Below are 1,004,125 nucleotides of genomic sequence, written 5' to 3' on the forward strand. Positions count from 1 at the left end.
ACGTCAGTGAAAATTGGAGTCCGCAGGAAAAGCTTTATGAGTTCCATCTTTCTCCTGGGGAGGGAGGTAGGAAAGGAAGGATGTCAAGGGTGGAATCTTGAATCTCGAGCTTGGAAGACAACGGTGCCATTTTCTCACTAAGGAGGCAATTGCACAATCACGTTCAAAGGGATAAGACTAGTAGATTTATCAAATGGGGTGCCATCTACAACTGCACTGTCCAATATGGTAGCCATCAGTCACATGTGCCTGTTCAAATAGAAGTTAACTAAAATCAGATAAGATTGAATGTTCAGTTCTTCAGTCCCACCACATTCAAATGCTCAATGGCCATATGCGGCTGGTGGCATCATATTGGACAGTGCAGATATTAAACATTTCCATCATTATAGAAACTTCTCTTGGACAGTGCAGGTCTACTAGGCAAGAGGCAGGATAGCCAAGCTTGAAGGAATTCCCCGTGTTTCTGCAGCTGGTTTCAATATACTTTCTGTGGCCACAAGGTGTCCAAAATCCAAAAGGGATTTAATCGTTTTAGCAAATATACATTGAAGACCTACTAATACAAGGGTACGTGACACGAAAGACACAGAAGTAAATAAAGCAAAGTCCAGTAATGCCTCCCGGAGGGGAGAAAATAAGCATAAGACAAAATAAACGGTGATAAGCATCCTAAGAGAGGTACAGTTAAAGCATGTAGGAGTTCAAAGAAGGGACAGATTACTTCTATTTGAAGTTTACAAGAAAGCCTCTGAAATAAGCTTTGAGAGTTCAAATAATGAATCTTTATTTTTTCTAATACTTATTTATTTTGAAAGAAGGAGAGCGCGCGCAAGTGGGGGAGAGGCAGAGGCAGAGAGAGAGAGAGAGAGACAATCTCAAGCAGGCTCAGCACTGTCAGCACAGAGCCCAAGGCGGGGCTCGATCTCACCATGAGATCCCGTCCTGAGCCAAAATCCAGAGTTGGTGCTTAACCAACTGAGCCACCCAGGCACCCCAAAAAATGAATCTGAAAAGCAGAGTGGGGTGTGGTGGAAAATCCCTGAAAACCAGGAGTCCGGAGATAATCAGTAGGCTGGGCTATGCCCTAACTGTGTGACCTTGGGTAAGTCGGGGGCTGGCCTCAGTTTCTTTAGCAACTGAGTAAGAGGGAAAAAAGAGAAATGGGTTTCCAGACGGAGGGACTGACGTAAGCAAAGGTTCAGGGGTAGGTGGGTGGGTGCACAGGAAATGGAATAGTCTGATTAATTCGGAAGGGAGATCACAGTTCCACCACCTTATAACTTGTTCCTGAGCATTACATAATTCTAAGACAACCACCAAAACTTTGTTTGAAAACATTAAAAGGGACACCTGGGTGGCTCAGTCGGTTGAGCATCTGACTCTTGGTTTCGGCTCAGGTTTCGGGAGTTTGAGCCCCGTGTGGGGCTTTGCGGTGGCAACGCAGAACCTACGGGGGATTCTCTCTGCCCTTCCCCCACTTGTGCTATCTCTGCCTCTCTCAAGATAAATAAATACATTTTTTAAAGTTAAAAGCCACCGTCACAAGACTGCTTCCCGGAGTTGGGCATTTTTAGATTCCACACATAAGTGAGATACCGTATTTGTCTTTCTCTGCCTGACTCATTTCACTTAGCATCATACCTTCAAGGTCCGCCCATGTTGTTACAAATGGCAGGACTTCCTTTCTCATAGCTGATGAGCGTTCGCATGTATGTGAATATATACGATCTATATGCCACATCTTCGTCCATTCATCTGTTGATGGACACTTGGGTTGTTTCCATATCGTGGCTATTGTGAATAATACTGCAATAAATACGGGAACTCAGATATCTCTCAAGATTCTGTTTTCATTTTCTTTGGCTATGTATCCAGAAGTGTGATCGCTAGATCAGATGGAAGTTCTACTTTAATTTCTTTTTCTTCAGGAAAGTTTTTCAGGGGCGCCCAGGTAGCTCAGTCGCTTGAACATCCAACTCTTGGTTTGGGCTCAGGTCATGGTCCCAGGGTCGTGAGATTGAGCCCCAAGTCAGGCTGCACGTGGAGTGTGGAGCCTGCTTGGGGTCTAATCTCTCTCTTTCTCTCTCCCCCTCTGCTCTTCTCCCTTGCTTGCGCTCTTTCTCTCTCCAAAATAAAATTTAAAAAAAGAAAAGAAAAGAAAGTTTTTTAATGATGAGCAAGTTACCATGCTTTTATTTTACCTGTAGCTTCTATTACGCAGGTCTTAAAATTACCATAAACCTGAGAAAGACACTGGTATGCTTTGTAAGGCCTTCCACGTTTTGTCCTTCATCTTATATTGAGGGTAGATGAATAGGGAAGGCTTCCTCTTCATTTTGGGCATACCAACTAGAAGTTAAAATATTTAACACAGTTGCCTTTTTCGACTTGTTTAATATGATTTGGGCCATAGAGACGTAAACCTTCTTGATTTACCCAGTTTTCATGTTATTTAGTTGTTCTGGAAGATGTCAACGTTTGCGAAGTTCACTGAGGAGCCGCCATATTCCTTCCCCCCACCCCACCCCACCCCGTGGCTGCACCAGTTGACATTCCCACCAACAGTGCGAGGGGATTCCTTTCCTACACAGCCTCACCACCACTTATCTCTTGCCTCCTTGATGATAGCGATCTCAACAGGCAAAAGGTGACATCTCACTGTGGTTCCGATTTGCATTTCTTTGAAGATGGGCAACGTCAAACACCTGTTGTTCATGCACCTGTTGGCCATCTGCACATCTTCTTTGAGAAAATGTCTGTTCCGCTCCTCTGCCCATTTTTTCATTGTATTGTTTGGGTTTTTGGATTGTTTGTTTGCTATTGGGTTGTATGAGTTTTCTATAAATGTCGGATATAAAATATTTTCTCCCATTCCATAGATTGTCTTTTCATTGCTGCTTGTTTCTTTTGATGTGCAGAAGTTTTTTAGTTTGCTATGGTCCTACTTATTAATTTTGGCTCTTATTTGCGTTTTTGGTGTCATATCCAAAAAATCATTGCCAAGACCAATGTCAAGGAGATTCCATCCCCCCCCCCCGCCATGTTTTCTCCTAGGAATTTTATAGTATTGGATCTTATGTTTAAGTCTTTAATCCATTCTGAGTTAATTTTTGAGAGTGGTGTAAGATAGGGGCCCCATTTCATTCATCTGCAAGTGTTATCCAGTTTTTCCAATGGCATTTATTTTATTTTTTATTATTTTTGATGGGGGAAGGGGCAAAAGAGAGGGATAGAGAATGTTTTTTAAAGTTTCTTTATTTACCTTGAAGAGAGAGAGAGAGAGAGAGAGAGAGAGAGAGAGAGCAAGTGTGGGGGAGAAGCAGAGTGGGAGAGAGTCCCAAGCAGGCTCCATGTTGTCAGTGCAGAACTCAACATGGGGCTTGAACGCATGACCCGTGAGATCATGACCTGAGCTGAAACCAAAAGCCCGATGTTTAACCGACTGAGCCACCCGGGTGCCCCTCCAAACCATTTGTTGGAAAGACTATGCTTTCCCCCATTGAGTGTGCTTGGCTGCCTTGCAGAAAACTAGTTGACCAGATACGCATGGATCTAGTTCTGAGCTTTTGATTCTGTTGCATTGGTTCATGTGTCTATTTTTTGCCAGTACCATACTGTTTTGATTACCATAGCTTTGTAGTACAGTTTGAAATCAGAAAGTGGGATACCTACAGCTTTGTTCTTTCTCAGGATTGCTTTGTCCATTCAGAGTCTTCTGTGGTTTCATTTGGTGATGTTTTGACCATTTAGGTCATACATGAGAAGCACGGCAGAAAAAAAAGGAAGCAATTGTATCTGCATTTAACCGTGGCTTTAAGTGGAGCTGGAGAATGACTCGACTAATTTGGTCTCCTTTGGGAAAAGGCTGTCATTTATCAAAAATATGAGTGAGACCTACCCTTTAGGAAACAATAAATACAATTACAGGACATTTCGGAGGGCGGGGAAAAACGAGTCAAAGTCTGGAGCTGAGAAATCACTATTAAATGGGCTGTTGAAGGGTAAAGCTGACATGAAAAGAACAAAGGCAAGAACACGGTCATTAAAGTAAAATGTGGATCGTATGTATGAGGAATGTGGAGTCTGTTGTTAAGAGGCAGACCGAAAATAGTGCGTAAGTGGAATACCAGCTCAGCAGGTTTGTAGATCTCTATCTCGACGATGAATATGAATATAGAGAGAGAAATATTTCTGTTTTGCAGCTGTACCAAAGCATCTGTCAGTCGTTCCATTATTACTTTCTTCTACATATATTTTTATATCCACACAGGAAGATTAGCGTAGGTAAAAATACATGCTCTGTGTGTCTGAGTGCACTAAGTATTCGTTTAATGGTTAAAAGGAAAAGTTCCTAGAAATTGTTTTTCTTTTTTTATACACTTCTTTTTTTTAAATGTTTATTTATTTATTTTTGAGAGAGAGAGAGAGAGAGAGAGAGAGAGTCTCAAGCCATTAGCACAGAGCCCAATTCAGGGCTGGAACTCACAAACCGTGAGATCATGACCAGAGCCAAGATCACTAGTCAGATGCTTAACCGACGACGGAGGCCCCCAGACACCCCTAGAAATTGTTTTTCTAACTCCACAGCTCCCTGCTGGCTAAGAGCCCATTCTCATTCCCTTGCTTTTCATCTAAAAACCTGAAAATAGCGTCCGATGTAAATCAAGGGAAGAGATTTAGCTGTTATAAATAAGGATATTATATGATCATCTACCCAATCAAGTCTCTAAAATAGATTGAAGTGCTACCCTGTCCAAGAGGTATAGAATATGCCTTAAAAATAAATGTGAACTGTATAGTAAGAAATATGAGTGAAATCCATACCCATATTTGTGCAGGAGCCCTTAAATCCGTACCTATGGCAGTCTCCTTCACCGGCCTGTTGCTGCAAGATCACTGTCATTACTATGTGAAATTAACCAGGTAAGATGAATTGCGAGGCTACGTGAATGGAACTGGCTTTCATTCAACAAAATCCATGATTCCCCTGCATGTTGTTTTTGTCTTTTGCTTGATTTTCTCCTTCCAAAAGATAGATCATGTCAAAGTCAAGACTGCTCTGAGAACTCACACATCAAATGGGGGCTCCAGTTTTTTCACCAAATTACTAAGACATATTTTAAAGAAAATTATCCATGTTATTGGGGCGCCTGGGTGGCGCAGTTGGTTAAGTGTCCGACTTCAGCCAGGTCACGATCTCGCGGTCCCTGAGTTCGAGCCCCGCGTCAGGCTCTGGGCTGATGGCTCAGAGCCTGGAGCCTGTTTCCGATTCTGTGTCTCCCTCTCTCTCTGCCCCTCCCCCGTTCATGCTCTGTCTCTCTCTGTCCCAAAAATAAAAAAATAAAAAAAAAAACGTTGAAAAAAAAAAAAAAGAAAATTATCCATGTTATTTACGTTCTCAACTTGGTTGGCACGAAGTCACTCACGATATTCTTTTTCATAGTGCAGTGATTTGTGATTCTGTATTGTGGCTCTATCTTCTTCATGTTCCTAAAATTGTTTATTTGTGCCTTTTTGTCCCATCAGTCTTGTGAAAGGCTGTGTATTCATGGTAGATTTTTTTTTTCTAATAACTAACTTTTGGTTGTATTTATTTCCTCTATTATGACTGTTTTTCTATTTCAGCCTTTTTTAAAAAATCTTTTTCAATGTTTATTTATTTTGAGAGAGAGAGAGAGAGACAGAGCATGAGTGGGGTAGGGGAAGAGAGAGAGGGAAACACAGAATCCGAAGCAGGCTCCAGGGTCTGAGCTGTCAGCACAGAGCCTGTTGGGCTCGAACTCACGAACTGTGAGATCGTGACCTGAGCTGAAATCAGACACTCAGCCAACTGAGCCACCCAGGCGCCCCTTCAGCCTTTTTATCAATGCTTTCTGTGATGAGCCAAATGTGCACACTTCTCCCCAAATAAGATCTTGAAGCTAATCTCCCGTACCTCGTACGGTGACTTTATTTGGAAATAGGGACACTGTAGATGTGATTAGTTGCGTTGTCATGAGGTGAAACTGATGTAGGATGGGCCGCTAATCCAACATGACTGGTGTCCTTCCACTAAGGAAATTTGGATGGAGGGAAGAAGACGTAGTAGAGACGCATGGGGAGAACGCCCACTGAAGAGAATTGTCTACAAGGCAAGGAATGCCTGAGACTACTAGAAGCATGGAGGGGGCCCGCTTCAGTTCCTTCCACCACACCTTCAGAGGGCCCTGCCTATACCAGACTTCTGGTCTCCACAACTGCAAGACAATATATTTCTGTTGTTTAGGCCACCCATTTGGTGGTCCTTTGTTATGGCGGCCCTAGGAAACGAAGGTACCTTCCTTCTCCACTCTTTAATTTCTTCCTCTATGATTTTTCTTTTTTTAAAATTTTTAAAAATATTTATTTATTCTTGAGACGGAGAGAGACAGAGTGTGAATGGGGGAGGGCCGGGCAAGACAAGGAGACACAGAATCCGAAGTAGGCTCCAGGCTCTGAACTGTTAGCACAGAGCCCAATGCAGGATTCGAACCCACAAACGGTGAGATCATGACCTGAACCAAAGTTGGACACTTAGCCAACTGAGCCACCCAAGCAACCCTCTTCCTCTATGATTTTTTTACGTTCTACGTTGGATGGTTAATTTGTTTATTTTCAATCTTGTTTCCTTTAAAAAAATTTTTTTTTGTGTTGACTTATTCTTCAAAGCGAGAAAGAGTGTAACACAGGAGGCGCAGAGAAAGAGTGAGACACAGAATCCCAAAGAAAGCTCCAATCTCTGAGCTGTCAGCACAGAGCCCGATGCGGGGCTCGCACTCACGAAACATGAGATGATGACCTGAGCTGAAGTTGCATGCCCAACCAACTGAGCCACCCAGGCACCCCTCAATCTTGTTTTCTTAATAAATACATGAAAGATGGGGCGCCTGGGTGGCTCAGTCGGTTGAGTGTCTGGTTTTGGCTCAGGTCATGATCTCGCGGTCCATGAGTTCGAGCCCCACGTCGGGCTCTGTGCTGACAGCTCGGAGCCTGGACCTGCTTCGGATTCTGTGTCTCCTCCTCTCTCTCTGCCCTTCCCCTGCTCATACTCTCTCTGTCTCTCTCTATCTCTCAAGAATAAATAAACTTAAAAAAATTAATAAATACATGAAAAAATAAACATTTACCACTAGGTAGTGCGTGATTCCTTTGTGTAATTTTCATTGTGATTTTCTTTTTAATCTCGAGTTATTTGGTTGTAAATGTTTAAATTTCGAAACATGCAGAGATTTAAAAAAAAAAATTATTGACGTCTATATATTTTTGAGAGACAGAGAGAGAGAGAACAAGCTGGAGAAGAGCAGAGAGAGGGAGACAGAATCCAAAGCAGGCTCCAGGCTCTGAGGTGTCAGCACAGGGCCCGATGCGGGGCTCGAACCCACAAACTGTGAGATCATGACCTGTGCCAAAGTCGGACACTTGACTGACTGAGCCACCCAGGGGCCCCAACATGCAGAGATTGAAATTATATTCTTAGTGTCCATTGAAGTCTAATCAGATTATGGCCTGTAAGATACTGATTTCTTAAAACTTTGTTGAGACTACTTTTTAAATCTAGTACGTGATAAATCTCTTTTGTAAAAGTTCCAGAGATAATTTAAAAGAACATACTGTATACATTCTTCATTTGCTTGGTTCAGAGTATTATATGTACTTAACATATGCATTTGGATCACATTTTAAAATCTTATGTTCAAATATTCTAGGTAGTTGCTAATTTTTTTTGTATCTACTAAGAGCTATCAAAAGTCTGTTAAAGCTGTTAAACCTTTTATCATTATAATGGATTGGTAAATTTCTCCATAATATGATCATTTTCTTCTTTATATATTTTGAAGTGTCCACAGATTTAGGACCACATGTTACGAAGCACGTTATGTTAATATATAGTGTCCCTTTTTGTCTCTATTAATTTTTTATGATTTTAAATCTTATTGCATCTGATATTAAGATACCCATGTAAGCTTTTTTGTTGTTGTTAATTATTTTTACCATGAGGGCCACCAGGCTGGCTTGGTTGGTAGCTCACATGACTCTTGGTCTCAGATTAGCGAGCTCAAGCCCCACATTAGATATAGAGATTACTTAAAAATAAAATCTTACGGGCACCTGGGTGGCTCAGTCCGTTAAGAGTCTGACTTCGGCTCAGGTCATGATCTCATGCTTTGTGGGTTTGAGCCCCACATTGGGTTCTGTGCTGACAGCTCAGAGCCTGGAGTCTGCTTCAGATTCTGTGCCTCCCTTTCTGTCTCTATCCCACTCACAGTCTCTCTCTCTCTCTCTCTCAAAAATAAACATTAAAAAAGTTTTTAAATAAACTCTTAAAGATATATTTTTTTATGTGAATCATTTTCTATTCCTTCCTTTTTTATTTTTCCATATCGTTTTGTTTTAGGTATGTCTCTTGTATGCAGTATATAACTGATTTTGGTTTTTTATTTATTCTAATAGTCTCCTTTTTTAAAATCAATTTTTATCATTAATGGTTGCAAATGTTAATGATAATATTTGAACTTTTTTTAGCTCTTTTTTTAATTTTATGTTTGCCATCATCTGTTTCCCTTCTCCCCACTTTTCCTGCCTTTTCTTGCATTAAAAACACCTTCTATATTCCCTTCTTCCTTTTCTGCTGACTTTCAGACATGATATTTTATGTATTTTAGTGGCCACCCGTAATGGTTATTTTCTAAACTATTTTCTAAAAACAATTCAGAAACTATTTTTCTAAAAACATCTAAAATTTTTCCGCATTTTTATCCTTTTTCCTGACACGTCACTGATCTTAGCATATATTAACTTCCCATTGAATAATTCTCATCTCTTCCCATCCGTTGTGTCCTATAGTTTTTTTTTTTTTTTTGTCTAGAGTTCTGTCTAGAGTTCATCTCACTCTCTTTTTTAAAGATTTTATTTGTTTATTTTTTTATTTTTTTAATGTTTATTTATTTTTGAGAGAAAGAGAGAGACAGAGTGTGAGCAGGGGAGGAGCAGAGAGAGAGACACACACAGAATCCGAAGCAGGCTCCAGGCTCTGAGCTGTCAGCACAGAGCCCGATGCGGGGCTCGAACCCATGGACCACGAGATCATGACCTGAGCTGAAGTTGGACATTCAACCAACTGAGCCACCCAGGCGCCCCAAAGATTTTATTTTTAAATAATCTCTACACCCAGTGTAGGGCTTGAACTCAGCACCCCAAGATCAAGAGCCACATGCTCCACCGAGGGAGCCAGCCGGGCACCCCCAGAGTTCTTCCTTTAATAGATGCAAGAATGGTGAGGTTTGTGTGAAAATGAAATTCGCTAACCTATTTTATCAATTTCTGCGTTATCATTTCAACCTCTGTTTCCTTTTGTTTCTGCCAAAATACATCCCCGCTAACAATTTTCAGGAGGGTCTGGGAGTTGAAATACTTTAATCACTGTAGTTTTGAAACTGTCTTAACCGCTTCTCACTGTCGAATAATAATTTAAAGAGGTAGGAGATGTTAGGGTTCTCAGCTCCTTCCCTCGGCACCACAAAGACATTGCTTCCTTGTCCCCTGGCATCAATTTCTGCCCATGAGAAATTAGCTGTTGGTCTAATTCTCATTCCTGGGAGGGAGAGACGTTTTTTTTCCTCACATGGCTTTTAAGTTTTCTATGTATTTTTTTTTTTTAAGATTTTATTTTTAAGTAACTCTACACCCAAAGTGGGGCTTGAGCTCACAACCTCAAGATCAAGAGTCACATGCTCTACGGAGCGAGGCAGCCAGGTGCCCCTAAGTTTTCCGTGTATCTTTGATGTCACGTGGTTCCACTGAGCTGTGAGGATTCCCGTGTATCCCCCTTGGCACTCCCTACGACCCTTCTACCTCGGACCTCGGATGGTTAACTGTGGCAAATCCAGAGCTGGTGCCTCTGGGGAACTGCTTGCCCACCTCAGCTCCCTCCCCACTGTCCCCCTCGTGGACTCACGCTGGGACCCATCACCCCATCTTCTCTGACTCTTCTCTCCTCCTCAAGGTTTCATCTCCTGTCTCTGTCCCGTTTCCTGGGGGAGGGACCCTTTCCAATTCACTAATTTTCTCTTGAACTCCTTCCCACCTAGAGCTTAGCTTACCTGTTGGATGCTTTTTTAAACCGCTCCACGTTTCATTTCCAAGGTTTCGAAGTTGCGCTTTTCAGTAAGTACCCAGGCGTTCTGACTCTTAGGCTGGCGTTTTTCTCCTCGCGTCTCGCTCTTTTTTAATTGGCAGCTATTCCTTCATGTGTCTCTGAACAGTCTAAGCATTTTAGACCTTTTCCCGGGTAGCTCCATAAAATTAGTCTCAACGGGAATTAATTTGTGTTCTCGTTTTGTTTTGCTGGCTGTCTTTCTCAGCAGCAGATTTGGGTCGAGGAGATCATTTCGAGACCAGGCTTGCGTTCCCCGTGTCTGTCTGTTTCTCGTCTCCCTTCTACCCCCATTGCTTTCCCCTCCCTGTCTAGTGGTTTGGTTTTTTTTTTTTTTTGATTGCCTTCAGTCCGTACTTGGCTCCCTGGACCCCAATTCAGACCAGTCTACTAAAGGAGCTGCAGAGATCCAGCCCGCAGTCATACTGAGGACAGCACAGATCCAGGCGGGGCCAGGCAATGGACTACTCCCTTTCCTAGTCACATCGCAAGGTTGTTTCTGTGTCTTCTCTCTCCCCTAAGTCCACAGTTTGCTGAAAACTGTAGGCCAGACAGATATAGCTTCTATTTCAGCTTGTTTCATGAGTAGGAGGAACCTGCCTCTGCCTCTGGCTTCAAGCAGGGAGCCTGGCTTCAGTCTCCCATCTCGGCATGGAACTCTTTTATGTTAATTTACTCTGGAGAAGCCAAATTCTGGCTAATCTTGCCTGGTTCCGGACCTAGAGCCCGGTAAGCTTGTGGGTTTCACTCAGCTCACAGCTTTGGGTTTCTGTCCCCGTTCTGGGCCACAGAAGTGTTTATTTAGTTTTTAAGCTTGATACATTTCATTTGTCACTGCTATGTGTTTGGAGAAAAAACACGTCAAAGAACAAACTCTCAGAAGTGTCTGGACTAGGTATGTATCTGACTTTAGTCGGTTGATGACGCTGCAAGGCATTCAGTTCAACCTTTGGTTCACTTTTCGGCAAGAACAGGATTTAGTCAGTGACCACACGTCACGACTGAAGTAATGTCAAACGCCCAGTTCTTTAAATGATTGTATCATAACACCTGAGTATCTAATAATTAGCTTATTTACCAACTGATCTAATTCAACTGTCATGATATTGAAAATAATCCAACTTTCTACCTTCCCGTTAATTTTCTTATCTACAGATTCATGGAATAGCGAGCATTTTCTAAATTTTTTAATTTAATTTAATTTAATTTAATTTAATTTTTTTAAGCTTTATTTCTTTTTGAGAGAGAGAGAGAGAGAGACAGACAGACAGAGCATGAGTAGGGGAGGAGCAGAGAGAGGGAGACACAGAATCTGAAGCAGGCTCCAGGCTCCAAGCTGTCAGCACAGAGCCCGATGCAGGGCTCGAACTCATGAACCTCGAGATCATGACCTGAGCCGAAGTCGGACGCCCAACCGACTGAGCCACCCAGGCGCCCCGCGAGCATTTTTTTTTAAATGAAAAAGCAAGATGGGGAAAATGTCAACACTTAGCCCTTGAATTCTGGAATCTTCTAATGATTATTTTTACTAAGTAAATAAACCCAGGAGTAAATGAAATGTGGTTTACTGCTTATGCTTCCTGGAATTTCTTACAGCCAAGTCAGAGTTGGAAGAAATTCTTCATATGACCACACTGAATTTTTTTTCCCCTCAGTCTGCCTCAAATTTGTGAAGGTTAGTGACTAAAAGGCTAAGACTTTAGAGAGTCCTGTGGCAGAGGTAAAACTCACTTGAAAGGAAGTTCAGACACTCAGCTGGTTTCTTTGAAGAGAATTCAGTTTCATGGGAAATGTTCTGGAACTATCCTGATGGGACCAGAAAAAACAGAGAAGGCCGGTTCCCCCTTCATTCTGTGACAAATGGGGTCACACCACCAGGGGCGTCTTTCCAAGAAAAAGAAAAAAACAAAACACAATTTGTAGTGTTTGTTCAGGCCACGGTGTGTGCACTCCCACCATAGTTGACTCTGGACTAACCACTCTGTTACCGCCCAGTGCAGAACCCGGAGACGCCCACAGTAGGGTTTCTGGCGGGGCGGGACAAGTTCAGCACTCCACCAGCACAAGCCAGTGCTTTCCGGGCCTCCCCTGGACCCCTCAGCTGCACTCAGCACCAGTGTTGAAAGTCGCCCTATGCCTTCCATCAGCCACCCCTCCTCTCCTCTCCTGCTTGGGCGTGCCCCACCACCCTGCCCGCTTTTCCTCCTCCCTTCCACCTCTGCCATTAGATTGCTCTCCTCTCCTTGGGGGCCTGTTTCCCTGCTCTCTCTACACTCTCCCCCGGGGCGATCTCACCCACTACCACAACTTTAACTGTCACCGAAATGCTGTTACCTCCCATATTTTTATCTCCAGCCCAGACCTTCTTTCTGAGCTCCACGCTTGCATCCCCAACTGCCTACTCAGATATCTCAGAGGCGGCTCACACTTAACTCGTCCAGAACTGAGCTCGGGGTTCTCCTCCTCCTTCTTTCTTATCTAAAGAAATGGAACTACCATCTGTCCGTTTGCTAAAGTCACAGACCCAGGAGTCATCCCTGCAAACTCCCTCCTCATTGCTCCTGAGAGAGAACCCGTTACCAAATGCCACTGATTCCACTTTCCATGCATTTCACACATCTGCCCATGTCTCTCCAGCTCCCAGCCCCCGCCGTCTCTCGAATGGGATTCCGCAACGTGTTCTTCTCTCACCCTTCCTCTGGTGCTCCCCGCAGTGGCCAAGGAGGTCTTTTCAACACACTTCAGAACCGTCGCCGGCCTCTGGTTGCGTTTAATAGAAAATGAAACATCCTCGCGTGGCCTACAAGGACGTGCACGATCAGATTTTGGTTTAATTCTTTAACTTCGTTCCTGCCCACGTTCCTCTTCATGGACTGCACCTGGCCACACGGGTTGTTTTAAATTCTTAACACAAACCCTTTCTCGTCTCAGATCCTTTTAATCCTAATTTTTTAAAAAATTTTTTATCGGTTTTGGAGAGAGGGAGAGAGAAAGTGTGCATGCGTGGGAGATGGGCAGAGAGAGAGAGAGAGAGAGAGAATCCCAAGCAGGCTCCACGCTCAGCACACGGCCTGATGCGGGGCTCGATCCCACAACTCTGGGATCACGACCTGAGCTGAAATCAGGAGTCAGATGCTCAACTGACTGACCCACCTGGGCATCCCTCAGATCCTTGTAATTCTAAGCATCGATCTGATCATGCTAATTTCACTCCTGTCTTTCCCCATCAGGACCACGTCTGCTCACTGTATACCCAAGGCCCAGCCCATAGTACTCAGTGAATAACTATTGAAAGAAGTAGTAAATCAATGAATGAGTGAAACATCAGATTTTCAGACACACCTTTTTGGGTTATACATCGGGGCGTGGATAAAGGGGAGATCAGAGTGGCCGTAGGCATGAAGCTCTTAGCCTGCTGTGACCGGACAAAAATTCACAGCTGCTTTGATGGCCTTGCTCTCAGGCCAGTGTGCAGTCAGAATAGGGAGGCTGGGAAACAACCATGGGAAGGATGACCTTCCCTGCGTGCGATTCAAATTCAAGACAAACGACCAAGCAATAGAGCCACCAAGCAGCTTTCCTTTCATGAGGACAGGTGCCGAAGGAGGAGGCCGAGTGTGGGGGTGGACCAGCTGCTCCGAGTTCGGAGCGGATTCTGCCATTTAACTGATGGGCGAACGTGAGTGGACCCCCCACCCCCCCACCGGCCCCTCGTTGCTCTCGTGTGTGACACAGGAACACTACCATCACATACTTCTTGGGGTACTTGCGAGAGGATGGATGGAGAACACATTCTACCACCAAATCCGCTCTGCCTTTAACTTGCTTAATGTCTCAGAGCCCCAGGACTCTCGTTGTAAAACAATAGGTTTCTACTCAACTTCTTGTCTGAGACCCTTTGGGTGTGAAGACTCTGTTTTATTCTCAATAATTTTAGTGTTCTCAAGGCTATCCCTGCTCTCAGTGGATGTGTGAAGCACGCGGCACTGTGCGGGCCCTGGGGGTGCCCTGCGGTAGAAACGGGCTGTATCTGCACCCCCCACCCCCCACCCCGTAAGCGGACTGTCTGGCCCGCCCAGTACACCACGGTCTAGAATCAACTTTAAAGAAATGTTTTGAAAGTACCCTTTTTTTTTTTTGCTTCCTTTTCAAGAGTGAGATGTGCTAGCAAACACACTCCATAATGGAGCCCTAAGGGTAGGGCTGTAGCTGTCCCTTATCTTCCTCTGTTTAAAATTTGCTTATTCATTGCAATGTGTTTTATTGTGTGGAGCAGTTTTAGGTTCACAGCAGAATTGAGCAAAAGGTACGGATTTCTCAGGGCGCCTGGCTGGCTCAGTCCGCAGAGCGTGTGACCCTTTGGGGGTCATGAGTTTGAGCCCCACGTTGGGCATAGAGTCCACCTAAAAAATGTATTTAATAATAAATAAATAAACAAATAAATAAGACTTAAAAAATAAAAAGGTACAGATTTCCCATGTACCCCCTGCTCCCCCCCCACGCACAGTCTCCCCCATTGTCAACATCCCCCACGAGAGTAGAACACTTGTCACCATTGATAAACCTGCATAGACACATCATTGTCACCTAAAGTCCATAGTTTACATGAGGGTTCACTCTTGATGTTGTGCATTCTGAGGGTTTTGACAAGTGTGTAATGACATGTATCCACCATTATAGTGTCGGACAGAATAGTGTTACTGCCCTTAAAGTCCCCTGTGCCCCTCCCCCAGCCCCTGGCCGCCACCGATCTTTTACAGTCTCCATAGCTCTGCCTTTTTCAGAGAGAAAGAGCTCACGAGAGTGGGATAGGGGCAGAGAGAGAGGGGGACAGACCCTCAGGACCCAAAGCGGGCTCTGCGCTCATAGCAGCGAGCCCACTGTGGGGCATGAGCCCTCAAACCACGAGATCATGACCTGAGCCAAGGTCAGACGCTTAACAGACTGAGCCACGCAGGCGCCCCCAGCTAGAGGATATCTTGGTTGCTCCCAGTTTGGGCGTGTGTGTATAAACTCCGGTACACATTTGTGTGCATGTTTTGTGTGGACATACGTTTTCAACTCCTGTGGGTAAATACCAGGGAGCGTGATTGCTGCATCATATGGGAAGAATATGTTTAGCTTTAAAAGACGCTGCCAAATGGTCTTCCCAAGTAGCGGTACCATTTTGCATCCCCGCCAGCAACGAATGAGACAGCGTATTGGTCCCACATCCTCCCCCGAACTTGGCATTATCGGTGATCTGGATTTTGGCCATTCTAATAGATGGGCAGTGGCGTCACTGTCTTAATTTTCATCTCCCTGATGACATAGGATGTGGAGCATCTTTTCATCTGCTTACTTGCCATGTGTCTCTCATCTTCAGTGAGATGTCTGTTAAGGGCTTTGGTCCATTGTTTAATCCAATTGTTCAGTTTCTTATTGTTGAGTGTTAGCCTTTTTTGCTTTTTTGCTTTCTTTTCCCTCTGCTTTTTTTTTTTTTTTTTGGTGACTCCATCGGAACTCGAACCCAGGACTCACTTTTATTTTTATCCAAATGATGTTTTCACATGATTTGGAGGGGAAAAGTGATCTATAAGGTATGAAAATCGGCATTTTGCTGAATCTATCTTTGTTTCCTATGCCCCAGTGGCAACGTTTTCGATGGATTCTTCTGGCGATTCCTTCCATGTTTCTAAAAAGGAGTCTGGGAGCGCCTGGGAGGCTCAGTCAGTTGAACCTCCAACTTTGGCTCAGCTTATCATCTCCTGGTTAGTGAGTTCGAGCCCCGAGTCAGGCTCTGTGCTGACAGCTCCCAGCCTGGGGCCTGCTTTGCCTTGTGTCTCCCTCTCTTTCTGCCCCTCCCCTACTCGTGCTCTATCTCTCTCTCTCAAAAAATAAATAAACACTGGGGTGCCTGGGTGGCTCAGTCAGTTAAGTGCCCAACTTCAGTTCAGGTCATGATCTCACTGTTTGTGAGTTCGGGCCCCACATCAGACTCTGGGCCAACAGCTCGGAGCCCGGAGCCTGCTTCGGATTCTGTGTCTCCCTCTCTCTCTGCCGCTCTCCTGCTCCTGCTCTGTCTCCCTTGCTCTTAAAAATAAACATCAAAAAATGTTTTTAGTAAAAAAAATAAATATTAAAACAAATTTTAAAAAAAATTGAGGCTCATCTCACTGCTTTGTGATTTGTCAGTTTCAGATCTTCTCTAGTAGGTCCCCACCTTGGAGGGCAAGGATTTGTCACTATCTCCCCAACCCAGTCCTCCACCATCACTCACATCCATTTCCTCCTTAATCTCCATTCTACAATGTAGTTAAAATATAATCTTGGCTAAATATTCAGTGTTATTGTGACTATATTATTATATTTTGACTCTATGGCATGATTAATGGCTAAGCCACGTGGTCCACTATGGTGACTGTGTCTGTTCTGATCACTCTGTTTTCCATGGAATTGATAATAGTCTTATTTGGTTTTTAAGTTTGTTTCCTTTTTTTTTTTTTTTTTAATGCCTTATAACCGAATCATCTCCAAATTCTTCCTTAGTTGTGCAGACGTCTTCCCAATAGAGTTCATCACATTGGGCCCTCCATTAATTTCATCTTTGTGAAGAAGCCTTTCCTGGAAACTTCTGACCCACTTCAATCTGGGTTGGCTACTCTGCCAGCTATCATCTTGGCCTCTCCCCCTTCCCTCTTCCGGAGGATTCCCTGAGCTTCTTCCAGCTTGGATCTTCTGTTTCGGGGATCCCACGTCTTTCTCTTTGGGTTTATTTTCCTTTTTGGTGAAGAAAAATTGGGGAGCGCTTACATGTCTGAAAATGTCTCTAACCTGCCTTCACACTTAACTGAGGATGTGTCTAGGTATAAAATTCCAGGTTTTCGGTTATTCTCCCTCAGAATTTTGAAGACGTTGTTCCGTTGTACTCTGGCTTCTGGTGACACTGTTGAGAAGGGAGGGCTGCTCTGATTCCTGCCTCTTTGTGTCTTACCCTTTGTTCTCCTCTTGTGGAGTCTTTTCCTTGTCTCGGGTCTTCTGAGATTTTGTGCGGCTGTGCCTTGGTGTGAGCATGTGGTAGGCACTCGGTGGGCCCTTCTTATTTGCAACTCATAACCGTATGTTCTGGAAAATCTCCCTGGGTGTGCCTGTCTGTCTTTCTTTCTTTCATACAATCCTGTTCATGTTTCCTGGGCTTAACATCTTCCCTTATCACGCTGAGGATGCTAATTACAGCTGTTCTTTTGAAATAGTCTTCTCCTTCCATCTTTGTTTCATCCAAATTGCTTTTCCTGTTTGTGTTCTGTCTTTCATATTCGAGGTTTTCCTCAAGGGTCTGGGGACTTCTGGATGTCCGCTTATATTTAAGAAAACAGATTGGAATCTCTATCCGCTCACGAGGCTTGTGAACGATGGGTCTCGCTGCAGAGCCACGTGGCCAGGCCACATCATTAGAGGACACGGCCCTGCCCCACTCATATTGGCATCATTAGATCTTTCCTCAAGGGCTGGACAGATGCTCCAGAAAAGACTTTCAATTTTCTGCTTAGGTGGAAGGCCTAAGCCTAAGCCTGCACACCAGGAGCTGATTAATGGAAGAGGTGTTACGTGGACCAGCATCCAGTGAGCAAATTTCACTTAAGATCTCTGGTTTTAGTGTGGTACCCCCCACCCTGAACTATGTCTGGTGTTCCCTAGTCCAGAAAACATTTTCTTGGGCGGGAGAGGTAACATGGATATCAAATCACTTTTTTAAAAAGATAAAAAAAAAAAAACAGGGGCACCTGGGTGGCTCAGTCAGTTAAGTGGCTGACTTCAGCCCAAGGCATGATCTCACAGTTCATGGGTTTGAGCCCCACAACGGGCTCTGTGCTGACAGCTCAGAGCCTGGAGCCTGCTTCAGATTCTGTGTTTTCCTCTTTCTCTGCCCTCCTGCACTCATGTTCTGTCTCTCTCTCTCTCAAAAAGAAATAAACATTAAAAAAATTAAAAAAAAAAAAGCTTCGTTGAAATATAATTCACATCCCATACCATCTCATCCATTTAACGTGTCGTATTCAATGGTTTTTAATATATTCACGGAGTTGTGTATCCATCACAACGCTTAGTTTTAGAATATTTTTATTACCTTAAAAAATACTTGTTAGTGGAAACTCTCCATTCCTTTCTACACAACCTTTCTAGCCCTACACAACCATTAATCTATTTTCTATTTCTGTGGACTTGACCCTTCTGGGAATTTCATATTCACGGAATCACACTGTATGTGCTTTGTGACTGGAGGCTTGCACGTAGGGTTCACCTCTGTTCTACTGTGAATCAGAACTTTATTTATTTATTTATTTATTTATTTTTGCTGAATAATATTCCACTGGAGCACCCAGGTGGCTCAGCCGGGTAAGCGTCTGACTCTTGATCTCAGCTCAGATCATGATACCGAGGTGCATGAGATCGAACCCCAGGTCGGGCTCAGAGCTGACATCACAGAGCCTGCTTGGGATTCTCTCTCTTCCTCTCTCTCTCTCTCTGAAAAAAAAAAAAAAAAAAAAAAAACAAACCACAAACTTAAAAAAACATTCCACTGTATGGATACACCACATTTTAAAAAATCCATTTATCCATCTGTTTTTTTTACACAGACGTTCATCCAGTCTGGTGAATGTAACTCCTCTTAAACCTCGGGTCAAGAAGAACCTCCAGTCACCAGTGCCTAAGCCTTTGGGGGTTCTTCAGTGTAAACTGGGTTGCTTCTCATCTTCCCCACCACTGTTAAAAAATTTGGCATTCTCGGATCGCCTACGTAGCTATCATTTGACTGTGTACTTTCTAGCAACCAAAAATTTTGTGGGTTTTCCCCCTCCTCTCTTATTCTCTTTGTTCTTGTGGATTATCTTTTTTTACCCATTATCCCTTGATGAATACTTTATTTTATTATTTAAAAAAATTTTTTTAATGTTTATTTATTTTTGAGAGAGAGAGACACAGACTGTGAGCAGAGGAGGGGCACAGAGAGAGGGAGACACAGAATCCGAAGCAGGCTCCAGGCTCTGAGCTGTCAGCACACAGCCCGACGCGGGGCTTGAACCCACAAACCGTGAGATCATGACCTGAGCCTAAGTCAGACGCTTAATCAACTGAGCCACCCAGGCGCCCCTTGATGTATACTTTAGAACAGCTTAGAAGGGAATGAATGCTAATGGATGCATATAATCTGAAATCTGTAAAATGTCCAATAGCAACGTTTTTATTGAAGGACAGTTAACATACAGCGCTGTATCAGTTTCGGGTGGACACCATACGATTCGATATCAACAATACAAGAGGAGATGGTTTTGATCTGATTTTACAGAAAAAAACAAAACAGAAATAGTATAAAAATTACCAGTATCGTAAAGGAACTACAAGCAGTTAACTTAGAAATTGTATGCACACAGCAAGCTATCAATAGTCCCCAGCGTGGCTCTGGTTTTCAGTTTAGACAAGGACGACTGATGGAAATATCCCTGCCCTGGTCCTCCGTGATCCTTCCCATTGCCCTGGCTCAGCGTCACCCGCTGAGCCTTGTCTGCGTCCCGCACTGCCCCACCTTCCACGCCCTCCTCCATCAAGGAGTCTTCCTGGAATCAGGAAGCATTTTACACGAATGGTGGAGAACCCCCAGTATCTCGGTGCGCCCCTGCTCCCCTAAGTTCGCTCTTCAGCGTGCCCTCCCCTTCTGGCCACACACATTCCTACGCTCCTCCTGAGTACAAATGAGGCAGAGAGGTCTGCTCACCATCAAGATCAAGTAAAAACGGCCTCGGCCCCTGCCCTCTTGCTGGGAACAGTGCGTTCGGTTGCAGTGGCTGCTGTGTGATGTGGCAGATTACACGGACCACGTCCCTACTGTCTTCCGCTCTGTCTCAGGTCACATGTCGTACGCTGCATGCCTTGGAACAAGACACAGGAAGTCACAGGACCAATTATTGTGTGGTGGTGTCTCTCGAAGACAGCTCCCCCCAACACAATAACCATTGATTCCGTTATTTCCCGTGTCTTGTTCTTACGTATGTGACACGTGACACATAACACGTCACTGTAATAGACCTTATATTTGTTGTTTGCTGAGCAAATCTTCTCCAAGCTGAGGTTAGGTAGAACGTTTCCCGTGTTCTATCTGAATTAAAATGTGTTCCAAGTTAGACTAATCCGTGATACCACAACTGCGTCATGACTCCACCCCAGCCGGCGATCACTGTTCACCGAGGTGTCCGTGTCCAGTCACCGTCATTGTGGGGACCCGCAGTCTGGGGTCTCACCCACTGCCCGTGGGCCAGCACGGGCCTGTGCGCTCAGTGTCTTAGGAAACTTCCCTGAGAAGACCAGGTTTAGAAACGCTTGGGGGGCTCAGTCAGCGTGTTAAGCATCCGACTTCGGCTCAGGTCGTGATCTCGCGGTTCGTGGGTTCGAGCCCCGCGTCGGGCTCTGTGCTGACAGCTCAGAGCCTGGAGCCTGCTTTGGATTCTGTGTCTCCCTCTCTCTCTGCCCCTCCCTAGGTGTGCTCTGTCTCTATCTCTCAAAAATAAATAAAATGTTTAAAAACAATAAAAAAATAATGCAACAAGGGATACCAGGCTTACAGCCCCAGGGAGGACGTGGCAATTCCAAGTTCTGATCCAGACTCTTCCTCCAGCTTGCTGTGTGGCCTCCCGCGAGTCATATTTCCTCGGTCGTTTCTACATTTCCACATGGAAACAGTGCCTGTTAGGTTCTCAGGGGCATCGTGACACAGGGCAAAGCGCTGGTCACCGTGAGGACCGACCACAGGACCACAAGCATCAGACCCCCTCAGTAGCTCTGACCTGCCGCGAGACACGAAACGAGGCAATACCAGAAAGCCCAGCACGAATTCGGCCAAAACCAAAGGCGTGTTGTTGTTACAGAGAAAAAGGAACAGTGTCTGATTTTAACATTCACACATTCCAAACCACAGTCTTCTAAGCCTGTCTCCTGCAGCCAAGCCAGCTGGTGGGAGTCAGGTCTGGAGGAAAGTTTCCAGAAAGCGGATTTTGGCAAAGGTTGCCTTCAAACCTGCAGAGACTACAGTTCAGTTCTGTTGGCTTTTTTTTTTTTTTTTTTAAAGAACATTTTCATTCCTTTTTGCCACAGCATTTCACGGGCTGTGTTTACTTTTCCTTTTCAGGGTATAGTATATGGATTTTTCAAAGTCGGATCAGAGGAACGGACACGTTTCTTTCCTTTTTTTTTTTTTTCTTTCCTTCCTTACCCAATTCTTCCAACTTGTAGGCGGGGCCAGAGTCTAAGATTGTATTTTAGATAATTGTTTATATATATATATATAAAATCATTAAATGGCTCCAGAGCAAAAACTGAGGTACTAAAGTCCCCTTTATGACTGCTTTGAAAAGAGGTTAACACATGCGGGGTAAAACGGAAAATTATTAAGTACGGCCAGGGACAAGTGGCCCATGTGGCCCCGAGACCAGGCAAGTGGAGAGGGCAGTGGGTGTGCCTCAGAGAGCTTCGTAGACCAAAATCAACCACTACAAGTTCACTGGTTTTAGAGGAACGTCCAAGAAAATTGCCTGCCTTCCACTCACAACGTGTCATTACAGAAAAATAGAAGCCCGTGCATTCCAATCTGATTTTCATTTAACTCTGAAAGCCTGTAAACTTTGCTATGAGGTGAGGGGCTGATTCAGAGCTCCAGAATCCTTTCGGTGCCAAAGACACTATTTTAAAGTGGCTATTCCTTTGGGTCTCTCGGTGTTATTCCACCGGGGTCACGGAATAAGTGGGGCTCTGTCTGCTGAGAACTCCCGGTCCTGGTAAACAAGAACTGAGATGCCTCGTGGCCAAGGCAGCAGCCTTGCATTTTAAAGGTTAGGGGTTCAAATCTCGTGGGTTTGCACTTGAGTGAAAGTACGCACGTGTGGTTGGAGAAGTAATAACATTGCACCATGAAACCTGGCCTACCCACAGCTGAGTTCTGGCTGCAATTAATTAAACAAATACTTCCGATGGAATCCCTTACCTCCTAGACCCTGAACAAAGGGTCCACATCCCAGAAAGCGCAGGAAAGCTTTCTTTTCCAAGCTTCCTGCCCCCTTACAGGGGATAGACACCTGAATTCCACCGTACAGGCTAGAGTTCATACCCGACGCATTTAACAATTTTTGAGGTACCGATAGCCCCAGGCTTCCTTTCCCCTCTTCATTTTCTTTTCTCCTGATTTTCCAGGGACAGAATAATTTGCAGATTTAAAGGCATGCTCTTTGCCCTGATGACCCATTGGAAATAGACCCCCATTGGAAGAAAATATAACCCTGTATCAGGGCCTATAATTGTACTGGTCCGACCTTCATAATATCTTGTTTTGCATGGAATTTTGCTATTTATATAGCACTTTACATATATGATCTCCTTTTAGTTATTTATCTATTTATTTATTTCTAAATGTCTATTGTTGAGAGAGACAGAGACAGAATGCGAGTGGGTTAGGGGCAGAGAGAGAGGGAGACAGAATCGGAGGCAGGCTCCAGGCTCCGAGCTGTCAGCACAGAGCCCGAGGCGGGGCTTGAACTCATGAGCCGCGAGATCGTGACCTGAACCGAGGTCGGATGCTCAACCGACTGAGCCACCCAGGCGCCCCGATCTTTTATTTACTTATTTAACATAAATATTGTGCCCAAATAAATAAATAAATAAATATTGTGCCCATGTTGCGGACAAAAGAAGGGAGATCCGCTCCAGCCCAGACCTTTGCAGTGCTAAATGTTTTCATCGTCACAGTGCGAGAGCCCCTATTAGGCAAAAACTGCTATGGAATTACAGTCATATTCCAGATTTCGTGGCTGGTCCCGCCATATTGAGCTACATTTGGTGATGCTCCTGCCGTCACGGAAAGAAACATATCCTGAAGCTCCCCGCAGATGCTGAACATTTAAAGAGTACCAACAGCTGAACAGACTTAATTAAATCATCTGCTACCCCATTCCCTCCCGTCCACCCACAAATAAAGAGAAGTAATGTGTTTTTGTTTTTTTTTTCAACGTTTTTATTTATTTTTGGGACAGAGAGAGACAGAGCATGAACGGGGGAGGGGCAGAGAGAGAGGGAGACGGGAGACACAGAATCGGAAACAGGCTCCAGGCTCCGAGCCATCAGCCCAGAGCCCATGCGGGGCTCGAACTCACGGACCGCGAGATCGTGACCTGAGCTGAAGTCGGACGCCCAACCGACTGAGCCACCCAGGCGCCCCTAACTTTTTTTTTTTTAATGTTTATTTTTGAGAGAAAGGCAGAGCACAAGAGGGGGGAGGGCAGAGAGGGAGGGAGACACAGAATCCGAAGCAGGCTCCAGGCTCCCAGCCATCAGCCCAGAGCCCGACACGGGGCTCGAACTCACGGACCGCGAGATCGTGACCTGGCCAAAGTCGGACGCTTAACCGACTGCGCCACCCAGGCGCCCCGAGAAGTAATGTTTTTATGCGTCCTTGCTCCACGAAATGCCTGAAATTAGAATGATCCCGGGACCGGGGCCTGAACTTGCCTCCACAGGAAGTTCTGTTTTTTAAATTCGGACTCTGGTCCCTTTCTTTTCCATTGTTCTTATTGCCAATGGGACTTTGGGCAAGTAATTCTCGGGAAAGCTATCTGTGTATATACAAGATGAAGACAATAATGGTACCTGCTCCCTACCTACCTGGCAAAAGTGTTGGGAAAGCAACCAGCTAACGTCTATTGTGCTCTTGGAATGCCTGCAGAGAAAGATAAGGTCTACGTGCAAGGGTGTGATTATATCGAGTCAGCACGACACCCTTGTCTCTGCTCTGTACGCGTGGCTGTCGCCTAAGACACTATGGAACAGAATTTGGCTCTCATGTTTGATGTTCTAAGGACATGAGGATGTGACAATACATTTTCTGAAGAGCCAGAGTTGGGAAGGTAAGACATCCTCTTATCTATTTATTTATTTAATTAATTTATTGTTTTAATTTATGTCCAAGTTACTTAGCATATCGTGCAACAATGATTTCAGGAGTAGATTCCTTAGTGCCCCTGACCCATGTAGCCCATCTCTCCCCATCCCCAACCCCTCCCGTAACCCTCGGTTTGTTCTCCATATTTATGAGTCTCTTCTGTTTTGTCCCCCTCCCTGTTTTTATATTATTTTTGTTTCCCTTCCCTTATGTTCATCTGTTTTGTCTCAAAAGTCCTCATGTGAGTGAAGTCATAGGATTTTTGTCTTTCTCTGACTGACTTATTTCGCTTAGCATAATGCCCTCTGGTTCCATCCACCAAGTTGCAAATGGCAAGATTTCATTCTTTTTGGTTGCCGAGTAATACTCACAAGTACTCCTTCTGGTTCTTCATCAGTCACGTGACTCCACTTCCAGAAAGGGTCAGGATGCTGTGGCGAAGGGTGACCTGGAAAGCAGAGAAAACGTGCCCATTTCTACTGGGGGGCTGCCCAAACTGGAAAGCCCCAATGTTCGATTTCTATGGTCAGGCTTCTAGAAAGTCTATGCCTGTCAGGTTTACCCCCAGAGCAGTGTCCCACCCCATGCCTAGCAGGACCACGCCAGATGACCCTCCCACACCACCATTCAAATCTGTTTATTTTTTATTTCATTTTAAGTTTTTTAACATTTATTTTTGAGAGAGAGAGAGAGAGAGACAGAGCATGAGTGGGGGAGGGGCAGAGAGAGAGGGAGACACGGAATCCCAAGCAGGCTCCGGCTCCAGGCTCCGAGCCGTCAGCACAGAGCCCAACGTGGGGCTCGAACTCACGAACCTCGAGATTATGACCTGAACCGAAGTTGGACGCTTAACCGACTGAGCCACCCAGGCGCCCCTTGACAACCTTACCTCGATCCCATCAGTGAAGTCCTATTTTGCCACACAAGGTAATATATGCCATCTTTAGGGGAGAAAGAAATGGGCAAGACGATGGGAGAGAAATTTTCCGGAGCCTCCGCTGCACACTAAATAATTCCCAGACACTCTTCATGACCGGAGCGTGGTATCTCTTGTCACCGTTTTACAGGTGAGAAAATCAAGGCCCAGAGAGGCCAAGCTACTTGTCCACCACCTCCCAGCAAGTAAATTGTAGAGACAGCAAGCAGACATGGATCTGTCTGATTTCAAAGCCCTCGTCCTGGCCACCCACCAACACTCCTCACATTCCATTAACACTCTGACACTTTGTAAAGGGGAAACAATTCTGGCAGACCCCGCTCTGAGAAACAGCTGACTTGAAAAGACTAAAAGCTTTAGTCGATGAACACATACATGTAAACATTCTCAAGTTCTCCCCCAAATCCTGGGACCCTATGGATGAGAAGCATCAGGAGGAACCCAGTATGTTCCCTCTTGAGAACTCGACTTTCAAGGAGACCCTAATACTAGGACCCAACCACGTGGCTCTACTTAGGAAAAGGCTTTAATGAAACAAAGCATTTCCCACTGGTAAGATTTTAACACTAACCCTCTCTTAGTGTTATGGGTGTAAGTGAACGATTTCCACCGCCGAGACGCTTCGGGAACGTCGGCCGCGCGGAAGTGGACGGCTGTGGCTTTTTCTGAGCTTCCTCTAAATGAAAGTTTACCTGGATGTCCCACAAAAGCTTGGGAGATGGAAAATGTCACCCTCGTCTTGGCCCAGGCTAACGGCTCTGGTAACATTGAAGCATAATGTTTATCACGCAATTGCTTGATTACAATGACTTATGTGCCCGGCACTGCGGTGAGCACTTTCCATGCGTTAACGTGTTTAATACCCAGGAAAATCCTATGAGGCAGGTCGTAGGCTCCCCTTCCTTTAACAAATGAGAAAACTAAGCCACAGAAAGGTTAGGGAATTTCTTAAAGTCCCACAACTGGTAAAGTGTGCGGAGCTGGGATGAAACACAAGTCACCTGACTATAGACACCATCTTTCCTTTTTAATTTTATTTTTTTAATTTACATCCAGGTTAGTTAGCATGTAGTACAACAATGATTTCAGGAATAGATTCCTTAATGCCCCGACCCATTGAGCCCATTCCGCCTCTCACAACCCCTCCCGTAACCCTCTATTTGTTCTCCGTATTTAAGAGTCTCTTATGCTTTGTCCCCCTCCCTGTTTTTATATGGTTTTTGCTTCCCTTCCCTTGTGTTCATCTGTTCTGTGTCTTAAAGTCCTCATATGAGTGAAGTCATATGATATTTGTCTTTCTCTGACTAATTTCGCGTAGCATAATACCCTCCAGTTCCATCTACGTAGTTGCAAATGGCAAGATTTCATTCTTTTTGGTTGCCGAGTAATACTCCATTGTGTGTGTGTGTGTGTGTGTGTGTGTGTATATATATATATACACACACCACATCTTCTTTATCCATTCATCCATTGATGGACATTTGGGCTCTTTCCAGACTTTGGCTCTTGTCAATAGTGCTGCTATAAACATTGGGGTGCATGTGCCCCTTTGAAATAGCACACCTGTATCCCTTGGATAAATAGTAGTGCAATTGCTGGGTCGTAGGGTAGTTCTATTTTTAATTTTTGAGGAACCTCCGTACTTTTTTCCAGAATGGCTGCACCAGTTTGCATTCCCACCAACAATGCAAAAGAGATCTTCTTTCTCCACATCCTCACCAACATCTGCTGTTGCCTGAGTTGTTCATGTTAGCCATTCTGACAGGTGTCAGGTGGTATCTCATCGTGGTTTTGATCTGTATTTCCCTGATGATGAGTGACATTGAGCATTTTTTCATGTGTCGGTTGGCCATCTGGATGTCTTCTTTGGAGAAGTGTCTATTCATGTCTTTTGCCCATTTCTTCACTGGATTATTTTTTTTAACGTTTATTTATTATTATTGAGAGACAGGGACAGAGCATGAACATGGGAGGGGCAGAGAGAGGAGGAGACAGAGAATCCGAAGCAGGCTCCAGGCTCTGAGCTGTCAGCACAGAGCCCAACATGGGGCCAAAACTCACAAACTGCAAGATCATGACCGGAACCAAAGGCGGATGCCCAATTGACTGAGCCACCCAGGCGCCCCGACACCATCTTTTAACAGAACTGAGGACAAAGATGTTCGCTCTGGGCCTAGACCCGTTTCCTGGGCCCTGGCCCCATCCTTCCTGGTCTAGGGCAGATGCTATATCAGACTCTTCTTTGAGACCTGCTACTCACTGTCCAGTCACCTAAGGACACATCCAAAGGTGAAAGAACATTATCCGTGCACCAGATCCTGGAAATTCCAGTCTGCTTTACTGAACCCCTGTTCCCAACAGCCTCTACAGTGAAGGGAACCATGGAACATCCCCCCGCCCACTGTCTCCGCTGCAGTCCTCAGTCTACTCTTTTGTGAACTTTTTACTTCAAAGATTTCCTTGGAGAAATGTTGGGGTTACAGAAAAGGCATCACGTGACTTATCTCAACCTTTCCAGGAATGGATGGACCTCCAATCCCAAGAGACCCCTTGAGTTCTTAAACATTTCTTCACGTTAGATGTTCTTACAACTGATTGTTAAATCTTGTAAATGGCAGTGGGACTCAGTACCAGGTGATAGAGCACCTGCCCGTAACTACACTGTCTAAGGTATGGCGTGTCCTCTCTTTCTAGAAGAAATCTAGAAAGAGATCTTCTAGGAAGATTAAGATCCCATTTCAAATGGGCAAGAACTCATGTTACCCAAGGCAATGAACTTGGTTTGTTTTCTTCTTTGCATTTCTGGGAAGTATTTTCTTGTTCCACATCTGACTGGAGAGTGTGATTACGTGAGTTGGAAACCCCTTCTCTGTGGGTATGTTGACAGTGCTCAGAAGGTCCCATCAGCAATGGAAACTGTGCAAGGGTCCGGACACTCTAGAAGCAAAAGAGAAGAAATTCACTGTGGAAAATCATAATAATATACACTTTCTACGTAAAGTCAACTACCTGAGGCTCTCACACTATACCTCCCTTACTCTGAGATGAACATATCCGTATTAGTTCCAGAACAAAGAGATTTTTCTCATTTTTTAATCACTGCTTTCCAATTAACACTCCTTAGATTCCAAACTGTGCCGTGATGAAGCCGAGCAGTTTCTGCCTATATGGCCGGGGTTTGAGGCTGTGCCTGCCATCCAAGAATCTGACAGCAGCCATGACCACCTTGACTCTCTCCCTGGACCTCGTCTTTCGGTCTCTGGACTCGACCCCCATGTTTGGAAGCTTGCACGCAGAAAGAGCTATCCCCAAATGAGGAAGTCAATGAAAGACCCACGTTCACATTGTCCACTCCTTTCCCATTCCCTGCACCTATAGGGCTCTTCTCCAAGGTCATATCAACCTATTTAATCAGCTTCCCTAACCTGTACGTTCTTCAGAGAAAAAAAGCAATCCTTCCAATGCTTTATTATTCCTTCATTTCTTAGGGTCAGCCCCCTACGGACGATCCACGTGGCCCAACGGAGGAGCACACAACTAGCCTTGCCATCAGATGGGAGTCTGCATTTGCCTTCTGGTTCTTCTGGAAAATGGTAATTCTTATTTTATTATTCAGTGTGGTTTTTATTGGGAGGTCAGTTCTTCTTGAGGGGCAGTGATCGAGAGATTTGGTGGAAGCTTGCCCATCTTAGGAATCCGGTTGAAAGAAGACCACGCATTCATTACACAACACCAGGGGGGTGAGTTCACTTCTGAACATGGCTGGCCCGATCTGGCCTGTCTCTCCAAGCTCCTAGCAGCCCCTTTACAGAATACCTAAATGTCATGCATGTTGGTCATCCTGGCTACCCAACCTTTAAACAACCTTCCCATTTGGGGGGGAACGCCAAAGCAGAGAGGAGGTGGGTCTCCTCTCCCTACTTTAGAAGCCAAAGAGGGCAGAGTTTCTATCTTTGCCCCAGCAACTAGGGAACCATCCTGGGCTCAGCCAATCAGAGGACCCCTTTGGGGACATGATGTGGTGGATTTGTGTCCAGCAGCATGATGATAGGTGTTTGGGGTGACCGAGCCCCAAACTGGTGTCCAGCAATGACAACACCAGTGACAGGATCCTAAGCAGACCATCCTGTGTGAAGACCTTGGCTGTGCCTTGCCTCCCGTGATCTCATTCATTTCCCATCACCTGGTTCTCTAGCCCTCTCACTGATTCTGCACACTGCACAGTAGTCTTCCAGTAAATTTGCCTCCTGCTCAGGTCAACCAGAAGAGATCTTCATTGGTTACAACCAAGAATCTCAACTGGCATGCCAACCCTTCCTTCATGGACATGTGACCCTGTAACAACTTAGGATGGTGGGCTTGATGGGGCCGGTTCCTGTTTTCAGGTTGACTCTCCCACCAAGTGTGAACTGTTTAACTTTCTCGCAAATCTGAAGGGGCTGTATATACTCCAAGGACAGACCCCAGAGCCTGGCAGACAAGGGCTATGGGACCCCAAGGACACTGGGAGAAGTAACCGGAAGGAGGAGATGTATCTGTTGGCTTCTCTGCTGACAGGTAGTTGTGTTCATTAAGAACGAACGCAAAGAAACTTGGATATTAATTCTTCTTTGAAAGATAAAGTTTAGGGGCGCCTGGGTGACTCAGTCAGTTGAGCGTCCGACTCTTGATCTTGGCTCAGGTTGATCTCATGGTTGTGAGATCAGGCTCCCCGTCAGGCTCTGCACCGGGCGTGGATCCTGGTTGGGATTGTCTCTCCCTCTCTCTCTGTCCTTCCCCCCTCCCTCAAAATAAATGAATGAACTTCCAAAAAGAAAGAAGTAAAGTGTACTTTGTTTCTCGCCCCCAATACAGAAGTAATTCGTGCTCATTGTGGAAGATACGGGCGAGAAGAAAAAAAGAAGAAAAAAATCGCCTCTCCTCCTACCAGCCACCAATAGCCACTAAATGAAATTTCGGTGTGTTTCTTTCTAATATGTTTACCATGAAAACCTCTCCGTAGCTACGCTCATCCTGGTCTCTTGCCTGCTAAAATTCTGGAAAGGCCAGAAATATTTCCATTACATGCTGATATCTGTCTCTCGAATATCCCCAGGTGCTAAACAAAAGACACTAAATACTACCTTTTGGCTGAAAGGAGCATTTCCCAAAATGTGTCCCGTGAAACACTGATTCCTTCATTCGTTATCAGCTCCTGTAGATATAATACAAAAAGAGGTTTTCTTAAATTTTTAAAATGTTTATTTATTTTTGAGAGAGAGAGAGACAGAGCGTGAGCGGGGGTGGGGCAGAGAGAGAGGGAGACACAGAATCCGAAGCAGCTCCAGGCTCCGAGCTGTCTCCGCACAGAGCCCCACGCGGGGCTCGAACTCACAAACCATGAGATCGCCACCTGAGCCCAAGTCGGATGCTCACCCGACTGAGCCACCCAGGCGCCCCTTAAAAGAGTTTTTCTTGATCAGAAAAGTTTGGGAAATACTGAGTTAAAGTTGAACACGTTTCTTTATTGCGTGAACCCTCAGAGCTCTCAACACATCAGAGCGCCCTGTGACTCTCAAAGACATCGAGAGCATTGTCCCAGCATCCTGAGCATAGAAATCCCCTTTGAAAGTCTTTTTCTCTGGACCAGTGTTCTGGGGAGCGCTGACCCAGAAAACTTAGACCCTCAGATCATTTTACCTTCCTCCCACATCATCAGTGGATTACGCATTCAGAGTCAGTAGGGGGAAAGGAGAATATATCTCAGATATATAAAAGTGGAATTTGGAAAATAAATAGCAGGACGGGGCCTAGGAACTAATCGTTCCTTTGCTGATTTATTTACCTGTAAGGACGTGTCCAAGGGAACGAGGTTTACAGACAAGCGTCACAATTCATGCCCGAGAGCCCGAAGACCAGAGCCACGCTGCATTCCAAGCGAGCGATCTCATCTGGAGAAATGTTGCTGCGTAAATGACTTTATCCACGTTTAGGTAGAAAATCCAATTAACTTACTAGAAGCCTGCATTACCGGACTAAGGAGATTAACTTCCTGTTACTCAGTATCATTTTAGTACTTTCCCCCTCCCCTAAAAAAGGACAGTTCCATATGACCAAAAAGAATTTTTTTTTTTTAAATAACGCTCACTAGGACAAAGGAGGAAACAGAAACACACAGAAGTACAAGAAAAGCAGGACATCCTCACTGGGACCCAGCACGGTGGACAGGAGAACCTTCGGGCAGAAATCCTGTGCCTGCCCGGTCCCTTTCCCAGCCGTACTCATGTCTGGTCAGACTCCACGTGGAATCTGCCAGAGCATCTGGGGGTTCGGCCTCAGAAGAGGAATGCAAACACGGCTTCTTCCATTAAGCCAACGAGTCTGAATGCCCATTGGACAGATGCAGAAACTGAGGAGAACAAGAAGTTTTTAAAAAGCTTTAAAAAGCTTAAAAGCGTGTGATGTCTCCTAACACACACTCTGTGTACCACCTTGGGGTCTGCCCTGTGAACTTGCTTTGTGCCAAAAACCCGGCTGCGAGACCCCCGTGATGCTCCTGAGCTCGGTGTCTGTCTTTTGGGGGACAAACCTAAGTGTTTAGGAAAGTCTGGGAATTACCAGGGTTCAAAAGTACCTTCTTTCTGTGAAGGAGCCCATAGGATATGCTGGAGAAGCTTCCGGATTTTCAGCCGGAGATCTTCCCCCTGCTTCTGTTTCCGCAGACCCCCGTCCCTGAGCCGGACAGGGAGAGCTCCGCGCGGCCCTCCGGAGGGAAGTGGAATCTGAGAAAGTCCAAGCTGTGAGGGACCTTAAATGATCATCGTGGCGAGCCCAACCCCCTCCGTTTACAGATCCAAACACACGGAGCCCAGAACCCACCAGAATTCGAGAGTGAATGTGCTCCCCCCGCCCTTCTTCTATTTGTGTGCGATTTTCCCATGGCAGCCGGCCAAAGCATCTACATCAGTAATGTCTGGGGGATTTACGAGGCCACGCGATCCGCCGGGTTTCTACGCAGACCTAAACAGGAAACCCACACAAGGAAATGCTCTTTGTGTTGGCAGGCCAAATTCCCAGGATGCTTTCACCTGAGTGGCCTGGCTGGGACGAAACAAGGGCTTGGCCCAACAAACGCCCTTAGATCTGGTGGCAGGGGTGCCCTCCCCACCCCACCCCGCCTCGGCCACCCGCCCCCCACCCCCAGGCCTGTGCTCATTTAATGAGAACAGGATTTGCCTCTCTCAGACCTCGACTTAGGGTTGCTCCAAGGTCGGGGTGCCTGGGTGGCCCAGTCGGTTAAGCGTCCGACTTCCGCTCGGGCCATGATCTTGCGGTTCGTGAGTTCGAGCCCCGCGTCGGGCTCTGTGCTGACGGCTCGGGGCCCGGAGCCTGCTTCAGATTCTGTGTCTCCCTCTCTCTGCCCCTCCCCGGCTCACACTCTGTCTCTCTCACAAAAATACATAAAAACATTAAAAAAAAAAAAAAAAAGGTGGCTCCCAGGTCTTGATGCTGAATAGGGGTCCGTCGCTCCCGAGACACCCACCCCTCGTCTCTCTGTTGAGTTCAAGGCTTTGCTTGTCCTCACCTGCGTGAAATCAGTTAACCTGGGGAAGTCAGGCGTCCCGCTCACGCCCATCCTAGTCTTTCTGCCTGTTGCTTTTTGTCCCAGAAGATGCCTTAGGGCCAAAAAATTACTGGCATTTCCCAGCCAAGGGACAGCCAGATGCCTCTGGGTCCCTCTGAGTCATCACGTGTGTCACCCGGCTCTGTCCTCCTTTGCTGCACCCCCAGCCCAGAGTCCTGCCACATCTCGACTCCCCACGTCGTCGGTCCGTCTGCCCTCGTGTCTAGCCATTCTGGCCCACGGTGGCGTTTTTAATTCTTTTCAGCTTCCCACGGGCGATTCGAAACTTAAGAGACTGTTGCTCGGGGCTGGACAGGAAGGAAGCGTGTAGCTGGTTCGCAGAACAGAACAGTGGTGCTGGTGACCTGTTCCCCTCCTCAGGCGTCCCCTCGGGCTGACACCAAAAATAGACTGTGTTCTCTTTGGTTGCCCCCCACGTCCCCCCGGGGAAAGAAGACACAGGCTTCTGGGGAGCCTGCACTATTATGGGGACTGACTGTCTTTGAGGAATTCCCAGATGTTGGGAGAGGATGAAGTGTCATTTCCTCTAACAAATAGTCTGGGCATCTGTGCATTTCCTTCTGAGCCAGCTTTTTAGGAGAACGTGATGTGGTGATGACGAGGGACAAATCACTCCGGCTTCCACTCTCGGGTACTGGTGGCGGCGGGGGGGGGGGGGGGAGCTCGCCAAACCCTTTGGTTCCAATTCTCCATTAAGAAACTGTTTGTGGGGGCGCCTGAGTGACTCAGTTGGTTAAGCACGCGACTCTTGGTTTCAGTCCAGGTCATGATCTCACAGTTCACAGCTTCGAGCCCCGCATAGGGCTCTGCGCTGACAGCACGAAGCCTGCTTGGGATTCTCTCTCTCTCCCCCTCTCTCTGCTTCTCTCCAGCTCAAGCTCTCCCTCAACATAAATAAACATAAAAAAATAATTTAAAAAAAAAAGAAAAGGAACTGTTTCTGTCCTCTGCATGCATAGGTGACACCATAAGGGGACAGCACAGGTAGTGGTTAAAGGCAAGGGCTCTAGACACAAGATAAAGGCGCTAAGGGAAACGCACAAGGAACCACGAATGCTGGGAGGAGAGTTGGAGTAATGAAATTGTCCGTCCATCCCCCACATCGGTGGTCTCTGTGGTGGACAGGCATAGGCCGCCTTACTGGGAAACTTGTCCCCCACACGGCCAGCCCTAATGAGTCTGAAACTCTGGGGATGAAGCACCCTCTTCTGAGCCTTCCAGCTCGTTCTGACGGACCCTCACGCTTGAGAATCCCTGACGTGTCTAGATGCGCATTAGGGGTTGCTCACAAGGCAGGAGAGAAAAGATGGTTACCCAAGAAAATGCTTCAGCAACGCTGCAGAGGTGAGATTTATAGGTGAGGCTATCTTGGAAAGAAAAGGATCCCAGAACTAGAAATGAAGCGACTGCAAAGAAAATAGTTAAAGAGGGGCGCCTGGGGGGCTCAGTCGGTTAAACGTCTGACTTTGGCTCTCCCCGTTCCCGAGTTCAAGCCCCGCGTTGGGCTCTGTGCTGACAGCTCAGGGCCTGGAGCCTGTTTCAGATTCTGTGTCTCCCTTTGGCGCTCTGTCCCTTCCCCGCTTATGCTCAGTCTCTGTCTCTCAAAAATAATAAAGTAAACATTAAAAAAAGAAAAAGTTAAAGATCTAACCGTCCCTTGTTGCTTATACTGCACCAATTTGTAGCCCTTCTAGAATATGGTTTAATGGCTAAAAGTATATTCATAGAATACTTTTCAGTTTAAAATTCTTCTAGTGTTTATTTATTTATTTTTGAGAGAGAGAGAGAGAGAGACAGAGACAGAGCACGAGCAGGGGAGGAGCAGAGAGAGAGAGGGAGACACAGAATCCGAAGCAGGCTCCAGGCTCTGAGCTGTCAGCACAGAGCCCGACGCGGGGCTCGAACCCACAGACCGCGAGATCATGACCTGAGCCGAACCGGCTGAACCACCCAGGCACCCCATGATATTTTTCAGTTTACATAAAATGTACAATGTGGGCCCAATTATGTAAAATGTATGTGGATATCCATTGATACGTAGGGAAAATGTTAGAAAATTGCCCATCAAAATGTTCACAGTGATCATTTTCCGGTGATGGATTCTGGATCCTTTTTATTTTATCCCGTAAGCTTTTCTGTGTATGCCCCCAACTTTCCCATAATGAATACGTATTTTTATAACCAAACCTTTTTTTTTTTTTCTCCCAATAAAGCAACGAGCTCGTTGGGTCAAAACAGTCCTTTAGACAAATCTGCATGGCCCTCTGCAGAGGCTAGCTCTCCAAGAATTTATGTCACACGATAACCAGCACCACCTGTTACGCTGATGCTAAAACGGGGCCTGAAGAACAACATAAAAAGAGACTGTGAAACTCATCAGCTCCAGTTCAAACCCGAGCAGCAGGGAGAGCCCACCCGAGGCACCTGCCGCTCCCGCCTCCGGGCGCCTGGGAGTGCGGATCCCGGTGCTGGGTGGTTCTCAGCATGGGGGGGTGGGGGTGGGGGCGGCGCTGCCCCTCTCTGCCCGGGGCTTTGTTCACAAGCCGGGCGCCTCTCAGTTTTGACACCCCAGATTTCCAAGCGGGGATAAGCTTGGGGCAAACACAGAACAAAACAAAAACACAGAAAGAGCCCTTAAAAGCCTAGAAAGGAAGAAAGGACAATGGAACGTGATGTAAGGGCCGCTGAACAGCCAGTGACTCAGCGCTTCTGTGCCATCAACACCAGCTGCAGCCCCGGGGTGGCCGAGGTGGCAGCTCACAGAAGAGCCACACACACACACACACACACACACACTGTGCAAACACCCCACTGCCTGGAGCGAAGCAAAAACTCCAGCCTGTGCTGCAGACATCTCTGCGGCCGCCGCCCTGGCAGAATGTTTAAGGACGGTCCCCGTTAATTCGGCTTCCTATTAATACCTTTTATCACGACTCTTTCCCTAAGGAGCTGGACACGTGTCTCGGGGGGCAGATTCCCCAAACGGGAGCCGGTGTCTGCCTGCGAGGAGGGCTGTGTCTCACTCTGCCTCTGAAACGTCACAGGACGAAATTTGGTTAGTGGGGAAGATTGCCCTCTTCCCCCACCCCCACCCCCCACCGTTGGCCTCTCGGGGAGGCTGGGCTGGGAGGGGGGACGAGGGAGGGTGTGTGCTCAGTCCTCACCCTTTGTGAGTCTGGGGAAGGGGCCGCAAGAAGACTCGCACAGACTCAGGATGGGAGTGGGATCTGTCCCAGGGAATTTTGACTCGGGCGATAACTCTGTCTGGAAATGCATCATCTTATTAAAAGTTGCATTTTTAAGCCAGGCCTTCACCACGGTTCAGAGTGGGTTGAAGGAACCCCTCCCACGGCTGGGGCTGGTCCCCACTCCTGCCAGACGCCTGGGCTGCCACGGGCCCGCCCCGCGGAACTCAGCACAGTGGGCTGGTCCCCGCCGCTCCCATTAACCACCGAATCCCCGGTCCACCAGCTCCCCTCTTCTTGTCCCTCTTCTTGTCCCCTGCTGCTCCTTCGACATGGATTCCCCAGGGGAAGCTCTTTCCTGCCCTCACGTGAAAACTCGCATGAGTTCCAGAAAGTCTCTGCTCCCTCCGAGGTATGAGATCATTCCGCGGATCGACGTTCGGATCACAAAACACAGTCTTGTTTCAGAAACTGGGTGTCTGGGCCAAGTATCCAGCATGTCAACGTTGTAATAGTCACCCCAAAGTGGGGCTTCCCAGCACTTCCTGAGCCCAGGGCGCCCGGAAGGAGCAGAGGTCAGCGGATGGCAGGCTCTTAACAGGCCCTCTAAGGACGTGGCGAGACAGTTGAAGGGACTCTCCTTCCTGGGTCTGTCTGTTTGCTTGGTTTTGGCTCCAATGCCAAAAAGGAGCATTTAGGCTCCCGATGCCATCCTCGGCTGTGGGCTGCTCTCCCCACACAGAACCTCCCTCCTACGTTTCCCTCATCCCCTCACCTCTCAGGCCAACCGTTGGATCGAATTTAGAATGTCTCCCGGCCTGCCGTCTCCCTCCTGGGCCCACGCAGGCTGGACCCTGCGCTCCGTGGGGTGCACGTCTTTCTCAAATGCAGCGCCTACTTTCTCTTTCTCTGCCTCTTCCCACCGCTAAGGCCACTGGAGCTTTCTGAGCAGGTCCCCAGATGCAGGTGTCCGAGTAGATCTTCTCTTGCAAGATGTGATGATAAGGAGCTAATAGCCCGCCCCAGGGAGGGCGGTACAATCGTAACTTTCCTCCCAAAGCCCCCTCTCTTTTTTCTTGATCCTTCTACAGCCCTTCATGGAGGAAGGTTTTCAGGGGCTGTGAAAACCAGTTTCCGGATATTTCCTTTGAGGGTCTGCCTATGGTCTGTGTGACAATCCACCTGCCTCCAGCGAATATAGTATTCAGCCAGCACCTGTGTGAACACCTACAAGTTGTCCTGTACAGAATGGGAATAATACGATGTGCCCCGCTAAGCCTGCCAGTCTGAGTACATGGCCCTTAGACGAAAGCAGTGTTGACCTCCACCTATTAACGGTGCTATGAACCCAGTTTGTTTTTAGTTTCTCATAATTTTGAGGCCAGAAACCCTTATCCTATCCTCCACAGTGTGGAAAACCCCTCCATATTTTTAAATTTGCATTTTTGAATAGAAGCTACAGTTTGTAACTCCTTTTTTGTTCACTAAAGAAACTTTTCTGGCAGTTCCTTTTTTTTTAATTAACTTATTTATTTTGAGAGAGAGAGCAGGAGCAGGAAAGGGGCAGAGAGAGAGAGAGAGAGAGGGAGAGAGAGAGAATCCCAAGCAGGGTCTGCTCTGTTGGGACAGAGCCCGACGCGGGGCTCGATCTCACCAACCATGAGATCGTGACCTGAGCTGAGATCAAGAGTCAGCTGCTTACCTGACTGAGTCACCCAGGTGCCCTTATTGTTTGTAGTTCTTTTTTTTTAATTGTATTTATTTATTTATTTATTTACGTGTTTATTTGTTTGTTTATTTTTGAGAGAGAGCACGCACGGGTGAGCGAGGTGCAGAAAGAGAGAGCGCGGAGCCCAGAGGGGGCTTGAGCTCACCCACCGTGGGGCCCGAACTCACAAACCATGAGATTGTGACCTGAGCCAAAGTCGGATGCCCAACCGACGGAGCCCCCCAGACGCCCCTAGTTTGTAAGTCTTAATATTCAACAATGGATATCATTACACCCTAAAAAACTACTATCTGATCTCCTCACCCCCCAGAAATGTCAGGATTTGGACAAGACCAGAGGCCAAGCTGTGGTGATGGGCTCACCTTCGCGGGTGTGCTGGAGTCCGTGTGCACGTGTTCCCAGCTCCCAAGTTCTGGAATGTCACACTGGTAGCTGGAAATTGGCCACGGACAGAGTATTTCCCCTACGGAAACGAGCCGATGCTGCCAGTCAGATCTTCCTCCCCCTTCCCCACCCAAAGCTGATTTTTGAACACTCACCAACATACCATTGCATGAAATTATCATGCAATAAATGTTACAGCTCGGTATGGTCAATATCTGGAGCCTTCACGTGACGTGGCTGGAAGATAAGACTCTGGGTAGAGCCATGATAAAGAACAGAACAGAAGAACGGAGACTTCTCACACAGGAGCATGCCTGAAAGTGGGCCCAGGGGCGCCTGGGTGGCTCAGTTGGATGAGCTCCGACTTCGGCTCAGGTCACGATCTCGCCGTCTGTGAGTTTGAGCCCCGCGTCGGGCTCTGTGCTGACAGCTCAGAGCCTGGAGCCTGCTTTGGATTCTGTGTCTCCCTCTCTCTCTGACCCTCCGCCGCTCATGCTCTGTCTCTCTGTCTCAAAAATAAAATAAAACATTAAAATGATAAATACATTAAAAAAAAAAAAAAAAAAGAAAGTGGGCCCAAAGACCGGCCCAAGGGAAGGACAATGGGTTCTCAGGGCCCGAGGAAGCACCTGTTTTCTGGGAAAAGTAATTTCCTAACAGAGGAGGGAGAGGAATGGGTGTGTGCTCCTCAGAGCAAGAACTCAGGCTGGGAGGGCTCGAGGGACCCACAGTGGCCCCATTTTTCAGGCCTACACGAGTCTCGGCTCCCGCAGGTCTTTGCCAGTGTCAGAAGCAGGGACGGCCACTCCAGCCCCACACGTGGCCTCTGTGGCCCCTTAGCTGTGCTCAACCCTCTGGCCTTTGAAGGCAGCAGAGTCAGGGATAGTGAAGGCGGCTCCACGAGGAGAGAACAGAGCGGGCATCAGTAGCCATCTGCGATGGCGGAAGCTTCCTGGGAGACGGCGGGGCCAGGTGAGCCTTGGCGTCTGCCCTCCACACGCGGGCGGTCTGGGTGTTTGCTCATCTGGCTTGACCTCTTAGCCCAGGGTGGTGAGGATGGGCCAGGCTGGGAGCACGGGGACGGGGCTGGTGAGTGCCCTGGACTCAGGGTACGACGGCCGGCTCCTGACTGTGACAGTTATGGTGCTCCCTGGAATGGCCGAGGAACAGAGGACAGCCTGTCACTAAACGGTGCCACAGGCTGTGGCGGTGACCCAGTGAGTGAGCGGTTTGGCAGGTTCCTGACAGAGCATTAGCGTGCTGGGGGGACAAGACCATACGGATGGATGGCCTGTGCGGATCCGCACCCCCGAGGCCCATCGGAGAATCCATCTGTCACCTTGATTGCTAAGGCAGGAAAACGCTGATGCGTCGGATCTGGTCCGTTTTCTGTGTTTCTGCAGAATTTGTGTTCTTCTTGGACTTACTATCTTTACAGAAACTAGGTCTAATTGGATGGGGTTTTTTGTTTGTTTTCTACCAGATATGTATAGACCCGTTAACTTCTAATACCGTTAGAGAGTCTCAATTATATGAGAAATTAAGCCAACCGTGCCATTCTTAAAAATGTTTCAATTTCCACGTGAGTCGCCTTGACCTGGTTTTCTCTTGTCTTCTCGGGGCACAGAGTCCCTGACAATGACACCTTATTGCTTACGGCAGAAGACAGGGAGACACAGGGCAGCAGGACTCAAAACTGAGGAAGGGCAGAGCCTGAAAGGAGCCGTTCCTTCCTTTCTGGTCACATACTACAGAGGAAAGAAGTTGCCAAACATTAGATATGTTTGTATTTACTTATTTATTTATTTGTTTATTTGTTTATTTATTATTTTTTCAGTTAAAGGGGCAGAGGGAGAGAGAGAGAGAGAGAGAGAGAGAGAATCCCAAGCAGGCTCCCTGCTCAGCACGGAGCCCGATGCGGCGCGCGATCCCATGACCCTGGGATCACGACCTGAGCCTTAATCAAGTGTCGGACGCTCAACCGACCGAGCCCCCCAGACGCCCCTTTGTGTGCTTCATAAATATCAACTAAGGAGAGTACAGCCATGAGGAAGGGGAAACTAAATTCCAGTGGAAAGATGAGCATTTGGTTTGAATGTCGGATACGCAACAGCTTCGTCAGGGAGTAGTGATAAAGTATATATTTTGACATCCGAATTTTGAAAAGCAAGGAAGCCCAAAGCTGTCGTAAGGAGTCTCAGAGCAATGCCTCCAACCCCAACCAGGCATTCTTAGACTGTAAATGGTCATTATTCCAGATCTGGAGGTAACACGACTAAGTTCACAACGTCAGTGCCCACTTTGACTTTCCATTGAATCCTACTCAGGACAGAGGTCTCTGGCCCCAATCCAGCCTGCTGGGGCTGACGAGGATTCTACTAGACCAACTTATAGCCTCTCTGAGCTTATTTGAATGGGTGGAGAAAGAGACCAAGACTGGGCCTCAGCCCCCAAATTGTTATATCTGTTACTATACTACCATCTAATGGCAAGGTGCGTTAAAACAAACGCCACCTAGTCTAGGGACTACTGGCTTAAAATTGCTTTCCATGGCAAAGAGTTCCAATGTATCTCCCTGTCCCTCCAGCTAAGCCAGCACATGGTCCCCCTAGCTCACAGAAATTGGCCCTGGTACAGAGAAGGTAATGAAGCCTCCAATCTGACTCTGAGAAAAGATTGTGTAAGCATCAGTGAGGTCAGAAAGATTTCTAAAACACTCCCACAGGGGTGCAAGGTAAGCGAGAACTATTTTAAGACAGTTGTTGTTTAAACTGTCCTATACATGAGAATTTCAGAATAACAGAAGGAGCCATAGGATACAATACGTTTATCAGGAATCATTATCTCACAGAGGAGGCTAATAAACGTAACCCTATGCAGAAACTCTCCACTGCTCTAAAAATAGAGTCCCACCGCACAAATCAAGTTTCGTTGCTATATGAGAAAACAATGATATATCACCAGCCCTCTGCCCTCTGCTCCTGCTCGTCAAGATTTCAGATCACTAAAATTTTCCTCCCGGTGCTAGACGTTGGAAGTGGAGATTGTTTGGGGGAAATGTTCTCAGCGATGAAAATAAAGACTGCCTCTTCCCCTCCCCCATGCCGTCCCGCGTCTCCAAACACACAGGACACGCATATCAAGGATTTTTCCACTTCCTGGGCAGTTCCCTGAGTGTCACCAATAACTCAACACTCAATCACATCAGAAGGCAGCCGGAGCCCCGAGAACTCCTGGGTACAACTAGTGGGTCCACCGTGCATGGAGGTTTGCTGTGGAACCCCCAAGACTCCATGGGGCTGAAGGCTGGCGTTGATCGATGACAACAGACACTCGGTCAACTTGAGGGGGACGAAGTGCCATGGGATTGGGATACCCTGAACTAGGGCTCAGACACCAGTTACACCGTGCAATTTTGGGAAATATCATTAGTAGACTGACGACAACCTAGTAACGCAAATTGCGAGTTGACTTCCAACCAGAGAAGGGGGCAGGGGTCACCATTAGACCAGAGAAAATACTCTCTGGGTTGAGATCCACACTGATGTGCCCCTTCCCCAGCTTTTGGAGCACAGAGTAGTAGAAAGGTGTGCTTTTAGGTTATAAGCATTCCTAGGAGCACAGAACGGTACAAAACTCCCACGTGTCCTCCCCTCCTGCCTTTCAGGCCTCACCCCAGGACACAGGCAAGACAAAACCAGCAGGCACGCCTTATGAATCAGCTATTTCCTTTCTTTCGATTTAATTTTTTTTTAATATTTATTTATTATTTTGAGAGACAGAGACAGAGCGTGAGCAGGAGAGGGGCAGAGAGAGAGGGAGACACAGAATCCGAGGCAGGCTCCAGGCTCCGAGCTGTCAGCACAGAGCCCGACGCGAGGCTCGAACTCACGAACCGCGAGATCATGACCTGAGCTGAAGTCGGACACTTAACCGACTGAGCCACCCAGGCGCCCCTAAATCAGCAATTTCCTACCTGTTGACCCCAACCAGAAGCTTCACCTAGGAGCTTATTAGAAATGCAGATTCTCCAGCTGGAGCCTAGTCCTACTGAACAGGAAACTCCGGGGTGAGCACAGAAGTCTGTTTTAACAGATGCCGCAGGTGGCTGTGGTGCAGCCGTGGGCTTTGAGAAACACTGACGCAAGAGGCACACCGGGCCCAGTTTGGTGGTTAACAGACGGCAAACGAGGCTGTGGCCAAGTCTAGTTAGAGCTTGAAGCTCTGGAATCCACACTTTGGCCCTGTGTCCGAGCTCCCTCGGGCCGAGCGATGTGCCATCTTGGTCCGGTCCATTCTGGCAGCTTCCGCAGGGTCTGTCCACCTCTGACATAAGCAGGCTTATTGTGCCTGGGAACGGGCCCAGAGCCACAGGAGCAAAACTAGTCGCCCTCGGTGGAGTTCAGCAGAGAGGTCCCCTGGGACACTATATCTCCCTTTTGTTTTTTAATCTTTAGAACCAGTGATTTGCTTCCAGGTCCAGCAAGAATGGTTGGCAAGCACGCTTGCTAGGTGGGAGGACTGGCCCAGAACACGGAGATCTCTTTTGTGCCCAGGAGGAAACGGTGAGGTCCCGCTAACGGCTCAGGAACTGAGATAGTAGCTGGCCTACCAAGGTCCCCTCGGGAAGAGGACAGAGAGCAATGTATTTGGGGGGTTCTTTTTTTTCTGGCAAAGTTACAAAAACGTCCAAATAATACTTTAAAACCCATATTCCCACCACCTGGAATTAATAACTACTAACGTCGTGGGGCGCCTGGGTGGCTCAGTCGGTTAAGCATCAGGTCACGATCTCACGGTTCGTGAATTCGAGCCCCGCGTCGGGCTCTGTGCTGACAGCTCGGAGCCTGGAGCCTGCTTCGGATTCTGTGTCTCCCTCTTTCTCTGTCCTCCCCTGCTCCCGCTCTGTTCCCCAATCTCTCAAGAATAAATAAGCATTTAGGGGCGCCTGGGTGGCGCAGTCGGTTTAGCGTCCGACTTCAGCCAGGTCACGATCTCGCGGTCCGTGAGTTCGAGCCCCGCGTCGGGCTCTGGGCTGATGGCTCAGAGCCTGGAGCCTGTTTCCGATTCTGTGTCTCCCTCTCTCTCTGCCCCTTCCCCGTTCATGCTCTGTCTCTCTCTGTCCCAAAAATAAATAAAAAACGTTGAAAAAAAAATTAAAAAAAAAAAGAATAAATAAGCATTTACAAAATTAGTAAAATTGTACCAGATTAAGAGCCTTTTTTTATTAATGTTTACTTATTTTTTGAGAGAGAGAGAGACAGAGCACGAGTGGGGGAAGAACAAAGAAAGAGGGAGACACAGAATCGGGAGCAAGCTCCAGGCTCTGACCTGTCAGCGCGGAGCCCGACACGGGGCTCGAACTCACTACCCTTGAGATCGTGACCTGAGCCAAAGTCGGATGCTTAACTGACGGAGCCACCCAGGCACCCCTCAAAGGCTGTTTTTTGAAGTTGTGAAGTTACAACATATAAGCTGGGTGAGCACAGAGCAGCCAGAATAATTTTTAACAAAGAACGTTCTTTTATCAGAAAACATTTCGACTATGAGGTTTCCACATAGCTGCTAATAATAACTTGTAAATTTGCCTAGCTGGAGGCTGGAGAGTTGGAATTTACCAATAACAAAGAGCAGAAAAATAGCTGAAGAGGAAGCCAGCTCTTTTCCTTGGGAATAAACACAACCTCTTTCGAACAACCCTCCCCTTGCCTCTGAAGAGAGCAGGAAAGAAGTCGGGCTAGTCCAAGAGAAATCAGGCTACAGATCATTAAAGCCTAAGGCTTCCCCACCCCTGATTGTGGAGTCGGAGCCAAATGCAGGAAGCTCTAAGAGACAACCGCCACCAAGGGCACGCCCCTCCCTAGCTGACCTTAAACTATGTTTGGTGTCACCCAGCAAAGCCAGGAGACCGTGGAAAGGTGTGCTGAAGTCATGAGCCACTAGTCCTTGTCCCCAAGGGTGGGGAGAGGGTGAAGGTGAGAAGGCTGGAGGGCTGGTCACCAAAGAGGACGAAGCCATGTGGGCTGAGCTGGCCAAGGAGCAGGCGGGAAGGGCCACCACCCTCGCTCTGACCCGGTTTTCCAGCCACCATGGCTGCCCCTGGAGCAACGTTCAGAAGCCCCGAAAAGGAATCACCCGCGGCACCGAGGACCTGCCTTCTGTTCTTCGATAAACTCGCTCCAGCCCTAAGGGGGGAAAAATACGGATTAAAATCCTCATCTTCCCACTTAGCCTCACCTGAGAAACTCATGCCTGCTTAGACAAGCCCATCTCCCCAGCAGGCAGAACAAAGGTGGGAGACGGGGTCAGGGGAGTTGTTTGGTCTGTGCGAGAGGGCGGGGGTGCCTGGGCCAGATCCCCGCTGGATGCCTCCCCTTTGTGCACGTATTGGTAAAACGAATATACTCAGGACGCCTGGGGGGCTCAGTCGGCTAAGCGTCCGACTCTTGGTCTCAGGTCATGATCTCACAGTTTCATGAGTTCAAGCCCCTCATCAGGCTCTGTGCTGACAGTGTGGAGCCTGCTTGGGCTTCTCTCTCCCTCCCTCTCTCCCTCCCTCACGCTGTCTCTGTCTCCCTCGGAATAAAGAAATAAACTTCAAAAAGAAAAAGAAGAAAGAAACGAACGTAGGCATTGGAGAATTTAGTAAGTTAAGCATGTGGCTCTCGGCGCCCCCCCCCCCCCGACAGGTGCACAGCTCTGTTTCTTTTTTTTTTTTTTTTAATTTTTTTTTCAACGTTTATTTTTTTATTTTTGGGACAGAGAGAGACAGAGCATGAACAGGGGAGGGGCAGAGAGAGAGGGAGACACAGAATCGGAAACAGGCTCCAGGCTCCAAGCCATCAGCCCAGAGCCCGATGCGGGGCTCGAACTCCCGGACCGCGAGATCGTGACCTGGCTGAAGTCGGACGCTCAACCGACTGCGCCACCCAGGCGCCCCACACAGCTCTGTTTCTATCAGTCGGTGCCCCACCCGCCAGAGAGACACTATGCGCCATCCCCGTCACAGGCCTTACGACGACCACCAGCCCCCCACCCACCCGCCACACACACGCTGCTTCCCAGGTCCCTCAGCACCTCTTTAGAGGCCGTGGAAGCCTGTTGGCCGCTGTCAGCGCATGGTGTCGAGGAAGCCTGCGGAAACGTTCAGGCCCATCGAAAGCCAATAACAAGAAATGGGCTTTTCACCTGGTTTCCTGTGGAAAAAATAATACCGAGGGGGAGAAGGGGGAGAAGGGGGAGGGTAGGATCCACGTGTGGGTGGGTGTGAACACTCTGTCCTCGTCTCTTTCAGCCGATAAACACGCGCGGTACCCGTGATGCGCAAAGCTCTGGGCGAGATTCTGGTGACAAACGTGAGACACGGCCCCCCGACCTCCAGGAGCTCATGATCCGGGGTGGGGGGGGGGATCACACATACAAACTTGAAAATCGTATCATAAGTTCCGTGATAAAGGCTCATTCATCGCGTCAACAAAGATTTATTGTGCACAATGTGCCAGCCGCAAGTATGAACAAATAATTTTGAGAGCACAGAGGCCAAATATAACTCCCCTTCGTCTTTCAAACAAGAGCCGCCATGCATTCGCTCTTTGGGGCAGGGTCCTTCTCTCCGTACGACCCTCCCCCCTGACGTTCAATAAATCCTGCTCTCCAAGTTTGCATCGCCTGTCCTCCGATCCACTAGACGATTTCCGCCCAATCTTTCTTCGCTATTCACTCATCAGTTGGATACACGCGCAGGGAGCACCTACCGTATGCTGGGATCGGGACGTTGGGGGCCGGCCAAGCTCAGTGGGGACAGAAGCAAATCACACACACCGTGTGGCCGGCACACATTCCGGAGCGTGGGATCCCCGGAAAGGGTGCAGGGGGGAAGCCCGTCACCAGCCTGGGGCTGGAGGGGAAGGCTTTCTGGAGCGAAGCCCGAAGCGAGCCTCAGAGGGTGTTGCGTGTGACAGACGGACAGAACTGCAGACGGAGAGGGCAGCTCGGGAGAGAGAGCAGAGACCGCCTCGCAATCCAGCACCTTGACCCCGGCGGTTCCACAACCTTGATCTTGTCCGAGCTGTTTGGAGTCCCGCAAGCTCCCGGGAGCCAATCCCATTCTCGAGAGGGTGGTGTTGCCACCCGAATGCCGGCTTCTTGAGCCAGAGTGGCTCTGTCTGGCGGGCCATATGTCCACGTGGGCTTTGGAATCGGGATAGACGCAGAAGGATTCTGAGTGAGCGTGAAATCGGAGGAAGCTGCAAAGCCAGTGATCTTGTCATCGACTTAGGGCAGCTGCCGTGTCTGCCTGGCCACCGCCTCCCTCCCCTCCCCGGAGAGCCACGTTTCCAGGCACTGCACTTTTCTCCGCTCCCTCAGCCCCCATAGCCCGGACCCCCATCCCAATCTGGGTTCCACCCCCTGCAGCTGCTTCACGGAGGCCACGCGTCCCCCTCGTCGCTGGCATCTCTGCAGCTTCTGAGCCTGAGACCTGTTCTCCTGCCCCCACATCCACACACCACTCCTTCCTGGCTCCCCTCCTATGAGTCTGGCTGCTACTCCCCAGGCCCCTTTCCATCAGTTTCTCTGCCAATCGGGCAACAGATTCTTGTCCTGTCCGTTCCCTGTCCAGCTGAGATCACAGATTCGGTCACCACTTGTAGGGCCGAAGAATTCCCAAATCCCTATCTATGGCTCAAATGCCTTTTATGCCCCCAGTGTGGCAAAATACATTTCACCTAAATTTACCGTCAGAACCATTTTCGGGTTTTGCTTAAGTGTACATTTCAGCGGCATGAAGCGCATTCGCCCTGTGGTGCAAACATCACCGCCATCTGTCTCCAGAACTCTTCCCTCTTGCAAAATTGGAACTCTGTATCTGTTGAACAATAACCCCGCCGGCCCAGCCTGTCCTCCTTCCCCCGGATCCTGGCAACCGCTGTTCTAATTTCTGTCTCTGTGAGTTTGACACCTCATGTTAAGTGGAACCACATAGTGTTGGTCCTTTGGTGACGTGCTTATTTCACTCAGCATAACGTCCCCCGGGTTCATCTATGTTGTAGCAGGCGGCAGAATTTCCTTCCTTTTCAAGGCTGAGCTGTGTACATATACAAATAGACGTGCTGCGTTTTGTGGATCCGTTCGTCCGTCCATGGCTACTTGAGTTGCTTCCACTTGTAGGCTATTTGAACAGTACTGCTATGAAGATGAGGGTACATATATCTTTCCAAGACCCTGTTTTCAATTCCTTGGGAGAAACACCCAGCAGTGGAACTGCTGCATCATATGATAATTCTGGGTTTTTTTTGAAATGTTTATTTAGTTTTGAGAGAGAGAGAGCACGCGCAAGCAGGGGAGGGGCAGAGCGAGAGGGAGAGAGAACCCCAGGCTGGCTCTGCAGTGTCAGTGCAGAGCCCGACACGGGGCTTGATCCCTCGAATCGTGACACCATGACCTGAGCCGAAATCAAGAGCCAGAATCAAGAGTCGCTTAACCGACCGAGCCACCCGTGTGATAATTTCATTTTTAACTTTTTGAGAACCCGCCACACTGCTTTCCACCGTTTCGCATTCCCACCAATAGTGCGCAAAAGTCTCAACCTCTCCAATCCTTGCTAACACTTGGCACTTTCTGCTTTTTTGAAATTAGCCACCCTCAAAAAAAAAATTAAAAAAAAAAAGGGGGGCGCCTGGGTGGCTCAGTCGGTTGAGCGTCCGACTTCGGCTCAGGTCACGATCTCACAGTTTGTGGGTTCGAGCCCCGCATCGGGCTCTGTGCTGACAGCTCAGAGCCTGGAACCTGCTTCCGATTCTGTGTCTCCCTCTCTCTCTGCCCCTCCCCCATTCATGCTCTGTCTCTCTCTGTCACAAAAATAAATAAACATTAAAAAAAAAAAGGGGTGCCTGGGTGGCGCAGTCGGTTGAGCGTCCGACTTCAGCCAGGTCACGATCTCGCGGTCTGTGAGTTCGAGCCCCACGTCAGGCTCTGAGCTGATGGCTCGGAGCCTGGAGCCTGCTTCCGATTCCATGTCTCCCTCTCTCTCTGCCCCTCCCCCGTTCATGCTCTGTCTCTCTCTGTCCCAAAAATAAATTAAAAAAACGTTAAAAAAAAAAAAAAAGAAATTAGCCACCCTCAAGGGTGAGGGAGTCCCATCCCTTCTGTCCAGTCTAGAGTTGCATGGCCAGCTGCCCACCGGACGTTTCCATCTGAAGATGCCAAGGAACCTTGAACTCAACTGGTCCAAACCACCAAACCCGATACCCGTTGGAGTTTCCTGTGTTAGCAAACCACTGCCATCCGTCCAGGTGCCAGGGCGGATGCTGGACGGCACTCTTGAGCAACCCGAGCCCCTTGGTATGTCGTGACCCCTCCCTGATCTCCCCCTCGGTCCTAACACTGTCAGCTGAGTTCGGGCCGGGGCTACCTCCTGGCTTCCTGCCCCATTCCCTTTGACTTCCTGTTCCCGCTCCAGCCAGAGGCATCTCTCTCTTTTTAGGCTCCACGCCCAGCGTGGAGCCCAACGCGGGGCTTCAACTCACAGGATTCTGAAATCAAGACCTGAGCTGAGATCAAGAGTCAGACGCTTAACCAACTGAGCCCCCCCAGGTGCCCCCAGAGCTAAGTCTTTAAAATGTCGGTGTGATCCCATCCTCCCCTGTTTCAAATCCTTCCGGGGGTGGGGGGGGGGACCACCCAGAGTCTGGATAGAGCTGACCATTAACACGAGGCAACGAGCAGAGGAGATGCAGGTGGCCGGGTACAGACCAACGCCCCTGAGAAACGCAGGCTGTGCGGGTGGCCGGGGCGCGTGTCGTACAAAGAGGGGCAGAGACCAGGCCGGGCACGTTTGCCGATGGACTCTCGGCAGAAACACCATCGGGCCGTCCTGGCCAGGGCTATTACGTAAGACCGATTAGGGGTGACCCAGGAGCACCAGCAGTCCAACCTAAGGAGCAAACGGCTGATGACAAGATGAATGCATCACCGTCCCAGAGTACGCACCCCTGAGTCACGGGGTGGCTCAGCCGTCCCCCAAGTGGGTCTTTGTCATGCGTTCGTTGGATTGAACTGACAAGAAGCATTAACACACAAAAAAACAGATCGATACCACTGATAAAATATCTCATATACATTAAACAGTAATAAGGTTATGCAACGAGATTGTGGCGCTTTGGGCATCCGTCAGAGGCTGAGGGAGATCCGTGTGCGGTCTGGGGATAACGAGTCTCCTGAAACTGGGAACCACTCTCTGACGATCGAGGTCAGAAGAGGCAAGGAACAGAAGCAGGAGGCGTGGGGGCAAGAGAGGAGAGGTTGAAAGGGGTCAGACCGTGAGCGTCTGGCAGAGAAGTTCACCAGTGGGGATGGGGACTCTGTTTCTCCTACACGGGTGAAGCCCTTCCCTCAGCGTTCCGTCGGTGACAAAGGCTCTCAACAACAGGGGACGGAGTCCTGGATGTCACATGTGGCCGCAGACCTCTACGCTAGTCCGTAGAAACGAATCCCCAGCGTCGGGTAAGATGGTCTGGCTTCTGGCCTGTGTTCCTCCTGTCGCCAGGGCGCGGCGGGCAAGAGCCCCTGGCTGGGGGTCCCGGACACCGGGTTTGGCCACTGGCCGTTCACAAAGTCAAAGGCAGAGAGATGGATGGTGGGGACACAGGAAAGGAATTTATTCCAATGAGGCCACCACTGGGAAGACAACGGACTAGCGTCTCAAAGGCCGTCTCCAAAGCGCTGAAAATACTTCCGGGTTCACGTAAGGCGAGTGTGGGACAAAGGTCGGTGGGCCCGCGCAGGTGGGCAGCGAAGGTCAGGTGGATCGTTGCCTTGGGGTCAGGCGCGCGGGCTCCTGCGGCTCAGGGCGGTCCCCATGGCGCGACGGGGGTACTTTTAGTTCCCATGGGGGTTGCTTGGCCTGTCGGGTGCTCGCCTGAGTTAAGACAGAAGCTGGAAGGGAGAATGCAATCGGTTAGAAAGTACAGACTGAGGTCAAAACGGAGGTGCTTACAATCCCTTCCCTCCTGGCACTGTGTCCCCTAAATTGACCTTCAGCTTCCTGCGTCCCTCACTAGGTCATGGTTCACCTGCCTCAACCCCCTTCCTGCCACCACCAAGTCCGCTCTTTCCTTACCCGGGGAGGCGGGGGCAGTCCTGTCGCTCACATCTTCCGGGGAAGGCCTTGAGCCTTGCAGAACGAGGCTTGCCCTCTCCGGCCACGCTCACCCTAACCCCCCGGTGCCTAGACCCGAACCCACCTTCTGACTCAGGCGAGGGGCTCCCCGCCTGGGCGTTGCCCATCGCCCCCTGACCTGACGGGGAAGGCTCGCACGGACACGGTCCGGATGCCCAGGAAGGGTGCAAGGCCGGGAGGGGGGACAACCGAGCCTGGTAAAACCACGGGCAGCCAGAAATAAAGAGGCTGTAACCACGCAGCTACTGGGCAGCCCCAGGCCTTGGAAGCCACACTCTCCACGGAGGCAGCTCAGAAAGGCTGGGGACGGAGGTCTTTTCTGGGAATTGGGACCCTGGGGGGAAACCGGCCACAGGGAGTCAAAAGGCTGCGGGGGGGTGGGGGGGGGGGGGGTGGGGGGGTGGCTTCAGGTCCCTGAAAAAGAAGTGGCCCGCTCCTTTTTCGTGTGCTGCCACCTACTGGTGGCTTTCACGACTGCAGAGCCGCACGGCCTGGAGCGGTGATGCACCAAGGTTGTCTCACATACCCGGATGTGGGCACAAGAGAAGGTCCCCGACCTGGATGAGATGGCAGTTCTGGGTGGCGGGGACAGTCACAGGTGGTTTGTTGTAGGTGCGAGCGACAGAGGGACACGCGCCCGCCAGAATCCCGGGGTTGCTCTCCATCTGCACTCCCTAATCAAGTCCTCCAAGGACAAAACACTCCCTAGATCCCCCCTCCCCCCGCTTCTCCCCACTTCATCCAAATCTCCCTTTGCCCTGCCCTCCTGCCTAAATATTCGCTTTTTTTTTAATTTAAGTTTTTAAAATGTTTATTTATTTTTGAGGGAGAGAGAGAAAGAGAGAGCCAGAGACACAGAATCCGAGGCAGGCTCCAGGCTCCAAGCTGTCAGCACAGAGCCCCACTCGGGGCTCGAACTCATGAGCTGTGAGATCATGACCTGAGCGGAAGTCAGACGCTTAACCTACTGCGCCACCCAGGCGCCCCTAGATGTTCACTTTCTTTCCCTCAATGCCCTTCCCTCAGTCATCCACTGCAGCCTGCTTAAAATCAGCTAGGATTGTATGCTTGCTCTGAGAATCCAGACCAAGCTCCCTCCCATGACCGAGGGCCCAGCACGGTGCGGTGGCCTCCGAAGACAGACAGGTGACCTCCCCCGTCCGCCTCTTGCAGATGGCACTGGAACATTACCTCTTTAGAGAAACTGGCCCCCACCTGCAGGTAACATGGCCTCCTGCTGTCTGCTCTAGCATGTACATTTCCCTTCTGGCAAATATCACGGTTTCATTACATACGTGTGCGAGAGGCCCCGTGAGTCCTCCCCTCAAGCCTGCAAGTGCAACGCGGTACCACCGGCGCCTCCCATGGTACCTGCCAGTTAGTAAATGCTGAATAAATATTTATGGGATGCATTTGAACGGGCCTGTGGACTTCTTACGTGGGAGGAGGGAACGATTTGGCTAACTCCGCGAGCATACAGGGTCAGGTTTTCCCCTGCCACTTGGTGAGAGGGTTTAACCACGGTGGCATCCCCCTCCCCCGAGGCTTCCTGTAAGACTCAACATTGTTCCATCCAGAATGGATGGTCCCCAGGGTGGGTGACTGGTGGAGGGAGGGTGAGACCCAGGGGTGTGACAGTAGGGAAAGGTAGTGGAGAGAGACCATTAAAGTCAGAAGGCCTCTGGACTGATTACCCCTAAAGTATGTGAAGCGCACGCGTAACTTTCTCTGGGCCTCAGAGTGAATGATGCCGTGTACACATTGAGGGGAGGGTCCTGGGCACCTACTGGGCAACATACCCTGGGGCTCTGGCTGGTTAGATTCACTCATTCTGCAACCTTTACTGAATTCCTGTCGTCCAGGAGGTTATACCCACTGTGGCCTCCAGAGGGCACCCTGGAGGCGCTTCTGGGCCGCTTGCCCCGTGCTCAGGGGCTGATCGACTTCCAGGGTCAGTGGAACCGGATGTGATTATGAAGCAGGCTGGGTTGGGGAGTGTGGGAGAGTTGCCCGGGTGTGGTTTCTGCGGTAGTGAGGTGGGGTCGATTAGCCACATAGTTGGCGAAACATAGAGACAAAGGCCCTCGCGGGGGCCATTTGTCTAATCGCCCGGCATCTATTTCCCTTCCACTGGAGGTAGCACCCCAGCTTTTTTTTTTTAAGTTTATTTATTTATTTTGAGAGAGACAGAGACAGTGCAAGCAGGGGAGGGGCAGAGGGAGAGGGAGAGAATCCCAAGGGGGCTCCACACTGCTGACACAGAGCCAGACACGGGGCTCGAACCCATGAAACTTTGAGATCGTGACTTGGGCCAAAATCAAGAGTGGGCCCCCCAACCGACTGAGCCACCCAGGCGCCCCAGCACCCCAGCTTTTGTTTGTGGAGTTGAGCTTCTCGCCCTGTGTGCCCTCTGGGTGCGACAGTAAATCAAAGGACTTTTCCACAAGCCAAGAGGTGGACCCATGAGCCAGACAGGGCCACTCAGACTCTCCTGACACTGTGAATTTTGGACAGACCCATGCATCCTCAGAGATCACGCTGAGCGCACACCCATCTCCCCAGTAACTCTCCAACGGAACAGTTGACCAGTTGCCGTTGGCTCCTATCCCATTTCAAGACTGGATCTCCAGCCTCCTGTCCTCTCTGTGAGCTACCTGAAAGCCCTTGAACCAAGGTCTCCATTTGTTGGATTAGCTAGATAGAGTTGGTTCGTTGCTTACAACCAAGGAACCGTGACACATCATCGTCTCGTTCCTAACTTTTGTTTGGCCAACTACAGATGGTGGGCAGTCTAGTACAAGGCTAGAGGAGTACAGTCTAGTACAAGGCTAGTGGCTGCCCGAGGATGGGGTGGCTGGGAGCTCCTGAAATATACGCCGTCATAGTGCTTGGGGGCTAACCAGGTTGGCGCTAGTCAGTAAGGCTAGAGGGGATGGCCTGGAAGTTAAGTTCACTCTCTGGCTGAAGGCATCTCCTCCCGGTGGGAATGAGCCAGGAAGGGGGAACATGAGAGCAAGTCCTCCTCCTCTGCTGGACAAATCATTCATTCTCAACGTAAGCCGGGATGACACAGGAGGTGGTGGGTACTTGGCCGTGCTGGGGACAGGAGTTTGAAGCAGACAAAAAGTAGGAGTCCTCGAAGAAATGGCTCTCCCTGTATGGGGAGCGGGGGTGGTGGGTGATAACACTAAGCTCTTGACATGCTCCTTCCTGAGAGATGGATGGGGAAGGGCTTAGGAGTCACAGGGGCAATTGGCTGTATCCATTTCCAGCCAGGTGGCCCTGGGTCTTCTGAAAGCCTGCTCTGTCCAATCAAAGGTAGCTTCACAATGTCCTGGGTCCATAAATGCAGGACCCTCCCCTCCCCTCTCCTCCTACCAGCCCTTGGGGCTCCAGCAGCCCGTGGGACCTGGCCCTGGCGCCGAGGCCTGGGGACCAGGGTCCGGAAGCAGGCCCATCCTGTCCTCTGCAGTTGGCCAAGGCCGGGGAGCTGGGGCTGGTGCAGCAGGGCCCTGAGAAGGTGTGTTTCAGGGATCTCAGCCGTAGCAACAGAAACCGGTTATAGGCGGTCACAGTGGGAAACAAATGCGCTCAGGGGATGACCCTTGAGTAGCTCGGAGAGTAGATAGGACGGGAAAGGACAGACGTGGAGGAGACAGGAGAGGTGATGGAAGGGCCCTGCTGGTGCCGCCCGTGTGACACACTGGACACTACAGCCGACTCGGTGACGCTGGAGCTGGGGGTGGCTGTCACAACCAGGAAGGACCCCTTGCTTCATTGTCTCACGAACTCCAAATCCCGGCCCTAGGGTGTGCTGCAGATTGGCTGGGTCTAAAAGAGAAAACCATACGTCCAGGATGACCCCCTCCCACCTCCATTCTATCGCATTCTTCAACTTTTCATTTACCATTGGAATTCCCTCCTACACATGTTTAAAAGAAGAAATCTTGACCGCCCTCTGTCCTGGAGGCTGTGGCACCCACCCAGATGCCCCTCGCAGCGGCTGAGTGCCCATGGCTAACAGTCCACGGCTGCTCTGTGGCCTCCCCTGGCCTGGGGTGTGCCCCTGCCAGGAGGAAAGTTATAAACCCTCTTCCCCCAGGAGGAAGGGGTGGCTCCCACCACTGATGACAAGGACGGGGGTCCAAAAGTGGGCCCGGACCTCAAGACAGCTTATGTCCCAGAACCCTCCTCCATCAGCCTTTACCCGAGACCACACCTTCACCTGAGTTAGGCCTTCCCCGAGACCTTATCTTCACCCGAGTTAGACCGTCCCTGATTCACACACTTCACCTGAGTTAGACCTTCCCTGAGACCCTGCCTTCCCCTGAATTAGAACTCACCTGAGCCCTTCCACCTGAGTTAGACGTACCTGAGACCCTCCCCCCCCATCTTCCTCCTGGTTGGACCTTACCTGAGACCACACGCTCTGCCTGCCTTAGACTACACCTGAGATCCCATCGTCACCTGCGTTATACCTTACCTGAACCCTATCTTGACGTGAATTAGACCTCACCTGAGACCCTACCTTCACCTCAGTTAGACCTTACCTGAGACCACACCCTTCACCTGACTTAGACTTTGCCTACGATCGCATTCTTTACCTGAGTTAGACTTTACTGAGATACTACCTTCACCTAAGTTAGACATTACCTGAGATTACATTTCTCACCTGACTTAGGCTTCACCTAAGATCTCACTCATTCTTCACCTCACTTAGACTTTACATGAGACCACGCCCTTCACCTGACTTAGATTTACCTAAGATCACATTCTTCACCTCAGTTAGACATACCTGAGGTCCTATCTTTACCAAAGCTAGACCGTACCTGAGATCGCATGTTCACCTGAGTTAAACCTTGCCTGAGACCCCAATGTCACCTGAGACCTTAGCTGGGACCCTACCTTCATCTGAGTTGGCCCTTATCTGAGACCCAACCTTCACCTGAGTTAGACGTTACTTGAGACCACACCCTTCACTTGAGTTAGAGCTTACCTGAGACCACACACTTCACCTAAGTTAAACCGTACCTGAGACCCCGTTTCACCTGAGGTAGACCTATCTGAGTCAAGTCTGTACTTGAAACTACATTCTTCGACTTAATTAGACCTTAGATCCCAACTTCACCTGATGTAGACCCTGCCTGAGACCCCATCTTTACCTGAGTTAGACCTTGCCTGAGAACACACTCCACCTGAGTTAGACTTTACCTGACGTCACACTCTTTACATGACTTAGACTTTATCTAAGATCACATTCTTCACCTGAGTCAGACCTTACCTGAAATCTCATCTTCACCTGAGTCAGACCTTACCTGAGACCACCCCATAACCTCACTTAGACTTTACCTATGATCGCATTCATCACCTGAGTTAGACTTTACCTGAGATCCTATCTTCATCTGTATTATACTTTACCTAAGATCGCATTTTTTCATCTGAGTTAGACCTTACCTGAGACTCCATCTTGACCTGAGTTATACCTGACCTGAGACCCACATCTCAGAAGGCTTGGAAAAGTGGATGAAGACAGGGAAGTCAAAGGGTCCATTGTGGATTACATGGCATTTTAATATGCCCATTAGACAAGCACATGGAGGGGCTGAGCAGGTAGTTTGATATGAGTTAGATTTTGGAGCTTAGGAGAAATGGCTGGATGCTAGCCTGGGTGACATGACTGGGCAGAAGAGGTCCCGGGGCTCAGAGCTGGTGACAGTGTCTGATCCAGGCAGAACACTGAGGGAAGCCCCTGTGCTTGATTTCTGGAATATTTTTATTATAATATAAAATATATTATATATAATATATATTATATATATTTATTATATATTATTAATTATTAATATATATTAATATATATTTATTTATATAAATAAATTTATATACTATATACTATATATTATATATAATTGTATATATTATATATAATTATATATATAATATATATAATTTATTTATATAAATAATATATAATTATATATATATATAATTTATATATATATATTTTTATATATTTTTATATATTTTATAAATATATAATATATTTATTTATATATATTATTTATATATTTATATATAATATATAGTTTATACTCTCCTGGCAGAGTAGTAGGAGAACCCTAAGCTTGCTTCACCCCTCAAATCCAGCTAGGTAAATATCAAGTCATTCTGAACACCTAAGAAACTGATCTGAGGACTGGCAGAACAAACTCCACAACCAGAGGGAGAGAAGAGGCCACGCTGTGGAAGGTAGGAGGTGCCGAGAAATGGGTTGTGGGTGCTGTGGAAGGGAGGAAGCCCTAGTCATGGAGAGAGGGGAGTACACAGGGATATACACAGGGAAAACACTTCCCCAAAGCCATTGACTGGGAAAATGAGAGGGGCTGATTATCATGAGTTTTTCAACCAGCAGGGCTCAAAGTCCAGTGTTTTATTTACTTATTTATTTTTAAATTTTGTAATTTTTATTTATTTTTGAGAGAGAGAGAGTGCTAGCAGGGGAGGAGCAGAGAGAAGGAGACACAGAATCTGAAGCTGGCTCGAGGCTCCTAGCTGTCAACACAGAGTCCAACATGGGCCTCGAACTGCAAGATCATGACCTTAGCTGAAGTCAGATGCTCAACTGACTAAGCCACCCAGGCGCCCCTTAAAGACTGGAGTTTTAGAGGTCCACAATGCAGTTGGTGTGGAGCCTGGAGGGTGCTGCAGTGCTCCTGTGGAGGAGGGTGGAGGCCCAGGAGCAGACAGGATCTGAAGATCTCCCAGGAAGCATGGTGAGAGATGTTTCCCCGTTCTTGGAGTGCTTTGGGAGAGGTGGAACTGCCTCTCAGGGGACAGAAGAACCAGTGGGCGCCATTGTGCTGCCCTGCCCCTTAGCATCAGTGCAGAGACACCTGTTGAGGGTGGCTAACCTGGACACCAGTTTTTTGCTGTGCTTTATCCAAGCCCCACACTCCTGGTTCAACTGTCCTTCTGGGACAAATCTTCACCAGTCCCAGAATGGTGAGACCCTGCCCAGAGGACCCGGGTCCCAGTCATAGCATATCCCTGAAGTTTGGAGTTTTGAAACTCAGCAGGCCTGGCTGGAATAAAACACAGGTGCACTGTGCTGCCAGGCAGGCAGATAGCCCAGACACAGACAAGGTGAAGATAGGGATCTGAGGGACACCTGGAACACACAAGAGGAGAATGTTTGCTCTTCTGTGAGGGCTTCCTGAACAGTGGCAGGCATGAACTCCCTTCTCCCAGGACAAGGGAGATGGCGGGCGCCATTTTTCTCCCCCACTCCTCAGCATAAACTACCTTCAGTAAGCAGCCCAGTACCAACAATGGCGGTCTAAACCACTTACACCAAGCCCCAGCCCCCTGTGCTCTGCAAGTGCTGCTTTTCTCAGGCAAGTGTGCCTGAGAACGAGAGCACCAGGCCCCTCCCCCTGAAGACCAGCACAAACCCCACCACACAAACCATGCCTACTGACCAGACTGCTGCAAAGCTTCAGCTCTAGTGGAAACAGCATCAGGTCTCTTTTCACAAGCAGACCAGAGCGCACCCTAGTTAAAACTCACCACACTCTGGCCAAGGTCCAAACACTCCCCACTACAGGCAAGGAGAAATTCTGCAGAGGACTGATTTGAGAGAGAGAGCAGCCAAAACACAGCAGTGGAGTGCATGCAGCATACACCAGAGACACTTCCTCAAGTGCCAGGCCTTGGACAGTAGATGACCTCTTCTTAAGATAGCCATTACTCTCAGGAACAGGAACAACAGGCCTTTCCTCACACAGAGAAGAAGACAGAGACCTAAGACAAAATGCCAAGATGGAGGAATTCATCCCCCCAAAAAGAGCAAGAAAAGGTCATGGACAGGGATCTGATCGAAACAGATATAAGTAATATGCCTGATCCAGAAATTAAAACAATCTCAAGGATACTAGCCAGGCTTGAGAAAAGCATAGGAGACACCAGGGAGTCCTTTATCCCAGAGATAAAAGGCCTACAAATTAGGCCAAAATAAAAAATGCTACAACTGAATTGTGAAACCAACTGGATGTAATGACCACAAGGATGGGAGAAGCAGAGGAATGAATCAGTGATATAGAAGATAAAATTACAGAAATAATGAAGCTGAAAAGAAGAGGGAAAGAAAAATATTGGATCATGAATATGGATTTAGGGAACTCAGTGACTCCATAAAGTATAACATTCATATCACAGGAGTCTCAGAAGAAGAGAGGAAAAAGGGGAGGAAGGTTTATTTGAGGAAATTATAGCCAAAAACTTACCTAAACTGTGGAAGGAAACAGATATCCAAATCCAGGAGGCATAGAGAATTCCGATCATAATCAACAAAAGTGGGCCAACACCAAGACATATTATGGTAAAATTTGCAAAATATAGATAAAGAAAAAATCCTAAAAGCAGCAAGAGAAAAGAAGTCCCTAACTTACAAGGGAAAACAAATAAGGTTAGCAGCAGATTTCTCCACAGAAACTTGGCAGACCAGAAGGAAGTGGCATACTATATTCAACATGCTGAGTGGAAAAAAATATGCAGCCAAGAGTACTCTATCCAGCAAGACTGTCACTCAGAATAGAAGGAAAGATAAAGAATTTCCCAGACAAACAAAAACTAAAGGAGTTTGTGACCACAAAACTAGCCCTACAAGAAACATTAAAGGGGACTCTTTTGAGTAAGAAAGACCAAAAGTGACAAAGACCAGAAGGGAACAGAGAAGCCTCCAGCAATAATGACAAAAAAAGTAATACGATGGCACTAAATTCATATTTATCAATAATTAGTCTGAATGTAAAAGGACTAAATATTCCAATCAAAAGACATGTAGTGTCAGAATGGATTAAAAAAAATGAGACCCACCTAAATGCTGCCTACAAGAGACTCGTTTTAGAGCTAAAGACACCTGCAGATTGAAAGTGAGGGGATGGAGAAAAATTTATCATGCTACTGGACATCAAAAGAAAGCCAGAATAGCCATACTTATATCAGATGAACTAGATTTTAAAACAAAGACTGTAACAAGAGATGAAGAAGGGCATTATATCATAATTAAGGGGTCTATCCACCAAGAAGATCTAACAATTATAGCTATTTATGCTCCCAACTTGATAGCACCCTAATACATAAATCAATTAATCACAAACATAAAGAAACGCCTTGATAATAATACAATAATAGTAGGGGACTTTCACACCCCACTTACAATAATGGACAGATCATCTGAGCAGAAGATCAACAAGGAAACAATGGCTTTGAATGACACACTGGACCAGACAGACTTAACAGATATATCCAGAACATTTCATCCTAAAGCAGCAGAGGGGCTCCTGGGTGGCTCAGCTGATTAAGCATCTGACATCAGCACAGGTCATGGTCTCACAGTTCATGAGTTCAAGGCCTGCATTGGGCCCTCTACTCTCAGCACAGAGCCCAATTCAGATCATCTGTCACCCTGTCTCTCTGCCTCTCCCCCATGTGTGCTCGCCTCTCTCTCTCTCTCTCTCTGAAAAGTAATCATTAAAAAAAAAAAAGAAAAAAAAAAGCAGCAGAATACATATTCTTCTCAGGTGCACACGGAACATTCTCCAGAATAAATCACATACTGGGTCACAATTCAGCCCTCCACAAGTAGAAAAAGATAGAGATCATACCATGCATATTTTCAGACCACAACACTGTGAAACTTGAAATCAGCCATAAGAAAAAACTTACAAAGACCACAAATACTGGGGGTTAAAGGACATCCTACTGAAGAATGAAAGGGTTAACCAAGAAATTAAAAAGGAAATTAAAAAATACATGGAAGCCAATGAGATGAAAACACGCGACAGTCCAAAACCGTTGGGATGCAGCACAAAGGCAGTCATAAGACAGAAGTATATAGCAATCCTTCCTAAAGAAGGAAGAAAGCTCTCAAATACACAACCTAACCTTACACCTAAAGAAGCTGGAAAGAGGACAGCACAGCAAATAAAGCCCAAAAGCCAGCAGAAGAAGGGCAACAATAAAGATTAGAACAGAAATCAATGATACTGAAATTAAAAAACAAACAAAAAAAACAAACAAACATAGAACAGACCAAAGAAACTAGGAGCCGGTTCTTTGACAGGATTAACAAAATTGATAAATCCCCAGTCAGATTTATCAAAAAGAGAAAGGAAATGACCCGAATAAATAAAATCACAAATGGAAGAGGAGAGACCATAACCAACACATCAGAGATACAAACAATAATAATAGAATATTATGAGCGGGGGCACCTGGGTGGCTTATTCAGATAAGCGTCTGACTTTGGCTCAAGTCATGATCTTGCAGTTTGTGAGTTCGAGCCCCGTGTCGGGCTCTCTGCTGACAGCTCGGAGCTTGGAGCCTGCTTCAGAGTCTGTGTCTCCCTCTCTCTCTGCCCCTCTCCCGCTTGCACTCTATCTCTCTCAAAAATAAATAAACATGAAAAAAATTTAAGAGAATATTATGAGCAATTATATGCCAACAAACTGGGAAACCTGGAAGAAATGGATAAATTCCTAGAATCACATAAACTACCAAAACTGAAACAGGAAGAAATAAAAAATGTGATCAGACTCATAACCAATAAAGAAATTGAATCAGTAATCAAAAATCTCCCAACAAGCAAGAGTCCAGGGCTAGATGGCTTTTCAGGGGAATTCTACCAAACATTTTAAAAAGAGTTAATGCGTATTTTTTTTTGAAGCTATTCCCAAAAATAGAAATGGAAGGAAAGCTTCCAAACTCACTCGCTGAGGCTAGCATTACCTTGATTCCAAAACCAAAGACCCCACTAAAAAGAATTACAGACCGATTTCCCCTGATGACCATGGATGCAAAAATTCTCAACAAGATACTAGCAAATCAAAGCCGTTAAAAGAATTGTTTACCACGATTAGGTGGGATTTCTTCCTGGGCTGCAGGGGTGCTTCAATATCCACAAATCAATCAGTGTAATACGCCACATTAGTAAAGAAAGCACAAGAACCACATGATCCTCTCAATAGAGGCAGAGAAAGCACTGGACAAAATAGAGCATCCTGTCTTGACAAGACCCCTCGAGAACATAGGGATAGAGGGAACACACCTCAACATCATGAAGGCTATATACGAAAGACCCACAGCCAGTCTTATCAATTGGAAAAACCGAGAGCTTTCCCCCGTAAGGTCAGGAACACGGCACAGGGATGTGCACCCTCACCACTGCTGTTCAACATAATACTGGAAGTCCTAGCCTCAGCAATCAGACAACAAAAAGAAATAAAGGGCATACAAATTGGCAAGGGAGAAGTCGAACTTTCACTCTTAACAGGTGACATGGTACTCTATATGGAAAACTCGAAAGACTCCACCAAAAAACTGCTAGAACCGAAACACGAATTCAGCAAAATCACAGGATGTGAAATCAACGTGCAGAAATCGGTTGCATTTCTCTACACCAACAGTGAGGCAGCAGAAAGAAGAATTTACCCCATTTACAACTTCACCAAAAACCACAGGATAGGAATAAACCTAGCCAAAGTAGTAAAAGATCTGTACACTGAAAACTATAGAAAACTTATCAAAGAAATTGAAAAAGGCATAAAGAAATGGAAAAACATTCCATGCTCATGGATTGGAAGAACAAGCATTGTTAAAAATGTCTATACTACATTCTACGCGTTTAATGCAATCCTCATCAAAATACCACCAGCATTGTTCACAGAGCTAGAACAAGCAATCCGAAAATTTCTGTGTAACCACGGAAGACCCTAAATACCCAAAGCAATCCTGAAAAAGAAAAGCAAAGTTGGAGGCATCACAATTCTGGACTTCAAGCTATATTATTAAGCTGTAGTCATCAAGACAGTATGGTAATGGCACAAAAATAGACACATAGATCAATGGAAATAGACCCACAACTATATGGCCAGCTAATCTTTGACAAAGCAGAAAAGAATATCCAATGGAAAAAAGGTAGTCTTTTCAGCAAACGGTGTTGGGAGAACTGGACAGCAACATGCAGAAGAACAACACTGGACCATATTCTTACACCATACACAAAAATAAATTCACAATGGATTAAAGGTCTAAATGTGAACCAGGAAACCATCAAAATCCTGAAGGAGAACACAGGCAGTAACCTCTGTGACCTTGGCCTGAGCAACTTTTTACTAGACACGTTGCTGGAGGCAAGGGAAACAAAACTAAAAACGAACTATTGGGACTTCATCAAGATAAAAAGCTTCTGCACAGCAAAGGGAACAATCAACAAAACTAAAAAGCAGCCTAAGAAATCAGAAAAAATATTTGCAAATAATATATCTGACAAAAGGTTAGTATCCAAAATCTATAAAGAACTTATCAAACTCAACACCCAAAAACCAAATAATCCGGTTAAAAAATGAGCAGAAGTCATGAATAGGCATTTCTCCAAAGAAGACATCCAGATGGCCAACAGATACGCGAAAAGATGCTCAACATCACTCATCATCAGGGAAATACAAATCAAAACTACAACGAGATATCACCTCACACCTCTGAGAATGGCTAAAATTAACAGCACAGGAAGTTGACAGGGACAACACAGGTGTTGACAAGGATGTGGAGAAAGGGAAACCTTGTACTCTTGGTGGGAATGCAAACTGGTGCAGTCACTCTGGAAAACAGTATGGAGGTTCCTCATAAAGTCAAAAATAGAACTACCCTGTGATTCATTAATTGCACTACCAGGTGTTTACCTAAAGGATACGAAAATACTGATTCAAAGGGACACATGCACCCCAATGCTTATAGCAGAATTATCAACAATAGCCAAATTACAGAAAGGGCCAAACTGTCCATCGACCAATGAATGGATAAGGAAGATGTGGTATATACATACAATGGAATATCACTCAGCCATCAAAAAGAATGAAATCTTGCCATTTGCAATGACATGGATGGAGCTAGAGTATATTATGCTAAGCAAAGTAAGTTAGAGAAAGGCAAATACCATACGATTTCAGTCATATGGAATTTGAGAAACAAAACAGATTAACGTTGGGGGGGGAGGCAAACCATAAAACAGACTCTTAACTATAAAGAACAAACTGAAGGTTGATGGAGGGAGGTGGGGAGGGATGGGCTGGATGGGAGATGGGTATTAAGGAGGGCATTGTTGTGATGAGCACTGAGTATTTTATGTAAGTGATGAATCACTGAATTCTACTCCTGAAACCAATATTACACTCTAGGCTAACTGGAATTTAAATAAAATCTTGAAACAAAACAATACAAAACAATAATATAGTTTTGAGGAAATTTCAGTGGGTCTACAATTTCCATGCAACCCAATGAGTTTAAACCACAATTTTTTCTGTTACACCACTTGGTTCGGACCACAGAGCACAAGGTTAGCACATGGGTCACTGTGAAAAGGCAAAACTGTGAGGTCTAGGCATGTATCGAGCTTAGAGTTTGGCTTACTTGAGATAATAGTAGATTCAGTAGGGAAATGAATTGCCTACTTGTATGTGAGACCGTCACTCCTAAATACTATCTTGTAACCACACTATTGATAGGTAGTCTTGGAAGTTATACTCCCAAGCAGTGTCTGAAGTGCCTACCATGTAGTAACTGTTCAATATGTAAATTTTGAAAGAGTGAGAATTATTTTATGATGCTGATTAAGAACAGATCCCGGGGGCGCCTGGGTGGCGCAGTCGGTTAAGGGTCCGACTTCAGCCAGGTCACGATCTCACGGTCCGTGAGTTCGAGCCCCGCATCGGGCTCTGGGCTGATGGCTCAGAGCCTGGAGCCTGTTTCCGATTCTGTGTCTCCCTCTCTCTCTGCCCCTCCCCCGTTCATGCTCTGTCTCTCTCTGTCCCAAAAATAAATAAACGTTGGAAAAAAAAAAAAAAAAGAACAGATCCCGATACTTTAGTTAGAAGTAGGCCACTTGACTGACTAAAAATCTAATGCGCCAAGAAGGGCCAAGGGAATGTTTGTAGCAGAGCACACATGATTTTAGAGAATAGTTCTGAGTCCATTACAGCACAGCACAAACAGGTGACTGAAGTCCAAAGTCTCATGCCGTGAAACATGGTCACGATAACTTTTGCTCAGAATTTTTTTACGTAAGCATTAACCAATGCCCCCAAACAACCATTACGAGGTCTCAATAAAGTAGCCATAGAATGTCTACCGCCAAGAAAATCAGTTGGCTGTATCTATCTGGATGAATTTCTAGACTCTGTTTCCTTGGTCTGTATATGTTATCCTGTACCAGTACCATGCTGTTTTCGTGAGTATAGCTTTGTATACGGAATATTAAAGTCTGTTTTGTTGGTCAGCTCTTTGCAGATGGGGTTGGTCTTTGTTTTATTTGTTTGGTTGGTTTTTTGTTTGTTTTAGGCCTTTCCAGTAGGGCTAATTCAGCCCTTCTACTGAGACAGTGACCCTTCAGGGGTCTTTACTCAGTACCCCGGGTGTTCAAAAGGGCCTTCCACCCTGCAGGCTAAGAACTCAGGTTTCCCAAACCGTATCTCAGCTTTGGGAACTTTCAGCCTATAGATTCCCACCAGTTCTTTCCAGGCTCTAGGGTGTTTCACCCTTACACACCCAGATTGGTACCCAGGCAAAGTCTCAAGGGGATCCTTATTTCGGGAGCACTTTTTTTTTTTTCCAATTCACCTGCTTTCTTTATTATTTTTTAATTTTTTTTAACGTTTATTTATTTTTGAGAGAGAGAGAGACAGAGCATGAACGGGGGAGGGTCAGAGAGAGGGAGACACAGAATCTGAAACAGGCTCCAGGCTCTGAGCTGTCAGCACAGAGCCTGACGCGGGGCTTGAACTCACGGACCGCAAGATCATGACCTGGGCCGAAGTCGGATGCTTAACCGACTGAGCCACCCAGGTGCCCCTCATCTGCTTTCATTAAAAAAAAATTTTTTAATATTTATTATTTTTGAGAGAGAGAGAGAGAGAGAGAGAGAGAGAGAGAATGAATCAGGGAGGGGCAGAGAGAGAGGGAGACATAGAATCCAAAGCAGGTTCCAGGCTCTAAGCTGTCAGCACAGAGCCTGATACGAGGCTCGAACCCTCGAACCACGAGATCATGGCCTGAGCCAAAATTGGACACTTAACCGACTGAGCCACCCAGGCGCCCCTTGGGAGCACTTTCTTTATGTAGCTTCCTCCTCTTCGATATGCTGTCCCACAAACTGCAAATTGCCTTACCGCCGTCCCCAACCCCCAATCTTTGCCTCTTCATCTCGGCAAGGTCTCTTCGATTCTGCTTGGGCTCCCATTCCCTGACCAGTGGTGTAAAAATCGCCTCCAGGCAGAAAGCTGGGGTGATGTAGGGCTCACCTCATTTGTTTCCATCACCTCAGGGACCATATGCTCCGTGGCCGAGTGTCCCCGTATCTGAGCACAGTCACTTTACATATTTTGTCCTTGTCTTCTGGTTCTTTGTGCCAGAAGAGCAAGTTCTACTTCGATGACTCCTTTGCTGCCCGAACAGAAGTGACTGGTTTGCTTTCTAGTCCAAGTCAACACATGCTCGATGTAAAACATCTGTGTTCCGAGGGTCGTTTTGTGTGCCAAGGGCCACGACAGCATAAAAAAAAAAGAAAAAAGAAAAACGAAAACAAACAACATCCCCAGAGTTACAGGAGACGCCAAGTGCACCTTCTGGGTGAGGAGAGAGGCTGGGAAGGCTTTCAGAAGACGCCGGATGGAGTGTTCAAGCATCTCAAACTTTCCAAGGCCGAATCAGTCTCCTGATCTTCTCCCCAAAACCTACTCCTCCAGGCCTTCCCTGCCTTCCTTAGTTCCTGGCAGCCCCGTCCTTAGAGCTGCTCAGACCAAAAGCCTGGACACCATCCTTGTCACCTTTCTTTCTCTTTTACCCCCCATCCGGTTCCCCTTCAAATCCCATCACCCCCGCCTTTAAGCTGCATCCAGAGTGTACCTGGTCCTGCTGCCTCCGCTACTACCGCCCAGGTCTACACCGCTTCTGTCCTCGGAAGCGGGAAGTTTTTTATTCCACTTTGCTCATTGTCCACCCCCTCCCATCACCACCATCCACACCTCTCCGAGGTTAAGTCCTTCAAGGGGCCGGGGGTGGGGGGGAAGTCCTGTCTGGGAGGCACCCGAAACAGTACCTGGCCAAGGTAAGCCTCAGTAAATGTTCCGTGGATAGATGAATGCTGAAGCAGTGGGAGAGGGGAGGTAGTTAGTAGGTGATGGCCATTGCAGGGTGAGGGGAAGGTGTAGATGATCCCTGAAGGGGGCGAGTCTGTGATATGATCTGGAAACTGAAATTAGACGGATGGAGCTGGGATGAAGGGCACGTGGGGATGGGGCCAGGCAGCAGGGCAGTGTGCCGGGGGGGGGGGGGGCGGGTTGAACTTCAGCCTGAAGGAGCGGGGCTGTCACTGAAAGTTTCTAGACTGGGATGGGGTGACAAGGTGGGGAGTGAAATCTGAGCATACCAGGAATGTGGTGGAAGACGTCAGCTTGGAGGTGGAGAGTCTGGACACAAGGAGACAAGGTTCCAAGCTCAGCAGCTCTGGTGATGAATGATGAAGACCTGAATTAAATCAGTGGCAGAGGTGAGATTTTTCAGGGAAGATGGGGGTGGAGTAGGAGGCCTCTAGGCTCACCTCCTTCCATGAACACGACTAGATAACTGTCAAATCATTCTAACTATCCCAGAAATTGATCCGAAGACTGGCCGAACAAACTCCACAACTAAACTCGGAGAGGAGGCCACATCGAAGAAGGTACAAAGTGTGGAGACACGGTTTGGGGGAGAAACAGATCGTGGCTGCTGTGGTACCATGGTCTTGGGTACCACTGTGGGAACCATGGTCTTGGGGAAGGGCCAGAGACAGACTGGCATACAGGGGAGCTGACAGGGAAAATGAACCCCCATAGAAATTGGCTCGGAAAGTGAGAGGGGCTATATTTCCTGAGTTCTTGTAACCAACGGGGGGCTTCAAGCCTAGAGTTTTAAAGGTCAGCGTGTTTGGTTTGGGGAGAGCTTATAGGACATTGGGGATACTCTTGGAGAGAAAGCAGGCAAGCAGCCTGCGGACAGACAGAATGGAAACAGCAATCTGAAGAGCACCTGGGGCACACAGTGAGGAGTTTATTCATTCATCTTGGCACATAGCCCAGAGAGGCAGCATTCACAGAGAGATCTCTCCAGGAACAGAGTAACTGGCCGGCACCATCCTCCTCCCCTGACCCTCAGCATGAGCACAAGGCCACCTTCGGAACCCGTGCGCATGGACACGCCCTACCTTGCTTACACCGAGTCCCCTCCCCCGCACTCTGATGGAGCCGCCCCCTCCAGTCGTGTTTGCCTCAGTCCCGGTGCGGTTGGCCCCACCCCCGGAAGACCATCCCAAACCCCTGCCAGCACCATGACTCCCTACCCAGGAGTTTTGTGAGGCCTCGGTTCTAGTGGCAGCAGCGACGGGTCTCATTTCAGAAGCAGACCAGAGCACACCTCGTTAAAACACGCCGCCATCACACCAGGGACCAAACACTGCCCACAGCAGGCAGAGACAGCCTCCGCAGATGACTGACCTGAAGGATAAAGCGAGCAGGACAAGACAGTAAAGCACACACAGTGCACATTGGAGACAGTCCCAGAAGTGTCAGGCCCCGTAGAAGAGGGGACCCTACGCTACAGGGAACTACAGGACCTCTTCTTCATAAGGCCATTACCCCCAAGAACAGGAAATGTAGCTGACTTTCCTAACACACAGAAACAGGCACTGAGACTTAGACAAGATGAGAAGAAAGAGGAATTTGTCCCAAATGAAAGAACAGGACAAGGCAAAGCCAGAGATCTCAGCAAAACAGATACAAATAACATGTCTGATGGGGAATTTAAAACATTGATCATAAGGATTCTCACTGGACTTGAGACAAGAGTGGAAGATATGAAGGAGACCCTTAATGTAGAGATAAGGAATAACATGGCAGAGATAAGGGGCTCAAATAAACAAAATGAGAAATACACCTGATGGAATGAACACCAGGCCAGAAGAAGCAGAGGAACAAATTAATGGCCTAGAGAACAGGGTAATGGAAAGTAATCAAGCTGAACAAACAGGAGGGAAAAAAAGGGGTGCCTGGGTGGTGGCTCGGTCCATTAAGCATCGGCTTTTGGTTTTGACTCAGGTCATGATCCCATGGTTCATGGGTCTGAGCCCCATATTGGGCTCTGTGGTGACAACGTGGGGTCTGCTTGGGATTCTCTCTTTCCCAATCTCTTTCTGCCCCTCCCCAGCTCACACTCTCTCTCAAAATAAATAAACTTTAAAAAAAGGCAAAATACAGTGATAAAGAAAAAATATTAAAAGCAGCAAGACCAAAGAAGGCAGTTACCTACAAAGGAAACCCCATAAGTCTACCAGTGGACTTTTCAGCAGAAAGTTCCAAACCAGAAGGGAGTGACATGACATATTCAATGTGCTGAATGGGAACAACCCACAGCCAAGAATACTCTATCTAGCAAGGCTGTCAACAGAATAGAAGGAGAGATAAAGAGTTTCCCAGACAAACCAACAAAAACTAAAGGAGTTCATGACCACTAAACCAGCCCTGTAAGAAATATTAAAGAGGACTCTTTGAGTGGAAAGAAAAGACCAAAAATGACGGTATGAAGGTAGCAAACACAAGAGCAGTAAAAATGAATATTTCTGACAAAAATCAGCCAAGGAACTCACAAAATAAAAAGATACAAAATATGACACCGTATACCTAAAACATGGAGGAGAGAGGAGTAATGAATGGGTTCAAACTTGAGCGACTATCAATTTAATATAAACTGCTATATGCAGAAGAGGTTATACACACACCTAATGGTAACCATATATCAAAACCCACTAACAAATATGCAAAGAATAAAGAGAAATAAATCCAAATTTATCAGTAAAGAAAATGAGCAAGCCATCGAAGAGAGAAAGACTAGAAAGGATCAGAAGAAATCTTCAGAAACAACCACAAAACAACTAATAAAATGGCAATAAATACATATCTATCAATAATTACTTTGAGAGGCACCTGGCTGGCACAGTCGGTACAGCATGTGACTCTTGATCTCAGGGATGTAAGTTTGAGCCCCACTTTGGGTGAGAGGTTACTTAAAAATAAAATCTTTTTTCTTTTCTTTTTTTTTTCTTTTTTTTTTTAAAGGGGGTAGTTGCCCCATTTTAAAGGGGGTAGAGATTTTTTTTTTAACGTTTATTTATTTTTGAGACAGAGAGAGACAGAGCATGAACAGGGGAGGGACAGAGAGAGAGGGAGACACAGAATCTGAAACAGGCTCCAGGCTCTGAGCTGTCAGCACAGAACCCGATGCGGAGCTCGAACTCATGGACCATGAGATCATGACCTGAGCCGAAGTCGGACGCTTAACCGACTGAGCCACCCAGGCGCCCCAATAAAATATTTTTTAAAAATAATAATTACTGGGGCACCTGGGTGGCGCAGTCGGTTAAGCGTCCGACTTCAGCCAGGTCCCGATCTCGCGGTCCATGAGTTCGAGCCCCACGTCGGGCTCTGGGCTGATGGCTCAGAGCCTGGAGCCTGTTTCTGATTCTGTGTCTCCCTCTCTCTCTGCCCCTCCCCTGTTCATGCTCTGTCTCTCTCTGTCCCAAAAATAAATAAACGTTGAAAAAAAAAATTTAAAAAAAATTACTTTTAATGTAAATAGACTAAAAGCTCCAATCAAAAGACATAGGGTGTCAGAACAGATAAAAAGAAAAAAAAAACAAGACCCATCTATGTGCTGCCCACGAGAGACTCATTTCAGACCTAAAGACACCTGCAGATTGAAAGTGAGGGGAAGGAGGGGCTTCTGAGTGGCTCAGTCAATTAGGTGTCCAACTCTTGATTTCGGTTCAGGTCATAATCTCATGGTTGTGAGATGAAACTCCACATGGGAATCCATGCTAGGTGTGGAGCCTGCTTGAGATCCTCTCTCTCCCTCTGCCCCACCCTGCTCACTCATGCATTCACTCACTTTCTCTTAGAAGAAGAAAGAAAGAAAGAAAGAAAGAAAGAAAGAAAGAAAGAAAGAAAGAGGCGAGATGGAGAAACACCTATCATGCAAATACATATCAAAAGAAAGCTGGAATAGCAATACTTTTATTAGACAAGCTGGACTTTGAAACAAAGACACTAACAAGAGACAAAGAAGGACACTATATAATAACAAAGGGGACAGTCCAACAAGAAAATATAACAATTGTAGATATTTTTGCACCAAACATAGTGGCACCCAAGTATATGAAACAATTAATAACAAACATAAAGAAACTAATTGATAATAATAGAGTAATAGTAGGGGACTTTATACCCCACTTACATCAATGGGCTGATGGTCTAAAGAGAAAATCAACAAGGAAACAATGACTTTGAATGACACACTGGACCAGATGAATTTAACAGATATATTCAGAACATTCCACCCTACAGCAACAGAATATACATTCTTTTAATGTTTATTTATTTTTGAGAGAGAGAGAGAGAGAGTAGGGAAGGGGCAGAAGGAGAGGGAGACACAGAATCTGAAGCAGGCTCCAGGTTCTGGGCTATCAGCAGAGAGTGAGGCTCAAACTCACCAGCCGTAAGATCATGACCTGAGCTGAAGCCAGACGCTTAACCGACTGAGCCACCCAGGCGCCCCAGAATACACATTCTTTTAAAGTGTACATGGGACATTCTCCATAAAATATTACATTTTAGGCCACAAAACAAGCCTCAACAAATTCAAGAGGATCGAAATCATACCATGCAACCTTTCTGACCACAGTGCTATGAAACTGGAAGTCAACCACAAGAAAAAAATTGGAAAGAGGACGAATACATGGAGGTTAAATAACATGTTACTAAAAACCATGAATGAGTCAACCAGGAAAAAAAGGAGAAATCAAAAAGCATATGGAAACAAATGAAAATGAAAACACAACTGTCCAAAACCTTTGGGACGCAGCAAAAGCTGTTCTAAGAGGGTGGCTCAGTCGGTTAAACGTCTGACCTCTGCTCAGGTCATGATCTCATGGTTTGTGAGTTTGAGCCTCGCATCGGGCTCTGTGCTGACAGCTCAGAGCCTGGAACCTGGTTCAGATTCTGTGTCTCCCTCTCTCTCTGCCTCTCCCCACCCCAGTCCCCACCCCCCGGAAAAAAAAATATTTTTTTAAAAAATTTTTTAAATAAATAAATGAGGGAAATTTATAGCAATACAGGCCCACCTCAAACAGCCAATCAGTGGCAGAGGCCCTGAAAGGAAAGGGAAGGATTCGAATGGTATTTAGGAAGTGAGGCCTTCAGGACTTGGTAAACAAATTGGAGTGAGATGGGGCAGAGGAAGAGTCTAGGATGACCACCAGATTTCTAACTCGGGTGACTTGAGGGGTGGTGGTACCATTTGCCAAATACAGATGTAAAGTGGTCACATGGCATCACTAATCCTCCTCCTGCCCCTAGGTCACCAGGGCCTGTGATGGTGAGCCCCACGCCCAAACCACTCATCTGTATTCACCATAGGTGGACACGCGGCTGGAGGCAAGAAGTCTGACCTGAGCACCACTAACTGCAGGCTTTCTTCTGTTATGAAAGACCAAACCCATAATATAGATATTGCTTTAATTTGTTAGACAGGGATTTGTGGCTCCTGGCCCCACCCCGACTGCCCTATGAAGTAACCGGAGAGGGAAATGATGCATGGGTTTCCTTAAAGAGAAGTTTAGATTTGTCTAAGGTTACAAAGGTACAGACAAGAGGGATCATTGCACCACAATCTGCCAGGACAACAGATACGCACAGCACAGTATTAGACACTAAACTAAGCTCCCATGCCCTGAGGTATTCCTCTGTCTTCCTGTGAAGATCTTTCCCTTAATTGAGTGGTAAAGTGAGCAAGAAGATGCTTTGCTAAGTCAACCTGGAAGTCAATGGTCACAGTGCTCAGCTCACCTTTGCCACCAAGTCTGAGCTGTCTGACTGTCCCACCCAGGCTGGGACTGGCTGTCTTTTCCAGGCTGCTGGATGAGGGGCCCCAGGGCAGCACCCAAGAAGAGAATCCAAAGCATCTTTCATCTATCAGAGGGACCAGGGCGATGGGTGAATGCTGGGTCAGAAGCAAAGGGACTCTAAGCAAAGTCAGCAGGTGTGTGTGGCGTGGGGTGGGGGGTGGAGTCAACTTAGGAGGGGAGAAAGGAAGCATGCTGGAAAGATTCCCTGAGGGTCTGGAAAAGAGACGCAGAACCTGCCAGTGAGCATGGAGAGAGCTGTTAGAGCGACTCACTTGAATACAAGCAGCTCATAGAGCAATGACCTTACATTTTATGGAATGGAAGAGGTGTAGAGTGGCAATAGTGGGCAGTAGGATATAGGTAGGAAGGTAGAATTCACGTATTTAAAAAGCTTTTATTGAATACTCACGTGCATGTAAAACAATGATAGCAACGCAAGATCGCCACATTAACGGAGTAGACAGATTCCAGGCTGGCACGGTTGGAGGTGGCTTTTAGCACATGGATAACTTCTCACGGAGGGTTCTGTCTAATTACAAGAATGACAGGTATATAGTTTCTTCTTTAATGATGCTGTTAAAGGTGGCAATTTTGAGTTAAGTACATACTCTGTAAGAGTTTCACCCCACATTTTGAAGTTGATACTTTTTCTTCACCATTAATTGACCCTACTGCGAGTTCCAATAAGTGAATCAAGTCAAGAAGTTCACTTTCATGATGTTTTTTAAAGGATAAATGGAATAAAAACATTTGAGCTCAAGAGATCTTTATAGATCCTTTTTCTTTTGCAGGTACTTGTACCGTTTGGATGATAGTTAGCTCCCTTGAACTACTGAGAACTGACCTGAATTAGGGGACAGACGTGAAGACAATGGCTTGTCCTGCATGGCCAACCAGTTCTTGTATAGTCTTAATACTCCAAATGGAAATAAATTGCACTCTGGGGTTTTTATATGCATGTGAAACACGGGTGTTATTCTGTGTCATTGCACAGCACCAACCTATCTTTGCTCTTACACGTATGACAAATAGCACTGAAGAAGTATGAAGCCACTGCAAAAACCTCTCTTTCAATAGATAGAGACAGAGAGACAGAGAGAGAGATTGGTCTTTTACCAAACAGTAATGGTAGTGCCTTGCTCGCGTACAGCAAAATGCATCTGGGTCACAGAAATTTGGAGGGGGCAGGTTTGTTCTCTCTAAATAGATTAGTGTTTCAGACAAAACCACAGTTCCCCTTTTGCCGATATGTTTACACTTTCTTTATCTGACAGAAAAGAGGAAGTATTACAATATGGTGACGTCTCCTTAAATAACGACATGGCGAAATGTGTGACTCTCATAGGAAAAGTAAACAATTATGAATTCTTCATGCAATTTCTTTTTTTCTTTAAGTTTATGTATTTATTCTGAGAGAGAGAGAGAGAGAGAGTGAGTGAGGGTCAGAGAGAGAGGGAGAGAGAGAGAGAGAATCCAGTGGGCTCTGCACTGACAGTGAAGGTCTCAACGCGGGGCTCAAACTCAGGAACCATGAGATCATGACCTGAGCCGAAATCAAGAGTCTGACGCTCAACTGACTCAGCCTCCAGGGCGCCTCTCTTCATGCAACTTTTTGAACTTTTGTTTTGTGGGAGGAAACAGTAAGACTTTTCAAAACTAGGCTTCTCGACGCAGCTCAAGTTTGTTTCAAAGAGCACATTTGTGAGGTACGTAATCTGATAGACTTACAGGGATTGGCTGGAGGCGAAACTATTTCTTTCACAAGGACAAAAACCTACCAAAAATATCTAACCGTAGCTTTGAAAGTTAATACAGTTGTCATAGAGTGAATGGGTCCAAAATCCTGAAGGGCACCTACTGTGTGCTGCACACAGTTCCAGAAGACAGCAGTGAACTCAGGAGCTTATATTCCAGACAGACCCTAGAAAAAAGCAAGTCTGGAAAAGTTAGCAGTGCTACGTAAATATAGGGGATTGTCACTTTAGCTCAAACGACTGGAGCAAATCTTGAAAAAAAAAAACTTTTATTCAGAAGAAAATGGATTTGGGTTAAAATTAAACCATTTCTGGGGCGCCTGGGTGACTCAGTCAGCTAAGCGTCCGGCTTCGGCTCAGGTCATGATCTCGCGGTTCACGAGTTCGCGCCCCATGTCGGGCTCTGTGCTGACAGCTCGGAACCTGAAGCCTGCTTCCCTCTCTCTCTGCCCTTCGCCTGCTCACACTGTCTCTCTCGCTGTCTCAAAAATAAATAAACACTAAAAAAAAAAAATCAATTTAAAGAAATAAAAAAATTAAACCGTTTCTGTTCCTTCTAGGGTGTCTGGCAAGATCAGCAAGGAGATCAGCAATGCTGAGCAGAGGGACAATCCTGGAGTTTAGAGTACACCAAGCATTGTGTAAAGAGGTTCTTCGCTTCTAATTAAATAAAATTACATGTGTGCATTTCGTCACTTAATACTGGCTAGTTTTGGCATTCTCAGTTATTGTCTAACTATTTAATAAGTGAGGAGCCCACATCACAACAGAGACGGTGAGGCTCACAGGGGTCAGGGTTCCTCGAGGTCATCTGATCCCGGCTCTGCACTCTGACAGCTGATCTCATCAGTGACCCTTGCCGAGGGATTTGCTTGACCATGAGGCTCTAGATACACTTGGTTTCTATGCACAGAAGCCCAATTCCAAAGTCCTGCAATTAGATAAGATTGTCGGAATCTTCTCTTCCCAGGATCTATGTTCCTCATCTTCCAGTTACGTGAATTTTTCTGACTGTCCTGTGACGGCTGAACCGGGAGGGTAACCTCGGGGTGACGGTGACTGCCAGTCTGGAGATTGGTCTTACGCCACCAGAAGGGTGGGCAGACTTCTCCGGCAAGATGGGCTGAATGTAAACAAAGTTGAGTGTTAGATCATTTTGGAGCCTTTCCCCTGGAACAGCTGACGACAGGCATTGCCTGTTTCTGCCTTTGGCTTAAGCTGCCAGGCCATGTGGTGGGGGAGCGTGCGCCATATTGGGGGATTTCATTCTCCCTGCTTAACGGTTCTTAATGCTGTTGGCTCTCAGGGAAATTCAGGGCAAGTTCCTTCTGTGGCTTCAGGGTTAGCCTGATTGGCAAGGGAGTCTGTCTGGCTGAGCACCAACTGAAGCCATTTGTTCGTTTGTGTGCTAGTAACCTTGTATTCAGGCACAGTTGTTCTAAGGATGGCAAAATGGAGGACTTCAGAATTTCTCATTATGTTGAACGGCTCTCCCCTTGGGACTCCTTAGGGTCTTAGCGGAGTCCCGTGTGCCACACTTACCCCCAGTTTTAGGCTTCTTTGTTTTTATCAGTGAGGATATTATGCAGGTTTTCTTAAAATGCACAATCAGCTTCTAGATCCAAACTTACAATTTTTGATGGCCTTCCAGAATTTGTGAATGAATAGAACAGCAGTTAACAATGTCACTCACATTAACCCATTTACATCTACTGGAATCTGCCAACGTTCTCTTATGCTCCTGTCCAACGGAGGCCTGCCATGTGAGCATATGATGAGGAAACATTTAGTACAGCAGAGCAAAGCCAGTACTGAACCAAGATTCCAGGAATGTGATAAAACCTGGCTATTGGGGACTGCGGGTCTTCCAGTGGGGACATGCCCCTTCTTGTATGGCCCAGGCCTGGCCAGATCCTTTCGTTGGGTTTCCTTCAGCATGGCTGAGAAAGGCAGTACTTTCCAAAAAAGAAGTTACTGAATACTGGGGGGAGGGGAGGAGCAGGGAAGGTGAATTACACACAGAGAGAATTGTAATATCATTTATCCAATGATTCATTCAAAACATATTCAGGGGCACCTGGGTGGCTCAGTCGGTTAAGCATCCACCTTTTGATTTCGGCTCAGGTCATGATCTCACCATGCATGGGTTCAAGCCCCACGTCGAGCTCTGTGCTGACAGCTCAGAGCCTGCTTGGGATTCTCTCTCTCCTTCTCTCGCTGCCCCTCCCCTGCCCTCTCTCTCTCTCTCTCTCAAAATAAATAAACTTAAAAAAATATTCATCAAGAATCTAGTATACACTGAAGACACAAATGGTGAATGACACTTTAAAGAGAGCTTGAGTCCCCACCACCATCCCCTTAAGCTTATAGTTTTTAATACCCTTTGCTGATTTAAAAGACAAAACTGGGGCACCTGGGTGGCTCAGTCGGTTGAGCGTCCAGCTTCAGCTTGGGTCATGATCTCAGGGTCCGTGAGTTCAAGCTCCACGTCGGGCTCTGTGCTGACAGCTCAGAGCCTGGAGCCTGATTCAGATTCTGTGTCTCCCTCTCTCTCTGCCCCTCCCCTGCTCTGTCTCTGTCTCTGTCCCTCTCTCTCAAAAATAAATAAACATTAAAATTTTTTTTAAAAATATAAAAACTATGTGCAAAATACAGGGAGACACAAAAAAACAATTTTTTTTTACAATCACCCGTGTATAATTACAGGGGGCACAAAAGAACCCTTGAAAAATATTCGCTGTGGTCCCTGTTCTTGTGGAGTCTCCGTTCTAGTTGTAGAAGCTGTTCTTGGGAAGTTAGACAGGAAACAAATAAAGGTGACGTGTGTCGGCTGGTGCCATGAAGACAGGGCAGGTAAGAGGACGGAGGGAGGGAGGGTGAACTCTAGGCGGGGGGTGGGGGGTGGGTCAGGGAACACCTCCCTAAGAAGGCCCGCCAACTTCATTCTATCGCTTTCTAGTCCCAAAGGGCTGGCTCAACTTTGCAACACCTCGCTTCCCAGGCTCAAGCATCCCCAAGCGATGGACCCACTTCGTGGAGGCTGGTTTTGCAGACAACTTGGATTCCTACAGCTTAAAAAAATTTTTTTTTATAATTTAAGTACAGTTGACATTACATTGGTTTTTGCACAACATGGTGGCTCAAGAATTCTTTTGTTTTTTTCTTATGAAGGCTCCATGTCCAATGTGAGACTAGAACTCCCAACCCTGAGATCAAGAGTTGGACACTCAACCAACTGAGCCACCCAGGTGCCACTGTGACTCAGCACTCTATACATCACTCAGTGCTCACACAAGAAGTATAGTCACCATCGGTCACCATCCAACATTAGTGCAAGGCTTTGACTATATCCCCTATGCTGTGCTTTTCATCTCCATGACGTACTGATTTTATAGCTGGAAGTTTATACCTCTTAATCCCCTTCACCCATTTTGCCCATCCAACCCCTCCCCTGGGGCAACCACCAGAGTCTGTTTACGAGTCTTTTTCTCTTTTTGCTTGTTTGTTTTGTTTTTTAGAGTCCACATGTAAGCGAAATCATATGCTATTTGTCTTTCTCTGACTGACTTATTTCACTTAGCATCATACCTTCTAGGTCCATCCATGTTGTTGCAAATGGCAAGATTTCATTCCTTTTTATGGCTGAGTAATATTCCACTGGGAGTGTGTATATACAGCACATTTTCATCCATTCATTTACTGATGGCCACTTGAGTTGCTTCCCAATCTTGGCCATTGTAAATAATGCTGCAATGAACTTGGGGGTGTGAGTTGTAGAAGTTCTTTATATATTTTGAATATTAACCCGTTATCGGATAAATCGTTTGCAAATATCTCCTCTCTCACGTTCAGTAGGTTGCCTTTTCATTTTGTTAGTGGCTTCCTTTGTTTTGCAAAAACTTTTTACTTTGGTGCAGCCCTTACAGTTTATTTTTGCTTTTGTTTCCCTTGCCTGAGGACATGTATCTCAAGTATGTTGCTAAGGCTGATGTCCAAGAGATAATGCCTGTCTTCTTCTAGGAGTCTCGTGGTTTCACGTCTCACATTCACATCTTCAATCGATTTTGAATTCACTTTTGTAAATGGTGTAGGAAAGCAGTCCAGTGCCATTCTTTGGCATGTGGCTGCCCAGGTTTCTGCACACCATTTGTTGAAGAGACCACCTTTTCCCCTTTGTATACTCCTGCCTCATTTGTCATGGATGAGTTAACCATATATGCATGTGTTTATGTCTGGGCTCTCTGTCCTGTTCCATTGATCTGTATCAACGTATCTTTTAGGGAGGACACAATTCAACCAAAAACAGAGACCAAGGATGCAGCCCTTGTTTTCTTCCCAAAACAAGTGACTGGGTCAGGAGTGACTGACATCGTGATAAATGAGCACACACACTGAGAATTTCTTTGTGCCTCCATAGGAGGCTGGTTGTACGGCAAGCCTTTGTGTGGGAAGCACGATATTCCTATAATCTGAGTAACACCATTCGGTCACGGGAGAACGATGAAGGTCAAACTCTTGGTTTATTACTAACTACGTGTTGATTGGTAGTATACAAGGGAATGTCGATCTGAAGAAACTAGAGACTTCTTGTTTCATTTTCTTAAATCTATAGTGATCGTAAGAATAACTAAACACTTCTTGAGCACGTTAGGGGCCAAGTACAGCTGACCCTGGAGCAACGTGTGGGTTAGGAGACGAACCTTCTACAATAGTCGAAAATCCACGTGTAACTTTCAACTCCCCCCAGACTCAACTACAAATAGACTACTCATGACCAGAAGCCTTACTGATGATGTATATAGCCGATTGACACATACGTTGTATGTTATACGTATTTTTTCCCATATTCTTACAATAATACTAGAGAAAAGCAAATGTTTTTAAGAAAATAGTAAGAGAAAATGCATGTACTGTACCGTGGTACATTTATTTTTAAAATCTGCATATAAGTGGACACGTGCAGTTCACACCCAAGTTCAAGGGACGACTGTACTATTCCAAAGTGTTCTATACAGGTTAAGCATTTCATTTCCCAGAGAGCACTACGGCATAAACCTACCGTCTTTTTGTATATTGCAAACGAGGAAACAGAGGCAAGGAGTGGTTACGTAACTTGCTCCAAGCCGTGTGGGGCAATAAAACGTAGACAACTTTGCAAATCCCTATAACTTTTTCCTGCTTCTGTACCAGAAGCATTATTTTGATTTTTTTTAATGTTTATTTATTTTTGAGAGAGAGAGAGAGAGAGAGAGAGAGCATGAGCGGGGGAGGGGCAGAGAGAGGGAGACACAGAATCGGAAGCAGGCTCCAGCTCTGAGGTGTCAGCACAGAGCCGGACACGGGGCTCGAACTCACGAACCTCAAGATCATGAGCCGAAGTCAGACACTTAGCCGACTGAGCCACCCAGGTGCCCCGTATAGGGTCGTGTATAATCACAAAGGGTAACAAATCTGAACCTCTTCGGTAATTATTTTTAAACCACTCAGGACAGGGGTCCATCTTAGGTATACATTCATTCTCCTGATTGTAAGCAAACACCAGTTAATAAAATTAAGCAAAAGCAGGAGGTGACTAGATAAAGGTGGTGAGCGCAGAGCCTTTCACGTTGCATTATGTGAACATCTCATTCGTTCACCTGGATTCCAGTAACTGAAACCTGGTCTGTGACTTTAGCACAATAACTTAAATTTTTTTTTTTTTTGTAAATGGAGAACACAGCCACTTAACAATAAAACACAAATGCCCTCCCTTCTTGTGGCATGAGATAAAGAAACATGACTTACATGATAAATTTTAAAGCCGAATTGCTTCGACTCATACGCTTATCTGTCATAAAATGTACTGTCTCTATATTTATGTTAAGAGACACGTACACGGTTGTTACTGCTTACTGATGGTTGCGGTATATAATAGAGCAGTAATCGGTCTTTTCCATGACTTTGCAATTTGGAAAAGGTATCAGCAGTCACACTGACCACATACTCAATGTCAAGAAGGCAGGCAGAGGTGAAGGACCTTTGAGGAGGGAGGGATCAGTCACTCTGGGGACATGTAAGAATAAGAACATTCAGGGGGCGCCTGTGCGGCTCAGTTGGTTAAGTGTCCCACTCTCGGTCAGGTCGTGACTCACAGCTCGTGAGATCGAGCCCTGTGCTGGGCCCTGCGCTAATAGCCTAGAATCTGCTTGGGATTCTCTCTCTCCTTCTCTCTCCGCCCCTCCCCGAGCTCATGCTCACTCTTTTCTCTAAATAAATAAATAAATAAATAAATAAGTAAGTAAATAAGTAAATAAAAGAAGGAGAACATTCAGCTCAGTCAGAAAGGAAAGCCCACAGTTCAAGGGAGAGAGCTTTACCGAAGGCAGTCATCTCACACTTCCAGCACGGCCATATTGAGCCAGCCAAAGTTCAAGTTCACCTGCTTCTCGCAGCATTAAGTTAGAGAAAACCACCACAATAATGGTAGGCCGATTTGCATTCTTACGAGCAGTGTCCTTCCACTTTGTTCCTATCTTGGACTGTTTTTTTCTGTCTTGAGTTCCGGAGTTACTGTCACCTTTGGAAAACTTCTGCGTGTGGTTGTTCCTCTGAATGTTGCGCTACTATTCATGAAAGCATCTACAAAGCCAGTCAAAACGAAGGAGGAAAACTAGCATTTATTAGACCCCTCTGACGTGTTTGGCACTATTCTGAGTGTGTTACTCGGGCTGTGAATTTTAGGCCCCGATGACAACTCGGTGTGTGTGGGGGGGGCCCTATTATCATCCCAGTGTCCAGATGAAGGAGTAGATGATGAGAAAGAGACGCTCTGGGGTCTGCAGAGTCATGAGGTGAATGGCAGTTTGTAAATCCTCGGCCTCTCCGTTCTCTTCCCCTCTGTGAGCCTGTTGCTGCATTACCCTTGCTAGAAAATTCTGCTGTCAGTGCTAAGCTACAATAATAACAGAATAAAATAACACAACAGACAACTATGCATTGTACTCCTGGCATGGATCGTCATTTTTTTAGATCAATTCTTTGAATTTTATTTCATTAATGAATTTATGTTTTTATTATTATTTTTAAGTTTTTATTTTGATAGAGACAGAGCATGAGCGGGGGAGGGGCAGAGAGAGAGGGAGACAGAGGATCCCAAGTGGGCTCCGTACTGTCAGCACAGAGCCTGACGCAGGGCTGAGATCACGACCCGAGCCGAAATCAAGCCTCGGACGCATAACTGTCTGAGCCGTCCAGGCAACCCTAATCATGGATCATCATTAAGTGTACCCCTAGAATAGCAGCTCTAACAGCCTCCGCGGTGTGTTCTCTGTCCCGTTCTTTGCCACAGTTTGACGCTAAATATGTTACACTAGAACAGGTGCTTTTGTGAAGGAGCTGTTAGAATTATAGAAGAATGTGATATCGGTACATAGTAATTTGGGGAAGAGAGAGCAAGATATCCCCCAAGAAGATAAAGGAAATCAAATTGCCCCCTTTGAGGCTCAGTCTGTTAAGTGTCTGACTTCGGCTCAGGTCGTGATCTCATGGTTCGTGAGTTCGAGCCCCGCATCAGGCTCCATGCTGACAGCGTGGAGCCTGCTTGGGATTCTTTCTCTCACCCTCTCTCTCTGTCCCTCCCCCACTCATGCTCGCACTGTCTCTCTCAAAAATAAGTTAATTAACTATTAAAAATATTTTTAAAAAATAAAAAAATTGTTCTTTCAGGGCGCCTGGGTGGCTCCATGAGTTAAGGTCTTCCTTATCCGGCTTCGGCTCAGCTCATGATCTCATGGTCTGTGAGTTCGAGCCCCACGTCGGGCTCTGTGCTGACAGCTCAGAGTCCAAAGCCTGCGTCCGATTCTGTGTCTCCCTCTCTCTCTGCCCCCTCCCTCACTTGCACTCTGTCTCTCTCTCTCTCAAAAATAAACATGAAACACATTTTTTAAAATTATCCTTTGAATGACAAAGGAATGAAATTCAGCCATGTCATGGGTAGACTTGACCATCGGTGCGAGTGAACTGAGAGACCGTGCATTGAGAAGTTGGAAACGCCCATGTATCGCTCGCAGTGACCCAGAAGCAATCTCAAGAGAGCCAGCCTGGTTGTAGTTTCACCAACAAAAACCCAGTCTGCTGTGCTGGGCCCTGCCTGGACTGACCTTGGGCTCCAATTGGCAGCCGTGAACCTTTTCTCCCTGGGAAAGGAATTCAGGGACCGGGAGCTGGCAGTGGTTGTCTCGCCCAGACTGTCCTGTTGTGAGGCAACTGTGAGCCATCAGGCGTCTCAGGCTTGGATGAAATCTCTCTCCAAACAATTCCCGCCCTTCAAACTTCGACTTAGTGTTCATCAAGCAGTCTTTTGGTCATTCCATTTCCCAGATACCTCAGCCTTGGAAAAGGGGGTGCTCTGGATAGGAGTCACGGGGATCCTAGCAAAAGCAAGGCAACGTCCAGAACTGTAAGTCAATACATTAGAATTGAGGTTTGTGTCTATAAACTTTTTACGAATGTGCTTCCTACAAGTCAGTCTCCTGGAGACGGATGAGCGCTGGGGTCCTGGCACGGCTCAGTTTCTGGACTGAGACTAGAGCCAGGTTCGCGGTGCTGTCACCCTGAGCGTGTCTGAGGGGCTGCCGGCCAGATGCCTTTGCTCTCAACGCTCTTCTTTCCAACCTTCGAAAACAAGCGCAATGGTTGGCCACGTAAATGTCAGGAAACAAGTAAAAAGTCCGAGAAGGTAAGCAAACTTCTCAGAAGGCTAAAAGTGAACCTGATGGCACACGACTTGAGAGAATAATAGGAACCACATAATTCAGAGAAGTGACAAAGAGGGGGGCGCCTGGGTGGCTCAGTCGGTGGAGCGTCCGACTTCGGCTCAGGTCATGATGTCACGGTTCATGAGTTCGAGCCCCGCGTCGGGCTCCCTGCGGACAGCTCAGAGCTTGGAGCCTGCTTCGGATTCTGTGTCTCCCTCTCTCTCTGCCCCTCCCCCGTTTGTGCTCTGTCTCTCTCCCTCTCTGTCTCTCTCTCCAAAATAAATAAACATTTAAAAAAAAGTATTCAGAAGACAGCTTCAGAGAGATGTTGTAACACACAGCCTGGACACCTTTGGGTTTCAAGGCGGCCGGCTTCTCGACCAGTGCAAATAGCACCATTGCTCATTCGCGCCCCTTATCTGGAGAGTCCCTTCCATTAACTTGTTGCAAACGCATGAGATAATGGCAGCAATTATGGGGGAAGGTATTTTTTATTCAGGTTCATGAAGCTGGAAACGCTTTGTTTCTCTTTCATATCGCAACTGTGTTTTGTTTCCCGTCTAATCACCCATGTTGATGTTTTAAAGTGGCCAGGAGAGGGGCGCCTGGGTGGCGCAGTCGGTTAAGCGTCCGACTTCAGCCAGGTCACGATCTCGCGGTCCGTGAGTTCGAGCCCCGCGTCAGGCTCTGGGCTGATGGCTCAGAGCCTGGAGCCTGTTTCCGATTCTGTGTCTCCCTCTCTCTCTGCCCCTCCCCCGTTCATGCTCTGTCTCTCTCTGTCCCCCAAAAAATAAATAAACGTTGAAAAAAAAAATTTTTAAAAAATAAAGTGGCCAGGAGTGGGGCACCTGGGTGGCGCAGTCGGTTAAGCGTCCGACTTCAGCCAGGTCACGATCTCGCGGTCCCTGAGTTCGAGCCCCACGTCGGGCTCTGGGCTGATGGCTCAGAGCCTGGAGCCTGTTTCCGATTCTGTGTCTCCCTCTCTCTCTGCCCCTCCCCCGTCATGCTCTGTCTCTCTCTGTCCCAAAAATAAATAAACGTTGAAAAAAAAAAATTAAAGTGGCCAGGAGAATAGGTTTTCTTTATTCTGCTCGCGGTTGTGTCATAAAGGGTAATTAATTCCCTTTGGGTTGAAGTGGATGGGACACAGGAACTCAGGAACCCCGTGGGCTGTTTAGGTTTGCCAACACAAGATGTCACTTTGAGCAAAAATCCCATCGAAACACGCTGGATTAGGTCATTTCGAAGGGCCCCCTGATTCTGGTAATCTGTGATTTATATATGAAATTCTATAGTAGATGGGTTAACATTAAAAAATCAATGACTAGCTGGGGCACCTGGGTGGCTCAGTCGGGTAAGCGTCCGAAGCTCAGTTTCGGCTCGGGTTGTGATCTCATGGTTTCGTGAGCTCGAGCCCGGCATCGGGCTCTGCGCTGACAGTGCAGAGCCTGCTTGGGGTTCTCTCTCCCTCTCTCTCTACCCCTTCCCTACTCACACTGTCTCTGTCTCTCTCAAAATAAATAAACTTAAAAAAAAAAATCAACGACTAGCAACTTAAAAGAAAAATCTTACTGCAATGACGGACCGTAGCCCGATATTCACGTAGAACAATGCATCCAAAACGATAGAGAAACATGTTCCGTGCTATCACTCATTGTTCTTATCTACCCAGCTTAAATAAGTCACCTGATGTCCAACAAAACATAGGCAATAGCAAACACTTGGTAGAAGTTTGAAGTTTACTACATATTTTTACACATAGTCCTCACAACAGATGGAGAAACTGAGGCTTGGACAGTCTGAGGTCTTTTTGCACAGATGCACTGATACCAAAGATAGCCCGGTCATCAGGATTCACATGTACATCTGCTTCCTGTGAATTCAGTGCTTTTGTGTTTCAACATGCCGCTTCCCAAAGTGTTTCACACATGTGAGGAAAGTCTCAGAATACCGCCTTCAACCACATGCTGCAGATACCTGCCCTCCCTTGTGTGTGCGTTGAGGCTGGTCTAGAGTAGGATATGACTTGGGCTGACCTGGCCTGTGGGCCTGATGGTCTGGGGGGACTTGAAGGATGGCCTAAAGTTGGGAGTTCCAGATCTCCTCTTCACCAGGAGGCTGACAATATGCAGGTTTGAAGTCTGCCAGCAAAAATAGCAAAGGAAAGAAAGGATTCTAATTAAATACCGTTAACAAAGCCAGTGGGTTCTTAAGGACCCTGCCTGCAACTGTCATTGAATGGCTTATGGAGATTTATTCTACGTAACAGATGGTTTCCAGTTCAGCTGGACTCACACCCAAGTCGGCCAAGGTTGGTTTCCGTGCATCTCTTTGTCCTTCGTGGTTCTGCCTCATGACTCCACCCAAGTCTTATGGTGTCAGTGGGACTATAATTACTTCTTTGAAACCTTCATGGTCTATATTTATTATTTTGGGGTGGGGAGGGGGAGAAATCTGCATGATGTTTAAACTGAGAGATTCTTGATTTTCCAATCTTTGGGTTTTTTTAATGTATTATTTTTAATTTTTTATGTTTATTTATTTTTCAGAGAGACAGAGAGACAGAGAGAGACAGAGTGTGAGCAGGGGAGGGGCAGAGAGAGAGGAAGACACAGAATCTGAAGCAGGCTCCGGGCTCTGAGCTGTCGGCACAGAGCCCAGCTCGGGACTCGAACTCACAAACCGTGAGATCATGCCCTGAGCTGAAGTCGGATGCTTAACTGACTGAGCCACCCAGGCACCCTTCCAATCTTTGAACACTAACTCAAAAAGACAGAATCTTGGGGTGCCTGGGTGGCTCAGTCGGTTAAGCAACCAACTCTTGATTTCTGCTAGGGTCATGATCTCACAGTTTGTGAGTTCGAGCCCTGCATCAGGCTCTGTGCTGACAGCGTGGAGCCTGCTTGGGATTCTATCTCCCTTTCCCTCTGCCCCTCCACCCCCTCAAAAATAAATAAACATTAAAAAATATTTTTTAAAAATTAAAGACAGGGATTCTTACACCATGGCTCTGCTGGGTCTCTCCTCGCCCTCTTCTTTTTAGAGTTAAGGTTTCCACTGTCTACCCTGCCGAGGAGACAGCTACCAGCTTTACTTACTAAAGATTTTTCTTTTTTATTTTTTTTTCAACGTTTATTTATTTTTGGGACAGAGAGACACAGAGCATGAACGGGGGAGGGGCAGAGAGAGAGGGAGACACAGAATCGGAAACAGGCTCCAGGCTCCGAGCCATCAGCCCAGAGCCCGATGCGGGGCTCGAACTCACGGACCGTGAGATTGTGACCTGGCTGAAGTCGGACGCTTAACCGACTGCGCCACCCAGGCGCCCCAAGATTTTTCAAGTGTCTGTTTCCCGAAAGTTGCCCCATTGAAGAGGCAACACATGCTTGTTAATGGGATTGAAAGAGCCAACGAGTGTTGTGCACGTCCCCCAGAAAACGTAAAAACCTCCCAACCATACAAAAACATAAGTGCTGTGGGAACGGTGTAGGGTAAGGGGGTGTTTTCTATTTGTACTTTAACCAAAGTTGTCGACTATATTTAACACCTGAAATTCGCCAAGTGTATTAAACCCTCATGTCCACCATCTGTGGCAAAGGTAAGGAAGGGTAGTCATCTAACTTTAAAATTACACCCTTTAAAATAAGAGAATGTAGAATTGTACAAGCAAAAGAAATCTGAGAGATTTCTATTATTCAAAAATAGCCAAACATAAAAGTAGCAGGCTTTCCTTAAAAGTGCCTTTTGCCCACCTGGTGGGAAATGAGTCTGTGATCCAACCCATTCTTTTGAATACATGGCTTGACCAAAACCAGAATGGGAAGCTAGAATATTCCCACGACTGGCTAGGGCACTGAGTGTTCATTATAATTATCAGTAAGATATTTGAGAAAGAGTTGTAGCTCTCTTTGATTTGAAAGGAGGTTTTAGAAAAAAAAAATATTTCAAACGAAAGTTAATTTTTCCTTTCATTCTGTTCTCCTGATTGCATTGCTGAAGGACACAGGTACTGGTCTTATCAAGCTTTGTATCCCCAGTGCCTTGAGTAACAACCAGCCTATCGAAAACACTCAAATAATATTTGCTGGAATGAAGAAATGAATGAACGAATGAGGGAGAACAGGAACAAAACTATACTGAAAAATTCGATTTGACAATTATGATTTAGAATCTTAAGGATGTGGGGCGCCTGGGTGGCTCAGTCGGTTAAGCCTCCGACTTGGTTTTGGCTCTGGTCATGATCTCACAGTTTGTGAGTTTAAGCCCCACATCAGACTGTGCGTTATCAGCCCAGAGCCTGCTTGGGATTCTCTCTCCCTCCCCCTCCCCCTCACCACCCCCCCCCCCCCCCCGTCTCTGCCCCTCCCCCACTCACACTCTCTGTCTCTCTCAAAATAAATAAATAAACGTCAAAAAAAAGTTCTGTGTTTTTTTCTTCACTAAGCAGGAATTATGTGGTCTACTAATAAATAATTCACTTCTGCACCCTAAAGGTCTTCTACGTTGAAACTTATCTTCAGGAGGAGACTGCCTTAGGCTATGCTGAACTTTATTCTGGACATTCCATTGCGGCTCTATACATAGGGCATCCTCGTGAGCATCTTACTTTGATTTTCCCAGACACTTCATGGTGAAAAACTGATACCATGTCACCTACACCTTTCTCCAATCAAATCCAACAAGTCTCCCTGAAGTTTATTAAAAAACCAGACAGAGGACCCCAGGAGGAGTAGAAGAAGCAAAAGGGAAAACAAATCCACAGTTTTTCATCCAAACCATGCAGAGATATTGTTTTGACTAGCGATTTAAAACACTTCAAAAACTGAAAGTACCATGCAAATGCCACGGTTGGTAAAGGATACATGTGCCCAACGGGATTAAAATACGTTTATGAGAAAGAGAGGCTGAGGATCTAATGAACCAGGCACGAAGCAATTGCTAAAACGGGTGACCTATTCCCTCAATGGAATATCAGATTTGGCCGTGCTCATTTCCATGACTTCTCAGCTCTGCAGAGCCGACTTCTCTGAGCTGGGTTTCCTTAGAGGCCGGGAGCTTCAGACAAGTGAGGGATCTGTGACTTCAGAGCAGTATTTGCAACACCACTGACTAAAAGCAGCTTGTTAACTATTACGTGCCCTCTGGAATCTGGTATAACAGCGCTCTAAGGCAATCGCGAGTCTTGAAAAGGCAAAGGTTGAAAACAAAAATGCAGTGATATGTGTGTGGCAGAATTTCAAGATCTGTCATTAAAATGGTGTTTGGTCGGGGGTGTGGGGGGGCGGATTAAGGAACAGAGAAATCAGAACCTTGACAGTTTTAGTTAAAATGTATAGATTTGGGGGCACCTGGGGGGCTCAGTCGTTGAGCGGCCGACTTCAGCTCAGGTCATGATCTCGCGGTTTGTGGGTTCAAGCCCTGCATTGGGCTCTGTGCTGACAGCTCGGAGCCTGGAGCCTGCTTCCGATTCTGTGGCTCCCTCTCTCTCTGCCCCTCTCCCACTCATGCTCTGTTTCTCTTGCTCTCAAAAATAAATAAACATAAAAAAATTCTTCTTAAATGCATAGATTTTAAGAAGTGATATTGGGAGAGGAGAATGTGAAAGAAAGGGAGAGGCAGAAAGGGAAATAATTTTTAAGAAGAGATTAATTATGATATCATGTTTATGACAAATACTATCATTGTTTAGAGAAAGAAAGAAAATATGTGGCTTTTTGGGGTATCACTCATTTAAAACATTTTTCAGGTGCATAAACACTATTTTAATGACAGAAATATATTACTTTTCTTCTTTAAAAACTGTAGATTTGATTTAATGACTTTTTTATTTTTTTTAATGTTTATTTTTGAGAAAGAGAGAGCGTGAGCAGGGGAAGAGCAGAGAGAGAGGGAGACAGAATCCGAAGCAGGTTCCAGGCTCCGAGGTGTCAGCACAGAGCCCGACGTGGGGCTGGAACTCACCAACCGTGAGATCAGGACCTGAGCCCAAGTTGGAGGCTTAATCGAATGAGCCACACAGGCGCCCCTGATGGGGAGTGGGAGGGTAGGTGATGGGCATTGAGGAGGGCACCTGTTGGGATGAGCACTGGGTGTTGTACGGAAACCAATTTAACAATAAATTTCATATTAAAAAAATAATAATAATATCTTTTTTTATAAGGAAAACAAAATCCATCCCAAAGTATTTGTGGAAAATCATTTGACCATCCGTTTCCCCATCTATAAAATGAGTTGTTTGGCCTAACTATCTCTAGGGTCCTTTTTAATCTAATATTGCATATTTTGCTTCGAATGGTGAAATTGATAAAGACATACTAATTCACTAAACAATTATCTTATTTACATGTTGGCATTATACCATCTCTGGAGATGTCATGGGGAACAAGAAAAATAAGATTCTTCACTCACCAAATTGATTGTCAATTGGAGAAATCCAGGCTGGGCACTGCTGGTTATAACCCATAATCTCTACAAAAATGATGAAAATGTAACTGTTCAGGGCAAATGATCGCCTCTCTTTCAGCCTGGCAAGCTTCACTCGTTGTTGTTAAAGTAGCAAAGCTCCCTGCCCCCACCCATTTCTTTGTAAAACAAACCAAAATCTAAATCACAATACTTCAACGAGATTCTAAAAGTCCCTGAAATCAGATGGTCGTTGGTGGCTCCCAGGATGCTGGGCTGGTATTGAAATATTGCCTTTTAGATAAAACATTCCAAATGGAAGCGGGAGGGGCCATGTCATTATCATTTTCTAGGCTTTCTACCGAAAGAAACCCCCTGAAAAAAACAAAAAACCAACCTGTTGACCACTACAGGTCAAGAGGGAATGAAGTTCTGAGCCGGGCACATACTTCTCCTTAATCTCTGCAACAGCCCCGCAAAGGAAGTGAGCAACATCATCCTTTCTCCCCAGATGAGAAAACAGGCTCAGAGAGCGAAGAAATTCAGTTAAAGTCATGTTGCCAGAAAGTAGCGAAAAGGATTAAAAACCCAAGTTTTTCCGGCTCCAGATGACCATAGTCTTTTCACTACACAATGCTTCCTCCAATAAGCGAAAGCTTTGAAGCCGCCTTTACTAAGGTCCATTCTGGGGAACACTAATGAGGCAGGATGATCCAGGAGGGAGCCTAGATGGGATCCACGGTCACGTAACTCCGGGCAATGCCAAGCACATTAAAGGCGGTAAAATATTACATGAAGGAAATGTGTGATTTTGTTTAATCAGCTTTTCCCCAAACTCATTTGACTACCAAGCCCAGGTTGTTTTTTCCATTTAATACACCTTGTTTGAGGAAAGCATCCTCGAGACTTTTGACTGGAAAGCTGGGGCTTTTGGTGAATGTGCCAAGCTCTGCCTCTAGACTTCTTCCCAGCCTGCACTTAACCTGCAGGTTAACCTCCAGCCCAGCCATCCCTGCTGCAGACTGGCATCCCCCATGGCCACATCCTTCTATCCTGGCCGTTTCTCCCATCTCCTGGCGTTTTGTGAAAATACGAGTTTTTCATAAACATTCATTAATATAGATTTGAGTCAACCGGGAGATTGTTGTAGGAGGAAACCAAGGACCTCCCTTCAGTCAACAGGTTTTCACTCTGATTCCCACCCAAAGTTTCACGCATCTTCCTAGTTTACTACTCACTAAATGTGTGAGTGCCTTCACTCCCTTCATTATTCTACATTTTTAAAGTCCTAATTTAGCTTTACACCTCCGGCAAGGTGAAACGACCAGTCAATAAAATAAGAAATAACCATGAAAAAAAAAATACACACTAATAGTTCTTGAAGCTAACAAATAATTTGGCATATGCTTAGTTCAGTGAAAAGAGGGAAAAGGGTTGAATGAGAGCTTTGAAGTGAAAATTCTGTTTTCAAATGAAATTAAAATAAACAACTAGCAGTTATAAGGGAAGCACTTAAAAAAATGTATAAGATTGGGGCACCCGGATGCCTCAGTCGGTTGAGCAATCGACTCTTGATTTAGGCTCAGATCATGATCTCCCCGTTCATGGGTTCGAGCCCCGCATAGGGCTCCTCACTGTCGGCTCAGAGCCTGCTTGGGACTCTCTCCCTCTCTCTCTGCCCCTCCCCCCCCCCCCAATAAACTTAAAAAAAGTAAGCCATCTCTCAAAAATAAATAAACATTAAAAAAATGTAAGGTACATTCTGCTTTCATGGTAGCTGGGTGACAGGGGTGGTGGACGGATGGACAGAGTTGGAGGCAGATAGGGAAACAGACATAAAATAATACAATTAGCATATTTTCAGTGCCAGTTCTTAATAATTCATGTGGGCTGACCCTGAAGGGAGACTCAGCCTAGGGAGAGGGAAAAAGGGACGAGGGAGAGAGAAAAAAGGCTCGAGCTGGGCCCTGAAGGAGATTGAGGTTTAGACAGGCGGAGAGGCTGGGGGACAGTGAAAGGCAAAGATACGTTTGGGGGAGAGTCGATATGGGATTTGTCAAGCCCACTGGCCAAGAAAGAATTCTTGAGACACTTCACAGCGAGGAAAGATGTTTTTATTACGGCACGGGGAGAAGATCCGTGGGCAGAGTCGCGTTGTGACTGTCCGGAGTGACGGATCATACAGGGTTTTCTACCCTATGGAGGTGGAGGTGACTAGGGCTCCAGGAGATTGAGTCCAAGGTTCCTGGAGGTCTGTTATTAAGATTGTGTTTTCCTTGTAAATCATTAAGACTGTAGCGGAGTTTCAAGCCCTACATGACTGTGATCTTTATCGGTTGACCATTCATTCTTCCTTTGCTTCGTTCTTAGCAGTTACTGGTACCTGAGGAATTCCCCCCTCAAGGGGGGTGGGTTGTGCAGTGTCAGGGCCCGCTTTGCCCTCAGTTTGCCTTTTGCCCCCATCAGAGTGAAGAAAGGATCCTCACAGCTACAGAGGGAAATCAGGCAGGACAGGTAGGGTTGGTCCAGATTTTAGATAGCCCTACAGAAACCATCCTGCTGGTAAGGACGGAAGGAAAGGTTAAAATCTGACTTAGGAAGTCCATTAAACTGCATAGTAAGTACGAGGAGGTAGATTTTTGAATTTTACAACTGGCAGGGCCCTTAGAGAAAAGCTAACAGATGTCTGTGTAACCCATTAGTCAATCCCCTAATCCAGCCCCCCTTACTCTACACATCTGATAACTGAAGCCCAGAGAGGTCACTCGATTTTCCTAACGTCACAAAGCTTCGGGAGCAGGAAACCAGAATCTAGACCTCCTGTCTTCCGACTACCAGGACGTTTAGTAGTCATGAATGTAGGTGCCAAAGAAAGGAAGCGTAGGACAGGGGCAAGGCCCTGACACAGGCACATTTGCCAAAGGGGTGGTTTCTGTTTGAAAAAGTCTGTTTAAAATAATTAAGACAGGGGCGCCTGGGTGGCGCAGTCGGTTAAGCGTCCGACTTCAGCCAGGTCACGATCTCGCGGTCCCTGAGTTCGAGACCCGCGTCGGGCTCTGGGCTGATGGCTCAGAGCCTGGAGCCTGTTTCCGATTCTGTGTCTCCCTCTCTCTCTGCCCCTCCCCCGTTCATGCTGTCTCTCTCTGTCCCAAAAATAAAAATAAACATTGAAAAAAAAAATTAAAAAAATAAAAATAAAATAAAATAATTAAGACAAACAACCAAAGACCCCTTTTAACTGCTCCGCCACAACTTAGCCCGGCACCTTTGCAAACAAATACGTGATGTTCAGAGGCTGCTGAGGGTAAAGACACCAAAATTACAGGAAAAAGGAAATTATATTTCTACAAGGCAGCATATCTCAAAAGACATACGGGAAAGAGTAACAGAAAAGGATAAACTTTCCTGATTAAAAAAAGCGGCCTGCTAGGATCTTCCCTTTACCCCACGTTATGATCCTTTTATTGTTTACGATTAGGGACACACTAGGCATCTAATCGCTTGAAACGTGTTTGGGCACGAAAACCACCACAAGCTGAGGCGCCTCCCATGGGGGCAAAGACGGTCACGCGGCCGCTAGCAAGCGGGGCCACCTGCTAACGTGGCGACGACTCTCCCGCCACAGCGGCGCTCCCTCCCCCCGCCCGCGGGGCGGCGAGGAGGGCGGGTCCCGGCCGGCGCCGCGGACCGCGGGCAAAAAGACTACCACTCCCGACTCCGCGCGGGCCCGCGCGCCCGGCCGCCGCAGGCGTGTGGCGCGCAAGGCATGGCGGGACTCGTAGTTTCCATACACGCACCCCGCCCCCGCCTCGACCCCCGACCCCGTCAGCGCTTTGGAGGCGGGGAGATCCTGTTTTATGTAAATGCCCGGCCCTTGCCCAGCCGGCTTCCCTTTCCTCCCTTACCCTCCCCCCACCTCCTCCTCCGAGAGTTTGAAAATTCCCGCGGAGCAGGCGCCGAGGCCTCTACACTCGCGAGAACTCAGGCCTCCGCGCCGCCATCTCCTTCCCCCGCCGCCCTCCCTCCGCGCCCCGCGCCCCGGCACCCCGCCCCTGCCCCCTGCCCCCCCCAACCCGGGTCCCGCCCCGCCCCTCCCCTCCCCTCCCGGGTATATAGGACTCGGTCGGTCGGCCCAGGGTAATGCTCGGAACAGGGCTGGCGGCGTCGGCGTCGGGGACGCCGAGTCGCGGGGAGGAGGACCCGGAACCGCCGCGGCGTTTGAGTCGCTGAACGGCGCGCCGGCCTGCAGCCGGCGGAGGCGCCCGCAGGGCTGTGGGGCTGCCGCGGCCGGCGAGGTCGCGGGCGGAGGCTGGAGGTTCGGTGCGGCGGCGAGCGCGCCCTGCCCGTGGCGGCGGCCGTGTCTCCCGGGAGATGCTGTGACGGCCCCGCGCGGGAGGAGCTCGCGCCCGGCCTCGCGCCCCCTGCACTCGGCCGTCCGCCCTGCGCAGGTAGGGGAAGGGCGGGAGGGGCCGGGCCGGCGCGCGAGGGCGGGTCCGCGCGGCCTGGGCCGCAGGGCCGCGGGCCTCCCCGCGCGCGGCCGGGGCGGCGGCCGGCGGGCGGACGCGGTTGGCGGCGGGGGGCGGTGCGTTCCGGGTCGGGGGGGGGGGGGGCCTCCGGCAGCGGGTTACATAACCACCTCCCGGCAGAGCGGCAGCACATGGCGGCGGAGAGGCGTTGCGGGGTCCACCCCCCACGACTTCCCCGCCGGCGTCCCGCCCGCGCCGTTCTCCGGGGCGGTGGAGACCTTGGCCGGCCTGTCCCCGGCCGGGCCTGCGGGGCCGTGGGGCCGCTCCTGCGCCGGCGTGCGCTCCACATGCTCCTGGGCCTGGCTCGGGTGAGTGGGGGCGCGGGGAGTGGAAAAGTGCGGCGTGGAACCGCAGGACGTCTTGGAGCGGCTGTTAATCTGCCTTCCGTGTCCCCCCTGCCAACCTGAGGACCGCCACTTTGTTACTAGTTGACTTCTGCGGGGCGGTGGGGGCGGCGGTGTGTGTGCTCAGCGCCAACGGGGTCCATGCTCGCTGTTACCTTTTTTCAAATTGGCAGTTTTCTGAGAAGTGTTTGGAGGAACCCGGGTCCTTTAGGATAAAACCCAGGTCTCTCGGAAACTCTGAACTTCAGTTGATTCTCAAAATATCCTAAAGAACCAGCAGATTTTAAGAAGCTCTCGTGAGCTTTGACTGTCTGGGTCAGTGACCGGGGGATGTCAAGCCCAGCTCAAGTTAATGCCCGCGGGATGCTCTAAGTGCGTTAAACGCCACCGGAGATGTCCGCGTTCTCTCCATCCTGTAATTTTTGACCCCTTTTTTTTCCCCACAACCTACTACCGAAGTGTTCCCAGGTCGCAAGACAGCAATAATTAAAATACACTTAAAAAATATTGTTCTTGGGGGATAGACTCCTCTTGATTAAAGACGAAATAAACATTGTCTTCTGACCATGAAGATGCTCAGGGACTCCTCATTTTTCTTGAGAAGGAAGACTGACTTCCCCAGGTTAGGTCAGTGGTCTCTAGAGTCTACGTCTGTTCTGTCCAGACTCAACTGTGCTTCAGCTCTTCCAGAAAGCTCCCCCACTGCTGGGCCCATTTTCTTGGAAATGTACTTCTTACTCTTTTGCTTGGAGCCTTGGGCGCGGTACCTGCTTTCTTTCAAGTGCTCAAATTTCACACCTTCCTCGGCTTAAATGCCATCTTTTCTAGTGACTTTTTCATTTCCCCTTCTCCCACATCATTTATCTTGTAGCATTTATTTGTGTCTAATATTCTGTCCTTGATTATGTATCTCCTAGAACGCAACTCTTTGAGGTCAGGAAGCGGGTCATCTCTCTGCCCTTGCATTCCCTTCCCAGCACAACTTTTTAAAAGTGCTTGGAGCTTCAAAAATGTTTGAGTTAACTTTGAAAGAGCAGCCACTACAAGGCTGGGGATTCCAGAGTCCACTGGCAGCTTCTATGTGCATCATAATTCTTAGTCTTTACTGAAAAGAGCCAAAAAAAGTAAAAATGCATACAAAATGTCCTGTAGATGTTTGTTCAGTATATGTTACAGTAGAATTACTGAATTATTTGGTGGAATTCAGCTGCTTTCGAGCATATGTATGTTTTCTACAGAACTGATTTGTGGTATTCTGTTGCTAATAAAATCTTTCCTAGTAATTTTGTGAATTTTGTTTTGCTTCTTAATGTGGAGACAACATGTGTTTAAAAATACTTAAAAATAAGTTGGATCCAGTACTGGAACCCAATATTGAGCCTTTTCTTTTTAGTGTTTTTTTTTTAAGTTTATTTTTATTTTGAGAGAGACAGAGACAGCGCAGGTGGGGGAGGGGCCGAGAGGGAGGCAGAGAATCCCAAGCGGGCTCAGCCCTGAGAGTGCAGGGCTCAAACGCACAAAACCATGAGATCATGACCTGAGCCGAAACCAAGAGCCGGACGCTTAACCGACTGACCCACCCAGGTGCCCCGTGAGCTTTTTCTTTTTAATAGACTTTATTTTTTAGAGCCGTTTTTAGAGCCGTTCTGCTCACAGCAGAATTGAGTGGTAGGTACAGGGAGTTCCGGTACACTTTCCCCCATTAGCAACATCTCCTGCTAGCGTAGAACACTTGTTACCGTTGATGAACCCACGTAGACACGTCATTGTCAGCCAAGTCCATAGTTTGTATTAGGGTTCACTCTTGGTGGTGTGTGTGCTGTGGGTTTGGGACAGATGTATAATGACATAGATCCACCATGCTAGGATCATTCAGAGTAGTTTTTACTGTTCTAGAAATTCTGTGTGCTCTGCCTCGTCCTCCTTCGCTCACTGCTAACCCCTGGCGACCACTGCTTTTTTTTTTTTTTTTTTTTTTTTTTTACCGTCTCCGTAGTTTTGCTTTTTCCAGAATTGTCATGTAGTTGGAATCATGCAGTGCAGTATGAGCCCTTTCAGGTTGCCTTTTTTCACTTAGTAAGAATTCATTTGAGTTTCCTCCATGTCCTTTCATGGCTTGGTAGCTCATTTCTTTTCCCAAGTTTTATTTGTTTGGTTTTTAAGTAATCTCTGTGCCCAATGCGGGGCTCCCAACTCAGGACCCTGAGATCAAGAGTTGCATGCTCTACTAACCGAGCCAGCAAGGCACCACGCTCATTTCTTTTTAGCACTGAACAAATTCCATTGTCTAGATGTTCCACCATTTAGTCAACCCTTCCTTCATTCTGAAGGACATTCAAAAGGACACCTTAGTCCTTAGTCCTCATACCTGTGAGGAAAGCTGTTTTAACACCTTTTGTGTCGTCTCTTGTGTGGACATGAGTTTTCACCTCCTTTGAGTAAATACCAAGAAGTATGATGGCTGGATCGTATGGTAAGAATATGTTTAGTTCTGAAAGAAACTGCCAAATTATCTTCCAGAGTGGCCGTTTCCACCAGCGGTGAAGGAGAGTTCCCGTTGCTCCACACCCTCACCAGCATTTGGTGGTGTCAGTGTTCCGGATTTGGGCCGTTCTAAAAGGTGTGCGGTGGTATCTCATTGTTTCAATACGCATTTCTCTGATGACATATGCTGTGGAGCTTCTTTTCATGTGTTTATTTGCTATCCACGTATCTTCATTAGTGAAGTGTCTGGTAAGGTCTTCGGCCTTTTTAAAAAAATCTTTTCTTCTTGTAAGGTTTATTTATTTTTGAGAGAGAGCGAGTGAGCGCGCACAGGCAAGCAGGGGAGGGGCAGAGAGAGGAAGACACAGAATCTGAACAGGCTCCAGGCTCTGAGCTGGCAGCACAGAGCTCTGCGGGGCTCGAACTCACAAAACCCAGATCAGGACCTGAGCTGAAGTCAGACGCTTAACTGAGCCACTGGCACCTCTGGCCATTTTTTTAATTGGGTTGTTTTCCTGTTGTTTTTTCAGAATATTGAGTTTTTAAAAATTGATTTTATTGTTCAACATGTCTATTTCTGTTCCCTGCTAGTATCTGGCTGTCCTAACTCACCGTGTTTTAGATCTGTTAGTTGCAAGGCATTGTGACTGTCTGGAATTCACAGGAACAAGATATGCTTTTTGACTTGCAGGAATTCATATGATAATGGGGAAGACCGGCAAACATAAGTAATGAATTTCAAAAATAATATTTATGATTGCTTACCTAAAGGTGGAAAGGAGCGAGCTCAGAGATTCGATTAAGTGGGAAAGGATGGGTCTATTCAGACCACGCTGGGAATTTAGCGTTTGAGTGGTGGACAGGGTCTTGGCAGATGGAGATGGACAGGGTACGGCATAAAAGAGGGAAAGTACAAGGCTGTAGCAAACTGATGATGGTTTGGGGAGGCAACACTAAAGATAGTCTGGGACTGCCAGGTTGTAGAGGACTTTCACTGCCTGAGGCTGAGGCTGTCGGTTTTTTTTTTTTTTTTTAATTAAAAAAAATTTTTTTTTAATCTTTATTTATTTTTGAGAGACAGAGTGTGAGTAGGGGAGAAGCAGAGAGAGAGAGGGAGACACAGAATGCGAAGCAGGCTCCAGGCTCCAAGCTGTCAGCACAGAGCTGGACGCGGGGCTCGAACTCACGAACTGTGAGGTCATGACCTGAGCCGAAGTCTGACGCTCAGCCGCCTGAGCCACCCAGGAGCCCCGAGGCTGTTGGTTTTTGTATACGTAGTAGGGAATCATTGGAGGGTTTGGAGAAGGGAGTGACATAACCCATCTGTGCTTTATCAAGAAGATGAACAATATCTTTAGCTCATTGGCAGCCAGCACCACGTCATGCTCTGCCTACCTGGCCCTTGAGAAGGTGTTTAAACTTTCAAAATTCCCTTTCAGAGGCTGCCAGTGCTGGCATGTCACGAAGGCCGGGATTCTACTTAATCTTGTACGATACTGAGCTTGGCGGCTGAATGTGTGTTTGTGAACATGCATGTCTATATGGGATGTTCTTTCTAATCGTATAATTTTTAGAAGTTCTCTTCACTGTGCTTAAAATGTTAAAGTTCACACTGTAAATTTGGGATTTGAAAGGGCTTGCTTGAAACCAGTTTTTCCCCTGTAGATTCAAAGGCTAACTTGTAAATTTGAACAACTTTCTCTTTCATTCACTGAACACCTTTTCGAACTCCTTCACGTCGGGCACTATGATAAGCTAAGAGTTGGAGAGAGAAGTATTCACCTTTTCTAGAAGCTTGGGTGTGACATGAAGACCATATAGAAGGGCAGCATTGCATGCACCAGTGAGTGGTAGAACTTGGACTTAAAGCCATTCTAATTCAAAGTTCCTGCCTTTTCTAGTACTCTGCATGGAACCTGTGATTATCGTTCACCTTGCGACTTCTCCTTGAGAAGCACCTTGCGAGCTTTGAGAAATTCTTTTTACTCTTGACATAGGCATCGGTGTAGGGTGGAAGTTTGAGAACGCTGCTCCAATTCCGGACTAAAGGCTTAAATTCCTGTAGGTAGGCAGAAGCTAAGTGTAATTAACTTGCAGGACCAAGAAGTGGATTTTAATTGTTACCTTAATCCCGAGAAACAATTGAATAAAGAGGGGACATGGTGAGATGAAGATAGAAAAAGACTTAGGAGGAAGCTAGGATTTCAGCATTTCATTTTTGTGCATTTTAGCCTATGGTAAGCATTTAGTCTTGGTTGAATGAATTAAGGAATAGATTCAGAATCGATAAACTGATTATCCCTTGAGTGTGGGGGGTTAAATAGGATCACTAAAGAAGTTAGTTAGCACCTTCAAGAATTCAAAGTTCTAGAGTCTTCACATTTAATTTCTAAGTTTCTAAGGATAGCACTAACCTAACATTGTTATACTGTTAACCTTTTGTGGAAATTTCTGGGCCGTAGGACAGACCTACAGTGTATTTGGGATTGCTGTAAAGGAGCACCTGTTGGGTGTGCTTGGATGTATGGTGTTGAAGTGGCTGTAGGCTGTCTTGTTACCAGCCTGAGTTGAAAGGCGTTTGGTTAGAGCAAAAGCGTCAGAGCTTTGGAGAAGTATGGCTGCACCCTGGATGTACCTTTACAGAAATCTGTCCGCATTATGCACTTGTGACTGGGCCCGGCAGAGAGAACATCACAGATCAATTTGGGAGAAGTACTTTTACAGAAAAGCTGGACCGCGAGTGTGCCTGAGAACCGGCGTGGCGGGCCTCTCCCCATGAAGACCAGCACAACCTCACCACCCCCACCCCCTCACCCCCTACCCCCATGTGCCACGTCTACTGACAAGAGTGTTGCAAAGCTTCAGCTCTAGTGGAAACAGCATCAGGTCTCTTTTCGCAGGCAGACCAGAGTGGACCCTAGTTGAAACTCACCACACTGTGGCCAAGGTCCAAACACTCCCCACCCAGGCGAGGAGAAATTCTGCAGAGGACTGATTTGAGAGAAAGAGCAGCCAAAACAACAGCAGCGGAGTGCACACAGCGTCAGGCCTTAGATAGTATATGACCTCTGCTTAGGATAGGCATTACTCTAAGGAGCGGTGTGTTAGGCTTTCCTAACACAGAGAAGAAGACAGAGCCCTAAGACAAAATGTCAAGATGGAGGAATTCATCTCAAAAGAAAGCAAGAAAAGGTCATGGCCAGGGATCTGATCGAAACAGATACAAGTAATATGCCTGATCCAGAATTTAAAACAATCTCAAGGATACCAGCTGGGCTTGAGAAAAGCATAGGAGACACCAGGGAGTCCCTTACCCCAGAGATAAAAGGTGTAAAAACTAGTCAGGCTGAAATAAAAAATACTGTAACAAAGATGTGAAACCAATTGGATGTGATGGAAGAAGACGAAGAATGAATCGGTGATACAGAAGATACAATTATGGAAAGTAAGCTGAAAAGAAGAGGGAAAGAAAAAATATTGGATCACGAATGTAGACTTAGGGAACTCAGTGACTCCATAAAGCATAATAACATTCGTATCATAGAAGTCTCAGAAGAACACAGGGAAAAGGGGGTAAAGGTTTATTTGAAGAAATCATTGCTGAAAACTTAAGTAATCTGGAGAAGGAAATATATCCAAATCCAGGGGAGGCACAGAGAACTCCCAGTAAGATCAACAAAAGCAGGTCAACAACAAGACATACCACAGTTAAATTTGCACAATGAGATAAAGAAAAAAATTTATTTTTGTCATAAGTGAAATAGTTCCGTCTCTGGTCTCTCACTTTTGTTAATCTATTTCTTTATGTTGGTAGTTTTGTTTTGTTTTGTTTTGTTTTTAAATTCTTAGCAACCAGCTTTTGATTTCACTTCTTTTTCTTTTTATTATTATGATTTTTCTGTTTCATTAAATTCAACTCTTTTATTCCTTCTGCTGCTGCTGGGTTTAATTTGTTCCTATTTGTCTGGTTTCTAAAGGTGGAAGCTTAGGTTACTGATCTGAGATCTTACAGAGGTTTGGTGCTATCACTTTCCCTCTAAGTACTGCTTTATACTGCATCACACAAATTTTGATACGCCATGTTTTCATTTTCATTCAGTTCAAAGTACTTTCATTTCCCTTTTGATCTCTTTGATCCATGGCTCATTTAGAAGTGTGTTATTTAGTATCCAGATATTTGTAAATTTTCCAGATGTTTTACTGCTTTTTAGTTTCCTTGTGAGCAGAGGAAAGGCTTTGTATGATTTGAATCTTTTTACATTTGAGATTTTATGGCTCAGGATATAGTCTATCTTGGTAAGTCATTTGTGTGCGTTTGAAAAGAGTGTGTAGTCTTTTGTTCTTGGGTAGAATCACCTATAAAAATCAATCAGGTTGGCCAGATGTGTTTAGGTCTTTTGTGTCCTACTGCTCTTCTGTTTAGTTGTTCTATCACTTGTGGAGAGAGACGTGATGAAATCTCCAATTACAGCTGTGGGTTTTTATGTTTCTCCTTTCAGCTCCTAGTTTTTGCCTTATTTATTTTGAAGCTCTATTATTCAATATAAATGTTCAGGATTGTTAATGTTCACTTGGTGAGTTAAGCACTTTATCATAATGAAATGAACCTTTTTATCCCTGGTAATATTCTTTGCTCTGAATTCTACTTTGATATTCATATGGCTGTTCTACCCTTTTTTTTTTTTTTTTAATCAGTGTTAGCGTGATCTAGCTTCCATTTTTACTTTCAACCTAGCTAGCCTTTTTACTTAAACTCTTGCTTTTAAAAAAAAAAATCCAATCTGACAGTCTGCTTTTTAATTGGATCGTTAAAGTCATTTCATTAATGTGGATGTAACATGGTTAGGTTTAAATCTACCATCTTCCAATTTTTTTTTTGTCCCATCTGTTCTTTCATTTTCCCTCTTTTTGTGCCATCTGTTGGATTAAGTTTTTATGGTGATATTTTATCTCTTTCATTGGTAAATTAGCGATATAGTTCAGTGCATGTGTGTGTTCAGTGGTTGTTCAAGGGTTTACTGTGTACATCTTTAAATTATTGCCGTCTACCTTCAAACAGCATTAGAGCATTTAACATACAGTAAGAGACCTTTGTAACTGTGCTTCCATTTCTCCTCTCAAAGCCTTGTGTTATTGTCATTTGTTTAACTTGTAAATATGTTGTAAATTACATATATTACTGTCATTTTTGCTTCAAATAGATAATTGTCTTCTGAGGAGATAATTGCCAGTTTTTGGTGGTCTGTATTCTTTTGTGTAGATCTAGATTTCCATTTGGTATCATTTTCTTTCGTCCTGAAGGAATTTCTTTAACATTCCTTGTAGTGCAGATCTACTTTATTTTACCTTTTTTTTTTTTTTAATGTATTTTCAAGTTAGCTAACATACAGTGTAGTCTTGGCTTCAGGAATAGATGCCAGTGATTCATCACTTGCATATAACACCCAGTGCTCGTCTCAACAAGTGCCTTCCTTAATGCCCATCACCCTTCCCCTCCCACCCCCATCAACCCTCATTTTGTTTTCTATATTTAAGTGATGTTTTCACTGGATGTAGAATTCTAGCCTGACAGCTTTTTTTTTCAGTTCCATTGTTTTCTTTCAGTTATTGTTCCATTGTCTTCTGGCTTGCATCATTTTCCACAAGAAGTCTCCTGTCATTGTTACCTTTTTCCTCTTTGCAGTGTGACACTTTTAAGATTTTGTCCCTTGATGAGGATGTATTGGGGGGGGGTTTCTTCGTGTTTCTGGTGCTTGAGGTTTAGCGACCTTTTTGATGGTGGGTTTATAGTTTTCATCAAATTTGGAAAATGTTGGCCAATAGTTTTGAAATATGCCTATTCTCTCTTTTTGGAGATTGCTTTTGCATATATTAGGGTACTTAATGTTGTCCCACAGCCCACTGATGCTCTGTTCTTGCCCTTTCTGCCCCAGCCTTTTTTCTCTTGGTGCTTCATTTTAGATCATTTCTATTGTGGATGTTTACATTCAGTAATACTTTCTGTGTCTGTCTATGAATCTCTTTCAGCATATTTCTCATCTCTAGAAGTTTGACTTAGTCTTTTTAAATATCTTCTGAGTCTGAGTCTTTCCTTGATGTGCTTATGCTTTCCTCTGTCTTCTTGGACATGGGGATTATAGCTAGAATAACTGATTTCGAGTCCTCATCTGGTAATTCCAACTTCTGTGTCATTTCCTGGTCTGTTTCTGTTGGTTAGGGTCCCCCCCCCCCCCCGCCTTATTATAGGTCATATTTTCCCACTTTTGCATGCCTGACAATTTTTGACTGGATGCCAGATACTGTGAATTTCACTTTCTTGAGTACTGAATATTTTTTTGCATTCCTTTATATATTCTTGAGGCTTCCTTGTTCTAGGGTGCAGCTTAGTTATTTGGAAACAGTTTGATTCTTTTGAGGTTTGCTTTTGTTTATACAGGACCAGAATGAGTATTAGACAAGGGCTAATTTAACCCCCCCCCCCCCCCGCCCCCACTGAAGCAATCAACACCATTCCCAGTACTCTATTCAGTCCTCATATATTATAAGGCTTTTCCATTCTGGAGCTATTCCTGGCCTTCTGTAAGCTTTAGGGACTGTTTCCCTTCTGTTTTTCCAGTGATCCATTCCTTGGCCTCTGGTGGTTTCTTTACATGCTTACGCTGATCATATAAAGATTCAGGGAACCCACTGCAGATATCTGCATCTCTTTGCATCTCAGATCTTTTATCGGATCACCATTCTACCTGAAGCCTTCTATAGATAATCTTTTCAAACTCTCGTTAAGAGAGAGTTTATTTGTGGTGAACTCTGTTTGTCGAAAAACGTGTTTCATATCTAATGATAACTTCAGTGATCTATAATTATATGTTGACAGCTATTTTTGCTTAGAATTTTGAAGATATTCCAGACTTCTGGCTTTCACTGTTGCTGAAAAGTCATTTCTTTTTATTTATTCTATATAGGATTCACTGGTCCTCCTGATTCCAAAGAATTGGTGTGTCCAAGTCTGGGAAGTATCTTTCAGAATATTGCTTCTACCTTATCATTTAATGTTATATTCTGAGGGATTTGGAATAAACATATGTTGGCCCTTCTCCCTCTCTCGTCTCTAACTTTTTTAAGACTTTATTTTTAAGTAATCTCTATACCCAACTGGGGGCTCAAACTCCCAGGCCCAAGATCAGGAGTTGGATGCTTCACCGACTGAGCCGGCCAGGCGCCCGACTTGGCTATAACTTCCAACTGCTCATTTCTTTTTCTCTGTCTTAGGTTCTGCAAGAGTTTTGGGGCTCTCTTTCTCTTTCTAGTATGCCATGTTACTTCTTTTTTGATTTGGTTTTTGTTGACTTTAGGTACAAAAGGACTATTTGCTGAGTGGATATGAAAAAGAATATTTGTAAGTTACAAAGAATCTTGGTGCAGTGAATACGTGTCTGCTCACCGTGGGGTTTTAGAGAAAGAACATTACTTTGGAGTCCTTGCGTTCCCGTCCCTTTCCCTCTTAAACTACTGTTGGGTTTTTGTGTTTATGGTTTCCTTGTTTTATTCATAGTTTTGCTATACATGTTTGTATTCTTAGGTATTACTTTGCTTAGTTTCACAGCCTTTTTAACTCTATGTAAATGTAATCATTCTGCGTGTATTTTCTCCTTTTATTGTTCAGTGTCGTACTCTGGCGTTTTTCCGTCTTGTTGCATATGCCACAGTTCTTATAACTCCATTGAGGATTTTTCTCCGTTGAGTTCTCAATTTTACTTAATTTTTTATTCCATAAGTTCTCTAATTTTTGTCAAATTCGCTTGACCACTTTCCATTATTTTTGTGAAGTTTCTTCCTCATTAGCAAGCCAGAACTTTGATTTCTTTAAACCTATTAAACGTAATTTCTGTTCTCTGATCGTTTTCAACATCTGAAGCTGATTCTGCTGGCTGTTGATCATGGTATCCTTGTTACAGTTTGTTATTTGACTGTGAGCTCATTTTCTTGGAATTTCATCTTTGAGAACTCTTTGAGATTCTGGAGACTGTTTGGTGGTTTCTGTGGATTGTGTGGAGCATTACCAACCTGAGAAAAATTTATAAGAAATCCTTCCCTGGGTGTTTTCAGATAACGTAGCTTGAATTCTGGCCACCAATTTGTGTGAAGGGAAATTTTCTGAATAGAGACTCACAGTCATGGTCAAAACGGGCAGCATTATTGCTCCCGTCTTGCACACTGGGTGCTTTTCTTGCTGGCCTTGGTGCCGATGATACAGCCTATGGAGTTCAGTGTGGGGGCTCTTCTTAGCTTGCCTTGGCTCTGCCAGCCCTTGGCTTTACCTTCTGCCTCCGTGGATCTCAAGAGTCTCAGAAGAAGATCACAGTCACCGGCAGTGGATTTGGTAGCTAATTTCCAAAATCCCTGCTGTCTCTTCGTGTTTGACGTTGCCGATTTCATTCAACAAGTGGTATTTTCACCATTGTTTTTGGTCGTTGACAATAGAAGGGTCATTCCAGGAATCTAATCTTCTATACGTTGGAAGTGAAAGATAATTTTCAGGTTTTTTTCTACCCAGTTAAAGATCTGTCCCAAACTCAATCCCTGAGATTATTGTGTATTTGGACTCTTTTTGTGGACTTTCTCCCCCTTTCCTGTAGCAGTAGTTTTTGTAAAATTCATCAGTTTTTCCTGTTTGTGTGTGAAGTGTTCTTTCAGAGTAAGTCAGGCAATAAGATTAATTGCACAGAACCAGGCTTCAAACAGTCTGGGGAATCATGTATATCCTTAGGCCATCTGGCTTAATAAATCTTTACTCCTAAAGCCATTGGGAAACATTTTATTAGGAGGGAGTACCTCAGACCCAGAAGCACATAAAATGTGTTTTATGATCAGATTTTAGTTTTAGTTTATTTACTCTCGTGTGGTGGCTGTTTGTTTTTTTCTTCTGGCTTAGGCATATTGTAGTACGAATATAATGTTATCTTTTACAAATACTTACAGTGAAAGCATGCGCGGCCTAACAGCACAGGTGACGGCTCTCCTGCGCTTGCCAGAGGTGACCGTGCAAGCCTTTGCGGAAGATGGGGTGACGTCAGAATGTGTGCTTCATGGCAAGCTCACTCCAGGTAAAATAACGTTGCTGAAAATTTACTGATGTGATTGATTTGTAAGAGAATAATAAGCACGTATTGTAATTTCCTTTAACGTGGGAGAAAACCGCGACACCCGGTTGTAGTCGTCTTGCATAAACATCTAGCAGCTACAGCTGCATGTGTAGTAACACCCGAATACTCGAGAACACATTTCCGGTGAACCTTGGGTGGGTTTTTCCTTATTAAAAATGCTGTGCGTTTTTTATCTCTACACTACGTATATACTATATCTTTTAGTATTGAATGTTTAATATTGACTGTTCATATTTAGAAGGCAGAAATAATACACAGCTGTTATTTCTTTATAATCAGTAAGTTTTATTGGTGATGAATTTGGATTAGAATCTGAATAGTCTTATGAGTAGAAAAATCTGATTGTAGGGCCCCGAGTATATCCAGAAAGTCTTACTTATTTTTTTTTTTTTTTTTTTAAATTTTTTTTTTGACGTTTATTTATTTTTGGGACAGAGAGAGACAGAGCATGAATGGGGGAGGGGCAGAGAGAGAGGGAGACACAGAATTGGAAACAGGCTCCAGGCTCTGAGCCATCAGCCCAGAGCCTGACGCGGGGCTCGAACTCACGGACCGCGAGATCGTGACCTGGCTGAAGTCGGACGCTTAACCGACTGCGCCACCCAGGCGCCCCAAGTCTTACTTATTAATTCCGTTAACTTGAACAAGATCTTAATAGATGGTTTTGGTCATATCATAGAGCAGAAAACCATACCAGAGTAGCCATCAAATTGTGGATTTCAGTCTAGTGAAAGATGCCGCAGGCGCCTTTTCTGAAAATGAATTTCACAGCCATCCATCCTGGCGGGTAGACAGTAAAACATATGGGTCACGTGGCTATTTACAGTGCTACCCTCTTGAATATTGACAGTAGTGGCGGTACTTACTGTCGTGCCAGGCACTGTAACAACTTCAACTGAGATATTAGACTCTTCTAAGTAGACACTCTTCTGTGCAACTAAGAATCCAACAGGTTAAGTCACCTGCTCCCAGTTGTGCAGATAGCAAGTGGTGAAAATTATCTCTGAATCCATGTGTTCTGGGTCCCCATTGTGCCAACGCTATTTCCTTAAACCGTGGAGGCTCCCGTAGCTGTAACCTGGTTTATCCAGCTGTGTACTTGGATGCGTGGTAGACCTCACAGATTTAAAAGTTACCATTGACCCAGCTGCTCAAGGGAAAATTCGAGTCTGTTCTTGATTCTTGTTTTACTTCCTCCCCATATCTTCATCAGCAAGCACAGCCTTTTAGTCCTGTCTCTAAGATGAATCTCTAGTCAGTCCATTTTTCTTCATTCACGGTCGCCGACCAGGCATAGGGTGTCGTCTCCGCACCTGTGTCCTGTGCTCCTTCTTGTCCCTTTTCTGCTTAGCAGCGAGGGTAACATTTGAAAACAGAAATCAGATAGGTTAAAAAGCTCCGATTACTTTACATTGTGTACATGATAAGATCCAAACATGGCAGGTGAGGGGTTCAGAAGGGCTTCTGGCATTTCCTATTGTCACACTAGTTGTGTCTTCTCAGTTAGATTTTGAACTCTTCGGGGATAGACTCATGGGTTACGTTTTATGAGCCTCGGAGCGCCTCGTTTAACTCTTGAGGTATAACGTATTGAAAGTGTGAGCTGTGGAGTTAGGCTTGTGATCCACTTCTGGTCGCAGTATTTGTAGCCATCTGGCTGGGGACAGGTTAGTTAACTGTGTGAAAGTTCAGTTGCTTTTTCTCTGTATCGGGGTGTGACGAGGACTAAATGAGATGGTCTGTTTTAGCATATAGCATGGTGCCTTTACCCAAATGTTTACTTTATTATTGAGATAATAGTTGTCTAATATATTTTACTCATCTTTGGACCACTGTGTTCTATAAATGGTTAGATTTCACTTTAGAGATAATGCGTCAAGTTACACGTAATGAGCTACGTGTCATGTGTAAAACATCTAACTTCTGTCTAGTTATGCGGTGTACATCGAAATAAGCAATGTTTTTGCTGTTTTCTTCTTCTTCTTCTAGGGAGAAACGCACTTGCTTGCCTGGCTTGTGGTCCACAACTTGAGGTAGTAAACTTTCTCACAGGAGCGCGGTTGTCTGCATATCGATTCAATGGAGTGAGTCAGCAGCCTCCTGTCGTCCTGGCTATGAAGGAGTTCTCCTGGCAGAAGAGAACCGGGTTGTTAATCGGACTAGAGGAAGCAGAAGGGAGTGTTCTCTGCCTTTATGACCTTGGTGTGTCCAGAGTGGTTAAAGCCGTTGTTCTTCCTGGAAGGGTAGGTACTGTTTTTTGTTTTTAATAATTTTTTTTTTTTTAACGCTAGTTTATTATTGAGAGACAGAGCATGATCATAGGAGGGGCAGAGAGAGGGGGAGACACACAGTCCAAAGCAGGCTCCAGGCTCTGAGCTGTCAGCACAGAGCCCAGTGCGGGGCTCGAGTTCACAAACCGTGAGATCATGACCTGAGCCGAAGTCAGACGCTTAACCAACAGCCACCCAGGCGCCCCGGGTAGGTACTGCTTAAGATTCGTGAGCATTCTGCTTTCAGAACTAAGCCCCTGCTGGTCACACAGGTGTGTTCGCTTTGTGAAAATTCATCGAGCTATACATTTTTATAATTCATTTACTTCTGTGGAATCGTTGTTTTTCATTAAAAGTTCAAAATACAGAGGTTAAAGGCAGTATGTTATCAAAAGAACATTAAGTTCTTGGGACGCCTGGGGGGCTCAGTCGGTGGGGCGTCCGACTTCGCCTCAGGTCATGATCTCACGGTTCGTGGGTTCGAGCCCCGTGTCGGGCTCTGTGCTGACACCTCAGAGTGTGAAGCCTGCTTTGGATTCTGTCTCCCTCGCTCTGCCCTTCTCCTGCTCACGTTCTGCCTCTCTCTGAAAAATAAATAAATATTAAAAAAAAAATTTAATAATGCTGTGGACTAGATGTCTAGATTATCATGGAGCCATTCAATAATTTATGCAATTACTTCATGCAATAATACAAAAATTTATAATAATATAAATCCCAACATTTGAGGTATTCTTTTAAATTTCCCCTGACTACTCAATATATGTCATTCATTTACTTTTTTATCTATAATAAAAATTAAATTTCTCTACAAAAAAAAAAAAATTTAAGAAAGAACGTTAAGTTCTTTCGATAACAACAAATAGAACTTTTTATACTTGGTTAGAAAATTGCAAAGTGAAAATAGGGATGACCTAGTTGTTCTGATGCTCTTTTGTATGAAGAGGGTCATCTGTGTCTTGTCGTCTTCACTTGTGTTTTACGAGGACACTGGAAGTTTATATTAAAATATTGATTACTATAGTGTTTTTTTCGGATTGTTTTTTCTTTTTAATTTGAGACTGTAGCCTTGGAGCAGTAGGGGAAATATGTCTTCACTGTTGTTTAAGAGTTGAATGTTTGTTGTTGTTTTTTTAAAGAGTCCAATGATATTTAAATAATGGATTCACTTAAAAACATTTTGGGGGGGCACCTGGGTGGCCCAGTTGGTTAAGCGTCCGACTTCGGCTCAGGTCATGATCTCGCAGTTCATGAGGTCTGCAGGTCATGAGGGCTCTGTGCTGACAGCTCGGAGCCTGGGGCCTGCTTCGGATTCTGGGTCTCCCTCTCTCTCTCTCTCTCTCTGCCTCTCCCTTGCTTACGCACTCTCGCACTGTCTGTCTCTCTGTCTCCAGAATAAATACTAAAAGAAAAATAAAAATTTTTTTAACATTTATTCATTTTTGACAGAATGTGAGCAGGGGAGGGGCAGAGAGAGGGAGACACAGACTCCAACGCAGGCTCCAGGCTCCGAGCTGTCAACACAGTGCCCGAGGCGGGCCTCGAACTCACAGACAGGGAGATCGTGACCTGAGCCGAAGTCAGTCCCTTAACTGAATGACCCAGGCGCCCCTAGAATAGAATTTTTAAAGTTAAAAGGGAGGTAAATACTATGTTTTCACAGTTTGAGGAAACTGATGCAGTGGGCAGTGTTGGGGTCTGAAGTGGTCATAGCCTGGTATCTTAAATGTACTTACTTGCCAGTGTTGATTTTAAAGTCAGAATTAATTTAGCAGTTTATTGAGTGCTTACTGTCAGTCAAGCTGTGTCCTAAATTTTGGATAAATAGATAAATAGAACTTGGTCTATGCTGTTGAAAAAGCTAGTCATCTAGTGGGAAAAGACAGGTAATGAGATTACAGCCTAAATCCAGTAACTATTTTGTTTGATAAACTCAAGCACACGGAACATGGAAACACCTGGATGATTTCTGTTTATAGAGGTTGGACATTTTAGGCAAAGAGACCAGCATGTAAAAAGTCCTAGTGTGTGGAACATTTAGGAACTGGGCTTATTTAGAATGGCTGCGGGAGGGGACAGAGGAGGTGGGGTCTAGGAATGGTGAGGGTTGAGAGAGTGAATGGACGTGTTGCAGTTAGTGACCTCCACCTGAAGTCTTTGGTGAAGTCATTTTAAGTGCAAAGCAGAACTCTAGTATCAAAAGCTCGTTGGATCGGAGTAGTTCAGGTAGCTGATGATAAGGAACCGGACAGGGAAATGACCGTGGACGTGGAGAGGACGGAACAGGAGTAGAGTACACTCAGGAGGTAACACGGACCGGCCCTGCCGATCACTTGGATGAGAGCACTTGAGAAGGAACAAGCAGTGGGTAGGTTCCTGGTGGCTCCCTTGCGTGGATGCTTGGTGTCCCATAGAAGAGCGAATACAGAAGGGAAAGATTGGGAGGGGAGTGATAGATACCTTCAGAAGAATTTGGTCAACTAGTTGATTTGGGGCCAGGGCCCAGTATCCCCTCTTAAATTTGTTTGCTTTTAAGTGTCTCATTTTAAAACTAATGTACCATTATCAGTTACATGGTATTTGTATGAGGAATGCAAACCGAGTTGGATTTCTTGACCATTCTGAGAGGATTGAAGAGACTGGGCTTTAGTATTTGTCGACATTATTACCAGAAGTTAGACCAGAAAGACAATCCGTGAAATCACAGCTTTCAGAGTTAGAAACTCTGTAGAATGTTCTGTATACCAATGAGATATGGACAGCCAGGCTTTTTCTGTAATAATAAGTTACAGCCTGAAACAAACTTTTTACTCTGACATGAATGCATAACCCAATGATAGTAAATTTCCTCTTTTCTTTCTAGGACATTCATCAGCGTTACAATAGAAATCACTAAGTACTCAATTTTCATATGTCATACCCAATTTTCGTGAATTAATAGGAAACTGAAAGGAAGTGAACTAGCAAATAAAATACAGACTATTAGGTACAGACATTTAAAATTTGACCATGAGGGGCACCTGGGCGGCTCAGTCAGTCGAGCGTCTGACTTCAGCTCAGGTCATGATCTCACGGTTCGTGCGTTCGAGCCCTGCTCGCTCAGTCTGGAGTCTGCTTCAGATTCTGTGTCCCTCTCTCACTCTGTCCCTCCCCTGCTCACGTTTTATCTCGTCTCTCTCTCAAGAATAAATAAACATTAAAAAATGTTTAAAAAAATAAAAATAAAGGTTAGACCTCTTCAGGCTTTAAGGCATAAACAGGACTTTTATTTTTAAAGAGTAAACCCGTAAATTTTTCTTGAATGATTTCTTTTTACTCTTCCTCAGGAGAACAGGCTATATGATGAAGGAGTAGCTCGTTGACAGTTTTAAAGAGAAAAATCTAGGTTTGAGTTTAAATAACCCAAGTTAAACTTTCTAGGCTTCAGGGCGCTTCATCTTTAACAGGTACAATTACGCATAATCCAATATCCAGGGTTACCATGAGTGTTACGTGAACCAGTTAGTACAAGGCCTGGCGTGTAAGTTTTCATAAACGTCGACAATTATTCCAGCTGCACATTTTATATGGTGAAATGATGGTGTCATTTCTATTGTACCTGAAGTTTTCATTATGTTACTCAGATCCACAAGTCAAATACAAATTTATAATTCTCTGTTAGAAAATGTTTAAATCTATTATAGCTAGTAACCTGCTCCAACCTCCAAATTTTTCTGTTGTTTCATTGTATTTTTTCACTTTCTGCTTCCAAGGTAACTGCCATCGAGCCTGTTATTAACCATGGTGGAGCCAGCGCGAGCACTCAGCATTTGCACCCTGGCCTGCGGTGGCTCTTCGGTGTGGCGGCCGTGGTGACGGACGTCGGACGGGTCCTCCTCATTGACTTGTGTTTGGATGACTCGTGCGGCCAGAATGAAGTGGATGCGTCAGGTAATTATTGGGAACCTCGGACTGAGCGCCTGGATATTCTGATGCAACTGACCGGTTTTCCTTTTTCTTTTTTGTTTTTAATGTTTATTTACTTTTGAGAGAGGGACAGAGGGCCAGCGGGGGAGGTGCAGAGAGAGAAGGAGACACAGAATACAAGGCAGGCTCCAGGCTCCGAGCTGTCAGCACAGAACCCGACGCAGGGCTCGAACCCACGAACCGCGAGATCAGGACCTGAGCCGAAGTCGGAAGCTTTGGACCCAGGCACCCCTCAAGGACCGGTTTTTCTTAAACAGTGAAAAATATATAGAAGCTTCTGTGTACCTTTGTTTCTTTCACGGCTTGGACCTATCGTATTAGTGTTTTGGGGCACTGTGGAGACTTTTGTGTGAGTTACTCTGTTTATTGGTGAGGTACTAAAGTAGGTCTTGAAAGAGATTGAGGTCCAGATTTGCTTTAGATACACACTTGAACAATAGGTGTTATTACGTATACGCCAGGAGGAGGGCTGAAGGTATAGAATCTTGATTGTTATCAGACAGTATAAAATTATCCAGTGTGTTGGATCTAGCACACTGTTTTTGGCACACTGATTACGTGTCTGCGGTAAGACCAAGGCAGAGATAAAGTGATATAATAGGAAATAACACGGTAATTGAAGGTTTTCTTTCACAGAATGACATCCTAAAATAGAATTAATGCTACTCAGATTTTTAAAAAGTGAGGAGAGACAGTTTTTCTCCTTTAATACTAATGTTTTTATTTTATAAATCTCTTCTTTATCAAGTGCTTTCAGTTTTTTTATTTTTTTATTTTTTTAATGTTGATTTATTTTTGAGAGAGGAAGAGAGACAAAGCATGAGTGGGGAAGGGGCAGAGAGAGAGAGAGAGACACACAGAATCCAAAGCAGGCACCAGGCTCTGGGATGAGAGCAGAGAGTCTGATGCGGGGCTCGAACCCACAAACTGAGATCATGACCTGAGCCGAAGTTGGACGCTTGACCGACCGGCCACCCAGGCACCCCTCTTTGTCTTTTTCTGGGGCTTTTATAAGATTGGTTTATGCAGGGAGGAGAGCTAATCTAAAAGCCTTTAAAAAATGTATGTATTATAAAGTTTCAGGAAAGGACCATTTAATCTTGAGAACATTCTTGATTTTTAAAGCAATCCTGTATTAGGGCAGATCTCTATCTATGGATCAGCTAAGAAAGATACAAACGATCATTTTTTTTTTTTAACTTTTTTAATGTTTTATTTATTTTTCTGAGAGAGACAGAGCATGAGGCGGTGAGGGGCAGAGTGAGCGAAGGACATAGAATCCAAAGCAGGCTCCAGGCTCTGAGCTGTCAGCACTGCGCCCAATGCAAGGCTCAAACCCACAAGCCTCGAGATCATGACCTGAGCCGAAGTCAGATGCTTAACCGACTCAGCCACCCAGGCGCCCCGAGGTCTAATCTTCTTTAAAAGGACTTACTACTACAAACGATCATTGTTTTATCCCAATTTATAATGAGCATAACTAATAAAAATTGTCAGTGTGTAGTAAAACTGATTGTAACTGCAAGTAGTAAAACTAACCAGAAATTTAAAAGCCAAATCAGATTTCTGAACATTTTAAATTTTACCAGTTTATGTAGTATGACTTAAAAATACTTGATTTGGCAGAAATAATGGCTATGTGTACACTTAAAAAAAATAATCCTGGGAGTGCCTGGGTGGCTCGGTTGGTTAAGCGTCCAACTTCAGCTCAGATCATGATCTCGTGGTTCATGAGTTCAAGCCCCACATCGGGCTCTGAGCGCTGAGCTGTCAGCACAGAGCTTGGAGCCTGCTTCAGATTCTCTCTCTCTCTCTCTCTCTCTCTCTCTCTCTCTCTGTGCCCCTACCCTGCTTGCACTCTGTCTCTCTCTCTCAAAAATAAATAAACATTAAAAAATTTAAAAACCTCACAATGATAAAAACTGTATCTGTAATTTTGATATGTACAAAGATCTGATAAACTCTGGGTAAAGTTAATGAAAAGAATTGACTCGCAGAAATCATAGTAACTGAAAGTGAATTTATAGAATATTAGAAATGCTTAAACTGCTCTTTACAGAAAATTGGTAGAGGAGTTAAATGGTCTTGATGGGGTTTTGTTTCAGAGTTTTGTAGATAACATCCTTCTAGATGTGAGGCTAAGCAATATGATTGTATTCATAATTAAAGCTCTCTTCAGACCAAAATAGTAAAGGTAGAACATCCTTTATTTCAGAAGTCCACAACCAGTAGTGGAATTCAGGGCAAGGATAGTTTTTATAATGGAATTCTTTGGATCGTGATCAGAGATTGGAATCATTTCTCAGTTACAAGAATTATAAAGCCATTGAATAAAAAATTGGGGTTTAATGCAAAATTGGTTTTTTTGCTTATAAAAGATAAATAGTTATGATTATAACTATTTGGACTTCATTGTATACACGTAACATAGAGAATGAAATTTCTGATGTTTATTATACTATAAATACTGTTTTATAATATTTTCAACCTTAATGGTATTGTACATCTTTCCACATCAGTACAGTAGAGTCTATCTTACTCTCTTGAGTAAGAGTAAGTTTACGTTATGCCATTGTATGAGCTATTTATTTTGGCAAAATTTAGTCACTTGCTCTTTGGAAAAATAATCAGAAGTGGAAGGGATCAGGAGGGTAATCGTTCAAGTACAATACATGATTTTTCCCCTCTTCATAACAACAGCATTGAGGGAATCTGCCCTTTCACAAGGGTTATATCACTACATGGGCCTGAGTATTTTTCCTTTTTATGAAAGATTTCAGACATCTTCTGGTAGATAGAAGAATATAAGAATTTCCACGTCCATCAACCTAAATTCAAGTTTGATTTCAGAACTTACCATGAGTGTCTTTTTTTCTTTTCCTTCTCCCCCACCTTTGCTTCTGAATTAATTTAAAGCAGATAATGGCTGTTTCACTATATAGTCACAATGCCATTACCAGTCCAGACTACATTAATAATAACTCCTTGGTGTAGTCTAGTAACTAATCCGTAAGTCAGATTGCTATGATGGCCTCTAGGGCAACTTTTTGCATTTGTATTGTTTGAGTCTGGATCTAAACAAGGTCCATGCATCACATGTGAGTTACGTCTCATATCCTTGAACATGGAGTGGTCCTCCCTCTCGCCTCTCCTTTTCTATTTGTAGTACCACTGCCTTGCTGAAGAAGTTAATCTGGTAGAATGCCCCACATTTTTGAATTATCGGAGTGTTTACACGTGGTGTCATTTACATTTTGCATTTTCTGCGAACGTAAGTTAGCTCTGACTAGAGTCAGATGTGACATCTGGCAGGGATACCTCAGAAGTGCTGGGTGTTTCATACTGTGTCCTGTCAGGAGGCACGTCGTGTCTCGTTTCACCCTTAGTGATCAGTAGGTCCAGGGGATGACCGCATGATTCTCCTTGGTAGAGTTTCCCCTCAACCTTTGTACCGGTGATTCTCAACCAGGGGTGACGTTTGCCCTCTAGGGGATCTTTGATGATGTCTCAGGACATTTTTGGTTGTAGCTCCTGGAGGGAGATGGTGTTAGTGACATCTGGTAGACAGAGGCCCGGGATGCAGTTTACCATCCCACAGCGCATAGGACCGTTCCTCAGCAAAGACTGATCTGATCCCGAGCGTCAGTAGAGCCAGTGTTGAAAACCCTACTTAAATTCATTGTTTCATCCATTCATAGAGCGTGTTTTGTTTTGTTTTAATTTCTTAATGTTTATTTTTGAGAGAGAAACAGAGTGCAAGCTAGGGAGGGGCAGAGAGAGACAAGGAGACACAGAAACTGAAGCAGGCTCCAGGCTCTGAGCTGTCAGCACAGAGCCTGACGTGGGACTCGAACTCACAGGACTCCGAGATCACGACCCGTGCCGAAGTCGGACGCTCAGCCAACTGAGCCACCCAGGCAGCCCTCATCCATGGAGATTGTTACCTCAATCTCTTCATTCATTAGGGGATACAAAAATGATGATTTTGAAATTCTGTTAATCTAAGGAAGAAGTTTCTCATTAACTAGGGCTGTTTGTTTACCCTGAAGTACAGTTCGTACAGAAAAGGCAGGATAAATGCTTACTATTTCTTTAAGTACTAATTTTCAGAGTAAGGAGCTGGTACCCAGGGACTTAAAATGGTTTATAGTAAGGTCTTTTGTAGGTGAGCAGGATAGGAACTCATGAAGTTTTATGGGTGTGTGTTTACTTACTTACTTGTTTCGTTCATTCATTTTCATTGTTTTTTTGATGTTCAAAATGTTATTTTTTACTAATGAAAGCCCCTTCGTTTAGTCTGACAAATCCCCTTTAGACTATGATAGCTTCCTCTGTTTCCGGCACGAGATGAACTAGGCTCATCTTATGTATTTCCTGCCCCAGACCTGGAACTGGCCACTGCTCCAAAGGGAATATTTAGGTTCTTGGTTTCTTTATTTAAATTTAGAACTATCAGCCTTGTTTCTGATTAGTAAGGAAATCGTTTAATACTTCAAAAAGAAGAGTATACTTTTGAGAATATTTGAAAATGTACCATGAGATTTTTTAAAAAAATTACACAACTAAATGTATTTTGAAGATCGTAGCGTTTGAACAGATACAGGTGGCCGTCGTATAGTTCAGCCTGCTTTGTCATCATGGATCTTGTTGTAATTGACCACAGTGGTCTTCAGCTGAAGCTTGCCTAGCAGGTGACCCGTTCGCTTTTGTGCTCTTTACGATTTGTTAATCTTACTCCCTTTGTGTCTCCAGACCTTGAAGTCGTCACCGGCATCCCAGCTGAGGTGCCGCACATCAGAGAGACCGTGATGCGGGCAGGGCGCCATCTGGGTCTCCAGCTCGCAAGCCCGTCCGGGACAGCTGCGTCGGCGCTCTGTTACATCGGCAGGACTAACCAGCTGGCCGTGGGCTTTTCCGATGGCTATCTAGCTCTGTGGAATATGAAAAGCATGAAAAGAGAGTAAGTACAACTTTTTTCTCGTTTGTTCATTGGTAGCTGCTTTCTGAATATAGCTTGTACTCCGGTGTTACTATTTTAGAATTAGCGTAAAGAGAAAAAGTAGGATAGGTGACCAGTTGAGTGAATAATTCCTTACTGCATGAAATCACAGCTTGATATAAAGGAATGACTTAGCACGTGAATTTAGGTCGAGTCTTTTGGTGTATATTTAAAAGGCATTTCAGTTATTGTGTGCCATTTGCTAGTAAAACACCACTCTGTAAAGGTAAGCGATATATTTACGGGGTACGAATTCTGTCCAGAGTACTTTCCTTATAACCACACATGTAAAGCTAATGGTAGAAGTTCTTGGTTGACGGAAAAACAGAGACTTTTTTAAAATCAACGTTAAAAGATACCATGTTTTGAAATTTTTATCCTGTTTAAATCTCCCTCAATTGTATCGATACTTTTTAAATTGGTATTTTTGGCGTTCAGATTGCTGAAGGCACGTGGCTGGCTCAGGCAGTAGGGCGTGTGGCTCTTAATCTTGAGGTTGTGAGTTTGAGCCCCACGTTGGGTGTGGAGATTATGTTAAAAAAAAAATTCATAAAAAGTCCTTAAAATGCTGTGGAATTGACCCTTTATTGAGGAAAGTAGCCCTTTACTGAGGAAGATAGCAAATAGGCATTACAGACTTCTGGTCTCTATACAATAGAGTTAAGCGGATGCCCATTTTTCTGCCAAGTTGTTAATTTGATATTTCTTCGCTTTTTTCCAAGGCCTATTGGAATATTTTCTTGAGTAATTTATCTTGCCAAAAAGTCAACAGTAGTCACTCTTCCAAACTTCCTGTTCCGTTATTCTCGCCAAGAAATTGGTACCTACCGGGCTCGTCTTGGTAATCAGTGTATGCCCTATGCCACGTTTGAAGCGGACGAGAAAAGAGAGGAGGAAACCAACGAGGTTCTCTCATCTCAAACCAGGCCCCTTGCTCACTGTTGCGTTCTTTGATAATATCAGAGAATGACAAGCCCTTGGAGTAACTTCCGTCCCTGCACCTCCTCAGAGCCCTTCCTTTTGGTTTGGGTTTTGCAAGGTACCCATGATGAGGTGGTGGTGCTGTCGCCTGGTGGCCCCCTCGGGAAGGCCACCTTGGCTCTCTGCGCGGAGAACCGTTTCCCAGCTCTTGTCTTCGAATTGCTCCCGAGAGCCTGGAGGACCGGCCTCTCCGGCTCTTCCCCAGCGCCGGCCGGCCTCTCGGGGCTGATTTCTAGGTGCCTTACGGGAGCCCCTCGGGCTCTCGCCGCTCCGGTGTCGCGATGGGGAAACTGGCCCGGGGCGAGCAGCCGAGGTGACGCGCTGTGTCGGGGTTTCAGCGCCCACGGCTGCCTCCCCGGGGAGCAGCACACGGTGGCACTCGCGGGGCTGGAAGGCGCCCTTGTAGTGGTTTTAGCCCTTCCAGCGCCGCGCCCACGGTCGGCCGTGACCTGGTACGCCCTGTGTATCTTTGAAGATGAGACGATTGCGTGAACGGCAGTTGCTCTAACCCGAGATTGTCCCAAGACCCCTGATTCTTTCTTCAGGAAACCACCGGTTAACAGTATGACGCAGACCACTTTTTGTGCCTATTGTAGGTACTACACTCAGTTGGAAGGTGGACGAGTTCCCGTGTACGCGCTTACTTTTCAAGAGCCGGAGAACGACCCTCGTAATTGCTGTTACCTGTGGGCTGTTCAGTCTACACAGGACAGGTAAGCGTGAGACGTGTTTTTAAAAACATTTGCCAGCGATGCGGCAGCAGTTAATTTCTATTGGAAAGTTTTGTAGTACGTTGTCTCCGTTCGGTGCAAACGACATAGTTCAGTGGATTAGCAAGTGGTGGTTGAAATGATCTTGAAGGTGAAGGGATTGTTTCCACGTGGTTGAGTGAGTTCTGAGGTGGCGGTAAGGACACTGTGCTCGTCTGTCTGCCTGCCGTACCCGGGAGTGAGCCAGTGCGCTGAGTAGGCGACGGCCTCGCTGCCTTACGCCGGGGTTTGCGGCCTCCCGTGTTCTCGCGTCCCACCGTCTTTCTCTGTTGTGTGTGCCTCTCATTTTTATCGACCCCGACTCTGTTCTCTGGTCCTCCAGTTTGCCTGGCCCAGTGTACTCCTAGCATTCATTTGGTTAGTTTTCACTCTGTCACAGGGTCTAACTTTGTCCCAAGTATAGCTCGCGTGAAACCTTGCAGCTGAATTCCATCCGTTTAGCTTGCTCATTTCCAGGGTTAGAGCGGCAGAAGTATTGATTTCCTCGTCTTTTTCCTTGATGTTTCATTCCTTCTTGATCGCTGAAACAGTCAAGCTTGTGGGATAAAGCCCATGACGGTGGTGACCCGTTGTTCCCGGTACTTTCTCCCAAGTCCATCCCACCTTGGGCTCTAGGTACCTGAATTGGGGTCTCTTGGGGTTTTTGTATTAGACATCTCCACTTCGTGGTTTTGTCTTACCTTCTTACTCTGTGGTGAGTGATGGAAACGAAGAATTGATTTGCCACTTTTGTGATTTGTCCATCCTGAAAAAATAGTGAAATGAAAATACAGAGACCGCTATTGGGCTCTCCCTCATGGGGTCCGGTCCGTGTTTCCATCCATCTGAGTGCAGTGGGGGCGGCAGCAGTTTGATGGGTTCACAGTCTTCTGGGCTGTTCAAGCAGGGCTCTGGGGGATGGGGAATGCAAGGGGACTTTCATCTAAACGATTGTTGTATTTATTTTTCCTCCTAGGATTGCCTCTTAGGATGAGTTTGGTTATTATTCTTTAAAAAATTCTTTAACATTCATTTTTGGGAGAGAAAGAGAGAGCATGAGTGAGTGGGGAGGGGCCGAGAGAGAGGGAGACACAGAATCCGAAGCAGGCTCCAGGCTCTGAGCTGTCAGCACAGAGCCCGACGCGGGGCTCGAATTCACAGACCAAGAGATCATGATCCAAGCTGAAGTTGGATGCTTAACCAACTGAGCCACCCAGGCACCCTGACTTATTATTCTTTATGTGGATTTTTTTATTTTGCTTTTTCTAAATTTCCCACACTAAGGTCTAGAGTGTTTTCCTCTTATTTTGGAACTTGGTGAATAAGTCTGCGTTCTTTTTTACCATACCACTCTTGATTCTTGTAGTATTATCAGTAGGTGATGCCCACTCTGTTCTTATAATCAGGAAGCTGTGTGAATATTCTCTGCTCCTGATTTTCTTTTTTTTTTTTTTATACATTTTATTTTTTTTGGGAGAGAGAGAGACAGAGCATGAACGGGGGAGGGGCAGAGAGAGAGGGAGACACAGAATCGGAAACAGGCTCCAGGCTCTGAGCCATCAGCCCAGAGCCCGACGCGGGGCTCGAACTCACGGACCGCGAGATCGTGACCTGGCTGAAGTCGGACGCTTAACCGACTGCGCCACCCAGGCGCCCCATGCTCCTGATTTTCTTGTGTAAAATCCTCATGAACTGTATGCACTTCCCTGAGTCCTGTTTTGACGTAGTTTTCAGACCTCTATAGTTGACTCTTCGACTCACCCCCACCCTGCCCCCACCGTCAAAAATCCACCTATAACTTTTGACTCCCCCAGAACTACACTACTAATAGTTTACTGTTGACCAGAAGCCTTACTGATAATATCAACAGTCAATTAGCACATATTTTGTGTGTTATATGTGTTACATACTGTATTCTGGTACCGATGTCTAATTTTTGGCTTAATTTTTCCAGTATACCTATGCTGTGTGGTTCATCTACGTTTTTTTCAAATTGTCACAGATCTCCAAAAAATCTCCCTTTGTATTTATTGAAAACAATCTGTGTGCAGATTGAAAACAATCTGTGTGCAATCTGCACAGTTCAAACCCATGTTGTTGGAGGGTCAACTGCATTTGCACTTGAAGCACAAATGAATCACAGTTTAAAATGTGGGCAGAATATACTGTTTTCCGTTTCTCTTAGAGTGATGCCCTGCATTTACTTACCTTGATTACCTACAACACACTGAGTAACACATGGGAATAACTCTCTAGTGACTTTTAAACCACTGTCTAGTAGTCTATTCCTTTAATAGGACAGGGTTAATTTATTTGGTAATTTGGATTATTTGTTCCTACATGATTTACTTTGCATTTGTCAGTATTACTGATGTGAGATATTTTTGAGAATGGTATTTTTGTGGTCTTCTGGTCTTTGACTTAATCGGTCGTGGGCCTCTTTGAGAATCTGGTGAAGGCTGTGATATATATTCTTATGTGTGTGTGATATGACTTAAAGCAGGATTCCTGACCTGAGGTCTGTGGGGAGACAAAGAGCAGTCTGTGAGCTCCCGTTGTAAACAGGATTATTTACGTTTGTTTATGCGTGTATGAGTATTACATACGCTCTGTGTAGAGGTGGTGTTTGTCCGTGTGTGATTTGTGTACGTATACGTGTATCATTTATATGTGTGTACATGTGTGTCTTTTTTATGTATTGTTCACATCCCGTAATAAACAGATGGAAATAATCTTGTTTACAACTCATGGGAGCTCACAGACTGCTCGTCGTCTCCCCACAGACCTCAGGTCAGGAATCCTGCTTTAAGCCATTCTTAGGCTACTCTCTCACTTTACGAAGGTGTGTGATTAATTTAACAGAGGCTCTTCTTCCGTCCCCTGGTCATGGACTTTACCAGCATCTTACTGGTATTATAAGTAGGTGAAAACAATACAAATTTAGATTGAAAGTCTAAATCGGAAGGACAGATGGTATGGTCCTTCCTTTTTGCCCCCAGAGCGAGTACTTAAACAGGGTAAAAAAGGGAAGAGAAGCATCACTGTGGAGTGACTGTGCCACCATGGGATGACACGGGCGTAGGTCTTAGCTGTTGCCACAGAGCTCATCGATTATGATAAAAGCCACGTTAATTTTGTAATATGGAAAATTGAAGGGAAAAACTGTCTGGTGTCCCTTTAATGGTGGTTGTATCCAGTTTATCCTGTTTAGTATTTGGTCTTTTCGAGGTTATTTGTCTTTGTTTCACGTCCGCGTGTTTATCCATTCAGCATAATTATCGAGCATTTACTATGTGCTGGTGACAGTTGGAGATATGTAGCGATGCATAACCAATAAATCTCTGTTCTTCTAGATGTTATATTTCAGTGAGTATATTTCGTAAGTATATGAGTGCGCATATTTAACATAATTTTAGGTAGTGATGTTAAATACAGAAAAATAAAGCTGGGAGAGGAGATACAGAATGTGTGTGATGTGATGTAGGGAACTGCTATTTCAGATTGTGTAGTTAGGGAGATGTGGACGAAGTCGGTTGGGACAGGGAGGGAGGAGAGCCACGGGAAGATCTGGGGGAAAGATTGCAAAGGCCTTAGAAAAATGTCACAAGGAAAAGCAACAAGAGCAGGAAAGGGTAGAACGCAGAGCCGTCACGGGCGAGGTCAGAAAAGTAGAACTGGTCTCTAAAGGGCCATGGAGGTCAGGATAATGTGACTATTTGAGTTTGGTCTGGCTGTACCAGACCAATGAAATCTCTTTCTGGTGGTAGGGTCTATCTAAGCATTAGTAGTTTTTCAAAACTCCTCTGGTGATTCTAATAATAAGCAACCAAGGTAGAGAACCACTAGCCCAGAGTGAGACTAGCTAGAGAAAAAAAGAAGCTGGGAAGCTTTCTGCCCTCAGAGATGATTGAAGGTTGGGAAGCAGGGGGCAGAACCGCCGGCAGAGGACTACGGGTAGTGTCGTGTGGGGACCATTAAGACAGTGTGGTATCCTTGGAAGCCAGGTAAAGCAGGCGTTCTAAGAAAGACGGGCCCGAGAGAAGAAGAATTCAAATTCAGACAGTGTGGAAGTCTGTGCTCTTAACATTTACCGCATGCTGTACTTGAGCAGTGCACAGCTGGTTCGGTATCTGCTTTATGTCCGTACCGTGTAGCCCTCCTGCTGTGGTACAGGGCAACCCCGTCATTTCAGCCGGAAGCCTCCCAGGATGGAGGGAGAGACCAGGAAGGAGGAGCAGAGGACGTGCTGTCCCGTGCCGAGGGCTTTCTGTGGTTGCCGTGGGATAGTTCTCTTTACATCTGTTGCCTGGAACTTGGGCCTCCTGCACCCAGCCGCAAAGGAGGCTGGGAAATGTGGCATATTTTAGGCAGCCTTGTGCCTAACGAACACTTCCCTATGAAAGAAGGGCAGAGGGAATGTTGACCCAACAGCTGTAGTCTCCGCCACGTAAGGGGTCACCTAAAGTTTGCAAATCACATCAGCTTGAGCTAATTAGAATTAGTTAAAAATAAAAATCAGGGGTGCCTGGGTCGTTGAGTCAGTTAAGCGTCCCACTTAGGCTCAGGTCATGATCTTGCGGTTCGTGAGTTCGAGCCCCACGTCGGGCTCTGTGCTGACAGCTCGGAGCCCGGAGCCTGCTTCGGATTCTGTGTCTCCCTCTCTTCTCTCTGCTCTGCTCTCCGCCACTCGCTCTATCCTCCTCCGCTCACGCTCTGTCTCTCTCAAAAGTAAATAAAAGATTTAAAAAAAATTTTTCTAATAAAAATAAAAATCAGTTATTGTTTCAGAGTACTGCATTTTGTGAAAACGACCAAGTAAAAGTAAGTTCTTCACATAGACCTTAGTTTTGTCACGTGCAGCGTTGCATACTGGACAGTAAGAGATGCTTAATGTATGAATGTGATATTTAGCCTTTCTTCTCAGTTAATCTCTGTTTCTTTCAGTGAAGGGGACGTTTTGAGTTTACACCTGCTTCAGCTGGCCTTTGGTGATAGAAAGTGTTTGGCATCGGGACAAATCTTGTATGAGGTAAATGGTACTGGGGATATGGGTTCGTTATTACCATTTTGTCACTGTTTTGCCTTTTTTAGTCTTTGTCTAAAGATATTAACATATTGAAAAGTTTTTCTTCTATTCAAGTGAATAATGTATTCATAATATAACAGAAAGAGTGTTAGAGTAGAGATCACAAGACTAGCTGTTTTACCCGGGTAGCACTCTTAACTTCCCCAGGTATCGTTGTCCTCTAAAATGAGATTAGACAAGACTCATCTTGTGACCTAATTGGTACCAGAGAAAAACAGCTCCACCTTGTTGCACTAATACCAAAGCAGTAAGCCATGAGGTGACTTTATAAACCGTCTCAGGGTGCCGGCCTGGCTCAATTAGTAGAGCACGCGACTCTTGATCTCGGGGTTGTGAGTTCAGGCCCCACGTTGGGTGTAGAGATTACCTAAAAATAAAACCTTAAAAAAATAAATTAAAAATTTTTTAAATGTTTATTTTGGAGAGAGAGAGCAAGCGAGGAGGGGGCGGGGGTGGAGAGAGAGGGGGACAGAGGATCCAAAGTGGGCTCTGCGCTGGTAGCAGCCAGCCCGATGCAGGGCTCGAACTCACAGACCATGAGATCGTGACCTGAAGTTGGACGCTCAACTGACTCGGCCACCCGGGCGCCCCAAAATTAAAAACAAATTTTTTTTTTAAACGGTCTTGCCACTTAACAATTGTAAACGCGGGTAAACGCATTGGACTTTCAGATGACTGTTTTTCCAGCTGAGTTCTAGAGGAAGAAGTGCCATGCTGCTGACGGCAGTGTGGTCAACCCTCACGTTCCTTTCTGTGGAACAGGCCTTCTTAACCTCGTGTTTGAGGATACGTGGACGGGCTTTAAAGAATCCACGAAGTCTCTGAATTCTGTGTGACATTTTTGTCATCAGTGGATGTTTCTGGGGAGAAAGTCTCATAGCTTTTGTTAGATTCTTACAGAGATTGATGGGCAAAAACAAAGTGAAGAGCTGCTGCTCTAGAGCGAGAATTGCACTGAGAACACAGGAACAGGTTTGCCGGCCTGGAGCGTGTCTGTGTGTAATTTTGATGGTTAGTCCAGTTTATGCTGCAGCCCAAAGTACAGGGTTCCCACGTTTGATAACGGCTTTAGATTTGTTGGTGACTATTTTCGAGACACTAAATTTAGCCTCGTGTGTTGTGTGCTATATAAAATTCCAGAGCCCTTTTCAGTGATTTGTTGTCTTTATTCTTTAACTTTTTGTGTTTCCTTTGTATCGTGTGAAAAATGTTTAAATTTGGAGAACGTTTATTTTTTATTTTTTAAAGTTTATTCTGAGAAAGAGTGGGAGGGGCAGAGAGAGAGGGAGAAAGAGAGAATCCCAAGCAGACTCCGTACTGTCAGCACAGAGCCTGATGTGGGGCTTGACCTCACGGACCGTGAGATCATGACCTGAGCCAAACCAAGAGTCGGCTGCTTAACTGACCGAACCACCCAGGCATCCCAGATTTGGAGAATTCTTAACTTTTGAATGACTTTTTGCCTAGAATTCTATTAAGATTTGCGTACGTTTTATCTTTCAGGGGCTAGAGTACTGTGAAGAGAGATACACACTGGACCTCACGGGTGGCATGTTTCCTTTGAGGGGACAGACTAGTAATACCAAGCTGTTGGGCTGCCAGAGTATAGAGAAATTTCGATATCATGGCGACAGAGAGGAAGGTATGAGTGAAGGTCAGTTAAAAAGTGTTCTTAATATATATCATGTGCAATGCCTGATTTTAAGATTTATCTTGACGTAAGATTTGTGACAGTTACTGCTTTTTAGAGTTCGTACTCCTGGCAGTTAACAAATTGAGATACTAATTATGGAAATTTATTTAGGTCTGTCTGAGCTCCTAGGTATTTCTTTTTTTTTAATTTTTTTTTTTTTTCAACGTTTATTTATTTTTGGGACAGAGAGAAACAGAGCATGAACGGGGGAGGGGCAGAGAGAGAGGGAGACACAGAATCGGAAATAGGCTCCAGGCTCCAAGCCATCAGCCCAGAGCCTGACGCGGGGCTCGAACTCACGGACCGGGAGATCGTGACCTGGCTGAAGTCGGACGCTTAACCGACTGCGCCACCCAGGCGCCCCTTTTTTGTTTTTGTTTTTTTTTTTAATTTTTTTTTTTTTTTCAACGTTTATTTAAGAGCTCCTAGGTATTTCTTACTCTCCACATTGCCGTACGGAACTCAAGAATGGAGTAGATTCGGAGACCCTTAATGAAGGAGCCTTGTATTTTCGTCCACCTCTCTCTAAACGGACAAAAATGGCCTCTGGTTTTGACCAGAATGAAGAGGCTGTGAATAATGCTTCCCTCTGTGTATTTTTGAGACCTGCCTTGGATGCCTTTAATTTTCCTGTTTCCTTTCGTATCCTCCCTTCTTCCTGGTAAACAAGCCTTGCATAGTCACGGTTGCAGAGAGTTTAGAATCCAGCGCGGATTCGGATCCCAGCTGGGTCACTAGTTGTGACCTTTGACAAATTATGTAACATTTCTGAGCCTCCCTGTCCCCATCCGTGAATGGAATAATACAGTTGTACGTTCTGCAGCAGGCAGTCGGGAGGATTGAGTGGGACCGTGGGAGGGGTTCGTGCAGTCCCGGGGATTGCACCAGGGCCATGTTTGTGTCGGCGGTCTTACTGGGGTTCATCCTCAGGGGCACTTCATCCGTCCTGAGCGTGTCTTCTGTTCTTGTCCCACATCTGTAGGTGGTCCAGTCATCACATCGAGCTACAAATGCCCCAGGCAGAGCTCTCCACCTCTTCTCACTGTCCCCGCCCCTTTTCCGCTTTGTTTCCTGTTTGTTGGGTCTCAGACGTTTGCTTCTTTCTCTCCTGTTGTTTTCTCTCACTTTGTTTCTGACTTTCCATCCCACAGCCACCATCCAAGTCCTTGTCTTTCCTCCCTTCACCGTAAGGCTGGCTCAGTCCTTCTCAGCTAGAATTCCTCTGAGGAATTAAGCCCAGCGCCTAGGCCGCCCGTCGTGGCTGTTGAGATTCTCTGGTACTAACTGTGTTCCGTTGTTGGGACAATACTCATCCAAGTCATTTTCTGCTTTCTACCTCCACTGCATCAAAGTTGCCAAAGCGTTAAGTGAGAGTAAGCCAGGATAGAACTTTTCTGATGCGTACTTCTTAATAAGATCTTCTTGAAATAGGAAAACAGTTAAGATACAAGTGAATGTCACTCTCCTTACAGAATGAACGATAGAAGTGTGCTCTGATATATCAAATAGCAGTTGAGACTCCTTAATTTGTGAGAAAACGTTGCTGAAATTTTATTCGGGGTAATTTTACTTTGCAGTGATTTATTCCATTTTTTAAAACTACGTGCTTTTCTTTCAGCGCTGTCTCCTGACACCAGTGTTTCAGTCTTTACCTGGCAGGTGAATGTATATGGACAAGGGAAGCCTTCTGTGTACCTGGGGCTTTTTGACATAAATCGTTGGTATCATGCGCAAATGCCAGACTCGCTAAGGTATGATTTCTCTCTCTTTTTCTCTTTCTCGTATTTGTATGTGTAGCCGCTCGGTGACTTAATGATTTTGTAAAATTTTCTTGTAGATCAGGAGAGTATCTGCATAGTTGCTCCTATTTTGCATTGTGGTCACTGGATTCTGTCGTGAGTAAGGCTTCCCCACACTACATCTTGGATGTGCTGGTGCACGAGAGAAGCTTGAGTCGAGGAGTGCCTCCCTCGTTCCCACCTCCTGAACAGTTTTTTAGCCCAAGTACTTACAATTTTGGTATGTATTTCCTTAACATGACCTTTCAAGAAAAATCACACGTGTCTGCGTGTTGGTGCGAAATACGTATATGTATAGTATGCGTGTGTATATGCATACGGTACATATACAGTGTGTGGTAGGCACATGTACGTAATTACCTGCTCATGTCTCATTACCGATGGTTAATATATGGGCAGCTGAGGAAATTCATTTGATACGTACGTGAGAAATTTAATACTTAGATGTTATATAAAGAAAGTATCACTATTTTGAATTTGTTAGAAAAGATAACTGTTACTTATGGTGCAGCTTGGTATCTTGCCAGGATAAGAGAATTATTTTATTTATTTATTTTTTAAAGTTTATTTATTTTGTGAGAGTATGCATATGCAGTCAGGGGAGGGGCAGAGAGAGAGCGAAGGAGAGAATACCAGGCAGGCTCCGTGCTGCTAAGAGCCCAGCGTGGCCCACGGACCGCGAGATCATGACCGGAGCCGAAATCAAGAGTCAGACACTTAACCAACTGAGCCACCCGGGCGCCCCGTTTTTAAATTTATTATATGCAATGATCTTGATAACCTTGCCTACCAGCCTCTTGTTAGGATAAATTTTGTTGTATTAGTGCCATCTAAAAATCTAATATGTGAGCGGATATTTTTTCATCTTTTTGTTTTTAGATGCCACTTGTTTATTAAACTCAGGAATTGTTCGTATAACTTGTAACGGCTTTCACAAGGAGGTAGGTGGCAACTAACGCTGTGGACAGAGTGTCTTATCGGGCGGGCTAAAGTCAGGTCGTGGATGCGAGCTGCATTTAGTGTTAATTGTACAAACTGTTGTTTCAGCTCAAGTGGAAGGTCCCGCTAGGTTTGTGATGTTGGCAGCTAGGTGCCGTTAGTTACCGACAGCCTGTTCTGGCAATCTGCCAGAAGAGGCGTTGGGCTGTTTTTAGCAGCTTTGTGTGGATGTCGGCTACTTGAACCTTAAGGAGAATAGCGAAGTAGGTCAGTGCCTTAACCACATCCCTTTTTGTCCGTCCTCTTAATTCTCCTCTTTCTCCTCAGGAAGCTTATGAATAAATGAAGTAACGCAAAGAAGGTACCTAGGACAGTGCCTGGCAGAGTGGGCGATGACTGATGTTGAAAAATACTTTTCTGGGGAAACACAAAATGGCAGATTTTTAAATGGATAATCAGCTAGATGTGCACGAATGCCGTATTTATACTTGATATTAGATCCTTTCACATCAGATCAGGAGGAACAAACTGCCGGGGGCAGTGAGGGGGCCTGGGCGGGGGGGTGTTCATTTAGATCTGTCACCAAGTCTGTCAGCTTTAGGGAAGGAGTAGGGTTATCTTTCATAAAAAGAAAAAGTGACCTACAATCTCCTCATCAGTAATATTATTTATAACTAATGAGCATTGGTTTAGCTCAAGAACCTTATAAACCCTGTTCCTTGCCAGAAGTGTAAAAATGGAGTCTTTTGCAATTTCCATTCAGCGTCTTTTAGTTTTATTCAGAATATTAAGTGTAAAGTAAGGGGATTAGCTTATTAATTATTCTTAAATTTGATTAAGTTGTGTATTTTTTGATGTTTATTAATCGATCTTTACAGACTTTGACTTTTTTAAAGAAATCAGGACCATCTCTCAGTGAATTCATACCTGATGGTTATAATCGATGTCTTATGGCTGGCCTTCTGTCACCGAGACTTGTTGATATTCAGCCTTCCAACTTAACTCAGGTGAGGTGATTTCTAACTCTTGTTTATTTTGGGTCATAGATTATTAGCTTCTATTGTAATAAAAGTCTACTAGATCATTTCTGCGAAGGTAGGTTAGGTGATGTAACGCTCACTCTGCATGATCGGTAGCTGTGGTCTTGGGTGTGGCTTATGTCACATACTCCCAGGACTCATTAGCCGTAACTCGGCCCCGGGTTCACTTAGCTGTATGGGAGGATATGGGACAGGAGGCACCCCATGGCGGCCTCAGGCTTGTCCTGAGTGGAAGCTGTTAAAACAGACTGGGGGCCATTTTCTGGCCCCTGTGAGAACAGCACTGGTGCAAGAGCGTGAGACCAGGCGAGTCAGGGATTGAAACTGCCTTTCCCTGCCAAATGCTTCAGCTTGGTGATAGCAGAGAGCCAACTGTTCGTCGTCCTCAAGGACTTGGGTGCTCTAAGTGCTCCATTTAACCCTTTTACTTTAGGAAACTTCATACTGATTATTTTTTTTCTAATTACATACTGTCAAATTAAGGCAATATCTTAAAACTTTGACATGAGAGGGGGTGCCTGGGGGGTTCAGTCGGTTGAGCGTCCGACATCGGCTCAGGTCATGATCTCACAGTCTGTGAGTTCGAGCCCCGTGTCATGCTCTGTGCTGACAGCTCGGAGCCTGGAGCCTGCTTCAGATTCTGTGTGTGTGTGTCTCTCTCTCTGCCCCTCCCCCACTTGCGCTCCTGTCTTTCTCTCAAAAGTAAACATTAAAAAAAAATTAAAAAAAAAAAAAACTTTGACATGAGAAAAAATTACCTATAATTCAGCCATGTGGACAAAACAGCATTTAGTGTTTTCTATGATTATTTTAAACCTGGTATTCCAACTCATTTGGGTATTTTTTCCCCAATTATATAAATAATACGTGAATAATTTGAATTTAGAAAATTGGCTAAAGTGTATAGAGGCACATACATAGTGACATTTTGTTGACCATTCCTAGAATAGGCCAGATGACGCTGTATTCTTCAGTGATGCCTACGCAGAGGTAAAACAGAAAGAAAAGCAAGAAAATGATTCCTTCAGAAGGCAGGGGAGCGGTAGTGGTCACCGTGGGGGATGGCAGGGGGAGGTGGGACTTGCTGCTGATCGGGGAGGAGGAGAGGGAGGCTTCCAGGGGGCTGGCAGTCGCCTCCGTCTAGACCCGGGTCATGGTCTGGGTCATCATCTGTTTGTTTGTGTATATGGTTATGAGGACTTTTTAACTTGTAGCCTTTTTTTCGTATACCTCTTTACATATCCTTTAGTATACATGCAGTACACGAATTGCGTGATGTGTATGCAATTTCATATTATTGGCTGATCATGAGTTACAGATTTATAGGTTTTACCATTTTTTACTGGGCTGTCTATAGAAATTCTTTATGAAATACGCATTTACCCTTTTTGTCAGAAATTTTACAGGTATTTCCCCTGCTGTTTTCTTCTCGATTGTCTTAGTGTCTTTTGCTACATACAAATTAATATTTTTGTGGTCAAATGTATTTTATAGCTCTGGCTTAAAAAAAAATCTTCCTAACACTTCAGATGTCTCTTTAACATTTAAAGCTTTAATTCATCTTTGTGTATCAAATCACACAGATCTGATTTTTTTCTTTTTCCCAGATGATGTTTAGTCTAGCTGTCCTGTACCACTTAGGAAACAACACAGAATGTCCTTTTCCCATGCTACTGAAATACCACATTTATTTGATTTCCTATGTCTGCATGTACTGGGTTTTGTTTCTGGGTTTTAATTTTGTCCTATTCATTTCATTTATTTCTATGCCATTTTAATATACTGCTTTAATATTTGCTAACGCAGCCCTTTTTTTTCTGTAATTTTTGGTCAATTCATAGGCAGTTTTTTGTATTAGTGACAAGATGATTTTATCCAGTATCTCCATTGGAATTCTTTTTGGAAATTTATTATATTCGCATACTAAATTTAGAGAGAATTGACATCTTTATCAGATCCAAGTCTAAATGGTGCATCTTCCCGTTTATCCACGGTTTGTTTTACATCTGTGAGCAAGAGTTTATGGTTATTTTCCTACGGACTTCTTTCTGTTTTCATCCGTAAGTGTTCTCTAGTTTTGCTCATTGTGAGTAGAACCTTTTTCCTATATTCATTTCCAGATGGTTGTTGCTAGCACATAAAAATGCAATTGACTTTTGTGTCTTCACTTAATAACTACTTAACTGAATTAGAATCTCTTAGATTTTCAAGGTACGCAGTCGGCAGCAAATCTAGACTCCACTTCTCTTCCCACTCTTGTTTATTTTCTCATACTTGGTAGAACCTCCACAGACTGGAAGAATAATGGTACCAGCAGACATTCTTGTTTTGTCCCTGATTGTAACGTAAATGCTTTAGTGAGTCTCCTTTTAGAATTGTGCTTTTCTTCATTTGGGGGAACCTTTATCATATCGTAGCCCCCTGTATTCCTGTGCGACTCATCTGTTTATTCATGCAATTCGTTGTTAAAAGAATGGATGAATGAAATTCATCGAGTTCTTTGATATTAAACGTGACTTACGATATTTTAAGTAACACATTTATTAAGACATAACTCCTATACTTTACGTCACCTGTTTAAAGTGGCTAATTTAGTGGTTTTGAATAAATTTCTGGAATTGTGCGCCCGGCCCCACATTGGGTTTTAGAACATTTTTCTAACCTCCACAAAAACCCCCATACTGTTTCCTTGCCCTCCGTCCCCCAGCCTTTGATAACCGTTGATCCGCTTTCTGTCTTTGCAGACTTACTTATTCTAGAAACTTCACATTTGTATGAATTTCAGGTTCACTGTGTGGTAGCAGACACCAGTACTTCGTCCTGTTTGATGTCTGTACAGGATTGTGCCACGTTTTGTCCATCCGTTCTTTAGTCGGTGGGCATTTGGCTTGTTTTCAGTGTGGGACTATGACGAGTAACGTGTCGTGTACACTTTTGGTGTGGGCGTGCGTCTTCATTTCTCTTGGGTGTGCAGTTGCCGGGTCGCGAGGTGACTCCGTATTTACGACTGTTTCCCCAAGTGGCTTTTACCGTGTTACATCCCCGCCACCGGTGTGTGAGGATGGTAGTTAGTTCACGTCACCAGCTGTGTGTTCTTGTCTGGCTTTTTGTTTAGAGCCACCTAGTGAGTTAGGAGTTTTTAAGCCTCTATCCGTTTGTATTATTGAACTTGCTATCTCTGAGTCTGCGGTCAGTGGTCCTTTATCTTCATTTCTTACTTCTTTTTCTTCTTTTAACGTGTGTGGTTTAGGAAGAACAGTTAGAAGCTATACTGTCAGCGGCAATCCATACGAGTTCGCTGGGACTTTTGACTGGATGTATCAAAAAGTGGATAGCAGAAGGTAAGAGTTCAGTTTTTAACAAATAGAAAATTACTTTCGTATTTTAAAATTTTTAAATTATTCAGTTTGGGGAGGGGTGAAGCTTTATTTTGAGATAATTGCACATTGACATTGTAGCTTTAAGACATTACGTAGAGGTCCCGTGTACCCTTTCAGCACCACCTTCCCCCGGCAGGGTCTGGGAGACCTCTGGTGCAGCGCCTCAGTTAGGACCCCCACGTTGCCCTTCTCATAGCCTCGCCTGCCTCCCCCGGTCCCCACCCCTAGCCCCTCGCAGCCACCAGTCTCTTCTCTACTTCCATAATTGTGTCATTTCAAAAATGTTCGTGGGGCGCCTGGGTGGCTCAGTCGGTGAAGTGTCTGACTTTGGCTCAGGTTATGATCTCACGGTTTGTGAGTTCGAGCCCCGCCTCGGGCTCTGTGCGGACAGCTCGGAGCCTGGAGCCTGCTTCGGATTATTTGTCTCCCTCTTCTGTCTCCCCACTCGCGTATTCTCTCAAAAATAAACATTTTAAAAAGAGTTCATAAATGTGATTATATAGTACATAATCTTTGGGATTGACTCTTTCACTCAGCAAAATTCTCTGGAAGTTTCTTCCCAGTTGCGTGTATCCCCCTTTTTACAAGCATATACTCCACATATACATTATTTTTGTTCTGAATCATTTGAGAGTAAGTTGAGGACATCATGTTTCTTTACTTGTGAGTAACATTTCAGTATTATTTCCAGAAACAAGAACTTTGATTACCAAACCACTTTGTACTTCTAAAAATCAGGAACACCTTGATACGTGCGATTATCTGATCTCCAGACCTTACTGGGATCTTGTCAGTCATGTCAGTCACGTCCTTTGTAGCATTTATAGGGGTAGGGAATCCAGAATATACTCTGTGTTTAGGTTTTGTGTCTTTTTGATTTCTCTTTATCTTGTATAATTAAGTCCTAGGCCTTTATCTTTGAAGAAAAGACTTTGGCTTCTTTAAAAAATATAAGCCTGTTATTTCGTAGACAGCCTCCCAGTGTGTATTTGTTCATCTTTCCCCAGGATTAGATTCAGGCTCACATGTTGCGCAGCAGCACTCCGTAAATTGACGCGCTCCTTGCCGCTTCATGAGGGTGTGGCGCCACTTTGTCTCTGTTACTGTTGAACTTAACCTTGCTCGCTTGGTCAGGGTGGCTGCTCTCTTTTCCCACTGAAGTTACTAATTCTTTGTTTGTAATTAATAATTCTTTATTTTTTCCGTTGATATTTGCAAATAAGAACAACCAAATTCTGCTGCTAATCTGCGCTTTGTGCTCGAATGGACATGGAATAAAGTGATTTTCACAAAAGAGGAATTTGACAGACTATGTAAGTATTACATTAAAAAATTAACCTTGGTTTGTGTGTTAAGTACCTGACAACTTTTCATCAGTTTGAAGTTGTGAACTTTTTAAAGAACTGTCTGAAGAAAAGTATTTCTTTTTAAATTGGGGTGACAATTACTGTTTTTGTTTGATTTTTAAAGATTTTTTTGTGGGGGGGGCGCCGGGGTGGCTCAGTCAGTTGAGCTTCCAACTCTTGATTTGGGCTCAGGTCACGATCCCAGGGTTGTGGGTTTGAGCCCCGTGGCAGGCTCCACACTGACCATGGAGCCTGCTTAGGATTCTCTCTCTGTCTCCTCTGTTCCCTCCCCCGCTTGCACTCTCTCTCCCTAAAACAAAACTGTTTTGAAAATTAAAAAAGCTCTTATTTTTAATTTCCACACCCAACGTGGGGCTCAATCTCACAACCTCCAGATCAAGAGTCACACGCTTGCCCCAACCATGTCGGGCTCTGTGCCGTCAGCTCGGAGCCTGGAGTCTGCTTAGGATTCTGTGTCTCCCTCTCTCTCTCTCTCTGCCCCTCCCCCACTCATGCTCTGTCTCTGTCAAAAAATGAATAAACGTTAAAAAAGAAAAAGAGAGAGGGTCACATGCTCCACCACTGCCCCAGCCAGGTACCCTGACAAAATTCTTTTTTGAGCAAGATTTTGCAACAGATTGTCAAACTGGCAGCATGTTAGTTAGTATGTGTACAGTACCAAGTTTCAGGATTATATCTTATTTTTGATCTTACAAGATCAATTTATAAAACATGCTGATGATGGAGTTAGAATATGCCAGGTAACTTCAGAAGCTCCTCTGTTTTTTCATTTTCCATGTAAATATATTTATGACTATAAAAAGGCTGAATAGGAGGGCAAAGAACTCCTCTGTCTTCTACGAGCAGATGTTTTTATCAGTCATTCAAAGTCCTTTTTCTTAACAGTTTTGCGTATTCACTGTACATTGAGTTGTGAGATGTCCTGTGAATATCAAACGCTATACCTAATTAGTGCAAAAATAATGGAATAATGTGATTGCCCTGTATGTGAAAGTAAAATTTAAGTTTTAGATGTATATGTCTTTGTTACTTGTATCATCGTGTCAGTGATGAATGAACAAATGGACTTCTTAAGTAAATTACTCTTCGTAGAAGATTTTTAAGTTTTTTAGGAAGACGTGAGGTTCTGTCGTATTTTTAGGGCATACTTAATGAAATAACAAACATGAAATAATTTTAAATATTTTGGCAATCTCTTAGTATAGTTGAAGTGAGGGACAAACACTGGATAATTCAGAGTCAGGGTAAAAATGTACTTTTTTGAAAGGAAAATATTTTTAGAACTCGTTATGGTTATGTAATTCATATAAGAAAATTTCAAATCAGTTCACAAATTGTATGCCTTCATTATACTTAGAGTATAATGTGGTGCTTCAGGCTTGAACTTGGTAACTGAGCCATTATTGCTGCCTTCAACTTCCGTTATTGGTTTAATGGGTTGTTTTTTTTTAAACCTAATGTAATGAAAATACAAAGCATAATATTTTAAACGTCGGAAGTGGAGCGTATCATTTGAGGGAGGGTTTCTGCTTGTTGTGTGGTTAGTCACCCATGAAATATTAACGAGACTAAATTTTATCTAAAAGATGTGACGAGTCGCAACTAAAATACCCATTTTTTCCCCAAAAAATGAATTGACAAACTCCATCTTGAGTTTGAAATGAAAAGACAGCCAAATCTACAACGAATTGTAACGGGCGTGCAACTTATCGTCCTAAGTCTTCATCTGAGGCTCCAGTTCGCTGTCTCGCTTCTGAAGACTGGACGTGGAAGGAGTTTTCTCACAAAATACTAGTCACAAAACAACGCTGTACGTAAAAGGTCTGCCGCAAAGGACTTACCTGACGGAGAAGTGTCTGATGAACTCATTTCCAGTGAATCTGACGTTGACTCTAGATCGCCCTCCCCTCTTCACGTATTGCTTATTACCCCGTTCTGCCTCTTAAAAAAAATAGTAATTTGGATTTGTCTCTTCTGGGGTTCTTGAGGTCGTGTGCCGTTTCAAGCTTGTGTTCGGCAAATCTCACAATGTGTAGACTAAGTCTGTGGCCGATACGAGTTCGAGAAACCTTGCATTTGCGATTTTAATTCGTACTTATCGTGTCAAAACGCATCTTGTATTTTATCCTTGGAAGGTACACCATTATTTGATGGCTCGTGTCGCTTCATCGATTCGCAGACCATACAGGCCCTCCAGCAGTGCCGTTTGCTTCTTAGCAACCTTAATTCGGTCTTAAACTGTTTCACGAGAGAGGCCCAAGACATCACCGAGAGAGGTGTGCGCTTTATCTTTTGTAAATGAATTTTTATTCCAATTTTACTTCTTGGCTCCGAGAAAGAATAAACCTCCGTGTCTTAGATACATCATTGTGCAGAGGCTCTTGTTTTGTAACGGAAACTACAGAATGTTATTCGATGTGCCGTGAGCTCCTGCTTAAATAAGCTTGGGAAATTTGGGTTAAACTTTCTGATTGTTGAGGCAGAGTACATACTGACGGTAGAGTTTCGAATTCTTATTCGTTTTTATTCACAGAGGTCACTGTAAATTTTTTGTCTCTGTTTGCCATTTAAAGGCCTGGTTTGAGCAGCCTATGTTAATATTACTGTACTAGTTTGTATTAATGTCTAAATTTGGCTTCTGAAACTAGGTAGATGGAAGCATAGCTAAGGTGGAGGCATTTCCCTAAAATGTCTGCTTAGTAAGTTACTTATTTTAGCATTTTGGAGATTACTTGTTCAAGCGAAGCGTGTTCAGAAATACACATATACCGTCAAAAGTCTCCGAATCATTAGTTTCTGAGAACCGTCGAGTGTCTTGATTTTTCGTTTGTGATTGACAAATTGCAAGTTGCACATCTGGTGTTCGACCTCCCCCGCAGGCCTTCTGGACCTCCACAGGAAGTGCCTGGTCACCCGGCTCATCTGCCGGTACACACAAGTGGTGCTTTGGTTCTGCCGCTCCGGGCTGCTACCAGAGGGCTTAGGTAAAAGATTTACGTAACCCGTGGATGGGCGTGGGCGCGGTCTTAAATCCTTATAATTTGCTTGTTCTGGGGTTTCAGATTTCCTTTCTCCCACCACCTCACTTACGTTTTCTCCTGTTCTCACCTCCGAACGTTCTTCCTCACTTTGTGTCTGGAGAGCCTCGCCCCGTGCCGTTCCCGGGCGTCCACACACTATTTATTGGGCTGAATGACACGAAACTTGGCTTCCGAAAAAGTGTCCAGCGATATCACCAGCTCTGTTTAGATCCATTCACCCGTGGGTTTTCTATTCTAATTTGCTGATCTTTTTCTCCTTAAGAGTTCTTTTAATATGGTTATTAACCAGTATTATTTGCCATCTGTTCAATGTCTCCTTTTAGCTAATAATTTATGCCAGTACCAAGAATTTGAGGATTTGACTTTTGCCATGTTTGTCCAGAGCACTTCCAAAGCCTCTAACTTCTTGCACGTCCGGGGCACACGTTAGATTCTGTTTAGAAGTGCTTCTGTCCTGTGCATAATTGCTTTGATCTTACTCTTTCTTTATGCTCTTTGATTTTTACTTAAATAGTCGCCGTTGCCGGCTTTCAGATGATCATTTGTGATTAAGGGAGTAGAAGCATTTTCTGGAATGGCTTTTCCAGAGTTTTAAGCCAGCACCCTTGTTTTTTCAGACTGTCACGAGAGACTCTGTTTTCTCATTTGTGTATCTGCTGATTTACTTACTTCATTTAAGTAAATTTATTACTTAAATTGAGGAAACCTTCAGATTAAACATCATATGATTTTAGTAAAACGTTAATACGTGTAACTTTAAGTATCGTTGGGAAGTTTTGGAAATCTTACCGGCCTTCCCCCCCCCCCCCCCCAACCAATATTTAGATGATGCCGTGCACCTGCCCCGCTTATGCTACAACTACCCCGTCATCCAGAACTACTACACCAGCCGTCGACAGAAGTGTGAGCGTCTGTCCAGGTACAGTATATCCGGAACCTTCCAGAACATTTTAAGAATCACTTTCGTAAGAAGTCTCCCTACCTCAGAACAGAATATGTCGCGCTACAAAAGCTGAAATCGTGGAATTCTTAAGTATGGTGACAGGATTTGTTGCCAGCCTTATTATTTTAGTTGTAACGTTTGCTTGTCTGCCTTGACCTAAGGGTTACCACCTTTACTCTATAACTCAGTATTTCCTAATTTAAAGTAGTTCCCACAATTGGTTTATCAGAGGAGATTCTGTAGTGTAAGCGTGTATTTTTCCTGAGAATTCGTATTCAGGAAAAGACTAGAAGCTCCGAGTCCTCAAAACATAAAACATACCACCAGTTAGGCATGTTACGTTATTTCCAGTAACAGCTGTGGTTCGACACTTCACCCGCTTTTTTCTGTTTTTCTTATTTCCTTTATTTCTTTTGAAAACACGTGACTGTTTGCCTCATTGGTTCCTTTGAAATAAAGAAGTAGAAGTAGTAGAAGCAAGAGCAGTGAGTGAGCCTCGGTTCTGCCTCTGGACTTAGAGCGCCTTCTCCCTTGGGCCAGAGCGGCTCCGTGGTAGCATAGCCCGCAGCACTGACCGCGCTGGCTCACGCAGGCACAGGCGCAAGGTCACGGTCGCCCAGAGATCAGTGCCTTTGGTGCGTGGCAAGTGTGGAGTCCGGTGCTTAAGAACTAATCTCGGAGACGAGCGCGGACTTGGGAGACTTACTAGGCATATCTGAAAATTCTGGATCTGTTATTGCTAAGAGTGTGTGTCCCTGAGCAGGTTTGCTAAGCTTTCTGGTCCTGTTTGTCACAAAGTTACGCAGTCAGTATGGCTGCAGACTGAGCAGCTGCCCGCCCCCAGGAGCAGTGTTCTTCGAGGGGGAGGCAGGCACTGTGTCTGCCTCTCGCCTCGTAGGCGCACAGCGAGGCAGTGGTGAAGAGATCGCTGGGGCCAGAACCCCCTGGGTGATGAAACTGAGGGCCTGGCTCTTTGACCCTGAACTACAGCACGTTTCCACCAATGGGCTGCCGTGCTCTCTCGGGCTGTAAAAACCCAGAATCGCTTCAGGCACCTGGCGGGCGGGACCCGGTTCTCCTTGGGACCTGACCTTCACACACTGGCTTGTTGGTGCCCCAGCCAGAGGCGTCTTCGGGGTCTAGCTGGTTCTTGATGACTAGAGCTCACCTGGTGCTAAACGGGGCCCTGTTGTCGACTCTCTGGATTGTTGGGATCGTGATGCTTATTGTTCTGATAATACTAAGTAATTATTTAGATAAAACTAAATTATTTAGGTAATACTAAATAAGTTAATACTAAATAATCGTGAATGTTGCCCTTCTTGCAGAGGGAAGTGGAATCCTGATTACTTGATGATTGACGGAATGGTTTCTCAGTTAGGAGATGGCGTGGAGAAGCTGTGGAAACGGGATGAAGGAGGCACAGGAAAATACCCCCCCACCAGTCTACACGTAAGTGCCCGACAACAGAGTTGGGGGGAGGGCGGTCGTGCTTAGCCCTATATTTCACACCTGGCACAGGCTCGGGAAACCAAGGAGCCTGAGTGAACAAATATATAAAGCACACCGGATGTTTTATCCTTTTGTAGGCACTGCTGGACATATACCTCCTAGACGACGTTACCGAAGCGAGCAAACACGCTGTTGTATCCTTTAAGCGCTGTCAAGTAATTCACGCGTTACCCGAATCCTCAGATTTGAGAGTGGTGGGAACCTCGCACATCTAAAACCAGTCTCCAGTTCACATCTGAAACTTCTCTAAAGGAAGGTTTCCTAACCCGGGGTCCGTTGGTTGGGTTCAGAGGGTCCGTCACGGACCTGAAACCATGCAGAACTGTGTTTGGTGTTCAGTTTTCTAGGGATAGCGTCCACAGCTCTCCTCGACTGGACCATGTGTCCCAGACGTTCCCAGCGTTAGAACAACGGCTCCAAAACATGGCCGGCCAGATGCTCTTTCTTAGTGAGGTCAACTTCTGTGTTCAGTACGAATACATGAGAAGTTAGCTTAATATTACCTTAGGTATTGGCTGGCTTGGAGCCCGGTGGTCTTTGCAGTAATATTTTTGTGCTAACGTCAGTTTCTTTATCTAAAAACGTGTAGTTCCATTCGTGACTTATAAACAGAGATGATGCGCTTGCTTAAGCTGCTGGGTTTTGCTGCCTAACTGGAATTTTGTCTGTGGCTCTGCTTCTTCAGTTTGCCTGTAAGCCACTGGCTTCCTTAAGCAAGTGTGCTTAGTTCATCTCCTTCGTGGTGGTACTTGCTGTTGAGAATGAGTGAGGTCGGTTGTAGGACTGGCTAGGCACACGTTTCATAAAACTACCACGGTTGGTTATCCGTCCGGGCTTTCCGAACGCCAGACGCAGCCCCTTCGAGCCTCTTTGCTGTTGCTGCCTAACGCAATTAGACGTGTGGGAGTTTTCTTCTTGTTTATTGCCCTTAATCCTCTTTTTTAAAGACCATTTATTTGTTACTCGATATCATGTATTCCTTCCCCAACAAAACAGATGCTTGCATCGAATCATTTCCGACCGCCTTTGCCATTTCTTGGGGCCAGGTCAAACTTATCCAAGGGTTTTGGCTGATAGATCATAATGACTATGGGGTAAGTCTGTTCACTTAGAATGTCAATGTTCGTAAACTGTTAGGATTTTAGAAAGAAATACATGGCTGGATTAAATGTGATGTTACAGATACGATACAGTCTGCTTTTAGAGGTAATTTAAGGACTCTGTTCAATCAGTGCCTCTACCAAGCACTATTTATCCAGTGAGGATACAAAGATAAAACAGTTTCGAACCCCAGGTTCCGTACTATCCAAAGAAGGAAAGAAATAATAAGCGATTGCTAGTAGCGCAAATACGGAGCATTGTTCTGTCGGAGATACACTAGGTGTGTTGCTGTGGGAGGCAGAGTTCGGCATTGATGCGTGACGGTGGTGGTGGAAAGTTTTTTTTAATAGCTTAAATGAGGCCTCAAAAGAATGAAGCTTTTACTTAAAACACACCATGTGTTCAAGTAGACCTTTACAGGTTGCATTTAAACTGCTTTTTGTGGCTGTAGCGTTGCCTGTCTTTGTAAAGGTCGGCTACCTTGTCTAAATGCAGCGCGTCACGTTTGTATTTAGCGACTCTCATGTCCTCTTTGCAGAGCGGCTTGGACCTTCTGTTTCACCCAAGTACTGCAAAACCTGTGTCGTGGCAGCATTCAAAGATTATTCAAGCCTTCATGAGCCAGGGTGAGCACAGACAAGCCCTCAGGTACATTCAGACCATGAAGCCGACGGTGTCCAGCGGCGATGACGTCATCCTTCACCTCACTGTTCTGCTTTCTAACAGGTGAGTCCGCATTTTGAAACCGCAGTCAGACTCTGGATTATACGCCAGTAAATCAGCGGTATATAATCTCGCTTTGGTCGCATCACGTCATATTCATTCTTAGGGTTCTTCATCTCTTGGCGTTAGGAAGAAATGTGCAAAAACCTTTTGTCATAGGAAAGGATGAATAAGGAGTAACGGGAAACAAAGCTGAGGTTTAAAGTTCCATCTGTTGCCTGGGCGCCTGGGTGGCTCACTCAGGTCGTGATCTCACGGTGCTCCGTGTCGAGCTCGCCAGTGTCAGTGCGGAGCCTGCTGGGGATTCTCTCTCCCCCTCGCTCTCTGCCCCTCCCCCACTCACATGCATGTGCTCTCTCACACTTGAAAAAATACTTGATTAAAAAAATTGTATCTGTTGCTAATTGGCTGTATTGGCAGTCGGCCACGTGGACGGTTGGGGTTTGAGTGGCTGAAGAGGGGCCAAAAATAGAGAGGAAGGATGAAGTCATCCTGAGTTGTAAAATCAGGTTGGGTAATCTTACATACTTGAACCAGATTTGAGCACGTGATACCTTTGCATGGCCTCTTGCCTTTGCCTTATTTTAACGTTCTCTAATCAGTGTGGTATTTGCCGTTTATATTACAGCAATATATGTATATATTGCTGCAGTTATTTGATCTGTCACATTTGTAACAACAACAAGTTAAATGGCATGATTGGAAATACAACGATCTCATTATTGGGTTTCCTTGTTAACCAAATTAGTTGGGGAAGTTGCTGGGAGCTAATGTTTCTTACTTGGTTGTAACTGTTTTACACAACTCTTTTTTTTATTTTCCAGTTCTATCGGTTGGCCGCTTTTATATTTTTAGAAAATGGTCACTTTACTCACCACAAATTGTCCTTAATGAACCAAACACCACTTCAGTGCCAGCACTCTGGAAGTTAATGTTTTCTTTGTTCTCTTGGGTTAAACAATGCATCTCTGAGAGGGTTGAATCTCTGCATCTCAGATAGAAGACAAGTTCTGTAGTGTAATCGTGGGTTGGTTAGACAGGTAGAAACTGCCAGTGTCCTCAAAAGTAATGAATTAGGAAGTACTTGTTGAAATGAAATAATTTGGGTTAGCCAGAAGCATTTGGCTGGCTGAATAAATGTGCAGTGAACATTAGAACGAAAAGGGTTGCCTGGGGGCTCAGTCGGTTAAGCGTCAGGCTTTGGCTCAGGTCGTGATCCCACGATTTTGTGGGTTCGAACCCCACAATGGGCTCCGTGCTGACAGCTCAGAGCCTGGAGCCTGCTTCGGAATCTGTGTCTCACTCTCTCTCTCTGCCCCTTCCCTGCTTGTACTCTCTCTCTCAAAAGTAAACTTTAAAAAAAAATTTTTTTTAAAGAAAAAAATTTTAAAAAGCTAACGGTGATAAATGTTTATTCAATAAATGGGTTCATTATATGCTGACAAGTGCTTTTCAAAAGGTGGGGGGAGGGCTTAAGTTAGGGTGGGAAGAAACAGATACGTGTTTGCTTGTGTGTGTCCAGAACTTTTTAGGAAGGATACATGAGAAATTGTTAGTGATGATTGGGCACCAAGAAGCAGCTTAGGAGGCTGGGAGTCCACTGTGTATCCTTTTGAACCTTGTCAAAGCATGTAAGTATCTTACTGTTGAAAAACAAAAAGCCCCATATTCTCATGACCCTCCCTCCACATGGCTTTGAGCTGCGGGGATACAGGCTCCCCACGTGCCCTCACTCTCCTCCGCAATTTTACTGAAGAGTTTGGCCTTCACTGTGACAGGCTGTTTCGGGAGCTTTCCCTTCCCCCGGAACCTTGTAGCAGTCCTGTCACTGTAGCAGTGAAGGGGGCCGCTCCAGGCTTCTGTTGGGCAGCGTGGACCCATTGAACACCCCCCACCCCCTTTAAAAATACAAGTGGCCTACTATACGTCTTTCTGCAACATACTTTTATCACCTAGGTCATTTGGAGCTTATTTCAGAATAGTACAAAAAGAGCTTCCTTATTTTTGTTGCATAGTAATTCGGTGTGATGGACCAGGATTTATTTAATTTCCTCCCCTTAGTGAACATTTACGTGTTTTGCCATTTTAAACATTGCTACGAGTAACTGCACGTTTTGCACAAGCACAGATGCAGCTCATAAGGTGTAAAATCCTGCAAGTGGGATTGCTTGGTGAAAGGACATTTGCAGTTACGATTTTGGGAGATGTGGCACATTGCCCTCCATGAGGGTTAGGCCGCTTTACCCCGCGTCACCTTACCCTGTGTCTTTTAGTTGGATGAAGTTTTAAGAAAATTATTTGCTTGATAGTCATATTCCTGTGTCCTTGCCATGTTTTTATTCTGCCCGCCTCCCCCCACTCCAGTCCTGAAAGCCGCCAGCCCCTCCAAAAATTCCAAGTGCTAGATTAATTACTGTCAGATTTAGTGCGGATCTTTCAAGACGTTTTGTTATCTTAGGAAGTACGAAATAAGTCTGTAAATGTTTATAGGCTTTGTTCATTGGTTAGTTTTTTTAAATAATTAATGTTCATACTGTTGTAAGCTTGCTTTTTTTTTTTTTTTTTTTTAACTTAACAGTATATCATGGGAAACACTGCTTATCCAATGGTCTTACTGCCCGTGGTAGGACAGCCTCATGGCCCCCACATGATGTCCAAAACTGCCTAGTTGAACCCGTGTTCTCTAATCAGATCTTGCTTTATCAATTAGTCACAATATTTTTTTACTGAGTGAAGCAAGCCCATCACCGGCCCATAAACACTGTTCCATGGTCCCACTGCTCTCGTGCTGGGTGTCTGTTCCACGGGAGCCGGCTTTTTTCTGCCACACCACACTACTCTTCTTCTGTCCAGACCACATTAGCTTATGTCTTCTGACTCCTGTGTACTTACTTAGCTTTTCTATTTTACACGTAAGTAATGGTCCAGAACAGCATCACGTGAAGCCTTCTCGTTGACATTAGCAAACTTCATTATGTAATGCTAAGTTGTTTTTTTTTATTAACTTGTTTTATTTTTTATTTTTTTAAGTTTACATCCAAATTAGTTAGCATATTGTGCAACAGTGATTTCAGGAGTAGATTCCTTAGTTCCCCTGACCCATTGAGCCCAGCCCCCCTCCCACTACCCCTCCCGTAACCCAGTTTGTTCTCCATATTTATGAGTCTCTTCTGTTTTGTCCCCCTTCCTGTTTTTTTTTTTGTTTCCCTTCCCTTACGTTCATCTGTTTCATCTCTTAAAGTCCTCATATGAGTGAAGTCTTACGATTTTTGTTTTTCTCTGACTGCTTTCACTTAGCATAATACCCTCCAGTTCCATCCACGTAGTTGCAAATGGCAAGATTTCACTCATTTTGATTGCCGAGTAAAACTCCATTGTATATATATCCCACCTCTTCTTTATCCTCATCCATCGATGGACATTTGGGCTCTTTCCATCCTTTGGCTATTGTCGATAGTGCTGCTATATAAACATAGGGGTGCATGTGTCCCTTCAAAACAGCACACCTGTATCCCGTGGAGAAATGCCTAGTAGTGCAATTGCTGGGTCGTAGGGTAGTTCTCTTTTTAGTTTTTTGAGGAACCTCCATCCTGTCTTCCAGAGTGGCTGCACCAGCTTGCATTCCCTTCTTTTTTATGAGAGACCAGGAGAGTGAGCAGGGGAGAGGCAGAGAGGGGGGAGAGAATCCCAAGCAGGCTCTCTGCTGTCAGTGCAGTGCCCATTGCAGGGCTCAAGCTCACGAACAGGGAGATCATGACCGGAGCCGAAACCAAGAATCTGACTCTTTACCGACTCGGCCACCCAGGTGCCCACGATGATGAGTATTTCATAAAAGCTTAAAGTACTTGTAAATTATATACACAGAGCGTGATGAGGTTCTGTGGGTGGAGCGCTTATTTTGAATACCTCAAACAGCTTTTCTAACACGGAATCGTGCTGAACGCCGGTTTCAGGTACGTGGTGGAGGCCTGGACTTTCCTGCGGCAGCACTCCGCCGGCCTCAACGTGGAGGAGCTCCTCAGGCACGCGTACGAGGTCTGCCAGGACGCGGGCCTGATGGAGGATTTGCTGCAGCTGCCTTTCACCGACACAGAGCAGGTGATGACCCCCAGCAGCAGCTCGGCAGAAGTTCCGGATATGCTGGCGGCTCACGACTGTGTTTGGTTCTTCCTAGGAGTGCTTGGTGAGATTTTTGCAGTCCAGCACCAGTGTTCGAAATCAGGAGTTCCTTCTAGTTCACTACCTGCAGCGTGCCAATTACGCCTCTGCCCTGAGGCTGAACCAAACTCTGAAGGCCAATCTCACGGTATGGTTCAACTTGTTTCATTATGGGGGACAAGAGAAGAAGGAAAACTGGTGACTTTGTCGTATTATAAGAGTTTGTACTTTGGGGGCGCCTGCGTGGCTCAGTCAGTGAAGCATCCGACTTGGGCTCAGGTCAAGGTCTCGCGGTTCGTGAGTTCGAGCCCCGTGTGGGACTCTGTGCTGACAGCCTGGAGCCTGCTTCGGATTCTGTGTCTCCCACTCTGTCTGCTCCTCCCCCGCTCACACTCTGTCCCTCTCTGTCTCTCAAAAATGAATAAATGTTAAAAAAACAACAGAGTTTATACTTTGGTAACCACTGGGGTTTTTATATAACCTTGAGCTTGGAGAATTCCTCTTGTTACTTCTGTAGCAGATTGGGAGCGGGGAATTAGTACTTACCTGATTCTCTCATAAGTACGTCATTTCTCTTTGGCTAACTACCCACACTTCTTGCGAGACTAACCACCCCACTCGGAGAATAGGAGGCAGGGGTGGAGGGGCAGTAGGAGTTAACACCGTGCAAAGAGCATGGGCCTTAGGGGTCCGATTGATTCTTCTTTGTGCTCTGTGCTTGAAACACATTCTCTGAGCCTTGGTTCCTTACCTGTAAAATGTCAAGGTCTCTTCGTGGGGATGCGCAGAGGTGTGTCTGAAGGGACATGGTGCCTGACCCACGTAGACCCTTGGTGAATGATAACCATTGTTTTAGTAGTTGTGAAGGATCGAGGCCAGTGGACAGGGACTGCTAATGCAGTTAGGTGTATGTCAGAGGTCCTGGGTTGGGAAGAATGGATATGAAGGGAGGAGGAAGATACTCTTAGGTATGCAGAATTTATTTTAAATGCTAAATATGTAAACGTAACACTTAATGTTTTCGAATATTAAATTTTTACCAATTACGGCATATTCAATAGAATGATCGGGATCCTCTTTTGCGGGAGAGATCAGAGGTTCGGAATGCTATAATAGACCAATATGGGAAAGTCCTTCCTAAAATCCAGCGAAAATTAGCCTTTGAGCAAGCTAAGCCTTACCATCTGTCCACATCACCAGTTCTTCAAGAAGGTAAGATTTCATTGAAAACTATCAGAAAGTATCGGGTGAGAAAGAATATCAAATGATTACCTTCTGAACCATTGTTAGCTTCTGTTTAGCTCACGTTTGCTTTGGTTCGTTACAGTAGTTTTTTTTTTTTTTTTTTTTTTTTTTTTTTTTTTTTTTTTACTGGCCACTCGAGCTGCCCTCCCTGCTCCCCGTCCCCCAACATAAAAGTTTTCTTGGAAGTTTGTATAGTTTATTTAGCAGTGTAGTACAGAGTAAAAGAACTCGTTTTATTTCATTTGGACACTCCTGTCCAACTTTTAGAGAACATATCGGATAATGTTTTTACTGCCTCCTAAAAGCCCAAGTTGTTGAATCTCGCTGCACAGATGTTGTTAAACTAAGTATAACCCTCATGACCCCTGTTTCCCAGTCACTCTTTCATTATTAGTCTAGTAAAATCCTGGCATCAGAGATGAAACTGACCTTGCGTTCTTTGTTTCAGTTTCTAGACCCAAACCATTATCGACTGTCACAAAGCAGACCGGAACAGGGACTGTGTTAACAAGATCTACCTTCATCAGTAGCGTGTTGTCTAAAATTGGAGAGGTTTGGGCAAACAGCGACCCTAAAGACGGCACATCAGCCTGCAGCAGGTACTCTCTCCTCACACCCCGTGACAGCCTGGCTTCTTGTTAATCCTCCCTGGATGTCAGAAGCTGTCATCAGCAGTCCAGCCTTAGCGTTTATTAGTGTGTTTAAAAAGGAGAAACTTGTATGTTGACTATTTTTATTGTAAGAAGAATTCTTTTTGTCTTTAAATTTAAAGGCATTTATATTTATTATTATTTGTAACTGAACGGAAACGTACAGAGTAAAAAGCGAAAGCCCTCCTTTCCTATCTAATCCCTTCTTGTTTTTTTTTTTAGTTTATTTATTTTGAGACAGAGAGAATGCGTGCAAGCATGGGAAGAGAGAGAATGTGTGCAAGCGTGGGAGGGGCAGAGAGAGAGAGGGAGAGAGACAATCCCAGGCAGGCTCCGCGCTGTCAGCACAGAGCCCGACGCGGAGCTCTGTCCCATGAACTGTGAGGTCATGACCTGAGCCAAAATCAAGAGTCGAATGCTCAACCGACTGAGCCACCCAGGAGCCCCTAAACCTACCTTCTTAAAGCATATTTTAATGTAATACTCTTCGTAATACATAATCCAAAGTTAAATTTTTATTTTCTTTGTAGTCCTAAAACAGAAGGACCATCTCCTTCTCTCCCACATGCAAAAATGCCTGAGGCATTTGTTGGAACACCAATTTTAAAAACGTCACAAAAAGCTTCTAGGTAAGACTTAACTGAATCCTTTTTAAGTCACAATGTTAGACAATAATTGCACTGTAATTTTTAATTAACTTTAAAACTTTACATGATTTTAAATTCTTGAATGAGTTTTCGTGCATGCTTCTAATTTTTTTCTAACTTGGTAAGTTGTGTAGTAATTTTAGGAAACTTTACACCAGCTGCTAGCCTACTTAGAAATTTTGCTGAATGACATCAGACTGCTTAAAGAAGCAAACTTTGTTTTATTACAATCATGAGCTAAGTAAACTGTTAACTTGCTTTCTTTAATATCAGTTCCTGGTTGACTGATCTGTGACTCAAAGTCGTTTTTATAATTTGTGACTAATTCGGTTGGCTCATCGAAACTTTCTCCTGTATAGCAGAGCCCACTAAAATGCCTTACGTGGCTTCAGATGCAGTAATATTTGTACATCTTCACCTGTGGTATTAGGAAAGTAAATAGTTAAGTTGAAGTTTTGCATCCAAGATGAAATTGCGATTGTATTTCATTGAAAATGTTGGATTGTTGGAAAAAGTATTCATATCCTCAAGAGTGGAGAACAAACAGGTGTCTCTTAATGTTTGGTTCTTTGTCTTTAATACACCATGCTCATGATTGTTGTAAATTTCTGATCGTTTACATTTTATCAAGAACAGAATTACATTATTTTAGGAGAATAAAATGATCTGAATTTAAGGTACTCAGAAGAAGTTAGTAATTTACAAACGGGGCCTAAGCTATTTATAATAAAGTGGGCATATTTTCAAAGCTTGACCAGGGTTTTCTGTTTTGGGGGGTTAGATTTAATTAGGTGGAGGTGGTGTTCTTTTAATTACCGGGAAGGTTATCTCAAATAAAAGTCATTATTATTGTCATTCTGTTTTCCTATCAGTAGTTCCACTTTTTCCCCCACAAGTCAACTTTTTCTCAGCCCCTTTGCACTTTAATAGATCTGGGGTTCAAGAAGGGAGCAGTAATAAAGGTTTTCAGACTCATGACTAATGGCCTAACGACCTAAAGAAAAAGAAGTATTGAGACTCCTTCAAAGCTATGATTAACTCAGAAGGAAGAAAGTCAATTGAGGTGTGAATACTTATTTTTATAGAAACCATTCCATTCCCTAATTCTGTGTTTCAAACTGGTTTGCATTAGTGGGTAGTGAGTAAATTTAACGGATTGTGACTAGCATTTCTTTCAATGAAACAGAAGAGGTCATATCAGTGGGCACTGCATATAGCGAGGCTAAGTGTTAGTCTGTGTAATTTATGTTTTGTGTGTGTGTGACCTGAAATGCATTACTTATTTGTATCATGGTAAAAAATTGTGGAAATCCTAAGAACTACATTTTTAAAGAAAATATCATAATCAAAAAATGCTTTTTCTTGATAACTGTTTTAGTAGAATTTCAATATATTTGGTCTTACACTTATTAGTATAAGAATTTTGTGTTTACTCAGTAGGTAACTTTGTTGCTCAGGCTGTGTTTTTGAGAATCATTCATAAACAGGCACCTCGAACATAAATATTGACACAGTGCAAAGGCACGTAGCAAAAGATCTGTGGGGGATAGTTCAGCATAAAAGTGAGCAAACAGTTTACAAATAAAGATTTTGAATACAAATGAGGCAGAGAAGGAAGAGAAGAATTAGGAGAGGCAAGAAAATGTCTAGTGGCCTGACTGGGTATTTTTGATTTGGTGGAAATCTCAAGGCTGTGCTTATTAGTAAGCATTATTTATTAAGCTAATACTTCCGAATCCAACGAATGTTTCCCACTGGGTAACAGGTTGGGTCTTAAAGCCCCATCTGTGAACTATGTTCATCTACCATCACAGTCATGAAAGTCTCACTTGAGTGTAGAGGACAGAAGGGCAGGGACGGGGGTGGGTAATTCCTGGGCACCAGACAGGCACTACCTTTCCGGTTCTTCTCAGCTGAACCACAGAGTCATTTGGGGGAATTAAAAATGTTTTCTTTTTATTGCTACAAAATATAACCATCAAATAGACTGTTGACGAGGAAATTGGGGAAGGAGTGGCTTATGCAAATAAATGGTCTATCAGAATTTGTAACCTGAATTTTCACTTTTGAATTTAAAGTCTTTATCTGTAAATTAGGTTTTTAAGCTGTTGGGACTGTGCGTGCTTAATACAAATTCTTGGTGAGATTAGCATTATCGTTTGTATAAACTATGTCCAGGACATCACAGAAAATGATTCAGCAGAATCTTGAGATTCCATTTTGTCACTGCCCTCATTAATTTGAAAAAATAACGTTTTTGTGTGTGTGTTGGTGATCATTCTTACGTTGCAATAAAAACCAAAAAGGTCAAGCAAACCAGTGTTCATTATGTAGGTCATATGTAGAGAAAAGGAATTTTTACGTGTTCATAAAAATGAATTCTAGCAAATGGATCTGTCTACAAGTTAGTTATCCGGATCTTTCTGTGTACTGTGTGTGTGCTGTGATTACAGACCGCCGGATTCGGTCGTTCATCCCGTGCCCCGGCCGTCTCAGCATTTGGGATTTATTCAGCAAACCCCCCCAAGGTCTCCTTTATACCGAGCGTCCAGTTCATTGCCAGTAAGGTCACAACAGAAAGGATCGAGTCAGAGCTCTCCCAGGGCTTCGGAATTCCGCGTACTTGAAACTCCCTTTGTAGTGAAGGTGAGTGTTAGGTACCTTGCATTTGTGGGGAAGCTGGGAAGCTTTCACCTTCCAAGTAGAAGGGAGAAGGAAGCTGTTTATAACTGGTATCTCTGGGTAATTGACAGCTTTAAATCTTTTGGGGGGAGTTACCTTTCCAAACTGTTTATTTTTACATCTTAAACAGACTTTTACTAAATTTACCTTGTGCGCTTAATTGAGGTTAACAATTACATTGTTGTTCCGAGAGTAACGCAAGTCTCTGTGGTTATTAAAAGTTGAAACCTGTAAGTTAAAACCTCTGGAAAAAGGTTTCACGTTGTTGGGTTTGCTCCCCCCACCCCCGCCCCCTCCACCCCTTCTCTGCTACTGTTTGCTCTTTTTCCTTATATCAGATGCTTTTAGTTCTTAGGTTTGTTTTTATTTATTTACATTCTCCCCTTTGGTGAAACTGTAAATTGTTACTCCTTGCTAGCAGCATATCTGCCTTGAATTCCTTTTCCCCCACATCTCTGTTAAGTCATGAGTTGGGAAACCACAACAGTAGACCTGCGGTGGCAGGGAACGGGCACCTGCTTCCGTCCCGCTGTCACAGTGGTCAGCTGTGTGCTGGCACCTAGCCCATCATCCTGCCGAGTCCCACAGGCTCCCTGCCGTTGTTATTGTCAGTTGTTTCTGGATATTCCACATTGAGAGTAAAGCCAGGGGATTCTTAAGTTTCAAAGTGAATAAAATAGTTCAATAAATGCCAGTCCAAAAATAGTTATTAAAAGCACTTGAAAAGAAGGTGGATAAGCTAATTAAGTTCCTGACATTTAATCTGTAGGATACTGTGATTCTTGTTTTCTTTCTTCCTTCCTTCCTTCCTTCCTTCCTTCCTTCCTTCCTTTCTTTCTTTCTCTCTTTTCCTTTTCTTTCTTCTTTTCTTTCAATGTTTGTTCTGGGAGAGAGAGAGCGTGCACACACGAAGTGGGTGAGTGGGGTGGGTGGGGGTGGCAGAAGGAGGGAAGAGAGAGAATCTTACGCAGGCTCCACGTGGAGCCCCCCTCGGGACAAACCCGAGACCATGATCTGAGCCAAAATCAAGATTCCAACGCTCAACTGAGCCACTCAGGTGGCGCCCCCCCCCTTTTTCCCTTAAACTTGTTTTTGTTACTTTGTTTTTATCCATAAAAAAAATCACATTTTGGGGCACCCGGGTGGCTCAGTTGGTTAAGTGTCTGACTTTGGCTCAGGTCATGATCTCATGGCTCATTAGCTCAAGCCCTGCATTGGGCTCTGTGCTGACAGCTCAGAGCCTGGAGCCTGCTTCAGATTCTCTTTCTCTCTGTCCCTCCTCCACTCATGCTCTCTCTCTTGCTCTCTCTCTCGCTCTCTCAAATATAAACATTAAAAAAAATTTTGTTAAAAATCACATTCCATATTCTATCATGTTATTTTGTGCCTGCTACCAAAAATAATCTAGGAAAAAAAATCTATGTAATAATTGAAATCTGATGGAATTTAGTAATCTAATGGGATACAACAGTTTGCTAGTCCTTTAGAGGAGAAGTTAAGTGAAGGAATTATTTCTGCTAAACAGTTTCTGTGCTAATTATTTTTATTGATTATAGTAAATCCTCAGAGGAGTCTCAGAAGTAACAGTTACTGTTGGATTCATGTGATGAAATTATATTTTTCGTGAAACAGTCTTAAAGTCGGGCTCATCTGTATTAACTTGCTGTAATTAAACCTAGTTCTTTTCATTGCATGCTATCATTTCTCTTTGCCTAGCTAATGTTTTGTAAGCAACCATTAAATAATTTATCTCTACACTGTATTTTTGTTTTTAAGTTTATTTATTTTGAGAGAGAGCGAGCACGTGCATGCGGGGGAGGGGCAGAGAAGGAAGGAGAGAGAGAGAAAGGGAGCGGGAGTAGAGAGAGAATCCCAAGCAGGCTCCACTCCGTCAGCGTAGAGCCTGATATGGGGCTTGAACTCACAGACCGTGAGATCGTGACCTGAGCCGGAATCAAGAGTCGGACACCTAATCGACTGAACCAGCCAGGCACCCCTACACTGTATTTTTTAAGTGGAACTTCAACTGGGAATAACCAAGGCCTTTAGAATGATTGTGGATGCAGTTTTATGTCTTTGTAGCCTTATGTTATAGAAACCTCTGAGTAGAATTTTGTATTTTCTTCCCAGTAATCCATAAAGAAGTTTTTATTGATGTGTTTATTGGAGATGAGCATATATAGCCACTGCTGTGACTTGGTTGACCCTGTCTGTCCTTCTGTAAGTGTCTTTTACAAACACTAACGGTGCAATCCCATTTGTTCCTTGTCACAGAAAGCTAAAACTCTGGCCATGTCAGTCGCTTCCTCTGGATTTGCCGAGTTCACTCCTCAGTCCATCCTAAGGTCTGGTCTTCGAACATCACCTTTACCGTCTCCGTCTCTGTCGCCTGGAAGGTCCCTTTCCCCTCCTCTGCGACTTAAAGAAACTAGAATTTCATTCATGGAAGAAGGCGTGGCCACAAAACGGACTGCTGAAGTAAGCCTGTTAATAGTTGGAACAAAAAAGACTTAATAAGAATATATTAGCTTTTACAAATAAAACGATAAATCCATTTAAATAATACCACTCCAGAGTTTTGTATGCACTCTCGCAGAGTGTCATGAAATCAGAAAACATTAGTTCAGAAAGAAACTCATGGTATTGGCCGAGCCAAACCCATCATTTACAAGTGAAGAAAATACAGCCCAGAAGCACCAAGTAAATTGCCTAGAATCCAATAGCTGTTTGGTGGCAGAAACCTCCTAATTCTTAGTCCATGTTTTGTTTCTTACCTTATTCATCCTCTCTCTTACTGAGACCTTAATTGGTTGTTTAGGCAGGTATGTTGTCAGACTTCCACTGTGGTTGATAGGACACCATTTGGTAGCAGTGGGCCATTTTGCCTCCTGTGTTTACTAGTCTTTTGGAAAAACTGCCTTGTTACCAGTTAGGGAAACATTCACAGCCACGTATCTGTATCTGGAAAGATGGATTTAGAGCGAGTGTTGACTGAGGAGAGAATCTAGACAAATACCAGAATTGGAGAGCGTGGAGAGCTGAGACTCGACTGCGACTTCTTTTTACTAGTCAGTATTTTCTTTTTTCCAACACCTCTTACTTGACAGGGGGCAGACGAGAGCAGAATAAGACTATCTTTTACGTCACCTTTCCATAAATGTGGAGTTCCGGCAGAAAACAGACGGCGGAAGAGCGAAGACAGGACAGCAGCCTTTTCCCCGAATAGTCCCGAAAAGGACCATCGAGAAATGGACGTGAGATCGGAGGACACGGCCTCACAGAGTTTGGAGAAACTGGACACGAGCAAAGAAAGTAGCGGTACCTCAACCAGGTCGGACCAGACCACCTTGGAGTACCAGGACGCGCCATCCCCAGGAGACTTGGAAGATCTTTTTGTGGCCTCAAAGCCAGTGAGCCCTCCCACAGAATTAATTGCTAATTTGACTGAACAGACAGAGAAGGACAGTGATCCAGACGTTCTTGAATCAGAAATAACTCCTCCAGACCTGGAGAAACAAATGGGTAAGAACTCATTTCCCGATATTCACAAGATTTGTAATAGAATTCTTCCATTGTAAGAAAAGCATCGGGATTGAACAGTCATATGATCACAGCGGACTAGCTTGTAGGCACAATGCGCGCAGGTGACGTCGGGCCCTCTTACGGCTCTGAGAAGTAACAAGACGAACTCTGCAGACTAGATTGGTACGATTTTTAACTTGTCCAGCACCCTCAACTTTCTAGAAAGCTGCTCAGAAACCAGGTCGTTCGTTCGTGCTCTTCACTGTCCCCACTGCCAAAATAATCTCTGGGCGATCAAAACAAATCTCCAAGGGCCCATGAATTTATAGCTTTATGTTTATCCATCGGAAAGATTTTGAGCCCCTAACGCATGTGCAGCAGGTGGGCTCTTTCTGTGTGGGCTCATTGCTGAGAGTCAGATAGTGAGTGAGGCAGACGTGGCCTTGCCCGTCGGTAACTTAGAGCCTAGTGGACTATAGATAAACGAACAAACACTTAGACTGTTGTTTAATACATGCTATCGTAGGCAGCATGGAAGGGGCCGGGGGAGAGAGGAGAGAGACTTGGCTTAAGATTGCATCAGAAATTTAGCCCATTTTTGTATGTTTCGACCCCCTGCGCATTTAAAGGTAACTCCTGACTTTAAAACTGTTAATCTAAATACTTCTATAGAAATCTGTGTCCTAGTGGTTTCTTGGGGGCTCTGATGTCTGTTTCCCAAACACAGGCATTGGCAATTGCTCTAAGGGCCTAGGGCTGTCCCCGTGAATAGCATCTGTCACTTTGGATGCGCTCGGTTCCGCTAAAATATCTGAATGATAAAACATGAAGATGTTCATGGCAGTATCTTCATCGATGATTCCCGAAAAGATCAGGCAGTCTCAAATAGAAACTTCTGTTCTCATGGGGGATCATGAGGCACAAACTGTAGAGTAAAACTGACTACATTTGAATCTCGGCTCCTTACTAGGCCTGGGATAAGATGTGACTGCATGCCTTTGTTTCTTTGTCTGTGAAATGGGGGAACAGTTCGACCACTTTGACTGTTGAGGACTAAGTGTGTCGATCTGTGTACGACACTTGCACGTTAAGCCAGAAGTGAGAGGTGTGGATTAAGGGGGCTCTTGGACTGGGCTCAGAGAACTCGAAGGATCTGTGGCATTCTGATGCCGGGGAGTAAACCTAACGGTATAAAAAAGCGGGGCCACCAAACGTGTTCGAAAGTAATCGTCCAGGAAGGACTGTGAGGAATCGCTAAACGTTTGGCATAAATCATTGTAAGTGGTCTCCACCGTGTGATTTCCAGGCCCTTTGGAAGAGGCGGAGGCACAGGACCTCTTAGTCGCAGAGGCGGAGCTTTCCGAGTTCAGTCACCTGAGCCCCGTTCAAGGAGTCGAAGCTTCCCTCGGTGTACCAGCGGCCCACGAAGGGTAAGTTAGTGGAGAAAAGTTCCCATGTTGAGAAAGTGTAATAAAACGGTGAACCTGTTGTTTAATATTCGTGCCGTAGATGAGCTTTTATTTTAGATCTTGGACATTCCCATTTCAGTAACGGTTTCTGTTAGGAAGGACATTCTTTGGGTCCAGTGTGTGCTACGTGGTAGTTACCGTGAATCCTAGAATGAGACTCCACATTTCCTGAATTTATGAAGTCACGATGAATTGAGGCAGATCTCCTCCTACGTGCTTTGGTGATCCCATTTTTGTTGAGGACCAGAGTTGGATTTCCAGCCGTCCGTCCTCCACGCCCTCCCATTTCTGGTGGCTTCAGGCCGATGAGGCGCGTCTGCCGTAGCACAGGATGGAGTGTAGGAGAGGCGGTGCTTTTTTTGCCGTCCCGTGAACCCCAGGCTCCGCCGGCCGAGTTTCTGGTTTTGAATGACTGCCTGAACCACCGTGCCCCCCCACCAGTTTTATTCGGCGTTTGCACATTTGGGCGGCGTTCCTAGGTGGTGTCGGGGAGGGTGGGGCGGTGTCCTAGATGGTGTTGGGCAGTGGTGCTCAGTGTGCTCCAACAGACTGACGCCGGTTCCCGGTCGGTTCACGGTCTGCGACCAGACAGACAGGCAGCTTGTATGAGAATATCGGTCAGTGCACCACGTCCCTTCTTGGACGTCACCGAACTGACCAGTGAAGCGATTGACCTGGCAGAAGCTCTTCATCGGGTCGCAAGGCGGACACCTCGCACATCAGGACCCTGAGCAACACTGTCACAGAGGAAACAGAAAAGTGGCAGCTTTGATCTCGAAGTCGTAAGGGTGAAGTAGCATGCACACAGTGTGATCGTGTCATGCTGTCCATGGTTCGTCGCCCTGTCCGGCCTGCTGGAGTTCACAGAGCACCCACGAAAACCAGTATCATGAAGGTCGCGTCTCCTACGTGACCTCAGTCGCGTGCTGCCCTTCCGAGAAGAGAGATCCTGATTAGCTGGAATCTTTGCCAGGCTTTCATAGAAAAATGGGAGGACATAAGATGAAAGGGTTGTCTAGATTGTCTTATTATCTCATTCTCATGTTTCTTGAGTCTTAATGAAAATATTTATTGCAGTGGGTTAGATGGTTAATTACAAAAGTTACAAAGCAAGGCGCAGTCACGTGACAAGAAACTTTGTGGTCACCGTGGGTAATAATCTGGGCGGATAGTCCCCATCGTGACAAGCTGTGTCCTTTTTAAATATAAATTTATCAGCCGTTGGTTCTTGGTTAGCTTAACGTTGTGAGATGAGTCTTAAAAATACACCTATGAAATAAATATATATAATATTCCAAATGCATGCTTTTTCTTGCATTTATTTTTTAATTTTATCTGTCCCCTCTTACAAAGGCAGCATGCTTTAGTCGGGTTTGGGGGAAAGGCCAGCTCAGCATAGGAAGGGATCACCGTCCCCATATTTGCAGAACTTAACTTTCATCAAGTGATACAGGTCCCATCGGTCTCCCACTGTTTTATCATCCTCTTTTTAGATGACACTAAAACACCGAAACTGACCTTACTGAGTATGTAGGAGATACTCCATAATACCCGGTAGACTTATTTAAGGATGTGCCCACAGCAATTTAAAAAGTGGCACGAGTGTAAGTTATATTGATCGGCATGCCACTGTTGCCAACAGAGTAAAATATCAGAAAACAGGGATACCGAATCCAGCACTGCTTGTCTCTGAATTCACCTACAGATTTTAGTGTTCTTCAACATGAACTTGGGTGGTTCATTCATAATGAAAACCTCAGTTTTCGTGACCAGAATGACATGTGGCAGAGGGAGCAGGATTATTAACACAGGTAAGAGCAGGCGGGGGCCTTCGTACACGCTCACGGACGTACTTCTGTTTCTAAAGGAAAATCGTCGCCCCGAAATCCCGGGTACCAGTTCTAGACGAAGGGGTAGTGTCTGTCGCGGCCTGTTCCTCTTCACTCAGAGCAGGTAACAGTACACGTGTATATTTTCTTGCCTTCAGAATTCTTTCGTTTTCGTGTTTTAGGAGTGTTCTGTTCCTAGAACAAAGGAATCTGTTATCTAGATTTTCTTATCACAGTTCTTCCTTTTTGGTCAGATTCCGTAGCTAAGGGAAGTGAGTCTCTCTGAAGGCATTCTGTGGTCTGACAGAAGTCTTAGAATGGTTTTTGTGGACATATTTTCCTTCAGAACATCAAAGAGAGGAAAATAAGTTCTCAATCCCCAGCCAGACTGCATATCTGCTTTTTGATCTCCTGGGACTGAGGTGTCTACACAGGGCAACTTCTGGTTTTGTGTCTGTAATAACTTAAGGCCAAAATTGGCTTTTTACTATTAGAAAATAATCACAAACAACTGCATTTACTCTAGGGAAGTTAACGAATATATAGACTTCATTTGATTTTTTTTTTTAAGTGCCTCCTCTTAGACCCTGGTTGTATAGAGATGAGAGAGGAACATTTTCCTCAGCTTCCAGCTGGGTTTGGGGAAAGCAGGCATCTTGAACTTAGCATTTTGCGTGATCACCTAACAGTACTATGTTATGATGTTGCTGCTGACTCTGGAGCCCATGCTGTTAACTATAATACCGCCTGCCCGTCTCATTATGAACAGGGATTAGGACAGACTTGAATAAACTTGTCTTTTTCCCCCTCATTAAGAATGTACTATGTCTTCTTTTAAGTTTATTTTTGAGAGAGAGTGGGGGAGGGGCAGAGAGAGAGGGAATCCCAAGCAGGCTCCACACTGTCAGTGCAGAACCTGATATGGGACTCGATCCCACCATCCACGAGATCGTGACCTGAGCTGAAACCAAGAGTCTGTCCCTTAACCACCCGAGCCCCCCCCCCCCAGGTGCCCCTAGGATGTAATATACTTTTATTGTAAAATAATGAGGAGAGCACAGCCAAGTGAAGTAGAAATCCCCATGACCTGGTTATCTGCTTTAAGGACCCATTATTGGCAATTTAAAGGATCTTTCCTGGATTTGTGTGTGTGTGCTATTTTCCTGCGTATGTGGGAAGAGAAGGTAAATGTGGAGGCTTTGCTTGGACTCATAACCTAGTTCCGCACTTAATATGTAAAGGCTATGGGCTGTACCTCCCATTGCTTTGTCTATAAAATATTTATACCTTTAAGTGTTAATAAAAGCTCAATTTAAAAATGAAGGCTCAATAAATGTTGTCTATAATTATAAAACATCACCAGTTTATTAGCAAAACAACTTTCTTTTTCAGTTAGCACTAAACTTCTGACTTTTTCCTATGTCCTTAATATAGATTAACCCTGTCCTTTTTAACAGTCGTGGTCGTGTTCCCTCGTATGGATGTTCTTGGTGGGCTTAACTCGTGCTTATTGACGAACATTCGGGCTGATCGCCATTTCTGTTTTGCCATTTCATTTCTGCCTTGAGTTTTTTTGTGTGTCCACATCTTGGCACATTTTGCGTCAGTAGTTCTCTCCAGTAGTTCCAAACCATGAGCTTCCCAGGCAGGTCAAGGATTATGCACAGATTTCTAGGATTTTCTCCAGGGAAGGTTATTCGCGCTTCCACACACCTACCGTTGGAAGGTAAAGTGCGTGCTTCCCCCATTCCTCTGCCGGATGGACAGGTGACAGCTGCCTTCATTTTGTTTTGTAAGCTGTCTTTGCGTCTTTGGGGTACTGCTGGCCCCATTATCTATTAAAAGTGTGAAAATATTTTTTGTTTTTTTTCTTTAAACCTTTTTATTGATTTTTGTTAAATTCTAAAGGCTTTTAAGTTAGACACCCCCCCACCCACCTGCCGCAAAGTGTTTGGGATTTTGTGTCATTCACAAACCCAAATGGCATATAAATAACTATGGGTGCTAGTAAGTCTTTGGCAAAGATAAAGAGAATTTTTGTTTTGTTTTGTTTAGATGAGCTGTCGCCCTCCCTCAACTCCCCTCTAGCTTTTCTAAGTGGTAGAGTGTATTTGTGGTCATTTGGATGCTTTCTGCCAAAAGAGATCTAGTCTTTTTCCAGCAAGATAAAGCCCTGATTGCATGTCCCTCGCGTCATTCTGTAACCGCTCGGCGGGGATAGCTGGTTGCCACTAGTCACCTGATGAAGTTTCCAGGCTAATTGAATGGAGAACAAACATCTGAGCCCCTCAGAGCAGTCGTGTTCATACTGAAGTTTCAGAGTAAGAGCAAGAATTCTATCCAAGTTGAAAAGAACCCGGGCAGGGGCACCTGGGTGGTTCACTCGGTTGAGTGTCCGACTTCAGCTCAGGTCGTGATCTCACAGTTCCTGGGTTCCAGCCCCACGTCAGGCTGTGTGCTGACAGCTCAGAGCCTGGAACCTGCTTCGGATTCTGTGTTTCTCTCTCTCTCTGCCCCTCCCCACTCCCAGTGTCAAAGCAAGTATGTGTTGTTTAAACCGAATGGATACCGAAGAGATGGGATTCACATGTAAACCCTCACTGGCTTTCCCGGTCAGATGTCAGAAGCTGTGTGGCAATATGTCTGGTTTTCAAGGAAACAGTCTCCAGTGCAGCACGGCCCTAACCTTTCTGTGGCTTCTCACATAGTGTGGTGTGTATCTTTCTGGTTTTCGTTCCGTCTAAAACCTGGAGGATTAACTCTCGTTTGTCTTTCAGCTGCGTCTGACGTCCATGGTGACACTGGAGACCTGGGGCTTGTTGCCTCCGAAAGTCCCGTTACCTCTGGTCATAAGTCTGACCAAGAAATAGCACTGACCTTAAAAGATCATGAAGTAGCAGCCGATGTGCTGAAAGCAAGTGTTGACTTTCCAGAAGAAAAGCTTCCTGTCTCTGACGGTCCTCCGGATACTCAAGAAATTCATGTAAAGACATTAATTTTTTACTTGTTAGTTGTGGTTTAGTTAGGTTTCAAACCGTAGTTTAAACCTAATGTATACGTTTACCTGATTGCTATCTAAAAGCCTCTTTATGATAACGTGCGTGAAAAAAAAAGGCGTGACTGTTTTGTGGAATATAAAAGAATAAATCCTTTAAGTGAGAAATTGTTTTTCATGAAAACCAAAAGGCTATGTGAAGTCACAATTTTAACAATTTAAATTAAAAAAAAGATTTTTTTTAATGTTTATTTTTGAGAGAGAGAGTACGAGCGTGGGAGGGGCACAGAGAGGGAGACACAGAATCCGAAGCAGGCTCCAGGCTGCGAGCTGTCAGCACAGAGCCTGACGTGGGGCTCGAACTCATGAGCCATTGACATCATGTCCTGAGCCAAAGTCGGATGCTCAACCGACTGAGCCACCCAGGCACCCCTAACAGTTTAATTTTTGCTTAGTATCTGGTTCAAATGAAAGGTCTTTTAGCCATGAGAAAACAGACCCTGGCTACTCCAGAGACAAGTATGGCATCAAAACTACTCAGAGCCTATATTTGAAAATAATTGAATACAGTTAGATAGAACTTTTTCCCCCATGCATACTTGTACGAGAATGATAACCAGTTGGCTGGGGTTTAACCTCTATACCCTTGAGAAAGGATTTCTTTCTTTTTTTTTTTTTTTAATTCTTTTTTTTTTTTGGTATTTAATACGACTTGCTTTCTAAAAATTCCGTCACGTTTCTTTTACAATCAGTGGGCAACCTTTGTACGATAAATGAATTTAAGATAAAGCAAAAACACCTCTAATTTATAGAAATGTGACTGGGTCGTATTTGGGAAGTTTCTTAACTCACAGTAGTGTGGTGCTTATCCGTATTCGTATTCGTGAGTATTCTCACTGTAACATAGGTGGCCATAGTTCCCATCCTTTCAGCTGGGAAGCTAACAAAACTGTGGGTGTGGTGTGAGTGGGAGCCCGCGTCTCTGGGTGCTTGCAGTCTCTCCTCGCTGAATGTTTGGGGAGTGGGAAAATGTCATTGTCTAGGTGGGTGGGAATGTTCTACCTTCTTGGTCAGGAGATCTCTGTTACTTTCTACCTCCTCCTTTTTCTCCCCTTCCCTTACCAAAAGGTAGATGCAAGGACCATTCCTTCTTCCACCAAACCCTTGCAAGAGAGGTACTGAACTTGAAAGCCTTAGGAATTTCATGGTTTATGCAGCCCCAGCAAAGGCAAGAGGATTGAGTCTAGCCCAAGGGAGCTTATGTAGGTGAACTCTTCTTCAACCTTATGGGGATCGTGCTGTTTAGAAAAAGTGTGGCTAGTTAGGTAATGTGGGGATTCCCATTAAAATGCGATTTGGGGGTTGTTTCTCTCTGGTTAATTTTTTTTTCCTTGGGTGAGAACAGAACAAGTCCTTTAAATTCTTCTCACAGCTGTTGTTAGCATCGTGATAATTTTCAAGGTTTTATAAAGACTGTCTTTTTTTAGCTAGGGAAATGTGGGATTTCTATTTTAATTCCATTCAGAATCTCAAAATCTTTTTTTTGTCTAGTTATTTTGACTGAGTAATAATGTCTGATGGCTTAAATGGACGTTTTATAAAATAAACCCATAAGCGTAGGCCAGATTAAATGTAGTTTATGTTTAACAGCTCATAAACCAAGGGTGAGATGATTATTTAAAACCTTTGTGCTTTAGCTTCAACTAAATGCGTGAAAATCCTTTAACCCTTCTCTTATCTTTAATTCATTTTAGGTGATTGAACATGAAAAGCTTGGAGTTCAAGATTCGGGACACGAGGCTAACGATCTTTCATTTAATGAGTTGTATCCCTCAGGGGCCCTTAAGCTCCAGTATAATTTTGATACCATTGAGCGGCAGTTCTGTGACTTGCCTGATAATAAAGACTCCGCTGAGTGTGACGTTGCCGAAGTAGATGGGGAACTTTTTGGGGCGCAGAGCAACTTTACCTTGATACTGGAAGGTGAAGAAGGAGAGTTTGAGACAGGTGATTCTGCCGCATCTAACGTGTTAGCTACAGCGGCGAACACGGCAGCGGAGGAAAAACCCGCGTGCGGCGGGGAGAATGATGGTCGCGGGCACGCCGCAGATTTCGTGTCTGTCACCGCGAGTGACCGGGAGTCCCAGAAGCTGGAGACGTTACCATATGTGCCTGAACCCATTAAAGTAGCCATTGCAGAAAATTTATTAGATGCGATTAAAGACACAAGAAGTAAAGAAATTACTTCAGATACGGTGGAACCACCGTCCATTCACGACAACTTACCTTTAATAAGCCAGAAGGTAATGTGTCCCGGCAAGGTAGTCAGATCTACGCCGAAGACTGTGCAGGAAACCAGTACACTGACCGTAAGCGTGAGCCAGACGCATGACATGATTTCCTCTAGAACGCGCACGAGAGGACAGCGCGTCCAAAACCTGAGTGTCAGACCAGCTCAGCAGGAGGAGTCCGCGGATGTCGCCACCCCTGGCACCCCGGGGCTTTCGGGCGGGAGGAGAGCGAGGAGAACGAAGGGCCTCTCTGGGGCTTCCGAAAGTGCCTGTTCTGACGTCAGAGGAGCGTCTCCGAACCAGCAAGTACCCCAAAATTCTGTTACTCCTCGGAGAGGACGGAAAAGAAAAGATCACCAAGACACTTCAGAAAGTGATCATCCTATGGCACGGGAGCCACCGGCCACTCCGGGTGGCTCACTCGGGAGGTTAAAATCCTCTCCGCTGCTGGAGCCAGCAGCTGAGGAAGTTAAGCTTTCATCTGTCACCAAAAAGACCCCTAGAAGAATTAAAAAAGCCGTGGAGAATGACGACAGTGTTGAAATGGTAGATCTAGGCGTAAAAGTTAGTAAAGTAGCACATTCTGGCGGAAGCACCAGAAAACTGAGAAGTGCTAAACTAGGGGCTTCTGAAACCACGGGATATAAGCAAGATGGAGAAAGTAAGCTTTCACCTGTTACAAAAAAGACTCCTAGAGGCATTAAAAAAGCAGTAGAAAATGCCGACAGTGTTGAAATGGCCGATAAAGATGTAAAAGTCAGTAAAGGAGCACGTTCTGGGGGAAGCACCAGAAAACTGAGAAGTGCTAACGTCGGCTCTTCCAGAAGTGTAGGATACAAACCAGATCCCATGTGCATTGAAGAGGCACCGCCTGTTCAGCACAACAGCAGGGCCAAAAAGAGAGAAGTCAGCACGCCGGATGTTCCGGAAGACTGTCAACGTGACACATCCCAGCTGGCTCTTGAAACCGAATCGGATCTGCCTAGGAAACGGGGTAGGCCGAGAAAAAAACCACCTGAAGATGTGGGATCTAAGGCCACTAAGGAAGTGAGGAGTCCCAAGAAGACGCAGACTCCCAGCCGCCAAAGGAGGTCCGCCAGGAGCACCCCAGCCAGAGGTGGCAAGGCTGACGCCGGGAAGCCAGCTTTAGAAAAGTCCGTTTCCGTGCCGGCGGAGGAACTCGCCACGGTGACCAGCGCAAAGAGGAAGCTTACAAAAAGGACCGAAAATCAAAGCCAGACACGTGCATTACGCTTAATATCGGAAAAATGCACGGGCGAAGACCCAAAGGAACCAGGTGACCCAGAAGCCAAAGTGCCCGCCGCGGTGGCCGTGACCCAGTCCGCGCGCGGCAGGAGGACTAGGGCCAGCAAGGCCGTCTCGCTGCTGGACCCTTCGGAACCAGAAATGGAGTTTGTCTTTTCTCCTCCTGTGTCAAAGGCTCCGAGGAAAGAGAAAGGTACTTTTGCTTGTGTTCAAAGCACAATTTTCATCTCACACAACGTCTTCTATTTTCAGCACAGTTCAAGACTGTAATTGGTTATTTCTCCTGAAAATGATTAGTAGTTATAGAGAAGTCCTCCCTGTTCCAAAGAAGAAAACAGTCTTGATCTTTTAATAGTAAAATTTAAAGATTTTCTATTTGAAGGTTTATCTTAGATTCAAGAACTTTCTGGTCCAGTAGGACTCTTTAAATCCTATAATGCACTTGTCATGGGTTTTATCTTTTAGAATAGTATCCTCTCGTCATTCTGCCGTCAGTGACTTAATTTCTCCCCCCATAGAATCAGCATTTTTCATCTAAGTGCAGCCGTGTTTGGCTCGTGACCCAGCTGATATCTGCAACCTCAGATTGTTTGGAGGGAGGGGAAGGAAGGAGTGGTAACATGTTGTCATTTAGGAGGCAGATTACCTAAATGCGTGCTCCCGGTAGCCCCTCCCCTCCCAGTTGGCTCGGCTGCCTGTCCAGCCTGCCTCATTGCGCCGATGAGGCACTGTTGGGTTGGTACAGGGCACACCTTCCCAAAGGGGTGATGAGAACCTCTTACTATGTAGGTCTAAAGCATAGGTCTACATAGAATAACAAAGAGATTACGATGTCTCCGTGCTGTTAAGATTTGGAGGGGGATTTTTCAGTAAAGCGGGCAATCAAGGAAAAGGATCTACAAGGTGCTGTGGCCCGACAGACCTGGTGCGGGAGTTCTTTGCAAATGTGATAGAAGCACTTGTTTACCTAAGGTTTAAGATGTTAATTTCAGCAAAGCAGCTCAGGGACTTGAGAGTGAAGCAGGTGACTGTGTTGTTGTATTTATTTAAACCTTTTCATCATACAAACGCAGTGAGGAATGACCCATATTGTTAGACGCCTCCTGACTCGAGGAAGGCCACGGGGAGATAAGCCATTTAAAAATCTGCAAACTGAAATTTTCTATATTCAGCATTCACTGCACAAGCACTTCTTTAATTTCCATATTTATGCAGTAATCCATTATATTAACATAGCTTGAGCCCAGGAAAGGGCGCCTGTCCTCATTTTTTAAAAATAATTTGAGGGGTGCCTGGGTGGCTGTCTCTGTTAAGCGATCGACTCTTGGCTTTGGCTCAGGTCACGATCTCGTGGTTCGTGAGATCGAGCCCCGCATTTGGCTCTCTGCTGACAGCGTGGAGCCTGCTTGGGATTTTCTCTCTCTCTCTCTCTCTCTCTCTCCCCTCTCTCTCAAAGAAACTTAAAAAAAAAATAAAAATAATTTGTGGTTGGGGCGCCTGGGTGGCTCATTCTGTTAAGCATCTGACTGGCTCGGGTCATGATCTCACGGTTTCTGAGTTGAAGCCTCACATTGGGCCCTCCACTGTCAGCATGGAGCCCGCTTTGGATCCTCGTCTCCCTCTCTCTGCCCCTCCTCCTCTCTCTCTCTCTCTCTCTCTCTCTCAAAAATAAATAGACATTAAAAAAAATAATAATTTGTGGTTGTAGAAGGTCTCCTCTGCCCCCTCCCAGTGTTTTAAAGTCAGATCTCCGATTTTGCGGTCCTGTGTAATTCAGTTCTTCCTGGTGTTAGGAAAGGTGGGCCACACCCATACTCTGCCCAGAACAGAACCGAACGCTCATCGCAGCTCACCTTACTAAGCTGCTCTGTTAGAGCTCAAATTACTGAAAGGCAGCAGTGTGGGGAGCAGAAGGCCATTAACACGAGTCTTTTCTGCTTTCCTCGTGACTTAGAACAGTGCAGCCAACACCGAAGTTGTGTGTTGTTCTGGTACAGACGGCAGACAGACATCTCAGGAATTCTGAGTTTTGTCACCTTTGCAGAGTCATCCTCCCTCCATGTGCCCATTAACTGTAACTTTTTCTGTAATAAATTCATGCCTGCCATAGAAAATCAGAAAAGTCATCTAGAGGACCAATAACCAGTGTTTGCAGTCTCTTCCCATTGTAGGTATAGTTTGTTTGTTTTTAAATGCTTATTTATATTTGAGAGAGAGAGGGCAAGTGGGGGAAGGACTGACAGAATCCGAAGCAGGTTCCAGGTTCTGAGCTGTCAGCACAGAGCCCGATGCGGGGCTCGAACTCACAAACCATGAGATCATGACCTAAGCCGAAGTCGGACCCTTAACCGACGGAGTCCCCCAGGTGCCCCTGTAGTTTGTTTTTTGAAAACCCAACAGCCTGATGTGTGTACAGCTGTGTATTTTGCTTCCCCCCTCGCTCGCTGAGTATCTTCAGATGCTTGTGTGTTTTGTCACTCACACACTGAGGGCTCCTGGGTGGCGTCGCATCCCGCTGACGGGCCACAGGCTGCTCACGATTTCTCCTGGTAGGTATTTGAATGGTTTTCAGATTTTCTAGTAGTAAAAAGAGACCCCTTCTGGTGAGAAGTGATGAGAAATGGGGGGGGGGCTGCAAGATGTCATTTCTGCCACTTTACTAGCTGGGGGGGAGGGGGCCGCATAGCCCTCCTGAACCTGCTTTTCCTCCGTGTGCAGTGAAGATGCCAGCGCCCCGCTCTGTCGCTCCTTCACCGGGGTGGCCACCCCCCACGGAGGCTCTGTCCATCCTTCTGCCCTCTCACTGCGCCTGTGTCCCCAATGCTGACTTAAGTCGTATTTTGAAAGCTCTTCGGGGAGGGGTTGGAAGTGCAGGGAGCAGGTGCAGGAAGTCCTCTAATCGAAACCCATCAAAGAGGGGCGCCTGGGTGGCGCAGTCGGTTGAGCGTCCGACTTCAGCCAGGTCACGATCTCGCGGTCCGTGAGTTCGAGCCCCGCGTCAGGCTCTGGGCTGATGGCTCGGAGCCTGGAGCCTGCTTCCGATTCTGTGTCTCCCTCTCTCTCTGCCCCTCCCCCGTTCATGCTCTGTCTCTCTCTGTCCCAAAAATAAATAAATGTTGAAAAAAAAAAAATTAAAAAAAAAAAGAAACCCATCAAAGAAACCACCGCTCCGAATGTAGTCAGAAGTGTTTCGCTGGTCGGAAGAACGCGAAGCTTGGCGTTTCAGTGGACTTTGTGTAATTTCCGTTGCTAGCAACAGTTACTGAAGAGGGGCACGCCGTCTGCCTGAGGCCAGAGTGGGTGTATGTTCGCCAGCTGATCTGACTCTCCGCAGCCCGGGGAAGGGTGCTGTTGTCTGCGGTGGGAGACGGAAGTTCAGGGACACAGAGCTTCCCCCCACCCCCTACCCCCCCAGGATAAGTGTCCGTGGAGCCAACTCCTGCTGGCTGCTCAGAGTTGTTAAAGCTGCTTACCAGTACGTTCCTGGCCCTGAAGCCAGGACTTTGGAACTCCTCAAGCCTTAAGTAGCGCTGGAGAGAGATGGGTGAGGAATTCACATGCCGACAGGTAGAACAAAGTCTTGTCTGGCTGATACAAGCGCGTGGAAGGCGTGGTGGAGGCCGGATTCTTTGGCACGTGGCAGTGTAGGTTTCTAGTTCCTGATCGCCCTCTGCAGTGCAGGGGGAACCGGAGGTGAAGAGCGTGAGCTGGTCTTTGAAAAGGCAGAGCTGCTGCAGAGAACCGAATGTTTTCATTTCCTAGAAAGAATATAGATACGTTTCTTTTTAACGTCAGAAAGGGAAGGTCACCACCAGCAACCCCAGCCGTTGCCATTTCTGCCCGTTATCAGCAGGCAGCAGAGAGGACTTTTGGTTCTGACCTCACCTCTGTTTTCTTTTTAAGAATCCTAGGCTTTAAAAAGCAGAATTTGACGTCTTACAGAAGTTTTGATTGTCCCTGTCGGTGAAGTAACGTTGAACCAGACTTTGAGAATCTTATTTTATGATTTGTAAATTCTGAAAGTCATGACTCCGTGACCAGTGCAGACCTCCACAAAGCACTTGCTGGGCGCCCCACGCTCTTGTGACCCTGTAATCTTCACGGCGACTCCGTAGGTCCCGATACAGTGATCCCATTTTATAGACACTGAGGCAGAGAGAGTTTTATTTGATTTGCCTTTGGCCCCACAAGTAGAGGATCCAGAAGCTGGAATCTAACCTGTGGCAGACTGGTTTGGCTGCACCTGCCACGTCCATCGTGACTTTGCTAATTGCCTTTGATACGGAGACCCGATGGTGAATGTAAATCTGAGAGAGCGTCTATGATGTTTTTAGTTATATGTTCTGGGCCAGTTCTTAATTAAACCATTTTATCTATGGAATATCTTCCAATCAATCAGCCTGTTTTTTCCTGTACTAGTTACCTTCACTGCTTCCATTTTCCCTTTATGACATGAACTTTTCTGTTGTTCCTTTGGCCAGAACCACTAGTTCAGAATGATCTGGAAAGAAAAAAGTTTTGAGTCTCTTTGAAGATAAAATTACTTTTATAAATAAAAACGTCATCTTTGGAATAGTAGGGATTATGAAGCAAACTAGCTCAGGTTATATAGAAGATTGATGTTTTCCTTCCCCAGAATGTATGAGGAGCAGTGACGGTTAACACTCCTAGAAAAATAGTTCTGGGTTTGATTCTTTAATTTTTATGTCGTAGCACTATTTAGTCTGGGGCATTAAATGTTCTACACGCCGGATTTACCCAAATGGTGTTGAGATTTTCCCCTGCGTTTGTCTCTCCTCAAGTGGCCACCGTGTCCCCGTTAGTGTTTCCAGGCTTGGAAATGTTCATGTCTTTCCAGCGTGCATCCTCTGTTCCAAGCTTTTAGAAAAAATAGATCTGGAGATACATATACATAGACCTGGATTACAGTGTGCGTTTGTTCTTTCCTACCTTTCTTCAGCTAAAAAAATAGAGGCTCCAGCACAATTGCAAGAACTAGTTTCAGATTTATCTTCTCAGTTTGTCTTCTCACCGCCTACTTTACGGACCAGGCAGAAAAACACATCCAATACATCCAGACTTGGAGATGAACTGGTAAGAAGTGCGTTTTATTCCTTTGTATGCTTGTTTAAACATGCTCTTGGGGTGCCTGGGGGGGGTTCAGTGGGTGGAGCATCCGACTCTTGATTTCGGCTCAGGGCATGATCCCAGGGTCGTGGGATCGGGCCCTGCATCGGGCTCCGTGCTGAGCATGGAGCCTGCTTAAGATTCATTCTTTCTGTCTCTCTGTCTCTGTCTCTTCCGGTCTCTCCCTCTGCCCCTCTCCCCAACTCACTCTCTCTTCAAAAAAAAAAAAAAAAAAAGTGCTCTTTACTTTTTTAAGCAACGTTTCCTAAATAAACCTCTTTTAAAAGAGCAGACATTTGGGGCACCTGGGTGGCTCCGTCAGTTAAGCGACTCTTGACTTTGGCTCAGGTCATGATTTCACAGTTCGTGAGTTCAAACCTGCATCCAGCTCTGTACCGACAGCACAGAGCCTACTTGGGATTCTGTCTCCCACTCTCTCTGCCCCTCCCTTGCTCTCTCTCTCAATAAATAAAAATAAACTTTAAAAATATTTACAAGAACAGACATACGGAAAGCCCTAAATTGCCTTCTCTGCACTTTGGGGCACCCTCCCTCTGACACGTCTGTGACATGTCGCTGATGGTGTATTACTGGCAGCTGGGGTTTAGATTACCTATTGGGGAAGAGGTTTTTAACTTTTAGCATCTCATCAGAATTCTCTGGATGTGTTTATCTAAAATAGAGGTCCCTGAATGAACTCCCGGGGTGTCACCCATAGACCACACTTGGAGGGACAGTGTTTCAGAGTTGTGCAATCACCTGACTGCGCATAACCCTAAAATGAAAACAGCTCATGGATTGAACTAGTTAGCAACATTAATTCAAAAGCGTTTCTTGAATTACCTGCTGTGACCAGTTACTATGCGAGGGCAGAGACGCCCATGGAAATCACTTGGGCAAATGCCTTGTCTTTCAGGAGCTCAGTTTAAAGAGGCTAAACCACACGTAATTATTTCATAGCCTGATAAGAAGCCGATTTATACCCAAGTAGCCCTCTAGATAGAAGGTGAAGGAAGCAGGCCTTCCTGGAAGGGAAGACTGTGGACTGCAGAGACCCAGAATGTGGCCGTGCAGGGGGCGGGGGCTCCTTATATACTGCTGCCCAGCCACGTGCATATTGAAGGAAGGATGAAATGAATTCTGGGGAGGAAAAGTAGTCCCTGGTGGCCTGTTCCTTCATGAGGTGAGGAGAGCTTGGATTTGGACAGAGGGCAGCAGACAAGGAAACGTGTGCCTTGGAGACACAGTGAACGTATGGATGGGGATGAAGAGTGCCCCTGAATGACCAGAGTTCCTACTGAAACTCGGGGGGGGGGGGGGGGCCCTGGGTGGCTCACGTTGGTTAAGTGGCCAACTTCAGCCCAGGTCGTGATCTCACAGTCTGTGGGTTGGAGCCCCGCGTCGGGCTCTGTGCTGTCGGTGCAGAGTCTGGAGCCTGCTTCGGATCCTCTGTTTCCCTCTGTGCCCCTTCCTCGCTTTCTCTCAAAAATAAACACACGTTAAAAAAAAAAAAAAAGTCCATCTGGGACTTGTTGCGTCTGAATTCATTAGCACCGTTTGGCGGTATTCCTTGACTCAGGATAGAATTCAGTTTACGTTGCGGATATGTAATTACTGAAGATTTCTCTCTCCAAACTTGTAACCCATAGAAAGATAACGCTCAATCAACAGAAACTGTGAGAAAGCAAAAAGTGAAAACCACCAGGACTGCAAAGACCAGACAAGCAAGCAGGTCTGACCTTTTTTGTGCGGAAATTTTTATCCATTTTGTTTTGTGAATTAGATTTGAGAAGAGTCTTGTCTTAGAGAAATCAAGCTCTTCAGAAAAGGGTAATTCTTAGGAGAATCTGTGCGTGCCGGCTCCTGGTGATCGCTGGATTTCACCGCGGGAGGACGAGGCGGGTCTCCACGGGGCGGTGAGAGCCCATTCAGCCTTCAAAGCTGGGCTGTGGGGGCGGGGCGGGGCCCACTGGGTCCTTCTGTTCTGGCAGCGGGGGTGGGGGCTCGGCGGCGGGATGTGTCATCCTCTCCTTAGTAAAGGTAGGTAACAGTTAGTAAAAATAATTACAAACTTGGCAGTAAAACTTCATTCGTGGGGAAGTTCCTCCAGGTTTATTTGTGCTTAGGCATGGTTGAATTTCATAAAAGCATAAAGTAATCCATTTCATCTTAAAAACCGACTTAATGTGTCTTTCGACTGTAGGTAATAACACCATTTATACATCAGTTGGCTTTGTGACATATGTGGGGCACTTGCATATTATGGAAGTGTGCACAGAATCGTGAACTGTGCGGTTTGAGGGTTGCCGTTTCTCTCCCGTTCACGGGCCTGCCGGGCTCTCAGCCCATCCAGGTCACGTGGGCCTTTATTCTGCCTCCAGTTACCTTCATGACATAAAGCTTCTTCGCTTCTCTTATAAAATCAGAGCACCAGGAAAGGGTACCCGCTCCTTGAGGCTTTTTTGCGAATACAGTGGGAAAGTGGATTCTGTTTTATATTACAGTGTGTTTATTCTTACTTGAATTGTTTTTGGTTTTCAGAAACAAAGAAGACGACCCCTGGTCCCCTCCTCCAGTGAAGATCAGGCTGATTTCTCCTTTGGGAAGCCCGGTTGACGATGTAAAGAACAAGCCTAGAAAAGCTACTACGGTACCGACGAGAGGTCTGGGAAGGAGCAAGAAGAAACTGTCTTCCTTTCCAAAGCAAGTTTTACGGAGAAAAATGCTGTAATTTTTTTTTTTCAAGTTTTTAATGTACACCAATTTGTAGAGTCATCAAAATTGTGTGGATTATTAAAAATCATCTAATTTGGAAGAAAATGATTTGTATAAATTACTGTAAATTTTTGTAGACAGAAGCTCTTCAATAAGCAAAGTAACTCCGTAAGGAGTGTGATTCTTTTAGTCCAGGCAGTTTTTTCTATTTTATATTAAGACTTCATACATTTATACAGTATGTAAATATGGCTTATTATTGGAATGTTAAATAAAGTGTATACTTCACAGTAGTTTGTGTCTGTTAGATTTTTGACAGGGGATTTCTGTTTTAATCATGACTTTCTAATGCTAGTAGGCACTGGCCCCATTTCTTTCTCTGCAGTTAATGGTGTTAGGCCAGTCTTAAAACGAGGATGACTGAATAACTGTTGATTCTTTTTCAAAGTTGCTATTTTATAATTTATGCACTTTGCTTCTATGAGATTTCTAATCAAAAAATGTATTTTTTTTTTTTTTTGCTTGTTATTACTATGTTGAAATCAAATTATGGGCATGTAATTTTGCCGCGTTTTGTAGTCTAACACATTTTGTATATTCTACCTCAAATGAGTGATTTTCCAAGTAATGCATAGGTTAAATATAACGTTGGCATTCCTTGTTCAGCAAGCGTAAAGGCTATTTGTCCTTACGGTCTCTTCATTATTCAGAGACTAATTATCCAGGTTAGATTGACCGGTTCACTGCTCACTAGCAACTTCTTGGAAAGGTTTGAGAAGGGGGAATGTGAAACAAGTCCGTTTCGTGGCTGTTCGGCACACCTTGTATGTGTGCCTGCTGTCGACGGCATGACAAGACTGAACAAATTTTTTTAGAATACTCTTGCTGTGAAGGAGCTTGCTATCAAATTACAGAAATCCCTTGACATTCAGGTTTTAAAACTGACACATTTTCATAGGACCTCAGGCACAGACTATCGAGGATGGGCCAAGAGTGTGAGTAGAAGCGGGGAAGGGAAAAGGGAAAAGAACAGGACCCCGTCCTCCGCAGTATGACTGTGCAATGAAGCGGAGATACTTGATGTGGGCTGTAGAACTCATCAATAAGTAAGTGTTGCAAAATAATTTATAACAGGTCATTGATAGTGTGTCACGAATGGACCATGAATAATTGATTGTCTAGAAACAAACTGCTTTTGTTGGCTAAGCTTTTAATGTTTTAGTGTGAAGCATAAGCAGCGCACTTTCTACCTTATTTTTCTACCAAATAAATAACACGAGTGACGGGAAAATGGTGACGATGCCACGTATGGACAGTGTGACAGTCGCGGTGCGCGTGCGGCCTTTCAGTCAGGTCAGTGATGAATGTTACATCGCCTCGTTGAAATTTTGACTATGACTCATTTTATTAACTTTTTAACGATCGTGATCAAATGTGTAAGCTGCTTGTCATTTATGGAATATTTAAATGAACTTGTTAAATGAGTAATTTAAAGATCTGAACATAATTTAGTAAACACGTAATTTCACTCCTTTGCACAAGTAGCTCAATAAAAAAACTGATGAGAGAAACGTACGTACTGTCAAGTTAATAATTTTTTAAACCAGTGCGGTTTGGTCAATGTATATGTGTTGTTTCTAGTAAATGTACTTCTCCTCTCCTCAGTAATAGCAGATCATAAGCAAATAAGCTGCCGGTTCGGGATGAATTCTGTAGATTTTAAGTGCATTTACGCATACACGTATTTATGTGACTTACTACCGCTGGTCATTCAACTGTGTTGCTACAACACTAAGATACAGATTATACTTGTTCTGGGACCCTGCATGCTGATTATCAGTGCAGTAGTTAGGTTTTAAGAGAATTCTGAACAGTTGGCCCGTTCACACTTTTGGCTGCTCTGGATCAAACACCACTAAAGCGTGCAGTCCTGTGTGAGTAAATGGTAGTAGTATGTATCGCCATGGTAAGGCAAGCAGTGTGGGCCCCCAGAGACAGATTGGGTCTAGTGAAAACTCCTGGAGATAGAAGCATTCAGGATGACCCAAAGAACAAGATTTGGACAAGGGTATGCTAGAGGGAGCAAACATGCAAAGGGCGTACTGGACGGTAATAACTGGTCCGCAGCGGCAGACGACGAACGTGATGGAGACCTTCCAGGAGGTCTTGTTTTCCTGCTCGGACCTTGTACAACCCGATGCTTTTCCTCTCTTGTCCATCAGTGTTCAGTACTGTCCTGCACGTTTTCAGTTTGTGTCCATTGTTTCCCGTCTCTTAGCATTCATCTGTGTCACAGAAAATATTCTAGCAGCCAGGCAGATATGTAATTAGACGGCTTTAGGGAGAGAGACAGCAGGGACCGAGGCAGTGTGATACTGGCACGATGACAGACCTGCGGGTTAATGTGTAGAAACAAATCTTCCCAGGTCTTCACGGCCAACGGATTTTCAACAAGGCTGCCAAGCGGTCCTGGAAAAACTTGGTAGCTACATGCAAAAAATGAACTTGGGGGTGCCTGGGTGGCTCAGTCAGTTGAGCATCCGACTTCAGCTTAGGTCATGATCTTGCGGTTTGTGAGTTCAAGCCCCGCGTCAGGCTCTGTGCTGACAGCTCCGAGCCTGGAGCCTGCTTAGGATTCTGTCTCCCTATCTCTCTGCTCCTTCCCTGTTCACGCTCTGTCTCTCTCTAAACATTTAAGAAAAAAAAAAAAAAAAAAACTTGGACCCTTACCTCACACCATGTAGGAAAATTAACACAAAATGGACCAAAGACCCAAATATAAGAGCTAGAAGTACAAAAAAACACATAGTAAATATTCGTGACTTTGGATTCTCCGATTCCTTTAAAAGGAACCGTTTCTGATATCAGTGGCATATTTTTCATGACTCCAGGTGGGTTCATCCCAGCTGTCTTACTTCCCAGCACCCCCTGCACCCCCACCACCTCTGCAAACTAGAAGGCCTATAATTTAACCGTTATCAAAACAGACCTCCTCCCGATCGCCTTTCATCACACCCTCTTCTGTTCTGAGTGTGCCATTAGGGCCCACTTCTGTAAGAGAGGAAATCAAGCCACCTTTGAGAAGAGAGGAGTTGCTATCCCCCTAGGCAGCGTGTCTAACGCTGGGCTCTGGGTCTGGAGGTGGGAACAAGCAGCTTCCGTTTTGGAAGCCCCAGCACGTGAGGAATGTGGGACAGCAGTCTGAGATCCTCAGCTGATCCCCCCCTGGCATGGGATCACCCCCTCGGGCCGGGGCAAGGACAGCCAGCACCCTTGTATTCTCAGCATGACATAACAAAGCGGAGCCTCCCTGCATGCGTGGGCACTGGGTGCAAGAAGGCATCCCACCTCTCACCAAGACCCTCCCCGCACTTAGCCTCCGCAACAGGCAGATGGGGGCAGGGCATGAAATGCTGATATCATGCTCCTGCTGGGAAGAAGGCCCTGCGACTGGAATCTGGGGGGAGAGGGAGCCTTGTGGTCGGGGCTCCAGCAGTCTGGAGCGGAGTCTCCACCCGGCTCAGCAGGCAGGGGGAAGAAGGCATGGTCTCGCTTCACACACCAGACTCCACCTTAACAATTTTGATACAATTCCCTTGAATAGATGTTTTGTCATTGCCTGTTTGCCCTTAGGACCATTACCAGAGTCTTGAAATTGGTTGTTTTTCCATTTTCATTTTTTCTTTAATGATTTTCACCAGTCTCACTGGCACGTGAAACAGGGAAGAAGCTCTCTGTTGCTATCGTTATCGCCATTAGTATAGTTGGGTGTTAGGCTACTCTCAGAAAATTATTAAGACTCAAAAATTCTGAGTGAAAAAGAGTCACTGTTTGTCATAACGGCTGCTAAGAATAACACCGAGAAGAACCCCTTTCTCAAATTTAGGATTGTGAACTGGCACTTATTTAAATACACAAGTTCAAATGGCATTTATAACGAAACACTTCACCAATGTTAAAACACACACACGGAGAACAAAATGAATCGATGGTAAGTTCCTGCCTTAATTTTTTACAAGGTGTGTATAAAGACTTGCAAAACAGCTTGGAAGACAAAGAAATACTACAAAGACTGACTGAATTTGTAATTTGACTGTAGAGAGAGAAGAATTCTGGGAGCAAATGTGTGATTTCCATGCATTCCAGAACCACCACAACCATACAAGACCCTAAGAATCCAGAACATAGGAAGACGTTTACTTTTGACCTGGCCTATTGGTCTCACGATGGATTTCAAAAGGATAAAGATGGTGTGTTTATTTCAACTGATCCTAGCAGTACATTTGCAAGCCAGGTAAATTGCTTTAAAACCCAACTTCAAAGGAAGTTTGTTTGTTTTTAAATAAAATGTTAATAGGACAGTACAATTTTGTAATACAAGCATGGTACGATATATACTTCCATCTAAGAGTTGATTTTAATTCCTTTTTCATGCTAAACATGGGGTCCAAAAGTGCAGCTATTGTCTAAATAATTTTTAGGCACTCAAATCAATTGATTGCCCAACATATTGGCATATTTTGAAAAAGAAGCATCAGTTATATTTTGCCTGAGATAAAATAAGCAAAATATGTGATGCACTCAGCATTTAAGAACACTTGTTTTATCAAGTGTTTATCGTGTGCTTTGCATTATTCCATAATAAAGTTGCCCACAACTTGGTATGGGGAGACTTACGGTGCATTAAAAAATGTTACAGGTTCTGTGATAGGAATATGGGTTATGATGGGGTACAATGGAGAGGTGGTCATTTCAGTCTGGACAAAGCTCATTAAGTTTCTTGGATCTGGGTGTGTATAGTTGCCATCAAATTTGGAACACTTTCAACTCTCATTTTTTCAAATCTCTTTTGCCCCCCGCCGCCCACCCTATTCCTTCTGTGATTTCGATCGCCCTTGCCCCCACAGGTCACTGAGACTCTGTGTATTTCCCCCAAAACTTTTCTCTCCATTCTTGTCTGCCTAGTTGTCTTTCAAAGACAGCTGAAAGCTTGCAGATTTATTAAACCACTCCTAAAAATAGCCTCTATCAAGTAGCTCTGACTTCACAAACTCACTGAAAGGGCCTCATGGCCCCTCGAATGCACTTTGAGAACAACCATCCCAGATAAATCAGTAAAAATCAATAAAAAAATCAAACAGAATTACAACTAATCAGTCAGTTGTGGGGAAATGGGATCATGAAGCATTCAAAACAAGGCAGGAAAAGTGGGGAAAAGTTAAAAGGAGATGGGATAAGTAGAATACAAATAGCAAGATGGTAGACTTAATGCCAGCCATATTAGTTATTACACCAAATGTAAATAAACATGCCAACTAAAAGATGATCAGATTTGACAGGAAAAACCAGATCCAACTACATCTGTCTGTCGAAACCCAACTTAAAAATAGATACGACCATGTAAACACTATGAAAAGGAAACTACAGAGAAAACTACTATATCACATAAAGTAGACTTCGAACAAGAAACATTCTATAATGATAATTCATTAAGAAGACATTCCATTATGGGGTGCCTGGGTGGCTCAGTTGGTTAAGCGTCCCACTATTGATTTTAGGCTCAGGTCATCATCTCACAGTCCATGAATTTGAGCCCCACATCGGGTTCTGTGCTGACAGCATGGAGCCTACTTGGGATTCTCTGTCTCTCTCTCCGCCCTTCCCTGCTCACATGCTCTCCCTCAAAAACAAACACTTAAAAAAAAATTAAATAATTCATAGATCAAGGAATAAACCACAAATTAGTAAATACTTTGAATAAAAATTTAAGGGGTGCCTGGGTGGCACCATCGGTTGAGTGTCCGACTTTGGCTCAGGTCTGATCTTACCATTTGTGAGTTCAAGCCCCGCAACGGGGCTCTGTGCTGACAGCTCAGAACCTGGAGCTCACTTTGGATTCTGTGTCCCCCCCTCTCTCTGCCCCTCCCCACTCGCACTCTGTGTCTTTCTCAAAAATAAACATTTTAAAAAACTGAATAAAAATTAAAAAATTTATCAAAGTTTGTGGAACACAGCTACCACAGGGCTTAGAAAAATTTTATAGCATTAAGTTATTAGAGAAGCACAATCTTGAGTCTTCCACCTAAGAATTTAGAAAAAGAAGAGCAAATTAAACACAAAGCAAGCAGAGGAAGAAATAAGGATAAAAACAGTAATTAATGCAAAACATTAAAATAATAGGAAACGTCTATGAACTTTGTCAAAGCTAATTCTTTCAAAAGATGAATAAGGGGCGCCTGGGTGGCTCAGTCGGTTAAGCGTCCGACTTCGGCTCAGGTCATGATCTCGCGGTTCGTGAGTTCAAGCCCCGTGTCAGGCTCTGTGCTGATAGCTCAGAGCCTGGAGCCTGTTTCAGATTCTGTGTCTTCCTCTCTCTCTGCCCCTCCCCCGTTCATGCTCTGTCTCAAAAATAAATAAATGTTAAAAAAAAATTTTTTTTTAAAGATGAATAAAATTGAACCTCTACCCCAATTGGTTAAGAAAAAAACATAACAGTACCAAGATGAGAAATGAAAGAGAGTCATCACAACAAATCTTACAGACATTTAAAAAAATGGGACTACTGTGAAAAACGTATTGCTAATACATTCAACAAGTTAGATGAAATGATACAAGCCACCAAAGGTCACACAAAAACAGATAATTCAAATAGCCCTCAAGAAATTGAATTTATGGTTAAAACCTTCTAACAAAGAAAATTCTAGGCCAAGATGCCTTTCCTGTGAATTCTACCAAAGGAAGAAATAATGAGAAATCTTTAAAAAAGATCTTAGAGCTGACAGAAGATGGAACATTCATTTTTTGAAGACAATATTACACCAAAAACAGCCAAAGATTACAAAAACACTGCAATGTCTGTCATGAAGACAGACACAAAAATTCACAAAATTTCAGTGAATAGAATCCAACAAAAGATTTAAAAAACTATATATATAAATATATATATATATTTATATATGGTGCAAATATATATATATGGTGCAAATATATATATATATATATATATATATATATATATATATATATATATATATGGTGCAAAAGGTACAAAGGGTGTATCTATATATAAAATCAAGTGGGACTTTTCCTGGTAATTTAAGACTGGCTAAACATTTGAATAGCAAGGTAACTCATCTTAAGAACACAATACGGCGGGGGGGGGGGGGGGGGAATATAGGGTCAGATGCAGAAAAAGCATTTGACAAAATTCAACACCCAATCAGAATTAAAACTCTCAGTAAACTTAAAATAGGAGAGAACTTCCTGGAAATCAAACTTCCCTGAAGAGAGGGTAAAGATGGCGGAGGATTAGGGTGACCCTAAACTTGCTTCCTCCCCCGATCAGCTAGATAAATATCAAATCGTTCTAAACACCCAAGAAATCGATCAGAAGTCTTAGAGAACAAGGTTGCACATCTACAAACAGAAAAAAAGTACAAACAAAAAAGGTGCAAACAAACAAAAAAGGTACAAACAAAAAGTACAAAAGTCTACAAACAACAAAAAAAAAAAACGTAGGAACTGTGGAGAGTTGATTTGTGGGAGAAAAGAGCCGGTGGGTGCTGCAGGGGTAAGGATCCCTGATCACAGAGAGCTGAGCTAAGAGTGAAGAAAAAAAAAAAAGAATGAATGAAAACAGGCACAGGGAATTCCCTAAGAAAACTCCCCCAAAACCATTGGTGGGGAAAAAGGAGAGGGTTTCTATACCACCAGCTTTCTATAAATAGTGGAACACAGAGTCTGAAGTTTCAGAGGTCAGTGCTTGGCAGTACTCCAGAGAGGTAGCCGGGCAGAGACAGGGGAGTGGGCAGCATCATCTGATGATCCCCTGGGTCACCCAGGGAGAAGCAGTTCCACTGCTTGGTGTGCATTTGGTAGAGGCCATAGGGCCTCTCCATAGGCAAGACCAGGTGGGCACAATCAAGCTGCCCCATTCACCAGTATACAAAGACTCCAGCTAAGAGCAGCAAACCTGGCACCTTACCATAAACTCTGAGCCACTGCCACTGTGCGGTCACGCGACTATTTCCTGGGACAAGGTGGCACGCACGCACCACGGTATGGCAAGACCCACCCCAGAGGATCAGCATGGGCCCAAGCAGAGGGGGGGGTCTCTGAAGTGTGGGGTTTTGAAATATAGCCATGCCTGAGATAAAACTCTGGAGGGAGGCACCATCTGGTAGGTGGACAGCTAGGACACAGAGAAGGGGAAAGCAGGGAGCTGATGGAAGTGGGAGACACAGGTGGAGTGATGGATCGTGCGTGTCTACAAGGGTGTGAACTTCCCAGTCTGGAGACTAGATACCAGAGTAAAGCCATTTTCACCCCTAGCTCACTCACACAGATCCACCCCAGTGAGCTAAACAGTGCCACCAAATGGAGAATGGAGCCATTTCACCTAGCCCTACCCACTGCGCCCTCCAAACATCTCCACTAGGGCAAGTTGACCTGAGAATCAGAGCAGCAGCCCCTCAACCAACTGCACAGAAGACCAGCACAAACCCCTTCCACACCCTAAGTCTACTGACTGTAGACTGCTGCAAAGCTTCAACTCTAGAGGAAACAGGATCTAGCTTCCTGTGAGATTATTTTGTTTTTACTTCTGGTTTTTTTTTTTCTTGGATACAGAAAGCAAATTTTTCCAAAAAATTTTTTTATCTTTGTTTTCTTTTTTCTATCAAGTTTCTCTTACCATGCAGCCCAAAACACACCTAGGACCTATCTTCCTTTATTATTTTTAAAAAATTTTTAATTTAAATTTTATTTTATTATTTTTTTCTTTTTCTTTTTTCCCTCCAAAATGAAAGCCAGCAATTTAATCAATACAGATATAAGTAACATGTCTGAACTAGAATTTAGAAGAACAATTATAAGGATTCTAGATGGGCTTGAGAAAAAGCATAGAAGACATTACAGAATCCTTTAGAGCAGAGATAAAAGACCTAAAATCTTGTCAGGCTGAAATTAAAAACGCTATAACCAAGATGCAAACCCAAATGGATACCATAACAGCGAGGATGGATGAAGCAGAGGAACAAATTAGTGATACAGAAGATAAAATTATGGAAAATAATGAAGCTAAAAAGAAGCGGGAAACAAAGGTAATGGATCATAATGGGAACTCAGTGACTTATTAAAACAGAATAACATTTGAATCATAGGAGTCCAAGAAGATGAAGAGAGAGAAAAAGGGGCAGAAGGTTTATGTGAGTAAATCATAGCTGAAAACTTCCCTAACCTGAGGAAGGACAAAGACATCAAAATCCACAAAGCACAGATAACTCCCATTAAATTCTACAAAAGCCAGCCAACACCAAGGCATATCATAGTCAATTTTAAAAAATACACAGACAAGGAAAGAATCCCGAAAGCATCAAGGGGGAAAAAAGTCCTTAACCTACAAAGGAAGACAGATCAGGTTCGCAGCAGATCTGTCCACAGAAACTTGGCAGGCCAGAAGGGAATGGCAGGATATATCCAATGTGCTGAAAGGGAAAAATAGGCAGTCAAAAATACATTATCCAGCAAGACTGTCACTCAAAATAAAAGGAGAGGTAAACAGTCTCTCAGCCAAACAAAAACTAATGGAGTTCAAAACCACTAAACCAGCCCTGCAAGAAATATTAAGGGGGACTCTCTGAGTTGGGGGGGAGGGAAAGGCCGAAAACAACAAAGACTAGAAATAAATAGAGAACATCACTAGAAACACCAGCTTTATAGGTAACACAATGGCACTAAACTCATATCTTTCAATAATCACCCTGAATGTAAACGGACAAAATGCTCCAGTCAAAAGACATAGGGTGTCAAGACCCATCTATGTGCTGCCTACAGGAGACTCATTTTAGACCCAAAGACATTAGCAAACTGAAAGTGAGGGGATGGAGAACCATCTATCATGCTAATGGATGCCAAAAGAAAGCCAAACTAGATTTTTTTTAAAAAGACAGTAACAAGAAATAAAGAAAGGCCCTATGTCACAATAAAGGGGTCTATCCAACAAGAAGATCTTACAATTGTAAATATTTACACCCCCAACGTGGGCATATTTGTACCCCCAAATATATAAATCAATTACTAACAAACATAAAGAAACTCATTGATAATAATACAATAATAGTAGGGGACTTTAACATCCCACTTACAACAATGGGCAGATCATCTGAGCAGAAAATCAACAAGGAAACAATGGCTTTGAATGACACACTGTACCAGATGGACTTAACAGATATATTCAGAACATTCCAACCTAAAGCAGCAGAATATACATTCTTTTCGAGTGTACACAGAACATTCTCCAGAACAGATGACATACTGGGTCACAAACCAACCCTCAACAAGGACAAAAAGACTGAGATCATACCATGCATATTTTCAGACCAAAACACCATAAAACTTGAAGTCAACCACAAGAAAAAAACTTGGAAAGAACACAAATACATGAAGGTTAAAGAACATCCTACTAAATTGGGGCACCTGGGTGGCTCAGTTACTTAAGCATCTGACTCTTGATTTCGGTTCAGGTCATGATCTCACCATTCATGAGATTGAACCCAATGTCACGCTCTGTGCTGACAGTGTGGAGCCTGCTCAGGATTTGCTCTCTTTCTTATTCTATGCCCCCCCCCACACTCTCTAAATGAATGAATGAATAAATAAACAAACAAACATTAAAAAAAAGAGAACGTACTACTAAAAAATGAATGGGTTTGCCAGAAAATTAAAAGAAGAAATAAAAAAATACATGAAAGAAAATGAAAATGAAAACATGACAGTCCATTACCTTTGGGATACAGCAAAGGCATTCCTAAGAGGGAAGTATACTGCAATACAGGTCCACCTCAAGAAGCAAGAACGATCTCAAATACACAACCTAACCTTACACCTAAGGGAGCTAGAAAAGGAACAGAAAATAAAGCCCGAAGCCAGGAGAAGAAGGGAAATAATAAAGACTAGAGCAGGAGTAAATAACATAGAAACAAAAAACATCCAGTAGTAGAACAGATCTACAAAACTAAGAGCTGGTTCTTTAAAAGAATTAATAAGATTGATAAACCTCTAGTAAGACTATCAAAAAGAAAAAAGAAAGAACCCAAATAAATAAAATTACAAATGAAAAGGGAGAGATCAGAACACCTCAGAAATACAAACAATTATAAGAGAATATTATGAAAAATTATATGCCAACAAATTGGGCAATCTGGAAGAGATGGATAAATTACTAGAAACAGATAAACTACCAAACTGAAACAGGAAGAAATAGAAAATTTGAACAGACCCATAACCAGCAAAGAAATTGAAACTGTAATCAAAAATATCCCAACAAACAAAAGCCCAGGGCCAGATGGCTTCCATTTCTACCAGACATTTAAAGGAAAGTTAATACCTATTCTTCTGAAACTGTTCCAAAAAATAGAAATGGAAGGAAAACTTCCAAACTCATTTTATGAGGCCAGCATTACCTTGATTCCAAAACCAAAGACCCCACTAAAAAGGAAAATTAGAAACCAATATCCCTGATGAACATAAATGTCAAAATTCCCAACAAGATACCAGCAAATTGAATCCAACAGTACATTAAAATAATTATTCACCATAATCAAGAGGGATTTATTCCTGGGCTGCAGGTTGGCTCAATATTTGCAAGTTAATCAACATGATACACTACATTAATAAAGGAAAGGATAAGAACTATACGATCCTCTCAACAGATGCAGAGAAAGCATTTGATAAAATACAGCATCCATTCTTAATAAAATCCCTCAAGAAATTAGGGATAGATGGAACATACTTCCACATAACAAAGATGAACCCAAGGAAGTCCACACCAAGACACTTAATAATTAAAATGTCAAAATTTAATGATAAAGAATCTAAAGAACAGCAAGAGAAAAGCAAATGGTTATATACAAGGGAAACCCCCATAAGCCTATCAGCTGATTTTTCAGCAGAAACTTGGCAGGACAGAAGTGAGTGTCAGAAAGGAAAGTGCAGAAAGAAAAAAAAAAACCCTACAACCAAGAATACTCTACGTGGGAAGATTATCATTTAGAACTGAAGAAGAGATAGTTTTCCAGGCAAAAATTAAAAATTTAAAAAGTTCATCAGCACTTAACCAGCCTTATAAGAAATGTTAAGAAGACTTCTTTAAGTGGAAAAGAAAAGGCCATATATAGAAGTAAGAAAATTATGAAAGGAAAATTTTCACTGGTAAAAGCAAATGTATAATAAAGGTAGTAGATCAATTACTTGTAAGGCCCGTATAAAAGTTAAAAAACAAAAGTGGCTGGGGCGTCTGGGTGGCTCAGTCGGTTGAGCGACTGACTTCGGCTCAGGTCTTGATCTCACGGTTTGTGAGTCCGGGCCCCGCATTGGGCTCTGTGCTGACAGCTCAGAGCCTGGAGCCTGCTTCTGATTCTGTGTCTCCCTCTCTCTCTGCCCCTCACCCACCCGCGCTTGATTTTTGGCTCAGGTCATGATCTCATAGTTCGTGAGTTAGTTCGTGAGTTCAAGCCCTGTGTCAGGCTCCGCAGTGACTGTGGAAACTGCTTGGGATTCTGTCTCTCCCTCTCCCTCTGTTCCTCCCCCACTTGTGTACTCATTCTCTCTCTCAAAATAAATAAGCATTAAAAAAAATAATTACTTTAAATGTAAAAGGACTAAATGTTCCAATCAAAAGACATAGGATGACTGGGTGAAAAAACAAGACCCATGTATATATTGCCTACAAGAGACTCCACTTTAGGCCCAAGGACACAGAGACTGAAAACAAAAAGATGGAAAAAATATGCCATGCAAATGGAAGTGGGGGAAAAAAAGTCAAAGTAACAATATTTATATCAGACAAAATAGACTTTAAAACAAATACTCTCAGAGACAAAGAAAGTCATTCTATAATGATAAAACAAACAATCCAACAAGAGGCTATAACAGTTGTAAATCTGTCTGCACCCAACATAGGAGCACCTAAATATATAAAGACAATATTAACAGACATAAAGGAAGAAATTGACAGTAATACAATAATAGGAGGGGACTTTAACACCCCACTTATGTCAGTGGATAGGTCATCCAGACAGAAATCAACAACGAAACAGTGGCTTTGAATGACACATGGGATCAGATGAATCTCACAGATACATACAGAACATCCCATCCAAGAACAGCAGAATACAAATTCTTTTCGGGTGTACATGGAACCTTCCCCAGGGTAGAGTGCATGTTAGGCCACAAAACAAACATCAATAAACTTAAGGAGTTTGAAATCACATCAAGCATCTTTTCTCACCACAAGGGTATGAAACTAGAAATCAATTACAAGAATAAAACTGGAGAAAACACCAACATGTGGACACTAAACAACCAATGGGTCAAAACAAAGGACAGCAAAGAGGCAATTAAAAAATACATGGTAAGAAATCAAAATGGAAACATAATGGTTCAAAATCTTTGGGATGCAGCAAAAGCAGTTCTAAGAGGAATTTAGGGGCACCTGGGTGGCTCAGTCAGTTGAGCATCTGACTTCAGCTTAGGTCATGATCTCATGGTTTGTGGGCTCGAGTCCCGTATCGGGCTCTGTGCTACATCTAGGAGTCTGGAGCCTGTTTCAGATTCTGTGTCTCCCTCTATACCCCTCCCCCGTGTGTGTGTGTGTGTGTGTGTGTGTGTGTGTGTGTGTGCGCGCGCACTCTCTCAAATAAATAAACATTAAAAAAAAAAACTTAGGGGCACCTGGGTGGCACAGTGGGTTGAGCGTCTGACTTTGGTTCAGGTCATGATCTCATGCTCATGGGTTCAAGCCCCACATCAGGCTCTGTGCTGATAGCTGAGTACTTGGATCCTGCTCTGGATTCTGTATCTCTTTTCTCTCTCTGCCCCTCCCCTGCTCATACTCTGTCTGTCTCTCTCTCAAAAAATAAAACATTTAAAATTTTTTTTAAAAAGAGGGAAGTTTATTATTGTAATAGTGATAGAGGCCTGCCTCAAGAGACAAGAAAAATCTTCAACAACCTAACCTTACTCCTAAAGGAATTATAAATAGAAAAAAACAAAAGCCAAATTTAGTAGAAGGGAGAAAATAATAAAGATCAGAGCAAAAATAAATGAAATAGATCCTTATAAAATAGAAAATATCTTTGAAACTAAGAGCTGCTTCTTTGAAAAGATAAAAAAATTGATAGATCTTTAGCCAGACTCAACAAGAAAAAAAGAGAGAGAATTCAAATGCATAAAATCAGAAATGAAAGAGAAGTTACAACAAACATTATGGAATTACAAAGGATTGTAAGAGACTAGCAGAAGAATTATAGGTTAACAAATCGGATGACCTATAAGAAACGAATAAATCTCAAGAAACATACAACCAACCAGGACTGAACCAAGAAAGAAATAAAAAATCTACACAGACTGATCACTAGTAACAAAATTGAATTAGTAATCAAAGAATTCCCAACGAACAAAAGTGCACAACCTAATGGCTATCTAGGTAAACTCTACCAAACATTTAAAGAAGAGTTAATATCCATCCTCCTCAAATGAAAAATACACAAAGATCAATGGCACAGAATAGACAGCCCAGAAATAAACCTATGCTTATATGGTCAGTTAATCTACAATAAAGGAGGCAAGACTATATAATGGGGAAAACAGTCTTTTCCATAAATGGTGCTAGGAAACTGGACAGCTGCTTGCAAAAGAATGAAACTGAGCCACTTTCTTATATCATACAGAAAAATTAAGTTGAAATGGGTTAAAGACCTAAAAATGATAATAAGCTATAAAAATTCCCAAAAGGAAACATAGGCAGTAAACTCTTAGACAATGGTCTTAGCAATATTTTTATGGATCTGTCCCCTCAGACAAGGAAAACCAAAGCACAAACAATTGGAACTACATCCAACTAAAAAGCTTTTGCACAGCAAAGGAAACCGTCGACAAAATCGAAAGGCAACCTACTGAATGGGAAAAAATATTTGCAAATGATATATCTAATAAGCGGTTAATATCCAAAGTACATAAATAGCTTATACAGCTCAACACCAAAATGAAACCAAAACCAACAAAATCTCAAATTACCTGATTTTTAAAATGGAGAGAGAACTTGAATAGACGTGTTCCAAAGAAGACATACAGATGGCCAACACACGCATGAAAAGGTGTTCAACATCACTAATCATCAGAAAAATGCAAGTCAAAATGAGATCTCACTTCACACCAGTCAGAATGGCTAATGTCAAAAAAAGACAAGAAACAACAAGTGTTGGTAAGGGAGTGGATAAAAAAGGAACTCTCATGCACTGTTTGTGGGAATGTAACCTGCTACAGCCACTATGGAAAACAATACGCAGGCCCCTCAAAATTAAAAACAGAAATCCCACTTCTGGGTATTTACCCAAAGAAAATGAAAACAATAATTAAAGGAGATATATACATCACTGTGTTTAATGCACCATTATTTACAGTAGCCAAGATATGGAAGCAACCCAAATGTCCATCGATAGATGAATGGATAAAGATGTGTATATGCTCAATATTACTGAATATTACTCAGCTATATAAAAAAAAAGAACGAAATCTTGCCATTCTCAACACCAGTTTGAGTTAGAGGGTATTATGCTAAATGAAGTATCAGAGAAAGACAAATAGCAAATGACTTCACTTGCATGTGGAATCAAACAAAACAAATGAACAAAATACAAAGAGATTCATAAATACAGAGAACTATATGTGGTTGCCAGAAGGGAGGGGGTACAGGATGGGTGAAATATGTATAGGAAATTAAGAGGTACAAACTTCTAGTTACAAAATAAGTAAGTCACAGGGATGAAAAGTATAGCCAAAGAAATACAGTCAATAATATTGTAATCACTTTGCTTGGTGACAGATGTTAACTACACGTGTCACGGTGAGCATTTCGTAACATACAGAATTGTAGAATCACTATGTTGTACACCTGAAACTAATATAATATTGTATATCAACTTCAATAAAGAATATGAATTTTTTTTGAAAAATGTTATTTTTTTGAAAAACTTTTATTTATTTTGAGAGAGAGAATGAGAGCACGTGTGCACACATGGCAGGGGCAGAGAGAGAGAGAGAGAAAGAGAGGGAATCCCAAGCAAGCTCTACACTATCAGCACACAACTTGATGCAGGGTTCGAACTCATGAACCATGAGATCATGATGTGAGCTGAAATCAAGAGTTGGATGCTTAACCAACTGAGCCACCCACGTGCCCCTAAAATGGCATATTTTAAATGGATGAATATAATGTGTGTCAATTCTGTTTCGAGTTTTTTCCAAAAACAGTAAGATACCAAGTAATACATTTAACAAAGGAGGTAAAAGACCTGTACATAATATGTACCTGCACATAAAATGATGACACTGATGAAAGAAATTGAAGAAGACACAAATAAATGTGCTCATGGCTTGAAAGAATTAATATTGTTAAATTTCCACACTATCCATAGCAATCTACAGATTCAATGCAATCCTCATCAAAATTCCAGTGGCATTTTTCACAGAAATAGAATAAACAATCCTAAAATATGTGTGAAACCACAAAATCTCCAAATAGAGCAGCCTTGAGAAAGAAGGACAAAGCAGGAGGCATTACACTCCCTGATTCAAACTATATTACAGAGCTATGACAACCAAAACAGTATGGCACTGGCATAAAACCACACATAGATCAGTGGAATGGAACAGAGAGCCCAGAAATAAACCCATGTGTATATAGTCAATTAATTTATGACAAAGGAGCCAAACATAGATGACGGGGGAAAGGACAGTGTTTTCAATAAATGGTTTGGGGAAAACTGGACAGTCACATGCAAAAGAATGAAACTGGACCCCCACATCACACCATTCACAAAAATTAACTTGAAATGTATTAAAAACCTGAACATAAGGGCAAAATCCACAAAACTTCTCAAAGGCAACATAGGTGGTAAGCTTCTACATATCAGTCTTGGAAATTATGTTTTGGATTTAATAACAAAAACAAAAGTAAGTAAGTGGGACTATGTCAGACCAAAAAGGCTTCTGTACATAAGGAAATCATCAGCAAAATGAAAGGGCAACATACAAAATGGAAGAAAATATTTGCACATCATATATCTGGTTCATAACCAAAATAGATAAAGAACTTATACAAGTCAATAGCAAACAACAACAACAACAACAACAACAACAAACAACCCAATTAAAAAATGGGCAGAGGAAATGAATAGACAGTTTCTCCAAAGAAGATATGCAAATAGCCAACAGGTACAAGAAAAGATGCTTAATGTCACTCATCATCAGGAAATGCAAATCAAAACCACGGCGACACATCTCACACCAGGTAGAATGGCTATTATCAAGAAGACTAATTCTGGTAATCAGTTCACAATATGTACAAATATCATATGTTGTTCACCTGAACCTAATATAATGTTATATATCAATTATATCTCGATTTTTGAAAAGATAGTTTTAAAAGACTGCAGGAATTGTGCTGTAAAGAATTCACTTGGGGATGAGGAGCACCATCGAGCTTTTTGGACCACCTGTTACGAGATCACAGAATTACTGTTTCACACACCGTAGTGTAGGACAATGCTTCGTATATTTGATGATAGGATGGTGGGTAGGAAGAAATTAGAAATGTAATTCTAACTCCAAAACTAGTTTCTTTACTAAGCTTAGTAGGTGCTCCTTAGGTTTAGCTAATAGCTCTTAAGGTATAGAGTAGATACCCTTTGTAAGAACACATTTCTCTGGGAAAAGTATAATTACAACGATTTCAGAAACCACTGGCCAAATTCTACATCTTAGGCCTGAAGCTCCCCTAAACGTTGTAGTGTAATAATTTGTATTCCTTTTCTCATGAGAAACGAACAGTATGAGAAAATCGGTTCCTGTCTATTGTCCACATATAAATCATACTATGTTGGTATGTGCATCTTTCCCAGATGTAAAAATTATATAAATTACACAAATGTACCTACTGCAATGGAGGGATCATGTAAAGCTTACTATCTTTTTTTGTTGTTTGAGAGAGAGTGCACATCCATGTGTGCATTAGCAGGGTAGGGGCAGAGGAAGAGAGAGAATCCCAAACAGGCCCCACACTCAGCACGGAGCCGGACATGGGGTTTGATCCCATGACTTGGGATCATAACCCCAGCTGACAACAAGAGTCAGATGCTCAACGAACTGAGCCTCCCAGGCACTCCAAGCTTACTTATTATTTTATTGATATTAGAGATCAGAGAAGAATGTACTCTTTGAAACAGCCTCAAATAAGAGAATATTGCTGGCTGTGGTCATGGCCCAGATAACGAAGGAGCCAGACCACATCTCTTTCAAGCAGTTGTGGGCACAGGCATCTGTGTCTCCCACTTAAAAAGGGAGTGTGTGCCCATGTATGTATGTGTGTTGTAGAAATGCTCCAAAACCACTGGGTCTTGTGGCCACACACACACACACACACAAAAGAGCTCAGCACCAGAGGACTAAAATCAGTGCAGGGATTTTGTAATGTTATTGTTTGGAGTCAAGAACAAAGAGAAAGTAGGAGACACTTTGACTAGTCTCTGACACCTTGAAATTTTTGTCTGATTGGTGAATTTTAATGACCTAGCAAGGCTAGGTTTTGGCAAGGCTGTGAGAGGCACAGATTTGCTATTGATGGACACCAGCTAGTTGAAGAGTCACGATCATCAGTGTTTTCCAAATGGCCAAATCTCATTTTTGGTTTCCAGCTTTATTTTATTGGTTCTAAGAGAGCATCAGAATTTTATTTCAAGTAGGTCATAGGGTACTAATTAAGCAATTCATCAAAACCACAATATTTATGTTTTGAGAGTATCGTGAAAAGCCCGAGCTGAACACTGTGCCTGTGATCTTCTTTGCAGAAAGATGTTTTCCATGATCTTGGCAGGGGAATTCTGGACAGCGCTTGGCAAGGCTATAATGCCACCCTCCTAGCCTATGGCCAAACTGGCTCTGGAAAAAGCTATTCCATGGTTGGGCTTGGCGCAAACAAGGGTATCATTCCAAATGTATGTGAAGAGCTCTTTCAAGCAATTGAGGAGCGGGAGAGAAATCAGGAATACCAGGTGTGTACTCTCCTAAAATCCCTTCTTGGAGGGATTTCTTCTCTCACTTTGGAAATCCGTGGCCTCGAATTATCAGCATCTCTATTGGGGGATAATGTTAATTTTCCATAGCAAAATCTTTTCAGGATCACAAAATCAAGTTGCAGATAACGAGAACGTAGAATTTTTCTCGTCCTGAGGCAAACCCAAGGAAATATTTTTTAAAGGCATTTTGAATATCCTAGAAGCAGCTGTCTTAAAAGCCAACACTCCAAGGGATCGATCATTGTTGGGGTTGCTCGACAAGACTGTCACTGACTCTCCTACAGTCACCTTTACTCCCCTCTTCTGCTAAGGCTGTGGCTGTGTCTTCATCTTCATTTATGTATTTTTATTTCTTTACAAATTTTTTTTTAACATTTATTCAGTTTTTGAGAGACAGAGAGAGACAGAGCATGAGCAGGGGAGGGGCAGAGAGAGGGAGACACAGAATCTGAAGCAGGCTCCAGGCTCTGAGCCATCAGCACAGAGCCCAATATGGGGCTCGAACTCACAGACGGCGAGACCATGACCTGAGCCGAAGTCGGACACTCAACCGACTGAGCCACCCACGTGCCCCTATGGATTTTTATTTCTAAATAAGGACTTTTATTTTCTTTCTCAGTTTCCCCAGCAGAGTTTCTTACTTGCCCCAACATAGAAGGCCCACACTGAATTTTAAATTCACTGAAGGTGGGTGACATCACCACGATGGACAGCAACCATTAACAAATGTCTTTAAAACATGACGGTAAATTGTCTACAAATACCTGTAAGCAGAGTCTGTGTTTCTGTTTCCTGTAAGTGACAGGTGAAATTTATGTCATGAAAATTCAACAACGCATCTTTTTTTTTTTATCTCAATTTTCCTCCTGATTTTAAAAAAAAAAAATTTTTTTTCAACGTTTCTTTATTTTTGGGACAGAGAGAGACAGAGCATGAACGGGGGAGGGGCAGAGAGAGGGAGACACAGAATCGGAAACAGGATCCAGGCTCTGAGCCATCAGCCCAGAGCCTGACGCGGGGCTCGAACTCACGGACCGCGAGATCGTGACCTGGCTGAAGTCGGATGCTCAACTGACTGCGCCACCCAGGCGCCCCTTTCCTCCTGATTTTAAAAGCAATGTGTTCAACTCAGAGAACAGAAATTGCTCACAATCTCATCACTTAAATACTGTCAACATTATAGTATATTAGTAATTTTGTAATTAATTTTTTTTCAAAGTAATACAAGCATAGTTTAAAAACCCAAATTACCTAATGGAAAGGAAGGCCTACGCCCACACAAAAAACATATACATGAATGTTGCACAGCAACGTATTTGCGAAGGTCAAAAAGTGGAAACAAGCCAAGCGGCCATCAAGTGATGAATGGATGAATGGAAGGCAGTATGGCCAGACAATGGAATATACTCAGCAGTAAGAGGAACTACAGCATCTGGTACCTGCTACAACATGGATGAAACTTGGGGCACCTGGGTGGTTCTGTTGGTTGAATGACCGACTCTTGATCAGTTCAGGTCATGATCCCAGGGTTGTGGGATTGAGCCCCTCATCAGGCTCTGCACAGGGCATGGAGCCTGCTTGGGATTCTCTCTCTCTCCCTCTCTCTGCCCCACCTCTACTCACATGTGCTCGCTCTCTAAAATAAAGTAAAACAAAGCAATATTTAAAAATGGATGAACCTTGAAAACATTATGCTGAGTGGAAAAAAAGCCACACAGGAAAGATACCATACCATTTGATTCCCTTCACATAAAATGGCCAGAATAGGAAAAATCTATAGAGACAAAAAGTGGGTTGGTGATTGCCTAGGGTTGGGGCAGAGCAGAGAGGAACAGAGAAGGTCGAGTGGAGAGTGACTGTTAATGGGGTTCTTTTTGGAGGTGACAAAACATTCTTAGGTTGTGGGGGTAGTTACACAGCTCTGTGAATATACTCAAGACCATTGGGTTGTACACTTTTTTTTAATGTTTATTTTTGAGAGAGAGAGGAAGAGAGAGAATCCCAAGCAGGCTCCATGCTCAGTGCAGAGCCCAATGTGGGGCTTGATCTCACGAACTGTGAGATCACGATCTCAGCCAGAAAGGACAGCATAGTCCTTTCTCCCTTCCTTGCCCATCGTGGCCCAAAGGTTACCATCGTCCATGCTTCGCCATTTGCCCTGGTATCCATCTGCATATTTTCAAACAATGCTGGTTTTTCTCCTCTTAGTAAAAATGTCTGAAATTGCTGTTGACCTTCTTGCCACAGTAAAAGAGAATTTATCCCCATCACACCCACACCATACACCACGATGCTTTCTTGGCCACATAACCCCTGCATTATCGTAAAATTTGGTTAAATCAGTAGTGTTTAGCATTTTAGCTGTGCAACTATTAGTCACTGCTGAGCCAAGGAATACAGAAACACCTTTCTACACTGTTTTTCTTCAAGTATTTTTTAATTTTTTAATTTTAAAATTTGTGGGGCTTGTTTTTCTTTGAATTTTTAATTGCCTTGTAGGTGTGTATGTGTATGGGATTCTATAAATCCCTCGGCGGGTTTTTCTCAATGCACTGTCACCTACCTATTAATCCTATTTCCAATACATTCAAGACTTATCAGCTCCATTAGTCAGGGATGGGGGTCTCCTTCAGCAAGAGTCTTCCATTTTCCTGCTGTGATTTGGAGCAGTATTTCCCCAAGGCCACTGCAAAGTGTCATTTTGGAACTCTATTGCCACATCCTTCTCTGCTGCCTCCTCAGACTACTAAATGCAACATGTTTCTGTTTCTTAGTTTACGCTTTCCTTCTGCTGCAATTTCCTCAGGATAGGTGGATCGGGTATACTTTGCATCTTTGCATCACTGAAAATACCTTTTCCTCCTCCCACAATAATCGAAGTGTATCCAGAACAGAATTCCAGATTTCTGAGAATAATTGGCAACATTATTCATTTTCTTTTGATTTCCAACTTTGCAGCTGAGAAGTCTGGTACCAGTCTGGTTTCCAATTCTTTCTATGTGAACTTTTTTTTTTTTTTTTACTTTCAGCTTCTCTCTCAGCTTTTAGGATCTTCTTTTCACCCCTGATGGTCTGGTGTGTCTTAGTGTAAGCATTTTTCATTCATTGTGCTGGACACTTGGGGGAACCTTTTCAATCTGGCGATCTTTGTCTTCAGTTCTGAGTAGCTTTTCTTATGTTATTTCTTTTATAATTGTTCTCCCTTATAGAACTCCTCTTAATTGGATTTTGGACCTCTTGTGCTAATGTTATAATTGTATAATGTTTTACTTCTTGCTTTCCAGTTCTTGGTCTTTTTTCCCCCTTCATTCTAGAAGATTTCCTCAACTATATCTTATAACCCTTCCACTACACTGTCACTTTGGCTATCTTTCCTGAAGTTTAATGTACAAACATTCTTACTCTCTTTTTCCTTTGTAATAGCATCCTGTTTTTTCATGGATAGAATTCTTTCTCTCTCTGATGCTAGGAATTATAGGACTTTTTTAAAATATATTTTTTAATGTTTATTTATTTTTGAGAAAGAGGGAGACACAGTGTGAGCAGGGGAGGGGTAGAGAGAAAGGCAGACACAGAATCCAAAGCAGACTCCAGGTTCTGAGTTGTCAGCACAGAGGCCAACATAGGACTCAAATTCACGAACCATGAGATCATGACCTGAGCCAAAGTTGGACACTTAACCGACTGAACCACCCAGGTGCCCCTATAGGACTTTTAAAAGTGTTTTCTTCTACTCCGTGCATTGTCTGCTTTCTTGGAGTTCCTTTTTTCTACAGTTTGTTTGCTCTCTCATATTGGAGGCTTTCCTGGTCTGCTAATCCTAGGCCATTTGTTTAAAACATGTGACACTCAAGTTAGTTGGAAGCTCTGGGGACAGGAGACATGACTGGCAAGACCCACGATGGGGTAATGAAATGCACAAGCCAGCCTTCCCCTTGGTAGAAGGGTGGTGGCAAATGTCAGTATCTTGGGGTCTTTTCTTTATGCTAGAGCCATTCAGAGCCCTCCAGTCTCCCGCTTAAGGGGTGCTGGCTTGTCCAGCAATATTCCAAAAGCACAGTAGGGTAAAAACCACCCTTTTTCTGTACATATGTTCAGAGTGGGGGTGAGCAATAAAGAATAACCTTTTTCTAGCACACCTGGGTGGCTCAGTCGGTTAAGCATCCGACTTTGGCTCAGGTCATGGTCTCATAGTTCGTGGGTTCAAGCCCCACGTCAGGCTCTGTGCTGCTTCAGATTCTGTGTCTCCCTCTCTCTCTGCCCCTCGCCCACTTGTGCTCTAAGAAAAACATTAAAAATTTTTTAAAATAATCTTTTTCTGTTTCCAATTGAAATTGAAAGACACACACACACACACACAGAGAGGTGTATATCTGTTTTTCATTTATATTAATAACTTCCTCCAGATCATTAAAATTATGCAAGAATCTCTTACGACATGTGAAATAGAGCACTGGTATATTTAATAATAGCCTTTCCCTTTGTGGGAAATTTTTGCTGTTCCTACATTACTTTTTTTTTTCCAAAGATGACTTTCCAAAGAATATTTACTTTATGTTCTTTTCTGTACAGGTTACATTCAGTATGCTGGAAATTTACAACGAGCAGGTAACAGCGATTCTATTCTCTGACACACAAATCTGGGTGACTCTGCAGCTTAATCAATATCAGCTTAATCAATATTAATAATATCAATATCAATCAATATCCCCCACAATACAGATACAGTCAGAACTCTGTGGCCTGGCATTGGCTAGCCAGCTTTGACCCACCTCTCCAGCTCTACGTCTTGCCCCGTTATCTCCACACACCCTATGCTTCAGCCGCATAGACTTCTCCTTCCTTTTCAGAACACGTCGTTCCGTCTTGCATCTCCCGTTCTCTCCCTGGAACGGCCCCCTGCTTTCGCCGCCCTTGAAGAAAGCACTGCCCTTGGAGGTACAGCTCCGGGCTCAGGGCTCCCACACATCCTGCAGCAGTTGACCTCAGTCAGCATGTGGGGTAGAGGAGGTGGCGGCAAATTTATTTTCAAAGGGCCAGTCTCTGCTGCAACTACTCACTTCTGCCCTCGTAGAGCAAACGGTATATGCATGAACAGGCACAGCTGTGTACCCATAAAATTTGATTCCTGGACACTGAAACTTAAATTTCACATAAATCTTGATGTGGGGCCATGAGCCAACAGTCAAGAAAGAATTCTTGAGATATTTTCGGTGCAAAAAGGTGCTTTTATTATAGCACGGGGACAGTACCCATGGGCAGAAGGGGCTGCATTGGGATCATGAGGAGTGACTGATGATGTATTTTTTAGTTAGCGGGAGTTAGCGATAGCAGAGGTCTCTAAGGAATTTGTGCACGTTAGAAGCCCCCTGGGGGGGCAACCTATTGTTAAGATAAGGCTGCTTTTAGTCTTTGATGAAATATCAACATTAAGGCGGCCGTGAATTCCTTGAGGAAGGTCATGCTCTGCACATCTCAGGGATTTATCAGTGGGTTGCGGGGTGTAAGGAGACTTAATTTTAGCTACATTTCTCTTGCCTTTGTTCTTCTCATCAATTTTCACATACCACAAAATACCTTTTGATTTTTTTTTTCAATCATTTAAAAATGTGGAAAACGGTCTTATGTCAAGGATCATACAAAAACACGTGGTAGGCTGAATTTAGCCCCCAGGCCATGGTTCGCCTGTCCCTAAAGGAAGGGCATGGTCTCAGACCCCAGCTCTCTCATGGACTAGCCATGTGACTTTGGAAAATCACTTTAACTCAGAACTCAGTCTTCTCACTTATAAAGTAGAGAATTTCTAATAAGACAGTACCCATTGAGATGTACTGTGGTCTCACTGCCCTTTCCCCATGAATTGGTCATATTATACTGTGAACTTTAATTAAATATTTGTATCTCCCAAACAGACCATTTCTTTGTGAACACCCTTCTACAGGAAATACCGTCTCAATAGCCAATACACTTTTAGGCTTAAAAGGGGTGCTCCTGAATATTTACAGATGGTCCCCTTTGGTAACCATCAGTTTATGCTCTGTAGTTAAGAGTCTATTTCTTGGTTTATCTCTCTTTTTTTTTCCCCCTTGGCTCATTTTTTTTGTCTCTTAAGTTCCACAAATGAGTGAAATCATAAGGTGTTTGTACTTCTCTGAATGACTTATTGCACTTAGCAGAATACACTCTAGCTCTATCCATGGTGTCACAAATGGCAAGGTTTCCATTCTTTTTTTATGGCTGAGTAATATTCCAGTGTGTGTGTGTGTGTGTGTGTGTGTGTGTGTGTGTGTGTATACATCTTTTTTATCGGTCAATGGACACTTAGGCTGCTTCCATAATTTGGCTATTGCAGATAATGCTGCTATAAATATTGGGGTGCATGTATCCCTTTGAATTAGTATTTTTGTTTTTTTTTTTAAGTAGGCTTCATGCTCAGCATGGAGCCCAGGGTGGGGCTCAAACTCACGACTGTGAGATCATGATCTGAGCTGAGATCGAGAGTCAGATGCTTAACCAACTGAGCCACCCAGGCAGGCCAGTATTTTTGTATTTGTTGGGTAAATACTTAGTAGTGCAATTACTGGGTCATAGGGTAGTTATGTTTTTAACTTTTTGAGGAACCTCCATACTTTTCCACAGTGGCTGCACCACTTTGCATTCCCATCAATAGTGCAAGAGGGTTTCCTTTTCTCCACATCCTTGCCAACACCTGTCGTTCCTTGTGTTGTTAATTTTAGCCATCCTGACAGGCGTGAGGTGGCATCTCATCATGGTTTTGCTTTGCATTTCCCCGATGATGAATGATGTTGAGCATCTTTTCAAGTGTCTGTTGGCCGTCTCTACGTCTTCTTTGGAGAAATGTCTGTTCATGTCTTCAGTCCTTTTTAAAATTAGATTATTTGGTTTTTGGGTGTTGAGCTTGATAAGGTCTTTATACATTTTGGATACTATCGTTTTGATGTGTCATTTGCAAATATTTTTTCCCATTCTATGGGTTGCTTTTTAATTTTGTTTATTGTTTCCTTTGCTGTGCAGAAACCTTTTACTTTGGTAAAGTCACAAGAATTTATTTTTGCTTTTGTTTCTCTTGCCTCAGGAGACATATTTAGAAAGAAGTTGCTAGGGCTGATGCCAAAGAGGTTATTGCCTGTGTTCTCCTGTAGGATTTTGATGGTTTCCTGTCTCACATTTAGGTCTTTACCCATTTTGAATCTATTTCTGTGCATGGTGTAAGAAAGTGGTCCAGTGTCATTCTTTTGCATGTTGCTGTCCAGTTTTCCCAACACGATTTGTTGAAGAGACTGTCTTTTTCCCATGGGATATCTTTTCTACTTTGCCAAAGATTGACCGACCATATAGTTGTGGATTCCAAATGGGTTCTCATGTCAAGGTCACTGGTTAAGTTTCTATTTCTTTCAAGTTGCTAAGACTTGGAAGATAGTATGGCTCCTTTACCTTACAGCAATAACTTTAGGAAGACAATTTAATTTCTTTTATGACCAACTTCTGGTGGGCATCTCATTGTGGTCTCCCTACTGACATCTGTTTATGATGATACGCTGTCTAGAATTCTGTCTTCTTGTCTCTAAAATGAGAACACTGGACATCTTAGGAACATTTCCGTTTCTCATATTCCATGAGTCTCCGGTATTTTTCCTCTAGGTACTTAAAGTGAAGCTTATTAGGTACCTGTGATGTTTCAGACATCATACCAGACTCTGAGGACGAGTGAGTCCCAGGACTTAACTCCCGCCACGGAGGAGTCTGGTGGGAGCTTAAAACACCTCTCCAGACAGTGATGCCTTACGTGTGCGGCAAGAAAAGTAAAGCGCCAGGGGCAGAGAGGAGGGAATGTGTGACTGCCTGGCATGTTTGGCAACATCGGTCAACGCTGGACTCAGACTGGGCCCCGAGAGATGTGTATGAGCTTGGCGAGGCTGCGGGAAGGCTCGGGGCACAGATAGGGGCACTCTGGGCCAGGATTAGTTTTCACCAGTCGAAAAATACCTGAAAGCGCATGGCACTGTAGGGAGCAGTGAGTAAGTACTCTGGGTAGCCAGAGTTGGATGCACGGTGGGGACGTCAGGAGATGAAGCCAAAGATAGGCCCTGCCTGGGAGCGAGGGGCCTTTGTCCTGCAGGCAGTGGAGAATCAGTGGAGGATCTTACAGGGAAATCGGATAATCGGACTGGGATTCTGGGAGCGTTCTCTAGCAGCAGAGGGAAGTTGGATTTGAAGGCGTGCCAAATAGAGGCAGCGTTAGGGGAGTCCCGGGAAAGCCCAGGTGAGTGAAGAAGGTCTTGTGAGAGTCACCCAATTCTGATCTCCAGACACTCCCTGGAGGGCGCTGGCACCAGGATCTGCCCCTGTCTCTGGCACTTGACGTCCACTGTCTTAGTTTGGCTCGCCCGAGCTCCCATCTGCAATCTTGCCTTGGTTCTAGGGCGCAGGGCTGCGGAGCAACAGACCTGGGGGAGATCTCAGAGATCGTTGAATCCGCCCCCTCCTATTATGAACCCTAGGAAAATAAGAGCTTTTCCAAAGCACTCCCAGGCTGGAAGCAAAACAAGGACTGAGGACCCAGGTCTTCAGGCTCCCAGCCCAGACGTCTCGGTACCATAAGACACCGAACCACCCCTCCGGGGGCCTCTGCCTCTACCAGACTCCCACAGCAGGGCCTACCTGGCCTTGTCCGAAGTGGCTCTTCTTGGGTGAGAGGCAACACGGGCTTGCACCCGAGGCCGTGGTCTACGTGTGACAGCTCACGAATCTCCGACAAGAAGATTCAAAGAATCACCCTCCTTCTCTTGTTAGACTTGACGGGCGCAAATACCGTCGGGATTGAATCAGTTTCCCTTGGAAGTAGGGTTCGGGGTGGTGGCATTTGGGGGACGATGATTTCCGCCCCCCTCCAGGTGCATCAGGCCTTCTGCTGACCTTGGGTACTCAGCACGCTAGTCTCTGCTATTTATTTTTATTTTTAGTTGTCACTGTTTTCAGTAAAACGTCACCACTTTGTGATAGAGACTCTGTGGTAATTCAGACCGGGGCTAGGATGGTGTGTTTCTATGTTATCCCCAAACGGGTTGCTAATCAAATGAAACGGTTAACAAGGCTCCTGGGAGAACGTTCATGGCAATAAGAGAATAAGGGTTTCAAGCACAAATGTTTTAGAAGCACCTGTTGAAAGCCAGACGCCCGTGCACACCCACTCCAATATTTCGTCATGCTGTAGAAGTGGTTCCAGACGCTTCTAACGCACAACATACAGTGTGTTAAACATTATTCGTTAGCCTCGCTCTGATTACACCGTCCTGTGAAAAAACATTCACGGAGTGTCTCTCCTACGTCAGGAACTATGTCAGGATCTACTGGTCCCACAGGAAGGGAGTTCACAGGCCGGATGGGCTGCCTGAGGTACTAGAAAATACTAGAACTGAGTTTCAGAAAACTAGGCTTACGTCAGCAGTTACAACAGATTTCCCTCGTGTTGGCTGTTCCCCTATTGCTTACTTACCTAAATTATGAGAGTGTCCAGTACCTACTGAAATTTAGCATCTATTCGTTCAATAAATATTTATTTATTTTTAATGTTTATTTATTTTTGAGAGAGAGAGAGAGAGAGCGAGCCCATGAGCGCACACGAGGAGAGGGGCAGAGAGAGAGGGAGACACAGACTCCAAAGCGGGCTCCGGGCTCCGAGCTGTCTGCCCAGAGCCCCCCACACGGGGCTCGAACTCACGAACCGTGAGATCATGTCCTGAGCCGAAGTCGGACGCTTCACCAACGGAGCCACCCAGGGGCCCCAATAAGTTTTTTTTAATTTAATATATCCTAGGCAGAGGCGTAAGAGCGACGTAAATGGAAATCCCTGGCTTCCTGAAGTTTATACTCTTTTTTTCCACAGATACGAGACCTGCTGTCTAGAACCAAGCAACCCGGAGGGCTAAAAGTAAGGGAGGATCAACACCTGGGCTTTTATGTGGACGGCCTGAAGTCAGTGCCCTGTGAGAACTACGCGCAGATTGAAAGGCTGATGGAGCAAGGGACAAAAATAAGGACCACGGCCTCGACCAACATGAACGCCAGCAGCAGCCGGTCTCATATGGTTATCACCATTCAGTTCAGGCAGGTGAGATGTGCGGGAAGGCAGCCGTCCTGGTTCCCCACCAGGCTTGGGGTCTGTGGGGAGGGTTCCCGAGGGCACGAGGAGCTGGTGGGTGTTCCGGAATCCTTTCAGATTTGACCTGTGGATTACGGTGGCTGCTTCCAACCAGGGGCTCCGGGGTCAGGAGCAGGAGGAAGGGAGGCACCTTGCCTCTCTCCACCCTGGCTCCCCAGTACGATGATGACCAGCTTTCAGATCCCTGAGCCTAGAGGACACCAGATACTCAACTACCTTTCCGATTCATGCAAGTTGCAAGATAAAGTCTTCAAAACTAGCTCACCCATGTAACTCTCCACTAACTGGCATCTCTGATAAAACCGAGCACATTTTTCCCCTCCGTACTCCTCGGTAGATATCAGAGAGTGAACTCTAGATCGTCACCAGCCGGATTCAGAAACAGTTATTTACAAAGCCTGGCCAATCGGTGCAGGGAGCTGGGATTTCACCATCTCTGTTCCCTACGCCACAGCCCGAGTCACAGACAGAATGGGAATAAATGAAGGTTGCCCTGCTCTGATCAGGAATAGCGGGACAACACTGGACTATACCTGACCCTTTGTTTACCGGCTTTGAAACTTCGGGAAATAACTTCCTTGCCCTCACTCTCCGTTTCCTATTCTGTAAAATGCGATCCTGCAGGAATGCTGGGAAGTTTAAATAAGAGCCTGCATTAAAAAATTTTTTTTGGGGGGCACCTGGGTGGCTCAGTCGGTTAGGCGTCCGACTTCAGCTCAGGTCACGATCTCACAGTCTGTGAGTTCGAGCCCCGCGTCGGGCTCTGGGCTGATGGCTCGGAGCCTGGAGCCTGCTTCCGATTCTGTGTCTCCCTCTCTCTCTGCCCCTCCCCCATTCATGTTCTGTCTCTCTCTGTCTCAAAAATAAATAAAAACGTTAAAAAAAATTTAAAAAAAATAAAAAATAAAAATAATTTTTTTTTCAACGTTTATTTATTTTTGGGACAGAGAGAGACAGAGCATGAACGGGGGAGGGGCAGAGACAGAGGGAGACACAGAATCGGAAACAGGCTCCAGGCTCTGAGCCATCAGCCCAGAGCCTGACACGGGGCTCGAACTCACGGACTGCGAGATCGTGACCTGGCTGAAGTCGGACGCTTAACCGACTGCGCCACCCAGGCGCCCTGAGAGCCTGCATTTTTAAAAAGTTTGAGGGCAGACTGTGAAGATGGCGGAGAGGGACCTGAGCTCGTTTCCTCCTCCTCACACACAGAGGCAATGACTACGCATGATCCAGCTCACTCTGGAAATGACTCGAAGACTAGCAGAACAGCTCTTCCACAGCTAAAGACACGGAGAGATAACCCCCATTGAGAAGGGTAGGAGGGGGCGGAGACCTGGCTGGAAAGCAAAGCCCAAGCATAATGATGCCCAAGCGAGAAGGATATCCCAGGCACCAAGATTTTCCCTCACGAGCGAGGGTATCAGACTTTACCTCGGGCACCCCCTGCCCTGGAGACCTGCATCGGAAAGACAAGCCTTATAACACCTGGCTTTGAAAATCAGTGGACTTAACTCTGGGAGAGGCAAAGCGCCATAAGAATCCAAGAGTCTGGGCCACCTGGGTGGCTCAGTCGATTAAGCACCTAAGGAAAAGAGCAATAAATTTTGTTTACTAACAAAATAACAAGAACTATATACTTATCAATAATTACTTTAAATGTAAATGGACTACCAGCATTTTTCACACAGCTAGAACAAACAATCCTGAAATTTCTATGCAACCGCTAAAGACCCTGAATAGCGAAAGCAATCCTGAAAAAGAAATGAAAAGCTGGAGGAATCACAATTCCAGACTTCAAGCTGTATTACAAAACTGTAGTCATCAAGACAGTATGGTACTGGCACAGGAACAGACACACAGATCAATGGAACAGAATAGAAAACCCAGAAATGGACCCACAACTATATGGTCAACTAATCTTTGACAAAGTAGGAAAGAATATCCAATGAAAAAAAGATGGTCTCTTTGACAAATGGTGTTGGGAAAACTGGACACCAGCATGCAGAAGAATGAAACTGGACCACTTTCTTACACCACACACAAAAATAAATTCAAAATGGACAAAGACCTAAATGTGAGACAGGAAATCACCAAAATCCTAGAGGAGAACATAGGTAGCAACCTCTTTGACCTTGGCCGGAACAACTTCTTACTAGACACATCGCCAAAGCAAAAAGGAACTATTGGGACTTCATCAAGATAAAAAGCTTCTGCACAGCAAAGGAAACAATCAACAAAACTAAAAGGCAGCCAATGGAATGGGAGAAGATATTTGCAAATGACATATCTGATAAGGGGTTAGTATTCAAAATCTATAAAGAACTCATCAAACTCAATACCCAAAAAAACAAATAATCTGGTCAAGAAATGGGCAGAAGATATGAATAGACATTTCTCCGAAGAAGACACCAGATGGCTAACGGACACATAAGATGCTCAACATCACTCATCATCAGGGAAATACAAATCCAAACTATGATGAGATATTACCTCACACCAGTCGGAATGGCTAATATTAACAACACATGAAACAAGAGATGTTGATGAGCATGTGAGAAAGGAGAACCCTTTTGCACTGTTGGTGGTAATGAACAGGTGCAGCTGCTCTGGAAAACAGTATGGAGATTCCCCCAAAAGTTAAAGATAGAACTACCCTATGATCCAGCAATCGCACTACTAAGTATTTACCAAAAGGATCAAAAAAAAAATAGATTCGGAGGGGTGCATGCGCCCTGATGTCTAAAGCAGCACTATCAACAATAGCCAAAGTATGGAAAGAGCTCAAATGTCTATCAACTGATGAATGGATAAAGAAGATGTGGTATGTACGTACACACACACACACACACACACACACACACAATGCAATACTACCCAGCCATCACAAAGAATAAAACCTTCCCATTTGTGACAACGTGGATGGAGCTAGAGTGTATTATGTTAAACGAAATAAGTCAGTCAGAGAAAAGACAAATACCATGATTTCACTCATATGTGGAATTTAAGAAACAAAACAGATGAACATACAGTAAGGGGGGACAAAGAAAAGGAAGCAAGCTATAAGAGACCCTTAACAACAAAGAACAAACTGAGGATTGCTGAAGGGAGGTGGTGGGGGATGGGCTAGGTGGGGGATGGGTATTAATGAGGGCACTTGTTGGGATGAGCACTGGATGTTGTATGTAAGTGATGAATCACTGAGTTCTACTCCTGAAACCAATAATACCCTGTATGTTAACTGATTAGAACTTACTTACTTACTTACTTACTTACTTACTTATTTATTTATTTATTTATTTATTTATTTATTTATTTTAAGACAGAGTGAGAGTGCCTGAACAGGGGAGGGACAGAGAGAGAGGGAGAGAGAGAATCCCAAGGAGGCTCTGCACTGTCAGCATGGAGCCCAATGTGGGGCTCAAATTCACTAACTGGGAGATCATGACCTGAGCCCAAACCAAGGGTCAGACGCTCAACTGACTGAGCCACCCAAGCACCCCTAACTAGAATTTAAACCAAAACTTGGAAAAAATGAACGTAAATGGACTACATGTTCCAATCAAAAGAACATAAAGTGACTGAATGGAATAAACAAACAAACAAACAAGACCCAACTATATGCTGCCTCAGGGATTCACTTCAGACCTAAGGATACATACAGACTGAGAGGGAAAAGATGGCCAAAGATATTCCACGCATGTGGAAGCAAAAAACAAATGCTAGGGTAGACAAAATTGACTTTAAAACAAAGACTGTAACAAGAGACATCATTACATAATGATAAAGGGATCAGTCTAACAAGAGGCTATAACAGTTGTAAATCTGTCTGCACCCAACATAGGAGCACCTAAATATATAAAGACAATATTAACAGACATAAAGGGAGAAATTGACAGTAATACAACAATAGGAGGGGACTTCAACACCCCACTTAAGTCAGTGGACAGATCGTCCAGACAGAAAGTCAACAAGGAAACAGTGGCTTTGAATGACACATGAGACCAGACGGATCGCACAGATACATATCCCATCCAAGAACAGCAGAATACAAATTCTTTTCAAGTGTACATGAAACATTCTCCAGGGTAGATTTCATGTTAGGCCACAAAATACACCTCAAGAAACTTAAGGAGTTTGAAATCACATCAGGCTCTGCACTGGGATTGGAGCCTGCGGGGGATTCTCTCTCTCCCTCTGGCCCTCCCTGACTTGCACACACTCTCTCTCTACGAAGACTACTACAAAAGATTATACACCAACAAACTGGACAAATGGATAGAAGAAATGGATAAATTCCTAGAAATGCACAAGTCCAAGTCTGAATTGAGAAGAAATAGAAAATCTGACCAGACCAATAACCAGGAAAAACACTGAATTGGCATTCAAAGAACTCCCAGCAAACAAAATCGCAGGACCACATGGCTTCACAGATGAAGTCTACCAACATTTAAAGAAGCGTTAATACCTGTTCTTTTCAAACTATTCCAAAAAATAGGAAAGAAACGTTCCAAATTTTTCACAGTAGGAGGCCAGCGTCATCTTGATGCAAATTAAAAAATGTTAAAGGTTGATATCCTTGATGAACATACATGCAAAAATCTTCTACAAACCAAATTCAACAATACACGAAAAGTATCATTCCCACAATCAAGTAGGATTTATTTCAGGGACGCAAGGGTAGCTCAAGGTTTGCAAATCAATCAACGTAATGTACCACGTTAACAAATGAAGGACAAAAATCATAGGATTAACAGATGCGGAAAAGAGCCTTTGACAAAACTTAGCATGTGTTCATCACGAAAACTCTCAATAAGGTGGATTTAAGAGGAACACAACTCAATGTACATAATAAAGTCCACATGTGAAAAACCCACAGCAGGCATTATACTCAGTGGTAAAAAACTAAAGGCGTTTCCTCAAAGATGAGGAACAAGACAGGATGTGCTCACTTTTATTCAACAGGTGGAAGTCCTAAAAAAAAAAAAAAATTAAAAAAAAAAACTTAGAAAAATAGGGGCGCCTGGATGGCTCAGTCGGTTGAGCGTCCGACTTCGGCTCAGGTCGTGATCTCATGGTCCGTGAGTTCGGGCCTCGCGTCGGGCTCTGTGCTGACGGCTCAGAACCTGGAGCCTGCTTCCGATTCTGTGTCTCCCTCTCTCTCTGCCCCTCCCCCGTTCATGCTCTGTCTCTCTCTGTCTCAAAAATAAATAAACGTTTGGGGCGCCTGGGTGGCTCAGTCGGTTGGGCGTCCGACTTCAGCTCAGGTCATGATCTCACGGTCCGTGAGTTCGAGCCCCGCATTGAGCTCTGTGCTGACCGCTCAGAGCCTGGAGCCTGTTTCAGATTCTGTGTCTCCCTCTCTCTCTGCCCCTCCCCCGTTCATGCTCTGTCTCTCTCTGTCTCAAAAATAAATAAACGTTTGGGGCGCCTGGGTGGCGCAGTCAGTTAAGCGTCCGACTTCAGCCAGGTCACGATCTCGCGGTCCGTGAGTTCGAGCCCCGCATTGAGCTCTGTGCTGACCGCTCAGAGCCTGGAGCCTGTTTCAGATTCTGTGTCTCCCTCTCTCTCTGCCCCTCCCCCGTTCATGCTCTGTCTCTCTCTGTCTCAAAAATAAATAAACGTTTGGGGCGCCTGGGTGGCGCAGTCAGTTAAGCGTCCGACTTCAGCCAGGTCACGATCTCGCGGTCCGTGAGTTCGAGCCCCGCGTCAGGCTCTGGGCTGATGGCTCAGAGCCTGGAGCCTGTTTCCGATTCTGTGTCTCCCTCTCTCTCTGCCCCTCCCCCATTCATGCTCTGTCTCTCTCTGGCCCAAAAATAAATAAACGTTGAAAAAAAAAATTTTAAAAAATAAATAAATAAACGTTTAAAAAAAGTCTTTTAAAATAAATAAATAAATAAATAAATAAATAAATAAATAAATAAATATTTTTTTAAAATTAAAAAAAAAAAAAACACATGTGGAAGTCCTGGCCACAGCAATCAGATGATCAGACATGAAAAAGAATATAAGGTATCCAAATAAGTAAGAAAGAAGTAAAATTTTTCACTATTTGCAGGCGACATGATACTATACGTGGAATACCCTAAAGTCTACCAAAAAACGACTATAATTAATAAATGAATTCAGTAAAGTTTCAGGATACAAAATAGATATACAGAAGTCTATAGATTCCTGTTTCTATACATTAATAACAAACTAGTGGAAAGAGAAATTAAGAAAACAATCCTATTTATAATTCTAGCAGAAAGAATAAAATACCCAGGAATGAATTTAACCAAGGAGATAAAAAGAAATGTCCTCTGAAAGCTATACGACATTGATCAAAGACACTGGAGAAGACACAAATAATTTTTTTAACGTTTATTTATTTTTGAGAGAGAGAGAGAAGGAATCAGAGTGCATGCGTGCAAGCAAGGAGGGGGGTGGGCAGAGAGCGAGGGGGACAGAGGATCCAAAGCAACTCTGTGCTGACACATGATCGCGAGATCATCACCTGAGCTGAAGTCGGACGCTCAACTGACTGAGCCACCCAGGCGCCCCAAAGAAGACACAAATAAATGGAAAGACATTCCATGTTCAAGGGTTGGAAGAACAAATACCGTTAAAATGTCTACGCTACCCAAAGCAAGCTACAGATCCCATGCAATCCCCATCAAAATACCAGTACTGTTGCTTTTTTTTTTAATAGAACTATAACAAATAATCCTAAAATTTGTACAGAACCACAAAAGAGCCCAAATAACCAAAGCAGTCTTGAGAAAGAGGAATGAAGCTGGAGGAATTAGAATCCCAGATTTCAAAGTATACTACAAAGCTATAGCAATCAACAGTATGGTACAGCCACAGAAGCAGATACATCGATCAATGGAGCACAACAGAGAGGCCAGAGATAAACACACACTTTTATGGGCAATTAATCTACAACAGAGGAGAGAACATGCAACGGGAGAAAAGACAGTCTCTTCAATAAACCATGTTGGGAAAACTGGCGAGCTGTGTGCAAAATAATGAAACTGGACTGCTTTCTTTTTTAAAAAAAAATTGTTAATGTTTTTATTTATTTTTGAGACAGAGAGAGACAGAGCATGAGCAGGGGAGGGGCAGAGAGAGAGGGAGACACAGAATCTGAAGCAGGCTCCAGGTTCTGAGCTGTCAGCACAGAGCCTGACATGGGGCTCGAACTCACGAGCCGTGAGATCATGACCCGAGCTGATGCCGGACGCTTAACCCACTGAGCCACCCAGGCGCCCCGAAACTGGACCGCTTTCTAACACCATACACAACAATAAACTCAAGATGGATTAAAGACCTAAAAGTGATAACTGAATGTAGTAAATTAAAAAAAATTTAATTAAATTAAAAAAAAAGAGGAGTGCCTGGGTGCTCAGTCGGTTGAACGTCCAACTTCGGCTCAGGTCAGGATCTCACGGCTCATGGGTTCGAGTCTCGCGTTGGGCTCTGTGCTGACAGCTCGGAGCCTGGAGCCTGCTTCGGATTCTGTGTCTCCCTCTCTCTCTGTCCCTCCCCCACTCTTACTCTCTCTTTCTCTCAAAAATAAATAAACATTTAAAAAGTGGTTTAAAAGGTCTATTTAAAGAAAGAAAACATAGGCTGTAAATGCTCAGATAACAGTCTTAATATTTTTCTGGTTCTGTCTCTTCAGACAATAGCAACAAAAGCAAAAATAAACAGTTGGGACACATCAAAATAAAAAGGTTTTGCAGAGCAAAGGAAACCATCAACAAAATGAAAAGGCAACACACTGAATGGGAAAAGATAAATGCAAATGGTATATTCAATAAGGGGTTAGTGTCCAAAATACATAAAGAAGTCATACAACTCAATATCAAAAAACAACAACAAAAAAAAACCCAACCCCAAATAATCTGACTTAAAAATTGGGCAGAGGGCCTGAGTAGACATGTTCCAAAGAAGGCATACAGACACATGAAAAGATGCTCAACATTACTCATCATCAAAACCACAATGAGATATCACCTCACACCTGTGAGAATGGCTAGAATCAAAACCACAAGAAATAACAAGTGTTGGTGAAGATGTGGAGAAAGGGAACTCTTGGACACTGCTGGTAGGAAGGTAAGTTGGTGTGGCCACTGTGGAAAAGTGTGGAGTTTCTTCAAAAAATTAAAAATGTAAGTACCATATGATCCAGCAATCCCACTCCTGGGTACTCACCCAAAGAAAATGAAAACCCTAGTTCAAAAGATATACATACATCTACATTTATTGCAGCATTATTTACAACAGCCAAGATATGGAAACAACCCAAGCGTCAGTCAATACCACGTGGTATATATCCTCAATAGAATATTACTCAGCTATAAAAAAGAATGAAATCTTGGGGCGCCTGGGTGGCGCAGTCGGCTAAGCGTCCGACTTCAACCAGGTCACGATCTCGCAGTCCGTGAGTTCGAGCCCCGCGTCGGGCTCTGGGCTGATGGCTCAGAGCCTGGAGCCTGCTTCCGATTCTGTGTCTCCTTCTCTCTCTGCCCCTCCCCCCTTCATGTTCTGTCTCTCTCTGTCTCAAAAATAAATAAAAACGTTAAAAATTTAAAAAAAAAAAAAAAAGAATGAAATCTTGCCTTTCGGGACAATGTCAATGGACGTAGAGGGCGTTGTGCTACGTGAAAAGAGAGAAAGAAAAATACCACAGGATTTCAATTATATGTGGAATCTTAAAAAACAAGACAAATGAACAAACACATAAACAGAAACGGACTTAATAAATACAGAGAGCTAGCGGTCCCCAGTGGGGAGGGTTTGGAGGGATGGGTGACATAGGTGAAGGAAATTAAGAGGTACAAACTTATAAAATGAGTGAGCCTCAGGAATGAAAAGTACAGCATAGGGACTAGTCAATGATATTGTAATAACGGTGTATGGTGACAGACGGAGACTACGCTCCCCGTGGGGAGCATTTTGTAACATACGTAATTGTCAAATCACCATGTTGCCCACCTGAAGCTAATATAATGTCGAGCCCCAACTGTACTCCAATTAAAAGTAAGATAAGGAATTTTGTAGGCTTTTCAGGACTGTTCAGATATTTTCCAATTGTTAATAAACTTTATATAGGTTTGCGCTATTTTTGTAACTTGATGTTTTATTTTAGTTGTTTTGTGTTTTCTTCCATTGCTGTTTTTTTGTTTTGTTTTCTTGGGCGGGGTGGGGGGCGAGACAGAGGATCTGAAGCAGGCTCTGTGTGGAAAGCAGAGAGCCCGACGTGGGGCTTAAACTCACAAATCCTGAGATCTTGACCTGAGCCGAAGGCAGACCCCTGACTGACTGAGCCACCCAGGTGCCCCTTTATTTTAGAGTCAAGCGAAGAAATCCACTGAAAAATATATGTGTAGAAACCGAGCATTACGCTCTGCTTATTGGTGTCAGTAGTAATATTAACACCTGTTACTGTATGCCAGGCATTGTTAGAACCAGTATTTCTCTTATCTGTTGCCCTCCTAACACCTAATATGCTATTATCCCTGATTTCCAACTCAGACAGTTGAAATTCTGACAAGCTATTTCTCACATTCATGTAACCAGCAAGGTGACCTACCATATTCTAAAGTCTATGTTCTCATCCCTTCCGTGCATGACCACACCACCCTGAACACTTACTCATTTTGTAGATTTCCCAGTATCTTCTATTTAAAATGTTTGATCCAATAATAAGAGAATATTATGAGCAATTATATGCCAACAAAATGGGCAATCTGGAAGAAATGGACAAATTCCTAGAAACATATATCCTACCAAAACTGAAACAGGAAGAAATAGAAAGTTTGAACAGACCCATAACCAGTAAGGAAATTGAATTAGTAATCAAAAATCTGCCAAAAAACAAGAGTCCAGGGCCAGATGGCTTTCCAGGGGGATTCTACCAAACATTTAAAGAAGAGTTAACACCTATTCTCTTGAAACTGTTCCAAAAAATAGAAATGGAAGGAAAACTTCCAAACTCTTTCTATGAAGCCAGCATTACCCTGATTCCAAAACCAGACAGAGACCCCACTAAAAAGGAGAACTATAGACCAATTTCCCTGATGAACATGGATGCAAAAATCCTCAACAAGATATTAGCCAACCGGATCCAACGAAACATTAAAAAAATTATTCACCACCACCAAGTGGGATTTATACCTGGGATGCAGGGCTGGTTCAATATCCGCAAAACAATTAATGTGATTCATCACATCAATAAAAGAAAGGACAAGAACCATATGATCCTCTCAATAGATGTAGAGAAAGCATTTGACAAAATACAGCATCCTTTCTTGATAAAAACCCTAAAGAAAGTAGGGATAGAAGGATCATACCTTGAGATTACAAAAGCCATATACGAGTGACCCAACACTAATATCACCCCCAATGGGGAAAAACTGACAGCTTTCCCCATAAGGTCAGGAACGAGACAGGGATGTCCACTCTCGCCACTGCTATTCAACACAGTATTGGAATCTTAGCCTCTGTAATCAGACAACACAAAGAAATAAAAGGCATCCAAATCAGCCAGAAGGAGGTCAAACTTTCACTCTTCAGATGACATGATACTCTATATGGAAAACCCAAAAGATTCCACCAAAAAACTGCTAGAACTGATTCATGAATTCAGCAAAGTTGTAGGATATAAAATCAATGCACAGAAATCAGTTGCATTTCTATACACCAACAATGAAGTGACAGAAAGAGAAATCGAGGAATCGATCCCATTTACAGTTGCACCAAAAACCATAAAATACCTAGGAATATATCTAACCAAAGAGGTGAAAAATCTATACACTGAAAACTATAGAAAGCTGATTAAAGAAATTGAAGACACAAAGAAATGGAAAAAGATTCCATGCTCCTGGATAAGAAGAACAAATATGGTTAAAATGTCGATACTACCCAAAGCAATCTACATATTCAACGTTTATTTATTTTTGGGACAGAGAGAGACAGAGCATGAACAGGGGAGGGGCAGAGAGAGAGGGAGACACAGAATCGGAAGCAGGCTCCAGGCTCTGAGCCATCAGCCCAGAGCCTGATGCGGGGCTCGAACTCCCGGACCGTGAGATCGTGACCTGGCTGAAGTCGGACGCTTAACCGACTGCGCCACCCAGGCGCCCCGCAATCTACATATTCAATGCAATCCCTATCAAAGTAATATGAGCATTCTTCACAGAGCTAGAACAAATAATCCTAAAATTTGTATGGAGCCAGAAAAGACTCCGAATAGCCAAAGCAATCCTGAAAAAGAAAACCAAAGCAGGAGGCATCACAATCCCAGACTTCAAGCTACACTACAAAGCTGTAATCATCAAGACAGTATGGTACTGGCACAAGAACAGACACTCAGATCAATGGAATAGAATAGAGAACCCAGAAATGGACCCACAAACATATGGGCAACTAATCTTTGACAAAACAGGAAAGAATATCCAATGGAATAAAGACAGTCTCTTCAGCAAGTGGTGCTGGGAAAACTGGACAGGAACATGCAGAAGAATGAACCTGGACCACTTTCTTACACCAGACACAAAAATAAACTCAAAGTGGATGAAAGACCTCAATGTAAGACAGGAAACCATCAAAATCCTCGAGGAGAAAGCAGGCAAAAACCTCTTTGGTCTTGCCTGCAGCAATTTCTTACACAACATGTCTCTGGAGGCAAGGAAAACCAAAGCAAAAATGAAATACTGGGACCTCATCAAAATAAAAAGCTTCTGCACAGCGAAGGAAACAATCAGCAAAATTAAAAGGCAACCGACGGAATGGGAGAAGATATTTGCAAATGACATATCAGATAAAGGGTTAGTATCCAAAATCTACAAAGAACTTATCAAACTCAACACCCAAAAAACAAATAATCCAGTGAAGAAATGGGCAAAAGACATGAATAGACACTTCTCCAAAGAAGACATCCAGATGGCCAACCAACACATGAAAAAATGCTCCACATCACTCATCATCAGGGAAATACAAATCAAAACCACAATGAGATAACACCTTACACCTGTCAGACTAACGTTAACAGTTCAGGCAACAACAGATGTTGGCGAGGATGTGGAGAAAGAGGATCTCTTTTCCATTGTTGGTGGGAATGCAAGCTGCTGCAGCCACTCTGGAAAACAGTATGGAGGTTCCTCAAAAAACTAAAAAGAGAACTACCCTACGACCCAGCAATTGCACTACTAGGCATTTATCCAAGGGATACAGGTGTGCTGTTTCGAAGGGACACATGCACCCCCATGTTTATAGCAGCACTATCAGCAATAGCCAAAGTATGGAAAGAGCCCAAATGTCCACTGATGGATGAATGGATAAAGAAGATGTGGGGTGTGTGTGTGTGTGTGTGTGTGTGTGTGTGTGTATGTATGTATATATATATATGATGGAGTATTACTCAGCAATCAAAAAGAATGAAATCTTGCCATTTGCAACTACATGGATAGGACCGGAGGGTATTATGCTAAGTGAAATTAGTCAGAGAAAGACAAAAATCCTATGACTTCACTCATATGAGGACTTTAAGAGACAAAACAGATGAAAATAAGGGAAGGGAAACAAAAATAATATAAAAACAGAAAGGGGGACAAAAGAGACTCATAAATATGGAGAACAAACTGAGAGTTGCTGGAGGGGTTGTGGGAGGGGGGATGGGCTAAATGGGTAAGGGGCATTAAGAAATCTACTGAAATCATTGCTTCACTATACACTAATTTGGATGTAAATTTTTAAAAAATAAAAAAGTTAAATTAAAAAAATAAAAATAAAATAAAATAAAATAAAATAAAATAAAATAAAATAAAATAAAATAAAATAAAATAAAATAAAATGTTTGATCATCGGGGCACCCAGGTGGCTCAGTCGGTTAAGCATCTGACTTCAGCTGTGTGTCTCTGTCTCTCAATAAATAAACGTTAAAAAAAAATTAAAATGTTTGACCATCAAAATACTTGAGAGCAGCAATTGGTATCTAATAGATCACTGGGAATAGCTCTGCAAAATTGAGAGGGAGTAACAGAGATATTTGGGCCTGGTGGTGTATTATTGTAAAATGCCATTGTAAAAAAAGATGGCTTTTTCATTTTCATTATAGGTTTTAAAATTTTATATGTTTTAAACTTATAATATTAATTTTTATTTATAATATATATTATATATTAATTTATTTTTTAAATTTTGTTTTAAATTTATATTATTTTTATTTATAATATATAATACATACATTATATATTACATATTAATGTGTAATATGTTTTTTTTTAATTTAATGTTTATTTACATTTGAGAGAGAGACAGAGTGTGAGTGGAAGAGGGGCAGAGAGAGAGGGAGACACAGAATCCGAAGCAGGCTCCAGGCTCTGAGCTGTCAGCGCAGAGCCCGATATGGGGCTCAAACCCACGAACCGGGAGATCATGACCTGAGCCCAAGTCGGTCACCTAACCAACTGAGGCACCCAGGCGCCCCAGTAATATTAAATGTTTTAAATTTTATTATATGCTTTTGAGTGTGAAGTACAAATAGAAAAAAATGTTTTAAAATGTGAACTGGACTGACTTCATATGTAGCCTGCTACCACTCTGATAACATGACTGTGGTGCTCTCCCACACAGGTTTTCCTGGACAGAGACCTCACCAAGCAATCCACGATTAATTTGGTGGATTTAGCAGGAAGTGAAAGGCAGAAATCTTCAGGATCTGAAGGAGACAGACTGAGGGAAGGATCACAAGTTAACTTAAGTTTAACCAATTTAGGAAATGTTATCAGGTAAATAACCTGTGCATAGGTATTTATTTCTATCGTAAAAATGACCCCAGATATCAGAAATTAGATTAATCATAACCCTTGAGTCATGATCCACTGTCATCATTGGTTCATACCTGGTCCTCCTATTTATTTTAAATGAATTGCTTTTTAATAAAATTAAAAACACTAATAAAGCCACCACCCAACCCAAGAAATCGTTGGTATTTCTCTACTGTGCTCCCCTTGGAGGTAACTGCCATCTTGAATTTTGTTTACCCCTCTCTGTCCCTCCCTCCCTTTCTTCTTTCATCCTTTCTTGTTTTTATCACATGTGAATATTATTAGTTAGTGGTCCTCATTTTTGAAATGTTTACAAAGGGTATAAAATATTACATTGTTTTCTGGATCCTGTTCTTAAGTGATTAAAATATAAACTACAGGGGCGCCTGGGTGGCTCAGTCGGTTAAGCGGCCGACTTCGGCTCAGGTCATGATCTCATGGTCTGTGGGTTCGAGCCCCGCGTCGGGCTCTGTGCCGACAGCTCGGAACCCGGAGCCTGTTTCAGATTCTGTGTCTCCCTCTCTCTCTGACCCTCCCCTGTTCATGCTCTGTCTCTCCCTATCTCAAAAATTAAAAAAAAAAACGTTAAAAAAAAAATATATATATAAACTACAAAAAGTGTGCAAATCTTAAATGTTCAGGTCAATGAATTTTTATACATATATATCTGTGTAATTACCACCCAGCTCAAGATATAGAACATTTCCAAAACCCAGAAACGTCCCTTGTACTTCCCTCCTAGCTTTCTCTTCCACCAGAAGAAACTGACCTTTGCCACTACAAATTGACCTTTGCCTAACTGTATAGATTTTCATATAGATGTGACCATTTATAAGAGGCCATTGTTTTTTGCATCTGGCTTCATTCACTAAGGACTGTGTCTAGGAGACTAGGCCATGTTTCTCATGTAGCAATTATTAGTTCTTTTTCATTGCTATGTAGCATTCCATTGTAGGAATGTGCCACAATCATTTATCCATTCTCCTATTGATGGACATTTCATTTGCATCCAGGTTTTGAGTATTCTAAATAAGGTTGCTATGAACATTCTTGTATGTGTGCTTTGGGGAAAATAATTTCTCATTCCTCTCAAGTACACACCCAGGAGTAGAATTGTCGGGATTGGCTTTTAGATGCAACATTATTAACAGTATGTGTCCATGCTATCTGTGGCTATAGTTAATTTACCTTCTGTTCTGTCACTAGACATTGTGCCTATGAGATTCCTTTTTGTAGTAGAAGTTGTTCTTTTTCCTTATGATGTAGTATTCCATGGTGGGAACATGCCACAACTTCTTCATTGGTTCTCCTGTTGGTTGGCATTTTGGTTGTTCCCAGGTTTTGGGTTTTTTTGCTATTACAAACGGCGCTATTATGAACATTCTTGTACAAATCACAGGGTATCAATATATTAAAGTTTCTTTTGAGTATAGAAAAAGGACTGAAATTGTTGGATTATATACAAGTTGTGTGCAATAATAAATTTTGAGGGTGGTGACAAGTTATTTTCCAAAATGGTGGGGCCAATTTACACTCCCAGCAGCAATGGATAAAATATCCCATTGATCCACATCTTTTCTAAGGCTTGGTATTACCACACTTCTTGATACTTACTAATTAAATGGGTATGAAGATACCTTACCGTGGTCTTGATACTCTTGGTTTTTAGCAAGTTTGAGCATCATGTGATACGTTTACTGGCAATATGTCTCCTCTCAAAACGTTCTGTTTTTCCCATTATTCTACCCAGTTACTGTCTTTTTATTGATTCATAGGCATTCTTTACATATTTTTATTACTCGTTTCTCAGGTATATAAGCACCTTCACCCAGCACATAGCATGTCTTTTCAATGGAAGGTGTCTATTGATGAGTAGAAATCATGGTAGTGGTTTTTGTTTAGCATTTCCTGAGTCTTGTTTAAGAAAAGTAGCGTCTGAAAGCCATCTCCCTAAATTTCATTTAATTTCCTATCCATCTGGACTTGATTTCTGTGTGTAGTATAAGGTAGGCGTCCTTTTCATTATTTTTACCTTATGGATTACCAATTTTTCCAGTGACACTGTTGAATAGTTCCTCCTCTCCTCAGGGGATCTTCTATGCTATCTCTGTCATAGACCAAAATTGAATATACGCTTAACCGTTACTTGCCTTTTTAATCTGTTTGATTGGCCAAAGTCTGCAAAATAGTGAATGCTTTATCCTCTTCCTGAATACTACAAGGATCTCCAACCTCCATATGTAACTTTGATATGTATTTTAATTCTATTCTTCTTTAACCCCCAAATACATTATTATTTCTGTTTGACAGTGTTCGTTTTTTAAATTCTTCACTTTTCCCTCTCGAAATCCTCTTTCTTCATTAGTGCTATTGATATACTAGATTTCTTTCTGTCTCTGAATTCATTTTTTTATTAATATTATTCATTTATTTTTAAATTTACATCCAAGTTAGTTAGCATATAGTGCAATAATGATTTCAGAAGTAGATTCCAGTGATTCATATCCTATGTATAACACCCAGTGCTCATCCCAACAAGTGTTTTCCTTAATGACCCTTACCCATTCAGCCCATTCCCCCTCCCACGACCCCTCCAGCAACCCTCAGTTTGTTCTCTGTATTTAAGAGTCTTTTATGTCCCCATTCTTGTTTTTATATTATTTGCGCTTCCCTTCCCTTATGTTCATCTGTTTTGTATCTTAAATTACATATGAGTGAAATCATGTGATATTTGTCTTTCTCTGACTAATTTTGCTTAGTAAAAATACCCTCTAGTTCCATCCATGTAGTTGCAAATCGCAAGATTTCATTCTTTTTGATTGCTGAATAATACTCCACTTTATATATATATACCACATCTTCTTTCATATGTTGATGGACCTTTGGACTCTTTCCATACTTTGGCTATTGTCAATAGTGCTGCTATAAACATTGAAGGGTGCATGTGCCCCTTTGAAACAGCACACCTGTATCCCTTGGATGAATACCTACAAGTGCAATTACTGGGTCATTGGGTAGTTCTATTTTTAACTTTTTGAGGAAGCTTCATACTGTTTTCCAAAATGGCTTCACCAGTTTGCATTCCCACCAGCAGTGCAAAAGAGATCCTCTTTCTCCACACCTTTGCCAACATTGGTTGTTTCCCAAGTTGTTAATTTTAGCCATTCTGACTGGTGTGAGGTGATATCTTACTGTGGTTTTAATTTGTATTTCCCTGATGATGAGTGATGTTGAATATTTTTTTCAGGTGTCTGTTAGCCATCTGGATGTCTTGTTTGGAAAAATGTCTATTCATGTCTTTTCCCATTTCTTCATTGGATTATTTGCTTCTTGGGTGTTGAGTTTGATAAGTTCTTTATAGATTTTGGATAGTAACCCTTCATCTGATATATCATTTGCAAATATCTTCTCCCATTCTGTCGGTTGCCTTTTAATTTTGCTGATTGTTTCCTTCACTGTGCAGAAGCTTTTTATTTTGATGAGGTCCCAGTAGTTCATTTTTGCTTTTGTTTCCCTTGCCTCCAGATGTTGAGTAAAAAGTTGCTGCAGGCGAGGTCAAAGAAGTTTTTGCCTGCTTTCTCCTCTAGGATTTTGATGACTTCCTGTCTTATGTTTAGGTCTTCCATCCATTTTGAGTTTATTTTTGTGTATGGTGTCAGAAAGTGGTCCAGGTTCATTCTTCTGCATGTCGCTGTCCAGTTTTCCCAGCACCATTTGCAAAGAGACTGCCTTTATTCCATTGGATATTCTTTCCTGTTTTGCCTAAGATTAGTTGGTCCTATGTTTGTGGGTCCATTTCTGGGTTCTCTATTCTTTTCCATTGGTTTAAGTGTCTGCTCTTGTGCCAGTACCATAGTGTCTTGATGATGACAGCTTTGCAATACAGCTTGAAGGTCTTGAATTGTGATGCCTGCTGCTATGGTTTTCTTTTTCAGGATTGCTTTGACTATTCAGGGTCTTTTCTGGTTCCATACAAATTTTGGGATTATTTGTTCTAGCTCTGTGAAAAATGCTGGTGTTATTTGGATAGGGATTGCACTGAATATGTAGATTGCTTTGGGTAGTATAGACATTAATTTTATTTTTAAAAATTTTGTTAATGTTTTATTTTTGAGAGAGCGAGTGAGAGCGAGCGAGCACACAAGTGGGGGAGGGGCAGAGAGGGAGAGAGAGAGGGAGACACGGAATCTGAAGCAGGTTCCAGGCTCTGAGCTGTCACACAGAGCCCAACATGGGGCTCAAACTCACGAGCTGTGAGATCATGACCTGAGCTGAAGTCAGACGCTTAACCGACTGAGCCACCCAGGTGTCCCAGGTAGTATCAACGTTTTAACAATATTCATTCTTGTAATTCAGGAACACAGAATATTTTTCCACTTTTTTGTGTCTTCAATTTCTTTCATCAGCTTTCTATGGTTTTCAGTATATAGATTTTACATCTTTGGTTAGGTTTATTCCTAGTTATTTTATGGTTTTTGGTGCAATCATAAATGAGATCGATTCCTTGATTTATCTGTTGCTTCATTATTGGTGTAAGAAATGCAACTGATTTCTGTGCATTGTTTTATATCCTGAGACTTTGCTGAATTTATGGATCAGTTGTAGCAGTGTTTTGGTGGAATCTTTTGGGTTTCCCATATAGAGTATCATGTCATCTGCAAAGAGTGAAAGCTTGACTTCCTCCTGGCCAATTTGGATGCTTTTTATTCCTTTGTGTTGTCTGATTGCTGAGGCTAGGACTTCCAACAGTAGGTTGAATAACAGTGGTGAGAGTGGACATCCCTGTTGTATTCCTGACCTTAGGGGGAAAGCTCCCAATTCTCCCCCATTGAGGATAATATCAGCGGTGGGTCTTTCATATATGGCTTTCATGATCTTGAGGTATGCTCCATCTATCCCTACTTTATTGAGATGTTTTTTTTTTTTATCAAGAAAGGATGCTGTATTTTGTCAAATGCTTTCTCTGCATCTATTGAGAGAACCATGTGGTTCTTCTCCTTTCTTTTATTGATGTGATAAATCACATTGATTGTTTTGCAGATATTGAACCAGCCTTACATCCCAGGTATAAATCCTACTTGGTAGTGGTGAATAATTCCTTTAATGTATTGTTGGATCTGGTTGGCTAGTATCTTGTTGAGGATTTTTGAAGCCATGTTCATCAGGGAAATTGGTCTGTAGTTCTCCTTTTAGTGGGGTCATTGTCTGGTTTTGCAACCAACGTAATTCTGGCTTCACAGAATGAGTTTGGAAGTTTTACTTCCATTTCTATTTTTCTGGAACAGCTTAGAAAGAATAGGTGTTAACTCTTCTTTAAATGTTTGGTAGAATTCCCCTGGAAAGTCATCCGGCCCTGGACTCTTGTTTTTTGGCAGATTTTTGATTATTAATTCCTTACTGGTTATGGGTCTGTTCAAATTTTCTATTTCTTCCTGTTTCAGTTTTGGTAGGGTATATGTTTCTAGGAATTTGTTCATTTCTTCCAGATTGCCCCATTTATTGGCATACAATTGCTCATAATATTCTCTTATTGTATTTGTATTTCTGCAGTGTTGGTTGTGATCTCTTTCATTCTTGATTTTATTTATTTGGGTCCTTTCCTTTTTCTCTTTGATCAAACTGGATAGGGGTATCAATTTTATTAATTCTTTCAAAGAACCAGCTCCTGGCTTCATTGATCTGTTGTTTTTTATTTGTTTCGATAGCATTGATTTCTGCTCTAATCTTTATTATTTCCTGTCTTCTGCTGGTTTGGGGTTGTATTTGCTGTTCTTTTTCCAGCTCCTTAAGGTGTAAGGTTAGGTTGTGTATCTGAGAACTTTCTTCCTTCTTTAAGAAGGCCTGGATTGGGGCGCCTGGGTGGCGCAGTCAGTTAAGCGTCCGACTTCAGCCAGGTCACGATCTCGCGGTCCATGAGTTCGAGCCCCGCGTCAGGCTCTGGGCTGATGGCTCAGAGCCTGGAGCCTGTTTCCGATTCTGTGTCTCCCTCTCTCTCTGCCCCTCCCCCGTTCATGCTCTGTCTCTCTCTGTCCCAAAAATAAATAAATGTTGAAAAAAAAAAAAGAAGGCCTGGATTGTTATATACTTCCCTCTTATGACCACCTTTGCTGTGTCCCAGAGGTTTTGGGCTGTCATGTTATCATTTTCATTGGCTTCCACATACTTTTTAATTTCCTCTTTAACTTCTTGGTTAGCCCATTCATTCTTTAGTAGGAAGTTATTTAGTCTCCAAGTATTTGTCTCTCCAATTTTTTTTCTTGTGGTCGATTTCAAGTTTCATAGCATTGTAGTCTGAAGATATTCATGGTATGATCTTTTTTGAACTTGTTGAAGGCTGATTTGTGTCCCAGTATGTGATCTATTCTGGAGGATGTTCCATGTGCACTCGAGAAGAATATGTATTCTGCTGCTTTAGGATGAAATGTTCTGAATATATCTGTTAAGTCCATCCAGTCCACTGTGTCATTCAAAGTCATTGTTTCCTTGCTGATTTTCTGATTAGATGATCTGTCTGTTGCTGTAAGTGGGGTGTTGAAGTCCCTTACTATGATGGTATTAATATCAATGAGTTTCTGTATGTTTGTGATTGATTTATATATTTGGGTGTTTTGCATTGGGAGCATAAATGTTTAGATCTTCTTGGTGGATAGACTCCTTAATTATGATATAATGCCCTTCTTCATCTCTGGTTACAGTCTTTATTTTAAAATCTAGATTGTCTGATATAAGTATCACTACTCCAGCTTTCTTTTGTTGACCGTTAGCATGATAGATGGTTCTCCACCCCCTTACTTTCAATCTGAAGGTGCCTTTAGGTCTAAAATGGGTCTCTTGTAAACAGCATATAGATGGATCTTGTTTTCTTATCCATTCTGTTACCCTATGTCTTTTGATTGGAACATTTAGTCCATTGACATTTAGAGTGAGTACTGAAAGATATGAATTTATTGCCATTGTGTTGCCTGTAGAGTTGGGAGTTTCTGGTGGTGTTCTCTGGTCCTTTCTAGTCTTTGTAGCTTTTGGTATTTTTTGTTTTGTTTCATCTTTTCTTCCTTCAGAGAGTCCCCCTTAAAGTTTCTTATAGGGGTGGTTTAGTGGTCATGAACTCCTTTAGGTTTTTTTTGTTTGGGAAACTTTTTATCTCTCCTATTTTGAATGCAGCCTTGTTGGATAATGAATTTGTGGCTGCATATTTTTCCAATTCAGCACATTGACTATATCCTGCCACTCCCCTCTTGCCTGTCAAGTTTCTGTGGATAGGTCTGCTGTGCACCTTATCTGCCTTCCCTTGTAGGTTAAGGACTTTTTTCCCCTTGCTGCTTTCATGATTCTTTCCTTGTCTGTGTATTTTGTGAAGTTGACTGATATGCCTTGCTGATGGTCAGTTTTTGTTGAATCTAATGGGAGTTTTCTGTGCTTCCTGGATTTTGATGTCTGTGTCTCTTCCAGGTTAGGAAAGTTTTCTGCTATGATTGGCTTACATAAACCTTCTACCCCTTTTTCTCTCTTCATCTTCAGGGACCCTAATGATTTGGATATTATTCCTTTTTAATGGGTCACTGAGTTATCTAATTCTTATGTCATGCTCTTTTGCCTTAGTTTCTCTCTTTTTTTATGCTTCATTATTCTCCCTAAGTTTGTCTTCTATATCGCTGATTCCCTGCTCTGTTTCATCCATCCTTGCTGCCGTGGCATCCATTCAAGATTGCATCTCAGTTATAGCATTTTTAATTTCGTCCTGACTAGATTTTACTTCTTTTACCTCTGCAGAAAGGGATTTTATGCTTTTTTCAACCCCAGCTAGTATTCTTCTTCTTGTGATTCTAAATTCTGGTTCAGACATCTTGCTCCATTCTCCACTAGATGGGCACTTAGTTTACTGGGGTGGATCATTGTGGTGAGTGTACACATGTACGTGCGTGTGTGGGAGAGGTGAAAATGACATCACCCAGCTACCCAGTCTCTAGTATCAGAACTCTGTGTTCTTGCCAACTGGCAATCAATCACCCCTCCCTTGTCTCCAGCACCAGTCCACTCCCTGCTTTTACACTTTCCATGACCAAGCCATCAGGCTGCCAGGTGGCACCTCCCTCCCGAGTTTTATCTCAGATGGGGTTGTGTTTCCAAACCCTTCACCTCTGAGGGACCTGCAGTTTTGACCCACTTAGACTGTCTGGGGGAAGGTCTTGCCAAGCAACGGCTGGATGCCAGCCCACAGCCAGGAACATTCACATGACTGCACTGCTGCAGATGCCCAGAGACTGTGGCCAGGTGTCAGCCCACCCCAGAAAAAGTTCACCCAATCATGCAGCAGCAGTGTTTCAAGAATTATGGTAAATCACAACACACATCTGGTGCCAGGCTTAACCACCCCTTAACATCCTTGTTCCAACACCAGCAAATGTGGCTGTTCTCTGGGGTCCACTGAGAGCTTTGCCTGTGGGAAGGCCACATAGCCTCTGCCAAATGTCCTCTCAGCAGGGGAACTGCCTCTTCCTGTGTGGCCCGAGGACCCCTCAGACCTCACTGTCTGCTCCTGGGGATTCACTCTTCCCACCAGAGCTCTGCCAGGTATAGAGCTGTGGAGTTTCAGACTGTGACCCCTGTTTATAGACTCTCAATGGTATTTAAACCCTCTTTTTTCTCCTTTCTCCCCTTCTCGTTAAGTCCCTTATGGGTGTTTCCACTCTTTCTCTTTGTCTCCAGCTGCTTTCGGGGGGAGAGCTTTTCCTGTACTCTCCCCCATCTCCATCCTCTCTACCCTCTGTGGCTTCTCTCTCCCCCAGTTCACCTCTCCACACTGCTTATCTGCTGAGTTCCGTGGTTCAAGTTGTGCAGACTGTTGTGTTAACCCTCAGATCAATTTTTTAGGTTGGCCAGATGGTTTGGTGTTGATCTAGCTGCATTTCAGGGATGAGAGAAGCAAAAAGCTTCCATGCTGCTCTGCCATCTTGACCCCTCCCCTTCACTTCTTTTTTTCAAATGTTTATTTTGAGAGAGGGAGGAGCAGAGATAGAGGAAAAGAGAGAGAACCCTAAGCAGGCTCCATGCCATCACTGCAGAGCCTGAATCAGGGCTCAATCTCACCAACTGTGAGATTGTAACTTGAGCCAAAATCAAGAGTTGGAAGCTTAACCAACTGAGCCACCCAGGCGCCCCAATTATTTACTCAGAGTTGTATCTAAGATCAGTTTCCTCCTGGTGGAAGTATATTCTGTAGAATTTCCTTCAGTGATCACGTGCTGATGGCAAATTCTGTTTTTGTTTGGTTGAAATGTCTTTATTTCACCTCATCCTTGGAAGATAATTGTGCAGGGGATAGAATTCCAGAAGTGTAGTATTTTCTTTCAGCTCATGAAGGATACAGTCTCCTGTTTTCTGCTGGTGGTCTAATTGCTATTTCCTTGAAGTCAATCAATCTTTGCCCCTAGCTGCTTTTGAGCTCTTCTGTTTTGATGTTCTCCAATTCGGTTATGTTACATTTGAGTGTGAATTTCTTTTTATTTACTCTGCTTGGAATTCTCTGGTCCCTATAGTTCTGTAGATTAGTGATTTTCACCAGTACTGGAAAATTCTCAGCCATTACTTCTCATGTACCATCTGTGCCCACTTGTTTTCTTTCTCTTCTGGAACTTCAATTTAGATTGTTTAAATCTCACTCTGTCCTCCATGTCTCATAACCTTTCTGGCTTGTTTCCCATATCCATGTCTCCAGGCTGCAATCTGGTTAATCTCTTTTGACATATCTATTTCACTAATTCCAATAATAGCAGTGTCTAGTTTGCTGTTAAACCTGTGCAGTGTGTTTTAAAAAAAATTTTTAAGTTTATTTTGAGTAGAGAGCAAGCGAACAGGTGGGGGGCGGGGTGCAAGGGAGAAAAGGGGAGGGAGGGAAGGAGGGAGGAAGAAAGAGAGAATTCCAAGCAGGTTACATGCTGTCAGCACAGAGCCCAATGCAGGGCTCGATTCCACGAACAGCAAAATCATGACCTCAGCTGACATCAAGAGTTGTACACTTAACCAACTGAGCCACCCAGGCGCCCCTGTCTTGTGTGTTTTTCATTTCAATTACTGTATTTCTTTCTAGAAGCTCCTTTAGTTTCTTTTCCAAATCAGCTAGAATACCTTTATAAATTCCTTTTCACTTTTTGTGATCATAATTTCTCATAGATAGGCTTGCCTCCCTCCTCCTCCCTGCTCTCATCAATGACAATGCTGCGATCTTTGCAGATCCTGGAGTTGGTGGGGAGGGGTGGCACATTTACTTCTCACGTACAGCTTCTGTGCTGCGTTGTTATATGGGGTCCTACCTTTATGGGTTGCTCTGAAGGAAGTACGGAAGAAAAACAAGAAGAGGAATTAACTCCCTCCCCACGCTGGCCGGCACACTGCTAGTGGGGCCACCCTCTTCCTCGGGTTGAAACTCTTTTCTATACACAGACTTACAATAGCCTGCAGGCTCTTTGGGTTTTCCTCACAGGGTTTAGGGTGTTAGAGCCTCAGATCCGGACTTCCCTCTGTCTGTCATGGTGTCTCCAGGGTTGATCTCAGAGAGGGAGCCAGTGGCTCATGCGGTTAGCTGTCTTGCTTCCGCATCTTCGTCCGGCAGATGTCTCAACTCTTGGATATCATTAGAGTCATGTCTCAGGTTTATGGGGTCAAAGAGGAGACATGAAGGGTATTTCTGACTTATCCCCCGGGAGGCAGATTTCTTCTTGGCATATATATTTTTTTAAATCTGATGTTTCTTTTTCATCCAGTGCTCTGGCTGATGCAGCCACGGGGAAGAAAGTCTTGCACATTCCCTACAGAGATTCTGTCCTGACCAAACTTCTCCAGCCAGCTCTGGGCGGGAACAGCAGAACCACTTTGGTAAAGTGACTTTCTTACAACACAGCAGACTGATTTAGCTATTGTGTTGTTGTCACTGTTATTATTAAAATCACGCTCACTGTACCATGATGCCGCATTTTGCATTCACGTCACACGTTCTTACGTACGTCAAGACTCCTGAGACTCCGCTACAGTGTTCAAATACTGCTAATTTTAATTTTTTATTCATTTCTGTAGCTTTCAGATTCTTTATAAGGAACGTACACCACTATTATTGCCAGGAAAAAATTAGTACACATTTTAAAATAACACTGATAACGTCGTACTATTCTAAATCGGTGGTCATTTTGTGGCAAGACCGGAAATCATTTTGACCATGTGAGACGCCAGGCGGCTGTTGAACCCGGCGAGTAGCTAAATCGTGTCATCTCAGCAAAGACTCCAGACTCTTAGTATCGCATATTTGCCAAGGGGGTACAATGTGGGATGGGTTAAAATCGGGACTCTCTGCTCTTCAGCTCCAGGTGCGAAAAGGAACAGACTGGCACATTCTGCCGGCAGGTTCATACTGGCCTCCGGCCTGCTGTCCCGGTTAGGAGAAAACTGCTCACCGCTGGGCCTGCTCTGTGCACTCTTCCCCAAATTCACAACAAAACACAGTCTTTACTCTTTCCTATTTAATCTTGCCTAAGTATCTACAAATATTTCATTTTGAAGCTGGCCTGTTGGCCTCATGGGACCTTCCCTGCTCCCCCTGAGGACCTGGGATAAAAGAAGGCCCATAAGATGCTCTGAACGTAAGACTACAAAATCAGGTGTAACAGGTCTGAGCAGGGGTGCGCCTGTGAGAGAGGAGCCTTTCAGGCCTGCAGGCTAACGCCCCGCCTGGGGCACTACCGAGCTTTAACAGAAAAATAATGTGGTGGAGAGGAGGTTAGGGGGCGGGGGTGGGGTCACTGGCCCTCTCAGGAAGCAGAAAGAAAAGAGAATCTGCAAGGCCAACATTCAACGGTCACTTGAATCCCCATCCACTCTCTGGGGACTTACTACTGAGGACAAGGGCCTGAGAGTGAGTCAGGCCCGGCTCCAGGCCCAGCTCTGCCAGCGATTATCAGACAGATCTCGAACACATGGTTTTTCTCCGGGCCTGTGTGTGTGTGTGTGTGTGTGTGTGTGTTGTGAAATTGTGGTGTTTGTGTCCTGAATCTGCGGTGTCGGTGCGCTGCAGAGGTCAGGTGTGTATGTGGCATACGTGGGGTGAGCACGTGCTATCAATGTGTGTCCGCGCCTTCTGAGTTGCAAAGTTCGAACAATACCGTAAATGACAAGAAATGCTATGAACCTTAGCGTATCCGCAACGACAAATCCGTCTAAAATTACAAAATCTGAAAGGGACGTTCTTTTACAGATAGCGGCCATAAGTCCCGCTGACATCTGCTATGAGGAAACTTTATCCACGTTAAGATACGCCGAAAGGTACGTTTGTGGATACGTAGTATCCCTAGGGGTTCTAAGTCAGATTCGTCTGGTCCCCCTCTACGCAATGGGCTGGCAGCTGGGGGGAGAGGTCAGGAGAAGGCAGAACAGAATGATTTGTGAGAGAGAGAGGTGGGAGGAAATAAACAAAAGGAGACAGAACTGGGGACTCAGGCCCTAATGTCCCCGCTATTCTGCATGGGAGAGGCCCCGCGGGCTCCCATCGATGGGGGAAGCCTGGGGGCCGATCCCATGCTTGGAATCCTTCTTCCTGTATTTTCCTGCCACATAGCTGCCCATTCACGTGTTTCCCTTGTCACATGGCACACGGGTGGCGTGCGGGGGCAGGCAGGGGACGTTTATGCCAATAGGTGAAGACAAGCACGTGTGAGGCACTTCCCTGGGCTGTCGCCCAGCCTCCGGTTCCATGCTTTTCTTGGCTTTGGTCTCCTTTGCCCAGGCCCCGTGCACACGGGTTCTACTCTTGGGGTGGCCTGACGGTCTAGGCTCCTCTTTCCGTGGGCGGGGAGGGCTCTCCCTGCCAGCTCCCTTCCGTCCAGGGGGCCAGGGAGGCGAGCCTGCATACTCAGCCCCGGCACAAGGCTGCCGCCCAGACACGTCCCAGGCATCTGGATCCTGCTTCTCCTGACCCTTTTTAAAAATTTTTTTAACTGTTTATTTATTATTTTTGAGAAAGAGACAGAGCACGAGTGGGGGAGAGGCAGAGAGAGAGGGAGACACAGAATCCGAAGCAGGCTCCGGGCTCCGAGCTGTCAGCACAGAGCTCGACGTGGGGCTGGAACTCACGAACCACGAGACCATGACCCGAGCCAAAGTCGGATACTTAACTGACTGAGCCACCCAGGTGCCTCTCTCCTGACCCTTTTAAAAAAAGATAAGGGTGCAGGCAGAGGGGACCTTTAAGCAGGGTAAAAGCCACATGCTGCCACCACCCTTTCCCTTTCGCGTGGCAGAGTCCGGAATCCACCCTGAGGCCCACCCACCGGGTTTGGACAGGAACCTGGAATCCTCGGGCCTGGTCCCAGGAAGCTGGAGCTGGCGTGTGAAATGAAACTACCACCTACCGTGACACGTCCCTGGTCAGGTCTACGGGCTTGCGTGTGGGTCAGAATCTGGTCCCACCAGCCGTGTGACCTTGGGCGACACGCCGTACCTCCCTAGCCCTCAGCTCTGTCCCATGTCGAGGGAGGTGGTTTCTCATCAGAGTTGGGGGGGGGGAAGAACACAACAGATCCTGCACGAGCCCGTTCCCGGCAAGGTTCTGACACGTGCTGAATGCTCCGAGACGATGGCTGTCACTGCACCACCGAGCAGTGGTCTTCCCTTTGGCCCTGTCCCTGGGAGGGAGCCCTGGCATTTTAGGGACATGTGCCAGCGGCCTCTGCAACGGTGCAGCCTCCGTATAGTTTTACACCGTTAGATGTTTCTTTCAGCGTCTGCAGCGCGAGCTCGGATCTTTCCGTCAGTTCGGTCTCTCTGCTTATCAGACGCAAATCTGTCACGAGCAGATTTCCTGTTGAGAGACTACGGCTGCAGAGGAAGGAGAAAACAGTAGCCCAGAGCCCCGGGCTCTGAGCCCGGAGCTGCCACGGGCTGTGTGACCCCGGGGCAAACCCTGAAAACCCTGTTTCCTCAACGAAAGGAGTAAGGCGGCCGCAGTTAGCAAATACAAAACACAAGCTCCCGGTTAAACCTGAATAGCAGGCGAAGAGCAAGTAAATAATGTGTCGGCAGAAGTATTATGCCCCGTGCAGTGCTCGGGGGCATCTCGCGGTTTCTCTGGGACACTAGAAGGCAGGGAAACAGGTGACCCCTAGATGACCTTTCCAGCCTGGAACACCCGCTGACAGCCTCCAGGGTGGGGTCACGCCTGTCAGCAATGACGCATAGATGTTTCCACTAGCGGAGTCGGCCGATGGGCAAGTGGGTTCAGGGCCCGGGTCGCGTCAGGGCCAGGCTGTGGGTCCGGCGGGGCTGGTCATGTTTATTTCAACCGTGGACGTCATTAAAGTCCCTTTCGGCCTTCACCGTTCACTGGTGCCCAGCCTGCTGGCATCTGGAGTCGCCTGGGCGAAAGGTCCCACTTGGCCGGTTTCTGGCCTGTGCTCCCCAAAGGGGTCCGGGACTGAGTGCGTGTTCATCTTTGCACATGGAAGGGCTAAAAAGATCCGGAACAGAGCCGTGGTCAACACCTCGACGCTGATGAGAGAGTCAAAGGCAGAGAACGACAGAGCGCTGCTCACACGTGGGAATTCCGGAATGGCAGGTAAACTGAGTCAGGAGCAATGCCGGTCCAGGCCAGCAGCAGGAAGGCTGGGAGTGGGATGGAGGGAGGGACCGGCTGCAGGCTCAGCCTGGGGCTCGGCGGGGAGGTGGGGAACCCCTGCTTGGAATCGCCGGAGCCTGGCACAGGCCAGGGGCACCCTCTGGGGACATTTAGGCCCCGGCCTCGGGAAAAAAATCCTTCATGTGGAGACAAATGCAGATTCGCTTGCAGTTGAGTGGCCCTGCCCTTTCTGAATGATCATTTTAGTCTCATTTTTATCGCCATTTTACTCTGAAGCCGTCGTTTCTGCCGAGGTCACTCCGTCCTTCCCAGGTTTGCGTGGCAGCCATTTTGATGTTCGCTGGGCTGATGGCCTCACGCAGTTGCATGATGTTTGAATCTCCAGAGGCCTCAGAGGCAGCACATCAGAGTCACCTGGTGAGCGTCACCAGGCCCACTGACCGTGACTTCTGGGGGCAGCGCCCCAGCTGACTCCACGGTGCCCCAAAACCACTGCTTTGAAGGAAGGCCTAGGATTTCAGTTTGGCAGCATGGAGGGAGGTGCCTACAACTTTGCGCCCGTTAATAACTTAAAACGGGATGAACAAGAAAAGGGCAAATTGTAAAACTGTCGAAATAAAATTGGAGGAAGTGGTTTAAAGTGAAAAAAACAATGCCAGGAGGTCCAAACCTCTGGCACTCAGGGCTGGTTCAGGGAGCGTGAGCTCCAGTCACCAAGCGGCCCGGCCCCCGTGCCCCCTGCCAGCTGGGCTCCCTCGTTCCAGAGGGGCTCTCGGGTACTGGCAGCACGTCCCGCCCCAAACCAGGCTGCCCGGGGGGGACAGAGGCTCTGTGGGCACCCCTGCGGGCTCCCGCATCCCAACTCGCTGGGACTTCACAACAAAGCCCTTCCCATGTGAGAGGCAGCGCCTGCGGCCCCGTCCAGGTATGGTGGCCTCGCTTAGCCCCAAAGTTCGTGTCGTCGCGAGCTGGACGGATGTAAGCATCGGATGCCCGCCGTGCGTAATAAGCGCAGACACAAAATATGTTCACGAGCCTGTGATGCTGTGGGTCCCCTGGTCTTGTAGGAATGCCTGGTAACCGGAGTATAAAACAGAACACTCTCATGTGCCCACACAACCAAACAGAAAGTACGGAGCGTCGTGCCTCCTCCCCTAAAAGGCCTTCTTGCTCTACGTTCCAATGCATTAAAACGACAGCACCCTCTGTAGAAACGACCGGGTGACTTCTTCACCCGTGAGCGCAGCTCAGTTTCCCGCTCCGCCCAGCATCCCTGGCTTCGGCTGAGAACAGAGTCAACCTGACTCTTCTATCATAGTTATTCTATAGTCTTCTATAGAATTCTATGGTTATTCTATAGAAGACTATAGTTATTCTGTAATCTTCTGTTATAGTTATTCTATAGTCTTCTATAGAATTCTATGGTTATTCTATAGAAGACTACAGTTATTCTGTAGTCTTCTATTATAGTTATTCTATAGTCTTCTATAGAATTCTATAGTTATTCTGTAGTCTTCTATTATAGTTATTCTGCTCCTCACCCTCGACACAGCAGACCCGCTGCTTAAGCCCCCTCCCTCCTTCCAGAGCAGCCGGCCCGCCCGCTGGCAGAAGCCGGGCCCTGGGCGCGCCAGCTGGAGCAGGCTCGGGAAGAGTGGCGACAGCACCACGTGGCTGTGGCCAAGGTGAGCTTCCTTCTGTCCACCTGCCGAGGCCCACACCTGGCAGGGAGCCTCACACTCTTCCCACGTGTGCACGGCCGCCTGGGCTGGCGTCCAGCGGATCATCGGGGTGGCTCCCCCCCCCCCCGGCGAATGTGTAACACGTGAGACGTGGCATGTGATTAAGTGACAAATGACTTCGGCCGATGCCGCTGGAGGCGCTAGGAGAGAGGAGGGCGGGGCGTGAGGGGGAAGGAAGCCCAGAGGCCTTGATGAGTCAAGGCTGCTGATAATTACGGTTTGGGGAGAATTCGAGGACTGTGCACCGTCTTCCGGGGACCTTACGGCGTGACCCTGAACCATAGTATCTGCCGGAGCATACGTGGGCTGTGATGCGAGTTTTGTACTCGGGTCGGGGAGATGCCCTCTGGGCCCCCCATCCACAGCGCCCTCCCTCCATGACCTGACTCCCCAGAGCCACAGCTCTGCAAAGACCCCCAAGTCATGGGCCAGCCTTGGAGCACTTCCGGGGTGGCGGCAGAGACCCAGACTGGCTCCCGAAAGGCTCGGGAAGCCTGAGATGGAAGTGAGCCTCAGGCGGGGGGAGCGCAATGGGGCCGGGGACGCCAGGAGGCCAGGACGAGTTAGGGTCCAAGGATTCTAGAAGTAAGGACAGGAGCAACGGAAAAGACTCTTATCCCCCTCACTCGTTATCAGAATTTCAAGACTGAAAAGCTTTCTTGTGACTGAACAATTTACTCCAGTTATGATCGGCCGTCAATCCTCTATAAGTTCAAGACCACCAATACCGGGTTGAGGGATGAGACACGCTCGGGTAACCCGGACAGGGTATACGGCACGTGCCACATTTGATCACCAACATTGGATCACCAGTGAGCTAGCCTGCAGGACCTGAGCTAGTGAGCTAGTCTGGGGGAGCCTGCGATGTAGGGTAGCGGGTTTAGTGGGAAGGGGGACCCAGGTGAGGCACCTGATGGGGCACCAGGACAGCTGGGACGCGGGGGGACCTGAAGAAAAGAGTGGGGTAGAAGTCAGGGTAGAAGGGGGGACAGAGACGGAAACTGGCCGCGCTTTGCAACAGTCCCGTCCAGATGAGCTCAGGCCCCTCGGCTGACCTGCCGCAGGTGGGGTCTCACCCGCGCTGTGAGCAGGGCCTCCCGTCCCAGTCCCACTGGGCTTTCCTGAACGATCTGACAGGACGCACAGACAAGTGGCTTTGGCAGGACATGGATAGGAAAGGAATGCTACTGCCTTGAACGTGCTGGCCCTGTGTGGTGACAGGACTCCCGTCTCTCCCCCAGGAGCAGTGGATAATGAAGACCCTCCCTCACCTTCTCAACGTCAACGAGGACCCGCAGCTCACGGGGGTCCTCAAGTATTTCATTCAGGCTGGTACTCACCCCTCCCGACCCACGCTGGACCTGCTCAGGCTTCTTGCTTTGTGTTTCTTTCTCTTTTGAATCTTTCTTTTTGCGGTAAATAGGTGGAACATAAAATTCACCATCCTAGCCTTTTTAAAAAAATTTTTTTTAAATGTTTATTCGTCCCTGAGAGAGAGACAGACAGAGCATGAGCAGGGGAGGGGCAGAAAGCGAGGGAGACACAGAACCCGAAGCAGGCTCCAGGCTCCGAGCCGTCAGCCCAGAGCCCGACGTGGGGCTCAAACTCACGGACCGTGAGATCGTGACCTGAGCCGAAGACAGATGCTCAGCCGGCTGAGCCACCCAGGTGCCCCACCATGCTAGCTATTTTTAAGTAGACGGTTCAGGGCCATCAGCACATTCACACCGCGGTGCCACCATCACCCCCACCCAATCCCGGAACCTTTCCTTCTTCCCAAACCGACATCCGCCCCCATTCAACACCAGCTCCCCCAGCCCCAGGCACCCTCTGTTCTACTTCTGTCCTACCTCCTGTCTCTACAAATGTAACTACTCTAGGCACCCCGCATCATTGGAGTCACACGGTATCCTCAAGGCCCATCTATGTTGTCAGCAGGTGTCAGAACATCCTTCTTATTTCAAGTTTATTTTATTCGAGAGAGAGTGAGCGAGCACAAGTGGAGCAGAGAGAGGGAGAGAGAGAAAATCCCAAGCAGGTTCCGCCCTCTAAGCACAGAGCCTGACGTGAGACTTGAGCTCATCAACTGTGAGATCATGACCTGAGCCGAAACCAAGAGCTGGATGCTTAACCGACGGAGCCACCCAGGCGCCCCAGAATTTCCTTCCTTTTTAAGGCTGAATAATATTCCATTATATACGTATACCACATTTTGTTTATCTATTCAGTCGTTGGAAAACAGCATCTGCATTGTAGTAACACGAGGCTTTCCGCAGCCCGGCCCTGGGCACACCCAGACAGGAGAGGGCTTGCACTGGATGGAGGTAGGGCCCGGGTGTGGGGTGGCCCCCCGGGGGAGCCGGCGTGGTGCTCTCGGTGCTGTCTGGGTCCGTCACTGCACAGACCAGGACCTTCCCTGTGGCCGGGCTGCAGCACATCTCCTAAGCCCCGGACTCGATAGTTTCTTCCTCCAGAATCCCCACGAGTAAGGTGGAACTTGTAAAAAGTTAGGCAGCCCACAAAAAAGGGGCAGAAAGTAAAACAATCATCCGTAAGGCTGGGTGGTGTCCAGGTACTTACGACTGAAAATCCTAGCAGCAAAATCCCTCCACACGATCCTCTTGGAGAGGCAACGGCCCTACCCAAGCATCAGACACGTTCGCTTGTTAAGGTCAAATCCTGACAAAGTTTGAAAAGAAATTATCCTAATTCTTTTCAAGGCTCATGTGATGCCGGTCGGGCCGCTTCAAACGCCATCCACCTTCAAGGTTTGGGGTAAGTTGACGTGAACCGTCTTCATCCAAGAATTGGACGGTTCCAAGAATTGGACGTCTTTGTCCAAGAATTGGACGTCCAAGAATTGGGAGGTTCTCAACATTTGTCTGGGCCTCGCCGGGTGGGGCCACAAACCCTGCAGGACAAATTCCCAGGCCGTCCTCAGGGACCCGCTCGGGGCTTCTGGAAGGAAGGGCTTTCCTGCTCCCACTGAAATCCTTCCCACCGCACTCACTTTGCTTCCTGGGCTCTGACGTCGGGAGGAATGGAAGGCCCGTTGCTAGACCCCCGTGTAGTGACTCGGCACAAGGAGACACAAGTGGACGAGGCCAGCAAAGGAAGACAGTGAAGAGAGAGCCCACCACAAGGGGCCCACGTCCTTCATGGTCTTAACCACCGAAAGCAATAGCATCCTCAGATCTCTGCCCTCAGAGCCCTCACCAACTGGACGAAGGGAAAGCCCAGGCTTTGGGTGACCCCTTCTGCAAGAGGAGGCCCTGTGGAACCCTATGGCGGTTCTCACGAACTCATAGCCGTCTCCTACCTCCGTGGCCTCTCTGCTCTTCTCCCCAGTTCCAGGGTGTCCTGATCGCCCACAGATTTCCAGCCCGTAGGCTCAATCAGCTTGCCAACCGACCAGTCCCCCTGACGTACCTCACCCTCCTGCGCCAAAGCACAGGGACAGGAGGGGAGGGGGCCTGCGCTGACTGGGGGGCCAGCTGACATGGCTTCCCCCTGCACCGCCAGCCTCTGGGCCCCTTCTGCTGACTCTTCCTGGGAATTCCCCTCGTCTCCCTTTCCAGACACTTCCAGTGGGGACCTGTAGACGGCCGAACTCCAGATGAGTTGAGGGTATAGCCTTTCCCACGGCATCCCTGGGCCCCACGCACACAAGGGATATGGACGGACAAGTGTCTCAACGCCCAGAGCCTTCCACAGCAGCCAAGGAGTCTAGGAACATTCTAGAACAGTTAGGAAGCTGGTCACTCAGGGCAGCCGGATGATGTCTAGGGGGCCGCCAATCTGACACTTCTGACATCTGTCCCCCAGTCTTGAGCATATAAAGTCTGCCGTTGTATCATGGAGACCCAGAAACCGCTCTGACCTTCTCTGTGGCATGTACGTTATTATCTGTCAGCACCGGTCACCTGTCCCAGCATCCCTCTGAAACATCTTTCTTTCCATTTCCCCACCACTCAGTCTTGCGGCCCGTGAGTCTTGGAGGACCCCAGCGATGACCCTGCCTATGCAGGCTCCTTGTAGCTGTCGGCCCTCAGCGGGTGCTGGTTCTGTGGCTACAAGAATCGCTTTGTGGTCCTTCTCCGGCTCCTATCTACCCCGACCCCCTTGAGCCGCTTCCGGCCACCCTGCAGCATCCGTAGGTCTTACTTACGCGTGCGAGTGGGGAGCAACCACCAAAACCGTGTGCCCTACAGTCACGATTATTTTGGCTACCTAGATGACCTCTTGTCTTTTTAGCATTTCAGATAAACACGCTTCCTTCACAAATTCGGATGGGAAGGTGACGGTCACGCCACACAGCAAATGCAAAGTTGTCGTTAACGGGGTGCCCATCGTGACCAAGACAAAGCTGCAGCATTTGGTAAGCTTTCCTGCCTGGCCGCAGAATTTCCGCAGTCCCACCGGAGAGCTAGGACAAGGGGTTCCCGTGAGGTGCCCCAGGCCTCCACGCCGTGGCAAGCACCGGGCAGGGTGGGGCCGCCAGCCACCCCATGTCCCCCTGCTACGACCGACATGGGTCACAGCTTGGGGTCGGGAGATCTGATATTAACCCGCTGTGTGTTCCTGGGCAAAAGCCACTTCACTCCTCGGGAATTCATCTATACATTGCTTTTAAGTTTATTTATTTATCTTGAGAGAGTGAGAAAGAGGGCAAGCAAGCAGGGGAGAGGCAGAGAGAGAGAAGCAGAGGGAGAATCCCAAGTAGCCTCTGGGCTGTCAGCACAGAGCCCGACGTGGGGCTCAAACCCACAAACCGAGAGACCACGACCTGAGCCGAGATCAAGAGTAGGACCCTTAACCGACTGAGCCCCCCAGGTCCCCCATCGGGACTTAATAAAACAGAGATGAGTGAACTAGAAGTTCACCAACACCCTTTCCAGCTCTGACATTTCATGATATCTCAGACTTCTTAAAAGATCTGCCACCGGGAGGGACCACGCAGCACCTCGCAAACACTAGGCTCTCTGTCTCCTCCGCACACCCCAGCCTGGCTCCCCATGACCACAGGGGCTCCCGCCAGCCTCCCTGCTGCCCAAGCCCCTCTTCAACCCATTCTCCACACTGTAACCACAGAGAGCCTTTAGACAAGCTATTTGGATTAGGCCACGCCCTCCTGGAAATCCTCAGTGGCCACCCTTTCAGGGCCCGTGTGAGCTGCCTCATCTCCCCGCCACCTCCTGCCTCACTGCTCTGCACGAAGGTCACACGGACCTTCTCCTGATTGTTCAAAACACCCCTGGCTCTGTTTGGCCGCAGCCCTCTCTGCCTTGCCGAAACTGACCACTTTTGAAGTCGTAAACAGCGCACCTTGAGAGAGGACCACTCTGATCCCCAGTGCAAGTGAGGCGCCCGTATTATACCTTCTGCAGAAGCGCCCCCATTTCATTCAAGCATCTCTCTCAAGCTATTGCACCGTCTGTCTATAAAGTCCTAGAGGGGAGGGCCTGAGTCTGTTTGGTGCCCACTGGGATCCACAATGTCTGATGGAGAGTCGGAGCTCCGTGTGGGATAAAGGAAGAAATAAATGAAAGCATGCACACAAAAGCAAAACGTCAATCTCTTCCTCTGCAATCAGGGGTCTCTTCCCTCTCTGGGGACCTCGTGCAGGGTTTGTGATTTACCACAGCTGGACTGCCCACGGGGACTTGGCCCCCCTGGAGCAGGCCGGTGCCACACCCCTGCTCTCTGAGGGCAGCGTGCTCCCGCTGAGCCTCCCGTCTCCTCCCTAGGACCGCATTATCCTGGGATCCAACAGCGCCTACCTCTACATTGGGTTTCCATCAGAGCGAGGCAGTGAAGACCTGACCAGGTTCGACTATGACTTCTTCCAGCTGGAGAGAGCAGCTGCAGAGGGAGTGAGTGTGGACAAGCTGGGTGAGAAGCTCAGGGCCCTGCCTTCCAGCATTTTCCACATGCTGATCTAAAAGCAACTGCTTTCACTGTGTGCTCTCCTACTTTCCCTAAGAAAATAACGTCTTGTTTCAAAGGGAAATGTTTAGAAAGTTAAATTAGGATTTCCATATTGTAGAGTGAGCACATGTCAAAGATTTATTAAACTATTTTGTTAATAAACGGAGAAGAAGGCGATAGATACAGTTGACCCTTGGACAACATGGGTTTGAACTGTGTGGGTCCACTTATACATGGTGGTGGTCTTTTTGTTTGTTTTTTTATAAACACAGCACAGTCCTATAAATGTATTTTTTTCTTTCTTATGACTTTAACATTTTCTTTTCTCCAGCTTACGTTATTATAAGTATATAATACATAGAACATACAAAATATATGTTAATCATCTGCTTATTGGTAAGTCTTTGGACCAACAGAAGGCTATTAGTAGTTATGTTTTGGGGGACTCAAAAGTTGAATGGATTTTTGACCGTATGGGGCATCAGGGCCCTAACCCCTGCATTTCCCAAGGCTCAACAGTAAAGCACAAGAGGGAAGAACAGTGAAATAAGACTGAGTTAGACAAAGCTGGTTGATGGTTTTGGGGGCAATAATCTTCTACTGGACAAAAGTCATTTTATTTAAAAAAATTTTTTTTTTCAACGTTTTTTATTTATTTTTGGGACAGAGAGAGACAGAGCATGAATAGGGGAGGGGCAGAGAGAGAGGGAGACACAGAATCGGAAACAGGCTCCAGGCTCTGAGCCATCAGCCCAGAGCCCGACGCGGGGCTCGAACCCACGGACCGTGAGATCGTGACCTGAGCTGAAGTCGGACGCTTAACCGACTGTGCCACCCAGGCGCCCCTGGACAAAAGTCATTTTAAATTGCGAATCTTCTACAAATCATCTCACAGCTCAGAGTCCAGGCTCCAATCAATAGCTGAATGAGTGCCCACAGGTACATCCTCCTAGGGAACCAGAATCCCTACATGGGACTCTGCTAGGACCTTTAATTTTTTTTAACGTTTGTTGATTTTTGAGAAAGAGACAGAACAGGAGCTGGGGAGGGGCAGAGAGAGAGGGAGACACAGAATCCGAAGCAGGCTCCAGGCTCTGAGCTGTCAGCACAGAGCCCGACGGGGGCTCGAACCCACGAACCGTGAGATCGTGACCTGAGCCGAAGTCAGACGCTCAACCAACCGAGCCACCCAGGAGCCCCATGTAGACATTTGGTGAACCATCAAATAACGGAGTACATAAGCATATAAATAAACCCCTTCGTGGCTGACAAGTCTCCCAGAACCAGTGACCGACCTTCACCGGGACCCTGCTGGTTTCCAGGGGCTGCGAGCCACGGCGATGGGAAAGCGGACCCCGGCATGCTGGCGGTGTTCCAGGACTACGTCAGACTCATGCCCCTGGTGGCAGAAGCCAATCAAATGGGCGAAGAGCTGAAGAAGGTAAGGGCTGGAAGACGGAGTAACGCTGGGTCTGGAAGGACCTCAGGGAACAGGGTCCACGGCCCCTCACCCCCACCGCCCCAGCCGGCTTTGCCGTACCAGTGAGGGCACGGGGCCTGGAGAGGTGAGGGGCTCCACCCAGGACCCCGCAGTGAGCCAGTGACAGAACCCAGGCCAACCCCCAGGCCTCAGCAGTCCCAGCTGCCAGAGCCATGCCTACCATGGCCCCAACGGCCCTCCGGGCTCCCAGACCGATGCTTGCTTGCCAGGCCACCCCTCCCAGGTTGCCCTCCAGAAAGGGCTTCCCTGGGTCCAGGACCCTGAAGCCTTCTAGCCACAGAGAAGACCTGAGCAGGGGGTGGCCCCCCGGTGACACAGGACCTGATCCCCAGGGCACATTCAAGACACTTCTGCATGTTGGGAACGTGCGAGGAGGAGAAGGAAATGGCGAGGGTGGTGTGGGCTGTGCGCTCAGCGAGAAGGGTCCCCCTTACAGGGACTCAGAATGGAACTGAAGGTGAAGAATTTAGCGGCTTCAGACTCCAGGGGCCACGAGCTACAGAAGGAGGTCATGGTGAAGGTGACCAACCAAAGAACCCGCGAGGTGAGGATGCCTCTGGGGACGGGGTTTCTGAGGGTTCTCCTGGGGACAGAGACTGTCCTGTGGAGACCCCGTGAAGGGCACTGTGTGTTCCCAGCGTGAGCTGGGCTTTGGGGACAGACTCTGGGATGGAAACCCCCGCCTCCCCCACGTTTCTCTCCTGGTCCTCTCTCCCACATGGCACCAACCCTGGGATCGCTCCCAACCACCACTCTCCATTTATTTATTTATATTTTTTTAATGTTTATTTGCAAGAGAGAGAGAGAGAGAGAGAGAGACAGGTTGAGCATGTGCGAGCCAGGGAGGAGCAGAGAGAGGAGGCCGCAGAGGATCCCAAGCAGGCTCCGCACTGTCCGTGCAGAGCCTGACGCGGGGCTCGAACTCACGAACCGTGAGATCAGGCCCTGAGCCAGGGTCGGACGCTCAACCGACTGAGCCACCCGGGTGCCCCTCCCTTTCTGCCTGGTCTCTTCCTCTGACCGGCGCCGAGGTGGCCTCCTGTGTGGGGTGAAAGGGCAGAGGGGTCTCAGTTCCTTCGTGTTGCTACGGCAACACCACAGCTTGGAGGCTGGGAGCAGAGGTCGTGGCACAGGCACATTCGGTATCCGGTGAAGGACACCTCCTCGCCGGGTCCTCACGTGGCGCTAGGGGCCGGGGAGCACTGAGGCCTCTTTCGTGAGGGCAATGACTGCATTCGTGAGGCGTCCACCCTCACGGCCCCGCCTCCTCGTCCCAGCGCACTGAGGGTCAGGCTTCAACGTACGGTTTGGGGGGACACATCTCGTGACTCAGGAGGGTCTCCTGGGAGACCCCCGCCCTGCGAAGTCCACCTTGACTTCTGCGCGTGTCCCACGAGGCCTTTGGGGCTGAATCCTCAATGCGTGTGCGACCGTGGTTTTGCCTTTTGCGTTTTCTGGAAGGAGCCATCAGGACGAAGGAGCTCTGGTGACCCAGTACTTTGCCTCTGGGGCCAGGCGCTCCGCCAGGGTTCGGTGTGGCCATTTCCTACTGTCTTGTCAGACCTCGTTTTAAGGAGATTTCATGTTCCTCTGTGTTTCGTTGCTCATTATAGTTTAAGGTGAATTGAAAAGGATCTCGTTCAGCCTTTCCTATGATTAGCAGAAACCGGGTTCTCTTTTCAGGGGCTGCGCGCTAATTGCTTTTATGGTGATGTCGCTCGCTTTCCTCTCTCCTCGGGCAGAGACTAAGCTTACTGATCCGTCATCTCCAAGGCTGTCCGTTTTTACCTTCCGAGTGGATCAGTGGCCTCTCCCCGGATGAAGTTACGCCTTCCCCGGGGGCCTCAGAGATGCCGGCAGTCCCTTGGCCCTTCCTGGAAGGTTTCGTGTGTGAGGCTGGGAAGGGCGGACAGCAGCCTCGGCACTTTTGTGGCGGTCCGCCTCGCAGATGTTCGCCCTAGACCGCTGGACCGTGCGCGCACAGGGCGGAGACGGGACCCCCCCAGGCCACTTCATGTGACCGACGAGAGACACGTCGGGGGCGATTCGGGAGCAAGCCGGGGCTTGTGAGGACAGGGAGGGTCTCAGCCCTGACTTCTCAGCGGAGTCGGTGCAACAGGCTTCCGGCCTGGGAGTCTCCGTGCTCGGCTGAGGCCCCGCGGGGGACGGGAGGGTCAGCAGAGACCCCTGCCGGTCCCACAGAGCCCCGCTGAGCTGTCACAGGGCCCAGGGCGCGCTGTCCGCCAGGAAGGATGCAGCGGACTGAGGACGCCGATTCCCACCGTCTTGGCGCCCTAGCCTCAGGGCTTGAAAAACCCACCTGCTGGAGCTCGTGCTGTGCTCTGCCAGGGTCAGGTTCACACGCAGTCTTTACCCCGCCTCTCGGGGGAGAGGACGGGTTTCACTTGAGGCAAAGAAGGAAAGAACGAAGTCTTTGTAGTGTCTGGAGGGGGATCTTTTTCTTTGGAGGCACGTAACACTCAGAGGGACAGCGACACATCGGTTGGCTCCTTGTGCCCCCATCACCTCACCGTATGTCCTCTCAGCAGCCCCGTCCCTCACTCAGGGACAGACAGCGGCAGGTTCTCGGGGGGGCGTGAGCGCACACATTGTCACCTTACGGCCCCGCCCGGGCCTCCCTGTGCCACAAGTGAGGTGCTGGCACAGCTTTGCTTTCTGGGGGCCTGAGGGTCTGAGAAGCTGTTTCCTTGCTTCTTGAAGCTTCCAGAGGCCCCTGCTTTCCTCGGCTCCGTTGTGCTCCATTTCCAAAGTCAGCCCCTTGGCGTCTCCCTGACTCCCCTTCCGTGGCCGTCTGACCATCTCTTCTGCCTCCCCCTTCCACAGTTAAGGTCCATGTGAGGGCGCCTGGGTGGCTCAGTCGGTTGAGCCTCCGACTTCGGCTCAGGTCATGATCTCATGGTTTGTGAGTCCGAGCCCCACGTCGGGCTCTGTGCTGACAGCTCAGAGCCTGGAGCCCACCTCGGATTCTGTGTCTCCTTCTCTCTCTGCCCCTCCCCCACTTGTGCTCTGACTCTCTCTACCTCTCAAAACTAAATGTAAAAAAATATTTAAAAAAAAAAGGTCCATGTGGTTACACTGGACCCAGCTAGACAGTGTGAGCAAATCTCCCCATTTTAAGGTCAGCTGATAAGCGAACTTCATTCCACCTACAACCATAATTCCCTTTTCCACATAAGGTAACATGTTGGCAGGTTCCAGAGACTGGGACACAGACATCTTCGAGGGCCACTCTTCTGTGTTCCCTGAGTCCCAAACCGTCATCTCTCCTGGGACAGTGTATTGTTTGATCCCTTCATTATCTCCTCTAAGTTATTAGGCCCCAGCAACTCAGGAAATGCTGGAGCCATGGGTCAGGAACGAACATGGACTCCTGGAGGACCTCACCGCAAAGCTAGGCTTGACGAGAGTGTTAGGGGGTCCTGGGTGCCCCAAAGCCGGCCCATCTGGGGAAGCATGCTGGGAAAAGTCATGGGAACGAACTGTGAGCAGGTGAAACCCAATCCCGGTGACCTATCTTTGTGTTCGTAGGTGTGGATTTGGTCAAAAGCCAAGTTTATCAACAGGAAATTTCTCATGGAGGAACTTTACCAGCGCTTTCTGGATGGAGAAGACAGCCACGTGGCTCAGGAAGATGACCCCTTCTGGGATCCCGTCGAGGTTGTCCACTTGGGCTCAGCCCACATCTGGCTCCAGTCGCTGGCCTACTCCATGAAGCTGGAGGAGCAGGTGGAGTTCATGAACTGCGAGGGGGAGGAAGAGGCCGTGGTGCACGTCTGCGTGACTCCCTGCTCCCCGGCGGGACGGTGGGTGTCCCCCCGGCCCGGCCCGGTCCTGGCAGAAAACTCCCAGCATGCCTGCGCTCTCCTGGATGAGCTGGTCAGCACGGTGTCCCCGAAGAGCTCATTCAGTCACGATTTGGCCCCAGCAAATCTGATTTTTGCCACGGCGGCCAAATCGGCGGGCCCGGAATGTCTCAGGTCCTCGCTGATGCGGCCCGAGGGCTGGAAGAAAGCAGAGTTTCCAGCTCGTCCCTTCTCCATCCGTGGTATAGGCTCCCATGGGTTTTCTGTCCCTTCCCTCAAGGCAGGGACTGAGGTGTCTTCGTTCCCTGACGTGGCCTCCTTCTGAGTTGTTGGCCGACCTTCTGTGGGGACGGGCGTTGCTATAACTCTGCTACACTGCCCTTCACCGTCCTCTCTCAGGGACCCCCTCTCTTCCCTCTCTCTAGGCCATGGACAGTCCACAGCGTTTTCACAAAAGCCCAGGTCTCTCAGCAATTCTAAGCAAAGAGGCGGGCAGGCGGCGGTCTGGTCTGGGTGCGAGGTGCTTTTAGGCACCCGGGATGGCCTCCCTGTCTTTCTGAAGAGGGAACCAGCTCAGGGCCGCGGGGGTCCTGGCACCCAGAGACCAAGCTGACCATCGACTCACTGTCTTTACTGGGAGTCTCAGCAAGTTTCTGGTCACTTGGCCACCTCGGGCTTCTCGGCTGCCGGACGGCTTCCCTCTCGTTGCAAATTCCTAAGGCACATTCTAGCTTATAGGCTCGATGCGAGGTTGACGTGACAGACGCCCCCTGTTGGAAAGCTGTCCAAACTGGTTTGTGAACCTGTAGGGCTGGAGTTGACTCTGGACTGTGCAGAGCTCACCAAGGAAAGGGTCGCCTTGAGAGGCCGCATCCTCTACCCCACTGGGAACCCGCCCGGGGCTCCAGGGCTGGGTCGCGTATTACACGAGGCGGTTACGTTGCGGTCTCTTCCTCCAGGAGGCTGGGAGCTCCTTGAACGCCTGTTGCGTGAACACGTTCCACGGCTGGCAACGCTCCTCGTCTTTTCTTCAGAGAAGCTGGCCATATCTCGAGGAGTCTCAGGAGTGCCCTTTGACGACACGACCCTCACCTGCTCGGGCCCCAGCTGATCTGTGATCTGCCCTGTCCTCCTCTGTTCGCAGAGCGTGCGGTGAGGAGGACGTGGTTATCGACCCGTCGGAGCTGCTGGGCAAGAGGATGGACTTCCAGGTTGGCCTCGTGCGGTGCCTTGGGGTCAAGTGGCTGAAGGAGGACGCAGAGCGAGGCATTCAGATGGGGTACCGGCTGTGCACACACCCCCCACCTCGTGGGCCTTGGTGGGCGGGGGTCTCTCCTGGCGCTTGAAAAACGAGTTCATCACGAAATTTTCATAGGTTTCTCTGCTTGTTCAACCCCAAAATGCCTATTTCCCCATCGGTTAATCAAAGTCCCACATCCTTCTAGGTTGCTGGACTGAAAGCCACGTTTATTGATCCTCGGTGATTGAAGCAGTGGTCAGAGATTCTAATTATCTGATAGAATATCAAGGGAAGCTGTACTCCCTACGTAGAATCATGGTTTTTTTGTTGTGTTTTTTGTTTTTTGTCTTTTTGAGTTGGAAATGAAAGGACTGTTATCACAATATGGAAGAAACACCAGATAGGCTTAGTCAGGCTAAGAGACGGTAAGAGATTAAGCAATAAAGAAAGGGAAACTTTGAAGGACAAAACCCAAAACACCACCTCACGTGGAATATTAACAATTTTAGGGGCGCCTGGGTGGCTCAGTCGGTTAAGTGTCCGACTTGGGCTCAGGTCATGATCTCACAGTTCGTGGGTTCGAGCCCGCATCGGGCTCTGTGCTGACAGCTCAGAGCCTGGAGCCTGCTTCGGATTCTGGGTCTCCCCCTTTCTCTGCCCCTCCTCTGCTCACACTCTGTCTCTCTCTCTCTGTCTCAAAAATAACATTGAAAAATAAATAAATAAATAAAATTAACAATTTTAGATGATCGAAGTAGAACGTGTTTCTCAAAATCCATTTCCTTTTTGCTAGACATTTAATACTGTCCATGTAGTGATGCTACTCGTGTTAAATAGCGGAGATGTTGGGGGGTGGCAAGCACGAGGATCAATTTCAGGTCGTCTCGTACCAAGTAACCAAGCCAAGCCGTCATTCTTGGCTCATCTGATCCATTTCTTTGTAAATGTGTCCCTTCTGGCTTGGAATTCTGTTTTATGTTCTTTTCTCAGGTACAGAATGTATGACCTTTCAAGCACTTTCTATACCAAGCCTGTATGGAAAATGGTGAATCCCCAAATAGAAGAAACTGTCCAATTTACAGCCTTAAATGCATCTCAGGAGTTTCTGAATTATTTACAAACAAACGCTCTCATTGTCGACTTATGGGGTCTTCAAGGTACCACGTTTGCTTCCTCTTTTGCACGATGCATTCTTCAATCGGATATCACGTCAATATATCTAGGGTTGCCAAGGATGTGGAGGAGGGAGGGGGTCAGGGTCTTAATAGCCCAGGGCGGTCTTCTCCTGGGTCCCTGGGCTCTAGTCCACAGGGGATTGAATGGCTTAAACCTCTTCATGTAGGGGCGCCTGGGTGGCTCAGTTGGTTAAGTGTCTGACTCTTGATTTCGGCTCAGGTCACCATCTCACGGTTCGTGAGTTCGAGCCCTGCGTGAACCTCTGCGCTGACAGTGCGGAGCCTGCTGGGGATTCTCTCTCTCCCTCTCTCTCTCTCTCTGCCCCTCCCTTGCTGGTATTCTGTCTCTAAATGAATAAATAAACAAAGAAACATACATTTAAAAAAAAAATCTCTTCACACAACACTGGGCCTGGAGGTGTTTCTTTCCTTGATGGTGTCTCCCTCACATTACAGAAGGCTGCGCCCAGCTGGACTGCTCTCAGTCGGACCTCATGGTCACAAGTGAAGGCCACGTCATGGTGGACACCAAGAAAATGTCCACTCTGATGGATCCAGGCCAGGTGTGCCCATTTATGTGACATTCAAACGGGCATCGCACGTGACAGCTGCTTAGGGATCATCGGTGTTCCTTCCACTTAACAAATGTTTTCCTTATTTACTGCTGTGTTCCCCCAGGGGCTTCAACCCTGCTCACCACACCCTCACCCCCACCCCATCTAGGGGGGTAAAACTGCCAGTCCCAAAGGGTATGCAGATAACCCCGCGAAAGGCTAACCTGACATGTTTTTTGTAGACGCCATCAACTCAGATATCGGAACTCTACATGAAGCTGCTCAAGTTAGAGCAGGAGACAGAGCTGCTCAGAGACACCAACAGAGCCCTGAGAGAAGAAAACGTGTTTCTCAAACAATCACTTGAGAAGGTCGGTTCTACTCAACAAGGTGAGAGGCTACGTAAGTCTTGCTTAAGTTTCTCTCTAAACTCCTACGTTTGAGATGGATATTTATATATATATATATATTTTAATTTTTTATGTTTATTTTTGAGAGAGAGAGAAAGAGATCAGGGGAGGGTCAGAGAGAGAGGGAGACACAGAATCTGCAGCAGGCTCTAGGCTCCAAGCTGTCAGCACAGAGCCCAAAGCGGGGCTTGAACTCACAAACTGTGAGATCGTAACCTGAGCTAAGGTTGGATGCTTAACCAACTGAGCTCTGAGATGTGTATTTGTATTTCAAAGAAATTTACTTTTTAATGAGTTGATCTATATCTTGTTTCATTAAAAAAAAAAAATCTGAGAATTTTTTCCCCTTCTGCCTGGATGTGTCTCAACCTGTGCTTGATAAATGCTGGTGTAGATTGCCACCAAAATAAATATGTACATAGAGACTTGGGAGAGCAGATGTTGAAATAAATGTTCTGTCTCCTCACCACCTCAGCACATAAGCCTTCCAACACCCTGAAGCTAACTTGGACGGCAGCACACCCTCCAGCAGCCAGAGAGATGAACCAAATGTACACTCAGCCAGCCAGCTCCGACAGAGAATTTGCCAAAGCCCTTAAGCTGTTCTACCACAGCATGAACCAAGCAAGAGGGCAGCTTCTCCGACTGAAACAAGAGAAACCTCCTGTAAGTAACCAGAATCCTGGGAGCAACAGGGTTCTTCTTCCATTAGATTTAGGCATTGGAAAGAACTGCATTTCTTTTTAATTTTTTAATATTTACTTTTGAGAGAGACAGAGCATGAGTGGGGGAGGGGCAGAGAGAGAGGAAGACACAGAATCCGAAGCAGGCTCCGGGCTCCGAGCCATCAGCACAGAGCCCGATGCGGGGCTCGAACGCACGAACCGTGAGATCATGACCTGAGCCGAAGTTGGTCGCTCCACCGACTGAGCCCCCCAGACCCCTGGAAAGAACCGCATTTCTTGAGCTGGGGGATGTGTGTGTTCAACAAGAGAGCAGGCGGAGGCCTGAACAGTGTGTCCGCTGCTCTCCTGGGCATCTGTCTCTGCTCTTGCTTTTTTATTCAAGTTCACTGCTGGCTGTTTCCAGGTAGTGAGATTCATTGACTTTATGACTTACACAGTATCCCAGAAACACAGATTTGGCTTGCTGTTATAAACCAAATAAATACAATTCATCACACTAAAATGCTAGAGGAGGTGCCCCGGGTGGCTCCGTCGGTTAAGCATCCAACTCTCGACTTGGGCTCAGGTCACACATGATCTTGCACACCGTTTGCGGGTTCAAGGCCCGCTTGGGATTCTCTCTCTGCCCCTCCCCTGCTCACGTGCTCACTCTCTCTCTTAAAATAAATAAGCATTTTTTTTAAAAAGATACTATAGGAGAAAAAGCAAGGTTACTTCAACAGAATCAGAAAAAGCAGGTGACAAAATTCAGCATCTTGCCATGATAAAAACTCTTAGCATATTAGGAATAGAATGGACATCCCTCAATCTGAGGAAGGCAGACTTAAGCACAGAGCAAGCATGATCCCTAATGGTGTAGCGCTGGATGCTTTTTCCCTTTTACATCAGGAAGAGGTCAGGGATGCGAGCCAACTTGACTTCTGTGTGACACTGTACTTGAGCACGAAATACAGGAATAACGTTGAAAAGGGGAAAAAGTAACAGCAACAATAGCATATGTTTATACAACACTTACTAAGTGCTTTACGGTTACTCAATTCTCACAGCCCGATGTCGTCGGTACCATCATTAGCCTTATTGTACAAATGACGGGTCTAAGGCACAAGACAGGTTAAGTAACTTGGGTGAGGACACAACCAGTTGACTAGCAGGACCAACCTCCAAACCCAGCAAGGGTCCCTCCACAGTCTATGTTCTCTCCTACTACCCCATGCTGCCTCTGTTATTATTCTCAGATGACCTGTGTATGCAAATTAAAACCCCAGAAGAATTTATAAATTACTAGAATTACAAAGTTGCTGGAAAGAAAATCATATATATATATATATGTATATATATATATACACACACACACACACACACACACACATACATATACGTTTGTTTTGTTTTGAGAGAGAGAGAGCGTGCACGGGAGGGGCAGAGAGAGAGGCAGAGAGAGAATCCCAAGCAGGCTCCGCACTGTGAGCGCAGAGCCCGATGTGGGGCTCGAACTCACAAACCGCGAGATCGTGACCTAAGCCAAAGCTGGATGCTTAACTGACTGAGCCACCCAGGCGCCCCAAGAAAATCAATATTTAAACATTAACTGCATTTGAGGGGTGCCCGGGTGGCTCACTTGGTCGAGTGTCTTACTCTTGATTTCGGCACAGGTCGTGCTCTCATGGTCCGTGGGCTCAAGCCCCGTGACAGGCTCCGGGCTGACAGTGCAGAGCCTGCTTGGGATTCTCTGTCTCACTCTCTGCCGCTCCCCTGCTCTCTCTGTCTCACAATAAATAAGCAAACGTTAAAAAAAAATTAACTGCGTTTGAATATAACAGCATCCAACAGCACTGCCTTGTGTAAAAGATGCCATTGATCATTGCATCAAATCCAGGAAGTACTTAGGCCTATAGCTAACATAGAACTGTGTTAGAAAGCCCATAAAACTATGGCCTGGTATGGAGAAAATGTTAAACTTCGCTTGAGAGATGTTAACGGAGATCTAAATAAATGGTGAAACGTGCTAGGTGTCCACAGTTTGGAAGAGTTGCAATTGCAACTCTTTCGAGTCCCCCTGAGAGTCACCGTAACCCAACCAAATGTAACGGGATCTGACGAGACGATGCTATACTTGAGATGGGATTGCGAAAGCAAAGAACAGCCAAGACCCAAACACAAGCGTAGGAAGCCTTGCCCTACCCGATGCCAAGGCTTACTTTAATGCTATGGTAACAGACAGCAAAGTATCAGCCCCAGTGCGAATAAGGTAACCAAAGGAGAAGGACAGAAGGCCCGGAAATAGATTCACCCAGGACCAGAGACACGCTATGTGACCGACGAGGGACTGCGGTGAAGGCAGCAAGGGTGGATTTTACAACAAACGGTGCTAGAATTAAGAATACATACCCGGGCGCCTGGGTGGCTCAGTCGGTTAAGCGTCAGACTCTTGATCTCAGCTCAGGTCACGATCTCACAGTTTTGTGAGTTCGAGCCCCGTGTTGGGCTCTGTGCTGACAGTGTGGAGCCTGCCTACAATCTTCTCTCTCTTCCTCCCACTCTCTCTCAAAATAAATACATAAACTTTAAAAATTAAAAAAAAAAAAAAAAGAATGCATTCCAAAATGAAATTGGAATCTTATCTAAGACTATAGCCAGAAACCAATTTCAGGTGACAACTAAGCACCCAACCGCAAAAGGTAAAAAGCCTAGAGATGATCATGACCTTGCGGTGACAGGACAGGAGAAAACACCCGGCTGTCAAGGGAAACACCGATAGACGCACCTATACTAAATGGTACACTTTGGCCCAGATACCAAAATAAAGGCAAAAGAGGCCAGGAAAGGTTATTTACACACAACACGTTTAACATGTAATGATATAAGATCCAAAGCAAAGAACTACACAAACCAAAAAGAAAAATAGCCCAACAGAAAAAAAAAAGAAAAAAAAAAGGCCAATAGACACATCAAAGGGTGCTTAACCTCTTGAGTAGTTCGGGAAACACTAATTGAAACCACAGTGAAACGGTATTATAAGCCCACCATGCTGGCAAAACTTAAAGGTCTAAAAATACCCAGCTGTGATGACGGGATGAAGCAACAGAAACCCATGCATTGCCGGGAGGAGTTTAAATTGGTTCGACCACTTAGAAAAAAAATTTTTTTGCCACTTACCTAATAAAAGTGGGAAAATGCATCAACCCTAGAAGCCTGCGACTCAGCTCTTCGCAGAGTCAGCTGGTTCTGCAGACGATTCAGCCCCAAGGCCCCCAAGCAGTGGTTCTCAGAGGGTGGTCCCCCTGCTAGCAGCTCCAGAATCATCTGGGGTCTTAGAGGTCCAAACCCCAGGGCCCCTGCCAGACCTGCTAAACCAGAGCCCTGGAGTGAGGCCCAGGAGTCCGTGCTTTAACGAGCCCTCCAGGTGATACTGCCTCGGAACTGAAGTCCGAGAACCACCTCACTAGGCTCTCAACGCACGGATTTGTCTCCCACGTACTAGGATGGTTCTAGTAATACACCATTCTTGAGAGAACTGAGGAAATAGTCACTCGGACCATTTCCTATTCTGTGGTTCAGATGAGGGACCGGCTGAAAAATTCTGCAGAAACCCACGCCTGTATGCCCCAGCTGCTCTTAATCCCTCCCTCCTCCGTAACAACCCGGCACCGAAAACCCCAGCGGAAGAGAGGTCAGGGAAGCACCGCCCCCCCCCCCCCCGCCGGACCGGGGAACCCTAGCCACATGCCAGTCGATGAATCTCAGCACCACGCGTCAGCGCTGACTTCCAAGTCCACCAAAGATGCCATCCAGTAGGATCCCGTAAATGGACAGGAAACGGGCAAAATATACGGTTCAGGCTGCATTCCAGGTGGCACAAGAAGAAAATGATGATCACGGAAGTCAGGCTAGTCGTGGTTGTTCCTGGGGGGGAGAGGGTGTGACCTGCGGAGGTCTGTGTTGCGTAGGTGTATTCCCTTCTACACATTAAGGGTTCTCGTGTGCGCCTGTCTCTCACAATTGCAGAGAAAGAAAACCTGATGAGGGGAAAGACACTGTAAACAAGGCTAAAAAAAAAAAAAAAAAAAGCCACACCCCATTTGTATTGTTTTTCATCACAGAGTAGTATTCAGAAAATATAAACGACGACGTTTAAGAGAAAACCAGGATGGAAAACACACTGGAAGCAATGGCCTAACTAAGTATCCGAGCTGCCATCTCACTAGTGATCCGGGAACCACCTGCAGGGACGCTCGGTGCCCTCTGCCTGCTCCCGGCTCGTGAGCGCGGTCACCCTCCGCTCCACTGTCGCACGCGGGCACTCGGGCCCACCCGCGCCCCTGCACCCGCCTCCCCGGGGCGGGGCCCGCAGCAGGCAGCCCACACTCCGCTACCGACGGGCGCACCCGCACCCCCAACCCCGCGCGGTCCTTGGCAAACCCCAGAACTCCCCCGGTATTAAAGGCATGCGGGTCATTCCGATCTGAATGAGCCCTTCTCTCCAGCAGCAGCAACCGAAGGCCGGGCCGGCGGCCTTCTCCACGCTGGACAGGCCCCCAGGGGACTCACCACCTCTGCCGGCAACTTTCCGACGAGACTCGTCGGCAGAACTTCCGGGCACCCCACTGAAGCTGCTATCCTTTCCCCCCCGTTTCTTCATTTCCAGGAGGAAGATGAAATGCTTCGACCGTTCGTACAGCAACAGGCACAGAGGTTAAAGGACTTGGGAGACGTGCTGGAGTCCAGCTTGCGGAGGCTGAAAAACGATGTCGCCGTCATCGTGAAAAAGAAGAGGGCGAGTTTGCCGCACGCAGAATAGCGCGGACGCAGCCGCTGACAACCCCTGAGCTCTGGGCGAAGCTCCCCCGCGCAGCCTGATTAACTCGGCTACCCGAGCTGCGCTTGCGCTGTGGGCTCAACGCACTCCAGTCATTGCTTGTGCCGCTTCTGTCCTTCAGTTTGATTTACAGTCACGTAGAGATGAATCCACACGCAGGGCGAAGGTGGGCTGGGAGACAGGAGGTCTGGGGGGTGGGTGGTTAGCAGTCTGCGCGCTGGCCCTGGACTGTCTGGGGCTCAGTCCTCTCATCTGTCACTTCCCGACTGTAGCTGGAGGCAAACGCCCCCTGCCCCCTCCAGCCTCTGTTCCCTGTTAGGTGGAAATGAGAGCAGCACTAAACTGCAGATGGGTAACGGATGCAAAGCACCTGTAAAGCACTTAGCACAGCACCCTGGGCTGAGAAAAGCACTTAGCTCAGCACCCGGGGCTGGGAAGCACTTAGCACAGCACCCCACAAACCAAAGCAGCTGATAAGCATCTGCCATTGATATTTTGATGGTAAACAGTTTGAAAGTTCAAATAAAGCTGTTGTGATGAATTTCTTGCTGTCAGACCTGGAGACTTAACAGTTATTTCAAGCCCCTCCTTTGGTATCCTTGCTCTGAAAACATCCACTCATTTTGCCTTCATGAGTTTATCTGAAAATGGTTCAGTGCTGTATCGTGTACCCATGCAGTGTGGGTCCACGGGGCCAAGGTTGAGACCTTCGGGAAGATCTCCCGACAGGTAGTCGATCTCAGGTGATCCTGGTTCCGCAAAGAACTGCCGGGTGGGTCTCCACCGCCGAGGGCTGACGCACTGGGCGCTCCGGCGGGGGTGGAGAGGGCTGTAGAGAGACCTCCTGTGGCCAGAGAGCCCCTACTGGTACCAGCAGCACTAAGGATACTGAGACTCCGTGAGCATGTACGTGTGCCGGGCACCAAGCTACGTGCTCAACGCGTTAGCCCATTTCATTCATTACCATCCTATGAGTTTGGCACAGTTATCTCCCCCGTTTTGAGGTTTTAAATAAGCAAGGCCTGTGCAGGCCTCTGAGTGAGCAGAAGTCTGCAGGTGGCGTTCTAGACCACCGTGACCTGTGCACAACTGTCCCAGGTTGGGGAGGCGGGAGGGAGGCTGGGCTGATTTGTGTAAGAAACCAGGACGGAGGAAATAGACGTGACAGCCCCAATCCTTGCCCCCTAAAGTATGAAGTTAGGGCAATCAAACAGGATGAAACAAACTCTATGGCAGGCCAGCTATCAAGGCCTCCAAGAGGAGCTTCCCAGAAGCAGGGAGTCTGGGCTGGTGATTTCTGCTTAATACTAGGAACCAGGGGCTAATCGAGGAGGCCTGGGCGGGGAACCAGGGGCTCTGGGGCAGGACCAGTGTACGCACAGCAACTAAAAAGTAACTTGAAACAGTGAAGCCCAAGTGTGGAGCTCTGCGTGCTGATGGCCGCAGGGACCGGGTCTGCAAAGCAGCAGGGAATCCTGGAAAGCCTGGCAGAGAGGCCGAGGGAAGCAGGAATGGCTAATACCTTGTGGACTGAGCCTCGGCGTTCTTTGCCAGTTTGCAGAAATAATTGCAGAAGTAACAGGCTTTCTGCAAAAGGGTGGCTGGAGGAGCCTCAAGGTTAAAAAGGATACTCTGGGGGTGCCTGGGGGGGGCGGGGCTTAGTCAGTTAAGCATCTGACTTCGGCTCAGGTCATGATCTCACAGTTCGTGAGTTCGAGCCCCACCTTGAGCTCTATGCTGACAGCTCAGAGCCTGGAGCCTGCTTCGAATCCTGTCTCCCTCTCTCTCTGCCCCTCCCCGACTTGCACTCTGTTTCTGTCTCTCAAAAACAAATAAACGTTAAAAAAATTTTTTTAAAGATAATCTGTATGAGACACACTTGTATCTCAGGCTGGAGGAGGCCCACGCAGGTTGTGCGCACCGGCATCCACCTCAGAGCAGGACACGGCCCACACACCGCGAAGCTGGAGAGAACACCTAACAACGTGCAGCCTCACCCAGCGGGTCCCAGATGCGCATCTAACCCGGATCGGTCGGCTCCAACCTGCAGACCCCCTGAATGCAAACTGCTGGGGGCCGCTGCGGACCCCAGCGTTGTTCTAGGATTCTGACACGTGGCCACTCTGTTGCTCCCGAACACCTTCCTGATTTGGGAGAAGATAAGAACTTAGTTCAAGGTCCCCCAAATTAGGGCAGAGCTGAGGGCAGAGGATGGGCAATACCCACACCGCCAGCATGAATCTCCGTGTTCACTTAGACGCCCTCTTCTGTGCAGGTAGCACAGAGGGGCTGCTCGACACCATTAGTTCTCCTCTCGATACCACGCTTCTCCCTGCGGAGCAGAAGCTTCATGAAGGCAGCGGCTGCCTCTTCGTGGCACAGAGCCCCGGGTATGTGTTTATTTTACGCTTATTACAAAAGGAAAAGTCTCTGCCTTATTTTAGGGCTTCAGAAGACAACCTGGTTAAATACAAAAAATAAACAGGAGAAAAATCCTGGTTAGGCGGTGAAAGTGGGTGGAAACTTACCAGCTATACCCATGAAACCAATCACAGGTTCGGAAGCAGAGAAAGCAGCGGCACAGGCGAGACCACTTGGGGGGGGGGGGGCGTGTCTGCCACCACCTCAAATACTTAGGTCCAAGCACAAAACCACCGTTCCATCGACAACCCTTTATTATTCAACTTAGGTAATGGTCAAAAACTCAGTTAGTGTGGATGGGCGAGAAACTAGGCTAACGTAGCAAAAAGTGCGTTTTCCTTTGGCAAAGGCCCAAACAATACGTAGAGACACTCATCAGAAGGGGAGATCCCACTCAAAATCAAGGTGAGGAAAATAGCAGTTATTGCCTTACAGGAACACCAGCCCGAGTGCCTCATCGGGAGTCGGTCAGCAACACAGATCAAGACACCCCCCCACCCTCTAGTCCGCCAGCTGACTTCTAAGCATTGACGATGAACTCTTCGACGAAGAAGTCAAATATCGGTTCTGTTCCACGAGCAATAAAATCACAAAGTCAACAAAGATTTGAAATTTAGGGCAAGCTAGTACAATTTCCTGCTTTTAATGTGCACGTATTTTAGATCTGACAACTTTTTCACGTGTAGCGTTTCAAATTTCAAACAAAAAAGCCATGAATGAATTCATGCATGTCCTGCCTTCAGTCAATTCTTCCAACGTCTAGACTTCAGAGCTGCTGATGACGCTAAATTCCATGCCACGTTGGTTGAGTCTGTCAATCAACTTTGTTCTGAAGAAGGCGGCTCCTGGGGTGAAGACCCCGCCCCTGTAAGACAGAACAAGGAAAACAGTGCCCGAGGCCGGTCTCCAGGCCTCCCCTCTGCTGGCGTGACCCGCCGGAGAAGCAGCTATCGAGCCAGCAGAACTCCTGAAACCATTGTTCCCTCATGGACACATTTGGGTTCCATTCTGAAAATGAGCCAACGAACAAAGGAGCTACAAAATCGGGACGAAGCTAGCAGCCCCAGCAAACCCGTCCAGACTGGCCCAGCCCCCAGGACACGGCTGTGTGCTCGAGGGGCAGTGAGGGCCATCGACCCAAGGGACTCCTGCTGCTCATAAAGCCAGTCCTCGGAGTCAGGAGGATAGAAAAAGGACCTGAGTGAAATAAACTTAGGCAATAAATTGTTATGAAAGCATAAATAAGGCTTAAACTGGATGGAAGAAGTTTCTTTAACTATAATGACTAACATTTTAAAAAATATGTTAAATATTTTCAAAGGGTATAGAGTTGACGCTTGAATAACATGGGTTTGAACTGCGTGGGTCCACTTACACGTGATTTTTTTTACAGTGTAGTACTATAAATGTTCTTTGTCTTATGATTTTCTTAACATTTTCTTTTCTCTAGCTTGCTTGGTTGTAAGAATGTAGTATAATATATGTCAACAGTAAGCTATTAGTTAAGTTTGGGATGGGTAGTTAAAAGTTACACATGAATGGGGTGCCTGGGTGGCTCAGCTGGTTGAGCGTCCGACTTCGCCTCAGGTCACGATCTCACGGTTTGTGAGTTCGAGCCCCACGTCGGGCTCTGTGCCGACAGCTCGGCGCCTGGAGCCTGCTTCGGAATCTGTGTCCCCCTCTCTCTCTCCGTCCCTCCCCCACTCACACTCTGTCTCTCTCTCTCTCAAAAATAAACAAACATTAGAAAAAATTTTTAAAAGTTATACATGGATTTTTGACTGCACGGGGGGGGGGGGGGTCAACTGTAGAATTATTTGAAAAAATCTAATGAGACTTTGCTTTATACGCTGTTTATGTCCGTCACTTAATACCGTTTCGGGTCATATCTACATTTATTTGTTTCCGAGTTGGCGGGCCTATGGCTCATTTGTAACGCTGGCCTACTTCTATAGGAACAGTTAAAGGCTCCAGTGACAGAGCCCAATCGATAATCATCTAGCCAAGCTGCCATGAATGAATCCACGCATGGTATCAGGGCCGCCCATGGCCAGCTGGGTATCATCAGCACTGACTAGAGGCTCCTGCTAATACTATTTAACAACGAGGGCCTTTATAGCGTAGCTGACTCCAGACCTGAGCTGTTTTTACAAGGAACTAAAGTCAACTTACGTGACTCCCACACTTCCTGTCTCCTCTCATTTATCTATCTCTGCACTGTTCTCAGAGGCCACTAAGACACGGTCCTTCTTACAAATTTAATTTACCTCTATCTTTGGTTCAAAGGGAACGTGCATGCTTATGTGCAGACCCACTGCCTGAAAACAGCATCAAAAGAAGCGAAAATATAACGCGGATGAAAAAGGCCTCTTCGAAGTAGAAGAAAACCAGACTTACATGCTAGGAAGATCAGAGGCGTCATTTAGAAGAGTCATAGCTGCCTGGACCATGGCTATGGGGGTAGCCACATAGCCAGGCTCTGCGGAAGACAGATGATCGAAGAAAGATGTTAATGCATTCGGCCATACTCAAAAATCAAATGGGAGGTTTTATTCTGACACTTGATTTTGGCTCAGGTCAGGATCGCACAGTTTATGGGTTCAAGCCCCACATCGGGGCCCGCGATGACAACGCGGCACCGGCTTAGGATTCTTTTTCTCCCCCTCCCCCACTAAAGCTCACGCTGTGTCTCTCAAAATCAATAAATTAAAATTAAATTAAATTAAAAAAAAAAAGATTCAGTTTCTTAAAGAAAAACAACTGAGTAACTTTAAAAAAAGTTTCTAAGCAAGGGGAACCTCAGTGTTTACAGTTCGGTCAAATAATAAAAATACAGTCGATTTATCTTAAGAAGCCTGGTGGGAATTTGAAAAGAAGGCAAGACACAACGATATCTTTGCCATCTGGCTTGACTGAAACTGCAAAGCAGACCCCCTTTGATCTACCAGAGGTGGTGGTAATTACACTTATAATTAGGCTGTAATTCACAAGCAGAAGTGTCTCCGCACCGCTCTGTAAAATTGACAGCGAAAGTTCTTGAGCTTTTTTGGGTGACAGACCCTTTTAGCCGCCCATCAAAAGCCTGCATCCTCCCCAGGAAAACGCACATAGCGCACACATTTTGCAAACAATGTAGGGCTGTTCAAAGACTGCAAAGAAACCTTGGCCCACAGCTTTATGTTACAATTATACTGCTTTAAAATGACCCTTGAGTAGGAGAATATATATCCACTAGCCCCTTTTCTTATCAATATTAAAATATGCTGTTCAGAATTATTAAGTAATACTAAAAAAGAAAACCAGGGGGAGGGATACACTAACACAATCAGATTATAACAATGTCAATCCTTCCTTTAACAGAATAATTTATATTGTTACTTAAATAACTTGTGCAATTTATTTCTAAAATAATTAAGCTCTAAGAAAAAAACATCATAATACTGCTTTATACCTTAGGACAACGTAAAACGCCCCAGCACTCTTATGTCATATGTGAAATACCTGGTCCTTTCACCTGAGTACAAATTCTCGTATTTGGTTTGCCCTTCTCGGGACCAAAGCCTTGGCTGTATCCTTGACCAAAGAACCTCAATGTAAACGATGAGCCATCCATCTGAGGAAAAAGCAAAGGCCTTATTTATTAAAGATGTCATCTCCTTCCTAAACACAGTAAATATTCTATTTCGTATGAGACATTTTCAGCAGGTGAAAACATCAGTATTCTGCCGGAAGACCCTACCATCCTTTCAGCATGGGGCAAAAATCAGTTCTTTGAAGACACAAGTTTTGATGACGGGTGTGTTGCCAGGGGAGGGAGGTGGTGAGGAACTTGGATGCGGTACAAGTTCGGTTCCTAGGCTGTGGCCTACACAAGGACGGCACCACTGAAATAGTCGTTTCAGAGGACAAGCTGGAGGCAGTTTTTATTTTCGGACGGGGGTAAGGGCAGAACGTGATAATCTGGTTTCACAGAGCTGTTTGAGGAGACAAGACAAAAACAGCCAACAAGTAGGGGCACCTGGGTGGCTCAGTAGGTTGAGCATCTGACTCTTGACCTTGGCTCAAGTCACGATCTCATGGTTGTGAGATTAAGCCCCACGTTTGGCTCCACGCTGGGCATGAAGCCTGCTTAAGATTCTCTCTCTCTCTCTCTCTCTCTCTCTCTCTCTCTCTCTCTCTCTCTCTCTTTCTCAAAAAAGAACAACTAGCCAACAAGTAATGGAAATACAGGCCAGACAGAATTGCCCCCCTTGGAGATATAAAAACCTGATTCAAAAAATTAAATTCTGTAAGACTTATCCAAGCATCTTTCACAATCACTAAATTTAGAAATAAGGTAACAGAATTCAGTTGTGGTCAACCAATTTTTATTAATGAGACATAATTAAAATATGATCCCTGTCTTTTCTGGAGCTGATAGTTTAGTGAGAACACACACACACACACACACACACACACACACTCAGATCTAATAAAAATATGAGACATGAATTAAAAGATGCAGGATGAGTTCAAAGGAGGGCATTATTAGATCTACTGGGGAAAATGGGGCAGGGTTTTGAAATGTGTCCTCTCTCTCTCTCTCTCTCTCATGGAAGTTTATCACACAGAAAGGTAGGGTGGTTACCAGGAAGGAGAAACCATCAGTCAAAGGCAAGAAGGTATGTGGTATCACAGTGGACCGCAATCTAACATGGCTAGAACCCACAGTCCAAGAGGAGAGGGGTGGCACTCGTGTTATCAGAGGTGCAGACATGGACAGACACACGTGCTAGCACGTGTCCCCTCCCCTGCCTGATCACAGCCTCTCAGGCTGGGCGCGTATTCACTGTTACAACAATTTTCAATATGGTCTCCAGGCTGCTACTATCGACTCAGCAGGGTTGGCATGAAAATGAAACCCATCTGCCGTCCAGCACCAGATGATGAAGGACCTCACTCCTGCAGAGACGACTTCCATTCATTGGCACTCCAGGGGTGTGAACCAAAACCATGCAAATCTGACCTGGATCCCACCTACCTCCACCCCAGGGATCAAAACCTTGGCAGCACATTAGCATAACTGGCCTTTTAAAAAGCCCACTGTTCAGGCCACATTCCAGACCAAACAAACTTGAATCTCCATCATCAGTCTGGGGCTCTTTCTCCAAGGTGAGAACCACTGCTCATATTTCCAGGCCCTGCTCCCATCTACTGCCTCAGCATGTCCTGACACAGGTTCGGGACAAGTCTTTGGAAAAGCTCCCTGGGGGTGGGGGTGGGGGTGGGGGGTCCTGATCAAGTCCTAGGTAAGAATCACTGCATGTGCCGCAAGTCAGGGAACCAGGTTGAAGAAGGCGGTGACGAGGTCAGATCCGTCTTAGACTGTGCACAGTAGTGGGGACAAATACTTACAAATCACCCATCTGATAAGGGATTAATATCCATACATACGGACCACCAAAAACTCAACAACAAAAACGCAAACAACTAATTCAAAAATGGGCAAAGGACTTGAATAGGCATTCTCTGAAGGCGACCTACAAATGGCCAATAGGCACATGAAAAGATGCTCAACATCACTCATCAGGGAAACACAAATCAAAGCCACAATGACATTTCACACCCATTAGAACTACTATTAATAAAAACACAGGGGGCACCTGGCTGGCTCAGTCAGTGAAGTGTGTGACTCTTGATGTCAGGGTCGTGGTTTAAGCCCCATAATGGGTATAGAGATTACTAAAATAAAATAAAATAAAATAAAATAAAGTAAAATAAAATAAAATAAAATAAAATAAATGAACTTAAAAAACAACGGGGAAACAAGTGTTGGCAAAGGCTATGGAGCAACCAGCACGTCCGTGCACCATTGAAGGGAACATAACATGGGTCGGTGCGCTCGAAGGGTCTGATGGCTCCTCAAAAAATTAAAAATAGAATTACCATAGGATCCAGCAATTGCACTTAGGGATATTGACCCCAAGAACCGAAAGGAGGATCCTGAGGATATATTTATACGCCCATGTTCCTAGCAGAATTATTCACGGTAGCCAAAGGGGGAAGTAACCCCAGTGTCTGTGGATGGATGAATGGAAATGTGGTACGTATGCACACAATGTGTGCGTGTGTGTGTGTGTGTGTGTGTGTGTGTGTGTGGAGGGCATGTGGCAGGGGGGTCTGTGTGTGTATGGTATGTGTGACTGTGTGCATGCGGGTAAGGGGTGTGGGGGGGGGGGTTGTGTATGTGATATTGTGTGTGTGTGTGTGTAGGGGGTGTGCATGTGTGTCTCTTGAGAGTGTGTGAGTGTGTGTGTGTGTGTGTGTGTGTGTGGTGTGTGAGAGTGAAAATGAACTACTATTCGCCCTCAAAAAGGAATGAAATCTGACACCTGCTACAACCTGGATGAACCTGGAGGAGGTCACGCTGAGTGCAATAAGCCAGTCACAGAAGCACAAGGACTGTGTGAGTCCACCCGTACGAGGCACCGAGAATGGTCCAATTCAGAGAGGCAGAGAGGAGACCGGTGGTTGCCAGGGGCTGGGGGAAGGAGGAAAGGCGAGCTGTCGTTGAACAGGGACAGTTCTAGTTCTGCACGAGGAAAAGGCTTGGAGACGGGTGGTGATGGCTGCACAACAGCACAAATGTGCTGCGTGACCACACGAATTTGCATAATATGGATGTTTTGAATAACAATATGGATTTGATACCACTGAACACTTAAAAATGGTTAAGATGGTAAATTTTATGTGCCGTTGGGGGAAGAGGGAAAAAGGAAGGGAGAGGAGTCAGAGCCTCGTAAGGCGGGGATGATGGGTTTGGGAGCAAAATCTAGAATGATGCCTGTGTCTGTGACTGGACAGATGACGGTGCCACCAACTAAGCTGGGAAGTAAAGGAAGACGGGAGTTTGGAGGAAAGAAGCTCAGATTCCGCCACCTTCGGTTTTCAGCAGCTGGGCGTGTAAGCTGGAGACCTCAGGGGGTCTGCTGACCAGGCGCAGGGGGAGAGGGGTGGGGGAGGCTGGAGCCCTGGGGGTGGTCCACACCCAAGGGTGCCGGGAAGGAGGACAGGCACAGAGCGGTCACCTGGACTCAGAGGCCAAGGGAAGCAGTATTTCAAGGAGGACAATAATGTCAAAGAAAACAGCGAAGAAGGGCTCAGCGCATTGAACCCACTTAGCAGTTGTAAGAGCAGCGTGGACTCTGGAGAGGGGACCACACGGGGTGAGGGGCGCGCCCAGGACTCCTTCTTAGGTCCGCGTGTGTCTAGGATGCGGAGAAGGAACCCGTAGTGGGGCAGGTGGAGAATCACAGGACGACTGAGGTCACAGTAAAGGTGAAGACGCAGGCAGGACTGACTCTAGCGCCCGCCACACCCTGGCCGCGTGACCTTGGGCGCACAGACCCGCTCTGATGACTTCCTCCACCGTTAGCGGGAAGACTGAATGCGATGTCAAGCACTCGGCTCTGTGCCCACTGCACACAAGAAATGCTAGATTTGAGGAGCACGGGTGGCGGGACTAGTCCTGGGCGCGATTCTTCTCCGAGGGGAGGAAAGAAGGGGAGGGCGGGGGCCGTGGGTCGGAGAACAGGAATGGGGGGCGCACAGCACACGTTCTCAAGTCCACCGCGAGGCAGGAGGTGTGGCACCTGCAGACGGAGAGGAGGGCTGGGGCCGGTACCGTGCGAAAAAGCCCCTGGGAGGAGACGGACATCTAGATGACTAACTACACGTAACCGGAGCCTTAGACGGCGCTTTCTAGCGACGGAGGGAGGCGTGCACGTGGGGGCACACATTCGAGGGGGGGAGGCATGCATGGAGGGGCATGCATTCGAGGGGGGCTCCCATTCGAGGAGGGAGGCGTGCACGTGGGGGCACACATTCGAGGGGGGGAGGCATGCATGGAGGGGCATGCATTCGAGGGGGGCTCCCATTCGAGGAGGGAGGCGTGCACGTGGGGGCACACATTCGAGGGGGGGAGACATGCATGGAGGGGCATGCATTCGAGGCGGGCTCCCATTCGAGGAGGGAGGCGTGCACGTGGGGGCACACATTCGAGGGGGGGAGGCATGCATGGAGGGGCATGCATTCGAGGGGGGCTCCCATTCGAGGAGGGAGGCGCACGTGGGGGCACACATTCGAGGGGGGAGGCATGCATGGGGGGGCATGCATTCGAGGGGGGCTCCCATTCGAGGAGGGAGGCGCACGTGGGGGCACACATTCAAGTGGGGAGGCATGCATGGGGGGCACGCATTCAAGGGGGGGAGGGCATGCATTCGTGGCGCTACCATCCTCTTGGGGGGAGGACCGTCCAGCGGTGCCTGGTGTGAGCGGGCGAAATAATGACCCCACTGGACCCAGGGTCTGTAAACCATGTGAGGGAAATGAAGCGCTCGTGTGCTGAGGATACCAGGGGTGTGCAGATGCAGGAAGGCATGGGGAAGGGGGGGGAAAGGGGAGGAGGGGGAAAGGGGAGGAGGGGGAAGGGGAGGGTGGTGTGGGGGAGGAGGGGGAAGGGGAGAGCGGCATGGGGGAGGAGGGGGAAGGGGGAAGAGGGGGAAGGGGGAGGAGGGGGAAGAGGGAGGAGGGGAAATGGGGAGGATGGTGTGGGGGAGGAGGGGGAAGGGGGAGGAAGGGGACAAGGAAGGGGGAGTGTGGTGTCGGGGAGGAGGGGGAAGGGGAGAGCGGCATGGGGGAGGAGGGGGAAGGGGAGGAAGGGGAGAAGGAAGGGGGAGGGTGGTGTCGGGGAGGAGGGGGAAGGGGAGAGCGGCATGGGGGAGGAGGGGGAAGGGGAGGAAGGGGACAAGGAAGGGGGAGTGTGGTGTCGGGGAGGAGGGGGAAGGGGAGAGCGGCATGGGGGAGGAGGGGGAGGGGGAGGAAGGGGAGAAGGAAGGGGGAGGGTGGTGTTGGGGGGAACGGGGAGGGCGGTGTGGGGGAGGAGGGGGAAGGGGCAGGAGGGGGAGGAGGGGAGGAGGGCGAAGGGGGAGGAGGGGGAAGGGGGAGAGTAGTGTGTGGAAGAGGGGAAGTCCAGCCTGGGGGGAGGAGAAACATGGACGACTAAACATTTTTGAGATCACTATGAGGCCTCACCCCAGTTTGGCTATGTACTCACTGTAGGAGCTCGGGCAAGGTTCTTGGCCTCTGTGCCTCAGTTTCCTCATTTGTAAAGTGGAGATAATACCTACCTTAAGGGGTGTCTGAAAAGACTAAGTGACCCAACTTACGAAAAGAACATAAAGGCACTTGTCAACATGGTAAGTGCCCCATCAAGTCTTATCTGTTATTGTAAATGCACTGAGGAAAAGTAAAAACAAATTAAGGAAAATTATTATTTTAAACACCTGTATACAAAAGAAAGGGTTACCTGTTTTTGTGTCGGGCCTTGTTTTGAAAAATAACCAAAGGAGAAGAGCCATGGGAACTAAGGGGAAAAAAAAAACAAAAAACAAAAAACGCTCAGTGACATTTTTTTAAAACTCATGGAAAATACTAGTAAAGACCTAATTTCGTTAAAATATCACTTACCTTTATGAGAAGTTGCCTTCCGATGCCAAACCTCACAAAGAATAAAAAGAAAAGTCCCGCAAACATCAGCTTAATAACAGAGGTGAGGCCTCCCATGTTTATATAAGCAGCGTACTGAACCTACGAGAGGGACAAAGTCAGAACGTCACCCCTACGTCTGCAGACTCAGTAACAGAAGCGTGTCGGCTGCTGGTAACTTACTCTGTCCTCAAAAATGCTGAGCAAAAGCACTCTCCGCTTTATGAACGTGTTACGTTCTAAAAGCTTGCTCAGAAAGCAGACATTGGGAGCATATTTTTTAAAGACACTGTAGCTTCCTCTGCCTGAATGCAAAAGTCCACAAGAACGTAGCTACATTCAGTGATGACACATTATAGGATGTAGATATGTGAATGCTACTTACAACCCCTCCCACGAGAAAATAATCCTTTAACTTGAGATTCACTGTCTCCTTCAAGTCTCAAAAGTGGGAGCAGCGCCCTCACCCAAAGGAGTAAGACGATACCCCGGGGGGGGGGGTGGTGGCGAGGCCAGAAGAGCCCAGACGCGTCCACAGGCAGGGGAGACTCCCTCCCAGCAGCTAAGTAAGACTCTAGACAGGGTTGGTGGGGGTTCGTGACCCCAGCGCTTCTGGACTAAATCTGCTGCTGTTCTGTTGCACTGACAAGGTACTCGGCGGGCCAGGTCTGAACTGTGGGGAGGCTACCTCCACTCCCACGATGCAAAGTGCTCTCCGCGCCCCATTCCGTGCACTTCCAGAAACTGAGGCGCGCCTTGGCTGGCCTTCCTGTTTTGCTTTACACACACAAAGCTCCTACATGAAACGGCGAGGGGGGCTGGAACGAACACAGTGCTCTTTGTTAGGAGTTAAATCGGGCACACTTACGGGAGACTGCTCCAAGTTCTCGTGCAGGTAGCGCTGGGTCCGCCTCACAACAGACACATCCGCTCCCAGGAAAGGGACCGAGTAGCTGCTGAGTTCTCTGCAGTAGGAAAGTGGCCACCTGCAAGGCAGACCCGTGACCGCGGTGCGTTTTCTCCACTTACGGCTGGCTAACTCGGTGACTTTGTGAACCAAACATTCAACTTTTCTTGAAGCAGACCTGCCCTTCATTAAAGGCAGACCTGCCCTTCATTAAAATGTCCGCGTTCCCCACTACACCAAACAAGTGACAGGTGGGACAGCATTCCGAGGGCGCGGAACACAGTGTAGCTACGTTTTAGCCCACCGGTTTCCCTAGACGACACTCATTTCAACAGCCAAACTCTACGGCGAGTTCAGAGTTCTCACATACAAAGTTTTCACAGAAGAGTGCTATTAACAGATAATCTACACAAGATCATCACCCTTTAAAATGGAGGTTTTGGGGCGCCTGGGTGGCGCAGTCGGTTAAGCGTCCGACTTCAGCCAGGTCACGATCTCGCGGTCCGTGAGTTCGAGCCCCGCGTCAGGCTCTGGGCTGATGGCTCGGAGCCTGGAGCCTGTTTCCGATTCTGTGTCTCCCTCTCTCTCTGCCCCTCCCCCGTTCATGCTCTGTCTCTCTCTGTCCCAAAAACAAATAAATGTTGAAAATGGAGGTTTTACTGCATAAAATTTAGCTGATGTTTGATTTTGATATGGAAAAGTCACAAAACTCAAAAAATTTTTCCCCGAGTCCAAATATATTAATATCAAAGTACTTAAGCTTAGAATAATGCATTAATTGTATTTAATGTAGCTATGAAGACAATCCTGAACTTACTATAGAACAGTCTCAGATTTTCTAGTAGCATACTTTATTAATAATCAGATCAATGACAATATACTGAGACCAGATGTACTAAAGAACAGATTTTGAGTCAATATACCTTCTTTTCAATTTCGGACCAATAATTGGGACGGGTTTCAGATTTGCTTCATTTCGTAGTTTTTTCAAATTACTCTGATCTCCAAAACCGTACACTGCTGACTTCCAGGTACCATCGTGAATACACATCCCCTGAAAAAATAATTCCAGAGTTAAAGAAACACGTCTTAATACCCGACTCCCTTTCGGCTCAGGTCACGATCTCACGGTTCTTGAGATTGAGCCCCACATGTCAGTGCAGAGCCTGCTTGGGATTCTTTCCCTCTCTGCCCCTCCCCTATGCTCGCTCTCTCCCTCTCTCTCTCAGAACAGATGAACATTAAAAAAAAAAAAAATCTGTTCTCTAAAAAAAGAAAGAAAGAAACACATCTTAAGGGACAATTACTAATATGTAAAACCAAGGAACGTGTAAGTATTTACAGAGAACATTTCACCTCTATTTGAGCAAGCCATAATCCCTTATTTAACAATCTTGAGATGAGTTTTCAGGCAGCATGAACACTCATTAGCTTGATCGTATTGGATATTTACACCAACACGTGTTCTTTTTGCCTTCCGACCATCACTTACGCTCTTTTTAATATGCCGCCGAGTTTCGCTTCATTTTCACTCAACCAGCTGGCCATATTCTTTCACAATTAGCCCTAATTCATGGGGCGCCTGGGTGGCTTAGTCGGTTAAGTGTCCGACTTCGGCTCGGGTCATCATCTCACGGTTCGTGGGTTCGAGCCCCGCATCGGGCTCTGTGCTGACAGCTCAGAGCCTGGAACCTGTTTCCGATTCTGCCTCTCTCTCTGCCCCTCCCCCACTCGCTCTCTGTCTCAAAAATAAACATTAAAAAAAAATTCAAAATTAGGCCTAATTCTTAACCTTATGCCGATTCCTCGAAATTTCAAGATGCGTTCATGAGCACATTTACACACTGGCAACACAGAGCCTGCCTGGGATTCTCTCTCTCCCTCTCTTTCTGCCTCTCCCCGGCTCTCTCCCTCTCTCTCTCAAAATAAATAAACTTAAAAAAAATTTAGAACAGAAATAAATTATATAGAAACTAAAAACAGAACAGAGTAATGAAACCAGGAACTCTTTCTTTGAAAAGATCAACAAATTTGATAAACCTTTAGCCAGAATCATCAAGGGATAAAAAAGGACTCAAGCAAAATCACCAAAGAACAAGGGGAAATAGCCAATGCCACAGACATATCGTTGTAGGAGAATATTATGAAAAACCACATGCCAACAAATTGGACAACCTAGAAGAAAAGGATAAATTCCTAGCAACATATAACCTACCAAAACTGAAGCTGGAAGAAACAGAAAATTTGAACAGACTAATTACCAGCAAGGAGACTGAATTGGTGATAAAAAACAAAACAAAACAAACAAACAACAAAAAAAAAAACCCTCCCACCAGACAAAAGCCCAGGACCAGATAGCTTCCCAGGGTGAATCCTACCAAATACCTACTCTTCTCAAATCATTCCAAAAAAGAGAAGGGGAACTTCCAAGCTCATTCTGAGGCCTGTATTACCATGATAGCAAAGCCAGATAAAGACACTACCCTCCCCCCAAAAAGAACCATAGGCCAATAGCTCTGATGAATATGGATGCAAAAATCATCAACAAAATGCCAGCAAACTGAATCCAAAAACACATTCAAAATGTCATTTGCCAGGATCAGGTGGGATTTATTCCCAGGATCAAGGGCGGTTCAATATTCACAAATCAATCAACACGATACATTACATCAATAAGAGAACGGATAAAAACTGTATGATCATTTCAACAGGTGCAGAAAACAGGTTGATAAGGTACAACCTCCATTCATGATAAAAAACCCTCACGAAGTAGGTTTAGAGAGAACATACCTCAACATAGTAAGGGCCATATGAGAAAAAACCCACATTTAACATCATCCTTCACGGGGAAAAGCGGAGAGGGACGAGACAGGGCTGTCCACGCTCACCACTTTTACTCAACGCAGTACTGGAAGTGCTGGTCACAGCAATCAGACAACAAAAAGAAATGAAAGGCATCCACATCAGTACTGATAAATGAATTCAGTAAAGTCACATGACAGAAATTAACGTACAGAAATCTGTTGCATTTCTACACACCAATAACGAAGCAGCAGAAAGAGAAATGAAGAAAACAATCCCATTTCCATCTGTACGAAAAAAATAATAATAAAACACCTATGAATAAACTTAACCAAAGAGGGGAAAGACCTGTACCCTGAAAACTATAAAACACGGATGAAAGAAATTAAAGAAGACACAAAGAAACAAAGGCTTTCCATGCTCCTGAATCAGAAGAACAAATATTGTTAACATGTCTATACTCCCCAAAGCAATCTACACATTTAATACAATCCCTATCAAACACCACCAGCATTTTTCGCAGAGCTAGAACAATCAATCCTAAAATTTGTATGGAAGAGCAAAAGACCCCGAATAGCCAAAACAATCCTGAAAAAGAAAAGCAAAGCAAACTTCAAGCAGTGTTACAAGAGCTGTATGGTACTGACACAAAAAAATAGACACACAGATCCGAAGAGAATAGAAAACCCAGAAATAAACCCACAATTATATGGTTAATTAATCTTTGGCAAAGGAGGAAAGAATATCCAGGAGGAAAAAGACAGTTTCTTCAACAAATGGTGCTGGGAAAACTGGACAGCGACATGCAAAAGAATGAGTCTGGACCACTTTCTTACGCCATACACAAAAATAAACTCAAAATGGATTAAAGATTTAAATGTGAGACCTGAAACCATAAAAGTCTTAGAAGAGAGCACAGGCAGCGATGTCTCTGGCATCAGCCATAGAAACTTTTTTCTAGATAAATCTCCCGAGACAAGGGAAACAAAAGCAAAAATAAACTATTGGGACTGCATCAAAATAAAAAGTTTATGCACGGCAAAGGAAACCATCAACAAAACTAAAAGGCAACCTACTAAATGGGAGAAGATATTTGCAAATGATATATCCAATAAAGGGTCAGTATCCAAAACATACAAAAAAAAAAAAAAAGACCCATAACACCCAAAACATAAAAAAAAAATGCAGTTAAAAAATGGGCAGAAGACATGAACAGACATTTCTCCAAAGAAGACATCCATATGGCCAACAGACACATGAAAAGGTGCTCAACATCACTCATCATCAGGAAAATGCAAATCGAAAACACAGTGAGATATCACCTCACACCTGTGGGAATGGCTAAAATCAAAAACCAAAGAAACAAGTGTTGGCGAGGATGTGGAGAAAAAGGAACCCTCGTGCACTGCTGGTGGGAATGCAAACTGGTGCAGCCACTGTGGAAGACAGTATGGGGGTTACTCAAAAAGTTGAAGATAGAACCATATGATCCAATAACTGCACTATACTGGGTATTTACCCCCAAAATACAAAAACATGAATTCAAAGGGATACATGTACCCCATGTTTATTGTACCATTATTTACCAAATTATGGAAGCAGCCAAAGTGTCCACTGATAGATGAATGGATAAAGAAGATGTGAGATGTGTGTGTGTGTGTGTGTGTGTACACACACACACACACACACACACACACACACACACACACAATGGAATATTATTCTGCCATAAAAAGGAAACGAAATCTTGCCATCTGCAAGGACACGGATGGAGCTGGAGAGTATAATGCTAAGCAAAATAAGTCAGAGAAAGACAAATACTATATGATTTCACTCACGTAGAAGAAAACAAGCAAGCAAAGGGAAGGAGAGAGAGAGAGAGAGACAAGCTAAGAAACAGACTCTTAACTATAGAGAACAAACTGACGGTCACCAGAGGGGAGGCTGACGGGGGGATGGGGCCAACAGGTGATGAGAGACTAAGGAGGGCGCTTGTTGTGATGAGCACTGGGTGATGTAGGGAAGTGATGAATCACGATACTGTACACCCGAAACTAACAGAACACTGTATGTTAACTGTGCTGAATTAAAATAAAAAATTTTAAGGGCTGCCTGGGTGGTTCAGTCAGTCAAGTGTCCAATTCTCGATTTCAGCTCAGGTCATGATCTCATGGCTCGTAAGTTTGAACCCCGTGTCCGGCTCTGTGCTGACAGTACGGAGCCTGCTTGGGATTCTTTCTCTCTCCCTCTCTCTCTCTGCCCTCCCCTGCTCTGTCTCTCAAAATAAACATTTTTAAAAATTAAAAACTTAAAAAAAGAAAGAAAGAAAGAAAGAAAGAAAGAAAGAAAGAAAGAAAGAACGCTTACTCTGTAGCCAGCCTTTCCATTTTGTAAATGGTATCTTCTGATAAACGGATACTCTCCATTTTAAATGTATACAAATTATCACTTTCTTTTTTTATTTAATGCCTTGTGTCTCTTTTAAGAAGCCATTCCTTATCCATCACGGTGACTATACAGTGAATATGGTATTGCATATTTGAAAGTTGCTAAAAGAGAAGATCTTAAAAGTTTTCGTCACAAGAAAAACAAATTTGCAAGCGTGTATGGGGACGGGTGTTAGACTTATCACAGTGATCATTGTGCAATATAATCCAGTACATACAAATATCAAATCGTTGTGTCATACAGCTGAAACTAATGTTACATGTCAATTATGCAATAAAAGAATAGTAAAATAAATGTGTGGGGGAAAAAGAAGCCATTCCCAACCCCGAGGCCGTGAAATACACATCATCTTCTCAAAGCTTTACTGTTGTTGCCTCCAACATTGAGGTCTGCAATCCACCTAAACTTAATTTCTGTACATTGTGCAAAGTATGAGTCCAGCTTCATGTCTCTCCCTCTGGACACCCGGTTGTCCCAGCATCATCTCCTGAAAAGCCCCTTTCCCCTTGATCTCGAACTTCTAACCTCCAGAGCTGTGAGAACAATAAATTTCTGTTGTTTAGGCCACTTGATGTGTGGTAGTTCGTTAAGGCTGGCCTAGGAAACTAATGGAGACACAACTACCAAAACTGACTTAAGAGGAAATAGAAAATCCTGGTAAACCTATAAAAAGTAGAGAGAGGGGCGCCTGGGTGGCGCAGTCGGTTAAGCGTCCGACTTCAGCCAGGTCACGATCTCGTGGTCCGTGAGTTCGAGCCCCGCGTCGGGCTCTGGGCTGATGGCTCAGAGCCTGGAGCCTGCTTCCGATTCTGTGTCTCCCTCTCTCTCTGCCCCTCCCCCGTTCATGCTCTGTCTCTCTCTGTCCCAAAAATAAATTAAAAAAAAAAACGTTGAAGAAAAAAAAAAATTTAACAAAAAAAAAAAAGTAGAGAGATTGAATTAGTAACCAAAAACTTGCCACAAAGAAAAGCCCAGGCCCGGATGATCTCATTAAGAAATTCTACCAAACATTTAAAGAATAACAGGGGCTACCTGCGTTGCTCGGTCAGTTAAACGTCCGACGTTGGCTCAAGTCATGATCTCACAGTTCGTGAGTTCGAGCCCCGCGTCACGCCGTGTGCTGACAGCTTGGAGCCTGGAGCCTACTTGGGATTCTGTGTCTCCCTCTCTCTGACCCTCCCACCCTCATACTCTGTCTCTCAAAAATAAACATTAAAAGAATTTTTTTCAAAAAAAAAAAAAAGAAACCCATCATAGAAAAACAACATATTACATAAGGAGAACACGGATATGAATGTCAGTAGATTTCACGTCAAAAAATATGCTAGCAGTGGGGCAGCGTGGGTGGCTAACTCTTGATTTTGGCACAGGTCATGATCTCACAGTTCGAGCCTCGCATTGAGCTCTGGACAGACAGTGCGGAGCCTGCTTGGGGCTCTCTCTCTCTCTGCCCCTCTCCCGCGTGCACGCACAAGCATTCTGTCTCTCTATTTGCCCCTCCCCTGTGCACTCTCATTCTCTCTCCCTTTCTCTCAAAATAAATAAACTTAAAAAAAAAATTTTTTTTTAAATGCTAAGAGGCATGCCGAAAAAGCCAATAAAGGAGTTAATTTTGAAATTGTAACAAATAATTACATGAAAAGATGACGGGAAAGAAAGGACAGGGAAAGATAATACATGGGATAAACAGGAAATAAAGAGCAAGATGTCAGACTCAAGTCTCGTCCTATTTTCATTATTTTAAATGTCAATGAACTGAACGCTATACTCAAAAAGTAGAGATTATCAAACTGGGTTTAAAAAAAAGAAATGCCTGGGGCGCCTGGGTGGCTCAGTGGGTTAAGTGTCCAACTTTGGCTCAGGTCATGATCTCACAGTTCCTGGGTTCGAGCCCCGTGTCAGGCTCTGTGCTGACAGCTTGGAGCCTGGAGCCTGCTTCGTATTCCGTGTCTCCCTCTCTCCCTGACCCTCCCCCTCTTGTGCTCTGTTTCTTTCTGTCTCTCAAAAATAAACATTTTTTTAAACAAAAGGAAAAAAAAAAAAAAGGAAAGAGATGCCCAGGGTGCCTGGGTGGCTCAGTCAGTTAAGCATCTGACTTTGCCTCAGGTCATGATCTCATGGTTCATGGGTTCAAGCCCCACATTGAGCTCTGGGCTCTGTGCTGACAGTGTGGAGCCTGCTTGAGATTCTCTCTCTCCCTCTCTCTCTGCCCCTCCCCTGCTCATTCTCTCTCTCTCCCTTTCAAAAATAAACATTAAAAAATTAAAAAAAAAAAGAATTGATACTGATCCTTTGCAAAAATCTCTTCCCCAAAGACCAGTATTGATTACCCTGATACTAAAACCAGACAAAGACATCATGAGAAAACTATAGACCCATATTCCTTATGAGTATAGATGCAAACCCATCAACAAAATATTAGCAAACTAAATCCAGCAATATAAAAAAAGGATTATATACTATGATCAAGTGGGATTTACCCCGGCAACGTAAGGTTGGTTCCACATAGGAAAATCAATCTTAAGTGATACAGTGTAAGAAGGTAATAGAAAACAAAACCACATGATCGTCTCCATAAATGCAGAAAAAGCATTTGATAAAATATAACTCTTCACGTTAAAAACACTCAACACACCAGGAAAAGAAGGAAATTTCCTCAACCTGACAGAGGGCATCTATAAAAACGCACAGCTAATATCATACTTAGTGGCAAGAGTCTGAAAGATTTCTAAGATCAGGAACAAGATGTCTGTTCTCGCCACTTCTGCTCCCCAGTGTCCTGGCCTGGAGAGTCTAGCCAAGGCAATCAGGTGAGAAAAAGAATTTTTCCAGTAGGTGATGAAACTCATTTACTAATTCTAGTAATACTACCTGCAGATTTCCTTTGAATTTCCTACATTCACAATTACATCATCTGCGGAAAATAGTTTTGTTTCTTCCTTTCTAACCTCTATACAGTTTCTTTCTTTTTTCGTGTGTTACTGCTCTGGCTAGAATCTGGCTGGAGTAAGGACAGAGGGCTCCCGAGTCATTCCTGAACTCAGAGCAAAAGTTTTCAGTGTTAAACACTGGGTATCATATTTGGTATAGCTTTTTAAAAAAAGATCATCTTCCCTTCCACTCCTAGCTTGCTGCAAGCTTTAATCATGAATAGACACATTTTATCAAATGCTGTCTCTCTATTTATTGAGATGATCCTATGACTGTCCTCCTTTAACCTGTTGGTGGAGTGAATCAAAGTGACTATATAACGTTAAACCTCACATTTCGTATCTAAAATTAACTTGGTCAAAATGTGCTCTTTGTCTTACGTATTCCTGCTTTTAATCTTCTAGTATTTTATTTAGGATTTTTCCCTCTACCTTCCTTTGAAACCGGACTGCACTTTTACATTCTGGAATCACTCCCACAGAGTTGTGGAATTAAGGTTAAGTTAGCCTCGTCCACTCAAGTCAGCCAAACGACACTTACTGAGCTCCTACTACATGACCAGCGCTGTTCTAGGTGCTTGGTGAATTAACAGACAAGGATCCTTTTTTGTGGTGCTCACATTCCAGGGAGAGTGATAAACTCAATAAAAAATACGACATATGGGGGCGCCTGGGTGGCTCAGTCCGTTGAACGTCAGATTCCTGGTTTCAGCTCAGGTCATGATCTCACGGTTTAGTGAGTTCAAGCTCGGCATGGGGCTCTGCTTGGGATTCTCTGTCTCTCTCTCTCTGCCCCTCGCCCACTCATGCTGTCTCTGTCTCTCTCAAAATAAATAAATAAACTTAAAAAAACAAATAAATGAAGAAGAATGAATGAGGGGCGTTCTGTAAGAGAGGAGGTTGGAGACTAACTGGGGCCAGATCAGTTATCACTAACCGGAAGGACGTTTGGCTTGCACTCCGGATGCGGTAAGGAGCCACTAAAGAATTGTGAGCTGAGGGGTACGTGATCGGGTTATGTCTGGAAAGGACCGGCCAGGATGTTGTGTCGAGGAAGGACTGTACAGGAACAGGTGGTAGCCAGAACAGGGTCGTAGGAAGAGACATGGTGAAAAGTGATCGGATTCTGACAGATCTCAAAGGCAGAATCAGCAGGGTTTCCTGACAGACTGGACTTGGGTTTCAGGAGACAGAGATAGCAACGATCCTACCACCTGAGCTGAATACGTGGATGGACGCATCGCGACCAGCTGAAATTGATACAAATAAGCTGAGCTTGGCGCCCACTTGGAAAGGAAAAGCAGGAGGTCAGCTATGCACAAAAAAGTACAGTTTGCGGTATCTATCAAACGTTCAAGTGTAGATGTCAATTAGTGATGGGACGTTTTAAGTCTGAGTTCAGAAGAAAGCTCTGGGTTGATGACGTAAATTTAAAATACATTTCATAATACCCAAATGCACAGGGCTTTCCACGTTACCTCTTCACTGCCCTCTATCAAGGGGAAACATAAGATAAGGAGGGGCATGAGAACAGCTTAGTGACTCGGGGTGCACGGAATCTCCCCGTCCCTGTAAAAGTCAGGCTGTGGACTCTGCCTCGGGGGAGCGAGAGGGGGCTGCACTGATACGGATGCTTCAACTCTGCTGTCCTGAGTGAAGCCCCAACTTCAAGTTCTAACAATACTAATAAAAATAATACTCACTGACACTAGTTGAGGGATTTGCCGGCTGCCAACCACGGCTCTGATGTGCATTCGCTGAGTACGTTAACCCGCGCAGCGACCATATGGAGCAGATACGATGATCGCCTCCTTTAGAGATGAGGGGAAGTACGGCCTGCTTGGCCACGGGCACGTCACTGGTAAGTGGCAGAGCCAGAATTCAAGCCCAGGCAACCCAGTTTCGAAATCTGTACGTTCTAGGAGGGATTCCTGACTCGGACTCCGTAAGAACCATCCACTCAGGGGCTCCTGTATTCCTCATGGGAAGGGAAGACGCCTTCTTCACATCCACCTCGCCCTTCCCGTCCCATCTCCCGCTGCTCTGTCAAAAGAAGCCTCTTGTCCGACTCTCCCAGTCAGCAGCTCCCTGCAATCCTCGGCTTCGGAAAGCCTCCTTCCCATCTGGAAGTCGTTCCATGTGGTGCAGATGAGACTGACTCCAAGGGTCTCCCTCCAGGGGCCCGTGACCCCCTGGGCAATCTGACTATTCATGACACCGGTCGCGCTGACTGGCTCAAGAACAGCCAGATGGCCCACTACTTCCCGGTCATGTGATACATCAGCTCTGCTAGCTGTTCCCCGGAAGTCAGGAACATTAAGACAACGCGCACCTAGGACTGCCAGCACCTTCTCGGGCACGCTGAGAGCCTACGCAGACGAGTCCAGAAGCGATGGAAGAGACAGAAACAGAGGATATGGGGGGGGGGGGGGGGAGGCGGAGAATAACCATCCGAACATCCAGATCCAGCCACACTACTTACTTGCAGTCATTTGGTTACATGAACCCGTAAATTCATGTTTCGTTCTGCCGCTTTCGGCCGGTTGAGTTGGGTTTCCACACCCGCTCCCCACAGATCCAGGCACGTCCTTCATGCTTGTTCCTGACCTTCCAAAGGCCACTGACTCTTCAAGGCTGAACTCGGTGAGGGCTCTAGGAGGCCTTCCCGGTTCCCCAGGCCCACTACCCCTTCCCTTTATTCTGATACCCTGTGGACATCCTCTTTACCCACGAATTTTAGCATGTTATGTAATTCTTTGCATGTATTAATCTGAACCCAAGATCCAGATGACTGCAGCCATTATCCCACCTGACATCCCCTGTACCGTCCCACGGCCACGTCCTGACTCTACTGCTCCCTCTCCCTCATCCAGTCTCCACACCATCGACCTCTAGAAATTCAGTCCATGTCACGGCCTCTAAAAGCTCTTATCTCCGGGGGCGCCTGGTTGGCTCAGTCAGTTAAGCATCTGACTCTTGGTTTCGGCTCGGCTCATGATCTCACGGTTTGCGAGCTCGAGCCCCGCGTGGGGCTCTGCGCTGACCGTGTGGCACCTGCTTGGGATTCTCTCCCTCTGCCCCTCCCCTTCTCATACTGCCTTTGTAGTTCGCAAAATAAATAAATACACATTGAAAAACAAATAGAAAAAATAAATAACTAAAAGTTCTTATCTCTGGCCTCCCAGCTAGATTTACTCTCCCTTCTCAGAATCCGATGGTATTTCATCTCATCTTTTAATTTTTTTTTAAATTTTTAATGTTTATTCATTTTGAGAGAGAGACAGAGCGCAAGTGGGGGAGGGGCAGAGAGAGAGGGAGACACAGAATCCGAAGCAGGCTCCAGACTCTGAGCTGTCACCACGGAGCCCCACGTGGGGCTCAAACTCACAGACGGCGAGATCATGACCCGACTTGAAAGTCGGACACTTAACTGACTGAGCCACCCGGGTGCCCCTCAAGCTACATTTTTATGTCTTTAAGGACAGGTTTGCATCTGATTCATTTATGTGTCACACTACACGGTGTTTGTTGAACGAATGTGTTTTAAAGACAACAATATTTATGAAGCTTCAAGTGTAGACCTAGAATTGGGTCAGACACTCCCGGCAATAAAAGTGCTATCAAAAAGCATGGTCCTCCCAGAAACACAACTGTCTTAGGTTCCCAAATAAATTATAAATTCAGTAATTACATCATATATTTTTTTACGGCCACAACAGCACCTAACTCCAAGTGAAGCAGATAACAGAAGTGCCCTGACTTGCACTAAGGTGACAATCATCTTGGCTGACAACATTTATTGCACAACAACGATATATAATTTGGTGTTCGGATGCTGGTAACTCATTCTAACACAATGGGCTATGCAGTTGTTTTTAACAAAATTCGGTGTTTGTTGAACGAATGTGTTTTAAAGACAACAATATTTATGAAGCTTCAAGTGTAGACCTAGAATTGGGTCAGACACTCCCGGCAATAAAAGTGCTATCAAAAAGCATGGTCCTCCCAGAAACACAACTGTCTTAGGTTCCCAAATAAATTATAAATTCAGTAATTACATCATATATTTTTTTACGGCCACAACAGCACCTAACTCCAAGTGAAGCAGATAACAGAAGTGCCCTGACTTGCACTAAGGTGACAATCATCTTGGCTGACAACATTTATTGCACAACAACGATATATAATTTGGTGTTCGGATGCTGGTAACTCATTCTAACACAATGGGCTATGCAGTTGTTTTTAACAAAATTCTATCTTAAGTCTAAGTAATTCCCAGCAATCTACCATATACTTTTAAAAATTAAACACAGTAGGGGCACCTGGGTGGCTCAGTCGGTTAAGCACCTGACTTCAGCTCAGGTCATGATCTCACGGCCATGGGTTCAAGCCCTGCATCGGGTTCTGTGCTGATGGCTCAGAGCCTGGAGCCTGCTTTGGATTCTGTGTCTCCCTCTCTCTCTACCCCTCCCTAGCTTGCACTGTGTCTCTCTCTTCTTCAAAACTAAATAAATATTTTTTAAAAATTAAACATAGTAACTTTCATATACTAAAAATTACAAATAGATATAAAATTTTATTAATCTAAATATTTTTTAGGAGGCATGTATCATTTCCAAAATGTTTTTAATGTTAACTATAAAAATCACCTGACAAACAGAAAAACTAACCTCAGGTCCAGAATGTATAGTCAGGAAACTTTCCACAGCCGTCAGTGTACCTAAAAGAGTAGAATAGCAAAAGTAAATCGAGTAAGATCTATGTAACCAAGACGTGTAGTAATAAACTATTCCTATTCCGTTAGGGACCACTTTTACTAAGCCTATAGCCGATACAGTCAGAAAATCAATACTGGTAACAGTTCTAGTATGTTAATGGAAACAGACTTAAGAAGCAACTGAAGCCAAGGAAATTGTCAGAAAGAATCGTTTAGAGTGAACTCCAAGTGCTAGTACTAATAAGATCTTTTCTAGTATTCAGACTGAAAACACTAAAAATCTCTTCCAACAAGGCAACAAGTTCACTCACTCTGAAGGCAACATGGCAACAAGTTCACTCACTCTGAACAGCCATTGGGACACAGTTCTCAAAATTACATCTGTGTAATGGGTTAATTCTGTTTTCCAGTATGACTGCTTTCAAGAAGGCTTGTTTGTACTGATTTACCATGAATAAATGCACAGAAAGCCTATCAAAATGGCCTGTGTGATGGCTTATAAAATACTTAAGGCTATTAAAATGAAATAAAGAAATAAGCATAAATAATAACAGAAAACCAAAGCCAGAAAAAGAGGGAGAAATCAATCATGCAACCATGGAGACTAATATATAGGCATAGTAGTTACATAATTGTTGAATTTCTCAAGAGCAGTAAGACAAAAGAAAAACGTAATGCGCAAATTCTGAAAATCTGATCATACGAAATATACCAAGGGGCGCCTGCGTGGCTTAGTTGGTTAAGTGTCCGACTCAAGATTTGGGCTCAGGTCAAGATCTCGCAGTTCATGACTTGGAGCCCTGCGTTGGGCTCTGCACAGGCAGTGCAGAGCCTGCTTAGGATTCTCTCTCTCTCCCTCCCTCTCTCTCTCTCTCCCCCCTCTTTCTGCAACTCATGTGCATGCATGTGCTCTAAGTAAACTTAAAAAAATATATATATATCAATTTCTTAAGAGGACAGTTTTCCTTGTTTTAATTCCAAGAGAGGACCAAATTACGGGGCCCTAGAAAGCTGACAAAGAAAGATAATGAATAACCACGTCATCCAGAGTGATGAGAACTACAGCCATATAAATATCGCGAGGGGACCACTGACAAAGCCCAAAACAGATCATTACAGTACAAGTCACTGAGAGGATTCTGCGGGTTGCTAAGAGAACGCAGTCGGGATTTATGGCTCTGTGATCTAACCTATCCACATGGACCACCGAAGGCAATATGCAATAAAATGTGGCCCGCTGTATCAAACAATCAGCTGGGACACTTGTTAAAACACTGACTCAGGTTTCAGTATCTGAGAACAAAGTGTTTTTGTTTTCTTTTTTAACATTTATTTTTGAGAGACAGAGAGAGACAGAGCAGGAGTGGGGGAGGAGCAGAGAGAGAGACGGAGGCCTAGAATCCAAAGCAGACTCCAGGCTCTGAGCTGTCAGCACAGAGTCTGACAAGGGGCTCAAACCCACAAACCCTGAGATCATGAAAACAAAGTTTTTAAACAAGGTGTAATGTTTTCTCTTAAAAGGAAAAAAGACCTATTCAAAATAACAGAAACTATTAAATATTTAAAAACAAGTTTAGTAAGAAATATACAAAACTGTCATGAAGATGTCTAAACTGTACAGATTTAAAAGAATATTTTTGAGAAATGGAGACCAGGTTCATGATTGCAAGACTGAATGCTTTAAAGATGTTCAATTCGTGTTCTTCTTTTTATCAGGAACAGTTCTAGTGTTTCATCACCAAGTATGATACTGGCTATTGCCTTCCAACATTTTTATGTTAATAAAATATTCTATTCCTAAATTCCCAAAAATCGGAATCAGCACATGGCAAGAATTTTCAGATGATTTATTGAGATGGTCATACAGCTTTTCATCTTCGATATTCTGATGTAATGATTACATAACTTCCTAACAAACCTTGGTCTTGATATATTATTCTCTTAAAATGCCATTGAATATTTACTAAAATTTTATTTAGCATTTTTTTACTACTAATTTCACTAAGCAAGACTGCTTTGGAGCCTTTTTTTTTTTGGTGCTATCTTTTTAAGTGCTATCTGTCTGGGACTTTGGTTTCAGAGTTACGTTAACTTTTTTTTTTTTTAATGTTTATTTATTCTTGAAAGGGAGAGAGACAGAGGATGAGTGGGGGGAGGGGGGGCGGGCAGAGCGAGAGAGGGACACAGAATCCGAAGCAGGCTCCAGGCTCTGAGCTATCAGCACAGAGTCTGACGCAGGGCTCGATCTCATGAGCTATGAGACCATGACCTGAGCTGAAGTCAGATGCTTAACTGACTGAGCCACCCAGGCACCCAGAGTTACGTTAACTATTTAATATAAACTGAAACACTTTCCACCTGGTTAAGCTCTAGAACAGTTTATAGGACATTGGAGTTACCTATTTCATGTCATTTTCTAAATGGACCCTTTTAAAATAAGCGTGGCATTAGTAACTTCCTGTTTACCATAATATTTATTTTTTCTCATTTTTTTAAATAAAGGGTTTTTAATTCTAAGCTGCTACTATTTACATCAAAGAGCTTTCAAGAGCATAACTGTTAAGGCATAGAACTTTGTTCATTTCTCAGTGGAAAGTAGAGCTGGCATTTCTAGTTGACTTTGGAAGGTCAGTAACCTGCATTTTTTACTTGTGTATCTATTGCTGTCATCCATTTCCTTTTTTTTTTTTCAGGTTTTTATGTTAATCACCCAGCACTCATCACAAGTGCACCCCTGAATCCCCATCACCTATTTAAGCCATTCCCCATCCACCTCCCTGACCATCATTGTGTTCTCTACAGTTAAGAGTCTGCTAGGGCGCCTGGGGGCTCAGTCAGTTAAGCGTCCGACTTCGGCTCAGGTCATGATCTCCCGGTTCATGGGTTCAAGCCCCGTGTCAGGCTCTGTGCCGACAGCTCGGAGCCTGGAGCCTGCTTCGGCTTCCGTGTCTCCCTCTTTCTCTGTCCCTCCCCTGCTCTCATTCTGTCTCTCTCTGTTTCTCTCAAAAATAAATAAACGCTAAAAAAAAAAAAAGAGTTCAATTCTTAATTTGTCTCTTTTTTTACCTTTGTTTCATAAATTCCACATACGAGTGAAATCACATAGTATTTGTCTTTCTCTGACTTACATCTCTTAGCATTATACTCTCTAGCTCCATCCATGTTGTTGCAAATGGCAAGATTTCATTCTTTTTTTATGGCTGAATAATATTCCAGTGTGTGTGCATGTGTGCACATACACATGCACACACACAGATATGGATATATGTGTGTATACACCACATCTTCTTTACCCATCAATCAGTGGACACGCAGGCTGCTTCCACATCTTGGCTGCTGTAACTAGTGCTGTAATAAACAGAGGGGTGCACGTATCCCTTGGAATTGGTTGGTGTTTTCACACTATTTGGGTAAATTCCTGGTGGTGTAACTGCTGGATTGCAGGGTAGCTCTATTTTTAACTTTTTGAGGAAGCTCCCTACTGTTTCCCACGGTGGCTGCACCAGTTTGCATTCCCACCAACAGTGCACAGGGTTCCTTTTTCTCCACATCCTCGCCAACACCTCTCGTCTTAAAAATACGGAACGCTTCACATATCTGCGTGTGTCATCTTTCGGCAGGGACGTGCTCATCTTCTCCGTATTATTCCAATTTTAGTATTCAAAAAAATTTTTTTAACATTTATTTATTATTGAGAGAGAGAGAGAGAGAGAGAGAGAGAGACAGAGCATGAGAAGGGAGGGGCAGAGAGAGAGGGGGAGACACAGAATCCGAAGCAGGCTCCAGGCTCCGAGCTGTCAGCACAGAGCCCGACGCGGGGCTTGAACTCACAAACTGCGAGATCATAACCTGCACCGAAGTCGGTCGCTCAACCAACTGAGCCACCCAGGCACCCCCAATTTTAGTATTATGTGCTGCCCAAGTCAACATGATTTTTTCCACTCTTAAATTATCGTTTCCTTTTACAAATGGGGTGAAATAGAAGCCAAAAAAGTTGTTCAATACTTTTCAGTTTTGTTGATTAAAAATTTTAAAACTTCAATTATAATAGCTATATAAATCATATCCTTAAATGTATTAATTCCGAAACCACGCAAGTTTGAATTTACAATGACTGTCAGAAATTCTATTTCCAGAAATGTTACAGCTCCAACCGTAACTAAATTGAGACAATGGATAATTCCTCACTTTAGAACAAGCATCTCAAAAAATAGTGTCAGTAGTATTTTTTTTTTTAAGTAGGCTTCATGCCTAGTACAAAGCTCAACATGAGGCCTGAACCCACGACCCTGGGATCAAGACCTGAGCTGAGATCAAGAGTCAGACGCTTAACCGACTGAGCCACCCAGGCGCCCTGTCACATTTTATAACAATTACCGCTATATTAGAAACAAAGCATCTGTGGGGCCCCTGGGTGGCGCAGTCGGTTAAGTGTCCGACTTCAGCCAGGTCACAATCTCGCGGTCCGTGAGTTCGAGCCCCGCGTCGGGCTCTGGGCTGATGGCTCAGAGCCTGGAGCCTGTTTCCGATTCTGTGCCTCCCTCTCTCTCTGCCCCTCCCCCGTTCATGCTCTGTCTCTCTCTGTCCCGAAAATAAATAAACGTTGAAAAAAAAAATTAAAAAAAAAAAAAAGAAACAAAGCATCTGTGTTCACATTACCCGCTAATAGTTCTGCTTCTCTTCCACACTACAAACATGAAGCCTTTCTATTGTAAATCCACTTATTGCTTCTTGATTGATAATTACCATTCATCTTGTTTTTGGTATATATCACTCCCAGGTCTGCTGGAATGGAATCAAAGCCACTGCTTCCAATGATATAAGCTCCCTTTTCTGCAGCTTTCTCGTGATACTTCCAATACATTAGTTCCAGAAACTAAAAAAATCCAGGACAAAAATGCGAATCAGAGCTATTTAAATCAGAAACATTTACATCAGTATTCGATGAGAGACCTTAAAAGACAAAGCAATTGCATTTTGAAAATGCTAACCGGTATGGCTTTGTAGTGAAATATTAAGTGTCGAAATGTTTTTCATTTATGCAGCAAGTATTCACTGGATATCTGCCAGATGCCAACTAGTGCAGGAGATAAGCTGGTCTGACTTAACGACACTATTAATTTTTTCAAAAATGCCTTTTAAGTGTCAGAGTAACATCTATTATGAAAAATGAAATTAATATACAAAAAAAATACAGAAAAAAAAAAGCAAGACAGCCTAACCCAAACCTATTACTCAGACGGACACGATTACGGACACGTATCTGTGCATATATACAGTTAGAGTAAATCAAGTGGAGGGAAGGAGGGATGGAAGAGGAGAATAACATCTGCTCGAATCCTCTGCCTGGGCTTAACAATTACTTCCAGAACAGTGTCGGATTTACAGAAAATTTGAGTAGCGGAGAGTTCCCACGCACCCCGACCCAGTTTCTCCCGTCGTGACAGCTTGGACACGAACATTTGTTCCAATTAAGGAACCGATGGGGGCGCCTGGGTGGCGCAGTCGGTTAAGCGTCCGACTTCAGCTCAGGTCACGATCTCGCGGTCCGTGGGTTCGAGCCCCGCGTCGGGCTCTGGGCTGATGGCTCGGAGCCTGGAGCCTGCTTCCGATTCTGTGTCTCCCTCTCTCTCTGCCCCTCCCCCATTCATGCTCTGTCTCTCTCTGTCTCAAAAATAAATAAAGGTTAAAAAAAAAATTAAAAAAAAAAAAAAAAAGGAACCGATGGTGGTAACATTATCATTAGCTACAGTCCATTGTTACCCATCCTTTTTCTCTGCCAGGATCCCACCTGACATTTAGCGGTCATGTCTCCTTAGGCTCCTCCTGGCTATCACGGTCTCTCAGAGTCTCGTTTCCGAGGACCTTGACAGTTTTGAGGGCTTCTGATGAGGTATTTTGTAGACTGCCCCTCTACTGGAATTCTTCTCAAGACTAGACTGGGGTGACGGGCTTGGGGTGGAAGCCCACAGGGGTAAAGTGTCACCTCACGACATTCTATCAAGGGTACATTGGTGACGGTGATCAGCAGAGACCACAGGGACATGAGGTACAGTTTAAAGGGAGGCAGCCGAGCTCGGTGCTCACTAACACTCCACTTGCCACAATCGGGAGGACCTCAGTTCGAGTCCTCGCCCTTCTACTTACTAGTTGCATGACTTTGAGCGGCGTGACTTAACCTTCCTAAGCTTCGATTTCCTCATCCACAAAAGAGGAAAGGTGATACCTACCGCGCAGGAAGGTTGAGAATTCAGATGGCGTAAAATGCTTAATTAGCATAGTGCCAGCGCGGTAAGCGCTCAACAAGCGGCAATATCTAACATCTTTAGGTGGAGAGGACTTCGCACGTACTCTCCTTCAATGTTGTAAAGGTGTCTGCCGACCAAAAGGGAGTTCGTTACGAAACAGTGCCGAAAGCGCGATTCCAAAACTCTGCGCGCACCCCACCGCTTCAGTTCGTGCCATTCACGGCATGCCGGAGCTACAAGAATCAGCACAGCCTACCTACAAGAGACCTGAAATCAAGGAGGTGGTAAGGAAGAAAAAAATTCGAGAAAGCGGGAGAAGAGACCTTCCCATCGGGCTCTCCTGTGAGCCGTCCACAGAACACCACCTGTCACCACGAGGGAGGGGGACGTCGAATTCTAAAATAGGTCCGCGAAACTGCACTAAGTAGTGTCCACGCTAACAGAAAGTTGTGTTGCTAATTCCATTCTTTCCTTTGCATTTTACGTACCTGAGGTTCTCCACAGATGTCAATACAGCTCGTTCCATTTTCAACACACGCTTTGACTACAGGTTCTCCGTAAAATCGATACTGGAGGGGGGGAAGGATAAAGAAAGCCAGCAGTTAACTTGTACTTAGCAAGCTTAAATGAACGAAATGCCACTGAGTTTTATAAGTACAGTCTTGGTTACCATGACTGAAATATTAAGGGGCGCCTGGGTGGCTCAGTCGGTTAAGTGTCCAACCCTTGATTTCAGCTCAGGTCATGATCTCACAGTTTGTGAGTTCAAGCCCTGCCTTGGGCTCTGTGCCGACAGCTCAGAGCCTAGAGCCTGCTTCGGATTCTGTGTCTCCCTCTCTCTCTCTCTCTGCCCCTCCCCCACTCATGCTCTGTCTCTCTCTCTCTCTCTCCTTCAAAAATAAATATTTAAAAAAAATTTTTTTTAATTTAAATATACATAAAATAGAAATAGAGATTAAAATGAAAGAAGTCAAGCCCAAGTTGGGGTTTAAACTCACAACCCTGAGATTGTGACATGAGCTGAGATCAAGAGTCAGGGGCTTAACTGACTGAGCCCCCAGGTGCCCCAAAGCTCTTTTTTCATCTTGGGCAATCCTTAAGATTTACACACATCCACTTTGAAACTCATTTGGAGCCTCTTTGGGCCTTTCTCTTGGTTATCTTCTCCCAAAGTTTCTCAAGTTGGCCAGGCGTCCACCTGTGTTAAAGTCACCTAGGTGACTCGTTAAGTATGTTTTTTTTTTTTTCAACGTTTATTTATTTTTGGGACAGAGAGAGACAGAGCATGAACGGGGGAGGGGCAGAGAGAGAGGGAGACACAGAATCGGAAACAGGCTCTAGGCTCTGAGCCATCAGCCCGGAGCCTGATGCGGGGCTCGAACTCCCGGACCGAGAGATCGTGACGTGGCTGAAGTCGGACGCTTAACCGACTGCACCACCCAGGCGCCCCTAAGTATGTTAAGTATGGATGGTGACTCCCTCCCACCCCAGAGGCCCCCTAAATCAGAGTTTCTGGGGATGGAGCCCAGTAACACGCATGTCAACAGGCAGGGTAGACTCCAGTGACATTCCTCATGGGTGATTCTTATGCACACCAGGGCTGCCGAATCTCCCCGGAAAATTTCTACTCTCCTGATGTCACCTACAACAGGTATCCTGATGACATTCAACGTCTATCTCCAGAACTAACAGATGCTTCTGTATCTTTGGTTTCTGTTAGAAAGTTCAGGACCAGCAAGAGCACAGGACACAGGGCATGATTTGTGCATAAAACTGATTTTACTTTGGCTTTGTTGCCCCTCCCCTATTTTCTCTTCACCCTGATTTCCTCACTTATTAAAAAAATAATAATTCTACTATATTTTATGTATTTCCTGTCTTAATTCCAGAATGCTCAGGGGCATGGGGGGGTGTTGCCAGGGTGGCTTAGTCAGTTGAGCATCGGACTCTTATTCTTGGCTCATATCTTGATCTCATGGATCGTGGGTTCGAGCCCCGCATTAGGTTCTGCACTGGCAGCACGGAGCCTGCCTGGAGTTCTCTCTCCCTCTCTCTCTGCCCCTCCCCTGCTCATGCTGTGTCTCTCTCAAAATAAATAAATAAAACATTAAAAAAAAAAAAAAGAATACTGAGCAGACAACCCAAATTCAAATCCATGATCTTTCTTACAAACCTGTTTCCCTCCTCTACTTCGTAACAGAGGTGACTAGGGCGTATTGATTAGAAGCGTAGGTGGTGGCTCAGACCGCCTGGGCCCCACTCGCCATTCCTGTCCTGACCTGTTGCAGGTAGGGACCGTGAGGAGACAGAACCGTGCAAATGGCTGACCAGCAGCCCGTCTAGGGCACAGGCTTTAAGGTCGGGCCTCACTGAGTCCAGGCTGTGCACCACCAGCTGTGCGAACTTGGGCGGGTACTTCACCTTCTAAGCTTCGATTTCTTCATCAAAAAAGATGAATAATCACAGCACCTATGTCTCAGGGCTGTAGTCAGGACGAAATAAGATGACACAAGTACGCAGCAAAACCCACCCTTGGGTGTCATGATTAACCACATCCTCAAGTGAGAAACCCAAAAGCTGTCTCTGACTCCATCAACCCTGGAAGGTACCACGTTTCATCAAATCGGTCCCCTCCCCTCCACGCCTCCGAATCCGAGGTCACGCCTTTGCCCCCTCTCATGCAGTTTACTACAGTGACTGGTTTCACTGCAGCCAAACCCACCCCATCGCCAAAGAAACACCAAATCGTTATTCTAGAATAAAAAGCTGAGGTCACGTGTGCTCCTTCTCACACACACACGCATCACTAGCTCTCAGTGCCTGTATCTCCAGACTTCTTAGCATGTCACAAAAAGTGCTCAAGCCTCAGGTCACACCACCAGCCCTTAGTCCCCACGTCACAGAAGTTCGAAACACCTCGTAGTTTCCTAAACCCGCTATTGCTTCACCCTCCCCTGCTCGCGGCTGCCAGGCTGGCTCCAGCCCCAGCCTTCCGGGTTAGGTAACGGCAGCTCCTTCCAGAAACAGCACGCCCACCCCCCTTCAGCGCAGCGCCCCCGGCCTCACACTGCACTCTGGCACAAGTGATGTGAAGGCCTCTGCACTGACGCCCCTGGATTCGTGTGTTCTGGGGGTGTTCTCTACCGTCTACCCTTGGGCTTGTAGGAGATAACGGACAAACGGTAAGGATCCTTGATCTCAGAGGAGGCATTTCTCCCCAGAGAAGCCAGTGCGCTTCCGGATCGAAACCACGATCCTGCTCTGAGCGCCCCACCTTCCGACCCAGTGGTCCCCAAGTAGGCATGCTGACCTCAAGGCGCCCACAGAACGATCCCTCAGCTGTGGAGAGAGCAATCTGTGTATTTATGCTAACGTTTATGGGAAGCACGGAGAAAAAAAATGAGGTCTTCTTAGTGGTTAATACATGAACTGACTTCGGCCTGCTTCCTGGGTCCCACGCAGTGGTCACACGTCGAACACAAGACACAAAAGGTATCCTGAGGGTAGCTTGTGGAGGAAGAGCTCCACCAGCAAAGGGGGCCATGGTGACACCCTCCTTCGTCCCTTTTCACTGTATTTCGGCCCCACGCCCGTTTACACATGCCTAAGTAGTTTTACAGGTATCGCTTGGTTTTTAACTACATAAACCTTCACGAAGTGGACAAAACGGTTAAATAACATCTGCAAAGAAACAAGTCGTGAAACTTGTTGAAACTGAAGTGATAAAATTTGAAAGAAACGGGCAAAGTGAAAATAACAAACAAGTAGAGCCTAGGAGGGAGAGCAGGTGCTTGGGGGACAAAAACCTAGAGACGGACAAGCCCACGAACCATCCAAGTGGAAATGGAAACCTCAAGAAGGTAGCGGGATCTACCAGTCTGGAGCTTAAGGGGGCAGGCCTCACTGGAAAGAACGTAAGCATCATCAGCATACGCGTGGCATTTAAAGCCACGGCTTTCCTTTTTTTTTTTTTTTTAATGTTTATTTATCTTTGAGAGAGAGAGAGAGAGAGAAGGAGAGAGACAGAATGCAAGGAGAGGGGCAGAGAAAGGGGGAGACACAGAATCTGAAGCAGGCTCCAGGCTCTGAGCTGTCAGCACAGAGCCCGGTGCGGGGCTCGAAACCACAAACCGTGAGATCATGACCTGAGCCCAACTGTGACCCCTAACCGACTGGGCCACCCAGGCACCCCTAAAGCCCTGGCGTTCAAAATTTTTTGGCCACGACCCACGCTAAGAAATTCACTTCACATAGCAGCCCCCACACAATGTATCTAACTGAAACAAAAGTTTCATGAACCCTTACTTATCCACATCATGTGTCATTCACCCTGTGTTCTATTCCAGGCTACCTGATTTTTCTCTTCTTACTGCTGAGCCTCAACTCACTCACCTGATTAGCACTACACGGTTATAAAATACGGGCCCAATTAGGAAAGTAGGAAACACCAAAGATCTCTCTTTAAAAAAAAAAACAAAAACAAAAACTGGGGGCACCCGGTGGCTCAGTTGAGCATCTGGCTCTCGATTTCGGCTCAGGTCATAATCCCAGGGTCATGGGATAGACCTCGATGTCGGTGGAGCCTGTTTGTGATTCTCTCTCTCTCTCCCCCCAACCCCTCCCTGGCACTTGCCCAGGCGAGCTCTCTCTTGCTCTCTCAAAACAAATAAACTTAAAAAAACAAAAAACCAAAAACTGACCCAGTTAGAGTTTCTGTTGGGACGACGACGAGTTTTGGAGATAAGATGGTGATGATCAGGCAGCACTGCCAATGCACTTCGTGCCATCGAATTGCAAACTTAAAAATGGCTAGAGGTGCCTGGGTGGCTCAGCCAGTTAAGTGTCCGACTTTGGCTCAGGTCACGATCTCGAGGTTCCTGGGTTCGAGCCCAGTGTCAGGCTCTGACAGCTCCTGGAGGCTGCTTCAGATCCTGGTCTCCCTCTTTCTCTGCCCCTCCCCTGCTCACACTCTGTCTCTCTCTTAAAAATAAATAAACATTAAAAAAAAATTTTTGGGGGGGGGCACCTGAGTGGCTCAGTCAGTTAAGTGTGCAACTTCGGCTCAGGTCATGATCTCCCAGTTTGTGGGTTTGAGCCCCACGTCGGGCTCTGTGCTGACAGCTCGGAGCCTGGAGCCTGCTTCGGATTCTATCTCATTTTCTCTCTGTCCCACCTCTGCTCACTCTCTGTCTGTCTCTCTCTCTCAAAAATAAATAAATGCAAAAATAAAAAAATAAAAAAAAAAATTTTTTTTTGAATGGTTAAAATGGGGGGCGCCTGGGTGGCTCAGTCAATTAAGTGTCCAACTTCCATTCAGGTCATGATCTCACAGTTCCTGAGTTCAAGCCCCGTGTCAGGCTCTGTGCTGACAACTCAGAGCCTGGAGCCTGCTTCGGATTCTGTGTCTCCCTCTCTCTCTGCCCCTCCCCCACTCACAATCTGTCTGTCTCTGCCTCTCAAAAATCAACATTAAAAAATGGTTAATTTTTGTTATGTATATTTTATTACAATAATAATTTTTTTCAAAGCTGGCTCAGAGAGGGTAAACAGAGAGGAGTTTGTAAGGCTCGAGCTGTGAGGCCTCAGGTACTTAGAGGAAGAGGAAAAGATCCCACAGAGGGGAAGGGGACAAAGCTGGTCGGCGGGTGGAAAATGAGGAAAGGGCCAGACCCCAGAAGCCAAACCCAGAGAGCAAGGAGGACGTGACGGATGGGGACAAATACCCGGACCAAGACGTGAGCGGAGGGGCGGTGAGGGGCGAGGCAGAGAGGTCTCACTGAAGCATGAGGCCTACAGAGAAGCCTGGCGAGGGTGGTTCAGAAGGGAGGAGGAGCTGAGGAAGTGGACGGAGCACGGAGAGAGAACTCTTTGAAGGAGTTTTGCTAACAAGGGGACCCAGAAAAATGGAGTAGTCGGACGCATATGTGAATTAAGGGTGGTTCTTTTTAAGATCAGAGATATCAGCACATATTTATGTGTTGACAGAGTGCAGTCAAGAGGGAAAATGTGACAATAAGAACACGGAGAGGGGCACCTGGGTGGCTCAGTCGGTTAAGCGTCCGACTCTCGGGTTCGGCTCCGGTCACGATCTTGCAGTTTCGTGGGTTCGAGCCCCACATCGGGCTCTGCACTGACAGTGCGGAGCCTGCTTGGGATTCTCTGTCCCCCTCTCTCTGCCCCTCCCCTGCTCATGCTGTCTCTCTCTCAAAATAAATAAATAAACTTAAAAAAAAAAACCACACAGAAACATGTGGGATGGTAAACATAAGGTCCTCAAATCCTGCATCTGTGAGGAGCCAGGGGGGTTTTCCTCGTGACAGCAGGTAAGGCAGAGTCAGGGAAGCACAGTAGGCAGAGGAAGAAATTCGCTTTGGACAGTTCTACTGTCATAGTGAAAAAAAGAAAAGGAAATTAAATCATCAGATCAGAGTGAGGAAAGAACCTGTAAAACTGCTGCTTCAGAGAACAGGAGAGAGGACAGTCCGGGGAAAGGGGGCAGGATTTCTAAGGCGCTGAGGCCCCCACATGAGGCTTGTAACCACGTATTTAAAGTAGGACCGTCAGCAAGGGTGTCTCCAGACACTCGGGGTTACTGGATTACTGGATAACACGGGTTCGTGGGCTCACGGGTTGAGCAAGCGGGGCTGGAATAACCAGGTTTGGATTTTTCCAGAATTCTGGGGAGGGAAGGGCAAGGAAGCTGGCTAAGGGCGTGTCTGAGAGAGTGATGGGAGCAGCAGAGCACAGAATCCAAGCCACTCAGAAGTGAGATTAATCTAAATAAACAACTCACCTACAGTTTTACCTGATAATCAAAAACACCTTCCTGCTTTCACTGAAAACATGATCATCAACCTTCGAGATGCTTAGTGTTCAAATGTTTTGCCACCTGGGCTGGCTTCTTCAGATCAGTAAACGTCACCAACTTTCGCCTGCTGCACAGGCCAAGGGTGCCTCCTTCACGTCCAGAACAATACCAAAAAGCTGCGTATCTCTCGAAGTACATTCTGACCCTACCCGCTTCCCACCATATCCTGTGCTCGGCTTGCCGCGATCATCCCCCTGTCGGTCCCCATCACCTCTTCTTCCTCTCAGAAGCCAAAGAAGTTCAAAACTGGAAAGCAGATAGTGCTATTGCTTTCAACCATGCAAACCCCGACCTTGCCCATCACCCTCTGACCTAATTCATGGGTCCTCTCCAACCTAACTTCCACCTCGGTCCTGCCCGGGCCCCGCCGCACTGCCCTCTCTCACGTGCCTCAGTCTTGCCAAACACACACTCGCCTCAGGACCTTTGTATGTGCTTTTCCCTGGAACACCCTTCTCAAACGCTCCCATAGCTTACCCCCTTCACTTCATTCAGGTCTCTACACAAATGTCAGGTCCTCACGGAGACCTTCCCTGACCACCCTTCTATCCCTGCCTTATTTTTCTTCAAAGGACTTATCATTACCTACTATTAGAACACTCCTTTTCTGTCACCCCCACCAGGCCATAAGCTCCATGAGGGATTTTCAGTTTTGTTCACCATTCTGTCCCAGGTACCTTCACTAGTGCAGTTTACATGTAATAAACATTCAATAAATATTTATTGAGTAAATGAACGAATCCTCTTTTAGTCTATTTTTGTACATGTTTTTAACATACATATTGGTACAGTAACAGAGGAATATCATTTACAAGTAAAGTAAAAACATGTATCGGGGGTACACGCTCAAACATTTTTTTTCACTTACAAAGCACCTGGGTGGCTCGGTTGGTTAAGACTGATTTCAGCTCAGCTCATGATCTCACAGTTCACGGGATCAAGCCTGGAGTCAGGGTCTGCACTGACAGTGCACAGCCTGCTTGGGATTCTCTCTCTCCCTGCCCCTCTCCCACCCGAGTGCGGCCCTCTCTCTCAAAATAAATAAATACACTTAAAAAAAAAAAAAAAGCATACGGTAAGAAAAAAAAAAAATGGCAATTATAGCCGTAACCAGTAACCAAACTAGCACACATTCCTGGAGTATCGTGTCCCAGAGGGCCCGGTCTCTCTCTTAGGACACTTTGGTCACACCCATTTGCTCTCACTGGAAGCGAAAACTCCCCCAGACGGGGTTAAGGCCCTGAACCAATTCTTCTGCACCCTGTCCTTATGTTCCTCTAGAATATAAAATACCAGATTCTGTTAGAAATGAATAGACTGTTTGTTCTGATACAAACAAGGGCTGATTACTTACGGGTCCTACACAGTTGAGGACAATTGCCGCCTGCTTAGCCATTTCATCAAGTGAGGCGGGATTAGTGACATCACAAATTATTATTCCAACTTCGGAGGACAGTGTCGGTCTTCCTAAAGTAAGACATAAATCGTTTTCAACAAATCTGATACAGCGTTAGATCTTCCAGATCCTCTCTTTACACTAATCAGTGATGGTAATTTCAGGAAAAGCCCAGAAAAAAGAGAAGAACTTTTTAAACCAGGCGATATAAAAAAGAAAAAGCTATGAGGAAAATGGAGTTAATACTAAGAATTGCTACAAAAATACAATACTAACCTTAAAAAAAAAAACAACAACTAACTTAAGCACTGTGTAAATGATAACCCTGTGTAAGATGACAATTTTACGATTGTTTAGGTACTGAGTAGATCGCTGTCTTGATTTCCTCTCTGCCAGGAGTTCCATGATGACGTTTCTCATCAACTACTAACCAATTACATATGACAAAATATGGGGGTAAAAAGGGGTTGTTAAGATCATCATCATGAGAACAAAAAAAGGACTCTGGGGTAGAAGGCACAGTCTAGGTAAGAACGCTCATGATAGGGGGCACCTGGGCCGCTCAGTCCGTTAAGAGTCCAAATTCGTTGGACTCAGGTCATGATCCTGTGGTTTGTGGGTTCGAGCCCCACACCGGGCTCTGTGCTGACAGCTCAGAGCCTCGAGTCTGTTTCGGATTCTGTGTCTCCCTGTCTGACCCTCCCCCACGCACACACCTGCACTCTCTCTCCCAAAAATAAATAAATATTTAAAAATTTTTTAAAAAAAGGACACTCATGATGGGCTTATAAGTAAATAACTGGAATTAACAAAATCAAATAATGCAGGTTCTGGTGGTGCAAGGTGCATCCCTCACAATAACTCAATCTAGGCATTACAAACGATAATCAGGCTGTGCCTGCACAGTCTTGTTGAGCAGGAAAAAGAAATGGAAGAATATATTTTAATAGTGAAATTCTTTCTTTTGGAAAACTAAAACGGACAACACCAACAAGCTCTTTGGTCAAGACTGCAGACTGGCAGTGGCTGGCGGGAGAAAGAGTTGTGGGAGAACTGAGCCTACGTGAGATCTTCTGCACTTAATCACAAACAAAACAGAGTCTACACCTCCCACCACACGCAGGCCCAGGGTGGAATTAGAAGGAAGCGTGGGATGAAGGTTAAACACAAGAACACAGCACACCCCGAACTCTAACAGGCGCTGTGGGTCTGTATGCGGGGACACCAGGCGGCAAGAATCCTCAGTTAGATGCGTTCCCTGATCCTGAGGGCAGGGTCCCTGTGTGTGTGGTCACATCTGTACCCCCAGCCCTCGGAACAGGGTCTGGCACAGAAAAGACCACGCAGTAAAAATATGTTGAATGAATGCTAAAAGAATAAGTAAACGCCCAAACCAGAAATACGAACGCGGGAGGGTGGAGAGAGCGTTAAGAAAGAGGATTCTTAACGGGCAAAAAATAAATTAAGAAACGAAAGCCACAACATCGTTATCAAAAAAACGGTGAGGCTTTCCCCGCACACTTCCAGAAAGGCAGGGCGAGGGGGGAGGGCAGAACACCCGAAGGAAGCAAAGCCCTACTTTGCCATCCGACCAAATCCGGGGAGACCTGCAGCCCCACCGGGTGCCCCTGCTCAGCGGGGCGCAGACAGGAGGAGCTGGCGTCCCCGTCTACGCGGCCAGTGGGACGCGCCAAACTGGAGGAGGAGGAATTCCACGGAGGAGAAACGTATTTATTTCTGTATTTCGTTCAGGGAGTGGAACAAAGCCGTGCTATCATCCTCCAGCCTCGCCTCCTCCTCCGGCCGTGCGGCCGGGCCCGGGGAGCCCCAGGGGCGCCCCCCTGCAGGACAAACGCTCGCGGCGGACGACCCCAACCCTGCGGCCCCGGAAGCCGCCTCCCCCCCCCCCGCGCCCCTTTACCCAGCTTCAGGGCAGCCCTCTCCAGCACTCGCTGCAGCTTCTCCCGGGAGCGGCCCGCCACGGCCCAGGGCAGGCTGGAGCTCTGCCCCGAGGCCACCTGCTCCCGGGCCACCTCCTCGGCCACGAACTGGCCGGTGAAGCCTGAGGCGCCAAACACCACCAGGTGATACGGCCTCTGGTTGGTCTCCATTACGAGCCCACAGCGAGCCGAGGGCCGGGGCGGGCGAAGTCCACCGCGTCTGCGCCTCGGGCAGCGATCCCAGTACCGGGCGCAGCAACAACCGCCTCTAGGGTGGACGCCGCCGCCGCCGCCGCCGCAGCCACCCGGTGCCCCGAGCGCGGCGCCGCGCTCAGAGCCACGCCCACAGTCACGCCCACAGTCACGCCCCCGCCACCCCCTCCCGGGCCCATTGCGCAGCCGCCGCGCCCACGGTCATGACCACGCCCCTCCCACTTCGCGGCGGATCCCAACGCCCTGCAGCCGCGCCGCCTCCGCGCTGCCGCGGGTCCCAAGTAGCTCTGATCACCCAAGGCGTCGTCTCTCCTCCTGGGGGCTGAGGGCGGCTGCGACCTCCATTATTCTTGTTGCACCAGGGCGTTGCGCAAGGGAAGAGACGGAAGAAATTTCCGATGACTGGACAGACTGCTCGCTCCAAGAACTATTTTCCAAGCACGCTGGCCAAGGGATGTTCGCGAAGCCAGGGCGGGTGGAGAGTGAACGGGTTCTGGGCCCCCAGGGAGCCCCCAAGCTCTCCGGGGCCCCCGTTCGCAGTGCCCTGTGCCGCATGCCCCTGACTCCACCGCCCTGGTGCCCATCCCCCCCCCGGGCCCCCCCCCCATCACGGTCGTGACACCGTTACTGCCCTGAGGCTCCCTGGGGAAATAACCCCAGGCGCTAATCTGCCTTTGAGCTGGGAGGTTAGGAAGAGCCTCAAGATGCAAAAGAAGGTTCTTGAGCTGTGTTATTCATATATGTCTAGAAACATTTTAATATAAATAAACGAGGGAGAAGAGACAACTCTCCCAGTACATAATTCCAAATAACTGTGTAGTTACTCCCCCCTCCAGTAGAGGAGCCTAGTGACTTGTGTTAATCTTAAAAATAATCCCGCCAGCTATTTCACCAGCAAAAAAAATGGGTTTATTCAGGGATAGCAGAGAATTGCAATACTGGACAAACGAGCTATGGCAAAACCGTATGCAAGTCCCCAGAACAAAGGAGGAGAACCCTTATTTATAGAAGAGAAGGGGAGATTGGAAAGGATTTTATAAACAAAAAGTCCATTGGAATAAGGCGGGAGCTCAGAGTGTAGTAGCTTCCCGTTGGCTGCGCTGTGACAGTCTGTCATCGGCTGCGCTTTGCAGCAAGGGGAGGGGTGGAGGAGGAACCCTTTCTTCCTCCTCCTGGAATGGCGTCCACCTGCAAGGTCCTTCTGTCCCTGTTGGGTCTTGGCAGTGGACAAGAGTGGAGGGAAGCGAGAGCGCCCCCTGCTGGCCTCCGCACTCCATTCTAAATAAATCTTAATTTTCACACTCCCTTCCAAAGAATAGACTATGGAAAGAGGGGGAGGGGATAGCTCTACAATGGGAAAACCTGGTCACCATTACCTCAGCCAAATGATCCAGGTTAACATCATCAATGATAAGTCATGTTCACGGCACAGAGTTTTGATATGATGTGATAAGAATGATACTTTATCTCTGTGAGCTGTCTCCCCCAAACCCATAACCTCAGTCCAAGCATGATGAATATTCTACAAACATTCTCCAAGAGCATCCAAAGGCCATCAAAAACAAGGACCATCTGAGAAAACACCACAGACTAAAGGAGCCTAGATATGACAAAATGTAATGTGGTATCCTCGATGGGACCCTGAGACAGAAAAAGGACATCAGAGGAAAGCCAGTGAAATCCCAATAAAGTGGGGCATTTCATCAATAACAATGCACCAACAATGTACCAATATTTCTCAGTTGTGACAAATGTACCAAAGTAGTATAAGACGTTAACAATGGGGAAAACCAGGGTAAAGAGGGTAAAGGGGAATACTCTGTACTATGTTTTTACCTTTTCTGTGAATCTAAAACTATTCAAAAATAAAAACATAGCTTAAAAACCATTTGTATACCTTTGTATTGGACACATGGAAATATATCGTTTCATTTAATGCTGTTTAAGCATTTCCAGTGAACCTGCTATGTGTGAACCTTCAACTAGACACAGTGATTAATAAGACAAGGCCCTCCCTAATTGGAAGAGAAACAGGTTATTTTCATTCAAACGATTTTTTTAATGTCTATTACTTTTGAGAGAGCGAGAGTGAAGGAGGGGCAGAGAGAGGGAGACAGAGGATCCGAAGCAGACTCCAAACTGACAGCAGAAAGCCAGATGTGGGGCTTGAACTCACAAACCACGAGATTGTGACTACACCAGTCTGATGCCCAACTGACTGAGCCACCAAGGCACCCTGGGAGATCACTAGTTTAACTGCAGAACATGTGGTAAATGAGGAAAGAAACTCTCTGGGGCACAAGAAATAAGACTCTTGTCCTTGGTTATAGCTGTTGGTGATGCCCAACACTATGGCAGAGACCCTGAAGAGAGCATCTTCAAGAGGAACTTGGCCTTGACTCACATTAATAGGGCTTAGATGTAGAAAGATCGAGAGATGGGTATTCATGTGTTCATCCAATAAACATTTATTGGGTGTGTCATATTTACCAGGTACAGAAACCAGGGCCAGATTTTCAAGTAAAGTGGTATTTAAAAAAAAAATTTTTTTTAATGTTTATTTATTTTGGGGACAGAGAGAGACAGAGCATGAATGGGGGAGGGGCAGAGAGAGAGGGAGACACAGAATCGGAAGCAGGCTCCAGGCTCTGAGCCATCAGCCCAGAGCCCGACGCGGGGCTCGAACTCACGGACCGCGAGATTGTGACCTGAGCTGAAGTCGGACGCTTCACCGACTGAGCCACCCAGGCGCCCCTAAAGTGGTATTTTAATAAAACACCAAGAAGTCACTTGATTAGATTTAACGTGCGGTCTTGATTTGTTTTAACGCTCATTAAAATAAGAATAGAATAATGCTTTTTAAAATTATAAAATATGTCAGTCATAAAAAAAAAAAAAGTAAAGCCAATAGCAAATATGCACTCACCACACAACGTAAGAAAATTCCAGGTAGTGAAGCTTTGGGCACCCATCCCTGAGCGCATTTCTTTTCCTATGCTCAATGTAGCCACTAGCTTAAACCAGGCATTTGTCATTCTAGTTCGTATCTTTCTATTTCTGTCGTATATGTATGCATTTCTAAACATTATGGTATTGTTTTATGTATTTTGAGTTTTTATAAATGCTAATCCTTCTGCAACTTTCTCTTTTTTTTTTTTTAAGTTTCACTTATTTTGAGAGAGAGAAAGCAGGAGGGGCAGAGAGAGGTGGAGAGAGAGAAATCCCAAGCAGGCTCCGCACTGTCAGTGTCAAGTCCGATGCGGGGTTCGAACTCACGAACCGAGAGATCATGACCTGAGCCAAAATCAAGAGACTGACACGTAACCAACTGAGGTACCAAGGCGCCCCTGCAGCCTTCTTACTTAATCATGATGTACTCGGCTTATTTTCAAATGGTTCAGAACAAAAAATAACGGGTGGTATGCGTGTGTGGTGGGAGAGTAATACAATGTTACAATGCTTTTGGATTATTTTATACAATTTTGTGCATTGCTTTTGTATAATACAAAGAGTGCTATATTAGAATTCCTGTACAGGTCTCCTTGAGCACACGTGCAAGAGTAGAGCTTAATATATTCTTAGGAAGGAAAATGGTTAGTCCTAGAGTATACACATATGAGATGTTGTCAGTGTGCTTTCCAAAGCCAAATACTGATTTACACTCTCAGCAGGATATGAGGATTCAGTTGCTTCACATCCTTGTCAGCACTTGGTATTATCAGCCTCCTAATTTTTGACCGTCTGATGGATGTACAATGGTAAGTGGCCAAGTATTTATTGAGCACTTACTATATGCTTGGCTCTAGGAATAAAATACCAGGGATACTGAAATAAACCAAAGCCGCTGCCCACATTAAAATTTACATTCTAATGCAGTAGAAAAATCAACACCAACAAAATAACCTTACGGATATGTGCGAGTTTGCAAGAACATTTATGCAAGAATGTTCATCAAAACATTCTTTGTAATAAAAGACTAGAAACAACTAAAATGTCTTTCATCAGAGGACTTGTTCGATAAAGTATGGTATCCTATCTATTCAATATTGACCATGCAAGTTAAGATGAAGGAGGCATATGTATCGTGGCATGGCAATTGTCCAAGATACACTGTAAGTGAAAAGAACAAGTTTACTCACAATATGAGAGCATAAGTCCTTTTTTTTTTTTTTTTCAACGTTTATTTATTTTTTGGGACAGAGAGAGACAGAGCATGAACGGGGGAGGGGCAGAGAGAGAGGGAGACACAGAATCGGAAACAGGCTCCAGGCTCTGAGCCATCAGCCCAGAGCCTGACGCGGGGCTCGAACTCACGGACCGCAAGATCGTGACCTGGCTGAAGTCGGACGCTTAACCGACTGCGCCACCCAGGCGCCCCAATAAGTCCTTTATTTAAGATGCAAAGGATATGTGTATATTTTATAAAACATCGGGAAGAACACATGACAAACCTTAGCAGAACAATAGCTGTCTTGGGAACATATGTTTTCTTTTTTAATGTTTATTTCTTTGAGAGAGAGAGAGAGAGAGAGAGCGCGCGCACGTGCGCGCGCATGAGTGGGGGAGGGGCAGAGAGGGAGACACAGAAGCCGAAGCAGGCTCCAGGCTCCGAGGTGTCAGCACAGAGCCTGACATGGGGCTCGAACTCACGAACCATGAGATCATGACCTGAGCTGAAGTTGGATGCTTCACCAACTGAGCCACCCAGGCGCCCCTTCCGAACATATGTTACACATAGTAATTGCTCAATAAATGTGAGCTATTAGTAGCAATAATAGTGATTGTTACTGGGAAGTGGATTTGTATGAATTATGTAAGTAGAAAGAGACTCGTACTTTAAATTTTTTACCTTTCTGCTGCGTTAAAACTTTGGGGCTTTTAAAACAGGCACGTGTTACTTTTATCATCGTAGTTTTTACGAAGGAGCAGAGGCTGGTTTCGCGCCCGGGGGCAGAGGGGAAGCTGTGGGAATGACCCTCACCACCTGCAGTCCTTCCACTGAGTCCTACCGGCAACGGGCCACATTTTTTGGCCCGTGTTAACACACAACAACACGCATAAATCTCACAAATGCTAATCCGAGCAAAGAAAATCGGGCCAAGAAAGAGTAAATCTGGGCGAGTCCCTTTATTTAAAAACAGGCAACGCTGGTCTTTGGTGACAGGCGCCTTGGAAGAATTTGGTTTTGCACCGAGCGGTCCCAGGAGGTCAGGCTCTCTTCAAGGAATCCTCTGTCCGAAAGATCGCCCAGGGATTCGCCCTCCGCAGGGAGCAGCACAGAGGCTCATTTCCGCTCTAAGGGCGGCACCGAGAAGCAAAGACCCCTGTTTCTACAAGAGAGGACAAGGTCGGCTTGCGGGCAAGGCTGCTGGCCCCTGCTTCGTGAAGTCAGAGACCCAGCCCTCTGTGACTTGGGGCCTGAAGAAAGAGGAGAACGCCTAGAATATCAGCTGTGAACGTCCACCAGGGGACACAGCTTCTCTCCTTGAGCCGACTCCGGCCAGGCTCCTGCGAGCCCTCTCCTCCACGAGGCCCTCCGTCTTGGCCTATAAAGACTTGAACGAACTCCATCATAACTTTGAAGAGCTCAAGGCCGCATTCCTAGGATAACACTGGACTCCCTTAAAGTGCCTGCCTGAGAAAATTCAAGGCTGCCCAAGGAATTTACTGTTCACTCCAACCAACCCTGCCTCCCAGCTCTGCAGGAGGGGAGTAAGCTCTAACTAGCAAACCCAGATGAGTTTCACATAGACCAACCCCTTCTTCCCACTTTTTGTCATTTTTCACTTCCCTGACTCCACGGGAAGTTCCCCGCTCACCCCCTCCCTCTTCCCTTATTTTCTCTTTAAAATATCCACACCATTGAGTTCAGTTCACGCTGGACTCTTTCCCTAGTGAGATAAGGTGTTAATGATTAAAATCTGTCCATTTTAACTAGTGTCTGGCTTTCTTTTTCTTTTTTCTTTTTTTTTCTTTTTTTAAATAACCTCTGCACCCATCATGGGGCTTGAACTCAAGACCCAGAGGTCAAGAGTTTCATGCTCGACTGACCCAGCCAGCTTTGTGTATCGTTGCCATAGCAAATCAGAGAGAATAACAGAACACAGAGGTGGTGCTTGGGCTCCAGGAATCTGGGCCCCGTAGGCAGAAAGCAGATGTGGGCATGACCCACTGTTAGGAGCTGGTACGAAGCTACCGCTAAATGCGAAGAGAAGAAAATGGGAAGTCACCTCACAAGGAGATAATTGCCGGAATTATTTGCTGATCTCTAGCGGATAACGCCATGCCTCTAAATGTAAACAGAAGGCAGGAAAGTAGCCGATATAAGGCAGAAATTCCCTCGCGTGCTGCCACACTTCAGAACCGAGGCCCATTCTCTCTACCGACCTCTGCCCATCGTGCTAAAACGACTCTGCAAAGAAATTAGTCTGGGCTGATGTTTTAGGAAAGCAGCAGACGCTAAGTCCTTCGTTGGGGCAATTAGGTAGCTATTTCTACCCTTTTCCTGCCCTTTTGCATATCATTTTCTCCTTTTTTCTAACTAAAAATCTGTTAAAGTTCTCTATTCAAATCCTTAGAAATTTATGCTTTATTTTTTTAATGTTTTTATTTTATTTTTTTATTTGAGAGAGGGAAGGAGAGCGTGTGCATTTGTGTGTGCATTTGAGCAGGGGGAGGGAAGGGGGAGAGAGAGGGAGAGAGGGAGAGAGGGAGAGGGAGAGAGAGAGAGAGAGAGAGAGAGAGAGAGAGAGAGAGAATCTTAAGCAGGCCACATGCCCAGTGCAGAGCCCGATGTGGGGTTCGATCCCACGACTCTGGGATCGTGACCTGAGGCCAAATCAAGAGTCAGAGGCTCAACCAACTGAGCCACCCAGACACCCCTTTAATGTTTTTATTTTTAATAAACTAGGTACCCAACGGCCCAAGGAAACCATTCATACTGGCTCATGAGAGCCGACTGTTAAATTTCCAGGAAGTTTATTAGGCCGTTGAAGTCACGTTGGTAATTGAAATCCGCCCTCGTGGGCGTATTTAGTGGTGCAGACCCCCCAGGTTAAGGGCTCAGGCTGCAAGCCTGGGCCATCCATACTTTTTGGCCCACTGGCTATAAACCCTCCCCTCGGTTCACTGGTTTGCTGGAAAGGCCTCAGAACTCAGGGAGACATTTCACTTACCACTGCAGGTTTATTATGAAGGATGTTATAAAGGATACAAAGGAACATCCAGATGAAGAGGGACGTGGAACGAAGGCCGGAAGGGTCCCAAGGTGGGGAGCTTCTATTCCTGTGGAGCTGGGCTGTCTTCAGGAAATACCATCACCAACCCGCCTGGAAGCAGGACAGATCACATCCCTGGCCGTTGGCAGGGAGACGAAAATTCCCGCCCTCCGGCGACGTGGTTGTCTCTGGCAAGCGACGCCGCCCAGCAGCTCTCCAGCCGCCAAGAGTCACCTCACTAGCACGAATGCGGGCATTCGAGGTTATTAGGATTAACAGAAGACGCTCTTCTCATTTCTTTCACTCCGGAAATTACAAGAGTTTTAGGGCCTCTGGGCCAGGGACCAGGGATGGAGATCAATTATTATTTCTCATTGTATCAAAAGATCACAGGGGTGCTTGGGTGTCAGTCAGTTAAGCGTCAGATTTCGGCTCCGGTCATGATCTCACGGTTCATGGGTTCGAGCCCCACATCGGGCTCTGCCCCCTGACAGCCTGGAGCCTGCTTCAGACCCTCTGTCCCCCCTCTCTCTGCCCCCAAGCCCCCCTCGCACATGCACTCTCCCTCCAAAATAAATAAACATTAAAAATCACATGTCAAAGGCACTTTTCAAAGTGCCAAGGCCAGGACCTAGGGGCCTCTCTGGGCCTTATGTGTAACATTTAAGGAGCCGTCAAAAAAACACTCAATAATCAAGATAAATTAAAAAAAAAAACATATATTCATATCAAAGCAGGGGCACCTGGCTAACTCAGTCAGTAGAGCATGGGACTCTTGATCTCCAGGTTGGGAGTTCAAGCTCCATGTTGAGCATAGAGTTTACTTGAATAAATAAATAAGGGCACCCAGGTGGCTCAATCAGTTAAGTATCTGACTTCGGCTCAGGTCACGATCTTGTGGGTCATGGGTTCGAGCCCTGTGTCGGGCTCTGTGCTGACAGCTCAGAGCCTGGAGCCTGCTTCGGATTCTGTGTCTCCCTCTCTCTCTCTCCCCCACTCCCAGCTTGTGCTCTCTCTCTCTCTCTCTCTCTCTCTCTCTCAAAAATGAACAAATATTTTTTTAATAAATAAATAAATCATTTTAAAAATCAAGGCAAGATATCCATGATGAACAAAACAAGAGCTTTTCAAATAAAAATAAGACCAGCGTTACTGATTTTGACTTTGGTCTCAGACTCCAGCTGGCTCAGCACAGCTTTGTTGCTGATGTGAGAGTCCAAAACATACCTGATGGCGCTATTGTCACGGCTTTGATCCCCCTACAGATGGCCTGTCTGCCTGCTTTCATTTTCTCAGCACTTCCTCATGGAGACCCTGTTCTGTGCCAGACGCTGCTCTGGGCACCCACGATACAGCAGTAGGAGGGAAAAAAAGAGAAAATTCTCTGCCCTCATGCAGCTCACGTTCTAGTAAGGAAGACATACCAACCAAATGGAGTATACAGAATGCTAGGTGGTTTGTGGAGGGAAGAAACACGGAGAGGAGATGTGAATAGTCAGGGTGGGGTCGTGTGTGAACCTCTAGATGGAATGGCCAGGGTAGGCATCACTCAGAAGGCAGCTTTGAGAGAAGACATCTGGGAGAACATTCCAGACCAAGTAACGCAACAAGGGCCTAGGGTGGGAGCACACTGGGCAAATCAGAGGATCCACAAGAAGACTAATTTGCTGGGGCCCCTGGGTGGCTCAGTCCGTTATGTGTCCAACATCAGCTCAGGTCATGATCTCACGGTTCGTGGGTTCAAGCCCCGTGTGGGGCTTTGTGCTGACAGCCCAGAGCCTGGAGCCTCCTTTGGATTCTGTGTCTCCCTCTCTCTCTCTGACCCTCCCCCACTTACTGTGGGGGGCCAGGCCCCGGTGCCAGGCTGAGACCGGGTCAAGCAACGTTCCCTGTTGACTCAAGCCAACCCGGTGGTTCCCCCTCCCATTTCCCCACTTTCAAGGGCATACGAAAGCCTTGTCAAGGCTGAGAAAGTTAATCCCTGAAGCCTGTGGTCTGCAGGTGTTGGCGGTAATGCTACCTCCCTTTTTCTACCCCGAGTCAGATAGACACAAACATGGGAACTGTGTTTTGCTAGCAATCTATCAACAAGGCTTGTGACCCGTTCAGAAAGTTCACAAGGTACACAGAACTAAATGTTTTGGCTGGCAGTGATCACGTGAAACCTGTTTATTCTTAGAATGACCTGATCCGCAAGAGTCTTGATATAAAAGATTGTGTACGGCAACAATAAAGCCGTCACTTGGGCCATCAGCCCAGGGGACCCTCCTGTTCCCAAACTTTCTCTTCTCTCCTCTTTTTTCTTGCATTCCCCTACCCTCAGTACCCTGACCTCGGTGATTGTCGCGCCGGTCGCGACAACTTACACAGTCACTCTGTCTCTCAAAAATAAATAAACATTAAAAAAAAAGAAGACTGTAGTTTGAGCAGATGGATGACCGACAGGAGGATATATCCCACCAGAAAGCTGACCAGAGGACACAGCATGCAGGAGCTTGGAGGGGACAGTAAGGAGCCAGACTTTCACTCTGAGTGAAACAGGAGTCACTTTTGAGCAGAAGAGGCACACTCTTTCTCTTTTTTCCCAACATCCGCTTTTGAACACCTGTTCTGACTTCTTTGTTGGGAGCAGACTACACAGAGACCAAGTGCACTTTCTGGGAAATGTCAGGAGGCTTTGCAACGACCTAGGCGAGAGGCGATGATAGGGAAGGAATTACAGCCTCGGGCGTAAACACGGGTTGATGGATAGGTCTAACGAGCTCATGAAAACTCCTGTTGGATTCCCTGACTTTTTGCAGTGATGTCGGAAGCCGAGCCCCAGGGTCTCACCACGGTTAACGTTACCAATAATTCCTTACCATGATGTCATATCCAGTCCATGTTCAAATGTCATGGATGCCTCACGTTGCCTTTTTATACTCCTCCGAACAATACACATTTTAAATCAGCCTCCAAACAATATACATTATTTGTTGATAAGCCTTGTAAGTCTCTTTAATCTATTCCTTCTACCCTTATTTATTTACTTATTTATTTATTATTTTTTAATGTTTATTTTTGAGAGAGAGAGAGAGAGAGAGCACGAGGAGGGAAGGGTCAGAGAGACAGGGAGACACAGACTCTGAAGCAGGCTCCAGGCTCCAAGCTGTCAGTGCAGAGCCCGATGTGGGGCTCGAGCTCACGAATTGTGAGACCATGACCTGAGCCGAAGTCAGACGCTTAACCAACTGAGCCACCCAGGCGCCCCTAAAATTCTCATTTTTTAGAGATATGTAGTGAATTTTTTACAGACAAAATGGTATAATGTCTGGGCTGGTTTCAAAATAATCCAGGATGCGTATTGACATCAAAAGTCAAAACAGTTTTGTACTGCTACCTGCAATGGTCATTTCTTCTCATCTGGATACATGTGTCGTGAGAATTACAATATTCTCAAGATGAGTAAGGAAGGTTATTTAGCCATGTGCTGACTCCAGCTAATTGCATGCCCACACGCAGGTGTCAGGCACGCCCTTGTAGGTGCTGGGGAGGGGGCTGTCTGCACCCGAGGGGCGCCCATCTCCAAGCAGAAGGTGACCAGAGTCATCAGGGAGGCTGCGTTCATCTGCTAGACGATGCTTCTCATGTCTGCTTTCCAGGAATATCAGCAGACACAGGAGGAATCCAGGTTCGCTCTCTCCCAGACCCAGGCTTGCCTTGTTCTGTGGGACATCCGTTTAGACTTCCTGACCCTTGTAACTATTCCGGGACATGGTGGGGTTCGCTGATTTCTGGCTTTGCTTTGTCTTATTCCTTGTGTCTTTGGGCTTGCTCTCTTCCCCCCACCCCCCGCCCCACGCAGGTGTTCAAACACGCGCCCAAGCATAAACCTCATTTCCAACATAGTTTTTATTAATTATTTTAATCCAACTTAATTTAAATCAATTGTTAGATTAAGTATTAATTACTAAATATTTATTTATTACATTTTCTCTGAACCTAATAACATTGTTTTGCACAAGATTTCCCCTAAATTCTAGTAGGAAATCTCCCCCCCCCCGACAATATTGCAAACTGGAACATTTCAAATAATAAATATTCTGGAATCACAAAGGTGATACAACGTATCGAACCAACTGATCAGTACCCGGGCACATGGCTGGGGTTCCTAAATTAATGAAGATTAGTTAGTTGCTACTTTTGTTATATGAACACAAAACAGCCCGGAGAAAAAGACAATACCTCATGTAATTATGAAACAGCCTCGTGGAATGGATCCTCTGACCTCTGCTGACCATTGGCACTCTTTTATTTCCAAGGCCTTGGGTTTCCTTCTGGCCCTGACCTGCTGTGGGAAGGGGGTCCGATTTCTCATCGGAGTTTCACCAGAAACAGGACTGGCAGCGGCCACTAGGTGGCGCTCTTCCGTTCTCCTTGCCCGAAGGCTGCGTGTTTTGATTGGCCTGCGCGCTCCCATGAAAACATCCCTGGGCATCCTCGGCCTAACGCTTTCCGTTTTGGCTATAAATAGTGGCACTCACACCGCGGTGCCCATAGCCTAAGCCAGGCTTTAATCCTGTGGGATTCACTCAGAGGCCAATCCAAATCTCTGTTCCAGTCTCTTCTGGAGACCATCCTCATGCACATAAAAATCAACATTTTTAGACCAGCAGAAATACCAAATGTGAGTCCCATGAGCCTTTGCCACGTTTTTAAGCATGCTGCCATATAAGGAACACTAAATGGTGGGGCGCCTGGGTGGCTCAGTCGGTTAAGCGTCTGACTTTGGCTCAGATCATGATCTCCCAGTTCGTGAGTTCGAGCCCCATGTTGGGCTTTGTGCTGACAGATCAGAGCCTGGAGCCTGCTTTAGATTCTGTGTCTCCCTCTCTCTCTGCCCCTCCCCTGCTTACACTCTGTCTCTCTCAAAAATAAATAAACATTAAAAATAAAAAAAGAAAAAGAAACACTAAATGGGATGGGGGAATACCGTGCAAGCTGCCATTTTGGTTATATGTTGGTTGTATGTCACTTCATGCGTGTGAGGCAGGAGATGTCTGCCCTTTCCTCACCCCAGCGGGAAGAGGGTCTCCTCGCATCACAGACATCATAAAAACACCGAGGAATATCTAGCAATCCCAAAGTACTGGGGGTCAGGGTAGCGGAGAAGTGGCCTCCAGAATGGCCGGGTTGCAGGTGGCCATGGGAGGCGAAGCAAGAAGGGTAGAGGGGGAGAGACTAGAAAAGAAAGAGGGGGATTCAAGGTGCACCCCCACCCTTGCCCCAGTGGTCCTCTTAGCATCTAAAGGGTGGACGGTCACCTAAGAAGAATAATAGATAAGTAATTGGGTGTGTCTTTGGTCATCGGTGGGTAGGAACAAGTTCTGAATGCCTTGCCAGGAGTATAGGGACCCGGTAGTAATGGGGTGTGCCTGCCATTTTCTTTGGCTGACACCATTCTAACAGACCCGTTTATTTCCAATTCTTTCTCTCTCCAGCCACACTCTGCAGAATCAAGGCAGAGAGGGGGCGCCTGGGTGGCTCAGTCAGTTAGGCATCTGATTCGATCTTGGCTAAAGTCATGATCTCACTGTTTGTGAGTTCAAGCTCTGTGTGGGGCTTTGAGCTGACAGTGTAGAGCCTGCTTGAGATTCCCTCTCTCTCCCTCTCTCTCCGCCCCCCTCAAAATAAATTAATTAAAAAAAAACAGTCAAAGCAGAGAAACTGAGATTAGTGGCAAGATCTAGGGAAGCCACCATCAGACATATCTACTCCTTATCTTGACACCCCATCATCCAAATTAGACTGAAAACATCATTTGTCTCTATGAATTAAATAAGAATAAGAATAAATGAAGAACAGTGTCATCATCAAGATAGAGTTGTTCACGACTTCGGTCCGTCTCACAAAGAAGACCAACTGGAAACTAACCACAGGCAAGACATCGTTTTTAAAATCCCAGAACACAGGGATGAGGCTGAGGCAGCCCCGGGACCACAGAACAAGAAGGACCACATTAGAAGAGTAAGAGGGACAGTTCCATCTGGATCACATCATTTCTTCCCCCGGACAACGCGACGCAGCACCGAGGGCCTCCTCGGCCTGCCACTTCTCCAGCGGGAAAAAGAGAGCCTAAGGTGGACACCCAGCTCTCCCAATGTTGTGGGACGCTCCTGGGGGAGCCCACTGGGTCTCACCTCATGGAGGTCACTAGGGGAAGCCATGGGGCTCGGCCACTAGGGGTCGGAGACAGAAGGACAAGGAGGCGGGGCTTGCAGCAACTAGTGCTTACATCTTGAAGGACTACATTCCTGCTGGGAGCAGTGCCCATCTGCAGAGCTGAGCCAGTGTGGCCCCTTCTGGCCAGGGACCTCGGTTGGCATCTCTGCTTGATTTGGAGCCCAGTCAACTGGGCTGAACCGGATATGGGGCACATTCTACCTCCCTGCCTGGGTGGGGAAGCAAATTCAGCATCCTACCCACCTGCTCACCATAGCTTCCGGTCTTGCCCTTCTGGAAGGCATGGCCACAAATGCCTGGAAGCCTTGGAGGACATTCTGTGGCCCTCCGGGGCAGGGAGCCGAGCCAGCAGCCCTGCCCAACTGTTGAGCATAGCCTCTGGCCCCACTTGACCAGGAAGCCCAGATGGTGACCCTAATTGACTGCTGAGCATAGTCTCCAGCACCCCCCCTCCCTCCCGCAACTGTGAGGTAAAGTTGGAGGTTCTGCCAGACCAGGGAGCCTGGCCAGGAACGTCATTTAACAGCGGAGCACAGCCAGGAGCCGACCTGATGGCAAAGCCCAGCTTATGGGCCCCCCCCTCCCCCCCAGCGAGAACGTAGAGCCCAGCCCGCAGCATCGTCCAGTCGGGGAGCACAGTCTGAGACCCCACCCAAGCAGGAGCTACTGTCCACAGCCCTGCCCTCCGGTAGTCAGTAGCACTGCCTTGCCAGGCAACACAGCCTGGGACTCTGCCCAACCACAGGTGGTTACAGAGCCTAGCTGGTGGCTCCACATGGCCCCGGAGCCCAGCCGGCAGCCACGTCGGGTCAGGGAGCCCACCTGGGGCCCCACTTGAACACGGAGCCCAGCCAGTGGCCTTGCGCCAACTACAGACCCCTAACAGCAAGTCCCAGCGGCCTGTGAGTGTTACCAGCTTACCCATACAGTACACGGAGCTGAGCTGCCTGGGGGAGGCCTTTCCCTGCCGAAACACACCCGTAGAAGCCTGGAAGAGGTGCTCAAAACCACAGACTCCGGCACATGGTTGCAGGGATCGCAAAGAGGCAAGTAAACACGACCCCACCCCAGGAAACTAACAAAGCTCCATGAACCGGCCCTAAAGAAACAGAGATCTATGAACTGTCTGACAAATAATTAAGAATAATCCTCAGGGCGCCTGGGTGGCTCAGTCGGCTGAGCGGCCAGCTTCGGCTCAGGCCATGATCTCACGGTTCGAACCGCACACCACCCTCTGCACAGAGCCCCACTTCGGATCCTCTGTCCTCCTCTCCCTGCCCCTCCCCCACTCTCTCTTTCCCGAAGAAATTAAATAAACATTTAAAAAAAAAGAATAATCCTCTTAAAGAATGTCAGCAGCTGCAAGAACACACAGACAGCTATGCAAACTTAGGAAAACAGTGAATGCATGAAATGGGAAGTTCAGCAAAGAAATAGAAACCATTAAACACACGCACATGCACACACACACACACACACACACAGAAATCCTAGAGTTGAAGACAATGAGATGAAGAATTCGATAGAGAGACGGGCTTTGGGGCTACGTCACAAAGGGGCTTCCCCATAGAACTTCTGTGTTCCCCCGTGTCCTTGGGAAGAGGGCGGCCTCTTTCTGCTTGGCCACGTGCTCACCTCTGACCGCAGGGCCCTGTTCTGCTGTCCCTGAGCCTTCCCAGTCCTCACCCTGGGGCTGCCTCCTCCTCTCTCATTCCTGAAGGGAGTGGAGCAGGTAAGGCTGGGCAGGTTCATGGGGAAACGAAACTGGTCGTTGCCACACATGTGCCTGGATCCACCTTTACGTAACTTGGATGACAACTGTAGGGGGTTGTCCTCATCTCACGCCATCAGCTAAAGAAAGTGACTCATCCATCGGCTAAGTCAATTTCCCGGTTGTGTAGTCTCCATCTGGACTTTTCACAGGATTCTCCACATTAGCATGGGTCCTAGGAAAACCTTTCTTGTTCGATTGTCAGCATTATTTTCCTCCGGTGAGGCTGGGCCCCTCCATGAAGTATATGGGGAAATAGACAAGACCCTAGGACCCCAGGAGAGGTTTGCAAAGCTGGTTGAGTGGGGGACCCACCCCCTGCCCCCTCCCTCCCCAGGGGCTCCCGGCCGGCGCCTCCGGCCCAACCTGATGAAGTTCCTTTTGGAAGCCAGGAGGTGGCGCTCCTGAGCACCAAGGCCAGAATGGAGTCGCCCACTTCCTCGAAGTAGGCAGCACATCCCCCCACCTGGCTGGCTGTTAGTGCTCTGGATTGTTCGCTGCTTTTACCATCCCTTCAAGCAAACATTTACTGAGTCTAGTAGGAGTCAAGGAATGGAAACGGGTACTAATTCACAGTGGTGCATTAGCTGACCATTTACAAACGCTTCCTCAGGAGCTACCAGGCCCACAGGTACAGCTGGGGAGGCTGGGGAGACCAGACCTTGAGGACTCAGTGGGAATAGAGGGGGCTTGTGGGTGAGAGGGGCCAAGGCGAAGGGTGAGAGGGCGAGGACGGTGGCCTGGAATGAGCCTCCCAGGGCCTCAGCGTCCTCACCGCCCCGCCCCCCCGCCAGGCCTCAGCAACCTCACCCCCCAACACCCCCAGGAAGCCCGGTGGGCACCTCACCAAATTGAGGGCAGCCAAGAGGCCTGATTCTTCGGATGTGTCACTCATGTTTGCTCTAATCCAGAAAAATGAAATTCCCCGGAACAGGCTGCCAGGTGTGAAGGGAGTGCCCGAGACCATGAGGTAGAGCGACCTGTGTTCAAATCCCAGCTCAGCCAGCTACTGTTGAGGTGACCGTGGACGAGTCACTTAACTTCTCTGAACTCCAGCTTCACAGGGAGGGCGGTCTCCTGCTGGGTATAAGAGCCAGGAGGCCCGGGTTCAAGTCTGGCTCAGCCACTCGCTAATTGTGTATCCTGGGGAGGTCACTGAAACTCAGTTTCTTCACCTTTACGATGGGGATATAAGATCTGCCTCCTGGGATGCGTGCAAACTGAAATAAGGTGATGCTTTTAATCCAGGGCCTGGAAGATGGGTGTTTGCACAGCCGCCCTTCTGCCAGAAAACCCGTTTAGCCATATACTGCTCCAAATGTCATGTTTGTTGGCCTTGTCTCCACAACAACATCCTAAACTTCGTAAGGTCGTGGATCACGTTGCCTAGCACCATGCACACAGTAAGCGCAGAATAAACAAGTCTCTGTGCCAAATAGCAATGCCAGCATACTCAGACCTTGGCCCCTTCATTGATCGGCCACCGTTTGAGGAATTGCTACGTTCAGGCTTATAAATTCTGGAACTTTTCCTTTTAAGGACTTGAACCTTCTTTGTAACAAAGTTCTATCACGTAACATGCTCCCAGGACCACAGAGGAATTCTGTGGCTACGACGACTGCTGTCACTACTTTATTAAACGTCTACTGAGGGGGCGCCTGGGTGGCTCAGTCGGTTAAGCGTCCGACTTCAGCTCAGGTCATGATCTCGACCTCGTGGGTTCGAGCCCCACGTTGCGCTCTGTGCTGCTGGCTCGGAGCCTGGAGCCTGCTTCGGATTCCGTGTCTCCTTCTCTCTCTGTCCCTCCCCTGCTCACACTCTGTCTTTCTGTCTCTCTCTCTCAAAAATAAGTAAAGAGAAAAATAAAAAAATAAATAAATAAATAAATGTCTACTGAGGACCAGACAATGTGGTTTATGTGAATTCGCCTGGTTAATCCCCGTACGACCTTATGGGGTGGTTTATTATTATTCCCATTTACAGATAAGGGACCGGAGGCAGAGGAAGGGTGAGGAACAAGCTGAGGTCTACACAGCTAGCCAGTAAGTAGGAGGACTGAGGATCACATCCGGGTCTTTCTGATGACAGAGCTCTTGCCTGAGGCTACTCTGCCATACTGTCTCCCGGGGAAGCTGGCAAGCACCTCCCAGAGCGTCTGGCACCGAACGGGTCCTCCGTAAAGGTTGGCTGTCCCCCTTCAATCAAGAAGTGTGTCTACCGAGTTTAGGCTGAAACAGCTCCGGTGGTAAATCTGGTGGGTGTAAGACCTTCTCTCTCCCCTCAGGTGATACACAAGCCCGTCACAGGTTGAGGCTGGAGGGGGACAGGATGTGAGAAGGGGACATTGCAGCTCCCCTCCAAGCACGTGGTGCCTCCTGCAATGATGTCGTCGTTAGGCACGACTTTCCCGGGAGGTCCGCTCCCTAGGGGAGCACACAGGAAGGCAAGGGGAAGGCAGAAGGGCCACGCGAGGATGTGGGAGCTGAACTTGGCGTTCCTGAGAGACAGATGCCTCCATGTCCTCCGTCCCCAACCCGAAACCCACGGCCCATGACCCAGATACTGGCCTTTGGAATCTCTTGTTTGGGAAAAAATAACGTGAGCCTGCCCTGGAAACTTATTTATGAAACAAACGCACGGAGCTATTTTGAGCAACTGTGCCCAAGAATCATTATCCTGCTTGTCTAACTGGAACGAGGTCCCCAAGTCATCTCGCCAGGGTCGGAAGACGTGCATCTGGGAGGGAGAACACAGACTCAGGAAGGTGGGAGGGAGCCCTTCCTCGGCCTCCTGCTAATCCATCCACATTACTGGAGGCAACAGAAGACGTAAGAGAGACAGGCGTTAAGCGGACTGAGCGTTTTCCTTTAAAACTGATGACAATCTGGGGCGCCTGGGTGGCTGAGTCGGTTAAGCATCCGACTTTGGCGCAGGTCATGATCCCACAGTTCGTGACTTCAAACACCACATTGGGCTCTGCTCTCTCGGCACAGAGCCCGCTTCAGATCCTCTGTCTCCCTATCTCTCTGCCCTCCCTCACTCGTGTGCTCGCTCTCTCTCAAAAATAAACATTTTAAAATAATAATAAAATAGGGGCACTTGGGTGGCTCAGTCGGTTAAGCGTCTGACCTTTGGCTCAGGTCATGATTTCCCGGTTCATGGGTTCGAGCCCCGCATCGGGCTTGGTGCAGACAGCTCAAGAGCTTGGAGCCTGCTTCGGATTCTGTGTCTCCCTCTGTCTCTGTTATTCCCCTGCTCATGTCCTCTCTCTATCTCTCAAAAGTAAATAAACATTTAAAAAAAATTTTTTTTTAATTTTTAAGGGTTTATTTTTTTTTGAAGGAGAGAGAGACAGGGAGCAGGAGAGGAGCAGAGAGAGAGGGAGACACAGAATTTAAAGCAGGCTCCAGGCTTTGAGCTTTCAGCACAGAGCCGGATGCGGGGCTCGAACTCACAAATGGTGAGATCAAGACCTGACCCGAAGTCAGATGCTCAAACGACTGAGCCACCCACGCCAACCCCCCCCAATTTTTTTAAATAAAAAAATTTAAGAAATAATAAAATAAAATTGGCAATGATCTGACCACAAAATAAAGGTAAACCATCTAGTCCTCTGGGTTTTGTGTTGGTATTATCATAGCTGCTGAGGGTAGTCATGGAAACCAGACGAGGTGTCAAATCCTAGCACCCACAGCTTTGTGAAGAGTGCCTGAAGTTACTCTGATTGGAGCTTTTTTTTTTTTTAAATGGAAACTATCTTGAACCTGGATGAACAGGCCTAGAAGTTTCCTCTATGCCTCGCTAGAAATGTTGTTTCTGTGTCTCTTTTCTGGTGACACAGACTCTAAAAATGCAGCAAGAGGAATGTTGCATGAGCTCTTTTCAATGGCCAGAGGCTTAAACCTAAGTCAACCTAGGCTCTGTAAGGAAAATTGGGGGAGAGGCGAGGTTCATTAGCTTGTATGGCGGGAGGGCAAAAGTGGTCTTAAAAATCATTCAGGGGCCCAAAAATGGCATTAAAAGTATCTCTGTTTTGCTACCTGTTACCCTGGTGTCCATCTGTGGGCAGACCTCATTCTAGGCTCTTCCTGGGCAAAAATGTGCTCACTAGCGATTCTGAAGTCGTATCTTCCCATTCTTTCTATTTCGGTTCAAGGGAGAGACGCTGGCTTCAGGATGAAACAACCCTCCCAGTTGGGTTTGACGGGCTCAGGCTGGGCTCGCCTGCTCTCGGGCCAGTTGCCGTGAGGGAAGCACGTGAGGCAGGACCATGCACCTTGGGGTAAGGATAAGATAAGGAAGGATAAGGTAAGGATAAAAATAAGGAAGAGGAACAGCCCCCAAAACTGTGTAGCTGGAGTGGGGAAGGGCTAGTCCCTGCCCAGGGCCCATCAACTTCTTGGTCAAGCTTTCTGTCAGGTGGCTAGGTGTCGTAAAGGATCTAAAAAACTAATTCTGCATGGGGTGTGTGTACAGATGATGGCGAAATACATCGTTCCTTCTCGAGGAGAACCACCTGGATCAGTCTGGGCCCAACCAGAGAGAAATCACGGTAATGTAAACAGGGGATGTTTGATAGAAAGCTACTAACTTTAACAGGGGAGTGCAGATTGAAGAACCAGCCACTACCCCATCTGGCCGAGAGAGAGCTCTCAGGGAGGAGCCCCCACTCCCATTACAGACTGAGATCCAGACTCACCACACATGAGTGGTGCCACCCGGTGGTCGTTTGGGGGAAATCTGCCTTCTGGGGTGTGGAGGAAAGGTGCTCCCCAGGACTGCCTGGAGAACCTCGAGGCGCTCTGCTGCAGGAGCACAAGGTGTGGGGGTACCCAGCAAGGGGTGGGGGCGACGTCGGCTGTGGGATGCTCCTGGCTGCTGTGCAGGGCGGGGGCTGCATGCGGGAGGGAGCCTTGCACAAGAGGACCCCCCCCCCCCCCCCCCCCCCACACACACACTCAGGAACCTCAGATTGTGCACACTCCAGCCAGGAAGCAAACACAAGGCTCTTCCTTCGGCAGCGTCTCTCTGGCGCCCTCTGTTGACAAACTTCAGTGCCAGCTCCACGGAAAAATAAGGGCCCAGATCCGTTTTTCACTCTGTAATCCACAAGGGTGACTAATTCGGAGTCCAGTCAGTATATCGATAAATGGCACAATACCTAAGATAATGATGCCCTGTTAGACAAATACTTATTTTGATTGGTTTTGATTTCAATTTAAAAGCCATAAAGCAACCAATAGGTGTTTAGCATCTTTTATGTGCCATGTTTAGATTTGAATCCGGTGGAGATAAGGTGCGTGGTCATTTCTGAGCAGGGTTGTGATCTGGTGTGTGTAGTTCAACCACATTAGACCACAAGACTATGTTGAGATACTGAAAATCACTGTGTGGGCAAGTTTGCTTGTTTCCCAGTAATTAATCTTTGAAAATGAAATTTACTATCACTGCACAATTTTACACCTACTGGCAAAAATAAAAGCGATAATTAAATGTAGTGCTGGTCAGGTGTTGATACAGACAGGTGCAAACGCCACTATATAGCACCTTGAGTTCATTGAAGAGCTTCCGATTCCTGGAAGAATACCCCAAAGAGCCTTAAAAGAATCTCATCCCTTTATTCAGTAATCAAATGCATCTTAATATAATATATTCCTAAGGAAATGATTCCATTTTTTTAATGTTATATTTATTTTTGAGAGAGAGAGAGCACAAGCAGGGGAGGGGCAGAGAGAGAGGGAGACATGGAATCCGAAGCAGGCTCCGGCTCCAAGCTGTGAGCACAGAACCCGATGAGGGGCTCGAACTCAGGAACCATGAGATCATGACTCGAGCCAAAGTCAGACACTTAACCGACTGAGCCACCCAGGCGCCCCCCGCTAAGGAAATGATTCAAAATAAAGATGTATCTGTGCAGTAATGTTTATGGTGGTATTATAATTAATAATTTTATAATGTATTGTATATTTAAATTATCTGTTATAATAACTGCTATAATATATAATAATAATAATATATGATAATATATTATAATAATTAATATGATTAATAATTATGATACATTAAAAAGTAAAAAGCCCAAGTGTCCAGTGAATAGAAAATGGTTATGTAAGTGAAAGTATATTGATATGATGGACTGTTATCTCCCCAGTTTAAAATAAATGTGACAACTATATAGAAACATAGAAATATGAGGATAGGGAGACCCTGGCTGGCTCAGTCAGAAGATCATGCAACTCTTGATCTCTGGGTTGTGTGTTTGAGCCTCCCATTGGGTGTACAGATTACTTAAAACTAAAATCTTTAGGGGCACCTGGGTGGCTCAGTCAGTTGTGTCTGACTTCAGCTCAGGTCATGATGTCACTGCTCGTGGGTTCGAGCCCTGCATCGGGCTCTGTGCTGACAGCTCAGAGCCTGGAGCTTGCTTCAGATTCTGTGTCTCCCTCTCTCTCTGCTCCTCCCCCGCTCATGCTCTGCCTCTTTCTCTCTGTCTCAAAAGTAAATAAACATTAAGCATTTTTAAATAAAATCTTTCTAAAAATATGAGGATAAAATTAGGCAAAATGAAGAATATAGAGCAGAAAGATGTTTACATATCATGATTACAACTATGGGTGAAATTTTATACATAAGCGTAAATGAATGTACTAAAAAAACGCTGAACTGTGTACTTCAAATGATTAATAAGTGAATTTTCCTTGATTAAAAAATGTTAAACGAGGCTCTAGAGATGTGTAAGCCATCTCTGTGGTAAGGTAAGGAGATGTTTGTGCTTATGTTTTTCTCCAAAGTGTTAAAATGTGAATCTTTTCTAAGTTTAAAAAAAAAAAAAAAACGGTTTGCTCGGTCAGTCTCTGCCCCTCGTTTGTCTCGTGGGAGGTCGAGGACACCCTCGTCAGGGTCACTCTGAGCTGAGAGGAGCCAGGGGTGAATGCTGAGCGCAGATCCCGGCTGATAGGAAGTGTTGCCCAAGCCTGAGTTAGGCACCCGGATGGGCAGTGGCTCTTGGGATCATCTCACAGCCGGGCATGTCCACCAGGTGCAGCGAAGAGGCGGGAACTCACGCTGGGAGGGGCTGTCACCACACCTAGAGGGCTGTGCCCGCTGACCCCGCACAGCACCCAACCCAGGGGCGCCCATCCGTGCACACCACAGGCGGGCAGGTGCGCCTACACAGACCCTCTGGACACTGGGACACGCCGGGCTGCATTTACTGTCCCTGGAAGGACAGTCCCTTCCGCACGAGCCCCCATCTGCAGTGCACCTGCTTCCCTGTGGAAGGAAGGGGAGAGGGTAAACAAGGCAGAGCTGTGAATTTGCAGGAGAAAAGCCATTCCGCGCGTTCAGTATTTAGGGACAGCGTCCCGCTCTTGTTTCAGTTCCCCAGGCAATTGGTGAGCTTTCAGGAGGCCCCGGAGGGTGGTTTCTGGGCTCACCAACTGCCCTAACCACAGGCTTGAAGGATTTCCACTTCCCAGTAAACACTCACTTCCTCTCTGCCAGGCCTTTGGACCCACTGGTGGGGCATCTCAGTTCACAGCTGCTGTCCTGGGATAATTACACCAGCTCCTAAGTGTCCTGGTTTGCGGGCCACGTGGTGGGTTGTCCTACCCATTCCTGGTATCTGTGTTTCACGATAAGCCTGCTCTGCATTGGTTAAGGAGGCTCGTTACACTATCCCAGCCACAGCTGACCCTACAGAAGGACCCTCTGAGGACCCCAAGGTGGAGGGGTTAACATTTGAGGTCGCCTGCAGGGGTGGGAGGGGCACGAAGGAAGACAGGGGGTGCGGCCTTGGGAAATGGAGCCGGTGCCTACTTCCTAGGAAGACAGATGAAAACCTTGTAAGTCTGTCACTAGGACAGCTCATCTGTGCAGAGGGCCCTCACCATTAGTAATAAACATCCACTGCGGGGGGAGGCAGAGAGCAGGCTACAACCAGGTTCCCAGACCCCAGGACACTCCTGATTTAGTAGAGGAGACATACAAGGGTAAACAACAGAGCACAATTGTATGTGCCGGGTCTGTGCGAGCACATGTTTATTGAATCGTTTATTCATTCAACCAACATGAATTGAAATCGCCCAGGCTAGGTGCTGGGGATGAATAGTCTAGTGCAATATCTCCTCACACAGCGGGTGCCATATGCCCGTGGTGGTGGGGCTGTGGTAGGCTGTTGGGTCTCCTTCCAAAATTGCCTCTCAAAGTTCTCTGAGGTCTTCTGCCTGGGCATTGGCTCCTCCTGCAGAGGAAAACCAGCCTGGCCTGCAGGGCGGTGCTGCAAAGTGGCGGCCAATGCGGTCCAGGGGCCAAAGCCACGTGTTGTCATATCCTGAATGCTGGCTGGGGCAGCGGTCACAGTCTCCGTGCTGAATCAAACGTCTCCCTTGAGATGCCCAGCCTCAGAGGAAGGCAGAGCTTGATGAGAGATGACACCCTGAATAAAAAGATCTACTCCAAGCGGTTGAGATAGAAGCGACAATGAGTCTTTGTCCCAATTAAAATGCTGATTAATGAGTCCCTGAGCTGACTAGTGAGCGGACACGATTTGAAGACCCAGGGTGCTCCCTGGGGAAGTGGCCTTTCTCCAGATCACGAATTTGCACAGCTAGGATTTGGAAAGATTTGAGGGCTTTGAGGGTCCTCTGAGCCATCTCTGGTAGACTCCCCACATTCCGTCTACTCATTACCCCTGATGGAGAAGATCTAAAGTGCCCCAGGCATCCTCTCACCTTTCCTCCCCCTCCTCTTGCTCTCACCTCTCTTCTCTGCCGAAGTTGACGAAGTTGACGCTCCTCCTGCACCCTTGGCCCTTTCTCTCCCTCCTTCCTCCCTCCCCTTCGCTCCAAGCCCTCCTCCCCACACACCTTCTCTTACCCCCAGTCGTCTCTGGATACTGCTACTCCCTCCAAGCGCCTCCTCTTTCTTGCCAATCCCAAGCTTTATTTTTTACTCCTTAAAATGTGTTACTTGTTTGTTGGAAAAATTTGGAAAACGCACAAAGGTATCCAAAGGAAAAAAGTGACTGATTATTCCACTACCATAAGACCACCAGTTTTTTTTTTTTAATGTTTATTTTTGAGACAGAGACAGACAGAGCGTGAGCAGGGGAGGGTCAGAGAGAGAGGGAGACACAGAATCCGAAGCAGGCTCCAGGCTCCGAGCTGTCGGCACAGAGCCCGACGCGGGGCTCGAACTCACGAACTGTGAGATCATGACCTGGGCCAAAGTCGGAGGCTCAACCAACTGAGCTACACAGGTGCCCCATAAGACAACCAGTTTTAAATTCATTAACAGTTCTTTTAATGCCTAAACTTGCGTATGTGTGTTTGTGTGTGTACACAATATATATCTTCATAAAATTGGTGACGGGGGGGCTTGGTTGGCGCAGTCGGTTAAACGTCCGACTTAGCTCAGGTCATGATCTCACAGCTTGTGAGTTCAAGCCCCACGTCGGGCTCTGTGCTGACAGCTCGGAGCCTGGAGCCTGCTTCAGATTCTGTGTCTCCCTCTCTCTCTGCCCCTCCCCTGCTCACGCTCTGTCTGTCTCTGTCTCAAAAATAAATAAACAAAAAAAAATTTTTTTTAATTGGTGACAAATCGCATTTAATACTTTATAATATAATTTCCCAGTTAATAAATCATGGACATTTTGTCATAAGATGCTTCCAAAATGTATATTTTAATGATTGCATAGTAGTATCTCAAAATTATCTTAACCAATCATTATTGATATTTACTGTTTTTTATACAAATCTTTCTTTATAAGAATACATTCCTAGGGGCGCCTGGGTGGCTCATTCGGTTAAGCTTCCGACTTCGGCTCAGGTCATGATCTCACGGTTGGTGAGTTCGAGCCCCACGTCGGACTCTGTGCTGACAGCCAGGAGCCTGGAGCCTGCTTTGGATTCTCCGTGTGTGTCCCTCTCTCTGCCTCTACCCAACTCGCACTCTGTCTGCCTTTCTCTCTGTCAAAAGTGAACCTTAAAGCAAAGTTTTAAAAAAGAATAAATTCCTGGAAATATAATTACTGGGTCAGGAGTATGTGACCATTTTTAAGGCTTTTGATATTTTATCAAATTATTAGCCAGAGGATTTGTACAAACTTATCTTCACCCAGTTGTGGATGTGTTTGCCTTTTCTGAGCACCCCCTGGGGACACGCTAGCCCAAACTGGGTGTTCTTGGTTTATTTTGTTGTTGTTGTTGTCGTTTATTTATTTATTTTTGAGAGAGACAGAGTGTGAGTGGGGGAGGGGCAGAGAGAGAGGGAGACCAAGGATCCGAAGCAGGCTCTGCGCTGTCGGCACAGAGCCTGATGCAGGGCTTGATCTCACGAACCATGAGACCATGACCTGAGGCCGAAGCCAGATGCTTAACCGGCTGAGCCACCCTGGCACCTTGGGATATTATTGTTTTAAAAAAACAAGTTGTGAACCTAGTTCTGTCCCCATATCCTCACCTTCTATTGTTCTCTCGCTTCTAAACTGACTTCTGATCTCACAGCTTTCCTAATTCAAAACTCTTCAGTGCTGCTTGTTCTTGTCCTCTGATTTGCTTGATTTTGTTGAGCCCAGGATGCTCTCCACTCCAGCCCCGGAGCCCTGAAGCCAGAATCCTGGGGCAGATTCTAACACACCCCACATCTGGATGGATAAATGAATGAAAGATCTGTGTCCTCTGCTCTCTCGCTGGCTTTTCCTACTCGTCCTACATCCCTGCTCTGACTACATACGCACCTGTGCCCACCACCATCCACAGCCCGCCCCTCCTCTGCCCCACTTGGGGGCTCCCATCTCTGCAGCTGGCTCCCAAGTCCACTCAGACCTGAGACCTGGACCATTTCCATGTCTGCTGAGCATCTCCGTCTGGGGGTCTGGCCACCCATCGGTTCTGTCAACAACTCTGACGTCAAGTTCAAGGTTTCCCTCTCCCGCTGAGCCCCTCTTTATTTCTTTACTCTTTCTGGTTAAAGTGGCCATTACATATTCGACTCCTTTACCACTCTTGCTTTCTACCAGCTATCGTGCTCCAAGCCCCACAGGAGGACATCTTCCTGGTAGGTTTCTTTATCCACAGCCCTCCTGCCAACTTCACCGCCACTGCCTTAGGTCCTCATTGCTCTCCTCTGGGCGGTTTTATCTGCTTCCTTCCTACTGGTCACCTTCCCCTAACCTCTCCCGTCTCCGATTCAGCTCTTCTCCTAGTGGTTACTGAAGTCTGTAGCTGACCATCCCCTTGAAGCATTTCTGACCATCTCATGTATCAGCCTAGGACCTCTCCACACTCTCCCAGTGACTACTGAATCCCAACCTCAACCTCTCCAGACTATCTTATAAAGACACTTTGGATTGTAACACTGATGGTCTCTTCTAGCCTTAATGCCCACTGCACGTCTGCAAAGATCCCACTTTCCATCCCTGTGAGGGCACCTGCCTGTTATTCGAACGTGCCTTCTTCTTCCTCATCTACGTATCTTCAGGTCACTCTTTCCACTTGGATTGGCTATCCTTCAGGAACCAGGTCAAATCTTACATCTTCCACCACAGTATTCCTTATTCTTAAAAAAAAAAAATTAATAGTGATCCTCTCTCCTTCTGGATCCTCATGTCCCTTACATGTAACATTCTTTAACATCCTCACGTAGGTTTGTCGGGCCCTAGGGGTGGAGGGGGGTGTCCTGAGATGGATGAGGGGAAATCGAGATGAGTCTGTCACCACATCCTTATGGCACTTACCAAAAAATGCCTTAATAATGGCTAACATTTCCCACCCAGTGACACGAGAAAGCATGGTGCGTGCATTACCTCACTCAATTTTCAGTGTAGAAGGCAAATTGGTAGCTCAAAGATTTCAATACAGGAGAATCTTCATCTAATTGGAAGAGGGAGATATGAGTGCCAAGTGAAGGTGCTGATTTCACTTAGATTTCATACTCATTCAAGGTGGCTTTGGAGGATGCTGGTGGCTGTCATGGAGGATGGACAAAAGCCCCGAGCCACCGCTTGGGGATGCCAATGGATACGGTGTTATTATTGTCCTCATTGTGCAAAGGAGGACACTGAGTCCTAGAGAGGGTGACTGACTAGTCCAAGGTCACACAGCTGACACAGGATGGAGCTGGGTCTTGAGTCCAGGCCTTGTGATGACAAAGCCCATGCTTTATGGCATCATTGTTACTGAAAGCTTATGGGATTTGGGTTTTTACCAGGTTGTTTTTCCCAAGCCCATGAGCACATCTTTCCATGTAGTTGGAACCCAATCAATATTGTTTGAATGGACGAATAAATGAACATTGAGTGAATACAAGAGGTAAAGCCATCATAGTAGCCTTTTGTTCCCCCTGTACTCAGTTACTGTCCCCAGAAAAATCCAGCTATCTCTATTATCTCTAGAAATTCCCCTTGTGCCTTAGGTATGGAGTCCATGTTTGTGTGTGAATATACGTTGGTGTAAACGTGTGTGTGTGCCCTGGCTTTTCCGGCCAATATTCAAATTACCTGGATTAAGTAAGGGGATATGATGATATTCACAGCTACTAGACTTAGGAAGGGAGCATTATTTTTAAAAGGCTACCAACTAACTACTTATTAAAAATTCTGTAACTGTATGGATTACTCCTTTATTTTTTTTTTTAATTTTTTAATGTTTATTTTTGAGAGAGACAGAGACAGAGCACGAGGCAGGGAGGGGCAGAGAGAGAGGAAGACACAGAATCTGAAGCAAGCTGCAAGCTCTTGAGCTGTCAGCACAGAGCCCGACGCGGGGCTCGAAACCATGGACCGTGGGATCATGACCCGAGCTGAAACCGGACGCTTAACCAACTGAGCCACCCAGGCGCCCCAGGATTACTCCTTTAAACATAACTTTGGCCAACCCTGTCTTATGTAGTTAAATATTGACTTTGGTCTTTTATAGTAAGACTGGGCTGGATGTATGCTCACGGGTGCTCTATATCTGGGATACAATAAAACCTTGGGATATTGTTATGGCTGAATAGTGGCCCCTCAAAATTCTTATGTTGGAGTCCTAAGCCCTACTACCTCAGAATTTGACTGTATTTAGAAATAGGGCCTTTAAACCCGTAAATAAGGTAAAGTAAGGTCATCTGGCCGGGCCCTAACCCATTATGACTGGTGTCCTTAGGGAAGAGATTAGGGTACAGACACAGAGGGAGGACCACCCGAAGATAGGGAGAACACAGCCAAGGAGAGAGGCCACCAAAGAAGCCAAACCTGCTGACACCTTGATCATGGACTTCTAACTTTCAGAATTGTGAGAAAAATGCCTTTCTGTTGCATTTTGTACCCTGTCTGCTGTGTTTTGTCATGGCAGCTTCAGCGAACTACTACATATATCAAGGTCTTGGTGTAGGAAGGGACTCTGGAGGACATCCAGTCAATCCACCCTTAGTATTCTTTTTTTTTTTTAATGTTTACTTATTTATTTTGAGAGAGAGAGAGCAAGTGGGGGAGGGGCAGAGAGAGAAGGAGAGAGAGAATCCCAAGCAGGCTCCATGCTGTCAGTGCAGGGCCCGACACAGGGCTCAGTCTCACAAACCATGAGATCATGACCTGAGCCCAAATGAAGGCTCAACTGAGAGAGCCACCCAGGTGCCCCGGACACTTAGTATTCTTGATGTCCCTCCTTTGCCTATCCCTCACCTTTCCAGTAGCATTTTTCTCTGAACACCTGTCTCCTCTTTGGAGATCTCATCTTCATGGGATGCCTCTTTCATTTCGGGCAGCTTTGAGTGGCAGAAACCTCCGTAGATTGAACAGAATCTTTGTCCAGATTCTGAAGGCGGCTCTGCACATATGATAGAACGAGTACGGAGCAGAGGACGGGCACGACGTCTTTGCAGGCTAGCTCCCTGGGGGGTGGGCTCTGAAGTACTACTGTGCGGGATGGTTATCAAGGAGTGTCCTTAAGACCAACGCCTGTGGGAGAGCAGGGACCAAAGCAGGAGTGAGCAGGAGAGGTGGATCTCCAGCACAGACTCCAGGCTGGCCGTGGCCAGCCTGCAGGGATCTCGAGCTAGATGCTCTCCAGAGCATTTGGGCCGAGGTGGCCAGCTGTTCATACCCTGGCTTTGATCCATCATCATACGTGGGCCACTTTGAGTAGGGCTGGGGTCTTGGAGAGGCAGCTCTCGGAGGCCGAGGCAATTCCCAAAGCCTCTAACCAGGAGGCGGAAAAACAAGTGCTCAGTCAAGGCCCACCTCGTCTTTGGAATCTTTTACTGGGGAAAGACGCGAGCTTGCCACTTGCCACAGAGCTGATTTATGAAACAGATCCACAGAGCATTCTTGAGGGCCCATCCCCAGGAGTCATCACTGCCCAGCTGGAGCTGGAGCTGGGTCACCAAGTAGAGTCCTTGTGGTCAGCACCCCAGCAATTGCAGCAACAGATGTTTCCTTGAAGGGGGTTCCGGAAGCACATCGCTGCGTTCACCCTACACTCCTGGTTTTATCCGGTAAATGTGTACTCATGCAGCCTGCACCATGTCATCAGCATATAGACTCCCATGATCACTATCGGCTTTTGACGACCATCCATTAGACCCCTAATTCTTTTCCACATATGCAGATCTCTTCCTAGACAGAAGTCCTGGAAACCAGAGAAGCTGTAGGACTTATTTTCTTAGAATAAAAGTTAAATTTTTCTTCACGTTTATAACCTGCATGGGGTCCTCCCCTTGTCCTCATCAAGCCCCCTCAAAATGAAATTTCATTTGCACACAAATATTAGTTGGCGATGACTTGGGGGCCTTTGGATGGGGGCTGGCACAAGATTAATTTTTTTTTTTAATCAGGTCTTTTTATTTCAAGGGGAAATAAAGTACACTCACTGAATGGGATAAGAAACCGTTTTCTCTACCCGCAATGTCAGGAGTCCCATGAACACCTGAGCTGCAGTGACATGTTCTCAATTTATTCTTGTGATGCTTGAGCCCCTCCCGGGCGGGTGAAGCGGTCAGCTGTCTGGAGGGCTCTCCATTAATCTGGCTTCATGGCAGCAAAGGGGAATCTGAAGGACAGTGTTCCTGCAGACGTAGGACTGCGGCCAAACCACACAGTCCCAAACAGCACCAGCCCGAAGTTGCTGGAACGAGAAAACAAGGGGAATATGATAGTCGAACATGTGGCCCAGAGTGCAGCGTCCCGAGGAGGCCAAGTGGGACAACCTGGGGCTTTCTGAAGCGGGTGCTCGCAGCCACACCTGCAGGAAGGAGGGGAGGTTTCCACCCGCCTCTTCTTCTACCTGCACGTTGTTTCCCGGACACACCTGGGGATCTTTAGAAAACAAAACAGAACAACTCTCTTCAGTTTAAACCCTAAAGATTGCCCCGTCCTCCCTTCCCTTTGGTCTTCTCTTCCTCTCTCCTTTGAACAGCAGGAGCATCGCAACAAAGACCTAGAGGTCCAGCTCTCGGAGCGGAAATTCACGGTGAGGTTACAGGATGAAGCTAATCCGAGTGGGCTTGATGGCAAGACCGGGCTTTCTTGGTTCGCAGTCTTGATTGGTGGAGAGGAGTGGGAAGTTTAGTTCTGATTGGCCGGAGGAGGGTGGTGGGAGGGTGTGGTGGTGCAAGCCCTGATTGGTGGAGATGAGAGGGGCGCCCGGCTCTGATTGGCAGGGAGCTCTCCGGGGCAACCAGGTTTTTCTGCTCCTCTGGCTGAGATTTCTCACTGCCTGTTCCCAGCCTGTCCCAAGCCCCTTGTCCTGGCTCCGCATCTCTCCAGCACGTGGTCCACCTTGGAAGCTGTGTGGGTGCCAGTCCCGCCCCACCCCAGAGGGCACCTGCTGTGGTGTCAGCCCTCCCAGGTTTCCTTAGTGTAAGGAAGGCTAGCTCTAAGACACCTGCACCTGTTCAAGGACAAGGCCCATCTGGCCCCCAGTGATTAGCCATAGCCACCGGAGGCGACCCAGTGGCCGCAGGAAAGATAGCACGCATTAAAATGGCACATCAAGGGGCGCCTGGGTGGCTCAGTGGGTTAAGCGTCCGAGTCTCAGTTTCAGCTCAGGTCATGATCTCACGGTGCCTGAGTTCGAGCTCTGTGCTGACAGTGGGGAGCCTGCTTGGGATTCTCTCTCCCCCCTCTCCTCTGTTCTCACTCTCAAAGTAAATAAATAAACTTAAAAAATAAATAAATAAAATGGCACATCAATAATTCTGGCGACAACTTATTAGGAAATATGAAAGATAATGCATATCACTCCTCATCACCTTCTCCAGATTTTAGAAACATTGCCAAGGAAGGCAAAAAACCCACTTTCCAGTCCCTGGCTTCCCTCTGGCTTAAATGACTTTTGGGAAATGCAACAGTAATTGCTGAGGACAGGCTCTGCACTCTTTCCAGCCCACTCCCAGCACCCCTTCTGGCGGGCCACGTGCTCTCCCAAGGGGTCTTCCACTCAACTCCGTGTGCCCACAAAACACCCCTCCTTGTCATTGTGCGAGACAAGGGCTGGAGTCTCACAGAGGCATCCAGGAATTGAAAACTGGTTTTGCTTTCTTGTTAAGATCTTCGAAGGCTTCTGATCTGTCCTTTTTGGAAAAAGAAAAATGTTCTTTTCATTTTTACCATAGTATTTCATGGGAGAACTAAAAAAAAAAAAAAAAATCCTACTGGAAATAATGTGGGGGAAGAGCAATCCCATTGTAAATGGGACCTGGAATCATTCAGGAGAGAAGGACGAGAAAGGGTTTGTATCCCATCAGAGAGCCTAGACCTAAGGCTGCATTCTACTGATGTAGCTAAGACACCACTCAGCACATGAGGTCACAGAAAGGTTGCTGTGGCAGGTTCCCCAGGAGAATTGTCTCTGAGCCTCTGGTGCAGGGAGACGCAGGTGCTGGGCCAGGGGCTGCTAGCCCTGTGGACGCTGTCCGTAGGAAGGTTTTTGCACACAGGTATCTGTCATCTCTCCCAGACCTTGCCCTCTCTCAGGCCTGCATTTTCTGACTTTTGTACTTTTACCATTTCAGTGTTTTCCATTAGCATCTACTGTTATTTAAATTATTGATCCATTAAGTGTTCATACCTTGCTAGACTGAGTAGTAACTAGCTAAGTGGGGGGGGGGGGGCATTTTACACACACACACACACACACACACACACTCATCAATAGGCATGATTTCTACAATTCTATTATCTTTTATTGCTTTTCCCTCTATTCTTACTTGCCTTTTCCTCTAACAAATCCGGGATGCTTTGCAGACACATCGGTCAATGTGGCATTTCTTGCGTCCTAAATGAAAACCTGCAGTGGCCAACGAGCTGGGGAGGGTACTTCCCAGGACACAGGGAAGCTCGCTCCGCAAGAGAGCCTGGTGTCTGTGCACGCAGGCTGCGGCTCTGCAGGGACCGGCCTGGCCTGCTCCCCGACCCTGCTCTTTCTGCCCCTTTGCCAATTTATCATCCTGCACAGAAGGGAAGAGACCAGATGGATTGGGGCCAGAGCTAATACTAATGCACTTCTATTTATGAGTAATCATTTTTAACAGAAAATGGGATTTGCTGTCCTGGAGAGAAGGTCAGATGGAGACTAAACCTCTCATCGTGAGAAGCTGGTCTCATCGGGTGAAAACAAAAAGGCAGAGGGGCTAACAGTCATTGGTGCAAGGCAGGGCATCAAAAGCGAGGCATAGGAATCCGCCCGATTAAAAAGCCATCTTTTTTTCACGAGGGGAGAAAATGAATAATGTAGCTGCTGCTGGGTACAGCCAGCAGTCTTGTATCTGGAACAAGGCCTGAATAAAAACAAGATGACCCAAGAGCTAACACAAGATGGGTATCGTGGGCCGCCTCTCATCGTTGTGTTACTAGCTGGTGCTGTGTGAAAAGCGGGCGTAAAGCACAGTTCCGCCAGTTTGGATCACAGAGCGCGAAGTGCCCTTACAGACAAAGAGCACGCAGAGCCACACTCGGAAGATTTGTCACTTGAGGTGCCCGTGCTCAGTTCATTTCCCGCATTACAGTCTAGGCTCTGCTTAAATTCTCATGTTTGTGAGATATTAAAAAACGGTTCAAATCCTACAGACTCGGAGCTTTGAGTACCACAGACGCCAGCAAGTTCCGGCCACCTGCTGCCCCTTTGCAGACACACGGATCGCGCAGCTGCGCTGACACACGTCTTCTGTTTACAGACTAAGACGTTGCAGGTGCTTAGGAAATCCAGAAAGGGCAGCTGAGAGCTTCTCCCCAGGGCTCCCCGGTCCAATCCCCTCTGCTTCTCTTGCCCGGATGAGCCTCTCCCTCTGGCCCTCAGCGTTGGTATCACACCGCGGCACCCCCAGGGTTGCCAGATTTAGCAAGAAAAATGTAAGGTGCCCCCTTAAACTGCAATTTCAGGTCAACAACAAATACTTTTTCAGTAGGTCTCGTGCATAATTGGGCATGCTGTATTTTCTGTGGCATCCATAGGCACCGAGTGTGTGCATGGGCTCTGCCAGGGGGTGCGCCTCCTGGGGTCCCCCGGAGTCCCTCACACAAGCACAGGATGGTCCCCAGTGCCTGGGCCTTGCGGAAATGGGGTAACTACTCCTGCTTTCTTTTCCGGACGTAAGACAGAGTCACGATGATCCAGGGTACAAAGTTGTAGGTAACAAAGGAGCAAAAGGGGGAGGATGTGGTGGCAATCCTAGGAGAAATACCCCGTAGATATTTCCAACCTCTGGTTTAGAAGTAGAAAATCTTTGGGGTGCCTGGGTGGCTCAGTCTGTTAAAGCGTCTGACTTCGGCTCAGGTCGTGTATTCCCGGTTTGTGAGTTCGAGCCCCTCACTCGGCCCTGTGCTGACAGCTCAGAGCCTGGAGCCCACTTCAAATTCTGCGTCTCCTCCTCTCTGCCCTTCCCATGCTCATGCTCTCTCTCTCTCTCTCTCTCTCTCTCTCTCTCTCTCTCTCTCAATAATAAATAAATGTTAAAAAAATTTTTTTAAAGAAGTAGAAAATCTTTGGGCGTGCCTGGGTGGCTTAGTCGTTAAGCATCTTACTTCAGTTCAAGTCATGATCTCACAGTTCGTGAGTTTGAGTCCCACACACTACGTGAACACGAGCCCCCATCAGGTGAGCGGAGCTTTCTCTCCCTCTGTCTGTCTCTCTCTCTACCTGCACCCCCCCTCTCTCCCTCTGCCCCTCCTGGGATTCTCTCTCTCTCTGCCCCTCACTCACATGCACTCTCTCTCCAAAAAAAAAAAAAAAAAAAAAAAAAGTAGAAAATCTTTCATTAGCTCTGTTGATCTTGACCTTAAGGGAGTCAGTCACTGAAGTGCTTTGATCCCAGCTTTATTTCTGACACAACAGAGCAAATTAGTCAGTGTTTACACTGTGATTTTACACTGCCAGGTAATGCTAATGTGTAAGATCTGCTGTGTGGCTGTTTTTTATTTATTTTTATTTATTTTTTTATTTTTGAGAGAGAGAGACACATACACACACACAGAGCATGAGCTGGGGAGGGGCACAGAGAGAGAGATGCACAGAATCCGAAGCAGGCTCCAGGCTCCAAGCTGTCAGCACAGAGCCCAACGCGGGGCTCGAACTCATGAACTGTGAGAATATGACCTGAACTGAAGTCAGATGCTTCACCTACTGAGCCACCCAGGTGCCCCTAGCTGGATTCTCTTGATTCCCAGAGAAAAGACCCCTTCCCAGGTCACCTCATACAAGGGGCACTTGTAGTAAAGGATATTTCCCTAGAGCCAGGCCTTCAGGACCTGGAATGTCCTGTGTGATGTGGATCTTGGTGTCTCTCAGGAGCCAGACTTTGCAGCTCTCTATTCTAGAGGCTCCGCTGTCTGTGGGACTCCAGCCTTAGTTATCGCCCTGATGCCTAGTGGGCCTCTGCTCCTTCCTGTTGCCAGGAGTAGATGTAGACTCAGCACCCCACATTCGAAGCATCTGTATGGGCAGACACAATTTACTAAGACTCCGGATTCTGGGGCGCCTGGGTGGCTCCGTCGGTTGGGCATCTGATTCTTGATTTCGGCTCAGGTCATGATCTCACAGGTTTGTGGGTTCAAGTCCCACGTCGGACTCTGTGCTGGCAGAGCAGAGCCTGCTTGAGATTCTGTCCCTCTCTCTTTGGCCCTCCTCTGCTCTAAATAAACTTAAAAAAAAAAAGAAAGAAAGAAATAGATGAAAAACTCCCGATTCTATGTTGCTCTGGAGACTAAAAACTCTCTAAAGAGCCCATTCCTGTCCAGTTTGCTATTCTCCCTTACGTTCAGGCTCCAAGAAAAGTGCCAGGCAAGGGCACCATTCACCCATCTAATCCGCTGTGGTGAGGGTGGCAGGACCATGAAGTACAAAGCATAGCAACTTATTAGAAGGAACCACCTGTGGCCGTCTCTTCCCCAGAAGGGGGCGTTGGGCACCGTGGGAGCTTCCCAGTCTACCCATCAATCAGTACCTCTTACTTCCACCAACAGCTTCAAAGGACCCCCATCCAACCTAACCCAACTATTGCAACCCAACAGCTACAGTCTTTTCTCAATGGCGGAAAATGAAATGTTTGGGTAGCCACAGAATCAGAGTGGTTTAAAGTTTGATGTTGTTTTAGAAATTATATAGATGAGGAAACTGAAGTCCCCACAGCCGGCCGACACATCCAGTTAATGTCATCTCATTCATCAACGAGACTCCAACTCTGGGGCCATCTCCCTTCTTCGGCTCTTCTGTACCACCAGACTATCCTGTATCCTGACTCTCTGCTCCAGGGTTGACCAAACTACGATTCCCATCCCAACAGTTTAGTTTTTCCAATCAAGAAAAAAATGAAATGGGGGAAAAAAATCAGATTGCCTGTATGTGCAGTCACTTTTGGACCAAGTTCCTACCCGCACCAGAAGCTTAGGCAAGGATATGTTTCTTTGTTTAGTTTGTATGGATCTTGTCCAACCCCAGTCTTGTATTTGGAAAAGAAGAAACAGCAGCTGTGGTTATTCCGGTGAATGATGTGAGCCTTCTCTGCTCCCTGAGTGCGTATCTCCTTCCTGACCCTTGATCCAAGGCAATTAAGAAAAGCACTAAAATCATAAAACCTCACTTTTGATCAATGCATTCCGGCCAGAGAGAGGAAGATCGTGTTGTCCTTACAGAATATCTATAATTAGATTGGGTTTGGAACTCGGACTGCTGTATTGAGTAGGGAAAAAAAAAAAAAAGCATAGTTTTAAATCACCATCTCAATATTTCAGAAGGAACCAGAGGCTCTAAAAGCTCTGGATAGAATTAGGAGTGAAATCAGGGCATTTTGAACTAGTGGCCTTATTGCAATATTTTGTAAGCGGCCGCATGAGTAATTGGGTCTTGTACAAATGAGGGGTGGCCCTTGGAAGTTGACATCTTTGCGTAGCCTAATGAAGCAACATCAGTAGAAGGGAATAAGGTACTCCTTATGAGAGGCAGTACGGATTCCGTTGCCCCTCATAACACCTTGAGATGCCATGAAGCCACAAACTGAATTAAAAAACCCACAACTTTATTGAGATTAATTTATGCACATAAAGGTATCTATATAAGTTGTATGAATGAATGCATCTTGAAAGATATATACACCTGTGAGATTATGACCACAATCAAGATACATAACACTTCCATCCATTCCAAAAGTTGCCATGCGACTCTGCCGTCCACAACCGCCAACCTTTGCCCCTCAAGGAACCACTGATCTGCTTCTGTCTCCATGGATTAGTTTGCATTTTCTAAAATTTTATATAAATGGAAAGGGGTTACAGGCACTCTTTTGTTGCTGGCCTCTTGCACTCAGAATAATTATTTTGAGATGAATCCATGTCACTTGTGAATTCACACGTTTGTGTTTTTTTATGGCTGGATAGTGTTCTACGTAGTGGTGGGAACTAGGGTGTTTCCACTTCTGGGGTATCACAGATAAAGCTGCCATGGACATTTATGTAAACGTTTTTGTGTGGACACGTTTTCATCTCTCTTAAGCAAGACCCTAGGTGTGGAATTGCTGGGTCATGCAGGAGCTGTGTACTTGACTTGATAAGAAACTGCCAGGCTGTCTTCCCAAGTGGTTGTGCTGTTTCATATTCCCGCTAGCTGTGTGTGAGAATTTGATGGTTCCACATCCTCACCAGCCCTTTATAGTGTCAGCCTTCTCGTGCAATTTAAAATGTGCTGTTTTAACCACCTTTAAGTGTACAATTCAGTGGCATTAAATGCATTCCCAATGTCGTACAACCATCACCACCGCTATTTTCAAAACTTTGTCGGCACCCCAAACAGAAACACTAACAAGTGAGCAATAACTCTCTGCTTCCCCGTTCCCTCGGCTCTGGTAACCACTCTTCTGCTTTCTGTCTCTTTCAGTTTGCCGACTGTCCATATTTCACACGAGTGGAATCACACAATATTTGCTCGTGTCGTCTTATTTCACATAACATGGTGTTGTCAAGCTTCGTTCGTGTTCACTTATCTTCATTCATTTCACTTAACTTATTGTGGTTTTGATTTGCATTTCCCTAATGATCAATGACACCGAGCATCTTTTCATGTATTTATTGGCCATTTGTATATCGTCTTTAGAAAAATGTGCTTCCAAGTTCTTTGACCATTTTTTCATTGGATTGTTTTTGTTGAATTGTGGAAGTTCTGCATATATTCTGGATGTTAAACCCTTAGCAGATATTTGATTTGCAAGTATTTTCACCCATTCTATGGGTTGTCTTTTCATTTTCTTGATAATTTCCTTAGATGCACAAAATTTTAAAGTTTTCATGAAGTCAGACTTACCTGTCTTTTGGGGCGCCTGGGTGGCTCAGTCGGTAAAGCGTCAGACTTTGGCTCAGGTCATGATCTCACGCTTCATAAGTTTGAGCCCTGCATCAGGCTCTGTGCTGACAGCTCAGAGCCTGGAGCGTGCTTTGGATTCTGTGTCTCCCTCTCTCTCTGCCCCTCCCCCACTCGTGCTCTGTCTCTATCTCTTAAAAATAAATAAATTTAAAAAAATTAAAAAACAAAGCAAGCAAACAAAAAAAACACCTTACCTGTCTTTTGTTGCTTATGCTTTTGGTGTCATATCGAAGAATCCATCCCCAAATCCATAGTCATGAAGATTTACTTTTGTTTCCATCTATGGGATTTACAGATTTAGCTCATATTTTAAGTCATTGATCCATTTTGTATTAATTTTTGTATATGGTAAGAGACAGGGGTCTAATTTCACTCTTTTGTGTGTGGAAATCCAGGTGTCCCAGAACCATCGGTTGAAGAGAGTATTCTTTCCCCCTTGATTGGACTTAAAATCCTTGTCAAAAATCAATTGGCCAATTGATGTATGTATGGGCCTATTTCTTGACTGTCAATTCGATTCCATAGGCCTATGTGTTTATCCTGATGTCAACATCACACTGTTTTGATTACTGTAGCTTTGTAATATGTTTTGAAACTGGGAAATGTGAATCCTCCAGGCTTTTGTTTTTGTTTTTGTTTTTTTTTAGGACTGTTTTGGCTCTTTGGGTCCCCTTACAGTGCCATATGAATTTGATACTTAGTTTTTCCATTTCTGCTAAAAAAAACAATGGCTATGGAAATTTTGATGGGGATTGCATTGAATCTGTAGATGGCTTTCAGTGTATTGACATCTTAATAAATATTGTCTTCCTATCTATGAATACAAGATAACATTCCATTTATTCAGATATTCTTTAATTTCTTCAATGATTTTTAAAATAATTTTCAGTGTCCAAGTCTTCTCTTCCTTGGTTGAATTTATTCCTATGGATTTTATTCTTTTAGATTTTTTTATTCTTTTAGATTCCATTATAAATGAAATTGCCTTCTTAGTTGCCTTTCTGGAATTTTAATTGCTGGTGTTTAGAAACACAACTGATTTTTGTGTGTTGATCCTGTACCCAGCAACTTCAATGAATTTATTTATTAGCTCTGGTTGCTTTCTTGTGGATTCTTTGGGATTATATGTATAAATACGTGTATGGGCGCGTGTGTGTGTGTATGTGTGTGTGTGTGTGTGTGTGTGTATTCTTCTGCAAATAGTTTTACATCTGCTTTTTCAATTTGGACACCTTTTATTTTTTTGTCTAGTTCTGGCCAGAACTTACAGTACTATGTTGAATAGCAGTGGTGAAAATAGAATCCTTGTCTTGTTCCTGATCTTAAGGGGAAAGCTTTCAGTAAGTTAGCTGTGGGTTTTGTTTTATAAATGCTCTTTATTATGTTGAGGAAGTTCCCTTCTTTACTAGGTTATTGAGAACTTTCATCATGAAAGAATGTTGGATTTTTGTCAATGCCTTTCTGCATCAGTTTACATAATCATGGTGGTTTTCCCCTTTGTTCTATTAATGGGATTACTGCATCCGGGAGTAATGTCAGTCTTTTTAATTTTAATCATTCTAGCAGGTTTCTCCTTGTTCTAATTTGCATTTTCTTGATGACTAATGATGTTCAGCATCTTTTCATGTGCCCATTAGCCATTGGTATATTTTCCCTTGGAAAGGACGTCCAGAGTTTTTTTTTTTTTTTTTTAACTGGATTGTTCATCATAATCTTGAGTTGGATAATCTTCACATATTCTGATTACAAGGACTTTACCAGATAAATGTATTGTGAATATTTTTTCTGCTTCTCAGCTTGTTTTTCATTTTCCTAACCATGTTATTCAGAGTACAGCCTATTTTTTTGTTTATTTATTCATTTAAGTCTTTATCTTTAAATAATCTCTACACCTAATGTGGGGCTTGAACTCACAACCCCCAAATCAAGAGTCTATTCTACTGACTGAGCCAGCCAGGTGCCCCCAAAGAGGACACGTTTTTATTATTTTTAAAATGTTTTTAAAGTTTATTTATTTTGAGAGACAGAGCGAGCACATGAGCACAAGCAGGGGAGAGGCAGAAAGAGAGGGAGAGAATCCCAAGTAGGGATGCAACCAAGAGTTGGATGCTTAACTAACTGAGCCACCCAGGTGCCCCAAGGAGTAGAAGTTTTTAAAGTCAATATATTGTTTTTCTTTTATGGTTTGTGTATTTTGTGTGCTAAGAAATCTTTGTCTGCCCAATGGTTGCAAATATTTTCCTTTTTTTTTTTTAACTTCAATTTTTTTTTTTTTTTAATTTTAGAGAGAGAGGAGAGTGAGCACGCTAGCACAGCGGGAGAAGGGGGAGCAGAGGCAGAGAGAGAATCTTAAGCAGGCTCCACACTCAGCATGGAGTCCGATTCAGGGCTTGACCCCATGACCCTGGGATCATGACCTGAGACAGAATCAAGATTTGTACACTCAATCCACTGAGCTACCCAGGCGCCTCTCTTGTTTTCTTTTGTACAAGCTTTATAACTTTAGGGTTTATATTGAGATCCATTTATTTCTAGTTAATTTTGAAGTGTTGTGTGAGTAAAGGTCTGAGTATATTTTATTCCCAGCGGGATATGCAGTGGTGCCAGCATCATGTGTTGCAAGACTTCTCCTTGCTCGGCTGAATTACCTTAGCACCTTTGTAGAGAATCGATGGTGCCTGTACACGAAGATACATGTCTGCACTGTCCTCTCGCCATGGCAGTTTGATTACTGTGGCACACTCAGTTTAAAATCAAGAAGTACATGTCCTGCGGTTTTGTCCAACAGTTTCTTTAAAAAAATGTTTTCTCAACGTTATTCATTTTTGAAAGATGGAGAGAGACAGAGGGTGAGTGGGGGATGGGCAGAGAGGAAGGGAGACACAGAATTTGAAGCAGGCTCCAGGCCCTGAGCTGTCAGCACAGAGCCGGATGCGGGGCTCAAACCCACAGACTGTGAGATCACGACCTGAGCCGAAGTCAGATGCTCAACCGACTGAGCCACCCAGGTGCCCCTGTCCTAACAGTTTCACTGGCGATTTTCCAAGTCACTTGCATCCCCACACGAATTTTGAAAAAGCTTGTTAGCTTCTAAACACTGCTGGAACTTTGATTGAAATGGTGTCAGGTCTGTGGATCGATCTGGGGGGAACAAACGTCTTCACATCACCAAGTCCTCTAATGCACCAGCAGATCTCCATCTCTTCATTTATTAGGTCTTCTTTTTCTTTCGGCAATGTTTTATAGATTTCGTTGCACAGGTTTTGCACACATTTTGTTAAATTTGAGTTTATGTTCTTGGTGCTATTACGGGTGAAGTGAATTTTTATTCATTTATTCATGAATTTTTAATTTCATGTTCCAATTGTCCATTGCTAGTACCTAGAAATACTATTGATTTAAAAAAAATTTTTTTTTAACGTTTATTTATTTTTGAGACAGAGAGACAGAGCATGAATGGGGGAGGGTCAGAGAGAGGGAGACACAGAATCTGAAACAGGCTCCAGGCTCTGAGCTGTCAGCACAGAGCCCGACGCGGGGCTCGAACTCACGGACCACGAGATCATGACCTGAGCCGAAGTCGGCCGCTCAACTGACTGAGCCACCCAGGCGTCCCTGATTTTTTGTATATTGATCTTGTGACCTTGCTAAACGTGTGTATTCTAATAGCACTCTACAGATTCTTTAGGATTTTCTTTATAAGCAATCATGTCATTTGCAAAAAAGTTTTATTTCTTCCTTCCTTTTTATTAAAAAAATTTTTTAATGTGTATTTTTGAGTGAGAGAATGCGTGTGAACGGGGGAGGGGCAGAGAGAGAGGGAGACAGAATCCCAAGCAGGCTCCAGGCTCTAAGCTGTCAGCAGAGCCCAATGCGGGGCTTGAACCCACAAACTGCAAGGTCATGGCCCAAGCCGAAGTTGGATGCTCAACCTACTGAGTCTCCCATGTGCCCAAATTTAATTGTTTTCCAGGAGAGAGAGTACCAGCAGGGGAGAGGGGCAGAGGCAGAGAATCTTAAACAGGCTCCGTGTTTTAGCATGGAGCCCGACTCAGGGCTGGATCCCATGACCCTGAGATCAAGACCTGAGCTGAAATCAAGAGTTCCATGCTTAACCAACTGAACCACCCAGGCGCCCCTTACTTCTTCCTTTCTAAAAAACAATTTTTTTTAAAACGTTTACCTTTATTTTTGAGGCAGAGAAAGACAGAGCATGAGCGGGGGAGGGGCAGAGAGAGAGGGAGACACAGAATCAGACTACGTAGGCTCCAGGCTCTGAGCTGTCAGCACAGAGCCCGACGTGGGGCTCGAACTCGTCAACTGCAAGATCATGACCTGAGCTGAAATCAGACGCTCAACCAACTGAGCCACCCAGGCTCCCCTCTTCCTTTCTAATTGGTATTGCATTTTATTTCTTGCCTTGCTGCTGACCTGAGGAAGAAACGCATTTGGTCTTTCTCCATTAGGTATTTGATATTAGCTGTGGGCTTTTCAGAAATGCCCTTGATCAAGTTAAGGAAATCTTAGTTTGCTGAAAGTTCTTATCATGGATGGTGTATGAATTATATGCATTTATTGCTATGGCAATATGGTTTTTCTGTTTGTCAAAATGGTGAGTTGTATGGAGTGATTTTTGAATGTGAAAACATTGTATTCCTGGGATTAATCTCAACTGGTCGTGATGCTCTATCATCTTTTGTGTATACTGTTTGGATCTACTAATATTTGGTAAGGATTTCATGTCTAAGTTCACGAGTGACCTTGGTCTTTGGCTCTCTTATTGCCTGGTTTTTGGTCTCAGAGTAACATTGGTCCCATGAAACAAACTGGCAGGCATATTCTTCTTTCCAAGGTGCTTTGTAGGATGGGTGTTATTTCTTGCTTAAATGATTGACAGAATTTACTGAGGAAGCATCTGGACCCAGTTTTTTGAGGTCTTCACTTGCGCTGTTCAGGGCTCTGCAGACTTTGAAGTCTGGCTCTTGCTGAGGAAGATTTCCGCGGCCGGAAAGCCCACCAGCTATTAATGCCACAAATTCTAACTAGAAGTGAAAAGTCATAGTTACTAGAATGATGGCTGTGAGAAAAGATTCCTGTATATCACAGTGCTGTGAAGGATGCCTGGACAGAATTTTACTTTTATTCCTTATGGTGCATGACGCTTGGTGGGAAAGAATGAATCCAAGTTTCTACTCCCATGGGAGGCATGATCCTTAATTTCTGCATTTTGATTCTTCCTTCACAAATGCATGAACTAAATTTTTTTTATTAATTTTATTAATTTTATTTATTGTGAGGAGACAGAGAGTGTACGAGGGGCAAAGAGAGAGAGAGAGAAGGAGAGAGAATCCCAAGCAGGCTGTGCACTGTCAGCACAGAGCCCGATGTGGGGTTTGAACTCACAAACCATGAGATCACGACCTGTGCTAAAACCAAGAGTTGGACGCTTAACCGACTGAGCCACCCAGGCGCCCCGTTTAAGCTGATAGGATTTCTTGCTTCTGGAGCTCCAGCCCCCAGCTCAGTTCCAGGCACACACCGCAAGCATCCAAATGTTTGTCAAGGTACAGACAGTGATAAAAACACTATTCACGGTTCCGATCTCAGGGCAACAGGCAAAAAGTTGAATTTAGGAGTAACTCCTGTTAGAACCAGGGTGAACAGTTAACCTTTTCTCTCAGCACCCTAAACCCAGAGAGATTTAAATCGTACTAGAATCATTCAGGAAAATTTTCACTTGCTGTAGCTTTTACAGGGTTAGTGCATGACGCTCAATACATGTTTTATCTTTGAGGTTGTTAAAATAGCAGATGGCACTAGAATTTGTGCCGTAAACCCTAGATCGCTCTCGTTCTTTTGGACGGTGGAGGCATGGAGGCAGAATAGAAAACAGGTTGGATTTGGGAGACCCAAGACCTGTAGTGAGGGATGTGTGTTTCCTGATGGAACCAGCAAATGAATGAACATGAAAACGCTGTATAAACTGCTCAAAGCACACAAAGGTGCATTAAAATTCATTAGACCCACAGAAATAAACAAGAGGTATGCAGGTCGTGTTAGCGGGAAGACAAAAACTAGCCTCTCTTTGAGCTGGGTGGCTGCCAAGCCAGCCTCAGCAAAGCAGGTTAACAGCTAGAGGATTTCTTTGTTCTTTGCAGACCGTCCCTCTTTCCACACCCTGCCACCCCAGCATGACCCAATTCACACCTGGCCTTTCAAAGTAAGACCTACCTTCACATTTCAAATTCTTTTTACCATAACACACAATTTTGCAGCTCAGAGGATTTTGATTTTTAAATCTGAAGGAATAAGTTCTTAGAGTAAATTTCAATTACTCTGTCAGGCAGATAGGGGAGGAGTTTTAGAACGAGAAGAGCTTTTCCGCAGGGACCTAGCAGACGTCCCCAAATAGGCAGCCATCCACTTAGGGGGCAGACCAATTTCTCAAAGCGTTTTATTGTCACATGAAAGCTGTTTTTCTCAGCACCCCGGGGTTCAAATAAACTCTCTGAGACACTCTGTTGGTGTAATTTTAAATTACAAGCTTGATCTGTTACCCTCAAACACAGTCTTTAAGGAAGATTAGTTACAAATGGTTGTCAGCACTTGCCAATGACAGAAAAAAATCACATTAGAGTAAAACTGGAATGAATTTTTCACGCGTGAGACAACAGGTTTTTCGTCACCAGGTGGAATTAGTCCAATTCATGCAATAAATGACTGCTACATTTTTCAAAGTTGCCCTAATTTCTCTAGTTGAGATTTCGTGCTTATTTTAAGTCAAGATATCAGGATGCTCCTGGGCTCACCTCACCCCCAGACCCCCAGGAAGCGGTGAGGACACACATGGTTTCTCTAGAACTGGGTATTGTTTCTGTCTTTGCACCTCCTTGTGAGATCAGTGTAAGACCCTGATGGGGGTCTTACAGTGGCCCTGGTGGCCTTTAGGCAACTATGACACTACGGATTATTTAGGACTTCGACAGTGACCTAACAGAGGTGAAGAGGAGGGAAATTCTGACTTATCTTGACATAAAACTGGCAGAAATCACCATCACTGAATTCCTGTAAGTAGAAATCATGAGGGTTAAACAGAAGAGGTTTGTCTATGATGGGGATGCCCTTCACAGTAGACTTTGTGAATGTGTCTTGTAGAACCACGAAAGATAGTACCATCAACATTTTACATATTTTACATACAATCTGAATACAAATTCTTAAAATTTATAATAGAACATTAAAATAATCTTCTAATAAAATCAGCCTTAGGTATAACGAATCTAAATTTCAGTATCATGTACACTTCTAAATAAATATCTTTGATCTATAATCCTTGAAAATATTACAGTTTATGGCGACATGATAGAGACAAGTCCAACAGTATTATTAAGTGAAAATAAAACATCAATTTAAAAATTAACAGTCCTAAAAATACACTGAACTGAAAGGATAGAAAATCAAAACACTAAGTACATAGCAATTAAATATCTAGCATTGGAAAACGGAATGCATGCTCAACAACACACTTCCAACTCATATAAAAAGCCCTTTAAAATTCATATAATCTAAATAAATTAGCAGAAATACCAAGGGAGGTACTGTACCAGCCAGTAACAACTAGAAAGTAATTTCTCCCTTTTTCTTTCAAACGATCCTAACAAATAAACAAGAAATAATGATCACTTGCTAAAAAACTATAATTCATGTGTTTTGTTTCTGTTCAAATGCTGCCTAGGATATAAAAAGCCAAAGCAAGACTTTCTAAATGTTAGACCGCTGTACCTTACAAAAGGAAATGCCACCAAACTGACGGACTTAAACAAAAATCAGACACTTAGTTATTTAAGATAGGATTGATTGGATTTTCGCTTAATGACCCCATAACCGGGTCTAAATCAAGCCCATGATATGAATGCACATTCAAACACCTGACTGCGGGATTTGTTAATACTGAATTATGTATCATAATTTAATTTCATTTGCCAAGGTGTCAGTTTATTCTACATGTGACCAGAATTGAAGCATCTAGAGCAGGAATTAGTATCTCCTTTATCTCTATTCTGGTTCTTAGATCCTCAGAACGTAATGGTAGGTGCTCACCTACTGAGAACGGAGTCCAGTATTCATCATACTTCAGGAAGCAGTGAATCCATGATGAAGCTGGGCGCCTGACACTCGGCAGGAGTTCTTTAGTTTTAACTCTTTACCTCCAGGCCTGTGATTAATTTCTGGCTAGTTAATCAAATTAACTGTCACCTATTGGTCACGGTTTCTAATTTCAAGGCCAAGATTTCTACAATTCATCTGTTCCACAGTTATGCCTTGTATCTGCGCCTGCACATCTATGGTCAGGTTAAAGTGAAGATAACCTTTGTGAGTCTGTGCTGGGTATTTGCTTGTGATAACTGTCTGAAACACACATGCACGCACCCACGTGTGCACACACGCACGCACACAATCATTTCACAAATGGAGAACGGAATGTGGCATTAACGCACAAAGCCTAGATTACACAGCGCCCAAGGTTAACCAAAAAAAGACAATGAAGCTGTAAGGTAACTCCTCTTGATTATACACAAACTTATTGCGTGATGGCTGGAAGCAATGTCTTTGGACCAACAAATGTAAACCAAAAGCGTCCTTGGTTATAACCATTAGCTTGAACAAGGCAGCTAAAAATGGTGGGGCTCCAACACGGCCCTTTTAATTCTGCTCAGTGTAGTTCGCCACACTAGGGAGCGGCACGGAGGAGGGCACATGCTCTCCAAAGGCCGTTCCTTCCATCCACGATGCTCAGACCGACATCTGCTCAGTATGCAGATTATTCTGAGAGTCCCTCTGTGTTGCCATTTAAAGCTGCTGCTGCTGATGTCCAGGGTTCCTCGCTGGGGGGAGGGGACGCGTGTTACAGAACTCCTAAAATAAAAGCTGCTGAGAAAGGTTCGCTCTTTGATTCTCACTGCCAGCACGCCCGTGCCTCTGGAGTGCTGCTAGGAGAGGTAGATCCAGTGTTTAAGCTCCGCCATTCCCTGCAGGAACTTAGTGTAATAGAAGTCCATGTTGTCTGCAAAGTCCGTACAAACGGGTGACTCCCTGTCACCAAAAGTGCAGTATAACGCAGTTCCTCCGACACTAAGGAAAACCGTTGCTATGCACAGCAAGACCAGTAAAATACAGGAACCACCTCCCACTTCATCTGCAAACGTGAGAAGAGAGTAAGGTTACACTGGCTCGGAATTGAGATCCTAGCATCTGAGGTCTTCTCGAGACGTTTCTGGTCAATAGTGGTCCTCTACAGGCGGAGTCACTGACAGGAAGCCGGTGCTCCTGAGGACTCCACACGACCCACCTATTCGTCACCACAAAGATACTTGTGGAGCCTGTCAGCGCTAAAATGAAAGCTAGCTCACTTATACGACGAATATGACCACTTCCATTAAAAAAGAAAAGAAGGACAGTACTTCTCCGAAGTGATCTTGGCATGATTTTAGGGTGCAACTTACCACCTCGATGTTACACCATCTTTGGAGTTCACATCATGCGTCCACCTTAAAGCAATGTCAATTTGATATTAAACAATAAAACACGTCTTCAAGGGAGATCACTTTTGCATCTTAATTACTCAATTTTACTCTTATCATCTCGTGGAACAGCAACGTTCTAGCTAGTAGGGTGATTTCTCTTTACTTTGCTTAATAACTGGCAGGTTGGGGGGTAGCTAGGTAGCTCAGTCAGTTAAGTGTCTGACTTCGGCTCAGGTCATGATCTCACAGTCTGTGAGTTCGAGCCCCACGTCGGGCTCTGTGCTGACAGCTCGGAGCCTGGAACCTGCTTTGGATTCTGTGTTTCCCTCTCTCTCTGCCCCTCCCTGCTTGCACTCTGTCTCTCAAAAATTGAATAAATATTAGAAGAAAAAAAAAACAACTAGCAGGTTGGTTTTTAACACAGATGTCCATACAAGTCTCTCTATATTGAAGAAAATAACTATCCTTTGGTTGAAAGTCTTAATGATCATTTATGATTAAAGAAAAAATTTTTAATTTCGGAGAAAGACTAAAAAGTTGTATGATCAGCACGATGAGGGTGTACCAGAACCTTCTTGGAAGGTAATTTGGCAGTATCCGTTAAAACTTGAAATTAATTTATCCTCCTGATGGGACATGTTTGACGGTGAGAGAGTGGGGAAAGAAGCTGGGAGAACAGGTGTAAACCAGGACTGTCTCAGGCCAGCTGGACCCTATCACTCAGTCCAACAAATTAATTTCTAGGAATCAGCTCACAGATTTGCACCACACACTAGCGTATTTACAGGCACATTCAAAGTCTGGCAAAGTCTGTTATAACAAAAAGTTGAGAATGACTCTGTTATTCCAGTTAAATAATCATGGGACATTCATATAATGAAATACTATGCAATTGTTTATAAGAATGAAGTAAATTTAATATGTTCTCTCATAGTAAGATATCCAAGATTGATGGTTAAATTAAAAAGAAGTGACATAACAGTATATAATGAACCCATTTGTATTAGAACAAAAATGTGTGTTGGTGTATGTATATACATACATATATATGTATGTATATACATACATGTGTGCACACATATATACAGAATGTATCCTGCAAAGATGGTAAGAAACTTCAATCAATCCTTGGGAGAAACCCTCAAGGGAAGGTTGGAAGATTGGATACTGTTTTATTTCATTACTGTATGAGTTTTTTCATGGTTAGCATATATTATTTTTATGATGAAAAAAACCCCAAATTTTATAAAACTTATCATAAACCAAATAGACTTTATTTGAAGGACTTTACAGTAACAAGTGAAGATATTCTTCCTGTAAAATTCAAATCCAAAAATACCTAACATGTTTCACCTACTCAGGCATATTCCCTTCCTACCCCAGAGGCAAACACTCAAATATGATGTGTCTCCTTTCAGATCAAAGACACAGATTTCAGAATTTTTATATAAATAGAATTATAATTTTTTTTAAAGTTTATTTATTTATGAGAGAGAGACAGAGAGAGCGAGTGGGGGAGGAGCAGAGAGAATATCAGGCAGGAGCTGCCCTGTCAGCATGGAGCCTGATGGGGGGCTCGAACTCACAAACTGTGAGATCATGACCAGAGCTCAAACCAAAAGTTGGACACTTAACTGACCGAGCCACCCAGGCGCCCCCATATAAACACGATTATGTAACTATGTTGTTCTGTGATTTACAAATTTATAGTTTAATCAATTTTAGTAATCAATAGGTTTAATAATTTATATATATGCAAATATATTTTTAGACACACAAATAACTAGAATATCATTAATGTATCTCTTGGGGTTTTTGTTTTTTTTGCTCAGTTCAATTTTTTCACCTTCTCTTCTGTTTTTTAGCATCATGCTCTCCCACCCCCTCATCTATATGAACAATCTGATGCATGTACTTCCATGTCTTTTTCATGATCATATATTTATATATAAACACTTAAATGCAGTATATTTTAAAACACCTGTCCTGGTTGTTTTATCAACACGCGTTGAAACTGTTTAGAGAGGCACAGTCCCCCTGGGGGCCGCAAGGCACCAGCGGAGTGGCCTTGTTAGAGACGAGATGGCCACTGAGTGCGGACGAATGAATGTCATCTGTAAATCCAGGGCTCCTCCTGGAAAGCAACGATTCAGTGTCATTCATGCAGAGCTTAGCACTGAATCCAGTGAAGACTCAGGTGGTTACAAGCAAGGTGCAGAGGTGAAATGAGGGATGGGAACAGATTATTTCTGAGGCTCCTTTGTAAGTGTAAATTAGAAGCTTTCTATTGTAAAACTCTGGAAACCTCTATCGCTATCCCTTTATGTCATACTTGGAAGGCGTATGGACAGGCTTACACTGTTATTCGTAACAATGCAGTTGTTTTATAAACTTGAGAAGCACAACGACAGGTTCTTGGCTATATTTCCTCTCATCCTTATTTACCTAGGCCTTCCGTAAACTTAGCAACTACCTTAAATACAAGCCCAGGAGGGAAAAGTAAACAACGGCAACAGTGTAAATGCGCCGTCCAGGGGTACTTCGTCTATCGAGCCAAGGAAAAAATCACCAGGGAATATACTTGTAACCCATAAACATTTCTCAGACCTACAAAGAAGGAGTATTAACTGCCTCTGAAAAAAAAAGACAATAGCAGGCTCACTTAAAAAAAAAAATAAATAAAGTATTGGGGGCACCTGGGTGGCTAAGTCTGTTAAGTGTCTGACTCTGGATTTCAGTTCAGGTCATGATCTCACAGATCACAAGTTCGAGCCCCGTGTCGGGCTGTGTGCTGACAGCGTGGAGCCCGATTGGGATTCTTGTTTTCCCTCTCTCTCTGCACCTCTCCCACTCGTGCTTTTTCTCTCTCTCAAAAATAAATAAATGAATGTTAAGAAACAATTTAAAAAATAATTTAAAAAAAACGTATAGGGGCGCCTGGGTGGCGCAGTCGGTTAAGCGTCCAACTTCAGCCAGGTCACGATCTCGCGGTCCGTGAGTTCGAGCCCCGCATCGGGCTCTGGGCTGATGGCTCGGAGCCTGGAGCCTGTTTCCGATTCTGTGTCTCCCTCTCTCTCTGCCCCTCCCCCGTTCATGCTCTGTCTCTCTCTGTCCCAAAAATAAATAAACGTTGAAAAAAAAAATTTTTAAGAAAAAAAAAAAAAGTATAAAACAGGAAATTGAAAATGAGCTCCAAACACACTGTCTGTGAGACAGGGAGACCATGCGTTGAATTTTACAACTTGCTTGCTCACTTATTTGAACAAAAGGCTCAGGAATGAGGGAAGAGGTGATGATTGCCTGATTCTACGTGTTTCTTTACAGAATATAAAGTGACTAAGTACGTGTGTCCTTTTACAAATCCTATTACCAAACACGCTACCACGTCTGACCCACTCTTTCAGGCGACACCGAGAGCCAGCTCCGTGCTAGAGGGAGCCCTGGGTGCTTTACCTTGATCTAAGCCATCGTCTATTTCCTGGAACCTCACTCTTCGTTTCGATGGTTTCTGCTGCATCTGGGCGGGACGGCCTCCTACACTATCATTCCTCTTCTTTAATATAGAGACCAGTCCTTCGGCAGGAACAACCTGTCAGAGAGAGTTTACATATAACGGTAAAAAGTCTAATTCCATCCAACAGGTATTTGCATTTCTATGGTAGGTTTATCCAACTCCTACAGAAAAAAACCATCACAACTGATCATCAGAATTGTCATAATAACGCTTTTACTTTATGCAGATGACTGCCAAATACACACGTGTGAAAACACAGCCCCCAACCACTCCCAGGGCCGGGGGACCTGATGCAGGGCGCAGGGGACTGGGCCCGGCACGGCTCTTGGCTCCATGTACCAGGCAGGGTGTCTGTGAGATGATCACTCATGGCCCCTGTCTGCTTAATCACGAGTGCTGGGTTTCGTTTTATAACAGAGGCTGATGGTCCAACACTTCGTTTTTCACTCACCAGCAATTTTTAAGTAATGAACATGTGAGGGGCGCCTGGGTGGCTCAGTCGGTGGAGTGCCCAACTTCGGCTCAGGTCATGATCTCACAGTTTGTGGGCTTGGGCCCCACATCCAGCTCTGTGCTGGCAGCTCAAAGCTTGGGGCCTGCTTCGGATTCTGGGTCTCCCCCTCTCTCTGCCCCTCCCCTGCTTGTGCTCGCTCTCAAAAATAAACAAACATTAAAAAAAGAAATGAACGTGTGAGACTCAAAATATATTTGATGCCATGAACTCAGGAACCTGAGACTGAGAGTTGTGTGCTCTACGGACTGAACCAGCCAGGTGCCCCGATGCCAACTTTTAACACCAAAATGAGTGCTAAGCTCAGTCCCTCTGCGAAACTATGTTATTTATAAAATGATGCTCTGCTGGCCAAAATATATTAAGGGCTTCTCTTCTGGAATATCTCAGAGCCAGTTTCCCAGGGATGTGTACTTTGGAATATACAGAGTTTGGCAAACTATGGGTGGTGGGCCAAAGGCCCCTGCTTTTTTTTTGTCAATAACACTGAATCAGAATACAGTCAAGCCGATTCACCCCCACACAGTGTAGGGCTGCTACGACAGCGGAACTGAGTGGCCACAACGGACCCTGAAGTCCCAAATGTTTAATATTTGGAGTTTGCTAGTATCTCCTGTCCCCCCACCCCAACTCCTTTCTAAGCTGCCTCTGCTTTCCTCTGGAGACCCCTCTCCTGCCTCCGCCCCACCCCTTATTTGGGAACAAAGACAAAAGCAAAAACTCTTGCCATTTAGGAGTTAAAGAGGTTCCGTGGCATAGGGAGAAGGGGATCAGTCGGTAGAGCCAGACTGGGAAGCAGAGGCAGCCCCCCTCCAAGCAGCAGGTTGATTCAAAGAAGTGAACTTGTGAGCTGGCCTGCTCGGACAGGCTGCAGGTGATGACACAGGTGGGCATTGTGGGCCTAACACTACAGATGTCAGCGTGTTGCCAGATGATACCTTGCTGGTGTCAGGTCACTGGAGGCTGAGGACTGCCAGTCACGTCATTTATGTGATCGATGGCATAGAATCCTTAATACGATTTCCAGTTCCAGCCAGCCATCTCTGCTAATGTGCTATGCATAAATACTACTGATTCTGTTCATTCTTTTTATAACTCAAGGCTTTTAGGGCCAAATAACTCAATATAATCTCTGAGCTTCCCTGAACGTGGGTCTACAGAAACCATTATCTCAAAAAGAAAAAAAAAAAATCAATGTTAGCAATTTAATCTTTTTATAGGAAATGGGTATTTCAGATGATGTCTTTCTTCTGAGAAAACTAAAGCACTTTAGTGACATTAAAATGGAAAGTACAAACATGCGAAAGAATGGTCTTTCAAATGTTTCTTTAGAAGCAATGACTAAGCATCCCTTTATACAACGTTAAAAGAGCCCCTTTATGCAACAAAGAAAAATGATTTTACAAGTACCATGTTGAAACCGAGAAGTTTCTGAAGAGCGAGAAATGGAAAATGGAAACTAGTTTTAATGGCCATATTACTACCAATGATGTATCACTGATGTTTTTATTTTTAGTAAATGTAAAAAAAATAAGGGAATTTTCATAGACTCATTCACTATCTATTGTCTGCATAAAATAAAGTCGTGCATTTATCAACAGTGAATTCACTCACCATAGGTGTTTTCAAGTCGCTTTAACTACCAGGGAAAAAACAATCGTATTAAGAATAATTGTGTGTGTGTGTGTGTGGGGCACCTGGGTGGCTAAGTTGGTTGAGCGCCAGACTCTGGCCGAGATCATGATCTCACTGGTTCGTGAGTTCAAGCCCCGTGTCCGGCTCCATGCTGACAGCTCAGAGCCTGGAGCCTGCTTCGGATTCTCTCTTTCTCTCGCCCCTCCCCCACTCACACTCTGTCTCTCTCTCTCTCAAAAATAAATAAACATTAAAAAAAAAAAAAAAAAGAATTGTGAGGATGAGCCCCAGAATGGCATTACCGTTACCTTTATATCTTTGTGATATGAATTTTGAATCTATCAATTCAAGAAACAGACTCAAATCATGAATCAAAAGACAGTGAATATGAATAAAAGTATGTTGAAAGATGAGGTGAAATTCAAGGTGACATCCTCTGGAAAGACACAGATGTGCTTCTGAGACCCTGCAGCCAGCCATGGTGCACCGGCTGTCAGGTCGCTACCTCAGCCCCTGCCTGGCCTAATCTGGGGTATGTGCCCGGATGTCACCCAGGTAAGTAAGTAATGCAAGCCTTCCTTAACTGGCTCCCTGCTCCTTATTTACTATGGGTGGCGGTGAACTTTGGCAGATTTTTGGAAGAGGGAAGAAATTACAGTTGTGTGAGATGGGCCAACATTTTTGTTTTGACACCCTCCACCACCCAACCCTTAATTCTTGGCTAAAAATCTAACCACACCTTATACTTTCTTTTCCTTTTTCTCTCCCACCAAAACCTGTTTCTTTCAGCAGGCCGGCCCCAGCGTCTGAAGTGAGGGAGTGTGCCCTCTTCCATTATTTCCTTTCAGTCTTGCTGAGGGACCTTCTCCAGGGATCTTTCTTTTCCAATTGCCCTGTAGTCCTGTAGTCTACAGATACAGAGCAAGGGATGCTAGGACCAAGTTTAGGTGCAGGAGACGCAGGCCAAGGGGGAAACTCCGAAGACGGGTGGGTGTGGTCCTTTCTGTTCTGGCAAGAGTTTGGGGCAGGGGTCTTAGAATCTACCCCCAGCACAGAAATTCTACCTCCCACACCAAGGCAGTCAAACATAACAAGTTTAAGAAACAACTTTGGCAGAGTTTTTTTTAGACTAATGGTACAAAGTCGGGGCACCTGGGTGGCTCAGTCAGTTAGGCGTCTGACTCCAGCTCAGGTCAGGTCATGGTCTCAAGGTCTGTGGGTTCGGGACCCACGACAGGCTCTGTGCTGACAGCTCAGAGCCAGGAGCCGCCTGTGTCTCCCTCTCTCTCATTCCCTCCCCTGCTCACACTCTTTCTCTCTCAAAAATAAATAAACATTAAAAAAAAGAAATTAATGGTACAAAGTCAAGTAAGCCAAAACAAGGTCAGGGTCTTAGTTTGGGGTCTTACTCAAAAGACTGCCAAGTGTTTCGAAGCAGGTAGAGAAGTTGATTTCGGACACCAAGAAATGTGTCTTCTCCAAACTCCCCTAAAAAAAGTTTGTATGCCTTTTCCCCCCTCTTTTCCATAATGTCGGCATTAAAAAGGTTAATTTCTTAATCTTGAAAAAATAAAGCTTTAAGAACCAAATTTAGTTTCCCACTTCAATTACCAAATTCCTTTCCTATCTAGCCAAAATAGAACAGCGCTTCCACTGAGAACAAAAGGAATGTCTACGCTGTAATTAATGTAATTGTCAGTGGTGGTGCTCTATGAATAAGTGCAGAATTAAGAACAAAAACAAAACAAGACATCCATCTGGCCTAGTCTGTATATTTGCAAATAAATAGTTCTTCTGCACTTCCCCTCAAATATCAATGATCAGCCCCCATAGCGTTTTAAGAATTAGCTAGTCGAAAAAACAAAATTATTTTGCAACTCTCCTGGCACAGTAAATCCTAACGTGACAAGAAAAACATTCAGAGAGGCCTTCCCGTTAAACTGCCTCCTCACAAGATTAAAGGAGAAAACAGATACCAGATAATATTCTTTTAATGATATAGGCTTGCTCAATCCAGAACTTCAAGGCTGGTGAATCTGGAGCAGGAACACACAGTTTCTAACTTGAGAATTAACATTCCCAAATCATATTAGCGTATCATAAGTAGCTTAAGTGCCAGTGATTCCACTCTAGAAGCGCGTGTCAACTTCAATGCCACTTTCGCTGAAGGAATAAGCAACGTTCCCTGCCTGTTCCTTTAGACTTGGGCTCCATAATAAGAACCCTTATTTTGTGAATCGGGACACTTTATGGAATAAGAGGCATAATTCAGTGAATCTGTACACAGTCTTCACAACTCCGTTACGTAGGCGCTATTGGTCCCCTTTTACAAAACAGGCCATGCTCAGACAGCTAACCTAACCCGCCTACCTTGTAGCACCAGTTACCGGCAGAGTTTGAATACACACTCATTAAACCTCCTGCCATTTCCTTTACATGAAAAGATCTTATTTTCTAGGGCTATTAAAATTTGGCTGCATATAGTCTGTTACATACTACAAGTAAAGTGAGAAGAACAGGATTTTCAAATAAACCTAATCAGGTGCTTTGGTCTTTCGAGAGTATTTTCTATCTCTAGCAACAAATCCTTATCTTACACATCACCCCAATTAAGAGATACTTAAACTAATGGCCAAATCCATTGATTTAGAGACACGGGGGAGGAGACGGGTGGATGAAAGATCTTTTGGGTAGTGCAATTAATCTGCAAGTAGAGCAATGTCATGGCTTCTAATACAGCAAAGTAATGTAACAAGTCACAGCTGGAGCAGGAGGAGGCAGCTATATGGAGGAAAGCCATCATCCAGGAAGAACACAATGGTGACCTCCTATCCCAGGACGTGTGTTAGAACAGTGTGATGTGGACAGCGCAAAAAAGAGGAACAGAATCGGGGCGCCTGGGTGGCTCAGTCAGTTAAGTGTCCGACTTCGGCTCAGGTTATGATTTCACGGATCGTGGGTTCGAGCCCTGCGTCGGGCTCTGTGCTTAGAGCTGGGAGCCTGGAGCCTGCTTCCGATTCTGTGTCTCCCTCCCTCTCTCTGCCCTTCCACTCATGCTCTGTCTCTGTCAAAAAATAAACATTAAAAAAAAAATAAAAACAAAAGAGGAACAAAATAATGATGAAGCAGGTCAATGTTGAACTTTCAAAAGAGTGGTTTTGAAAGGAGAAAGGCTTTTTTAAAAAATAAAAACAGGAGTTTTATAATGTTTCTGAGTTTCTAGGTAAGGCACTACCTCGTGTTTTTGTAATTTGTTTTTGTTTGCATAACAGGACGCTTTAGTAAGTACAGAATAGGAAAAGAAATGGTAAGAATGTAAAAAACCACTCCACTTTTTAACCCCCAGTCAACTGTTGAAATAAACAGACTCCAAAACACTTGATTTTCTTCCCCTCCAAACTGCTGCTTCCAGCCCCACCCCAATCTACTCTATCAGCGAGTCCTGTCTGTTCTCCTTCAAAAGTGCACCTTCACCACACCCCCCTGCTACCCTGACCCGACCCTGCACTGCTTCTCACCTCAACCAAGCCACCAACCTGACCGGTCTCCCTTCTTTGGCCCCGCCCCCGGACATTCGAGTCTCCACGGAGCAGCCAGAAAGCAGATCAGCTCACACCTGCTGCTCAAAATCATGGCATTCAACCTCCGTTTGAATTCAATTCCAGCTCCTTATCCTGGCCCGGAGGCCCTGCCGGTTCCCAGCTTCAGCCTCCTCTTCACCCGGAACACCCTGCGGTTCCTTCTTCTCCGTTCTCTGTGCCCCAGCTGCACTGGCTCTTCCAGTGCCTTCCTCCACCCTGCCAGCCAGCTCTGTCCATCTCCCTCCCCCACCCTGTTGAGATGTCAGCACACGGCCCTTACCAAGATCTGAGCCTACGTTGTTTTTTTAAATTGTTTTTAAATGTTTATTTTTGAGAGAGACACAGAGCATAAGTGGGAAAAGGGCAGAAAGAGAGGGAGACGCAGAATCTGAAGCAGGCTCCGGGCTCCCAGTTGTCAGCACAGAGCCCGACTCCAGCCCAGGGCTGGAACCCAGGGACGGTGAGACCATGACCTGAGCTGAAGTCAGAAGCTTGATCGACTGAGCTGCCCAGGTGCCCCCTACGTTGTTCATTTTTATGTGAACTTACTTATTATGTGTCACTCCCTCTAGAGAGTAAGCTTCACAAGAGCAGGGACCTGACCTGTGTTCACTGGTGTGTCCTCAGTTTCTAGAATATGGTAGGCGTTTAACAAATATGCCAAAGAGAAAATGAATACACAGATGAGCAGTTTACATATAGACAGCACCTAGCTTATACTTAATTTGGATAACAGATTTTTCCCTTAAAATAATCAAAATTGGGGTGCCTGGGTGGCGCAGTCGGTTAAGCGTCCGACTTCAGCCAGGTCACGATCTCGCGGTCCGTGAGTTCGAGCCCCGCGTCGGGCTCTGGGCTGATGGCTCAGAGCCTGGAGCCTGTTTCCAATTCTGTGTCTCCCCCTCTCTCTGCCCCTCCCCCATTCATGCTCTGTCTCTCTCTGTCCCAAAAATAAAATAAAAACGTTGGAAAAAAAAATAATAAAATAAAATAATCAAAATTAAGTATGTCTTTTAAAGGTTATTTTTCGAAGTAAACTAGGTTTAAAAACAAAACCTTGCCCTGTGTAGGTGACTGTTATTGACAACACTGTGTGTTGGCTTTGCAGAAAATACAAAAATGTATTTAACAGGATCCCCACCCATCAGGGGTTTGCAATGAGTCTGTAGAAGACTGCTGTGTGCCCTATGATAATGGAGAAAGAGGACAGTCCTAGACAAGACTTCAGGAGGGATGATGCTCAAGCCCCTCCCTTGTTTGAGGTGCAGAGCAGTCTGGAAGGAATAAACACTAAAGAGCTCAGGGATCAAGGAATAATGGCAGCAGCCAACATTCACTGAGGACTGACTGTGAGCCAGGCGCTGTCCTGGACACTCCACCCACAAAAAGGGCACGGACTTAGATCTTGAGGTAAGCAAGACATAAATATGTAGAAAGGATGGGGCGCCTGCGGGGCTCAGTCCGTGAAGTGTCCGACTTCGGCTCAGGTCATGATCTCACAGTCCGTGGGTTCAAGCTCCGCATGGGGCTCTGTGCTGATGGCTTGGAGCCTGGAGCCTGCTTCGGATTCTGTGTCTCTCTCTCTCTCTGTCCCTCCCCTGCTCATGTTCTGTCTCTCTCTCTCTCTCAAAAATAAATAAACATAAAAAAAATTAAAAAATAAATATGTAGAAAGGAGGTTCCTCACTCCAGGGCACCCTAACACAGAAGGTAAAGATCAGAGGTGACCAGGCCTGAGTGCATCTGGGATGCAGAGGCCAACTGAGCACAGTGCAGGGTGAGTGCAAAGGGGCAGCAGGGGGCATGCCGGGAAGCTGGAGTGGGCCAGCTACCAAGTGTCCTGAATACCGAGCCACATAGACAGCCTTTCTACGGAGCCAATGGAGTCGTGGGAAGAGACTGACGGGGCAAAAAATACCACTTCACAACAGAGGTTTCAACTGATTGTGTTAGACCCAGACCCTCAGCTGTGCTTGATGGCATCCATAGTGTTTTACGAAGGTGGGTACCTCCAGATGAGGCCTGGGGACCTCCCCCTTCTCTCGACAGATGAAGTCATTAATTTACTTCTAGTACCTGATTGGCCCCTTGGGGTATCAGTTTGAGACCCCAAATTTAGACAGTGCAAATGTAAGACCATTTGGAGGGAGAGACAAGGTGACACGAGGGATGGGGAAACTTACTAAGGAGCTGTTGCAAAAGTCCAAGAAGAGGCAGTAACGATGTAAACTGAAAGGATGATTACGTGGAAAAGAGAAGCCAAGTGCAAGAGACCCGACAAGCAAGTGCAGTAACGCACTAATGAGGAGGCTTCGAGGGCAGGATAAAAAGGAAAGGCAAAGATGAGGCCACCTGGCACAAAGAAAAGGTAGGTCATCCCTGGATAACCCTCAGGAGCCTCTGGCATCAATCCTGGACGAACCATTTTCCATGAACCCTCTTCTGTGGTTGCAAGACTGCATTTCCTCCACTGGGAGGAAGCTGGATTTGCCCTGCTCCCCCCAAAAGGGCTGTGCCGGGCAGAACAGCCATGATTGCCATTCCTAAAACGCTCCTTTGTCCAGGATCCATGAACAGCTAGCCACACGATTTCATAAAAGGCTGCAGCTTGGTCCTGGCCTCCCATCTGACTCAGTAAGGAGTTAACACGATGGCTCATCTTCGCCTAACTTCCCCGATGCCAGCGATCTAGCCAAGACACAGACAGGAAGGCTGCACAAAAGTCACTTTATTTAGACAGCTTCTCTGAAGATAAGCCCAACAGCAATTTTGAGTTGCCATCATTGTCCCCATCAGAAAGGTCTAGGTTGTGTCCTCCCCTATTTTGTTTCCTGGGGCACGGGCAGACCTGAAGATATCGAAGCAAATGTTGCCAATGCAGACAGAGCAGGGAACATGTTTTGCCCTCTTTCAGATTAAAAACTTTTTAGAGTCCCTAGCAGTGGCAATGTGGCTTCCTCCCCGGCTACCACATTCTGAATTATTTCTAAAAACAAGTATCAGTTGTATCTGAAGCATTTAATATAGTTTTGTGGACATACAACATCCCCACAAATAGACTACACAGGTACATATTAATGAAGAAAAATGAATGGTTTACTCCATTCGGCGTATCATGCTGCTAAAATGTGTTCCCAAAGGGAATCTCTTGAAGGACATACTATGATTATTTTCAATGTGAAAAGACAGATTAGTTTTCATAAAATGTACCCAATATTTGCTGTGACTGTCACTTACTCAGGAAACAAACAACATCCTCACCCCCACTCCCTCACGGAACAATCTACTACAGGCTGAGTAGACTTTTATTAGCAATATGGGGTTGGATCATGATGCTACCTTGAATTTGAATAACATATTTCTTATGCTGTGAAGAGCTGAGAGTTTCAAGAGAAGATAATACAACGTTCCCAGGTTCCAGACCCAAGCAAATCAATGATTTCTTGGCAATGACTTACAAGCTCCTTGGGTAAAGGGAGTTTGGGTCCTGACATTAAAATAATCATGTTGGAATATTATGAGTATTGCAATAAAATTTCACCTCCCCCCCGCCCCAAACTGGGATAGTCAAATTCAGCAAACAGATAACTCTTGCAGTAGGAGAACTGTTGAAATGCAGGCTTTATACGCACAGTGTCCCCATCTGAATTTTTAGCCACTGTATCTGCAATGTCACGGCACACAAAGAAGTCACATAAAATTACTGAGGAGGGAACAAGAGAGTGAATCTCTCTCTGCCTCACGGACCCTGTACATGTGGTAAACTTTTTATGTTAAAAATTTATGAAACGAGCATAAATGTTTTTGAAGCCTCTTATGTTTTCTTTTTTTTTTATATGTTTATTTATTTTTGAGAGACAGAGACAGAGTACGAGCTGGGACAGAGAGAGACAGAGCGTGAGCAGGGGAGGGGCAGAGAGACACGGAATCTGAAGCAGGCTCCAGGCTCCGAGCTGTCAGCACAGACCCCAATGTGGGGCTCGAACCCACAAACAGCAAGATCATGGCCTGGCCGGATGCTCAACTGATGGAGCCACCCAGGCACCCCTTGAAGCTTTTTAAAAACAGTGCAGGTTGTACTTTTGGTGAGAGTGTGTCATGCTCTTTTTTACGAAAGAAAGAATATTAGTGCTTTGGATACAAAGCTATCATTTTACTGAGCAAAGTTATTCTGGATTTAAAAATGCTTCTCGAGGGGCGCCTGGGTGGAGCAGTCGGTTAGGTGTCCGACTTCAGCTCAGGTCACGATCTCGCGGTCCGTGAGTTCGAGCCCCGCGTCGGGCTCTGGGCTGATGGCTCAGAGCCTGGAGCCTGTTTCCGATTCTGTGTCTCCCTCTCTCTCTGCCCCTCCCCCGTTCATGCTCTGTCTCTCTCTGTCCCAAAAATAAATAAACGTTGAAAAAAAAATTTTTTAAAAATGCTTCTTGAACCCAGAAAAGTTTCATTTATACAGTCTCTACATTTCTGAGCCAAATTAGTGTAGATATTTTTAGGTCTCTAGTAGGAGATTTTGTGTAAATTATTTCGTTTGATGTGATGAACCTAATTGCTTAAAAGACACGGCAAACACTCCCGCTGGGCTGGCAGCAGTTGTCAAAGCCAAGTTCAGCGGCAGCCAGAGCAGAGCAATGCAGAAGTGGCAAGAGAATGAAAGCAGGGAGACCAGCAAAGAGGGAAAGCCTGGCGACGATAAAAGGTACCGCCACACTCCACCGTAACCAGAGATCGAAAGAGTGACGAGCGGTGAGGACATCTGTGAGGGGCAGAGTCACTCATGGGAGAAGAGAGGTTTGGAAGAGAGAACAGAGGACTTGCAAGGACAGCACAGCACGTGCAAGAAGCAGACCAGCCACAGTGGCTCCAAAGGGCATGAAAAACACTGTTCTTAAGTATTAGTTGTTAAGAAATCATGTTCTGGGGCGCCTGGGTGGCTCAGTCGCTTACGTGTCTGACTCTTGATTTTGGCTCAGGTCATGATCTCACGGTTAGGGAGTTCGAGTCCCACATGGGGCTCTGTGCGGACAGTAGAGAACCTGCTTGGGATTCTCTCTCCCTCTCTGTCCCTCCCCCATTTGCTCTCTCTCTCAAAATAAATAAATAAATGAAAATTAAAAAAAAAATCATGTTCTCACAAAAGTATGGAAGCATGAAAAATATTTAAAAAACAATTTGGGTAAAATTACCCAAGTAAGCCGCCAAAAGATGAAACCAGAAGTTCATGATTCTTCACTGTATCCTCAGCATGTGACTCACAGTAGATATCCTTAATAGAATTCTCCTGAGAGCATGAAATGGTGTTTGGATTAAAAAGAAGTTTGTACTGGGGAGCTTGGGTGGCTCAGCTGGTTAAACTTCTGACTCTTGATTTCAGTTCAGGTCATATCTCACAGTTCATGGGATCAAGCCCCTCATCAGGCACAGAGCCTGCTTGGAATTCTCTCTCCCTCCCTCTCTCTCTCTCTCTCTCTCTCTCTCTCTCTGCGCCTCCCGACTTGTGCGCATGCTCTCTCGTTCTCTGTCTCCATACCCCCTCTCAAAATAAATAAACTTAGAAAAAAAATTAAAAAGAAATTTTGAAATTTTAAAAACTCTTTTCCTGACACAGTAAGGCAGAATGTATTAAAGTCTGTTCCTCAGAATGGAGAAGGAAGTATTCAGAATCATCACAGGACTGCAAGTTAGTTCTGTTAATTGTACATAGCTTTTGAGCTTCTTGAAACAGCACAACGTAACAACAGAATTTTAGGAAAGGGAACCATTGCGTATTAAAAATAACTTCACAGGGAAGACAACTTTAAAATGTAAATAGTTTCCACCATCCACCAGGTGTTACCTATGTAGGAAAACAAACATTATGAATTTGAGGAAGGAACACCCCATTCGGTTGTAAAACAACATCAATTCAACCGTAACCCCCACTGTAATTGTTCTGTAAGCAGGGGAGACACAACAGGGGCGCTCTGACCCTTCTTCACTATTTATACCTGAAGATGTACTAGATCATCCGTCTTTTCCCCACAGGGTCATCTTGACTACTGGCATGAAAAGCAGCAGTCAGAGAAGGGTGACCTTTTGGCATTCTGGTTAGATTTGAATAGGGGTGTGACTTCTGTTTTGATAGTTCCCTGTATCAGAAGCCTGGTGAAATAAACAAGGGAAGGAATACTGGGTCCAGTGCTGTACTACTAGCTCTATTTAATTCTATTTCAATGAAGACTTTTTTTTTTTTAAGATTTTTTTTTTTTTTTTTTTTTTTTTTTTTTTTTTTGTAACTAATCTCTACACCCAGCGTGGGCTTGAACTCACGACTCTGAAATCAAGAGCTGCACACTCCACCGGCTGAGCCAGCCGGGTGCGCCTCTAGTTAATTTTTTTTAACTTTAAGAAATATATAACTGCAATTGTAATATATTCAAGTGTAATATGTAATTGCAATTTCAACAGTTCAGTGGCATTAATTACACTCGCAATGTGTGCAACCACTACCAGTAGCTACTTCTAAAATTTTCTAAAATTTTCATCGACACAAACAGAACTCTGCACTCATTAAGCACTAGTAAATAATTTCAAGAGAAAATTAACAAGAAAGAACCACAGTTTATAGAGGACTGACTGTAAATGTAATAAAAAGATAAATAAAAGAAATGAATGAATACTGGACCAAGTGCTTTACTAGTCTGTCTAATTCTGTGAAGAAAAAATTAAGAATAGTTGATGGGAAATGGACTAGAAGTGGCAACAAAGGAAGCCCAGTAATGTAACAGCTAATTATCTTGGAAAGCTTTCGCCGGCTTCCATTTTCGTGAGTACTTTGTCGCCTACTCTGGCTCTGTTGCTTTTCCATTTTCTACTTATAAGTTCTCCTTCCTCCCCCCAGTGATGATGCAGAATTAGAAAACAATGGATATAAATGGGACTCATGGGACTCAAAAGGTTACTTGGAAAAAATATATAAGAATAAAAAGAAAAGCAGTTAGTATCCTAATTTTCAGAGGAGGAAACAGAGCTTAGAGAGGTGAACAGTAACTCTGTAGGCTGGTAGCTAGTGGGGTCCATCTCTGACCCACAGTTGACTATAAGACTCCGCTCTTTCCTCGTAGGGGGCCACCCTCCTGAGGGGCTTTGGTTTGGGTATGGCTTTATTGATCTCTTGAGCTTTAAAAAATGGTATTATCAAACAAAGGAGAATGGTCACCTTGATCCTCTCCACCATTTTTTTGTTTGTTTTGTTTTGACCAGCTTCATGACTGTTTGGGGAAACTTTGAAACTCTGGATTATTTATAACATTTGGCTTTAGCCAAGTAGCAAGTATTAAGTTTGTTCAGACCTACAGCTTATAAACGAATCCAATCAGAAAGAGAAGATTCACAACATACAACTTAATGGCTTAAAAATCTATCCAGTATCTCCTTGTCTTCTTGTATTTTAAAATGTTTCCTTTAGGGGCGCCTGGGTGGCTCAGTCGGTTAAGCATCCGACTTCGGCTCAGGTCATGATCTCGTGGCTTGTGGGTTCAAGCCCCGTATCGGGCTCTGTGCTGACAGCTTGGGGCCTGGAGCCTACTTCGGATTTTATGTCTCCCTCTCTCTCTCTCTGCCCCTCCCTGGCTGGTACTCTGTCTCTGTCTCTCTCTCAAAAATAAGTAAATATTAAAAAAATTTTTTTAAATGTTTCCTTTGTTCTGCTGTATTGTTTTAAAGAATTAAAAAAATATATTAATAATAAGAAGAAATAGTATGTATTTTATCTTCTAGGTGTCTGAGGAAAAAAGATGAGATTTCCTTACAAGATTGTAACGAATCTTGTTTTGATCATAATTGCCAGAACTGTCAAATAAAAGCCACAGCAGTGTAAATAACGGTGTTCATAATGCTTACTGTACCCGGAGGCATGCAATACACTAAGTTCCTGAAGTATAAACATCGCGATCAAAAGTCATTTTATTCGACCCATACAGAAAAATTAAAACTACTAATTATTAAAAGTTTACGTTGAGTCCATTCTCCTCTCATGTCTGAAACCAGGGAAAATTTCCCCAAACCAGGCACTGTTTAGCATAGATGTGCGTCTGAAATTTCATTTGACTTTTCACTGTGCTTCTGTTAAATGCCAAACTTACCTCTGCAATCTCTATCCTCTTTGCGAGATCATCAAGGGAAAGACAGCTCTCGTCAGAAGGCAGATTCTCCTGCAGGCTGTAGGAGGCTTCCTCAGGAGAAAGATCTGGAAGGAGGTCCGAGTCTTCCTCTTGGTCTTCACACGACAGGGCGTCTTCGGTATCTTCCAAGCATCCTTGTAGGAGGCTGTTCAAATAGTCTTCGGTTTCTTTGCTGACTCGGTCGTCGGCAGCCCCCCCTCCCTCTGGATGCCCTGCGCTTAAGTCGGATACCCCAGTGCTCTCACCAAGTACACTCTGGGAGCGCTCTGAGCCGGCCGGCCCCTGTGGGGATTTTCCATCGCTGTCTGTGAGATCAGGTTGCTGCGGCTCATCTAATTCACTGTTTTCCAGCCGGTCCGTGGGCAACGCCTCAGAAGCATCCTTAAGTGGCAAACGGAGCTCCTTTCTCTGAGTCTGTGAATACCTTCCCTCGGAACTCAACGCAGGTGGTGTGAGGTCAGAGCCTGGGAAGACCGAGGGCTCGATCATCGACTCGCCGGGAAGCGACGCTCCGGGGTCCGCGGCGGGGCCTTCTATTTTGGCCGCATCTCGGCAGGCGACCGTCTGAGCCGGCTGCAGGCGGCTGTCACCCTGGCGGGCGTCCTCAGACCTGCTCCCGGCCGCCCCCAGGGGCTGGGCGCGCAGCTCCAGGGCGGCCTGGGCGCGGCAGAGTGGCTCCGCCGCCGTGTGGTCCTTGCCTGCAGTTACCACAAGGCTCCAGGCATCCGCCTGCCTGTCCATCTGATTACAGCAGCCGCCGCTCTCCGGGCTTGCTCTCCTGGGCTCCCTGCCAAGACAAGTTTCACTCTCTGCAGACGAAGAAAAAACAAGTTGTTTCAAGGTTCAAAACAACACTTTGCACGGGGTGGAAGAGAAAGGACGTACGAATAGTACGTGTGACACGACACGATTCTACACCTCTCCAATGGGAGCTGCGTCTGCTGGAATTAACGGGCGTCCTTAGACACAGGAAATACCCCAAGTAGTCTGTGAGTGACCCTTTACATACAGAAATTAACAGAGATTGTTCAAAAAATGTTAAGAATATGAACAAATAACTTAGTCTCCATGATTATCGAAAAAGCCCTTTTTCAAAGGCTAAAAGGTATTTTTCTGAACTTTTCTGGCTCTGTTTCCTCTCATATTCACCTTATGTTTGTACATTAGATGTATGCTGTTATTTCTATTGGCTTTTCGGTGTTAAACACTACTCACCACGGAAGAGGTTCAGTTCTCCGGTTCTTTCTGTTCCTTTCCCCCAAAGATATATAATCTGCCCCCTCTGGCTCTAGCTTCCCGCTACAGTGCAACACAATTCTGGAGCAAATCAATACTCACATGTTCACACTGCTATGGCTTTGTAAATATTATTCACAACCTATCCACACTGTGCACTGTGATACATTTTCCTTTCTCATTTCCGGTTCATTGTGCTTGGTGATAACTGCCTCATTCCTTCAGTTAAAAAAAAAAGGGGGGGGGTGTCTGGGTGGCTCAGTCGGTTAAGCGTCTGACCCTTGATTTTGGCCCAGGTCGTGAGCTCACAGTTCATGAGTTCGAGCCCCGTGCCGGGCTCCGCGCTGACAGCTTGGAGTCTCTCGCTCCCTCTCTCTGCCCCTCCCCTGCTAATGGGCACATGCTCTCTCTCTCAAAATAAGAAACTTAAAAAACCCCACAACATATCCTTTGTGAGGTACCTGGCTGGCTCAGTTGGTGGAGCATCCAACTCCTGTTGTTGGGGTTGTGAGTTTGAGCCCCACGTTAGGTGTAGAGATTACTTAAAAAAATTTTTTAAAAATCTTAAAAAACCCCCACAACATATTCTTGAGCCCCTAACCAGGGCGGCTTTCTAGGCCTGCTACACAGGCCTCCTCCTGGAATCCCCTCTGGCTGTGTTGGGACACTGTTTCTGGAATCCCCTCTGGCTGTGTTGGGAACACTGTTTCTGAATCCCAGGTCTTCCTCTTTGTTTATTCTCTGGTGAAATTTTTTTACGGTCCATGGAAGGTAAACTTAAGATTGTTCACATCTGAAAGTCTTTATTCCTTCACCCCTGACTAAAACTTTGGTTGGGTTGAGTTTGCTACATTGGAAGTCATTCCCTCTCACAGCTGTGAAGGCACTGCTGTGCTGTGTTGAGCGCTTGATAGGGTCATAGAGTCTCTCTGCCAATGTGAATACCAGTCCCTGTCACCTACACTCTCTTCCTGGAAGATTTGGTTGTTTTCCTTTACGTCTGGTGTCCTGAAGCTTCGTGAAATTTCTCTTTCTTTGTGTTGGTGAGACTTTCAACCTGGAAACTCATGACCTTCAATTCTGGGAATTTTCTTATAAAACTTTCTTAATCATTTGTCCCCTATTGCTTTCTTTTTCTTAAGTTTATTTATTTTGAGAGAGAGAGGTGGGGGGTGGGGAGAGCAGAATGAGCAGGGGAGGGGCAGACACAGAGGGAGAGAATCCCAAGCAGGTTCTGTGCTGTCAGCACACGGAACCCTTGAGCTCATGAATCTTGAGATCAGGACCTGAGCCAAAATCAAGAGTTGATGCTCAACGGACTGGGCCACCCAGGCGCCCCACCCCTCCAGAAGGCCTGTATTGGGATTCGGGCCTCTCAGACTCACCGTCTCTACCTTTTCTGCCACACCACTCCTCTCTCTGCCTCTGGACTTTCAGGGATGCTGCCTCAATTCTAACCTTCCACCTCTTCTAATTAATTTTTCCTTGTGGTCATCACATCTTTTAATTTCTAAGAATGTTTTAATTCTCTGAATGTTCTTTTTTAAAAAACAGCTCATTCTTATTTTCATATATACAATACTCTAACTTGTGACACTGTTCATTCATTTTTTAAAAGGTTTTCATCTGTTCTCTCCATTCTGTTTCCTTTGAGCTGCTTTCGGTTTGTCGGCTGACTTGGCTTCTGTCTTTCCTCTCCGAGGCGACAAGCAGCTCTGTGCTTAAAGGCAAGTCTTCTCCAGGAGTTGGTCCTCAGTGTGGGACAAAGAGGGTCTAGGCAGTTCACTGGAAGTCCTTCAATGTGAGTATCTGGAGGTTTTATCTCTTGGACAGGCAGTTGGTTTTCCCCAGAGGAAGCAAGTGACCAGCCGGCCACAGTTCTAGATACTAACTGCAGAAGGCAGGATAAGGTGCTTGCCATTCGGGGGATAAGATCTTCATTCCATCCTCATTTTCTGTAGAATACCCTTCCTTGAGTTGTGCCTCATCCAAGTCCACATTGCCTCTAGTTCAGGCGCTCTAAGAAATAAACCTCAGCTTCCCGCTTGGCAGAAAGGACATATAAACATCTAAGTGTTTCCTTAGGCCCAACCTCCTGTTGCCAGACCAACCCTGTATGCTTGATCCTAGAGACACCTCCATGTTTCCCATTCCCACATCCTTCCAGGTGGAACTCAACATTCTCTCTGTAGACGCTCAGTTATCCACCTTCTCTGGTATAATAAGCCAGTTGCCACCCATCCACTTGCTTTCCAGCTTCCAGAACTTTCTGGATGTCACATCTACTGCTGCTGCTTCCTCACAGATTCGGTCACTGTGGGTTTCTGGGTTAAGAATTCCTTTCTGGGGTGCCTGGGTGGCACAGTTGGTTAAGTGTCTGACATCAGCTCAGGTCATGATCTCACGGTTCGTGGGTTGGAGCCCCACGCTGGGCTCTGTGCTGACAGCTCATAGCCTGAAGCCTGGTTCAGATTCTGTGTCTCTCCCCCACTCTCTCTCTCTCTCAAAAAAAAAAAAAAATTCCTGACATTTCAGTGGTGTTCCAAGAAAAAGTGAAGGTAAGTGTTTGATCCACTATGTTTAATAAAAAATATTTTCCAGGGGGGCCTAGGTGGCTCAGTCGGTTGAGTGTCTGACTTTGGTTCAGGTCATGATCTCATGGTTTATGAGTTCGAGCCCCACGTCGGGTTCTGTGCGGACAGCTCAGAACCTGGAACCTGCTTCAGATTCTGTGTCTCCCTCTCTCTCTCTGCCCCTCCCCCGCTCGTGCTCTGTGTCTCTCTCTCTCTCTCTCTCTCTCAAAAATAAACATAAAAAAAAAGAATTGTAAAAATAAATAAATAAAAATATTTTCTGAATTTTTGACAAGTATGCATTCTAGTATACACTTATTATTGTTAATGTTTGCGTTAACACTTAGCACGAAGTTCTGTTACACGGTGCTCCTGAACTCAAGGATCTGGTGAGGTAAGCCTGTCACTCCTTACTGCATTCACTTCACACCTACTAATAAGAACTCTGATGAAATAAAAATGGAATTATAGCTGAGTGCATGACAGATGCTTCATATGTAATGAATTAAAGAGGTATTTCTAAAATGAGAAGTTAGACTTAACCTAAGTTCTAATACATAATCTCAGAAATGTCCACGTCTCTGAGTTACCCTTTCCCCAATGAGTTCTCTCTCTCTTTCTTTGAAGTTTTATTTATTTTTTTTTAAGGAATCTCTACACTCAATGCGGGGCTCAAACTCAGGACTTGAGATCAAGAGTCTCGAGTTCTTCTGAATGAGCCAGCTAGGCAACCCTCCCATGAATTCTCTTTAGGGTTAAAATCCCCCCCGCAATTCATGATAATAAGAGTAAAACATGCATGAATTAGCACATCTTATACTTTCTGAATACTTTATTAATTAACTTTAAGTACAAACATTTGAGTGGTATCAGGATTGAAGAAGTTTTCACAGGCCACTAAAAAAAATAAACTAAGTACGAAATGTTGATAATGTCCAGCTTCTACAGAAGCGAATTCAAAACTAAAAATGTACATACCCAGTCATCCTGGAAAAGCAAGTTAAAACCACAATGATATTCATATCCACTAAAATGACTCACATAAAAAAGACTGACAACATTAAATGTCAGCAAGGATGTGGTGCTACTGGAATTCTCATATACCGCTGGGGGGCTATAAAATGGTATAAACGGCAGACAGCTTGGCAGTTTCTTTTAGGACTAAACATGTACCTTCCCTATGACCAGCAATTCCACCCTCAATTCTTTAACCAAGAGAAATGAAAACATATATCCACAAAAAGACTTAAAGACTTTCTAGAAGTTTTAATCACGATACCCCCAACCTGGAAACAACCCAAATGACTGCCAACAGTCAAAGGGATAAGCAAATTGTGGCACAAAGAGCAGAATACCACTCGGCAATGAAAAGTAATGGACTAGTCAGTCATACATAATTCGGTGACTCTGAAAAACAGTATGCTGATAAATTCTATTTATCAAATTCTAAAGCAGGGAAAACCCACCAATAATAACAGGAAGCAATGGGTTGCCTGGGACTAGAGGTGGGAGGGACTAATAGTAAAAGAGGATTGGAAGGAAGATTCTGGAGTGATGAATATGTGCTACATCTTGATTGGGGTAGTAGTTACATGAATATACACAGTTGTAGAAACTCCTCAAATTGCACACTTAAAATGGGTATATTTTTATTGCATGGAAATTGTACCTCAATGAAGTTGATAAAAGATGAGAAGGGAAAGATAAGTATAAATTTTTTTTTTCAACGTTTATTTATTTTTGGGACAGAGAGAGAGCATGAACGGGGGAGGGGCAGAGAGAGAGGGAGACACAGAATCGGAAACAGGCTCCAGGCTCTGAGCCATCAGCCCAGAGCCCGACGCGGGGCTCGAACTCACGGACCGCGAGATCGTGACCTGGCTGAAGTCGGACTCTTAACTGACTGCGCCACCCAGGCGCCCCTGGAAAGATAAGTATAAAACTCAGGATGGGGGCGCCTGGGTGGTTCAGTCGGTTGACCATCTGACTCTTGATTTCAGCTCAGCTCATCATCTCATGCTTTGCGGGAATGAGCCCCGCATCTGGCTCTGCACTGGCAGCACGAAGCCTGCTTGGGATTCTCTTTCTGCCCCTCTACCCACCCCTGCTCCTCCTTCGCACACACACTCTCTTTCTCTCAAAATAAGTAAGTAAACATTAACAAAAACAACTCAGGATGATAATTTTCTCAGAGGTGGGGTAAAAGCAGGAGACAGAACAGACAAGAACACAAAGGTATTCGTAACAGAAATGACAGTAATTTAATCCTTAGTTGGGCATTAGGTTTACAGGTCCTCATTTTGTTTTCATGTATTATGTAATGAATATTATTTTTTACATATAAAATACTGCTTGATAAAAATAAAGAAAATATAAAATTAATAAAAATGCAGCGACTTTAGGGTCAGAAAACCAGGATCCAGCTTTGGGTTCTAATGAATTCTATTCCTGGATAACTCACTTCCTTGAGTTTCTTAAAAACGACTCAGCCTAACTTATATTGGTTGGTAAGAGGAACAGATGAAATAATACACATAAAACTATTTTGAAAATATAAAATACTGTGTAAATTACTTGAAGACATAACAATGGCGATTAATTATAAAAGTATGAATAACAGAACATTAACAGAACACCAGTGGCAGGGGCAGTGCTAACATGGGAAGGAAGGAGGAGGAGGAGAAAGACTAGTGTGCATATACGGAGTTCTTACCTTGTGCAGGTACTGTTCTAAACTCTTAACATTAAATGACTACTTGAAATTTTTTTTTAATGTTTATTTATTTTTGAGAGAGAGAGAGGCAGAGCATGAGTGGGGGAGGGGCAGAGAGAGAGGGAGTCACAGAATCTGAAGCAGGCTCCAGGCTCTGAGCTGTCAGCACAGAGTCCCACATGGGGGTAGAACTCATGGACCATGAGATCATGACCTGAGCCACAGCCAGATGCTCAACTGACTGAGCCACTCAGGCTCCCCATGAAATGACTACTTTAATCCATATAAGAATCCTATGATGTTAAGTACTATTCATGTCCACATTGTGGAGTTGAGGAAAGGGAGGCCCAGAGAAATTAGGCAACTTGCCTAAGATCACGCAGTTTTAAGTGGTGGAGACAAGATTCAAACCAGACAAATCTGGCTCCAGAAACAATGTCTTTAACCACTACACAAAAAAATGGCAAGAGCAAGGAATATGGAGAAAAAGAAAAGGGAAACAAACGTCTACATGGTACTATATGTTGGACGCTGTTAAAAATGAGGAATATGGGGCGCCTGGGTGGCGCAGTCGGTTAAGCGTCCGACTTCAGCCAGGTCACGATCTCGCGGTCTGTGAGTTCGAGCCCCGCGTCGGGCTCTGGGCTGATGGCTCGGAGCCTGGAGCCTGTTTCCGATTCTGTGTCTCCCTGTCTCTCTGCCCCTCCCCCGTTCATGCTCTGTCTCTCTCTGTCCCAAAAATAAATAAACGTTGAAAAAAAAATTAAAAAAAAAAATGAGGAATATGAGGTAAAACAAAAATATCTTTAATACCAATCATTTATTTTAATTTTTTAATTAAAAAAAATTTTTTAGCAGGTTTCCCTCCCAGCATGGAGCCCAATGTAGGACTTAAATTCATGACCCTGAGATCGAGACCTGAGATGAGATCAAGAGTTGGGCCTTTACTGACTGAGCCACCAAGGAGCGTCAAATACCAATCATTTAAAGGATTATTTTCATATTTCTCTTTTTCTTACGTTCTTACATTTCTGTGCATTTATTCAGAAAATAACCAATCTGAGGAAACCAGTTCTGGGAAAGGGGACATGATTCTTTAAAAGATACTGTTTCATCAGACTTGGCAAGATTTCTCTGCCCAGAATTTCCTGCATACCTTCCTCGTAAGATGGAGGTCAGTGAGATGCCCGTGCTGTGAAAGCCTTTGGGAATGCATACAACTTACTGAGCGGAAGGCTGCTGTGTTCAGTCAGAAACCAGAAGACCCAGGTTCCAGACGTGAATCGAAGCACAAGCAAGCTACTTAAATGTGGAAGCTCAGCGTCTCCTCATCTGTACACCACGTTATCTCCCAGCAGATGCCGCTACAAGGAGTGCTGAGCTTGACCTGTGCAGCAACCAGTACTAACTGGTCAAGTCAATCAGCCAGTAACACCACTGTTCCCAGACGACGGGCCATGGAGACACATCCACATCCAAACTGGGTGCTACTTGTGAATTTCTCCTCTTTAAGATCTTTATAAAGCTCATTGTACTGTGCTTTCCCATATAAAAATGACTGGAAAAGAGACAGCTACTGTGGTAAATAGTATGGAGGTTCCTCAAAAAATTATAAATAGAATCACCATATGATCCAACAATTCCACCACTGGGTATTTACCCAAACAAAATGAAAACACTAATTTGAAAAGATGTGCACTTCTACGTTTATCACAGCATTCTTTACAATAGCCAAGATACAGAAGGAACCCAAGTGTCCACTGATAGACGAATGGATAAAGCAGATGTGGTCTACGTACACAGGGGAATATTACTCTGCCATAAAAAGAACGAGACCTTGCCATTTGCAATAACACGGATGGACCCAGAAGGTATTGTGCTCAATGAAACAAGTCAGACTGAGAAACACAAAACCATGATTTCACTCACATGCAGAATCTAAAAAAACAAAAACAAATGAATAAACAGACAAAAAGCAGAATCAGACCTATTAAATACAGAGAATAATCTGGTGGTTGTCAAAGGGGAGGACGGTGGGAGGCGGTGCAAAATGGGTGAAGGGGAGACACACAGGCTTCCAGTTACGGAATGAAGAAGTCAAAGGAATAAAAGGTGCAACACAGGGAACATCGTCAGTGGTACTGTAACAGTATTGTATGGTGACGCATGGTAGCTAGACTTGTGGCAAGCATAGCATAATGTACAGAACTGTTGAATCAGTATGTTGTACACCTGAAACTAATGTAACATTTTTGTCAAGTATACTCAAAAAAAAAAAAAAAATCAGGTACTTACTTGTAGGATTTTTATTTTTTCTTTTAAAGATCAGGGATGAAAAGTAGAAAGAGAAGTTTGCATTTAAAAATGCAAAATATAAGGGGTTCCTGGGTGGCTCAGTTGGTTAAGCATCCGACTCTTGGTTTCAGCCCGGGTCATGATTTGGCAGTTTCGTGGGTTCAAGCCCGGCACTGGGCTCTGCGCAGGCAGCACGGAGCCTGCTTGGGGTTCTCTCTCTCCCTCTCTCTCTCCCTCTGCCCCTCCCCCGCTTGCTCTCTCTCTCTCTCTCTCTCTCTCTCTCAAAAAATAAATAAACTTAAAATAATTTTTTTTAGAAACAAAAATGCAAAGTATAAAATAAAATTTTATTTGGAGAAAGATCCAATTCCTTAAAAAAAAAAAAAAAAAAAAAGAAGAGACAGGAAGAACAGAGTGTGTAGTAGGAATGACCTAAGGCAATATCCCAAATTCCCCTCATCAAGAATAGGGGGTAAAGATGTAGGGGGGGAAAAGGCTTGTAAAGAGAGAAAGGCAAATTCAATTGAAGGCATCCTTCTCCCCCTCTCAGTCCTCCCCCTCCTCTCCACCTCCACCTCCTCCTCCCCCTCCCCCTCCCCCTCCTCCTATGTCTTCAGGCAACTCAGTCAAAACACCTGATGCTGCCTGTTTACAAGCAGGGCTCTCAGGTCCAGGGACATAAAGCCTCAGAGTAGAAGTCAGTACTAAAATCGTATTTCAGGAAAAATAAACACCCAAAAGTGTATTTATTTATCTTTATTTTCTGAAGTTTCTATAGTGTACATCCATTAGTACTGTAAGAAAGAGTTTCTGAAAATCTTTAAAATTTGGGCGTAAGACACGAAGTGGTATAAAATATATCATAAATACTTCAAAAATGTACACGTGCGAGTTAAAGTACACCATGTGTTAGAAAATACAAAAAGGAAGAGAATAAATTGCTATAGATGAATTACCAAGAAACAAGACTTCTTAAAATATCTAGATTTACAGCACAAATTCCTGGTAAAGTCTCTATAATAATTGCTGGTTTTTAAACAAAAAAGGGTGTGCAAATATGCCAAAACTCTGTTTCAGAGCATTTTTGTACAGTTTTGTCAGTCTGTTAGATATATATAGCTACCTACTGAACACATGGAAATAAGTTTGTTTTTTATAAGAATTTAGATGTTATAATTTCTACTACTAGGCATCTAAAAATAGAGTTACACAATATAAAAAAAATTTTGCTTTGCAATTTGTCTGGTAGGAGAGGTATACGCATGCAAAAAAATGTAAATGCAAAAACAGTCCTTGTAACACTTGTAAAATGTAAGAGGCAGGCGTCTCTTACGCCCCTCTCTAAATGTGAAAACATACCCGGCTCTTTGGCTGTGGTTCCTCTTTCATTTGGATCTTCAGAAACTATTAATGGCGTAAAGCATTTCCTTCCCAGAGGCTTTTCTACGGCTGCTATCTAAAAAGTTAAAAAAAAAATAAAACAAAAAAAAAACTTTTGGGGAAAGTGCTGCATTAAATTAGAAATCTGAAAATAATTTGAGAAGCGTTTCATTATTTCCTAAAACAGTCCATACAACAGACATAGGACACTTAACATTTTTTCCATCGATATTTTCAAGGAAACTGTCTCTTACCTTATGTTTGGACAAAACAGGACTGTAGAAGAAAAGAGAAAAAAAAAGATTTTTGAAAAATTACAGCAGCAATACGCTTCCAAACAAATGTCACTGAAATGGCTGTAAAAATAAAATATAGCTTCTCCGGATTCTAAAATTAGTGCAGAACATTTCCACTGCTGACACATTACCACTGGTTCACACAGTTCAAAGGGCAGCTATATAATGTGGTAGCTCCTTAGATAACCAAATATTATTGAAAACCCCCAAAGAAGCTGAGATCCAGGGGAAAAAATGTCAACATTTTGCTAATAATATAAAGAGTATTTCACACACACACTTTTCAAATTTTAGTTTATGTCATTATGGTCTGAAATAGGTTATGATGAAAGATAATTTGATTGGCATTATCCATGGAAACAGGTAACAAAAAAAGTAATTTTGAAACATTATCTTTTAGGGAATACCAGAGATAACACAAAGGATATGTCCATGGAAAAGGTATGCACAAAAAGATAGCCATTTTATTCAAATACTCAAAAATCAGAAACAATCTGAATGTCTATTAACAATATAATGGATAGATGAATTGCTACACATACAGCAAATCCACACAGGCATAAAACTGAGCAAATTACCATTAATATGCATCAACATGTAACTCAGACATAACATAATGATGGGCAAAGGCAGTTAATACAAAAATCTACATTCTGTATGATTACATTTATCAGAATCACAGAACAGGTAAATATACTGTTATAGAACTTAGACACTGGTTATTTTAGGGGGTGGGTACTGACTTGGTACCTGTATGAGGGAGCACCGTGAGGGGCTGGGCTATTTTGTATCTTGGTCAGAGTGTAGCTCCAGGGACATATATGTGTATGTAAAAACTCACAGAGCTTATGCACTTCATTGTATATGGAATTAAAAATTATTTATATTAAGAAATTTAGGAGTAACAATTTGGGGGGATTATTTACAGTTATAGCATAAACACATCATGCCCATATTATATTAAATAAATATTTGTTTTAAAATAATCAAAACATCTGGGGTGTCTGGGTGGCTCAGTCGGTTAAGCATATGACTTCAGCCCGGGTCATGATTTCATGGTTCGTGGGTTTGAGTCCTGCATCAGGTTCTCTGCTGTCAGTGCAGAGCCTGCTTCAGATCCTCTGTCTCCCTCCATCCCTCCCTCCCTATCTCTCTCTCTCTCTCTCAAAAATAAACAGTAAAAAACAAAAAAAGATTTAAATAATTAAAATATCTGCAACACATTAAAAACTATTAGTTCCATGGGAAAGGCAGGGAAAGTGTCTACACTGAATATTTTGAAAGTAAGAAAACAATCTCCTGGGGCACCTGGGTGGCAGTTAAGTGTCTGACTCTCGATATTGGCTCAGGTCATGATCTGACTCATGAGTTTGAACCCCATGTTGGGCTCTGCGCTGACAGTGCGGAGCCTGCTTGGGATTTTTTCCTCCCTTTCTCTCTGCCCACCACCCCCCACCCCGCCCCAATCCCCTGCTCGTATGCATGCATGCTCTCTCAAAATAAATAAATAAACATTACAAAAAAAAAAAAAAAAAAAAAAAGGCAGACTGCCACATGCAGTGCCTCATTAAAACAAACAAACAAACAAACAAACAACCCCCCCTTATCTATTTGTAAAGATTCCATTATTTTAAACCTCTATGAAGTTGAAAGTTGATCTATTTATAACATGCTAAGAAACTGGGTTATAATGCACAGTCCCTAAAAATACTGTTTCAAAGGTTCAAATTAACAGAAGGCAACTGTTACCATGAGAGGTGAATGAGCATCATTTCTGAATCCACAGTGATTCTTTAAAGGCTGATCTCCAAAATAATCAGACCCCAAAACAACCATCCGCTACCTGAGCTAAACAACAATTGCTTGGGTCTGTTGCATTATTAACAAACTGAGTTTCAGTTTACTCTGTGATTCTGGAGGAAAAGGATATAAAGTTATCAACAGAATGGAACCTTTCAGCTTCTGAATGGAGGATGTTGTGCATCTCAGAAATCTGCATTCGTTTGAAGACAGTCATACCCTCTCACCTTGAGAATTTCGAGTCTTAAAATAATGATTTCAAAAAATATATGCAAGTGCTTTGTTATCACTACAATTTAGTTTTAAAAATCCAATTTGATACAAATAAAGCAATTTAAAATTATTTGGTAAATATAAAAAAATTATATGGTAAACGTAGCCTTCCTTCTGCAGTATTTTGGTTAAATATTGTACTGTTTTTGCTTCCCACTATTAGACAAATCTTACAGATTTTTTTTTCTACAACATACAAACACTGGCAAACAACTACAATAAAAAAAATCCTAATACACGCCTTTTTTCCATTTGAATCACCTAATCTCTTAGCCAAAAAGAGACCAAAATTAGATGTTACATTTTACAATTTCTGATTAGAAGGTGCTTTGAACTTACGGAAAGTTGAACTTTTACCATGCTCAGGCTAAGAAATTGAGATAAAAGCTGAGAAAGAAACCTAATCGTTTCATTTTGCCTGCTTTAATTTCTCCAGCTGAAAATATTAACAAAGAAATAAAGAACGGATCATGGATTTGAAATAGTCAGTGCTACAATGCTTCTTCAATACTCTATTCCAACTCATTCTACACAAATACTGATGTACTTACTCTTGATGTGTTGTGCAAAATTTAGTAAGCCGTTCAAAATCTTCACCATTAAATCCTTTTTCTGAATTCCTTACAGATGTAATTGTATCTGGCTGTACAGTTTTCCATTTTGTTTCTAAATGTAAGATATTTGTTAATTACTGGCTATTACGAAACATATTTAGGAGGGCAAAAGTAGTTGACTAGTGTCACTGATAAAGATCACCATGCAAAATTATCTCCTCACACAACCCAAGTTAACACAGTTACAAATAGCTAAGCGATTACTTTTCGGTAGGAGTAAATACTATCCCAGAGACTAAATTAGCCAATAGGCCCTGCCAGGGGATCAGAAGAAATGCAGAGTTGTAAGTGTTCTTTTCTTGCCATTGACAGGAAAAGCAAAACACAAAGAGAGAAATTTTCTCACAGTGACCCGACTTGTGGTAAAAACGCTACCTTCTTTGCAACATTAACTTGACTGTGGAAACATCTATTTCCTGATTTACAAAACCAGGTCAAATATGTTAAATGTCTAGATAGGAACATGCTAGATTACTGCTAATTGCACATCCCATGTCAGTCCGTACTTACCCCACTCTTCTTGAATGGCAGAGAGGTTTGCGAGCAATTTCTCATGATACAGTCGTTCAAGCTGAATGAACTTCATTGCTTTCTCATCTGAATAGAAAATTTGAGGAAAATAGAAATCTGGACTCTTTACATTTAGCCTAATATGTTAAGAAGAATGTTCTATGGAAATTGGGAGATTTGGAGCTTACCAAAAAACGAAAGGACTCTAAATATTTTTAGGTTTAAACAAATCTTATTAAGTAGGGTTTCCTGGTTTTGGAGTAGGTAAGTTTCCATACAGCGTGGGATGCCACAGCTATGTGGGTTCCTTTCCAGCAGCAAACAGAAACAAAAAGGTTTTAATGCTGAAGGAATGCCTGCTCACGAATGTATCTCTAGAAGAATCAATTAAAAGTAATGTAATTGGAAACAGCACCCACAGGGAATCCTAGAGTCTAAGTGTTTCCCATTTTTCCCCCTTAAAGCACCTGTCAAGCAACTGTGCTACTAAGTCAGGTGTGTTCCTGATATCTACTCACCTTGACCCTCGACTTATTTCCCACCGAAGGCTTTTCTCCCACAACACCAAAGGGTTACACGCCTGAACAAGGACAGAGCACAGCGTTATATGGGTCTTTTGTGGAAATTTACCCAACTGGCCAGAGGGATTCTCATAATTACGTGCGTGTACTCTTTTGTGGGATTTTCGTATAAACTTCCGCCTTCTCCATCCGTATCATGCATTTAGCATCATAGGAGGTCGTGATAAATTGTCCAGCTGTCTATCTTCCTTTGGGCCTTGTTCTAAATGTTGACCCAGAAAGAAGGAAGAGAAAAAACTCGCTGTTTAGCTTTTTGCCCTTCCCACGATAACCGAGGTTCATCCGCCGCCTAGGCGGGGGATCATCAAGTAGGCCAGGGGGAAGAGGGGCGATTCCATTTTCCATTTCCCTCTGCCCTGAAGTACACCAATGTTTCTCAAACTTTACTGGACACAAACAGTATCTGGGAAACTTGCCAAAATGCATATTCCTGGGTCGGATCCCCGAAGCTCTGATTCTCAGGCCCCTAGATTTGCATACCAAGAAGCTCCCCGAGATGTGGGTGCTGGTCTTCAGTGCACTACGAAGTACTCACTATTTGGTTAGAAAAGCATTCTAGCCGCATTTCCACCAGAATTAGATTTCCCGCACGCTTAGTCATGAACTGCCACCGTCTCAAGTTTCCACAGTTTGTCTGACAGGGATAATAGCTGCTTCTCCCGCAGTCTGCTTAGAGACGTGGTAAAAGTCAACAAGGTTAGCAGGAGAAACACATCGCACAAATGGGGAAATACAGGTGAGTTTAGGGCACATTCTTTCTAGAGAGTAGATATTGGGCCATCCCTGAAAAAGAGAAGCCATTTATAAAAAGGCCAAGTGGAAAACGGGGGGAAGAAATGTTTCCGATAGAAAAGCTAAGCTCCTGCCTGGGCGGTCTCACTTGACAGCATCTATCCTGTTTCTATTACAAATGAAGAATTCGATCTTCCTTCTGCAGCCAGAAGTTATAATAAGCAAGTCCTGAGATTTACCAGGTGTAGTATGGCCAAATGAATATCACTTGACTTGGACTTCTGTTTTAATTCAAAAGAAAGAAAATCCAATAGATTTTCAAATTATACTTTTCAGCAATGTGCTTCTCCCCCCCTCTCCTAAACACGCAAATATTGATATTATGGTAAAATTGGGGCTTCTACATGTCAGGTCAAATTTGGGTGGTTCTAGAGAATTTTCCGGAGTAGCAGAAATTCTCTACATCTTGCTTTCTGAGGTGGTTACATGGGTGGACACAGCTGTTAAAACCCACTGTAAACAACAGATATAAACATGTTGTATGTAAATCTCAATTTTAAAAACATGGGCAGTTCTCTATGAGTCAGTCCTATGAATTTCTTCCTGAAATTAAGAAAAGGATACAGTCTTCCTCCTGGAAATAGGACTCCGCTATCTGTCAAACAAACAGACAAACACAGGAAATTAGATTCATATTTGGATGAAAAGGCAAACCTGGAAAACATCAAGACCTTGACACTCTCAGAGTGTCATCAAACTAAGAAAACTCTTATTCACCAGATGAGAAGAAATCTGACTGTAGGCACAGGATACATTTCTGAAGTCACTTATCACAAGCAGAGTAAACAGAGATGTTCTTTGGTCTTTACACAACCTCTCTTCCTACTCTACTTCACATCAAAGCAAACTTCACCGATTTGTTAGAATTTAGAAGAACTCTAACGAATGAGGAAAACTCTACAGGGGCTTGTAAAGATATAGGGCGAGGGAAAGAGTGACTATGTATTGTAAATCACAAAGTTAAAAGGCGTCAAGTCACATGAGACTCATGTGCATTTCACAAACTACCTCACGGGACACTGACTTTTGGTTCTCTTTCGATATTTCACAAAAGGCCAATAGTGCTAAACAGTTGAGCAACGATGGCTGGAATATATACAAAGTGCCACACAGTATAAAGGGCACTGGATGGGGGGTCCAGAGCCTCAGGATCTGGACCCAGTCGAGGCTGATCAGTTACCAGATTCATTCTAATGCATACTTCAACTGAAAAATTCTTGGCCTCTGAAAACGCGGGGATCTTTTATTTCTATCTTTATTTAGATATGGCATTAATAAATAGAACAGTAAAACTGAAAGTATTCACTGAGAAATATTTGCATAAACTGTTGTCATATTTAGAGTATTTCACATAAGTCCTTTACACTTGTAAAACCGTTTCATTCTTACTAAGTCTCTAGTTAAAAAAGGTGTTCCATTTATAGATCCCTATCTCCATTTTCCAGCTCTCTGCCAATGCAAAGAGCAATAAAGTCCTTGTCAAATCTATAATCAAGCAACAAAGAGGAACGTTTTCCCCCAAGTCCTATGGTGGCAACAGCATACTTTTAAAAGAAGATATCTGCCTAGCTTAAAATTTATACGACAGCTCTAACATTTTTCTATGGGCAATATACGTAACTGGACTCAATCACTCCTCTGTCAAGTTTTAATTTCACCTAAAGCTTGAGCCCACACTTATTTTCTATTCTCAGGACTTTGCCAAGGATAAACTGCTTGTCTTTATCAGCTCATCGATCTAAAGGTGTGCTATATTGGTCCTACTGGAACCACAGCAGATTGTCAATATTTGACCACTTTTTACTCCCAAAACAAGAATTTCATATACTACAACCGGCAGTGTGCTGGTCCGTGTCTAACCTCTGGCCCCTGAGTGCTGGAGAGAGCCCTGATTTGTAGCATTTGCTCATTTCTGTGGTGTCAATACTTCCATCACGGCCAATCCCGAGCTCCCAACATGATGGACGTCACTGGATGTGGTTCTCATGAGCCAGCAGTGGTGAGCACCACTGGGTGACACCTAACAGAAACCAGTGTCATTTCATTTATCAACTTCCAGTGAAAAATCGACTACCCATCACATTCAACATGGTTTCTGGTTGCCCACGACGATTAGATTTCTGGCTCTTCAAAGCTATTCTCCTCGCCTGCTGCATTTGTGCACCATTGGCACAGTCATTTATAAAAAGCTGCACACGCTTACAAACCAGACTTTCTGGCACTACAGAAATATACATTTCAATCAGCTTCCAGATTTCTGTGACGGTTCCAGTAACCTAAAGGCAACCACAGAGAGAGGGTCATGAGACCCAATGCCTCAAAAGTAAAAGGCATTTCCAGGTGAAAGGGCATCTGAGAAAATAAATACACTGCCCCGGTAGAAGCCCGCCCCTGGCCAGTCTAGCAGGCCAAGAGAAGACTGGCTCTCCTTTGATATCCCAGGTCTAAATCTTGGAGGTAGCCTGGAACGGCAGAGAGAACGCGGAGTGTGAAGGTGAGTAACTGACCTGTGTTCTGGTCCAAGCTTTGCTACTGTTGGCCGTGTGACCTTGGACAGATATGTCATCTCATGTCTCAAGCCGCAGCTTCCCTTATCCAGTCCGACAGGGACAGTAACACCTACAACTCTCCGAGACCAGGCTGCTAGGCTGCTGTAAAGGGTAATGAGGGAGTACGTGTCTAGCGTAGTGGTCAACACACAGCAGTAAGTGCTGAGAATGGTTTCTGAGTCTGAGTCTGACCCAGAAGTACAAGATGCAGAGTAGAATCATGGGAAGAAGTAAGCTGAAAGTCACTTTGGGAGGGCAACAGTTTTAAGTCACCTACCAGGAACTAGAAAAGGGAAGTAGGAAGGTGTATTTTTTGACCCCAGTCACAGAGACTGGCTTCAAGGATCCCAGCACATCTATTTCCTGTCTGAGTCTGACACCAGTTCAGTACCAACTCACTGAGCACAGAGCTTGGTGTTTCCCTTCCCACTTCTATATGAAAGGCGTCCAAGTTTATGAGTTCAGTTATATACCTAAAGCTAGCCTGCAGTCACATTAAATAAGTGTGTGGAAGATTACTCATACCGAGAACAAGAATTTTTAAGTGGAATCTTCAAGAGTTTCAAGAGCTAAAAATACAAGGATGTATCTGATGTAACTGTAGTCATGTTTCCAACGGCCTTTAGCACATATTCAATGATACATCACTTCCAAAATAATGGACTCTCCCTCTCCAATTCCTCATTTCTGTTAATGGTACCACCACTCGCCCAGCCGCATCTCCTGGTCATCTCTGACTTCTCTCATCTGCTTTGTACCCACACCAAGTCCTAGTGACCGCCCCCTCAAGAGGACTGCGATCCATCCCTCTCCGTATCCATCGCCGCCACCGTAACCCACAGGCTGTCCTCACCTTATGTTTGAATGATCAGTGTCTCCTTTCAGTTATTTTCATTAAAACCGTGCGTGCCTGTGGCGTATGGAGTCACAGAGCCCTATAATATGTGCTCACAAAGCCCTGCCACTCTTCCCTTTTCTCCTTTCTTCGGGAGCAAGCATTCAGAGTCCTTCCGGTTTTTTTCTTTTAACCTGTGTCTCCCTACACATTATGCCTATTTTGGTCATTTCTGGATTTTTCAGTTTTAGGAGATGAGGACGGAGTCTTTTGCTCCCCTCAGCCTAGCCCTGCAAAGACATGCTACGTGTACACATTCTGTGACACCCCCCCCCCCCCGCCCACACACACACTGTTAGCCTGTTACGGGTAGATAACATCTAATGTGTACCTTATCATGAGCCTATCCAGATAGTAAACTCTTACTACTTTTCCCTTCCTGAAAACCGTTTGTTTCCCCTGGAGTTACTTTTTTCTTTCCTTTTCCCTCCCACTTTTCTTTTTTTTTTTTGGGGGGGGGGGGAACACAGTTTTCCATGCACTTGTCACTTAGACAACTCCAAACACATCACCAAGAGTCTAAATCTGCCCTCGATACACTCAGGTACAGCAAATACTCAGAAATAGGAAAATGGTATAGAAGTTTCTCCCTAGACTATTCTGATCTCCTCCAAACGGAACTGGTTACTCTCTCCTCAGTACAAAGCTGTCGTCTTAGAACATTCCTTCACCTACAGACTCCCTTCGCCTCTCTCCTAGGCAAGATCCCCAATTTCAGCTATCTCGCATCCTGCTCCTTGGTTTAGTCTTTTGTTTCGGTGCAGCCTCTAGTGGTTTCCTCAGAAAGAGCAGAAAGGAGACACCAGAGGCCCTGAAGCAAGAGCATCCTTGGATATCTGAGGAAGCACCAGAAGGCAAGTGTACCTGGAAAGGGGTGACTAAGAGGGAGAGTTTCAGAAACTGAGGTGTACCAAGGAACAGCACCGCACCGTGCAGGGTCTTCTAGGCCACGTAGGGATTTTAGCTTTTACTCTGATGAGAAGCCACGAGCGGGCTCTAAGCAGAGGCTGACATGATGTGACACATGTCACATCATGACCCAGAGAAGTCACAATGGGTCACAATGACTGCTGTATGGAGGACAGTGATAACATGGAAGAGGGAGAGGACAGGGTTTCTACAGTGAGGGGTTCACTGCGAGAACCAGGTGAGATATGACGGTGTCCTGTACCGGGGTGGGGGCAATGAAGGAGGGAAGAAGGGCTCAGATTCCGGGCATATGTGGAAATAGGTCTGCAGCACTTTCTGACTGGAACTGGATGTGGGGGGAGGTAAATAAAAATTTGGCTGTAAAGTATTTGGTCTCAGCAACTAAATGGATGGAGTTGCCGTTTAACAAAAGGGTCTGGAAGACTAGGAAAGCAGAAGATTTGGAAGAAAAACTGAAGTTTGATTTGGGACATCTTAAGTTTGAAATGCTCTGCAGGCACCTCAGGAGGCCAGATACTGAAGTCCGGAGTTCAGAACTGCCTAGTGAAGTGCTCCAATGCTGAAAACTGAGTAATCTTTGGAGGACTCAACAAATGAGCCAGAGAAAGCATGGCTAGTGAGGCAAGACGTGAAAGCCAAGAAGGAAGGGTCCCAAAGGCAAATAAAGAAAGTGTTTCAAAATGGGAGTATGTGATTAACCTGTCAAAGGTTCTAATGCCTCCAGCAGGATGGAAACTGAGGACTGACCACTGGATTTGCAACATGGAGGCCACCTACGACCTTCAGAATGTCATTTTGGTGGAGTGTGGGGACAAAAGCCAGGCCAGAGTGGGTTCAAGAGAGAAGTGGGTATGGAATGCTACCCAAGAAGAATCCTTGTCCAAAATGGTTTAAACTGAATCACACCATGGAGAGATAATCAGACAAATCCTAATTATGGGACATTCTACAAGAAGTCTTGGGCTCTTCATAAGGGTCAATGTTACGAAAGTTAAAAAAGAAAAACTTTTCAGGCACAGACTGTTTCCGATCACGTAAGACTAAAGAGTCTTGACGACCGAATGCAATGTATGGTCTTTCATGGGATCCTGGATTCGGGGAAAACTAGTCACACTTGCGGAACAACGTGAGGAGAATTCAAATACAGGCTGTACGTGAAATAATACTATTTTACCAGCGTCTCGTTTCTTGTGGTTGATACAGGTCACGAAGAGGGGTACCCACGGTGTTGGGAAACACATGAGTGTGTATTTAGGGGTGATGTGATATAATACCTAAAAATTACGGTGTTTCAGTGGCAAATATGTGTCTGTAGGGGGTGGGGGGCATGAAAATTCGGCAAAATGTCAGTAACTAGCAATTCCGGGTGAAAGACACAATGTGCCTTGCTGGGAGTTACTGAAATGGACGAAATGGCCTCCACCTCTCCCTGATTTGTGTCTCCCCTGGGAGGCGGATGGATTCAAGTCTTCTCGGCTGAAGAGCACACCCTGCAGCTCACTCCTGCTGCCTCAGCGCCTCTGCTGACCCCCAGCCTTCTCTCCAAGCAAGCGGTCTTTGAATTAGCGACAGTGAGGCTACAGTCATAATGCTTAGCATTTACTTGGCTCTTACTGTGTACCAAGCACTACGTCAAGTGCTTTTACAAGCATTATTTCATTGAGTCCTCTGCCATTTACAGAAGAAACTGGAAGCCACTGAGACTGTTAGTGGGGGAGCCCAAAGCCCCGCTTTTAAACCACCACCATGTCCCCTAAGCCCCTCTGTCAGGGGAGGACGGATTGCTCAGACATGTAAGAAGCACGGCCTGCAGGACTCAGCAAACTGATATGTTCCTGGGGGAGTAGGGGTGGAATTTTATATTGAGACGTCAAAAAATTAACTAAAAGGAGCCTGGCTGGCTCACTCACGTGACGCTTGATCTCAGGGTCGTGAGTTTGAGCCCCATGCTGGGTGCAGAGATTACAAAATAAGTAAATAAAAATACAAACAGACAGACACATAAACAAACAAACTTAAAAATTGTTTTAAATAATCTTGCGGCCTGATCAAGGTCTAGCAGTCCTAGAACTGCCTCGGCTTCAGGATCATATAGGAGTAGAAAAGAACATTCTTCTTACCTTTAACGAAACAATGCCCAGTGACATAAGCTTGAAAAGATGTGACTACATTTGCTATTTCCTTCTTTATTCCAAATGTCCTTTTCCTCAACTTTTTATCAAAATTCTACAGAAGAGTTCAAAGAAGAGTGAAACCAACAGCCATTTACCTCTTATTAGATCTGTCAAATGTTGACATTATGCCAAATTTGCTTTCTCTGCCTTTCCCTTACATACTTTTTCCTACTGAAATGTCATACGTCATGATAAGTGAAAATATCATAATATGGGCACTATGTCATTTCACTCCCAAACACTTGGGCATGTATCTCTCAAGAACAAGGACGCTATATACCACAAAACCTACAATTCTATTACCAAAAAGAAAAAGACAAAAAAAAAAAAGGGGGGGGGCGAGGGGGTGGGGAGCACCTGAATGGCTCAGTCGGTTGAGCATCTGACTTTTGGTTTCGGTCAGGTCATGATCTCACGGTTCGTGAGTTCGAGCCCCACATGGTGCTCTGCACTGACAGAGAGGATCCTGCTTGGGATTCTGTCTCCCTCTCTCTCTGCCCCACCCCTGCTTGCTCTCTCAAAAATAAATAAATAAACAGTCAAAAAAAAAACAAGAAAAAATTCTATTACTAGTCTCAAGAAATTAGAGCAATAAATAATATGTAACATACCGGCTATGTTCAAATTTCTCTCATGATGTTCCAAAAACAGATGCTCTGAATGAAAAAAACAAATTCTGACCCCAGAATTATCAGGAATTTGTTTTGTGAGGGAGTCTCAGTTTCTCCATTATTTTATTATTTTCACTTTAAAGGAAAAATAAAATGCAGCTCATATCTCATTTTTCTGAATGGGCTCTTGTATAAAAAAGCGTCCTCTCTACTGTCTGGAACACCTCCCAGTGTCCAGGCTCTTCACCTCCTAACTTACCCTCCCAATCATCAGCAGTTATTTTTCTAAAATCAAAATTTGAGGGGCACCTGGGCGGCTCTGTCGGTTAGGCGTCCGACTTTGGCTCAGGTCATGATCTCACGGTTCATGAGTTCGAGCCCCGCATCGGGCTCGGTGCTGACAGCTCAGAGCCTGGAGCCTGCTTCAGATTCTGTGTCTCCTTCTCTCTGCCCCTCTCCTGCCCATACTCTGTCTCTCTCTCTCTCTTTCAAAAAAAAAATAAACATTAAAATTCAAATTTGATTTGGCACTCCTCTCACTAAAGACTCCCAGTCCCTAGAAGCAAGGCTTCCCTGCCCCTCACTATCCCATCTCTTTTCCATCTTAATCTCCAACAACATCTCTGCCATGTCTTTGCAGGAGCTGATCTGTCTTCCTGAACCAGCTCGCCCTGGTGAGCACCTGCATACCCCGCAAAACCCAGCTCAAGAGTCACCTTCTTTTCTGCTAATGCCCACAGGACAAAGTTAATCACACGTGTTGTGCTTTTGTTGAATCTTAGATATATGTCTACACTTAGTACACGCTTCTACAATTATTTATCTCTATAAGTGTTGCTCCTACTCCACAGTGGCTCTCTTTAGGATATACTCTGTTAAGGAATCTTTGTTCCCCCCGAGTCTAGCAGAGTTTTTGGCATCTAGTTGGTACTTACTAAGCACTTGCTACACAGACTCCTATTCGTACACAGCTTATTCACCAAATAAAGGAAGGCAGTGATTATTTGAACGGATTGATCATTCATAGCCCATGTGTGGCCACCAGTAGTCGCATGCTAAATTTCCCACCAGCCACTGATGCAGGGCCACCTCCTGGGCTCACCAAGGACAGGCGGGGGAGAATCAGTCGCAGAGAACTGTATTTCACGTGATTATAAATGCTGAGGGCGGAAGGCAAGAGTGTAATGGAGTACCTGGTGAAGGCAAAGGGGAAGTGCTCTTGAATCCACCTGCTCAACTTCACCTCGGATAAGTGAGAACAGATACTGAAGAACTAGCTTCGGGGCTTCTGCTGGATCATTAGCATTTACTTCTGCAGACTCATCGTCACTCACAGCATGCGTGGATGCACTCAGCACGTTTTCGTGCATTAAAGGTGTGGTGTCTCCTGAAGAAAGTCCTTTAAGAAGTAAATAAAATGCCTAGGTTAGGATAAATTTTCGCCATGGTGAATATCTTAAAATAATTATGTCTGTTAACCATACAATTTTCAAATAAAACTAATTATATGAAAAAAAAAGCCTAGAACCACAAGGTTTTGACTTCATGAAATTGTGCCATCCTCTGATTGCTTCTGTTAGCACACACATAAATCATTTTTTGTTTTGCAGAACTATAATTAAGAGTGTTAATAAAAAGAGCTCTAAAGGAAAGAATGTGGGTTAAAACCTGACCAAAAACTTGATTCTCCCAAAGGAAAAACGGATTAGCTGTAATTGGAAGTCTTGGCTTGCTCAAAAGAAAACAGAATTAAATAGGAAGGTAAATGTGCTTATCATATAAAATGGCTAAAGAAGTTAAGCCTTCCTCTTTAAACTCTGGTCTGATAACTTTACAACTACTTCTGGATCCCAGGAGAACAGCAGGAATTCAGATGCCAGATCTAATGACCATGGAAAATTCTTTCATAATAAAAACAAGTTAAGTAACATGAATTTCTTAAAAAAAAAAAAAAAAAAAAAGATCAATGAATACATGCTTGACCCCACAGTTCCTGAAACGATGTACCAAATTTCACAAATTTAATCATTACACATAACTTGACCGTTCACTGAAATCTCAGTCTCCGTTTTGATTTTCATATTCAAATTGAACAGACTGTTTGCATCTGTACGTTCAGCTGATTGGCCTCTGAAAACGATCTTTCTCAGTAAGTCAGTGTGGGTACCACGTTTGAGGATGCCCTCTGCAAGCTCTCCAGAGTGTGCCCAGAACCCAGTCTTCTACTGCCTTCTGAATAAATCCACTGCTCAGGGCACCTGGGTGCTTAGTTAAGTGTCTGACTTTGGCTCAGGTCATGATCTTGTGGTTCGTGAGTTCGAGCCCCGCGTTGGGCTCTGTGCTGACAGCTTGGAGCCTGAAGCCTGCTTTGGATTCTGTGTTTCCCTCTCCCTCTCTCAAAAATAAATAAACATTTAAAAAAATGTAAATAAACCCAATGCTCTAGCCAGAGGGGTCTGTTCTTCATCTTCCTAGTAACATATTCTGTGCCATTCTGAGCAATTACAGATTCTAACACCTGGAATATTTTCCTCCCAACTATGCCTATTTGTGTTTTACCCTAACAAAACACATGTATTTCTCTATAGCAGCAGCCTAAGGTACATTTACTTTCCTCTGAATCCTGTATGGAGCCCTGTATTACACTGGACTGTGTAACAGTGAGTGGTGAAAGGTCTCATCTTCATTAGATCATAACTCCTGCACCACAGGGATTATTTTATGGGCCATGGTCGTTAGATCATCAGCACGAAAATTCCAAGTGCTGTGATTTCTAAAATTAGTCACCTAGGATGATTCCTTACATTTTAGAAATTCTATGCAGTTTATATCATTTGGAATCTGGAAATACAAGGCTTAGTGATGGCTTGCCATTGTGCAGAGACAGCATTTGTGAAAACATGGATGATCCTTCTGCTTTCTAATTTTCTAATGGAATGACAGTAGTGATGAGGTGGGAAGAGGAGCGTTCCATAGAGAACTACTATTTCTTTCCCTTGTCCCTCCCCGCCAACACCCATTTAATCTGATACAGACTTGTGATAAAGCCAGCCTCCCAAATTCTATACTTCTCTTGATTGAATTCTTCCCACATAGTTATCAAACATTACTCTGTGCTTCCTCCTTGAAAAAATGCTGGAATTAGATCATGGTCATTTTCAGTAAAGGGGAGTTAAGTAAAACCCTTGAAGAGTATTACCAGAGAAGGACAAGATTCTCAAACATAAAGAAAAAGGACAGATTTTAGGACTCTCTTATCTAAAGGTGGTCAAAACAGGGTCCCAGATAATGGAAATAGAAACATGCATTATGATCACCTCAATTAGTTAGACAGTGTGGATTCATAATGGTCATGGTTCCCGCTAGATTCATTTTCTAAGTTATGGATACGCTGTGGATACATATTATTTGTCAGCATGCAATAGTTTGGTAAATAAAATTATGTAGCCACCAAAAGAAATTACAACAGAAAGAAGAGTATTCGTCATAAAACAAAACCAACAAAAGTTCCAAAAGCATATATATAAGTCTAAAGATTCCAAGAGTAATGGAAGGCTAATGTCAACAATTAGAATATAGTATGTTAATCACCAAGTATAGGGAGGGAGTGGAAAATAAGAACTGGGCTCATATGGGTTAAGATGTCAGGGAAACTTGAAAGGCTCATACCACAAAAGGATTATCTCTCAAGGTTGAAGATCATGAGTTTTAGAGAGGACTTAATTACAAAACTTACCTCTTAAGATAACATTCCTTGCTGGGACAGGGTAGTATAAATCAAAGAGCACTGGAATAGGAGCAAGACATATCAGGTCTGTCATTATTTTTCCAAGTGACCTTGGATTAGACATTTTATTTTCTATATTGTGGTTTCCTCATCTTTAACACGAAGGGACTGGCCAGATGAGACTTCAGATTCCTCCTAAATCTGACCATCTCAAACATTCAAAGTCTCCATAGTGATTCTGTCGTTTAAGAAATGTAGCCAGGCTGGCCACCATGACCACAGACTCTGGGCCAGCTCCCATGGACCCAGGCTCCAGTTCACCCTAGGTCCAAGCAACCCCTCACTGACCCGGCTTCAGGCTGAGTCCCAAGGACACAGGCTCCGAGTCAGCACCAGAGTCAGGCTGGCTCTTGCAGACGGGGTTGTCAGGCCCACTCCCCATGGTCCCTGGTACCTCACCTACCTCCGTGGACCCAGGATCCAAGACCCACCCACATGGACTCGAGCACCAGGCCTATCCCAGCGGACCCAGGCAGCAGGCCTGTCTACCTGCTGACCCAGGCATCAGATTTGCACACCTGAGGACTCCAGCACCAAGCCTGCCCATGGACATCACCATATGGCCCACCCAGAGTCTCTGGAGAGTCTGACTAGTGGAGGGTTTCCCTGCTGAAGCCATTCTGTAAAGATGTGCAGACACCAACACAAGTCCACAAGGATCACAAATAATCAAGGAAACATGACATCACTAGAGGAAACTAATAGATTCAATAAAAGGCCCTTAAAAATGGAGATCTATGAACTGCTTGACAAAGAATTCAGAATAATCCTCTTAGAGAAATTAAGTGAACTATAAGAAAACACAGATAGGAAAACAAACAAAATTAGGAAAATAATGTATGAACAAAATGAGAAGTTTAACACAAAGAAATAGAAACCATGATAAAAACCAAACAGAAATCCTAGAGTTGAATGCACTGGATTTCAATAGGGAACTCCAACAGTGGATTCAACCATGCAGAAGAAGGAATCCGTGAACTTACTTAAAGATACGCCATTTGAAATTACCTGGTCAGAAGGGCGAAAAGAAAAAAGAAGGAAGAAACCTTATGTGAACTGTGGGAAACAATTAAGAGAAACAATCCACGCATTACTGGAGTCCCAGAAAGAGAAGAGAGGGAAAAGGGGGCAGAAAGCTAACTTAAAGACATAGTGACTAAGAACTCTGCAAATATAAAGAAAGATTTGGACATCCAAGTTTACGAAGCTTATAGGTTCCCCAAAAGGATTAACCTAAAAAGATCTTCCCTAAGACCTATTATAATAAGACGGTCTACTGTCAGAATGGCTAACATTAACAACTCAGGGAACAGCAGATGTTGGTGAGGATGCGGAGAAAGAGGATTTCTTTTGCATTGTTGGTGGGAATGCAAGCTGGTGCAGCCACTCTGGAGAACAGTATGGCGGTTCCTCAAAAAATTAAAAATAGAACTATCCTACCACCCAGCAATTGCACTGCTAGGTATTTATCCAAGGGATACAGGTATGCTGTTTCGAAGGGACACATGCACCCCTATGTTTATAGCAGCACTATCAACAATAGCCAAAGTATGGAAAGAGCCCAAATGTCCATCAATGGATGAATGGAGAAAGAAAATATGGTGTATATATACAATGGAGTATTACTCAGCAATCAAAATGGATGAAATCTTGCCATTTGCAACTACGTGGATGGAACTGGAGGGTGTTATGCTAAGTGAAATTAGTTAAAGACAAAAATCATACGACTTCACTCATATGAGGACTTTAAGAGACAAAACAGGTGAACATAAGGGAAGGGAAACAAAAATAATATAAAAATAGGGAGGGGGACAAAACATAAGAGACTCTTAAATATGGAGAACAAGCTGGAGGGTGTGTGTGTGTGTGGGGGGGGGTGGGCCAAGTGGGTATGAGGCACTAAGGAATCTACTCCTGAAATCACTGTTGTACTATATGCTAACTAACCTGGATGTAAATTAAAAAATAATTAATAATAATAATAATAATAAAAACCATCTAACATCAAAGAAATAAGAGTATTTGGAAAACAAGCAAGTATGGAGTCTGCTTGGGATTCTCTCTCTCTCTCTCTCTCTCTCTCTCTCTCTCCTGCTCACATTCTCTCAAAATAAATAAATAAACATTAAAAAAAAAAAAACAACAAAAAACAGTAAGAGAGGGGCACCTGGCTGGCTCAGTCAGTAGAGCATGCAACTCTTGATTTCGGATTGTGAGTTTGAACCTCACACTAGGTGTAGAGATTACTTTAAAAAAAAAAAAAGAAAGAAAATGAAAAAAAAAAAACAACCCTCAGGGTAGGTTTCCAGCTCCCAAAGCTCCTGTAATAACATTGGCAAACTAGGTAGAAAATACAAAACAGTAATAATTAAAAAAAAAAAAAAAAAAGCAAGAGAAAAACAAATTCCCTCACACACCAGGGATTCATGGATTTCAGGACAGATACACTGCAGGCCTGGAGACAATGGGACAATGTCCGACATGCTGGATTTCAAAATAATTTTGATGTCATTACTTGTGATGTCACATAAGGCTTACACAAGTTTTCTTAAAAATAATTAAGTCTAATAATATATCGCATTTAGTACAAAAATTCCTTCTGATACATACAAGTTTTCTGGTAAGGATGTTTGTAGTTAAGAAGCAAAACCAAATAAAAACATATACTGTGCAACATGTAATTTCATCTTTGCTACAAAGTAAATGTAGATGGTTCCATTTAAATAAAACTTTGTTTTGCCAGATATGGATCTATACATCTAGACAGGAACATAAAATTCTGTTTAACTTTCATCTATGAAAGTCAAATGAGTTACAGTTAAAACTCCACATTAAGCAATTTGATGATACTATTTATAAGTAGATGCAGATGGTGACAAACTCATAGGCCCTAACTTGATACCTGTCAACTTCATCAAGCTCCAAAATCAACACCAGAGTTTATATGCACCTACTGAGGGTTTTTAAAGAAAATTATTTGAACTACCTTGGGCCAGAAATTAAAAGAATTATCTTGATTGAGAGGTTTTATTCAATTTATCATACCACCTGAATTCTATTTTGACACATAATTATTTAATTCCGTTATAGTTAAGATATTAGTTTCAGGTGTACAATATAGTGATTCGACAGTTCCATACATTACTCTGTGCTCATCATGATAAGTGTACTCTTAATCTCCATTATCTATTTCATCCACCCCCCCACCTACGTCCCCTTTGGTAACGGGCAATTTGTTCTCTATAGTTAAGTGTTTCTTGGGGGCACCTGGGTGGCTCAGTCAGTTGGGTGTCTGACTTCAGCTCAGGTCATGATCTCGTGGTTCGTGGGTTCGAGCCCCGCATCAGGCTCTGTGCTGACAGCTCGGAGCCTGGAGCCTGCTTCAGATTCCGTGTCTCCCTCTCTCTGCCCCTCCCCTGCTTTGTCTCTCTTTCTCAATAATAAATGTTTAAAAAATTTTTTTAAAAAAAAAGTGTTTTTTGGTTTGCCATTTTTTCCTTTGTTCGTTTTGTTTCTAAAATTCCACATATGAGTGGGGTGCCTGGGTGGCTCAGTAGGTTAAGTGGCCAACAGGTAATGATCTCATGGTTTGTGAGTTCGACCCTTACATCGGGCTCGATGCTGTTAGCACAGGGCCTGCTTCATATTCTCTGTCTCCCTCTCTCTGCCCCTCCCCTGCTTGCACTCTCTATCAAAAAATATACATTAGAAAGTATATTTGAAGGGGCACCTGGGTGGCTCAGTCAAACATCTGACTTCAGCTCGGATCTTGCAGTTTGTGGGTTCAAGCCCCATGTCAGGCTCTGTGTTGACAGCTTAGAACCTGGAGCCTGCTTTGGATCTGTGTCTCCCTCTCTCTCTGCTCCTCCCCTGCTTGCACTCTGTCTCTCAAAAATAAACATTAAAAAAAAGTATATTTGAAGAAATAATAGCTGAAAATGTCCCAAATTTGAAGAAAAACATGAACCTACACATCCAAGAAGTTCAACAAACTCCAAGCACAATAAATACAAGGAGAACCACATTAATTTATTTTTTTAGTGTTTATTATTTTTTAAATATGAAATTTATTGTCAAATTGGTGTTCATACAACACCCAGTGCTCATCCCAACAGGTGCCCTCCTCAATACCCATCACCCACCCTCCCTTCCCTCCCACCCCCCATCAACCCTCAGTTTGTTCTCAGTTTTTAAGAGTCTCTTATGCTTTGGCTCTCTCCCACTCTAACCTCTTTTTTTTTTTTTTTCCTGTCCCCTTCCCCATGGGTTTCTGTTAAGTTTCTCAGGATCCACATAAGAGTGAAACATATGGTATCTGTCTTTCTCTGTATGGCTTATTTCACTTAGCATAATAACACTCTCCAGTTCCATCCACGTTGCTACAAAGGGCCATATTTCATTCTTTCTCATTGCCACGTAGTACTCCATTGTGTATATAAACCACAATTTCTTTATCCATTCATCAGTTGATGGACATTTAGGCTCTTCCCATAATTTGGCTATTGGTGAGAGTGCTGCTATAAACATTGGGGTACAAGTGCCCCTATGCATCAGTACTCCTGTATCCCTTGGGTAAATTCCTAGCAGTGCTATTGCTGGGTCATAGGGTAGGTCTATTTTTAATTTTTTGAGGAACCTCCACACTGTTTTCCAGAGTAGCTGCACCAGTTTGCATTCTCACCAACAGTGCAAGAGGGTTCCCATTTCTCCACATCCTCTCCAGCATCTATAGTCAAGGAGAGCCACATTTAGACACATCATAGGTAAATGATCAAAACCCAGACACCAAAAAAAAAAAAAAAAAAAGAATCCTTCCTTTTTTTTTTTTTAAATTTAGGTACACTTGACAATTATTTTCAGGTGCACAACTTACTGATTCAACAACTCTACGTTATGCTACATTCAGTACAAGTGTAGCTACTATCTGCCCCATTACATCGCTCTTACAGTATCCTGACTGTATTCCCCATGCTGTGTCTTTTATTCCCCTGACTTATTCACTCTGTAACTGGAAGCCTGGATCTCCCTCCTCCTTTCAGCCACTTGCCTCTTCTCTCACTCCCCATCCCCTCTGGCAACCATCAGTTTGTTCTTTATGTTTATAGGTCTGATTCTGCTTTTTGTTTATTCATTTGCTTTGTTTGTTTTACATTCCACTTATGACTAGAATCATATGGTATTTGCTTTCCTCAGTCTGACTTTTTTCACTTAGCACAATGCCCTCTAGGCCCTTCCATGCTGTCTCAAATGGCATGATCTCATCCTTTTTTATGGCTGTGTAATATTCCACTGTTAAGTATATATGTATGTATACGTGTGTGTGTGTGTGTATACATTTTCCATATCTTGGCTACTGTAAATAATGCTGCAATAAACAAGGGGGTGCACATGTCTTTTTAAATTAGTGTTTTTGTTTTCTTTGGGTAAGTACAGGAAAGTAGAATTATTAGATCATATGGTATTTCTATTTTCAATTTTTCTGAGGTACCTCCATACTGTTTTCCACAGTGGCTGTACCAATTTCCATTCCCATCAACAGTGCATGAAGGTTCTTTTTTCTCCACACCCTCTCCAACCCTTGTTATTTCTTGTCTTTTTGACTACAGTCATTCTGATAGGTATGAGGTGATATCTCATTGTGGTTTTTTCTTTTTCCTGATGATGAGTGAGGCTGAGCATCTTTGCATCTGTCTGTTGGCCATCTGGACGTCTTTTTTTGAAAAATGTCTATTCAGGTCGTCTGTCCATTAAAAAAATTTTTTTTTAATGTTTATTTATTTTTGAGAGAGACAGAAACAGAATGCAAGTGGGTTAGGGGCAGAGAGAGAGGGAGACACAGCATCGGAAGCAGGCTCCAGGCTCTGAGCTGACAGCACAGAGCCCAACATGGGGCTCGAACCCATGAGCTGTGAGATCATGACCTGAGCCGAAGTCAGATGCTCAACCTACTGAGCCACCCAGATACCCCTTCTCTGCCCATTTTTAATTGGATTGTTACTCATGTATATATTTTCTGGTGTTCAGTTGTATAAATTCTTTATATATTTTGGATACGAACCCTTTATCAGATATATTGTTTGCAAATATCTTCTCCCATTCAACAGGCTGCCTTTTTGTTTTGTTAACAGTTTCATTTACTGCAAAAACTGCTTTTTATTTTGGTGTAGTCCCCATAGTTTATTTTTGCTTTTGTTTCCTTGCCTGAGGAGACAGATCTAGAAAAATGTTGCTAAGGCCAATGTCAAAGAGATTACTCTGTATGTAAAACTGTAGGTCTCACAATTAAGTATTTAATCCATTTTGAGCTTATTCTTGTGTGTGGTAAAAGAAAGTGTCCAGTTTCATTCTGTTACAGTTGGCTGTCTAGTTTTCCCAGCACCGTTTATTAAAAACGCTGCCTATCCCCATTGTATATTCTTGCTTCCTTTGTCATAGATTAACTGACCGTATAATTGCGGGTTTATTTCTGGGCTCTCTGTTCTGTTCCATTGATGTACCTATTTTTCTGCCAGTACAACACTGTTTTGAGTACTACAGATTTGCAGTCTATCTTGAAATCTGGTATTATGATACCTCCACCTTTGTTCTTTCCCAAGATTACTTTGACCTTTGGGGTCTTTTGTGGTTCCAAACACATTTTAATATTATTTGTTCTAGTTTTATGAAAAATGCAATGGGTATTTTGACAGGGATTGAACTGAATATCTTTCCATTTGTATCATCTTCAATTTATTATTTTTTAATGTTTATCTGTTTTTGAGAGACAGAGACAGAGTGGGTGCAAGCACGGGAGGGACAAAGAGAGGGGGAGAGAAAATCCCAAGCAGGCCCCACACTGTTAGTGGGAAGCCTGACGTGGGGCTCTATCCCATGAACCATGAGATCATGACCTGAGCCAAAGTCGGAAGCTTAACTGACTGAGCCCTCCAGGCGCCCTTTTGGGGGAGTGTTTAGGATATTCTGTGTATAATATGTCATCTGCAAATAGAGTAAAAAAAAAAAAAACCACAACAAATTCTGAAAGAAGAGAAAGAAGACTCATAAACAAGGGAATCTTCAATAAGAATCACAGCTAATTTCTCTTCCCAAACCATGGACGTCAGAAGACAACGAGAAGACATATTCTTTGGGTTTTTTTGTTTTTTTTTTTTGAGAGAGATGATATATTCAAAGTACTGAAAGAAAAGGACAGTCAACCAAAAATTCTATAAGAGAACTATCCCCCAAAAATGAAAGCAAAATTAAGACACTCTCAGACAAACAAATGCTAAGAGGGGATGGGACTTGAAGAGCTATACGACAATGAAAGCTAAAGGGAGTCCTTTGGGCTGAAATGAAAGAACACTAGATGGTGACTCAAATCCACACGAAGAAATAAAAAACACTGGTTACAATAACAACACAGGCAAAAATAAAAGTCAGCATAACTGTACTTTTGGTTTGTGACTCCTTTTTCCATATGATTTAGAAGGCAAATGCATTAAAAAATAATTGTAACTATGTTAATTGGCAAACAATATATGAAAGGTGTAATCTCCAACAACAATAATAAAAAGGAGGAGACGGATATACACGGGCAGAGTATTGGTATCAAACTGGGCTGTTATAAGCTTAATGTGTTAATTGCAATCCCCAAGGAAACAACTACACAAACAGCTAAAAATATTCAGAAAAGAACGGAATCAAAATGGGACACTATAAAAAATTTCTTAATAAGGGAAAGAAGGCAGTAATTGAGGAACTGAGGAGCAAAAAACACGCAAGACAGAAAACAAATAGCTCAATGCCAGGGGCATCCAGGTGGCTCAGTCAGTTGACTTTCAGACTCTTGGTTTTGTCTCAGGTCATGATCTCACGGTTCATGAGTTCAAGCCTCACATCAGGCTCCATGCTGACAGTATGGAACCTGCTTGGGATTTTCTCTCTCCCCTTCTCTCTGCCCCTCTGGTGGGCAGTGTATAAATAAACTTAAAAAAAAAACAAAAAACAAACCTCAATGCCGGAAGTAACTCCTTACCTTATTGGCAATTACTTTAAATGTAAATGGTTTAAACTCTCCAATTAAAAGGCAGATGTTAGCAGAATGGATGGCTTCACTGATGAATTCAACCAAACATTTAAAGAAAAATTAACATGAGGCGCCTGGGTGGCGCAGTCAGTTAAGCGTCCGACTTCAGCCAGGTCACGATCTCGCGGTCCGTGAGTTCGAGCCCCGCGTCAGGCTCTGGGCTGATGGCTCAGAGCCTGGAGCCTGCTTCCGATTCTGTGTCTCCCTCTCTCTCTGCCCCTCCCCCATTCATGCTCTGTCTCTCTGTGTCCCAAAAATAAATAAAAAACGTTGAAAAAACAAACAAAAAACAAACAAAAAAAAAACACACACAAAAAAGAAAAATTAACATGAATTATTTTTACACTCTTCCCAAAAACTGAAGAGGAAGAAATACTTTCTAAATCATTCTATAAGGCCAGCATTTCCTTGATCCCAAAGCCAGACAAAGACATCACAAAAAAAGAAAATATAGACCAATATCCCTTATGAATATAGATGAAAAAATGTTGAACAAAATACTAGGAAACTAAATTCAGCAGCATATTAAAATGATTGTACAGTGTGATCAAGTTGGTTTTATCCTAAGAATTCAAGGGTGGTTCAACATAAAAGCAATCAATGTAATATACTATGTTAATAGAATGAAAAAAAAAATACCACATGATTGTCTCAAATAATACATAAAAAACATTTCACAAAATCTAACACTGTTTTCTGATAACTACTCTCAATAAATCAGGAGAAGTGGACTTCCTCAATATAATAAAGGCCACTTATGAAAAACCCACAGCAAACACTGTACTCAGGTGAAGACTGGGAGCTTTCCCCCTAAAGTCAGAAATAGGACAAAGATGACCACTTTGCCACTTCTATTCAACATAATGTTGGAAGTTTCAGCCAGAGTAATTAAGGAACAAAAAGAAATAAAAGGCATCCTAATTTGAAAGGAATAAGTAAAACTATCTCTATTTGCAAATGACCTGATCTGATATCTAGAGAACCCTAAGGAGTCCACACATAAAGAATTATTAGAATGGGGTGCCTGGGTGGCTCAGTTGGTTAAGTGTCCGACTTCTGCTCAGGTCATGATCTGGCAGTTTGTGGGTTCAAACCCTGTGTTGGGCTCTGTGCTGACAGCTCGGAGCCTGGAGCCTGCTTTGGATACTGTGTCTCCCTCTCTCTGCCCCTTCCCCACTCGCACTCTGTCTCTGTCTCTCTCAAAAATAAGTGAACACTAAAAATAAACATAAAAAAAGAATCATTAGACCTAGAAAATCAATTCAACAAAGCTGCAGCATAAAATATCAATATGTAAAAAATCTGTTGTATTTCTCTTGAAGTTATTTATTTACTTATTTTTGAGAGACAGAGACAGAGACAGAGTGTGAGTGGGGGGGTCAGAGAGAGACGGAGACACAGAATCTAAAGCAGGCTCCAGGTTCTGAGCCGTCAGCACAGAGCCCAACGTGGGGCTTGAACTTGCAGACCACAAGATCATGACCTGAGCGGAAGTTGGATGCCCAACCAACTGATCCACCCAGGCACCTCCCAGTTTTATTTCTATACACTATTCACTAGCAGTGAACAACTGGAAAAGGAAATTACGAAAACAATTCCATTTACAGTAGCATCAAAAAGAACAAGATACTTAGGAATAAATTTAATGTGCGGAAACAAGACTTGTACACTGAGAGCTACGAAACAATATTGAAAGGAATTGGAAGATACAAATAATGGAGAGACCTCTCCTGCTTGTGGACTGGAAGACGTAAAGTCGTGAAGATGAGAATTCCACCCAAATAATCTACAGATTCGGCGCAATCCCAAACAAAATCCCAATAGTGTTTTCTGCCGAAACAAGAACCCATCCTGAAATACGTATGAAATATCAAGGGACGCAGAATAGCCAAAACTGTCTTGAAAAAGAACAAAATTAGAGGACTTACAGTTCCAGATTTCAAAGCTTACTATAAAGTTACAGGAAAAACACACTGTGGTACTGGCATAAGGATAGACCTATTGCATTTGACCAACGGTACAGAATTGAGAACCCAAAAATAAACTCTCATATCCATAGTTAATTCACTTTTGACAGGGAAGGGTCCAAGGCCATTCAACATGAAAAAGACAGTGTTTTCAACAAACGGTGCTGGGAAACTGGGCATCTTCATGTAAAAGAACCAGCTTAGGGGTGCCTGGGTGGCTCAGTCATTAAGCGTCTGAGTTAGGCTCAGGTTATGATCTCATAGTTCATGAGTTCCAGTCCCACATTGGGTGAGGTCTAGCCCTGCTTTGGGTGAACACGAGCCCTGTTTTGGGTAAAACATGAGCCCTGGGTGAGTCCTGCTTTTCTTTCTCTTCTCTTTCTGTGTTCTTTTTTCTTTTCTTTTCTTTTTTCTTTTCTTTCTGTCTTTCTCTCTCTCTCTCTCTCTCCCCTGCCCTCCCTCCCGCTCTCTTTTTGCCCCTCATGGGATTCTCTCTCTCTGCCCCTCACTCACTTGCACCCTCTCTCTCTCCACTTCCCCCCAAAAAAGAATGAAGTTGGGCCATTACCTAATACCATATACAAAATGAACTCAAAATGGATCAAACACCTAAATGTAAGAGCTTAAACTACAAAGCTCTTAGAAGAAAACATGGGGGAGAATCTTCTTCACATTGGATTTGCCAATAATTTCTTGGGTATGGCATCAAAAGCACAGCAAATACAAGAAAAAAATTAGATACATTGGACTTTATCTAAATTAAAAGCATTCTGCAGCCCAGAACACTATAATGTGAGTGAAAAGACAATCCACAGAATGGAAGAAAATATTTTCAAATCATAAATCTGATAAGGGATTGACATTTAGAATACATAAAGAACTCCTACACCTGAAACAAACAACCTAATTCAAGATGAGGAAAGGACCTGAACAGACATATCACTAAAGAAGATATACAAATGGCGAATACGCACACAAAAAGATGCTGAACATCACTAATCATTAGGGAAATGCAAATCAAATCTACAATGAGATACCAGTTTATACCTACTATTATGGCTGTAGCATAAGCCTGACAATTCATTTTTTGACTATAATGTAAGCTGCAGACATTAAGCTTCTCATTGCCAAGGCATCCGGTTCAAAGACAATGGTCTGGAATGAACATGCTGTCAGCTACACAACTAGACGAAGAGCCAGGCCACCCACCCATGTGGTTCCCCTTTTCAGAAAGCCCTGGTTGACCTAGATAACTGACCATTTGAACCGATCCCTCCTCCCTTTCTGCGCTTTACTTCCTGCTCTTATGTTTTAAATCCACCCATGTAGTCCTAGGTGCTCCACGCATGACCCCAATAAAGGCAGAACCCCAATCTGCTCCCTCTCTCTCTCTCTACAGATGGCCCTGGGCATGCAATGTACCCTCTAGAACTTGTAAATGATAAACCGTGTTTTTTCAAAGTTCACAAACGGTCGCTGCTGGGGTGTGTCTGGGGATCGTCATAATAAGAACCACGAGGGCCTGTCTGGCCACAACACGGGCTCTGGTCAGGGAAAGACCTGTGGGGGCTGCCTCCAGTAGCACAACACTTTCTAGCCCACGGCATCGCTATCAACAGGCCGAGACGGACGCAAAACAATGGCGATTATCAGAAAAACGGAAGTGAGGATATGGAGAAAGTAGAACCCCCGTGCGCCACTGACGGGAACGTGCAGCTGCTGTGGGAGACGGCACGGCAAGTCCTCAGGGTCACACTCCGCATCACCGTATGACCCAGAAATCCCATTTCCAGGTGTCCACACAGAACAGGCACATTTCCAGGCGTACAGGCACCCAAACAGACGTACGCGTGCCAGGGTTCACTGCAGCGGCACTCACGTTAGCCAAAAGTTGAAAGAATATTCCTTAGCAGGCGGATGGACATACAAACCGTGCTGAACACATGCTGCGTCGTGGGTGAGACCAGACACGTGCATGTCAAAGAAGCCAGCGACAACGATCCAAGTATCACACGGCTGCACTTAGCTGAAATACCTACAGTGGAAAAACTCATGCAGACAGCAGAACCGAGGTGACCGGCCAGGGGAGGAAGGACGCAGACCCACTGCTTAACACTTAGAGTCTCTGCCTGGGGGGTACAGGTGTGGGAAACAGTGCTGATGGTTACACAACATTGCAAGTGTAATTAATCGCCCTGAATTGTACACTTAAGATAGCAAATTGAGGGGCGCCTGGGTGGCTCAGTCATTTGAGCGTCTGACTTCAGCTCAGGTCATGATCTCACGGTTTGGGAGTTCGAGCCCTGCGTCGGGCTTGCTGCTGTTGGCACAGAGCCCGCTTCAGATCCTCTGTCCCCATCTCTCTCTCTGCCCCTTCCCTGCTCAAGCACACTCGCTGTCTCTCACAATAAACATTAAAAAAATAGCAACTTTATATTATACGTATTTTATTGCAATATTAAAATCATAAAAGAAAAAATGCCTTCGTTTCTGGGCTTTTCTGTTGTGATTCTTGGAGCCATTACATCACAAACTGCCTTACTCGTTCATGCGGATGCACACCTTGGCTGTAACTGTGGAAGATGTGTCAGTAATAATTTTTAATCATGGCTTAAGTAGCTCCTATGGCAGACTCTGTGCTTGGCTCCTGGTTTTCCTGCCACATTTCCTCTCTCCAAGATTCTGGTTAGTGCCAAGAAAATGGAGAGGAGACAGGCGCCTGGGTGGCTCAGCGTCCGACTTCCACTCAGGTCACGATCTCACAGTCTGTGACTTCAAGTCCCGAGTGCGCCTCTGTGTTGACAGCTCGGAGCCTGGAGCCTGCTTCGGATTCTGTGTCTCTCTCTCTCTCTCTGCCCCTCCCCTGCTCGTGCTCATGCTCTGTCTCTCTCCTTCAAAAATAAATAACCATTTAAAAAATTAGAAAAAAAAAAGAAGATGGAGAGGAGCGTGCTCATACTTCAGTATCTTTGATCATCGGCTAAGCACAATAAAGTGGTAAAAAGGAAAATCCCTTCCTTTTCCTCCACACTAGTTATCACGGGTGAGACAAATCTGGAAATGAGCCAACTTCCTTCTGCTGTGACGTGGGGTCAAAGGGACACCTTATGTAATCAGGGCACAATTAGCATCCGCTCCGCGAGGCACTCTTGTCCTGTGCCCTCAGGCGGCAGCCTCTGCTGCCCACGGCTGGGGTTAGGCTCCTGGGCTGCAGTCCAACTGCCCTGTGACCTGAAGTAAGTGGCCCAGCTCCTCCAGCCCGCTGCTTGCAAACGAATGACTGGGGACACAAAGCATCACACAGCGCACACCCAGTGTTTTGCAAGCAAAGTGGTCGTGCCGGTCTCTCCACTGGGTGTCGAGCAGGGGAATCAGTGTCAGATGGGACCACATGAAAACAGCCACCCGACTTTATTCTAGGCACCTTCTTGACAACTGCCGAATGCTTCCGGACTGAACTCAAACAAGGCTGAAAGACTGCCCCTTTTGCTAGCTGTCACCTGTGTTTTAGGTGCTGTGAGTGGCAATGTGCCATCATAGACTCTGAAGGACAGTGCCATACAAACCTTCAAAAGATATCTTTTTATTTTTTTAGGTTTATTTACTTATTTAGAGACAGCGTGTGTGAGCGAGCAGGAGAGGGACAGAGAAAGAGGGAGGGAGAGAATCCCAGCGGGCTCTGTGCTGTCAGTGCAGAGCCCAACCCGCGGCTCGATCCCATCAAGTGTGAGATCATGACCTGAGCCGAATCAAGAGTCGGCAGCTCACTCCACTGAGCCCCCCAGGTGCCCCAAAAGAATATTCTTATTTTCCTCTAAGGTAGATGCCACGAAGGATACCGTTCTTAAGAGGAAGGAGCAGTCCTTTTCACAGCTCATTTGCTTTGCTGAGCTCTTGAAAAGCAGAGCTCTGACCACTCATCTGAAATCGTGGTGAGCCACACCGAACCACTGTCTAGATCTATAAGCCGACCTCAGTATTTACACGCTGTTGCCTCCAGCCAGAGAGGCTTGAGCTCAAACACCATTATTTATTTTCTCCTTTAATATAAAAGGCTCACCTACTTAGGATACAAACTGTGTGAATATCCGAATTCAATATTTAGATTTTTACAGACACACAGTGGCTATGAAAAAGCACTTCAAGAAATGAACTTCATTGGGGCACCTGGGTGGCTCAGTCGGTTGAGCGTCTGACTTTGGCTCAGGTCATGATCTCATGGTTCCTGAGTTCGAGCCCCACTTGGGGCTCTCTGCTGTCAGCGCAGAGCCTGCTTTGGATCCTCTGTTCCCCTCTCTCTCTGCCTCTCCCCTGCTTGCACTGTCTCGTTCTCAATACATTAAAATAAAAAATAAATTCAAAACTTAAAAATAGTGCCTATTTGTGGAGGAAGAGGGAGAACCTAAATATCCAAAGGAAACCAACCCTCCCCTCCCCCCCCAATATTCTAGAATTCTCTAAAGCTACTGATAGCAGACTGTCTTTCCATTAGGGGAATTTACGAGAAAGAAAAATGTAGAAAACCAGGAATTAACTCTGAACTTCCCGTAAGTCAAAAGAAAAACACCAGAGAAACAGGCTAAAGGAGCACTTCACCGCACGTTACAAAAAACTGTTAGGTCGAATCCCATTACACCGGTAATCTTCACATTTTGCAGGGACAAAGCACCATGGCGCTAGTGTTTCTTCCCATCTCCAAACCAACTACCACTCCAAACTGCTTTTTTCAAAACCGTTTTATTGAGACTCTAATTCACATAAAATAGTATTCACCCATCTCAAGTGTCCATACTGTTCAACCTCTTAGTTTATTCAGTGCTATGCAACCATTACCACAACCAATGTTACGAAGCTTTCATCGCTCAAAAAAGAAACCCCGTACTGCTCAGCGTCCCATCTCTGCGTTTCCCCAATGTCCCCAGCTGTTGGCGGCCACTAACCTGCCTTCTGTTTCCATGCAATTGCCTATTCTGGCCATTTCATAAAATGGAATCATATTACATATAGTCTTTTGTGACTGGTTTCTTTCACTCGGCATAAGGTTTTCATTTGTAGTATTATTAACACTTTTTCATTTTTATTGCCAAATGATATTCTGTCGTATGGCTGTACTCTCTCTACCTGCTTTTGATCCTGTGGCTACATTTTTCAAATGCTTACCTGCGTGCTTTTTTCAAAATTAGAGAGCCAGATGGATGGAATAACTTTGTTAAAAACACAATAAAACAATAAGAAAATTAAAAAAGCCCTTTTAGTTAATTATAGTTTTGACTCTGTGAATGATACCTAGAAACAATTATTTTAAATAAATAAAGGTAAAAAGACATCCACTCTCTGTAGGGATTATAAACAAACAAAAGTTGGAGTTAAAAACAAAACAAAAGGAGACTACACAAAACTGTTTAACATTGGGAAGTTTGACTTTAACAGTAGAAAGTTGGGAAGCGAAGTCCCTAAATATCCTCCCTAAATTTATGCTCCATTAAGTTGAGTTCTGTGAAATCAGTAACAACATATTCTTAGGAAAATAAAGATAAAAGTCTTCATTCGCACCTTTGTTAATATATATGTGTAACTGCATAGAAATGCTCACAGAAATTTTGGGGGGTGCAAATTTCTCAAATTTTCTTTACATAAAATATCACATTACAGAGATTTGATGGAGAAGGCTGGCTTCCGGACAAAATGTGAAAGGCCATATTGATAGTAATTCTCTTCTTTTTCACCTTCTTTCTATATGGCTACCATACACTCTTTTTCGTTTTTTAAAGTTTGTTTGTTTGTTTGTTTATTTATTTATTTAAGTACTCTGTCCACCCAATCTGGGGCTTGAGGTTTTCAGACTATGCCAGCCAGGAGCCCCTACATACCTATCACATTTTAAGAGTACAACTGAAATCATGAAACAACAGACAAGAAGTAGAAAGTTGTCGGACTGGCCTGTCTGTACCACCAGGTATCCTGGGTCCCACAAGCAATCTCTGAGAAAGGCACTCAGAGAAAAAAAGAATGTGTGTCTATCTACCGTTACCTGCTCTCAGGGCCCTTGCCACACTCTGAGACCCTGCCCTTCCCTGGCAGACTGTGGGAGACAACCTGTCAGATGGCCCCTGGTGACTTGCCTCTTAGTATCCGTGCCCTTGGATAATCCCCTTCCCGTGTGGGCTGGACCTAATAACGTGCATCGAACAAACAGAATATGGCAGAAGTGACAGAACATCACCTTCAAAATTACATTATGGGGAATCTGGGTGGTTCAGTCGGTTAAGTGTCTAACTCTTGATTTTGGCTCAGGCCATGATCTCACGGTTCGTGGTATCCAGTCCCACGTCGGGTTCTGTGCTGACAGCACCAAGCCTACTTGGGAGTCTTTCTCTCTCTCTCTTGACCCTCCCTCTCAAATAGTCTCAAATAGGGAGTCTTGCCCCTCCCTCTCAAAATAAGTAAGTAAATAAATTAATAAGTAAACATTAAAAAAAATAAAGGGGCGCCTGGGTGGCGCAGTCGGTTAAGCGTCCGACTTCAGCCAGGTCACGATCTCGCGGTCCGTGAGTTCGAGCCCCGCGTCAGGCTCTGGGCTGATGGCTCGGAGCCTGGAGCCTGTTTCCGATTCTGTGTCTCCCTCTCTCTCTGCCCCTCATCCATCCATGCTCTGTCTCTCTCTGTCCCAAAAATAAATAAAAAACGTTGAAAAAAAATTAAAAAAAAAAAAAATAAATAAATAAATAAATAAATAAAATAAAATTACATTGTAGAAAAAGTGTGGCTTCTGGGGCACCCGGGTGGCTCAGTTGGTTAAGAATCCAACTCTGTTTTGGCTCTGGTCAGGATCTCACAGGTTCCTGAGATCAAGCCCTGCTTCCGGCTCTGTGCTGACAATGTGGAGCCTACTTAGGATTCTCTCTCTCCACTCCCCCTACTGCCACCCCCCACGTTCTTTCTCTCTGTCTCTCTCAAACTAAAATTTAAAAACCTTAAAAAAAAAGTCAAAAAGGGAAGCAAAAATAAATAAAAACAAGGAGAGGGATGAAACATAAGAGACTCTTAAATACAGAGAACTGAGGGTTGCTGGAGGGGCTGTGGGTGGGGGGATGGGCTAAATGGGCAAGGGGCCTTAGGGAGGGCACTTGTTGGGATGAGCACTGGGTGTTATACATAGGGGATGAATCACTGAAATCTACTCCTGAGATCATTATAGCACTATAAAGTAACTAACTTGGATGTAAATTTAAAAACAAATTAAAAAAAAAAAAAAGAAATCATGACCTGAGCCGAAATCAAGAGGTAGACGTTTGACTGACTGAGCCACCCAGACGCCCCACCATCGTTATCACTATTAATCCTATGGAGACAACCTCACTGTGTAGTGGGACAAGTAAAACTCTGCTGCACAGAAAACACATCGGCTCTTTAGATGCCCTGGGTTCACACCCTAATTCTTCCCCCGTCTCCTGCAAAACAAAGGTACTGTGTAGATCAAACCTGAACTTCATTTATAAAAATTAAGGGGTCAGAAAAATATATTAAGGGATCAGCTTCTGGGACGTGGGGCGGTGTGCCGGAGAGGGCACAGAGGCTCCCGTACTTTCCCCGTTCCTTGCCTTGTGCATCCCTGAGTTAGATCCTTTTACAATAAACTGGCAATCTAGTAAGTGAAAATCAATGAAAAAAATTAAAAATTTTAAAAACTAAAAATTAAGGGGTGTGGGTAGGCAATTTTCAAGATCCTTTCTATTTCCAAAAGCTACATCTTTAGCCAAGATCACAGTCCCGAGACCTAGACCAACAGCCTGTTCAACATGGTCACTTAGGTGTCTAAGGGACTCCAGACACCTGGCCCCAGATCGCCACATTGCCTTCTGCCCTTTTCTCCCCACACTTGCTCCTTGACTCTCTACATTCACACCCCCCTTAAGCGGCATCATCGCGCATCTGGTGCCTGAACCGCACAACTGGGGATAATCCTGGACTTTCTCACACCTACTCTATGACCTAGTTCAGTCAATTCCACCCCCTTAATAACTCCCAGTCCTTTTACTTCTTTCCAGCCCCAAGGCCACCCCGTCAGGAGGACCAGCATCCCCTGCACAGATTACCGCAGAAGCCCCTCCCAGCTACACTGCCTCTTATCTGGCCCTATCCTAACCCACTCTCCACACTGCAGAGGGAGCCGCCTTTCTAAAACCCTGCAGCTCAAATCACATCACTCTTGTTCAAACCTGCTGGCAAAGCCCAAAGTGGTCACCACGAAACAACAATCCTTCATAACCTGGACCTTGCTGATCTTTCGAGCTTCAATCTCTCTACTGTTCTGTTCTCCACTATTTGCCCTAGATTCATTCTCCCCTTTTATTCTGCTCCAGACAAACTGAATATTGGCAGTTTCTGAAACGTGGCTTTAGTCTGTGTTGTGCCTGTCACCTTTTACGTCCTTCCTGTCCCCTTACCCCCATCTCCTTTACTTGGCTAGTGCTTATTTGTCCCTCTCTCAGCTTGGACATCCAAGCTTCCTCCTGGAAGCCTCCCATAGCCGTTCTAGGCCAGCATTTCTACAGCCCTGTGCTTGCTAAGTACCAGTCCTGACTCCCACCTTGCTAGACAGAACCTGTTATTTACTAGGCTCTCATACTCAAGCATACAAAACTCAAAGGCAGGTTTGCCAACAGTGCCTGGCATACATACAGTGCTCAATAAGTATCTATTAACTAAGTAACCCTGTATGGTATACAAAATAATATAAAACATTAAAAAAAATTTTTTTAACATTTATTTATTTTTGAGACAGAGAGAGACAGAGCATGAACGGGGGAGGGGCAGAGAGAGAGGGAGACACAGAATCGGAAACAGGCTCCAGGCTCTGAGCGGTCAGCACAGAGCCTGACGCGGGGCTCGAACTCACGGACCGCGAGATCATGACCTGAGCCGAAGTCAGATGCTTAACCGACTGAGCCACCCAGGCGCCCCTATAAAACATTTTTTATAAAGGGAAGAATTCTGCTATATAAAGTCATCATCTAGTCAATCTTAAAGTATTTTCATGGACAGAATAATGGCCCCCAAAGACATCCATGTCCCAATCCCCATAAATATGTCACATTAAGTCACAAAAGGGAATTAGGAAGCAGATGGGATTAAGGTCGTTAGTCATTTGGCCTTAGAAAAAGGCAGATTATGCTACACTATCTGGGTGGGCCCAATGTAATCACAATGGTCCTTACATATGGAGGGGCTCAGTATGACATTGTTGCCTTTGAAAACGTAGGAAGGGCAGCTAAGTGCTGAGAAATGCAGGCCTTTACATTTTTAATTGGAACACATTTAGCTAGGTCCGCACAGTCCTGTCCGTCAAAGTTCTCATCAATCCCAGGATCCCAATCCTGGCCAAAACCACAGTATAGAACTTACTTGGCTGACTCCATTAGGCATTCAAGTTTAGAACTAAAAAGGTTCTACTCTGGTTGAAGGCAGATATGTAAAATGCAAACTGGGCACCTGCATCATCAGTTTTTACTTTAGAGGTCAGTTAACCTGCCAGCAGGCACATTATACCAGACGTTAAACCAGGGTGGCACTGGGCACGAGTTTTTAGGAATATACCTTAGGGGAGCAAGGGGGACAGGTGAATCTGAAAAGAGAGCATTAGAAAGATGTTAGGAGATAAGGCGATACTGACAAAAGAGGGAAGATGGAATTAAAGTCAAATTAAACCAACGGCTTACTTTTACTGAATGCTGCCCCTGATCATGCCCCTCAAAATCATCCTGCTACATACATAAAGACTACAAGTACCATTTGGAAGCACCTATCTTAGGCTGAGTATTTGATAAAGAGCTTAACTACAGGATCACTCATTCTAAGGACCATCTTTCAGGAATGGTAGGATTAGCCCTCTTACAGATAAGGAAATGAGTTACTTTCCTAAGATCACTTAGGTAGGAACAGGCAGGGCCAAAGTCTTTGTTCTTTTCACTCTGCAAGCCTGACTCCAGCCACAGATGCATTGCCCAGATTTGTTTTTTTTTTTCTAGCTTTCAAGCCCTCCTGGTCACCTCCCAGCTGGAGGCCCCCAGCTGAACAAGTCAGGGCACTGAACAGCCAGTGGCAAGTTAATCTGGAAGTTCTTCCTTTCCCAATTTCCATCTGCTGCCTATCTCTGGCTTCCTGCCATTTGCTGAACTGTTTTTGTTAAATGCTTAAATACTAGGGTGACTGAGTAAATAAAGTATGTTCTATGGCAACCACCAAACACTTAATAATCGGAACTTGTCTTTTACAACTACACAAAATGTATGTGTCTAATGCTTGCCAGGGGCTAGGCTGGAGGGAAAGAGAAATGGAGAGTAACCGCTAATGGGTAAAGGATTTCTTTTAAGGGGGATAAAATGTTTGAGAATTAGATAGAATGATATATTATAAGCAAGTGCAGCGTACAAAGAAGTATACTCTGAATACGTTATTTCCATTCATTCAGGACAAATAAATTGGTTTCACTTTGAAGTGGAAGACTGTGAGTCACTCTTTTCTTAATACTTGCAACATCTTTATTTTTTGCTTTTCAGCAAAATATTATAGCAGCAAAATATATAGAATTGTATATTCTATGAGAATATATAAAACCAGGAGGTTGTACACTTTATGATGGTGAAGTTCATGGCATGTAAGTTATATCTCAAAAAAAAAAAAAGACTGTAGTTAACATCAAAGGAGCAGAGGAGTGCCTGGGTGGCTCAGCTGGTTAAGCATCGGACTTCGGCTTGAGTTGTGATCCCACGGTTTGCGCGTTTGAGCCCCACATCAGGCTCTCTGTTGTCAGCGTGGAGATGGCTTCTGGTCCTCTGTCTCCCTCTCTCTCTGCCCCTCACCTGCTTGCACTCTCTCTCTCTCTCCCTCTCAAAAATAAACTTTCAAAGGAGCAGATATTACCAAGTGTTGGAGAAGATGTGGAAAAATTATAACCCTTAGATGTTGCTGGTAGGAAATGTGAAATGGTGTAGCCACTTTGGACGACGACAGTTCAGCAGATCTTCAATAAGTTAAATGAAGTACTGATTTATAATGTGGCAATTCTACTCCTAGGCACACATAACCAAAAAAATGAAAACATACGTCCACATAAAAACTTGTACACTACCAGAAAAGAGCCCACACAGCCAAAGTAATGTTGGAAAAGAAAACCAAAGCTGGAGGCATCACAATTCCGGATTTCAAGCTGTATTACAAAGCTGTAATCCACACGACACTATGGTACTGGCACAAAAACAGACACTCAAATCAATGGAACAGAATAGAGAACCCAGAAACAAACCCACAACTATACGGTCAACTAATCTTTGACAAAGCAGGAAAGAGTATTCAATGGAAAAAAGACAGTCTCTTTAGCAAGTAGTGCTGGGAAAACTGGACAGCAACATGCAGAAGAATGAAACTGGACCACTTTCTTACATCACATACAAAAATTAATTCACAATGGATGAAAGACCTAAATGTGAGACAGGAAACCATCAAAATCCTAGAGGAGAAAACAGGCAGCAACTTCTTCGATCTCAGCCGCAGCCACTTCTTATTACACACCTCTCCGATGGCAAGGGAAATAAAAGCAAACATATGCTATTGGGACCTCATCAAGATACAAAGTTTCTGAGGCACCTGGGTGGCTTAGTTGGTCAAGCGTCAGACAACTTTGGCTCAGGTCATTATCTCATGGTTCTTGAGTTCGGGTCCCACATCAGGTTCTGCGCTGACAGTATAGAGCCTGCTTCGGATCCTGTCTCCCTCCTTCTCCCTCTCTGCCCTTCCCCCACTTGTGCGCGTGTGTGCACACAAGCCCGCTCTTGCTCTCTCTCTCTCTCAAGGGAAAAAAAAGATACAAAGCTTCTGCACAGCAAAGGAAACAATCAACAAAACTAAACAGCAACCAAGGGAATGTGAGAAGATAATTTGCAAAAGACATATCAGATAAAGGGTTAATATCCTAAATCTATAAAGAACATATTGGGGTGCCTAGGTGGCTTAGTTGGTTAAGCGTCTGACTTCGGCTCAGGTCATGATCTCGTGGTTCGTGTGTTCACGCCCTGCAGTGGGCCCTAAGCTGACAGCCCGGAGACTGGAGCCTGCTTTGGATTCTGTGTGCGTCTCTCTCCTCTTCCGCTTGTTCTCTCTCTCTCTCTCTCTCTCTCTCAAAAATAAAATAAAAACATTAAAAAAAAAAGAATTTATCAAACTCAACACCCAAAAAATAATCCATTAAAGAAACAGGCAAAAGACATGAATAGACACTTTTCCAAAGAAGACATCCAGATGGCTAACAGACACAAGAAAAGATGCTCAACATCACTCATCATCAGGGAAATACAAAGCAAAACCAGAGTGAGATACCACCTCATACCTGTCAGAATGGCTAAAATTAACAACTCAGGCAACAACAGGTGTTGGTGAGGATGCAGACTAAGAGGGACCCTCTTCACCGCTAATGGGAATGCAAATTGGTGCAGCCACTCTGGAAAACAGGGCACATGCACCATCCCAATGTTTATAGCAGTGCTACCGACAAGAGCCAAAGTCTGGAAAGAGCCCAAATGTCCATCAATTGATGAATGGATAAAGACGACGCAGTAGTATGAATGTTCAATGGAGTACTACTCGGTGACCAAAAAGAATGAAATATTGCCATTTTTAATGACATGGATGGAACTAGAGTGTATTATGCTAAGCAAAATAGGTCAGAGAAAGACAAATATCATATGATTTCATTCACATATGGAATTTGAGAAACACAACAGATGAACACAGGGGAAGGGAAGGAAAAATAAGATAGAGAGAGGGAGCAAACTGTAAGAGACTTTTAAACACAGAACAAACTGGGGGTTGATAGAGAGGACGCGGGTGAGGTAATGGGCTAAATGGGTGATGGGCATTAAGGAGGGCACTTTTGGGGGTGAGCAGTGGCTGCTGTGCGTAAGGGATGAATCACTGGGTTCTACTCCTGAAACCAGCACTATACTGTATGTTAGCTAACTTGAATTTAAATAAATAAGAAACGTACTCTAAAAAAAACAAAAACAAAAAAACCCAAAACCCCTTAAAAACTGTAATGTTCATAGGAGCATTATTCAATATAGCCCCAGAGTAGAAACAGTCCCAACGTCCATCAGCTGACAAATAGATAAGTGAAATATGATATATCCTTTGCAGTGGAATATTAATCGACAATAAAAAGAAATAAAGTACTGATACATGGGGGCACAACTTGGGTGAATCTTGAAAATATTATGCTAAGTGAAGGAAGCCAGTTGCAAAAGGCCATATACTGTACAATTCCATTTACATGAAATGTCCTGAGTAGACAAATCTGTAAAGATAGCAGATTAGTGGCTGCCTAGGGCTGGGAGGTCTCAGCAGAAAATGGGGAGCGACTGCTAGCAAGTATGGGGTTTCTTTGTGTGATGGTGAAAATGTTCTAAAATTGATGGTGGTAATGGTCGTACAGTTTTGTGAATGAACCGAAAATGAGTGAATTATACACATTAGGTGAAGTGTGTGGTATGTGAATATCTCAGCAAAGCTGTTAAAAATTTATAGGCTCGCTTTCATTCATTTTTAGGATATTTACTTAAAGCTACGCCAGATTCAACTATAGTGAGAACGTGATGTGATGCAGCTTGAAATCCTTCTTAGTCGACTATATTAAAGAGATTCAATTCTCTAAAGGAAACAGTCTTGTAATAGAATGGTAACCGGTGGGCTCAGTCAGTTAAGCTTCCAACTTCGGCTCAGGGCATGACCTCTCAGTTCACGAGTTCGAGCCCCATGTGGGGCTCCGTGCTGACAGCTCAGAGCCTGGAGCCTGCTTCGGATTCTGTGTCTCCCACTCTCTCTGCCCCTCCCCCACGCATGCTCTGTCTCTTGTCTCTCAAAAATAAACATTAAATATAAATAAATAAATAAATAAATAAATAAGTAAGTAAGTAAGTAAAAATAATACATAAAATGGCAACCAGACTTCTGTGAGGCCAAGCTAAAGGTTTTTAGAAGTGCTGCCTCTGGGTATTCACTTTCAAATGCCCCCTCTCTATAAGACAGCTTTCATACTATTCTTACTTTCTGATAATAGACTTTAGCCTGCTGCTCATTACAGCAAAAAAACAACACAAGTGTTAGCTCCAGAAAACCTGTAAATAATGACATGTCTCCTCATACTACTGCTCACCTTTTTTTCCAGTACTAGCTTTTGGAAATACAAAAAATTATTACCAATTAACCTAGGTAAAGAGGCATAAGAGTAAATAAAGTCACCTTAATATGCTTTTTAAAAAAGTATTGAGAGAGCACCTTACTATTGCTGGTTTGGGACTGAGTGTCAAGGCTTTATACGTCATTTCACATTTGAAAAGCTATCGTATTATCAGAAAAGCGCCCATCTGCAAAATGTTGAGGCTTCGTCTCCTTAGGATCTTGGGATTTCCCAGTAAAAAGAAGCACTAACATGCCCACGTGTAGACACCTATGCAGGGACTCTCTGCACTGTTTGTGCTGACATGGGAACCGGATCCGGAGCGACAAGATGGAGACATCTTTAGGGAGCTTTACTCCAGCTAAGGAGGAGGACGCTGAACTGTGGCAGTGGAGATGGACAGAAAAAGACTAACCAGGGAGCTGTCAGAGAGACAGGATCACTCAGATCTGGTGACGGGGCACGCACTGAGAGAGCCCGAGCTTCAGCGATCTCTCAGGGTACAGGGAGAAGGCTCCCAGGCCATCCTGAAGCTGCATTCCAGGTCCTTTCCAGGTGTAGAAAGAAGTAATTCTGTCCTCATGAGAAGCTTTCTACCCAGTTTAAAATTCTACTGCTCACCCAAATTTAACAACAAAACTTAAAGTACAAATAACAACATACCCCTTACATATATATATAAAAAAAATCCTCTATAGATACAGAGGTGAGTCACTGAATTTTAACCAAGTTTAGACCATACGACCTCTTCAAAATCTTAGGAATTCATAGCTCAGAAAGGAATTTTATAGACATATATACAGATGAACATCATCATTATACAGTTGAGGAAACTGAAGTACAGAATCATTAAGTCTCACCAAGTGACCTAGAACCAGAAGATTTGAACTTAGGTTTTGCAACTGCCAACTCCATTTTCTTACACTTCTAAAACTCATTGCATTTAAGATATATAACTTAAAGCTAATCTGTATAAAGACTATCCATAGGTTTTATAAATCATATATTTCAAATGCATTAGGAGGCAGTAATTCTACACATATCTGCTTGCTAGATAGTAAGTACTGAATAACTAAATAATATCATCACACCTAGGGAAAATGGAATAAGGTCATGTGTGGAAGGAAGGAATAAAAGCAGCCATCATCCTGAAGCTATGATTGACCCACATACATATGCAACTAGGTCTCAGTTCTCAAAAACATCAAAAGAACGTATCAGAGAGGCACAAACTGCTCTTGGATTATAGTTATTGAATAAATCAATCTATATATAAATAGCACTACATACATTATCTGATTTACCGTAGATCTTTTAAGAAAAGGCTTTCATATCTCTTTTCAAAAATCATCTTAGGGGCACCTAGGTGGCTCAGTCGGTTGAAGTGTCCAACTCTTGATTTCGGCTCAGGTCATGATCTCACGGTTTGTGGGACTGAGCCCTGTGTCAGGGTCTGCGCTGGACGGTTTGTGGGACTGAGCCCTGTGTCGGGGTCTGTGCTGGCAGCCCAGAGCCTGCTTGGGGTTCTTGCCGTGCCCCTCCCCCTTCACTTGCACACTCTCTCAAAATAAATAAATAAACATTAAAAAAATTATTTTAATTTAAGCCTACTAAGGAAAAGCAAGGATGAAGGGATCAGTCAACAGGAAAGCCTAATTATAAGCTACATTAAAAAGTTATCAAATGAGGGCATCTGGGTGGCTCAGTTAGTTAAGCATCCTTGGCTCAGGTCATGATCTCACGGTTCGTGAGTTCGAGCCCCGCATCAGGCTCTGCACTCTCAGCACCGAGCCTGCTTTGGATCCTCTGTCTCCCTCTCTCTGTGCCCTCCCTCACTCGTGCACTCTCTCTCTCTCTCAAAAATAAGTGAATAAACATTAAAAAAAAGTTATCAAATCATTTTATTGAAATAATAAGGATAAGTCTGTAGGAACTGGAAAGTTTCATCTTTTACTCCAAATGAAAAAACGAATAAAAATACCAGATATGGATACAATGACTGTATTTCTAATCAGGCAAAGAAGCAGAAGATGAGAGGAGACGCTCTCCTTCGTGCTCTTGAGCCTCATGCAAAGACCGCTGACTTGGGTGAAGCGGGGCTATACTAGGAGTCCCAGCCTAAGATGTGCCTGAATGTTGCAGGCTCACATGTTTCTGATGAAAAACAACCAGGGGCTGCCTGTTTTCAGGGGTGCCTGTGATTCAGGGGAAAACAAGGTCCAAAGCTCCCCACTTTAACTGCCAAACTATACACCAAACAAGAAATACTCTGGGGGGCGGGGGGGAAAAAGAAATACTCTGAATTACTTTGTAACCAAAGTGATACAATGAAAACTAGATGTCTTATTCAACACTGATGTAAGACGTATATTAATATATGCTAACACAATTATTCACTTCTGGAGTTGGAAAGATCCCATGAAGAATTTTATGGGAAGGAAGAAGACAACATACGTTTAAAGTACCTGGTGTGAAAGCATGTAAAATAATTAAAATTTCAGCACATTGTTACGGCAAACTACTGGGAAGAGGCACAGAGAAGTGGTACAGGCATGTGAGACATCACGTGCGTGACATGCCACCCGGCTGGATCCGTATGTGCTACTAGAGAACCAGCTCCAGAGTCTATTAAGAGAAGTTCGCGGTTCGTGAGTTCAAGCCCCGCGTCGGGCTCTGTACTGATGGCTCAGAGCCTGGAGCCTGTTTCAGATTCTGTGTCTCCCTTTCTCTCTCTGCCCCTCCCCCATTCATGCTCTGTCTCTCTCTGTCTCAAAAATAAATAAACGTTAAAAAAAATTAAAAAAAAAGAGAAGTAAAGCAAGATGTAGGACAGTATACAGAGTACAGGACAGAAGATGTAGGACGTTATACAGAGTATGGGAGAGAAGACAGTTTATTTTTAGGTAGAGAACAGTATAAAAAAGGATTTTTTAAAAGTACCTTGTGCTATCTTCTTAGTGGTGCCTCTTTTGGTTCTGGAGCTTCTTTTTCCAGGTATTTTTTTGTCCTTTCCCACGGAGGCCTGCCCGTCCTTGGGGCTTTCATAGGAAGTGTCCCCCAGGTTCTCACACACAGCCACCTCACAGCTGGGGGTGCAGCTCTCATTATTGTTGAGACTGTCCTGCTCGCACACTGCAGGTCTGCCCATTGCAGTGGCACCCGGGCTCAGACGCTCCTGCCCGTCCCCGTCAAGCTGATTTTCATTTTCATCCGATGCAGAAGCTAAGCGTGTTACTGTACTTCCCACGCCGTCACCAGGATGATACCCATCTTGTGGTTCTATCTGCAGATTATATGTAGGAGTTTCGCTGTCATCCATTAGAGCATCTTTTGTTGAACCATTTATGTTTCATCAAAGTCCTTCCATGTCTACAATGACAAAAGAGAAAAAAAGCTATTTCATTTTCTAAGCCCTGGGTTCTCGTGATCGTTGTCTCTTGGGTCGTTTCGCTGTGAGCAGGGAAAGGATGGACATGACCACAGCTCACTCCTACTACTTCTTCTCGCTCACCACCCCACCCAACCTCCACTGGTTCCTGCTTGAAGACAAGCGTTCTCAACCCTCGCTGTGTGTTTACTACCTGGAGAGCCTGTCCAAGATGGAGCCCTGGTACTGATATACTTAGGTAAGTTCTCCGTGTCACTGTCCCGTGCATGATGTTGGGACCCCTATCTTAATGAAAGCAATGCAACTACTGGTTAAATGAGGTCATCTGCTAAAATCCATCACTCATATGTTATCCCTGGATACTTACCAGACAAATGAAAGCCGGATAAGTCCTCATCTGGCTGAAAACAGCAATATTTGCCAACGAGCACATTTAGGATATTTTTTAAATACATTGAAAAAAAGGTACGTAGAAAATTTGGGGGGTATATGCTTATACCATAGTCTCATTACATCATTTATTTCCACAAAACAAGCCCTGGAAAGTACCTTAGAATTGTCAGCAAATTCCTTTTATACAATTGAAAAAAAAAAAAAAAAAAAGGAGGGCCACAATTAACTCTAGACTAGTTTAGACTTGGAAAATCTAAATCTGCTCCAAGGATCCTTCTAACATTTTAAAACTACACAAAACAGATTCTAAGCCTCTCTTGTCAGACATGTCTTGTCCCTTCTTATCCTCCGAAAGTATATTACATTTTAAGGAAAAATTATGCCAGCTAGAATTTAAAATTTTTTGCTTGCCAATCATTATTTTGGGTTTGAATCAAATATAATATTCCAGTTATCTGAGAAAAAGTTTAATGATTTTTTTTTAAATTCTTCAAATTAACAGAAATGCTTATTTGGCCTTTAGAATCATGTAAATAAAGTATAATTCTTTCAAAACATGAAGACAAAGTACAAAATAAAACATCAGCCCTACCTGGATTGTATCACGTTTTCAACGTATTTTGCAACTGGAGTATTTTATTTGATTCAAACATAAAAGTACTGGGGGCGCCTGGGTGGCGCAGTCGGTTAAGCGTCCGGCTTCAGCCAGGTCACGATCTCGCGGTCCGTGAGTTCGAGCCCCGCGTCAGGCTCTGGGCTGATGGCTCAGAGCCTGGAGCCTGTTTCCGATTCTGTGTCTCCCTCTCTCTCTGCCCCTCCCCCGTTCATGCTCTGTCTCTCTCTGTCCCAAAAATAAATAAACGTTGAAAAAAAAATTAAAAAAACAAAAAACAAAAAAAAAACAACAAAAAAACCCCCATAAAAGTACTGGCTGGCAAAGATAAAAATATCTAAATCTGGATGGTATCATTTTCCTTATACTACATCTCTCTACTAACTTAGGTTTAGCCCTGAAATAAATTCTAAACAGAGTATAGTTCTTAATTTAAAAAGCTATTATTTTAATGAGGTGTCTTCGAGATCACTATCATGAGAGAACCCAGCCTCAAATGACTGTTGAAACGTCTGTGGCTGGAGGAGCCTGGGTGGCTTAGTCGGTTAAGCGTTTGACTCTTAGCTCAGAGCTCTGTGCTGGGCATGGAGCCTACTTACTAAAAAAATAAAAATAAAACCTCTGTGGCTAAGACAGACAGAGATCAACAGAACAGGAGAGAGAGCCCCGAAATAAACCCACATGTATATGGTCAACTAATCTATGACAAAAGAGGCAAGAATATACATAATGGGGAAAATATAATTTCTTCAATAAATGGTGTGGGGAGAACTGAACAGTCACATGCTAAAAAATGAAACTGGACCACTTTCTCACACCAAATATACAGAAAAATAAATTCAAAATGGATTAAAAAGACCTAAATGTGAAACCTGAAACCATAAAACTCCTAGAAGAAAACAAGACAATAAACTCTTAGATATCAACCTTAGCATCATTTTCTAGACATATCTTCACAGGCAAGGGAAACAAAGACAAAAACCTATGAGGAGTACATCAAAATAAAAAGCTTTTGCATAGCAAAGGACACCAACAAAATGACAAGGCAATCTACCGAATGGGAGTTAATAAGGTTAATATCCAAAATACATAAAGAACTTCTACGACTCAACACCAAAAAGCCAAATAATCTGATTTTAAAAATGGGCAGAGCACCTGAAGAGACATTCTGCCAAAAACCAAACCACACCAGAAACAACCCCAAAACTTAATAGATGGCCAAGAAAACATGAAAGGATGCCCAACATCACTAATTATCAAGGAAATGCAAATCAGAGCCACAATGAGATATCACGTCATACCAGTAAGGATGGCTAGTGTCGGCAAGACAAAAAATACTAAGCGTTGAAAGAATGTGGAGAAAAGGGAACCCTTGCACGCTGTTTGTGGGAATGTAAACTGGTGCAGTCACTATGGAAGACACTACGGAAGTTCCTCAAAAAATTAAAAATAGAACTACCATCTGATGCAGTAATTCATTCCACTGCTGGGTATTTACCCAAAGAAAACAAAAACACTAATTTGAAAAGATGTATACACCCCTACATTTATCACAGCAGTATTTACAACAGCCAAGTATGGAAGCAACCTATGTATCCACTGATTTAACGAATGGATACCGAAGATGTGAGATATATATATATATGATATATATATATATATCACATATATATATGATATATATATATATCTCACATCTTCGTGATAGTGATATGTGATATATATATCACATATATATACATATGATATATATATCACATCTTCGGTATCCATTCGTGTATATATATATATATATATGCGATGTAATGAAACTCAACCATACAAAGGAATGACATTTTGCCATTTGTGACAATAGGGTCTTATACTAAGTCACATGAGTCAGATAAAGACCAATACCATATGATCTGACTTATGTGTGGAATCTAAAAACCAAACTAACCAGCCAAACAACAATAACAACAGCAAACAGAAACAGAATCACGAATACGGAGAACAAACTGTTGGTTGCCAGAAGGGAGGGGGTTGGTTGTAGGGGCAAAAATGGTGAAGGTGATTAAGAGGCAGAAACTTCCAGTTATAAATAAGCCACAGGGATGAAAAAGTACAGCATAGGGAGTATATTCAAAATACTGTAATAACTCTGTACAGTGACAGATGGTAACCACACTTACAATGGTGAGTATAGCAATACATAAAATTGGAGATTATGTTGTACACCCGAAACTAATATGACATCTTATGTCAGATATTACTTCAATAAATAAATAAACAAGTAAAGGACATGTGGCTAATATGGTAGAAACTACCCAGATGTCCACTGATGGATGAGTAGATAAACAAAATGTGGTACTATTCATAAAGGGAATATTATTTAGCGCTAAGAAGGAATGAAGTTCTGATATATGCTAACACATGTACGATCCTTGAAAACATTATGCTAAGTGAAATTAACCTGACACAAAAGGATGAAAACGTTATGATTCTACAATAGGCAAATTGATGGAGACAGAAAACAGATTAAAGGGGCTGAGGGCAGGGGAGAAAAGGGAGTTTTGGTTACAGAGTGTTTGCTTTGGGTGATGGAAAAGATCTGGAAACGCAGTGGTGATGGTTACACAGCAGCATCGATGCAATTAATGCCACTGCGTTGTAGAGTTAAAAACGGTGAAAATGGCATACTTTATGTTTTATATATATTATCACAATAGTGAAAAGAAATGTGTGTGGCTATGAAGGAAAAATGTCAGCCCTTAAAACTAGTAACAGCCTTAGTTATTTCTGATTTAAACAATCAAGTTATATTCTGACATGTATCTGAAAGTACAGACATGTAGGTCACGTGCCAAGGAGGAAGTGGAGAGCAGAAAGCAGTCTAGAGAGCCACAAACAACCACACTTACCTCCTGTTAAGTTTCCATCATGTGTTAGAAACTGTGACAGGCACTTTACACATTTTATACCTAACTCTCCACGCAAGCCTACACAGGAGGTACTCATACTGTGTTTCAGATGAAGAATCTCAGGCTTGGACAGGCAAAAATAAGGGGAGTAGAACTGGATGTGAAACCAGGTCCTTCTCACAGGAGTCTTGTGCAGTCCAGTATCCAAAGGCTGAGAACTCAGGCCGACTGAGGCTCAAATGCTGGTGCTGTCTAGCCTCTCCAGGCTCCAACCTTCTCATCTGTAAGTGGAGAACCACTGTACCCACCTCAGAGTCAGTTGTGAGGCTCAGATATCATGGCAGGTAACACACTCAGTGGAGTGCCTGGCCTGCAGTGAATGCTCAAAGTTAGCCATCATTACTCCCTGAGAAACCTCATAGGCCGGTGTTCAACACTGGTAGGTTTATTCAAGTGGGTCCCTAGCCTTCCTGCAGGTTCAGAAACAGAGCTTTTCCAGACTTTCCAGAAATGATAAACTAATGCTAACCAGCATCACTTGAAAATGCTGGAGTTTAACTTATCATGGGAATATTTCATTTGGTTACTAGAACACCTAAGCATCAGTTCTGCGCATCCCGTTTCAAATGATTAAGCTACCTAGAAATTAGTGATTAAGGCTTCTTGGTGAGTATAAAATTACAGATCGCATTTCACAGTTTTGTTGAATGTCATGTACCGAGCCCTGTGTTCAACTTTTCAGATCAATACTCTTATTCAGTTCTCAGAATTACCCTAGCAAATAGGTAACTTTTAGTACCGTAATACTAATGAAGAAACCAAGGTTCTTATGTCTTCAAGACTCATTCTGCTAGTGAGGTCAGAAATGGAACATGGACCAGTTATGATTCTGAGGCCATACTCTCAATCATTATGTTCTAAGGACAAAGGGGAGAAACCAACTGAAAGAGCATTTCACTCCAGCTGTGGTTTACCTCAAGGAAAACATTCCACCTACAGCAGGGGACACAGCTGTAACGACCAAGGAGTTCAAGTTCCCGGAAGTACTCTCTTTTCCGGGGAACTTCCGGATCCACACGAAACACCGTTTCCTATGGCTCGCCTTCTTGTGTTGAGAACTCTTTCCGGCCTCAAGACGTTTTTGCTGCTTACTGTTTCGTGATAACGTAATTTAATTCTCAAAAGGTAACTTTGTAAACTCCTTTCCAACACTAATTCTCACAGTCTTTCCAAGGTGTGAATGTCCTATAATTATTCTTACAGGGTACCTACCAATTATTCAAGGCCTGGCTCCAAAGTCCACCCCCACCCCCCGCCCCCATCCCAGGTCTCCACTCCAAAAGACCCGTGCAGAACCTACTGCTCTTAACCGCTGTGTCACACACACAGCCCTTCCCAAATCCTGCTCTGCACTGTGTGTTTCTGCACAAGTGTCCTCTTAGATTTAAGCCGCTTGAATACCCATAACCCAGCCACAGATCATTTTTATCTTTCACAATACGTAGCCCTAGGCCTTGGGGTTTTGAGACACAATAAATGCGCAGGACTGACTCTGCATGGTTGTGAGCACTGCCCAAGTTTCCAGCCTCTTGGGTGAAAACAGCATTCCTAATATGTACACTGTGTTAAAGTCATCTGACGGGTTGACTCTGTGCAGCTGAAAATTTCAAGACCTCATATCCAAGTCAGGCTTAGACAAAGCTTGAAAAACCACAAGGCTTTGTGGAACAAGCTTTAAGTAAAGCAATAATTGAGAGTAACAGACTGACAAAAAGAAACCCACATTTTGTCAAAAATACTCTCAATCCCAGGTATAATTTGACTTCCTCTTTTGATACATCCTAATGGATATCTGCTGAGATTAAATATCAGATGTCACTAAAACTAAAAACTTTATAGGAATGGTTAAACATATAATACCCAATTATCTTATTAAAACCCTTGAAGGAGATTTTGAGTGACGTTTTTCTATAATCCATACCAATTAGGCCTCAATACATACTTTCTTTTTTTTTTTTTTTTAATTATTTTTTTTAACGTTTATTTATTTTTGAGACAGAGAGAGACAGAGCATGAATGGGGGAGGGTCAGAGAGAGGGAGACACAGAATCCGAAACAGGCTCCAGGCTCCGAGCTGTCAGCACAGAGCCCGACGCGGGGCTCGAACTCACGGAGTGCGAGATCATGACCTGAGCCGAAGTCGGCCGCTCAACCGACTGAGCCACCCAGGCGCCCCCTTTTTTTTTTTTTTTTAAATAAGCTCTAGACCCAACGCGGGGCTTGAACTCAGAACCCTGAGATCAAGAGTTGCATGTGCTACGGACTGAGCCAGTCAGGTGCCCCTTCTTAAGAATTAAGATGCAACCCCGAGTTGAAATTTGATGACTTCATAGTCAAACCAAAATTTGAAGGAAGGCAGTTTCCTAACCAATAAGATATTGTATTAACTACAAGTTCAAATTTGGCTACTCTGAGTCAGTTCAGAATTGAGAAGAAAATCACCATACACATGTTGTATTTACTATGGGGATTAAACATCACTTTACATTTTACCATCTTACTACATATTCCAACACCCTTACTTCCCAGGGCTAAATCTCAAATTTTCTGTGATTTATGCTTTGTTTAGATACACGTACCTGTAGGCAATATTCAGTGTATCAGTAATAAAAAGTATGCCTTAGAGGAATGATTTTCAAAAATTTTGCAACCCAGAATAAGAAATTCATTTTTCACTGAGATCCTGTACACACAAAATATGCATCTATAATGGCAACAAAGGTTCCTTGAAACTAAACACATTCTGATACATTCTCTATTCTATTTGATACTATTTCATATTTTTAAAAATGTTGATCATGGTGCCTGGGTGGCTCCGTGGATTAAGCATCCAACTCTTGATTTTGGCTCAGGTCATGACCTCACAGTTCATGACACTGAGTCTGTGTTGGGCTCCCCAACTCATTCATATCCTCTCTCTCTCTCAAAATAAATAAACATTAAACACATTTTAAAAAGGCTGATTGAGATCCATTAGGTTGATTTCATACTCTGCTAATGAACTCTGACCACAGCAACATGTTATGAGGTGGTTTCTAGGAATTAATAGTATCTTAACCTGAGGACAACCATCCAAGGACCAGAGAAGTTTGTGATTATCTCCAATTTGTTTTCTGAAAACGATGACAATCATGTGAAACTCAGACATCAACTTCATTAAAATGTCCCTATAATTTTAATATCATGATTTCTGCTAATTTATATCATTCCCCTCCCCTTAAAATTTAATTAAAATATTAAGCTTGATCCAGGGTCCCTTAACCGACATCTTCAGCATGAGGTATATTCTATAACTGTGCTGTTCAGTGTGGTAGCCACAAGCCACAAATGGCTACTGAGCATTTAAATATGCACAGTGAGACGGAGAAGCTGAATTTTTACTTTTATTAAATTTCAATTAATTTAAATTTAAAAACAGGTATCAATTCAGCTATTGAAAAACCTATACATGTTTGGAACAAATGGAGTATGTGAATCTGCTTTCTTTTTTATAATTTTTTTCATGATTATTTATTTTTTTAACATTTATTTTTGAGAGAGAGAGACCAAGCGAGTGGGGGAGGGGCAGAGAGAGAGGGAGACATAGAATCTGAAGCAGGCTCCAGGCTCTGAGCTGTCAGCACAGAGCCTGACATGGGGCTCGAACACACGAACCATGAGATCATGACCTGAGCTGAAGTCGGACACTCAACCAACTGAGCCACCAGGTGCCCCTTCATAATTATGTATTTTGAGAGAAAAAGAGAGAAAGAGAATGAGAGAGAGAGAATCCCAAACAGGCTCCATGCTGTAAGTGCACAGCCCTATGTGCAGCTCAAACTTATGAACTGTAAGATCACGACCTGAGCCGAAATCAAGTGGTGGACACTTAACACACTAAGCCACCCAGGTGCCCCTGAATCTGTTTTCTCACCTGTAAGTTAAAAGTCTAAATATAGATCAAATATTTCCAATGAAAAATGTGTCCAAATTGAGATGTACTGTACTTGTAAAATACATACCATATTTCATTTCAAAGACCACTGTGAATCCAAAGAATGTAAAATAGCTTATCAATACTTTTAAATACTGATTATATGTTGAAATAATATTTTGATCTAATGGGTTAAGTCAAAAATTATTAAAATTAATTTCACCTTTTAAAAAGCTTCTTTACTGTGGTTACTAGAAAACAAAATTCTATATATGGCTCACATTTTATTTTTACTGGACAACACTGCTCTCCAGGACACTGTCTGGACAAGTGCCACAGTAGCCAGTCATGGCTCATGGTAATCACTCCACCCCGGGTTCATTCTTGCTTATACATGTTATGCTGTAGGCATTTCCTGGCCATAGATGTTGCTATTACTATGATTAAACAAGGTAAATAGTTACTGAAGGAAATAGACTCTATATGCTTTTTTTTAAAGGATTTTTTTTTTTTTAATGCTTATTCATTTTTGAGATACAGACAGACAGCATGAGTAGGGGAGGGCCAGAGAGAGAGGGAGACACAGAATCCGAAGCAGACTCCAGGCTCCGAGCTGTCGGCACAGAGCCCGATGCGGGGCTCGAACCCACAAACTGTGAGATCATGACCTGAGCTGAAGTTGGACGCTCAACTGACTGATCCACCCAGGCGCCCCTAGACTCTATATGCTTTTAAAATCACTTTGCATCTGCTTGTCCACATGGACGTTCAGGACGTAAACCCCAGGATCACACCATCCTTTCTTTTAGGTACTTCTTGACGTCCAGATTAACTAGTGGGACAGCCTTACGGTAATCTTTCTAAATACTTTGATTTCTATGTAATGGCACAGTACAATAGTTAACCAGATTATTTTAATACTTCTTTAATAAGAATAAAAAGCAATTTCATAATAAGAAATTCATTCTCAATACAGAAACAAGAAAGGTCATAAAAATGTGTGCTGTAGGAAGGAGGATGAAAACATGACAAAGTACGTAACAAAACCACAAGACTGTAAAAGAAAACACCAGAAAAATGATCAGTTACAGTCAAACGTAAGGTAATGATTCTAAGGAAGAAAATAACAAACATGGATGTTTATTTATACAGAGAATGAGTCTAGAACACGAAGCCCGCAATGTTGGGCCCCAAGGGGGACCTAGGCGTGCCGGTGGAGGTGGGCGCGACAGCCAGGACCACAGCCCCGGAGAAGCAGAATACCGGACCGTCAATCGTGTTGGAGCAGGTCAGGTCCTGTCTGGAGCACCTGGCGAAGAAGGACCTCCACCACGCCCGCCACCAGGAGAGCCCTGAGTTCCAGCAGCAGCTGGGGGAGCCCCCAAGCAGCCCCAACCCTGCCCCTCCAGGCTAGGCTCTGGCCTGGGCACTCAGCACCTGGCTTAGCTACCTTCTCAAGGGCTGGCCTCCAGCCTGCCTGGGCCACCCTTCCGGTACTCCCCTTGCCTGCCTGGGCCAGACCCCAGCACCCGGCATCCCTTCCTTCAATCAGGTGTGGGCCTGCTGCCCTCCCACCTTGCCTGCCCGCCCACTTCCGGGGCACTTCCCACTCCACTCGGGCCTTGAGTGTCCACATTAAATGGGTCTCCAACACAAGAAGGAAGAAGAGGAGAAGAAGGAGGAGGGGGAGAAGGAGGAGAAATTAACTGAAATTATGTGACTCTTAAGCCCCAGACAACCTTGGGACAGATAAGCTAAGTGAAAGAAAGCATAATTTGTTTAATCTTTCTCCGTTTCACAACGGGCCTCAGCTCAATACAGGTTCCACACATCTGCAGAACCTCTGAGTGCAAAATCCATTACATGAATGGAAATGATGGGTCAAGAGGCTCATTGTGGGTACAGCCAAGCCGTGGGCAGTCACCACCCTCCTCTTTTGCCTCTCTGTCAGACCCAGACATATACAAGTTTTACTTGAAGAAAAAAAAAAAAATAGAAGCAAATCTCTAAAACAGTATGAACTCAAGGACATCTTCAAGCATCCAGAAACAGATACATTTAGCAATAATTTCTAACAATATTTTCATTTAACAATCAGTAGAAATTTTGCCTACCTCAGGGTGACCGACTTTATGATTCAAGATGCTCCTAGAAATTAATGACTTCTCCATCATTTGAAGATAAAGGGTGAGCAAAGTCATAGCATAGAAAGTTATCTGTACTGGCGCGCCTGGGTGGCTCAGTCGGTTGAGCTTTGACTCTTGATTTTGGCTCAGGTCATGACCTCAGAGTCACAAGATCAAGCCCCAAGTCAGGCTCTGTGCTGAGCATGGAGACCACTTAAGATTCTCTCTCTTCTTCTCCCTCTGCCCCGCTTTCCAGCTGTCTCTCTCTCAAAAAAAGTTATCAGTACAACAGATGCATTTTGTTTAGTTTCACAGTTAATGCCACACACACAGAGGGCATTTCACTAGGTTCAAATCTAAGTTGTGCTTTCTTGGTTTTAAATACTTCTTTGCCGCAAAACGTATTGCAACCATACTTTGAAGCCACAACCAACAGAGTAAGAACTGTAAAATACTTTTTGGTTCGGACCGTAATGACCCCTTTTAAAATAAAAATTATGTTTACTACTATATACCTACTAAATATTTTCAGGGAAGCTGTCTTACTTTTAAACTTAGAGCACTTTGCTACGCAGCTAGTAATATCAAGCTAACTATACTTTCATTGTTACATATACACAAACACATAGTTCATTAAAACCTTCCTTTAAGAGGCCTTACCAAATAGCATTCCCTGAATAAAATGCTGACTATTAACAGTAATCAACAGTCATTGAATATTTACGAAGTATCAGGAAGTGTTTCAGGCAGATATTTATATATGTATAAAATTTAATCCTCACACAGATCCTACAAGGTAATTCTATAATTAGACCTGTATTATCGAGAAGGAAACAGCAACAGAAAGATTAAATAAATAGGCCAAGGTCACGCAGCTAGTACGTGTTAAAGTCAGGATTCAACCTCAAAGGTCCTGACTCCAGAGCCTATATACCCTTAACCACGATAATCATTTTTATATTAATTTTAAAAATCAACTATTCTCAGATACACATTTTGTAAACAACATATTGCTAGCTTGAAGGAGACAGCAACATAAACAATTTCTCGTATCTTCAAAGGCTTTCCAGTTCAGAAAATAGATTAAGACAAAATAAAACCCACCCATAAGACGGTTCGGTTGCCGTACTCCTCAAACATGATGAATTTGTTTCTTTGAGGTTACACATTAATCTATATAAAGCCCTGTGAGAGATCATCTTCAAGAATCTGACATGTACCCTTGTACACACAGGGTAACTAATACGAGGCAGATCTCACATATTTCCTGAACCAACACCACAGCTGGAGAAGAAGAAATCAAGTACGAGTCTCCAAACTGTTGACAGTGCACCGCTAATGAGCAGAGAAATTCATCACACGTATAGCCATTGTACGCACGTTTGTTCATAACTTACAAGGACGCATACTGGGCTAACATATGTGTATGCATTCACTTTTACATACATGTAAAAATACACATTAAGAAAGAGTTGCCGACTACCTCTGGCAAAGGCAGACTAGCTCATTTCAGACAAACCCTCCCGCTGGTAACAACTAGGAAAACTGGCAGAAAGTTTCAATTTGGAGGCCAAAAAAGCTGAGCAGAGCTTTTAACAAACTTACAGACCTGGCGGAAAAACTGAACTTCAGGGCTTGCCAAGAAACGGGGAGCCTCAGGCTTTCATGTGAGACCTCAAAGGGCTACTCCCTAGAGGTGAAGGTGAGCCTATAAAAGAGACCAGCTTCAGAGGGACTAAAGCTCAGCAGAAACATCTTCATGTGCCAATCAGTCAGGTTGATCTGCCGGCAAGGTAAATAAATCCCCCCTGGGAGAAGAAATCCAATGAAGGCTCAAATTACCTCCACGAGTTTTCAACCATAAGGTCCAGTATATAACTCGAAGTAACCAGGCACACAAGAGATCAAGATTGGACAAAAAACTGAGAGAAAGCAGTTAAGAGACACAGATTCACGTGAGATCTATATATTGGGAGTTCAGTTACAGGAACTTAAAAATAACTCTTGCTAAAATGTTCAAGGACTTAGAGGCATCTGGGTGGCTAGTCGGTTGAGTGTCTGACTTCAGCTCAGGCCATGATTTCAAGGCTTGTGACTTCGAGCTCCACATCGGGATCACTGCTGTCAGCACAGAGCCTGGAGCCTGCTTTGGGTCCTCTGTCGCCCCTCTCTCTTTCCTCCCCTGCTTGCGCTCTGTCTCTCAAAAATAAATAATCACTTAAAAAAAAAAAGTTCAAGGACTTAGACGGGTAACAGAAATTTCAGAAGAGAACTAGAATTGGTAATAAGCAGCAGAAGCAAATAGTTTACTTTGTTTTTTAATCATTAGATTTGAATTTTTAAAAATCAACTATTCTAGGGGTGCCTGGGTGGCTTAGTCGTTAAGCATCCGACTTCGGCTCAGGTCATGATCTCACAGTTCATGAGTTCAAGTCCCACGTCAGGTGAGCACGAGCCCCGCTTTGGGTAAGCTCGAGCTCCGGGTGAGCCTCACTTCTCTCTGTCTCTGCCCCTTCGCTCACTTGCACCCCTCCCCAAAAAACCAGATATTCTATTAGATATCAGATCAGATATTCTAGATCTTAAAAATACAGTAACTGAGGGGTGCCTGGGTGGCTCAGTGGGTTAGACATCTTGATCTTGGCTCAGGTCATGACCTCATGGTTCGTGACATGGAGCCCTGCTATGCTGTCATCGCAGAGCCTGCTTGGGATTCGCTCTCTCTGCCCCTCCCCTACTTGAGCTCTCTCCCTCTCAAAATAAATAAATAAACATTTTAAAAAGCCCCACAGTAACTGAAATTATTCCAAGTATGGAACTCAAGGGTATATTTAACCTTTAATATATACTAATTTCTAAAACAGTTTAGAGCGAAAGAAATAAGTGTGTGACAACTTTTGAATTCATTCAAGACTGTCTATGAACTTTTTAATCAAATCTAGAAAATTTGTATTTAAATGAGTTGTTAAGGAGAAAAACAAAAAGAGTAACTTTCCTATACTCTATTTTCTGGTGCTTAAATCCAGTCACTGATACAGACTGGGCCTGGCTAAGCATACTTTACCATCAAGAACAAATCTTTCCCCACAATACCTACTTCTTGCCTTACACTGATTTATGAGTATTTTCTATCTCTGATCATTTTAGAATAAATACCAGACTCAATGAGAACTGATACTCCCAAACTTCTAAGTTATAACTAAATTAACGTGCGTGCAAGATAATAATCAAATACTGTCTTTCACAGAAGCACACTGACTACATACTTGCTATGTATTTGTGCCACCATCAATGGTCCTGGGTAACTGGAGAGCTGATACATTGCCACAAGGCCCAACTGTGTTGTTTGCATCAAATGTCCTTGATGTTTAGTAAATAAATGTTAGCTTTGAGTCCCAATGGTTTATTTTGCAGATCCTAAGACAAGAAACAGAACTAACACTGAATTCAAGGATAGCCATGGATAACATGGAATTACATTCAAAATATCTGGAGAAAAAAAAATTTTTTTTTGCCACATTAACTTCTCACAAATAAATGCTGTGCTGTACTTTGCAGGGAGAAACAGCAAGACAGAAAGAAGCTGGCTAATAGCTATAATAAAACCACTGCTCCAAATCCTCAATCATTAGCGGGAATCATTAAATGTATCAGTAAGGATCCTCTGAAAGATTTTTAATCAGAGGAGTGACATGATCAGGTTTATACATGAGAAAAATCACTTGTGTTGATCTTTTTAATGTTTACTTATTGGGGTGGGAGGGGCAGAGAGAGGGAGAGAGAGAATCCCAAGCAGGCTTCACACTGTCAGTGAGGAGCCCATCTTTGATCTCACGGACGGTGAGATCGTGACGTGAGCCGAAATCTAGAGTCAGACGCTTAACCGAATGAGCCACCCAGGTGCCCCACTCGTGTTGATCTTTAATAATATGAGGTTTCCTTTCTTTTTCCAGGTGAGATATGGGCTGCCGATAGGAAAGGAGAGGGTTAGCTGAGAGGGAGCTGTTATGCAGTTAAGATAACAGAACAGAGCACGGTCCCTGCACCAACGGACCAACGACAGCCCAGACTGGGGGGTGGTATGGCATCCAGGACACAGGCGGGGACACTGCCCTTAAAGAGGAGAAAAGGGGCACGTTTCCCGTTGTCCCAGAAGGATGCGGGAGAGTAACACTGGAGTTGAGTTAGAGACATTTCTAGGCCATAATGCATCTTTCTCAGGAAACAGGAAGTAGGGTATCTGCTCTAGAGGGAAGCACAGAAAAGGTTTAAAACCCCACTGAAGTTCACTCCACGAGAAATCCAGTCTCTAGTCTACCTGGTTGTATGTGTTGCCTTCAAGTCAATCTCATGGTACACGTATGCCTCAAAATAGCAGCTGAAAGGAGATGCTTTTAACCTAACCTTCTACATGAGTGCAATGTGTCAAGAGAAATGCTGGAATGTCCTCACTGTAATGGGAAGAGATTTCTTCAGCCTATCTCAACGCCAATTTTCACTGGTGTTCTCATTTTTCTGTCCTGCACAGCTCTGACACTCCTCTTCCTACTTCTTTATGTGAACAAGAAAATGCAGTTTGTAAAATCCTTGCCTCTGGTTTATTTCACTTGAACAAAATGAATTCTTCAAGTCCTGGCCCATATTGTAACTGTTCTCAGTGTAGACCAGCGCCTCATTCAGATTCGTCCTATTTCTCAGCACGGATTTTTCTGACACATACACAAGATTAAATTCTTATAAGACAGTCCACATACTGATTTAATGAATCAAGAAACACGGGTTCTGATATTAGCTCTTTTCTTAGGATTTAAGCTTCTCTAAGAGTTCTCCAAACTCTAATGTTTGATGATTTTAGTTATTAGTTCCCGAGTCCTCTGTTAGTTGTCTTTTACTGCTTCAAGTCTAAAACAAATACCACTTTCTGGTTCACTACTACGTGAGCTGTAATCACTTGTTGATCTAGGCAAAAATTATAGCTACAGACAAATTCTTCTGCGACTTACACTGCCTGTCTTTCCTTATCTTGAAAAACAGTGATGCGAGGTTGCCCCTTGAGTGGGAATACGATGCTTCTGCCCCACATACGGGCGGATGCTAGTTTGAACTGTTTACGTAACATGCTACTAATTCTTTGTTTCTTACCTAGTGCTCGTTGTACCCAAAAGCACATCTTTGGCCGGCACTGAAAGCTTAGTACCAGGACCCAAAACAAAGCAAATCCATCTCTACGTGGAGACTGAACCTTGACCCCAGAAGTAGAGTGCTTTAACTGAGCTAACCCAATGTTAATGTATCAACCATGATTGTCTACTGTGACTAAGACATACTTCCTAGATACAGTGGGGCAAAGACAGACACAGATGAGAAACTGTCACCTAAGAGCTTACACTCTAAGGTTAGCGCCTAAAATATAAAAAGAACTCATACAACTCAATAGTAAAAAAAAAAAAAAAAAAAAACCAAGAAACAAACAAAAAAAACCAGGTTAGTAAAAAAATAATCTGATTTAAAAATGGACAAAAGACCTGAATAGGTATTTCTTCAAAAAAAATTTATGAGGGGCTCAGTCAGTTAAGCATCGGACTTTGGCTCAGGTCATGATCTCACAGCTCGTGGGTTCGAGCCCCATGTCGGGCTCTGTGCTGACAGCTCGGAGCCTGGAGCCTGCTTCGGATTCTGTGTCTCCCTCTCTCTCTGTCCCTTCCCCCCTCATGTTCTGTCTCTCTTTCTCAAAAATAAATAAACATTAAAAAAATTTTTTTAAAAAGATTTATGAAAAACCAACAGGCACACGAAAAGATATTCAACATCATTAGTCATTAGGGAATGCAAATCAAAACCATTATATCATCAGTTAGAATGGCCATCACTACAAAGACAAGAGATAACAAATGTGGGCGAGGATGTGGAGAAAGAGGGAACTCTTGGTGGGAATGTAAATTGGTGCAGCCACAACAGAAAACAGTATGGAGAATCCTCAAAAAATTAAAAATAGAACAACCATATGATTCAGCAATTCCGTATCTGGGAATGTATCCAGAGGAAATGAAAACACTAACTTGAAAAGATATCTGCACTCCCATGTTCCCAGCAGCATTTTTTATAATAGCCAAAATATGGAAACAACGAAGCGTCCATCTACGGGTAAACGGATAAAGACATTGTTCTATGCACATGCACGCGCGCGCACACACACACACAATGTAATATAATTCAGTCCTACAAAAACAAGGAAATCCTGCCACTTGCAACGACATGGACGAATCTCGAGGAGGTTATGCTAAGTGAAATAAACCAGACACAGAAAGACAGATCCTGTATAATCACACTTATATTTGGAACCTAAAAACAAAACAAAACAAAACAAAACTCATAGGAAAAGAGATCAGATTTGTGACTACCAGAGATAGGGGTGTGGGGCGGGAGAACCGTAAGAAGCTGGGAAAAGGCACAAACTTCCAGGTACAAGACAGATAACCCGCAAGGTAGTATACAGAGAGTGACGGTGGCTGCTTGGCTGCCTGGTACATAGGGAAGCTGTGAAGAGAGTAGATCCTAGGAGTTCTCATCATACGGCAAATATTTTTTCCTTTTTTTGCTTTCTCTTTTTATTGTTCCCATATGAGATAATGCATACCGACTAAACTCACTGTTGTAACCACTGCACAAAATGTGCAGGTTAAACCATTATGCTGAACACCTTCAGATTTGTACAGTGAGGCATGTCAATTATGTTTCAATAAAATTGGGGGTAGAAGGAGTTAATGCTCCCACAGGAAATGGGTACCGACCCTGTCCTAAACTGCCCTCTCCCCTCTGCAGAGAGGAGTGTGACCAATCACAGGCAAGTTCTTTGAGAATTCAGAGGAAGGAAAAAGACTTTTATTTGTAGGGAGGGTGTAATGTGTGGGTATTTAAGAATATTCTACTACAGGGGGCCCTGGGTGGCTCAGTAGGTTAAGTGGCTGACTCTTGATTTTGCCTCAGGTCATGATCTCACGGTTCTTGAGTTCAGGTTCAAGCCGGGCATCAGGCTCCTTGCTGACAGCATGGAGCCTGCTTGGGATTCTCTCCCTCTCCCTCTCTCAAAATAAATAAACTAAAAAAAAAAAATACAAAAAGAATATTCTATTACAGAAAATAGTGTAAATAGGGAAGAGAGATGAAACTAAGAGTAGAATCACACAGCTTGACATGCTAGATAGAGGAAAGGTAAATAGAGCACACTTGTGCTAGATATAGACAGGAGGGAATGGAAGCATCAAAGATCACCAAATGTTCATGCCATCATAGAGGACAGCACCGAGTATTCATGAAGGTACTGATATTAATGACTTATTAATTCAGCCACCCATTAGTGAGAGCCACTCAAGACCGACACACCCTTTGCCTGAGAAACACACATGAAATGCGTAGCTGCTGCTCACGCTAACATCACTCGCCGGGCACACTGGTGCCAGCGTTTCTCCTGGAGGGCGAGTGTTGGCTCCAGGAACAGCCGGAGGAGCTGTCCTGCTCACCTCCGTTCTGGTCCGCGCCATCAGGCGGGAAGTCTGACACAGCGGAGAGAGGACAGGACGTGTGAACACTGTAACTCAGCTCTCAGGTCTGCACGTGCACCCTAAGTGTGCGGAGGGGCAATTTCAAGAGAAGAAACAAGCATAAGGAAAACACAAAAGTGAGCAAATATAGGATGTGTTCTAAGAACAAACTGCTGGGCTTTAGAAAAGGAGTACTGTAGGAAAGCAGGGAGTGATCAGATTGATCAACCGAGGCGGGGCTGTATCTTGATGACAAAGGAACTTAAACCCGTGCTTCCCACACTACCTGTTGTGGAAACAGCAGCTTTTTTTTTTTTGTTCTTCCAATAAGCCATGAATCACTTACTAGAAGAAAAGGAGAGGAGGGAAAAGACACTTAAAACACAAACCCAGCGGCGCCTGGGCGGCTCAGTCAGTTAAGTGTCCGACTCTTGGTTTTGGCTCAGGTCGTGATCTCGCTGTTTGTGAGTTCAAGTTCAAGCCTTGCTGACAGCATGGAGCCTGCTTGGGATTCTCTCTCTCTCTCCCTCTCTCTCTCTCTGCCCCTCTCCTGCTCATGCTCTGTCTCCCAAATTAAATATATAAACTTAAAAAAACTTTTTTAGACACAACCCAATATTTAAAATTAATTCAATCCAGGTAAAATTTACCCTGTTGAAAGGCCATGGAAGTTTCCGGACACTCAATTCCTGGAGTGCTTTCACTGCAGGCAGGTAACAGCTATCTGGTGGACTGTCCCCAGACCAAGGGCTGTGATTTGAGCAGCTCTGATTCAGACTTTCTGTGCGTGGAACCGAGAAGGCATTAAAGGCTGTTGAAGCAGGGGCCGGGGCTGAGAACCGTGCTTTGTGCAGACTCTCCGATGGTGAAACACAGGAGGGACCGGAGGAGGAGACGAGGGATGAGGTGAGCAGAGAGGTCCACATTCGGGACGGCGGCACTGGAGACAGAAACATGACAGACCACGGAGGCAGAGTTCACAGTGGGGACTCCTGACTGGACGGGGAGGGTAAAAGACAGCAGACTGTGCTGCCAGAGTCTGGGGGCACAGCAGTGCCCTGGAAGAAAGCACAGGAGGAGAAGCCATGTGTTTAGCAGGCACGGCCTCTAGCTGCCTCTCCTGTCACCTCCAGATACAGATCCCTCTTCCCTCAAGGACACGCTACAGTGGGAGAAGGCAGACGAAAGACGAACAGCAACCTTGAAGTTGTGCTTCACGTAAGCTTTTCCATTTTTGTGAAGGCTGTCATTCTTTGTGTGAAGTCAGTAAATCTGATCATTCTCAAGCATAGATATCTAAAAGTTTCACCTTCCAAAAGACAGAGTACTTATAAAATATTAACAATTTTACTCTTGGTGGATATAAAAGTTTACAACTGTCTTTTAAACTTTAACCAAGAAACATATCTACAAATTCCAAAGATATTAAATGATATTGAGTACCATTGAAATCATGAAAAATAATACACACTGAAAAAATATTCTTGCCTCTGACATTAGCAGGTATCTCAGAACACTTTCCTGCAAAACATTTCTCCTTTCTCCCTGCAGAATCTGGTTCAGACACACGGAGAAAAATTACATAAGGCAGGCTGTGTGAAGTGTTAAAGAGAATCAGCTAATAGCTAAATAATGTTTCTTTCAACTAACAGAACTAAAGGCCAAATTTATTGAAATCACTTTGTGAAACCTTGTAAGAAATGTAAAACTGTAAAGTGCAGTGTCCTCTTGGGTCTACACCAGAAAAACAGTTCTTGAAAACTGGGAATACTGGCAAAATGTGAAATGCTATTTTATAAGAGCTTTCCCTGGGAAATCCTAGTAAAGGTAAGTTTTTAAGCACTGTTATTCTTTTTCTTTAGTCCTCATATTTCTGCCTTTAGGACTCTTTCCACTGTGCTTTTTTTTTTTTTTCCCTCTAAACAGGTTTCTCAGTAATTTACAATTCTACCATAATACAAAAATAGTATTTAAAATCTGTTTCATGATCTGCCCCAACAAAATCTAAAGTGGATTTATTCATGTTATTCACACCATCTCTTGTGTGATAACAAATTTCTATCAAAACAAAATCATGATTCTAGATTATTTCTATTATTCTTTCCCCTACCTTATTTCTCTGTCTTTTCTCTCACCATTATCTTTATTATTCTATTAGCTGATAAAGTTCAGAATTTTCTAACTTCCAAAAGGTTAGAAAAAAACACATTGAAAGATATTAAACTATTATTTACACCGAGGACCCAAAACTTCAATCTTGGTATGAGATGGCATTTATAACTAACTTCTAAAGGGAAAAAATTAATATTTACTATGGGCTATGAAGGAGAAAGATATTTTGATGAGAAAGGAGAATTCAACAAAACAGAAGAAAAAAAACATGCTCTATATACAGCTGACCCTCAACACGGGTTTGAACTGCATGGGTACACTTATATGTGGATTTTTAGTAAATAGAGTTGTCTAAATCTACTTTCTCTTCCTTATGATTTTCTTCATAACATTTTGTTTTCCCTAGCCCACTTAATCGTAAGACTACAGTACATAATACATATCAATATAAAATATGCTAATCAACTATTTAAGCTATCGGTAAGGCTTCCCAACAACTGTCGGCTATTAACAAAGTATATGGGGAGTTAAGAGTTATATTGGGATTTTCCACTGTGCAGGGGTTGGCGCTGAGTTATTTCACATGAAGTACTAATTTGTACCACTTAGCTAAACACTAACAGCTAACACTTATTAAGCAATTAGTATGTGTCACACATTGCATTTTATTTTTTTTTTAATGTTTACTTATTTTTGAGAGACAGAGAGAGAGAGAGAGAGAGAGAAAATGCATGCATAGGGCACAGGGAGGGCCAGAGAGGGAGACAGAGTCTTCAAAGTGGGCTCCACACTGACAGCAGTGAACTCAATGCGAGACTCAAACTCACGAACCGTGAGATCATCACCTGAGCCGAAGTCTGATATTTAACCACTGAGCCACCCAGGCACCCCAAGTGTTGCATTTTATATGCTAAGCACTGTACCTTATATTATTAGCTCATTTAATCCTCCAAATTGCCCAGTGAAGAACAAAATTTTCCCATTTTTCAGATGCAGAAATGGGGACAGAGAAGCTTAAGTAGCCTGATCAAGGTCACAGAGCTACCAGAAGTGACCAAGTCAGGATTCAAATCCAGATTTCAGAGCTCACGTTTACATTTCCAAGCCACAGCCTTCATACAGGAAAGGTTGCGCATGGATTATATTGTAGAGCATTGCATATTCTAGTCAAATTAAAAAGTCATTAAGCAAAGTAGTAAAGAAATTCCTTAAGTATTCCACTGGTAAGTGCCAAAATACCTTAACTTTTTTGGCTTTGATTTGTATTTAAGGATAGCCTGAATTGGCCTCTAAGGATAGAATGAAAAGTTAGAAATAATCTTCAACTGTGTCTCTAAATCTTCTGTGCACATTAAATAATCATTTGACAAACTCAACAGATAGCTTTTCCTTTATAAAGTTTCAATTTGCATCCAAAGATCACTTAACTATTAGATGTGGCATATGTATACAATAGAATATTACTCGGCCATAAAAAAGAATGAAATCTTGCCATTTGTAACAACACACACAGAACTAGAGTATATTATGCTAAATGAAATCAGTCAGAGAAAGACAAATACCATATGATTTCAGTCATATGTGGAATTTAAGAAACAAAACAAACAAGCAAAGGGGGAAAAAAGAGAGCAGGGCAAACCAAGGAATCAACTCTTAGAGAACAAACTGCTGGTCCCCAGAGGGGAAGTGGGTGAGGGGATGGGTGAAATAGGTCATGGGAATTAAGGAGCACCCTTGAGATGAACACTGGGTGATGTATGGAACTGCTGAATCACCATATCATACACCTGAAACAAACACTGTGTTTACTAACTGGAATTTCAATACAAACTTTAAAGAAATCACTCAACTATTAAGATTCTACAAAATCAGGGGCACCTGGCTGGCTCAGTTGGTGGAGCATGCGACTCTTGATCTCAGAGTTGTAGGTTTGAGCCCCACATTTGGTGTAGAGATTACTTAATAAAATCTTTAAAAAAATTAATCTAAAAAATAAATTAAAGAACTCATTAACAATAATTATTAAAGAGCTATCTTTGTATGTGACCTTCAATAATTTTAAATAAAGCCACACTTACAATTAACATAGAGCAAAAAAAAAAAAAAAAACCCTCCATAATAATGGAGACTAGAATAAATCCTGGGATCTTAGATTAAAGGGATCACTTGAACTCATGGTTTTCAAGATAGATATAGAAATAAATATATGCAGACACAAAAATATATTTCCTAGCTTCGTGCACTGAAAAATTCTAGAAGTAATGACCCAGTACCAATGAACACACCTAGCACCCAGATCTTAATTTCTAAAGACTGTCCTCCACTAAAAGGAACCATTAATCTTTTGAAGAATGATTGGTCCCAAGACTGGGAGGAAAGGAAGGTACAAGATGAACTTGGAATGCTTTGTGGTGCCAGAAAGTGAAGAAATCCAGAAAGATGGGGAACTGTTAAAAGGATGATGGAAACAGCCTGAAGGGGCTCCCAAGGGCAAAATGTAATAGATTACAATCCACTGATAAGGTAGGAATCCATGGGCTTATAGGTAATATAAACAGATAAATAGGTAAGAAGAGACAATCCTTTCTTCAACAGAATACCAACTAATAAATGTTCAAAGGATGATGGTTACTAAAAAATAGCTTCTTTACAACCATCATAGTAATAACTAATTCAGGCAAGAATCATTAATGGATGTCGAAACAACTGGGTACAAGATTCATCTGACAAACTCCACCTTGAACAAACGATTAAAGTTAAGATCATCAAAAATGGGACAAACTGATACGTGCCTCCTGATTGTGATTCATGAAAAAGGACATAATTCCACTTCTCTGTCATTCTTGAAAAGATGCATAGCCTAAATCCAATCATTTGGGGACATTCTTCAAAATAACTGCTGTCCTCAAAACTGTCAAGATCAACAAAGAAGAAAGGGAAACATTCCAAATTAAAAGAGGCTAAGAACACAGTAACTAAATGTAGTGTGATGCGTTGGATCTTGGGCTGGGGAAAAAAAGCACGAAGGGTATTATCAAGGCAACTGTCGGGTGCCTGGGTGGCTCAGTCAGTGAAGGTTAAGCGTCTGACTTCGGCTCAGGTCATGACCTCATGGTTCATGGGTTTGAGGCCCGTGTCAGGATCTGTGCTTACAGTTTGGAGCCCGGAGCCTGCTTTCTGATTCTGTGTCTCCCTCTCTCTCTGCTCTTCTGTCACTCAAACTTTGCCCCTCTCTCTGTCACAAAAATAAACATTAAAAAATGGGGGGGGGGGGCACCTGAGTGGCTCAGTCAGTTGAGCGTTCGACTTCAGCTCAGGTCACGATCTCACAGTCTGTGAGTTTGAGCCCCATGTCGGGCTCTGTGCTGACAGCTCAGAGCCTGGAACCTGTTTCGGATTCTGTGTCTCCCTTTCCCTCTGCCCCCTTCCCTGCTCACGCTCTGTCTCTGTCTCTCAAAAAATAAACGTTTTAAAATATATTTTTTTATTAAGAAAAATTTTAAAACTGTCAAAATTTATATATGGATTACAAAACAGGTAATAGTCTTACATCAACATTACATTTCCAGACTTTGATAACTGCACTGTCGTTATATAAGAGAATGTCCTGATTCTTAGAAAATTCACCTTCTGATATATTTAGAAGTAAAAGATATGCCTGCAATGTACTGTGAGATGGTTCAGAAAAAAGTCTGTATGTGTGTAAATGTGTAACACAAACATATGTACATACATATACACGTGCACACAGAGAACGGAACACGATGATAAAGCAAAGGGGCAAGCTTGAAATCATCAGGGAATCTGTGTAAAGGAAAGGGGAATTCTTTACGCTATTTTTGCAACCTCTCTATAAGCCTGAAACCATCTTAAAAAGTTACCCTCCAGGGGTTCCTGGGTGGCTCGGTTGGTTGAATGTCTGACTCTTGATTTTCAGCTTAGGTCATGATCTCATGGTTTGTGGGTTTGAGCCCCATTCTCAGCACGGAGCCTGCTTGGGTTCTCTCTGCCCCTCTCCCATGCACATTCTCTCTCTTTCTCTCTCTCCACACCCCCAAAATAAATAGTTTTAAAAAGAGTTACCCCTCAAAACCTCTTTAATTTCTTTTTCTGGCTACCTTTAAAAAAGGATTCTTTTATTTTTCACGTATTTTATTTTACATCAATTAGGACAAAGTCTGATTCATCATCTTCAGTATTAAAAATCCATTTTGGAGTACATCCTATATCATGTCCTAAAGTTTTTAGGAATAAGCTATGTTTTCCAAGAATATTCAATTTGTTGTTAATTGGCAGCAGTATTTCAGAATAAATTATTTCTCAAGTACATACCCTGAACATAGCCATAGCTAAGTAACTCTATCTAATTTTAAGGAATTTTTATCTTCCCACACAACTCCTTTGTAAGTATATTCCACTCAGAAAGTTCTATTTCCAGTAAAAACTTCAGAAAAGTATTAACACAGTACAACCACTCTCATTATATAAAATCTTCCTTGAATTATTTCCATATTAAAAAAAAATCTTCACAGGGTCTGACAGAAATTTGGCAAAAGAAACTGAGTTTTAAAAAAGCATGTGGGGATTTGGTTGGGGAGGTGTCATTAGAAAAAAAGGCACAGACATAGATGATGTACAAGGAAAACTGGGTGGTACGGGGGGAGCTTTCTACCCTGTGATTTGCAGCTTGATGTCGCTTTCCTGTGAACGAGTTTACAGCTACAAGGGAGAACATTTAAACCACATACTTTACAAGGCCCTAGGATCCGTTCTCCGAGAAACCGTGATGGGGAATACAATATGGAGTCCCTGATGAAGATCTAGCCAATGTGGTTGTTACCTTATCTGTGGACAGAACCGGTTGAGGAATGAACGCATAGAATCACAGGGGCCAAACAGGACAGAAATAGCACCTGAAGGCAAATTACTCAGGGAAACATTGGGGTGTGAATGGGCATTTTGAACTAAACATTTTTTCTAAATGTTTATTCATTTATCTATTTATTTATTTTGGGTGGGTGCAGAGAGAGAGAGAGAGAGAGAGAGAGAGAGAGAGAGAGAGAGGATCCGAAGTGGACCCCATGCTGACAGCAGAGAGCCTGATTCAGGGCTCTAACTCATGAACTGAATTCATGAACAGTGAGATCATGACCTGAGCCATAGTTGGATGCTCAACCGATTGAGCCACGCAGGTGCCCCAAACCAAAAATAGTTTTTTTGTTTTTTTTTTTTAATTTTTTTTTCAACGTTTATTTATTTTTGGAACAGAGAGAGACAGAGCATGAACGGGGGAGGGCAGAGAGAGAGGGAGACACAGAATCGGAAACAGGCTCCAGGCTCCGAGCCATCAGCCCAGAGCCTGACGCGGGGCTCGAACTCACGGACCGCGAGATCGTGACCTGGCTGAAGTCGGACGCTTAACCGACTGCGCCACCCAGGCGCCCCAACCAAAAATAGTTTCAATGCTATGAAGATATCTTCAGAAAGACACCAATTAAACCATATATAATATACTCAATTTTTAGAAAATAATAATTCAATTAGGAACAGTAAAAGAGGGACTGAAAAAAACCCAGCCCCTTTTGGTATGGAGTCAATCAAATATTGAAAAGGTCTAGTCCACGCAAAGTATTGTAACAGTTAATAGAATCCATTTGGAAAGACAAATATGTTTGAAAATCGGGCTTTGGGGCCTCTTGAATTAGTCTTTGCAAGTCAGAGAACAACTTGTTCCTAACTTTTTGTCCTTTAAACTAAGGTATGTAAAAAAAAAAAAAAAAAAAAAAAAAGAAGGCATGCTGGTAAATGGCAAAATAATGTCCTGCTGATTGTGATAAAATGTTAAGGGATTAGTTTTAGTTTGCTCAGAAACAGATTTCAATATTTTTATGCATTCATTTATTTTCTGATGAACATACTTTAAATTCTGCAAAAGGCTTCTTTTTTTATATGTCAAGAATGAAATCCACATTCAGGCCTCAAAAGGTAAGCAGCTTTTATTATTTTTTAATATTTATTTTTGAGAGAGAGAGAGAGACAGAGTGCAAGCAGGGAAGGGGCAGAGAGAGAGAGGCAGACACAGAATCTGAAGCAGCCTCCAAGCTCTGAGTTGTCAGCACAGAGCCGGACGTAGGGCTCGAACCCACAAACCGCAAGATCATGACCTGAGCTGAAGTCGGACGCCTAACCAACTGAGCCACCCAGGTACCCCCAAGTGGTTATTTTTTTTAATGTAAGGAAAGCATCAATAAAACAGGCAACTGGTGATATTACATCTTAATAGAGGCAGAATAGAGCAAAATGAAGCGACCTTTTGATTTTGATTTTGGAATCCTTCCCTCCTCCACTTGAAAAAGCTCCTATACATCTCAGCTGGGTAACTGTCCTCAAATTAGCTCCCCTTTAGGAGCCTGGATTTCTTCGCTGTAAGGATAAAATGAGGTGATGTATGGATGACTTCTAAGACCATCTGTAAAGATAATTTCTTTTTTTTTTAATTTTGGAGAGAGCAGGGGAGGAGGGAAGAGGGAGAGGTGGGGGGAAAGAGAGAGAGAGAGAGAGAGAGAGAGAGAGAGAGAGAGAGAGAGAGAGAATCCCAAGCAGACGCCACATTCAGCACAGGGCCCAATGGGAGGCTTGATCCCATGATCCTAGGATCATGACCTGAGCCCCAAATCAAGAGTCAGAGGCTCAACCAACCGAGGCACCCAGGTGCCCCATCCATAAAGATAAATTAAGACTGCTCTGGTAAATAGTCCCTGTGTGCTGAGACAGTCATAAAATTCTGTGCTCCAATTAAAAAGTCAACTGCCTGGTAAGAGACATTTCTCGCCACATATTCCAAGTGGAAATTTACTTTTATTTACTCTGCTTAGGACTCTGCATGATTTCCGAATCCCAGTGTCTGTGTTTCATCAATGTTGGTATACCCTTAGGCTGTCTCTTCCCCACTGACGTTACTCTCTCCCTCTGTAACTCCTGCTAGATGTACATTAGATTTTCTTACTCTGTGATCCACATTACTTAGCCTGTCTTTTATAGTTTCTTTGTATTTTTGTACTGTAATTGGGGGCTTGAATTCATAATCAAAATGCACAGTATCCAGCTAAATACTTCTGTCTTTGTGCATAATTTGCTGCTTAATTTGTCCCATCAGCTTACTTCTGTGACTATCTTTTATTTCTAGAAGTCATATATATAGTACTATTTAAAATGTCTTTGGAGTGCCTGGGTGGCTCAGTCAGATAAGCATCTGACTCTTGATTTTGGCTCAGGTCATGATCTCATGGTTCCTGGGATCGAGCCCTGCATCAGGCTCTGTGCTGACAGAGTGGAGCCTGCTTGGGATTCTCTCTCTCTCCACCACTCATGCTCTTTTTCTCAAAAATAAACATTAAAAATAATGTCATTAACTTTTAATACAACCATTTTCCATATTTTTTATCCCCCATTCTTATTTTAAAGTAAAAAAATGCTCATTCTTTTAGATTCTTAGGAGTCTGAATTGTTGTTTGTTGTTTCTGTCGACTCTTAGTGCATGGTGATTTTGTAATTTTCCACAATGAGTTCCTCTGCAGTGAGGGGCTTCATTGGTGGGAGTTTTGTAAAGGCTGATTAAGGATCACTCTTTCTAGGTTGCTTTCTCCAGGTATCCCGGGTTGTGTTACCAGCCAGGGCCAGTTTTTATATTAATTCTCAGCTGAAGAAAACATTCATATGAACCCCAAACCTCAGGGTTAATAGACATATGGTTACAATGTCTCAGGGAAGCCACTTTCTTCCACATAATGTCAAAGCGGAAACAGAAAAAACATATCTCTTTGCTACTAGGCAGATTACTACCCCCACCCTCCAATCCATCACTTTCATTTTTTTTTTTTTTTAATGTTTATTCTTGAGAGAGAGAGAGAGCTTGCACACCCAAGCAGGGGAGGGGCAGACAGAGGAGACACAGAATCCGAAGCAGGCTCCAGGCTCTGAGCCATCAGCACAGAGCCTGACACGGGGCTCAAACTCAAGGACTGCAAGATCATGACCTGAGCCGAAGTTGGACGCTTAACCTGCTGAGCCACCCAGGAGCCCCACCATCTCTTTTGAGAACAGAGATCTTCAAGGGTCCTGGCTGTATATGAAGCTCTCAGCTCCAATGCCCTATTTGGGTTCCTTGGCTCAGTCTTAACGGCCTCCTTTTCCATCCCCATGTGGCAGTTAAAATTCAAGCCCACTGGGTAACTGCCCCCACCCTGTTCTCCTAAAAGTGCTTTTGATCATACACAATATTTATGGAACATTTAATGAATGCCAGGTACTGTGCTAACACTTCACATCTTATTTCATTCCATTCTCATAGAAACTATTTTCTCACCTTACAGATGAGGAAACAGAGACATAATTTGCTCAAGCTTATGTAGCAAGTAAGTAGCTGAGATATGAACCCAGATCTCTGCGAATTTGGAGTGTGCACTGTAATTACCATACACTGCCACTTCTTGGAACTTCTTCCTAGTGCCTAGGCTAGTGCTAAATACAGAACAGTCACTCAAGGACTGTCTGTTGAATGAATATTCTCCTCCAGTGTGGACGTCTGTTATGGGAAATCCTGAGAATAATCAAGTATTTGGCAGATTACTAAGAGTAGAGATAATGTTGAGTGGTACTTATAGTCGTGCTTTATATTTAAATTATTACATTAAAATGCAAGTCTTGTTGACTGTGAAAATGAATTTTTTAGTGATACCAAGACTGAACACACTGTGTTCAATAATTGTTGTATTTGTCAACACCACCAACAGGATGGAATCCCTCCTTGAGAAGAACTTGTAAGCTGGTGGAGAGCTCAGGTACAGAACATGGTAGGCAGCAAGGCGTGATTAATGAATATTTAATAGAAAAAGTAAAGAGGAAAGGGGTGCCTGGGTGGCTCAGTTGGTTAAGCATCTGACTTCAGCTCAGGTCATGATCTCAAGGTTCATGAGTTTGAGCCCTGTGTTGAGTGAGCACAAGACCTGCTTCGGGTGAGCCCTGCTTCTCTCTCTCTCTCTCTCTCTCTTAAAAAAAAAAAAAGGGAAGAAGAAGAAAAATTAAAGAGGAAAGAGTAAAAGCTGATCAAGGATCTGCAAAGGTGGGGCGCCTGGGTGGTTCAGTCGGTTGAGCATCTGACTCTTGATTTCAGCTCAGGTCATGACCACATGGTTTGCAAGACCGAGCCCTATTGTCTGGGCTCTGCCCTGACAGCCTGGGGCCTGCTTGGGACTCTCACCCTCTCTCTCTCTCTCCCCCTCCCCTGCTTGCACTCTCTCTCTCAAAATAAATAAATACACAAAAATGATCTGCAAAGTCAAAGGATGATTATTGTGCCTTTTCTGGTAACACCAATTCACTCCAAAAATTGAGGGTGGGAAGGCAGACACTATTTTTATGTTAAAAGAGATGTTACAGAGCAGAATAAAAACAATACAAAATTCCAAAAAGTCTTTAGGTTCAAACACATGACGTCATAGGATGTTTGTCTGTTGTTGGCAATAACCGTCATGACGGAGTCTGAGAATAAAAGCAAATGCTTATACAGCGTTCACTCTGGGCCATGCATATACTTCCTCATATTCTACAACAATTCTATTGGGTGGTTATTAGCAGCACCTCCAATTTATGGGAAGCAAACCCAGGCACTGACAGGTTAAGCAACTCATCCCAGGCCAAACAGCTATCGGAATTGGGGCTCGAACCTGGGCTGAGGGGCTCTGTGTTGTCTCTGATGGCCACAGAGAAGGTAGAATCGGAGGAAGGCCCTGAGGAGGAAGCAGCTGGACAAGTTAGGAGGAGGGGGAGGAAATTGTGAGAGTCTTTATTTTATTACCAGGCCTTAGAAAAGCCCAGTTGTGGTTTGAGATGATAGGTAATACAGATTCTATGTTATGGCATTTTCAAAAACTTACTTTTTAAAATGCAAGAAATACCGTAGTTTTTAAAGTATCCGGTGGATACTGTCCTGTGTTTGCGTATTTGTTGCTTCAGGATTTTTCACGAGTTATTTCATGCATGCAGATTATTCCAAGTGGAATTCAAGTGTCTGAAGCAAGAGAAAGTGCCACTTTTTGTGTGACCCTTACCGCTGCACTCCTGAGGCATGCGGCAGGTGTGGACAAATGCTGGCTTAACTGAACTAAAACCCTGAACGAGTCTCTCTTTCACCACCTCTTACCGAAGGAAATCAGTGTAGAAAAAGTGGTCACATCATATAAGACGATATTTAAAATTTACTGCACAATAAAAACCCACAAATATTATCTGGTAGGAAATAGAAATAGAGGAGAAACTCCAAGAGTATTTTTGTCTCTGAAAGACTAAATATGATAAGAACAAGTCAGCAAATTCCAAAAAAAGAAGCATGAATTGGTAAAAAAAAAAATAAATAAATAAATAAAAATTAAAAAAAAAAAAAAAAAGGCAAAAAAATTAAATGGGACTACTCTATTTTCTGACCTGGAAAGTTCTGACTTTGTAATTATAAATCCTTGCTGCTCATGCTACACAAATGAAAGAATAAAGGTTAAATATTCAAAGAAAATACAGAAGAACTGTTAAAAAAATTTTTTTTTCAACATTTATTTATTTTGGGGACAGAGAGAGACAGAGCATGAACGGGGGAGGGGCAGAGAGAGAGGGAGACACAGAATCGGAAACAGGCTCCAGGCTCTGAGCCATCAGCCCAGAGCCTGACACGGGGCTCGAACTCCCGGACCGCGAGATCGTGACCTGGCTGAAGTCGGACGCTTAACCGACTGCGTCACCCAGGCGCCCCCAAAAGAACTGTTTTAAAGATAGAAATGAGACAGATGGAATGAGACCAACATCAAATTTATTTTAAACCGGCTTTCTGTTCTTTCTCTTCAACTACAATTTTACTAGAAAGGTTCACCTTCTCACATTCTTGACTGGATTTCTCCACTAGAGAAAACCATAAAAGGTCATTCCATGCCCATTTAAAAGGCAAAATGTGGGGCGCCTGGGTGGCGCAGTCGGTTAAGCGTCCGACTTCAGCCAGGTCACGATCTCGCGGTCCGTGAGTTCGAGCCCCGCGTCAGGCTCTGGGCTGATGGCTCAGAGCCTGGAGCCTGTTTCCGATTCTGTGTCTCCCTCTCTCTCTGCCCCTCCCCCGTTCATGCTCTGTCTCTCTCTGTCCCAAAAATAAATAAACGTTGAAAAAAAAATTTTAAAAAATAAAAAAAAAAATAAAAGGCAAAATGAAAATGAAGAATTATGGTCGCCCATATTGAAATTAAGACATGATTTTATCAACAGGACTGCCCTTAAAGTTTTCATTTATTTATTATCTATCTATTTATTTATTTTAATTTTTAAAAAAGGTTTATTTATTTTTGAGAGACACAGAGCATGAGCAGAAGAGGGGCAGAAAGAGAGGGAGACACAGAATCCGAAGCAGGCTCCAGGCTCTGAGCTGTCGGCACAGAGCCCAACACAGGGCTTGAAGCCATGAACCGCAAGATCATGACCTGAGCCAAAGTCAGATGCCCAACTGACTGGGCCATCCAGGCACCCCTGGATTGTCCTAAAAGCTTAAAGGTGAAAGACTATAAAATAATAGAGTGAGCTCAGAGGTCCAAGTCAAAATGGAGATAGAGTTTGAGGCTTTGAGTAATAGGTATACAATAGTGGATGGCGTACAGGCTATCACCCAGACTACTGAGTTTCAGAATCACCTGAGCCCAGAGAATTGTTAGAGGGTCTACAAAGAGAATTAGCACGAGGAGATAAAAGTAGAAGGGAGGGAATAACATGTGGGGGGAAAAACAATTCTTTGAAAAGAAAACCACGGGCCCAAAATGGTGTCACTTGGGCCAAGTCGCCACACTGGGGCTTAATAACCTAACCTGACTGCCGTTCCAACCTTCCCCAGAAATGCAGTCTTAAGTGGGCAATCTGTCCCACGGACCCTCTCCATCCCCCAGAGGAAGATGAGGCAATCCACTAACAAGACCCTTCTGTCCCAGAAAAAAGGTGACCTCATCTGAAATAATCCTTTTTTTCTGTTCATGACTTCCTTCTCCTGCCTTTTAAAGCCTTTCCCCTTTGTTGCCCTTTGGAGCTCCCCCTACTTGCTAGGTGGGATGCTGCCAGATTCATGAATCAGTTTCTTTATTTTTTGGGTTTTCTTTAAAATTTTATGAAGTCATCTCTACATCCAACGTGGGGCTCAAACTCACCATCCTGAGATCAGGAATCGCATGTTCCACTGAATGAGCCAGCCAAGTGTCCCATGAATCATTTCATAAAGCCCATTAGTTAGATCTTCATATTTACTAAGCTGAACTGTCTTTAATCAAAGAATTAAGAGGTATAACCTGTGTCCGAGACTACTCTATTTGAGGAGAGAAAGCACATGCACAAGAAACAGTAAGGGACAAGCCAGTAGAAACTACTGAGTCAGTGAGAAGAAAGTGATAAAGCAGAAAAAACGCTGGGCTGCTAATAGTGAAATCTACATTCTAATGTGAGCCCTGTTAACAACTTGTGTGAAAAGATTTGCAAGACACCTCTCTGAGCTTTAATTTCCTCAGCAATAAAACCATCATGGGCTCTTTAAATTCTAACTATTCATGCCACTGGTTTTCTTGAATGGCTTTAAAAAAAAAATTATGATAGTCCTTAAGCACTGACATATGGTTTTTACTTAGAATCCCACGTAAAGATGTAAAAACAGAATTTTTATGTGCTTTTAACTCCAGTACAACTATTAAACCAAAACAAATCTAAAAAAAAAAGTGCTTAAAACAGCAATAAAACTAAAATAGCATTAATTTTCTATCATGCTGCTCTGTAAAAATTAGATTTCTGATCATCATTTGACATACTATCAATTGTGATGACCGTGAATTACTTTGTACTATTTTCTTACAGCTTATCAAAATGAATATTCTAATATATTACTTTTTTTTCCTTTTTGCACTTCTCTGTATTTTATACATCTTCTGTGATAAATCTGCATTTTTTTCCAATTGAGTTTTTAAAAATCATAGCTTTATTGGGAAATAATTCACAGACCATGCATTTTACACATTTAGAATGCACAACTCAACAGTTTTCAATTATTCACAAAGTTGTGCAACTATGTCACGACACATTTTGGAGTACTGCATCAGCTCAGAACCTCCCCCACTCTTATACCCATGTATCTATTAGAAGTCACTTTCCAGTCTCTCAAGTCCCTCTGCCCCAACTCCAGGCAACCTTCCATGTACTTTGTGTCTCTATGGATTTGCCTATTCTAAATATTTCACATAAATGTTATCGTACAGTATGGGGTATTTTATTACTGGCTTCTTCTGTTTAGTGTGATGTTTTCAAGGTACATCCACGTGGTAACATACTACCAATACTTCAGTTCTTTCATGGCCAAAAAAAAATTCCATTGTTTCAACATTCTACATTTCATCCATTCATCAGCTGATGGACATTGGAGTTGTTTCTACTTTTTGGCTAGTATAAGTAATGCTGCTATAATCATTCCTATACAAGTTTGGTTGGGTTTTTGTTGTTGTTGTTGTTTTCTTTTTCGAACACCTGCTTTCAGTTCTTCTCAGCATACACTGAGAAGTGGAATTGCTGGGTCATATGCTAATTTGATGTTTATGTTTTTGAGAAACCACACTTTCCGCACTTGTCATGCCATTTTACGTTCCCACCAGCAATGAATAAGGGTTCCAATCTCTTTATTTCGAGGTACAAAGTGACATCTCATTGTGGTTTTGATTTGCATTTCCCTGATAGCTAATGATGTTAAGCATCTTCTCATGTGTTTTTTGGCCACCCGTGTATCTTTTTTGGAGAGATGTCTGTTGAGGTATTTTGCCCACTTTTAAATTGATTATTTGTCTTTTCATGGATTTATAAGTTGCATTACTTTTTTTTTTTATGTTTATTTATTTTGAGAGAGGGTGAGTGAGAGAGTGAACAAGGGAAGGGGCAGAGAGAGAGGGAGAGACAGAGAATCCCAAGCAGGCTCTGTGCTGTCAGTGCAGAGCCCGACAGGTGGCTCGATCTCATGATCTATGAGCCATGGATGAACCATGATCCACGAACCATGAGATCATGACCTGAGCCGAAATCAAGAGTCGGATGCTCAACTGACAGGGCCACCCAGGCGAGCCATTGTTGCATTACTTTTATACTCAGAAAAAACTTTAAAAAGTCTTGAACATACGCTAGTTTAATTACTAAGAATGTGACAGGGTTGATACAAAAACTGAGAGTGGTGTTAGTAAAGAAACTGTCGCCATTCCTGGTGTACTCCTTTATCCACCTGTGGGCAGACAGGCTGATTTAGCTGGTAAATTTGGTAATAACTAAGCTTGCCACCTTCTTCCTCAAGTGAGCCCATCCGCAGAGAACACACTCTGCTCTGCTGTTTTAGCTGGCAGGCAGCCGGGTAGGAAAAGACACGGAGAAGACGAAGGGTGAGCCAAAATATTAGACAGACGGACACGAAGGACGTGGGATGGGACAGGCACTTCGATGCAGACACAGAGACCAGGAGTTTGTAGAGGAAACGACAAAAGCTTGGCTGGATGGGAAAGGCGTGAGAAGTGGCTGGAGGCTGACTCCAGGTGTCTTGTCTGCTCACACAGCCCTGTTCCAGCTCAAATCCCAACTCCAAAGCCTTTCTCCCAGTCTCTCGGCAACCCTTCTAACTTTATTTCCCACTAGCCTTTTATAAAACCTTTCCCTGGCTACAATGGACAACTTATTTACCTCTAAAATTAACAAGGATTTTTAAAAACAAGGTATGTAATACTGGTAAGGGTTCAATGAAATACACATTGGCACATGTTCAAATTGAATGTAAATTGGCACAACTTACAGAAAACAATTTTACAACATGTAGCAAGAATAATTTTTTTAATAATTTTTTTAATGTTTATTTATTTTTAGAGAGAGACAGAGTGCAAGTGGGGGGTGGGGCAGAGAGAGGGGGAAGACACAGACTCTGAAGCAGGCTCCAGGCTGTGAGCTGTCAGCACAGAGCCTGACGTGGGGCTCGAACCCACGAACTGTGAGATCATGACCTGAGCCGAAGTCGGACACTCCACCGACTGGGCCACCCAGGTGTCCCAACACTTCATTTCCTTGGTCAATGACAGTACGAGTGATTTTTTTTTCTCTTTGGCACTCTTCTGTATTTTGCATATTTAAAGATATATTTTTATACTAAATAAAAATGTTTTAAAGTTGAATAAAGAACACACATTTAAAAAAAAATCACCAGGAATGCTAGTAGTAATCTAAATATTAATATTGTTCATTTCTTTCAAAAGAAAATAATATAAGTAAATACAAGAGTATCACACAAATTTAGCAGATTTAAAACACACCATTTACTGAGTGCTTTCTGTAGGTTAAACACTGTGGAGGTTAAACACTTTGACATACATTTTGGAACGTGTGTTTATCCATCGTCTCAGAAGTAAGTCATTGCTTCATTTGCTCTATTTGAGAACCATCAAAGAGTTGCCTTATATATTTGCCAGTAACCTTGAGAAACAGGAGTTTCTACAAAGCCAGTTTTTAAGGGCACAAAGTATAGATCTCTATGGAGGAATATTACAGATCTTAGAAATAAACTCATCTGAATGGTTACAGAATTTGTCCCTATATGTTTACCAAATCCTAAGTCAAAAAGGTGGCATCTGAAATTCTGGTAAAATGAAAAAATAAAAATCTACACAATATTTACTGAATTAATTATAAATTATACTAACCAGAAAAGTTTCTCATGCAGTTTTCCTTTACTTTCTAAAAAAGTTAAAATGAATCTACATACATAAAGCTGTATACATTCTTGGGACTTGCATTTTTCATCAAATGTTTTAAACGCTGACTTCCACTGCATTTCTCACAGCACTTACTATTAATACTGATCACCTATGGGTTCAAACATTAACCATTAAGCTGATAGGAACCAATGCTAGGTTTGGATTCATTCACAAGCCACCATATTTCAAAATTATTCACCAAAATGGGTATGGATGCTGTAATGTGTACACACACATGTATACTGTAATGTGCAGGTTCGTATGGATATTAGTAAAATTAAGGAATGAACCCAACTAAGATAAAGAACATAATCCATACAGCATCAAACACAATTTTAACACTATTTTTAAATTACAAAACCTAAGCCAGGAGTTCTCTAGCTTAGTTTCTATTGTTCTTTTGAACAAGAAGTAACAACTCACTGATTCTATCATTTCCAAAGTTATTAGGAAATTTCAGTATGAGCTGAGGCTGCTATATTTACTTTCAATGAAGGCTCTCATTGTTTCATATGGCCCTTTCAATGCATCCTGCATACCTAAGGGGCAGATCATTCATTTGAAAACAATTACTTTGTGTTTTACAATAAAAGCAGTGGCTTGATACACTTGTGGAATGACTATCTCACCAAGTCTCAAAGTTCCACAGCGACATCTCACCATCCGGTCAGTGTAGCTAGTATCATCCCAGTCGTATGTTGTTACTGGCACCCAAACAATCTCTTCACTTCAGATGAGTCCCGGCCATCTCCAACATGCCGCTACCAACGTCCCATTATGTGGCCCTAACTTCCGGTCCTTTTTACTGTCACTCACTCCCACCTCCATTTCCCAGTCTGAGCACATCAAGGACTGCAGACTCCTGCAATTCCGTCTGACCTAACAGTGACATATTGATTTATATCTAGAGCATACTGAAAGTTAACTGAAAGGCAGGAAGAGAGACGGGTGTAAAAGTGACTATGATTTCTTTAAGTTATTCAAGAGAATGTATTTTGATGGGGTTTTGGGAAAAGAATAAATGCCAGAGCAAGGCAGTTTACTCTAGGTAACAAATTCTAATAAAAGGATAAACCAATAGAGAAAAAAATTCGTCCCAGAGAAGGATCCCTTATGTTGCGTTAGAAGATTGTTGGCAGGGGCGCCTGGGTGGCGCAGTCGGTTAAGCGTCCGACTTCAGCCAGGTCACGATCTCGCGGTCTGTGAGTTTGAGCCCCGCGTCAGGCTCTGGGCTGATGGCTCGGAGCCTGGAGCCTGTTTCCGATTCTGTGTCTCCCTCTCTCTCTGCCCCTCCCCCGTTCATGCTCTGTCCCTCTCTGTCCCAAAAATAAATAAACGTTGAAAAAAAAAATTAAAAAAAAAAAAAAAAAAAAAAGAAGATTGTTGGCAGAGGGGTGCCTGAGTGGCTCAGTCAGTTAAGCATCTGACTCTTGATTTTGGCTCTGATCTCATGGTTTGTGAGTTCAAGCCCCACATCGGGCTCTGCACTGATAGCATGGAGCTTGCTCGGGATTCTCTCTCCCTCTCTCTCTGCCCCTCCCCTGCTCGCTCTCACTCTCTCAAAATAAATAAATAAACATTAAAAAAAAAAAAGATTGTTGGCAGCATACGATTTTCCCCAGAGATGTTTTATGTCAGTGGCAAGTATTCCCTAATGAAAACACACATGATAAAAAGAGACAGTACTATAAAATATACTCTAGTATAGCCTAGGTCTGTGCGCTCAAAGTATACTTGCACTCAGAATTTCTTCCTGACAAATCCATCAGACATCTTCAGCAGGATGAGAGATATCCATGGATTTTGACTCTAAAGTAAAGCTTCTGTTCAACTTTAATTATAGAAAAAATACGAATTTTTGAATAACGCCATTTTCCTCAACTTAAAATTTATCTACCTTTTCTTCTCTTTGGAGCATTACTACTTTTGTAATAGGGAAGGAAGGAGAGGCAGGAGGGAAGGAGTAACATTTGTATTCCTCCCCCACTTCAAGTTTATAACAGACTATGACCTGCTCCGACTTTTGAACTTTCCATAGAAGATAGAAGAATAGAAAGAAACCAAAAGGTGAGGTAAGGCACAATATGCTGTAGTGGCATTCTGGATACCATCTCACATACTCTGAAGAGCTAGAACAGAGTGGAGACTCTCCAGCAAAGGCTGCACAAAGTACATGGCTTTATACAAAGTACTGGACAAGGACACGGAGGCTTTAGTTGTAAGACAGGCATTCTTAGAATATTTGTTTCCTCAATATTGATAAGTGTTTCCTCAGTCTTGAAAAGTGCTTCTGGAGCAGAATTTTTGCTTATAAGCTTTTTGCACATGTAGGTATGGATACTCTTTGAACTTGTCAGCGAAGGCAAGCCATTTTGACAAAGGTCAAAGTCTGTTGGAGTTCACTAGCAAATCCCCAGGTATACAGCTAAAAAAGGACAAAAAGCCTGTAGGCATCAAAATCTACAAAATTATAATTAAATAAGAGGCCACTTGATAGAAGTAAAAACTACCTCCTGATTACACATTCTTTTATTTCGGGTGAATAAGAAATAGATCGTCCTTTGGCTAGTGAAAATATGAGCTTTGCTTGATAAAGACACAGGTGATCAATTTTTAAGCTTGAGCTCAGATATGAGACAAAGAAGACAAACCATTTTTTGTCTTCTCAGTCACAAAACATACACGATTAAAATAAGCAAGTCACGGGGGCGCCTGGGTGGCTCAGTCGGTTAAGCGTCCGACTTCAACTCAGGTCACAATCTCGCAGTCTGTGAGTTCGAGCCCCACGTCGGGCTCTGGGCTGACAGCTCAGAGCCTGGAGTCTGCTTCCGATTCTGTGTCTCCCTCTCTCTCTGCCCCTCCCCCGTTCATGCTCTGTCTCTCTCTGTCTCAAAGATAAATAAACGTTAAAAAAAAAATTAAAAAAATAAGCAGGTCACAGAACCTTGTTTCTAATTCTGGCTCTTTACATTGCTTCCACGATGCTTTACGTATGACTCTGTCAGCATGGCAAAGAACTCCACAACAATTTTTTAACTACTGGAGCAAAAGGAAGAAAGTGATTATAAGCTGTTGAAGAAAATAAAGCCTGCCGACTGAATCTGGATGAAGAAGTCACAAATGGGCAGACAGCCTTTTCCTTTCTGATCAGAATAGTTTCTACAAACTTCTATTTCCCTTTTTATCTGAGCTGCATTTGAGGGAGGAAATCACAGATTAGTGGGTAAGAGTCCTTTGAAGACCTAAGTAAACTGTTTTCATGCTCCACCAGCAGGGGAAAAACAAACTGAAGTAAACTTTGGTGTTTCATAAGGTACAGAAGAAATAACTCCACTAGGGGGCTTCAGTAAATAAAATACATATCCACAAAAATAAGTTCTCATTAAAAAAACCATAAGCAATGTTTTTCAGTTCATCTGTAAACTCTTAAGATTTAGCTGCACAGTGGTAATATGTGCAGAAGGGAAAAACAGTGGAAAAAGCAATGCATGCACAAAATAAAGTCAGTGGTATGCTCTCAAATACCCAGGAACAACATCATTCTTTTTTCTTTTCTTTTTTTTCTTTAATGCTATTTTTTAGAGAGACAGATCGTGAGAAGGGGAGGGGCAGAGAGAGAGGGAGACAGAATCTGAAGCAGGCTCCAGGCTCCGAGCTGGCAGCACAGAGCCCGATGTGGGGCTCGAACCCACGGACCGTGAGATCATGACCTGAGCCGAAGTCAGACGCTTAACCGACTGAGCCAGAACAACATCCCGGTGACCCAGGAACAACATCATTCTTAACTTTATCATAAAGTTTACATATTTTAAGGAAATTATTTGTTTCAAAATCTGTAATATAAAAGATCTTTAAAATGTTAGTTTGCCTTCATTCAAATTAGAAACCCACAGCCACTTAATTCACCGAGTTTTCTAGATGCAGCAAACACAGAAAAAACCAGCAATTACTTAGGTAGTGGTCTTACAGGAAAAACAGGCTAAGTAATTAGGAGCATTAACAGACAGGACAGTTACAAAATATTGCTAATTCCTGAAATCTCTTAGGTACCGTCATTTCAAATGTCAAAAGGCCAATGTCAATAAAGGTGACAGTATTTGTCACATACTGCTCCAGCAATTCCTCCCACGGTCAAAAGGAAGACTAAACTTAATGTGTCAGTATTTTGACAGACACGTACTATCTTTCCTTTCCACATGGCTAATGATGGAAAACAGGAAGTAGTAAGAGATGGCAGGGAGGAGTGATGTGATGGCAAAAAGTTTCCATCTCCAAACATGTTGGCACAATCTCCCAACTGTGACTAAAACAATGTAGGAAATCTCAAGCTATCATAATATTCAGAAGTTTTACATTTTTTTGCTTTTTAGATTGCTCGGACAGAGCTTTTATTTTTATTTTATTGAGATGCAGTTGACTATTGATGTATTTCTTCAAAGAATACTATAAATAAATCATTTGAAATGCATGAAAAACAAAAGTATTCCCTCGGTAAAAGGGAATATAATTTCCCCCAAGGGAATGATTCCTAGATAAAGAAAAGCCTGTATTTGTGTGAATCTTCAGGGCCCTAAACTGGAGAGAATGCTCACAACAGTATCAAGACACAGATACACTGAGTGTAGAATTTCTCAATAAAAATATAATCCTTGGAGAGGCCACTTAAATCATTTAAGAGCTTTTTTAAAAAATGAAAATTGCCAAACTCTCAATTATTTTTCCTCAAATTAAAAAAACCTGCTAAGACTAATTTGTAGGAATTATATTCTTTCTTATCCAAAGAAAATGGTGCCAATAGACAGTCATCTAGATTTAGATACAAATGAAAACACTGTATTTTCCTGCTATGATGTGCATCTATGTATGTCTCAGGAAACAAGCAACATCCAATCATTACGTATTCCCCAGGTCTGTCTCTGATCTTTTAATACTCCACACAATGCCAACACTGTGACAGCTCTATAATGACTAGATTTTAGAGGGATTTGGCTTACTGAACGGGTAATTTAAGATTTCTTTATACCATAAGGGTTGGGGAGGAGGCATATTTCTTATATTAGATTACACCAAATATTAATTAGGGCTCCTGATGAATTTCGACAATGAATTTTAATATTAAATGTAGATGTAAACAGTGCAAAGTAGTATTAGGGGAAGTTTAATAGAATATATAAGAGAAGAACAATGATAGGTCCTATTGATCCCACTGAGGTCAGTTAGCCGTAAGGTTAGTTTTCCAACAGGGTTATCCTTCGGTTTTAATAGCTCTGAACAAGAGATCGTTCCATGCAAATCACCATCCCTGTTGCAAAAACAACTTAAAGCTCGTACATAGTCAGCATGTCCGTAGTTTTGTATCGAAAGTGCCGTATTTCCTTCTAACTTTATCTAAACCACCATACATGAGTTACTTGTTTGCTCGTAACCAGGCTCCTAGTATTTTTGAACCAAAAAATATACCCTTTCTTTCTGAATTTTGCTGAAAAGATTTTCTCTTTCCTTTGACAAGAAATGCCATCATGCAGAGAAGCACATTTATACCCATTCAAGCTCTCCCTACTTAGTAACACAGGTAAAGGAAACAGAGAGTCACAAAGCATCTTGACACATTGTTGACATGCAGATGTAAATAACTGTAACAATGACACCCCAGGAAATGACTGAGCACCCTAGTCATCTTACAACCTCCACCAAACATGCACTTGTCCACCTGTTTATCCTACTCAGGGTTAAGACAGTCATCTCCAAGAGGAAGAGACTTCTTGGAACTTTCTTCCTGCACAGAAACTTCTCAGTTTGGAAAAGAAAAGAAAAAAAAGAAAAGAAAAGAAAAGAAAAGAAAGAAAAGAAGAGAAGAGAAGAGAAAAGAAAAGAGAGAAGAGAAGAAAGAAAAAGAAAGAAAGAAAGAAAGAAAGAAAGAAAGAAAGAAAGAAAAAAGAAGGAAGAAACTTCTCAGTTTGACTATCACAGCACTTTAAGAAAAGGATTTTTAAACTTACCCTATTGGATTTACCCCAGACTCTCAGGATAGGAAGACATCCTAAAAATCATGTAGCAATACTGTCGCTACGAGCTGCCCAATAAGATCCTAGCCATTTGCCAGCTACATGTGGCTACTGAGCGCTTGAAATGTGGGTAGTCTGAACTCACATGTACTCTAAGTATCAACACCAGCTTTTGTAGATTTAGTACGGAAGAATGTAAAATATCTCATTCTCAATTTTCCAAACATTCCATTTGAAACTGTATGGTTTAAGTACAATATATTAAAGTTAATTTCACTTGTTTCTTTACCTTGTGAATGAGACTAGAAAACTTTACATTGCTTATGTAGCTTGCATTACAGCTGGATTGTCACAGACCTGCCGTCCCTTCCAGCACTGTTTACAGACCTACAGACTTAGTGCTGATAGCAAATAGGAGTATCTATCACTGGACATTTCCCAATTACAACTGCCAGTTAAAAGCCAAAAGAAAAAGCAGTTATTTTCTCGATCAGTTGATATTATCAAAAATAACTTAAGAAGAGTATAAAAATAGAATCACTTTGCCCTGACACCATTTTAAGGAAAGATTACTTCAAAGGGGAAAAAATAGCACAGGACGCAAAAACCACACCTCTGAAGAAACTATGATGGGAAATAAGCAAATCATGTTTTTCTAATAAAGTAGATCTGAATGCTGATTGTAAGGCAAACCTTTAAAGGGAAATTAACATTTATTTCCTTTCCAGTACCTAGGGCCTCAGAAAAATAAAATGTGTAAGATTGTGTCTTTATTATTGAAGCACCTTCAACCACAAACAACCATTAGCATTATAAAAAGGGAAATAATTATCATAACCTCATGCTCCTGTCCAAAACAAACAAACAAACAAACAAAAACCCCAAAACCCAAAACGACTCAAAAGCAAAATAAGAAACATCCGCTTCTCTAGGGCTGAGCAGGCTACCTTTCTTCCACAAATCTTATGAAATAAGAAAATATATTTTAAAATAAATATTTTGTACAATTTTTAAGTGTATTTTAAACATGAAAAATTCAAAATCAATTTCTAGATTTCTTCCTCTATCATGACATTTTTCTTCTTTATTTGATTTAAAAACATTCAGGCCTCCGGGACTTTTAAGGGAAAAAAATCCAGTGTATTTCGGAATCTATGAAAATATCTTTAAAAGGATAGAGGAGGTGACAGCTCATTAAAGAATCGTGGGGGAAAGCTTCCTTCGGTGTTCAGAGCATGCAAGAATCACTTCTAGAAAACTGTCAATACAAAAAATGAATTTGAGGAAATTTAGATCAACGATTCCCCACGGCTTCCACAACAGCTGATCAGATACTTTCTATAGTGTCCTAGCAAATTTATCATCCAAAAAAAGGAGGGGGGGGGCATATTTGCTTGTCAATTTCTTTATCCATTTTGAGATTCATCAGCTGGGTATAATCCTCAGACTTCAATTCGCCAGGTGATACATTCCTCAGAAACCTTTTTCTTGTGCATTTAAATACCAAGCTCAATTACGCCGCGAGCACAGTAAGCAGAAAGGATTGTACATATTTTCACAGGGTGTTGATTGGATGCGGTTTCCTGTCCTGGTGTAAAGAGTGACGGGCCAATCTCTTTCTGAGCATAATCCTTAAACACTGAAATCACTCTCAAAGAATCGAGCCTTCTAACACTGCCCAAGAGGTAAAAGACTGCCAAAATTTCCATTAGAGCATCCTATTTTTAGAGTCCTTGGAATTGGTCTTCAAAATTGCATTCCGCGGCACGTATCTGAATAAGTTTACGGAGGGATCAAAATAAGCATCCTAAGGTCGCAACCTTCCTAAGCCTAGAAGGGGATTTAAAGCGTTCAAACTGTAATTTTTTTATAACCTTAACTTTAAATCGTATCAACACGCGAGTTACAAACGAACATTAAGGTAAATACCGGCCCAGAAGGAGGTACGGCAGGGAGACACTCGGCGGCGCTCGGTGGAGGCGGGGGCGCAGGTACGAAGGCAAAGCGGGGCCACCCCCGAGGGCGCAGAGCCAGAGCCGGGGCCGTGGGCTGCTGCCGCGGGGAGGAGGCGCGGACACCCGGGCCGGGGGGACGGGAGGCGCGCCGGCGGGCGCAGGGGGCGCGGGGCTACACCTCCCCGGCAGCGCAGAGGCGGCGCGCGGCGCACAGCGCGGGGGAGGCGCGCGGGGTCCCGGGGGCTTTCCATCCCGGCCGCGAGCCGGCCGCTGCCCCGCACCGCTCTCCCTCTCCCTCTCCTCACCTGGGAGTCGGAGGCGACCGGAGGGCTACGGCTGCGCGCCGGGTCTGTCTCCAGCCCCGCTCGCTGACATGGCGGCCGAAGCGCTGTCACAGAGCCTGCTCGGCTCTCCCGCCGCTCCGGTGGAGACACCTTCTGCCTTCCCGCCCCGCCTCTCTCTGCGCACCCTTCCCGGCGGGCCGGCGGGCGGCGGGCAGCCCGCGACCGCGGAGCATAGAGCGCGAGCGGCTAGAGAGGAAGCGCAGGGACAACCATAGAGTAACAGGTCCAGACACAACCCGGATGGTCCGTCTCTCTCCACGTCCGTCCACTCACAATCCTCCGGCGACTGCACCCGGACGGAAGCGGAAGTGAGGGAAGTGGCAAGAAGCAGGGAGCGTTCGCATGCGCGGTTTGTAGTGTCTAGTACCATCCGCCCTAGTGGGGTGGTAGGCAGGTGTGGCACGTGGGCTGCCCTGTACGGAGTTCGTTGACGATGTGACGACCCCGGGCGACATTGGGACAGACGTTAGAGGGCGAGGATGTCGGTCCCGCGGCTGATGCTGTCATCCTTGCCCGGCGCTGGTCGCTTTTGCGTTTTGGGGTCCGGAGCGGCGAGGTGGAAGAGCGTCCGGGCGCGGAACCGCCGCGGCTTGTCCGACCTCCACCCGCAGCTGTCGCCCAGCCAGGGTTTCAGAGACTCGCCCTCGTGGCTGCCCAAGAACCGCTCAGAGCCCCGGAGTTACATAACCAATCCGAAACTCGCCACGACCTTGGTGCAGATACTGCAGAAAGAGAACAGAAACCGTCACCAGCTCTTCCTGGAGTGCAATCCAGGTGAGTCCGTCGTGGACTGCGTTTTCTTGGACGTTCGTGACTAGTGCCTATTGTACTGGCTGCCCACGCGATGCTGTTTAAGACCTGGCCCCTTGAAGCAGCTTGTATGGACTGTGGTGATCATGACACCATGAAATATTTCTGCAGCAGTTTGCACTTTACACACATTTGGTAATACCTGCTCTTAGCTTTTACCATCTCCTCAAAATACTTGCAAGCGCCCCCCGGCCAGAACTTTTATCTAACCTTTGTATAGGTGTCCTAGAGACCGTAGCAGGATGTCAGAACATAAGATTTAAAGTTTATTTATGTACGTAATCTCTACACCCGGCGTGGGGCTCGAACTCTGAGATCAAGAGAGTCTCACAGTTTTCTGAGCGAGCCAGCCAGTCGCTCCTGAAAAATACTTGTTTAAAGTAGCACTTTCTGTCGTGGGTCTGTTTTGTTTAGGTTTTACAGTATCTTTCGTGGTTAGGGTATCTGGGTAGTCCATGAATAATTGGTACGCTAAAGGCACCTTGTCTTGTTTGTTTTTCCAAGACACAGTAAAGCTTTGTGATTGAGAGGCTTTTCCGGCTTTGACAGAACGGATTCAAAGTCCAGCAGCACTGTTTATCAGCTGTGTTGAGGCAAATGCTGTTATCTAATCCCCAGTTTCCTTACATGTAAATAAAAAGTGCAGGGGCGCCTGGGTGGCGCAGTCGGTTAAGTGTCCGACTTCAGCCAGGTCACGATCTCGCGGTCCGGGAGTTCGAGCCCCGCGTCGGGCTCTGGGCTGATGGCTCAGAGCCCGAGCCTGTTTCCGATTCTGTGTCTCCCTCTCTCTCTGCCCCTACCCCGTTCATGCTCTGTCTCTCTCTGTCCCAAAAATAAATAAACGTTGAAAAAAAAAATTAAAAAAAAAAAGTGTAATACCTACTTTGGGGATGTGGGAATCAAAATTAGATAATACAGGTAAAATATCTACTTTAGTAAATGATATTGAAAGAAATTGTTTCTTTTGCAAATGAACGTTTTGTTCTGTTAATATACTAGGTCCTGGAATCCTGACCCAAGCATTACTTGAAAGCCAGGCCAAAGTGATTGCCCTTGAGTGTAACAGAACTTTTCTTCCACATTTGCAGGTATATTTTTAGTTTCTAAAAAAAAAAAAATTTTATTGCTCAGTCAGCTATCTTTGAGTATTTAGGAAAGTAACAAGCACACAATTTATTTTTTTAGACTCACTTTTAGGGGCCATGCTGTACATACATTGTTATCCCCAGTGACTAGAGCATAGTATAGTAAGTATCAGTAAGTGATAATATCACAGTATCTATGCTCATTGAATGACTAAGCGATTGGAGTCCTGAGATTTATTCTCTGGGTGTACCTCTGCTACAGACTAGATGGGGGACTGAACAAAGTGTATAACTGGTATCTCCAGGGTTCTTTCCTCATCTCTAGTAGGGTATCCCGTGCCTCTGCTTTCTGTGAACTTAGAATCTAATTGGAGGGCTACGATTAGATCAACGGGACTCTGTTAACTCTGGATTTAGGGCTTCAGAGGCAAGGAAGGTGTGGTATAGTCAGATACAATTGCATGCAGTGAAAGCATTATCCAAATGGATTTTTCAGTGAATTCTGCTTCCTTGTATAGCAGATCCCTTCACAGAACAGTGAAGTGGACATTCCTTACCTCACTGCCAGCCTCCTTCCTTCTCTTTCCCCTCCCTCCTCAAGTCTCTGGATTCAGTTTAGGAACCTTATACCTCTCTGTGCTAAATTTCTGAAACCATGTGAAATGGAATGATTTAAAAGTGCAGGATGACAACAAAAAAATTATGAAAATGTACCAAATCCTTTTTTTCTTAATTTTTTAGTACAACTGTGCATGTTAGATGGTTGTTACTGTACAACTGATTGCTTTGAAAAGAAATCAAGGTTTTCCAGGTTATTGAATTGATGCTGAATCTACTGGAATTCCAAAACCATGAAGAGTTTAAAAGACAAGATTATTAAAAGACTGAAGATAATGAAGTGTGGGTTCGTGAGTTTGAGCCCCACATCAGGCTCTGCACTGAGGGTGTGGAGCCTGCCTGGGATTCTCTTTCTCCCCCTCTCTACCCCCCACCAAATAAATAAATAAATAAATAAATAAATAAATAAATAAATAACAAGATCATGAAGCGTGATTTAGTAAACATAGCCACCTGTAATTTCGGTTTCACTTTGGGAATTGAAAGCTTTTATTTTGATCCTTTATAAAAGGCCGACTTTTGAAGAGTGATCTGCATGTTCACAAAATAATTAAGATGGCATTAAAATGTCTTTTTATTTACTTTCTTATCCTATAACACAATAGTTGCTTTTTTGTACGATCAAGGAAAGTGTTCATTTGAAAACAATGATTGAGTGAAAGATGGAAGGTTGGGGGCTACAAAGGTCATGACATACAGTATTTCTTACAGGAATATTAGTCATAAAGTTTCCTGAAACTACAGTGTAAGCATAAAATCCATCTCTGACTAAATCCAGTCTTTGATTAGAACTAGTTCATTTTCCAGTTCAGGCTTTTATTTTCTTTCTGACTCCTCTTTCCCCCTCTCTGCTCAACACTAACTTGAGCTCAGCCCTTAGTACCTGTTCTTTCACTCTTATTAACCATCATTATGATGGAGTGAAAAACCATTCAAATAAGGTTTTGTGTGAATTCATCTATCTGCCAGAATAAATGAGAAGGAACCATTTAAATAGAAGTTTTGTGGCCCTAAATCCCAGCTTTAAAGTGGTGCTCTTAGCAGACATTGCTTCTAGCCCCCCAGAGTTTGTTTCTAAACACTGAAAAGATTTTTCAAAGATGATGAAGGCTTAGGATTTTTATCTAACTTTAGAACCCCCACCCTCTCTCATAAATTCCCAAGACTCCGCATTAACAGTGTTTCGAGTGGGAACAGTTTGTTTTCCTGTCTAGATGTGCTAGAGATAGTTTTCAAATTGTAGCCTATGATAATAAATCATAATATATCCCTGCTGAAAATGGAAACTGTTGTTGCAGAAATAGCTGTACATGTTCAGCTGAAGAGATAGCTTCTGTGGTAAGCTGTATGGTATTTCAGCAGAGACAGAACAGTCTTTTCAGATCAGCCTGAATGTCAGCTCTAGCCCTCGCTACCTTTAAGACTCTCTGGCAATTAAGTAATTTAACCTGTTTGACTTTGGTTTTTCCTTTTCTCTTACGGAAAATAGAGACAGTAATACCTACTTGTAAAGAATCTTGTTGCAATTGAAATAAGCTAAACTGCTTCCTGTCTTTGAATCCTAAATGCGACCAAGTTCAATTTTAAAAGGTGATTTCACTATTACTGTGGAACTAAATTATTTTGGCGTTTTGGCTGTTATTGTCATTACCATTATTGCATGGTAAGCGATAGATGCAAAAACCAACATGTAATTTCAAAGTACGAGTGGAGCAAGGTCTTTTTTGTTTATTTTTGAGAGAGAGAGACTTTCCCCTCACAGAGCTGGGGCTGGGGAGGGGCAGAGAGAGGAGGACGAAGAATCCAAAGCAGGCTCCAGGCTCCGAGCTGTCAGCACAGAGCCCAATGCAGGGCTCGAACTCACAAACAGTGAGATCATGACCTAAGCCAAAGTTGGATGCTTAACTGACTGAGCCCCCCCAGCACCCTGGGAACAAAGTCTTAAAGTGTGCATTCTTACATTCCTATCAAACCAAAATTCATTACATTTTCTTAGTTACAAAGATTAAAATACGACGCTTGAGTAACTTGTGAGGTTACTTTATTGCTGTATATATAGAACAATTTGTAGGACTTTCAAGATGATCTGTTTGTAAGATATCCATCCAGTGAGTGTTCTTTTTCTCTAGCTGGCCTAACACCACACTTTTCTGGTTTTCTTCCTCACATTTTTTACTTCTTCTCAACTTCTTGTGAGACCTCGGGGTTAGTTACTCCATCCTCAGGCCTAGTCTTCTGTGATTCTCCCTAGGGGGTCTCCTCTGCACCCCTGGGTTTAATAACCTTCAACAAGCCAGTTCTCACCACTTTATGTCATTAGCCTAGACCATTCCACTGATCCCCCCTGTCAGGCCTACAACTTTCTGCCTGAGGTCTCCACTTGGACCGCCTAACAGGTGTCTCAGGATTAACATGAGCAAAAGTAAATTTCTACCCAGGCTGTTGCTTCTGTCATTCTCAAGGGTCCCCTCGAAAATGATCATTAGAATTTACTAGATTTAAATAATATTTAGAGGTTGTAATAAAGCACTTAAAAATAGTTAGCTTTTTTGTTTCGTAACTTTAAATTGTACATTCTTGAAACTTTGGTATGTATCAACAGAATTTTCTGTGCATGAGAACCTCATTATATATAGCACATCGTAGTGCCCTCTTTGATTTTTTTGTAACTTCAGATTAGAGAAAAAATGATGGGGGGCACCTGGGTGGCTCAGTCGGTTAAGCGCCCAACTCTGCTTAGGTCATGATCTCACAGTTGGTGAGTTTGAGCCCTGCGTCGGGCTCTGTGCTGACGGCTCAGAGCCTGGGGCCTGCTTCAGATTCTGTATCTCCCTCTCTCTGCCCTTCACCGGCTCACGTGCTCTCTCTTTTTCTCTTTCTCAAAAATAAGTAAACATCAAAAAAATTTAAAAAGAAAAAAGGATGAGTAAGAATTTCTTGAAAGATTTTTGTGTTGGGGGCTTTTTCTTAGTAATATTGTGCGTTCCTCACTTTTCCGGCATTATTTAATTTCTCTTAATTATGTTAATTTTTAGGGTAAATTTTTTGAAGTAGATCTTTGAATTGCTACCGAGTTTGCATATCACGGAAAATCTTAAACATGTCTCTCTGTCTCTCTTTAGTCGCTGCGAAAAAAGGTGAATAGAAAACTAGAAGTGGTCCACTGTGACTTCTTTAAACTGGATCCTAGAAATTCTGGAATAGTAAAACCTCCCATCATGCTTTCAGAAACACTTTTTCAGAATTTGGGAATAGAAGCACTTCCTTGGTCAGAAGGTAATTTTGTCATTCACTGTCTCAAATGCCTTATAATTTGCCACCTTTCTCAAGCAGTACACCTTGTCTGTTAAAGAGATCCGTGTACTGTCCAGATGGTATAGTTTGTGTTGACTGTGGCTTTCCACTCACATGGATACACTTAGAGCCGTTCTGCAGAGGCCAAGTTCCCTATCGAGGAAAGATGCCGTACCTGAGTTGTAATTGAAATGATAGTTTGTTAACTTGGTTTGACTCAATGAAATATGATCTTTGGAAGAAATTTAAACAATTTATTCAAATATTTTTCCTTGTGTTCTTAACAGATAACCCATTAAGAGTAGTTGGAATCTTCCCAGCTAAAAATGAGAAAAAGATACTTTGGAAACTTTTGTATGACCTGTATTCTTCTACTTCTATATACAGTTATGGACGAGTACAGCTAAATATGTTTATTGCTGAGAAGGAATATGAGGTAGGTTATTAACAAGTCACTGAGTAGCTTTTGTTTTGAAAGAGTCCTGTGATTTTTGTCTGCGTAGTCTTAATCTGTATGACTTTAATTTGAGCTCATGACACTTGAGAGTGTTGAGATTGTTTTAAGATTTCTATAGAGCAGTCTTTAGGTTTGATTTTTTTAAGTTTTTTTTTTTTAATTTTTTTTTTTTTTCAATGTTTATTTATTTTTGGGACAGAGAGACAGAGCATGAACGGGGGAGGGGCAGAGAGAGAGGGAGACACAGAATCGGAAACAGGCTCCAGGCTCTGAGCCATCAGCCCAGAGCCTGACGCGGGGCTCAAACTCCCGGACCGCGAGATCGTGACCTGGCTGAAGTCGGACGCTTAACCGACTGCGCCACCCAGGCGCCCCTAAGTTTTTTTTTTTTGTGGTTAAACATACAAGATATAATATTTATCATTTTAAGTTTCAAAGCGTCCAGTTCAGTGGTGTTAAGTCTGTTCACGTTGTGGTCCAGCCATTAACCACCATCTGTTTCTTCTCAGAAGTTGTTCATCATCCCACACTGAATTAAACATCAACTCCCCACCTCCCCCTTCCCGAGTCTCTGGCAAACAGTGTTCTGCTTCTATGACTATTCACAGAATAGTCCATGAATTTGACTATTCTAGGTCCTTCATGTAAGTGGAATGATAGAGTAGCGCGTTTAGTGTCCGACTTCACTTAGTGTAATGCCTTTGGGGTTCTTCCAAGCTGTAGCGTGTCAGAATTTTGTTTTCTTTTTAAGGCCGAGTAATACTCCATCGTATATCATATATGGACATACACGCGCACCGCCTTTTGTTTATTCGTTCATCTGTCAGCAAACGTTTGGGTCGCTACCACTTTTGGTTGTCGTAAATGATGCTGCCGTGAGCTTTGGTTGCAAGTCTGTCTTCCAGGGTCTGCTTGCAGTACATTTGGCTGTATACCCAGGGGTGGCATTGCTGGATTGTGCGACAATCCTGTTTTTCAACTCTGGGGGAGCCACCCTACCATTTTCCACAGCAGCTGCACTATTTTACGTTCCCACCGGCAGTGCACAGGAATTCCAGTTTCTCCGTTGTCTCTCAACATTTGTTTTCTGTTTATAATACCCATTGTAATGAGGTCTCATTGTGCTTTTGATTTGATTAGTGATGTTGAACATCTTTTCAGGTGCTTGTAGACCGTTTGTGTTAGGAATGTCTGCTAAGGTCCTTTGCCGTTTTGGGGTTGTTGTTGTTGTTGTTGTTGTTGTTGTTGAGCTTTAGGAGTTATTTGTATATTCTCGTGATAAATCCCTGTTCGGATACATGAAATACCTGCAGGCGTTTTCTCCCCATCTGTGGGGTGTCGCTGTGCACTGTTGATTGTGCACATTGATTCCTGGAGTTTTTTATTGTGATGAAGGCCGGTTTGTTTATTTTTTTCTTCTTTCTGTCTGTGCCTTTGGTGTCATAGCTGAGGAATCACTGTCAAATCCAATGTCAGGAAGCTTTTGTCTTATGTTCTAAGAGTTTTGTAAGTTTCAGTACTTACATTCAGGTCTTTGATCCATTTTGAGTTACTTTTTTATATGGTGTTGGGTAAGGGTCCAACTTCATTCTTGTGCGTGCGGGTATTCAGTTTTCCCAGCATCTTTTGTTGAAAAGACTGTGCTTTCCCTGATGAATGACTTTGATGCCCTTGTCAAAACGTCATTAAACCATACACATTAGGGTCTGTTTCTGGGCTCTCTTATTTTATTACTTTAGGCTATTCAGTGTCCCTCGAGATTCCATATGAATCTCAGGACTGGTTTTTCTGTTTTTGTGAAAAAAACACCCTTGGGATTTTGATAGGGATTGCACTGAATCCGTAGATCACTGTGGGTAACATTGATATCTTAACATTGAAAAGTCTTCCGATCCGTGAACACAAGTTGTCTTTCCACTTGTGTTTAATCCCTTTCATTAGGTGTTTTGTAGTTCTCAGTGTACAAATCCTTCACCTCCTTCGTTAAGTTGATCCCTAAGTAGTTTACTCTTTTTGGTGCTGTTGTAAATGAAGTTTTCTTAATTTCCTTTTCAGATTGTTGATCGTTAACATAGAAATACGACTGACCTTTGTGTGTTGTTTTTATATCCTGCAACTTTGCTGAATTCATGTATTCTAACAGGAATACTTAGGGTTTTTCGACTCTGTTCTCTGAAATTCAAGGGCCTTCTGAAGTTCTTGATAGTGTCTTGAGAGTAATGTTTCTTTTCTGCTCAGAATGCTTCATGTTATTAATCTTTTAATCCATTGTAGGTATTATGCTTAGTGAAATAAGTCAGTCAGAGAAGGACAGGTATCGTATGTTTTTGCTCATATGTGGATCTTGAGAAACTTACCAGAAGACCATGGGGAAAGGGAAGGGGAAAAAATAGTTACAAACAGAGGGAGGGAGGGAAACCGCAAGAGACTCTTAAATACAGAGAACAAACTGAGGGTGGATGGGGGGTGGGGGAGAGGGGAAAGTGGGTGATGGGCATTGAGGAGGGCGCCTGTTGGGATGAGCAATGGGTGTTGTATGTAAGCCAGTTTGACAAATTATATTAAAAAATAATAAAAATGAGAGTAAAAAAAATCTTTTAACCCATTGTAACACAAGATGCTTACTCGTCTATAAGAGTTATGGGTCAGGATGGTGGAGCAAGACATGAAAAGGTGGTTTACTCCCCAAGACTCAGTAGAGAAGTAGTGACTGTCCATGAGAAGCGTGGGGGACTCAGAACCTTGAGGCTGTACGTACATCATCTACGTGAAGGAAGAAAAAAGGGGAAGTGCTTCATCAGATTTCATCTTGCTATTAGGAAATGTTCTAATGCTTTTTTTTTTTACTGTGGGCCTTTTCACATGTGGTTTGCTCGGTCTGTGTGCTGCCCTCTCATTCACTCCCAAGCGCTCAGCCTTCAAGTGTCAGCCTGGACATGGACAATTCTTGACTCAGAATTTACTAGGCTACCTGATACATAGTTCTAACACCCTTGTTCTCCGTGTAATTAGATATTTTTGTTTCGTTTTTTGCTTTAATGAGATTTTGCCCTGGTAGGGGCATGGCTATCAGGGATGGCTAAAGGAAATCAATCCCACATACATTATATTTTAAGTGTACACGGTGATGTATTTCAATGTGAAAATTTAAAAAGACCTTCTCTTCCTTGAAGTGTTACAGTTAAGATTTTGCATTTAATTCTGATTTTCTTCAATTTCCAGATACTATTAAGATAATACTTTTAAGATCAAAATTTGAATTTGATTGATCATAGTCATGTATACGTGCAACTTATTTTCTTTTCATTAGAAACTGGTGGCAGATCCCCAAAATAACCTGTATCAACCATTAAGTGTGCTCTGGCAAGTAGCTTGTGAGATTAAGCTTCTGCATGTGGTAAGTAAAATCCTTCTAGATTGCAACAGAACTTCATTTTTTTTTTTTTAAGTTTATTTATTTACCTTTGAGAGACAGAGAGAGAGCATAAGCAGGGGAGGGGCAGAGAGAGAGGGAGACACAGAATCCGAAGCAGGCTCCAGGCTCCGAGCCATCAGCACAGAGCCCGATGCAGGGCTCGAACTCACAAACTGTGAGATCATGATCTGAGCTGAAGTCAATGCTTAACTGACTGAGCCACCCAGGTGCCCCAGAACTTCATTGCTTTTAAAGAAACAACATTTTGGACGCCTGGGTGGCTCAGTTGTTAAGCATCTGACATCAGCGCAGGTCATGTTTTCACAGTTCATGAGTTTGAGCCCCGCATCAGGTGAGCTCAAGCCCCACTTCTTTCTCTCCCTCTCTGTCTCTCTGTCTCTGCCCCTTGCTCATGTGCACCCCTCTCTAAGAAAAAAAAAAAAGAGGCTACATTTCTTTGACCAATAAATGGAGAAAAATTAAAAATTAATTTTATTTTTTCCTAGCTATTGAAGATAATTATGTTTTTGTCACATATTTATATTTTTCTCAGATCATAAAAATAATATGGGCTTATTGTAAAAATGTGAGACCAGGAAAGAAAAGGAAAGAAGAATTTTTTAAAAGTCACCACTACCATTCTGCCACCCAGAGGTCAATATTGACATTTGTAGCATATTTGTAGCCTTTTCTTTTTCCTCAATTTTTGTTTCTATTCTTTACATAGTGGAGATTATATTACTTTGTATCTTGTATTTCTTACTTACTAGTAATAGTTAATGGTAAATTTTTCTCTTGTCAGTAGACATTTTTCGTAAGTTTTTAATGGCCACTTAAAACCTCACTACAGAGTATTCCCCTTTTTAGTTTATTTCTTTAAGCAAGATCAGAGTTGTCTAATAAAAATATAACGTGAGCCACGTATTTTAGGTTTAATAGTAGCAACATTCATTAAAAGGAAAAAACAGGTGAAACTAATTTTAATGTATTTGATTTAACCTTCTTGATCAAAATACTGTCATTTCAGTGTACAATCAGTATGTTACGATTGGTTATTACATAATTTGCATTCTTTATGTTCTAGGCCTTTGAAGTTCAGTGTGTATTTCACACGTAACACCTCTCCATTCAGACTAGACATGTTTCAAGTGTTCAATAGCCACATAGGACTAGTGGCTCCTCTATTCATAGCAAGGGGCTGGAGTGAAGAAAAAACTGACGACCGCTATTTCTTTCATGCCATAATTTGTCCTTGTCTTTTTTATTTTAGTAGATTAGTGTTTTTATTGGATGTATGTTTATATACATACAATACATATGGGCCCTTGTGCCTCGAGGGAGGTGTTGGTTTCATTTTTAAGTTTGCCATGTGTATCTCCATGTAGTCCCTTCCCTGCTTTTGTCCAGGAACACGTTAAGCCTGTCAGTGTGCATACTCAGTTGTTAGAATGTTACCCGTTCGACTTCAGCTTTTGTTCCAATTCTGTTTTTTCTTCTCCAATACGTGAGGTTCTTAGATTGGATCTCTGTTCCTTGTCTTTTGTATCTGTCATGCTCTCGTCACGTTCCTGTATTTGCAGAACTCTTTTCACACTAGCGTTCACAGCACTGACCCTGCACTTGTATATTGTGACCTTGGTACTGCAGTTCTTGGTGTCCCTGAAATCCTTTCTTAACCTCAGTGATCTCTCATTCTGTTGCCTGCCTTTTTACCTGGGCCTCTTCTATCATCCAGGCTATCTGCTGCTTTCTTCATAAAGGCCTCCTGGCAAAGTTAGCTTTCAGGAGAGTCTTTTTGGTTGTTCTGCAGTGTTTGTTTTCAAAGGCCTATGTTGACTTTGGCCATTCATTAACCTCAGTGTTGATGTGATGGTCCCTAACCTGATTGTGAGTCTAATGTGGAAATCTTAGCTATTGAGATAACTTAAGGACCTATTTGCATAACTGTATTAAGGATGAGTCTTTCCAGATAAGGGAATTCCCAATATCTGGATAGACCTTTGATTTTCCTTCTCTTTATCTAAAAAAACAGAAGAGGGATATTTATGATTTAACTATCCCAGTTGTTTTTCTTAAATCCAGTTAGAATGATGACTCAGATTTGATTTGTTCTGTTGTTTAAAGCCAGTAATAATCTGGGACACTTTGACTGCAGAAAACTCAAAGAAATGTTTTGGTTTTGTTTATCTTCCCTCAAGGAGCCTTGGTCCTCATTCAGCGTATATAACCAAGTTGGGGGACCAAAAAAGTCGAAGAATAAGGTAAGAATTAATAAATAACCTTCCTTTCTTTCCTCTAAATGGAACATTTGGTATTCTGTATTTACTTAAAAATTTTTTTAAGTAAACATTCATTTTTGAGAGATAAAGAGAGAGGGAACCACTGGGGAGTGGGGCAGAGAAAGAGGGGGACAGAGATTCTGAATAGGGCTCCGTGCTGACAGCAACAAGCCCGATGCAGGGCTTGAACCCACGAACTGTAAGATCATGACCTGAGCAGAAGTCGGACGCTAAACCAACTGAGCCACCTAGTGCCTCAGTTGGTTAAGTGTCCGACTCTTGATTTCAGTTTGGGTCATGATCTCTGGTTCTTGGGATTGAGCCTTGTGTTGGGCTCTGTGCTGACAGTGCAATCCCTGCTTGGTTGGGATTCTCTCTCTCCCTCTCTCTCTGCCCCTTCCCTGCTTGCGTGCCCTCTCTCCTGCTGTCTCTATCAATATAAATCATAAACATTTTTTTACAATTCTCATTATTTTTGAAGAGTTGTATTTGTCAGCTGATTGTACGTGGATCCTAGTTAGCATAGTAAGAGCTTAAACAGAATTTGACTTCATTTTTATCCCTCTTGAAATAGAAGGTATATCTCAGATTTGGAAAATATGATCATTTTAGTGTCCAACTAATTTGATAAACTAAAAGACAGAAATTTGTAATATTACTAATTATAATGATTGAATTCGTCATATGTTTGATGAATCAGTATGTCTTGTTTCTTATCTGGGGGGGTGGGGCTTGTGTTTGTTTTTTTTTCCCTCTCTAAAGAACCGAAGTGGTGATGTTCTAAAGTTATCCTCCACTTACTTTATATTAGGGGTGCTTGTAGTGAAATTGGAACAAAGTAGTTGAATTTTCAAAAATAATTTTTGGAATCAGTTCAAAAGTTTCACTTTAGGATTAAATGCTAATGATGCCCTAGTCCCAGCTTATCATTATAGCACCCAGTAAACAGTTTTAAATTTCACTGATCCCTGCCCCCCCCCCCCCCCCCCCCCCCCCCAATCAACTGTAGGCATCCACAGCTAGAAACCAGAATTGATTGAAGTTTTCTTTTTCAGGCTAATTTGTCTTCCACAATTATATATATATATATATATATATATATATATATATATATATTTAAAAATTGTGGGGGGAGGTGGGTGGCTCAGTTAGTTAAGTGTCCAACTCTTGATTTCATCTTAGGTCATGATCTCACATGTGTTGGGGCTCCGAGCTGGGCATGGAATGGACCTCCTTAAGATTGTCTCTGTCTCCTTCTGCCCCTCTGTCCTTCCCCACACAAATGCTCTTCTCTCTCTCAAATAAAATGAAAAAATAAATAAAAACATAAAAAAGAAAGGGACACCTGAGTGGCTCAGTTGGTTAAGCATGTCCAACTCTTGATTTTGTCTCAGGTTGTGATCTCACGGTTCGTAGGATTGAGCCCTGCATTGGGCTCTGCACTAACAGAGCAGAGCCTGCTTGGAATTCTCTCTCTCCTTCTCTGTCTGCCCCTCCCCTGCTCATGCTCTCTCTCTCTCTCTTTCTGTCTCTCTCAAAATAAGTTAAACTAAGACATTAAAAAATTAAAAAAATATATAAATGTGTATGTGTGTATATATAGATGGATAAGTAAATAAGGGATCACTATCTAACACATGAGATTTCCAAAGGACTTAAACAGATGACCTTCCTCCTTTGTGAGGGATAACTTTAGAGAAAAAAACATCTTCACCTTACATCAAGGCATGTGCAGTTTTTATTTTAATCTGACTACTGTGTACTAGAGCAGGCTGGCCAACTTTTTCTGTAAAGGGCCAATCTGCAAATGTTTTAAGCTTTGTAGACCACATAATAGTCTTCATGTTCATATTCTTTTTTTTTTTTTTTTTTTAAACAATCCTTTCCAAATGTAAAAACCATTTGTAGGTTCATACTATATGAAAACCAGGCAGGCCATGGACCATAGTATATTTTTTTAACATTACAATCTGCTCAGTATAGAAAGAAGCTCAGTACATGTTGGTGTCATGTTTGGGATTTGGTTTTACCCTGCTTACAAGTTAATAACCTGTTACTCTTTAAAGGATACTACCCCAGGGCCGACTCCTGCATCAGACAAAAGAATGTATTTGCCCTCAGGTCCTCTGGGGTAATGTGCCATGGCTCATTTGGATGGTGTAAATGCAGAGGTGTGCATTGCAACATAGAAACACAGGGCTGGGGGAACCCACTTCTTTTCTAGCAGACATTAAGCAAGCCGCTTCTTTGTCCTGGAGAGACATGATCTCCTCCCTCAAGCTGGCTCACTGCAAACCCCCCTGAGAAACTGCCCAAGTAAACAGTGGTTAGGGCCTTGCATTCTTGACACAGACAGCGAGAGCACATAGGAGCCCTCCAGCTCTGGAGATTGCCTCTTCCAGCAGGCAGCTTGTGTGAATAGGTTCACTGTGTCTCACTCTGGCAATATTTTGTGGCTAACACAACTTATTTCTTTCTCTCTCCAGGAACCATTAGAACAAATAAATAAACAAAACATGTGTTTTATTCAGTTGACTCCTCTTCAGAATTTATTTACAGAAAATTTAACATCTGTTAATTATGACATATTTTTTCACATGTTAAAGCAGTGTTTTATGAAGCGCCATGCCACGCTCATGGACCATTTACAGTAAGTAAGAAGAATAAAAGCAAGTATAAAGTAGCAATTTAATATAAGAATTAGATTTTCATGTTAGAGGTCCATTTTCTATGTTTGTATCATGATTAACAGAGTGAGATACCATGTTTTCACTCCTACAGATCTTCCAAACCCTTCCTTGGTGCATATTTTAAGAAAAATAAAATTCAATTTCCCACATAATCTCCTAAGCTTAATTTTTTTTCCTTTGAAAAACAACTAGGGACGCCTACCAGTTCTATCTCTGTCAGAGATATGCCCAGAATTGACGAAGAACTGGCTCCATGGGGCAGGTGCCTGGGTGGCTCAGTTGGTTGAGCATCCGATTCTTGGTTTTGCCTCAGGTCATGATCTCATGTTCGTGAGTTCAGGCCCTGCATCGGGCTCTGTGCTGGCAGTGCAGAGCCTTCTTGGGATTCCCCACCCCCCCCCTCTCCTGCTCATTCTTGATTACTTGCTCTATCAAAATTAATAAACATTTAAAAAAATAATAAGAGGGGCACATGAGTGGCTCAGTCAGTCGAGCATCTGACTCTTAATTTCGGCTGAGGGCATGACCTTGTGGTTTGTGAGTTTGAGCCACACATCAGGCTCTCTGCTGTTAGCGCGGAGCCCACTTTGGATCCTCTCTGTCTCTCTATCTCTCTCTCTCTCTGCCCTTAACCCCACGCTTGTGCGTGCTCTCTCTCTCTCAAAAATAAACATTTAAAAAAATAAAATAGGGGGACCTGGGTGGCTCAGTCAGTTGAGTGTCCGATTTCGGCTAAGGTCATGATCTCCCAGAGTTCATCTCCCCTCATCGGGCTCTGGGCTGGAGCCTGCTTCAGATTCTGTGTCTCCCTCTCTCTTTGCCCGTCCCCCACTCATCTCTTCTCTCAAAAATGAATAAACATTAAAAAAGCCTTTTTCTTAATAAAAAGAACGAACTCCTTGCTGGTGACTGGGATGGAGGCAGCATCATTTCTGGTGTACCCACCATCTACCTTTTGTCATTGTCTCTCCTTAGTGGTTTTACTTCCCAACCAAAGTCCTCTAGTCCTCTTGTCCTGGACCCGACTTCATGTTTCTACCTAAACCTTTATTAACATTCTAGCTGTTACTACCTACTTGGTATCCTTATAACTTTTACATGGGCTGATGTGTACAATTTTATAAGTTATGTGTTGCACCTTGGAATCAGCAGCCCATAGTCATTCAAAGTATTGTCAGAGAATAGGTGAGACTCTGAATGAGCTGTTGGTTGAACAATATTTGTGTAAAGATAAATGTTAAAAGTGGCATCAGACCAGTAAAAGTAATCTACCCTTTTCATCTTATCACCTTGTGGTAGTGACTATTTTGAATAAAAATATCAGTAATAGGGCGCCTGGGTGGCGCAGTCGGTTAAGCGTCCAACTTCAACCAGGTCACGATCTCGCGGTCCGTGAGTTCGAGCCCCGCGTCGGGCTCTGGGCTGATGGCTCAGAGCCTGGAGCCTGTTTCCCATTCTGTGTCTCCCTCTCTCTCTGCTCCTCCCCCGTTCATGCTCTGTCTCTCTCTGTCCCAAAAATAAATAAAAATGTTAAAAAAAAAAATATCAGTAATATAGGAAAATAAGCAGTAAATATGGTAAACATGTTGCAAAATGTTAAAATCCCTTGGCGACCTCTGAATTGAAAGCATGTTTACACCTGTGACCAGAATTCTGTCCAAAATCAAAAAGTATTGGAAAAATTTTCCACCAAAATATTTTATTATAAATATTTACTTGTTATTGTCATAGGCTCAGTGATGGTTTCTTGCTAGGCTAATATATAAGGCAGTTTTCTGCTTTAAAATTTATTCGTTAGTAATTTTCACATAAAAAGGTGAAAACTATTCCCTGTTTGAAAACTGTTGGACAGCAGTTTCTGCTCTTTGTACTTCTTGAACTGTTACACGGACCTAAATGTTAAGGATGTTTTTGCAAAGAGAACTAAGAGATGAAAGAGGTAGGCGGAAGAATTTTTTTGAAGGGCAGTGTTAAACTGGATTTTTTGGTAAGAATTGATGAGAACACGTGAAGGCCAAAATCTGCTCTTTTTGTTACAGGTAAGCCATGAGACTTTAGAAATAATAGTAAAAGCTGTACATTATACGCAAGCTCTTAAACCAAACAAGATTGATTATATATCGTAAGTTAAGCATTTTCAATTGGGCGTAGAAGCCATCTCTACCAATATTAATTGCAGTTCTAAGATGGAATTAAGCAGACTTACTTTGTATTTCTTTTGCAGGTCATTGAGTCCAGTTAATGCAGTAGCTATACTGAAGGAAATAGAGAAAGATGGAGACATGAAAATAACAGATCTGTACCCTGAAGACTTTAAACTGCTTTTTGAAACTATAGAGTCTTTCAGAGAATCTTGTAGGTGGCTCTTTGATGACTGCATAGAAGACATAATCTTGTAGGGAACTGGATTGCCCACACACTGGCGAGAACTGCTTATTTATTTGGAAATTATGGCACCAATGGAAGAGAACTGGGTTTGTAAAGCTTGCAGGCTTTTAGCAGAAGATAACTGCTCTTGTTTGGCAGAGTGGGCAGATAATTTCTTCTGAAGTTGATACCTTTAGTATATTGGATGAAACAACGACTGCTATTTTATTCACAAAAAATAAAATGAACACCGTATTACTTGTGGATTTGATCGGATTGCATTTGTTTTGTTTTAAATTCTATCTCCTGTAGGTATACTGGTAGATGTAGGGTATTGCCAGATGAAATTTAGTTTTAAAAATCCCTTTGGCCAAGGGTGCCTGGCTGGCCTAGTCAGTAGAATGTGTGACTTGATCTCAGGATTGTGAGTTGAATCCCCACGTTGGGTGTAGAGCTTACTGAAAAAAAAAAAAAAATCCTTTTGGCCAAATATCTTACCTTGTATTTAAAAAAAATTTTTTTTTTATGTTTTTATTTTATTTTTGAGAGAGAGACACACTGAGAGTGAGGGAGGGGCGGAGAGAGATGGAGAAGAATCTGAAGCAGGCTCCGGGCTCTGAGCTGTCAGCACAGGGCCTGACGTGGGGCTTGAACTCACAGACTGCAAGATCATGACCTGAGCTGAAGTCAGATGCCCAACCGACTGAGCCACCCAGGCGCCCCTATCTTACCTTGTATTAATTTAAATATTCCACTAACACTGTTGATCTTTTGCTTCCTCTTGGAGGGCAAAAGACTGTACATTATTAAGCTTAGAAAGTAAATTAAAATGATTTAAGTGGTTTTACTTTGCAAATTGTTGAATTATATTATCAAGTGCTGTACAATGAAATTATTTCAATTTTAATATGCTTTAAACTTTTTTAGAAATTAAAATATTTTAAGTAATAAGATTTTGTGATTTTTTTTTAGTCTCTATCTAATGATACATTAAATTGAGCTTAAATGAAAAAAGCTTTTCATTTTAAACTGTTATGTACGATGTGCTTTCAGTAAGTAATTCACTCTGCTATTCAAAAGTCGCTTGAATTTTTGTTCTATCAAGAAAGTTCATTTGAAGTTAGACCTTTACATGAAACTAAATGAAATTAAGAATATTTTCTTAGATCTTTGATTGAAGAAGCCACTAGGTTTTAACGGAGACCTCAAATCTCAGATCTGTTTGCTATTATGATACTTCTTAATATGATACTTCTTAATACCTGAGTTACTAAGTAACTTATTTGCAAGGCATGTTCTTAATAACATTCAGCCAAACCAGTTCTTCCCTGCTATTGTCTTTGGTCTACAATTCAATCTGGCTGGAAACCGAATCCTCTTTTTTCTCTTGTAATTCCTATCCTGCCACTGTATAATCTGCCAAACTGTCATACCATTCAGTCTTCCACTGCTGGACCTTCAACCTAAATTCCTCCTGAAGCTTCGTAACTAAACTCTAATATTCAGATACCAGGGGCGCCTGGGTGGCTGTCAGTTGGATGTCCGACTTCAGCTCATTCAGCTCAGGTCATGATCTTGTGGTTTGTGGGTTTGAGCCTTGCGTCGGGCTTTGTACTGACAGCGTGGAGCCTGCTTCAGATTTTCTTTCTTCCCCTCTCTCTGCCCCTCCCCCGCTCACACTCGCTTGCTCTCTCAAAAACAAACATTAAAAATAATAATAGGGGCACCTGGGTGGCTCATTCAGTTAAATGTCTGACTTCAGCTCAAGTCATGATCTCAAGGTTTGTGAGTTCTAGCCCTGCGTCAGGCTCTGTGCTGACAGCTCGGAGACTGGAGCCTGTTTTGGAGACTGTGTCTCCCTCTCTGCCCCTCCCATGCTTGAGCTCTGTCTCTCTCAAAAATAAATGAACATTAAAATAATAATAGGGCAAGAATAAGATACTGAAGGTGGAGTGATTCCTGGTGATGGCAAGGCCTAGTACCAGGTAATTCAGGGTTAAACACACACTTTGTCAAAGGACCTCATGGTTGGTCTTCTGGTTCATTTGAATCCCCCAAACGTTATGAGTTTAGCAGAACGTTCACATGGAATAGTAGGAGCATGGCCTGGTGTCTCTGAAGGAAAGTTTTTATTAGAAGAGTAAAATAGTTGTCCATACAGTTATCTCTGGGTAAGGTCGTGGTGGCTAAAGACCAGTAGAAGAGGTAAGAGCTTGAGTTATTACAAGAGGAGACTCTCAGTTGTATTTAAGGATTTTTTTGTGTGTGTTTGTTTTTGGAATATTGATAACTTTCCAATAAGAAAATAGATGTTTTTCTCTAGAATATGTAAGAAACCAGTCAGTGTAAATTCAGAAGGTGATTGGGACCAAAACAGGTATGTTCTGTATTAGAACTTTTAAAAATATTCTGTTATTGTGGAGTAATAACCATTCTCATCACTAAATTGTAGAATGGCATTTAACAGGTTAATTATCTGGCCCTTGGTTTTGCATGTGTAAAATGAAAAAGATTGGACTTTGTGGCCTTTTTATCTGTGATATTCTATAATTCTGTGATATTGTATTACCAAAGTGTACTTCTACAGGGAGGAAAACCTGGAGAATGAAGTCAGCATACCAAAAGCAGAGCTAACACATGGAATTAGGAGACGTCACTTTGATAACATTCAAGCCCCCTGGCTCCAGCCATAACTGAAGCCATATACGTGTCCAAAGCCAAGCAAATGCCTGAAGCCAATCAGTTTCCGTTATATAAATACTATCCCAGTAGCACTCATCAATAGCATCCCATTTCAACATGGGGATCTTCTAACGACTAAAAATTAGCACAATGCTCGAGCGATGACCAGTTGGTGACCTCCACGCCATGCCTGGACTAGAAGGAAGGGGTGTTTTAGGTTCCATGTCCTATTAGTCTATTGCTGGCACCATTCTAAGGCTTGAAAGAGGAATCCTAGTTACCTGGTGAGACATGAAATACACTTTAAAAAATAATCCAGTAAGTGTTGGTTAAAAGTTCATTTTGTTTATTACTAAAACTGCTGGGTAGTTCTGTATTAAACATTTATAGCTACTACTTAATTTACCTCTTCCTAATAAAACAGCGTGTTAAAATTTCAATTAAGGTTTATGGGGAATTGAGGCACATTCTGTGCTCTCCTTGGATTTTATCTGCTCATTAGAAGCGAGGATATGAGGGGCGCCTGGGTGGCTCAGTTGGGTAGACATCCAACTTCGGCTCTCACAGTTCATGGGTTCATGGTTTTGAGCCCTGTATCAGGCTTTCTGCTGTCAGCCCTGAGCCTGCTTCAGATCCTCTGCCCCTCTCCCGCTCACAAGCATTCTCTCTCTCGTTCTCTCTCTCTCTCTCAAAAATAAAAAGCACAAGGATATGAAAGGGAAAAACTAGGGTGAGAAAGCATTGCTTTTTTTGTATTTTAAAAATCTAATTTAGATTCATGATGAAACTGATTGTAAATTTAGTAAGAATTTTCATTGGAAACATCAAATCTCCAAGACTTGGTTGGAGAAAGATGGTTTCAAGATCCTACCCAGGATTTCCTTATTACTTATGGTATAAAAACCTGTACTCCATACATCATGAACCTCTTAACATCTTCCAGTTCTCCTTAAACTTCTTTTACTGTTTTCATATGAGAGAAACCACCAAAAGAATTTATTGAGTTGCAAGATAAGATGGAGGGCCCAGGGATTCTGAGCTTCTGTTTCTAAAATACATCTAGGGGCGCCTGGGTGGCTCAGTCTGTTAAGCATCTGACTTCAGCTCAGGTCATGATCTCACAGTTCGTGGGTTCAAGCCCTGCATCGGGCTCTGTGCTGACAACTCAGAACCTGGAGCCTGCTTTGGATTCTATGTCTCCCTCTCTCTGCCCCTTCCCTGCTCATACTCTGTCTCTCAAAAGTAAATAAATGTGTAAAAAAATTTTTTTAAATAAAATCATCTCAACATAACATGGTCCCTCCCAAGCAATTTTAAATAATATTAAGAGCCAGTCATCTTTCCAGTTTCTGAGTGGTTTTGTATAGCAAATTTGGAACCTGATGCTTCTGATTTATCATTTAAGAGTTCTGAAAAGCAACAACCCATCTTACAATAATTAAATGGATCTTTTTTATTAAGTAAAAGAATTTAACTCTGTTACTGAACATGTGTTTCTCCTTATAGGATGTTAAATTGCATTATTGTGGAATCGCTCATTTCATCGGTAGGAACAGATCCAAATTTTGTGGGGTGCAGGTTTATACAACTTTAGCGAGCAATAGAAACTCTATACTCATTTAGTGCTAATTCTCCATTCCCTTCCCCCAGCACTTAATAACTGATATTCTACTTTTTGTCTCTATGAATTTGTCGATTCCAGAAACCGTACGATATTTGTTGTTTTGTGTCTGCAGTATTTCACTTAGCATGATTTCAAGGTTCATCCACATTATAATGTATTAGAATTTCATTTTTAATGCTGAGTAATATTCCATTGTATGTATATACCACATTTTGTTTATTCACCTGTTGACGCACACTTGGATTGTTTCTGCATTTTGGCTACTGTGGATAATGCTGCTATGAACATGGGTGTGCAATCTCTTGTAGTTCCTGCTTTCAAATCTTTTGGGTATTGGGGGACTTCTTTTAAGAAAAAGGATACAGGGGCGCCTGGGTGGCTCAGTCTGTTGAGTGTCTGACTATTGATCTTGGCTCAGGTCATGATCCCCAGGTCGTGGGATCAAGCTCTGCATATAACTCTGCACAGAGCCTGAAGCCTGCTTAAGATTCTCTCTCTTTCTCTCTCTCTCTCTCTCTCAAATGAAAAAAAAACAAAATCAAAACAATGAGTATGACTGTAAGCACAAAAGGGAGTATTTGGAATGAGAAAAGAAGTTACAACAACAAAAAAATTTTAAGCTGATAAGTACCACAAATATCACGAAATCCAGAAAAAAATTATTAACTATGATAGAGCCCTTGATACTTCCCCCCCCCTACATTTTAGGTTGCATATTCTTTGATCACTTCTTTACAAGACAATAATTTTATAATACCAGTTTCTTTTTTAAATTTATTTATTTTTTGTATTTTTAAAAAATTTATATCCAAGTTAGCTAACATATAGTGTAATAGTGACTTCAGGAGTAGAATTTAGTGATTCATCACTTATATATAACACCAGTGCTAATCCCAACAAGTGCCCTCCTTAATGCCCATCATCCATTTAGCCCATCCCCTCCACCCAAAACCCCACTAGCAACCTTCAGTTTGTTTTCTCTATTTAAGAGTCTCTTATGGTTTGTCTCTCTCTGTGTTTTTCTATTATTTTTGCTTCCCTTCCATTATGTTCATCTGTTTTGTTTCTTAAATTCCACACGAGTGAAATCATATTTGACTTTCTCTGACTGACCTATTTCACTTAACATAATACACTCTAGTTCCATCCACCTTGTTGCAAATGGCAAGATTTCATTCTTTTTTTTTTAAATGCTAATTTTTGAAGGGGAGAGAGACAGAGCATGATTGGGGGAGGGGCAGAGAGAGAGGGAGACACAGAATCTGAAGCAGGCTCCAGGCTCTGAGCCATCAGTACAGATCACGGTGCGGGGCTTGAACCCACGAACCATGAGATCATGACCTGGGCCGAAGTCAGATGCCTAACTGACTGAGCCACCCAGGTGCCCCTAGATTTCATTCTTTTTGATCACCGAGGAATACTCCATTGTATATATATACCACATCTTCTTTCTCCATTCATCAGTTGATAGACATTTGGATTCTTTCCAGACTTTGGCTCTTGTCAATAGTGCTGCTGTAAACATTGGGTGCATGTGTCCCTTCGAATCAGCACTCTTGTATCCTTTGGATAAATACTTAGTGGTGCAATTACTGGGTCATAGGGTAGTTCTGTTTTTAATTTTTTGAGGAACCTCCACACTGTTTTCCAGAATTGCTGCACCAGTTTGCATTCCCACCAGCAGTGAACAAGTGTTCCCCTTTCTCCACATCCTTGTCTGAGTTGTTAATTTTAGCCATTCTGACAGGCATGAATGAGGTGGTATCTCATTGTGGTTTTGATTTGTATTTCTCTGATGATGAGTAATGTTGAGCATCTTTTCATGCGTCTGTTAGCCATCTGGATGTCTTCTTTGGAGAAGTGTCTGTTCATTTCTTTTGCCCATTTCTTCACTGGATTATTTGTTTTTTGGGGGTGTTGAGTTTGCTAAGTTCTTAATAGATTTTAGACACTAACCCTTTATCTGATTTGTCATTTGCAAATATCTTCTCCCATTCTGTCAGTTGCCTTTTAGTTTTGCTGATTGTTTCTTTCCCTGTGCAGAAGTTTTTTAATCTTAACGATGTCCCAATAGTTCATTTTTGCTTTTGTATCTCTTGCCTCTGGAGATATGTCAAGTAAGAAGTTGCTGTGGCTGAGGTCAAACAGGTTATTGCCTGTTTTCTCTTCTAGGATTTGATGGCTTCCTGTCTTATGTTTAGATCTTTCATCCATTTTGAGTTTATTTTTGTGTATGGTGTAAGAAAGTGGCCCAGGTTCATTCTTTGGCACGTTGCTGTCTAGTTTTCCCAACACCATTTGCTAAAGAGACCGTCTTTTTTCCACTGCATATTCTTTCCTGCTTTGTCAAAGATTAGTTTGCCATACGTTTCTGGTCCATTTCTGGGTTCCCTAGTCTGTTCCATTGACCTATGTGTCTGCTCTTGTGCCAGTACCATAGAGTCTTGATGATGACAGCTTTGTGATACAGCTTGAAGTCTGGAATTGTGATGCCTCCAGCTTTGGTTTTCTTTTTCAGGATTGCTTTGTCTATTTGGGGTCTTTTCTGGTTCCACACAAATTTTAGGATTATTTGTTCTAACTCTGTGAAGAATGCTGGTATTATTTTGATAGGGATTGCTGGATCCTGGTTTTTAAAAGAAAGCTACAAGAGCCATTCTTAAAATGAATATAGTTTTTACTTGGTAGCATAGAATAATCTTCCTTGGGGTGATGATATTGTAGTCCTACTGTGTATTTTTATTCTGAGGAAATGCATGTGGCAGTATTTAATTATGAAATGTTATAATGCATCAGTTATGAGATTTCATGACGATTGCAGCTTACCTTTATATGATTCAACAACACAACTTACTTTCAAGGGGTTCAACAACCATACCTACATACTTGGGGAGAGAAAATGGACAGAAATGGCAAAATGCTAAGAACTGTGTGATCTAGGAGTAGGGTCCCCAACAAAATACCGAGTGTGTGTGAACACCGCTGCTCTCGCGGAGCCACCCTGGAACCTGCCGCCAAACCTGGGAGTTCTAGGCTGGGCCCGTGCCGACCACCCCAGGCTCCCGCCCCGGCTTGCCTCCAGACCCCGTCTGGGCATGCGCGGAGGCCCCGCGCGCCCGCCCCGCCCCTCGGGCGTACGTGAGCGCGCAGGGCGCAGGCGCGCGGCTCCCGGCGGCACGCGAGACGCCAGCTGCGGGAAGCGGAGGACGACTGAGGTGCCGACCTGAGGTGATGGAGCCGCCGAAGGTGGAAAAGTTCAGCTCCGCCAACAGGGGAAATGGGCTGCGCGCCTTGGTGCAGCTGCGCCCCGGAGAGCTGCTCTTCCGCTCGGATCCCTTGGCGTACACGGTGTGCAAGGGGAGTCGTGGCGTCGTCTGCGACCGCTGCCTCCTCGGGTACGTACAGAGCGCCCTCGCCCACCCGAGTCCGGGGCGGCGCGGGGAGACATCGTGGGGCCGCCCGCCGCGCGAGTCCGCACAGCCGTGGGTGCGCCGATATGGGGGCGCTGCCCCGATGCGCAGCCCCGCGCGGTTCCCGGACGCGCGTCGCGGCTGACAGGGTGCTGCGTGCCGGGCTTTGGGGGCGTTCCGGGCTCAGCCCTTCCAGCTCTGGTGGGGGGGGGGCGGTTTGCGGAGCTGGACCCGCTGACACCCCCGCCCGCCCCCGGGCTGCGCTAGGAATTGGAGGGAGCCGGTGGGGGCAGAGCTGAGGAGCGGTGTTGCGCTACGGGTCATTTTCCTGGGGAACAAAAAGTCTGTGTCCTGGGCGGCCCTGGAAGTCACAATGGGCGGGGGTCGGGGTGGGCGGGTGCAGGGGTGCGTAAAAACCCGGCTCAGGGCTGAGGCCCCGCCAGCAGAGGACCGGGCTTGCGGGAGGCGGAAGAATCTCGGTGTGTACAGAACACGTTCCAGGGTCCAGGTTGTGTGTGGCCTGGGGACCCGTGGAGATGAACGGGACATCCTTAAGAATCCTGAAGGAGCACTTAAGTGAGAGCGAGAATGAATTGCAGCGAATCAGAAGGGCTGAAATAGAGACGCAGCAGTGCTGTGGGAGCACGAGTTACTGAGGGTGCGTGAAGCGCTGTGCGCGTAATGGCTAACTCTCAGCCACATAGCGGGGTGCGAGAGTCACAAGCCTGAGGCCCTGGGCGGATGTGAAGGGCTGTGCGAACGCAGGTTGTGGGAATATGCAGTACACAGGCCCAGTCATAGGAACTGTCGTCAGGCAGCGAGTGTCGCTGAGCTCCGGTGGTATGCCGGAGGGGGGCGCTCTCCAGGACTGCTCTTGCAGACCGCTTAGCCTGGGGTTTGGGTGGACGGGGGTGAGGAGGTGGTTGCGGAATTCAAATGGGTAGGTTGACCATTAATCTACCAAGGCCTGGGGCGCCTGGGTGGCCCAGTCCGTTAAGCGTCCGACCTCGGCTCCGGTTGGCTCAGGTCATGATCTCACGGTTCGTGAGTTCGAGCCCCGGGCCAGGCTCTGTGCCCACAGCTCGGAGCCTGGAGCCTGCTTGGGATTCTGTGTCTCCCTCTCTCTCTCTGCCCCTCCCCCACTTGCTCTCTCTCTGCCTCAAAATAAATAAACATTTTTGGGGCTCCTGGGTGGCTCCGTCAGTTAAGCGTCCCACTTGGGCTCAGGTCATAATCTTGAGGTTTGTGAATTCGAGCCCCGCGTGGGGCTCTGTGCTGATGGCTCAGAGCCTGGAGCCTGCTTCGGATTCTGTGTCTCCCTCTCTTTCTGGCCCCTCCCCCACTTTCTCTCTGTCTCAAAATAAATAAACATTTTTGGGGCTCCTGGGTGGCTCCGTCAGTTAAGTGTCCCACTTCGGCTCAGGTCATGATCTCACGGTTCGTGAGTTCGAGCCCCACGTCAGGCTCTGTGCTGACAGCTCAGGGCCTGGTGCTGCTTCCGATTCTTTGTCTCCCTCTCTCTCTGCCCCTCCCCACTTGCTCTCTCTCTGTCTCAAAATAAATAAACATTTTTGGGGCTCCTGGGTGGCTCTGTCAGTTAAGCGTCCCACTTCGGCTTAGGTCACGATCTCACAGTTTGTGAGTTCGAGCCCCACGTCAGGTTCTGTGCTGACAGCTCAGAGCCTGGAGCCCGCTTTGGATTCTGTGTCTCCCTCGCTCTCTGCCCCTCCCCACTCACGCTCTGTCTCTCTCTCTCTCTCTCCATCAAAAATAAATAAACATTAAAAAAATAAAATCTTACCAAGTCCTAATTTGATTTGTAGTTGAGGAATTTATTTAACTTTCGTATTTTAAGATCACTAAATAACAGTTGTATCTGTATCTTCCTGATGTAACCACAACAGCAACAACAAAAAAATCTGTTGAGGAGAGAGCACTTTGAAGTTTTTGTAAACTTCAGAACTTATAAAAGTTTTGAAAACAGTTAATTCCTTTGAAGACTTAACTTTTGAGGTGCCTGGGTGGCTCAGCGGGTTAAACATCCTACTCTGGATTTCAGCTCAGGTCATGATGTCACAGTTTGTGAGTTCAAGCCCCACTCAGGCTCTGTGTTGGTAGCCAGGAACCTGCTTGGGGTTCGCACTCTGCCTGTTCCTCTGCCCCTCCCCCACTTGTGTCCCTCCCCCCATAAGTAAGTAAACATTAAAAAGAAGAGACTTAACTATTTGCTGAAGTCCCCCACATTGAAAGTTACACATTAAAAGAAAAAAGCTCATTTATTTATTTTGAGCGGGGGAGGGGCAGCGAGAGAGGGAGAGAGAGAGAATCCCAAGCGGGTTCCCCAGTGTCAGCGTGGAGCCAGACGTGGGGCTCCATCTCAGGAACCATGAGATCATGACCTGAGCTGAAATCAGGAGTCAGATGCTTAACCAACTGAGCCACCCAGGCGCCCTGAAAGTTACAGACCTTTAATTCTTATTCAAGCAAATTAGAAACTTGGGCTCTTCATCCTGCTGAATCATCTGTGGGTATATTTAGAGTCTGAAGGTAGTTAGTCCACAGTAGGGAACTTGCTTGATGAAGAAGGTGTGGGTCATCATCCAGATGAAATCGGACTGGCAACGTTATTTAGTAGTTGGGACGGAAACGTTTTGGAATTAATACGTGACACATTATTAACTGAATTATCAGAGCGGAACTTGAGTCATATGACACACAGAATTGTCTCTTTTCCAAAGTAGACTACACAGACCCAGTCCTTTGTGGGTGGGATGCTTCTTTATTCACCATACTATTTCATTCCTGTTGGCTATCACTCATGTTTCTTATTGGCAAGAAGTTACTTGTTAGTTATGCTTTAAGCAAAAAAGGAATTAAAAAGGAATTAAATGCAAGAGCATTGGGGAGATCTTAGCATTGGTTTGAGGTCTGGAGGAGCTCCAGTTCTGCTAGTGGGCAGGAACCAAGGAAAGTTGCACAGTCAGGATTACAGTTCAGAAGCAGTTGGGGTTGAGACCTGGGGAGTGGGTCACTTTTGATGCTATCTGGTAATACTGGTTTTTACGGCATGTATTACCAGCACCTTGATCCTGGGCCCTGCTGCTGCTGCCACGGCTGCTTGGGAAACTGGGTATTGCTGGAAAGTTGCTTTCTCAACCATATTTCTTTGTGGTATTAGCTTCTGATTCAAAATCGTCAGTGGGTGTCTTGGATTGGCTGGGATTAGGTCACTGCCTGCATCCTAGCTGCAATGGAATTTGAGAAGGTAAGTATTAGGCCTTTTTGGCTTTTAGGAAAGGAGGCAGGCTCTGTTTCCACCAGTGTTCAGATAGTGGGGAAATTAGCAAACATAAACATAGGAAAAGGGATCTCAGTAAATGCCAAGCATCCAAACTAAAACAAACTAAAGGAAGTTTCATACTAACACACTCATTTAGTAGCGCTCTACACAAAAAACACATTTGCACTTATTTTGGATTGCTAGGATATATTCACTTGTGCTGTCATAGTAGGTGCTCTGTTGAACACTTCCACGTAAGTGGTTGTCGTATTTCTCAAGTTTTCTACCACAACTGAATGACCATCACTGGGATAAAGTTTCTGTGTTGTCATCTTGTAAGTGAAATTCATTCATCCTTAATTGTATGTATTAGGTAGTCTTTCAATTTTTGAGACCCTAATGCCTGACACATAGTAAGCTTTTAGTTTGTGTTACAGACATCTTGTCGAATTTTCCTCTAGCTGTCCTTGCCCTTCTGTCTTCCTTTTGAATCAAGAAATGGTGGGGCGCCTGGGTGCCTCAGTCGGTTGAGCACCCTACTTCGGCTCAGGTCATGATCTCGCAGTTGGTGAGTTCGAGCCCTGTCTCAGGCTCTGTGATGATAGCTTAGAGCCTGGAGCCTGCTTTGGATTCTGTCTCGTCTCTGTCTCTGTCTCTGTCTCTGTCTCTGCCCCTCCCCTGCTTGTGCCTGTGCACTGTCTCTCAAAAATAAGTAAGTATTAAAAAAAATTAAAAAAGAAATGAAATGAAAATATTAGTTTGTAGCAATAACAGTTTTGGGGTGGGGGTGGCAACATAAAATAACAGATATTTATTATAATTTCTTTATTACTTCACTCTACCTGATTTCCTTTAGCCTTGGGGTATTTGAACAGTGCTTTAGTTCTTGCCTATTTATTTATTTATTTATTATTTTTATATATATATTTTTTTATTATATGAAATTAATTGTCAAATTAGTTTCCATATGCCTAGTTATTTTTATTAACAGAGAAACTTGAATTTGCTTCATGGCTTCCCTTGCTTTTTTCCTCTCATTAAGGATTGGCTTCTGGTTTTTTATGTTGCAAGTGAAAAAAAATGATGTATATAAATTGGGGAAGGATTAAATGATACGAAATTGTGACCTGAAATAATTTATATTATCCTTTTTCTGTATTCCTCACCTCTTTAGTTTGATAGCTGGAACAGATGGACAAACAGGTTATTTGTGTTTTCTCTTTTGGTAAATGCAGCATATAAAATTCCATTTGTAATTATTTTGTTTGTAAAACTTACCTGTTTAGTGACCTAACTCTCTCCTGTTATGTCCTTGGAGCCTAGCACACAGGAGATGGTAACTGTTGAAGTTGTGAAAGGATAGTATTTTAGGGAATTTTAAGTCACTGTATGTTTGTTTTTGGTTTTCAAAAGTTCCAAGTTGCCTGTAGCTTCCTATCAAGAACTTCCTCTGACATACTCTAATGATAGTTTCTTCTATGGGCTAAGGAGGATACGATATCTCTTCTGTCATTATGGCTGAACTTGAGGCTAGTGCCTCTCAGGAGGACGGAAGATGAATTGGAAATGGAAAGTCCATCTTTTTCAGCCCTGAATTATGGGAAGAAGGGGGACAGAGGTAGGGAAAACAGATTGTGAGAAATACATGTTTTTTCTTTTTTCTTTCTTTCTTTCTTTCTTTCTTTTTTTTTTGGAAAGATTTTACTTTTTAAAGAGTAATCTCAATAACCTGGCAATCTAGAGTCCCATGGTCCACTGATTGAGACAGGCAGCTGCTCCAGAAATACATGTTTTGAGCTTCCTTGTCTGGCCAAAGTTCTGGGGTTAGGATGAGGGTGTTAAATAGGTTGAAGGGACAGTCCAAAGTAGAAGGCTTTTGATGGGGTCTGTGGCTGGTTCTGTCAGTAGAGCATGCAACTTGATTTCAGGGTCATGAGTTCAGGCCTCATATAGGGTGTAGGGCTTACTTAAAAACGAACAAACAAAAAGGCTCGAAAGGAGAAAGTCTTTGGCTGTGCTCCTTGTTTGGAATCTCTAGAGGGCATAGCTATGTGGGTTAATGCTGTGACAACACGGGGGTAGAGCACAGTAAGGGTAGAAGGAAGTGGATAGATAGATGGATGAGCCTGGGGAAGCTAAATAGTTCTCATGCCACTGTGAGGGATGCGGAGGAGCTGAGAGTCCTGGTAGACAGCAGGCATCATACCATTCTAGACTGAAGGTCAGGATCATGGATACAGGGGTAGGAGCAGGCATGACATCCCAAAAGGTGAGATGGCACCAGTCCAGCCATGGGATGTGATCTCCTCTTTGCAGCAGAGCTCAGTGAGCATCCACAGAGACACGAAGATCCTAGGTCTTCTTGCCACTATAAGGATGTCCCTTCAGCCCCATTTGGATAAAAATTTACCTGAAAGCAGCTATTTAACCCAGCTCTGGTAAGGAGATAAACTTAAATGTCTGAATATTAACTGGAAGAGACCGACATATTATCTGGCGAATTTTAAGTTTCTGGCCATCTCCTAGGGTGGGTGTTCGTAAGGAAGATTAGATTAATTATTAGAAAAAACAGCCCTATGTTCATGATACAGACTTGATCTGTTCTAGAAAATAAAGCAGCTACATTTGAGTTACAGTGTGGATAGATATGACCAGGTAATAAAGGGCAAAAAAGGAACAGTGTGTGGTGAGATGATATAATCCATCTTGGCTAAGGACTGAACCTAGCGTGGAGGCAGGAATACCTTCATGTACTGAGGTAAGAAGAAGAGTGCCAGAGAAGGCAACAGTGGTGATTGAAAGGTTTGAGGACAGCTGGGAAAGTGACTAGTCTTGCTGAGTGACTCAGTCTTAGAGAAGAGAAGGTTTGAAATATTCTAGAAGAGTGAATTGCCTAGTGAAATATAGTAGGATAGCTTGGGCGTGCCGAGGGTCCACTTAAAACTTGTGTTCATTCATTTAAAGTGAGAGCAGTCAGGGGAGGGCTTTTTTCTCACCCTGCGGTCAGCTACTTGACTGTGAGTTAGGTTTACCCAGGATTGCCGGGTTAGTTTAGTGGATGGAGAGTGGGCGAAGGAAGTTGAAGTTGTAGGCAAGGCAGGGATAATCAGGCACCATGATTTTTGAGCAAGGGACTTAGGTCATAAGGAGGGGAGAGTGATGGACAGTGGGCTGTGATGAAATCCGTGGATTAGGGGACATGATGTGGTCAAGGGAGAGGTGGAGTGGCCAGAGTGGGCTGACTTGATGTGCATATACATGCACGTGTGCTTTAGAAGTGGTGTGTGTGTGCTGGAGCAAGAGGGTTTAAGCTGTGGCAGAAAGTGGCGGAGATAGGGGAGAAGATTGTTAGAATGAGCAGCAAACTGAGAGGCTGAGGTGTTAGATGAATTTTCTAAGTGAAGGTACCAGGAACGTTAGGCATTGGAATGAATAGTTTTGGCAAAGGCAGAAATTCTCACATTGGCTTCCTAAGCCAAGATTTAAGGGCCTGTGGAGAACGAGCCAAGTGGAGACAGATGGGCACTCACCTCTGTTCACGTAATGGGTAAAAGGCATTCTGTGGGTTTTCAGCTGGTTTAGTGAAATAAGTCAGCAACAGGTGCTGGTGAACTGTTGTTGTGTTATAGACTCTTCTTGGGAAGGCGGGAGGTGGGCTTTGGAGGTTGAAGGAAGGACCTCAAAGAGTAGAACCTTGAGAGATGGCTTGAAGTCAGGACTTGCAGATTCCTGGGCACTGGCTAATGGATATACCTGAGCATCAAGGAAGGACTGATAATAAGGTGGGTGGGAAAGGACTCTATGGATATGAATTCCCTTTTTCTTTTTGAGTGGGAGTTATAATTCCTGTTTCTTTTGCTTCTTTTTCTTCTGCAAGGAAGTTTGGGAAAGGGCTGTGTGGCAGAGTTCTGAGCCTGCAAACATTTGGTCCATGTGAATGCCACAGCAGAGGACATTCTTAATCAGACAGGATGACCTGCTTTGTGGATAGCAGTAAGTTATTCTTCTTCAGACAGCCTGGTGATTGTTCAGAGGTCTCATGAACAGAGCAACTGTGGGGACAGGGATGGAGATCGGTGCCTGGAACTCAAAAGTTCAGACTTCCCCTCACCATGGTCATTGTGGCTTCTGCTGGTACAGAGTGCCCAGTTTGGGATCCTGGGTTCCCCCACATGGCAACACATCTTTGGGACCAGCCAGCCAGCTGGTGTCAGGTTTTTATCATAGACCCTTTTGTCATGGGAAGGATCACTGATTTGTTCATATTGAAACATTCTGTTTTTTCCCCCCTGCACTTTGATTTGCCTTTCTCTACCTGTGCTTCCATCTCTGAAACCTACTAACAGTCTTCTGTAGAGCTTCTCAGGTTGCCTCAGACCTTCACAGAAGGAGAATTGAAGCAATGGGTTAATGTCTGTGGTTTGCCTGCTGTTGACATATGCTGTCATTTGAGGTACCTGATACCATAGAGCAGTGCTTTTCTCAAAGTTTTCAGTGTCAGAACCCACTCTTAAAAATTGGGAAGGATTTCATAGGAGAGTCTTTAAATAAAAACAGTTATTTAGGACTGAAGAGGATTTACTTATGTGGCTATCTCTATTGACTTTACTGCATAAAAAAAACTGGTAAGTTTGAAAATATGTATTCAAACATAATTATTACATTTTAACAAAGTTTTTTTTTTTTTTAAATTTTTTTTTTTCAACGTTTATTTATTTTTGGGACAGAGAGAGACAGAGCATGAACGGGGGAGGGGCAGAGAGAGAGGGAGACACAGAATCGGAAACAGGCTCCAGGCTCTGAGCCATCAGCCCAGAGCCCGACACGGGGCTTGAACCCACGGACCGCGAGATCGTGACCTGGCTGAAGTCGGACGCTTAACCGACTGCGCCACCCAGGCGCCCCATTTTAACAAAGTTTTTAGTGAAACAAACTTTTTCGTTAAAAAACATTTTGTTTTTAGTTTATTCATTTATTTTGAGTGAGAGAGATAGTGAGTGAGGGAGGGAGGGGCAGAGGGAGAGGGAAAGAGAATCCCAAGTAGGCCCTGCAATGTCTGCGCAGAGCCTGACGTGGGGCTTGATCCCACGAACCGTGAGATCATGACCTAAGCCAGAATCAAGAGTTGAACGCTTAAGTGACTGAGCCACCCACGTGCCCTGGGATGGTGATTAATGTGGATTATCAAGGGAAAGTAAGAGAGCTCCCTTCTAGTTACTTGTCACCACGGTATGTGACGATTGAATATTATTACTCAGTATCTAATATTCATTACTATTAGCAATGCCAGGCATGATTTTAAGTGCTTTATTTTGTGTATTATTTCACTTAATTCTCATGATAACCTGAAAAAAGTGTCTATTATGTTCCTTATGAACACAAATATGGACTAGAGAACATTCATACGCTTGTAGGAGTGCAATTTTATAGTACCTGTAAAAATTGAGCACTGTATTTTGTTGACCCTACTTTTGGAATTCTGACAGAAATACAAATACCAGTGGTTGTACAAGGATACTTAGCATAGCAGTTTGATAATTAAAAAGGGAGAGAGAATTTTAATGTTTGTTAATAGGGGACTGGTTAAGTTATGGTGTAGCCATATTGTAGAATACTGTCTAGCTGTTCAGATTGATAGATTCATATGTACAGATGTGGATGGATGTCCATGATGCATTCCTGGGTGAATACAGTTGTAGGACAATGTATATTTCCAATAAATCTTTGTGTGAGCGTATATGTACTTGTGTGTATAGAAGAGGTTTGGAAGAACACCCCGGAATTCTAATACTTCTTGAGAATGGGACTTGGAGGCGGGAGGGAAGATATTCCTTTGTACTTTTTATATTTTGTATTTTTATCCCAGTCAAGCGTGTATTCTTTTTTGTAATTAGAAATTTAAATAAACTTTGAGAAAGTCTTTCTTAGACTTTGTTTCATTTGAAATTGTATAAAACAGCGTGTGCGGCTTGGGATGAAGATGTCTTAGAAACGCTTTCCAGCTTATGTCCCACCTTTTTTTTTTTTTTTTTTTGACACATCAGTTGATTAGACTGAGAGTGAACCTCTTGCTAGAAGGTGAGTAAGCTCACTGGCTGGTCATAGGCTCTAGAGTTTGAACTGAGGAAGGTAGGACTGCTGCCAGTCCTCATGATAGTCAGCCTCTGTGTGAGCCTGGTTATTTAACTTTTCCTTGGTATTCCTTGGTGTTCTCAGTATCCATTACTAAACTTTACTCATTTTCCTCAGCGAGCACACAAGATGACTACATTTCTCAGCCTCCTTTCAGTTTGATTGGGACCCTGTGACTCATTTTTGGCCATGGAGTGTGGGCTGGAGGTTATATAAGCCATTTCTGGGTCTGCCATAAAATATCCTGTGCATTCTTCCCTCTCTCTTGCCTTGTGGAGGCCATGAATTGAGTTGGAGAAACAAGCATGAGTCAGAGCTTGGAGGAGAGTTGCTCTGATGAATTGCCCTACATGCATCAGATTTAGTAGGAGCTAGAAATAAATGTCTATTTAGTTGAGTCACTTAGAGCAGCTCACTTAGAGCAGCCCTTCTTGAACTTTAACGTGCAAATAAATCACCTGAAGATTTTGTTCAAGTAGATTCTGATTTGGTAAGGTCTGGGTTGGGTATGAGATTCTCATTTCCTTCCCTTCCCTTCCCTTCCCTTCCCTTCCCTTCCCTTCCCTTCCCTTTTTTTTAATTTTTAAAGTGATCTCTACACCCAACATGGGGCTTGGACTCACAACCCCAAGATCAAGAGTTGCATACTCTACTGACTGAGCCAACCAGGCACCCTGGGATTCTGCATTTCTAACAAGCTCCTAGGTGATGCTAAAGCTGATCACATATGAGTAGCAGAGACCTCAAAGGGTTAAATTAGATGACATATAGCCCACTGTAAGTACTCCGTAAGCACTTACCGAGTGGATAGGATAGCATCCTGAAACAGCTCATATTCAGTGAATATGAGGAAAAGCAACTAGGGACTCTGCATTTATAATCAAGTATTCGAATTATTCCTAAGTATATATCTATTGTCTTATGTATCATGGGCTGTGAGTTAGTTTTAGTATTATGTGTGCAGAAAATATGTGAAATTAGAACCTGGAGTTATTTGTAAGATCATTTTGAACATTTACCTTTTGACATACATTCATTTTGGTGTTTCAAATTGTTACTTGTTTCTTTAGCTACTTTCATGGAAAAGTAACCTCTTTCTTCTCATTATAATTAAAATTCTTTTTATACTTGTGTTTGGCAATAATTTCAAATTTACAGAAAAGTTGCAAGAATAAGAATGGGACAAAAAAATTATGGATGCCCTTTACCCAGATTAAATTATTAACATTTGATATCATTTACACACTCCTCCCTGTCCTCCTTTAAGCCCCCATCTTTATCCACATGTACATATATTCTTTCTGATTATGTAACTTCCATATATCCTGGCCCTTTATCCTAAATAATGTGTATACCCAACAAGTAGGAAAGTTGTATATATTAACTTCAAATTTAACATTACCATAATACTTTATTTTTTTTTTTTAACGTTTATTTATTTTTGAGACAGAGGGAGATAGAGCATGAATGGGGGAGGGGCAGAGAGAGAGGGAGACACAGAATCGGAAGCAGGCTCCAGGCTCTGAGCCATCAGCCCAGAGCCCGACGCGGGGCTTGAACTCACAGACCGCGAGATCGTGACCCAGGCTGAAGTCGGATGCTTAACCGACTGAGCCACCCAGGTGCCCCACCATAATACTTTACTATCTGTATTTCCGTTTTGCCAGATGACCAAATAATGTTCTTCATAGTATTTTTTCCCCTTTTTATACAGGGTCTAGGGTCGTGTCTTGTATTTATTTGTCTTATCTTTGGCCTTCTTTAACATTTCACAAGTTTTCTTTGTCATTGAATACTGACTCCCCCTCCCCTCCCCTTCTCTTCCCCTCCTCTCCTTCTTCTCCCACCCCCTCCCTCTCTCTCCCCCCTTTTCCTCTCCCCCTCTTCCCCTTGCCTCCCTATTCCCTTCCCTTCCATTTTAATATAACTTTCCTCATTTTGGGTTTATCTAGTGTTGCTTCATGGTTAGATTGGGTTATGTATTCTCAGCTGTGATGCTACATGGTTGGGGTATCCTCAGGGTATCCTATTTGGAGGTTCACAAGGTGTAGCTGCCTTTCATTGGTGGTGTTAAACCCAGTCAAGCTGTTGTCTTGTTTTCCACTGTGTGCAGTCCCCTCATCTCCTAACTAATAATCTGTGGGAAGACATTTTAAGACCATGGAAACTCCTGTTCATTAACATTTCCCTCTAGATTGAGCATCCATGGATGATTCTTGATTGAATCTGTGGTATGGCATTTGCAAAATGCTCATTTTCTAACTACAGCACTCCCCCACACTTAGCAGTTAGCATTCAGCTTAGCATTTTACCATAGGCAAGGGCACATCCTTCTTCCTCATTATTTGTCTTTTTATGAATTTCCATTTTTTCCACTGATTTATAATTAATTGCGTACCTAATTATTTTGGCGCTCAAATTGTACCAGATTTTTTTTAAATGTTTATTTATTTTTATTTAATTTTTTTTTTGAGAGAGAGAGGCAGAGTGTGAGTGGGGGAGGGGCAGAGAGAGAGGGAGACACAGAATGTGAAGCAGGCTCCAGGCTCTGAGCTGTCAGCACAGAGCCCGACGTGAGGCTCGAACCCACAAACTGTGAGATCATGACCTGAGCTGAAGTTGGATGCTTAACCGACTGAGCCACCCAGGCGCCCCTGTACCAGACTTTTTTAGTAGGAAAGCTTTCAAGGTGGGTATTCTGTCCTTTAACTTTTTTTTTAATGTTTATTTTTGAGAGAGAGAGAGAGAGAGAGGGAGAGAGCAAGTAGGGGAGGCGCAGAGAGAGAGGGAGACAGAGTATCCGAAGAGGATCCAAATGTGGGGCTTGAACTCAGGAACTGTGAGATCATGACCTGAAGTGAAGTTGGACGCTCAACAGACTGAGCCTTCCAGGAGCCCCCCCATTCCCCCCTTTTTAAGCATTTCTTTACTTTCTGGTATAACAGATGTTTTAGGCTCATCTGGTAATTATCCTGCCCAATCCTGGAATCAGTATATCTCTGAGGACTCCTGGATTCTTTTAGTGGGGAATAATGTTGGATACCAAGATCTGATGCTGGGTGTGCTCACTGCTACTGGAATGTCTTTGCTTTGACCTTTTTAGCAGACAAAGTTGTGAAGTATGCAGGTTCATGAAAATGTGTGTACATATGCATATATGTATATATACTTTAGAATGTCATGGGTTCACACCAATACTTTCAAGTCAGATTTGTCTCTTTAGGGTTCTTTCTTGCCTTTCTCCATTACATAATTGTATATTTCTTCTGCTTCAGTGACTCTCTTAGTAACAACATCAACCTGTTTACTCATTTATTGAACTCTGTATCTCATCTAAAATTGTTCCAAATTGTTACATCTACATATTAAAAAAAAAAGCTCCTACTTGGGACTGAATTTGTTTACAGTGTACCTTTCCCTGCTGCTCTGCTGAAGACTGATAGTGTATAGTTAAATACTGTACCCGTTTTGTATTCTTTTTTCCCTTTAATGTATTTACTGGTATTAATTAGAAATATAATTGAGTTCATTTGTTTTACTGTGCTTTCAGTTTTAGATTTTCCTGCCCCCCCCTTTTTTTTTTTTTAATTTTTTTTTCAACGTTTTTATTTATTTTTGGGACAGAGAGAGACAGAGCATGAACGGGGGAGGGGCAGAGAGAGAGAGGCAGACACAGAATCGGAAACAGGCTCCAGGCTCTGAGCCATCAGCCCAGAGCCCGACGCGGGGCTTCAACTCACGGACCGCAAGATCGTGACCTGGCTGAAGTCGGACGCTTAACCGACTGCGCCACCCAGGCGCCCCTCCTGCCCCCCTTTCTTGAAAGCAAGAGAGAGAGAGAGAGAGAGAGAGAGAGAAAGAGAGAAAGAGAGAGAGAGAGAATGCATGCCAGTGGGACAGAGGGGGAGAAAGAGAGAATCTCAAGCAGGTTCCACGCTCAGTGAGATCATGAAATTATGACCTGAGCCGAAATCAAGAGTTAGATGCTTAACCAACTGAGCCACTTAGGTGCCCCGAATCTTTTTTATTCTTTTGTGTATGTTCCATAGTTTCTGATTTCCTCTGCTTGGCCATTTGTGTAATTTCTAGTATTTTGCAAATGTGAATAATCCTTGTAATTAATAACCTCACACTTAAGTGTTTTGGTACTGTTACAGGTGTATATTCAGGGTAAATTCCTGGAAGTGGGATTGCTAAGCCAAAGTGTCAATACCTGTATGGGGTGGTACCATTTTATGTTTCCATTAGCAATGTAGGAGAGTGCTTGTTTCCCTCAGTTTTGTGGACTGAGTGTATTGTTAAGCTTTTGAATTTCTGCCAATTTGATGGGTGAGAAGTGGTATCTCAGTATAGGTGTTTTTTTTTTTTTTTTTTAACGTTTATTTATTTATTTCAAGAGAGTGAAAGAGCACATGCTCAACCGGAGGAGGGGCAGAGAGAGAGGGGGAGAGAGAGAATCCCAAGCTGGCTCTACGCTGTCAGTGCAGAGTCCCCAACACAGGGCTCAAACTTACTAACCGAGAGATCGTGACCTGAGCCAAAATCAAGAGTGGGACACTTGGGGCGCCTGGGTGGCGCAGTCGGTTAAGCGTCCGACTTCAGCCAGGTCACGATCTCGCGGTCCGTGGGTTCGAGCCCCGCGTCGGGCTCTGGGCTGATGGCTCAGAGCCTGGAGCCTGTTTCCGATTCTGTCTCCCTCTCTCTCTGCCCCTCCCCCGTTCATACTCTGTCTCTCTCTGTCCCAAAAATAAATAAACGTTGAAAAAAAAAAATTTAAGAGTGGGACACTTAACTGACTGAGCCACTCCGGTGCACATCTCAGTATAGTTTTAATTTCCATTTAGGTTGCATTATCATTAAAGTTAAACATCTTTTTTTTTAAATGTATTTTTTCTTTTAAGCAAGCTTTATGCCCAATGTGGGGCTTGTACTCATGACTCTGAGCTCAAGAGTTGCATACTCCACTGACTGAGCCAGCCAGGAGCCCCTGTTAAACATTTTTTCATATGTGTAAAGGCCATATTTATATATTTTTGTGAATTGTCTGTATATATCTTTTGTCCATTTATCTGTGAGATTTTTGGTCTTTTTCCCCCCTTCGAATTTTAAGCACTTTTTTGCACATTTGCAGTATTAGCCCTCTATCTTTGATAAATATTGGAAATACTTTCTCTCAGATTATTTCATTTAACTTTGGTTATGATTGAGTAATTCACCCGTGTTTTCTTTTAGAACTTGTATACTTTAAATCTTTACATTGAGATCTCTGATTCATTTAGAATTTGTTATGTATGGGGCGCCTGGGTGGCTCAGTCGGTTAAGTATCTGACTCTTGATTCAGCTCAGGTCTTGATCTCAGGGTCTTGATCTCAGGGTCATGAGTTCAAGTCTTGTGTTGGTCTCCACACTGGCATGGAGACTACTTAAAAAAAAATTATTATGTATAGTATAAGGCATGGATCTAATTTTATCTTTTTCCAAATGGCTATCTAGCTGTCCCATCATGTGTTATTAAAAAGATTGGAGCAAATCACTGGGACAGAAAGTGTTCATATTCTAGATCATATACTAGTTGGCTCTAACTCTGGACTTCCTACTCTATTCCATTGGTCTGTTTGTATACTCATGTATCCATTTCTATTTTGTGAAGAGTTTTCAATTAAGAATAGGTGTTGAAGGGGCTCCTGAGTGGCTCAGTTGGTTAAACATCCTACTTTGACTCAGTTTATGATCTTGTGGTTTGTGGGTTTGAGCCCTGCATCAGGCTCTGTGCTGACAGCTGGAGCCTGGAGCCTGCTTTGGATTCTGTGTCCTCCTCTCTCTCTGCCCCTCCTCTGCTCCTAGTCTTTTTCTTTCTCAAAAATGAATTAACATTAAAAATTAGAGAATAGGTGTTGAATTCTGCTTTAGCATTTCATCATCTGTGGAGAGTCCTATGATTTTTTTTTCTTCCTAGACTTAATGTCCCCATTGTAAGTTTACTTAAGAAAGACTATAGAACCAAGTTATATATAAGTCTCCTTATATTTCAGGCTTGCTTGCTTAGGTAAAGAGCATCATCAAAATAAATCCATGTTTCAAAAATCCGTGTTGTGAAATTTCCTTTATTTAAAAAACTTTTTTTAATGTTTGTTTATTTTTGTGAGAGAGTGCGAGCGGAGGAGGGCAGAGACGGAGGGAGACACAGAATCCGAAGCAGGCTCCAGGCTCTGAGCTGTCAGCACAGAGCCCGATGCGGGGCTCAAACTCACAAACTGTGAGATCATGACCTGAGCTGACGTTGGTTGCTCAACTGACTGAACCACCCAGGTGCCCCTGGAGTTTGCTTTAAAGTAATGTAGTTGGGAGGTGTTGGTGGGGGTATAGGTTGTGTAAGGTTAGCCATATGTTGATAATTTTTGAAGCTGGTTGATGAATGTGTGGGGTTCCATCATACTGTTCTCTGTACTTTGGGGAATGAGTCATGCTTTCTATGATAATAGTAAAAGGAAAGAAAAGATAAAAGAACTGTCTTCAAGTGTCTGGTCATTTTTGATTAGTCATATTTAAGAATGAGGCATTAAAAAAGTTTTAGGTTGAAAAAGAACAACTCTGGGTGTCTGTTCAGATTCTTGCCCAGTGGGTATCTGTATATTTGGTCATCTGGTGTCTCCCAATTGTCAGGGTTATTCTCTGGGACTGGTGAGTTTTTCTAGACGGGGGTTATATCAATTTAGGGTTTGATCAGAGAAGCAGAATCACGGGACGACAAAGGTTAAGCGTTATAGAGATTACAGCTTACATAACTGTGGGGGTTGGTAAAGATGCTGTTGCTCTGCATCGTGGTGGCCCTCAAGTCAGTGGGGCTGGCAGAAAGAGAAGCCAGATACCGAGTGGGGGGAAGCAAGAACACATTGGAATCCAATTGGAACTAATGAGGACATATTGAAACCGGTGTCAGCCACTGCCTTCACCCTCAATGACACTGATGGCCTGCAGAAACTGCTAATGCTCTTTGCCACAGAGCTGTTCCTGTACTGGGCTCCACAACTGGGAGGAGGTTCAGGAAGAGATAGGGGAGCTGAGGGCCTGATAGGTGCCCCAGGCCAGCAAGGCAGGCCATTAGGTAGTGACCATGCACACAGGCTGCAGCAGTACCTGGCACCTACGCAAACCCTGCACGCCCTGCAGAACGTAATGACGGTCGCTTCACTTCTGCTTTCCAGATGTCACCCATCTTTTTTGGCCAACCTTAACCTAGAGTATACAGAGAAGAGATTTTGGGAACTGTAGTTCCAGCTTGCTGTGTTGCTGTGCGACGGAAGCCATCGTAGTTCATCCCTTGTCGACCATGCATACCTATTTAACCATCCTTAACTATACTTGGCGACTATAGCTAGTTTATGCTTTCACCGAACTATCCTTTGCACAGCTGAAAACACTCACCCTCTCCTGAAAAGAGCACATACAAAATCCCCTTACCAGGGTTCCCTGGGTGGCTCAGTCGGTCAAGTGTCTGACTCTTGATTTCGCTTCAGGTCATGATCTCACAGTTCGTGGGCTCAAGCCCTGTTCTTGGGCTCTGTGCTGGCAGTGTGGAGCCTGCTTGGGATTCTCTCTCCCTCTCTCTACCCCCCCCCCCTTTGCTCTTTCGCTCGCTCTCTCTCTCGATAAATAAACTTAAAAAAATTAAAAGAAATCTCTTTACCCATCCTTGGGTGACTTCATTCCTCCTGTAGCTGAATCACATTCTCCCTTTGATATTCTGTAACTTTGGTATTTTATAATCCACTGTCATTCTCCAAGATCCATCTGTCTTCTACATTGGCCAAACAGGCAAGTTAAGTGAGGATGTGGAAGTATTCTCCATCTTTGCATCTTTCTCAACATTGATGGTGGCAGTACGTCCTCCAGAAATTGCAGTATTGGTTTTGTTATACTGTCTAGGTAGGTAAAGGCATTCTAGTGGCTTCCACTTGGACTTTTACACCACAGTAGCTATTACTGTGTGCGTAAGGGAATAAGAGAGGGGATTCTGACAGTTGTTCAGGATGTCTATTTCGACTATATATTTGGGGACTGAATATCACTGCAGGGTGGATTTGGGACCTATTGGACTCACTGTGAGGTAAATGTGAGCCCAAACTGCATTGATCCTCTGACTTCCATACACTGCTCTCGCTCGCTTGCTCGCTCTTTCTTTCTTTCTTTCTTTCTTTCTTTCTTTCTTTCTTTCTTTCTCCTCCTCCTCCTCCTCCTTCTTCTTCTTCTTCTTCTCTTCTTCTTCTTCTTCTCTCTCTCTCTCTCTCTCTCTCTCTCTCTCTCTCTCTCTCTTTCTTTCTACTTATGAGACAGTGTGAACAGGGGAGGGGCAGAGAGAGGGAGAGAGAGAATCCCAAGCAGGCTCCACAAAGTCAGCACAGCATACGGTGCTATTCCTGCAAGTTTGGACCACAATGGTAATTTTGGGTTTCAGGAATTAACTTTAGTTCAGAGCTAGTTTCCAGTAGACCTCCCAAAGTCTGGTTATGTTGTCTTCCCCAGTACAAAGTCATCCTATTTTTTTTAATTTTATTTATTTTATTTATTTATTTTGAAAGAGAGATCGAGTGGGGGAGGGGCAGACAGATAGGGAGAGAGAGAATCCCAAGCAGGCTCCTCCCCGTCAGTGCAGAGCCTGGTGTGGGGCTCGAACTACCGACCATGACCTGAGCCAAAATCAAGAGTTGGATGCTCAGCTGACTGAGCCACCCAGGTGTCCCAAAGTCATCCTTATAAATGGCTATAGATCTCTTTGGGAAGGCCAGGTGGAAAATTTACAGTATCCATATTTGGCTCTGTGGTAGCATTCTTCCTTTACGGGACCTGACCTTGTCTTCATTCCAGAGACTCTGGGTCTGTGAAGTGCCTCACATCTGGGAGTTGGTAGAGGGGCCATAACTTTATTATTTTGGTGATTTAAGTCATACTTCTGTTTACCAGTTACACTATCAAGACTTAATTAGATTGCCCATCTATTTCAGTTCTGGGGACACTGTGATTACTTAGCCAATGTTAGAGATCTCTGCAGTTAAAACCTTTCTAGTTCTGTTTTGGCTGCCATTATGGTGTTCATTCCTACCGTGTCTTTGATGATTATGTGCTGCTACTTGGTCCCTGCCACCACAGGATCCCATCATCTTCTGCTCAATTTAGGAAGCCCAGTTCGATGGCAGGAGTTACCACTTTTATTCCTGGCTTCTCATGGCTAGCCATCACAGAGCTCTTGAAGGAGGCCAGAGTTCCTCTCATGAATATATTTCTCTCAGCTTGGTGAATGGAATGTTTTCTGGATCCTCCTGGGGACATGGTTAAAGGTAAGCAAGTCTTACATATTAAATCCACTCAGCATTCTGATCTTGTAAGCCATCAGATTCCATCTTCTTTAGTATCTAGAGAAGTTCTGATGTTTCACCTTCACTTAGTATAGGTCACCTTAGGGTCCAGCTTTCAGTAAACCAACCAGCCAAACTGTTAGAGTCGTTCCTAGCTGTTTGGGCCAACCTGTTGAGCACAGTTTCTGCTTAGAACACACATATCAGTGAACTCATCTTAATCCAGCATTATCTTCCACCTGAATCCAATACTCCCAACACCCTTAGGGTCCTTTCCTGTGTTCCTCAAGTTTTTGTTGATGTAAATTGACAAAATCTTGCAGTTCTTTTGGTGTGTAATGAGCCTCCCAATGCATCACACTTTTTAGCTTTATCCTTTGGGGTCTGCCAGGACTTGAGTCTGGTCATAGATCTAAAGCACTGAGAGGTGGTGGAGATAGTTCCTGAGGGGGTTCATCAGTCCTTCACACAGCCCTTATCATAGGGGAAGACCACCCTCTTCAGAGTGTTTTTACTGGTAAAAGGAATTCAACAGAATTTAGGAATTCAGGCACCAAGTTTCATGGGTTTACATCCAAGATTTAGGGTCCCACTCCTTACCAGTTTCCTAACTTTATGTAAGAGTTGAAACATGAGTTTGGAAATTCAGTTTACATTGTCACTCAGTTCCTGCTACTCCAGGTGTGGCGTGTGGGTCAGCAGCACCATTGTCCACGGGAGCTTGTTAGCAGTGCAGGTTTGTGCCACACCGCAGACTTAATCAACATACCTCTGCTTCATTATAATTTCGAGCTCTCTGCGTAATGTGTACTTTAAACTGAGAAGAATGGATTTCTGTAGGTATTTTTAAAGTTCTCAGTCTGGTTATTTGATAAATGTTTCCTTTGAAAAATTTTTTGGGGATGCTGTAATTTGATTTCACGTTTAATTCTGTATATGCTACATCTAAAATTTTTGTTGGTCAAGTTTCAGGTGATTTCTTTCTCCTTTCCATCTGGGAGTTCCCAAGTAGTCTAATTTAGATGTGATGCTCCCTCTGGTGGACACTGGGATTAAAAGCACACAGATTTTTTTCAGTATAGTGAATTTGTTGTCAGCTATTAAAACTTAATATCCCTGAGTGATCATCTTCACGAACCTCCTTTCCAATCTGTTCTCAACTTTTGACATTCACCATAGCTTTTTTTTTGAATTTGAACCATAAAAACAAAATTTTGTCATAAGTTTTTATATAAAACTCACCATAATGAAAGAACCCTGGACAAATCAATATGGTAATAGTGCCTTATTAATAGTGAGCCTGTTATTCATGTTAAAAGCGAAAAATCATGTTTGAAACTAGTTGTAAGATTGGAATTTGTGATGATCTGGGGGAGAACTGTGCCTTTGACCTATTTACAATGGGATTTATTACTACAAAATATTTTGTGCGGTGATCCCAACCCCCTCAGTTTTTGTTGTGATAATTACTTGTTAGGATGAAAATTATAAATGTCGTTGTGTGGAATAACCTTGTTTATCATATCTCGTTCTAATCTTAGAATTCAAATGTTTGCTTTCCCTGCAACACAGCTATATTTCTGAACAGTTCCTGAAAAAGCACATAACCCATTGGATAAACATCTTAGATATTTTATTTTAAAAGTAAAAATTGGGGGCACATGGGTGGCTCAGTCAGTTGAGCGTCTGGCTATCGATTTCGGCTCAGGTCATGATCTTGTGGTTTGTGACTTTGAACCCTGCATTGGGCTCTCTGCTGTGGGTACGTATCCTGCTTGGGATCCTCTGTCTCCCTCTCTCTGTCTCTTCCCTGCACGGACATTCTCTCAGTCTTTCTCTTAAAATTAAACATTAAAAAAATAAAAATTGATAAAGTCATTATTTACTTGTTTAAATACAGTAAAATCAAAAGGTATATTTTTTGTAAAAAATGTTTTCATGTTGATATATTTATTTTGAGAGAGAGAGAGAGAGAGAGCACGGTATCCTTTTTAAAAAAATGTTTTCATGTTGATATATTTACTTTGAGAGGGAGAGAAAGAATCCCACACAAGCTTCACACTGCCAGGGCAGAGCCCGATGTGGGACTTGATCCCACAAACTGTGAGACCATGACCTGAGCTGAAATCAAGAGTTGGACACTCAACCAGCTGAGCCACCAAAAGGTGCCCCAAAAAGGTATCCTTTTTGAAGTTAACTTGTTGCCATTTTGTCTTACACATGGCATAGTCATGTGTAATTTTAAACATTTAAGGGCATTTATTTCATTCTTTCTTATTGCCAGGTAGTATTCCATTGTATATATAAACCTCAGCTTGTCATTCATCAGTTGATGGACATTTAGGCTCTTTCCATAATTTGGCTATTGTTGAGAGTGCCGCTATAAACATTGGGGTACAAGTGCCCCTATGCATCAGCACTCCTGTATCCCTTGGGTAAATTCCTAGCAGTGCTGTTGCTGGGTCATAGGGTAGATCTATTTTTAATGTTTTGAGGAACCTCCACACTGTTTTCCTGACAACGTGGATGGAACTGGAGAGTGTTAGGCTAAGTGAAATAAGTCATACAGAGAAAGATACCATATGTTTTCACTCTTATGTGGATCCTGAGAAGCTTAACAGAAAACCATGGGGGAGGGGAAGGGGGAAAAAAAGTTACAGAGAGGGAAGGAGGCAAACCTAAGAGACTCTTAAAAACTGAGAATAAACTGAGGGTTGATGGGGGTGGGAGGGAGGGGAGGGTGGATGATGGGCATTGAGGAGGGCACCTGCTCGGATGAGCACTGGGTGTTGTATGGAAGCCAATGTGACAATAAATTTCATAAAAAAAAACCAAACATTTAAGGGCATTTATAGTTTCAGGTTAATAATAATTTTTTTATTCATTACTTTGGTTGAGAATCATAGTGTTAGTAAGTCCCCTGTTTTTTATTGTTTTTGTTTTAACAAAACCTTCGAGGCAAACAAAGCCTTCAAGGCAAAAATAAGAAAAACCAAATAAGGGGAAAAAGGTTAGTTTGATCATTAGATTTGATTTCATAAAAGTCAAAAACATCTGTGTGTCAAAGAACTGACTGATGGAAAAGCCAAGAAACTGAGGAAAACATTTGCAACATGGAAAGACATATCCTTAATATATAGAAATAATTTGTAACTTAATTAGAGAAAGCAGCTTACTTACCTCTTTCTGGGATTTTTCTTCTTTGTCTCTGAACAGTTCTGATCTTCAGATTTCTCTGGGATTCTTTTTTTCTCTTTAGTTTGTTTTTCAATGTTTATTTTTGAGAGAGAGCACACACCAATGTGCATGAGCAGGGGAAGGGCAGAGAGAGAGAGAGAGAGAGAGAGAGAGAGGAGGACAGAGAATCGGAAGCAGGCTCCAGGCTCCAAGCTGACAGCACAGAGCCCAACGTGGGGCTGGAACTCAACGAACCATGAGATCATACCTGAGCTGAAGTCGGACACTTAACCGACTGAGCCACCCAGGTGCCTCTCTAGGAGAGATTCTCTTCTGATTTCATTAGTTCTCAACATTGCCTACACATTGGGAGTACCTGGGGAGCATTAAAAAATACTGATGCATGGGTCCCACCCCAGAGATCTGATTTAATTGGTTTAGAGTGTCCTTGTACATGGAAATTTTAAAAGCTCCCCAGGTTATTGTAATGTGCAGTCTGGTTTGACAAGAACTATCTTTCTTTTTCATCTTAATTGACTCCCTTCTTTACGTCTTTATATTCAAGGGCTAAGGTGAAATTGCCACAGCTGGGTTCATTCAGGCTGTTCATGATATCCATAAATAATTCTGCATGTTGAATTTCAAACTGGACGTTCACATTAGCATGTTCTGTTCACATTTAAATGATTGTCATATATAGGACAAACGCGTATTAAATTGAATTTTTAATCTGAATGGTTGTGATGTTACTTACAAATTTGATGAGTATATAAAAATTTAATTCTTACTAGCATTTTTCAGTTACTGTGTTTACCTTTTGTTAGGAAGTAGATGTTAATTAGGAAGATTTATGTTGTGCAGGTGATCAGGAAAAGAATGCTTAGATAGTTAAGTAATGGTTTCTCTGGGCAATTTAATTTAAAATTTTTTGACCGTATAATATTGGATACTCTATTTAGGTGCTGAAAACTAACCACCTTATGGAAGACTTTCTTAAAGTCTATGAATCGTTGGTTTTCACTTTTCAAGAAAATTTACTTGCAGAATTTTGAAAAATAACCAGATATCTGGGCAACATCCTTGAAGCTCTATGGGTGAAGCTGATGCATAGCTTGAGAAAAAAACAAAAAAAGGATAATAGTGGAAATCAGTGGCATAGATAACGTCCTTGGGAGGGGGTAGCTAATGGCGAAATGAACAGAGGTTCTCCAGTAGATTTAGTATCAGGGTGTTACCTGTGTAGGAGGCTATAAGGGAGAAGATTGGGATAGATTCTGGAATATGGAGGGCCTTGATGGCCAGGCTAAAGAATTTGAACTTTATTTTGTAGGTATTGAGGAGCCCATAAAGATTTCTGAGTAGCAGTACAAAATGCACAGACTTCTAGATGAGTGCAGCAGCACTGATTTGGTGAACCTGCTTAGGGAAGGAGAAAGAGTGAAGATGAGGATTCCAGTTAAGAGAATATTTGCTTTATCTTGGGTGTGAATTAGTGAAGGCCTGTGTTAGGAGGGTGCTGGTAGCCCAGAAAGAGAACAGGTCTTTTGCAAGGAGAGATGAGCCAATTCGTTGTGTGATTTTTCAGGTGAGGAAGGAGTGAAGGATGAGTGCAGGGTTTTGAGCTTGAATTGTTGGAATAACGGTGATACTGCTGCTAGTTGAAGGCTCTGGTGTGTGTGAGATCGCCCGGTAATAAGTTGCCCAGCAAAAGATAGGCGCTGGTGAGGACCCAGCGTAAGAAAAATCACTTCTCGTGATTGGGAGACAGAGACAGTTTTTAAATAAGTTAATAGTTCTCCCTGTGTTTGGCCTAGGCTTTACTGTCTAGGTGAGGAGGATAAGTAGTTTCATCCATTGAGCCTCAATTTTACTTGTTTCAAAATGAAGGGGGCTCTACATGAAGGGATTGAATGATTTCTGACATCCTTTTAAGCTTTCTACAGTTCTTAAATCATTTCTGTATTTCCCACCTCTTCCTCCTTGCTACCAGCAGCTTTATTGAGATATAATTCCTAGATCATACCATTCAGCCATTTAAAGTGACACACAGTAACATAAAATTTACCATTTTGATACATTTTTAAATGTATTATTCAGTGGCATTAACTACATTAAAATGTTATGCAGCCATCACCACCATTTTAGGACATCTTCATCACCGTCAAAGAAACCCTGTACCTTACGTCTGTCTTCTGCTCTAGAGGAAAACATCAGGATTAAAGCCTTGAATTTAGACTCTTTACCACCTGCCTTGTAACCAGATGAGTTCACAGCCTGCTAGAAATCACTTCCAGTTCAAATCAGTCCTTGCCATCCTGACCCACTAGATGGCAGTGTGGGACCATCACTGGAAAGTCAGCAGGGGACTCCACCTCTACACAATTCCAATAGGTGGTCCACGATTACCTCTATTTGTGGTAGTAGGTGTAGTCGTTCACGCAGGCAGCCTCAAAGGACTGCAGGTCTTCCACTTGAAGATCTTGCTAATGCAGAAAATTGTTTTTACCAGTTGGCCAGGTTTGCCAGTCATGTAAACCTATCTTAACATGCCCGTCTGGTTTCTGTCATTTGTTAAATGCAGTGACGCTTAACATTTTCATTGTTCTCATGATATCTGGGAATCCTGCTCAGTCTTCAAGCCAATTTTGCTTTGCTTTGCTTTGCTTTCTTCTTTTCTTTTCTTTCTTTTTTTCTCTTCTTTTCTCATCTTTTTCCTTCCCTTCCCTTCCCTTCCCTTCCCTTCCCTTCCCTTCCCTTCCCTTCCCTTCCCTTCCCTTCCCTTCCTTTTTTCTTTTCTTTTCTTTTCTTTTCTTTTCTTTTCTTTTCTTTTCTTTTCTTTCTTTTTTTCTCTTCTTTTCTCTTCTTTTTCCTTCCCTTCCTTTTCTTTTCTTTTCTTTTCTTTTCTTTTCTTTTCTCTTTTCTTTTCTCTTTTCTTTTCTTTTCTCTTTTCTTTTCTTTTCTTTTCTTTTCTTTTTTCTTTTCTTTTCTGTAGTTCCTTGGGTCTCTTTTCACTCTTGCCATTGCTCTTCCTCCTTTCTCCCAGCCATGAGCCATGAGCATTCTCTGAGATAGTGATTCTCAACTTTGACTCCACGTTGGAATCACCTGAGGAGCTTTTAAGAATCTTGATGCCCAGGGTACACTGAAGATGTATTAAACCAGAATCTTTGTAGGTGGGACCCACACATCATTATTTTTAAATTTCTAAATTACTTTTTAAATATTTTTCTGTTTTCCTTTATCTTTTATGAAGTCCCTAAAAAATGAGCTAATTTAACTAGGTCCACTCTGAATTCGTGATATTTCAGTCTGATTGATGTCCTTTACTGTCACAAGGGGTACATGAGTCATCTTTTGTTCCCTCCTTAATTGTCTGTTACTAGATCTTTTCAACGTTTTTTATTTTTTTTTTGGGACAGAGAGAGACAGAGCATGAACGGGGGAGGGGCAGAGAGAGAGGGAGACACAGAATCGGAAACAGGCTCCGGGCTCTGAGCCATCATCAGCCCAGAGCCCGACGCGGGGCTCGAACTCACAGACCGCGAGATCATGACCTGGCTGAAGTCGGACGCTTAACCGACTGCGCCACCCAGGCGCCCCTAGATCTTTTCATTCTTGCCTGGAAATATATCTTTCTTTGCTCCATTCCCACTGCTACCAGCCTATTGTAGGCTCCCATTTCTGTCAGTGCTCTCCAGCCACACACCACCAGGAACACATTTATAGTTGAACAAAGTTGAGTTGATTAACCATGGAGAATTATGGGGTCTCAGAGGATGTTGGAAGGGTTTTATTATAGGATTTGGCTTGTGTTAGGTGATTTGCAGGAGGGTTCCAAGTAGGGCTTTGCTCTAGATTGGGGGCCGTCAAGTGATGGGTATAATTCCATGATTGAGTATCTTAATAAATCTTACCTAGGAGGCAGGAGTGAGATGAGGCTAAACCTATGGCTGGTAAAGCAGTAGCTATCACATTAGCTGGGATGGGGGACATTTTTGTGGCTTGGACAGTGTTCACGTTTTGCCCATGTTCAGACATGATTCCAGAGAGGTCCTGTTTTTATCTTGATCCATCCTGGCCATAGGGTGGTTTGGTCTGACATTGATGCTCTGTGAAATCGTTTGTATTCATCAGCAGGACACCACCGTCTAGCTGTGAGTGACAGCCAGCACCTGGCAGCACCAGGGTACAGCTGTAGTGCCAGGCCAGCTCTGGCAGTTTGGGGCAGCTTGTTCCTAGAGCCCTTTCTTAGCTAATTCCACCTTGGTGTAGACCTTGCCTCCTCAGTCTGCTCCATGAAGTACTGCCATGTTAGTCTTCCCAAACATCCCTTTACTCACCGTCTTATCTCATCAGACATCAATAGTGGTTCCTCATAGTTTGACCCAGCTCTGGCCAGCTCTGTTTCCCAGTGTGCTGTTTCAGCCAGGCTGGTTTCCTCAGTGTAGTCATCTTTCCTCTGCTTTGGTGCTTTCCCTTGTGTTGTCTTTGCTGGTTCCATGAGTTGGGGCAAGCTCCTTAACTGCTCTGAGCTTGAGTTTCTTCATCTTGAACCCTGCCTCCAGGGTTATTTTTAGAATTAAAAGAGGTAACACAAGTGAAAGCATTTGGTATATAGTAGGCACGCATACTGCATGAGCTTTCCTTGTTTTACTTGACATTGATTTCCTTCACTGATCGGTGGCATTAGGTCATGTTACATAATTTAGCTCTTAATTTGGTTATTATTAGGTCTTGTTAGTTATTTCCCTTCTGGTTTTAGCCTCCTTGAGGACAGAGACCTAGTCTTATTTTTCTGGGTGTTTCCACAGCTTAGCACAGTGCTGAGTGTTCACACAGACAATAAACGTCTCCGTGGCTGAGATTTGCAGGGTTATCAGAGCACTGTGTCTGTAGATAACACCTGAGTCATGTTACTGATTTTTTTTTTTAAACTTTTTCCTTCCCTTAAATAATTACTGCACTTGGTCAGTGTATGATTACTGTACTTGGTCAGTTTGTACTGCTGATGAGGAGAGTTTGGGCCACAGGCTGAATTCTTGGTATCAAAACTGTAGTTCCATTTTGTTACCAGAAAGTTTATATCAAAATAAATATTTATGGATGAGTACTTAATTCACCTATTAGAAATGACTTAAACCTCAATGTAAATTTTAAGCATAGATAATTTCAGTGTACTTTTACTCTACCTTAGTCTACATACAGCTAGCTATACACAGAGCATTTTAAAATAATTATTTAATTTTTTTTTTCAACGTTTATTTATTTTTGGGACAGAGAGAGACAGAGCATGAACGGGGGAGGGGCAGAGAGGGAGGGAAACACAGAATCAGAACCAGGCTCCAGGCTCTGAGCCATCAGCCCAGAGCCCGACGCGGGGCTCGAACTCACGGACCGCGAGATCGTGACCTGGCTGAAGTCAGACGCTTAACCGACTGCGCCACCCAGGCGCCCCTAAAATAATTATTTAAACAGTTATTTGTAATTTTTAATATTGGCCTCTCTCTTCTCTGTATCTCTCAGTGACACAAGATGAGCTCTCAGATCTGTTATTTATTAAAAAATTTTTAATGTTTATTTATTTTTGAGAGAGAGAAAGAGTGTGAGCGGGGGAGGAGCAGAGAGAGAGACACACACAGAATCTGAAGCAGGCTCCAGGCTCTGAGCTGTCAGCACAGAGCCCGACGTGGGGCTCGAACCCACTAACTGTGAGATCATGACCTGAGCCAGTACTCGGACTGAGCCATCCACGCGCCCCAGATCTACTGTTACTTTTATTTTTTAAATATGACTTTTGGAATGCCAGCTTCCTTATCTGCATTCCTCGGATACTGATATCTAATAAAGGAAATTTCTCTTCAGTCCTTTTTCTTTAATTGTTTAATCTTAGGCATCTTAATCCATGGGCTTCTGTTTCCTCATTCATAAAGTAAGGATAATATCTACCTCGTGTGGTTTTATGAGGATTAGGTGAAAGAACACATAGGAGTACCCAGGATAGTGTCTGGAATCTTGTGTTAACTTCTCAAAACAGTGGCCACCATTCACCTCTGTCAGGATTAGCTGGGGGCGGGGCTTACAGAAGTCTGTTTTCTTGTGTCTCTCCTCAGAATAGCTACTATTTTAGGTCCAGGAAACAACATCCTTGCCAGACTACCTGGGTGAGGCTGGTACCTACTAAATTTTGACACCTGCTTACCTTCGGGACAGGGATGCATTCCTTTTGGAATCTGTTGTTTGCCTACGTTAATCGTCGTGTTGGCACTAAAGTTTGAGAACACTAGGGCCAAATAAATATTAAATTGAAAGTGAATATTTGCAGTTATTCTCAGTAACAGCCTGATTAAAGTTTTTTTGTGTGTGTGTGTGGTTACATGATAGTTTACTTAACCAGAGTATTATTGTTGGATTAATACAGCACCCTATTTTTTAATTTCAATAATGGTTCCATGATATTAACAGATACAAAACGGTGGTTTGTAATTCAGATTATTCCTTCAGGACAGATTTTTTTTTTCCCTCAACGTGGTTTTTAATACTTTTTTAATTGGAAAATTTAAAGTCTTCAGTATTTTTTTTTAAACTTAGCTCAGATTTCTTCTTAGCAAACTTCACTGTCTTCTGTCTTAACTTTTGCTTTTTGACAAAATTTCCTGAACTTGACCTTTGTATGTAAGTGATGTAAAGTAAGACCTTTCTTTTGTTGCTTTCGGTCAAGATACACAACTCAAAATGCCAGATGACTCTGTAAGTCTACTTTAAAATGCTCAGAGTGATTTTGAATGAAATTGCCCATGTAATAACTATCTTCAGTCACTAATTATCAGTCACAGATCAAATAAATTGATTTAAGTATAATTTGGAGCCCAGCCCTGTAATGAGCAGGATTTAATGATCAGTGTACTTGCAGAAGATCGTATTGAGAGGCCAAATGATTCATGTAGCTGCGATGCATGGGACATGGTAAAAGGCAAACAGGTGGAGTCCAAGTTGAAAACTGAGCATAGTTTTCCATTGCAAACTGATACTTCCTGTAACTATTTTCCTTGTATTTTCGGGCATCTCTTATTTTTCTTTCTTTTTCTTTCTGTAAATGAACAAATTATTTAATTATCCCGTTTGCTTAGAGCAGAAGTCTCTCTTACATGCATTCATAGTGTGTATCTTTTATCCCACTTGCTACATTGTATTTTAATTAATTATTTGAACCAACACATATTAAATAACTTTTTGTCGTCCTTGGAAGCTCTGGATGCAGGAACTGTGTCTTGTACTGCTACCAATATATGCCAATTCTGACTATTCTTCCAGAATGTAAGTTAAATTCCTTGGTGTAGTTCTAAGCCATATTTCCTTCATTTTTCTTTTAGTAGAGATAGATAATTTTATTTATTTTGTTATCCTGGAGACTGATCCTCTGCCTTCCTTAAATAGGCCCAGTAGCTGTCCTTTTTAAACAGTGTTATGCTCCTCTAAATCTGTTCTTCTTTCTTTAACTGCTGTAGTTTGGCAAACTGCCTCATTGCCTGTCTCTAAGGCTGTGATCATTGATGAGAATGAGTATGTATGGATTCCTTTTTTGTTGGGGGCAGGTGAGATTACCATTTTTTGAGATTAGTTTTTAATTAGTATTTATTTATATGTCTGTTTGTCTGCATGGAGTAGTGAAAAATAGCTCTGTATTGGAGCAAGAAGACTTAGGCCTGCATCCTTCTTCCACTTTTTGTCAGATTTGTGACTTCATTTTCCTCATCTACGAAATGGAGGTGATAATTCCTACCGATATCCATGGGATTGTAGTGTAGATCAAATAGTTACTATACCAAAGCATTATATAAATGTGATGTATTGTCTTAATCATCACCTTCATCCCTGAAATTGTTTTTAGAAATGAAAGATAAATTAATAGATCAAGAATTGGAATGGAGTTTTGATTTGTCTCTTTTTGGATGAAACATTCAGAAGTTAATGTACTTATTTGTATGAATATCACCTATAATGTCTTTTGGGTAACGAATCTGCTATGACCCATTCTAGAGAAATTTGAACCTATTAATACTTAAGTCATATCTTTTAAGGAGCTCTGTTGTCAGATTTTGTTTCAGGTTCTGGTTATGCTGTTTACTAATTGTACGAACCTGGAAAATTGCTAGCTGAACCTGGTTTCCTCATTGATAAAATGAGGATAATAATAATAAATAACAAAATCATCCAGCTTATAGGGCCGCTGAAGGGAATAAATGTGTAAACCTATGATAAAGTATGCAGCACTCAGTACAGTGCCTAGGATATTGTTGATGACGATAGTAGTCAGCATAGAGGGTGATGATTAGTTCACACTTACAGAATACTTGCTATGTGTTAGGAAAAATGCCAAGGGCTTTAGTGTGCATTATCTCATATAATCTTGCAAAATCTCTTGAAGTCTCTATAGGTTTTCTTACTATTCCATTTTGTAGGAAAGGAAACTGAGTTTAGATAGGCTGTAAATTGATCCAGTTATACAGCTAATTCTACCTGAATTCAGAACCCATGGTGTTTATTACTAATTAAGCTTTTCATTCCTGCTGGAAACGTATCAGATATCAATGGTAATGATGCAGTCTGTGATGCAGTAACATTGGTCATAACATATTTCTCAGAGGTTAGAAAAAAATGTACACACAGGGTTGGATACATAAGACCCTTTCTGGTAATACGTAGCTAGTCCAATAGTTTAGAGATTTAGGTTGAAGTTACATATTTTTGTGTTCTTTAGTATCGTTAAGACATTTTTGTGAATGGTATCTGTTAAAATAGTGAAAACACAATGCTAGACTTATTGAAATATGAAAATAGTATTTGGAATTAACCACAAAACTACTCAGAGTGCATTGGAATGTTCTTTCCTTTTATCGGAAAGGCCCCAAAATAACAGGGTGGATGACACAGAAAGAGAGAAACTAATTACTGTTTGTGTGGATGCTCATGGCTGACATAAATATATATTTATATTTCTGTGCTGTCCCATCTTAATAGCTCTATGTTCTTATATGAAAGCTGATGTGAGAGTCACAGTTATATGAGAGAACATAATTACTGACCACCATTCCCCCTTCCCACAAGCGGTCCCTTAAGCCTGTAGGTCAGCAATACAGATAACTTAGTGGCTGTTTTTCCCAAAGAACTTCTTAGGTTTCATTTTGAGAGAAAGAAATCTTTTATTTGCATACAACAATACTTTGGTAAATGTTGTGTATTTAAGGGGAAGAATAGAGTACCTTTGGGGGTTCAGGTAAGTATTTTGAAGTTAGTCTTAAAACATTTTCTTTCATGCTGTGAATGACAATCTGTGATAAACTGATGCTCTGGGTACCTTAATGGTTGTTCTTTTCATTGCCATTTTAGTCTGACTCATTATGTAATGCTCTTTAATGTTTTGCTTGAATTAATGTGAATGTTTTAGGAGAATACCAGATTTAAAGGACTTATCAACAGCTTAATTCTTAGTTTTATATTAAAGCACATCAGCTGAGGTATACATATCATCAAGGGGGAAATCCTTCTTTGATTACCTTAACTTTGGTAACTTAAAATGGAACATTAAAAAAAAGTCATCTGGGTGTAGTGGAAAATTAGTTTTGTTGCTGTGAACACTAAATCCTTTCTAAGTACAAATGGGTTTTGTTTAGGTTCAAGAGAGAGGCATTGAGATCTACTCAGTGATGTAAGAACATATGGTCTAAGTCAGAAGAAACTTGAAATTTGGGGTAACTACTTTGATCTTTTTTGGGAAATCTACTTATATAACCGTACACCGTTGGCAATCTTGGAGGTTCCCAGGTTCATCATTGCCTGTGGCGCAACGTTTTCTTCTCTTTGTCCTCGACTGGTAGTTTTCCAGGATCTCATGGGACGTTTCCCTTACTTACTGAGAGGTGTACAGCTTTCATTTCCCCGCCCCTGAAAGTAGAGCAATACTTGTTCCTCACTGTGTCCTGGGTGCTTATAAAACATACGGAACTTGTTACCTTAATTTTATTGGCTAAAGTTATGTTTTTATTAGATCTTTAAACGAAGGTGCTGTCCTGAGATTGAGTAGCTCTTTGTCTCCTGCTGTGTTAGAGGATGTGTACTTGTGCCTCTGAGCGAAGGTGGTAGAGAGCCCACCGTGGCTGCTGATCTGAGGTGAGGCAGAGGGCTTGTACTTGCCACTGGTCTAGGCCAGAAAGGGAGGTAGGGTGGTTCATCAGCATTGTAGCTGTGAAAAACATCTGAGGGATAAAATACCAGCTTGTACCCTGTGGATGCTTATGCATGTGATGGATATAGATACATGATGAATCAGTTTGTGGAGTGATAAGAAGTACCTGCTAGGCCTAGTCTGCGACACTGAGGATTAGATTAGCGAGGAGGACTGCCATAACTTTACACACAACACACACGAGTGAGACCACTCGTATAAAGGTTATATGCCCTGGCCTGTCCCGGAATGTCGTGTCCCATCCGGTGGCAAACTCAGAGTCACTCTGATGTTATGGAAAAATGCTTAGAAATTACAGAAGTTTTTTGAGTTCCTGAGAAAGGACATGGTATATGGACCTAATGGTGTTTAGAGCAGATTTATATCCATAATGTATTTATAGCACTATTTCCCGGTTGGTTTATTTTATTATTTTATATTGATTGATTGAAAGTAGGCTCCATGCCCAAAGTGGGGCTTGAATTCATGACTCCAAGATTGAGAGTTGCATGCTCTACCCACTGAGCCAGTCAGGCACCTGCCCCCTGTTGGGTATTTTAAAAACTGAGCTATCAAGAGATCCTCAGGGTCGGGGGAAGGTTACTTGGATTACATTGAGATTTGCTTTCATTTTACCAGACTGAAAGTAGCAGAGTGGAAGGAGCAAAAGAGGGTTGGTTACTATGTTTTTTGAGTACTCATTGCCAGTAAAACTGATTTTTGCTGTGCAGTGCCATCTTGTACGAGAGCTCATGTGAGAGCTACTCTTGCGTCGGAGAATGTAAACACATGCTTCTCTGGGAAACATAGAATAGAGAGGTGTTTATTAGTCTTATCTTGCTAAGATTTTAGAAACACTTTAATATAGTAAAAAATGTGTTGATAATTGTTGAAGCTGGTTTATGAGTCCCTGAAGGTGCATTATACTTCTTGGTGTGTGTAATGTTCCATTTTATAAAATATTCAATTAAAGGTACTTTAAGCATGTATGATAGAAAATCTCACATGGAGTCTCAGGAGCTAGACTTCTAACTCCTATTAAAAATCAGAGACTTGATGGGGCGCCTGGGTGGCTCAGTTGGTTAAACAACTGACTTCAGTTCAGGTTGTGATCTCATGGTTCGTGAGTTCGAGCCTCACGTTGAGCTCTGTGCTGACAGCCCAGAACCTGGAGCCTGCTTTGGATTCTGTGTTTCCCTCCCTTTCTGTCCCTCCCCTCCTCATTCTCTGTCTCTCTCTGTCTCTCAAAAATAAATAAACATTAAAAAAATTAAAAAGAAATCAGAGGCATTGAACAAATGTATATGCTCAAGATGGCGGAATCCAAACAAAGGTCGTGGGGGAGGGGATAGTTTCTGCCCCACCTGACGCTAAAGCATTTATTTATTTTTTGGACGTTGAACTTTACAAACTTTGCTCATCTGGGGCGTCTGGTTGGTCAGTTGGTTAAGCATCCGACTTCAGCTCAGGTCATGATCTCATGGTTTGTGAGTTCGAGCCTGTGTCAGGCTCTGTGCTGACAGCTTGGAGCCTGGAGCCTACTTTGGATTCTGTGTCTCCTCTCTATCTGCTCCTCCCCCACTATCACTCTGTCACTCTCTCTCTCTCTCTCAAAAATAAATAAACATAAAAAAAATAAAAAAAAAGAAACTTTGTCTATTTTATGTGTTCCCTAATTAACAGAACACTTAAAATGTTCTAACAAAACAAAACAAAACAAAACAAACAACAACAACAAAAAAGACACAGTTAACTGAATTAAGAAGCCCTGCTCTGTGTCCCATCCATGTGTGTAGGAATGGGTGAGTAACCGGTAGGAAACTTCCTTTTCCAGCAGGATGCTTTGTATCACAAGTCTTTTGGGGAAGTTTTGACTAAATAAATTATTTTGTGGGCTGTGACCTATAATACTGGAAAATTAGAAATTATTTTTCTTCTGGATAAAATGCCATTCACACATTTTAGCTGAAATTTCCCTCAAATCAGGAACTATCCTAGAAATTAGTGTTTGATAATTAGTATAGTTAAGTAATTTTACCTGAATTTTCCTATACCTGGTCCTTGGCTCTTTCTATAAACCATACTATTTCATTTGAATAGCAGTTGTTGCTGATTTTTTGTTGTTGTTATTTAAATGTTGTGGTTAGAGAATGTATACTTTTTAAATCTCTAGCTTTGAACAAATTCCAATTTTATTTGTAATATCTGCTGTAACCTAGAGCAGACTTAAAGTATAAAGAAGATACATCTTTCCTTAGACTTCACTCCCAAGTGGTACCTTTCCTCACATAGTCATATACACAGATCACATAAAAAAATAATTTATTCATCATTTATCACAATATATACTGCAAGGTTTCTACATGTCAGTCACTGTTCTAGGTACTGAAGATACAGCAGGGAACAAAACAGGCAAAAATCCTTGCTTTGTTCTTGTCCAAGCACATGCATTGATTGATTGATTGTTTTAAATTTACATCCAAGTTAGTTAGCATATAGTGCAATAATGATTTCAGGAGTAGAATCCAGTAATTCATCTCCTACATATAACACCCAGTGCTCATCCCAACAAGCGTCCTCCCTAGTGCCCCCTGCCCATTTAGCCTATTCCCCCGCACAACCTATCCCGCAACCCTCAGTTTATTCTCTGTACTTAAGAGTCTCTTACGTTTTGTCTCCCTCCCAGTTTTTATTATATTGCTTTTGCTTCCCTTCCCTTATGTTCTTCTGTTTTGTATCTTAAATTCCACATATGAGTGAAATAATATGATATTTGTCTTTTTCTGACTAATTTTGCTTAGCATGATACACTTTAGTTTCATCCATGTTGTCGCACATGGCAAGATTTCATTCTTTTTGATTGCTGAGTAATACTCCATTGTATATAGATACCACATGTTCTTTATCCATTCATCTGTTGATGGACACTTGAGCTCTTTCTATGCTTCGGCTGTTGTCAGTAGTGCTCAAGCACATACATTTTTATACCTAGTCCACAGTGCCTAGCACAATGCTATATGGAAGGGTGTACCTTCAATTAAAGTGTTTTTGTTTTAAAATAAGTGCTGTTTTTCTCATTTGACAGTTGAGGTGACTGAAGCTTAAAGCATTTACTTGACCAGAGTCACTCAGCCATTAGTGACAGAGCTGGATGTCAGGTCCTTGTGACCTCAGACCCAAGCTATGAACCATGACCCCCTCCTGCCTCTGGAATAGAGGGCAGGTGTGCACGTGAGCACTTGCATGTACATAGACAGGCACTTCCTCACCTGCCAGCACTTTAATACAGAGTATCTTCAGTATTTAGTTGTATTTTAAGTGTATGTCCTGAGATGCAATTAAATTAAATCTCTTATTTAAAGCATTAGTTATTAGATATCCTTGCTGTGGTTTAGGTTACTTTGTTATTTACTTATACATTTATTTTAAATGTTTTTATTTATTTTTGAGAGACATACACACAGCATGAGTGGGGGAAGGGCAGAGAGGGAGACACAGAATCTGAAGCTAGCTCCAGGCTCTGAGCTGTCTGCACAGAGCCTGACGTGGGGCTCAAACTCACAGACCGCGAGATCATGACCTGAGCTGAAGTTGGACACTTAACCAACTGAGCCACCCAGGCGCCCCTATTTTTCTTGTTTTAAGGTGTCCTGGTCTTTAGTCTTCATCCTTGTCATAATGTTTGGTAAATTATAACTCTGTACCCAGCACCATGTTCTCGTAATAGGTTTTCAACAGGTGTTTGTTAGAATGAAAAAGAGGGAGGGCCTCAGTAGCTAATTTTCCCAGTCATCTTTGTTCTTAGTTACATAAGTATGTATTAGGTTACTTGAGATTGACTTTCACGGGTTTTTTTCCTCCAGCTACTTGATATTTAATAATTGGTTGTCTTAGTACCAGTAGTGTAGATATAGATGGCATTGGTGCTATAGTTATAGGTATAGGCTTTTTTAAGGATCCACTCTTAGTGTGTGAAAAGCACTAGTGATCTCAGCTAAGCAATCAATAACTACACGTTAGAAATGTAGTATATGGGTCAGAAGAGAAATCCTGGGCTTTGGAGTCAGATAGGGCTGGACTTATTCCAGCTTTTTGAGTTATTATGTTTCCTTCAGCAAGTTGTATAAATTGCATGAGCTTTCATTTTCTCTTTTATAAAAAGGATTTTATAAAAATATCTGTCGCAATAATAACTATGTAATTGAGTGTTTACTATATACAAAACAAAGAGTCATGACGTAGGTTTAAGTAAACTTGCCCATAGATCACATAGTCACTCAAGGGGAATGTAAACTCAGGTCTGCCTAATTGCTAACTTTCTGCCTACTTTTTGGCAGGTGTGCAATAAATAAGAGTTCCCTCTGCCGCTTTTTTTCAGGGGGTTCTCCATGTTTCATAAAGAGTATTAGAATCATGTTAACGGAATTTTTTTTTTTAGAAAGTCTGATACTTGTTGGAGAAAGCTATTACAGTTAATTTGGTCAGACTAAATTTTAATTTCAAAATCTAATAAACTCCTTGATTACTTTATGCAGGTATCATATAAGAAGGGAAAATAGAATGCATAAACACAGAAAACTCTGAATAGTCCTTAAAAGAGACTACAAGATAAGTTTTAGAAACAGTTTGATTTTGACAAAGAGAAATTAGGTTTAAGTATATCACAGATTAACCATATTTTAATGTTGGTGTAGATTCAAACAAGTAAATCGGTTTCAGTTCACATCAGAGATGTCTGAAAATGTAAGAGTCTGAAGCATGTTGTTTTTAATAGAGAAACATGACTAGTTGGAACAATTTCTTTTTGTAATCCCTCCTTTAAAAAGTTGCTGAGTTGGAGTAATCCAGAGACGAACTGTCGTTTGCAGCTTTTTGTGGCATATTTGAGAATTGAATAGTCAAGAGTTTTGTGTCTTAATGATGTGTCTGTTTTTACATGTAATGTTCAGGCAATGCCAAGTTGAAATGCTTGTTATGCCCCCCCCCCCCCCCCTGCAAAGAAAGAGTTATTTTTGTATTGTATATTTGCATTGGAATAGGAGGAAATGGGTTTTTATCCTAAGAGTGGAAAAAAAGACATTGCAAAAATCAAGTGGATTTTAGGTGGGTCTTGAACCTCATTGTAAATTGAAACTCTTCACATAGCCTGGTTCAGGACTTGAATTTAGGATATAAATGCCTTTTTGCTTAGGTCACTAGGTCCTAAGTTAAATGGCACCCTTTTCTTAGTGCTTAGTTGGGCATCAGAGTGGCTTAGAATCATATTACTAAAGTGTGGTCAGTGGACCAGCAGCATTAGTATAAATAGACATTTTCTGGAAATGTAAAATCTCAGGCCCAACCCTAAAGCATCTTAATCAGAGTGTACATTTTGATAAGGTCTCTACCTTATGTACCTGTACCTTGTGTACATATTAAAGTCCGAGAAGCACCAGTTGAGTATAAGGATTGAATATGAGCTGTGGAGCTAGACTACCAGAGTTCCTGATTCTGATTCTTTTTTTTTTTTTTAACATTTGTTCATTTTGAGAGACAGAGAGAGCAGGAGCAGGGGAGGGGCAGAGAGAGAGGGAGACACAGAATCCGAAACAGGCTCCAGGCTCTGAGCTGTCAGCACAGAGCCCGATGTGGGGCTTGAACTCATGAACCATGAGATCATGACCTGAGCCGAAGTTGGGCGCTTAACTGACTGAGCCACCCAGGTGCCCCTGATTCTGATACTTTCTAGCTTTGTGACATTGGGTGTTATTTAACTTCCTGTGTCTGTTTCCTGATCTGTAAAACAGGGATGAAAATGGCATAGTGTGCAATGTCTAGAGGAGTGTAGTTAATAGGAAGTGCTCTGTTAGAATTAACAAGATATTTTTAAGATGTAGGGTGCACTGTATATAGTAGATGTATAATTACAGGATAAAATACCCATATTCATTAGCATGCACTCTATTATTCATTTATAGGTAAAGTTAAAAAAATTTTTTTTTTAATTTTATTTATTTTTGAGACACAGAGAGAGACAGAGTGCAAGCAGAGGAGGGGCAGAGAGAGACAGAGACAGAATCTGAAGCAGGCTCCAGGCTCTGAGCTGTCAGCACAGAGCACAACACAGGGCTTGAACCCATGAACTGAGTGAGATTATGACCTGAGCCGAAGTTGGACCCTTAACCGACTGAGCCACCCAGGTGCCCCTAGGTAAAGTTTTTAAAAAAAGAGCTTAGGATCACATGCTAGTATTTACCTTTCTATATCCTATTTCTGTATTTCTTGTCATAGAATAAGAAAGCGAAATCTAGGTAACATGACTTTGGTGAGCGTGAATAAAATAAGTTTAACTTGTTGCTTTACAGTTAAAACTTTTAATGTACCATAAATCTCTATAAGGTTGAGGTGACAATTTGATTTTCTTTGCCAAAGGCAGCACCTTAATTATCCTAATAGCACAAACAGGACCAGCTTCCTTGCTTCTCTCCTACCAGTCCTGGCTCTAAGGCTCAGCAGCTTCCCTCTCACAGTACCTGACAGAATTGCCTCATGCAGTTGTGCTTTTCTGGAAGGATGGGAGAAAGGAGAAGAGAGAGATATGGAAGGAAGGGGAGAAGGACCTACAGATAACACCCCCTTGTTGCCTCTCCTCGACTCCCTTTTTCCCTCCATCTACCTCGAAGAGTTGCTGACCTGTGCCGTAAATGTTGAACTCCTCTACGCATATTAAAGCTTAAAAAAAGAAAATCCCGGTGCTTATGTCTTGTAATTCTACACAAAGAATTAAGTTTTGCTGTTAATAACTGTTTAGTATGGGGGGTGCCTGGGTGGCTCAGTCGGTTAAGTGTCTGACTCTTGGTTTTGGCTCAGGTCATGATCTCATGGTTCGTGGGATCAAGCCCTGCGTTGGGCTCTGTGCTGACAGCATGGAGCCTCCTTGGGATTCTCTCTTTCCCTCTCTCTGCCCCCCCCCCCCCATATATAAATAAGCTTAAAAACTTGTTTAGTGTGAGTTTTTAAAAAGAGTAGGTAAGCCTCATTACTCCTGAACTGTGTAAAACAAATTTCTTTCTTATCTGTGGGGGCAAACTACAGCCTTCAAAGTTTAAGTAAAAGCTGAAAGCACCCTAATGTAGAATTAGAATATTTTTGTGATCTGTTCCAGTTAATTTATTTAGGTGTTAATTATGATTAGTTATATATAGGATTAGGTTAAAAATAAGTCCAGTAACTTTTTATTAAAGTTTTATTATTTATTTTGAGAGAGAGAAAAAGAGCCAGGGAGGGGCAGGGAGAGAGGGAGAGAGAGAATCCAAAGCAGGCTCTGTGGTGTCATTATGGAGCCTGACATGGGGCTCAAACCCATGAACTGTGAGATCACAACCTGAGCTGACACCAAGAGTTGGATGCTTAACCGACTGAGCCCCCCAGGTGCCCCAGTCCTCAGTAACTTTTGGTAGGCCCAAGGTAGTGAATTTGAGTTCACCCTAAGTTCAGTGGCCCTACAGATTTGTTTTGTTTTGTTTTGTTTTGTTTTGTTTTATAGTTGGAAACTTCAGCCTTATTAGTGATAGAACATTTGGAAAACCTGGCTTTGATGTACAGCAACATACAGGTTTGGGTAACAGAGACATACCTAGTCTCTTGGCAATGCTGGACAAGCACAGGCTTTCCTTCGAGAGGCAGAACCTGCTCTAAAAGTTATGGTACGAGGGAGTTGCCCCCAAAAAGAACTGTAAAGGGATTGAGGCATGTGTGTCCAGCTTCCCAATCTCACCAGTCATGTAAGTCATAAATGGCTTTTGATTGCCAATGCATTAGTGTCCGTCTTCAATAGGAGGGGGACAATTTCAGTACAGAAAACATGTTTTTCAGACTCTACAAGGCCTATTAGAAAGTCAGTAATATTCCTAGCTAGAAGCAACTGAACTTATAAAACAGTGTTTTTTAGAAAAATGGTTCTGAAATAAGCCTACAGCGGTAATTTACAGAGCTAGTTGTAAAAGACATTTCTTCTCTGAGATGAACAGAATACCCATTGGCAAAAGTAATAAGGAGCCAACTTTTCCCAGTTAAAATGACAACAACAACAAAATAACAAATAATACCATAATAAATCAGATTTACTTTAAATATACTCTAGACCCAAACTGCTAATATAGTACTTATCTCCAAAATGTAAAACACATTAGATTTGGTTTACTCGTTTTCCATAATGTTGGAACTTAAGTCATGTGAAAAGATTAAGTAAAAAATTAACATACATACTGAATAAGGGAATGAAAAAGATTTATCTTTTTCTGGAAGGAAGAAGAACTAGATTAACTAGAAATTCTTTTTTTTTTTTTAATGTTTTTAATGTTTATTTATTTTTGAGAGCGAGAAAGAGAGAGAGATATGAGTGGGGGAGGGACAGAATCTGAAGCATGCCCTAGGCTCTGAGCTGTCAGCACAGAGCCTGATGTGGGGCTTGAAACCATGAACTGTGAGACTATGACCTGAGCCAAAGTCAGATGCTTAACCAACTGAGCCACCGAGGCACCCCTCAAGTAGAAATTCTTGTATGGCTCTTTAGTAGTAATCACACTGTACAAAGTATAGAAAATCTTTAAAGGGAGTGGCTCAATCTGTACATTCAGTTACACATCAAGTTTTGTCAGCTATTCCGGCAAACATTAGCTTGAATTTGTACATTTCTGTTTTCACTGTAGCCAGCCTTATCAAGCAGGCACATGCATATGGTGGCACTTAGGTACACACGGATATGCATCTGTATATCTATGTCTGTCTCTCTTTGTGTGTGTGCATATTTTAACAAAGGAAATGGTCCAAGAAAACTACATGCACTGTATTTGGGCTTGGGAGAAGTAAACCTAAAAAGTGTATTCTGTCCTGTTCCAGAAGTTGGTATTTATCTTAGAGCAGAAAGCGGGAACATTAAAACATACAGGTGTAGATATGTCGACAAAGAAGAGTGAACCCACTGTGTATAGGAATCTGCATGAGCTTCACTGAGTATAGAGAAATCATGATTTTGAACTTGTAGACTACAGACGTCAAATGCATGCCATACGTGCTATGACTCCTTTTTCTCAGAGCAAGCTTGACTAATCTCTGATATTTTGGAATTGGCCTCAGAATCTTTCTTAATACCTTTCGCCTGCTAGTAAGCCATTTTCAGCTGCATATAGAATATAATAAGAAACCCTTTTCTACTTACTATATAAGTAAGGGTCCTGGGCATCTCATATATCCTTAAGGCTTCACATATTATCCCTATTTTGTAACTCTCAATTTTTTTACATCTTTGATCATAGTTGTAATGCTGTATTGAAGTTCTAAACTCCCCTCTTCAGTGGGCAGCAGCTGAAATCTGTTCAGTTCTTTTACCTTTATTGGGTTGCTTGTAACTTGTCCTATTCATGTGTAGTTTGGGGTTCAGCCAAAAATTTGGGTAGAGTTGATACTTAGAATTTGGGGCACACTCTCTCTGGGTCTCTCCTTTTATGGTCCCCCCTTCATTTTCTACCGGTTGTGGTTGCCCCCAAACTCTGGTTCTTTAAGCCAGTAACACTGTTTCTATCCTATTTTCAGCTGTCCCATATGGCACAAACTAGGGCCTGCCTTCAGAATAAAAGTCATTCATACCAGCGATCTGACCAACTACCCAGCCGACTACCCAGCCACCCACCCCACCAGCCTGCCCGGAGTTTCTTCCAGTGCCATTCCCTTATTCAGCTGTAACTCCTGTTCCCTGCCTTCTCACACTCCTGCCTTCTCCTATGAGTTTCTTTCTGCTTTCTGTTGTTCTCCAGTGCCTTTGCATAGTTGCTTTTTATATTTTGCTCAGAATTTATAAGTTGTTGTTGGCAGAAGGGTTGCTCCATGTAGGGGCAATTACCCGTGACTTTTTTCTTTTTGTGTAACCATCACCACTCTCTAATTCTAGAACATATTGAGCGCCTGAAAAAGAGACCCTGTAGCCATTAGGAGCCACTCCCAACCTCCCCTGCAACCAGTAGTGTATATCCTCTCTTCATGGATTTGCCAATTCTAGACATTCAGTATAAATGGAATTAGATAGTATGCAGCTTTTTGTGTCTGGCTTCTTTCACTTAGGTAATTTTTTCGTTGTGTATCCTTATTGTATCACATGTCATCATCATTCCTTTTTATAGGTGAATAATTTATATCTCATAGATATACTGTATTTATCCATTCATCATTTGGTGGGTATTTGGGTTTCCACATTTTGGCTATTATGAATAAGTGATGTTTACATCTTTGTCGGAATTCCATGTGCCTCCACTGAGTTCTAGACTCGTGTCTCAGGTAATCTATTGGTCACCTCTTCTTGGATGGCTCATAGATACCTAAAACTCCCTCTGAAATTCAATTCCTTATTTTTTCCTCAAACCAATACCGCCGCCTCTTTTCTTATCTTACCTGCTCAAGCTATAACCCTGGGTGTCATCTCTTATTTTTCCTTCTCCCTCATCTACCATACCCTTAATTTTTGTGGTATAGATGATACACAGTTCAAGGATCTGTGTGATTACTGGATATTGGAGTATTCAGGGATGTATATGTTATAGAAGGAGGCTCTGATCCAACTGGGGAAGAATAATAACCAACCTAAACGAACAATAATTGATTAGTTTAAAATGACTCCTAATACCTTCATTACCTGGAGTTATATGGAAGTGTTAAGCCTAGAAACAATGCTTTTCACAAAGTAGTTCTTCAGCAAATGCTTTTAGGTTGGTTTAAATGGAAAATGTGTGAGATTTAAGTAATTTAATCTATGAGAAGTCCTAATGATTATCAGGCAGCTAGAGTATTATTTAATGAACTAGTTAGAGTTGGTGATTGGATAAAAACATGACCTAAAATTAGTCAATTTCATAGCCCTCCTATAATTTTGACAAGGGTTTAAATTACTAAATTTAAATTTATTAAATTCTCTTTGTCTGAGAAAGGTTTGAGATGTTTAAAGCATGCAGGGCACAGGAATTGAGAGATGAAGGCTGATACACAGTAGCTTTAAGCTGAGCAGCGTCACTGGTGCATGATAAGGCATCTGAACTCAGTGATGTCATGGGAGAAAACATGCTATACTGAAGAATATGTTTGTCAATTGAAGTGACCCTTTGTCTGCATTCATTTCTTGTAAAGACCAGTATATGACTAGGCTCTTTGCAAGGAAAGATAGTTCTTTGGATTTTGGTGTCTCTTTCCCCTTTCGTTCCTCTGTGTGTTTTTACTAGAGTGTCTGTCATTGAATAGATCTGCTTCCTGCTGCTGTTTCCATGTTTGGTCTCTTTGCCTTCTTTTGCCAACTCTACGTTGCCTGAATGGGTGTATTTATTTCAACAAACATTTGCTGAGCAGTGTTCCAGGTACTGTGCTAGTCATGGGCATGGATGACATGGCCCAGGGGAGACCTGAGGGTGCTAAGAGATTAGGTGTGGGTACCAAGTGTAAGGGAGCATTGTACGGCTACAGGGTAGTAGAGGAAGAGAGACAGTGAGAAGGAAGCAGAAAATAAGGAGATGGTCATAGATGCCAAGAGAAGATCGTTTCAACAAGGAGGAGTGGTTTACAGTGTGTAAATCCTTTAGAGAAGTCAAATAGAGTGAGAATAAGAAAAGAGACTGATTACTGTTTTAGATCAGAAAATCCAGGGGCTGTTAGTGATGTGTGGGGAAGCAGTTTCATAGATTGATTGGTGAGGGCACGTTAGATTGTTTGGAAGAGGTCAGCGTTGGTGAAGATACGGGTGAAGTCTGGAGGCAGAAGGGAGCTATTTTGGGAATTCATGCTGACTGACCTCCTTTTGTGGCATCAGGAGGCGAGCAGGTAGGGTTAGAGTTGCACACTTCAGTGGAATGGAAAAGTTTACCAAGACTGCCTTGCTTCTGTGGAAATGATACTGGAGAGGTTGTTCAGAATAAGCTGCTCGTTCATGCAGCTGTTATTCATGAGTAGTTTCCTCTCGTGACTGGATTACTCTCTTCCTAGGACTCTTTTAAAGAATAATCAAAATCTTGTTGTAACTAAAATAATTAACAATAATTTTTTAATATGGCTAAACATTAAGTATTTAAATTTATTCACTTATCTCATTTTTTGTTTGATCAAATAAGGAATACATTGTAATTTGTTGATACTTTTTTTTAACCTTTTTTTTTTGCCAGGTGAAATTTACACAACACAAAATTAACCATTTTATTTGAATGTTTCTGTGGCATTTAGTACATTAACAGTGTTGTGCAACCACCCCCTCTTAAAACTCAGTTTTAACTCTATTGATTCATTCTGTATCTTTTTCTTTTCTTTCCTTTCTTTTTCTTTTCTTTTCCTTTCTTTTCTTTTCTTTTCTTTTCTTTTCTTTTCTTTTCTTTTCTTTTCTTTTCTTTTCTTTTCTTTTCTTTTCTTTTCTTTTCTTTTCTTTTCTTTTTGCCTCTAGAGTTTCCCCAAATCTGGATTTTTCTGATTATATCTCCATGCTGTTATTTAACATGTTCCTCCTTCCCTGTAAATTATAAATTGATAGTTGGATCTAGGCTTGATCAGTGTCAGGTTCAGTATTTTGCAAGAATATTTCATAGGAGGTTTTATGTTCTATCACGTGGCACATAATGTCTATGGAAAGGGAAAACTTTGGACAGCCTTTTCTTTTGTATCGTCGGGACATCTTCTTTCACTTGGTATAATGTTTTTAAGGTTTATCCATGTATCAGGTATCATGTATCAATTCCATTCCTTTTTATGGCTGAATAACATTCCATTTATGCATATACCTCATTTTGTTAATTCATTCATCTAGTGATGGATGCTGGTTGTTTCCACCTGTTGGTTATTGTATGTAAAGCTGCTGTGAACGTTCATGGACAAGTTTTTGAGTGGACATGTATTTTCATTTCTCTTGGGCATGTATCTAGGGCTGGAATTTCTGAATCATATAGTAATTCTATGTTTAATCATTTGAGGAACTGCCAGATTGTTTTTGAAAGCGGTTGTGCTATTTTACATTCCCACCAACATGTGCAAGAGTTGCAATTTCTCACCAACATTTATTTTCACCATAGGGGGTTAGAAGTGTGTTTCCTTGTGGTTTTTATTTGCATTTCCCTGATGGTTAATGTCACCCTTATTCTTGAAACACCTACTTCTCTTGACTTGCATGTGACACTGCACCTTCTTAGTTTCCCTCTTACCCTCCCTGTCTTCCTAGTCTCTTTTGCTGCTTCTGCCTCTTCTACCTGCCCATGAAATATGGAGTGTCTCAGGGGACCGTCTTGGATCTTCTTGTCTCTGGGTGCTCTTTTCATAGGTGATCTCATCTAGTGTCATGCATTTAAATACCTTCCATAGTGGAGGCAATCCTTCTAGGTCCATTTTTCTTGGCTTTAAGTATGATATGAGACTCCCTTAAGGTGATCACCAGGTGACTGAGCAAATTAGAATACAGTTCTAAAACTGTGAGCAGTTTGCTTATGGTATTCTAGGTGTTGGTTTGAACTTTAGATGAGTTGTAAGGGGGCCTGTAAGGGGGCCTGGACACATTTGATAGCAGCTGGTAATTCTGAGCAAGCATTTTTTCCAGAGTACTTGGGTATTTGCTCATCTGTTAGGATCTCTTCACTGTGCCGAAGATTTTGTTTATCTGACCAAAAGAGCCTTGTGTCACAGACTGCTGAGACAGGCTTACCTTCCCTTCATGTGCTGCCTTTTACTGGTTATGTGACACTGCGGGACCTTTCTTCTCCTTTTGGGTTAAGGACAGGTGAGAGTCAATTATAAGTAAGTTTGTATATCTCATCGGCAAGTTTTCCTTGTCATTCTGTGACATCAGAAGGTAAAGAGCCTGAGACAGATCTATTACCAAGTATATGCCCTAATGATAACCCATGGCTATCTCTTAATACATTGCCTATAAACTGATGACTCTTACATATACAGGAAACACTAAAACCTCTCTGTGGTGCAATGAAATCCCACAATGACTGTTTGCAACATGCATTTGGTTCAAATTAGGAGAGAAGGCCGTTATTTTCCTAATCTAAGGTATAGACAGAATGAGTAAAAAGCGTGCGCGCGTGCGCGCGCGCACACACACACACACACACACACACACACACACACACTACACACAAAGCATAGAGGAAAACAAATTCCAAGGGGGAAATAGTGCAATAAATTGTGATCTAAGTATGAATCAAAACGTGTAGTGTGCTTTGGAGCAATTGGTAATAGGCAGAAAGACTGCATTTCATTGTGGCACTAGGACCATTCTTTTTTGAGTGGCAGAAGGATCTTGACATTACCACCATAGGGAATGAAATGTAATCTTAACTAACGTACTGTCTGATCCTCTGGTGAGCAGTGTTCTCCATGTTAGATTCGCAGACTGGTAGTGTCCGCATTACCTGAGAACTTGTTAGAAATGCAGAGTCTCAGGCCACACCCCAGACATAATCAAAAACTCACTGGGTGAGGCCTGTTAGTCTGTATTTTAACAAGTTCTCCAGGTGCTTCTGATGCACATTGCACTCTAAGAACTATTTCTACAGACATTGCATGTAAAACTTACTATGGCTATGTAATGAATTTTAACTCATGACAATGTAAAAAAAAAAGGTACAGCTGACAGAAGTTGGGAAGACATGTAGAAGAACAGGAACAGGTTCTGACAGCCTTAGTTTGTGAAGGAGTCAAGATCTTTTGCAGTTGATAGAACAAAAAATGAAACGGAGGTATATTTTATAGGTAACCAACATAATAACATAAAATTAGTGATATATGTCGAGAGAAAGGAAGAAGGGCATTCTTGGGAAGTAGAAGGTGGCTCTAGCGTCACGTCCTAACAGATAATGTCTCATAATATCTAAAGGTGAAGAATGAAGAAATAGTTTTAAAAGTATATTATTATTTAGAAAATTAAGGATAACAACTACCTTCTCAAAATGAATTGGTTAAAATATGATTGCCTTTGGGGGAGCAAGGCAGGGGAGTCTTTTTGTACTCTTTGACTTTTTAACCATATGCTCTATATTCTTTGATTAAAAATTTAAAACCAAAATGTGCTTCGGTCTATTATGGACGAATGCCCACTCATTAAATTGCAGAAAAGGCTGCTTGTCACTTTTCTGGGCCCTTTTTCACAAGGTCGAAAGCATCTGATTATTGTTTTTACATATGGCACTGTTTTTTTTTTTTAATGTTTATTTATTTTTGAGAAAGAGCCCAAGTGGGGGAGGGCAGAGAGGGAAGGGGGACAGAAGATCTGAAGTGGGCTCTGTGTTGACAGCAGATAGCCCGATGTGGGGCTCGAACCCATGAACCGTGAGATCGTGACCTGAGCCAAAGTGGGATGCTCAACTGCTGAGCTGCCCAGGTGCTCCTGTGGCACTTTCTGTATGGGTGCCAGGTGAGTGTGTTTGTAGAAATGTGGTGAGTGGTTTTTTTTTGTTTGTTTGTTTGTTTGTTTTTTTGTTTTTGAGGCCCTTTGTGGCTTGTGTTCAGTAATTAACCTTTAGTTTGTATCCTTCCCATATTTTTATTACTAAAACAACATCAGGATTCATTAGAAGACTAAAATCAAGTATTTCGGTCGAATGCTTACATTTTTTGAAATAGAATTATTCATAGCAGAAGACACCATAAATAACACCTTCTTTAGGTTTTTGTTCCCAAGATTGGTCTGAATGAATGTCCTCCACTTTCAGTATTTGAATTGTGCTTCCTGCTAATTAGCTTTTAGAGGCTAATGAGATTAGGAGATAGATTTGGTGCCTGTGCTGTTCTTAACCTAGTTGGCTTTAGGAATAGTCTTCCTACATTTTTATAGAAGTATTTTGTATTCAAATGTAATGATCTATTTATAGATAAGAGATAAAGTGTTTTAATCTTACTCGGGGGATCCCTGATGAGCCCAAAATGAAATCCAACTGAAACAATAAGCTGAGCACCAGTGCATAATTGCTGTGCTAGCTGGAGCTTTAATCCTCTCATAAAATATTTATCTGTGCTTTATATCACGTCGATTTTTAGATCTTTTCCTTTGGAAAGTATCTTTTGGAAAGTATCTTTTGTTAGCTTGCTAATTATGTTTAAAATTATAGATGAAGTGTAAATGCATTCTTATTTTTTAAAATGTATTGTTATTTTAAAAATGTTTTAAAGTTAGGAAAACCACTTAAAAAAGCTTTAGTTTGGAATAATTTCAAAATTACAGACAAGTTGAAGGAATAGTACCGAGAACTCTCGTATACCCTCTACCCAAATTCAGCAAATTTTAACATTTTGCCACATTAGCTTTATATGTATTTATTTTTCTTAAAAAATGTTTTTTAATGTTTATTTTTGAGAAGTCAAGGGAGAGGAACAGAGAGAGAGAGGGAGACACAGAATCTGAAGCAAACTTCAGGCTCTGAGCTGTTAGTACAGAGCCTGACGCAGGGCTCAAACTCAGGAACTACAAGATCATGACCAGAGCTGAATTCAGACGCCTAAATGACTGAGCCACCCAGGTGCCCCTGTATTTATTTTTCTTTATCTGCAAACATACACAGTTTTTTTTTTTCTAAACCATTGAGAGTCATTTGCATATATAATGTCCCTTTACTTAATACTTCAGTGTGTGTTCCCTGAGAACAAGGATATTCTCTTCTATAACCACTGTATGCTTAATCAAATCCAAGAAATTTAACATTCACACAATACTTGTATCTCTTCCATATTTCCAGTTTTGCCACTGGTTCCAAATATTCAGTCCAGGATCCATTCTAGGATCCTATGTTTCATGCAGCTGCCATGACGCTTTAGTCTCCTTTAATCTGGAATAGTCCCTTAGCTTTTCTTAGTCTGTTATGACGTTAATATTTTTCTGATGTCAGTAGTTTTGAAGAGTGCAAATCAGTTATTTTATAAGTTGTTCCTAGACTAGGATTTGTCTGATGTTTTCTGGTGATGAGACTTGGATTGTTCATTCCCAGCCAGAGTACTGCATAAGTGATGCTCCTTTTCAGGATGTCACATCAGGAGGCACACAATGTCCCTGTGTTCCTCATTGGTGAAATTTTCATCATCTGGTTAGGGTACTGTCTGGGATGAGTAGTTACAGTTTTTTCCCCTTGTAACTAACAAGCCAGTCTGTGGGTAGACACTTTGAGACAGTGAAAACATCAAATCCTCATCATCCCCCCCTCCCCCCCTTATTTAGCATCTGCTTATGATTGGTTTTTGCCTGAACTAGTATTTACTGTGATGGTTTTAAAATAATAGTTTTCTAACTTCTTCACTCCCCACATTTATTAGTGTTTATTTCCTTCAAAGGAGGAGTCCCCCCTTCTCATTTATCTAATTTTTATTGGTATGGACTCACATTGATAATTTAGAAATAATAAACAACCTATTTTATTCAGTGGGTTACAATCCATTATTGTTCTGTTTGTTTTGATGCTGAAATTGTCACAGATTTGACTCATGGGAGCCCCTTCATGTTGGCTCTTGCATTTTTTGATCTTCCTCCATAATTTTTTGGAACACCTTCTTACTCTCTGGCACAAGAAAATGTTCCAGGTTTATCCTGTATCTTGCCTCCCCAATCTGGAGCCAGCCATTTTTGTAAATTTCTTTAGCTTTTATTAATATAACTAACACCAAGCCTGGACTAGGAGATAGTGAAATTTATAATATTTAAGGCTTTTTCCAACCAAGAGAAATTGTCAAAAGGTAAAAAGATACAGATTAAAGAAGTAGTTGATGAGACTTCACCTTTTCGGGAGGTAGTAGATAGGCGATGTGGTGATGGTGGAAAGCAGATGGCCAGCAGCAAAGGCTGCTTCAGTGGTTGGGCAAGGAAATTGACCACATATGACAATACTCTTTGTTCTTTTTGGCATATACTTGTCATACTGTGATTCTAGAAGTTGTCTTTTGCTCTGGTAGTGGACTGTGAAGGCACTGAATGGGCAGTAGGTAGGCAGTGGCCTGGGTATAGGAAGAAAAGGCTATCATATATCTCTGTGGTACCATCTGTTAATGGCCAAAGACAAATGACTGTGATTGTGGACCCCAGTAGTGTGTGCACAGTGTCCCAAAAGGTCATTTGGCATGGGCAGGGCGGGAGAGAGGGGTTGACTGCAAAGGAGTACAACAAGGGAATTTTGGGGATAATGGAACTGTTTTGTATCTATGCATTTCATGAAAAATTATAGAACTGTATATCAAAAACTTAACTGTATGTAAATGTAAAAAAGGCATATTGTGTAGTTTTTGTCAGGGTAAAGAGGGGCCATACTGTTATATATGAATACTCAGTTTTGTCCAGTGTTGTGTGTCTGTCTTGTCCTAAATAATGGAGCGATACCAGCTCCCCATTGTTTTAGCAATAGGTGTTCTTCCCAACTTTGAACTTCTTTCCTTATGTTTTAATATCAGTATTGATTTCCTGTGCAATGGGAGAGGTTATTAGCAGTGTTTTTGGCATAGTTTCAAAAGTAGATGCTGTCAGGTTTTGGTCATCTGCAGGTGATAGCACTTGACAGTTTTTCCTACACGTGCATTAGTACCAGATTTGTGAATTAGTCTATTTTCCCCAAAGTGATTCAAGTCATTAGATGGAGAATCCAAATTATTTGATAGAAGACCATCTCCTGTCATATCCATTGGGTCTAATGAAACAGATTTTGACAAGAAACCTTTAATTGGTGTCCGGGCATTCCCCTCTCCCCAACTTTATGGGTACGTAATTGACATACCGTGTAAGTTTAAGGTGTACCATGTGATGATTTTTGGTTGTTGTTGAGGGTATTTTTCTGTCTTCTTCTTATTACCATCTTGAAAGATATAGCATGTGGAAAACCAAATAAGAGCTTTAGTTGAGAGGCTTTCATTTTATTTATATTTTGTCCCTCCCTGTGTTTTGTGCTCTTCACTTTTGAGGAATTTACTTCCTAAAGCAAGAAGATATAATAAGTGACAGTCTCAGATGCCCTCCATCAAGCTAAAAAAAGATTATATGACACAACCATTGTCTTTCTTTGCTTTCACATACAGCACCAAGTAAGATATTACTATTGATAAATAAACATTCACAGATCCCTGAAAAAAAAGGCCACAGAGGACCATTTGTACCTCAATGGCAACAGGCTGGAAGAACTGTGAGAATCTGGAGGAAACTGTGTGGTTCCAGGGTCGCTTCCTCAGCCACCGCCCTAGAGTCACACAAACTGTTGTTTGAACAGACACCTTCTTGGAGAGGAGGGGCTGATCCCTCTGTGGGGCTGCTGGATGCTGTATGTCAACCGTCTTGGAATTTATGCGATTGAGTGTTCCCTCTTTTATCTTTAACCTGTCTCTCCATTGTCTTCCATCAGAAACAAGTAAAACAGCAGCTCCTTACCTTATACATCTCCTTTTTAGGCTGTGTATTGTTTTATCTCCTTTCCTTCACAATTAAATTTCTCAAAAGGTTTTTTTTTTTTTTTTTTTACAAGTGAAGATGCCATTATGGTTTCCTTGGTAGGGTTACCCTCACCTCGCATCCAAAGGTTAGAAGTTTAGACCTTTTCAGTGCCTGTTTGTAGGCCATCTTTTCGGTCCATATTCTTCCTCTTCCTCTGGATTTCAGGCATGGTTACAGTTGATTATATACACATAATTCCCCCAACTGTATTTTCAGTGTGAAGAGGCCACTCTTTTGAATTCCGGCCCTTTATATTCAGCTGCCTACTTGATATTTCTACTTGGATATTTCAGAGGTGCTTGAAATTCAACATGTTTAAAACACTGTATATTTTCAAGCTTTCTTAAATCTGCTTCTTCCACTTTCTTTCAGTGATTGGTACCACTGTTTTGCCTTTATGAGAAATCTGGGGGGCACTCTTGACGTCGTCTCTCCTTCCTGCCCCATCAACCTGATGGACAGCAAATCCCATTGATTTTAGTGACGAAATATTTCTCAAGTATATGTTTATTTCACTATCACCACTGTCTTCACCCTAGTCAGAACCATCATTCCATCATCCCATAGCCTCTTGTCTAAATTTCTGCCATAGTTTCCTGACTCATCACCTGGTACCCATTCCTTATTGCCCTCCTAGCTATTGTTTGTAGTTCAGGGCTTAAAATCCTTACTGTGCCTATGTATCCCTCCTTGCCTCATCTTGAACCACCTCTTGACTTTTTCTCTCCTCTCTTTCCAGTCAGTCAGCAAGCCTGGCTAACTTTACTCTCTATTACTAAGTTTATCTCGAGTTCTCCTTCTTTCCTGCCTCCTCCCACTGTCAGTTCCAGCCTTCATTATCTCACCTGGGTGCCACCCCATGCAGCAACTCTGACAAGTGACTTTACTCCCTCCTGATTTCTTATGCACCAGTCCATCCTCTGCCAGCCATCAGAATGAGCATTTTGAAATTTCTCTGGATCCTGATTTCTTATGAAGTCCAAAAAGGGTCATAAAGTCTGACCCTTAAAAAAATTTTTTTTTAATGTTTATTTTTCAGACAGAGAGAGAGAGAGAGAGAGAGAGAGCGAGTGAGCGAGCATGAGTGGGAGAGGGGCAGAGAGAGAGGGGGAGACACAGAATCCAAAGCAGGCTCCAGGCTCTGAGCTGTCAGCACAGAGCCCGACACGGGGCTCAAACTCACGAACAGCGAGATCATGACCTGAGCCGAAGTCGGACAGTGAACCCCCTGAGCCACCCAGGCGCCCCAAATCTGACCATTTCTTTAACTCCAGGCTTATCTTGTCTCTGCCCTGAACTTGTTTCAGCTGTAACCAGATTGCTTGGAGGTGGTTCTCCTGCCCTGCTGCACACCCAGCAGGCTGATTCTTTTCCTCTTGGCTGGGCTTAGAATGCCAGGCCTCCCTGCGTCTCCACACATACCTTACCTGGGTGCCTCCTCCCCTGTGTTTTAAATTCACTTCTTTCGTGGAAAAGCCTTCCTTTCCCTCCCCACCACACCATATGAGATATTCTTCTCTGTTGTACTTTGTGAATTAAATTACAGTTAGGTTTATGTGTTTGCTTTTTCTAAATTGTGACTGCCTTCATCTTTATGTACCTAGAATTAGTCAGACCTGCAATTAATTTAGACTAAATGAGAATGAATGCTCATTCATTCAGATGTCAAGAATGTACATGGATGTTCTGTGAAGCTAGAAGTACGTGCCACTGTGAAAATCAGGTAATGGCAGTACTTTCCTTGTGGCAGAAAAAAAATATGAGTACGTTTTATCAATTTAATTTCTTTTTTAAGTTTCTTTATTTATTTTGAGAGAGAGAGAGAGAGGGAGAGAGAGAGAGAGAGAACATGAACACGAGGGAGGGGCAGAGAGAGAAAGGGAGGGAGAGAATCCCAAGCAGTCTCCGTGCTGTCAGCGGGGACCCAGACATAGGGCTTGAACCCATGAACCGTGAGATCAGGACCTGAGCTGAAATTAAGAATTGGGCACTTAATTGACTGAGCCACCCTGGGGCCCCTCAATTCAATTTTTTACACATATTTTTCTTCACCTTCAGTTACATACTTCTTTGTAACCAAATGGATGAATAAGTGGCATGTATATGTATATGTTTTTGAAAAACATGAAAATAGACTTCCATACTTTGTATGATAGGTTTTTGTTTTTCTGTGGGAACATTCTTATGATGTGATTATTTTCTGCCACTAAAGTTGTCCTAAACGTTTATGATGGATTTTAACATGTCAGTATTTCATGACATTCCATGTCATTTATGGCATTCTGTGTAATTCCTAGAGCAACATATACTGGGTGTTCAGTAAATATTCTTGTGGACTAATGTACTATAAGTTCTATCTGATAAAGATTGGCAGCCAATAGAGAATAAACATGTTTTAATTCATTTTCCTTGAAATGAACTCAGATTCTTAGGCTCAAGATACTTGGAAAATATAAGACATATGAGAATATGGCCAAGGCTTATTTGATGTATTATTCTCACATTCTCTTCAACTAATGTTTTTCAGAAGTTACTTTAAGTGCTTTAGAGTCCTTATATGCCTTTAATAATATTTTAACATAGCTGTCTTCTGCCTCATGGTCTCTTTTTTCCAGGCTAACTTGTCATTTCTTGTAGCTGAATAGTTACCCTGATGATGATTGGGTTTTGCTTGGTCAGCATTCATTGTAAGTATGGCAGAAATTTACTAAATTTATACTTAGCTAATTAAGAGTTTATAATAATTCTGACATGCTGATGTGAACTTTCTCTGTACTGTTTAAAGCAAAGAGAAAAGGATTTGCTTAGCTAATTAAAACTAAACAAGAAGGAATGTTTAATCTACTTGAGGCAAACCAATAACTGTTTTCAAGCATGTAAAATCAACACAAACTAAGAATATGCCAATTAAAATTATTTATTATTATTTAAAGCATTAATGGATTCTCTAAGGCACAACTTTTGTCTGCCCTCTTCCTTGGAGTTTGTTGAGGTTATTAGGAAATAGGGACCCATTGGTCATTTTAAAATTGTTTGTTCATGGCTCACAGTAAGAAATACATACTGCATTGTTATCCAGTACCAACATACATGTAACTGGAGCAAAAGTTGTAGAAAACAATATTTGACCTTACCTTTTATTTCTGTCTTTATTCTCTTATGTTCAAAATTTTAAAAAGTGCTTCTTGGGACTGACTAAATTGATTTTACAAATTGGTCAAGGACTGTGGTTTGAAAGAAGTCCTTATGCCGATTGTGAACTTGAGTGCAGGGACTCTGTTGCCAGGTCCTAGCAGTGTTTGGCATGAAGCAGGTGATCAGTAGATATTAATAGAATAAATTGGTTGGAAGGAAGAGTAAGAAATGAAATAGGAGCTATAAAAGGAGTAGATGTTTTTGGCAATATGGTGCTTGGATGTGATTAAGGCAGCAGAGGCAAAGTACTTGTGGTATTACTGTTGTCAGGTAACAGAAACCAGCTTGGAGCTAGCTTAAGCAAAGAATATATTAAAAGGATTCAGGGTGTCTGTCAGAACTGAAGGGCGGGTGTGTGTCTTGTGACTTGGGAAAGGATTGGAAACTAGGGACTGGAAAGCCTTCAAGAACCCAGGCATGTTATTCTGCATCTTTTCATCTCTGCTTCTCTTTGCTTGGGTGCCTTTTTTTTTTTTTTCCCTTGCTATGGAATGGTTTTCTGTGATGCTCAGTCCATATGACAGACAATTTATGTCCAGGGCTCCTGATTTTATATTTCAGTCCAGGCTTTAGTGATTTGTATATGGTAGAATTAGTAAATTCGTCTTTTGATATGTACTGTGTGCTAGGTGTTAGTAATCTCAAGTCACTAGTTTTAGACTAGATCTCTTCTGTCATCCTGCTCTGAAGTTTAGTGTTTCTCATGGCTTTGTTTTACCTTCTGGGTCATATGAATGCATTGTGTGCATGTGTACGTGTTTGATCATTGCTTGCAAAAGTGGCAATCCAGCACACTTTGCAGCATCCATTCCTAGTACTAGGTTAGGTTGTGGGATGGTTACAAAGATGAATGTAGTGTATCTAGAGTGGTTTTACCCTTTGAAGGTTGTGAGCCTGTTCCAGCAAAGTGTATCAAGTCACGCACAGATGAGCTGAATTCATGATGTTAGTTCAAAATTAGTCTTTAGTTTTTTCCATACCCAGTTTCCATGCCCTGCTTGTCACATTTACCTGTGTCCTTCTTATCTGGGATGAAGACCTGTTTTGACCTTTCTTCACTTTTCGGTTCACTATTTGTATTCTCCATGTGGGCTCCAGCCTTTATTTCAATATCAGTCCTTGTAGTCTGATCCAGGGGCTGCTATAGCTATGAACTGCCCTCGAGGGAGTCTTCGTGCATCTTGGGCCGCTCTTGGACTGAAGTCAGAAAAATCAGAGAGCTGGACCAGAAGTTATGGTTCTTATCTACAGGAAACACAGACTGATGGAGGAGGTAAAAACACAAATATTTTTAGTACAACATTATAAACATCATAATTCAAGTTTGAACCAAGTGCTATAGGATTGTTTATGCCAGTGCCTGTCACATAGTAGGGCCTCCAGAAGAACTTTTGGAAAGAGAAAGTAAATGCATGGGAGTGTTCCTCTGCTGTAGCCTCATCGAAGAGGTTATCGTATGCCTTTAATAATAATTGAGCAGTCTTTGTAAAATTTGGGTGTGTGTGGGTAATGGATTGTGCATTTTTACTATAAGAAGAGCTTATGTACAGGAACCAGGTTGTGGCCTGATGGAGAGCACTTGAGTATGAATTGGTTATGGTATTGGTTATAGTAAGAGAATAGCTGAAGGGGCTGGTCAGAACTAGGTTGAGAAAGGCCTTCTGGACCATGGTAGGGTATTTGGACATCATTCTCTGAGAGCCACATGAGAATTTCCCATGAAGGAGTAATGGGAGGAGACTGGTTTTTACAGGTCACTCTGTGGTCAGTCTCAGCCTGGGGTGGCAAGAAATTGGCCATATGGACATGAATTAAGATGTTCTTTTAAAAGTCTAGGCAGAGGTGATGGAGGTGCCTACAGGCTGTGGCAGTGAGGGTGAAAAGAGCTTAAATTTGGGGAGGTAGACATTTTAGGGCTGTTTGGCTTCAGTGCAGGGTCAGATTTCATCAGTCAGGTCCACTCCATGTACACGGTAGAGGCTAATGAAGCTAGGTCTTGGGTACACCATGCCCTTCCTCTGTGTCCTTCATGACTCTGATCCTGTGTCTGTCTGGTTCATCATTCCCTAGCCGTGTCTCCAGTTTTCCAGTCTTGTAGTTACTTCTTAAACCTGACTATAGAAATTTGGCTTTTGGTTATCACTCACCCTCATACCAGTCATATGTGGATGCTTTGAGGGCTAAGATGAGACAAACAGAAAACAACTACCCAGTCTTACAGGAGAGATAGGCATACACATAGTTACTATAAATCGTATTCAATGCTTTCATGAAGGTATGGACAGAGTACTGTGGAAGCAAAGAGGAAGGACTGCCTGATGCTCCTGTGGTCAGTTAAGAGACAGGGAGAGTAAAAGCTCTAGTTTAGTGCTGGTGGATGAGTATGTCAGCTAGGAGAGAATTTGAGGTGCCTATGGGATATTCAGGTGGAGATTATCAGGAGAGGGTTGGCATGATGGATGTATGTGAAGGAGCAGTAGGCCTGGACCTTGACCGCTCATCAGAGAAACTAACCAACAACAAAACCAGGCCCTGTCACTACACGTGGAGGCTCTGATTTAATTAACCTGGGATAGGGACCCAGCTTGGTATGTTCTAAATGACTGAGGTGATGCTAATATGCAGCTAGAGGTGACAGTCATTTTAATTCAGGGAGAGGTTTTCTTGGAGATAGTTGAGTATAGCTGATAGCTGAAGCCTTATGTATAGATCAGTTTGGTAACAGGGAGAATTAGAAGGAAAAAGAACCAGACAAAAACCCTAATTAGGGAACGCCAGCGTTGTGGTCGGAGGCAAGGATGTGCCAGCCGAGGGGAACCTGCAAACACAGTCCCTAAATCTTAATTGCACCCTGTTTTAATTTATGTTATTAATGTATATTTTGTGTAATCTTCTTTCTTATGATCCAGAGTGATTTTGTATTGGGATACCTTTAATGCCTGATTCACATATATATTTTGATTGACAGGCTGATGAAACTGATAAACATTAATCCTTTTGTCACTGATGTGGAAAATCATGACCTTTAATTCTCATCCACAGCAAATATCTGTATCTGCCTCCAAGTTTATTTAGAAGAAGAATGCATGAAAGTAACAATTTCCAAGAATCCATTTTATTTTCTGAATTCAAAGTCACCTGTCATTTTTGCCATAAATTCTTTGAGGCATGAAATAGCCTGCCAGTTGTCTATTGCTCTCAAAGTTAATGAATGGTTATCAATTTATCATGGGTAATAACCTAGCTGCAAATTGTAAAGAAGGCATTCTGTCACTTCCTAGCATTTTTGCCTCAAGGCTGTATCTGCCTTTTCTGCAGGATTGGGAGGTTCCGTCTCCCTAAAGCTTTTAACAGAGCACATTTCTTACTGGGAAACCTCTTTACACTTACTAATAGTGCAGTGAAATATTAGCTGGTATATCTTGCTTTGTGTGATAGATTTTGTGTAAATAAAATTTCGTGTACATGTAGGATGCCATAATTTTACATTGAACCAATACAGCATTTTAGGTTTAGAGATATTTAATTTTTATTTCCAATTCATTATTCTGCTCAGTTCTTACAAGTAAAATGTAGTGATTTTCCAGCTCTCTAGCTTCTTGGTTAGGTAGTTAATGATTGGAAAAATGGGACTGTTTCAAGGAACCTTACTTTTTAAAGGTAATTCCCCACCTCCCAAAAAAGAGAACTCTGTAACATGAGCTTTTTCAGATCAAGTACTTGGACTTGGCTGTATCCTTATTTAAAGACAGCAACACAACAAACCGGGTCCATATCTTAGGCAACTTCACATTTCAGGCACTGAGCATAATATAATTCAGTGCATATTTGTTGAATTGAATTAATGTGAACTGTCACTGTACTTCCTCAGTTGTAAGTTTGTGGTGTTGTAAAGTGTCCCATACTTAGGGAGGACAGTGATTTAACCCCGTATGTGGGTTTTATCCTCACAACATAAACAGACACACAGCTGTTTCTTTTCATTTACAGACTTAAGAATTTCAGTCCCAGTTCTTTCATTGTTAAAGAGCTGCCCTCAGAACAACTGGTCCTGTTGTTTTATGTAAGAATTCTTTGTGTATTTTTATCTGTTTCATTTTGGCTTCTTCAAAGGAGCCGTGCACAGTGACTTGTGTATAGAAGTGTTTAGATTACTTAATGACTGCTTTAATGAAGCAGGAGAATAAATATTACTGAGATTTCTTTGAGGTTTTAGTGTGTTTTCAGTAATCTCTGATCAGTTATTACCATTGCTATAGGTTATTTACTTCTATATTCTTAAAAAGCTCCAAATCCTCTCGGCTTCTAAAAGTTGGAGGAGGGGCGCCTGGGTGGCACAGTCGGTTAAGCGTCCGACTTCAGCCAGGTCACGATCTCGCGGTTCGTGAGTTCGAGCCCCGCGTCAGGCTCTGGGCGGATGGCTCGGAGCCTGGAGCCTGTTTCCGATTCTGTGTCTCCCTCTCTCTCTGCCCCTCCCCCGTTCATGCTCTGTCTCTCTCTGTCCCCCCCCCAAAAAAATAAATAAACGTTAAAATAAAAGTTGGAGGAAATAAAATTCTGCTCTGATTGACTGCTTTTTGTATTCTCATTCCTAAAACATATATGGGAAAGCAGAGAGAAGTTCTTCTATTATTAGTTAGCCTTATTTTATTTCATGCATTGCTTTGTGTTCTCTTTGTGTGTTTATTCTATGTCCCCAACCATATAATCAGTATTTTCCTTGATGGAACCATATCTTAGGTTTCATTATAAGTGGTGCAGAGAGTTGTGCTCATAGGAACTGTGCAAATTGTTGACTGGTTGCTTGGCTGACTGAGAAGTTATGGGGCTCACCTTGACACTGAAGGCATTTAACCCTATCAAAATGCACAACAGCTTTTTATGGATGCATATCTGTCCTATAAAAATATTTCCTAGAGAGAATTGCAGTTTCCCTTCTCAACTCATTTCATAGCTGAATGAGCCTTACTTTTCAGGGAGCATATTTCTGTATTTCTTCAGGATTTCTCTTTCTGCAGTGTGAACAATTTTCTCACACATGGACCTAATGTGAGTCAGCTGGGCGGAAGCAGCTGTCTTCATCTGGGCATTAACTGCTCAACTTTAGTCAAGGTCCTTAACTAGAATAGGAGCCAATGAGAAGATCCACGTGTACCTTTTAGATTTTCCCCTTCTGTCTCTTTGTTCGGAAAGTTGGTGTTTTTCAGGTAGTAAACATGTTCACTGTTGTGTGAGCACAGTTGAGGCTTACTAATAATTTGCCGAAAAGCTCCTCTGTATCCTGTCCATGCTCTTGGGCTGGTGACACAAGACATTACAGTTGTTGAGGGCTGGCTTTAAATTGGGTATAAACAGATTACTTACCTGATCCAGGTAGGTGGGGGAAGGGAAGGGTGGGTCTTTTAAGCTTGGTACTTTTAAGTACCTTCTTTTAAGCTACTCTTGTAGCTTAGGTGCTTGAGGAGCCCTTGGCGTCTTTTGAATACCTCACTTCCTATTCATTTGGAGGTGGTACTCACTGATAAACTAGCAGACATGTAAAGTTTTATTCAAAATAGGAGCTGTATATTTCTTTTTAATTCCAGTTAGGTTTTTTTTTTTCTTGTCACTAGTATAAAGGGCACCTTTATTATAAATATATTTTCTAAGTTTTTGTTGTTAACATATCAAAATACTATTGCTTATTTATTTGATGTTTTGTAATCAACCACTCTACTAAATACTCATTTCTAACAGCATTTTGGTTTCTTCCCCCTTGGGTTTTCTAGCTACAGTCATAACATCTGAATGTATGGGTACTTTTTTCTTTTTTCCAGTATAGAGATTTATATAGTGTGGTGGTGACGAGCTTGGGCTCTCAAACCACTCCCTGGCTGGGTTTTTATGGCACCTTCAATAACTCACTAGTGTGTGACTTTAGGCCAGTTACTTCCCTATGTCCTTCCATCTCCCCATCTGTAAAATGGGATAATTATAGTACACTTTATAGGATTCTTATGAAGATTATATGAATTAAATTAATATTTATAAAGTGCTTAAAACAGTGTCTGGCACATAGTAAGCACCATAAAAATGGTTGATGAATAGGGGCGCCTGGGTGGCTCAGTCGGTTAAGCGTCCGACTTCAGCCAGGTCACGATCTCGCGGTCCGTGAGTTCGAGCCCCGCGTCAGGCTCTGGGCTGATGGCTCGGAGCCTGGAGCCTGTTTCCGATTCTGTGTCTCCCTCTCTCTCTGCCCCTCCCCCGTTCATGCTCTGTCTCTCTCTGTCCCAAAAATAAATAAACGTTAAAAAAATTAAAAAAAAAATGGTTGATGAATAAAAAAAAGCATATCTTTTTTCCCTTGCATTGGCTAATACTTCTAGATCAAAGTTAAAAAATGATGGTGAGGGCTCCTAGGTGGTTCAGTGGGTTAAGCGTCTGACTCTTGATTTTGGCTCAGGTCATGATGTCATCGTTTATGAGTTCAAGCCCCATATCAGGCTCTGTGCTGACAGTATGGAGCCTGGTTGGGATTCTTTCTCTCTCTGCCCCTCCCTGACTTCTGTGCCCGTGCACATGCATGCACCCTCTCTCTCTCTCTCTCTCTCTCTCTCTCTCTCTCTCGCTCTCTCTCTCAAAATACATAAACTTAAAAAAAAATGGTGAGCTTGCTTCATTCCTTCTGATGCTTCGTTATTTTAATGTTTCAGTCTTGTTTCCAGTGAAACATTAGAGAGTTTTGGACCGATATAAAAATTTGCGTTTTTCAGTTATATTAAATAGTCATCTATTGCTGCTTTGCTAAGTGTTAAAAATCAGGAATGATTTAAAAATTTTGTCTTGGGGCGCCTGCGTGGCTCAGTCAGTTAAGCGTCTGACTTCAACTCAGGTCACGATCTTGCGGTCCGTGAGTTCGAGCCCCGTGTTAGGCTCTGGGCTGATGGCTCAGAGCCTGGAGCCTGCTTCTGATTCTGTGTCTCCCTCTGTCTCTGCCCCTCCCCCGTTCATGCTCTGTCTCTATCTCAAAAATAAATAAACGTTAAAAAAAAAATTGTCTTATGCTTTTTGGCATACACTGAGATGATCATTAACTTTTCTTTTTTCTATTTATATGGTTCTTTATATGAGTAAATTTCCTACTATTCAACTCTTCTTGCATCAGTGGAATGAATACATTGTGCTCATAGCTTATCTTTCACTTAGAGCACTTCTGTGCTCTTTTGGTGTTACTTTTAAAGTTTTTGCATTAATATTTGCAAGTGAGATTTGACAGTAATTTGTCATCTGTTCTTTGTCAGGTTTTGGTGTCTGTGTGATGCTGTAGTATTTGACAGTTTTCTTTCTTTTTCTATATGCTAGGAAAGTTTACATTGTATTATTTCTTTCTTTTTTTAAATTAAAAGAGTATTAAATTAGGAAGGGAATGAGAGATTTAGTCTAGCTGTCTTAATGTTATAGATGAGGAAACAGTGGCTTGTTTATAGCTACTTGATGGTAGCTACCTAGGTGTTAGCAGTTGGGGTTGTGCAATGGGGGTGAAGAAGTAACATTTATTAAGCATAAACTTAGGCATTTGAGAACAATATCATACTTTTGATGTATGCGTTAAATGTAGGTTTGCTCATTTGAAATCTATAGTCAAGAGTATAAAATTTATTGATTTTTTAAAAAATGGACTTTTTCCCCCAATGAACAGTTTTAGATTCATAGCAAAATTGAGTGGAAAGCGCAGAGAGTTCCCATATGTCCCTACCCCTGCACCTGTACAGCCTCACCCACTGTCAGCATCCCCCCACTGGGTTTGCTCATGGAGTTGGTTGTACATTCTGTGGGTCTGAACGAATGTATGATTGCATGTGTCCATCGGCAGAGTAGCACACGATTGTTTCACTGCCCTAAAAATCCTGTGCCCTGCCTATTCATCCCTCCCTTTCCCTTGACCACTGGAAACCACTGATATATATTTAAGAATTTTTTTTAACATTTATTTATTTTGAGAGAGAGAGAGAGAGAGAGAGAGAGAGAGAGAGAGCATGAGTGGGGAAGGGGCATAGAGGGAGACAGAATCCAAAGCAGGCTCCAGGCTCTGAGCTGTCAGCACCGAGCCCTACACAGGGCTTGAACCCACAAATGGTGAGATCATGACTTGAGCTGAAGTCCGAGGCTTAACCGACTGAGCCATCCAGGTGCTCCAGAACCACTGATACTTTTATTATGTCCATAATTTTGCCTTTTCCAGAATGTCACACAGTTGGAATCATATAATGTGTAGCCTCTTCAGATTGGCTTCTTTTACTTAGTAATATGATTTAAGTTTTCTCTGTGCCTTTTCAATGGATAGCTCAGTATTTTTAATTGCTACATTATATTCCATTGTCTCAATAAAATTCTAATGGTTTTAGATGGCTGAATGTCTTTCCTGAAGATCATAGCTCAGTCTCCTCTTAATCCCAGAGTCTAGTCAGTCAGTGAACAAATATTTATTGGAATCCAACAAAGTGCTTTGTCATTCTCCTAGGCTGTGGTGATACAGCAGTGATCAAGACAGACGTGAGCTAAGCCTGTCCTCATGGAACCTGGGATACTTTCTAGAATCCAACAGGTGCCTGGTCGAAATGTATTTTTGCTCATGGCCCATCAACTCATTTAGAGTCTTTGTCTTGTTTTCAAATATGGTAATACACATCTACTTCCACTAGGTGGTGGTAGAGTCATGTACCCAGATTAATTTGCGCCGTAATTAAATCACTAATTGTTTGCTTGTAAATACAGTTCTCTTTATAGTAAGTAAAATTTAAATCTGTTTATATTAATTCACTTGAATGTAATCACTAATTAAAATAAGAACTTTTAACACATCTTTCAGAATGAATCCCAATAAGTAAAATTTCTCAAATTTTTAAGTTTGTCTTTCTTTGTGTAATAATGAAAATGTATTGAGATTTGGCAACATGGCAGGCATTGTGCTAGTATTGGGGATTTGGAGTTGAGTATGATCCCCTTTTTGTCTTTGGTATGTTACAATTTGATGAGGGAAAAGAGATCCAATACATGCAGTGAAATGTCTGTGTCTTAAGTGAGCCATTAGATGAGACCTGACAGGTGCTGCACCTGTGTAACCCAAATCCACCTCGAGTTACAGATCATTACCATTTTGGGGTGGCTATTTTAAGGGCCCTGTGCAGACTGAGTAAGCAGAGGAAGCCAGGTGCGAGATAAATGGTGATGATCAAACCAAGCATTTACTGAGAGGGTAACCTGGTTTATTTATCAGTTCAGATTCAGCCCTCGTGAATCCTGGATGTACTTTGGTTTTGTTCCTGAGATTTAAGATGAAGTGGTTTTGGTGGTTTTCTTTCACTTGGAGGCAAAACAGTATATCCATGCTAGACTGCCCATCCTTTACTTTCTAAGATGGGGGACTTGGTCCTATACTCCAAGTAACTTAATTTAAAAAACAAGCAAAACGAAAAAAACCTTCCAAACCTAATGGCAGAAGGTTATTGAATCACAGGATTAAATGTTTCAATGGTGAAAATCATAGCCTACTCAAAACAGCTGACTTCACGCAGCCCTTACTCTGTGCTGGGCACTGTCATCATCTCTTTTCTAGGGTAGCCCTAAATAGTAGGTGGTCAGTGTTCCTTGCATTGGGAACATCAGTGAGCAAACTCACGTTGAAAGAGATTATAGAATTTGCATAACATCATAGCTAAAGGAGTCAACTTTTGAAACCCAGGTCTTTCTGATTCTAAAGCAAGACCTCCCCTAGCCCCTCCCCCTTAACCCCCCAACTATACTGTTCTGTCTTGGAAGGAATATTTAAGTTACAGAATAAAAATGCTACAGGGGCGCCTGGGTGGCTCAGTCGGTTGAGCATCTGATTTCGGCTCAGGTCATGATCTCACAGTTTGTGGGTTCGAGCCCCACATCAGGCTCTGTGCTGACCGCTTGCTCAGAGCCTGGAGCCTGTTTCAGATTCTGTGTCTCCTTCTCTCTCTGCCCCTCCCCCGCTCACGCTTTGTCTCACTCTGTTTCTCAAAAATAAATAAATGTAAAAAAAATTTTTTTAAATGCCACAAAAATAAAATGAGGATTTTAAGTTATTTTTTTCCTAGTTGTGGAAGAAAATGAACACCATCCAAATGAGAACAATGAATGGCTATTTATTCAGAGCTTGGTAGAGTAAGGGGGTCCGCCATCATCACTTTCAGTTGGCAGAGATTCGAAGGCAAGCAGTGGAGTGGGGAAGCTTCATAGTGGAAAAAAAAGGGCGGTTCAGGTATGCTCTGATTAGGGCTGTTTGCGTGAGGAAGCTGGAGGCAGGCTAATTAGAAGCAGGACAAATGAAGGAAGCTGTCCGTTATTAATTAATCCTGGTCATTTGGGGCCGATTGTTCTGGAAGTTATTGATCAGCTTCCTGAAATAGTTGTGAGAGATTGTACTCTGGCTTCCTGTACTGGTTACTGTTGATAATGGGTTGGCTTCCTGGGCTGGTTGCTGCAAGTTGTGGGTCATAATTCTATTTTTGTAGATGGTCTGGCCATCATCCAATTTTGTATGTGTTGGGGATGGGTATTTTTTGCTATAGGATTGGTTATATAATATATATTCAAATGTATTTTCATAGGATAATGACAGTTTGACTTCTGGAAAGGGAAGAGTAGAGGAAGAAGAGGGAATAGTTTCTTGAACATCTGTTGTATCCCTGTCTCCATGAATTGGTTCTCATGGTGTGCTCTCAGGGGCAGCAGCCTTATCACTTCTCGGCCTTTTGGCTAAGATCAAGCGTAGGAGCAGCAACCTCAGCATCATGTGGAATTTGTTACTGGTGCAGACAGTCAGCCCTCATCCCAGACCCATGGAATCAGAAATCCCGAGTGGGACCCAGCAGTTGGTTTTTTCACAAGCCCTGCAGGTGGCTGTGACCCATGCTAAAGTAGAGAACCACTGCTTTATAGTGAGGATTCCTAATAACCACAGGCAGGTTAGACTATAGTCCTGTTTCATAGTTAAGAAAATGAGATTGGCACCTTGCTCTGGGAAGTAGGGAAATGGTAGAGGCAGGAGTGGAATCCAGGCCAGCGGGACCGGAAAAACCATGCTCAGTCAAGCTTCATGCGACAAAATACTGCATCAGTTTCCTAGAGCTGCCTTAATAAATTAACACAGATTTGGTGGCTTACAAGAGAAATTCATTCTCTCAGAGTTCTGAAGATCAGGAATCTGAAACCAAGCTGTTGGCAGGGCCTTCTCTGAAGGCTGTAGGGAGAATCCTTGAGTCTTCTGAACTTCTGGTGGCTCCCAGCTCCGTGGTGTTTCTCGGCTTGCAATTCCAAGACTCCAAGCTCTTCCTCTGCTGCCACATGCTTTCTTCCTGTGTGTCTGTGTCTCTGCGTGTCTTCTCTGTGTGTTATTTTCTTATAAGGACATCAATCATTGAATTTAGGATCCACCCAATATAGTATGACCTCATCTTAACTAATGAGATCTGCAAAGACCCTGTTTCCAAATAAGGTCACATTCACAAGTTCCTGGGTTTAGGTAGGATATGTTAGTATCTTTTTGAGGGCCACCATTCAACCCACTCAAGAACCATGCTCAGTCCCCTGCTTGAAAAATTATTACTTTCTGGTAAAAATACAAAACAAACCAATCTTGTTTACACGTCAAGTATATGAAAACGTTAGGGTCCATTCTTTACTGATCTTACTTCCCACAAGTAGCCCCAGCTTACTGGACTCCAGCCACACTATCTTTTTACGGTTTTTGAAACGCCCAAAGTAGGGTTTTTGTCCTGTTTCTATTGCCTGGGTTTCTCACCCTCCAGATGATACAGGCTATTCCCTCAAATTCATTTGGGTCTCTCCCCAATGTCATCTTATCAGAAGGGTACTCTCTAAAATATGTATACTCTGTATCATTCTTCATCACTCTGCTGCTTTATTTTTCTTCTACGCACTTACCGCCATCTGATATATTACCTAATTATTTCTCTGGCTGTTGTTTGTCTCCAGAAACTATAATGTAAGTCCATGATAGTAGAGATTCTGTTGTTTATTAATATACCCCCAGCACCTAAAAAGTCTCTGGCACATGGTAAATATTTAGCAGATAATTTTGAATTTAGATGAATGAGTGGTGATTTTCTTTAGTAGAGAAATAACCTTTGAAAAAGGAGATGACTTTTTAAATTACATTGTATTAAAACCCAGCAGCTTAAAGAAGTTCCTAGTTGTCAAGTTTGGGACAATTTGAATATTTGACTGTAGCTTTTGGAATAAGTAAAAGTATTTGATCTATAGTGGTTCTCAAAAAGAGTAGTGGATTGGGAGGAGGAGGGAGGGGAGAGGGAAACAAGAAGGAAACTTCTACCTTGCAGAAGAATGCCTTCTCATGAGTATAGATGAATGATAGAAAATCACCACTTTGAGATATTCTTGCAAAAATATTTCACTTGAATCTAATCAATCCTGTGCTGAACTTCAAGGATTTAGGAAACACAGGGGATAGAGAAGGTAAATGACCTCAAGAGGAAAAAAGTCACATAAGTTCAAAATGCATGACATTTAATAAGACAGTTTTCTGGAACGTTTGAAAAAGTCATTGTCATAAAAAAAAGTGTGTGTGTGTGTGTGCGTGAGAGAGAGAGAGAGAGAGAGAGAGAGAGAGAGAGAGAGAGAGAGAGAGAGAGTGAGTTAGTTTCTGGACTAAAGGAAACTGTAGAGACATAATTATGAGTTTAGATGTATGAGTTTAGATTGGATCCAGGTTGAAGGGGGATGTGATAACAAACATTCTGTCACCGATTAGAGACATTTGAACACAGATTGCATAGTAAATAATATGTAATTACTATTTATTTTCTTGGGTGGGATAATAACATGTGATCGTATTAGAGATGCTATTCTTACAAATCCCATGCTGAAGGTTTTGGGCGTGGTTATCAGGATTTCTGCAGTTTTCAAATGGGTGAGCAAAAGAACATACACGTGTGTATGTTGGGGCGATGGAGCAGATGTGGCAAATTGTTAACAGATGTTGAATCTGGGGGAGGACATATTAGTGATCATTGTATTTTTTTCCCTTCAACTTTTTTATCTGAAGAAAGTGGGAGGAAAATAAGGAAAAAGGTTTTCTTAGAAGGCTGCATGTGAAAGAAGAGTGCTGAGCAATCCAAGTGGTGATTATGTGGCAGCTAATCCTCAGAGGAGGTGAGGCTGCCTTGGACTGGGGAAGAGTGTTGACTGAGGAATTGACTGAGCATGAAGCTGGTCTGTCCACCGTGATTTATGATGTGTGCGTGTCCTCCTAGCTCACACATGGGGGTATTTCTGTAGACTATAAGCTTGAAAAAGAAATAGGGGAAAGACCATCATCCTTGTATGGAGAGAATCAATCTTAAAGAACAGGTGAAACCACTTCAGGTTTGTGGCTGTGACTCAGTCTCTCTCCGTGTTTCTCTCTCTCTCAGATATTTGTGAAAGAAACTACAGGGGTTATGTTTGTTTGCAAATATCAAATATTTTTTGTTTTCTTTTCTTTTCTTTTTTTTTTTTTAACCTCATCATAAGCCTGATATTTTCCTCTGGCTTTTATAGCCATTCGTCAGTTTCTCTGTTTTGAAGCAATCAGTTATGGTATTGATTTTACAAGTATTCTTTTCTCCTACTGCATTTTGTTATTCAACATTAAGGAAGTTAATAGGACCAAAAAAGTCTGGTGCATGCTGTAATTCACTTATTTAATCACCTATCCGATTTCTCAGATAAAGGCAAAACATCACAGATTACCTTACAGTTAATTCTAGTTTCCAGAGGAAATGATGTGATGATTATAATGCTTTTAACACTTCAATAAAATTTTTATTTGTAGGATTTGGTATTGCTTCTTGAAAACTATCTGGCTTAAGATCTAGAACTTGCTCTGAGTTATGGTATCGTAACATTAGGATGCCATTTCTAAATTACTCTTACTGCACTAATAGGAAATTCCTTTTAATAATGCAGTGTCATCAGTGTCATTACATGCCTCAACTTTTCAGAAAAGTCTGTAAAATTTGTCCCCGTATGGTACCGGTCTAAATCATAGATACATTTTAATTGAAAATTTAGAAACGAAGCCTTTCCTAGAGATCCCTTTGTAGACTCAAAGAACCAGCTTGAATGGGTTTAGAAAAGCAGTACCTGTTAGATCGTATCTCTAATGTGAAAATTACATTTACTACGATTAGCACATTTTCTCTCCCAAATCACAGTTTATTGGATAATATATCTTTTTTTACTTTTGATGTTCTTTGGAGGATTATGTTCATTTATATAGTAAATTGTTGCACCTTGTTAGAGAAATATAATTATTTCCAGAGTTGCCTCTAGGACCCAGGTGTAACACATTATCTTATGGGTGTAGCATTGTGATGTCTCGATTCTCTGCCTATTTGCTGTTTGCTCCATGTAGTGATACTGTGTAGTACTCCACGTAGTGTCATAGTTTGTTCAGTAGTAAAATAAGCCATGATTTTGAGTTGCCGAATCTTCTTCACCATTTAATTATTTGTTCTTTGTTTTTAGAGGCAATTGGTAGAATTGAGTCTTCTGATTTACCTTAGTAAATGAGGAGGTATAGATGAAAAAACAAACCAGTGGTAGCAAAGTTTGAAATGGAATGGAATTAACTGCTTATAATCTTGAGTGAACTTGATCTGTGGAAAAATTCATTGGTTATATGTTCATGTCATTCAGTCTTAACAGACGTCTAGTAATATCTTTTTTTATGACTTATTAAGGTAATACCTTCATTTCTAGAAATTTTTTGTTGATTTTTTTGGATGTCCTCTCAAAGGCAAAGCTCCAGGCACATTTCAGAAGTGAGAATGTTTGTGATATTAAGTCTGGGTCATTCAGGCAAATTAAGTTCTTATCTGCACTAAGCTCTCCCAGACAAATGACTGGAAGTCCCCTCCGTACTTCCGCAAATTAAATTCCTAATCTCTTGGTTTGCAAAAGACTATGTCTTAACACCTGTAGGGGTTTTCTAACTCAGCTCTCTTAAGTTCATTTTCTTTGTAGTTAACCATGTCATATGCTATTAGACTCTGGGCACCTTAAACAATTTGAAATTCAGATAAAGATTTGTGAGTGGCTTAAAATAGTAGAATCTTCTTAGTGCTATTTATTATCCCTCAGGTGACTAGTAAGAAGGGAAACTTTTTATGTTCTTCCTTAATTGTGGTCTGATTGGGGTTAGATTCATGGAAGGCAGTTGTAGAGACATAGGACAGACTTGTAATTGAAAACAGTATGTTTCCATTTTGTCTGAGTTGACTGTTAACAAGTTTTTTCTTACTCATAGCCCAAACTGCTGGCCATTAGTACTTACTGAGTGTCCACTACATGCTAGGTTTGGTGTTAAGTGCCTCATGTTATCTCATTCAATCCTCATAACATTTCAGTGAGCCACTAAAATAAGATCACTATGTCACCACTGCCACCATCATCGTCATGACATCATCACCATCACTTGTGTTTTATAGATGAGGAAGCTGAGCCTTAAGGAAATAAAGGGCTTGTCACATGTGCCCTTTATTATGTTGAGGTATAATCCTTAGCCTAGTTTGTTGAGAGTTTTTTCAGGAGTGGATATTGAATTTTGTCAAATGATTTATCTACATCTGTTGAAATGATTGTATGATTTTTATCTTTTTGAAATGGTGAAATGTTGAAAGCTTTTTCTCTAAAATGAGGAACAGGACAAGGAAATCTGATCTCTCCACTCCTAGTCAACATAGAACCGTAAGTCTTAGAGCAGTCAGACAAGAACAAAAACTGAAGGCATCTGAATCGGAAAGGAAGAAATAAAATTATTTGTTTGTAGGTGACATGGTCTTATATATAGAAAGTCCTAAGGACTCCACTGAATAACTGTTAGAATAAGTGAATTCAGTATAACTGAATAGTTATACTGAACTATACTGAACTATACAGTATAACTGTATAGTTAACAGGACTGTATTGTGTATTTGGAAGTTGCTAGGAGAATAGATCTCAAAGGTTCTCACCCCTGCAAAATACTGTAGCTATGTGAGGTGATGGATGTGTTAACCAACCTTATTGTGGTAATATTAAATAATTACGTTGTGTACCTTAAACTTACACAGTGTTATTTGTCAGTTATAGCTCAATAAAGCTGAAAACAAAGGCAGATAAAGGAATTTATTCAAAGTCACATGGCTTATAAGTGGTAGAGCTGGAATCCAGGCCCTGTGTTTGGTGATTCCAGTCTGAACTCTGCACCCTTATGTTGTACTTACATATTTAAAGCTTTCAGTCTTGTGTCGTAATTCTGCTTCTGTGCTTAGGACATTATGTTGGACAGTTTTCACAGTTCATTTCCTTGGCTTTCAATTTGAGTTCAGCTCTGGAGCTGTTTCTTAGGTTAGTCTTTAAACCGGGGTATATGTGTGCCTGGGGTTTCATGGAAACTTTCCAGGGATTTTACATGCAAAAATAGTTTTAATGGTATTTAGATGCTCAATGTATGTATTTACTTTCCTAAAATTGGTTTCCTGAGAGCTCTTGTGGCTGGCTGATTCTCCTTTCCTACCTTTCCATTCACAAATTGCTTTTCTCCCACTTGACAGAGACGGTCATGCTTCTTACCCAGCATGAATCTTTCAATAGTTGATTGCCTCAGGGAGCAAAATCCTCTGGTTCTCCCAATAAAGGGACCATTTAAGAATTCTTAGCTCCTGAATGAGAATTTATAAATAGTAAAGCAGAGAGAGCTTTGGTCAGAATCATAGATGGGGCAGAGTCTTAATTTATCTTGGTGACAAATTCATGGCAGGATTCCATGCTTTATTTCTTTCTTTTAGAATTGGACTTGATTGGGGTGTGTGTGTGTGTGTGTGTGTGTGTGTGTGTGTATAGGGGGTAGGGAAATTTGCAGAGAAGGCAGATTAGTACATTTATTTGAATTGAAAAATGAGGTCAGGCTTTTCTGAATGAAAGTAAGTTTGATTTGGTTTATTGATTTGACAATGAGGACAGACTTAGCAATTAGATTGTTTAGAGGACATATTTCATTAAATGAGTGAAATCTACAGCTCCCAGGGTTGCAACAATAATATGATTAAAATACATATATTCCTTGGTATGTGTATAATTATATTTATTATGTATATGTACATATATGTATGCCCATATATATGTATGTGTGTGTGTATGTATGTAAATAAATACATATATAAATATATATATAGTGAAATATTATTCACCCATAAAAAAGAATGAAATTCTGCCTTTTGAGATAACATGGATCAACCTGGAGGATGTTAAGTGAAATAAGCCAAATACAGAAAGATAAATACTGTATGATATCATTTATATGTGAAATCTAAAAAGGTTAAACTCATAGAACCAGTGAGTTCAATGGTGATTGCCAAGGACAGGCTAAGGGATAGGGGAAATGGGGAGATGTTGGTCAGAGGGTACAAACTTTTATTTATAAGATGAATAGGTTCTGGGGTTCTAATGAATAGCATTGTAACTTTCATTTATAGTAGTGTATTGTATACTTGAAATTTGCTAAGGTTGTAGATCTTAAATGTTCTCATCACACACACACACACACACCCCACACACACACCCACACACACCATGTGAAGTGATGGATGTGTCCATATGTCTTTTATGAATAGATGATTTTTGTCAGTTATACCTCAAAGCTGGAAAAATAAAACGAAATATATACATACTGTGATGGAAATTACATCCTCATTAAATTTATGATAAAAATTTAAGTTGTCAACCTTAAAAATATCAGAAGAGTACAAGATTCTCTCAGAGGTGCAAAAGCTGAGGACTTGAACCACATGCTGTTAGACAACTGTGTCCTCTCACCTGCCCCCACATCAGCACATGGAGAAATGTCAAATTGGAGGATCAAACTAAAAATTATTAAACAGAGCTTAGCATTTATTATAATCTTATTCCTTGCTGAAACCAGTGGAACTAATTAGCAAGAGGAAATTGAACAAATTTTTTATGCCAGAATATGTGTAGGTGAACTCCAATGTTGATTCAGGAAGTAAGAGAGTAAAAAACAAAACAACTACAAGGAATACCCAAAATAGAGCTACCACAAGTTTTTCATTTAAATAAGAACATTGTCAATACAGTGGAACTTCAAGTCTGGAGTTGGGTACATGGAACGCTTTTTATGGGGAGTTGGTAGGCAAGAATCCTAGGAAGTGCAGTGGGTGGCCTGAAGTTAGGGGGACACACCGGCATGTGCAGAGAGTGGGAAAGCTAACTTTCCTTCCCGGGGCATTAGATTCCTACCTGAGTTTATGTCCTGTGATCATCCACTCATTCCCTTTTTGCCCTGCTCATCTCACAGAAGCTTTGAGAGAGTAGAGCCAGTGTTTGCCTTAATGATTGTGCTTCACCGATGACCTGTACAGCATGTGTTCGTTTGAAGCCGTAGACGTCTGGCCTAGTTGAATACCCAGTTCAAAGAAAGAAAGCGTTAACTTTACCTCCGACTGTTTTCCATGTCCACATCAGTACATTTCTTTATCTTAATATTGTCTTTCCTTTTCTCATTTTTTTATGTGACGACTTTTACTTATTTAACCTCTTCTCACCAAACCTTTTCAATAGTCTTTTAATGGAAAATTTCCCTTAAGGGTCCATTTCTTTTGTCCCCTGTGCTCTAGTTCTAATGGATTATTACATCACCCCTTCCTTGCCTGATGAAAAGGTACGTCACGATATGACTCAGCAGCACCCCTGTGCTCTCATAGCACTCCTATATGCTAGCGCTTGTCACATGACACAGTACGTGAGGGTGTGTGAACTGGATTCCTCAGCCAAGCTGTGAGAACTCTGAAAGCATGTATTATCTGTGGTTCTTCAGTGCTTCCCATAGAGGCTGTCACATGGGAGGAATTATATGCCTGTTGACTGAATGAATGGATATGCAAACATCAAAGACATCCGAGAGAAAGTAGTGAAAAAAAGAGACTAGTAATAGTATTAGTGTTTATAGTATGTTCATTATGTGCCGTAACAAGTGCTTTGTGTGTGCTAACTCATGGAATTCTCTCAACTGTTCCATGAGTTCTCAAATTCTATTTCATAGATTGAAGATAAGTGAGAGTGGCTTGGAAACTCAGCTTTAACTCATTATTAAATGGAAAAGACAAAGGAAGCCTTTGGAGTCTAGGTGGCATGATAGCATGGGCATTTTGGCAGAAGACTGTGAGCCCTAGACAGGCTCTCTGGGTTCAGATCCTGGCTGTGACTTTCATTAGCTGTGTAACTTATTGGCCAAGTATGCCTTGATTTGCTCATCTGCAAAAAGGGGTTGACAGTAAAATGTAGCGTAGGCAATTGTTGTGGACACTAAATGAGTTAATGTGTGCAACATGCTGAGGTGGTACCTTGCAAAAGTAAACGGCCACTGAATGTTAAGCATTATTTCATCAATGACAATATTATTATTTTTACATAACAATATGTTTTGAATGTCATACTGCTGGCTATCTTCTTTGTTTGCTTTTTCAGACAAGAAGGCTTTAGGGGAGTGTATTTTCTATATGAATGTGAAGTTACTAGACCCTAAGATGTCAATATTGTTAATTTAGGGAAGATGAGAAGCCATTCTTTGTTTCAGTGCTTCTGGTGAGCCACTAGGATGCTGTCCAATTACTTGCAGATTTTAAAGTTCCAATGAGCTCAGAAAAGGAGTGACCTGGCCAATTCTTGAATAAAGGTCATTAGTAACAAGTAATATCAACTTACTGTTTTAAAATTACTTCCGTTTGCGCATCAAGGTGGTGCACTGGTGGTACTTTTCACACAGGAATCTGGTGATAGTGAAATGGGATAACCCGGAGCCACTGTGATCATAAATTCTGCAGCTTTGTTACAGACCATGACTTTGCTGTGGCGGTGAAGTGACCTTGAAACAAAGGTATTTTTTTTACTTGAATAAGTTAGTATACGTGAATGAGATCAAAGAAAGGACCACTGTAGAATGAATTTTACTTCTAATAATTACTCTTTAGGGCTCTTTCTCTGGGTATCTTAGTGAGCTCTTCCGAAGTCTTGGGGGAAGAAAAGTTCCTCCTCCTATGCATGTCTGCACATGAATGTGCTTGTTTGTGAAAGGCCAAGGGGAGGGGCACAGAACGGAGATTAAGGGTTACCTATAATTTGCTTCCGCATAATATGGCCAGATCGGAGGACCGTGTTCCTACCCCACCAACAGGCGTGCATCATTCTCAGTGGCCTTTAAACCAAGCAACAGGCAGAGATAACCTTACGACATGGCATCGAGAGTATTGTTCCGTTCACGGACGGATTTCTTCCTCTCTTAGGAAAGTACAAAGGAAGGATATACCAGGACATTCAGAAAGGTGGTCACAGATGAGAAAGCGCCAACCCTGTAATTATGAAGGGGATTTCGTGAACCTTTTCTCTGAAAGCTTTTGGTGCTGCTGCAGTCATTTGAATTACCTTCTGTGTTCCAGTAAAGTAGTCAAACATGAGACTCTCCTTTCTTGTTGCATCAAAATCAAGATTTTCAGCTTTACCTTAAATACGTTTGCTTTATTTTAATTTAGTTGTTGGACCTCCAAAGTCTTTCTTTTTTTTCATAGACATGTACTTGTTGATTTGAGGAGAGGGTTCCTACATCAATAGGTTCTGCCTGAAAAGACTTCTATAAATTTGAGTTTGTAAATTAAAAAAAGGTATATTCTGATTATTTGCCCTGTGACTCTAAACATCATTAAATACTTGTATTCAGTTTGTTCATCAGTATAATGAGCACAGAAACTCACAGGCATTCTTATGAGAATGAAAGAACTAATGGCAAATGCTAAGTCTAGTGCTTGGCATACGGTAGGTAGTCAATATGAGGCAGGTATCTTTTATTATTCATTCTTTTGTTTTTGTTTTTTTTTTAGACAGTGTGAACAGGAGAGGGGGCAGAGGGAGAGAGAGAGAGAATCAGGCTCCACGCTCAGCATGGAGCCCAATGTGGGGCTCGATCCCACAACCCTGGGATCATGACTTGAGCCAAAATCAAGTCAGTCGCTTAACCTGCTGAGCCACCAAGGAGCCCCTATTATTGTTCATTTTTAATGATATTTAGTGACATAGCTAAATGATCATATTGAATGATAAAAGTAAATTACAAAATGGTATCCTAGGTCTTTTTTAAAAAATTTTAAATTTTATTTTGGAGGGAGTGAGAGAGAGTGTGGGGGAGAGGGGCAGTGGGAGGTGGGGGCAGAGGGAGAGAGAGCAAGAGAGAGAGATTGAAAATCTTAAGCAGGCTCCATGCTCAGCACGGAGCCCAACACGGGCTCAATCCCATGACCCTGGAATAATGACCTTAGCCGAAATCAAGAATCAGATGCATAACTGACTGAGCCACCAAAATGGTATCCCAAAATGGTATCCTAGGTCTTGAAAAATAAACATATTTTTGTGTGTGTATTGATTTATCAGTGGTTGTCTTTCTGGGTGATGGCATTATTTTCTTCTGTTTATTTTTCTTATTAGTTTACAGTGTAACACTTTCCGCATTCTCTCTAAACGTGACTATTTGAGTGAAAGGTTTTTTTTTTCTTCTTTTTTTATTTAAAAAAAATGTTTTTTTCAACGTTTTTTATTTATTTTTGGGACAGAGAGAGACAGAGCATGAACGGGGGAGGGGCAGAGAGAGAGGGAGACACAGAATCGGAAACAGGCTCCAGGCTCCGAGCCATCAGCCCAGAGCCCGACGCGGGGCTCGAACTCACAGACCGCGAGATCGTGACCTGGCTGAAGTCGGACGCTTAACCGACTGCGCCACCCAAGCGCCCCGAAACTTATCTTTTTTAATGTTTATTTATTTATTTTGAGAGAGAGAGCATGCATGAGCGGGAGAGGAGCAGAGAAAGAGGGAGAGAGAGAAACCCAAGCAGCCTCCCTGCCCAGCATGGAGCTGGACGTGGGGCTTGATCCCACGACTGTGAGATTGTGACCTGAGCTTCAGTCAAGAGTCAGTCACCTGACTGAGCCACCCAGGTTCCCTGAGAGAAACTTTCTTGAATATTTAATCCCTCCTGGTCACTGGAGGAGCACTTGCACTTGGGACACATGGGAATCACCAGTTCTTCTGTGAATTGCCAGAATTCCATTTCATGTGCAGTGAGGAAGAGGAACCCACAGACTCACTTCAGATTTAGGATTAAAATAAATATTTAACCAATGAATGTAATAAGTTGGAGTGGTTAAACTGTCCCCAAAAGAATGCTTACTTCGGTAGCACATATACTAAACTGTTTCAAAATGGGACAATAAAAATATTAGTTTTTTTCCAGTTGTAACATGCAAAGTTTGGGGCTTTGATGATGATGAAAAACCAAAGCATGGAAACTGATTGGTTTCTAGACTTTTTATTTTGTATCTACATACTTAACTCCAAAAATGGGAAAGTTAGTAGGAAAATAATAGTCACGTAAAAGTTTTTAATTTTAGCAATTTATTTTATAGATATTTCATGTAATAAATCTTTAGATGCAATTTCTTATGGGCTAATACATAATTTTTAAGTCCTATTTACTGAAGAAGTTAATAGATTGTTTTGTATCTGTGGGTTGTTTTTTTTTTTCCTTTTCTAAATTTTTTTTTTTTCAACGTTTATTTATTTTTGGGACAGAGAGAGACAGAGCATGAAAGGGGAGGGGCAGAGAGAGAGGGAGACACAGAATCGGAAACAGGCTCCAGGCTCCGAGCCATCAGCCCAGAGCCTGACGCGGGGCTCGAACTCCTGGACCGCGAGATCGTGACCTGGCTGAAGTCAGATGCTTAACCGACTGCGCCACCCAGGCGCCCCTCCTTTTCTAAATTTTTAATTGAAGTATAGTTGACATAGTATTAAATTGGTTTCACATTTTTTTTTTAATGTTTATTTATTTTCGAGAGAGAGACAGAGCATGAGCCGGGGAGGGGCAGGGAGAGAGGGAGACACAGAATCTGAAGCAGGCTCCAGGCTCTGAGCTGTGTCAGCACAGAGCCTGACACGGGGCTCGAACTCACGAACCAGGAGATCATGACCTGAGCCGAAGTCAGACATGCAACATACTCTGGTTTCAGATGTACAACATAGTGATTCCACATTATGAAATGCTCACTATGATAAGTGTGTTATAATATTAGACTACATTCCCTATGCTATACTTCTCGTCCTATGTATTGTTAATGGTCTGCAGCAAAGATTTTTACTATTTATTATAGACTTTCTTTTCAGATTTTTTTTGGACTAGAAATCATAAAAATGTATTTTATATCTTGAGTTAGTACAAACACATATGTTATAACTGAAATCAGTAAATAACACCTTCATTGCTGTGATGTGGTATATATTTTATTCTATTCATCTTTAATCTCTTGTTTAGTTCCCTTAAAAAATGCCCTACGAAATTGATTTTACATCTCACTAATGGGTTGCAGCTGTCTGTGTTGAAAATCCTATTCTAATCTTGTGTAGAAGCCAAAGTTTGGCAGTTGCTAATTATTAAGGAACCCTGCTTTCCAGCATCTACATGTGGGACTGCTGGTATAGTTGTTCCTCTTCAAGGCCACTGTTGACCATCCAAATTCAGATCTGCCCCTGTCAGCAAACACATGAGCTCCTACTGCCTTTTACATCTTGTGGCCATTCTTCTCTAATCTTGCCTGACTTGTGTCTGCTTAAAACTTTGACAGTGGTATAAAGTGTGCCCACTTTATTGTGACTAGGTGTTTATTGTGGTCCAAGGGAAGGGCCACAGTTGTTCTCAGGGAGAGTCTGCAAACTGAGCCATCGCTCCTTCCTCCATTTTTTTTTTTTTTTACCCATTTTTACAAAAATCGAGATTAAATGCATATAACATAAAATTCACGTTAGCCATTTTAAAGTGCACATTTTTTTCTTAAGCATATTCAGTGTTGTGCAAGCACTGTCTAATCCCAGAACATTTATATCGCTCCAAAAAGAAGTGCTGTACCTCCCAACTTTCCTCTCCACACCCCCTAGCAACCTCTAGTCTATTTTCTGTCTTTGTGGATTTGCCTTTTCTGGACAATTCATATCTGAAATCATACAATGTGTGACCTTCTGGATTGATTTCTTTCACTTAGCATAATGTTTTCAAGGTTCATCTATGTTATAGTATGTGTTAGTACTTTAAAAAAATTTATTTTATTTTTTATTAAAAATTTTTTTTATTTGTTTATTTTTGACAGAGAGAGACAGAGAGAGAGAGAGACAGAGTGTGGGCAGGGGAGGGGCAGAGAGAGAGGGAGATACAGAATCTGAAGGCTCCAGGCTCCAGGTTCTGAGCTGTCAGCACAGAGCCCGACACGGGGCTCGAACTCGCAAACTGCGAGATCATGACCTGAGCCGAAGTTGGACGCTTAACCGACTGAGCCACCCAGGTGCCCCTATTTGATTTTATTTTTTATAGTAAGTAGACTCCACGCCCAAAGTGGGACTCGAACTCATGACCCTGAGATTAAGAGTTGTGCTCCACTGACTGAGCCAGCCAGCCACCCTGCGTGTGTTGGGACTTCATGCCTCCTTTTTTTTTTTTTTTTGAAACTGAGCTATAGTTAACCTATAGCATTATATTAGTTTCAGGTATACAAGAGTAATGATTTGATATTCTGTGTATATTGTGAATAAATTCCTTTTTATGGCTGAGTGATATTCCATTGTATGAATATACCACCACATTTTGTTTATCCACTCATCAGTTGATGGAGTTCTTTTTCCATTTTCTATTATGAGTAATGCTGTTGGAAACATTTGTGAATAAATTTTTATGTGAATATAATGCTTTTATTTCGTGTGTGTGTGTGTGTGTGTGTATTTGGGAGTGGGTCATATCATAACTGGGTCATATCATAATTCTGTCTTTGAGGACCTGCCAAACTTTTCTGTAATGGCTGCACTATTGTACACAGCAGGGTGGGAGGGTTTCAGCTGTCTACATTCTCAACACTTATTTCCATTTTTTAAAAAGTTATTACAGCCATTTTTGTGGGTGTTAAATGGTCTTTCATTGTGGTTTGATTTGCATTCCTCTAGTGATAAATTATGTTAAGCATCTTTTCATGTGCTTCTTGGGCATTTTATATCTTCTTTGAAGAAATGTTCAAATCCTTTGCCCATTTTTTAATTGAGTTATTGTCTCTTTATTGTTGACTTGAAAGAGTTCCTTATATAATCTGGATATTAGTTCTTTATCAGATATATGATTTTTCAAATATTTTCTCCCATTTTATGGGTTGCCTTTTAATTTTCTTGATAGTGTCATTTGATGCACAAGAGTTTTTAATTTTGATGAAGTCCAGCTTATCTATTTTTTTCTTTTGTTATTTGCACATTTAGTGTCGTATTTAGGAAACTGTTTAATGCAAGGTCACTGAGATTTATACCTGCATTTCTTTCTAAGAGTCATAGTACTTCAATTTAGTTTTTGATTCATTTCGAGTTAATTTTCACCTATGGGGTGAAGGAGGAGTACATGTTCATTCTTTTGGTTGTGGAGATCCAGTTGTCCCAGTACCATTTATTGAAAAGACTTTTCTCCCCACCTACCTCATCTTTTTTTGAGACCTGTCTACACCTCTGTATATGGAAAGGAGAATGGGAATTATTTGTAGATCCACTCATTGATTCAGTAACATTGGATCCAGTAATATTTTTCTTTTTTTCTTAAGCAACTTTATTACAGTATCATTTAAACACCATGAAATTCACGCATTTTAAGAGTACAATTCCATGATTATGAGAGGAGACAGAAGGTAAAGTCACATTCAAAAAAAAGAACCAGACCCCATTGTAGAATGCTTTGATGGGTATCAAAGGCTGTAATTGTAGGTATGCTGATGAGCATTTGACTCAGGAAACAAAAAAGTGCTTCTTCTGTCCTAAAAGATTTGTTTTCTGGGAATTTTTTGATTGTTTCCAAGGTAAAGATACAGGACAGGGCTTCTAGGTTTTTACATTAAGCAAAGTCTAGGGAAACTTGTGAATTGTTGGCCAATACTAGGAAAGTAATTTCTCTGGCCCTGAGTGAGCTATGTTTTTCATGTCTTGCTCCAGCTGTCTCTTATCGTTCACCCGTGAACTTGTGCTTATGAAGTCCTCTTCATGGTTGAAAATTCATTTACTATGTGTAGTTTTGTAATAGAAATCTGATCATGTATTTGCAGGAAGAAAGTTATAAATAAGAGACAGTAATTTACTGACTTGATTTTATTTTCCCATTGTTGACATCTTTTATATTTTGGCAAAAAGGAGTTGAATCTCATATAGAAAAATTTTCTTTGAACATTTGCCAGATTCAGTTTACTGTCATTTCTAGTTAAAAAGGTTTTCTTTTTTCAAACTTAACATATACCTCCTTTTTTGCACAGCAGATGGGAAAGATCTATGAGTTGCTACAGAGAATTATAGGGTTTTTTTCTCTATTTGATCTTAAGACAGCTTTTAACCCTGTAGTAATCTCCCGAGAGATTTGAGGAAATATTTTGTAAAACAAAATTATGGGGACTCTGAATACATAATTGTTATTCTCAAAGCATTGTGTCAAATGTAAAGTAAATGCTTTTAAGAAATCATTTCAGGGGCGCCTGGGTGGCGCAGTCGGTTAAGCGTCCGACTTCAGCCAGGTTACGATCTCGCGGTCCGTGAGTTCGAGCCCCGCGTCAGGCTCTGGGCTGATGGCCCAGAGCCTGGATCCTGTTTCCGGTTCTGTGTCTCCCTCTCTCTCTGCCTCTCCCTCGTTCATGCTCTGTCTCTCTCTGTCCCAAAAATAAATAAAACGTTGAAAAAAAAAATTTAAAAGAAATCATTTCAGCTGTTATGTGTTTTTTATTAGGCTGAATTCTCAGTGTGGTTTATATCTAGCTGCATTATTGCAACTTAAGTTTTGAATTTATTGTTAAGGAAATAATGAGACTTTTCTTGATTATATCAGCAGTTGGAAAAAAAATCACATCACTGAACAGCCAAAACTCTTTAATTAGGTTTTAAGACTAAAAACTGTATTAGGGTATTTTAATTTGGAATTCAGAATGTTGCTTTTATGTTGACTTCTCAATAAACCTTAAATTTGGTTTCATACTCTTATCCTTTAGCAAAGAAGTTTAGGCATTAATAACAACAGAATTGTGCTGCAGAAAAAGCATTGCTGTTATCCTTAAAATATGATGCAACAAAATAAAAAATGGCTGGACAACTGCAGGTTTATTACTTTTTTGGAACCCATCAGAGAGTGTAAGTTACAGGCAGCCAACTAGCTTGAAGTCTGAGGAGAAACAGATGCCTGCAGGGAGAGACATGAGCTCTTGCTTACCTGGGCACTGGCAAGAATTTAGCTAGAGCAGTTAAAGGAATGATGGGTGCTGAATGAGGGCTGGCAAGAAAGTGTGAAGTCCCTGGAGGCTGTACCTAGAAGGAGAGTTTATATCCACCTCCAGGCTTTTTCTCTATGAACTCTGCCAGCTGTTCCCGAAAATGATAGTTGAGATTCCCAAGAAAGTGTCCTTTGGTAGTGCAGAGTTTGGGGAGAACAGCAGCTGCTACAGATGGAGCCAGAAATTCTGCCAGGACCCTCCTTCCTTATCTTCCCTTTCTCCTTTACCAAATGAATTTAGTGGGGAAAGCAAAAAAAAAAAAAAAAAAAAAAAAAAAAAAAAATCACTGTTGCCTTTAGGGCACTGGTAAAATCCCATTGCATCTGGGATTAGGGAATAGGATCAAACCTACCCATGGGTGGCGTGTTGGATCCAGAACCACAGCTGGGTGAGGGGAAGGTGCACTGAGGACATACCACTGAAACTTGAGAATTCAGTGACTAAGATTGATGCTTAATCAGAACAACAAAATCTCTATATTCCTACCTTCTGTTACCACTCTGGTCAGTGTCAAGTAACAACAGTGGAATACTGCTCTGCTGGAAGAGTGGTCAGACCGTGTGGACAGACCATCTTCGAGGCACAGCACAAACAGAGGACCTAAAGCTGAGAGTATAGCAGACATTGAGAGAAACCTTGGCAAATGTACCCTCCCTCTAAACACAAGTTACCAGTAGATGCATTTGAAGACTGTGTGCTGAGGGCAACCGTATCCGTAATAAACCTCAAACCCAGCCTGACTTCTGATGGGACTAACTCAAAACCCTACCCTAAAGGGATAGCAAAAGAAAAGACATGTCCATTCCTAGGCATAAAAATAATTATCTCAGGGCACCTGGGTGGTTCAGTTGGTTAAGCGTCCAACTCTTGATCTTGGCTCATGTCTTGATCTTGGGGTCATGGGTTCAAGCTCTACGTTGGGAGCTCCCACGCCCAGAGCGGAGCCACTTGAAAAAAAAATATTACCTCACTCCTTCCTCTTCTTCACAATATGTTCACCTTTCGCCAATCAGGAGGCCTACAAAAAGGCAACAGAAATACCCACAATACTGTCAAGAGATAAAGCAATCAACAGAATCAGATTCAGATATGACACAAATGCTGGGACTATCTGATAGAGAATTTAAAATAACTATAATTTCTATATTGAAAGCTCTAATGAAAAAGGTAACAGCATGATAAATTAGATGGGTAGTTTTAGCAGAAAGATAGAAACTATAAGGAAGAATTAAATAAAAAGATTACAAGTGAGAAAAAGCAGAAATGAAGAGTATCTTTGGTTTGCATATGAGTAATTCTGACAGAACCAAGGAAAGAATCAGTCAGCTTGAGAGTAGGTGAATAGAAATAACTGAAAAAGAGAAAAAAAGTCACTAAAGAAAAAAAGGGTAGGGAAAAAATGCAAAGCAGAACAGAGCGTCTCAGAGCTAGGGAACAATGCCACCATATCTAAACATAAGCACAGTTGGAGTACTGTAAACCACTGAAAAATTAAACTGGAAAAGGCAAAACCATAGGGAGGGAAACCAGTTCAGCGGTTTCCAGGGTTGGAGATGGGGAAGGAGTTGATTGCAAGGGGCAAAATGAGGAATTTTATTTTCGGGAATGAAGCTATTCTGTAAGGTGAGGTAGGTAGGAGTGCTGACAATACTGACTCCATCTCTGGCCCTCTGTCTTGTTCACCTTCTCTCAGTGACTTGTCTTGGGGCTGTGTTCCAGGCCCCCTGGGAGATTAACGTACATACCTTAGAAATGCCCTCCAAGGGGGCACCTGGGTGGCTCAGTCAGTTGAGTGTCCAACTTTGGCTCAGGTCATGATCTCACAGTTTATGAGTTCGAGCCCCGCATCAGTCTCTGTGCTGACAGCTCAGAGCCTGGAGCTTGCTTCGGATCTGTGTCTCCCTCTCTCTCTGCCCCTCCCCCGCTTGTGCGTGCATTCTCTCTCTCTCTCTCTCTCTCTCTCTCTCTCTCTCTCTGAAAAACAAAAATAACATTAAAAAAAGAAAAAAGAAATGCCCGCCAAGGCTGGGATGGAGGGAGGGTTGTTTTTGCCTCCCAAAAATCAGTTAGAGATAACTTAGTCTTTCCCCTTCCTGATACACAGCTGGTGCCGTAAGATCTAATTAAAGGTTAGCTGTCAGGTGGGTGCAAGCCCTTTGATCTCATTACAGTGCCCTCCTGTGTGTCCCCTAGCTCTGTAAAATCTGGGAACTAAGGTCTGGATTTTGCAAAGAATAATTGTGCAGCTGCTGTGGGTCATCCTGAGTCTGTTCCCCCGGTCAGGAAGTTACCCCCAAATAAAACTCTGTGTATCTGTATGGAGTGGCCTGTTTTATTTTCTGGTCTCAAAGTGCCTTCTCGGTTTGGTGGATACTTTACTGTCCCTACTTTGCCTTCCAACAAGTCTAAACATGATTCTATTTGTCAAAACCTCCAAGAGTGAATTTTACTCTATGTACAGGGGGCACCTGGGTGGCTCAGTGGGTTGAGCATCTGACTCATGGTATTGGCTCAGGTCATGATCTCATGGTTTGTGAGTTCGATACCCGCATCACGATTCATGAGTCTGAGCCCTGAGTGGGGCTGTGTGCTGACAGTGTGGAGTCTGCTTGGGGTTCTGTCTCTCCCTTTCTCTCCGCTCTTCCCCTGCTTGCACATGCACACTCTTTCAAAACAAAGAAATAAACTTAGAAAACCCAGGATGTGAAGGGAAACCCAAGTAAAATACAGACTATTAGTAATGAACCTGTGTTACAAATGACCAGCATAACTTCACTGAAGGGAGTGGGGGACTACTCCTAGAAAAGGATTAGCTTAATTAAGGTTGAGTATTGTTAGGCTAAAGACAAAAAAAGAGCTACATACAAGTACTGTACTCTGTTTAGTAAATTTGTTTTTCACAGAAGTATACATTAGCAATTCTGAAACTGTTTACTAGGGTTGAAAAAATAGATATGGTAGTTAAAGAGAGCTGGAGAAATTAGAGAAAATCAGAGAAATTACAAATAAGGAAAGGTAATAGGTTAGAATGAACCCTGTGGTGTCAGATTGCAATCAGAGATATCAGTATGAATTCATTCTGAATATTTTAGCTATATATGTACATAGATACAGAAATAAATTATTCTCTATAAATAAAAAGTATAGTGTATGCATAGGTTAGTATACATACATATACTTCTGATCTCTGCTGACAGGCCCTAGAAGCAGAGATAGCCCAGGAAGCACACCTGGTCCCTATATCTTTTCTAAATACCATTCTCCAGTTGAAGGAACCAGGGTTCCTTGGAGAAAGTGGTCGATTCCATGGCTAGGTTAGAGATACACGAAATAGGCCTGGGGCATCTTGTTTTGCTACAACTAAGGAAGGTCTTAAAAAAAGAATGGGACAGGGGCACCTGGGTGGCTCAGTCAGTCGGTTAAGTGTCCAACTTTGGCACAGGTCATGATCTCCCAGTTCATGAGTTTGAGCTCCTCATCAGGCTCTGAGCTGACAGTACAGAACCTGCTTGGGATTCTCTGAATTTGAGTAGAAACAGGATATTTGCAGAATCTCAGAGTATCTCTTCCAAGATCTTAATTACAAGTGAGAGTAACTTAATAGTGGATAAATCTGGTAGATACCAAGAGAGGAGAACATCACTTTTATGGTTTCTTGCCAAAATGCATAACCTCAATTAATTGTGAGAAAACATCAGATAGACCCCAAATATTTGATTATTAGTCCTCAAACGTATCAAGTCTCAAAGACAAGGACAGATTTAGGGATTGTCACAGATCGGAGAGACTAATGTATGTCCAAATGCATTGTAGAAGTTTGGTCAGAACAAGGATGTTAGTGGGAAAATTCACTTGGGTGAAATCTGAGTAGATTGCATCAGTGTTTATTTCTTAGTTTTGATAATTATGGTATGGTTAAGTAAGATGTTAATATTAGGGAAAGTGAAGAGCATAGGGAATTCTCTCTAGTATGCTTGTAACTTTTCTGTTTTCTGTCAGTTTACAATTATTTTATTTTATTTATTTTATTTTATTTTATTTTTTATTTTTTTTCAACGTTTATTTATTTTTGGGACAGAGAGAGACAGAGCATGAACGGGGGAGGGGCAGAGAGAGAGGGAGACACAGAATCGGAAACAGGCTCCAGGCTCCGAGCCATCAGCCCAGAGCCCAACGCGGGGCTCGAACTCATGGACCGCGAGATCGTGACCTGGCTGAAGTCGGATGCTTAACCGACTGCGCCACCCAGGCGCCCCATTTTATTTTAAAATTAAAAAGTTAAAGGGAAAACTTTTAAAAACTTTTTTTTTTTTTTTTTTTACTTTTTTCTCTTCCTTTCCTCCTCCTCCTCCTCCTCCTCCTCCTCCTCCTCCTCCTCCTTCTGTGCTGCCTGCTGTTGGAGATAGTCTATAAAAACAAAGCTCCTACCCTCAGTTAATAGAAATTTAAATTTGTAAGTTTTAGTTCACTTTAGGAAGTTTAAATTCCTTTTTTTAAAGATTTTAGTTTTTAAATATTTTTAATGGCTACACCCAACGTGGGGCCCGAACCTACACCCCCAAGATCAAAAGTCGCATGTTCTACCAGCTGAGCCAGCCCTGTGCCCCAAGGATGGTTAAACTCTTTTCCAATCCCCTACCAGTATATAGTTTCACTAAACCAAGGAAAAAGATTTCATAAATTTCTCCTGAAATATTTTACTGCCTTCGCATTATCTTGCAAGTTGTGTGAAGGAAATTTGAACATGTAACTATTACTACAGGCTTCAAGTCTAAAAATTTTTAAAAACTTGATAGCTACTTCCAATTCTTTTTTTTTTTTTTTTAACGTTTTTATTTATTTTTGGGACAGAGAGAGACAGAGCATGAACGGGGGAGGGGCAGAGAGAGAGGGAGACACAGAATCGGAAACAGGATCCAGGCTCTGAGCCATCAGCCCAGAGCCTGACGCGGGGCTCAAACTCCCGGACCACGAGATCGTGACCTGGCTGAAGTCGGACGCTTAACCGACTGCGCCACCCAGGCACCCCTCTCTCTCTCTTTTTCTTAAACCAGTTTTTTTTTTTTTTTCAACGTTTATTTATTTTTGGGACAGAGAGAGACAGAGCATGAACGGGGGAGGGGCAGAGAGAGAGGGAGACACAGAATCGGAAACAGGCTCCAGGCTCTGAGCCATCAGCCCAGAGCCTGACGCGGGGCTCGAACTCACGGACCGCGAGATCTTGACCTGGCTGAAGTCGGACGCTTAACCGACTGCGCCACCCAGGCGCCCGCTACTTCCAATTCTTAATTGCATTATTGATTCATGAAATGTTGGGTGGCAACTGGTGACAGGTGCTGAGCTGGGACCTATGTTACAAAGATAATTAAGGTAGGTCTCTTCCCTGGACAAATTTGCAGTTATTTGGAGGTTGTTAGGAAAACAAACAAACCAAAAATCAAACTATAGTGAAGTTTACTAATCAGTGTGGTTTTACTGAGCATGTTTTCTCCAGTTTCCTTGTACCTTCTGCTTGAAATTCTTCTGTCATTTAGAATCTCAATTCCATTACTGCCCCCAAACCCCCATGATTAAAGCCGCTTTGGAATTCTCAGTAGTTCCTGAAGTTTCCTAACACAGAGAAGGACCCTAGTTCTTGTCCTGGCTGTAACTTACCTAGTATTCCAGTTACTCAGAATACTTCCTTGCTTAACACACTGCTTTTACCAAAGAAACTTTGGAGTATAAATAAAATGCCTTTACTTAAAATTCTGCTTCTCTGGGGTGCCTGGGTGGCTCAGTAGGTTGAGTGTCTTGATTTAGCTCAGGTCATGATACCAGAGTTGTAGGATTGAGCCCCCTGTCGGGCTCTGCACTGAGCATGGAGCCTATTTAAGATTCTCTCTCTCCCTCTCTCTCTCTTTGCCCCTCTCTCCTGTTCATGCTTTCTCTCTTTCTAAAAAAAAAAAAAAAAAAAGTCAGGGAGCGCCGTGGTGGCTCAGTCAGTTGAGCATCCTACTCTTGATATCAGCTCAGGTTGTGAGCTCAAGGTTGTGAGATAAAGCCCCTACGTCGGGCTCCATGCTGTGTGTGGAGCCTGCTTGGGGTTCACTCTCTTTCTCCCTCTGCCCCTCTCCCCTGCTTGCACATACTCTCTCTCTAAAAATAAATAAATAAACAATTAAAAAAATTCTGCTTCTCTGTTTTGTTTATCCCAAGGTCTATTCATGGAACAATAAAATAACTTAAGAAATCTTGGAACTTTCTTTGTAGAAAAAAGTATATATACACCTTTGCAATAATGTCAGATAATTAGATCTCATTGGAGCTTATCAGTTGACCCTAGGTTAAGAACCATGTTTTGGGGCAAAAGTGAAGTATCATTTTATCTTGCTACTTGGTTTGGTACTTATGCATTAGTAAATAATTTTGGTGGGGTGGTGACTATGATGACTCGAACAGTGAAAAGTTATATAAAAAAGCCCATGTTATGTTTTGTAATGGTGACTCTGAGGACATACAGCAGGATCATCTAACAGTAGCAGGCTGCCTTCAGAGTAGGAATGTGATTTAGAAAAGAGTCTGCCATCCAGTAAGCAGCCAAGAGCAAGCAAGTGATGCCCTTCTCTTTTTCCCCAGTGGGAGGAGCAAGGAGTAAAACTGAAGGGTGGTAGCCTTGGAGTCTTTCGCATCACTCTTGTGTCTCCCCATTCCATTCCTGACGTGTTCCATTTGCCCCACTGCTGTTGCTGTGATATTGGTCTCATTTGACGTTAAAGGCGAACCTTTTAGTTTTTAATGTTTCAGTGTCACGTTGTGCTGAATTCAGATTCCAGTTGCTTATGAAATAAATGGCTGCCATGTGGTGTTCTGCACAATCCATTTTCATATGTCTTATTTCATTTGATCTTATTTAAGTAAATGAGGTTTTGAAATATAACTGGGGCACACTGACATTTTATGGCATGGCTGAATTGTCTTGAGAGAAGAAGTATGTGTGAAACCTGAATTGGTATTTTTTTTTTTAATATTTATTTATTTCTGAGAAAGAGTGCACGTGAGTGGAGGAGGGGCAGAGAGAGAAGGAGACAGAAGAACTGAAGTGGGATCTGTGCTGACAACAGAGAGCCCAATGCAGGGCTTGAACTCAGGAACTGTGAGATCAGGACCTGAGCTGAAGTCGGATGCTTAACCGGCTGAGCCACCCAGGCACCCCTGAATTGGTATTTTATGAGTTGCTAATGGGATTATGGAAGAATGGTGTGAAATTTGTATAAAGTAACCTATGGAAAAGCCAGTAGGACTGCGGAAGATAAGGTTGTATGTTTTGGCAGTCACCTCTAACGCTAAATGCTAGTGATTACACCTTTGCCTATATAAAACCATAATGATTTACATTTTAAGATGGAGTTTTCATCTGTAGAAATAAATTACTTTATTATTAATGAATCCAGGACGAGAGAAATGTATGCTACAGTTGTAGCACATACATGATTTACTTAATGATCAATAATGTCTTAGGTTCTATTATATGAAACTTTTTTTATTTAGATTTGAACTTGTAACATGCTTGAGCTAATTTGGAGCTTTGTTAGGCATAGATTGTGATTTTTTTTTTTTGCCTTTAGAGATGTTCTAAGAAAAATTCTGGAATAGTTGTTTCATTTTGTAGTGAAGTCTTACAGCATACTGAAAACTAAACCTGATGCAAAGAAGTGGTTTTTATTCTCAAGTGAACATGAATAGACTCATTAAAGAGAATCTCTTACTGTTTTTTGACTCTATGCAGAGTACATATTTTGAGTTTTTGATAAACTTTATTTCCTGGATGATCTCTCTTGCTGAGTGCCCTCTAATTAACTTTTTAAAAAGCGCCAAACAGTGCCACCTCCCCACCGCTTTAAAATCTTTTCGTGAGAACAAGGAGAATGATTAACTTTCTAATTGATGTATGGTGGCATAGCTATCTAAAATACTTTCATTAAAGCGACTTAATGTTTTAAAGATAGCCAAGTTAAACATGTAATCACTCTCCAGAGTAATTAAAATGAAAGAATGAATATAATTAGAAATTGTCTGTCTTTTTATAGGGTGTCACGTAACTGATAGTTCTGCTATGAATATGCAGTTGCTAATAAACGGTTCTGGTAGTTTCCTTGGAGAAACTGGTAGAGGAGTAGTATTGCAATACTTTTAGTCCAGTCTGAGTTCAGCAGAACTTTTACATCACTCTGTGTGGCATCTGCGGTTACTCAGTGAGGTCACAACATACGTGCCGATTGTACTGGCTTTTTTTTCCCCACAGTAGAGCCAGAAGTATGGGTTTTTAGGAACTGATTGATTTTCTTAAGTCAATTTTTGAGTTTTGTAATGGCTCCTATTATAAAAAATTAAGTTCTTTTTAAGAAAAGAGGGACTGAATAAAAATAAAGATTAAGACTGAAGTTTGGTTGCCTACAGTCAGCTAGAACAGACGGGCAGAATTGGTGAGTCATTTGTGTAGCAGATACACATAAATTTGCTCCTTTTAGCGGCCATGTGAAAAGCATAGCCCTTTGTACACACCTTTTTGTCAAATTTTTCTGAGCAGCCTTTGCCAGATTTTTGATTGGTTTCTTTTTCTTCAAAATTTAGCATTGTGATTAAAATAAAAGGTTAGTTTGATCAAAATAACAAGTTAGTTATGCTTGTTAAATTTGAAGGTCTTTTTATGTGTACTTTACAGCTTTTTTTCCCCTTTAGGATTAACATCTTGGAATTGGACCCAGCCCATCCTTTTCAGATACTGTTTTCCTTTCCTTCCATCTGATGACTTTCCCTGTCCATCTGGGTAACTTCAGCTCAGCTCAAGGCTAGTTTTTTCTGACCTCCCTGTGTGTACTCCACCCCTTTTCCTGCCACTCTGCTTAAACAGCTTACAGCCTGGTCTTCAGCAACCAAAATCCCATGGGATAGGTTTTGCTTCTTACCTTTTTTCATCCTGCTGTAAAATTTGTCAGCATTGGCTTCTCTCTTTCATAAAACACTTTTTCTGCTCTCCTGATTTTCTTTCTACTAATGTGGCTGCTGCTGCTTATTCTTTGTGAGCTCCTCTTCTGCTCAGTCCACTAATGTTAAGTTCTTTAGGTTGTTTCTCTGGGCTCCTTTCTTAATTTTCTTTCTTTCTTTTTTTTTTTTAACGTTTTATTTATTTATTCATTTTGAGAGAGAGAGAGAGCGCACAAGCGCACAGTTACACTCATAGGGGAGGAACAGAGAGAGAGAGAGAGAGGGAGAGAGAGAATGAACAGGGGAGGGGCAGAGAAAGAGGGAGAGAGCCAATCCCAAGCAGGCTCCACACTGTTAGTGCAGAGCCTGAGGTGGGGCTCAAACTCACAAACAGTGAGATCAAGACCTGAAATGAAACCAAGAGTCGGATGCTTAACTGACTGAGCCACTGGCGCCCCCTCCTTTCTTTTCTTATGTGTCAGATCTTCTCAGGAAGATGTCTTTTATTCTGGAGCTTCAAATTCATGTGGGCCGGATGACTCCCAAATAAAAATTCTCAGCCCAGATCTTTCTGACTTCTATCTAGCTGGCTTCTTCTGGGTAGTTCAGTGAGTGAGAAAAATCGCTAAGATGCCACATAAACCCTTGAAACCCAGTGTTTCCAAATAACTCTTTAGTAGGGATTCCCTACCCCCTACCTCCTTTTCTGGTCCTGTCATTCTTCTGCTTGAAAATGTTCCGTGCCTCTTCATGCTGTCCACATGCTGTGGCCCTAACTGTATTTCCTGCTTCATTTCCCATTGTGCCATATTTAACCTTGGCTTTAGTGAATCTGAAATACTTGATTTGCTACCAGTGCGTCCTGAACCTGCCTATATCCGTGTTATTTTGCTTGCCTCGTGCCTTTCTCTCTGAAACAGATTCTCATCTCTTACAGATGCTCAGACAGTTCATTGCCAGCTTGCTACCGGAACTCTCCCCGATCTAGGGAAGCTGCATTCCTCTTTCTCTATATTTCTCTGTCCTTTTTGAAAACTCCTATGTTCCACTGAAACCCATTTAATGACATTACCTCATTCTGCTACTTGTATAATTTTGTACTTTCCTTATCTCTCCCACTAGTCTGCCAGATCCTTGAGGCTGGAGTTAAGACATCTTCCCTCATAGGACCCAAACATTGGGCCTGATGTAGGGTGGGCATTGCCCGACCTGATGTGGTAATTTGATTGAGGGATTGGGGAGTGATATTTCTGACCACTCTTTCAGCCAGTGTTCATATTAAATTCTGGGCACACAGCAGGATTAGGTTCTGTACTACTTAGCCTGCATGTAGAGTCAGACTAGACTCGTGCCGGCTGTATGTGGGGAAGTGGTTGTGGGGCTTTAGAGCTCTGGCTGATAGCATTTACCATATTAACTGACTCTAAGATGAACATTTCCCCCCACACATCAACATTCCTGAAATTACAATGCATTTTAACGGCGGATGGTCTCTTACAGTGATAACTGACAATGTTGTATATACTATTTATGTTAGTATCTTTAGTAACATGTCATATGATCCATGGCATCTTAGATTTGATGAACTTTAGTAACTTAGTGTATGAGGTGACTTCCATTCATGGGGTTGTGTCACCCAAGAGTGTGGTTGTAGTGGCCATTGTGGTTCTAGTCAACACTCTTTCCGGCCCTGACGCATAACACAATGGTTGTGCAGAGTGGGCACACTGGGCTCCCTTCACCCCGTGGTCCATGGTGGGTTCCTACTGGTAGAGGTAACTTAGGGCAGCCTCACCTCCTATCTACAGTGTTTGGTTCTGTGCTGAACAGTGCCTGTGTGTGTCTGATTAGAGTGAGACCAGGGCTTTTGTTCGGTGGGAAGAAGTACTTTCTCTCCTTTTCCATAAGAACAAGGTGGTAGTGTATAGCCCATGGAGCTGCTGGCAGCCATGATACCAGAAGGGAGTGAGCCTGAGCTTCTGGCTGGCTGTGGAAGAGGGCGGCACCAGCAGAAGCGGAGAGAACTGAGCTGCGGCCTGAAAGTCCGTGAAGAGGCAGCAGAGCGTTGGCATTAGAGGCCCAGCTCTGGACTGTTCTGCAAGTAACACCAACTTCTCTCAGTTTCCTGGTCTGGAAAAAGTATGACCGGTGGGATATATGGAAATATGATTGCACTGTCAGAGTTAAGCTGTCAAATAATCATTATCTTACACTTCTAAAAGAAGTTTATTTATTTAAGTAATCTCTACACCCTACATAGGGCTCGAACTCACAACCCTGAGATCAAGAGTTGCATATGCTCCTCTTGCTGAGCCAGCCAGGTGCCCCCAGCATCTTACTTTAATAGGAAAATACTAGTGGTGTTCCCACAAAGGTCAGAAACATTGTACTGGAGGTGTTAACAAATGCAGTTGACGAGAAAACAAGCGGAGGCGTCATCATTGGAACACTGTTTCCTGTTTGCGGTTGATGTGGCATTTTACTTGGAAAACTCTAGTGAATCACTGGTAAAACTGACTGAAAACAGTGACCTTAACGAGCATTATGCTCAGCGAAATAAGCCAGACATAAAAGACCAAGTAATTGTATGATTCCATTTGTATGAAATGTTCACAGTAGGCAGATCTATAGAGAGAAAGTAGATCTGTGGTTGTCCAGGACTGGGAGGTGGGGATGGGGAGTGACTTTGTATGGGCACAAGGTTTCTTTTTGGGATGAGGAAACTGTTCTACAATTAGATGGTAGTGAATTGTTGAATCACTGTATGGTGCACCTGAAACTGTATGTTAACTATACTGGAATTAAAATTTAAAAAGTTAGATTGTGGTGTTGGTTATACAACTCTATAAATAAACTGAGACCTGTCGAACTTACACTTAAAAGGAGTGAATTTTATGGTATGTAAATGATTTCTTATAAGGTCGTTTTTTTTTTTTTTTATTTTTATTTTTTTAAAAATTTTTTCTTTTCAACGTTTTTTATTTACTTTTGGAACAGAGAGAGACAGAGCATGAACGGGGGAGGGGCAGAGAGAGAGGGAGACACAGAATCTGAAACAGGCTCCAGGCTCGGAGCCAGCAGCTCAGAGCCCGACGCGGGGCTCGAACTCACGGACCGCGAGATCGTGACCTGGCTGAAGTCGGACACTTAACCGACTGCGCCACCCAGGCGCCCCATAGTTATTTTGAGAGAGAGAGAGAGAGAGCGCGAGCGCACACACATGAGCAGGGGAGGGTCAGAGAGAGAGATAGAGGGAGAGAGAGAATCCCAAGCAGGCTTTGCACTGTAAGTGAGGAACCTGACGTGGGTTTGATCCCACAAATGATGAGATCATAACCTGAACTGAAATCAAGAGTCAGACACTTAACCATCTGAGTCACCCAGGAGCCCCTATAAAATGTATTTTCTTAAGAAACTAACTTGAACAGTAAAACAATTCAATAGGGTATTAGGATATAAAATTAACATACAAAAACTGTAACCAGTTAGAACATAAAATGGAAGAGAAAACCCCATTTACAATTAAGGAACAAAAAAGGTAAAATACTCAGGAATTAAACTTCAAAAATGTGCAAAACTTGTTTGAAGAAAACATTAAAACACTCCTGAAAGGCTTAATGGTAAAAACTGAACAGAACTAGAGTCCTTCCTTGTTCCAGGATACGACGACAACATCTGAGGTTGTAATCAAGGGCTTGGGTTCAGGGAGTCCATCCTCGGAAGCACCTGCGGGAGAGTGGGCTGCGGGCAAGGTGGGGGTAGTGAGACGGGACAGAATGACGCCCACACAAGGTGTGTTAATGAGCGGGCTGCCGCCTTGGCGGCTGGAGCTCAGTCCCACTGGGGACTTTTGTAAAGCTGCATAGAACCCACCTTAGAATTCTTTCATGAGGGCAAAGAAGCTGGGGTTTTATTCACCAACTCCTGTCCAGCTATGGTGGCTGGTTTCCCCCTGAGATATAGTAGAAAGCCGTAAACATGTAAGGTTTGATGAGTGTTCAGTAGATCGTCAGTTTATGTGACTGATCCAGGCCAGACTGAGGAGATGGACGCACCAGGTGGCCTTTGTAGTCTCTTCAGCGTCATATCTCCAGGACCTGCAGAGCTGTGGTCTTCTCTGAATGGGACCGGAAAGGAGTCAGGGAGCAGTTTTGCATTTTTTTGTGCTTGCAAGAGACAGTGGGCTTCTCCACACCTGCTCTGTCTTTGCCTGCTCGGAAGTCTAGACCAGCTCTTCAAAAAGGAGCTGGGCCGGGTTTTACGTGGGGTCTGGAGTTCTTGCTGATTAAATTTAGTCAAATAGGGTAGGTACATTGTAACATTGACAAGCCAATTACTGATTTTTAAAAAGCAAGAAAATGTTTTGTTTCATTAGGCTCTGCCAACATGAATTCTAATATATTTGGTACTTGATTGTTATTATTACTGTCTAAAATAAGGAAAGCATACTTGCATCTTTGTGAACAATATTAATGTGGCAACTTTTTTAAAAATTTAGTGTTTGATTTTAATTCCAGTATAGTCAACATACAATGTTATGTTAGTTTCAGGTGTACAATATAGTGATTCAACAGCTTTGCAGTTTGCTCAGTGCTCATCATGGTAAGTGTACTGATATGGCAACTTTTTGAATGTTGATCAAGAAATGATATGGTGTATATGATATACATAATGGTTCTATGAATCAAAGATTCAGGACTTTGCAAATAACTATTTTAATTCATTATTTTACTTGGCTTTCTTCTTACTGATCCCCAACTACTATTTTTATTTGATGATGCCTAGTATTTCTTTTTTAAGTTTCTTTCTTCCTTCCTTCCTTCCTTCCTTCCTTCCTTCCTTCCTTCCTTCCTTCCTTCCTTCCTTCCTTTCCTTCCTTTCCTTCCTCCCTCCCTCCCTCCCTCCCTCCCTTCCTTCCTTCACAGATCCCGAGTGGGGCAGGGACAGAGAGAGAGGGAGAGAGAATCTCAAGAAGGCTCCATGCTGTCGGTGCTGAGTCTGATGCAGGGCTCGAACCGAAAAGTCATGATTTGAGCCGAAACCAAGAGTCCGATGCTTAACTGACTGAACTACCCAGGTGTCCCCTTCCCTACCTCATTTAAATAACCTAAGTGTGTACCTGCTCCAGGTTTTTGAATTTATTGTTCCATCTTTGGGGATGTTGGTTTGCAACCCTCACGGGAACTTCCCAGGTGAAATCTGAAATGAAATTGGCCCCTGCATGCGGAGGGCAGGGAGAGGTGGAGGAGAGAGGAAGGCCACTCCAGGTTTGTAGGTGGCGGTTTTAGTAAGCAAAGGGAACTTACATAAAAGGCTTGTCTTTAGTGGCAGGCAGCAAGATGAATGGATCTCCCCAACCTCCTATTAAATCTTAAAAGTTAAAATTTTTTTTATTTTTTAATTTGAGAGAGTACGAGCAGAGGAGAGGGGCACAGGGAGTGACAGAATCTTAAGCATGCTCCATGCTGAGTGTGGAGTGTGACATGGGGCTTGATTCCGTGACCCTGGGATCGTGACCTAAGCCAAAATCAAAAGTCAGTTCAACCAACTGAACTACCCAGGTGCCCCACATCTTAAAAGTTTAAAAGGCAGCCTTGACTGAGTTCAGTCACATATATTGTGCAGGTGTTCTCAACACCATATCACCATCTCAAGGCTGTGTCCTTGAAGCATCCTCTAAGAGAGGAACCCATGTTCCAAGAACAGGGGATGGGGGTAAGGAGCCTCCGAGTTCCTAGGTTCAGCTCATGGTTCAGTTGGAGGTCACATCTTTTTGATGATGTTCCTCAATGGGGACCACTCTTCTTTTCAGATATTCTTATGACTCAGGTTCTCACCTCAGATAGGTCACCTTATGCAAAAGGCATTCCGAGGCTACTCTGTATATAATATCTTCCACTCTGAACTCGTTGTCCCTGTGACCCTACTTTTTTAATGCTGACTACTGTGGGACATATTTTGTGTTGATTTGTTCATTGTCTTGTTTCTTCTGTTGCATTTTAGATACAACAAGGGAGGGAGTTAATTTTGTCCTTATCTTCTAGAACAGTACCTGTCCCACAATATGGATTCAGTAATATTTGTTGAATGAATGAGTGAATGAATGAATGAAAGACTTCAGTTCATTAAGGAAGTGATTGATGGTATAAATTTTAGGATTAAAAAAAGCTACTTCTATTCTTAAAATTACATTAAATATAAGGTATTTATGAGTTCATTGCATGGAAATCTTATAGCCTGTGTTACTCATTCTGCAGCTGACCATGAACAGATTAAACTCTAACCCTGATAAATAAAGAAAAGGGTTGAAGGGAGTCCCTTCCAACTATCTTATGTGTGTGTGTGTGTGTGTGTGTGTGTGTGTGTGTCCACTTATTTATTCTAAACAGGTTTTTAATGAGGTCTTCTTTAGTCTTCTCTGCAAAAGTCCATTATAATCAGGTTAAATATCCAGTAGGGAGATTAATCCTGCCATTTTCCTGTGCAGATAACCTTTGCTGGTTTTCGGTTGCCCTAGAATTCTTTGATCTTTGGTCTGTCATCAAAAGGCCTTCACAGCATCATTCTGTCTTATCTCCAGTATTCTTTATTGCCATCCCTTCATGTGTTTCCTACTCTCTATCCCATATATTCTACATTTTTTTCCTTTAGTTGTTCCTTCTATTAGGAATTCCTGCCTCCTTTTCCTGTTTATCAAAATCTTACGTGTCTTTCATGTCTCGTATCAAATGCTCTCTTCTTCAGGACATCTTTCCCAATGCTCAGAATTAAATGACACTGTTTCTCAATCTCCTACTTTTTCCTTTGGAGGAGCATTGGCCGCTCCCCCAGTGTTGTGTTCTGTTTCTCGCCTTGCACCTGATCACTGAGGCTTTGCATTTGACCTTTCCTTTTCCTGAGTGGCTGCCCTGGCTGTAGGCCTTTACGAGCTCCTTTTTAGACTTAAAAATCTCTTTTCTGTATTATTCCTTTTAATCATCCTCTGTTATTTTCAGATACCTCTACGGTTTTTTACGATTGTTTTTACTTTTTTTTTTGTTTAGCATTTTAAGTCCTGTACGACTGCCTTTAATACAGACCTTGCAGCTGTAGGACTTTCAGTAAAATAGAATCACATTGGGACTTCAGTTTTAAGGTCATCTTGGTTTTTTCTCCCATTTCTCTCATGGATTTGAAGGTTGCCTTTTCGATTTTATCACTTTATGACATTTTATCGCCTTTAGTGTTTTTATACAAAGGGCCTCTCTTGATATCCTTTTGTTCAAGTTCTTTTGATAACTTTTACTGGTTTTCAGCTGTCAGTAAAGGAATCTTTCAATAAGAAAAGGAATTCATCAAGCCGTTTACTATTCTTCATTGTAAGGTAAATAAAAATGTACGTCTATTTTAGCTTTGTTAGTTTTGTTTGCTTAATAAAGTAAAATATTGAATATAATCTGGATGTAAAGAAGCTTTTTATTATAAATAGTGATTTAGATTACTCCTCGTCAGGTAATGATGCAGAGGTGACCCTTGTCTGTCACATATAACAGTGTAAACATTGGAGAAGAATGGATATTTGAATTTAGAGTTTATTTCAGTGTAGGGTATTATACTTTTGCAAGACTGTGTCCTGTTTTTTTTTAAGTTTATTTAATTTTGAGAGAGCAAGAGTGGGGGAGGGGCTGAGAGAGAGGCGGAGAGAGATAATCCCAAGCAGGCTCCGCATCGTCAGTGCAGAGTCTGATACGGGGCTCAAACCCAGAAACCGTGAGATCATGACCTGAGCTGAAATCAAGAGTTGGACACAACTGACTGAGCCACCCAGGTGCCCCAAGACCATGTCTTAATAAGTAATAACTGGGGCGCCTGGGTGGCGCAGTCGGTTAAGCGTCCGACTTCAGCCAGGTCACGATCTCGCGGTCCGTGAGTTCGAGCCCCGCGTCAGGCTCTGGGCTGATGGCTCAGAGTCTGGAGCCTGTTTCCGATTCTGTGTCTCCCTCTCTCTCTGCCCCTCCCCCGTTCATGCTCTGTCTCTCTCTGTCCCAAAAATAAATAAACGTTGAAAAAAAAAAATTAAAAAAAAAAAAAAAAAAAAAAAAAATAAGTAATAACTGGACTGTCTTAAAAAAGAAAAAAAAAAAGATCTGCCGTATAAAAATAGGCATACTCCAAAACCTAGACAAAGAAAATGATAAAGTTTATCAATTTCTGCATTCCTACCAAATATGGCTTTTTGTCTTTCCAGTTAATCATTTTTCTTGTTCTCCATGACAGCTTATCTTACCTAATGTATGCTACAATTTCAGTGGGTTCTACCTTTCCTGTTAATATTTCCATTTCAGTACTCTTTCTGGAGACTTATTACCTGTAAAGCTTTCTGTTAGTGGGAATTTGATACGTCAGAGTAAATTGATGGGTCGGATATTTTTGAGCTGCTGAGACTTTTAGCTCCCTGGGAAATACTGCCACGTATGTGAGTATCTCCTCTGCCCATTCATAAGACCAGCTTGGATTGGGTCATGGATTCTTGGAAATAAAACTATAATTCTTCACATATCCTTTCCAACCTGTTAAATTATTTATAAATAAACCTTAGATGATGGTGATTCCAAATTGACTGTAGTCTGAATGATCACTGACCACAGTGCACTGTAGGAAGTAGGTGCTTAGTACACATTTATTGCATGTTCACTGTGCCTGTGATGGTTTTGTTCATTTCTGGTCCCAGACTTAAAGAGCAGTATCTTGCATTCTGGAGTCAGAGTTTCTGTTTGTTGTACTTTCTGAGAAATTTCTTCAACTTTATCTTCTAACCTTTTTATTGAGTAGTTCATATGTTAGTTTCTTATTGCTGTTACAACAAATTTCCACAGATTTGTGAGCTTAAGCCACCATACATCTATTAATTGACAGTTTGGGGGTTCAGCAGTGGCACTCACTGAGCTGAAATCAGTTGTCAGCAGATTGCATTCATTCTCGAGGTTCTAAGGAGAAGCTGCTTCCTTGACCTTTGTACCTTTTCGAGGCTGCTTGCATTTCTTGGCTTGAAGTCCCTTCCCCCATCTTCAAAGTTAACCGTGTAGGATCTTGAAATCTCTGACACTGGTCTTCTTCCTCCTTCACTCTTTGAACGACCCTTGTGATTACAGTAGGCCCATGGGGGTAATCCAGGCACAATCTCCTTATTTTAAGGTCAGGTGATTAGTAACTTAATTCCATCTTCATTTTTCATTCCTTTTGCCATGTGGCATATTCAAAGGTTCCAGGACTGGGATGTGGAGGGCATCTTTGGGTGGCTGCTTTTCCACCTACTACAGTTCATTTCTGCTCTTGGGCTTTAATTTCCCAGAATCTCGGTTTTTTCAATTTTTTAAAACTGAGATTGCAGTAACTTTTCCCTAAGGATAATGACAGGGTGGTTTTTTCTTGTTTTGTTTTTAGTCGTCTTCTTGCAACAAAGACTGTTGAGTGGAGGGCTTTACTCAATAGAAGTACATTATTTTAAGGTTTTTTTTGGTAGCAACATTTGAAAGAAATAGGTTAAATTAATTTTAGTAAAATACTTTAACCTAAAATATCAAAGATATTATTTGCAACTTATAATCAGCATAACAATTATTGAGATGTTTTACTTTTTCTTACTAAGTTTAAACACTGCCCATCAGAGAGCAACAGTATACAGACACAGCAGCCAAAAAAAATGAGCCTTTTCCAAATCTTCTAAACATAACTGAATATGTTATGATTTAGTAACTTTAACACATAATCTGATTTTTTTGAAGTTTGTTTATTTTGAAAGAAAGATAGAAAGCATGAGCTAGAGAGGGGCAGAGAGAGAGGGAGACAGAGAATCCTAAGCAGGTTCCACGCTGTCAGCGCAGAGCCTGATGCAGGGCTTGATATCATGAACGATGAGCCGAAATCAAGAGTCGGATGGCCAACTGACTGAACCACCCAGGTGCCCTCATGATCTGAATTTTTGTATGGAATGCTTATACAACTACAGGATAGCCTTGACTTTGAACTTTGTTTTAAAATGATTAAAAAAATGGTTTACTCTTATTTGCATATGGATTTGGTTTATAATATTACAAATTGTTTATGAGAAGAGCAGTATTAATGACTAACAGCAATATGTTTTCTATAATAAGTGATTTCTGTTTAAATCCTTATTGACTACTACTATTATTACTATGTGTTAAAATATAAGTTACTGATGATATGACGGGATTCGTGGGAGAAAAACATGGTTTAAGTTTTAGAGGCCTGGTATCAGGCCGTGGAATAAGCCGTGAATAAATATTTCTCAAGTGAATGAACCCTAAAATATAAACACATATCTTTTTATCCTTACAGACCATCTTAACTCAAACTGTCTATCTTTTAACACTGAGGAGCCACAGTCTGCTGTGTGGCTGCCATATTGGACGATGCAGGGCGAGGTTGATCTGGGGCAAGCCTGGCTGGTGGATCTGGGGCTGGTCAGCTGTCCCAGAAGGGCACAAAAGTGCCTTCCCGTCTTGTCTTCTGCTGTGGGAGTGCAGGCCTGTCTGCTATGGTTGTGGGATTCAGGTGCAGGGAGGGTGGGAGCTCAGGATGGACTCTCACTTACTCTCCCTGTTTTCAGCCTGCCCCCTGCCTGATGCCCCTCTCCCCTCAATGTTTGGGTTGAGGGTCAGTTCTGCCTCTGCAGCCTCAGGGTTGCTCTGGGGCCCAGTTCTTTGTTCTTCCTCCAGCAGCTCTTCAGCCTTCTTTGAAGGTTCTTTTAACATTCCTCCCCAACCTCCCTCACTTTAATAGGTTCCGGGTGCTTTTCTTCGTAGTTTCTGTTTAGATTTCAGCATTTGCCGCCCCCCTTCTAAATGAGTCTTTTAAACTCAGCTTCCACAATTATTATCTGTTAATCTTGCCCATTTTTTAAGTTGTCTGTTTATGCACATTTCCCCTCCTTCCCTTAAAATTTTTTTTTTTTTTTTTTTTTTTTTTGGTTATTTTATCAGAACTGTGACAGAGATGAAGTAGATGCAGGTATTCACTGGGCCACTTTCCCTGGAAACTGCTGTGCATGTCTCTCCTTGCAGTCTGTGCCAAGCAGAACTCCTCTAGAACTTGGGGGTCAACGTTTTCTCAGCCCCGGGCCCTGACCCCTTATCTTCTTACTGAGTCCCTCTTGTGTCCAGACTCTACTGGTTCAGGGATGGGTGTGACCCAGTGTTTGTGTTTCAGGTCTCTGAGGCGGCAGCAAGAGGAAGAAGCTGTGGCCTTTTTCCCCCTGCGCGTTTGGTCCTGGTTCCTCAGCATCACGGGTCCCATTTTCTTTTTCTTCCCCTTTTCGTTCTTTTAAGACTTCAATTCTCAAAGCTTCATCTAAGTCTCCTGCTCTGGGTGAGCCACCTCCTCTCCCAAGTCACAGTGTCTCCAAAGCTGTTCGCTTTTAGATTCCTCTGTCCCTTTGACCTGCGCCCTTGGTCTCCCCCACCACGCACACCCCTGAGGCATGCTACACACAGCTCACTTGTGGGCAGAGGGTACATCTTGGGTTAGGAAAGACCTGGTCCTCTGTCTGTGAAATCAGTTACTGTGTTCATTCCAGCATTGAAGAAAACTTGTAAATTTTCATCCCAACATCTTGTTTTTTTAAATTGAGGTAAAATACACATAACAGAGTTTGCCATTTCAAGCGTTTTAAAGTCCAAATTCACTGGCTTTAATCACATTCACAGTGTTGTGCAATCATCACCACTATCTGTTTTCACAATTTTTTATCCCCCCAAACAAAAGTTCTGTAACCATTAAGCAGTGGGTCCCCATTTCCTTAACCCCACTGGCCCCTGGTAACCTTTAAATCTACTTTCTGTTATTTCTGCATTTGCCTGCTCTAGATTTCCTATAAGTGGAATCATACCATATTTGTCCTTTTGTGCCTGACTCATTTCACTTAATCTGATGTTTTCAAGCTTCACCCATGTTGTGGATTGTATCAGAACTTCATTTATTAGTTTTTGATTTTGGATGGCCATACTCATTTTCTCTTGAAACGTTTGTGTGGTTTCAACGCAAAGATAAATTTTTTAATTTTTCTCTTTTCTTTCATATCATATGACCTTAGTAGCAACAGCTTTTTAATTTTTTTTTTTTTTTTTTTTTTTTACTTCTCCCAGTGGATACTATTATAATTGTGGGCTTGTTGATTCATGCTGATGAATAGTAATTTCTTGCAAGTTATCCTGGCATGTAGGATTCATTTTTCATGTGATCTGCATAAAAATAGTGGTGATGAATATTAATCAAGTGAGAATGCACATTTGAACGCTAAGCTTCAAAAAAAGCTTAATTAGAATACACGAGTCACATTAGCCATCCCTCAGTAGGGAAAGTATGTTCTACTCATTTTGTTGCTTGAAACTTTTTTCTTGTTTGAACCTATAAACTGATAGGTGTCACTGTATGGGTAAGAAATTGGGGGTGGGGTGGGGTGGCATACAGTTGCTGTGCTCAAATGAAGTTCTCAGGGTGGCTCATTATTATCAGTAACTTATTTTGTATCAAAATTAAAATTGTTTTTCCCAGGGCCAGAAATATGGATTTATTCAGCCAGTCAAACCGGGTTTCCTTGTTGAAAAGCGTGTTTGTGAAGGTGCTGTGCTGGGTGTCACAGAGGACCCACAAGTAGTACAAGTCCCAGGAACTTGGCTCCCCTGTGGGGAGCTTTTACCTGAATGGATGCCATTCAAGACATAAATCTATTTATCATAAACATGTAGAGAGTTAAAGAACAGCACAGAATTAAACAGTTCATCCAGATCACAGTAAAAGTGATATCAAAGGATGAGTAATAATAACTAAGTGAACTGTGTAGACCAGTCTTGTTCAATAATTTTATTTTAAGTAGAGGAATGCAACCCCCACTTTCTTCCGAATGAAATCGTAAACTAAACCCAAATATGTAAGGGGGGGAAAAACGACTTTATTGCTAGAAGGTAGGGTTCCAGACCAGTTCTACCAACAGCTAATAACCTGGGACTTCTTAGCCTAATTCTAGTTCAATTTCCTTATTCGCAAATGGCATTCATACTGGGATTGTTGTAAGGATTAAAAATGGAGCATAGAAAGCATTTAAAACTGGAACATTCTGAGTACGTAGTACATTACACTGTTAATATCATTGCATTCTAAGAGGAGAAGTGGATGTCAAAAACCTGACTCCAGTATTTCAGGTATGGTTTGCCTAATCCAGATATATTTTTTCATTTATACAGGTGTATATATCTGCGAATATATATGTATGAATATGTGTGAGACTAGGTATGTATGTGTTCTGTCTACATGTATATTATGGAGGTAAAATATGAAATAGACACCTTCAGAATGGTGGCAGTGGTAACTATCTACATTATAAATCTCCCTGTTTTTCTAGCAAACTTGTACTAAACTTGAACCCGTGTGGAGAAGAGAATCGTTTTCTTCTTATCTGGATTGTTCTCTGTGTCCCACGTGGCTGAGTTAGAATAGCTGATTCTTGCTTCAGGGTTTTGTTCACTTATCAGAGAACATTTTTAATGTCATTTAAAAATTGATTTATTTAGAATCTTTTGCTTTTCTCTGATACATTAATATATCCTTCACATTTCTCACTGCTGCCTTTGCTTGTAAATAACTGTATGATACCTCAGCCTGTCTGTCTCTCTATTTTGTATTTTCTAGCCCCTTCTCTCTGCCTGCTCTAGGGAGAGGAGGGGCCTGGAGTCCCAGGAGAAAAGTGGATTTCCAACTGGGCAGATATAGGGAGACGTTACTGTGTTGCAACATTAACTATCACCCCTCCCCTCCTACCCCAAAATAGCAATTATAGGCAATTATTCTGAAATCACTTCATGTTCAGTATTTACATTAGCACATCAAAAGAGGATATTTAAGTCTTAAGGTTAATGGCTATGTTTTTTAAGAGTTTTAATCATTTGTGGACTAAAAAAAAAATCCTACTTTGATTTGCTAATACATCCTTATGAAGACAGCTACTATTAAATAAACAAGCCATTGTGCTGGGAGTAGAACTCTTTACTGATGAAAATTAGCTACTTACTAGATTTTGCCTAGTGAGTTTTAGCCATGGCAGAGTATGGCCCAGTGATTTGGAGTATAGATTCTGGAATCTGACTGCCTGGTTTTGAATATAAGCTGCAGTATTTACTGTGTGTGTTTGGGCAGCCTAATTTATTTTCTCTAATCTTAGTTTTCTCATTTGTAAAATGGGGTAAATTTGGTACCTACCTCATTGGGTGAGGATGAAGAGTAAATGAGATACTTAGCACAGCTCCTGGAATGTTGCTGTCACAACTTACAACAGTCATTGTCGAGAGGCAGCGTGGTGTCATAGAGTTACACATACATGGTTTGCCATTCTAGTGCGGGTGGGTGACCTGGAAGTGTCTTTATTCATGACCTTGAGCATACTGTCCAGCCTCTCTGTATTGCTATCTTCCATCTTTCAGTAGTTGGTAACCTTTCTTTTCAGGTAATTGGGAAGATGCCATACGAAGCAAAATTTAAAAATCACCAGTGTAGTATTCTCTTGTTCCTTTCTTTCTAGTTCTTAGTCCAGTTTAGGAGTGCTGCAAATTCAGAAGACCTTTCAATTCCCGGGGTGGGGGGGAGGGAGGGGAACTAGCTAATATTCTTTTGTAACAATTGGTAAGTGGTTGTCATTCAGTGTGTTTGGTTTAATTTTATTGGACTCTGTTCTTTTAAACCCTGCCCTACTTTTTGGCTGAATTACAGGAAACAAATAGAAGGCATTGAAAAGAGATCAAGTCTTTCAGAACTTTAAGGTTTGATAGCTGAAGAAGAGTTAGCAAATAAAAGAATAGGTAGTTGCCCCCAATGTTTATAGCAGCACTATCAACAATAGCCAAAGTATGGAAAGAGCCCAAATGTCTATCGATGGATGAATGGATAAAGAAGATGTGGTATATATGTATACAGTGGAGTATTACTCAGCAATCAAAAAGAATGAAATCTTGCCATTCGCAACTACGTGGATGGAACTAGAGGGTATTATGCTAAGCGAAATTAGTCAGAGAAAGACAAATATCATATGACCTCACTCATATGAAAACTTTAAGATACAAAACAGATGAGCGTAAGGGAAGGGAAAAGAATAATATAAAAACAGGGAGGGGGACAAAACAGAAGAGACTCATAAATATGGAGAACAAACTGAGGGTTACGGGAGGGGCGGTGGGAGGGGGGATGGGCTAAATGGGTAAGGGGCATTAAGGAATCTACTCCTGAAATCATTGTTTCACTATATGCTAGCTAACTTGGATATAAAAAAAAAAAAAAAAGAAAAAAAGGCAGTTGCAGTTTTATTGTCACTGGAAGCTAAGAGGGTAAGAAATGGGAGATAGGCACCCAGTTCAGGGAAGTGAGTTTGGCAATCCCGTGTTCTGACTTGGATTCACTAACGGAAATTTGAGCAACATTAGGAAACTATCTTCAAGCTGGGAGAGTGCTGTAGGAACTACCCAAGGGGTTGTGAAAGGCCTTGTTACTTACTGGATGGGTAGAGGTGCCAGCAGTTCAGGCTGATCCGATGATGGTCAGTTGAAGGTCATGGGCCCACCCTGCCGCCTCTTGGACGGCTGTACTGTGAATGGTAGTTAACTCAAACCAATCTGACTCAGCCAGTGGGCCAGTGATAATAGAAAGAGCAGAGATGGTAGCGTGTGTTCCTCAAAAGATTTGCTTCAAGGGAGAGATTAGAATAAGGAGGGGCCAGAACTCTACTATGGAGAACTCAGGAGTTTCATTGCCACTCTTTTTAAAAAAAATTTTTTTTTTCATGTTTTTATTTATTTTTGAGAGAGTGTGAAAGTGTGTGTGTGTGTGTGTGTGTGTGTGTGTGTGTGTGAGTGAGCGAGTGAGCAGGGGAGGGGCAGAGGGAGAAGGAGACACAGCATCCGAAGCAGGCTCCGGGCTCCGAGCTGTCAGCACAGAGCCCGACGCGGGGCTCGAACCCAGGAACCATGAGATCATGACCTGAGCCGAAGTCAGAAGCTTCACCGACTGAGCCACCCAGGCACCCCTCATTGCCACTCTTTTTATCAATACTCCTGGGCAGTCAGAAAGCTGGTGTTGGGGACATGAAGCTCTGTTTTTACTGTATAGTAAAATATTGATAGGAAATAGCAAGGTATCACATGCTTTCATTCTGTGGACCACAGAGCATCAACCCTGGCAGGCACAGTGTCCCCTTTTTATAAACATGTATTTTGTTTTTGTTTTTGTCCCCCCTCCTCCCACTACTTCTCAGAGTTCTTCCTGACCGTGAAGTTCAGGACAGAAAATCACAATTACCTTCAAGTCATAGGGACAGTTCTTGACCAGGGCTAGCTTCATGGGCATGTGAAGGGCCCCAGGCTTACAGAATCCCACACTTGGTTTAATGCTCTACACTTTTCGAGCAAGGCACTTTATTTCTGCATATACAGATCTTGTATACAAAGCTGTGAAGCATTTTTAACATAAGAAAACAACAAGTTCCTCATCTTACTGCACTCTTACCAGTGATAAATGAATCAAAGGAATTTAGGGCTGGAAACAGTAGGCTGAGGTTAAATGAGCCCAGCGTTTAATAGAAACTTTAAGTGTTTAGTGTCACTACATATCAGGGGTACCTTCTCTAGGATATCATATTCTTCTTTCTGTTTGCGTTGATCAGAGTATTTTGAGATAGTAAAATGTGGTTGGCAAGGTATTTCAAACCAAGTAAACGTGGAGATACATAGAGGTTGCTACAGAGTGTTTGATTTTTTGCTGTTGTTGCATTGAGAAGGTCAGGTGCAAACCAGGATGTTGGATGACAGCGTATCTGTTCATACTGGGGCCGGTGCCAGCCCTACACACAGTGTGAAGACCACGAGGTTCACAGAATCACTGCCTCTTTCAATATCCCTTTGTCCTTTTCTCTCTTTTTTTTAAAGTTTATTCATTTATTTTGCGAGAGAGAGTGAGAGAAAGTGAGCATGAGCAGGGAACCAGAGCATAGAGAGAGGGAGAGGGAGAGAATTCCAAGCAGGCTCTGCATTGTTAGCATGGAGCCTAATGTGGGGCTCGAACTCATGAACTGTGAGATCACAACCTGAGCTGAAATGAAGAGGCGCGGGCTTAAACGACTGAGCCATCCAGGTGCCCCTCTCCCTTTATCCTGTTTGTAAACATGTGTTTTGAGACAGACAGACATACAGACACACACACACACACACACACACACAAAATCCCAAAGAAAACATCTTAGCTAATAGAACTACTTACTTATGCACACAGTTTCAAAATATCAATATGATGCCCTAATGGTAACATAAAGAAGAAATAAATGGAAAGTTATCATAAAATAGTATATGCTACCACATATAAATGTTTAGGCACTAATAGAATTCATGCTGAATTACTGAAACTATAGCTCTTATGGGCACTGATAGAAGTGAGCTGTTGGTGATTCAAATAGCATGACATTATCATCTGAAATGATGAACAACTCTTGGTAAAGTTTTGGACCAAAAAAGGTACCAGTTTCCTTCCGGTTACCTAAATAGATGCAGCAGTAGAAAATGTACCATCTATTAACTATACTAAACCAATATAAGGATTACTTCTGCCTGTATGTAAAAAGGGATTTGGTTTTAGACTTAAATGTCCTAGTTGGATCTTTGAAAGCTATGTGGGACTGTGGCGTATATTGTAGGATGTAAACACCCTCGTCTGTTCCAGAGTGCGTGCCTGTGGTGCCACCCCGTCAGTGGGGAAAGCAGACTACGCTCACCACCCTCACAAGTTTCTACCAACTCTGGGGGGCCAGATGAGAAGCAGGGCTTGATTCCATCTACATTTGCCAGGGGATTTTAGAAAACAGGACAGTGGTTACTGCTGTGCTCACATCCTCTTCTCAGTCGCTGCCGACCCTGTTGCATAAACTGTTTCTGATACTCTTACATAACAAATAGCTTGGAAATGTTTTGTTTGCTTTGGAAGGGAGAGTCCTCATGTAGAGACAATAGTGCCTAATGGCAATGAGCCACCACTCTGGATCCAGCCGGCCTGCATTCCAGTCCAGTCGCTGCCACCTACTAGCTGTAGGATCTCCCACGAGTTACTTAACCTCTCAGTGTCTCAGTTTTTCTCACCTGAAAATGGGTACGTACATCATTACCTACCTTGTGGAATCATCGTGAGGATTTTAGTAAGTTGCTTCGTGTCATGTGCTTTGAATAGTTCTTGACACAGCACTGTGCACACAGTGTGTAGAAGAGAGACTTGTATAGTAAAAAGACAAGGACAGGGTTTAAAAAAATTTTTTTTTTTTTTTTTTTAAGTAGGCTTCATGCCCCGTTCAAGCCCAGTGCAGGGCTTGGACTCATGACCCCAAGATCAAGACTTCAACTGAGATCAAGGGAAGTACACTTAACTGACTAAGCCACCCAGGTGCCCCTTAAGATTTTTTTTTTTAATTAAAAAAATTTTTTTTAGAGTAACCTCTATGCCCAGTGTGGAGCCTGAACTCATAACCCTGAGATCAAGAGTCGCACACTCCACTGACTGAGCCAGCCAGGAGTCCCAGGGAGGACAGGATTTTTAAAACAGAAAGGGTATTATTAAATTATAAACATACAGGGCAGAAAATGAAAAAAGTCACTTATTTTGATTTTTTTCTGGTAATGAATCTTTACCAGAGCTCTATGTAGATTTCAGTGAATAAAATTCATCATCATTTTTTCATTTTCTCCCTGTTGGCAAAGGTAATAACTATTAATAGCTGACAGTTATTGAGCTCTTACCATGGCACTAATAGGTTTGCAAGTATTGTATCATTTAATTTTTAAACCTGTGAAGTTGCTACTATTATTATCCCCATTTTTATATAGAGAAAATGGGACAGGTTGAGTAATTCGGAGTGTCATGCTTTACAGTCAGACTCAAATCATCTGACTCCAGAGCCCCTTCTTTTAATCACTGGGGATCAGCAACAATGCAGTGGGCAAATAAAGACGCCACTCAAGGGAAGCCTGGAGCATCCAAGCCTGTGAATTAGTCTCAGATTAGTTGTGGTGGGTGACTAATTTCAGACATTTTCTGGTTGACCCTGGGATCTTTATGTACAGCACGCAGGTGGAGGTTTTGGTTTTGTTTTACAAGTGGATTAGCGTCTGGATCAGGACTGTCCAAAAGTACTTCCCGCAATGATGGAAATATTACCTATTTGCTGCGTCCAGCAGTCATTAACCATAGCCATATGTAGCTGTTGAGCACTTGAAATGTGGCTAGTGTGTCCAAGGGCGTTAACTTTGAAACTTTATGGGATTTTAATTACTTTAAATATAAATAGCACACTTGGCTGGTAATGGACAGTGCAGGTCTAGATACGTAAGGGGGATGCAAGAGAAAATGCTTGCGGTAACATTCTAAATGCTGTTGTTGTGTTACCTTTTTTCGTCTCATGGACCTGCAACACCACCACTTTGCATGGGATTGGGAGCCAGTGTCTGCTCTAAGGTGTACAAATAATATGTACAGGTAGTGCGACTTCTGCTTTAGACACGGCGGCCTTATTGCACGTCTCCAAACCCTCGTGTCCAGTGGGCGGGGGCACACAGTCCTCCGGTGTGCTCAGAGGTACTCGTGGGACTGCTGGACTGGCTTTAAGAAGTGTTTAGTTGTTGCGGCATATGTTTTGGTTTTCGGGCTGCAAGAAATTTATTCCCTTCAGCCTGAAGTCAGCACAGATGGGATCTTGAGCCAAGGCCTCAACACGAAAGACTAAATTGCTAACCCTTCATTGCTGCCGCGATGCTGCTGACCTCAACAGCTGTGGTTGCCACGGTGTATAGAGAGCTTTCAGAATAAACAGCAAAAAACCTCCATTTATAGCCATTATTATGATTTGAATTTGAGGTAGGTAAGTGAAGGGTAGCATATGTTGCTAGCTTTATTTATTTATTAAAAAAAATCAACAGCCTTAAAACAGAAGTAGGTCGTTTGTGTTCGTTGTGTCCATGTATATTGTAATATACATTCCAGTTAGGGTCCATATCCAAACACAAATCTCTGTGAAAACGTTAGCTTTGAATCAGGGTATCTGAGATGGTCCTGTGCTTAGTTTTATCACAGATGTGTGTATGTTTAAACATACATATTCATTTCTTGTTACTTTTTGAGCTTCATAAAATGGTATCATTGCTGAATGCAATCTTCTGGGAGGTTTTTTTTTTTTTTTTTTTTCACCCAACATTTTCTTTTTTTTTTTTTTAAATTTTTTTTCAACATTTATTTATTTTTTGGGACAGAGAGAGACAGAGCATGAATGGGGGAGGGGCAGAGAGAGGGAGACACAGAATCGGAAGCAGGTTCCAGGCTCTGAGCCATCAGCCCAGAGCCCGACGCGGGGCTCGAACTCACAGACCGCGAGATCGTGACCTGGCTGAAGTCGGACGCTTAACCGACTGCGCCACCCAGGCGCCCTCACCCAACATTTTCAAGATGCGTCTGTATTATTGCACGTAGCTCTAGTTCATCCATTTTCTCTGCTCTGTGATGTTCAGTTGTTTGGAATATACCACACTCTGTCCATTCTCCTGAAAGTGGACTTTGGGGTTTTTTCACAGTTAAATGTCCTTTCAGTTGTTTATGTTTCTTCTTGCATTATTGTTGGAGTGTAGCGAGGCTAGGGCGTAGGTTATTCACATCTCAGAAGGAGGGACCAGTGGGAAGAGCTATCAGGAATATAGGATGTATTTAAAATAGGGAGAAGAGAAGGGAACTGACATACTATCTTCGGGTTGTCTGGAGCTTCACATACGCCACCTGATTTAATTCTCCTGACAGTCATGTGAGAGCTTTTATTTTCACTTAACAGGCGGAGAAATGGACATAGAGGGAAAGTAAAACTTCTCCATGATCATGCAGCTGGTAAGAAACAGGTAGACCTGAATGTTCAACCTGAGTTTTCCTGACCCCAGTCTTTTCAGCTGACTGACACAGTCAGGGTTAAATAGGGGAGACAGGGTGTGAATGGAAAAAGGTTACTGTCATGGGCTCTGTCACTTAAAACAGCAAAGTAAGCATAGCACTGGGGAAATTTGAATTCAAGGTAGACAAATGAAGGAAAACAAACAAAAGAAATTTCATGTTCAGGGCCTCTGCGTACTGCTGTCCAGCACAAATCATTCTGACATGGCTGTCACCTGCCCAGCTAGCTCTGTAGTCCTTATTCTTCTAGTAATATTCCTTCTGCCAGGGATGAACTGAGAAGCCATGTAGTCCCAGGCTTACCATTAATCAGCTACAAATAGAATAAGTTGACCCCAATTTATCAGCAGTCCACCATGTGAAGGTGTTTGTTTTGTTTTGTGTTGTTTTAAGGTGCATCTTTATGGAGAATTAGGATAGAATGGGGCACCAGCGTAGCTTATTAGAGAACTTTGTTTTTTTCAGTCTGTGACGTATTTGGCTGTCATGAGTGCATGCCATAATAGAACGTAAGTGCAGATTCAAAATTTATTTCCATGATTTTAAATTATTGACTGCTGCTGCTAGCCCAGAGCTCATACAGCCTGAGTGATTGTACAACTAAATAGAGAAAAATCTTCTTTGGTAAACAGAGGCTGGAAATTGGCATGGCTCTTTGCAGGGAGCTATTTATTGTACTTGCTCATGTTTTATTTAGGTGTTTAGCAGTGCCATTTGAGTTTCTAATTAAAGTTGTGCCCACACTTCAATTGTTTATGAAGCCTCATATAGATTTAATCATAAGATCAGCTTGATGAGGATTTGCAAAGGTAAGCTTTATTGCTTCACACAGTGGCTTCTAGCCTCTATTCTTGAATGTAAAGGGAACATTGATTCATAAGAACATTACAAATAGCTCAGTGATCATTGGAGTATATTGAGTGGAGAATGAAATGCAGAAGTCTATTACAGATGCTCTGTCTCTATTAACCTCTCTAACCCTTCCATTTAGTTTGATGGATAGAAGGATTTGTGCCCTGGAATCACAGAGGCACCACGTGCTCACACTTGGGATCATCTTTAGGCTGATGTTATTAATCATTTTAGCAGATAAATACTCAATTTAAGTGGTTTTGAACAGTTTTGCTTCATATTTTATGGTATTTCATAAATTTAGAAAATAATCAACAAATCGAATCTTCAGTTTACTTACTAGCATGAATAAACTCCTGTTATTTACCGTATTACTTTGATATACGTATGTGTTGAATTAGTGTTCTTATGACTACAATAAAAATATTGCAATTCTGTTTTTTGCCATTCTCTTGGAAAAGGAAATGATGAAGGTGGCATGTACTGTTAGGAGATTTTATTCTGATCTTGGGCTAGAATGCCCTGTGATAGTAATCTTAATACAGCATTTGGGTTACTGGCTGTAAAAACACTGTTACTGGGGTGTTTTAAAACTGTGTATAATTACTTTATACCTTATTTTTAGAGTTAAATATTATCAGTCTTTTCCATTGTAATGACTCTCCTTGGTTGTTACTTCAAATATTCTTTTATCTTTCAAGGAAAGCTTTGCTTTGAAACGATCATTAATTTAATCTAGGGAAATATGAGTCTTAAGGTGCTGTGATGATGTTCACCTGCCTGAAGCACTTTTTTACAAAAAGTTAATGTATTTATTGAGTATGACCAGTTTCCTTTGATTTGTAAACTTCAGATATTACGATTTTATGAATGTCAGGTGTTTATGGAAAAAGACAGTGGCAGAAATAAAGTAATTTCTTTCCACATGAATGTATTTGTTTTTCAGTGTTTCTCAAAGAATACATGCCCAGATACCATGTAATTCGTAGTTCTTTTCTTGTGACTAGAATAATTTAAAGTTGAGTGCGTTGGGTCTAGTATCAATGGCTAATACTGTTTCCCATGGCTGTTTTGTTTGTTTTGTTTTTAAAAATGTCTTGTTTTCCATCTCAACTGCAGAAGCCTGAAAGGGGCAAGAATTAATCTTTTGGAAATGGCAGGGCAGGTATACTGCATCAAAATGTTAAAAGTCATAAAATAGCACAATTAATGATTGGTTCCAATCATGTTATTGTTTCTTAAAGTTGTCTGAATATCTCAAGTACTTTTTAAAAATAGATTTGAAGTGAGATGTTGAAACAAAACATTGGTTGCATTGGTGTAATGTAATGTTGCAGTGTAATTGTTGTAATGGTGTAATGGTCTCTGGTGTAGCTACAAAGATTATTGGTAGAAAGTACTTACTATACTGTGTTCTGTTCCTTGTAAATTATTTTCCTGCGAGACTAAGCTTTGTAAAGGTGGGTACTGTTTCTTCTTGTTCTGTGCTTATTCCTCACCGCTTATCATGGTATCTGGCTTAGTAAATAACTGTCAGGTGAATACATGAATGAATGAATGACTTCTTAAACTGATAGCAGCATCCTCAAATTAGTCCCCTAGGATTTGAGCATTTTTTAGGATATTTCTTAACTATGTAACATTTGATCCTAGAGAGGTTTCTTTGCCTTTTATTTCTTTTGAAAAGTAGTCTAAGAAAAAAAAAAAACAACTAGTGAATATAAAGAAGCATAAAAATATGTCTGTAATCTCAGTGGTCTTGTTGAATGGCTTATTAATATAAGAGTTTTGATTATTTGGAGGCCATGAGATCATTGCATAAATTTGTAATGACAGCGTATTGATTTTTAGATAAGAATTATTAATTTCCATGTTTGAATTTTATGTTTGTTCACACAAATAATTTTAAAATTGATGTTAATGCAGATCTTATTTTATGGACATTGAATGTGCTTTGTAATAGAGTTTACAGGATGACATAGTGGTATAAATTCATAAATGACTTTATAGCCTTAGGATACAGGATCGTTAAGAGTACGCATGTGTCTTACTCATCTTTGTTTCTCTTTCTAGTACCATTTTAAGTAGTAGTTATTTAAAATATGTTAAAAATATGTGTATAATTAAAATCTTAAGAGAAAATCTACAGCAATCTCAAGCTTACTCCTTTACAGTGTGTGGTTTTGCTAGGCATCTGGTCATGTGAGTCAGTGTTTTCTCCACTAGTAGAAAGAAGGCTGGGTATTAGATCCAGTTTGTCATTCCATTTATTTTAAGCAGCTGTGTTCAGACTGAAGGCTCTATTTCCTTGGCTTCCACGAGAGATCTCCCTGCTTTTCTTCCTCTCTCGTGCATATCTCCTTTTTACTTTTTCTTGGCTGGTCTCCTCCTCCATTATGGCTCCTGCTTATCTTCTTAACCTTAGCCCCCAGTGTTCTCCTATTCATGCTCTTTCTTTCAGTCGTTCTTTTTTTTTTTTTTTTGTAATGTTTATTTATTTGAGAGAGTGTGCACACATGTGAGCAAGAGAGGGGCAGAGAGAGAGGGAGAGAGAATCCCAAGCAGGCACTGTGCTGTCAGTGCGGAGCCTGACACAGGTCTCTACCTGACGACCACAAGATCATGACCTGAGCTGAAATCGAGTCAGACGCTTAACTGACTGAGCCACCCAGGTGCCCTGCCCCTCAGTCGTTCTGAATGACTCAGTTTCCTGAACGGACTGTGCTTTTTCAAACCTCTGCACCTCTGCACATGCTTTTCCTTCTGCCTAGAATGGCCTTCTTCTCCTTGTCAGCTTGGTGGAGAACTCTTACTTACCCTTTAAGAACTACTCAAGTATTTTCTTTGTGAAGCTTTCCTTAAGTAGAGTTCATCACCAGTGCATCTTGTACATATCTCTATTACAGCTTTTACCACACTCTATTGTAGTGGTTTATATTTAAGTATATTTTCCCTATTAGACAATGGGCTTCTTGGGCACCTGGCAACAATAAGCTTTCATTATTTTTTACAATGAATGAGTGAAGGATTCATGGCTTGTCTAGAATGGGTTCTATCTTCACAGACAGTTTTCCAACTTAGACCGTAAAAAGGATCATCTGAGGTGGTTAAGAAGACCACAGGGCTAGTATATGCTGTGGACTATGTCCTAAAAATTCATAGTCCAACGGGCAGATAAGAAATTGAATAGTTTCCCCAAGACAGTGTAAATTGTAAGGATTCCTCAAAATCTCTGGAAGATTGGGATCACAGTAACACACTTGTTACTTATCTTCAGTCCCATTTGGTCAGTAAATATTGTTGCTGTCTGTTCACTTGGTTAAGTGCAGTTTTTATCCTTGATGAGTGTATGAAAGTGCTGGTTATCTTATAAGTATCAAAATAAACTAAGATTGCATGATAGTTTATTCTTTGGCTTTATGAAGATTATCCTGAATTAGTCGAATATACAGAAAATGGAGTGTTTATATACCTTAATGACATTTATCCAATTCTGATTCAGAACCTCTCCAATGATCCAAATAGGGTGATAAAGAGAACGGAAACTCACAGAGCTTTATGGTTTGAGGTGTAAGTAGTAATATGGGAACAGTCAGCTTTAAGTAATAATTTTGCTAGGTGAGAAGGTAAAACTGTAGTCCTGAAGACTGTAGGATCAAGAAAAATGGAGACATGTTGTGGCAGTGAGATATAGATGTTTTTACATGTAAAGGCTGATTTGTAAAAGCTATATATCTGTATCAGTTAAGTATACTTTCATCTCAGTCTTAAATAGTATTTGCCCAAAGGCTCCTGTATGTGGGGATGTGTTCCTAATGCCCTCTATATGATGCAGTACAGTAATCGTCACTCCACAAGGAATCTTCACCAGGTTCTTACTTGCAACAAACATCTTCCTTTTATCTTCCTTTTATATACTCAGCTATTACCTTTTACATTTTATTTACCTTGTATGTTTAAAATCAGGTGTTTAAAAGCTAATTCTGCCTCTCATGTAACTGACATATGTGTCTTGACATCTGCAGGCTCTTGATGTGTAATGTCCTTGTTCATATTCTTTAGGTGATGGCAGAGCATAGAGCCAGTGATTGGGGTCCCCTTCCCTGTCTTGCAGTGATGGTCCCCACGAAGTAGTGGTGCACATAGCCCATTTGAGAAAATGGGGGAACTTTTCAAAGGCACACTAGCAGCCAGTGATTTGGCCCTGTCTGCTTTTAGAGAACCCCTTAGGGCAATTCACAGGACTCTGAAAAGAGTCCGTTTGTCTCAGGCTGAGGGGAAACAGAAAAAATACTTTCGATTAGGACTGTATGAGTGGTGTTGGTACTGAGGTTGCTGTTTGGCTGATGTTGAACATTTCAGGAATGGGAAAAAATGACATTATTTCTGTTCTTTGTACTTTGCCTGTATGTGTGGATTTGTATATTAATATTTACTTAAACTGACTAATTCCAAACATTTATGTTTTGAGATCTGTGCTATTCAGTTATAGATTTTTGCTTGGGATTAGTGGTAGAAATGCAGTGCTCTGTTTTGTTTTAAAATGGGGGAATTTCTAGTTTTAATTTTTTGAGGAAACTCCATTCTATTTTTCTCAGTGGCTGCACCAGTTTGCATTCCTACCAACAGTGCATGAGGGTTCCTTTTTCTACACATCCTTGCCAACACTTGTTATTTCTTGTTATTTTGATTTTAGCCATTTTGATAGGTGAAAGGAGATATTTTGTAATGGTTTTGATTTGTGTTTCCCTGATGATGAGTGAAGTTGAGTATCATTTCATGTGTCATTTGGCCATCTGTATGTCTTCTTAGGAAAAATGTCTTTTCAGGTCCTTTGACCATTTTGTAATTGGATTATTTGGGTTTGTTTTTTTTTTGGTACTGAATTGTTTAATTCTTAATGTATTTTAGATATTAACTCCTTATTGGATATATCATTTGCAAATATCTTCTCCCATTCGGTTGATGGCCTTTTTGTTTTATTTGCGTCTTCCTTAGCTGTGCAGAAGCTTTTCATTTTGATGTAGTCCCAATAGTTCATTTTTGCATTTGTCACCATTGCCTGAGGAGACATACCAGGATCATATGATCCACTAATTGCACTACTAGATATTTATCCAAAGAAAGTGAAAACCCTAACTCGAAAGATACATGCACCCCTGTGTTTATTGCATCATTATTTACAGTAGCCAAGATATGGAAGCAGTGCAAGCGTCCATCGATAGATGAACGGACAAAGAAGTGGTATATACTCAGCTATAACAAAGAATGAGATCTTGCTATTTGCAGCAACATGGGTGGACCTAGAGGGTATAATTTTTTAAAAATGTTTATTTATTTATTTTTGGTAGAAAGAGTGAGTGAGAGGGAGGGGAAGAGAGGGACACAGAGAATCCCAAGCAGGTTCCACAATGTCTGTGTAGAACTCAATGCAGGGCTTGAACCAGTGAACCATGAGATCATAACCTGAGCCACAGTCGAGTCCAATGCGTAACCAACTGTGCTACCCAGTGCCCCTAGAGGATATGATGTTAAGTGAAATAAGTCAGAGAAAGATAAATACTGTATGATTTCACTGATACATAGAATTTAAGAAACAAATGAATAAACAAATGAAAAAGAAGGGAATAGACTCTTTAAATACATAGAACAAACCGGTGGTTCCCAGAGGGAGGTGGGTTAGGGGGATGGGTGAAACAGATGAAAGGGATTAAGAGTACATTTTATCTTGATGAGTAAGCACTGAGCAATGTATAGAATTGTTGAATCTTTATTTGTACACCTGAAAGTAATGTAACACTGTATATTAATAGCTTATGCAGATTAACATCCACAGCGGTAAGTTCTGTTGACGGTGTGTACCCTTGATATGATGTGATGAGAATTGTCCTGTACACCTGTTGCTTTTCATCCCCAGAACCCATAACTCTTGTGTAACCATTGAAAAAAAATGAAAACAAACCCACATTGAAGGACATTCTGTAAAATACTTTATCAGAACTCCTTAAAACTGTCAAGGAAATAAAAAACAAAGAAAGTCTGAGAAACCGTCAGAGCCAAGGGTCGCCTAGGCTGATCTGACAAATAAATGTAATATGATAGTCTGTGTGGATGGAATCCTGGAACAGAGGAAGAGAATCAAGTAAAAACTAGGGGAATCTGAATAAAGTATGAATTTTAGTTAATAATAATGTATCAATGTTGGCTTGTTAGTTGTGACCATAGCACCACACAAATGTAAAATGTTAACAGGAGGGGGAACTGGGAATGGAGTACACACAGCTCCTGCACTGTCTTTGAACTGTTCTAGAAATCTAAAACTGGGTGGGGGGATGGGCAAAACAGGTGAAGGGGATTAAGGGATTCAAACGTCCAGTTACAAAGTAAATAAATCGCAGGGATGAAAAGTACAGCATAGGGAATATAGTTAATAGTATTGTAGAAAAATAAAAAGGAAGGGATTTCAACCCCTTTCTTGGTGTTAAATGCTTGTCCTGGTGGTTCTACCTAACAAGCAACCAAATTGTCACTTTCACATAATAAAGCAGAGCTAAAATCATGATTTGATTGCTGCTGTTTATGGTTCAGTCTCTTTAGAGCAGTGGGACTTAGGCCAGAGTATCTGATTTTGGTATTTTCTTGTTCCGATACATTCTGACTTCTGTATCAAAAGCCCGTGTTCCTGCAAAGTTCAAAGCAGGATCCCAAAGGCTGGTGGAAAGATTAAGGCTCTGCCTCTGTCAGATAGTAATTACTCAGGTGATGTATGGCCTTGCTGTATGTTTATATTGTAAGGTGCTCTGTTTTGGTGTGCTGACATCAGGGTCTTGTCTGTGTTGACAGGTTTGTGCACGGTGGGGTCAGACTTCTTTCATTATGAGGAGGAGATGCATGGGAGGTCTCTCAGCAGCGTGTTTTGCCCAGAACTAGCTGTTTGGATTTCATTCCTCAAGGAAATTATTACCTAACTCAGTTTCAGATGTGTTAGAGATCGTTGGTTTTATCAGTTTCACACCTGTGTTGTGTGAGTTAGTTTGTCTAATATTTTAGGTAAAGACTGGTTAGAGGAGTCAAAAAACATGTATCATTTGCCTACTAGTATAACCCTCTTCCTGAAGGACATAGGGTAACAGTTATTTATTACGATGTGACATTGGAGAGGAGTACCGTAGCTGATTCGATTTTCCTTACTTTCTGTTTCTGTGAAATAAATAAAAATAAAAGTAAGAAAAACTGAAGCCATATTGAGAAATAATCTGCTGTCAATAGACAATGATAGTTTTCAGTTTTTACCATAGGATGTCACCAAAGTACAAAGGTTGTTAGTTCAAAAATAAAGTAACTGTTTCCTTTAGAAATTTCTTAACATCATAAATTGTGTTCTCATACTAGTTAGCTGTTTCAAACAAGTTACATCAGTAGAAAAATGCTTATATTAAAACATATTGTTTTGGTTTATATATTTAGATGAAGTTCTGTTTGAAGATGAGTTAATTACAACATTTCTCTTATTAATTTGGTGAAGCATTTCATTGTTACACAGTTTACACCCTGTGCAATTCACCCACTTAAATTGTACAGTTGAGTGTTCGGTGTGTTCTCAGAGATGTTCAGCCATCACAAATTTTAGAACATTTTTCTCCTCCCTAAAAGAAAACCTGTTAACATTATCTGTCTTTCCACAATCTGGGATATCAATGGTAACTGGATATTTAATATTTTGAGGAATTGCCAAATTGTTTCTAAACTGATAGACCATTTTACATTTCACCAGTAATGCTCCAGGGTTTCAATTTCTCTTCATCCTTGTTGACCCTGTTAACCCTCTTTTACCATAACCTTCCTACTGAGTCTGAAGCGGTGTATTGTTGTGATTTGTAGTTGTATTTCCCTCCCTAATGATTAATGATGTTGAGCATCTCTTCGTATGCTTACTGGCCATTTGTATCTCTTCTTTGGAGAAATGTCATTTATTTCAATTGACTTTTTGTTGCTCTTGACCCGTATCTAAGTGGCAATAAAACTAGTACCTTTCTAATGGAGTTATTTTGAGGATGAAAAGAATTAATATATGCAAAATGCTTAGGGCAGTGCTTGACACATGGTAAATGCTCCTTTGTTGGTTACTTTTTTTGTTTTTAACACTTACCATGGTTTCTTCATGTGCTTAATGCTTCCTAGTGACTCTATTCTATATTTGCCAATGGGAGCTGTGAAAAATAAACTTGCTTTTTATTTTTAGCGCCCAGTTCTGCTAGCCCTGGTGTTTGCTACATATGTTCAGTTGTTCATTTATTCCTTCATTCAGCAAGCATTTACTGAACACCTATTATGAGTATGAAAGAGCCTGAAAATGCAAACCAAAAAAAAATGATGGTTTTTTTTTCAGGAAGTCTGGAGAGAGAGATACAAAGTGATCATTGTAGAGCAGCCAGTGCTTTGATACAGGGATGCACCAGCCCAGGTGAAGCATTCAGGGAATTCAGGTGGGCTCGCTGACTGACACCTGACGTGTGACTGGGAGTATCTCCTGCAGGATGTTGGGGTCAGTGTCGTGGGCGGGACAAGGGCATGTTGAAATGTACAAGAATGTGGAAGCCCTGAATGTTCAGCCCCATGAGAAGGACAGATCTTGCTGAGAGGGATCTGGGGCTCTGGGGCTCGAGGGTTCGGGTTTGTACTATCAGCTGGGGAGAGGGCAGCAACACCAGGAAAGCACTCTCCTGCTTATGAACCTTTAACGCTCAGAACATTCTTCTTTCTCCTTAACATGTTCTGTTGTTCATCATGAAATGTCTTTTCATCATCAACTGTCCTCATCTCTACGATTACTCCCGTTTTAAAGACTGTTCTCCACTGGTTTGTGTCTTTGAATCAAGAGTATATGTCCTCCTGTGCACAGCATATAGTTGGATTGTGCTTTTTTTTTTTTTAAATGTAGTCTGACATTATCTCTCCTTTGATTTGAATGTTTTTTAGTCCATTCACATTAATTTTTGATGTAGTTGGATTTTTTTGGATTTATTTTGCTGTTCTAATGTTTTTTATTTTTCAGTTTCTTTGTTACTGCCTTTTTTTGGTGTTAAATGCATTTTTTTTGAGTGTACCATTTTAATTAAAGGCATCTTTTTTTGAATTGTTTCTCCTAGTGATTGTTCTAGGGCTGTGCTGTCCAGTGCAATAACTACTAGCCATGTGTGGCTTTGTGCACTTGATTTGTGGCTAGTCTGAATTGATATGTGCTACAGTAAAATAGAAACCAGACTTCAGTGACTTATTATGAAATGCAAAATATAAAATATTTCATTAGTAATTTATGTATTGATTATGTAGTAGTAATATTTTGGATATTTGGGTTAAATCTAACAGAAATTTAAAAACTTTAAAAAATTTGAGTAGAAAATTTTAAATTACATACGTGACTTACATTTGTGGCTCTCCTATTTCTGTCGGACAGCACTGCTTTAAGGGTTACAACATACGTCTTTAATGTACCACAATCTACTTCCATTAATATTGATGTAATTCCAGCAGAGTACAGCAACTTCCTCCAGTATAGCTCTATGTTCTCACCCTTTCCTTATGCTTTTTTTGGTCATATATAGAACATTTGTATGTTGTAAGCCAAACAATACATAAGTTTTATGTTAAACCATCAGGTTTTTTAAAGAAATTAAGAATAAAATGATGTGTGCGTGTACAGTCTTACATTTACCTATGTATTAACCATTTCTGATTCTTTCTTTCCTATGGAGTTGAGTTTCCATCTGAACTATACTCTTTGGCTTCCTACGGCATTTTATATCATTCAGGTCTGCTTGCAAGAAATTCTCTCACTTTTTTTTGCTTATCTGCGAATGTCTTTATTTCTTCTTTATTTTTGAAGGAAAGTTTCTCTGAATACAGAATTATAGGTTGAGAGGTTTTTTTCTTTCAGTACTTTGAATATGTCATTTCATTTCTGTTTAGCCTTCGTTGTTTCTGATGAGAAGCCAACCATTAATTGTATTGGTGTTACTCTGTACAGGAAGTAGTTTTTCTCTTGTAGCTCTTGAGATTTACTCTTTGTCTTTGAATATCAACAGTTTGACTATGATAGACCTAGGTATGGCTCTTTGTGTTTATCTTATTTGGGGACTCATTAATCTTCTCTGATGTGTTGATTAATATTTTTCAACAGATTTGGAAACTTTGAGATCATTTTTTAAATTGATGTATAGTTAACATACAATATTATGTTATTTTCAGATTACAATATAGTGGTTCAACATTTATATACATTACTTTGTATACATTGCAAGTGACCCCCATGATAAATCTAGCCACAACCTGTCATCATACAAAGTCGTTACATGCTATTAACTATATTCCCTATGCCATACATTGCATTCCCATGTCTTATTTATTTTATAACTGGAAATTTGTACCTTTTAATTCTTTTCACCCATTTCATCCCTCCTCCGCACCTGCTTCCTGTCTGGCAACCACCAGATTGTTCTCTATGAGTCTGTTTCTGTTTTGTTTTGTTTGTTTGTTTTGTTTTTTGGTTCCACATATATAAGTGAGATCAAAAGATGTTTGTCTGACTTATTTCACTTTGCATAATATTGTCTAAGTACATCCATGTTGTCAAAAATGCCACGATTTCATTCTTTTTTTATGGCTAAATAATATTCCTGCGTGTGTGTTTGTGAGTGTGAGTGTGTGTGTCCAGGCATGTGCTGATCTTCTTCATCCATTCACCTATTGATGGATATAAAGTTGCTTCTATATCTTGGCTATTGTAAATAATGCTGCAGTGAACATAGGGGTGCACATAACTTTTCAAATTAGTGTTTTGATTTTCTGTGGATAAATTTCCAGAAGTGAAATTGCTGGATTGTATGGTATTTCTATTTTTAATTTTTTGAGGAATCTCCCTACTGTTTTCCATAATGGCTGCACCAAATTATCTTTGGTTTTTGACAAATGCAGAACAGATTTCCATGTCCTTAACTCTCTCATTTCCTTAGCTCTCTCACGCTGCACAAGCCCAAACTCTGTAGTGAGTTTGTTCCAACTCACAGAAGTGGTGTGCATGCTCCCTGATTGCAGCATTGCCAGTAAACCTAACTGGTCATCTTTGGGCATGATTTTAGCACCCTCAAATAATACGTGGATACCCTGATTCCTTACTGCTTGAAGTGTGTGTGATCCATGGAAACGAGCATCCGTAGCACGTGGAACTTTGTTAGAAATGGATAAAAGCCCCACTCCAGACCTGTGGAATTAGAATCTACATTTTAAAGAAGACTCCCAGGTGATGTGTTTGAAAAGTAGTTGGTCTACTGGACTCCTATTTCTGCTGGTCCATTTCTATTTCATTTCTTGTGTGCAGATGATAGTGTACGCAGTGTGGAGAGGGAGTGCTATTTGTACAGGTTTTTTTTTTTTTTTTTTTTTTAAGGTTTATATATTTTTGAGAGAGAGACAGAGTACGAGTGGGGGAGGAGCAGAGAGAGAGGGAGACACAGAATCCGAAGCAGGCTCCAGGCTCTGAGCTGTCAGCACAGAGCCCGACGCGGGGCTCGAACTCATAGACCACGAGATCATGACCTGAGCCCAAGTCGGATGCTCAACCGACTGAGCCACCCTGGCGCCCTGTGTACAGGGTTTTTAATTGAATCTTTTCATTCAAGTTATTTATTTCTTGTTTTGTTTCTTTTTGGGGAAACATTCTAGTGTTTATTTTCAGTAGTGTAGGCTGGCTCCTTTTCTCTCCCAAGGAACATGACTTAATTCAGTTATGTCAGGGTTTGATAAGGAAGTAGCAGTGTAATAAGGCATTTACTCTTAATGTAAGCTTCTATGAAGCTTATAGAGTCATGTGAGTTTTAAGTGGTAAGGATAAATTGAAATACTTAGGAAATATGCATATTTTGTTGATCTCTGTCAAATGTTTTATGCTTATTATTTACTCAGATCAATTTGCACATCTTAAGTATTGTGTTATACACATAGAATTTAAATAGTTGAGCTGTTAAGTTCAGTTTGAAAGGCATTTTGGAGACAAAAGACAAATTTTCAATATTTCAGCACATGAGAAAAACCTGGTGTCGGAAGATTTTATTCAATAAAATAACCATACAGAAAACACCTAAACTTTGCCCTCCACAACTTAACCAATTTATTTTCTATTTTTTTTTAATGTGTGAATGAAAGATTTCTTGATTAGAAATTTGGTCAGGTTTTTGTCATCCTGTAAGTCCTGGGTAGTAGTATTTAATGTCCCATTGGTACAGTATTTCTAAGGTAGGAAGAAAATTCTCTGTATTCAGCTACTACAAATAATGTCGTTAGACAGCTAATAAATAGGTAGGTCAGTTAACTACCTTTGTCTTTTATTACTGAGCTGTTTAAGTACGTCTTTCATTATAATTTCTTTTCCAAACCAAGGATTTTTAAGGACAGTGACTAGTGATACTTCTTTTGCTGAACACACACTTATGTTATATACAAAGTTCCTGTCCTTAAATACAGTCTTATCTTGTTCATCAGTTACATTTTCTTCCTTTTATATTCATCTATGTTTTGAAACATTATGGGAATTAATTTTTCTAAGTTTAGTCTCACTAAATGGAATGGGAATCTGGAAGGTTTTTGAAACCTGACCTTAGAGAAAGATGAACAAACACATTATACTCCTGGTTTCTGGTTTTGCATGTGAGGAGCTTAGAAGTTATCACTATATTCTAACAAATACAAGGCTGAAAAGACTGAAGAATCATTACATCTTCTTGGATCTGTAAGGAAGGGGAGGACACAGGGCAAACTACTGTCCCCCAGATGGAAGAGAGACAGGTGAATCAAGGGGGTGAGTCACGGCTCGCCAGAGCACAGACTCATGGGTGGGAAGCAGTGCTGTAGTAGGAAAACTTGAGCTAGGATTGACGAATTGCTGGAGGCTCTGTGTGGACCAAGCTGAGTAAAAAACTCTAGGGGGATCCTGTTATAGAGGGACCCCTCCTCCACCCCAATTTTGTGAATTTTACCTCCAGGAGCTTGAACAGGTTCTCACGGTAAGCATTAGAGAAAAACCCTTTTGTGCTTTTGCCAGGGTGGGGTGCAGGGGGGGAGGAGGAATCATTTTGAAATATGCCAGAGCACTCTGCCCTTCCTGACAAGGCCTTCCCTCAGGAGAACCTAGTTAACCATCTTCCAACCTGCTGGGGTTGTTTTGGAGACTGACTGCCTTGGGAGAAGGGAAACACCCAACTCCAGTAAGCTCTAGCTGTCTTCTTGCACCTAAGGGGGCAGAGAACACCCCTGAGAAAGCCTTGTGAAGTTCACAGTCCAGAGGCGTAGCCTCACTAAAATATTGATGCATAATCATAAGAGTACAGAACACTTCTTCTCTTCCCACACTTTACTGCCACATTACCAAAGTCCGATTTGTAGCTGTGGGAATTTAAAACAACTCTGATTAATATGATTAATATGCTAAAGTAGGCAGGATGTAAGAGTAGATGTACAGTGTAAGTAGAAAGATGGAAATCCTAAGAAAGTACCAAAAAGAAATTCCAGAAGAGAAAAACACTAATAGAGGGGCACCTGGGTGGCTCAGTCGGCCGGCTAAGTGTGTGACTCTTGGTTTCAGCTCAAGTCATGATCTCACGGGTCGTGAGATTGAGCCCCACAGTGGGCTCTGCACTGATGGTGCTGAGTCTGCTTGGGCTTCTCCCTGTCACCCTATCTCTGCCCCTCCCTTGTTTGCGTTCTCTCTCTCTCTGGAAGCAAACAAGCGGACCAACAAATCCACAACACTGTAGCAGAAATACACAGAGTCTTTAATAGGAGTATTAGTAGACTGGACATGGCCGAAGAAGAAATCTGAGCTTGGGGACTTGTCATCAGTAATCTCCAATACTAACGAGCAAAGGAGGAGAAAGACTGAAACACAAAAAAAGAAAAACCAAACCAGAATATTCAAATATTGTGGGACATCTGCAGAAGGAGTTACATATATGTGATGGGAATACCAGAGAAGAGAGAAAGGAGCAGAAAAAACATTTGAAACGGTAGCAGCTGAGAATTTCCTTAAAATAATATCAGACACCAAACGTTAGGAAGCTCAGAAAATAATAAGCAGGATAAATGCCAGAAACTATGACTAGGCGTATCATTTTCCTAATCTGCCTGTTTTTTTTGTTTTTGTTTTTTTTTTTACATTAAGTACTTTTTTTTTTTAATGTTTGTTTATTTTTGAGAGAGAGAGAGAGAGAGAGAGAGTGCACAAGTTGGGGAGGGGCAGAGAGAGAGAATGAGAGAGAATCCCAAGCAGGCTCTGTAGAGTGTGATGCGGGACTCAAACTTAGGAACTGTGAGATCATGACCTGAGCTGAAGGCGAATGCTTAACTGACTGAGCCACCCAGACACCCCTAGCCATATCACTTTCAAACTACAGAGAATCAGAGGGAAAGAAAAAATCTTGAAAGAAGCAAGAGCATCAAACACTTCACCTATCAAGGAACCAAGATAAGCATGTGCATCTGAATTCTTAGACGTCATGCAAAGGAGAAGTGAGGGGAGAGAAATATTTAGTGTTGAAGGAAAAAAATTCCCACTAACTTCGAATTCTGTAGTCTGTGAAATTATCCTTCAAAAATGAAGGAGAAATACTTTCTCAAACAAACAACAACTGCAAGAGTTTGTTGCCAGTAGACCTGCCTTGCAAGAAATGTTAAAAGAAGTTCTTTAGAAAGAAGAAAAATCGCTTTGTGCCCATGGATGCTGCTGAGGAAGCATCGGTAAAGTCTCTCCTCCCACCACCATCATGTCTAACTCAGAGTCTCTTCGAGAGCCTGAACAGCTGTGGAAGCTGTCCGTCAGAGGTTTGAGCTTTGAAACAACTGACGAGAGTCTGAGGAGCCACTGTGAGCAATGGGGGTGCTTATGGACTGTGGTAATGAGCAATCCAAACACCAAGTGCTCCAGGGGCTTTGGACTTTTCACAAATGCCACCGTGGAGGAGGTGGATGCAGCCGTGAATGCAGGGCCACACAAGGTGGGTGGAAGGGTGTAAAACCAAAGAGGGCTGTCTCGAGAGAAGATGCCCAAAGGCTTGGTGTGCCCACTTAATTGTGAAAAGATCTTCGTTGGTAGCATGAAAGAAGGCACTGAAGAACGTCATCTTAAGAGATTGTTCAGTATGGGAAAACTGAAGCGATTGCAGTCATGACTGACTGAGGCAATGTTAAAAAGAGAGGCTTTGCTTTTGGAACATTTGATGATCCTGACTCTGTAGAGAAGGTTGTTCTTCAAAAATACCATGCTGTGAATGGCCACAGCGGTGAAGTAACAAAGGCTCCATCTAACTAGGAGATGGCTAGCGCTTCCTCCTGCCAAAGAGGGTGAAGTGGTTCTGGAAACTTTGATGGTGGTCGCGGAGGTGCTTTTGGTGGGAATGACAACTTTGGTCATGGAGAAAACTTCAGTGGGTGAAGAGGCTTTGGTGGCAGTCGAGGTGGTGGCGGATGTGGTGGCAGTGGGGATGGCTGTAGCAGATTTGATGATGACGGAAGCAACTTTGGAGGTGGTGGAAGCTATAATGGCTTTGGCAGTTGCAACAGTCTTCAAATTTTGGACCCATGAAAGGAAGAAATTTTGGAGGCAGAAGCTCTGGCCCCTGTAGCGGTAGAGGCCAGTACTTTGCCAAACCGTGAAACCAAGGTGGCTGTGGTGGTTCCAGCAGCAGCAGTAGCTGTGGCAGGGGCAGGAGGTTTTAATTACTGCCAGGAAACAACACTTAGCAGGAGAGGGGAGCCAGAGACGTGACAGGGAAGTACAGGTTGCAACAGATTTGTGAACTCAGTCAAGCTACAGAGGACAATACTCCATGCATGGACAAAAAACTCAAGGACTGTGTGACTGACTGTAGAACAGGTGTTTTTAGTTTCTGTCTGTGGAAAGTGTAAAGCATCCCAACAAAGGGTTTTAATGTAGATTTTTTTTTTTTTGCACCTATGCTGTTGATTGCTAAATGCAGTAGTCTGATCATGACACTGAATAAATGTGTCTTAAAAAAAAAAGAAAGAAGAAAAATAATATAGGTCAGCTACTTGTCTCTACATAGAGGAAGAATATTGAAGGAATAAGTGAAGGTAAGATAAAAATTAATTTCTTCTTAGTTGATCTAACAGGTAACAGATTTTCAAAATGATAATATCAACAATGTAATTGTGTACACTTATATTTGTATGTATATATTTTTACACACATTTATATATAAGTGACATAAGAGAGAGAAACGATACAAGGAACAGGAAGGAAGAATTAGGATTATGTTGTTATAAGGTACTCACACTACCCATCAAGTGGTATAATGTTATTTGAAAGTGGGTTAAGATTAGTTGTAAATGTATGTTGCAAAATACAGGGCAACCAGTATAAAAAGTAAAAACCAGAAGTATAACTTACATGCTAAGAAAGAAGAAACAATGGAATCACATAAAATGCTCATGGAAACCACAAAAGGCAGAAAAAGTAGAAGACAAAAATAGGAAAAAGGAACAAGGGTACCAAACAGAAAAAGTATCAAATATGGTAGATACTAATCTAACTGTATCCGTAATCATGAGGATTATTAGTAGTCTGATACAGATCAGTTAAAAGACAGAGGGTTTGTGCCTGAGAATTTCCAGCCTATTCTTCCTGATGGCCCACTCTCCAGATTTCAGAGCTGCCCAACCAGCTGTCACAAGCATCCTGAAGGGAGCCAGGTGACCAGATCATTCATATAATATCACATTGGGCCAGGGTCTAAGATGGTGGCATAGGAACACCCTGAACTCATGTCCTTGATGGACACAGTAAATCTACACCTGTATATAGAGCAATTTCTTTTGAAGAGGTATTGCTGACTTAGTGAACAGCTTTGCACAACAAAGGATACAGGGACCACATAGAGAATAGTGACTGAGATGGATATGTGGTAATGATGAGAACACCAACCCCTTGAGTGGGAAGGGATAGTATGCTGAGGGACCCATGTGCAGATTTCCCTACCTCGGGGCATAAAAGTAAAGCTGTAGTTTAAAGGGCAAATAGACTAGAAGTTAAGAAAACCTATTCACTGGCCCTGGCATGTCTGAAATGATAAGGGACCTACTTGAACTCTTCAGGGGATAGAGGTGCTGATGAGCGCCATTGTTTATGTTTCCTTCTACTTTGATAGTGTAGGCAGGAGCAGGGTCTGGGCACTCTAGCTGGCCTGCTGCTTCAGCAAACCCCAGGATCCTAGCCCACACCAACTCCAGCTGTCTCCCTAAGGAGGTATCCCCACCCACACCCACATGAGCTGAAGTGTCCCACTAAGGTAGCCCCAGCATGGTGCACGCAAAGACACCTTCTGGCCTGTGTTCACTACAGTTTGAGGTTTCTCACCAAGGTGGCCTATGAGTAGAGGGTCCTGGGACCCCCAAATTGTACTTCCTACAGTTTCAGCCAGCCAGCCAAAGCTGCCAGGCACGTCTACACAGAGGATGTTCTTACCAAGGCCACTCTTTCAAGATTGAGAGAAGTAGCTGTTTCACCTAATTCATAGAAATAAACATAGAAATTCAAGCAAATGAGGAAACAAGGAATACACTCCAAATGAAAGTACAAGACAAAACATCCGGAGAAAAAAGAAAATAATACTAGACAAAAAGAAGGTAAATAAATAGTTTATATGATAAACAGTCCAAAGGGGGCACCTGGGTGGCTCAGTTGGTTAAGCGTCTGAGTTTGGCTCAGGTCATGATCTCGTGTCAGGCTCTGTGCAGACAGCTCAGATCCTGGAACCTGCATCGGATTCTGTGTCTCCCTCTTTCTCTGTCCTTGCCCCACTCACACTATCTCAAAAATAAATAAAATGTTAAAAAAATAACAAAAAAGAGTTCAAAGTGATAGTTATAAAGATATTCACTGGACGCGAGAGAAGAGTGGAGGAACTCACAATTTCAACAAAGAGATAGAAAATATAAAAAAGAACCAGGATTGAAGAACACAATAACTGAAATGAAAAATATAGTAGGGGAAGTCAGCAGCAGATTAGAAGATGTGCATGGATGGATAAGTGATCTAGAAGACAGGATAATGGGAAGCACCCAAGCTGCAAAGCAAAAATTAAAAAGAATTTAAAAAATTGACGATAGGTTGTGGGACCTCTGGGAAAACATCAGCTGTACTAACATTTGCAATATAGGGGTCCCTGAAGGAGAAGAGATAGAGAAAGGGGCAGAAAACTTACTTGAAGTAATAATTGCTGAAAATTTCCCTAACCTAGGGCAAGGAAACAGATATCCAGGTCCAGGAAGCACAGAAACTCAAAACAAGGTAACTCTGAGAAGGTCTACATCAAGACATAAAATAAGACATATGATAACTAAAATGTTTAGAGTTAAACCTAAAGAGAATTTTAAAAGCAGCAAGAAAAAATCAACTAGCTACATACATACATAACTCCATAGAGTTATGCTTATTTTTCAGCAGGAACTTTTTGGCTGCAGGGGAGTGGTATGATACATTCAAAGTTCTGAAAGGAAAGAAGCTACAACCAAGAATTGTGTACTTAGCAAGGTTATCACTCAGAGTTTAGTTACAAAGAGTTTCCTAGACAAAAGTTAGAGGAGTTCATCACCACTAAATTGGACTTAGAAGAAATGGTGAAGGGTCTTCTTTAAGTGTAAAAGAAAAGGCCATAACTAGAATTAAGAAAATCATGAAAGGAAAAAATTTCATTGATAAAAGGAAACATATAGTAAAGGTAGTAGATCTATCATAAAACTAGATGAAGATAAAAGACAAAAGCAGTAAAAATCATATCTAAAAAATTAGCTTGGGAATTCACAAAATAAAAAGATGCAAAATATATAAAATGTGGAGGAAAGGAATAAAACTGGTGTCTTTAGAATATGTTTGAATTTAAGTGACCATGAGCTTAATATAGATTGCTATATACTGAGGGTGTTATATGTGAACCTTCTGGTAAGCACAAACCAAAAACCTATAATACATACACAGAAAATAAAGAGAAAGGAATCCAAGTATTACACTAAAGTCATCAAATCACAAGGGAAGAGAGGAAGAAAGGAACAGAGAACTACAAAAATAACCACAAAACAAGTAACAAATGGAAAGAAGTACATACCTACCAATTATTACTTTAAAAGTATACAAGTAAGTTCTCCAATAAAAAAACATGGGCGGGGGGGTTGCTGAGTGAAGAAAAAAAAATGACCCATTTATATTCTGCCTGCAAGAGACTCACTTCAGACCTAAAGACATAAACAGACTGAAAATGAATGGATGGAAAAAAGATATACTATGAAAATGGAAGCGAATAAAAAGCCAGGGTAGAAGTACTTGTATCAGACAAAATCGACTTTAAAACAAAAATTGTAACAAGAGACCAAGGCCTGGGGCACCTGGGTGGCTCAATTGGTTAAGCGTCCGACTTTGGTTTACGTCATGATCTCGTGGTTTGTGAGTTTGAGCCCCGCGTCGGGCTCTGTGCTGACAGCTCAGAACCTGGAGCCTGCTTCGGATTCTGTGTCTCCCTGTCTCTCTGCCCCTCCCTGGGTTGTGCTCTGTCTCTGTCTCTCAAAAATGAATAAATGTAAAAAAAAAAATAAAAATTAAAAAAAAAAAAGAGACCAAGGCCTTACAAAATGATAAAAGGATCAATCCAACAAGAAGATATAACAATTATAAATATCTATGCACCTAACACAGGAGCACCTAAATACATAAAGCAAGTATTAACAGATGTAAAGGAAAAAACTGACAGTAATACAATAATGGTAGAGGACTTTAATACCCCACTTACATCAATGGATATATCATCCAGACATAAAATCAATAAACAGTGACTTTGAAAGACAGATGAGACCAGATTGACTTAACAGAAGCATACAGAATATTTCATCCAAAACCAGCAGAATTCACATTTTTTTTTCAAGTGCACATGGAACATTATCCAAGATCAATCACATGTTAGGCTATAAAACAAGTCTCAATAAATTCAAGAAGATTGAAATCCTGTCAAACACCTTTTCCAACCACAAGAGTATAAAACTAGAAATCAATAAAAAAAAAAAAACTGGAAAAACACAAACATCGTGGCTAAACAACATCCTACCAGTGAGCAAATGAAAAATCAAAGAGGAAATAAAAGAAATACCTGGAGATAAATGAAAATGGAAACACCATGGATCCAAACCTTTGGGACAGAGCAAAAACATTTCCAAGAGGGAAGTTTAGTTTTAAAAATATTTGTTTGTTTATTTATTCATTTATTTATTTTTTTGGGAGGGGGGGGGAGAGAGAGAGAGAGAGAGAGAGAGAGAGAGAGAGAGAGAGAGAGAGAGAAGGAGTGGGGGAGGGGCAGGGAGAAAGGGAGAGAGAGAATCTTAAGCATTGAGCATGGAGCCCAACACAAGACTCAATCTCATGACCCAGTAATTATGACCCGAGCCAAAATCAAAAGTCAGACAGTGAACTGACTGAGCCCCCAAAGAGCCTCCAGGTGCCCCCAAAGAGGGAAGTTTATAGTGATGCAGTGATGCAAGAAACAAGAAAAATCTCAAACAATCTAACTTTATATCTAAAGGGACTAAAAAAAGAAGAGCAAACAAAGGCCACATTTAGAAAGGAAGGAAATAATAAAGATCAGAGTGGAAAGAAATGAAGTGGAAACTAAAAAATAATAGAAAAGATTAATGAAGAGCTGGTTCTTTGAATAGCCAGACTCATCATGTAAAAAGGATGTCTTATAAGTAAAATTTAAAAATGAAAGAATGGTAACAACCAGCATCATAGAAATACAAAAGATTATGAGACTACCATGAAAAATTATATGCCAACAAGTAAGACAGCTGAAATGAAATGGAGAAATTCCTAAAAAACATACAATATTTAAAACCTGTATCAGGAAGAAATAGAAAACCTGAGCAGACTGATTACTAGTGACTAAATTGAATTGGTAATCATAGACGTCTCAGCAGACAAAGTCCAGGACCTGATGGCTTCACAGGTGAATTCTACCAAATATTTAAAGAAGAGTGAATACCTATCCTTTTCAAACTATTCCAAAAATCAAGAGAAAGAGAAGCTTTCAAATTCATTCTAAAAGGTCAGCATTACCCTGATAGCAAAACCAGAGAAGGACACTACAAAGGAAGAAAATTACAGCCCAGTATACCTTGATGAACGTTGACACAAAAATCCTCAACAAAATATTAGGAAATAAAATTTAGCAGTACATCAAATGAATCATTCACTGGGGCAGCTGGGTGGCTTAGTTAAGAGTCCCGACTCTTGATCTCTGCTCAGGTCATGGTCTCATGGTTTGTGAGATTGAATTCTGCGTTGGGCTTTGTGCTGTCAGAACTTGGGATTCTTTCTCTGCACTCCCCCACCCTGCTCCCCCAGGCCCTCAAAATTATTAAATAAACTTAAAAAAAAAAAAAAGGAATCACTCACTCTGATCAAGTTGGGAGTTGTGTGGCTGCAAGGATGGTTCATTATCCCCAAGTTAAATCCGTGTGATAAACCACATTTACAAAATGAAGGGTAAAAAATCAGTTGATCATCTGAATAGATACAGAAAAAGCTTTTGACAGAATCTCACAGTTGTTCATGATAAAAATTCTCAACAAAATGAGTTTAGAGGGAACAAATCTCAATGTAATAAAGCCTATATATAAAAACCCATAGCTAACATCATACTGAACGATGAATAACTGAAAGCTTTTCCCTTAAGGTCAGGAACAAGACAAGGATGTACACTCTTGCCACTTTCATGTAACATTATCTTGGATGTCCTAGCTGCAGCAATCAGAAATAAAGCAGAAAGAAATGAAATTTCCCCAAATTTGTAAGGAAAAAATAAAACTTACTATTTGTAGATAACATGATACCACATATAGAAAATTTTAAAGACTACACCAAAAAATTACCAGTTCTAAGAAGTGAATTCTGTAAAATGGAAGGATACAAAATTAATAGGAATCTGTTGTGTTTATATACATTAAATAATTTCATTTGTAATTACATCAAAAAGAATAAAATACCTAGGAAGGTGAAAGACCTATAATCCGAAAACCATAAGACATTGATGATGAAGATGACACAAACAAATGAAAAGATGTATACCATGTTCATGGATTGGAAGAATTAATATTGTTAAAATGTGCATGCACCCAAAGCAATCTACAGATTGAATGCAATCTCTGTTGAAATACCAAGAGTAGTTTTCACAGAACTGGAACAAATAATCCTAAAACTTTTTTAGAACCACAAAAGGTCTTGAATGTTGAAAGCAATTTTGAGAAAGAAAAACAAATCTGGAGGTATCACAATCCCAGATTTCAAGCTATACTACAGAACTATAGTAATCAAAACAGTATGGTGCTGGCACAAAAAATTGATACATACACCAATGGAACAGAAAAGAGAGCCCAGAAATAAACCCATGCTTATATGGTCAATTAATCTATGAAAAAAGAGGCAAGAATATATACAATGGGGAAAAGATAGTCTTTTTAATAAGTGGTGCTGAGAAATCTGGACAGCTACATGCTAAAGAATGAAATTGGATCAGTTTCTAACATCATACACAAAAATAAACTCAAAATGGATTAAAGTTCCAAATGTGCTACGTGAGACTGTAAAACCCCTTAAAGAAAACATAGGCAGTAATGTTTTGGACACTGGCCTTAGAAACATCTGTTGGATAATTCTCCTCAGGCAAGGGTAACAAAAGCAAAAATAAACTATTTGGACTACATCAATACAAAAAGATTTTATTTTATTTTATTTTATTTTATTTTATTTTATTTTATTTTATTTTATTTTGTTTTGTTTTATTTTATTTTATTTTTATTTTTATTTATTTATTTTTTTAGCAAAAGAAATCATTAACAAAATGAAAGGTGTTGTACTGAATGGGGGAAGATATTTGCAAATGATGTAGCTGAAAAGGGATTAGTATCCAAAATAGGTGAGGGACTCCTACAGCTCACTACTGCAAGCTGATTAAAAATGGATAGAGGACCTGAATAGATTTTTTTTTTTGAAGAAGACATACAGATGGCTAACAGTCACATGAAAAGATGCCCAATATCACCAATCATCAGGGAAATGCAAATCAAAACCACAGTGAGATATCACTTCACAGCAGTCAGAACGGCTATTATCAAACAGAGAAAAAATTAAATGTTGGCAGTGGTGTGGATAAAAGGGAAATTAAGTGCATTATTAGTGCGAATATAAATTGGTGCAGGCACTGTGGAAAAGAAAATTAAATTCACACAATTAAAAATAGAAATATCCGAGGAGCCTGTGTGGCTCAGTCGGTTAGGCGTCTGACTCTTCATTTTGGCTCAGGTCATGATCTCACTATTTGTGAGTTCAGGCTCTGTGCTGACAGTGTAGATCCTGCTTGGGATTCCCTCCCTCTCCTCTCTCTCTGCCCCTCCCTCATCTCTCTGTTAAAATAAAAATAAATTAAAAAATAGAACTATCATATGATACAGTAATTCCACTTCTGGATATTTACCTAAATAACAAAATATCTAACTGAAAAGATATATGCACTTCTATGTTTATTTCAGCATTATTTATAATAGCCAAGATATGGAATGAATGTAAATGTTCATTGGTAGGTGAATGGATAAAGAAAATGTGATACATATCTGTGCATATGCGTCTAAAGGAATTTCACTCAGCTGTAATAGTGAGTGATTTCTTGTCATTCATGACAGTGGATGGATCTAGAGGGTATTATGCTTCAGTGAAATAAGTTAGAGAAATGCCACATGATTTCACTTATATGTGGAATTTAAATACCAAAACAAATGAACAAAAAACAGAAACAGACTCATAAATACAGAGAGCAAACTGGTAGTTGCCAGAGGGGATGGGGTTGGGAGATGTCTGAAATAGATGAAGGGGATTAAGAGATACAAACCTCTAGCTATAAAATAAACATATAACAAGGATTAAAAATACAATATAGGGGATATAGTCAATAATATTGTAATAACATTATATGGTGACAGGTGTAACTTCATTTATTGTGGTGAGCATTGTGTGACGTACAGAATTGTCAGATCACTTGAAATTAATATAACATTGTATGTCAATTTGTTTCTTCAGTAAAAAAAAAAAAAAGATTGTCAGGATGGGTCAAAAACCAAGATCCAAGTATATATGTTCTATAAGAAACCCATTTTAAACATAAAGACCCATACTTATTAAAAGTAAATGGATGGGAGAGCACAGGGAGTAATTTTTTTTTTACATTGGCCATACCAACATTTTTCTAGATCGGTCTCCTGAGGCAAGGGAAACAAAAGAAGAAATAAACTATTGGTACTACATTAAGATAAAAAGCTTCTGCACAGCAAAGGAAGCAGTCAACAGAATTAAAAGACAACCTACTGAATGGGAGAAGATATATGCCAATGACATATCTGAGAAAGGGTTAGTATCCAAAATATATATAGAACTTAACACCCAGAAAACGAATACTCCAGTTTAAAAATGGGCAGAAGATATGAATAGACATTTCTCTAAGGAAGGCATACAGATGACCAACAGACACATGAAGAGATGCTCAGGTTCACTAATATTCGGGAAACTGCAAATTAAAACCACATTGAGATACCACTCACAGCTGTTAGAATGGCTAAAATCAGGGGCACGTGGGTACTCAGTCATTTGAGTGTCTGACTTTGGCTCAGGTCATGATTTTGTGGTTCATGATTTTGGACCCCATGTCGGGTTTGCTGTTCTCAGCACAGAACCTGCTTCAGATTTTCTGTCCCCTCTCTCTCCCTTCCTCTCCCCCCCCACCCTCTTTCTCTAAAATAAATAAACATTGAAAAAAATGGCTAAAATAAAAAACGCAAGCAACAAATGTTGGTGAGGTTTTGGAGAAAAAGGAACCCTTGTACACTGTTGTTGGGAATGCAGACTAAAGAATCCACTGTTAAAAACAGTATGGAGGTACTTGAAAAAGTTAAAAATAGATTTATCATATGATCCAGTAATTGTGCTCCTGGATAGTTGTCCAAAGATTATGAAAACACCAATACGAAAATATACGTGCACCCTTATGTTTATTACAGCATTATTTACAATGGCCAAATTATGGAAGCCACCCAAGTTTCCACTGATAAATGAATGGATAAAGAAGAAGTGGTATATATATACATATACATATACATATACATATACATATACATATACATATACAATAATATAGTATTACCCAGTCATAAAAAAAAAAATAATGTGGTAATAATGGAGTATTACCCAGTCATAAAAAAGAATGAAACCTTGCCATTTGCAACAACATGGATGAATCTAGAGGGTTTAATACTAAGTGAAATAAGTCAGTAAGAAGAAGACAAATGCCATATGATTTCATTCATATGTGGAATTTAAGAAAAAATGAACAAAGGAAAATGAGACAAACCAAAAAACAGACTCTTAAATATAGAGAACAAATTGCTGGTTATCAGAGGGGAAGTGGGTGAGGGAATGAGTGAAATAGGTGAAGAGGATTAAGACTACACTTATTATGATGAGCCCTGAGTAATGTATAGAATTGTTGAATCACTATATTGTATACCTGAAACTAATATAACATTGTATGTTTGTCATACTGAAATTTAAAAGTGAATAAATAAATTAAATTATATTTAATTAAAATAAGTAAAATGGATGGAGTAAAATATACCACACAGATACTAATCAAAAAAAGGAGTAGTTGTATTAATTTCAGACAGAGTAGACTTCAAAACAAGGAATGGTAGCAGGGATAAAGAAGGGTGTTACTCAAGTTCAGAAGCGTTAGTTCCCCAAGAAGATAGAACATTTCTTAACAGGTATTTGACCAACAAAAGAGCGCTCATCTATGTGGTGCAAAAGCTCATACTACTGCAAGGAGGAATAGATTAATCTATTTTTAGAGTTGGAGAAATATACAGATCCATCAAAGGAAATCAGGACATAACGGAACTTAACAACACCATCAATCAACTGAATATAATTGACCTTCATAGACTGCCTCATCCAACAACAGCAAAATACACATTCTTCTCAAGTTCTCTTGGAATATTCACCAACAGAGATCCCATATTAGGATATAAAACAAGCCTGAACAAATTTAAAAGTAGTAATCTGACAGTGTTTGTTGTAAGAACACATTGGAATTAAACTCAAAATCAATGAAAAATAATCTTAAAATATGTGGAGATTAAACCACACACTTCTAAGTAACTCATCAGTCAAAGAAGAAATCTCAATGGACATTTAAAAATATTTTGAATTAGGGGTGACTGGGGGGTGCAGTTGGTTAAGGGTCTGATTCTTGATCTTGGCTCAGGTCACGATCGCATGGTTTTTGAGTTCAAGCCCTACATTGGGCTCTGTGCTGATGGTGTAGATCCTGCTTGGAATTCTGTCTCTCCTCTCTGCCCCTCCCCTGCTTGTGTGTTCTTGCTCGCTCTCTGTCTAAAATAAATAAATATTAAAAATATTTTGAATAAAAATGAAAACAGAAGTTTCAAAATTTTTGCAGTGCAGCAAAAGCCTACATACAGGGAAACTTATAGCATTGAATGCATACATTAAAAAAGAAGAAAGATATTAAATCAATTATATGAGTTTCTGTGTTGAAAAAGAAGAGCAAATTAATTGCACAGTTAGCAGAGGAAAAGCAATAATAAGAAACCAGTGGAATTCTAAACAAGGAATTAATAGCGCAAATCATTGAAACCAAAAGCTGTTTCTTTAAAAAGATCAATAAAATCCCAAGAGCCCAACCAGGCCAACTGAGAAAAAAATGAGTGAAAACACAAATTACTAATAACAGAAATGAAAGAGGGGACATCACTACAGATCCCACGAACATTAAAAGGATAATAAAGGAACACTATGAACAACGCTATGCCCATTAATTTTATAATCTAGATGAAATGGACCAATTTCTTGAAAGACAGAAGCTGCCAAAGCACACAAAATGCACATGAATAGGCTTGTATCTATTAAAGAAATTGAATCAATAGTTGATATTGCTCTAAAAAAGAAACAGCCAGGCCCAGATCATTTCTCTGGTGAATTCTATTGTGCATTTAAGGAAGAAATTATCCCCCCACCTTTTTTTTTTTTTTTTTTTTACAATCTCTAATAGGATGGAAGCAGAGGGAATACTTTTTAAGAGGTCAGCATTGCCGTGATAACTCAAATCAGTCAAAGACATTATGAGAGAAGAAAATTACAGACCAGTATCTGTCATGAACATAGATGCAGATATTCTCAATAAAATACTGACAAACCAAATCCATCAATATGTATAAAGAATTATACAGCACAGTCAAGTGAGATACGTCTCAGGTTTGCAATGTTGGTCCACAATACAAAAAATAATGGGCTAAAAAAGAAAAATTACATCTGCATTAGCATGTCAGTAAATGCAGAAAAAGCATTTGACAAAATCTAACATTCATGATAAAAATTGTCAGTAAACTAGAAATTTCCTCAGCTTGAAAAAGAGTATCTATAAAAACCCTACAGCTAACATACTCAGTTGTGAGTAACCGGAGGTCTTGCAGTAAGTACAGGACAAATCAAGGATGTTACCCTTTCATTGTTCCTTTACAACATCCTTCTGGAAATTCCTAGTCAATGAAATAAGACAAAATAAAGAAATAAAAAGGATTCACATTTGGAAGAGAGAAATAAAGCTCTTTGTTAACAGATGACATGATCCGCTATGTAGGAAATCTGAAAGAAGTGACAAAAACCTCTTGGAACTGATAGGCAACTATAGCAAGGTTGTAGGATACAAAGTTGATATAGAAAAGTCCGTTGCTTTTTTACATATCAGCAATTAGTAAGTGGAATTTGAAATTAAAAACACAATACTGGGGTGCCTGGGTGGCTCAGTCGGTTACGTGTGCAACTCTTGGTTTTGGCTCAGGTCGTGATCTCACAGTTTGTGGGTTCAGGTCCCACCTTGGGCTGACAGTGTGGAGCCTCCTTGGAACTCTCTCTCTCTCTCTTCCTCTCTCTCTGCTTCTCCCCTGCTTGCTCTCAAAATAAGTAAGTAAACAAAAAATATAATACCATATCATTTATATTGGTACTCACTCCCAAAATTGTTAGGTATAAATCAAACAAAATATGTATATCTGTATGGAGAAAACTACAAAACTTTGTTTAGTGAAATGAAAAGAAACAAAATAGGGGTGCCTGGGTGGCTCAGTCGGTTAAGCATCCGACTTCGGCTCAGGTCATGATCTCACAGTTTGTGAGTTCGAGCCCCACGTCAAGCTCTGTGCTGACAGCTCAGAGCCCGGAGCCTGTTTCAGATTCTGTGTCTCCCTCTCTGTCTCTCGCCCTCCCCCACTCATGCTCTGTCTCTCTCGCTCAAAAATAAACATAAAAAAAAAAAAGAAAAGAAGTGGAGAAATATTCCACATTGTAAGGATAAGAAGACTCAATATTGTGAAGATGTCAGTTCTTTCAGGTTGATCTATAAATTCAATGCAATATCAGTCAAAATTCCAGCAAGTTATTTTGTGGATATCAATAAACTGATTCTAAAGTTTAGAGATATAAAAGATTCAGAATAGCCAATGCCTTATTGTGGAATTACAAAGTTGGAGGACTGATGCTACCCACCTTCAAGACTTATAAAGCTATAGCAATTAAGTCAATGTATTACTGGCAAAATAATAGATGAATATATCAGTGGAAACAGACTGGGGAGCCCTGAAATAGACTTGCATAAAAAACAGTCAACTGCTCTTTGACAGAGGAGCAAAGGCAATACAATGGAACAAAGACAGTCTTTTCAACCGGTGGTGCTGTAGCAGTTGGACTTCAGAGGAAAAAGGGAATGGTCTAGACACAGACCTTACACATGGTACAAAAATTAGCTCAAAATGGTCAATAGACGTAAGTGTAAAACACAAGACTGTAGGACTCCTCGAAGATAGCACAGAAGTAAATCTACAATACAGTGGTACGATTCATGAAACAAATACTTGATAAACTGGACTTCATTAAAATTTAAAACATCTGGTTTGCAAAAGACAACGTCAAGAGAACGAACTGACAAAATACAGACTAGGAGAAAATATTTGCATAATTACAGACTGGGAGAAAATATCTGCAAAAGATCATATTTACATATGATAAAAGACTGCTACCCAAAATATTCAAAGAACTCTTAAAATTTAACAATAAGAACACAACCTGATTAAAAAATAGGTAAAGATCTTGACAGGCATCTCACCAAAGAAGATACTCAGATGTCAAATACGCATGCAGGAAGATAACCCCACCATCATATGCTATCCCAGAAGCACAAATTAAAATAACAGATATTATGAGATAACAAACAGTGAAATAAAATAACACTATATCTCTATTAGAAAGGCCAAGATCCAGAACATTGAAAACACCATACTATGTTGAGGATGTGGGGCAACAGAAACTTATTTACTGCTGGTGGGAGTGCAACATGAAACAGCCAGTTTGGAAGACAGTTTGACAGTTTCTTACAAACTTATCATACTCTTACCATATCATCCAGTAATCATACTGCTTTCTATTTACCCAAGGGAGTTAGAAACTTAGGTTCACAGAAATATCTGCTGTGGATGTTTATAGCAGCTTTGTTCATAATTGCCAAAAGTTAAAGGAAACCACAATGTCCTTCAGTAAGTGAACAGAGAAATAAATTCTAGTAGTGCCGGACAGTGGAGTATTATTCAGCACTGAAAAGAAATTAGGTACCAAGCCATCACAAAGATATGGAGGTAATGTACATGCATATCACGAAATGAGAGAAGACAGCCTGAAAGGCTACATAGTATAATTCTAACCATATCACCTTCTGGAAAAGACAAAACTTCTCAGGCAGAGTAAAAAGCAGTGGTTACCAGGGGTTGGATTGTGGAGAGGGATGAATAGTCAGAGCAGAAGTCTTCTAGGGCAGTGAAAAATATTCTGTATGATATTATAATGATGGATACATATTAGTATACATTTGTTCAGACCCATAGTATGTACAACATCAAGAGTGAACTCTAATGTAAACTATGGACTTTGGATGATTATGATGTATTAGTGTAGGTTCATCAATTTTGACTGAGAAATCACTGGGGAGGGGGATGTTGATAATGAGAAGGCTCTGAATGTGGGGTGGTGGGGAGTATATGGGCATTCCTTCTGTCTTCCTCTCGGTTTTGCCGTGAGCTGCAAGCTGCTCTAAAAATCAGTTATAGAATATAATATAAAAATATAATATAATATAAAAATCATTATAGCATCATTATAGAAAATAATACAAAAGTCAAAACAATCCGAAAAAAAAATCCAAAAAAAAAAAAATCCAAAAGGTAATTATCTCTCAGGATATTTTTCCTGAATATTTCCATATTATAATATTGCTCCAAAATAGATATATGTTATTTTCCAGTTTACCCAGAAGAAAGTATATGTGATGGATGTATAGTGAAAGCAAGCCATACGTTTTCCACCCTCCCTCCTTCCTTTTGACCTGATAAACCAGGTTTAGCAAGGTTCTCCTCTGAAACGGCTATGGGCACCTCTAAGTGTTTACTTTCTCTCACCAGTCACACCCATTGTTCCAGATGGCTTAATTTTGTTTAATGCCTTCATCTTCTCCTTAACCATAGATCTTTTTCTCATATCTTTCACATTCCTCTCTATATATTGTGTATGTCAACATACAAGGGCACTTGGGTGGCTCAGTCAGTTAAGCGTCTGACTTGAGCTCAGGTCATGATCTCATGGTTTGTGGGTCTGAGCCCCATGTCGGGCTCTGTGTGGACAGCTCAGGGCCTGGAGCCTGCTTCCGATTCTGTGTCTCCCTCTCTCTGCCCCTCCCTGGCTTGTGCTCTCTCTCTGTCTCTCAAAAATGAATAAATGTTGAAGAAAGAATAAAAGCTGTCATGCTTGCAATGTGCATGGCAGGGCAGTAGAAACAGAGCTGTTGGTATTTAGTGTGGTTTAAGAAGAGGAGCAGGGTTTTGGTGATAAGAGGTTTTTTTTTTGGTCAATTCTGGTGGATGAAGTTATCAGGGATACGTGGGCAGAGACACAGGAGGAAAAATGAGGGGAATCAGATGCTTATCCATGCTGGGTGTGGATCAGCAGCTGGTGTTTCTGTCCAGAGGTCCGTCTTGGATGATCTTTCATGTGCCCTTCCCTTGAATGATTTGTCTTTGAGGAGACAAAATGCATTTTGATAATGCTGTTTTATGTATGAAGGTGACAGTACTAGGCCTTAAGGTTTGTGACTTCTTACAGTCATGTCCCCCATGACTAGTGATACGTGTTCGCAAGGTACTCAGTGCTAAATGAGGGTTGGCTGTGGACTAGCAGTTTTTTCTGTGTATATGGTCTTTGTTATAAACATTATCATTGGACTAAGCTCTCTGAGCCATTCATCCAGTTACTAAATATTGAGCACCCGTTGTTACATGCTTTGTCCTGTGTGATGAAATACACACAGGGATGTGGATGGGGTAAGAGCACACGAGTACTGCACTAAATATAGCTCAGTGACACAGTCACCTTGTGAGTGGAGGACTCCAGCATGTCTTTCTTTAGTTTATCTTTGAAGTTTAAATATTTAGGGTTGTCAGACTTTATGGCAGGTGCATCTTGGGGAAGACTGATGTACTTTGGAAAATTTATTGTAGGACGCATTTTATTTTATTTTTTAAAAATTTTTTTTCAACGTTTATTTATTTTTTTGGGGACAGAGAGAGACAGAGCATGAACGGGGGAGGGGCAGAGAGAGAGGGAGACACAGAATCAGAAACAGGCTCCAGGCTCTGAGCCATCAGCCCAGAGCCTGACGCGGGGCTCGAACTCACGAACCGCGAGATCGTGACCTGGCTGAAGTCGGACGCTTAACCGACTGCGCCACCCAGGCGCCCCTGTAGGATGCATTTTAAAAGCCTTTCCTATTTTTACTTGTCTCTTCATCTCAGAATTGCTCCGCTGAGGGGAAAACATGACCGTAAACATCAATTTAAAGTTTTTAGGAGTAATACATTATTAAGTACACGCTAATCATTTTGCTTGCTGTCTGTAATCTTCGCAGCACAATTGTACTGCTTTGATAAGTTTGTAACTCACTTTCGTTTCTGTTTTTGCTTGCCTTTCTCCACATCATGAATCTTTCTCCTATACCTGATAGCATCTTTGTTACTTCTTTTTTTTTTTTTCGTCTGGGTGTGTTTAATGCCTTCTATTCTTGGGCTATATTTATCACCTTTTACTAGTAATTGTTTTCCTATATCGCATGCTTCATTAAAACCTTGGGTGTTTTATACGTGGATCTCCATGTTGCTGAAATAAATTAGACCTTCCTTTATCACTATTTTTTCAAACAAATTTATGTAAAACAAGAACTACCAACTTTTTCTTTGAATTTTTATTTTTTTTGTGCTATACATTTTTTTAATATGAAATTTATTGTCAAATTGGTTTCCATGCAACACCCAGTGCTCATCCCAAAAGGTGCCTTCCTCAATACCCATCACTCACCCCCCCACCCCCCATCAACCCTCAGTTTGTTTTCAGTATTTAAGAGTCTCTTCTGCTTTGAACTACCAACTTTTAAATTAAATAATTTGGTGGATTACAGTTCTGCACTTTTGACTCAGTTTGTTGTAACATAATACTGTATGTGTGTAAATATGTTTGTGTATGTGTATTTTGTCCTAACTTTTACAGATCATGGATAAATCATCTTGATATTTTGACCATGTTCTAAAACGCAGCATCATGACAGCATTTATTTCATGTGATACATTAGATTTTGCTGCCTACCATTTCAAGGATAAAATATTTTTATTTTTTTAATTTTTAAAATGTTTTATTGTTGAGAGAGAGAGAGAGAATGAGCGGGGGGAGGAGGGGCAGAGAGAGAGAGAGAGAGAGAGAGAGAGAGAGAGACAGAATCTGAAGCAGGCTCCAGGCTCCCAGCTGTCAGCACAGAGCCCAACGCGGGGCTAGAAAACTCACAAACTATGAGATCAAGACCTGAGCTGAAGTCAGATGCTCAACTGACTGAGCCACCCAGGCACCCCAAGGAGAATATATTTTTAAACCAAAGAGGCTTCCTATCCAAAATATTTGCCTGTAATTCAGTTTCAGGTATGGCTACGTTTTGTACTTTTTAATGAAATGAGAATCACCTAGAGATCTTACTGAGATGCTTATTCTGGATTCAGTAGGTCTGATGTGTTGTCAAGCACCCAAATGAAGACAGGCTGCTGGTACCGGTTGTTGTTGCCTTCTGTCATTTTGGGAGGAGGATATTCTCAGGAGGGCTCCTTTCAGTGATTCCTGGGATCTTCTCGCTCGCTCAGATGCCCACCCAGCTGGTCGAACTTGCTGTGAAGAGAGATCACTTTGGTGATTGCTTTGGTATCTTTCATGCCTGTGAGGCTCCTTTGCCTTCCTCTGCACTGCCATCTTTCCTGGGGAAAGGGGAGGAGGGCAGGGCCCCTCGCTTGGGAAGAGGACCCATAGCCTGGAGTTGTTTATTGAGCTGACTTGTGGTCTAAGAATGCTAGGAACTGTGTTTGTAGTTATGATCTATATAGAAGCGGATTTTTATTTTAGCTGGGAGACATAGTCTTAGCATGATAAGTGCAAATAAAATTTAATCAGTCTAGTAATGTTAAGTGTACTAGAAGCAGTTTCACTGAAAAGAATACTTCAGTAAAGTTTTTGAAAAGTGAGTATGAGGAATTTCTTTTTCTAAAACGACGACAGTTACTCCCTAGCCATTGTTGGCAGCTAATATTTCTGAGTATTGGATTTTTTTTTAAAGGATGTTTATTCTGTGTGTGCACATATTTTCACTTATGAACTTTTATAAACTTTAAAATCTGTATAAATAAGCAGATGGGAAAAACATGGTGGTGCATACTTTTTTTCCTCCTAGCACACTCAGTCAGTAAGTAGTATGCATGATTACCAGGTTAGACTTTTGAGGTTGCCCTTAAACCAAGGATTTTTAACATAAAATTTTGAAAACTGTATTATGTTCATTGGGGTATTTACCTGAATGAAGGTAGAGACTATTTTACTTTTATCTCTGAGACAGTACTAAGTTTGAGAGGCACGAAGGGCTAACTTTAGACTATTCTAGCAGTTGCCTCTTGACATTTAGGAGAACCATTTTGGAAGAATTTGCTGTGATTCTCTTTTAAAGGTCTCACGCATTACTGGTCTTGGAGGTCTAGTCGAAAGTACTTATATATGTAAATGCATTTATTCATTTTGCAGGCATTTATTCACTGTGTAAAATATGCAAGGCAGTGTGAGAGATACTGCTGGCCAGGTGCAGCTCCCTTTCCAGGAAGTCCTCATTGCCTTTAGTACATGTCTCAGTGAGTTCACTGGTCTTCTTCATGGTGGGACAGAATCTTTAAGTCTTCTGATTTAACTTGATTGCAGTTTGTGTATGATACTCTACACAAAAGCATTGGTAAACTTAGGTCTCTTCCCCGCTTTTTGTCACCAGGCAGTGTCTTTAGTCTCTTCAGTGCTATCCTTGGTTTATTTTGTCATCTGTATCTGCTAAGTTGTTAAAACAGTTTAAATGAGTTATATATCTTCATTTGCATATTAGCATATCCTAGGTTCACAATCTCTTCCAAGGCTTTCATCCTTAACAAAGTTAAGAAATCTATTGGTTCAGATTGCATTGAAACCTTTATTTTAATAGGAAAGCCTTTCCTGGGACTCCCTAAACTAGTGACTGTTTTGTGAATATTCCTATTCATGTGAGATGAAGTTGACTCAGTTCTCTAGCAGCTGTGTAGGGAGAAGGCGAGACAGCTGTCTCAGGAAGTGTGAAGGGTGGAACAGGCTTTATCTCCATTTCTAGAACAGACTGTGAGCCCTGAGGGGTGGGAGTTTGGAATCCGTCCAGGGGGGACATAGCCATTGTGTGGAAGTCCCATTGCTCTCCCTTTCTGGTGGAAGCAAAGGGCTGTATTCACCTTAGAAGTAAAGAATTTTCCTTGTCCAACATTCTCTGTTCTCCTCAGACATTAGAATAGAACTGAACTTGGGGTGCCTGGGTGGCGCAGTCGGTTAAGCGTCCGACTTCAGCCAGGTCACGATCTCGCGGTCCGGGAGTTCAAGCCCCGCGTCAGGCTCTGGGCTGATGGCTCAGAGCCTGGAGCCTGTTCCCGATTCTGTCTCCCTCTCTCTCTGCCCCTCCCCCGTTCATGCTCTGTCTCTCTCTGTCCCAAAAATAAATAAACGTTGAAAAAAAAAATAAAAAAAAAATAAAAAAAAGAATAGAACTGAACTAATCAGAAGAATGTAGCTAATTACGCCATCTCTTGGTTGTCTTGTTTTTGTTGGCTACAGCTTTGTTGAGATATAAATCATATACCATATAGTTTACCTATTTTTTTTAATGTTTTTTATTTTTGAAAAGCGGGGAGGGGTAGAAAGAGAGGGAGACACAGAATCCAAAGCCGGCTCCAGGCTCTTGAGCTGTCAGCACAGAGCCCGATGCGGGGTCTGAACCCATGAACCGTGAGATCATGACCTGAGCCGAAGTCAGATGCTTAACTGACTGAGCCACCAAGGCTCCCCTACCTATTTTTTAAAAATGTTTATTTATTTTGAGAGAGAGAGCGAGCGAGTGTGGGAGAGCGGGAGAAGGGTAGAGAGAGAGGGAGACACAGAATCTGAAGCAGGCTCCAGGCTTCAAGCTGTCAGCACAGAGCCCAATGCAGGGCCTGAACTCACGAAACGTGAGATCGTGACCTGAGCCAAAATCGCATGCTTAACTGACTGAGCCACCCAAGTGCCCCTACCTATTTTTTTTTTAATGTTTATTTAATTTGAGAGAGAGAGAGAGAAAGAAAGAGAGAGAGATTGAGAGCGAGCAAGTGCAGGAGAGAGGGAGAGGGGCAGAGAGAGAGGCAGACACAGAATCTGAAGCAGGCTCCAGGCTCTGAGCTGTCAGCACAGAGCCTGATGTGGGGCTTGAACTCATGAACCACAAGATCATGACCTGAGCCAAAGATGGATGCTTAACTTACAGTTTACCTATTTAAAGTAAACAATTCATTGGTTTTTATTATATTCACAGAGTTGTGAAACTATCACCACAGCTAATTCTAGAACATTTTCATCACCCCAAAAGAAATTTCTAAGTCCATTAGAGGCACTTCCCATTTATCCCAGTCATTGTTGCCACTCCAGGCCTGGACAACTGGTCTACTTTCTTTCTCTGTGGATTTGTTATTCTGGATATTCTGGATATTTCGTATCAGTGGAATCATAGAATATGTGATATTTTGTGACTGGCTTCTGTCACTTAGCATGATGTTTTCAAGGTTCATCCCTGTTGTAGCATATATCAATACTACCATTATTTTATGTCTGAATAATTGTCCATTGCATGGATATGCCACATTTTATTTATACATTTATCAGTTGGTAAGCATTGGAGTCTCTCCACTTCTTTGGTGTGAAAATTCATGTACATATTTTTGTGTGGACACATGTTTTCATTTCTCTCAGCTGTGTACCTGGGACTAGAGTTGCTGCGTAATATAGTAATTCTGTATTTAACCTTTTGCAGAACTGCCAGATTGTTTTCAAAAGTGGCTCTTGATCATTTTTAGTAGCCATTTTCCCACCTGTACTTTCACTTTTCCCTGCTTTGATTCAGGCCCTGACACCCCTTCCCTGACTGTTGGAAGAAGCTCATAACTAGGCATTTGGCACAGTGCTTAAGGCTGTAGACTATGGAATTTGAGGAGAACAGTACCTCGGGTGTAACCCTGGAAAATTACTTAATTTCTGTATACCCCACTTTTCTCATCTATAATAGAAATTTGTGTAATGAAAGGATCTACCATGCAAATTCTTATAATTAGCATTAGATAAAATATACGTGTACATGCTTGATTCCAGTAAGTATTCAAAAAATATTAGGTTCTGTTGTCATTTTTTATGGAAAGATTGCTGGTTATCTAATGATTATTGGGCACTTCTTCCTTAATAATAGAATCCCACTTTAATTTGAGGTTGCAGCAAGCTCAGCTAAGGGTCATATGTTCTTACTTAACTTGCATTTAGGTGTGGCCTTGCAACTTCGTTCTGGCCAGCGAGTTATAAGTCGTGTGTGGGATTTTAGGAAGGGTCTTCAGAGGGTGGTTACTGCGGTGGATGGTGTACTTCTCTAGTGTTTACTCCTTCTTGCTGCCTGGATGGAAATGTCTGGAGCTCCAGTAGCCACCGTGGATTCGCTAATGACTATGAGAGGAGCTGGATTCCTGATCATCATGGTGCTGCCATTCCAGCTTGAGAATCCCAATTACGGACTTAGTTTACATGAGAGAAACCACAGAACCCTGTGTGGTCAAACCACTGTAATACTGGGTTTTCTGTTTTCTGTAGCCACGCCTACTTGGAAATTATGTATTATTACTGCCGTCAGTGTTTTCTTAGCTTAGGCCTTTAGGATCTATAGACTACTCATGTCTGGCCCCTTAATGTTTTTACAGTTTTCTCTATTGCTATCCCCTGTGCAGCAGCTGTAAGGATTGCCTTCGGGCTGAAGTCTGTACTTATTAAGTGCTATTCCGTGGTCTCGGATGCCCCCCTCCTTCCCTTTTAACCTCAATCACTTAGCTAATTCTTACTATTCTGTAGTTCTGGTTCACTGGTCATCTTTTATTACCTGGCTTCTGGTAGCCGTTTCTGCTCTTGAAATTTCCTGGAATTTTGTTACATATTTTGGCTATAACTTTTGTCATTTTGCATTAACTGTATTTTAGGAGTAGTATTTGGTGAAATGAGCTTGGCCTCTGAAATCAGATAACATCTAAAGTTATCTGTCAATACCAGAGTTGGCTCCTTATGGTTCTGTGTCTACCCTAATCTAACTCAACTCCTCACCCTTTTTCAACACTGCACTCCCTGCCCTATCCTCTCTTCTGTATCACCTGGAACATGTTCTGTCATTTTAAAAACCTCCCTATCCTGAAAGTCTCTGAATGTTCCCTTCTCCTTCCTGCTCTAACTGAAACCTGCCTGCCTTCTGAGGACAGTGCTTCTGTCTTTCCAAGTTCTGGTTGTTTTTTCCCTACCCTAACAGTACCTCAGTGTCCAGAGAAACAGAGGGCTCTCTCCCCTTGCTGTTTGTAGATAATTTTTTCTTCTCCCTCAAAATTGCCAGCCACTTTGAAGCATTTGCCATCATACCCCCATGACCTCACCGCCTTCCAGTGATTTCTTCGCATCCTGGCTCACTTTTTCTGTCTCCATCGTTACTCCTGGGTGAACGTCCATCCCACACCTGGCCTCTTCATGCCCACTTCTCATTGTCTTTGTCTTTCCCCCAGTTTAGGTGCCTCTTCTTAGGGCCATACCCTAGGGCCGCGATGACCAAAAGCTATTACGACTGATACCTCAGTTTACCACTCTTCACCTGCTGCCGTCTTACGGGTCTCTAGCACAGGAGGTGATACCATGTGCTGCTGCTGGTCTGCTTCTGTTGTAGCATCAGCAGTCCTTGAAGGCAAGAACTATGTCTTTTGATCCGTATTTCTCCAGAACTGTCACAGTCCATGGTACAAAGAGTCTTGAGTGATTTTATGGGCCCAGTGAAGTAAAGAGCAGCAACAACAGGAAGGATGTGGCACCCAAAAGATCTTTGTATTAGAAAAAAGATAATTAAAATTTCCCATTGAAAATACCATATAATTTTTAAAAACCATTTGAGTAATGACATTTCAAAAATTGTTTTCTTTCCCATTTTCTCTGGGGGAAAATGCATGATATCATGTATTGCAGTTGGGATTCTCTCCGTTTAGTCAAGGTTGATCAGTTACAAATTTCCGTCTTCTAAAGATTATTGTAAATGAGCTATAAACAGGGAAATTACTTTTTAGTAAAATGGGTTAGCTTACCTAGAAAGAGTTAATTATCTTTTCTCTCCTGTGCTGCAGACTTTTCTCTACCAGCCTAATGAGGGGAGGGGGAACTTGATGCATTAAGATTTTCTCAGCCTTTCTTCTGACCTATGTAGAAAAATAGAAGCGTTCAATGCAACCTTATTATATCTGATTCTTTTTTTCTTTTGAGATAAGAGAAAAATGTATACAAGTTTTGTATTATTTGGGTCCAGGTGTTAACTTCTAGAACATTTAAAACTCACGTTGACCGACAGTTTCCCCAAAAGCACTAGTTTCATTGTTACATTTTATTCATGTTTGGTTGCTTCTAAGCTAAGAAGTAATTACCATTTAATTACATACATGAATATTTCAGTAAATAACTTGTACTGTTTCTGTACTCTCTTCCAATAATGTAGAGTTAACTATATGAAGAACTTGAAAATAACTGAGAAAAACATTCTAAAGGTTTCTAAAATTCTGAATTTCTAGAATGGCTAAACTTTTAAAAATACTTCTGCTCAACACTGAAGTGTTTCAAATGATATCTAGGAACTTCTTTTGAGAGTTGCTTTAAAAACAAAATCTCTTAGGGGCGCCTGGGTGGCGCAGTCAGTTAGGCATCTGACTTCAGCCAGGTCACGATCTCGCGGTCCGTGAGTTCGAGCCCCGCGTCAGGCTCTGGGCTGATGGCTCAGAGCCTGGAGCCTGTTTCCGATTCTGTGTCTCCCTCTCTCTCTGCCCCTCCCCCGTTCATGCTCTGTCTCTCTCTGTTCCAAAAATAAATAAACGTTGAAAAAACAAAAACAAAAACAAAATCTCTTAAAGGAATAATAGTAATGTGATGGTACTAAGAAAAATTAGCTCTTTCTATGAATCAAGCACAATGTTGAGAGATTTACATATTTAATTCTCATTACAGCCAAGTCGTGTTGGTACTATTATTCTGTTTTAGTCTCGTGGTTTAGAGGTATTAAATTGCTCAGCATCATACAGCTACTAGGTGGTAAACTAGAATTTGGTTCTAGGCCATATGGTTCCAGTGTCAATGATTTAACCACCCTATTGTATTCTCTTACAGTGTCTAGTTGAGAAATAATACAGACACAGTCTGTGGGAAATTAATTTACAAAGCATGCATCTAATAAGAGATTAAACTCAATAAATTATTAAAAATTAAATTGAGGGGCACCTGGGTGGCTCAGTTAAGTGTCCAGTTCTTGATTTCGGCCCTGGTCATGATCTCATGGTTCATGGATTTGAGCCCTCATCAGGCTCCATGGTAGCCCTCCTCAAAATAAATAAATAAACTTAAAAAACAACAGCAACAACAACTTCCAAGTTTCATGTTGTTCTCCAAAAGAGAGAATGAGTTACTTGAGATTTCATTATGCTTGTTTCCAGAGGACTTCAGGAAATTTGTAATTAAAAGTTAAACAAAGTAATAGACCTAATTATAAAATAGAAGGGCAAATTTTTAAGGCAGGCGGAAGGAGAAGATGCTTCTGGGCCTCTGAAATGAAGAGATTACTATAATTAGATAGTGAATTTGGCTTTTGGTTTTCTCACTGTTAAAGCTAAAATACAGTCACAGTGCTGTTGAGATTATTTTTTTTTAAGTTTCATTTTTTAATAAGAGGAAGATGATGGAGAATTCTTCCTTCGTGACACACTGTTTCCTGGAACCGAAATCAAGGTGACCATCTTTTGCCAGTTTGAAGACTTAGGTCCTAGTCTATTGATGAAAATGTTGATCAGCTATCCTTATACCTTATTTGAAATTCTGCCCATTGGTACTTTGATTTTCATGTTAATGCTCTGTGGTATTTATACTAACAATGCTTACCTGTTTAAAGGGTATTTGATTTCACTCTTCGGGCAAAATCAGATTTTTTCTTCTTTCTCATATTTTTATTACTTTGGATTTCAGGGAGACTTGGGGAAATTAAACACATCTCTTGACTTACCAGAGTCCTATTACCTGACTAGGCTGAGAGGTTTCCCGTTTAGGAACAGAGATGTTGTCATTAGATCAAATCCCTCTTCAGTGCCTTTTGGTCACAGCTTTCTTCAGTTTACCTTAAACTGCTTTGCCTTAAAAACCAGCTGTAAGTCACCAGTTCTTTGATGCGTATTTATTTTTGAGGGGGGGGAGGGGCAGAGAGAGAGGGAGACACAGAATCCAAAGCAGGCTCCAGGCTCCGAGCTGTCAGCACAGAGCCCGATGCAGGGCTCAAACTCATGAACCATGAGATCGTGACCTAAGTTGAAGTCAGTTGCTGTGCTTTTTTTTTTTTTTTTTTTTCCTCCGTAAGTGCTAATATGAGTTTAAATTGCTTGTGTTTTGCCCAGGAAGGTATGGTGCCTGGGGATCATAGATTTATTGTTTTCTGAAATAATTGACCATTGCATTTTCTTGTTTTGTACTTTGAATGTTAGAAGTCTGAAATAAAGTGATAAGGGATGTGGAAAAATGAATCCAAACCAATTCTGCTTTTCTGTGTTATGAGTCTGTATTACTTTGACCACATCTGCTACTTTGTACTAAAAAGTATTTGAGGAGCACCTGGTTGGCTCAGTTGCTTGAGCGTCCTACTCTGATTTCAACTCAGGTCATGATCTCATGGTTGTGATATCTAGCACCGCCTTGGGCTTTGCGCTGACAGCAGAGTGCACTTGGGATTCTCTCTCTCCCTCTCTCTGCCCCTCCCCCACTCATTCTCTCTTTCTTGTTCTCTCTCTCTTTCTCTCTCTAAAATAAATAAACATTAAAAAAACCCCACTATTTGATAGTTAGGTGGACGGTGGATGAGAATCTCTAATTAAAAAAAAAAGCCTTTAGGCCCATACCAACATAATTACCATCTGGAAACAAAAATGGAAGTTTCCTTTTCTGTATTATTATGAATATTTATGTCAAAGAGAATGCTTTCTGTTTAGCATTTTGCAGTGTATTTTATTTGGTCAGAGTAAAAGCAGTTGTACTACCCTTGGAGGGAATAGCATGACTTCTTATTTGGGATAATCTCCTTTTCATAGTGCAGAATTTCATTTGCTCCAGAAATTTCCATGGGGAAACAGGCAGGTACTTGGGTACATAACACTAACGTTTCTAATGAATCAGGAGTCTGAGATTTTGGAGATGTTTACAAACAAAGATTCTTTAAAGAAATATTATTTCTGTGGTCTCTTTTAAAAATTATATTTAGACTTCACTTATTTTGGGTTTTGCCTTTTAAACAAATGGAGCTCTTTATTCTAAAACAGTCCATATTCCTCATACTCCACAGAGCATCTTTTGTCCTGATTATGTGAAGAAATATTTTCATAGGAATTGTTACTGGAGAATCTTCCTTAAAACTTGTGTTCAGGGAGGGGCACTCCATCAGACATCCTGCGGTCAGCCCTCTTTTTTTAGCAAGCGTGAGTGGTGCCGGCAGGCTCTATCTGATGAAGTCTGCTCTTTCTCTCAGCTCACGTTTCTTCTCAAAGCTCATAGTGATCAGCCTTGAAAAAGGACAAAAGTGTGCAAAAGATTGCTGGGCATGGATCTTTAGCCCAGAAGAGGCTGCAAAGACACATGCTGGGTCCTGGGTTGCTTCAGATCGTACAGGGCTGTGCTCCATCCAGATGAGTGGCTTCGGAGGCTGATGGGGTGGCCGGGCTTCCTTGCGGTGCCCGAACCGCCTGGCCAGCAGTGAGTGTGCGGGTGGCCGTTGAAGGAGAGCTTTGACTGCAAGGGACACCAGGAGACACTTGAGGGGTGGAGACATATTGTCTGTGTATGAATGTGTTGTGGATGCGTTGTTTTCTGTGCAGAGTTTAAAATGGATTCTGCAGCTGCCAGGGCTGGGGGAAATTTGAATCACTAGGATTTGTTTTCTATATCCTTCCCAGGAAACTTCTTTTCCTCCACCTGGCAACTGCCCATATTATTTTAGAGCAGAGGTTTGTTTGTTTGTTTGTTTTGTATTTTTTTTAATGTTTATTTATTTTTGAAAGAGAGAGAGACAAGGAGTGTGAGTGGGGGAGAGGCAGAGAGGGAGGAAGACACAGAATCGGAAGCAGGTTGTGCTGACAGCTGAGAGCCTGACACGGGGCTCAAACTCACAGACTGCGAGACCATGACCTGAGCCACCCAGGTGCCCCCTAGGGCAGAGTTTTAAACCCTTCCATAGTTTCCCCCCCTGCTGATAACCAAGGACAGAGAGACATTCCCTTAAATATTACCCTAGTTGTTGGGATTTGAAGGAGCCACTTAATCTCATTTCTTCTTTGATTTTTTAGACACAGTGATTTCTCCTGTATCCATACACAACTTCTAGATTTGTATACTGGAGGAACAAGTAATTTTGCTCTGTTTTTATTTCCTTTCTACATTTCCTGTGCCTGTGCTGTTGGAGAAGCTAATTATGCCCCAGCCTTTACTTGGAAGAGAGGACTTAACTTGTTTTGCTCCATGAACCACTGTATTTGGGGCACTGAGCTACCTGAGAATTTTCTCCGATTTGACACTGTGTTCTACAGCCTGTCACAGTTTGTAAGAATGAGTAATAGGGGATTCCTTGTTGCTTTTTTTGTGGACATAGTGAAAGATAACACTGATTTTGGTGTAAAATAATTTTAATAGCTTCTCCTATTTGGGGTTAGAATGCTATTATTTCTCTCTTGAGTGGAGAGGGGAAAAGAGGTAAATTAATCATTTTCTGTTACTGATATGTTGCTAACCTATTTCCTTAGATTACTTTTCATTCAGAAAGTCCATTTGGACTTTGAGCTAATCATTTTGTAAACCGGATGTTTCTGTGATCTGAAAATTCTATATTCATCACTTTTCTGTGCCTCTGAGACTACCGTAATTCACCTAAAACGTGTACAACTTTTGTCATCTTCAAATTTAGTTAATATTTGTTACTGGCACAAGAGAAGCAGAATCAAATAATTTCAGTATTGGAAGGAAACTCCTCTAACTCATTCTCCTTTGCAGTGGTGGAATTTGCTTCACAGGATTCTGTTCTCAGCCTGAACCCGAGAGAGAAGCAGGACCTCTTCCGGGGCTCAGTGGTTGTCTGATCAAACACACACCACTTTTCTCTTGGATTCATTTGACCTGTTTTTGAAACTTGAGAACTTGTTATTTGATATGTAACCCTGAACATTTAAATAACTCATGTTAAGGAATTTCTTCCACCCATCAAAACAACAATTAAATTATTTAGGTACTTAGAGTAATCTTGCTATTCACTTTGCCAGCATTCTGTGAAAATTCATGAAAGCCTGTGGTTGGTAGCTATGGGAGGGAGAGGACACAGTTTTGCTTGCTAACCTGTTCATCGCTGATCTTCTGAGGTAGCTTGATTCTGCCCATTAATTTTTAAAATCAAGAAGAAACACCTTATATAGCTGGGGCTTTATATTTGCAAGTAACAGAAATTGCCTTTTTTTTAAAGTTTATTTATTTATCTTGAGAGACAGAGAGAGCAAGTTGGGGAGGGGCAGAGAGAGAGGGAGAGAGAGAGTCTTAAGCAGGTTCCACATTGTCAGCACAGAGCCCGATTTGGGACTAGGACTCATGAACTGTGAGATCGTGACCTGAGCCAAAGTGGATGGCTTAACCGACTGAGCCCCCCAGGCGCCCCACCTCTGAATAACTTACACCAGAAAAGGGAGAGGAGGGAAAATCTGAGAAGTCGGGTCTGAGGAGGGCAGCACTCAGGGGAGTCCCAGTGACTTCCTCCTCTGGAAAATTCTGTCCCAGAGCATCCTGTCCCAGTTTTGGCTCCCATTGTCACATTGGCTGGACACACTGGGCGTCTTTTTGCCGCTTGGGGCTTCTTCTGTTTTCAGGCTTATTGGAGGCCCCGTGGCCTTCTTGGTTTTCTCCCACAAATACACTGACTTAAGTCTCAGAGCTGTTAGTGGTTTCCTCTGCCCAGTCACGTTTTGGGTTTGTTGTGATGTTTTCCTGGGTGGCGAGTGATACTCAGGTTGGCTCTCTAACGCGTGCTGTCATTTTGATTATGGGGAGAGTTAAGGAGATTAGAAAATTATGTCACTGCTACCGTTCCTTCAGAATTTTCTTTTGTCTGTTTTTCAATCTACTGAATCTTGAGTTCCATTCCATTTTGTTTCCAATATTATTTGTTTGGAAACTTTCTCTTAAGTGATTTTGCAAGAAATTTGTTGATGTTATTTGTGCCTCTGGTTTTGCTCGTCCTCTTAGATCACTGTGTTCTATTTCGTATGTTGTATAATTTCCTGCTGATGCTGTCCTTAGTTTTCTGTTATTTTTAAAGTCTTGACTTACATGTTTAGCTCATTTATTTTCAATTTTTTTAACATAAACATTTAAAGTTATAAATGTTCCTGTAAGTAGTGTGTTCATTTTATCTCAGAAGTTTTGGTATTTTTCCATTATTTAATCAATTTTTGGGATGCCTGGCTGGTTCAGTAGAACATGTGACTCTTGATTTCAAGGGGAGTTCCATCCCCTATGACTTGGGTATAGAACCTACTTAAAAAAAAAGTGTGTGTGTTTGTGTGTGTGTGTATACTCTAATTTCATTATAATTCTTTGATCCTTGAATTCTGTAAAAGCATGCTTTTAAATATTCATGCATGTGATATTTCACTGGGTTTGTTTTTGTTACTGATTTCTAATTTAATTCCCTTATGGTTGGAGAAAATGATCTATATGATATCGATTCTTTGGGATTTTTGAGATTTGCTTTGCGGTTTACTTTGTGGGACCTTTTGTAAATGGTCAGTGGGTGCTGAACAGGAATATGTGAATGCACATTCATATAAAAGGGATAAGGGTCTGTGTATTGCCTGAGATCGAATAAATTATTGAGCCCCTATTCTTTAAAAATTTTTTTTTAATGTTTATTTATTTTAAAGGAGAGAGAGACAGTGTGTGAATGGGGGTGGGGCTTAACCAACAGAGCCATCCAGGTGCCCTGAACCCCTGTTCTTTATCTACTTGGTTTAGAATTCCTGAAAAAGACTTTGTATCTTTTTATAGCAATAACTAATACTTATATGGTGTTTACTATATTCAAGGCACTATTTTAAGGGCCTTACAGGTATTAACTTATTGTGTCGGTCATTTTTCCCTCAGATCTGTTTCTTGTACTTCATATATTTTGAGACTGGGTACATTTATCACTAGGTACCTAACACCTGGTGACTGGAGTCTCTTATCATTGAGTATTTACCTTATTTATCTCTAACAGGATCTTTAACTGTAAAGTGCTTCCCCCCCCCCCAAAATTGATGTAATTACATAGGCTTTTCCTTTAGTTAATATTTACTTGGCATATCCATTTCATCCTCCTTTGTGGGTCCTTTTATTTGATGTGTGTCTCTTAACAGCTTATGGGTAGATTTTGGTTTTATCCAGTTTTACCCAAGAGCAGTAGTCCAGTGTGATAGTCATAGTAAGAGCTTGAAGGCCAGGTTGCTGGGGTTTGCATTGTTGCCTGGGATGTTGATATGTGACAGCCACAATTCTATACTTGGGGATGGCAGGCATTTTGGCTTCCCTTTATTTAGATTTTAACCTCTGCCCTTGTTTTATGCTCCATACCTGACCCTTGCTGTCCCAGAGGTAAGTACCTGGTATATTTAGGTTCTGATTCTCTTTAGGATTTTGTTTTTACCCTTTCAGTATCACCTGCCATGCACTTTATGGTGTGTCTTCTTAGTTTGCACTATGTTTTTTTTTATCTTTTGAAAAATGTATTGGTGTATCCCCAAAGTAGTCATAATAAGACTGTTTACTTACAGGACTATTTGAAATTAAGTACAAACTATCGATGTAAAAATCTTTGAATAGTACCAGGCCCATTAGAAGTGCTTGGAAGGATTTGTTTTTGTTTTGTCATTGATAGTGAAATTACAGTTTGACTTTTTCATGCTCTTGGCTGCCCTGAAAGTATCCACAATCCTTCCTGCCTTTTATTTGTCACTATTAATTTTATCATCAGGTTCATTTATTTTTTATTTTATAATTCAACCTTTTCTTCATCTTTGCTTTTTTCTTATGTAGGTGATTTGAGGGAGATGTAACTTTGGAGCATCTCAATTCAGCATGTCTAAAGTAGTAACTGGATTTAATGGAATTTTAACATCATTTTCCAGAGGAGGATATTCATAATTAAACTATATGATAGGTTAAGACGTATACAATTTTTTTTATATTTGAAGAGTATAGGATACTTCCATTCCAAGTAGTTACGGGGACTGAATTCTCTATTTCATATGGAGAGATTAAAATCTCTGTGAAGTAAAACTTCCGGTTTCAGTGGGAATCTCTGATTTTAACTGATTTTTTTTTTTATTATAAAGGACATTAGTGGTGGTGATGGTTGCACATCAAATGAATATACTTAATGCCATTTGCTAAAAAACAAAATTCAACTGAGTAAACTTTAAAGATTTTATTGGCTTTATTCAGAAGTTCATGAATTGGGTGGGATCCAATGTAGCAGACAGAAAGTAGCCCTGAGATGCTGTACAAAATGAAAGACTTCTGTGGGCAGAAGAGAGCAGTTACAAGGTGAAAAAATGAGTTGGTGGGGCGCCTGGGTGGCGCAGTTGGTTAAGGGTCCGACTACAGCCCGGGTCACGATCTCACGGTCCGTGAGTTCGAGCCCCGCGTCAGGCTCTGGGCTGATGGCTCAGAGCCTGGAGCCTGCTTCCGATTCTGTGTCTCCCTCTCTCTCTGCCCCTCCCCCATTCATGCTCTGTCTCTCTCTGTCTCAAAAATAAATAAACGTTAAAACAAAATGAGGGGAGCAGAGGATATGAATTGGGCTGTCAGCCCAGGTGGGGCTTGATCTTGCGAACCTGGAGATCATGACCTGAGCCGAAGTCAGGCACTTAACTGACTGAGCCACCCAGGCGCCCCTTGAATTATCTTTTTAACACACTGAACTATACACGTAAAAATGTTTAACGTGTAAATTTTATATTATATACATTTCACCACTATTTTAAAAAAGAGTTATTACTATGTCCGTATCTCACATTGAGGATGAAAGATGATGCCCATCAGTGTGAAAATCTCAGTCTTAAGGGACCATACAAATGGGGTGAGCAGAACCTATCGGTGTCACTCATTTCCTAATGGGAACTTTTTTTTTTTTTTTTTTTTTAAACAGGAAGGAAAAACTGATGCGATGCTCTCAATGCCGAGTTGCCAAATACTGCAGTGCCAAGTGCCAGGTAAGAATGCTCCGCTGTATGTAAATGATACCTTAAGTTCTCTGCCCCCCCCCCTTTTTTTTTTTTTAATAATTTTTACAAAAAAATCTTCATTAATTTTTGAGAGAGAGAGAGGGGCGGGAGAGGAATACAGACAGAGACACAGATCTGAAGCAGGCTCCAGAGTCTGAGCTGTCAGCACAGAGCCTGACCTGGGGCTGGAACTCATGAACTAGGAGTTCATGACCTGAGCTGAAGTCAGATGCTCAACAGACTGAGCCACCCAGGCGCCCCTTCAGTTCTCTGCTCTTAAAATTGTGCTCTGTGATGCCTGTTGGCCTGTTTCTGTTTCTTTACAATCTTTGATTTATTTTAACTTATTTCCCTTCAATTTAAAAATTAATAGTTGTGTATGGTAAAAAATCATATATATGATATCTCTCTATATACACTAAATACATAGTACACATACATCACACACAAAATGTTCACTCCTATCTCCTTGTCCTCCTGATCTCAATCCCAGTGCCCAGAGATAATCACTGGTAAGTTTCTTGTGTGCTTCGCTGCATTTTCTCACGCAAGCACATTCATATATTTATATTCTTTGTTAAAAAAAACAGATATGGGTGACTCTTGTATACCTTCATTCTCCTTTTTGTTTTATCATCTGTCTAGAGGAACTTTCGGTACCATCCCATTGATTCCCTTATATGAATGCACCATGGTCATAATTTCCTCAGTAAGGAATGCTTACATTATTTTCGATATTTGGTGTTGCCAGTAGTGGACCAAGCATCTTTTTGTGAACATTTCTGCTCACTTCCACAAATTAGTTGTAGGATAAATTCTTCCCAGTTGTATCGATTAGTAAAAGGATATACGATTTTGGATTTTTAAAGATATTGCCAAATTGCCTTCCTAGAGTTTAATTTACGGCAACTGACAGTCTATGAGAATACCGCCGTTAACGGCTTTGAAATTCTTTACAGGATGTATAATTAACATTCAACATAACCTTTTCTTCTAACCTTATGATTAATCATTTCATAAGAAATGTAATTATGCTGTAATGAATTGCATCATAATAAAAAGTCTAATTGGAGGTTTTGTGTCTGAGTCCCTTGCTCTCAACCTTCCACTCATCCTTTTTGTTTCTTATTTTGAGGTAGGGGTGTGTGTGTGTGTGTGTGTGTGTGCGCGCGCGTGCCCCAGAGTTCCTCTTTTTTTCCACACCCCCCCAGAGTTCCTCTTTTCCTTTTTTTTTTTTCTTTTTCTTTTATTTTTTCTTTTTAAAAAAAATTTTTTTTCAACGTTTTATTTATTTTTGGGACAGAGAGAGACAGAGCACGAACGGGGGAGGGGCAGAGAGAGAGGGAGACACAGAATCGGAAACAGGCTCCAGGCTCTGAGCCATCAGCCCAGAGCCTGACGCGGGGCTCGAACTCACGGACCACGAGATCGGGACCTGGCTGAAGTCGGACGCTTAACCGACTAAGCCACCCAGGCGCCCCTCTCTTTTCCTTTTTGACGTCTAAGCCATGCTTATCTCAGGAATTTTTGTTCTATCATTCTGATTAGATAATAGTTTTCTATTTCCTATCGTATTCACATTTTTTCCTGGCTTTTGTTGCGCTCTATCGTCAAGGAACACAAAACAAAAAATATAAAAATAGAAGGTTAGAAGTAAAACTTCCTTAATAAAAATAGGGAATGTAAAAACCAGTTGGATTATTTTCACTTCATTTGTAAAGCAAAAATTCTGTCACAGTTAGAAAGCTACCAGATTTATGTAAGATCGTTAGCAGTAATAATAACAAAAACCAAAAAAATGAAACAGGGCTGTGCTTTTTTTCTACAAGATAAATTTTAGATAGACTGTGTTGTAGTGATGTTATCTAGCTTATTCATGTGAAACTGAGCTACGTTTCAGGAAACTTTAAGTTAAGAAGACTATACTCTATATAGAACTGATGGACTACATGTTACTTGACACAAATCTTCTGATGAACTTCCTTTCTGATCTCAATGACCTAAACATTTACTTTTATTTCCCCCTGTTTTTATGAATTTTTTTTTTCCTCTCCAATGCTACTTCCTCCTTTTGTAGTACACTCAAAGAAAAAAATCCATTATCTGATTAGAATGAGTAGAGGGAGTTTGGTGGGTGGGTGTGTCATTTTGATTCATTATAGTGCATGTACTTTTACCACATATATTAGCTGTTTACTGTAGCATCAATAATAATGTCATCATCAGATATACTGTCGAAAGTAATGGGAAAAGAGCTAGTGAGGTGAAAGATATCATATATAAGCCAGCTAGTGCATGTGCTTGTATGTGTGTGGGGGATGGGGTGTGTGCAGAGGTGGGTGGGAGTCAAAGATTGGCTGGAACATATGCATTTAAACTGCTCTGTTTAGCTCACCCTTCAGGTACAGAATTAAATGTTGTAATTATTGTGGATTCCTACAAAGCAGCACAAAATTAAACTGACAGACTGAACTAGGAACAGTAATGAACAGGAGGCAGACGCCCTCGGAATGGAAATTGATATAGAGGATGTGAATTTGTAGCATAAAATCTATAATGTATTTACCCTGGAGGGACATAACTTTGCTTCATTAGCGTAGCATTTGATGTGTGGGGCCATGGCGCCCACGAGTTGCCTGAGAGAAGCTATTGAGGCATTCTAAGGTCTCATGTCCCTGGTGCCCATAAGGATGCTTTCAGTGTCATTGATTTTCACATTTCATCTTTCAACCGAAAAGTGAAGTAACAAGAGTGGAGGTTTCCTCCAGATTCCTTCCCCATTCCTACTTCCATCTTCCAGAGGTAATCTCTGTATGTTTGTTTTGTGAGTGGAGGATACACACTAAGCTGTCAGTCTGCACTTTGTCTATAGTGTACATATACACGTATGCATTGACTGCCGTGTTCAGGACTGTTTCTGATCCTGGGCCAGAGTATCTTGTCATCAGGGGCCTTGTATTCCTCTGCGTCTGCCGTATTATGATGTGCCATATGATGCAATAGAGGGCTTATCTGTGGGAACCAGTCTTATTTCTATATTGTCATAACCAGAACGTCACAGAGGATTTTGAGGTCAAAGAGGACGAGCGGGCTAAGTTTTCTTTTAAAAAAGCATGCTCAAAATTTGTAATATTGTTAAAAAGTAAACCAATTTCAAGTAAATTCACCAATTATTATTTTACCTCTGCTGGATTTAATTTGATTCATAGATGTACATTTCTAATTGAAATAATTGCTGAATAAAATAAGCAGGGATACTGTATCAGACTGCAGTTTATATACTTTTAAAAGTACTATATTAGCAGAGAGAGGCTCTATTTTATGTTAAAAATTATAGACCTGTTTAAAAATGTCAATCTTATTTGTGGGTTTACATTTTATGCTTAGTTACAGCATGATTTGATTCATTTTTGATGAATCTCAACGTTAGTCAACATTTAACAGGGTGATTTAAAAATTTTTTTTAAACGTTTTACTTATTTTTGAGAGAGAGGGAGAGAGACAGAGTATGAGCAGGGGAGGGGCGGAGAGAGAGGGAGACACAGAATCCATGAAGCAGGCTCCAGGCTCCGAGCCGTCAGCACAGAGACCGACATAAGGCTCGAACCCGTGAACCGGGAGATCATGACCTGCGCCGAAGTCAGATGCTTAACTGACTGAGCCACCCAGGCGCCCCTTAACAGGGTGATTTAATAAGTTGGAGTCTAGAATATTACACTCACTACTGGTAATAATGAAGAAAGCCAAGCCCTTAGTTTATTTCACAAATAGTTCTGTGCCAGGCTTCAGACTGATAGGACGTGCACTGAGTGTTCTAGAGAAGTTGGCTTCGTATCTAATTGTAAATAAAAAGAGAAAACTCTATAAAGGTTGAAATTATTTGTTCTTATTTAAGTTTTTGACTTCTACAAATGTCTGGGGCCCTAAGCTGGTCTTTGCTCACTTTTCGTTGACTTGCTGGGTGATCCCATCCCCTTCCGCAATGTCAGTCGGCATCTGTATATTAATCTTCCTTGAAACTCCCATCTCTAGCTTCAACCACCAGCCCCATACCTTATGGGGTACGTCTACTTTGATGGTGCACCCATATCTCAAATGCCCTATAGCCGGACCTGAGTGCACTTTCTTCGCCCAAACCTGCTTTTCTAGCCTCAGTGAGTAATTTCACCAAGCACCCAGCAGGCTGAGCGTTCAGGGTGTCACTGTCTTTGGCTCATATCCTTTCTTGGCCCCATGCCCAGTTAATCGCCTTGTCCTGCTGATTTTACCACCTGAAGATCTAACTTGGCTCGCTTCTCTCTAGCTTCTCTACCACCACTTGTGTGCATGTCACTGTCAGCTCCCTCCTAAGTTGATTGCAGCCTCTGTGCTCCTGCCAGCTCTTTTTCTGTTTTCCACCCCGGAGCCAGAGTGACTGTTTTATTTCAGAGCGTAAGCATGATCTGTCACCCACCAGCAGAAAGCCCTGGCCGCTTCCTCAGGATGAAATTCAACTTTGTGGACTTTGCTACACTTTTACTTCTGGGCCTTCGGCTATTTGAGTCCTTGGGCTTGGACCCAGACCTGCCCCCTATCTGCTGAACTCCTAGTACTTATCCTTTATGACCCAGGTTAAATGTCACTCCCTTCTTTCCTAAACTCCCGAGACCAGTTTGTGTCTCTCCTTTTTCACACAGAAATTATCTTAATTATTGGTTTAATTGCCTGTTTCTGCAGTTAGAAGGCCAGGTTCACTGTGGGGTGGGGGTGCTCCCTGCATTGTACTCTGCTGTACACGGAGTGTAAGTGGTCGAGCGAATGAATGAATACATTCATGAGTGATACTTGTTGGTTCAAATTAGATTTTAAAACATTACGTTATCTTTAATCTGTCCATAGTAATATCTCTTTACTTTTTTAGTTGTGATACAGTTGACGTATAACATTGTGTTAGTTGTAGGTGTACAATGTAATGAGGTGATCTATGTGTCTATTGTGAAGTGAACATCACAATAAGTTTAGTTCACACCTATCATCATACATAATTATAATCTTTTTTATTGTGATGAGAACTTTTAAGATTTACCATCTTATCGGGGCGCCTGGGTGGCGCAGTCGGTTAAGCGTCCGACTTCAGCCAGGTCACGATCTCGCGGTCCGGGAGTTCGAGCCCTGCGTCGGGCTCTGGGCTGGTGGCTCGGAGCCTGGAGCCTGTTTCCGATTCTGTGTCTCCCTCTCTCTCTGCCCCTCCCCCGTTCGTGCTCTGTCTCTCTCTGTCCCAAAAATAAATAAACGTTAAAAAAAAAAATTAAAAAAAAAGATTTACCATCTTATCAAGTTTTAAATATACAACACAGTAATTATTAGCTGTAGTCATCATCCTGTATATTACATGTTTGTACATTTTGACCACTTGCACTCATTTCCGTTACCCTGCACTCCCTGCCTCTGGCAACCACCTGTCTGTTCTCTGTATCTGAGTTTGGTTCTTTTTAGATTCTACATATAAGTGAGATGGGGAAATACTTCTTGAGCCATCTATGTAGGCATTATTGATTCACCTCCTGCTCTGGTAGGTGAGGGAATGTAGCTCACCTACATCAGCACCTACTTCCTCTCCCTCTTCTTACATAATTGTCTGAGAACCTTCCATTCATCCAAAGTGTATCCAGTAGATACTTATTGAGTAGCCACTAGCTAGTCATTCTGGGTGTTGGGGTGGTGGGCAATTAGCAGTGACAAGTAAACATGATTCTGGCTTTCATAAAGTTCATATTATAGAGCGAGGAGACGAGAATACCAAATACCCACAATTAGATGAGTGAATATGATTTGGGTGAGTCCGAGCTCCCCTTTGAATAGGTAATTACAGAAGGACTTCCTATAGAGGTGACATTTGACCTGGGGTCTAATTGACAACAAAAGTTGCCAGCCATGGAAAGATCTAGAACAGATTTTTTTTACATAAAAGGAACAGCAGATGCTAAGGAACTGAAGGAGGAACAAACTTCTCATGTTAGAGGAATAAAAAGGAGTTGGATAATGGTGGATAGACTTTGCGTCTGTCCAAACCCATAGAATGTACAACATCAAGTGTGAACTTGAATGTTCACTATGGACTTTGAGTGATCATGATGTGTCACTGTAGGTTCATCAGTTGTAACAAATGCGCCATCTGGTGAGGATGTTGATAATATGTGCAGTGGTAGGAAGTGAATGGGCAGCCTCTGTACTGTCCTCTCAGTTTTGCTGTGAGCCTGAAACTGCTCTAAAAAAATTAAATCTTAAAAAAATACAGAAAAGAAAAGCAGCTGGATATGAGGCTAGTGAGTTAAGATTTGAAGGACTTGATTATGGTTTTATCTATTGATTTACTTAGCAAATACTAGTGTCAACACCAGAGTCAGTCCATCTTCCTTCCTTCTTTCCTTCCTTCTTTTCTTCCTTCCTTCCTTCTTTCCTTCCTTCTTTCCTTCCTTCCTTCCTTCCTTCCTTCCATCTTTGTTTATTTTGAGAGAGAGAGAGAGTGAGTGAGCGCATGTGAGTGTGAATGAGAGAGAGAGAGAGGGAGAGAGATAATCCCAAGCAGGCTCTTGTCAGCTCAGAGCCTGACACAGGGCTTGATTTCAGGAACCAAGAGATCATGACCTGAGCCAAAATCAAGAGTCAGATGCTTAACTGACTGAGCCTCTGGGGACCCCAACATCAGGACTTTCCTTCCTTCCTTCCTTCCTTCCTTCCTTCCTTCCTTCCTTCCTTCCTTCCTTCTCTCCTCTTTTCTCTTTTCTTTTCTTTTCTTTTCTTTTCTTTTCTTTTCTTTTCTTTTCTTTTCTTTTCTTTTCCTTCCTTACTTCCTATCTATCTGTCTATCTATCTTTGTCTTTCTCTCTTTGATGTTTATTTATTTTGAGGGGGGAGAGAGAGCAAGCGAGTGAGCGCAGGTATGAGTGGGGGAGAGGCAGAGAGAGGAAGAGACAGACTCCCAGGCAGGTTCTGTGCCATCAGCACAGAGCCCGATGTGCTCTGTCCCACGAACTGTGAGATTATGACCTGAGCCGAAATCAAGAGTCAGATGCTTAACTGACTGAGCCACCCAGGCCTCAACACCAGGACTTTTCTAGGCTCTGGTACAATAGTATTAAAAAAGACACGGAAAGCCCTTGCCCAGTGAAGCTTACATTTTCCAGGTGAGACGTATAATAAGTTAATAAAGCAATATATAATATTATCTTTATATTATAAAATAAAGAAGGTAAGAGAAAATGAGAATGATTGGGAGACTGTTTTGTGTGTGTGTATGTGTGTACACATACATATATACATATAGTGTAAACATGTCTATACATCAAATGGCTTTTGAGAGAGAGAGAGAGAGAGAGAGAGAGAGAGAGAGATCTATACAGTTTATAAGGAGATCTGTCTATTTGTCTGCCTATCGATCTATAATCTGTCTCTCCATCTGTCGATCTAAAACCTGTCAGGAGTGGCATTTGAGTCAAGTCCTAAAAGAAGTAATCAGGACATGCCAAGATTAGGAGAGAGTTTCAGGTTGGATGCACATCAAATGTAAAAGCAGGGGCGCCTGGGTGGCGCAGTCGGTGAAGCGTCCGACTTCAGCCAGGTCACGATCTCGCGGCCCGTGAGTTCGAGCCCCGCGTCGGGCTCTGGGCTGATGGCTCGGAGCCTGGAGTCTGTTTCCGATTCTGTGTCTCCCTCTCTCTCTGCCCCTCCCCCGCTCATGCTCTGTCTCTCTCTGTCCCAAAAATAAATAAACGTTGAAAAAAAAATTAAATGTAAAGCAGGAGTGAATATGCTGTGTTCAGGGAAGGACAAGAAGACCAGAGGTTGGACCAGAGGAGGCGACACAGAGAGTTGTAGGAGATAAGACTGGAGAGATGAGAGGTTCCAGGTTATGATAAGGCCTTTATATGCTACGGTTAAAAAATATACATTTTGTTCTGTATGTGATGGGCTGCTACTGTAGGGTTCTAAGGGGGGGAAGGAGGATCAATATTTATGGTGTGACTGAGATTTTAAAGGAAACTTTCTGACTGCTGTGGGGATAGGTTATAGGGTAAAGGTAGGGAATGGAAAAACTGTCAGTAGGTTATTATAGTAGTCTGGTCACCGTATGATGGTGGCTAGGACTGTAGTAATGGCAGCAAAGAGAATCAGTCAGATTTGGGGTATCTTTTGAAGGAAACACTGACTGAATTTGCTCATGCATGCATGCAGTCATTCATTCATTCATTCAAATTGAGAACTCAGTATATGCAAGGCACTGATCTAGTCAAAAGCTTGGATGGCTTCAAGTAGAGTGGTAGCAGTGAGGTGGTAATGATTGGATTTGAGACATATTTTGAAGGTGTAGGTGAAAGTTTGCCAATAGGTTCGATGTCAGAAGTGAGGCAGAAAGAATAGTAACAGGTGACTTCTAAGTTTCCAGCCTGAGCAACTTCGGATGAATGGTGGTGCCGTTTTGTGACTTACGGAAATCTGAGGGAAGAGCTGGTTCGGAGAGAAGTCTAGCCTACAGGTTTTGAGTTTGTGCCTGTTGAACACACGTGGAGATGTTGAATAGGCAGCTGGTATGCTTGTGTGGCTCTCAGAGGAGGGGCTGAAAAAAATAGAAGGGGAATGAATATAGAATAGAGAGGGAGAGAAGAATCAAGAAAGGCTCCTTGGTTTTTGGCTTTAGTAACTGGTGAGATGATGACCCCATTTATGGCATGGGGAAGAGTGTATAAGAGACTCAGGTGGGGAAAATCTGCTTCGGCCATGTTGGTTTGGGATTAACTGTTATAATCTGTTAGGCTCAATTTCCCCTTCTTGCATTTATAACTTTAAACAATATGGGCAAGCTTTTATTTATGTTTAATCAAGTATAGTAGTGTCCCCTTATCTGTGGTTTCCCTTTCTATATGTCAGCCGCAGCTCAGAAATATTAAATGGAAACTTCCAGAGGTAAACAGGTCATCAGTTTTATTTTTTTTTATTTTATTTTATTTTATTTTTTTTTTAATTTTTTTTTCAACCTTTTGTTTATTTTTGGGACAGAGAGAGACAGAGCATGAACGGGGGAGGGGCAGAGAGAGAGGGAGACACAGAATCGGAAACAGGCTCCAGGCTCTGAGCCATCAGCCCAGAGCCTGACGCGGGGCTCGAACTCACGGACCGCGAGATCGTGACCTGGCTGAAGTCGGACGCTTAACCGACTGCGCCACCCAGGCGCCCCAGGTCATCAGTTTTAAACTGCATACTGTTCTGAGTGGTGTGGTGAAATCTCACGCTATCCCAGCTGTTTCACTCCGTCCCACGTGGGACGTGAATCATCTCTTTGTCCAGCGGGTTCACATTGTCTACACTACCTGCCTGTTAGTCACAGATAGAGGGTTTGGTGCCATCCACAGTTTAGGCATCCACTGGAGTCTTGTAATGATCCCCCCTGGGTAAGGGGGATTTACTGTATAGATAGTATCTCTCGATTCCCTACTTTTAAAGGTGAAGATATTAGTATTCCCACTCATCCCTCTGTCTCTTATCATTCTGTGTCCAATAACTTGCCACCTATACCTTCATTTTTGTCAAGACTAATATTTATATTCTGTTCTGGGACACAAAGTTAAGTCTTATCTATTGATTCTAAAAGTTCAAAATCCATAAGCACTTATAATAAGTGATTTTGAAAGTACCACTGTATAGATTCATATTCAGTGAAGTTTCATTCAAAGACTCACAGATTGATAATCTGACTGACATTATATGGGAACGCAGAACACTTAAACTGAGTCCTTTACGTAAAAGGAGAGCAAAGTTGGAGGATTTAGACCACCTGACTTGGAGACGTAATCTAAAGCCACAGTTACGAAGAGAATGTAGTACTAGCATTAGGATTGATGTATAGAGCAATGAATAGAGTCCAGAAATAGACGCTGTTCTGTTTTCTTTCATGTGGTAGTCAGGTGCAGTCACAAGGTGGAAAGCAGAAGCTCAGGAAAACAAAGTTTCTTATACTCCTAGGCCCTAGAACAGGAGGCATGGATTGCCATACAGGGCCACATGCAGAACCCTCACAGTAGTCAGAGGGAAGGTGGGAGCAGGGGGAAGCTGAGGCTGGAGCCTTTATTAGGCTTTCTGTGGGAAAGGCAAAGCCGAGCAGGCCAAACCAGTTAGGACTGCCTAGTTTGTATAATTCCTGAGGGTTTTGGATTATAGGCATGGTCTCTAGTTGCCTGGTACTTGGGTCTAGTTACTCTAGGACTTTAGCAGAGAGTCAAGGTAGGGCTCTGGATTGGTTAGTTTGCATGTTATAGGCACACCCCCTGCTGAGCTCTTTGCTTTTCTAGGAATTGGCTAAGGAGTTGTGTCCATAACTTATTTAAAATGTTCACCACTTGGGGCGCCTGGGTGGCTCAGTTGGTTAAGTGTCCAATTTCGGCTCAGGTCACGATCTCGCGGTTGATTGGTTCGAGCCGTACGTTGTGCTCTGTGCTGACAGCTCGGAGCCTGGAGCCTATTTCAGATTCTGTCTCCCTCTGTCTCTGTCCCCTGCTCGTGCTCTGTCTCTCAAAAGTAAAGAAATGTTAAAAAAAAAAAAAAAGTGTCCGATTCTTGACTTTGGCTTAGGTCATGATCTCATGGTTTGTAAATTTGAGCCCATGTGGGACTCGTAGTGAGTGTGGAGCCTGCTTGGGATTCTTTCTCTCCCTCTCTTGCTGCCCCTCTCTCCCACCCATGTGCAGCCTCTCTTTCTCTCAAATAAATAAATAAACAAACAGTAAAAAAAAGAAAATGCAACTTAGTAAGATAGCACAGTAAAATGGGTTTGATTTGAATGGGTTTGAACTTCAATAAGATATACAGCAAAGAATACTCAACATCATTAGTCATCAGAAAAATGAAAATTAAAACCCCATTGGGATACCTTTACATACCCATTAGACTAAAATGCAGAATGCTGACTACACCGAGTGCAGACCGGGTTGTGGATACCTCATAGTCCGCTGGTGGGAGTGTAAATATAGAACTGCTTTGGGAAAGTTTGGTAGTTTCTAAAAATGTTAAGTGTACACTCACCACATAAACCTGCAGCTCTGCTCCTAGGTGGAACATGCACACACATGCACATGCACACATACATGCGTGCACACGCACACACACACACACTGCATATACACACAACTAGCCGTAAGAAAGAACCAACTACTGCTACCTGAGGCAACATGAGTGAATCTCAGAAACATTGCATGGAGGGAATAAAGCCAGACCAAAGGATGTAGTGCTGTTCTGGAGTTGGCACAGCTCGTGTATAATGATGGCGACCAGGTCACCGCTTACCCGGGTTGGAGGGCTTGGATGGAAAGGGAGACAAAGGAACTTTGGGGGGTAATGGCAGTCTCTGTCTTAACTTTGGTGTTGTTACAAGGACGTGTGTATATGTCAGAACTCATCAAGCTACACTCTTGAAATTGGTACATTTTATTGTAAATTAGTGCTCCATAAATTGTTTTAAAAATACCACTTACTGCAGAGCCTTGAAGTGTGCTGAGGTATCATATCCTCCTCTGTAATAAGGGCTCACAGCCTTTACGCCACTTGAAGAATGAGGTGGCTGCGGAGGCGGCCATCGTAGGAGGGTGAGTGTGGGGCGGGAAGACCCAATAGGAGTTCTGATCCCTGCATCAGAAACAGGAGCGTCAGATGCAGCTAGATTCTCGACTCTGACCCTCCTGTGCTTCCTCACAGTCATTCCAATAGCAAGGAGGTATTTTGACACTGTTTGGTATAAGACTTTTGGGTAAGTCTCTCTTTTTCGGCTACTTTCAATCCCCTTTTGTGCCTGACATTTACTCTTGCTGCCGGGTCCCAGCTGGAGTTCTCCCTGGCAGGTGGCTGCCTTCTCAGAAAAGACTCGGAAGGTAACTGCCCTTTGAGGAGGCCTCCTGCCCTGTTTCTGCAGCCTGTCTTACCCCCGGTTTCTGACTTGTAGAAAGGACGTTAAACTCCTCATTCCTTGTGGCTCTTCTAATCCACTTTGGGAGTTAAAAACCTGATGCTTACTTGGGCTGGGGAGACAAAATATATGTGCTCCATTGCCGTGTTCAGCTAGAACACAGTGCTGACGTTCGGATTAGCATGGAAGTTCCTTTCACAGAAAATTGGAAGTGTGTGGAGGTGAGTGAATTATTTTGCCTTTCTAGATAAAATATGTCGCGTAGGCCATTCCATCTTGATCTGACCTCTCACTAAATCAGAGGTTGGCAGACTTTTTATTTTGTAGTGGTCCAGGTGATAAATATTTTAGGCTTTGTGGGCCGTAGATTTCTTGTCATAACTATTCAATTCTGCTGTCATAGTGTGAAATGAGGGAGTGTAAACTGTGAATGTGGCTGTGTTTCAGTAAAAGTTTACAAAAGCAGGTGGCGGAATGGATTTGACCTGAATTCTGCACTAGATGATGGCTGACTGACTTTGGGGCACTAATATTATTAACTGTTCCTCAGTTAATCAGGAAACTGTAATTTCCATTTTCCTGAGAAATAATACTTGTTTCTTTTGTCAGCTTGATGCCCTACGACCATTCTCCTACCCTACTCCATCTTTATATTTGGCCCTATCTAATTTGATTGAGCCTAGTGAGAAGGTCTAGATTTGATACAGCACTCAGTGAGCTTTTAAGATGGTAAGTCTAACGTCTATCACTAGGTCTCTCTCGTGCTGTGAGGAGATTTTATGCAAGATTTTAACCAATACCTGTCAGTCAGCTGTAGCTTGTTAGACACCTGGCTTAGCTTTCTGGTTTTCCTTTTCCAGATTCCAGCTTTGATCTTCATGTATCTGTCAACCTGCAGTTCAATACTAGACTACTTTTGAGGCATGAAGATAGAGATATTGTTTATTTGCTATTAAATGGTCTGTAAGTGATTGGAAAACTGTTGGGTCTCTTTTCCTTCCTGCAAGTTGCAGGGCAACTCAAGTATTCTCTAAGTTTTGCTTATAGGAAATCTCTGTAAATATTGATTGTGAGTGGAATGGATCATGAAAATGTGGTAAAAAAATTGTAACAATCTTCCACGCCAGAAGGTGTTCAATTATTAATGACAAACACGTTTGTTGAATAAATGGCTGAAAAGAATTCTCTTTTTGTACATTTTAAGCCAATTTCTTCATCCTTTAATGATCTAAAATTTGAGGAAAATATTCTCTAAATGGTCTAAAATTTGAGGAAAATTTTCAGCTCTATGTAAGCCTTATGTGGACAGGCTTCAGACCTGTTTTGACATAATTCATAACTCAGATTATATGTTCCTGTGGATTTTACAGAATCATAGATTTTTATAATTGAGAGGCTGCCTTAGACATTATTGAATCCAGCCCTCTTATAAAATGAATGTCTGGTGAGCCCCGGTCATGAATTAGATGTGTTTTACTGAAACCAGTCTCGATATGCATTGTAATACTCTATCCCACACAATAATAAACTGCCCTAAGTTGAGTATTTACTGTAATCAAAACCCAGTGTTTAACAGTATTTTTTTAAAGTTTATTTTTTATTTGTTTTTGAGAGAAAGCTGGCGAGTGTGAGTGGGGGAAGGGAGAGGGGCAGAGAGAGAGGGAGAGAGAAGATCCCAAGCAAGCTCTGCGCCATTAGCACGGATGTGGGGCTTGAACCCATGAACCATGAGATCACGACCTGAACCAAAAACAGAAGTCAGACACTTAGCTGACGGAGCCACCCATTTGTCCCCAATGTTTAGTGGCATTTAAATGGGTTATTGAGCTGTAGTGATCACATCCAAGGAGGGGAGGGGAATGTCATAGTAGTGCCAAGGCTATTTTGTGTAAGAAAGTTGAAATAAACTGATTTTCTCTTTCCATTTTAACATCTCATCAATTCTCTTCTTTAGTAATCAGGACCATGTGAGACTGGCCAGAGAAAGAGTTGTTAGGATTTACTGTCCTTTCTTCCTTTTAGATGGCATTAATTTCAAATGATCAATGATAAGTATATAGTAAGTTATATCTTCTCTAAGTGGTACTGGCTTTATTTATTTTTTTTTAATGTTTTTATTTATTTTTGAGACAGAGAGAGACAGAGCATGAGCAGGGGAGGGACAGAGAGAGAGGGAGACACAGAATCCAAAGCAGGCTCCAGGCTCTGAGCTGTCAGCACAGAGCCCGACGCGGGGCTCAAACTCACGGACTGTGAGATCATGACCTGAGCCGAAGTCGGACGCTCAACCGACTGAGCCACCCAGGCGCCCCAAAGTGGTACTGGCTTTAGAAGAAATCATCAGATGTCTGTCATCTGGTAAATGCAAGATGTACCTAATTGGTAGTACACTTACTTTAAAAAAATGGATGTGAATGAAGATAAACTGATAAAACAGTTTACTGAGTAAGTCTTTGCATTACAAATGGTTTCATTGAAGTGTGTTTTTTTTTTAGCATTTAAAAATTAATACATTTAGGCTATTCTTTGAGTTACAAGCAGATTTTCAAAAATATTTAAAAGAGTTTATTGAACAGTAATTTTGCTCTCTCTTTCATATAAAAATGCTTCTTCCTGAATCACAGTTACCAGACATAAGAAAGATAATGATATTCGCTATTGTTTGTAAATATAATAACATGATATTTGTAGAAAATTCAAACAATATTGGGACAGCATAAGGAAAAAAGGCAAAAATAGCTTTTTCTTTTAGGAAAAGCTGAAAAATTATTACCATTCAGTTTTAAAAAAAATGTTCATTTATGTTGAGAGGCAAAGAGTGTGTGTGCATGAGCAGGGGAGGGGGCAGATAGAGTCCCGAGCAGGCTCCATGCTTTCAGCTCTGTCAGCGCAGAGCCTGATGCTGGGCTCGATACCCTTAACTGTGAGATCATGACCTGAGCCTGAATCAAGAGTCTGACGCTTAACCGACTGAGCCACCCAGGCGCCCCACCAGTTTTTCAGTTTTTTAAATAAATGTATGATGAGCATTCTTACACTGATTTCTGTACACCAATTAGATTTGTTAGGATTAAGTGTGTTGTAAATATTATTCGTATACCAACAATATGCACATTAAGATTTTTGGTGTTCATTACCATACACCCATGAGAAAGATTAGAGAACCTTACAGTTCTACTGATAAGGCTGGAGTGATCTAGACCGCAGACCCTAGATTCTTCCAAATGCTGTTAGTTTCATTCATAGTCGCTACACTAACGGACCACCTGTATTACCTTCTTTCTGTTAGCATGCCTTTGATCCCTGGTGTGGTTTGTCTTTTTTGTTTATTTTTTCTTTCCTTTTTAGGCATGAATTTCCTATTCATGTTCCAGGCTGGCTTGCCTGCCTGCCTGCCTTCCTTTCTTTCTTTCTCTCTCTCTCTCTCTCTCTCTCTTCCTCTCTTCCTCCCTTCCTTCCTTCCTTCCTTCCTTCCTTCCTTCCTTCCTTCCTTCATTGAAATATTCATCCTTTCTTTAGTTATTTTGTTAGGACCTCCTTTTATTTTAGAGACATTTAACACTGTCTTTCCTATACATTGTAGACTTTGTTTTCTTGGTTTGACCTTTATCTTTCAACCTTGCTTGTGGTATTAGGTTTGTTCTTTCTGATGTACAAAAGTTGCTTATTTTTAATGTAGTTTAATATGTACTTCTTTTCCTTTTTGGGTTTTATGTCCTGCTTAGAAACATTTTCCCTACGTCAGTGTTATAAAATGTTCATTCCTATAGGACTGTATAATAATTTAATAAGTATAGAAAAGTACTTTTTTGTTTCTTCTATTAGTATATACAGTAGCCTTTTTAATTTATTCTAGATCGGGGGTTTTTTCAAACTTTGCTACATATGGAATCACCCTCAGTGAATAAAAAGAATTCAGACACCTGATCCTGTCTCGTTACTACTGTCAGAATCCCTGAGGTTGTCCCAGGCTGTGTATTTAAATAAATATTTTTATGTCTGTTTGTGCTGTGTAGCATTGTTCTAGTCCTACAGTTTTGAGCTCTGATAGACCTAACTCTAGCTTTTTATAATAATACTTTTGGTCCTCTGTAGTATCTTGAAATGAAATTCCGTAGTAAATACAATCTACCTAGTTACATATTTTTAAAATTCAATATCAATGTAATTCCATAACTTGAATGTAAAGGAGAAGGAAAATGATGATAACTTACAATAAACTAATATATTTTATATTATATAATGTGTGCTCTCTCTCTGTATACACACACACATACACACATACACACATACATGCTCAAGCATGACTGGAGTGGAAGACATAATTAAGAAGTCATATACTTGCATCTGTACAGCACCTTGGAAAGGGAAGTACAGCATTCAGGATCAGAAAGCGTGTGTTATTGCTAACTCCAAATACCACTGGTGGTGTTGCCTTCAGTGATATGCTTTTATAAAATAGTAAATAGCTTTCACTAAAGTTCTTAAAATGCAATCTTTCCTTGATTTACCTAGAAAATTCAGTGCTATCAAGGCCGTGTAAAAACTAGCTCTTCGTTTTTTTATGTGAAACAAGGCTTAGTTCCAGGCTTGGATAATTGCAAACAAGTTTTTCCCCTCTGTAGAATGTTTTATTGGACTTTTAATATTTTGTTTGTACATTTATTTATTTTTGAGAAACAGAGTGAGACAAAGCATGAATGGGGGGGGGGTGGGCAGAGAGAGAAGGAGACACAATTTGAAGCAGGCTCCAGGCTCTGAGCAAGCAGTCAGCACAGAGCCTGATACGGGGCTCGAACCCACGAACTATGAGATCATGACCTGAGCCGAAGTCGGACACTCAACTGACGGAGCCACCCAGGCACCCCTATTGGACTTTTAAAAGTCATCTTGGATTTGGAACGATTCTTCATCGTGTGGAATTATCCTATACAGGGTGCCCGACACCTCTGGTTCCTGGCCACTAAGTGCCCATGGTTTTCTCCCCAAGCATCTTAACAAATAAAATCACCTCCATAAATTTCCCAAACAACCCTCAACATTAGGGTTACCCCCATTTGGGGCTACTGGTTTGTTTGTTTGCTTGTTTATTTATTTATTTGAAAGAGAGGGAGAGAGAGAGGGGGAGAGAGAGAGAGAGAGAGAGAGAGAACACGCATGTGCAGGGTAGGGGCGGGAGGGGGAGGAGAGAGAATCTTAAGCAGGCTCCTTGCTCAGTGTGGAGCCGAATGGAGAGTTCGATCCTAGGAACCCGGGATCATGACCTGAGCTGAAATCAAGAGTTAGACTCTCAACTGACTGAGCCCCTCCAGGCACCCTGGGAGCTACTGGTTTAGTTTATGTTTTGTATCAATATAAATACTACCAAACATGAAAATGTAGAGATTCTGAAGTTGTTTTTTGAGTCATTCATTTACCAATACGTGGAATTGAGTCATAGATGTCTTCATTTCCTTTTTTTTTTTTCCATCTCAGACTCTTTTTTTCCCATTGTCTTTGTGTCTTAATGCAATATTTAAATTTCCTTTGTCTTTCATGCTAATTTGTGCCTATTGTACATTATTGTTAGTTTTCAACTATGAGAACAGAAAACATTACAGCCAGTATTGTGAACAAAATCTTAATTACATCCTGCATTTCAGTAATGGAAAAAAGTAGGAAAAAGTAAATCAAGAAGGTTGTTTTTGAGAAAACTGGCAGATAGATTATGAGCTGTTGAGGTCTAGATCAAGGTTAAAGTTTGTAGAGTGAAGATAATGCCTAATGTTTTTGTAAGATTGTAGAGTTTTGTTTCAAAGTCAAATGCAGTTCCTTACAAGATTGCTTTCTTAGCCTTCTCTGTGGTTTGCCTCTGATAGTGAGCCTCATAGTAAGATATGATGGTGAAGCTGAACAATAAATCCTAATAATTAACATTTTAGAAACATGGTTTTAATATCATGGTAAGATAGGAAGTAGACTGTAAAGTTGACACTGTGCTTTAGACCAGTTTTAAGTGGTATGATTGCTTTCTGTGTTTATTATATAGATTTTATTTGGCTTTTAGATGAAAATAATGGATATCTTTTTGCTGAAGAAATGGGGAGATACATATGTTCTCTGGTGTTTTCACCTGCAGCAATTTAGGAATAGCCTTAAGAAACATACTGTTTAGTTTCTAATTACTGTTAAGAAATAAGAACTCAATATTAATTATGCTAAAGACCTAAAGTTGTTTTGAGAAGAATTCTCCAAAATTTGGATGTTTATTTCTTTTTTTTTTTTTTAATTTTTTTTTTCAACGTTTATTTATTTTTGGGACAGAGAGAGACAGAGCATGAACGGGCGAGGGGCAGAGAGAGAGGGAGACACAGAATCGGAAACAGGCTCCAGGCTCTGAGCCATCAGCCCAGAGCCCGACGCGGGGCTCGAACTCCTGGACCGCGAGATCGTGACCTGGCTGAAGTCGGACACTTAACCGACTGCGCCACCCAGGCGCCCCTGGATGTTTATTTCTAAATAATGTCACCTAACAGATCAACTGGTTTGTTACCTAGGGGTACATTTTGTAGCTACTTCACCCTGGTTGAGCTGTCAGGAGACTGAGCTGCTCCAAACGTAAGGGGGTTATGGATGATCTCTTGTACTAGCAAGTATTGATTAAAATACGTTCTTAAGATCTTTTGGTCCAAATGGTCTCAGCTTTATTTTGGTAGGTGCAGTCCTTTGTCATCTGGACACTTGCTCGGGTTTTGAACAGGGCCAGAATGTTTTCTCAGAGACCCATTGGCACTTGTGGTTCATTCCTGCCCACATGGCCAATGAAGGCATCCGTCAGGCTTCTCAACTTTTAATACTGAATGAAAAGTCTTCCACCAAAGTCACGGTTCTCCCTGCAATCAGAAGTAAAAAAATATCAGCACTCTAGTTTCCTGTCAGTGTGAATGATTATGAATTCAAAGATCACATAAAGGAAAGTATGTAATAGCTAACATATCACTAATTTAGTTTATCTGAGCCCATATATACCAACCTACCTTCCCAAAGGATAGCAGTAACAATCGTGAGAAACTTGTGTTAACTAATTTATATGTTTCTTTAATGCAGAGCTTTTTAGCAAACTGAACTTCTCACAAACTAAATTACTTCAGATCTCTAAGTGGGGTATACATTATGTAGCATTTTTCAAACTTATTGGACAATGGAAGTATGTGTTTTTTAAAAATATTTTATTTACTTTTGCAAGACAGAGACAGAGCGTGAGCAAGGGAGGGACAGAGAGAGAAGGAGACACAGAATCTGAAGCAGGCTCCAGGCTCTGAGCTGTCAGCACAGAGTCTGACACGGGGCTGGAACCCATGAACCATGAGATCATGACCTGAGCCAAAGTCGGACACTTAATCAGCAGAGCCACCCAGGCGCCCCCGGAACCATGTTTTTTTTTTTTTAAGTGATCTTACACATGTTGGTAAATTGCTAATTGCTAGTCTAAGACTAGCCCCTTAAACAAATAGAAACATTTTCTTTCCCTGAGTTATAGTTTAATAGTATGCCTTTTAGTGAGTAGGGACATTAGAAGTAGCTATATGAAGGCCATTAGAACTATAAACTGTTTTTGAAGACATTGTCCAGTACATTAGTTAGCATTCTTGGGATAAATTCCTCCTGTGATTTGATAGTTGGTAAGGCCGTGTGTTTTTCTTTCCTGTCAGATGAGAGTTATATAAGCCATTATGCTTTTTTTTTTTTGCCTAGCCCAGATCAATTTAGTGCATGAACATGGGACTTACTTAGCTCTCCTGTTTGGCATACTAAGAATTTTTACTCCCCTTTTATGTTTACATAGCTTGGTAGTCAGATCCCAGCCTTACTTTATTAATCTTTAATAGAAGATAATATCTAGCATTTGCATTTTTGTGAATATCGCATGAAATACCATTTTTTAATTGCCCACCCATGTGTCTGACATACCGTAGGATGCTCAATAAATGCTAGAGGACTATTTTTTTTTATAGATTTAACATTTTCTGTTTCTAATTTTATAAACTTATTTCATATACATCCTTCGAAGCAACTCAGTCTTATTTAGAAATGAGTGAAGTATAAATACTAAAAGAAAAAGATTACAAACATCACATTAAAAGCATTGCCATGGTAGATATAAAGAAATGAAGTGAGGCAACCATGGGTAGAGTTGATAAAAGAGGTGAGACACCCCTTGTAAACAGTGTCTTCAAGATTTGGATTATGAGGAAGTAGCACACGGGCCACAGTTTCATACAGCAACTCAGCAGGGGCAGTGATTCTGAACAAAATGCTGGCTTCAACTTGAATCAAAGTCAGTTTTCAAAATAGCTGCTGCACTTTTGAAATTTTTGGGTGCGCTGCATGTTTATGCTGTGGATGGAAAAGGGAGTTCCTCCTGGAGGAATTTTAATAGGGCCAGAAGTTGGGAGGCACATTTATAGTTTGTGAAGCAAGAATGCCTGTGAGCATCAGGCATTTCAGTGATGGAACTTCAGCCCTGTTGGAATAGAACATATTAGACGTTTGGTCGAACTGTCTCCCGCTCACAGGGGGATACTCTAACATTTCTGACCCTAAGACTCAGGGAGAGTCCATAATCTACAGTGTTGCAGGATTGGTGACTGGCTCACTTCTCAGCCACTTTTCAGTCTTTTCAGCCACGCCAGCACATGGCTAGGATCATGGGTTAAGGGACCACGAAATTTATCATCCAGACCACACTTTTCAGAATGAAAAGAGGCACTATTAATTGTTAATGATTAAGCCAGGACCACAGAATAAATAAAACACAACGGTCCTGGGCAAGTGACATTTAGTCATTTTAGCTAATAACCCTTTTCTGTGTTGTCTTTAAATACAGAAGGTTTCATATTTATTGTATGTTAGCTCTCCTGATACTTCTGTACTCACTGTAGCAGCACAGAAACTCAGAAAGCTGTCTGCCCTCTTTTAATTTTCCTGAACCATGTGTTTATTTTCTAATTTGGTGAGATATTTTCTTTTTGTGTTCAAAATTACCATCTATTATTGAACTCTATTTAATCAGCTAAAAGACTATCTTATACATTATTAAGTAAGCCATAATGATTCTTTCTTTGGACTCCACCAGCCAGGTAATAACCATGGGGCATATTAAAGGACAGAGGGGGAGCAGAAGCCTTGGTGTCCAGCCTGGTAATTGCATGCTTGGCATAGACTGGATCCTGCATGATTAACAGTATTAGAATATTGCTTTCATTTTCTATTATGCAGTTCTATTTAGGCTGTTGAAATTAAATTAGTGTTGATGACTCTCAATGTTCAAAGCCATTGTAAATGAAAGTTACATTTCTCTGTCACATGTTCCCTCCCCACTCTCATCTTAACAGAAAAAAGCTTGGCAAGACCACAAGCGGGAATGCAAATGTCTTAAAAGCTGCAAACCCAGGTATCCCCCGGATTCCGTTCGACTTCTTGGCAGAGTTGTTTTCAAACTTGTGAGTATGAAATTCGTGAAATATGCTAGGGGTTTAATTTAGCCAAAGCTCTTGAAGTTGCAGGTACTATTCATATTTAAGGCTGTCTTTAAACGCATATGAAGGGAGAAGGTAGATTACTCCAGGGAGTATTTTAAGACAGAAACTTGCTGTTTTCCTGTTAGTCACAGCCTCAGTGGTGGTGAGGCAGCACCACCTTTGAGGGCCCTCTGTGTGTGTGACCTCCCGGGAATAGAAACACAAGGTCCTGTATCTAAGGCGTGAGATGCCAGTGATGTCTGTTATGTTCCCTTCATTATTTTTCGACTGTGAACCTATGCACTAACTTTTTGGTTGCTTCTTCAAGTGAGGTTTTAATTAGATGATAATTAATCTTACATGAAAGTGTGATTATCTTTTTTTTTTTTTTTTTTTTATAGCCAAGTTTCACTGAAATTGTTTCTTCAGTCCTTTCCCCTACTTTACCAAAACATTCACTAGATTCTTTGAAATAAACCTCTGGCAATACCCTCCAGACCTTTTTTTGGCCAGAATTTCACATGAATATCTCTTTCTCAAATTATTTCAGTCTCCAGCTTTGTTCTGTCCTGTTGGTTATTGACTTTTATTGGGGGGGGGGCTATAAAATTTAATAGAGAGTTTTAAGAATGTAAAAGTATGATTATACACTTAAAACTAACAAGATGTTATATGCCAGTAACATCTCAATTTCCAAAAAATGAATGTGGAATATGAAATGGGCATTGTCTTTGAACTGAGTATATGACATCCATCGTATAATTAACCACTATTTGCAAATGTATATATTGTGTTGAACTAAAAAATACAAATTTATTTCAAAGCGATAATAAATTCAGATCAACTTTGTTATTATGCATTTCTTTAATCTCTGTGATCATTATAATATTTGAGTCTGAAATTTTTTTTACTTTATTAATATTGAAAAGGTAGAGAACCAGGACCCACTGCATCAGAATCTAATAGAAAGCAATTATAGTAATAGCTACCTTCTATTGAACACATCCTATTTCCAGGCCCTGTCCTACTTGCTTTACACGATAGACCTCATTTTTCCCCATAACAACCCAGAGAATCAGGTGCTATGATTACTATGTTTTAGATTAGGAAAGGTGAGATAGCTTGTTCAAAGTTTTACAGTTTGTAATAAATTATTATTTTATTCAGCCATCTCTGCTTTTCCATAACCATTAGTAGCAAAATCCTTACAGTGATATAAATCTGTGGGTAGAGCTGGGGAAAAAGAAATAAAAGTATGAAAATTTGTTGTAAAAGAGTTTTCCATTTGGAAATTAAACTGGTAGATTAAGTCACAACTTAGATTTTATTTTACAATTGTTACTGATTAAATAATTCAACTCTAAGAAAGTGATGAAGAGAAGGAATATATAGAAAGTTGTCTTTTTAAACGGACTTTTATTAAAATATCTAAAGATAGTCAAATATATTCATTTATATATTAGAGCACTTGAAATTGTTTTTGGTGTTTTCCCCCTTTGCTTCATAGATGGAAGAAACACCCTCTGAATCGGAGAAACTTTATTCATTTTATGATCTGGAGTCAAGTAAGTGGTTGTCTATATCACCATCAAAAGAATCCTATCATTTATTTGCTGACCCTGTGTGTTGCTTTCTTTTTAACATTGCTTTTCTTTCTCTTTATTATGTGAGGCAAATCTAATAACACTTTTCATATTTTTATCTACGACTGACTATTTATTTATTTATTCCAGGGTAGTTTTGGCAATTTAGGAGTTTGTAAAGAACCATAACCCACTCTTAGTTTCTTTTTGATGTCCAGGAAGAGTGATGTGAACAAGGGGGTTCCAGGGAATTTTTGGGTTCACTGGTCCTTTAGATAATAAGGAAAGTAGAAGGTATGGCTGACTTGGGATGCCTGACAGCATTGAGTGTTGTTTTTCTTTTGAACTACCACAGTGGTGGCCGTGCTGTTTGGGGACACTGAGTGGCCTTCCAAATCAGAGTGTTCAGTAAATGTAGGGTTTATTTTTCCTTCTTATTGGCACACACCCTCTTCAGTGAGGTTGTAACTGACTTCACCCCAAAGTAGCTAGACCTTGTAGGGTAAATTTTGCCACACAGTTTAGTATTTCTGGGTGGAGACCAATAAGAAGATGATCTTGTATAGATTTATGGTTATGGGATCCTAAGTGCCAGTGATAATAAATTATTATTCAAGAAATCATGGGGTTAATTATTCCGTTGAACAAGTAATTTAAAGAGAATATGTAGACCTGACACGAGCAGGAGAATTATGCTATAGTTCAACTTGATGTATGTTTTCAAGTTTTAATAGAGAAGTAATTAGTCATTTTTTCATGTTATATTATGGCTAGGTAATTAACATCTCTTGCAGTGAGTTTTACTGTTAACATTAGCCCTGCTCAGTAGTGGTTTCACACGTGCTGCCTTAAGTACAGTGTTCTCAGATGTTATTAATTGTACACTCCTTAGTCTTAACACGTTTTTGTGGTACAGATTAAACTGAGTTTTCAAAGGGGTGATATTTGGATAACTACTCTTTGGAACCTTCTCCTTCTATTTGGGTTTTAGCAGCACCACATCTTTTTTTTTTTTTTTTTTAAATTAATTAATTAATTAATTATTTTTAAAATTTATGTCCAAGTTAGTTAGCATATAGTGCAATTATGATTTCAGGAGTAGATTCCAGTGATTCATCCTCTTATGTATAACACCCAGTGCTCATCCCAACAAGTGCCCTGCTTAATGCCCCTCATCCATTTAGCCCAACCCCCACCCATAACCCCTCCAGAGCAACCATCAGTTTGTTCTCTGTATTTAAGAGTCTCTTCTGTTTTGTCCCCCTCCTTGTTTTTATATTATTTTTGCTTCCCTTCCCTTATGTTCATCTGTTTTATATCTTAAATTCCACATGTGAGTAACGTCATATGGTATTTGTCTTTTTCTGACTGACTTATTTTACTTAGCATGATACATTCTAGTTCCATCCACGTTGTTGCAGATGGCAAGATTTCCTTCTTTTTGAATGCCAAGCAATACTCCATTGTGTGTATATGTATACACACACACACACACACACACACACACACACACATATTATACACACACACCACATCTTCTTTATCCAGTCATCTGTTGATGGACATTCGGGCTCTTTCCAGACTTTGGCTCTTGTGGACAGTGCTGTAAACAGCACCACATCTTGTTCATTCAATGTGGAAATAACTTGAAGTTGGGGTTTCTTGGGTTGGTCCCTGTTTCCTTCACAATGTGCTATGTGACACATTTCACCAGATGAACTTTAGCTGAACTTTTTACTTCTCATTTTTTTTTCCTGCCTTTGAGATACACTGTTTATCAGTTAGTTATGCTCTGGTTGTAAATTGTTTCATGGGAAAATCTGCTTAAATTCACTGACTTTAAGCATTTATGATGGCTTGAACACATGCACAGGATAATGTGGAGAATCTGTAACGCACATCTTTACCGATTCTGGTTGTAGTGGTTTTCATCTGTATGTGTATTTATTTTGTTTTGATAGGCATTTGATCCTATATTGTCGATGAAGTTTGGCAGAACTTAATTGATAATATATGTGTCATAATTTGTAGTTGTCAACAAATAAAAAGAAACATATTTGCTCTCTGTCAGAATGAAATCTAGAGCAGGAAATACCTGGTTTAATAGCTAACATTGAACATCTGAAAGTTATCCATTAAAAATTCACTGTGTGATTGTGCTATTTATTTTCCCTTTAAAAAAGATATTAACAAACTGACCGAAGATAAGAAAGAGGGCCTCAGGCAACTTGTAATGACATTTCAACATTTCATGAGAGAAGAAATACAGGATGCTTCTCAGCTGCCACCTTCCTTTGACATTTTTGAAGCTTTTGCAAAAGTAAGTGTTAAGTGTTTGAAATCTTTGTTAATGCCATAAATCAACCCTTTACTTTTTCTTTTGTTGATCCTTGAAAATCCAGGATTTTCAAGCCTTAAATCACTCTCCCACCTTAATAAGTGGAGAATGAGAGAATGTATTGCTTCTGTTGAAAAGGGTATTACCTTTTCTGTCTCATCAGTACACTTATTAACGGCCGAGCACGTTCATTGTCTGCACTCTTGAAAGGGTTGCTTTCTTTTCTAAAAGAAAGCAGTATATTATTCCATTGTTTCTTACTAATGGATTCAAGTTTGCCAATTACATTCATTTGCTTTTGTGGTTGTTTCTGTGATAGATCTTGGTCTTTAAAGTGAAAAATTTATTGGAATCCATTTCTTGATTAAGTGAATTCTAAATAATATGAAAATATAACCATTTCTGATTTAAAAATAATTGTCTAAAAATCTGTTTAAGTGTTTTATGTCACTGAAATCCTAGACTAGAGATAGAAAATTGGTTTAATTCAATATTTTATCTGCGGTCTCTTGGTAGACACTATCTGACATGCTTTGTTTAGAATGATTCTGAGGGTTTGTTTGGGCTCAAGGAGAAAGAATGCGCCGACTGATCCTTGCTGTCTATCCTCGGATCAGGACAAAGGACCAGATACATCCCCACTAATGCTGTGTGTTTGCTCTCCTTGCCTTCTCATAGTGTGTTTTTGGGTTTGCTTAAATATCGATCACATTTTAATAACAAGTAAAATTTTACATTCGAGGGTGATTTTGCCACCGATGTTGCAATTTGTAAGTGCACATCTACTAACGTACTTATCCCATGAATATTTTTAAGGTGTGTTTTACAATCTGTCTGTTTTCTAAGATTTTAAATGTGATCAGTGTGATTGCTAGAGATTTATTCTTGTTTTCCCCAAATGTATTTGTATTCTTTAGGGTACGTTTTTATGATTTTTCTGGTAATGTCATCTTAGCATTAAATTTTCATCTGTCTTCAATTTAAAACTGATTTTAAAATATAATGGTTACTTACAACACATGTGAGAAGTTTCTCGTGTGTTTTTATTTCACATCCCTCTGAAAATTATAACCTTTGGGAATACCGTGTGTACAATGCACACAGGTGCTTAAACACTATACAAAGTAACACCTCCTGAGAGATAAAAAAAAAAGTGCCTTATGATGACTATAACTTCATTCTTAGTGTAAAGTCTGTGCCTTTTCTGTGACAGTTTTTTTCTGTTATTAGAAAATGTTCAAGTGCTAGTTACTGGTGTTATTAGTCTTTATGAAAAACACTGAAAAGTCCTTTCTGTCGCTCAGTGTAAAATGTGAATTACTATCTTATTTCTCTAATTTCTTTTAAAAAATTTAGTTTCACGTATCTTGCAGTGAAACTCTTTCCACGCCGTGTAGGGGGAAAGTTACGTCTCTGTGGATAAGCAGACAAAGTTTTAATAATATTCTCTCCTCCCCACGTGGTTGTATCTGACATTGCCACAAAAGTAGAACATGTGTTCACCTTTGAGCTTTTGAGGGGAACTGGACTCAGATCTGTGATTTCTGCCTTAAAATGTGGGTTAAAGCAGCATTAACCTAAGACCCCCTGTACCTCCTTTTAAAAGTTTTGTTGGGTTACTTTTCTGCTTACAATATGTCCTTGAAAGGGGTCACTTTCCTCCTCCGCCTCATTTCTCCCTACTTTCTTCTTTGTCATTGTTTTTGTAGAGTAGTCTCATGTTAAGCTGATTGCGTCCTGCACACCTCAGGGATGAGCTGCTGAGCTCCTACCACTGCTAACGTGTGATGGTGCAGGTCACAAGTGCGTTGGAAGTGGATGGAGAACATTGGGCAGACGATTTTATCCCTGAAACTGCCCCTCCCTGTGTCCCTGGCATAGAATTAACCGAGGGAAGTTGTCCCCACAGGGCGTACTGCCCACCGCTGCTGCTTTCATACATACAGGCTGTCAAGAGTGGTTCTGCACTGCCCTGCCTTCCTCAGCCTTTTGGATTCATGCTTTGAAGAAGGCTGGCGTTACCTGGCCTCAATAAACGAAGTCCTGTTTTATGTTTTGCTTTTGGTCCCCTTCGTTAACATTCATTCTGGTTTGTGAAGGTGTTGGCCATGCCGAGCTTATGTGTCAGCTCATCTCGTGGTCACTTATGGCGTAAGCAACTCTGAGAGCTTTTCTAAATTTGTTTATATCTTAATTTTTTGGACTTTTTGATTATGGACTTTTCCAAACGTGCATGAAAGTAGGGAGACAGGTATAATGAACCCTCCTGTTTCCATCACCTGGTTTCAGTAATTTTCTTTTTTTTTTTTTTTTTTTGTTTCAGTAATTTTCACACTTGTTTTATATCTGATATTTTAATACTTAGATTTCAGACAAATGTTCTTTTTTCATTTATATTTCCAAATACTCCTTACAATTAGTCTTTTGTTATGAAGCCTCTCGGCTACTTGAGAAGTTAGTGAATTCAGTTATTAAATTAAGCAGACCCTTTTTTTCAGGCCTAGTATGTACAAAGCATTCTTGATACAAGTTATAGAAATATGTTGTTATAAATCTGAAAATTATTTACTACGGCAAAAAAACCTTACCAAGTCAAAAGTCTTACTTGGGGATATGCGTATTAAACTTGCACTTGCCAGAAAATGAAAGGACTCAGTGGAGGATGAAAGGGTTCTTAATCCTGAGAGCATGTTTCATTCCCTGCTAGCCTTTTTTTCTTTTTCCTTTCCTCCTCCCCCTCCCCCTCCTCCTCCTCCTCCTTCTTTTTTTAGTTAACATAGTGTAATATTAGTTTCAGGTTTGCAATATAGTGGTTCAGCACTTCCATGTGTCACTCTGTGCTCATCATGACAAGTGCAGTCCTTAATCCCCATCACCTATTTCCCTCATCCCCCCACCACCTCCCTTCTGGTGACCATTGTGTGTTCTCTGTAGTTAAGAGTCTGTTTCTTGGTTTCTCCCTCTCTCTCTCTCTCTCTCTTTCTTTTTTCCCTTTGCTCATTTATTTTTTTAAATTCCATGTATGAGTGAAATCATGGTATTTGTCTTTCTCTGACTCATTTCACTTAGCATAAATATTCTCTAGCTCCACCCATGTCATTGCAGATGGCAAGATTTCATTCTTTATGACTAATAATCCATTATATATATATATGTATATATGTATATGTATATATATATATATATGTACACACACACACACACACACACACACACACACACGCATGCATGCCAGGTCTTCTTTATTCATCAATTGATGGCCACTTGGGCTGTTTCCATAATTTGGCTGTTGTAGATAATGCTGCTATAAACAGGCTGGTGGCTTTTTCTAATAGAAGACCATGAGTAATTCCTTAAAAGTTGGCAGTTTATGTTTTGAACACTCTGGGATTTTCTGTTGAAAATAGTGTATGTATCTCCTGTTGAACTAGATTCTTAGCACGGAATGTGCTTCTGCTACTTTAAGACTTGGTTTTACTTAGAACCTCCCGTACCCTCCCTCCCCAACCCCTTCTTCCAAAGACATTATTGGGTAGTCATTTTTGGTGGATCTTGTTTCCAAGTAGGCCTCTTTTTCCTCCACTTAGCACCAATATTAGTCTCCTGCTCCCCACTCCCACATAAACAAACAGACTTGCGGATAGCAATTACCAGTGGGGGTTTAGATTGTAGGAGTTTGCTTTATAAATATATCCTATCCACTTATTAATTTACTGCCTGGGTATAGAAAAGTAAATAGCATGAGGCATATGAAGGAGAAATTTTTCTAGGGGAGGGTATCCAGGAAGACTCCACATAGAAAGTAAAATTAATGGCATGGATTTCAGAAGAGAGGGTGGTATAGGGAAACAGTCATAGACAAATGGTCTGGAAATGCTGGTGGGGAGTGAAGGGTGCTGGCTCCTCTGACCCCCTGAACTGAGAAAAACATACTGAAGATTTGAAAGAGAAGATTTGAAAAGGTGGTTGTTCTCTGTGGAATATATGTTTCTGTTATATTTGGTGATACAATAAGAGTTTGAATAAAAGCTTGACGTTTAAAATGTTTGTTTTGCATTAGTTGGTAATAGAAAATTAGTGAAGGTAATAGCACCTCCAGACTTTCTACAGAAGGGGCTGCAGAGCGGTGATGTGGTTGGATGGAGGGGCTGGGGGAATTGGCCGGGAGCTCTATTTGCACAATAGTTTGCTTGGTTTTTTAAAAATTAGATTGTATGTAGGGTGCTTGGGCAGCTTAGTCAGTTAAGTGTTTGACTTCAGCTCAGGCCATCATCTCATGGTTCAAGAGTTCAAGCTCTGCATTGGGCTCTGCACTGAGAGTGTGGAGCCTGCTTGGAATTCTCTCTCTCCCTCTCTCTCGGCCCCCCTCCCCCAGCAAAAAAAAACCCCTAGAAACTTAAATTAGATTGTATGTTACTGGGGGTGGCGGTGGTTGAAGGGCCTGACTGAATGGAATTGAAGGTGTCAAGTGTGAGGAAAGCGATGGGAACTGCTGAGAGTGATTGCGGTGGCCAAAGTGTGGGCTGCATTGGAGATACTTACAAATGAGCACACAGGAGAGGTGTGGTTATTTGTATGTTCATGAGAGGTGGAGGCTAGATTCACTCTGCCGACTCTTTGTCAGATTGTTTAGAGAAGATTTGTGTGTCTGTCTCCGCAGGCCCCTTCTCCTTACCAGCCCACAATTTTTTTCTTCCCCTTCTACCTTCAAATAAAATTTCGGGTCAGGTTTCAAAATGGATTTATCTTAGCATGACCACTGCTGTGGTTCAGTCTACTGTTTGAGGTTCTAAATATTTGCTACAAATAGAGAAAAATGTTTATACTATAACTAATAAATAAAAACTTTAAATGGTGAGACAACAGCAATTAAGAGAAGGACTAATTTAAATGGATGCCAAATAGTATGAAGGTTAAGTTGCTTTCTTAGACGAGAAAATAAAATTCTCTTAAGGTTGATGTCCTCATCTTGTTAATGGGAATAATACTAACAATAACTTTCATTTGCTTTCACAGATGAAAGTGAGGATTAAATCAAAAGTACTTCATGTGTCTAACATATATTATAAATTTCTACTACTGCTGGCCCCGCCTCCCAGCTTTATTTATATTCCAGTCTAAAAGTTCAGTGTTTTACGTCTCCCTGTGCTGTCATGTGGATTATCAAGAGTGTAGTGTGGCTCATTGTAAACCAGAGTTGCAGACCATGGCTTACAGTCGTGCCCAGCGCTGGTGTCTCTGGAGATGCTGAAAATTACCTATCTTGTTGAGAAGAAAGTTTGCGAACAGGAAATAGTACCTTTCCCCTAGTAATGGGCTTGGTTTCAGCCCGTAGTTATGGCAGACAAAAATCATTTACTGTTTCCTGCATTCATGACAACTCCGTGACTTAAGAGTAGTTTCTTGGGATGCCAGACAGGAAACATAAAAGTAAGCTTTCCATGATGAATGAAATGTTTCCCACACATGCATTTTAAAAAGCTGAAATTAAAAGATTCATTAGTCATCAGGTTATAATTCACTGAAATGGCATGGAATGAGTACTGTTTCTCTATTCCATCCCTAGAAATATATATTGATTATTATCGGTAATGGTTATTAATGCCTAAACTTAATGTCAGTAGAGATAGTTTTGAGTTTATTTTCTATGCAAAGAGTATATATATATATATATATATATATATATATATATATATTTTTTAGAGATTATTGCATAGAGTTGTTTAAACATGTACTTAATTATTTTTTCTGGACTTACTGCTTCCTTCTCTAGAAATGCATTTGGTAGACCGATTAGAAATGTGATAAGATCTGAGTAATAAAATACAGAATGAGCTAGTTGCTTGAAATGTTTCAAAAAAACCTGTTGAATTGGAAATAACAATATTAGAAGTGTCCTTCCTGACCATAAAACATGTGTCATTATGTTTCCAGAGTTCTGCAAAGTACTCTTTAATTTTATAATATTGTACAACTGCCACAGAATTTTTTTATTAGAAATTCCACATCTGTTTGAGAAGATGTTCTCTCCCTTTCCCTTTCAAACAAAGTAATAATTCTGGTAGCATGTTATTTTTTTTCTTTCGGGTACATATGTGACCTCCACAGCTTGTCTTTCTAAACTCTAAACGTTAATGTTATTAGTTGCAGCTGGTTTTTCAGTATACACTGTGCTTGTACAGATTTGAAAATGAGTTTTGTGGAAGGGTTTTCTGTATTATGATACTTAAATTTTACGTTGATTTGCATTCTGTGCAAATTCTTTTTTACTGGGAGAGAATTCTTTTTTATTACAGAAACAGTGGGAAATTATTAAAACAAGAATCTTGCAGGGGCGCCTGGGTTGCGCAGTCGGTTAAGTGTCCGACTTCAGCCAGGTCACGATCTTGCGGTCCGTGAGTTCGAGCCCCGCGTCGGGCTCTGGGCTGATGGCTCAGAGCCTGGAGCCTGTTTCCGATTCTGTGTCTCCCTCTCTCTCTGCCCCTCCCCCCGTTCATGCTCTGTCTCTCTCTGTCCCAAAAATAAATAAATGTTGAAAAAAAAATTAAAAAAAAAAACAAAAAACCAAGAATCTTGCAAATTCATAATAGGAAAAGAATAGTGATTTAATGTCTATCTATATATATTTTTAATGTTTATTTATTCTTGAGACAGAGACAGAGCGTGAGTCGGGGAGGGGCAGAGAGAGAGGGAGACACAGGATCCTGGGCACGCTCCAGGCTCTGAGCCGTCAGCACAGAGCCCCATGCGGGGCTCGAACCCACAAACTGTGAGATCATGACCTGAGCTGAAGTCGGACACTCAACCGACTGAGCCACCCAGGTGCCCCGTGATTTAATATTTTTGATAGAGATACGTTAGAAAGAAGACAGAAGACAATAGTAATGATATTATTATATTCGAGACTGCATACTTGCATTTGGCTGGTGTGTGTCTTTAGACCAAGAGTATTACTATAATCTATGTGATATTCTGCCATAACCTCATGATTTTAGTAAAGTGTATAAAATCAGCAAGAAGGAAAAATTACCAAATAACTCTTTCTTTGGTCCTTTTTGTTCGGAAGAGCAGTGTGCCTCGGTAGAAAGTAGGAACAAAGGTGTTCGTGATATATTCAGTTTTTAATTTTCAAGTTTCAGTTTTGTTAGACCTCTTATTCTAGAGGTACTGGTGCTATATCATTTCACCATTGCTGCAAGGCGGATTTGTGGAAAGAATATTGCTTCTATTGTTTTGAAAGGTCGGGAGTGTGTGTGTGTGTTTGCCACATGAGGGTTTCAAGTTCATCTAGGACCAAATTTTAGAGCCTTTTTGTTGATCAGCTCAGTTGGGTTTCCCTACTGTAGCATGCTATAAAGTAGTAAAGAAAGCAATCTTTTGAATTAATAAAGTGATGAATTATCTAATTACAAAGTTGATGTGAAATGGCAGTATGATAACTTTGACTGCATTACCAAATGATCCCAGTGACTGATCAGATGTGCCTGAGTTCCATTAAGGAAAAATGTGCCATTAAATATTTAACACTGAAAGCGAGCAGATACACAGTATTGCTAACCTCTGATCACCAGGGTGCATGTATCTGTACATTTGGAGGTAGCTGCTACATGAGACCGCTCTTGTCTGCTCAGCACAGCTGCTAGAAGACTTGGTTATTGGGATTATACCTCTCTTCTGGTTTTAAGTAAAGCAGGCAAACAGCCAAGTTGCTTAACTGCATGCAGATCCTGGCATTCTCATTATGAAATGCTGATGCATTTATGATTTATATGTTTTTTTCTTTTATTACAATAAATGGAATCTCTGCATAGATTCAAAAGACCATTATTCTCAAAAATGTTCTTCCAAATAAAGTGACATTTGTGGGACACTTGGGCTTTCAAAACAAAACAAGTTATTGTGTTTTTAATATGTGTTTCATGTTCATTTTTAGCCATTCAGTTAATATTTATCTTCATTTAAGTGTAAATAACCTATGATGAGTTGGTGTATGTTTATTATAAAGACCAGATGTTAGCTAACTTCTGAAGTTGGGAAGGATAATTAGTAAATTCTTAATCAGCATTTTTGTTCAAACCTGTGTTGGTCAAGGTTAATTGCTTATGTAAGGCTAATGCTGTAATTAAAGCTACTGATGGATAAATGTGTTTGCCAAGCCTTGTTGCCTTATCTATTTGAGTGTATAACTTGCCATTAATTCAGATAGAGGCAATATTTTTTAAATGACAGTATGTCATTGTGAAATGGCAGAGGTTACATTCATTGTTTTGGCCATCCCTTTAGTAGCAGAAAGTGGAGTACTGTGTCTCTCTATTCAAGTGTGACATTTTTTAGAGTCAGGAATTTTATTTTGAATCCCTAGCAATCTTCATGGTATGCCAGGGCATGGTATTTAATTGATGACTGAATGAAGGACTGCATGAAAACCGTCCAGTGTTTGGATTTATGGAGTATATTTTGTTAAATATGTCTTATTTATTTATTTATTTATTTATTTATTTATTTTATTTATTTTGAGAGAGAGTGCATATACAAGTTGGGGAGGGGCAGAGAGAGAGAGAGAGAGAGAGAGAGAGAGAGAGAGAGAGAATCCCAAGCAGGTTCCATGCTTTCAGCACAGGGAGTGATGCGGGGCTCGAACTCATGAACCATGAGATCATGACTTGAGTTGAATTTCGGCCAACTCGCCGACTGAACCACCCAGGCGCCCCTAAATATATTTTAAAATTAATACGTTACTGCAAACATATAAGATCAGGTAGAAAGAAGTCTTTACCGTGGTAAAATTCAAGAAGTTCAGTAAGTTAGTTGATAGGTCAGAATCGCAGAGGCTGCCGTTATCTTCACTTGTTCAGGAAATGCCGAATCATGTTAGTGTTTTTAAAGTTCAGCTTTCCTTTTCTGTAAAAGCCTGCATAGTCAGTGTGGCTTCATAGGCCCGAAGGCAAAAGTGCATTATTACCGCGACATGGCAATTTGTTGTGTTTGCTGAAAGCGCCACTGATGGTCTCTGTGGCAGCTCCTTAGCTCTGCTGTTACCACCTGACCGCCTCTCTGGGCGATATGTAGTGAACAGGGTTGGATGTGTTCTAACAGAACTTCGTTTATGGACACTGAACATTGGTTTTCATAGATTTTTCACTTATCCCCAAATATTCTTCTTCTTATTTCTTTCCCAAACCTTTAAAAATGTAAGAAAACACTCCAAGCTTGCAGGCTGTGCAGAAACAGGTGGTGGGCCAGATTCGTCCCATGGACCATTGTTTGCCAACTCTTGAATTATTCTTTGGAAACCAGAAGATTTTTTTGCACACAGAAGGAAACAGAATATATGCTACCAGAAAATTCTCTAATTGAAAAGGATAGAAAATATTTTATCTGTTACCTTCTAATGAGCCATTAGTTCTACAGTTATACATTGCCAATCCCATTTGTAAGCACAGTATGTTTACAATAATTGAATTTTGAGTTTATTTTTTACTCCAATAAGATTTAATTCAATAACTTAAAAAAATAGTTGAATTCAGTAATATAGTAGGATAGATATAGTATAGGAAGAAATGAAATTGTTAAATAGGAAAAAGTGTGTACTGGGGTGCGTGGGTGGCCTGGTCGGTTAAGGGTCCAACTTCAGCTCAGATCATGATCTCATGGTTCCTGAGTTCAAGCCCCCACATCGGGCTCTGTGCTGTCAATGTAGAGGCCACTTGGGATCTTCTGTCTCCCTCTCACTCTCTTAAAAATATATAAACATTTAAAAAAATGTGTACTTCATTAATTTCTCATATACGTACACCATCATTCTTAGTTTTTTGTTTTTTTAACTGCCGGTGTTATATTTTGTTATTTTGCCCTGAAATGAATTGTAAAGACAATTTTCTAGTAGAAATATTTTGACCAAATTACTCAAGTTCAGAAAATTTTTGTTTGCTTCTTTAGGTCTTTTTTTAGATTATGGGTATTGCACTCAGACTTGACATACTGTGGTTTGACTATTTCTATTTGGAATGAGAAGGACCTCTTACGGGAGAAAAAAAACAAATATGTTTTAGGGACATACTGTTAATAGTAATAACAGTCGTGATGAACTGATCTGTTATATTTCATAATCAGAAACAGGGTGATAGTTTAATGGCGGAAATTAGGCATTACTATTTGATATGGAAAATAAGGCGACTTGGTATATTACAACGATGAACGAGTTTGGGGATGGCTTCCCTAAGCCAGATTAAAAAATGTGTCCTGATCAAGAGAGAACATAGCCTCACTAGTCTCTGTCAGGAATCAATTTTCATTAACATTTGCATTTTCAGTACCTAGTGTTAGATGTTTAAAGAGACATATTCAGATAAAGTGTTTGTTTATGAAACGATGAAAGAAGGACAGAAAGTCTTGTCCTGTTAGGCAAGCTGATTATGACTCATTATCTGGAAGAGCGTTATTATTCGAGTGTCCAGCGATGTGTCAGGCTGCCTTGGGACAGCTGGGGGCTACCTGTCCCTGGAAGAGCTTTATTCTGGATCAACACCGTTTGTCGGGAGGAGTCCTGTCCATGAGTATAAGGCAGGGCTAGTGCTCTTTGAGTCTGTGGTGTTCATGGTAATGTGGAAGCAGGGTAGTTTATCCTCCCCTTTCTGTCCAGGCCCTGCTTATTCCCAAAGTTTCAGTGCAGATCTTGGATGAAATCCACCTGACTAGGATTGCTCTTTTCCTGTTGTAAAATCAGTAGTCACTGGTATTTTCTATGCCAACCGCTTGGCAACTGTGAATATTCTCTATTTTTATTTGGTTCTGTGTCTTCTTTCCTATACTTAGCAAGAACAAGAATCATGTTACCCAATTCCTTCCTTATGTGCAGAAACATAACAGTTTTAGGATTGACAGGATCACAGGAAGCATCCAGTTCCATGGCCTCCCTGCTGCCCTTCTCTCCTTCTTGCCACGTTGCATCAGTTGTGGTTCGGAGAAGGTCAGGTAGTCACCTGGTGATGGGAGAATGCTAAAATTCAGGTTTTTGAGCTCAGTCAAATGCTCTTTCTGTTAGTTGATGCCCAAGAATTAGCTTCTAAGTTGAAGTAAAAATGTGATACAGCAATTTAACAGTACAAACAAATTTTTAGCAATCTGTTCTTTATATATAGGTATCTTCAACTTCATTGATGTGTAATTTACATATAGCATAATGTAAGTTTAAGGTGTATAGAACATTGATTTGCTATGCATACATTGCAAAATGATTTCAGGCTAGCACCTTCATTGTGTCACATAATTACCATTTGTTTTTTTGTGGTGAGAACACTTAAGAACTTAACAACTTTTAGGTATATAGTATAGTATTATGGAGTATAAACACCATGCTGTTCAATAGATCCCCAGAACTTACCCATCTTATAGCTGGAAGTATGTGCCTTTTGATTAATACCCACCATTTTTACCCCCCCCAACCATTCCTTATATTGAAGGTTAACTGTATAAGGCCAGATAATTAAAAGTACGTTACACCATAGGATTATTCACGTCAGGCATTTAAAACTGGATAAGATTAGATAGTCTCTGTAACGATGAGTTTCCGTCTCATAGGGACTGTATGTTTAAGTGATTGTGGCTTTCCAAACCAGCTAGGTAACCTTCCTTCAATAACTCAGTTATAAATAGAACTGTTCTATTTTATACTTGACATTATGTAGACTTCTGTTCTTTATTTTTTTTGTCCCATACTCAACCAAGAAGCCAATGAGTATTAGATACTGGTCCTTGTCTTTCATTAGTAGGTCAAGAGACAACTGAGGGATTGATTTATCATGAGTTGCCCAGTGCTGTGCTACCCTGATTTTTAGTTTCTTAGTTTTTTTTTTTAACTTGACAAAGTAATTTAACAAATACGGTATCATGTATATCTTACAATGGCCTTCTTAGTATTGTTATAGTTCCTTTTGCAGATGAGGAATGCTTAAGGTCACACTTTTTAAACACAAGGACTAGAGCTTTAACTTGACTGCCTTAATTTCCGATTTTCCCCTTATTCCACCATATTGATTCTGTGTTATGTTAGTTGTTAGTTCTGTGTTAGAGCTCTAATCATGAACTATTATAAGCCCTAGGAGCGAAATCCAGAGAGAGGGAAATAAAATATTTGATGAGATTTCTATCACTAATGCTAAAGTAGGGCTATAGGCAAAGCTCTGAATTATTTAATTAGGATTCCTGCTATTTCATACAGGTGGTGCATCCTGTTTTACCTCCCTCCCTTATTGAGATCTAAGTGAGTGCTGGCAGGGTGTGTGGGGAAGAGGGTGGGTTTTTCATATCACATGTTTCTGAACTGATGCTGCCACAGCTCTAGGTGAAAATAAAGGCGATTGAAATAGGAATTTGCATGGAGTTAAGCTACTTTTTGAAATCTGGATTCCATAACCTTGAAGTGCTGAATATTAAAACATTAATTATTCAAGAGCCTTTAGCCTGCAAGCCATTATTGGATGTGTGTGTGTGTGTGTGTGTGTGTGTGTGTGTGTGTGTGTGGTTTACGATTCTATAAATATTTGCATTTACAGATTAAAGTATTTTAAAAATGTAGAATATATGCGCAATAGAGAAGAAAATCCTCTTTGGCCTTTCTGGGCACTTTTTTTCTTTTAGGAGTACTTACTTGACCTTAAAATTTCTACTTGATGTGAGTGGCCTAGGCGAGTAATTTAGAAGTATTGTTTTTGACCAAATACTTGTCAAGTAAAAGAAAAGCATTGGAACTACGTTTGATCAGACTTGGCAGTTGTGGGCCCTATTTCAAGTTTTAATTAATAATTTGCTTTTAGTTTTGAAGTTTGTAGGACAATTTTATCAAGGCACTGTTTAGTGCAGAGCTGTTTCATTAGGATCAGGATGAAAAATATCCCTCCGGCACTTTCTCTCCTACCCTTTTTCCCCTTGTGGGTGGCAGCATTTTGGTAACATTGCAGAGCCAGCTCATTGTCTGAAGAGGCCCACAGGACTTGCTGGTTGAAGTCCTGGGGTCTTCAGGCTTAGAGCAGGAGTTGGTAAAGAATGTTATTTTGTGCCTCAGAAGTCTTTGTAGCTCTTGGGATGAGCACTGGGTGTTTTATGGAAACCAATTTGACAAAAAAGTTACATATAAAAAACAAACAAAAAAAACCAAACTGTGTGGATTAAAAAAAAAAAAAAAAGAAGTCTTTGTAATAGTAGGTGGGTTTTCTTGTTTTCCATTTGTCCAAGATTCCATAGAACAGCATCAACTAAAACCTGGAGTATGCAGATCTTACAGGTGTGATACTGTATTGTCTAACATATGAAAAAAAAATGTTTTTTGAGAGTGAGAGACAGCATGTACATGCGTATGCGCAAGTCGGGGAGGGGCAGAGCGAGAGGGAGAGAGAGAATCCCAAGCAGGCTCTGTGCTATTGGTGCAGAACAGTGAGATTCTGACCCGAGTCAAAGTCAAGAGTCTGATGCTTAACTGACTGAGCCACCCAGGTGCCCCTGGAAATCTTTTAATTGACTTCTGGCATGATCTACCTCTGATTCTCTTACATGTCTTACCATTTTGTTAAAAAAAATTATTTGCTTATTCTCTTTTACCTATTCGGTGATCGTATTCCTGGCGTGACTTGCCTCCCTGTGTGTTGAAAGTACCCAGAGCCCCATCTCCAGTCATGCTGTTTCTTCTCCTCTCCATTCTTCTCTTTTCTACTTAGTAACAAAAATACTCCCCCTGCCTGATCTGTTTTAACTTTAAATTCATCATGAATGATGCGTAAACTCTATCTTGTCCTCAATAAGACGTGCTTCTTCACATTTTCTGTCTTTTCTCTTGGTGTAGTCACCTCCTGGGTTATCCGTGCCAGACACCTGAGGGCTGCCTCTGCTTCTTCCCTCTTTTTCCTTCCAGATGCTCTGCTCGCGCTGCCTTTGTAATATCTCTCAACCATGTTTTCTTTTTATATTTTTTGCCACTGACCTACTTCAGGCCCTTTTTATCTTGCCTAAGTGGCTTTAATCTCTTTGCTTCTTACTGTCTTCCTGGACCTTAGTTTTTGTGTGTGTGTGTGTGTGTGTGTGTGTGTGTGTGTGTGTATAAATACATGTATAAATGCATATATATACTTAAAAGTATATCTGATCATTTGAATCCCCTGCTTAAAAATATTTGTTGATTCCCTATTGCCTATTGTGTAAAATCAAGGTTTTAAAATAAGACATTTGAGGACTCTGCAAGCCTCATCCCATACTGGCTTCCCAGAACTGGGTCCATGTAACTCAAGAAGTGTAACCATTCTCCTAGTAACCTGAAAGCTGTAACCATTTTCCTAGCACCTTGCAGAGTGACCAGTAAATTGCAGGGATTTAATCAACATAGCTTTTACTCCTTTACATTGTTGCATCGTCAGTATGTTTCTTCACAGTACCAAATCTTAACGGTAGCATGTTGCCATGACAGTAACAAATAAACGTGGGCAGGGCAAGTATTGTTCTCTGGATAGGGAGTTAGTTTTGGCGGGGTGGGGTATTTTTTGGCTGGCTTGTAAAGCTGCCCGTGTATATGAGAACATGCAAAGCCAGAGACAAGTCAGCAAGGCCCCATTACAGCTGGTGTGTGTGTGTGTGTGTGTGTGTGTGTGTGTGTGTGTGTGTGTGCGCATGTGTAAACATGTAAGCAAGGAGGTAGAGATCGTTGTGTTCCTTTGGCTCCTGAGGTAGTGAGCTTGTACTTATGAGCCATTCTGATTTGGTGAAGGGGCTTTAGCTTTGAAGAAGGATGTCAGCAGTGGTTGAGTGGGCTTGTGCTTTGTCAACACTGCTGGGTTTTGATATTAGATAATACGAGGAGATGATCACATTTTGGAAATCCATTCCTGGAAGATATCCATGTGTGGTGCTAATGGCTGGCAGGCGTCTAGCTTTTCTTTAGAGCAACGTGATTGCTTTAAAGATAACTCTTTCGAGCTGAAAATATTTCCTTCATATTGTGAGATTTGCATGATTTTTTTCACTTCTTACCTTCTCAAAGTCAACCAAGAGAAGCTTGCCAAGTCCTTTGCATTTTATGGAAGCAGGCATTATTCTCTGTAGTTAAAAATAACCACTTTTTAGATGACTGGAATAGAGGAGTATTTTCCACATAACTAGGAATGTTTGGGCTTGGATGATTTTGGTATTTGAAAGTCCTTTTGAAAACAACTTCATGGGGCGCCTGGGTGGCGCAGTCGGTTAAGCGTCCGACTTCAGCCAGGTCACGATCTCGCGGTCCGTGAGTTCGAGCCCCGCGTCAGGCTCTGGGCTGATGGCTCGGAGCCTGGAGCCTGTTTCCGATTCTGTGTCTCCCTCTCTCTCTGCCCCTCCCCCGTTCATGCTTGTCTCTCTCTGTCCCAAAAATAAATAAAAAAACGTTGAAAAAAAAAAATTTAAAAAAAAAAAAAAAAAAAAAAAAAAGAAAACAACTTCATGTTTTCAGTTACAAAATAACGTAGTGTGTCAGTGAGTGTGATCATCCACATTTACTGGTACTCATCAGCGTTCGTCGAGTAGGATTCAGGGTACTCTGAAGCCTTGCCATTTGTCTTTTCCCCAACACTCAAGATCCCTTTCCTAATTCCCAACTCTACATGTATAGTTTCTTCCGTTCTTCCCAGCACTTTTTTTTTTTTTTTTTAACTTCTTCAAGATTCCCTTCGAATTCCCCCTTGTCTAAGAGGCCTTTCCCCTCTCCCTGGGGTGTGTCCCATTACGGCAGGGATGGGAAGGTAGAAGTAGAACATATAAGTGGCTAAACACGTGAGAGCAGGCACCTGTGTTATTCGATCCCTCCAGCCAGGCGCTGCTATGGGGAGTTGGCCAGTTCCTCAAAGAGCCAGAAGCTTCCGTCCATCAGAATTGAGCGGCTGCCCAGGATGGATGGCAGTGTGTCACATCCAGACGTTCTGGAAGTCTTTCCTCCCAGTCTGTTCGTGTCATCCTGTCTCTTTAGGCAGTTGTGTCTCTTATCACTCTAGCTTTCTATGGAGAACCGAAGGATTCGTGGTTTTTGAAAACGCAGATCTAGAAAAGCTGCCAAGTGATGAATGGTAATTATCCTTATAGCAAGATGATAAACAGAAGGATTAACTGGTATATTGTACGGTATTTTTTTTCCTGAAAATTGTGCTTATAAATTTAATTTCTATAAATAAGATAATCAAGTTATGTGAAGTAGGAAGATTTGGGTTAACAGGGTTCTATTAAGATTCTTTTTGTGGAGGAAGGTTTGTTTTGGTAAAAGCTCATTGCTGTTTCAAAACCTGGATTTCTGCATGTCATGTCTAGATTTCCCTAAAGCAGAGTACATTTGCAATTAGTGACATCTGCTTTTTTTTTTCTTTTTCTTTTCTTTTGCAGGGACCTGTTTCTTTGTTAGACTTAAACTCTCGGGGCTTGTTTCACTTATATTTATAGAATTAGGTAGGATCTGCCCTACTAAGTTGTAATTCAGAGGAAGAGTGCTAGGGAATTGGCTCAAGAGCCTTTTGGCCAGGAAGCTTCTCAGCAAGTGGCTTTGTCTTTTCCAAAACCTGATTAGTGTCCCTGGGAGCATTTCTCTGTGAAATACCTATTCCACACTCCAGCTTGCTCTTTTCTAAATGGGGTTTCAAAGCCCAATAACTTCAGGTTTTTAGATCGACCACAGCACACACAGAGCGTGAGGGACTAAGGAGACTCCTGAGATGCTCCGCCTGGTACGTGGAGGGAAGCAGCGTGGCTTGCGCCTGCCATGTTTCTCCAGGCGGCCGTTCAGTCCGCTTCCGGCGTGTTTCACGCATTGGAGCTTTTCCGTTTCCTTTTGTGATTAAACTGGCCAGTTCACTGTAGTGGTGTGAGACTGGAAGCATGTAACCAGCCAGGCACCTGTTCCTATGGTTTCATATGCATATATTTTCCATTCATGTTGTAACATGATAACATGTTTCATAAATGCACTGTTTTGCTGGAATTTGAGCCTGTTGTGAAATGCAGAGTCTTTAAGGAGATTGTAGGCCAAAACCCTGCCAACACTAAATATGTTTAAACAGTTCAAAAATAGTTATTGATTTCAGAAATAACTTTGATGTTCTCTTCATTATGTTAATACAGAAGAAATGCTTAAAATTTTTTTGGTGTCATTAAGCTTTTAAAATCTTAGGCAAATAAATAATTTTGCATTTTTCTAGATGAATACTAGCTACGGTGTTTATCTTGAAGTTGTTTTTTAGAGTGTTGACATTACAGTTCTTTCCGTCTTTATTTTTAAGTGACAGCAGAGTCCCAAGTATAAGAAAATGTGATTAATTCTCACACATTGAAGTCATTTAATCGTTCTTCGCCTAACAGCTGCTTTTTATTCAGTACACTGAACATAAAATTCTAGACTGCCTTTGTGCTATCATAAATTTTAAATAGGAACCATTCTTCCTTTTAAGTATCATATGGTATTGTTGTTTTGAATTTGTCAGTTTGCTGGGCGGTTTTGCTAGATTGCTATTGTTGGCTAGGAGGGTGTTCTTCTGGGACTCAACTCTTTCCCCGGCCCTGTACGTCACTATGATATTTAATATTGGCAGTAAAGAAGTGGGGAACAATTGGTTTGACTTGTCATTTTAAGCTCCCTTGATTTCTGGAACATATTGGAGGAATAGAAATAGGAAGGATCGAAAACAAAGCAGTGGGATTCTTACTTGGATATGTTTGGTCAGAAACAACTAGCTTAATAAATTTCAGCTCAACAAATCTGTATCGACTCTATCCACAGCAGTACTTGGGAAAGGGACAGTTAAGACTCTGCCCCATCTGGTGGGAGATGTAAAAGAAACATATATAATAAATATAATTACATTGAAAGTTTCTTGAAAGCAAGACTGTGTCATCCTTCTCCTTTCCTTCTTCTCCCTACATTGCAGATTTTCGAATATTGTATCTCAGACTGTGAGAATGTGAGGACAGTCTTGAGATGGAGGTTTATGTGCAGAGGTCATTTGACTTGGGGCTTTAATGAAAGCTAGTGTAGGTGGAAGAATCAGTGCTGACTTCCTGGAAGTTGGGGGGGCCACTGGGGACTCTAGAGATAAAAATTAGACTGTTACCCCTCTGGATGCCAAAGGAGGAAGCCGTCCAAGATTGTTGCTGCTGTTTTATGCTTAATGAAAGTGACCATGTCTGGTCAGGAGCACTCGATTTAAGATTTTCCTTAAAATACCCGAGGCTGCCCCAGTGACTCTTAAGACTGCCTTCCCCACGGGAGCCCTCTACCTGCCCTCCTTCCTGCCCTGACAGAACCCCCTAATTCCTGATAACAATGTTTTCAAGTGGGAAACTTGGCTGTAGGCTTTTGTGAGTTTATTTTGCTTTTTGTTTTCTGCTTTTCATAACCCGAGAAAGGTCATTTAGAAGACATGAGGAGAAAGGGTAGCCTTAGGTATCTCAGGAGCCGCGGTGGTCTCCGGTTTTTGGGATCCGTGAAAGAAGAGAGTTTCAAAAAGGAGATGGTCAACATAAGAAGGTTCAGAGATGTTGGGGAGGGAATAAATTCAGCATTGAATTTAGCAATTAGAAATTCACTGGTGGTATTTTTATTTTTCATGTGGACTAAAAGTATGAAGATGTTTATTTTTATTTTGTTACTTCAGAGTAGAAGTTGGGTGATTAGGCTTTTGGTATTTTTACCAAAATGATGAGTTGTTTGTTTTGAAGTATTTCGTGAGGAGCTATAGAGTCCTGGTGATTCAGAATTTTGTAAACTTGATGACTGTGTTGTGTTCTGTAATGCAAGTACCCAGGATGAAGAAGAAGGAAGGTCAAAATGGTCTTGTCTGAGCAGTCATTTGCCTTATTCAGTCTTTTCTAAATGTAGTTTTACAATATTGACCTGAAAAGTGGCGCACAAATTTAACTTGGGGATTACTTACACCTTAGTAAATTGGAAACATAGGCTTATTTTTCTGTATGTCATGTGATCTGTTAAGTTATTATCCACTGAAAAGCCATACCTGTTAGCGGCTCCATTGTGCTATGAAAACCCTCCCTTACCAGTAGGTGAGGGAGAGGATGTAAACCAAATTGTGCTGTTTTGAAGAGGGAGCTGCTTCAGTAGCCAGACATGTTTACGGCACCTGGATGGCTCAGTTGGTTAAGCGCCTGACTCTTGATTTTGGCTCAGGTCATGATCTCACGGTTCGAGAGTTTGGGCCCTGCGTTGGGCTCTAAGCCGACTGTGCACGGGGAGCCTGCTTGGGATTCTTTCTCTTTGTCCCCCTCTCTCAGCCCTTCCCCTGCTAGTGCTTTCTTTCTCTTTCTCTCACAAAATAAATAAACAAACATTTAAAAAATTAGGAATATTTTGAAGGAAGATAATGGCACAGCCAAAGTAAAAGCTTGAAGATGCATTCTTGTGAATGTTTTGAACTCAACTCAGAGATTTGTGTAAACCTGCAGTTTTGATCTGTAATGAAAGCAGGAGCAGACGCCACAGAGAGGGTTTCCCGAGTCACTGGTGGGGAGTGCCTGGCTCACCTGTCACGTCTGGCTCTTTACCAGCTTGAAGGGAATGAGAATCTGGTTTGATTGAATGCTGAATATCAGGAGCATATTCAAGGGGAGAATTGGGCTGTTAAGTATCACCCTCATTTATTAAGACAAGATAGTAGCTGAAAAATCATAGGACAAGCTAACTTTGTGTGCTTTTTAAAGAAAGCAGTTTTAAAGTTTTTTTGGTTCTTTTGTATTAGATTTTCTAATTTCACATTCTATGGTAATTAATAAGACATCCAACTTTGGTGGGCATTTTCCTTCTAAATATAACTATGGAAGCTTAGCTGTTAATTTCAAATTATCTTTTTCAAATGGTTTTATTTTTCTTTATCATTCCTCTTTAATATTCATTTCTTAACATCTTTATGAGAAAGGAGCTCTTATCTGTGTATTATAAAATGGAAGCAATCTGACTTGACCATTAAAATTTTTTTCCAAAGTAATAAAGCTGTGAAATTATCACGACCCATAATATTTAATGTTAAAAGGACGATTTGTGTTATATTGAAGATAAGTTAGGCAGCTCTTATGTGGAGGCTTGTGCTGAAATGAGCTTTTCATTAATTCTATTAAATTGTTGTTTGACTTGAATGTTTTTCTTCAGGCAGTTTTATATCTTCTTGTGTGGTTTTAGCCTTAAATGTGAAACAGAATCTGTGATCATTGTTTCACTAAATGAAGTCTGTGCTCCTTAGAACGTGAGCTCTGAACTTTTTTGGACTCGGCAATTATTTCTGACACCTTCTCACATCAGCCTGAAGCAACCTCAGGAGAAGTGAAGTGTTATTAGGCAGTGGATACAGTTCTGTAAGATTACACATTTCTTATTCCAGATGATTGTATCAGAATTTATCCCACATCTTCCGTCCTGCCCTAGGGATTCAGGACCCAGCAGACGCTGTGGGCGTGGGCGGGCCTCCTCAGGGCTGCTTCAAGTGATGGAGTCCGGGAACACGGGGATTTTCAACCAAGACCAAAGTTTCCGGTCTCATTGGGAGTTTAAAAAAAAACAAAACAAAAACAGGCCTCAACCCACAGAGATTTATCTTAGGGCCATTCATCTATTGCTTCAGATATAAATGTATTAGTTTGCAGCTTATGGCTCAAAAGTAACAGATATTGACAGAAGATTAAGTTCAAGCTTAATGTCCCAGATTTCTATAGTGATCGTGCTGTGAAGTATTTTCAAGGTTATGATGACTGTGACTAACGTGAATGCTGGGGATGAAGAGAATTCTTCCAGTTCCAGTTTGGTGGGTGGGCTTTTTTAGGCTTTGAGCTATGATTTACTTGGTTTCGAGGATGAAAATAAAAAATCATTATGAAACTTCTTTCTCACTGTTTTTTTCCACATATATAGTCAATGAAGTCTGTTTTTATAGTATTTTCAGTTGTTGTCTCTTGCTGGTCACTTACTAATATTCTGTGAAATACGTGCTTTCATGGCATGTTTGTACATTATGGTGGATATTTTTCAAATTCCTTACATTTCTGTATGCTTTGAACTAGGTGGTTTTTTTTTTTTAACTGAAATATTTTTTTCTTTTTATTAGCATTTATTTATTTTTGAGAGAGAGAGAAAGAGACAGAGTGCAAGCGGGGGAGGGGCAGAGAGAGAGGGAGACACAGAATCCGAAGCAGGCTCCAGGCTCTGAGCTGTCAGCACAGAACCAAATGCAGGGCTCCAGCTCACAAACTGTGAGATCAGGACCTGAGTCAAAGTCGGACACTTAACCGACTGAACCACCCAGGTGCCCCTGAAATATATTTTCTACATACGCTATGGTTACCTCCATAGAAGTTTTTTCAAATTATGTGTTACCACCTGCTTTCTACAGACTTTTACTATTTCTTTTGTGTATGTGCTCTATAGGAATTCGTTCAAATATATTTTAAATTATGGCTTGTTTTCTTACTAGTTTCATATAAAATAGAGTATCATTATTTAATATGATGTGTGTGTTATGGGATTTCATTTATTTAAAAAAATTTTTTAAGAATATTTTATTTTTTTTAAAGTTTAAGAGAGAGTGCGTATGTGAGAGCGTGCATGAGTGGGGGAGGAACAGAGAAGGAGAGCAAGTGGGAATCCCAAGCAGGCTCCGAACTCTCAGTGCAGAGCCTGATGTAGGGCTCACTCCCACCACCCTGGGACCATGGCCTGAGCCAAAATCAAGAGTCAGACACTTAACTCACTGAGCCACCCAGGTGCCCTGGGATTTCACTTTCCAGTAAAGTTATTATGCTTTGTTCTGTGCTAAGTATTTGTTGATCCAATATGCTTTTAAAGACAACTTTATGATGTATTTTATTTTTAGGTTAGTAGGCTGTCGTCGCATGTCCTGAACTTATTTCCACCTGGATTTTAGTCTACAGTATATGAACATAACAATTAGTTTTCCTCCTATGAAATCATTTCGAAACCACTCTTGATATATATGTTTTATAAAAAGTACTTTTACAAATTGTCTTTCCTAGTTCCTTGTGTCCTTGGGAGGTATATGAGGATTCTCCAGAGAAACAGCCAATAGGATATACGTACACAGATAGATATATAAAAGAGATTTATCTTAAGAATTGGCACATGCAATTATGGATCCTGTTAATCCCCATGATCTGCCATCTGCAAGCTAGATAACCTGGAAAGCCAGGGGTGTGATTCAGGCTGAATTAGAAGGATTAGTCCAAGCCCAGAGACATGAAGACGTAAGTCCTGGTCTGTGTCTGGGATTGTGAGAATCCAGAGCACAGGGGTCTGAGGGCAGGAGAAGGTGGCTGTCTTAGCTTTGGCAGAAAGAGCAGTGTCACTCTTCCTCTGCCTTCTTGTTCTGTTCAAGCCCTCAGTGGCCTGGGAGAGGTCCACGGCGTCGGTGAAGGCAGACTTCTTTACTTGGTCTACTGATAGAAATGCCAATCTCTTTTGGAGAGACCTTCACAGACACACCCAGGAATGATGTTTTGCCAGCTGTCTGTGCATCCCTTAGCCCAGTCCAATAGACCCATAAAACTATCCATCCCAGGATGCATCTCATGTACCTGTTCCTCTTCTGTGCCAGCAAATATGAAATGGGCTAAGTTTTGTAATCAGAGTCTTATTTTGAATACATCACAAGAATATACAGTTCAATGGACTCCTGTAATAACAATAGCTAATATTTATTGAGGACTTTGTGTCAGGCTGTGTTCTGAGTGCCTTGTAAGTGTGTTTTCTGTTGCTGGAGAACAAATTGCTGTAGATGTAGGAGCTTAAAACAGCTGCCACTTATTATATGGAAGTGAGTGCACCAGGGGGCAGGGATCTTGGGAGCCACCTTAGAATTCTGCCAGTTGCAGTAAGTATCCACGCATTTACTCCTTACAACAACCCTGCAAAGTAGGCACTGTTATCAGTGGTATATTACAGAGGTGGAAAGGAGGAGAGCCTGGATGGGCCACCCTCCTTGGAAGCCTACACTCATTATTTTCATGTTACTCAACAGCTGTCTCTGTGCTAGGAGCACAGTATCACAGGCATGCATTCTGTCATTCCTTCTGTTTATCTGTGATTCTCTCTTCTGTTCTTTTCTCATCAGAGCTTTCCTTAGAATATACACATATTTGTGTACTTTAGAAAACCTTTACTTGGGTCGGCATGTCTTTTATATGGATTTGAATTTAATTTCTTGGCCTTTCTAACAAAGTCTAAGTCAGGACCCCAACTGCTGGATCCTGTTTAGTTAGTCTGTACGTCACTGTCTGTTCATTTTTTGATATTAATTCTTGCCAACACTTTTAACGTCTGGATTGAGACTTCTGCTGAAAAACTGGGAGATGTGGCTGGACTGGGTTCGTTGCCTCATGGCAACAGTTTGCTTGAGGTGGGTTTCAGCCGCTGCTTCTGGTAACCTGTGAGAAGTCCCATTTCCTGTACCAATCACCCTCGGCTGACCGCACCCCATTCTCTCAGACTTAAACTATACTTAAACTTGAGCTATAGGTTTTTTAAAAAATCATTACAACTGAAGTAGTCTTCTCTTTCTTCACTCCACCTTACCATTTATCCAGTCCTATCTACCTGGGGTCTTTTCCCTATTGAAAAGTTGCCGCTTTCTTTATTAATGAATTCTAATTCCATCTTTAAATGAAAACTCGTACAGTCTCACATGACAGAAAATCCAGTCTAATATTGAATGCAGCAAAAGAGAGATTTGTTGGCTCTGAACTGAAAAATGCCTCCTTTCAGCAGTGCTAAATCCAGAGGCTCAAATGATGTCATTAGGATTAGTCTCCCTCCACCGCTGGGCTCTCCTCCTGTGAGTTGCTTCCATTCCCAGGCAGGCTCTCTCCCATGTGTGGTGGCAGCACCGTGGTCAGAAGCTCAATTTTCATCCTCTCCACTCCAAATCCAGCATGAAAAATAACTTCTCTTTTTGGTTACTTAAACAAGATTCCAAAGATTAGCGGTGATTGTGTTAATACGCATGGCTTAGGTCAGGTATGCATTTTTTAGCCAGTGGCTGTGAGCAGTGGGATGTACTATTTCAGTTTGCTCAGCCTGGGTCACATGCTCACCCCTAGAGTCGGCTCCTAGGGAGCAGGGAGGCAGGTGATGGGGAAAAGATGATTACCAGAGGAATATGGGGAGTGACAGCTGGATGACAAAACAACACATATCTTCATCTTACCCTCTTGCAGGTGCTCTGTCCCTGCGATAAACTTCTCAAATACTGATTATCAGTGGCACCTATAATATTGGCCTTTGTACGAAAGTCATCTATTTATTCACTTGTTTGCCAGACATTTATTCAGTGCCAGTGATGTTGCAGGCGTTGCGCGAGGGGATGGGAATACAAAGATAGAAAAGACACGTCAGTTGCCTTCGGAAATTCACGATACGACGTGTCTGAAATGCTCCCCAACTGGATTGTGAAGCTTAGGAGGTGTGAGAAACATTGTGTTTTCTTATAGCACATAACATAATATTTTCCACGAAATAGGCTCTTGATAGATAATATGAATATGTGCATGCATCTTATTAAAGCATGGTTTTCATTCCTTCAAACTTGCTGGATGAGAATCTTAATTTCTGACTTTCCTGTTTATGCTCCGACTGAAGAGCATTGTAGCTGGATTGTTCTTCACCCAGCAGGAAGTACGCTCTCTGTCAGGCTCCTGTGGAGCTTGGTAATGCTGGTGTCACAGTGACTCGTGGGCGTATCTGTAGTAGATTTGGGTTTCGTTTTTTTTTTTTTTTTTAATTTTTAATTTTATTTTTTTTTTAATGTTTATTTTTGAGACAGAGAGAGGCTGAGCATGAATGGGGGAGGGTCAGAGAGAGGGAGACACAGAATCTGAAACAGGCTCCAGGCTCTGAGCTGTCAGCACAGAGCCCGACGCGGGGCTTGAACTCACGGACTGCGAGATCATGCCCTGAGCCGAAGTCGGCTGCCCAACCAACTGAGCCACCCAGGCGCCCCTCGTTTTTTTTTTTAAATACATTGATTTACTTATTTTGAGAGAGAGACAGAGCGCAGGGGGAGGGGCAGAGAGAGAGAGAGAGAGAGAGAGAGAGAGAGAGAGAGAGAGAATCCCAAGCAGGGTCTGCACTGTCAGCATGCAGCCCGACAGGGGGCTTAAACTCACAAACCTCGAGATCATGACCTGAGCTGAAATCCAGAGTCAGGCGCCAACTGACCGAGCTACTCAGGAGCCCGTAGAATTGGGTATTCTTGAGGGCAGTGGATTGCTTCATAAATGCTTGTTGATTTGAATCTGTTGAGGGGTGGGGGTGTGGGGTGTGGGGTGTGTGTGCTTCGATCAGGGGGAAGAGTTTCAGTTCTTCTTTCACGGTCTCTTTTTGTTTGTAAGGTTTTGTCTAATTTTCCCCTCAAGTTCCCATTTACATGTAATAGGCAGGTTTGGGTTTTACTCCTCTCTCAGCTGTGTGTACATTTTGTAGCTGATATTATTTTATTTTATTTTATTTATTTATTTTTTTAATTTTTTTTTCAACATTTATTTATTTTTGGGACAGAGAGAGACAGCATGAACAGGGGAGGGGCAGAGAGAGAGGGAGACACAGAATCGGAAACAGGCTCCAGGCTCTGAGCCATCAGCCCAGAGCCTGACGCGGGGCTCGAACTCACCGACCGCGAGATCGTGACCTGAGCTGAAGTCGGACGCTTCACCGACTGCGCCACCCAGGCACCCCGTAGCTGATATTATTTTAATACTTGTCACAAAGTCAGGGTTGGTATCGAGAAACACAGAGGACTTCTATTTCTGGAAAGCTAAAACTGTCCTTACAATTGGCAACATTATTATAGGAGGAAAATGAACTCCACTGACAGGCTGGGTGCTTTCTGTTATCCAATCTGAAGTTAATGTGCCTAGTTTCTGTTTGTTTGCAATGAAATTCAGGCTCTGATTTCCTGGGGTCTTTGTAATTGCTAATGAATAAAACAAACTTGCTGTGCTTTGAGAAGGATGAGAGCCAACACTGAGTGCGGCCATATGACAGGTACTGTGCCTTGTGTAGATTAGCTTTTCAATCTTCACGGCAATTCTGTGGGATAAGTGCTGCTATTATCCATGTATTGCAAGATATAAACTGAGGCTTGGAAAAGTGAAGGACCCTGCCCAGGGTCACATAGCTTGTCAGTGGCAGAATTGGGCCCTGACCCAGGTATCTCTGACTCCAGAGCCCATGCTGTTAGCACCTGACAGCACCAAGGCCCTTAAAAATAGCACCTTGATTCTGGTTGTACATTAAGCATTTGCTGGACTAATGTCTTCACGTATATTCCCAAGAAGGCAGTTTTGTGTATTTTTTATCTTTTTTGTGTTAACAACAGTAGACTGTAGGTAGCCCACACATTGCCTTTCAGATCTGTGCGTATCTTTAATTTTTTGACACTGACAGAAGCCATGGTCTGTTACATATGCAAATATGTATTTTTCAACTGTGCTAATATATCTCATCACTTACTTTAAACATTCAGGTGTTTTAAGAATTTTATGTGCACTATAAAAAGTAATAAATAAAAATACAGATTAGAAATTGAAGTGTCCCAGGAACCATCCTTGGAACCCACCACTGTTAACAGTTAGGTCTGTGCCTGTATCTGTATTTAATGTATTCACTCCAGCAGTCACACCACTTATGGTTTTATTTAATGGTTGTGTACTCTTCCATTGTAGGAAACATCAGTTTTTTTGTTTTCATTGCAAAGAACATCAGTATACATATATCTTTACATAATCGTCTGCATAAGATAAATTAATAAAAATGAAATTGCTGAGGTAGATTTTACATTTTTGTATTGGTTGCCAAATTGTCCTCTGATATATATTATATTATTTTATATCCCACCAATAATGTATGAGTGCACTGTTTATTTACAAGCTTGCTAGCATATTCTTCTTCTTCTTAATCCTTACCAGTCTTATAAGTGCTACAAGTAATATCAATTTGTAATTTTAGTTTTTTTAGTTCTTAAATTCTGATGGGTTTTAAGCCTCGAATTTTGGGTGTTAAAACCTTGAGACTTTGACTCTTTTTCCTGGTGTAATTTTTGAGGCCATGGCAATTCTAAGCAGACCTAGACATTTTCTCCGGTTTTTCAAAGTAGAGATGTTTCTTCCTTCTGTGTATGATGGAGTATAGTACACAAGGAGTGGTGTATGTTCCTCATGGTCCAGTCATTACCGCTACATAATGAGAGCTTTTCGTACAGCTTTATTTTTTAAAAAAATTTTTAATGGTTTTTTTTTTTTTTTTTTTAATTTATATTTGAGAGAGAGAGAGAGCACACACATGCGCTAGTGAGGGAGGAGCAGAGAGAGAGGAGACACAGAATCTGAAGCAGGCTCCAGGCTCTGAGCTGTCAGCACAAAGGCCAACGCGGGGCTCAAACTCATGAACTGTGAGATCATGACCTGAGCCAGAGTCAGACGCTTAACCGATTGAGCCACCCAGGCGCCTCTGTACAGCTTTATTTTTAAAGCTTTATGTCTAGAAAGTTTTCATCTGGTGGAGGTATATCTTTTACTTTTAGAGCCAAACTTCCCAATTTGCCTCTGTTATTTTATGAAGGAATACTTAGTAGGGTATCTGAAATTGTATTGCAAACACAGGAGAACCCCCTGTATTGTTCACAGCTTTCTTTTTTATATTCGAATACTTTAAATTTAAAGCAGTTCATTAGACATTAGATGAGTTTGTAAGCTTAACTGTGCTTTTTGTTATAGAAAAAGGTTAATATTTAGTATTCGGATTTTTTTCAATTTGCTGTCTTTGTAGTGCTTGATATTACTATGCAGTTACATTTTATTCCTGCTGTAATAGCTGCTAATTATTGTTATTTTGTCTCAGTAAGTGCTTTCTTGCCTTTTGTGGATACATCTCTTCTTAGAAGTTCCTTCCTATTTTTGTTTGGCTGTTAATAAAACTGTCTCTGAACCTGCAGGTTTAAACAGACAAAGGAAGAAGCCTATGTTGTTTGTTGTCTTTCCAGAAGAGGGTGTAGCAAGAAAGGGAAAGAACAAGTATATTGTCCCATCCCTCTTCATATTAAGCATCTCTTAAAAATTAAAAATGATGGAATATTCATCATACTAGAAAGCCACTTCCATTATTTATGAATTAATAAATAATATTGGCAATCAAATCCAAGATGTCCTGTTAACAGGAAGCAAAAAGTAAAACTGTCTACCTCTAAAATATGGAGAGCATTGTCCTCTGAGACAAGGATGAATGGATGTAACACATATTTAGGACTAAAATGGAAGTCTTGGAAGGAAAAATCTTTTAATTTAATTAAACGGCATTGCAGATTCCAGACAGATTCACGGCATCCTCTGATCGATGCAGTGGATCTATGGTATTTACACATCAGAATAAAATAAATGAACTTTTGACATTTGATGCATGAGAAAATATTCTCATTTTTGCCAAGAAATTTATTTATGCTGCAAGGGGGAAGAAAGGATGGGTTGCTGCTTCCCATTATAAGTCAGTAATTTCAAGTTCCTGATTTCAGAAACAAACGCTGCCGTTATTTCTCTTACAAGAAAGGTTACTGTGTAATCAGAATCCCTAACCTTTATTTTTTGAGGATTCCTGATTTTAGTGAGCTTAGTATAACCATGTTTAAAAAAATTTTTTTTTAATGTTTGTTTATTTATTAAAAAAAAATTTTTTTTTAACGTTTTATTTATTTTTGAGACAGGGAGAGACAGAGCATGAACGGGGGAGCGTCACAGAGAGAGGGAGACACAGAATCTGAAACAGGCCCCAGGTTCTGAGCAGTAAGCACAGAGCCCAACGCGGGGCTCGAACTCACGGACAGTGAGATCGTGACCTGAGCCAAAGTCGGACGCTTAACTGACTGAGCCACCCAGGCGCCCCCCAAAAAAATTTTTTTTAACGTTTATTTATTTTTGAGACAGAGAGATACAGAGCATGAACGGGGGAGGGTCAGAGAGGGGGAGACACAGAATCTGAAACAGGCTCCAGGCTCTGAGCCATCAGCACAGAGCCTGACGCGGGGCTCGAACTCACGGACCGCGAGATTGTGACCTGAGCCCAAGTTGGCCGCTTAACCAACTGAGCCACCCAAGTTTATTTTTGAGAGAGAGAGAGAGAAAGAGAGAGAGAGACAAGTGGGGGAGGGAGGGAGAAAGAAGGAGACACAGAATCCGAAGCAGGCTACAGGCTCCGACCTGTCAGCACAGAGCCCGGCTCGAACCCACGAACCGTGAGACCATGACCTGAGCTAAAGTCAGACACTTAACCGACTGAGCCTCCCAGGCACCCCAGAATAACTGTGTTTGATGCACTGTTTGCACTTTCTCACTCATCCAGCCTTGGTGGGCTAGTTTCTGCCTCCACTACTACACTGATGTAAGTCGTTACATCCTAATGCGGATTCCAGTATCTTTTCTGTTCCTGCATTCTGGGAGAGCTCCCTGCGGCCTGCATTGTTGATGGTCCCTTCCTGAGACCCTTCTCCCCAGACTTTCAAGACATGCTTGTCGCCTTGCTTGTTAAGACCTTTACATGTTGATCTCCCCCAGCATTAGCCTCGTTCCTCTTTATTACTGTCTTGACATTGTTTTCCAAGGGGTGGGGGTCATCCTCTTTTGTAGATTGAGTTATTGCTTTTTCACCAATGAGTGAATCTTTGTTTCAGGACCCCGTCCTGAGTGCCAACCCTGTTTCCATCTGCTGCCTAATTACAACACATCCCCGTCTCACTATTCAGTCTGCTTAAAGTGTGGATGATTATTTCTCCTTCCGCTCAAGTCTGTACTCACTCACGTATTTCCTTTACCATTTAATGTCCTCCATTCTGAGTTCCTCAACATAGAGACTTTTGGTCTTAATATTTCTAATATCTCCATGATCTTTAAGGCAAACGGGCAAAAGTGTGTTGCCTTTGCTAGCTGTAGATATCATTAGGTAACTTGTGAATATTTTGCCTAGATTTAATAAAATTTAAAATAATTTGATCTTATGAAGTTGGCTGTAAACTTAATTGCAATTAAAAAAATGTGTATCTCCAGCTGATCCTTTTCAGGAACAACAGTTCCTTTTTGGGAACAACAGTTCTCTAATTTTATACTCATGACTTGTTACATGGGAGATTTGATTTCATGTTGTTTTCTGGACTGTATTTCAGTAAATTAACTATGTTTAAATGTAAATGTATTTAGTTTTTTATTTTTATATATAAATATTCATTTGTAAAATATGTTGTATATGATGTAAATGTGTTATAAATAAAATAAATATACATTATTAAAATAAAGTTATACACACACACACACACACACACACATTTGTACTTACCACGTGTAAGTTCAGAGCTGGCCAGCGAGGAAAAAAATTTCTTCCAGCACGGATGTTGATATTTTCTTACAAAGCTAATTTATTGTTGAAGTAAAGGGAGTGCAATTTTATTCTGGCTGTCTTTGAGGGCATTTAGCATGTATATGCTATTCTGTAAAATCATTACAAATAGGAAAGAAATCATATTTGGGGACATTGTTACCATTTCTTGGATAGTTGAGAAACAAGTACTAGAAACGCTTCCCAGGAGGGGAAGATCTGTGTGATTTTCATGATCATGACTAAGGCTGTGCTGATTATATAGAAGTTGCCTCTGTTGCAGCAACAGTCTGTGTGTTCAGACTTCAGAATGTTCTAATTAATAATAATAACTTCCTTCCTTTTTTGTTTGGAATCAATTTGTTTTGAATATATCCTCTGACATTTTCTAGAGAAAAGTAGAAGGCTAAATTATCCAAGGATATCGTGGAGTTCAAAACCCAGCCCTTCACACAGACATACATGTGCGCGCGCGTGCGCGCACACACACACACACACACACACACACACACACACACACAGAAAACAAAACACTAAACCGAAACCTTTGAGCTTTCCGTGAGAAATTCGGTCTTCATGATTCCTACTTCCTTTGAGAAGTGATCTTGTTCTCCTTTTGATGAATTCTGACTTTCTTGTTCTGTGGCTGCCATCTCAGTTGTTGAACGATTTATTTTTCTTGCTCAGAGAATGGAGTTTTCCAGATCATATGACTATACCTTGTATTGTTGTCAAGGTCAAAATCTTTTAATTTTATTGATAGAACTGGCATTGTAACCTGAGGGTCTCCTGCTGTATATTTTAATCCTGTCATATTGCCTAAAAACAGTCATATCTTGGCTTTTGGTCCAGCAATATTTTTATTAAATTCCTTGGCCACATCTAGTTTACTTTTCCTTGAGAGAAATATAACAGAATACTACCAGCATCATGATCGCAAATAGATTGTTACCGTGGCAACCTGACAGTTTTTAATATTAGAATTTTCTTGTTAAAGCAGAACTTATGACACTGGGGACCTTTCCCTGACTGTGAAAACTTTATGCTGCCTCTTACAGTTGGTATTACCCTGTGTCCAGTAACAACATTATTGTTCTTTAATAAGAAAACAGTTAATTTTAAACATTTGCTCAAAATTTCTTTGCTTCTGTGATAGGAAGACCTATGTTTTCTCAACTCCAGTCCTTCTTTGCTGTGGTGTCTTTTACAGGTAGACGCCAGTGAGATTTGTAAGAAACACTAAAGAGAATCACAGTTTTGTATCTGACATCAAAGAACTTTGCCATTTACTAACGGCACGAGTGGTCTTGGGAAAACTGCTTAGTCCTTGGGACTGTTTCTAAAAATTATAGGTGGGAGTATTAGTCCCTGTCTTATTTGTCTCGTGAGCGTGTGTTAATAAAGTAATACGTAAAATATTTATTACTCCTTTTTATTTACAGTGGAGAAGGAAGGTTAAATGCATACATAATATGTATGCATTGTATTGGGTTTGTGTATTACCTCATTTAGCCCCCACAATAACTCTGTGAAATAGATACATTATTCTCAATGTATGTAGGAAGATGTTTATAGGCAGAGAGCTTAATTGGCTTGCTCAGATCACACAACTTACTAAGTATCTAGGTGGACTTGGAACCAGAGTTGTCTGTCTCTGTTTCCAGTGCTTTCTCACTAATTCTTGTGCCTGCCATGGTAGCTGGCACATAGTAGGTGCTGGATATTTGTTGAATAAATGAATACTGCAGTGAATACTTCTGGGAAGTGGTAGCTTGCCCTTGATAAGGCTGACCATTTCATTTGTAGATGAGCTGGATCTAGACTAGCCAAGAAAGGAGAAATCACTAATTCTGCAGAAGGTAGGCTCTAGTTGTTTCTCTCTATATATTTTTTTAATTTGAGAGAGAGAGAGAGAGAGAGAGAGAGAGAGAGAGCGAGCGCGCGCAAGCAGGGGAGGGGCTGAAGGAGAGAGGATTGTAAGCAGGCTCCACACTCAGCACGGAGCCTGACATGGGGCTCAATTCCATGACCCTGGGATCATGACCTGAGCTGAAATCAAGAATTGGATGCTCAGCTGACCAAGCCACCCAGGTGCCCCTATAATTTTCTTCATAGTCACTTGTCCATCAGGCTTTCATCAGACCTTACTGAACAAACACTATGTGCCAGGGCCCTGTACACACAGAGATGACTAAGACGGTCTCTGCAGCTGACAGCCTGGTTGGCAGTTTTTGTAGTCAGGTTCTTTTGAAGGTGCATGAACGTGTTCAAGTATATATAGTATTTTGTTAAGCATTTACTTCATCACCAAATAACTTTGTTATTAAGGCCTAGAGACTATTCCACTCTTTGCTGCTTTATTAGTAATTAAGAAACCGCAAGAGGCATACTACTCTGAAGCTCTGAATAAATACAGTTTGACATAGACACCTTAGCATCTCAGGGGCAAACTTCAAGGCAAATTGTTATTTGTTCATTGTCCAGTCATTGAGTGCTTCTTGTGCTAGCCACTTATATTTGGTTACAATCTTCGTATAAAGATTATTGCTGTTGGTTCATTTCCTCTAATAAGATTGTCACAGTCACATAAAGGGTACTGTACACAGGGGGCTCCTGCCCTCACAGTGGACCAGAAGGGCATCACCCCCAGGCTGTGAGTGTCTAGGATGGTGATTGGTGGGGCAGGGCCTCTTAGCCAAGTCTGTAAGTCTTTGCAGCTCGACAGGGTTGGGAGAAGGGCTGTTAAGTAGAGGAGACAGCATATGCCATCACACAGATAGAAAAGATGTTGCCTCTGAGAAACTACTGAGCGATTCAGTACGGCCAGAGCATGGCCAGAACATGGCCAGGAGGCAGGAAATTGCTTAGAAAAGAGGCGAACGATAGGCAGGAACCAAGGAGTTGGACCTTGTCTTGAAGGAGAACCATTTGCAGGTTTTTAATTTGACAAGAGCCGTGGGATTTGGGGAGTCTGATGTGCACTTTAGAAATCTCTTTCTACAGAGGCCTGGAGGATGGTTGGAAGAAAGCAGGACTGAGGCTGGGAAGCTGCTGCAGCAATCGGATCGAGGAACTGTGTGGCCTGGGGCTTGCGGCTGTGGCCGTAGTGGCCGCGGTGGGCAGCCATAGGAGGAGGAAGGGGGTGAGGACGGTGGAGAGGCAGGATAGCTAGTGCTTGGAGACTGCCCATGTGGATGGCAGAAGAACGGAGGCCGAGAGGATGTCTCTAACCTGGCAAACCCAGGCAGGGGGTGGTAGCGCCCTTCAAAAAGACGGCAGGTCCAGCAAGAGTCGCTGACAGCAGGGGGAACGGAGGAGAGGGAGTGCTGGTGTGGATCATAAGTTCTGTTCTGAACTCGTGAGAATATGAGGTGCTTGTGGGACGTCAGGTGATGCAATCAGAAGGGAGCTGGACATTGGAGACTGAGTCTCAAGAGAGATTTGGCGGGGAGGAAATTGAGACGTGAGGACTCAGAATTGCTGGCGGCTAGCTGGTACTGCAGAAGTGGGAATAATACAGGGAGAGGGTGGAAATGAAGACGGTGGGCATGTGGAGGGAACCCTGTGGAACAGGGCTGGGGAGGAAGCTGGCTGAAGAAGCAGCCAGCTAAGGCGACTGAGAGGGAACGAAGTCGGAGGACACCGTGGAGAGAAAGATGTTGTAGAAACCAAGGGAGAAAACCTTTCCAGAAGCAAGTCAACAGTTTCCCGCTGTGGAGAGGTCAGTTATGATGAGGACTGAAGTGTTCATTGATTCCAGTAAAGAATTCTATAGTGAGCTTTGCTAGGTCACCTTAGTTAGAGTGGGGAGTGCTGGGTCGTCTAAGGAAATTCGGCTGTGAGTGAGCAGAGAGTAGGATGGCAGTTAGAAAGGGGAATGGAAGCTGATGGTTGACTGGTTGTTGGAATGTGTTAGAAGCTTGGGAGCCAGTAATGCAAATTTAAAGACAAGTTGGGGTCCGGGTTGTTAGTGATGAAGTAAGATTTCCGAGAAGGTGAGAGCAGAGGAATGTAACCCTGAGTCCCCCGATGGCCCATTGAGCCTGTTGTGGGTTGTCCCATGGGGCCAACCGCAGAAGTTCGTGCAGTGGTCTCACCAGTCGGAGGGCCTGGAATGCACACGTGCCTGTGACAATGTGTGTGTAACACTACTCTGAGGTCACAGTCCCCTAGTTTTTTTCACTCACCTTCTGATAATGCCTTAAAAGAAATCACAATTTAATAAAAAGCAGACTGACCATTACATTAAAGCATAGCCTTCTAAAAGCTCCAGGTGCCCTCGGGTGTTTGCGTAGGTACACGTACACAAGGTAGAAGAAGGGAACCATTTGTTGTACAGACTGCACAATGCACACCACTCACAAGTGGCCTGCCGATGCCAGACCCTCGTGAGAAGACTGTCCACCAGATTGTAGACCCATTAATTTTCTGTAGGGGGTGATATGCTTCATGGTCCCTTCTTGATGGGGACCTGCAAATTGTCCTCATAATTCCCAGCATGCATAGAATGACGTCATGTATGATCTGGTTTGTCCTCAGTGCTCCCGCGGTACAGATGCGGTAAAAAGGACAGGCGTTGACCCCCAGGTGTGGCAGCTTCTGATGTTTGCTCTTTGTGGTCCTCTTGGTTTTTTCTACAGGTTTTCTCAACTTGTGCTTCTGTTTTCAGTCGTAACTCTTACTGTCAGCTAAAATTATTTTCTTGAAGCTAGTTAGCTATTGACTTTTTTCCTTATTTTTTTTAAAATAGGCATTTCCCTCCACCATTTGCTCAGCAACTTATGTTGCTTTCTGTTGCAAAGACTTTAGTCTTTTTTATTTAACGTTTATTTATTTCTGAGAGACAGAGACAGCATGAGCAGGGGAGGGGCAGAGAAAGAGGGAGACACAGAATCTGAAGCAGGCTCCAGGCTCTGAGCTGTCAGCATAGAGCTCGACACGAGGATCAAACTCACAAACCGCGAGATCATGACCTGAGTTGAAGCTGGATGCTTAACCGACTGAGCCACCCAGGTGCCCATGTTGCAAAGACTTTTATTTCAGCATGGCCTTTTTCCCCCCCTGAAAGCTCTTAAGTCGTAGGTTGATGGTACCTGCTGACAGTACTTTGAGGAAACCTTGTACTGTGTCAGGCCTTTCATTATGTCACCTGGTTTATTGCAGTGTAGACCTACAAAAATTATATTGTGCTGTGCTGGAGTGACTTAGTATGTTGGAGTGGATTTTTATGAGCAATATATTTGCCCCATACAGTGATCATATCTCCTTTAATATGTGACACTTATAGTAAGTTTAAGATAACAGCCATTCTGGATTGGTTTGGGGAGGTAACAGTGACTCCTTTACCCACCGACCTGTGTGAAAATCACATTTATTTTTTCCCAAGACCAATATTTTCTTCTTCCTATTGTAATTAGTTTTCTCATTCTGCAAGTTAACTATGATAATAAATACTGAATACTTGGCATGTTTTCTCAAGTATGAAAATAAAAGCTTATACTTAATGTGTAAATTACAGCTGAACATAGGTCCAGACATATGGTTATTAGTGTTGCTTAAATCACTGGGACTTTTTGTCAGCGTTGTTACAGATGTTCTCAAAGGGCCTTCAAATTGCTTTCTTTTTTGTCCTCTGTAAATAAAGTTAATACATTTTTAAATGCATGAATTTCAAATTTATGTGCCCCTGTACTTGGAGATCCACATATAAACAGCAGTGACCAGTTCTGAGGAGTCCAGATGCCCTGGGCTTGCTTACATGCCTCCTGGTCTCTAAACATTTGCTTTCGTGTTTCTGGCTAAAAGCCAGCAGCAAATTATACTTTCCGTGCAACTGTTAGCGCACTCTCTCCCTTCTCAGAGCATGATCTGCAAAATGTACTCATAAGACATCAAATTTGAATTGCAAATTTGTGTGTGAATATTATTTTACAAGTAGTCAGGAAAGAAACCAAAGGGGAACATTTCCCTAATTTGTTAGCAAGCTGTACACATAATTTGTAACTGATGCTCATCTTGACCATATAGTCATCAGCATTCTGCAGGGTATGGAGATGCCAGTATTCTCGAATCTTTCTTTTCTTTTTATTGAAGTCACTTTATTAACCTATGTGTCTTCTGTTTTTCTTAAATTAAAATCTCATTAAAAAAACTTTTTTTAATGTTTTTATTTATTTATTTTTTTTTTTTTAATTTTTTTTTTTTCCAACGTTTATTTATTTTTGGGACAGAGAGAGACAGAGCATGAACAGGGGAGGGGCAGAGAGAGAGGGAGACACAGAATCGGAAACAGGCTCCAGGCTCTGAGCCGTCAATCAGCCCAGAGCCTGACGCGGGGCTCGAACTCACGGACCGCGAGATCGTGACCTGGCTGAAGTCGGACGCTTAACCGACTGCGCCACCCAGGCGCCCCTGTTTTTATTTATTTTTGAGACAGAGAGAGACAGAGCATGAGCAGGGGAGGGGAAGAGAGAGAGAGGGAGACAGAATCTGAAGCAGGCTCCAGGCTCTAAGCTGTCAGCGCAGAGCCCAACGTGGGGCTCGAACTCACAAACCACAAGATCATGACCTGAGCTGAAGTCGGACGCTCAGCCGACTGAGCCACCCAGGTGCCCCAAATTAAAATCTCATTTAATTGTACCATCACAAGGTAGCAAATGGTCTTTATTTTACAGTGTCTAAAATTGCCTGTTTTAAAAGAAGTACATAACCTCAGTTTCGTTTATTTATTACTTTGAACTGCTTTGTAGTAGACAGGTGATAGAGTGGGTGAGATGAAGGAGATTATGATGACTGTGTATAATTATGTGTATTTGCTTCAGAATAAAGCTAGATTTTTCTTCTCTGTGCAAGGGGAGAGAGAATGAGAAAAAGAAGAAATACTTTTTTCTCTTCATTTTGTGAGGTGTTTGTGCTTTTACTTTTTTTGGGCCGATCATGGTATTGTTATTGATACTAGGAAATCAAACCTCCAGATACTGAAAGAAAAGCAGTTGAATGAAAGATCACCAGGTAGTGATGGCCTTGGCAGTGTGTCGATGTGTCTGAGACTCTCACGCTCTAAATTAAAGTCAAAGTCAAGCCTTGAAGTTTCCTATAAGCCCAGTTTTAAGGTTGGACAAGTTACTGTTTTTCCAGGTGCACTTCATTTGTAAAGAAACTTCCTGTAGAAGAATCATACCCATGGAGCTGATAACTTAAGAAATTAATCATATATTTTCTTTCTTGATAGCTTTGGCTCCCTCCCTTGACTAGTTTCCTCTCTGTTCACATGCTAATATAGTTAACTTTGCTGTATTGCTTTTTCTCCCATAATCCGGATCAGTCACTAAATTTTGAATATCATCATCCAGACATGCCTTAAGCTGTGGAGGACCACACTCGGTCACCGAGGAGATGGCTTCTTTCAGAGCCTTGTACTTAGCCTTGCTGAGTTAGGGTTGTTTTCTCCACACAGGAGAGAAATCACACACATTGTGATAAATAAACAAGTGACTCTCACCATCTGCACCAATCATTTGGGAATTATTTTGAGCAGAGTGGCTCCCCGTATTCGTAATATTGGCAAATGGCTCTTGCTGAAGGAGCCTGCCGTGTGTGGCTACTGATCTGGGTTGCCCTCAGTTACTGCTGTGGACCCCTGTTGGTGAATTCAGGGCTACTGCCAGGGCTTGGGTAAAATCTCCTTTTGCCATCAGCAGCTATGAATAATAACATGTTGACTGAGCATGTACTATGTACTGTGCACTGTGCTAAGTACTTTACTTGAATTATCTTGTAAAATATCCACTTGCGATCATTGTCAGTGGGTGACAGATTTATATGCACTATTAAGTCTGCAAAGAAAATATACTATTAAAATATAATTTTCCGAATGTTAGAACTTGGCTCTCATAGAAATACAGACTGTAATGTGTCAGTGATTTATTAACTTATTAACAAGGAAACTGGTAAGGATTAATGATGGCTCCAAGAGTGTTTCGGCATTAAAAAACAATGTTGGAGTAAGATCGCTAGGTTGGAGAGGCAAAGCTGGCAATGTTCTGCAGGCAGTAAAGCCACAACTTTTAGGGTTATCCTTTCTGTGGGCCAGGAACCTACAGGTTAACCTGTGGTTCTACATGTCTATACTCTAATGGGATAATAAATAACACAGTCAAACCAGGGACATTGCTCTAGAGAATTAAACCTTGGGCAAGCCTGTTAAATGGTACCTCATATGACATTGCAAGGGCATGTGGCTTTTTCCATGTTTTGGATAGTTTTCATAACAATGGCCTCTTTAAAAAATTTTTTTAATTGAAATATCGTTGACACAAGGTGTTAGATCGGTTTCAGGTATATATACAACATAGGGATTCAAAAACCCTGTATTATGCTGTTCTCACCACAAGTGCAGCTACGGTGTCACCACACAACGCTATTATGATACCATCGATTGTATTCCCTATGCTGTGCCTTCTGTCTTCATGACTTGTTCTTCCCGTAACTGGAAGCCTCCTTCACCCACTCCCCTTCACCCACTCTGCCCATCCCCCCAACCCTCTCCCCTCTGGTGACCATCAGTTTGTTCTTTGATTTAAAAAAAATTTTTTTAACGTTTATTTATTTTTGAGAGACAGAGACAGAGCGTGAGCAGGGGAAGGGCAGAGAGAGAGGGAGACACAGAATCTGAAGCAGGCTCCAGGCTCCAAGCTTTCGGCACAGAGCCCCGAGGCAGGGCTCAAACTCACGACAGTGAGATCATGACCTGAGCTGAAGTCGGATACTTAACCAACTGAGCCACCCAGGCGCCCCCATCAGTTTGTTCTTTGTAACAGTGACTTCCTCATATTCTATAACTGAGTTACTTTTCCTCCCAAGCCTCCACCTCGGTCGGGACTGGGGGTGGGTTAAGGGAAAGAATGTGCAGCACTGGGACAGACTTGCCAACTGATGGTGCCTCTCTTCCTTCTGGTTTCAACTGTTTCTCTTGTGTAGCTCAGCTTCTTTTAGGTAAATGCTCAACCCTTTGCATTTTCTCCGGGAGCAAATCTGTCCTCTGGTCCTTTCTTACTTCTGTGCCAGGTGGTTTATCTAGTCTGGTCCCTGAACTGGCCTAAGCCTCTGCTCTTGTGATCACTCCACCCTGACCTTGGTCTTCTGCTGCCATCCATCCTGTCCCTGTGTCCACATGACCCACTGGGTTGCAGAGAAGTTCAGGGTCCCGGGCACGTTACGCTGTACGTGCATGGCTGTAGGGGGCTAGAGGAGGCCTTCGCTGAGTTTTGCTTCCTGTTCTGTGTTGGTCAAGGTTTTGAACCAAATGGGAGGCTTCACTTAGAGCTTATTCTAAATCCAGGCTATACATTATAATCATCTAATGGTGCTTTTAAAAAGTTACCTCATCCCAGACCAATCAAAATGTCTGGGGGTAGGGTCAGGCAGTAGAAGGCTCCAGAGGCTTCCCAGGTGATCCTGGTATTCCTGGTGTTCAGGTAGGCTCAGAGAGGCAGGTCACTGCCAGTGCTAAGGTTTTTATAACTACCTCATCCTTAATTGTTAAATGCTTAAGGGATTTAGAAAACACATTTTCTCTTATAAGACTTGGCTTTTAAGAATGTTGTCTTGCTGTTGCTTTAAAACAATGATTTCCAAGTGTCAAAACTTAATATCAGTCCTTTCCCTTTGTAGTTGTCTTTCAACAAACTTAAAAATCCCTCGGGCAAATGGATGCCTTTGACAACAGAGGCAGAGTCAAGTATAAGGAAACACACAAAAACACATCTAATTAATATATTTCAAGAATGATAGTCCCACAACTTCCTGTTGTCCCCATCTTAGAGGGGCGATAACTGAGGCAGAAAGGTTTAGTACAACTTGCCCAAGGTCGCTTAGCAAATGATGGAACTGGAATTTGAACCGGTCTATTTCACTCAGCCCTGTTTGCATATGAAGCTAAGTTCTTCTGGCATCTTGACTTCAGAGATAAAATGGCAAATGTATTTTTAGAAAATACAAACTAGTAAGTAGTGATGAGAGTCATGAGCTTCTACTAGAAAAGCTTTTAAACTTGTAATGAAACTGTAAAATGAAATCTTTAGCTCGTCTGACCTAATCACTATTCAAAACACCATTTACATGAGAAAATATATCTTAAGTTCAGAACAGCTTTGGACTTTAAATATCAGACTTTTGGAAATTGCCTTTATTAATATTTTCTAACCAGTTAATATTCATGAAGTTCTAAAATGATTGTTACCATAGATTTTATTATCTATGTCTTAGGGTCAAATATTTTGTAAAGATATACAACTCCAATTTTATAAAGAAAGTCAGTGGGAGACAATGTTTCCATTTGGATTTGGAATTCAAAAAGTCTGATTATCAAACATTTAAGAGGCAAAAGATGAACAAAAGTGGGGTCTTGTATTCCCAGTTGTATTGGGAAACTATTAAGTACTACATACGAATTTCTGAAATAAAGGTTTTGTTTCAGACGTTCAAGGAGTTGATAGAAAATGGGCACTAATTCTCTCAGAACGTGAGCCCCGAACGTTTGTCAGCCCGGTGCCGTCCTCAGAAGTCACCCTGAGTGGCAACTTGGGAGATTAGTTTAATTTGTAAGGCAACTTTTATATGCACTTGGACTTCCCAAACCTGTGGAAAATATTTACTTGCAGGAGGCATTGATGGGAGCAGGGTTTGTGATCGTCACGTTAAAGACAAGTGCTGGCAAGTGCCAGAAGGCAAGGTTTTGTTATCTGTCGTCCTTCATGAAGCTTCTCATGGGGTAGAGGCTCAGCTTTAGATGCCGAGACCCCAGAGGACGGAAATTTCTCCTGATATGGGGAGAATTCACCTTGTAGACCAGGTGGCCCCGGGAAGGTAAGTGTCTAAGTGTCGAAGGTGGTCACGGGAAAGCTCAAAGACCCCGCCCCGAACCTGCCGCTTCCTTTGTTCTGCTCTGCCACACGGAGCCAGATGCCAGATGCGGAAGTGCTGCAGTGCTGGCCTGCTGGGAAATCCGAGTGTAACAGCCCGCGGAGCCCTGTGCAACGCTCACTGCCATTGCACACTGGCTGCCAGGATGTGCGTGGGGCTGGGGGGGGGGGGGGGGGGACGCGGGACACATCTCGTAGCAAGATTTCATTTCTAAGAAATATTCGTAGTCTTTTTTTTTTTCCCCAGAGTGATTTATAATGTTTGATTTTTATATCAGTTGGTTTGCTGTTTTACTCAAATATTGATGTGTGAAATGTAAACTTAATTGGATGCAAACACCTCCTTTTGTTATTTATTTAATCAGTTGTTGGAAGCTGGACTGTTCCAGACGGCATGTCTGCAGGTTACGTGTAGGTCACAACTGGCATGGGGTCTGAAATCTGCAATGGGCTATGGTCTTTGTTTATGACAGGGTGATGTGAAGAGCGGGAGGTGTAAATTCTAAAGATGCAGTAAGCAGGGATCCTGCAAGATTTCTGTGAGGGCTGTAACTTCTGTGCACAGTCTTGTGCTTTTGATGTTGTAGGTATGGCACTTAGATTTTTTCTGGTCCACAGAAGCAGGTGTCATTTAAGGGACCAGTGGACGAGAGTATTTGAGATTTGACCCGTATTGGCCAGTTACCAAAATAAGACATATCCAAGTACACAAGCATATATGAACAGGAGCTTCCTTTATACACGAGCAAGGGAAGCTTTCCTGTCGTGTTGATTATTGGCAGGAAAGGGAAAGGAAGGAGAGAAGGCAGGATGGAGTCATTTAACGTATGGAAAGTTCAAGTTCTGCTAGAGTAAGGATTCTGAGGGCCTATCTGTTGAGACTGAGGGTTGAGGACAAGACTTTAGGAGGGAGGTCATATGGGGTTGTGTTTATTCAACACTGACATTCCAGGCAGCATGCTAAGCCCTTTGCACGGGAGAGCTTGGTTTTACAATCCAGTCAATCTTATTCTATTTGATTTAGAAAGGTAGGGGGCTTGGCTAAGATTACTATTGCAGTCTGAACCCAGAGCCCAGAAACGACCATTGCTTTATTGTCTACATGTTTCCTCGGTAAACTTTAGGTTTTTCAGGTGACCGTTGTTGAACAGGAGAACCCGATTTCTCCTGACCCCTGCTCTCCTGTGCCAGGGATGATGCCGAAAGAGGAGGTTCACTCCAGTCTCTTTTAAGGAATGATTTGGAGCAGTGGTGTGTAGGGTAGGAAGCCATGGAAAGTTATTGATAGTCCTGAGACTCAGGGGTTATTCGTTCTGGTTTGGGGAGAGTGGTTGGATCTTCAGTTTTACCTTATTTAACAACCACAGTGAATCAGATTTATTTACAATATTTTCTAGGCATTTTTTTTTGTGTGGACTGTTTAGTTATTTCAGTCATGTATACATTTTTACCACTTTCCCCATAACATATGTTGAAACAGAAGTCTCATCTGCTAGAAGCAATATTAAAAGTGCTTACATAACAATAATGTTGATACAAAAGATCATATGTAACCAAACAAAGAAGTTTAACTACTGTACATCATTTATCTTCATCTGTCTGGAGTGGCAAGGAAGGAAAGAGATGCTGAGAAATGAGAAGGAAGGAAGAGAAAAAATGCATTAGCTTTTTTGGGAACATAAAAAATTTTTTGGATTTCTACCCTGTATTTGTTTTCATGATTTTCTTTGCTTTTCTTCTTTTTCTCTTAATTGGTTTCAGGTTCTAGTAAAGTCCAGGACCTGTGTGTGTCATCATCCTCTGATGTAGAAGTCCTCTTCCTATTTGCTTTTTAACTGACTAATGTTAAGTCATATTTCCATAGCATTCTGTTTACTCATATCTGGAGGCTTCTTTTCTTGACATAGTTAAATATGAATGTCTGTGTTCGGGAATCAAACCTCTGTCTTTTTTTCCCTCCACTCCTTTCTCAGTGCTTAAGCACAGATCGTGCACATTGTATGCAGTTAGAAGGCATGTTCACTCAATAATATATCCATTCATGTATTCTGCTGGCAGGTTTTGAGTGCCTGATATGGGCCAGTTACTGGGGATGTGCTGGGTTTTAGGGATATAAAGATGGCAATGGTGTAATCCCCTATTCCTAAGACATCCACTCTCTTATAGAGGAGAAACGTCTGTTGAGAAGAAAAACATTGGAGTGTGCTATGATCAGTGTTAGAATAGAGCTTTCCTGATCCATGAACTAAGCATAAAAATACCTATCTCCTAGAATTATCAAGTGGGGTAAATATGATAGTGTCTGGAAAGCACCAAGCCAGATACATAATAGGTCATCAATAAATGGCAGCTGTTATTATTCATGAAGTACAGTGGGTTCATAAAAATGGAAGAGATACAGGGCACTGGGGTGGCTCAGTTGGTTAAGTGTCTGACTTCGGCTCAGGTCATGATCTCATGGTCGATGAGTTCAAGCCCCGTGTTGGGCCCTGTGCTGACAGCTCAGAGCCTGCTTAAGATTCTCTCTCTCCCTCTGTCTCTGCCCCTCCCCTGCTTATACTTTCTCTCTGAAAAATAAACTTTAAAAAATATATTAAAAAAATAGATCAAATTTCACTGCTGGTTTATTAAAGAATCTCAAGTGAATTGAGGCCCAGGAGGCAGGATATGCCATCACCTTTTATGGTAGCCCTGTTTCCTTCTGACCTTTCCAGTCCCCAGTCGTGAGCCAGAGTTGAATTCTGAAATGTATCTTTTTCAAGGACTTGTGAGTGCCTGGGAATTCTTGGAGGGCAGGTGATGTAATTCTAAGTATCTTTGCTTCTCTGTGGTCTTTCAGAAATCTCTGTTGATTGAATTTATTTGTAGAACACATAGGTAGCCTCGAGGGAACACTTCTGTGGAATATTAGTGTGATTTTACTTGCTAGGTTTTGCAAATGTAATACCCAAAGCTCTGAGGGAGGGAGGCATCCTTCCATTTCCAATGGTAGGACAAACTGTCTCTTTCCTATGTCATGTTTTTGCTATGACAGACTGATCAAGTACAGGTTCAACTATAGGATGCGATTAGGTGTTGTGCTCTGTGATAAATGCAGAAACAGAAGAGAGGAGGCCAGCAGGGGTCAGTTCAATACCAGCTTAAATTGGCAAGCATGCTAGATTTTGCTTCTCTGTAAAGTACAATGAGAATAGAAACTGAAATGTGTACTCCGAATGTGATCATTTTTATTTCAAGCTATAGAAAAGAATTGCCAAAAGTTTGGGTAACAATCTGTAACCATTGTTACTGGATGATAAAGACTGTCAGTGACAGAAGGTAAACGAAGAAAAGGAGGCGGTTTAGCTGCCTGTTCTCTGACATGGCAGCGTAGGACTTTCAGCCAAACTTCTTTTCCTTACCGATGATTTTGTGTTGGCAGAGGCTAGAAGCAGCCTGGAAATATGGTGTGCCTTTCTTTGATCTTACTTACTTGGTAAGCTTTTTATAACAGAGTATTTTAATTTATCCCCCCCCCCCTTTTTTTTTTTTGCTGGCTAGCCATAAAGATAAACTACTGCTAGTCATAGCTTGCATATAAAATGTCCATATTTCACAGAGTTATATTTATAATAAGAAACTGGGCATGGAATGATTACTTCTGGGCACTATGAGTAGAATAACAAAGGAATATATATAGAATAGCTGCAGGTTATCTTAGAGAATTGGAATGGACTTTTCTTTGCAACCTAGATGTATGCGGTTGACATTTATAAAACTAGGCTCCCAAATGCTAAAAACACAGTGTGTGTTAAAACTCGGAGTCCTGCAGGCTAATCTTGGTTACTGAGAATAAGTATTCTTAGCAGATAGAATAAGTTGTTTCCTTGATGCCTTAGTTTATCTCCCCCCTTCCCCCACCGCCTCCCAAGATAGCGGCTCCTTGTTACTTGTAACTATTGAATTAAAGATTGTTATGCTGAGACTGGAGAATAATGGACTGTTACACTTGGAAGATGTCTGAAGGGTCATAAGCCCCTTGTTTGATGGGAGGCTGTGTGATGCGTTGTGGCCAGGGCTGTTGCCAACAAAACGCTTCCTACTTCCTACATTGTTCTTTTTCCATGATACCACCCTTTTTTCTCTCCATAGTGCATGTTTGCTCACTCTTCTGCATATTTGAGTTTAATGCTGAATGTAATGCAGAAGTTGAGAACCCGCCTCTGTTTTGCAGCACACTTCTTTAGGTGTAGACTAGAGCTCCATGCATGTAAGGACTGGTTACTACGGTCTCCCATCTGGGTTTTAACCTCTTTTTGGGATTGTTGTGAACTGTGTCTGCTGGAGCCTCTAGAGCCAAGAAGAGTGTGTGTCTCCTGAGGAGGGAATAGGGCTCTGGCTTGAAAGTACAGTAACTTACTCCCTGGAGTGCTCTTAGGGGGACGTTCGTGAAGCCTGTGATCCACATGCAGCAACACTTCAGGGCCTGGAGATGCTGGGCTAACACGGCGTTAGGAAGGGTTCAGCAAAGAGGTGGTTATATGGCCTGGACCACAGACAGGCAGCGTGCCTAGCACTTGTGTTCTGAAAAAGCCAGCTTTGTTGGGTGCACTAAGGTTTTTCTTTTCAACCAAAGTATTTCCTCTGTCTGTATTAACTTTCTGTTTTGAGTGACAAACTGCCACCAACTTACTGGCTTAAAATAGTACATATTTATTGATTCTTATAGTTTCTGTGATTCTAATAGTTAATTACTTACATATTATCTAAGTTTTACAAACCTCTGTTTATTCTTCCTCTGGTTTTTATTCTAAGTTTCACATCTGGGCTTCTTATAATGCCTGGCTTTTCTAGAAAGAAAATAGTAATAATAATAATAATAATAATAATAATAATAAATAATAATAAATAAATAAATAAACCACTGATGTGAGCACATTAACATTCAACCCAGTGTTTTATCCTGGGGCTCCTGTTTGAAGCCACTGTTACCAGATGGTGAGGACTCCATTCTCCAAATGTGCATGTTTATATCTTGCTTTAAAATAGCTCACTTAGTCCCAAAAGTTTATTTTTGCTTTTGTTTTCCTTGCCTTAGGAGACCTATCTAGAAGAGTGTTGCTATGGCCAATGTCAGAGAAATTACTGCCTGGGTTCCCTTCTAGGAGTTTTATGGTTTCAGGTCTCACATTTAGGTCTTTCATCCATTTTGAGCTTATTTTTGTGTATGGTTGTAAGACAGTGGTCCTGTTTCATTTTTTTACATGTAGCTGTCCACTTTTCTCAGAACCATTTATTGATGTATAGATTGGTTGTCATAGATTAATTGAACATATAATTGTGGGTTTATTTCTGGGCTCTCTGTTCAGTTCCATTAATCTATGTGTCATTTTTGTGCCAGTACCATACTATTTTGATTACTATAGCTTTGTTGTATGTCTTGAAATCTGGGACTGTGACATTTCCAGCTTTGTTCTTCTTTCTTCAGATTGCTTTAGCTGTTCAGGGTCTTTTGTGACTCCATACACATTTTAGTATCATTTCTTCTACTTTGTGAAAAATGCTGTCAGGATTTTGTTAGGGATTGCATTAAATATGTAGACTGCTTTGAATAATATTGACATTTTAACAATATTAATTCTTCCAGTTCACGAGCATGAAATACCTTTCCATTTGTTTGCATCATCTTCAGTTTTTTTCATTAGTGTTTTATAGTTCCTGGAATATGGATCTTTCACTTCTTCAGTTAAGTTTTTTCCTAGGTATTTTTATTTATTTTTTGGTGCAATTTTAAATTGTGTTATTTTCCTAATTTCTTTTTCTGCTACTTTATCATTAGTGTATAGAAAGACTACCAATTTCTGGGTATTAATTTTTGTTTCTTGCAACTTTACTGTATTCATTTATTACATCTAGTAGTTTTTTGGTGCCATCTTTAGGATTATCTATGTATAGTATCATGTTGTCTGAAAACAAAAGCTTTTGCACAGAAAAGGAAACCATCACCAAAACGAAAAGATAACCTACTGAATGGGAGAAGATACTTGCAAGTGATATATCCAATAAGGAGTTAGTTTCCAAAATATACCAAGAACTCATACAACTCAACAGCAAACACAGCCTGATTGCAAAATGGTTAGAAGACCTGAATAGACAGTTTTCCAATGAAGACATTCAGATGACGAGCAGACACATGAAAAGATGTTCAGCATCACTCATCATCAGGGAAATGCAGATCAAAACCACAATAAGGTATCAGCTCACACCTGTCAGGATGGCTAAAATGAAAAAGATGAGAAACAGCAAGGGTTGGTGAGGATGTGGAAGAAAAGACTGTCATACACTGTTGGTGGGAATGTAAGTTGCAAGTCAGTATGGAGGTTCCTCTATATGTAAGTATGTATACACATAATGGAATATTACACATAAAATAGGATGAGATTGTGCCATTCGAGACAACACAGATGCACCCTATGCTAAGTGTAATAAGTCAGACTGAGAAAGACAAATACCATATGATTTCACTTCTGGTAGAATCTTTAAAAAACCTAAATGAACAAACGAAAAGCAGAGTCAGACCTATAAATACAGAGAACAAACTGATGGTTGCCAAAGGGGAGAGGGTGTAGGGAATGAGCAAAGTAGGCAAAGAGAAGTGGGAGATGCAGGCTTCCAGTAATGGAATGAATAAATCCCGGGAATAAAAGGGACAGAACCAGGAATACCATCAGTGATGTGATAGTCATGTATCGGGACAGGTGGCGGCTATGCTCGTGATGAACACAGCATAATGTATAGAGTTGTGGAATCACTGTGTTGTATACCTGAAGCTAATGTAACATGTGTGTCAACTGTACTTAAAATAAAATGGAGTTAACTTAAAAGATAAAATAAAAAAATAAAATAGCTAACTTACTCTCCATAATTGAAAGCAATATAGTGACTTTTAAAACATTCTTTAACTCAGGATTTTCACTAATTCTAGCTGTGAGTCCCTTCCATCCAGTCCAAATCTACCCAAATTTTACAGACTAGGTTGTAAACCCTTGAAACAAAATGCCTCATCACAGATGCGGGCCTTCTGGAAGTCAATCAGGTCCCCTGGGGCCACAACACAGAGAGCTGGTAACTGTGGTCTCAGCCTTGCCTTCCTGCTCTTTGCTCAGTCAGAACTTAGTTTTACAAGTAATGCACTAGAACAGACTCTCTTATGTTAACAACGATTGATATGAAACCAAGGGTCTACACTTATGGGAGGGTATTGATGATTGGCCAGTGACTGGCCAGTCCCACATTCATGGCAAGTAGTCTGGTGGATGGTGTTAAAACCATTCTGTGGATCACAGACAGGCCCCGGGAGCACCGGCCTTGATGGAAAGGTGGGTGGCGTGGCCTGGAGTGATCTGTGGGCTCCCTGATTTAATTACCGTATGGGGTATTGTTCCCATGGGGAGTAGGTTCCAGCTTCCAAATGACTGACTTAGAGATGCCACTCCTCAAAGGACCGGGCTACTTGCCCTCAACTAACTTTTTAATGGAACACGTTAACTAAATGTAAGCATTCAGATTATTTAAGTTCACAAAACAAAACAAAACAAGTAATGCACTAGAAATGGTAAGCCAACACTGTTAGAGTCATTCAAGAATAATACTTGACAGAATAAATTCAAGAGTCATACTGTGGTGTGGGAGAAAGAATATGAATTTGTAAATTAGATCTGGATTCCATTTCTGACTCCATCACTTACCACCAATTATTTAGCTTCTGAGACTCAGTTTCTTCATCTAGAAAATAGGAATATGACATTAATATCACAATATTACAAGGATTAAAGTTTTAAGGTGATAACATAGAAGTCATTAATATTCTTTGAAGTTGTTGATGTAGGCCATTGGCATGTTATTAAGTATATCTACTAAGTGTAAAGGCAGATCTGAGGGGTGATGTCACTCCCAAAGGGAAGAGAGGAAACTGTGAGATTTGTCCAGTGAATTAGGGCTTAACCCTGGTCCTGGAAAGGTGTGTGTTAGACTGGTACACAGTGGGACACAGTGGGATTACTGGAATGTAACAGGATGGACAAAGGGAAGATTTTATTAATTAGGTCCAGACAACCATAGACTTTTTTTTTTTATTGATTCTAATTTAGTAAAGAGAACTTGTAAATTTTTATTCTTCAGCTACTTCAAATTAACCAAGTTATTACGTTAATGGTGATATTACTTACAACTTGGACCATTTTATTAACAGTGATACATTCTGTGAGAAATGGTAGAGAAAGAGAACCTTCAAAAAAGATATCTGGAGAGAAATCTGCATGTGTATCATGTTATATAACCTCCTACCTGGGAATGGTGAATATCGTATCCCAGGCCTATCCTCGCTTATGCTCTAGAAAAAGACAGAAAGGACCTTACTTCTTTAGGGACTTTCAGAACAGAGAAGGACCTTGGGCTTGGTCTGGGGATAGTCTCTTGACCTGAGGAGCTGGAGTTGAGGTTGACTGAAAGCCTGTTTCAACTCCACAAGTGTTGTTGAGCATGTGAGTCTGTGCTCAGCTCCTATGGTGCTGTCTCTGCCTTGGGGTTACATTCCAGGAAGAATATTTCACGGGTTGTAAGAGAGATGTAGAAAAAGTGGTCTGGTGACATATGGACATGATTTTCAGTTGGATAGTGAGAGGAATTAGGGCTGGCTTACAAGCCTGTGACGTTGGAGCTGGTTTTTAACAAGTGAGTGAGATTTGGACAGACAGGAGAGGAGGTGGGAGGCTTCCTCATGTAAACAGTGAGTTCTTTCTTTGATGAGAGCTCCCCGCTCCTATATACCAGGAACAGTTTGTTGGCACTTGAGGAGTACAAGGAGTATGCTCAGTGAAAATTTGAAACTTTCTCTGAAGCATTATTCGTGTGGACTGGAAGTAGCCAAATAACATAAAGCATGTTTTCCTTTTCTATTTTTAGAAATAGGTCCAGAATATAGATTTACAGATGTTTTATCTTCTGTATTTTTATTTTATTTTTTTTCAACGTCTATTTATTTTTGGGACAGAGAGAGACAGAGCATGAACGGGGGAGGGGCAGAGAGAGAGGGAGACACAGAATCGGAAACAGGCTCCAGGCTCTGAGCCATCAGCCCAGAGCCCGACGCGGGGCTCAAACTCACGGACCGCGAGATCGTGACCTGGCTGAAGTCGGACGCTTAGCCGACTGCGCCACCCAGGCGCCCCTCTTCTGTATTTTTAGAAGTAGGTCCAGAATATAGATTCACTGATGTTTTATCAGCTGATAAAATGTCAGTTCACCTGCTTCAGTTCATATGTTAACACATGATTACTAGCTTTGTAAATTATTTAGGTATTTTTATAACTGTGGTCCGTCTTCTCCCTTTGGCCACGCATTTACTCAGCACTCTCCAGCCTGGCTTGTATTGACACTATGCAGATTCATTTTAATACTGTTCTGTTCTGTCTTTCAAAGGCAAGCAAATATTCTGATAAAAAGTTGCAAAGTGAATTTTGTATTATTTAGTACTGAATACATATTTCTATAACTTTGGGGCAAGACATTTGTCAGATTCATAAAACTGGATATTACTATTCATAAATAAAATTGCCTCAAGAGTTGTTTCATGGAAGAGAATTAAGAAACCATAGAAAATGGATAAAAAAGGGAAAATATTATTTTCTGCAATTTATTTTGTTTACTTGGGGGATTTTACTCCATTTTGATTTTTCACTTAAAAAGATAATTTCTTTCTCATTACTATTTCAAAGACTGCTATTATAATATTTTCCTTAAATGAAATAAAGTTATTAGTAAAGATTTTGAGTCACATTAGTAAAATTATTTAACAAAAACTTATTGAATACCCTGTGTCAGATACTTTTTAGGAAGATAAAGGTGAATAAATGCTGTTTTCTGTCTTCATAGACTTCATTATCTGGCGTATGAATTTACTGTAATAAAGATACTAGTTCTCCAGTGGTAGTGTGAACAAGATAGTTTGGGGATGTGGTGGAAGGGACTGTTAATTCTTTCAGGATGGTTTGGAAATGACATTTGCACTTGTCCTTGCAGGATGAATGTAAAGTTGCCTGGCAGGAGGGAGAAGATGGGTAGGAAGAGTAAGGCATGGCTTTCCTGGTAGAGTTCTTGCCCTGTCCTTTAAAAAAAAAAAACAAACAAACAACTGAGCTTTATAGAGCTCATAAGCTTTGATATGTGGCGAGCAGAAAAGTTGATTAGGTGCCTGTTAGGGATGGACCTAAATGGAACGGTTGTTAAAGGGGGTTTATGTGATCCCCTTTGGAAATGAGATGTTCAGCGCACAGAAGGACTGAAGGAGTTTGCGGTGTCTTGAGGAACAAGCTCAAAGTTCTGAGGAGGTAGTCAGTTCCATGTGCTTTTTCTATGAAAATATGCAAATATGCGGACCTTGAGTATAGACATTTGTGAGACTAGCTGATGCAGAACAGAAGATTCTCAAATCCAATACCTTGGGGGAGAAAACATCTATTTTCTGGTGAACTGTAAGATTGCCAATGTAAGGGCATGGGAGTAATTCTGAGGTACTTTCACGGAATGCTTCTTTAAAAAGCAGGCACTATAGGAGTATTTTCTGTTGATTCTTTGGTTTGGCAAGCTGTCCCCACAGGAGAAGGCTTGTATAAGCTGGACGAGAGCTTTATTTATTAAGATAGATGATGGTCACTGAATGCCACCATGTTTCTGACATGTTTATTCCTCCTGCTGATTTGCTGGCTTTTCATTGTTGTCTCATGTTTCCATTGAGGCTTGCGGACATGCACATATCCCAAGAGCCATCCTTCCTGAAAGATACATCTTTTAAGAATGAGGACCGCGGGCTCTCGGGGCCTTGTCTCTTTCTGCTGGCTCGTATTTGTGAAACAAAAACGTTTTCTAAAAAATTGAAAATAAATGTATGCTTGCCATCTGATGCCTCAGTTTGATTCATTGTCAGTAAAGAACTGTCCAAGAGCAATTGGGTGGCAGGGGGGGTGGGGGGGTGGTTAAGGGTTAAGTTAATGTTTCGTAAAGTCGAGAGAAACAAAAGCTAGCAGGATTACTTTTTGGACAGATTTCTCCCCACGGGGATCTTTGATTTAAAATTCACTCTCCTCTAGGTTTTCCTTTCTTCCAAATTATCAGTTGGAACCTGATTTTGCTCATCTAGTAATAAGAGCGCTGGCAATAAAATCATGAGGATGAAGCATCCATGTAAAACGTGTACAACGTCATGAACACTCGGTAAACATCAGTTGTCATTCTTACCGCTACCATCCATGCCACCGCCATCATCTTTCTTGGTAAATGCTTATTTCTTTCTCATTTATAGCAGGGTCACTGACAGGTAATGTAGAAGAGTAGACACGTAGGTGCCAGATCTCAGGAACTTAGGAATCCCTTCAAGTTTTGGACAGAGAAGGATTTGGTCCAGGCCACAAGCTCTTAGTCTGGAAAGACAGTGCATGTATCCTCTCAGAATGATGAATTATGCTGCACTGCCTTCCGTCGGAGGCCATGGCATTAAACGGTTATTCCTTGAAAGACAAGGTCTCAGAATCTTGTTGAGGGTGAGAATAAAATCACATTGAAAAAATATATAGAAAACTTACCATATTTCATCAATTCCAACTGCAGATTTCTTTATATGTATTTTTTATATCTGAAGTCAGCAGGTGTTTTGAAGTCAGTGACACGTTAACATTTTTTTTTTCTTTGTAGGACATAAATAAGGGTGGTCTTACATGGGCAACTGAGTGGCCCAGTCAGTTAAGCGTCTGACTCTTGTTTTCGGTTCAGGTCATGATCTTGTGGTCTGTGAGATCGAGCCCTGTGACCGGCTCTGCACTGACAGCTCGGAAGCCTGCTTGGGGTCCTTGCTGTCTGTCTGTCTGTCTGTCTGTCTCTCTCTCTTTCTGTCTCTCTCTTTCTCTCTTTCTTTCTGTCTCTCTCCCTTCCTTTCTCTCTCTCTGCCTCTCCCCCACTTGCTCTCTGTTTCAAAATAAATAAATAAACATTTTAAAAAATGTGTCTTATAATCATGGCATTTAAGGCTTGATGAAATCTGGTCAATGCTTAACTGTGTGGTACTCCCAAGAAGCACAGCAAGTGTCCAGAAAAGGGTCAGGAGAAGACCTTATGACAGAGTCGCGGGACTTGGCTATTATTTGTGTTTCTGACTGTGGTCTAACCCCCTGGGGTCATTTCCACTTTGTGGCTCATGCTGCATCATCCTAACTGCTTCTGTTTTATTTCCAGTCTAGGTATCTCATCAGGATTACTTTGGTAATCTGCTAAGAGTCCCTTTTAAAAACAGTTCAGATCAGGGGCACCTGGGTGGCTCAGTTGGTTAAGCGTCTGACCTCGGCTCAGGTCCTGATCTCACGGTTCGTGGGTTCGAGCCCTGTGTTGGGCTCTTGTGCTGACAGCTCAGAGCCAGGAGCCTGAAGCCTGCCTCAGATTCTGTGTCTCCCTCTCTCTGTGCCCCTCCCCCACTCCTGCTGTGTCCATCCGTCTCTCAAAAATGAATAACCTTAAAAAAAAATGTTTAAAAACAGTTCAGATCTTGTTACTGCTCTTAAAGGCCTCTGAAAATTGCCCCCCCCCCCCTTTTTGCCTCCACAATAAAAGGGACACTGTGTTGTCAGAGCACAGTGTGATTTGGAAGCTGGTCTGGTTCCAGTCCTGAATCTACCACTACTGGTTATATGTCTCTGGACACGGTTCTCAACCTCTCTGAACTTGTTTTCCTGTTTGTAAAGTTGGTGTAATGATACCACTTCATCTCAGGAGGTCATAATGTTTGCCAGCCGCTTTGCAAAGGCCTTGGTACATAGTGGATGTTTTGCCTACCTCTATTTCCTCATCTGTCAAGTGGTCTTGATAATCTTTACTCTCCTTAACTTCGTAGGGTTGTTGTGATGACTGATGGAAATGACTTAAAAATTGTTTTAAAATTACTGTTTTTATTTATTTGATAAACTGTAAAGTGCTCTGTCAAATTAGGGGTTATTTTTTTTCTTAACTAGGCAATTTTTAATTTTTATTTTATTTTTACATGTTTATTTTTGAGAGAGAGAAAGCATGAGCAGGGGAGGGACAGAGAAGGGGGGGACAGAGGATATCTGTGCTCATAGCAGAGAACCCAATGCAGGGCTTGAACCCACGAACCGTGAGATCAGGACCTGAGCTGAAGTCAGATGCTTAGCCAACTGAGCCACCCAGGCGTCCCTCGGGGTTATTTTAATTGAAGCCTGCTAGAGCTTTAATGAACTGATTCCAGGGTTTTCTTCGAGTGGTGTGCCAGAGTTCTCCATTTGCTCCAGCCGCATACCTGCCTGTTTACCTCCAGCATGTGCCACGTACTGGGGCAGGTTTTGCTTTTGTATCTTTATGCTGTAGGGACTTGACTTTTCACTGTATTCTCTCTCCACATTCAGCAAGACCCAGTTCCAATATCCTTGCCTTTTCCGATTACGCTAGAAAAAATTGCTTTTTCCCGTTTCTTCCCAGAAGTTGTAGGTGTTTGGCCTTCTCTTTAATGTTGATTTTATTCTGATTTATATTGTGGTAGTCGTTTTATCTGTTTTCTTATCCATTAAGTTGAAAGCTACTCAAAGGTAGTAACACGTCTAATTTAACAAAGCATTTTGTCCACATAAGTTGTGTAGAATGTGTTGAATTGAACAAAGTGCATGAAGGCAAGCAAAATGACGTATCTGACGTTGGGGTTGATGGTGGCAAAGATGGGAACTTAGAGTGTCTGGTTGTTTGGCAGGAATGGCCAGTGTGTTTGGGAAAGTTGGGGGAAATGTGTTTTGAGAGGTGGAGTAGCATCTGGTTACGAAGCCCCTTTCAGCAGCCAGAGAAGTTGGAACCCATTGTGTCAGGACAACCGTTTTCAGTTCTTATTTACCAGCAGAGTTTTCTTCCAGTTTTACACCCAGAGCACAGTGCATCAGAAAGGTAGAGACCGAGTTGCTTTGGTTGGTGGAGACACTGGTTTCCCACCTGCCCTGAGTGCTCCCTGTTTCCCGTTACCATTGCTTTGGCACCTGGGCAGAATGGCTGGGGTTCCATGAAGCAAGGTTTGAAAATCTGTGAGCCCCAGGTCCAGCATCAACCTTCTGTGCGGGAGAATAACTCGGTGACAGATGTCTCACATCGAGCAGCCACGGGACAGAGAGGTTGGAGGGGGTGTGCGGTTTCTTTTTTAATTCCTTGACTTTCTTTTGGACTTCCTCAGAACCGTTGCCACTGTTCAAGGATAGTCCGGCTGAACATTTTTCCTGGCTGCCTGCCCTCCCACCTTCTTCCACAGTTCTTGTTTCTGTTTTGCTGGCCTGTGCTACTAGCGGGATATCCGGATGTCTGACGACTAGCTAAATACTCCAGGCTGGCAGGACCTGGCACTTGTGCGACTTAGTGTACCTGGGCCACATTTGGCAAGTCTTTAAATAGGTCACAATATTAGTTTTTAGCCGTGCTGTAGCTTGTGCTTTGTTCCTGTCTACTGTGGCCTGCTCGGAAAGACACTGAAATGGGCCCTGGTGTTGAATGATTGTACTCAAAACAATTGGTATGCTAATTAAAAGGGAGATGAATGTTCAAGTGATAGATTCAAATAGACCTATTGGTTATGGTAAATAGATTTTGTTTCTAAAAGGAAAAGTTTCCATCTGTTTGGTTTCCCTCAGAAGCCTGTATGTATGTATGTATGTATGTATACAGGCATGTATTTATTTATTTTAAAGTTTATTAATTTTTTTAAGTTTATTTATTTTGAGACAGAGAGAGAGAGAGATTGAAAGAGAAAAGGAGGGAGAATCCCAAGCAGGCTCTGAGCTGTCAGCACAGAGTCCGATGTGGGGCTTGAACTCACGAGCTGTGAGATCATGACTGGAGCCAGAATCAAGAGTTGGACACCTAACCGACTGAGTCACCCAAGTGCCTTGAAATATTTAAAAAAAAAAAAAAAAGTTTGGATTTATAACTGTACTTGGGATTTGATCATGCCTTTTGAAGGAATTGTTTTTTTTTTCTTTTCAGACGGAAAAGGCAAAATTTGTTGAGGGAATATAGATTCCTATAGAAGGAAATTAGTAATTTTACCATTTTTACTATTATATCATCAGCAGTTATTTTGAATGGTACTATGAAAAATGTGTGTGTGTGTTAAGCGGAATGTTGTTAAATCAAGAAAAACAAATAAGGTGGGTTTTTTGGAACCCCACATTATGGAGATCAGCTGATTCAGGAGTAGGCATTTTGTTGTGGACTGAGAAGATTTGAAGGTTAGAGAATAGAAAGATGGTGACCAGGGTCTCATCTGCTCTACCCCATGCCTACCAGAAAATTTATTTCCTAGCCTCCCTACTTCCTCCTCCAATGCAAAGCTAATATTTAATGAGCTAAGTATTTTACATGCATTGTGTCATTTAGCCCTTACAATAATCTCTGAAGTGTGGGCTAGAAGTGATTGTAATTATCTGCATTTTATGATACAGAACGTGAGGTTCAGAGAAGTGAAGCACTTGCCTATGATAAGACACCGTAGAAATGTCAGAGGGGCATCCAAAAAAAAAAAAAAAAAAAAGAAACGGCAGAGGGGCATCCAGAGGCTTCTCTGTCTGACCACAAGTAACGCGTGCATTAGTCTTTACGTTACGTAGCTCCCTTATATTGCGGTTTTGGCCAACACTATGCATTATGCCTTGAGGCTTGAAATATCATTCAAAGACCATACCCCTGTGATGTTTATAATTGAATGGGTATTCAGATCGCACACTCTTGAAATAACGCGTGGCAGTTTATTTGCACATGAGGTTGAGTGAAATATGCAGGTGCATGTGCCAGTCTGCACACTTCCTCCCTGCGGTAGTAGTAGTTTAAAGTGCAGGTCTTTGCCACCTGATGTGGGCTTTCTGGGTACCCTTAGTCAGTGAACTTACATCCCTTTTTAAAAATAATTTTAGGGGCGTCTGGGTGGCTCAGTCAGTTAAGTGTCCGACTTCAGCTCAGGTTACGATCTCACAGTTTGTGAGTTCGAGCCCCACGTCAGGCTCTCTGCTGTCAACACAGAGCCCGCTTCAGATCCTCTGTCCCCTCTCTCTCTACCCCTCCCCTGTCTCACAAATAAACATTAAGAAATAATTTTTAAAAATATGTCTTAGTGTTGAATAGCAGTATGTTTTAAGATAACGTAAACCTGGACCCAGATACCTATTTAAAAGTTTATTTTGTAGAGACAGTAACTAACTTAACCAAAAAATTCAGTGAACCTTCACCAAGAACCTGCTGTGGGCCAGGCTCCATGCTGGAGTCAGGGACTGGCTGTGTGTGCAGTAAAGAGAAAGATACATGCTGGGTGGACACTGCTGAGCATAGGGCCTGCTACATACAGAAAGCACTTAACAAGTGTTTATTAACTGAAAGGAAGACCCAAGTTGAAATTGTGGTCTATTTAAACTGGGCACATTGGTTAATGTCTCCAAGTTTGTTTCTTCATCTGAGATACAGGGTGTTAAAGTCCACGTCAGAGAGATGTTGTCAAGATTAAATGAGCTAAAATATGGGAATATGCCAGGGACTGTGGCTGGCACATAATAGATGGTTAATCATTGTTAGTCAAATAGTGTAAAATAAATAACATTATTATTCTCGAAGAGTGTCAAGGTTTAGCACTGGTGATTCTTCTGTGTTGTGAGGTTGGACTTTAGTTGTTATATCCCTGTATTTGCTTTCAAAATCTGTTTGCGCTTCACTGATAATCCAAAGGTTTTTGGACTCCAAGAAGAAAATGCACATATACAAACACACAGACCCAGACACCCCCCAGCTTCTGCACTCATATCTAATTCTTCTGTTCTGTGAGCTCACGCACTTACCACTTCATACCATCAAATATTTTTACATTTAGATGCCCTCTGTAATAACACGAGAACATGGGAAGTGAGCAGCCACAGCAGAATTATACTACTGGGTAAAACTTTGGATACAGAAAGAGATGTGTAGGCATTCAAATTTCAGTAGCTAATTTTTCACTCACTTCTGCAGTGTGGTTCCTATAAACACACTTATTGCATTTTTCTGTCCTAATTGAAAATTGACAGACATGAATCTGAGTAATACCAAAGGGGTATGATGTACCTGTGATGTAGACTGCTGTTTGTGTCCATCTGTACAAATGCCACTCATTTTAAAGACCTCTTTTCCTCTCTTTCCAACCAGAAAAGAAAATGATCTGTTTTTTCCTTCCAGAAAACAGTGAGCTGATTTGTTTTGGTCCCTATCACTGTTTTTGTGAAAAATCGCTTGTGTGAATTATACTAGGTGCAAAGCTATGTGTTTATTTACTTGGTCAATTTATATTTTAATAATGTGTTTTGTGCTTTGTCTGTTTTCAGAGTTTATCATTTAAAAAATTTGATCTCTCAACCAATCATTTTATATATAATTGCTTAAATGCTGTAGGTCATATTGATGAGCTTTCTATATTTTTTGAATGTCTTCAAAAATTGTCATATCATTAATTGTCCCCCCCCCCATTTTCTGAAATTGGAATTGAATCATCATTAAAGGGTAAAATGCTATGACTATATGGTGACATTAAAAAGCCAGAAATATTTATTAAATTTAAATTGCTACTTTCGGGCACATTTGCAACCCTTTAGCAATACTTTTCAGTTAAAATTGAAATGTCAAATAACATAAAATTTAAGACACACATTTGGTTTAGTATTGCCATCACATGGTATTAAATATTAAACATTAATTTATTCCATGCTGCTGGCAGGTCACAATGATTCAATGTTTAATGAAAAAAAGATTGTCTGCTTGATGACTTGTATGTATTGTGATAGAACTGTGTGTGTTTATTTACTATAGATTAATAGGCTTTGTTCTGCTAGTGCATACTTAAATATAATTTATAAGTCACATATGAATATGCCTGCTTCACACACAGTCTGTAACTGAAATCCACAAATTCTGTAACTTTTGGAAAATTTGTCTTTGTTTCTTTTATTAAGGAGATTTTTATAAAACAATGTCTCTGCCTCGTATACTGCATTGCTTACAGTAACCAAGGCAGGCTGCATGAAAAGCAGGTGCTTTGTGCCCGGTGAGGAGTTAATATCTGAAGTCAAATCTTGCTATAAAGGAATCTGAAAAGAAAGCTGCTTTCAGTAAAGAGAATGAATCTAAAACAATAGAATATACTATTTGGAGCAGAATTAAACAGAAACGTTTAACAGAGAATGAATCTATTTCATTATATTTTAGGGTCGATGTGGTTTGACGTATGACGTACTCACACGACCAACCGTGTGACCTTGGCAAGTTAATAATCTCTCTGGATTTTAGTTTCTTCATCTGAAACAATGGAGATGGCAGTATTTCCTGCCTGATACGGTACACCTGGAATTGTGCCTGGCACCTAGTAAACACTACTGAAGTGTGTTATTTTATCATTAATACATGTGATATGTACAAGTGTTATATTTTATTATTAATGCACGTGACAGTAGGATACAGAGCTGGGAACAGAAGGATCAACTGAAATAGCCCGCTGTTTGAGGGACCTGCCTAGGGACGCCAGCTGGATGTTGTTGCACTTGAGAGGAGCCCCAGTCACAAAATGATAACGTGTTGTTGAAGGTATTTTATATCTACAGCTTACCTGTAAATATCTCAGGGAAGATGCTACCGTTTGAAATCAGCCCCTTCACCCCACCCCCAAAACCCAGATCCAGTCAGTGCAGTCCTTACCTCAAACTCAAATAGACTACCCCTCACTCAAATCTATATTGGTTATACCAATTGATTTTCTGTTCAAAAATAACATCTGAAACAAACTTCAAAATCTATATACGTAGGGTGTATTGAATTTCTACAAGAGCTTAACGTAGTTGGCTTTTAGGCTTTCATTTTAGGTTATTGATCTCGTAAACTATTAACTATCATTGAAAGGTGAATGCTTTTTTATTGACATATTAGTTTCAGATGTACAACGTTACGATTCAACCTTTGTGTGTGTTGTATAGATTGATCACCACAGTCTAAGTCTAGTTAACATCTGATACCGTAGTTACAAAATTTTTTTTTCTTGTGATTAGAACTTTTGGGATCCATTCTGTTAGCAACTTTCAAATATGCAACATGGTATTATTAACTATAGTCTCTCATGCTATATATTGTATGCTGTACCTTATATCACCATGACTTACTTATTTTACAACTGAAAGTTTGTACCTTTTGACCTGTGTCACCCATTTCACCCTTTCCCCCTGACCCTTGCCTTTGGCAACAACCAATCTGTTCGTTGTATCTGTGAGCTTTGGTTTTTGTTTTTGTTTTTATTTTGGATTTCACAAATAAGTGAGATCATACAGTGTTTGTCTTTCTCTGTCTGACTTATTTCACTTAGCATAGTGCCCTCAAGGATCATCCATGTTGTTGCAAATGGAAAGATTTGCGTTTTTGTGGCTGAATAATATCCCACTGTGTGTGTGTGTGTGTGTGTGTGTGTGTGTGTATGTATGTATGTATGTGTCACATCTTCTTCATCCATTCAGCCATCGATGGACACTTAGTTTGTTTCCATATTTTGGCTGTTGTTGGTAATGCTGCAATGAACATGGGGGTACAGATATCTTTTCAAGTTAGTGTTTCTTCAAATAAATACCCAGAAGTGAAATGGCTGGATTATATAGTAGTTTTCTTTTTAATTTTTGAGGAATCTCCATACTGTTTTCCATAGTGGCTGCACCAAGTTTACATTCCCACCAATAGTCACAAGAGTTTCCTTTTCTCCACATCCTCACCAGTGCTTATTTCTTGTATTTTTGATAAGACCCATTCTATTATCTACACTCACAGGTGTGAGGTGATAGCTCATTGTGGCTTTGATTTGTACTTTCCTAATAATGAGTGATGTTGAGCACCTTTTCATGTACCTGTTGGCCATCTGGGTGTCTTCTTTGGAAGATATCTGCTCAGATCCTGTGTGTGTGTGTGCATGCACTATTGTGTTACATGAGGTCTTTATATATTTTGAATGTTAACCCCTTGTCAAGTATACGATTTGCAAATATTTTCTCCTATTCTGTAGGTTGCCTTTTCATTTTATTGGTGGTTTCCTTTGCTGTGCAGAAGCTTTTTGGTTTGATGTCATTCCAGTGTTTATTTTTGTTTTTGCTGCCTTTTTTTTTTTCAATGTTTATTTATCTTTGAGAGAGAGAGAAAGAGAGACAGAGTACAAGTTGGGGAGGGCAGAGGAAGAGGGAGACACAGAATCTGAAGCAGGCTCCAGGCTCTGAACTGTCAGTACAGAGCCTGACATGGAGCTCAAACCCACGTACTGTGAGATCATGACCTGAGCTGAAGTCAGATGCTTAACTGACTGAGCGACTCAGCCACCCCTGCTTTTGCTGCCTTTGCCTTTGGTGTCAGATGGCTGCCTTTTACAAGTTTGATTTAGGAGGATTGTATTTACAGTCCAAAGTTGTATGATCATCTTTAAAAGTGACTGTCAAATTAATTTTTTTTGTTGTTTGGTAGAATTCTAAATGCATGAAAATAGCTTTAAGAAATGGAACTTGAGGGGCGCCTGGATGGCTCAGTCGTTTAAGCATCTGACCCTTGATTTCACCTCAGGTCATGATCCCAGTGTCCTGGGATTGAGCCCTGTGTCAGGCTCCACGCTGAGCATGGACCCTGCCTGGATTCTCTCTCTCCTCCTGCTCTCTCCCTCTCTCTCTCAGCGTCACCCCCCCCATCTGCCCCTCTACCCACCTTGCACATGCTCGCTCTCTCTCAAAATAAATAAAAAAAAATGGAACTTCAGCAGTAATTTCATTTCCAACTCAATAAACACATGATACTTTGCTACCATTTTGGTAGTGTTATAAGTGGATTGACTATTTCTGGTGTTCTAAGTGTGCTGCTCTGGGGATATTCAAGGTGCTATTTAATGTAATGATGTCTTTCTGGACTTCTTTAAACTTACGTGTTTGGTCTGGTGAAGATATATTTTTTGAGAGAAAATATTCTCTTGTGGAGTGTGAACATTATGTGCCTTTACACCTAGCTTATGTGAAAAATTGTCTGCTTTGTGTGATATAGTTTCAGTTGCTAAAAATAGTATTGTGAGCTTAGTTGCTTTTCTTTAAGTAGATATACTGTGACAGCCAAATTTGTCAAGAAACCGTCGAAGATGTGAGTATTGAACTATGAAAATGAGATCTCAAAGGAGTGACAGTAGACCAAGAGTGAGGGCAGATCAGATAGGACCACTGAAGTTGTGGAGAAGATGGTGTTATGTTGGGGAGTCTGTGAGGAGGAACATATGAATATAGACAAGTCTGCTTTTGCATCTTAGGTTTCATAAGATTTTTGAGCCAGCTTTTCAGGTATGTATCAAAAGAGAAAGGGGAAAGCAGGGTTGATGGGGGAGAATGGAGAAAAAAGGAGAAGGGGAAGGAATACACTTTGACTTTATCCTGCAAGTACTTAAAATTATTAACAGATCCATAATGCATTGTGCCAAAGGTGACTTAGTTTGAAAGCGAGCTAGCCTGGAGCAGACATGACTACCTGGGGTGGGGGGTGGGGGGGGTGCTGCTCTCAGCAGAATAAGAGACACAGTTTAATATAAAAAGGACAAGATCCCTTATCTGAGGGGGATATAACTTGAGAGGTCATAGAACATTGTATCTAAGAAACAGTTGCCAAAACATATTACAATGAAAAGTAAGGACAGTAGACTTAACATGATCTTGTCTTATTAACTGATAAGAAAATCTAGTTTTGGAAATACGTAAATACATACACGTACACACACGTACATGAGACACACAGATATACATATATATGTATTTCTGTAGTTTTGATGTTGTTTTGGGTAAAACTTTTCTCATGCTGCACAATTGATTCTCAGACATCCCTTGAAATAAATTTTTATTTATCCTATATTTTTTATTATACGTCACAATTTTCACATCTTCTTCATGATTTCAGTCCGTCCTCAGAGCAACACCATGAATCAGGTAGGTGGCTTCCTCATTCTTCAGATGAGGACCGAGGCCACATTGATTGCATGGCCTGCCCCGGGGAGTAGTAGGTGTGGGTCCACAGCCCAGGCCTTCAGAGCCTGACTGCAGAGTGATTGTGTAAAGTGGAGAACAGGGGCACAGGGGGAGCACTGCAACAGCTTTGATTTTGGAAAATAAGTTTTGTTTTTTAAATGTTTATTTATTTTGAGGGAGAGTGAGCGAATGCATGAGTGGGGGAAAAGACAGAGAGGGAGGGAGACAGAGATTCCCAGGCAGGCTTCCTGCTGTCAGCACAGACCCGACGTGAGGCTCAGTCTCACAAACCGTGAGATCATCACCGGAGCCAAAAGGAACTGACTGAGCCTCCCAGGCGCCCCTGGAAAATAAGTCTTTAAATGTTGATCGGTAATTGATGTTGGGACGGATGAGTCTGGCTAAGCTTCATCAGGGGAGATCATGCAGAGTAGCGGTCTTTGTGAACCAGCGAGAGCGTACACTTAGATCTGAACTGAGGTTTCCAGACTTAAAGAATTTGGTGTATGGATACTGATTTGACCGTTTCCACTTCCAGAGAAGTTTCGAGTTGGAAAGAAGAGGCAGGAGGATTTTAATTAAATCTTAGGAAATCTTCAACATGCACAATCAGTGTGTCAGAGCCCAGCATCTGTTTTGTGACCAGACTTTTTGTGTATTATATTACTCGGTGCGAGGGCCTGATGTGATTATGTGGTCAAGAACAGTTGGGCAGAACTGTTAAATCATTAGTTTCTGTCTTAGTGGCCACAGCCTCGCTTTCTTAGGGTTGTTTTTCAGTTCTGTGAAACAATGTATATTCGCCAACACCTCATCAGTGGCTCAGTGTCCTAATCTTTTACTTTAAAATCTATTCTCAGAAGAGATCCCCTGACTTCCCATGAACTATTTCGAGTCCCAAACCTTATGTTAACCAGGTGCGAGGGATTTTGGTGATGAGGGACAGTAAATGCAGGAAACGGTGTGTTCCCATTGCCTATGAAGACACAGGGTAGTTCTGAGGTAGCCTTTACCCATACCAGCTACCCAGTCCAGGCCTTAATTATCCAGATTCTTGTAGGTATCTTGTCGGTATCCAGATTCCTTCTCGCAGGAGGAAAAGACTACCAGAATTCTTCAGAGCAAACATTGTGACCCATTAGAAGAACTTACGTTTTTGAAGAAAATAGGTAACGCTTAGCTAGAAGACAGTGTTACCATAGCTTTTGCTTTCTCTAAGAAGCGTTTTGTTAAACAAAAGGTCATGTATTTAATCAAAGAAATGAGGGGCGCCTGGGTGGCTCAGTTGGTTAAGTGTCTGACTCTTCATTTTAGCTCAGGTCATGATCTCACAGTTTGTGGGTTTGAGCCCCATGTCGGGCTCTGTGCTGACGGCTCAGAGCCTGGAGCCTGCTTCAGATTCTCTGTCTCCGTCGCTCTCTGCCCCTCCCCTGTTTGTGCGCACTCTCTCTCTCTCTCAAAAATAAACATTAAAAATAAAAAAGAAATGAAATTTGAGTTTTTAGCATTGTACTTATAACACATGAAGTTCAATATTTGGGGCCTGAGCTATTTCCTCCTAAACCTCACACATACTTTGAAATGCCATCACCTGCTTCAGTCCAGCGTCTAGCAATTTGTTGTACTAAGCAGCTGATTTTTCAGTGCGGTTCCTCTGGGGCTTAGTGCAAAGTCTCACAGCACAAGTGGCACAGAGGAGTAGCAGCCTGAATTCAGATCAGATCCAAGTGAGTTATAATTCTGTGACCTTTAGGCCTGAGAAGGATGTTGTTTACTGAACTACCAAGCATTCGTTTTGTTAATCCATTTGGTAGTTTGAGGTGGAATCTGGGTGTTTTAACGTCTGTAACTAACCAAGAAATATGCTGCATGTTATTTTCTTCTTAAAAATGTTTTAATTGTCTGAAAAATTGGAATTTAGATATTTCCACCCCTTTTTGAGGTACCGTAATCCTATTCAGCAGTGTGAATGTTGGAATCAGGCAAACTGGTTTGAACATTTGTGTTGGTGGAAACACAACCACATTGTGGAAACATTGTGTCATTTGGGCATCTTCTCATGCCCCAGTTTTCACGTCTGTAAAAGGAGGATGCAAAGAATAGTAACTTCATAGGACTCTTTGTGGGGATTGGATGAAATCATAGATACGCTATTGATGCACATTACAAAGTTCCTAAAAGTGATAGTCTGTTTGCATTTGATATAACTCATTCACACATATGAAGCTTCAAAACTTCTTTGATTATGACAAATGCATATATAAAAATATGAGCAATTCTCTTTTCATAAGTTGCACTTGTTCTGGGACACCTGGGTGGCCCAGTTGGGGCCACTTGTTCTGAAATAATGCAAAGCATCAACTGAACTTCATTTATGATAATGACTCCACTTTGGAAACCTTATTTCTTGGGATGAGTGCCCTTTCCACTATGAGAGGAACCCTTGCTACTCAGACTCCTCATTGGACTGTCTAGTAGAAAAATAAATACGTTTGCACTCCAGGTAGACTCCGATTTGAATAACAATGACTAGTTCAATATAATAAGCACATTTCCCTGGCAGCAGTTTATATTAATAAACTTTTTTCAATGTAAAGAATACTCTTGAGCCAGAAATTCTATTGAGTATATTTAGAATTCTCTATTTTCCTTTTTTTGTGCATCATATATAATAAGGATATTTGAATACCTTTATCATGTTGAGTGTCTCAGTGTTTTTTGTTTCTCTTTTTGTTGGTATAAACAAGGTTGTTGTTTAGGCTGGGGCTTGTGAGCTGGAGATACATTTTTGAGCCACATACCATGGTTAGCAAGGAATCAGCTTTTTTTCACTCAATCAGTGAGTCTCCTTCAAGGTCCCCTCCTCCTGCCTGATTGGAATCTTGGTCTTGGCTCTTATTCTTTGGCGGTGGCTGTTGTGTTCTTGGCTTGTTCATTTTCGTTACACCTACTCATAGCCTGCTACCACCCTGGGTGCCTACATCAAGAAAGTAGTTTTATCAGAAAGAAATAAAAGTACCTATTTAGCCACTTTAGTTCCCACCCAAACTGTCTCAAATGAGTACCGTACCCTGATTTGGTGTGCGTGTGTGTGTGTGTGTGCGTGTGCACGTGCATTTAAGCAATTGGGAAAGAAATTCCTTTCATTCCGTATCCTGTTTCTCTCTTGGGTCAGAACATCTCATCAATATTAATGCTGCACCTTGAACGAGGATGCTATACTGGTGCGTAATTCAAACTGGGCACAGGTGGTGACATGATAAGAAGGTGAGGGCCCTAAATCCCTTAGGTTATTAAGAGAAACGCCTTCATTCCCTAATTATTTAGCCATTTGTTACCTGCATAGTGAAAAAGATTGCTCTTCAATTCAGTCTGGTCCCTTACATTTGATCAGAAGCTTCTCACCCAGTTATCTTGTCATGGATGAAGCCGTACCTTTGACTCTTTGCTCATTCGGGTGCTGAATTGGTATGTGAGGCAAAGAATCTAGCTGTCACCTCCCGTTCTCGGATTTAATTTTTTGGTAATCTCCCAGGCTTTATCACCCCTTGAATTGCTTGTTGTTGTTTTACATGCCATATCAGTGGTTGATTCCCATGTGACCTGGGTCATCCAGGCTCCACGGCCACCGAGTTCCCTGGGGTAAAACCATTGTTACAAATTATAGATCTTGTGATAACCAAACATAATCAGTGAGAGAAATGGCCATTATTTATTTTACTTATTTATTTTCTAACAGCATGGTCCCAGTAATGAGTTCATTACCTAGGACTTTGGTGTATATAAATTGTCATGTGTATGTCTGACTAGAGAAGATTCTCATTCACAAACATCCTTGACTTATAAAACAAATTAAGAAAAGTGATTATTTGTGATATAGGAGGAGGCACCATTGTATTCATTTAAATCAGAAACCTTACTGAACTTAGGAGGTGTTTCAACCAGTGGAAGGAAAAGGAGAGGGGAAGGGAAGCTGGAACATACCTGGCTTACAGTTCGGTTTGATGGGGCTCATCCCGGAGCTGCTGCTCTTGCCTGGCACCCTGCAAGTTTGGTTAAAAAAGAGATACGAGGTATTTTTCTTTGTAGTCAAGATACGTGCCCTAGGCTTAGCAACACCGAAAGCTTGTGTGTTCGTGGATCCATCTTGCTTTAAAGTCAGAAAACCAGAGCTAATTTCTGTCCTTTGGACTGTAATGACTCATCTTGGTCCCACGTGCAAGGCCTCAGGACTGCTGTCTTCTAACCCAGCCACGACCATTTCCTCTGGAGGGTATGCTTATTAAGAGACTTTGTGTTGAAAGCAGTGGAAACCAGCTCTGGGGAGCTTCTGTAGAAGGGGAATTAGTTGGCTGGACCCTGGAAAAATTTGTAAGATCAAAGGAGTTCTGTGGTAGCCAAGCCAGAACTTGTGGACCTGCTCATTGCCCACAATGCTACCAGAGATGCGACTACTCCACCAGTTTCGTCTCTCGGTGTCTCTGCGTCAGACCTTTCCACCCAGAATAGGAATCTGGACCCATTTGGGTTAGGCACCAGTCACCAGGGCCATGTAGCCCAGAAATGGCCATTGGTGAGCGTATCTCGAAAAGGGGAGATTGTTAAACTTGAGGCAGTTACCTCTTGTCCTGACTTTTTTATGTATATGCCGGGTGCTGTCCAGTCTTCACCTCTGTGTTTGTATGTTCCTCCTGCTTTTATTCCTTCTGGCACTCAAAATCTTCTCAGGGCAACCCATCATCTACCCACGTCTGTGATGCTTTTCCTGACCGTTTGGTCACAATTACACCATTCTTCTGCTTTCGCACGGCCTATTACTTAAGCCTTTAATTTAGAACACTGTTCTGCATTATATACCTAGCTTTGTATGTTTGTGCCTTGCCTTTACTCCAACCTACCCCGTCAAGCTTGTACTGAGATGACGAGAAATGCTGGGTTGAACTGAGAGTGGAATCAGGTGATGACAATCATTTACTGGTTTGCTTGTGCCCTAGAATTGTCAAGGACTATAGCTGGACTGCTTGGATGCTACCTGCAAGAAAACACTCAGATAACTTTAAGACTGTGATATTTGTAAAAATTCAAAAGAGTAACACCACTTTGGGGACTTTGCATTACTGATTTCAGGAAAAGGGAGATAGAGCAGGGGCCCTGAGGTGTAGTTACGGGTGGAAGCATTGGTTCCTGGGCTTCAGCACCTTTTCGCACGGCTCAGCCTCTTCTGTCGGATACCTAGCATCTCCTGCCGCGCCACTCTCCCACAGGTGCCACAGCTCCCAGCCGTGGGGTGACCCTGGAGAGTGTGAGTGCTGTGCTTAGAGTCCTCACTTCTAACTTACAGTGAAACTGCAGGGCCAGGATGATCAGGGATCGCACACAAGGACAAAGACAGAAGCCAGGTAGTAAAGGGGAGGGGAGAGAATAATTACATTGAAATTTCTTTTGACTAAGGAGAAAGCCATAATAATTCAATGTTCCCAGAAGCTAGAAAAGAAATGAAGTCATTGCTAGCATCCCAGTTTCTCAAAAGAAGAAAATACTTGCCAAATTTAAGATCCTGTTTTTGAGTTTGAGGTTCCTCTGGTCTTGGTTTCCTATTTAAATTCTATTTTCCTTATCCTGTACGTTTTTAATGCATCACATGTGATTTTGCTGCAGGCTTTCTCGAACACTGTATGGAACAAACTGGAGAACAAATATGATTAAGTAACAAATGAAAAACAGATAAACGAGTAAGTTAAGAAATAATTTCATTACCACCATCTCCAAAAAAACAAATGAATTTCCTGGGGAGGAAAACATGGCTAAGTTAGTAATTGATGGAGACCTTAACCTTCTGTGTTTCCATGGTTGCATTCTTACTAAACTTAGAGAAGTTGAAGAAAATGTAGCTGTAGATTTTCACCCAGTTTGGAATATTCATAGCAAGTGTGAGCAAGAATGAATCACCGTTGTAATCTTGAGGAATAAGGCCCCCTGTGGTTTGTTGGTATAGAATGAATGTTAATCAGTTAATGTTAATTTAGCCAACAGTGATGTGGAAATGTCATAAAACTTAGGCAGAATCCTGGGGGAGCCGGCTGGCTCAGTAGGTGGAGTGTGCATCTCCTGATCTGGGGGCTGTGAGTTCAAGTCCCATGTTAGGTATGCAGATTACTTAAAAAAAAATCTTAAAAAAAGACTCAGAATCATAGCGTTTTTCAAACATTCTCTACTTCGAAGTTTTAATTTCTTAGATAAAAGTCTGTATTATTTTGATAAATATTTTAAACATATTTTTCTTATTTATACAATACCTCTTTCAAGTATCTCTCCCTTTTGGCGGTGGGGCTTATCCTGAGAGCATTAACTGTCTGCTCTTTCCTTAATATGATAGAAACTATATATTCCGGCATGTTCTACAGTAATTTTGTTCCCAATTTTTATTTATTTTTATTTTTATTTTTTTTTAATTTTGTTTGGACATGAAACTACAAGGAAAAATAAAATCTAGTAGCTGCTTAACTCCTTCAGGAACTCTGCAGAATCCAGGTTCTTGGTCTGTTTGGCCATAGATGAACTTACAAAAGTCTAAAACATTAACGATGCCCAAACGCCAGTCTGCCACCCAGAGATGAACGCACTGCCTGCCCGGAGAGCAGAATTCTAGAAACTTAAAACCTCAGCATTTGGAAGATCACTGAGATACTGTTTTTGTATGTGTTCAGAATATTTCATGAATAATGTTTAGATAGGCTCCATATAAACCCAATTTGCATTAGAACTGAAATACTTTTTTTTCTGTACAGAAAGCTATTGTAACTAAATAGTAAACAAAAGCAAATTTAAATGTTTATATTGGGCAACAGATAACACTGGAAAAATCTAGTATTAGTAGTGTTTCCTGGCTTTTTTTGTAGTACTAAAAAATGTGAAGCAAAAAGAATTTTGATTTAAATGCAGATCTACTCTTATGGCGTGTGTTTTCTCTCTGCTCTTACGGACCAGCATGACATCTTCCACTGTCAAATTGAGTTAGCTGTGGTACAGATCACGGAGGGCTCTAAAGCTATTTTTACATTAAAAGCAAGGCATTTAAAAATATATAAATAAATGATACGGTGCACACCACTGCTGCTTTCAGCTTGCTCTTTTGCATGAATTCTGTTTTTAGGGTGGCATTATCCAAAGTGAATGGGAGAAAATGATCCAGAAAATCAGGACTTTTTCACATTCACAAGTGGAAGCCTCATTTTCTCCAATGGAGTGAGTCAGCACTTCAGAATTGAAAATGCTGATATGTAGATGAAATAATCCCAAGGTGCACTTTAAAACGGGGTCATTTAAGAAAGTGAAAAGTGCAACGAATTTATTCACGTGTGAGTATGTTTGGACTCTTTCAGGTATGGGAGGTGAATGACAAACAGCTGATTCATGAACCCCTTTCATCGTGTATTGTAGAGTCCAATGAAAAAAAAGAGGAAAGTGTTTTGTGTTAATGTTTCCTGTGTGTAAGAGATGATAATGAAATAAATTTTTTTTACATGGAAATTTAGCAAGGGGTGTGTGTGTGTGTGTGTGTGTATGTGTGTGTGTATTTTGTTTTGTCCTGTTTTCCTCCTATGATTATCCTTCTTCTAAACCACAGGACTAGGCAATGTCTGTCACTCTGGTCAGATCCGTGGTTGCCTGGATACATGTTTCAAATTTGACTGCTCAAAAGTATGCAGGTACAGAGTATGAGGGTTTTATTGATAAAGGTTACATTTTAGGTATCTGTCACATTAGATGGGGGAGGTTGGTTGACTTTTATAGTTAAAAAAATCATCTTCTACCTCCAAATAAGGGGAAAAATTTTTTTTTAAACCTCTAAAATGTTTCTTTGTGACTTAACTTAGTGTGTTGTGTTCTTTGTCCATGACCTAAGAATTGGTTTAGGAATATACTCATCTTTCAGAGTAGGAATCAGAGCAGTGTTAACATAGTGAAACATTTTCTCAAGAAGGGCAGTATGATCTCAAAAATAAAGGCAATGTATGGACCAACTCCTGGAATATATATAGCCAAAGACTGATTTTGAAAGGGAAGTTCGGGAAAACTCCCAGGATAGGGAAGAATAAGAGACTAAGTAGTGGATCATTGGAGAAGTAAGAGGCTTAACATCTTGGCAGATCAACACCTCTCTCTTAGGATTTCCAGTATTTCTCAAAGTATTGCTTCATTATCTTCTAGAATCCAGCGAGGCTATTTCTTGGGGAAAATAATAACTTGAACCAAAAATCTATATAGCCGGGCTATCTGTTAGTTAAGGAGGCAACAATAAAATGTATTCATGTATGCAGGGATGTAAGCTATGTATTTATCCAGGCTTCTGTATGAGGAAATATATTTGAGGAATTACTTCAACAACATGATAAAGGAATCCAAGAAAGCAGATAACCTGAGACATAAGAAAGAGATGTGGGTGAACTGAAGCAAAGAAACAACAACAAAACATGGAATCTATGCAACCATGATTCTTGGGACACTTTTCTTTAAATTTTCCTCGGTGGGTCTGTCCACAGTAGTTTTATGGCTGGTAATATTTATATAATTATTGTCTACTTAAGTGCTGTTTGTTGGTTTTTAGTCTCCTAAAATCAACTACTGAGAAAGTACAGAGGACTGGGTTCGAGTTACAGAAGATAATTTAATGGTTTGTAAATAAACCCTGACAGTGTAAAATAATACTATAACAAAAATCCAGAAATACAGGACGACCATATTTTTTATTTTTAAAAAACTAAAAAAAATTTTTTTGTTGCTTCAGTATTTTATCTTTTCATTATTTTATTTTAATTCCAGTTAGTGAACATACAGTGTCATATTAGTTTCAGACGTACAGTATAGTGATTCAGCACTTCCGTATATCACCCAGTGCTCATCACAACAAGTGCCCTCCCCCATCACCTATCTCCCATCCCCTGCCACCTCCCTTCTGCTGACCATCGTGTGTTCTCTACAGTTAAGAGTCTGTTTCTTGGTCTCTCTCTCTCCCTCTCTCTCTTATTTAAAACGAAATAGTAACCATTAGAAGAATGAAAAAAAATGTGCATTTTAAAAGTCCCCCCCCCCCCGCAAGAATGGTTTTGGAGAAAGGAAAAATTTCATTTTATACTTAAAAAACAACTTATGTGCATATATTACTTTCCGAGTTTTAAGAAAAGCTTAAAAAACTTAAAGGTCACTTTTATCAGTAGGAGATTGTTAAATTATAGTTCTTCCTTATAATGCAGCATATGAAACCATATGTTCTGAAGTCGAGATTTAAAAAAAAATTTTTTTTAAGTTTCTTTATTTCTGAGAGAGAGAGAGAGACAGAATGCAAGAGAGAGCGAGCATGAGTGGGGGAGGAGCAGAAAGAGGGAGACACAGAATGCGAAGCAGGCTCCAGGCTCTGAGCTGTCAGCACAGAGCCCGATGTGGGGCTCGAACTCTGGAACCGTGAGATCATGACCTGAGCCAAAGTCGGACGCTTAACCGACTGAGCCACCCAGGCGCCCCTGAAGTGGAGAGTTTTAAGTGAATAAAATAAACTAACCTGCAGTATGAAATGGACGGCACACTGTAATTTGATTTAGAATGCTTTTATGTGTATACGTGTTCACGTGGGAAAAAAGTCTGGAAGGCTATGTAGCGGCCCTCACTTCTTTCTTCAGTTCTGTGCAGGTATGTTTTCAGGGGCTTCTTGCTGCTTTTGCAGCTATAACACTCAGCAAAGAGATTTTGATAAATGAGAGTGTTTGAAGCCCAGAGAAGGGAATGATTGGCCCCAGATCACCCTGGAAGCAAGGAGCAGGATCGGAACTGGAATCCTGTGGGTAGCGGTGTTTCCAGGACTTGGGAAGGTTGGCCTCCTGTCCACATTTCTGGCAGCTCTCCGAAGCCATCCCTGTCAATAACCATAACTGCAACAGTAGTTGTGACTAATATATGTATTAACTTTTATGTAAAGTGTGAATAAAAGTATCTTCAGGAAAAAATATACATTCCTGGCATTTTGGTGGGGGGGTCGGGATGATCAGGAAAGGCTTCATAATTGAGAAATTAGTCATTGCAATTGAGAAAAGCCATGAACAATGGGCGTTGTTCAAATGAAGCCTGTTCTGTTACTATTCGTGCTTCTATCTCAGAATTAGTTCATATACATTTGACAGGTAGGGCAGTGACACTGAATGTGGCAGTCTCTTTGGTTTACAGGTAATTTTTTGTTGGCATGATAATGGGTTTTGTCCCCAAGCATAGCCGCTGAACCCAAAGTGCAGTAGCCTACAGTCGTGACCTGTTCTCCTTCGCTTGTGGCATTTTTCTGCGTTTCTGTAGCATAGACAACTTTTTTTTTTTTTACAGCTTGCTTGCTTGCTTGCTTTCTTTCTTTCTTTCTTTCTTTCTTTCTTTCTTTCTTTCTTTCTTTCTTTCATGTTTATTTAATTACTTAGAGGGGGAGGGAGAGGCTGAGAAAGAGGGAGAGAGAGAATCCCAAGCAGGCTCCATGTTGTCATCTTGGAGCCCAAGGTGGGGCTCGAACCCACAAACCATGAGATCATGACCTGAGCCAAAATCAAGTCAGACACTCAACCAACTGAGTCCCCCAGGCACCCCTGACAGTGTTTTTTCAAGGTAACTTTACCTTAAAAGTTTTGTTGTGCAGTTAGTGTTGTATTTCTTTAGTAAGAGTTTAATCTGTCTTTTTAAAATGGTGCTAGTTTTTTTAATATTAGGATTTCTTTAGGACTCTGGTTACAATATTGTGTAGGTTTTGAGTGTTCTCCCTTATAATTCCTCCTGGTGTAAGACTTTACAGACACGAGGTATTTATGAATGCCTATATGCAAGTATCATAAACCCCCAGTTTAGCTTAGAGAGCAGGGCTATCCGACAGAACTTTCTGGGATAGAAAGGTTTTGTGTCTTGCCTCTACTACTGTGGCTGGTAGCCACTGTGGCTGTTTAATTTTAAGTTCATGAAATTAAATACTCAGTTCCTCAGTTGCACAGGCCAACAGCCTCAGGGCTCCTGTGCCGGGAGGTGCATCTATAAAGAGAGGTGGGATCCGTGAACCCCTGGTCAGGACCAGGCACTCTTTTCTCCGCGTTTCTCTGTGGAGGGGTTAGAAATTGGCTCCAGAAAAGTCCACGCAGAGGCTCTAGGGCAGTGTCAGGAATTTGGAGCCTGGCAGGGGAAGCTGTGGTAGGAAGAGGCAGTACCCTGAGCCTCACTGGGAATAAATGTTCCCTCAGAACCTTCCTGTTGCCCCCCCCCCCCCCCCCGGGGACCACAGCTGGACTTCATTAGCCTGTATAGTTATGGATGTTATTTGTTCCTAACCGGGTTGTAAGTAACTAGAGAGTAGCTATTGTGTTTTATAGTTCTGCGTCTTCCTCCGTGAAGCACATCCACGGGGAGGACATCATTATCTGGCTCGAAGACAAAGTGCTGTTCCTTTTCCAGTAGAAATTGAGAACAACTCTTCACTTTCAGTGAACTGGAAGGGATTACACGTTGGATAAGGACAGAAACCAGTGTAGGCTTATGACACTTGCCAATTACAGTAGATAAAAACAGTGTTATCTCCTATTTTCTGTGATTGTACACAACCTTACAGGTAAGAAAAGATGTGTTAAAAAGATGTGTGACCCCCCCCCCGCCCCGCCCCAAGTTAGTTGTTCACAGCACCTCCTATTTTGAGAACTGGGAGAATAGGAGTCTCATGCAAAGTAAAATAGAAACCTCTGTCGCAAAATCTGATTTCATGTCACCTTTCACTTTGTGGGACTCTGTGCATCTCTGTGCTTCCCCATCGGTGATTTTCCTTCCTTTGTGTGGGCTTTAATCACTCTTTTTACTTTACATCTGTGTAAATAGACACATAATTTAAACATAGTTTAAAACCCAAATTGTGTAGTTATAATGGTTTCTTGCACAAGTTCCCTCCTCCCCCCCACCCCCGCAAGTGTATTCATTTTAAGAGAGAGCACAAGCAGGGGAAGGCAGAGAGAGAGGAAGAGTGAGAGAGGATCCCAAGCAGGCTGTGTGCTGTTAGTACAGCAGAGCCCGTCCTGGGACTCACACGCACGAACCCTGAGATCGAGACCCGAGCCGAAACCAAGAGTCGACACTTAGCTGAGTAAGCCACTCAGGCGCCCCGGTTTCTTGCACAAGTTTTAACTGATTTATAGAATGCTGTATTTTCGAGCTAGCATTTACAATGCAGCATAGTTCAACGTAGTTCCCTCTGTCAGCTATTTAGCATTTACCGTCTTGCAGGTTAAATGCAGCATTCTGTTACACGAGCTATTTTAAGGTACTAAAATTTCACATAGAGGTATGATTGGCCAGTGAGCAGCCCCGTGTGGATCGAAGGGGTGCTTTCCTCTGCACAGTGTATGTGCTTTTAAGGTAGCGGCCATCGCTTTCCCAGACCTCATTGTAATTCACCCTGCATCCAGCGCTACTGGAAACTAATGAAAATGCTGGGGCCACCAGGCTTTATTTTACTGTTGAGAATTCTCAGTGGTTACAGTGCTATGTAGTGCCTAATTCTCTTGGCGTTGCGGTTTTTTTAACAGTGATTTTTATTTTCAGTCCAGTGATCCATTTCGCTCATTAACCCCCTAACCACTGAGTAAGCTTCGTGTCGGAAAAGAGCTTCCGAAGGAGGAGGCATGCATGGGTTTATTATAAATGTGAACGTCCTCATCATTTCTAATCCCAATATACATATTCTCATTGGAATTAAAAAACTATGGCTTTTAAGTCAAACTAGGAGAAGACCAAAGTGCTAGACTAGGAGACCAAATGCTATGTTTTTCCTATAGAATGCTCTCAAGTAATACAACTGTTGCCATAGCAAAATCAGGTGAAATTTAATAAAATCTGCTCATTGCTCCCACGGAAAAGCTGAACTAGGGCATAAGGATTTTAATGTCACTTGGTCCCCTTTCATTTGATTTCCCATCCTTAACACAAAGTAGACACTGAGCACACCCTTCATTTTGAAAAATTGATTAGCTGTGGGGAAAATTGACCGGTATTGGATCTTGGTTGTGATCTGTACAGATTTGTACCCAAAATGTGTAATTGTCATTCATGCCATGCCCTTCTGTGTCCAGTGCCATATCTGATGAACAACAGGCGCCCGGATAGGGATATTATCTCTAGGATATTATGAAATGTCTTATGATCTCATTTTGATATTTCCCCTTGCGATTTAAAGCAGTACTTTTTTTCCCTGTATGTCAGTGTGAGTGTGTGAGTGTGGGTGTGTGCATTTTAGTAACTCCAAAAAGCTAGTTTTTAATGCGTTTAGAATTATTACGTCAGTGCTTGTCTGAGTCTTTAAAAACGTTACAGCCACATTTTGATACGTTGTTCCCTGTAACAGGGACAGATGTTTACTTAGTTTATTAAATCCGTGTATTGCTGGTGCTGGTGTTAGCTGCCCAGTGGTTACACAAGTTGCTTTTTGGACAGCATCTTTATTGTACTCTGCATGTATCCACAAGCTATATCACAAAAATAGGAAACAGGAGAGCAGACATACCTCTTTGAAAGAGGAATGTCGGTTGGAGTGAGAGGGAGGTAAAAATGATTCATAGTTTGAGAAAGTCAGATTGCTTTCAGGAATGAAGGAAGACCAGAATCTGAGCATATCAAACATCATGCTTACCAACAACTCAGGTACCTCACTAAGAATACTGAGTCTATAATTTGAAAAATTCTGTGGAATAAAATGCATTAATTAGAAACTTGACTGAAGTGTTAAGCTGAGAATATACCACATATGAAAAACATTTCTGTCTTAATTAGGAAGCAGAGTAACTGAGAAAGATACCACCATAAGAGTGAAATTTACACACACACACACACACACACACGCATTAGAACTTCACTGTCAAATATAGCCACTAGCCATAGTTGGCTACTTAAATTTAAATTAATTAAAATTAAAAAATCAAATTAATAATCAGGTTTTTTGGTTGTACTAGTCATATTTCAAGTGTTTAATAGCCACATGTAACTAGTGCCACATTTAATGGTGCAGATATAGAACATTTCTGCCATTACATAAAGTCTGCTATAATTTCTTTCTTTTTTTTTTTTTTTTTTAGTGTGTATTTAATTTTGAGATAGAGACAGAGCATGAGCAGGGGAGGGGCAGAGAGAGAGGGAGACACAGAATCTGAAGCAGGACACAGAATCTGAGCTGTCAGCACAGAGCCCAACATGGGGCTTGAACTCATGAACCCGTGAGATCGTGACCTGAGCTGAAGTCGGACACTCAACCGACTTAGCCACTCAGGCACCCCAAAATAATTTCTTAATCAGGAGAGACACAAGGGTGATAGTATTCCTTACTTATAAAAAACAAGCCGAAGAGTGTAATAGTAGCTATATTTTGCACCTAACTTTGCCTGAGGACATACATAATGGTAACCTGAGAGTCATAAACAGTGAACCTGTCCCCAGCTCTTCTCTAGAACCTCTCAGTGACATCTGAGATCTATTATTGGATCTCTCCAAACTTGTGACCTGCCTGGTTAGACTGCCTAGACACCAGTCTAACTCCTGGCTCCCTGCTTCCTTTCTCATTTTCCTTAACTTTTTTTTTTTTTTTAATCTTTATTTAGTTTTGAGACAGAGAGAGAGTGCAAGCCAGAAGGGGCACAGAGAGAGGGAGACACAGAATCCGAAGCAGGCTCCAGGCTCTGAGCTTTCAGCACAGAGCCCGACGCAGGGCTTGAACTCACGAACCAAAAGATAATGACCTGAGCTGAAGTCGAATGCCTAACTGAGCCACTCAGCCCCTCATTTTCCTTAACTTTTGATATGTTCATGTACTCCTCAAAATATCTGTATTAGCTTTATTACATTGAATGTGTCCATGCAAACTACATCTTTTCGGGGGTGGATGTGGAATATAGAGAGAAATCTATTCTTTCTCTTTCAACCTTGGTTTCCCTACCTGATAAAACAAGACAAAACAAAACAGTATTGATATTACTAACCCACAGATCATGGCAGTGTGAGAAGTAATGAATCGGTTATATCACAGGGAACAATTGGGAAAATGTTAAACCTTATATACTGTAGCAGAGATATCTGGATGAGACAATATAGGAAAAGCAGTGACTCTGAAAGTTTGGTGAATTATCACATTAAAAAATCCTTCCTCAAGAGCCTAAATGTCCATCAACTGATGAATGGATACAGAAGATGTTGTTTGTATACACAATGGAGTACTACATGGCAATGAGAAAGAATGAAATACGGCCCTTTGTAGCAACGTGGATGGAACCGGAGAGTGTGATGCTAAGTGAGATAAGCCACACAGAGAAAGACAGATACCATATGTTTTCACTCTTATGTGGATCCTGAGAAACTTAACAGAAACCCATGGGGGAGGGGAAGAAAAAAAAAAAAAAAAAGAGGTTAGAGTGTGAGAGAGCCAAAGAATAAGAGACTCTTAAAAACTGAGAACAAACTAAGGGTTGATGGGGGGCAGGTGGGTGGGGAGGGTGGGTGATGGGTATTGAGGAGGGCACCTTTTGGGATGAGCACTGGGTGTTGTATGGAAACCAATTTGACAATAAATTTCATATATTGAAAAAAAAATAAAATAAAAAAAATAAAAAACATTGTGATAATCAAAAAAAAATCCTTCCTCAAATTAGTGTTTAAATACTATGATATTGAAATGTTTTATGTGTCTGAAAAATTCTGTGAAGTCAGTACCTCATTTTTGAGGTTCATCTGGGAAAATCTATAAGGCCCAGAGTTTTCGGGCTGAAGATACATGCAAGTTTGTTGTAGGTTTTCATGGTATTGAAATAGTTCTAATCACGTCATTTTCTCAAAAGCTGAAAATACTTGAATGGTGTGTTATTTAACTTTACACCATCTCTATGAGATGGATAAGGGCCAGTTATAATAATTATTCTATAAAAAGTTAAAAAAATTTTAGGATTGATAAATTATTTGTGTTACTTTGTTCTGTGACAGGCAGACTGAAACAATGTAACACCTATTATTAACACTAAACTCATTATTCAACAGGTTATAGCTAATTATTTCATTTAAATTGACACTAATCTTTTTTCTTTTTAATTAGTAAGACAAATTGATTTCAGGGAATTTTAGCAGGATGATAAGATGAACAAAACCGAACGCAGAGTTTCTCAGGAGGATGATAGTGTAGAATTTTTGTATATAAGCAAGATAATTTATTAGGAGATGTTCTAACATCATTTATTCCTGTAATGAATTTAAGTTTTAGATTAATGAGCTACTAATTGAAGATTTAGAATAATAGTTATCATTAATGAATGTAAAAAGAAAATTGGAGCTTTATTTGAGAAAATATTTCAGGCCACTAAATTGCTGTCCTTGGTCTAAATCATATTAATGAGGTTTATAAATTTATCTGGAAAAAAATTGAAATCTGGCTCAAAAATCCCATTTCATCAATTCATTCATTTTTAAATGGGTATTTCCTAGGATAATGGGAATTTCTAAAAACTTCTAAGAGTATCCAAAATAATATATGATTTAAAAAGTCATTCTTTTAGAAGAAACATTGAGTCTTGATAATTCTAATTCTCTTCATAAAATGAGGTGACTATATCCAAGAAAACAGACACCTTTGTTTTTCTCGGAGAAACACATACATAAAGGGATATCAGTAGAATGGAGGTTTTTGAACTTTTAAACCATTGGAACCTAAATTGCCCTTGAGCTACTATAAAAAATGTGATCTTGATATTAAGATTTATGGCCATTTTGGATTTTATGCTGCCATTCACCTGAAGGTACAGGAAGGTCCTGAGACAGGGTGACAGAGGTCAGGTGTCAGCGGCTGGGACTAGACGTGCAGTAAAGGGCGTGTGGAAATCAGAATCAGATACTTGATTTTCTTTTTCTTTTTCTGTTTTTTTTAATTATTATTATTAATTTTTAGGTTAAGCCCAGTACCGTTAACAGTGTTATATAAGTTTCAGGGGTATAATATAGTGATTCAACACTTCCACACATTACCCAGTGCTAAGCACAAGTGTGCTCTCTAATCCCCGTCACCTATTCCCCCCCCCCGCCCCGACCTCATCCTCTGGTGACTGTCGTGTGTTCTCTGTAGTTAAGGGTCTGTTTCTTGATTTGTCTCTCTCTGTCTTTTTTTCCCTGTGTTTGTTTTTCCTTAAAGTCCACATAAGACTGAAATGATATAGTATTTGTCTTTCTGTGACTTCTTTCACTTAGCATTATACTCTCTAGATCTATCCATGTTATTGCAAATGATAAGATTTTATTCTTTTTATGGCTGAATAATACTCCATCACATATATTTATACGCATATATATGTACACACACACCACATCTTCTTTACCCATTTATCTATTGATGGACACTTGGGCTGCTTCCATAATTTGGCTATTGTAAATAACATTGGAATAAACATAGAGGTGCATGTATCTCTTTGAATTAGTGTTTGTGTATTTCTTGGGTAAATACCCAGTGGTGTGATTACTGGATCATAGGGTAGTTCTATTTTTAACTTTTTGAGGAACCTCCATACTGTTTTCCACAGTGGCTGCACCAGTTGACTTTCCCACCAACAGTACATGAGGGTTCTTTTCTTTCCACATCCTCGCCAACACCTGTTGTTTCTTGTGTTTTTGATTTTAGCTGTTCTGACAGGTGTGAGGTGATATCTCATTGTGGTTTTGATTTGTATTTCTCTGATGATGAGTGATGTTGAGCATCTTTTTATGTCTGTTGGCCATATGTATGTCTTCTTTGGAGAACTGTTCATGTCTTCTTCCCATTTTTAGTTGGGTTATTTGTTTTTTGGGTGGTGAATTGTATCAGTTCTTTATATATTTTGGATACTAACCCTTTATTGGATAGGTCATTTGCAATTATCTTCTCCCATTCCTTATGTTACCTTTTGGTTTTATTGACTCTTTCCTTAGCTGTGCAGAGGCTTTTAATATTGATGTAGTCCCAGTAGTTACCTTTGCTTTCATTTCTCTTGTCTCAGGAGACATATCTAGAAAAATGTTGCTATGACTGATGTTAGAGACATTATTGCCTATGTTCTCTTCTTGGATTTTTATGGTTTCAGGTTTCACATTTATGTCTTTAATCCATTTTGAGTTTATTTTTGTGTATGGTGTAAGAAAGTGGTCCAGTTCCATTATATAGCATTTAGCTGTCCAGTTTTACCAACAACATTTCTTGAAGAGACTTTTTTCCGTTGCATATTCTTTTCTCCTTTGTCAAAGAATAACTAACCATATAATTGTGGGTTTATTTCTGAGCTCACTATTCTGTTCTATTGATCTATGTATCTATTTTTCTGCCAGTACTATACTGTTTTGATTACTACAGCTTTGTAATATAACTTGAAGTCTGGAGTTGTGATACCTCCAGTTTTGTTTTTCTTTGTCAGGATTGCTTTGGCTATTTGGGGTCTTCTGTGGTTCCATATAAATCTTAGGATTGTTTTTTTCTGCTTCTGTGAAGAATGCTGTTGGTATTTTGACGGGGAATGCATTAAATGTATAGATTGCTTTGGGTGATACAGACATTTTAACAATGTTCTTCCAATCCATGAGCATGGAATGTCTTTCCATTTCTTTGTGTCGTCTTCAATTTCTTTCTCTTTCTCTTTCTTTTTTCTTTCTTTCTTTCTTTCTTTCTTTCTTTCTTTCTTTCTTTCTTTCTTTCTTTCTCTTTCTCTCTGTCTCTGTCTCTCTCTCTCTCCCTCTTTCTCTCTTTTTCTTTCTTTCTTTTCTTTCTTCACACCCAACATGGGGCTTGAACTCATGACCCTGAGATTACACATTATGTGCTCTACCAGCTGAGCCAGCCAGGCATTCCTTTGTCTTCAGTTTCTTTAATCAGTGTTTTATAGTTTTCAGAGTACAGTTCTTTAACCTCTTTGGTTAGGTTTATTCGTAGATATTTTATTACTTTTGGTGCATTTGTAAATGAGATTTTTTTCTTAATTACTGTTTCTGTTGCTTCATTATTAGTGTACAGGAATGCAACAGATTCCTGTACATTGATTTTGTATCCTGCAACTTTACCGAATGCATTTATCAGTTTTGGTAGCTTTTCGGTAGAGTCTTTTGGGTTTTCTATATACACTATTAAGTCATTTGCATATATTGCAAGTTTTACTTCTTCCTTAATGATTTGGATGCCTTCTAATTCTTTTTGTTGTAATACTCGATTTTCTTATGCCTCAAAATGTTGGAGTCTAGTATTCTATCAACTTTACCCTCCCCTAATAATTTTATAAACTCAAGAGTTCTCTAATAAGCTATTTCATGGTAATTAATCAGGGAAGCCAGTTGAATTGCCCTACTTTAGGTAAGTAAAGGCATCTTCATTGCCCTGAAGTAAACTTTGAAACAATAAAATATATTATGTAAGTGTAAATAACGACGTCCTGCCAAATCTAGTTTGTAAATATACTTATCATAGATTTTTAGAGGCAGATGGGACCTTAGAAAATTATTTGAATGATTATGTGTAAACTTGTATTATTTTCATCTCCTGCTTAAAAGTAAAGGGGCTCGAAAGGTCATCTGCTCAAATTCAGACTGTTGGTAAAGGAACCCAGTCCTCCAACCTGTTGTCTTAGGGTGGAGTTTCTACCACCATCAAAGTTGTGTTATTTAGTCCTTTGAAAGGCTCTTAAGCACATGAGCTGGAGACGAAGCAGAGAAGTGTAGAATATATAATCAACATTTCCTAAAAGAGAAACTTTGTCCTCTAGTAGTAGAAAAAGGGAAAAGTGCATCTAATCATGTATTGTGATATGTTCCAAAGAAAGTATCACCCTAGCTCTTCTCTGGGTCTGCCATTTTACCAAGGAGTGTAAGGGAGATGGGACTTGGCTCATATTTCCCATGAGCTAAGATTATGTGAATTGTTGAGGAATAGGACTTAATGTTATTATCATAAGCAGTTATTAAGTGTTAATTATTAATATTAAAGAAAATTAGGGAGAATAAATAATGTCCCCTTATAGTAGATGCTAAACAAATTCAATAATGTGTTTTGAAATCAAGGAGGATGAACTATATGATTTTTTTGTAAGTATAATTGACACACAGTGTTGCATTCGTTTCAGGTGTACAACAGAGTGATTCAGCAAATCTATACACTAATGCTGTGTTCACCGTGAGCGTAGCTACCATATGTCACCATACAATGCTATTACACCGCCGTTGATTATGTTTCCTATGCTGTGCCTTTTATCTTGGTTGAACTGTATGATTCGTAAGGTTTTCTTGAGTTTTAAAATTCAGCGATGATTGGGGCATCTGGCTGGTGCACTCGGTTAGGCATCTGACTTCAACTCAGGTCATGATCTCACAGTTCAGGAGTTCAAGTCTCACATCGGGCTCTCTGCTTTCAGTGCAGAGCCTGCTTCATGAAGATCCTTTGTCCCTCTCTCTCTGCCCCTCCCCCGTTTGCACTCTCTCTCTCTGTCTCTCTCAAAACAAATAAATTAAAAAAATTAAAATTCAGTGATGATTAATAGACACTTTTTATTTTACTGCGATTCATAGAAGATATATTTGGTTTGTTGCCTAGTGGAGTATTTTTATATCTTCAGTTTATTCAAAGGTTAGTTTGGTATTCTTATAAGAGAGTTTCTATTCTTCATTGCAAACATAGGTTAAAAAATTGAAAGAGCACGCGAGTCTTCGTCTTGGGGTTGTGAATTCGAGCCCCACTGGATTTCTTTCTGTCCCTCTAACATGCCAAGTCTGTTTTCAACAGAAGATCTTTACAATTGTTGGCTCCTCTGATAGGAATGTCTTAGGTGTACAGGTCTCATTAAATATGATAGCCCCTCAGAAAGGGCTTTCATGACCACTCAATCTAAAGGGGCTCCCCCATTAAAGCTGAATTGTGTTCTCTTTGAGCATTAGCATTGTCTAAAATGTTATCGTTCAGTTGTTTATTATTTTTCTGCTGCATGAGGACAGAGTGCTTGCAAATCTTTTTCATCTGGTAGCCTTGTGGAAAAAAACCCAACCCGTGAGTTTAATGCATGATGCTTGCACGATGCTCTCACATAAAAGGATTAAAATCCTCTTATAAGTGAGAAGGAGGTCTTTACAACCAAAAGAATTTTTCAGTTCTTTTCAGGTTATAATGAAAGCTGATGTTGGAAGCAAGTCAAACCGAATGTTACAATGCGATTATGTTTACCTAATGAAATAACAGATTTTAGCAATTCCAGCATATTTACTGAATAATTACTGAAGTTTTCCATATCCTAAAGGCCCATTCGAAAGACATGATTCCAATGCACTGTGCTTGTCAGGTAGTACATGCTGTGTGGTGGAGATGGGGACCATGGGAGGGGTAGGCCTACTGAAGTGACATCAAGGTTAGGTCAAATCTTTGAGTGCCTTCAATAGCGACAGCCTGGTATTGGGTCCCTAAGAGAAACAAGGGGGTACTAGGCCTCCTTCCTAGTGACTGTGACTCCATTGTTTGGTATTTCTTCAAAATGGTGGAATGAACAAATAATACTCTGCAAACGGCTGTGTGTCACCCCCAAGCAGGAGACAGAAGGACAAGAAACTAAAATCATGAAGGTGGGAAGGTTTCTGAGATTTTCATTCAGGCTGTGTAGTTGATCTGAGAACGCCACCACTTCTGCTCCCTGGAGACTTCTGTGTCTTTTGTCTGATGAGGCAGCTGTGGGTAGATGTGTGCCTCTGCAGCCGTTGGCTTCCCCTGCCCACTCTGTCCTCGTTCCTGGCTAAGGCAGGCTTCCTGTGCCCACTCTGTCCTCCTCCCTGGCTAAGGTAGATGGTTGTTCCTGGTGAGACCCCTGCTGCCCACCCCCCATCCCCCCAGGAGCCACAGGAGTTGGGCCAAAGGGCATCTGCTCGAAGCTCCAGGGGGTATCTATCAGTCACAGGTCACCCCTAACAGAAAGTGGAAATCTGTGAATGGATGTCGAGGGCTGTTTGGATTGACACAGCGTGACTGCCGCACTGTGTAGAGAATGTATGCTTGCCTTAGATGTCAGATAACAATATTAGAGGATATGTGCTTTAGTATCAAATGACTCATGAGCATTACTGCTAGGGCAGTTCTGTCTTTTCCGACTACTTAATGACCCACTCATTAGACTCTGTCCAGTCCTCAGGATGTCTGTGAGAAGCCACGGAAGTGGGACTGTAGAGTGTGGAGCTGCTGGCTATCTCCAGTTTATACTGATGTTTCAGGTGTGGCCTTTTCTCTTGCCCTAAGTCTCAGTCACCTCTGACTCTGTTTGAAGGGAGTAAAGATGAAAAGTTTGAATTTTTCTTGTCAACTGGGATTTCTTTATCGAATTATTATTTAAGGAAGGATATAGTTTTTTTTTTTTATTTTTTTTTCAACGTTTATTTATTTTTGGGACAGAGAGAGACAGAGCATGAACGGGAGAGGGGCAGAGAGAGAGGGAGACACAGAATCGGAAACAGGCTCCAGGCTCTGAGCCATCAGCCCAGAGCCCGACGCGGGGCTCGAACTCCTGGACCGCGAGATGGTGACCTGGCTGAAGTCGGACGCTTAACCGACTGCGCCACCCAGGCGCCCCAGGATATAGTTTTTAAGAACCTACTCTGGGACAGGTGCTCTTGTTAGGAACTTCTATAAATCTTACATAATTCTCACTAGGTGTTCCTCGGCCTGTTTACAAATAAGGTGGAGGCTCTTAGAAATTAAGTTGTTTGCTCAGAGGTACACAGCTGACGAGGCACAGACAAGCTCCCACTGCAGGTCTGTTTTCTGAGATAAGTCCATTTTCTAGGGTAACACGGGTTCCTCCCATGCTTTATTCCTTGTCTGTATAGAGTCAGGGTAATAATACCTCAATATCTATTTCACAGAACTGTAAGAACCAGATGAATATGAACACAATACCTGTATAATTCCAGGTTCTATTATGATCATTAATAGCATTACTTCAGCAACATTACCTAAGTTCTTTTAATTAACTGTCATTTCATATCAAGATTTCTGAATACGCATTGTGTTTCTGTGGAGCCTTGTCTGTAACAGTGGATATTTTAATTATTTGTTAGACTCCTTGTGGTTATGTTTGGGTTTCTTTGAGAATAAGTTTTACACCCTTCCAATTGTTGGCAAATATTCATACCAGAGAAAAACTATCCATCTGTTCAGCTTCTAGCCAAAACATCACAGTCAAAATAGCAGATTTGGCTCTAACGTGAATTATGATGAGACAGTACAACCCAGAATACAAGTCATATCCTAGTCAATAGATGTGGAAAGAGGTGGTATCAGTTGGGGAAAATTTAAGATTTTCACCATATAAAGTTAAGGCTGGGTTTAGAAGAACATAACAGATGCCCCAAATTGCACTTACAAGGTACCATTAGAGCTGGAATTGGATGAACAGACATAGTGGGAGAAGAAAAGTCACTGATTAGCTGGCGTAAGCCAGCTTCTACTGCAGACAGGCTTGCCTCCCAGGCATTCGTGGACGGCTGTTGATGCTCTTGGGATGGCTGTCTCCTTGAGAAAATTGGTCTTTTACTCACTGCAGTATCTTATATATTCTTGAAGCACATGGATGTTTTGCTGTGATCATCCTGAATGTCAACTGGTTTTTTCTAAGACTGCTTTTTTTTTTTTTTGCTATGGAGTGTAATAACTTTATGCTTTTGGCTAGGATACTGAAGCATTTTGTTGTTTTCTGATTTTGTTAAATAATTTTTTTCATTATGGTGCTCCAATCTGAGTTCATTTAAACAAAGTTAAAAACATATAGGGACGCCTAGGAGGCTCAATCAGTTAAACATCCGACTCTTGATTTTAGCTCAGGTCATGATCTCAGGTTCATGGGATCAAGCTCTGCGTCTCTCCCCCTTTCTCTGCCCCTCTCCCCTTTGAACACGTGCTTTCTCTCAAATAAATAAACATTGAAAAAAATAAGTGAAGTCAGATTCTACTTGTTGTTTTTCTACTTCCTTTTCTTCCTTTTTTTAGTTTAGTATTCTGAAATTTATCCATGATGAATGTAGCTGTAGCTCATTCAGTTTCACTGCTGTATAGTTTTCTATTATGTAAATGTATCATAGTTTAGTTTGCTTTCCTTTTAACTGTTACTTCATTGCCATAACATTCATGAACCTACCTCTGTTGAATGTATACAGGAGTTTTTGTAGGATGTATAACTTGTGATGGAATTGTTGGGTCATAAGTATGCTTTTCACAGCTTCTCTAGATAACATCAAATCCTTTTCCAAAGGGACTGTATACATTTATACCGAACCATCTGTGTATCAGAGTTTGCATTGTTTCAAATCTTCACCAACGTTTGACATTGTAGGATTTAAGGATTATTGCCAATTTGCAAATTAGCATTTTAAATTGTAACTGTTATTTTTCAGTTCTGGAAGTTTTTTTGGCTTAGACATTACAACATTTTTTATCCTTTCTCATATTTTCCATTTCTTGTATCTTTAAACATATTAAACACTTACTTTAAATTCTGACAATCCAAATTATGAGATCTTTTTAATTGAGCTATGTGGTATTTCTACTGAGACTTTCTCATAAGTCTTTGTTTCCTTGTTTTATGTGTGTGTGTGTGTGTGTGTGTGTGTGTGTGTGTGTGTGTTTAAACCATAAGCTCAGGCTCTTTTGAAATTTGTTGAAGTTTGTATTGGAAGTGTATTCATCCAGAATGAATTTGCCCTTCTTCTGGTGGCTAACGAGGGCTTTAACAGCCCTAGATCTCTCGAAGGTTAATTTTTGTGCTTGAGGCTTCTTGGACCAGAAAGATAATGTTAATTTAGGGTACAAGCTTGGCCAATTGCCAAGTTATGGTTATAAGTTCTCTAGAAAAAAGTATCCCACTCTATCTAGTGCTTAGGTCTAGACTGGCAGTTTCCCTACTGTTCCTAATTGTGGAATGGGTTTGTTATAATTTGTTCTAAGGGTGTCATCCTCTGGAGCCCAGGTCTGTTCAGGAGTCTGGTTTTAGAGTTCCCACTCTGGGTGTGGCCCAGGTGGCTCTCAGGTGCAAGTTCAGGGTTCCCTGGCTTAGCCAGATTTATCCAGGGAGAAAGCCAGCTGGAGAAGTTACCTAATCTCTCAGGTTTATTGCTTTTGCTTCAGTGTAATTATCTAAGGATACTTTTCTTTTTTTATCATCTCAATGATGAATTTTATTTTATTTTTCAATTTTCTGTTTTTAAATAGACCTTCTTAAATGCCTTAACTTTTCTTCATCTTTAAAACACTTTTTTATTTTTTACATTTATTTATTTTTGAGAGACAGACTGAGACAGAGTGCGAGTGGAGGAGGGGCAGAGAGAGAAGGAGACACAGAATCTGAAGCAGGCTCCAGACTCTGAACAAGCATTCAGCACAGAGCCTGATGCCTGGCTCGAACCCACGGACCGTGAGATCGTGACCTGAGCCGAAGTCAGACACTTAACTGACTGAGCCACCCAGGGGCCCCTTTCTTCATCTTTTATTGTAAAAACTTTCAATCATGAAGAAAAGGTAAAAGGATAAGACAGGAAGGATATCACCTAAAGTCGCTAATTATTAATTTTTTTTGCCATATCAGCTGTGTGCATGTGTGTGTGTGTGTGTGTGTGTGTGTGTGTGTGTGTGTGTGTGTATGTGTATGTGTTTCTTGAGCCATTTGGAAGTCAGTTGCAGGTATCATGAAACTTACCCTGGATGTTTTGCTGTGTATCTTGTCAAAATAAGGACATTCTGCTATAGAACGACTCTAGTGTATCACATGAGTAAGAGTTCTCTAATATTTATCTACTACCTAATCTGTATTCACATTCCCCCGTTGTCCCTAAATATCTTTTATGTGTTTTTACCCCCAAATAAGAATACAAGTAATGTAGTGATGCATTTTAAAATAGGTGTTTCAGGAGGGCTCTTTGGGCTATTTGGTTCAGCATATTTTCAGATATGGAAATATGCTTTGTTGTTTGGCTTTTCTGAAGTCTGCTCTTTGTTTCTTCTAGTAGCCAGAATGCCTCCATCTTTTGCTTTCTCCTCACTTTCCTTGTGAATTGCTGATTATTTGGGTTTGTAGCTAAAGGACTATAATTTGGTTAAAAAACTATTTTAATGTCCTTCTTAGAGTCGTAACTTCTCAAGTGGAAGATACAAAGGTGGTTAGCTCATTGACTTTCATCCAAGTAGATACAATTTTAAATTTTGTCAGATAAGTTGGACTGACATCACCCAGGATTCCACCTCTGGGTAGCCTTAAAAAAAAAAAAAAAGACCTTTAACAAAATCAGTTTGTCCTTTGACTTTTCTTTGGGCAGCTGAATTCTGCTCACCCCTACTGTGTCCTGCTGCTCGTCAGCCTGGCTGCATGAAGACTAAGGAGGATTCAAGTGACTGTGTGGGGTGAAGAGAGCTGGATAACCATTTCTTCTTAAATACAAACCAAGTCTAATGAACGATTTCTTCTTAAATACAAAGCACATCTAATGATGTTGCTCACTATTGGTAACTTTATTTGGGGCTTCAGACTCAATGAAGTTAAGTGTTGCTTGACATATTTTTCAGATGGCTCAGGATTAATGAAAATATATTGCTGTTGAATTATAATAAGCACCAGTAAGAAATATGGATGTGTTGCTTTGTTTTGGTGATTTCATAGTTATTTATGTATTTAGCCGTATGCATGAAGCCCCCATGTTTGTATTTTTCTTTGTCATTGACTTCACAGCAGCTCAGTTGGATTTTAAATATTTATATTTTACATTTTCCCGCACCTGCCCCATGACAGTATACACAGACCATGCAAACAAAGATGTATTTAGTGAAGAGACTGTGGAACTCTTTTATTGCTGTCCTGATCTCCTTCGGAAATGAAGCTGTTTTTCAAAACACCGTGTGTAGGCATGCTATCTAGCCGTCGGTAATTGTGCAGATTATAATCATGATCTTCTCTTCAACACGTGTATGGCTGTGGTGGTAATAACTGGTGAATCACTGCAGTTTAATTGGAGTGAATGAAGAATAGAAAGCTCAGCAGAAACGTTCTTTAGCGGGGTAGAAACCTAAAAAACAAAAAAGAAAACAGAAAGAGAAAATAAGGTATACCCATGAATTTTAACTTACTACACAGTAGAAAGTGATTTTGAGGGGCGCCTGGGTGGCTCAGTCGGTTAAGCGTCCGACTTCGGCTCAGGTCACAATCTCATGGTTCGTGAGTTCGAGCCCCGCGTCGGGTTCTGTGCTGACAGCTCAGAGCCTGGAGCCTGTTTCAGATTCTGTGTCTCCCTCTCTCTCTGACCCTCCCGTATTCATGCTCTGTCTCTCTCTGTCTCAAAAATAAATAAATGTTAAAAAAAAATTAAAAAAAAAGATAAGTGATTTTGATAATAGAATATATATATATATGTGATTGTATGGTGCTCTTAGCATAAACATGAGCATGTACGTTTGTGGGTTCAGCTAACTTAGCTGCAAAGTGACTTCTGCATCTCTCTCTGTGTGTTTTTTAGCTGTCATTCTTCAGTAATCAGAAGGTTCTGTTTCTTAATTTTTTACACCTAAATATCCTGGTAGCTCTCTTTGGAAAGTTTTAAAATTATTTTTGGTGACCATTATGGAAAGCATTGGATAGAATGGAAACATCTCTTTGCATGGCAGGACCCAGTGGTCTAAAACAGTTTCTATCTTAGCCCTAAATTTTAGGAACATACTTATTGTGTGTTTGCTTATTTATTTCAGCACGCTAATTTTTAACTTTCTTGGGTTTTATCTTGAAGAACTCCTTAATGGGGCGCCTGGGTAGCTCAGTCGGTTGAGCGTCCGACTTCGGCTCAGGTCATGATCTCACGGTCTGTGAGTTTGAGCCTCGCATCGGGCTCTGTGCTAACAGCTCGGAGCCTGGAGCCTGCTTCCGATTCTGTGTCTCCCTCTCTCTCTCTTCCCCTCCCCTGCTCATGCTCTGTCTCTCTCTGTCTCAAAAATAAATAAAAAACATTAAAAAATTAAAAAAAAAAAGAACTCCTTAATGTAGTTCATTCATCCCATAATAAGCTGATATGACAAACTTAAACATGTTGGTGTCAGATCTCCCCTCTTTGGGTTTTCTCTTTATTTTATACCATGTACAGTTAAGTAAGAGTTCTGCCTGTTTTTCCTTTGAGATTTCTTGCCATGCTCAGTTTAACATTCTAGCACGAAATGGACAGATTTGACATTGGACACTTGTGTCTGTCCTCTTCAGTTCATCCTGCATGCTTTTACCAAAGAAGTCTTTTCAAAATATTTCACCTTCTCCTGATTAGTAAACTTGGATGTGAAATCTATCTCTGGAGCTCAAGACTCCTCCCTCGTTATTTTCCACGTCATCATTCCCAACTGGGCATTTGGGAGACCATGTTCCCGTTAGGCCAATACCATCACTTCTTTTGAAAAAAAGAAAGTCTGGGTGATTATGGGTGGGGAGACAGAGGTCATGTGTTCAGTGCAGTATTAATTGTATCTTTAGATTAACTAAAGGTTAATATATCTTTTGCCGCCTGTTGTTGAGGGGGCATTTTGTTGGTACAAGAGAGCCAGCAAATAGGGCAGGTTATGGGAGCGAGCTCTGCGGAGCTCTTGATAGCAGGAGTTCAGATCAGATTATAGGAATCAGATAATCTGAGTTCAGATAGATTATAGGAAATCCAGGATGTCACCGAAAGGCACTTCTTGAAGGGAGAGGAACTATATTGAGTAAGAGAAAGGAACAGGACAGGAGGAATTTTTCTTATTCATAGGCAGATTTAAAACTGGGGTGTACTCAGAGCCCATGGCCACCACAAATATTTCAGCGGTCCCAGGGGTCAAGGGGAGATCATCAAGTTGGAAGGGAGTGTGGAGCCAGGGAGAGGAGCATCAGGTGCAACCAATCATGACCTTTGAACAGGGCCATCCTTCCGTCTTGGAAATGCAGGAGATGGGCCATCTGGCACAAGCCGTGTCCCCCTGCCCCTATTCTAGCCGACCGGGAGTGGGGACCTCAGGACATCTTGCTTATTTCTGCCTCCCGTTCTTGTCTGTTGCTCCTTGGAAGTGGTTACCTCTCTCCTATCCATTTGCTTGAGTGTCACATGTTCTGTAAGGGAAGAAGCACCGACTTAAGGGGGTAAACCGACCTAGGCTTGAGTTTTACCTCCTTGCTAGTTAGCTGGTGATCCTGGTCAACTTACTTCATGATTTAAAACTCCAGTTTCCTTCTTTGATATTGGAGGTATTAACATATTCTCTGCTGGTATAAAGATCAGAAAGTCTGCAACCTCAGTTATTGGGCTTAGAAAACTGCTGTTTTTGGCCCCTCTAGTCACTGAGAAAAAGAATATTGTGTGTGTATTTATATAATATGAATGGAAGGAAGATTTACAGAAATACTAATTTCTGTTGACAGAGTTCTCTTAATTTTATTTGTCTGCATCCCTGACCCTTCAATCTCTCTGGTGGTAGGGGGGTTAGCAGTTGTAGATTGCAGAATCACCTGCTTCAGACAGCAGTAGAAACTTCTTTTGTGGACACACAGTATATTCTGATACAAGACAAATGCTGTGCCTTGGGGCCCTATATCTTCTGGAAGGTCATCAGAAGAGAGCAAGCCCCTGAAATGTATCCGTAGCATCCCAAGAGTATCCTGTCATTTTATTTGTATGTCCTGTGCTTGGTGCATATTTGTTGAATTGTTAAGTAAAAGATAATTTTGTTTAGACTAAATCATATGCTTTTATTATCACTGTCCTCTGGGAAAATATTGACTAAGTTTATCAGACATCTATGGAAATATGAAATTGTTGATCCAAAAATACTTGTGAAGCTTAAGTACTTTATCATTCAAGTTGCCAGTGCTTAGGAGACCAGCGAGGGCTGAAATTCTGTGTTGAAATTTAAAAATCTGTAAATAGAAGTTGAAATAAGATTCTGATGTATTTATTTATTAGGATATTTTTCTGATTACAAAATATGTCATAGTCAATATAAAAAACCTAGGAAAGCATAGAAAAGCAAAGCCAAGAAATAAATACCACCTCTGATTATTAATATTATGATACATTTTCCTTTACTGTGTTTTCTGTGCATTTAGTATGGATTATTTTCTTTCATTGGTTTTCCTCTAGACATTATAGCAATGATTTCTTTTCATAAAATACTCTTCCTTTTCAAAAATATTTTTTAAAAATGTTTTTATTTATTTTTGAAGGAGAGAGACAGAGCATGAGCGGTGGAGTAGCAGAAAGAGAGGGAGACACAGTATTTGAAGCAGGCTCCAGGCTGTAAGCTGTCAGCACAGAGCCTGATGCGGGGCTCGAACTCACAAACTGTGAGATCATGACCTGAGCCAAAGTTGGACACTTAACCGACTGAGCCACCCAGGAGCCCCAAAATACTCTTCCTTTTAAAATTAAGTTTTAAATTTTAATTCTAGTATAGTTAACATACGGTATTATATTAGTTTCAGGTGTGCAATAGAGTGATTCAGCAACTTTATACATCACCCAGTGCTCATCACGACAGGCGCACTCCTTAATTCCCATCACCTAGTTCACCCATCCCTCACCCCCTTCTGGTGACCATCATTGTGTTCGCTATAGTTAAGAGTCTGTTTCTTGGTTTGTCTCTTTTTTTCCTTTGCTCATGTGTTTTGTTTCTTAAATTCCACATATGAGTGAGATTATGTGGTATTTGTCTTTTTCTGACTGACTTATGCTCTCATAAAATATTCTTGAACAATATTTTAGTAATACTCATCATATAGCTATATCATTATTCATTTAATCATTCTAATATTGGATATTTATTTATGTTTTAAATATAGCTGAAATAGATATCTTTTGTTGGCATTTTTATTTCCTTAAACTAGTTTCTTAGACACATAATTATCATGTTAAAGTTTAAAATGTGCATATTTTAAGTAGTTTTATTACATTTTGCCAGTATTTCAGAAAGGTTGATTTAGTTTCCTGGCCTGATGTCTTTTACAGTTAACTATGACATTTTTATCTCACTACATCCTTACCAATGCTGAATGTTATCGTAAAAATAAAGGTCTCGGACTATGATTTATTCATCTAGTCTGTGTTGCAGATATAATCCATATTAATTGAGACACTTGTTGAAACTAAACAAATACTTGAGGTAAAATCTATATTCTTCTGTATTACTTCTTGATGTGACTGTTTCTAGCACAAGATTTGTATAGGGATCACATTTTACTCATCTTTATGCTGCCCATAGAGATTTATACATAGTAGGCAGTCAATAAATGTGGAAAATAATTATCACATTATACCCACCCAGATGGGTCCACCACTGATTGTGCGCATACTTTAAGCAAATATTAACTCTTTTTATTAGAAAGTATCACATGAAGTTCCTGGGTCTCATTCGTGTTTTTGTATGAAGAACCCATTCATTGGTAGGACATATTGGCGTATTTAAAATAAAATTTCGTATCTGCTTCTTCAAAGTCGGTGTTGTATGGTGTGTATATAATTTACCTTGTAAATATATCAGAAGCACCAAGTAATTTAGATTATAAGCCTTGCTTATCTGAAAGATTTGTACTATCAGTGAAAAGATGTTGGCAAATGCTGCTAGTGGTTAGTAAGAATGTAACCAAGACATGAGCTTTAACGGAGATGTGAGATGTATATTAAACCAGTTTCTGAAAATCATTTGCTTTTTGTGTTTTATGGCAGTACCTTGTGGATCTGCATTTAGAATGATAATTCATGCTAATGGCTTTCATATCCCATGAGCTAGCAGAAATCAATTCTAAAATGGCAGAATGAAAGGGTATAGCAAATAAAGTCAATGAGCTGTCAAAGAATTTTTCTTCATCAAACAAATCCCAAAGCACCCTGTGTTACACTGACCTTCTCTCTTTTTTCTTGAATTCCTATGCTGATTTGGTTCCCGATTTCTTTTCGCATAATAGAAAAATTAACAAACATGTTTGGTCAGTGAAACAGAAGGTATTTGAAAATAATACCTTGAAGCAGTGTCTCAATCTTTAGGCAAATGGTGAAGAGGAAATACAGCATTGATTGCTGTTGCTAAGCAACGGCTTTCGCAGCAGATGTGCTTTGGGACCACGGTGGTGTCTGCCAGCCAGCTATGCAGGGTAGAGAGCAGCACAGCATCATGACGTTTCTGAGAAATCAGAATCAGTGCTTTTCATTTCCTCTTCTTTCTTTTTTCCACAGTTGACTGTGATCAGTATTTGAGAAGCTCAGATCATACTGCCAAATATATAGAGTGAGTAGTTTGGAGCACTGTGGGGATTTTTAGAAGGCTGTGAATGGATTTGTAGAGCCAACTCTAATGGAATCAGAATTCCTGTTTTATTTCAGAAATACTATTAACTTTCTCATTCACGCATTTATCCGCTCATTCATGCTGCTCTTAAAGAGTCTGGTGCGTCTTGTATTGCTGACGTGTGCACCGTAGGTGTGATGGTGGGAAGTGAGAGGAGCCGTGGGAGCCGTGCACGTGTGGTGGAAGAAGAGCCACCTGGGCCTGCCTCCCAGCACCGGAGCTCGCAAGCTTCAGGGCTCCCGAGGATCTCCAGGGCTGCTTGTAAAAGACTGGCGATCTTATTACCAGAGGCCTGGCAGGTAATTTAGGAGTACACGTTTTAAACAAGCTGCCTTGGCGATTGTGATATGGCGGCAGGCAGATGACTCTTGAGAAATGACTGAAGTGGGTGGATTAGTGAAGATTTCTTCACTGTTACACCAGGCAAGATGTCACCTGTCAGTTTTAATTCAGTAATGGGGAAACTATCACTTGTTCGATCTGTGCCTCTTTTAGCTTGATTCTTAAGTCTCTCCATATTAGAACTGCTTTAGACTTCTTGGAGTTGGACTGATTTGGGTTCCTTCCAGAACCTGCTCTGTGGATGTCCCTCAGGAGGATGTTGGAGGGCAGCCCATGTTGCTTGTGACTCACCCAAGAGCAAAAAATGGGAGTAACACGTAAAGTACAAAAGCCCCAGTCCAAACAGTCTGCAAGAAAGATGAAGATTTTCACACCCCCTTTCGTTGAAAGCAAAAATACCAAATGACCAAGCAAACACCTGAATCTACTCATTGCCTGTTTTTTCCCTATCCCAAACCTGGTCACATTTCAGCCGTCTGTCAGTTGTGAATCTGGCCAGTCTTTTAATAAAGCCTTTTGTGCTCATAAATTATTTGTATAAATTCATGAGCGATTTTTGCTCATACAGTCTTTTAATAAGATAATTCACTTTTTTTCTTTCTCCAGTTGTATATGCTCCAAAGCCCAGTTTTATTCTTTATTAGATCTTGGCCTTATGCCATGTAGTGGTACAGACTAACACATGGTTCTTATTAGTGTATGTAGTTCGTTAACCATTCATCTATCGAGCTAAATGACTCCTAGATGACTTGTACATTTAAAACTGTTCAAAAGTTATTAAGGTCTGTAATTTATCATCACTAACATTTCTGACCTGTGTTTGGTCCCTCACCAGAGTGATGTTCATTGAGGCATCGACACAATAGGAAGAAAATTAAGTTACACTAAAGGCATTACCAGTATGAGTGGGGAGATTTTAAATGTTGGCAGTAATCAATAGTAGAGCTTAATTTATATACTTCATAATGGAGGCATTTTTCATTACATTTATATTTTCCAAATTGCATCTTTTTAAATTAGTTGCCCTCATTTCGGACCATACTGCACAGCGAAATAATATATTTTCTGGATCTAAACCATCATATATGGTTTGACCTTTAGCTGAATCAAGTAGTAAAGATCAAAATGAATTATGCTTGGGTGGAAAGGGATTTTAATGTTGCTCTGCACTGTGTTTTCCCTCATCCCACATGCTGTTTAATATTATTAATTCAGCTTGAATGATGATAAGCCAAAAACGACTTTAGTTGGTCATGGCCAATGCATTCTTGGACGTTATAGAAATGCCTGTAACACCTGAATGGTTCCACATAAATAGCAATGCATTTTTATTTTGTCCACAAGAGAAAATGCACCATGATTGCCTATGAGCAGCAGAGAACAGGTTTCTAGATGTATGTTCTTTCCTTGGTGCAAATACATAAGTCCATTAGTGCTAATACGGCTTTGTGTATTTGCATCCAGGAATTCACTATTTAGAATATGACAAGCAATGAATATTTGAGGAGTTATTACCAAAAGCTTTCAAATAAGTTGAAAGGCATAAATGACTTTGAGTCTGGAGAAGTGTAGTAATCCCTTAGAAATGAACTATTTAGAATATTTAACTCTGTTATCAGTGTACTTCAGCGTAATAGTATCCGTGCACTTTTTTTTTTTTTAATTTTTTTTTTCAACGTTTATTTATTTTTGGGACAGAGAGAGACAAAGCATGAACAGGGGAGGGACAGAGAGAGAGGGAGACACAGAATCGGAAACAGGCTCCAGGCTCTGAGCCATCAGCCCAGAGCCTGACGCGGGGCTCGAACTCACGGACCGCGAGATCGTGACCTGGCTGAAGTCGGCCGCTTAACCGACTGCGCCACCCAGGCGCCCCTATCCGTGCACATTTTGTGGTTATCTCAGTTCCCTGTCATGCACCTCACCACATGAAGTCAGCTTGGGACAGTCTTGGCCCTGTTCACGATGCCCCGGCTTCTCAGACTCCTCTGGTTTAATTTGCTGCCGTTGTGACGGTTTTTGGAGGAGCTCTGGTGCAGAAACAGAACGTACCCTCTGAGAGATCCCTGTGCTTTCAATTAGTGTATGAGGCAAGGATAACTACTGTTCTAGAATTCTTTCATCATAGAGACCCAAAACAAAAAGGCATAATCTTACTTTATAGAACAGACGCATCCTCGAAATTCCGTGTCACCTGAATTTTTGGATACTGAATTGATTTTCATTTATATTTTCTTTATAAACGCAGAGAGATACTCATCTAGATGAAAAGCCATTTCACCAAGATACAGGCAATATTACATTTAAGAATGAATGCCTCAAGTCTCCTCAGACTTTAGAAATCACAGATTTATAGGGAAATCATAATTTTTCGAACAAAACATGACAGCTTCCAAATAGCTGGGCTTATTTTTACATTTGGCATCTTGACGGAAAAATAGCTCCATAAGCTGTATTAAAGAGTCACATGGGAAGTCCTGATCGTGTAGCTCTTTGTGAGAGCCAGTGTCACGGAGGGATGTGTAGGTTTAACTGGGTTTCAGTGGGAGTGGTTTGAAATGTAGCACTGACTTAGTAGGCACAGGACAGTTACTGATCACTGATCTCAGCAAACTTGAAAATAACATGTTTCTTGTTCTGTAAATTATTCAAGTTCAGTTTTCTGTTTTTAACAATCTGAGTAACAAGCTCAATTTTTCCCCTAAATGTCCAGGCATAATTAATAGTACTTAAAGCAGAAGTAGGAGCTTGAATAGTGTTAATATGAATGGCGAGAGCTGCATAGATACAAGGAACAGCTTGGTGGTGGCCAGAAGTGGGGGTTGGAGGGTGGTTGAAATGGGTGAAGAGGGTCAGAAAATATAAACTTCCAGTCATAAATAAGTCCTGAAGATTTAATGTACAGCCTGGTGAACTGTAGGTAATAATATTGTACTGCATATTTGAAAGTTGCTAAGAGAGTAGATCTTAAAAGTCTTCATTATAAGAAAAAATATTTTGTCACCGTGTGTGGTAATGGATGTTTAACGAGACTTCTCTGTGGTGATCACTTTGTAATGTGTACAAATGTCAAATTGTTGTTGTGCTCCTGAAACCAACATAATGTTATATGTCAATTATACTTCAGTTTAAAAAAGAAAAGGTGAGAGCTGTATTCTCCTACTGGGCACTCAGTTTAAAAATAGTGTGATTTTCTCCTTGATTATCGAAGTAATGAATTACCCGTTTTACAAAATAGGGAAAATCTAGAAAAATGTTAAAAAATGTTATCCATGTTTTAACCTGTAGATGTAACTGTGGTTTTTCTATGTTTAAGTGTTTTCTCTTTTTGTTTTCACACGGTTGGTATTACTTAATGTATAAAATTTTATATGCCACCTTTTTATTTAACGACTTTGTAGCGTTTCGTTAAAATATGTGTAAATATGATTTTTAATCACAGAAGAAATCTAACTGGAAATTCTCACTAAAATCAATACAGTTTTCTGTTGTTTAGATTACATCTAGTTTTTCACTAATATAAATACCATTGAGGTTTTTGAGCTTCCTGTCCATTATTTAATGTATGTTCTAACATCTCCTTATTCATGAATAGATTTCCTTAAGGCCCCCTCCTCTTGATAACTTGTTTGTTTAGTATATTTGCTTTGCTTTAAAAAAAAAAAACTTTATAATGAAACCTTTAAGTGTACGAATTTAATTATAAGCACAGTGTTGGCTGCAATCTATAAGTTCCTTTTTGTTATTTTGTAAGAAATACGTTATTATAAAGATGCTTTTTGAGTTTTCAGACAGATGGCATTTTGTATTTATTAAAGTTCAGTAATTTCTAGCGTTTGGAATGTTTTCAATAGATTTATGCTGTTTTGTTTCACAGATGAACAGTCGTTCAGACTCTTTCATGGACATTTTTTTCTTAAGTGAAATACTGTTTGGTGGATACGGAGTTGGTGTGGTTCATAACCCAACCCTGTAGATGAAATCTTCCACAACCATATTTTGTGGATCAAATGCTGTGTCTTACAGTCTTCTGTTCCAGTGTGTTTTTGTTCTTCCTCATTTCTCATAGCTTTTGATTTTCATGTTTTGGTGTTCTATTCCTGAAAGATGAAAGGTTCGTGGATGTTTCATTATAGGATCAGTATCCATGCAAATTGACTTAAGGTCTTGGTTTTTGCTCAGATTTTATGTTACCTAATTTTAATTTGTTAACTCTGCTTTTGTTCTCATTATCTTTGCCTTCTCTCTAATTTTTAATCTTTCTGTTCCATTTTGTTTCTTGACTCTATTTTAAGTTCTTTGCCCTGGTTAAAGAGAATTTAAATAATTTACATTTATTAAAAGATTTTTTTAAAATGTTTATTTTTGAGAGAGAGACAGAGCACGAGTTGGGGAGGGGCAGAGAGAGAGGAAGACAGAGAATCTGAAGCAGGCTCCAGGTTCTGAGCTGTCAGCACAGATCCTGACATGGGGCTCGAACCCATGAACTATGAGATCATGACCTGAGCCAAAATCGCACTTAACCAACTGAGCCACTCAGGCGCCCCGGTTTACATTTATTTTAGCAACTGATAGGTGTTTCGTGTATTCTGCATTCAGTGCTTCATTGCTATATTGTTTCGTGAACTTTGTTTTGTTTGCTTTTATGCTCTTATGTGTTTGGAACTTAAATTTAATTTCAAAATCTACAAACTAAGCTTATTTTTCAGTATATTAAAGAAAAAACAATATATTTAGACTCTAATGTCCCCCCCCCTCCAGTTTCTAAAATGTAGTCTTCTAGAACTGTATCATTAGTGAATTTCAGTATTTTGTTATGTTTTTATTTTTCAAGAGTTGTTTTTTACTTTTACCATGTTTATAATCATATCCAGACTTGACTATTTAACTGTCATTTTGATAATCAGTGCTATAATACTTTAAATCCCCAATTTTCCTGGTTCCTAATTTCTTTTCATCCGTAGTGCGCAGGATAATAGTAGCAACAACAACATACAACATTTATTAAGTATTTACAAAGTGCCATTATAGGCACTTAAATGTGAGCTAACTCACGTTTAATCTTCTCTGTGTGGTTCTGAGGTAGAGTCCATTAATTAGTCCACTGGGCAGATGAAGAAATGGAGGCACTGAGAGCTGAACTAATTTGTCCATGCAGAGCCAGGACTCCGGATAGGTTCAGGTCTCCATCCAGAGTCCCTGCTCTGAAACTTTCACTCCTACTGCCTCCCCTCTGTTGCCTGGGAAAGAACACACTCACACATATTAAGAAACTTAGGGTAGGTGTTAGATTTTTTTGAGTCTTTTCCTGTGTCTGAAAGAGTGTCCTTAGGACTTTTAGACATAAACCATCAGTGTAGTTAAATACGAAATTCCTGAGTCACAATTTTTTTTTCAAGAGTAAAGTAAAACTATCCCTGCCATGCCATGTGGTTTTACTGTTGCAGAGGGAAAGTCTAAGGCCAGCCTGGTGTTTATTTCTTCAGGGGCAACCTGTCCTTTCCTCCTTGCCCCAACCCTGCCCGTATGTTGTTAGAACTTTTTTCTTTAACCTTAAAATTCAAACATTTTGCTAAGGGTTGTCCAGGTGTGAGTCATTTTGAATTATTTTTGCCTAAAGTTCTGAAAGCCCCTTTGATATCAAATTTAAATATTTCTTTACATCAGGAAAAAGTTTTTGAATTATATCTTTGCTTATAACTCCCATTCATGTTGGTGCCTCTTTGAAACACCCATTATTCTTTGGTTGGATTTCTTCTCCTTGACCCCTTAGCCATTATCTTTTCCCTAGCATTTAGATCTGTCTCTTTCCTCTAAAGCAGAGGTCAAAAAAATTTTTCTGTAAAGAGCCAGATAGTTAATATTTTATGCTTTGTAGAATGAGGCAAATCGAGGATATTATGTAGCTATTTATAACAAGAATAACAAGAGAAAACAAATTTCTATAAATTTTTTATTGATGCAATTTAAAATATGATAATTGAGTAGTGTTTTGTTTTGTTTTGGTAATACTGATCTAATGAGCAGAATATAATTCTTTTGGGGAGAGATAACTTTTTGCTTAATTGGGGTTCAAAGTTCCTTATCATTAATTGATTACAAATGTTCATCTGTAAAAACCATCCTTAGTTCACAGGACATAGCAAAACAGACGGCCAGCCGGATTTGGGTTTCAGGCTGTAGTTTGCCGACCTCTGTTCTAATGACTTGGAGAACTTCTCCGATTTGTCTTCTACCTTTCAGGATTGATTTTCTGTATTGTCTTTTTTGCTTTTTATTGCTTTGGATCTGAGTTTTAAACTTCCATTTATTCTTTTAAAATCATAGCCATTTTCCTTTAAAACTCAACCTATTGACTTTTCATATCATATTCATCCCTGGCTTTTGTTCATTTTGGACCCATGTTTTTTTAGATTTCATTGGGAATACAAAGCAGAAGTCTCCTTAAAATAGTCATGTTTTAAGTCTTTTTCAGATGATGCCCTGAGTGCCTGCAGGGGAGTGTGCACCTTGTCCTGAAACTTGTGGTTTTCATAGGCGCGTGTGAAATCCTCTTTATAGTCCTGTTCCTGTGAAGACAGATTTAAGCAGTCTGTCAACAATTAAACAGATACGTGGCTTCCCTTTCATCCCCTCACCCATTACCTTCCTTCCTGTATTTTCAGCCAAGAGTGTGTGGTTCCACCTCACTTCCCACTCATGTCTTCAACCCTTTCTCCTGGTGTGACTTTGTCAAAATTAAGCCGATTCTTTCCTGTCGCTTCTCGTCGTTTAAAATTTTGAGAATGCAAATCTGCTTCTGTATTGCCAGAGGTAGTCTGCACATCTTATTTAACTAGACCAGTTAATGTAAACCAGTAACCCCCACAGTGGACTGCTTCCCGCTCTGTAGTCTCCAGGCCTTGTCTGTCTTATTAATGGGGCTCCTGTGAAAACTCGAGATTGAATAGTACATGTAGTTAAGAAGTGCATGTGAACCCGAAAAGGCAAATCTCAGAAGTTTTCTTAAGCAAACTCAACCCCTACCAGGTATATGTGATGTATTTGTCTTTCTTTTGCTTAGAAATGAATAATGTGGGGGCGCCTGGGTGGCGCAGTCGGTTAAGCGTCCGACTTCAGCCAGGTCACGATCTCGCGGTCCGTGAGTTCGAGCCCCGCGTCGGGCTCTGGGCTGATGGCTCAGAGCCTGGAGCCTCTTTCCGATTCTGTGTCTCCCTCTCTCTCTGCCCCTCCCCCGTTCATGCTCTGTCTCTCTCTCTGTCCCCAAAATAAATAAATGTTGAAAAAAAAAAAATTAAAAAAAAAAAAAAAAAAGAAATGAACAATGTGTTTCATGTCCCAGAGTTACAAATTTGTAGACATTAGAATGTATGGTTTTTTTTCTTTTTAAACTTTTTATGTTCTTCAACGATTCTTTGGATGCACTTTCAGCTTTTGGTCTTCATATAAGTGTTCTTGATAAATGTTACCATAAATGGCCCTTTCCCGTGGGTCACATTCCTAGGATATGATTTGTTTTCCTGTCAGCTTTAGTTAAGTAGCACCCAATTCCTTGTCCTTTTCCACTCCGTATTGTGAATTTTAGATGGAAATAAGAGGATACATCTTGAAGCTCTGAGAGATCTTGAGATTTACAAAACAAGACTAAGATGTGGAAGAAGATACAGTGTAAATAAAGAGAAAGAGAAGCATACATGCAGATAACAGGTAATGAGAATCTGACGGTGGTGAAGAGTACAGCTGGCCCGGTTTTATGACGGTTTGGCTTGGGATTTTTTGGCATTACGATGGTGCGAAAGTGATACACATTCTATTAGAAACCATACTTGGAATTTTGAATTTGGATCTTTTCCTGGTCTAGCGATATAGGCCTTTGGATGCTCTCTTGTAATGCTGGGCAGGGGCCATGAGCCGCAGCTCTCGTCAGCCACGCGATCATGATGGTAGACAACCAACACAACAACCATTCGATACTCCTAGAAGCATTCCTGTTTTGCTTTCGTTACAGTATTCTTATAAAATGGGCGCTGTGTGCTGTTTTATTTTGCCCATCTGTACTGTAGGCTCACAGAAGTGTTGTGAGCACGTTAACGGTAGGCTAGGCTAAGTAAGATATGTTGTTTGGTAGTTCGGTGCCCTGAATGCATTTCTGACTTCCAAAATGTTCAATGTTTGCTGGGATTATCGGAGTGTAACCATATCATAAACTGGGGAAAGTCTGTAATTTAAAAGAGAGAAGTACATGTATGAGTAACTTATACCCAGGATTTGGATTTTGTGATGTTTCAGGTAAAACATTTATTCATATAACCTGGGTAAGGCAAACAATTCAAATGTAATTTTATTTCCAGTATCCATCATTGGTATAGGAGTGGCCCCTCATTGTGTTCATTTTAGGAGACTTGAAGTCCTAACGATATCTGCCCACAGGCTGTGCTGGTGTTGGATGGTGGTGCATGCCAGTAATGCCCAGGAATGGAATGTTTGGGAAATTCAGTTTTGTTTCTTTAGACAGCTTCTGAGTCTGATAGCACTTTTGGCAAATCACTATTTCTGAAAAATTAATATGGATTCAATTACTATAAATTTGACTTTTTATAGTTGTTAAGTCAGCTGAAATGATGTAGTTCTAAAACTGCATTAAAATGTAATATATTTGTTCTAAAATAGCTAAGATTTTAAGGTACTCCCAGTCTTCCTGAGTTTTATTAAAGGATTAAATAAAAACTACTCTCTTTACCACTATATGATTAGTTACGTATTGGTCAGAATGACAAATTTACGTGCCTGAGAAGATGCTGAGTCAAGGGCTGTGTTCAGGCAGTGTCCAAATCACCTTTATGTACTACGGTGGATAAAAATCTAGAATAAAATTGGTTATTGATTTGGATTTGCATTTGTAGCAAGAGATAAACATTACTTGAATTTCTTTTTTCGAAGCATACAGATTCTGTGCAGAGTTTTTCTCCCTTGGTTTTGTGTGGCTTTTTGAACCACTAGAACTTTCTGAATGATGCTAACTCAATTTATTTTGTGAATGGGACATTCAGCATACCCAAATATCTGTTTAATTTATTTAGCTAGTTCATTTACACACAGAATTCAGGTGATCTTTTTCTTAAAAGATATTCCAGAACTCTTTTTAATTTCTTCTTACAAGAAAAATTCATGTTGGTTTATGGAAGAATATTGATTTCAGTGTAGATTTTCTCCACTGTTCTGATGTTTAGTTATGTACCCTCTGGACTGTTTTTATTTTTTAATGTATGATAGTTGTTTTAATAGTAGTTTGGGTCAACAATAGTTTATTGATTTCTTTGAGAGTATCTAAGCATTTGAGGATACATAATTCAGATTTCCAGGAAGGCCCAACATAAAAATTTTAAAAGGGGATAAATAAAATCAGGTGTGTTTTTTCCCCTATTTTATAACACTTTTTTCTTTTCATTTAAGTTGTAAATCATTTCTAGTTTTTTAATAAAATATATTTTTACAGAGTTCTATTTTATTATTTTCACATGTAGTTGAAATTATCCTAAGACTAGTTACAGAATATTATTTCGTGTAAAATTTTCATAGAAAAATAGAAATCCTACCATGAATGTGACACCAGAGATGAATGAGGACCATTTTCCAAGTGTGATATGAAAACCATAGCTGAAATAGTAGTTCTAGTATGTGGGAGCCATGGTTTTCCTTTTGAAATGAAAGTGAAGATAAGATGTTAGGTATGTCAACCTAAATAAAGAGGTAAACCAAGGAAAGCTCCAAATTGTCAAAAGGATGAGTCTGTTCAGGAATAGGATAGGAGTTACAATTCAGGACACGCACACCACAGCAGACTACAGGCAGGTGCACTGAGGGTTTGGGTCTGCGGGGTTCTTGGGCAGGGAATGTAATGAGGAGACAGTCCAGTTGGAATCCATCAAATTCAAAAACAAATGAGAGTCAATTCTGAAAATTCCCTTGGAGACAAAACCGGTCACAAACAACAGCTCAGTGCAGCTTACTTGGTGAGGCCAGCCCGCCCTGGTCATGTCTCGTTCATGCCTCTGGACACCATAAGTAAAACTTGTGAAGGTCAGTAGGAGGCAGCCCGTCACCAACTCACTGTCACTTAAGAAAATTCTGATATTTTCCGTTTTCTGTAAATAGGACATTTAAGGGAAATTAGTCTCCCAGTCCTTAAGTTTTTGTTTTCCAGAGGACACATGCGTGAGACTTTCTCTCTTACGCCCGCCAGTTCCATTTTAGGTTGAAATTCTTTCACAGGTAAACTCATTGTATCATTTACATTGAATATTTTCCCAACATTATTTGTAGGTTTTAATTTAACATTAGAATTCCCATTTTACAGTTGAAGAAGCTGAGGTGTGGAAAAGCTCAGTAATTTGGCCTCACAGTGGTGGAGCGAGGGCTATTTTCATCCATTTTTGTCTGATTCCTGTTACATGGGAGTGGAAAACCAGCAGAGCTGTGTGAGGATGTAGTCTTTTGTTCACACCCCCCTTTTCCGGCAGAGACGTGTGCTGCGGCTGGGTGTGGGTTGGATGTCTGCTCGTCGCCACCCCCATTGAAGTACAACAGCCTCTTTATAGTTCATAGACCCCACCCTCCTGGAGCACTTAGACTGTCACAAACACAGAGGCAGGTGAGGGGGCTAATAACTCCACGCTAGTGCAGAGTGGGCTCAAAGATCCCCACAGAACAGCAACCTGACATCTCAGGAATGGAGTCTGTCTTTCAGGCTAATATAGTGGGTAGTTCTGGCCAGATAGATTTCCCCTCCAAATAAAATGATGTTTAAAAATGAAAAGCCAGTGGGGACTTGAGCTGTAGCTATTTCACTGGAGTGTGGGGAAAGGACTTGGTGCAAAGAAACCTGATTTCAGAAACGTTGGAAATGACGGACAGGTAGGAAATGAGGAAAATAAGAGATTATAGGGGCGAAAAAATGGAAAAAATTGGGAGAACAGGCCTATCTCATTTGCCCCCCCCCCCGCCCCCAGAGTTGTTTTCTTATTTTTGTCACCAACATATAAAACTTGGGAAATTTCACACAATTCAATTTCTAGGTTCTCTCGAAAGTCAGAAGAACAGGGTACACTGGGCTCTGTCGCTGGGGCACAGGGGGCAAGAGCACCCAGCTCTAAGGGTCCTGGACACATCAGGTTCAGCCACTAGCAGCTGACAAAATCCAGTAAGTGGAGGTGAAACAGAAAAGGAATTTATTTCAGTGAGTCCAACACCAGGAGGACAGTCAGCTAAGGCCTCAAAGACGGTCTCCAAAGTACTGAAATACTTCCACGTTTATTTAAGGAAAATGTGGGACAAAGGTCAGTGGGTCCACACGGTGGGCAGTGAATGTCCGGTCGATCATTGTCTTGGGATCAGTCACTGGGGTCTGGTGTCTTGCTGGCTCAGGGCCTGAGGGGGTACTGAAAGTTCCCATCAGGGGATGCTTTGCCTGCTTCAGGGCATTTTGCCTGAGTTAAGGGGTAAACTGGAAAGAACTTAATCAGTTGGAAGGATTGAGGTCAAAATGGAGGTGGTTGATGTCCTTCTTCCTGTTTTCACACGTGAGTAAAGTTAGGATGGCGGTGGGCCCACGGCTTCCCCCTGTGGATGGGACTGGCCTCTCTGGTCCTCCACCTGGCCGCCCACCCCTGATCTGCTCTCCTAATTTGAGTTGGAGACTCCTAGTTCAGGCTGTTTTCATATCTTACAGTTAAGGACAGCAGCTGAGTGGACTAGGGGAAGATAAGGCCTAGGGAGGCTTGTTGGTGTTTTAAATATGAAAAGGATTTGAGAATGGTGTTTCCAGAGGGACCCAGAGGAGGGGGTGCTATTTGAGAATGGTGTTTCCAGAGGGACCCAGAGGAGGGGGGTGCTATTTGAGAATGGTGTTTCCAGAGGGACCCAGGGGAGGGGGGCTTTGTCATGGGTACCTTGTGTTCTTCCAAAATTCTTGTGTTGAAGTCTCAATCTCCATTTACCTCAGAATGTAAATCTGTTTGGAGATAAGGTCTTTAAAGAAGTGATTGAGTTAAAAGGAGGCCTTTAGGGTGGAATGCTAATCCAGTGTCCTTATGAAAGAGGGACAGACATTAGAGATGTGCACACTCACAGGGAGGGCCGTGTAAGGAAGTGGCAAGACATTAGTGTCCAAGCCAAGCAGAGAGGCCTCAGCAGAAACCAATCCTACCCACACCATGATCTCAGCCTTTCAGACCCAGAAGGGAGAGAAAATATGTTCTGTTGTCGAAGCCACCCAGTTCGGGGTTCTTTGTTATGGCCACCCAGGCTGATTAATACAGGGGAGTCTTGACAAGGAGGAGGACAGGGTAATTGAGGCAGCAGAGACCATTGGCTCCATGAAGGCAGGGAACTCTGTTGTCTAGAAAAGTCCCCAGCATCTTGTGTCTATCTGTTTCAAGGTTCAGTGAATGCTTGTTGAACCAGCCCCATGGGATTCACTCTGGAAGAGGGCAGGAAATTGAGGGTGTTATTAGTTTCTAGCCTTTCTTTTCATTGTGAAGAGGTTGAGGAGAGATTGGACCAGATTTGTCACCATATTGTGTGTCAATAGCCACAGAAAGTTTACATTTATATGTAAGCAAATTTTTGTATTTATATTATACAGAGAGAGTGGAAGAGGATTTGAACTCTATTTTGTTAGATGAGGGCAGTAAGTCCTTGTTTAAGAGCTGTTGTTTTTAAGGAAGGTTTGCATTTCTGAGACTGTGTGGATTTAAGGATTCGCGTCTGGATGGTTTGATTGAAGAGACATGAGGGGTTACAGGAATTGGGGAAGGGGACATCTGTGGAGGAGCCTCTGAGAAAAAGGGAGGAGTTGATGTGGTTCTGGTAGAACTCTTGGGGGCAGCTTGGAGGCCCAGCCTGGAGTCCCCTGACTGAGCTGGAGGAAGAACCCAGCACTAAGATACTAGAGGGCTTCATAGGCCAGTTGGGGAAGTCAGCTGTGAAAAATGAAAAATTGCCTAAATGTAAATGAGAAAGAATAGAGTTTTTTAAATTTATAACAAAACATGGATTCATAAGGCAGTGTTTCAGGGATGCATGTCCTATATAAAAGGAATTATATGGGTATAAGTCATTGGTATTTTAAATTAAATACTTCAAATCATAAAAACACATAGAAAAAGAAAATAAAAATCACCGCTAAGTTCGTCATCTATAAGTAAGAACCATTATTATTTTGAAGTTTGTATTTCCAGAGTTCTTCCTATGTATATATTAGTATAAATCAGTTAAGAACAGTTTTTAATAACTCCAGAGGACTTGAAGGTGAGTGATGGGAGCCAGATCTCTGTGCTTGGGCCGACATTTCTTGCCTCGCAGTGTGACACAGTCAGGGTAGCTGATATTGTCATAAACAGGCTCCATGTCTGGGACTCGTCTGAACATTGTCGCCCTCATTTTGCTGATATCTCCTCCTTTACCAAGGTCAGCAGGCCATAACAGCTGGTACCACCACATTCCCGATGGCCTAATTAAATATTTCACATAAAATGCATATACCATCTGCTTAGGTTACTAGTGACCCAAATAATACGGTGAATTGCATGTTTGTGCTTCAGCCGCTCTAGAGATGAAGCCACATTTTCTACATGCGGAAAAATGCTAGGCTTGCACTGGTTTAAAAAATGCTCCTGCTCCAGCCCCCTGCTAGTAGGGCTGACCATTCGCCATTAGGGATTAGTGATTTTTGCTTAATGTGTCCTTGTTCTCACGTGCTATCCCTTGTTACCAGTACCAGATATGTGTCCTGACAGAGCTAGTGAGTGGGCATACTGAGCGTAGAGAGACGAGCAATTTTTAAATTTTTTTTTTTCAACGTTTATTTATTTTTGGGACAGAGAGAGACAGAGCATGAACGGGGGAGGGGCAGAGAGAGAGGGAGACACAGAATCAGAAACAGGCTCCAGGCTCTGAGCCATCAGCCCAGAGCCCGACGCGGGGCTCAAACTCACGGACCGCGAGATCGTGACCTGGCTGAAGTTGGACGCTTAACCGACTGCGCCACCCAGGCGCCCCGAGAGACGAGCAATTTTGTTAAGCTGTTTTAGAATTGTATTTGTTACCTTGGTATCTGCATATTCTGTCATTAGCCGTGGAAACTGCAGGTTTATGTATAAGCGAATAATATTTCAAAAAATTTTTTTTGAATTTATTTTCATTTTTTTTGAGAAAGAGAGTGAGCGAGCGGGAGAGGAGCAGAGAGGGAGAGGGAGAGAGAGAATCCCAAGCAGGCTCCGTGCTCATTGCAGAGCCTGACACAGGGCTCGATGTCACGACTCTGAGATCATGATCTGAACCGAATCAAGAGTCACACGCTTCACCAATTGGGCCACCCAGGCTCCCCTAAGCAAATAACATTTTTACTGAATGAAAGGGATTCTGTATATATTCTGTGAAAAAACTCGGATAATATGAGGGCAAGAAGTCCTTATCTTCAGGCACCGTTGATTACAAGGAAAAGTTCCTATTTCTGAGACTGGAACCTTCTGTTTCTGTGGAGAGGTAGAAGAGAATGGGAGGCCTGGATCTGATTCCCTGTGACTTTAGCTGAGTAACTGGAACTCCATGAACTTCACTTTCAACTCAAGTGAAACGAGGCTGTAATATGCACCTCCCGGGATTGTGTGCAAAAGAGGATCAGGTCTATGAAAAGCAAAATGCCCGTTACAGTCCCTGGGGGTTGGTTTGTTATTCCCACGCCCTGCTCCTTCCCGTCAGGACGCGCATGTGAGTTCACACCTGCCTGGCAACCACACTGCTCTCTTCTAGAAATAGCACCCTACGTCTGCTTTGGAGACTCCTCCGTCTCGGGATAGAAGTGTGGATATATGTCGTTCGAAATCCCCTGGTGAACGTGCAACCCAAGCTGGCCCGTCAGATGAGTTATTCTGAATCTGGTACTTTCTACCATTCAGAGCCCTGCAGCTGCTCTGGTCCCTGACAGTAAATGCTTTTTTCTTTTTTTCAAAACTTAAATTAACTGGGTTGGTTCTATTGCTCACATCCACGGTCCCCTGACTGAGTGGGAATAATTTCACACACAGATCCGTTCATCTGTTTATTGATTACCTTCCTATTACGCATCCAGTGCTCGATGCAGGGGTGGTACAGGGGTGCGTTCAGAGCAGAGAGGTGGGTCTCCTGCCCGCTCCTTGCGGTGCTCACCGAGCTCCCATCTGGGCTTGGGTGGGAGTGGTGCTCTCTCCGCACAGCTGCTCACACGGAGTGCGGCTTAGGGCCAAATCCCAAATTAAGTGTGGTGTTAGGCCTAGTGACAGTTCATCCAACTCTGAAAAAAGTTAATTAAGATGTTTTATGTTAAAGAAACCAAACCCTGTAATGCCCATTGGTTAATCATAGTCTTTTTAAAGAATCACCGCTTCTCTCAGCCTTTTTATTTATTTCTCTTAATTTTGTCTTTTTTGTTCTTCAGCCCGGTCAAGAAAGTGCCTTGTACTTTTATATCAAGACGTAGATGAAACTAGAAAATTCTGAGCTTTTGTGGAAAATTGTGACCTTTGATTACCCACACTGGTCATTAATTTCTCTCTGTTATGTTGCCATTACAGCATTCAAAGCTGTAGACTAGGACCTACTGATTTAGAAGCGCCTGAGGCATTGTTGACCAAGATGAGGAGCCTTTAATGACTGACTTAGTTGGTAAAAGTCACTGCAGTTGCCGCATGAAGATTCGTTTGTGAAGCCTTCGTTGGTAGGGAAGTTGTACATCTTATAACCTGTAAACTCTTTCTTTTTTCAACAAATAACACTATAAACCCTGGCCAGTTTTTATTAGAAGTATCTTCTGATATTTTCATCAAATCCATTTTGCTCCTTTTTTGAATGATTTTTTTACCTGTGGAAAGAATAGGATTTCATCGGCCTCCTTTGAATAACAGAAGTAAACAGGTAGTGTTCATGTCACGAAAAGTTAAAATCAGGGCTGCACGTTGCTCAGAGGCGTTAATCACATCTGGGCACATCCATTCTTGGGAAGGAGAGCCTGCCTGCCTGTGTATGGGGACCAGGTTGCCAAAGGCCCCTTCTCACTGTTATTCAGTGCAGCACAGTGGCCTGGTCATTACTCCAGGGGCTGCTGTGTGACAGGAAAGTCATGCTGTTTCGGACTTATTTGTCATCTTTTCTCTTGCTGGGAAAGCAGATGTGCTGAATGTAACTGAAGGCTTGGGCCCGTGTTAGCAGTATACTGTGTACAGGCAGGCACGTCAGTAGTAAAAATTGATGTGGGCAGTGGAGCTGGATCCAAATCCAGACAATTTGATCAGTCTACACTCTTTACCACAATTATAATGTCAAACAAACAACATTGTTTTAAAGTTTATTTATTTATTTGGAGAGAGAGGATGAGGGGGAGGGGCAAAAAGAGGGAGAAGGAGAAAATCACAAGCAGGCTCCATGCTGTCAGTGTGGAACCCAGTGCAGGGCTCAAACCCCTGAAACTTGAGATCATGACCTGAGCCAAAATCAAGAGTTGGGCGCTTAACCAACTGAGCCACCCAGGCGCACCCAAACGAATAGTTTTAAAACAAACCAAAATATGTAATATGATTTAGTGTTGGAAAGATTATGTAAAATATTTTTGGGGGGGCAGGAGAGGGAGAGAAAGTGTCTACGTGTGCATGTTCACAGGAGTGGGAAAAGGGGCAGAGAGAGAGAGAGAGAGAGAGAGAGAGAGAGAAAGAGAAAGAGAAAAAGGGAATGAATCCTAGGCAGGCTTCATGCTCAGCACAGAGCACAACTTGGGTTTCGATTTCAGGGTTGCAAGATCATGACCTGAACTAAATTCAAGAGTCAGATGCTTAATTGACTGAGCCACCGGGAGCCCCTGTATATATTTTTATACTAAATTTTTAATTTTAGAAAGGTTTAGATTTACAGCAGAAATGTGATGATAATATAGTTCCTTCATATACCTGGGGCACAGTTTTTCCCTATTATGAAAACTTTAGTGTGGTACATTTGTCATAATCAGTGACTCACTTATCAGTGTTGATACATTGATATTATTGGGAGTCTGTACTCCATTCAGATTTCCTTAGTTTATACCTAATGTCTGTTTTATTATTTTATTTTTTAAGTGTATTTATTTATTTATTTATTTATTTATTTATTTATTTTGAGAGAGAGAGAGTGGGGGGGTAGAGAGGTAGAGAGGTAGAGAGAGAATCCCAAGCAGGCTCTGCACTGTCAGCACAGAGCCCAACTTGGGGCCCAGCCTCACGAACTGTGAGATCATGACCTGAGCCCAAACCAAGAGTCAGACGCTTAACCGACTGAGCTGTCCCCCACCCCAAGCGCCCCCCTCATTCTTTTTTCCACCTAATGTCCTGTCCCTCACAGGACACTACCTTACTCATAGTCATCATATTGCCTTAGGCTGTTCTGTGACTTTGTTTTTGATGAACTTGACAGTTTTGAGGAGTACTGTACTGGTCAGGTATTTTATAGAATGTCCCTTAAGTGGAAAAAGGAACTAATACTTGTCTGAAGTTGTCTCATGATTAGAGTGGAGATTTGGGTTTTGGAGAGGAAGACCACAGAGGTAAGGTGCCATTTTCATCACATTATGGCAAGGGTGTGCTTTGTCACGTGACTTCTTGTTGGTGTTGACCTTGGTCACCTGCTCAGGTATGTTTGTGTAGTTTCTCCTTCCCCCTTCCTCATGGTCCCCTTTGGATGGAAGTGGCTCTATACAGCCCACACTTGAAGAGTGGGGAGAATAGTCCTCCTTCTTGAAGGAGGAGTATTTACATAAATTATTTGCAATTCTTCTGCACAGGAGATTGGTCTCCTCTCTTTTAGTCATTTAATTATATCAGTATGGTCTCATGGATGTTTATTTTACATTCTGAGTTGTACTCCAACACCGCTTTGTTTATGTTGTTGCCAAGCTGTTCTAGCTTTGGCTGTTGGGAGCTCTTTCAGGTGGCTCCTGTGTGCCTGTGACACATCTCTGTCTTTGTGGAGTTTGTTTGTGTTTAGCATGTCCTTCCATTCTGTCACTAAAGAATACTCCAGGCTTGCCTTGTGTGTTTCCTGCTCTGATCCTAGAATCATCCATTCCTGCAGGAGCCTGGTTTCTTTCATTAGAGAGTGGTGCTGGAAACCAGGAGCTGAACGCTGTCCTGGTTGCTGCTGGGGGTCTTTGCTAACAGACCTTCTATAAAAGCTTTAACTCTCATTCTCAAAGCCTCCTGAGTTTCTGTCCTTAATTTGTTTTTCCCTGGATAAAAAATGTTTCATTGTAGTTACGATCAAGAATTGCCAACAGTAGGATATAAGGGAGATCTGGCTGTGACACCTGTCACCCTGTTGGTTAGCATGATTGATTTGGCTGGTCTGGCTGCTTGGGCTACATGGGTGTCCCCTGCTTCCCTCCCTGTTCCAGTGTGCCCCTCCCAAAGCTGTGTGCTCTGTTGAAGAGGACAACCTTCCCCAATAGAGAAGGACCATTCTTTTTTTTATGTTTGTTTATTTTGGGGAGAGAGAGAGAGAGAGAGAGACAGAGCGCAAGTGGGGGAGGGGCAGAGAGAGAGGGAGACATAGAATCTAAAGCAGGCTCCAGGTTCCAGGCTCTGAGCTGTCAGCACAGAGCCCAATGTGGAGCTCAAACTCACGAGCTGTGCGATCGTGACCTGAGCCGAAGTTGAGTGCTTAACCGACTGAGCCACACAGGCACCCCGAGAAGAACCATTTGTTTGTCAAGGTTGTATGAGTAGCTGTGCTCCCCTGGGAGACTCTCCAAACAAGCTCTCAGAAATTTAACAAGAATACACACTTTGTAAGAACTTCTCTTAGAATTGCATAATTGTCTCCATAAATTTGTCTTTATCCTTTTTCAAGGTAATTTTTAATAAGTTTTACACAAAGCATTGATTCCCTGGATGGTGACTCTGAAGAGTGCCATTTGTGTTTTTCTTTTACAGTGGATTTTCCGTTCATCTAATTCATATTAGAGTTAGAAATGCAAACAGGTCGGCAATTGAGGTTTGCACTTGGAAGCTGGATATTTATTATTCTTAGTTACACGATGGAAAAAAAAAAAAAAAGACAAACTTCCTTATCTGTACCCAGGAGTGATTTTCAGAATTGTTGATGTTGCTCCGTCAGAGCAGGATAGCCAGAACACCAGGAGATCATGTCAGGTGCATTCTGGACAAACAGCACCCCGTCCAGGCCTACAGAACTGCCAAAGATACGCAAACTTTTGGCTTATAAGTGGTGGGAAGTAAATGTCTTTTAAAGTATTTGTGGTATTTCTAAAAGGGAAGCTTTTTTAAAATACAGAAGTGACAATAAGATTGGGGTCCCTGGGTGGCTCAGTCAGTTGAGCATCAGACTCTTGATCTCAGCTTAGGCCATGATCTCACAGTTTGTGAGTTCGAGCCCCTCGTTGGGCTCTGCGCTGAGGGTGTAGCCTGCTTGGATCCTCTCTCTCTGTCTCTGTCTCTCTCTGTCTCTCTTTGTCTCTCTTTGCTACCTTTTAAGACAGTGTTGTCCTTGGTAAGGTGACATATTACTCTAAAAAACCTTCATTTTTTAAAGATAAAGAAGTGGCCTGTTAGCATAGGCAGCACCACAGCTGAGGTCGACAAGGTCTCTGAATCCTTTGTTTAAAAAGTCAGCCTAATTAGAGCTTTCCTACAGCTTTCCAACCTGCTGCTGAGCTAGGTGATCATGTATTCCAGTGGCTGCAGAGTAATTACGTACTCTGAGGGGTGTACTTGGTCAGGATAGGGAAACACAGAAGGTAAAATTTAGAAGAGAAGTGAGGTGTTATAACATTTGGGTTGTGTGTGTTTTTGAGCAATATGTCCTGTGGTCTAGGAATTCCTGGCCATTTGGGGTTTGGAGGGTATACTGTGAATGTGCCTGTGCATCTGACATGACATGGCACCTTGTCGGTCACTGGAATAGAGTCCAGATGCGCCACTGTTTCTGACAACTCACTGATGGTCTGAGATTGGGGGAGCACGAGTTAGGATGCTTTTGCTCGTTTGCTATTTTGGTATGTATCCTCCCTCCTTGAGTAACAGGGAAAGTTTGAAAGGGACACAGAGGTAGGAAGGAGAGAAAAGAAGGCCTGGAATGAAGGATGGAGAAAAAGAAAGGGAGGTACCTGCTTCCATGACCGCTCTTTGCAGCAGGGGAGAGCTGGCTGTGCTGGGTTGCTGGCAGTTCTTCTGGAAGCTCCCTGAGGAGGTTGGAGAAGGTGACTGGGGCGTGTCTGATGAAAGTGTAGGTCCTCCCTGCTGACCATGATCGTAGTTGACTTGGATGGTTTATACTGTGGGAAAGAGGTCTGGAGAGAGATTCTGGAATAATAGTGGAGGGCAGGGCTTTGCTATCTATACAGCAGGTCAAACCACAAGGCCACTCACTCCCTGCTGGGGCTGCTCTTCTTGTCAGGCTCCCTGGCTGGTATATTGCAGAGCGTAGATTCTTACCTGAGGGCACGTTAAAATAAACATGTTCTGATGGTATAAAAATCAGTTTAGTCCAATTTTAAGCTGTAAAGAGTTGGCAGTCTAACTCTTTTGAACAAAGCATTTCATTAGTTATTCCTATTCCTGTATGATCTTCCTGTATTTTGAGTGTTAATTTGTTCTTCATATCTCTTCTTCCTCACTTTTCCATCAGACGTGTATATAACGTTAGCAAAGTGACTCTTATGTCATCTCCAGCGAGTCAGGGGCCTCGATGTGGATTCCCTTAGTTAGAGGTAATAAATGAGATAGGAACTTAAAAATAAGCTGAGAATATTTCTAATAAGGGATATTTTTGTTTAACATGTTGCATTGGGCTTACCTAGAATGTAGAATGAAAAAATAATCTGAACACCACCTCTCAGTTTTCTTAGCATATTTTCTTCTTAATTTAGTTATACTTATTAGAACTCAAAGACTTCCTATAATTATTTCATTAAAGCCCTGCATTGGCTGTTGAAATGCATACATTGCAACCATGTTCTTTTTATTTTGATTTCACATTTTACTTTTTTTTTTAAGATTTTTTTTGGGGGGGGGCCTTTTTTTCTTCTTAAATTCGAAAGTTAGTTAACATACAGTGTAGTCTTGGCTTCAGGAGCAGAACCCAGTGATTTCATCTCTTACCTATGACACGAAAAGTGCCCTCCTCAATGCCCATCACCCATTTAGCCCATCCCTCCACCAGTCCAGCAGTCCTCAGTTTGTTGATTTTTTAAAGTGATCTGTGCACTCAATGTGGGGCTTGAACTCACATCCCCGAGATCAAGAGCCACATGCTCCACCGACTGGGCACCCCACATTTTGCCTTTTATTTTTTCTTCAAGTGTTTCTTTTTTCTTTTCTTTTTTCTTTTCTTTTCTTTTCTTTTTTTTCTTTCTTTTCTTTTCTTTTCTTTTCTTTTCTTTTCTTTTCTTTTCTTTTCTTTTCTTTTCTTTTCTTTTCTTTTCTTTTCTTTTCTTTCTCAGAGCGAGAGAGAGGGAGAGAAAGCACATGTGTGCACAAGCAGAGGATAGGCAGGGGGGAGACAGAGAATTTGAAGCAGGCTCCATGTAGTCAGCGCAGAACCTGATGTGGGATTTTAGTCTCACAAACCTTGAGATCACGACCTGAGCCGAAATCGAGTCAGTCGCCCAACTGACTGAGCGCCCCCACATTTTGCCTTTTTAAAAGCACAATGCATTACTCTTGCCAAGAAAATGTAAAGATCCCAGTAAGATTTATTCTTCTCCTTTCCCCAAGAGAAAGGAGAATCTGAAATTTATTCTTCTATTTACTAATAACTGGATTTAAATCAATTTAATCTAATATTTACTCTTTCAAAGAATAATGATTATTAATTTGATTTCTTTCCCCCCTTTAAAGTTGTGACTAAATAATAATACATTTTAATATTGGTAGATGCCATAATTTTATATTTCATTTTATTTTGTAGTACCATTTACTAAAGAAATTGATGGAATGTGAGTCTGGGTGTAACAGACACATATGCACACACTCACCCTTGTCTATATCCAGTTATGTGTTAACAGAAGTCCTTAAAATCTTCAAACAAATGTAATATCCTTAATTTTTCCATAATAACAACTTCATATTTAGTGTTTGAAGGTTTTCTGGTTGTTTTTGTATCTGTTTTTGCAGTGGTTCTCAGACTTTAGGGTGTGTCTGAATTACCCATTTTTGGAGTTTCTGATTTGGTAGGTTTGGCGAGGGGTTCAAGGCTTTGCACTGTGAAGTTCTCAGGTTGCTAATGCTGCCGGTGTGGGCACCACACTTGAGGAATGATGGTGTTGTCATATACGGCCCCTCACAAGAACTCGGTGTGGTCTTGGGCAGATAGACACAAGAGGCGTTAGGCGTGGAGAAACTCATGAGTTTTCTGGTTGCACAGAGTGAATTGGTGGTTGAACAGAGACCAGACCCACGAAGACCTTTCAGGTTTCCTCCTGCACAGGGTAAGGCTTCAGTTCCCCAAAATGTGTCTCTTCATTTCAAATGTTTGGTAATTTTCCCTTTTTTTTTCCAGAGCCGTTTTTTTTTAGGTGGTTCTCCCCCCGCCCCCGCAAGTTTTCACATTTAATAAATGTATCTTCGAAAATTTCTTGCCTTTTAAAGATATAATGATTTTTGCACCTCCGTGGTCTACAAATGCAGCATCCTCTAGAAACAGAAAGCCTTATAGAACTTGGTAAGGCCACCCGCGGCTAATCGCGAGGACAGATGTTGGTTTTACCCACCTGCCTGGTGTCTGGCAATTTTCCACTCTGCCTTGTAGTGGTAGCTCCAGGCAGAACCATGACTTACGGGTCCAGAACATGACATGGACCACGAATGAACCAGGACAAGGGGTCTGAAAATCACAAGAACAGCCCATGGCAGAGGGCCCTGAACCGATTCATTCCAAGGATAATATTATCCGTCTCAGCCTCCACGGAAAACTGATGGTTTGTGATTCTGTGGTGGGCACCCAACCACCCCCGTGTGGGAGCAGTGGCTTCCAGAAGCGAAGTGTGGGGTCTGCTTCCCCTCCCCCACCACTCCTCTCTGAACTCGTCCAGCGTGTTCCGTACGGTGTCCTTGGCAGGACATCCCAGCCCCGCCCAGGAGCTTGCGCCCTGCGTGCTGGTCCTCACTGATGCTGTGATGAAGGTGGTGCTATGCATTTCTGATTTGTTTTCTAGTTCCTTCCTCCTGTTCTCTGGCTTTCCTCCTTCTGTTCAACTTTGACCTTGAAATACTTAAATTAAAAAAAAGGAGTCAGAGGAAAGTAATGTCTGGAGAACAAACTGAAAATCATGACCTTCACGATGTCCTATTATTTATTATTTTATTGTCGTCTTTTATCTGCCCTATTTGGTAGAAGGAAAGCCTTGGTACATTTTACTTAATCTTGGTTTTTTTTTTTTTCTTTTTTTGGATTTGTGTTTTGTTTTTTTAATTCGTTTTGTGGACAGCATTAATCTTAATATTTTTCACACTGGAAACTAATTCTGGGCTCATCTACTCCCCTCCTCTTGTGGACAGCATTAATCTTAATATTTTTCACACTGGAAACTAATTCTGGGCTCATCTACTCCCCTCCTCTTCCTACTCTTTTTATATTTTATATTAAGCTTTTGATATGCACTAGGCTCTGTGTGTGATGCTATACAGTATCTTACTTAACCTTCTCATCAGACTTATAAGGTATTATTTTGAGGAGATAGATTCAGAGAGGTTGTGAGCTTGGCCAAGGTCTCATACCTAGTACATGATGGAGCTGGGACTTGAATTCAGAACTTCCAGACTCTAAAGCTTATGCATTTAAGGACTAGCCTATATTACCTCCCCTGTGAGGCCATTACTCAGATGGAGGTTGCATTTAATAACGTAGATTTCTTGAAATAAAGTAGGCTGTACATTAAAACAAGATCCTGGGGGCGCCTGGGTGGCGCAGTCGGTTAAGCGTCCGACTTCAGCCAGGTCACGATCTCGCGGTCCGTGAGTTCGAGCCCCGCGTCGGGCTCTGGGCTGATGGCTCGGAGCCTGGAGCCTGTTTCCGATTCTGTGTCTCCCTCTCTCTCTGCCCCTCCCCTGTTCATGCTCTGTCTCTCTCTGTCCCAAAAATAAATAAAAAACGTTGGAAAAAAAATTTTTTTAAAACAAGATCCTGGCTTTAAACTTGTCTCTATTTCCTTGTTACCTTTTCAGTTCTTAAAAAAGTATCATATATAAGAGAAGGAAGGAATTACACTGTTTTCAGCAGTATGTGCCTCCCCTAAACATACCCCACTGACAGTGTGTTACTTTGCTGGACGTGGGAGTTTTTATTCTAGTCACTTGGTCTTTGAAAGCAGTCTATGATGGAGTTTCCATTTAAAACCAGAACGATACTGTGATACAAACAACAATAATTTGCAGTGTGTACATCAGGCTTTTTCTCTTTATTTTGTCCTGAGGTATCTGGCAGCTTCCAGAAAACGGCAGCCACTCTAACTGAGGTGGCCCATTTGTAAGGAGGTAGTTGAGAATATCTCCCAAAGCATATCCATTTCAAGTTACTTCTTTAGCCTCTCCTCTGTCTTAAAATTTTTTGTCATGTTTTTATTTATTATTTTTTTGATGTTTATTTATTTTTGAGAGAGAGAAAGAGAGAACGAGAGAGAGAGAGAGAGAGAGAGAGAGAGAGAGAGAGGGAGAGGGAGATTGTGAGCAGGGGAGGGATAGGGAGAAAGGGGGACAGAGAACCCTAAGCAGACTCCACATGGTCAGCATGGAGCCCAACACGGGGCTCAATCTCAGGAACCTCATGAATCGTGAGATCACGATCTGAGCTAAAATCAGGAGTCGGGTACTTAACCGACTGAGCCACTCAGGCACCTCTTCTTATGTTTTTCTTATGTTTAAAGATCCTTATGTTCTTTCTTCTTATGTTTCTCTTCTTGTTGTAGGAGTATGTATTTTAATAATAGATTTGATACAGCATTCAGATTTAGAACCAGGGATTAGTGAATATTATTAATGGTAATTGTAGACAGAACCAAACTTAGATGTTCCCTCCCTTTTTCCTTCCTTCCTGTCTCCCTTTTTCCTCCTTCTCCCCCTCCCTTTCTCTGTTGCTCCAGTATTGAATAACAGGTTGACTCCTGGATTTTTCCCTTACTAGCTGAGTAGCCTTGAGAAAATCATTCATTCATTTGAGCCTCAGCTTCCTTATCTATAAAACGCTGATGGTATTGTCTTTGTAGGTATTTGTAAGTCTTGGATGAGATAGTGTGCACCATACAAGAAAGCGCCTGTGTGCAGCGTCTGGGTGGGTGCAACAGCACGGCAGTACTGTGTCCCTCACGTGTCCCTCTTCTCAGTACATAGGTGTGCCTTCTGGAAAACAGTTACAAAATCAAAGCACAATAGCAAAGGAACGTATAGGCCGAAGGAACAGATTACAGGCAGACCTATAATCTGACTGATAAGAGAGATGTGTTTAAAAGGGCTTTATGAACCAGAAATGTTAGTAACCTGTGCCCCTTTTAAAAAGCAATTTTTTTTTTGATAATTAGATTGTCATCAGGCTTTACTTAAGCAATATTGGGTTATAGTAAACAGTGAAATAGATCTTTAAAATTCTGAGACAAACTTATTTATTTATTTATTATTTATTTATTTTTGAGACAAACTTATTTTAAACTTAGAATTCTGTTATCAAAGTGACAATCACGAGTGAAAGCTAAGGATATTTTTGGACATGCTTAGAAATTTTTTACCTACTGACCGCATTTGAAAGAATTACTTGAGACTGTATTCTGGTAGAAACAAAAGGAAGTAAAACAGGAAGACAGGGGATACAGGTAACAACGAGAGCAAAAATACTGGTAAAACTCATAAAGTCTAAATAATTGGTGCGTATGTTACAAAACAGTAGCAGTGTGAAATTCAAATCACAGACTGTTGATTTGTGCTGAGTAGGCTAGGTGCTAAGTAGGCTAGGAGGGAAGTGAAATGAGGCCAAGTCATCTTTTTTGTCTCGCTGGGGGTGAAAAAATTTCTAAATATAATTTATTAAAAAAGCAAACTTATTACAGAGTTTCTGTTTGGAGTGATGAAAAAGTCCTGGGAGTAGTGGTAATGGTCACACAATATTGTGAATTTAATGCTACTGAATTGTGATCTTGAAAATGGTTGAAATGGCAAATTTTGTTATGAAAAAATGACAAAAAGAAAAAGAAAAAAGAAACCAGGCTCCGTGAGATACAGAGTCATAGTGCTCCCTTGGGCATTGTCTAGGCTGAGTGACGAAGAGCTGGGACCTCCTTGCGCAGAACTGGGTCCTTCCTGCGTGGAGCCGGGTCCTCCCTGCGTGGAGCCAAGACCTCCCTGCACGGAGCGGGGACCTCCCTGCACGGAGCGGGGTCCTCCCTGCCTGGAGCCGGGTCCTCCCTGTACCGAGCCAGGGGCAAGTAGATCCCTTGAGCTTCACGCCAGAGACCAAGCTGCACAAGGCCAGCACCTGCCGAGTGAATGAATCAGTGTCCCGGCATTATTTGATATTTTATGGATGCAGCTTCCTGCACCCACCGTGATGCCAGATAAAATGATATTCTGATTGTAATTTGGCTTCTGGTGCACGGAGAGAACAGTCTGGTCAGAAGATGCCTGTCTGATCTTTTCACTCATTAGCTGTTCACTGTAAAAAGGAATAAATTGTTATTTATGAAACATTCTTTCAAATACTCAAGTGAGTTAAAGTTTTACAACCGAACTCCAAGAGGTCTGCTAGATACTTTGCAGCAGGGCCATCCTGAGTACAGTTGAAGAATGTGTGCCAGAGACCATGCAGTATTTTTCCTTCTTGGTGCTGCAATATAAAGAGCTATTCTTTTTTTTTTTTTTTTTTAATTTTTTTTTTCCAACGTTTTTATTTATTTTTGGGACAGAGAGAGATAGAGCATGAACGGGGGAGGGGCAGAGAGAGAGGGAGACACAGAATCGGAAACAGGCTGCAGGCTCTGAGCCATCAGCCCAGAGCCTGACGCGGGGCTCGAACTCACGGACCGCGAGATCGTGACCTGGCTGAAGTCGGACGCTTAACCGACTGCGCCACCCAGGCGCCCCATAAAGAGCTATTCTTAAGACTTGCCTGCAATATTTCCGTCAGTAGGTACTCGGTAATTGAATATTCTTTCATTTTTCCCCTTCCACTTTGTAGTGTTGTTATTCCCAAGGAGTGGGTTCCATTACTGTGTTGTGTTTGTTTGCTTGGTTTAACTCATACTTTCCTACTTAAACAATGAGTATAAGCATGTTCATTTCTTAAGAAAGATAGATCAAAACCTGCTGGTCCCTTTAGAGCTTCAGTCTTACTTAAGAATGAACTGAATTCAGAAACATCTTAATTAAAATATTTAAGTTTCAAAGCTTGTAATTTTGAGATGTGTTTTGTCTTTTTTCACAGTGGAGCTATTGAAAAATCGCTTCAGCCACTTATGTTATTGTTGGTTTTCTTTTTTTTTTTAATTTTTTTTCAGCTTTTTAAAATTTATTTTTGGGACAGAGAGAGACAGAGCATGAACGGGGGAGGGGCAGAGAGAGAGGGAGACACAGAATCGGAAACAGGCTCCCAGCCATCAGCCCAGAGTCTGACGCGGGGCTCGAACTCACGGACCGCGAGATCATGACCTGGCTGAAGTCAGACGCTTAACCGACTGCGCCACCCAGGCGCCCCTATTGTTGGTTTTCTGAATGTTGTCTGTAGTGATCCTCCTGAGCATTTTGAGGAAAAAAAAATTGGACAAAATGTTCCTTTCAGTCCTCGATTCTTGCTCTCCCCATGTGCACATCCTGTGATTCTTTCCCTTCGTGCAGTCTGTGAGGACAAGACCTTCTTGTTCGTTGTTGTGCTTTCGAGTGCTTTTCCTCCCTCTTTTCTGCTCTTCGCCCCGTGTTCTTCTCCTTTCTTCAGGGTAAATTCTCTGAGCAGCGCTGCACAATTGGGGTCATTGGATCAACCTGTCAGCTCCTTGTCCCACTCTGTGCTCTTCCTGTGTTTGTGGAGCAGATTATTTCTTCTCCTGTCTTTTCTCATTTTACATTTTATCTGAATAACAGTGAAAGTTTGTTCTTGAAGACCTTTTCTTCGTAAATGTCAAGGGGCATCAGAGACATTCTTTTGTGGGCTAACTAGACCCGTGATGTTGTGGAAAGGGTATGGGACGTAGAGTCCGAAGACGAGTTAAAATACGGGCTTTACCCCCACCCAGATTAAGGAACTGTTGTTCCGAATCGGTCACCCTGGTGAGATTGTTGTATGATGAAGAGTCATCCTGGGGAAAGAGTTGTAGTGATGACTGTGTTGGCCCAACATGGTGAGATTTCAGTGTCTCTGAATTTCTGTGCGGGCGTGAAATGAACTTGGACTTCTTCCCGACTAAACAGCCAACCAAGAATTCTGAATTCTGTCTCTTGGCTTACTGACTGTGCTGTTCTCTATTTTTATAGTATTTATATATGGAGAGAGACTGGGAGGGGAAATTGTGGAAGATTTTGAAATTATAAAAAAAAAATCAGTAGATGTTCTGTGTAGCTCAACCAACCAGATTCTCTCTGCCTGTCATCATCTTTGAGTAGTTGTACAACTCTCTATGTTGTAGTAATCAGAGTGAAGGAAATGATCTCATCCATGGACAGCTAATTATGATGAGAGAATGCAATAGATGATTGCCTTTTGTATACTGACCAGCTTTGCCAATTTTTGCCTCTTTTAGCATTCCTGAGGCTTATATATTTGTTTGCTCTTCGGATTCTCCTTTGAACAGGTTATTACTGGCTCCCTAATCAATGAGTTTAACAAAAACATTTATGCTTTTTTTTTTGAGATTTATGAATTTAACTTCCAAAAATGTATTCCTTAGCAATACAGTAGAAGAACATGATTCTGTGAATTAAGGGATCTCTTTGTTACTCATATCACTGAGTTTGGTTTCCTCATTCAAAAGAAAAAAAAAAAAGACCTAAATTGTCTCTAGACTGTGATTCTCTGAATTTGTGATCCTATGAATTCATGTTTTAGTATTCTATAAGCCTAACGTGTATTGTCCTAAGTTTATTTTTTTTAACTTTTTATTTTAATTCTGGTTGGTTAACATGCAGTGTTAAATTAGTTTCAGGTGTACCATATAGTGACCAACTTTGTTATTATCAAGGTGAATTGGCATAAAACCAAGGAATTTAAGTATCTTACATAAAAATCGTGATAGAAATTTTTGATAGTATTTTTAGTGCACATGTGCACATAAATTAGCATTACAGATGGTATTTTATTTTGGTATTTATTTCTCAGAAAGGACTTACAGTACTTGAATTGTTACTGATAGTTTTTGGTAGTGAGTGAAGAAAAGGTGAGCATTCCACAGTCTACTGTTTAATAAGAAGAAAACTGTGTTTGCCTGTAAAAATGGTAATCTGGCTGATAACCCTGTCATTGCTGTTGGACTGTTGTGGGTGTTACTGTAGTCAGTGGCAGTTTTCAACCATTAGTATAGTCAAAGCCATTTGTGAAACACCCTCCCTCATGGAGCATTGCATTAGGAAATGTAAAAAACAAAATTAAAAATCCCGTTCCTGCTGTTTGGGAAGTCGTTATTAAACATTGACAGAATATGTGTGTCTTAGCTCAGGCCGCTATAACAGAATACCACAGATTGGGTGGCTTAAACAACAGAAATGTATTTTCTCACCGTTCTGGGACTTAGAAATCCAAGTTCAAGGTTTCAGCTGATTTGATTTCTGGTGAGGACTCTTTACGGCTTGCAGACAGCTGCCTTCTTGATATGACCTCACGTGGCCTTTCCTTCGTGGATACTCATGGTGAGAGAGAAGAAGCTCTCTGATGGCTCTTCTTAAAAGGACACTAACCCCATCAGATGAGGACCCCACCATTATGACCTCATCTAACCTTAATCATTTCCTCAGAGGCACCTTTTCTAAGTGTAGCCACACTGGGAGTTAGGGCTTCGACATAGGAAGTGTGTAGAGACACAGCCATTCAGTCTGTGACAAGGTGTGATGTGTTAGAAGTGGAAATCACACATCTTTGGTACAGACTGGGAGATGACAGGAAATGCTGTCCCCAGAGGAGGCCAGGTGAGTGTTGAGGACATCCGCCATGCTGCCGAAGTGTGTGCTGACTTAGATGTCAGTTATACTGACCCCTTGTTCCTCATCTGCTCTGATTTCTCAACTGTTACCTCCATATATTTCCGGATAGGAGGGAAAAAAGGCAATGCATTTGCTTTTTGTTCATTTTGAATATGAAGGCTGAGACCTCTCTGGGTCAGGGTGTGTCTTCAGATTCTTTGAGCATGCTTTATAGTGTCTCAGAAAAGACCAGTGTTGTATATTCTTCTCACTCTTAGTTTTTCCACCCAAGTGCCTGTACTGGTTTGACACAGTGGGAATACTGACTCTTAGGGAATCACAAAACATGATATTTCATGGATCTTGGAGTAGCTTACTTGGTTTAGAATAATCTAGTATGCGCATAGATGGAGTTATTTCAAGTCCTCTGGCTTCACTTCCATGCCATATGCCTCATCATTTATTAAAGCTAGCCTTTTGACTTTGATGTATGTCATGTTAGCACCTTGTAAATCCTTCTAGTAATAAATACTTTTGTACTAGTAAGGTGTAAACACTGTTGTTTCTACTCCATTTGCTTCTCTCTCTGTCGTTTTTACAGGGCTCTTTCACCTGCTAATGTTCCAGGATATTAATTTAAAACAGCCAGCCAAATAATACAAACTTCCCCTTTGCCTATGAAGAGCTGACCTCTTTTTACTTCTCCTTTTCAAATTCAGTTTGGAAAGCTCAATTTCCATCATCTTTTGAGCTAGTACTTCACCTCCCCGGTGCTTGCAATTTAGCAGTCTTATTATTTTCAAGACTTTATACCAAGAGCGCACCCCCAACTACTATTTTTTCTCCTGCACATACTTTACTAGCTCAGTCAGGATTTTCATTTAATTTTCTTCCTTTATAGGAAAAGGAATTTGCCTTTTCCCTAATTCCTTCACCTTGCTTTTTCCTGACTTTGTCAATATTTGAAGGATTTAGCTTGGACATCTCCGGGTTTTAGGCCTTCTTGTGTTTAGCTATGGTGAGAGCTATCAAGTTAGATGATGTTCCAGAGACCGTGTTTGATGTTTTCTCCTCAGTTTCTGGTGTTCCGGAAGTTGACAAGTTAGCCTATCTGTAAAGTACTATTGCCTTGATTACTGCCTCTTTTTTTCATGGAAATTTCCTTAATTGTCCTGGACTTATATAAACTTTCTAATAACTTTTGTTGATGGCTTTTCTCTTGTACTAAGGAATTTATCTACTTGCTCTTGGTTCTAGACTCTCTCCAAAAAGCAACATGGACAATTTCAAGGGGTCTTAAGAGCCAAAAGTATCATGAAAAGATTGATAAAGTTAAACAGGCTAAGATTATTTAACTTGCTAAAGAGTAAGGCTGTGGAGACATTGAGCAATGGGCTCTTAACACAAGCTCCTGTATTCTCTGTGCTAATTGTGGCTCCCTGCATCATGGTGCTTGTGCGGGGGGTGCCTTTCCTGCCTTGTAGTGTTGCTTGTGCTTGGGTGTTGCATCCAAGAATCAAGAGCTGTTTCTTACTTTAGGAAGGATTTGGATTTGACCCATGGACTATATGATGCTGAACTCTGAAGGGAGTAACTGGGAGAGGGTTGCTGTGGGATCAGCCTCTTGAATCTTCCTTCCTGGGTGAGATGGATTAAGGGTGAAGACAGTTGAACTTTGGAGGTGTCTTCCAGACAAAGGATTTGAATCTGCTTGATGCGGTCAGTTTCACCTTGTTTGTCTGCTTATGACTGGAAGCCCTTCATAATGGTGGGAGAACAATGAGATGCGTTTACCAGTTCCTGAAGCCCCTTTCTTGAGTAAGAGTGGTGAATCGTCCCAGGTAGAAGACGGTGTGATTGCAGCACACAAGAGCTTTCTACCTGGAGTCCCACTTCCACAAGGAGCCAGCTTTGCAAATAATGGGCTGTCCCTGAGCCTGTGGTTTCTGTCCCTGCAGGCCTCACCTTTCGGTTTACAATGCAGGAGTTTGGTTAGAAGAGTTCTAAGGTCCTGAGCTTTAATTGTGCAGGAGGGAGAGGCTGCAGTGGGGGAGGTGGAAGTGATAGAAGAGCTGGAGGCAGGTGGAGGCAGGCCCTGGTGATGGGAGAAAGGGGGAAGGGAGGAGGTGAAAGGGAGCGGTAGGGAGGAGCTGAGGAGGACAGTTAGTGGAGCCCCAGTCATGGAGGTGTCCTCTCTTTTTATTTGGATTAACTCTTTTTAGTTGGATTAGGTGAGACCATTTGTTCAGGTTTGTCTTTGTTTCCTTCATTTGTAGGTTCAAACTGTACTTTCTGTGAAAATTTTAAGAGTTATTTTTGTTACTCACGATGGCCCTGCAGTATAAGCAAAGATAATTCTCTCTGTAAAATGTAGAAGTGAAGGTACGAGGTGATTAAGCTATTTATACAGGAAATCAATGTGCTGGTGTTAGAATCCAGTTTTTCAAGTCTCTCCGTTTGACTTTTCTGCTTCCGTGTGTGTGTGGGTATATGGAGGACACCTCGTGTGGACCGCCGGTGCTTGGCACACAGCTAGCACAGTAGTACTGTGTCTCACAGGTAGGTGTCCATCCCCGCTTACTACGGAGGGGATTCCAAACCAGACCAACCAGGTGGTCTACGAAACACGTGTTTCGTAAGTCAGTAACTTGAATTCCGTCTCTTACAAATAGACCCATGCAAATGAAGAAAACATCCATACCCATGGGGAGCAGAAATTCTGAGATTTCCTGTGGGTTTGTGTGTAGAGGGGATCTTTGGTTGCCAAAGTGCCATTCATGAAGTGACATACTTCATACTGCCCTTGAATTTCCTGCGTCCTTTATGTGGCAAATAGGACGTCAGATGCACTGCTGTCGCTGAGCGGTCTCAGCTTTGGGGGCTCGAGAGGATGTGAGTTGCTCATTAATTTTGTAAACAGACAGGTTTCTTACATTGCAGCTACATGTAATTTCGAGGACACGTGTCTCTGCTCTCCCCTAAAGTGGAGAGTAGGGTCTCTGTTTTTATTTTTGTAGCTTAAGTGATTACTTTATCTCTAGGGGAAACAAATAGAACCCATATGATGTACACATTCTAGTAGAATATGTTTCTTGCATGATGTTTGGTTGTTTTTATCACAGCTCTTTATGGCTCCTTACATCACATGCTCTGTTGGTCAGTTTGGGGGATTGTTTGCAAAGGGAGGCATTTCTTGCTGGAAACTTGTATAGTGATTGCTACCCATTCTGTCCTTCTGGGTTCCAGAATCAGGTGGCAAGCATCTGCATCATGATTTTGAGAGGAAGGTGTTAGATAATTAATGTTCTTAAATAAATACACAGGATTTTTTGTTTATTAAAACTTCCTTACTTGGGGATGTTCAAATTTAAAAAAAGTCTGTTTATTGAAGAGGCCCTAATGAGACAGGTAGGGGTTTTTTTTGTTTTGTTTTGTTTTGTTTTGTTTTGTTTTTTGAGATAGATACTTCTAGAGTACGTTATATCTTTATTTACCCCAAGCCCCCCAAAATACTGTGATAATGGAAAGTTTTGGATTTATGACACAGAATATTCCCCTTAAGGAAATCTCAGAGTTAAAAATAAAATTCACATTTTCTATTTTTTTAATGATATTGGGGAATATTCTCATTACTATGAGAAACTGACAAACAAAAAGCAAAGAATCAAGTGTTTAGCTTGCTTTCCTTTACATATTATACCTCAGATTAACCAACTAGTTGAAGAGAGAGTGTCTTTTTAGAGAAGTAGCGTAGCAAACAGATGAGGAAGGATTCAGAAAAGTCAGAATCCATTATTTTGCAACCCCAGTGAATTAGTGGGTCCAGGCGGTGAGCACTGCTGGCCGTAGAGAGCTAGCCCGAGACCACACGTCTCCTGGTGAAGTACACAGGCTGTGAAATATTCTTCCTAAATTTCAAAGTGTTCAAAGTGTAGTCTGGTCTGGCCTCTGAGTACCAATTAACAGGAAGTCCAGAGGAGAGGGGAGCAGAGGGAGTTAAACATCATAGAGATACAACGTTTTAAAAATCTAGACTGGGCAACTCTACAGGGCTAATGACTTTTTTCAATAATAATAACAAAAAATGCAGGGCACCTGGGGGTTTCAGTCATTTGAGCATCCAACTCTTGAGTTTGGCTCAGATCATGATCTCAGGGTCATGGGATTGAGCCCTGTGTCAGGCTCTGCCCTGAGTGTGGAGCCTGCTTGAGATTCTCCCTCTCTCTCTGTCTCTGTTTCTCTCTCTCAGTCTCTCTGTCTCTCCCCTCCCCACTCGTCCATCTCCCTCTCATCTTTCTCCTCCTCCTCCTCTCTCTCTCCCTCCCTTCCTCCCTCTCTCCCTCTCTCTTCCACTTGCATTTCCTTTCTCACTGAAATAATATAATAATAATAGTAACAAAAAATGCAACTGAAGTAAAAAACAGATGGAGGACAAAATCTGTATGTTAAAATGATTAGGAGATATATCAACTAATCTTAAGGTCTGGACCTCTTCTGGATACCAATTTATACAAACTGTAAAATATCATAATACATTTGGGGAAAAGGTATAGTACCTGAATATTTAGTGATTTTTAGGAATTCTTATTGATATATTTAAGGAATTATTACATTGAGATTTAAAAAAATGAGTCCTGTAAGGGCTTCTGGGTGGCTCAGTCAGTTGAGCGTCCGACTTCGGCTCAGGTCATGATCTCACGGTTCGTGAGTTTGAGTCCTGCGTCGGGCTGTGTGCCGACAGCTCAGAGCCTGGAGCCTGCTTCGGATTCTGTGTCTCCCTCTCTCTCTGTTCCTCCCCTGCTCATATTCTCTCTCTCTCTCTCTTTCTCAAAAATAAATATTTTAAAAAAGTGAGTCCTGTAAATATTGACAGGTGAAATATGATACCTGGGATTTCCTTTAAAATACTATAGGAAGGCTGATATTACAGGCTGGAAATGAAGGAAGATTGGCCGTCATTATTGAATCTGTAAGATGGTTATATGTCGTATTCTCACTATGTATATGATTGAAATAATCTGTCATAGAATGTTTTTTAAAAAGGATTTGAGGTAGAGAGAGAGAGTAAAGCTTTGGGTACAATGAAAAGGAAATTAGGAGAGGAGGAAACAGTGTTTAGCATGGTATCTCCCTGTATTGAATACTTGTCGGCTATAATTTTTTCCAAGCCATGCATGCACCCATTCATTTACTTATCCAATCATTCATTTGCTTGTTTCAGTAAATATTTATGTGCATGTATGATGTGGCAAGCACCAGAATACTTCCATAAATGAAGTAATGTGAATAGAACCTGTCACACCCCAGTCGTGTTTTTGGCCAGTACTCCTACAGTGTCTTTGAACTGTGTGTGAATAGCTCCCAGAGAAGAGGGTTTAAAGCGTCACTGTGTCGTATCGTTCCTGGATTCATTCAAGGTTTGTCTTTCAGATTCTTCTCAGTTTAGCTATGAACTGTCTGCTGGGGCTTTGCCTTCTTCTTGAATCCATCAACTCTAAAGGTGGTGGGTGCCACCTACTTGATTCTGGAAGGACCATCTGTGATTCCTGGCATGGTTCATCCAGGTGGTGGCCAGTTGAACAGCCAGCCCCAGATTTATAGTTGAGATGCTCTGGGAAAGCTCTCTTTCCTTTCCATTTCACCTTTGGAACTGTTGTTACATTCTGGAAGATTTTCCAATTACTGCATCTAATTAAAAGGAAGAATAAATTACTGAAGCAAGTTAAATTATCTCGTGTATCACAACAGTAATTAACATTCAAATAGGAAGCTGCTGCCATTTTTATAAACATCGCTAAATGGAGGCAGCACCCCTTCTGAAAGCAGAAAGCCAGACGGGGCTCTGTCCCCAAGTCTGGTATAAGGATGGTCCGGGAGAGTTGCTGGGTTGAGTGTTTAGAAAATCTGCCTGCATGAGATTGACATCATTGTAGAGATCAATTTTTGAGTTGCACCATTTTTATCTCAATCCTTAGAAATAGTGGCTTCACTGTGCACTTAACATCATCCACTGTCCCTCCGTGGCCACACGTGTTTCTCGTATCTCATTTCCTCCGTGTTTCAAGTAGGACTCACACCAGTCTGGTCAGGAGACATTTTGTGCCCTAGGCTTTTCTTGGAAAGAGGCTCGCAGCCTTTACAGATTCTACTTTTCAACAATTTCATGCTCATTCTTTGCCCATTCAGTGCTCTTCTGCCACAAAGATGTTTCTTCTCCTCTGTGGTCTCCTGATTTTGTGTTGTCTTTTTTGAGCTGTCCCTTAGAGTGAGCACACTTTTCTTGCTCAGTATAACTTCTAGCCTGGCATTGTCATGTATAGTATTTAGTAATTTTTTTTTGTTCTGTCTCTCTTTTTTCCTTTTTTTATTTTTTTTTTTTAATTTATTTTTTTTTTCAACGTTTATTTATTTTGGGGACAGAGAGAGACAGAGCATGAACGGGCGAGGGGCAGAGAGAGAGGGAGACACAGAATTGGAAACAGGCTCCAGGCTCTGAGCCATCAGCCCAGAGCCCGACGCGGGGCTCGAACTCACGGACCGCGAGATCGTGACCTGGCTGAAGTCGGACGCTTAACCGACTGCGCCACCCAGGCGCCCTTTTTTCCTTTTTTATTAAATTTTGGTTAACGCACAGTACAATATTGGTTTCAGGAGTAGAATTCAGTGATTCATCACTTACATATAAACACCCAATTTTTAATGGCAGTACCAAAGTGATTAACTCAAAGTGATAAACTCAGAAGGAGAAATGCCTTTCAAATTATAGAGTAATGGTACCCAGAACTAGTAATAAATGATATTTAGCTACTTTTACCTCATTTGGTGAGTAGTGTGTGGGCAATTAAAACTCAGCGAGGTTTGGGAAGATCATATGCATCTGCCCTTGGTGGTTGGGGTTATGAATTTTTTAAAACTTATTCAGTAATAAATTAAGTCTAGAATTTAGACAATTGCCATGGCAACTGTGGGTCCATTCTGCCCTTGATAATGATGGATTGTTTCGATTTTCTTTTTTTTTTTTTTTTAATTTACAAACTCTCAAATGATGTGAGGATTGTAAACGATAGGATCTTATTTAAGAAAGCAGTGAAGTTATAAATTTTGCTCTTAACCCAGAGATGGCCCTTAATATACAACACCACAGCACATCAGCAGAGTGTGTGAAGGTTTAAATCACTTTCTTCTTAATGTCATAAATAGGTGGCTCTGCTGTTATGAAAATATTTGACCATGTCATGGAGATAAGCATAGATCTTCGTAACATCAGGTCAAATATGAATCACAGTGGCCTGTAATATTCAGATCACAAGCTTAAAAATTTTTAGATTTCTCTTTCTTTTACTTTATATAGAAATATATTTTACTTTAAATAGAAATATACCTCACCAATTTGGTGAAAGTGTGTAGTTTGGGGATTCGTGCATTTTGTTTGTCTGTTATTCATGTGTTCTTTTAACTCAAGAGTGGCTAACCTCACCGCCTCAGGGGAAGAGCCGGCCTTTACCAGTATCATGGACAAAAGGCAAATATAAGTGTTATTCTCATTGCTTTGAAAATGTTTTGTTGTTGTTGTTGTTGTTGTTGCTGATGGTCAGATCATATATGTCATTTTTTAAAATGTTTATTTGTTTTTGAGACAGAGTGCAAGTGGGAGAGGGGCAGAGAGAGGGAGACTAAGAATCCGAAGCAGGCTCCAGGCTGAGCTGGCAGCACAGTGCCCGATGCAGGGCTCGAACCCACAAACCACGAGATCATGACCTGAGCTTAAGGCGGGTGTTTAACTGACTGAGCCACCAAAGTGCCCTGTCGTTTTTGTTTTAAATAACAAAATATTGCTTCCTCATTATAGTGTCAGTTCAATTTTAAGTGATGTGTTGTTTTTGCTGTTATTTTCATGTTTTCTCTCTCTGCCAAGGGCTCTGAGGGTACAAATACAGCCCTGAATTTTGGTTCCCTTTTCGGATCTGGAGCATGGCAGCGAGTAGGAATGGTCTTTTATACACTGGTACTCATCAGTGTGGTCGATGGACACTGGTTGTTTACTGATCTTCAATTTTGCAACTCCACACTTTGTTTCTGAGACTAAGTGTCATGTAAAAAGTAAGAATTATCTTGTGGTTCCCAGTAAGGGGGCTTGTGTTGTGGCCTGGAGGAGACAATGAAATATAAAAGAATGGAATAAAAAATGATCTCTTTAGTGATTTTGTGTAACTTTAGCTTGGACTGGAAGACTTGTTTCCCATTCTCTTGTTGCTTTTGGATAAATTCCCAAATATCTTGTTGTTCTGAAAGGTCCGTGGAAGATGTAGTAACTCGGGTCAATACAAGTTGCTTTTCATGGAGAATGTATTTAAAGTAGGGAACTCCTTTGAATAAATTACATATTTTGAAAAAGGCTTTTATTCTTGTTTCATACAGTATAATACATTTGGAATCATGGCTAATTTTACATGTTTCGTTTACAGTGTATTTAAAAGCCCTCCTCAATGAATAGTTGGTAATTAGGTGATTGACAGATTCTCCCACTTGACAATCTCACACACCAGTAAATTGCCCTCTCTTTCCAGAAGAGTATCTCCCATAAATGTTTGAAACTTTCCCTAGCGAATGTTGTTGAGCAGAATTGTAAGGGACTGAAGGATACTTTATTTCCGCAAGTTGAATGAATGCTCGTGCTGGAATGCCCCGGTCTTTTTTCATAAGTGAAGTACTTCCAGATTTTGATGGAAAGTGTGGTTCAACTTAAGTAGTTGAATATGAATTTTAACCCTTGGGTAGGGAGGGATTTTTTTTTTTTTAATTTAGGTTAGTTAACATACAGTGTAATAATGTTTTCAGGAGTAGAACCCAGTGATTCACCACTTTCATACAGCACCCAGTGCTCATCCCAGCAAGTGCCCTCCGCAGTGCACATCACCCATTTAGCACCCCCCCACACCCAATACCCCTCCAGAAATGCTCAGTTTGTTCTCTGTATTTAAGGGTCTCTTATGATATGCCTCCTTCTCTGTTTTTATCTTATTTTTCCTTCCCTTCTCCTATGTTCATCTGTTGTGTTTCTTAAATTCCACATGAGTGAAATCATATGATATTTGTTTTTCTCTCCCTGACTTATTTTGTTTAGTGTAATCCATTCTATTTCCATCCACATTGTTGTAAATAGCAAGATTTCATTCTTTTTGATCGCCAAGTAATATTCCATAGTATGTATATGTGTGTGTGTATATGTGTTTGTATACACACCCCATATCTTCTTTATCCAGTCATCAGTCAGTGGACCTTTGGGCTCTTTCCATAATTCATCTCTTGTTGATAGCACTGCTATAAACATTGGGGTGCATGTGCCCCTTCAAATCAGCGTTTTTGTATCTGTTGGATAGATACCTAGTAGTGCAATGGCTGGGTCAGAGGATAGCTCTATTTTTAATTTTTGAGGAACCTCCACACTGTTTTCCAGAGTGGCTGCATCAGTTTGCTTTCCTACCAAAAGTGCAAAAGTGTTTCCCTTTCTCTGCATCCTCACCAACATCTGTTGTTTCCTGAGTTATTAATTTTAGCCATTCTGACCGGAGTGAGGTGGTATCTCATTGTGGGTTTGATTTGTATTTCCCTGATGATGAGGGATGTTGATTATCTTTTTATGTGTCTGTTAGCCATCTGGATGTCTTCTTTGGAAAAGTCTCTATTCATGTCTTTTGTCCATTTCTTCACTGGATTATTTGTTTTTTGGGTGTTGAGTTTGATAAGTTCTTTATATATTTGGGATACTAAGCCTTTATCAGACACGTCTTTTGGAAATATTTTCAAGGAGGGAGTTTTAAAGGTTAGGGTATCTCTGTAGTATAAAAGTTATTGTAGAAAAAAATAACCTGGGTTTGTTTGTCTGTTTAATATGTGGGCAATTGTTATGCTAAATCTCAAAGACCAAAGCAGGTATTTTACTTGACTTGTAAACTCAGGGATACTTTTTGTTTTGTTTTGTTTTTTCTATTAGGAGAACACTAAGTTTATCATCAGAATTTATGTAAAAATAATCTTGCAAGCTATCTTTAGTTTTTGGTGCAATGAAGGGATAGTTCCCCTGTCACAAAATACCATGAGATATTGTTGGTACACAAATATGATTTTATAAATAAAATTTATGTTTATATCTGTATCGCCAATAATCTTCATGGGGCATAGTAAAGCTACTTCTTGAAACCATACTTCTGTTTTTTCACTCTAATCTCCTTTTTAAATTGAATTATAATTTACAGACAATAAAATGTGTATATTTAGATATAATTTGATGATATTTGAGTATTGATATTCATGTAACCCCACACTCCCATCAGTCCATAAGCTATTTCTATACTTTCTGAGAAAGTATTATATTTTAATTTATAATATTATAGTATCCCAAATTTTAAGAGTAGCAGACAACCATGGCTTAGTGATCAGAGAAAATCTCATTAAGCACCTATGCTTACCAGATACATGTATGATGGAGAAAGACAGATGTGGTACAATGAGCAACTTCATAATCGCTGACTCTTTTCTGTGCCAGGTGCTCCATTAGCTGCTAGAATAGAGTGTTTACAAGCGATGGCACTCGCTCCATCCAAACACAGAAGTAGCAGTCCGCGGGCAGGTAGCAGTCCGGCAAGCACCAGCAGCAGCTAACATCATGCCGAGTACGTAACGTGGACGGGGTGCCGTGGGTGACGTGGTTCCTAGACTCCAACACCCTGCCGGATCCAAGAGTCAACAGAGCAGAGGGGACAGAACACGAAGGCTCTGTGCTGATTGAGCAGACACTTGGTAAATAAAGGGCTTACGTTCTGGGTGAGCAGAAGGATAATAGGCCTTCTCACCCAGCGAATCGCGAGCAGGGTGTGGCTGGACTCCCCGCGTGTTCAGGCAGCGCTGTGTCGTCTTTCTCGTGATTAGGGCAAGTCCCGTCACGCGTGCAGGGACACACGAGCCAGGTGAGAGCCACGCTTGTGAAAAACCCTGTACAATCTGTGCCTTTTCTCTTCATGAATACAAAGGGGCCATGCCAGCGTGTGGCCTGGAAGGGACTTCCAGGTCGGAGCGGGCTCCTTTCTCGGACGGCCAGAGCTTTAGACAGATGCACATTCATCCCTGAAGCACCCTGAGGACTGAAGGAAAAGTGCATAGGACTTTCTTTGCAGAGGTGAAAGGAGGGGCGCCTGGGTGGCTCAGTCGGTTGAGCATCCGACTTCAGCTCAGGTCACGATCTCACAGTTAGTGAGTTCGAGCCCCGCGTCGGGCTCTGTGCTGACAACTTAGAGCCTGGAGCCTGCTTCGGATTCTGGGTCTCCCTCTCTCTGCCCCTCCCCCATTTGTGCTCTGTCTCTCTCTGCCTCTCAAAAATAAATGTAAAATTAAAAAAAAAAATTAAAGAAGTGAAAGGAAATCTTGGGACACAGCGAGGTGAAGCAGTTCCCCTGGAGCCCCGTGACTGGGGTGAGGGTGTTGGAGGGTGACCCTCATCGCTGGGATTCCTCAGAGGTTAAGTTCAGACGCGCACGCCAGCATGCATTTGCTCTCGTGCGGCCCTCTTAGGTTACTGAGCTCGATGCTGATTTGGCAGTGTCCCCATTGACAGGGTTTCCCACAGGCGGAAGCATTTACTTAAAAATGTGTGAGACTCTGTGCTCCCGAGGAGTTGCTTCACTGCCTAGTTGGACAGATTTTATAAATTCCTGTGTGAGGCACGTTTAGTAATCAGATCTGTTCTACCTGCACCTGTCCCGGACCATCACTTGTACCAGTTGTCCACTAACCTAACCCAAAATACCAGTTATCCGTCTCTGGGGGCCTCTTCGCTTGCACTGAAAGTTGCCTGAGAATTTTCCTGGCCTGCAGTCATTACGTCAGAGAGTCTTCAGAGTTTTAATTCCCTCCTGCTCCCCACCCCAGCCCGGCTACCCACCTCACCTGTGCTTCCCACCCATGCTCCCCACTCCAGCTGTGGCCCCCACCCCAGCCTGGCTCCCCACCCCACCCATGCCTCCCACCCCAGCCCTGCTCCCCACCTTACCTGTGCTCCCCACCCCAACTGTGCTCCCTCCCTCAGGCCTGCATACCCCCCAGCCTCCTGCCCCCCCGCCCCTTGTGCCACCCACCCTAGCCCTGCCTTCAGCAGTATCTTTCTTCCTTCTGTGCCTCAATACTCAGTGGGAGTCTCCTTTTGCTTTCTAGAGCCCATTATTTTTTTTTTTATTCTTTTAGGGACCTCACTTAACACCAGTTATCTATTCTCCATTATTTTCTGTTTTCAGTCTTTACATGTGGTTAAGTCTGTTTTATTTTAGAAAGGGAAGAAGAGAGAAATGGAGGAAGAGGAGGAAAAAATAAGAACTCCTCTGCCTGACCTCTTTCTCTATTTATCTTTGAATCTTGTCTTTTTGCACAGTTAGGACTATGAAACTGTCCAGACGTTGAGTCTTCACTTCCTTGTCGTTGGCTCGTCTGCCTGTGGTCTGGTGTTCAGGTGCATAAGTCACTCAGAACTGTTCTGGTCTTCAGAGCTGCAAAACCCAGCGAGTGCTGACTCCTCTCTGAATTTGACTTTGTAACTGTACTGTGGATGACTCTCTTCTCGTAACACTTTGCTTAAAGTGCTTAACACTGGCTTGAGTGACACCATACTCTCCCACATTTCTTCCTACACCACCACCTTCCATATTTGTGGGCTCCTTTCCCCTCTTTCTTTGTCCTGGGTCTCCTCATTAATTCCTGTAGGTCCATTTACCATCTGTGTGTGACTGATTCCCAGATTCTGCTGATGTGTTACTTACCATGGTATACTCCCAGCAGCAAGCACAGAGCCTGGTGCGCATGATGCTTTCAGTCTGTTGTGAGTGAATGAATGACTGGTGGGTAGATGTTTTTCTAATCATTCCCAAAGATTCTATTGTTACTACTTGCCACTGTTTACAAGAATATAAACTTCACGTGAGCAGAGACATTGTCAGTCTTGTTTCTGCAAGGACCTTGCACCTGCACACGGCGGGTACTTACTTAATATGAGCAGTTGGGTCCCCCGCTCATTTGTTAAGATTCTGGCTCTAGGAACAGCCCTTCTATGGGCCTGACCTCCTCCCTTACTAACTTTTCCCCATCCATGTGCACTCCCCGCGGACATCCTTGGGAATCGGGGTTGTCGAATTCTTTTTTTTTTTTATTGAAAAAAAAATTTTTTTAATGTTTATTTATTTTTGAGAGAGGGAGAGACAGAGTGTGAGCGGGGGACGGGGAGAGAGAGTGGGAGACACAGAATCCAAAGCAGGCTCCAGGCTCCGAGCCGTCAGCACAGAGCCCGACGCGGGGCTCGAACTCACAAGCCACGCAATCATGACCTGAGCCCGAGTTGGATGCGTAATCAACTGAGCCACCGAGGGGCCCCAGGGCTGTGGGACTCTTATTTCATGCCAGTCCCAGCACTGCTGCTCCTGCATGTGCTAAGTAGAAAGTTAGAATCTTTTGTAAGAAATCTTCTCCCCCACCTCCTGCCCTGTTTTTGGCACAGAAAGAGGAAAGGATGAAGTGTGAAGGGTTCAGCTCACTGGGGCTGGACCGGATAGCACTTGTAAATGTCAGATTTCCAGGGCGTTCCATCACCTTCTGAGAGCAGCCTTGCTTTTACAACCTCCTCCTTCAAGCCCTTTTCAAAGGGACCTGTTGGGAGAAATCAGCTCAACACTTCATACACATTTAAACTTTGTGGTATGACTGTGCTGGGGCAGGAGGAGGGAGGAGACCCAGCCAGGAAGTTGGACTAGGGGGTCTGCTTCTTTATTCCTCTGACGGATTGGTTTCCACCTTGGAGATTCTGATTTTCCTAGGACCTGTCAGTCCTCCTGTGTCCTGAGGTCCTACTGTGTGGCTGAATAGGACTTCCTTCAGCCCTTCCCAGCACTGAACAGGGCGTTGGGCCATCATGGGTCCATCCCATGGTGTCTTGGAAGTGTTTTCTGTCCATCCCCTCACTTGTGATTGTTGTGTTTTTGTTTTTGTTTTAGTTGCATTTACTCCTTTTATAAAGTGACAGCAGCTAAATTTACTTTAAAGTTTTTTTTATTTTGAGAGAGAGAGGGGGAGGGAGAATGGTGGAGGGGTAGGGAGGGAGGGGGAGAGAGAGAGAGAGAGAGAGAGAGAGAGAGAGAGAGAGAGAGAGAATCCCAAGTAGGCTCTGAATCCCTCTGAAGAGAATCTCTGCACTGGCAACACAGAGCCTGACATGGGGCTCTTTCTCACAAATCGTGAGATCATGACCTGAGCTGAAATCGAGAGTCGGATGCTCAACCCAGTTCAACCAACTGAGCCACCCAGGCGCCCTGCAGCTAAATTTATTTATTAAGATGCTTACATGTTCCCTTTTAAAGAGCATTTAAATTAATAAGCATTGAACAGAGAAAGCTAATTTGAATTTGTAGTTTTTCTAAGAGCACTCTAATTAAACAGACTGAAAAAAAAAAAAGCCAGCCTCTTTTGCCTCTTGCAATATTTGATCTTTTTCCCAGTCTAGTGGGCTGAGACCTGATTGCCTTTATTTCCAAGTTCATAGGGATACAGGGAAACAAAGATTAGAATGGCCTTGTAGTGAGTATGTATCAGCCTATAAAAATACAAGTATAAATTGGTTAAAGAGCAATGGAACTTCTTTCTAGTTCATGAAAGCTCAGCAGCATTATAAAGATATGAACATATTGTCATATTTCAGTGAGCCTTACCACTTGATGTGCTTAATTATTTTCAAGGTCATTTCTTTTTATAAAGTTCTGGGCAGGCTGGGAAATGTCAAACAGCCTGCAACCATAGAACACACTCTGTTTTCATTGTCCTTTTTTAGTCACTTACAGTTGTGGTTTTGAGTTTTTGTTACAACTAGTCATTGAGTATAAAAGTACAATAATTTGTGATATGAAGAACATGGCATCCATTATTTCTCTAACCATTAATGTTCTTTTCAAATGAAAGAATGGCAAAAAAATAATCGATGTGTGCTGGAAGTATAAATATTTCAAGGATCAGGTTAACAATACGGATGAAGGTGATTAACTGTGCAGTAGGCACCCACAATAAAATAAATGTAATTGAGGCACACAGCTGAAGAGATTATGTACTTTAGCCACTAAGCCACTTAAGATACATATGAAGTAAGCTGCTTGCACCCTACGAAGGAAAATAAGTTTTCCTCGCACAACACGCATACCTAGTAACAGAATGTCTTCAATAACAGTGACAATTGTAGCACTGAAGTAGTAAGGCTAAGTTGCTTATTATGCAGGTGTATGGTGTAGTTCATGGTTTTTTCTGGGAACCCTAACACACCAGGAATCTCTGCATCCCCGGAATAACCCTCGTACTTGATTGTGTGTGAGAGCTTGAGGTGATCCTGAGCTAGGCGTCATAAGTAAGAAATCTGATCTCGAGATTGAGATTTTTGCTGCCACCAGCCATTAGGAAGTGCTTAGTTACTTTGTAATGATGACTGAAAACAAAGGGCTCCTCATGTAAACGTGGATTCAGAGATAACATGAAGATCGCAGACCCTTATAAACAGGAGATGCGGATTTAAAATAACTCCGTGGCATTCACAGCCATTCTGTTGTTTAGAAAGAATTAACGTGTCTTGAGTGGCTGTTGTGTTCAGATCGGTTGGCGACAGTGTTCAGCATTACTTGTCTGTCTGGCTTCAGCCCAGGCTATCTCTGAGGCACTTCCCAGTGTCCCTTGTGCCAGGCTCTGACAGGCTCCTTTCCTGAGCCCCCCTCCCCCCATTATGCTCATTCTCATTAGCATAACCCAGGTAAGAATCTTCCTTCATTTAGCCAACTTGGAGATGCTTCCTCCTCAGTCCATGGTCATCTCTGCCCAGCATTGCTTCGCTATCACGCTGCTTTTTCACTTAGAAACATTGCTTCCACACATGTAGCCTGTTCTCTGACAGATTCACCGAGGAAAAACTAATTTAGCTTCGCCAGCCAGATTCACCCTCACTCACACTGGGAGCTCACAGGACCTCCACACGGCCCCCTTCGCTGTTCCTGAAACTCTCCAAGCTCCTTCAGGCTGCCCGCAGGCTGTTATCTCTCCTTGTAATAGGCATCTTTTCATGTTTCCCTAACCAACGTGTGCGCGCGCATGCGCGCGCACACACACACACACACACACACACACACACACACACACACACACTTGCTGGCAAACTCCTGCTTGCAAAGGGAGCCCGCCCTAGTCCGTATACACTGGTAACTGGCAAGCCCCTCTTCCGTCCCTGACCCTGGTTAGATTAGGTCTAATAGGGGTGCCTGGGTGGCGCAGTCAGTTAAGTGTCCGACTTCAGCCAGGTCACGATCTCGCAGTCCGTGAGTTTGAGCCCCGCGTCAGGCTCTGGGCTGATGGCCCAGAGCCTGGAGCCTGTTTCCGATTCTGTGTTTCCCTCTCTCTCTGCCCCTCCCCCGATCATGCTCTGTCTCTCTCTGTCCCAAAAATAAATAAAAAACGTTGAAAAGAAATTAAAAAAAAAAGATTAGGTCTAATAAACTATTGCACTCTCATTTTTCATCACAGAGCACTTATCACTACCACGACGTTAGATGTTTATTCATTGGTTGAATTCTAGTAGGATACGAGTAACGTTGGTCTTGTCCATTCGTGAAGCACCACACGTCGTGATGAAGCACAAGATGTCTATTTGTTGAATGAAAGAATATGAACTTTTCACAATTAGTGTTCCTGTTTTTGTTTTGAAGGCTGCTGTTGGCTTAACTGGGTGAGAGTAACATGAGGGTTTGGATAGAGGCCAGAAGAGTTATAGTGCTGTATTGAAGGAAAAATCAAGGTGTGGGAAGACACATTCTGTCCTGATAGTCATTTCAAATATTCTCTTCTTGGGCAGATCTGGGTTTTATTATCTTTTTAGATAATAAATAGATAATAAAAGCTTTTAGGTCATACACTTATTATAGTCAAGGATTTATTGAATAATTGCCCTGTAGGCACAGTGCTAGGCTCTGTGGATGCGTGTTGGGGAGACCAGTCACTCGGTGATGACACCTGAGCCGGGTGTGGAAGGGGAGTCCTCGGGGTGGGGTGGCAGGGAGAAAGGAGGCCATCCGAATTGCAGGTGGAGGCGGGGAGGCTTCTGGAGGCAATGATGCCTCAGTTGCTTTTTGAAGCCCTCCTAGAAGATGGATTTATGAAAGTAGGTGAGGCGTGTAAGAGAGCGCAGCTGTGTGCGGGCAGCGAGAGTGGCAGCGTGGAGCACAGAGGACACTGAACGTAGCTCTGTCTTACTGGTGCTCAGGGTCACAGGTGAGGCTGGGCTCTAGGCAGGGGCCAGTCACAAGTGCTGGGATACACACAGGAATTTGAAGTTCACACAGAAAGCCACTGGGTCCGAGCAGAGGCTGTATGGGGGCACAGACCTTTTGGCCAAGGGGAAGGGCACCATGTGTGCCCAGGGCGTCTGGTTTGCCTTTGCAAGTGACTCTGTTGTGAGGTGCTGGGTGTGGGGTGCGGAGAAGTGATGGAGGGAAGAGTTTCCCTAAAGCAAGTGCTGGAACTCTGGGCTCCTCTGATCTTGTTTTGTCTCCGCGTGCAGGGCAGTACCCGTGGGGGTGAGGGTCGGGTCCTAAGCCCTGCCTCTGTCCCCTGCAGCCTGGAGAATTCGGGGGAGCTCTGCCAGCCCTCGTGGGGTTCTTTTAGACTCACTGCGCCCTTTTAATCTTCCCAGATTGTAGAATGATGGCTTGCTCCTGGGCGTTGCCTGCCCCCTGGGGTCAGCTACAGAGCCCTCCCCTGCTGCCCTCACATGGGAACCTGTCTCCGGAGATCCACACGCCTTCAGAGCTCCCTGCCTCCTCCATTTTCCTCGGCCTCTTTATTCTCTGATTCTTCAGGAAACTCAATTACCTTTACTTCATTATGCAGAGCAATTTAACTCTCAAACATCCTTAGGCTCTGGGCCCACCTTTGCAGATCCAGAAGCTCATTAATGTTTCCCAGCACTGAAGAACTGGCAGGAGCTTTGAAACTCCTGCCTTCTTTTCTTCCTCCCCAGGTGTCTCAGTGTGAAAAGCAGCCGTGTAGAAATTTATTTTCCCACTAATGTGAGGTTCACACCTCTAAACCTCAATGTCAGAAAGAGATAGTCAGTTTCAATTTTTAGAATTTTTTTCCTTCTCATGCATATTAGATAGGTAAAGAATCACAAGGAAATCCCTCTATCTAGACTTCCAAATAAATGAAAATATTAAAAGAATAAAAAAGCACTTCTCTTAAGTGTTAGTGAATAGGAGAGCAGGTCATGACAGGAATGGATCCGGAAGAATGAATTCTGTCAGCTCACTATTCAGAGGCATATTCTCGAAGCAGGGAAGTGAAGGCAGCAGGGTTAGGAACATGGACTTAAGAATCAGATCACCCTGGGTTGTAATTGTGTCTCTTCTCCCTCCTCACTTTCCGATTGGGCAAGTCACTTAAGCTAAGCGCTTGCTTCCTTATTTGTAAAATAAAGGTTGTACCCACCCCATGGAGTTGTGGGGGAGATTTAAGTGAGTTCACCTTACGTAGAACCTAAGGAGCCCTCCAGACCAGTGCCTCTCATTTCACTAACCGAATTCTGGGCTGTGCTCTCTGTGATCCTGACACGGGGTACAGGCTGGTCTTCTGTTCTACAAGCCAAACCTGTTGGTTGTCACATCGGGGACTTTGCACTTGCCATCACCCTGTCTAGAACGCTTCAGCAGACACTGCTCGTCACAGGTCAACACCCATTTATGCTTTCTTCCTACTAACAGAATTGCGGGGTTGGAGGCGGGGAGTTCTGCAAAAGCCCATGCGAGTTCAAAGCATGCGCCTTTCGAAGCCACTTTATAGTAGCTGGGGGACAGTGTTCAGAGCAGATGTAAGTAGGGCTTTATGGTCAGGGCTTCTGGAAAAGCTACTATTTTCTGATATGGAAGGACTGACTCGGCTGGCTGGGGCTTGTGCCCTTCTCATTTTTCATTAATGCTGTTTACTGCTCTGGGTGAGCAGAAAGAGGGAAAGCAGGATGTCAGGGAGGCAAAGGAAAGGTCATGAGGAGTTTGGGTGCCCCCATGGTAGTGAGGAGCCTCTGGGAGAAAAAGAGCCACCTGTTAGCCTAAGCCATTTTATTTGGTATATATTCGGAAGCAAGCAGCTGAATTTAAGCCTGACTGTTATATATCTTCCCCTATAATTTTTTAAATATAAAAAAAAGATTTTATGACTGGCTCCTCATTATTCAGAACTCCGTTGAAAATGGTGTCCACAAAGAGGCCTTCCCGGGCCATCCCACCTAAAATAGCTCCGCCTTTCCCATGCCTGTGACAGCATGGTTTCATGGTCACCACGATGTTCACATGCTCTGAAATGACCTTGTCTTTTTACCTCTGGAACTGCACGTGTCACGCTCTGTTCGTGGCTCTGCGTGCAGTGTCTGACTCAAAGTAGGTGCTCAGTAAGTATTTCTTCAAATAAATAGAAAATGTATTATCTAAATTAAAGCAGCTTTTTTTTTTTATTTAGTCAGTAGTTTGTTGGGTAAAGAAAAAAATTGAAGTGGAATTAATGGTACTGGAGTGCTTATACATCCGTGTATTTATATATTCTGTGCTTGTTTGTACATTTATATAATTCAGATCAGTAAATTGAACACATATTACAATGTGTTAAGAACTCTAAGCACCTACTAGCTTTTCATATTTTTCAATAGTTTGTATAGAAAAAGGAAAGGTAAAAATGTACATCTCACTCTGCTTTTACTATTTCTAAAAAAAATAAAATAAACAGTTTCCTCTTTTAAGCCCTGTATTTTTGTTTATCCTAAAGCATTTGCTGGAAGTGAAATTTGAAATGTGGGTAAACTTTCAAACAGAACTGCATTTCTGCTCCAGTAGAAATGCTTCTTCACGTGTATCTCAGTGGCTTTGTGTCACAACGTGCTATTTTGCACGTCAAGACGATCTTCTCTTCTTACCGTGCGTTTCAAAGGGTGGCAGAACATAGGATGAAATTTTAGTGTCAGGCACATCAATTACAAACCAATGGAGCGACTTCATTTTTCATCAGTGATGGAGAAAGAGAGTCGGGGGAATGATGAGTCTATTTTTACCGTAAAGTAGCAGCATTCAGGAGAGGATGTCTTCGCTCAGAAATCAGTCAGACCCTCGAGTACAGACCAGTGCAGGCTTTAATAATTCATTCTGCAACCTGTGCTTCTCTGCCTCTTCACTTATTTAGAGGTCTGTTTACCTCTTGGTTTGCATGTACAACTGTCCCTTCAGTCTGTGCATAACCAGTGGAGAATAGGCCCCTTTCCTTGAATAATGTAAGCATCTCAGCTTCTTGCACCCTTCAACCTTGCACTGGGATCTCACTGGCCACATACGTCTTCGTAAAGCTCCTCTTCCATCTGAACTGTAGGCCCAGACCCCGGTGTGGTGACCAGAAGCATGCGGTTCTGTGACATCAGACTTTAGAAGCCCCATGATATACAGCCTGGTTTGCAGATTCTCCAAGCAGTTTCCCTAGGAGGTGATGTAGTCCCGCTTGTCTCCTGCGTGATTAACCACAACAACCGCTTGCAGCAGGTGCAGTAACAGGAGCCAGCCCCTGAAAAGAAGGCCAAGCTCGTGGTGAGAGGAGACGCCAGTCTGTTAAGACGGGCTGCCCAGGTGCGCCTGGGGTGGCTGCAGAGGGATCCTCGTGTGAAAGTAGGCCTCCTTCCCGGAGCGGGAGTGTGAGTAAGCGGAGCAGCTGGGGAGGGAGCATCTCTCAGCATCTGTTTCCTTCATGATCTGCCAGAAGAGAACACGTCTCGGGACCGAGAGCCTGTCTCTGGAAAGCTTGAGTTTGTAAGAAAAGGGATCACTGCTTCTGCGTAAACCAGGCAGTACCATGTGGTGAGGGGCACTGGTGCCGAGCGAGGGCCATGTGCCTGTCGTGTCCCTGTGGGCAAGTGATTTACCATCTCTGTGCCTCAGTCTTCTCATCTGTAGACCACGGCGGCTCAGTAATCAGAGCTTCCTGAGGCCCATTTTGCTGATGAGGCCAAAGCTCAAGCTGCAAACGAGGAAAAGTGGAGATTGTGATTCCGTGTGGAGCATGAGGAGGGGCAGTGACACCTGTGCCCCTTGACTACGGTGGTGCCTGGGGCCGTACCTGTCCTTTGTCTCGCAGCACGTGGCTCCTCAGGTTTGCCGACAGAAGTCCTCAATAAAAATCCCCTGCTTTTCCAGACAGATGGGAGACAGAGGTTTCACTCTCGAACTCTGCCCTCATATCTCCTGCGACTCCTTCCTCCATGGCTGGTGCTCACGTTGAATCGGTTACCCAGACCAGACACCTGACTTATTTGAGGCCCCTTTGTGCCACCACCTCCGTCATCCAGCCACCTCCATCATCCGACCACCTCCATCATCGATCAGTGCGCTGCCACCTCCATCATCCGACCACCTCCATCATCGATCAGTGTGCCACCACCTCCATCATCCAGCCACCTCCATCATCTGACCACCTCCATCATCCAACCACCTCCATCATCCGACCACCTCCATCATCGATCTGTGCGCCGCCACCTCCATCATCCAGCCACCTCCATCATCCAATCATTGCGACGCCACCTCCGTCGTCTGATCAGTGTGCCACCACCTCTGTCATCTGACCACCTCCATCATCTGAACAGTGCAATGAACGCCCACATCTATCATCTGATCAGTGTGCCGCCACCTACGTCAGCTGACCACCTCCATCTTCTGTTCAGCTATCCAAGTACCTTTTGTCTTCCTTTTAAGCGTAGCTGATTCCACTCAACTCCATTAGTCATTCCACTGCTAAAAGAATACTTTAGATAGTTAGTCATGCAAAATTCAGGTCAGACGTGACCTCTTACAGGGAAGCATTCTGTGATTCTCCCTCTTTAGTCTGATTCAGGCACCCCATTTCTTTGCTCTCTAAGGCACCTTGCAAATATTCTAGAGCACATTTAGAGTACCCTTCTGTAAACATTAATTTAGGTTCCTCTACTAGATTCAAAACTCCTTTGGGCAGAGATTGGGTCTTATTTGACTTTATATCCCTAATTCTTGGCACAGTGCCTTATAGGACTGTAATGTTTATTGAAGGAACCAGAGAAATGGGTCTTTGTGACTTCGCCTTGCATCATACCTGTGATGTAGAGTTTATTTTCATTGGAAAACAGGTCTCATCTCTTGCATAACTTAGAGTTTTAAGCTTTAGAGTATTAGCAGATGGTATTCTGCAGGTTCCTTTGTTAAGGTTAGAGTTTAAACTCTTGGAACAATTTAATTTTGTGTACTAATGAATTGCTTGTCTTCTGCCCTTGCCCCAGTGGCAAGATTTATAAAATCCTTTTCATGTTGTTTTTTAATTTCCTTTCACTTTTTTGTTACCCATTTCTCAGATTCCTGGGACTAAGGGCTATCTGATGAAAGGGTATTATTAGTTAAATCGACTTGAAATGATGAGAAGGCACAAGAAAGTCTCCATGGGATAAGCATGTAGAAATAAAATTAGGTATTTGAAGTTAAGGGCCAAGGCAAACCTCCCAGATCTTAACATTAATTAAAACATTTTTCTCCTTAGAACTACGATCGCTGAGGATAGATAAGGTTGTTGCCACGTTGTAGTTTGGGTACTGCCTCTACTACTGATGGAAAATGTGGAGGGTGGGAAGTGGACCTTACTCACTATGATATTGTCAGCATCTGGCACAATAAATGTGAGAGACGATTTTGTAAATGAATGATTGTATTTCCTTTTCAGCTTTTATGAGAAATTATTTGATCAAGGTATTTGGTTGATTAACTTTTTCTGTATGGTGAAGGTAGGTTTTTTTTTTTTAATTTTTTTTAATGTTTATTTATTTTTGGGACAGAGAGAGACAGAGTATGAACGGGGGAGGGGCAGAGAGAGAGGGAGACACAGAATCGGAAGCAGGCTCCAGGCTCTGAGCCATCAGCCCAGAGCCCGACGCGGGGCTCGAACTCACGGACGCGAGATCGTGACCTGAGCTGAAGTCGGACGCTTAACCGACTGAGCCACCCAGGCGCCCCGTTAGTTTTTGATTACTATAGAGAAGAGTTGGTTGACTGGCTCAAATTTTTATATATTTATTTAATCAAAATTTTATATATTTAATCAGTGGACTATTCCTACTGGGTGGCTGCTTTGAATCGAGAACAGTGTGGAATGAAAGGGATGAAAAGTTTATGTCCTCAAAGAATTGGACTTTGCCATGGAGAAGAAACTAAAGATCAAACAGTAATCTTTCTTTTTTTAGAGTAATACTAGACTAATTGCCAGAAATTACTATTATTATTATTTTTATCATTATTAGATGTCTTAGTTACTTTCAGACTCTTCATGAGATGCATGGCTCATTTAGGGTGAAGGAATTTGGGAGGGAAGAAAACAAGGTCATTAAGCTGGTTCAGTATAGTGTTCATTTTGTAGAAACTTCATTTCTTTAATACACTGTCATCGTAAATTAATTATGTAGAAACAATAGAGCAAGAAAGAGCTCCTTCTTTGTTATGGTGTTTCTTGCAAAATTTTTGGCTCTGAAGTTCAGGAAATCTTTCTGCATAACTACTTTGGTAATTATAAAATATGAAGTACTTTCCTGTTATTTTTAAAAGAAAAGAGTGGAGAAGACAGTGGTCTGAGATTGTATTAAAAGAAAGATAACCAGGAGGGCTACTGGCTTCTGCAACAGCACCGATGAAGTTGCATGGCCCTGGAGTGCATACCGTGCACCCTCTTGTGCAGGGGCGAGGCTTTGAAGGCTGAAGCCTTCTGTATAAACAGATTTCCCACTTGCGCAAAGCATGGAGCGGAATGGGGAACCTTGGCTCCTTGATAGCTTACTGTGCCGAAGTCCTTGACTAACTTTTAAGCTGTTGGTGGAGAGGGACTCAGTGGATTGCACACTGAAGGCTTCTGAAGCACCAAGACTGATGATTTCCACTGAGCCCTTCAGCGAGCACAGGCTCGGTGTTACGTGCTCGGGTACAGCGACCAAACCAGGCCAGTGCTCAGCTGTCAGTGAACTTGCTGCATAGTGAAGGCACAGCTTATGGGTGAGAGAATGATCCAAGGTGGGGGAGCAGCGAAAGCACAAACCTCAGTTCTTGTGGACTTTGGGTGTGAGCGGTCACTGGAAACCAAAGCATAGCGGCAGCGCCTGCCGCGGTCACAGCATATATTTATATAGTGTTGGGTATTTGGGAAATGGAGACACCGAGTGCAGAGAATTTTTCTGTCACCCTGGCTGTGAAGGGAGAAAGAAGGTAGCTACAGATGATTGGGATTAGAGGTGGGTTTCTTTAACTTTGTCTCAGGATTGGAAGACTTGGAGCCGGGTTTCAGGCTGAGGGGAACTAGTCACTGGGAGAGAAAGGGACCGAAGACGGGGAGGCAGACGTGGTGGTCGCTGGAGAACCATCCGGAAAGAAGGCAGGAGGGTGAAATGTAGGACTTAGGCCGACGGCAACCCCAGGAGGGGGAAGGTCTGTTCTCAGTAGGGGGAGAAGGTGGAAGATGGGCAACGTGTTGTTCACGGGCTGTGGGCAGAAAGTTGATGGCTGGCTCTGTTCCTCTGTGAAACCAGAAGCAAGACCGTCTGTTCAGGGAGAAGAGCACTCACAGGAGGTTGGGGCTTGAGCGGAGGTGGAGGGTGAGGGAACTTAGGGGACGAATCTGGACCGTGTGATCGGGTTCCCGGGTCATGCGCAGTCACAAGGATAAATTGGGCCTCAGACGTGTAGCGGCACAGGCACGGAGCTCTGTGATTTTCTGCATCAGAGTTTGGTGGCCAGATGTTACACAAATAAAAGTAGCAGACATTTGTCAAGTGCTTACTCTGTGCCAGGCACCTTACGTGTCGTAACTCGCTCAGTCTGCACACCAGCTCTCTGAAGTGAGCCCCCGTTATTACGATCCCCATTTTGCAGAGGGGGCTGGAAGGTTAGCTGTGCCCTTCACTGTTCCAGTTAATAAGCAGCTGGCCGTCCAGAGCCAGCGCTCACTTGTGCTTTGCTGGTTTAGAGCAGAAGTACACAGTGGGCGACTGTTGAGTTCCGTGGAGTCAGGACACAAATACAAAGAGCAAGGGAGTTGATGATGTTGGTGATAGAAGGTTCCCAGCCAGGGGGTGGGAAAGGGAGGTAAACCGGGGCGGGGACAGGGGTCACGGGTTTGGTGTCCTTGGAGAACTGAGTGTCAGAGGACTTGAGTGCAAGGGGGTAGTTACATGATAGGAGGAAGGTCACAGTGCCTCTGGAGGGGGTGGGCGAGGTTTTTCATCCAAAATGCATGATTGCGAGTTTACTTTTCCTGAGCTGTCCTATTTTCTTTAAAAACTTCTGGCCTTATTAGGTATTCTTTAGGGTATGGTGTTTGACTGCTCAATCTATACCCCTTTTGTTACCCATAGAAGAAGCACTAAGTAAATACTTAAGATTTTTCAAGTTCCACTAGGTTATTGGACCAGGGACAGAATATAAGGGAGGAGGTGTTGGGGAGGAAAGACTGGAGGCAGGAACACTGCTTCACGTTGTCTGTGGCACACTGGACGGGTGATGAATTTATTAACACTTTTGGGAAACTCACGGGCCAACTTCTTCATCCACCGGTTGTTCACAGGGAGGCCTACTTGAGGCACAGCATGGTGACTTACACGGGTTGGGAGGGCAGATCAGTCTGAAGGATATAGGCCAAGTTATAGAGTAAAGCAGTCACTTCACATGTGAACAGATTTGGCAGCTGCCAGGATCAACAACTCACTCCTGACAATTGAGGAAATAGGAGAAAACTTCGAAACTGGTTTCATTAGCGTTCTCGGTGTGGTTCAGGAAAACATTGCATCCGTAGAGCAAGAATACACAACAGCACACAAGAAAAACCAAAAACAATAGCAAAAATCTGCCCCCCCCCCACACCCACTTTAACAACCTGTTAATTTAAGAAATGCTTTCCTACACAATTGGGAAAAAACACACCTCAGTTGGGAAGGGCCAAGAAGGATACGTTCCTTGATCTTTGTAGAAGATTGGATTTCACATCATCTCAGGCAAGATCGGGGTGACTTGGGATTGAGACAGACCGTTTTCTTGATGTCCTGTAGTTCTCATTGGGAGGAGAAATATGGGCTGTGGTATACACAGAGTCCGGAACTTCTTGGTCTCAGGATCTTTTTATACTCTTCAGAATTATTGAGGATCCAAAGATACATTTTTAAAGGGGTATCTATCAATTTTTACCATGTTAGAAATGAAAACTGAGAAACTTGAAGTAATTGATTTAAAGTAATAAATGCATTAACCTTTAATAATAAGTATTTGGATGAAAAATAACCGTTTTCAAAAACAGTAACAAATTAGTGAGAAAAACTGGCATTGTTTTTCTTTAAAAAAAATTTTTTTTTTAAACATTTATTTATTTTTGAGACAGAGAGAGACAAAGCATGAACGGGGGAGGGGCAGAGAGAGAGGGAGACACAGAATCGGAAGCAGGCTTCAGGCTCTGAGCCATCAGCCTAGAGCCTGACGCGGGGCTCGAACTCACGGACCGCGAGATCGTGACCTGAGCCGAAGTCGGATGCTCAACCAACTGAGCCACCCAGGTGCCCCGTAAACTGGCATTGTTTTACAAATCTCTTTAATGCATGGCTTAATAGATGACAACTTACTTCTTCTCTGCTTGCTCATCCAGTCTCTTGTGATACCATGTAATGTGTCGCCTCTGCAAAACTCTGTCCACTCATGAGATGATGAGAGTGGAAAGGGCAGATAATATTTTTGCACTACTACAAAAATAATTTTGACTTCTCATGTCCTCTGAAAGGGTCTTTGAGAGCTCCTGGTTTACACACCGATGTTTTCCAAATAAATCAGCAAAAACATCTGATGTGAACTCCAGGGTAATTTATGTCTTTGGTGATACGCGCAAAGAATATAGCCTGATCCAAAATTGAGGGCACCTAGGTGGCTCAGTTGGTGAAGCGTCCGACTTCAGCTCTGGTCACGATCTCACGGTTCCTGAGTTTAAGCCCCACGTTGGGCTCTGGCTGACAGCCCAGAGCCTGGAACCTGCTTCTGATTCTGTGTCTCTCTCTCCCTCCCCTGCTTGTGTTCTGTCTTCCTGTCTCTCAAAAATAAATAAAATAAATAAATAAACATTAAAATAAAAAAAAAATTGAATCTGCTTTCCTTCAAAAGCCATTATTGAGGGAAGTATATTTGATCAAATAAAATGGTTAATCTTTTCTTCAGAATGAGATTGCAAACATGAAATGAGAGCCTTACTCATTGCCTAAAACATAGTAAGTGCACAGAAAATATTGATTCCCTTCCCCTTCCCTCTTATAAGCATCTACTCTGAGGTGACGTTAGTCTAAAGGCACAGAATTCTTGCAGCTACAGTCATTTAGGTTACACTCGTTTAGGATGAAAACAGTAACAAGATGGTTCTTGTCATGCCCTGTCTTCCCACATCTGATTGTTATTTCCTCCAGGTGGGTTGTGGCCGGCCCGTGGAGTATACAACCATTGCCTCCGGTATGTTCACAGACCTCCCTTCTTCCCACTTCTCCAGCATCGTCACTCCTGTTCTCCGGGTATAAGGTCCTCAGCTGCCTTTTCTCTTTCCAGGCTGTGGGCTACCTGCTGGGAGCTTCTGTCTCTTGTCCAGGCTCACTGTCTTGCCTCCTGCTCCAGCATCCCATAGGCTCATCCTTCACCTCTGGCGAGTCGTAGGCTCCACAGGATGTAGTGCTGCCTTGTGCTCCCAGAAACTGTGATTTTAGTATCGTTCCCCCACTTATCATTTTTTCCCCCAACCCTACCCAAGGATGCCAACCTCAGACCTGGGGGTCGGGGTGGCCTGCTGGAAACTTACCTCTTCTCTTTATTCTTGCTTTGTCCCTTGACAAGCATCTACTTCTTCCCTCAGGATGACTATTTCCTCCAGAAGGTTCTCTGTTCCTCCCACATAAAAATCGTTGGAGGGCAGGTCTCCTGGAATACCAAACTTTCCTAAATGTGTCTTACTGTCTGGGTATACACAATGCAGGCGCTTAAAATACCTCTATGTAGTGACAAAATACCTTCTAGCAGTGCGGAGCTCGAACCCACAAACTGTGAGATCATAACCTGAGCCGAAATCAAGAGTCAGATGCTCAACAGGCTGAGCCACTCAGGTGCACCAAAGAAAATTTTTCTTAACTAACCAAGTGTTTATCTAATTAAGTGGTGTTTGCACCCAGCTGCTGGTGGGATGGGGATTATGGGGGAAAGATGAAGAAATAATTATTGAGTGTCTACTCAGTGCTAGGCTCTAGGCTGGGTTCCTTTCAAGTCATACTTTTCATTCTTTGAGTAGCCTTTCGAGGCAGGTTTATTATCTGCATTTCACAAGTGGGAAAACTGAATGTCAGAAATTAAAGGTACTTATTCACTGCACTATATTTAAGAAGTAACAGAGGGGTGCTTGGTGACAGTGAGGAGCCTGCTTGGGATTCTCTCTCTTCCTCTCTCTTTGCCCCTCCCCTGCTCGCTCATGTGTGCGCGCTCTCTCTCAAAAATAAATAAATTTAAAAAAAAAACAAAAAAAGAAGAAGTAACAGAGCCAGGATTTTAAACTGCTTGGGCTTAAATCCTGTACTTTTTCTGCTATATTACCAAGACTGACTACCTAATAGAAATTATATCCTGTAGGAGGAGGACATAATGACATATAAGAAGTGGGAGGTTAAAGGACTTTTTCCCCTCAAATAATAACGAGACTTCTGTAGAGTATCATTTCAACCTGGAGCCATGCTTCTAAATGAGCCTGATTCTTCTAGTACCTTCAGGATGGTAAACTGGAGGCATTACTTTCAAAATCTTCATTGTGGGGCAGAGCTCTAGACAGGGAAATAGCCATTGGGGCATAACCATGGTAACATGGACAGTATTCTTTTGGTTCTGTCTCCCTGTGGTCTCTTCCCTGTGTCACCACCTCTGCTGCCTTTGTTGGTTGGGTCAGGCTTTCTTTTTTCTTAGACAAGCCACTCAGTTTGGCCCTCCATTGCTGCAGAGGAAAAATCCTTGGTTGGGGTCTTACTTTGTCCACATGGGTTACTCTTATGCTTTATGCAGACAGAAACATTAGTATGTCTAGAGTTATCAATATAGTAATCATGTTAACCGGTAGATGTAAAACTAGACCTTAGAGGATAGGGATGCTTTCTTTCCCTTATTCCTATGAAAACTCAGAACAACAGCATTAACAGACTACAGACAGTAAGATAATAACGGGAGAGTCTAGAAAATGATAAATCAGGTAGTTGACCCCTGATTACAAAAGGCTTAATTACCAATTCATTCATTCATGTAATATTTATATTAATTTTGAAATTTATGCTCTATTCTTCTGTGACAAATTTGGGGTATAAAAGATTTTACATGATTAATGTTCTGTATTCTAGACTAGAGTTTTAGTGAGATTTTGGGGGTTGTTGAACATGGCATCATCATTTGTTGATAGCTGGGACAAGATTTTGGAGTAATTTGGAATAAGTGGTTTGTTTTTTTTTTTAATTTTTTTTTTCAACGTTTATTTATTTTTGGGACAGAGAGAGACAAAGCATGAACGGGGGAGGGGCAGAGAGAGAGGGAGACACAGAATCGGAAACAGGCTCCAGGCTCTGAGCCATCAGCCCAGAGCCTGACACGGGGCTCGAACTCACGGACCGCGAGATCGTGACCTGAGCTGAAGTCGGACGCTTAACCGACTGCGCCACCCAGGCGTCCCCGGAATAAGTGGTTTTAATCACAAATCTGTAGGAAGAGAGGAATTGAACTCTTCCTCCAACTTTAATTGTAACCACTGCTATGCTTGCTTGCTTGCTTTCTCTCTTCTTTATTTTCTTTTTCTTTCTTTCTTTCTTTCTTTCTTTCTTTCTTTCTTTCTTTCTTTCTTTCTTTCTTTCTTTCTTTCTGTGAGAGAAAGAGCATGAGCTGGGGAGGGGGAGGCGGGGGACAGAAGGTCTGAAGCTGGCTTTGTGCTGATCGCAGTGAGCCCGATGTTGGGGCTCAAACTCATGAACTGCAACATCATGACCTGAGTGGAAACTGGACATTCAGCTGACTGAGCCACCTAGGCACCCTACTACTGCTGTGCTCTTGTTGAAATCAAAGTTGGACCTGACATCAGCAGCTTATTTTTGTTGTTGAAATAATGTGTTCAGCGTGAGTGAGCCATAGTAAGAAACACAAAATGAGTGAATGAGTGAAATGCAATTAACTTCGCTTCCCCATGGTAGTTTTTTGCTGCCACAGTTACAGGAATACGAATATCTAAGCCTAATGTGTCAAGGTGGTGGCAGAATGGTGAGAATGTAATAGCTAAGAAATGTGATCTATTTTGAGAAAGAAAGAAATGTTATTATGGGTGTTCTGTATGTTATGTTTTCTTTGGGTAATGTTTTTTCTTTGCATTCAAATTATATGGGGAAGAACAGATAATGATGTTTTCTTCTGAAGAAGAGTTGAAAGATTTAAACATTTGTGTAGCAAATGTAGGTTCATGCCAAAGTTGCTATTGTATTTTCTTCTCTAGAATCAACCCCGGTGAGATGAGTCAGAAATGAAATTTCTTTTTCTGTAGCTGCAGATGAAAAATAACAGGTTAACTGGGCTTCCTTATACACAGAAGTAAATGATTCAGAATTTTAAAAACTGTGTTGGGGCACCTGGCTGGCTCAGTCAGTAGAGCATGTGACTCTTGATCTTGGGGTTGTGAGTTTGAGCCCCACGTTGGGCAGAGAATGTCCTTTTCAAAGTTTTTTTTATCATTCACTTATTCATTCATTCACTCATTCATTCATTTTGAGAGGGGCAGAGAAGGCGGGAAAGAGAGAATCCCAAGCAGGCTCTGCACTATCAATGCACAGCCTGACATGGGGCTTGAACTCTCAAATGGTGAGATCATGACCTGAGCTGTGATCAGGAATTGGACCCTTAACCAACTGAGCCACCCAGGTGCCCCGGGGCATAGAGTGAACTTAAAAAAAATGTGTAGAATCATGAATTTCTTTAGGATGTGGGTTAAATGGTAGACAGAGAAATCTTCAGGTTAAATTTTAGGCAGAAAGACATCTTTGTATATCACAAAACTTCATGTCTTATATGTGGTACTTTCAAAAGATGGTCTTCAGAATATGGGTCTCTATCTGAAAGGCACTCAAGATTTGAAGTTAATTTTAATATTCTACTTGGCACATTTTGGATTTTGTCTGATACAGCAGAAAATTCCTAAACAGAATAATTTTTTAAACATGATTATGTTGGATTAGGGGCAGTGAACACATTGTTCATCTCAATAATGCTTCCAGCTTTTGAATTCATTAAAATAAAAAAAGCTTTTCTTTATCTGCCTCATTATTTTTAATGCAGTGCTGTCACAGAACAGACTTAATCCCTTTGTTGGTGAAGATAGTTAAAATTTCCCTTCTGAAAGGAAAAAAAAAATCACTTCTGGTTAATCTGATACCTCATCTTAAGGTCTTGAAATATCTTAGTGAAAGCAAAACCACAAGTAAAATTGGGTACCGGTCGCAGTGAAGGGAGAGACCAGGCAAGGGGTGGTGTCGGACGGAGTAGAGGCTTCGTATGTTGACGGACTCCTGAATTCAGAATCTAGTCCTGCTCTTCATTAGCTCTGTGGTTTGGGCAAGAAGTCGCTTAACCTCTGAGTCCGATTCTTCATACAGAAAATAAGGGCTGGAATTCAGATCTCCTGGGTTCATTTTAGTGCTGAGTGTTTTTATCATTTAATCAGAATGCAGCAGGAGCTCCTTTTAAATCAGGCACTGCTTGGGGCGCCTGGGTGGCGCAGTCGGTTAAGCTTCCGACTTCAGCCAGGTCACGATCTCGCGGTCCGTGAGTTCGAGCCCCGCGTCGGGCTCTGGGCTGATGGCTCAGAGCCTGGAGCCTGTTTCCGATTCTGTGTCTCCCTCTCTCCCTGCCCCTCCCCCGTTCATGCTCTGTCTCTCTCTGTCCCAAAAATAAATAAAAAACGTTGAAAAAAAAAAAATAAATAAATCAGGCACTGCTTATTTTCCATACCCCTTTTAACCCGACACCCTTGACCGACTGGCTAGTGCCTCATTTCTCCAATTCTCTTTACAGAAGCTTTTTTTTTTTAAATTTTTTAATGTTTATTTGTTTTTTAGAGAGACAGAGGGACAGCGCAAGCAGGGGAGGGACAGAGAGAGAGACACACACACAGAATCCGAAGCAGGCTCCAGGCTCCGAGCTGTCAGCACAGAGCCCGACGCTGAGTTCGAACTCACAGTCTGTGAGATCATGACCTGAGCTGAAGTTGGAGTCTTAATGGACTGAGCCACCCAGTCCCCTTTACAGAAGCTTCTGAAAGGAAGTGTCTCTCTCCTTGGTTTTACTTCTTGGCTCCTCCCATTTTTTTTCATGACCCCTTGGTCCCCAGCACTGTACTCAGACTCCCTGCCAAGGTACCGCATTGCTAAACCCAGTGCATTTGTCCTAGGACTCTCCCTGAGGTGTCAGGTTCCCTTGCTTCCCACCCGAGAGCCCCAGACCAGTCCTTCACATGCCCTTGGGTGGTCAGGTGGTGCAGGAACTGTGCCCCAGTGTCATTCATGTGGCAGGCTTGTGACAGATGCATTGTTACCTTGTTACACAGGTGAAGGGCTGATCCCAGCAGGTTGTTGGTGGGGGCAGGGAGGGTGGCTAGGAATGAGAATTGTGCTTTAATTTCAGATGTCACCAAGTAACCTTTTCTTTGAGATGGTGCCCAGCACTGTGCTTGTTGACTGGCAGGTGCTCTCTACCTGTAAGATTTTTCTTCTCTTCTTCCCCTTCCGTCTTTCCTCCACCCTTCAGTCTTGGTCTCTAAAGCATTGTGTGGAATTATAGCCACAGAGCACGTCCTCGTTCACATTGCTTTCAGCATGTAATAAAGTCATATTCTTCACCAGGCTCTTTTCCAGCTCTCCTGTCTCACACTAAATGAGGGCCGCTCCTGGGGTGTACCTGTGGCTCATGCCACGAACCCTCTGAGGTATGGCCTTTCTCTAGCAATAAATCATCGGAGCTGCTGCTGTTCCTGAAGGCGAGCCTTTCCCAGGCCTGGGAAATTAAGACAGCCAGATCCCTTCCTTTCCCTTAGGGTTTGCCGAGGCAGTTTGTTTACAGTGAAGAATGTGCCGTGTATCTCCCACTTTAACCTGATCGGGGAACATATGGATGCGGCTGGAAGCAAAATGAGATATTGTAAATACATTGGGTGCTTCTTGCCAGGAAGGCACAGGAAGAATCTCATTATTCTTGAACAGATTGTCCTCTGTCAAGCACTGTCATCCCCCTATGCAAATTAACAAGTAACGGCCCGAGTCTCACTCCAGAAACCACACAGGGCCACCGGTGGGTCTTTGTCAGTTTGCTTCAGCGATTCGGTGGACAACGCCGTTAGCCTTCCCTGGATTAGGAGCGGTTTGGGGAATGCTGGAAATGTCAAGCCCCTGCTTTCTCTTTCCTCTGCCATCCGCCTCTCCCCTCTCTCGGAATGCGTTTTCTGCCCTGCTAATTACAGGTCAGTTCTATGTACCTGGCTCTGGACAGCACCGTGTATAGGCTCCATTGTTTAGGCTCCTCCCCAGTTTATCTCCAATCTGTTCTCTCTGCTTCCTTTCCAGTCCTGCTTATTTTGTCCTCCTCAAAGCCCACCTGCAGGAAGGGTCTCCTGTCCGTCATTCATGCCTTACTGCTCCTCAGATCCACGTGCGGTCGGTCCGAAGAAAACCGTTTGCTTTTGAAGTCTCCTCTTTGGTTGTGGAAGGAGTTTTGCCCCTCGTTTAAAAAGGTTGGCACTTGGTGGGAAGACAAAGGTTCGTTTGCACAGGGGGCTCTTTCTTGGACCCGTGATGTCACCCTGCGTGTGCCTGCCCTGCTGAATTCAGTCCAGAAGCATTTTCCGTCTTTTTGGTGTGCAAATCCTTGACACCCAAATGTCCTGAGCTGCTGGATGTCTCTGGAAATTTTGATTTTAGGGAAAGGTCGGGTGTGAGGTAATGTCTCTCAGCAGTTTTATTACCTGTATTCTTGTCTTCTAACATGTTCTGTTTATTCATGTCCCTGTTCCTCCCACATGGTGCCCCCTCGGCCCTGGGTATTTTTCCTGTCAGATCACATGCCATCAGGTGGCACACCATCTTGTACTGTCCTTTCTCTTATCTGTTTCTTCCAGACACAGAAGTTCCCTGAGGCCAGGGGTACCCTCGACCCTGTTGGTTATTATATCTTCCACAGCTAGCACTTTGATTAGGACATTGCAAATACTCAAGTATTTATTAGTAAATAATGATGGACGTACTTCTTGGAATTTACCCAAAGGAGCTGAAAATTGATGTTTTCAAAAATCTGCACATGGATATTTATAAGCAGCTTTATTCATAATTGCCAAATCGTGAAGGAATCAATATGCTTTCTCTAATTGAATGGATAAGACACTGGGGTGCATCCTATAATGAAATATTATTCAGCATTAAAAATAAAGGACCTATCAAGCCAAGAAAAGACTCGAAAGAGCCATAGATACATATTACGAAGTTCACTTAATAATAAGGAGCAAACGGGGCGCCTGGGTGGCTCAGTCGGTTAAGCGTCCGACTTCAACTTGCAGTCCGCGAGTTCGAGCCCCGCGTCGGGCTCTGGGCTGATGGCTCAGAGCCTGGAGCCTGCTTCCAATTCTGTGTCTCCCTCTCTCTCTGCCCCTCCCCCATTCATGCTGTCTCTCTCTGTCTCAAAAATAAATAAACGTTAAAAAAAAATTTTAAAAAAATAATAAGGAGCAAATCTGAAAAGGCTGAATCCTGCATGATTCCAACTCTATGACATTCTGGAAAAGGCAAAACTCTGAAGGCAGTAAACGTATCAGTGGCTGCCAGAGGCTGGAGGACATTGGGGAAGGATGAAAAGGCATAGCATCGAGGACTTTTAGGACAGCGGACACACTCTGTGTGACACTGTAATGATGGGTATGTGTAAGTATACATTTTCCCAAACTCAGAACGTACAACACCAAGAGTGCACTATAAACTGTGGATTTGGGTAATGATGTGCCTGTGCTGGTTCATCCGTTGTACCAAAGGAACTGTTCTGGTGGGGGGGCTTATTGTGGGAGATGCCATGCCTGTGGGCTAGGGAGTTCTTCTGTTTCCTTATACCATTTTAAAAGTATGTTTTTCTCTTCTATATGTGTTTTTGGAAAATAGTAAACAGAAGTTATTGAGGGGAAAAAAAAAACAAAGATTGAACCTGCTTAAGAGCGGTTCACTAGCATGAGAGTTGAGCATGAGCTTTGAAGTCAGACAGACCTGGGGTAGGATTCCTGCCTCTCCTGGTTGGCAGCAGCAAGCCCCTTTGACCGAAGCCTCAGTTCCTTCTGCAGAAGAAATGATCTTGTCTTGTCACCGATTAGTGATAGCAGCCATCACACTGGCTGCTTACTAGTGCCAGGCCTTGTGCTAAGAAATCTACATGGAGTTGTGTCATTTAATCCTCATCTTGCCTGTGAGGTGAGTACTGTTATTATCACCTGCTTTTTTGGATGAGAAAGTCAAGGCTCCCAGGAGGCTAAGCTGCTTACTCAAGGTGACACAGCTAGGAGGTGAGCGAGCTTGAAGTGAACACCAGTCATCCAACTCCAGAGCCTGTGTGTGTGTTAGTTTGTGGGTTCCTTGAAGGTAGGAATGTTGGGAGAGAATATAGTACTTATGCGATAACCACACTTTGATGGTCCAAACAAATGAAGGGCATAAAGTGCACTTTAAAAGTTTTCTTTGATCCAGTGAAACTGAGATGCCTACGGTGCCTTTAATTGTCCAAGCACTTGCCTGAAATTATTTAATTTGATCCTGACAACTCAGTGAGTATTATTAGCCAAAATTAATGTGTAATCATTAGGAGAATAAAAGTTGCTATTTATTGAGCAGCTAAGCACTTTATATACTTTGTAACTAATTTTCAAGACACCCTTGCTAGTTAGGTGTTAATATCATGCTTTCATTGTACAAACAAGAACTGCTAGCTCAGAAAAGGTAATGAACTTGGTCAAGGTCACATTGTAGGTACAGTGGCGGAGCTCGGATGGAAGCTCAGATCTGATTCTCAAGCCCGTGTTCATTCCAGTGTGCACACTGATAATTAGCACTGCAGCCGGAGAGCCCAGGCTGCTGGCGCTTTCTCAGTGAAACCGCCATATTATCGGTATCCTCTAAAGCCGAAAGAACCAGCTGCCTAGGGTAACTCCACTTTGACTAGTCTAGTTCCTATAAAGTTGTGCATGGATGGAGATTGACTTGTGAATTGAGAATGGAGTCATAGTTTAAATAATTATCTTATTGCTATTTCTGTTTAGGAAAGTCTAATCCCAAGGAGCTTAACATTGTAAGGAAGGAATAAGCCTTCCTCAAAGTTATTTTACAATTTTCAGTTCCACGGGCCTTTGTTTCCGAATAGAGGAGACTTGTGCAGTTTTCAGGAGTCCTACTTCCTCACACAGCACCACACACCCATGCTTTCCCAATTCCTGTTTCCAGAATAATAACTGGGTTTTAGAGACTACAAACTATTTTCAGGAAGATTCAGTATATATTTTTATCTTAAGACTCTGAGAATGACATGTGGTTGTAAGTACATTTCCCATCGTGTTTTTTAAAAATGTTTATTTATTTTTGAGGGGGGGAGGGGCAGAGACCGGAGGGGGTGGGGAGAGAGAATCCCCAGCAGGCTCAGAGCCCGATGCAGGGCTCAGTCTCACGAACCATGAGATCGTGACTTGAGCTGTGAAATCAAGAGTTGGATGCTTAACCGAATGAGCCCCTCAGGTGCCCCCCCCCATCATGTTTTTAAGAAGCAGTTATTCCCCTTTAATTATGTTTGATATGTTAGTGAAAGACTGTCTCCTGCGGTGCTTTCCATGGCACTCACAGACAGAGCCTCATCTCTGAATCACTCGACGTCAGTAAGTGATGCTTACGTGAAGCAGAGGCCAAGTTGACTTTTTGGCAGTTTTGTGCTACCCAGGGCACCTGCTTCATGATTTCAGAATTAGCTGTGTATGTAGACAGCGGGCTACATTCCGTGTCCCTGGTCGTTAGTGAAGTGGGAACATAGTGACTAAGTCTAAATGTTTTGTATCTTCATGAGATTTCCAAAGGTCTTATTTATGAAGGTTATTAGTTATGCAGAGCCTGCCTTTATGGATGGTTCGATGCGATGGCTCCAATTAAAAGCAAGTGGATAGATTGCCAGCCAGTGTCAGCTAATTAAATCATGATATTCTCCTGCCATTAACAATGACTGACTTGAGAAAAGAAAAAGATAAAAGCAGATTCTCGAAATTTGTTGATAGAGAGGGCATATTACTCTGTCCATTCTTATATAATTAGAAGAATAAAACAGCTTCCCATTATGTATTTGAAATAGGGAAGTCTGTTATTACTTTATTCTTGGGTATAATTAATCAATTTCAGCTGTAGTATTTTAGATGTTACGGTGAAATGGAGTTTCATTAAAAACTGTCGTTTAATAATAATGGGTCAGTCAAACTGACACTATTGCAAACATAAAAATGAGCTTCAACTACCAAAAATACATTGCTTCCTCTTCAGTATTACTTAGAGAAGAAATTGAATTGAGAGGTGCTCGGTTAGAATTTCAAATCTGGTTGCATCTCGGAATTTTGCTGCATCTGAGGGGAAACGGTGTAGTCCCCAGGACCGCCCTCGGAAGCACCCAGGATACAGCAGTAGCAGCCTCCCAAGTCCTCAGTAATACTCTGGGGGGGGGGGTGTATCCCCACTTGTCAGCTCTGCCGAGAGCCTGTCGATCAGGCAGGGAGAACCTTGCTGGGCTGCAGTAAGTAGCTTATAAGTACAGTCAGGCGGTGGAAAAGAAAATCTGCAGCTTTTTTTCCTGCTGAAGTTATAAATCTTTCTAGGAGCTTCTAGAAGCAGTTTGTTAACCATGCTGCCACTCTGTGAGGAAGAAAATGCCTGACTGGAAAGTGTAAACGCTTTGGGAAAGTTCCCTTTTCTGCATTAAATCGCATTTCCAATATCTTCATCCAGTGCCCTTCTGCGGAGTTGAAGAGCTGGGCGTTCCTCCAGACATGTAGATAAATGATGTTTACTGACTTATCAGCTGGGGGATGAGGGGAGAGTGGGCCCAGGGCAAATTGGAGAGGTAGAGTGGCCAGGGGAGTTCTTATGGAAATATGCAACATTTTGGGAATATTTAGACTTTACTAATTTGACCTATATGACGATTCATATATGACTGTGTTGGCTTTTTTTCTTCCCCGAAAATATAAAGGGAATCTTACTTGGAGTGTCATTATATAACCAAGACTGAGAGTAGACCATTTAAACATGCTTAGGAAGGCAACTATTTTTAAGCCTTTTATGAGGATATATTTCATGCAATAATATGTGACTTAGAAACGGTCCCTATTGTTTAAGTAGGTCCCAAATCCCTCTACACTGTCAGTCTGGTTAAGGGTGTGTGTGTGTGTGTGTGTGTGTGTGTGTGTGTGTGTATTAAATGTACCACAGTTATATTTCCTTTAAAAAGCACACTACAGTCCAGGCTGACTTCTTGCCCTGCTAACACATGGTAGCAAGACTTTCTTGGACTTTGTGAGGGCAGTGGTTTCTTCTCAAAGGTTTCCGCTGGGTCTCCCTCAACTACCAGAGGCTGGGTGCAAACAGTGTGACTTGTACAGAACATCCTGTCCTTGTGTTTGTCTCCATGAGAAGCTCCCAGAGGTTGGAACTGCAGTCTCTAAACCCTGTCCTTGGTCTTTGCTTTCAGTTCTCTCTGATGTTCTGACCAGTTTGCGTTTGTAGATGTTCAGGAAAGAACAGTATACTTACAAGACTGTCTTCTGAGAACAGGCTTCTCCTGCTTGCCCACTAAGACCTGGGCCTGCCAGCACTGATGGAAGGTGGAGTAAAATCAGTTTTAGTATTAAGAGAGCGAGCCCTGTCCTTCTGGGACTTAAGGCAAGAAGGAAGAAGAATACCGTTGCGCTTAGATTTCACGGTAGCAGTGTCTGGTCATTGGCGACTACTGACTTTAAGCATTTCTTTCTTGCTTAAAGGTAAATTCATAATGAGAGAGTAATTTAAAAAGAAAACTTTGAAAAAGAGAAAAAAAACAGACATAAGTGTAATTTTTCTTCTTTACAAGAAACTTGAGTTTGTTCCCAAATAAGTCCTCTACTGCGTCCCTCTGAGTGGTGCGTCTACGGGATGCACAGCTCAGTAACCAGGATTTAAACAGGAACTGGTAGGGTATTCTTTGCCTTTGAATCCAGGAGATAAAACTACTAATCATAAATGTAGATTTTCAGTGTTCTTACATTGGTTCAGAAATTCCGGATGGTTTAGTAAATTTAGTAAATTTTAGTAAATTTTAGTAAATTTAAATGAGCATGTATTTATATTGGCATGTTAATCGTTCGCTTTGTAAATTCTGAGGACATTCAGGAAGGCAGTGTAGAGGACTCATCACAGTTCCTCGCTTGCTGGACGTGTTTGATAAGCATAAGCCATTGTGCTGCTCTTAGCCACCACAACTGTGAGGGAGGACTGAGGACAGACAGCGACAACGAGGAAGTGCAGAAATGTCCCACCTGCTCAGCTTCTCTCCAATAGACAGCAGGCTTTCTGGACGCTTAATGGAGGGCCATTATAAAACCATGAAAAACCATGTGTTTATGTGGTATATCACATTCCCCCCTCCAGTCAAGGTATGCATAAGAAATTCAAATTCCTTTGAATATCAACCCAAAGAAGACAAAATTGGAGGAATGATCATTTGTCTTCATTTTAATATACCTTTTTTTTTTTTCTTGTAGCTGTGTCCTGTGACCTTGTCAAACATTTAGTCAAGTGGAATTTAAATCCGGATAGCTCTTTGCAGAGTTCCCAGTGCTGTAGCCTGAACGGGGAAACCACTGAGGACAGTGTGGAATGTGGGAGGAGCACTGATTCCCAAGCCAGACACCCTGGGGTTCAAGTGACTGTTCCCTGGCGTATTAGCTACATGTGGCCCTGGGAGAATTTAGTTTTTCTCCCAAACAAAGGTTCAAGATTTCGTTTTCCAGAAAAGTCACCAGCTTCAGGACGAGCCCAGCAGTTGAATGGATGGGCCACCTGAAGGCTTCTCACGTGGACCCTGGGAGCCCCTCTATACTGTCATAAGTGACACAGGACAGTAACTGTTGGTCTTAAACATGGCGCTGAATTACCAAGGAAGGGCTCTCCACCCTGTTAAACCAGGCACCATGATGTGCATTTAAAAAGCATTTTCTTCCAAGTGGTTGGAATTAAAAAAAAAAAAAAAGATGCTTAAAAGCATAAGCTTTGGTTAACAGGGAAATGACCCTCCGTGGAACATCTGTTCGGTGAAGGTGATGGGCGTGCATGGATTCTGGTCATCACCACTCGGTTCTCTGCTGTGCAGCTGCTCCCAGCACTAGCACGCACTCATAAGGACAACTACCATTTATTGAGCTGCATTGTCTGCTAGACAATGTGTTAAGTCTTTTGCATGAGTTACATTCTTCCTTAGTCTCACAGAACAGTTGGACAAGATGAGTGCCTTTAATAATTTTCCAGATGGGGAAACTGAGGCTAAGAGCAAAGTTTCTTTCCCAGAATGATACATGTCAGAGCAATGGAGCTGAAGTTGAATCCCCTGCTCCCAGTCTCCAGAGCCCACCCTCTTACCTGTTTACAGGTAATGCTTGCAAGCATTTCAGGAAGAATCCCATATTTGTGCCTCATTGGCCATGGCTGGCATGTCTTCCTATTTTGTATGTACGTGCATTCTTCATTCTTCCGTTTCAAAGAGATGTTGGCTTTAGATATTATTTGTATGTAATTAAAGAATGATTTATCCATTCTTACGTTTATTTGTCTTCTGATCAACCAGTAAGTAATGGAAAGGCTCTCAGGGCTTAACAAGGGGGAGAGGTACTTCACTGAACAATGAATTAAAGCTGACTCTCCCCTATCTTTATGAGGATTGTCCGTGGCATGTTTAAAAGCCTTGATCAGCCACTCCTTACTTTCTAGCAAGATTCTTGGCTGCTTCACCCCTCAGGGTATGCGGAAAAATTCAAATTCCGTGGAACATCAGCTTGAATAAAACAGAACTGGGGAAATAAACCTGTCATGAAGGTCTTCTACAACTCACCATTGTTAGCCATTTCAGATTTTCTATGCAACATCAACACCTAACAAGAATTTCGAATTTAAAGACATAGATAGGTAATCAGAAAATCAGAATTTATCATTTTTGTTTAACAAATATGTTTCATAATCAGCCACTCTGATGCAGTTTGCTTGTTTTGCTCTTAATGGACAAGGGGAAATGCTAGAAAGGAGAAATCCAGTGCAGAATACTCGAAATTCCTTTTCTTGAATATGGGGAATCGGCAGTTGAAAAATGAAAGTATGTTTTAAAGCCCCTATAATGCGATCTTGAGAATAATCATTAAAGGTGCAAAAAATATTTAAGAATTTTTAGGTAGGTGGGAGGTAAACTAAGTTCTAATTCTGTTTTTCTGTGTGATCGTAGCAAATCTCCTAGGTACTAAAATACTCATTTTAGCCTCCTGCTTTTATTAAAAGTGCTTCTTAAGTACTTTTTGTTCTTTTGGGAAAGATCCTTTATAAACCTGAGGTTAAAAGGTTAATTTTAGGTGTTTAGTCTATGAAAAATTAAATTTTCTGAGGTAGTTAAGTCAGATATTAATATAACACCCAGTCAGTCCTCTGGAACCTGCTGTGAGTTTTGCCATTTTCCGTATTGATCAGAGCCTGCTCCTTCAGCTGATCCTGAATTATTGATGGCAGATCCCCTCAGGGTGAGCAGGCATTGGGAGGGAGGAAGAGGAAGCTGCATCTGCAAAGGCTCAGGCTGGGGCTTGGTGACTGCGGTGCCTATAAAGGCCCCCATCCTGGGTCCTTGTCTGCCCACCCTGCAAGGTCCTTGGTTGCCTAGGGGAGACACAGAAGGGATTATGTGCCCAGCAAACTTGAAAGGCCTGAACGCTTCAGAAAAGAGTTTTCACCTGTACTTGTCTATGGAGAGCAGTTCAAAGAAATTTAGGCATTTAAACTTTTAAAAAAGAAAACCTTTTTTTAAAATAGTTGATAGGAGGGGCGTCTGGGTGGCTCAGTCGGTTAAGCGCCTACTTCGGCTCAGGTCACGATCTCGAGGTCCGTGAGTTCGAGACCCGCATCGGGCTTGTGCCAACTGCTCACAGCCTGGAGCCTGTTTCGGATTCTGTCTCCCTCTCTCTCTTACCCTCCCCCATTCATGCTCTGCCTCTCTCTGTCTCAAAAATAAATAAACGTTAAAAAAATAAATAAATAAAATAGTTGATAGGAAAAGGTGAACTGGCCTAAACATATTCTTTATATTTTTTTAATTTGGGGTTGGTTTCTTTGTTTTTGTGTCCCAGAAGCCAAATATCATTAAAACAACTGTGTTCATACCGACGTCCTTTGTAGGTGGAGTGTGACTGTTTTGGTCCTCTGAATGCGTGCTGAGGGGTGAGGGGTGTGAGAGATGAGGGCCATGTACCACATCTGTCCTATTTGTAAGTGTAGTCTCTTGGGTCGTATTCATAGAAAGGGGAAAATAAGAGTCGCAATCATTTTTGTTCAGAATGATCTCATTAACTTGAGGAATAGCTTCTTTTTTAACAAAGGTATTTTGCATTTTTAGAAGAATACGGGGAGAAAAAGAAAGCGTGTGTGTGTCGGGGTAGAGAGGCCTATAAATCCAAATGAGATTTCTTCTAAAGTTCAGAGCAGTAATAATCTCAGAGAAATGTGGAAATTTGTTTTTTTTAAAAAAAATTTTAATGTTTATTTTTGAGAGAGAAAACGCGCATGAGCAAAGGAGGGGCACACACACACACACACACACACACACACACCCAGAATCTGAAGCAGGCTCCAGGGCTCAGTCGGTTGAGTGTCTGACTTCGGCTCAGGTCATGATCTTGTGGTTCGTGAGTTCAAGCCCCACATCTGGCTCTGGGCTGACAGCTTGGAGCCTGAAGCCTGCTTCAGAGTCTGTGTCTCCCTCTCTCTCTGCCCCTACCCTGCTCGCATTCTGTCTCTGTCTCTGTCTCTCAAGAATAAATCAACATTAAACAAAAATTAAAAATAAAAAAATGTGCTGTCAAATGCCAAAGAAGAATCCCAAACCCTATGGTAGAGTTATATACAGAATTTAATGGTGGTAAGTTCTTAATTGAAATTAAAACAGAAAAGAAATCAACTGAACCTTACAAGCTGCTGCTTCCATGTGGGGACCTGCAGAGAAATACCTGTGTATCTCTGGACAGTTCCACTCTGTGGCTTGAGAGCAAATCGATTATGATCTAAGGCTGTCGGTGCTAAAGTGGGTGATTAGTCGTGCACCATCTACTTTAACCATCTTTGGGTCTGGCCACTATATTTAAGTTGTTATGATATCCAAAGGGGAGGAAAAACCCTCAAACTTTTGCAATTGAAAAACTAGGTGATACTTTCAAAAACTTAATGAACCTTGAAAATTGCTACTTACCAAGGGAGAATAAAAATGCGACATCAAGTAGGTAGAAAAGAAAATTGTCTTCTTTTATACTTCCTGAGTTTGGAAGTTTATTATTTTTTTGTTGTTGCAGTTGAGTGTGTGTGTGTGTGTGTGTGTGTGTGTGTGTGTTTTCAGTAAATAATCATTTATCTTCTACTGAGACTATGCTGTGTGCAAATCTCCATATATGCACTTTGGGGAGATGTAGAAAAACAGAAATCCATATTAAGATTAAAGTATGTTAATTTCATGGGATGGAGGGAGGGAGTGTGGGGAGTGAGAGCTGATAGGTACGTGGTCTTTTTTGATGGGGGTGATGGAGTGTTCTGGAATTAGTGGCAATGTTTGTACTGCTTTGTGAATATACTAAGAACCACTGAATTATATGTTATAAAAGCATAGATGTTTTGGTATGCGAATTATATCTCAGTTCTTAAAAAGATCATTAATTCCAAAATTTGAGTTATTATTTGCATATCTGACATTGGTCGTCTTTTTTTTTTAATTTTTTTAAATATTTATTTTTGAGAGAGAGGTAGAGTATGAGTGGGGAGGGGCAGAGAGAGAGAGAGAGACAGAGACAGAATCCAAAGCAGGCTCCAGGCTCTGAGCTGTCAGCACAGAACCCAACGTGGGGCTCGAACTCACAGACTGAGAGATCATGACCCGAGCTGAAGTCGGATGCTCAACCGACTGAGCCACCCAGGTGCCCCCTGACATTGGTCTTCTGTAGTCAACAGTTGTTTTAGCTTGTGGTTCCTGGATAGCTTGTAGCTTAGCTATAATTTCCTGTGTTCTATAGGAGGCTTCTGTGGCTTACATTTCACCTACTGCTTCTTGGTTAATCTTCCTCAAGCGCCTATTTCCTAGTTACAAAGACTTTCAATGAACGCTCACCGCTTTTAGGCAAGTCTGTGTGTACAGTTGGTCAGACTGTGTACTGCACAACTGTAAGGTATGCCTTTCTCATCCTGTCCTTTAGGATGGATTCAGACTCATTGCTTGGAACTAGACCTATCTGCATCTTTGTTCCAACCTACCTTTCGTCTACCTCGTTCTTTTACAGGCTCACTCTTCACTTACTTATTTGTGTATTTGTTCACTGGTTCCTCTGTTGGCTCATTCTTCCGTTAACTCATTCATTCAATAAACTGAATTCCTTATCTTAAAATTGCCCACCGGTTGTTATGTTCATTCTATCTGATCTGCAGAGCTCGAGTTCTCTATCCCAGCCTCCTTCCTGTCTCTTCCCTTCAACCCCCGGGTAATTTGAAGACCCTGCTTGCATGCCTCCTTTTCTTTGCCACTTTTGTATTTATGTATTTATGTAGCACCATTGCAGAGCCACTGTGTCCTCTCTTTAAAGTGTCCAAAAATAATGAAGATACTATCTCAAAGCCGGAATGGAGACAATGCGAGATTCATTCTTCTGGACTGTCTCTGGGCTCTGCCCCACGGTGTCTAAAGTGTGTGCCTTTCTTTCAATGTTCAGATTTGAGCATGAGGAACCTATGCTTTTGGAATTGATGATGAACAATGGCTATCAAACTGATATCTGATCCACTTCTCACCTGGATGGCTTGGCTAGTTTTTACGCTATTGCAGGATAGAAACTACATGTAGATCAAGAAGAGCTACATATTCGTAAGACTTGGCCTGAGTCTTAAGCTTCCATATGTGGATGGTAACCGTACCCGGTCTGTTGGGACTGTTGCCCTGGTTGTTTGGGAACATGTGCAGCTCCTCACACGTCTGAGAGGATTTCAGAGCAAGTAGGTGATCAAGAAACCAGGACCTGCGCCTCTGACGTGACTCACCCAAGTGCTGTTCTCAGTGGATACTTGCAGACTTGAAGACCCTCTTCTTTTCCCAATTTTCTTCCCTGTTTGCATGGAACAGAGGATGATTTTGGAAAGCTTTGCACCTAATAACGCGTTTTACAATCTTACAGGCCTTTAAGACACTTACTTCGAGTGACGAGTAGATGACCCCTAGAAATTTCTTCTGTTTGTATGACCTTATATGCTTCTCTTTTATTTGAAATTTCATTTTGGCTTGGGGGCACCTGCATGGCTCCGTCGGTCGGCCCAGGTCTCGATCTCACGTCTCATGAGTTCAGGCCCTGTGTCGGGTTCTGTGTCTCCCTCTCTGTCTGCTCCTCCCCTCTCACGCTCTGTCTCTGTCCCTCTCTCTCAAAAATAGCTAAACGTTAAAAAACCATTTTTTAAATTTCATTTTGGCTTCAACATGCAAAGAATTTCAACTGTATTCCTATTCTGTTTCTGGATCTGTTTCTATATCTCTCTATGTATTTGGTGACGATTGCCACATTCATTGTAATTAAGAAGCTTTAGGATGATTGATACTGGAATCACTGTCTCTATATTTCAAGCAAGTTTATGTTCTTTGCCCAATTAGTCTTGTGTTTATTAGCAATGATTTGTTATGAAATGACTTAAGGAATGTGACTGAAAATGATAGTTCTCTGGAAGATTTTGCCACATGTCCCTAAGATGGCTTGTTTTATTTATGACCCTCCATCATTTTAGAGCACACTAAAGCTATACGGATTAGGATCTCTTCTGACAGTTCAAATTATAGAATTTAATCAGGTCATACAGTATTAATTAATCAAAGCTGTTAGAACTAATATGCCTGATACTAGATACCGAAGAATGAATGGGATGAAGGCCCCACTCTAGATTGCATACAGAGGAGCAGTGTAGATGGACCTTGTTAAACAGGTTCGGATTGAAAAGCCCACTGAACCACTGTAGCTCTTCAGCCTATCAAGGCAGAAGATTTGCTTTTTTGAGTTTGAATGAGCATGTTAGAGTTCTAAACCCTAGTAGTTTCTGTGCGCTGAAATACTGATACAGTTTTTTTTTTTTAATTTTTTTTTCAACGTTTATTTATTTTTGGGACAGAGAGAGACAGAGCATGAACGGGGGAGGGGCAGAGAGAGAGAGGGAGACACAGAATCGGAAACAGGCTCCAGGCTCTGAGCCATCAGCCCAGAGCCCGACGCGGGGCTCGAACTCACGGACTGCGAGATCGTGACCTGGCTGAAGTCGGACGCTTAACCGACTGTGCCACCCAGGCGCCCCCTGATACAGTTTTAAGTCAGAGAAGCTCTCTTACCTCTCTAGCTCTTCCTGCCCACTTGAACACTAACCAGGGGACCAGACAGCAGCCCCTCTGGCAGATATGCCCGCTTTTGTGCGTGCGTGTGTGTGTGTGTGTGTGTGTGTGTGTGTGTGTGGTTTGACTGAACATTTTCTAGGGGATATAATCTTTAGATTGGATTAACATGCAAACAAGCATCCTTTGTTATTTGGTGCTTGAATGGAAATTAAAAATGAGTCCATAAAAAGGAGTGGGGAAAAAAGAATGTCTGGTAAACCCATTACAGTTGCAAAGGATGAATGGAAAGCTATAGAGTTACCTAAGCCCTTGAAAAGTTAGACATTATGTCTTCTTTTCAGATTGCTACTTACATAGGTAAATAATATAATGGCCATTGGGGAAAAAGCCAGTGGTTCTTATCTTTTTGGGCTCATAGATACTTTTGAGAAACTGTTAAAAGCTAAGCACATATACACACCCATACATAATTTGCATGTAATTTCAAAGGGTTAATGGATCCCGAAGCATGTTAGTGGATCTGAGAGGGGCGTATAAATAGTATGTGTTAATTTATCTTATGAAAATTATGTTATTGATGTGTAATTTAAAGTTGGCTTACAAAATTTATAAATTATCTAGATTATGTATAAATTACATAAATGATATAGCTGAGGTGAATACATGTATGTTTATGAAATGTTTTACATGACAATCCCCAATTTAAAATAATAAGAGTGGAGTTTAGGTTGGAATATACCTTTGGAGTTATTACTTCTAAAAGAAAGTATTTTCAACTAAAGGCTATTCCTCTTGAAATGTCAGTCTTATGCCACTTCCAGAAGGAAAGATGGGAAAATAAAAACATTTTTCTTAATGTAATACAGCAAGTGACAAAGTGAGCTGACGTGCTTATGAAGCTAGGTAGGAAATGTGGTTTGTAAAGAAGATTAAAATGTCATTTTCTCTGAAGGTTCGCTACGTCCTTCCGAACAGGGCCATCTTTGCCTGTAAATGGAAATGGGTTCTTTTGGTCCAAATATCATGCATTTGAAAATAGCCGATCGTAAAAATAGTATGTTCTTTTTGAAGTACCATTAGCTTATCGATGGCCGTAGTTTAATTGTAGACTTTAAAATGAAAACTTAAGTTAGGGTATAATTTTAATTATAACAGTAATGGCTACAGCAGCAATTGCTAACTTCACTTGGCTGTAATTAGGATAGTGAAACATTTTCAAGCATTATTTTGATAGCAGTTGATTTTATTGTTCCCTCTCATTCTCTTTGTTTTTTTTTTTTTAAATATGTTCATGAAAGAGAGAGAAGGTTTTAATTTTTTAAAGAGATTTCCTTGCTTCTCCTGATAAAGCCACAACCCTCCTCATTAGTCACTGCCAATAGTGATGATGTGAACCAAGAATCATGGGTTTAGTTTAGATGAGGTAAGCAGTTGTAACAGGCTTTCCTTTTCATATACATTCTCCAGTAAGAAAAAACTGAAAATCACTGAAAGGACAATGAGATATTATCATCAGATAGCAAGCTTAATAACATTCAGCCTTTGGAAAAGGTTTATTTTGGTTTAAAAAATACTTCTTTTTGGCTTCTCCATTTACTGAGGTATAGAGGTTTGCTGGGAAAACATTCTTATCCTTTTCTGACTTGGTGAGAATCGGACCAACTGTCCTTTTCAAGGGCTCCAAGAGCCTCGGAGTGCAAGGCCCATGATACTCTGCCTTTTCCTCAGTCACGCCATCGGAGTTGATTTAAATGACATGCTTTGGGAAAGTTACCTTTTATGCTTTAAATCAGTTGTTTGAGTTGTTCAAACTGCTGAGAGTTCTTTATATATCCTAGATTCTAGTCCTTTATCAGGTGTATGGTTTGCAAATGGTGTGTGTAGTCCATAATTTGCCTTTTCATCCTCTTAGCCAGTCTTATGCAGACCAGAAGTTTTAGATTTTGATGGAGTCCAGTTCATCAGTATTTTCTTTTTCTGGACAGTGCTTTTCGTGTTGAGCCTGCTAGCTCTTTGCCCAGTCCTGGAGCCAAGGATTTTATCATTATGTCTGGATTCTGTGTTCTGTTTTGTTGTGTGTCTGTCTTCGTACTGCACAGTCTTCATCACTGTTCCTATGTAATGTCTTGAAATCAAGTAGACTGATGCCTCTCCCTTTATTCTTTTTCCACAATTCGCTATTCTGGTTCCTCTTTATTGTCAAATAAATTTTAGAATAATCTTGTGTATATCTGAAACAATTGTTTGCTGGGATTCTGATGGTAATTACATTAAACCTGTATCTATAAATATTTTAATTTTTTAAAATTAAATTTAATTTATTAATGGGGCGCCTGGGTGGCTCAGTCGGTTAAGTGGCCGACTTCGGCTCAGGTCATGATCTCGTGGTTTGTGAGTTTGAGCCCCGCGTCGGGCTCTGTGCTGACCGCTCAGAGCCTGGAGCCTGTTTCAGATTCTGTGTCTCCCTCTCTCTGACCCTCCCCTGTTCATGCCCTGTCTCTCCCTGTCTCAAGAATAAATAAAACATTAAAAAATTTTTAATTTATTAAAAAATACTTATTTTTGAGACAGAGAGAGAGAGAGAGAGAGAGAGAGAGAGATTGTGGGGGATAGGGCAGAGAGAGAGGGAGACAGGATACAAAGCAGGCTCTGCACTGACAGCAGAAAGCCCGATGTGGGGCTCAAACTCACGAACCTTAAGATCATGACCTGAGCCGAAGTTGGACACTTAACTAACTGAGCCACCCAGGTTCCCCTTTAATTTAATTTTTTAATTTTTAATTTTTAGACAATGTGTGTGTGTGAGTGGGGGAGGGGCAGAGGAGAGAGAGAGAGAAAGAAAGAGAGAGAGAGAGACAAGGGCGCCTGGGTGGCTCAGTGGGTTGGGCATCTGACTTCCGCCTGGGTCACGATCTCACGGTTTGTGAGTTCCAGCCCCACATTAGGCTCTGTGCTGACAGCTCAGAGGCTGGAGCCTGCTTCGGATTCTGTCTCCCTCTCTCTCTGCCCCTCTACTGCTCACACTCTGTCTCTGTCTCTCTCTCTCTCTCTCTGTCTCTCAAAAATAAACATTAAAAATATAATGAATACATAAAATAAAAAAAGAAACAGAGAAAGAGAAAATCCCAAGCAGGGTCCATGCTCACTGCAGAGCCTAGTGCGGGGCTCCATCCCACAACCCTGGGATCATGATCTGAGCCAAAATCAAGAGTCAGATGCTCAAGTGACTGAGCCACCAAGGCGCCCCCATTAAACTTATGTATTAATTTGGGGAGAGTTTATATTTTTACTATATTGAGTCTTCCAATCCATGAACATGATGTGTTGCTCTATTTATTTAGACCTTCTATGATTTCTTTCATCAGTATTTTGTACTTTTCACCCTACAAGTTCTATTCACATTTTGTCAGATTTATAATGAAGTATTTCATTTTTTGAGCAATTATAAATACTCAATATTAGATTTGGGGTGTCCATGTGTTTTTGTATATATATGTCTGTGTGCACATGCTTAGCCCCCTCCCCTCCCTCCCGCCACAATTTTGGTATGTTTGTCTTGTATCCTGAAAAACCCATGGTGGTGATGACATATATTAGGTGCAGGTCCTCAAAACCCTATCTTTGACTCAAAGCTTTGCCTTTTCCCCTTCTTACAGATTGAATGGTTGATTGCATGATTCATTCGTTCTTTGATTCGGCACACTTTCACTGTGAACCCATCATGTACGCAGGTCTTTGTTAGGTACTTCTGGTCATCTGGAGTTAAACAAGGTAGGATCTTTGATCTCATATAGTCGCAGGAAAAAGGACAGTGCCGAGAACCACCTATAATACTGATCATAATAAAATCAGCATCATTCTGGAGACAAAACCCATGTGTGCTGGACATGCAAAGAAAGGAACAATTGAGTATGAGTATCGAGGATGTCTTCGTGAAAAAAATAGGTTATGTGTGCAGTAAGGTTGACTTTACACGCAGTGGCAGATAAGTGGAGGGACTGGGGGAGCCATGTGAGTGAAGTCCCAGACCCGTAGAGAGGACTTGGTTATTCCTGGTCTTTGGAGCCTGGGTATGTGGAACTTTGTTGTGAGATAAGGGATTGGAAAGGTGAGGCAGGCTTTGTGGGTTTTCTCGAACGTTCTGGTATGTAAATTGCACTTTATTCTGTAGTAAACAGGGAGTAATTTAAAGTTTGTAAGCAGGAGAATATCATGATTATGATGATTTCATAAGATAATTCCGGTAATAGCGTCAGTGATAGATAAGGAAGTCAAGGCACCGGAGGGAAGGAGCCCATCTATCAGGCCATTGCAACAGTTAAGGCAGGAGAAACGAAAATGCAAAGTTGGTCTCCTTCAGAAAGGTCAGAGCCATCTGAAATGCAGTGAGCAGCACATAACTACTGCTTTTAATCCAAGTAGCCTTTTCTTCTTGTGATTGGGAAGAGATCAAAATTCTCTGTTATCCAAGCAGAGTAAAAATTGGATTTCGAAAACAAAAATGCACCGTTTTCAGTTAAAGTTTAAAACTTCTTTTCAGGGGCGCCTGGGTGGCGCAGTCGGTTAAGCGTCCGACTTCAGCCAGGTCATGATCTCGCGGTCCGTGAGTTCGAGCCCCGCGTCGGGCTCTGGGCTGATGGCTCAGAGCCTGGAGCCTGTTTCCGATTCTGTGTCTCCCTCTCTCTCTGCCCCTCGCCCGTTCATGCTCTGTCTCTCTCTGTCCCAAAAATAAATAAACGTCGAAAAAAAAAAATCTATAAAAAAAAAAAACTTCTTTTCAAATAACAAATATAGGTTGTAATTTTTTTTTGAGTGATATATTTTTGTATTTTATTTTTATTTTTTTTTTAAATTTTTTTTTTTCAACGTTTTTTATTTATTTTTGGGACAGAGAGAGACAGAGCATGAACGGGGGAGGGGCAGAGAGAGAGGGAGACACAGAGTCGGAAACAGGCTCCAGGCTCCGAGCCATCAGCCCAAGAGCCTGACGCGGGGCTCGAACTCACGGACCGCGAGATCATGACCTGGCTGAAGTCGGCCGCTTAACCGACTGCGCCACCCAGGCGCCCCTATATTTTTGTATTTTAAAAGGGCAGTCACTCTGTAAGAATCAGTACACTTTAGCATCAGTTGGTTTTCGTATGGGATGCAGTCACTGTGCATTATGTGTTTTGTAATTCTAATTTTTCATGGTTTTTTTTTTTTTAAGTTTATTTATTTATTTTGAGAGAGAGAGAGAGAACAAACAGGAGAAGGGCAGAGAGAGAAGGAGACAGAGAGAATCCCAAGCAGGCTTCTCACTGTCAGTGCAGAGCCCGATGTGGGGCGTGAACTCAGGAAGCATGAGATCATGACCTGAGCCAAAGTCAGACGCGTGACCGGCTGAGCCACCCAGGCACCCCTCAGTTTGGTACAGTACATGTGAATGGTAAGTTCCATTTGAGAAAATTCTTCGGTGTTCGTAACACTGAAGATATAGGGGTCTAGGAAATAGTACATGGAAGAGCCCAGAAGCCTAAGGATTTGGGGATAAATTTTGTCTGTATGTCAAGTATTCAAGCTTTAGTCCTAAACTGTAGCCTCCCCAGGTGATGGACTCCATCCATTGGTAACTTGGATGAATCCTGTGGCGCTAGAAAAACTGAACGGTACCTGCCGCTGAAGAACCTCTACTCTGGAAATGCTCTTGTTGCCAGAGTTGTGGCTCCACTCATGTTCTCACTGTCTCTGCCTTTAAATTGGAGTAGCTGTAGCCACAGTGGTATGTTTGACTTATCAGAACCGTACGTTTTAACATACCTGAGACAGTTTGGGGAAGGGCGTGTTAGAGAATTATTTTCTGCTGTGGCTTCATGGTTATTTACATGTCGAGAATTCACCGTGTGCCCCCCACCAGCGAGGGGAAGAGAGAGAGGGAGACAGGGGCTATGAAGCGGGCTAATAGGTGCTGCGGAATTGTTGTCTCCACTTCTGGTCCTAAAAAATGGAGAAAGAAACGTGTTCAGAAGTTCCTCAATCCTGACAGAGAAGTGACTCGTCTTACATGAACAGATGAGTCCTCTCCTGACAGCCTCTTCACGTAACCTCCACTGAGCCCCTTGGCACCTTTCTCTTATGCGCACAAGCGCTTTGTTCAGTTTTGATTAAATGGCAAAATAATAGCTGCAGACCGTCATTGTTCCCTGTGGTCTAGTGTGAATAGTGAGTGTGCAGCAGGAGATGCTGGGGGTTGGAGGGAAACGGCACTGAATGTCAAAAGGTGAGTCCCTCAAAGACAGTTTGACCAAATGAGAAAATATAAAATGTCAATTTGGGATGTCAAGATCAACCGAGCTCTGCTCTGTTCCTCATTTCCATTTTTACTGCATGGTGAATAAATTTTCTTTTGTCTCCGGGAATGTTTAGGTGCAGGTCTTTCTTTGTTTTAAAGGTGTTATGTCAGCAATTACCTACGAAACCTTTCATGACCCCCAAATTGAGGTATTTAGAAATCCCGATAAATTAAGATGCTGTTATTCATGTTGTGTGTTTTGCCGGGGGCCTCGGTGAATGAACATGGGACAGACATTGAGGCCTTTACTAATTCAGAGACCTCTTTCATCTCCTGAGGGGAGAAGGACACTGTCTGAGCTCTACTAACATCCATTTGGTTGATTGTAAGATAGGATTTCAGGTCAGACTACTTGGCCTTGACTTCAATACTGGCTCCACTGGCTGTACCGTATTGAACAACTTTCTCCATTCCTCTAAATTCCAATTCACTTATCTTTTTTTTTTAAGTAAGGATTAAATAAGATTCCTCTGTGTAAAGCACTTACTGTGTCCAACACATAGAAAGCACTCAGTAAATGGCAGGTGATGTTTTTCATTCCATAGATATGTATTGGATACCAACCATGCTCCAGGCGCTGTTCTTGGACATAAGGTGAACAAAACAGGCAAAAGTTCCTCCCCTCATGGAGCTTATATTCTAGTAACAAGGCAGCAACAACCATAATAAATGAAGTAAATTATTTTAGTATATGTGCTGCCGAAGCGAGCACTAAATAAAGTAAATTATGTAGCATGGTAGAAATTGATCAGATCTGTGGGACAAAATTGAGCATCATTGTAGGGGTTAAGGAGTGAAGGATTCTGCAATAGATTGTAGTTTTTTTTTTTTTTTTGTATGTTTATTTTGAGAGAGAGAGAGAGAGAGAGAGAGAAAATGTGCATGTGCGCGTGAGTGGGGGAGGGGCAGAGAGAGAGGGAAACAGGACCTGAAGCAGGCTCTGTGCCAACAGCACAGAGCCTGATGTGGGGCTCGAACTCACAAACTGTGATATCACGACCTGAGCTGAAGTCAGATGTTTAACCAGCTGAGCCACCCAGGTGCCCCTAGATTGTAGTTTTAAATAGCGAGTCACCTTAGGTCTCCCTGAAATGACATTTGAGCAACGAGTTGAAGGTATTTGATTATTAATATTATTAATGCTACCAAATAGGGTTTTGCTTTGTGTCTACATTTCTGCCCTTGCCATGTATAGTGCAACTTGGTAATAATAAAAAAATCAATACTTAATACTAATACTAATAAGATGTAACGCTCATTTGGGGTGCTTGGGTGGCTCAGTTGGCTAAGTGTTTGACTTTGGCTCAGGTCATGATCTCTCTGTGAGTTCGAGCCCCACATTGCGCTCTGGGCTGATGGCTCGGAGCCTGGAGCCTGTTTCCGATTCTGTGTCTCCCTCGCTCTCTGACCCTCCCCGCTTGTTCTCTGTCTGTCTCACTTTCTCAAAAAATAAACATTAAAAAAAATGTAACCCTGATCATAGAAATTACAGTACACTGTATATACATCCACTTTACCTACCTCTTCTCCCGACTCGTGTCTCTCCTGTGTCTCTGGCCAATGCAGTGAGTTTACGGATTAGACTAGTTGAAATTAGTTCTTTAAAAACAAAATAAAGCAGAAAATAGAGAACTGTCCTACAGCTCGAGGATTCCCCAACTGTCTTTTGTCAAATGCTTTCCGACAGAGAATCATCGGCCCGCAACAGCAGTGTTTCTGGACATACTTGGGCTCATGTAAGCTGCGGATGTTGACAGAGGAGCTCATGCCTTTTCTGCAGGTGAGAGGCGGCCGGCCTCTGATGCAGACTGGCTGCACCTGAACGAGCAGGAAAGCTACTGTTCAGTTCCTGGCGCTGCGCTAATCTGTTAGCATTTCCCTCTGCTGGTTGGGACCAGGCCGCGTTTTCTCTTTCAGTGCTTGCATCACCGTTTGATAGTTTTGCCCTTTGCCTTTCTCTATGGGAATATCAGAATCCACTCTAGCTTTCCTCTGATGTAGCTACCGTCGTAGTTACCAACCCTAGGAGATAGTTTTCCCTCTTTACACCATATTTTAGAATGTCCACCTTTATTTCTGAAAGGAAATCTGTAGATTATATAAATATATACATAATTTTGAACTTAAAAGAATGCTGAAATTGCAATGTAAATAAAAAATAAAGATAACTTTGAACTTATTTGTGTAAATCCTTGCTAATGACTGCTCTAGGAAACGTAATGAAGTAATCGGATGTTTGAACCTACTTACAATAAGGAAGTTTGGGTTAAAGGAAATAAGACAAGTATTGGCAAAAGTTCTTTATATTTGAAACTTTGAAATAAAGTCTAAGTAGACACCAGCACACAGGACCACCTTGAATGTAACATCTACATCTACTGTGTAATCTCCATCCCTATTACGTAAACGTAACATCTGTACATTGATACAGGTGTGTTATATCAGTAACTTAAACATCAGGAGTTGGTGACATGTTTTTCCACAATGGTGAACGAGCCTTGGTATAGTTCCAAACAAAACAAAGTATAATCCTTCTTCCATTTACATTCAAGGAAGTTGTAGTTTGGAAATTCAATATATATTAAAATGTACGGGCAATACTTTGTGTCTATAAGTAAAGAGGAGCTGGGTTCTAAATTTAGATAATTATAAACATGGATTTTTCATCTATGGGAGAGCTTGTTGGGGCATTTGAAAGACTTGCAGGATGCAGAATAATTCTTTATTTCCCAAGACTGTTCTCTCTGGCATTACAACCAATGCCGTTGTAATAACTAACAACTCCCAAAATTGCCTTTAAGAACAGTCACACTCCCACTGAGAACTGCTGATCGAAAGCCGTCCTGGGGGACCTGTGTCCTCCCTAAGCTGCAGGCCCCCAGTATCAAGTGTCACATGCTTTTCTGGCTGAGCCAGCCCCAGGTACCAGTCCCTACCTTTCAGATCACAGAACTGTTTTTTGTTGTTTTCTTTTCTCTGGTCATCTAAGTTTCAGACCACATACTGGTATTTGTCTATTGTTCGGGGTCCCGTCACCACTTCTTAATGTTTATTTATTTTTGAGAGAGAGGACAGAGCACGAGCAGCGGAGGGGCAGAGAGAGAGGGAGACACAGAATCCGAAGCAGGCTCCAGGCTCTGAGCTGTCAGCACAGAGCCCGACGCGGGGCTTGAACCCAGGAACCATGAGATCATGACCTGAATGGAAGTTGGACGCTCAATTGACTGAGCCACCCAGGCGCCCCTCAGCATTTTTCAGTATTATGCAATTTCTTTAATTACCTTCAGATAATTTTAGACACTGATTCAGTTATGTATCCTTTTTTAAAAAAAACCATACATGTAGTTACGGACTCTCATTGCAGAAAGAAGTTTTCTAAAAGTCACCTTGGCGAACTTCACATTTAACCGATAAGGAAACTGAAACCTGGAGAAGTTGGTGACTTGCCCCAAATCAGTAGCCAGTTTGTAACAGTACTAAGACCAGAATAGAGGTTAAATACCTTAGAAAGGGATTGTTTTTCACTTAAACTGAGTGCTGCTTTCATCATGATAGTAGAGGAATTTATCACTAACTCAACAAATATTTCTTGACTGTTATGCACAAGGTGTGGTATTAAGCAGTGAGGTATATACAAATAAAAATTTTATTCTGAAGAGGATTTTAAGCGGAGAGATTGAAGAATAAAGAAGATGTAACGTATTTATAGACGAACACAGTGACCGAGGACAGTGACAGGGATGGCGATGACCTGATAGGTGTGAGGCACTGATAGGAAGAAAAGCTGATGGTACCAGATGGAGAATTAGCTCCAACCTTTGGTGCTGGAGGTGTATGGCTGTGACAGTTCCTATATAACATCCAACATCTCAGGAGAAAACAAACTGGGAACAATTTGCTAGCCATGCATTTTTAAAGAGTTTTGTTGTTTTTTTTTTAAAAGTCATCTCTGCACCCAACATACGGCTCGAAGTCACGACCCTGAGACCAAGAGTCAGATGCTCCACTGACTGAACCAGTCAGGTGCCCCAAGACAGCATGCATTTTTGTGTGTTGGTTTTATTAGGTCTTTGGACTTAATATCCTACCTGTATAAAACAATGAAAGCATGGAAGACAATCCCAATGGCCTCAGTTTGACTAGGAACAAAAACAGAAGGAAGCCAACCAAGAACTCCCGCCATTAGCAGATGCGTTAAGTTTACAACACAGGATGGTCTGGCCTGTCTCATACAGTGGATTTTCTTCCCCTGGGCCCTCAGATGCCTGCACCATAAGGTTCTCTTTACTCCTGGATTGCTTTGAACATACTCAGCTCCAGTTATCATCTGACAGTTGTTCTGACCCTTTAAAATCCTGGATTTCGGTGGTTTTGAACTCTACAGTTGACTGAAGCTATTCAGTGTTTGGTGAGTGAACAGGGTAGGAAAGGAGGAGAATTCACTGTAAAGGACAGAATCTTGTCTCCCCTTTAATCTTTCTCTTTAACAGTACTTCACTGAATATTAAAGATATAATGTTCCCTGAAAATCAAAATAAAAGACAAAAAAAAAAGTGTGTTTTCTCATGTCAGAAACTTCTGTGAATAAATTCCATGGTCTGTAGGTTTAAATTATGCCTCTTTTGGGAACCACAGGATTTGCCTGAAGTTGGTCATTGCTGTGCTTTGCATTGTGTTTTTTATTTTTATTTATTTTTTTTAATTAAAAAAATGTTTATTTTTGAGAGAGAAACAGAGCATGAGTGGGGGAGGGGCAGAGAGTGAGGGAGACACAGAATCCAAAGCAGGCTCCAGGCTCTGAGCTGTCAGCACAGAGCCCAACTCGGGGCTCGAACTCAGGAACCATGAGATCATGACGTGAGCCGAAGTCGGACGCTTCACTGACTGAGCAACCCAGGTGCCCTGTGTTTTTTATTTTTTATTTTTTAAAGTTTATTTATTTTGGGAGAAAGGGGGTAAGGGGCAGAAAGATGGAGAAAGAGACAGATTCCTAAGCAGGCTCCATGCTGCCAGCACAGAGCCTGATGCAGGGCTTGAACTCATGAATCCTGAGCTCCTGACCTGAGCCGAGATCAAGAGTCAGACATTTAACTGACTGAGCCACCCAGGCACCCCTGCATTGTGTTTTCTAGTACAGATATGGAAATAGTCCTGGACAGTGGGGGTACATTTGCCTGGTTTCCTTTTAGGGCATCAGCTGGGTTTGGCCTACTCACCACCCGTGCTGCCATCTTGCATTTGGTTACTGAGCTGCAGCCATGTCATAAACGTGGGCTGACCGGAATAACCACCCAGAGCTCAATGAACATATTCAGCCACAAGTTAACTGACATGCCCTTTTGTTAAGTATGTGATTGTTTTCTTTGATGAGTTGGTACATTTTAAAAAATTACTTGGCAACTGGAGATACTTCATTAACGTTTAATAGGATTAATGTTGAGTGAATTATTTTTGAAATACATGACAGGTGTTTGGAGCATTAGCAATTTGTCTTTTAGCAGCGAGTAGTAGTTTTCAAAATTCTTAGTACCACCATGTATGAATACACTTCCATAAGGATGTATAGATGTGCGTAGTTAAAACTAGTATATATTCTCGATACTGTGTCTACTTGACTCAGTAAGATGTTGGAAATTCCCTTTTTTCATTCTTTCTTTCTATAGGATCAGTCTTTCCTTCTCAGGCATTCTACAGAGTATGTTTATTTTTGAAATCTGAGAAAATAAAAGGGGATTTTCCCTTGAAAATGGAAATATTTTTGAATATCACAATAGCTCCCTGGAGGTGATGTAGGTTACTATAAAAGAGGATACAGGTATGTGTGTGCTGGGGTTTTATTCTGAACATGGAAAATTCTAATTAGCTCATGATATTTTGTTTGATTAGAAATCTCTTAGTAAAACTCTTTGTTGTGTTGTGATACTACTGTCATGGGTGATACTCCCAGATGCTGTCATTAACACTGTGTTTTTTTTTATCCCAGAATGAAATCACTGATTACTCATTTTAGGGCTGGTTCCCAGAACAGTACATTCTTCCTACTTACTACAGCAGTCATTTTTTGTGGTTACTGTGCTATAGGGCAAGTCTTTATTCTTCATTAAAAGATTCTGGCGTTAGCTGCTATTAATTTTAGGACAGGAAAGAAAAATAGTCAACATTGTTACTTGTCTGGGAACAAACTGAAAATTAAATATCTAGGCCAAAGAACATATCTAGACCAAAAGTATCTCAAATTAACCCCTATTTATTCTAACAGGCATATTTTAAAGAATTTTGTGCTCTTTCATTTTTAAAAGATTATGATTAAAATGACCAGTAATTAGGAAAGCGGTGTCCTTGACAAAAATGGGTGGGGTTTCAAAATTCACCTTAATGCTGGAAAGTAAAGTAAAACAAACACAAGGGAAGAACCTCAGTTAGCCATGGTCTGACTCTTATCTGTAACATCAAGAATAATATCCAAGTGGTTCTTTGTTGCTACGCATTTACTAGGTGGGTCTTTTAAATGCTCATAGAAGAAGAAATATCATGTATTAGTATTACGCTGTAGTAAAAGATTATTTTTGTCTTGAGTATTTCAAAATATTTAGAGACTAGTCCATAAAACAGGCTATATAAGATCACAGATCCAGTCCGATGCTCTGTCTTAGAAGGTATATTCATACTTTCTGACTAGTATTAGACACAGCCTTCTCAAAGCAAGGACCACATCTTATTCATCGGTGTCCCCAATGTAGCAATGAACATCATTCAGTCATGTGTGGTCCACACTGGGTATTTATCGAGCAGCTGTTGTGAGTCAGGTGCAGTGTTGGGATACCAGCTCGGATGATAATGTGGTCCCTGTCCATCTGGCCCTCACAGTCTAGCAGAGAAGCACATGTCTGGATAGCCAGTCCCAGCGCATGATTCAGTGGTAGGTACAGAGTGTTCTGGTGTCACACAGGAGGGAGCGGTTGGGTTAAGGGTAATGATTTCACAGAACAAATCACATTCAAAGCTGGCTGGCCTGTGACCCATTATCTGTAAATCAAAATATTGGCCATCCCATCAAGGTCATGAGCAAGGCACTGTATCAAATGCTAAGAAAATAGAGACGAACATGACATACTTCCTTCTCTCAAGCACAGGGATTTGTGGAGGACAGACACAGGTACAGATGATTAAAACCTGGCAAATAGAGCTGAGAATGGGATGCTGGTGGAGAGTGAGAAGAGAGACAGCACAGGAGAGCCTCACTTGGGCTGGGAGAGGGAGGGTCAGCAAAGACCACACAGGAATGACCCTTGAGTTTAGGATGGTGGGGCCAGGAATTTAGTAAGCCCGGAGTGGGTGGGTTGGGTCTGGTTTCAGGCAGAGGAACCTTATCTGTGAACGTTTAGGGCACAATCGGGAATATTTAGGGCACGTTCTAAGAAAGGTGATATAGTAGGGTGACAGGAGATGAAGCTGGAAAGGCACAGGGTTGGGAACATCTGATAGATGTAGAGAATTGGTAGAGAATTGCTGAAAACTAGTGCACTATTAGGACTAATATTTGATTGCAAGAAACAGAGCCCAGACTACAGTGGTGAACACACAGGAGTTTATGCCATCATGTGAAGAAGCCTGGAGATGAGGATTCCGGGGCTAGACTAGCAGCTTTAAAAAGTCCTCAGGGGTTCTGGCTCGGTCTGTCTTCTGGCTGTGCAGTGCCTTGCTTTCACCTTTAAGGTCCTCATGGTTGAAAGAGGCTATGGAACATCACCCATTATTCCTGACTTGAGGAAGAAGGCAGAAAGGTGGAAAAGCCAAAGAAGGTACATGTCTTGTGTCTTTTAAGTGAGCTTCTCTTAAGTTCACACGATAGTTCTATTTAACATGCAAAGACACACACACACACACACATAAAGTTTATTTATTTTGAGAGAGAGAGAGAGAAAGGGTGAGAGAGAGCACATGCATGCACATGAGGGAGAGGGGGAGAGAGGGAGAAAGAGAATCCCAGCCAGGTTCCACGCTCAGTTCAGAGCCCCACGCAGGGCTCAGTCCCATGACAGTAAGATCACGACCTGAGCCGATATCAAGAGTCTGATGCTCAACCAGCTGATCCACCCAGGCGCCCTATAACACACACACACACACACACACACACACACACACACATTTAAAGGCAAAGGCAAAGGTCTCTTATTAAGGAAGGGAGAGTGGGTGTCTGAAAGTAAATGGTGCACTCTGTCACCAGGTGGAGTGCCTTCAGATTTTAATTTGTAATGGTCTCCCCGGGAGGGGATGGAGTGAAGGATTTGTTAGGACAGACATGAAGAGCAGAAACAGGTACTCCACAGTTTGTTCTTTATTGGTGGTTCCCATCGCTGACATTCCAGAGTGGACAGAAGTGAGAGCTCTAGCCTCGTTGGTTTGGTCATTGGCTGAAGATGTGCCATATTCTGTGTAGACCTACGCGTGTAACTCCTCGTGGGATTTAGTGCAGCTGTTGTAGGCTGTCTCTGTGAGTCTTCAGGGTATTTGAGGTGAAGGGTGGAATTGAGTTGTATTTCCTGTGGTTGTATGTTTTGTTGGATCCTTGGAAAAATCTTATAGGCTGCTTTGAAAATTTCTTTAAAGTTTATTTATTTAAGTAATCTCTACACTCAGCATGGGGCTTGAACTCACGACCCCTAGATCAAGAGTCACATTCTCCTCTGACTGAGCCAGCCAGGCTGTCCCTCGTAGGTCTTTGAATTTTTTTGCTTTGAATGGCCTTCAGGATAGCACTTATGAGGTCTCCCGCTTCTTTTATTTTGAATTTTTGTCAAACATTTGAATTTTGGGAAAAATAAACCAGAAGGCATAGTTGTGTTCAGCTACTTTTTGTCCCTTGAATTTATTCTCTATTGTATATTGAAAATAATTATTTGTAAAATTTTATGGTGCTTTGATTTTTATATACGTGGTTACTGATAATATACAGGCATTTTTAGAACCACTTATTTTTCTTGTAGTCCCATTCTTTTACAAGTTCAGTGTCAGCATTGATAGTTACTGTTATTTGCCTCCCAGGAATGTATGAGTTTGTGGTGATAGTGAGGTGCATATCATGACATTTTTAACTATCAGTTTATATGTGCCTCACAGAAAGGAATCCTGTCATAAGGAGAATATGTATTTGACCTGTGATGAAGAATATTGTTCCTCTGTGTTCTAGGAATAAAGGAACCCCGTTTTTAAAGTAGTGATATTATGGGGCGCCTGGGTGGCTCAGTCAGTTAAGCAACTGACTTCGGCTCAAGTCATGATCTCACAGTTCGTGGGTTCGAGCCCCACATCGGCTGTGCTGACAGCTCAGAGCCTGGAGCCTGCTTCGGATTCTGTGTCTCCCTCTCTCTCTGCCCCTCCCCCACTTGTGCTCTGTATCTCTCTCTGTCTCTCTCTCTCTCAAAAATAAAATAAAAAATGTAAAAAAAAATTTAAAAAAAAGTAGTGATATTTTTACTGTAAGTGTGAGATTGCTGGCTGCAGGCAGCACAAAATGGATTCCTAAGTTGCTTCCTACTTGAGCCCAGTAAGTGTGGGGGCGGGGGGACCTTCCCTTGTCATCCCCGGGTTTGTGGAACCTGACGCGTGGAGCAGATTTCAGGATGCACGTGAAATGATTTCTGTTGCAAAATGAAAAACTTCTTTAAAAATAATCAAGTCTCCGTGCCAGTCTGGATTTTGCCTTGTGTTAGCTTGGCTTTGAGATATTTTTGACATCTGGGGAACACGCTTCCTGTGTCTTGTTTATGCAGAAGGGGGCAGCAGAGAAACCAGTCAGAAAGAGCCGATGTCCAGGGCTGCTGCTTCCTTCCAATAGAAGCGATTGTGCACTCTGTACGAAAAGGAAATGAAAGCTGAAATTAATATTTTTAAATTTATTTAAACCTAAAAATTACTAGAAAAAAGTTAAAATAACATGATCTGGATTTCTGCTTGTTAGTTTTGGCTTAGTTATACAAGATGTTGCAAAATGGATGTAACGTTTGTGGGTTTTGTTGTTCTTCTAAGATCTGAAAAGCGAACGTGGAGTGGATTATTTAATGGAGTTCAGCTTTCGATGTGGCTTGTTTTCCAGAAGATACCCTGTTGTTTATAGAACAGCAGATGTTGCAGTGGGTTTTTGCGGTTTCTTGTCATATGTTTATCCATCAGAGTTAGAGTTTCTAAGGAAAACCATTCCACTTCTTAAAACAAAGGGAACTTAATGCCTTCCAACTAAATTTTTGTTTTGGAGTTAATGGTCTCATTTTTTTGTTGTTTTATTTTTAAAATACCGCCTTTGTAAAATTTTTTTCCTATTTGTTGAGAGGAATGAAATCTAAGGAAGTTGATTGGTTTCATGCTCTTGACCTTTGAACATGTGTTACCTAATTAATTGAAGCAATACTGTTTTCCTGTAAAGGATGGTTTAAATCCTGTTGATGGGCCTGGCTAACTGATTTTATTTACTTGTGTGAAAGCTATTCTGTTTCTCATTAATGTTCAATATTTCTTCTGTGATTCAGGAGAGTAGATTAGCATAACTAAGGGCTTCTCTATGAAACCCAGTCTGGTATTTCGATATATTCTGTGTTTAAGGTAAAGATCAATGTGTAGTGCTTAACGGGTCACTAATGCGTCTTTTCACTGCTTTACAAGTGAAAAGAAGAATCTTGAAGTCATAAGGTGTCTTTCTCTGCAACCAAACCAATGAGGATAAAGCTACATTTCTGTTCTAAATCCATCATGTGTGTTGTTTTATATTGTGGTAAATTTAACCTATTGATTTCTTTGTTACAGTCCTATTTTATAAGGGAAGCTGTGAAATAAATGGCCTCAATGTGATTTACAAAGTGAGAAGTGCTGGTTGTACTCTGATGGTAGGGATGGATAGCATGGCCTAGCTTTAGCAGAACGTGTGTGTGTGTGTGTGTGTGTGTGTGTGTCTCACGTGCTCTACACACAGGCCTGTGGTTCATTCTGACTCAGGGCACTTAGTGGCTCATGTTTTCCATCTCCTCTTGACCCTGGCCCTTTCCATTCTCTCCCTTTGTGGGTAGCCCTCCCTAGTCGGTAAGGGCTAATTGTACAGAACTACGGGTTTGCTCTCATCTAGAAACAGTTACCTTTGCTGTCATCTGTGACCCCAGACCACATCCCTGTCTACACTGTGGGACCACTGTCTGGAGAGAGTGTGCTGAAATGTACTGCTCTTTCCCTGCAGGTGTATTTGCTCTTTGAAGCGGTACCACAGTTCACTGATGCTCTTTCCCTTTAAAAAAATTAAAAAAAATTTTTTTTGGTGTGTTTTTTTTTGGATGTTTTCCATTGCTGTGTCTTCCAGCTCACTGATCTCTTTTTCTGCACCATCTTACCTCCACCATCCAATTCCTTTTCATCTTAGATACTGTGATTTTCATCGTTAGAAGTTTGGGTCTTTTTTGTACCTACTTAATTTGGGGGACCTGTGGAATGCAATTATAACTGTTAATTGTCCTTGTCTGTTCATTCTAATATCTGTGTTGGTTCTGGGTTTGTTTATAATATAGTGTATTTTCCTGCTCTATTTCTTTTTTTTTTTTTAATGTTTATTTATTTATTTTTGAGGGGGAGAGGGGCAGAGAGAGAGGGAGAGATAGAATCCCAAGCAGGCCCCATGCTATCAGTGCAGACAGATCCTGATGTGGGGCTCTATCCCACAAACTGTAAGATCCTGACCTGAGCAGAAATTAAGTCAGATGCCTAACTGACTGAGCCATCTAGGCTCCCCAGTGCTGTTTCTGCCTTATAATATTTGATTGAATGCTAGACATTATTACTTTACTTTCATGGGTGTTGGATAGTTTTGTATTCCCTAAAATTATTAGTGAGCTTTGTTTTGGAACATGGTTAAGTTACTTGGGAAGAGTGTGATTTGAGGGAGTCTTGCTTTCTTAAGATTTGTTAGGCGTCACTAGAGCAGTGTTAGTCTAGGGTGAGCTACTGAGTCAAGACTTCTGTTCAATGTCCTGCGAATCTGGACGCTTTCTACTCTGGTGGGTGGGAAGAGGCACAATTCTTGGCCTTGTCTGAGTACCTGGCACTGTTACTTCTGATCATTTACCTCTGATCATTTCACTTGGTTCTGTCCTCAGGCCAGTTAGTGCCCTGCTGTGCAGGTGCTGACCAGTCCTCTGTTTAATATGTAAGGGTGACATTGGCGGATTTTTGGAGTTTTGTCTCTGCGTAGTTCGTTCCTTTCTGTTGTTCTGACCTGTGAACTCTGACCTTCTTGGTCTCCCCATACTCTCAACAGCATCTCCTTAACTTGGGGAATCCACCAGGCTTCACCGGGCCTCCCCCTCCCTGTACTGTGTGGTCTGGAATGTTTCTTAGGTTAGGAAGCGGGAGCAGTCTTTTTGTTCATTTCTCTCAGTGATCACTGCTTTTTGTTTCCTGATGTTCGGTGTCACAAAAGCTGTTTTTTCATATATTTTGTTAGGTTTTTGGTTGTTTCACATGGAAGGGTAACTTCAGTCCATCTTGGCTAGTAGCTCAAGTGTCTCCGTCTAACTTCTTAAAGCTGTCCCCTCTCAGAGCCCTTGTGAACTTGGTGCTTGTCCTTCCTTTTGGTGCTGGAGTTCCGTTAGCAGTGGTGTAAGTTCTGGCTGTAGGCCCTGCCACTAAAAGGGACATAGCATCCCCAGGAAATACCACCTCCACACTGTCTGGGGGCTTCTCATCCCTTTGTGGATTCCTAAACAGGTTTACAGGGGGCATTAGGAGGGTGACCACATCTATGCCTCTTGATGGTGACTTAGCACAGAGAGGGCAGTTGGAAGAAGAGCAGAATAACGTGGCTGTTTTCTAAGAAAATATGTTTATTGTTCCCCACACCTTCTGAAAAGGTCCAAGGACGAGATTATGAGTGGCCGTACTTTTAAAGTCTCTCTGTCCATCATGACCAGACAGGTGCCGAAGACGAGGACGGACAAGAAGGCAAAATCCCAGCCCACAGGAAGCTCGCTGTCCTCAGGGGAAAGAAATGTGTCAGTAGAAAACTGTAATGTGATGTGACAGGCTACGGCTTCCCCACTTTGAGACTTTTAGGAGCCACAGACGTTCCCTGTCACTCCTTATACTGTTTTTAGCAAAAGCAGAACAATACCATCCTGGTAGTTTTTTGTACTTTGGATTTCTTGGTGAAAACAAAGCTGTCTGTTTTATTAACTCTCAACAAATCATCAAAGAGCAAAAAATATTTTAAAAGTTTTTTTTTAATTTCTTTTAATGTTTATTTATTTTTGAGAGAGAGAGAGCACAAACAGAGGAGGGGCAGAGAGAGGGAGACACAGAATCCAAAGCAGGCTCCGGGCCCTGAGCTGTCAGCACAGAGCCCGATGCGGGGCTCAAACTCATGAACCGCGAGATCATGGCCTGAGCCGAAGTCCAACGCTCAACTGACTGAGCCACACAGGCGCCCTGAACAAAAAAATATTTTACAAAAAAATATTTCTTCCTACTGAGACCGAGTTTGTCTCCGAGTGACACTTTTTATTAATGTGTCTAGTTCATAGCCACCTAAATAGAATCTGTTGTTTGTTTATATAATTTTTCAGACTGACGATGGGTTTTATTCTGTTTGACGCGTGGAAAGCAGTTCTAAGCTCTGATTTTTAAAATATGTATTTTTCTTGGGAGCTGTTTTAGTGGAAAATTGGATGGACTGTTTTTATTAAATTTCTTTTTTTTTTAAAGCAACTGTGAAAAAGTTTGGTCTTCATTAGTATCTTTGTTATGCTTTCAGGAGAATTATTTCTGTAAAAATACATTACTGAAGCCCACTGTTCTCCCAGGTAGCATTAAATGAAATAGTTTCTGGTATATTTTAAAAAGAACATTACTATACCTGGCTTTTAATTTTCCTGGTTTTGTATTTGGTTACCAAAAGAAACACACAAACAAAACTTCTCAAAATTTGAGTTTTCAAATCATACATAATTCACAGTACAAATCTTTTAGTAGCCTTGTCTTAAGTAGCATGCAGAAGAACAACTGGACCCATTTAGCTCTGATCCTTTTTTTTCTTTTAATTGAAATACAATTAACATACAATGTTATATTAGTTTCAGGTGTGCAATATTATAATTCAGCACTTCTAATCATTACTCACTGTTCATCATGATAAGTATACTCTTAATGTCTTTGATCTATTTCACCCCTCCCCTTCCCCCTGGCAATCACCAGTTGTTTATTGTCTGTATTTAAGAGTTTGTTGGGTTTTTTTTTTGTCTCTGTTTGCATCTTTGTTTATTTATTTTGTTTCCTAAATTCCACATGTGAATGAAATCATATAACATTAGTCTTTCTCTGTCTGACTTACTTCACTTAGCATTATACTTTCTGGTCCATCATGTTGTCCCAGATGGCAAGATCTCACTCCTTTTTATAGCTGGGTGACATTTCACTGTGTGTGTGTGTGTGTGTGCGCGTGCACACCACATGTTCCTTATCCATTCATCTATGGATGGACTCTTGGGTTGCTTCTGTATATTGGCTGTTGTAAATAATGCTGCAGTAATAATTGGGGTGCATGTAGCTTTTTGATTTAGTGTTTTTGTTTTCTTTAGGTAAATTCCCAATAGTGGAATTATTTGATCCTATGGTAATTCTGTTTTTAATTTTTTGAAGAACCTCCATACTGTTTTCTGTGATGGCTGCACCAATTTGCATTCCCACGAGGGTTCCTTTTTCTCCACATCCTTGCCAATACTTCTTTCTTATCTTTTTGCTTCAAGCCATTTTAGCAGGTGTAAGGTGATATCTAATTGTAGTTTTGATTCGTATTTTCCTGATGATTAGTGATGTTGAGCATCTTTTCATGCATCTGTTTGCCATCTGTAGGCCATCTTTGGAAAGATGTCTATTCAAGTCCTCTGCCTATTTTCAATTGAATTATTTGTGTTTTTGCAATTGAGTTGTTGTGTAATTTCTTTATATTAATTTTTGATATTAACCCCTTATCAGATATCATTTACAAATATCTTCCCCCATTCAGTAGGTAGCTTTTTCATTCTGTTGATGGTTTCCTTTGCTGTGCAAAAGCTTTTTATTTTGATGTAATCCCAATAGTTTATTTTTGCCTTTGTTCCCCTTGCCTGAGGAGACATATCTACATATATGTTTCTGTGGCTGATATCTAAGAAATCACTGCCTGTGGTTTCTTCTAGGAGTTTTATGGTTTTAGGTCTCACATTTTGGTCTTTTTTTTTTTTTTTTTTTTAGTTATTTTTTGAGAGAGAGAGGGAGGGGCAGAGAAAGAGAGAGACAGAGGATCTGAAGGGGGCTCTGCGTGGATAGTAGACAACCTGATGCAGCGTTCAAACTCATAGACCATGATGTCATGGCCTGAGCCAAAGTTAGATGCTTAACCGACTGAGTCACCCAGATACCCCTCACATTTAGACTTTAATCCATTTTGAGTTTATTTTTGTGTATGGTGTAGGAAAGTGGTCCAGTTTTATTCTTTTGCATGTAGCTGTCCAGTTCTCCCAGCACTGTTGTTTGAGAGACTGTCTTTTCCCCATTGTCTGTTCTTGCCTCCCTTGTTGTAGATTAACTGACCATATAATCATGTGTTTATTTCTGGTCTCTCTATTCTGTTCTATTGATCTATATGTCTGTTTTTGTGCCAGTATGATACTGGCAGCTTCATAGTGTGTCTTGATATCTGGGATGGTGATAACTCCAGCTTTGTTCTTATTTCTTACGATGACTTTCATTATTTGGAGTCTTTTGTGGTTCCATACCAATATTAGGATTATTTCATCTTATTATATGAAAAATGCTGTTGGTGTTTTGATAGGGACTGCTTTGAATCTGTAGATTGCTTTGGGTAGTATGGACATTTTGATAATACTTGTTCTTCTAGTCCTTGAACATGGAATATCTTTTCATTTGTGTCATCTATAATTTTCTTCATTGGTGTTTTATAGTTTTCAGAGTATAGTTCTTTCACCTCCTTGGTTAAGTGTATTCCTAGATATTTTATTCTTTTTGTGCAATTGTAAATGGGATTGTTTTCTTAATTTCTTTTTTGCTACTTCTTTATTAATGTATAGAAATGCAACAGATTTCTGTATGTTAATTTTGTATTCTACCACTTTTCTGAATTCATTTATCAGTTTTCATAGTTTTTTAGTGGAGTCTTCCGGCTTTTCTGTATATATGTAGCATCATGTCCTCTGCAAATGGAAGTTTTACTTCTTCCTTACCAATTGGAATGCCTTTCATTTCTGTTTCTTGTCTGATTGCTTTGGCTGGGACTTCCAGTACTATGTTGGATAAAACTAGTGAGAGTGGACATTTTTGTCTTGTTTTCACCTTAGTGGAAAAGCTCTCAGTTTTTCACCATTGAGTATGATGTTAGCTGTGTGTTTTTTCACATATGGTCTTTATTATGTTGAGGTATGTTCCCTCTAAACCTTTGTTGAGGGCTTTTATCATAAATGGATATTGTATTTTGTCAAACGCTTTTGCTACATTTATTGAAATGATCATATGGTTTTATTCTTCCTCTTGTTAACCTGGTGTATATTGTTGATTTATATGTGAACACTGAACCACTCTTGCATCCCGGGAATAAATCCCACTTGATTGTGGTGAATGATTTTTTAGATATATTGTTGAATTTGTTTCGGGAATTTTTTTTAATGTTTATTTATTTTTGAGAGAGAGTGAGAGAGAGCATGTGTGCAGGAGGGGCAGAGAGAGAGGGAGACAGAGGATCCCAAGGGGGCTCTGCACTAACAGCAGAGAGCCCGAAGCAGGGCTGGAACTCATGAACTGAGAGATCATCACCTAAGGCAGGGTTGGATGCTCAACTGACTGAGCCCCCAGGTGTCCCTTAACTCTTTTTAAATGTTTGGTATTTCTTATTCTTTTTTTTTGGTAGAAATCTATGTGTATTCTTATTGACTTGTCTTAAAGAAAACTCATTATTAAACCAATTAAGGAGTCTTTAGAAAATAATTGCTTTGGGATAAATCAAAGTAATACAATCATTATAGAACCAAAAATATAACCTAGAACTTATTAGAATATTTGGTCACTTTCATATTTCTTCCAAAATTGACAAAGATTGAAATTTTTTCAGAATAGTCAGTGGAAACCCTAGAGAAACAGCTCAGATTTTGGCAACAACAAGAAAATGGGAATTGGCTTTTCTTTCTGCCTGATAAATTATCGTATCTTTCCTTTTTAAGTTTTATTTATTTATTTTGAGAGAGAGAGAGAGAGAGCAGAGGAGGGTCAGAGAGAGAGAGGGAGAGAGAATCCCAAGCAGGCTCCGCACTGACAGTGCAGAGCCCGACAGAGGGCTTGATCTCACAAACCACGAGATCATGACCTGAGCTGAAATCCAGAGTTGGACGCTTAATCAACTGAGCCACCCAGGTGCCCCTATCTTATATTTTGAAGATATAACTCATGATTGTAAATTTCAGGGTGCTTCTGACATGCAATCCGTTCTTAATCCCAGGGTGACTTAGCAATTAACAGTTTTAAGTTTGCAGAGAGTATGCGGCCTACTCTCTCCAGGGTAAACAGGCCTCATTTAAAAAACAATGTTTTGGGAGGTTAAACACCGTGTAATATAAGCAGTATTTGTATAAATTAACTGGTCAATAAGACCTGGTTAATGAACAGTTCCTGAAGATCTGTCATAAGCCGGGTCTTGTACTGGCCTTAAACTGAACATACCTATTGCCCACTGTTCTGTTTACCACATGTGGGAAAGTAACATGGGAAAAAGTACTGTCATGGGTCCACTTCAGATAGGTGTATATGACTGTGATACTGCATAAATTAGCAGAATGCTGAGGGATGCAAAGTGGATGTCCACTGTTTTGGTGAACATCGGGCACTCCTCCTGTCAAGAGTAGCCCAGAGGAAAGGTTCATACAATGTAGTCATGTGTGGAGATATGACCATATGAGTGAAACCACTCCTGGTGATATAGAGGAGCTTATATGGAAGAACGATAGATGTATACCTCGGGTAGACTTCTTCTTGAGCACAGATATCCAGAATAGTGTTAGGCAAAGCAAAAGATTTTTCAGACTGCCCTGAATTCTGTCACCATAGGAATTTATTGGTGGTATAGCATGGAGAGGGCCTCACTGGCCCTCTGGGTTACCTTCGAGATACTTGGTGCTGAGTCAAAACAGGAAGGCATGACACTTAGTAGACTTTGAAATAAGTGTAATACTGGCAGAACTGGTTACTGTGGGATCCCGTGGAGTATATCAGTGGTAAAAACACCTGGATTCTCTTAACTAAGAGAAACATAAGTGTGTGAGCTGTCTTCTTCTGAGGATGAAATTTTTACTGAACTGTTCAGGGAGATTATGAAAGCCCCAGGCATGTTTCTATCGTGTGAATACCATGTTTGAATGTCATGCTGTGTTCACTGGGCCTGGGTCAGGGCCTTTGGTAAGGACTAATTGTAATTTCTGTTGTATTTTATATTTGTTTCTCTTTGGAGGGGATTTGGTGATTTATCTTATGGGCAACATCCTAATGAAGCCTTCTCCCTGAAATCTATATTTGAAAAATACCTAACATCCTAGTGTCTTCATTTTTACAAGTTAGAACATGGAATTATAGAAGTTTAGAATTAAAAGGGACTTAAAAGGTGATCTAATTGGATTCTTTATAGACAAAAAGACTGAGTCCCCAAGTAGTTAACTGACTTGTCCAGGGTCACACATCTAGCTGGAGACTAAGCCAAGACAGAACCTGACTTGTGATTTCTACACCTGTGACCCTTGTTCCCAGGCATGTAATTTGCAGTTTCCACTCACTTGTTGGCAAGGTCTGCCACTCCTAAGACTTTGTCTACCCTGGGGGAGGTGTATGTTGCTGACTGAGAAATAGCTTGGTTGTGTGGGCCACTGTGGCTGGAGCTGGAGCTTTGACGATATTAACCAGCATCACCATGGCCTGTCTCGACTCCTACTCTTAGCCCCAGGATCTGGCCTTCCAGTAGCTTATGATGGTGGTAACTGGGAGCCTGCAAGGAAGGCCCTCCCTTCTGAGCCCTTGCCAGAGTCTCTGCTTCTTCTCCATGCTCCAAGATGGCAGAAGTTGGCCTCTGCTTTCCACTGAGCAGCCCCTCGTGTCCACCTGCCGCCCCAGGAGGAATTTGTTTTAGTGAAACAAATCAAGCTGGAGACCAGGAGACCTATAATCAGTGGTTTGGTAGTAAGTCAGAACTCGGTCCGAGGCTTCTGTTCTCTTACCGATGACAGCTGGATGTGCAAGGCTGTTGATGAAGCCAGAATGTTTAAGTGCAGGTTAATGACTGTGCCGGAAGCAAGCAAGAAATTAAGGGTTTTTTTTTGACCATACAGAGATTTCAGCTGCAGAGAGAAATTAAAACAAAACAAAAAAAGTCTTCCTGATTATTAGGACACATAGCGTTTATTTTTTTCTAATAAATTCTGGCCTCGAGCCTAAAAATAAGTGTGTCAGATACCGATCTTGTTTTCCCTTGAGCGAAGTCGGTCCCTGAATGCATTGCAGGCTACAGAGTGAGTGCTGTGGGGCTGCCCCTTAGCAGGCAGGCACCGCCGAATGGTAAGGAGTCCATTTGTACAAAACCTTTCATTCAAGCTGTTTCCAGGACTATTAACCATAGTTCTTTATCGGGCCCAGAATAATTTCATCTTTGTAAGATGGTATAGTACCAGCCTAATAGGTAGTAATTTCCTTTGTTAGACTTGTCTTTAGAGTAGATGAGTAATTTTCCTAGTTCATTCATCAGATTTTCATCAAATATATTTTTCGTGTCATGCATTGTGCTAGGTTCTGGGGGATGATTAAGACATGGCCCTTGTCTAGGAAGAGAAAAGACCAACAAAGTCACACCAGTGTGCTGAGTACAGTTGTATGGCACACGCAGTGTTGTAGCCACACAGGGCCAAGATGCAGACATCTCTGCAGCCAGAGAAGGTATGGGGAAGGCGGTACACCCGAAGAAAGAGAAAGAACCGTCTGGGCAAGGCCGAGGGGAAAGGGCCTTCGTGAACAGGGACGTTACCTACAAAGCACTGGGGGCCTGAGAGATCACAGTGTGGCCTCCTCTGATACTAATCCAGTGTGATTGTTGGTCTTAGCTTGCTTGGGGGTGGGCCGTAAAGCTAGTATTTGCTTTGCTGGTCGGGCTGAGCTGTGCTAAGTAGTTTGAACTTCATCCTCTATCCAACAGGAACTATTGGAGGCTTTTAAATAAGGGAGTGACATCAGACTCTTGTTTGTGGAAAATATTGTAGAAGCTGACTAGTAAATACTGAAGGGTGTGGCCGTGGCCCCTGGCAGGGAGAACGCTGATCTGATCGGGAAGCATATAATACAAGGTGTCAGGTAGGTGGTAAGAAGCAGGCCCTGACTGTGTGGTGAGAGTCACTTCGGATGACATTCTAGAGGCACATCAAGAACTCGGTCAAGCACGGAATTTGGAGGGTGAACTTTAGGGACCAGGTGAATGTCGATAGCATTAGCTATGGGAAGGCATCATCTCTGATTGTGAAGTTGTAAGTGGGGCTATTTCCCGGGACACCTGTGTTCATAGCTAACCCGGGCCCTAACACACCTCTTGCACTCTGTATAGTAGCTGCCAGTGACTCCCCTGGACTGTAATCTGCTTTGGTCGGGCACTAGTATTACTTCGGTATTGCTGCTGCCACTATTCCAGCCCCTGGCACCGTGTGTGGAATGTAGTAGATGCTTGGTGAGCACCTTGGTGTTGGGTGAATGCGTCAGGATTTCCTCTGTTGACTTCTTCCTTTGTCCAAAAAGGTGTTTGTTTCTTGTCAGAAATAAGACCACCCAGCTCTACAAGCCAGTTGTGATTTTCATTGTGAGCAAGTTTCTCTGGACTTCCCTTTTCCAGAAACTGCCCAGGCTTAGACTTGACTGTTTCATTGGTGACAACTCACTAAAGCTCTTACTGTTTTGAGATTCTGCAATAAAGAGATAGATGTATATATATATATTTTTCTTCTTTAACTTTGGCTGTTTGAACCTATGTGATGTAAATAATTTATTTCTAGATTTATTTATTTGGGAGTTTTATTTATGTATTTATTTTTATACTCTGTGGTCTGGTCTTGAGTTAAATACACTTCTAATTGCCACAGGGGTTTCCCATGGCATCCTTACGGCTGGCGGTCTGGTGGCCTTTTGTAAATGGTATTTGGAAGAAAGATTAGTTTGCCAAAACATTAGCGATCTTTTGTATTGCTACCATCTGCTTTTTGTCTAAAGAGACAAGTGTTGGGATTTTATTTATTTAATGGACTTTGTTTGAATTAGCTTATTTTCCCACTATGCAGAATTACTGAGGAAAATGAGCATTTATTTCAGGGGCTGTATCCCTTTCTTGCCTGGTTGGACAAGGGCAGGGAGATCGATCACTTTCTTAGCCATCAAGCACTGATGTTCTGATCTTTTCTGACATTAAATTATAAAACAAATCTCTTTGTGATCTTGCTTAGTTCTGGTGTAAGGCCATGTATAAAAACACCAGTTGACAGTGGGACATGTTGGGTGTACTTTTCAAGTTTGTTTTCTAAAGAAGGAAAAGATAGACGTATCTACATTGCAAAGATCTTTTCATTGACAGGCTATTATGTGCCCAGCTTTTGGGATACTTTCTCTCATATCACATTCACACCACCCCTCCTTGAGCTGTATTTGTTATCTTTACCGTTGAGAACAGTGTTTCAGAGAGCTGAAGAAGTCCCCAGAACTCGCCCTGCAGTCAGTTGCACCAAAGCCAGGTTTTTGAGTCCAGCAAAGGCTCCCACACGTGTAGGAGAGATGCCTTTGCCCCGAGACCCATCCAGCTCGAGGGCCTCCGCCTGCTGACATAGCTACTGATAGACTTGACCCCAGTTGGAAGGGGTGACTGTTGTTCTGTGAAAACCAACCAGAGGGGGCCTTTCAGTTCTTTCTTGGTAACCATGGAAATCATAAATGAATTATGGCACCTCAGTGTATCAGGACTTCCCATTTTGAGAATTTACTAGTCTTTTGTCTTCTCTACTGTGAGTGTGATGTAGGGACACATCAGCACTGATTAACCAACTCAGCTGGCATTCCCGGGAGCGGTCAGTTTTACTCCCCTTGCTGTTTAAAAATTGTGATAATTGGGAAATGGAGGAGTTCAGAAAACCATTTTGGGAATATCTGTATTAAATCAAAGCACAGGTGATTTCACCTTCAGTGAATTTAATTCCTGGCTTTGGCTTGAGGCCGCAGAAGTCTTAAATGAGATATTTTGTTGCATGCCAATAACCTTGGGGATTTTATCTGCGGCTGTTGTGGTCTTTTGAGGAGGATTCTCCCATTGCAAAGGGTGCCTAAATATAATAAATGACAAGAAGTATCAGGAGTATTTCGAGTGCCTAAACCCATGTGAGGTTTATTAATTTTCCGGATATGGGTTAACATGGTTCCATGAATGGCACAAGGCCTAGGGAGTAGGATTAGGAAGGTTTCCAGGGCCTCTGAACTCATGTCAAGCAAAACTGGTGTGCTAGGCAGCCAAGTCAACTGAACAGGGGAAAGACTTTGAAAGTGCTTTATCTCACTGCATAATGTTTGTAAATTTTATTCAGTTAATTTACAGCTGCAGGGCTCATGAGGCTGAAAATTAAAGTTTTGTAAAGTTTCGATAAGGAGGCAGCCAAACAAGTTTGATTAGCAGTGGATGTTTTGGAAATGAGTTGGCAGTGATGCAGAAAAAGAAGGTGTGAATTTCAGGGGGCAGGGTGGCTCTGCCGTGCCCATCTGATGAAGCGGGGAGAGCCCGTGATTTCCACCCACCACTTCCGGCATTGCCTCCCTTCTGTGTCTTCTCTGCGCTCACCCCTGACATCAGTAAGCATCTCTCATAGTTAAGTCTCACCGGCCCAGTGTTCTTGGAAAGCCTGTTTTATTAGTGGAAGTCAGTGGGAATCTTTTTCTTTCTACGCCCTGGCAACATGTGCTTTCATCTTTCTTTTCAAGTTACTGGCTTTTGAAGGTCTTTCTCCCTCTGAAGGCCGAGGTAGCAGACGTCCCTTTACTTGGAGTTCGGGTCTGTCAGTCATTGCTGAAGGGTCACAGAGAGAGGTTCTCACATAATATTAATAGAGAGGAGTTTTCAAAATAACACTTAGCATTGTTAAATTTTAATTTTTGTGTGTGTGAAAGGAATTCTAATTGCTCTAAAACTGCAGCAGGAAAATTTCACACTGCTGAACAGGGTTTCGTAGCCTTTTTAAAAAGTCACATTGGGGCGCCTGGGTGGCACAGTCGGTTAAGCGTCCGACTTCAGCCAGGTCACGATCTCGCCGTCCGTGAGTTCGAGCCCCGCGTCAGGCTCTGGGCTGATGGCTCAGAGCCTGGAGCCTGTTTCCGATTCTGTGTCTCCCTCTCTCTCTGCCCCTCCCCCGCTCATGCTGTGTCTCTCTCTGTCTCAAAAATAAATAAAACGTTAAAAAAAAATTAAAAAAAAAAAAAGTCACATTGGAGGCCGTCTCTTGAGGGGGAAGGAGGACACGAGGACTGGGGAAGGACACAAAGGTGGCTTTAGCTCCATATGTAATGTTTATGTCATGGGGGGAAAGGTCTCAAGCAAATATGGAAGGTACACGGAGAGAAATTGGGAGTTTGTTATATCATTCTCCTTGCTTGGATTTTTCAGACTGTCTCTGGTGAAAGACCTTTCGTTTTTCATTTCCAATCTATCACAGACTGACACGTGGTCCTTGTGCCGTGACTGGCCTGCAGCTCTTGCCCCCCATGCCGCTTAGCACATGCATTCCACCAAAACCTACACCAGCCAACACTTTGTTCGGTGAGACAGGCCCCAGCTGGAACGTATGGGTGTCTCGGCCTTGTCAGGTGGTCATAAAGGTTTCTAAATGCTTGGTTTCTAAATGCATTTTAGGTCTTATCTCATACTGGACCCGCAACAGAATTCCTGGCCGATGGGATACTCTGAGTACCCCTGCTCTGGTCTTCGTATGCCAGAAGAAATCCATAATTGAAGTGTTTAAATCATTTTGGAAATACTTACATTTTGAAAATATTTCACATTAGCTCATTCACCTGTTCTGTGTATTTGCCCCCAAAATGGGTCATTCTTTTATTCCACAAATTGTGTTGATCTTGGAGTATGGTAGGTACTCCTAAAAATGCATAGACAAATAAGGTATTGTTCCTGCCTTTGAGAGTTTGTTATGTAATGAAGACAACATAATTCAGCAAACTTTTTTTTTTTTTGAGCATTTGATTTGCCTTAAGGCTTTACCTTAAGCCATGAATATTCAAAGAATAATTCACAGACTTTTCTTTCAAAGAGTTTCCATTTTATAATGGAGATAGATCCAATATCTCACGTACCATACTAGGTATATAAACTAAATGTTATGGAAACCCTGAAAATAGTCATGATTTGTAATTGAGCAGTTTGAAAGTTTTTACCGAGGAGAAGCTTATTTGAACTGGGCCTTCTGGAAGGATGAGTGGGGATTCCAAACTGGCAAAGGAAGACAGTCAAAGGAGCATCATGAGCAAGATTGGAGAGATGTGGTAGGCCATAGCTTCATAAGAAGTGATCAGTAATCAGCAGATCGGGCTGATTCTAGAATGCACCAAGGAAGGTGAGTTTAGAAAGATAGGGTGGGGCAAGATGTTATAGGGCCTTGAATTTCAGGCTAAGAAGTTTAAACTTTTTCTTGTTCCTGTGAGGAGATTTCAAGGCACTATCAGATTTGTGGTTAGGGCTCAGGTAGTATGAAGGGTGGATTGATAAGGGGAGAGGCTACAGAGGGGAAGCTAGTTAAGGAGGCTGTTAAAATAATCCAAGCTGAAGACCTGGCTCTGAGAATTTACAGGAGGGGATCAATCTAAGGACCGTTTGTGGAAGTGGAGTGGAATGCAGGAGGAGACGGGCTGGGGGAGGGTCGGGGGCTCATTAACATGGAAAACTGAGTCACAGAGGGACATGTTTTCCTGTGGATGAAGATACAGAGAATTTTTGCTACAAAGAGGAGAGAGAAAAGTATTGCTTTCAATGGCCTCGATATTCTCAAAATAATTGAAGTTATTTCAGGAATGTGAGAAGTAGCATAAACACTGAAATTGATGACAATGGAAAAAATATAAAATTGCCTCGGAGAACGTAATGGGGTTTTCTTTATTTTAGTAGCTCGGATCTCTGACTTATTTTCTGGTGTAGATCGTTGGCTCTCACTTTCGAACTCCACATATTCAGTCATTCTTCAGTATTTATTGAAGGCTTGCCATTCGAGAAGCATTGGATTATGAGCAAGGAGCTCACAGGCTAAACAGGAGGATGGAGACATCCATGGAGTATATGGTCTGGGTAGGTAGGCTCACAGGGCGAAGGCGAAGCTCGCTAACACGACTGTGGGGCACGAAAGACGCTGGAGGAGGTGAGTGTTAGGTGAGTCTCCTGAGGTGAGTCTCAGGAGATGAGTACATGGTAAGTGAAGAAAAGAGGGACTTTCCAAGAAGTAGGGAATATGGAGGGTAGGGGGAGAGGTAGGTTGGGGCCAGATTCTTGAGGGCCCAGTGTTGCATGTGAGAATTTGTGGTTGAGCGAGGAAGAACCCAGGAAAGGCTTAAGTAGAGGCAGTAAGGGAACAACTTTAGGTTTAGATAGATCGTGCTGGCCATGGTGTGGAGAGTGGGCGTAAGTTCTTCCCCAAAAGGACAGAATTAGGGAGCCCGGCTGGGAGACACTGCGAAGGTTCCAGTGAGAAACAACTAGGGTCTGAACCAGGCGAGCAATATTGGGCACAGACTAGGGAGTCAGTACTGGAAATGGGGAACAGTGACTCCGATTCAGGTCAGAGGTGAGAGAGTGGGACGTGCGATATGACACAGGTCAGGCTTGAGCTACTTGAATGGTGGGGTCGTCACTCAGATCCTGGGCTGCCACGTCAGGCAGACAGAAGGGGACTTCGGCCACAGACACTGAACCAGGCCCCTGGAGGTGTCCAGCCGGTGGGCAGGTGTTCATGGTGCGAAGTACTATGGGGAAGTCAAGGCCAGAGAGGACTATCTGGTGTCATTAGGTAGGAGGTGATCCTTCAGACTGACCGTGGAGGAGCTGCCACAGGGGGAACAGAGAGAATTTCAAACGACTTCATCCTGTTCCCTTCTGTAGCTAAAATTTCCCAATAACCCTGAAAGATAGGAAGCAGGTCTCCTTTCAGGGAATTGATCTCAAAAGGCAAAAGAAGCCAGTATATGTGTAACTGGCTGGTGTTTATCTTTGGATCATCTACTGGAAGAGTGTGACAGCGCTAAAGGAGAAAACGGGCAAACCTTTCCTTTCCTTGGGTTGTTTAGTTGAAGAATTTAAAAAAAGAAAAAGTGAGCACCAACTAATAATGTGAGAAGAGGAACAACATATTAACATAATCCACGCATAAAAATAGCATTTTCAGCATATGATTACATAATGTTTATAAAGTTTATGTAAGCCATATTTTTAAAAGCGTGATACAGTTAGTTATAGAGTAAGCCTGTAAGTACCGTGATGATGTAGAGGAAGGTAAAAATCCTGCAAGTAGCATTTAATCAGGGACATTTCCTGCCAGTTTCAAGGATGTGTGGGTGGGGATCGGCACGTTTTAGGAGCACCCCCTTTTGCCAGATGCTGTCTGGGACAGGGAGGGTAAATAGCCAACGTCTGGTAACATTTTTAACAGTTTTTTTTAGGATAATACCGTCTTCACCAAATCATTGATACGAATGTGACGCCGTTACATTTGTTCTTGTTTGCTGACTTTAGTCCTCAACTAGAATGTGCAGAGTTACACTAGCATTGCAATTATTTGTTTCATAGTCAAATGGCATGTTTGGCTGCCTCTGACTAGAAGTATAATTCTAAGCACAACCAACCCTGGCATCTCAAGGAGTAGTTGACAGAACTTCGCGTACGCCAAGCTCCTTAATCCATAAAATAACAAAAATGTTACTAGTAACATATTCATCGAAATAAGTTCTAGCCAGGCACCTGGGTGGCTCAGTCAGTTGAGCATCTGACTCTTGATTTCAGCTCAGGTTATGATCTCATGGTTCGTAGGTTCAAGCCCCATATCTGGCTCTGTGCTGACAGTGTGCTTGGGATTCTCTCTCTCTCCCTGTCTCTCTGCCCCTACCTGTGCTCTCTCTTTCTCTTTCTCTCTAAAAATTAAAAACATATATATGTTTTATTAAAAAATGTTTTAGCGTTTATTCATTTTTGAGAGACAGTGTGAGCAGGGCAGGGGCAGAGAGAGAGAGAGAGACATAGAATCCGAAGCAGGCTCCAGGCTCTGAGCTGTCAGCACAGAGCCCGACACGGGGCTTGAACCCACCAACCGTGAGATCATGACCTGAGCCAAACTTGGACCCTCAACCAACTGAGCCACCCAGGCGCCCCTATGTATTTTAAATATATTTATAGTAAACAAAAAGAAACAAGTTTTAGCAATTTATCTGGTTTCTGGAAGAGACTGAACTTAATAATGCCTTTGCTTTCACATAGTGACCTAGAATGTAAATTAGGTGGTCGTTGTTATCAATCTTATTTTATTTTGTCTTCTATCCTCCAAGCCTCTTTTCTCTCATGATAATATTTGTAAGACTGCATGAAAAAAAAGAGGGGTACAGAGAAGCTATAATATTCATAGGAGTCCCTTTATAACGTTGTAAGCACAGGCAGTGTTGAGGGTGTGAGGGACCTTCCCTTGGGGATCATACCCACCTGCTCAGAGGGCTGCTGTCTGAAGACACTCAGGATGACAAGAGATTAAAGTCTCAGGAAAGATGTGGCAGAGCTGACCCCTGTTCACAGCTCAGTGGGTGGGTGTCCTCTGACCCGGGAGGGTGGGGCAACCTTGAAGTTTGAACCAGACCCCTGGATGTGCTTGCTTATGGGTCTCTTGAGCCAGGCTCCTGCAGCAGTGGGGGGCAGCACGCCGTCTGGAAGGTGGGGGTGCAGAGCTTGCAGGCAGATTCGTGGGAGCAGTTCGGTGTTAGCACAGGACTGATGAGGCAGCGCCTGCTTGTGTGATTGGTGCCCCAGGAGGAGTCTGCAGAGGTTTGAATGACTCATGAACAGGGTGATTTAACTCCTGAAGCCGGCAGGCGGCCCAGCTCCCAGTTGACTTGTGCTTTCTGATCCCTTCAGTACCAACCTGGCCTTTTCATTATAAATGGGTTTTCTTGATCAACATTTCTGCTCTTTTGAGGGTCTACAGAAAGATTATGCTAATTTAAATATTAACCCCAGTGAAACAATTAGGAAGGGGGATATAGTAGGTAAACATAACCTAACACACCCCAAAGATGAATACAATTTGTTATTTTTAATTACCTACTCCACGTTTTCTTTTCTGTGGGTGTGGAGAATTGTCATCTGCTTATGTGTGCTGGCCTGTCCATAAATTCTTACCAGGCATTGTGCTAGTAATGATAATTTAATGATTTAATCAGAAAGGGCTGGCTTTAGATTTCTGATGAAGTAATGAGAATTGGCATTTAACAAGTTAATTGGAATTGGAAAGAGCTATTAAAAGGCCATGAGAAGGCCTTTCATGAAACTCTTGAATATGCTTCAGTCTGAAGATCTTATTAAATTATGCTAAGGGTGTTTTTCCTTACCCTTCAAATCACCCGTTAGGATCATCTAATCAACTTCTGAATATTGCTGCCGATGAAATGATTATTAACGTTATAATTGTTGGAATTTGTATTTTTCCCTCCAATTGTCAGTGAATCAGTGTTTGATAGAAGACAATAGTTTTTTTCATTCCACCGGGACTAAACCAGAATCAGTCTTGGATTTTCTTTACATCCTTTATTATTCTGGACGTTGGTGACTGTCTTTAGTGCTCAGTTTTAATAATTGGTCCTTTGCCTCTTGAAGGCACCGTTTCACTTCCTTTGAACAGACCGCTTTGCTGTAGTCCTGCCTGCACAGAAACCCCTTTGCTGCCACAGAGAAGCAGAACAGTGGATAATGTGCTCGAATTCTCCTGCTTCTTTCCTGCTAACTGAGAGAAGGCTGTTTATTTCACAGCCAGTCATGGCACAGACTAATTGTTTACGTCAAAATAAATCATCAAGTTGAATATTGTTTTGAAGAAATAACTTGCCTGTTAGGCCCAAAGATATTAATTTGTAAGAACTACTTTCTGTTGAAGTCTCAAGTACTTGTTTTGGACCTAGATTCAAAGATTCCATCAGTACATTTTTTTTTTTTAAGATTTTATTTTCTTAAGTAATCTCCACACCCAACATGGGACTTGCATCCACAACCCCGACATCAAGAGCTGCATGCTCTTCTGACCGAGCCACCCAGACACCCCTCCATCAATACTTTTTAAGGCACCATCAAGCAGTGAATGGTGAATACGGATTCTCTTTCAAATCAATAAAGATACTGAAAAACAGTTTATCAGGCAATTCGGTAAGCATAGACTTGGTGCCACTTTTTAATTGAAAATTGTTGGCCAAATGAAGGTTCGACAGCAGTGCCCATAAGGATCACAGTGGGCAAGCTGTCTGGCTACAATCTTTTGTTCTCCGTTCACCAGTCCCACAGAACCACGCAGATCAAATCTGTTAGTTAAAAATTGTTGTAGGTCTCCTATAGTAAAGATTTAGTCTGGTTGGGAGGGCTGACTGAAATTCCACTTTTCTTTGCTTACAGAGAGCCTGACAATAGTTTGGCAAATGATGTTCTAGTTATTTTTGGAACTTCTTTTATTTAAAAAAAATTTTTTAATATTTATTTTTGAGAGAGACAGAGAGACACAGAGCACGAGTGGGGGAGAAGCAGAGAGAGAGAGAGAGAGAGAGAGACACAGATTCCGAAGCAGGCTCCAGGCTCTGAACTGTGAGCACAGAGCCCAACACAGGGATTGAACCCACAAATCATGAGATCATGACCTGAGCTGAAGTCATACACTTAACTGACTGAGCCACCCAGGCATCCCTGGAACTTCTTTTCACTATTTTAACATGTATTTATGTGTAAGGTTTATGTTATGTATTTATGTTTTAATCAAAGGATTAAAGTGTGTCGGTGTATATACACACACATATACAGATAGACGTACCTGTCTATATATAATAATGTTTCTGAAAAGTTGAGTATAAAAATTTTATAATTTGAAAACTATTTTAATAGAGTAAGGAAGCCTTATTGCCTAAAGACTTACAATGCCTTATTCTAAATGATGAACATAATTTCATTTTTTAATGTAAAATTCAGGGCAGTAATGGTAAAATAAGTCATGTGACATGAAAACTTTTCTAATGTTTTGTTATATATTTATTTTGCAAATGAAATAAAACATTACAGGACAGTTTTGGAAAGGTATATTTTTAAAGAAAACCATAGCTCCTTAGTGAAATGTTCAATGAGCTCTTTTTAAATATTAAAGATATAATGGGGTGCCTAGGTAGCTCAGTCGGTTGAGCGTCTGACTTTGGCTCAGGTCATGATCTCGTGGTTTGTGATTTCAGGTCCCACGTCGGGCTCTGTGCTGATAGCTCAGAGCCTGGAGCCTGCTTCAGATTCTGTGTCCCCCTCTCTCTCCGCCCCACCCCTGCTTATGCTCTCTCTCTTTCAAAAATAAATAAACATTAAAAAAATTTTAATATTAAAGATATAAAATATTTTCTCCTAAAGTCTGTGGTTGGTGTTTCCGGACCTTCGTGAACTCTCTGTACATAGTAGGTTCTTGAGTACGTAGGATACCTGGAAAAACTCAAATGCACACAGGGCTTCTAACATAAGGCTCTCTTAGGTTGATGTTGATCTAATATTTGAAATATCTTTATCGGCTTGCCAGAGCTAGATGAATGTGAGGGTCAGTAGTTTGAGAATTAATCCCATCTTCTTTCTTGTTCTTAATTTATACCTTTGCACTGAATGGCAGTGTCTGTTTGGGTGCATGTGTAGATACAGTATCCCCCCCTCCCCCACCCCCCCAAATGCTTTTTTTTTGAGGGCATGTATTTGTGTCTTTTATTTCCGATGGAAGTAAGATACAACGAGTCTAATCGTAACTGAGAATCAGTAGACACAGGAAGGAAAAACGAGATTGTAACAAAAACAAATGCTACAACAGGAAGTGTAAGGCCTATAGGAAAGCGAGTAGGTAAAAAAACCCTAGTGCCCACTGCTGTCTATTAAAGGTAGCAGAAGCTAAACTTCTCAGTCTACAGTCACAGAAGCATACTAGAAAAAGCAATAAAAGTCTTGAAGAAAACCAGCTCAAATCAGGCTTGTCACTAAGAAAGGTAATGCAGGTGCCGAACAAGGTAATCTAGGTGTCAGACCCCAAATACATCTCCGCGTCGTATTGGTACTATAGGTCAGGAGGTGAGTGGTCAAATCTGATTTCGGCAGAAAGCAGGAGGGATGTGTGACTGCCCATGTCTGTACGGCCCTCCCAGTGGGAAGCACTGGTTGGGATCTAAGGTGAAATGGGAGCAGAGGTAGGGAGTCGGATTCAAAGGTTGGGACTGAGGAACAAGGGGTTTTTAGACCCGTCTGCTTGAGAACACTGGAGCACTAAAAGCCTTTGCTTTTCTAGCTAACTCGGGTTAGCTGTGTAGTTTGCATATGCTTGTTGGGAAGCATGAGGGGCTTGGAGACAACCGTGGCCGGGGAACAGTGGAGGGGCCCCCCGGGTCCCAGTGGGAGCTGACTTGGAATCATGTAGGCGCCTGCTGTGTGCCGTTCGCTTCCTGCCTTTGCTACCCCTTCAGAGGGCTGGGTTCGCCCAGAGTGAGGTGGACAGCCGGGAATCAGCATGGTTTATAACCCCCTCCCAACTTTTGCTCATTGCTTGCCACAAATCAGGAAAATAATGCATTTAAAGGGAACGGGTTGAAGCGAATTCTGTTTCTGGGGTTAGAAACTATAAGATCAGCGTGATGGGTCTTTGTTTGAAAAACTACCTTTTCATACGTTTTATCCATTTTCTAAATATTTAAGAACTCAAGAAATGAATACTTTGTAAGGAAAGAACACTAACTGGTCCTGTGGGGCAACTTTAAATCGTGTGTCTCGGCCCAGTACTTAGAAACTCCTTTGATTCCTGGATTCTGTATGAGGAAGTGGATTGAACACTCCAAACCAAAGACTTGGGTAAGAAATTGTTCATGCACCAGCACAGAGCCCATCATTTGCTTGCCTTTGATAAGATGGGCAGATCATTCGGCCGTTATTGTAAGCGTCTCTTCTCGTAAACTGCTTGTTGTCATGTAATTGGAAATAGAGCGAAGGTGATAAATACTCGCAAGAGCCATGAATCCTTTTGTTCAGGGCAAGCTGGTTCTGGTATCTTTTTCATATACGTTATTTTCCTAGGCTGGTAGTCTCTCGATAACCCACTTGGAGACCGAGGCTCAGGATCACGGTGCACTCTGGTTGGGTCTTTGTGGTCCTGCTCCAGAGTACTTGTGTTAATCAGAGAATCTAAAAAGCATTCCCATAAATGCAGTGGTTGCCAGATTTCTTATGTGGAGCAAAGATTATTGCTGTTTAAAATATTTAGACCTCAGATCGCCATTCTTCCCACTGTCGTAATTTACTTAGTGCTGATGCATTGCAGATCTTGTCTGTCTGTTTATTCAGTTGTGCTTTTTGCCAGCAGAGAGGCCTGGACAAGAGGGTAATAAGAGACTGTCTACACAGAGCTGCCGCTAAGCCCTCAGCTGCCCCCTGGCAAGGGCAGTTAAGGACAGAGCGTTTCAGGTTGTCCGTTCTGCTTGCTCTGAGTTCGCTGATGGAAGAAAGCGAGCTTCAGACACAAAGCAAGGTCCAGACCCTTGAGCCAGTAGGAGTAAGCGTGAACACATACGTGCTCTCAGCAAGCTATTCTGCATTCCTTCTTAACGTTTTTCATGTCCATTGAAGAAAAGTTGTTTCTGCTTGTATCTCAATTGTAGGAAGGTAGTGCTTGGTATCCACCAGTGTTTGGTGTTGACTTACTCGGTCCCCATGGAATTGCCTTTCCGGTATTTATATGGAAAAATATTTTATATAGTTTCCACTGAGTATCGGAGAGACACTGTCTCAGCCATGGTCTGATAGAAGGGATCTTCGTGTGAAGAGCTCATTTAAAAGGAGTGTCGATGGTTCTGTGTATGGCAGTACTGTAATGATGGGAGTGGAGGTGACATTTCAGGTTGTTTCTCCCGCAGAGCGCAGTCATCAGGGTTCCGGGACTGGTTCACTTGATTTGACTGGTGACTTTGGTGCCTGGACTGCCCTTCCTTTCTGTCTCCTGCTGCTGGACTCCTACCACGGCCCCAGGCTTCATCTCAGGCATCTTGGAAGTCTCCTCCAAATCTTTGGACATGATTTGCCTTCCCAGTCTGTGTTCTCATGGAACCTGTGCTTGCATCATCATTTTAGCGTAATGTTTGCTTGATGGGCCTTCTTACCGTACTGTAAGCCACTGTGGCTTAATCATTTCTGTGCTTTTTGTGCTTAGCAGAGTGTAAGTTCACTAAGCATTTGTTAAATGAACTATTAAACAGCTAAAGCCCCTGAGAGTCTAAGAGATACGAGGTGATTATGGGGTCCTTCCTTCTTCTCCCCCAACATTCTCACCCCTGTTTTTTTGTTTCTAATTTTTCCTTCTTGTTAAGGGAAGACATATAAAGTTGTATTTGTGCTGGCCACCAGGAAGCCCGTGGGAGAAAGAGACAGCCAAGGAAACAAGTAATGGTGCTGTCCCCCAGTGGTATGATGATGTGTGCAAGGGGCTCGGGAAGGGCAAGAGGAGGAGCACCCGGTCCAGCCTGAGGGGCCAGAGAAGGCTGTTGCGAGCAGACAGTGCCTGAGGGGAAGAGGATCATGGGCTGTGGTTCGGAGAAGGCCTTGGCCGGAAGAGGTGGAGACATAGCAGCCGGGCACTTCCTGCAAATACCCAAGGCCAAGGAAGAGGAGGGTCTAAGCAGGGCAGGGAGGTGAACGTGGCAAGGAAAAGCCACGTCGGAGAATGTGAGAGAGAGAGTCAACAGATTTTCAGGCTGATTAGATATGAAAAATGGGAACCATGAAGTGTGTTAGGTTTGTTATGATACAACTTCTGGTATTTCTGGAGAAACCAGGTGTGACTTGTGTGGTATGTGACTTTAAAGCCCTGAAGGACAGCCAGAAATACCCCAGTAAGAGAAGAAAAAACAGTTAGGCTAGTAGACCTTTGTGTACCTGCCTGGGCCATGAAGGATGACTCTTTGGATCCCCACAACCCAAGGTCTTTGAAAGTGTGGAAAGTTTGAGACTGTGGGAGGGAAAACACCCTCTAGAGGATCAGGGTGAGGAAGCACAAAGCATCGAGACATCCACTCTGAGTCGTACTTATGCAACGTGTCAGTGATGTAGCATTGACAGGTGAGCAGAAACGCAAGGACAGGCCTGTCTTCTGGTCCTCGCTGTGTCATTTCTTACCATGTGAGCCGCGGAAGTCACTTATCCTATTGAAGGCTACCTAGGATGGCTAGGGCTCCTTCTCAGAGTTGGTGGGGGGGGGGGGGTGCGGGGATTAAAGGGCGCAGAGTATGGAAAACCTCCAGCTAGGAGCTTAGCACACAAGGTCTCTTTCTCTTTGTCAGTTGCAGTAAAAGATTGTCATCATGGTGGCACTTCCCTGTGGCCAGAAACAACATGAATGTCAAAACCACTGCATGATCCTGGGGTCTTTCCCAGGTGGATGCTCCTGTGAGGGGAGCTGGAGACGTCGCTGTAGTGAGAATTCAACACCCTCCCCAGCATGTTCTTTCCATGCTGACATGTTGGCACCTCCCTTCCCACTGGTCAAGTGGGTTTTGGTGTTTGTCATAGGCCTGCCCCTGTCCTGATGGGGAACGTATGTGGGATGGTAGGGCACACACCGCACATAAACTGGCTATTTGTAGAGATTATGTGTTTCTTCTTTTTTAAAAAATTGGTGGGGGCCCAGGGGGGAGTGCCAATAAATGAGATTCACTTATATTTTAAGTGTATCCAAATAAGCAGAGGGTCCTGTGATAAAATTTTAGGATTTTGTCCTCATGCTAATATAATTTCTGTTGGAATTAAAAAATAAAGTGGAAAATTATTGCTCAAAGATAACTGTTTTCTAGCGTGGAAACTTCAAATTTTTAATGTATAGGGTTGTTTTCCAAGAAGTAGAAATGTGTTTATTCCTGGTTCTCCAGTGGTTTCCTCTTATCTGATAGGTCTTGGGTAATTTTAAACAGCAGTGTAAGTTTGCACACTGTGCCAAGTCAGAATTTTGAAGCGATTTCAGCATTTTTTCTTTTGGAAAAAAACAAACATTTACAATGATCCCAACCCCCCAAAAGTAAGATTAACCGCACAGTCATGCATTTTTAATTAGTCCCGTTTTATCATAGGTATAATACCACACACATGGCCTTTAATCTAAATTGACTTTTTATGCTTGAAGTAATGTTTGAATGGATAACATGCATAATTAGGACAGACTTTTGTATAATATAGTTGAGAAAAAGCTACATGTGCTTTTAAAGAAAAAATTTTGTTAAATGATTAGAGGAAGCATCCAGATTTTTTTGTTACTGTGATTATTACCAGCTTTGCTGGTGGTGAACAGTGATAATAACCCGGTTAAGATGCGTATTTTCTTCTTGGCTTTGTCTTCCTTGGCCAGTAGAAAGGTTACAGGTATTAGGAAGATTGATGTTTATGTAAATATCCTTTGGGATTAAAGATAAAAGTAGTATTTGAAGTACAAAATTAATTTTCCTGATGTGGAGTTAGCACCAAGCTAATTATTCATGCCTGTTGGCCTTATATTTAACTTAGTGAGCACATACTTTTCCCAGAACTATTAGGATTTCTAGTGAGGCTGTAGTCACACAGAGAACTTTGTCTAAATCACTCAAGTATGTGTTCAAACAAAGCTGCCTGTCAGTGTGCAGTGGAAATGCCAAAGCACAAATCAGTAGCATATTCTCCTTGACCATTGGAGAAAACAGCCACAGCCAAATTTAAAGCACATTTCCACAGCGTGAGCCCAGAACTGATTTCAGTTCTTGGCTGACATCAGGGTTTTGTTCCGAAAGAGCATGCCATACTCTGTTTCCCCGGTGCCATCTAACGACCAACTTCACTGTCACTGTGGGGCTAGATAGAAGAGAAGAACTCTTGTGTGTGAGGACAGGAACTTTTTTTCTAGAAGTAGTTTCTCTCTCTTTCAGGACACATAGAGTGCTCACGAGAAAGCTTAGATGTCGGTCAGGTTAGCCATTCGCATATACGTCTGTAGAATTTTTGTACCATTGTTTACTTTAATAGTTTAATATTTTATCAGCTGCTTTAGGCCTGGATTTGAAATAATTTCACCTTTTCTTTGATTTCTTTCTTACCTCACGATAGTAGATTGAAAACTGGATGGTGAGGGCAACTCCTACAGGACCAAGGGGGAAAAGAGCAGGAAAAAAACTGACTACATTTTTCATGTCTTGCCCACTGGGAATTGGGAAGAAACTTTCTCCCTACTCACATTTCCCCCAAACTCCCCTACAGAAACACCCCCTCCCCTCAAAAAAAATGCTAAGAGGTAGCTCTTAAGTAACAGCATCATGGAAACTCTGAGCAGTTTGGAGGATGACGCAGTACTGTGTGTGTGTGTGTGTGTGTGTGTGTGTGTGTGTGTGTGTGTGTGGCTGGTGTTGGGAGTGGGAACAGGTCTGTCATTGTGTTTGCTCATCTCCTTTATTACTCATCCCCTATAAAGTGAAGGGGCAGTTTTCTGCAAGAGGCCTTGGTTGAATAGTCACAAAGCTTCTTTTCTTTTCTTTCTTTCTTTCTTTCTTTCTTTCTTTCTTTCTTTCTTTCTTTCTTCCTTCCTTCCTTCCTTCCTTCCTTCCTTCCTTCCTTCCTTCCCTTGTTTTCATGGATGTACAAAAGATATCTAAGATGTAAAATCATGATCAGATGAAACAAATATTTTTGGAAGCTGATTAACTTCAGTGAGCTTCTGTGAAGGTGTTATGGGGACTGGAAATGTTCCTTTCTGCAGGTCTTAAAGGAATCGTCTAAGTGATTGGGGCAGTTTAAGAGATACTGGCCAGAAATATGAAAGGATATGCATCCTTTCTAAAATAATAATTCTCTGGATCTAAAATTTGTAATTAAAACAGATATTAGGAAATATAGTATCATAAGATACTATTTATGGATATGGAAACAAAACTGACTCCTGATGCCTAATGTTTTAATTACAGGAGAAGGAGTATACTAGGGAAGTGTAATCTTTATGCATTGAAATTTCAAGTAGGTTAGTACTTACCCGTAGAATAGTCAAAGAGTGCAAAGACTCTAAACCTGACAATATGGTTAAGATCCTTCTGGATATAGTGCACGTGTACACATGTATGTGTGCACACACATGTATATTCATAAAGCAAATAAATATGTGACTTCCTCCTATAGAAGTTACAAGCTTTCCTGAAATTATTAAAATGGTATGCCACGTAGGAAGTGTATTATGGTCTATGCAAAGATACTTTTGAAAATATTTTGGGGTGTATTGAAAACAAAAATGAGCAGTTACCAGTCTCCTCAGACCTACATCTTGAGTAAAACAAAATTTTAAATAAACTCCTTTGCGAATTTTTCTCATTTCTCTCAACTTGTAAGTCAGAAGGAACAAGAAATTGAGAAATCCTGAGGAGTGTGTTATGTGCGTGCATGTCTTTGTGTTTGTTACATGGGTTACATTTCTGTGGCAGTTCTGGGCTTGTCAGATGCGTATTTCCTGCTGAAAATCTGTCTGGCCCCTCCCTTAGATGGGGAGTCTGCACCGGACATGACAGACCTTAATCAACACATGTATCAAAGGGGTCCATAAAGGAGCAAGTGCACGCCATTTATTGTTAGAACAGTAACAGTGGTTATTCTAACTTCTCTTTTCCGATGAACATTGTATGAAGCGGGTTGGAGATGATACTTTATTTTCTAAGTTTAAATTTAAACCTTGACTTGCTGTAAGTCTAGTCCATTAGAAATGAAGACTGTTTGGTTTAACAGGTGGCAAGTGCTGAGGGGTGGACTTGAGTTTCAATGTTCGTGCGGGATCCAGGGTGGATCTTATCATGGCTATTTATCTAATCTTTAATCATGGCAGTGTTGAAACCCTACTTTGCCAGATGGAGAGTTATTTATATTAAAAATTAAAATCAGGAGGTACAGTCATGTCCTGTTTGCAGGTAGAGTTGATGTGTCAGTAGGTGAAAAGTATTTCCTATAGGACATTGCCTGTTTCTAGAAAAATACCATGGGTGCCTCAGAGGACAGACTGTTTCCTCTTGCAGCTGTTACGGGAGCCTCTACTCGTGAGATTTTCTTCTTGTCATTCCTTTTCCAGTGTTTCAAAAGGAGAAAAGCAACTGTTGGAGTCCAGAGGAGATGCTAGGAAATCTTTCTTTCATTTACTCATTTAACAAGTATTTACTGGCTGTAAGAGTACATGCTGAATATGCCAGAACCCTAGGATCCAGAGATGATTAAGAAAGACGGTGATCCAGACTTCATGGAGCTTACACAGGCACACTTCGTTTCATTGTGCTTCTCTGTACTGTGCTTTGCTGATGCTGTTTTTTACAGATTGAAGGTTTGTGGCAACGCAGCGTTGACCAAGTCCACTGCTGCCATTTTTCTAACAGCATCTGCTCACTTCATATCTCTGTGTCACATTTTGGTAGTTCTCTCAGTATTTCAAAGTATTTTTTTTTTCTTTTCAATGTTTATTTTTGAGAGAGGCAGAGCACAAGCAAGGGAGGGGCAGAGAGAGAGGGAGACCCAGAATCTCAAGCAGGCTCCAGGCTCTGAGCTGTCAGCACGGAGCCCGATGTGAGGCTCGAACCCACAAACCGTGAGATCATGACCTGAGCCCAAGTCGGATGCGTAACTGCCCCTCCCTCAGTATTTCAAACTTTTTCATTATGATTTTTTTATGGTAATCTGATCAGTGATAATGATTCTCTGAAAGCTCAGATGATGGTTAGCACTTTTTAGCAGTAAAGTTTTTTATAATTAAGGTATGCACATTGTTTTTTAGACATGATGGTATTGCACACTTAATAGACCACAGTCGAGTGCAAACATAACTTGTATATGCGATGGGATAGCCACAAATTCATTTGACTTGCTTTGTGGGAATATATGCTTTATTGCAGTGGTCTGGAACTGAACATATAGTATCTCTGAGGTTATAGCCCATCGCCTAGTGTTTTCTCTTAAAACAAGAGTGACGGTGGATCTGGGAATAGGCACACAGATTTGTAGATTTGGTGGCAAGAATTTGACATCACTTCCGGCCAAAAGCTCTGTTTACTCTTGAGGTCTGGGAAGAGCATTCATCTGCTGGGCACTGGGGAAATGGGGAGTTCGGATTTGAGGACAATCTGAAAGACCCTAGATAGTCATTAGAGAACGAGGTGGCAGGATGGATATAAAAGTACTTCGTTACCTTTGCCTTTAAAACACATCCGTGTTTTAAACATGTTTTAAACACAAACATGTGTTTTAAACACAAACATGATCTGCCTCATGTTTGTAGGTAATAACCGTGAGGAAGAGGAGAAAGAAAAGTGAGCCAGGGGCTGCATTCGTGTCATTGGCTCTGCTGTTGTCATGTTTTTCAGCCGGATGAGGGAAGGAGAGAGGAACCTGCTCGGGGCCTTTGTGGAATAAACCCACGTTTCCTTTGAAGAGCTCTGGTGAACGTTCTTGGTAGCTGCCATAGATCAGTTATGCTGTATTTAATTCTGTCATTATTCAGATCATCACAAGATTTTCAACTTAGAGAGAGGTTGATTTCATTCCAAGAGTTGAAGTTACCCTTGAACGACATGGGTGTGAACTGCCCAGGTCACTTATATGCAGATTTTATTCAGTAAATACATGATAGTACTCTAAGTGTATTTTCTCTTCCTGATTATTTTTTTCATAACATTTACTTGTCTGTAGCTTACTTTATTGTAAGAACACAGTATACGATGCATGCAATGTACAAGATGTATGTTAATTGACTGTTTACGATATTGGTAAGGCTTATGGTCAACAGTAGGTAATTTGCAGTTAAGTTTTTGGGGAATCCAAAGTTACACGGGGATTTCTGACTGCCTGGGGGCCAGCACCCCAACCCCTGTATTGTTCAGGGGTCAGCTACGTTTCATTCATTTTGTTTGTCCTTGTCATATTGTTGTCTCAGAGACTGAAGCATTTTACTGCCTTCCTCACTATACAGTTTTGGAAATGCACAGCCCCTGCATGTCACTATTTTTGCCACCCAGCTTTTTCCCCATGGCTTTCAGAGGTATGTGCACGGTGACAAACTTCAAGATGTCCTCAAAGTGTACATCCTTTGCAAACTGACCTGGGCGCATTTATTTATTCATTCCTGATTGTTGGGAAATACTCTTTTGGCCTCCAATAGTTAGAGGTATGTGCAGCCCCAGCTCCAGGCTGTGCATCATGATGAAAGCAAGGCTCAGACTATATCACACACAAATGCAAACACTTCCTATCAAGCAGGCACAAAAACTGTCACGATCCATTCTGTGAACTTCTTAAAGCCCCTAGCTCTTTGTCCTTTTAGGTATCCCAACAAGTACCTCACAAGGAGCCATTCACTTGAAGCAGATGTGATGCTCTTTCGGCCTAGTATTTCAGTATAGGATTCGGCGATAGCGTAGTTGTAGTCGACTGACTGAAGTTCATATAGTTTCCATTGTACTGTTAAATATAGGGGGCCTTTAAGTAGGGTTTGCTAGTGTAGGGTGTCTATATAATATATTGTTCAAGTCAGAATATTTTTGAGAATTAAAGAGGGAGCTATTAATAATCACACTGGGATGTGTGGTGTAAACTGGGACTCTACCAGATGATGGAACCTATGGTCACTCGAGCAGTGGGCACGCTGGATTCTCATACTCTGTTCATGCAAAGCAAAGATGCCTAGATACTGTTTCTTCCATGCACAAATCTTAAATATTCATTGTTTCACCAAGGAAAAAAATCATTTCTATCCTCTATAGTGCAGATTAACAAATCCTTAAGGTTGGGCAGAGACAAAGATACTTTAATTTTCGTAGCTATTTCTGGCTTTGTGGCATATGATTAGAGCATGTCAGATAATAAATAACCACTCCTGGAGTAATTCCTCGTCAGGGTACTTGAGATGTTATCTAATGCCATTAGGATGTGAATGGAAACTCAACTGAAACACATAAATCACACTTTAAACCTCTGTATTAAAGTACTTAAAAGTTCCTACAGACGTAGAGCAGTGCCTTTGCTGGAGGAGGAAATCCAGTGATTGTTAAAGAGAAAATGCAGTATTCTTTAGTATGCTCAGCTTTAAAGCTGCACTAAGAGGAAAATAACAGGTATAGGAAGCATTCAGCAACAGCTTTACTCTTGTTTCCGTATTCTTCTGGGTACACTAATCACAAAATATTAATGTACACCTTTGGGGATAAAATAGTCTGCTCTAAAGAATATAGATAATCCCTGATAATTTATATTTATTTACTAGATTTTTAAAGTAAATAATTCAACAGTAGCACAATAAGATGATCAGTAATCAGCGTGCTGAAGAATAAATAATGCAGTCGTTTACATTCTTTTGTTGCAGCTGATAGAGCAAGAACAATTTACCTTTATTCCATAGGCGTCTAAGAAGAGCTGTCAGCACAGAGCCTGATGTGGGGCTTGAACTCGTGGACAACGAGATCATGACCTGAGCCGAAGTTGAATGCTTAACCGACTGAGCCACTCAGGCGCCCCTCAAACTATATTTTCCAAAAAAATATATAAAAGTATGATTCTCACACACAGAGCTGAGCATGTGTCATAAATTCATTTGCTTAATGAGCATGGGAATCAACAGAATTAAAGCTAGTTCTCCCAAACTCCCCTGTGTGTGTGTGTGTGTGTGTGTGTGTCTGCGTGTATATATAGGCACTTGTAGAATGCTATAATAAGGTTGTAAGATTAGTAAATTGATTATTATCTTTCAGTCAATAAAACTGTAATCTTTGAGGTTATCCTTCTAACAGAAAAATCATTTGTGTCTCTGTGGATAAAAATCTACAAGTTAACAAGTAACTTAACAGACATCACCCTCGTAGATAATAAATATAAGCTGAACAAAGGTACATTATCCTAACCTATTAAATAATCCCTTGGGTGGGCCTGTTAGTGATATAGTCTGACATTGAAAGGACATGAAATTATCCTTTTGACTTATTTCCAAGTTTTTCATAATTTTTCCTAACAAAGGTTATTTTTCAGTTTGGCTTTGGTTTATATTGAATTGTATGGCTCTTAAACAGATAACCAAATTGTGATATTTGTATGTGTTTTGTGTGCTGTTTTATTTGTTTGAATCAAGAAGTTGGGCTCAGGACCCCGTAAAAGGAAGGGGCTAATAGTTGTGACTTACCTAAAATGTAAGTGTGTTGGTTTGGAGCTTTCATTCTGTGTGAAGGGAGTTCTTTAAAATCCAGGAGCTCAGGGGCGCCTGGGTGGCGCAGTCGGTTAAGCGTCCGACTTCAGCCAGGTCACGATCTCGCGGTCCGTGAGTTCGAGCCCCGCGTCAGGCTCTGGGCTGATGGCTCAGAGCCTGGAGCCTGTTTCCGATTCTGTGTCTCCCTCTCTTTCTGCCCCTCCTCCGTTCATGCTCTGTCTCTCTCTGTCCCAAAGATAAATAAACGTTGAAAAAAAAATTAAAAAAAAATCCAGGAGCTCGAAGGGCACCTGGGTGGCTCAGTTGGCTGAGGGTTGAGCATCTGACTCTTGATTTCAGCTCAGGTTGTGATCCCAGGGTCATGGGATTGAGCCCTGCATTAGGCTCTGTGCTGAGCTTGGGGCCTGCTTTGGATTCTCTCTGCCTCCTTCTGCCCCCCTTTCCTGCTTACACATGCTCTTGCTGTCTCTCTCTAAAAAAAAAAAAAATTAAAAGAAAAATATATTGGAGCTGTTTGGCCTTTAGGCCAACCTGGGAGAGGAGAAGTTATGTCTATTGTAAATTTTTGCTAGCAGAGGAAAAGATGTATTCAATTCTGAGCTGGCACACTAGTAAATAAAAGAGGAAGCTAGGAAAAGAAGAAAATAGTCCTATATTTAACTGCACTTATAGCTTATGAGAAATAGAATGTTTTGTAGCTTATATGCAGATACCCACCAAGTGGGGGGGTGGGGGGAATGCCTGCTTAAATGCAGAGAAGTCCTTTAGATCTTAGGTTTTAGTTTTGACTTCAGCTTTTAAGGGGAATGTACTCTTCTCTAGTGGAATCCAACTGACTCTGCTTAGATGGCCTTTCTCTTCCTTCAAAGATTAGGTCATGGGAGTTTTTCCCCTAGTGGATCCCATTGTTTTGTAGTGTGTACTAATCAAACAAATTGGTAACTTATTTGCATTGGTGATGGACTTCTCTCAGAGTAGTTTTGTTTCTCAGTGACACACTAATTATCCTTTTGAAAATATACATGCGATTCACAAATGGGCTGTTCAGTCATCTAAGTGTTGATCTGTCATCCGTTCAGCTGCTGCTGCTGACCACCTATTGTTCGTCTAGCTTTGTTCTAGGTATTGGGGAGGTAACAGTGAAAAACAGGAAAAAATATCTGCCCTTATAGAGTTCACATTCTAATCAGGGAGATAGACAACAAACAAAATAAGTAAGATGTTGTGTATTACATAACAAAAGAGCACACTGAATTCAGACCCGCATGTAAAGTTCAAGGTTTCTTGTGTGAAGAGAGGAAAAGACTCCTTGGTCATCTCTGTCTTTATTTCAGCAATAGTGCTTCGGGCCCCCTGCTTTCTGTAAGGACTTGTCCTCAAGGCTCCTTCAAGGCATTGAAGGCTGAGTTGACAAAGTAAAAGATACATTTAGGGGTCAAGTCGAACGTGCTTGTGCTGCAGCAATGTCCCAAATTGCCCCACAGCATCTGAAATTAAGGTCTTTTGCCCCTTACAGATTGTGTTATCTCCTTACTTGATGTTCCCTCCCTCATTCTACCTCTCCCATTCTTTTGTTATCATTCAGGTCTTGAACTTCTCCAAGGTGAGTCATTAGAGATCACATTCTATGACTGACAAGGGTCATTTGAAATTAAAATCAGCATTTATGATTTTATGTGAAATGTTTATTAAATTCTCTGCTCTTTTGAGACAGATTTCATTAGCTCTGTTGCTAACATCTGGGTTTTTTTCCATTGTATGTTTTCTTTCCTTTCTTTCTCTTTTTCCTTTTTCTTTTTGCACCGGAGACCAGAATTTCAATAAAGTTATACCCTGAGCCCCATCAGTTTCCACTCAGCTCATGTTTATTGAGCATTTTATATGTGCCTGGGACTCCGCCAGTGACCGTGGGGAGTGTGGAGACATCCAAGGCGCTGCTTCTGTCTTCCATCGAGTGTAAAACTACTTGGAAACTTACATAAGTGGTTTTTGCTTACTTACCCACGTGAAGCAATTAGAGAAAAATAACAAATAATACACTTGGCATCTGCTTGGGAAGTGGGGATGGGAAGTAAATTAGGTTTTAAATTTATCCCATAATGTAAGAAAAGGTCAAAATTCTCTTGAAAATTCCTTAAATTGTCCAAAAGGTACAAACAATATCTTACTTCTTTGCCAAAAGCCAGAAAAACCTTTAAAATCATTCATGCATTCTTTCTACACCGACGCCATTTTTCAGACTTGACCAGCCCGTCATCTCTTTGCTGTAAGTGTTGTAGGATTCCTAGCTGAGCTCATTAAGCCGCCAGTGTATGTATGACGTGATCCTCTTCTGTTTCACCTGGACTCAAAATGTAAGGTGTACTTTGGCATATGTAAGAGGATAGAACCCATTATCGGATAGGACGATCAGAGATGGCTTCTTGGGGGCCTTCGTTTCTTGTCTGTCCTCTCTTGCTAGAATATAATTTCCATGAGCACAAGACGTTCTTTTGTGCATTGCTGTGTCTCTGGTAGCTAGAACCGTAGAAAATACTAGGTGCTTTCGGTAAATACATTCTAGAATGACTGAGTAGAGGAAACCTGAAGGTCATCATTGATTCTTCTTCCTCCTTCTTATCTCCACATCCAGTCAGTCAATCCTTTGTGTCAGGTCTACCTACTTACTCTCTTTGAATCTTGCACTTCTCTCCATCCCTACTGCAAACACCTGAGTTCAGGCCACCACTACATTGGTCACCGAGTCAACCTCCTGATTGGTTTCCATACATCCAGTCTCGTCTGCCCCTTTTCACCCAAAGGTCTTTCTATAGCAAATGGATTGAAAAACTAGCCTTCTTTAGACCCTTTGATAACTCTCCATTGGCTTCTAATAAAAGCCAGACTCCTTAACTTGGCATAAATATAAAACCCTTCCCATGGGGCGCCTGGGTGGCGCAGTCGGTTAAGCGTCCGACTTCAGCCAGGTCACGATCTCGCGGCCCGTGAGTTCGAGCCCCGCGTTGGGCTCTGGGCTGATGGCTCAGAGCCTGGAGCCTGTTTCGGATTCTGTGTCTCCCTCTCTCTCTGCCCCTCCCCCGTTCATGCTCTGTCTCTCTCTGTCCCAAAAATAAATAAATTTTGAAAAAAAAAATTAAAAAAAAAAAACCCTTCCTAATCTGTCCCCTCTTATTACTCCAGTCTTTTTGACCATATGTCCTCACTTTGCATCCCCTGCTCCTGCCTTACTGAAGTTCTCCAACCCCGCCATGATTTCTGTCCTTGGGGTAATTGCTATAACTCGTGCTGCATGCCCGGACTGCCTCCCTCCCACTCTCTGCCTTGGTTCTTCAGGGCCGTACCTGTGAAGCTTTCCCTGGGCTCTCCGTCTGGGAAAGATGCCACACCTTTATGCTCCCATAGTGTCCTGATTCTCTGTCCCTATAATTAGGGTACTTCTCCTGTGGTATTTCAGTGCCTTTTCTTTATCTGTGCCCTCTGGTATTTTGTTATTTCTGTGTGTCTTACAAATTTTTTTGTAGCTCTAGAAACTAACATAGGTCTGACCTAAGGCATACACGTGCAGTAAATATTGAGTGTAAGTGGAAGACTAATTCAGTGGGACTTGAATATGCCCTTGAAAGATGGTTCCCTTCACATACTCTCAAGACTAGCATGAAGTGAGTGTTGTTAGAGACAGGAGAGTCGTAGATGCAGGGTAGAGAGAGGACGGCCAGCTGAGACAGCTTGCTTAGCTGTTGCTGTTGTTAGAAATGCGCGCTGTCTTAGGGAACACTGTGGTGGAGGGTCCCTGGGTGGTGTGTACCGTTTGAATCATCAGTGAACTTCATTCCCTTTTTTCTTTAGTCTGAGAGTGACATTGAGGTAGCAGTAGTCCAATAAGGAGTTTGGGGGGAAACATGTTTTAATGGCGCAGATAAACATGTTTTACAGTGAGAAAGCATACATTATCTCAGTTTTTTTTTAAATTTTTTTAACTTTTATTTATTTATTGAGAGAGAAGGAGAGAGAGAGCACACATAAGCAGGCAAGGGGCAAAGAGAGAGAGAGAGAGAGAGAGAGAGAGAGAGAATCCCAAGCAGGCTCCTCACTGTCAGCATGAGAGCCAGACTCAGAGAGAGCTCGGTCTCGTGAACTGTAAGATCGTGACCTGAGCCAAAATTAAGAGTTGGACACATAACCGACTGAGCCACCCAGGCGCCCCTGAAAGTTTTTTTTTTTTTTAAGTGTGTGTGTTGCTTTATGGAAGACACTTTAAAAGAAGCTGCTAAAATGTACTTTCATTGAACATTGACAGTCATAGATTTTTTATTTGAACTAATTTTGGAACTTTAAAGAAGTTAGAAGGTACTAGTTTTTTTCATTTGACAAACTGTTGTTTTCTTTTTAAATAATATCACCAGAACAAGAAAGGAACACTGCATTGTTTGCACAAGAGGTTCTGCACTAATTTTTGCTCAAAAAAAAAAAAAAATCTTTTTTGCCTCAGGCTAGTGGTGTCATTTGGCACTATTTTACGACCTTTTATTAGATTATGGGGATTCTGATTGCAGCAAAAATTGATTCCTCCAATCTCTCCTTTCTCTCTTCTTATTATTTTGAATCATTTGTTCTTCTGTGAACATCATCGCATGTAAACCCGAGGGCTGGGATTCGGCAGGACAGGCCCAGCCCAGCAGGTGTGCCCGACAGAACCGCACTGCTGCTTTGGAAGCTGTTTCTGTGGGTGCTTTTAGCTGCCATGCTCAGCTGTGGTCTTCCTGAGCAGGGGCTTGGTGGGGTTCAGCTTTGTACTCCTTGTGGGCATAGTTGCTGGCACATAATAAAAACTCAAAGAATATCGTTGGTAAGTGATGAAGCATGTTAATCCACAGTTTGAAGAAATCTCCGGTGAACCCTGCTGCCTCTGAGGTAGGGTCCACACTCTCCAGCCTGGCATCCAGACCCCAGATTCCATGGCCCCCATTTCTCCCCTGGCTTAGCAGCAGCCACACCAGGCTTCCCGCCTTTCCTTCCAGAGCCCTGTGCTTCCCTGGCCTCCTGTTTCTCCTTTTGATTCTCTACGCAGCTTCTCCTGATTCTCCAACTGAAAAAAAAAAAAAAAAAGTTCCTTCCTTCCTGCTCCATAGGACAGCCCTGTTTTCTGTCCATTTTTGTTTATAGCCTGTATCTTGTAGTTAAGTGTGAGAGGATACTGGTTATCTTATCTTTATATCCATCTAGATCTGCCAAATGATAGTTTCTCAAAAATGTATTCCATAAATGCAGACTCACTATAAAGCAAAGCCTCTTTTCTGCATTTTACGTTAACTGAAGGGAAGACAATTGAATAATTTATCTAGCTTGACCATGGCAAAAAATTATAGGATGCTGATGGAAGCAGTTGAAATAAATGAGCCAAAAAGGGCAGGTGTCCGACATACGTTTGGTTTATTTTTAAAAAATATTTATTCATTTGTCTTGAGAGAGTGAGAGTGTGTGTGAGAGTGGGGAAGGGGCAGAGAAAGAGGGAGAGACAGAATTCTGAGCAGGCTCCATGGTCAGTGCAGAGCCTGATGCGAGACTCCATCCCACGAACTGCGAGATCATGACCTGAGCCAGCCTCAAGACTCAGACGCTTCGGTCCGTGAGTTCGAGCCCCGCGTCGGGCTCTGGGCTGATGGCTCAGAGCCTGGAGCCTGTTTCCGATTCTGTATCTCCCTCTCTCTCTGCCCCTCCCCCGTTCATGCTCTGTCTCTCTCTGTCCCAAAAATAAATAAACGTTGAAAAAATATATATATATATTAAAAAAAAAAGACTCGGATGCTTAACCGACTGAGCCTCCCAGGTGCCCTGGCTTTTTTTGTTTGTTTTGTTTTGTTTTGTTTTGTTTTCAGTATTTCAGCCAATACCATTAATGTTCTTAAATTACTAGCTTGTATGTTGGTTAATCAACCATACAGTAAAGTCTAATATTTTGAACTGTTTTTTAGGACCCAGACAAGTGACATCGAATCAAATTTGATTCTGCCCTGAATAAAATGAGGTATTTTAGAAAGACACTGAAACATAACCTAGCATTTCTCTGCCTCTGGTGTTTCTATTGGCAACATGTTTCAGTGTAGGGGAGCAGGTAGGAGACACTGAGGAATCATTGCTTGCCTGACTATGTAGACAGTGAAGTCCCAGCTCAGGCATTTTTTCTTTTTTCCCTCAGTGAGAATTAGGAACAGAGACGATGGCAGAACCAGAGGTGGATTTGTTACCTTGCCTTTTGGTGTCTTCTTTTTATGGTTCCATTCTTATTTAATTGAATAAAAAAATAGAAAGCTGAGACATTTTAATGGAGTCAGGTATTTTTGTACATGTTTGAATCTGCCTCTTATGCAAATGAACGTATTGGCAAGGAACGGATGAGATCCTTGCTGAGACGTCACAGTAGCATTTCTGATAGTATTTTCCATGGAAACCCTATGTGATGGTGTTAAGATGAGGGCTTTGGGAGATGCTGTCTGGTGTAAGCCCCCGAGGGTCCCAGTGTACATTCGTGTAGTAAAGGAGGAGAAATTCTGCTCTAAAAAAAAAAACCTCTTGTGTAACTTTGTTTATCTCAGTGTTTCTTACACGATGGCAGAGCACTTTTTTTCAAAGAGTACTCCTGTCTTAGTCAGTCTGGGCCACGATGACAATTATGCTAGACCGCATGTCTTAAGCTGTGGATATTTGTTTCATAGTTCTGGAGCGTGGGAAATCAAAACCCTGGATGCTAGTGGGCTCAGCGTGTGGTGAGGGCCCCCTTCCTGCCTTGCAGATGGCGGCCTTCTTCCTGTGTCCTCCTGTGCTGGAGAAAGAGAATCCTCTCTCTTCTTAGAAAGGCACTAATCTCGTCCATGAAGGCTCCACCCTTATGACCTAATCACCTCCCAAAAGCCCCACTTCCAAATATCATCCTGATGGGAATTAAAGCTTCAACGTATGAATTTTATGGAGGAACAAGTATTTAGTCTGTAGTCACTTATTTTGGGAAATGCTGCTTAATTTTACTGTGGTTATTGTACCTTTTGGGTCTGCCATTTTATATTTTGTTTGTTGTTTGTTTTTTGTTCCTCTTTTCCTCCTTTCTTGCCTTCCCTGGGTCAATTGAAAGGGTTTTTTTGTTTGTTTGTTTTTTTGTTTGTTTGTTTTAATTAGATATTAACTTTTGACTTTCTGGCTGTACCTCTTTGTATTCTTTTTTAGTGGTTTCTCTAGGGATTACAATACACATAGTTAAAGTTTCACCATCTACTTAGAGTAAAATGTTACCATTTCATGTAAAATGTAGAATCCTTCTTCCATCTTTATAGTCTTTATAATGTTGTATGTATTATATTTGCATACTTTAGAAACTTACAATACAATGTTTTAGCATTTTGTTTAAATAGTCATGTGTATTTTGAAGAAATGCAGAGGGTGGAAAGTGTCTTTTATGTTTACCTACACAGTTATTGTTGCCAGTGCTGTTCATTCTTCCATGAAGTTCCAAGTTCCCATCTGGGATCATTTTTCCTTCATCCTAAAGAACATCATTTAGGTCTTGCGGTGTGCAGGTCTGCTGGCAGTGAATTCTCTTTTCTTTTATATGAAAATGTATTTTGCCTTTGTTCTTGAAGAATAGTTTTGCTAGGTAGAGAATTATAGGCTGACAGTTCCCCCCACCCTCTTTTTTCCCTTTTAGTTTTCTATTGTTGCTGTACCAAATTACCATAAACTTAGTGACATAAAGCAATGCATTTTTTTTTTTTAAATTTCTGGAAGTCGGAAGTCCAAAATTGATCTCAGCAGCCTAAAATCAAGGAGCTGGCAGTGTTATGTTCCTTCCAGAGAGTCTAGGAGAAACTCTGCTTCCTTACCTCTCCAGCTTCTAGAGACTGCCTAGAAGCCTGGGCCCATCATCAAAGCCAGCAACATCAGGCTGGGTTTTTGCTGTTTTCATTTCTCTTGCTCTCTCTTTTCTGCCTTCCTCTTTACTTAAGAGGACCCTTGTGGTAATATGGGGGCCAGCTGGCTAGATAATCCAGGGAGTCTCCCATCTCAAGGTCAGCTGATTATTAGTACCCTCACTTCTATCTGAACTCGTAATTGCCTTTTCCCACTTAATTTAACGTAGTCATTGGGTCTGTTTAGGACTTGAACGTGTTTGAGAGAATCGTTATTCTGCCTATGATAGCACTTTAAAGATATTGTTCCACTGTCTTCCAGCCTCCATAGTTCCTGAGAAGAACTCAGAATAATTTTCCTCTGTGTTGCCGTGTGTGGGCACAGTATATTTTCCCCTGGCTGCTTTCAAGGTCTTCTCATCTTTGTTTTCCACCAGATTGAGTGTGATACGTAAATGTTGTTTTGTTTGTTTCCACTACTTGAGGTTTGCTGAACTTCTTGACTATATATTTTTATATCTTTTGCCAAATTTAGGAAAGTTTTGGTAATGTATTTTCAAGGAATTTTTTTGTTGTATGTTCTTTCTCTTTGTGTTCTTTCTTTGGGACTCCAATTAAAAATATGTTTGACCTTTTGATGTTTTTTCATAAGTCTCTCAGGCTTTCTGAAGTTTTATTCAGTATTCTCTCTGTTCTTTAGATTAGATGGTTTTTTAGATTGGAATTTTCTGAATGTTTATAATCTGCTGTTGAGCCATCCAGTGAATTTATTATTACAGATATTATAGTTTTTAGTTTTAGAATTTCCAGTTCATTCTTTTTTTTTAAGTTTATTATTTTTTTAAATTTATTATTTTTTAAAATTTATGTTGAGAGAGAGATAGAGGGCAAGTGAGGGAGGGACATAAAGAGAGGGAGACAGAATTTCCAAGCAGGTTCTGCTCTGTCAGCAAAGAGCTTGATGCTGGGTTGGAACACATGAACTGTGAGATCATGACCTGAGCTGAAGTCAAGAGTTAGATGCTTAACTGACTGAGCCACCCAGGAGCCCCTCTTTTTGTTTTTTTTTAAACATAATTCTCTGGTAATATTTCCTATTTGTTTTTTTTTACAAGCATATTATACTTTCCTTCCTTGGGTATAGTTATGAAGCCTGATTAAAAATATCCTTATTTAGCTATTACAACATCTGGATCATCTTGGGTTGGTCTCCATTGACTGAATGATTTTTCTGTTTTTGGTTTTTTTGGTTTTTTGGGGTTTTTTTTGTTTTTGTTTGTTTTTTGAGAACAAGTCACTTTCATCTTTTTTTAATATGTCTGGTAATTTTGGATTTTATCCTGAACATTTTTCATATGTTATAGGATGCTGGATTCTGTTACATTCCCCTGAAGGCTACTGACTTTTGTTTGTTTTAGGAAGCTATTAACGTGGCTGAACTCATGCTCTAATTTTGTTACTAACGTGAAGGGCAGTCATTCAGTCCCTTGAGCCTTAACTTGGCTACTTTGACTTTAGCCTTGGCTTGACCTGATGCATGAGGATTTCAGGTATCAGCCAGAGATTCAGGTACTATTTATGCAGTAAATTTAGGCTTTCCATTCTATGGTTCTCACTGGGATACTTTATACTTTCTTCTGTTTCTTCAAGTTTAGTTGTCCCAGGTGGCACAGACTGTTCAGCCAAAAGGCCTTAAGAACAAGAATCTCACCTAGTGGTGTTCATTTATTTCAGGTGTTGACTCCCCTCCAACCTCTCTCTGCTTTTCATTACTGTCCAGTGCCTTCAGATAGTTGTTTTCATATTTTATGTAGAGTTTATAGTTGTTACATGTAGACTATTCTTATGACAGGAGGTGCTTCACCATTGCCAGAAGCCTTACCGTAACTTTTAATAACTATTCCTTCTAGTATATGTTTCCAGCCTTTTTATCAAGCCACTAAAAAAGAAAGGCAAGATTTTCTCCTGTTTTATTTGCAAAAAGTATTTTACTCAGAATTAGCTTGACTCTCAGAAGTATCCAAGTAAGTTTTAAGAGCTGCAGACTACTTCTTAATTTAGTGTGATTCTTTCTAGATATCCGTCCCTCTGGTGTTAATGACCTAGACCATGGTCAGTTTGCCAATCACGACACTTGATTTCTTCTTGAGAAATTGTGGCTGAGACATGGATCTTATGAGACTGAACACAAATGGAAATACTGAGGAACTTCTACAGCATCTACCACAGTGTTTTCCTAGCACCTTTAGGTGTGAGGCTTCTATAATACTCAGCAATTCCTGTTTGTGATTAGGTACAGAGGGCTATCAATAACCTGAAGTTTAAAAATTAGTTTTTAATTGCAAAAATAATACATAAACACAATCACTTTATTAAAAATAAATCCATACAAAGCTGAAATCCCACTTGATCATTTTTGTTGTTCCCAATCCCTATTTCCTCTCCTCCTACCTGTCTTGCCCACCCACCCAGAAGTAACCATTGCCAGTAGCTTTCTGGCATGTGACCTTAAAGATTACACACACAGGCACCTGTCTGTCTCAGTTGGTAGAGTGTGCGACTCTTAATCTCCAGGTTTTGAGTTCAAGCTCCACATTGGGCATAGAGCTTAGTTAAGATAAATAAGTGAATAAGTAAGTATGTAGGTAAATAAATAAGATTATACACACATTCATAGACACACACATACCCACACACACCCAGTAAGAAAAACTGAGAATTGTTTTGTGCTGTTCTGATGAGTAACATAGTATTATATCTATCTATCTATCTATCTATCTATCTATCTATCTATCTATCCGTCTATCTATCTATCATCTGTCTATCATCTATCTATCTTTCAGTCTGTCTGTCTTTAACATCCTTGTTTTTACTTACTAATATGACTTAGAAATCTTTCCATGTTTCCTATGTACAAATATACTACATAAGATATTCTATACTCCAGTGTTTCTATAGATAGATTTAATTTATCCTATTGTAATCTTCTCAGGAAACCCTCAAACTGGTGTTTCTAATTGAACCAGTAAAGCTTCATTGTTTTGGAGCCTATGTACTTGAAATTTGTGATCATTAGACCAAGAACAGAATTAAAATGGATGGTTGCCACTTAATGACTTAAAAGAATATTTTTTCTGAGAGGTAAATAGCTTTTAAATACTAGTTTAAAATGTACCAATTACACATAAATTTTTAGCTGTGTTTCATTATCTAACAAAGTCGTAGCTTGTTCAGTTTACTCCGTGCATTTGAAAGCAATAAAAGGTGCATGCCATTAAAATAATTCCACAGTCAGATTTGTCACTAATTAGTACTCTGCCTTTGTAAATTTAAACATAATCATTACCTTCCCATTTTATCACACCACTTCACTTGGTTCTGTTACTTTCAGATTAGAGTTCCGACAGATCCCTGGGTAAGGAGTTCATCTCTTGGTGGGACTTCTCCCTTAGAGCTGATTCCTGGGTAGTAGGGAACGGAATCCAGGGACTTTGTGTTTTGGTGTTCTGATAGCCTGAAGGTTTTTGTCATTTTGGATATCATTTTCAAAAGATGAAATGGGAATGAATAAAGGCTATGTCAGAGAACTAATAACTTAAAGCTCATTATTTTGAAATAGACACATTTATAAAGCTTCTTACAGATTGCTACAGAAATGCCCGCATGTATTTCTGGCTTAACACCAAAAATGTATGATTATACCTGATCAGTATTAAATTCTCCTTTCTCCCTCTCCTTCTATGAGAACTGAACTCACTTGTGGCATCCTTTCTCATCTTTCACGAAGAGTTAAGGCGGATGCTATCAGTCCAGCCCTCGGGATGGAGGGGAAAAGAAGGCAGAGGGCCTGAGAGACGTGCTGTTGCCATGGATTTAGGAATTGCTGGTTCCCACCTTGCTGGTTTTCTATGCCTCTTTGGTTGTCTTTGTGACTCCCTGGGTCCTCACTGCCTCTCTGCCTTAAAAATGGGTTAGGAAGGGAAGGTGAGCTTCTCTAAAAGCACAAGTCCTCCCTCTGAGCGCAGACCCAGGCCAAACAAATGACCGCTACGTCCATGGGCATGCTTCACTGCAGGAGAGCAAAGAGGAGAGTGTTGTGATTCACTTCTCACAACCAGGGCTACTCGGGGTGAGGATGTTGGGGGGTGATGGCGTCTGAGGCACTTCCATAGCCCACTGCCTACTTAAGCATCCGGGGGAAGAATTAGACCAGTTCCTCCCAAGTGGAATTCAGGCCTTGAAAGGTGACTAGAGCAGTGAGAGAATACTCCTTCTTCTGGCTCAGGAATGAGCCTGCTGGGAATGTTGAATCCTTGTTCAGAAGAAGCAACACAACTGGTCTACACGCTTTTGGGGTTGGATAGAGAGAGGTGTTTGAAAGCTGCCTGACGAAAAAGCTTGAGGTCATATCTTTTGGGATTAAAGATGCCATCTTTCTCTTTTATATTGGCTTTGTATCTTGATTTGAGTTTGGATTTGTTTGGCTAATTAACGTTAAAATAATTATGAAAAATAATACATGCATTTATGAACTTATCTTATGTTTAGTTTCTGCATGGAAGGCATTGGCCCTTTCCCCACCGGCTCTATGTGTGTACTTCTGGCTGAATTACTGCAAATGTATGGCTGTTTTGCCTGCAAAACTGGCTTCCTGTCAAGAGCCATTTACACTGCTTTGGTATGAAGGAGATTCTTTGATTGGTTACTAGTAAGAGTGGCAATTACTGTGGTTTTCACTAGTGTGGCGGTAGCAAATGCTCCTGTAGTTCAGTACTATTGACTCTGCTTATATACAGTATCACACTTTGGGGAGAGATGCGGAAGCGGTGGCTTGGGATTTGGCTCAGGTAGCAAGTTTCTGTCTCTGCTCACGCTCAGCCTTTCTGCGGCCTTCCCAGTCATCTCCTCCTGAGCCTTGCGTGTGTCAGCACAGACGTGTTAAGCTTACACATTTAATTGTTTCGTTATTACATTTGATTTTTCTCTTTCAGTTGTTTGTATCATGAGAAGAGGTTTTGTTGTAGAGAAAATCACTGTAAAACATAGATTTGAAAAAAGTGGATTGTACCCCATTTAATAAAGGCAAAGGGACAGGACAGCTTTTTTTTTCCTGCTTGGGTGTTCTTTTTTTTTGCTGACCTGTAGTTTAATTTCCAGTGTCTAGACTTAATAGTCTGGATTTAAACACAAAACATACAAACAAAATCATCTGGAACTGATTTTTTCACACTAAACACTTCTTTCTGATCATAGTTTCCAGGGGACGCCTTCCCCGAACCACACCTCCAGATGAGAATCACTTAAATAGCCAAGTGATTTAACTGTCCTTAATTCGTTTTCTAAACAGTCGCTGGTAGTGGATTCACTTACATTGAGACTTGACTGGCCCGTTGCAAACCACAGATTCATTCTCACAGACCCTCTGCACAGTCTCTTGTGCCCCCCGAGTAGGATCTTGCTAAGGACCCTTTGCTTCTCTTCTAGCTTCACAGCCCGGTCGGCCCCGGAGTGTGTGGCCTTTATAGCTGCTTGTGGTTTTCCTGCCACACGATGCTGACTGAGCCAGACCTCTCCTGGGCATGGGCACATACAGCAACGTGCGTCCACATCTTTACTTTGTCTGCCAGGCTGCTGCTCTACATATGCTTTCCGTTCAAACACGATAATAGAGTAGATTTCAATCAAGTTCTAAATTACGTGTCTCATCAAAATGATGTCGCTGGCTAGATTCATGTTCAGGAATAATTTGTCCTTAGCGACGGTACTGAGCTCCTCTTTCCTCGGAGAGCCCCGGGGCTGTGGGCCATGGAGAGTGTTAGTGCGAGAGTATCTGTCGTTTGTACCAGGAAACGCAAGTCTGCAGAACAACATTAAGATTTGGAATTCAAAGCAAATGTAGATCCTGTCACATCAGGTGATAAAACCCAGATGTTCTCCCCAACCCACACCCTTCCCTCCCCAGCTCCCCACACTGGCTAGAGTTTTCTCATTTCATGCAGAGGAGGAGGAGAATGGTAGGGGAGTGTGTGCGCCAGAGGAATGGGGGGAAGGAACGCCCAGCTTGCTTGCCAGTCAGACAGTTCCAGCTGCAGATAGCGCACTAATTAGGAACAAAACTGTTCTCCTCACCGGCCGTCGGATATGTAGACAAGTATGGAGAGAGCCAATAAGTCGTTGTATTGGAGCATAGCGTATTTAGCAGCGATGTATTTAGGGTTGATGATCGGTTTAGTTTCTTTCTCACCGATGACAATCCTGATCTTTGTGATCTATACAATCTCCCTTATTCTTCTAGCTCTATCTTAATTAAACTATACTGTCTTTAGATGGCTGTCACGAGTGGTCTCGAAAGGACTCGGCCAGCTCTGATCCACCCAGAACTTTTACTTTTACTGACTCTCTCTCTCTAAAAGTTTACTAATTTGAAGAAAGATTGTTCCTACTAAAATGAAGTACTAAATTCTGCCATTCTCTCCTCTCACCCCAGACTTTAATTATAAAACCAGTGTCACACCAGAAAATAAACCTTAAATATTTTAACACTTTCCCAGCAGGAAGACAGCAGCACATAAAGCAACATGCAATTATACTAAGAGATTTATTTGTCTCTGACCCAGGAAGCTGTGCATCAGTGCTTTAAGATGATCAAGGCTGCCCTTCCCACCCTGTGGGAGCTAATGGATTAGCATAAATACCTGTGAGCAGGTTAAGTACACAGGATGTGACAGATAATAAATAAGGAAAACTAAACAATGGACCATTTAAAACATTGATCTATCAGGGGCGCCTGGGTGGCTCAGTCAGTTAAGCTTCCAACTTTGGCTCAGGTCATGATCTCATGATTCGTGGGTTCCGGCCATACGTCGGGCTCTGTGCTGAGAGCTCGGAGCCTGGAGCCTGCTTCAGATTCTGTGTCTCCCTTTCTCTTTGCCCCTCCCCCACTTGTGTGCGCGCACGCGCGCGTGCTCTCTCTCTCTCTCTCTCTCTCTCTTAAAAATAAATAAACAATGGGGCGCCTGGGTGGCTCAGTCGGTTAAGCGTCCGACTTCAGCTCAGGTCACGATCTCGCGGTCCATGAGTTCGAGCCCCGCATCGGGCTCTGGGCTAATGGCTCAGAGCCTGGAGCCTGCTTCGGATTCTGTGTCTCCCTCTCTCTCTGCCCCTCCCCCGTTCATGCTCTGTCTCTCTCTGTCTCAAAAATAAATAAACGTTAAAATAAATAAATAAACATTAAAAAATTGATCTATCAGATGTTCTAGAAAGTATTTGCTTATAAATGTAGAGCTTAGCTCACATTTTGTTGAATAGCTTAAACAGTACTGTCTTCTTTTTGGTCGAAGTCATGGTTCATTGCTAATTCATTCATAAGGTAGTTTCAGTCTGATCATACTTATGTAGAGATTGTGATAATTTTAGGATATAAATTGGCTAACGTTTACATTTTCAGTGTTTGTAAGAAATGATTTGAAGAAAAAAAATAGTAATGTAAGAAATACTGGAAAACTGAGGCATAACCTCCATGAAAACAGCTTTCTGAAATATCTTGTTTATCTTCAAATTGTTGAGAAGCAAATTACAAATCTATTAATTCATTAAAATTAGTAAGCGACCTTTGATTAGCCCAGTTTGACTTACTGTCTTTGCACTTGAGGTAAACTGAATTGCTTAAAAATACAGATCTGTAATTAATTCAGAAGGAGTTTTCATCCAGCATTTCAGATTAATATTTAGTATTAAATGTAGATATTTGTATGGTGATGAGCCTTAAATCTTCTTCAGAGTTTGTTTTCTTTTTCCATCTCTGCATATATTTCTTCTATGCTCCCTTTTCTTTGTAGTTATTTGTTAGGAATTTTATAAAGCAAATTAGTGAAAATTATCACTTGCCTGGGAATTTATAAAACAAAAGCAGATCTAAAGAGGAAAAAAAATAAAATAAAAACCTGGATCGAAGAAGAAAAACATGTCTCATGTCAGTAATAGATATTCTTGTAATAATGAAAAAATGGGAAAAGGAACAGAAGGAAGTCGCTCATTAAGTAGGCAGGAAGTTCTTTGAGGACAAGAGCAGGGTCCTTGCCTTAATCTCCTTGAATCCCACTTGATACCCTGTGCTGTCAGGGAAGGAGGGCTGGCAGGGAATTGACAAGGCTTCACGAACATCCTCACATTTGAGGTGCTAATAATTTCTGGTGTAAATTTGATGAGAACAGTGTTTTGGCATTTAATATTCATTTGATCTTTCTGGCTGGTTTTGAACTTGAGTTCCGTTTAGAGGTGCTGAAACAAACTAAGAAGATGTTGTATTTATGTGCAGTAGAATCTGAGAAGAGTTTTCTAATGGCACACTTTTGAATAGCCTCCGTTGATAAATCTAGGATTACGGTGTAGATAAATTTTGGAATGATTGCTTCCTTTACCCCCAAATTACTTCATTGATTTGCCATGTTCCCTTAAATAGCGAGCATCTCAATTAAATTTAAATTTTGATTCTGTTTACATGATTCATTTTACATGTAGCTTTTCAGTAGCACATTGACTGAATAAAGCAAGGCACACATCTGGACTTGCTTCTTTGAGCCGTGTTCCTAAATCCTGTGAGGAAAATACAGGCACACCTGTGCATGCTTTTATTTGACTTGACTGAATTGCATGAAGTTGAGCCGAAGAACCAGAAGGAACATATTTCCTTTTGTAAGCTGCGCTTTGTGGTACTTTGGATTCAGCCAGGAATGGGTTACTGGGAAACACTGAGGATATATCTTCTCTAGGGAAAAATAGGATAATGTTTTCATCTCTGGGACTGTACACATATTAGTTTATTCTGCCTTGTTCCAGAAAGAATTTAAGTTCAAAAATGCCAGATAGAGGGGCGCCTCGGTGTCTCAGTCGGTTCCAAGCGTCCGGCTTCGGCTCAGGTCACGATCTCATGGCTTGTGGGTTCGTGCCCTGCCTTGGGCTCTGTGCTGACAGTTCGGAGCCTAGAGCCTGCTTCAGATTCTGTGTCTCTTTCTCTATCTTTGCCCTTCCACTGCTTGTGCTCTCTCTCTCCCTAAAAAATAAATAAAATAAGCATTAAAGAACGCAAAATAAATAAAATAAACATTAAAAAATGCAAGTTAGGGGCACCTGTGTGGCTCAGTCAGTTGGGGGTCCAAGTCTTGATTTTGGCTCAGGTCACAATCTCATGGTTCGTGGGTTCAAACCCCGTGTTGGGCTCAGTGCGGCTGCACTGACAGATTAGAGCCTTTGAGATTCTCTGTCTCCCTCTCTCACGGCCCCTTCCCTGCTCATGCTGCTCGCTCTCTCTGTCTCTGTCTCTCAAAATTAATAAATAAATGAAAAAAAAAAAGCAAGATTAAAAAATGTAAGTAATTAGGATAAGAAGTTAAGGAAAATAAGTTGAAATCAGAAGTGGGATTAGTATACAAGTTGCAAGCTGTGAGTCACAAGAGGTAGATCACACTTTTGGCTGTTAGCTTTTGAACAAAGCCAGTGCAAAGAGGGTAACAAGGAGAATGCAACACTCCCCGTGTCTGTGCCCGAAATAAGTGTGGTTCTCTCCTGAAGGCGACGGATGGGGCTGGCCCAGGAATACCCTGCTAAATTTGGGACATCCTGTCAGTCAGTCAACAAGTACTTACTCAACTCGCACAGTTTGTCAGTTCCCGAGCTGGACACCGGGACGCACGGACCATCCCCTCAGATCAGTCAGATGGACTGGGAAAGTGCAGGGCAGTGCAACACATCCCGTGGAGGGAAGTGGGCTCAAGGTATCGCGACTTAATCCAGGCTGGGAGAGGATCTGTGCGGAGGGTTTCTGGAGGAGTTGAAACCTGGGCTGAGCTCTAAAGGATAGGTACTTAACCCTGACTAAAGTAGAATATGGTCCAGGTGGAAAGGACAAGTAGCCTGTGGAAGGCGAAGAGGCAAGGAAGCGTGATGCCTTCGGAGGCTTGCAATGGTTCCGTGTGGCTGGCTCGAGCGTGCGCAGGGGAAAGACGGTGTGGAGAAGCAAGACAGGTAACTAGGGGACACGAGAAACGGCTCTGTCACCTTGTGCGACAGCAGTAAGACCTCACAGTGGCGAGGAAGGGAAGAACCCGCAGTGACTCGGGGCAGGGACACAGAGGCCTGGCCTCAAGCAGTGTCCCCTCTGCAGATGGGAGTCGTGTGAGAGCAGGTCAGGAGCCAGACGGGCGGGCTTGGCCTTGAATAGAAGAGGGACGCTGAGGGAGTAGGCGCTGAGGTCCCTCTGGTTTTCGGTGTGGTCCGCGTGCACACCAGAGTATCCCAAGAGGCCTCGCCACCGTGCGTGCAAAGGCCTGCTGGTAAGGTTGATGCTCGGCTGACGGTGGGAGCGTAGATCCGGGAGGCCTTTCCCCGCATCTAGCACGGGCTGTTCTTGGCGCCCAGGCTGCTGGTGGACGCTGTGGTCCTTGCAGAACACCTGCTGTCCTGCTGCTGCGAGACTGAAGTCAGAGGCTGCCCCGCGCTAGTAAGCAGTCCCACTGAAAACCCTGGGCACCGAATCCCTGCAAGTTCCCGGGTTGATGGCATCCACACAGGTTATCCTGACTCCCTGCTTTTGGAGCGAAGCGCCCTCTGCCTGACTCCACAGGGAGAGGACCTCAGAACACTTGTACTCCTGCTCCCCACCCCCCGACCCCCGACTTCACCCATGTGCCTCTTCCGGTTGCCGATTTGCTCTCCTTTCACTGTGATAGATCACAGAGCTGTGAGTATGACTCTGCTGAGTCCTGCGAGTCCTTCCCGTGAATCATCAAGACTCAGAGTGTTCTTGGTTCCCCCCCGACAACAGCCGTCTCTCCACGTGGTGGCACATGGCCCAGAGATGGAGGAGGAAAGCTTCGGGGAGGAGGGGGCGGGAAGCTACCCTGCCAGTGTGCCACTTTAGTTCTTGTGTTGCTTTACCAGAGCCGTGCTGAGCTAGCATGTAGCTACTGACTCTTGTTGCCTCTTCAGAATTAATTTACCGGGAAAATCTAATTTTTTGCGACATACATTTATTCATTAATTCTTTCAGCAGATATTTGTTGAAAACCAGTGTTTGGAACCGGGTAGACATTTTGCAGGCCGTAATAATGGTACTTAGGAGTACGGGTTGAGTATTGAAAGACATTGCCATTTCATTGGGAAGGTAAGACATTTGCCTTTGAAAAATAACATAGCATTCATTTCAGAAATGAAGGACTGAACTATTTCAGTGTTTTGGCTGTTGAGAAAAACAATACCCTAAGTGGTCCTGTGTCAGTTCATGGGCAAGAGGACTAGTATATGAAGTTGGGAAATTTGTACTTAATTTAGAATGGATGTGCCACCTATCAGGTTCATTATTACTTGGGTCATCTTTCTCCTCTTTTGATGTCACAATGTGTTTACAGCTAAGACTCCGGGCTTTGCTGTTACTAGGAGTTGTATAGTGGTCATCCGTTGAGACAGGTGCCCCAAATTCAGCACAGTGTTTTGAACTACTTCTGATGGGTATTTTTTTGAAGATAGATCAGGTGGACTCAAAGGACCTCTAAATCAGGGATGAGCCACTTTGTTGTCCTGGAGAATTCTTCAGATGGTTTTTTTCACTTAAGAACAGTGGATGGTGCCACTGTCACTGGTGTGAAACACGTGTAAATGCACTAGGAATCTTGCCTGGCTCTCAGTCCTAACGAGCAGTTCCTCACTTGCAGGATTCCTTTTTGTTGGACTGAGAAACCATGAAGAGTTCTGGGTTGTGGTTGTTGAGATCCTAAAGAAATATCAGCCAATAAGCCATTTTATCAAAGAGATGAAAAATCAACTCATGTTCCTTATTCAGATCTTTAGACTCTAATATTATGACCTTTTTTCCACTCCTCGAAGAAAAATAACTCAGTCGTTGGTTCACTTACTGAGCAGTGCTGCCTGTTGCTCAGGGCCAGTCTGTCAGCTCAGTTTTTCTTTCATTACAAGTGGATCACAAGGTAATATTCACACCACTGGTTTTGGGTGGGTTTTTTGTGTATTTTACTAAATATAACTTTTTTTTTTTTTTTTTACTACCTGTTGGCCTTGATATGGATTATCATACCACACACTTGATCCTAAAAGAGAATGATCCTGAATGCTCGTATGCATGAAAGAAACTTTGGTTTTGCTTGTTTATATTGGATGGCCATTAAGCCAACTTCAGTACTCTCTGCCTCCTTCTCTGTGGTTTAACTTTTCTTGTTTTGTTCATATTCTAAATAAATGTTAAAATCATACACGTTCTTTTCATGATCCTAAAAGAGAATGAATCAGCATATTTTTTGATACGTATGTGCTTAAACACTCACGTGTTACCCAACCCCCATTACATATCTTGTTGCAACTCTCCTTCCCTGTTATTTAGCCATTAAACATTTAGAGTTTAAAACATCTACTTCCTTTTTTTAAATTTTTAAAAAGTGTTTATTTTTGAGAGAGAGAGAGAGAGACAGACAGACAGACAGACAGACAGAGTATGAGTGGGAGAGGGGCAAAGGGAGAGGGAGACAGAATCTGAAATAGGCTCCAGGCTCTGAGCTGTCAACCCAGAGCCTGACACGGGGCTCAAACTCACAAACTTCAGGATCATGACCTGAGCCAAAGTCGAACACTTAACCCACTCAGTCACCCAGGTGCCCCTAAACGTCTCTTTCTAATGATGGGGGGGGGGGTACCTGAATAAAATCAGGTTTATGTTAAAATGAAGAAAAAAGGAATAGAAGCTAAGTACATCAATAGTAATGTCCACCAAGACCATAGGTATTTGACTGGGACCACCTCCCCCGGCTTCTGATTGCCTGACTTAGCAAAGTAACAAGATTACCTGGATGTCTTTCTTGGTGGGAACCGAGTCTTCATGTCAGAGTTCAGGTCTAGGACTCACTCAGCAAATGGAAACAACACCAGCAACTAAAAATTATCAATATAAATGATGCCTGAAAGAGAAATTATTATGTGCTCCAACCTAGGAGTGACTGAGGCACCATAAAAATTTATTTAGAATGAAACAAGAGTCAGTTTGTTTCTTCTCTGCTTTTTCTTTTTATTTCTTCCTTTGTTATCTCCAGAAATTAAGGAGGATATTCTGCTGCCTTGGGGAATGTCTTGTCATTTGTGTTGTTAAATAAAAATGTTTAGAGTTGAGATATGATAATGATAGGGTATGGCTTTATGATATGTTCCTCATGTAAATGTAAAGAACGCTTAAACCATCTGTTTGAATGAAATATTTATATTTGGCAGATTGTGTCAGCTATATTGTGTTTAAAAAGCAATATATTTAGTGATCTCTGAAGTAGCTCTGAAGTTAACACTGTCAAATTTGAAAATATAACTTAAGTTTTCTGTACTGTTTTCTCTTTTTTAACTTTCATATTAATGCTTAAATGTTTTTTCTTCTAACAGAAATGGATTTTGCTTCACAAATATTGGTAGTAATTAGGTTCTTACCAGCTTAAGCTGGCTTTTGTGAGCAAGAGACACATTTCTTCTTCATTAGTTCTCCTAATTGAGTTCCATAAAATGAAATATTATTATGCCACAGGATAATTGTCTTATTTGCCTTTTTCTTGAAGTTTCTTAAGAAAGTGTAAGACCTTTAAAAAAAAGCAGAGGCATAGGGTTTTTTTTTTCTTTTCCTTAAACCCATTTATCCCCTCAGCCTCGAGTCTGAAATTACTTTTTATAACTTCTGAAAAACATTGCTTTCAGTTTTGGTTTTCAAGACGCTGCAACATTATGATATGATACAGGTCAGCTCAACATTACCTGCGAATAAAATATGAGTGATATGCTGGTGGGGTAGCAGGAGAGGAGACACCTTCAGTTGGTCAGAGACCTGTTCAGTTTTCAGAGCAATGAATTCACTTACTTACTTATTTACACACACACACACACACACACACACACACACACACACACACACAGATTGAGAGAGAATGTGCACACGTGCGCTGGAGGGGCAGAAAGAGAATCCCAAGCAGGGCTTAGCACTGTGAGTGCAGAGCCCAACACGGGGCTCAAACCCATGAACCCATAAAATCATCACCTGAGCCGAAATCAGGATGCTTAGCTGACTGAACCACGCAGGCACCCCTAAACTTGACTACTTTTAATTTCAAAGGTCTTCTATTATTATAGAATCTTTGCAGTCAGTTTAATTTGAACAATTCTTTCTTTTATTTTTCTTTCTTTTACTATCTCTGACTCTGCCAGTTTGGAATACCTGATGATTGTTTGCTCCCCAACTTGAATATCACATCAGACCCAAAGGATCTGTTCCCCTTCTCATGGACTTTGACCATGAGTGAATTTGGAGTTCCTCAGAGATGTGGAATTGCGTAGGCAAATGGACACCTTTGTTAACTATGAGAAGCATTCTTTATGCATTATTTTTATTATACAAATGTTGTTTACTATATAATTTTGAAAATTTCCAACAAGTTTTTTTGTTTCCACAGTAAAAGTGGTTTTGCTCTGAGAGCTGCTGTGTCTGTACTGAACAGCGAAATGTGTTCACACGGCTCTTCCTAGAGCCAGCTGTAATACTTGGCTATAAAAAGACTTCCTCAAGCTTCCAAATACTGGCTTTTCAAAAGTAATCTTCCCAGTTTTTGAGAAAGAATAAAATTTTTATTTTCCCAGAAAGAGAAATGCAGGGAAAAGACCCAATTCCGCCCGAGAGAAATGAATCATTTATTCTTTCATAAGATAATGTGCTACTTTAGGTTACTGACGGAGGTTTGCTTCTATCATTCCTAGTTGCCATCATGCATTTTTAATGCAAAAACTCTATTTGATGAACAGCAGTGCATTAGAAGGAGGCGAGGGAAGGAGGGAAGGAAGAGAGGAAGGACTGGAGGGACCACGGAGGGAAGACAAGAAGCCACCTTTTCCTTTTCATTGTTTCATGCAACTCTGTACTTTCTATGCCTGGATTTTACAGGTGGAGTTTATGGAAGAAGAAGACTAATATGTATTGAGAATTTATTTTGTCCCCCACATTATACTAAATGCATCACCATAAGCCCTTTGTGGTAGATACCGTTATAATTTCCATTTTGCAGCGGAGACAAGACAAGAACAGATGACATTGGGTCACGGCACCAGGTGTGGGACCTGCGAAGTGTGACTCTGGAACTTAACGCTCTTAACCTCTGCACTGAACTGATAAGTAAGGAGAAGCTGCCAAAGAAGGTTTTAAACTCTTCACGAGAGGTCCGTAAATGTGAACAGAAGTGCCTGTCATGCACACGTGTTATTTTGATCGGTTATGCACGACTGTCATGGCATCTTAAGATGTCATCCTTCTTACCACTTACCCTCCTGTGTGAGATCCTGCTGGTGCCTCTTCCCCCCTTGTGTGTAGGCCTGGTGTGGTCGCAGATAGGGAGAAAGCTTGTGCAGTGCACGTCTGTGAAGACCTCAAACATAGGCAATGGTTGCAAATTGATCTCTGCTGTTGACTCTCTGTGACCTCAGTAGAGTACTTAGCTGTGTCCTCATCCTTAAAGCTGCAGTGCTCAGTGGCACTGGAGTAAGAGATGACAGAGATGCTCCCCAAATAATTTGTGAATAAGTGAATTGTTTTTCCCCTTTACTCCCTTCTCCTCCGGCTTCCCCTGGGAAGGAAAAAACCAAAAACCCAGTAAGCATGGCAGGATGAAGTGGAGGAAGGCAGCGAGAGGAGAGACATAAATTATATTCTTGTTAATTTGTTGGTGTCTTCCCCCTTATCAACTTTATTGAGCAATAATTTTATACAATTAAATGAATCTGTTTAACTGGATGGGTTTTGACAGTTTTCTACCCTGGTGAGACCACAGTCACACTCAAGATACAGAACACATTTCCATTAGTCTCAAAAGATTCCCTCTGCTGCTTTACCCTTTATACTGTTTTTGTTATTGAAGTAAAATATACCTAACAAGAAATTGGCCATTTTAACTGTTTTAAAGTGTATAATTCGATGTCCTTACATTCACAGTTACCTTCAGTGTTGTGTAACCACCACCACTGTCTGTTGCCAACAGTTTCCATTGCTCCAAACAGAAACTCTGTGCCCATAAAGCAATCATTTCTCATTCTCCGTGGTGACCTCTAATCTACTTCTCTATGAATTTGCCCCTTTTAGATATTTCATACAAGTGGAATCACACAATATTTCTTTTGGTGTTTGTCTTATTTCGCTTAGCTGGATGCTTTCAAGGTTCTTCCGTGCTGTAGCATCTGTCACAGCTTCATTCCTTTTTTATGGCTGAATAATATTCCATCACATGGACATACCTCAGTTAGTTTATCCATTCATCTGTTGATGGATATTTGGGCTGTTAACACTTTGTGTCTATTATGAATAATGCTTCTGTGACATTGGTATACGAAGACCTGTTGGAGTCTCTGCTTTCAGTACTTTGGGCGATACACCCAGAAGTAAAATTGCCGGGTCATATAGTTATTCTATGTTTCGTGTTTTGAGGAAGCATCCTACTATTTTCTGCAGCAGCTGCACTTTCTTACATTCTCTATAAGCATTCCAGTCTCTTCACATCCTACCAACAGCTATTATTTTCTGTTTTTATTTTTTGGGTTTTTTTTTTCTTGATAGTTATCCTAATGGGTGTGAAGTGGTATCTTACTGTGGTTTTAATTTGCATTTTCCTAATGATTACGAATGTGAGCATCTTTTCATGTGTGTAATAATGGTCGTCTGTAGAACTTCTTTGCATGTGTACCTTTCTCAGTCCAGCCCTTACTCCCTCCATCCCCTACCCCAGGCAACCACTGATCTCCTTTATGTTACTGTATATTAGATTGCATTTTACGTAAGTGAACTCATTCACTGTGCACCCTTATATCTGACTTCTTTCACTTAGCATAATGGTTTTGAGATATACCGTTGTTGGGTGTACTTACTCCTTTTTCTTGCTGAGTACTGTTTCATTGAGTAGACATACCAGATATTGTTTATCTTCTCACCGATTGATGGGCATTTAATTTGAATAAAGCTACTATGAATATTCATATAAAAATCTTCATATGGACGGACATAAGTATTCAGTTTTCTTAGGCAAATACCAAGGGGAATAGTGGCGAGGTTTTATGCTAGATGTTTATGTTTCACTTTGTGAAAAACTGCCAAACCACTTTTCAAAACAGTTATACCATTTTATGTTCTTACTAGCAGTAAATGAGAGTTTTAGTTGCTTTATGTCCTTATCAACACTTGGCATTGCTAATCTTTTTAATTTTAACAACCATTGTAACAGGTGTGCATTGGTAACTCATTGTGGCCTTAATTTGCATTTCTTTGCTTAGATAATGATGTTGGTCATCTTTTGATGTGCTTGTTTGCCACTTGTATATTTTCTTTTGAGCGGTATTGATATCTTTTGCCTATTTTATATTGTGTTTTGGTTTTTCTTTATATTATTGAGTTGTAAGCATTCTTTATATAGCATGGATACAAGTTCTTTCTCAGATACGCATTACAGACATTTTTTTCCCTATATGTGATTTGTCTGTTTTCTTAATGGTATCTTTGAAGAGCAAAAGTTCTTTAATTTTGATTAAGTCCAGCTTATCAATTTGTTAAAGTTTATTTTATTTATTTTGAGAGAGAAAGAGAGAGTGCAAGCAGGAGAGAGACAGAGAGAGAGTGGGAGAGAGAATCTCAAGCAGGCTTCATGCTGTCAGCACAGAGCCCTATGTGGGCTCAATCTCATGAACCATGAGATCATGACCTGAGTGGATATCAAGAGTTGGATGCTTACCCGACTTAATCACCCAAGTGCCCCCAGTGTATCAACTTTTTATGGGTTATATTTCTTTTATGAAATGTTTGCCTATAGAAAGTTACAAAGACTTTCTTCTAGAGGTTTTATAATTTAGCTTTTACATTTAAATTTATAATCCTTCTTAGTTTTTGCATATGGTGTGAGATAAATGCTCATTTTTGCAGTTTTTCTAGCATTTGTTGAAGAGACTTCCTTTCCCCATTGAGTTACCTTGTCATCTTTGTTGGAAATCAGTTGAACACATAATTATGGCTCTATTTCTAGATTCTCTACTTTGTCTATCCCTTCTTCAATAACATACCGTCTTGATTAGTGTGGCTCTTCAGTGAGTTTTGAAATCAGGTAGTGTATGCTCTTGAACTTTTTATTTCTTTTTTAAAAATCAATTTGGCTATTATAAATTGTTTGCCTTTTCATGTAAATTTCAGAATAATTTCATTAGATTTTTTTCTTTTTTTTAATTCATAAGTTGTCATAATGATTTCCCCTCTCTCCTTTGAAATTTGTTTTTGATATTTATTTATTTTTGAGAGAGAGGCAGAGCATGAGCTGGGCAGGGGCAGAGAGAGAGGGAGACATAGAAACCGAAGCAGGCTCCAGGCTCTGAGCTGTCAGCACAGACCCTGACGTGGGGCTTGAACTCACAGACTGTGAGATCATAACCTGAGCCCAAGTCGGACGCTTAATCGAGTGAGCCACTCAGGTGCCCCTCATTAGATTTTTTTAAGCCTGCTGATTCTTGAATTGGCATTGGATGTAGATTACTTGGGGTAAGATTTGACATCTTAATATTGAATCTTCCAGTCTGTGAACATGGTATATCTCTTTATTTATTTAGTGGTTTTAAATTTCTCTCAAATGTGCTTTTGTCTTTTGGTTGTGACTTAATTTATTGAACACCTGCTCTAGGCCAGGCAAAGTATGAAGTGCTTTATACTTTTTCCCCATAATTACCCTATGAAGATTGTGTTGTTTTTACTATGTTCAATGGGACAGCTATAACTGAGAGAGGGTAAGTTACTTGCCCAGAGTCACAGAGCTAATAAATGCTGAAACTTGGATCTAAAAGAGATCTGCTGACTCTGGTAGGCCATGCTCTTAGTCACTAGTAGTCAAGTTAACATGTTTAGGAATTACAGATACTTTATTTAAAGAAAGTCTTAACTCTTGTTGCATGGCTGTCCCCACCTCCTGTCTCCCTCAGATATGTAAACTATATGAGTAGATGGGTATACCTGTGGAAGGACAGGCAAATCTGTAGGCCACCATCACAGACTCCTGGTGGGCTTGCTTATCCTTAGAAAGTCATGTCAAGATTATCTCTGAAATGCATTGTTATTGGCCTGAAATTTTTTGTCCTATGTCATCTAGATACCATCAAATGGAAAATAAGTCTTGGACTATCAGTATCACATAGGAAATCATTAGAATTCCCCAAAGTTGTCTAATTGCATACAATCCCATTGATGTGTTGGTCACCTGACACCATTATCATATCCTGCGTGTGAGGTCTCAGAATGTGGCACACTTGGATTTATCTTGTTAAAAGTTGTCTGGAACTTTAATTGTGCCTAATGGTTCTTTCTTCCTCCTTTTAAAAGACAAAAATGAATGGGCTGTTTTATAACCCCCTTTCAATCCTCTGATCTTCAGAGGGGAAAATGTTGAAAGTCATGGTGCAGCTGTTTTATGTTGCAGTTTATAATCTAATTAAATGTATTTTATCCAGATCATTATGGACTTCATTAGAGCTGGACTTTTTATAAGAAAGATGATGAGTTAGATTTATACAGAATCATCTGGGTCTTTTAAATTCTGCAATCATGCCAGCAGTGCCTGATGAAAAAAAAATGCAAATCTGCCTATCTGATTCACTTGGTCATTCATTTTTGGAAAGTTCTTGCTTCCAATTTTGTTCACTTTTTTGTGAGCATACAGTTTTCAGAATGATTAATAAGTGAAGTTTGTTTTTTCAGTGAGAGTACTATTTGGGAATGATGTATAGTCTTTTTAGAAGCCTATATATCATTTGAACATCCTGGCACGTTTGGGAAATAAAACATCTAAAGTAATTGGCATAATCTAGGTCAAAGAAAGATGAAATTACATTTTGCTTGCTGTGTTTTTGTACTGGAGAAGAAATTAGTTCTGTGGTCTTCAGTTTAATTGCTAACTTTTTTCAGTGTCAGGGAGAAATATCTAAGCTAGAAATTGATTTGAAAAGGGAAAGTGACTCATGTTAGCCTTAGTTACGTAATTTGTATATAGAGATTTGAGGGTATTTTTACTCTCTGTTTTAGATATAATGACTGGGGGCACCTGGGTGGCTTAGTCAGTTAAGTGGCTGACTCCGGGTCAGGTCATGATCTTGTGGTTCGTGAGTTCGAGCCCCACATTGGGCTCTGTGCTGACAGCTCAGAGTCTGGAGCCTGCTTTGGATTCTGTGTCTCCCTCTCTCTCTGCCCCTCCTGCTCGTGCTCTGTCTCTCTCTCAAAGGTAAATAAACATTAAAAAAAATAGATATAATAACCAACTTCCATGTGACTCCCTAGTCTGTCATGGTAAAAAATAAATTAATATTAAGCTGTGCTTACCCAAAATTTTATCTTCCCAAAGAATTGTACTTGGAATGTCTTTTTAATAATTTTATATTTTCTCAATCAACGTGTGTCTGTGGCCTTGAATTTGCCCATCCTTTCAGCTCTGATCATGTAATCCTAATGACATTTCTAGCATTTCCCTCCTTGTATAATTTTTTCTCTCTGTTTAACTGTGGCTGGTCCCAAGCAACTCTCAGTTGTCATTCGGTAAGGGACGATGTGAAAATATGATTTGATAGTTAATATTTATTTATTTATTTATTTTTAATTTCAATTAATTTATTGTTTACATCCAAGTTAGCATATTGTGCAACAATGATTTCAGGAGTAGATTCCTTAATGCCCCTTACCCATTTAGCCCATCCCCCCCAACCCTCTAGCAACCCTCTCTTCCCTATATTTAACAGTCTCTTATGTTTTGTCCCCTTCCCTGTTTTTATATTATTTTTGCTTCCCTTATGTTCATTGGTTTAGTGTCTTAAATTCCTGATATGAGTGAAGTCATATGATATTTGTCTTTCTCTGACTAATTTTGCTTAGCATAATACCCTCCAGTTCCATCCATGTAGTTACAAATGGCAAGATTTCTTTCCTTTTGATTACCAAGTAATACTCTATTGTGTGTATATACCACATCTTCTTTATCCATTCACCTGTCAGTAGATATTTGGGTTCTTTCCATGCTTTGGCTATTGTCGGTGGCACTGCTATAAACATTGGATGCATGTGCCCCTTCGAAACAGCACACCCGTATCCCTTGGGTAAATACCTAGTAGTGCAATTGCTGGGTTGTAGGGTAGTTCCATTTTTAAGTTTTTGAGGAACCTCCATACTGTTTTCCAGAGCGGCTGCGCCAGTTTGCATTCTCACCAGCAAAAGAGATCCTCGCCAACATCTTTTGTTGCTTTAGTTGTTAATGTGAGCCATTCTGACAGGTGTGAGGTGGTATCTCATTGTGGTTTTGATTTGTATTTCCCTGATGATGAGTGATGTTGAGCATTTTCTCATGTGTCTGTTAGCCATCTGGATGTCTTCTTTGGAGAAGTGTCTATTCATGTCTTTTGCCCATTTCTTCACTGGATTGTTTGTTTTTTGGGTGTTGAGTGATGGTTAATATTTAAATGGAATGTTGGTCTTGCTCACTCCTTAAGGCATGAAACCTGTACTTTCCTTCTTGTCTCCTGGTTTGGCTGTATACACTTGCGGGCCCACGTTCTGCATACTCCTACAGCACATTGTGTAAATGGTGTGACATAGCAGAAACCCCCCAACAACCTCTCAGTAGTCACTACTGTAGTTCCAAACTGTTTACAGGCACCTGATTTCTTTTCTCCATACCCTTGAACTCCTGATTTTCCTTGTGTCTGGCCTAGTAATTCTTTTTCCTTTTTACAACCTCATCTTGTATGTTGGACCTGACACTCAGAACCACTTCTTCTTTTATGTGTTTCCGCTTCCTCCCTCAGCAGTGACTAAGATTGTCCCTCCAGCCTGGCTGCTTTTGGTTTTGCTCCATGAATGGCATTCCCTGTCTGACCTGGCCTTGAGACCCTCCTCATTTGCTCCCTGTGTATATTGCTCTCCTCTTAGTTTGTCTGGAAGCTCTCACTTAAGAAATACAGTGTACGTTGAGGCTCTTTGACTTTATAGTTGGCTAGGATTATGTCTATTAAATTTGTTTGTGTTTTGGACTCAGACTACCTGACTGGAGACCATCATGGGGGCTAAGGCTTTTTGATGTTCCTTTTAATTGGAGAAAGAGATAAGAAGTCTAGACATAATTATGGGTCGAGTGGCCTACAGAAAACCTCTAATCTTTCATTTTGAAGTAAAAGAACATTGGCTTACAATTTATGGGCCTTCATTTCCAGTGCATTTTGTAAAAGGCTGCTTACTACTCTCTAAGTCGTATTCCTTATTGATATTTCTTCATATAGTGTTTATATTTTGTTGTTAAATTTGTCCTGTGTATCATATGATATGTATGGGTACTTCTTTGTATAAATTTGTCCTGCGTATCATATAATATGTATTGCTACTTTCTTGTATAATATTTTTTTATTAAATTTCTAGTGGAGCATAAATTTAATGACATTTTTTTGGTACATTTATCTTGCATCTGTGCATCTTAGTAAATTCTTTTATTAGTTTAAACATTTAATTAGAGTTGAATTTTCAAAGTATATAATCTTGTCTGCATTTTCAAAGCCTATAATCTTATCATCTGCTACTATTTGCATATATATGTAGTTTCTTCTTACATCGGTCATCAAAGCAATTATTTTAAAAGAATTAATGATAGTCATCCTTGTTGGGTTTTTCATTTTAATAAATGTACTTCAGCATTTAGCATCGTTTGCTCTTGAATTTTGCTGAAATATATCTTTGTTTTTGTCATGTTTAGGTAGTTTTCATCTTTCCTGTTTAAGTGTTTTTAACACACTTATTTATTGACCTAATTTGTTATATACATCCTGGGAGCCATAAGGGGTCTTATTATCTGTTCTGCAGATTTGATCGGAGTCAAGAATTCTTCATCATAAAATTATATGCCTGCTGAAGAGGGCTGGGAATCCGTTTACTTGACGTATTTCGTCTCAGTGACCTATGACCTCTAGCCAATCTGTGAAACGAGAGACAGAGGCTGTGTCAACTCTAAATTAGTTCCGTCTTTATGTACCTACATAATTTGTACCCCAAACCATCCATTTATATGACATTCTGTATAGTGGCAGAATCATTAACAGGTTTGTGCACGTTTCTCTCAAGGTAAAATGGACATCATATAATACCTGCTTTTTACTTAGAGTTCTAGTTTTTAATGAATAGTAATGTACTCATCCAGAACGTGTTATTTTCATATGTATGGACATGGACTGATTTAAACTATTTCTTGCAAACTGAACCATGAATCGTTACAATTTTCATAAAGAACTGGACCCAAAAGTAGTGAATTTTTATTGTCCAATGAACTCGCCCTAGTTTAGAAAAATATACTGTGAGTCAGTTCACGTTAGATCTGTGTTTAATTATTTACAAAACTGCATTGGAAGAAAATTGTAATGCATATTATTCTGTGGAATGGTTTATTTCCATTTTTTTAAATACAAGTCTTGGATGAAAGAGGCTGCAAAAGGACGTCATTGACAAGTGTGCCCTTTCTCACCAGGAACCACATGAGGATCCCACGGCAGCTTTAGGCACCCCCTCCTAAGTTGAGTGTTCTAACAGGTTTTCCTTTACCTGCGGCTGCCAGAAATTGTTGGCAAGAATCATTATTTGGTCCGCTCTTGGTGTTCAGGATTGTTGCCTCTGGCGGCAGGGCTAACCCCAGTGTTTCTGAGAAAGGTGGAAACGTACCCTATTAGCTCTGGGAAGCTGCGGGGGGAGAACTACCCCCTCAGACAGTTATTTTATATTATCCTTTACGGCACTTGTGATATGTTCATTATTCATCCTTCTCCAAGCATGCTCATTATAAATGCTGTGTAATTACATTTTAAAGGCAAACTGTGTATCCAGAGTATCATCAGGTATCCCACTCCAAGTCACCCCGAGTCTTCACCCCAAACCTCTGCCCCGTAGGAGACACGTGTTTCCTTTTTTTGTCTTGTTAGAGGTCCACAAGCTGGGAGCTACACCCGTGTCCCTTTGAGTTGTCCCTTGAGTTTCTGGCCATCCCCAGCATTGAAACAGGCATCTCGTTTGGGTAGTGTTGGTGCTCTCCCAGGATATGTTTTAATAATGTGCAGTAATTAAAGTTTTGCTTTTCTGGACCTTTCTGAATATCTGTGATGTTTAAACATTTTTTGTTCAGAATATGTGAGTGTCCTTCGTTGATTCGATTTGCCTTTAGTGCTTTACATAGTAGTGTGTACTCCGTGAATTTTTGTTCAATCACATGGCAGGAATGCGTGGTAAGACTTTGGTGGACTATGAAGTTTTGTGTCAGCTATCAGAAATTCTTAGATTTCTTAATTCCTCTTTGCCTGTTTTTAATGTTGACAGTAGTGAGGCATTGTAAGTCCATGGGGAGGTTAGAAGGGATGATGATGATGATGATGATGATGAGTGTGCATGTGTGCTTATGTGTGTCCATTGGCATGTATTTATTCGTATGTAGGCAAGAGTGAGGATAAAGCAGGAGTGAGAATGGCAGAAAAAAGAGACAAAAATATCTCACTATGTTCTGGAAATTGCTTTAGGCCATTTGGACCATTTGATTTTTCATGGATCCCTCAAGATCCATTTAGTAAGCATGTACTAAGAGCAGGTACTACACAGAGCCCTGGAGACAGCCTCAAAGAACTTGGTCCAGAGGAGGAGTAGCAGAGAACTGTGTGGTCAAGGCTTTGATTAAGGTAACTTTAGGGTTTGGGGTGGGGGTGTAGAATGGAGCATCCGCATGAGAACGGAGTCTGAGAAGGCTTTCAAGAAGTGAATCTTGGGTTTAGTCTTGAAGATTAAGGAGGAGTAACTTGCTAGAAAGGGAGAAGGGGGCAGAGGAAGCAGCCAATATCAGTGACTGAAGAATACAGCTTTAGTTTCTTCTTGGGGGCATGGGAAGAAACCTTTTGAACCTCAGATGTCACTCCAGGTCCCTATTTTAGAATTGGTTTATTAATCATGTTAAATCCTTTCGTATGAGTCTGTAATCGAATAATATCCTCCAAGAGCAAACTCTTGCCATTGAATGTTCTGTGGTTTGGAGTGTGTACCGTGTAAAGCCACCATGCTCCTCACTGTTAATTTGCAATTAGGAACTTACAGAGAGTCTGAGTATATGGTTCTTGAATTATGATTACTTTCCTATAACTTCCCTATGAATTTCCCCCCCCACCTTTTTCTTGTCATATGAATTTGTTTCTAACCTTAATTTTCCTTCATCCTTACAATATGTAATATATATCTGTAGCTCCAGGGGAACCTTTAATGAATATTACTTAGCATTGAAGAGTGTCAGAAATTAAAAGAATGATCTACCTATGGATAGAATTTGGAGGGAAATAGTTAGCTATCCATTGGTTTTTTTTCAGCCTTGCATTCTAGAACATACCGATAACCTATCCCAGCAACCTACTGTCATGGGAAGAACATGGCATTGGAATCAGATAGACCTGGGGTCACAATCTCAAAATGTCACCTACCAGTCATATGACCTACAACACATTTTTTAATCTTTTTGACCCTCAATTTCCTCATGAAGTAAACACACACTAAAGCCAACTTTGTGGGGGGAGGGTGTTAGAGAAAATGTTTTAAAAGAACTCATAAGGACTCAAGAAATAGTAGCTATTCAATTGGTAGTTTCATCTAGGAATATGAATTTTGACTAAAGCATATGTATTTGATCACACATTTATTTTTCTTGTTTTTAAAAACAAATTTAATGTTTATTTTTAAGACAGAGAGACAGAGTGCAAATGGGGAAGAGGCAGAGAGACAGAGAGGGAGACACAGAATCTGAAGCAGTCTGCAGGCTCTGAGCTGTCAGCAAAGAGCCTGATGCGGGGATCAGACTCACGAACCACAAGATCATGACCTGAGCCGAAGTCCGATGCTTAACCGACTGAGCCACCCACGTCCCCCAAGATTTTTCTGATATATCCAGTGTATTTAATCACTCTGTGAATATTTTGCTTCTCAGGCTTTAAGATTACTTTCTTGAACAGTCATTGCATAATCGTCCACAGGGCAGATTTGGGACTTACTGTGTTCGTGCTCAGACCCCCAGCAACACCGGGATACGTGCACAGGCGCATACATGTGTACATGCTTTTTTTTGACAAAAATACTAGTCTCTGGACAATGTAACCAGAAATGTGTTATTAGAAACTCTAGAAAAATGTTGATTTCAACTTTTGCAACATTTTGTCTTTTGATGTTTTGTATTGTTTTTATCTTGCAATCCATATTCAGGCAAGAGGGTGAGGAGCACCACGTGTTTTCACTGCAGGAGGACTATAAAGGTTTTATTTCCCCGCTCATGATGGGTATGTCCTAATTAGGAGGTAGTTCCTAGCAAGTAGTTCTTCCCCATTTATGTGTCAGAAATGGAAAAAGCACAACCATCTGTCTTACAGTTATTTGCCATTTATGCAATATTTAACAATTTTCAAACAAAATTCTCAGCAGAAGATGTTAAGATGCAGTAGAATCAGTGAGGTGTAGACCACAGACTGTTAATGCACTATCAGGATTAGTAATGAGCCAGTAGAGGGGTTGTCAAAATATTTTAGCACAACACTATTTTTCCAAATGAAGGAGATCCTGGGAGCCATTTTGGTGAGAGTACGTAGATGCTTGCTGAGAAGAGTGCGGGCGAGCCTGGTGCCCGCTCCTTGGTTGCCCGCCGCTCAGCCTGTTGGACTCTGAGGAGGTTCTGGAAAGCAAACCCTAGTTGAGAACTTGGACACCCAGAGGGATTTGTCCCAGTGTGGCTAAAGTCAGATTGTTTTGGGCTGCATTTTGAAATAATTTGTCAAATTCCCATCAGAAAGCAATGTTCAGAAGGCAGTGTCAGCTTTATTGAGATATTTCATCTGAGAGGAGCAAAACATTGTGTCAGAGGCATTTGAAGCCCAAGTTCATATTTGTGTAAAAGAAAAGATAAGCAACAGCAGCTTGCGGTCATGAAGCACAAGCAGTTGGCCACTTGTGATGGTGGGGTGTCACGCCAGATGTTGTAATCCTGGTGGTTTTACTGTTTCTTTCATCTCTCAGTAGCAGGCAAACATGGGGCGCCCAGGTGGTTCTGTTGGTTAAGTGTCCAACTTCGGCTCAGGTCATGATCTCATGGATCCTGAGATCGAGCCCCGCCTTGGGCTCTTTGCTGTCAACACAGAGCCTGCTTTGGATCCTCTGTCCTACTCTTTCTCTGCCCCTCCCCCGCTTGTACACACGTGAGCTCTTTCTCAAAAAAATACAGCATTAAAGGGCAGCTGGGTGGCTCAGTTGGTTAAGCATCTGACTTCTGCTTAGGTCATGATCTCATTGTTCCCAGTTCGAGGAACTGCTGTTCAGCAGTTTGTATCATTTAAGATGCAAACCAAGGCGGGCCTGGATGGCTCAGTCAGTTAAGCATCTGACTCTTGCTTTTGGCTCAGGTCATGATCTCACAGTTCATGGGATTGAGCCCCGTGTTGGACTCTGCTGACAGCACAGAGCCTGCTTGGGATTCTCTTTCTCCCTCTTTCTCTGTCCCTCCCCTGCTCACGCATTCTCTCTCTCTCTCTCTCTCTCTCTCTCTCTCTCTCTCAAAATACATAAACTTTTACTACATTCCCTGAGTTCCTTTTGCTCCTTTGTCAATTACCACGTGTCCATAGTAGGTGCTTGAGGAACATTTGTGTATTGAATAAAATGTCTTTATTGCCTAGAAAATGAATAAATAAATAAACTTTTTTAAAAAGATAAAAAAAAATCCTTGAAACTATAATTTGTTGCTCTTTCCTTGGCAGAACAGATTGATTCATATTGCGATGCCCGTGTACACACATATGTGCATACACACACGTACATTTTATATATATGTTCATTCAGATGTAAGCATAGGTATATGCAAATATAACCCGCTTCATCTCATTCTGTTGCCTACAAAATATATAAAAGGTTGACATATAAAATCAATGTGACCAAAGCAAACTTCGGGGAACAAGAAAGACAAAGTTCAATTATAAGTACAATATTTAGGATGAGCTGAGGCAGCCTTTGGAATGTGATCATAATATTGCTATGTTCCTCAAAGGAATTACTCATGCTTGCACACTGGTCAGAGACCTCATGTCTCCATTTACTAATTGACTCAATAAATTTTACTAAGCCCCTAATACGTAAGAATACCATGAGAGGTTAAGAGGTAGGCAGAACTGGTGACAGTTTAGTTAAGTTACAAGTCGTATGGCAGTAAAGAGAGGAGAACCCTCCCAGAAAAGCTGTGGTAGGAGTTTTCTCAGTTGAGTAGGTCATGTTGTAATGGAGGCGAGGCCACAGGTTCAAGCCTCTCTTTACCAATCACCTTTATTGTATTTGAAAGACATGGACCAGGGGCGCCTGGGTGGCGCAGTCGGTTAAGCGTCCGACTTCAGCCAGGTCACGATCTCGCGGTCCGTGAGTTCGAGCCCCGCGTCGGGCTCTGGGCTGATGGCTCAGAGCCTGGAGCCTGTTTCCGATTCTGTGTCTCCCTCTCTCTCTGCCCCTCCCCCGTTCATGCTCTGTCTCTCTCTGTCCCAAAAATAAATAAACGTTGAAAAAAAAAAAAAATTTAAAAATAAAAAAAAAAAGAAAGACATGGACCTGGCCTGAGAGTACTCAACATCTTACAAGATGTGAAGAGATTTGGGAAGAAAAGAGAGTGGCTGAGCCCAAATTCACTTCAAGTGTTAGAAAATTAACTTACATTAATTCAGAGTGGATCGGCACATTGCCTTAGTATAAATTATAGTTAATGTCCAGCATAATCTGTGGCTATGTAAAATTAAGAACACCATTTCTCTTGGATAGTATTAAACTGAATTTATTCAATCAATCTTACAAGATCCTATAATGCGAAAGAATTCACCTTTCAAATGGATATGCTCTAATATTTTGGTTTATAATTAATTTGGGCTATTCTGGATATTTGCTGCATCATATGCACAATCTAAATATTATTAACATGCACAGATTAAAATGGAAAAGGATTTGTCTGGCTCTTACTGAGAGATTTTTTAAATTATTTTTTTGAAAAAAATTTAAAAAAAAAAATTTTTTTTTCAACGTTTATTTATTTTTGGGACAGAGAGAGACAGAGCATGAACGGGGGAGGGGCAGAGAGAGAGGGAGACACAGAATCGGAAACAGGCTCCAGGCTCCGAGCCATCAGCCCAGAGCCTAACGCGGGGCTCGAACTCACAGACCGCGAGATTGTGACCTGGCTGAAGTCGGACGCTTAACCGACTGCGCCACCCAGGCGCCCCTGAAAAATTTTTTAATGTTCATTTATTTTTGAGAGAGACAGAGAGACAGAGTGTGAGAGTGGGAGGGGCAGAGAGAGGGAGACAGAATCTGAAGCAGGCTCCAGGGTCTGAGCTGTCAGCACAGAGCCCAATGCAGGGCTCAATCCCATGAACTGTGAGATCATGACCTGAGCCAAAAGCAAGAGTCGGGTGCTTAACTGACTGAGCCATCCAGGCCCTCCTTGATTTGCATCTTAAATGATAATACTAGCAATGGGTAATAACAATTTGAAGTTTCTCAGTTGAGTTATAAAAATAATCCTTGAGGGACGCCTGGGTGACTCAGTCAGTTAAGCGTCCAACTCTTGCTTTTGGCTCAGGTCATGATTTCACAGTTCATGGGATTGAGCCCCGTGTAGGGCTCTGTGCTGACAGCACGGAGCCTGCTTGGGATTCTCTCTCTCTCTCAATCTCTCTCTCTCTCTCTCTCTCTCTCTCTCTCTCAAAATAAATAAACATTTAAAAAAAAGATGCACATCTGTGCCAAAACCCCCATATTGCCATGGTCTGTGTTTTCTTCCTTCACTTATAACTGTTTGCCTCTTCATGGTAGGAAAAAGTAAGCAAAGCTAATTGTGGTTTTAAAATATTAAACTCCACTAGAGACTTGAATGTCCAATGTTTTTTTCTAAGAGAAAAACCTAGCCTGTATGCAAAGTATTTAAATCAGCAGTGTTTTACTTCCCCTCTGTTTCTACTTACAAAATTTGCCTGAAGGTATTTATTTTTTAATTTGTAGAAGGTAGAAAATAAATTCACTACAAATTAAGCCTAAGAGTCTTTATACCCTGGAGCAAAATTTTATAGGAATGAAGGTGTAGGTCTGAAATGGATGTGCTGGGAGACCCCTTAATGATGAGCATTGTGGCAGATGTCACCGTGTCACCACTGACAGAAAGATGTTGGGGTGAGCAAGTCGGTCTGGCTCTGTACCCAATGGAATGGGAAATTCTTGGAATTTTTACTTGAATATAATGCAAAAAACTCTTTTCTCATTTCTGGAGACCCTAGTGTTCACGTTAGCGAAGTGGTTTTCAAGGTCTAGAATCCAGTGGCCCACAAGCACTCCACTCACTGGGGGGTATGTACCTTTGCTCCTACTGTTTCATATTTCTGCCTTCCATGGGAGATTTTACTGGAGAAATAGGTTCCACTAATTAGGACATGTTGGGAACAGCCTGGCCTTAGCCGGTTAAGTGGTGGCCTCCGTAATAAGAATCTGGATAATAGCAGAGGCTACTGACCCAGCTTAAGGTATAGGTCTTTCTGGCTTGACTTTCTTGTGGTTTTACAACTCTCTTCCTTTTCTAAGTGTCACACAAAAACCTGAAGCCATAAATAGCAGATATATTCTACTTTGTTACAATAAAATTTAAAAATTTTTGCACAGCAACAGCCTTATAAGGAAAGTAAGAAACCAAATTGGGAGAAAAATATTTGCAGCTCAGATGACAGAGAAGGGATAATTTTCTTAATTCTGGGGTCAGCAGCTATAGCCCCAGGGCCAAACGTGACAAGCTTCCTATTCTGGTAAGTCAAGTTTTATTACAACACAGCCACACTCACTCATTTGCACAGCATTTGTGGCTGTTCTCACCTTACGGTGGCAGGGTTGAGTAGTTGAAACAGAGACCATATGGCCCACAGAGACTCTCAGCCCTGTACAGAGAAAGTTTGGCAGTCCTTGCTCTAATGAATAGTGAGCTCCTATAACTTCAAATCAATATGAAAAAGACCCAACAACCCCAAAGAAGAATAGGCAAGAGTGTACATTAGTACATTAGTGTCTCAGCAAAACAAAACAACAGCAGACGGATTTCTCCCAGATGGTTCAAATGAAAGAGTAGGATTAGTGGATCGACAAAGCATGGGGAGACACTCAGGGACATGTAAGAGTGGGAAGCCATTACCATCCCTGGATTGAAGGCCAAAGAGCAAACAGTGTTACCGGACCTCAGTGAGAGCTGGGGCAGGGCACGGTAGATTGCCAAAGGAGGGCTGTTCTCAGGGATGGAGGGACCACTGTGAGAAAGAGGCATTGGAAAGAGAGAAATAGAAACATGTCTCTCCTGCCGCCTTCCAGTCTCTCGCTGGTGCATCCCAGGCACTGACCTAATCAGATACTACCAAGCAAGGGAACCTACATAAAGCTGTCCTCGCGGGTCAGCCTCCTGGGACGTAGATGAAAAGATCCTCAACCTTATGAAAACTGCACTGAAATGTTACCTTTTACCAAAACCAAATAGGAAAAGAACAAAGATGGTTGATAGCACCCTGTGTTAGCAAGCGTCCAGGGAAACGTACTGTGCGCGTGTGCGTGTGAATGAATGCAGTTATCTCTCCAAGTTATAAATGCGTGTGCCCTTTGACTTAGTAATCGCACTGGTAGGAATTTATCCTACAGATACTTTAGCAAGTGCATGAAGTGGCATATGAGTAAGGCTATTCACAGTAGCCTTGTTTATAATACGAAAAGAATGGAAATCGCATCAATGTCCATCAGCAGGGGACTGGTCATGTAAATTATGCTACATCCACTCAATGGAATACTGCGAAGACATAAAAAAGAATGAGGAAGCTGTTTATGTTCTTATACGAAGTGAACTCTAAGTTTAATGTTGTTGAGAGTACAAAGAAAATAAGAATAGGGTGTGTAGTGTATAGCCTTTTGTGTACAAAATAGGAGGGAAAGAATACATACACATTTTCTTCGGTGTGCATGAAAGAGAAAACCTGTGGAATGATAAAATTGGATGCCTTTGGAGCCGGGGCCAGGGGCAAGGAGATTTATCTCATCTTTCTGAATCTTTTAAATTTTGATTCATGGCAGTATTTTATCTGTTTTTTAAAAAGAAAAGAATAATCTTGCGGACCGGTTAGGAGGATTTCAAAATTCTAGCCTCTGGCTTGTGACTTCTAATAATTTCACAAACAAGATCTGAGAGGTTGGTCAGCAAATCCACATCAGTGGTGACTCTGACAGCTTCGGAGAGGAAGCATCATCTCTTCCTCATCCCAGTTTCAACCTTGGCCACTTGGTATTGATCCCAGTTACCACCTCTTAAGTCGCCTTTTATCTCAGTATACTTGAAATCAGCAACGCTGTTTGTTTTTTAAATGTTCTTTACCATTTGGGTTTTCAGCTAATTCAGTCTGCCCCCATCTATTGGCCTGGTTTTTTGACACTTCTGTGCGTGTGTAATCTCTCCTTTTTTATTTAACATAGATATATGTTTTAGTTATTTGGAGCTGTGTCTTTTGAATATTTATTTTGATACGGAGCAAATTGTGGCTTACCAACAAGTCAACATTTGGACAGAGGATCAAAATATAGGAACAAATCTGGAATTCTCAAATCTCTCTCTTTTTATTTTTTATTTATTTATTTATTTTCTGGGCAATATTTGCCTGAAGTAGAAAGAACTGAATATGGATGAGCGCATGTTGCAAACTGATTTTCAAGTGTAATTGCTTTGCACTACGAAATAGGCGCAGGAAGTAGATTGGGAATATAGGCAATCAGAGAGGAGATTCTTACACCTGCCAGATACCATGTGTAGCACAGCAGCATTCATAGAGAAATTGAAAAGCTGCTATCTTGTGACAAGAAGTTCCAATTAATGGGATCCAGATGCATCTGTCTGCCAATAGCTCACTTCACGAAATGACAGTAGTGTCCTCATGTTGGAGTCAGTCAGAAGGCTCAGTGAGCGTCACAGGAGTTCTCCCAAGAACTTTACTAAGGGGCTGTGACCCTCATTCCTTTCCATTTACATCAACTCAGGAGCAGCAGCTTACAGGGAACTCTCCTTGCTGGGAGGCTTGTAACAAGATGGCATTTATGCAGTAAATGTCACTCTGGAAGTCTGAGTCCCTCAAATATGTGACAGTGGGGTAGGGGTTTAACGTAGCAAATTGCTAGGTTCTGATCACTGAAAGAAAGATACACCTGCCATCTTAATTTTGGCTAAAAATGATTTGGACAGCATGTGGACCATTTGAAGCTTAATTTAGAATTGATGGGTTTAAACAGGGCCACGTGGTAATTATCTAACCTGCCTGATTGACCTGGAGGAAAGGTGTGGTAGTGTTTGCCCTGCCAAAGACCTTGCTCCTTTATTTTTGAGTCCAGAACACTCTGATGCTTTTTCCTCTGCCCACGTGTGCATGTTTTCTCTTCCCTCGCTCAGATTGTAACCAGGAGCTTCGTACAAGCTGGTTTAAGCATCGGCGGTCAGTTGGGGGTAGAGATCCCTGGGAAGGGTGGGATCTGGGCAGCATCAGCAGAGTCCTTCAGAAGGCCAAGGCCGTGTACCACCCAACAGTACCATGGCACAGCAGTGCTACTTCGCGGAGTTAGCATCCTGCTTAGATACGCCCATCCCCCCACTCCAGCCACATGCCCAGATCTCCAGCCCATGCTCACCTCTCCCTTCTCTGCTGGTTTGTTGTACTGATGGGTCTGTTCTCCACTTCCTTGGTCTCTGACTCATCATAGATTTCCCTCTCTTAACTAGGTGTGAACTCTTGAACACATAAAACTAGGTTTTATCCTATCGGTTTTCTTTCTTCATTGTCTATAACAAAAATACTAATTAATTTGGGGCCATGATTTTTCTCTTTTGACTATGGCTCTTGGCCAACTGAATTACAGTCCACTGCAGCCTTCCTCACTATTCACATTTTCAGTGAAGAAATCTGGTGGTAGCTGAATTGCACAGTTTTGCTGTGGGAATTGGGCTGATGCTATTTAGTATGAAATAATACAGGTTTTCCCAAAAGGCCAGATTTATAGGAAGAAAAAGGCTCAGTGGGCCAAGAAGCATTTGTATTATGTTCCCTTTTCGTGGAGTTACATTTTCTTTTGATCCACAAACAGAAATCCAGTGGAACACATTCTATCCATGAGCAACTTACTAGAGGAAAGAAATGTGCATTTAGCGAGCCTCTGTTATTGCCATACCTTTCCCAGTCAAGGACTCTCAGAGTATGTAGCCTTGACAAGTAATGGTGTTTGGAATGGGTGACTGTGGGCGCTGTTTCCACTTGCCCTCGGAACACTTACAAATGAGGTGGTCATTTCATGGTCATCGTACTGTATGTGTTTTTATCTCAAGGAGCGGAAGCAAATATCAGTACCAAAGGCACCAGAGTCCATGATAGATGTGATCAGATTGGGATCCTGGCATATCAGTACAAAGCAAGTTTTATGATCTGCCCCTTTGCTGAGTCCGAGGGGTAGAACTACTGGCCCAGTGCATCGAGGGCAGAGCCAGGACTTGGATGGATATAAGCTGTCTGGCCCTGTCCCATCTGGTTTCCCTTTACCCTTCAGCTTGGACAGCTTTCAGGGCTGGGGCAGGCAGCCGATGACCAGCAATGCGATCAATTATTGTCGTGTTTGTGGGGAAGACGTGGGGTGGTGGTGGGGAAGCAGGAGAGTGAGACAGTCCTAGGTGGTGGATGATCTGATCACGGCAGGTACTGAAACCCTGACAGTGTTTATGGTTATTAGATGCGCTGTTGGGGTTGTAGGACCTTCCTGTAATCTAAAGGGCTATTTCTGGGTGATATCTTGACAGCAGGCTGTCCTTGGGGAGAAGAGTGCTCACTCAGTGTGTCTGACCAGCAGTTAATTATTAATATTCTTCATGCCCTGATAAATGAAGTGATGTTACCTGGGCATCTATCATGGAGCGATTGGTTTTTGCTAACTCTTTTTTTCCGATAAAAAGGAGAAGGTTTTATGAAGCAGCTTGAGAAAATTGCAACCACAAAATTGCACATTGCTGCAAGAGTGAGAGAGTCTTTTCCATATAACTTTGTAGCCTGTGTGATTTATGCCGTTACCGGAAATATCCCTTCTGTTTCAGACATTTTAAACAAAGGCAGGTTATTATTGCTTTCTGTAGACTAAATATCGTTTCTGAATTAAAATGGCTGATTTCAGTTTAGTCCCTGCAGACGGTGATGAAGCCACAATGAAAACGACCTAATTTTATGTTCATAGCAAAGCCTTTTGAAATCAGCTTCTTCCATAGCTTAACATCTTTTTAACCTGAAATAACGTTTATTTCCAGAGGTTAGTATTATTTCTGTTATAGTAATGGATTTTCCTAGTAAATACTTAACTCAGTTTCTGCTCTCAATATTTTGATTCCAGAACTTGGTCTGAGTAAGCTGTCCCTATTTTCTTGACAGGTAGATAATTTGCTACCAGGATTGTTTATGTGCTCCACTGTAAAGATTATCATGTCAGTGATCCTTTCTTTGTTTGTGTGATTTCCTGTGAGGACCTTGCATAATGGGGGTCAAAAAATATAGCTAGAAGCATATAGGGAAAAAATACTAGAGAAGAGTCCTCGTTTTATATAGAAGGACGTTCCTTACCTGGCGGGGAATCGTTTTGTCTGAGAACAAAATGCTTATATTGCATCAGTGATTTTCAAACAGTGTTCTGGGGAAGTGTCCCTGCCTGTCCCCAAAACACACACACGTCTTCCTTCTGTTACATTGGGTCACTTTTTTTTGGCGGGGGGGGGGGGGGGATTCTATATTTTATGGTTTATGTAATATATTGTTTGATACAAAGTTTCCATTGCAAAAAAAAGTTTGAAAACCCTAGAATGTTTAAAAGGCTTCCTCGGGCTCTGTCATCAGTGATACATAGTAAATGACATGTCATTTGTGTGAGGGTATATTTATAATCTTCTGTGTGACAAGTTTGGCAACAACAGAATTTTGGAGAAGCTTATTATAGGGTTTTTTTTAAGGCTACTTACGCAGATTGGCTACCTAGAATACGATGTAGAATGCCTCCAGTATCTGCTTGATTGTATTTGTCCCAGGGAATTCTGAGTTTTATCTGTATGATTAATAAATGTACTGAAACAAAAACAAAACAAAACCTCCAACCTGTCTTCTCCCAGAGACAAACTGGAAAACTCTAAGTTTGTTTCAGGTTCTCTGATGAAGCTGTATATATCCTAGAGACCAACAGGCAATAAATAAAGGCACTGATTTAAATGAGAACACTCAGTCCCACAGTTCTCATGATCTTTTCTGCAGGAATGAGGGAAGGTTAAAAGGACTACATGGCTTTGGTGTTGTTTTGTTTTTTTATTTTGAAGAAAAGGCAGCCTTCTTCCTGAGGTAAGGCTCCTGTTAGAGCGCTTGTGTCCTTAGGTCACTGAAAATCCTGGTGCTCCCTCTCAGTGATGTCACCATGACTGTCGCATCCCTATCTCTACTTTTGTTTCTCTTGCTCTCCCTCTCTCCCCCCACCTCCCTCCCTCTAATTTAAGCGCAGATTTACTCAGAGGTCAAGTGGAGAAATGATACTCCCTGGCTTTATCAAGATGGTGTGTTGCTGAGCTTCGGCCCAAGTCCCCCTCTGTGAATGTGCTGAGTCTTAGAAAGTCTGAGTCTTCTGGGCGCCTGGGTGACTCAGTCGGTTAAGTGTCTGACTTCAGCTCAGGTCATGATCTGGCGATTTGTGGGTTCGAGCCCCACGTTGGTCTCTGCATTGACAGTGCAGAACCTGCTGGGGATTCTCTCCCTGTCTCTCTGCCTCTCCCTCACTCGTGCTTTCTCTCCCTCTCAAAATAAATAAATAAACTTAAAAAAAAAAAAAAGAAAGTCTGAGCCTTCTTTGTGGTTTAGGCCAGTAGAGTGTGCAGGACTCCTGGCCCACCTGGGTGATGAGCTCTTTGACCTAAGGGTATTCTCTTCATGATTCAATCAATCCAGTCCCAAGACCTGACCTCCCCAGTCACCTGCCTCTTTTCTGTTTCTAGAGGCACGTTCAGTGTCTCTGTTTTTGGCACATATCTGGGTGGAGGGGGAGCATTTTTTTTGATGGGTGCTTTTAAGTTCAAGGTGATCTATCTTATTTTATTTCTTTTTTTCCTCCTGGATCAGATTTGTCATAACTTCCTTTCTAGAAGCTGTCCACCTGTACAGACTTTTTAACCTGTCATTGTTCAGACAGAGATTAGACTGAGGTTCTTTTTCAGGCAAAAGATAAAGTGTAAGCTATCTTGTGTATCTTAGAGCTCCTTAGATACAGCTCCGTCTGTATCTTAGAGCTCCTTAGAAAGCGGAATCTAACGTGGTGTGATTGGAAAATACTGGACTGTGGTATGAGACCTGATTCTCGTCCCCTTACTCGTAGATGACGAGGCCACGACATTGACTGTAAATTCGATGGTCTCTGTCATCCCTTATTTTATCCCTCCTCTCTAATATCTCTAATAGTAGCCATCCTATAATGATAGTATTCTTTGTTGATTTTCACTCTGTGGTATTTGCCCTTGACACATGTCTCTTGGAAACAGTAGCTGACAGCTGCAAAGTGTGCACCAGGCACTGCTTTTAAGCACTTTATTTACATATATATATATATATATATATATATATATATATATATATATATATATAAATTCACATGATTTGTAGAACAACCCCATGAAGAGGATTTTAGTAGTGCCCTCATTTAACTGATGAAGAAACTGAGCTCCAGAGAAATTAAATAACTCGCCCAACACACATAGCTACATGGTGGGGAGCCTGTGCGTGCCCTCTCTGTTCCTTGCTATCTGACTCTCTTTGTCCCAAGTTGAAATCCACGGCTTCATCTTCCAAGCAAGGCTGTGACTCCAGGTGAAGCAGTTCTCTCCGCATGATCCTGTACAGTGGGAAGAATAAAACATGTATCATCTTTTCTTGACAATCCTAAAATAGTATTGACTTTGGAAGATGACAATGAATGACCCTTTTCTAGTGAAAACCGTGGAAGGGAAGAAAAAAAAGAGAGAAGATGACGCCAGCAGTGTCCCTTGGTCACTTTCAGACATCTGGTTTTCTCTGTCCTATCTTTGAATTCCGTAATCTAGCAGCAAGATGCGTGGCTTTATCAGCCAGAGCCTGGTGTCTTACCTAATCCTGTGCTTTCTAATGGCTGGCGTTGAATGTGCCTGGACACACATTCCAACAAAGCCTTCCTCAGTGTCCTCCCATAGCCTTTCTTGAGACTCTTCCCACTGAGTAGCAAGAGTTCGCTTTTTAAGTACATGCAGCTTTAATTCTCAGCACTTCTGCTTTTTTTTTTTTTTTAAGTTTATTTATTTTGAGAAAGAGCAGGGGAGGGGCAGAGAGAGAGAGGGGGGAGAGAGAATCCTAAGCAGGCTCTGTGCTGTCAGTGTGGAGCCCAGTGCGGGGCTCCATCCCACGAACCGTGAGATCGTGACCTGAGCTGAAACCAAGAGTCGGAGGCCTAAGTGGCTGAGCCACCCGGGCGCCTCAACACTTGTGCCTCTTAGCTGTTTTTATTCGCTGTGGATACTCAGTCTGGGACAGTTACCCATTGAGTCTGAGAGGAACAAAACCATGCCTGTCTCCTAAATGGCGAGGCACACTTGGTTGGGCCGTGTAGACAATGGGTTGGTAGAAAGGCAGAGTGGTATACTTTATTGCTGCTTTAAAAATCCACAGGCTGGGGCGCCTGGGTGGCTCAGTCGGTTAAGCGTCTGACTTTGGCTCGGGTCATGATCTCGCCGTCCGTGAGTTCGAGCCCCGCGTCGGGCTCTGTGCTGACCGCTCAGAGCCTGGAGCCCGTTTCAGATTCTGTGTCTCCCTCTCTCTCTGACCCTCCCCCGTTCATGCTCTGTCTCTCTCTGTCTCAAAAATAAACAAACATTAAAAAAAAAAAATTAAAAAAAAATCCACAGGCTAACAGATGATTTTACTCTTCCTACATTACATCTTACCGTTCTGGTATGAAAAAGAAAAACAGAAAATTCTTCACAAAATTCAAATTTAGATGAAAAATGTAAAGATGACGTATTATTGCTATTTACTGTTGTGATGTGGGATTACCCTAACACCTTAGAAAGTATAAAAGTAAAGCCTTCTGTCTGCTGATCTCCACTGTAACAATCTGATTCGTACCCCTGCAGACCTTACGCCTGTGAGATCGCCCTGTACACACAGGGGTACATTCACACACACACAGGGGCACGTGCACACAGGGGCACACGCACACATGTACACACAGGGGCACACGCATACACAGCGGCATGGGCACACACGGGCATGTGCATACACACAGGGGCATGAGCACATACAGGGGCATGCGCACACACACAGGCACACGCACACACAGTGGCACAGGCACACACACAGGGGCATGAGCACACACACGGGGGCTTGTGTGCACACACAGACACACACAGGCATGGGCACAGAGCGGCATGGGCACACACACGGGCATGTGCACACAGGGGCACACGCACACACAGCGGCACAGGCACACACACGGGCACGTGTGCACACACAGAGTCTTGCGCGTGCACACACACACACACACACACGGGCATGGGCACACAGCAGCATGGTCACACACATGGGCACGGGCACACACACAGGGGCGTGTACACACACAGGGGCACGCACACATATACACATGGGTGTGTACACACAAGCAGTTATGTTTCTTTTACCCTCATCTGTAGCTTGCAACTTACTTGTTTTTGTTTAACAGTGACTCAAAGTCATCTTTCTGTATTTAATAGGTACAAATATAATTCATCTTTTTTTTTTTAATTTTTTTTTTCAACATTTATTTATTTTTGGGACAGAGAGAGACAGAGCATGAACGGGGGAGGGGCAGAGAGAGAGGGAGACACAGAATCGGAAACAGGCTCCAGGCTCCGAGCCATCAGCCCAGAGCCTGACGTGGGGCTCGAACTCACGGACCGTGAGATCGTGACCTGGCTGAAGTCGGACGCTTAACCGACTGCGCCACCCAGGCGCCCCTAATTCATCTTTTTTTAATGGTCACATACATAGCCTAATAGTAATATAGCATAATAATAATTGCTAACATTTGTTGAGTTCTTATTCTGTGTCGGGTGTTGTACTAAACCGTTTATATACAAATGAGGAAACCAAGATTCGGAGAGGTGAAATAACTTGCCCAAGGTCACACGGTCCGTATGTGGCAGAACTGGGATTTAAAGCAAGGCCATGTGGCACCAGAACCCATGTGTGCATTATAATTCATGTGACCGACCTCTACTGATGGCCATGGCTCTCTCACTTTTTACCATAACACGTATTTCTTTAATGAACATCTTTGTTACATAGATGCTTGTGAAAATGTTTTTCTGGTGTGTATCTTTGAGAGCCGACCTACTTTTAAAAAATGATTTTAGCTTACGTGGGCTTGTGTGGAAAGGTTACAGCTTATCTACGGAGAAGCTTATGCAGTAAGCATAGCAATATATCATCCGGATACTGACAACGAATTTCAGTTCTTTTGTCATTTGATTAGGCTTTTGTTTATTTAACACAAGAGCTACCAGTCTTGGGCTGTATTCAGCAGTACGTGCTCTCAGTTCCTCCTGGAGCCCCATGTTTTCTACTATCAGTGTCATTCAGAGCCTCGGAGAGGAAACCCTGATCATGTAGCAACTTGGGGTACTCCTCAGGAGTCAAACTTTCAGAGATTTCACAGAGTATCAAAGCAACCCGGCATTCGCCAAGTGGGGTGCTGATATCTTATGCACAGTTTCACACCAAAGCGTGCACTCTTACTTCTCACTTTTCCATTTGAATGGTCTTGATTTGCTAAAAAAGGAATAAGAATATGCAAGCAAGAAATTCCATTTGTGAAATTTTGGCCTGTATTGCTGAGAAAGCAGCAGAACTGTGAAGCTGAGATGGCTTTTCATCAATGGAGTGATTAATTACTACCGCGCAGAGTGTGGAGGCGGATCGATAACATAATGATAGATAAGCGAATTTCCTGCCCCCTCAAGGAGCTCCTCCTGTACCTCTTTCTTTCCTTGCACAACAGATCCTTTTACTGGATTTGGGTGGCTGGTTGGCCAGCCAGGTGTCTTTGTGGCTGCGGGATCCAAATCCGTGGGCTTCAGTCCTTCTGAGTGTGGGGCCAGTTCACACTCTGTCACTGCCTGACTGCGGCTGCCCTGTGGCCCAGGCCCGGTGGTGCAGTGGGTGGGACAGAAATCATACCTTGCCCACCACAGGAGGCTGCCTCTGAGTGTTCCTCATCACGGCAGAGTTCTGTTTCATGCTGAAATAGAAAGACATAAAGGAATTCTGCACCCACGTCATGAGACCTCAGAGCTCGTCTGTCTTCCCTGATCTCTGTTAGTGGCAGCAACGGCTGGCTGCAGAAGGGTCCTCCTGACCTTCACCCAAGGTGAAGAGATGAGCTTTCATCTGAAGTTGGACAGATGTCCTCTGATTTCTCCTTTTCTCAGTTAATTTGATGACTGTCATGTGACAGTCACAGGTTTCTGGCATTGGCATTGAGATAGTTGCCCATCACCTTAACAGAGCAAACATTGTCCTTTTTAGTTTTTACTTTTGCAATAAAATTGACCATTGACCTAGACAAACCTATAAAGATTTGTGCAGACAACTGACCGTATGTACCTGAGTTGGGTAAGTGCTCGTGCAGTTAGGCCACGTGGGAAAAAAAAAAAAAAGAGCTATGGGTTTCATGCTATAATGTTGAAGCTTCAGATTCAATCAGATATAAAAGCTGAAGAGAGCTTGCTTTTCTCCCATTAAAAAGTAACGTTTCTGGGGCGCCTGGGTGGCGCAGTTGGTTAAGCGTCCGACTTCAGCCAGGTCACGATCTCGCGGTCTGTGAGTTCGAGCCCCGCGTCGGGCTCTGGGCTGATGGCTCAGAGCCTGGAGCCTATTTCCGATTCTGTGTCTCCCTCTCTCTCTGCCCCTCCCCCGTTCATGCTCTGTCTCTCTCTGTCCCAAAAATAAATAAATGTTGAAAAAAAAAGTAAAAAAAAAAGTAACGTTTCTTACAGTATATAACTTAAAAGAACCTGAAAGAGAGACTATAATGCTTTGAGGAGAGTGGACAGAGAGGGATAATTGTGGTCATGACCACGGATCTTATCGTCAGATGCTCTGATTTCATTCCTGGTTCTGACCTAGAAAAACTTACTTAACCCCCTTGGCATCAGTTTCCGTATCTATAAAATGGGACTAACACAATTATAATAACAGTGTCTGTTCTGTAAATTGGCATCGGATTATGTGAATTAACACCTGCGGAACATTTAGAACAGAATCAAGCACCTATTAAGCCCTCAATTTAATAAATGTCAGCTACTATTATTGTTATTTTTATTAATGGTGTTACAATATAGTAATGATCGTTTCTAACAGGCTGCTTTCTTATAACAAGTCAGGAAGGATACAAAGGCATTTGAAGTAAACGGGTCAAGAATTTGAACACAAAGCTAGGTTTAGTGCTTGAAGGTAAAGGACACCATTTACAGAATTTGTAGCTCGTGAAATCTGAGTAGGCCAAGGGTTCTGAGTGCACAGGTTCTCAAGGTTCATTAGGGAACCCGGACCGCAAGAAGCCTCTCTAATGAGTTTAGCAGTTTCTCACCGAAAGTCACAGTTTCTGGGAACATTATTTTATTTACGGTCCTTTTTAAGGTATTGTGCTGGAGAAAAGGGAGCTGGCATTGATTTTTGTGTGCCTGTTAGCCCCTGGAGAAGTCTTATTGGATTTAGCACTGCACTCTGTTCCTGCGCCATGGTGACTGAGTAGATGTCAGAACTGACAGCGGGATAGGATTATGCCCAGACGGATCCAGAACAAAGGGCTGCTCCGATTGGGTAGAGGAGATCACCAAATCCCTTGGTTCAAAGAATTGAATGCTTGCGAAAATGACAGTAAACTATTCTGGCGGGTCAGTAACAATTCTGTAAGCGGAAGAGGCACGCTGTCTATGTAAAGAGAAAAATGTTTTAAAATCTCCTTTCTTTCTAATGTATCTCATATATCCTGTTAAATTTTTCCCCTCAGCTGTATTGAGGTATGATTGACTCTTATTATATTTCTTCACATTATTCTGTTATATACATAATTTCTCTCAAAGACCTGAATTCCAAGAAAGCGAGATTTTATTTTGAATACCATCTTTATTTTCTAAAAAAAAAAAAGAAATATGTATTAGTATTTTGTTATTGCTGTGGTCCTTTGTATTGGCTTTATAGGATGTGAAAAAATTAAATTATTTATTGCCTGCCCTTTTTATTAGCATTCAAGATAGAGCACATCCAGATAATCCAGAGAGGAATTCTTGACAACATAACAAACACAGATTCAAGATTTCATGGAGCAGATAAGTGTCTTTATGTCACAACCTCAACTGAGAGAATCCTTTGTGGAAATAAAGGATTTCTTTTCCCTTTTCTTTTCTTTCTTTCTTATTTGACAATGACTTTGGATTATGGAAGGTTCTACAACCAGCACTTGTAAATAAAACCAGCATTTGGAGAAAGTCACTGTCTGCATAAAGATATTTCCCTTCTTAGCCTTTCTACTCAGTGTCTTGTTTGGGAAGAAACTGAGGCTGCCTCTAAAGTAGCAGAGTACAGAGCAGAGTCTTTCAACCTTGGCAGTAGTGACATTTAGTTCTTTGTCATGAGGGCTATCCTGTGCATTGTAGGATGTTTGCAGCGTCCCCAGCTTATGCCTCCTGGGTGCCGGTCTACACCTTCTCCTACAATCACAACAATCAAAAGTGTCTCCAGACATTGCCATATGTCCACTGTGAGGCACAGTGAACCCAACGGAGAACCACTGGAGGTAGAGAATAAGGGAGATGTGCAAAAAACGTCAGAAAAAAAGTATGGCTAAGAGGCAGTAGAGAAGCGCAAGGGGTTCAGTCAACAAAACAAATGTTTCTATTAAAAAAAAAAGAGGGGTGCCTGTTGGCTCAATCGGAGGAGCATATGACGCTTGATCTTGGGGTCGTGAGTTCCAGCCCCATGTCAGGTGTGGAGATTAATTAAATAAATAAAACTTTAAAAAAAAAATAAGAAGAAATTAAGAACCAAAGAAGACATTGGGAAATTATTTGCAACAGTTAAGCCAAAGTATTAATACACTGACCATACCGAGATCATACTAATCATGAAGCAATTGTCAGAAATCCACACAAATAAGCAAAAATAGAAATGTAATGGCAAGTGTGAAACGTTCAAACTCATCTAAAAAACTGATCATTGCTCTTGTTCTTACTCTTTCTCTACAATTCAGTTGATAAGTCATTAGATGAGGTAGAGCAAATTAGGTGCTTTGGGAAGGGGTCAGGAGAGGAAAGAGCCACAAAGGCCTGGAGGAAAGTGTCAGAACTCAGGGCCAGAGAGGAGGACATTCACAAGTTCATGTTGGAGCTGCATGGGGGAGCCACACAGACATGGCTCGGAAGGGAGGAAGCAAGAACGAACTCGATTCATTGGCAGTACTGGTATGAGCTTATATTCTCTAGAGGAAGAGAGAGATGTGCACAGTTAACCGTAGATGTAAACCTGTGTGTATATGTTACCACACACCTGTATTTCCTGGCTCTCTACCATGGGGGCAGAAGTAGCTGGTATACACTTAGTGTAGCGTGTTGTTCTCTAAATACTGTCTCCACTTAAAGTGCTCCTTGGAGAAATGACTGACACTAGGGCTGAGATAGAGGAAGCAGAAGAAAAGCCTAGAGTCTCTTGCTCTGTAACTCACGGAAATATTCAAGGAAACATGGGGGATTCATCAAAAGGACTTAGGAGCCAACTTGAAGGGGCTCTCACTAACGGAATCTGGGGCCAGGCAAGCATCAAAATGATGGTAATAGGTTATAACCCATTAAATAAAACAGGAACTCATGAGTCCATACTGATCCGAATACAGTGCTTGAAGTCTAAGTTTGATGAGAAATGCGACATTTGCATGGACTCAGAGTAACTCCCCCATCCCCCAATACTTACTAATTTCAAAGGGAAGATGAGTGACTTCACAGTGGAGAGGCCGGGCAGGCGCCACCTTAACCAAGTGATCAAAGTTAATAGCATCGCTGGTAAGACTGATTGAAATTATGTACCACATGATAGAATATAATGAGAACACAGCGTCTTTACTCTGATATTCCTGCCAAAAATGCATAACCTGAATCTAATCATGAGGAAACATCAAGTAAACCCAAATTGAGGGACAGCATGCAAAATAACTGGTCCTTAATCTTCAAAAGTGTCAAAGTCACGAAAATGAAGGAAACTGTAAGCTTTGAACTGGATCCATTAGCTAAGAGGTGATTATGGAATGATTGGTGAACTTTAAATCGAGCCTAAGGATTACATGGCACTGATGTGTCAGTGTCAGTTACCTGATTTTCGTGTTGTGTGCAGGACAGTGTCATTGTGTATTGGAAACACACAGTCTGGAGGTGATGGGGCAACTCTCATGGTTCAGAAAGAATAAGGTATTGTTTTTGCATCTTTTCTCTTAAGTTTGAGATTCTTTCAACATAAAAAAAATTACCAGAATTAATAATGGAAATGCCAGTCGTCTTCCTGATATAGCCTCTGAATAGCAAACTAGCAATATGTATCAAAGCCTTAAAAACCATCAGACCCAGGGGCGCCTGGCTGGCTCAGTCAGTGGAGTACAGGACTCTTGATCTCCGGGTTGTGAGTTTGAGCACCACATTCGTTGTAGAGATTACTTAAAAATAAAATCTTGAGGGGCGCCTGGGTGGCGCAGTCGGTTAAGCGTCCGACTTCAGCCAGGTCACGATCTCGCGGCCCGTGAGTTCGAGCCCCGCGTCGGGCTCTGGGCTGATGGCTCAGAGCCTGGAGCCTGTTTCCGATTCTGTGTCTCCCTCTCTCTCTGCCCCTCCCCCGTTCATGCTCTGTCTCTCTCTGTCCCAAAAATAAATAAACGTTCAAAAAAAAAGAAAATTTAAAAAAATAAAATAAAATCTTGAAAAAAAAATTATCATATCCTGACTGATATCTGGTATTCTGTCCTAAGTGAACAAAGAAAAAATATGGTGGAAAGATAATTGTATTATAGTGTTACATGGATAAGGCATCTTAATAAACTGTCCATCCAGGGGATTCTTGATTATTTACAAAAATAACCAGAAAAGACTGGAAATCCCCTCCCCCCACCATTCTTGGTCCTTCAAGGCAGGAGGGCTCTGATTGGTCACACATTGGCTAAACTATTTTCCCATTACTGGTTTTCAGTATATATTTTATTTCCATTAAGGTAGTTCCAGTTTCCTTGTTTTCTTTTTCGTTTACCTGAACTAGCTTCCCAGCTCCCTCACTCTGCCTTGTCTCAGCCTGTCCCTGCCCCTCCTCCTGAGAGGCTCAGCCTCCTTGCATCTCCCTGAGGACAGGATTTCCTCTGTTTCCTGTGTGGAAACATTTTCAAACATGTGCTGTCACGTTACATTCCCTTGCCCTTGTACTGTTTCTAATCTGCCAGTAGACAGACAGGGTCAGAGCAATGCGGGATGCCCACTCTGATGGTAGCAGGGATGATCGCTTGGGTTTCTGGATCTTTGATTTCAAAATTCTGGCCAGTTGTTAGGAGCTAGAGCATTCATTCATCGGTACACCGCAGCAAGGAAACCCTCGTCTGACTGTTGAGTATGGGATCTTCTCATTAGTTTATAGTACTCTAACTAGATTCTGTAGATCTCTGTGGATGTTTCAGTGGGAAATTAAAAAGATTACTGCTCGTCCACAAAGCCTGGAAGGAGGCTGTTTCTAAAAGCATCACCTATAAATAAATAATCCTTTAAAGTACTCTCGGTAACCCTACGAAGGATTTGGTATGTTGTCGTGTCATACACTGGGAAAATAGGGTTTGGAAAGGTTAGTAATGAGACTGGTTAACCAGCTAGTGTAAGTGGTAGAGTCAGGATTGAGCCCTCATCTCTTCGTCCAAAATTCACCAAACTTTGCTGCATGTGAAACCCTGTTCATCCAGAGCGCATGAATGCAATGTTATCTGATCACCAGGGAATCATGTGGGCTACACAATTTATTGCTTAGGACACATACTTTGCCTTAACGACAAAACCCCTAATGAAAGCCGGATTTCTTCAATGCCTTTGAGTTCTCGGTCATGTATTTTTATTTTTATTTTTCTGTATCCTTCTCTCTTTTTTCCTCCATTTATAAGATGATACTATTAAGATAGCATAAACTCCATGCCAGAAGGCCTCTCGGGTAGAATTTTCAGCTCTCTGTTCTAAGAAATCAAGAGTATGGACATTTGATGCTATATAACAGAGGAAGTACAAGAAAAGCATATCGTCTCTTTGTAGTATGGGCTCTGATTTTCAGTGTAATTTTCCTCATATCCACTCATCCATCTTTACACAAATATATTTTTGAGTACTTCTGCAGTGAAGCGTGCCAGCCTGTCTCATACCTGGCACGTCCCTTCTGGCTTGTGATTCACCCAGCAGTCACTTTTATCTCTGCTGTGCTGTATTGGCAAGATGTCCATTGTTAAGTTGTCCTAATAAAAAAAACCCCACAAATTCAAAATTAAATAAATTTAATATGTCAAACCAATAACTGTTACATTATAGTCTAGAAATCATATAATAACTGCTGCTACATAGTAAAATTATGCATGTGTATAAAAAAATGAGCGGTAGGTGGGAAATGAGAGGTTTTTGACATGACAATTTTCTTGTATTTAAAGCATACACAAGAAGCCTATGAAAGGTAATCTGTCTTCTTGGCACATGTGAAAACAGTCCTGAATTCTGTGTTTTCCTTGTGGAAATGTAATTCGTGTACCTATTCGTTCTTTCCAAATATGAAGCATGCGCTTTTGGTGCAGAAGAGTGAAGACCATGCTTATGAAAAACGGACAGCGGAGTGTTTTTTCTCCATGTGGATTAAAAACACAACATGTTGGGGCGCCTGGGTGGCGCAGTCGGTTAAGCGTCCGACTTCAGCCAGGTCACGATCTCGCGGCCCGTGAGTTCGAGCCCCGCGTCAGGCTCTGGGCTGATGGCTCAGAGCCTGGAGCCTGTTTCAGATTCTGTGTCTCCCTCTCTCTCTGCCCCTCCCCCGTTCATGCTCTGTCTCTCTCTGTCCCAAAAATAAATAAACGTTGAAAAAAAAAAATTAAAAAAAAAAAAAAACACAACATGCTTCTCAGGTCCCAGATTTGCCAGAAACGTGCCCCAGGACCTTGTGATACTGTCCTTCTCTTGCGTGTGTCAGGGGGCCGGGTGGGGGATATACGCGTGTATCGTAACAGAAGATCAGAACAAATGTGACAGACTCTGTTTCCCTTCTGCTCTTTTCCTGCTGCCGTGTTTCCCTGTGGGGAGGGGCGTGGGTATGGGGAGGGGGTGGCAGTTGGTAAGACTGCCGTCACGCACACTCGTTTCCCGCTCGTGTTTGCAGTTTCCGCATGGGAGCATATGTACATGCTATCAGTGGAGGTGATTACAGCAACTGTCAATGCCTCCTGGAAGGTGGAACCCCAAACTGCCAAGGTTTCCTGCCAGGGAAAATGTAGAAATGGCACTGCCACCTGTTGTTTAAACCAGAGAATAGCTCCAAGTTCTGTTGCAGGAATGTCAAGGGCAAAGCCTAGGAGTAAGCACCCCGTGAGCTTATCTCTTCTCCCTCACAGGGAAGCCCCAGCTTCTTATCTATAATGTCACGTGTGTGTTATGAAGTGAGCTATCAAATGTGGGTTTTCGCAGCGTAGAGGAAGGTATTTACGTTGAAAACACTGGGTCCTTGTTTACACTGTGTGTGATTTTCAGTACTTTCTTACACACAGTGTGGCTTAGGGCTCTTGATTTTGGGTGCTTTTTCCCTCAAGAAAACAAAGCAAAGGCAAAAGAAGAAATTCTCTTCCCTAGAGCTGCCAATGATGGATGAAAACGTAGGAAAGTGCCTGGGACTAGAGTCACATTTTTCTCTCCCAGCAAACAGTTCATCCACAGCTCAGGTAGCCAATATCAGTTGCTTTTATTGCTGTCCGTGCATTGATTCCTTTGGGTATCAGATGTCTTGCTCTGTTCCTGGGTGTTCAGTCCTGTAGGGAGGAAAGGATAGCTCTTGAGAGCTTTAAGAGCTGGTGTTAAGTTTATGTAGTGGAGCAGATGTGAACTTCATGGGAGGAGGGGTTTCTGACAGGTGACGTGTGGTCATGTAGGTTTCATGGAGTCTTGTGAATTATCAGACTGTGATGGCCAGAGATCAGTGCCCTCAGTACCAGTTACCATGGTGTAATTCAGTAGCTTTCACTCAGTCTGTATTTAGAAATAGACCAGAAGGAAACACAAGGCCAAGTGAACACAAGCCTTATTGGATTCTAGTCTCTGAAGCCATAGGTGTTTTTTTTTTTTAGATGATTTTTCAACTTTCTGGTTTTTAGGGAGCTTGCACTAGACGGTTGGTAGGGACTCCTAACCGTAGCATAGACAGGGGGCCTGTGACTTTCTCAGTTCTCCTCTTTCCTTACATCCTCTTTCTCAATTTCTGGTACTCCTAGGACAGACCTGGAGCTCACTTTATGACTCTGCTACACCACTACCAGTAAACTTCAAGTTGTCTTGCTGAGGACCAACACCAACCAGTGGTGTTCATATTGACCTTTTAGGTTCAAGAAAGTCCAAGCTCAGGCAGAGCAGAAAAAGAAAAGGTTAGAAATAGTATGAAATAATAGAAGGGAGCCAGGAGACATTTGAGGGCTGGTTCTCAACTTCAGACACATTTTTAAGCTCTTAGGGCCTTGATTTCCCCATTTATAAAATGGGAAATTCAGATCAGATCAGAAGAGTTTGAGGTTTTTGCTACCTATAATTACAGGCAAACCTCCAGACCCCCTAAATAAAGTGATTATCTCATTGAATTTGATCAAATGAATTTTTTTCGTTTCCTAGTACATACAAAAGTTATGTTTAAACTCTTCTCTGGTCTATTAAGTTTGCAACAGCATTATGTTTAAAAAAAACAGCATATATGGGGCGCCTGGGTGGCTCAGTCGGTTAAGTGTCCGACTTCGGCTCAGGTCATGATCTCACGGTCCGTGAGTTCGAGCCCCGCGTCGGGCTCTGTGCTGACAGCTCAGAGCCTGGAGCCCGTTTCAGATTCTGTGTCTCCCTCTCTCTCTGACCCTCCCCTGCTCATGCTCTGTCTCTCTCTGTCTCAAAAATAAATAAACGTTAAAAAAAATTAAAAAAAAACAGCATATATATCTTAATTGGAAAATACTTTATTGCTAAAAAACGGTAACCATCTGAGCTTCCAGTGAGTCTTGATCTTGTTGCTGGAGGGTCTTGCCTCCCTGTTGGCGGATGCTGACTGGTCAGGGTGGTGGGGCTGAAGGTTGGGGTTGGGGCAGTTTCTGAAAATAAGACAAGTTCGCCTCATCGCTGGACTCTTGCTTTCATGAGCGAATTCTCTGGAACACGCGACGCAGCCTGATCGCATCTGACCCCTGGCGGAACTTCTTTCGGGACTGGAGTCCCGCCTCAGACCCTGCTGCTGCCTTATCGGCTCAGCTGATGTCCTGTTCCAAATTCTCCGTTGTCATTTCAACGGTCTTCCCAGCGTCTTCACCGGGAGGACCTTCCACCTCCAGAAACCATGTGCGCATCCGATCAGGTTTGACGAGGAGATGGCAGCCCTTCGGTCCCGTCTGCAGCCCCCACTTCTGACCCCGGTTCCCTTGCTGTTTCCACCGCAGCTGCAGGGGCTCCCTCCCCTGACGTCTTGAAGGGGCATCTTGAGGGCTGGAACCAACTTCTTCTAAACCCCTGTGAATGCTGATACTTTGACTTCTTTCCACAAATCACAAGTATTCTTAATGGTGTCTAGGGTGGTGAATCCTTCCCAGAAGGCTTTCAGTTTACTTTGCCCAGATCCAGCAGAGGAATCACTGTCGACGGCAGCTATGGTTCTACAAAATGTATGTTTTCAAGACCTGAAATTTGATCCATGGGCTTAGAATGGATGTCGTGTCAACAGTCATGAATTCAACATGAATCTCGTCCGTGTCCATCAGAGCTCTTGGGTGACCTGGTGCATTGTCTGTCAATGAGCAGTCATGTTTTTTTTTTTTTTTTTTAATTTTTTTAATGTTTATTTATTTTTGAGACAGAGAGAGACAGAGCATGAACGGGGGAGGGGCAGAGAGAGAGGGAGACACAGAATCTGAAGCAGGCTCCAGGCTCTGAGCACAGGCTCTGAGCCTCAGCACAGAGCCCAACACGGGGCTCAAACTCACGGACCATGAGATCATGACCTGAGCTGAAGTCGGACGCTTAACCGACTGAGCCACCCAGGCGCCCCTGAGCAGTCATGTTTTAAAAGCATTCTTTTTTCTGAGCAGTAGGTCTCAACAGTGGGCTTGAAATACTCAGTAAACCATGCTGTAAACAGATGTGCTGTCATCCAGGCCTTGTTCCATTTCTAGAGCACAGGCAGAGTAGATGTAGCATAGTTCGTAAGGGCCCTGGAATTTTTGGAATGCCACACGGACATAGGGTTTGAGTTAAAGTCCTCACCAGCTGCATTAGCCCCTCACAAGAGAGTCAGCCTGTCCTTTGAGGCTTTGAAGCCAGGCACAGACTCCTCTCCAGCCATGAAAGTCCTAGATGGTGTCTTCCAATGCAAGGCTGTTATGTCTACACTGAGACCTGTTGTTGAGTGTAGCCCCCTCATTAATTCTCTTGGCTGGACCTTCTGGAGAACTTGCTACAGCTTCTCCATCAGACTTGCTTCCTCACCTTGTACTTTTACAGAGATGGCTTCTTCCCTTAAACCTCGTGACCCAGCCTCTGCCAGCTCAGACTTCTCTTCTGCGGCTTCCTCCCCTCTCTGAACCTTCACAGACTTGATGGGAGCCAGGGCCCTGCTCTGAGTCAGGCTGTGGCTTAAGGGAATGTCGTGGCTGTTGGCTCTTCTGTCCGGACCATGGATGCTTCGTCCACGTCAGTGGTACGGCTGTTTCGCTGTCTTGTCATTCGTGTGTTCCCTGGAGTAGCAGTTGTAATTTCCTTCAAGAACTTTCCCTTTGCATCCACAGCTTGGCTCGCTGCTTGGTGCACTAGGCCTGGCTTTCTCTCTATCAGCTTCGACGTGCCTTCCTCACTCAGCTTCACCATTTCTAGCTTTTGATTTAAGGCGAGAGATGTGTGACCCTTCCCTTCCCTTGAACACACAGAGGCCACTGTAGGGTTATTAACTGGCTTACTTTCGATATTAATGTGTCTCAGGGAACAGGCCCGAGGAGAGCAGAAAGATGAGAAACGGCCCTTTGGTGGAGCCATCAGAACACATGCACTTATTAAGTTTTCCTGTCTTCTGTGGCTATGGTTTGTGCAGCCCCCAAAACAGTTACAACAGTTACACCACAGATTACCGATCACAGATCACCGTAACAAATATCGTAATGATGGAAAAGTTTGAAATGTTGCGAGAATTGCCAAAATGTGACACAGAGGCACCAAATCCAGAAATGCTGTTGGAAAATTGGTGCCAGCGGACCTGCTTGGTCCCGGGTTGCCACAAACCTTCAGTTTGTAAGAAAGAAAGAAAAAAAAAAAAGCCCAGTATCTGGCAAGTGTAATAAAGTGAAGAACAACAGGACGAGGTGTGCCTGTCGGTGTGTTTATTTGGAGTTTTTCCTGCTAACATGCGGTTACACTTCTAAATGTATCATCCTGCTTAACATGCGGGTTTCTAGGGGCGCCGGGGTGGCTTGGTGTGTTAAGCACCTGACTCTTGGTTTTGGCTCAGATCATGATCTCACTGTTTGTGAGGCAGAGCCCGGCATCAGGCTCTGCACCAACAATGCAGAGCCTGCTTGGGATTCTCTCTCTTCCTCTCTCTCTCTCTTCCCCCAACCTCAAAATAAATAAACTTAAAAAAGGAAAAACAGCAAGCTTCTGATGTTAGTGCAGTACTACCCTTCCCTGGTTCCCATGTGGTGACAGGATGACCTCTCCGGTCCTTGCCTGGCCTCACGATTCTGGGAGAAGGTTACATGCTCTTTCCATGATAAACATTCTGTGTTTTCCTAGAAGACTCAAAGATAAACTAGGATAAACATAGCTTTCTTTGGGAAAAACACCATTTTCCCTTAACTCTCTTCAGCCCTGATATTTTTGATCTTCAATACAGAACGTCTAAATAGATGACACAAATTTTATGTCCATAAAGAATATACCATACTTAATATCTGACGCCTTCTAACCAGCTAAAGTAAGGAGCACTTACTTTAGACCTCCAAACCTTAAACATGGATCAGACTATCTTTAATCGAGGAAATATTTCATGCTGGACATTTAAAGATGGAGAAATTAACTTTCCTCATCTCCTTTTCTCTCTACTATTTGAATTTTCTCCATCATAACTACTCATTCTATGAATCAACAAAGATAATGCTGTTAACTCCTTGCCAAAAATGCATTTCTCTACAAGAACTAATCTTTAAGCAAACCAAAATAATAGGAAATGAAGAAAACAGAGAGAGGGGGCTGATTCAATTGTATTTAGGCTCTCCTTAAAAAAAAAATTTTTTTTTAATGTTTATTGCTGAGAGAGAGAGAGAGACAGAGCGTGAGCAAGGGAGGGGCAGAGAGAGACACACGCTGAATCTGAAGCAGCTCCAGGCTCCGAGCTGTCAGCACACACTCTCCTTTCGACATTGTTGGGCTCTGATTCATGTTGATTAATGTTTAGTTAGTGGACATTTCTATCCAGGGTCACATGCTAGATGCAACTCCTTCTGGTGACAGGCCACGACTTTAAGGTCCAACCTTACTCCTCTGGGTAGAGAAGCTTCATCCCTGGTGTGAAGTCTGGTAGCAAACTGGTGAAGAAGAGGGAGAAGAGTGGAGGTCCATTTGTAAAGGTTCCTTTTCATTCATTTTATGCATTTTTACTGCAACCAAATCGTTGTTCCAAATAGAAAATGTGACTCTATGGTCTGTTTTTCATCAGAAATCCAGAAAAACAGAGAGAATCATCTTATAATAGTCACAAATAGCATCTGTAATGTTATTTTTAAAATTACTATTATTATTTCAAGCTCGTTCTCAGAGGGGGGTAATACCAAGATTGCTTCACAGCCAACTTTATGACCTACATGGGCTTGTACGAGACAGTGTCACCTGTCAATAGCTTCTTCCCCTTTGTTCTAGTTATTCTTCTGGGAGTCACAACAGTATTTTGAAGGTATGTTTCAATGTTTCTTTCCTTTTTTAAATAATGAGAAGACCAAGACCTGATCAGAGAGGTCGGGACTTGTCAGAAGACTCCTGTTTCTTCAGTGCTGGAAGCAGATCGTTGAAGTTGGAATCTCTTATTTTTCCCACTCTATTAATATATACAAACCAGTATTATTTTCTGCTTCGTTACCCTTTCGTACTTGCATCTAAATATACACATATACATGTTAGAGAGTAATCAGCATTCCAGTGAACTGTAAGTGTTCATAAATATTTCTGTGACTTCAAATAGTGTGAAAACTCCCTGTTTAGATGAGAATGCGGGAAAATCAGGATTTGTAAACTCTTCCCAGGCATGGAAAGGACACTTTAGTATAGATTCATTAAGTCCTCTAGCGGTTCTGCCCCAGAAGCAAACTAGATGAACTGCATAAACTTTCTGTATGTTGTATTTTCCGCATTGCAGGGATCTATTGGGCATTATAACTGGCCCCCTACAGTCTGGAGCATCACGAGCATTAGGACAGACGCTGCCACGTTAAACACTGAGCGGCTAATGCCCCATCGCAGCCCACAATTATGTCTCCTGGAGATTTGTTGTTGGTTTTGCTACTGTGTCTATAGTTAACGTTTATTGAGTGGTGACTGTGTAGGGGTCAGGCCTTGCACAGCATCCACGTTTTCCCCAGCTTTCAGGTGAGGATGGCACACGAGACTAAATGACTTGCCCAAGGTCACACTGCCAGCACGTGGCTTGGCTGGTACCTGAACTTGGGTCTCTTGGACTCCAGAGTCTAAACATTTCACCCCTGTATTTCCCGTCTCTCCTGGAAAAGCTGCTGCGGTATCTCAGGATTTGCCCGCGCTCCGCAGGCCTAAACAGAATCAGTCCTGTGGTTGAATTTCTCAACAGGCATGCTGAGGGCAAAGGAGAGGCTCTTATTTTCAAAACAAATGACTCTGGCATTCATAAAAAAAAAAGAAGCAGAGAGAACTGCCAGCACCTCGCGTTGTGAGCAGACACTGCTGCTTTGTGTCCCTGGCTTGCGGCTTCTCATTAAACCTCTCCCCGTGTCGTTGGAGAAAGGACAGCACAACTTCAGAGGCACAGCCCCTCCGAAAGCACCTCCCTTGCCAGAGCTTCTAGTATTTACTTTTCAGCATTTGAAAAATAGTGCTGGCATTCCTCCAGCCCTTACAGGCTGCAGGACCCCCCTGGACTTCCAAGTGCAGGGATGCTAATGGGCCACCTCTTCCCCAGAAACTCAGGCTAAGCTCAGAGGCACGCCGGCTTTCACGGAGGCCAGCCTCACTTCATATTCGTGTAGAGTCGTAGAAGGCAGGAGTTCTTGGTCATCATGCAGCCTAGTGGTAACAGACGTTTTCCCAAGACGGGCTCCGAGCGTGTGTGGGTGAGGGCATGATCTCTGCTGTTTCTCTGAGGTCGGTTGGACAAGCTACCAATGCAGCCTGTGGTTCCTCATTGCCATGGAGGTAGAAGCCCTGAGTATTTTGACCTTCCTCCCTTGCCCTGTTTACAGATAAGAAAAGACTGAGGGAAGCGAAGGGACTTTATTCCTGTCTCACAGCTGCGATGTCATTGATTCCCTTTCCGGACGCCCCACACCATAGAGCTCCAGCTACTCAGAGGCCCGCTGTTATTCTAAGCTCCTGCGAGCCGTGACCACGACTTGTGTATATCTTTTTTTTTCTTTTTTGTTCTTTCCTTCTATAAAATCAACCCATTGCATGTGGGGAATAGCTTGTTAACTGGCTGATTACTGTTATTTTTCAAAGTTTCCATTTGGTTCTTTCCTACAATTCAGTTTCTGACTTCTGAGTACAGATTGCCCTAGAGTGTATCTCTTGTCTTACCCTTCTGCCTTTTCTTCCATTCTTTTTTGCTTTAAAACTTTTGTTGTGGTAAAAAGGGATTTTGAAGTGTACAGGGCAGTATTATTATCTGAGACTTAATATCCATTGATTAGCAAGTCCTTCTAGCCCCTGCCGTCCACCATTCCATTCTTTGCTTTTACGAGTTTGACTATTTTCGATGCCTCGTGTAAGCAGAATTATGCAGTTTGTGCTTCTGTGACTGTCTTATTTCACTTAGCATAATGCCCTCGGGGTTCATCCACATTGTCGATATTGCAGATTTCCTTTTTTTAAAAAGCTGAGTAATATTCCACTGTACGTACGTACACATTCATTTAATCCATTAATCCTTCAGTGGAAATGTAGATTGTTCCCACATTGTAGCTACTGTGAATGATGCGTCAGTGACCGTGGGAATGCTAGCATCTCTCCAAGATCCTGGTTGCAGTCGTTTGGGGTAAATACCCACAAAGTAGAATCTTCCATTCTTTCCTTATCTCACTCTCGTCCTCTGACTTTTCCATCTGTCTGCCTATAGGAAACCCAAAGTGCTAGACTTGTGAATCTGTTTTTTCAAGAAGCTTCATATTCCCTAGAGCATTTAGTTATTTACTTAGTTAGTTCTTGCTGCCAGTTGTTCTGTGTTTAATCCCCTTTTGTGAGCCTTAATGAGACCTTGGGCAGTTATCTTTTCTCATCATAGTTTGGTTATTAAAATGAGTCCAGTCCAGTGTAAGCCTCCAATTTAATGCCTGATTCAGACCTCTTTCTCCCCATCACAGATTAGACTTAAAACTCCAGTCTTTTCCATATTTCATATTTCCATATTTCTGGAACCTGTGCTGTGGTGGGTGAGTAGGAGGGACAGGAACAGTGGTGGTTTCTTCACGAGGCAGGTGCTGGTTGTCCTGTTTCTCTCACATGCTGTCTAACAGGTGTCCAAATGCTGCGTGTGAATGTGGATAATTTTATGTGCCCTGCCCCCCCCCTTCCTCCCCCTCCCCCTACCTCCGTTGTGAAGGTGCTAGATGTGGGAATTTCTGGCCCCAGGTCCGTGGCCACCTCTGGGGTTGGGATGTATGTAGCAGGTGGCGTAAGAGCAGCCTCTGCAGTGTCCACTTGTCCCGTGGGACACACATGGATTCACGGAAGAACAGTTGGTGGCTTACGGGATGTGCCACTGCCTCCTTGTCAGCTCTCTCGTTCTCTTAGTCCCTGCGCAGGAAGGCAGGGGGGAGACCAGAACATTGGCTGCCCAAGTAGCTCTAAGCAGGGAACCGACCCCAGAGTCCCTTCTGGTAGGCACCCCAGATCATTGAACACCCTCTCCCATCCCCATGGAATCACTTTTCATCTTGAACACAAACCTTCCACAAGGCCAAAGACAGACACGCCATTCAAATTGTTGCTTTCTACAGACTGGGAAAGACAACGTGGCCAGGAGACTCGATAGCACAGTTCTGCTCAGGGAGCCTGGGGCAGGGCGTCGGGCGCCCACTGTTGGCAGCTTCCCTAGCGGGCTCTCTAGGCTGTGGGGAGTTTGGCACTCTGTCCTCACTTGGGGCTGGGCCTCAGCTCCGGAGCAGGAGGGAAAGCCCCGCTCATGCCTCAGCCTCTACCAGTGACATAGGAGGGACAGGGGAGGGGACAGACCTTGTGTTCTTTTGTTCTGGAGCAGGAAAGACTCTTTCATCTCTTCTCTGGGCCACACACCCCACTGCGTCTTTCCTTAAGCTCTGGCTGTTTCTGTTCTTGAACCTCATGATGTGAATTGCTTTCAGGTTCCAGAGATTGCAGACTTCCTTGTTTGGTTCATTGCCAGGTCATCGGTAGCCCCGCCATCATGTGTTCATTGTGCTTACGACGTTCAGTACAATTAGTTTAGTAGGGGGTCTGCATGGAAGGTTCCTTCACAGACCACTCACTTCTGTTGTATGTGTTCCATCTGGGTTCTCGGTGGGCGGGAGAGACAGGTGTCTTGTTACGGGAGACAGGTCAGCATTTGGTACCTGTGGCCGATTTCAGTGTTCGTTGATTCACACACCAGGAATGCTGAAGCTGAATCCGGGTTAGTTTTGACATATATATTTTTGAGATATCTTGGGAACAGACCTCATTGACTTAACCTGCTGTCCTTTGACATTGACCAAACATTAGCAGCCTCCCCGACAGCAGAAACTAGCTAATTTTCCCTGGCTGCCCGTTTTGGATAAGCAAACCAATGTACAGGGAAGTGGTCCAAGGTCAGAAAGCTAGTTAGTTGAGAAACCAAGATTTAAGTCCAGTTCCGAGTACAGTCTTTTCTTCTACCGTATGTGATTACCTCCCAGCTATAAGCATTTGCTTTGCTACTGTGCAAAAAATGTATACTTCTACTGAGTCTCAGGACCAGGGGGAATATCTTAGACCTGCCCTATCAGGCTGATTCAGAAATGGTAGAAAGATAGGAAGAGCCCATATTTGGGAAACCTTTCTCTTCTTTCCTTTTTTCACATTCTTAATGTGACCCACCTCCCTTTGTATGTTTAAATTGTTATCCCATTATTTTTTTTTTTTTCTGGCAACATCTGTCATCTCATGGGTCTTTCCAGAGAACGGTGTTCACTTGCTTCCCATTTAATGGGTTGGCCTCACCCCAACTCAACACCATGGTCCACCCTGTTCTGACACCAAACCCCACGTACCTCCTTATGTGCGCATGTATCCTTGGGCTCCCAAGGATAGAGTCTCCTGCATGAGGAAGCTGGATGGAAGCCTGGAAAGGTTATTTTGTTTAAATTCTTTCCTTGAAGTTCCTTTGGCAAAGGAGCCGGGCTGGAAATCATACCAGAACAGTTGTGTTTCATAGTTACAGTGTAATCAGGAGACTGTAATTCATGGCCATTAAATTGCTTCCTTTGAAGCATAAGAAGAACCAGAACAACTTTTATGGCCCTTTAACCCACAGGATTATAGTACACATGAATTAAAGTCAAGTGTGTTATGAACTCTCCCAGGTACCACGGCTGGCAGAATTTCGCCTTCACCCTAGTGCTCGTTAATCGGTTGACTTTCAACAGAACATGGGGTGGAGGGTATCAGAATCTTGGAAGCCTTTTGCTTCTCCCTCATCTTTGCAGTTTTGAGAAACAGTCTGACTCTGATACCTCGACTAAACATGAGAGTTGTTCTTTGTCTACTGGCTCCCTTCAGGAAAGGGCAACAGAAAAAGAAGGAATATTACCTAGTGCTTCCTACGTGTCAGCGTTGTGCGGCCATTTTGCGAATCTGTTTTCACTGAACCCTCTCGACAGTCCTGTGAAGTCACTGTTAGCATTCCCATTGTATAGATGGGAATGAGGCAGGCCCAATAAATTAAAGAAGTTCAAGCTCACTCAATAGGTGATAGGGCCTGAATTCCAGCTGAGATGAGAGCCAGAGTGCGTGCTTCGCCCCCGCCCTAGGTTGCCTCCCAGAGCTCATACCTGAAGCTGCAGAGAAACCAAGAGTACTGATGGAGCCCCATGTCCTGGGTCCTGATACTCCTAGCATAATCAGTTGTCCAGAAAATCACTGAGATTTACACTGTTACAACTTCTTACGGGAGTTTTATGGGAAACTGTGGAGGAAGAATAGTATGTGTGAAGTGCTCCTGTCACGTATGACACACGTGTATTTCATGACATCCATCTTCCTAATTTTAAGAGATGCTTAAAATCAGTATCCTTAGAAAAATAGGAAAAGTGGCTTTATATTGCTAGAAAAAGTACATCTCCTCAAGGGCAATGGTTTTTTTCATGAAAAATTTTCTTGGTAGCTGGGATGGGGAGTGGTTCTTTCAGAGTACAGAGGGTAAAGTTATGTTCCACTTGTTCTGAGAGGAGACAATCCATAGGACAGAAAAATGGCACATATTCCTTGGTGATAGGTTTTGTCACCTGTATTTTTTGACTGGGTTGTTTCCATATACACTGACTTTCAGACAATTCTGGTTAGGTCACGCCAAGTCCCACCACGCCACTAGATGGCGCTGTGGTAGCATGGATCTGCCTGATGCCCCCTGGATGGGTTTGAGAAGCAGAGAAGAACTTTGCGTTCTGTTGGGATAGCCCCAAAGCCTAACCAAGTGCTAATTAGAGCCCACGGGCCCCTGTCCTTTTTTCTCATTTCTGGTTCTGGTTCCATTTATTTCTGTGTGCCTGCACATCCTCACCTCCTATTTCCTCGCCCCCTTTCCCACCTTCCCCTGTATGTCTTCCTATGACCTGCCCACCAATCCTCTTTACCTAGAACTTTCCCTCTCCTCTCCCTTACCCTTCACACGTGTGTTCTCTTTGACGGGTTGGTGCACAACACCCTTACATTGTACAGTGGTAAACTGAGATATTTCTCTGCAAGCCATGCATGGGACCAACCATGGGGGCTACTTTGCAAGGACATGATCATCTTGCCCTTCAGACGGGAATCTTTCCTCACACCTGGCATGGTCTCCTTGTGGGCTCGCCTTGCTGCTTTTCCCTATGATAGATTTGGTGCTTTCTCAAAAATCATGGGTTTGGTTCTAGCAGATTCAATCAGAAGAAGGATAGGGACTCTGACATGGATACAGAGTGTGAGGCGTGTAACCAAATACCTTGATCTTCTTGGCCATGATCCAGAACGAGACTTGAAAGGGAGCTGCCAGAGCCTTGGTCTAAATCCCTTATTTTGAGGTGGGGAAGGAAAGCTCCAGAAGATCCCAGGTCTCCTCCTGGTCACTTTGCCACTGTATTCTGAGTAGCTGCCAGCTTCAGAGAGGAAGAGTCTTGGTAGGCAAAGAAGGGAGCCATTTGTGAATGTTTCTCCTTATTGTAGGGCCTGCAATTCTGAAGATTACTCAGAGAAGTGACCTATGTTTGACTACCATTTGTAGTTCAAAAGGGGATCATGAAAATCATCTAAACTATTTCAGTCTTCCCCCAAAAGTGTTTGTCATTGCTGATGGGATTACTATCATTCCTGTCTTCAAACCACACCTTTGCAAAACCAGGGATCATGTTTTGGGGAAAAGGCGTGTTTCTTTGATTTTGGCAAGGGTGTCTAAAGTAAAAATTCCCCATCTTCAAAACATGATGAATTCCTCATATCCTTTGGTTTCTAGAAGGAGGATAGACATGGTCTCTTCATAGCACCCAGGGCAGAGAGAAACTTCCAAAACATCTGCAGTCTATAAGGTTGAAGGTGGGTTGGCAAGAGGAGGCCGTCTCATGGGAATCAAGCTGGCAGGTGGGCAGGCATGTCTGGACTGGCCTGCGTATTTTCTCTTTGGTGTAATTCATCTTCTATTGAAATATAACTTCCTCACCAGTCAGAAGCAACACTTTCCAAGGTGTCGTTCACACTAACAAATTACAGTGAAGTTCAGGTGAATAGGTTGGAAGGCAGTATTTGGAACTGGCCTAAGATGATCCTGAATGTGGTTCTGTCTGGTGGCTGAAGGAGTATCATTTGCATTAACCTTGCCCCACTCCCGTGTCAGAGGTGAAGGCCGATGGCCCCATTGCACAGGACGCGAGTAAATAATGTACCTATGTTGTCTGTTGGTGACTTTTTCCCCTGACACCACAGGACTTTAAAAATTAAGTAAAATATTGCTTCATTGAAATAGACCAGTCTCTGAGTTACCTAGACATTCAGTCTGTACAGAAGATGTTTTGAAAGAAACATTATCTTTATGTTGGAAAACAGAACATCCTTGCATAAACCAAGGATGAATTTAACAAATACTCACTGATGTTATGTTATATCAAAGCAAGCTCTCTGCCTTCCAGAAGCCTGCAGTTTACTAGACAAGATGCACTCCATGAATAACCAATGATTTGAGTTCCCTTTTATCTTGATTGGTGAACACTCTGGAGGTGACACTCCTTAATGACTGTTTTGGCCATGTTGCCAAACTAGAGGATGGTAATTTAAATGCGTGTCTGGTGGTAGCCGAAGGCCGGGGGGTGGGGAGGCGGTGATTGGGAAACAGGGATGAGTCCTCTGGACCCAGGCCTGTGTCCCAAGCAGTTTCCTGGCCTTTCCAGTGTGGGGGCCTGGTTGATCCTGTGGGACACTGTAGAGAGAAACGGAAGTTGCGAGCCCCCTGCAGACCACAGCCCCTCTCCCCGACCTCTGCCTTCACATCCCGTTTCCTTTTCTTCTTCCACACTCTTTTTTCCCTTTCTTCTTTCTCTCCTCTCCTCTTCCCACCTCTTCTGGGAAGAAAAGAAAGGAACTGACACTTACCTGGGCCGCTCCGTGTGTCATCACCTGGCTGGCTGCAGGGTAGGAAACAGGGAGGGGCAGAGACAACAAGGTAGCTGTTTGTGCATCTGTCCTCGTCTGGCAGGCGCGGTGCTTTCATTGCAAAAACCAGCACCAAGATTTATACATCTGATCATTATCAAGAATCTGCATTCTGAGGAATTAGGCAAGAGAAAACGTCTTCAATGGACTATTATTCAGTGCAAATGGGGGGTCAGGGACAGTCACAGCCTATCGTATTTGACTCTCACCACAACCTTGTGAGGTCAGTGCAATGCCCATGTTACAGCGGAGGGACTAGGATTTGAAACCCTGAGCGCACTAGCTGGCCGTTGTCCGTGCCCAGCGGACAGACAGACTGTAAATGCTTGCTGAGTGAATAAGCAGATGATGTAAGCGACAGAGCCAGGAATTAAAACCAGATTCTGTCACCTCAAGTCCAGCGTGCTTCCTGCTTTTTTCTTCATCTTCCCGAAGGGACTTGCTTGAGCCCAGAAGATCCATAGTGTCCTGTGCTGTTTATTTAGCAGTTAATGTTTGATTTTGAAAGAAGAGGAGTATGTTGGTCTCATTACCCTGTATCTGTCTCCTTAACTTGAGTTAGCCAGTAATTATTTATACATCCCTATCGTTTTTGGTTTTTGGTTTTTGGTTTTTGTTTCACTCGCGTTTATATCTCCTATCTTGACAAGAGGAGCCTTGTTAGAATGTAGACTCTGAAAAAAAAAAAAAGAATGTAGACTCTGGGGGTGCCTGGGTGGCTTAGTCGGTCAAGCATCTGACTTTGGCTCAGGTCATGATCTCACGGTTCGTGGGTTCAAGCCCCACGTCTGGCTCTGTGCTGACAGCTCGGAGCCTGGAGCCCGCTTCAGATTCTGTGTCTCCTTCTCTCTCTGCCCCTCTCCTGCTCGCCCTCTCTCTCTCCCTCTCTCTCTCTCAAAAATGAAAAAATAAACACTAAAAAATTTTTTTTGAAAAAAAGAATGTAGACTCTGGGTCCAGGCTCAGGTTTAAATCCAGGCTCTGCCACGTCCTAGTTGTGTGACCTTAGGGAAGTTACTTAACCTGTAGGGCTCTCAGAATCATCAACATTGGGGGGCGCCTGGGTGGCGCAGTCAGTTAAGCGTCCGACTTCAGCCAGGTCACGATCTCGCGGTCCGGGAGTTCGAGCCCCGCGTCAGGCTCTGGGCTGATGGCTCGGAGCCTGGAGCCTGTTTCCGATTCTGTGTCTCCCTCTCTCTGCCCCTCCCCCATTCATGCTCTGTCTCTCTCTGTCCCAAAAATAAATAAAAAACGTTGAAAAGAAATTTAAAAAAAAAAAAAAAAAAAAAAAAAAGAATCATCAACGTTGAGATGGGGTAATAATAGAACCTCCATCAAAGGGTTATGGGGAGGATTGCAGGACTTAGAATGTGTATGGCCCGTAAAAGAATTCCTGGTGTAGAATAGATACCATGTAAATGTGGTTAACTTGGCATTGTTGCAAGGATTATCACTTTCCTGTTTTATCTGCCTTTGGAAGTAAACTGTGTGACAACAGCGTGTGTCATTAGCAGTCTTTTTAAAACTGTTTCTTGAGCAAGCTCTTTATGTGTTGTTGTTTTTAAATTTCCACACTGTTTTCTCTTGCGTTTTGCCTTCATGTTTGGTTGTGTATTTGTTTTTATTGTAGCATGTACAGGTAAAATTTGCCGTTTTAACTGTCTTTAAACGTACAGTTCATTCCATTTACCGTGTTGCACAACCATTGCCACTATTTATTTCCCAAACTTTCTTACCACCCCAAACAGAAACTGCGCCCCATGAAGCAGTAACCCCCCCACCCGCACTCCCCCAGCCCTGCTAATCTCTCATCTACTTTCTGTCTAATTGGAGGATTCTGTTTATCCTTTTGTGTCTGGCTTCTGTCACTCAGCGTCATGTCTTCAAGCGTCACCCATGGTGTAGCAGGTGTCGGAACTGCACCTCTTTTTGTGACTGAACAATAGCCCATTGTACGTGTACAGCACATCTTATCCATCCATCCATCCATGGACATTTGGGTTGTTTCCACCTTTGGGCTGTTGTGAAGATTGCTGCCATGAATATTGGCGTGTAAGTATGTTTTGAGTTTCTGCTTTTAATTCCCTTGGGTGTATAACTAGATGTGGGATCCCTGGATCGTACGGTAGGTCTACGTTCAGTTCCCTGGGGACCCACCAAACTGTTTTCCACGGCGGTCGTGCTTGTTCACGTTCTCCTCGGCAGTGCAGAAGGACTCCAGTCACTGCACATCTTCACCAACGTTTGTGACTTGTTTTTTTGTGAACAGCCATCCTGATGGGTGTGAGGTCACAGAGGCTCTTAGGAGAATCATAGCTATTAAATACAGCAATAATAAAAACTGAAGACGTCAGGCTGTAGTTCTGACATGAGTCCCTAGGTCACTGACTTAGAATTATTTATTCAGCAAGAAGCGTGTCTTGATAAGAGCATCAGGTTTCAAAACCCCGGGGGTTCAGAAAATGAAGTTTCATTATACTTTGTGTGCAGGGTGAATGATGTTTGCCCTCCCAAAAGGCCGTTGAGGGATGGGAGGGAGGTCACCCAAGCGGGGCTGTCTGTCGGCAGGAACATACCCCCGGGTCTCCATTTCTCTTCTGACGAAACGCCGGCCGCCGGGCCTGGGGGGCCTACCTGTGAGCCCGCACTTGGGAATTCACTTGCTGGCAGGTGCCGGCAGCCCTGGCCCAGGCTCAGCCTAACGTTTTCCCTGGAGGGATGCCACGCGGAGGATTTCCTTGTCTACAGACTACACTATTGTCAAACCTTTCAGCTCAGATGGGGAGAGGTTTGTCTGCACGGACGTTGCCAGAAAAGGGCCCACGCACGACCTGCTGTCTGAGCGGCCGCCAAAGAAAGCTGTTATCTCTTCGCGGCAGTTCAGGGTGTGAAGATGCCCCAGATAGCGGCTGGTCCCGTTCCCAGCAGTTCTGATCGCTCCCCAGCTTGCGAGCCCCACCCTCCCCCGCTTAGCCTCGCCCTTGTACTTCCTCCTCTGCCCTCACACACTCCCTGCGGCCTTGCTCCCCGGGTGCCGTTGGGCGCTCTGAGCTTCCGGGGGAGGGCTGGGAACCGCGAACAGGGGCCGTGGGGCCATGTCATTTGCAATGCCGAGTGACCCGAGCGGGTCCCTTACTGCACGGCACGCCCGCACCAGCCCACGTTCAGTTTCTCTCAGGGACAGGAATCCCCGCCAGTGCCGATTCACGGCTGAAGTGAAATGAGATCACATGGGATGAAAAGCGCATTGCTAATCGAGATGCTAGTTGTTAACATCTATCAAGGCTTCTTGAGGAGAGAGGGAGCCGCCTGCGTCTTACAGCACCGAGTGTGTGCAGCATAGAAGCTCCAGAAATTCCAGCCGAAAGAAAGATGTTCACACCTCTGATTGCGCAGTGAGGTCTGTGCTGCAGGGACCCGCCCCCCAGTGACATTCCCTGTCTGGCCTCTGATTAACTACTGGGTGACTCAGTTGCCCTGAGAGGTCTTTTAACAGATCGGTCTTTCTCTTCCTGTTCGTTTTGCTTCTCCTTTTAAAGGGGGCTCCTCATATTTGGCATCACTAAATAAATTCATTCGGTGTCTCGTTCAGGGCCAGTCTGTCATTTCTCTGATTAAAGCCCACGCCCCGAACCGAGTTCACAGGGCCTGAGAGCGCCAGAGCTGACTGTGGCGTTCCCCTGGAAAATCACTCCATATGCACATCCCCCCCAAAACAGATGCCGTGGCATTCCGCGCCAGCCGATGTCGTCTCAGTGCCGGTTCGTAAATCAGCACTTTCCTGGACGGTAGGTCGTGTTGGCACTTCAGAATGTGGGGCCGACTCCTTCGGAAGCGCAGAAACATCTTGCTAAACAAGAGGAAGGAGCCGAGGGACGTTCAAGCCTGGGACTGAGAAATAGCTCTGTCCTCTCCTCTCTGCCTCCCTCCTGCAGGCTTTGAGCTTTCTGTGTCTGGAGGGGCAGCTCCAGTTGGGGTGGGGACCCTGGAAAGCCAGCCAGCCCCCGTTCTGCACGCTGTTCTGGGTTTGGTCGGGCTCCTGAATCCTGGGCTCGGCCACATGTGTTGCAGCTCCCCGTCTTTTGTATTTCATACTTGGAGGTAGAGGTCTTGTGCCTTCTGACTGACCACAGTTGTCAGATATCTGCTGAATTCCTCCGGTGTCTGGAACCAGGTACACAGAGGCCCTGCCCTCGTGTTTATCTGTGTCATCCTCGGCCGGTTAGCTCACAGCGTCTGAAGTCACACCCACATCATGAATTCTATTCTGTGCCAACACGTTGACTTTGCATAGAGAAGAGGTCCATCCGTCACAACACAGTGCCCTCCTGGTCCTGGCCAGCGAGCTGGCAGGTGGATGCTGTTGATTGCTGGAGTCCGGGGAGGTGGGCAGCTGCTCTGGACCATTCACCACTGGTCAGCCAACAGGTTTTCATTGAGCATCCTTCATGTGTCCAGCAGCCTGGAGGAATCATTTCAGAACGTGCCTGCAAACGCCCTTTTCATTAAAGCCCCTCCGTGTGTGTGTGTGTTTCTGGTCAGAGAAGATGGCTTTCATGTATGTATTTTTCACGTAAAATGAGAAAATTAATTAGACATTCAATGCATTGAGCGTCGTTAACAGCCAGAAAGGTATTAGGTGTCGGAAGATTACATGTGGTAATGCGGAGAAATCTTAGTCCAGAGATGGCATTGTACAAGAAGTCACGTTTAAAATCTTTTCTCTGAAGCTGTCCAATTTGTGGCAGATTCCTCTTAACCCTGGGGTGTGGAAAACCTCACCTCCCTCTGGAGTTTCTGGGGTCATGCCCAGAACCAAGCCAGGAGGGGCTTGGGGCTCTCAGCCTCTGCAGGCCCGGAGGCTCCCCAACGTCCCCTTGTCACACAGAGGATGTGGGCGTCTGTGAAGGTGCACGCGGCTCTGTTCACCCACCTCCTCCTCCCCGGTTAGTTGTGCTCCTGGGTGGTGTCAGGGCCCACCCCCTACTCATCTGGGCTTTCGGACCGCCCTGCTGCCTCCCCTGAGGCGCTGAGAAGCCCCCCTCGGGAACCAAAGCAAGAGAAGAATTACAGAGTAATGTCTCAGTACCGTCCAGCCCCACGGTTCTTATGTGTATCGTCTGTAAAGATTTATCAAACATTTGGCATAAATTATGTTTGATAACTGCTCACAGCCGCTGCAAGTGCGTTACTGTTCCCTCCGTCGTTCAGGTGCACAAGCAGGCTTAGGCTCGACACTTGTCATACGGACAGCACACGAAGTGGCGGTCGATTTAGCGTGGACCTTGTCTTCCCCGTGGCCGCCGTCTCTGTGCCACACGGTGCTCCCCGGGTGCTCCCGGGTGGCCCCCAGGTCTGTGGAGCCCCTCTGACAGGCAGCGTCAACGATCACGACAGTTTGCTCAGTCAGTGGGCACCGGGAACATCCTGGTAAAGGAGGTCTTTTATTTCATTTCTTTATTTGTAGTTTTATTTCTTTGATTTTTTAAAAAATATAACTTATTGTCAAATTGGCTAACATACAGTGTGTAAAGCGTGCTCTTGATTTTTGGGGTAGACTCCGTGGTTTATCATTTACGCACAACACCCAGTGCTCATCCCAAGAGGTGCCCTCCTCAAGGCCCATCACCCACTTTCCCCTCCCCCCCATCCACCCTCAGTTTGTTTTCTGTATTTAAGAGTCACTTATGGTTCGCCTCCCTCCGTCTCTGTTTGTAACTATTTTTTTCCTGTTCCCCTCCCCCATGGTCTTCTGTTGAGTTTCTCGAGTTCCACATGTGAGTAAAAACATATGGTATCTGTCCTTATGTAGTTTTAAAGAATGTTTAGTGAAAGTTAGCTTTTACCTGTGTCCTTTTTACAGTATCTTTTTTTTTTTTTAACTTTCTGTACCTTTTACTTTATGTCACCGCATACGACCCGGTTTGTGATCGTGCCTGTGGAGAAGGGGAAGTGATGGGTGAATTAAACAACACGTGTTCTCGACTAAGGGCATAATACCGCATTTTTTATGACGGGTCTTCCTGTTTCTGAAACGAGACCAGAAATGCCTCAGGGAAGTACAACTCCTGCCCCAAACAGGAGGAAAGATGGCCACGGTGGTGAGGGAGCCGCTCAGTGATGGAAAGAGCATTAAACCAGAGGGCTGACCTGGAGGGAGAGCAACCTTCCCATCTCTCCGCTTGTCTTCCAGCACATCCAAGACAGCAGTTTAACAAGAAGCCCAGGTGTTCAGGGCGCCTGGGTGGCTCAAGTCGGTTAAGCGTCCAACTCTTGGTTTCAGCTCAGGTCTTGATCTCCCTTTTCGTGAGTTCAGGCCCCGCGTCAGGCTCTATGCTGACAGTGCAGAGCCTTCTTGGGATTCTCTCTCTCCCCCCTCTCTCTGCCCCTCCTATCATGTGCCGTTACTCCAGAGTCCTGGCTCCCTGTCAGCTGACTCCACTGCCTTCAATTAGTTGGGCCACTCTCTGCCTCTTGAAATGCATCTGGGGAAGGGTGCAAATAATGGTGATCACAGAGTAGCTCCTAACGTGCGGGCTATGGAGCACTCAGTAGCGTGGGTAGGTTTTCCCTGGGTTTGGGACCCAGTGCAATTTCCACTTGAAAATTGCTGCTTATGTGACTTGGAGATACAAGCGTGAAGGAAGCTGTTCTAACATTTTATGTTTTTCAAGGGAAGGAGCGGCCGGAAGAAGAGAGAAAGATGTTGCACCAACCAGAACGGGCAAATCCTTCCGGATTGCTTTCTACGCTGTAGAACTAAACTATTTTCTAAGCCGCTAAAGTGATGAGATGTGTGGATTTTTCATTTTGAGTGAATCTCTGGATGCAGGATCAGATAACTGAGTTGTTTTTATTGTGGTAGAATATACCTAACACAGAATTTACCACTTCCACAATTTTGAAGTGTACAGCCAGTGCCGTTGAGCACATTCACAGTGTTGTGCAGCTGTCACCACCACCCAAGCCCAGTACTGTTTCATCTGCAGACCGAAACCCCGTACCCATTAAACCGTAACTCCCCATTCCCCCCAGCCATGGCCTCCACTGTTCTACTTGGTGTCTTTACAAGTGCGACTGCTCTCGGTCCCTCATAGAATTAGAATTATACTATTTTTGAGCCAGAATTTTCAATGTGGTTTTTCCTTTTAAATTTTAGGACTGTTAATGTTCTTATAAATAGTTTATTTACTTGCATTGTTTCCATACTCTGCTAGAGAGCCAGGTGAGCACAGTGGCTTAGGACAGGGATTCAGGTGCTAAACCACCTAAATCCTGACTGCCTGTTCCGAGTGATGCAACTTCAGGCAAATGGATGAACTTCTCTGTGTTTCAGTTTCCTCAGCTGTCCCACGGGGGTGAAAAGTATACCCATGTCGTAGGGGTGTAGTGAGGACTAAATGAGTCGGTGAGGACGTGATGCTTCAAACGGGGTCATGTGGGAGGCACTCAGTGACATTAAGTAGCAGGAGCAGCAGTGCCATCGGCATTATGACTAGTAGTCGAAACGAAGGCCTTGATAGATGATACAGACTGATACAGACTAGAGAGCCAGAGATGCATGACTCCTCCAGACCTCATGAGCACCAGTCTAGAGCTATGTTTATTCTACACGGCTTCCCTTGTTGAGCTGTTGTGGAAGAACAGGGTGTGATAACCAGCTTCCATCATGGCCTCCAGGGATTTCCACCTCCAGATCCTCACATCCGTGGGTATCTTCTCCCACCTTGGACCAGAGTTGGTCTGTGTGGCCAATACAATATGGCAGAAGTGATGGTATATCGTTTCTGAGATGAGATTGTAACGGACATTGGCTTCTGTTTTGGTCATTCTTCCTTCTTGTTAATAGCCCTATGGAGAAGCCCAGGTTGGGGGTGGGGGGCAGTCACTAAGCCTTGGGCACACAGCCAGTGAGAAACTGAGGTGTGCCAGCAACCCCACGAGTGAGCTTGGGAATGCCTCCTTCAGGCTCGGTCCATCCACGAGTGGGCTGTGGTCCCTGCTGACGTCAGCTTGACTGGAGCTTCGTGAGATGCTCTGAGCCGGTAACACTAGGTGACAAATACACACGGCTCAGCTCTTAGTCCGTACACCTGTCTATTAGGATACAAGTTGTGAGCTGTGATTCTACTCCTGTTTTCCATTTAGCCTGGATGAAAGAAGATGTGAAGAATTCATTTCTATGCCAGCCTTTGCTCACATAGGTTGTAAGCATCCTGAAGATAGAACCTTCTCAGGCCTCTCCACAGTGTCTGGCACATGGAAGGGGCTCGTGATTATGTGTTGAAGTAGTGAATAAATTCACTTTACCCACACAAAGAAAAGAAAGCATTTTAGTTAAAGGAAGGCATCTATCCATTCATGTCTGTCGTGAATATGAGAGAGATGTTTCATATTCATATTTGAGTAGTTATCTATCTGAACTTTCCTCCTCTTTGGATCCTTGATAAATTTAAGTAGTATTTTCTTTTTCCTAACTTGACCTCAACTTATGACCATGATTTATGATCATGCTTCATATTTGATAAGCTTACCCATTTCTTGTAAACAGCCCCACTCAATCTGGAAGGTGGCAGCTATGGATGCCGAAGAGCTAGCAGTCAGTCACCTGTAGAGGAAGGCGGGTGTGTTCGTTTTCTATTACTGTCATAACAAATTACTGCAAACTCTGTGGCTTTAAAAACCACGCCTTTACTACCTTAGGGTTCTCTAGGTCAGAAGTTCACTACAAGTCCCACTGGGTTATAAAAATCAAGGTATTGACTCGGCTACGTTTCTTTTTGGAAACTGTGGGGGGGAGGGATCTGCTTCCAGCTTCTAAAGGCCCCTCGTATCCCATTCTTCCGGGCCAAGATGATCCATGTTAGTGAGGAATTGGGAGTTGCAGGAAATCTCCTGGTTGCTGAGAATGTGATTGTGGGAATGTGAGAACAAATCCACTCCTGTTCGGGTTGAATATTTCCTTCCTTTGAGGCAATGTTTCATATGAGACCATGACAGATCCAAAAATTTCATTTAAGGTCCAGATTTAGGAGCAGGGAATTAGGACTAGGGAAGTGTTCCTCTGTCTTACCACTTTTCTCACTTAAGGGGGGAGAAAAAGTGAAATGCAACAAATGTAGGAGAAATAACCTGCCAACATAGGCGATATAGGATGATGTTAGAATTTAGAGCTGTGAGGTATTACAGAAGAGATGGTGGTGTCCTTATACTTTTCAGAGGTCACTGAAGACACCTTAAGGCAGGGTATCTGCAGGACCTGAGTTTTCCACCTTGATTGTACACGTAAAGCTCTGAGTAGGTTTAATAAGGTTGGGAAAGACTATAGCCACCTACCTCACCACAAACCCTATCACACCTGAGTTGAACTTTGAGAGAGGAAAAAAGAAAAAAAAAAAAAAAACTCCATTTGTCATTGACGATCAACCATGACAGTTGGAGGATGTATTTCTCCTTGATTCCTTCAGGGGACAAGGCAAGACGTCCAGGAACCTACGGCATGTTATTTTCATCCCGTTTATCCAACTTACTGGTCACCTGGCATTTAATGAATCAGTGGAAGTTGACTGCATGCCTACTGCGTGTCTGGCCCCACATTAGGCATTGGACATGCACAATGAGCTAGATTCGTGCTCTTTGCTACACAGGGTGCTCCCAGCCTACATTTAAGGGGAGATAAGCATGAGAACAATTCGCAGGGAAATGAGGGATAAAAGAGGAACAGTAAAGCTTTGTGGGAGTGCAGGGGAAGATCGATTAACCGCTTCTTCTTGGAGCGATGGTGGCATTTAAGTTGGGCTCTAAAAGGTGAGGAGGATTTTTAGGAGGAAAAGAAGGCAGGGCATTCCAGTCTGAAGAAACCCATCACCGTAAGTGTTGTGAACCTTCCGACAGGCACTGGTAGAAATAGTCTAAGAAGTCACAGAACCCAAGTTAGACGTGATTTGGTGGTTATGTCTCACCTCTGCCATCCAGGTGATTCTCTTTATGTTAGAATGTTTTCAGTCTCTGTAATAGAAAATCCACCTCAAACCACTATTAAACTACAAAAAAAAGGGGGGATTTATTGGTGCACAGATCTCAAAAAACATAGAGTGAGATCAGGCTTCAGATACAGTTTGATTAAGGCGTTTGGTAGCAAGGGGTTGCTGAGTGTCAGGTGTCTTGTTGACATACCCCATGACCTGGAAGAGGAACCATTCTCTCTCCCTCCAACTCTCAACCAAAGACTTTGGGTTCATTCTGATTGACCCAATTTAGGGCACATACATCAGCCTTTCTTCCAAACCAGTCTCTGTGGCTGGATGAGTGCCCTCTGCTGCTTACTTCAGGCCCTGGTTATTGCCTGTCCCTGGGGCAAGGAAGCCAGGTGTCGGCTGAGGAGATCAGGCCAGTCACGGCCCAATGCTAAACTGGGGCTTGGAGCAGGTTCCCTCATATGACAGGCCCCTTCCTGGGAGGGGAACACTCACCAAGGCCTGCCATGGGAGCCTGGCTGGGTGGTTGAATTCTGGGTGGGTGGGCAGGGATCACTTGCTCATGACAGTGATGGAGTGTGGTTGCTGAAGGTCCATCTCATACCAAGCACAACGCTTGGTGTTTTACCTAATTGTGTCCAGTTCTTAATGACACTGTTTTGAGGGAAGCAATCTGTCATTGCCAGTTGAGGAAATGGAGACTCCCAGAGAAAATGGCGTGACCAGGGCTGCCTGCCCAGGAAGTGGCCACACCAGGAGTGGGACCGGCAGCCTCGATTTCCAGGGATTGAGCTCTTTTCTAACAACAGCTGCAACCATGTTTGAGAAGTTCTGATTGTTAGGGCTGTGGGCTGTGTGTCTGTGTGTAATTTGGTTTGGTTTGTCTGTATAATAAGGTGGAGTCAGACGTGCCTCCTGGTGTCTCCTCTGCGTTTATTCCAGTTCTGGAGTCTGGAGCTGTGGTTCTCAGACCCAGCAGAGCATTGAGAGAGACGATTATAAAAACACAGTTTCCTGGCCTTTATGCCAGTTCAACTGAACCAGAATCTGGTGGTGGGAACTTGGAAATTCTGTTTTCTTGAAAAAGCTCCCGAGGTGGTTCTCTAGCACAAGTGGGTTTGGGAATGCTTACTTTGGAATGTAACCAATCTCTTCTGTCTTAAGAGCTGGGGCTTTGGAGTCCAAAGAGTTCACCTGCCTTCCCCATGGTTTCTATGTTCTATATCTTCAGCAGGTTTCTTAATAATTCAAGCCTTAGTTTCCTCCTTTGTAAAGTGGGAATAATAACGTAGCCTGTAGAAGGTAAGTTGTTGTGAGGAATAAAAGTTAAGCATCTCAGCACGTTGTCAGTGCACAGAAAGGGTCCCGTTTATGTCACTTGTTATTAATAATCATTAAAACTTCCTTGGTTCCTTCCGTCCTTTTTAATAGTGTGATTTCTACATCTGTGTCTTTTACCCCTGCGTGATTCCCCTCTGCTTTCTGAAAGGGTGGTGTTCCAGGAGGGTATACCTTAGCACAAAACCCCAGACGTCCAACCACGTCAGCCAACAGTAGGACCGTGACTTCCCGTGGTCTGAATGCAAAGTTCTCTGCATGCAGATATTCTCTGGGTATTAAATCTTGGAATTTCCCGTCTCTGTTTAAGTTCTTCTCTCTTGGGAAATTTATCAGTGATGATTACAGGAACATCTGGATTCTTCAAGATGTTTTGGACATTCTTCAACTTGGGTTCAGGCCTAAGCTATGTTTGGAGGCATGGATGTCAGAGTTGGTTTCATCATAAAAGTAGACTGTTTCCAAGAGTGCTGCGATCTGTTTCATCTAGCACAGATCTGTCAGCATTTCCCCATCCAGCTACAAGTGATGAGTAATTCAAAATGAGGTGTTCTCTCCAGCCTGCCACACATGTGCAGTGACATTGACATAAAATGCAAGTGCGGTCACTTAGTTCCACTTAGCTTTTTTCTTGGTCCCCAAATGCACGTTTATTTGCTGTGTCCGTCCGAACTGGGTGTCTTTAAATTATCTGTGAGGCGAGACTGACTTAAACTCAGTGAAGGCCACGGACAGCCTGCTGCGTGGCACTTAGCACGCGCCCCTCGATCAGGAGGCTTTGCCACCTTGGGTGTGGGTGGGGTATCTTTGCACCGGAGGGACTGGGAGTGAAGAAACGAAGTTCTGTTCTTCTCTTATGGTGTCTGTGCAGGACGGGCTGTTCAGGAGCAGGAAAGCCTTTACCGAAGACCCTGAAAATGCCGAAATGCTACCTTTTCGGTCAGCTAATTGAGACATTTACTACTGGCTTTAAGATTTCAGGGGCGCCTGGGTGACTCAGTCGGTTAAGTGTCCGACTTCGGCTCAGGTCATGATCTCGTGGTTCGTGAGTTCGAGCTCCATGTCGGGCTCTGTCCGGACAGCTCAGAGCCTGGAGCCCGTTTCAGATTCTGTGTCTCCCTCTCTCTCTGCCCCTTCCCTGCTCACACACTCTGTCTCTCTCAAAAATAAAATAAACAGTAAAAAATATTTCATATAATTTTGTTTATGGTATTGTAATAAGAGCAGGGAGGGCTCTCTAAGGGGCTTAGTGGCATGAAAAGCTTGGCTCAGCTGCGGGGAGATAGTGCAGCTTTATGTAGCACACATGTATTTTGAGGTGACTGTCTTCAATTAACACGTCAGAAAAACAAACTCGGGTACTTACAGAGAAGAGAAAATTCCCAAATACCAGCTTCCCTCAGCTCCCCTCATTCTTCTAATGACTAGAGGAGAAAACTGTTGTAATCAGAAAACTTCTTCAAAAACAATTTTAACAGATTCCTAAGCATCCCCAAATCTAATGTCTGTGTCTCCTCCAATTCCTGGAGGAGGTGACATGAACAAGGGATTTAACATGTTCTAATTGAAGGGAAATACATATGTGACATTGGCCATCTGAAACTTAGTATTTCAGGTAACCCTAAAACGTGTGTGTTCCCTTGTTCAGAGTCACTGACATGTTATTTAAAAATTGTTTTTAGTGGGGCTCATATTTTGAGCCATGTATTCTCAGCATTGGCGATTCAAAGACTTACGAGAACCTTACAGTTTAGTGCAGTGATAGGCTTATGAGCAGATGATTGCTTTGTTTTTGTTTTTTGTTTTTAAGTTGGATTCAAGCCCAGCATGGAACCCAGAGTGGGGTTTGAACTCACGATCCTGAGATCAAGACCTGAGCTGAGATCACGGGTCAGACACTTAACCGACTGAGCTACCCAGGCGCCCCCAGATGATTGCTTTAATAGAGGCAGTTTCCAGGTGGAGTGGAAACCGGAAAGGGACCTAAATCCAAGCGGACTGGGGAAGGTTTTGGAAAGAAGAGAATGCTGGTGCAGGGCTTTTATAGGTAGTCTTCCAGGCAGGGGGAATAGGATACACAGAAGGTTTTAGATGTGAGAAGATGTGACATGTCCAGAAGTGTAATTACATAGTTTCGTACTGCTAGAGCTCAAAATAGGAGGGGGTGACTAGAAATGAGGTTAGAGAGATAGGGAAGATGCAAACATCGAAGGCTCTGAATGCCGTGCAGAAGTTGTAAAAACTTTATTTCAGTGGGAATGGCAGCCACTGAGTAATTTTGGAAAAAGGATCGTCAGGTGTGATTCAAAGGTTACTGTCTCTGCAATATGGAGATTAGGAAGGGGAGCTAGAAGTCAGGAGTCCTGAACGGTGAACATCACACCCATCCAGATGAGTTGATGTTGACCTAAGTTGGGGCAGAGGTCATAGAGATGGGAACAAAGGGACAGATTTAAGATCCACTTAGGAGGTAGATTGGACAGACTGACATGGGGCATGAGACAGGAGGACGTGCTTGTCCTTAAGTCCTGAAAGACACGCTTTACATGACTAATTGGGGGAGCCATTTCGTTAGGCAGAAAATGAAGGAGGGAGAACACGACTGAGGTAGAAGATAATGGGTTTGCTCGTAGGCGTTGATGGCCTCGAGGTGTCTTTTGGACAGATTGAATTGCTTAGGACGCAAGTTTAGGAGAGAGGTCTAGAGTTGAGGTCATGGGGATGTGGATCGGGCTGAGATACAGGCACAGATGAGCATCCTCGGACAAAACACGGACAGGGAAAAGGAGAGACCCGGGACAGGGCCCGAAGGGTTATCAATCTTAAGGGGATGGTGAAAGCAGGCTTTCCTAAAAAGGAGGCCAAAAAGGGACAGGGAGAGAGGTGGCAGGAGACCCATGATAGATGTTACAAAACCCTGGGGAGGAGGGATGCCAGGTACAGCAGAGTGAGTAATATCAGGACTGAAGTATCCGTTGGACCCCGCAGGTGTGTGCAAGTGGCCTTGAGAGGGCAGACATCAGGTTGCAGAGCAGCAAGGAGGAAAGTGGTGTGTGGAGAACATTCTTTTTCTTTTTTTTCATTCTCGTTTTGTTTAAAAATTTTTTTTTAATGTTTCTTTATTTTTGAGAGAGAGACAGAATGCGAGTGGGTTAGGGGCAGAGAGAGAGGGAGACAGAAGCAGCAGGCTCCAGGCTCGGAGCTATCAGCACAGATCCCGACACAGGGCTCGAACTCACAGGCTGTGAGATTGTGACCTGAGCCGAAGTCGGACGCTCAACCAACTGAGCCACCCAGGTGTCCCTGGAGAACATTCTTTTAATAATTTGTGTATGTAAAGAAGAGAGAAATATACTTCGTCCAGTCCTGATGAGGTCAAAGGAAATTTTTGCTGTATTTAAAAAAATTTTTTTAATATTTATTTTTATTTTCTTCTTTGAGAGAGAGAGAGAGAGAGAGAGAGAGAGAGAGCAAGAGAGAGAGAGAGAGAGCGAGCATGAGCCAGGGAGGGGCAGACAGAGAGAGATGGAGACACAGAATCTGAGCTGTCAGCATTGAGCTGGATATGGGGCTCGAACTCAACAAATCATGAGATCATAACCTGAGCCAAAGTCAGATGCTTAACTGACTGAGCCACCCGGGTGCCCCAATTTTTGCTGTATTTTTTAAGATGAGAGAGATTTGAGCTTCTGGGTGGCTCAGTCAGTTAAGTGTTTGACTCTTGATCTCAGCTTAGGTCATGACAGCACAGAGCCTGCTTGGGATTCTCTCTCTCTCTCTCTCTCTCTCTCTCTCTCTCTCTCTGCCCTCCTCTGCTTGTACACTGTCTCTCTCTGTCTCCTGTAAAATAAATAAATAAACTTAAAAAAAAAGAATCTGGGATAAAAGAGAAAAATCAGTATAGCAGTTCTTAGAATAGTGTTTTCTCCAAGTTTGGTCTGGGATCAGCAGTATCTGGAAATTCATTAGAAAAGTAAATCATCAATACCCTCCTCAGAGCTACTGAATCAGAAAATCTGGGTTTGGGCCAGAGTACGTTTAACAAGCCCTCCAGGTGATTCTGATGCTCGCTTGTTTGAGAAGTCCTGTCCTGGGGGAGGTGCAGGTGGGGCCCAGAGCACAGAGGGTGCACACACCTTGCACAGGAAGGGAAGACACTTAGCAGGGCACAAGGTGCAAATGGCTTCGTGGTAGGTTTTTGTGAAGCTGGTGGCGTTTGCTCCTGATTATGTAATTTTTCTTTTAGAAACAGGAAACAGCTTTGTCCGCTATGAAAGATCCTGGGATAAGAGTAGGGTTGATTGAGTCCATTCACAAGCATACACATTTGGGTTTTGGAAATACTGCCTTCTGGTTGAACTAGAATATGATTCGTTTTAAGCTGAAATATACCTTATTCTTTCATTCTGTTCTTTATTTCTGCTGGCCCTTCTCACCAGCAGCAATACATTTTACGTACTTACAAAAAATTGTTTTTAATGTTTACTTAGTTTTGAGAGAGAGAGAGAGTGAGAGAGCGAGCACGATCAGGGGAGGGCCAGAGAGAGACGGAGACACAGAATCCAAAGCAGGCTCCAGGCTCCAAGCTGTCAGCACAGAGCCCGACACGGGGCTCAAACTCATGAGCCTTGAGATCATGACCTGAGCCAAAGTCAAAGTCAGACGCCCAATCGACTGAGCCACCCAGGCACCTCTTATGTACTGGTTTCTGATTCCTTCGAACCCAAACTATCCCATCATGGTTTGTATTTGGAGACTTAGTCTTCACATGTTTTGGCTTTTCGTTTGTTTGTGGTTTCAGTGGGGGCTTTTACATCATTTCCTTCATCTTTGGAAACTTTCGGGAGATTGTTGAGATCCCATCATTGAGAACTAGAACAAAGAAGAAAACTTAAGCAGGGATCCGTCATACCAATATGAGAGACTTACAGATGTTAGATTTTATTAACACTCCCACACAGAGGGTTTGAAACAAATAAGGGGAAAGCCGGACATATAGTTTAAGAACAAAAGTCAAACCATTAAAAAATCTGCTGTGGGCATCTGGTCAGGGGGCCCCGTGGCCCATCTATGCTGGACTTCTGATCTCATCCGACGTGTTTCTTAGCTGGTCGTGAAAAGGTGGTTGTCATTTTATTCTTGGATCGCAGTACTGTGAAGGGCCTGTCTGGTTCTCATAGAAAAGCAATGAATCTGCTGTAATTAGCCATTAACTTTCTTATTTTGTTTCCTTTTGATGAAAATGCATTTATGTCCATCCTGATATAGGCACACTGTCCCCCAAGGGTGAAAGGGTCCGAAAAGTTACAATTGAAACCAATATCCTGAAGGCTGTGGCAAAATATGCTAAGGCGAGGAAGTGGGACACACAGTGTCTGTGAGACCTTCAGTGTCAGATGCTCTCAGCTGGAGCGGGGGAGCAAGGTCAAGTTGGTACATCGTCTGCTGCCCCACAGAGACGCAGGGCCTTGGAGAGTCTTTTAGGAAATGCTCAACCACGTCTTACGGTGTGACTACAAGAGCAGTAGGGAAATCCTCTCTAAATGGAGTGCAACACGCTTCAAATCAGGTCCACGGAGTCAGTCCTCGTCTGATTTCGTTTTGCTCATCCTATGGAATAAATAAAAACTCTCTTAATATGGTATAAGCAGTTTATATGGACCATGCACGTTTTTCCTAGTACCTGGAGTTTTTGTTATGGGGGATATGAATTAAGTATGAATTAAGTGGGTTTAAGAGGGAATTAATTAAAGAAAACTTGTTATATTGGGATCTCTTTGATACAGTATTGAACTTTTTACTGTTATATTAGGTCAGCCTTGAGACCGGCATTTTGATTTTTTTCATGTTTCGTCAGAAACTGAGACCATAAATGCCTCTTTTATTTAAATCTAAATGAGATCTTATCATAAGTGTAATTAAACCCCCTACTGCCTTTAAAGATGGTACTTCAGTATTACCCAAAAAAACCTCCTGGGAGATTATGCCTGGATTCTGTGAGAGAGTCACAGCTCTACAAACCTGCCAGTGACCATGGATATTCCCAGAGCAGACCGGAGGGCAGGCTGGGAGAGTGTCCTGCTCATGCCTGCCTTGAAGACATGTATGGAAGCAATAGTTCTTCGAGTGAGCAGAAAAAAATAGAGAAAAATAATAGTGAATTCTTTCTTTATGCAGCACGTTCTATGTGATCAGTTTCCAAGTTAAAGGACCCTTTCTTACTATAAATCTAACCATAAACAATTTTACTGGAGCCAGAACTTGCACATGCTTTTAATATTAACACTGAAGGATCTTTCTCAGAAACGTCTGGCTTCTCTGTTTCTTTCTTTGCTTTTGTTACGGCAGGATAGATCAGGCCTTTTCTTTCAGATCTGAAAATCTTTTTGTTTGCTCAGTACCTGGAGCATTTGTGTTTATATATGTTTGCCTTCTGGCAGCTGTTTGGAGTTCATGTGTGTAAGGGAAACCTGAAGTCTGTACTGTTTTGCCCGTGTTTACTCCCTTCAGACGTTTCTAACGTAAACGATTATGTAGAGACAAAAGGGACTCGGAAAGGTTCTTCGTAGTTAGGTTTAATCTGCCCTGACACATCAGCATGACTGAATTCTTGTAATGACTGTGTCCCACTCATTTGTCCAAGCTGGTGCTCACAGATGCCTCCTCGTTAGTCAACCAAGGGACATCTGGTGGCAGGACCTAGGTACTTCTGCTTGGACCTCTCAGAGAGAGGGCAGAGCTTATGGCCCAGCCATAAGCTGGCCCAGCCCAGCGGGCATCTTCTAGCACCGTGGATGCTGTTGGTATGACCTGTTGTAGAAATTCCACATTTATTTGGCTACGTACTCATTCTGTACTCAAGGGTTTTTGAGCACCTTTGTAAATCAGGTCTTCTAGGCATCAGAGACAGAGGACTGAGCCAGACAAACAAGGTTTCTGTTCCCTCAGAGCTTGATTTTTCATATAATCACAGTGGGATGGTTCGGATTAGGGGTTCAGAGTCTTTTTTGTAAAGGACCACACAGTAAATATTTTAGGCTTTTTGGGCTTTCTGGGTCTTTGTTACCACAGTTCTACTCTGTACTTGAGCACAAAAGCAGCCATAGGCAGTATGTAAGTGAATGGTCAGGGCTGAGTATCAATAAAACTTTACTGACAGAATAGCTGGCTGACGTATCATGGGCTTTGTCAAGATAATGCCAGCAGGCCAGTGGGCGGTGGGCACTACCCAGTGGGAAGCTTGCATATCACGCAGTTCGGACTAGGATCTTGTTTTCTGTACTCTGAGCCTCTCTCCAGTCAGCATCAGGCAGCCACAGAGACTAAGTGCATTTCTCAGCATTTGCTGGTTATTGCAAAATTACTGACTGCTGCATTTGTCATGTGCTTGATATTATTTCCTCTGCCTTGGGTTAATAGGTTTTCTCAGACTCCTCGGTGAGGGTGTATCAGCCTGATTTGCTCTACCTGTCATGTGTGTATGATAAGCAGAAAAGAAACAGGCAAACGCAGATCCAGACCCTGAACTTGGAATGAAGCATTTAATTCCCGCTCCCATTCCCGCTGGGTGGAACAGTACAGCCGCAGACCTCCCTCCAGTGGAAAGACTTCCATTTACTCTGAGCATAACCTTTCAACTGGGCGCCATGGATGATTCAAGACTTGGGTTTTGCCCTGGGGAAGTTCACGGTTACAGGAGTTAGATGAAGTAAGTGCTGCCTTCCCTCCCCACTTGTGTCTGACCACCTGTCACGTGCAAACAAGGTGAACCGGGTGAGAATGACCAAGCCCTAAGCCTGGTCCTAGATGAGTTCACAATAAATCGAATAATAATGTGCGGTGGTAGAGACCGCATGGCTTGGATCGTGGAGTCCTCCCTGCTCTGTGTAATTCTCATGGCTTCCCAGCATGCCGTGTGCTCACCTGTGAAGCAGGGAGTCATTCCCACTTCTGAGGAGGAAACTGAGGCTCAGAGTGCTCAGACCCCATAGCTAATGAGGGGCAGGGCTAGCATACGAACCCAGGCAGTCTGACTATAGCACCCATGCTTCTCACCTCCAGGCGCTAGAAGGTAATTCTGCTCTTTGTGTGTGTGTGAACGTGTAACATATGACACATTGCACTGCTTTTACCAAAAAAAAAAAAAAAAAAAAAAGGTTTGTTAACAGCATTTTTGTTTTTCAGCAAAAGTGCTCACTAGCCCTTGGAGAGTGATCACTGAAATTTGAGGCGGCCTGGCTGCCGGGGCCTGGATCCAGCCCACAGACATGTTGTTGGACCGACACAGGTTTTCTTGGAAATCTGAATTCGGACACTGTATTAGTTTCCCAGCGTTGCCGTCACGAAGTGCCACAAACCATGCAGCCGAAAACAACAAAAGCTTATCAGGGTGTCAGCAGAGTGAGCCCCGTGTGAGGGTTTGGGGAGAGTCTGCTCTGGTCCCCTGTCTCGGTACAGGTGACAGCAGGCCATCCTCGCTGTCTCTCGCTGCATAGATGTGTCTCTCCGATCTCTGCCTCCACCTTCCCGTGGAGTTCTGTGTCTCTCCTCACACATCCTTCTTCCAAGGATCACCAGTCCCACTGGCGTATGGGCCCCATGCTCCAGCATGACCTCATCGTGACTCACCTCCGTGGTGACCCTACTGCTGGGTCGCATTCCGAGATAGTGGGGGTTGGAGCTCCTGCACATCTTTTGTCAGCAGAAGCCTGTAGACGGGGTAGAGTGCCCTGTTCCCCGTCCCCCTCCCACCATTTTACTCTGGAACAGATTCACAAGTCTCCGTGAATCGACTCCATGAATCGACTGCTCCTGCCTTCCAGAAGTTTCTGTTTGGTAGTGCGGTGGTGGTTAGAGAGAAGGATTGAACGACAGACTTCCGGTCCTCTGATGTGCTTCTGTATGAAGCTGAGTTTATTCTCTTCACTAAAGACAGTTTCCGCCCACGTACCTTAGAAGGTACACGCCCACTTGAGATGATGGATATTTGAGGCAAGGCTGTACTGCCCTGAAGTTTTAGTCCCCTTCCCAAGTGTTTCCCGGGAAAGGAGGTCTGTATTAATATGGGCAAAGACTCTTCAGCCCTGAGCACCATGTGGGTTGGTAGAGGTGGAGAGAAGCTCCAGGATGGAGAGGATACGGGGACCCTGGGCAGGGGTGGGGCCGGGAGCAGCCCACCGTCCAGACCCCTCACAGGGGCTCGCCAACTAGGATGCTTCCTGCCTGCACTGGAGGATTCAGGACAGGCCACAGGAAAGCTTTGGGAAGAGTTCTCCCTCTCCTCCTCTCTCCCCCCACCCTCCCCCCTTAAGTTTTGCTAATAAAGACCATCCCTACTCACTCACAGGGTAGAAAGCCAGGCTCTGTAAAATTTAAGTTTAGAACCCCAGAAGGGTTTCCTGTAGGACCGAATTAACTCTAAGTAACTACAGTGATAAATGGCGACTGTTGTACTTATTTTTCACAGGAACACTTAGCCGACTTTTAGTTTATTGTGATTCTTGTTAATTTCTACTAACCTTTAAATGCCAGCATCCTTAGGCCAACCTTCAGAGCACCCACCATTATGCTGGGCACCACGAGAGACATGAGGATGGAGGGGTGGCGGTGCCTGCATGGCTCAGTCGGTTGAGTGTCCGACCCTTGATTTTGGCTCATGATCCCCAGGTTGTGGGATCGAGCCCCACGTCGGGCCCTGGGCTGAGTGTGGAGCCTGCTTGGGATTCTGTCTTTCTCTCTCTCCCTCTGGCCCTTCACTGTTCACGCGCACACTCTCTCTTTCTCTACATGTGTGTATATTGTATATGTGTTTTAAAAAATGGAGGAGCTGGAATATAAACTATACTATAGATTATAAATCAGGGTGACTGTATGCATATGAACATAAATGATAGAACAAGGAGTGGGTAAAGGAACGTATAAAGATACCAAGTGTCTCTGGATGTTCAGACTTAGAGAAGTTTACTGCACTGGTCATTGAGCTCCTACCGTGAACCAGGCCTGTTTGAGTGGGCATAAATGGTGCGGTGACGAGGGACACAGGCTCGGGGGCGTGACTTCCTGGGCTCCTGCGTGCTTCCGCGTCTCCCTGGCTGCTTGACCTGGAGGGCATGTGTAACTTCTCTTTGAATCGGATTTCTTCATCTTCAAAGTGAGGATGATGCTGGTCCCTACCACGCGGGGTCTGGGTGAGGAGAAAATCAGCATACGTGGACAGGCTGAGGGTGAGGGCAGGCACATGCTACAAAAGTAGCATGAGCCCCGCCTTCCTGGAGCCTGACTTCAGAGCTATTAATGACAAGTCAAAAAGAAAGAAAGAACTAGGTATGAAATGGGCCAAGTGGGGGAGCAAATGAAAGACAGTATTATCATGCAATGGAGAGAATGTTAAAAAAGGAACTATTTTAGATTTTGTGACCAGCGGTGGGCTCCCTACAAAGGTGGTATGTAAGCTGCCTGAGGGAGCATGTGTGAAGAGGAGAGAGACCAGGAATGAACACTGGGCAGCAGGCAGGGCTGGATCAAGCAGCAGAGCGGCCATTTGGAAAAGTTTGCATTTTAATCCAAAACAGCGGAAAGCCGTTGAAAGGTGTGGAACATGAGCGTGGCCAGATCTAATTCACGTTTGGAGAAGATGATTCCAATACGATGCAGAGAATGGGTCTGAGGGGTCAAGAGTGTAGGCTGAGCACAAGGCTGTTACAGGAGCTCAGGAGACAGACTGGCTTGCACTAGGGGACGACAAGAAGGGAACAGACTCAGGGGGCTTTCCGGAGACAGAATCGTCTGGACTCTGATGAACTGGATGTGGTGGGTGAGAGAAAGAGGAAGGTTTTAAAACGTCAGGTTTCTGACCTGAGCATTTGAGTCGACGAGATGGGAAGGAGTGAGGGAAGAATAGGTTTGGGGGCAGAACGCAGTCATGTTAAATTTGAAAAACATCCCTTGAAGAGAGGCTTATGCTCAGCACAAACCAGTTTTGAAGAAAATGAGTGTCACAGCCAGGACACTCCCCGTGGGACACACAGCTTGAGAGACGTGGGCGATGAAGACGACGTGTGCCGGGAAGTGAGGCCTTTAGCAGAAGCCAGAGTCTGGAGGAGGGGCCTGGGGTGCGTCTGCGACATGACTGAAACTGACTGATAAGCACAGGTATTCCTGACAATTTTGTGAGGGTGCCAGAATCTGTTTTACAGAGTGACTGTCATGTGGGAAAGTATTCTGAAGCTGAGTTAAGCTGACACCCAGAAAGTTCTGTAGTATTGAAAATTGATGTGTCTGGGCTCTCAATTGCAGAATGATTTGGTAACAAACAGGCCTGTAGCCAATTCTGTGAGCCAAAAGAGCACTAATGTAAGTAGAGTTCCTCCTGCAGATCAAAGGATGTTGTTGAGGGAAGGATTTATCAGGCGTGGCTGGTTGCATTAGGATGGTCCCAGGCTCCTTGGACAGTGTTTGTTTACATGAGCAGCTGATGGGCGGAATGTGGCTCTTACTGAGAAAATAAATAGGATTCTTTGGTATTTTTGTCTCCTCTCTCTCGGCCTTACAAAGAGGGTGCCTGTTGCCCCTCTTCCTTCCCCTCCCAGATGCACACAGTATTTTCACCTGACTTTATTTGGATAAAAGTCTCGTGGAAGTAGGAGGGAGGAGCTAATGTCTGCACCTCCATCGCTTAGCAGACAACGTGGGACTTAGCTGGGGTTTAACAAGTATTTGTAGATTGGAACACCTGTGCACGACACCGATGCCCCGAGTTCTGGGGCCTCCTGAAATTCCTTCCAGTGCTGTGTCTGTAAACTTTCCCGGTGGAGCCTCAGAAACATGATTAGAAACCCAGCAAAAGCAGGGGAGATGCTGGCTATCTCGTCAAAGGCTGTGCACTTTGAAAACCACCCGAAGGTGTTTCCTCTGCAGTTGGAAGTTTTGTCTTTCCGGTGAGGCACCCTCATTTCACCCCTTTTCCTTTCCGTCGCTGAGGGCAGCAGCGGGGTCTGTGCCCATGGAGCCACCAGCCTGTGTGGGCGGTGGGGCGCTCTGCGTGGGGGCTATGGTAGCCTGGTGCCCCGTTTATGTGCCGACTGTCTACTTTGCGCCCGGCGTTGTGATGGCTGGCGATACACTGTGTTGGTTAAGGCACCGTCAGGCTCCTGTACCAAAGGGACACGACAATAATTAAGCGGCTCGAGAGAGAGAGAGAGAGATTTTTTCTTTCTCACCGGTGGTGGTACCCTGGGAGTGTTCCAGGTTGGCGAGTGGCCCTGCTCCATGCTGTGAGGGCCCAGGTGAATCCTTCCATGGTGTTTCTCTACCATCCCTCGGGGGCTCGTCCTCATCGGCTCCCTCCAAGGAGGAGAAAAGGAAGCACAGAGGGGCCAGCCCCCGGTCTCAGGGCCTCGGCCAGAAGCAGCTGCGAATGCTCTTGCTCAGGTGCCACTGGAGAGAACTCAGTCACGTGGCCAGGCGTGGGGGGGAGCCTTGAAGCCTAGTTCCGGCCTGAGCCCGGGAGCAGCGGGGCCACTGGCCTTCAGAGAGCTGGCGTCCCGCACATCCCACGGTGCACGTTCCTCTGCACATTTTGCAGATGAGGACATTGAACTTGGAGAGCTTAATCAACTTGGTTTGCCCGAGATCACCAGGTTGGAAGTGGGAGGGTCCTTTGCTGGATCTCATTCCAAAGCTTGGGTTCTTTTCACCCCCTCGCCGCGGACCCCGAGTTTACCGTGGAACCGCGTGCATATCTGTTCGCTTGTGGCTTCAAGGAGCACATCTCCGACCGCCAGACTTCCCTCGGCAGCCGCGGTGTTTTCATGGCCAAGTATCGGAGTCGAAATGTAGTGCGATCCTGATGCATCAGAATCTGGCTTCCCTGACCTCTGCTTTCGGGGATCCAGGTGAGGACAAGAGGACGGCCTGGTTGTCACAGTCCTACTAAAATATTCTAGGGATGCCGTGTGGTCTGAGTGCATGCGATTGGTGCCCCCTGCTCACGTGGTACAGTTACACTGAGGGGTGGGTCAGAGGCGCCCCGAGGCACTGCAAGACCGGCGGTCGCCTCGGAGGAGGCAGGTCGGTGATGCGTGTCTGCCCTTAGGACGGCACACTTCCGACTTGCCTTCAGTTGGACTTTGGGGTCAGCGTCCTTTCGGTCACTTAGCAAGTGTGTAACCTTGGACAAGTTCTCAATCTTCCCGAGCCTGCGATTTCTCATCTGTAAGGTAGGGTCCGTTGAACCTACTTCATGGCATTGTTTTAAGGATCAGTGATCTGCTCAGCAAAGGGCCCACCACAGACTAGCGACAGGTTTTCTCCCTGAGGAAGAATAACGCGGTCTAATCAGACGAGAGTGTGTGTTCTGTTAATAGACGGCGTAAAGTGAAATTGTACAATAGCTAGCTTGGGTGCAACTAGGTATGCAGATGAAACATTGACATTTTTATGTGTTGTTTTAATAGTCCTTATGATAAACGTCAACAAAGTGTACTTTTTAGAGACACTCGGTTTTTACACACACTTTGAGAGGTAATAAAATCTCCCATTAATGCCAATAGGATTGTGACGGAGGAGAGACTTAGTGGTGTGGCAAAAAGTAAGTCACCTCGCTCTTTTCCTAATGGGATCTGAATTTTAAAACAACACAGAGGAATGCTGTGGGTGTTTATTCAGGGATTTGTGTGTGCATTTGATAGATACCATTTATCTCCAACAGAGGAACCCATACTCTTGGCCTTTTTCCCCGTCAGTTAGTTGGGATTTCCTCAAAACCCCTTGCCCTCTGAAGGGTTGTGTGCTCTTAAGTAAATGAACAGAGTCTGCTTCTGGGTTCCCGCTGACTGATTTATAACAGGATGGCAAATTCATCCCAGAAAACAGGGTCAGACAAGTACCCTGGCTCAGAGACTTGGCTGATTCAGACAGAGAGCTTTTTTTTTTAATTTTTTTTTCTCCCCCTGCAGCAGAGAGAGGCTGAGGCCTGGACGCAGGGTGCTCTGCGTAAGCTCTGGGTCAATGTCATTGTCACCGTTGTTGTACTCGTTACATTGTTAAAGATGGTCACGTCACTCCTAGCTGCCTTTTGCTAGGTGCCGTCTACCGACTAGTCCTTAATTAATTCTCGTGACGAATTCTCACACTGACCCTATGTTAATTTTAATTCATCCAAGGCTCTCAACTTCTTAATTTAAACAGAAAATCTAGCACAGTTATTTTTATTATATTTTGCCTCCTGTTCTCACTTAAAGAGAATTCACAAACACTTTATTATTTTTTTTTTTTTTTGGAAGAATTTCAGTTTAAATAGTATTACCAAGGTAACACATTATTAACTGAGAAAAACGTCAGCATCACACATTTTGGAGGGTGCTTTCACGGAACACAGCAGCAACCTCTCAAGTCCAGAAGTCTCCCAGTTTCCTGGTGCGGAACATCATCAGCTTCTCTCGTGATCAGGGATGGGAAGAGGGCACGTTTCCTCAGCAGTCTGTGGAGCTGTCTCCCACCAGCCGTCCTATTTTACAGCACGGAAAGGACGTAGGCAGCACAGAATTATTAAGTGGAATATGGGAAATTTGTGTTATATCCGTCTTCTGGTATGGAAAACTCCATTTTAGAAAGGGTGAATGCTTGCACACGGTCATGGGACTAAAATACGTCAGAGCCAGGATGTAAACCCACAAGTATGTGACTTCGAAGTCCGTACTCTCTGCTTTGCCTCACAGTGGTTTAAAAAACATGTACTGGAGGGGCACCTGGGTGGCCCAGTGGGTTGGGTGTCAGACTTTGGCCCAGGTCATGACCTCTCGGTCCGGGACTTTGGGCCCCATGTTGGGCTCTGTGCTGACAGCTCGGGGCCTGGAGCCTGCTTTGGATTCTGTGTCTCCCTCTCTCTCTCAAAAATAAATCGACATTTTAAAAAATTAAAAAAAAAAACACATATTGGTAACAAAATTAATTTGGCCTCGACCTTCTTTCACCCCCTGCTTTGGATAGCACTTTTTTTTTTTTTAATGTAATGCAAATTCTGAATCATTTTGTTGCAACGAGAAGTCCTAACTGAAGAAAGGAGTTCGGGTCTTGAACTCCGTGGCCGTTTCTATTGTCTGATAAAAGGCATTTCAGGCAGAAGGCACAGCATGGGCAATGGCCATGGGAGTGAGAAAGTTGCAGGGTTAGTCAGGGAATGAAGCAGTTCAGCCTGAGGAGATCTGTGTGTGTCAGTGGGGGCGGGTTTCATCCTGACGAGACTGAAAACCTCGGCCAGGAGCTGGTAAGAGAGGGGCGCCATTTTGAAGGGGGTCACAGTGCTGAGAGCCGTGTCCTGAGGTCATTCCCACAGAAGAGTAGGTTGAAGCAGTGTGGACATACACTGAGGGAGAAGTAACGTTATCCACACAAGCTACCGGGGTAGCGGGATCTGGATTTTCATTTATCTTGGTTCAGGAACCGTGAACTTTTCTGCATGTATTTCCCAGAGCTGTGAATTAATACGGTATCACACTGGTCAAGGAGGCAAAGCTTGGGGAAGTTAAGGGGCACCTGTAAGCCATGAGGTAGATGTTCAAAAATTAAATATTCCTTAGAAGTGGTGAGTAAGCAGTGGAAATAGGAAAACGTAATTCATGCCCCTCTCCCGTGTATTGCCTCACACCAGCCATCCCACTGAAACCTGAGCTCTCCTGTGGCTGTTTGGGTAAATCGGTCACAAATGGAATTATTCAAGGAATGATACATTTACTTTGCATTTAATGCTCTGCCATTATCCCTCTGTTTAGGTCTTTGATCCTGTTGCTTTAATTAAGAAGAAAATTTTGAGTTATGCCTGCCCTCATCTAAGGGCCCCAGGAAGTTTGTGTCACACAGTCAGCAGCCCAGTTGTAAGCTTTCCAGATGAACCAAGTATGGGTTACAGATGCTTTCGTTTTCTTTTGGTTTGGTTTGTTGTTGTTTGGTGTTTTTTGTTTTTTTTGTGTTTTTTTTGGCCCAACACACATTGCACTAGGTTTAGCCACCAGATGTGGTCACAGGTCAACATTTCTTGCTTCTCAGACTCAAACAGATTCACAGTACAACAGATTTTCAGGAACAATCCCAGGTTTCCATAAGTGGCCCTGTGCTATTGACTTTTCCCAGACAGATTATTCGTAATCGCTCAACAGGTATTAATCACCAGCTATGTGCCTGGCATTATTTTTGGAGTTTGGAATATTGAGCTTGTTTTCCAGTTCATTGAGCTGGTAACTTGTTTATAATTTTTAAAACCAACAAAAAAAAACTTGCAGAGGCATTCAGTCATATTTGAAACTGGTATATTCCTTACTCGACAGCGAAATCTATAAAAAGCTGTAATAATGAAGATCATACAGTGCTAGGATACCGTGTAAGAACAAGAATTATGGTGCAGCCTTTCCTCTCTCAGAACTCACTGATCACCCTGCAGTGACAGAACGAGGAACAGAAACACACATTCCACTTTCAGTGAGGTCTGGAGTCGGCTGAAATGTTCGTCCACCAACAGTGAGGCCGGCAAGTCCCTGGAGGTCTGATGGCTGCAGAGCAGGGTAGAGCCGGGCAAGACCTAAGTGTCTACACCAGCGGCTGTCAGGGAGAAGCCAGCAGATTTACTGCAAAACGCCCCAGAAGGCTCAGAAACTAAAGCAGCCAGCTACTGAAGAGGGTGAGTTGATGCCCAGAGCTGGGAGGAGTGTTAGATGCAGAAGGTCGTCCCTCTAATCCCTCCAACTGGGCGGGGGAGGGGGGTGCTGCCTCACCCTCACTGTTTCGGGCTTCTAGGGCAGGGTCCCACCTCAGGCAGGGCAGAGGTTGAGGATAAGGAGGAAATAAGGCCATGGATTATCTGAAAGTCTGTCTCTCCAAGGGCCAGACCATTAGCAGGCAGGATGATACTTTCTGTTGATGAAAACAGATTTATAAAAAAAAGATCTATGGTTAGAAAAAGGCTTGGAAGGAAATATTCCATAATTTTAGTTTTGGTTAGACGACTCTTGGCGATTTGTTTTTCTTTTTTCCCTCTGTTTTTCACATTTTATGTACCGTGTATGTTTTGCTTGCATGCTAAAAATAGCAAAATAATTCAGAAAAGTAGTAGTTGTGATGAAGAAGAAGAGAGGAGGAAAAAATGGTTATCAAGGCTTAGTTAATATGCTCCTGAAAATCAGGGTGCCTGGCTGGCGTGGTCAGTTGAGCGTCTGACTCTTGATCTCAGCTCAGGTCTTGATCTCAGGGTCTTGAGGTCAAGACCCACATTGGGCTCCATGCTGGACCTGGAGCCTACTTTAAAAAAAAAAAAACCTTAAAAAAAACCTCCTGAAGCAGTGCCTCCAAGAAGTCAGATGTCATTTTTATTCTTGTGTCTCTATAGGGAGGATTTTCTTTCAAATATTTTATCTTTTATTGTCTGAAGTTTAAATATGGTATATCTGGGTGTAGTTTTTTGGCGTGTATCATGATCTTGGTGTTCTCTGATCTTTCTGGACCTGTGGTTTAGTGTCTGACATTTATTTGGGGGAAAATCTCAGCCGTCATTGAGATCATTGCTTCAAATACTGCTTCTGTTCCTTTCTCTTCTTCTGATAACACATGTGTTACACCCTTTGTAGTTGCCCCACAGTTCTTGGAAATTCTGTTCTGGGTTTTGTTTTGGGTTTTTTTTTTTCCTAGCCTTTTTTCTCTTTGTTTTCTATTTTAGAAGTTTCTATTGTTATATCCTCAAGTTTAGCGATTGTGTTTTTTCCCCTCACTGCATCCAGCCTAATAAGGAGCCCATTAAAGCATTCTTCATTTCTGTTACATTGTTTTTCATCTCCAGCATTTTTTATTATTTCTTAGAATTTTCATCCCTCTGCTTACACTGTCCACCTGTTCTTGCATATTGTTTCCTTTTTTTCCCCATTAAAGCCTTTAGCATAATAATCGGTATTTATAAATTCCTGGTCTGATAATTCCGGCATTGCTGCCGTATCTGACTCTGGTTCTGACGCTTGTTCAGTTTTCAGATTCTGTTTTTGCCTTTTAGTATGCCTTGTACTTTTTTTTTGAAAGGCGGGTGTGAGGTAGTGGGTCAAAGAACTGATGTCGACCGGCGTTTAATAGCATAATGGTAATGTCTGAGGGACTGGGAATCATCGGCAGTGGTTAGTTAGGTCCTGTGAACTTTACCAGTGCTTCTCGGTTTTTTCCCCTCTTGGGCGGGACAGGATGTCTGAAGTGAGCTGGAATCGGGTATTTCCCTTCCCCCAGGTCAGTTAGGCTCAGGTGAAACCCCAGGGGGTAGGCTAGGGTAAAATAGTTTCTCCCAAGGCCAGCCCTGGTGAAGAACTGAATTCTGTGGCGTTTCTCAAGGTGGTTGCTTTTCCCCTCCCTCTGCTAGAAACGTGAGACGGATTTTCTCTGGCATTAACTGTGAACGTCTGATGGAGCTGTTGGAGGTGAAAACTCACAACAGTGTGGGGGCCCCTCAGACTGGGTCCCCCTGGATGTCCTGACTCTCTGACTTGTGCACACTAAGTCCCCAGCAGTCTGGCTACTGAGTTCAGGTTTTCCTGCCCCAGCCCTGGTCCTGCAGAGGGTTCCGTTTCCACAAGCTGTGGCTCTCTGTGTGCGTCTCTCCAGTTTGGGGGCAGCAGTCTGCCTGCGACCTCCCTTGTCTACCAGTTCTGAGAAGAGTTGTGGAATTTTCAGTTTGTTAGCTTGTTACTTGTTAGGATGGAGTGGTGACTTCTACACCCCTCACATGCTAGACTGGAGACCAAAGTCTCATCCTGGGTGTGTGTGTGTGTGTGTGTGTGTGTGTGTGTGTGTGTGTGTTAGTTAATGTTTGTTTTCCAGAGAAAGAGAGCGAGCATGTGAGAGCAGGGGAAGGGCAGAGAGCGAGAGAGAGAGAGGGAGACAACAGAATCCAAAGCAGGCTCCAGGCTCTGCATTGAGAGCGGAGAGCCTGATGTGGGGCTCGAACACTCAGACCATGAATACATGACCTGAGCTGAAGTCAGAGCCACCCAGGTGCCCCAGTGGTTTCTAGTTCTATAAGAACTTATAAAGAAGAACCTCATATCTTGCCCAGTGAACTTCCCTTGACTCTTTTATAGTTCAAGTAAAACCCCAATTTCTGGCAAGATCTGAAACTGTAGCTTTTTGGGTTTAGTCGTGTATTTAAAATATCATACCAAAGCCCAGGAGAGGCATTATCATATATTATGGGCTACTGTGATTTTTCCTCTGTGGATGTTCCTTGAAACACGGTGAAACTCAGAAGCGATTGGTTTTGCAGCTGCTGAGGTCAAACCTTGGCCCATGGTCTGGGGTCCCTGTTTTCTCTTTACTGTTCAGCACAACCAGCATCCTGCATTCTGTTTCTCCTTCCCCCCCACCTCATCTGGTTGACATGTTGATAGGAGCTTGGCCAGGCTGCCTGGCAACTAAACCGAAAGCCATATGGCTTGTTCAGTCGGACAGGATGTTCAGGAATAACACAACCCTGCGGACAGCCCTGCACGAGGTTTTTGGCTGCAGAGGCATCGGACTTCGGAAGGAGTGTAGCGGCCACCTAGCCCTTTACAGTTCTGGAATCGGCATCAGTAAAATTATGTTTCCGACAGCATCAGATTCTCTAGTCATTTCGTGTAGAGTCACCCTGCATGATGAATGATAAAGTGAAATGGAAGAAATTGAGCCACTTGCTTGAAGTCCCAAGGGGAATGCTAAACATGGCGAGAAGCGAGATTTGTTACCTGCAGCCTTTGGATCTCACCCCGAAGTCAGTGGTTTTTAAGCATATTTTCTTTCTCCACCACTGACCCTTTCCTTTGTCAAGCGCTGGGGTGTGGTGAGAGAGGCTTCTGGCCCCTGTGGGAGGCACTGGGGGCCACGGAGTCCCAGGAGCGACCCTGCAGCCAAGCTGCCCGCAGCCTGTCAAGCGAGCCGAGCCCTGGGACCTCTGGAACCTTCCTCAGAGCTGTGCTGTTAAGGTCAACCAGAGTGGGCCTGCCTGGGGTGGACGCAGTCCCTCCATTCTCTTGCGGCTTTATTCCGAAAGTTCTCACTGAGCACCTGACCATGTCCAGGCTGTTCCAAGCACGGGGCTGTGCTGCTGAACAGAATGGACAGAAATCCTTGCTTTCATGGAGCTTATGTTCTCATAAACGTGAATCCTGGGAAACTGGGTGTAGGAGACATGAGGCGGCTCCTTCAGTGCCCCCCCCCCCCTCTTCTCAGCTCCCAGGCCTCCTGCCGGCCCTGTGTGAAACCCCAGCACTAGGCCTCGCAGCTAAATATCCAGGAGGGTGTTCAGAGTTGCAGTGGAAAAAAAATTGGGATTTTATGACAGTGTTTAAATTTTCCATTACTGACATAAACTCTTCCAGAAACACCAGATAGGAGAGGAGGATGCTCCGTGTGTTTGAGGGTCCAGTTTGGAGAGCTAATTAGCGACTTGTCTGTTTTTCCTCCCTTAGCCGTCTTGAGCACTCGCAACTCTGTTCTCATTCTGCATCCTCTGCAAGCCGATCCTTCCAGGGAAAGGGTGGGAAGGAAATTTGGATCCCAAATGCTGCAAGACAAAGTGTATTCTCTAAAGACTCATTCCCTTAACCCTTAAAAATGAAATTATAACCCAGACATCTTCTCTCAGCCAGCTGATGTGGGGGAAGAGGAGAACTTCAGAAAATCGTTGGCTTGAAAATGAGGTTTCTGAAAATCAGGGTTGACTCTGATTTCAGAAGCATGGGTGTGCGCAGCTCTGCTGAGCAGGGTATCGGAGAAACACCTTTGTTGTAGCACCCGAGAGGGAATTAAGAGCAGCAGGTAATGAACACAATTTTGTGATTATCTACAGTTCTTTTCAGTCGCCTATGAACATTTGAACCTTACCTAATGGTGCCTTCCCTCAGGAATCCGGTAGAATTCTAACACACTGAGTTGATTTTTGGAGGGAAGGGGGTTAGGTTTTTTGTTGTTGTTGTTGTTTGTTTTTTTTATGTTGCCATTTTAAGGGGCTAAATACCACACAGGAGACCTTTAGCATTGGTGGAATCTGTCCCAAGACAAGTTACGAATTTCCAAATGTAACAATGCCATATAACATAAGTCTTTCTCCCTGAAAGATGTAAAATATAATGAAAAAAAATTACGTAATCCAAGTATGTAACGATTCTGTAAATTCAGTACTAAACCCAGTCACACAGCTAATTTCTGGCTGGTCTTTCTTTAAACTTTTTTTTTTTTTCAACGTTTATTTATTTTTTGGGACAGAGAGAGACAGAGCATGAACGGGGGAGGGGCAGAGAGAGAGGGAGACACAGAATCGGAAGCAGGCTCCAGGCTCTGAGCCATCTGCCCAGAGCCCGACGCGGGGCTCGAACTCACGGACCGTGAGATCGTGACCTGGCTGAAGTCGGACGCTTAACCAACTGCGCCACCCAGGCACCCCTCTGGCTCGTCTTTCTACTCACTTCTGTCACCAACACTGTCAGGTGGTTTTCATTTCAGGATCATGTTCAGGCAGAGAAAAGATTCTTGCCATGTCACCCAGGTTACTGCTTTTTTTTTTTTTTTTTTTTTTTTTTTAACATTCATTCATTTTTGAGAGACAGAGTGTGAGTGGAGGAGGGGCAGAGAGAGACGGAGGCACAGAATCCAAAGCAGGTTCCAGGCTTCGAGCTGTCAGCACAGAGCCCGATGCGGAGCTCGAACTCATGAACCGCGAGATCATGACCTGAGCCGAAGTCAGCCTCTTCAGCCACCCAGGCGCCCCCATAGTTTCTGCTTTTAATACAAACAGCCAAGAATAACCAGGCCTATGAGTCACAGTCCTTAGTTAATGGACGTCTTCCTGTGGACTCCTACCTTACAACAAGGAGGATGCAAATACCTTTTCCAATAAAATCACAAATGATTACATATCTTGTACCGTCAGCTTCATAGTCAAACATGCAAGCGTTACATCCATGAACTCTGAGTGTCTGCGGGACATGTGGCTGATTAAAATTTCTGTCGATACCGATTTCCCTTTGGACTCGCATTTTCCCTGCATTCATTCGTTTCGTTATTTTTTTTTTTCCAAAAGTATCCTGTCCACTGCAGTCAATAAAATAGGTAGATTTTACTCATTTTTTTCTTTGCATCTTATACCTTATTGTTTAGAAGAGGAACCACGAGACCATAGGGAGCGTAGGTGAGGGATGCGCAGGCAGAGGGCTTTGGGCATCGGCGTGCCACGTGGGAACACCGTGAATGGCGGGAAAACGGGGAACATTTCTCAGACATAGAGTAACAGGCCATCTAGTTGGTCACCTCCACTCACCTCTTCCCCTTTCATTCTACAAATGGGGAAACTCCTCTCCCGTAAAGTCACACCTGGCCGAGTCAGGCCTGTAGTCAGGACTGTTTCCCAGGTTTTCTGCCTCCTGTACCTGTGCTCTCACCGTCCTGCCCCACTTACTTCCGAGATGTTGGCTCGTCCTCATCAGATAACCACAATCAGCAGCAGTCTGCAGCCCCAGACCGTCAGAGCCCGAATGGATGTTAGAGCTCATGGAGCCCTGCCCCTCGAGTACTGTCAGCCGATCGATCCTTACGGTCCCGGCAGGTGACTGTCTGGCTTCTGCTTAAGTACTGGCATGAACTCCACCACGCTGGTTTTTAATTCCAGTGTGCTACCCTGTGGTTTCTGGTCATTCATCCATTTTCTTTCTTGGTGCACCAACCATTGTATTGTATTATATGCTAAAGTTAAAAAGGGTAACTTTGTAGCTTAGTAGGAGAAGCCTACAAATATAGGAGCAGCCGTGGTCAGTAGAATAAGTACTACGGAGGGGTATGAGGAGCATCTAAATCAGGGCAGCGGTGAGGAAGGCTCCCTGAAGGTGGCCACCCTTGAGCTGAATCGCAGAGAAAGAGGTAGATGGATGAAGCAAGGGGGAGGGGCATCTCAGAAAAAGGGAGGAGCCTGGGGAAAGGCACAGAACCATTCATCAACACTGCACTCGGGGAGCCTCACGGTGTCCTGTGCGGCTGGAGGGAGGGCAATTTATGGCAAAGGGTGGGGAGGTGAGGAAAGAAGCAGAGGCTGGGGCGTGGAAGGCCTTGCTTGGTAGACAGTGTGCTGTCGGAACGGTGTTTTGTGGCCTTCAGCCCTCTGAAGGTGCCTTCGGATTTAACTTTCCCTGCTTTGGAGCCTGAGGATCAGAAAAACCTGGATTCGGAATCTGACACCACCGGCAGGCCCCTCTGAGCCTGTCTCCTCATCTACAAAATGAAGGTGATAGTAACTCCTCCCAACTTTTGTAGAGATGAGGGAATGTGTGAAAACACCTCATTTGGTCCCTGGCTCACTGTAGCTGTTAAAAAAACGTTGGTTTCCCTTCTCTTCCTAAAGTCTCTGTAATAATTACATGCAGAGTTCCTACCTTGGCTGTTACGGGCCCTAACGTTAGACTGGCATTTTCTCGCAAGGATACTGTCCTTCTTACCCACAAACACAATTCTACATTTTGGAATGAAATTAAGTTTGAAGTAAAGATCTCCCTCATGACTTCCTAAGGCTTGAGAGGGAAAGTAATTAGCAGAGGGTAAGTTACGGCTTTTCCAGGTCTCCTGCTTTGAAGCAGGCTAACTAACGAGTAAGCTGGTGAGGGTCTTTGGGAAGAGGTAGACAAAAGGTGAGGGAAGCTGCTGGATTGGGCTGAAGTGTGTGGAAGAGACTCTTTTGCTTGAAGTCGGGTTTGTGTCTACTCAAACATAGTAGCGATATATGCGAGCAGAGGGCGTCCTCTAGCCCAAGCGTGTATCAGAAATGCAGCAGCCCTGGGAAAGATGCAGAGTGTAAAAGGAAGAGTTTAGTTATTTGCGGTGCAACGGTAGTTCACGTTTGAAAGGAAAGGCCCAAAGAAAGGTTGAATCTAAGGAGTGAGGGAGGACTGGCCGCTTTAATCCTTTCCCAGGGTCTTTGCCAAGAGAAGCAAGAGAAACAGAAGAGAGCGAGCCGGAGGGCGGGGGGTGGGGTGATGGGAAAGGGGAAGGAGGAAGACTCAGTCGTGGAAACAGAAATGAAGGGAAGGGTGATGGGTGGGCTTTATTTGTATTTTTATTACATCTGCTGCATCGGAATCATGGCTTTTTCCCTGCCTGCCTTCTTTCCTTCCTTTTTCAATTTTGGGAGCTAAATATTCAGGTCTGAATTACGACCATGATAAAAGGATGAAGTCAAGTCACAGAGAGGTGAACTTATGTGAATAATACTCACTTTCATGGGGAAACTTGTCTGTCGTTGGCAGTCTTTTCTTTACCTTTGGATTCAGTGCCTTTTCATTATGTTCTGCACCCAGTTCTTTTGAAAGCGATTGGCCAACGCTGCAGATAAACACATACTCATTTGGTTTGGTCTAATTTGTCTTCCCTGAATCTTCACCATCAGTGTTATCCTGAGAATTGGTTTCTATTTCAGTAAAATGCAAAAGAGACTAATAGCATACTGGGATGGTGATCATTTTTCTAGGGGGTTGTTTCTGCCGAAGAGCTGACATCAAATATGGTGAAAAAGTGACAAGCAGGGTGGCTTGACTGCCTTACAGTGGATACGCGACGTTCAGGTGGGACCCAGTGAGAGACAAATCATTGTCTAACAAAATGTAATTATCATGGGACTGAGAGCTCGATATAGCTGGGCAGCGATGGGACATCAAAAGTCAGTTCTTGCCCCATCCCTAAATCCTTCCCAGGTGTACCAGAGCAGACTCATCCGAAGAGGGGATAGCAAAGAAGACGGAGTGGGGGGGGGGGAGGGGTGCCTGTGAGCCACAGTGGTGCGTAGGAACTCAGAAGTGAGCAGGCAGAATTAATACCCTCAGAAATTCCACCCTGTAGAGTTTCTTGCAGACAGACGTGTCACAGTTGCCATTTTGTCCTCTTACTTGTCTCGACTCAGATGGCCTGTGTTGTCAGTTTATCTGTCGATGTGTCCACTGCAAGCCTGAGGGGCCAACATTTTGTGGATGGATGTCCCAGATGCATCTGAGCATGTTCTGGGCTCGGAGGAGAAGGCCATGATGAGTCAGTTATATTTTCCTCCTCAAGTCTATCCAAAAAAATATTTATGGAGGGCCTACTACATGCCAGACACATTAGCAGGTGCAAGTGTAGAAAATACCATGATTTATTTATGCAGCCTCCTGATAATGAACATTTGGGTCATTTGCAGTGTTTTGTGTTAACAAACAGTGTTACTGTGGACATTCTCCTGTGTGCCTCCCAGAGCTCATTTGTAAGAGGTTCTCTTAGATAGTGAAAATGAATGAACTATAGCTACATGCATCAACATATGTGAATCTTATGAACATAATGTTGAGCTAAAAAGCAAAAACAAACACAAAAAAATTGCAAAATAATAAATGTGATATGATTCCGTTTATAAGAAACCAAAAGCATGCAAAACTAAACAATATGTTGTTTAGGGATACATGCATATGGGATAAGACTTTATAAAAACAAGGGAATAAGAAACACAGAATTAAGATAGCGATTACTTCTGGAAGATGAGGAAGGAATGAGGTGGGCAGGAGCATAAGGGATATTGTCTTGTTCTACCAATACTCGAAGGTGTGGGTGATCCTGTTTATTCATTGGGTACTAGGTAAATGGAACCTTGATGTACATTATAAATACTTCCATGTATAATATACTGGTTTTCCCCACTATCTGAAAGTAGAGCGCTTTTTAATGAAATCTTTACTAATCTGAAATGGTGTAAAACGGAGAAGCAATTATTGTTAATTTATATGGAAAAAAATTCGAGCATTCTCTGAGCCAAAAAACACCCTCTTGGGCTTTTCTGATATCTTAAGACACATCTTGCTAATAAATGCACAAAATAAATGTTACACACACACACACACACACACACACACACACACACACACACAGAAAGATGCTCCCAGACAGCCCATCCTGGTGGTGGGATGCTGAGTGTAGTGAGCTCCCAGGGAGGGAGATGGGCGGGCGCTGTCTCAGCTGGGGGCCCGGGTGGGGTGTGGGGGGCTTGTAACGGCTCCCTGAAAAATAAACACCCGACCCCTATTTTCGCTTTTTGCCTTTTTCGGTGAAAGTGGAGATCTTCTTCAGATTTCTTCTGGTTACTGAAAACAGACACTAATTTTAACGTAGGTCTTTTGTAAAAGCAAAGTGGCATAATGTGAAATTTCAAAAAGCAGAGTATACGTGTGCTTATACATTTACGTATTATGTATTTATATTAAGCATTATATTTATATCGTGTAAATAGATATTTAAGTTTTCATTTAAAACATTTTTAAGTTTATTTATTTATTTTGGGGGTGTGGGGGAAGAACACATAAGCAGAGGGACATAAGAGGGACAGAGACAGAGGAGGACAGAGGATCTGAAGCAGGCTCTGTGCTGATAAGAGTGAACTGTGAGATCATGACCCGAGCTGAAGTTGGATGCTTAACTGACTGAGCCACCCAGGCACCCCCATTTGAAATACTTTTAAAGGGAGATACAGATCATGACCTCAGGAATTTAAGGTTTGTTGAAAAAGAAAAGACATAGAAGCAAATAAATGCCATAAAGTGCTTATGAGGTGTGTCGTGTGGTGGTCAGCTGCTTACATTGTAGCCGTAGAGATTCACTTTTACATGATTAGCTTCAGTTTGGAGTAGAATGTGGTAAATGCTGTAGCTAACACGTGCATAAAGTACCATGAGAGTATAGAGAAGTAAAATTCATAGGGTGTAGGAAAGCTTCCTGAAGGAGGTGTCATTTCGGTTGTATCGTGAGGGATGAACAGAATTATGAGCAGCGTAGACAGTGATCAAGGTATTTAAAAATATTTTAATGCTTATTTATTTTTGAGAGACGGAGTGCAAGTAAGGGAGGGGCAGTGAGGGAAGGAGACACAGAATCCGAAGCAGGCTCCAGGCTCCAGGCTCCGAACTGTGAGCACAGAGCCCAAGGTGGGGCTCACACCCACAAACATTGAGATCATGACCTGAGGGGAAGTCAGACGCTTAACTGACTGAGCCACCCAGGTGCCCCTCAAAGTAGTTTTTACATAGGAAGCATATGGACAGAGCTATAAAACGGAGTACAGGGCATGACAGAGGAACGGCAAAGAAGCCAGTGTAACGGAAACACACAGCGAGCGTTGGGTGTGGTGGAAAGGTAGTTCGAGGGCACATTGTGGAGGACCTTTGATGTCCCGCTGAAGAATTTTGTCTTTATGCTGCGGCCACAGGGTAGATCTCATATTTCTCTTTTCTGGTGGCAGTTTAAAGAGTGGATTGACGAAAGACCGTGGGGTGGGCAGGCAGAGAGCCTACCTTGGAAAATTGCAAGCAAGAAATCATGAAGGTCCAAGACAGGTGACGGTGACAGAAATGAATAGAAAGGAGGGAATGTGAGAGTGACACAGAGCCATGACCTGATGGGCAAGTGAGCTCGGAAGGATCTTCCACTTTCTTTACCTTGTCGTGTGGCCTTGGTTCCGCACTGACTCCCATGTCTGTCTCATGTCCATCTGTGTCCTTGATTTACATAATTGCCATGTAGCAAGCAACTCAGGAAGGGAGGGTTTTTTTTTGTTTTTGTTTTTGTTTTTGTTTGTTTATTTTATTTATTTTGAGAGAGAGGGACAGAGAGAATCCCAAGCAGGCTCTGAACTGTCAGCGAGGAGCCCGACCTGGGGCTTGATCCCATGAACCGGGAGATCACGACCTGAGCTGAAATCAAGAGTCAGACATTTAATCTACTGAGCCACCCAGGCACCCCAGGAAAGGGCTTGCCAACTGCGTTTTAGCCGCCATTGTTTTAAGCACTTGTCTGGTAAAGATGAGCAGTGTTTGACCACTACAAATATTTATACTATGTTTATGCTGGGGCCAATGACAGGGAGAGGAAAGAGAGAAATATATTTTTCCTTATTACACCATTGATCCCTCAGGACGCTGACTGCTTATCTGCTGTGGTTTAATCACAGCAATGAGTTAGTGTGGAAAGGTGCCTGTTATGCCCACATCAGTTTCTTTTCACATAAAAGTTTTACATTCATTAGCTATTTTATTTCTGATTATTCAAGGTGAAAAGGATTATTGGGCTCAAAAAGTTAAACAGGAAGTGCTTTTTTTATTTCAACAAAAATCATTATTGAAAATCTTTCTAAAGCTCTATTGTGCTTTTAAGGTACAATTTGCTAAACACGTTTTAACCTTTTTTAAAAAAAGGTTTTTGTAATGTTTAAATGTTTAAAAAACATTTTTTAAAAATGTTTATTCTTGAGAGATAAAGAGAGAGACAGAGTATGAGCAGGGGAGGGGCAGAGAGAGGGAGGGAGACACAGAATCCGAAGCAGGCTCCAGGCTCCGAGCTGTCAGCACAGAGCCTGACGCGGGGCTCGAACCCACGAACCGTGAGATCATCACCTGAGCCGAAGTCGGATGCTTAACCAACTGAGCCAACCAGGTGCCCCAACTAAACACATTTTCATCTTACTTGGTGTTAAACTTCTGGGCTTCATTTGTGATATATAATACTATGGTTGAAGAACGGACAAAGAGCTAATCACAGAATGTGCTTTGGGAAAGTACAAGCAGTTTTTGTTACTGCTGCCATTCATTCTTTGGCTTTGAACCCTATATGTAAGCTTGTTATCTTGAGATTTGCTGCTTTTGCTTATTCTGTTCAGAGTGATATCCTGGAAAATATTGTTAGTTAATTTAAAGATTTCTCCTAGGTGGAGTCCAGTCTGTCCATGTGCAGACAATGTAGTGAGTCAGTTCCCAATGTGGTAAATAAATTTAAATGTGGAAGAAAAGAAGAATGTCATCTTGCCTCATTTCTTTCTCCGGAATACACTGATAATAGTTTCTATTATGACCAAAGAGGTCTAACTATCTTCCTCTTTGGGGAAATAACAACACTTTACCCAGAGGTATGTATTTTTATCACTTTCTGGGATGTTTTGGGGATTTCGTGATTATATGCCTATGGAGTTCCTTTGTTTTAGATTCTTGCAGCCTTCTGCTCAGCCTCTAATTGCTACCTGCCCCATCTGATGACTACCTTTCCATTTGGAATCTAGTGCCTTATGAAAACTACAGATACTTTTAATACCTTCATCTTGATACAGCATCTAGGTATGCCCTGACCCCTGAATAAGGAAGGGCAGTGGGATGTGTTCAAAGGCTTTTCTTGGGCCAGGACACTCTATGTGCCGTTGAGGACATTTGGAGAGTTGAGGCTCACCATTTGAGGAAGTGTTTTGACAATTCTCTGCTGCAGTGCGTAACCAGTGCCGTGTCTCCTTTAGCTCAGTCAAAACCTGGAGTGTTTACACCATCCTGCAAAACCTGTTGTTGGCACGTGTCAACTTTTGGTGTCTCTTGGGACCAGAATTCTAGCTGTGCTAGGAGCAGGAGGGCACCGTGCCTTAGTCACTAACAGGAGCTTCTCTGAAGCTAGTATCACAGTCTTCTCCATAGTTTGATTAGGACGATGGTGACAGCGATCCCCATCACCAGCTCCCTCCCCATTTATCTCTAAGCTGCCGCTTCAGCTTCATTCATTTGCTTGGGAAAATCAGCTTTCTGATTCATTGGGCTGAACTAGGTCACGAGACTGCCATGTGACATCATTGTGTCTTTTCAATTCTTGTCAATCTCTTTTTCTTCATGATAATCCAAATACATACTGACGGTCAGTAATTCTCACTCCTGTGAGTCTTTGTAACTTTTTTGTTGTCAACTCATTGTTCTCTTAAGCCTCTTCTTGTTGGGCCTTGTTTCCTTCGGTTTCATTTTTTCTCCACTTCTCAAGGTGATTGGGAAATGGAGAAAAAATGCATCTCACTTCTTTTAGGCTTACCTTTTATAGATAATGCTCTGGTTTCTTTTTCTCCTCCAAATAGGCTTTCCCATAATAATCTTTTCTTAGGAGCATTTCTATTATTTTCTTTAAAACCAACATTTCTTTTCTCCCCATTGATAACTTACTAAAGTTTTTTCAGAAACAGATTAATTCTTGTTTGGACTGTTACGTTCTTCATTGTCTCCGAATTCAAAGTTGGAGACTTCACATGTGCAAATTCAGTTATGCTTCCTGTAATTATCAAACCCTGATTCCTTTAGCAGATATGTTCTATTTTGCATGTAGATGTTGGGGGAACAAAAGAAGACTGGAGTGAAAGAATCACTTGGAGTTTCATTTTTTTATTTGAGTAACTAATTAAATCTGCGTACAACCCAAGAGAAGGAAAACTTGTCTCTTTTATTTGTGATGGTGAGCAGTAGTATAACTGTTGAGTCTCACAAGTTAGGAAGTTCAGGTGTTTTTTTCTTCATGGAGGCAATACCGGGAACAGTCATTATGAAGGACAGTGCACAGGAAGTAGGGAGTTTTCATGACCCAGACCAGCATTGTTATGATTTTTCTATAGTCATGAAAAAGTATTTTTTTAAACAATCTGAAAAGGGGCATCTTAGTGGCTTAGTCAGTTGAGCATCTGACTCTTGATTTCAGCTCAGTTCATTATCCCAGGGTAGTAGGATTGAGCCCCACGCTCTGTGCTGGGCATGTAGCCTGCTTAAAATTCTCTCTCTTCCTCTCCCTCGGCCCCTCTCTCCTGCTCATGCTGTCCCTCTCTCTCCCTCTCTCTTTCTCTCGCTCTCTCAGAAAAAAAATCTGAAGAGTGTTTTTGCATCATGGAAAAATGATCACTGAGTGAACACGTCACTCTCAGATCTTTGTCTAGTCAAGGAGTGCAGTGGACTCTTGACCACCAAGAACTCTGGCTGGTGTTTTAGGGGAGTGTCCCCTTCTTGGAATAGAAAGTAATAAATGTGATGCAGAAAACTTGTGCCCCGTGTTTGTTTCACTGCCGTATAGTTTCTTGGTATGTCTTTACAGATCTCTCTTCCATTCCCTTATATGTTAGATCGTCTCAAGGCCAGTGCTCCCTGTGAAAAGTAGCCAACCCAGGTTCCAGAGCATTCAGTACCTGTCTGTACGGTTTGTCACTGGCTTTGAAATCCATCTGTCACGTCTCTACCCAAACTATCCTGCTAAGTGCTTTCACTTGGATAATTAGAGAGAGCTGTGTGGTAGGTGGAAGAAGAAATGTGAACGTGGGCTTTAAAGTAACTAATTTAAATTCCGTTCCAAGGGAAATTGCACTGCTTAACTCAGGATTGAAAGAAGATGCTGGGAACTCATGTGCATTAAGTCACCTCCCGCGTGCAGCCAAATTTGGCAAGGCCATTAGCTTGGCATAAGCAACGTAACATTAGAGCAAGGTTGTAGTTTGGGTTTGGAGTGACTTACGATTGTCTGCTTTCTGACAGCCGACTCGGAGGACGCTGAAGGGGAGAACTGGAAGTGGTGAGTGAGTTTGGGCGATACCAGGGGTCGAGGAGAGCGGTCCAGTCTGTATAGCGGGAGAAGCTCGGAGAGACAGGGGGCTGGTCGGGAGCTCGGAGTCTGATGTGGCTGTGGTGATGCAGACGTCCTGCACTCAGGTGTCAGTTACGCAGAGCGTGGCTTATGTTCTGTCAAAATATGGAGGTAGACACAGTCATACCGGGTTTCATGAATCCCAAAGTGTGTATTTTTTTCACAATTTTATATTCCTGGAGTTGGAATCCATTGCATAGCCGATAGCCTGACGTAGTTTGCTAATGCTTTTTCTTAGCGAAACACAATAAAATGGTGCCTCTGACTGTTTCTCTAGTGCATCTTCCAGGCGATGGACGTTGGTAATGACACTCTCGCTGCTCTTTACCAAGCGTCCTATCAGGGCCTGCGTGCATTGGCGTCTCACTGAATTCTCCCAGCTTTTCTGCTTCATAGCTTTCTGGTAAATTCTCGTTCCTTATTTCTGGTTCTTCCTAATCAAAATTAACTGGCCCGTAATGTAGAAGTGCAGACGCATGTGTAACTTAGCACGTTGCACCCCACATAAAAGTCCTCCCTGATGCCTTTAAACGTGGCCGAGTGGGACCGCAGAAGGCATTTGGTGAACAATGAGAGAAAACAACTCATTTGGGGGGTGGGATGGGAGGAGGGATTCTTTTCAGTTCTCTCTGATCGCTCCGTGTGTGACTACCTGTAAATCCCGTGACGTTCACGTGCCACAGCGTCGGGGTCTCATTGTCTGTTTCTTCCTTTTTAGCCACTTGCTTGTGGGTCGCTGATCTATCTTTCCCGCCTGCCCCGGGAGAGAATACCCCTCCTTTGTGGCACTAATTTGGTAATGGTGGCTGGCCGCAGTCAGACAGCGGGGAGAGTGGAAAATTCCAAGGCCATCCGTCTTCCTGCACGTCTCCAGCTGGCCTCGGGAATCGCCATCAGGGCCTCGTGCAGGCGATCGGGGTGCGGGTGGCCAGCGTGCCCCCCAGGGCCGCGGACGAGCAGCAGGATCCTGCGCTCCTGA

At 42.7% G+C, this 1,004,125-nt stretch overlaps 6 protein-coding genes, 2 long non-coding RNA genes and 1 other non-coding gene across 20 annotated transcripts; 4 read left to right on the top strand and 5 right to left on the bottom strand.

Annotated features, from left to right (window-relative positions):
* Positions 1–27,110: 27,110 nt before the first annotated feature.
* LOC122475882 lies at positions 27,111–32,192 on the bottom strand. Its single transcript, XR_006295340.1, has 4 exons — positions 31,685–32,192; positions 30,896–31,459; positions 30,195–30,265; positions 27,111–28,008 (listed from the first exon to the last, which is right to left on the bottom strand). It is a non-coding gene; the product is annotated as an uncharacterized LOC122475882 (long non-coding RNA).
* A 60,903-nt stretch (positions 32,193–93,095) lies between these two features.
* AHCTF1 (AT-hook containing transcription factor 1) lies at positions 93,096–173,382 on the top strand. Of its 10 annotated transcripts, none has more exons than XM_043568461.1 (37): positions 93,096–93,552; positions 96,495–96,594; positions 105,438–105,562; positions 107,612–107,865; positions 111,645–111,822; positions 116,611–116,818; positions 118,435–118,551; positions 123,532–123,616; positions 125,177–125,327; positions 126,985–127,117; positions 127,204–127,385; positions 128,045–128,106; positions 128,983–129,111; positions 132,395–132,485; positions 133,748–133,837; positions 136,027–136,167; positions 136,771–136,875; positions 137,758–137,851; positions 139,204–139,327; positions 139,465–139,521; positions 140,335–140,481; positions 141,027–141,214; positions 145,165–145,309; positions 145,386–145,517; positions 146,431–146,581; positions 147,063–147,213; positions 147,795–147,893; positions 150,365–150,557; positions 152,868–153,071; positions 153,701–154,115; positions 155,422–155,545; positions 157,452–157,537; positions 160,191–160,396; positions 162,163–164,158; positions 168,926–169,059; positions 170,742–170,824; positions 171,634–173,382. In XM_043568461.1, exons 3-37 carry the CDS (start codon positions 105,445–105,447, stop codon positions 171,821–171,823), a joined length of 6,963 nt encoding a protein of 2,320 aa, XP_043424396.1. In that variant the 5' UTR covers positions 93,096–93,552; positions 96,495–96,594; positions 105,438–105,444; the 3' UTR covers positions 171,824–173,382. The 10 variants fall into 10 exon arrangements, 9 of the variants coding, with proteins under 9 accessions (XP_043424396.1, XP_043424397.1, XP_043424398.1 ...); XM_043568462.1 differs by having other exon boundaries at positions 153,701–154,112; positions 155,419–155,545; XM_043568463.1 differs by having other exon boundaries at positions 125,177–125,315.
* LOC122476438 (kinesin-like protein KIF28P) lies at positions 172,870–253,148 on the top strand. Its single transcript, XM_043569086.1, has 25 exons — positions 172,870–172,913; positions 173,037–173,160; positions 175,907–176,101; positions 190,713–190,916; positions 195,513–195,548; positions 200,848–201,072; positions 214,747–214,901; positions 225,701–225,812; positions 227,182–227,249; positions 229,427–229,536; positions 231,145–231,242; positions 232,541–232,631; positions 234,020–234,074; positions 235,554–235,677; positions 237,047–237,191; positions 238,550–238,668; positions 239,165–239,272; positions 242,278–242,552; positions 243,697–243,831; positions 244,783–244,949; positions 245,424–245,530; positions 245,764–245,923; positions 246,407–246,597; positions 251,263–251,391; positions 252,943–253,148. Exons 1-25 carry the CDS (start codon positions 172,870–172,872, stop codon positions 253,093–253,095), a joined length of 3,330 nt encoding a protein of 1,109 aa, XP_043425021.1. The 3' UTR covers positions 253,096–253,148.
* A 942-nt stretch (positions 253,149–254,090) lies between these two features.
* Positions 254,091–293,988, bottom strand: SCCPDH (saccharopine dehydrogenase (putative)). The gene is made up of 12 exons (XM_043569088.1): positions 293,617–293,988; positions 291,654–291,766; positions 283,920–284,000; positions 281,930–282,059; positions 277,137–277,186; positions 265,210–265,340; positions 264,248–264,365; positions 263,362–263,481; positions 263,201–263,257; positions 257,356–257,467; positions 256,252–256,333; positions 254,091–254,719 (listed from the first exon to the last, which is right to left on the bottom strand). The coding sequence occupies exons 1-12, from the start codon at positions 293,804–293,806 to the stop codon at positions 254,614–254,616; spliced, it is 1,290 nt and encodes a 429-aa protein (XP_043425023.1). The 5' UTR covers positions 293,807–293,988; the 3' UTR covers positions 254,091–254,613.
* LOC122476683 lies at positions 280,757–280,859 on the bottom strand. The gene has a single exon (XR_006295595.1). It is a non-coding gene; the product is annotated as a U6 spliceosomal RNA (small nuclear RNA).
* A 44,333-nt stretch (positions 293,989–338,321) lies between the features above and the next one.
* CNST (consortin, connexin sorting protein) lies at positions 338,322–456,540 on the bottom strand. Of its 2 annotated transcripts, XM_043568449.1 has the most exons (12): positions 456,224–456,462; positions 412,023–412,451; positions 384,767–384,817; positions 382,224–382,429; positions 374,436–374,466; positions 372,499–372,585; positions 371,926–372,040; positions 369,260–369,281; positions 368,985–369,081; positions 358,770–359,617; positions 344,862–344,997; positions 338,322–341,080 (listed from the first exon to the last, which is right to left on the bottom strand). In XM_043568449.1, the coding sequence occupies exons 2-12, from the start codon at positions 412,399–412,401 to the stop codon at positions 340,875–340,877; spliced, it is 2,178 nt and encodes a 725-aa protein (XP_043424384.1). In that variant the 5' UTR covers positions 412,402–412,451; positions 456,224–456,462; the 3' UTR covers positions 338,322–340,874. The 2 variants fall into 2 exon arrangements, with proteins under 2 accessions (XP_043424384.1, XP_043424385.1); XM_043568450.1 differs by lacking the exon at positions 384,767–384,817 and having other exon boundaries at positions 456,224–456,540.
* A 4-nt stretch (positions 456,541–456,544) lies between these two features.
* Positions 456,545–473,535, top strand: TFB2M (transcription factor B2, mitochondrial). Of its 2 annotated transcripts, none has more exons than XM_043568452.1 (8): positions 456,545–457,036; positions 458,072–458,160; positions 461,898–462,051; positions 462,357–462,505; positions 465,837–465,923; positions 468,140–468,202; positions 470,827–470,870; positions 473,135–473,535. In XM_043568452.1, the coding sequence occupies exons 1-8, from the start codon at positions 456,742–456,744 to the stop codon at positions 473,307–473,309; spliced, it is 1,056 nt and encodes a 351-aa protein (XP_043424387.1). In that variant the 5' UTR covers positions 456,545–456,741; the 3' UTR covers positions 473,310–473,535. The 2 variants fall into 2 exon arrangements, with proteins under 2 accessions (XP_043424387.1, XP_043424386.1); XM_043568451.1 differs by having other exon boundaries at positions 456,564–457,036; positions 470,707–470,870.
* A 7,183-nt stretch (positions 473,536–480,718) lies between these two features.
* LOC122476129 (histone-lysine N-methyltransferase SMYD3-like) lies at positions 480,719–849,404 on the top strand. Its single transcript, XM_043568454.1, has 6 exons — positions 480,719–480,978; positions 642,254–642,317; positions 663,636–663,743; positions 665,269–665,326; positions 667,528–667,664; positions 848,913–849,404. The coding sequence occupies exons 1-6, from the start codon at positions 480,815–480,817 to the stop codon at positions 849,045–849,047; spliced, it is 666 nt and encodes a 221-aa protein (XP_043424389.1). The 5' UTR covers positions 480,719–480,814; the 3' UTR covers positions 849,048–849,404.
* Positions 757,964–767,606, bottom strand: LOC122476130. Its single transcript, XR_006295398.1, has 2 exons — positions 765,773–767,606; positions 757,964–758,227 (listed from the first exon to the last, which is right to left on the bottom strand). It is a non-coding gene; the product is annotated as an uncharacterized LOC122476130 (long non-coding RNA).
* Positions 849,405–1,004,125: the final 154,721 nt, after the last annotated feature.

The sequence above is a fragment of the Prionailurus bengalensis genome, chromosome E4, assembly GCF_016509475.1.
Source record: "Prionailurus bengalensis isolate Pbe53 chromosome E4, Fcat_Pben_1.1_paternal_pri, whole genome shotgun sequence".
Classification (NCBI taxonomy): domain Eukaryota; kingdom Metazoa; phylum Chordata; class Mammalia; order Carnivora; family Felidae; genus Prionailurus; species Prionailurus bengalensis.

Coding starts and splice junctions, on each gene's coding strand:
- AHCTF1 (XM_043568461.1), top strand. CDS start 105,445: ATGCGCGGCCTAACAGCACAGGTGACGGCTCTCCTGCGCTTGCCAGAG. Junction 107,866..111,644: donor CCGTTGTTCTTCCTGGAAGG/GTAGGTACTGTT, acceptor TCTGCTTCCAAG/GTAACTGCCATCGAGCCTGT. Junction 140,482..141,026: donor TAGATCATAATGACTATGGG/GTAAGTCTGTTC, acceptor TCCTCTTTGCAG/AGCGGCTTGGACCTTCTGTT.
- LOC122476438 (XM_043569086.1), top strand. CDS start 172,870: ATGAAGCGGAGATACTTGATGTGGGCTGTAGAACTCATCAATAA. Junction 232,632..234,019: donor CAAGTATTTCATTCAGGCTG/GTACTCACCCCT, acceptor ATTCTTTTCAAG/GCTCATGTGATGCCGGTCGG. Junction 242,553..243,696: donor CCCTGCTCCCCGGCGGGACG/GTGGGTGTCCCC, acceptor CTCTGTTCGCAG/AGCGTGCGGTGAGGAGGACG.
- SCCPDH (XM_043569088.1), bottom strand. CDS start 293,806: ATGGAGACCAACCAGAGGCCGTATCACCTGGTGGTGTTTGGCGCCTCA. Junction 264,366..265,209: donor GGTCCGAAATTGAAAAGAAG/GTATATTGACTC, acceptor TCTGCCTTGCAG/GTGGCCACTTTCCTACTGCA. Junction 254,720..256,251: donor GCCTCTGATCTTCCTAGCAT/GTAAGTCTGGTT, acceptor TCTGTCTTACAG/GGGCGGGGTCTTCACCCCAG.
- CNST (XM_043568449.1), bottom strand. CDS start 412,401: ATGGATGACAGCGAAACTCCTACATATAATCTGCAGATAGAACCACAA. Junction 372,586..374,435: donor CTATTTCCAGGAGGAAGACT/GTATCCTTTTCT, acceptor TTTTCTATTCAG/ATGAGAAAGCAATGAAGTTC. Junction 372,041..372,498: donor TGCCATTCAAGAAGAGTGGG/GTAAGTACGGAC, acceptor TCTTACATTTAG/AAACAAAATGGAAAACTGTA.
- TFB2M (XM_043568451.1), top strand. CDS start 456,742: ATGTCGGTCCCGCGGCTGATGCTGTCATCCTTGCCCGGCGCTGGTCGC. Junction 457,037..458,071: donor CTTCCTGGAGTGCAATCCAG/GTGAGTCCGTCG, acceptor TTAATATACTAG/GTCCTGGAATCCTGACCCAA. Junction 468,203..470,706: donor CAAAAAAGTCGAAGAATAAG/GTAAGAATTAAT, acceptor TTCTCTCTCCAG/GAACCATTAGAACAAATAAA.
- LOC122476129 (XM_043568454.1), top strand. CDS start 480,815: ATGGAGCCGCCGAAGGTGGAAAAGTTCAGCTCCGCCAACAGGGGAAAT. Junction 642,318..663,635: donor ACTGCAGTGCCAAGTGCCAG/GTAAGAATGCTC, acceptor TCATCTTAACAG/AAAAAAGCTTGGCAAGACCA. Junction 667,665..848,912: donor TTTTTGAAGCTTTTGCAAAA/GTAAGTGTTAAG, acceptor GCTTTCCGACAG/AGAATCATCGGCCCGCAACA.